The following is a 1,153,433-nucleotide window of genomic DNA, read 5'->3' as shown; positions in this document are numbered from 1 at the left end:
AATTCATATATATTGTCAAACATCTATGAAAAAATTTAAAGGCCTAAAAGGATTCCTAAACAAACAGAGAGATGACACCATGTCTGTGGCTGGGGAAACTCAGTGTGATAAAGATATGTTGAAATAGTCTCCACCTTTCATTTCCTTTGCTCCCAAATGAAGACTTATACTTCTCATTCTTTCATTTTCTTGATTTCTATAATGTCCAAAAATGAAGAAGGTGACTGCTCTTTCCTTGCCGGAATGTCTTCTGCCTATCTTAGCAAGCCTCTAACGAAATGTTTCAGGGTTCCATCTAAGGATGCTCAATGTGAGGACTTCCCTGCTGGTCCAGGGGCTAAGACTCCACGCTTCCAATGCAGGGGGCCTAGGGTTCAATCCCTGGTCGGGAAACTAGATCCTGCATGCAGCAACTAAGACCTGAAACAGCCAAATAAGTATATTTAAAAAAAAAGATAAAGATGCTCAGTGGTATCCTGGTGATTGTTTTTAAAGTTTCTAATATAATTCACAAGGTCTTAAAGCATATTCATTTAATATCAGATTCTATAAGAGGCCTAGGCAATTTATTTGTGTCTTCCAACCACTAGGTATCTCTTTGGATACCTCAGGTAGAAAGAACTTTTCTTATGTTCAAAATGGCCAATTTAACTTACTAAATGGGATATGGTAGAGATAGATAAAGGAGGGTGATGGCTGCTGTTTCCCCTCCATCTTCCAAATCTCACGCAAGTTCCTCTTTTGGCCAACTCCTACCTGGAATCATACAGAGAAAGGGATCTTGGGAACTGCACAGCCCCGCTGAGTCAAATAGACATAGTACAGATTTTATCCTTTATCCAGAGAGAGAAAGAACTTCCTGTAAAATTTCTCCAGTGAGGACAACCAGATGCTATAGCACCTGATTTAGCTGTTAGTTGGCTCTCCAACAGTCTGACCCTCCAGTTACTTCTCAATGGGCAATTTTTCTCACCCCCTTCCAGGTTCCCAGCTCTGGAGCCCTCTCCTCTTACACCTAATAGCCCTCGATCCTTCTCCCAAATCTGTAGGCTCAGCCTTCTAACAATTTCTAGGACCAATTCTAACTTTATGTTGTTATTTAAAATATGTATTTATTTGGTCATGCCAGGTCTTCATTGTGACACACGGGGTCTTCGATCTTGTTTTAGTTGCAGCATGCAAAGTCTTGTAGTTTGGGTATGTAAAATCTTTTTTTTTTTTTTTCCTTTTAATTGCTGCATGTGGAATCTTTAGTTGCGGAATGTTAACACTTAGTTGTGGCATGTGGGATCTAGTTCCCTGACTAGGGATTGAACCCCAGCCCCTTGCGTTGGGAGCTCCGAGTCTTAGTCACTGTATACCACCAGGGAAGTCCGCGAGTTCTAACTTTAGAAAAAGAAAATTAAGGATATTTAGTCTAACGCTTGGGGATACAACACAAAGTCAACTTTGCTCTGAGATCAGCTTCGACTTCTTGCTCTGTCCTAGGTCCTGTTGGCTGATTTCTGCCTTACCCCGGGGGCTAACAAGGCTCTTTTGATAGTTCTAGTCCTTCCAGGACTAAGTCCCTGCCCTGCTTTGGGCTCCACCCAAAACCTGCCTCTGAACTCCAGCTGGGAACAATGGCTGCTATCTGCAAACATACTTTCCCCAAACCAGCTCCTACAAGTTTGGTTTTCAATTGCACCAAGCCCATGACTTGCTTGAGCAATATTCTTCCAAGCCGTTCTGAACCCCTGCAATGCACAAGTGACTCTTGTTCTCCAGAATCAAAGGGTCACCTGTGTGTTGTGCGTAGCCTCTTATCACATACTCACCTTCCTTTCAACATTCCCTAAAATTTAATTCTCCTGTGATGACCAGTTTTTGTGCCATACTCAAAGAACTTCTTCAAAATCTTTTTTTTAATAGAATGCAAGGGGACCTATTCATTGTTTCCAGCCCAAGGCAGCTGACTTTGACTATGACATCTCATTCTTCCATCTAAATTTCTCTTCAGTTTAATAACAGTATCAGCAGCTAACTTTCTCTTCCAAAGGAAAAACCATCTTGGTTATTATTTTTCAGTTACCTGAAGAAAGTTCCCGTATGTTCCACTCTAAGCAAAGAACCACAGTGTCATGGAGAGATGGAAGACTGGTTTTCACTCAGTTAGTTTCCACGTGCTCAAGGTGTTTAAGATGCTTGTCCTGGCGAAATGACAAATGGCTGCATGTCATGGATCTTTGAGGTCACTCAGATGTAGTTTAAGTGGTAACTGTGACATCCAAGAATACCAGGGGTGTTAATTTATTACTCCCTCTGTTCCTACCTCTATCTGCCTCTTGTAGCAGATGACCTTGATGCCTCCTATTTTATGCAAAACCTGCTTATTAGTGATTGCCCTGTGCCCCAGATTCCGTGTTCTACCTGCGAAACCAGAGAGCCTCCCCGCACCCACACCTGTGGGCTGCCTTCCCAGAGCAAACGCTGGGTGGGTGTGTCAGGGCCAGGCCCCGCCCCTTCCAGGGCACTTGTTTCTTCAATCCTCTGGACCAGATTGGCTGGGGTGGCTGCCATTCCCAATAACGCATTGACTGCCGATACACTGACTCATGGAAAGAGCTTTAAACACCTCTGTTGGCCCCAGTGAAACATATCACGAGAAAATAAAAGAATCCCTAAGAGAGCTTAGATCATTAATTCATCTCCAAGGAGCCATCTAAACTCCAACAGGTTGAGCAAGATTGTCATTGACCACTTTATAGCCGTTGGATTGGGTTCTAGTTCAAACATATGATCCAGAGGCACTTTTACACACTTACAGCTTGCCGAGCTCTTGTGTAATCAGTGTAGCTATATTTAAGTCTGTTTTATAGAAGTTGGAGCAGCAGAGTTTTATTGTTCTAGGTGATTATAGATTTTTATATTCTTTTCTTCTAGGAAGTATTTTTGACCATATCCCTGACTTATTTAGTGCTGAGTCCTTGGTTAGGAGCCCACTGTTCCATTTTAATAGTATTCCTATGAAGAAATAAAGTACATATTTATTTTTTCAGTTAATTTGTTCGTCTTCAAATGATCCATTCTACTGCCAAGCACTTTAGGAGCAGTCTGCCTCTGATTTTCATGCTGAGTATGTGTGTGTGTCTGTGTCTGTGTGTGTAGCTGATAGTGATGGAGGGGGTGGGATGGGGGTGTGGAATGGATATGATCCTTGGAGAAGAAGTTCTGTTCTAGGACTAATAACTGTGACGTTTCCCAAATGACCGAAAAAGTTAGGAGCCTGCTGGTTGGGGTGATCCTGAGCCAGGTTCTTTCGCAGGTTCAACGCCTTCAGCTTCCCTTAGCTTTCCTCCCATAGACTTTCAGCTCATTCTTCTTCTTTTTCTGGACAAAGTAGAGCCATTCTTTTTTTTTTTTTCCTGACCCTGCTTTGGCTAGAGGCCCTAGCATCTTTTCCTTGAAGCCTTGGCCTCTCCTAAGCACCTCCCAAGGATGTCCACCTCTTAATCCCCAAACAGGTAATATGCTATCTTGCATGGTAAAGGGGACTTGGCAGATATCATTAAGTGCAGGATCTTGAGATGAGGAGATTATCTTGTATTAGCTGTGTGGACCCAACATGATCACACGGATCCTATAAGAGGGGTGCAGAACTATAAGAGGGTTAGAGCTAGAGGAGGGGATATGACTACGGAAGCAGAGGTTGGAGTGATGCGGGGCTAGGAGCCAAGGAATGTGGACAGCCTCTAGAAGCTGGAAAAGGCAAGGGAACCGTGTCTCCAGAAAGAAGGCAACCTGACCAATATCTTAGCCTAGCAAGATCCATTTTAAACTTCTGATTTCCAGAACTGTAAGAGAATAAATTTGCGTTGTCTTATGCCCTCAGTTTGGGGTGACTTCTTACTGCAGCAGTAGGAAACTAATACAGTGCCCCAGCCAGCACTGACGAGCAGGTGGAGACAGAGGGCTTATCTAGAGCCGTGCTGCCCGACATGCTAGCCATAGCCACACGTAGCTATTGAGCAGTTGAAATGTGGGTGGTCTGAGTCAAGGTGTGTGGCCAGGATGAAATACACACCAGATTTTAGGGACTTCATTAATGTTTTGCATTTTTCTTGTTGTTTAGTCACTAAGTCGTGTCCAACTCTTTGTGACCCCATGAACTGTAGCTCACCAGGCTCCTCTGTCCTCCACTGTCTCCTGAAGTTTGCTCAAATTCATGTCTGTTGAGTTGGTGATGCTGTCTTACCATCTCATCCTCTGCAGCCTCCTTCTCCTTTTGCCTTCGATCTTTCCCAGCATCAGGGTCTTTTCCAATGAGTCGACTCCTCCCTTCAGGTGGAGCTTCAGCCTCAGCCTCCGTCCTTCCAATGAATATTCAGGGTTGATTTCCTTCAGGATTGACTGGTTGGATCTCCTTGCAGTTCATGGGACTCTCAAGAGTCTTCTCCAGCACCACAATTCAAAAACATCAGTTCTTTGGTGTTCAGCCTTCATTATGGTCCAGTTCTCACATCTGTACATGATTATGTTTTAGATACAGTGGATTAAATAAAATATGTTATTAAAATTACTTTCATCTGATTCTTTGTTTACTTGTTTAAATGTAACAACTAGAAAACTCAAAGTTGCACCTGTAATTTGCATTATATTTCTCTTGATCAGCTCTGTTCTTTGGATTTGTATTAATCTCACTGCTGGGGTTTCTGATGTTACTGTGAAACTGGACTGGGTTGGCCCAGGGCTCCGCTTCAGCTCAAATGCCTCTGAGAACTCCAGAGGCACCAATAGTATCTCTGCTGAGTACTCCAGGTCACTGCCAGAAGGAGGACCAATCCTGAACTGCCCTGAACCTGCCTGGCTTGAGTCTTGTTAAACCTACCTTATGTTTTATAGGCTGGGGGCCATTGCTAAGAAAAAGAACACAAAAATAGGTATGGGTCTTGGAAAAGTCTGTGCAAGTGAAAGACTCGGAAGCTTTAGCCTCATTTAGCCTCATGGTAATCTGCTGCTTCTCTCTCTCCCAAATCTCATCTGGTGGGGCTCCTTTCTCCTAGTAGCTGGTCTGCCAGGGATCCCACCCTCTATCGATTCTCACTCTTCCAAAGACAACATCCAAATGGCCCACCATAGCCCTTAACCTAGGTAAAAGGGACCCAGCCATGAACTTTAGAGGACCCTACAAATACCGCAATAGGTGTATTACGGAATGTGAGCATGCCCATCATTTGGAGTTTGGCAGTCGGTACTGCCGCAGCAGGGTTCATAAACCCTAAACATTTGTTCTCACGATGCACACTGTTCAGATCCCAAGAGGTTACTTCCTTACACTTCTGACCCTTTGTCCTTGAAACACAAAGGGACTGAGACCAAGTGTCGTGTAGATTTGCCAGCAGTGCTCCCGCTAACGTAGACACTGCCTCCAAGTGCAAGGCGGAGGAAGCACTTAAGGAAAAAAGACAAATCAACTCACTGCTTCAAATCCTTCCTCTCAGCTAGCTTGAATGCATAGATTCCTGCATAACAAGGTATCATTTCCCCAGAGGTGCCTGGCTCTGGTATTGGCCAACTGCTGCAAGTGAACGCTAAAGGATATTTTATATCATTAAATAATTCATATTACTCTTAAATTTGTACATATGCAGGTTCAGATGCAACATTCAGGAAACAGGAGTTGGCAACCAGGTGAACAAGTGCAGTGGCAACTAGACACACACTGAATACTAAAATGACATTTTCATTAACATGTGAATAAAATGTAAATGTGTCAAAAATTTAGATATCCATTTTAGTTTTATTTAAATAATCTTGAAAATGAGCATAAGATCTTCATAGAGATGTAAAATACAAAGGTGGAGCTCAGGGACTTCGCTGCAAGTCCAGGGGTTAAGACTCTGCACTTCACGGTGGGGGCACGGCTTCAACGCCTGGATGGGGAACTAAGATTCCCCACACGGTGCAGCCAAAAGCGGAGCTCAGAGAAGGGAGAAGGTGCAGGGAAAGGAAACAGAAAGCAGTCTGCTTACTCAGAGAACAGGCTCATCGTTGCCAAAGGGGAGAGGGCAGTAGGGAAGGATGAATGGAGAGTTTCAGGCGAGCAGATGCCAGCCGTTATATACAGAATGGAGAAACAGCAAGATCCTACTATACAGCGCAGGGAACTGGATTCAATAGCCTGTGATAAAACATAATGGAAAAGAATATATGTGTGTGTGTATGTATATTGTATGTATAACAATCACTTTGTTGTACAGTGGAAATTAACATAACATTGTAAATCAACTGTACCTCAATTTTTAAAGAAGCATTCTACTTAAATTTTCAACAACTAAAAACAATGCAAGTGAGCGGACTTCTGCTGCGCATGACCCACATAAAAAAAAAGGATTTTAGAAATTTTTTGCTTAATAAAGTTCTCAATAATCAAAAGAAAATGAACAAAGAAACCTTCCAACTCACATTTGGAAAGATGAAATCCCTGCAACTTCATCTTCTCCAGTAAATGAACGCTTCATTATTCATTAAAACGATGAGAACAACAACAGCAACAAGAAGATTTGTTGATAACAAAGTTATAACTCAGGAAGCCAAACGCAATTCTGGCCTGTCCAATAATAGCATATGAAGAAAATTGCATTTATAAAACCTGAAATTAAATGTGAAAACCAAAAACATCTGGAGCTTTACTGTGCTCATTGGACAGTGATCCTGAAAAATAGCTGTCATGTCCTTCTGACAGCGTAAATATGTTTCTAGCAAGAGCCAATTCAATTCAAATTAATGATTACAATTTTCCATTGCACCAATATGGCAGAATTAAATTTAATATTTCATTTTACAGTAAAATTATTTTAGATGGGAAAGAGATCCTAGAAATAGCTATTATGTATTTTCATATCCTCAGTCCAAAAGCAATATTTTGTTACTGCTATGGCAAAATTTTACATGGTCACTTTTGGCCAATTAAGGTGTCTGTGTTTGGAATCGCTTAGGTTCTCGACTGAAATGAAACATCACTTGCATGCAAAAAAAAATATATACGAAACTACTACAATTAATTTTTAAAAGATTGAATAAACAGCAAAATAAAAATAGTATTCAACAGAGGCAAATGATATTCTTAGATTATGCATAAAATTGTATGTGTTCAGATGACCAATGGGCACAAGAAAAGAAGCTCAACATTACTAATTACTGCTGCTGCTACTGCTGCTAAGTTGCTTCAGTCGTGTCTGACTCTGTGCGACCCCACAGACGGCAGCCCACCAGGCTCCCCCGTCCCTGGGATTCTCCAGACAAGAACACTGGAGTGAGTTGCGATTTCCTTCTCCAATGCAGGAAAGTAAAAAGTGAAAGTGAAGTTGCTCAATCGTATCCGACTCTTAGCGACCCCATGGACTGCAGCCCACCAGGCTCCTCCATCCATGGGATTTTCCAGGCAAGAGTACTGGAGTGGGGTGCCTTTGCCTTCTCCGTACTGATTACTAGAGAAATGCAAATCAAGTTTACAGGTGGCACAAAGGGTACCACTCACATCGGTCAGAATGACCATCAATAAAAAGCCTAAAAATAACAAATGCTGGGGAGGATATGAAGAAAGGGGAGCCCTCCTACAATGCTGGTGGGAATGTAAATTAATGCAGCCACTAGCAGAATAAGATTGAGGTTCTTTAAAAAACTAAAGATAGAGTTGTCCTATGACCCAGCAATTCCACTCCTGAGTATATATCCAGACAAAACTATAATTAAAAGAGAGACACGCACCCCGATGCTCGTAGTGGCACTATTTATAATAGCCAAGACATGGAAACAGCCTAAATGTCCATGAACAGATGAGTGGATAAAGAAGATACAGTATATATACATATATATATCCACACACATATATACAATGGAATATTACTCATCCATAAAAGAGAATGAAGCAATGCTATTGTAGCTACATTGGCTGGATCTAGAGATTGTTGTACAAAGTGAAGTAAGCCAGAAAGAGAAAAATAAATATCAAGCGATATCACTTATATGTGAAATCTAAAAGACCACCCAAATGAACTCATCTATGAAACAGACTCACAGACAAAGAGAACAGGCTTGACTTCCGGTTCCCAAGGGAAGAGGAGGTGGAGAGGGTCAGATTGGGAGTTTGGGATTAACAAACTATTATTTATAGAATGGATAAACAGTAGCAAGATCCCATTGTATAGCATAGGGACTAACATTCAATATTCTGTAATAAACCATATGGAAGAGAATTTCTTAAATTAGAGGATAAAATAATATGTGTCCAAATTTAATCAAGAATAATTACACTTTTTTTGTGGCAATGGGCAAATCAATATTTATAGCAAACAGTGGAAAATTTCTAGGTTTAATAAAAATTATTTTAAAATGTGATTAAAAAATGTTCAGCATAAAAAAAGGAAAAAAGAAGAACTTCCTTGGTGGTCCATTGGTTAAGAATCTGCCTGCTAATGCAGAGGACATGGGTTAGATCCCTGGTCCAGAAAGATGCTACTAGCCATGGGCAACTAAGCCCATGTGCCACCACCACCGAAGTGCTTGTGCCAACAGTCTCAGCTCGGTTCAGTTCAGTCGCTCAGTCGTGTCCAACTCTTTGCGACCCCATGGACTGCAGCACGCCAGGCTTCCCTGTCCATCACCAACTCCCGAAGCTCAAGCTCATGTTCATTGAGTTGGTGATGCCATCCAACCATCTCATCCTCTGTCATCCTCTTCTCCTCCTGCCTTCAATCTTTCCCAGCATCAGAGTCTTTTCCAATGAGTCAGTTCTTTGCATCAAGTGGCTAAAGTATTGGAGTTTCAGTTTTAGCATCAATCCTTCCAATGAATATTCAGGACTGATTTCCTTTAGGATGGACTGGTTGGATCTCCTTGCAGTCCAAGGGACTCTCAAGAGTCTTCTCCAACATCACAGTTCAAAAGCATCAATTCTTCGACGCTCAGCTTTCTTTATGGTCCCACTCTCACATCCATACATGACTACTGGAAAAACCATAGCTTTGACTCGCTGGACCTTTGTTGGCAAAGTAGTGTCTCTGCTTTTTAATATGCTAACTATGTTGGTCATAACTTTTCTTCCAAGGAGCAAGCGTCTTTGAATTTCATGGGTGCAGTCACCATCTGCAGTGATTTTGGAGCCCAAGAAAATAAAGTCTGACACTGTTACCATTGTTTCCCCATCTATTTGCCATGAAGTGATGGGACCGCATGCCATGATCTTAACTTTATGAATGTTGAGTTTTAAGCCAGCTTTTTCACTCTCCTCTTTCACCTTCATCAAAAGGCTCTTTAATTCTTCTTCCCTTTCTGCCAGAAGAGTGGTATCATCTGTGTCTCTGAGGTTATTGCTATTTTTCCTGGCAATTTGGATTCCAGCTTGGGCTTCATCTAAACCAGCATTTCACATGATATACTCTGGATATAAGTTAAATAAGCAGGGGGACAATATACAGCCTTGATGTACTCCTATCATGATTTGGAAGAAGTCTGTTGTTCCATGTCTAGTTCTAACTGTTGCTTCCTGACCTGCATACAGATTTCTCAGGAGGCAGGTCAGGTGGTCTGGTATTCCCATCTCTTAAAAAATTTTTCAGTTTGTTGTGATCCACACAGTCAAAGGCTTTGGCATAGTCAGGAAAGCAGAAATAGATGTTTTTCTGGAACTCTCTTGCTTTTTCCATGATCCAGCAGATGTTGGCAATTTGATCTCTGGTTCCTCTGCCTTTTCTAAATCCAGTTTGAACATCTGGAAGTTCACTGTTCACGTACTGTTGAACCCTGGCTTGAAGAATTTTGAGCATTACTTTACTAGCATGTGAGATGAGTGCAATTGTGCGATAGTTTGAGCATTCTTTGGCATTGCCTTTCTTTGGGATTGGAATGAAAACTGACCTTTTCCAGTCCTGTGGCCACTGCTGAGTTTTCCAAATTTGCTGGCATATTGAGTGCAACACTTTCACAGCATCATCTTTCAGGATTTGAAACAGCTCAACTGGAATTCTATCACCTCCACTAGCTTTGTTCGTAGTGATGCTTCGTAAGGCCCACTTGACTTCACTCCAGGATGTCTGGCTCTAGGTGAGTGATCACACCATCATGATTATCTGGGTCTCGAAGAACTTTTTTGTACAGTTCTTCTGTGTATTCTTGCCACCTCTTCTTAATATCTTTTGCTTCTGTTAGGTCCATATCATTTCTGTCCTTCACTGTGCCCATCTTTGCATGAAGTGTTCCCTTGGTATCTCTAATTTTCTTGAAGAGATAGCTAGTCTTTTCTATTCTATTGTTTTCCTTTATTTCTTTGCATTGATCACTGAGGAAGGCTTTCTTATCTCTCCTTGCTATTCTTTGGAAGTCTATGATGGGTATATCTTTCCTTTTCTCCTTTGCCTTTCACTTCTTTTCTCAGCTATTTGTAAGACCTCCTCAGACAATCATTTTGCCTTTTTGCATTTCTTTTTCTTGGGGATGGTCTTGATCACTGCCTCCTGTACAATGTCACAAACCTCCATCCATAGCTCTTCAGGCACTCTGTTTATCAGATCTAATCCCTTGAATCTATTTCTCACTTCTACTGTATAAATCATAAGGGATTTGACTTAGATCATACCTGAATGGTCTAGTGGTTTTCCCTACTTTCTTCAATTTAAGTCTAAATTTGGCAGTAATGAGTTCATGATATGAGCCACAATCAACTCCCAGTCTTGTTTTTGCTGATTGTATAGAGCTTCTCCATCTTTGGCTGCAAAGAATATAATCAATCTGATTTCAATATTGACTATCTGGTGATGTCCACGTGTAGAGTCTTCTCTTGTCTTGTTGGAAGAGAGTGTTTGCTATGAACAGTGCATCCTCTTGACAAAACTCTGCTAGCCTTTGCACCACTTCATTCTGTACTCAAAGGCCAAACTTGCCTGTTACTCCTGGTATCCTTTGACTTCCTATTTTTGCATTGCAGTCTCCTATAATGAAAAGGACATCTTTTTTGGGTGTTAGTTCTAGAAGGTCTTGTCAGTCTTCATAGAACCATTCAAATTCGGCTTCTTCAGCATTACTGGTTGGGGCATAGACTTGAATTACCGTGATATTAAATGGTTTGCCTTGGAAAAGAACAGAGATCATTCTGTCTTTTTTGAGATTGCATCCAAGTACTGCATTTCGGACTCTTTTGTTGACTCTGAGGGCTTCTCCATTTCTTCTAAGTGATTCTTGCCCACAGTAGTAGATATAATGGTCATCTGAGTTAAATTTGCCCATTCCAATCCATTTTAGTTCACTGATTCCTAAAAGGTCAATGTTCACTCTTGCCATCTCCTGTTAGACCACTTCCAATTTACCTTGATTCATGGACCTAACATTCCAGGTTCCTGTGCAATATTGTTATTTACAGCATCGGACTTTACTTCCATCACCAGTCACATGCACCACTGGGCATTGTTTTCACTGTGACTCCTTCTCTTCATTCTTTCTGGTGTTATTTCTCCACTCTTCTCCAGTAGAATTTTGGGCACCTACTGACCTGGGGAGTTCACCTTTCAGTGTCAAGTACACTCCAAAACAAGAGAAGCCATGATAATAAGAAGCACACACACGGCAACTAGAGAGAAGCCCCTCCTCGCTGCAACTAGAGAAAGCCTGCGTGCAGCAATGAAGACCCAGTACGGTGAATAAATACATAAATAGATTTTTAAAAATAAATTTAAAAAGTGAAAACAAAAGAGAAAAAAAGAGAAAACAACCACAAAAAAGCAGGGGAAAAATTCTCAACATGCAATGTAGGTTTAAAAAATGCATCTGATGATTGTTATATAGAATGCAGCTAATCTGCAATCTCAAAATGAGATAATTTAATGTGATTTAGAGTAAAAGAAAAATCATACACAACATATTTAGAAGTAAATTTCATTTTACTCAATTTACTAATACTTAGATTATCTTACAAAATATAATCAAAAGTATTATACTTCTTTCCCTTTATTATTATAAATGAATATATTTCAAAAGTCATGGAAAATAAGTAATGTGTATTATATACATTGATAAACCTCGAGAAGGAAAAAACACCAAGGAAACTGAAATTAATATTCACTGTAGTAACAATTACAGTCAGTTATTTTTGTTATTTTGCTGGCCTTAGGTCATGTTAAGAACCACAGCTTTATGTATCTTTTAAAACATTTTGTTGTCGTGGAGGCTTACCTGGTGGTCTGCTGCAGATGCTGCTAAGTCACTTTAGTCGTGTCCGATTCTGTGTGACCCCATAGACGGCAGCCCACCAGGCTCCGCCATCCCTGGGATTCTCCAGGCAAGAACACTGGTCTAGGGGTTGAGAATTTGCTTTCCAATGCAGGGGATTCAGGTTCAGTCTCTGATTGGGGAACTAAGATCCCATGTGCTATGGTGTGGCTAAGCCTGCAAGCCGCACCTGCTGAGCCTGTGGTCCGCAACTGATACCTGCGCAGCCAAGAAACATTTTCATGGAAGTATGTTTGTTTTGTTGTGATGAAGCTGTATTTATTGAAATAAAGAGCTAGAATATGTTAATTAAAATATAAATATATTATTTAACTGTTTACTTGTTTGACTATAAATTCTTCTTATTTATACACATGGCACATTAGTCTAATATTTATATTCTTACCTGGGACCAACTCACGTTAGGTGTAGACCCAGTTGCCACCCACCAGATCTGACTTTCTCAGCTCTGCGGCCTCAGAGCCTTTAGGAACCCAGCTTGCAGCCACGCCAATTTGCCAACTCCCCGTCACACCCGTTCCCAGCCTCTTCCACAATCCACATAGCCCTTTGTTGAGGTGCCATCAGGTCTCAGGCACCAGGGCACATGTGTAACTACCATAAAAGCCCCTAACATGTGATGCACACTAAATCCAGCAAGTATGAGGAGCCGCCTCAGAGTCAAACACGTGTTGCAGCTGGTGAAATAGTCCTGTTTCTATCTCCCACCCTCTGGACTCCCAGATAACCAGTGTTCAGTAAGCATTTGATAACTGTGAGTACCAATCCTGAGGGAAATTTATCCTAATCTTCCTCACCTAGAGTCTAATTATGTAATGGCCATTCATGTGTGTGAACTCAAATGACTGTGTAGAGTTAAGGAAGTCATGTATTAATTATTCAAATGATTGGTCTGCTGTACGAATTACCTTCCCCCAGGGTTCCCAGCCGGCTTTCCTCTCCCATCAGCCACTCTCTTGTGGGACACAAGATCTTTCCACTTGTCAGAGCAGCACATTTGCTGGTTGAGACACTGAATATTAAGTATGTATAGAAGAGGGCTTCCCTGATGGCTCAGACGGTAAATAATCTGCCTGCAATGCAGGAGACCAGGGTTCAATCCCTGGGTGGGGAAGATGCCCTGGAGAAGGGAACGGCAACTCACCCCAGTATTCTTGCCTGGAGAATCCCATAGACAGAGGTGCCTGGCGGACTACAGTCCATGGGGTCACAAAGAGTCGGACACGACTGATTGACTAACACACTTTCTTTTTCATACAGGGATGAACACTATGGGTTCAATCACCAATGGCTTAGAGGATCTCCTCATGTTTTATAACACTGCTCCCTTCTGTTATCACAAATCCTGAAGAGTAGCTGCAGAGAGAACTGAGTGGTAAGCTGGGCACACATCCGGATAAGCAACAGACTGCCCCAGGCTCTTTGATGCCCGGGACAGCCTTGAGTCTCTGTGGGAGGCTTTCCCTGATAGCAGTGCTTGTATTCATTAAAAAAAAAAAAAGACTGAGAGTGAAAAAGCAAGCAGGCAAAAAGTAAGACAACTGAAGCCTGCCAAGACAGGCTGGTAGCTTATCCATCCCTGGGCATCTGGTCATGCAGTTTTGCTAGGTCTTCCAGAAAAATCACCCACTGTTTCTTTTATAGTGAAATTTTTTACCATTCCATAAAAATAGCTATGTCTTGTACAAACTAGAGGAATCAGCAAAATAGTGTGCAGCCAATTGCATATGAGCAAAGTAAAACATAATTTTAAAAATAATCTGCATCCTACTCACACTATCATTGGTGAACTCTGGTGTATATCTTTTCAGTTGTGTGTGTGTGTGTGTGTGTGTGTTTTATTAAAAATGAGATCACATTGTAAATGCCATTTTAGCAATCTGCCTCTTTATATTTGGAGAAGGAAATGGCAACCCACGCCAGTAGTGTTTTTTCACGGTTTCAAATTTTCTGCTCTATTATTGTTGTTGTTATTGAAAATGAATTTTCATTTGTTTACTTTTGCTTTTATTTTGAGACAGGGTGCTCAGGGCTGGTGCACTGGGATGACCCTGAGGGATGGGATGGGGAGGGAGGTGGGAGGGGGGTTCAGGATAGGGGACACATGTACACCCATGGCTGATTCATGTCAATGTATGGGAAAACCAATACAATGTTGTAATTAGCCTCCAATTAAAATAAATACAAATTTAAAAAAAGAAAATGAATTTTCAGTATATGATAGCTACTTTTGTGTGTCATGGACTATACTAAGCACTTCTCTTATGCCATTTGACCATTTCTGTGACCCTGGGAAGTAAATATTATTACCCGCATTTCACAGATTAGGAAATTAAGTCTCAGACTAAGTCAATTAAAATAGGTCAGAGGACTTTGCTGGCGGCGCAGTGGTAAGAACCCGCCTGCCACTACAGGGGACGTGGGTTCCCCCCCTGATCCAGGAAGACTTCACATGTGGGGAATCTAAGCCCATACCCACAGCTACTGAGCCTACAGGCCGCAAGTACCAAAGTCCGTGCAGCCTGAAGCTCATTCTCCACCACAAGAGTAACCACCACAGCGAGAAGCCTTCATACGGCAGTGAGGAATAGCCCCTGCCTGCCACAACTAGAGGACACCCGCACCCATCCACGAAGACCCAGGACAGCCAAAGACAGATCGATTAATTTAAAAATAAAATGCGTCAGAGTTAGTCAATGGCGTAACAGGTTGGAGCCGCATTCTCTTTGCTGACAGAGTTCGGGTATTTAACTCATACGATAATAATCCTGACCAGCAGCATTGGCTGTTCTAAAAATCTTTTTGCTAGAGACATGGACAGATCGACAGGTAGCAGGTAGAGCAACAATCGAAAGTTATACAGAAGCATGTAAATATAGCTGCTCACAGCACCATGTACACAGGTGTACCTGGGTGTTTGCAGACACACACACACACCAGTATCATCCAGCATCAGAAGAAGGAAAGCCAGAAGAGAGAGTAAGGTCAGAGGTGACGACATTCGTTCTTTCCCTGGATGAGTGTGGGCATCTCCGAGAAGCAGAGACTACGCTTGAGCTCCGCTCTCGCCCGTATAACCAGTTAACTCATTGGTCACCTTTGGGAGCTCCCCTTCCTTGTCTCACCCACCAGCTGTGCTGTTTCCTAAGAAAAGCAAACTTCTTTTCTTTCATTTTCTCCCTGAGGTTTTTGGGGCCTGTGAATATCCTACTTCTTTTTTAAAAGTTAGTTTATCAAAGTATAGTTGGTTTACAACAGGGTGTTAATTTCCGCTGTACAACACAGCGATTCATTTATACACGTGCAAACTTCTCCCCCGACCCTCCCATGGCAACAAGTCTGTTCTCTGTGCTCATGAGTCTGTTCTGTAGATGAGTTCATCTGTGTCCCATTTCAGATCCCACATGCAGGTATGGATGCAGTGTGCCTGCTGAGTCGCTCAGTTGTGTCTGACTCTGTGCGATGCTATGGACTGCAGCCCGCCAGGCTCCTCTGTCCATGGGATCCTCCGGGCAAGAATGCTGGAGTGGGTTGCTGCGCCTCCTCCAGGGGATCTTCCTGACCCAGGGCTTGAACCCACATCTCTTGCACTGCAGGCGGGATCTGTTTGGGCCTGGCTCAGCATCCCCTGTCTAGCAATGGAAACATCGCTCAGTTTGGCAAAAGCACACCACCTCCATTGTCAGCTCCTGTTTTCCAAGTGGGGCTGACTCACTCCCCAGCTGCAAGAGGAGGTGTAAACACATGCATCAGGGCCAGACTAATAAGAGATTGGACCAGGAACCTTGTGATACAATCTAAACCAATGGAAATCACGCCAGAAGTTTCGTAGGAAACAATGAGAAAAGATTCTTCCTTTCGGTGTGTGCTAAGTCACTTTGATCTTGTCCAGCTGTTTGCAACACCATGGACTGAAGCCCTCCAGGAGCCTCCAGGCTCCTCTGTCCATGGAATTCTCCAGGCAAGAATACTGGAGTGGGTTGCTATGCCCTCCTCCAGAGGATCTTCCCAAACTAGGGATGGAACCTGTGGCTCTTAAATCTCCTGCATTGGCAGATGGGTTCTTTACCACTAGCGCCCCCTGGGAAGCCCCTTCATTTCAGTGAAAGTGAAAGTCGCTTGGTGGAAATTAAGAAACTGCTGATAGCTATGTTTTTAAATCATGACTAGGGAGACTCTAGCTGAGCATGAAGCCCAGACAAAAGGGAGATGGATCACTGAAGACATCTTTCAGTACCTAGATCCAACTGTGTCTGAAGCCAGCTACCCCTAGGCTCAGGTGAGTCAGCAAAGTCTTTTCTGCTCTGGCCAATTCGAACAGGATTTGCCATTTGTAACTGAAACAGACTTTAGTATTCACAGGGCTCTTTACAAAGACTCTGCGTCTTTCTTCCGAGAGAGACGTGATAGGACCGTACTTCCACATTCTCTTTGAAGTTAGGGGTGGTTATGCGACCTGCTTTGACCAGTTACGTGTGAGCAGATTTTTAAAAAAAATTAATTTGGCTGCACAGGTCTTCGTTGCCACATGTGGGATCTTTAGTTGCAACATATGGGATCTAGTTCCCTGACCAGGGGTTGAACCCAAGCACCCAGGCATCCAGGCCCCCTGCTTCGGAGCATGCAGCCTTAACCACTGAACCATCCAGGAAGTCCCTGAGTAGATTTTTTAAGAGCCAGCACTGTCTGCGGCAGTTTTCTCTCTGCCAGTAGCAATCAGCAATACTCCAGGTAGCGTCTTTCCCATCAGCCTGGTTCCCAGAGTGAGGGTGGTGTGGGACAGAGCTCCCAGCTGACCTGCAATGGACACGTAGCGTGAGCAACATACAAAGCTTTATTTTTTTTTTTTTCAGCCACTGAGATTTCGGAGCTTTTGTTACTAGAACATAACCCACGCACCATCCTGACCAACACTAATACAGACTAGTTTAGAGAGGAAAGAGATGGTTGCTTTGTTAATCTGTGTATCATTTAAAATCATTGGCATGCACAGTAACGTCAATGTACTTAAGGCCACTGAACTGTGCTCTTAAAAATGATTAAAAGAGTGCAGCTCCTTTAAGGGGGTTACAATATTATCACCCCTTCATTGCAGGCTATGATCCCAAGTACCAGATCTGGGACATCAATCCCCTTCACGAACAGTGCTCCTCATTTACATTATATATATATACTTTGGCTGAACTGCACAGCTTGTGGGATCTTAGTTCCCTGACCAGGGACTGAACCTACACCCTTTGTATTGGAAGTGCAGAGTCTTAACCACTGGACTGCTTCTTTTATGCTTTTAAATTGCTCACTTCCACTTTGCTCAGCACCAGACTGAGGTAGCCCCTTCTCTCCATCCTCAATCCCACTAGAGCACAGAGAACATTGCAGGGGCACGTATATGAGGTTTCTGATTGGACTGTAATTATGAAAAACATTGAATTTCAAAATTTCACTCTTCTGTTCAAATATTATATGATGATGAGCCATGAGAGCTCTGAAGGTATCATTAAAAGGACAGCTTATTTTTTTGTGGAAAAAAAAAAGTCAATTTAAAATAGTCAGTTGTGTTCTATCTGTTGATATATGTTTATCACAATAACAAATATCACCATCAAGCAATCAAGTATTTATTAGGGCCCCAGGGGATAATTCCATGTAAATGGCTCTGGTGGCCTAGAAGACATTCTTTCTTGCCTTCACTCAGCAGACTTTTACTGAGCATCTACTATGTGCCCATGACCGTGCTAGGCACTGGGGGAAAGAGACGCATTTCTGACCTTGAAAAGCTTTCATCTAACAGGAGAGCATTCATCACAGCTGGTCACCATCCTTAGCAGCCCCCCTCCCCTTCAGGTTCTTGCATTACCTCTAGACCCATCCGTAGCCTCATCAAGCAGTAATGACTCAAAGACATTATAGCCATTTAGAGAGCACTCCCTCCTTCTAATCTGTCTGCTCTCTTCTTCGCCAGGAGAGAGGGCTTCCCTGGTGTCTCAGTGGTACTGAATCTGTCTGCAATGCAAGAGACCCAGGTCCGATCCCAGGGTTAGGAAGATCTCCTGGAGAAGGGAATGCCTGGAGAACTCCATGGACAGAGGAGCCTGGCAGACTACAATCCATGGGGGTGCAAAGAGTCAGACACGACTGAGCAACTAACACTTTCATTTTTCACTAGGACAGGGTTTAAGAGGACAGGTGGGAGGGTCTAGCAGGCAGAGTTCAAATCCCAGCTCTACCACATAATAACTTTGTGACCTGGGCAAATTATTTAATTTCTCTGTGCGTCCTCCTCTTAAAATGGAGATGCAAATAATACCTGCCTCGAGATGGCTGTGAAGATTAAATGAGGTATTTCACATAAACACGTAGCCCAGTGCTTGTACAGAGCAAATGCTGAATAACTGTTAGTTATCATTGGTAGTACTGATCCCCTGTGATGCTCGCATATCCAGCCCACTAGTGGAAGCTACATCAAGGAGTCTGTATTCCAAGCTTCTGCAATGTGGTGATAGAGCTGGACGCACACTTCTTGCCTCTGTCTGCCAGGGACCACTGCTGGTCCACAGCCACTTGGGAGCACCCTCGAGTTAGCCACAACCTGTTTCTCCTTCTGACAGGTGGCTCTGTTCCCGGCCAGCAGGGTTCAGTCAGAGCTTTTCACTATCTCCTTTAGTCAGAGCCTGGGAACTGGGTGTGTCTCCCGGACCAGAGGCGGGAGGCTGGTTTCCAACAGTTAAGGGAGGCCACCTCTGCCAAGCTCAGTATCCCAACTTCCCAGCTTTGTCAACAGGGTTTGTGTGGCTGGATTAATCTTTCTCCCCTTCTTTCCTTTCGGCCACGCCATGTAAGATCTTATTTCCCCCATCAGGGATCGAACCCCCTGTTGCACTGGAGGCATGGAGTCTTACCCACTGGAGCGCCAGGCAAGTCCCTGGATTAACATTTCAAAGCATATCCTCACTCTCATCAAATTTCCGGAAGCACCCCCACCCCCACACCCCGCAATTTTACCATTTGCAAGCGGGAGTCACCCTTCTGAGTTAGAAAACAATGGTGCATACACTGGACAGTTACAAGATGCTGATGGGCTAAACAGAGAGACCGGAGGGCACATGTGTGGAGAAAATCTGCGTGTGAAATCCCTCTGCGTGCATGTGTGCTAAGCCACTTCAGTCATGTCCAACTCTGGCCACCCTGTGGACGGTAGCCCACTAGGCTCCTCTGTCCATGGAATTCACTAGGCAAGAATACCGAAGTGGGCTGCCACTTCCTCCTCCAGGGGATCTTCCTGACCCAGGGATCGAACCTGAGCCTCTTCTGTCTCCTGCATTAGCAGGCAGATTCTTTACCACCAGCGCCACCTGGGAAGCCAAAATCCCTTTGCTGCTGCTGCTGCTAAATCGCTTCTGTCATGTCTGACTCTGTGCGACCCCATAGACGGCAGCCCACCAGGCTCCCCTGTCCCTGGAATTCTCCAGGCAAGAACACTGGAGTGGGTTGCCATTTCCTTCTCCAATGCATGAAAGAGAAAAGTGAAAGTGAAGTCGCTCAGTGGTGTCCAACTCCTAGTGACCCCATGGACTGCAGCCTACCAGGCTCCTCTATCCATGGGATTTTCCAGGCAAGAGTACTGGAGTGGGGTGCCATTGCCTTCTCCACAAAATCCCTTTAGATGGTAATAATTTTCTTCCAGGCAATCACAACGATCTTAACCAAATCTAATTCCAATTTTTTTTTAAAGCGCATCTCCCTTATTGAAAAATTCCAAAATATCTCATTTGGATTTGCTTCTTCTATTCTCCTTATCTTTAGAAAAGTTAGCAGACATATTTTAGAGCAGTTTTAGGTTTATAGAACAATTGGGCAGGAAGTACAGAGAGTTCCCATACAGCCCCTCTCCCCAAGTGCAAGCTTCCTTGTTTTATTAACATCTGGCATTAGTGTGTTATACCTGTTACAATTAATGAACCGAAATTGATGCGTTATTATTCACGAAGGGCCCTAGTTGATGCTAAGCCTCCATCTTTGTGTCATCCAGTTCCATGGGTTTTGACAACCGTGTAATGTCGTGCAGAGTATCAGAGGGTGCTTTCACTGCCCTGAAAATCCCGTGCTCCGCTTATACCTCCCCTCCCCCGACCCCTGGCCATCACGGAGCTTTTTACTGTCTCTGCAGTCCTGCTTTTTCCAGGATGTCATATATCTAGAATCATACAGTTTGTGATCTTTTCAGAGTGGCTTCTTTCGATATCAGTATGCATTTATGCCTCCTCCAAGGCTTTGCCTGGCTGGGTGGGCCCCTCCCCACCTCCTTTCTTTCCTCCTTCTCTCCAGCCTTGAGGAGGTACAGGTTGACACAAAGCATTGTGTAACATTCAGGCGTACAATGTGTTGACCTGACATATTTATAAATTATAAAATGATAACTGCTATAATATTAGCTACCGCCTCTGATCCATCACGTAGTTACCACTTCTTGTGTGTGTGTGTGTGTGTGTGTGTGTGTGTGTGTGTGTGTGTGTGATGAGGCTGTTGAAGATCTATTCTCTTAGCAGCTTTCAAGTAAATGAAACAGGATTATCAGCCACAACCACCACACTGTACCTCAGATCCCCAAGCTTGTTCATCTCCTAACCGGAAGTCTACACTCTTTGACCCATATTTTCCCCACTTCTGTCACCCGCGCCCCTGAGTGGCTTGCTTCTTTTATCATTGAATAGTATTATATTGTATGAATGTACCATGATTTGTTTATCCATTCACCTATTGAAGTACGTCTGGCTTGGTTCCAGGTTTTGGCAGTTAGGAATAAAGCCTCTATAAATTCTTGTATGCAGGTTTGTGTGTGGACATAAGTTTCCAACTCGTTTGGGTTAATACCAAGAAATGTGATTGCTGGATCATATGGTAAGACTATGTTTAGTTTTTAAGAAAGTGCCAGACTGTCTTCCAAAGTGACTGTATTACTTTACATTCCCACTCTTTTGGATTCTCATTTTTCTTCATTAATGTGTAATGAGAATTTTCAGTCACTTAGAGGAAATCCAAGTATACCATCCTTCCAGATAATAACCATCTTTCGGTCATTCTCAGTTATATGAATCAAATCTATTTCTATTTTTTTAACCACTGTCTTTTATTGAGATGGTAAAGAATTTGCCTGCAATACAGGAGACCTGGGTTCGATTCCTGGGTCGGGAGGATCCCCTGGAGGAGGGAACAGCTACCCACTCCAGTATTCTTAGCTGGAGAATTCCATGGACAGAGGAGCCTGGCAGGCTACAGTCCATAGGATCTCAAAGAGTCAGACATGAATGAATGACTAACGTTTCTCTGAGAAATCCCCAAACAACTAATTTGGAGTTTTCTTCCCCTTGCTTATTATCTTTGGAAATCTTTTTATTATGGAGAATTCTGAACACAGTTCAGAGAGCAGGTGATCAGTGTAATGAGCCCCGTGTGTAAGCGTTGCCACCCCCAAGCCAGAAATCCATGACCAATCCTGTCTCATCCATACCCCTAGCCATGTCCCCTCCATGTTTTAGTTTTCAACTAGTACTTTTATTGAGGTTATACCTTTATTAAGGTAGATCTTGTATGCAATAAACCACATCCCTTTCTCAGTGAACAATCTGATGAGATTTAACAGATGCACAGGCGGCATGGTGGTAAAGAATCTGCCTGCCAGCGCAGGAGACACAAGAGATGCAGGTTCAGTCCCTCAGTTGGGAAATGGCAACCCACTGCAGTATTCTCGCCTAGAGAATTCCATGGACAGAGGAGCCTGGTGGGCTACAGTCCATGGGCTACAAAGAGTCAGACACAGCTGAGCGACTGCTCACGCACAGAACAGAGGTATACAGCCTTGACGCTACTGCCGTAATCAAAACACAATACGCTTCTACCATCCCTCAATCTTCTCGTGCCCCTTTGCAGTCCCTCTCTACTGCCATTCCCAGGCAACCGTGATCTATCTCTTTTTTCCTGTTTTTAATTTTTTAATTTAATGAATGAATTTATTTCAACTGGAGGCTGAATTACTTTACAATATTGTGGCGGTTTTTGCCATACATCGACATGAATCACGATGCGTGTTCGTGTGTCCACCATCCCGAACTCCATCCCCATCCCATCCCTCTGGGTCATCCCAGCTCACAGGCTTTGAGCTCCCTGTTTCATGCATTGAACCTGGACTGGTGATTTATTTCACATATGGTAATATACATGTTTCAATGCTATTCTCCCAAATCATCCCGCCCTCGCCCTCTCCCACGGAGTCCAACAGTCTGTTCTTTGCGTCTGTGTCTCTCTTGCTGCCTTGCATACAGGATCATTACCGTCTTTCTAAATTTCATCTATATGTGTTAATATACTGTATTGGTGTTTTTCTCTCTGACTTACTTCACTCGGTGTAATAGGCTCCAGGTTCACCCACCTCATTAGAACTGACTCAAAATGCATTTGTTTTATTTTTACAGCTGAGTAATATTCCATTGTGTATAGGTACCGCAGCTTTCTTATCCCTTTATCTGTTGATGGACATCTAGGTTGCCTCCATGTCCTAGCTATTGTGAACAGTGCTGCGATGAACATTAGGGAACATGAGTCTCTTTCAGTTCTGGTTTCCTCGGTGTGTATACCCAGTGGGATTGCTTGGTCATATAGCAGTTCTATTTCCAGTTTTTTAAGGAATCTCCACACTGTTCTCCACAGTGGCTGTACTAGTTTGCATTCCCACCAACAGTGTGAGAGGGTTCCCTTTTCTCCACACCCTCTCCAGCGTTTATTGCTTGTAGACTTTTGGATAGCAGCCATTCTGACTGGCGTGAAATAGTACCTCATTGTGGTTTTGATTTGCATTTCTCTGACAATGAGTGATATTGAGCATCTTTTCATGTGTTTGTTAGCCATCTGTATGTCTTCTTTGGAGAAATGTTTGTTTACTTTGGCCCATTTTCTGATTGGGTCATTTATTTTTCTGGTATTGAGCTGCATGAGCTGCTTATATATTTTGGAGATTAATTCTTTGTCAGTTGTTTCATTGATATTATTTTCTTCATTCTGAAGGCTGTCTTTTCACCTTGCTTAGTTTCCTTCATTGTGCTAAAGCTTTTAAGTTTAATTAGGCTCCATTTGTTTATTTTTGCTTTTATTTCCATTACTCTGGGAGGTGGGTCATAGAGGATCTTGCTGTGATTTATATCAGAGTGTTCTGCCTATGTTTTCCTCTAGGAGTTTTATAATTTCTGACCTTACATTTAGATCTTTAATCCATTTTGAGTTCATTTTTGTGTATGGTGTTAGGAAATGTTCTAGTTTCATTCTTTTATAGGTGGTTGACCAGTTTTCCCAGCACCACTTCTTAATGAGATTGTCTTTTCTCCATTGTATACTTTTGTCTCTTTTGTCAAAGATAAGGTGTCCTTGCTGCTGCTGCTGCTGCTAAGTCACTTCGGTCGTTTCCTACTCTGTGCGACGTCATAGACAGCAGCCCAATAGGCTCCTCTGTCTCTGGGATTCTCCAGGCAAGAACACTGGAGTGGGTTGCCATTTCCTTCTCCAGTGCATGAAAGTGAAAAGTGAATGTGAAGTCGCTCAGTCGTGTCCGACTCTTAGCGACCCCATGGACTGCAGCCAAACAGGCTCCTCCGTCCATGGGATTTTCCAGGCAAGAGTACTGGAGTGGTGCATGGATTTATCTCTGGGCTTTCTATCTTGTTCCATTGATCTATATTTCTGTCTTTGTGCCAGTACCATACTTTCTTAATGACTGTGGCTTTGTAGTAGAGCCTGAAGTCAGGCAGGTTGATTCCTCCAGTTCAATTCTTCTTTTTCAAGATTGCTTTGGCTATTCAAGGTTTTTTGTGTTTCCATACAAATTGTGAAATTATTTGTTCTAGTTCTGCAAAAAAAATACCATTGGTAGCTTGATAGGGATTGCATTGAGACGGCAATGGCACCCCACTCCAGTACTCCTGCCTGGAAAATCCCTTGGGTGGAGGAGCCTGGTGGGCTGCAGTCCATGGGGTCACAAACAGTTGGACACAACTGAGCAACTTCACTTTCACTTTTCACTTTCATGCATTGGAGAAAGAAATGGCAACCCACTCCAGTGTTCTTGCCTGGAGAATCCCAGGGACGGGAGAGCCTGGTGGGCTGTCATCTATGGGGCCACAGAGAGTCGGACACGACTGAAATGACTTAGCAGCAGCATGCATGATCTACCTTTTTTAAAAAAAAAAAAGTTTATTTATTTTTTTGGCAGTGCTAGGTCTTTGTTGCTGTGTGTGGGCTTCTCACTGTGGTGGCTTCTCTCATTGCAGAGCAGGGGCTCTAGGGCACAGGGTCTTCAGTAGTTGCAGCAATAGGCTCAGTAGTTGTGGCACTCAGATTTAGTTGCCCCGCGGCATGTGGAATCTTCCTGCATCAGGGCTCAAACCGGTGTGCCCTGCAAAGGCAGGCAGATTCTTAACCCCTGGACCACCAGGGAAGTGGCTTGATCTACCTTTTCCTTTTTGACAACATATGTTTCTTCCTCATATTATTTTGAAGCCGATGTCAGACATTGCTTAATCTGTAAACATTTTAGTATACATTTCTAAGAGATAAGACCATCTTAAAAATATACAATGTCATTATTACACTTCATAGTTAATGATAATTCCTTAATACCATCAAATATCCTGTGCAGAGCAAGTGTGCATCCTCCAAGCATTGGCAAAAGGGAGAGAAATGTGAGCAGACCAAGCAAGCAGAGTGCACTGCTGGCTGCGTGGAGCCCAGGAGCGTTTTGCCTGCATCCAGCTGTCCTTTGCTCTGCTAGATGCTGGATGCCCTCTGCTGGGAGTTGCCAAATAAATGTACAAATGAAAATGTTAGGATGCTCAGTTGAATAGTTGGATTTGAATTTCAAATAAGCAATGAATAATTTTCTTCTAGTATATCCTGGACTTCCCTGGTGGTACAGTGGACAGGAATTCACCTGTCAGTGCAGGAGACATGGGTTCGAACCCTGGTCTGGGAAGATCCCACGTGCGGCAAAGCAACTGAACCCACGAGCCACAACTGTTGAGCCCGAGTGCGCCAACTGCTGCAGCCCATGTGGCTAGAGTCCATGCTTCAGAGCAAGAAAAGCCACCGCAATAAGCCCGCACACTACAGCCAAGAGTAGCCCCCGACCGACAACTAGAGAAAGCTCGCGTTAGCAATGAAGACTCAGTGCAACCAAAAATAAGTAAACGCATACATGAAACTGAGAGTGTTAAGATCAATGGAACAAAACAGAAAGCCCAGAGATAAATCCACACATCTATGGACACTTTATCTTCGACAAAGGAGGCAAGAATATACAATGGATTAAAGACAATCTCTTTAACAAGTGGTGCTGGGAAAACTGGTCAACCACTTGTAAAAGAATGAAACTAGAACACTTTCTAACACCATACACAAAAATAAACTCAAAATGGATTAAAGATCTAAACGTAAGACCAGAAAATATAAAACTCCTAGAGACCAGACCACCTGACCTGCTCTTGAGAAATCTGTACGCAGGCCAGGAAGCAACAGTTAGAACTGGACATGGAACAATAGACTGGTGCCAAATAGGAAAAGGAGTACGTCAAGGCTGTATATTGTCACCCTGCTTATTTAACTTCTATGCAGAGTACATCATGAGAAACGCTGGACTGGAAGAAACACAAGCTGGAATCAAGATTTTCAGGAGAAATATCAATAACCTCAGATATGCAGATGACACCCCCCTTATGGCAGAAAGTGAAGAGGAACTAAAAAGCCTCTTGATGACAGTGAAAGAGGAGAGCGAAAAAGTTGGCTTAAAACTCAACATTCAGAAAACAAAGATCATGGCATCGGGTCCCATCACTTCATGGGAATTAGATGGGTAAACAGTGGAAACAGTGTCAGACTTTATTTTTGGGGGCTCCCAAATCACTGCAGATGGTGACTGCAGCCATGAAATTAAAAGACGCTTACTCCTTGGAAGGAAAGTTATGACCCACCTAGACAGCATATTCAAAAGCAGAGACATTACTTTGCTGACTAAGGTCCGTCTAGTCAAGGCTATTGTTTTTCCAGTAGTCATGTATGGATGTGAGAGTTGGACTGTGAAGAAGGCTGAGCACCGAAGAATTGATGCTTTTGAACTGTTGTGTTGGAGAAGACTCTTGAGAGTCCCTTGGACTGCAAGGAGACCCAACCAGTCCATTCTGAAGGAGATCAGCCCTGGGATTTCTTTGGAAGGAATGATGCTGAAGCTGAAACTCCAGTACTTTGGCCACCTCATGCGAAGAGTTGACTCATTGGAAGACTCTGATGCTGGGAGGGATTGGGGGCAGGAGAAGAAGGGGACGACAGAGAATGAGATGGCTGGATGGCATCACTGACTCAATGGACGTGAATCTGGTGAACTCTGGGAGTTGGTGATGGACAGGGAGGCCTGGCGTGCTGCGATTCATGGGGTCGCAAAGAGTCGGACATGACTGAGCAACTGAACTGAACTGAACTAAACTGAGAGGAAAACAGGCGAAACACTCTCCGACATAAATCACAACAGGATCCTCTATGACCCAGCTCCCAGAATATTGGAAATAAAAGCAAAAATAAACAAATGGGACCTAATTAAAATTAAAAGCTTCTGCACAACAAAGGAAACTATAAGCAAGGTGCAAAGACAGCCTTCAGAATGGGAGAAAATAATAGCAAATGAAGCAACTGACAAACAACTAATCTCAAAAATATACAAGCAACTCCTGCAGCTCAGTTCCAGAAAAATAAACGACCCAATCAAAAAATGGGCCAAAGAACTAAATAGACATTTCTCCAAATAAGACAAACGGATGACTAACAAACACATGAAAAGATGCTCAACATCACTCATTATCAGAGAAATGCAAATCAAGACCGCAATGAGGTACCATTTTACGCCAGTCAGAATGGCTGCGATCCAAAAGTTTACTAGCAATAAATGCTGGAGAGGGTGTGGAGAAAAGGGAACCCTCTTACTCTGTTGGTGGGAATGCAAACTAGTACAGCCACTATGGAGAACAGTGTCTGCGTGGAGATTCCTTAAAAAACGGGAAATAGAACTGCCTTATGACCCAGCAATCCCAGTACTGGGCATACACACTGAGGAAACCAGAATTGAAAGAGACATGTGTACCCCAGTGTTCATCACAGCACTGTTTATAATAGCCAGGACAGGGAAACAACCTAGATGTCCATCAGCAGATGAATGGATAAGAAAGCTGTGGTACATATACACAATGGAGTATTACTCAGCCGTTAAAAAGAATCCATTTGAATCAGTTCTAATGAGATGGATGAAACTGGAGCCGACTATACAGAGTGATGTAAGCCAGAAAGAAAAACACCAATATAGTATACTAACGCATATATATGGAATTTAGAAAGATGGTAACAATAACCCTGTATGCAAGACAGCAAAAGAGACACAGATGTATAGAACAGACTTTTGGACTCTGAGGGAGAGGGAGAGGGTGGGATGATTTGGGAGAATGGCATTGAAACATGTATAATATCATGTAAGAAACAAATTGCCAGTCTAGGTTCAAAGCAGGATACAGGATGCTTGGGGCTGGTGCACTGGGATGACCCAGAGAGATGGCATGGGGAGGGAGGTGGGAGGGGGGTTCAGGATTGGGAACTCATGTACACCCATGGCGGATTCATGTTGACGTATGGCAAAACCAATACGGTATTGTAAAGTAAAAAAAAGTAAAAGGAAAAAAAATAAGAAAAAAAAATGAAAGTGAAAGTGTTAGCTGCTCAGTCGAGCCTGACTCTTTTTGACTCTATGGACTGTAGTCTGCCAGGCTCCTCTGTCCATGGAATTCTTCAGGCAAGAATACTGGAGTGAGTTGCTATTTCTTTTCCCAGGGGATCTTTCTGACCCAGGGATTAAACCCAGGTCTCCTAGCATTGCAGGTGGGGGGTCTTTACTGTCTGAGCCTCCAAGGAAGCCCACATAAATAAGTAAAAATAATTGCAGCCCATGCAATACTTGGGGCATCCTTAACACTAAAAAGTGACTCACTGTTTCTCTGAAATTCAGATTTAACAGGCATCCAGTACTTATCTGGCAACCCTACCTCCCCTGCAACTGATAGAAGAAGGCCACTGTCATGAGGGCATCTAGCAGGCTGGCAACTCAGAAAGCAAAGCTCCATCTAACCAAAGCGGGACTGGGTAGAAGGCGCTCAAAATCCCCCAAAGAGATAGGACATCTCCCCGCACTCCATCCCCAGCCCTCTATCCCCCCTGGTGGACAAATCCCTTTCAAGTATTTCCAGCTGATCTGGAAAAAGAACCCAACTTAAAAGACCCTTCTGCTTTTTCAACTGGTTTTGAAAAGAGGTGACTTTAAGCCCAATTTAATCTGAGGCACCCTGGGAATGGGGGCATCAAAGGTGGGGCTAGAGGTAAAGAACCTGCCTGCCAGTGCAGGAGACCAAAGAGGCATGGGTTTGATCCCTGGGTTGGAAAGATCCCCTGGAGTAGGAAATGGCAACCCACTCCAGTATTCTTGCCTGGAGAATTCCATGGACAGAGGAGCCTGGCGGGCTACAGTTCATAGGGTTGCAAAGAGTTTGACACCACTGAAGTGACTTAGCATTCAGGCTTGCACACCGTGGGAGTGAGCTTTCCCTGGCACTTTTATTCAAAGTTGCTCTTTTCTTTGTAATGATCTAAGTGGCCATTGTTATATTGGGAATCCCATTTCAGTCTCCAGCAGTCCTTTCAGAAATAGAAAACCCCACTTGCTCAGACATGTTGTATCAAACGGCAAGATGATCTCACCAAGCACTGTCTTTCTCCTAATTTATTTTGAGCGTAACACATGTTAAGAACATAGTGGTGAGCCAGGCTGATAGGGCTAGAATAGGATAATCAAATAGTTAGCTTAGAAACCCCATTAGGGAATTGTAGATAGAGAGGGAACTTCAGAGGGCTTTGAGAGATCACAGTAAGACTAATGATCACTCCAGAAAGGAATGGGAAAATTCTGACACAATGTGGGCTTGTTTGAAGCCTAAAGCAAAACAGGTCACTTAGCATCAAAGTCAGATTGGTTTGCTTGACGATGAAATCAAGATAACTTGCTTAGCAACAAAACCACGCAGCAGGAGCAGGAGACACCCCAAAACAATAAAACAATGGTGCAATAAGACCTAAATCCCGCCCGGTAAGCTCAGTGAGTTAATAACACCCCCCCGCCCCTGCACCGCCCCCCCCCGCCCCCGCACCGCCCCCCCCCGCCCCCGCACCGCCCCCCCCCCTCCGCCAAACATGCTCTTTGGCCCCTAAGACGTGCTCTTTGCACAGTGTTCCCCACCCCAGACAATAAAACAATAGTAGAAAAATAAGGCCTACATCCTACCCAGTGTCATCACATTAATGATCCCTCAAACACGCCCTGTGCACACAAAAGATCAATCATTCACCGAAAGGCGACTTTTCAAAATGAAAGACGGCCGTTGTACCGAGACCTGAAGGGCTATGACAGAACTGGCCCAACTATACGGGGACAAGCAGACGTCCCTTCCCTATCCAGGGGAGGAACTGATGATGGAAACCTGTCTACTCAAGAAAGACAGAGGGGAACTCCTCCCTTTCCTCTCCCTTCCTCTGATTATAAAAACGTAACCCACAGAATCCTTGGGGTAGTGCAACGCTTGCCTGCCTAATTGTGAACCTTACAAGCATCCTATTCTAGCAAATCACTTCTTATCTATCCCTTCGCCTCTGGCTGAATTCCTTTCTGCACTGAGACACACAGGACTGGGGTGCCGGAGCTCTTTGGGGCCCTGGAAACAACTCCTAACAGTCTGAAGTCTGCGGGTCCATCTGTGTCAAAGACAAAAAGACTACGCCCCCTTGTCTGTAACAGGGAGCTCTTTACCTTCCATCACACGTGTCTGCACCCGGCAAATAACGTCCCACTCAATGCAAACTTTTTGGCTGCACCTCGAGGCAGGTGGGATCTTGGGTCCCCAACCGGGAATCAAAACTGTGCCCCGCACAGTGGAAGTGCGGAGTCTTACCAGGGAAGTCCCAACACAATTGTTTTTTTATCGTCATTTTATTCATTGTGAGAGCTTCCCAGGTGGTGCTAGTGGTAAAGAGCCCGCCTCCCAGTGCAGGAGACATAATACACGTGGGCTCAGTCCCTGGGTTGAGAAGATCCCCTGGAGGAGGGCACAGCAACCCACTCCAGTATTCTTGCCTGGAGAATCCCAGGGACAGAAGAGCCTGGTGGGCTATGATCCATAGGGTCACAAAGAGTCAGACACAACTGAAGCAACTTATCAAGCATCTGATACATACAGAGGAATAAATAAAATGACATGTACAGTTTAATGTGTCATTATAAATTGAACACCCATATAAGCATCAGTGAGGTCTAGAAGGGCACTCAGCCGCACCACCTCCCACCCGGACTTGTCTTGTGAACCCCCCCACCCCAAGCCACTTCCCCTTCCACCTCCAGAAGAGGCTGCTATCCTAACCTGTGGGCTTTATTTCCATTCTTTTATCTTGAGTGTCCCCACTATTTGCGTTCTGCTAAGCAAGCCCCTGTTTCTGAACTTCGTACACACGGAATTACATTATGTGAATTCTTTGTGACTTATTCCTTCCTCCCACTTGTTCTCAGAATAACATGTTTTCAGGAGTAATGAAGTGTCTTCAGAAAAATTACTGAAGTGTCTTCAGAAAACACACTGACCGGTTTTGCCTTCCTGGCTCAGCCACTTACCTACTATCTGTGTGACTGTTCTTTCCCCCCTTGGTCAAATTACAACAAGTTATCATTTGAGCACCTCATGTCCAGAGCAGGAAATCACTTCATGTATCATTCTGTTCTCAGAGGCTCCCAGGGCCTGAGACCTGATGAGTCTTGAGCGAATGAAGGAATCATTAAGTGATATATGTCAGGGCCAAACCCCATGGCTAATTCATAGCAAATGGTCAAAACATGGTAGCAAAAATTATAATTGTCACCAGCGGTGTTTATCTGAATATGCACCTTCCTGCGGGGTCAGCCTCTACGGTGGCTGCCGGTGGACCCTGCCTTCTGACCCTCTTTTACTCACATCCCTTGACTATGGACTGGATTAACTGACGCCCTTCTGACAAATCGAATGTGGCAGAGGTGATACGATGTCATTTCCAAGATTCAGTTTTAAAGGGCCACGACTTCCACCCTGGGTCCTCTTTCTCTCTGTCCCTGGGGGAAGCCTGCAGCCATCCCACGGGGTAGTCCTGTGGAGAGGCCCCTGTGAGGAGGGGCAAAGGCCTGCCAACCACACATGAGCAAGCTCAGAGGCATACTCTCCTTGGAGGAGCCTTCAGATGAGTCTGCAACCCCAGGACACTGGGCTGCAACCTCATGAAAGACCTTTAGCTGGAGGCTCCCAGCCAGACCAGGCCTGGACTCTTGATCCACAGGAACTATGAGATAATGACTGGTTTCTGTTTCAAGCTGCTGCATTTGGGGGCAATCTGTTACACAGCAGTGGATAACCAGCAGACTGGCTCTTCTTGGGTGAAGGGGCACTGGCAATGTATAGGGCAAGTGGCAAACAAGGAGACGCACGTTCACATCCCCACTGAAGGACGGACTCCTGCCCAGACGCACAGAGGACAGCGAACGGACAGTCTTTGAGGCCCAGCTCAGCTTTTGAGCTGAGATCACGCTCTTCTTAGCTGCCTTCCCAGCCCACGGGTGAGCTGGAGTGGGGTGCCAGGACCTGGCCATTTCCACCCAACTCAGGAGCCCTCTGAAGGGCAGTCTGCCTACAGAGCGCCACACTGGGCTCCAGAGACTTTGACAGGCCTGCTCAGCAGTCACGTCTTTCCACGGGTGTCACTCCCCGCAAACCCTTCCTCGTGCCAAATCCCATGCAGCCAGACCAAAGATGTCCGCCTCATAGAAGCCCAAGCTTTCTAGTCAGGCGAGACCTGGTCCAACACAGATGCCGCCCCTTTTTAGCTCCGTATCTCTGTGCAAGATACTTAACCTTCCTGAGCCTTTTTTTCTCGTATGTAAATTGGATGATAAATAGCATGTGACTCAAACAGGACTTTTCTTTACAATGTATCACAGAATGAGCAACACATATCACTAGTAAGTGCTAGGTAAAGGACAACTATTTTCTATCCAGAGACTGCATACCAACTACCACTTTATATTTTCCATAAAGTTTTATTGGAAATGATTCCAATAATATGTCCAGAACATATTGCTTAGTATTTATCTATCTATAGTAGACCTTTGCTATTCATGAGGGTGTTGACAAGAAAAATTAGTCAATTGACCTAAGAAAGAAATGGAAAATTTTATTTGAGCCTAATTTGAGGATCACAATCCGGGAAGAGCATCTCAGAATGCTGACGACTGCTCCACCCCTTAGAAGCCAAGACTCAGTTATGTAAGTTTTATGAGACAGAGGGCGGTACATCAAAGGACATATTATTGACAGTTTATATGAGCCAGACCTGAGTGTCATCACGGTAGGTGCCATCACCCCTTACAAGAACAAGAAGGAGAGCTATCTTTCAAGGCGTTGGTTGATACGGTGTTTCCCGAGTGGCTCAGTGATAAAGAATCTGCCTGTGAAGCAGAAGGTGCAGGAGACGCTGGTTTGATCCCTGGGTTGAGAAGACCCCCTGGAAGGGGACATGGCAACCTGCTCCAGTACAACTTGCCTGGAGAATCCCATGGACAGAGGAGCCCGGTGGGCCACAGTCCATAGGGTAGCAAAAAATCAGACACGACTGAAGCGACTGTGCACACACTGATCGATACTATGAGAATGCTTCTCTAGAGCAGGTGTTCTTGCTGATGGGAGAGGTCTGGTCAACGTACAGACGCAGTGTGCACAGTAGGGCAGAGAGGAGGCCACAGGGCAGACACAATTTTTTGTTTCAATTTCTAGTCTTGCCATAAAAATATGGCATTTATTTCACAAGGGTTATACCTGCTATCTTTATGAAACCCTCAACTACCAACTGCCCCTGTAGCACATATTGTTATCCATAAAATGAAATCAAGTACAGCTCAAAGGAATACATGACTCAAGTCCTTCACAGTTCTATAAATAAGGAACCAAACCTTTATAAAGCTTTTGAGTTATGCCAAAGCAACTTTTGTTTACACTGAACTTGATTACATCAGAGGGCTGAGTCACTTTGAATGCTGCCCTTTTAATAAACCCAGTCCTGTGAAATTTAACATGCCTGAATCTGTTCCTCCCACAGTCTGTCTTACTTTGATGGATAATTCCAAGTCAGCATGTGAAGTCATCAGTGGCACTCCCCTCTTCCTCATTCTCCACTTCCAATCCAACAGCATGTTTTTGCTTTCAAAATCTCTCAATCCATGGACCTCTTTCCGTCTCATGAGTACCACCCTAGCCTCCTTTCTTTCAAGAGCCTCTTAACAGTCTTCCTCTTGCATTCAGACTAAAGAGCAAACACTTCACCCAAGCTTAGAGGCTCTGCGTGAACTGGCTCCTCCCCTCCAAATCTCACCTGCACCCGCCAAACTCTCCCTGCCTTAAGTCAGGTTTGCGCTTGTCTTAGGACCATCCCAGAGGCACTTCCTGTGTCTAGAACTCTCCTCCACACACTGTGCGCCTTGCAGCCTCTTTTTCCTCCTAAAGAATCTGAGCCTGAACATCCTCTGTTAACCGCCTTCTCGAGCAGCTTCCATCACTCTCAGCCGCAGCACTCAGCTCACTTTTCCTGCTGCATGCATCCCACTTTGCTGTTCTTGTTGTTCAGCTGCTAAGTCATGTCCAACTCTTTGTGACCCCGTGGACTGCAGCGCACCAGGCTTTCCTGTCCTTCACCATCTCCCAGAGTTTTCTCGAACTCATGTCCACTGAGTCGGTGATGCCATCCAACCGTCTCAGCCTCTGCTGTCCCCTTCTCCTCCTGCCCTCAATCTTTCCCAGCATCAGGGTTTTTCCAGTGAGTGGGTTCTCCGCATCAGGTGGCCAAAATATTGTCACTTCAGCTTCAGCGTCAGTCCTTCCAATGACTATTCAGGGTTGCTTTCCTTTAGGATTGACTGGTTTGATATCTTTGCTGTCCAAGGGACTCTCAAGAGTCTTCTCCAGACCACAGTTCAAAAAGATCAGTTCTCTGGTGCTCAGCCTTCTTTATGGTCCAGCTCTCACATCCACACATGACTACAGGAGAAACCATAGCTTTGCCTGTGTGGACCTTTGTCGGCAAGGTGATACCTCTGTGTTTTAATACACTGTCTTGGTTTGCCATTGCTTCTCTTCCAAGGAGCAAGTGTCTTTTAATTTTGTGGCTGCAGTCACTGTCTGAAGTGATTTGGGAGCCCAGGAAAATAAAATCTGTCACTGTTTCCATTTTTTTCCCATCTATTTACAGGGGAACCAGATGCCATGATCTTAGTTTTCGGAATGCTGAGTTTTAAGCCAGCGTTTTCACTCTCCTCTTTCACCCTCATCAAGAGGCTCTTTAGTTCCTCTTCAATTTCTGCCATTAGAGTGGCATTATCTGCATATCTGAGGTTGTTGCTATTTCTCCTGACAATCTTGATTCCAGCTTATGACTCATTCAGCCTGGCATTTCACGTGGTGTACTCTGTATAAAAGTTAAATAAACAGGGTGACAATGTACAGCTTTGACATGTTCCTTTTCTAATTTGGAACCAGTCCATTGTTCCATGTCCAGTTCTAACTGTTGTTTCTTGACCTGCATACACATTTCTCAGGAGACAGGTAAGGTGGTCTGGTATTCCCATCTCTTTAAGAATTTCCCACAGTTTGTTGTGATCCACACGGTCAAAGGCTTTCGTGCAGTCAATGAAGCAGAAGTATATGTTTTTCTGAAATTCTCTTGATTTTTTTCTATGATCCAACAATTTGATCTCTGGTTCCTCTGCCTTTTCTAAATCCAGTTTTTACATCTGGAAGTTCTCGGTCCACATACTGCTGAAGCCTGGCTTGAAGGATTTTGAGCATTACCTTGCTAGCATGTGAAATAAGTGCAATTGTGTGGTAGTTTGAATATTCTTTGGCATTGCCTTTCTTTGGGATTGGAATGAACACTGACATTTTCCAATCTTATGACCATTGCTGAGTTTTCCAAATTTGCTGGCATATTGAATACAGCACTTTCACAGCATCATCGTTTAGGATTTAAAATAGCTCACCTTGATTTCTATCACCTCCACTAACTTTGTTTGTAATAATGCGTCCTAAGGCCTGCTTGACTTCGCATTCCAGGATGTCTGGCTCTAGGTGAGTAACCACACCCCCGCTGTTATCCCAGTCATTACACTTTTTTGTATAGTTCTTTTGTATATTCTTGCCACCTCTTCTTAATCTCTTCTTCTTTGGTTAGATCCTTGCCATTTCTGTCCTTTGTTTGCATGAAATGTTCCCTTGGTATCTCTGATTTTCTTGAAGAGATCTCTAGTCTTTCCTATTCTATTGTTTTCCACTATTTCTTTGCACTGTTCACTTAAAAGGCTTTCTTTTCTCTCCTTATATTCTTTGCAGTTGAAGATGGAGAAGCACTATACAGTTAGCAAAAACAAGATTTGGAGCTGACTGTGCCTCAGATCCTGATCTCCTTACTGCAAAATTCAGACTTAAATGGAAGAAAGTAGGGAAAACCACTAGACCATTCACGTATGACCTATAATCAGTTATGATTATACATTGGAGGTGATGAACAGATTCAAGGGATTAGAGCTGATAGACAGAGTGCCGGAAGAACTATAGACAGAGGTTTGTAACATTGTATAGGAGGCGGTAACCAAAACCATCTCAAAGAAAGAGAAATGCAAGAAAGCAAAGTGGTTGTCTGAGGAGGCCTTACAATAGCTGAGAAAAGAAGAGAAGCAAAAGGCAAAGGAGAAAGAGAGAGAACCAGCTGAATGTAGCTGCTGCTGCTGCTGCGTCTGAATGTAGAGTTCCAGAGAATAGCAAGGAGCGATAAGAACACCTTCTTAAGTGAACAGTGCACCCCGTGTTGTCTTGATGTATTTATTTGTTTACTAAGGGTTTCCCTCAGCCTGGTACAGTTTCTCTGAGTGCAAAGGTCTCATCTGTTTTGTTCACCCAGTACCACTCCCAGTCCTGGCCAAAATGCAGCCTTGATAAATATCTGTTGGATGGGTTTTCTAGTTAGGAACACCACTTAATTAATTTTTCCCCTGTTGCAAAAGCCACACTTTTTCGTAAAAGAGATTCGAAGGTACAGATTTTTTAAAAAATTAAAAACACATTATTGGATCTTTCCTGTTGGCTAATACTCTGTGCTCCCAAAGCAGGTGGGGCTGGGTTCAATCCCTGGTCAGGGAACTAGATCCCACATGCTGCAGCTAAAAGATGCCGTGTGTCACAGCTAAGACCTGGCACGGCCAAATAGATCGACAGAAAACAAATAATTTTTAAATAACCACGTTATCTCACATTTTGAGATAGTCTCCTTAGTCTTCAGAGGTATTCTTCCAGGGTGATTTCAATGCATCTCTACCCACATGTATAATGATATATATGTTTCTACGTCCTTCAACTTTCTGGAGTGACAATAGCCAAACAAAATGCCTTGCTCCCCAAGCAATAGACGAACGGAACTCAAGCCTTCCAGAGGGGCTATAATGGGGCTTGGCATCTTAGAGGGGTAAGCATTATGATGGAGACAATCGGTGACCAAAGCCTTTGGGGACGTCCTTGGAAGAGGAGGAAGAGGCAGTTAACATGGAGAAGAGCCCCAAGCTGGAGGAAAGGGGGAACATTTGACTCATACATAATAAATGTGTATGAAGTGAAAGTCACTTAGTCGAATCCAACTCTTTGTGACCCTATGGACTGTAGCCTGCCAGGCTCCTCTGTCCATGGGATTCTCCAGGCCAGAATACTGGAGTGGGTTGCCATGCCCTCCTCCAGGGGATCTTCCCGACCCAGGGACTGGACCCAGGTCTCCTGCATTGCAGGCAGACTCTTTACCAACTGAGCCTCCAGGGGAGCCCAAGAATAGTGGAGTGGGTAGGCTGTCCCTTCTCCAGCAGATCTTCCCACCCGGGAGTTGAACCAGACTCTCCTGCATTGCAGGTGAATTCTGCGCCAGCTGAGCTACAAATGAATGTGTTTGACTTAGTTTATTCTGTCTCAGCCAATTTAGGTTTTTCCAGCGGTCTCAAAACAGCCTTTGTCATCGTTCAGCCAACCTGCCCAGGAGGATGCTAAAATGAGGCCAACTGGGTTTCCAGACAACACAGAGGGAACAATTCTCACTGCATGAGTTTGACTCCAATCAAACTTAGCCAGGGACTTCCCTGGTGGTCCAGCGATTAAGAATCCACTTGGCAACGCAGGGGATGTGGCTCGATCCCTGGTCAGGGAACTGAGACCCCATGTGCTACAACGCAACTAAGCCTGTGCTGGGCAACAGGAGAAGCCTGCACGCCACAGCTAGAGCACACGTGCTGTGATGAAGAGCCAGCGCAGCAGCAGCAACAAAACGGGACCAGTCGGGGACAGTCTGGTGTCCTGGGAGCCCCCAGGGCTGTTTAGAATCTGTGTGCGGTGAAGCAGAGTTAGGGTATGGGGGCCGCCAAACAGTGTCACGATTGAAACAGACGGACAGTCCCTGGCCAGCTCCTTTTCAAGTTAGTCCACTTTCCCAACAACCCTGCACCTCAAGGGAGGTGCTTTTCACCCCTTTCACAGGGCGGTTAAGTAACTTGCCCAGAGTGACTCAGCCAGAAGGGGCAGAGCTGAGGTTGGAACCCAGTCTGTTTGGCCTCAAAACTTGAATTCTTTCTGTGGCTCAGGAAGCTGGGTCTACAGGGCTGTCCGTGGCACGATCCTGCGTTGTTGTTAGAAATCACGATAACAACTGACACTTAGTGCGTTGTGCCCTGAAAACTCTGTAAAGCAGGCACAGTTATTTTCTTGCCTTTGCAGATAAGGAGACTGAGATTGGGAAACTGAATAACTTGCCCAGCTTCACACTATTAGCAAACAGCTGAGCTAGGATTCAAACCCAGAGAGTCTGGCTCTAAAACCCACTCCATTTATGCCCCTCCTGCCAGAAACAGGGGCCAGAGGCTGGTCGACATGAACTACCACAGGTCTTTGGGGAGGGCTGGGGTGCGGAGGTGCCGGGGGCCGATGTGACTATAACACATAGTGAAAGCATGGGCTTTGCAGCCAGGCAGTTTCAAGTTCACATCTACCCTCACCTTGGGGGCTTCCAGCGTCCCTTCTCCACCCCCAAACAACTCTGGCTGTTGTTTCCCAGGGTGGTGACGCGCACGCCCAAGAGGAACAAAAGTGCCGTAACCTAGTCGGGGCTCTCCTGTCTCCTGTGTCCAGCTGCTCCCTCTTTTCACCCAGGGTCTGCAGACTGCCGAACTCCGCAGCTCCTCAGAGTTTCCTAAAAGGAGGCACTCGCCACAACAGGAAACAACGGAAACATTGCTAAAGATTTCAGAGCAGAGCCCACGACTCACAGGAAACAATTGCATTTTTTTTTAAATTAAATATTTATTTGGCTGTGTGGGGTCTTAGTTGTGGCACTATAGTTGCCCCAAGGCATGTGGGATCTTAGTTCCCCAACCAGGGATCAAACCCAAGTCTCCTGCATCGGAAGGCAGATTCTCAGCCACTGGGCCACGAGGGAAGTCCCAACAATTTCATTTTTATTCTTCCGTCCTTCTTTCCAGCCCACGGCCCATTTGGTGGTCATCCCTCACCCCAGCCTCCCCACCTCCCACCCAACCACGTCCCCTGCCCGAGGTGGCAGGTAATGGCCCAGGGAGGAATTTCCGCTTCTCTGGGTTTTTCCTTCTTCCTCTCCCCTTTCGCACCCCCTACACACCCAGATCCCTCTTGCAGCCCCTCTCACTTGAGTTGGCGAACCACATCCCCTGGGTGCAGCCCTCCAGCCCCGGTGATTTGTTAAAGGCTTTATTCCAGAGAAGTGGTGTTCTCCTTCTGCTTGGAATCCCGGTTAACACAGTAACTCCTCTACCAACCTCCTTCACTGATGCTCTTTCGGAAAAGGAAGGCAGTGGAAAGCTGCTGTGCCTGGGAGGGGAGGGCAGGGGAGGCATTCAGCTGCCTTGGCCTGGGCTGGCCTTTCCCCCGTGTCCTCTGTGTGGAAAGGTCACTGGTTTCAAAGGTCTCGGCAAGTCTGTTCTGAGCACCCGTCTTTCCACCTCTGGATTTCTAGCCCATTCTAACAGCGAGAGGGATTTGTCTCCGGTGAAGGTTGGCAGGAATCTCTCAGAGAGCAATTACCTTGAAGAGCCCTCCCTGGAGAACACGTTCTTTTGCTTCCAAATTGGAAAACGCACATGTCATGCCAATGAGTCCAGAGGGCACTTGGACCTCTACCAGCTGAAATGCTAACAGTCTGTAAAGAGAAAGGGGGCAAGGAGCAAGGGCAAACGTCTAGCCTCTGGGGCAGCAGGCAGGTGGCTTTTAAAGAAAAAGCCCAAGATAAAAACGAGCTGTGTTGCTGGTGGAACACACTGGAACGTGATTCTAAAATCCTTCAATGATTAAAGTTACATGCCCAGTCCTTTTTCTTTTCCCCTCCAAGAGATTACAGATTTCACTCCCTAGTTCTACAACCCCCTCCTTTACCCTAGAGGTGAAATGTCTATTTCAAAAGAGACTGATGACATCAGAAAAGTCCATACATAAACGGATACTTGGACTTGTTGAAGGTTAATGATCATATAACAGAATGGCTTAAAATGGCGACAGATTTCTTTTTCATGCTATTGGCTTTGAGATACACTGTGATTTTTTTTGGAAACAGATTTGTTATCTCTGCTGCTGCTAGGCTTTGCCTAAGACAACACTCCACTTTGCTTTTCACAGGTTAACCCTGATCGGAGTAGTTCAGAGGTGCGCAGACTGGTGAGAAGAAATTGGCTCAGATTAACATTTTGCTTTGTATAAACACAAACTGGATGCCCCCTCTACAGTTTGCTTGAGAGGTGACTGCAAGCAGCCAAAACTTCAACCAGGATGAGTTAGAGAGAAAAAGGAGATCTTGTAGGAACTGGCCAGGCCTATCACACATGGTTTGGCAGCGAGGACCATGAGCCTGGGGAGATCTGGCCTGGAGAGAATTCTTTACACCAGAGGACATCCAGTGAAGCTATGTCATTGCTGATGATATTTCGTTCTGGAGAGGCTGCTCTTTGCTTTTGAATCTGATCCTGTTTTTGATTGCTGACAAATTCCATTGGCAGTAAAGAGCAAGGGCCAGGATTGTTTCTAAACATCTCAGCAAAATATTTCACTCCCTTTGCTGCTTCCAGAAATGAGTCCCTTTTTTCTGATGAACAACAACAAAATCCCTGATTCCCCATTCCCAACAGATCATAGATCTGAGCCCGCAAGTATCTGTGTTTTCACCAAAATGCATTCTAACACAACTTTCTTTTGACTTGAGATTTTGCTTCTCTTTTTTCAGATTGACGTTGTTGTTTCAAAATATTTTCTCAGGGGTTTCTTTTTCCCAGCTCAGAGAAAAACAGGGCTAGACTTGGGCTTTAGCAAATTAAAGCAGATTATTCTTCTCAGAGGAGAGTTAAATGTGTTCCCAGAGAAATGCCAAATGCCACTTTATTTTTGGTTGCTGTTCTCTCAAGAGGGCCTTTTAATAGTTCTTGGAGTAGGGATGGTAATCTCTGGAAACAAGATAAACTGGGAGATAGTCACCATTCTCCTACTCCTTTCTTTTACACTTGAGGCAACTAAATTGGGAGTTGGATGTCATGAATTCCATAGTTTTACTTGGAATTTCCTCCTATTGACACTGAAGTATTATTTTTTGTTAGAATCAGGAATATTTAAACCAAACCTCATAACATGGTCTCAAAGGACATTTGAAATGCTTTTTCCCATGGCAGTAACTCTTCCCTTCTCTGAGCTGGTAAAAAAGCATCCGTAACATTGTCGTTTCCAGTTTCTAAAACCACACTGTGTCTGAATTAGGTTTGGCTGTTCTGGTAGAAATCCCAAACCACCAGTGGCTTGCAATGAACTGTCTCTCTCCTGTGCAAAGAGAGGAGAAACAGTGGGAAAGGGGGGTCCGCTCCTCACAGTTCTCAGTGACCCCGGCCTTTCCCAGCTTGTCGCCCCACCAAGCCTAAGCTCTTGTCCTTGTGTTCATTATCCCAAATGATTGTACTCATATTACTAGCCGGCAAAGTTAAAAAAAAAAAAAAGGTGAAATAAGGCAAAAGGCACCCGTTGAAGAAGGTTTCCAGCTACTGCCAAGAGAATGTGCGTGTGTGTACAGGGTCAGTCAGTCATATCTGACCCCGTGAACTGCAGCCCACCAGTCTCCTTTGTCCGTGAGACTCTCCAGGCAAGAACACTGCAGTGGCTTGCCATGCCCTGCTCCAGGGTATCTTCCTGACCCAGGGATTGAACCCGAGTCTTCTGTGGCTCCTGCATTGCAGGTGGATTCTTTATCACTGGGCCACCAGCAAAGCCCGTCAGGAGACTCTTCTGCTGCTTACATCCTTCTGGTCAGAATGTCATCACTTAGCTACAAGGGGGGTTGGAAAATGTAGTCCTTTTTTTTCCTGAACAGCTGCACGCACAGTTAAAAATTATATTTCTAGGGAAATGTCCTGGTGGTCCAGTGGTTATCGCTCTGGGCTTTCACTGCCCAGAGTCTGGGTTTAATCCCTCGTTGGGGAGCTAAGAACCCACGAGCCATGTGGTGCAGCCCTCCCTCCCCACCACACAAACCTTCAGTTGCATTTCTGTGGCATACGCTCTAGGTCCTATGTTCTTAAATTTAATGTCTCTTATCAATTTTATCTGGAATTTGAATCACCATTTGAGATGATGATACGAGACGGTATAAAATCAGCATTAGAAATGCCCTGTTTTGTGATATTCACACTCTTTTACCAGTAATTCTGCTTTTGGTAGTCCCTACACTAAGTAATTAACTCAAAATTTCAGAAAAGCTTTTAAACAAAAATAATACTCATTGCATAGTTATATATAATCACGCATAATAAAAGGAATCAGAATGCCAAAATATGAGAGACTGATCAAATAAACCATGCAACATGTCCTTAAGGAAATAATATGCATCTTTTAAAAATTATGTTTATAGGGAATTCCCTGGTGTTCCAGTGGTCAAGACCTGGTGTTTTCACTACTGGGGCCCAGGTTCAATTTCTGGTCAGGGAACTAAGGTCCTGTGAACCACATGCTGTGCAAAAAAAAAAAAATGTTTATAATGAATTCACAGTAACTTAGAAAACTGCTTACTCAGTTAAATAAAAATATAGGGATATAAACTTGCAGTACAGTTACAACTAACCTATATATAAAAAAGAAACACAGAAAACAAGCACACAAAAATCAAACATCAAAATCCAAACCCCAGTGGCTTTTTGGTTAATCAGAATTTTGATGACTGTTTTTCCTACATTTCTTTATTTTCCAATTTTTCTTACTTCTTAATATTATATTATCTCTGGGCTTCCTAGTTTGTTCCATTGATCTATATTTTTGTCTTTGTGCCAGTACCATACTGTCTTGATGACTGTGGATTTGTAATAGAGCCTGAAGTCAGGCAGGTTGATTCCTCCAGTTCCATTCTTCTTTCTCAAGATTGCTTTGGCTATTCGAGGTTTTTTTGTATTTCCATACAAATTGTGAAATTATTTGTTCTAGCTCTGTGAAAAATACAGCTGGTAGCTTGATACAGTCATCAAGACAGTATGGTACTGGCACAAAGACAGAAATATAGATCAATGGAACAAAATAGAAAGCCCAGAGATAAATCCACACACCTATGGACACCTTATCTTCAACAAAGGAGGCAAGAATATACAATGGATTAAAGACAGTCTCTTTAACAAGTGGTGCTGGGAAAACTGGTCAACCACTTGTAAAAGAATGAAACTAGATCACTTTCTAACACCATCCACAAAAATAAACTCAAAATGGATTAAAGATCTAAATGTAAGACCAGAAACTATAAAACTCCTAGAGGAGAACATAGGCAAAACACTCTCCGACATAAATCACAGCAGGATCCTCTATGATCCACCTCCCAGAATATTGGAAATAAAAGCAAAAATAAACAAATGGGATCTAATTAAAATTAAAAGTTGTTGCACAACAAAGGAAACTATAAGCAAGGTGAAAAGACAGCCTTCGGAATGGGAGAAAATAATAGCAAATGAAGCAACTGACAAACAACTAATCTCAAAAATACACAAGCAACTCCTGCAGCTCAAACAACTAATCTCAAAAATATACAAGCAACTCCTGCAGCTCAATTCCAGAAAAATAAACGACCCAATCAAAAAATGGGCCAAAGAACTAAACAGACATTTCTCCAAATAAGACATACAGATGGCTAACAAACACATGAAAAGATGCTCAACATCACTCATTATCAGAGAAATGCAAATCAAGACCAAAATGAGGTGCCATTTCATGCCAGTCAGAATGGCTGCAATCCAAAAGTCTACAAGCAATAAGTGCTGGAGAGGGTGTGGAGAAAAGGGAACCCTCTCACACTGTTGGTGGGAATGCAAACTAGTACAACCACTATGGAGAACAGTGTGGAGATTCCTTTAAAAATTGCAAATAGAACTGCCTTATTGCCAGGATCCAGCCCTGGTGGATCCAGGGTAATTTGAAGAGGAGATGGAGTAGGCGAGGAAAAACTTATTTATTTAGAAATATAAAAGAGAGATTAGGAAAGAACAGTGTAGTAGGAAATTTAGTGGAGAAAAGAGGCTGAATAACTTGGTTTACCTGGAGAACTAATAAAGTTCCAAGACAAGGAACTTGCACCGTCTACGTTAGGCCACCGGTGGCCGTTTGAATAGCGGAGGGTGCCCCGCCTTGGGCTCCCTCTCTCATGGATCTTAGAAGCTGGGACAAGTAAGTAGACATGGCGAGCCTCCACGCCCCAGATGGGAATTCAGCCAGAAATTAGAGTAAAGAAGACACGGGGGAAACCAGTCCAGTGACTGGCCCATTCTCTATTGTCTGGAAAGGCCTTATATACTTTTGATTTTACATAGAGATCAATGGATAATACAAAATTACGCAGCATCAGCCGCCCTGACTCTTACCGAGACCAGGCTTTTTCTCTGCATACCTAGTTGTATACATAAGTCTTAGGTGATTTACATCATCTTCCAGCCAGAAGGCCAATTAACATTTTACGGCCCTTTTCTGATAAGGGTTTGTCAACCCGAAGACTTATTTGCCTTAACAGTGTTGTTCTTCCCAAAGTCTGGTGCCACTCTCAGAAAGCACTAAATAAAGTTACGTTCTTACATAGCAAGGATACAACACTTTATAACAAGAAAGTGGAGTACAGTGATTTATAACAAAGAGAAAATTAATTAACTCAAAAGTCTAGTATTGTTAACATCAAAACTACTATATTCCTATTTCTGCATCCCGATTACATTGATTAATATCTTCCCAGGTGCCTAAAAGATAAAGGATATGGAGGCCTGGCAGCAAACATTAACTCAACAATGGAACCCTTCACCAAACTAATTCTTAGCTCTAATAGGCTCTATATCTTTAAGATGTTTTAAGCTTCGTGACTCTCAAGGTTGGGGGCGGTAAACAATCCATAAGTTGTAAAGTCCGGGCAGACCGGTCAGATAAGTTAGAAAGCCATCAAAGGGTTTTAAGCAGAGACATTCTTTTTATATGCAGGAGACTGTTAACTGGAGCTCTGAATTAACTCTTCCCAGAGAAAAGGTGGTAATATCAGAAGAGTATAGTATAGGAGACAGTAAAGAGACAGATTTTGGTTTTGGGGTAGATGCTCAGACAGAGGACCCCTTGAGACCTGAGTTGCCTTGCCCATCAGGCCTCTCCGCATGGGTGGGATCTCCTGTGCTGGCTTCCGGCACCGTATGACCCAGCAATCCCACTGCTGGGCATACACACCGAGGAAACCAGAATTGAAAGAGACACGTGTACTCCAATGTTCATCGCAGCACTGTTTATAATAACCAGGACATGGAAGCAACCTAGATGTCCATCAGCAGATGAATGGATAAGAAAGCTGAGGAACATTTACACAATGGAGTATTACTCAGCCACTAAAAAGAATACATTTGGATCAGTTCTAATGAGGTGGATGAAACTGGAGCTTATTATACAGAGTGAAGTAAGCCAGAAAGAAAAACACCAATACAGTATACTAACATATATATATGGAATTTAGAAAGATGGTAATGATAACCCTGTATGTGAGACAGCAAAAGAGACACAGATGTATAGAACGGACTTTTGAACTCTGTGGGAGAGGGAGAGGGTGGGATGATTTGGGAGAATGGCATTGAAACATGTAATCTATCATGTAAGAAACGAATCACCAGTCTATGTTTGAATCAGGATACAGGATGCTTGGGGCTGGTGCACGGGGATGATCCAGAGAGATGATATGGGGTGGGAGGTGGGAGGGGGGTTCAGGACTGGGAACTCATGTACACCCGTGGCTGATTCATGTCAATGCATGGCAAAACCAATACAGTATTGTAAAGCAAAATAAAGTAAAAATAAAATTAAAAAAATATATATCATATTAGAAGTAATAAATCCATCCTATTCTTTCATCTCTCTAGGTACCTACATTCTACCCACCTCATCGAGCTCAGTTTAATTCTTCCTCCTAGAGAAAAGCTTTCCCTGGTCACCCCCTGTCTCTTTTGTACTACTGTTATTACCACTCAAAATGGAGAGCCAGCTTTTTTGACTTGCCATCATCAAGGGGAATTCTCTGCTGGAAGAGCTGGGGTCTCAAGGGGGCTAGATGTCCCCTCGCCCTGCTCCTTGGCAGATATGACGCCGTGCCATGGTCCAGGCACACTAATCAGGCGAACGAAGCATGGGATATGCTTTAAAATGGTTCATTTCAGGGGATGGAGGTTGAAATAGGTGAAATAAATTTCTTCATGAGTTGATAATTGTTGGAAAAGAGTGATAGATGCATGGTGATTCGTTATATCATTACCTCTACTTTTGTTTGAAATTTTCCATTTTTAAAAAAATATATACTTAGAATTTATTCCAGGTTCTAAAACTGGCCAGTTATGCAATTTCAACAGTTCATTTAATTAGGGTTTTAACAACTGGGAACAAGGCCATCAGTAAATTTTAAGGCAGGAGGCAAGTGTTATCACCTGCCCCAGTAAGGGCTGTTTCAATTGTAAGCGAAGGAAAATCTGATTCAAAATGGTTTAAACGATTTATTGGATCCCATATATGAGAAGTTGGAAAACACTTCTCACTTCAGCTTGTTAACCTAAAACAATAAACAACCAGTAATTTTTATCAGCAAAAAAGGGGTTTATTTGGGGGCAGCAAAAATTACAGTTTGTGACATGCAATTGTGGAAAACCACATGCAAGTCCCAGTAAAGCAAAAGAGAGGAAAACTTTTATAAAGGAGAAGGGGAAATGGAGAGGAACTATTATAAAAGTCCATTAGAGGAAAATGGAGTTTTCCAGAATAGAGGGTTTTCATTGGCTGAGCTGTTACCAGACAGTTCAGTTCCATCGCTCAGTCATGCCCAACGCTTTGCGACCCAATACACTGCAGTGCGCCAGGCCTCCCTGTCCATCATCAACTCCCGGAGTTCACTCAAACTCATATCCATCGAGTCGGTGATGCCATCCAACCATCTCATCCTCTGTCATCCCCTTCTCCTTCTGCATTCAATCTGTCCCAGCATCAGGGTCCTTTCCAATGAGTCAGCTCTTCGCATCAGGTGGCCAAAGGACTGGAGTTTCAGCTTCAGCATCAGTCCTTCCAGTGAATATTCAGGACTGATTTCCTTTAGGATGGACTGGTTGGATCTCCTTGCAGTCCAGGGGACTCTCAAGAGTCTTCTCCAACACCATTCAAAAGCATCAATTCTTTGGTGCTCAGCTGTCTTTATAGTCCAACTCTCACATCCATACATGATGACTGGAAAAACCATAGCTTTGACTAGACAGACCTTTATTGGAAAAGTAATGTCTCTGCTTTTTGATATGGTGTCTAGGCTGGTCATAACTTTCCTTCCAAGGAGTAAGTGTCTTTTAATTTCATGGCTACAGTCACCATCTGCAGTGACTTTGGGACCCCCAAAATAAAGTCTGTGCAGCCTATGACTATGGGCAAGAATGCCTTATAAGAAATGGAGTAGCCATCATAGTCAACAAAAGAGTCCAAAATGCAGTACTTGGACTCAATCTCAAAAACAACAGAATGATCTCTGTTCGTTTCCAAGGCAAGCCATTCTGTATCACAGCTGTCTAAGTCTGTGCACCAGCAAGTAATGCTGAACAAACTGAAGTTGAATGGTTCTGTGCAGACCTACAAGACCTTCTAGAACTAACATCCAAAAAATGATGTCCTTTTCATTATAGGGGACTGGCGTGCAAAAGTAGGAAGTCAAGAAACACCTGAAGTAACAGGCAAGTTTGGCCTTGGAGTACAGAATGAAACAGGGCAAAGACTAGCAGAGTTTTGCCAACAGAATGCACTGGTCATAGCAAACACCCTCTTCCAACAACATAAGAGAAGACTCTACACATGGACATCACCAGATGGTCAATACTGAAATCAGATTGATTATATTCTTTGCAGCCAAAGATGGAGAAGCTCTATACAGTCAACAAAAACAAGACCAGGAGCTGACTGTGGCTCAGATCATGACCTCCTTATTGCCAAATTCAGACTTAAATTGAAGAAAGTAGGGAAAACAGCTAGACCATTCAGGTATGACCTCAATCAAATCCCTTATGATAATACAGTGGAAGTGAGAAATAGATTCAAGGGATTAGATCTGATAGACAGAATGCCTGAAGAACTAGGAGGTTCTTGACATTGTACAGGAGACAGGGAGCAAGACCATCCCCAAGAAAAAGAAATGCAAAAAGGCAAAATGGCTGTCTGAGGAGGCCTTACAAATAGCTGAGAAAAGAAGAGAAGTGAAAGGCAAAAGAGAAAAGGAAAGATATACCCATTTGAATGCAGAGTTCCAAAGAATAGCAAGGAGAGGTAAGAAGGCCTTCCTCAGTGATCAGTGAAAAGAAACAAAGGAAAACAATAGAATGGAAAAACTAAAGATCTCTTCAACATAATTAGAGATACTAAGGGAATATTTCATTCAAATATGGGCACAATAAAGGACAGAAATGGTATGGACCTAACAGAAGCAGAAGATATTAAGAAGAGGTGCCAAGAATACACAGAAGAACTGTACAAAAAACATCTTCACAACCCAGATAATCACAGTGGTGTGATCACTCACCTAGAGCCAGACATCCTGGAATGTGACACCAAGTGGGCCTTAGGAAGCATCACTACGAACAAAGCTAGTGGAGGGGATGGAATTCCAGTTGCACTGTTTCAAATCCTGAAAGATGATACTGTGAAAGTACTGCACTCAGTATGCCAGCAAATTTGGAAAACTCAGCAGCAGCTACAGGTCTGGAAAAAGTCAGTTTTCATTCCAATCCCAAAGAAAGGCTGCCAAAGAATGCTCAAACTACCGCACAATTGCACTCATCTCACACATTAGTAAAGTAATGCTCAAAATTCTCCAAGCCAGGCTTCAATAGTATGTGAACCGTGAGCTTCCAGATGTTCAAGCTGGATTTAGTAAAGGCAGAGGAACCAGAGACCAAATTGCCAACATATCCGTTGAATCATCGTATAAGCAAGAGAGTTCCAGAGAAACGTCTATTTCTTGCTTATTGACTATGCCAAAGCCTTTGACTATGTGAATCACAACAAATTGTGGAAAATTCTTAAAGATATGGGGATACCAGGCTACTGGACCTGCCTCTTGAGAAATCTGTATGCAGGTCAGGAAGCAACAGTTAGAACTGGACATGGAACAACAGACTGGCTCCAAATAGGGAAAAGGGAAAGGAGTACATCAAGGCTGTATATTGTTACCAGGCAAGGATAATCATTTTTCTTCTTTCTGCAGGTAGTTCAGTTCAGTTCAGTTCAATTCAGCTGCTCAGTCATGTCCGACTCTTCACGACCCCATGAATTGCAGCACATCAGGCCTCCCTGTCCATCACCAACTCCCAGAGTTCACTCAAACTCACGTCAGTCGAGTCAGTGATGCCATCAGCCATCTCATCCTTGGTCGTCCCCTTCTCCTCCTGCCCCCAATCCCTCCCAGCATCAGAGTCTTTTCCAATGAGTCAACTTTTCGCATGAGGTGGCCAAAGTACTGGAGTTTCAGCTTTGGCATCATTCCTTCCAAAGAACACACCCAGGGCTGATCTCCTTCAGAATGGATTGGTTGGATGTCCTTGCAGTCCAAGGGACTCTCAAGAGTCTTCTCCAACACCACAGTTCAAAAGCATCAATTCTTTGGTGCTCAGCCTTCTTCACAGTCCAACTCTCACATCCATACATGACCACAGGAAAAACCATAGCCTTGACTAGAAGGACTGTTGTTGGCAAAGTAATGTCTCTGCTTTTGAATATGCTATCTAGGTTGGTCATAACTTTTCTTCCAAGGAGTCAGCGTCTTTTAATTTCATGGCTGCAATCACCATCTGCAGTGATTTTGGAGCCCCCCCAAAATAAAGTCTGACACTGTTTCCACTGTTTCCCCATCTATTTCCCATGAAGTGATGGGACCGGATGCCATGATCTTCGTTTTCTGAATGTTGAGCTTTAAGCCAACTTTTTCACTCTCCTCTTTCACTTTCATCAAGAGGCTTTTTAGTTCCTCTTCACTTTCTGCCATAAGGGTGGTGTCATCTGCATATCTGAGGTTATTGATATTTCTTCCAGCAATCTTGATTCCAGCTTGTGCTTGTTCCAGTCCAGCATTTCTCATCATGTGCTCTGCACATAAGTTAAATAAACAGGGTGACAGTATACAGACTTGGCGTACTCCTTTCCCTATTTGGAACCAGTCTGTTGTTCCATGTCCAGTTCTAACTGTTGCTTCCTGACCTGCATATAGGTTTCTCAAGAGGCAGGTCAGGTGGGCTGGTATTCCCATCTCTTTCAGAATTTTCCACAGTTTATTGTGATCCACACAGTCAAAGGCTTTGGCATAGTCAATAAAGTAGAAATAGATGTTTTTCTGGAACTCTCTTGCTTTTTCAATGATCCAGCAGATGCTGGCAATTTGATCTCTGGTTCCTCTGCCTTCTCTAAAACCAGCTTGGACATCTGGAAGTTCACGGTTCGCGTATTGCTGAAGCCTGGCTTGGAGAATTTTGAGCATTAGTTTCCTAGCATGGTAAAGCAGTGTTACTTCCTGCTGGAGACTCAGGATCCCTCTCTCCTGTTGCGATCTGAATTATTTGCGCATGTACTCACACTCAGTCGCTCAGTGGTGTCTGACTCTTTGCAACCCCAGAGACTGTAGCCGTCCTGACTCCTCTGTTCACAGGATTCCCCAGCTAAGAATACTGGAGTGGGTTGCCATTTCCTACCACATGCCATGTCCTACCGCACGAGCTCTCCTTTTTCTGCTCTCCTGACTCGTTTTCGTAGGGTCTCCCTTTATTAGGTTTCATGAGGTGTTGTTTGACCCAGGGCTCAAACATGCCGTTGCACTGGCGCACTGCACCTGTCTCTCGGCTCTGCCTTCTGCCAAGTTCGCTTTATCCCTGGGCTTCACACAGTGCTTCCGCAGGCTCACACCTGCTCTGGTTCAAGTCCAGCAAAAACAAGACAGCAGCCGCTGCTGTTGCCACCCACTCTCCCATAAACACACACTCACACACACTATTACATTCATTTCTGTATCCCAGCATCACCCAACACCGTCCATGTGCGTGTAACAGGTTCCACAAACACTTCTAAATGTTTTATTGAACGGAAAACTTTTTGCCAGTGTGCAACTTCATGGCCAGCCAGGCAGACTTGGAAAAGGAATTTTGTGACACCATGGAGAGAAATTTCTTTAGACGATTCTGATGACCAATGTCTGATAATCCCATTGGGGGTAATACCATTTGCCAGGCTTCCCAAGAGGTAAGTCTTTCGAAAAAAAAGGAAAATCCTCTTTCTGTGGAATGATTAACAATAACAACAGCTAGTGTTGACTGAGGACTTAGTTTATAAGCTCTGCATTTCTTCATCATAATAACCCTTTTATTATGTTAACCTCATTTTCCGAATAAGGACCTTGAGGCACAGAACAATTAAGTCAATGACTGTAGGTCACCTGGTTAGTAGTGACATGAGCCAGGATTGAATTCTGGTGACAGAGCTTGCTCTTTAACCCACTTTGCTTCTTGGTCTTGTCAATACTTCTAAGCACTCTTTTGAACATTCTCCCTTGCGAGTCAGCCTCCAGCATCCAGCAGTTAGTGTTACAAGTTCTCATGGGGGTCTTCCTAGGCCCTCCGCTTGCAGTCTAGACCTACTCCTGAGAATTGCATTAAGGCCCCTGGGTTCAGTTGCCATCAGTATCAGGACCACGTTTGCCTGTATACAGTTGACCCGTACCACGGATGTGGAACCCGCAGGTATGTGGAGGGCCAGCTTTGCACACTCTATCCTTGGATTTTGGTATCCTTGTGGGCAGGGTCCTAGAACTGTTAGGGGAACCTGTGACTGAAACTGCCTACCCTGGCCAGACACGATGTAACCACTTGCGTGAGTTATTTTACAACAGGAGGTCCTGTAAGGAAAGAAGAACTAACTACTACCAATCAGAAGAATTTGGTCGAGGTCAAAAGGAGAGAGGAGACTCCAGTCCAGATGCCCAGACTTCTCACTGGAGTCTACCTTGGCTGAGTGAGGCACACCACCAGGAAGGATCCTGAGGCAGAATGATTGGCCAGAGACAGCCCTCAGGGTAAGACCTGAGGCTGCGAGCCACGTGCCGGAGTTCTCCTGGGTTCCCTTCCCCTGCTACTGTCTGTCCAGGCACCGCTTCCCAACAGTCTCTTGCTTTGTCAGCCTGTGTCTCCTTAGACAACGGATTTCTAAGTGTTGGACAGGAGTCTGCTCTCAGGCCCTGGAAGGGGTCCTCTTTCCTGCAGCAGAACTAATTCCCCATGGATACACAGGGACAACTGTACAGCCGAGAAAGTGACTGTACTAGCTCAACCAAAGGGGGGCTTGCTGTCTAGTAAGATTGAAAATACACAATCCGGGGCTGGCACCGCAGCCTGCCATGTCATCAGCGTCCAAGGGACCCTAGATTGTTCCCCTCTACTTCCCTCATGTGTAGCTTTCATTCTCAAGCTCTTTTTGCCTTAAATAACAGGATAGATGCTCTGCCCCCAGCTTCAAATCCATATCCCAAAGCAGGTATATGGGGGAATGACAAAAACGCACGAAAGTCCAATCTATCACTTTGTATAAACTTTCCTGAAACTCTTACCTGGTTACTTCTGTTTACCTGTCACTGGTCAGAACTGGTCATTTCCAGCAGTCAGGAAGTCAGAGAAAGTATCTTTTACCTGGGACATGGTGTCCTGAACAAAGTTAAGACTCTGAAAGAATGAAGAAAATTAATATATATGCACACACAGTGGAATACCATTTAGCCAAGAGAAAGAAGGAAATTCAGCCGTTTGCAACAACATGGATGGAGCCTGTGGGCGTTGTGCTAAGGGAGACGAGCCAGCCAGACAAAGACAAACTGTGCGGTGTCACTTGTATGTGGAATCTAAAAAGGTGACCTCGTGAAAAACAGAGCCGAATGGTGATTAGCAGGCGCTGCGGGTGGGGGGAGGCAAGTGGATGGGGGAACTGGGAAGATGTTTAAGGGTGCAAGTTTGCAACTAGTAAATACGTTCTGGAGATCTAACGCACAACAAGTAACCATCATCAACAATGCTGTAGCTATAAACTTCAAAGTTGCTAAGAGACTAAATTTTAATAATTCTCATCACAAAAAGAAATGACAATTAGGTAACATGATAGAGGTGTTAGCAGACACTATGGTAGTAAGCATATCGCAACATACAAATTATCAAAATAACACACTGCATACCTTACACAGGTCATATATCAATTAGATCTCAATTGGGGAGAAAAAGAAGAGAAATTATATTGGGGAGCCAGTTAATATGCCATTTATATACCACTGATCCCAAAGGTATAATTCGATCTCAACCCCTGCAAAACTGAAGTTGAGTTTGCGCTGAACTCTCTTCCCTGTTGCAAATCTATCCCCACCACTTTAGCTAGTATTCAGCTTTGTTTACCTTTGATATCATCTGTTGTTCAGGCATACATTCTCTGCCTTTTTTTTTTTTACAGGATCCTTTGATCCTCAAATGTCCTTTATTTTCCATCGCAAAATCAAAGACTGTGGTTTCCTAATGTTTCTTAAGTAGGCTTCAGGCCCTTAGGCTGGAAAATCAAAAGTTAACTATTTCTTTCTGCCTGCAATCCTGTTTTAACAACTCCAGTTCTTCCTATGACATTTAAGATGTTTCTGGATCAGTAGAGAAGAAAACCATGAAGATGACTATTTCAAAATATTATCTTGCTGTAGATACAGAATGCTTGTGGCAATAAATATAAAGAGAAGCCAACAAGAGGTGAATGACATAAACTCTTTTATATCAGTTTCATAGAATTGCTATGAACCAATAAATTATATAATTACAAAAATTATATAAATAAACTGGAAAGTTTATTGTTGTTGTTTACTTACTGTTACTGGTTTATTATTCCCTGGAGAAGGAGATGGCTACTCACTACAGTATTCTTGCCTGGAGAACACCATGGACAGAGGAACCTGGCGGGCTACAGAACGTAGGGTCACAAAGAGTCAGGACACGACTGAGCGACTAACACTTTCACTTTCAGATGGAAGACATGCACAGGGCAAGGCGGGGGGTGAAGGGCACAGACCTTCCATGTCCGCTCCGGGTGCATCACCCTCTCAGCACGTGATGTGGTCACCAGTCTGAAAGCTCTTAGGATCCTGTTGTATGGGGGTTTTTGGAGGTTTCATCACACAGGCATAGTCTTTGCCCACAAGTTGGGGAAACCCGAAACACAGGGGCTTTTATTACTGTTCGACTCTCCCACCACTGCTAGGAAAACAGCACGCAGTTCAGCTCACCTTGCTGATTTGTTCTTGTCTTCTTTGATCAGGGGCTTCCCTGGTGGCTACACTGGTAAAGAATCCGCCGGCAATCTGGGAGACCTGGGTTCAATCTCTGGGTTGGGAAGATCCCCCAGAGAAGGGAACGGCTACCCACTCCGGTATTCTGGCCTGGAAAATTCCATGGACTACATACACAGTCCATGGGGTCACAAGTAGTCGGACACGACTGAGCAACTTTCACTTCACTTCACTTCTTTGATCAGAGTGGTGGCCTTCCAAACAGGATGCTATCTGTTTACCTTATGACTGTGATCCATAAACTAAGCAACTTTTTGTTGGTGAGTTGAGAATGGTTTACAAGGCATTTACAGGGCACTGTCCAAGTAATGGCAGAATCTGGCAGCTCCTCATACAGTTTCAAAGTCAGTCCTAGGGGAGAAGAGGCTCCTTGCTTGTGAGTCCTTGCATTCCACTGATAGCATGATGCTGTATAAACCATCTCACTTTCAGTTCAGTTCAGTCACTCAGTCATGTCCAGCTATTTGCGACCCCATGAATCACAGCATGCCAGGCCTCCCTGAGTTAACTCAAACAACTCCCAGAGTTAACTCAAACTCATGTCCATCAAGTCAGTGATGCCATCCAGCCATCTCATCCTCTGTCATCCCCTTCTCCTCCTGCCCCCAATCCCTCCCAGCATCAGGGTCTTTTCCAATGAGTCATTTCTTCACATCAGGTGGCCAAAGTATTGGAATTTCAGCTTCAGCATCAGTCCTTCCAATGAACACGCACGACTGATCTCCTTTAGGATGGAATGGTTGGATCTCCTTGCAGTCCAAGGGACTCTCAAGAGTCTTCTCCAAGACCACAGTTCAAAAGCATCAATTCTTGGGCACTCAGCGTTCTTCACAGTCCAACTCTCACATCCATACATGACCATTGGAAAAAGCATAGCCTTGACTAGACGGACCTTTGTTGGCAAAGTAATGTTTCTGCTTTTGAATATGCTATCTAGGTGGGTCATAACTTTCGTTCCAAGGAGTAAGTGTCTTTTAATTTCATGGCTGCAATCACCGTCTGCAGTGATTTGGGAGCCCCCTAAAAATAAAGTCTCACACTGTTTCCCCATCTCCCATGAAGTGATGGGACCAGATGCCATGATCTTCATTTTCTGAATGTTGAGTTTTAAGCCAACTTTTTCACTCTCCTCTTTCACTTTCATCAAGAGGCTTTTTAGTTCCTCTTCACTTTCTGCCATAAGGGTGGTGTCATCTGCATATCTGAGGTTATTGATATTTCTCCCACCAATCTTGAGTCCAGCTTGTGCTTCTTCCAGCCCAGCGTTTCTCATGATGTACTCTGCATAAAAGTTAAATAAACAGGGTGACAGTATACAGACTTGGCGTACTCCTTTTCCTATTTGGCACCAGTCTGTTGTTTCATGTCCAGTTCTAACTGTTGCTTCCTGACCTGCATATAGGTTTCTCAAGAGGCAGGTCAGGTGGTCTGGTATTCCCATCTCCTTCAGAATTTTCCACAGTTTATTGTGATCCACACAGTCAAATGGAAAAAAGAATTTCACTTTAGTTTATTTTAATTGTAGTATAGTTGATTTTTTTAAATTTCCATTTTATTATGGAACTCTTCTGGGCAATGCGCTCCCTGATAGAGTTTTTCTGATGTCATCCAAGACATCACAGGCATTTCAGGTATCAAGATTTTTTTCCTATCCTTAAATCTTATGGGCAGTTTTGATTAATGTTTGATAGCAAGCTAGTATTGCCCCTCAGATGGAAATTCACTAACCTGGGAGGTGCTCACAGGCTTTTGCAATGAGTCCCAGTCTCTGGGCCACACACAGCTACTGCACAGAGAATTTGTCCATGTCAGGGCTCCGGTCTGTACTCTATACTGTTTGAGCTCAGGCAGTCTTATTGGTTCCAACTTAGCACATCCAATTAATACTGCCTGAAGGGTCGACTTACACACTTTCTGTTTTCAGAAACAGTTCCCTAGTCAGACACAATGTCCAGCCCCATAATCATTCAGATAAAAAGGATGCAACCACTTCAAATATACAAATTTTCATCTAAACTTTCACCTTAACCCCATCAATCCTTACATCTCTAACTGTAGGTAAGGGAGGCGGTCCCCGCTTAGACGTGATATCCACCCCTCAGAACGTTCATGTAAAGAAGACACTCTTTTCACATAAAGTCCATGTCAGCCTTAGAATTTTCACCCACACCTTCATCTTCATCCTATCAGCCCGTTTATCACTGTATTCTTTCCATCTCACTGAAGCCTGCCTCAGGCTTCACTGATACATTTTGGTACCACAGGGCATGGGGCTTCCATGTCAATGAGTCCTAGGGTTTTCTTCTTCATGCCCTTATTTCACCCACTGAAGTACAGAAAGTCTTGGGTCCCCTTTGCAGCAAGGGGGTGAGCCTGGGGACTCTGGCCTTTTGTCAGGTGTGTTAAAGAAAAAAATCCAACTGAGTAAAATTTAAAGATCTTACTGGCTTTATTCAGAAATTCATAAATTGGGGAGCCTCAATCTAGCAATACATAGGAGCTTCAAAGAGCTGTATAAGGCAAGAATTATAGGCAGAAGGGAGCAGGAAGAAGGAAGTTACACTGGGCATTTGCAGCCTGGTTAAGCAGGGTTTCTTTCCTCGCATGGAGGAAAGGGAAGTCTTAGAAGCGCTGGGCCAGGTAACTTGCACTGAGCAGCCAAAAGCCGATGGCCTGCCTAGGTTCTCCTTTCCTGGGAGAGCCCAGCATAAACACTCAGTGCAGTTTTGGTTTGCTGACAAGTGGCTTAGCATGAATGACTCCATCTTGGCCCTAATCTGGTTACTTTAACAGCCTTTATCTTGGTTCACTGCCTAGCTATTGCCCCATCCCAGGTCAGGTTTCTCATTGCAATTCTTCGTATGCCAGCTTCATAAATCTAAAAAAAAAAAGTTCTTCAAACTGAAAGTAAATAGAATGAACTTATTTGGGTCCCACCAGGGGTTCCCTTTTGGACTTATTTGGAGCCCACTGGGGGTGAGGAGGGTCCCTTTTGTCCACCCAACCTTCAATCCTGCTGTATTAAGACTTTTGTTTCAATCCAATCCAATGTCCAGTTTAATTCATCTAATTTCTGAAGACTTCCACCCTGCTGGGTGGTGTTCCTTGACCCTCCGCCAACTTCAACATTTCCACATCCACTTGTTCATTAACCTGGTGTTTTATTAGCAAGTGCAAAGCCCATGAGGAGAAGCTGAGACAGCGAATTCAAAAAGGCTTCTGGGGTTATTGCTGATTTTGCAACAGTAAAGTTACATATGGTGCCCAGTGAAAAGGGCACCTCCTTTCAGTTCAGTTCAGTTCAGTTCAGTCGCTGAGTCGTGTCCAACTCTTTGCGATCCCATGAATTGCAGCACACCAGGCCTCCCTGTCCATCACCAACTCCTGGAGTTCACCCAAACTCATGTCCATCGAGTTGGTGATGCCATCCAGCCATCTCATCCTCTGTCGTCCCCTTCTCCTCCTGCCCCCAATCCCTCCCAGCATCAGAGTCTTTTCCAATGAGTTAACTCTTCACATGAGGTGGCCAAAGTACTGGAGTTTCAGCTTTAGCCTCATTCCTTCCAAAGAACACCCAGGACCAATCTCCGTTAGAATGGACTGGTTGGATCTCCTTGCACCCCCCTTAACTATGGCCTTTATCATGACCTGGGTAACAGGTTGAAAATTAATGAACAGAACCCTCATTTAAAATGGAGTCAGGAGGCCAGAAGGGGGAGCTCTCAGGCACTAGCACTTGAAGTCAATTGTAGACCGTATAGGAAGCGATATTACCCTTGTATATCCAACGGGCAAAAGGTTAATACTTTACACCAAGCGCGAGGAGGAAGAATTTCTCCTTGTCCAGCAACAGCCCAGTCAATGAGAACTTGTCATAACTCAGCCAATGAAAAGCCCCTGTATTTGGAACTTCCGTGTTCCTCCAATGGGCTCTCTTTTGTTTTAATCTGGTGGTCAAGTCTTTTATTTATGTTTTTATTTTTGGCTGTGCTGGGGTCTTTGTTGCTGCATGGGGACTTTCTCTAGTTGGGGCTAGCAGGGGCTACTCTTCGCTCTTTGTTGAGGCGTGTGGGGTGTCTCTCCGCTGTGGCTTCTCTTCTTGCAGAGCGCCGAGGCTCAGTAGTTGCGGTGCATGGGCTTGGTCCGCTTGCCCTCTGGAATCTTCCTGGAGCGGGGATCGAATCTGTGTCCCCTGCGTTGGCAGGCAGAGGCTCCAGCACTGGACCACCAGGAAAGTCCACCAATGGACTCTATCTGCAACAGCTGTTCCCAGCTCCTTTTCCTGTATTAAAAATAAAACCAAACAAACAACATTTTTTTTCTTTTTCTCAAGAGCTGGTGCTTCATCAAGGATTTTATGTCCTGAATTGAAGTTCTTTGGTGTTCCCAAATAAACCCATTTTTCTGCAGTCTTATTGTTCTATACTAACACGGGCATGGCAACCCACTCCAGTGTTCTTGCCTGGAGAATCCCAGGGACAGCGGAGCCTAGTGGGCTGCCGTCTATGGGGTCACACAGAGTCAGACACGACTGAAGCGACTTAGCAGCAGCAGCAACACGGGCGTATTCAGCAGGTGAACATCCCCAGTTATCATAAAGTCGGTCCCACACAGCTTGCATCAGAACATACCAGCTGTCTCATGTGTGATGTTCATTTGGAATTTATAGGGAGAGTCAGATAGCCTCCCTTCTCAGGGTAAACAGAGTTTATGTTGGCTTTCATTCACCAGACTGGTGTTTCCTTGGGAATAACCTACAAAGATTCTGGATCTTGTATAGCCATCTGTGATTATTCCATAGTGGTTGGCTTTCATTCACCAGACTGGTGTTTCCTTGGGAATAAACTACAAAGATTCTGGATCTTGTATAGCCATCTGTGATTATTCCATAGTGAGCTGTGGATCCTCCATCAACCTAAACATGCTCTCCACTTTGCAACCTTCAAAACCAAAGACAGTGCCCCTGAATTATTCTCGTAATCTATTCTACTAATGGTTCTACAGGAAGCTGATACACCAAAATAAGGCAGATTCTTCATATTATACCCTCTTGTTTCCATAGTTTCTTGATTTTGCCCTCCGCCAATGTGGACCACCTCCATGGTGACCAGAGGTATTAGAGTTGCTCTGTTTTCCCACATAATCAATCCTTCCTTTTGGGGTAGCTTTGAGTCTAGAGGCTGAAGCTCAGACTGATAGATATTTGAGTTTGGTTCAGCATCAAGTTCTGATTCAGCACTCTTTTAATTTCATTTTAGTCTTTACAGGTAGTAATAACCAAAGGACTGCGTATTTGACTTTTTTTCGCATTAGTTTGTATTTCCTATGTATCCAGTGGACCAACTCCCCATGAATTTTTAACTTTTACTGTTAGTATCAATAACTTATTCTAGCACAGCAGCTGCTCCATACTGTGGGTGACCACGTGACCACCAGGGATTAAAGGTTCCTCATACCCCATTCTTTCACTTTCCCCTCTTCCCAAACCATGTTTCACTGAGCAAAGACTGTTTTAGCAAACACCATATTTTCTTCATACAATGAAAGAACTGATTTAACTCATAATACTTTTCATATCAAATGTGTGGGGTTTTTCCCCTCACCAACAACCAATTCTCTTTCTCTAACACCAATTAGGTGTCTTACAATTCAACTTAATTCTGACACTAACCACCTGAGTTAGCATCAGAAACCACAGGTTTAAGGGTTCTGTCTCATAATTCAGACACTAGTCACAAATGGGTGGTCAGGGTACCCACAGTTCAGTTCAGTCACTCAGTCGTGTCCCACTCTTTGCGACCCCATGAATCACAGCACGCCAGGCCTCCCTGTCCATCACCAACTCCCGGAGTTCACTCAGACTCACGTGCATCGAGTCGGTGATGCCATCCAGCCATCTCATTCCCTGTCATCCCTTTCTCCTCCTGCCCCCAATCCGTCCCAGCATCAGAGTCTTTTCCAATGAGTCAAGTCTTCGCATGAGGTGGCCAAAGTACTGGAGTTTCAGCTTTAGCATCATTCCTTCCAAAGAAATCCCAAGGCTGATCTCCTTCAGAATGGACTGGTTGGATCTCCTTGCAGTCCAAGGGAGTCTCAAGAGTCTTCTCCAACACCACAGTTCAAAAGCATCAATTCTTTGGCAGTCAGCCTTCTTCACAGTCCAACTCTCACATCCATACATGACCACAGGAAAAATCATAGCCTTGACTAAACGGACCTTAGTCGGCAAAGTAATGTCTCTGCTTTTGAATATACTATCTAGGTGGGTCATAACTTTTCTTCCAAGGAGTAAGTGTCTTTTAATTTCATGGCTGCAGTCACCATCTGCAGTGATTTTGGAGCCCAGAAAAATAAAGTCTGACACTGTTTCCACTGTTTCCCCATCTGTTTCCCATGAAGTGATGGGACCGGATGCCATGATCTTCGTTTTCTGAATGTTGAGTTTTAAGCCAACTTTTTCACTCTGCTCTTTCACTTTCATCAAGAGGCTTTTTAGTTCCTTTTCCCTTTCTGCCATAAGGGTGGTGTCATCTGCATATCTGAGGTTATTGATATTTCTCCCGGCAATCTTGATTCCAGCTTGTGCTTCTTCCAGCCCAGCATTTCTCATGATGTACTCTGCATAGAAGTTAAGTAAACAGGGTGACAATATACAGCTTTGACGTACTCCTTTTCCTGTTTGGAACCAGTCTGTTGTTCCATGTCCTATCTAAATTGGCTACAAATTGGGGGGTTCCTACAAATACCTCTCCAAGTTTCAATAATTCACTAGAACAACTCACTCAGGAAACATTCTTTCTATTACTGGTTTATTACTAAGGATACAACTCAGGAATAGACAAAGGGAAGACATGCATTGGGCACAGTATAGGGTGAGGGAGGGCAGTTTCCATGCCCTCTCTAAACACATGGTTCTCCCAGCACCTTGATGTGTTCACCAATCCAGAAGTTCCAAGAACTAGAAAGTTTCATTTGAAATACTATTAAATGAAAAAAAAAGGTAGAGCATAAAATATAAATACATGATGATTAAAAACATAAAAAAATTAAATTTCCATATGGTTCCTGAGCTTGAACTCTTCTTGACCCCAGAAGAAGGTATGAAACCGTACCATGAATCCAGAAAAAGTATTTGGAGAGTTAACTATTTTTTACAACTGTATTCAGATAACGATCATCAAGGATAGAGACAAATCAGCTCAAGTGACTAATGGATTAATGAAGAAATCAAAGAGGAAATCAAAAAGTACTTACAGACATGTGAAAACGAAAACATAGCAATCCAAAACCTATATAACATTAAAAAAAAAAAAAACTCTAAGGGGAAAGTTTATAGTGATACAAGCTAACCTCAGCAAACAAGAAAAATCTCATACAAACAACCTAACTTTACACCTAAAGGAACTATAAAAAGATCAGAGCAGAATTAAATGAAATGGAGAGGAAAAACAGGATCAATGAAACAAAGAGTTGGCTCTTTTCGTCTTTTTGAAAGTATGTTAGCAACTGTTTTTATTGTATTAAGATTTATTTGTTTGTGGCTGCTCCAGGTCTTTGTTGTTGCACACAAGCTTCCTCTAGTTGCTGTGAGTGGGGGCTACTCTTTGCTGCGGTGCGGAGGCTTCTCATTGCAGTGTCTTCTTTCATGGAGCACAGGCTCTAGGCATACGCGCTTCAGTAGTTGCAGTGTGTGGGCTCAGAAGTTGCAGCTCAAGGGTTCTAGAACTCTGGTTCAGTAGTTGTGGCACATGGGCTTAGCTGTTCCATGGCAAGTGGACTCTTCCTGGGCTAGGGACTGAACCCATGTCTCCTGCATTGACAGGCAGATTCTTTACCACTGAGCCACCAGGGAAGCCCAAGAGCTGGTTCTTTGAGAAGATTAACAACATTGATAAATCTTTAGCCAGACTCATCAAGAAAGAGAGAAGGCCCAAATTAATAAAATCAGAAATGAAAAATGAGACATTAAAACCAACACCACAGAAATATAAAGGATCATATTATTAACAAAATTGCTATGAACAATTACACAACAATAAAATGGACAACCTAGAAGAAATGGACAAACTTCTAGAAATGCACAATCTCTCAAGACTGAATTAAGAAGAAATAGAAAATATGGACAGACCAATTACCAGTATTGAAGTTGAATCAGTAATATTAAAACTTCCAACAAACAAAAGTCCAGGACCAGATGGCTTCATAGATGAATTTTACCAAATGCTTGGAGAAGAGTTAACATCTATCTTCCTCAAATAATTCCAAACAATTGCAGAGGAAGAAATATTTCTGAACCCAATCAACAAGGCCAGCATCACCCTGATACCAAAACCAGATAAAGCTATCACACACACACAAATTAAAGGCCAATACCACTGATGAACATAGATGAAAAATTCCTCAACAAAATATTAGCAAATTGAATTCAACAATACATCAAAAAGAGCACAGACAATGATCAAGTGGATTTACCCCAGGGATGTAAGGATGGATCAATATTCACAAGTCAATGTAACACATCATATTAACAAACTGAAGAACAAAAATCATATACTCATCTCAATAGAAACACAAACATTTTATTTAAAAGCTTTTGATAAATCCAAAATTTAATTCATAATTAATTTAAATTAAGTTTAATTAAATTCATGATTTAAATTTATGATTAAAAACTCTCCGGAAAGGGGATATAGAGGGAACATACCTCAAGATCATAAAGGTGATGTATGACAAGCCTATAGCTTAACACCACACTGAACAGTGAAAAGCTGGGACTTTGTTGGTGGTCCAGTGGTGAAGAATCCACCCGCCAAGGCAAAGGACATAGGTTTGATCCCTGGTCCAGGAAGATCCCATATGCCAGGGAGCAACTGAGCCCAGGCAGTTGCTTCAACTGAAGCAACTACTACTGAAGCCTGTGCCCCCTAGAGCTCTGCAACGAGAGAAGCCACCACAGTGACAAGCCCGCGTACTGCAATTGGAGAGTAGCCCCGACTCACTACAGCCAGAGAAAGCCCACGCACAGCACTGAAGACCCAGAACAGCCAAAACCAAACAAATACATAAAATTTAAATGTTGAAAAGCTGAAAGTTCCTCTAGGATCAGAAACAAGACAAAGGTGTCCCCTCTCTCCACTTGTATTCGACACAGTGTTGGAACTCCCAGTCACAGAAATCAGACAAGAAAAAGAAAGAAAAGGAATCCAAACTGGAAAAGAATAAGTAAAACTGTCACAGTTTGCAGATGACATGCTACTATACATAAAAAATTCTAAAGATGCCATCAAAAAATGAATAAAAAATTCATCAATGAATCTGGTAAATTTGCAGGATATAAAAGTAATATACATAAATTCTGTTGTGCTTCTAAAAACGTAACAGTTTCTTTAACTATTAGAAAGAGAAGGTAAGAAAATAGTCTCGTTTACAATCTCATCAAAAGGGCTTCTCAGGTGGCTCAATGGTAAAGAATTTGCCTGCCAATGCAGGAGTTTAATCCCTGATTTGGGAAGATTCCCACATGCTTCAGAGCAACTAAGCTTGTAGGCCTTAAGTATTGAGCCTGTGCTGTGGAGCCTGGGAGCCACAACTACTGAGCCCACACGCTGTAGCTACTGAAGCCCCCACGGCTCGAGCCCACACTCCATCCACGACAGAAGAAGCCGCCACGATAAGAAACCTGAGCACCTCAGCTAGAGAGCAGCCTCTGCTCAGCACAACTAGAGAAAACCCCGGGCAGAACAGAGACCAAGCACAGCCAAAGCCTAAACAGATAAATAAACTAAATGAAATCTTTAAAAAGTAAAACTGCATCAAAAATAATAAAATACCTAGAAATAAACCTAATTAAGAAGGTAAAAGATCTATAGTTTGAAACTACCAGATGCTGATGAGAGACATTGAAGATGACACAAACAGATGGACAGATACACTGTGCTCACGGGCTGGAAGAATTAATATTGTTAAAATGACCATGCTCCCCAAAGCCATCTACAAACACAATGCAACACTTATCAAAATACCAATAGCATTATCTGTTACAGAACTAGAACAAATAATTCTGTAATTTGTAGGGAAGCACAAAAGATCTTGAATAGTCAAAACAATCTTGAGAAAGGAGCACAAAGCTGGAGGTATCAGGCACCCTGATTTCAAACTATACTACAAAGTTAAGAGATCAAAATAGTATCATACTGTTACAAAAATAGACACGCAGATCAATGAACAGAATATAGATCCAGAAATCAGCCTACATTTATCTGGGCAATTAATCTCTGACAAAAGAGGCAAGAATATATCATGGCAAAAAGACAGCCTCTTCAATAAATGGTGTTGAAAGAACTTGACAGCTACATGCTGAATATGTCTCACACCACAGACAAAAATAAAGTCAAAATGGATTAAAGACTTAAACGTAAGATCTGAGACCATAAAACTCCTAGAAGAAAACATGACCAGTACACTTTTACATGAGTCTTAATAATATTTTTAATATACATTGCCTCAGGTGAAAAAAAGCAAAAATATATAAATTGGGCTACATCAAATTAAACAACTTTTCACAGTGAAGGAAACTGTCAACAAAATGAAGAGACCACCTACTGAGGGGGAGAAAAACTTTGCAAACAGTATTTCCTATATGGGGTTAATATCCAAAATATACAAAGAACACTTACAACTCAACAACAAAAATGCAAATCACAGCCCAATTAAAAAGTGAACACCAGCAGTACCGGCGAGCATGCCTCCTGCCGCCCCACCCAAAGCCCCCGCTGCGACCTCGTCCCCGGCCCCAGTGCAGACCCCCGTCTCCCCGCCCAGTTGCTGTCTGGCCCTGCCCTCCCAGGCCCCTTCCCCGGTGGCTGTGTGGTCCTCTTGGCCTCCATTGTGGACAGCTACGAGCGACGCAACGAGGGAGCTGCCCGAGTTATCTGGACCTTGCTGGAACCCGTTGACACGTACTCAGTGGAAGTCACCAGTTGCCTTTCAGTGCCACACAGTGAGTCAGGAGATGAGATGACTGCTGACATGGAATTTGCTAAGAACATGTGTCAAATGCACAGGAAAGTCTCTCCAGAGGAGCTCATCCTGGGCTGGTACACTTCAGCCCACGACATCACGGAGCACTCAGTGCTGATCCGTGAGTACTACAGCCCAGAAGCCCCCAACCCCATCCACCTCACGGTGGATACAAGCATCCAGGCCTCATCAGCACTTTAATGCATGTTCCCCGGAGGACCGTGGGGGCGATGGTCACCCTCTGATGGTGAAAGACGCATGTTAGACACTGGGTGCGTTGGAGCTGACCTGACCTGTTTTAGCCCCTACCGGGTAGTCGGCCTCTCCAGGGACCTGCGGCAAGTCAGCGGCCCCCCAGCACTGTGTTGCAGTGCACAGAGGACTCGCTGTCCGCAAAGGTGTCAGCCAACAGTACCCTGGGCCACTTCTTGATGAGTCTGGTTAACCAAGCGCCCAAAACAGTTCCTGAGGACTTTCAGACCATGCTCAACAGCAACATCAACGACCTGTTGCTGGTGACCTATCTGGTCAACCTCTCGTAGTCACGTTGCCTGCAATGAGGAACCTGTCAATCTGTGAAGGCAGCCGTCCTGTCATGCAGGGCCCCAGCCAACCCTGGGCCCAGATTGGAGGGAAGGAGAAATGGTGTCTTTGTGGTTTGAGTCACTGACTCAGTCAACTGCTTGTGACTCTAAAGAAACACAGACTACCTTTTGTAAGTGAAAGAAAACAAGTGAGCAAATAATCTAAATATTTTCCCAAAGAAGACATACATATAGCCAACCAGCATATGAAAAGATGCTCAACAGCACTAACCAACAGGAAAATGTAAATCAAAACCGTAAGCAACAAAAACCTACTGTATACCATAGGGAACTATATTCAGTGTCTTGTAATAACTTGTATGGAAAAAGAATCTGAAAAAGTATATATTTAAGTTGAATTGCTGTCAACTTTTCGCCATTAAATGTATATGTGCGTCTATGAGTGTGTATGTGTGTACGTGTGTACACACATATCACTATGCTATACACTTGAACACTGCAAATCAACTATACTTCAAAAAAAAAATCCACAATGAGATATCACATCGTAGCTGTCAGAATGGCTACTGTTTGTTTTTTTAAATATAGAATGGCTATTCCTAAAAGACAACAAGTACCAAGTGTGGGTGAGGGTGTGGAGAAACGAGAACTCTTTTTATTGTCAATTAATTTTTGTTTCTTTATGTTTGACCATGTCGGGTTTTCACTGTGGCGCATAGGTGCTTTCTTGCCGTGCACGCGCTTTCTCTAGCTGCAGTGAGCGGGAGCTACTCTCCAGCTGGGGGCGCAAGTTGCTCGTCGCGGTGAGCTCTCTTGCAGAGCATGGGCTCTAGCGCGCGTGGGCTTAGCTGCCCTGCGGTATGTGGGGTCTTAGGCCTCAGACTAGGGATCAGAGTCCCCTGCGCTGGCAGGTGGATTCTTAACCATCGGCCCATGAGGGAAGTCCTGAGCAAAGACAAGTCTTATAAACTGTTGATAAGCATGTGAATTGTGTAGTCACCATGGACAATAGAATAGAGGTGCCTCAAAAAGTCAGAAATTGAACTACCAAACGATCCCTCAATTTCACTGCTGGGAATTTATCTGAAGAAAATGAAAACAATAATTAGAAAAGATATGTGCAGCCTATGTTTACTGTACCATTATTTACAATAGTCAAAATATGGAAGCTGCCGGAGTGTCCGTCAATCAATGAATAAAGAAGATATGATATATATACATACACAAAAACACACACAAACACACACACACACACACAATGGAATTTTACTTTGCCCTAAAAAGGAATGAAATCTTTCCATTTGCCACAACGTGGACAAACCTAGAAGTTATTATGCTAAGTGAAACAAGTCAGACAGAGAAAGATAAAGACTGCATAATCTCACTTATGTGTGGATTCCAAAACACAAAACAAGTGAACAAACTCAACAAAACAGAACAATAGATATAGAAATAAGCAGGTGGTAGCCACAGGGGAGGTGGTGGGGGGAGGAGAGAAATAGGTGAGGAAGATTAAGAGGCTCATATTTTCAGTTGCAAAATAAATGAGTCATGGGTATGAAAATTATAGTGTGGGGAACATAATCAATAATTACATAACATCTGTGTATGGTGACAGATGGCAACTACACATTGTAATGATCATTTTGAAACATATAGAAATTTTCAATCACTGTGTTGTCTAACATGAACTAACATGGCATTGCGTTGTAGGGTAATTATACTTCACAAACAATGAACAAACAAGCTCATAGAAACAGAGATCAGATTGGTGTTTACCAGAGGTGGGAGGCAACCCACTCCAGTGTTCTTGCCTGGAGAATCCCAGGGACGGAGGAACCTGGTGGGCTGCCGTCTATGCGGTTGCACAGAGTCGGACACCACTGAAGCAACTCGGCAGCAGCAGAGGTGGGAGATGGGGTCGGGGAAACCGGACCAATTATAAAATAAATAAGTACAAGGGATGTAGTGTACGACATAGTAAGTATAATTAACACTGTTGTAGGGGGTTCCCTGGTGACTCAGCAATAAAGAACCCACATGCAGTACAGGAGATGTGGGTTTGATCCCTTAGTCAGGAAGATCCCCTGGAGAAGGCAATGGTAACCCCCGCCAGTATTCTTGCTTGTGAAATCCCATGGACAGAGGAGCCTGGCAGGCTACAATCCATGAGGTTGCAAAAGAGTCTAAACTTAGCGTCTAAACAACGTTTTACACGGCAGTTGTTAAGAGAGTAAATCCTAAGTGTTTTCATCACAAGGCAAATATAGCTTCTTTCTACTTATTTCATTTTAAACCGATATGAGATGATGAATGTTCACCAAACTCATTGTGGTGATTGTTTCATGGTACAGAGAGATTATTAAAGACCTTTAACTTAAAACTGGGAGGAAAGATTCCATAGGAATCAAAATTGGAAGAGATTATTCTTAATCTCAGTAAACCCATTTCCTCATAAATAAAATAGGGTGGTGTTTTTAGGTGCCCATTTCTTGGGGTTGATGTGAAGAATAAATGGGATGAGGCATGTAAACACTTGCCCCAGCGTTTCGTACATGGGAATGGTTAGTTATTAGCAGTGTGTATGAAGAAATGTAAATCGTTGTAAGATGGAGAGTCAAGAAGGGCAAAAATACTTTTTTGTAAAGTTGTTTCAAGATCAACCAGTGATAAGAAAATAATTATCAGAAAACGTTTTTAACTTAAAACAATACCAAGTATCTGTGGATGCACTGGAGTCCTAGTATCTCCAATAAGACTTGGCATATCAAGGAACTCATCCAGACTCTAAGGAGATAACAGAAAAAAATGCAACCCAAGCTAGGTTTCAAGTCGGGCCGTGCTAAATGTCAAATAGACGTAACACAAATGATACAACGAACATGCCCCAGGCAAGAGTCCCCCTAAGGTTATCGAGTGATCTGAGAGACGGGTGAAAGGATTGCGCAGTGAGGGGAAGTCTGACATCACCCAAGTCCCGAGTGAAAATGGAAGCATTAAACTAGAGAGGCACTTCTCCACTACTTAGGTAGGTTCCAGGCTGCTGTGTGACGCTCAAATTTAATTTGGTTTGTCGAGTGCTGGCCATGTGCTTTTAGGTACTGGGAAAGCCACAGGATCTGAAGATGAGTGAGATGTGCTCTGCTCCCAGAAGAGCTCTCCAGTCTGATGGGGGAAAACACGCAAGAAGGCAGTGGTGATCCCAGGGAGTCAGTCTCTGAGCCGCGAGAGCCTCAGTCATCTGGGGACAAGGTGGCAGTGGGCTACACTCAGGGAAGACCTGCCCGGGTAGCTGAAGTAGCCTGAAATAGAAGACAGATTCATTTTAAGACAGAGGGCTTCTTTCTTAAATTTAATTTTTCTTAAAAATAGTTGATTTACATGTTATATTAGGGTCAGGTGTATAGTGAAGTGATTCAGTTATATTAACACATATGCATATGTCCATTTTTTTAGATTCTTTTCCCAAATAGGTTATTACTGGAGTATGGACTAGAGTTCCCTTTGCTAAGTAGTAGATCCTTGTTGATTATCTGCTTTATATGTAGTAGTGAGTGTATGTTGATCTCAAACTCCTAATTTATTGCCCCCCCCCCCCACAATTTTCCCCTTGGGTAACCATAAGTTTTGGTTTTGAAGTTTGTGAGTCTGTTTCTGTTTCGTAAAGAAATTCATTTTTATAATCTTTTTAGATTCCACAGGTAAGTGATATCATATGATATTTGTCTCTGACTTATTTCACTTAGTATAATAATCCCTAGGTCCATCCCTGTTGCTGCAGATGGCATTATTTCACTCTTTTTTATATCCCATTCTTATATGCATCACATCTCCTTTCTCCATTCCCCTACTGATGGACATTTAGGTTGCTTCCATGTCTTGTCCGTCATAAATGAACATTGGCATGCACGTTTCCTTTCAAATTATGATTTTCTCTGGATGTATGCCCAGGAATGGGCCTGCTGGATCATGTGAGAGTTCTGCTTTTAGTTTTTAAAGAAACCTCCATCCTGTTCTCCAAAGCGGCTGTACAAATTTATGTTCCCACCAAGAGTGTAGGTGTAGGAGAGTTGCCTTTTCTCCACACTTTCTCCAGCAGTCTTTGTGATCATGGCCATTCTGACCAGTGAGAGGTGATTCCTCATTCAGAAAGCTTCTCATATTGGACACTCAGCCTACAGCCTGCCTGATTACCTACCCTCAGCATAGGCTCCATAAGGTGCAGCTAACCTCGCAATAGGTGGCCCTAAGTCACAGTCCTTGGGAGAAATGCAGTTCCCCTCGCTGTCACTGAAGGTGCTGCTCCCAAGACTTCTGCTACAGTGCACTGCTACACCTCCCGAAAAAGCTGAAAAGAGAGCAGCGCAGAAGAAAAACACATTTCTGAAATGAGAAAGTGTGGCCGGGAACTCCTTGGCAGTCCAGGGGTGGGGACTCTGCCCTCTCACTGCTGAGGGCCCGGGTTTGAGCCCCAGTTGGGAACCAAGATCCCACAGGTCAGATGGCATGGCCTAAAGAGAGAAAGAATGTGACAAATTTCATGTGCAGACAAGGCCAAAAGTGAGTGTCACTGAGAGGTGAAATTCCAGAGAAACAGGCTGTTCCCTGCCGCAGCAGTGGACAGAGGATGTTGAACTCATCTCTGCTTGTAGTGAGCGCTGAGGGAACTCAGGGATGAAAAGAATCCCTGCCGCCTCTCAGCCACCAGCCTGCAGTCACTCCCTACGGTGAGCCCTGAGGAAACTCAGGCTGTGAAAACGCAGGGTACTGGCTCCAGATAGCTGAGCCGCATAGCACGAGAGTGCTTCTGTGAGCCCATGTTTCTGCGTCTCCCTACACATAGCTTGGGTTTTCTTTCTTCCTAAATATAAATTTATTTATTTTAATTGGAGGTTAATTACAACATTGTATTGGTTTTGCCATACATCAACATGAATCCACCACGGGTGTACGCGTGTTCCCCATCCTGAACCCCCCTCCCTCTTCCCGCCCCATACCATCCCTCTGGGTCATCCCAGTGCACCAGCCCCAAGCACCCAGTATCATGCATCGAACCTGGACTGGCAATTCGTTTCATATATGATATTATACATGTTTCAATGCCATTCTCCCAAATCATCTCACCCTAGCCCGCTCCCACAGAGTCCAAAAGTCTGTTCTATACATCCGTGTCTCTTTTGCTGTCTCGCGTACAGGGTTATCATTACCATCTTTCTAAATTCCATATATATGCGTTAGTATACTGTATTGGTGTTTTTCTTCCTGGCTTACTTCACACCGTATAATAGGCTCCAGTTTCATCCACCTCATTAGAACTGATTCAAATGAATTCTTTTTAACGGCTGAGTAATACTCCATTGTATATATGTACCACAGCTTTCTTATCCATTCGTCTGCTGATGGACATCTAGGTTGTTTCCATGTCCTGGCTATTATAAACAGTGCTGTGATGAACATTGGGGTACACGTGTCTCTTTCAATTCTGGTTTCCTCGGTGTGTATGCCCAGCAGTGGGATTGCTGGGTCATAAGGCAGTTCTATTTCCAGTTTTTTAAGGAATCTCCACGCAGACACTGTTCTCCATAGTGGCTGTACTAGTTTGCATTCCCACCAACAGTGTAGGAGGGTTCCCTTTTCTCCACATCCTCTCCAGCATTTATTGCTTGTAGACTTTTGGATTGCAGCCATTCTGACTGGTGTGAAATGGTACCTCACTGTGGTCTTGATTTGCATTTCTCTGATAATGAGTGATGTTGAGCATCTTTTCATGTGTTTGTGAGCCATCTGTATGTCTTCTTTGGAGAAATGTCTATTTAGTTTTTTGGCCCATTTTTTGATTGGGTCGTTTATTTTTCTGGAATTGAGCTGCAGGAGTTGCTTGTATATTTTCGAGATTAGTTGTCAGTTGCTTCATTTGCTATTATTTTCTCCTATTCCGAAGGTTGTCTTTTCACCTTGCTTATAGTTTCCTTCGTTGTGCAGAAGCTTTTAATTTTAATTAGGTCCCATTTGTTTATTTTTGCTTTTATTTTCAATATTCTGGGAGGTGAGTCGAAGAGGATCCTGTCTTTAATTAGCAATAATCTTTTGATATTCAGCCTACCGGCCCTTTGTTACAAAACTTCTACATAACCTGGCTCCTGCCTCCATCTCCACCTCACCTCCTCGGAGCGGTTCTCTCTCTCAGGGTTACCTGAGACGCTGCCTCCCATGCTTGAAGTCCTACAAAATTCCTGCCCAATAAAGCACAACTCTCAACTTTTAGGTTGTGAATAACTCTTTAGTCAACACCAGACAGAGCCAGTGACATACGTAGGCGCCTGCAACAGCAAACTCAGGGGCCACACAAGCTGGAGGCGGCCCATTGTGTTCGTCCCTCATTCCTGCCCGGGGATGGCCGGTCGGCCAGCAAACGGGTGCACCTTGAAGGCCTGCTCTGTACCAGGGCCGCGGGAAGTAATCACCAGGAGCCTGAGGATCGCAGGGTGCAGGTAGAGGTCAGGTGAGAGTGAGTAAGGGGGCTTCTAACCCAGCCTGGGGGAATCCGGGGAGGCTTCTGAGAGAAGGTCATGCGTACGCTGAGACCTGAAAGACGAGTAAGAGGGTGGGGAGGGGCAGGAGGCCTTTCAGCAAGAAGGACACATGAGAAGTTCAGTGCTGGGTGCTGAGCAGGGGGAGGGGAAAGGCCTCTTCCCTGCTTCTGGCTTTACGTTTCCTCCGAGGTCTTGCCCTACTTTAATCCTCTGCGAGGAGGAAGGCTGAGTTCCCCGATGGGTATCTATTTTGTGTCTGTCTCAGCCTACTGACAGTGATGCTATCTATCTGCGAGGAGTGACTCACCTGGGCCCCTGCTACTTGTGATGAGTGTCCTCTTTCGCTACTAGAGCCAGTTGTTGTGGCTGGACCAGTTCCTATGGTTCTGATCATGACTGCACCTCACAGCAACACTCAGGGACATTTGAAAAGACAAGGGTTATTACTCACAAGACCTGGAGGGTATAGGCATATCTGGGGCCACACTCTGAGGTCATGGCTAAAGAGAGCACAAAGCTGGATTCTGCCTTTCTTGGGGGTCAAGGTGGGGTGCCTAGTGTTTCATGAGTTCACTCTTTATTGAAAGTGAAAAGTAAAAGTTCAAGTGTTAGTCACTCAGTTGTGTCCGTCTTTGTCCCCAAGGGCTGTAGCCCGCCAGGCTCCTCTGTCCATGGAATTTTCCAAGCAAGAATACTGGAGTGGGTTGCCATTTCCTTCTCCAGGGGATCTTCCTGACCCAAGAATCAAACCCAGGTCTGCAAGAATTTTTTTACCATCTGAGCCATCAGGGAAGTCTCACTCTTAATTGGCGAATTTAAAACATAGGAATGGAAATGAGACACATAGGAGCAGGAAGGGAAAAAGCAGGCTGTCTCAAGTAGTCAGTTATCTAGGTCACCCAGAGCTTTCTAAAGGGGGAACTCCACAGGTGGGGTGGTCTGGCTCCTTATGTAGCCATGTAGCGAGCAATGTGCTTTCTCAATCAAATGTTTAATGTCAGGCACCTATGATGCAACATACAAGCTACTTGTCCGGCACTTACATTACAGTATCATTCAAAGTTTAGTGCGGGAAATAGCACTGTAGATATTTTGGGCAGGGAAGGGTTTATCAGGTTTCGCTGCCCACCCCTTGACTGGAAAGACCGGAAGGAGGGAAGAGCTGGCCCAAGGAGAGGGCATCCATGGGTGAGTCTAAGAACATGGAAGGACTGGTGCGCAAGTGAAGCTCCTACCACTGGAGCCTCCGATTTCACAGAGATCTCCATAGTTTATGTCAGGGGCTGCTGCTGCTGCTAAGTCACGTCAGTCGTGTCCGACTCTGTGCGATCCCACAGACGGCAGCCCACCAGGCTCCGCCGTCCCTGGGATTCTCCAGGCAAGAACACGGGAGTGGGTTGCCATTTCCTTCTCCAATGCATGAAAGTGAAAAGTGAAAGTGAAGTCACTCAGTCGTGTCCGACTTAGTGACCCCATGGACTGCAGCCCACCAGGCTCCTCCATCCAGGGGACTTTCCAGGCAAGAGTACTGGAGTGGGGTGCCATCGCCTTCTCCGAAGTCAGGGACTAGGAGCCGTCAGATAAAGAAGTTGTCACCCCAGGGGAATTCCCTGGTGGTTCAGTGGTTAAGAATCTGCCTTGCAATGCAGGGGGCACGAATTCAATTCCTAGTCAGGGAGCTAGGATCCCACATGCTGAGTGAGGCACAGCTAAAGCCAGGCACGAGAAGCCCGTGCCCCACAACTGCTGAGCCCACACGCTGCAGGGAAAGATCCTGAATGATGTAATGAAGATACCTCGCACTCCAGTTAAAGACCTGAGGCAGTTGAATAAAAAAAAAAAAAAGCAGCTGCCACGCCAACCGATCCTCCATATACAAAGGAAAAATGGATGCTGGAACATTGCTACAGAAAAATCTCATGATTCCATAACCTGGCTTGCCAGATAAACAAATAAGGGCCAGCATCTAACTTCCACCTTACTTACCACCAGAACCCTAGGTGCAAAGACTTCTGTGAGTATAGTCTAGCTTTCTGACTCTGCACTCAGGAAGGTGCCTATGAGGGCGGGCTGGAAGGTAACAGCTGATTCACGGTGTTCATCGCAGTGGGGCACAGATGCCGGTCTACAATTCTTGACCAGGTTGAGCCTATTTACCCTAGATCCTGGCTTAGGGGATTTGGTTTTCTTTTTTCTCTCTACCAGTGATAGAGCCAGAGTCAGAGGACAAAGTCTAAGTGGTTAAATCCCCCTAGAGGTCCCACTAGGGAACTGTGAGTAGAAAAAGCATGGGAGACCCCTGTTAGTTAGTGATCACTCAAGAAAGCAGATTTGCTTGGGCACGAAACCAGGGAGGCTTGCTTAGCGACAAAACCATGCGGCAGAGGCCCAAGATGTGCCCCCAAACAATGAAACAATAGTGGCAGGAGCCCCATATCCTGAGCAGAGAGCTCAGCAGGTTAATAATCCCTAGGACGTGCTCTCTGCACACGTGAAAAACAAGATTCGTGGACCTAGCTTGGCCATGCAGGGACAAGAAAACTGCCCTGGTCAACCTGGACAGGAGCTGATGATGGAAGCATGATGTCTACTCAAGAAAGACCAAGAAGTTCTTCACCCCCTCCTCACCCTTCCATTGATTAGAAAACCACAGCCCAGGAAGTTCTTGGGGAAGCACCCCTTGCCCACCTGCTTGTAAGCCTCACAAGCCTCTTATTGTAATAAACCACTTATCTATCACTTTGTCTCTCGCTGAATTCTTTTCTGCACTGAGACGTAAAGGGCTATGGTACTGGAGCTCTTCGGAGCCCCTGAAACAACACCAGATGGTTTCACTAGAATGAGCAAGAGGCAGGGTCTGCCCTACACACTGCATCGTTCCCTTGGGTGGGCTGGTTCAAGGTCAATTAGCAAGTGCATTCTGATTCAAGCCCTAAGCTCTGTCCCCTAATCTATTTTGGTTTTCTTATCTGCTGACTTTATCGTGTTGTTTTCAGTTGTTTCAGAACTTGGGTGAGAACAGGATAAAATTTATAGGGCCCTCCCAAGGAACACATCTTCTAATATGGCTGCAGGGAAAAGTGATGGGATAGAGAGGCAGGAGGCTGAAGAGGCCCCTGATTCTATTAGGTCAGAGGCCCTTGGACTGCAAGGAGATCCAACCAGTCCATTCTGGAGGAGATCAGCCCTGGGTGTTCTTTGGAAGGAATGATGCTGAAGCTGAAACTCCAGTGCTTTGGCCGCCTCATGCGAAGAGTTGGCTCATTGGAAAAGACTCTGATGCTGGGAAGGATTGGGGGCAGGAGGAGAAGGGGACGACAGAGGATGAGCATCACCTGGATGGCATCACCAACTCAATGGACGTGAGTCTGAGTGAACTCCGGGAGTTGGTGATGGACAGGGCGGCCTGGCGTGCTGCGATTCATGGCATGCTGCAAAGAGTCGGACACGGCGACTGAACTGAACTAAGGATTTTGGAGTTGAACCTAAGGCCACGGGGGAGCCCCTTCTGCTGCCTCAGGTGTGTGAGACTTGATGAGATCCTGAAAGTCTATACATCACTATGTTTCCTCTGCTCCTTCTCTTGACAAGAAGAGTTCCGAGGCAAAAAAAGATAGAGGGAGGCAGTAGAAAGTGAGTGTTAAGCCACCTGGTAGACAGTCTCTCAATGGCTGCCAGGATGTCTGCTTCCTGTATTTACATCCTGTGTAATTTCCTTCACCTACACAGGGGCAGGACCTACTGACCTGCTTCTTAAGAACAGGGGATAAGATAACATTCTGGGATCAGGCTATGAAGGAAGGTGACCTCCACCTTGCTCACCTTCTCTCCCTGACTCTTCTCTCTCACTTGCTCTGATGAAGCAAATAAGGAGTCCCTAGGTCCTCTCTGGACTTTGCTTTTTGCTAAAGTGGTTGGTCCAAAAAAAAAAAAAAAAACCCAAACAAGCAAAAAGCAAAAAGTGGTTGGTTCATCCTACAGCAGGGGACCACAGCAAAAATCTAGGCACCCCTGCCATTAGTGAATAGGGCCCCAAGGAAGGTTCCCAATGCAGATAGCCCACGACTTGCGACAGTTTGCCTTCCAATTCTCTGATGATGATGCAAAGCAAATTGCATTCAGTAGAAACCATACATCAGATTTTGCTTTCTTTTTAAAATTATTTACTTCTTTATTGACTTGTTTTCAGTTGCGCTGGGTCTCTGCTGCTGCACGCGGGCTTTCTCTGGTTGCGGTGAGCAGGAGCTACCCTTTCTCGTGGGCTCCGTAGTTGTGGCTCTATGCCCGAGAGTGTGCAGGCTCCAGCAGTTGAGTGTAGGCCCAGCAGTTGCAGAATATGGGCTTTACTTGCTCCAAGGCAGGTAAAATCGTCCTGGACCAGGGGTCGAACCCATGTCCCCTGCCCTGACGGGGGGATTCCTATCCACTGCACCAGGCAAGTCCCGTCCTGTGCTGAACTGTGCTCTTTCCCTGGGTAGTGATACTTGGTGCAAGCTCTCTTGGAGTGCTGGACGGTGGCAGCAGCCACAGCTCCCCGGTCAGCCACGTGATCGTGAGGTCCCGACAACCATTCTGGTTTTCACTTTCAGTACAGTAGCGAACAAATCACATGAGGAAGTCTGTACTTTATTATACAATAGCTCTATTGTATTGTTGGATGATTTCGCTCAACTGCAGGCTAATGTAAGTGTTCTAAGCTTGTTTAAGATAGGCTGGGGCTACGCTAGATAAGGTAGGTTAAGTTAGGTATATTAAATGCAGTTTCAACCTATTATTTTATAACGTGTGATGGATTTGTCAGGATGTAACGCCATCAAAAGGCGCCTTCCAGTTGAGGAAGATCTGTTCTAATTGCTCAAGATCCCAGCATCTACCTCCCTTAGGCAGATAAACAACTAAACAGACCATATGGATCCATGACATCCAATCTTCCAGAATAAAAACTAAGGGAACAATCTAGAAGTTAACCAAACAAACAGGATGGGGAATGAGATTATTCTATAACTACCCTCATTCAAAGGGTGCCCTCATTCATATGCATAGACAAGCAAGCATGAAAAATACCTATAACCAATCTCCACTAAAATGGAGGAAATTAATACCCAAGACAGATGAAATAGACGAGGAACGGTCCTTGGAAGGTTTGCACTAGGCAGTTCTAAATGCTTTGCTCCCACTCGAAGAAACTAAAGCAAACACGGAGTTCATGAAACAGGAAATTGGGAATCAGATGAGAAGACAAGAGTTAATAAGGTGAAATAGCCGCTCATGAGTAGGGAAAAATCAGTTTCCATCCTACAAATGTTATGGAATCTCCGGTCTTGTGGGCCCTTCTAATCAGAAACACAGAGGAAATTTAATTCTGGAAAACAGTTTGGCTGAAGTAAGTTGGAACATTACAAAGACTACGGTTGACCCCTTTTTAACTTGGTACCCACACATTGCCTGAAACCACATGTACTCTCAAATAGAGACAAAAACCATGCCATGCTTCTGTTTAACACGACACACCATCCCTTTTACAACCAAAACCATTCTAACATCATTCCCAGGAAAGCATCAGGGTCAGGGTCCCTTTTTTGCCTTTGGATAATGTTCATTCTTTCCCTAGCTGATTTACACTTCTGTTTTGACATCCTGTAACTTAAAATACTTACATATAAAGTGATTATGAGTCACGTCAGATTCAATAATGATAGAGGAGATAAAACCATTTTGGTTAATATTTATTAAAATATATTCACATCAAAGTAAGGAAGAAATACTTATAACTAATAACTATTAGAGGCCTCATTCCAGAGCTGGTCACAAGGCCACCTGCTAGTATATACAACTGCTATGATCTACTATTCATTTCGTATTTCTTTCGCCTTCAGCAAGCACCTCAGTTGTTAGATTCTTGCCTGGCGGGATGACTCCAGCCTTTTGTGAAGTCTGGGACATTCACTGTCTAAACTGGGGTGTTGTAGTTTTCCGTTTATCTTTTAGTTTTTAAACTGATGTTTAGTTGACTTACAATGTTGTGTTAATTTCTGCTGTACAGAAAAGTGATTCAGTTATATTTATATATAGATTCAGTTATATATACATATTCTTAAAACTTTTTTTCCATGATTGTTTATCATAGGATACCAAGTTCTCTGTGCTGTACAGTAGGATCTTATTGTTTATCCCTTTTCCATTGGTCTTAATCAGAGGATATGGGAGTACTAAGAGGCACCCCAAAGGGTCTCCTGCAGAATCCCTTCTCACCCCCACTGTGTAGCAGCAACCCATTTTCCCCTTACTAGTCTGGTCAATCACCCCAGCCAATACTTTATTGATTCAGTGCCCAAAGATGCCAGATGGCAGCTTCAAGTTCCAATTTAATGCAGTCTTTGTTGCGTCTCCCAGTGAAAGTGTTTTCCCCTTTGTAATGAAGAGCTTTAGACCAGCAGATGCTAAAGCTGCAGAGATGGGAAGCAAAACTTTGTTGGATCGTTAACCCTGAGAAGTCTGACGTTCGTATTTATCGCTTGATTCCTGAACTTTGGAATCCAGGGTACGGGAGAAACTAATGTTGATTTAGAGCATTCACCGCCAACTGGTGGACACTGCCCCAGTCCTCCCGGTGTCACCACCTACGCGGCAATATAACTGAATCTTCAAAAAGCCATCCAGTCAATCATCTGTCAAAGGGGTTGCTTCAAGACGATGGGGAATAAGGACGGACCAGTGAATTCCGAGAGCGAGAACCCACGGCTGCATTTCATTTGCTGTGAATTCCACGATGGCGGACGAGGCGTTCTGGAAACCCACAGAAGGAAGTTTTGGCAGAAGCTTTGTGGGCAGTGAAATCTATGTCCAGAGCAAGCGGCAGTTCCAGCAGGGGAGGCTGGCTGCCTCTTCCATAATGAAAGTGGTTCAGGGTAATCAGCCTGATGCCAGGTGGCTGGCTGAGTCGTTGCAACAATGGTGCTACGTTAGGGGCTCGGTGCCGCCTCTGCTGCTGGCAGATTGGGCACTCAGCAGTACGTGTAGCCAGGTCAGTCTTGATGGACACATGCTCCTGGTACTGAGCCCATACGTAGCCCCCATCATAGCCAGGACCACTTCATTCACGAGCTCACAGGAGTTGCTGGGGAGACGGGCACTGTCTGATGTCTACCAAATGGGTCGTCCCAACCACTCGATTAAGCCCTTCCCCTGCCCTGTGATGAGCATTCTATGGGACTGCAACGTCTTCCTGCTCTGCCATTTAGAAGGCTCTATCCTCAGACCTCTTCTTCAGACCTTTCCATTTTTCCGTTGTGCTCCTCCCAGGTCCACTCTCCAACCAAACCATGATTTGGTGCAGACCCTTCCTTCCAGCCCCTTCTCCTTGCAGGCAAAATGAACCGACAGGTGAGCTGCCCCAGGTTCTCCCCACTGGGAGCACTCCCCTTCACCACCGTCTGGGCTGTGGGGAGAGGAGCTTCAGTGCCAAAGCCGCTCACCTTCAGGTGATGCACGGCAATCACGCAGAACCATCTGAAAACCAACCTGAGACCCTTCTTCCTGAGTCCACTGGCAGAAAGTCTCCATGAAGGCGTGGGCATAGCTTGAGAGGATATGGTGTAGCAGCAACAGAGGCCTTAGGCAAGTCTGGGAATTGGTTACAGGATATCAGGGCAAGAGACTAACCTCCTCAGGCGGCGACAGAAGGGATTCCAGTGGCAAAAAAGCTTTGCAGTCCCAGCTTCATTAGACTCTGCTACGCATATGACATATTCTAATGCTCAAACTTGCATTCCTTTCCCCAGCACACCCTAACTTCCAACAAAAAAGACCCTGTGCTGGTTGGGGATTCAACTTGTCCGCTTCAATGTCTCAAGGGCTCCTAAGACTCAGTAACTAGCTATACTCATAGTTAAATTTTTTCCCAGCAAAAGCAACAGAGACTGCCATTCATTGGCGGAGTCTCGGGGGACCCAGCACAAGGCTCTCCGTTCTTCCTGGTCCACTCAGGAGTAAACACACAGCACACAGGACTTGCTCTCTCCCCAGCAGCAAACCAACTCACGGGGGAAAGTGTGGAGCACCGCCCAGGGAAGCCTGTTTTAGCATCAGGTCAGAAGGGGCTGGTCACACAGGCGTGACCCATTCTCTTTCCCCACACTCAGCAGGATAAGACTCTGGGCTGGGTTTTCAAATCCTCAGCTCCACAACTATCAGAAGTGGTATTTGTTTCAAGGCTATCATCGAAGCCTTTGCAGATCATAAGCCATGAATTAAAAGTCCCGAACTCAGCATTTTAAAAACGTTACAATTCTTTGACCTAACCAGTATACTTCTAGGGAATTTTTGTAATAAAATGATAAGGATGTGTGTAAAAATGTAACTATTCACCGTTTATAAAAGCAACAAACTAGGAGAAGGCGATGGCACCCCACTCCAGTACTCTTGCCCGGAAAATCCCATGGACGGAGGAGCCTGGTGGGCTGCGGTCCATGGGGTCCCGAAGAGTTGGACGCGACTGAGTGACTTCACTTTCACTTTTCACTTTCATGCATTGGAGAAGGAAATGGCAACCCACTCCAGTGTTCTTGCCTAGAGAATCCCAGGGATGGGGGAGCCTGGTGAGCTGCTGTCTATGGGGTCGCACAGAGTCAGACAACGATTGAAGCGACTTAGCAGCAGCAAAAACTGCTTATGGGCAACAACTGAGCATTTAGTAGGTAAATTACGGTACACCTATAAAATGGAACGCCCAGCACACAGTAAAATGTTATAGGAGAACAATTTATTGACAGGAAAAGGGGTTTAGGACATACTGATGTGTGAACAAAGTAGACCATGACATAACACAGCAATGATTGTGTTTTTGTAAAAAAATACGTATGTATATATAGCAAAAAAAGGGCTGTAGGAAGAACACTTAACTGGTAACAGTGCTTGTCCCTGGGGAACAGGAGCATAGAGATATTTATTTGGTTCTTTGTTTGCATTTCCAGTTTTCTCTGTAAGTCACACAATTTGCTTCTATAAGAAGAAAACGTTAAGCTATTTCAACTCTTCATTTTGATTAAAACAGATCCATTTTTTTTTAAAGTTTTCACAAGCAGAAATGATTGGCAAGTTGCTACAGAGGCAATGATTCTGTTCTCTGCCAAAGCTGACGGGAACTTTCACAATCAGCCCAAGTCGGCTTCTCCCCGGAGTCAGACTCGAGGGGAGAAGGGTGGTTCCTACAGCACCAGACTCCTCACAGGGGCTCCCGTGCCCTGAGGCCAAGCAGTTCCCCTGCAGCCAGCCCAGGCCATCCTATTCTTGGTGAGTCACCAGCCTCATCATTTTCAGGGCCGTTTCCGGTTGGTCGGAAGGAACCTGGAAGCAAGGAGGATCCGCGTTAGTGCTCCCAGTTCCTTGCCCGGGGCTGGGGTCAGGACTGGCTCTGAGACCCTGCTCCAGGAAGGGTCCAGCTTTCTGACAACACCCTGGGAGGACAGCCGCACCTGGGTGCCATCCTCAAGAGAGCACCCTTTCCGTGAAACGACCCCCGTGCTGGACACATACTTTCCCGAGCTCCCATGCTGCTGGGCTGCAGGGGTCCAGAGGAAACATGCCTCCTTTTCCATAATTCCCAGAGCCACTGCTGCTGGAAATGCACCCCGCACTGCGTGCAGCCTTACAGATGACTGAGCTCTAATATCTCTCCCTCAAACCGTCAGGGAGGACTTCCCTGGTAGTCCAGTGGTTACAAATCCTCCTGCCAAAGCAGGGGACACAGCTTCGATTTCTGGTCTGGGAAGATTCCACATGCTGCAGGGCAACTCAGCCCTTGTAGCCCAGGCTACTGAGCTGGCGCTCTGGAGCCCACAACCTGCAAAGACTGAAGCCTGTGCGCCTCGAGCCCCTGCTCTGCTATGAGAGAGCCCACTGTTTTTCTCTTGTGAACCACAACTAGAGAAAAACCTGGCACAGTCAAAAAATCAGATAAATAAATAAAACAAAACGGTACAGCCGTTAAAAACAAAGGCAAAAAACGTTAGGGAAAGACAATTCCTCCCTCTCTCCTATTCAGGACAAACTGTCCAGAGGAAAGCAACATTCAACTCGTTTAACCTGAAGAGCAGAGGGTAGAGACCCCAGCATTAAACCTCTCAGCAGATTGACTACTTCAGTGAAGCTCTAACAGAGCTTCACCAGAGACCCTGAAACACACCAAGCCCCACGCACCTATGAGACCAGCGCATGTGGCTCCCGCCACCCCCAGAGCCGTAGACGCCGACTCTCACCATGTGTCCAGCTCTGAGAATCCAGTAGAAGGCCAGGTTCTTGTAGGACTTCACAAAGGCAGATGTTTCTGAAGATTTGGGGTCACTGTGCAGGGGCTTCCACTTCAGCTGATTGAATTTGGGCAATTCTTTCCATTTCAGTTCTCGCATCCAGGACTCCTGACCTGGTGAGCGGGACAAAGCATGGCCCAGCATGAAGGGCTGAGAAGAGCAGAAACCGAAATCCGGGTCCTATAACTCGGCATAGAATTCGAAAGCTGGGAGGCACAGAAAATGCGCTCGGGATCCTCCTAAAATGCAAACTCCAGCGTAGAACACCGGGCGGGACCTGAGACTCTGCATTTGCAGCACTGCGTGCCCCAGCCACAGCCAGGCTGCCCAGGACAAACCCGACAGCTGTGCTTTTTGCCCATGACCCTCCCGTGGCTCCCCCACTCCGAAGGAAGGAGCCAGGGACCTCTGGAGGCAGACAGGGCTGCCAGGAGGACAGAGAAGCCCCAGGTAGGGAGACGGCGGACCGCGTGGGGGGTTCATGGAAGCAATGCAGAACCGTTTCGAAATGTCCTCAGTGATCTCGGCTCACGACTCGCAGAAACATTCAATGCTGCTCACACTCGCCAGATCACGTGCCTCAATCTGTCTGAGCTTCTCCCTGGCCCTCCTGAAACCAGGAGGTGGGCACAGGGTGGCAGCCAGCGTGGCCGTGACCCCACAAAGACCACGACCCCTGGGTCCTCAGCTTTATAGGGTCAGCAGCCTCCCCTGCAGTGTTACCCTGGCCTGGACACAAAAAGAGAGGTTTTCCCTTAGCTAACTGGGGTCTTTGTCCAATGGTCAAGGAAACGTCTTCTTTCTAAACTTGGAGGTGGGGGTGGGAATTATCCTTTTCTTTAATCAGACCTCTAAAGGTCAACATTCAGAAAAACTCAACATTCAGAAAACTAAGATCATGGCATCTGGTCCCATCACTTCAGAGCAAATAGATGGGGGAAACAGTGGAAACAGTGTCAGACTTTATTTTGGGGGGCTCCAAAATCACTGCAGATGGTGACTGCAGCCATGAAATTCAAAGACGCTCACTCCTTGGAAGAAAAGCTATAACCAACCTAGACAGCATATTGAAAAGCAGAGACACTACTTTGCCGTCAAAGGTCCATCTGGTTCAAGTTATGGTTTTTCCAGTAGTCATGTATGGATATGAGAGTTAGCTGAGCGCCAAAGAATTGACACTTTTGAACTGTGGTGTTGGAGAAGACTCTTGAGAGTCCCTTGGACTGCAAGGAGATCCAACCAGTCCATCCGAAAGGAAATCAGTCCTGAATAATCCATGGAAGGACTGATGCTGAAGCTGAAACTCCTACACTTTGGCCAACTGATAAGAAGAACTGACTCATTGGAAAAGACCCTGATGCTGGGAAAGGTTGAAGGCGGGAGGAGAAGGGGATGACAGAGGATGAGATGGTTGGATGGCATCACCGACTCAACGGACATGAGTTTGAGCCAGCTCTGGGAGCTGGTGATGGACAGGGAGGCCTGGCGTGCTGCAGTCCACGGGGTCGCAGAGTCGGACACGACTGAGCGACTGAACTGACTGACTGAAGACCTCAAAAGAAGGACCAGCTGGACTTCTCTGAGGGGGTCACAACCTCAGGCAGCCCTGCCCTCTTCAAAGAGCCAAGGTCAGAGGTGGATGCAGGTAACGGAAAATGGCCTTTCTCCTGCCACATCAATATCACTCCCCACCCCCCAGCAAGGGGCCAGTTCTATCCACGACACCACCTCCTCACTCCCCTTGGACCAGTTCCTACCCATGGTGTCCACGATGAGGTCAAGCTGTCCATTATACACGGTCACGTTGACCCCGGCTTCCAGCAGCTCGTCCACAATGCTGACGACCGGCTTCATGAAGTCCCCCTCCATGTTCAGGAAGACGAAGGAGGCCTGGCCTGTACAAGGGGAAGGAGAAAGAGAGAGCGGCTTGGAACCTGCCCGAACAAGAGACACTCTTCAGTCCAGAGCCTCCAGGACCCCAAGAGTGACCGCCACGCGCCACATGGGAAAGACTGAACACACAGCTGCTTCCCCAACAGAACCCGCTGGCCCAGAAATCCATGCCCCAGGCTGGCCGTGCAGAAGACCAGCACCAACAGCGCACACGCTCTGCTCACTCGGGTGCTTGTGACGAGAGCAGATGCCGTTTGTCATGAGGGTTGGAAATCGAAAGAAGGCCAATGCCCAAGGAAACAGAACTGATCTCCTTTAGGATGGACTGGTTGGATCTCCTTACAGTCCAAGGGACTCTCAAGAGTCTTCTCCAACACCACGGCTTTGGGGTTAGCATTAGCTTTCCTCCTTTACTGAGTAACACCAAGGCTAAGGTTTCTGATTTTTGTTTTCCCCCAGGGCCAGGTGTTAAGTTCTGCACAAGTAGGGCTAACAGAAATCATCAACAAACCGGCCCTGAACCGAGCTGGAGCTTGTCCCTGGTACAGCTGCACGGATGGTCAACCCTGGGCAACAGGGAGGCGGTCTGCACAGCATTCTTGTTGGATCCCCGACCACACTGAAATACAAGGGCAACAGCCACCACTGACATCTGCCAGTCACTGTGCTAAGTGTGTCCTGTGTCAGCAACATCCCATGGCCTTCCTTCATCAGCTTTGTGCAAGGAACATGAGGCTCAGAGAGGCTGAGAAACACGCCCTGGGCAACACAGCCCGTGGCGAGCTGGAACAGCTACACACACCTGGCAGACGACAGCCTGGGGTCAGGACACTGAGGGTGCCCAGAAAGGAGAGTCTCCTTTCCAGATGCTACACAGGCACACCCAGAGCCGGGGGAGTTCGCTCTTAGCAGTTTTCATCTGCAGAAGTCCCTGTGACGAGAGAAGCTGGGGCCAGACGACACAGCCATGAGGGTAAGAGGAGGCGGCTGAGCTGACAAGGTGTGTTCTCGTGAGCTTGGCCTGCACCTGGCCTCCCGGGGGTAACTCACATCTGCTCTTCCTCAGCGCCACAGCCCCCCACGGCTGTCTGCACCCCTCACGGCTCTGAAACCGCATTCTTTTATTTGAGCGAACTTTCCCTTCATTTCTAAAAAACTCCAGCGGGTGACGGGGACATGAAGACACCAGGTCTAGGGTGAGTGTTCTGCTGACCTCTCTGAGTGTTGGGAGGCTGGCCCAGTCCCAGTCTCTCTGCAGCTGTCAAGGTTCCACCCCACGGAGCATAGCTTTGGGGGCTCTTGGACATGAATAAAACCCTCCTAAGCTTGGCGGGTTCCCCCTCCAGGAGCGTGGGAGTCCTGCTTGCTCATGGCTTCCCAGTAAGATTGAGCAGGAACTTACGCTACATTATTTCTCCCTGAGGACCCCCTATGTCCCCCTATGACCTTCAGACCAGAAGGCCACAGATGCCAGCCCTCATCATCCCCATCAGGATGCCTGCAGAGGCCGACCTGCTCAAACCCTGTCGAAAAATAAATTTTTTTTTTCCCAGTGCACTCACAACGAACTGTGGCCTTGGGCATGGCTTTTTAAAACCTCAAGTTTTTATTACAGAAAAGTTCACACTGACATAAAAGTAACGAGGAGAGGGTGATGGTGATTCTCCTGGACCCACTCCTGGCTTCAACAGTGATCAACTTATAACCAACCGCTTCATTTCTTTGCCCGCCCGCTTCCCTCACCAATCCTTTATTCTGAACCACTTCTGGCACGCCACTCACTGTCTCTGTATGTCTGCCCATCTATCAAATGTGAACGGTAATAATGTTCTACCTGCAACTAAGCACACTATCACTACCAATAACACCCGTTCTGCAAATCAAGGCTTTGAACAGTCACCTCTTTCACCCCCGGCTCTACAAACACCACTTCATTAAGTCACACAAGTTACCTCCCCAGGTGCAAACGTCAGGAATAATTCTGAGCTTCTTCCTGATGGGACCATTCATGAGCTGACTTAAGGGATCCAGCTGCAGACGTCTCACGTGGCGTTGGAAAAGGTGAACTAAAACAAACTGGTACACGGTGAGTCAAAGGACTGGAAACGAGACGAAGAGGCCCTCCCGCTTTCCTAAGCGGCAGGGACGCTGTGAGAGGGAGGCTTGCACCTGCAAGATGAAAAGCGGTCCCCTGATTCCCCCCAGATGGGGGGCAAGTCAGGCACGTGTTCCAAGTGGAGAGGCTTTATTGGCTTTGACTGGGGCATTTTATGTCCTTTGGGGCCAGTAAGGCTCTCCAGCACGGCCTAAGGAAATCAGCTGAGTGGAACCTAGAGGCCTCTGGCAGCTTCTGAATAAAGGGAGGATATCAGGCATTCAGCACCCGCAGGGAAGACAACTCAATCCAGCCTTCAGGAGGCTTAACATTGTAATTCAATGTGTAGAAGCTGGTTTCCAAGTTTCAAAAACACCGTGTAAGTGAAAGACTACCTCACGCATGATTCCATCTACGTGAAATGTCCTGAACAGGCAAATCTAGAGAGAAAGCAGGTTAGTGGTTGCCTGAGGCTGGAAGTGGGAAAAGAAACTGACTGCAGACAGACATGTGGGATCTTTCTGGGGTGATGGAAATGTTCTAAAACAGGCTTGTGGTGATGAAATGTTCCAAATACACTAAAACCTACTGAATTATACAACATAGGTGAATGTTATGGTAGGCAAACTATATGTCAATGAAACTTTTCCAAAAATTGGTAAAGGCAGGGAGGCTGAGATATGGTCTCACAAGGTCAAGGGCCACTCACCGAGGTGTATCTGGGTGAATCCTAGCCTTGACGCCACTGCAGACATAGAAGAGTTCTTAGTTAAGATGTTATAGAAGTTCACCTCATCTGTGTTCTGAAACACACAAGAAATGAAGTGGGTTGTTTTCTTTGTTTATCCATTACCAGAGCCGCAAAACAGTAAGGTACCTGGCTCCCCATCTTGTCCAAGGACAGCTTTAATTTTGTACATTTACTCAGACCAGAAGGAAATAAGCTCTGGAAGCCCAGAGACCAGCAGTGCCAGCCCAGTCTCCTGGGGGTAGCTCATCCAAGGAGGGCTCCAATGCCACAGGAGAAAACCAAGAGCCTGTGTGTTAATTTCCAGGAAGAATCTGCAGAGGGTCCTACACACTCAAGTCCTCAACCAGGGGATTCTTCCCTCCTGGCTCGCTGCGGCCAGAATGCTGGCTGGCAAGGACCTCGACACTCACCTTGGCGGGACATACTCTTTCTTACAGAATCCATACTTTCAGCTGAGGGACAGGCAAGTCTTGCAGGCTGGGTGGCTTTCTGACCTTGTCATTGCTCAGACTGGTCAGATGTATTGTTTAGCTTGACATCATTTCCAGACTTGTGGGCAGTCTCCGGATAGACCCCAGCCCTGACAACACCAACCAAGGTCCCTTCACCCCCAGGGAAAAGCCAAGTAGGCTGGCCCGAATGCGTCCCCTCTTACCTGCTGAATGACCATTTCTGTTTTCTCCCAGAGCCTGGTGGCCTTTTGGTAGAGTCCCTTGTTCAGGGCATCCAGGACTTCCTCTGCAGCCTGAGACACCTCTGCCAGACCTTGGTCATCTAGAAGAGACTGGAGTGCAAACAAGAACACTCTGACTCTGCAAGAGACAGAACCCCGGCATCGCTCGGGGTAGGGATGGGTAACAGAAAGAGTGGGCGGCAGGAGTAAGGGGGATGTCCATAGACAAGCACAGCGTAACAAGCGCTGTGTTTACTGATGATACCAGAAAATGGCAACTGAGTCTAGGTGATGGGTATATGGGTATTCACCAAGATCGTTCAACCTTTCTGCATATCTGGAAATGTCTATAATAAAAACCTGGACATATTTTAAAACGTGCATGTCTAGCACCTGGAGCAATGGGATAACTAGGTTGATGTTTTTTTAAATCTGTCCCCAAGGCCGGCTGTTGCTTAGGGTTTTCAACCTGATTATTAGAGAGGTCCCTAAAGGGCAGTGTCAACCCCACAGACAAACCCAACTAGCTTGGTTGCTCCTGCAGACAGACCCAGAGGAAGTCAGCTGGGCTGTCGGGGTGAGAGTCTGGGCTCGTCTACTTACCACACTGTACAGGAAAGGTCCCCAGGAGAGCACCGAATCTGAAGGACAGCACATAGGGACAGAGTGAGTTTTCTGTGATTGTTCCCCCTCAAAATACCTAACCAGCTTTCCTCACAAAGCAGAAAGAGACAGAAGCAAGATACACAGCGGCTTTGGGTCTGAAGGCTCCTTAACCCACCAGGGCTCATGTCTCGGTGGCTGGGAGGTGGGGTGAGGGTGTGGAACCTCTCTGTTGAGTCAGGACTAAAGGGCCACATTAATCTGGCCTGATACCAGCCCAGCCAGTGAGTCAGTGCCAGGGACGGCTCCACAGACAGGCCGTGAGTGTGCAGTGGCGGCGCTTATCTGCACGCTTCTAGACTGTGATGGTTTAAGGTATTTCCCCGCCCTCTGCTCTGCTCTGCACCCTGCCCGCTCCTCCGAGGACACAGGCTTCTGCCAGGGAACTAATTAAGGACGAATACTGATTGCATTAAGTTTCTGGGGCTATACTGCCAATCAATTCATTTCAATTCCAAAAATACACTGAGAATTTAAAGGTGCAAGAATTGAAGTAAAGCCAATGACGAATTTTATGAGACAAATGTGAGTAAGACAACACCTAACTTCACAGAGAACAGTAGGCTTGGTTTGGACAAGTTCACAGTTATCGTAACTAAGTAAGGCTAGTCCACTGATAGAAGTGCCAAGGAGGTAGCAAGCAGAACTTTTTTTTTTTTTTTTTCGCTTATGTGGTTTTCTTTTGTTTTCTGTAATTTTTCTTAAATTGAAATACAGTTGACTTACATCAATGGAGAAGGAAATGGCAACCCACTCCAGCATTCTTGCCTAGAGAATTCCATGGACAGAGGAGCACAGCGGTCTACAGTCCATGGGGTCACAGAGTTGGACACGACTGAGCGACTCACACACACTTTGACTTCTATGAAGGACCGTAACTTACAGAGCACATTGGAATACGTGGCGCTCATGCTCTGTACTCAGTCACGTCTGACTCTTTGTGACCCCATGGACTGCAGCCCACCAGGCTCCTTTGTACATGGAATTTTCCAGGCAAGAATACTGGAGCAGGATGCCACTTCCTACTCCAATCATTAGGGTCAGGTAACAGAATAGCTTCTCCAAGAGGAGAAGAGAGTAAATGAAAACGCAGCCCTTATATATTCAATGTCTCTCTTTTATATCCCTGACAGCCATCATACTGGAGAGGTTGAACAACAGGAACATTTTTAGCTTACAAGAGGGCATTAAGATGACGCAACGGCCAACACACCACTCATTTGCTACAAAGCCATCGACAGCTCCCCCAAAGCCCAAGCATCTCAAAGTCTGTTTCAAATAATCTCACTTCTGCAGGATGTTTCCCTAGGTATTAACACAGAAATATGATTTGTTGGCCAAATACCTTTGGGGTTATGCAAGACAACACTTTTTTTTTTAACTGCAGGACTTATCAGAGCCTTTAATGTGCCTGTGAACCTTGAGGAGGTGGGGCCAGTATTTCGCACTTCCAAAACTTATTTGGCCGTGGAGCCCTTTGCATAGCACTTCACTGGGCTGGTATTCTTCAGGACACACCCTGAGAAATGCAGACACACCAGGCCCTGCAGAGACTAGCCGTCATTCTCCTCTCCAGCTAAACCATCAAGCCTGGGCCTCAGTTTCTTATAAAGAATCAACTGCAGTCCTCCAAGGCATCCGATTTCCTGCTTTATTTAGCCCAGGGATGGGTAAACCATTTCTGTAAAGGGACAAACAGTAAATGTGTTTGGCTTTGCAGGTCAGCTGTCTCTGTTGCAATTACTCAACTCTGTTACTGCAGGCTCCAAACAGATGACCTGTGTTCTACAAATGAATGGGCACGCTAGTGTCCCAGCAAAAAGCTTATTTACTAAAGCTTTTTGGGTGGCAGGACAGACTTGACTTAGAAGCCGTAGTTTGATCCTGGATGTGTACCTATGATGGCCAATAGAACTTTCTGTAGTGACGGAAACGTTCTGTATCTGTGTGGTCCACAAGTCCACAGCCACCTGTGGCTACTGGATACTTTGAAATGTTAGCAGTGCAGACAAAAGATTGCGATTTTTATTGTATTTTAATTAATATAAATTTAAACGTCATATGTGGCTCAGTTCAGTTGCTCAGTTGTGTCTGACTCTTTGCGACCCCATGGACTACAGCATGCCAGGCCTCCCTGTCCATCACTAACCTCAGAGCTTGTTCAAACTCACGTCCATCGAGTCGATGATGCCATCCAACCATCTCATCCTCTGTCGTCGCCTTCTCTTCCCGCCTTCAATCATTCCCAGCATCAGAGTCTTTTCAAATGAGTCAGTTCTCATCAGGTGGCCAAAGTATTGGAGGTTCAGCTTCAGCATCAGTCCTTCCAAGGAATATTCAGGACTGATTTCCTTTAGGATGGACTGGTTGGATCTCCTTGCAGTCCAAGGGACTCTCAAGAGTCTTCTCCAACACCACAGTTCAAAAGCATCAATTCTTCAGCGCTCAGCTTTCTTCACAGTCCAACTCTCACATCCATACATGACTACTGGAAAAACCATAGCTTTGACTAGATGGATGTTTGACGGTAAAGTAATGTCTCTGCTTTTTAATATGCTGCCTAGGCTGGTCATAGCTTTTCTTCCAAGGAGCAAGCATCTTTTAATTTCATGGCTGTAGTCACCATCTGCAGTGATTTTGGAGGCCAAAAAAATTAAGTCTGTCACTGTTTCCATTGTTTCCCCATTTATTTGCCATGAAGTGATGGGACCAGATGCCATGATCTTTACTTTCTGAATGTTGAGTTTTAAGCCAACTTTTTCACTCTCCTCTTTCACTTTCATCAAGAGGCTCTTTAGTTCTTCACTTTCTGCCATAAGGGTGGTATCATCTGCATATCTGAGGTTACTGATATTTCTCCCAGAAATCTTGATTCCAGCTTGTGCTTCACCCAGCCCGGCATTTCGCATGATGTACTCTGCATGTAAGTTAAATAATAAGCAGGGTGACAATATGCAGCCTTGACATACTCCTTCCCCAATTTGGAACCAGTCTGTTGTTCCATATTAAGTTCTAACTGTTGCTTCTTGACCTGCATATGGATTTCTCAGGAGGCAGGTCAGGTGGACTGGTATTCCCATCTCTTTAAGAATTTTCCACAGTTTGCTGTGAACTGCACACTCAAAGGCTTTGGCATAGTCAATAAAGCAGAAGTAGATGTTATTCTGGAATTCTCTTGTTTTTTTGATGATCCAACGGATGCTGGCAATTTGATCTCTGGTTCCTCTGCCCTTTCTAAATCCAGCCTGAAGATCTGGAATTTTATGGTTCATGTTCTGTTGAAGCCTGGGTTGGAGAATTTGAGCATTACTTTGCTAGTGTATGAGATGAATGCAATTGTACGGTAGTCTGAACATTCTTTGGTGTTGCCTTTCTTTGGGATTGGAATGAAAATTAATCTTTTCCAGTCCTGTGGCCACTGCTGAGTTTTCCAAATATGATGGCATATTGAGTGCAGCACTTTAACAGCATCATCTTTTAGGATTTGAAATAGTTCAACTGGAATTCCATCACCTCCACTAGCTTTGTTTGTAGTGATGCTTCTTAAGGCCCACTTGACTTCACATTCCAGGATGTCTGGCTCTAGGTGAGTGATCAGACCATCATGATTATCTGGGACATGAAGATCTTTTTTGTACAGTTCTGTGTATTCTTGCCACCTCTTCTTAATATCTTCTGGTTCTGTTAGGTCCATACTGTTTCTGTCCTTTATTGAGCCCATCTTTGCATGAAACGTTCTCTTGGTATCTCTAGTTTTCTTGAAGAGATCTCTAGTATTTCCCATTCTATTGTTTTCCTCTGTTTCTTTGCACTGATCACTGAGGAAGGCTTTCTTATCTCTCCTTGCTTTCTCTGGAGCTCTGCATTCAGACGGGTATATCTTTCCTTTTCTCCTTTGCCTTTCACTTCTCTTCTTTTCTCAGCTATTTGTAAGGCCTCCTCAGACAACCATTTTGCCTTTCTGCATTTCTTTTTCTTGGCGATGGTCTTGATCCCTGCCTCCTGTACAATGCCACGAACCTCTGTCTATAGTTCTTCAGGCACTCTGTCCATCAGATCTAATCCCCTGAATCTATTTGTCACTTCTACTGTATCATCATAAGGGATTTGATTTAGGTCATACCTGAATGGTCTAGTGGTTTTGCCTATTTTCTTCAATTTAAGTCTGAATTTTGCAATACGGAGTTCATGATCTGAGCCCCAGTCAGCTCCTGGTCTTGTTTTTGCTGACTATATAGAGCTTCGCCATCTTTGGCTGCAAAGAATATAATCAATCTGATTTCGGTACTGTGGCTATGGTTACCACATTGAACTGTGCAGATCTTCTTGAAGGCATGAAGCAGGTCTGTGTATCTTTCCTGGCACGGAGCACACCACCTGCTCCCTAGCAAGCAATTAATAATTGCACATGGAAGTGAACAGCAATTCTCCTCCAAAAAGGGAGTACTTCTGGGGTAGAGGAGCGACACGTAAGGTGCACGTGGACAAAGGGCCTCAAGGCTGGGCAGACAGACTCACAAGGGCAGGTGCGTCATGTGAGCTGTGCTCGGGAGATTCTGGACCAGACAAAGAGGACCTGCAAAGGAGGAGGCTGACCTACTGGTCTCAAGGAGGAACGCACGGTGACGGCTAAGTGCTCGCTGCCTTCACGTGCATCCTGGGTTTAGCTGTGTGACTTTAGGAAAACTGCTTAACCCGAGTCTCAGTTTCATCACCTCCAAACCTGGGATAATAACACCAAGCATCCCATGGAGATGTCGTTAAGCTTCAGCAAAGTTAACACATATAAAGTGTTTAGCATTGTTAGCACAGCTGAGATGAGACCCTTGAAGGGCGCAGGAGGCCAGTTCTGCCACTCTGAGCGAGACGCTTGGCAGGATACCCGCTGACCCCTTAGGCCTCGGGTCGAGGCTCCCGCAACGCCACAGTGTCCTAGGAGGTTCATCCAGAAAGGACACACAAAGGGCAGTCCTTTTCACAATGTGGACTGAAGGATGTCCCTGGCAGCCCAGTCGCTCCCAGTGCAGGAGGCCCAGGTTTGATCCCTGGTCAGGGAACTAAGACCTTGCACATGGTGCAGCTCAGCCCCATCAACACACCTTTCCCAACCCCCACCCCTGCCCCCTGCCAAAAAAGAAATCTGAAAATGTCCTACTTACTGATGGGAGAGATCCAAGCGTCACCCAGAGCAACCCCGGCAAAGTTGCACTGGATGGCCCCTTGCTGAATAGCCTGAAAGAGAAGCCAAGAAACATCCTTGTCAAGAAGACCCAGGGGCCTCCCTCCCTTCCTCAACAGGAGGGAGTCACTCCTTAATACACGGCCTTTCCTGAGCACAGAACGCTTCTGCCCACCTGGGATGCTCTGGGTACCCAAAGACCTCAGACACCCACTAGAGGACAAAGGTAACTGCCCTGCTGCCCACCATCTGCAAAATGAACAGGAATTGTGAAGTTCTCCCAAGGGTGTTGGCAGGCTTTGTGTGGGGTCTGGTGTAGCCCCTGTCTTCTTTAGAAGGGACACAGGGAATATACAAAGTATAACCTTTACAAATTGTAAATCATTATATTGTTCATGAGAGTCTTCCCTATGGCTCAAACGGTAAAGAATCTGCCTGCACTGCAGGAGACCTGGCTTCGATCCCTGGGTCGGGAAGATCCTCTGGAGAATGGAATGGCAATCCACTTCAGTTTTCCTGCCTGGAGAATGCCATGGACAGAGGAGCCTGGGGGGCTACAGTCTGTGGGATCACAGAGAGTCGGACACGACTGAGTGACGCACACTACCACTACTATATTGTAAATAGGGAACATACAATATCGAACGTCAATTATACTTCAATGAAAAACAAAGGTCATACAAGTTCACTGTAAAATATTTACTCACAGGACTGCTGTTCTGGACTTCTCTTGTGGTCCAGTGGTTAAGACTGCCCCTGCCAATGCAGGGGACACGGGTTCCATCCCTGGCCTGGGAAGATTCCGCATGCCTCGGGGCAACTGAGCCCATGAACCACAACTCCTGAGCCCTGCAGCTCATGAGCCGCAACTACTGAAGCCCACACACCCTCAACCCGTGCTCCACAACAGGAGCAGCCTGTGCACCGCAACGAAGAGTAGGGTCTGCTCACTGCAACTAGAGAAAGCCCAGGTGTGGCCACAGAGGCCCAGCGCAGTCAAAACAAAACACTGACGTTTTGTGCAAGGCAGGAATCCAGCTTTACTAACTTCCAAAGTGATAGCCATTTGTCTCCAAACCATTTGCTGAACCTTCTGTCTCTCCCGCAGTGACATGAAATACCACCCTGTCATTTATATATGATCCTATGTTAAGTATGACATATAGGTATCACATACATACCTCACATGCATATACACCCATATATACAAGTACAGATAAAATATGCTTCCAGACTCTTTAACCTGCTACATTTATCTGTGTTTGTTGCTATGCCAGCACCAAATTGCTTCACTCAGCTGAACAGCTTGTTTAATATTGGACAGTGCCAACTTCACTATTCTTTTTGAAACTTTTTATGGTATTCAGACTTACTCTTACTTTCCATGTACAAGGTCCTATTCAAAGTATATTTAATTATCAGGCGGGTACAAGTAACATAATCAGTTTCTGTCTGGAACCAAACAACAGAGTCATCTTCCCTGTTACCTTCTGAAGTTCTAGAGCAATGCCAGCAGCCATCTTTCCTCCATAAGACTCTGAGAAAATGTAGAATGGAATACTCTAGGAAGAAAAGGAATTTATAAAGAATTAAATATCCTGAATGCCTTTTTTTTTTTCCTGAATGCCTTTTAATTCACATGAATCCATTTCAAATTTCTACTGCATGTAATGGCCAGGCAAAACAAATCTGCTTCTGTTTATCTTTCCTCCCATATCTGATTTTTATGTTTCAGGAGAATACTGGGTGCGGGGTCATTCTTTCAAGCTAAAACCATCTTTAGAGATGACAGAAACAGAAGCCTACAACCTGATCCCTGGGTACAAAAAGGTTTTCTCTGGAATGAGCTGGGCGTGTAACTCTTTGTGGGTGTTTGCACCTGATGGATTCAGTGCTATGACCGCGAGCCCCTCGCTGAGCTGTTTCTGAGGCCCCCGCTTACCTGGAATTCTTTGTGGTCATCAAAGAAGACCTTGAGGAGAAACATCATGTCTGATGTCACAGTGGCCAGGTCTTTGGCGTACGCATCAGCCTTGTCCACATAACTGAATCCAGCGCCCACGGGGTTATCCACAAACAGGAGGCTGGCCGACTGGAGCTACACGCCACCACAGGAAAGTCAAATGTTGCAATCAGCCAGCCAGTCCCCAACTATCTTTTGATCATCTGTGAGCGCAACAAAAGCCACACACGTGAGGATATCAGTGTGGTTATGGTCTGTTATTAAAATGGGTTTAAAAAACATCTGGACTAGGGACACGGACTAGTACAGCAAAGAAAAGGAGAGCCAAGAAGGAAAGAGTCACATATGCACGGGACTGAGGCATCCAGGCTGTCACACAATACGAACGTCCTGGATGTGATGCGCTAGCGGAGAGAGAGCTGTGCGGTGTCAGTCTGAGCAACAGCTCGAAGCAGGAGGAGGTCCGGACCACACATATGCTTTAAGATGAATCTCGTTTCCACGTTGGCTGGCTTTGCGGAACACTACAAAAACAGAATCTATTCTACTACCTTTCCCACAGAAGTTTAGAATTTTATATCCTGAAGGATCCCTAGTAATAACACAGTCCAGCCATGTCCTTTACTGTTTAGGAAATCAAAGCCCAGAAAAGGCCCAGGACCTGTCCAGGGTCACAAAGCTGGATAGGTAATGGCAGCATCAGGACCAAGGCCAGCACCTCCTCACTTCCTGTTCCAGCTCTCTGCCCCAATCACCTGGCTCTCTTTGCCATGGGAGGCTCGGGGACAAGCCAGAGGGGGCACTCTGCTACTGCAAGTGGAAGTGATATTTCACCTGGAAGCGTGTATAAATAAGAATGTTTCAGGCTGAGGGAAGAGCCTGTGCAAAGCCCCTGAGTCACAAGCAAAATCCACTTGAAGACCAGTGTGGAGACAGATAAGAAAATCAAAGGACTCTGAGGGGAGCTTCCGGAGGAGGTGTTCCTGCAGTGAGACTCAGGTGAACATGGTGAGCTGGGTGTGACTGGGTGGCCCAAGGAATGAAGTTGAGGCCCAGGAATCGCCCTTGCAAAGGCCTGAAGGAAGAGAGCACTGGAGAGGAGCTGGGAGGTGTGACTGGGGGCAGCAGGAGCCAATATCTGTGTCGGAAACTGGATCTGGTCTTCCGGGAACCTGAAAGAACTGAGGAGGGCCTGGCATTGGAGAGTTTCACTCGTGTGGCCTGTAGAGTATGGGGTGGGGGTGGGGGAGACCTTTGAAAGCACCCCCGAAAGGCAGTCAAAGAGGGGTGGATGAAAAATATTAACAACCTTGGGTATTAAACACAGAGCTACAAAAGGACCCAGAAATTCCCCCCCAAACTGAAACTAGGGGACCCAACCAGTATTTGTATGCTAATGTTGCCCGCATTACTCATCACAGCCAAAAGGTGGAAATAACCTAAGGGTCCATCAGCAGATGGGGGAGGGGCAGAGGCACAGAGCAGAGGGTGGCCACGAGCCCAGAGCCAAACCCCCACTCGCCGAGCCCCTCAGCACCTGGCAGCCTGGGGGCAGAGGTCGAGCATGGGGACAGCGGGACGGACCCCAGACTGGAGGGAGAAGGACAAGGGAGCCGGGGGGTGGGGGCTGGTCAAGAGGGGCTAGGTGAGAAGGTGAAGCTAAGAGTGAAGGTGGAGTCAGAGAACCAGAGGGGCGCCCGAAGGGCAGAAGACCAGGGGCCTGAAGTCTGGAGGAAGACAAGCACTGAGATAAGAGAGGAGCAGGAGCAGAGAGAAAGGACTGGAGGTCGTGGCCACAGGGTGGGACTCTGGTGTCTGAGACTGTAGCAAGGTCCAGGTGTCTGCTAGAGCAGACGGAGGTTTCTGCAGGGAAGCGGAGAGTGACGGAGTTGGGAAGGTGACCGGTGCAGGACAAGCTGCCTTCAGAAATGGAAGCAGCTGGTAGAGAGGAGGCCTGTGGACAAGCACCCAAGGCCCCCCTGCATACAGAGGAAGAGGGCAGGGGTGGGGCGGGGCGGGGCCCCTCAACCTGGGGATGGGATGGGATCAGGCGGGGCTCAGTCTGCGAGAGGCCACGTGGCACTGAGAGTTCGGGGCCTTCCTCACTGTACCCAAGTGGTCTTTCGTGGTTCGAGATTCCTATCAAGTGGCCCGATTTCCTCAAAGTTTCCAAAGCCAGTGCTGGAACCACCTGGACCACCCTGTGGAAGAAGGAAAGAACCAAAAATAAACTCGGAGAAAATGTCTGTCAAACCTTCATGATTACAACAATGACCACACACACTGTAAACGATTTATGACTCAGCGATGGCTGGGTCAGCCTTACACACAGGACATAGCTGGTCCAATGAACCAGGGACGCTGAAAGCTCAGCTTCTCTCTGCACCGGTGCTGAATCACATCTCAGAGACAGAGTTGCGGGTGAAGCAGAACAGGGCAGCTTTATCACTTCACCAGGTAATGGGGGACACAGCAGGCTAATGCCTTCAAAACCAAGCATCCCAACTTGGGGAAGACAGTGACAAGTTTTATATTAACCGAAATTGTTCAAAGAGGGTGTGATCAGCTCATGGACATTCTTCTCATGGGTTGGTGGTAAGGTAAGGAGTCAACCTCATCAACCTTCAGGTCCAACTGGTCTGGGGTCTACATGCTGGTGGGCGGCATACTATCATTAATCATTAACTTCTCCTACCTGGAGGGGGTTTCAATATAAGCAACATTGCTCAAAGGTACTGTCGTATGTAATCTTTGATGACTCCTTCATGGATCACAGCCTTGTTGTGGCAAAGGGGCCTGTGTAACTCAATGAAGCTATAAGCCATGCCAGGCAGGGCCAAGACAGGTGGTTCACAGTGAAGAGTTCTGATGAAATGCGGTCCACGGGAGGAGGAAATGGCAAACCACTTCAGTATTCTTGCTGAGAAACTCATGAAGAGTATGAAAAGGGAAAAATATATGACACTGGAAGATGCTCCTGCCAGGCCAGAAGGTGTCCAATATGCTACCGGGGAAAAGTGGAAAGCAATCACTAATAGCTCCAGAAAGAATGACGAGACTGGGCCAAAGGGAAAATGACGCTCAGCTGCGGATGCGCCTGCTGGTGAAAATAAAGTCTGAAGCTGGAAAGAATATTTCATATGAACCTGGAATGTTAGGTCCGTGAATCAAGGCAAATTCATATTGGGTATGACAGAAATCAAACCTTTACAACACTGTAAAGGGATCATCAATCAATTAAAAAAAAGTCTGTATCTATTGGCACAGCTGGGAGAACTGGGAAGCTGCTTAGGAATAATAACATTTTGGGATGAAGTGATATTTACATCTCATGGAGACGAGTACCAGGGAACCCCCACATACTGGTAAGCAACCCGGCACCCCAGCTAGGATGAGCCTGTAGTTTCCAGAAGGTGAAGCAAGACTTCGTTTCTCCACCCCTCCCTAGACTGTGGATTCCAGGTAGGTGTGGGCCAACTTCTGAGAGACATTTTAGGAAGGATCCTCTGCCTGCCCTTCCAAGAACTTTCAACCAGTTTCTAGTCTTCAATCCTACCACCAGAGCTCAAGATTAACATGCAAATACAATTTAAGGAGAAGCAGAGGGTCCCACACTCAACACTGATACAAAAGGCTGAGTTCTTTCAAAATATCAATTTTCTAGGGTATGGAAGTCAGGTCGAGGAAAGGACTGGGAGGGGAGGGAGATGAAAGGCTGGTCAGGGTAGCTCAGTTTTTGCTTTGGAACCTTCCAGAAACACTTTGTATCAGCATACTGTCAAATGAGACTTTAAGAGCATCCAGTAAGGGTTCCTGCCCCTGTCTGGTTTGGGCTTAGTAGAAAAGGACCCCAGCAAAAGGCCAGAACCTCTCTCTCACTCTCTGATTTGGCTTCCTTGGCAATAACACTGCCTTTGTCTGCCTTAGAAGGATGCTGAATCCTGAGGTCTAGGAGACCCCGACCTCGCTGCTGAACCACATCAGTTCTGCACTGCTGAGCTGCGCGCCTTCAAAGGCGAGCAAGATGGTAAGTGGGGGAAACCTGGCCTCAACCTCAGGTCAGGCAGTAAAACTACTTTTACCTGAAGCCACATGATCAAGGGCAGCTCTGTGAAGTTCTTGTAGGAGCTGGCGGCATAATAGAGCCACCAGAACATGTGGGCATCCTTCCGGACAGTCAAATAACCCCAGACCTCGTTGCTGTTTTCCTTGGGCTGGCTGATGACAGCTCCTGAAACACAAACATGGCTTTCCTGAAGAATGTCCATGTCCGGGTAAATGCCAAGCCTAGGAGTGATGGCCGGGCTAGGTTGCAGGTCATTTGGTTTCTGTTTATGTATTTACTTCAATACATTGTGGAGAAAAAGAAAAAAAATTCAACTTAGATTGAATAAATTTTCAACTTATGAAAAAACAAACCCAACTTAACAGAGGCCCAGGGGGCTGAAAGCCTTCACATTTTCCTCTACACCCTCTGAAATGTTTGGATTTTTAACAGGAAAGCATGAAACATGCTCATAATTGTTTAAAAGAGAGAGATTTACATTTAGGCAAAAAAATCTCAAAATGCATCACATTGATTTTGGTTTCTCATTTAGTATACAATTAAAGAGGCATTGACAAGTGAGTGGGGCAAAATTACTCAATATATTATGCCAGGGCAACTGTTAGCTTCCTTGAAGCAAAAAAAAAAAAAAAAAAAGGAAAAAAGAAATATAGATCCTCTCTTAACACTATTAACCAAAATGAATTCCCAGTGGATCAAATATTTCATTTTTAAAATTTAGATGTGAAAAAAATATGAAAATAGAGTTGAATGTTTTTTTGACCTCTGGATGGGGAAATGATTTAAGCAGACTTCCAGAGACTATAGAGCAAAATAGCAAGTGCTGAGGACAGAAACTTGTTACATTTCTATACAATGAAAATAAAAGGCAAAACAACAAATAAAGATCAGAAATAAATATGAAGAAGGGTACTTCCTTAATCATTAGATCAATTAAAAAGTATAAGATATTTGCAACAATCACAATAGTTGACAATGCCTAGCAAGGAAGTGGCAACCCACTCCAGTACTCTTGCCTGGAGAATCCCATGGGCGGAGGAGCATGGTAGGCTGCAGTCCATGGGGTCACTGAGGGTCGGACACGACTGACGTGACTTAGCAACAGCAGCAGCAGCAGCACTTACTAGGCATTCAATAAATAACAGTAGTCATAACAACAACAAAAGTAAGGTCTTAATAATTAAATGGATAAATGCCACAAGAAAATAATTCATGAAAACAAAAATACAAATGTCATAAATAGGTGAAAAAATCACTAATATTCAAAGATATGAAAATTAAAGCAATAGTGAGGTTACTAAAAAATCTTTGCTTATTTGACAGATGGCAGCGGCTCTATTTGCACGAGACAGGAGACTGGCCTCACCACTGTGGGCAAAAGTGCATACTGGCACATAATTTTCTGAGGAGGCAACTTGGCAGAAAATTTATAGAAGCCATACATATATTCTTTAATCCCACAACTCCAATTTTCCTCCAATTTAGAGTTAACCAAAGTTAACTTTTTTAGCATTTGCAAAATATGTATCAGAAAAGAGTAGGTTAAATACATTAACTATGTCACCTTTGCTAAAGTAATAACTTCCAAGCTGTGATACCTTTTCTTTTCTCAAATACCACTCTGTGCGTAAAAAAGGCTAATGTCAAACCGTAAGGAAAGCATGATCCTTGGTTACCAGAGTTTTCTGCCTCTACTTCCTCTTTTTTGAATTTCATGCCTCTGTGGCAAGTGAAAGGACAAAAACTGGTCTCCAAAATAAGAGAGAGTAGGTGAGGAGACAATGTTGTTTCGAAACTTAATAAGGATGGAGATTAAGACAACCAGAAAGTGGTCTGATGAGCAAAACAGAAAGGCTGGAAAGTTTATTTTAGGTATGGCTGTAAGATAGTACATACCAAGTAACACAAAATTACAGTCTCCTTGAAAATGGCAGATAAGGCTTGGTCTGTTTTAACTTAAACTCTGGCACTCCTCCCTTTCCTGATAGTGTTTGTTGTTGCTGTTTAGACCCTAAGTTGGGTCCAACTTTTTTGGGACTATAGCCCACCAGGCTCCTCTGTCCATGGGATTTCCCAGGCAAGAATACTGGCTGCTGCTGCTAAGTCACTTCAGTCGTGTCTGACTCTGTGCAACCCCATAGACGGCAGCCCACAGGCTCCTCCATCCCTGGGATTCTCCCGGCAAGAACACTGGAGTGGGTTGCCATTTTCTTCTCCAAAGCATGAAAGTGAAAAGTGAAAGTGAAGTTGCTCAGTCTTGTCGAACCCTCAGCAAACTCGTGGACAGCAGCCTTCCAGGCTCCTCCGTCCATGCGATTTTCCAGGCAAGAGTACTGGAGTGGGGTGCCATTGCCAGAATACTGGAGTGGGTTGCCATTTCCTTTTCCAGGGGATTTTCTCAACCCAGGGATGGAACCCGCATCTCCTGCATTGCAGGCAGATCCTTTACCGCTGAGCCACCAGGGAAGCCTCCCTGCCAGTGACCACTGTTAGAATCTGATGGGCAACCTATTGGATAGTTCCCAGGCAGAAGCACAAGAGTCATATGATCCCCATTTTACAGAAGGGAAAACAAGTTAAGCAACTGGCCTCAGATCACAAGACAAATCTGTGGCCAGTTGGAACTCTCAGTTCTTGATTCAGATCAGGAGTCATTTCGCTTGAAGAAAAGACTGAAAATCAACTTGCAAGCCATCATATTAAACACGAATTTGTTTTTGTCAAAAAGGACTTCAATGAGGGAAGATATTATCTTGCCTGTTCTGATGAGGTACAGGGAGAAAGTCTTACTCTCAATAAAGTGTCCCATTCTTGGTATTATTTTTTAGAGTCTTCTGGACAGAGTGTTTCAGCTGAAAACAACTTTATAATCTCATTTTGCAGCCAATCACGGCAGGAAGAGGGAGGTGGCCCTTAGATAGTGGAAACTTCATTGATCATCAGCTTCTCCAAACCTTACATGTTGCAAAACTGCTTCTAACTACGCGCAGGGGAGAAAGGAAGCATCAGAATACCCGGAGTCAGAAAAAAGCAGAAAAATAACTCCGAATTAAAAAAACAGTGAGTTTCAAAAGCGAAATAATGCCACAAGGTTGAAACAGGGGGAAAGGAATATGGTTTAAAAAGCACAAACCCACTAACTGATTCTCATCCCTGGAGGAGAGAAGGAGGCACCGGGCGCTGAAGCATCTTTTGCCCGAACCTACCCGTGCTCAGGCCCAAAAGCAGCAGCAGCAGCAGCAGCAGCAGCGGCACGGGACAGCTTCGCGAGGCCAGCTCCATGATGAATACCTCCCGACTGCATCAGCTACGGGCTAGTCTAGGCGCCTCACCACGTGACTCCGGTGGGTGGAGCAAAGCTGGGCGGGCGGAGGCGGGGCCTGGTCGGGGGCGGAGCGGGGATTCGGGTGGGCGGGGCTTGGGAGAGGCTTAGTGGGTGCTTGGGGAGACGCTTGGGCGGGCAGAGCGGCTGGCCCCATTCCGGGCGCCCTCTGCAGATCGGTCCCACCGTCATCTCTGCAGCCGCGCCCAGGGTGTTCCGTTTTGCCCCGCTACGCCTGTCTTTCCGTTTTGGGGACAAGCAGACAGGAAGAGGCGCTTAATGCATTGATTTGACTTGGTTTGTACCACAGGACTGAGACGCTACAGAGAAATAACCAGAGGACCGTTCTTCCTGCGCCGCCCATCTCTTCCTTCCCCAACAAAAGACCTTTCCTTTCCAACTGCTGCATCTGCCCCAAATCAGATTAAGAACGGTCAGATGGTCATTGGAAGCTGTGGGCTTCCATTTTCACAGATTTGTTCTTAAAATTATTTTTCCTTTAAAATTACGTATATTATAGACATATTGGAAATTTGGAAAAAATTTAGACACTACTTAAACATTGTTAGCATTTGAGATTCCCCCCACCCCAGTGCTTTACGTCATCCTTTAAAATGCAATAGTAAATGTTTTTTATTTTGTTTTTTTTTCTTGGTAATTTGTCATCAGCTTAATTCTGTGTTGTTAATATGACAACAAACAGGCAGTTTGTCATTTCAAACAGGCAGTTAGAGGTTTGGGAAGGGGAAGGGAAAAAAGGATGCAAGTGTGTGTGTGTAGGTCATTTTTATCTTAGGGTGTACCGATAAGTCCTCTTACAGCTAGGAAACAAAACTGTGCAGGGCTGTGTGAGGGTCAGGTTACTCCTAAATCAGTTCAGTTCAGTTGCTCAGTCCTGTCCTACTCTTTGTGACCCCATGGACTGCAGCACACCAGGCTTCCCTGTCCATCACCAACTCCTGGAGCTTGCTCAAACTCATGTCCATAGAGTCAGTGATGCCATCCAACCATCTCATCATTTGTCATCCCTTTCTCCTGCCTTCAATCTTTCCCAGCATCAGGGTCTTTTCCAATGTGTCAGTACTTCACATCAAGTGGCCAAAGTATTGGAGTTTTAGCTTCAGCATCAGTCCTTCCAATGAATATTCAGGACTGATTTCCTTTAGGATGGACTAGTTGGATCTCCTTGCAGACCAAGGGACTCTCAAGAGTCTTCTCCAACACCACAGTTCAAAAGCATCAATTCTTTGGTGCTCACCTTTCTTTATGGTCCAACTCTCACATCCATTCATGACCACTGGAAAGACCATAGCTTTGACTAGATGGACCTTTGCCGCCAAAGTAATGTCTCTGCTTTTTAATATGCTGTCTAGGTGTGTCATAACTTTTCTTCTGGGGAGCAAGTGTCTTTTAGTTTCATGGCTGCAGTCACCATCTACAGTGATTTTGGAGCCCAGGAAAATAAAGTCTGTCACTGTTTCCATTGTTTCCCCATCTACTTGCTATGAAGTTATGGAACTGGATGCCATGATCTTAGTTTTCTGAATGTTATTTTAAGCCAAATTTGTCACTCTCGTCTTTCACTTTCATCAAAAGGCTCTTTAGTGCTTCTTTGCTTTCTGCCATAAGGGTGGTGTCATCTGCATATCCGAGGTTATTGATATTTGTCCCTGCAATCAAATAATGGAAATAGTGACAGACTATTTTCGGTTGGATGGCATCACCGACTCAATGGAAGTGAGTTTGAGTACGCTTGGGAGTTGGTAATGTACAGGGAGGCCTGGTGTACTGTAGTCCATGGGGTTGCAAAGAGTCAGACACGACTGAGTGACTGCACTGACTGACTACCTTCTGATACTCATCATAATTGTTTTAAAATAATCATTTGTGCAGTTATTTATTTTAATTTTCTTTTCCTCGCTAATCTGTGGACTCCATGAGACTGGGGATCAGGCCGTACTGGGTGGTTGGCCAAATAGGAGCACAAAGTCGGATTTGAGAATACCCTGTGAGAGCCATGTGGGCCTATTGAAACTACTCTGCCATGATCTTAGGGAGGCAAACAGCATTTTTCCTTTTTCCAAGTTTAAGATAAATTATACTTTTACTGTATGTAAGGCCTCAAAGGCCACAGCATATTCAGGGAGCTACAGTCTGGGCCTCCCTGGTGGCTCAGATGGTAAAGAATCCGCCTGCAATGCGGGAGACCTGGGTCTGATCCCTGGGTCAGGAAGATCCCCTGGAGGAGGGCATGCAACCCACTCCAGTATTCTCACCTGGAGAATCTCCACGGACAGAGGAGCCTGGCAGCTACAGTCTATGGGGTTGAAAAGAGTTGGACGCAACTGAGCGACTAAACACACAGCACACAGTCATAGGGGGATTGTTGGAGAATAAAGTATAAGGGGATTTGGGTAAGTCTGGATCTGAAGGTGGGATCCTGACTACTGCTGCTGTTGTTTAGCCCTCCTGGCTCCTCTGTCCCTGGGACTTTGCAGGCAATAATAGTGGAGCGGGTTGCTATTTCCTTCTCCAGAGGATCTTCCCAACCCAGGGATCAAGCCTGCATCTCCTGCATTGGCAGGCACTGGCAGGTGAATTCTTTACCACTGAGCCACCAGGGAAGCCCCTGACAAGCTACCAATTCACTGCCAGTGGTGTGAATCTGGAAGGAGGTGTAGGCAAGCAATCTCATTACCAGATCTGTGTGGCAGGAAATTTTGTTGCATAATTGCAACAAAAGTGTCTTTTCTCTTCTTCGGGGCTAATTTCCTGAAGGAATAGGGCTAAAGGGCACAGCAACTGATTTCCAAAACTCAAACAGGATCATAGCAGGCAGGGAACCATAACAAAGCCCACAAGTCAAGGAGAAAGGAAGGTACAAAGGGCATGACAAAGCTGAGTGAGGACAGGAAAATATAGGAGAAGAAATGGACTGGAAACAGTTCTTAGGAGTGAGGAAAACCCAGAGAAGCCAAAGCTATTTTTCATGCTCCCTATTTTCAGCTTCAGTTTCTAAGTTTAAATCCAGCAGGTGCTACAACAGGGATCCACCTCTATATGTGGGGTGTATCAGAATGCAGCTTGTTTTTCAAATTTCCAAACTCATATAAAAATAAATTAGGAGCCAGAGACAAATGAGCTTGCCTAAATCCATTTATACTTGTCAGCCAGGACACGGCCTTATATAAGGAAGCCCCACCATTGGCAGCAGCAGTGAGGCCTCCCTGCCACTCCCACCTTTGGGTGTTAACAGAGCCCAAGTAAGGAACTCGGACTTCGGTCCCCAACTGGCAGAATCTCCCCTCCCCACCAGAGCAGAATCAGAGAAAGCCAGCAGGATAAGATCTGGAACGTCCGACCATAATGTGAAAATGTTCAGATTCCAACTTCTTCAATTTCATACCCAGAACCAGTAAGACATCAGACTGAAAAAAGACAATTAATAAATGCTGACACTGAGATAAGGGAGATGTTAGAATTATCTGACAAGTATTTGAAAGCAGACAAGATTATCACATTTGAAGTGAATGAAAGGATAGAAAGACTCAGCAAGGAAATAGAAAGTCCCAGCAAAGGAATAGAAGATGCAAAGAAAAACCAAAAGGAAATTTTCTTGTGTTTATTTTTGTTTCTTTTAAAAAATTTTTTATTGAAGTATAATTGATTTACAATATTGTGCCAATCTCTGCTGTACAGCAAAGTGACTCAGTTATACATATATAGACATTATTTTAAAATATTCTTTTCCACTATGGTTTATCCCAGGATATTGAATATAGTTCCCTGGAGGACCTCCTGTACAGTAAGACCTTGTTGTTTATCTGTTCTGTATGGAATAGTTTACATCTGCTAACCCCAAACTCCCAGTCCTTCCCTTCCCCAGCGCCCTCCCCTCTTGGCAACCACAAGTCTATGTTCTGTGAGTTTGTTATGTTTCAATTTTTTAATTAGCTAACTAACTTTGGCTGCACTGGATCTTCACTGCTGAGAGTGGACTTTCTCTAGCTGCAGTGAATAGGGGCCACTCTCTAGTTGTGATACGCTGGCTTCTCACTGTGGTGGCCGCTCTTGTTGCAGAGCACAGACTCTAGAGAGCAGGCTCAGAAACTGCGGCCGCTGGGCTTAGTTGCCCCGTGGCACCTGGAATCTCCCCAGACTAGGGATCAAACCCGTGCCCCCTGCATTGGCAGGCAGAGTCTTACCACCAGACTACCAGGGAAGTCCTATGCCACGTTTTAGTTTCCAGGTATAAGTGATATCAGATGGTGCTTGTCTTTCTCTTTCTGACTTACTTCGCTTGGTATGATAATCTCTAGATCCACCCGTGTTGCCACAAAAGGCAATCTTTCATTCTTTTTTATGACAAATGCGCTGGTCATAGCAAACACCCTCTTCCAACAACACAAGAGAAGACTCTACACGTGGACGTCACCAGATGGTCAACACCGAAATCAGATTGATTATATTCTTTGCAGCCAAAGATGGAGAAGCTCTATGCAGTCAACAAAAACAAGACCGGGAGCCGACTGTGGCTCAGACATGAACTCCTTATTACCAAATTCAGACTTAAATTGAAGACAGTAGGGAAAACCGCTAGACCATTCAGGTATGACCTAAATCAAATCCCTCATGATTATACAGTGGAAGTGAGAAATAGATTTAAGGGTCTAGATCTGATAGATAGAGTACCTGATAAACTATGGACTGAGGTTCGTGACATTGTACAGGAGACAGGGATCAAGACCATCCCCATAGAAAAGAAATGCAAAAAAGCAAAATGGCTGTCTGGGGAGGCCTTACAAATAGCTGTGAAAAGAAGAGAGGCAAAAGAAAAGGAGAAAAGGAAAGATATAAGCATCTGAATGCAGAGTTCCAAAGAATAGCAAGAAGAGATAAGAAAGCCTTCAGCGATCAATGCAAAGAAATAGAGGAAAACAACAAAATGGGAAAGACTAGAGATCTCTTCAAGAAAATTAGAGATACCAAGGGAACATTTCATGCAAAGATGGGCTCGATAAAGGACAGAAATGGTCTAGACCTAACAGAAGCAGAAGATATTAAGAAGAGGTGGAAAGAATACACAGAAGAACTGTACAAAAAAGATCTTCACGACCCAGATAATCATGATGATGTGATCACTAATCTAGAGCCAGACATCTTGGAATGTGAAGTCAAGTGGGCCTTAGAAAGCATCACTACAAACAAAGCTAGTGGAGGTGATGGAATTCCAGTTGAGCTATTTCAAATCCTGAAAGATGATGCTGTGAAAGTGCTGCACGCCATATGCCAGCAAGTTTGGAAAACTCAGCAGTGGCCACAGGACTGGAAAAAGTCAGTTTTCATTCCAATCCCAAAGAAAGGCAATGCCAAAGAATGCTCAAACTACCACACAATTGTACTCATCTCACATGCTAGTAAAGTAATGCTCAAAATTCTCCAAGCCAGGCTTCAGCAATACGTGAACCGTGAACTCCCTGATGTTCAAGCTGGTTTTAGAAAAGGCAGAGGAACCAGAGATCAAATTGCCAACATCCGCTGGATCATCGAAAAAGCAAGAGAGTTCCAGAAAAACATCTATTTCTGCTTTCTTGGCTATGCCAAAGCCTTTGACTGTGTGGATCACAGTACACTGTGGAAAATTCTGAAAGAGATGGGAATACCAGACCACCTAACCTGCCTCTTGAGAAATCTGTATGCAGGTCAGGAAGCAACAGTTAGAACTGGACATGGAACAACAGACTGGTTCCAAATAGGAAAAGGCTGTATATTGTTACCCTGCTTATTTAACTTCTATGCAGAGTACGTCATGAGAAACGCTGGACTGGAAGAAACACAAGCTGGAATCAAGATTGCCAGGAGAAATATCAATAACCTCAGATATGCAGATGACACCACCCTTATGGCGGAAAGTGAAGAGGAACTAAAAAGCCCCTTGATAAAAGTGAGAGAGGAGAGTGAAAACGTTGGCTTAAAGCTCAACATTCAGAAAATGAAGATCATGGCATCTGGTCCCATCACTTCATGGGAAATAGATGGGGAAACAGTAGAAAAAGTGTCAGACTTTATTTTTTTGGGCTCCAAAATCACTGCAGATGGTGATTACAGCCATGAAATTAAAAGACCCTTACTCCTTGGAAGAAAAGTTATGACCACCCTAGATAGCATATTCAAAAGCAGAGACATTACTTTGCCGACTAAGGTCCGTCTAGTCAAGCTATGGTTTTTCCTGTGGTCATGTATGGATGTGAGAGTTGGACTGTGAAGAAAGCTGAGCACCGAAAAATTGATGCTTTTGAACTGTGGTGTTGGAGAAGACTCTTGAGAGTCCCTTGGACTGCAAGGAGATCCAATCAGTCCATTCTGAAGGAGTTCAACCCTGGGATTTCTTTGGAAGGAATGATGCTAAAGCTGAAACTCCAGTACTTTGGCCACCTCATGTGAAGAGATGACTCATTGGAAAAGACTGTGATGCTGGGAGGGTTTGGGGGCAGGAGGAGAAGGGGACGACAGAGGGTGAGATGGCTGGATGGCATCATGGACTCGATGGACGTGAGTCTGAGTTTACTCCGGGAGTTGGTGATGGACAGGGAGGCCTGGCGTGCTGCGATTCATGGGGTTGCAAAAAGTCGGACACGACTGAGTGACTAAACTCAACTGAACTGAATACTCTGTTATATAGAGGACACAGCCTCTTTATCTCTTCCTCGGTCGATGGATATTTGGGATATTTCCACGTCTTAGCCAGTGTGAACTTAGGGGTTCATGGGTATTTTTTAATTCAAGTTTTGTCTGGGTATACACCCAGGAATGGGATTTCTGGATCATATGATAATTGATCTAAAACTAGAACCTAATTTTAGTTTTCTGAGGAACCTCCACACTGTTTTCCACTAATAGTGTCGGAGGGTTCACTTTTCTCCACACCTTCTCCAGCATTTAATTTGTAGACTTTTTAATGATGGCCATTCTGACCAGCATGAGGGGATACTATTAGGCAGGAAGTTAGCTGAGAGCAACCAGAAGCAACCCTTTCAGCTAAGGATCTAATAGCTACCTAATCCCATCAAACAATTCACCAACTCCATGCCTAATAAGCCCCCACAAGTACTCCAGAAATAGTCAGGGGGCTGTAAAACACTCCCATCCGCTGACTGGCTGGACTTTTCCTGTTCTAGCCCATGGGCACACAAATCACACCGTGTGTTAGTTGCTCAGTCGTGTCCAACTCTTTGTGACCCTATGGACTGTAGCCCACCAGGCTCCTCTGTTCATGGGATTCTCCAGACAAGAATACTGGAGTGGGTTCCGTCTCATTATCCTGTGCTAAACTAACCTTGGGCAGCCATTAGACTCATTAACTGCTCACAGATAGTCCCTGAATACACACATATTATTAGACTGAATTATGGGAAGGACTGGAGAAGGCGCTGGCACCCCATTCCAGTACTCTTGCCTGGAAAATCCCATGGACGGAGGAGCCTGGTGGGCTGCAGTCCATGGGGTTGCGAAGAGTCAGACACGACTGAGCGACTTCACTTTGACTCTTCACTTTCATGCATTGGAGAAGGAAATGGCAACCCATTCCAGTGTTCTTGCCTGGAAAATCCCAGGGACGGGGCAGCCTGGTGGGCTGCTGTCTATGGGGTCGTACAGAGTCGGGCATGACTGAAGCGATGCAGCAGCAGCAGAAGCATGGGAAGGACATGTGCAGGAGAGCATCTTGTTGTATTAATACAACCTGTAGCTGTCAATCAATGTCCTCTCTGGATTATGCAAATGGCCCTGCCTTAAAAACTCTGCATCTCAGCCCTCTAAGGCCATTTGCCTCTTTTGGCATGGCCCATCTCTCTCGGGGCTTCCGTCTTGAGAGGTTATCTTTGTCCTTTCTTTGTGTGTCCTCACGTTGCTCAGTCGTGTCCAACTTTACAACCAGTTCTTTCTTTCCTTACTGTTAGCAAACTTTCTTGCAGTGGGTAAGACCTTACATTCTTCTTTGCATCCTTACTAAGAACCAAGGCCCACAGGAAGAAGGGTCTCTAGACTCTCCTGCTAACAGTACCTCATTGTAGTTTTTGATTTGCATTTCTCTAATGATTAGTGATGTTGAACATCTTTTCATATGCCTACTGGCCATCTATATGTCTCCTTTGGAGAAATTCTGTTAAGGGCGTCTCCTCGTGTTTCAATGGCATTGTTTTGTGTGTGTGTGTGTGTTAACTTGTGTGAGCTGTTTGTATTGATATATTTTGGTGATTAAGCCCTTGTCTGATGCATCATTTGCAAATATTTTCTCCCATTCTGGAGATTGTCTTTTTGTTTTCCTTTGCTGTGCAAAAGTTTATAAGTTTGATTACGTCACATCTATTTACTTTTGTTTTTATTTCTATTGCCTTTGGAGACTGACCCTAAGAAAACATTGGTGTGATTTATGTCAGAGAATGTTTTGCCTATGCTCTCTTCTAGGAGTTTTATGGTATCATGTCTTGTGTTCAAGTCTTTAAGCCATTTTGAGTTTATTTTTGTGCATGGTGTGAGGGTGTATTCTAACTTCACCGATTTACATGCAGCTGTCCAACTTTTCCAGCACCATTGCTGAAAAGACTTTTTCCCATTTTATATTCTTGTCTCCTTTGTCGAGAGAAATTGACCATGGATATGTGGGTTTATTTCTGTGATCTCGGTCCTGTTCTGTTGATCTGTATGTCTGTTTTTGTACCAATACTACACTGTTTTGATTACCTTAGCTTGGCAGTATTTTCTGATGTCTGGGGGAGTTATGCCTCCTGCTTCATTTTCTCCCCCGCTACCCCAGGATTGCTTTGGCAATTCTGGGTCTTTTATGGTTTCACATAAATACTTGGATTATTTGTTCTAGTTCTGTGAAAATTGTCATAGATATTTTGTTAGGGATCGCATTAACTCTGTAGATTGCTTTGGGCAATAGTGCCATTTTAACAATGTTAATTCTTCCAATCCAAGAGCATGGGATATCTTTCAATTTCTTGGAATCCTCTTTAATTTTCTTTGCTGTTTTATAGTTCTCAGGACATAAATCTTTCACCTCCTTGGTCAGGTTTACTCCTAGGGTTTTTGTTTTTTGGTGTTATTTTTAAAAGGTATTAATTTTTAACATTCCCTTTCTGATATTTCACTGTTACTAGAAAGAAATGCAACCAATTTTTTGAATGTTAATCTTGTATCCTCCTACTTTGCTGGATTCGTTTATTAGATATAGCAGGTTTTGTGTGGAGTTCTTAGAGTTTTCTATATATAGTATCATGTCAACTGCATATAGTGACAATTGTACTTCTCTTCCAATTTGGATACTTTTCTTGCTTTTTCTTCTCTGATTGCTGTAACTAGGACTTCTAACACCTGCTGGGGTCCAGCCTCAGCAGGATCCAGGGATACCCTCAGGATGGATGGCGTTGGCGAGAGAGACGGCACAGTGAGACCAGGCTCAGGTTTAAAGCAGGGTCTGTCACTTTATTCTCTCAGGGAGTTTTTATACCCTGAGTTTGTACGTCAAGGATGACCAAGCCAAAGTTAGTTTATCATTACATCAGTTTGACCTTAGAATGTTTTCTGCATACTTCTTTGTTTATGAGTCTTTTGTGCATTATCTTCTGGCCTTGGGGCCTATTGATATTTTTTACCTTTTCCTGCAGGCTGGGTGAATGTAAAACCTGTTTTCCCGAATCTATTCTTTATTTTCCATTTGCCTTGAGGTTAACAAAAGACAGTTGCAGTCACATAGGGTAAAGGTACAGCAGGTTGCAACATAGTAGAAATGTAACAGAAAGATCAGTTCTTTCGCAGAAGTCACCAGCTAAATTTGTACTCTTGGCTAAAATTAACAATTGTCTTATTGTTTTCACACTAGGGCTAAACTCTCATCTTCTAAATTCGTTAACTATATTAACAATAGTTCTCATTGTACAACGTCAGCACATTAAGAGCAAAAACACAGCAAGCAAGCATTGATCCAGTAACAACTTCATAGAATAATATTTTTTATGTTCTCTAATAGGGCTTCGTTCCAATCCCAGAGAAAGGCAATGACAAAGAATGCTCAAACTACCGCGCAATTGCATTCATCTCACACGCTAGTAAAGTAATGCCCAAAATTCTCCAAGCCAGGCTTCAGCAATACTTGAACCGTGAACTTCCACATGTTCAAGCTGGTTTTAGAAAAGGCAGAGGAACCAGAGATCAAATTGCCAGCATCCACTGGATCATGGAAAAAGCAAGAGAGTTCCAGAAAAACATCTATTTCTTGACTATGCCAAAGCCTTTGACTGTGTGGATCACAATCAACTGTGGAAAATTCTGAAAGAGATGGGCATACCAGACCACCTGACCTGCCTCTTGAGAAACCTGTATGCAGGTCAGGAAGCAACAGTTAGAACTGGACATGGAACAACAGACTGGTTCCAAATAGGAAAAGGAGTACGTCACCCTGCTTATTTAACTTCTATGCAGAGTACATCATGAGAAACGCTGGGCTGGATGAAGCACAAGCTGAATCAAGATTGCCGGGAAAATATCAAAACCTCAGATATGCAGATGACACCACCCTTGTGGCAGAAAGTGAAGAGGATCTAAAAAGCCTCTTGATGAAAGTGAAAGAGGAAAGTGAAAAAGTTGGCTTAAAGCTCAGCATTCAGAAAACTAAGATCATGGCATCCGGTCCCATCACTTCCTGGGAAATAGATGGGGAAACAGTGGAAACAATGTCAGACTTTATTTTTGGGGGCTCCAAAATCACTGCAGATGGTGATTGCAGCCATGAAATTAAAAGTCACTTACTCCTTGGAAGGAAAGTTATGACCACCCTAGATAGCATATTCAAAAGCAGAGACATTACTTTGCCGACTAAGGTCCGTCTAGTCAAGGCTATGGTTTTTCCTGTGGTCATGTATGGATGTGAGAGTTGGACTGTGAAGAAGGCTGAGCACCAAAGAACTGATGCTTTTGAACTGTGGTGTTGGAGAAGACTCTTGAGAGTCCCTTGGACTGCAAGGAGATCCAACCAGTCCATTCTGAAGGAGATCAGTCCTGGGATTTCTTTGGAAGGAATGATGCTAAAGCTGAAACTCCAGTACTTTGGCCACCTCATGCGAAGAGTTGACTCATTGGAAAAGACTCTGATGCTGGGAGGGATTGCGGGCAGGAGGGGAAGGGGACGACAGAGGATGAGATGGCTGGATGGCATCACCGACTCAATGGACGTGAATCTGGTGAACTCTGGGAGTTGGTGATGGACAGGGAGGCCTGGCGTGCTGTGATTCATGGGGTCGCAAAGAGTCGGACACGACTGAGCGACTGAACTGAACTGAACTGAACTGAATAGGGCTTCCTCACCCCCCGCAGTGCTCTGTGCCTATTAGGGCCTTTTGTGTGTTCAGGTTCTTTATGCTGTTTATGATTAAGGTGTTGTGAACAGTCATGTGCATTAGTACCAAGAGCATTAACACATTTGTCAAACAAACTAAAATGCTAGCAAAAAGGGGTTTAGATTGAAATAGTCTTTTCATCCCGGATAATCTTATAGGAGGCCACTGTCCTGGAGACATACTGATTAAAGTTTTAAGTTGATTTTGTTTGGAAAGAGATCAGGGAAGGCCTTCTGCCTGTGTCACAGAAATTAGGGAGCAGTCGAGTTGGCGACTGAACTGAACTGAACTGAACTAGTATAGTAAGCATCAGAAAGATAGGTATCATCTTTAAGGTGAGCGCCGGGGCAGCTTTTCTAAATCTCTGGAGTCCTGATCTGCCTTGCTTGTCAGGTCTTCTCATGACCTTGTCATGGGTGGGATCTCGTGTGCTGGCTCCCGGCAAATACCACGCTGAATAGAAGTGGTGAGAGTGGACATTCTAGTCTCGGTCCAGATTTTAGCAGGAAGGTTTTTAGGTTTTCACAGCTGAGTAATATACCAGTTGTGGGTTTGTCATAAATAGTTTTTATTATGTTGAGATATGTTCCCTCTGGTCCCACTTTGGTAAGAGGTTTTTTTTTTAATCATGAATGGATGTTGAATTTAGTCAAATGCTTTTTCTGCATCTATTGAGATGATCACTTAGTTTTTGACTTTTGTTAATGTGGTGTGTAACATTGATTGATTTCCAAATGTTGAACCACCCTTGTGAATTTGGGATGAATTCCACTTGTTCATAGTATATGATCTTTTTTGTGAATTGTTGGATTTGATTTGCTAATATTTTGTTGAGAATTTTTACATCTATATTCATCAAAAATATTAGCCTATAATTTTCTTTTTTTGGTGGTATCTTTTCTAGTTTTGGTATCAGATTGATGGTGGCTTCACAGACTGTCTTTGAGAGTATTCCCTCCTCTTCAGTCTTTTGGAAAAGTTTGAGAAGAATTGGCGTAAGTTCTTTTTTGTTTGTTTGGTAGAATTGGCCTGTGAAACCACCTGGTCTGGACTTTTGTTAGGAGTTTAAAAAAATTATTATTACAGATGCACTTTCACCTCTAGGGACTGGTCTGTTCAAATCACCTGTTTCTTCTTGATTCAGTTTTGGTGGGCTGTATGTTTCTAGAAAGTTGTCCATTTGCTCTAGGTTGTCACTAAAATAAAATTTTAGAACTGAAAAATACAATTACCAAAATAAGAAGCTCAGTGGAAGGATTCCACAGCAGAATGGAGGTGACAGAGGAAATAATCAGTGGATTAAAAGAACAATATAAAGTACCCAATCTGAACTGAGGAAAAAAAAAAAAAAAGAGCCACAAAGACCTGTTGGACTATAATCAAGAGTTCTAACATTTAAGTCATTGGAGTCCTAGAAAGAGAGACTGGAAAAGTACCCAAAGAAATCATGGCTGAAAAATGCCTCAAAGTTTCAGACTGGAGTCCTGAGGAGTGTCCTAAGGGGTATAACACACTAACCAGACGTAGGTATGCTGCAGGAAGGGGGACCACTTCCAGGGCCCGAAACTGGGCTTTATCTAACACTCGGAAATGAATGATCCGAGGAGACACTTGGGCTGACAAAGTGAGAGATTTTATTGGGAAGGAGTGCGTGGGTGGAGAGCAGCAGGGTAAGGGAACCCAGGAGAACAGCTCTGCCACGTGGTTCGCAGTTTCAGATTTTATGGTGATGGGATTGGTTTCCGGGTTGTCTCTGACCAATCCTTCTGACTCAGAGCCCTTCCTGGTGGTGCACGTATTGCTCAGCCAAGATGGATGGCAGCGAGGAGGATTTTTTGACCTTTCCTGATCTCTTCTGGTGGGTGGTGGCTTGTTAGCTCCATGTTCTTTACCAGGGTCTTTTGTCCTAAAACAACTCATGCAAACGGTTACTATGGTGCCTGACCAGGATGGGCGGTTTCAGTCAGTGTTGTACCCCTAAAAGGATGCGTGCTTTTAAGAAAATTCAGTTCATCTCCCTTTTTCACTGGGACACCTTCCTAAAGTCATTCCCTGACAATGAGCCTGTGCACTCTTTATTTCTTTCCTCCCCAAGGAAAAGTGTCTTTCTCCCCCCTGACCCTATCTGCATAGCCTAACAGCGCACACTATACTTGTTTTCTTTTTTCAGCATCGAATATTAAACTTAGACTAACTTTAGGGAAACATGTAGTGGATTCTGCTGTAAATCAAGCACATAACAGCATTGATACATGAAAGATAGTACTGCCTGAATTTGAGAAAACAGCTTCACTGTATTGGGAGTAACTCTTCTTTCTTAGAAGTTGATATACTATTCCAATTCTATCAAATCAATGTTTCAGTTCAGTTCAGTTCAGTCGCTCAGTCGTGTCCGACTCTTTGTGACCCCGTGAATCGCAGCACGCCAGGCCACCCTGTCCAACACCAACTCCAGGAGTTCACTCAAACTCACGCCCATCGAGTTGGTGATGCCATCCAGCCATCTCATCCTCTGTCGTCCCCTTCTCCTCCTGCCCCCAGTCCCTCCCAGCGTCAGAGTCTTTTCCAATGAGTCAACTCTTCGCATGAGGTGGCCAAAGTATTGGAGTTTCAGCTTTAGCATCATTCCTTCCAAGAAATCCCAGGACTGATCTCCTTCAGAATGGACTGGTTGGATCTCCTTGCAGTCCAAGGGACTCTCAAGAGTCTTCTCCAACACCACAGTTCAAAAGCATCAATTCTTTGGCACTCAGATTTCTTCACAGTCCAACTCTCATATCCATACATAACCACAGGAAAAACCATAGCCTTGACTAGACGGACCTTAGTCGGCAAAGTAATGTCTCTGCTTTTGAATATACTATCTAGGTTGGTCATAACTTTCCTTCCAAGGAGTAAGCGTCTTTTGATTTTATGGCTGCAATCACCATCTGCAGTGATTTTGGAACCCAAAAAATAAAATCTGACACTGTTTCCACTGTTTCCCCATCTATTTCCCATGAAGTGATGGGAAAGGTCAGTTTTCATTCCAATCCCAAAGAAAGGCAATGCCAAAGAATGCTCAAACTACCGCACAATTGCACTCATTTCACACACTAGTAAAGTAATGCTCAAAATTCTCCAAGCCGGGCTTCAGCAATACATGAACTGTGAACTTCCAGATGTTTAAGCTGGTTTTAGAAAAGGCAGAGGAACCAGAGATCAAATTGCCAACTTCTGCTGGATCATGGAGAAAGCAAGAGAGTTCCAGAAAAACATCTATTTCTGCTTTCTTGACTATGCCAAAGCCTTTGACTGTGTGGATCACAATACACTGTGGAAAATTCTGAAAGAGATGGGAATACCAGACCACCTGACCTGCCTCTTGAGAAACCTGTATGCAGGTCAGGAAGCAACAGTTAGAACTGGATATGGAACAACAGACTGGTGCCAAATAGGAAAAGGAGTACGTCAAGGCTGTATAATGTCACCCTGCTTATTTAACTTCTATGCAGAGTACATCATGAGAAACGCTGGGTTGGAAGAAAAGCTGGAATCAAGATTGCTGGGAGAAATATCAATAACCTCAGAGATGCAGATGACACCACCCTTATGGCAGAAAGTGAAGAGGAACTAAAAAGCCTCTTGATGAAAGTGAAAGAGGAGAGTGAAAAAGTTGGCTTAAAGCTCAACATTCAGAAAACAAAGATCATGGCATCTGGTCCCATCACTTCGTGGGAGATAGATAGGGAAATAGTGGAATGTTTATAAACATAATTGGAATGCAATGTTTCAATACAACTTGGAATTAATTACAAGTGCTTATTTGCTCAGCCATGTCCAACTCTTTGCGATCCTATGGACTGTAGCCCATCAGGCTCCTCTGTCCATGGGATTTTTCAAGAATAATGGAGTGGGTAGTCATTCCCTTCTCCAGGGGATCTGACCCAGGGATGGAACCTAGGTCGTCTCCTGCATTGCAGGTAGATTCTTTACCATCTGAGCCACCAGGGAAGCCCCAGAGAGACGATAAATTTTGTTTGGCTACTCAAGTCTTCTTTTGCTTAATATATTGAAATACATTTCATTGAAAAAAGTGGAAAAAAGTTCTAGAGCAGGTATTTTACAGAATTTATAGCAAAAAAAATATTCAGAAGTAACACGCATATCCATATATACGATTAAATTGCTAACAAACCTATATGTAATAGTTCAGAATCATTTATCTCTCTATTCACCAGTCATCAATACACGGGTCTTTGATCATATCTTCATTTTTATGGAATTGTCATTTTTACCCTTCATCTTAACTCCTTAGACCAGGCACCCTCTAAATGCAAGAGCAAGTGGTATATTAATCACTTAAGTCTTAGTAGTGCATTCCCAGATGTTGAGAAAGTGAGCAATTCTAATGACTGGGTAAACACTTTCTTTCCAAGTCAGGTAATTCCCAATTCTGTGTTCTTAACGGTATTTAACCTAACTGAATTGTTGACTGATCTCAGTCGCTCAATCGTGTCCGGCTCTAAGCAACCCTATGGACTGCAGCACGCCAGGCTTCCCTGTCCATCACCAACTCCTGGAGCTTGCTCAAACTCATGTCCATTGAGTCCCTGATGCCATCCAACCATCTCATCCTCTGTTATCCCCTTCTCCTCCTGCCTTCAATCTTTCCCAGCATCAGGGTCCTTTCCAGTGAGTCAGTACTTTGCATCAAGTGGCCCAAGTATTGGAATTTCAGCTTCAGCATCAGTCCTTCCAATGAATATTCAGGACTGATTTCCTTTAGGATGAACTGGTTGGATCTGCTTGCTATCCAGGGGACTCTCAAGAGTCTTCTCCAATACCAGAGTTCCAAAGCATCAATTCTTTTGCGCTCAGCTTTCTTTATGATCCAACTCTCACATCCATACGTAACTACTGGAAAAACCATAGCTTTGACTAGACTGACCTTTGCTGGCAAAGTAATGTCTCTGCATTTTATTTATTATGCTGTCTAGGTTGGTCATAACTTTTCTTCCAAGGAGCAAATGTCTTTTAATTTCATGGCTGCAGTCACCATCTGCAGTGATTTTGCAGCTCAAGAAAATAACGTCTGTCACTGTTTCCACTGTTTCCCCATCTATTTGCCATGAAGTGATGCGACCAGATGCCATGATCTTAATCTTCCGAATGTTGAGTTTTAAGCCAGATTTTTCACTCTCCCCTTTCACCTTCATCAAGAAGTTCCTCAGTTCCTCTTCACTTTCTGCCATAAGGGTGATGTCATCTACATATCTGAGTTTATTGATATTTCTTCTGGCAATCTTGATTCCACCTTTGGCTTCATCCAGCTTGGTATTTCATGTGATGTATTGTGCATATGAGTTAAATAAGCAGGGTGACAATATACAGCCTTGGCGAACTCTTTTCCCAATTTGGAAACAGTCTGTTGTTCCATGTCCAGTTCTTACTGTTTCTTCTTGACCTGCACACAGATTTCTCAAGAGGCAGGTAAGGTGATCTGGTATTCCCATCTCTTTAAGAATTTTCCACAGTTTCTTATGATCTACACAGTCACAAGCTTTGGTGGAATCAATAAGGCACAAGTAGATGTTTTTCTGGAATTTTCTTGCCTTTTCAATGATCCAATGGATGTCGGCAATTTGATCTCTGGTTCCTCTGCCTTTTCTAAATCCAGCTTGAACATCTGAAAGTTCATGGTTCACCTATTGTTGAAGCCTGGCTTGGAGAATTTTGAGTATTACTTTGCTAGTGTGTGAGATGAGTACAATTGCGCAGTAGTTTGAACATTCTTTGGCATTTGCCTTCTTTGGGACTAGAATGAAAATGGACCTTTTCCAGTCCTGTGGCCACTGCTGAGTTTTCCAATTTGCTGGCATACCGAGTGCAGCATTTTAACAACATCATCATTTAGGGTTTTAAATAGCTCAACTGGAATTCCATTACCTCCACTAGCCTTGTTCATAGTGATGCTTCCTAAGGCCCACTTGACTTTGCCTTCCAGGATGTCTGGCTCTAGGTGAGTGATCACACCATCGTCATTATCTGGGTCATGAAAATCTGTTTTGTATAGTTCTTCTGTGTATTCTTGCCACCTCTGTTTAATATCTTCTGGTTCTGTTAGGTCCATACATTTTCTGTCCTTTATTGAGCCCATCTTTGCATGAAATGTTCCCTTGGTCTCTCTAGTTTTCCTGAAGAGGTCTCTAGTCTTTCCCATTCTGTTGTTTTCCTCTGTTTCTTTGCATTGATCACTGAGGAAGGCTTTCTTGCCTCTCCTTGCTAGTTTTTGGAACTCTGCATTCAGATGAGTATATCTTTCCTTTTCCCCTTTGCCTTTCACTCCTCTTTTTTCCCCAGCTATTTGTAAGGCCTTCTCAGTCAACCATTTTGCCTTTTTGCATTTCTTTTTCTTGGGGACAGTCTTGATCACTGCCTCCTGTACAAGGTCATGAACCTCTGTCTAGAGTTCTTCAGGCACTCTATCAGATCTAATTCCTTGAATCTGTCACTTACACGGTGTCATTGTCAGGCGAGTGTATGCTCCTGGGTTCTGTCTCATCACAACAAAGATTTGGAGTGACAGACGTTAAAGCCCTCGGCGCGTCACAGCTTCTGGGTCTTGGACAGATGGTGCTATAGCTCTCAGACAAATCAGTGTTACCGCTCCGTGTTACAGCTCTATTTTTTTTTTTTTTTAAGAAAATAACAGGATAATCCATTCTCGAGGCGTGAGGACATGCCGACCCAAAGACGTGAAGAGAAGAGAGTGGGGGAGCGCTCCAGCACGCGCGGGAGAGGGCGCCATGGCCCTTTGGCTCCCCCTTTTATACGTTTTTCCTCCCCCTGGCTAGCCAGGGGTGCTGTTTGTTCTTCCTGAGGTCCTCACTCTGGTCCTCGGACCTTCCTTTGTCATTTCTTTGTTCCAGTTTTGTGGGCTTTTCCCTTCCTTGTCTTTTAGCCACTTCCATTCTGGACTCCTGTTTCCTATTCTAACTACCTAACCTTCCCCCTCAAGAGATGGGAGGCCCAACTCTTTGGGAATAGGGGCGTCGAGGTCTTTCTGCTTATTTCCTGCTGAACTGGGACGGCGAGCGGTTATTGGGCCTCCCCCTCTTGCTAGCCTCAGGCCTCAGAGTCCTTATAGCGGTGTCCACCTAAGGGTGTGTGATGTTTTCCGTGGTCGGCTGGAGTTTTATATCTTTGTTGAACTGGCACTGTGTGTTGTAGCTTGTCGACCTGGGCAGAGACAAAACAGGTTAGACAATTGATAATACACGGAATAATCATAAGCAGCATCAATACGGTATAACAAGGACTAGTGGGGCATTAGCCAATTTCAAATTCCCAGCTCCAGGATGGCTCAAGTCCCTCCTTGTTTGGGGATCAGAAGATTTATTTCCTGCCTGTTTTGGAGTACGGTCCCTACCAAGCTGTGTTGGCTCTTTAGAGCTATTCTGAGAAACCTTACCCCCAGAAACTAGATTTTGTGGGTGTTCATTAGGATGGCACTCATTTGTACTTCTGAATAGGTATCTGAGCTCTCCCAGGGGCTCACAGGTGTATTGATTTTGGGGGTGTTCATTAGAACGGCACTCATTTGTAGCCTGAATTGGTATCTGAGATCTCCCAGGGGCTCACAGGTGTATTGAGTGTCTTCTTCTGGTTTTTTTTACGGCTTGACTCGTGAGTAGTGAATCCAGGAGTCGTGTCCTGGCACCTTGACTGCTGTGGGGGTAGAAAGTATTACAGGGTAGGGGCCCTTCCATGTGGGCTGGAGTTGAGCTTCTGGGGACCCATCTGTTCAGACTTTAATTAGGACTTGAGTCCCTGGAGCATATAGTGGTGACTCCTTAGAATCTTTGGGGTCCTGGTTTATACCCCACAAGCGTATACCCTGTTGGAATTGCCCAATGGCCATGGTGTAAGACTGGAAGGTCTGAACCTCTGGATCTAGGAAGAGGTCATTGACATAAACAAAAGATCTCCTGTATAGCATCTCATAAGGGCTAAGACCAAACTGTTCCTTAGGGGCAATGCGGGTGCAGAGGAGAGCTATTGGTAAAGCCTCCTTCCATCCCAGGGAGGTCTCCTGGGTTATCTTTTTTGTCGTTGATTTTAAGAATTAATCGGCTCTTTCTACTTTTCCCGAAGATTGAGGCCTCCAGGCACAATGGAGATAATAAGCAATGCTCAGTGCTTTAGAGACACCTTGGGTGACCTTGGAAGTAAATGATGTCCCATTGTCACTTTGTAATGACCTGGGCAGACCAAATCTTGGAATGATTTCATGAAGCAGTTTTTATATCACCTCCTCAGCCTTCTCAGTCCGGGTGGGAAAGCGTTCAATCCATCCTGTGAATGCATCTATCATGACTAATAGGTATTTATACCCTTGAGAAACTGGCATCTGGGTGAAGTCCACCTGCCAGTCCTCTCCTGGGTAGGTCCCACGTCGTTGGATGGGCTGGGCCAGCTGGGGTCTTCAAGCTCCTTGGGGGTTGTTTAATTGGCAAGTGGGACAAGAGGAGACCACCTGTCTGATAGTTGTTTGGAGGCCTGTTCCTCTGAAGGACCTTTCTAGTAATCTTTGGAGGGCCTTTTGCCCTAAATGAGTGGTGGCATGTAAGGAATTAACCAACTTCCTTTGGAGGTTCCCAGGCAGAAAAAGGAGTCCCTCCTTTTGGAGCCACCCCATATGATCTTGAAAGCCCTCGCTCTTGGCTTTAAGAGTCTCACCTTCAGTATAGGAAGGAGTTTCTAGCAAATTAGTCTGTGGAACTAAGGTGGCAACCCCTATTAGGTCATGGTTCTGTAATGCTGCTCTCTTAGCTGCCTGATCAGCTGCTTGGTTCCCTCGTGCCACTTCCGTGCTCCCTTTTCAGTGTCCTTTACAGTGGGAGACTGAAACCTCAGTGGGCAGATGGACTGTCTCCAAGAGTCGAAGAATTTGATCACCATATTTGATTGAGGACTCTTCGGTGGTCAAGCGGCCCCTTTAGTTTCAGATAGCTGCATGTGTATGTAGCACCAGAAAGGCATACTTGGAGTCAGTGTAAATGGCTATTCTTTTTCCTTTTCCCAGCTCTAAAGCTTGAGTCAGGGCTATGAGCTCAGCTAATTGGGCTGAAGTACCTGGTGGCAGAGGCTTAGCCTCTATGGTCTCAAAATTGGAGACTACTGCATACCCGGCTCTTCTTTTTCCATCCAAGACAAAGCTGCTTCCATCAGTGTACCAGATTTCCTCAGGATTGGTCAGAGGATCTTCTGACAATCCCTCTCGGGGTTTTGTCCAGTGGTCCAAGATTTCTAGGCAACAGTGAAAGGGGAGAGAGCCCTTGGGGGTAGGCAGGAGGGTGGCTGGGTTAAGAACCTCACAAGGGGATATACTGAGGCCTGGGTTTTCCATCAGCATTACTTGATATCTAAGGATTCTTTGATCAGACATCCATAAATGGCTTCTCCCATTTAGGCATTGTTTCACTTGGTGGCTGGTAAAAATAGTTAGTTTGCCCCCAAAGGAGAGTTAAAGCATATTCTATCATGATTGCAATAGCCGCAATATTTCGAAGGCAGGGGGTGGCCAGCCTCGGGTCATTGGATTGAGCCTCTTGGATAAGTAAACTACAGGCTGGACTCAGATCCCAACTTTTGAGTTAACACTCCCAAGGCTACTCCCTCTCTTTCATGGACGTAAAGTTGGAATGCTTTTTCTGGGTCTGGCAACCTCAAGGCAGGTGCCTGAGTTAAGGCCTGTTTTAGTGTAGCCTCTGCCTTCTTTGGAGGAGTTCCCCACATCAGTGGGATTGAATCATCCTGTCCCTTTAAGCTTTCATATAAGGGCTGGGCAATTAGACTATAGTTGGGTATCCAGATTCTACACTACCCAGTTAGCCCCAGGAAAGCTCGCAATTGTTTTTGAGTTGTGGGGGAGGACAACTGGAGGATTTCTTGTACCCGATCAGAGGACAGCCTCCTGGACCCGTGTGTAATCTGAACTCCCAGGTAAGTGACCTTTGTCTCGACCATCTGTGCCTTAGCACGGGAGACTTTATACCCCCTTTCTGCCAAGAAGTTTAGAACCTGAATTGCATGTTGTTAGGCACTTTTCTCATCTGGAGAGCAGATTAGTAGGTCATCTATGTCCAGTTCTAGGAGATCCCGGCTAAGGGCCTATCCAAACAGGTGGGAGCTATCTCTGAATCCCTGAGGTAATAGTGTCCAAGTCATCTGTTGGTGTTTTTCTCCTGGGGCCTTCCACTCAAAGGCAAAAAGATATTGGGATTCTTTAGCCAATGGTATGCAAAAAAAAAAAAAGCATCTTTGAGGTCCAAGACTGTGAACCACTTGGCACTGGGTGGGGTTTCTCCCAAGATTACCTAGGGATTGGGTACTGTGGGATGGAGGGGGACTACAGCTTTGTTGATGATCTGGAAATCTTGAACCATTAACCAGATTCTGTCCTTTTTCTTTACTGAGAGGATTGGGGTGTTACATGGCAAATTGGTGGGGACCAGTAGCCCACAAACAAGGAATTTATTTATTAAAGGCTATAGTCCCTCCCAAGCCTCTCTTCTGAGGAGATATTGTTTCCCGTTAGGAAACCGAATGGGATCTTGGAGGACAGTGATGACCAGTTCAGCTTGGTGGGCTCATCCAGGAATCCCCTGGTCCCATGCCTGGGGGTTAATTTTGCCCTCCCATAGTTTTTGGTCCCTCTCTATTGGAGAAAGTATAATGGGTTCTTCAGTAGTAACCAGAAGCTATAGGGCTCTAGGGGCTGAAAAGCTTCCCATCACAAGGGTGGTCCCCAGTTTAGTAAGTATGTCTCTTCCCAATAAGGGAGTTGGACACTCAGGGACCACCAGAAACTGGTAGGAAAATATTTGTCCATCCCAGCAACAAAGAAGTGCTTGGGTGAATCTTTTAGTAGTTATTTTTCCTGTAGCACCCAAAATGGTACAGGTGTGGGAGGAGAAGGCTCCGGAGTAGAAGATCAAGACAGAGTAGGTAGCCTCCGTGTCAACCAAGAAATTCGGACCTACTGGCCACATCCAGTTGCACCCTTGGCTCCAGCCCCGTGATGGTTATCTGTGACAGGCGGGCTGGCTGGAGCGGGCCGCTTCGTTCCTGTTGAACCATCGTGAAGGAAGGCTTCGCACTTGACCTTGAGGTTCTTGGGTCCCAAGGGCAGAGTGCCACCCAATGTCCCAGTTGATGGCATTTGTAGCAAGCTGTTTTAGGAGACTTATCATGGTTTGGACACTCTTTGGCTCAATGCCCCTCCTGTCTACAGGTTAGTCATTTGCCTTGTGCCTTGTCCTTCAAGGACTCGGGGTTTGCCATAGGGCTCCCTTGCTGGGTGGCCAGCATCTGGGCATGCCTTGTCTCTTTCCTTTTCTCCCTTTCCTGGGCCTTGGCCTCCTTCTCCTGTTTTCTGTTATAAAAAAGTATTGGTGGCTGTGTGGACCATCTCATCTAAAGAGGAAGCAGGGTTTGGCTGCTCTAGCTGTTGTAACTTAATTCTGATATCTGACACACATTGGGACAGGAATTTGTCCTTTAAAATCACCTGTCCCTCGTAAGAGTCTAAGTCCAGATTGGTAAACTTTAGGAGGGCCTCTTTTAGCCTTTCCAGAAAGGCAATGGGGTTCTCGTCGGGCTCCTGAGTTATTGCTGAGACTAGGCACAGTCCCATAAGTAATAGGCTTCCTTATATTTCCATGGGTGGACTTCCTTAAGAGTGAGTCTTTCTGAAGCTTATTCTACCCAGTCACTGTTGCAGCCAGAGAGCCAGGCGTCCCTGGGTCAGGGTGCAGATCCCCGGGCAGGCTAAGGCGTGATAGCCTCCTAGAGATCGAATCCCCAGGCAGGTCGAGGCATGACGGCTTCCTGGGACCCCTGGACTGGCAGATCCCTGAGCAGGTTGAGGCATGACAACCTTTTGAGGACCAGGACCAAGATCCCTAGGCAGGTTAAGGCAGGTTGACCTCCTGGGACCCCCGGGCTGGAGTTGGGCATCCCCAAGGTCTCCAGCATGACCAGTGCTGGGTAGGATTAAGGGGTTGTAATCTTAACTCATTGCTGGTTGGTCCACCATGGAGGGAATAGATACCATGATGTAAAGCAATCCAAGCCTGTGCTCTGAGGCTGGGAAACAGTGAAACAGTCACAAGCCTTGTCCTCTTATGGCCCTAAGAGACTGCAAGTCACTGATTTCTTCCCCTAGTCCTCCACAAGAGCAGGCTAGGGTGTCTCCAATGGTAAGTTTCGTTGTCATAGACCCACTTTAGGTGATAACATGAGTAATGACAAAGGAGAGGTTATCTGGTGTGTTGGGGCATTAAGGTATGTTAATAATAGCCTGGGTGGAGCCTACAAGGGAACAGGGTCCTGATTGTAGGAGTTAGAAATTGGCTTAAGAACAAATTGTTAAGAGGCAACAGACCAGATGTTCCATAAAAGTGGAGTGGAGATTTGATCCAGGGGTATGTTTGTAACTTTAGGAGAAGGGTGGTAAGGGTTTGGGCTCAAACGGCCTGCAGGGCTAACTCCCAAAGTGGCAGACATTATCCCTGGAAGCCCAGTTGCCTTTGAGGGGATGCCGACCGATGGACAGGCATTGTGTGCCCGTTGCCCGCCCTAGCGGGTCCCCTGGGAGATGCTGGTGGTGTACATGTTGTAGGAACATGGAAGATGAAGGCCTGAATGTCTAGAGGGGTTGGATATCGCACAGTATTTCCCTCCGAGGGGCCAGCGATCTTCTGGTTGCCCCTCCAGAAGATTGCAGAGGCAGCATTGTGGGCCCGGATGGGGCTGAGGAAAAGAGCATGAAACAGGAGGGAAGGGGGCAGAGCACAACCTTTGACAGAATGACATAGAGCAAGGGCATAATGTAAACTGATTAAAACGGATTGGGTCCAAGATGACGAGTCCAATTCAAGCAAACCTGAATCCCCAATCTATAAGCCAAAAGACACATCCAGAGGTGGCAGGGCTGCTCTAAGGCACTGTCTAAAGATGGAGGAGTGGGTGGTTCCCCAGTGGTTGGGATGAGCCTCCCCATCATCAGCATATGAATTCACCCCGCAGGCAAAACCTAGCCAGGCTGCATTCCATGGCCTGAACCCTTGCCCTCAGCAGTGGCCCACACCCTGAAGAGGGGAGGGCTCCTCTTTTTATGTTTGTTTTTTTTTCTCCCCCTGGCCCTGTCCTATGTAAATTGCTGTTCTGCCTGATGTCCTCACTACAATACTCTGACCTTCCTTTGACCTTCCTTTGTTCTATTTTCTCAGGCTTTTCCCTTCCCTGTCTTTTAGCCACCGCCATTTTGGACTCCTGTTTCCTATTCTAACTACCTAACATAGTCATAAGGGATTTGACTTAAGTTATACCTGAATGGTTTGAACATTCTTTGGCATTGCCTTTCTTAGGGATTGGAATGAAAACTGACCTTTTCCAGTCCTGTGGCCACTGCTGAGTTTTCTAAATTTGCTGGCATATTGAGTGCAGCACTTTCACAGCATCATCTTTCAGGATTTGAAATAGCTCAACTGGAATTCCATCACCTCCACTAGCTTTGTTCATAGTGATGCTTTCTAAGGCCCACTTGACTTCATATTCCAGGATGTCTGGCTCTAGATGAGTGATCACACCATCGTGATTATCTGGGTCGTGAAGATCTGTTTTGTACAGTTCTTCTGTGTATTCTTGCCACCTCTTCTTAATATCTTCTGCTTCTGTTGGGTCCAGACCATTTCTGTCATTTACTGAGCCTATCTTTGCATGAAATGTTCCCTTGGTATCTCTAATTTTCTTGAAGAGATCTCTAGTCTTTCCCATTCTGTTCTTTTCCTCTATTTCTTTGCACTGATTGCTGAAGAAGGCTTTCTTATCTCTGCTTGCTATTCTTTGGAACTCTGCATTCAGATGCTTATATATTTGCTTTTCTCCATTGCTTTTCACCTCTCTTCTTTTCACCTCTCTTCTTTTCACAGCTATTTGTAAGGCCTCCCCAGACAGCCATTTGGCTTTTTTGCATTTCTTTTCCATGGGGATGGTCTTGATCCCTGTCTCCTGTACAACGTCACAAACCACAGTCCATAGTTTATCAGGCACTCTATCTATCAGATCTATGCCCTTAAATCTATTTCTCACTTCCACTGTATAATCATAAGGGATTTGATTTAGGTCATACCTGAGTGGTCTAGAGGTTTTCCCTGCTTTCTTCAATTTAAGTCTGAATTTGGTAATAAGGAGTTCATGGTCTAAGCCACAGTTAGCTCCTGGTCTTGTTTTTGCTGACTGTATAGAGCTTCTCCATCTTTGGCTGCAAAGAATAAAATCAATCTGAGACATCCTGGAATGTGAAGTCCAGTGGGCCTTGGAAAGCATCGCTACGAACAAAGCTAGTGGAGGTGATGGAATTCCAGTTGAGCTGTTTCAAATCCTGAAAGATGATGCTGTGAAAGTGCTGCACGCAATATGCCAGCAAATTTGGAAAACTCAGCAGTGGCCACAGGACTGGAAAAGGTCAGTTTTCATTCCAATTCCAAAGAAAGGCAATGCCAAAGAATGCTCAAACTACTGCACAATTGCACTCATCTCACATGCTAGTAAAGTAATGCTCAAAATTCTCCAAGCCAGGCTTCAGCAATACATGAGCAGTGAAATTCCTGATGTTCAAGCTGGTTTTAGAAAAGGCAGAGGAACCAGAGATCAAATTGCCAACATCTGCTGGATCATGGAGAAAGCAAGAGAGTTCCAGAAAAACATCTATTTCTGCTTTCTTGACTATGCCAAAGCCTTTGACTGTGTAGATCACAATACACTGTGGAAAATTCTGAAAGAGATGGGAATACCAGACCACCTGACCTGCCTCTTGAGAAACCTGTATGCAGGTCAGGAAGCAACAGTTAGGACTGGACATGGAACAACAGACTGGTTCCAAATAGGAAAAGGAGTATGTCAAGGCTGTATATTGTCACCCTGCTTATTTAACTTCTATGCAGAGTACATCATGAGAAATGCTGGGCTGGAAGAAACACAAGCTGGAATCAAGATTGCCAGGAAAATATCAATAACCTCAGAGATGCAGATGACACCACCCTTATGGCAGAAAGTGAAGAGGAACTAAAAAGCCTCTTGATGAAAGTAAAAGAGGAGAGTGAAAAAGTTGGCTTAAAGCTCAACATTCAGAAAACTAAGATCGTGGCATCTGGTCCCATCACTCCATGGGAAATAGATGGGGAAACAGTGGAAACAGTGTCAGACTTCATTTTTTGGGCTCCAAAATCACTGCAGATGGTGATTGCAGCCATGAAATTAAAAGACACTTACTCCTTGGAAGGAAAGTTATGACCAACCTAGATAGCATATTCAAAAGCAGAGACATGACTTTGCCGACTAAGGTCCGTTTAGTCAAGGCTATGGTTTTTCCTGTGGTCATGTATGGATGTGAGAGTTGGACTGTGAAGAAGGCTGAGCGCCAAAGAATTGATGCTTTTGAACTGTGGTGTTGGAGAAGACTCTTGAGGGTCCCTTGAACTGCAAGGAGATCCAACCAGTCCATTCTGAAGGAGATCAACCCTGGGATTTCTTTGGAAGGAATGACGCTAAAGCTGAAACTCCAGTACTTTGGCCACCTCATGGGAAGAGTTCATTCATTGGAAAAGACTGTGATGCTGGGAGGGATTGGAGGCAGGAGGAGAAGGGGATGACAGAGGGTGAGATGGCTGGATGGCATCACAGACTCAATGGACGTGAGTCTGAGTGAACTCCGGGAGTTGGTGATGGACAGGGAGGCCTGGTGTGCTGCGATTCATGGGGTCGCAAAGAGTCGGACATGACTGAGTGACTGAACTGAACTGATTTCCGTGTTAACCATCTGGTGATGTCCATGTGTAGAGTCTTCTCTTGTGTTGTTGGAAGAGGGTGTTTGCTATGACCAGTGCATTTTCTTGGCAAAACTCTATTAGTCTTTGCCCTGCTTCATTCTGCATTCCAAGGCCAAATTTGCCTGTTCCTCCAGGTGTTTCTTGACTTCCTACTTTTGCATTCCAGTCCACTAAAATGAAAAGGACATCTTTTTGGGGTGTTAGTTCTAAAAGGCCTTGTAGGTCTTCATAGACCCGTTCAACTTCAGCTTCTTCAGCGTTACTGGTTGGGGCATAGACTTGGATTACTGTGATATTGAGTGGTTTGCCTTGGAAACGAACAGAGATCATTCTGTCGTTTTTGAGATTGCATCCAAGTACTGCATTTCGGACTCTTTTGTTGACCATGGCGGCTACTCTATTTCTTTTAAGGGATTCCTGCCCACAGTAGTAGATATAATGGTCATCTGAGTTAAATTCACCCATTCCAGTCTATTTTTGTTTGCCGATTCCTAGAATGTCGACATTCACTCTTGCCATCTCCTGTTTGACCACTTCCAATTTCCCTTGATTCATGGACCTGACATTCCAGGTTCCTATGCAATATTGCTCTTTACAGCACTGGACCTTGCTTCTATCACCAGTCACATCCACAGCTGGGTATTGTTTTTGCTTTGGCTCCACCCCTTCATTCTTTCTGGAGTTATTTCTCCACTGATCTCCAGTAGCGCGTTGGGCACCTACTGACCTGGGGAGTTCCTCTTTCAGTATCCTATCATTTTGCCTTTTCATATTGTTCATGGGGTTCTCAAGGCAAGAATCCTGAAGTGGTTTGCCATTCCCTTCTCCAGTGGACCACATTCTGTCAGACCTCTCCACCATGACCTGCCCGTCTTGGGTTGCCCTGCGGGCATGGCTTAGTTTCATTGAGTGAGACAAGGCTGTGGTCCTAGTGTGATTAGATTGACTAGTTTTCTGTGAGTATGGTTTCAGTGTGTCTGCCCTCTGATGCCCTCTTGCAACACCTACCATCTTACTTGGGTTTCTCTTACCTTGGACATGGGGTATCTCATCATGGCTCCTCCAAGCAAAGCACAGCTGCTGTTCCTTACCTTGGACGAGGGGTATGTCCTCACTGCTGCCCCTCCTGACCTTGGACGTGGAGTAGCTCCTCTTGGCCCTCCTGCGCCTGCGCAGCCCCCGTTCCTTGGACGTGGGGTAGCTCCTCTCGGCCACCGCCCCTGGCCTCGGGCGTGGGGTAGCTCCTCTTGGCCACTGCCCCTCGGGCATGGGGTCCTCCCAGCTTCTGCCCCGACCTCAAACGTGGGGTAGCTCCTCTCGGCCACGCTTGTGTGCCGTCACAGCCGCCCGCACGGGCAACTCAGAAGTGGCCAAACAGGAGATGGCAAGAGTGAACATTGACATTTTAGGAAATGGTGGACTAAAATGGACTGGAATGGGTGAATTTCATTCAGATGACCATTATATCTACTACCGTGGGCAAGAATCCCTTAGAAGAAATGCAGTAGCCTTCATAGTTAACAAAAAAGTCAAATGCAGTATTTGGGTGCAATCTCAAAAATGAAAGATGATCTCTGTTTCTTTCCAAGATAAGCCATTCAATATCACAGTAATCCAAGTCTATGCCCCAACCAGTAATGCTGAAGAAGCTGAAGTTGAACAGTTCTATGAAGACCTACAAGACCTTCTAGGACTAACACCCATAAAAGATGTCCTTTTCATTGGAGGGGACTGGAATGCAAAGGTAGGAAGTCAAGAGATACCTGGAATGACAGGCAAGTTTGGTCTTGGAGTACAAAATGAGGCAGGGCAAAGGCTAACAAAGTTTTGCCAAGAGATCGCACTGGTCATAGCAAACACCCTCTTCCAACAACCAAGAGAAGACTCTACATGTGGACATCACCAGATGGTCAATGCTGAAATCAGATTGATATATAAGAATATGTCTTTACAGCCAAAGATGGAGAAGCTCTATGCAGTCAGCAAAAAGAAGACTGGGAGATGACTGTGTCTCAGATCATGAACTCCTTATTGTCAAATTCAGACTTAAATAGAAGAAAGTAAGAAAACCACTAAACCATTCAGGTATCACTTCAGTTCAGTTGCTCAGTCATCTCTGCCTCTTTGCAATCCCATGAATTGAGGACACAATGCCTCCCTGTCCATGACCAACTCCCGGAGTTCACTCAGACTCACATCCATTGAGTCAGTGATTCCATCCAGCCATCTCATCCTCTGTCGTCCCCTTCTCCTCCTGCCCCCAATCCCTCCCAGCATCACAGTCTTTTCCAATGAGTCAGCTCTTCGCATGAGGTGGCCAAAGTACTGGAGTTTCAGCTTTAGCATCATTCCTTCCAAAGAAATCCCAGGACTGATCTCCTTTAGGATGGACTGGTTGGATCTCCTTCCAGTGTAAGGGACTCTCAACAGTCTTCTCCAACACCACAGTTCAAAAGCATCAATTCTTTGGCGCTCAGCCTTCTTCACAGTCCAACTCTCACATCCATACATGACCACAGGGAAACCATAGCTTTGACTAGATGGACCTTAGTCAGCAAAGTAAATGTGTCTGCTTTTGAATATACTATCCAGGTTGGTCATTACTTTTCTTCCAAGGAGTAAGTGTCTTTTAATTTCATGGCTGCAATCACCATCTGCAGTGATTTTGGAGCCCAAAAAATGAAGTCTGACACTGTTTCCACTGTTTCCCCATCTATTTCCCATGAAGTGATGGGACCAGATGCCATGATCTTCGTTTTCTGAATATTGAGCTTTAAGCCAAATTTTTCACTCTCCTCTTCCACTTTCATCAAGAGGCTTTTTAGTTCCTCTTCACTTTCTGCCATAAAGGTGGTGTCATCTGCGTATCTGAGGTTATTGATCTTTCTCCCAGCAATCTTGATTCCAGCTTGTGTTTCTTCCAGTCCAGCGTTTCTCATGATGTACTCTGCATAGAAGTTAAATAAGCAATTGTGCACTCATCTCACATGCTAGTAAAGTAATGCTCAAAATTACTGAAACCATACTCACAGAAAACTAGTCAATCTAATCACACTAGGACCACAGCCTTGTCTCACTCAATGAAACTAAGCCATGCCCACAGGGCAACCCAAGACGGGCAGGTCATGGTGGAGAGGTCTGACAGAATGTGGTCCACTGGAGAAGGGAATGGCAAACCACTTCAGGATTCTTGCCTTGAGAACCCCATGAACAATATGAAAAGGCAAAATGATAGGATACTGAAAGAGGAACTCCCCAGGTCAGTAGGTGCCCAACGCGCTACTGGAGATCAGTGGAGAAATAACTCCAGAAAGAATGAAGGGGTGGAGCCAAAGCAAAAACAATACCCAGCTGTGGATGTGACTGGTGATAGAAGCAAGGTCCAGTGCTGTAAAGAGCAATATTGCATAGGAACCTGGAATGTCAGGTCCATGAATCAAGGGAAATTGGAAGTGGTCAAACAGGAGATGGCAAGAGTGAATGTCGACATTCTAGGAATCGGCAAACAAAAATAGACTGGAATGGGTGAATTTAACTCAGATGACCATTATATCTACTACTGTGGGCAGGAATCCCTTAAAAGAAATAGAGTAGCCGCCATGGTCAACAAAAGAGTCCGAAATGCAGTACTTGGATGCAATCTCAAAAACGACAGAATGATCTCTGTTCATTTCCAAGGCAAACCACTCAATATCACAGTAATCCAAGTCTATGCCCCAACCAGTAACGCTGAAGAAGCTGAAGTTGAACGGTTCTATGAAGACCTACAAGGCCTTTTAGAACTAACACCCCAAAAAGATGTCCTTTTCATTTTAGTGGACTGGAATGCAAAAGTAGGAAGTCAAGAAACACCTGGAGGAACAGGCAAATTTGGCCTTGGAATGCGGAATGAAGCAGGGCAAAGACTAATAGAGTTTTGCCAAGAAAATGCACTGGTCATAGCAAACACCCTCTTCCAACAACACAAGAGAAGACTCTACACATAGATCATCACCAGATGGTTAACACTGAAATCAGATTGATTATATTCTTTGCAGCCAAAGATGGAGAAGCTCTATACAGTCAACAAAAACAAGACCGAGAGCTGACTGTGGCTCAGATCATGAGCCCCTTATTACCAATTCAGACTTAAATTGAAGAAAGTAGGGAAAACCACTAGACCACTCAGGTATGACCTAAATCAAATCCTTTATGATTATACAGTGGAAGTGAGAAATAGATTTAAGGGCCTAGATCTGATACATAGAGTGCCTGATGAACTATGGACTGTGGTTCGTGACATTGTACAGGAGACAGGGATCAAGACCATCCCCATAGAAAAGAAATGCAAAAAAGCAAAATGGCTGTCTGGGGAGGCCTTACAAATAGCTGTGAAAAGAAGAGAAGCAAAAAGCAAAGGAGAAAAGGAAAGATATAAGCATCTGACTGCAGAGTTCCAAAGAATAGCAAGAAGAGATAAAGCCTTCCTCAGAGATCAATGCAAAGAAATAGAGGAAAACAACAGAATGGGAAAGACTAGAGATCTCTTCAAGAAAATTAGAGATACCAAGGGAACATTTCATGCAAAGATGGGCTCAGTAAATGACAGAAATGGTCTGGACCCAACAGAAGCAGAAGATATTAAAAAGAGGTGGCAAGAATACACAGAAGAACTGTACAAAACAGATCTTCACGACCCAGATAATCATGATGGTGTGATCACTCATCTAGAGCCAGACATCCTGGAATATGAAGTCAAATGAGCCTTAGAAAGCATCACTACGAACAAAACTAGTGGAGGTGATGGAATTCCAGTTGAGCTATTTCAAATCCTGAAAGATGATGCTGTGAAAGTGCTGCACGCAATATGCCAGCAAATTTGGAAAACTCAGCAGTGGCCACAGGACTGGAAAAGGTCAGTTTTCATTCCAATCCCAAAGAAAGCAATGCCAAAGAATGCTCAAACTATTGCACAATTGCACTCATCTCACATGCTAGTAAAGTAATGCTCAAAATTCTCCAAGCCAGGCTTCAGCAATACGTGAACCGGGAACTTCCAGATGTTCAAGCTGGTTTTAGAAAAGGCAGAGGAACCAGAGATCAAATTGCCAACATCCACTGGATCATGGAAAAAGCAAGAGAGTTCCAGAAAAACATCTACTTCTGCTTTATTGACTATGCCAACGCCTTTGACTGTGTGGATCACAATGCACTGTGGAGAATTCTGAAAGAGATGGGAATACCAGACCACCTGACCTGCCTCTTGAGAAACCTGTATGCAGGTCAGGAAGCAACAGTTAGAACTGGACATGGAACAAGAAACTGGTTCCAAATAGGAAAAGGAGTACTTTAAGGCTGTATATTGTCACCCTGCTTATTTAACTTCTATGCAGAGTACATCATGAGAAACGCTGGGCTGGAAGAAGCACAAGCTGGAATCAAGATTGCTGGGAGAAATATCAATAACCTCAGATATGCAGATGACACCACCCATATGGCAGAAAGTGAAGAGGAGCCAAAAAGCCTCTTGATGAAAGTGAGAGAGAGGAGTGAAAAAGTTGGCTTAAAGCTCAACATTCAGAAAACGAAGATCATGGCATCTGGTCCCATCACTTCATGGGAAACAGATGGGGGAAACAGTGGAAACAGTGTCAGGCTTTATTTTGGGGGGCTCCAAAATCACTGCAGATGGTGATTGCAGCCATGAAATTAAAAGACGCTTACTCCTTGAAAGAAAAGTTATGTCCAACCTAGATAGCATATGGAAAAGCAGAGACATTACTTTGTCAACAAAGGTCTGTTTAGTCAAGGTTATGGTTTTTCCATTGGTCATGTATGGATGTGAGAGTTGGACCATGAAGAAAGCTGAGTGCCAAAAAGTGATGCTTTTGAACTGTGGTGTTGGAGAAGACTCTTGAGAGTCCTTGGACTGCAAGGAGATCCAACCAGTCCATTCTGAAGGAGATCAGCGCTGGGTGTTCTTTGGAAGGAATGATGCTAAAGCTGAAACTCCAGTACTTTGGCCACCTCATGCGAAGAGTTGACTCATTGGAAAAACTGTGATGCTGGGAGGGATTGGGGGCAGGAGGAGTTGTGGACGACCGAGGATCAGATGGCTGGATGGCATCACTGACTCAAATGATGTCTTTTAATGAACTCCAGGAGATGGTGATGGACAGGGAGGCCTGGTGTGCTGCAATTCATGGGGTCGCAAAGAGTGGGACAGGACTGAGTGACTGAACTGAACTGAACTGAATTTGCCTGGATTCATGGATCTAAAATTCCAGGTTCCTGCACAATATTGCTCTTTACTGCATTGGACTTACTTCCATCACCAGTCACATGCACCACTGAGTGTTGTTTTCACTTTTGCTCCGTCTCTTCATTCTTTCTGGAGTTATTTCTCCACTGATCTCCAGTAGCATATTGGGCACCTACCGACCTGGGGAGTTCATCTTTCAGTGTCGTATCTTTTTGCCTTTTCATACCCTTCATGGAGTTTTCCAGGCAAGACTACTGAAGTGTTTTTCTATTGCCTTGTCCAGTTGGCCACGTTTTAAAAGGAAACGTCTCCACCCTGACCCATCCATCTTGGATGGCCCTGCACACCATGGCTCATACTTTCATTGAGTTAGACAAGGCTGTGATCCATGTGATCAGTTTGATTAGTTTTCTGTGATTGTGGTTTTCATTCTGTCTTGCCTCTGATGGAGAGCTTACTGGAAGTTTCCTGATGGGAAAGGCTGACTGAGGGGAAACCTGGGTATAGTTTTGATGGGCTGGGTCATATTCACTAAGTCTTTAATCCTATTTTCTGTTGATGGGCTAATGGAATACTTTTTAAAGCATGATCTGTAGGTGAGTTTAGCATGTACCTTGGAAGTTTAAGGAACTGACTGATACTGCCAGTAACATAAGTCCCTCCATACTTATCTATTTATATAAGTCAGCAAGTTTTCTCAGGGATTGACATCTATAAAAACAAACCAAAAACATAGGTCCAAAATTGATGGCGAGCTCTGTCTTATTTAGTAATATTCATTCAAAAGATTCAGATTAAAAACACACACACACGGCTGCATTTATTCACAGCTATATTGCCATGCCCATTTTATTTTTCCTGTTTAATAATTATGTGACAAAGTGTGTGGTGTTTCATGCTATTTTGATGAACCATGTCCCACTAGAAATGATAACAACTCAATCCGGAATAGATTGTGTTATTTTACGTATATGAGCAAATATCTTAGAAAAAGAGCACTGCTGAGCAGGGTTTGTCTAGACAGTTGACTGAACGCGGACCGTACCTAGCGCGCAGGAGAAAAGGTGTAAACGCCTATCTGCTGTCCTCTGCCGGCGCGCTGTCCTGAATGGAACCCGCTCCGCGCCGCGGTGCCCTCACAACGTTCCGTCGCAGCCGCTCCCACCAATAGGGGGCACACGCTCGTAGGCTGCCGGGGGCGGGCCCCGAGCACGCCTCTCGGTCGCCCGGTCGAGTCTCTCGGCTTCCGTTGCGCATCGAGCAAGATGGCAGCCTCCGAGACGGTTAGGCTACGGCTTCAATTCGATTACCCGCCGCCCGGCGCCCCGCACTGCACGTCTTTCTGGCTTCTCATCGACCTGAACGGATGCCGCGTCGTCACGGACCTCATCAGCCTGATCCGCCAGCGCTTCGGCTTCAGTTCCGGGGCCCTCCTGGGCCTCTACTTGGAGGGGGCGCTCCTGCCCCCCGCCGAGAGCGCGCGCCTGGTACGAGACAACGACTGCCTCAGGTGCGCGGGCGGCGCGGCGCGGGGGGCGGGCGCGCCTGCGCACACGCCGGGGCGCCGCCGGCGCGGAGGCCGCGCGGCCGGCTGCGCGGGGGGCGGCGAGCGGCCTGCCGGGAGCCCGGGGGCCTCCGGCCGCCCCGTGGGGCGCGGGGGCCCGGCCGCGGACAAGCCCCGGCCCGCTGTCTGGGCGGGGCCCGCGTCCCGTCCAGCCTCGGCGTCCCGTCCAGCCTCGGTTTGCCGAGCGCTTGCTCAGCCGCGCCCCGTCGTTAGGTGCGCGGCGCGGGCCTGCCTCGGGCTCGGCCTTGCCCCGGCGGCTCGCGGGCCCCAGCGGGCGCCCAACAGGCGTGGCTTCGTCACCAGGTGCGGTCTCCCCGGCCTCGGAGCGCCTGCCGGACCGCCTGGCGGCCCAGTTCTCTGTCTCACTTGGGTTCGGTTAAATAGGTGTTTGTAACCTTTTGGCTTTGACTTGGGAAACCAAAGTTGTAAATACGCTTTTGGAAACTTAAAAAAAAAGAGACAGACAGACACTGATATGAGTGTGAAGGTGCAGTCTTGTGTAAATTGCTCACGTGTGGCTCATATGTCTCAGTAAAATGGTAAGACAGTCGTTTTGTTGCAGGAAGGGGGACCCCTTCCAGGGCCCGAAACTGGGCTCTTGTCTAACAGTAGGAAATGAATTGTTGGAGGAGACACCTGCGCTGACCAGGCAAGAGTTTTTATTGAGAAAGGGCACCCGGTGGAGAGCAGTAGGGTAAGGGAACCCAGGAGAACAGCTCTGTCTCATGGCTTGCAGGCTCAGGTTTAATGGTAATGGGATTAGTTTCTGGGTTGTCCTTAGCCAATCATTCTGACTCAGAGCCCTTCCTGGTGGTGCAGCCTTGTTCAGCGAAGACGGATACCAGAGAGAAGGATTCTGGGAGGTGGGTAGACAGGTGGTGTCTCCTTTTGACCTTTCCCAGACTCTTCTGGTTCAGTTCAGTCGCTCAGTCGTGTCCGACTCTTTGCGACCCCATGAATCGCAGCACGCCAGGCCTCCCTGTCCATCACCAACTCCCGCAGTTCACCCAAACTCATGTCCATCGAGTCCATGATGCCATCCAGCCATCTCATCCTCTGTCGTCCCCTTCTCCTCCTGCCCCCAAACCCTCCCAGCATGAGGGTCTTTTCCAGTGAGTCAACTCTTCGCATGAGGTGGCCAAAGTACTGGAGTTTCAGCTTCAGCGTCAATCCTTCCAATGAACACCCAGGACTGATCTCCTTCAGAATGGACTGGTTGGATCTCCTTGGAGTCCAAGGGACCCTCAAGAGCCTTCTCCAACATCACAGTTCAAAAGCATCAATTTTTTGGCGCTCAGCTTCCTTCACAGTCCAACTCTCACAGCCATACATGACCACAGGAAAAACCATAGCCTTAACTAGACGGACCTTTGTTGCCAAAGTAATATCTCTGCTTTTGAATATGCTATCTAGGATGGTCATAACTTTTCTTCCAAGGAGTAAGTGTCTTTTAATTTCATGGCTGCAGTCACCATCTGCAGTGATTTTGGAGCCCAAAAATAATAAAGTCTGACACTGTTTCCCCATCTATTTCCCATGAAGTGATGGGACCAGATGCCATGATCTTCGTTTTCTGAATGTTGAGCTTTAAGCCAATTTTTCCACTCTCCTCTTTCACGTTCATCAAGAGGCTTATTAGTTCCCTGTTCCTTACCAGGACCTCCTGTCCTAAAACAACTCATGCAGATGGTTATTATGGTGCCTGGCCAGGGTGGGCAGTTTCAATCAGTGTGCTTCCCCTAACAGTTTCAGTTCAAATTCATATATTGGAGTGATTTATTTAGGGCTTCTTTTTTTTAAAATTTTAGATTTATTTATTTTAAAGTGGAGGATGATTGCTTTACAATATCGTGTTGGTTTCTGCCAAATATCAACATGAATCAACAATAGGTATGCCTCTGTCCCCTCCCTCTTGAATCCCCCTCCCACCTCACTCGCATCTTACCCCTCTAGGTTGTTACAGAGCCCCAGTTTGAGTTCCTTGCCATACAGCAAATTCCCCCTGGCTGTCTGTAGTGTGTATGTTTCCATGTTCCTCTCTCCATGCCTCCCATCTTCTCCTTCTTCCCCCACCCCACGTGTGCGTAAGTCTGTTCTCTATATCTCTGTCTCCATTGCTGCCCTGCAAATAGGTTCATCAGTACCATCTTTGTAGATTCCATGTATTTGCGTTCATATATATTTGTCTCTGTCTGTCTGACTTACTTCACTCTGTATAATAGGCTCCAGTTCATCCGCCTCTTTAGAGCTGACTCAGATGCGTTCCTTTCTATGGCTGAGTAACAGCCCCTTGTGTGTCTGTAGATGAAATCTAGGTTGCTTCCGTGTCCTTGCTGTTGTAAATAGTACTGCAGCCAATATCAGGATACATGTGTGTTTTTCAGTTTTGGTTTCCTCAGGGTTTATGCCTAGTGATGGGATTGCTGGGTCATAGGGTGGTTTTATTCCTAGTTTTTAAAGGACTCTCCATACCATCTTCCATAGTGGCTGTATCAGTTTATATTCCCACCAGCAGTGCAAGAGGTTTCTCTCTTCTCCACACCCTGTCCAGCATTTATTGTTTGTAGATATTTTGATGACGGCCATTCTGACCAGTGTGAGGTGATATCTCATTATAGTTTTGATTAGCATTTCTCTAATAATGAGTGATGTTGAGCATCTTTTTATGTGTGTGTTAGCCATCTGTGAGGCTTCTTTGGAGAGATGTCTGCTTAGGTCTTTTGCCCACTTTTTGATTGGGTTGTTTGTTTTTCTGGTATTGAGTTGTATGAGCTGCTTGTGTATTTTAGAAATTAATCCTTTGTCTGTTGTTTCAGTTGCTCTTATTTTCTCCCATTCTCAGCGTTGAGTGTTCACCTTGTTTGTAGTTTCCTTTGCTGTGCAAACACTTTTAAGTTTAATTGGGTCCCATTTGTTTATTTTTGTTTTCCTTTCCATTACTCCAGGAGGTTGGTCATATCGGATCTTGCTGTGATATATGTCATTGAATATTCTCCCTATGTTTTCCTCTAAGAGTTTTATAGTTTCTGGTCTGAAACGTTTAGGTTTCTAATCCATTTTGAGTTTATCTTTGTGTATGGTGTTTTAGGAAGTATTGTAATTTCATTCTTTTACATGTAGTTGTCCAGTTTTCCCAGCAGCACTTATTGAAAAGACTATCTTTGCCCCATTGTGTATTCTTGCCTCTTTTGTCAAAAACAGGGTACCCATAGGTGCATGGGTTTGTTCTGGGCTTTCTGTCTTGTTCCATTGGTCTATAGTCCTGTTTTTGTGCCAGTTCCACACTGTCTTGATGACTGTAGATTTGTAGTGTAGTCTGAAGTCAGGAAGGTTGATTCCTCCAGCTCCATTCTTCTTTCTCAAGTTTGGTCATTTGGGAGCGTTTGTGTTTCCATATGAACTGTGCGATTTTTTCGTTCTCGTTCTGTGAAAACGCCGCTTGTAGTTTGGTAGGGACAGCACTGGATCTGTAGGTTGCATTTGGCGGTGCAGTCACTTTCCCAATAGTGACTCTTCTAGTCTAGGGACATGGAGCGTCTCTCCATCTGCCTGCGTCATCTGTGATTCCTTTCATCAGTGTCTTCCAGTGTTCTTTTGTCTCCTTAGGTAGGTATATTCCTAGGTATTTTATTATTTTTGTTGCAGTAGTAAATGGAACTGATTCCTTAATTTCTCTTTCTGATCTTTCACTGTTATAATATAGGAATGCAAGTGATTTCTGTGTATTAATTTTGTATGTACAAAATCAAGGCCTCTTTTTAAAAGCTTCATTTACAGTGAAAAAAAAAAATAGAGCTGTGAACCAGGCTACTTCCTTCTGCTTGCTGAATGTTGAATATTCTTTTTCCCAGAGTATGTCAGATTCATATGATTTTTTAATAGCATCAGGGAATTTAATTTGGAACAGTTGCTGTATCTTTGAGTGCATGTATGTATCTTTCTGCCTTTCTTATAAAAGCAGGAACACTATGATTTACTAATAACGTTTAGCTATTTCCAATGACAATTTGAAATAGTCCAGGTTTCAAAAAAAGTTGTTTTCCTTTTTTATTCATTCTATTCTTTCTGCAATTCAGGGACTATTTATTATAAATATTGCATCCTGTCCTGTTATGCTTACTTTCTGATCTCTCTCCTGCTTCATGAATTAATAACTTGCTGATAGCTAATTGCAGTTGTACTTCATTTAATCATCTGAAAATTAAACTCTTTATAATGAAGTTAGCAATGTCAAAAGCAAACTATGAAAGCTGTTATAGGAAATAAATACAGCACCGATGGCAGGCAGACTTCTTCCTAAACACCAGATGCACAGTCGCGTATGTCAAAAATATCTCGGCAGCTGGCTTCAGTGGTGAATGGGGCGGACCGTAGGAAAAAGTTGAATTTGGAAAAGTCCTGTATGTTTTTGCGACTTCATGTCCCCAGTCATTTGCTTGTCTTCCTCAGACTCACTTTTCTTCAGAGCTACAGAAGAACACAATCTCTTTTCTCCACGGTACCTAATATTTTTGGAGTAGAGCAAAATAGTTTTGTGTTTCTGTATACTATCTTCTTGTGCCATGTGGACTGGGTCGTTATTCCACGTTTTGCTGCTAAGTGCAAAAAGGAGAAAGGAGAAATCATGATGGAACCCAAATGATCAGGGAATTCAGCAGTAACTGAAGGGGAGGTAGGGAAATGTTGGATGGCCCTGTATAGTTGTGGAGACAGAAGCAATACTAACTTGGCGAATAGATGAGTGTGACCAGCAGAAGGGCTTTGTTGGGATTGCCAGGAGTGCTTAGAGAATTCTCACGAGGGAACGTGGAGCCTGGTTGTGGGAATCCTGAGAAATTAACCCTGGAGGCTCAAGAGCATCTCTACACTTGTCTGGCGCGGTCGCTTCCTCACAGCCCCTTCGTTTGAACCCCCAGAAGCTGACTGCTGTGCCCCCAGGCTGCTGACAGTGGCCTCCTGAAGACGGTCTCCATCCCCCCTGGGAAGAGGATGCACTCCCGTTTGCCTGGAGCCCCGTTAGTCTGCGAGGGCCACTCTGATGAAATACCACAGGCTTAAGCAACCGGAAGGTCTCTCTCACTATTATGGAGCCTGAAAATCTAAGATTAAGATGTTGGCAAGTTTCGGTTTTTACTGAGGCCTCTGTCCTTGGCTCGTGGGTATCTCTCTCACTGTGTCTTCACATGACCTTTTCTCTGTTGTCACAAAAAGGCGCGTGACTGATGTTTCCTTATGTGTCCAAACTCTCTCTCTCATCAGGACACCAGTCACAGTGGACTAGGGCCCACTCTAACGGCCTTACCTTAATTTTATTACCTCTTCAAAGGCTCGTCTCTAAATACAGTCACATTAGAGTACTCTGGGTTAGGGCTTCGTAGAAGAATTTTAAGGGGACACAATTTAGCCTACTACACTCCCTGAAGGGAGCTTCACAGGGGCCTGCCGGCGGCCCCTGGCTTGGAGAGCGACCAGGTGAGGTGAGAGCTCTCCGTTGAAGAGTCATTCTGTGAGAAAGTGCCTGCTCTCCTCGGTCACTCTTTGACCCTGTGACATTTGATGCTTATTATTAAATACAGAACATTAGAGACGAGTTCTCATCTCATGGTGCTGTGATCAGTAGCTCCTTGGATGGCCAGCCAAGCCCTCTGACATGTCTGTGAGGCTGGCAGTGAGCATGAAGAAGACAGTGTTTGAGCCAGACTGAGAGCAGTCCGGTTTCCGGAAATCTTGGATGCCAGAGAAGGTCCTTGCCATTAAGGCTGCTGCTCCTTGTGCAGCTCTGGGTCTCTTGATGCTAAATCTCATTTTGTGGCATGCCGATGGTTTGAGGAATATAGAATGCCAGGCGCGCCTCTCTGTCATATCGAGGAGCATGCTTGTCTAATGCCCTTGGGTTTTCCCTGTACATACTGCTGTGGTGAATATTCTTCAGTATCTTTGTGTACGTGAGCAGTGACTCAGTAAGATCATTCCTAGAAGGGGTACTACTTGGTCAAATGTTAAAATCTGATAAGTACTGTCAGGTTGGCCTCCAGAAAAGTTGTACAGGTCTGTATTTATGCCAAGAGTGTGTGGGTTACCTTTGTTCAATATTGTGTGACAGGTAAGAGTGACGGAGAGCAGAATGATGAAGAGATCAGGGTCTGAATTCAGAGCTCTGGATTCGAATTTTGGCTCTGTGGCTCATTAACTGTGTGCCCTTGCTCAGACAACTTACTTCTCTGTAGGTGGTGATGCGGGGGACACATGGGGCCCCAAGAGATTGCAGATTCCTGCTTACACCCACTTTTTTGAATTTCACCTCCATTTGATGGGACAAGTTCATTAAAAACCCACCAACTCCTGTCCTCAGAAGACATTCATTTTATTAATACATTCATTGTATTAATAAAAATTGGAACTAACATTTGGATAGCTCTTGCTCGTAGCCCAGCACTGCTCTAAACATATATGGTAGCTCATTTGAGTACTATATTATTACCCTGATTTTCACAGATGAGATAAGTTGAAATAATGATACTTTAAACTTTTAGCCAAAGGCAGAAGAAGATTTGAATTCAGTCACTTTGGCCTTGGCAGGCAATGACTAGGGGGAGTGGGGAGGTGTCAGGCAGTACAAATGATCATGTCTTCTCTATTTCTATATGATAGAATCCTCAAAGTGAACTTGCAGATTTAAAGCGACTACCTTACATTTTAATACATTTTACCCAGTTTGCCCTGCAAAGAGTTTGAGTGAACAGGGAGTCTTAAAAATTTCTTGGAATTAGACAGGTAAACTATACAGGCCGTCTGCCTTCACTGCTCATTGTACAGGTCGCTCACTGTTCTTTGTAAAAGGACAGCTTCATTCACTTTTGTTTGTGAGCAGACGGTTACATTTGTTGTCTGTGATCCAAGTGGAGAAATGAATAGCATTGCCAGAGAAGCGTCCACCACCGGGCAAGTGAGCCGTTTCTCGTTCCCTGGTTGGCACTGAGCTTCTCAGCCTTAGTATGTTCCAAACTGGAATTGTCTTCAGCAGCCACAGATGGCGAGGCTGCAGCAGTCACAGGTCGAGCACCCGCAGACCCTTGGTCTTGAGAACGCGTGAGGTGTCGCTCAAGCTGCTCTGGAAGGCTCCTCTGAAAGCCGGGGTCCTGCCCGCAGTGGGTGCAGCGCGTGCGGCGTTCCAGTGAGCTAATGAGCCGCAGTGACTGAACAGAAAGTCTGACATCTGTGTCCTTTTCATTCACTTACTTATTTTAATTGGAGGGTAGTTGCAGTATTATGATGGTTTTGGCCATACATCAGTTTGAATCGGCCACAGGTATATGGAACACGTGTCTCATACATGTGTTCCCCCTCCACCTTGAACCCCCCCTCCCACTTCCCTCCTCACCCTATCCCTCTAGGTTGTCCCAAAGCACCGGCTTTGCGTGCCCTTCTTCATGCATTGGACTTGCACTGGGCATCTATTTTACATACGGCAATATGCATGGTTCAGTGCTATTCCCTCAAATCATCCCACCCTCTCCTCCTCCCGCTGAGTCCAAAAGTCTGCTCTTTACCTCTGTGTCTCCGTGCTGCCCTGCATGTAGGATCACTGGTACCATCTTCCTAAATTCCATAATATGCGTTAATATACAGTATTTGTCTTTCTCTTTCTGACTGACTTCACTCTGAATAATAGGCTCCAAGTTCATCCACTTCATTTGAACTGACTCAAATGTGTTCCTTTTTATAGCTGAGTAATATTCCACTGTGGTATGTATGACAGGTTCCTTATCCACTCGTCTGCCAGTGGACATCTAGGCTGTTTCCATGTCCTGGCTATTGTAAACAGTGCTGCGATGAACATTGGGGTACACGTGTCTCTTTCAATTCTGGTTTCCTCGGGTTGTATCCTCAGCAGTGGGATTGCTGGGTTGTATGGCAGTTGTATTCCCAGTTTGTTTGTTTTTTTTTAAGGAATCTCTACACTGTTCACCATAGTGGCTGTACCAGTTTGCATTCCCACCAATGATGTAAGAGCGTTCCCTTTTCTCTATACCCTCTCCAGCATTTATTGTGTATAGACTTTTTGATGATGCTCATTCTGACCGGTCTGAGATGATACCTCATTGTGGTTTTGATTTGCATTTCTCTAATAATGAGTGATGTTGAGCATCTTTTCATGTATTTGTTAGCCATCTGTGTGTCTTCTTTGGAGAAATGTCTGTTTTGGTCTTTTGCCCACTTTTTGGTTGGGTTGTTGGTTTTTCTGGTATTGAGCTGCATGTATATTTTGGAGATTAATTCTTTGTCAGTTGTTTCGTTTTCTGTTATTTTCTCCCACTCTGAGGTCTGTCTTTTCACCTTGCTTATAGTTTCTTTCGTTGTGCAAAAGCTTTTAAGTTCAGCTGGGTCCCATGTGTTTATTTTTTTCTTTCCATTACTCCAGGAGGTGGGTCATGTAGCATCTTGCTGTGATTTATGTCACAGAGTGTTCTGCCTATGTTTTCCTGTAAGAGTTTTATAGTTTCTGGTCTTACATTTAGGTCCTTAATCCATTTTTAGTTTATTTTTGTGTATGGTGTTAGAAAGTGTCCCCATTCCATTCGTTTACATGTAGTTGACCACTTTTCCCAGCACCACTTGTTGAAGAGATTGTCTTTTCTCCGTGATATTTTTTTTGCCTCCTTTGTCAAAGATAAGGTGTCCATAGGTGTGTGGATTTCCTGCATCTATTTTCAAAGTGTGATGAGAAGTTTGGTACTCATCAGCATCTCAGAACTGAAGCCCGAATCATTGCATCGCTACACGTGAAAACAAACTGATGAAAGAGGTTACGGAAAGTTCCGTACCCTGCAGTTCCTCACTAGTTCTTAGATTCGCAGTGTCCCAGACTGGCTTTTGCCAGCTTGAGGGTTACTTCCTTGCTCCTAGGTGCCGACATCCACAGCTGAGGACAGCAGGTAATGAGTTTTTATTATGGAAGTCCCTGCTATTTCAGAGTTTTATTTCTCTCTGTGTCCTCCTTCTGGCATCAATAGCTTTTATTTTATCTTTATGTGTATGTGTCTGTATATTTGTGTATCCTGAAGGGTAACTGAGGATTTTTTTCAACTACCACATTGAGATAAATCCATAGGATTAATGTACCTTCAAAAATTTAAGAATGCCTATAATCTGTTTTATTACTCACTGGTTGTACTTTATTTTCAAATCTGATTGTCGGCTTGTTCCCTGGTCACTAAAAGTACTTGGTGAAAGGTACACCTGGATGTAAATATGTTGCAAGAATAATGTTTGTTTTTAGCAGGCGTTTTTAAACACCCACTGCGTGCTTGACATTGGTGACGCTCACTCAGGTCTCTGTCACTCTGGCTTTGCATATTAGAATTAACTGTCGCCAGTCCATGGAGGAACAGAATTCCTTTACTACAGTGAAGTGCTGTTGGATGAACTGGGTATTGGAGTTCTCCAGAGAAACAGAAAGAATTCGAGCTGACACAGACGTGGCTGTAGCTGTAGATGTAGAAATGAGGTTTTCAATAAGGACTTGGCTCATGAGATTATGGAGACTGAGGAGTCCCAAGATTGCAGTTGGCAATCTGGAGACCCGGGAAAGCTGATGATAAACTTCCAGCCCAAGTGCAAAGGCCTGAGAACCAGGAGAGCTGATGGTATATTTCAGTCTGATTCCTAGTCTAAATGAAGAGAAGTTCTTCTGATGTCCCAGCTCAAAGGTAGGCAGGGGGTGGGAATTCCCTCTTGCTCAGCCTTTTAGTCTGAGTCTCATTCACACTGGGACGTCTGCTCACAAAGGTGGGCTTCCCAGTGGCACTAGTGGTGAAGAATCCGCCTCCCATTGCAGGAGACTAAGAGATGGGAGTTTGATCCCTGGGTTGGGAAGATCCCCTGGAGGAGGGCACAGCAACCCATTCCAGTATTCTTGCTTGGAGAATCCCAGGGACATGGCTGCCTGGTGGGCTACAGTCCACAGGGTCACGAAGAGTTGGACACGACTGAAGCGGCTTAGCAGACACGCCTGGTCACAAAGGCAGTCAGTCTATTTAGTGTACAAATTCAGATGTTAATCGCATTCTGAAACACGCCCACAGACACACCCAGAACAATGTTTAACCGACTATCTGGGTACCCCAGGGCCTGGTCAGATGGAAAGTGAAAGTCAGTCATGTCTGACTCTTTGCGACCCCATGGACTATGTATAGTTCATGTAGTTCTCCAGGCCAGAATACTGGAGTGGGCAGCCGTTCCCTTTTCCAGCAGATCTTTCCAACCCAGGGATCGAACCCAGTTCTCCCACACTGCAGGTGGATTCTTTACCAGCTGAGCCAAGAGGGAACCCCAGGAATACTGGAGTGGGTAGCCTGTCCCTTCTCTAGGGGATCTTCCTGACCCAGGAATTGAACCGGGGTCTCCTGCATTGCAGGCAGATTCTTTACCAACTGAGCTCTCAGGGAAGCCAGGTTGACAACATGAAATTAATAATCACCAAATGTTATAGAATTTTATAATGGCTGTCAGTACAGTTTAAAACATGTTCAGTGTTTTCCTAAATTCAAACAAAATAAAAATGAAATCTGATTTTAAAAAATAGCTCACAACTAAAAGCAAAATGGGTAATCAGCATTGTCACCATTTAGGGTAGGCACATAACATAGTGGAAAGGTTGTGAACTTTGGAATTAGAGAAACAAGCTTGAGTTACATTTCCGTGACTTACTGGCTGTGGGTCCTGGGCAGTTAATTGTATGAACTGTAATTTTGTGATCAGTTTTAAAATGAAAAGAAACCTACTTCACGATGGTGTTTAGGTGAAAAAAAAATCTGATTTTAGGATGCAGTAGATGATCAGTAAATAAAACTGGTTGTTTGAAAGTTGACCATAAGTGACGCTATAGATCATTTTGTTAAAGAGAGTCTTTTATCTTGAAGTGATTTGACCTTTTTTTCATTGCCTGATGTAATCATGTTAGCGTATAACTATGCCCTGGAGACATGCTTATGAATTACTAAAGCTTTCTCTCTTGTTCTTTTAACAGAGTTAAATTAGAAGAGAGAGGAATTGCTGAGAGTCCTGTAACAGTTAGTAATGGGGATAGTACTCGTTTATTACCTAGAAAAGCAAAGAAGCGGGCATTTAAGTTGGACGAAGATGAAGAAACTGAACTGGATTACAGAAATTCAAAGAAGCTTTGGAAGAGGCATGAGAACAATAACAGTGAGAAGACCTTGGATTTAGAACCGAAAGCCGCCACAGACCAGAGTGTGAGTAAAAAAAACAAGAGGAAAAACAAAGCCACGTGTGATGCAGTGGAGGTTGATGATGGAGAGACTGAAAAAAAATCGCCAAAGAAGAAGGAGAAACGTGAATATAAAAAACATGCCAAGACTCCCAAGTCTTCTAAAGCACAGTCTGTGAAAGAGTGGACCCTCCAGAAGTGCAGCCCTAAAGCTCTTCCTGCTAGAAACAGCCTTGTGAAAGCCAACAGGAAAGGTGGCATGGTCGTCCGTACAAAAGACAGTCCCGATTCCTCCTCGGAGTCTGAGTCTTACCACGAATCAACCAGTGATGGCCTCAGCAACGTCATCTTGGAGGTCAGACACTCCTCAGAGAAAATCTCGACGGACGTGTCAAAGGACGGATCCTCCGTGAAAACCACAGCTGCAAACAAAGTGGCTCCAAAAACTGGTTTTACCTCTGTCCCTGTCAAGGGCAAGACCTCCAGAACATCGTCTTCCAGTTCAGACTCGAGTTCAGAGTCAGACGATCAATGCGTGATGCCAAAAAGGACCCCCGAGTGTACTGCGGAGTTCTTAAAGACTGTAGGCCTCTTTGTAGGAAGAAATTGTCCAGGGCCATCATCACAGGCTCCAAACGCCTCTGGATGGAAGCAGTCGGACCCAAACAGTGGCGGTCGGACCCAAACAGTCCTCTGCCCTCCTCCCAATGTGACTCTCCCCGCCAGTTTGGGAAGAGGCTGGGGTAGAGGAGAGGACCTTCTTTCCTGGAAGGGAGCGAGGGGGCGGGGTATGCGGGGCAGAGGTCGAGGACGAGGGCATGCTGTTCCCTATGTTTTAAATAGAAACGCCGACTATCAGAAGCAACAGCAGTTGAATGAAATGGTAACAAACTCATCTACCATCATCCAGGTAAGTACTGCTGTGAGCGCATGTCTTCCCGTTCCCTCGTGCTGTGTGTCTGGAGCAGATGTCGGGGTTCACATTTTCTCACCAGTAACACAGTCTGGTGACTCATACTGTTTTTCAGAACCCCATGGAGACACACAGGAAGGACTACAGTCTCCTACCACTGTTAGCAGCCGCCCCTCAAGTCGGAGAGAAGATCGCATTCAAGGTATGTATTTAAAAACAACAGCAGTTAGCAGCAAAAGAGTTCATTCCTCGTCCCGGTAAACTTAGTCATTAGCACATTAGGTTATATTTGTACCTATAAGTTAATGTAATTTATGTTAATAAAATTTAATGGATTATTAAACTAACTTATTTATAAAAACTCTTCCTGAATCATATCTTTCATGTTCTCTTGCCATGTGGTAGGTGCCCAGTAATTCTTTTCTGAGTGAATAAAAATAGCTCAGCCTGATGTCTGGAACACAGCAAGTGCTCAATAAAAAAAGGCTCTACATGTCACCTCCAAACCTCCCAAAACCCCCCAAAGAACCTTTCCTACTTGAACCCCTGTTTTGCTACAGGCTCTTGGTAGGGCTTCCTGAGTGGTGGAGTAAGCACCCGAACACGGCATGTTTTGTTTTCTTAGGAGTAAGGAAAAGGAAACACGGGGTATCTGTATTTGTGAGTTTTTTTCCTTCTTTTTTAGCTTTTGGAACTAACATCCAATTACTCTCCTGATGTCTCTGACTACAAGGTAAGGGTCTTTATTTACAAATAATCAAATGTCAGTACATTAAAGAAGCTAAAGTCATGTTTAATACTGCTAAATAACAGATTTTTATGGAGTAAACAGTGCTGTAAAGTAGAAAATAAAAATATTATCAAAATGTAAACTTTTTAATGATATCAGTTTGAAGTCTCTCCGTGTTATAATACCTAGGAGGAATATAGAGTGAGAATGACAAATTTTTTTTTTACTCAGTTTTTTCTAATCAGCTTAGATACACAGAGTTATTTGAATATCCCTCCCCATGATCCTCATCTTTGAAAGGAAATAAAATAGCTCTCAGTCAAAGGGCTTCCCAGATGGCTCAGTGGTAAAGAATCTATCTGCCGGCGTAGGAGATGCAGGTGATATGGGTTCAATCCCTGGGTCGGGAAGATCCCCTGGAGTAGGAGATGGAAATCCACTCCAGTATTCTTGCCTGGAGAATCCCGTGGACAGTGGAGCCTGCTGCGTGAGCACGCATGCACAGACTCAGCCAGAAAATTTGATTATTTTCGGCATGGGAATCTATTTCATATATTTATGATTTCCTATTGGTTCAGTCAGTTCCGTCGCTCAGTCGTGTCTGACTCTGCAGTCCCATGGACTGCAGTATGCCAGGCTTCCCTGTCCATCATCAACTCCTGGAGCTTGCTCAGACTCATGTCCCATGAGTTGGTGATGCCATCCAACCATCTCATACCCCTTCTTGTCCCCTTCTGCCTTTAATCTTTCCCAGCATCAGGGTCTTTTCCAATGAGTCAGCTCTTTGTATCAGGTGGCCAAAGTATTGGAGTTGCAGCTTCAGCATCAGTCCTTCCAATAAATATTCAGGACTGGTTTCCTTTAGGACGGATTGGTTTGATCTTGCAGTCCAAGGGACTCTCAAGAGTCTTCTTGAACAGCGCAGTTCAAAAGCATCAATTCTTTGGCACTCAGCTTTCTTTACAGTCTAACTCTCATATCCATACATGACTACTGGAAAAACCACAGCTTTGACTAGATGGACCTTTGTTGGCAAAGTAATGTCTCTGCTTTTTAATATGCTGTATAGGTTGGTCATAGCTTTTCTTCCAAGGTGTAAGCGTCTTTTAATTTCATGGCTGCAATCACCATCTGCAGTGATTTTGGAGCCCCCCCAAATAAAGTCTGACACTGTTTCCACTGTTTCCCCATCTATTTCCCATGAAGTGATGGGACCAGATGCCATGATCTTTGTTTTCTGAATGTTGAGTTTAAGCCAACTTCTTCACTCTCCTCTTTCACTTTCATCAGGAGGCTCTTTAGTTCCTTTTCACTTTCCATAAGGGTGGTGTCATCTGCATATGTGAGGTTGTTGATATTTCTCCCGGCAATCTTAATTCCAGCCGTGCTTCAGCCAGCCTGGCGTTCCTATTGGTTACTATGATCTAATATGGTTTCTTTTGCCTTACCAGTTAACCACAGGTAATTCACAAATATTATCCGTGGAATTTCCTCATTTAATATTTGTGTGGGACTTCATACTGGCATATGAACTTCATCACAGTTCAGTAAAAGTGTGACTCAGTAGGACTATAGAATTACATGTTTTCTTCCCTTTCTTACCCATTCAAAATTGTGTTAAAATCTTGTTAAAATGCATACTTTCTTATTTTGATGTGAGATTCAGAATGTGAGCCCATTTTTAAAGGAAATAATTGATATGCTAACATAGTGGTATAGATAAGGCACAACAATGAATTAATCTGAGTTGATACCTTGGAAGTCTTTTAAAATCTTGGTAAGAATCTTTGTTCAAAAGCAGGCTAGAAGAAGAATCAGTTCATGAAGAAATTTGGTTGGTTAGTTCTGGGTGTTTGGTGTATTTCCATCTTTTCATCTTAGTCCCTTAATATAGGTGACCACATAACTTACCATCTACATCAGAACACTTGCAAATGAAAAGGATTACTACTGTATTGATAATTTATACTGAAGGGAAGCATAAATGGACCTGTCTTGGGGAGACCAGGATGTTTTTCACCCTACTACAGATGATTAATTTAATTCTGCAGTATGTGAGGAAATGGAAATAAACATAGAATTTATATGTCCCACAAGCTGTATCAATCATTGATTATAGATGATGTAGATTTTTAAAAAATATTACTTTATTTTACTTTATAATACTGTATTCGTTTTGCCATACATCAACATGATATAGATTTTTTAAATGCATATTAAATAGATGTTGGTCATTAGAGTTATTATTTTGGAAAGCTGTTTGCTACTTTGTTTCCAGTATTTTTAGGACTTTTCTGAAGTTACTTTCCAAACCATTTCAAGAGTGAACATCAGTGTTACTGTTTTGCTTTGATGTCAAATGCTGTTATCCACCTAGATCATTAGCTTTATTCATTAAGCTTGTCTTTAAAAGTCAAAGCTATCTTCAAAGAATGTAGTCTCCCCAACCCCCAACCCTGTCTAATATCTATCCATGGGACTTTAATTTATGGAGGTGACGAGCGATAACACAGCAGAGTCAGTGCTACTGAAGAGAGGAATTTATTAGTTACATTTCCCAAGAGAAAGGAGATGCCACGCCAGGCAGGCCTCCAGGCGCCAGCGTCTGGCTGTGGCCGGGAGGCAGGGCAAGGGTGAGCAGCTTCCGTCCGGGCCTCCTCGGGGTTGCAGGGCCGGCTAGTTTGGGTGACTAGAGGCTGTGGGCTCTGGGGCTGTTCCTAGCCGTGTGGAGCCTGCACCAGCGATAATTTAAACCAGAGAAATGGGGCTTGCTGTGGGAGTCATGTTTCAGATACATGTCGACTCATTTTAAAAAATTTTGTTGAAATGAAATTCACAGAAAACTCACCATCTTAACTATTTCTAAGTGGTTTTAGTACATTCATCCTATTTCACATGGTGATTTTTGACTTGGACTTTTATTTTGAAAGGAAGGAAGAATATTAAGCCATAACCCGGAGACCCAGCAAGTAGACATAGAAATTCTTTCATCCTTACCTGGTGAGTCTTCTAGAAAGATATTTGAAAGCGTAGGCTCTTCACGTCCGCACGGGCTTGTGAACAGCTTCTAGCTCAGGCGCCGCCGTCCTCCTTGGCCGCCGTGGCTACGGGGCCCTCTGCTGCCTCTGTCCGCGCGCAGGGCCTGGGGGTGGGCCGCCCTGCGCTTCCGCTAGTGCGGTTGCTGTCTGCTGAGAGCTGTTGGCGTTGTTCCCCAAACTGTTAGACACGTTGTTCTTATTACTGTAACCATGTAATTTCATAAAATTACATCAATTAATGAAAATTGATGGCAAAAAAAGTTATGTCTATGAGACCTAAATTGAATGATAACTCAGGATCGTTGCTGAAAATTTTGCTTTTGAATTATATGTGATGGGTTAGCTATAAGAGTTTGGGAGGAATTTGATAAAAATGTGAGAAGATTCTGCACTTAAATTGTGTTGCTAGTTTTATATTCTTGCATCCACTTGAAAGACAAAAATCAAAAAACCTCGGGACTTTTCCTGGTGGTCCAGTGGTTAAGACTCCATGCTCCCAGTGCAGAGGGTGTGGGTTTGATCCCTGGTGGGAAACTAAGATCCTCCATGCTGCGTGGCATAACCAGAAAATAAAACCAAACAAAACCCCTCAAAACTCAAAACCTGGAAATTGCATATATGCATTAGGGATAAAGTTTATAAAAGAAAGACAGCTCCAGTCAGTGACTCATAAGACCTACTAGCTCTGTTTGAAAAGGCTGGCAAATGAACATACTTCTCTGTGTTAAATCAAAATAAAAATTCTGAAATAGATAAGTGTAGCCACACTCTCATGCATTATTTTAAATGGTTCCCTGCTTTATGCCTGAATCACCCCACCCATTTTTGGTTCTGAAACCCTGGAATAACAGGGCTTTTATTGTGTATGGCTTAACTTGGGTTGTGTTTGCAGGGGTCCCTGCCCAGAGATTAGAGGCGATCCCTTTTTCTTTAGCAGACTAAGGAATTAATTTTCTGTTCATGTTTAAATAAGATAGTAAAAGAGTCAAGACTGTAGTATGCAGGAATCATTCAAAAAGATTTTTCAGGGGATTCCCTGGTGGTCCAGTGGTTAGGATCTGACGCTTTCTCTGCTGGGGCTCAGGTTCAATCCCTGGTTGGGGAACTAAGATCCTGCAAGGTGTGAGGGCACCCAGAAAAAACATAAACAAAAAACCTTACACTGGTTTTCCAGCTCTCTTCTGATTAGATTTCATTTGAAGAAATCCTCCTTAGGAATGTTGGACAGAGGTTTGTCTGTGGTCAAATTCTGTGGACACAGCCTGGTCACTTCTTGTCAGGTGATTGACACTGATGATATCCAATTAGAACTTTTCTTTTTGGGAGCATCAAGAAGCACCTGATCTGTTTTGTAGCAGAAATACAGGTAGTCCTCACTTTGCATAGTTCTAATATACATGAATTCAAGTTACCATGGTTTTGTTAAATAGAACCAGTCTCCAGTGTCCTTGGTATATTAACTCTCCTTTTTAAAAGTATTTGTTTCTTTCTTTGACTGCACTAGGTCTGAGTTGTAGATCTCCCGTTGTAGCGTGTGGGTTCTAGTTCCCTGACCAGGGCTCACACCTGGGCCCCCTGCATTGCGAGCGTGGAGTCTTAGCCACTGGACCACCAGGGAGGCCCCTGTTAGCTGTGAGTGAGTGTGTGAAGTACTGCCAGCTCTCCAGCCCACACAGACCACTGCACAGTAGCAGGTGCCCATTATGGTCAGGGACTAGTCACCCTGCTTCTTTCAGAGTGTTTTGGCGCTGGCCGCGGTGCATCTGTTACTCAGTTCCCACACCGTAGCACAGGGTATGGTTGTGGTGCCTCCTTGTCTCAGTCATAAACCCACGTGTCGCTTTACAAAAGTGGATAATTGAATAGGGACTTGGCCAACAGCAGTGAAGGAGTGACAAAGAAACAGAAAGGGATAGCCCTAAAAGTCACATCCACACTGAATTTAAGTGAGCTCGTAGAAGAAGGAGCTCACTGTGGAAATGCTGGCTTTGCGCTTCCTGTGCACTTCTTGACATCAGCGAGGAGAGCGGTCATGATGAAAGGAATAAGGATGTCCTAGGAATTACATCAGCAAAAAACTGAGCAAAACTGAGAGAAAGAAACTCTCAGATCTATTTCATAACGTTAAAAACTCAAAGGATATCTTGCTGAAAGTGGACTCAAACGGAAAGGAGTGTGGCGGCTGTGCCAGGCGTGGGCAAGGTCCTCGCTCTGCACTGTGGCTGGATGGCAAGGGGGCGAGCGCTGTCCAAACCACCTGGGTGTGTGTGGACACAGAACAGTCACGGTTCTGTCACTGATTCTCATTGTTTCTGTTTTAAGTTGGGTCAGTGTCCTACATAAATGGCAGTTTTACTGTGTTTTCATTTCCCTATACAGTAAAGGTTTGAATGTTTTGACAAAACATTTTAACCGTGAGACAGTCATCAGTTTCCCCATTGATTAAGATTGTTTTGCATGATTTCAGCTTGTGTGGTCATTTCTAGAGCCCCACCCTACCATGTAAAATGAGGACTGCTGTGTTACCAGGGAAGCATGTACAATGTCTGCGGACACAGCAAGATATAAGAATTTTGCAGAATTCACGTTGCCTTCTCTTGTTGAAACAAACCGGTTCTGGGGGTGTTGGGGATTATCTTGTGGTTACACACTCTTTTCTGGGATTGCTAGTGTATCAGCTCACTTCTTTTCTGGGAAGGGCGGATTGTCACTGGGGAGTGCCTGAGAAGCCCCTGTCTGTTGGCACAGGCTTCAGAGCATCTCCTGTCACTGAGCACTCTATGCTTTCCTCTGTGCACCAGCCTCCACATCAACGGGCAGTTTGTTTGTGGTGGTTTTTCTAATGATACGAATTCCCTGTAGAGGAACTTTTTCACTACTGGGAAATGACTTATTGTCTCTCCTTCCTACCGTCTGGTTTCAGCCATGAAAGAACCTGGGAAATTTGATTTGGTTTATCACAACGAAAATGGAGCTGAGGTAGTGGAGTACGCTGTGACGCAGGAAAAGAGGGTAGGCGTGCTTCTCTTCTGGGATTGCGTGGTCGTCCATTCGCTTGACTGGCTGCTGGCGGTCTGGAGGGTGACACGCTGCGGCTTCCTGCACTGCTTGCATAAAATCAGAGAGGATCCCGGCCTTGCGGGGCGGGGGGGGGTGGGGGTGGGGGGGAGGCGGGGATCTCCAGAAGTCTCCACTGTGTCTCCTTACAGTCACTACTACCTCCCAAGAGTTACCGTGATTCTGACGTAGAACAGTGCAGATACTTTTGAAGAATGACACAGTGATGAATCTGTCTTCTGATTTTAAGTCCTTAAATTGCCATTTTAGGAAGTATATGGTTTAGAGCTTTGTTGGCAGCCAGACTTCCAGAGATGCTGGAATGGCTGCCTCGTTAGAGTATGGTAGCATTGAAGTGAATAGAATTTATATTTAAGAAACCGCTTCTTAAGGTGTTTATATTTGAAATGTTATGATATTATTCTGAAGTTTTACTATTGCACAGTCACGTTTTATCTGAAATGTAAACTTGTGGAAACCCTAACCAGACTGTATGTTTTGCTTTGTCTTTAGGATAGATGACACTCAGGGATTTACTCCAAAAGCACATTTTTAGGATCTGTGGTAGGCTCTGCAGATTTGGCCCCGTATCCTGTACTTCTTTATTTGCAATATATGCAGTCCCACTTTTTTGTTGAAATGTATTCTTGGAAACTACACTGGAAAATTAAATGTTGGAGGCTTTCCTCTTGGAGGGAGGCCTTATTAAACTGAGGCCTGAAGTAGGGCCTGTAATTACGTTTTTGGACACTAGATGGCTCTCATTATTCATCCACATGGCCTTCGTTAGCTTTGCTTTCTCTTGGTAAAATGCGAAATAGCTCCTCTGTTTTTAGGCAGCACAGGAAAAGAACCATAGAGCTGCATGAAAGGGCATGGGCAATCTAGTGATAACCCTCTGGGCCGTATCTGCCTCCCAAGAAGTCTGCAGACTGCTTGTCCATAGAGACTGGTTGGGCAAATCCTTCTGACCCCTTGGTAACCAGCTGGTACCACCCAGCCCCAGCCCATGCTCTAAATCAAAGGAAGATGAAATATATTTAATATAAAATTTAGCTGTGTTCTAGGTAAACAAGGCCTTCTACCCTAGTTGAACTGAATTTACTGGGACTCAAATTACCTCCAGTCCTCAAGCATTCTTCACAAATGGAAATTGAAGTTTTTAACTGACTAAAATTCATATGACCTCAAAATGACGTCTCTAAACTGAATATTTTCTGTTTTTCCTCAGATAACCGTTTTTTGGAGAGAGTTGATTGATCCAAGATTGATTATCGAATCTCCGAGTAACACATAAAGTGTGGAGCTTCCCCGAGTTTGACCTCTCCACCTCGTGGTTTATAAATGTCTTATTTGTGAAAGTGACTATAACCTGAACGGTTTTTTTTTTAAAGAAGATTTGTGAGCTGTATGCATTTTCGGTTATCTTCCATTTGCTGCATAGGAAAAAGTCTACCTCACCATTTAAAAGCACATGGGTGTTGCTTTTGTAGATCTTTTTTTCTCCCCAGGCTTAATCTTAGTAACAGAATTTACAACATGACATTCCTTCAGGCATCGTTTATAAAACAATACGTACGGTTTCTTCTCTTTTTTATTTTTTTCAACCATCAAGTAGCTTATCGTCAGTAGGAGTTTGTAATACCAAATACAGAAAGTGCTGTATATCTTGTCTCAGTAAGTTTTATTAAGTAACGTTTTAAAACATGAAAGCATGTTACTTGACTTAATTTTTTAAAATTTAAGTTGTTCCATTCAACGTGGAACATCTTATACATTTCAAGTGTTTATACTTGTGATTGTCAGCAGTTAACCAGTAGCTGGGTTTGTTACAGGCAATGAGTTAAGGAATCCTTTCACACTTTTCTCAACTTTTAAGGATTCTCAGGGCCTGTGGAGAGCAGTGAAAATAAGTCTGTGTGCTTGGGGAAGAACTAGGGCTCTACTTGAGGGGGAGGATTCACTGTGAGCTCAGGCCAGGGTGACCCGCCCAGCCACTCGATCCCGGGCGCCTGGCTAAGTGTGCTGTGCTGGAGTGAGGGTCTTGAACAGAAACTTCCTTTTCTGTTATTATTCAACACAAAGCTAAAAAAGGCTGAAATATATACTGTGAAAATTGTTTTAACAAAACATCAGACCCCTCCTTTGGCTTTGCAGATTTTTAAATAAAATCATATTGAACTAAGCTTCTGTGCTGAGTCATCATGTTCGAGTTTTGCAGATCGCCACCTTGTTTTATAGTGATGCAGAAGATTAAAATTCTCTGTGACAAGAAGGTCTGCCTTGACTAAAGACTGTGATGTCGCAAGGCTTAGTTCAGTGGAGTTCATTAGCTCTGGGAGCAACTGGATCAAAGGAAATGTTGTCTGCCTCTAAGTTGCATGACATTGATGTGCATCAGAATTGGTATTTACTGATTTTTAGACAAGAAACATGACTCCAGAAAGAGAGAGATTAACGTGAACGATGCCATCCTGGTATTGGGGTCCTGGTGTGAGCATGCTTTCTTTCCAGGCTTGGAAAACAAGATAAATAGTAAAGGCCAACGCGTGCTTGAAAACAGTGCTCAGCACCACTATCATCAGGGAGACCAAAACCACAGCGAGACATCACCTCACACCTGTTAGGGTGGCTCTTACCAGAAAGACAAGAAATAATCGCTGTTGGAGAGGGCATGGAGAAAAGGAAACCCCTGTGCGCCATTGGTGGGAATGTAGATTTGCTATGGAGAACAGTATGGAGGCGCCCCCCGATGTTTTTTTAAATTAAGAATAAAAGTATCATATGATCCAGCAATTTCACTTCTGGGTATTTACCCGAAGAAAACAAAAACACTGACTTAAAAAGATTGCTGTATTCCCATATTCATTGCAACATCATTTACAGTAGTCAAGCTATGGAGTCATTGATATCCATGGATGGGTGAAGAACGGATGAACGGATGAAGTGGTGTGTGTGTGTATACATAGTCAGCCATAATGGCACCCACTCCAGTGCTCTCGCCTGGAAAATCCCATGGACGGAGGAGCCTGGTAGGCTGCAGTCCATGGGGTTGCGAAGAGTTGGACACGACTGAGTGACTTCACTTTGACTTTTCACTGTCATGCATTGGAGAAGGAAATGGCAACCCACTCCAGTGCTCTTGCCTGGAGAATCCCAGGGACGGGGGAGCCTGGTGGGCTGCTGTCTATGGGGTCGCACAGAGTTGGACGTGACTGAAGCGGCTTAGCAGCAGCAGCAGCAGCAGCATAAGAATCAGATCTTGCCTTTGTGATAATATGGATGGATCTTGAGGGCATTATGCTAAATGACTTAAATCAGACAAAGACACATACTATATGATCTCACCTATCGAATTTCGAAACGGATACAAAGAACAGATTGGTGGTTGTCAGTGGCATGGGCTGAAGGTGGGCAAAATGGTAAAGAAGGTCAGAAGTATAAACTTCAAGTTATGAAATAAGTCCTGGGGGTACAATATACACTATGGTATAGATAATAATACTGTATTGCATACTGCATTTGAAAGTTGTTCAGACAGTAGATCTTATAGGTTCTCATCACAAGAAAAAAATGTTGCTGTCTGGTGACTAGACTTTTTCTGGTGCAATGTATGTAAGTATTGAATATATTATACTCCTGAAACTAATGTTATGTGCCAACTAGACCTCAGTTTAAAAATAAAAAAGACCTCAGGATGTCTTTTCTTTGGATTATAATTAGTTCACGAGTCATCTTGTCCTCTATGGTGGTGGTTTTCTAAGTGAATAGCAGTCCACCAGAGTCATGGTATCAATGTAGGGGGTCATTACCTGCAGTTTGGAAAATAGGATAGAGAAATAGTGTACCACATTCAGTAAATTTCAGTTTGCTTTATGAAAGAAACAATTTGCATATAGCCAAGTGTGCATCATGTACAGCTGTAATTGCCACACGTGGAAACTGTAAACAATTATTCTAGGAGTGAGAGAGGAGAGGTGAAAACAGGCAAAGCTTCCATGCTGAGGACCGAATCTGCCTCACTGCCCCTTGGCTGGTGGTCCAGAAGCACAGTGGTGTGATTTTTAATCTTTACTGGCTTAGTTGCATCGTGAGGAGTCTTCCCCGCAGTATTCGGACTCTAGCGGCAGCACGGGGGCTCCGGAGTACACAGGCTCAGTACTTGGGGCGTTTGGGCTCAGTTGCTCTGCGGCATGCGGGATCTTAGTTCCCCGATAGGGGTCGGACCCACACCCTCTGCATTGCAAAGTAGACTCTCTACCATTGCTCTAGCAGGGAAGTCCCAGAAGCGCAGTTCTTGATGCTAGTCAGTATTATTCTAGGATTATTCTCTGGGCTCAAATAGGAACTCAGCTAACTCTTGTCAATTCGGTATTGAAGAACTTGCCAAAGACCACCCAACAGAAGACGGAGAGCCTAGTGTCATTCCAGAGCAGGATGACGGCCGTCCCTAAAGCGGCTCCGTCTTGGCCTGAGTGCTCGCTCCCCTGCTGCCTTTATCCTTGGGAGCGCATTTGAATCTTCTGGCTAATTGCCTTTCTGGCCCCACGACCCAGTTTTGTCCATCTTCAGGCTGTCCACTTACCATTAAGTTAATTAAGTTCTCTTTTTAAAAAATCAAATTTTTATATATATTTTCGGTTTGGATTAAAATTTTTTTAAAGAAAACAGCTTTATTGAGGTATAACTTATATACCAAAACTGCACATCTTTAATGTGTTCAATTTGATGAGTTTAGACATGCACACAATTCTGAAACCATCACTACAATCAAGGTAATAAGTATCTGTCACCACAGATTCATGTTGTACGGCAGAAGCCAACACAACATTGTAAAGCAATTATCCTCCAATTAAAAATGTTAAAAAAATATCACTGCCAAAAGTTTCCCATTCCCCTTTGTTTGGTTTTGTTTTTGTAAGAACACGGCATAAGGCCTACCCTCTTAACACAGTTTTTAAGTGCACAATATAATATTGCTCACTTTGCTGTACAACAGAGCTCTAGAATGCATTCATCTCTCCTAACAACCTTCACACCCACTGAGTAACAATGCCCTGTTTCCCATACCGCCTGTCTCTGGCAACCACCGTTTGCTTCTATGTGATTATTCTAGACCCCGTATGTAAGTGGAGTCCTGCGGTATTTGTCCCTCTGGACTGGTTTACTTCACTTAATATGACCATGCCCTTTGGTACATCTGTGTTGTCACATAAGGCAGGATTGCCTTCTTGTTTTCGAGGCTGAATAATACTCCACTCTATGTACTACCAGATTTCTTTATCCATTATTTCATGGAGGGACCCTTAGGTTGTTCCACTTCTGGGCTACTGTGAATAATAAAAAATGGTAAATTCTTTCTTTTTCTGGCTGTGCTGCTCTGCTGGGTCTTGTTGTGTGCGGGCTTTCGCTGTTTGTATGTGGAAGCTTCTCTAGGTGTGGTGTGTGAGGGCTTTCTCTGGTTGTGTGTCGAGGTTCTCTAGGTGTGGTGTGTGGGCTTTCTCTGGTTATGTGTTGGAGCTTCTCTAGTGTGGTGTGTGGGCTTTCTCTGGTTGTGTGTGGGAGCTGCTTGGTGTGGTGTGTGCGGGCTTTCTCTGGTTGTGTGTGGGACCTTCTCTAGGTGTGGTGTGTGGGCTTTCTCTGGTTGTGTGTGTGGGCTTTCTCGGTGGCGTGTGGGAGCTGCTCTAGGTGTGTGTGTGGGCTTTCTCTGGTAGTGTGTGGGAGCTTCTCAAGGTGTGGTGTGAGGGCTTTCTCTGGTTGTGTGTGGGAGCTTCTCTGGTGTGGTGTGCGGGCTTTCCTTGGTTGTGTGTGGGAGCTTCTCTAGATGCGTGGGTGCGCTTTCTCTGGTTGTGTGTGGGAACTTCTGTTGGTGTGGTGTGTGCAGGCTTTCTCTGGTTGTGTGTGGGAGCTTCTCTAGGTGTGTGTGTGTGGGCTTTCTCTGGTTGTGTTTGGGAGCTTCTCAAGGTGTGGTGTGTGCGGGCTTTCTCTGGTTGTGTGTGGGAGCTTCTCTAGGTGTGGTGTGTGCGGGCTTTCTCTGGTAATGTGTCGGAGCTTCTCTGGTGTGGTGTGTGGGCTCTCTCTGGTTGTGTGTAGGAGCTTCTCTAGGTGTGGTGTGTGTGGGCTTTCTCTGGTTGTGTGTGGGAGCTTCTCTAGGTGTGGTGTGTGTGGGCTTTCTCTGGTTGTGTGTGGGAGCTTCTCTAGGTGTGGTGTGTGTGGGCTTTCTCTGGTTGTGTGTGGGAGCTTCTCTAGGTGTGGTGTGTGTGGGCTTTCTCTGGTTGTGTGTGGGAGCTTCTCTTGGTGTGGTGTGCGTGGGCTCTCTTTGGTTGTGTGTGGGAGCTTCTCTAGGTGTGTGTGTGTCGGCTCTCTCTGGTTGTGTGTGGAAACTGCTCTAGGTGTGTGTGTGGGCTTTCTCGGTTGTGTGTGTGAGCTTCTATAGGTGTTTGTGTGTGGGCTCTCTCTAGTTGTGTGTGGGAGCTTCTGTTGGTGTGGTGTGTGTGGGCTCTCTCTGGTTGTGTGTGGGAGCTTCTCTAGGTGCGGTGTGTGTGAGCTTTCTCTGGTCGTGTGTGGGAGATTCTCTAGGTGTGTGTGCGGGCTTTCTCCGTTTGTGTTTGGGAGCTTCTCTAAGTGTGGTGTGTGTGGGCTTTCTCTGGTTGTGTGTGGGAGCTTCTCTAGGTGTGGTGTGTGTGGGCTTTCTCTGGTTGTGTGTGGCAGCTTCTCTAGGTGTGGTGTGTGTGGGCTTTCTCTGGTTGTGTGTGGGCGCTTCTCTAGGTGTGGTGTGTGCGGGCTTTCTCTGGTTGTGTGTGGGAGCTTCTCTAGGTGTGGTGTGTGTGGGCTTTCTCTGGTTGTGTGTGGCAGCTTCTCTAGGTGTGGTGTGTGTGGGCTTTCTCTGGTTGTGTGTGGGAGCTTCTCTAGGTGTGGTGTGTGCGGGCTTTCTCTGGTTGTGTGTGGGAGCTTCTCTGGTGTGGTGTGTGTGGCCTTTCCTGGTTGTGTGTGGGAGCTTCTCTAGGTGTGGTGTGTGTGGCCTTTCTCTGGTTGTGTGTGGGAGCTTCTCTAGGTGTGGTGTGTGTGGGCTTTCTCTGGTTGTGTGTGGGAGCTTCTCTAGGTGTGGTGTGTGCGGGCTTTCTCTGGTTGTGTGTGGGACCTTCTCTAGGTGTGGTGTGTGTGGGCTTTCTCTGGTTGTGTGTGTGGGCTTTCTCGGTGGCGTGTGGGAGCTACTCTAGGTGTGTGTGTGGGCTTTCTCTGGTAGTGTGTGGGAGCTTCTCAAGGTGTGGTGTGTGTGGCCTTTCTCTGGTTGTGTGTGGGAGCTTCTCTAGGTGTGGTGTGTGTGGGCTTTCTCTGGTTGTGTGTGGGAGCTTCTCTAGGTGTGGTGTGTGCGGGCTTTCTCTGGTTGTGTGTGGGACCTTCTCTAGGTGTGGTGTGTGTGGGCTTTCTCTGGTTGTGTGTGTGGGCTTTCTCGGTGGCGTGTGGGAGCTACTCTAGGTGTGTGTGTGGGCTTTCTCTGGTAGTGTGTGGGAGCTTCTCAAGGTGTGGTGTGTGTGGGCTTTCTCTGGTTGTCTGTGGGAGCTTCTCTGGTGTGGTGTGCGGGCTTTCCTTGGTTGTGTGTGGGAGCTTCTCTAGATGCGTGGGTGCGCTTTCTCTGGTTGTGTGTGGGAACTTCTGTTGGTGTGGTGTGTGCAGGCTTTCTCTGGTTGTGTGTGGCAGCTTCTCTAGGTGTGTGTGTGGGGGCTTTCTCTGGTTGTGTTTGGGAGTTTCTCAAGGTGTGTGTGAGGGCTTTCTCTGGTTGTGTGTGGGAGCTTCTATGGGTGTGGTGTGTGCGGGCTTTCTCTGGTAATGTGTCAGAGCTTCTCTGGTGTGGTGTGTGGGCTCTCTCTGGTTGTGTGTGGGAGCCTCTCTAGGTGTGGTGTGTGTGGGCTTTCCCTGGTTGTGTGTTGGAGCTTCTCTAGATGCGTGTGTGCGCTTTCTCTGGTTGTGTGTGGGAACTTCTGTTGGTGTGGTGTGTGCAGGCTTTCCCTGGTTGTGTGTAGAGCTTCTCTAGATGCGTGGGTGCGCTTTCTCTGGTTGTGTGTGGGAACTTCTGTTGGTGTGGTGTGTGCAGGCTTTCTCTGGTTGTGTGTGGCAGCTTCTCTAGGTGTGTGTGTGGGGGCTTTCTCTGGTTGTGTTTGGGAGTTTCTCAAGGTGTGTGTGAGGGCTTTCTCTGGTTGTGTGTGGGAGCTTCTATGGGTGTGGTGTGTGCGGGCTTTCTCTGGTAATGTGTCAGAGCTTCTCTGGTGTGGTGTGTGGGCTCTCTCTGGTTGTGTGTGGGAGCCTCTCTAGGTGTGGTGTGTGTGGGCTTTCCCTGGTTGTGTGTTGGAGCTTCTCTAGATGCGTGTGTGCGCTTTCTCTGGTTGTGTGTGGGAACTTCTGTTGGTGTGGTGTGTGCAGGCATTCTCTGGTTGTGTGTGGGAGCCTCTCTATGTGTGGTGTGTGTGGGCTCTCTCTGGTTGTGTGTGGGAGCTTCTCTAGGTGTGTGTGTAGGCTTTCTCTGGTTGTGTGTGGGAGCTTGTCAAGGTATGGTGTGTGTGGGCTCTCTCTGGTTGTGTGTGGGAGCTTCTCGGTGTGTTGTGTGTGGGCTTTCCCTGGTTGTGTGTGGGAGATTCTCTAGATGCGTGTGTGCGCTTTCTCTCGTTGTGTGTGGGAGCTTCTGTTGGTGTGGTGTGTGCAGGCTTTCTCTGGTTGTGTGTGGGAGCTTCTATAGGTGTGTGTGTGTGGGCTTTCTCTGGTTGCGTGCGGGAGGTTCTCAAGGTGTGGTGTGTGTGGGCTTTCTCTGGTTGTGTGTGTGGGCTTTCTCAGTTGTGTGTGGGAGCTTCTCTTGGTGTGTGTGGGCTTTCTCTGGTTGTGTGTGGGAGCTTCTCTTGGTTTGTGTGTGTGGGCTTTCTCTGGTTGTGTGTGGGAGCTTCTCAAGGTGTGGTGTGTGTGGGTTTTCTCTGGCTGTGTGTGGGAGCTTCTCTAGGAGTGGTGTGTGTGGGCTTTTTCTGGTTGTGTGTGGGAGCTTCTCAAGGTGTGGTGTGTGTGGGCTTGCTCTGGTCGTGTGTGGGAGCTTCTCATGATGTGCTGTGTGTGAGCTTTCGCTGGTTGTGTGTGGGAGCTTCTCTAGGTGTGGTGTGTTTGAGCTTTCTCTGGTGGTGTGTGGGAGATTCTCTATGTGTGTGTGCGGGCTTTCTCTGGTTGTGTGTGGGAGCTTCTCTAGGTGCGTGTGTGCATTTTCTCTGGTTGTGTGTGGGAGCTTCTGTTGGTGTGGTGTGTGCAGGCTTTCTCTGGTTGTGTGTGGGAACTTCTCTTGGTGTGGTGTGCGTGGGCTCTCTCTGGTTGTGTGTGGGAGCTTCTCTAGGTGTGGTCTGTGTGAGCTTTCTCTGCTCGTGTGTGGGAGATTCTCTAGGTGTGTGTGCGGGCTTTCTCTGTTTGTGTTTGTGAGCTTCTCTAGGTGTGGTGTGTGTGGCCTTTCTCTGGTTGTGTGTGGGAGCTTCTCTAGGTGTGGTGTGTGTGGCCTTTCTCTGGTTGTGTGTGGGAGCTTCTCTAGGTGTGGTGTCTGTGGGCTTTCTCTAGTTGTGTTTGGGAGCTTCTCTAGGTTTGGTGAGTGCGGGCTTTCTCTGGTTGTGGGTGGGACCTTCTCTAGGTGTGGTGTGTGTGGGCTTTCTCTGGTTGTGTGTGTGGGCTTTCTTGGTGGCGTGTGGGAGCTGCTCTAGGTGTGTGTGTGGGCTTTCTCTGGTAGTGTGTGGGAGCTTCTCAAGGTGTGGTGTGTGTGGGCTTTCTCTGGTTGTATGTGGGAGCTTCTCTGGTGTGGTGTGCGGGCTTTCCTTGGTTGTGTGTGGAAGCTTCTCTAGGTGCGTGGATGCACTTTCTCTGGTTGTGTGGGAAGTTCTGTTGGTGTGGTGTGTGCAGGCTTTCTCTGGTTGTGTGTGGGAGCTTCTCTAGGTGTGTGTGTGTGGGCTTTCTCTAGTTGTGTTTCGGAGCTTCTCAAGGTGTGGATTGTGCGGGATTTCTCTGGTTGTGTGTGGGAGCTGCTCTAGGTGTGGTGTGTGAGGGCTTTCTCTGGTTGTGTCTGTGGGCTTTCTCTGGTTGTGTGTGGGAGCTTCTCTTGGTATGGTGTGTGTGGGCTTTCTCTGGTCGTATGTGGGAGCTTCTCTAGGTGTGGTGTGTGTGAGCTTTCTCTGGTTGTGTGTGGGAGATTCTCTAGGTGTGTGTGTGGGCTTTCTCGTGTGTGGCAGCTTCTCTAGGTGTGTATGCGGGCTTTCTCTGTTGTGTGTGGGAGCTTCTCTAGATGCGTGTGTGCGCTTTCTCTGGTTGTGTGTGGGAGCTTCTGTTGGTGTGGTGTGTGCAGGCTTTCTCTCGTTGTGTTTGGGAGCTTCTCTAGTTGTGTGTGTGTGGGCTTTCTCAGTTGTGTGTGGGAGCTTCTCAACGTGTGGTGTGTGTGGGCTTTCTCTGCTTGTGTGTGGGAGCTTCTCTAGGTGTGCTGTGTGTGAGCTTTCTCTGGTTGTGTGTAGGAGATTCTCTAGGTGCGTGTGCGGTCTTTCTCTTTTTGTGTTTGGGAGCTTCTCTAGGTGTGGTGTGTGCAGGCTTTCTCTGGTTGTGTGTGGGAGCTTCTCTAAGTGTGTTGTGTAGGGGCTCTATCTGATTGTGTGTGGGAGCTTCTCTAGCTGTGGTGTGTGCAGGCTTTCTCTGGTTGTGTGTGGGAGATTCTCTTGATGTGGTGTGTGCGGGCTTTCTCTGTTTGTATGGGGCAGCTTCTCCTGGTGTGGTGTGTGTGGCCTTTCTCTGGTTGTGTGTGGGAGCTTTTCTTGGTGTGGTGTGTGTGGGCTCTCTCTGGTTGTGTGTGGGAGCTTCTCTTGGTGTGGTGTGTGTGGGCTTTCTCTGGTTGTATGTGGGAGAGTCTCTAGGTGTTTGTGCGGGCTTTCTCTGTGTTGGGGAGCTTCTCTAGAGGTGTGTGTAGCCTTTCTCTGATTGTGTGTGGGAGCTTCTCTAGGTGTGTGTGGGAGCTTCTCTTCATGTGGTGTGTGTGGGCTTTCCCTGGTTGTGTGTGGGAGCTTCTCTCGATGCCTGTGTGCGCTTTCTCTGGCTGTGTGTGGGAGCTTCTGTTGTTGTGGTGTGTGCAGGCTTTCTCTGGTTGTGTGTGGGAATTCTCTAGGTGTGGTGTGTGTGGGCTCTCTCTGGTTGTGTGTGGGTGCTTCTCTTGGTGTGGTGTGTGTGGCCTTTTTCTGGTTGTGTTTGGGAGCTTCTCTAGGTGTGGTGTGTGTGAGCTTTCTCTGGTTGTGTGTGGGAGATTCTCTAGGTGTGTGTGCGGGATTTCTCTGTTTGTGTTTGGAAGCTTTTCTAAGTGTGGTGTGTGCAGGCTTTCTCTGGTTGTGTGTGGGAGCTTCTGTTTCTGTGGTGTGTCTGGCCTTTCTCTTGTTGTGTGTGGGAGCTTCTCTAGGTGTGTGTGTGTGGGCTCTCTTTGGTTGTGTGTGGGAGCTTCTCTACGTGTGTGTGTGTGCGCTCTCTCTAGTTGTGTGTGGAAACTGCTCTAGGTGTGTGTGTGGGTCTTCTCGGTTGTGTGTGTGAGCTTCACTAGGTGTTTGTGTGTGGGCTCTCTCTGGTTGTGTGTGGGAGCTTCTGTTTGTGTGGTGTGTGTGGGCTTTCTCCGGTAGTGTGGGATCTTCTCTTGGTGTGGTGTATGCGGGTTCTCTCTTGTCGTGTGTGGGAGCTTCTCTAGGTGTGGTGTCTGTGGGCTTTCACTGGTTGTGTGTGAGAGCTTCTCTAGGTGTGGTGTGTGTGTGCTTTCTCTGATTGCTTGTGGGAGCTTCTCAAGGTGTGGTGTGTGTGGGCTTTCTCTGGTTGTCTGTGGGAGCTTCTCCTGGTGTGGTGTGTGTGGTCTTTCTCTGGTCGTGTGTGGGAGCTTCTCTAGGTGTGGTGTGTGTGAGCTGTCTCTGGTTGTGTGTGGGAGATTCTCTAGGTGTGTGTGCGGCCTTTCTCTGTTTGTTTTTGGGAGCTTCTCTAGTGTGGTGTGTGCAGGCTTTCTCTGGTTGTGTGTGGGAGCTTCTCTTGGTGTGGTGTGTGTGGCCTTTCTCTGGTTGTGATTGGGAGCTTCTCTAGGTGTGATGTGTGTGGGCTCTCTCTGGTTGTGTGTGGGAGCTTCCCTTGGTGTGGTGTGTGTGGCCTTTCTCTTGTTGTGTGTGGGAGCTTCTCTAGGTGTGTGTTTGTGCGCTCTCTTTGGTTGTGTGTGGGAGCTTCTCTAGGTTTGTGTGTGGGAGCTGCTCTAGGTGTGTGTGTGGGCTTTCTCGGTTGTGTGTGTGAGCTTCTCTTGGTGTGTGTGTGTGGGCTCTCTCTGGTTGTGTGTGGGAGCTTCTGTTGTTGTGGTGTGTGTGGGCTATCTCTGGTTGTGTGTGGGAGCTTCTCAAGGTGTGGTAGGTGTGGGCTTTCTCTGGTTGTGTGTGGGAGCTTCTCTAAGTGTGGTGTGTGTGGGCTTTCTCTGGTTGTGTGTGGGAGCTTCCCAAGGTGTGGAGGGTGTGGGCTTTCTCTGGTTGTGTGTGGAAGCTTCTCTAGGTGTGGTGTGTGTGGGCTTTCTCTGGTTGTGTGTTGGAGCTTCTTTAGGTGTGGTGTGTGTGGGCTTTCTCTGGTCGTGTGTGGGAGATTCTCTAGGTGTGTGTGCGGGCTTTCTCTGTTTGTGTTTGGGAGCTTCTCTAGGTGTGGTGTGTGTGGTCCTTCTCTGGTTGTGTGTGGGAGCTTCTCTAGGTGTGGTGTGTGTGGCCTTTCTCTGGTTGTGTGTGGGAGCTTCTCTCGATGCCTGTGTGCGCTTTCTCTGGCTGTGTGTGGGAGCTTCTGTTGTTGTGGTGTGTGCAGGCTTTCTCTGGTTGTGTGTGGGAATTCTCTAGGTGTGGTGTGTGTGGGCTCTCTCTGGTTGTGTGTGGGTGCTTCTCTTGGTGTGGTGTGTGTGGCCTTTTTCTGGTTGTGTTTGGGAGCTTCTCTAGGTGTGGTGTGTGTGAGCTTTCTCTGGTTGTGTGTGGGAGATTCTCTAGGTGTGTGTGCGGGATTTCTCTGTTTGTGTTTGGAAGCTTTTCTAAGTGTGGTGTGTGCAGGCTTTCTCTGGTTGTGTGTGGGAGCTTCTGTTTCTGTGGTGTGTCTGGCCTTTCTCTTGTTGTGTGTGGGAGCTTCTCTAGGTGTGTGTGTGTGGGCTCTCTTTGGTTGTGTGTGGGAGCTTCTCTACGTGTGTGTGTGTGCGCTCTCTCTAGTTGTGTGTGGAAACTGCTCTAGGTGTGTGTGTGGGTCTTCTCGGTTGTGTGTGTGAGCTTCACTAGGTGTTTGTGTGTGGGCTCTCTCTGGTTGTGTGTGGGAGCTTCTGTTTGTGTGGTGTGTGTGGGCTTTCTCCGGTAGTGTGGGATCTTCTCTTGGTGTGGTGTATGCGGGTTCTCTCTTGTCGTGTGTGGGAGCTTCTCTAGGTGTGGTGTCTGTGGGCTTTCACTGGTTGTGTGTGAGAGCTTCTCTAGGTGCGGTGTGTGTGTGCTTTCTCTGATTGCTTGTGGGAGCTTCTCAAGGTGTGGTGTGTGTGGGCTTTCTCTGGTTGTCTGTGGGAGCTTCTCCTGGTGTGGTGTGTGTGGTCTTTCTCTGGTCGTGTGTGGGAGCTTCTCTAGGTGTGGTGTGTGTGAGCTGTCTCTGGTTGTGTGTGGGAGATTCTCTAGGTGTGTGTGCGGCCTTTCTCTGTTTGTTTTTGGGAGCTTCTCTAGTGTGGTGTGTGCAGGCTTTCTCTGGTTGTGTGTGGGAGCTTCTCTTGGTGTGGTGTGTGTGGCCTTTCTCTGGTTGTGATTGGGAGCTTCTCTAGGTGTGATGTGTGTGGGCTCTCTCTGGTTGTGTGTGGGAGCTTGTCTTGGTGTGTGTGTGTGGGCTTTCTCTGGTTGTGTGTGGGAGCTTCCCTTGGTGTGGTGTGTGTGGCCTTTCTCGTGTTGTGTGTGGGAGCTTTTCTAGGTGTGTGTTTGTGCGCTCTCTTTGGTTGTGTGTGGGAGCTTCTCTAGGTTTGTGTGTGGGAGCTTCTGTTGTTGTGGTGTGTGTGGGCTATCTCTGGTTGTGTGTGGGAGCTTCTCAAGGTGTGGTAGGTGTGGGCTTTCTCTGGTTGTGTGTGGGAGCTTCTCTAAGTGTGGTGTGTGTGGGCTTTCTCTGGTTGTGTGTGGGAGCTTCCCAAGGTGTGGAGGGTGTGGGCTTTCTCTGGTTGTGTGTGGAAGCTTCTCTAGGTGTAGTGTGTGTGGGCTTTCTCTGGTCGTGTGTGGGAGATACTCTAGGTGTGTGTGCGGGCTTTCTCTGTTTGTGTTTGGGAGCTTCTCTAGGTGTGGTGTGTGTGGTCCTTCTCTGGTTGTGTGTGGGAGCTTCTCTAGGTGTGGTGTGTGTGGCCTTTCTCTGGTTGTGTGTGGGAGCTTCTCTAGGTGTGGGGTGTGTGGGCTTTCTCTGGTTGTGTGTGGGCGCTTCTCTAGTTGTGGTGTGTGTGCGCTTTCTCTCGTTCTGTGTGGGAGGATCTCTAGGTGTGGTGTCTGTGGCCTTTCTCTGGTTGTGTGTGGGAGCTTCTCTAGGTGTGGTGTGTGTGGGCTTTCTCTGGTCGTGTGTGGTAGCTTCTCTTGGTGTGATGTGTGTGAGATTTCTCTGGTGGTGTGTGTGAGATTCTCTAGGTGTGTGTGCGGGATTTCTCTGTTTGTGTTTGGGAGCTTTTCTAAGTGTGGTGTGTGCAGGCTTTCTCTGGTTGTGTGTGGGAGCTCCTCTAGGTGTGGTGTATGTGGGCTCTCTCTCGTTGTGTGTGGGAGCTTGTCTTGGTGGGTGTGTGTGGGCTTTCTCTGGTTGTGTGTGGGAGCTTCTTTAGGTGTGTGTGTGTGGGCTCTCTTTGGTGGTGTGTGGGAGCTTCTCTAGGTGTGTGTTTGTGGGCTCTCTTTGGTGGTGTGTGGGAGCTTCTCTAGGTGTGTGTGTGTGGGCTCTCTCTAGTTGTCTGTGGTAACTTCTCTAGGTGTGTGTGTGGGCTTTCTCGGTTGTGTGTGTGAGCTTCACTAGGTGTTTGTGTGTGGGCTCTCTCTGGTTGTGTGTGGGAGCTTCTGTTGGTGTGGTGTGTGTGGGCTTTCTCTGGTTGTGTGGGAACTTCTCTTGGTGTGGTGTATGCGGGTTCTCTCTGGTCGTGTGTGGGGGCTTCTCTTTGTGTGCTGTGTGTGAGCTTTCTCTGTTGGTGTGTGGGAGCTTCTCTTGGTGTGGTGTGTGTGAGCTTTCTCTGTTCGTTTGTGGGAGATTCTCTAGGTGTGTGCGGGCTTTCTCTGTTTGTGTTTGTGAGCTTCTCTAGGTGTGGTGTGTGTGAGCTTTCTCTGGTTGTGTGTCGGAGCTTCTCTAGGTGTGGTGTGTGTGGGCTTTCTCTGGTTGTGTGTGGGAGCTTCTCTATGTGTGGTGTGTGTGTCCTTTCTCTGCTTGTGTGTGGGAGCTTCTCTAGGTGTGGTGTGTGTGGGCTTTCTCTGGTTGTGTGTGGGATCTTCTCTAGGTGTGGTGTGTGTGGGCTTTTCTGGTTGTATGTGGGAGCTCCTCTTGATGTGCTCTGTGTGAGCTTTCTCTGGTTGTGTGTGGGAGCTTCTGTTGGTGTGGTGTGTGCAGGCTTTCTTCGTTCTGTGTGGGAGCTTCCCTAGGTGTGTTGTGTGCAGGCTTTCTCTGGTTGTGTGTGGGAGATTCTCTTGGTGTGCTGTGTGTGAGCTTTCTCTGGTCCTGTGTGGGAGCTTCTCTAGGTGTGCTGTTTGTGAGCTTTCTCTGGTTGTGTGTAGGAGATTCTCTAGGAGCGTGTGCGGTCTTTCTCTTTTTGTGTTTGGGAGCTTCTCTAGGTGTGGTGTGTGCAGGCTTTCTCTGGTTGTGTGTGGGAGCTTCTCTAGTTGTGGTGTGTGTGCGCTTTCTCTCGTTCTGTGTGGGAGGATCTCTAGGTGTGGTGTCTGTGGCCTTTCTCTGGTTATGTGTGGGAGCTTCTCTAGGTGTGGTGTGTGTGGGCTTTCTCTGGTTGTGTGTGGGAGCTTCTCTAGGTGTGGTGTGTGTGGGCTTTCTCTGGTTGTGTGTGGGAGCTTCTCAAGATGAGGTGTGTGTGGGCTTTCTTTGGTTGTGTGTGGAAGCTTCTCTAGCTGTGGTGTGTATGGGCTTTCTCTGTTTGTGTGTGGGAGCTTCTCTAGGTGTGGTGTGTGTGGGCTTTCTCTGGTCGTGTGTGGTAGCTTCTCTTGGTGTGATGTGTGTGAGATTTCTCTGGTTGTGTGTGGGAGATTCTCTAGATGTGTGTGCGGGATTTCTCTGTTTGTGTTTGGGAGCTTTTCTAAGTGTGGTGTGTGCAGGCTTTCTCTGGTTGTGTGTGGGAGCTCCTCTAGGTGTGGTGTATGTGGGCTCTCTCTCGTTGTGTGTGGGAGCTTGTCTTGGTGGGTGTGTGTGGGCTTTCTCTGGTTGTGTGTGGGAGCTTCTCTAGGTGTGTGTGTGTGGGCTCTCTTTGGTGGTGTGTGGGAGCTTCTCTAGGTGTGTGTTTGTGGGCTCTCTTTGGTGGTGTGTGGGAGCTTCTCTAGGTGTGTGTGTGTGGGCTCTCTCTAGTTGTCTGTGGTAACTTCTCTAGGTGTGTGTGTGGGCTTTCTCGGTTGTGTGTGTGAGCTTCACTAGGTGTTTGTGTGTGGGCTCTCTCTGGTTGTGTGTGGGAGCTTCTGTTGGTGTGGTGTGTGTGGGCTTTCTCTGGTTGTGTGGGAACTTCTCTTGGTGTGGTGTATGCGGGTTCTCTCTGGTCGTGTGTGGGGGCTTCTCTTTGTGTGCTGTGTGTGAGCTTTCTCTGTTGGTGTGTGGGAGCTTCTCTTGGTGTGGTGTGTGTGAGCTTTCTCTGTTCGTTTGTGGGAGATTCTCTAGGTGTGTGCGGGCTTTCTCTGTTTGTGTTTGTGAGCTTCTCTAGGTGTGGTGTGTGTGAGCTTTCTCTGGTTGTGTGTCGGAGCTTCTCTAGGTGTGGTGTGTGTGGGCTTTCTCTGGTTGTGTGTGGGAGCTTCTCTATGTGTGGTGTGTGTGTCCTTTCTCTGCTTGTGTGTGGGAGCTTCTCTAGGTGTGGTGTGTGTGGGCTTTCTCTGGTTGTGTGTGGGATCTTCTCTAGGTGTGGTGTGTGTGGGCTTTTCTGGTTGTATGTGGGAGCTCCTCTTGATGTGCTCTGTGTGAGCTTTCTCTGGTTGTGTGTGGGAGCTTCTGTTGGTGTGGTGTGTGCAGGCTTTCTCTGGTTCTGTGTGGGAGCTTCCCTAGGTGTGTTGTGTGCAGGCTTTCTCTGGTTGTGTGTGGGAGCTTCTCTAGGTGTGTATGTGGGCTTTCTCGGTTGTGTGTGGGAGCTTCTCTAGATGCGGGTGTGCGCTTTCTCTGGTTGTGCGTTGGAGCTTCTGTTGGTGTGGTGTGTGCAGGCTTTCTCTGGTCGTGTGTGTGAGCCTCTCTAGGTGCGTGTGTGTGGGCTTTTATGGTTGTGTGTGGGAGCTTCGGTTGGTGTGGTGTGTGTGGCGTTTCTCTGGTTGTGTGTGTTAGCTTCCCAAGGTGTTCTGTGTGTGGGCTTTCTCTGGTTGTGTGTGGGAGCTTCTCTAGGTGTGGTGTGTGCGGGCTTTCTCTGGTTTTGTGTGGGAGGTTCTGTGGTGTGGTGTGTGTGTGCTTTCTCTGGTTGTGTGTGGGATCTTCTCTAGGTGTGGTGTGTGTGGGCTTTCTTGGGTCGTGTGTGGGAGGTTCTCTTGGTGTGGTGTGTGTGGGCGCTCTCTGGCCGTGTGTGGAGCTTCTCTAGCTGTGGTGTGTGTGGGCTTTTCTGGTTGTGTGTGGAAGATTCTCAAGGTGTGTCTGCGGGCTTTCTCTGGTTGTGTGTGGCAGCTTCTCTAGGTGTGGTGTGTGTGGGCTTTCTCTGGTTGTGTGTGGGAGCTTCTCAATATGTGGTGTGTGTGGGCTTTCTCTCGTTGTGTGTGGGTGCTTCTCTAGGTGTGGTGTGTGTGGTCTTTCTTTGGTTGTCTGTGGGAGCTTCTCTAGGTGTAGTGTGTGTGGGCTTTCTCTGGTTGTGTGTGGTAGCTTCTCTAGGTGTGGTGTGTGTGGGCTTTCTCTGGTCGTGTGTGGTAGCTTCTCTTGGTGTGGTGTGTGTGGGCTTTCTCTGGTCGTGTGTGGGAGCTTCTCTAGGTGTGGCGTATGTGAGCTTTCTCTGATTGTGTGTGGGAGATTCTCTAGGTGTGTGTGCGGGCTTTCTCTGACAGTCTTTGGGAGCTTTTCTAGGTGTGGTGTGTGCAGGCTTTCTCTGATTGTGTGTGGGAGCTTCTCTTGGTGTGGTGTGTGTGGCCTTTCTCTGGTTGTGTTTGGGAGCTTCTCTAGGTGTGTGTGTGTGGGCTCTCTCTGGTTGTGTGTGGGAGCTTGTCTTGGTGTGTGTGTGTGGGCTTTCTCTGGGTATGTGTGGGAGCTTCTCTTGGTGTGGTGTGTGTAGCCTTTCTCTTGTTGTGTGTGGGAGCTTCTCTAGGTGTGTGTGTGTGGGCTCTCTTTGGTTTTGTGTGGGAGCTTCTCTAGGTTTGTGTGTGGGAGCTGCTCTAGGTGTGTGTGTGGGCTTTCTCGGTTGTGTGTGGGAGCTTCTCTTGGTGTGGTGTATGCGGGCTCTCTCTGATCGTGTGTAGGAGCTTCTCTTGGTGTGCTGTGTGTGAGCTTTCTCTGGTTGTGTGTGGGAGCTTCTCTAGGTGTGGTGTGTGTGAGGTTTCTCTGTTCGTGTGTGGGATATTCTCTACGTGTGTGCGGGTTTTCTCTGTTTGTGTTTGTGAGCTTCTCTAGGTGTGGTGTGTGTGAGATTTCTCTGGTTGTGTGTCGGAGCTTCTCTAGGTGTGGTGTGTGTGGGCTTTCTCTGGTTGTGTGTGGGAGCTTCTCTAGGTGTGGTGTGTGTGGCCTTTCTATGGTTGTGTGTGGGAGCTTCTCTAGGTGTGGTGTGTGTGGGCTTTCTCTGGTTGTGTGTGGGAGCTTCTCAAGGTGTTGTGTGTGTGGGCTTACTCTAGTTCTGTGTGGGAGGTTCTCTAGGTGTGGTGTCTGTGAGCTCTCTCTGGTTGTCTGTGGGAGCTTCTCTAGGTGTGGTGTGTGGGGGCTTTCTCTGGTGTGTGTGGGAGTTTCTGTTGGTGTGGTTTGTGTGGTCTTTCTCTGGTTGTGTGTGGGAGCTTCTCTAGGTGTGGTGTGTATGGGCTTTCTCTGGTCGTGTGTGGGAGCTTCTCTTGGTGTGGTGTGTGTGGGCTTTCTCTGGTCGTGTATGGGGGCTTCTCTAGGTGTGGTGTGTGTGAGCTTTCTCTGGTTGTGTGTGGGAGATTCTCTATGTGTGTGTGCGGGCTCTCTCTGTTCGTGTTTGGGAACTTCTCTAGGTTGGTGTGTGCAGGCTTTCTCTGCTTGTGTGTGGGAGCTTCTCTTGGTGTGGTGTGTGTGGCCTTTCTCTGGTAGTGTTTGGGAGCTTCTCTAGGTGTGGTGTGTGTGGGCTCTCTCTGGTTGTGTGTGCGAGCTTGTTGGTGTGTGTGTGTCGGCCTTCTCTGGTTGTGTGTGGGAGCTTCTCTTGGTTTGGTGTGTGTGGCGTTTCTCTGGTTGTGTGTTGAAGCTTCTCTAGGTGTGTGTGTGTGGGCTCCCTCTGGTTGTGTGTGGGAGCTTCTCTAGGTGTGTGTGTGTGGGCACTCTCTGGTTGTGTGTGGGCTCTCTCTGGTTGTGTGTGGGAGCTTCTGTTTGTGTGGTGTGTGTGGGCTTTCTCTGGTTGTGTGTGGGAGCTTCTCTAGGTGTGGTGTGTGCGGGCTTTCTCTGGTTGTGTGTGGGAGCTTTTCTTGGTGTGCTGTGTGTGAGCTTTCTCAGGTCGTGTGTGGGAGATTCTCTAGGTGTGTGTGCGGGCTTTCTCTGGTTGTGTGTGGGAGCTTCTCTAGGTGTGGTGTGTATTGGCTCTCTCTGGTTGTGTGTGGGAGCTTCTCTAGGTGTGATGTGTGCAGGCTTTCTCTGGTTGTGTGTGGGAGCTTCTCTTGGTGTGGTATAAGCGGGCTTTCTCTGTTTGTGTTTGGAAGCTTCTCTAGGTGTGGTGTGTGTGGACTCTCTCTGGTTGTGTGTGGGAGCTTCTCTTGGTGTGGTGTGTGGGCTTTCTCTGGTTGTGTGTGGGAGATTCTCTGGTTGTATGTGGGAGATTCTCTAGGTGTGTGTGCTGGCTTTCTCTGTGTTTCGGATCTTCTCTAGAGGTGTGTGTAGCCTTTCTCTGGTTGTGTGTGAGAGCTTCTCTAGGTGTGTGTGTGGGAGCTTCTCTTGGTGTGGTGTGTGTGGGCTTTCCCTGGTTGTGTGTGGGAGCTGCTTTAGATGTGTGTGTGCGCTTACTCTGGTTGTGTGTGGGAGCTTCTGTTGGTGTGGTGTGTGCAGGCTTTCTCTGGTTGTGTGTGGGAGCTTCTGTAGGTGTGTATGTGGGCTTTCTCGGTTGTGTGTAGGAGCTTCTCTTGATGCGTGTGTGCGCTTTCTCTGGTTGTGTGTTGGAGCTTCTGTTGGTGTGGTGTGTGCAGGCTTTCTCTGGTCGTGTGTGGGAGCTTCTCGAGGTGCGTGTGTGTGGGCTTTCTATGGTTGTGTGTGGGAGCTTCTGTTGGTGTGGTGTGTGTTGCGATTCTCTGGTTGTGTGAGTTAGCTTCTCAAGGTATTCTGTGTGTGGGCTTTCTCTGGTTGTGTGTGGGAGCTTCTCTAGGTATGGTGTGTGTGGGCTTTCTCTGGTTGTGTGTGGGAGCTTCTCTAGGTGTGGTGTCTGTGGGCTTTCTCTGGTTTTGTGCGGGAGCTTCTCTTAGTGTGGTGTGTGCGGCCTTTCTCTGGTTGTGTTTGGGAGCTTCTCTAGGTGTGGTGTGTGTGTGTTCTCTCTGGTTGTGTGTGCGAGCTTGTTGGTGTGTGTGTGTGGGCTCCCTCTGGTTGTTTGTGGGAGCTTCTCTAGGTGTGTGTGTGTGGGCACTCTCTGGTTGTGTGTGGGCTCTCTCTGGTTGTGTGTGGGAGCTTTTGTTGGTGTGGTGTGTGTGGGCTTTCTCTTGTTGTGTGTGGGAGCTTCTCTAGTTGTGGTGTGTGCGGGCTTTCACTGGTTGTGTGTGGGAGCTTCTCTTGGTGTGCTGTGTGTGAGCTTTCTCTGGTCGTGTGTGGGAGCTTCTCTAGTTGTGGTGTGTGTGAACTTTCTCTGGTTGTGTGTTGGAGATTCTATAGGTGTGTGTGCGGGCTTTCTCTTTTTCTGTTTGGGAGCTTCTCTAGGTGTGGTGTGTGCAGGCTTTCTCTTGTTGTGTGTGGGAGCTTCTCTAGGTGTGGTTTGTGCAGGCTTTCTCTGGTTGTGTGTGGGAGCTTCTCTTGGTGTGGTATATGCGGGCTTTCTCTGTTTGTGTGTGGGAGCTTCTCTAGGTGTGGTGTGTGTGGGCTCTCTCTGGTTGTGTGTGGGAGCTTCTCTTAGTGTGGTGTGTGGGCTTTCTCTGGTTGTTTGTGGGAGATTATCTGGTTGTATGTAGGAGATTCTCTAGGTGTGTGTGCTGGCTTTCTCTGTGTTTGGGATCTTCTCTAGAGGTGTGTGTAGCCTTTCTCTGGTTGTGTGTGGGAGCTTCTCTAGGTGTGTGTGTGGGAGCTTCTCTTGGTGTGGAGTATGTGGGCTTTCCCTGGTTGTGTGTGGGAGCTTCTCTAGATGCGTGTGTGCGCTTTCTCTGGTTGTGTGTGGGAGCTTCTGTTGGTGGGGTGTGTGCAGGCTTTCTCTGGTTGTGTGTGGGAGCTTCTCTAGGTGTCTATGTGGGCTTTCTCGGTTGTGTGTGGGAGCTTCTCTTGATGCGTGTGTGCGCTTTCTCTGGTTGTGTGTTGGAGCTTCTGTTGGTGTGGTGTGTGCAGGCTTTCTCTGGTCGTGTGTGGGAGCTTCTCTAGGTGCGTGTGTGTGGGCTTTCTATGGTTGTGTGTGGGAGCTTCTGTTGGTGTGGTGTGTGTGGCGTTTCTCTGGTTGTGTGTGTTAGCTTCTCAAGGTATTCTGTGTGTGGGCTTTCTCTGGTTGTGTGTGGGAGCTTCTCTAGGTATGGTGTGTGTGGGCTTTCTCTGGTTGTGTGTGGGAGCTTCTCTAGGTGTGGTGTGTGTGGGCTTTCTCTGGTTGTGTGTGGGAGCTTCTCTTAGTGTGGTGTGTGTGGCCTTTCTCTGGTTGTGTTTGGGAGCTTCTCTAGGTGTGGTGTGTGTGGGCTCTCTCTGGTTGTGTGTGCGAGCTTGTTGGTGTGTGTGTGTCGGCTTTCTCTGGTTGTCTGTGGGAGCTTCTCTTGGTTTGGTGTGTGTGGCCTTTATCTGGTTGTGTGTTGGAGCTTCTCTATGTGTGTGTGTGTGGGCTCCCTCTTGTTGTGTGTGGGAGCTTCTCTAGGTGTGTGTGTGTGGGCACTCTCTGGTTGTGTGTGGGCTCTCTGTGGTTGGGTATGGGAGCTTCTGTTGGTGTGGTGTGTGTGGGCTTTCTCTTGTTGTGTGTGGGAGCTTTTCTAGGTGTGGTTTGTGCAGGCTTTCTCTGGTTGTGTGTTGGAGCTTCTCTAGGTGTGTGTGTGTGGTCTTTCTATGGTTGTGTGTGGGAGCTTCTGTTGGTGTAGTGTGTGTGGCGTTTCTCTCGTTGTGTGTGTTAGCTTCTCAAGGTATTCTGTGTGTGGGCTTTCTCTGCTTGTGTGTGGGAGCTTCTCTAGGTGTGGTGTGTGTGGGCTTTCTCTGGTTTTGTGCGGGAGCTTCTCTTAGTGTGGTGTGTGTGGCCTTTCTCTGGTTGTGTTTGGGAGCTTCTCTAGGTGTGGTGTGTGTGGGCTCTCTCTGGTTGTGTGTGCGAGCTTGTTGGTGTGTGTGTTGGCTTTCTCTGGTTGTGTGTGGGAGCTTCTCTTGGTTTGGTGTGTGTGGCCTTTCTCTGGTTGTGTGTTGGAGCTTCTCTAGGTGTGTGTGTGTGGGCTCCCTCTGGTTGTGTGTGGGAGCTTCTCTAGGTGTGTGTGTGTGGGCACTCTCTGGTTGTGTGTGGGCGCTCTCTGGTTCTGTGTGGGATCTTCTGTTGGTGTGGTGTTTGTGGGCTTTCTCTTGTTGTGTGTGGGAGCTTCTCTATTTGTGGTGTGTGCGGGGTTTCACTGGTTGTGTGTGGGAGCTTCTCTTGGTATGCTGTGTGTGAGCTTTCTCTGGTCGTGTGTGGGAGCTTCTCTAGTTGTGGTTTGTGTGAACTTTCTCTTGTTGTGTGTTGGAGATTCTCTAGGTGTGTGTGCGGGCTTTCTCTTTTTCTCTTTGGGAGCTTCTCTAGGTGTGGTGTGTGCTGGCTTTCTTTGGTTGTGTGTGGGAGTTTCTCCTGGTGTGGTATATGCGGGCTTTCTCTGTTTGTGTGTGGGAGCTTCTCTAGGTGTGGTGTTGTGGGCTCTCTCTGGTTGTGTGTGGGAGCTTTTCTTAGTGTGGTGTGTGGGCTTTCTCTCGTTGTTTGTGGGAGATTCTCTGGTTGTATGTGGGAGATTCTCTAGGTGTGTGTGCTGGCTTTCTCTGGTCGTGTGTGGGGGCTTCTCTAAGTGTGGTGTGTGTGAGCTTTCTCTGGTTGTGTGTGGGAGATTCTCTAGGTGTGTGTGCGGCCTTTCTCTGTTCGTGTTTGGGAACTTCTCTATGTTGGTGAGTGCAGGCTTTCTCTGGTTGTGTGTGGGAGTTTCTCTTGGTGTGGTGTGTGTGGCCTTTCTCTGGTTGTGTGTTGGAGCTTCTCTAGGTGTGTGTGTGTGGGCTCCCTCTGGTTGTGTGTGGGAGCTTCTCTAGGTGTGTGTGTGTGGGCACTCTCTGGTTGTGTGTGGGCTCTCTCTGGTTGTGTGTGGGAGCTTCTGTTGGTGTGGTGTGTGTGGGCTTTCTCTGGTTGTGTGTGGGAGCTTCTCTAGGTGTGGTGTGTGTGGGCTTTCTCTGGTTGTGTGTGGAGCTTCTCTAGGTGTGGTGTGGGTGGGCTTTCTCTGGTTGTGTGTGGGAGCTTCTCTTGGTGTGGTGTGTGTGGGCTTTCTCTGGTCGTGTGTGGGGGCTTCTCTAGGTGTGGGGTGTGTGAGCTTTCTCTGGTTGTTTGTGGGAGATTCTCTAGGTGTGTGTGCGGGCTTTCTCTGTTCGTGTTTGGGAACTTCTCTAGGTTGGTGTGTGCAGGCTTTCTCTGGTTGTGTGTGGGAGCTTCTCTTGGTGTGGTGTGTGTGGCCTTTCTCTGGTAGTGTTTGGGAGCTTCTCTAGGTGTGGTGTGTATTGGCTCTCTCTGGTTGTGTGTGCGAGCTTTTTGGTGTGTGTTGTCGGCTTTCTCTGGTTGTGTGTGGGAGCTTCTCTTGGTTTGGTGTGTGTGGCCTTTCTCTGGTTGTGTGTTGGAACTTCTCTAGGTGTGTGTGTGTGGGCTCCCTCTGGTTGTGTGTGGGAGCTTCTCTAGGTGTGTGTGTGTAGGCACTCTCTGGTTGTGTGTGGGCTTTCTCTGGTTGTGTGTGGGAGCTTCCTTTGGTGTGGTGTGTGTGGGCTTTCTCTGGTTGTGTGTGGGAGCTTCTCTAGGTGTGGTGTGTGCGGGCTTTCTCTGGTTGTGTGTGGGAGCTTCTCTTGGTGTGCTGTGTGTGAGCTTTCTCTGGTCATGTGTGGGAGCTTCTCTAGTTGTGGTGTGTGTGAGCTTTCTCTGGTTGTGTGTGGGAGATTCTCTAGGTGTGTGTGCGGGCTTTCTCTGGTTCTAGTTAGGAGCTTCTCTAGGTGTGGTGTGTGTAGCCTTTCTCTTGTTGTGTGTGGGAGCTTCTCTAGGTGTGTGTGTGGGAGCTTCTCTTGGTGTGGTGTGTGTGGGCTTTCCCTGGTTGTGTGTGGGAGCTTCTTTAGATGCGTGTGTGCGCTTACTCTGGTTGTGTGTTGGAGCTTCTGTTGGTGTGGTGTGTGCAGGCTTTCTCTGGTTGTGTGTGGGAGCTTCTCTATGTGTGTATGTGGGCTTTCTCGGTTGTGTGTGGGAGCTTCTCTTGATGCGTGTGTGCGCTTTCTCTGGTTGTGTGTTGGAGCTTCTGTTGGTGTGGTGTGTGCAGGCTTTCTCTACTCGTGTGTGGGAGCTTCTCTAGGTGCGTGTGTGTGGGCTTTCTATGGTTGTGTGTGGTAGCTTCTGTTGGTGTGGTGTGTGTGGCATTTCTCTGGTTGTGTGTGTTAGCTTCTCAAGGTATTCTGTGTGTGGGCTTTCTCTGGTTGTGTGTGGGAGCTTCTCTAGGTATGGTGTGTGTGGGCTTTCTCTGGTTGTGTGTGGGAGCTTCTCTAGGTGTGGTGTGTGTGTGATTTCTCTGGTTGTGTGTGGGAGCTTCTCTTAGTGTGGTGTGTGTGGCCTTTCCCTGGTTGTGTTTGGGAGCTTCTCTAGGTGTGGTATGTGTGTGCTCTCTCTGGTTGTGTGTGCGAGCTTGTTGATGTGTGTGTGTAGGCTTTCTCTGGTTGTGTGTGGGAGCTTCTCTAGGTGTGTGTGTGGGAGCTTCTCTTGGTGTGTTGTGTGTGGGCTTTCCCTGGTTGTGCGTGGGACCTTCTCTAGATGCGTGTGTGCGCTTTCTCTGGTTGTGTGTGGGAGCTTCTGTTGGTGTGGTGTGTGCAGGCTTTCTCTGGTTGTGTGTGGGAGCTTCTCTAGGTGTGTATGTGGGCTTTCTCGGTTGTGTGTGGGAGCTTCTCTTGATGCGTGTGTGTGCCTTCTCTGGTTGTGTGTTGGAGCTTCTGTTGGTGTGGTGTGTGCAGGCTTTCTCTGGTTGTGTGTGGGAGCTTCTCTAGGTGTGTATGTGGGCTTTCTTGGTTGTGTGTGGGAGCTTCTCTTGATGCGTGTGTGCGCTTTCTCTGGTTGTGTGTGGGAGCTTCTGTTGGTGTGGTGTGTGCGGGCTTTCAGTGGTTGTGTTTGGGAGCTTCTCTTGGTGTGCTGTGTGTGAGCTTTCTCTGGTCGTGTGTGGGAGCTTCTCTAGTTGTGGTGTGTGTGAACTTTCTCTGATTGTGTGTTGGAGATTCTCTAGGTGTGTGTGCGGGCTTTCTCTTTTTCTGTTTGGGAGCTTCTCTAGGTGTGGTGTGTGCAGGCTTTCTCTTGTTGTGTGTGGGAGCTTCTCTAAGTGTGGTGTGTGTTGGCTCTCTCTGATTGTGTGTGGGAGCTTCTCTTGGTGTGGTGTGTGCAGGCTTTCTCTGGTTGTGCTGGGAGCTTCCCTTGGTATGGTATATGCGGGCTTTCTCTGTTTGTGTGTGGGAGCTTCTCTAGGTGTGGTGTGTGTGGGCTTTCTCTGCTTGTGTGTGGGAGCATCTCTTGGTGTGGTTTGTGTGGGATTTCTTTGGTTGTGTGTGGGAGCTTCTCTAGGTGCGGTGTGTGGGCTTTCTCTGCTTGTGTGTGGGAGCTTCTCTAGGTGTGGTGTGTGTGGGCTTTCTCTGGTTGTGTGTGGGGGCATCTCTTGGTGTGGTGTGTGTGGGATTTCTTTGGTTGTGTGTGGGAGCTTCTCTAGGTGCGGTGTGTGTGGGCTTTCTCTGCTTGTGTGTGGGGCTTCTCTAGGTGTGGTGTGTGTGGGCTTTCTCTGGTTGTGTGTGGAGCTTCCCTAGGTGTGGTGTGTGCGGGCTTTCTCAGTTGTGTGTGGGAGGTTCTCTAGATGCGTGTGTGCGCTTTCTCTGGTTGTCTGTTGGAGCTTCTGTTGGTGTGGTGTGTCCAGGCTTTCCCTGGTTGTGTGTGGGAGCTTCTCTAGGTGTGTGTGTGTGGGCTTTCTCTGGTTGTGTGTGGGAGCTTCTCAAGGTGTGGTATGTGTGGGCTTTCTCTGGTTGTGTGTGGGAGCTTCTCTAGGTGTGGTGTGTGTGTCCTTCCTCTGGTTGTGTGTGGGAGCTTCTGTTGGTGTGGTGTGTGTGGGCTTTCTCTGGTTGTTTGTGGGAGCTTCTCTAGGTGTGGTGTGTGTGGCCTTCCTCTGGTTGTGTGTGGGAGCTTCTGTTGGTGTGGTGTGTGTGGGATTTCTTTGGTTGTGTGTGGGAGCTTGTCTAGGTGTGGTGTGTGTGGGCTTTCTCTGGTTGTGTGTGGGAGCATCTCTTGGTGTGGTGTGTGTGGAATTTCTTTCGTTGTGTGTGGGAGCTTCTCTAGGTGCGGTGTGTGTGCACTTTCTCTGGTAGTGTTTGGGAGCATCTCTTGGTGTGGTGTGTGTGGGCTTTCACTGGTCATGTGTGGGAGCTTCTCTAGGTGTGGTGTGTGAGAGCTTTCTCTGCTTGTGTGTGCGAGATTCTCTAGGTGTGTGTGGGGGCTTTCTCTGTTTGTGTTTGGAAGCTTCTCTAGGTGTGATGTGTGCAGGCTTTCTCTGGTTGTGTGTGGAAGCTTCTCTTGGTGTGGTGTGTGTGGCCTTTCTCTGGTTGTGTTTGGGAGCTTTCAGGTGTGGTGTGTGTGGGCTCTCTCTGGTTGTGTGTGGGAGCTTGTCTTGGTGTGTGTGTGTGGGCTTTGTCTGCTTGTGTGTAGGAAATTCTCTTCGTGTGGTGTGTGTTGCCTTTCTCTTGTTGTGTGTGGGAGCTTCTCTAGGTGAGTGTGTGTGGGCTCTCTTTGGTTGTGTGTGGGAGCTTCTCTAGGTGTGTGTGTGGGCTCTCTCTGGTTGTGTGTGGGAACTGCTCTAGGTGTGTGTGTAGGCTTTCTTGGATGTGTGTGTGAGCTTCTCTAGGTGTGGTGTGTGTGGGCTTTCTCTGGTTGTGTGTGGGAGCTTCTGTTGCTGTGGTGTGTGTGGGCTCTCCCTGGTTGTGTGTGGGAGCTTGTCTAGGTGTGGTGTGTGTGAGCTTTCTCTGCTCGTGTGTGGGAGATTCCTAGGTGTGTGTGTGGGTTTCTTTGTTTGCATTTGGGAGCTTGTCTAGGTGTGGTATGTGTAGGCTTTCTCTGGTTGTGTGTGGGAGCTTCTCTAGGTGTGGTGTGTGTGGCCTTTCTCTGGTTGTGTGTGGGAGCTTCTCTAGTTGTGGTGTGTGTGGGCTTTCTCTGGTTGTGTGTGGGAGCTTCTCTCGGTGTGGTGTGTGTGGGCTCTCTCTGGTTGTGTGTGGGAGCTTCTCTTGGTGTGGTGTGTGTGGGCTCTCTCTGGTTGTGTGTGGGAGCTTCTCTTGGTGTGGTGTGTGTGTGCTTTCCCTGGTTGTGTGGGAGCTCCTCTAGATGCGTGTTTGCGCTTTCTCTGGTTGTGTTTGGGAGGTTCTGTTTGTGTGGTTTGTGCAGGCTTTCTCTGATTGTGTGTGGGAGCTTCTCTAGGTGTGTAGGTGGGCTTTCTCAGTTGTGTGTGGGAGGTTCTCTAGATGCGTGTGTGCGCTTTCTCTGGTTGTGTGTTGGAGCTTCTGTTGGTGTGGTGTGTCCAGGCTTTCCCTGGTTGTGTGTGGGAGCTTCTCTAGGTGTGTGTGTGTGGGCTTTCTCTGGTTGTGTGTGGGAGCTTCTCAAGGTGTGGTATGTGTGGGCTTTCTCTGGTTGTGTGTGGGAGCTTCTCTAGGTGCGGTGTGTGTGGCCTTCCTCTGGTTGTGTGTGGGAGCTTCTGTTGGTGTGGTGTGTGTGGGCTTTCTCTGGTTGTGTGTGGGAGCTTCTCTAGGTGCGGTGTGTGTGGCCTTCCTCTGGTTGTGTGTTGGAGCTTCTCTAGGTGTGGTGTGTGTGGGCTTTCTCTGGTTGTGTGTGGGAGCATCTCTTGGTGTGGTGTGTGTGGAATTTCTTTGGTTGTGTGTGGGAGCTTCTCTAGGTGCGGTGTGTGTGGCCTTCCTCTGGTTGTGTGTGGGAGCATCTCTTGGTGTGGTGTGTGTGGGCTTTCTCTGGTCATGTGTGGGAGCTTCTCTAGGTGTGGTGTGTGTGAGCTTTCTCTGCTTGTGTGTGCGAGATTCTCTAGGTGTGTGTGGGGGCTTTCTCTGTTTGTGTTTGGAATCTTGTCTAGGTGTGATGTGTGCAGGCTTTCTCTGGTTGTGTGTGGAAGCTTCTCTTGGTGTGGTGTGTGTGGCCTTTCTCTGGTTGTGTTTGGGAGCTTTCTAGGTGTGGTATGTGTGGGCTCTCTCTGCTTGTGTGTGGGAGCTTGTCTTGGTGTGTGTGTGTGGGCTTTGTCTGCTTGTGTGTAGGAAATTCTCTTCGTGTGGTGTGCGTTGCCTTTCTCTTGTTGTGTGTGGGAGCTTCTCTAGGTGTGTGTGTGGGCTCTCTCTAGTTGTGTGTGGGAACTGCTCTAGGTGTGTGTGTCGGCTTTCTCGGATGTGTGTGTGAGCTTCTCTAGGTGTGGTGTGTGTGGGCTTTCTCTGGTTGTGTGTGGGAGCTTCTGTTGGTGTGGTGTGTGTGGGCTTTCTCTCGTTGTGTGTGGCAGCTTCTCTAGCTGTGGTGTATGCAGGCTCCCTGTGGTCGTGTCTGGGAGCTTCTCTTGGTGTGCTGTGTGTGAGCTTTCTCTGCTTGTGTGTGGGAGCTTCTCTTGGTGTAGTGTGTGTGGGCTCTCCCTGGTTGTGTGTGGGAGCTTGTCTAGGTGTGGTGTGTGTGAGCTTTCTCTGCTCGTGTGTGGGAGATTCACTAGGTGTGTGTGCGGGCTTTCTCTGTTTGCATTTGGGAGCTTGTCTAGGTGTGGTATGTGTCGGCTTTCTCTGGTTGTGTGTGGGAGCTTCTCTAGGTGTGGTGTGTGTGGCCTTTCTCTGGTTGTGTGTGGGAGCTTCACTAGGTGTGGTGTGTGTGGCCTTCCTCTGGTTGTGTGTGGGAGCTTCTGTTGGTGTGGTATGTGTGGGCTTTCTCTGGTTGTTTCTGGGAGCTTCTCAAGGTGTGGTGGGTATGGGCTTTCTCTGGTTTTGTGTAGGAGCTTCTCTAGGTGTGTGTGTGTGGGCTTTCTCTGGTTGTGTGGGAGCTTCTCTAGGTGTGGTGTGTGGGGGCTTTCTCTGGTTGTGTGTGGGAGGTTCTCTAGGTGTGGTGTGTCTGGGCTTTCTCTGGTTGTGTGTGGGAGCTTCTCTAGGTGTGGTGTGTGTGTGCTTTCTGTGGTTGTGTGTGGGAGCTTCTGTTGGTATGGTGTGTGGGCTTTCTTGGTTGTCAGTGGGAGCTTCTCTAGTTGTGGTGTGTGGGGGCTTTCTCTGGTTGTGTGTGGGAGCTTCTCTAGGTGTGGTGTGTGTGGGCATTCTCTGGTCGTGTGTGGGAACTTCTCTTGGTGTGGTGTGTGTGGGCTTTCTCTGGTCGTGTGTGGGAGCTTCTCTAGGTGTGGTGTGTTTGAGCTTTCTCTTGTTGTGTGTGGGAGATTCTCTATGTGTGTGTGCTGGCTTTCTCTGTTTGTGTTTGGGAGCTTCTCTAGGTGTGGTGTGTGCAGGCTTTCTCTGGTTGTGTGTGGGAGCTTCTCTTGGTGTGGTGTGTGTGGCCTTTCTCTGGTTGTGTTTGGGAGCTTCTCTAGGTGTGTAGGTGGCCATCTCAGTTTTGTGTGGGAGGTTCTCTAGATGCGTGTGTGCGCTTTCTCTGGTTGTGTGTTGGAGCTTCTGTCGGTGTGGTGTGTCCAGGCTTTCCCTGGTTGTGTGTGGGAGCTTCTCTAGGTGTGTGCGTGTGGGCTTTCTCTGGTTGTGTGTGGGAGCTTCTCAAGGTGTGGTATGTGTGGGCTTTCTCTGGTTGTGTGTGGGAGCTTCTCTAGGTGTGGTGTGTGTGGCCTTCCTCTGGTTGTGTGTGGGAGCTTCTGTTGGTGTGGTGTGTGTGGGCTTTCTCTGGTTGTTTGTGGGAGCTTCTCTAGGTGTGGTGTGTGTGGCCTTTCTCTGGTTGTGTGTGGGAGCTTCTGTTGGTGTGGTGTGTGTGGGCTTTCTCTGGTTGTTTGTGGGAGCTTCTCTAGGTGTGGTGTGTGTGGGCTTTCTCTGGTTGTGTGTGGGAGCATCTCTTGGTGTGGTGTGTGTGGGATTTCTTTGGTTGTGTGTGGGAGCTTCTCTAGGTGCGGTGTGTGTGGACTTTCTCTGCTTGTTTGTGGGAGCTCTTCTAGGTGTGGTGTGTGTGGGCTTTCTCTGGTTGTGTGTGGGAGCATCTCTTGGTGTGGTGTGTGTGGGCTTTCTCTGCTTGTGTGTGGGAGCTTCTCTAGGTGTGGTGTGTGTGGGATTTCTTTGGTTGTGTGTGGGAGCTTCTCTAGGTGCGGTGTGTGTGGACTTTCTCTGCTTGTGTGTGGGAGCTTCTCTAGGTGTGGTGTGTGTGGGCTTTCTCTGGTTGTGTGTGGGAGCTTCTGTTGGTGTGGTGTGTGTGGGCTTTCTCTGGTTGTGTGTGGGAGCTTCTCTAGCTGTGGTGTATGCAGGCTCTCTGTGGTCGTGTGTGGGAGCTTCTCTTGGTGTGCTGTGTGTGAGCTTTCTCTGCTTGTGTGTGGGAGCTTCTGTTGGTGTAGTGTGTGTGGGCTCTCCCTGGTTGTGTGTGGGAGCTTGTCTAGGGGTGGTGTGTGTGAGCTTTCTCTGCTCGTGTGTGGGAGATTCTCTAGGTGTGTGTGCGGGCTTTCTCTGTTTGCATTTGGGAGCTTGTCTAGGTGTGGTATGTGTAGGCTTTCTCTGGTTGTGTGTGGGAGCTTCTCTAGGTGTGGTGTGTGTGGCCTTTCTCTGGTTGTGTGTGGGAGCTTCTCTAGTTGTGTTGTGTGTGGGCTTTCTCTGGTTGTGTGTGGGAGCTTCTCTAGGTGTGGTGTGTGTGGGCTCTCTCTGGTTGTGTGTGGGAGCTTCTCTTGGTGTGGCATGTGTGGGCTTTCTCTGGTTGTGTGCAGGAGATTCTCTGGTTGTGTGTGGGAGCTTCTCTAGGTGTGTGTGTGGGAGCTTCTCTTGGTGTGGTGTGTGTGTGCTTTCCCTGGTTGTGTGGGAGCTCCTCTAGATGCGTGTTTGCGCTTTCTCTGGTTGTGTGTGGGAGCTTCTGTTTTTGTGGTTTGTGCAGGCTTTCTCTGATTGTGTGTGGGAGCTTCTCTAGGTGTGTAGGTGGGCTTTCTCAGTTTTGTGTGGGAGGTTCTCTAGATGCGTGTGTGCGCTTTCTCTGGTTGTGTGTTGGAGCTTCTGTTGGTATGGTGTGTCCAGGCTTTCCCTGGTTGTGTGTGGGAGCTTCTCTAGGTGTGTGCATGTGGGCTTTCTCTGGTTGTGTGTGGGAGCTTCTCAAGGTGTGGTATGTGTGGGCTTTCTCTGGTTGTGTGTGGGAGGTTCTCTAGGTGTGGTGTGTCTGGGCTTTCTCTGGTTGTGTGTGGGGCTTCTCTAGGTGTGGTGTGTGTGGGCTTTCTGTGGTTGTGTGTGGGAGCTTCTGTTGGTATGGTGTGTGTGGGCTTTCTTGGTTGTGTGTGGGAGCTTCTCTAGTTGTGGTGTGTGGGGGCTTTCTCTGGTTGTGTGTGGGAGCTTCTCTAGGTGTGGTGTGTGTGGGCATTCTCTGGTCGTGTGTGGGAGCTTCTCTTGGTGTGGTGTGTGTGGGCTTTCTCTGGTCGTGTGTGGGAGCTTCTCTAGGTGTGGTGTGTTTGAGCTTTCTCTGGTTGTGTGTGGGAGATTCTCTATGTGTGTGTGCTGGCTTTCTCTGTTTGTGTGTGGGAGCTTCTCTAGGTGTGGTGTGTGCAGGCTTTCTCTGGTTGTGTGTGGGAGCTTCTCTTGGTGTGATGTGTGTGGCCTTTCTCTGGTTGTGTTTGGGAGCTTCTCTTGGTGTGGTGTGTGTGGGCTCTCTCTTGTTGTGTGTGAGAGCTTCTCTAGGTGTGGTGTGTGTGAGCTGTCTCTGGTCGTGTGTGGGAGATTCTCTAGGTGTGTGTGCGGGCTTTCTCTGTTTGTGTGTGGGAGCTTCTCTAGGTGTGGTGTGTGTGGGCTTTCTCTGGTTGTGTGTGGGAGCTTCTCTAGGTGTGGTGTGTGTGGGCTTTCTCTGGTTGTGTGTGGGAGCTTCTCTAGGTGTGGTGTGTGTGGGCTTTCTCTGGTTGTGTGTGGGAGCTTCTCTAGCTGTGATGTGTGTGGCCTTTCTCTGGTTGTGTGTGGGAGCTTCTCTAGGTGTGGTGTGTGGGGGCTTTCTCTGGTCGTGTGTGGGAGCTTCTCTAGGTGTGGTGTGTGTGCTTTCTCTGGATGTGTGTGGGAGCTTCTCTAGGTGCGTGTGTGCGCTTTCTCTGGTTGTGTGTGGGAGCTTCTGTTGGTGTGGTGTGTGCAGGCTCTCTCTGATTGTGTGTGGGAGCTTCTCTTGGTGTGGTGTGTGAGCTTCCTCTGGTTGTGTGTGGGAGATTGTCTAGGTGTGTGTGCAAGCTTTCTCTGGTTGTGTGTGGGAGCTTCTCTTGGTGTGGTGTGTATGGGCTTTCCCTGGTTGTGTGTGGGAGCTTCTCTTGGTGTGGTGTGTGTGGCCTTTCTCCTGTCGTCTGTGGGAGCTTCTCTTGGTGTGGTGTGTGCGGCTTTCTCTGGTTGTGTGTGGGAGCTTCTCTTATTTTGGCACGTGTGCGCTTTCTCTGGTTGTGTGTGGAGCTTCTCTAGGTGTGGTGTGTGCCGGCTTTCTCTATTTGTGCTGTGTGTTAGAGCTTCTCCAGTTGTGGTGCCCGGGCCTCTTTAGTTGCCGCGTGCGGGATGTTAGTTCCCCAACCAGGGATTGAACCCATGTTCCTTGTCTTGGGAGGCAGATTCTCACCCGCTGGAGCACGAGGGTAGTCCCCACAGTTAAGTTCTAAACTGCCTGAGCCCTCAGGTGTCCAGCTGTGTATAAAAAGACCCAGACTTGGCCCAGTTTCATGCTGCATCTTTCCCGCCTACTTTGAAAGCTTCAAGCTCTCCAGTTCCCCCCCCACCGTCACTGATATGATTGATCTCCTCTCTGCTGTCCTCATCGTGGACACTGTGATGGTCAATTCATCGCCTGTTGAATTCTTTTTTAGTTACTTTCAAACCTCAATTGGGTGGGTCATTCACTTCCTACTCGTAACTGTTTGAAGGGATGACATCACACTCTTCACAGGTGAAAAAAATAGCTTGCTGGAGATGTAGGTACTATTTGGTTTAATTTTCAATTCTTATTTATATCTAAAAGCAGCTATTCCAACTTTCTTTTCAAACTGCACCCCCTCCCCTTGGGGGCTGTTGCTGTTGACACAGATGAGGAGGACGGTGAACCGTGCCCCTCTCCTCGCTCCCTTCGCTTCTCAGCAGTGACTGTTGTGGTTTGGTTTTCTTCCCTGGTGACTGTTCTCAGCTTTTGCTTGCAGGGCCAACTGTGCTAGTCTCGATCCAATCAGGAGAGAGAGAACACAGTCATTCAACCAGAGAATTACTAACTATAGCAAGGGCTGGAGTCATGAGGAACTGGCTATTAGGAAACAGAACTCTTAAAAATACGGTAATAGGAGTTATGACGGGTGGCCACAACCCATGGGGCTGAGATAACACCCCTACCCCTGGGGTTTGTGATCAGACCTTGCTGGGAGGGTTGCTAGAAATCCACCATCTTTCAAATCCTGACACATTTAATTATGCAGAATGTTAAAGTTACATTTATTAATACTGCCAAATGTCTGATCTCACCAGAAAGGTCTTTTAGTATTGGGAAGGTATCAGCTCACTATTACCAGAAACAAGTTTTCCAAAATTGTAATTGTTGCTTGAAAGCTCAAATTTTTTTTCATTGGCAATTAACACACCCACCCACCCAATTATTCGTCTTGAAAGAGAAGGTCACTTCATTCATTGTCTAGACAATGTCTGGCAGTACCCGTGTCTGCATGACCACTGGTTTTCTATCAGTAATCATTTCAAGTAATAATGGTGTTCCATGAAAAATGGGGCAGTCCAGCTCACAAGGCAACCAGTTACACACGTGGTTTTCCTTTGGACAACCCCGCTATACTATGGTATGAAGCCTTTAAGGGTCACGATTTAATAACAATTGTCCCTGCTGCACCAAGGATGTTCTTAAGTGCAACTGTCTTCCTCCCCTCCCCCCGCCCCACACTGTGCGTAAGAAACCGAGGACACCACTGGCTAGATTGGTGCTCAGGCGCAGCAGTGGGTTGCTTTTGCACCATCTTTGCAAACATCAACATGTGAAAGGACAAGTGCCGTCTTAGGAGTTCTGACCTCACAGCACCCCTGAAAGTGTCTAAAGGACCTACCTGCAGGGCTTTAACAGGCTGCACTTGAGAACTGCCGAGGAAAGTTACAGTGGAAAGAAAATGGGCTTTGAAGTCTGAGCTAGGTGACAAAGGGTGAGTGTCTTTGTTTGTAGAGTGAGACCAATCCATCTTTAGATTTGTAATGAAAGGTCAAAGTAATGTTTGTAAAACGTGGCATTCAGAAAGTATTGGTCTATCCTTAAGACTTTAATATGACTGTACAGAAACGGATTGATCAAGTAAACTCTGGGGGAAATCCCTGGTGGTGCAGTGTTTAGGGCTCGGCGCCCTCAGTGTCCAGGACCCATGGCTTAGGTTGATCCCTGGTCGGAGAACTTGCATCCCACAGGCATATTGAGTGGCCAATAATAATAAGAATAAACTCCAACTTCTCTGCGGGTCCAGTGCTTAAGACTCCATGCTTCCATGGCAGGCGTCATGGATTCAATCTCTGGTTGGGGAACTAAGATCTCCATGCAGGTCCCCTAAACATAAATACGTAAAAATAAACACCAACTCAACCTTCAGAAAGAAAAGTCACTAACGAGTATTAGCATTGGGTATTCTTCAACTGTAGTGTTGGAGAAGATGCTTTTGAGAGTCCCGTGGACTGCAAGGAGATCCAACCAGTCCATCCTAAAGGAAATCAGCCCTGAAATTTCATTAGAAGGACTGATGCTGACGGTGAAGCTCCAATACTTTGGCTGCCTGATTTAGAAAAGACCCTGATGCTAGGAAGATTGAAGGTGGGAGGAGAAGGGGATGACACAGGATGAGATGTTTGGATGGGGGCACCGACTTAGTCAGTTCAGTCGCTCAGTCGTGTCCGACTCTTTGTGACCCCATGAACTGCAGCACCCCAGGCTTCCCTGTCCTTCACCATTTCCTGGAGCTTGCTCTAACTCATGTCCATTGAGTTGGTGATGCCAACCAACCATCTCATCCTCTGTCATCCCCTTCTCCTCCCAGCTGCATCTTTCCCTGCATCAGGGTCTTTTCCAATGAGTCAGTTCTTCACATCAGGTGGCCGAAGTATTGGAGTTTCAGCTTCAGCATCAGTCCTTCCAATGAATATTCAGAACTGATTTCCTTTAGGATGGACTGGTTGGATCTCCTTGCAGTCCAAGGGACTCTCAAGAATCTTCTCCAACACCACAGTTCAAAAACATCAGTTCTTCGGCACTCAGCTTTCTTCATAGTACAACTCTCACATCCATACATGATTCCTGGGAAAACCATACCCTTGACTAGACGGACTCTTGTTGGCAAAGTAATGTCTCTGCTTTTTAATATGCTGTCTAGGTTGGTCATAGTTTTTTGTCCAAAGAGCAAGCGTCTTTTAATTTTATAGCTGCAATCACCATCTGCAGTGATTTTGGAGTCCCCCCAAATAAAGTCTGTCACTGTTTCCACTGTTTCCCCATCTATTTGCCATGAAGTGATGGGACCAGATGCCATGATCTTCGTTTTTTGAGTGTTGACTTTTAAGCCAGCCTTTTCACTCTCCTCTTTCATTTTCATCAACAGGCTCTTTAGTTCCTCTTCACTTTCTGCCATAAGGTTGGTGTCATCTGCATATCTGAGGTTATTGATATTTCTCCTGGCAATCTTGATTCCAGCTTGTGCTTCATCCAGCCTGGCATTTAACATGATGTAAAAAGCCTCTTGATGAAAGTGAAAGTAGAGAGTGAAAAAGTTGGCTTAAAGCTCAACATTCAGAAAATGAAGATCATGGCATCCGGTCCCATCACTTCATGGGAGATAGATGGGGAAACAGTGGAAACAGTGTCAGACTTAATTTTTGGGGGCTCCAAAATCACTGCAGATGGTGATTGCAGCCATGAAATTAAAAGATGCTTCCTCCTTGGAAGAAAAGTTATGACCAACTTAGATAGCACATTCAAAAGCAGAGACATTACTTTGCCAACAAAGGTCTGTCTAGTCAAGGCTATTGTTTTTCCTGTGGTCCTGTATGGATGTGAGAGTTGGACTGTGAAGAAGGCTGAGCGCCAAAGAATTGATGCTTTTGAACAGTGATGTTGCAGAAGACTCTTGAGAGTCCCTTGGACTGCAAGGAGATCCAACCAGTCCATTCTGAAGGAGATCAGCCCTGGGATTTCTTTGGAAGGAATGATGCTGAAGCTGAAACTCCAGTACTTTGGCCACCTCATGCAAAGAGTTGACTCATTGGAAAAGACTCTGATGCTGGGAGGAATTGGGGGCAGGAGGAGAAGGGGACGACAGAGGATGAGATGGCTGGATGGCATCACTGACTCGATGGACGTGAGTCTGAGTGAACTCCGGGAGTTGGTGATGGACAGGGAGGCCTGGCGTGCTGCGATTCATGGAGTTGCAAAGAGTCGGACATGACTGAGAAACTGAACTGACTGAACTGACTGACTGACTCTGTATATAAGTTAAATAAGCAGGGTGACAATATACATACTTGACATACTCCTTTCCTGATTTGGAATTGGTTCTTTGTTCTGTGTCCAGTTCTAACTGTTGTTTCTTGACCTGCATACAGATTTCTCAGGAGGCAGGTGAGGTGGTCTGGTATTCCCATCTCTTTAAGAATTTTCCACAGTTTCTTGTGATCTACGTAGTCAAAGGCTTTGGTGTAATCAATAAAGCAGAAGTAGATGTTTCTCTGGTATTCTCTTGCTTGTTCTGTGATCCAAGGGATGTTGGCAATTTGATCTCTGATTCCTCTGCCTTTTCTAAATCCAGCCTGAACATCTGGAAATTTCTGGTTCATGTACTGTTAAAGCCTGGCTTGGAGAATTTTGAGCATTACTTTGCTAGCATGTGAGATGAGTGTAATTGTGCAGTAGTTTGAGCATTCTTTGGCATTGCATTTCTTTGGGATTGGAATGAAAATGGATTTTTTCCAGTCCTGTGGTCACTGCTGAGCTTTCCAAATTTGCTGGCATATTGAGTGCAGCACTTTGACAGCATCATCTTTTAGGATATGAAATAGCTCAACTGGAATTCCATCACCTCCACTAGCTTTGTTCATAGTGATGCTTCTGACAGTCCACTTGACTTAACCTTCCAGGATATCTGGCTCTAGGTGAGTGACCACACCATCGTGGTTATCTCGGTCATGAAGATATTTTTTTGTACAGTTCTTCTGTGTATTCTTGCCATCCCTTCTTAATATGTTACACTTCTGTTAGATTCATACCATTTCTGTCCTTTATTGAGCCCATCTTTGCATGGAATGTTCCCTTGGTATCTCTAATTTTCTTGAAGAGATCTCTAGTCTTTCCCATTCTGTTGTTTGTTAGGTCCATGAATCAAGGCAAATTAGAAGTGGTCAAACTGGAGATGGTAAGAGTGAACACTGACACATTAGGAATCAGTGAACTAAAATGGACTGGAATAGGCGAATTTAATTCAGATGACCATTATATCTACTACTGTGGGCAAGAATCCCTTAGAAGAAATGGAGTAGCCCTCATAGTCAACGAAAGAGTTCAAAATGTAGTACCTGGGTGCAATCTCTCTCTGTTTGCTTCCAAGACAAGCCATTCAATATCACTTAATCCAAGTCTATGCCCCAACCAGTAATGCAGCTGAAGTTGAACAGTTCTATGCAGACTTACAAGACCTTCTAGAACTAACACCCCAAAAAGATGTCTTTTTCATTGGAGGGGACTGGAATGCAAAAGCAGGAAGTCAAGAGATACCTAGAGTAACAGTCAAATTTTACCTTGGAGTACAAAATGAAGCAGGGCAAAGGCTAACAGAGTTTTGCTGAGAGAACGCACTGGTCATAGCAAACACCCTCTTCCAACAACATAAGAGAAGACTCTACACATGGACATCACCAGATGGTCAATACCAAAATCAGATTGATTATATTCTTTGCAGCCAAAGATGGAGAAGCCCTATACAGTCAGAAAAAACAAGACTGGGAGCTGACTGTGGCTCAGATCATGAACTCATTATTGCAAAATTTAGGCTTAAGTTGAAGAAAGTAGGGAAAACAACAAGACCATTCAGGTATGACCTAAATCAAATCCCTTACAATTATACAGTGGAAGTGAGAAATAGATTCAAGGGATTACATCTGAAGAAGTATGGACGGAGGTTCATTACATTGTACAGGAGGCAGTGATCAAGACCATCCCCAGGAAAAAAAATGCAAAAAGGCAAAATGGTTGTCTGAGGAGGCCTTACAAATAGCTGAGAAAAGAAAAGAAGCTATAGGCAAAGGAGAAAAGGAAAGATACACCCATTTGAAGGCAGAGTTCCAAAGAATAGCAAGGAGAGCTAAGAAAGTTTCCCTCTGTGATCAATGCAAAGAAATAGAGGAAAACCAACTCAACGGACATGCGTTTGAGGAAGCTTTGGGAGATGTTGATGGACAGGGGAGCCTGGCGTGCTGCAGTTCATGGGGTTGCAAAGAGTTGGATACGACTGAATGACTGAACAGCATTCTTCATGGTTGATTGATTCATTTCACTTTTCAAGTTATATTTATGTATCCTGCTTTAAAATGTGCATTCAAAAGATTCACTGCCTAAATGAGAGTGGGGTTGTAGCTAACACCCGCTCTTTACACAGTCTGGGCACCTTGCTGGGAATGGATCAGCCAGGAGAACATCATCTCTTCCACGTCCCAGTGGACTCAAGGGAGAACTGAAGCTCTGGTCTGAACTGTGAGTGTTTCCTGGAATCTAAGCACCGGATCTTTGATCATTGTAGGGTCATAAAATGTCAAAGCTAGAAGCCACCTTTGGAATGACGAAGCCCAAACTTCATTTTACCCTAAAACAGCAGGTTCAGAGGTGGTGAAATAACAGAGATGCCTGTGGTTAGACCATGGGCACTAGAATCTGATGAACCAGGAATAGTTCTGTCTTATTCTCTTCGTTGTCATTTTCCCATAAGACAAGTTTTCTAACTTTTCTGAACCTCAATTTCCTCATCACCGTAACCACCAATAGGAGTATGAGATAATACTCCTATTATTAGGAGTATTGAGGATTGAATTCGTAGTAGTGAGGATTGAATGAGATAATAATGCATGTAAAGCATTTAACACAGGCCCTGGCACATAGTAAATGCTTGATAAGACACTACTTTGCCAACAAAGGCCCGTCTAGTCAAGGCTATGGTTTTTCCTGTGGTCATGTATGGATGTGAGAGTTGGACTATAAAGAAAGCTGAGCACTGAAGAATTGATGCTTTTGAACTGTGGTGTTGGAGAAGACTCTTGAGAGTCCCATGGGCTGCAAGGAGATCCAACCAGTCCATCCTAAAGGAGATCAGTTCTGGGTGTTCACTGGAAGGACTGATGTTGAAGCTGAAATTCTAGTACTTTGGCCACCTGATGCAAAGAGCTGACTCATTTGAAAAGGAAAGGTTGAGGGTGAGAGGAGAAGGGGACGACAGAGGATGAGATGGTTGGATGGCATTACCGACTCAATGGACGTGGGTTTGAGTGGACTCCGGGAGTTGGTGATTACCGGGAGCCAGCACGGGAGATCCCACCCATGACAAGGTCATGTGGAGAGACCTGATGGGCAAGGCGAGTCAGGTCTCAAGGGGTCCTCTGCCTGAGCATCTACCCCGAAACCAAAATCTATTTACTGTCTGCTATACTATACTCTTCTGACATTACAGGGGCTATCCCCAACCACCTTTCTCTGGAAAGAGTTAACTTAGAGCTCTAGTTAACAGTCTCCTGGGCGTAAAAAGAATGTCTCGGCTTAAACCCCTCTGATGGCCCTCTAACTTGCCTGACAGTTGGAGACTTTTACAACTTGTGATTGTTTACCGCCCCCCAACTGCAAGAGGCATGAAGCTTAAAACATCTTAAAGATATAGAGCCTTTTAGAGCTAAGAATTAGTTTGGTGAAGGGTTCCATTGTTGAGTTAATGTTTGCTGCCAGGCCTCCATATCCTTTATCTTTTAGGCACCTGGGAGGATATTAATCAATGTAATCCGGATGCAGAAATAGGAATATAGTAGTTTTGATGTTAGCAACACTAGACTTTTGAGTTAATGAATTTTCTCTTTGTTATAAATCACTGTACTCCTCTTTCATTGTTATAAATTGTTGTGTCCTTACTATGTAAGAGTGTAACTTTATTTAGTGCTTTCTGAGAGTGGCACCAGACTTTGGGAAGAACAACACTATTACCCTTATCAGAAAAGGGCTATAAATGTTAATTGGCCTTCTGACGAGAAGATGATGTAAATCACCTAAGACTTGTATATACAGCTAGGTATGCAGAGAGAAAGCCTGGTCTCAATAAGAGTCAGGGCTACTGATGCTGCATAATTTTGTATTATCCATTGATCTCTATGTACAATCAAAAGTATAAAAAGCCTTTCCGAACAATAAAGGATGGACCAGTTTCTCAGACCAGCTTCTCGAACTGGTTTCTTGGAAATCTGGCTCCCCCCATGTCTCTCTCTCTTTCTCCCTCTCCCTCCCTCTCCTTTTCAGGCTGAATTCCCATCTGGAGCACGGAGGCTCACCAAGTCTACTTACCTGCACTATTCAAACGGGTGCCAGTGGCTTAACGTAGATGGTGCAAACCTCTTGTCTCAAGGTTTTATTAGTTCTCCACGTAAACCAAGTTATTCAGCCTCTTTTCTCCACTAAATTTTCCTACTATACTGTTCTTTCCTAATCTCTCTTTATATTTCTAATTAAATAGTCCTTTCCCAGACCCTGACTCTGTCCCCGCTTCGAATTCCCTGGATCCACCCGGGCTGGACCCCAGCAGGTGATGGATAGGGAGGCCTGGCATGTCACGGTTCATGGGGTCGCAAAGAGTCAGACACGACTGAGCAACTGAACTGAACTGAACTGAAAAGGTTTGGAGTGGAATCCCTTTCGGTTAAGAATATGCTCTTGTAAAATCAATAAGTAAAAAAAGCCAAGCATAATTGAATACAAGAATGTGTTTTGGGCCTATTAGCAGATAAGTAGAATGCGCTGCTCTGTGTGCAACATGAATAAGGGTTTTGGTGCTTTTGTTTTAAACTTCTTTATGATAATGATCAGTGCAATTTTTTTCTCCCTTCAGTATAAATTCAAATGTCTTATTGTGTCATACCTGGTCATATTAAATTTTTTAACAATAATACAAAAATAGAAGAAATATAGGTAACCTCATCCCACCTCCCATTTTTTTTTAAACAAATGTTGTCTTACAAAAGCCTTGGATTTTCAAACATTTACTGCATTAAAGCTGCCTGTTGCCAACTCTCTTAGAATCTCCTTTGGGCAGCAGTCTTGAGAATGCCACTCAAGTAATTACAGTAATGAAAGCAATAAAAGTATAGCTAATCTACTATTTTTAATTCCAGATTTAATTTCTGGAAACAGACAAGTTTGGTGGATAAAGTGGAGATACCATCTCTGTTTTCAAATGAGGTACAACTATAAGGTAACATCCCTGATGTTACTGTGTGGGTCTGTGTGTAGGACAGCCACAAACACAGTTTTATATATCTTGTTAACAGTGGGGAATCCAAGGACCTCAGATGAAAAACTCCAACTTTCGAGAATCTCCTTTGGCTCATTTAACTAAGGGATCTATTAACGCTCCAGCCATCAGGTGGCTGGATACAGGAGACTCTGGTTCGATCTCTGGGTTGGGAAGATCCCCTGGGGAAGAAAACGGCAACCCACTCCAGTATTTTTGCCTGGAAAATTCCATGGACAGAGGAGTCTGGCAGTCCATGGGGTCACAGAGAGTCAGACATGACCACGCAACTGAACACAAACACACAGACATAAACATGCAACACGCACGCATGCACGCACACCCTCAGAGGCGTGGCGATTTAAGCTATTGAGCGCTCCCTGCAGACGGGAGCTAAGAACAGTAGCTCAGCACAGTTGGAGCCCTGCTTTCCAGTCACAGCGCTGCAGCTGAGCAACGATCTGGCTCCTAGCATGGAAGAGGATGGACGTGACATTGCACTCCAGCTGACATGTCAGTTACTGCGTTCTTATTGTTTTAAGTGCTTTATTCATTTAATCCTCACAGAAACCCTAAATCGTGTTGCCTCCCTTTTATAGCTGACATGCAGAGGGACCAGAAAGCCAAGTAATTTGCCCAGAAGTCACAGAATAAGAGGCCGAGTTGGGATTTGAAATCAGCTATGCTGAGCTCCAGAGTCAGTGTTGGTGTCTATGCTATACTGACAAGGATCTTAAGCCACTTGAGTGTGTTTTTCAGAATCTTATAATGTAGGAGTTTTGCTTATTTTATCAGATGTCTCATGTAAAAGTCATAGGAACTTGGGACTTTCCCGTTGGTCCAGTGGCTAAGACTCTGCACTCCCAAGGCACAGGGCCCAGGTTCGAGCCCAGGCCTGGAAACCAGATCCTACCCGCTGCAACCAAGGGTTCGCGTGCCACAACTAAAAGATCTGGCTCACTGGGAGGAAGATCGAAGATCCTGCATGCTACAACTAAGTCCCGGCACAGCCAAATAAAGAGATAAAAGTAATTAGAAAAGTCAGAGGAAAGTGGACACGTCACTTAACTGCTCCAAGCCTCCCTCTGTCATCTGAAGAAAGAGGCAGAACACAGAGCTATAAGGATTCCTTCAAAAATGGATAAAAAGCTTCTGGTATTTAAGAGGCATGCTGGCCATTTCCTACAGAAGGAGGGTCAAATATAGAAAATGTTGTCCACTTAATACTTTTTACAGGGTGGGGGGCACATTATGAGAAGATTACTATGATTCCACTTTAATAAAATTTTGCTTAATTTCATGAACAATCTTCCCTATTTTTAACATTAACTCCTTTTTGTTCATATGACTCATTTTAAAAACTATACATTTTTCTCCTTAAAAGCAATATATGCGTTGTTTGTAATAATATAGAAAACAGGAAAAAAATGCCCATAATACACTTACCGACAAACATCTCAACAGTTTGATGTGCACCCTCTTTCTACACACAAATACATTTAAATAAAACTAGCATCAAATTGTATATATTTTTTGCAAGCTGCTTTGTTTTAAAAATGTTATCATGGTGCAAGCGATTACGTATAGGATGGATGAAGAACAAGGTCCTCCTGTTATTATATATAGCACAGGGAACTATATTTGATAACTGATAAACCACAATGGAAAAGAAGATTAAAAAGGAATGTATGTGTATGTGTGTGTGTGTGTATTCAGTTCAGTTCAGTCGCTCAGTCGTGTCTGACTCTTTGCGACTCCATGAACCGCAGCATGCCAGGCCTCCCTGTCCATCACCAACTCCCAGAGTTTATTCAAAGGTCGGTGATGCCATCCAACCATATCATCCTCTGTCGTCCCCTTCTCCTCCTGCATTCAATAATTCCGAACATCGGGGTCTTTTCAAATGAGTCAGCTCTTCGCATCAGGTGGCCAAAGTATTGGAGTTTCAGCTTCAACATCAGTCCTTCCAACGAACACCCAGGACTGATCTTTAGGATGGACTGGTTGGATCTTCTTGCAGTCCAAGGGACTCTGTATATATATACATATGTATATATGTGTGTATATATATATATATATATATATATGTATAACCAAGTCACTGCTGAACAGTAGAAATTAACACATTATAAATCAACTGTACTGCAAAAAAGAAAGAAAAACATTAGTATCTAGAAATATAAAATCGCTACGTACAAATAGCTGTTTAACCAATATTCCCAAATGATGTTGCTATATAATGGCTAACAACTTCTAGAACAATGGATAGAACACAAAAAAGAATATAAGAAAATATAACAGAAACAAAATAATGGTGTGTCCTTGGGGTTCCTCAACAGAAAAAAAAAAAAAGATGGGGAAACAAGGTTAAATATATGTTTTCACCAAATGTTTTATGATTTTTAATAAAACATTTTAGTAAACTGTTTTCCTAAAGGAATTAAAGCTATAATAAAAACACAATCATCTCAAAAACAAACAAAAAATGTTATTTTGAAAGTATTAATCTTATTCTCCCATGTCCTTCAATATTACACAACATCTTTGTGAAGATCTGTAGACTATCACATCACATGGATGTATTAATTGACTTAATTAAGCAGTCCTCTACAGACGTTTTGTTTCTAAGTCCACAATGAATGGCTAACTAGATGTTAAGATGGTTTCCAAGGACACAATGAATATCCTTGGGGGTAAAATGCATAGAAATACAACTAATTTTTTTTCAGGCAAGGCTTCATTGGGGCTCCTGCTGCAGCAGGAGAGAGTGAGAACAAGTCACAGGTTCCCTTGCTCACTCGCCAAGCAGGGGTGAGCTGGTTCCGTGTATGGGGTGAGGGTAGGGATGTGTCCGGGCTGCAGGGGTGACCTGTCATGTAGTGCGCAGAGGGCGAGAGCAGTACCCTGCTTTTACTCAGGGCGCCGTGCTTTTGCTCCCAGCTCCTCAGAAGTGGAGTTGTGTTTGGGCCTTTTTGTATTTTGTTGTCCATAATTTCCTCCAGCTGTTCACGCACACTGTTATTTTCAGTCCCTTATGAAAGTGAAAGTGTTAGTCACTCAGTCATGTCCGAATCTTTGTGACTCCGTGGACTGTTGAGTTCAGTTCAGTTCAGTCGCTCAGTTGTGTCTGACTCTGCGACCCCATGAATCGCAGCACGCCAGGCCTCCCTGTCCATCACCAACTCCCAGAGTTCACTCAGACTCACGTCCATCGAGTCCGTGATGCCATCCAGCCATCTCATCCTCTGTCGTCCCCTTCTCCTCCTGCCCCCAATCCCTCCCAGCATCAGAGTCTTTTCCAATGAGTCAACTCTTCACATGAGGTGGCCAAAGTACTGGAGTTTCAGCTTTAGCATCAGTCCTTCCAAAGAACACCCAGGACTGATCTCCTTGCAGACCAAGGAACTCTCAAGAGTCTTCTCCAGCACCACAGTTCAAAAGCATCAATTCTTCGGCGCTCAGCCTTCTTCACAGTCCAACTCTCACATCCATACATGACTACTGGAAGAACCATAGCCTTGACTAGACGGACCTTAGTCGGCAAAGTAATGTCTCTGCTTTTGAATATACTATCTAGGTTGGTCATAACTTTTCTTCCAAGGAGTAAGTGTCTTTTGATTTCATGGCTGCAATCACCATCTGCAGTGATTTTGGAGCCCCCCAAAATAAAGTCTGACACTGTTTCCACTGTTTCCCCATCTATTTGCCATGAAGTGATGGGACCAGATGCCATGATCTTCATTTTCTGAATGTTGAGCTTTAGGCCAACTTTTTCACTCTCCACTTTCACTTTCATCAAGAGGCTTTTTAGTTCCTCTTCATTTTCTGCCATAAGGGTCATGGACTGTAGCCCATGGAATTCTCCCGGAAACAACACTGGAGTGGGTTGCCATTCCCTTCTCCTGGGGATCTTTCCAACCCAGGAATCGAACCTGGGTCTCCTGCATTGCAGGCAGATTATTCACCATCTGAGTCCCCAGGGAAACCCTTACAGAGTTTCTTTGTTTTCTGTTATTCTTACAGTTTCTTTGCATTCTGTTGCTCAAGAAGGGGATGTTTTTCCAGGTGCAAGAGCACTGCAGCAAAGGGTCCCAGGTCCCAGCCTGTCTCATTTCTCCCCCAGGAGTGACCCACCTGACTTTCAAGAACAAAGGCTCCAGGCAAAAGGCAGTGAGTCTCAAAGCCCCACGTCCTGACTCTGGAGGAAAGTCACGGTCCTACGGAGGTCAACAGAGCAGATCTTTAGAGTTTGGGGGAAGTTCCACTTTCTCCCAGACCCCAGAGGCTCCCAGGCTCCGACTGAGCCCTGGCTGGAATCCAGAACAGATACAGGAATGTCTCAGGGAGACTGGAACAGAGGTAGGGGGAGAGGACGCGGCCTCTGACAGCCCAGCTAGAGAGGTAGCCACCAGTAAACGTCCCCCTCTCAGCCTCAGGCCTGACTCCATTGGCCAAGTCACCCCCTTCCCTCTTGGATCCTACAGAGAAGAGGCCAAACCACTGGGGTGACCAACTCAACCATTTGCCTGGGACCTTTCTAGTGTTAGCACCAAGAGCCCTGTGACCTGGCTAGCCTGGGTGAGCTAGAATGGCTAATCAGCCTCCATAAATCCAAGTCACAGAAAATGCCCATGGCGCCCAGGATGCAAGGGCTCAGGTATTCCTGTGGGCAGGGGTCCTCCAAGACTCATTGGCTAAGTTTCCACAATCTGGTGCAGCAGGTTTCACTGCCTGTGAGTGCATTTTTTCTCCACGTTCACCAGGATTTTCCATCAGTCACAGTCAGATCCAGTAAGCGCAGCTAACTAATAACTGTGGCTGTGGCCAGAGATCGGTCGAAACTACTTTGGGTTTTGCTACCTGAAACGTCCTCATGCTCTGGGCAAGTGGTCCCCATCTTTGGGGATACATTAGAATCCCCTGCGGGACTGCGCTTCTGTGTTGTTCAAAGCTCCAAGGTCATTCTGGTGCACAGCTAGGATTAAAGACCCACAGTGCTAGGACATAGAACACCAGGCACTCAATTTCCCCTTTATCTGAAACTGTTTTTCAGGGAAACTCAGCTCTGCTCAGGATCTCCAGCTCACCTTTCTGTAGCTGTGAACCGGCCTCCACTCAGGCGTAAGTCCTGGTTAAAGCAATTTCCTTAAACCAAAAAGATCAGCCCTAGATTACATTTTCTTTCTTTTTAATTAATTCATTTTTGGCTCCGTTGCTATACACAGGATTTCCCAGCTGCGGAAGGTGGGGGCCACTCTAAATGCGGTGGGGGCTACTCTAAATACTCTAAAGGCTTCGCATTATGGTGGCTTCTCTTGTTGCGGCTCGTGAAATAAAACTAATTTATAAAAGTAGTCTCAGGCAGACTACTGAGGATGATAAACCCCTGGCCTCCAAAATGGCCATCGTGTTTGTTTATTGTTAAGCAATTATTTGAGGTTTTGAATTCTTAGAACCATTACTTCCTCTGAGAGTCCAATTAAGAGAACGCGCTAATGTGCTAGGTATATATAAGCTGTCTGCTAAGTCTCTTCAGTCGTGTCTGACTCTGTGCGACCCCATAGACGGCAGCCTACCAGGCTCCCCTGTCCCTCGGATTCTCCAGGCAAGAACACTGGAGTGGGTTGCCATTTCCTTCTCCAATGCATGAAAGTGAAAAGTGAAAGTGAAGTTGCTCAATCGTATCCGATTCTTCACAACCCCATGGACTACAGCCTACCAGGCTCCTCCGTCCATGGGATTTTCCAGGCAAGGGTACTGGAGTGGGGTGCTATTGCCTTCTCCGATACAAGCTATCTAATTTTAGATAATCAATGCAAACCGCACACTCTACTGAAAGTTTCCCTAAGCCTGTTACAATTCCTTTAGTTGGCTTTCCCTCTCAGTTCAGTTCAGTTCAGTCACTCAGTCATGTCCGACTCTTTGCGACCTCATGGACTGCAACACGCCAGTCTCCCCTGTCCATCACCAACTCCCAGAGCTTGCTCAAACTCATGTCCATCGAGTCTGTGATGCCCTCCAACCATCTCATCCTCTCTTGTCTGCTTCTCCTCCTGCCTTCAGTCTTTCCCAGCATCAGGGTCTTTTCCCAGGAGTTAGTTCTTTGCATCAGATGGTCAAAGTATTGGAGTTTCAGCTTCAACATCAGTCCTTCCAATGAATATTCAGGACTGATTTCCTTTAGGATGGACTGATTTGATCTCTTTGCAGTCCAAGGGACTCTCAAGAGTCTTCTCCAACACCACAGTTCAAAAGCATCAATTCTTCGGTGCTCAGCTTTCTTTATGGTCCCACTCTCACATCCATACATGACCACTGGAAAAACTGTAGCTTTGACTACATGGACTTTTGTTGGCAGAGTAATGTCTCTGCTTTTTAATAAGCTGTCTAGGCTGGTCATTGCTTTTCTTCCAAGAAGCAAGTGTCTCTTAATTTCATGGCTGTAGTCACCACCTGCAGTGATTTTGGAGCCCCCCAAAATAAAGTCTGTCACTGTTTCCATTGTTTCCCCATCTATTTCCCATGAAGTGATGGGACCAGAGGCCAGGATCTTAGTTTTCTGAATGTTGAGTGTTAAGCCAGCTTTTTCACTCTCCTCTTTCACTTTCATCAAGAGGCTCTTTAGTTCTTCTTCACTTTCTTCCATAAGGGTGGTGTCATCTGCATATCTGAGGTTATTGATATTTCTCCTGGCAATCTTGATTCCAGCTTGTGCTTCATCCAACCTAGCATTTCACATGATGTACTCTGCGTATAAGTTAAATAAGCAGGGTGACAATATACAGCCTTGACATACTCCTCTAGCATTTGCTTAATCCAGCACCACTTTGACTCCTAATTAATTTATCAAAATAGACCATTAATGGTATCACAGCCTAGTGTTGAAATAGGAGAGAAGAGGGTAGGACATAACATTTGAAAGAATGACATAGCCTTAGGACACAACATAAACTGATTAGAATCAGATGGGTCCAAGATGGCAGACAAGTCCACTTGGCTAGCCCTTGACCTTCAGCATATGCTCACTGTAACACAGCAGAGCTACGTGACACACCCACAGGTACTGCGACAGTTCCCAGGCCAACTATCAAAGATCGAAGAAGTGGGCGGGGCCCAATTCCTGGTAATCTCTGCTGCTGCTAAGTCTAAGTCTTTTCAGTTGTGTCCGACTCTGTGCGACCCCATAGACGGCAGCCCACCAGGCTCCCCCGTCCCTGGGATTCTCCAGGCAAGAACACTAGAGTGGGTTGCCCTGTCCTTCTCCAATGCATGAAAGTGAGAAGTGAAAGTGAAGTCGCTCAGTTGTGTCCGACTCTTAGCGACCCCATGCACTACAGCCCACCAGGCTCCTCCATCCATGGGATTTTCCAGGCAAGAGCACTGGAGCGGGGTGCCATTGCCTTCTCTGGGTAATCTCTGCCCTTTCCCCAAAATAGTTGGAATAATTTTCCCACTCATTAGCCTATGAAATTACCCAGCCCATAAAAACTAACCACACCACATTTTGAGGCCACTCTTATCTTCTGACATGGCCCACACTGTTTGGAGTGTGTTTCTCGCTAAATAAATCCACTTATTACCTATCACTTTGTCTCTCACTGAATTCTTTCTGTGATGAGACATCCAGAACCTGAGCTTTGGACTGCTCATGTGGTACAGTGGATGGGAACCTGCCTGCCAATGCAGAGGGCATGAGTCTAACCCCCGGTCTGGGATGCTTCTATGTGCCACGGAGCAGCTAACGCTCATGGGTCACAATGACCGAAGTCCAGCTCATGGACCACCACTACTGTGAGCTGCCGCTACTGAAGCTCATGTGCCCAGAGCCTGTGCTCCAACAAGAGAATCCACTGCCACAGAAGCCTGCACAAGGCAACCAAGAGTAGCCTGCTCAGCGCAACTAGAGAATGCTCGCATGCAGCAAAGGATACCCTGCACAATCAAAACAAAAAAAGAACCTGACTTTCATTAGGGCTTGAAACCAGGTGTATGATTTCAACCAGAACACTATGGCTTTTGGCCAGGAAGTCCCACCCACATGGGTAAGAGTCCCAAACTGGGTTTTGGCTGGGTTTGAATCCCGGCACATGGGTTTAAGTCCCAATATGAGGTGAATGGTTTCCGTTTCATTGCCTTAAAAATCTGGAAACCACTGATCTTTTTACTGTCTCCATATATCTTGCCTGATCCAGAATGTCATATCAGGGACATATCCAGAATGTCCCTGGTAGCCCAGCTGGTAAAGAATCTGCCTGCAATGCAGGAGACCCTGGTTCGATTCCTGGGGCAGGAAGATCTGTTGAAGAAGCAATAGGCTACCCACTCCAGTATTCTTGGACTTCTCTGGTGGCTCAGCTGGTAAAGAATCCGCCTGCAATGTGGGAGACCTGAGTTCGGTCCCTGGCTTGGGAAGATCCCATGGAGAAGGGAATGGCCAACAACTCCAGCATTCTGGCCTAAAGAATTCCACAGACTGTATAGTCCATAGGGTCACAAAGAGTCAGACATGACTGAGTGACTTTCACTTTCAGAATGTCATATAGTTGGAATCATATAGTATTTAGCCTTTTCAGATTGACTTCTTTCATTTAATAATGTACATTTAAGTTTCTTCCATGTCTTGACAGCTCACTTCTTTTTAGTACTGAATAATATTCCATAGTCTGGATGCACCAAAGTTTATTTACCCATTTGCCTACTGAAGGACATCTTGACTGTTTCCAAGTTGTGGCATTTATGAATAAAGTGGCCATAAATATCTGCGTATAGGTTTTTGTGTGGATACCGATTTTCAGTTCCTTTGGGTAAATACTAATGAGCATGATTGCTGAATTGCGTATTGAGTATGTCACTTCTGTAAGAAACTGTCAAACTGATTTCTAAAATAGCTGTTCCATTTTTGTATTCCCATCAGCAATGACTGAGAGTTCCTGGAGGGTGTTGTCAAAATTTTAGATTTTGGCCTTTCTGATTGATGTAAACTAGTATCTTGTTGGTTTAATTTGCATTTCCTTGAGGACGTATCATGTGGAGCATCTTTTCATATACTTATTTGCCATGTACATATCTTCTTTGATAAAGTTTTTGTTCAGGTCTTTGGTCCATTTTTTTATTTGGGTTGTTTGTTTTCTTATTGTTGAGTTTTATGAGTTCTTTGTATATTTTGAAAAATAGTCTTTCATTGGGTCCATGTTTTACCAGTATTTTCTCACATCCTGCAGCTTGTCTCCTTATTCTCTTGATCCTAATCCGTGTTTAGGATTAGAAGATAGAGTGGGAAAAAAACAGGAGACAGGGTGTTGCTGGATTACCGAAATGGTGGACTGGAACTAAGCTTACAGCCCCATTAGAAAACAGCATCAAAAACATCAGAAACAAAATGTTCTGAAAGAATCTGATATTGAAAAAGACATGAGAAATGTCCACCTCTGGCTCCCTCCCGCCTCCTCTTAGTCACTCAGTGGTGTCTGACTCTTTGCAGCCTCATTGACTATAGCCCACCAGGCTCCTCTGTCCATGGAATTTTCCAGGCAAGAGTACTGGAGTGGGGTGCCATTTCCTACTGCCGAGCACTGAACCCACATCCCATGTGTCTCCTGCATTGGCAAGCAAATTCGTTACCACCAGCGCCACCTGGGACAGCAAGTTAAAGACTTCAGAAGAAAGGACTGGCAAACCCTAAAATCAGGTCAATAGAAACAATACTAGCTAGAGAAGAGGAAGAAAATGAGACTTAAAAAGATTCACAAAGCCTCAGTAACCTACAGGACAATATCAAGCAAGCTAACATGTATTAAACTGGAGACAGGAAATGAGGCCCAAAACTGGAAGTAACAGAAACTGAAAAAATTGCCCAAATTTGGAAAAAGAGAACAAGGTACAAACCCAAGAAGCCTAGTGAGAGAGTCAATTCTTATGTAGGTTGATAAGGAGTCTAGGGCCCTCGAGGAGGAGAAAGGGATCTTGGGCCCTCAAGGAGAAAAGGGATAAACTTTTTTTCTACATTCCTTGACTTGGTTACATGAGACTTTTTTTCTAAAGCTCTGAGTTGTTAGTTGCAACAATCTATTTCTTCTAAGACCAACTTTCTTTAAGCCCAGAGTTAATGATTATACAACAAAACAACTCATCTTGTGCAAGGGTATGTTTTTCCTTAAATTCTGTACTAATGATTATAAAACAACAATTTTATCTTGCTCAAGGACATATTTCTCCTTCTTAACAAGAACCTTCTGACTAATCTTATTATCTTAAAATGTATGTTGTAGGAGTGGGTCTGGCAAGACCTTTCTTTTGTTAGTAACCAACTGAAAAAAGTATATAAGGCCTGGATAAGACTAGTGAGTAGGGCACTCTCTGCCCCTTTCTGATGTCTATGGCAGAAGCTTTCTCTCTTTTTCACTGTAATAAAACTTTTTCCGAAGTTCTGAGTGCCTGAAGCTGTGTCTCTGGTCCCGAAGCTAAATTCTCTGCTTCAGAGATCATGAATCTGACACCATTCACCAGAAGCTATAACTAGCAAAACCCAAGCAAGATATTTTTTAAAAAAGACACTTAGGCACATCATAGTTAAAACGCTGAAAACCACAGTTAAAGAGATAATCTCAAAACTCATCAGAGGAAGTAAAAAACATTCAACAAACCGTGGAAAATTCTTAAAGAGGTTGGAATACCATACCACCTTATCTGCCTCCTGAGAAATCTGTATGCAGGTCAAAAAGCAACAGTTAGAACTGGACATGGAACAACAGACTGGTTCAAAATTGGGAAAGGAGTACGTCAAGGCTGTATATTGCCACCCTACTTATTGAACTTATGTGCAGAGTACATCAAGCGAAATGCTGGGGTGGATGAATCACAAGCTGGAATCAAGATTGCTGGGAGAAATATCAATAATCTCAGATATGCAGATGACACCACCCTAATGGCAGAAAGTGAAGAGGAACTAAAGAACTTCCTGATGAAGGTGAAAGAGAAGAGTGAAAAAAGTTGGCTTAAAATTCAACACTCAAAAAATTAAGATCATGGCATCCAGTCCCATCATTTCATGGCAAATTGATGAGGGAAAAATGAAAACAGTGACAAACTTAATTTTCTTGGGCTCCAAAATCACTGTGGACAGTGGCTGCAGCCATGAAATTGAAAGACGCTTGCTCCTTGGAAGAAAAGCTATGACAAACCTAGAGAGCATATTCAAAAGCAGAGGCTTCATTTTGATGACAAAAGCCTGTCTAGTCAAAGCCATGGTTTTTCCAGTAGTCATGTACAGATGTGAGAGTTGGACTCTAAAGAAAACTGAATGCCAAAGAATTGATGCTTTTGAAGTGTGGTGTTGGAGAAGACTCTTGGGAGCCCCTTGGACTGCAAGGAGATCCAACCAGTCCATCCTAAAGGAAATCAGTCCTGTATATTCACTGGAAGGACTGATGCTAAAGCTGAAACTCCAATACTTTGGGCACCTGATGCAAAGAGCAGACTCATTGGAAAAGACCCTGATGCTGGGAAAGATTGAAGGTGGGAGGAGAAGGGGGGTGACAGAGAATGAGTTGGTTGGATGGCATCACTGACTCAGTGGACATGAGCCTAAGCAAACTCTGGGAGATAGTGAAGGACAGGGAAGCCTGGTGTGCTGCAGTCCAATGGGTCACAAAGAGTCAGACATAAGTCAGCAACTGAACCAGAACAGCAGGGGGGCCCCAGGACAAACGAAAGTTGATGTCTCATCAGAAACAACAGAGGCCGAAGAGAACAGAACGGCATCTTTAAAGTGTTGAAAGGAAAGTCAATCAACAATTATATATTCTGTGAAACTACCCATTAAAAGTGAAGATGAAAAAAAGACACTTTCAGATCAATAAAAGATGAAAGAATTGCCAGCAGTTCTGCACTGCAGGATATGCTGAAGTGAACTTGCCGTCAGAAGGAGGGAGAGTACCGGAAATGGTAAATACGTGGAGAATAGATCTTTCTTTCATGTGTAACTGTATTTTCCTTTGAGAGGTGATTGCTTAAAGTAAATGTAATAATATAACACTGTTAAAAGATTAGCTGAGGAACATTAAACTTGTGAAGAGTTCATTGGAGAAAACGATTTAAATCAGGCAGTGCCAACCTGAAAGTGGTTAGAGGGCACTCACTCTGCCAGCAGGGACGAAGGGAAAGGCTCCCACAGGGCAGACACAGGAGCCAAGCAAGGGGGTCGCTTAACTGGTTTTAGTTTGGGCAGTTGCATTATTCGGGAAAGTCTAGTTAGCTGAGTTTGTGATTGGCTGCTCTCAAGGGTTGATTTCTTCACCTTGAGGTATTTACAGAAATTGACTCTGGCTTAAGTTGTGGCTTGCTTACGTTGGCTGCCAAAGCATGGGAGTCACCCTAGTCTAATGACTTCCTTGTTTAATGACTTTCACAGTGGTGTGGGGTTATTAGGTATGTGTATGTAAAATGAATGTGTACTCGGTCGATAAGTCATGTCAGGCTCTTACATGACAACAATAGCAAAAGAAGTGGTCAACAAAATTTTAATGTAATAAGACTGTCACATTTTATGTATCTATTCATTCTAACATATTCACTATAAATAGACTGTGATAAATTAAGGCTGCATATTAAAATCCTCAGAATAACCATTAGAAATATGATAAAAAGAAGGAATAGTTAGGGAGTTTGGGAGTGACATGTACACACTGTTAAATTTAAAATGGATAACCAACAAGGACCTACTGTATATAGCACAGGGAATGTGCTGTGTTATGTCTGGTCAACGTTATGCAACAACCTAAATGGGAAAATGACTTGAAAAATGACAGATACATGTATAAGTGAATCACTTTGCTGTACACTGAAACTAACCCAACATTGTCAACCAATTATACTTGAATATAAAATTAAAGAGTACAAAAACAAAAGTATAAGCAAAAGGCCAAAAGAGAAACGAAAAAGAAATGCACAGCATCTTTGAGTACTCCAAAAGAAGACTAGCAAAGAGGAAAAACAGAGAAAACCCAAAGAACCAACCAAATACAAGGAACATTTTGGTACATTTCAAGTCAATAAGCACGTTAAATTCAAATGGACTAAACACTCGAATTCAAAGGCTGAGACTGTCAGACTCGATGTAAAAGGAAGACCCAACTGTGTTCAATCTACAAGACATACTTTGAATACAAAGACACAGAGAAACAGAAATTAACAGGTTAGAAATCTATTCCATACAGGTAGGAAGATAAGAAAACTATTTGACTATATTGATATTGGACAAAGTGGATTTTTGTTTTGGTTTTTAGATGATGTATCATCACTTATTCATTTGGTTGCACCGGGTCTTGGTTGTGGATGCAAGATCTTCGTTGCGTCATGCAGGCCTTCTGCTGCAGTGCATGGATGCACCGTGGTGGCGTGTGGACTCAGTAGGTGTCGTGCATGGGCTTAGCTGCTCCACCATATGTGGGATCTAAGTTTCCGGACCAGGAATTGAACCCACATCCCCAGCAGAGAAGTCCCAACAAAGTAGATTTTAAGAGAAAGATTATTATGAGACATAAATATGGACTTTCAAGGGGTTAAATACCACAAAACATATAAAATTCTTAATGTGTAGGTACTCGTATTAATTTCTTAGGGTTGCCATTACAAAGTACCACAAACTTAGAAGAAAAATTTATTCACTCACAGTTTTAGACGCTGAACGTCCGAGATCAAGGTATCAGAGGACCATGCTTCCTCCAGTATCTGTAAGAGAGGCTCCCTTCTTGCCTCTTCCCAGCTTATGGTGATTTTCCAGCGATCTCTGGTGTCCCTCGGCTTTCGGCTACAGCAGTTGTCTCTGCCCTCAGTGTCATCTGAGTTTGTCTTCACATGGCATTTTCCTACATCATGCCAAATTAGAGCCACCCTAATGACCCCATCTTAATTGATTACAGCTGCAAAACCCTATTTCCAAATAGACACCAAGGGTTAGGACTTCAACATATATTTTGTAAGGACACAATTCAATGCGTAACAGTACCTAATGACAAAGTTTCAGAATACATGGTGGGAGGGGCAAATACAAAGTGAGAAATAGACAGACAAGTTCATCATCACATAGAAGAAATTAACATCCTGTCAGTCTCTCCATATTTCAAAAGACAAACATCGTAAGTAACAGAGCTGACTAAGATGGAATTAAATTAGAAATTAATAACAAGATATCCAGGAAAGCGCTAGATATCGGGAAATGAAGCCATATCCTTATACGTAATTACAAAGAAACTACAATAACAAAGAAGAGATTACAAAGGAAATTAGAAAATATTTTGAATGAAATAACAATGAAAACACACACCAAAACTTGTGGAATATAACTAGACCAGTGCATAGAGGGAGACTGATAAACATTTATATTAGAAAAGAAAGTTAGACAATAATGATCTGATGTTCCAGCTTCATAAACTTGAAAAAGAAGAGCAAACGAAACCAAAAGTAAACAGGAGGAAATAGTAGCTATGAGAAGAAATCAAGAAAAAAAACAGCAAGTAGAGAAAATTAAAGCCAGAAAAAGAGAGCTGGTTCTCTGAAAAAATTAATAAATTAATAATCGAGTAGATGGAGGAACCAAGAAAAAAGAAAGAAAACACAGATTATTTATATCAGGAATGAAAGAGGGGTTGCTGCCACAGATTCTACTGACATTATATGGTAGAAACAAAGACCTCTGAAAATTCTGCCTCTATAAAAGAAAACTAGGAAACATTCTCAGGATAAACGTTGTTAGCACTCCATAAATTAGCAAAAAGCTTGCAACAATTCAGAAAAATGCTTACTCAAAGAAAGTGGCTGAATCTTGGTAAGAATAGCAAGTTTTGTGGGGTTTTAACTTGACCTTTTCCCAATATCCCCACCCTAGTTCCATGGTAGTCTAAAAAAGTAATGGTCTGCAAATAACTCCTTAGAAAACACGGGGATTGGTTTCAGGCACTTAAGGAATTTCATATCTAATTGTTGGCTGATTACGAAGCTAAACAAGCAGAGTTTACAGCTACACATGACAAAGAATACAGACTTTACAGAATTAATTCAGAAAAGTCACTAAACAAATAACGATGACAAATGGCCACAGCAACAAACCCTGGGAATGGGCAAATCTGGTGTCCACAGAGCCACACTGTATTATTTTAAATGTCCATGTCCAGTTCTGAACAAAAAGTTGATGACACAAACAAAGAAGACATGGCCTATATAAGGAAAAAAAAAAAACCAGAAACTGTCCCTGAGTAAGCATGGATGTTGCACGTTCTAAACAAATTCTTTAAAATCAGTTATGCAAAATACATCCCAAGAACATTAGGAAATTATGTCTAAAGAAATAAAGCATGAGAGTGATGTCTCTTTACTGTATCAGTATGGAAACAGAAATTATTATTATTTCTTAAAAAGAACCAGATCAAAATTCTGGTTTTGGAAAGTACAATAACTGCAATGAAAAATTCACTAGAGAGACTCAATATCAGACTTGAGCAGGCAGAAGAAAGAATTCATGAATCCGGACATAGATTAATTGAGACAAGCCAGTCGGTGAAGCAGAGAAGAAAAAGAATAATGAATACAGGCTCAAAGACCCGTGAGACTTGAACAAGCTCTTCAACATACACATGATGGAAATTCCTAAGGGAGAGGAGAGAGGAGGAGGGAGGAAAGAATACTGGAGGAAATAACAAAAGAATAGAACAGTCTACTTGAGAGTATTTAACACAGTGATTGGGACGTTGTTTAGCTGCTAAGTCATGTCCAACTCTTCTGTGACTCATGGATCGTAGCTCACCAGGCTTATCTGGCTTATCTGCCATGGGATTTCCCAGGCAGGAACACTCGAGGGCGTTGCCATTTCCTTTTCTAGGGGATCTTCCCGACCCAGGGATCCAACCCGCATCTCCTGCACTGGCAGGTGGGTTCTTTGTGGCTGAGCCACCAGGGAAACCCGGTAATGGAGATACTGAAGTACAAAAGATATACGACATAAAAATAGGTAGTGAATGGCAGATATGAATGGCAGATATAAATCCTATCTTAGGACTTTAGAGACTTCCGTGGTGGCTCAGACAGTAAAGCGTCTGTCTATGATGTGGGAGACCTGGGTTTGATCCCTGGGTGGGGAAGATCTCCTGGAGAAGGAAATGGCAACCCACTGCAGTATTCTTGCCTGGAAAATCCCATGGACGGAGGAGCCTGATGGGCTACAGTCCATGGGGTCCCAAAGAGTCGGACACGACTGAGTGACTTCACTTTCTTAGGAATTTAATGTAAATGGGTCAGATGCTCCAATTAAAAGGCAGAGATCGGCAGGATCACACACACAAAAAAGTGATCTCACCATATACAGTCCACAAGAACCACACTTTAGATTCAAAGACACAAATAGGTTGAAAATAAAAGGACAGAAAAAGAGAAACTACGCAAATAGCAACCAATAACAAGATAGACCACATCTGGGTCTCAATAAATTTAAATGATTGAAATAATACAAAGTATATTCTCTCTCCATAATGGAATGTATTTAGGTAGGTCTTAGTAAACAGCCACTGCATGGAATTTGATAATAACGCATGTCCCTCCTAATGTTATTCACTAACTAATCAGCCTTTCTAAACTTCTCTTCCTGGAAGGAGAGGTCTACAAGCATTCTGGCATGAGTCAGGTCACCTCACCCACAAGAGCTAGGTCAGAGGGAATTTCATAATGTTTATTTCCTGGAAAATGCTCCCCGTGGGGGACAACATTTTATAGTAGGACACACTTGGTTTTTGGAATCATAGTCTGGATACCAATAATCATTACCTTAGACAAGTTATTTAGTTTCTCTAAGCCTCAGCTTTCTCATCTGTACCATAAGGTGTTTATACCTCAAGGATTTAGAGGCTAAATAAATAAATGTAAATTTCCTACCTTCTTCAGTCTTCTTTTTCTCATGCAAATAACATCGTAATATGCAAGAGAAGACATGGGGTAAATAGTCCTGGAGCAATAGAGAAAGCTGGAATTAGGATGTTGAATAAAGCAGTCTTGAGCTAGTATCCCAGTCCTCTTTTGTATGAAGTATGTGACCCTCATCTATAAAATGGGCATAATGACGTCCCTCCTGTAGTGCTAACAAGGATTATGGGAGATTATAAGGCTATCTACGACTCGCCTAGCACCCAGAGGTACGGATAAATGGTAGTGGTCAGAATTAGAATCCGCCTTTCCCCCCTTTTTGGTGCCCACCCTGTCCCCAAAGTAAACTCCAGTTCACTCCCCCCATAGCACTACGTTTCCTTTCGCCCGCATCTCCTCTCTTGAACACGTCTCCCCTACTGCACACACACTTGTCCTGCACCGAGGCTAGAGCAGCCGGGGAAACAAAGCTACAATTAGAAAGCAACTAAATAAACAATTTTGAGAACAATGTCTCAAAATTATATTTGTGTGCGTGCACAGGCGCGCGTGAAAGTGGGGACGTATGAGACAGATTTTTATGAGACTAGGGTATCTCCAAACTCCAGGAAACTAGAAGCCGGGGCGGGGCGTAGAGGGGAAAGCGTGTTACATCGCCGGGCGCGGAAAGAAATCGCCAAGAGGAAGCCTCAGCCTGCGGAGATCGTGTTGCCCAGACGCCAGGGCCCAGCACCAGGGAAACGAAAGGAAGGATGAAATAAAATTTTAAAAAGGCAGAGAGTGGCGGGCCACCCGGGAAGCCCTTGCTGTAGGTGTTTCCACAGGTCCGTCCGATAAGCCCGCCTGGCGTCCGGCCGGGCTCCCCGAGGGTAGGGACCCGCGCAGGCGCGCCCGCCCGGGGCTCCGGCGCGCTCGGGAGCCGGGGTTCACTCCTCGCCGCGCGGCCGCGGGAACCGCCCTGGGGCCGGGAGGCCGGTCTGAACGCCCAGGGTGCGGCGCCCCGCGCCCGTCGCCTGGGCCGAGCGCGGCGGCCGGGACCGCGGGGACCCCGGGGCGCCCCCACCCGGCGCGCCCCGCCCGCCCCACGTGACTTCCTGGAAGCCCGGGGGCCCCGCCCCGCCGCTCGGTTTCGTTTCCTCGGCGGCCTCGGGGCCACTGCGCCGCCGTTTCCCCGCACGTCCCGTCGGGCGCCGCAGACGCACCATGGCGGAGCTGTGCCCGCTGGCCGAGGAGCTGTCGTGCTCCATCTGCCTGGAGCCCTTCAAGGACCCGGTCACCACGCCGTGCGGCCACAACTTCTGCGGCGCGTGCCTGGACGAGACGTGGGCCGTCCAGGGCGCGCCGTACCTCTGCCCGCAGTGCCGCAGCGGCTTCCCCGCGCGGCCGCAGCTGCGCAAGAACACGGTGCTGTGCGCCGTGGTGGAGCAGTTCCTGCAGGCCGAGCAGGCCCGGCCCGCGCTCGCCGCCGACGGCTGGACGCCGCCCACCCGCGCCGCCGCCCCCAGCGCGGCCGGCCAGGTGGCCTGCGACCACTGCCTGCAGGCCACCGCCGTCAAGACGTGCCTGGTGTGCATGGCCTCCTTCTGCCAGGAGCACCTGCGGCCGCACCTGGACAGCCCCGCCTTCCAGGACCACCCGCTGCAGCCGCCCGTCCGCGACCTGATGCGCCGCAAGTGCGCCCGCCACAACCGCCTGCGGGACTTCTTCTGCCCCCAGCACAGCGAGTGTATCTGCCATGTCTGCGTGGTGGACCACAAGACCTGCTCGCCTGCGCCCCTCAACGAGGCCAGCACCGACCTGGAGGTAGGGGGCGGCGGGCGGGGGCGCCGAGAGGCAGCCTAGGCCGGCGGGGTGGCGCACAGGGCCCCGCTGTGGGCAGTGTGGCCGACCAGGCGGATCCCGTGGGGGCGGTGGAGGGGCATCCTCAGGCCTTGCTGTGCCTGAGATGGGGCCAGGGGTACAGCCAGTGTCCTGGTAGAAGGGGCCGTGAGAACATACAGCCCTCATATTCGTGGCTCACCCCACTCACCCATTTTACAGAGGGAACTACTTAAGACGCAGGTGATATGTTGTTTGCATTAAGCCTAGCAGTTGTCTGGGGGTCGCTTGTGGCTCAGACGGTAGAGAATCTGCCTGCTATGCTGGAGACTCCGCTTCTATCCCTGGGTCGGGAAGATCCCCTGGAGAAGGGAATGGCAACCCACTCCAGTGTTCTTGCCTGGAGAATTGCATGGACAGAGGAGCCTGGCGGGCCACAGTCCCTGATGTCTCAAAGAGTGGGACACGGCCGAGTGACTACACTTTCACTTTAGCAGTGATCTGACATGTTTAGTAGAGGGTTTTGAACATCAATATGAGGGCTAGAGGTTACCTACGTTCTCTTAAGTTCCCCTAGCTCCCAGGTGGTGGGTATAATGAGTTGTTTACAGCTGAGGAAGTAGGAAATGGACATTCAGAGAAGTTCATTTCACTTGAGTTAACCCAAGTGGCCAAGTGGTCATTGAGCCTTGGCCAGCTGGTCGGACACCATTGTTGCTGTTTCTTCTGGTGGACCAGCCTCAAAACCAAGTCCTGGAATTCAGAGCACAGGACATTCCTGAGGTCATGTGAGATAAAGTCTTTGTGAGCCAGAGACTTCTGGTGACCGAGGAGGACCTACCACTGTGAGGGGGAGGGTGGGCAGGGTCCCAGGAAGCCCTGGACAGGAGGCCCAGCTGCACGCTTGCTGTGCCCTTTCTCCTGCCTGAGCTCCTTTAAAGCACGGGGCTGGTCCTCATCAGCAATGTGAGGAGGGGGATCAGGGCCCTTCTTGGTCTGAGATGGTTTCAGTGGTTGCCTGGGGTCGGTCCTCATCAGCAATGTGAGGAGGGGGATCAGGTGGATTCCTCAGGGCCCTTCTTGGTCTGAGATGTTTTCAGTGGTTCGAGGACCCTGATTTCCCATCTGGAATGGAGGCAGAGGCTGAACAGGTGTAGGCCCACTCCCTTTCCTTGCTTCAGTCAAACTTCAGGGTGAGGCCTGGGTTCTTTTCTCTCTCCCAGGCTCTCAGGGAAAACCGGGGCTGTCCTCGTGCTGTCTAAGGAGATGTGAGGCCTGGGGAGCTTTGCAGTGGCTCCACGGCCCGGGGGCAGGTGCTGCTCTGGCCTGGGCAGGACCCTCCCTGCCTCGCCTGCGTGTCCAGGCCGAGCTGGGTTCCTGCGGCCTGCTTCCCTGAGTCCCTCAGGCCTTGCCTGACATTGACCAGCGAGGTACAACTGTCTCAGGCCCAGCCCACTTGGGTCTCCACCTGTTACAGGAAAGAACCTGCCTGGCCTTCAGAGCCTGGAGGCCTGCTCTGCGTACATCAGCTGTGGTTCAGGGCAAGTCATTACATTTCTCTTGAGGGTCAGCGTCTTCATCCCTAAAACGGGATTAATAGCATTCCGTCTGCACATCCAAGAGTGGCCAGGAGGCTCCAGGGGGCTGAGCTGTTTGGGAAGTGCTTCTTAGGCAGGCCCCAGGGCCCAGCTGGTTGACTCGGATTCTGACCAGAGCTGAATGTTGAGACCTGGGTTTGAATTCTGGCTCTGCTTCCTGGCTGGGAACCCATCAAAGGGCCCAATAATGCTGCCTATCTGAGGAGGTGGTTGGGAGGATTAATGAGGTGATCCATAAATGGCGGGTTTTGTTTATTTGTTTTAAACACAGCTGTCAATCTGCCTGCAATGTGGGAGACTCAGGTTCAATCCTGGGGTCAGACAGATCCCCTGCAGAAGGGAATGGCTACCCACTCCAGTATTCTGGCCTGGAGAATTCCAAGGACAGAGGAGCCTGGCAAGCCACAGTCCATGGGGTTGCAAAGAATCAGACACGACTGAGCAACTAACACTTCACTTCTTAGCTTTTAGGTTGTGGGTTTTTTTTTTTCTTTTTCAGTTGACAGAGATCAGAGTTGCTTTTTAAAAAAAAACTTATTTTAAGTTTTGGCCCTGATGGTCTTAGTTGCGGCGCACAGCTTCTCTAGTTGTGGCGCGTGGGATTAGTTGCTCCTTGGCATATGAGATCTTAGCTCCCTGAGCAGAGATTGAACCTGTGTCTCTTGCATTGGAAGGCGGATTCTTAGCCACTGGACCACCAGGGAATTCCCCATGCATGGCATTTTTATAGCTCACTAGTGCTCCATAGAGCTGCTGCTATCATTTCTGTTACTCAGAAATTCCCTGAGGAGAGTTGCTGCATGGAGGGTGTTAGACTGCCCAGATTTTCTTCTCAGGTTGTGTGGGCCTGAGGACTTGGGCAGCCTAGATCTGCTCAGAAGGGCTGCTAGCAGTTCTTATCCAGGGGGCAGAAGGCAGTGAGGGGCAGAAGGGCCCTTTGTGGTCTGGTCTGGAGCCACAGCTTCCGCTCGATCTCCAGGGCCTGGGGCTGAAATCTGCGCCCAGGTTATCTGTGTGCCATACACGCTCGGCTTTCTAATCCTTTTAACAAGCCTTGCCTGCCCTCCATTCTTCTGGCCTGCTGTGTCCTTTAACCCTGCGGCCCCCCACCTTTTTGGCAGGCAGCAGGGACTGGTTTCATGAAAGACGGGGAGAGGTGGTTCAGGCAGTGTGGGGAGCGGCAGATGAAGCCTCGCTTGCTCGCCTACTGCTCACCTCCTGCTCTGCGGCCCGGTTCGTGGCAGGCCTTGGACGAGTACCGGCCTACAGCCCAGGGTTGGGAACTCCTGCTTTAACCTATCTCCTTTTCCAGCCCTGCTGCTGGTCAGTACTGGCGGCAGAGCCAGCCCAGCTGGGTTTGATCACTGGTGTAGGGTGGACTCAGGACTCTGGTGCCTACTTGGAGGACCGAAGTCCCTAGTCTGTAAAGCGATGCTCAGAACTTTGAAAAGTTCCCTGTCCTTGATTAGCTGCGCTCAAAGGCCTTGGGTGGCTTTCCTTTGGTCTATAGCCATGTGGGCCCCTGTGTACCAACAGGGACTGTTGTATGCATTTGATCAATATGTGTAAAATCTTTCAAGAATGGTGAGGGACAGGGAGGCCTGGTGTGTTGCAGTCCGTGGGGTTGTAAAGAGTCAGACACGACTGGGAGACTGAACAGCTATAAGAAAGACCACTGAGAGTGGGTCTTGGAAACAGTTGGCAGCCCCCAGGAGTCCTGAGATCTCTTCCAGGTCTGAGACCTGTGAGGCTGCATGTGCCCAGGGCTGGCCTTCTGCCTTTGGCCGCAGTTTATCTTGGCCACTGCTAGAGGCTGGGTCAGAGGTTATTGTCACAGAAGTCACATCTGAAGCACCATCAGTGACTCGGGCTTTCAGGGCTGAGTTAGTATGGCCTTGGTTTGTGCTTCCAGCCTTTCCATGTGACTGTCACTGGGTTATTCAAATCTGGAGTGAAGGTCAGTGACCTGGGAGAGTCAGAGGAGAGGAAGGGAAGGCCAGAGTATTGTTGAGCCAGCTAGTTAAGGGACGTGCATTTTTTTCCCCTAGAATTTCCTGTGTGCTCAGTTTGGACATAAGTCTGTTATTGTAATGCCAGCATCTTGTAACACTAGTTAATAATGATGTGGCTTAGGTAAGCCCCTTAATTATTCTGCTTCAGTGACATCATATTGTAAAGGGCGGATAATCCCCTACCTCCTAGTGTTGTTTTTAGCTTTACAAAGTTAATATGTGGAAAGCACTAGAACAGTGTCTGACTTGGAGTAGTTCACGACCAACACTAGCTGCCGTTATTACGGTGGAGGTGGTGGTGATTTTCCTACCCGTTTCTACGCCGCAGCATTTTGCCTGAGTTGGGTGCAAGTCAGCTGGTGATTATGAAAATTTACGAAAATACTCAGAGGCTTCGGGTGGCATTAGCTGCCTTGGCGCCTAATTTACTTTTGCATCGGAACGTGACCTGGGGCCTAGCGATTCTGAATCACCCTAGTTCAGTTTCAGGGACTGAGCTGGTTTGCCGCCGGTTCGTCCTTATTCCAGGGTGTAGCCCTTGGAGGGCTTTTGTCTGTGGGGCTTATCAGGTGAGCCTTGGACTTTGGTTTTTGTCTCCCTGCCTCTCTGAGGCGCACAGAGGCTCTCCCAGCTGTGTTCCGGAACTGGCAGATGGCCCTGGGAGAACCCCAGATGCCAGGCTCATCTCTTTGGGTTTCTTTCTGGATTTTAACTGTATGGTTCTGCCTTTCTCTGTTAGCCCCCCACTGGTTTTCAGTAGGTCCCTCCTCCCCCAGTATATTGTCTGCTTGTTGGTTGTTTGTAGTGGGAGGCTTGGTGTGAACAACTCCATTTGCCACTTACTGAAGCGGCTATCTCAGCTCATTCTGTCTGGGTGAGCTTGGCCCCCTTGCTTTCCTCTCTGCCTCAGTTTCATCATCTGTAAAATGGGTTCTAGTGAAGAAGCTCGTAGTAATCCAAGCTGATATTTGCTAAGGACGTTTGTCCTTGCTAAGATCCAGGCACTAGGCTGAGGACTGACACTGCTTCAGTTAATTGTCCTTCTAGCCCTGCAGGGTAGGAACAGCTGTGTCTATTTCCTGACCAGAGAAACAGGTGAGAGACAGTTGGACAGCTGAGAACTGAGTCTGCTCTGTCCAGCTCCAAGTCCTATCCTTATAACTTCTTCACTGTGCTGTCCCCCTGAAAGGATGGAGGCAGTAAACACGAGCATGCGTCAGAAAGCTGCAAGCAGGCGAGACTTGGGGTGGTGGAAACAGCTGTGGGTCCCTGGTGTTGGGTGCTTCTGGGGGGCTGGGACAAGGTGTGTTCTTACCCGGTTCGTTTTCTCTGCAGAACAAGTTGAGGCAAAAACTGACTGTCATGTACGGCCAGATCAATGGGGCATCAAGAGCGCTGGAGGACGTGAGAGCCAGGCAGCAGGAGGTGCAGGTGAGTGACGGGGCGCCCCGCCCCTCCGGGGAGGCGGGCTCAGCTCTGGCATCCAAACGGCTCCTGTTGGGTCCACGCACAGTCAGAATTCAACAAAACATGCAAAAATCTACATGCCCAGAGAGATTCTTAATAGACTACGAGTCCAACCTGAGTGGGAGGAATCACTGAAAATTAAGGTTAAAACATAGCACCATAAAAGTAGCTACGGTTTAAGTGGGAGAGAAAAGAAAGCAAAAGCTGCATCTGTCTGTTTGGTTTCCGGCTGCGCTGCACGCAGCGTGGAGGAACTTTTGTTCCCCAGCCAGGGACGGAACCCTTGTCCCCTGCATTTGAAGCAGTCTTAACCACCAGGCCCCCAGGGAAGTTCCTGCACCTTCTTGTTTGTAAAAAGTGTGTTTGTCTTCTAGGACTACTGTAACAGATTACCACACACGCAGGTTCCGAGAAATGTAGTCTCTCACAGTTCAGTTCTCGGGTTGGTTGCAGGCACAGGCTTGGTTTGAACGACCGCATCTGCCACTTACTGAAGCCGCCGTCTCAGCTTGTTCTATCTTTGTGAACTTGACCCCTGTGCTCTCCCCTCTGCCTCAGTTTTATCATCTGTAAAATGGCCGCCAGGAGGCCCGCAGTCCAAATCCAAAGTGTCGACAGGGCCACGCTGCTTCCGAAGGTCCCGAGGAGGGGTCTGTCCCCGCCTCTCCAGCTTCTGGTGACTTCAGGCGTTCCTTGCCTTGTGCCCACATCACTGCAGTCCCTGCCCCCATCTTCACATTGCCTCCTCCCTCTGTGTCTGCTCTTTGTCGCTAATAAGGACACTTGCTAGTGGATTTAGAACCACCTGGGTAAGCCCGGATCATCTTGGCTCCAGGTTTCTACCTTGGTTACATCCACAGAGACTCCTTTTCTCAGTAAAGTCGCGTTTCCAGGTTCTGGAACACGGATGTAACTTTTGGGGAGCCCCCATTAAGCCCATTACAGAAAGTGTAGGAGAAAAGATTGGGAGGAAATATAGTCAGGGAATAGTAGTGCAGGTGTTGGAGTGGCAGAATTATAGAGGTTTTTCCCCTCCAGGTTCATAATTTTTATAAGGTTACAGTGCTTTTACGTTGAGAGGAGGTTTGATTTTTAAGCATCCTTTCTGGAGGGGCAGCATCTGGTTTCACTGCCACAGCTGTGGTTAGATTAGATGAGATCTAGATTAGAATCCTAGCCTGTGATACTGTGGTCCTGTTGGCAAATCTCTGAGCCTTAGTTTTTCCATCTTCTTCCAGAGCCTCTTTCCGAAGGTGAGCTCGAGGCTTAAGTGAAAGATTGCACGTGAGAATGCCTGTATTGATTGGCGGGCAGGCTAAGTTCTTGGAGCAGAGATACCCCTCGGAATCAGAGGCTTCAGTAAGATCGCTATGTATGTTCCTCTCTGCGACGGCTCAGGGCTGGACCCGAGCCAGGCGGGCTGTGGGATGGTCTGCGGCCTGTGACCCATCAGGCTCCAGGCCCTCGTCTTCTTCCTGCCCTTCCCCCGTCTCTAGCTGCCACTGGGTCACCGTTAGATCTTTGCTGTAGCCTGTGAGGAGGGGTGACAAGGGGGGAGAGTGTTGCGCTTGTTACTTGTGTTCGCGTTGCTTTGGCTGCAGCGTAGTCACCTGACCAGCTGCAGGGGACGCTGGGAGATGTAGTCTGTGGCTGGGCAGCCGTGTGCCCATCTGAACCCAGGGGTGTTTTCTTACTGACGGGGGAGAAGAGGATGAGTGTTCGGGGACATTGATGGTCACATTGAAAGGGGCAGGGTCAGGTACTGGTTTAAGAAATGAATCGAATTCTCAGGAATTCCTGGTGGCCCAGTGATGAAGACTCTGAGCTTCCGCTGGAGGAGGCTTGGGTTCAAATCCCTGGTGGGAAAACTAAGATCCTGAATGTCGCATGGTGTGGCCAAAAAAAAAAAAAATTGAATTCCAATCTCCCTGGCCCTCTTGTGTGTGTTTCTCTTTGTCAAGTTTGATTCTGAGCTGATGAGGTGACCCAACCTGTAAAGGGAAACTGCAGCTTCTAGAGCAGTGCTGTCCAGTAGAAATACAAAGTGGACCTTATATATAACTTTAATCTGAATAGTGCATGAGACTAGGTCTGTTAAGGTATTTTATTTAACTCAGTATATCCAAAGTGTTATTTTGGTCAATGTAAGGTATTAATGAGATGTTCCATACTCTTCTTAGGTCACTCTGTCTCACACCTTAGCTTGGACTGGCCGTAGTTCAAGGGCCTGCAGCTGCGTCTAGTGCGGTTCTAGAGGGAATTGTCTAGGGCAGCTTCATACCCTTGAAAAAAAGTTACTCATGAACCGCTTTCTAGCTTAAGAAATAAAACATTGCCAAGGAGAATATAGCCCTGGCTTTGCTTTCCCCTTTCTGTATCCCTCGTCCTCTCTTCCGGAAGCCACGGAGAGTCCATGGGGACACAGAGAGTTGGCCACGACTGAAGTGGCTGAGCACGCACGCGCCGTTCTCTCTGTTTCTAAGTCTTGGGTACGGTGCATCTCACTGCGTGTCTTCTATAAGTTGTTTTTCCCTTATCATAGTTTAATATTCCATCCCAGGGAATAATTGTCAGTCTTCTAGTGACTGACATTCAGGTTGTTTCCTTGATTTTGCTCTTCAAACAGTGCTGCTTAGAGCATTCTTGGGTGTCTCTGGAGCAGTCCTTTTCTAGAGTACATTCTTTGGACTCAGTTGCTGGGTCCGAAGGTGGTGGTGGTGATGGTGGTGTTCAGTTGCTCAGTCATGTCCAGCTCTTTGCAGCTCCATGGACTGCAGCACGCCAGGTCTCCCTGTCCTTCACTATCTCCCAGAGTCCGCTTAAACTCACGTCCGCTGAGTTGATGATGCCGTCCAAGCCTCTGTCATCCCCTTTTCCTCCTGCCCTCAATCTTCTCCAGCATCAGGTTCTTTTCAAGTGAGTCAGCTTTTCACATCAGGAGGCCAGAGTATTTGAGCTTCAGCAACAGCCCTTCCAATGAATATTCAGGGTTGATTTCCTCTAGGATTTAGGTCATAGGGTATGAACACCTTGAAATTCACTGATCTTGCCAGATTGCTCTCCAAAGTGGTTGCACCCGTCTGAGTTTCCGTGAAGCCCAGGTGAGAGCTTGCGGTGCTCCGCGTGTCGGGCCCAGCCCTTCGGCCCGTCTAACGGGTGCCCTCTTGTCCTGGCCTCTCAGGAGGCTGCACATAGGAAGATGGACCAGCTGAGACAGGAATACCTGGAGATGAAGGCTCTCATCGATGCCTCCGAGGCCAGCGCCACAAGGAAGATAAAGGAAGAGGAGAAGAGGGTCACCAGCAAGTTCGACAGCATTTACCAGATCATCCTCAAGAAGAGGAGCGAGATCCAGACCCTAAAGGAGGAGGTTGAGCTCGCCCTGACTAAGGGGGACGAGTTTGAGTTTCTGGAGGTGAGTCATGATGAGCGTGTTGCTGAATCCTCTTTCTGCCTCGCATTACAGTGTGGAGCGGGACTCTCAAGGGGTTGGGGCGGTAAGGGGTTTTGGAAGCATCCCTGAGACACACAGGCTGTATTAGTTTTCTACGGTTTGTGACCACTTACCGCAAACTACGTGGCTTAGAAGAAAAGCTGTCCATTACCTCACACTCTGTGTGGCTTAGGCTGTGGTCTCACCAGGCTGTATGTTCCTTTTGGAGCTCAGGGTTGTCTTCTAAGCTGACATGCTTTTTTTTTTTTTTTTCACTGTGTAATTTTTCTGTATTAAAAGAGATTTGTTTCTCTGAAATGGGATGAGATTCAGTCAAAACAGTCAGCAGTGTGTATCCATTCAGCCTCTTTCCCACTTTTTATTCTTCTGGATTGCCCCAGAGTTCTTCCTGTTATTCACATCTATCAGAATCTTAGTGATAACGTTGCTGCTGCTGCTGCTGCTGCTGCTAAGTCGCTTCAGTCGTGTCCGACTCTGTGTGACCCCATAGACGGCAGCCCACCAGGCTCCCCCGTCCCTGGGATTCTCCAGGCAAGAACACTGGAGTGGGTTGCCATTTCCTTCTCCAATGCATGAAAGTGAAAAGTGAAAGTGAAGTCGCTCAGTCGTGTCCGACTCTTAGCGACCCCATGGACTGCAGCCCACCAGGCTCCTCCGTCCATGGGATTTTCCAGGCAAGAGGACTGGAGTGGGGTGCCATCACCTTCTCCGGTGACAATGTTACTGATTCCTTTGCAGCTTAAGCTCTCTTCAGCCTGTGTCTGGTCAAATCACTTGGAATAAGCAAGGTCATTGTTGATATCTGATCCTGATTGAACTCCATCTCTGTGTACAGCTTAAACTCTTCATTCGGAGGGCTTCATACTCCCAGAAAACCACAAACTTCAGGGAAGTTTTAGCTCAAGACCCATTTTTCAGTGTTTTCTGCCCTTTGATGTCTCTCCTTTGCCTGTCTGACAAACACAGAATACCTGTGTCCCTTGGACATCTCCCCCAGGACATGTATTTCTCTCCGCCTTAGAAAAAAGCCTAATTCTCCTTTGTTGGGGTCCAGTGTGTTTGGTACCTGTGGGTTCTAATAACTTATAAATAGGGCGTCTGACTCTCTTGTTTAAGAACGGATATTCTGTCGTTGTTGTTCCTGGTTGCTAAGTTGTGTCTGACCCTCTGGCAACCCCAGGGACAGTAGCCCGCCAGGCCTTTCCCTCTGTGGGATTTCCCAGAGAAGAATGCTGGAGGCGGTTGCCGCTTCCTTCTGGGGAAGCTCTCATGCTTGTTGGCAGAGTTCAGTCCCTCGCGGTGCAAGCTTGAGAGCCCTGTGTCCTTGAGGTTCCTAGAGGCTGCCACGATTCCTCAGCATGTGGTCCTCTTTCGACTGGGCAGCTGGTTTCCTCAGAACCAGCAGAGAATTTCTCCTTCCGGGAAGACCCACTTTCTGTTTTAAGGACTTTTACCTGATTTGGTGAGGCCCACCCAGAAGAATCATCTTTCTGCAGAAGGCAAAATGAACAGATTGGGATCTCACTTACATGCGCAGTACTCCTGCAGGGTTCCCGTGTACTGCGACGAAGTGGCAGGAGTGATACCCTTTCACACTCACTGTCCTGCCCTTAACCTGGGGGGAGGATGTGCAGCGTGTGTGCCCAGGGCAGTCAGGAGGCTTGCGGTCCATCGTGGGATGCTGCCTGCACTAGGCTGCCACCTTCTTCCCCCCATCCCACCTCTGCATGGTCCCCAGAAGTATCTTTCTACAGCACGGACACCCTTTCTGCCTTTGTGTTCTCGGCGTGGCCCGTAGGGCCCTCGGTGACCTGCCTGCCTTTGCCAGCAGTCTTATCTCTTGTGAGCCACCCCCAGCATATGCCTGGGGCTCTGACCCCAGCAGGGTGCTCCTCAGAGGCCCTGAGCGTGGGCAGGGGACTCTGAGACTGGCCTCTGCCTCGTAAACCCTGTCATTTGTCCAGGGCAGCCCCAGTTCCCCCATCTTCTGGGATCCCATTGTTTTCCCACTGCTGGTGATCCGGAGCACGTGACCTGCCTCTGCTCTCTCCCTTGACAACCTCAGTCTAGACGTGCTTGTTTCCTTGTCTGTTTCGAAGGCTGTCTGCGCCTTTCAGGAGGGGCCCTTCACCCTCCCAGTGTGCACAGGAGAGTGCCGGGCACGCGACGGGTGTCTCCGGGAGCCCTGCTGACTGGGTGGCATGCTGCTTTGACACCTCAAAGGCCCAGATTCCACATTCAGGTCCTGGGGAGGCACAGGAGTGCCCAGGAACCTTGTCTCCCGTGTGCAGGGTCTTCTCACCACGCCTGGCCGGGATGGCATTTTCTTCCCACGTGCTCACTCCTGTTTGTTGATCTAGCTGCCTCGAGCTCTCCCAGAAGGATTCTGAGTCCACATCTGGGCCTCTTGAGACCATATGATGTGATTTGGTCTCCAAGCTTGGGAGACCTTCTGTAAGATTCTTCTCCTGCATTGGATGTGTGGCGGAATCCTGCAGCCCTCCAGGCCTTCCTGTTCTGTTTTCAGAACGTGCATTCAGAGCTGGTCTTTGAGGGGTGATGGTGGTGGAAAGAGCATTATCCATGGGTTAGGAGGCCTGGCTCCCAGCTGTGTCCTTGCTACTAATCGGCAGAGGTCCTGGCAGGACACCTGTCATTTCTTGACTGCAGTTTTTCCCTGTGTAAGGTGAGGGCTCTCCCACCTCCAGAGGACTGTGTCTTAGAGTGGCACTTCAACCCCCAGCCACTTTTGAGAGGCTGATTAGGCTTAGTGCCCATGGGCACGGGGACGCTCCTTCCAGGGTTCATGAGGCCTGAGCCTGGGCCCTTGCTTTGCCAGACCTGCCTGAACTAACCCCCTGGCTCATTGCAGAAAGCGACAAAGCTGCAGGGAATCACCACGAAGCCAGTCTTCGTCCCCAAGGTGGAGCTGAACCACGAGCTGATTAAGGAGGTCTATCAGGGCACCTCCGACCTCAAGAATGAGCTGAAGCGGTCCCTCAGACAGCCCCAGGACAAGAAGCTCGAGGAGCTCACCGTCCCAGGTAACCATCGGCAGCCTCCCTGGCTTTCCACTGGGGGTTCTGGAAACGGGATGGGTCCCCTCTGCTGTTGGGGAAGGGAAGTCCTGCTCTGGAGGACTGGGGCTTGAGCTTCAGATGTTACAAGACCACTGCCCTCATCCAGGAGGCAGTGGGCAGTCTTCACCTCATCCTGAGACTGTAGCCACCCTTCCTAAAATGTCTTTCGTGGCCAGGTGTTATGAAGGTCCTTTCTGGATAGGCTTTTATTTGGTCTGAGTCTGAGGCTGGCTCAGATGGGCTGAATGGATTCTGGGTTGTCAGTGTTGTTTGGTAAGGAAGTGGCTAGTTTGGAGGTCAGAGAAACATGAAATTCTTTCTTGATACCCCCTACCTTGGGGCCTCCCAGGTGGCTCAGTGGTAAAGAATCTACCTGCCAAGCAGGAGACGTGGGTTTGATCCCTGGGTTGGGAAGATCCCCTGAGAAAGAAATGGCAACGCTTCAGTACCCTTGCCTGGAGAATCCGATGGATAGAGGAGCCCGGCAGGGTACAGTCCATGGGGTTGCAAAAGAGTTGGACACGACTTAGCAACTAAACAACCACCACCCCGTGTCCTTCTGCTTATATCCAGCCCATTGTCAGATTTCGCTTCTTAAATATCTCTGGACTCAGCTCGTTTCACTGCAGCCACCACATGCCTGCTCTCCGCTGAATCACCTGCGGCAACTTCCTAATGAGCGTCTCTGCGGCTGCTCCTGTCGCAGCTGGAGAGAGTGCCTCAGGGTGACAGTCTGCTCTCCTGGCACCCTCTCCCCTGCCTCCTCTTTGGAGAATTTCCTTTGTTTAGATTGCAGACCACACTCTTGACTCTGGCTGTTAAGCCCCTGCCTGATCAGGCCCCGTCCACCTCTCCAGCCCTGAAGCGGCCCCCTCCCCCCAATACATCCCTTTATACTCAGTCCTTCAAAAATGTTAACATCCCTGCCACAGGGTCTTTGTACATCCCACCCACCCCTACCCCCCCCACCCCTACCCCCCCCCACCCCTACCCCCCCCCACCCCCACCGCCCCCCCCCCCCACCACCACACACACACCTAGAGGGCTCAGACTCCACCAGGTGACTCCTGCCTCCCTTGGAGATCAGTTAAAACGTTAACTTTTCTCAGCAAACTTTCCCTGTTGCCACTCCGGCTCTTCAGACAAGGTCCCAGGTCCTTATCCTTCCTTGGGGCCCTTTTTGCACCTGTCGTTTAAAAGAAATTATATATTTATGTAGCTGCCTCGGGTCTTGGTTGCATCATGCGGGCTCCTGCATTGAGGCACATGGGCCCTCTAGTTGTGGCTTGCAGGCCCTGGAGTGCCCAGGCTCACAGGTTTAGTTGCCCTAAGGCCTGTGGGGTCTTAGTTCCCCAGCCAGGGCTTGAACCCGTGTCCCCTGCTTTGCAGGGTGGATGCTTAACCACTGGACCAGCTGGGAAGTGCCTTCGCGCCTGTCGTTTTGCTCCTCCTTGCCATCGCCCTCCGTCTCCCCTGCCAGATTGTGATCCGTGAGAGCAGGGGCTGGGTCTGTTTTTCGTCCAGTACTGTCCCCAGTGCCTGGCACAGAGCCCAGCACACACTGGGTCTTCGGTCTGTAATCCAGGGAGCAGGCCTGAGTCCCAGCCTGGTTGGCCGAATGGCCCTGCCGAAGAGCCTGCAACCGGTGTGCCACGGCCGTGGCCACGGGGAAAGCTAATTTGGTGCGTTAGCCCCGCGTGTTTGTTTTCCTGTTGCACCCGTGGTCGCTGGCCTGGGGACAGAGTGGTGAGAGACTCCTGGGGGAAAGGAACCTCCTGGACACAGCAGGCACCTTGGTCTCACTCCCTGGGTGAGGGGTCTTCCCCACGGTTCGGGCGAGCAAGCACAGCTCACAGACAGGTCAGCGGTCATAGAGCTGGGTGCTGGCAGAGAAAAGACTCCACCCCAGCTACATTTTAAGGCAGAGAAGAGAGGGAACACACCAAACTTGTGTTTCTATTGCCTCGTTTCTAGTGCTTGTAAGCGGTCAGCGGGGAAGGCTGGTGGGGATCACCTTTGTAACCTCCCTGCAGCTCGCTGCCCTTCTACCGTGAGGCTGGCTCCTCGGCTGGGTGTGGAAGAGCCGCCTAAACTAACCTCTCCTCCTTTGGCCCAGGGGACGCTGGAGGACCCTGTGCACCACACACACCGAAGCCCCACCGGCCTGTGAAGAAGGTTGTGAGTAAGTAGTCGCACCTCCCTCCCCGTGGGCGGTGGCAGCCGTGGGCATCAGCGCTCAGGCTGAGGCACCAAAGGGTGTTACGGCTCCTCCCGGGGGGCCCGGCCCACCCCAGGTCCTGGGAGGCCCGGAAGCGCCTGGGGGCAAGTACCGACTGACCCTGATGTGGGGAGGTTGCAGGGCTCCTGGGAGGACCAGCCGTCAGCGCTGGACAGTCCCACTGCTTGGGACGGCAGGGTGGCCAAAGCTGGTTCGTCTCGAGAAATACTTAACGTGATGCCAAGTTCCGGCCTGGGGGGTAGCACCCCGAGCAGAGGCCGTCTCTTTTCGGTCCCGGGTGGGATGCAAGTCAGCCCTCCCGGAGCCTCTCAGCCTCTTCTCCGTCATTACCCTCTGCTTTTACCCCTCAAGCCCTTTTAGACAGAATTTTCCTAGTCACCCCGTACGTGAAGCTTAATACCCCACATATGGTGTGACTGTTTACATATGGTGCTGTGATCCATAAAAAGAACAAGATTTTTCCTTCCTTGCCTCTTCCTGAGTCCCTAAAGATCAGTTTTTGTCCTCCACTTTGGGGGTAATGGGCTGATGGCTCAGATGGCACCTAATCTGCCTGCCGTGCAGGAGACCTAGGTTCGACTCCTGGGTTGGGGAGATCCCCTGGAAAAGGGCACGGTAACCCACTCCACTATTCTTGCTGAGAGAATTCCATGGACAGAGGAGCCTGGGGGGCTACAGTCCGTGGGGTCTCAAAGAGTCGGCCGTGACCGAGTGACCGTCACTTTCGCTTTCACTTGGGGATGTTGGAGCCCTTGTTGAGATGGGGGCTGGGTGCAGAATGGTCCTCAGGTTCCTCATCTGTCGAACGCAGACCATAGTGGCGTTGACCTCATGGGACTGTTGGGTGACGTTTATGTGGGTCACTGATGGTGAAAGCTCTAAAGGCCAGGCGTACGTCCCTGATGCTGAGCTGAGACTCCAGCACTGTGGCTGCACGAAGTGAAGAGCCGACTCACTGGAAAAGACCCTGATGCTGGGGAAGATTGAGGGCAGGAGGAGAAGGGGGCAGCAGAGGATGAGATGGTTAGAAAGCATCACCGACTTACTGGACATGAATCTGAGCAAACTCCGAGAGACGGTGAAGGACAGAGGAGCCTGGTGTGCTGCAGCTCATGGGGTCACAGAGTGGGACAGAACTGAGCGACTGGACCACAGCAATAAACGCCATCAGACTGTGGACCGAAAGAGCCAGTGAGGACGGGGGAGGGCTGCTCGCCGCCGTGGTGGGTGAGGGGTGAGAGAGCTCTGCGCTAGTTTTTGTTGTTGTTTGCTTGTTGTTAGTATTTAGTGCTTTCGGAGTGGAGTGTAGTCAGGGGCTGGCATGCCTGGGGCAGGGGAGGAGGGGGCCTTCAGGGGAGCCTGACATGTGCAGGGTGCCCCGCGTGAAGACGGGGTGACACGCACTGTTAGCCTGTGTCCTTCTCAAGGCTCGGGCCCAGAGAGCCTCCCTCCCACTGCCCCCTTCCACAAGCCCGCTCTGCGTGTGCGAGCCGAGGATGCTGGCATCAGGCTGCTCGTGGATGGACTCGTCACAGTGTGGGGGAGGCTCCCGTGGTCACTGGGAGGGAGCCCTGTGCCCACAGCCGAGGTCACAGCCTGGAGTCCTCCCAAATGCTGGTCCAGTGGGAGTGGTGGGGGGTGGTGAGACACAGGTGGGGAGAAGGGGAGAGTGAAAATGACCCCCGAGAAACAGGGCTCTGAGTGAGAGGAAGGGGCGGCCGGGGGCCATGTGGGGCCGTGGGTGGGTCCAGTGGGGCTGGTCTGGAACATGCAGGGTCCTCAGGCCAGCGGGGATGAGATCCAGGACTCCCCTTTTCATTTCAGTTGTGGTAGTGAAGAGCGAACCCGAAATCTTCCGGCCCTCCAAACTTGAGCACACATCAGAGTCCAGTGGCTTGTAACCCAGACTGTTAGTTTCAGCTGGTCTGAGGGGGCCTGGGAATTTGCATTCCTTACAGCTGCCCAGGTGACGCTGACGCTGCTGGCTTGGGGTGCATGCTTCGAGGATAGTTGTTTTAGCTAAACTCAGTCCCCATAGATATACACTGCAGATACTTTATAAAGACTATTGTGATATCTGGCAAGCATGTTTTTTTTTTTTTTTTGGCTGGCTTTCTATGTGGGTTTTTTTGTGTGTGTGTTTTTGCATTTTTTTCTTTTGTAGAGATATGATTTACCTACAGTAAAATGTCCAGATCTTAAAAGGACAGTTAGGTTAACAAACGCATACATCTGTGTTGCTGCTGCTGCTGCTAAGTCGCTTCAGTTGTGTCCAACTCTGTGCGACCCCATAGATGGCAGCCCACCAGGCTCCCCCGTCCCTGGGATTCTCCAGACAAGAACACTGGAGTGGGTTGCCATTTCCTTCTCCAATGCATGAAAGTGAAAAGTGAAAGTGAAGTTGCCCAGTCGTGTCTGACTCTTAGCGACCCCATGGACTGTAGCCCACCAGGCTCCTCTGTCCGTGGGATTTTCCAGGCAAGAGTACTGGAGTGGGGTGCCATTGCCTTCTCCGATACATCTGTGTTACCATTACGCAAATTGGGATAAAGATTTCCATTTCACCAGGAAATCCATTCATGTTCCTTATTAGCCCCTCACCGCCAAAACCATGATGTAGGACCGTAGATTAATTTACCTATTGACCCCCTTATATTTTTCAACGTAAAATGTACTAGCTCTATTTGTATGGGTCACCTTCATGTAGCGATTATTATTATGGTGTTTGAAAGTATGGTTGTGTTGTGCTTTGAAACATTTTAATTCTGAAAATTTTGTTTTTCAGAAGAAGAGAAGAAGCCCAAGAAACCTGGTAAGTTATGCATTTCTGCATCTTTTAGCTCCTTGAGTACCCACGTGCAGAACTAAATGCCAGCAAGGAAAGCTGAGCTGTGGGCTGGTGTGTGTTGGGGGAGGGTCTGAGATGGGCATGGGCTCCATAACTGTGACTTGTGCTGGCCGCTGGGTCTGGGCTTGGGCGTGAGGATAAGTGGACATGCATGAGACCAGTATGATGCATGTTCCCCTGTCTGGACTCTTTCATGTCACCCTGGTGGTCCAGGTGTGTGTTTGTGGAGGCAGCTCTTGAGAAATAGTGTGGGAGGGATTCCAGGCCATCAGGTCACTCTGTCGTTTCCCAACTCACCTCTCTTCCTTATCCCAGCCTCTGCCTTACTCAACAAGCCTGTCACCTTTGGATCCTCGGAACACTTAGTGAATCTCAAACAACCTGGCCAGGAGGGTGAGTTCTGGTGGGCCGTGGACAGTGGAATGCTCTGAATTTGTTTCGAGCGGGAATGAGCAGGAGTGAAAAGCAGCACTTTTCATTTTCATGCATTGGACAAGGAAATGGTTTTCTGTTCCTCCTCCAGGTGCAGCCAAAGCCCCTGCCGTGCCACCGACCTCAGCATCTCTCAACGCCAAGGTGCTGGAGAACTTCCTAAGCAAGTCCAGGCCGGAGCTCCTGGAGTGTGAGTAGCTGCTGCCTTGCTTGTCCTTGCCTCTGTCTGGCGTGGTCAGCCTGCCCCTTGGAGGGTGCCCTTACTGCTCCTCTGTGGCTTCCAGCCTGGAAGTGGTGGCAGTTCCTTCCTCCAGGCCAGGCCTCGGGCCACCCATAGCTTCACCCACGGAGCACCCTCCGCTGGTGGTCACTTCCTTGCAGCTGCAGAAACCTCTCTCTGCAAAGTATGCTCTGGCCCTCCTTTTCCCACAGCTGCTGTGGGCGTGGTTTTGGCGCAGTGGGCGTGGCTCACCCATTGCTGGAGCTGTGGGTGTGGTTCTGGCACAGTGGGCGTGGCTCACCCATTGCTGGAGCTGTGGGCGTGGTTCTGGCGCAGTGGGCGTGGCTCACCCATTGCTGGAGCTGTGGGCGTGGTTCTGGCGCAGTGGGCGTGGTTCACCCATGGCTGGAGCTGTGGGTGTGGTTCTGGCACAGTGGGCGTGGCTCACCCATTGCTGGAGCTGTGGGCGTGGTTCTGGTGCAGTGGGCATGGTTCACCCGTTGCTGGAACTGTGGTACCTGGTATCAGGGCCGGCCTCCCTGGAGCTTCCTGGCTGGGAAAGGCCTCCCCTGCCCCCAACCCCCGTGATTGATGCCAGGCTGCTGGGGGCAGTGCTGAGCCACATGTCTGTGGAGAGCCCTGCACTCTGCGGTACAGCTGTTTAAGCAGAGGAAAGGAGTTCTAGGGACTTAGGGTATTCAGAGGACATTTTCCCAGGCCATTCATTTTGCCCTGGGGGAGGCCCAGGGCCAGGTGCAAAGTGTCTTTCCCTGAGCCAGGGGGTGGCAGAGAACCCTGGTCTCTAGCTTCCCAAATTTCTAAGCTCAGGATTTTCCCTGTCTGCCCAGCTCTCTATCATTGGTCCAGGGACCTCTGTGAGTGGAAGGGCAGGGAGGGCTAGGGAGGAGCACCTATCCTAGGGAGGAGGTGGAGGCCAGGCTTATGTCCTAATCAAGGATTCTATTCAGGTCATTGCTATGCTTGGCAGACCTCAGTTGACTGCCCGCTGCCCCCAGTTAAAGTCGAGACCCTTTGGCTCGGCACTGGTGGCTTCAGAGGTCCCTCTTCTCTCGCTGCAGCCTCTGTGTTCCCAGCTGCCCGGGCTTCCCTGTTCCCAGCACGTCCGTCATCCTCGTGACTCCATGCCTGCCTTCACTGTCTCTCGCAGCCTTTCTCCCTCCCCTGCTCTCCTGTTTAATTCTCATCTCCCTTTCGCTTGGCTCAGATTCCAGCCCACCCCTGAAGTACGTGTTCCTCGGTGCTCTCCCCTCCCTTGGCCCGTTACCCCCATGGCTGTGTCCCTCCAGCAGAGTGCCTGCCCGTCAGTGGAGCAGGGAGTCCTCACTGTTGTCGCTGCTGATGTGCTTGCCTTACTTCTGGGAGTGGGAACTCCACGAGGCCAGGCCCCACATCTGGTTCATGGCTGCGCGTCCTGTATAGAGCCTGGCATAAGCCAGGGGCTCTGTAGGTGGTTTTGGGTGGAGGAATAAAGAGACAGATGGGTGACTGATAGACACACAGATGGCTTGATTGGCAGTTAGAGAGGTGGACAGATGTCTGACGAGCTGGACAGAATGAATGGGCTGGAAGGGTGGTTGAATGGATGGGAAGAACAAATGAATAAATATTACCAGCTAGAGAAAGGAGGCAAGGTGGGAGTGCTCGGAGCGCCTCTGATTGACTCCTTGATGCTTCCTCAGATGTGGTTAAGGTTGTCCTGGACTACAACACCGCCCACAGCAAGGTGGCCCTGTCCGAGAACTACACCGTCGCGTCCGTGGCGGAAACGTCCCTGAACTACCGGCCGCATCCCCAGCGGTTCACATACTGCTCGCAGGTCCTGGGGCTGCACTGCTACAAGAAAGGGATTCACTACTGGGAGGTGGAGCTTCAGAAGAACAACTTCTGCGGGGTGGGCGTCTGCTACGGCAGCATGGAGCGGCAGGGCCCCGAGAGCCGGCTTGGCCGCAACAGCGCGTCCTGGTGTGTGGAGTGGTTCAACACCAAGATCTCCGCCTGGCACAACAACGTGGAGAAGACCCTGCCGTCCACCAAGGCCACGCGGGTGGGGGTGCTTCTCAACTGCGATCACGGCTTCGTGCTCTTCTTCGCCGCGGCTGACAAGGTCCACCTGTTGTACAAGTACAAGGTGGACTTCACCGAGGCCGTGTACCCCGCCTTCTGGCTCTTCTCCACGGGTGCCATGCTCTCCATCTGCTCCTCCAAGTAGGCCGGCCACGGATGCTCGGCCGGACCGCCCACGCGCTTCCCCAGGTCCCCCCGGGAGGGTGCTGCAGCTGGGACCCCTGGGGAGTTGCCCTAGGTCCCCCAGGGCCAAAGGGATGGGAGGGGAGCTGCGGAGGGCGGGAGGCTGGGCAGATGGCATGAGAAGTCAGGGTTGGCCAGGGACAGGGGTGGGGTGTTTGCCTTGTGGGTCAGGAAGCCTCCCACTTCCTGGTGCCTCTCCAGCCGGATGCCCCCCTCGGTCCTGGTAGATCCAGGCGGCTGGGCGGGTCTCCAGGGAGTCAATGTCACAAGCGCCTCTTTCCTGCTGGACATAATCTGTAACCCCTGTGGGTTATTCCTCAGGCCTCTGGTGCCTGCTTCTTTCTTCTCCGAAGTAGCCTTCAAATCTTGGAGTTCTGATGACTCTTTGTAGAGCTATTCAGGTCTGTAGATTAAAAAAAAAAAAAAGCCAAAGTCAGTGAATTTCATTCCCCTCCACTGCCTCCGTGTGGGAGTTGGGATGAATGCTCAGACTTCTGGTTATTTTCTGTGCTCGAGGGAAGCGACCCACAGCAGGTCTCCACCCAGACCGGAGTTTCCCAAAGAAGCATGTCCTTTTGCCCTCTGTTGTCCCTTCCTGTCCTGCACCTCATCACCCCATCCACGGTTTTAAAATGTTGAGTCCCAACAGGAATGCTTCCGGTCTAAGGTTTCAAACCATGATCTGGATCAGTCTGTGCTGACTTTGTGATTCAGGGTCAGCATGACCTGGTCCCCACATGACCAGAAGCCTCACCAACGCCTGTGTATTATGAAAGGCATTTCCGCAGATGCCTTTGGCTTTGACTGCGGCCCAAGAACCTTCCGGTCGCACAGGCTGTGGGGCAGCGGTCCCCCTAGGCAAGAGGGTGTTAGCAGTCGGCAGCTTTGCTCTCATCAGAGCGTCTCGCCTTCTGACTGGCTCTCCTCAGTGCTAGCCTCCTTCCTCCAGGACCGTGAGACCCTGCCCTAGCTGGCGGACACCCCACCGTGGCCAGCAGAGCTGAACGGTTAGCTAAGCCTGCTGCCACGCAGACAGGCCCGGCGCGGCTGCCTCCATGACCACCCCAGTCACCTGCTTGGGTGCCTGCCTGTGGCCAGAAGGGCCTGCTCTCAGATCCATGGGTAGCAGCAACATTCCTGTTCAACCCAGCGCTGGTCCTCTTGTGAGTCAGAGAGGCCTGAACCCTTCTACTCTCTTCCTCACTTGAGCCAAATGCAGATGTAGGAATTGACCAGGAGAAGGGTCAGAAAGACTGAAACCAAGGAGGAAGCCAGCTGCCAGGCTCAAGTAAAAGGGGCTATTTTTTCCTGCAGTGTTTCTGTGCAGTGGAAATAGCCTCAGTCCACTGAGGGCTGGAGGGAGTGGATGGCTGGAATTTCCTGAGCTCCTTACATCCTTATCAGGATGTAAGTTTTCATCCCCAAAGTGGGAAAAATGTAACAGCCTGTGAAGAAATGAGTCCTGCTCTGGGCTTTCCCAGCAGGGGAGCTGAAGTCAGGCTCCTTACTCATGGTCTGAAAAGGGCGATGCCACTGGAGACAGGCACCCCAGGCCTTCCCATATAGATGTTTGATGTTATGTCAGCTCATCTTTGGTCTTGTGCTGGGTCTTCAGGGCATTCTAGTTAAGCCCAGAGCACTTGATATTGCCGGCGGAAGTGTTGATCTGTGTCACCTTCCAACACGAACTTTCACTTCCTTGGGAGAGCACTCATCTTTGTAGGGAAGGTCCCCTGCAATAGTTGAACTGTGGGTGTTTGAAGATTTTCTTCCTTTGCTACTGGGAAGAAAAGTTCTTTGGTGATTCTTCTCTGCTTTTGCAGATGGTTCAAAGCACCTTCATTGATCTCCTGAAACAAAAGCCTTGTTCAGAGCCAGTTCATACTTGGGGAACAGCTGGGTTGAGGAGAGTGCCCAAGATTAAACCACAGGTCCTGCTTGGGCTCTCCTCTAGAAATGAGGGCAGCCGGGGGTGGCGCTTCCCTGATAGTGCATCGTCCAGCTCAGGACGGAGGAGCCTGAGCCCCTCTTGTGATGAGAGGCAAGCAGGTAACCCAAGCTGAGGCTTATGTGGGTGCCTTGGAGACGTGAATTGAGGAGCATGCCCTCGCTGTCTCAAACCATACTGTGTCCAGTGGTGAGACTTCATGTCCCCTCTCACCTTGCAGGGCTGGTACCCAGTGGTCAAGTCTTAGACTTGGGGGAACTTTGCATTAATTTGACTTCCCATTTTGCAGAGCAAGTCAGATGGGCAGGTGTTGGATGAATCCACTCACTGCTCTTGCCATCCCATCTTGGAGGAGGTACCTTGTAGATGCCCCCTGGTACCCTGGGGGAGGGTCAGAACTTCCCAGATAAACATAAAAAGTGTTCTCCCAACCTAGGTAGCAGGGACTGTCTCTGCCACTCTGGCATGATAAATCAAAGATCGGGGTCAAGTTTTTGTTGTTCAAAGACTGATTGATTGGTTTGCCTGTTTTAATTATTCTGAGATGGGTCTGTGATCTAGAAAATAATACCGATACATTATTTCTTACCTTATTCTGTCTGACCCTGCATTGATTTTAATTAGGAGTATTTAAGCCTGTATTCTTGAGCTTGTATTTTTGTGCATTGATTCTTTAGGACATAATCAGTGTTGTAGACACTGTTCCTTTGAAAGGCATGAGAAATACCAGGACCAAGGCTGGCTTACGTGCCTTAGGAGCTTTGAATGCAATAAAGCGGTGGTGTTGGGTGCTCTTGCACACTTTCCAGTGTGTGTAGAAAGTGTTCCTTAACTGTCATGCAGGAGTCAGCAAATGAGGTACCCAAGGGCCTCTGGGTAGCCCCCACTCAGCTGCCTGCTAGATTTCAGCAGACCTGGAGCCTACTTGAGGCTGCATGGGTGGGGCAGCCCCTCAGGAAGCTTGCCATGAATTCTCAGCCAAATGTCCTTCTGGGCTTTGCTTCGGGATAATCTGAAGATGAGGGTAGGGAGGTAGGGGAGGGGTATGAGTGAAAAGAGTAATCAAGGAAACAGTGGTGGAAATATGAGTGAAATATTATTCTTTCTACTGTTGTCGCTGTTTGAAAATTCCTATAATAATAAAAACTTAAAAACAATGAACCAAAACTAGCCAGCAGTGGGCCCGGATTTTATCCTTGTTTGAAGAGGGGAGGGAGTTGTGGGAGGTGTGGATTTGAGGTTGTTGTATGATAACTTGACTGGCTGTTGTCTCTTGTTCCTGGTGGGGAGATTCTAAATCCTTGGAATTGCCCTCGGCAATGGGAATGTCCTTGTAATTCACCAGCCCCTCTTATCACATCTGAGCTTATGCTAAGAGGTGAGATGACCCAGGATCGGGGCTGGTCATCAGAGAGGCCAGCCATGAGATTATAAATAAAATAACGTGTACACAGCAAAGGAAACCATAAAGAAAACAAAACAGAAAGACACCTATGGAATGGGAGAAAATATTTGCAAATGGTGCACAGACAGGGCTTAATTTCTAAAGTAGACCAACAACTCATACAGGAGCAACAACAGCAAAATACCATCCAATCTAAAAAGAGCAGAAGACCTAAATAGATAATTCTCCAAGGAAGACATACAGATGGTCAATATGCACATGAAAGGATGCTCAACATCACTAATTATTAGAGAAATGCAAATCAAAACTACAGTGAGGTACCATCTGACACCAGTCAGAATGACCATCTTTAAAAAGTCTATAAATAACAAATGCTGGAGAGGGTGTGGAGAAAAGGAAACCCTCCTACACTGCTGGTGGGAATCTAAGTTGGTGCAGTCACAGCGGAAAAGAGTGTGGCGGTTCCTAGGAAAACTGAAAATACTATAGAATTACCGTAGGGTCCAGCAGTCCCACTCCTAGGCATGTGTCTGGACAAAACTTTAAAAAGATACATGTTCCCCTGTGTTCATAGCAGCACTGCTCACAATAGCCAAGTCGTGGGAACAACCTAAAAGTTCATCGGCAGAGAGATGGATAGGAATAGGTGGAGCAGTGGGATGCTACTCCGTCGTTAAAAATGAAAAATGGGGTTTGTAGCAACATGCGTTCAACTAGAGCTGATCTCACTAAGCGAAGTCAAAAAGAGACACATACCATGTGACATAACTTATATGTGTTATCTAAAATATGGCACAAATGAACCTGTCTGCAGAATAGAAACAGACTCACAGACATAGAGGACAGGCTTGTGGTGGCCGAGGGGACTGGGGACGGGATGGACTGGGAGTTTGGGGTTAGTAGATGCCAACTGTGATAGAGAGAATGGATGGACAACAAGGTCCTACTATATAGCACAGAGAACTATATTCAACGTGCTGGGATAAACCTCAATAGAGAAGAATGTAAAAAGAATGTTCATATGCTGTATAACTGAGTCATTTTGCTTGCAGCAGAGATTGGTGTAACGTAGATCAATTATACTTCAATAAATTAAAAAAAGAAAATAATGTGTATGCTGCTGTTGTTGGGTGGAGGGTTCTGTGTCAGCTGGTCAAGTGGGTTGATAAATGTTTAGGTCGTTTATGCTCTTTAAAAAAGTGGATTTGGCTGTGCTGGGTCTTAGCTGTGGCATGTGGGGTCTCTCAGTTGCAGCACGTGGGCTCTTACCTTAGTTGCGGCATGTGGGATCTAGTACCCCGACCAGGGATCGAACTCGGGCCCCCTGCATTGGGAGCATGAAGTCTTAGCCACTGGGTCACCAGGGAGATCTCGGGTCTTTCATATGCTTATTGATTTGTGTCTACGTATGAGGCAGTGGGAGAAGGGTGTTAAACCCTCTGAAACTTTGAATGCATCTATCTTTCCTTGAAGTCCTATCAGTCTTCATTCTGTGTAATTTGAAGTTGCCTTCTGCTTAGTTGCTCAGTCATGTCTGACTCTTGGAACCCCAGGAGCCTGCCAGGCTCCTCTGTCCATGGGATTCTCCAGGCAAGAATACTGGAGTGGGTTGCCGTTTCCTTCTCCAGGGGGTCTTTCCAACCCAGGAATTGAACCTGGGTCTGCTTGAAGCTGCCTTACCAAGTGTATAAATACTTAGGATTTTTATGTCCTTTTGGTGATTTGACCTCTTTATGAACTGACCCTTTTTACACTGCTACCAGTTTTTGCTCTGAAAGCCACTTTTTGTGATATTAATATAGTCAGTCTAGTTTTGTTTTGATTAAAGTTAGTGTGATGTCTCTTTTTTTCATTCTTTTGCTTTTAACCTGTGTCGTCATATTTAAAGTGTATTTCTTATAGACAGCGTGTATTTGGGTCTTGCAGATCTGACAGTCAGCTTTCAATTGGCATGCTGAGACCATTTACGTTTAACGTAATGGAGCATTTAACGTAGAATGAGAAATAATGCTATGGTCATCTCTGGGGAAAAAAAATCTATCATAATCCTCTGAATCACTTCTTTCTCCTTGAAAACAAATGAAACCATGTGACTCATACTGGGACTTTAACCTGGCCAAAACCCAGGTTGGGGGTTGAACCCACAGTCTTTTAACTGAGATCACACCTGGTGTCAGGGCTTTATGAATCTGAGGTTCTTGATGTCTCATCACAGAAAGAATTCAGTGAGAGACAAAGTGATCGGTAAGAAGTGGATTTATTGAGAGAGAAAAACACACCACAGTGTGTGGGCCATCTTAGAAGGTGAGAGAGAGCCTCGGAGTATGGCATGGTTAGTTTTCATGGGCTGGGTAATTTCATAGGCTAATAAGTGGGAGGATGATTCCAACTATTTGGAGGAATGGGTGGATATTTGCAGGAACTGGGCCACCACCCACTTTTTGGTCTTTGATAGTTGGCCTCAAAACGGACAAGGTGCTGATGAGTGTATCACGTAACACATGCTAATATATTATGATGACCATATGATGAGGCTCAAGGTCCACTGAAAGTGATATATTCTGCCAACCAGAACCTAGTTGGTTCTAACCAGTTTTCAGCACATACTCAATGGCTGTGTCATTCTTTGAAAGGTTAGGCCATGCCCCCTTCCTTCCTGTTTCATTTACATACTGGTTTCAGCTTGCCAACACCTGTAATAATTTAGTATTGGTCTTTGAAAATATTATCATTTTGAGTATAAGGGAATGTTTATATATATATAAATATATATGTATATAATCACTCAGTTTGCAACTTTACATTTATCTTTGTGTAAAAGATCCATATACACATACAAATGGCATTTGACTTTTAATACCGATATCCATGAATATTATTAGATTATTAATCACCCTCTGATGCCACTGGGATTATCAGATACAATAACCCTTGAAGTTATAAAAAGAAGAGTGTCACCTTTTTATTGGGGAAGGACATGGCAACCCACTCCAGTGTTCTTGCCTGGAGAATCCCAGGGACGGCAGAGCCTGGTGGGCTGCCATCTATGGGGTCGCACAGAGTCGGACACGACTGAAGCGACTTAGCAGCAGCAGTAGCAGTCACCTATTTAGAGCACAAAAACTAAATTCTTCAAATGCCATGCCAAATCAATGTTTCTTTTAACAGAACCTACTTAAAAAAAAAAAAGCTCACAAATTTATTCCCACTTTATAAAACAGTCACTGCTTATCTGTAAAAGATGACATCTCTTTATACAACACTTAAAGAAAAGGCTGAATGCAATCTATGCTGTGTTCCCTTTTTGGAAAGTTATGTTTTAAAAACTGTAGATCTAAATTTTCTAATGGTGTAGGAAGTGCCAGCTATCTTTAGTCAGAAATAGATGCCAGTAACGTCATCTCAAAACAATTCCATGAAGTGTAAACAAAAAAGCTGCATTTATTTCCTGCTGTGGGTGCTGCACAATTTTGTGCCGCTCTGTGAGCAGCCCTTTGCTCTGTTAATAGGAGCCCCACCTGTTAGGTGGAGTGGTTTCTGTTTTGTATCTCTAACCCTTAATGATTCATAATGACTCACGATTCTTTACGTCTAGCTGTTTAATACGCCTCAAGTCAGATTTGCTTAGCAAATTCGAACAGTGGCACACAGTGACCTTTCCTTTGTCACCTTTCTGAAAGGTAGCCAATTATCAGAAACTACGGTGGTATTGGGTACTCTTGAACACTTTTAGGAAATCTTAGCTGCTACCTACCATGAGGAAAAGAAAGAGTAATAGACGTGATAATTCCTAATTTTATGTCAAGATGGAGACTAAGAGAAATTGAAAAGTAGAGGTTGGAATTCTGTTCCGCAGTCATCTTTTCTCTTGTGTATTTTTAATCTTTCCCTTTTCTCTGTGCTGCATGGCAACCCACTCCAGTCTTTTTGCCTGGAGAATCCCATGGACAGAGGAACCTGGCAGGCTACGGTCCATGGGGTTGCAGAGTTGGACACGACTGAAGCAACTCAGCATGCATGTATGCTGCCAATAATGCTGTTACATTTCTTTCTTTAAAAAAGATTATTTCTTTCTTCGTTTTTGACTGTGCTGTGTCTTCATCGCTTTGCATAGGCTTTCTCTAGTTGCTGTGAGTGGTGGCTGCTCTTCGTTGCAGTGTGTGAGCTTCGCATTGCAGTGGCTTCCCTTGCTACGGAGCTTAATAGTTGTGGCTTGTCGGCTGTAGAGCACAGCTCAGTGGCCGTGGCACATGGCCTTAGTTGCTCCTTGGCATGCAGAGTCTCCTTGGTTTAGAGATCTAACTTGTGCCGTTACGTTGGCAGGCAGATGCTTACCCACTGCACCACCAGGGAAGCCCTCTGCCACTATACTTTTTAACAAAGCACCAATATTTAATGAAAAATTGCACTAACTTGCTAAATCTCTTGTAGCCCAGGTGTTGCAAGAAGGGGGACCCCTTCCAGGGCCCGAAAGTGGGCTCTTATCTAACACTCGGAAATGAATTGTCTGAGGAGACACATGTGCTGACAAGGCAAGAGATTTTATTGGGAAAGGGCCCCCGGGTGGAGAGCAGGAGGGTAAGGGAACCCAGGAGAAGAGCTCTCCCACGTGGCTCGCAGTCTTGGGTTTTATGGTGATGGGATTAGTTTCCGGGTTGTCTCTGACCAATCATTCTGACTCAGAGCCCTCCCTGGTGGTGCACGCATTGCTCAGCCAAGATGGATGCCAGCGAGGAGGATTCTGGGAGGGGGTTGGACACGTGGTGTCTCCTTTTGACCTTTCCTGAACTCTTCCCATAGTGGGTGGCTTATTAGTTCCGTGTTCCTTACCAGGACCTCCTGTCGTGAAACAACTCATGCAGTGGTTACTCTGGTGCCTAGCCAGGGTGGGCGGTTTCAGTCAGTGTGCTTCCCCTGACACAAGGGTCTGCCTCCCAGGTCATGGTTCATCTTCAGCTGCTCCACGTAGGACAGCTGCTCCTCTGTTACTGAACACAAGTTCACGTGCCTGATGCACAGTGATGTTACCGAGTCCAAGCTTGTTCTGCTCACTGCACAACAGGCCAATAAATCATGAGGTGAAGTGTTGAGGCAAGAAATACAACTGTATTTGAGAAGCTGGCAGACCGAGAAGGGGGAGGACTAGTGTTCCCCCAGAAACCATTTTATTGGGGTCTGGATGCCAGTTTCTTTTATAGAACAGAAAGGAAGACGAGATGAGAATGTGAAGTAAAATGACAATTAATATTATAAAACATCTCCTGACTTGACCAGCATCAGGGAGGGGATGTGTTAATTTATTTTTTTCTGTAGCTGTTTCACGGATGGGCAGGGTCAGATTGTCTCTCTGAGATAAACAAAGTCACTTTAGTTTAACGTTCAGACAGAGGGGCACATTTCCTGGGGCAGGCCATCACGTGTGATTGTAATAACAAAAGCAATGAGAAAAAACTCAAGAGAAACAGAGCCAACACAGAGTCAGATTTTGCTTTTCCCTGTTACAGTGAAGCCCAATAAACTGAAACGTCAGAGTCTGGAGCAGAGAAAGGTTTATGGCAGTGTCAAGAAAGGAGAAAGGGTGGCTTGTGCTTGAAAATCTTGACGTCCCTGATGGTTTGGGAGAAGGTTTTCTTATAGGCAAATTTTGGGGTAAGGGCTGCAGGGTGTGTGACTTTCTTCTGATTGGTTGGTGGTGAGGTATTGAGAAGTAACTGTCCTCCACCTTGGTAGAGACCTTTGTTTCTGCAGAAGAACTCAAAGATTCTGTTACGTGTATTCTTCAGGAGGAATCAGGACCCTGCCCCGAGGCTGTGCTATTATTTATTGACTGCTCCTCCTTTGTTTCTGTATTTCTTCTCTTCCCTGATTAGCAACTGTTTGAATCTGCCCTTTGGAACTCAGGGAAGGTCAAGGAGGCTGAATGAAACCTATTGCCTACCAATAGGAACAGTGGACACAGAGAGGACTTGCACCCAGCAGGCAGGGTCGTGCTGTGTCGCCTCCATAAGACCTGTCCTGTCCCCGCCCTCCCCCAGGTACGGCTCCGGTTCACCAGTGCTTCCTCACCTAGAACGCTGGCCCACCACCCGCCTTGAAACAATGCTCCTGTTGCTACAGTGGCCTCATGGACAGGTGACTTATTCCATGAGCATTTTTTGAGTTCCTGTTATGTGCCAGGCATTGTTCTCATGCTGGAGACACAATGAAAAAAAAACAACCAACAAGCCCCAAACCCCTGCTTTCGTGGATCCTACACTCTAGCAGAGGATACAGACAGTACGCAAAGTATTAGTTAAGGGAGACCTGCTATGAAGAACGTAAGGTAAGGGGGGAGCACAGCTCTACACAGTCAGCAAAAACAATATCTGGAGGTGACTGTGGCTCAGATAATGAACTCCTTATTGCCAAATTCAGACTTAAGTTGAGGAAAGCAGGAAAAACCGCTAGACCATTCAGTCACTCAATCGTGTCTGACTCTTCACGACCCCATGGACTGCCGCACGCCAGGCTTCCCTGTCCATCATCAACTCCCGGCGTTTACTCATACTCATGTCCATCGAGTTGGTGGTGCCCTCCAGCCATCTCATCCTCTGTCATCCCCTTCTCCTCCTGCCTTCAGTCTTTCCCAGCATCAGGGTCTTTTGCAGTGAGTCAGTTCTTTGCATCAGGTGGCCAAAGTATTGGAGTTCCAGCTTCAGCATCAGTCCCTCCAATGAATACCCAGGACTGATCTCCTTTAGGATGGACTGGTTGGATCTCCCTGCAGTCCAAGGGACTCTCAAGAGTCTTCTCCAACACTACACTTCAAAAGCATCAATTCTTCGGCACTCAGCATTCTCTATGGTCCAACTCTCACGTCCATACGTGACCACTGGAAAAACCATAGCTTTGACTAGATGGACCTTTGTTGGCAAAGTAATGTCTCTGCTTTTGAATATGCTGTCTAAGTTGGTTATAACTTTTCTTCCAGGGAGTAAGCGTCTTTTAATATCGTGAATGCAGTCACCATCTGCAGTGATGTTGGAGCCCCCCAAAATAAAGTCTGTCACTGTCTCCACTGTTTCCCCATCTATTTGCCATGAAGTGATGGGACCAGATGCCATGATCTTAGTTTTCTGAATGTTGAGCTTTAGGCCAACTTTTTCATTCTCCTCTTTCACTTTCATCAAGAGGCTTTTTAGCTCCTCTTCACTTTCTTCCATAAGAGTGGTGTCATCTGCATATCTGAGGTTATTGATACTTCTCCTGGCAGTATTGACTCCAGCTTGTGCTTCATCCAGTCCAGCATTTCTCATGATGTACTCTGCATATAAAGTTAAATAAGCAGGGTGATGATATACAGCCTTGATGTACTCCTTTCCCTATTTGGAACCACTCTGTTGTTTCATGTCCAGTTCTAACCGTTGCTTCCTGACCTGCATACAGATTTCTCAAGAGGCAGGTGAGGTGGTCTGATATTTCTATCTCTTTAAGAATTTTCCTGTTTGTTGTGATCCACATAGTCAAAGGCTTTGGCATAGTCAATAAAGCAACAGTAGATGTTTTTCTGGAGCTCTCTTTTTCAGTGATCCAACAGATGTTGGCAATATGATCTCTGGTTCCTTTGCCTTTTCTAAATCCAGCTTGAACATCTGGAAGTTCACGGTTCCTGTACTGTTGAAAGGCCATTCAGGTATCACCTAATTCAATCCCTTATGATTATACAGTGGGATAGATTGAAGAGATTAGATCTGATAGACTAAGTGTCTGAAGAACCATGGACAGAGGTCTGTAATGAGGTAGAAATTGCTAAGCCTTCAGTGTAGGACTCTGAGACCTCAGTCTTGTTTTCAATAAACATCTCACACCATTAACCTAAAGCTATACCCCTTGTCCTGAATTCCTGGAATGTGTCCTTTGTCTGATAAATTATCATCACTCAGATCCAGGGAAAGGCTGTAATTAACTTCTGTTCCATATGCCTGAGGGAAAAACAACTGGTGATCACTAATCTTTAGCCCATACATCTGTTCCATTGTAAAATGGCCAGGGGGCATTTATTCAATCGAGAGAAGCCATAAAGATATTAAATTGACCTTTAAACTGATTGGTTAAAAATGACCTATTTTAAGGAAAGGAGCCAACCAAAAATGTACAGATTAATAGTGGTAAAGATATAAATAGTTGTAAGTCCCACCTTTGGGGGACTCTTTACCCCATCTCAGTGTCTATGCTGAGAGTTTTGTACTTGCCTTCTCTTTAATAAATCCTATTTGCTTGTTACGTTGAGTGTTTGCGTGTTCTTAAAGTTCATCCTTCAGCTTCATGAACAAGAACTTGGATTCCCATTTCATCAACACTGTACAAGAGGTGGTGATCAGAACCATCCCCCAAGAAAGAGAATTGCAAAAAGGCAAAATGATTGACTGAAGAGGCCTTCCAAATAGCTGAGAAAAGAAGAGAAACTAAAGGCAAAGGAGAAAAGGAAAGATATACCCGTCTGAATGCAAAGTACCAAAGAGTAGCAAGGAGAGATAAGAAAACCTGCTTAAGTGAATAATGCAAAGAAATAGAGGAAAATAATAGAATGGGAAAGACTAGAATCTCTTCAAGAAAATTAGAGATACCAAGGGAACATTTCGTGCAAAGATGGGCAACAATAAAGGACAGAAACAGTATGGACCTAACAGAAGCAGAAGCTATTAAGAAGTAAGATTACACAGAACTATACAAAAAAAGTCTGGATCAACCGGACCCCCATGATGATATGGTTACTCACCTAGAGCCAGACAGTCTAGAGTGAAGTCAAGTGGGCCTTAGGAAGCATTTTAGAAGTGATGGAATTCCAGATGAGCTATTGCTAATCCTAAAAGATGACTCTGTTAAAATGCTGCAGTCAATATGCCAGCAAATTTGGAACACTCAGCAATGGCCACGGGACTGGAAAAGGTCAGTTTCATTCCAATTCCAAAGAAAGGCAATGCCAAAGAATGCTCAAACTACTGCACAGTTGCACTCATCTCACATGCTAGCAAGGTAATGCTCAAAATCCTTCAAGCTAGGCTTCAGCAGTATGTGAGCTGGGGAAAGTCCAGATCTACAAGGTGGGTTTAGAAAAGGCAGAGGAAGCAGAGATCAAACTGCCAACATCCGTCCATAGAAAAAGCAAGGGAATGCCAGAAAAACATCTGCTTCATTGACTATGCTAAAGCCTTGGTCTGTATGGATCACAACAAATTGTGGAAAATTCTTAAAGAGATGGGACTGCAGAACTACCTTACCTGCCAGTTGAGAAACCTGTATGCAGGTCAAGAAAGAACTGACATGGAACAAGAAACTGGTTCAAAATTGGGAAAGGAGTACATCAAGACTGTATATTGTCACCTTGCTTATTTAACTAATATGCAGAGTACGTCCTGAGATGCTGGGCTGGATGAAGCACAAGCTGGAATCAAGATTGCAGGGAGAAATACCAGTAACCTCAGATATGCAGATGACATCATCCTAATGGCAGAAAGCGAAGAGGAGCTACAGAGCCTCTTGATGAAAGTGAAAGAGGAGAGTGAAAAAGCTGGTTTAAAGCTCATCATTTAAAAAATGAAGATCATGGCATCTGGTCCCATCACTTCTTGGCAAATGGATGGGGGGAAAAAATGGAAACAGTGTCAGATTTTATTTTCTTGGGCTCCAAAATCACTTTGGATGGTGACTGCAGTGATGAAATTAAAAGATGCTTACTCTTTGGAAGAAAAACTATGACAAACCTAGACAGCATATTAAAAAGCAGAGACATCCCTTTGCTAACAAAGATCTGTACAGTCAAAACTATGGTTTTTCTACTAATCAGGTATCAGTGTGAGAGTTGGACCATATAGAAGGCTGAGTGCTGAAGAATTGATGCTTTTGAACTGCCTTTCGAGAGTCCCTTAGACTGCAAGGAGATCAAATCAGTAAATACTGAAGGAAATCAACCCTGAATATTCACTGGACGGACTGATGCTGATGCTGAATCTCCCTCTTTGACCACCTGATGCAAAGAGCCAACTCATTGGAAAAGACTCTGTTGCTGGGAAAGATTGAGGGCCGGAGGAGAAGGAGGTGACAGAAGATGAGATAGTTGGATGGCATCATTGACTCAATGGACATGAATTTGAGCAAGCTCTGGGAGACAGTGAAGGACAGGGAAGCCTGGCGTGCTGCCGTCCATGGGGTCGCAAAGAGTCAGACACGACTAAAAGGCTGAACAGCAACCACAGATTCCTGGGCTCCATCTGTGAGTTTCTGACCTCAGAATTTATACTTCTGGCAAGTTCATTGGTGTTGCTGATGCTGCTGATCTGGGAACCGTACTTTGAGAATCATCGATCTAAAAGAACACCTCAGGGGGCATCAGCACAGACATCCAGCTGGGCTTTTGCGTGTCATATTTGTCCCCGTTGAGGCCTCCACTGATAGGACTGCAAGAGGACCTGCAAGATTCGTATGGTGGAATCAGCCCTTGGTATTGATAGAGGTTTCCCCTGCGTCTGAAAGTAGTAGTAGTTGTTCAGTCACTCAGTCGTGTCTGACTCTTTGTGACCCCATGGACTGCAGCGCACCAGGCCTCCCTGTCCTTCACTGTCTCCCGGAGTTGCTCAAATTCATGTCCATTGAATCAGTGATGCCATCCAGCCATCTCATCCTCTGTCATCCCCCTCTCCTCCTGCCCTCAATCTTTCCCAGCATCAGGGTCTTTTCTGGTGAGTCAGCTCTTCGCATCAGGTGGCCAAAGTGTTGGGAGCTTCAGCTTCAGCATCAGTCCTTCCAATGAATATTCAGGCCTGATTTCCTTTAGGATTTAGGATTGACTGGTTGGATCTCCTTGCAGTCCAGGGGACTCTTAAGAGTCTTTTCCAGCAGCACAGTTCAAGAGCATCCATTCTTCAGCACTCAGCCTTCTTTATGGTCCAACACTTACATCTGTGAAAAGTAGAGCACACGTATTATGGCATAAAGTAAAGAGTATCCCCAGCTTTCAATTAGTTCCAGTTAAGATACAGACTCACAGGCTTAGATTTGGCAACGCTTATGGTTGCCATTGGAGACGGATGGGCGGAAGGGATACTTACAGAGTTTGGCATGGACATGTGTACACTGCTGTACTTAAAATGGATAACCAACAAGGACTTACTGTATAGAACAAAGAACTCTGCTCAACGTTATGAGACAGCCTGGTTGAGTGGGTGGGGTGGGGAAGTTTAGGGGAGAATGGATACATGTGTATGTATTGCTGAGTCCCTTTGCTGTCCACCTGAAACTATTAAATATTGTTAATTGGTTATACTCTAATAGAAAATAAGTTAAAATAATAGTTCCAGTGAGATCACTTTGCTTTTACAAAAGTCCTACATTAGTGCATTAATATGGCAGTAACTTTTTTTCATAAGAGTGAAGATTCTCTTCAGATGTCTCCAAGTGGTTGAACACAGGGACTTAGGTGGGTATTTCGTGAAAGCAAAATAGTGTAATGCGAACTTCCAGAAACTGAGAGATAACCTGTGATCTCGTCTCCTTGGCTTTCCTTATGCTTCACTTCTTCCCATTCCGGGTATTTGTCACTTTGTCCATTGTTGATTCTCCCTAGCTACTCTCCCGTAAAGTAGAGTGTTCTCCTCAAACTCCACAGTTTTTGCTCTTCTCACCTGAGTATTCTGGTTTCCAAGAATTCACCCTCTTTCTTCATCATCATCATCATCCTCATTGCTGGTATTTATTTCTGCTTACTGCGTTCTTACGTTCCTTGTAATGCACCGCACTTGATAGACATATCAGGATGTTGCTTTTGGAAGCAATGAGCAGAAAATCCAACTTTAATAAAATAAGGAAGATGGCAGAGTGTAGGTGGACGTGGAGTCCATCTCTCTCCCCAGATACATCAGGAAAACACCTTCAGACACAGAGGTGCATGTAGAACTCCTGTCTGAGAGCAGACAGGAGTGCCTGACCAATGGAAAAGAACCTATAGAACCACGCAAAGCTCGATAGGACGAAGGAGCCAGGGGGAAAGACAGGAGTGTTAGTGGGACCGGACTTGTCCCTGAGGGTGCGGGAACAGAAGCAGGGGTCCCATCCCCACATCAGGGCAATTGTCTTGAGTCAGAGGAGAAACACTCAAGGTTGAGAGTGAAACAGCTGATCTGTGGTGTCCTCAATGGAGTGAGATACAGAGAGTCCTTGCCGCAGCCATACAGACCCTGGGCAGGGACACAGGTCCTGTGGAAGGTTCCGTGGCTGGGAGCTGGCGTTTGGGGATTGTGGAGCAATCCCAGGATGAGCGCTGCTGTTGGCTGTGGAGAGACGGATCGAGGGGATGTGAGGGAGGAGACTGTGGTGGGAAATGCCTGTGGAGGGAAGACAGGGAGCCGTGGAAGCAAGGCAGTATTGCTGAGTCACGCGTAGGGGGTGGAGCCATCACCATAGCCTCTCTCTCCCCAGAGGCCAGCATCCACTGCTGAACAATAGAGAGGCTGGGCCGTCAATCGCCTAATGCACTGAATTATAGAGGACCCCACCCAGGGTGCCCCTTTAGTGCCTGATGTACTGGTCTATAGAGCAGGACCCCAGCCAGGGGGCCCCTCTGTGTGCCTGCTGCACCGAACAACAGAGAAGGACCCCGGGCAAGGGAGCCCTCTAAGTGCCTGAATGGGTGGAGCTGCAGAGAAAGAGTGGCCAAAGAGACCTCCTGATCCCCAGCTACAAGAGGCTCGAAAAAGACTCTGGTAGGGCCATAACTCCTGGGGCGGAGGCAGTGCGTGTCCCTGTACAACCTGGCACCCCAGGGTCCCCGCAAGCCAAGCAGCTGCGCCACCTCCACACTCAGGCCTCACTGGGGCAGAGCTGCCACAGACAAAAAATGTCTTCCGTCTACACGCAGAGTGTCGCTTCAGTCGTGTCTGACTCTGCGACCCTGTAGACTGTGGCCTGCCCGGCTTCTCTGTCAGGAGGGGTTCTCCAGGCAAGAATCCTGGAGCGTACGGGCCGATCACTGGTCGCTGCACCCTTCTAGAGCACAATATTCCCTTCTGGCCTAGCCACCAACCCCCCTGAGTACCTGGTGCTTCTGGAACCCCTGCGACCCAAGCAGCTGCACCACCTCCACACCTGGCCCTCACCGGGAAACCCAAGTTCTCCAGGGCAGCCTCAGGAGCAAAGCTCAGTGGACGACCCCCATGCAGAGGCGGAAATAAAACCACAATTGAAACCCAGAGGCAGTGTGACTAAGGAAGAAGACCCAGAATCTTCCCACCAGCTGTACAAGCTGCAGGTTAAATCCACATGATCAACTAGGCAGACTGTGTCTATGGAATATATAAAAGGACATTGAGAGCTGCCACAAAAGAAAATGTACTAGTTCTGAGAGCTGTGAACATGGGAGGCAGGAACACACAGGAGCAGGACCAGATTAGGATCTGAGCTGCCCCCACAGTGGGTCCAGAGATCCGCACAGTGTTGGAGGGCATCCCACGGAGGTGAGGTGGACTGTGACACCCAGCGAGGGAAAGGTCTCTTAAAACATTTATTATTCTTATGTTTTGGCTTGTTCTGTAGATTCTTTTGGATTTTTTTCTCTCTCCACCCCTCCACCCCCCCCCCCACCCCTTTTCCTCCCTCTGTTGTAGTTGTTGATTTTACTGGCACTATGAAATCTAATTCAGCTTCTGAGGGTTTTTTTTCCCCCAGTCACACTTTTTATTGTTGTTATAAACCTCTGCCTCTATGTTGGGCTTGTGCAGTTCTGGGGAGTTTTCCTTTTTTCTTTTTTTTCTTTCTTTCTTTTCTCTTTTTTTAAATTTGAATTTTTTATTTAACATTTAATTTAATAAACATTTAATAACATTTAATAAACATTTAATTTAGCATTTATTCCTTTGTTTGCTTTTCCTACTGATCTTTTCCCCTCGCGGTTAATCTTTAATGTATATAAATCTTCTTCATCTACTTCTATTTAACTTTGCATGTCTGTTCTTTCTTTCTTTTCTTTCTCTCCTTCCTCTCAACATATTTGCTAGTTTTGTTTTCGTTGCTTTAGTTTTGTTTTCCACTTTGTGCTTTAGTTAGTTTTGTTCTTAACTGGTAAATATGATTTTTTTAATTTCCTTTGTTCACCAGGTCAATGGATTGTACTTTATTTTTGTTGGACTGTTTTAACTTTGCTGATGGGTGTATATGTATACATGTATATTCCATTATTTTAATTATTATTTGCCTGATTTTGTAACTGCCGTTTTTCTGAGGTTAATCTTTGGTTTCTCATTTTTGGATATTTGTTTTAACCTCACTTAATGCCATAACAAACCACTGTGGAATCTTTGTTTCTACAAGAGATCAAGCCCTGAGCCTTTGGAGTGGGAGCACTGACTCCAAGACCCTAGACTACAAGAGAGTCTACCAGAGAGCCAGCCCTGCTGCTAAGTGGCTTCAGTCATGTCTGACTCTGTGCGACCCCGTAGACGGCAGCCCACTAGGCTCCCCCGTCCCTGGGATTCTCCAGGCAAGAACGCTGGAGTGGATTTCCTTCTCCAGTGCATGAAAGTGAAAGTGAAGTCGCTCAGCTAGCCCTAGTGAAGTGAAGTAGCTCAGTTGTGTCCGACTCTTTGCGACCCCATGGACTGTAACCTATCAGGCTCCTCTGTCCATGGGATTTTCCAGGCAATAGCACTGGAGTGGATTGCCATTTCCTTCTCCAGCAGATCTTCCCGACCCAGGGATCGAACCCAGGTCTCCTGCATTGTAGACAGATGCTTTACCATCTGAGCCACCAGGGAAGTCAACTAGCCCTAGGGAGTATCAAATAGTGAGAACTCGCAGAAAGGAAACCACTTGAATGCAAGACCATCACCCAACCACCAGTAACACCCTCTGCAGGACGCCTCATCTAAACAACAAAGTAAACAAAAATACAAACCAAATCATTAGCGGGCAGGACTACTACCTCACTCAGCCTTGCCCATCAGAGGAAAAACAAACAAACAAAACCTCAGCACAAATCTCATCCTATAGGAAGCTTACACAAACCACTGGACCAACCTTAGGAGGGCAGAAACCCAAAGGAAGAAAAAATTCAACCTTGAAACCTGGGAAAAGGAGACCTCAAACATAGTAAGTTTTAAAAAAAATAATGAAAAGGCAGAGAAATACTATGCAAATAAAGGATCAAACTAGAAACACAGAAGTCCAAATGAATGAAGAGGAAATAAGCAAATTACCTGAAAAAGAATTCAGAATGATGATAGTAAAGATGATCAAAAACCTTGAAAACAGAATGGAGAAAAGGCAAGAATCAATTAACATAGACCTGGAAAATTAAAGAATAAACATACAGAGACAACCAACACAATTACTGAAATTAAAAATACTCTCAAAGGAATCAATAACAGAATATCTGAAGCAGAAGAACCAGTCAGTGAGCTGGAGGATAAAATGCTGGGAATAACTTCTGAAGAGCAGAATAAAGTAAAAAAGAATGAAAAGAACTGAGCTGAGGACAGTCTCAGAGACCTCCGGTATAATATCAAACACATCAACATTCAAATTATAGGGGTCCCAGAAGAACAGAAAAAAAGGCTATGAGAAAATTTTTGAAGAGATTGTAGTTGAAAATTTCCCCAACATGGAGAAAGGAAATAGTCAGGTCCAAGAGCACAAACAGTCCCACACAGGATAAACCCAAGGAGAAACATACCAAGACACATACTAATCAAAATAACAAAGACTAAGCACAAAGAAAGAATATTAAAGGCAGCAAGGGAGAAGCAACAAGTAACACACAAGGGAAACCACAAAGGCTTAACCGCTGATCTTTCAGCAGAAACTGCGGGCCAAAAGGGAATGGCAAGATATATTTAAAGTACTGAAAGGGAAAAATCTACAACCAAGATTACTGTACCCGGCAAGGATCTCATTCAAAATTGGTAGAGAAATAAAAAGCTTTTCAGACATGCAAAAGTTAAGAGATTCAGTACCACCAAACCAGCTTTACAACAAATGTTAAATGGACTTATAAAGTCAAGAAATACAAGAGAAGAAAAAAGAACTACAAAATCAACCCCAAACAATTAAGAAAATGGCAATAGGAACATATATATCAATAATTACTTTAAATGTAAATGGATTATATGCTCCAACCAAAAGACACAGACTCACTGAATGGATACAAAAACAAGACACATATATGTTCTGTCTACAAGAAACCTACTTCAGACCTAAAGACACATACAGACTGAGAGGATGGAAAAATATATCCCATGCAAATGGGAAGCAAAAGAAAGCTTGAGTAGCAGTCCTCATATCAGACAAAATAGACCTTAAGATAAAGAAGATTACAAGAGATAAGGAAGGACACTACATAATGATCAAGGGATCAATCCAAGAGGAAGTCATAACATCATAAACATCTCTACACCCAACATAAGAGCACCTCAATACACTAACATAGACATGAAAGGAGAAATTAACAATAACACAATAATAGTAGGTGACCCCACTCACACCAATGGACAGATCATCAAAACAAAATTAAGAAGGAAACACATGTCTTACATGATACATTAAATGAGGCGGATCTCACTGATATCTTCAGGACATTCCATCCAAATGCAGAAGAGTGCACCTTCTCAAGGACACATGGAACATGCTCCAGGATAGACCACATCTTGGGTCACAAATTAAACCTCAATAAATTTAAGAAAATTGAAATGGTATCAAGCATCTTCTCCAACCACAACACTATGAGACTAGATATCAATTACAAGTAGAAAGCTGTACAAAACACAGACACATCTAGATTCAACAACATGTTTCTAAATAACCAACAGGTTACTGAAGAAATCAAAAGGGAAATAAAAAAACTTCTAGAAAGAAATGACCATGAAAACATGACAACTCAAAACCTATGGGGTGCAGCAAAAGCAGTTCTAAGAGGGACGTTTATAGCAATACAATCCCACCTCATGAAACAAGAAAAACATCAAATAGATGACCTAACTTTACACCTGAAACAACTGGAAAGAAAAAGAACAACAACAAAAAAAACCCCGAAAATTAGTAGAAGGAAAGAAATCATAAAGATCCGAGCAGAAACATTATGAAAAAGAAAGAAACAATAGTAAAGATTAATAAAGCTAAAAACTGGTTCTTTGAGAAGATGAACAAATAGACAAACTTTTAGCCAGACTCATCACGGAAAAAAGAATCAAACAGCAAAATTAGGAATGAAAACGGAGAGGTCACAACACACAATGCAGAAATATGAAGAATTATAAGAGACTATTATGAACAAATATATGGCAATAAAATGGATAACCTGGAAGAAAGGGACAGATTCTTAGAAAAGTTCAATCTTCCGAGACTGAACCAGGAAGAAATAGAAATCATGAACAACCCAATGACAAGCACTGAAATTGAAGCTATGATCAAAAATCTCCCTAAAAACAAAACCCCAGGACCAGATGGCTTCACAGGAGAATTCTATCAAACATTTAGAGAACTAATGCCTATCCTTCTAAAACACTTTCAGAAAATTGCAGAGGAAGAAACACTTCCAAACTCATTCTACAAGGCCACCATCATCCTGATACTAAAACCAGACAACACAAAAAATGAAAACTGCGGGCCAATATCACTGATGGACATAGATGCAAAAAATCTCAACAAAATATTAGCAAACTGAATTCAGCTACACATCAGAAAGCTCATACACCATGATCAAGTTGGGTTTACTCCCGGAATGCAAGGATTCTTCAATATATGCAAATTAATCAATGTGATATATCATATTAACAAATTGAAAGATAAAAAACATACGATCATCTCAATAGATGCACAAAAAGCCTTTGACAAAATTCAGCACCCATTTATGATTAAAATTCTTCAAAAAATGGGCAGAGAAGGAACCTACCTCAAGACAGTAAAGGCCGTATATGATAAGCCTACAGCAAAGATTATTCTCAATGATGAAAAACTGAAAGCCTTCCCCCTAAGATCAAGAACAAGGCAAGAATGTCCACTTTCACCAGTATTATTCAACATAGTTCTAGAAGTCCTAGCTCCATCAATCAAGAGAAGAAAAGGAAATAAAAGGAATCCAAATTAGAAAACAAGAAGTAAAGCTCTCACTGTTTGAAGATGACATGATACTGTACATAGAAAACCATAAAGATAGTATCAAAAAATTACTAGATCTAATCAGTGAATTTAGCAAAATTGCAGGATACAAAATCAATACACAGAAGTCATTTGCATTTCTATATACTAACAATGAAAAATCATAAAGAAATTAAAGAATCAGTCCCATTCACCATTGCAACAAAAAGAATTAAATATCTAGGAATAAACTTACCTGAGGAGACAAAAAATTATAGACACTGATGAAAGAAATCAAAGACGATTTGGAGAGATATACCATGTTCCTGGGTAGGAAGAATCAATATTGTGAAAATGACTATACTACCAAATGCAATCTACAGATTCAATGTGATCCCTGTGAAATTACCAATGGCATTTTTCACAGAACTAGAACAAAAAATTTCACAATTCATATGGAAACACAAAAGACCCCAAATAGCCAAAGCAGTCTAGAGAAAGAAGAATGGAGCTGGAGGAATCAACCTTCCTGATTTCAGATTATACTACAGAGCAGCAGTCATCAAGACAGTTTGGCAGTGGTACAGAAACAGAAATATAGACCAATGGAACAAGAGAGAAAGCCCAGAAATAAACCCACGTGCCCATGGGTACCTTATTTTTTATAATGGAGGAAAGAATATACAATGGGGCAAAGACAGCCTCTTCAATAAATGGTGCTGGGAAAACTGGACAGCTACATGTAAAAGAATGAAATTAGAGCACTTCCTAACACCATTCACAAAGATAAACTCAAAATGCATTAAAGACCTAAATGTAAGACCAGAAACTGTAAAACTCTTAGAGGAAAACATCGGCAGAACACTTGATGTTGTAAATCAAAGTGAGATCCTCTATGACCCACCTCCTAGAGTAACGGAAATAAAAACAGAAGTAAATAAGTGGGACCTGATTAAACTTAAAAGCTTTTGCACAGCAAAGGAAACTGTAAGCAAGGTGAAAAGACAGCCCTCAGAATAGGAGAAAATAATAGCAAATGAAACAACTGACAAAGGATTAATTTCCAAAATATATAAGCAGCTCATAAAACTCAATACCAGAAAAACAAACAACCCAATCAAAAAGTGGGAAAAAGGCCTAAGCAGACATTTCTCCAAAGAAGACATACAGATGGCTAGCAAACACGTGAAAAGATGCTCAACATCACTCATCATGAGAGAAATGCAAATCAAAACCTCAATGAGATATTACCTCACACTGGTCAGAATGGCCATCATCAAAAAGTCTGCAAACAATAAATGCTGGAGGTTGTGGAGAAAAGGGAACGCTCTTGCACTGTTGATGGGAATGTAAATTGATACAGCCATATGGAAGATGGTATGGAGATTCCTTTAAAAAATAGGAATAAAACCACCATATGACCCAGCAATCCCACTCCTAGGCATACACCCTGAGGAAAGCAAAATTGAAAAAGACACATGTATCCCATTGTTCATTGCAGCACTGTTTACAATAGCTAGAACATGGAAGCCACCTAGATGTCCATCGACAGATGAATGGATAAAGAAGTCATGGTACATATTCACAATGGAGTATTACTCAGCCATAAAAAGGAATGCATTTGAGTTAGTTCTGATGAGGTGGATGAACCTAGATCTATTATACAGAGTGAAGTGAGTCAGAAAGAGAAAGATAAATATCGTATTCTAACGCACATATATGGAATCTAGAAAAATGGTACTGAAAAATTTACAGGGCAGCAGTGGAGAAACAGACATAGAGGATAGACTTATGGACATGGGGAGAGGGGAGGAGAGGGTGAGATGTATGGAGAGAGTAACATGGAAACTTACATTACTGTATGTAAATAGATAGCCAATGGGAATTTGCTCAAACGGGAATTTCCTGAATGGCTCAGGAAACAAACAGGGCTCTGTAGCAACCTAGAGGGGTGGGATGGAGAGGGAGATGGAGGGAGGTTCTAAAGGGAGGGGATGGATATATACCTATGGCTGATTCTCTTTGGAAGGAATGATGCTAAAGCTGAAACTCCATTACTTTGGCCACCTCATGCAAAGAGTTCACTCATTGGAAAAGACTCTGATGCTGGGAGGGATTGAGGGCAGGAGGAGAAGGGGACAACAGAGGATGAGATGGCTGGATGGCATCACTGACTCGATGGACGTGAGTCTGAGTGAACTCCGGGAGTTGGTGATGGACAGGGAGGCCTGGCATGCTGCGATTCATGGGGTCGCAGAGTCGGACACGACTGAGCAACTGAACTGAACTGAACTGATGGCTGATTCATGTTGAGTTTTGACAGGAAACAACAAAATTCTGTAAAGCAATTATCCTTCAAAAAAATATAGGAAAAAATAAAAAGAAACATTTTCATCTCACATACCAAGTTATTCCAAGGAAGGGAAATTCCAGGATTGGCTGAGTCAGTTGCTTAACTTTGTAGTGATTGGGTCTTTCCACCTTCTCAGTGGTCTTGCCTTTCTTGCCCTGTTAGCTTTGTCCTCAGCTTTGCTAACTTCCTGTTTAGAAAATGACTGCAGTGGTTGCAGGCATCCCACCATCTCTTTCTCTCTGTATCTCTTTTTAAGGGCCAGGGAGTCTTTTCTAGAAGCAGATCTCCCCCATAAGATTGATTGGCCAGAACTGGGTCATATGTCCACCTACAGCTGCCAAGAGAATGGGATTCCATGTTGGTTATCCCTGAGTTGGGGTGGGAACACCTTCTCTGAGTACTTGGTTATTCTTTGGGGCACAAAGATGAAAAAGGGAAATGGGATCAACAGCTGTCAGCTGTACATGTGTCCTGGTTATTTACTGCTATGTAAAAGCACAAAAACATAGAGCTGAAAACAATACCAGTTTTGCTCTCGACTGCGACTTGCATAAGGTTTGATTGAAACAGCTTATTTCTGCTTCACTTGGCATCTCCGGTGGTGGCTTTAAGGCTGGGCTATAATTGCCTTCAGGCTGACTCACTCACAACATCCGACAGTTAATGCTAGGGGGCCTTCCCTGGCAGCAGGTGGACTTTCTCTGTGTAGGACTGAAAAAAGGCCTGAGTTCCAAGGGCAGGTGTCTCAACAACCAGGCAAAAGTCATATCACGTCTTATGCCCCATTTTGGCTGCTTTGTCTTCAGTGCAAGTAGGTCACTAAGGTCAGACCATGTAAGTGGAACTCGATTTCACTTTTAGATGGGAGGAGAAGCAAGGAGTTTGTACATCATAATACACATTATCTGATTAAACCCTTCCAGCAGCGCTGTGAAGTAGGCTCCATTCTCTATCTTTTTTATGGATGAGGATACGAGTTCATCTTAGAACCTTGAAAACATGATGCCAAGTAAAAATAAGCCAGCACAAGAGGACAAATAATGTATGGATTCCTCTTCAAGGAAGTGCTTAGAATAGGCACGTTCATAGAGACGAAAAGTAGAACAGAGTTGACCAGGTACTGGAAGAGGTGAGAACTGGGGAGCTGTTGTTGCATGGGTTTGGAGTTTTTGTTTGGAATGATGCAAAGGTTCTGGAGATGAGTGGTGGCGATAGTTGCATAATGTTTGTGAGTATACTTTGCTCTTGTTCAGTCACTAAGTAGTGTCTGACTCATTTCGACTCCATTGATTGCAGCACGCCAGGCCTCCCTGTCCTTTGCTGTCCCAGATTCATGTCCATTGAGTCAGTGATGTTACCTATCTCATCCTCTGCCACCCTCTTCTTTTTCCTTCAATCTTTCCCAGCCTCAGGATCTTTCCCAATGAGTCAGCTCTTTGCATTAGGTGCCAAAGTATTGGAGCTTCAGTTTCAGCATTAGTCCTTCCAGTGAGTATTCAGGGTTGATGTCCTTTAATCAACTCTCGAGTTGATTTCCTTGAGAGTCCAGGGGACTCTCAAGAGTCTTGGCCAGCATCACATTGCAAAGGCATCAATTCTTTGGCACTCAGCCTTCGAAAAATCATAGATTTGACTAGACGGACCTTTGTCAGCAAAGTGATATCTCTGGTTTTTAATACACTGTCTAAGTTTGTCATAGCTTTTCTCCCAAGGAGCTAGCGTCTTAATTTCACGGCTGCTGTCTCTGTTCACAGTGATTTTGGAGCCCAAGAAAAGAAAATCAGTCTCTGCCTCTACTTTTTCCGCATCTGTTTGCCATGATGTGATGGGACCAGATGCCGTGATCTTAGTTTTTTAAATGTTGAGTTTTAGGCCAGCTTTTTCACTCTTCTCCTTCCCCCTCATCCAGAGTTTCTTTAGATCCTCTTCACTTTCTGCTGTTAAGAGTGATATCATCTCCATATCTGAGGTTGTTGATATTTCTTCCTGCAATCTTGCTTCAAGCTTGTGCTGCATCCAGCCCGGCATTTTGCATGGTGTACTCTGCATATATGTTAAATAAATAGGGTGACAATATACAGCCTTGATGTACTCCTTTCTCGGTTTTGAACCAGTCCATTGTTCTACCTTTGGTTCTAACTGTTGCTTCCTGACCTGCATACAGGCTTCTCAGGAGGCAGGTAAGGTGGTCTGGTATTCCCATCTCTTTAAGAATTTCCCAGTTTGTTGTGATCCACACAGTCAAAGGTTTTAGCATAGTCAGTGAAGCAGAAGTAGATGTTTTTATGGAATTCTCTAGCTTTTACTATGATCCACCGGGTGTTGGCAATTTGATCTCTGGTTCCTCTGCCTCTTCTAAATCCAGCTTGTACATCTGGAAGTTCCCCGGTTCACATACTGCTAAAGCCTAACTTGAAGGATTTTGAGCAGCTTACTCACTTAGAAAATTGAAATTATTATCTGCTCTGCCTTTTCAGTTGGGTTTTGTGAGGAATAAAGAAAATACTTCATATAAAATTGCATTATAAATGATCAAATGCTCTATAAATGATTATGCTACTTAATTCCAGACCATATGGTTCTTAGTTAATATATTCCAGTTTACTTACTTTCTTACCCCTCTTCAAATAACAGGTTCTTACTAGTCTTATCTCTTGCCCCTGTTGTCTGGGTGTTTCATTCGTCCAGCGTCTATTGCCATTACCTGAATCATGTCCACAAGCTTTGGTGTCAGATCCTAAAGGTCACTGCTGCTCTTACCAAATTAAAGCGAGCCTCTTGCATTGTGTTAGAGCTTATTTTTTTTTCTAAGAAACAGGAAGTGACTGCAGCTCAGTCCCTCCGAAGGAAGAAAGCAAGTTATTTGCTAAAACAGTGCTTCTTAAACCACTTGTGGTGAAATAGCAGATGTTTAGTTTCTTTTTAAAAATTTCCAGTACACTGTAAAATATTAATAAAGAGAAACCCCAATTAAGTAGAGTCAAGAGACAAGAAGGGAGAGCTCTCAGACCCTGCGATGATAGCAGAGCCCAAGAGGAAGAAGAAACATCCCTCTTCTTTCCTGGAGAGGACTCAGCCTTTGCAAAGCCACAGAGTCTGTGTTGACTACAACCCTCGCAACTTCCTCCCCCGCCTCCAATAAAAGTGTGTTCCTTGCCTTCCCCGTGGTTGTAGACCTTGAGTTGCGGTTCTCTACTGCTTGTGTATAAATGTATCTTTGCTGGAGAACTAGCTGGTAGTCCAGTTTTAGAGCAACAGCATCATGTATCAATATTTTTATAGAATATAATAAGGAGAAAAATGGCATAAAGGGACCTACATAATAAAAAACACGTCTTTATTAGGATTAGATCCGATAGCCAGTTATCAAGATAGCTATACAAATTCAAACTCTTAACTCTCAGTTTCTGCACTTATTTCCTGGTGTATTGAAAGAAAATCGTCTAAAATAGTCTGTGGGTCAAATTTTGAGGAGGACAGATTTTAAAGGTTACAAAAGGGACTTCCCTGGTGGGGCAGAGGGTATGAATCCTCCTGTCCATGCAAGGGACACGGGTTTGATTCCTGGTCCAGGAAGGTTGCCCATTAAACTCAAGCGCCACAACTACAGAGCCCACGTAGTATATCCACACCCCTAGAGCCTGTGCTCTGTATCGGGAGAAGCCACCACAATGAGAGGCCTGAGCACCACCACCGAGAGTGGCCGCTGCTTGCTGCAACTAGAGAAAGCCCACGCGAAGCAATGAAGGCCCAGTGCAGCCAAAGGTAAGTAAATAAAATACAGTTATTTTAAAAGTAAAGGTTACAAGAGCGTTTTGTGGAAATGAAGCCCAGTGGAAAATCGGACTGCTTGCCGGTTGGTAGACGGGCTTCCTGGGTCCAGTCAACTGCAAGGGAGGGATTGTCACGTGCCGAAACATGGCTGTAGCAGTAGGAACATTTTTCCCTCTTGGGTCTTCAGCTGGTCTAATAACTAAATTGATAAAAGACAGATTAACAGAAACACACACAAACTTATGTACATATGGGGCCTAGTAAGATATGAAGTCCCAAAGACAGTCAGGTAATTGAAGCTTCTGTAACATCCTGAGCTAAGGGAAGAGGCAGCGGTACAGAGGGGAAGAAGGCCATTTGGAGGAAGGCAGGGGAGATGCTTGAAAAACAAATGTCCTGTTATGCTGATAAGTTTCTTAGGTAATAAGGTATATCTGGTAATAATAGCTCTCCTTTTGGTACAGGCTCCTTTCCAACCTAAATTTAGGCGACTGAGGGGGGATGTAAGGGCTTCCCAGGTGGCACTAGTGGTAAAGAACCTACCAGCAAAGGAGACACAAGAGATGTGAGTTTGATCCCTGGGTTGGGAAGATCCCCTGGAGGAGGAAATGGCAACCCACTCCAGTATTCTTGCCTGAAAAAATATTGTGGACAGAGGAGCCCAGTGGGCTGCAGTCCATAGAGTTGTGAAGAATTGGACACGACTGAAGTGACTTAGCACGCATGCACAGGAAAAGTAAAGACATTTTCTTGAATCTACTGGCTTTTTGACTACTCGGACACGACTGAAGCGACTTAGCAGCAGCAGCAGCAGCAGCAGCCCAAACTAAAACTCATGCCAAAGTGGCATATATGGGGTGCCTACTCTGTTCCTGTTCATGGTCCTTGGCAGAGCTTTGGCTGGAGCATTTCCCAGAAAATGGAGCCTGAGATGTATGCGGCCATGTTCCACGAGCACACACAGGCTCCAGGAGCGCACAGGGGCTCGGCGAGCACACAAGGGCTCCAAGAGCAGACATGGGCTCCAGGGGCAGACACGGGCTGCAGGGGCAGACACGGGCCCCGCGAGCGCACATGGGCCCCGCGAGCGCACATGGGCCCCACGAGCGCACAGCCCTGCAGTTTGCCTGGGTTGCTGAGTGCAGCCCATCAGCAAATTCATATATTCAAATACTGCTGGGTACCCACCTGTGCTGGAAACTGGAGGCTGAGTAAGTATTCCATAATTCATAGAATTTTCACAAAGACATGCAAATAGTCATCAGTTTGAGTGCAAAGGTGACCAGGGTGAGCAGCCTATCGTCGAGAAGCTCAGTGTACACAGATTTCTCATAGATGAATTTATCTCTGTCTACTCACAAGTAATACAAAATTTTTATTTTCTAGTTCCCACAAATTAAATTTCTACCTATAGGCACCATGCACCCCCTTCAGCTCCTTAAAAATCTAATTCCTTCCATGTGTAGCATCCTTGTTTCTTTGTTTGGAGGAGTCCCTTTGAGGACTGTGCCCAGCACAATGGTGAAAGTGAAAGTCGCTCAGTCGTGTCCGACTCTTTGTGACCCCATGGACTATACAGCCGATGGAATTCTCCAAGCCGAAATAACTGGAGTGGGTAGCCATTCTCTTCTCCACGGGATCTTCCCAACCCAGGGATCGAACCCAGATCTCCCACCTTGCAGGTGGATTCTTTATGCTGAGCCACAAGGGAAGCCCAAGAATACTGGAATGGGTAGCCTATCCCTTCTCTAGCGGATCTTCCCAACCCAGGAATCGAACCAAGGTCTCCCACATTGCAGGCAGATCCTTTACCAGTTGAGCCACAAGGGAAGCCCCAGCACAATGGTGTATCTGCCTGTACTCAACTTTATGAAAATAATTTTATGTGTTAGTTTTTGTCTGTGCTGGGTCTTTGATGTGTGAGGGCTTCACTTGCAGAAAGCAGGGGCACTCTCCAGTTGTGGTGTGCAGGTTCCTCACTGCTCTGGCTTCTCTTGTTGCAGAGCAGGGGCTCTGGGCCCACGGGCTTCCGTAGTTGGCGCACATGGGCTCAGTAGTTCCGGCTACTGGGCTCTAGAGCACAGGCTCGATAGTGGGGATGCATGGACTCAGCTGTTCTGTGGCATGGGGGATCTTCCTGGGTGGGGGATTGAACTCGTGTCTCCTGAATTGGCAGGCAGAGTTCCTTATAACCAAGCCAAAAGGGAAGTGCCTATATTCACTTTTTTTAATACTGTTGGCTGTGATGCTGATGATGAAAAAGCAGCAGGGATGAGGGCCTGGGATTAACATCCAGCCCTGAGTTATCAGTCTGTAAAATGAAGTTCATAATGTCCACCTCGGGTTATGAGATAAGGGTAAATAAAAGTCTGTGGCACGATACTCAAGTGCCCAAGCTGTAATTTCAGAAGTCAAAATGTGAGGAGTTCCCTGGGAGTCCAGGCGTTATGATAGTGTAGAATAATACGATAGTTAAAAAGACAGTTGTAGAAGTCCCAATAGGGAACCATAGATAGAAATCCAGGAAGCTATGAGAGACCACTCTATGTTAATGATCTCTCAAGAAAGCTATAAGAACGTCATGGAACAAAGCGGGCTTCCTTAACTACAAAGCCATAAATAAAAGCACAAGATGTGCCCCAGGTCATTAGGTGAAAGAAAATGTCACCACCCTTCTGATTTAATAAGCATTCAAGCTGGTTTTAGAAAAGGCAGAGGAACCAGAGATCAAATTGCCAACATCCATTGGATCATCGAAAAAGCAAGAGAGTTCCAGAAAAACATCTATTTCTGCTTTCTTGACTATGCCAAAGCCTTTGACTGTGTGGATCACAATAAACTGTGGAAAATTCTGAAAGAGATGGGAATACCAGACCACCTGACCTGCCTCTTGAGAAACCTATATGCAGGTCAGGAGACAACAGTTAGAATGGGACATGGAACAACACACTGGTTCCAAATAGGGAAAGGAGTACATCAAGGCTGTATATTGTCACCCTGCTTATTTAACTTCTATGCAGAGTACATCATGAGAAACGCTGGGCTGGAGGAAGCACAAGCTGGAATCAAGATTGCCGGGAGAAATATCAAGAACCTCAGATATGCAGATGACACCACCCTTATAGCAGAAAGTGAGGAGGAACTGAAAAGCCTCTTGATGAAAGTGAAAGAGGAGGGTGAAAAAGTTGGCTTAAAGCTCAACATTCAGAAAACGAAGATCATGGCATCTGATCCCATCACTTCATGGGAAATAGATGGGGAAACAGTGGAAACAGTGTCAGGCTTTATTATTTTGGGCTCCAAAATCACTGCAGATGGTGACTGCTGCCATGAAATTAAAAGATGCTTACTCCTTGAAGTAAGTATTTCAGTGAAGAAATAACTCCAGAAAGAATGAAGGGATGGAGCCAAAGCAAAAACAATACCCAGTTGTGGATGTAACTGGTGATAGAAGCAAGGTCAGATGCTGTAAAGAGCAATATTGCATAGGAACCTGGAATGTCAGGTCCATGAATTAAGGCAAATTGGAAGTGGTTAAATAAGAGATGGCAAGAGTGAACGTCGACATTCTAGGAATCAGCGAACTAAAATGGACTGGAATGGGCGAATTTAACTCAGATGACCGTTATATCTACTACTGCGGGCAGGAATCCCTCAGAAGAAATGGAGTAGCCATCATGGTCAACAAAAGAGTCTGAATGCAGTACTTGATGCAATCTCAAAAATGTCAGAATGATCTCTGTTCGTTTCCAAGGCAATCCATCCAATATCACAGTAATGCAAGACTATGTCCTAACCAGTAACGCTGAAGAAGCTGAAGTTGAATGGTTCTATGAAGACCTGCAAGACCTTTTAGAACTAACACCTCAAAAAGATGTCCTTTTCATTATAGGGGACTGGAATGCAAAAGTAGGAAGTCAAGAAACACCTGGAGCAACAGGCAAATTTGGCCTTGGAATACAGAATGAAGCAGGGCAAAGGCTAATATAATTTTGTCAAGAGAATGCACTGGTCATAGCAAACACCCTCTTCCAACAACACAGAGAAGACTCTACACATGGACATCACCAGATGGTCAACACTGAAATCAGATTGATTATATTCTTTGCAGCCAAAGATGGAGAAGCTCTATACAGTCAGCAAAAACAAGACTGGGAGCTGTCTGTGGCTCAGATCATGAACTCCTTATTACCAAATTCAGACTCAAATTGAAGAAAGTAGGGAAAACCACTAGACCATTCAGGTATGACCTAAATCAAATCCCTTATGATTATACAGTGGAAGTGAGAAATAGATTTAAGGGCCTAGATCTGATAGATAGAGTGCCTGATGAACTATGGAATGAGGTTTGTGACACTGTACAGGAGACAGGGATCAAGACCATCCCCATGGAAAAGAAATGCAAAAAAGCAAAATGGCTGTCTGGGGAGGCCTTACAAATAGCTGTGAAAAGAAGAGAGGCGAAAAGCAAAGGAGAAACGGAAATATATAAGCATCTGAATGCAGAGTTCCAAAGAACAGCAAGAAGAGATAAGAAAGCCTTCCTCAGCAATCAGTGCAAAGAAATAGAGGAAAACAACAGAATGGGAAAGACTAGAGATCTCTTCAAGAAAATTAGAGATACCAAGGGAAGATTTCATGCAAAGATGGGCTCAGTAAAGGACAGAAATGGTCTAGACCTAACAGAAGCAGAAGATATTAAGAAGAGGTGGCAAGAATACACAGAAGAACTGTACAAAAAAGATGTTCACGACCAAGATAACCACGATGGTGTGATTGCTCACATAGAGCCAGACATCCTGGAATGTGAAGTCAAGTGGGCCTTAGAAAGCATCACTACGAACAAAGCTAGTGGAGGTGATGGAATTCCAGTTGAGCTATTTCAAATCCTGAAAGATGATGCTGTGAAAGTGCTGCACTCAATATGCCAGCAAATTTGGAAAACTCAGCAGTGGCCACAGGACTGGAAAAGGTCAGTTTTCATTCCAATCCCAAAGAAAGACAATACCAAAGAATGCTCAAACTATTGCACAATTGCACTCATCTCACATGCTAGTAAAGTAATGCTCAAAATTCTCCAAGCCAGGGTTCAGTAATATGTGAACTGTGAACTTCCAGAAGTTCAAGCTTGTTTTAGAAAAGGCAGAGGAACCAGAGATCAAATTGCCAACATCCATTGGATCATCGAAAAAGCAAGAGAGTTCCAGAAAAACATCTACTTCTGCTTTATTGCCTATGCCAAAGCCTTTGACTGTGTGGATCACAATAAACTGTGGAAAATTCTGAGAGAGATGGGAATACCAGACCACCTGACCTGCTTCTTGAGAAGCCTATATGCAGGTCAGGAAGCTACAGTTAGAACTGGACATGGAACAACAGACTGGTTCTAAATAGGAAAAGGAGTACATCAAGGCTGTATGTTGTCACCCTGTTTATTTAACTTCTATGCAGAGTACATCATGAGAAACGCTGGGCTGGATGAAGCACAAGCTGGAATCAGGATTGCCGGGAGAAATATCAATAACCTCAGATATGCAGATGACACCACCCTTATAGCAGAAAGTGAAGAGGAACTGAAAAGCCTCTTGATGAAAGTGAAAGAGGAAGGTGAAAAAGTTGGCTTAAAGCTCAACATTCAGAAAATGAAGATATGGCATCTGGTCCCATCACTTCATGGGAAATAGATGGGGAAACAGTGGAAACAGTGTCAGACTTTATCTTTTTGGGCTCCAAAATCACTGCAGATGGTGACTGCCGCCATGAAATTAAGACGCTTCCTCCTTGGAAGAAAAGTTATGTCCAACCTAGATAGCATATTGAAAAGCAGAGACATTACTCTGCCAACAAAGGTCTGTCTAGTCAATGCTATGGTTTTTCCAGTAGTCATGTATGGATGTGAGTTGGACTGTGAAGCTGAGCACCAAAGAATTGATGCTTTTGAACTGTGGTGTTGGAGAAGACTCTTGAGAGTCCCTTGGACTGCAGGGAGATCCAACCAGTCCATTCTAAAGGAGATCAGCCCTGGGTGTTCTTTGGAAGGAATGATGCTAAAGTTGAAACTCCAGTACTTTGGCCACCTCATGCGAAGAGCTGACTCATTGGAAAAGACTCTGATGCTGGGGGGATTGGGGGCAGGAGGAGAAGGGGACGACAGAGGATGAGATGGCTGGATGGCATCACTGACTTGATGGACGTGAGTCTGAGTGAACTCTGGGAGTTGGTGACGGACAGGGAGGCCTGGCCTGCTGTGATTCATGGGGTCACAAAGAGTTGGACACGACTGAGCGACTGAACTGACTGACTGAATGCTCTACTCTGCCCTGAGTTAGTCCTTAAGTATGTATCTTTTTATCCATTCAGGTGGATCTGACCCCAGGCTTGTCACACACTGTAACCTCTGTCCTGCTGTACAAGTGCCATCTTCTGTGAAACTAACTCAAACTTGTTTTTTTCTCATTGTTGTATCAAAAAAACAAGACAGAGTGGTACTTTTCAAATGCTGTGCTTTACATTTTATTAAAAAACAAGCAAACATCTTCAACATCAGATGCTTTAATTCATGTTTTTCTGTCAAGCATTGACCACATTATAGACTCAACGAAAGCAATTAACACAGGGTCGTTCGTGATAGGGACACAGTACGGAGGCCAAGGGGGTAGAAAGTGCACAGGACCAGCTGGCTGCTCGAGCTGCTCATCCTTGACACTGTGGGTTCCCAAGAGCCAGTTCCATCAGTTCACCTGCAAGTAATCAGGGCCACGGATCTGGCTGCTCTAAACTTGCATAAAACAGGATTAAACTCAGAGTTTATCTGTTGGGCTCATTCTGGTTGATCAAATTGGAGAGAGAGAGTGCTGGCAGAGCCCAGAACGGGAGTACTAAGAACAAGTGTTCTCATGAGCCATCGTCACCCAGGTGTAGACAAAGTGCCCTCCCTTACTGTAGGAGTTTGCTCAATAGCCCAGGCTCATCTGATCAGGAAGTCCCCTTGCCTGGACAACGTTAGAGCAACAAGGAAAGCAACCTAACTTGCCAGCTCCCCACGTTTCGGGTCAGTCATCACAAAGCACCACGAGATGGCGACTTCCTGTAGTTTACTTTGTAAAGCGCATTCTGCCTTGACATTTCCCTTTAGCGGTGAAGTGGCCTGGGGGACGTTTGCAGAGACTGAGGAAGTGTCCCAGGTCTACCATCAGCAGTACATGTAAATTTATAGCCTTTAGGTGACATTTTCTGCAGACATTTCTGTAGATGACTAACCTCAATCATTTAGTTTAGTGAACGTCCATATTAGAGGGTGACTTTTTTTATTCTTTCTCCAGAACCTTAGAATATTCCTCTTTGAAACCTGTGAACCTCATGCACTGACTGCACTGTCAGGGCCATGAGGGTAAATGTGTATTTACAAAACTAAAATGAATTAAATACACGACCATTTCTATACTTTACTAAAATCAGAAGTATAGGCTAAATCAGTGCTTTACTATTCAACAAAATGCCTTCAAAATGTGAGAAGTAGCCAAGTGGCCATATTCCAAGCAGCAACCGAGACATCCAAAATACTCTTTTTAATGTAAAAATCAGTAGAAAATTAACCAGCTGACAGAGTCATTATAATGGCTTCCAAACTCTTTGAAAGAAAATAGTGGAATTTTTGTTTTGGAAAAAACGAAGTGCTTTGTCTACTGAAATCTGATCTGAAGCAGCAGCCCAGCATGGGGAGAAAGCAGGGGCTCTCCAGAGGTCCATTCCACCAGCCCTGAAGCACCGCCTGTCCTCCAAGACTCCACGGATCACAGCCCCAAACCCACACAGCTCTACAGGAAAACCTGGGGCTACCAACTTTTATGTAATACAGCTTATCAATTTGGGTAGGATATGACAAGTTTTTCAGAGTTCCTTTAGGAAAAATAATTTAAGAGTATCTAATTAATTCAAATGTTCGGCATGGTATCTATCGGGCAAAAGCCCCGGGTGGACACAGGAGGTAGAGATGAGTAACTTTAACGTGTCAGTTGATCAGAAGCACCAGAGGAGCAGACGTCCCGTATCTCCAGATACCCAGCTTCCTGAAGTCAAGGGCTGGTTCCCGGGCTCAGGCAGCCACACTGTCAGCCAGCTCCCACGCTGATTCTGATACTACAGACAGCCTGCAGAGCGTATTCTGAGAAACAGGAGATGAGCCTCCAGCGGAAAATCTGAGAAAGCCAGGGATATACTTTTAAAAGGCAAAACCCCACACCCTCTTCTGTCTTGTTGCTGAGGACAGACCTTCATTCAGATTGAGATAGAGTAACAGCACTATTTTTTCTTTTTAAATTTCTAGAAATTTTAAATAAATCTACCTCTACCTACGTTCCTATCCCAAATTAGGTAGAATTTTTTTTTAAAAGTCTGAATATAAAGTGCTGGTTCTTGTTTCAGTATTATCAGCTTGAGGGAAAACCACATAAAATTATCACCCGTTCTATTGACCTTTTCGGCTGAACAAGTACAAATTACGTATTCGGATCCACATGTATCTGTAAATTAATATCATCTTTAAATTTTTTGGTCAGTGCAAATTTAAAATTCCATAGTATACATTAAGTACAATTTTACTTTATATTACAAATGCACACGACTTTTCTTTTGACATGCTGGTAGTAGTCATTTTTACAGCAAAAAGGACTGTTTACAATTTCTGAGTCACAGTATATTGTCCAGCTCTAGGTAGGCAAACATATTTCAAAAAGCAAATACTACACGTTTTTAACACATCCTAAAAAAAAATAAATAATTTTGACTATAAAATTTTATAAACGTTAGCTACAATAAGGGTTCACAGCTAACAGTTGCAGAACACCTAAAACCCCTTTAAGATCACGTAATCTTACCATCAGACAACGTGTACAACACAAGTCAGTTTGATTTCCATTAAACAAAAAAGCGCGCTGAAAATTCTCATCATCTACTTATGGGATCCCTAAGAGGCTGCCAGGGATTCAGTGTCTAACCTACTAAGACTGCAGGGGGCTAGGAACTGTATTAGAATAAAAGGAGAAGTCTGAAAACAGACATGAATACAAGCTCTGCTTCACATATTTCTTCCTGAGAATTTAGAAGAAGTGACTATTTTAAAATCAGAATAGTTTAAAATGGAACGGAAAAATTTTATGGCAGATCAGTTTTTGTAAAGTGTGGACTCTCTGGTAATGTCAACAATTGCTACCCTAATATATAACTTGCAAGCATGAGTCTTATAAATTGTATTTACTGAAAACAAGGTGCATGCCTCTACATTTGTTTGAAATGCTGGGCAAACGTGCCTGAAAAGTCAGAGAATTTTTCCAAAATATGGTTTATGACCTGAATCCTGAAGTGGCTTTCCTAAAAACACTAAGTCCGAATGAGTGAGTGAGGTTTGCAAATAAACTTCATGAAGGTCAAACTTCAGCGGATTATGAAAATGAAAGACCAGTTTGTTTTATAAGACTGTTCTAAATCCAATGTAATATTATAGCTAGAATACAGGTTTAAAAATAAAAAAAAACTAAATAGTTATTTTGATTATTTTAATTCTGATACCCCTATTAACTATTTACTTTGCTTACTCCATAATTAGCACTATGAATTATAGATAAAATACGGCCTAAAGCAAAGTGAATCTAACAGTGTATTTGTAAAATGTGGTATCGGTAACAATTTTGACCACAAATTATGAATGAAGCTCGTTATACTGAAAACGTGATCAGCCCATGAAGGAAAATCCGCAGACTCTGCCAACCACCACCACAGGCAACTTCTGTGAATGGCGTGTGAGTAGGTGAAAACAGATCTTCTCACAGAACCTTACAATATTAGAATTTAGCTGCTCACATTGAGATCTGGAAGAGATTAATTTAAGCAGAATAAAAGCATTCTAATGTAACTGACCACTACTGTATACATTTCTTAGTTGTTCCTTCAAAACATGGCCTGGGCCTGAAGGTGACTGAAATTTAAGTTTCTGGCAACTCGTAATAGACGACAGATGCATTCACAGATCTTTCAGGGGAGCTAATGGTGTTTGGTGGAAGATACATTCTAGTTCTTCACAGATTAATGGCATAAAAGACCACCAAATCCACAAATGGGCCATCTGTCCTAAAAATAACCAGGCTGGGGGCCCCCTGGGGCGGCCTTGCTGTGGAACCTGAGGGAGCAGGTTGGGGAGCAGCTGAGGAGCACCCTCGGAATATTTCTGAAGAATGAGAGTATCCAGATAATATATCTATCAGAAGAAGTATGGGTTTTAATTATTACTTAGGCTACATTTCTATCTGTGACTAGCAGAATTTATGATCAACTTAACTTATTAAATAAAGCAACATATTGTAAACACTAAACACAGGTATACCACGGTGAAGAAAATAAATAAGTTAAAAAAATATACCTCTCATTTAAAAATAAATATGATATAAACATTTTAGCGGAGGATTCTATATCCATTTCCCCATGGGAAATTCTGTTAAGTACTTTGGATATACTCCTGTTACTGTAAGACCACCAGATTTTTAACATGTATCAATCAATACCGAACTTGTTCTGAGCAATTAGCCTGACTGGTAAATTTTTTTTGAATTGTTGACACTGTCTTTTAACCAAAAGAGAAGTTGGTGAACAGTCCGATTTGAAACTCGTAACTTTTTTTTTGACTGCCACTCTGCAAGAGCTTAGTTCCCTGACCTGGGGTTGAACCCCATACCCTCCGCAGTGGAAGCATGGAGTCTTAACCACTAGAATGCCAGCAAAGTCCTGAAACTTGTCACTTTCAATGCAAAGTGCTCTGAATGTTGACTTTTACAACTCGCCTAGGTGGTCCCCTTTCGGCTATTCTGGAGCATAACAAGATGGCCGATTTCAGCTCAACTCGGTCATTAACAGAGTTAACCAAACAACAGTAGGAGACTGAAAGTGTCCTTAAAACAAAATTTAAAACAAAAAATCCGAGTGTTGCCTTCCTTTTACATTTCTCCTTTTAGGGTTTCCTGGAAATAGATATTTATGTGTTCACTTGGTGCTGGGCTGCAAGAAGTCTTAAGAGGCGTGCTATAGGAGGCTGCCCAGCATGAACCATGCTGGTGTAACACCAACCATCTCCTTTCAAAACAGCAAGTCATTTTTAAATTTACAGTGTCATCACATTCCACATTAAAATGGCAATGATTTTCCACCCACACCTTGCTGGGTATACGTGTCCAACCCACCGTGTGGCTCAAGAATAAGGACCAGGAGGGAGTGCGCACGTCAGCAAGCCTACCCGCAGACACGGAGCCTTCGTGGAGCATTCTGGAACTTTGCTCGTGCTGGACGGTACATCAGCGAGCCTACCCGCAGACACGGAGCCTTCGTGGAGCGTTCTGACTTTGCTCGTGCTGGACGGTCTAAGTGTTTGCCGCAAAAAGGCCAGGCGTTTGTGAACACCCGGAGGTCTGGCTGTTTTTGGAATGTTATGTACATAGATGTATAGCCACTCTACTACTGATGAAATGAAGACTAAGCCAGTTGACAGTTCTTTCTTGGATGAATGGGTATCTAGTTGTCTGCGAGGATTCTACACAAGTCCTCACGTCCTCCTCCATCTACTCAGTCTCCTTTGTATCCTCTTGATCTGAAGCACTAGAGGCGTCGTCATCCGTTTGCTCTCCAGAGAAATACAGCATCAGTGCGTGTGTCTTGTGGGTTATGGTGACGGCGCAGGGCCCCTGGGCCCACGGCTCCCCATCGACCTGCATTGGCATCATTGAGCACTTCAAGATCAGCTAGAATTACGGGTACAAATGAGAAGAGAGTTAGTCCCCAGACAGCTCAGAAAAATCTTCCTTAATAAGATCTCGAGTCCCTTAACCCTTCTTAGGGACATTTCTTAGCAATGCACTCTTAGAAAATTAATCTGAATGTATTTTATTCTTCAATTATTTAAGGGATTCTTTTTCACTGAACACTTCACTTCTTCAACTGGACCGAGGGCCATATTTCCTGTCTTTCCCCATCCTATTCAGCCTGGGAAGAGGATGACTGATCGCATGGGTTGTAAACCACATGTTGGTTTAGGGAAGGCTATAGCATATTATCTTCTAAACCTCAATGGCTTAGAAATGGGACAGATTAGTCCATTTTAGCAATATTTCACCTACTCGCACTGTATGTGCTTGTCCTATTCGAAAAGGATTCGCCAGTTTCACTTGAATCTGAGCACAGTGGAAAGACCCATATACTCCGACGACTTCCAATAAACCATCATCATGCCTAAAATTGGACAAAGGAAACATGGATTATGCGATGTGGTGAAATAAAACCAGCCACAATAGGACAATTACTTTTCAGCATAGGTGGACCATCAACTTATTAACTATTGATATTAATGAGGTATACAAGAGGAAAATCTGGGGTAAAAATGTGAAAAGTCTACAAAGAACAGACTGCTTTAAAGAAACCAGTGACATGAGAAACCGCTTGCAAGTGTGCATACCTGGCTAGAGGGTAAGTCTCATCCCCCATCCCTTCCCACAGTCTGCAGCCGCCACCCCAGTAGCCGATATTCAGAACGATGATGCCTTCCAGATTCGGCAGTTCTACTCGCTCACCGTCCAGCTCTAGCTTTAAAGAAGTACAAGGAGTAAGTTACTTTAGGGCACACTACTTTCAGACACAGCCACTCAGAGTCCTATCCACTTTCACATACATGTGAGAGCTGGCAGGAAGACTGCTTCCTACCCAGGTAACCTAGCCTTTCTCATTTGTTCAATGTTTGTTGCAATAAATGAATCATAACAGTGAATTTTTTAAAAATCAAAGACATCCTTTTTCTTACATCCCATTATTTTTTCAGGCTTTATCTAACTTGCTGTTTTAGCAGCATCTCACACTGCCAACCCCTTCCTCTTTCCCTGAAATATTCTCTTCCTTTGCTTTTTGGGAACCAGACTACTTCTCTGGGCGTCCCTCTGCCACTTCTGAGAGCTCCACTCCCAGCCTCACATCGAAGGCATTTCACACAGCTATGTACCATGTCCTGGGCTCCCTTCTCTTCTCTACACACTCTGGATTGAAATCTGAGCCACTTCTGTCTTGCTAATTGCCATCTCTGTGCTGATGGCAGGAAAGTTGTTGGTGCAGGAAAGTGAACTGGGCTAGATCTGTATATCCAACTGCCCACAAAACATTTCCTATTGACTATGGCTCCTAAAACTCTCATGCCCAAAGCTGAGTTAAGCATCTTCTCTGCCATCTACTTTCCCAGGAAAGGTTAGCACCAGCTGTCCTCACCCCCCAACTAGAAACCTGGAAATTATCTTTGACCTCTGTCTCTTCACCTTCCATACCAATTAAGCACTAAAAACCATCGATGCTACTTCTAAGTCTCCGTCCCTCGCCTTCTTTCCTGACCGCACCCTCGTCCAGCAGCCACCATTTCTCTAGCTTTGCTCGCCTCTTACTCACCTCTCAAAGGCTGGTTAGACTGACACTTATCCCGATTACGTCCCTTCAATGGCTGGACTCAGTGTTCACGAGTCCAGTTTCTCTGTGACCTTGGCGTCTGCCTGGTTCTCCAGCATCAGCTCTCACCACTGTCTCTCCTGCAGGCTACCCTCCAGCCTGAACACACTCAAATATGCTATGTTCTCTCCTGCCTCTGGGCCTTTGCCCATGTTGTTCTTAGCCCAGAATAATGTTTATCTCCTTTATTTAGCTAAGTTTTAATTTGCAGATTACAGTCTGTTAACTTCTTCCAGAAAGACTTCCTCATCAGTCACTTTCCCTAGACAGTTTCCAGTCTGTGGGTTATGTACAGTTCAGTTCAGTTCAGTCGCTGTCATGTTCAACTCTTTGCAAGCCCATGGACTGCACCATGCCAGGCTTCCTTGTCCATCACCAACTCCCAGAGCTTGATCAAATGCAAGTCCAATGCGTCGGTGATGCCATCCAACCATCTCATCTTCTGTTGTCCCCTTCTCCTGCCCTCAATCTTTCCCAGCATCAGGGTCTTTTCCAATGAGTCAGTTCTTCGCATCAAGTGGCCAAAGTATTGGAGTTTCAGCTTCAGCATCAGTCCTTCCAATAAAGATTCAGGATTGATTTCCTTTAGGATGGACTGGTTGGATCTCCTTGCTGTCCAAGGGACTTTCAAGAGTCTTCTCCAACACCACAGTTCAAAAGCATCAATTCTTCAGTGCTCAGCTTTCTTTATAGTCCAACATCCATTCATGACTACTGGAAAAACCATAGCTTTGACTAGACGGACCTTTGTTGGCAAAGTTAATGTCTCTGCTTTTTAGTATGCGGTCTAGGTTGGTCATTGCTTTTCTTCCAAGAAGCAAGCGTCTTTTAATTTCATGGCTGCGGTCACCATCTGCAGTGATTTTAGAGCCCCCCCAAAGATAAAGTCTCTGTTTCCACTGTTTCTCCATCTATCTGCCATGAAGTGATGGAACAGGATGCCATAATCTTAGTTTTCTGAATGTTGAGTTTTAAGCCAACTTTTTCACTCTCCTCCTTCACTTTTATCAAGAGGCTCTTTAGTTCTTCACGTTCTGGCATAAGTGGGGTATCATCTGCGTATCTGAGGTTATTGATATTTCTCCTGGCAATCTTGATTCCAGCTTGTGCTTCATCCAGTTTGGCATTTTGCATCATGTACTCTGCATAGAAGGTAAATAAGCAGGGTGACAATATACAGCCTTGACGTACTCCCTTCCCGATTTGGAATCAGTCTGTTGTTCCATGTCCAGTTCTAATTGTTGCTTCTTGACCTGCATACCTATTTCTCAGGAGGCAGGTAAGGTGGTCTGGTGTACCCATCTCTTGAAGAATTTTCCACAACTTGTTGTGATCCACACAGTTAAAGGCTTTGGCATAGTCAATAAAGCAGAAGTAGATGTTTTCCTGGAACTCTCTTGCTTTTTCTATGATCCAATGGATGCTGGCAATTTGATCTCTGCTTCTTCTGCCTTTTCTAAATCCAGCCTGAACATCTGGAAGTTCACGGTTCACGAACTGTTGAAGCCTGGCTTGGACAATGTTGAGCGTTACTTTGCTAGCATGTGAGATGAATACAATTATGTGGTAGTCTGAACATTCTTTGGCATTGCCCTTCTTTGGGATTGGAATGAAAACTGACCTTTTCTAGTCCTGTGGTCACTGCTGAGTTTTCCAAACTTGCTGGCATACTGAGTGCAGCACTTTCACAGCATCATCTTTTAGGATTTGAAAAAGTTCCACTGGAATTCCATCACCTCCACTAATTTTGTTCGTATTGTAAGGCCCACTTGACTTCACATTCCAGGATGTCTGGCTCTAGATGAGCGATCACACCATTGTGGTTATCTGGGTCTTTAAGATCTTTTTTGTACAGTTCTTCTGTGTATGTAATTCCTGTAAGACTTCGTATTTTCCTTATATTATTTCTTATGCCATAGTACAGTGTGGTTTAAATGTCTTTCTTCTCTCCAGACTGCAAACTTAGTGACAGGGAGAGATCTGTCACTGTAAGTCTAGTACCTAAAACTGTGCCTGGCATTTAATGGGTGGTATCACAGGTGATTTTTGTATAAACAGATGATTAGACAAAAATATGTGCTATGTCATACGCTTCACTCTACCCAAGTAATCAAAGTCCAGGAAAAAGGAAATAGGATAGAGCAGAAGGGGACATTCTTCACAGCCAGCCTCACCCTTCCACCTGTGCTGTGAGCTCAGAGTCTGTCTAACTGCAGCAGCTTTCCCCGCTGAGTGTGCAGTCAGGCTCCTCCCTCTCTGCTCATTTTCCACTCTTTCTCTAAGCTGTTTATTGTTGGGCTCTTTCCTTACTCTTTTTTGGCCATGCTGCACGGCACATAACAGAGATACATCACAACCATAACAGGAATTAAACTTTGGGCTTCATCTTCCTCTGAGAGTCCATGGCTCAGGCACTGTTGTCACAGAGCTTCACACTGGTCATCACGCATGAACAGACGCTGCTCAGTATAAGAGTTACACAGACTCTGGAGTTGCATAAACCTGGGTTTAAATGCTGGTTACCTGTATCCCTGGGCACTCTGTGAACCTGGGCAAGTTATTTAATTTCAAATAGCTTCATGAGTGATGGGAATATAGTAGTATCTGCCTTACAGGCTGTGGTGAAAATTTAGTGGGAAAATGTGTATAAAGCATTTAGAAGTGTCTGGTACACAATAAATACTCCATATGTGTTATCGAAATATGTTAATAGAAAATTCAGCATTTTTGTTTAAAAAAAGTTCATAGTCCAGAGACCACCTAAAAGTTTAAAAGCTTACCTCAACTTTTTTATTCAAATCTTTACATTCTTGCACTAAACAATCTTTGGTTCCATAAAATAAGTAAACAGCCTATGAGAAAGGGACAGAAAATATGATATTAAAGCAATCTAACCAGCCCTGTAAGCTGAAAAAAGACACTGAACCAAAGCTCCCTGATGTGACGACTGAGTCGTGTATCCACAGAGTGGACTGCAGACTGATGGGAGAAGGCGCCATTATTACTACCTGCAGACTGATGGGAGAAGGCGCCATTATTACTACAGTTCAGCCCATTTCCTTAGGGGAATGTAGCATTAGGTCAGAGAGGGCAATGGCACCCCACTCCAGTACTCTTGCCTGGAAAATCCCATGGACGGAGGAGCCTGGTAGGCTGCAGTCCATGGGGTCACTAAGAGTCAGACACGACTGAGCGACTTGCCTTTCTCTTTTCACCTTCATGCACTGGAAGAGGAAATGGCAACCCACTCCAGTGTTCTTGCCTGGAGAATCCCAAGAACGGGGGAGCCTGGTGGGCTGCCGTCTATGGGGTCACACAGAGTCGGACACGACTGAAGCGACTTAGAAGCAGCAGCAGCAGCAGGATTAGGTGGTTTGTGCTTAAATGGTGTTTTCTCCCAGTTTATCCAAAAAGCTACACCTTATGAAGAAAACTTCACCTTTTCCTAGTACTTAACATTACTTAATGGAAGTAATACAGGCAAATCTAGCAAACATTTGATAATCACTTTTGAATATAGAAACGTTGATGGAAGCATTGAGATGCTAATTACCATACTGTATAAACAGCAACACTATTGTGTTGGTAACTATATTAATAAAAGGGAGCTATTTGTAAATTTCAAATATTTGTAAAACAGAACCAGGAACAGCAGATAATTGTAAAACAGAACGAGCATTTCTCTGTCACATCCTATTGCTCAATCACCAAAAGTCATTAAAAAAAATTCCAAGACAAATGTTCCACCAAAGGAATCAATTGTACTAGAAACCAGAGACGATCTCCGTTAAAACTGTTGTAAACAAACTGCTCCTCTTCTTACCTCATTTGCCTTTTAGAGTCTTTTCAGGCCTATTCAATCTATTTTTCCACTAATGACTTCATCAGAAATTCATCTTGCCTAAATTTACTTCCAATTCTAGTTGCCATTTAAGATACGCTATCATATATTCCATTTAGTAGGCATCTAAGCAAAAGATGCCCTAAAACACTGCAACTCTCAGTTAAAAAATTTTGTCATGGTTATAGAATACTTCAATAAAATACATTTAAGGATCGAATTTGACAGTCTTACACAAAATGGAGCAGGCAAATGTTTCCGTAAGTTAGTTCTATCTCAATCGAGTTGAAAGAGTGCTAGGTATAATTGAACTATTGATTTTTACTGTACCTTAGGTGATAAGCAGGAAATGCTATTTTATCCAACACACCTTATTAAGAATTCTGCTAGAAAACAGAGATGGGGCCTTCTCACGGTGCGCGTGAAAATTGAGGGCCATGAGAGCATCAGGTCCAACAGAAAAATAGTTGTTCATTGTGAATTCCTGTGGAAAAGGGTAAGCAGCAGATTATGCTTCCATCCATGCCTGTGTCACTTAATCAATGTATAAACCTTAGTCTTTATGTTCTTTATGAAAACTGAGTCACTTACTTTTTACATAAGCTATTTTATGCTATCCAGTGATGTTTCCAGAGATAAAGCTTCAGTTTAAAGGCTGATTCTTTAAGACAAAATTTCACTTTCCATTTCTGGTTAATATGCTACATCTAAACAGTTCTACTCTACACCCAGGTTTTCCAATCCTGTGTTCTCATTATATTTGCTTGTTACTTCCAGTACTTCTCAGGTTCTCAATTTTCCAGTCTCCATTAGGCTCTTGGTGCCTGCTCAGTTTATCTTACTTCCCAATCCAGCCTGGGTTCCTCAACCGAGCTGCACTTGGTCTTCCCCCTGAGCAATAGACTGCATTTCTGACTTCTTGTTCAGTGGGTCACAGACTAAAGGTTGACATGCCCTGAATATTAACGCATTTTCTTCCTATTCACACCTGAAACCCTATTTTTCTTATTTTGGTTAATGTCATTTTCACACACCCTGTCACAAAAACTAGAAATCTCGTAGTAAAGTTTTTTTTCCCGCTTCCCCTAATAGCAATCAGTTGCTAAGTCTCGATCAATACTACTTCTAAAACGTCTCTGAACAGGGAAAGTGCTGAGTCATGGTCTGGAAATGCTGAGTCATAGCGAGGAAGGTGCTGCGTTATGGTGAGGAAGTATGTAGTCCTCCTAAGATTCCCTTTGTTTTGTCATAGTGCAGGTTTCTTACCCATTTTCACATTATCCCCAGTATTTTTTCTTTTTATTTTTTTCTTTCTTGTTTTTATATATTACTAATTTTAAATTGGAGTTTAGCTGCTTTACAATGTTACCTTAGTTTCTGCTGTACAACCAAGAGAATCAGCTATATGTATACACATGTCCCTTTGCTCTCGGACATCTCTCCCCGTGGCCACTCCCCCACCCCACCCGTCTAGGTCACCACAGAGCACCAAACTGAGCTCCCTGTGTTATGCAGAAGCTTCCCAGCAGCTGGCGATGGTGCCCCACTCCAGTGCTCTTGCCTGGAAAATCCCATGGACGGAGAAGCCTGGTGGGCTGCAGTCCACGGGGTCGCTAAGAGTCGGACATGACTGAGCAACTTCACTTTCACGCACTGGTGAAGGAAATGGCAACCCACTCCAGTATTCTTGCCTGGAGAATCCCAGGGACGGCAGAGCCTGGTGGGCTGCCGTCTATGGGGTCGCACAGAGTCGGACATGACTAAAGTGACTTAGCAGCAGCAGCAGCAGTGTGTCTATATGTCAATGCTAATCTCTTGATTCATCCCACCCCTTCCTTTCCTTGTTGTGTCCCCAAGTCCATTCTCTATGTCTGTATCTCTGCTCCTGACTTGCAAATCAGGATCTGCAAGGTTCATCAGTACCATTTTTCTAGATTCTACATACATGCATTAATATACAATATTTGTTTTTCTCTGACTTACTTCACTATGTATGACAGACTCTAGGGCCATTCACATCTCTATAAATGACCCAATATAATTCCTTTTTATGGCTGAGTATAGAAAGAGTGCCTGAAGAACTATGGATGGAGGTTCGCAACATTGTACAGGAGACGGTGATCAAAACTATCCCAAGAAGAAGAAATGCAAAAAGGTAAAATGGCATTTTTATCTCCTCTGAGGAGACCTTGCAAATAGCTGAAAAAATAAGAGAAGTGGAAGGCAAGGGAGAAAAGGAAAAATATACCCATCTGAATGCAGATTTCCAAAGAATAGCAAGGAGAGATAAGAAAGCCTTCCTCAGTGATCAATGCAAAGAAATAGAGGAAAATAGAATGAAAAAGACTAGAGATCTCTTCAAGAAAATTAGAGATACCAAAGGAACATTTCATGCAAAGATGGGCACAATAAAGGACAGAAAAGGTATGGACCTAATAGAAGCAGAAGATATTAAGAAGAGGTGCCAAGAATACACAGAAGAACTATACAAAAAAGATCTTCATGACCCAGATAAACATGATGGTGTGATCACTCACCTAGAGCCAGACATCCTGGAATGTGAAGTCAAGTGGGCCTTAGGAAGCATCACTATGAACAAAGCTAGTGGAGGTGATGGAATTCCAGATAAACTATTTCAAATCCTAAAAGAGGATGCTGTGAAAGTGCTACACTCAATATGCCAGCAAATTTGGAAAACTCAGCAGTGGCCACGGAACTGGAAAAGGTTTGTTTTCATTCCAATCCCAAAGAATGTTCAAACTACCACACAACTGCACTCATATCACACACTAGCAAAGTAATGCTTGAAATTCTCCAAGTGAGGCTTCAACAGTATGTGAACCATGAACTTCCAGATGTTCAGGCTGGATTTAGAAAAGGCAGAAGAAGCAGAGATCAAATTGCCAACATCCATTGGATTATAGAAAAAGCAAGAGAATTCCAGAAAAACATCTATTTCTACTTCACTGACTATACTAAAGCCTTTAACTGTGTGGATCACAACACACTGTGGAAAATTCTTCAAAAGATGGGAATACCAGACCATCTTATCTGCCTCCTGAGAAATCTCTACGCAGGTCAAGAAACAACAGTTAGAACTGAACATGGAACAACAAACTGGTTCAAAATCTGGAAGGGTGTACGTCAAGGATGTATATTGTCACCCTGTTTATTTAGCTTATACGCAGAGTACATCATGCAAAATGCTGAACTGGATGAAGCACAAGCTGGAATCAAGACTGCAGGGAGAAACATCAATAATCTCAGATATGCAGATGACAACATTCTAATGGCAGAAAGCGAAGAGGAACTACAGAGCCTCTTGATGAAAGTGAAAGAAGAGAGTGAAAAAGTTGGCTTAAAACTCAACATTCAGAAAACTAAGATCATGGCATCTGGTCCCATCACTTCATGGCAAATAGATGGGGGAACATGGAAACAGTGACAGACTTTATTTTTGTGGTTTCCCAAATCACTGCAGATGGTGACTGCAGCCATGAAGTTCAAAGATGCTTGCTCCTTGGAAGAAAAGTGATGACCAACTTAGACAGCATATTAAGAAGCAGAGAGATTACTTGGTTGACAAAGGTCAGTATAGTCAAAACTATGTTTTTTTCAGTGGTCATATATGGATGTGAGAGTTGGACCATAAAGAAAGCTGAGCACCAAAGAATTGATGCTTTTGTACTATGGTGTTAGAGAACACTCTTGAGAGTCTTGGACTGCAAGGAGATTGAATGAGTCAATCCTAAAGGCAATCAGTCCTGAATATTCATTGGAAGGACTGATGCTGAAGCTGAAGCTGCTATACTTTGGCCACCTGATGTGAAGAACTGACTCACTGGAAAAGACCCCGATGCTGGGAAAGATTGAAGGGGATGACAGGGGATGAGATGGCTGGGTGGCATCACCGACTCAGTGGACATGAGTTTGAGTGAGCTCTGGAAGCTGGTGATGGACAGGCAAGCCTGGTGCACTGCAGTCCGTGGGGCCAGAGTCAGGCGCGACTGAGGGGCTGAACTGAAATGATGCCCACTGCACGCATTCACCACATCTGCTTTACGACGCGCCTGTCGCTGGGCCGTCAGGCTCCTGCCACGTGAACAGTGCTGTAATGAACACTGGCATGTATCTTTTCTACTTATGATTTTCTGCAAGGAAGACAATACAGACGGCAAAGAGGCACATGAAAAGATGCTTAACGTCACTAATTATTAGAGAAATGCAGACCAAAACTGCAGTGAGGTATCATCTCCCACTGGTGAGAACGACCATCATCATAAAATCTACAAACAATAAATGCTGGAGAGGGTGCAGAGAAAAGGGAACCCCCCTGCACTGTTGGCAGGAATGTGAACTGATAGAGCTGCTGTGGAGACCAGTATGGAGGCTCCTTAAAAACTAAAAATAGCACTACCATGTGGTCCAGCAATCCCGCTCCTGGGCACATACTCTGAGAAAACCAAAATCCAATGCATCTTTTTAAAAATACAGATCTGCCGTCGCTGTGCTGCCTCCGTATTATGTGCCATTTGCTGACCAAGCTGGCGGCCGCCAGTCTACTTCCTCTGCCTGGGGAGACTTCTGTTTCTTTCTCTGTTGATCTAAATTATACTTACATTTTAAGGACCAACTCCCATGTCACTTCCCCTGAAATCTTTCCCGCCTGATCTACCAGGGGAGAACCAGGCACACCTGCAGCCTGCTCCATAACCAGCTCCCCAGAGATAAGCGCCTGTTGCTGCGTCCCCCTGCAGTGCCACGGTGGGAGCACCCCGTCATGTCTGCTGAAACCACTAGCAACTGCAGCCCTAAAACATACCTTGGGTTTTCTTAAGTTGTAGTATCCTTTATTTGTTACTTTAACTTTCCACCTAAAAAACAGGTTTAAAAATATCAGTAATTACTAACAAATTAACTGTCAGTTAATTATAATTATTACCAATCAACTCTGGATGTCTGGTAGATACGGTTCTTCCATTAAAACAGCTTTTGGGAAATGAGCACATTTAAGTGGCTACGTAAATCTCGAGAGGAGTGCTCAGCCTAACTTGTCACCTAACTTATGACTTGCACAACGACACAATATGCAGCAGCAAGATGAAGCGCCAGTGTCCACACGTGAGTGCAACTGGCCCAGTCTTTTACATTTGAACCACAGTTACCTTGATAGCTACACCAGTCCTCGTTCATAAGTCAAGCAGTGTTCCCAAAGCTCAAGCCATCACTTTTGAGGGCAAGTATAACTTACCGATCTAGTTTAATTCCATCTGCGTCCATCACGTTTCTTAAGACTTGTGCAACTGGGATTTCTCCCGCATAACCTGTTCCCCACCCCAAGGTATTGGACAGATCATTGCCTGTTCCCAGAGGCAAGACTGCAACTTGTGGAATGTATTTCTCTTGTCCCTACAATACAGAAGATTATTTTAGATTTTTCTCTTCAGACTATTTGGAGGGTAATAATATTTGGTAAAATTTAAAGCCCAAAGCAATAAAGATACAAATAATAACTGCTCAATCACAATATTCAAGGTTGGCAAGGTCTTCTAATATTCACCTGCATAATAAAAAATATAACCACAAATACTGTGTAACTTTCTTGGAAGTGCTTCTGTGAGAGGCAAGGAGACCTTAAGGACGGATACCTTAATCTTCATTTCGTCAAGGGCATCCAGGACCCAGCCGACAGTCCCATCCCCTCCACAGACAAGCACTCGAGCTGAGTCATAGGGAAGAAGAGTACAAAGTTGTAGGGCTTTGATGGGGGGAGTTTTAGTAACATCGAAAACCTATAATGTGAAAGAAAAGGAAAAAATTATTTTACCCCACACTGTCACCCACCTGTGAGGATAATTTCCCTCTAGATGAGGACCTAGATGTGCTTAAATAACAACGCTGGCATTTATCTTTATGCTGGGCAGTATACCAGACTATAGTCACTGTGGCTCATCCTGAGTGAAGTGAGTGAAAGTCGCTCAGTCGTGTCCAACTCTTTGCGATCCCATGGACTATACAGTCCATGGAATTCTCCAGACCAGAATACTGGAGTGGGTAGCCTTTCCCTTCTCCAGGGGGTCTTCCTGACCCAGGGATGGAACCCAGGTCTCCCATGTGGCAGGCGGATTCTGTACCAGCTGAGCCACCAGGGAAGCCCTGAGGTGGCCCCTGAAAAGCACGAGCAAACAGCAGTCTCCTGGAGATGGAGACACAGGGAGGCTAGAGAACTTGCCTGCGCTTCCTCTGGTAATGAAGTGCTGACACAGAAGTGGAACCCTGTCTTCTATCCACTGTACAATACTGCCACCTTTATGTTCCCTAAAGCCAGGCTGTGCTAAGTTCACCTCTAACTAGTGCTGCCTATTCTGTACGGGCTTTAAAAAATCCATTATCAGTGCAAGTAGTACACATTTCTGGAAAACAATTTTGCAATATGAGTGAAATGACATAAAGATGGAAGGATCCATAATACCTATAATTCTATAAATGATCTAGGAAAGTATTTCAAAAGATGAAAAAACTGTGTATAAAGATATTCAGTGCAGCATTATTTATAATCATACAATTGTAGAGACAAACTCGACTGCCATCAGCAGGAGACTGTATAAATATGGATACATCCACCTGACGGTTTCTTAGTCATCACATATATAATTATGAGGACTGGGCTGCAACACTGGAGAAGGCAATGGCAACCCACTCCAGTACTCTTGCCTGGCAGATCCCATGGATGGGATTTAGCTGAAAAACTAAACAACCCATTGTGCAGCAATCATTCTTTCCAATTTGTAATTTTCCCTTTCAACGTTGTACAACTTAAGAAAATATGAAAATAATTTTAAAAGGAAAGGGAAAGGGAAGTTCCCTGGGAGTTCAGTGGTTAGGACTTGGCATTGTCACTGCCATCAGCCTGGGGTTCAACCCCTGGTGGTTTAGTTTTTCAAATCCCACGGAGGAGCCTGGTGGGCTGCAGTCCACGGGGTCACTAGGAGTCGGACATGACTGAGCGACTTCACTTTCACTTTTCACTTTCATGCATCAGAGAAGGAAATGGCAACCCACTCCAGTGTTCTTGCCTGGAGAATCCCATGGGGGAGCCTGGTGGGCTGCCGTCTCTGGGGTCGCACAGAGTCGGACACACGACTGAAGCGACTTGGCAGCAGCAGCAGCAGCAGCAGGTTGCAACATGGGAGAATACACTTTTAGGTAAATGCAAACTTAGATTACTTCTAAAGAAATGCCAGTATATAAACACATGCACAATTCATGGAAAAGAACATGGAGGAATGAAAACAACTGATGTATTTGTGTAGAGGTACAGCAGGTGATTGCGAGGCTTGTGTGATCTTAGGTCCCCAACCAGGGGTTGAACCCCAGGCCATGGCAGTGAAAATGCCAAGTCCTAACCACTGAACTCCCAGGGAACTTCCCTTTCTCTTTCCTTTTAAAATTGTTTTTATATTTTCTTAAGTTGTACAACGTTGAAAGGGAAAATTACAAATTGGAAAGAATGATTGCTGCACAATGGGTTGTTTAGTTTTTCAAAGTAGAAGCTGCTAGCAAGTCATCTCAGTCTCAATGGCATGAACCTTTTATTCTTACTTTTAAAATTGAGGTATAACTTACATATAATGAAATTCACTGATTTAAAGTCAACAACTAAATGAATTTTAGGAAGCTTAGTGAGCTGTGCATCATTCAGTTTAGCACATTTTCGCTGCTCCAGTAAGATTTCCCATTAGTAAGTGTCCATCAGTCACTCCTAATTTCCAGCCCTCGTCTTAGGCCATCACTGATGTACTCTCTGGCTCTACAGATTTGCCCTCTCTGAACAGATCGTATGAAGGGAGTTATGCGGTACTGACCCCCGGCACTGTGCTCCTCTCACTCACATGGTTTCGAGGGCCATCTAATTTGTAGTATGTATGCACTAGCATTCCTTTTTATCACTGAATATTCCATTCGTGTGGGTACGTCACATTTCCTTTTATCCCGCCAGTGACTGATGGGCTTTTCACTTACGGGCTATCACGAAAAATGCTGCTATGGAAATCTGCATAAAAGTATTTGCGGGATATATGTTTTCGTTTCTGTTGGGTAGATTCCTATAAGTGCTATATGGTATGGGAAATTTAGGTTTGAATTTTTAAGAAAGTGTCCAAGTGGTTGCTAAAGTTGCTGCACCGTTTACATCCCCACCATGAGAACCCCTCTTCCTCCACAAATTCAGACAGCTCAATACTATTTTCATAATTATTATTCTTCCCTATAACCAGGTGATTACTGGCTTAAAGCATTAACAACCATTACAATTTAGGGAAAATGTACAAATGAAATGAAAAGATTACTACAGAAAGAAAGGTCTCCTCTTCGGTTACCTGGACGGGATTTAGGAGGATCCTGAATTCTCCCAGCAATCCTTCTCCCATGTTAGTTCCACTACGAGAGTTGGCCAGAATTATTAATGGAGTCCATTGCTTTCCAAGTTTAGAGGCGAGCTAAAAAATCAATGTGCGTTAAAAGACCTTAATATCTCAAAGACAGTGAGTAGTTTTTCATTACTTATTAACAACAGTGCTGTAAATCTGCTGAGAGAAATATCAACTATCCCAGTAAGTACAATATAAAAATCAAAGAATTCTAAGAATGGAAAGAGACGAATTAATTTAATTTCTGCTTAATATATTAATATAAATCTCTTCTACATTATTCTAGATGAGTTATCCAGTATACACTTGGGTACTCATGTAAGAAGGAACTCACTGAACAAGGAATTCCACTGCTAACTCAAATTACTAGAAAATTTCGACTTAAACTGAGTTAAAAACCTGCCTTTCAGTAACTTTCTACTTTTGATTCCTGCAGTAAGGACTAATCTCCTTTGCTCCTCCATCTGACTGCTGTGTCCAATCGCCTGAAGCACCACTGTTTAGTCCTGCCTCCCAGGCAGCGCACCTCAGCCCTTCACAGGAGGGACACTCATCCCCGCTCTCTAAACCCTGACTGCGCTGTTCAGTCCTGCCTCCCAGGCAGCGCACCTCAGCCCTTCACAGGGGGACACTCATCCCCCCTCTCTAAACCCTGACTGCGCTTTTCCGGCTGTACTCTCATTGTCAAGCTTTTTGATTTTTTTGAATGGCGTATTCAGAAATAGACTCGAGAATCCAGATTTGTACAAAGCCCTAAATCACGTTAAATTCCTGTTTCTCTAACCTGAACACTTCTTTCCTCTCCCCTTCCCCTCGTGGGTATAAGCATTAGTGAAGATGCTCCCTGGTTTTACTTGGTGATCCTCAGTCTCCTGTGAGGTCAGACTGAATTCAGAGACATAAGGGGTTGCGTATTTTTTTAAAAAGTATCACAATAACATTAAACATAATGTTTTTAAATTTTAAAATGTCTATTTTGGACTTCCCTTGTGGGAATGTTCACTATTATTTGTGGCAGAATCTAATGTGCAACATAAATTCTTATCTCCAGGTACCCTATATGAGGTTCCAAAGGAAAACACTCTTCAGAGCAACGTGTGAGGAAAAATCTGTTTTCTTTTTACCGACAATAATGAGTCCCAAACCTGGCTGTTCATCAGTCATCTGAAAACTTAAAACAAATACAGGTTCCTGGGACTTATGGCTACCTGCTCCAGTATTCTTCCCTGGAAAATCCCACGGACAGAGGAGCCTGGAGGGCTCCTGGCGGGCTGGGGGGTACAGTCCATGTGACTAACACTTTCACTTTCACAATATGGTGGTGGTGGTTTAGCCGCTAAGTTGTCTAGGCTCCTCTGTCCATGGGATTTTCCAGGCAAGAATACTAGAGTGGGCTGCCATTTCCTTCTCCAGGGAATCTTCCTGACCCGGGAATCGAACCCGGGTCTCCTGCACTATAGGCAGATTCTCTACCAACTGAGCTATGAGGGAAGCCCAAAATATAACACATCCCAATTTCTCCTTAGACCTGACGGAACTCAAGTGCCAAAGTTCATGGCACATCTTTAGGAAGTGGGTAGGGTATCATGGCTTACCATAATGATTCTTCGAACACACACAGTTCTCAGAGTTTCACACTGACTTAAATAACCTTGTGGAAGTCAATTATGTAAAGAAAAATAAACTCTGATTACCATTTCATAATCTGTTTTTTTGTCTTTACGCATATGATTAATGGAGGTTAAATAACTTGGTGGAATGATGAGGTTTTTGAATTCTCCAAAATCACACTTTTCATTCCTTAAGCTATTTTTCATACACTCATCATGTACTGTTTTCTGACACCAAATGCACCTGAGGGAAGGAAAAAAAACAGATAGTAATTGGAAACCATAATCATACTAATCTGTAAACCAATCATTTTTGTCAAAAAAACAAATTGTAATCTCATCACCAATGAAAAAATCTGGCAAATAAAAATTTATAATTGCTTTCTACACAGTCAAAATAGAGCAATAAACTTTGAATAAACTTGTTTAACAGTAGTTCTTAAAGTGTGGTCTAGGGAAGATCATTTCAGGGTGTCTCTGAGGTTGAAACCATTTTAATAGTAATATAAGATGTTATTTCACCTTCATTTCTATCAGAAGCATACAGTAGAATTTTCTGGAAGCTTTATGGTATGTGCCAAATCAATGGACTGAATGCAGAAAGAGATACAAGCCTCTAGCTGACTTCCACATCAAAAATATAAAACGATGTCACTTTCCTCTATTTTCACAAAATATTTTGTTACCAGTATTATTTTTAAAGTGAATATTTTAACCGTTTCTCAGTTTTAATTTATAATGTGGTAAATATCAGTAGATGTAATCCATGTAAGCAAAGCTGGTCTAGAATAATGGTTCTCTGTACTATGTATTTGGGCTTTGGCTGGAACAGGGTCATTAGGCCTAGAGGCCTGCAGCTTAAACACCTCACTGGCCCCAGTACTTGAAGAGTTCCTCAAGGTCCAGTCTGAAAACCTCCTGATTTATAACCATCTGTGACCACTTCAGCAAAGATAGCAAAACAGTCAATTTCTTATTGGCAGTTAATATGAAACAAATCTATATGTTTACATCTAAATTATAGGCAGAGACATTTATGTTCAAATTTGTCTCTCTGTTTAAATCATATATGAAATGAGAATAGACTGGCAAAGGTCTTAGGTTTCTATTATTAATCTACTAAGTATTTAATCCGCTCACGGATCAGGCAGATCTGACTGTACAGATAAGAGCAGGCCAACAGAAAACAATGGTTGTAACTTAAAAAAAAAAAAAAAGAGGATACAAACTCTTTCACCCCAAGGTCAACTCTCTTGGACTTCTATTTTAAGGTTGTTTTTTTCCGGTTGGATGTTCAGTTTTGTCAAGTAATTACTGCTATTAACTCAAGAATCCTAATTACTGCTGAAATTATAATTATCTGCATGATCTGTTAGAGGGAAAATGTAAAATAACTTGCATCACAGACTTTGTTAACACTTGCTTTCAACCTAAGCTTGAGAAATTACAACTGACTGCTTATATAGCCAAAGTATTTTACCTCCACTTACTGTTCTACTATACACTTTAAACTAGTGTATTGTTATTGAAAATAATCTGAAAGGAAACCCCTCTGAATTATTTCACAACGGTTTCCTCTGGGAAGAAACGTGGGACTGAGGAAGGAGAACACTCATTTTTTTACTCTACGTTCTTTTGTATTGTTTGAGTTACTAAACATCAATATATATTCATAAACTACTTGAATAAATTTTTAAAAGTGTATTTTAGTTGATATTGGCTTGAAAGTAAAAGTGTTAGTCGCTCAGTAGTGTCTGACACTTTGTGACCCCATGGTCTGTAGCCTGCCAGATTCCTCTGTCCATGTAATTCTCCAGGTAAGAATACTCTAGTTGGTAGCCATTCCCCTTCTCCAGGGGATCTTCCTGCCCCAGGGACTGAACCCACATCTCCTGCATTGCAGGTGGATTCTATATGCTGAGCCACCAGAAGCCCAAATTTAACTAGTAATCTGCAACAAAGCACAAATCAAATTAAGCAGTAATTCACCATATCAGTGGAGGATTTTTTCTTTTAAGTGAAAGTGAAAATGAAGTTGCTCAGTCGTGTGCGACTCTTTGCGACCCCGTGGACTGTAGCCCACCAAGCTATCAACTTTCAAGACAGAGTAAAATTTGCTGGTATGGGAGGCAAGGCATGCAAGTGGGTATTCCAGAATCTAGATCTTCCCGATCCAGCCAATTAAACCCAGGTCTCCTGCACTGCAGGCAGATTCTTTCCCGGCCACCAGGGAGGCCTCTTATGCTTGAGAATTTAGAAAATATAGAAAGACATAAAAGTCATCTAGAGCTAGTTACTCTTTTTGATATATTTAATCTCAGTTTTATAGTCCTCATATATTTATTTTTAATGTTAGGGGTAACAATGTATATATGTCTGGAGGTACTTTTCCTCGGAAATTGTATCATGAGTTCTGTCCTATGCCATTAAGTATTTTTTTTAAAAACATAGCTTGTAAAGATGTATAATATCACATCACATGGACATAACATAATTCATTTAATCCTCCCCCTTTTAAAAAATTTAGATAGTTTGTCTAAGTATAAACAACATGATGCACAACCTTAAACATAAATGAGATTATTTCCCTGGAATCTTTAGAAGTCAAATTACTGAATCAAAAGGCATGCATTTTCCTAAGTTTCTTGAGATGTCTGTCCAGAATGGTATCAACCAGCACACAAAGGTGTCCATCATATTTAATACTCGCTCAACACTTTTCCTTGATAATTTGATGAGTGGAAAAGTACTTCGTTGTTTTAATTTTGAGATCTTTGATCACTAGATGAAGCTGAATAATTTTTCTACCTTGTTTTGTGAACTGATTCATAGCCTATCTTTTACTAGGTTTTAATAACTGTTAGTGATGTAGGATATCAACTTCTTTTCTGTCATATTTCCCGCAAATATTTCAGTTTTCTCTTAAATTTACTATTTTAATCTACTTAAGTTTATTTTTTGCTAGACAGATTTATATTCCCTTTGTGGTTTATTTAAATGTTTTCAAGCTTTGAAGACCTTTACCTTTCCAAATTAGATAAACATTCGCCTATAGCTATTTTCCCCCTCACAATTCAGCTTTAATCCTGTGCTTCTTAACCTTCTGGGGCTACAGATTCCACTGAGAATCTCATGAAAGTGTTAGGCTTCCTGGAACCTTATCTATGAACTAACAATTCCTGCTTCAATCCATCTGGAGTTTATTTTGGTATAGAGCGTGATATGAAGAGTTAACTGTTTTCCTCTCAAAGAGCACTTGTCCAAGCATGACTGATAAAGTCATCTTTTCTATCCCATTGATTTGTGACACCTTTATCATTCACTAAATTCTCATAAATTTCAGAAAAGACTGTTTTAACCAAGATGATGGCTATTATCAGCCTTTGCTCTGTGAAAGTAAAGCCAACATACTCATTCCTTAGGCAGCACTCTTGTTTTTCCTGAGAAATACCATAATCAAAATTGGGACCTGGTCTCTTTACATATTTTTTAACCGGTGTTTTACTTTACCTAGATTTCAAATCTGATAGGAAAATAAGACATTAATAGCAACATTTTAGTATTTTAGTTTTAGCAATCATCTTTTTGAGTGATTGTTTATAATCTTTATTCTTTCCCTATTTTGAAAAATTTTAAACCCTTACACAGATGTCAAAAGAATAGCAAAATGAATACTTTTAAACCAACCCTTAGCTCTGATCCTTAATTAACATTTTTCTCTCATATTTTCTTTCTTTCAAAATAAACTCATATTTTGATGAATCATTTGGAAAGAAAATTGTGGACATTAATGAAATTTCACCTTTCAATACTTCCGCAACTATTTCCAAAAATACAAGGGTAGTCTCCTTGCTTTTTCAAATGTTTTGCATTAGAAAAAAATTTTTTAACAGCAACACAGGTAAGCCCACCACCCATATTCCAGCATTAGTAACTTACTGTAATTACTTTGCTTCATTTCTGTCTATCCATTTCATGCGTGCTTAGCCCCTCAGTCATGCCTGACTCTCTGAGAACCCATGGACTGTAGCCCGTGAGGCTCCTCTACCCATGGGATTCTCCAGGCAAGAATACTGGAGTGGGTTGCCATTCCCTTCTCCAGGGGATTTTTCTAACACAGGGATCAAACGCGGGGTCTCCTGCACTGCAGGTGGTTTCTTTACCATCTGAGCTACCTGGGAAGGCTTTTTTTTTTTTGGTGCACAAAAGTAAATTGCAGACATTAGAATATCTCCTAAATACCTCAGCAAGCAGGCATATCACTGTTTAGATTTTTTCTTTTGATTTTATATATGATGAAATCTATAAATACGTACATTTCTTGAGTTTTGACAAGTAAATATCATCATGAATCATAATCATGTTCATCATCTTATGAACACATAGAACATGACCCTATGAGTATTTTTGTGCAGGAGTATGACTGCCTTATTAAAAAAAAGTTCACAAGGCAAAAAAAACCACTTGCTGGCAACACTGCTTATTAGTTTCTCTAAAGTTGCCCCTTAGTAACTTTACCAAAAGGTACCAGTTCTCAGTATGCTGGAAGAGGCAACAGAATTATATGTGAAACTGAGATGGTCACCTAAGAAATTCATGTTAGAATGGGGTTCAAACTACAAACTACAAACATACCTGCCTCCTAATTTTGGAATATGTTTTATTGGAATATAGATTCATTTATGTCTCTTGCTGGTTTTGCACTATGATGGATGGTAGAGTGAGTTAATTATGACAGACCATATGCTCTGCAAAGCCTGAAATGCTTAGCTTTGGCTCTTTATAGAAAAAGTTGGCCCACCTCTGCTCCAGAAGATAACTTGTTCTCTTTCATTGTTTCACATAATTAATGAAATGAATAAACACATACCAATAGAATGTAAAATCAAAAAGTTAAGATCAAAGCCTAAAGTTGCCAATATCGCTTTCTAACAGTCAGAAGTTTTGTATTATTAATCACAGTGGGTATGTATGTGGGGGTGGGGTGTAGTGAAAAGGATATAAATAGAAGTGTTTTATAAATAGAAATATAATATAAACCAAAAAGTTTTCCTAACAAGAGACAGAACACAGTTTTATTCAATAACGTAATGAATACTTAAAAAAGAGAACCCAACTTCCTATTTTAGTCAGACGAGAGGTGCGAAGAAAGAAAAGCAGCGTGAGGCAAGAGAAGAGAGGATACTAGGTGCAAACATGCTCTGCCATGGGCGAGGTGGGAGCAGCAAACACAAAAAAGAGAGACGGCTACAGAGAAAACAGGGCCCAACACGGCGCCTGGCACAAAACCGACGCTTAGCACGGGAAACCTAAATAATGACAATGGGGCCAAATTAAAAGTCCTTTGTCACTTATTCTGTAGTTTTTAACTGGGTTGCAGGTTTTAAAATCAGGTATCACATGGCCCTTTGAAATTCTATCTAATGGAATAGTCTTCATGGTTCACTTGAAATCTTGGACTTCCTAAGAATGTGAGGCAGTCACAGAAGGAGCCCTCCCCAGGGCTGGATAAAATCCAAAGAAGGACAGTCTGGTCTGTGTTTAAAGGTTATAAATATTTAGTTTCTTTATCTGAAATATCTCATTCCTGCAGAAGGTCACAGCAGACTGTAATCCTACATAAAATGATCAGCTAAAATAAATCAGAGCACTGCAGAATACATACTATTAATATTTCAGGTCACTGCCCCTTTCTTCTGGGAATAATAAACATTTCCTAAATTGTAAAGAAACCATTTTTACCACGGGTTAAGGGTTCTAGCATGCTAGGGAGAGACTGCTCAGTAACCCGGAGAACAAGCTAAGGAGGAAAAGGAGGTCTTTAAGGACAGAGGCTCATGTTTAAGAAGTACATAAATATAGCAGTAATTCTTAAGCTTTAGAATCACGTGCAGGGCCTGTTAAAGCAAAGATTATTGGTTCCCAGCCTAAGTTTCTGATCCACTGGGTCTGGGGTGAGGCTAACGTTGCCAGGAAAAATAGAAGATGCTCAGTTAAATCTGGATTGTAGGTAACAAATAATTTTTTGGTTTAAGTATGTCTCAAATAATGCAAATATTTTTATTTCATTTTGTGTTAGATGCAAATATCTGGTTTTTATTCTGTGTGCTAATCTAAATCTGTGTTAGAATCTGCATTTCTACCAAGTTTCTGAGTGATACTGATGCTGCTAGTCTGGGGACCTTATTTCAAGAACCACTGACACAGGATATTATGTCATCATCAAGAAGGAAAAATTAGGGGCAGGGATGAGTAGATTAGGGAAGGATTCCTGGAGGAAAGGGCACAAGATAGTCATTAAGGATGCCAAGAAGGTAGCCAGGGAGAGGATACTTCAGCCTTGAGGAAAAGAAGGGTAATGTGAAAAGTCGGTATTTAAAGGAAACCACAACCAGCCTGATGTTGCTGGTGCGTCAAGCTTAATGCAGACAGTGGTAGATACGACTACAAGGGCAGGGATGGTCCAGAGAGCACAAGGACCTTATCTACCATGTTAAGCATCTGGAGTTTATACTGAAAGACCATCACTGCAAGTGACGGGGGTTAGGGAAGGGCTTTAAACACAGACCCCATCAGATATGTATTTCTAGAAAGGTCACTTAATTGGAGAATCAGAGCACTGTGATTATTTGCTAAGGAGTAACTGAAATGCAGTTAAGATATTTACAGAAATCATTTTAATCTAATTCTGCACAGACAAAAAGAAGGGAAGGAAATAATACTTAATTCATGCCTTCATTTAAACCAATCCCAATTCTCTAAAAGTTTAACTAGCAAGAGAATTACGAAAAATTTTTAAAAAGATACTGGTACCTGAGCTCTCACTGAGGCCAAAAGGACACCTAAATTTGAAAGATATCAAGTAAAAATGGTTATAAAACTGTAGTTGTTGAAAGTATATTTTAAAAGTCTTAATCTGATGTGTAAGATGTTAGAAATAATTGTTGATATAACAGTGCTCATGCTAATTTAAAAAGAGTACTTTTAAAAACAAAATACAAACAAAAAAAGTAACCTGCTATCTCATGCCAGTTTTCTATTTCTGTTCTTAAACATGGCGAGGGACTTTTCAACTTGTCAGAAACAAAATCCAACACAGTGAAGATGTCCAGACTTAAGGCAGAGACAAGACTGTACTGGAGGTTAGAAATTCTGAAGGCCAATTCTATTTTACCACTGAGTAAAATTCTCTATCAAATTCTCTCATGTAAAATGAATTAGCACAGATAATCTGCAGAGGAGCATCCCCTTTTATTACCAATGTGTAACACAAGCAAAGAACAGCTTCACCTATTTTCAGACAATATTTAAGTACACAAATGTGTATTTAAAAGCTATTAAAATATTCTTGGCTTAATCAAAGTCGCTTGGCTAAGATGCCAAAGGTCCTGAAAGACCATCTGGCAAAAGGAGTATTCCTTTAAGTGTTCTTTTGGAGTGTGCACTATAGCACCAAACCTATATTAAAAAGAGATACCTGAAGTGCTGCCCTGGAAGGACACTAGTTTTCATTGTACATTCATAATACAAAACCCAGGATGAATCAGTTTTGCAATTTTAGGGAAAAATTAACTGGTCCATACTTCATTTTTCTTTATGCAAAATGGAGCTAATCAATAATTAGCAAAAGTTAAAATATAACCTACATTGGCCGTAAAGTCTGCAGCACTTAGAGACCTCTGGATGAAAGTTAAGAGCCAAGTTTTATTACCCAAAAAGGGCAGGCTGGCTAAGGAGTGTGGGCCAGAAGCACTCGACAAATAACTACTGCAAAGCTGCCTCGTTCTACCATTCCAGGGCTATATATTAACTTGTTTCCTCTAAGTGGGCAGGTGAGGTCTTTTGTGGCGATCAAAGCAGGCTGCTGACACCCACTTTGAAAAGCCTGACTCCCTCCAAGCACTGTGGGGCAATCAGGACCCACCGAAGCCGTACCTGTAATCGCAGAGCTTGGGCTGGTTGCCGCACTGCTGCTTGCAAACCACACAGTAACTGCACAGGGGGACGTTTCCCCGGATCCAGTGGTGGGGCATGGCGTCCACGGCCTTGCTGTCACTCTTGAGCATGATCTCCTTGCAGGGGAAGCGCTTGTCGGCCTTCTTGAGGCAGCCCTCGTCCACGCGCAGCCCACAGCAGTCGCAGAAGGCGCCCTGCAGGATGTGCTGCGCGCACACACAGCAGTAGGTGGGCTGGCTGAACAGGTCCGTGTCGCGCCAGCCGTGCTTGCTCTTGCGGAAGATGTCCCTGCGGTGCAGCTGCCGGCGCGACCGCTGGACGCTGCACCAGAAGGTGATGAACACGGGCAGCAGCACCGAACACAGCGTCCACAGGACCAGGTGCCCGTCCGCAAATAGGCTGGCGGGGGGCGCCGGCCGCTCCTGGCCTTCCATCTTTTCCAAGGACGGCGTCTGACTAGGAGAGAAGCGGGCGGGTCCCCCACGATCTCGCCGTCCCCCTGCAGCCTCCCTCCCTGTCTGTCCAGGTGGCCGCGCGCGCCCCGCCTTCCCCACGGCCGGACCCCGGAGCCTCAGGGTCACCGACATGCCTAGCCGAAGGGTCGGCGCCCGGGGCCGTCACGCTCCCCTCCCGCGCCCAGTCCTCGCCAGGCCGTGGGGAGGGGAGCGACCCCACTGTGGAGGCCGCTCCCCACGAGGAAGCCGGCGCGGCGCCCGGCCTTGGTGCGCCGCGGTGCACGGGCCTCGCCCGCAGCCGTTAACCCAGGCCCGGCACCCGCGCGCCTCGGGGGTCAGGGCCCCACGGGCCCGCCCACCGCGCGGCCTCAGCGACCAGGGTGCCCTCCCCGCCCGCGCGCCCGGCCTACCTCGTGCGGGGCTGGGGGCTCGGCTCCGGGGCCCAGGCCTCCGGCCTTGCTGTCGCCCTCGCGTCGCCGCGAGTCTCGCCGGGTGTGCGGACTCCGCGGGAGAGGCCGGCACCGCCGCGGCCACCGGTTATGGGGCGGGGCCTCAGCCGGAGTGCCGGGGCTGCGAGGAGATATGAGGTGCGCCCGCGAGGCCGCGGGGCCCGACGGGGCGGTGCCTGACGGGGCGGCGCTAGACCGGGGGGCGGGGCCTCGGCGGGAGCGCCGGGGCTGCGAGGAGGTGTGAGACGCGACCGCGAGGCCGCCGGGCCTGATGGGGCGGGGCCTCGACAAGGGGAGGGGTTAGATCGGGGGTGGGCGGGGGACGGGGCCTCGGCAGGAGCGCGGGGGCTGCGAGAAGGTGTGAGATGTGACCGCGAGGCCGCGGGGCCTGACGGGGCGGGGCCTCGTGGACAGGGAGGGGCCTCCCGGGCGGGGCCGGGCTAGATTGAGGGCGGGCCCGTGGGCGGGGCTTCGGGAGGACAGTGGGCGGAGGAACAGTAGAGGGGCTTTAGAGGCTTCCAAAGGATATGGTTTTTCCTGCGGTCATGTATGGATCGGAGAGTTGGACTGTGAAGAAGGCTGAGCGCCGAAGAATTGATGCTTTTGAACTGTGGTGTTGGAGAAGACTCGTGAGAGTCCCTTGGACTGCAAGGAGATCCAACCAGTCCATTCTGAAGATCAGCCCTGGGATTTCTTTGGAAGGAATGATGCTAAAGCTGAAGCTCCAGTACTTTGGCCACCTCATGTGAAGAGTTGACTCATTGGAAAAGACTCTGATGCTGGGAGGGATTGGGGGCAGGAGGAGTAGGGGACGACAGAGGATGAGATGGCTGGATGGCATCACCGACTCAATGGACATGAGTCTGAGTGAACTCCAGGAGTTGGTGATAGACAGGGAGGCCTGGCGCGCTGCGATTCGGACACGACTGAGCGACTAAACTTGAACTTGAACTTGAACTGCAGCCTGGTGGGCTGCAGTCCATGGGGTCTCTACGAGTCGGACACGAAATGAGAGACTTCACTTTCACTTTTCACTTTCATGCATTGGAGAAGGACATGGCAACCCACTCCAGTGTTCTTGCCTGGAGAATCCCAGGGACGGGGGAGCCTGGTGGGCTGCCGTCTATGGGATCTCATGGAGTCGGACACGACTGAAGCGACTTAGCAGCGGCAGCAGCCTGTGATCACAGGGAGCTCTGGCATGAATGATTTATTTACACAGTATACATTTTTCTATGACCTATAGCCTCACCCCTCCTCACTATCAAAAGAAGGTGGAACCTGGTTTTTTGAACACAGAAAGGGAGAAAACTGGCAGTTTTGAGTGTGCTATGTACTGATTGAAGGGAACAATCCAAGTCAAAAATTGGTGGCTGTTGCCTGCGCTCTTACTAGTTGCTTATTAGACGCACACTGGCTGTGGGCTCTCTATGTGCCAAGCACTGTGCGAGGAGCTCCAGCTCTCTTGGAGTTCCGGGACTGTTGAAATTTGCCTAACAAGGAGAATTTGGTAGCCTTTTTTTTAATGACTTACAGCACCTTAGCTTCCATCTTTGCACTTAGCAGGGGCCATGCTGAACTTATCATGCCCATTTTAAAGGTGAGGAAAGCCAAGGTAAGGAGAGGTTGAGAAATATGCTTGATGTCATAACTCAGTGTTGGGACTGATATCACCTTAACTTCATCACTGAAGTTCAGTTCAGTCACTCAGTCGTGTCCGTCTCTTTGCGAGCCCATGAACTGCAGCATGCCAGGCCTCCCTGTCCATCACCAACTCCCAGAGGCCACCCAAACTCATGTCCATTGAGTCGGTGATGCCATCCAACCATCTCATCCTCTGTCGTCCCCTTCTCCTCCTGCCCGCAATCTTTCCCAGCATCAGGGTCTTTTCCAAAGAGTCAGCTCTTCGCATCAGGTGGCCAAAGTACTGGAGTTTCAGCTTCAACATCAGTCCTTCCAATGAACACCCAGGACTGATCTCCTTTAGGATGGACTGGTTGGATCTCCTTGCTGTCCAAGGGACTCTCAAGAATCTTCTCCAACAGTTCAAAAGCATCAAGTCTTCAGTGCTCAGCTTTCTTCATAGTCCAACTCTCACATCCATACATGACAACTGGAAAAACCATAGTCTTGACTAGACGGACCTTTGTTGGCAAAGTAATGCCTCTGCTTTTTAACTTGCTGTCTAGGTTGGTCATAACTTTCCTTCCAAGGAGTAAGCGTCTTTTAATTTCATGGCTGCAATCACCATCTGCAGTGATTTTGAAGCCCCCCAAAATAAAGTCAGCCACTGTTTCCACTGTGTTTCCCCATCTACTTGCCATGAAGTGATGGGACCAGATGCCATGATCTTTGTTTTCTGAATGTTGAGCTTTAAGCCAACTTTTTCGCTCTCCTCTTTCACTTTCATCAAGAGGCTCTTTAGTTCCTCTTCACTTTCTGCCATAAGAGTGGTGCCATCTGCATATCTGAGGTTATTGATATTTCTCCCGGCAATCTTGATTCCAGTGATCTTGATTCCAATCTTGTGCTTCATCCAGCCCAGGCTTTCTCATGATGTACTCTGCATAGAAGTTAAATAAGCAGGGTGACAATATACAGCCTTGACGTACTCCTTTTCCTATTTGGAACCAGTCTGTTGTTCCATGTCCAGTTCTAACTGTTGCTTCCTGACCTGCATACAGGTTTCTCAAGAGGCGGGTCAGGTGGTCTGGTATTGAAGTTAGCATCAATCCAAATGATCAAAGCGGCTCCCCTGGTGGCTCAGTGGCTTCTTGTTGTGGAGCACAAGCTCCGGGGCACGCAGGCTTCAGTACCTGTGGCACACGGACTCAGTTGCCCTGTGGCATGTGGGATCTTCCTGGATCAAAGATCGAATCGGCGTCCCTTGAATTGTGAGGTGGATTCTTAACCAGCAGACCTCCAGGGAAACCCAAGGTGTGATCTTTAATCACCTCCATTGGCATCATCTAAAAATGTGGGTTCCCAGGTCATCAGATCCCTGGATCAGAATTGTACTGGAGTTAGGAGTCTACCCTCTTAACAAGCTCCCCAGATAATTCTTTTATTTATTTATCCAAACTTTTGTTTGGTTTAAATTGTGAAATGTATATATCACACATACAAAGGATTTTTATAAACCATACGCACAGTTAAAAAAATAATAAGCACATGTATACCCGCCATGTAGGTTACTGTATGGAACATTAAGAGCCTTTCCTGTGCCCACCTGATGGCTATGCCTCCTCCCCCATCAGGAAACTGTCATCCTGTTTTTTGTGTTCTCCATTCCTTGCTTTTCTTTATAGTTTTACCCTTCCTGAAAGTGTCTCTACACAATATACTTTTATTTAAGCCCAAGCCTGGCCCTGTCAGGAAGTAGCAGTGAAGCCAGTAATACGTGAGGGCTCCCAGGACGACAAGATACACTGAGCTGGGTCCTGACAGAATCTGGGCTCAGTTTCCTCCCTGAGAAGATCCCACCTGGAGAAATCAGTGGGGGTGGGCTTGGGAAGATTGTTCATCCCCATGGGGGTCAGCTGGGCCGGGCTGTAGTTTGAATATCTGGAAAAATATGGCTGGGGAAGGGGATGCTTTCTAGTTTTGCTTCTCAGCTCTGTAAGACTTCCTCCAAGGTCTTAGAAAAAGGTCCGGTAGAATGCTGCTCAGGGAGGAATGCATATCTTTAGCTGATCCAGGCAATACGCATGGTCATTAAGATAAACAAGATACAGATGGTCTGTCCCAGGCTTACTGCTGCCTGTCCTCAGTGTGTCTCCATATCATGATGCCAACCTGGACGGCCTGTCCTCCATGTCAGAACACAGAGGTCATCTTGGGATCCTCCTCACTGCCCTCCTGTCTGCATCTTCTGCTTCCTGGGTCCTGTGACTTCCCCTTTCTTGGCGAGTTCTCTGTGGTTTGTGGAGCACATCCTTCAGTAGGTTTGAGAGCAAAGGTACATGGAAGCATATTTTTGAGTGCTTGTATGTCTACAAATGTCTTTATTCCGCCTTCTATACCTGATTGTTTATCTGCATGTACAATTCAAAGTTGGAGAAATTTTCCTTCACGCCACTGAAGACAGTGCTCCATTTCTGCTTTCTTTCAGCGTTGCTGTAGAGATGTCTGAGTGTTGCTGATGGGCCTCCCTGGCGTCTCAGGAGGTAAAGAATCCACCTGCCAGAGCAGAAGACACCGGTTCAATACCTGGGTTGGGAAGATCCCCTGGAGAAGGGAATGGCTACCCACTCTAGTATTCTTGCCTGGAGAATTCCATGGACAGAGGAGCCTGGTGGGCTACAGTCCATGGGGTTGCAAAGAACTGGACAGGACTACACAGCTAACCCACACCATTAGATGTCTGATGTTATTCGTGATCCCTAGAATGTGACTTGTTTTTGCTTTCCTGAAGCTTGTAGAATCCTCTCTTTTTCTTCAGTGTTCTGAAATTTCACAAAGATGTGCCTTGGCATGCGTCTGTTTTCATCTGTTTTGCCAGATTTGCCTGGCGCTTTCAGTCTGGAAGCTCATGTCCTTCAGTGTTGGAATTACTTTGTTGATTTCCTCCTCTTTACTGTCTGTGTTTTTTTGAAACTTCTGTTATCTGGATGTTGGACCTCCTAGACCGTTCTCTCTCTTTTTAAAATAGACTTTATTTTTTTAGATCGGTTTTAGATGCACAGCAAAATGGAGCAGAAAGTGCAGAAAATTCCCTTATATCCCCTGTTGCCCCACATGCACACCCTCCCTCATCATCAACGTCCCCCACCAGAGTGGTGCATTTGTTACAACAATCGATAAACCTACTTGGACGCCGCATCATCACTGAAAGTCCGCAGTTTGCAGTAGAGTTCACCATTGGTGCTGCGCATCCGCTGGGTTTGGACAAATGTATGATGACATGTATCTATTATTATTGTTCCAACATAGGACAGTTTCACTGCCCTACAAATCCTCTGGGTTCCGCCTGTTCCTCACCCCTGGTAACCACTGATCCTTTCCCTGTTTCCATAGTTTTGCCTTTTCCAGACTGTAATACAGTTGGAATCCTAAGGATATGTAGCCTTTTCAATTGGCTTCTTTCATGTAGTAATGTGCATTTAAGTTTCCTCCATGTCTTTTCTTTTTTTTAAATGTATTTTAATTGGAGACTAATTACTTTACAATATTGTATTGGTTTTGCCATACATCCTCCATGTCTTGATAGCTTATTCTTTTTTAGTGCTAAGTAATAGCACTTTAAATTTAGGGCTAAGTAATTGTCTGGATGTGATACTATAGTTTATTTACCCTTTAACCTACTGAAGGACATCTTGGCAGCGTCTAGGTTTTGACAGTTATGAGTAAAGCTCCTAGAAATATCTGAATGCAGTTTTGTTTGGACATAAATTTACAGCTCCGTTGGATAAAAGTCCTCTCTGTAAACATTCTAAAAGACTTCCATAGCTTTATTCTTGAATCTTTTTTATTGAGTTTTTAATTTCTAAGAACTTTTCTGTTGATTTTTTAAAAATGAACGTTCCTTTCCTACAGCATCCTATTCACACCTCCTGGGAGCAAAATTTTTCTCCCACCTCTCCAAGGCTACTCTGCGTGTGTGTTTCCTTTTCTTTTGTCTGTGATTACCCCAAGTTGCTTTCTCCTGTAGCTTCGTCTTCATCTTCCACATCAGAGTCTTTCTCAGATGTCTGCTGACCCTCCTGGTGAGTCTTTGGCATCTTAAGATTTGAGAACCACAGCCAGAGTGTCTCTTTAGCCCTCAAGCTTGTCATCCCAACTGAAATCCCACAGAGAAAAACAGCACATATTGCAGTAATTTTTTTTCTCCAGGAGAATTGGAGCTTTTCTGTTCTAGTTCCAGGCGTTGCCCTTTTCCTGAATGAAATATGACAGAGGCCTTAGAGGTGGTTTCACGAGTCAGTCAGTCCACGCGCCATCCCTCGTGTGTTTATTTGTATTGTCTTACATTCCCCTGCCTTTGCCAGGGCCGCGGTCATTCCTGTTTAGTTAGGCTGGAGAGGCGCTGGCACCGTCAGCCAGGGACCTGGTGAGACCTTGGCCGTCCTTACCTGCTGGGCAGATGTAAGTCGAAGCCAGTGTCCTGGCCCAGGGCAGATTTTACAGCCCGCCTGGAAAGGGTCCTGTTCAAGGCCATTGTATTGCTGCTTCAAAGAGGAAGGCGTGTGTTTGCGCAGCAGTCCTGAGGCTGTGGGAAGAGAAACCCAGGACGTGGGGTGCAGAGACAGCAGGGGAGAGGCAGGAGATGGGGAAAGCAGCTCCCGCTTAAAAGGAACCAGATCTTCTTTTCTAAGTAAAGATGTACTTTATTTCAACAATATATAAAATTAATTTAATATGTATTTGGTTAATCTCGACATCATTTGGTCATTAAGTTTTTTTTTTTACAGCCTTTCTGTCACGTGTCTGAGAATGAGGAAGTTTTACAAAGATAAATAACAGTGACTTCATGGAGGGGGAAGAATAATAATAACAACAGTAATAACAGTGGTTTCCAGGTATTAGTTACATCTGTCAAGTTCTTGACATATTCTTTCTCTTTAAAGTCTTAAAACATGTTAAGAGGTAAGTTGTATTATAATTATTCCTGTTTTTTTAAAAAAATTAATTTATTTAATTGGAGGCTAGTTACTGTACAATATTGTAGTGGTTTTTGCCATACATTGACATGGATCAGCCATGGGTGTACATGTGCTCCCCATCCTGAACCCCTCTCCCACCTCCATCCCCTATTCCTGTTTTAAGATAGTGAGCAGACAGTGACTTGGACAGTCAGGAATGCGTACAGCGTCACACAGCTTCAGCGTAGCACAGGCAGTGTTTCTGAGCCAGGATTCAAGCTCAGGTCTATGGATGACTCCACAGCTCACAGTCGGGACCGCTGTACCACTCGGCCCACACAGTAGGTATTCATTCATTTTTGAATGAAGCTCTGGCCACACCCAATTATTAACTTGGACCTCAAAGCACCCAGATTTGCACATGCTGACCATCCCATCACACCCCTGACCAATTTTATTTCCCTGGGCTCCAAAATCTCTACAGACAGTGACTGCAGCCACAAAATTGAAAGATATTGCTTCTTGGAAGGAAAGCTATGACAAACCTAGGCAGCATGTTGAAAATCAGAGACATTACTTTTCTGACAAAGGTGCTTACAGTCAAACCTATGATTTTTCCAGTAGTCATGTATGGATGTGAGAGTTGGACCGTAAAGAAGGGTGAGCACGAAAGAATTGATGCTTTCAAGTTGCGGTGCTGCAGAAGACTCTTGAGAGTCCCTTAGACGGCAAGATCAAACCAGTCAATCCAAAAGGAAATCAACCCTGAATATTCACTGGAAGGACTGATGCTGAAGCTGAAGCTCCAGTACTCTGGCCATCTGATATGAAGAGTTGACTTATTGGAAAAGCCCCTGATGCTGGGAAAGATTGGAGGGCAGGAGGAGAAGAGGGCAGCAGAGGATAAGATAGGTTGGATAGCATCACTCAGGCAATGCACATGAATTTGAGCAAACTTCAGAAGATAGTGAAGGACAGAGGAGCCTGGTGTGCTACAGTCCATGGCGTTGAAAAGGGTTGGACATGACTTAGCGACCGGATAACAACAGCATCAGTTATCTGCTGTCAGAGCAATGCTGCGTAACAAACTGCTCCTAGCTCGTTTGTGCAAACTTCCCGACTCAGGGATCAAACCCTCGTCTCTTATGTCTCCTGCTTTGGCGGGTGAGTTCTTTACCAGTAGCACCACCCGGGAAGCCCGCTCCCTAATTCCATGATTTGAAGTAACAATCATTTCCTGGTGGCTCAGTGGGTAAAGAATGCGTCTGCAATGAGGGAGACCTGGGTTCAATCCCTGGGTTGGAAAGATCCCCTGGAGGAGGGCATGGCAACCCACTCCAGTATTCTTGCCTGGAGAATCCTATGGACGGAGGAGCCTGGCGGCCCACAGTCCATGGCTCACAAATAGTTGGACACGACTGAGCAACTAAGCACAGCACACACAGTCTCAAGAGCCTGCAGATTATTGGGAGGCTCTGCTACAGGCTGTGGTAGCTAGAGGGCAGCTGAGCAAGGCTGGCTGGGCTGGGTGGGTCTGCTGCCGGCTGCACATCGGTGGAGACACTTTCCATGTGAACTAATTCTGAGACCAAGCTTGAAGGACGGCAGCTGTCTGGGGAAAGCTCTTTTTGCAGCAATGACTGCAAAATGCAAGAGGGCACACGGAACTACACAAATACGTTTCCTGCCTCTGTTTGTGCCACGTCTGCCACCCTCCCACTGTCCAGAGCCCATCACTCGGCCGGGCCTGAAGTTAAGGGACAGGACTGCAGCGCCGTATGGTAAAGAGCACAGATGTGCAGTGGCGATGGTGAAAACCTGATGCTAATAATTCAGTCCACCTAGCCCACGCCGAACATCTCACGTAGTGTGCCTGTAAATTAACATGTGGGTGGGTACACACGCAGTTTATGGAGGTACTTTATGAACAGTGTACAAGAATCCTATGTACATGAGTTTGTAGTCTAGTGGAAAAGAAAGAGCAAAAAAAAAAAAAAAGGAAAACAGAAAAGAGAAATTAAAAAGAAAACAACTATGAAAGGAAATGTTAGTATTTATTTAATTGGCTCTGGGCCTAAAGAATGTGGACAAGAGAATTATTATTCTCTTGGGGCCGGTTCAGCAGCTTTCTGTAGTTAGAAAGGAAAGATGTCCTCTTGTTTCTGAAGTTTCTTTAACTCACAGAATTTGAAATCACTGTCTTACCCTATTGAAACACTATGCGGTGTGATTATGTTGAGAGCTTGAGGATGTTGGCTTCATCACCGATCCTTAAACTTTGAAGAATTTCTTTTTAAAAGAGATGGGAGGGTTTCCCTGATGACTCAGTGGGGGAATCAGCCTGCCAAAGCAGGAGACGTAGGTTCGATTGATCCCTGACCCGGGAGGATCCCACATGCCGCAGAGCAACTATTTAGCCTGTGCTCTAGAGCCCAGAAGCCGCTGCTCCTGAAGCCCATGCACCCTACAGCCTGGGCTCCGCAACCAGAGAAGCAGCCACGGTGAGAAGCCCTCGCATCACAGCTAGAGAAAGCCCATAGAGCAACAAAGACCCAGCACAGCCCAAAATAAGTCAATGCAAACTTATTAAAAAAGAGAGAGAGAGATAGGAAACCGATACAAATGAAAATGTCAATTATGTCAGGGGTCAATGGCACCCCACTCCAGTGTTCTTGCCTGGAGAATCCCAGAGACGGGGGAGCCTGGTGGGCTGCCGTCTATGGGCTCGCCCAGAGTTGGACACGACTGAAGCGACGCAGCAGCAGCAGCAGCTGTGAATATGGGTGGTAGTATCCTTCCTTTGGGGCTCCCCTGGTGGTTCAGATGGTAAGGAATCTGCCTGCAATGTGGGAGACCCAGGTTCAATCCCTGGGCTGGGAAGATCTGGAGGAGGAGATGGCACCCCACTCCAGTACTCTTGCCTGGAGAATCCCATGGACAGAGGAGCCTGGAGGGCTACAGTTCATGGGGTCGCAGAGAGTCAGACACGACTGAGTGACTAACTCTTTCCTTTTCCTATTCTTCCTTTATATATTCTTCAGTCAGTTCAGTCGCTCAGTCCTGTCTGACTCTTTGTGACCCCATGGATTGCAGCACGCCAGGCTTCCCTGTCTATCACCAGCTCCCAGAGCTTGCTCAAACTCATGTCCATTGAGTCGGTGATGCCATCCAACCATCTCATCCTCTGTCGTCCCCTTCTCCTCCTGCCTCCAATTTTTCCTGCCATCAGGGTGTTTTCAACGACTCAGTTCTTCGCAGCAGGTGGCCAAAGTATTGGAGCTTCAGCTTCAGCATCAGTCCTTCCAATGAATATTCAGGACTGATTTCCTTTAGGATTTAGGATTGACTGGTTGGATCTCCTGCAGTCCAAGGGACTCTCGAGAGTCTTCTCCAGCACCACAGTTCAAAAGCATCCTTCTTCGACGCTCAGCTTTCTTTATGGTCCACCTCTCACATCCATAGATGACTACTGGAGAAACCACTCTTAAATGTTGTCATGCCTCAGATTGATGAGGGCCTTCAGATCAGTTTAAAAGGTAGGAGAACAGTCTGAGGCACTGCAGCGCCGTCTCTCTCCACCTCCCATGGATTCTCTGGTGTGGTTGGCAGCTTATGGAATAGTGAACCTTGGTGGCCTTGAGTGTCTTCCCCTGACCTTGGTTGTCCCAGGTTCTTCTCTCCACTCTGCCACCTTGTGGATTTTGGGGGAACTGTGCCTTCTGCTGTGAGCCCTGGTGACTCATCTAACTGATGCTCCCAGTTTCCCTGGAGATGATCATAGGCAAATAGAAGGAAATTCTCCCCACCAGAATGACACTCCCAAGACGATCTTGCTCTTTCAGTTTTGCCATTGTTCCCTTTTGTGAGATGATATCCCCAGAGCCCCACCTGAAAGGCATGTGAATGACCTGCCAGTATCACACCCGGATGGCTTTTCACCTGAGACCTTGAAGCAGTATCCCAGGGCGGGATACAGCCTTTCTCCAGTAGCACTTCTGTCCACTCAAGGGTCCCTCTTCTTTCTGTTTTTTTTTTTTTTTTTTAAATTAGAAAAGTAATCCAGGCTTACTTAGAGTTTACAATCCAATGGAGGAGACGGATTTTAAAAAGTAAACAAAGACAACATTTACCTGTTTACAGGGAGTGCTATGAGGTGGACAGTTGTAGTCGTGGCAGGGAAGCTTCATTACATAGGTTGGTGCTTGCTTGTGCAAGGGAAATTACAAACAGACGCCTGGAGATTGAGAAAAATCCAGGAACAGGGAAGCAGAGCGTGTGCAAAGGTCCTGGGTGGGAGAGGGCTTGTGGAGTAATGAAGTGTAGCTAGATTGGCATGAGCTGGAGGTGTGTGCTTGGACCGGGTTTGGAAAGGACCACAGTCCCCGATGACACAGCATCCTGTAATGCATCGTAGGGATTCTCATTCTGTTCTGAGCACAGTGGGACAGTGAAGAAGGATTATTAAGCAGGGAAGTGATGAGGCCCGATTTATATTTTGTGTTTCTGTTTTAAGAAGACTATCATTATTGCTACATGGAGAATGGATTGAAGCAAACAGGGAGGGAAGCTGGGAGACCTCTTGGGAGATGGGTACAGGCAGCTGGGTGAGAGGTAATAGTAGCTTAGATTCTGGTGGTGGCAAGAGAGATGGAAGAAAGCAGGCCCATGTGGCTACTGAGCACTTGAAATGTTCAAGTGTTAAATATGTGGTACAAAAAAAAAAAAAGAATGTGAAATATCTCACTATTTATCTTGATTACTTGTTGAGATAATATTTTGGATATTTCATGTTAAGTATAATTAAAAATTATTATCTTTTTTTACTATAAAAATGTGGCTACTAAAAAAAATGTAAGTTATGTATTAGTAGCTTGCATCTATGACTCACATTATGATTTTATTGGTCAGTGCTGATAAAGCAAATAGTTGCCAAATTAAAAAATACTTTTTCCCTGGTGGCTCAGACGGTAAGGCATCTGCCTACAATGTGGGAGACCTGGGTTCGATCCCTGGGTTGGGAAGATCCCCTGGAGAAGGAAATAGCAACCCACTCCAGTACTCTTGCCTGGAAAATCCCATGGATGGAGGAGCCTGGTGGGCTACAGACCATGGGGTCACAAAGAGTTGGACACGACTGAGCGACTTCACTCACTTTCACTTATAGTAAATTTACACTGGATACATAGAAATTTCTAGCTAAGTATAAACTTTTTTTTTTGGCCCACAGAGATGGCCAAGATATTTATTTGGTATAACAATGCAGCTAATGTTTGCTCTAAGAATAAAAAGAATAAAAGGCTTGACAATGCACATAAAAAACCAAGGTGTTTAGTGTGACAAAAATAGTGCTCCTAAAATTTCTCAATAATTACAGTTATTGAAAACTGTATGAAAACAGAAGGATGTTAATAGCAACAGAGTACATAAAACCAAACATACAATATTGAGCAAATTAACATACGAGGTGACTTTGCTAACAATGCAGGGTTTTTTTCCCTTTGTTTATACTCTGTTCAGACTATTTTTATACCAACAGAATGGGCAGAACACTTTGGTTTAATATCAGTTACACAAATTAGCATAAACTTGGACCACTACCGATAGGAGGCTGTTTTCTTTTGAGTGGGCAAAGTAACCACACAAACATAAGATCCCTTCTCTGAACTGAGAATTTTATCCCAATCAATGCCAAGTACCATCCACACACGTATTTTATAATATTTTAAAAATTTTATGTAATATATATTTGGTGATTTGGATTTAAAAGGACTAGCTTACTGAGATTTTATTATCTTTAAAAAAATATACTTCAGTATGGAGCGAGGCTGCTTATAGTAGGATGGATAGCATATTGCCGGAGCCCTTCTGGGGGCATAATGGGAAGAGTGCTGGGCTTTAAAGGCAGAAGAATTTGGCTGGACTTCTGCGTAACGTGTGAACTTGGACATTATTTCACCTCTCTGAACCTCACTTCCTTGTTTATAAAAAGAAGATGAGCTATGCAGCTCATTCCCTACGTGGTAGGTATTGTTATTTCTTTTGTTCAGGCGAAGAAACTGAAGTTCAGAAAGGGTAGGTGAGGACTTCCCTGGTGGTCCATCGGTTAAGAATCTGCCTGCCAATGCAGGGGACACGGTTCGAATGTGAGTCCTGGAAGATCCCACATGCTGCAGAGCAACGAGATCCCCTCCTTCTCCCCCACACATACAACTACTGAGCCCAGCCTGCGAGTGGCAGCTACTGAAGCTCTCTCACCTAGAGCGCACGCTCTGCAGCAAGAGACCCCACGGCTGTCACTGCAGTGAGAAGCCCGCACGGAGAAAAGGAAAGCCCAGCACAGCTACCAATAACAAAACGCGCTTTTAAAAAAGGAGAGAGGGCAAGTGACTGATAGAAGGTTACAATGCTAGAAAGACATAAACCCCGGGCATGAACCCTGGTCTATCTGGCTCCAAAGTCAGCTGAAAAAAATTTTCCCCTTATCAGGCTCCTGGTTAATTTCCATGCCGACCTCTGAAATTATTGGGGAGGTCAAATTAGATTGGTGAATGGGCTTTGGAAACATGTCATAAAATATGCAAATGTAAGAGATGATTCAACCTCAGTGAAACAATAGGAACATGAACAGAAGCTACAGATAAACACAAGCCACTCCAAGATGTCTATGTATCTGTTTAAATGAAATGGTTGTTGCGTGTTGCTCTGTCAAATTCAAGCTCTGAAAGGCATCTGACAGAGGGATAATTTCCTTCCTCAGGACGAAAATTTATAGGAATTCAGAGGAAAATATTTTGGTGATCATAATAAAAACTTCGAGTCAGATGAGTTTTGCATCATCCTGTGAGCGCTGTGAGTCAAAGAACACACAGCGTTTGGGCCGGATGTGGCTTCCTTCAAGTAGGCTGGCTCTCTGTGGGGGGATTCATTCTGCGACAGGCAGAGAGGGCCCAGCAGGATGAAGGGGTTCTTTGTGCTTGCGCTGTCTCTCACCTTGCTGATTTTCTTCTCAGGTGAGCATTAACTCCCGAAACCTATTTCTATGCTGACAAGATAAACTGGAATAAATCTATTTTATATTTTTAAAGTATTTTTTTCAGAATTTCAAATAATATCTAATACATAATAAGTCAATGCTCTTTTTTCCTTAAGAGTGGGCTCCCAGAATTGCTATCATAAGGGATAAATTTTTTTTTAATCTTTAAATGTATTAGAATACTAATTCTCAAAAATGCTGATCAATCTTAAAATTTGACATACATTTTTTTCACCTTTTTTGGGGGGCGGGTGCTGTGCTGCCTGGCTTGTGGGATCTTAGTTCCCCGACCAGGGATTGAACCTGGAGTTCCCTGCAGTAAAAGTGGAAGTCCTAACCACTGAACCACCAGGGAATTCCCTTGATATACTTTTATTATGATAATATCTTTTAGAGTTTGTGTGTGATTATCAAAATTTGATTTACTTTAATTATAATATCTGTTTTGAGGGATCGTGGGTGCTTCCCAAGTTTAACATAATCTTCTTGTCATGGGGGAACCTTCTAGTAACAATTTAAACTTGATTTAGTGTGTTGAGGCTTTGAAAGAATCTCACCAAAGCAACCCTGAGGGATAAGAAACACACTGATCAGGAACCTGAAGGAAATGTGTTTAAAGAAACATATCCATTAAAGTAATGGCCACTTTTAGAGGACTGGGTCATCGCAGTAGGTAAATACGTCTTAGTTATGCAGCCTTAGCCATCTTAGGGGCAATTAAAAATTCCTCTCTGAGCCTTTGGGAAAGCCAAGCCCTCTGAGACAGGTCTCTGTGAAAGAACTTTTGTGTGCGGACCCAAATTGGACTTGCAAATGCTTGGCCTTGGACGGCGCGATGGCGCGTGGATGGGGGTGCCTGAGAGTCCCCGAGGTCCTTCCTGACTTTTTCAGGGGCCTCTCCCATTCTGACGGAAAAGCAGGCCAAGCAGCTCCTGAGATCCCGGCGCCAGGACAGGCCGAGCAAACCCGGATTCCCCGATGAGCCCATGCGGGTGAGTTCCAGGCAGGCTCTGGGCTGTTTGAAGGGAGAGGGAGGTGGCTGGAGTGCTTGTTCAGGACATTAGATGGAGACTCTAGAGCCTCAGGTGCAGGGTGATCACCTTCTTCTCACACCGTTCTCTCCCAGAGGCGCCAGCCCCACTCCCCTGCTGTTCACACACGCTTTAAATGGAAACAGTGCAGCCCCCGCTGGGGGTCCAGGATCCCAAGTGGGCTGTTGGGTGGCTCCTCTGAACGGGAGGCTCGGGAGCTGTGCCCCGAGGCTGGTGTCAATCCGGTCTTCTCCCTCTTGCCTTGGGCCCCAGGCAGGCTGGCCCAGCATCCCAGACCAGTGACGATGCTCTATTCTGGGCAAGGCAGAATCTCTGCCCTGCTGCCACCAGCTTCTGCGCTCGCCCCATGCCTCTGATTTCAGGCTGGGGCCTCGGCTCAGCCCTGTAGGATCCTGGTGTCCGCCCAGTTTTTCTGAACCAGGAGCCCCTCTCCTGCCTTTATTTTGTGACTTGTGCTGGGTGCTACAAGACCCTGCCACCCTGGCTTGTCTCGCCTTCCCATGACCGAAGTGCTGACATTCCCACTCAGCTTCCCAGTGGTAAAGAATCCGCCTGTCAAGGCAGGAGACATTGGTTCCATCCCTGGGTTGGGAAGATCCCCTGGAGAAGGAAATGGCAACCCACTCCAGTATTCTTGCCTGGAGAATCCCATGAACGGAGGAGCCTGGTGGACTACAGTCCCATTGGGTCGCAAAGAATTGGACCCGACTTAGCAACTAAACAACAGGTGAAGGTAAGCAGCAGCGATCCCGGCAGAGTCAGCATGTCTGTGAAGCTGTCTCTGCGGTCCAGGCTGGTCCCCACCCTGTGTCCACTCCAGCCAAGCCCCACACTCACCTCTGTTCACTGTGTCTCTGCGACAAAGCCCCGAGGATCTGCAGCAGCACTGGCTTCGCTCCCTGCGGAATCGAGTGGGCCGCTGGATTAATCCCTTTAAAAAAGGCTCTCATTCCCGAGCCCGGCCGAGCAGTGGTGGCTGTGGGGAAACCGTCTGAGTGTGAATCTCCCCATTTTCCAACTATGGAACTTTGAAGATGTCCCCTCACGTTTCTCAGTACTCTCGATTCAATATTCTCAACTGTGAAAAGAGGGTAACAAATAGTACTACTTATATTGCTATGATATCATTGTTATAAACAATAGCGTAAAGCAGCTCCTTTGTGAGAACAGAAGAAGGTAATTCATACTAAGGCACTTAAGAGAGTACTCAGCAAGCAGTAAGACTCCTCTGAGTACTAAGTACCAGGGACGAGGTGCAGCAAGGCTGCAGACGGTCCTCCGGGTTTCTGCTCCCCGCAGGTGGGAGACACAGAGAAGCCAGCAAAGCGCTGTTTCCCAGAGTCGCTTAGAAACCAAGCGAGGGCTTCAGACTGGGAAGGGTGGATGTGGCTTTGTTCTTTTTGGTGGGAGAAGCCAGAGGCGGCTGGAGTCTCTGAGTGCAGGGGGACGGGGCTGGCGGGGGCAGACGCGGGAGCAGGGAGGGTGCGGGGACCCTGGACTTCTCGGTTCAGCGGAGGACAGTCAGAGGATGATCTGAGTGGGGGAGTGCAGACTCGGGCTTTGGGCACAGCGTTTAGAAGAGGTCCGGGACTGAAGTCCGAGTCTGCCGGCGCTCAGAGGTGGGCATAAGCAGAAGACCCCTAGGGGCTCAGGAGGAATGTGAGGGGATAGGGCGGTACCAGGCAGGGGGCCACGTGGGCGCAGGGGATAGGGCTTGGGAAGGGGAAGGGTGGAGGGTGAGCAGGGTGCCTGGCTCCAGGGTCCCTGGAGGGCCCCAGCTGGTTCTTTGTGCTTTGGGGGTGCTGTCTGGAGGGGCCGTTCCAGAGGCTCTTCCTCGTGGGCCCCGGAGGCTGGGGGAGGCTGGTCACAGGGCTGGTTCAAGGCCCCCACAGGTGCCCGGGAGATAGGCTGTGCTCGGCTCCGGAGCGGGCCCAGTGGTTTCTCCGCCGGCATCTGCCCTGAGCTCTGATTGCGGGAGGGCGGCCCTGTGCCGACTGGAGGCGGTTTCGGCAGCAGGCGGGCGGGGCGCTAGGCTCCGCTTCCTGCCTCCAGCTTCCTTCCTCCGCCTGGGCCAGCAACGCACCGTGCGCGATTCTGTCCTGAGACACGGCCTGTTGTGGTTCTTCCACGCCCAGAATGCCCCAGAGCTCCTTCTCTGACTGTTTCCCTCTTCCCAGCTCCTGGTCATCATCAGCCTTCATCTGTGACAATCCTCCGCTTGCCTCCGGCTTTGCTATTTTCTGGAATATCTGGCTTTGGGGTTTTGTTAATTTGGTCGTCTTTCTTAGGTTTGACCACCGACTCGGGCTTCCCAGGGGGCGCTAGTGATTACAAACTTGCCTTTCAGTGCAGGAAATATAAACGACTGGTGTCGATCCCTGGGTCGGGAAGATCGCCTGGAGCAGGGCATGGCGACCCACTTCAGTATCCTTGCCTGGAGAATTCCTTGGACAGAGGAGTCTGGCGGGCTATAGTCCATAGGATTGCAAAGAGCTGGACACGACAGCAGTGACTTAGCATGCACGCACGCGCCACTGACTCATCTTAACTCCTTGAACTTGCCTAATCTAGTTTCTGTGATTCTGTCTCGACTCACCCACCACTTCCTACGCATCCTGTGTGTGGTGCAGTCCTGTGCGTCCCTCACCAAGACACTGACCTGTGTCTAGAGTCCTTAGCCACTCAGTCAAATTTAGAAAAGTGCTTGTTGTGACCTATAAATATGCAACAAAACAGTTAGTACGTAGTTTGCACCCGTAGCTCTCACATAGGGGTGATTTTGTTCCCCTGCCTCAGGGTCATTTGCCGATGTCTGGAGACTTCTTGGGTTGTCGCAGCTGCTGTGGGAAGGGTTTACTCTTGGCATCTAACAGGTTAAGGCCCAGACCGCTGCTAAATATCCTACAGTGCACAGAGAAGCTCCCGCAACAAAACTCATCTGGCCCGAGCTGTAATAGCGCCGGGGGTGAGGAAGCCTGTCTACAGAACTGAACAACCTCTTCCTCTTTCGCTGTGTGTGTCTCTCGCACTGTCACTCACAACTACCTCCACCCACGCACGGTCCTGGCTGAACCAACACAGTTTCCAGAATCACATTTTTCTTTTCCTTAGGAGCGTGTTTCTTCACCTTGGCTAGGTGCTGGAATCAAATAGGGAGGTTAAAAATATGCCACCTGGGACCCCTCAGGGATGGGTGGCCCGAGGTGTGACATCGGGGAGTGGGTAGAGGCCCCCCCAGATGGCATCAGTGTGCAGCTGAAGCCCAGAACCACCAGCCCGGGCCTTCTCCGGGGAGGCCTGCCACGGGTAACAGTGGGGAGCACGTTTAGAAAGCAGTTGAGGGTTGAGCTGAGTGGTCTGGAGAGTAGGTGTTTTAGTTGCTTAGAGGCAGGTGAGAGAGAGAGCGTGTGAGAGGGTTGAGTGGTCGAGCAGAGAGGTCTCCATGCTTCCCAAGATGGGTTCCGAATTTCACTCTACGTCCGCCGTGCCCTGCCAAGCACCGGACCTGAGGCCGAAGACTAGACATTCTTCTTTCACTTGAGAAGCATGTGTCTGTGGTATGGATAAGGAAGAACCAGAGCCGTCCAGCCTGACTCCAGTTATCTAATGAGGTTATCTGGCACACAGGGTCTGAGGAGAGGGCCTCGAGCTCTGACCTGAAAGAGGAGGGAGGCTGGGAAGGCTTCCTGGAAGAGGCTCCACTGAGCTGAAGCTTGAAGGATGTGGAGTTTGCAGACAGTGTGTGGGTGGGCGAGGCGGGACGAGAGCGCCCCACAGTGTGATTCCAAGCTATGTTCTGTACAGACTCATTCTGGACTATGGCCTTTCCACTCGGGGTGAGTCCTTTCCTTTTCCTGGAGTAGCAGTTGTCTCTGTAAAATGCAGAGTTTGGCCCAGAGTCTGGCTACAATGTTCGTCCCAGGCTTCCTAATCTAGAATCTGGAGAGAGCGTCAGGGCGACCATGTTCTTGGTGCCAGTCAGCGACTGACAGGAAGAGCCCACAGCCAGACCTGGACTTGGCAAGGACCAGAGGGGCTTGTCTGGAGCCCCTGGAGGGGCTTGTGTAGGGGTCTCCCTCAAACGCCAGGCGCCCTCGAGCTGTCCCTGCTGCCAGGTGCCCGGCCTCCTGCGCACGCTGCCTGACGTGGTCCCCCCTGTGTCTCCACCTTGGTCCCCTCTGTGTCTCGCTGCTGACTTTTCCTTTCAAGGGGTTTACTGAGGGCAAGGTGAGCAAGACCGACCACCTGTTGTATAAAAAGGGGCAACTCAGCCCTTTTAAAAAATTACAGTATTTTTTAGTTGAAGTATAGTTGATTTACAATGTTGATTTGTGCTGAACAGCAAAGTGAGTCAGTTATATATACCTACATACATACATATATATATTCTTCTTTCTGTGCTACTTTCCATTATGGTTTATCACAGGATATTGAATATAGTTCCTTGTGCTATAGTTAGTTGCCTTATCGTTTCGATTCACCCCTTTTAGCTGGGCAACTGGTGGACGTCACCACCGTCTTAACCTGCATCGCTGTTGAATGTGAGTCCTGGGTGCAGTGACCTCTGTTTGTCAGCAGGTCACCAGGGGCCATGAGATGCACCTCTGGCTGCGTAAACCACACCTCGTGGCTCTTTACCTTTTGCCGAGACCACTTTCTACCCTCCTTCTTTCTTTGTGCAGACGATTTACCTACATGCTCCTTTGTTAGGGATGGAGACACGGTTCTGTGTGTTCAGGGTGGCAGATATTGTGTGTGTGTGTGAGAGAGTTTGTGTATGACTGTGTGTGTATAGGATATATATGTACTTGAGGGTGTGTATATATGAAGGTGTGTGTGTGACTATACGTGTGTGTGTGAGCATTTGTGTATGGCTGTGTGTATAGGATATAAATGTGAGGGTATGTGAGGGTATGTATGCGTGAAGGTATGTGTGTGTATAACTATGGGTGTGTGTGTGTGAAGGTTTGTGTATGACTGTATGTGTATGAGGAAGTGTAGGTCTGTGAGTGTGTGTGTGCATGAGTGTGTGTGTGTGTGTATAACTATGCATGTGTGTGTGTGAGGGCTTGTGTATGACTGTTTGTGTATGAGGAAGTGTAGGTCTGTGAGTGTGTGTGTGCATGAGGGTGTGTGTGTGTGTTTTGGAAAAGGCATTGCAGGATAATGTTTTTTCAGACAGTCTGGATTCCAGTTTCCTCTCTTTTGACCTTGAGTGTCTAGGATACATGGGATGATAGGTGATGAGCATGGAAGATCCTCTCGGGGCCAGGTTGGGAGGCGCTGGCTGTCCTAGTGGAGTGGACTTTCATTCTGTACTGGGTGGGAGCCACAAGGAGTTTGAAGCTGGGGGGGTTAAGCTGGCGTGCAGGAGCCACTTAGAGGCTCAGGACACAGCCTCTTGAACTCTGGCCTTCAGGTCCCATTATCCACAGAACGTGGGATATTACGTTTTTGGACATGTTATGTAACCTGGAGATGGACAGGTGGGCTGGGAGAGATGAGCAGCATGGGTCTGTCCTTGGGAGCTGAGCGTGGAGACTCATGTGCTCAAAATTACCGAGATGGCCGGTGGGTTATTTCATTTTGTTTCTCCCATCTGACTGTGCATAAGAAAACCCTTTCAGAGAGAAGAGAGGCCACTGATGAGAGGAAATGGATGGTGCTTTGGGGAGGGATCAAGAATTCAAAATGAAAGCAAATGGGCAGATTTATAGTCATCTCTCCTCAGAAGCGTCTATGAAGCAATGTTTATATTCTTGACACTAGGCTCAAATATTGGCAGGTGTTGGCTTCTGTGGGATGGTAGGTGTTTTGGAAGCAGGTTCAGACAAGCTTTGCCCACACATCCCGGGGGCTGGACTGCTTTGACGGCCTGTATCCTGCTGACTCACGGCAACAGCCGCTCTGTCCTGACTGTGTGGTGGGAAGGACAGAATAACGCCTTTGAAAAGATCACTGGGGGCCCTCCTTGTGAGGAGGTCTGGCTTCTGCCTCAGAGGAGTGGGAACACCTTGCTGGCACCCTTGATGGAGGAAGGTGAGGACCGAGCGAAAGAGGAAGAGACCAGCTCTGGGGAAGGAAGCCGGAAGTGTTCTGAGTGTCTGGAGGCAGCCAGGGAGGAAGGGGTGGAAGCCCCAGAGGCGGGGATGGGGAGAGGGTCGGGGTGGGCTGGGTGGGGAGGTCAGAGAGGCCCACCTCTGACAGAGCTCTCGTGGCGGGAAATAGCCGACACGTTCATTTTATGGCCTTGGCGTTGAGTTTGAACTCGTTTTCTGCTCTGTGACCACCCTCTGTGGCCCTCACCCCGTCAGAAAAGTCTGCTCTACGTAGCAACCTCGTGTTAGTGTTTCTCTGGGGGAGTGACAGAGGGCAGGTGTGTGCTGTGCAGGCTGAAGGTGGCTGAGGAAACGGGGAGGGACTCACTCGGATCTGGAAGCTGGAGTGATGGGGAAACGCGGCCCCCAGATCTTCGGAGAAGCGGGGGAATTGGGTTCTAGATGTCAGAGGAAGGCGACAGGCCCTCTTAGAGGGCTAGGATTCACGTGGGGACAACCCCTCTGGGGACATCTGGGTGTTCGCTGAGTTCACTTACTCGGCTCTAGGATTTAGGACTGAAGGTTATGAAGACATCATGCTAGAAGTCTCCAGATGCTCAGATAGGAGAAACAGCCTGAGAAGCGGAGGGGGACAGGGCTGTGTGGACAGAAGGGCTGGGCTTGGGGTGCAAGGGCAGAAGCTGGAGAAAGATAGTCCTGCGCTTTCCCTGGAGTGTGTCAGCAGTTGCGACTGCACTTCTGCTGATGGTCAGGGTTTGGGGGCTGAACTCTCAGAACTCCAAAAGTGGTCCCCAGCCCGGCTGGTGGGCTTCGCTTGGAAGCCCACCAGACACGCAGAGCCTCAGGCTCCTCCCCACACATGAGGGCGGACCTGAGCCTCAGGCTGGGGGCCCCAGGGGCACATCTAAGTGGAGAAGTGCTGTCCTGGAGGGGCAGCCCTTAGCATCTACTCCCAGCATCCTGGGGACTGGGAGCAAGCCGGCGCTTGTTTTGTTTCGACACAGGGATCCCTCTTGCTTCCCTCTGGGCTCTCTGCTTGAGTGGATTCCTGTTTTCCAGGACACCTGGCCCCTGGCTTCTCTCTCTGCTCTGTGGTTTCTGCTGCTCAGCCACAGTCTCCTTTGCTGGGTTCTTAGCCCTCGACAATCCTTTAAGCATTGGAGCATTCCAGGGCTCTGCTCTCTGCCTCTTATAGTCCCCTAGTTGAAATATCACCTCTGCACACTCCTAAGTCCAGCCTGGGCTCTCTGCACGAGCTCCCTCATACAACTGTCTGCTGGGCTGTTTGCACTAGAATATCTAGCCAGCAGCTCAGACCTAACTGCTCCCTGCCCTTGCCTTCCCCCTTGGGGTAAGGGGCTGGCCACCTCCTCCTAGTTGTGTGAGCCTGAAATCCAGCATCTGACCGCTTCTCAGCCTCCCCTGCCACCACCCGAGTGCTTAGAGTGGACCGAGCCACATCCTTTCTGGACCCCTCGGCTTCTGTTCTCAACAGAGCAGTGAGAGTCAGTTCTTAAAAAAGTAAGCGAGACCCCATTTTCCCTCTGCTTAAATCCTTCCAGTGACTTCCTGCCTCGCTCCCCAAACGGCCGTGGTCCGACAGTGGCCTGCGAGGCCCTAGAGGTCTGCCCGCTCCCTGTTCCCTCCTTGACCTCCGCCTGCGTCGCATCCCTCTCCCCGCCCCACCCCTGCGCTCACGCTGGCCTCCTCTCCGAGCCTTCAACGTGTCACGCTTGTCTGCCCCTTCACTGCCGTAGTTTAGGCTACGGGGAAAGCAGGGTTGCCTTTATTTCGTGACTCCTCTACTATCTTTTACTTCTACAAGAAGTAAAACTTCTTGTTCTAGTCCATTTTAAATTGAAGCGTAGGTTAAGTGTATTATGCTATGGTCTGAGTGTTTGTGTCTTCCCCTCCCCTCCAGTCATATACTGAAATCTGAACTCCCAACTGACGGGCTTTTGGGCGGTACTCAGATCGGAAGGGCTCTGCTCTCATGGATTGTAAATGCGATTAGTGTCCTTATGCAAGAGGCCCCAGGACATCTCCCCAGACACGTCTGCCACGTGAGGATGCGAGGAGATGTCTGGCCTGCCAGGCAGCCCAGGTCCGCCCGTGCTTCCACCCTGATCTGTGATCTTCCACCTCCTGGGCTGGAAGAAGTCAGTTTCTGTGGTTGGTGAGCTGCCCAGTCTGTGGAATTTCAGGTTATAGAGCCTGACTGGACTAAGACATGATACAACTTATTTATTTTATTTAACTCTTCCTGAGACAATGGGCGTTGTAGTTATTTCTGATCATGATATCCTTGTACACATGTATATTTTGCCAAGTTCAATGATAAGAAATGAAACTTCGGAGTCAGAGGGTTTATGTACTTGCAATTGAAATGGGTACTGCCAAATTGCCTTACCAACTCCCATCAGTAGTGTATAGAAAAATACCTAGTTCCTTGTATTCTTGGCAACACTTGTTCTTATCAGACTTTGCATGTACAACATTCAAAATGGGAATAAATAAGGTTTTAAAAGGAAGCTCAACTGCATGCTTTTTTATCTGTTTCTCTTAATATTATACACATTTCTTCATATTATTATAGCTTTTTATAACCATAATGATAGTAAATCACCCTCTTTTGTTCAATCATTTCCACTATCTTTTTAAATCTAATTTTCATATTAATCTTTTTTTTAAAAACTGCATCTTTGCAATATATTTAAAATGACATATTCCACAGACAAATATTTAAGAGAAAACTTCTTTATGTATAATTATTGGCATACAAATTTAAGAACATATTTAAAACAAAGCTAAATATTTATATAAATATAGCCAAGTTGGAAGTGGAAGTCACTCAGTCGTGTCTGACTCTTTGAGATCCCATGTAATTCTCCAGGCCAGAATACTGGAGTGGGTTGCCTTTCCCTTCTCCAGGGGATCTTCCCAACCCAGGGATTGAACCTGGGTCTCCCACATTGCAGGCAGATTCTTTACCAGCTGAACCACAAACGAAGCCCAAGAATACTGGAGTGGGTAGCCTATCCCTTCTTCAGGGGATCTTCCCGACCCAGCAATCGAACCAGGGTCTCCTGCATTGCGGGCGGATTCTTTACCAACTGAGGTATCAGGGAAGCCTGTCCAAATTGGATGCATATCCAAATTTATATCAGTGATCCGGAACACCTGAGTTTTGAGTTGTTTTTCCAGATAGTGTGAAACACTTTTCATCCACTTTGCAAAGGACCCAGGCCATCTAGAAAGAGTAACTTTGTTTCACAGACACTGTTTCCCGAAGATCACATAGCAGTCTTCAATGCAATTGCAATTTATCTTCAGAAGCTTCTTCCAAGTGGAGATCTGTGCATGACGTAAGCAAGGATTCCCATGTACCAAGGCGCTAAGCAGAGGAAACACACCATCGGGAGATGAATGGTAATTCACTTCCACTGTTCGTCATAGAGAGTGTTCTTCTCAGCCATGCTTGTAAATGCTGGCTTGATATCATTTTGCATTGTTTTGTTTCCATCTTTCCCAATCTGCTTTCAGGGTTTTATTCGTGTTCCCCACTTTATCTCCCAGTTTTCCATCTCTTCTGTAAAGAGATCAGTATCTGCCTTTCTGGAGGTCAAAGCTTCGACTCTGGAATCCAGTTCTGCCTGACTTTGGCCTCTTCTTTTCATGCCACCCATTAACATTTCACTGTAAAGCACATCCTCACATACAACAGGAAGCAGGGCCCCTGAGAGGCCAGACATCGTTTTCAGAGGCCTTACAGCATTTGTCAGCGCAGCTGGCAACACATTGCAGAGCATCAGCCAGATCTCCTTCTGATGCCGACCACAGAATATGAATTGGGTCATAGTCTTTCATTTCATCAAAATATTCCCTTTCTTTCTTGCAAATTCTCGGAGGTATTTTAATCTATCAAATTTATTTTCTGGCTGAATATTTCAACAAAGTTATTCATTTCCTTGGATTCCTCGGGGCGACTTTTAACTCCTCTCATTGATAATGCAGCCGCTCTGTCTGCCCCATCCTGCTGAGTAATTTAGGCCCTTGCTTCTTGCGAGAAGAGAGTTCCCAAGCTTGGGCAATAGGAAAAACTTTAAAGTCCTCATTAACTGTTAGAGTTGGATGATCAGCAACTTGGTTCAAAAATTTGTACAATGCCTTCCTGCGTGTCTCAGTGATGTCACCATTAAAGCATTCCACATTCCTTTCACTCTAAACTTTTCTGACAATGGTGGAATAATCAGAGTGGGTTGTTTTTCTTCAAGTTTTTCTTTTAATCAAAGAAAACCTGATAATGTCTCCTAACTTCAGATTCACTGGAGTCAAATTCTCCATGAGATGTCTTAGTAACAATCCTGTAAGTAATAAAAGTTTCAATTGTAGCAACGTGGCTTTCTGGTTCATCAACTGTAATGAAAAGAAGGAGTGTGCCTTAAATTTAATTTCTATTTTATATTGGAATATAGTCTATTTACAGTGTTGTATTAGTTTCCGGTATACAGCAAAGTGGTTCAGTTATACATATAGCCATTCGTTTTCAGTTTATTTCCTCACATAGGTTATTATAGAATATTGAGTAGCGTTCTTTGTGCTATACAGTAGGTCCTTGTTGATTATCTATTTTATATATAGTAGCAAGTATACAGAGAAGGCAATGGCACCCCACTCCAGTACGCTTGCCTGGAAAATCCCATGGACGGAGGAGCCTGGAAGGCTGCAGTTGATGGGGTCGCTGAGGGTTGGACACGACTGAGCGACTTCACTTTCACTTGTCACTTTCCTGCATTGGAGAAGGAAATGGCAACCCACTCCAGTGTTGTTGTCTGGAGAATCCCAGGGGCAGGGGAGCCTGGTGGGCTGCCATCTGTGGGGTCACACAGAGTCGGACACGACTGAAGTCACTTAGCGACAGGAGCAGCAGCAAGTATACGCTAATCCTAAACTCCTAATTTATCCCTCCCTGACTTTTCCCCTTTGGTAATCATAAGTGTGCTTTCAAAGTCTGTGAATCAGTTTCTGGTTTGTGAATAAGTTCATGTGTATTATCCTTTTAGATTGGAAATGTAAGTCGTCTCATATGATATATGCCTCTGTCTGGCTTACTTCACTTAGTATGACAGTCTCTAGGCCCATCCACGGTGCTGCAAAAGGCATTGCTTCACTTCTTTTTATGGCTGAGAGATACTGCGTCGTACACAGGTACTACCTCTTCTTTATCCCTTCATCTGTCGAACATTTAGGTTGCTTGCATGTCTTGGTTATGATAAATGAACCTCAGGGTGCATGTATCTTTTATAATTATGGTTTTCTCCAGACATATGCTCAGGAGTGGGATTGCTGGGCCATATGGTGGTAGCTCTCTTTTAGTTTTTCAAGGAACCTCTATATTGTTCTCCATACTGGTTACACCAGTTTACATGGCCACCTACAGTGTAGGAGGGCTCCTTCTTCCACTGTTTTTTCTATTATAAACAACAGTCTACAAGTTTGTTCTTATAGTATTTTTAACATTTTGAATTAGTTGCTAAGGACATATTGCCAGAAAATAAATTACTGGGTCCAAGTATATGAATATTTTTAAAGCTTTTATTTCCGCATTGCTTTCTACAAGTTTAAAAAGATAATTCATGCTCTTGTCCTGCAAGAGTGTTCCAGTGGACGTTTTATGGTAAAGACATGAGGGGAGCATGATTATGGTATCTTAATTTGTAGATCAGTTGGCCGTGTCTGGGGTGGGAGGAGTGGATGCAGTCAGGGAGGATGAGGGATCAAAACTGACTTGCGGGCGTCTGTGTGGACACGTGGGTGCTACTCAATGGCGCTGGAAACGCAGGAGGAGATGTTATCTGGAATGATGATGTGTTTGAAGCTCTTCTCTGACAGGACCCGCCTTTGTGCTTTTTTCTTCTGCCCCTGCCTACCTGGTTAACTCTACTTATTTGCAGAGATTCACCTGAAATGACGCCTTTTTAAAGAGGATTTCCTGATGTCCCCATCTTCCCACCATGAATTACAGCATCCCTCTGGCTTAGCACTCACAGCATAAACTTGCTATTTCTGACTTAGAAAAACAAAAAACAACCAACCTCTCTCTCTTACTAGACTGCTCTAAACTGCTTGAGCAGATGGACTATTTGTTTCACTTCTGGGCCCCCAGCACCAAGCAGAGTTTGACATTTACTAAATGCTCATGATACTTATTTCCTTTCCTCTCTCTGCTTCTCTCCAGGGGAGAAGTGTTGTAGGACATAACTCTACCATAGAACCTGGAGGTTATTTCAAAGACGTCTTCCCCTTGGCCTTCCTTTAATTCATTAAATTTCTCTTAGTCATTCCAAATTTTAGGAAAGAAATTATTGCCAACTGCTGGGGTGAACCATGGAAATTCTCTAAAAAGATGACATCTGAGCTAAAATTATGTCCTTTTTGATTGTATTCGTAAGCATTTGTGTGCCCTGGGAATATGCTTTCCATTTTGGCCTGTGTCCCTTGAAGGAATGTTCTTGTTGGGCAAGTATAAATCATATTAGCTTTATTGTAAATAGTCTTTGTAAAATATGCTCTCATATTTGGCGCCTTGACAAATGTATGTAGTGACTCCATTACGCTTTCGTGCCCTGTGATCTCAAAAACCAGTTCAGAGTGGCGGAGAGGCAAATTGTGCACATAAATGACTTGCCTTCTTTTAGCACTGAGCCTTCTGGTGGCCCTGAGCAGTTAAGCTCTGAGCCACCCTACTGCCTGTATGATTACCTTGCTTTCACTAAGGAGCAAAATACTTCATCCAAATGTCAGTGGGTCTTTAATTCCATGCAAATGTCATGGGAAGAAGTTTGCCTTCTTGGAAAAAGATCCCACCTTGATAGATTAACTGTCTAGTTTATGATTCTCAGCTAAGCTCAGGTTCCAGTGGGTTTTTAATTTCATTATCACACCTCTTCTGTGCCGTTATAAATTTCTCTTCCAATTTCTGCTCTAATTACTGAGAAATTATTTACTTAAACCATTACAGTTGGCATTGGACACGGAAAACAGATATTGGTTTTTGTTTGCTTTTCTTCCCTGTGAAGAAAGAAATTAAAAAAAAAATGAAAACTTATTTTCCATCTACCCCTTCTTTCTTGATCCAGGAACATTTGAGATTATCATTAATGCTGGGCCATTTCTAACCTAGCCAGCACAATTGTTGAATTTGTGGTTTTCAGCAGATTTTCAGTTTGGCTTTTCATCTTTGACTAATGATTGCTTTTAGGCCTTTGTGGCGTATTCATTTCCCTAACATTTTAAATAAATAGTGAAATGTCATGGAAACCAGAGCTTGTTTCTTTCTCTCTCTATGTGTGTGTCTGTATTGTTTTTCTTCAACAATGATTTCAGCCTCTGTTTAGGAGTGTGAAATATATATATATATTTCATTCTTGGATGCTTTTTATGTACATTTGGCCTGGGCCATTATAATGGGCAGATTGACACAGATACCCAGGAACCTCCCAAGGAGGAGTTAGTGAGATTATGGAGAAAGAACAGTCATTTCACTTACTCATTCACTTGTTTGTACATTTCTTCTGTGTGTTTTACTGAGGTCCTACTACGTGTCAGGAAGTAAGTCATATACTAGGTATGTCTTCGTCACTCATCAAAAAGCCAGATAGGTGTTTGGCTGAAAGGGACAAGGATTAAATGAGTAAGGATGCCAATAAGCATATAGTTATAAGAGGTGCAGACCCACCGTTGCAGATGTAAGTTTCCCAAAGTTCTAATTTCCCCTTGAAAGCTCAAATTTCATCATTTAGTAACAAGCGCTGTCAGTTGCTTTCCTGGAAGTGACAAGCTCAGTGCATTCGTTTTTGGAAAGATGCCTGCCAAACAGGCTCGTGAAACACCTAGTGTAACCCTTGACACCTCCATTCCCCCAGGTGCTGTTTCTTGACAAAATCGTCGCACTTTGTTGGGCAGCGGAGGTGCTGCTTGTGTGCTTCCTCTCGGCCACTTTCTACAGCTTTACCAGGGAGTGTTTCAGTGAAACTGGCCTGTTAAGCATGCCTTGTTTTTATTATTTATTTTAGCTGTGAGTGTGTGATGGACACTGTGACCGCTAGGATAGCTGGGTGCCTTTGCTCCTGCAGAGGCGTCAGTTTCACCCACAGTGAGGGGGCTTCCCAAGTGGCTCAGGGGTAAAGAATCCGCCTGCCATTGCAGGAGATGAGGGAGAAGTGGGTTTGATCCTTGGGTCGGAAAGATCCCCTGGAGTAGGAAAGGGCAACCCACTTCAGTATTCTTACTTGGAAAATTCCATGGACAGAGGGGCCTGGCAGGCTACAGTCCCTGGGGTCACAAAGAGTTGGACGTGACGGAGTGATTGAGCACACACGCACGTGCACAGTGAGAAAGCAAATGTCTCAATATTATTCAAAAAGTAGTTTTGACATCATGGACCTGTGAGGGGAGCACAGACCATGCTTTGAGGACCACAGCTTTAGTCTTTTATTCAACAAACGTTTATTGAACGTTTCCTGTGGACCAGTTCCTGGGAGAGATGCTCTATCCACAACTTCAGGGCATGCTCAGGTCTTCCATATCAAATAGCAACCAAAATTAACTGAGGAGGGCTTAGTCAAGGACTATTTACAAAGGTGTCGCAGGATGAAGGGGAACTGACAAGAAATGATAAAGGCTGCAGGGCTGAGGCTCTTGAGGCAGGAGGGTGGAAGGGAAGAGTGCGGTTCCGCAGACCTGGAGGGGCAGACCTCTAGAAGCTGGGTCGTCAGGGGAGCGATGCAGACCACCTGCCGGGAGTGCTTGGGGAGGTACCGGGGGAGTCTGTATGGACCCCACCTCTCGCCTCCTGCCTCCAGGTCTCTGCTGGCACCTCCTCCTCCAAACCCAACTGGGAGCTGCAGGACAGAAGCGTCTGTGTTGCAGTTCATCTAGGTCAGCCTCTTAGTGCCAAGGGCCAGGTGACGGAAGGGAGAGAATGGGTTCATTTATTTATATATGGTTGCACCGCGAAGCATGAGAGATCTTAGTTCTCTGATCATGGATGGAAACTGCACCCCCTGCATCGGAATCCAGCGCCTTAACCCCTGGACAGCCAGGGAAGTCTTGAGAATGGGTTTAGAAAGGAAAATGCAGATGATTACGAATTTGGCACAGAGCTTCATTTGTATCATTTTGTTCAATCCTGGAAACGCAGTGAAGTGAGCGCTAGCGCAACCCCATATTGCCGACGGACAAATTGAGGCTGGACACGTGGTGGCTGAATGGTGAAGGGTCTGCCTGCTAATACAGGAGATGCAGGCTTGATTCCTGGGTTGGGAAGATCCTCTGGAGAGGAAGATGGCAACTCACTCTAGTATTCTTGCCTGGGAAATCCCATGGACAGAAGAACCTGGTGGGCCACAGTCCATGGGTTTGCAGAAGAGTTGGACATGACTTAGTGACTGATATGGAAAGCAGCAGTTGTGGTAAGGTCTTGAGTGGAACTAGCCCCCGGATCCAGACCCAGACCTGACCCTCTTAGCTCTTCCACCACGTGCCTGGCAAACAGACAGGCGAGAAGACAGCAATGCGGGTTTCCTTCAGGGAGTTATTACATGGAACAGCTGAATAAGTAAAGCAATGTGCTGAAAAGTCCTTGTCCCTTATTTACAAGACTCCACGCTGCCTTCCTGTTCCTCCCAGTGACTATTCTTCTGGCCAAAGACTCCACAGACAGGGCAAGACAGGGCAAGACAGGGCAGGGCTGAGCCCCAAACTCACAAACGTGTCCAGCAAGCTGCTGGGGAGTCCTTGTTAGGTCCCACAAGGAGCCCTCCCAGAAACCAACCCCTCCCCGGCTGTCCCAGAGATTCCTCACCCAGGACACAGGGTGCATCTTGATGAGTTAAATGAAAGCAATAACGTAATCAAAACAGTTTCAAACTGCCCGAGTCCTGGGGGAAAGAAAAAATATTTCAGGAATATTGGACACCTCATAATTCATTCTTTTGCACAGTCATGAAATTTAAAAAAAAACCTAAAATATCTAGGATGTAGACTTCCTAGAGGATTTTCTTGAAACTTAAAAACTCAAGAGTTCTAAACTGGACTGCCTGTTAAAGCTTTGTCAATGCCATTGGAGGGTTTTCATGATTTAGGATTTTTAGATCTGTACCTGCCAAAATTATCTTCTACAGATATTACCACCTATGTGTATAAGGCAAAATGCCACTTCTCTGATTAATGGCCTGAAGCTTTGGGTTATCTGCATGTGCTCATAGGGACTGTTCGATGCATACTTTGCAGTGATCCCGACCCCATAATTTCAGCACCAAGCCTTATTTCAGGGCAATGTCGACAACATATATCCATCAAATTGAAAGTCAGTTCTCTCTCTTTCGAAAGGAAACATCAAGTCTGTGTGCCAGCACATGAGCCAACATACACAGCACCTTCACTAAAAAGTCCGATGAGGCCCAATTAAATCCCTGCTCTCAGGGAGAGGTCACTGCTAAGCTGAGTGACCAGAGCTGTGCTGGAGGGAGTCCAGAGAGCTGCGGTGCCACAGAGAATCTGAGAAGCTGCCTGGAGGAAGTAACATCTAAGCTGAGGGCTGAAAAGTCAGATCGGGGTGAGAGAGAGAGCTGGACTCTAAAGAAAGCTGAGCGCCGAAAAATTGAAGCTTTTGAACTGTGGTGTTGGAGAAGACTCTTGAGAGTCCCTTGGACTGCAAGGAGATCCGACCAATCCATCCTAAAGGAAATCAGTCCTGAATATTCATTGGAAGGACTGACGCTGAAGCTGAAACTCCACTTTGGCCACCTGATGTGAAGAACTGACTCATTGGAAAAGACCCTGATGGCGGGAAAGATTGAAGGCAGGAGGAGAAGGGGACAGCAGAGGATGAGATGGTTGGATGGCATCACTGACGTGATGGACATGAGTCTGAATAAACTCTGGGAGTTGGTGACGGACAGGGAGGCCTGTCGTGCTGCAGTCCATGGGGTCACAGAGAGTGGGACAAGACTGAGCAACTGAACTCAACTGAGGAAAAAGAGAAGGCACAGGGGTGTTCTGGGCAGAGAGACTAGCCTAAAATCAGAGAGCAGAGCAAGCATAGCCCATCCAGGGAAAGATGGAGCACAAAGCTCGTGTCGGGTGATGGTGATGGAAGAGGATCAGGAAGTGGGTGAGGCAGGATCACCAGCAACCTTGCAAACCACTTTAAGGAATTTTCTTTAGCCCAGTGGAAGCCATTCAAGTATTTTAAGAGAGGAAGCAATTGCATATAAAATTTTTAAAAAGTCACTTTGCGGCAGAATGAAGAGATAGACAAAACCAAACCAAACCAACAGCAGGGATTTTTCACTGTCTTCTTTGTAACTTTTAATTTTTACATAATTTCAAAACAGTAATATGTGTCACCTGGGATGAAAACAATAAAGCCATTTTCATTATTCATATTTTAAAAACCTACCTTGGCAAAAGACCTGAACAGATACGTCACCAAAGAACATGGATTGAAAAACAAGCATCTGAAAAGATGCTTGTCTCCTATGTCGTCAAGAAAATGCAAATTAAATAATGAGACACCACTGACTGCCTGCTGGAATGGCCGAAACCCAGAACACTGACATGATCAAATGCTGGCAAGGCTGGAGGACAACAGGGGCTCTCATCCACTGCTGGTGGGAATCCAGAGCGGCACAGCCACTTTCAAAGGCAGTCCAGGTCTTTCCTTCACAACTAAGCATCCTCATAACATATGACCCAGGAATCGTGCTTCTTGGTATTTACTCAAATGAGTTGAAAACTTATGTTCAATACAAAAACACGCACATAGATATTTATCTCAGCTTTATTCATAATTGTCAACACTCGGAAGCAACCAAGATGCCCTTCAGTAGGTAAATGGATAAATTGTGATATATCTAGAAAATGAAATATTATTGAGCTCTAAAAAGAAATGGGCTATTAAACCATGAAAAACTATGGAGGAAACTAAAATGCATATTTCTAAGTAAAAAATGCTCATCTGATAGGGTTACACACAGTATGACTCCAATGATAAGATATTCTGGAAAAGATAAACATTGTTGCTATTTAGTTGCCAACTTGTGTTCGACTCTTTGGGACCCCATGAACAGTAGCACACCAGGCTTCCCTGTCCTTCACTGTCTCCCAGAATTTGCTCAAACTCACGTACATTGAGTTGGTGATGACATCCTCTGTCATCCCCTTCTCCTTCTGCCGTCACTCTTTCCCAGCAACAGTGTCTTCTCTAATGAGTCAGCTCTTCCCATCAGGTGGCCAAAATATTGGAGCTTCAGCTTCAGCATCAGTTCTTCCAATGAATGAATATCCAGGGTTGATTTCATTTCAGATTGACTAGTTTGATCTCCTTGCAGTCCAAGGGACTCTCAAGCAAAGTAAACTCTGTCACTGTTTCCATTTTTGACCCATCTATTTGCCATAAAATGATGGGACTGGATACCATGATCTTACTTTTTTGAATGTTGAGTTTTAGGCCAACTTTTTCACTTCCTCTTTCACCTTCATCAAAAGGCTCTGGAGTTCCTCTTTGTTTTCTGTCATTAAAATGGTTGTTGCTGTTGTTCAGTCACTCAGTTGTGTCCGACTCTGGACTGCAGCACACCAGGCTTCCTTGTCCTCCACCATCTTCTGGAGCTTGCCCAAACTCATGTTCATTGAGTCACTGATGCCATCCAACCATCTCATCCTCTGTCGTCCCCTTCCCCTTCTGACTTCAATCTTTCCCAGTATCAGGGTCTTTTCTAATGAGTCAGTTCTTCGCATCAGGTGGCCAAACTATTGGAGCTTCAGCTTCAGCATCAGTCCTTTTAATGAGTATTCAGTATTGATTTCCTTTAGGATTGATTGGTTTGATCTCCCTGCTGTCCAAGGGACTTTAAGAGTCTTCTCCAACACCACAGTTCAAAAGCATCAGTTCTTTGGTGCTCAGCTTTCTTTATGGTCCACATCTCACATCCATACATGACCACTGGAAAAGCCATAGCTTTGACTGGACGGACCTTTGTTTGCAAAGTAATTCTCTGCTTTTGAACATGCTGTCTAGGTTGGTCATAGCATTTCTTCCAGGGAGCAAATGTCTTTTAATTTCATGGCTGCAGTCACCATCTGCAGTGATTTTGAAGCCCAATAGAATAAAGTTTGCCACTGTTTCTACTGTTTCCCCATCTATTTGCCATGAAGTGATTGGACCCAACCCCATGATCTTAGTTTTTTGAATGTTGAGTTTTAAGCCAACGTTTTCACTCTCCTCTTTCACTTTCCTCAAGAGGCTTTTTAGTTCCTCTTCACTTTCTGCCATAAGGGTGGTGTCATCTGCATATCTGAGGTTACTAATATTTCTCCTGGCAATCTGGATTCCAGCTTGTGTTTATTCATCCCAGCATTTCTCATGATGTACTCTGCATAGAAGTTAAATAAGCAGGGTGACAATATGCAGCCTTGACGTACTCCTTTTCCTATTTGGAACCAGTCTGACGTTCCATGTCCAGTTCTAACTGTTGCTTCCTGACCTACATATAGGTTTCTTAAGAGGCAGGTCAGGTGGTCTGGTATTCCCATCTCTCTCAGAATTTTACAGTTTGTTATTTATGATCCACACAGTCAAAGGCTTCAGTGTAGTTAAAGAAGCAGAAGTAGATGTTTTCCTACTTCTAAGGTAAACCTGCTGCTGCTGCTAAGTCACTTCAGTCGTGTCCGACTCTGTGCGACCCCATAGACGGCAGCCCACCAGGCTCCCCAGTCCCTGGGATGTTCCAGGCAAGAATACTGGAGTGGGTTACCACTTCCTTCTCCAATGCATGAAAGCGGAAAATGAAAGTGAAGTCGCTCAGTCATGTCCGACTCCTAGTGACCCCCTGGACTGCAGCCCACCAGGCTCCTCCATCCATGGGATTTTCCAGGCAACTGTACTGGAGTGGGGTGCCATTGCCTTCCTTTGAGACAGTAAAAAGATGGATTGTTCTCAGGGGTTAGAGGGGAGGGAGGGATGAAGAGGAAGAACATGAAAGAATTATAGGGCAATGCAAGTATTCTGTACGATAGTCTAATGATGGATACGTGTCATTATGCATGTGTCTAAACCCATAGAATGGACACCACCAAGAGTGACCGCAGCATAAACTCTGGGTGATGACGCGCTGTCGACGTAGGTTCATCTCTTGCAGCAGACGCACCACTCCGGGGCAAGGTTTTGATAATGGGGGAGGTCGTGCAGCTGTGGGGTATATGGGAAATGACTGTATTTTTTGCTTCATTTTGCTGTGAAACCAAAACTTCTCTGAAACACGTCTATTAAAAAGAAAAGAGAAAGGAAAAACAAGTGAAAAGCACAGTCCCCACGCGCCGCCCCCCTCTCCCCGACCCTCCCCCTGGAGTTGAGTGGAGAGGAAGGAGGTAAGGCTCGAGGCAGGGAGAGCTCCCCAGACGCCGGGGAGGGAACCGTGCAGGAGGGCTGGGGACTGCGGCTGCACGGAGGCGACGGGCAAGGGGTGGGGGGGATCCGGGAGCACCCGCTAGGCTTGAGGCTTGACTGGCTGGTGGGGCTGGAGCGTCGGGCAGAGGAGGAGATCCTGGAGCACGATGACGCTCTGCCTCCCGGCCACGTGGGGCCATCGATGGAGACGCTGCTCAGAGACCGGCAGTACCAAACAACCAGCTGCCCTCTGTTGTGGACACACCAACACGCAGAGCCAGTCACATTTCATAGAGATGAAGCCGCAAACATGCGGTCCTTTGTGAGTGGCTTTCCAAACTTAGCATAGTATTTTTGAGGTTCAGCCAGATTGCAGCATGCGTCATTCCTTTTAATGGCCATATAGTATTTCCATTGTCTGCGGATACCTTGTATTTTATTTATCCATTCATCGGTTGATGGACATTTGGGTTGTTTCTACTTTTTGACTTTGATGAATAATGCTGCTGTGAAAATCTGTGTACACACTTCTGTGTGAATATATCCTTTCATTTTTCCCATTGCCTGCTTGTATACTAACGCTATATTCAGCATTTTAAGAAATTGCCAGGCTGTTTTCACCAAATGCCCCTAGATCCCCAGTAACATTTTTTTTGGCTTTAAAACATTTTGTTTGACAATAGCATATCAACTCCAACTTTCTTATAGTTATCCTTTACCTTTTGAAAAAGATTATTTTATCACAAATGTGTGGTGCCATAACTAGTATATTATTAAGTTATGCATGTTTTCAGCTTCATTAAAATGATGCCACACTATAAACATTGTCTTCTTGGAGTTTCTCTTTTCACTCATGCTATTTCTAAGACTCATCTATGTTTCTGTGTGTTATTATAATCACATTTTCACTGCTGCGTAATATTCTGCTTTGTGATCCTACCGTAATTTATTCATCCATCCTCCTATCAATGGATATTTGAAATGTTTCCACCTGTTTCCAGTATTTTGCTACTACAAATTTATTGCTACTGTAAACATTCTTATCTTCTCTTTTTCTCAAAGTGACCAGTGACATTCACAACTGGATACTTGTTAGAAATGGAAATTCTGGAGCTGTATCCCAGACTCATTGAATCAGAAACTCTGCAGGTGGGGGCCCAGCAATCTATAGGTTTTTAAAATTTTATTTTTATTTATTTATTTCGGTTTTCGTTGCAGCATGTGGGATATTTTTCAGTGGTAGCACGTGAGATCTAGTTCCCTGACCAGGGATGGAGACCCCTGCATTGGGAGCGTGCAGTCTTAGCCACCAGACCACTAGGGAAGTCCCAATCTGTAGGTTTTAACAGGCCCTCTAGGGGGCTTCTTGATGCCTGATGAAATTTGAGAATCACTGCTTTAGGCTATAAAAAAGAGTGGCATTTCAGGATTCTAGGCAACAGATTGTTTTCGAAAGTGGTTGTTGTATGTAACTCTCCATCATCAGTGCCCATGAGCCCCCATGGATACACACCCTTTCAGCACTTATGGTTGCTGGTACTTTATCCTCCCTGGCTCTGCTCCTGTATCTCAGAAGCACAGCTGTACCCTGCACAGGGGCGGCTCGGCCGTCACCATGGATAAAAGCTTCTCTCTGAAATGTGTGTTTGTTTCACAGGAATACATGCACCATCTGCTCCTCCTGGAACACCGTGCCGAGGAGCAGTTCCTGGAGCACTGGCTGAACCCACACTGCAAACCCCACTGTGACAGGAACCTGGTCCATCCCATCTAAGTGGCTCGGGACCAGCCTCTGGTATGTTCCTTCTCCCAGGCCTTCTGTTTCAGGGAGACAGCAGTGAGCAATGCAGGCAGGACTCGGGGGGCCTTTCAGAACCTGACGCTACAGGAACCAGCAGCTCAGCTAGTTACGGGTTGGAGATTGGGAGGAGCGAGGCGTGAGAGGTGGGTGGGGACTAGGTGGAGAGGATCACGGGGGACACGTAGGGGGGCCTGACTCCTACTGAGTCACCTGGAGATCCCAAATAGGGGAGGTACGAGACCTCGTTTGCCACCCAGAAAGATTCCCTCTGGAATACAAATCTGGAGAAGTGTGGCTTGTTGAGACTTGGGTCTTTCCTGGGGGGAGGGGGGTCAACATCCATGGGCTTGACGGGGGACATCACAAGGGTCACCACTGTCACCAGGATCAGAAACTTATTTTTTTGCTCGATCTGAGTTCCCCAACCAAGGATCACACCCAGGTCCCAGGAGTGAGAGCGCGGAGTCCTAACCACTAGACTCCCTAGGACCGGCGCCTTCTTTACTGCCTCCCCATCTTCCAGCCCGGAACCCTGCCCAGCCAGCCCAGTCTTCCCTCCTCCTTTGGCTCTGCCCTTTCAGTGCCCCTGAGCTCGACGGCTCAGCCTTCTCAGCCCGCCCGCGCCCTGCAACTCTGTTCCTGCAAGGGGCTGCTTGCTGGTTCCCTCGCTGTCCATCCATATCCATCTCCTCGCTCCCTTTCCAATTCTTGCCAGATAACACAGCAAAACCCCTTCAGAGGTGAAGCCTGGTGAGTTTCACTTCTCCGCTGTCACATGAGTGGAGTAAGCAGGACAGAGTGTACAACCTGACACTTGATCAGCTGTGGTTAGCAGCCGTCTTGTTTCCTTGTTGCTCATTTTGTGCCACTGTAAGTGGACACGTGAACATCCCGTTCAGAGGATCGCTCTTTGTAATCTTCAGGGTGCTATTACACAAACCTCTCATCTGGTCCTCTTAACATCCTTGGGTCGTTGCAGGGCATGACTTTTAATCCTGTTTTTTTTTTTTTTTTTTTTTCCTTTTTTAGTTTTGGTTGTGCTGGGTCTTCGCTGCGACGCTCAGGCTTTCTCTAGCTGCAACGATCAGGGTCCACTCTTCGTTCCGGTGGGCGGGCTTCTCATTGCACTGGCTTCTCTTGTTGCGGAGCACAGGCTCTAGGCACACGGGCTTCAGGAGTTGCGGTACTCAGGCTTAGTACTTGGGGCTTCTGAGCTCTAGGGCACAGGTTCCACTGAACCTGTGGCACACGGGCTTAGTGGCTTCGCAGCGTGTGAAATCTTCCCGGGCCGTTTGCTGAACCTGTGTCCCCCGCGTTGGCAGGCAGGTTCTTATCCACTGGACCACCAGGAAAGCCCTTAATCCTGTTTTATAGGGGATTTAACTGAGTGTGATTGAGCTACTAACGCATGCCAGCCCGTGGCTGATATGGCTATCTTCTGAGAGCCCCAGATCCTGCACGCTTTCTGCGGGCTGTACTGCTGGGACCTGTGTGTGCGTTTCAGGGGTAGGTGGGGCATGGTCCTCCTGAACGGTGAGAGGAGCATCTCCGAGGAAAGGAACAGGAGTTCTGTTTTTGAGGTCTAGGGGCTCTGCTAACATCCTGCTTTGGCCCCTCCAGGCTCTGAGCTGCTTCCTTCCTCTGCCAGAACTCATCCCTCCACTGGCACCTAAGACCTTTGTCCTCCGGCGTCAGAAGCGCTTGCTTGCGGGCTCCATAAGCCCTCGGACTCTGGAACCCGGTGGACCTGAGTATGGCACCCTTGTGTTTCTGCTCCGTGATCTTGGGCAAGTCCCCTAGCCTCTCTGAGTCTCTGAGTTGGGGTAGTGATGATGTGTAGAGCTGGGCACGTAGTGACTGACTCTAAGAGCAGGACCCCTTGTCAGCTTTGGTGCAGGCCAGGTGAGAGGAGAGCCTTCCAGATTGGAGAGCCTCAGGGCAGCAGCCTCGCCTCTGGTGGCTGTGGTGGCAGCTCCTGCAAAACACAGGATTCCACGGGTGCCACGCTTCAGAAGACCAGGAAGCAGCTGGGGGGATATAGCACTCTGACTCTGCTTTGGAAAAAAATATTCCTCACTTATCTCTCAGCTTCCTCATTTGCAACATGCCCCTCATATGGCTATTCAGAGCATTAAAAAGTCAGGGCATGGAAATTAGTACTGCCCTGGCACCTGCTAGGAAGTGTTCAGGAAATGACAGTTTGGTAGCTGTTTCCCCTGCCCTCCTCCTCTTCCCCACTTCTTTGTCAACATCATCATGACATTGACATTATTTTCTTAAAATTAAAAAAAAACTTTCAATTTTATATTGGAGTACAGCCAATTAACAATGTTGTGATAGTCTCAGGTGGACAGCAAAGGGTGTCAGCCATACATATATATGTATCCATTCTCCCCCAGACTCCCTTTCCATCCAGGCCACTCAGTAACGTTGAGCAAAGTTCCCTGTGCTATACAATAGGTCCTTGTTGGTTATCCATTTTAAATATAGCAGTGTGTACTGTGGATCTAAACCCCCCCTAACTATTCTTTCCCTACATTTTCCCCCCAGTAACCATAATTTCCTTCTCTAAATTTGTGACTCTATTTCCATTTTGTAAATAAGTTCATTTGTATAATTTCCTTTTAGATTCTTCATATAAGGGATCAGTTCATTTCAGTTCAGTTCAGTCGCTCAGTCGTGTCCGACTCTTTTCGACCCTGTGAATTGCAGCATGCCAGGCCTCCCTGTCCATCACCAACTCCCGGAGTTTACCCAAACTCATGTCCATAGAGTTGGTGATGCCATCCAGCCATCTCATCCTCTGTCCTCCCCTTCTCCTCCTGCCCCTAATCCCTCCCAGCATCAGAGTCTTTTCCAATGAGTCAACTCTTCTCATGAGGTGGCCAAAGTACTGGAGTTTCAGCTTTAGCATCATTCTTTCCAATGAACACCCAGGACTGATTTCCTTTCGGATGGACTGGTTGGATCTCCTTGCAGTCCAAGGGACTCCCAAGAGTCTTCTCCAGCACCACTATTCAAAAGCATCAATTCTTCAGCCCTCAGCTTTCTTCATAGTCCAACTCTCACATCCACACATGACCACAGGAAAAACCATAGCCTTGACTAGATGGACCATTGTTGGCAAAGTAATGTCTCTGCTTTTTAATATGCTATCTAGGTTGGTCATGACTTTTCTTCCAAGGAGGAAGCGTCTTTTAATTTCATGGCTGCAGTCACCATCTGCAGTGATTTTGGAGCCCCCCAAAATAAAGTCAACCACTGTTTCCACTGTTTCCCCATCTATTTCTCATGAAGTGATGGGAACAGATGCCATGATCTTTGTTTTCGGAATGCTGAGCTTTAAGCCAACTGTTTCACTCTCCTCTTTCACTTTCATCAAGAGGCTCTTTAGTTCCTCTTCACTTTCTGCCATATGGGTGGTGTCATCTGCATATCTGAGGTTATTGATATTTCTCCTGGCAATCTTGATTCCAGCTTGTGCTTCATCCAGCCCAGGCTTTCTCATGATGTACTCTGCATATAAGTTAAATAAGCAGGGTGACAATATACAGCCTTGACGTACTCCTTTTCCTATTTGGAACCAGTCTGTTCCAAATAGGACTGAACCATGTCCAGTTCTAACTGTAGCTTCCTGAACTGCATATAGGTTTCTCAAGAGGCAGGTCAGGTAGTCTGGGATTCCCATCTCTTTCAGAATTTTCTACAGTTTATTGTGATTCACACAGTCAAAGGCTTTGGCATAGTCAATAAAGCAGAAATAGATGTTTTCCTGGAACTCTCTTGCTTTTTCGATGATCCAATGGATGCTGGCATTTTGATATCTGGTTCCTCTGCCTTTTCTAAAACCAGCTTACACATCTGGAAGTTCATGGTTCACGTATTGCTGAAGCCTGGCTTGGAGAATTTTGAGTATTACTTTACTAGCGTGTGAGATGAGTTCAACTGTGTGGTAGTTTGAGCATTGTTTGGCATTGCCTTTCTTTGAGATTGGAATGAAAACAAACCTTTTCCAGTCCTCTGGCCACTGCTGAGTTTTCCAAATTTGCTGCCATATTGAGTGCAGCACTTTCACAGCATCATCTTTCAGGATTTGAAAGAGCTCAACTGGAATGCCATCACCTCCACTAGCTTTGTTTGTAGTGATATAAGGGATAGCATATGATATTTCTCCTTCTCTGTCTGACTTACTTCACTTAGTATGACAATCTCTAGGTCCATCCATGTTGCTGAAAATGGCATTATTTCATTCTTTTCAGTGGCTGAGTGATATTCCATTGTATATACGTACCACATTCTTTATCAACACCATCATCATAACATCTTCTTGTTCTTTTCCAGCAGGTGCTTTGATGAGCAAAGGCCCGGATACTATTGAAACACGATGAGGCTCCTTTCATTTCTTTCCCATTTGTGGAGTGGAGATCTCCAGGGCTTGTGAACTGTGGGCACAGCAAGATTATGTTGAGGACTAACGGCACATATTTATGCTGCTTCACTTTACTAACCTGAACAACTCACAACCAGAGCTCTTCCCTCCCTCCCCTTTAATGGTCCCTTCCTACCAGTTTGAAGGGTAAGTAGAAGGAGAATCTTTCCTGGGGCTGGTGGACCTGGGGTCTCCAGAACAGGAGACAGGTTAGTGGGAAAGCCTTGTTCAGCCCAGTGAAACACACCACTCCGGCGGCAGGGGCTTTGGTCATTGCCTTTTTGTCTTCTCTGCTTTTCTGCTGTAATAAATACTGGTGTTAAACCTACTTCCCATTGGTGTCTCTTTTCATTTCCTAGAAGAGAAGCAGAAAATTTGTCTCTTGTGACTCCGGCATCAGAAAATTCACTCTTCTTAGAAGAGTTCGATGGATAAAAACATGAACACCCAGCAGTTTTCCACAAAGGTTGTCTTTTTTGGTAAAGAGATTATTCGTCCAAGACCAGCTGTGGGAATATGGCCATAAGTTAGTACTAGGTCCGCACCCTGGCCTTCTAGCCAAGGGGACGTTTCTTGTGGAAAGTGGGTCACAGCTTCTGTATGTAAGTGCCCCTCACCTGCTCACAACCCCCAGAATCAGAGATTGGACTATCAAAGACCAACAAAAGCAGAAATTGGGAGGGCGACAGAAAGTGGACTGGGTGGTCCTAAGGAGAATGCGGTATCCTCAGAAAGGATGAGGAGAGATGCTCGTCCAGCCTGGGCTACAGAGGTGGGTCTGTGCCGAGGGAGCCCAGAAGGGCTTTTCCAGGAGACAGTTACTGAGCTTCTCAACAATGATACTGTATTTATTTTATACCTACTAAAGTTCTGTCTAGTCAAAGCTATGGTTTTTCCAGTAGTCATGTACAGATGTGAGAGCTGGGCCATAAAGAAGGCTGAGCTCCAAAGAATCGATGCTTTCAAACTGTGGTGCTAGAGAAGACTCTTGAGAGTCCCTTGGACAGCAAGGAGATCCAACTAGTCCATCCTAAAGGAAATCAACCCTGCATATTCATGCTGAAGCTGAAGTTCCAAAATTTGGCCTCCTGATGTGAAGAGTCAACTCATTGGAAAAGACCCTGATGCTGGGAAAGATAGAGGGAAGGAGAAGGGGATGACAGAGGATGAGATGGTTGGAAGACATCATTGACTCAATGGACATGAATTTGAGCAAACTGTGGGAGATAGTGCAGGACAGGGAAGTCTGGTGTGCTGCCGTCCATGGGGTGGCAAAGAGTTGGATATGACCGAGCAACTGAACGACAATGGGCTGGGCATGTGCGTGCTCAGTCATGTTCAGCTCTTTGCCACCCCATGGACTGCAGCCTGCCAGGCTCCTTGGTCCATGGGATTTCCCACGCAAGAGTGGGTTTCCATTTCCTACTCGAGAGGATCTTCCCAACCTATGGATCAAACCCACATCTCTTGTGTCTCCTGCACTGGCAGGTGGATTCTTTACCCACTTTGCCAGCTGGGAAGCCCATGATGGGCTGAACCCTGCACAAAGAATTTTTATATACATTACTTCATCTGATCATCACACTGTAGGCAAAATATATTGCCTGTGTGTCAGTAAACAGTGAATGTTGCCCACCATCAAGCCATCAACCACTGCAGCTACCCCTGACCATGTGTCCTGAAGGCAATTCAGGACAGAGGAAAACAGGATACTGGCCCTCGATACAGAGATGCCTATTTAAGGAATTATTTCAATGTGTCCAGAGTTGCAACTGCCATAGACGGAAAGGTGGCACCCGTGGTAAAGAATCTGCCTACCAATTCAGGAGATGTAAGAGACCAGAGTCTTCCCTGGAAAATCCCATGAACAGAGAAGCCTGGCAGGCTACAGTCCATGGGGGTCTCAAGAGTCAGAGATGACTGAAGCGACTTAGCACGCATAGATAGCACAAATTTGTACGGGGAGGGAGGAGGTAGAGGGGTTCAGGATGGGGAACACGTGTATATCCGTGGTGGATTCATGTTGATGTATGGCAAAACCAATACAATATTGTAAAGTAATTAACCTCCAATTAAATTCATTAATTCATTGACTAATTCATTAATTCATTGAGTAAATTCATTGAGATGTCTGCTTTTTTGTGATTAGCAGTAATTTTTTGATGTTTGCCTACAAGTCTTCTATTTTTTTCTAGCAATACCATGTGGCTTTCAGGGTCTTAGTTCCCCAAGTAGGGACTGAACCCAGGCCACGGCAGTGAAAGTGCTGCGTCCTAACCACTGGGAATTCCTTGTTTCCACCCTGCCTCCCCAGAAAAAAGTCCTGTATACCGTGGCTTCTCCCCAAATCTGGGAGGCTGTGTCTCGGGCTATAGCTCTCAGTAAGGTCCCTGAATAAAACTTCACTTGAAACCTTTAGGTGGTACCTTTTTCTTCAGTTGACAACACCTACACTGGGCAGTGATTGTAGTGATTATTCCCACTTTATAGATGAGAAAACTGAGGTTTACAGAATTTAGGTGGTGTATTAATTTTTCTACCTCTCTGTAAGAAAAAGACCAGAACTTTTAACACAAATTTGTACAGGGAGGGAGGAGAGAGGGGGGTTCAGGACGGGGAACACGTGTATACCTGTGGTGGATTTGTGTTGATGTATGGCAAAACCAATACAATATTGTAAAGTAATTAACCTCCAATTAAAATAAATACATTTATATTTTAAAAAACCAAAAAAAAAAAAGACAAATTTGCTATTTTACATTCTGCAGGTCAGAAGTCTAACATGAGTGTCGTGAGGGTAAAGTCAGAGTGTCAGTCTCTCTGGAGCCTCGAGGGGTGAATCTGTCTCTTTGCCTTTCCCAGCTCTGGAGTCTGCCTGCATCTCTCACCTTGTGTCTTTTTCCCTCTGTCTCCAAGGCCAGGAATAAGGAGCTCTTCTCTCACCATATCATTCTGAGTGGTCCTCCTGCCTCACTCTTCCACTTTTAAGTACCTTTGTGATTACACTGGGCTCACTCACATAAGCCTGGACAACCTCCCTATCATAAGGTCAGTTGATTAGCAACATGGATTCCCCCATTGCCACCTAAGCTAACAGACTTGCAGGTTCCAGGGATTGAGATGTGTACATCCTGGAGGGAAGGCATTGTTCTGCCTACCGTAGACTATTTGCTCAAGTCCCCGCAGAGCTGGAATCTGATCCTAGGAAGCCCCTCACTACTCTGAGCCCCCCAAACCCTGCTCCTCTGCCCTTAACCTGAAATTCGTCTGCCTTACGCAGTCAGGTCATTGCTTCATCTGAGCTTCTTGAGTGCTCAGGATGCGTCTTTACTGGGACCCCACTGCACCCCCACCTAGCAGAGGTGTCACTGAGCACCAGACCCGTTCCGCGGGTCTGATATTTAACACAGAGACTTGGATGGGGGCACAGCGGCAGACAGGGCAGTCCTGTGCAGGCCACCTCAGCACCTGTGTCTCGGGGTGTTTGCTAAGAAGTAGGAGCACATGAGTGCGGGGGACAGAAGGCAAGATGATTTCCCTGATGAGTCCCAAAGATGAGGAGGAATGAAGCAGAATTCAAAGCAAAGCAGACCCTGAGGGAGCCAAGGTCTCCTGTCCCATCAGAGAAAGAGGGGTCTCTTTGAGTGGCTAGGAACCCTGGACGCAGCTCAGATCTCAGGGGCAGACGCTCCTCTTAGGATCAGAGGGAATTCTTCCTCGGTCAGACGGACCCTGATTTTCAACCTCCTCCCTGGAGGCTCGTTGGGGCACACGGTCTCTGAGGCCACAGATGAAGGGGCTCGAGCTCTGGGTTCACAGTGCGCTCACTCCAAAGTCGGCCTCTCCGCCTCACAGACGGCGGGTGAGTGACAGCATGGGTGCTCCAGGAAAAGCCTGACTGCAGCAGGGAGCAGCAGTTCAGCAAACGGGCTTGGGGCTTCCCTGGTGGTCCAGGGGCTCAGGATCCCCCTTGCAGTGTAGGGGACACAGGTTCAATCCCCGGTCCAGGAAGATCCCACGTGCATTGGGGCAACTAAGCTCATGAGCCACAGCTACTGACACCCAAGTGCCTGGACCCCACGCTCCGCACCGAGAGGCCACCTCAACATGAGGCCTGCACAGCATGACTGGAGGGTAGTTCTGCTCTGCACAACTAGCGAAGGCCCAGCGCAGCTACAAAACTGCACACAGCCAGAGAGGAACAGACACACAAAAGCAAAATACCCACAGAAAGAAAGAAAACAGGCTTGGAGCCAGGCTGCGTGTCCTTGGGCAAGTTGAATAACTTCTCTGGGTCTCAGCTCATCCATAAAATGGGAATAATGATAATAACACCTAGTTCAAGAGTTATTGTGATTATTCCCTTATTGAGTGAGTGCTCAGTTGCTCAGTCCTGTCTGACTCTTTGCAACCCTGTGGACCATAGCCCATCAGGCTCCTCTGTCTATGGAATTGTCCAGGCAAGAATACTGGAGTAGGTTGCCACTTCCTCCTGTAGGAGACCTTCCTGACTCAGGGATTCAACCTGCAGCTCCTGCTTGGCAGATGGATTCTTTACCACTATGCCATCTGGGAAGCCCTTTCCTTTATCAAGTGGCACTGCATAAAGGCAGTCATTACTATTTAAAAAAAAATTATTGGACATTGCTTTATTAATCAAGATAAATTCTATTTACATATTGGGGCTTCCCTGGTAGCTCAGACAGTAAAGAATTTGCCTGCAATGCGGGAGACCTGGGTTCGACCCCTGGGCTGGGAAGATCCCCTGAAGAAGATTGGCAACCCACTCCAGTGTTCTTGCCTGGAGAATTCCATAGACAGAGGGGCCTGGTGGGTTACAGTCCACGGGGTTGCAGAATCAGACAGGACTGAGTGACTAACACTATTGGTATGTATTAAAACTTCTTATTTAGAGAAGAGATAGAGAGTGGTTGGGGGAATACAGGGTACAGAAAGGCTGCCCCCCTACTTGAGAAAAATTTGCTATCTTTACATTATTGAACCTTCATGTGTGTGAACATGATCAATCTCAGCTTTTCTTTAGGCCTCTTTCTAGCATCCATCATTACAATTTTATAATATTCTTTATGAAGATTGTGCATACTTTTTGTCAGCATTATTCCTAGGCACCTTGCAGGACTTTTAAAATTATAACTGGAATTTTCTTAAAATTACATTTTCTCGGGAATTCCCTGGTGGTCCAATGGTAGGACTCCATACTTTCACTTCCAAGGGTGTGGCTTTGATCTCTGGTTGAACTAAGACCCTGCCAGCTGCCGTGCAGCACAGCCAAAAAAAAAAAAAAAAATTACGTTTTCTAGTTGGTTATTCTGCTGTATATAGGAGTAATATTGATTTTTATATATTGTTTCCAGATACCTTTTTGATATCTCTTATTAATTCTAATAGTTTCAGGTTTTGAGAGGGTTACTATGTATGACCTTTGCTCCTCTACCAAGTTTAGAACAAATTGAGAAGTTAGGAGTCTGCAGGAGTCAGATAGACAGAGGTGCAAACTCTCACCTTAATTCTTCCCAAAATTGTTTGGGAAATATGGATTAGATTTGTGGCTACAATAGGCTCTTTAATATCCTATTCCATCATTAAATGTACCCAGTTGCAGACAGAGCTGGAAGACTGCTGGTCTTGCCATCGCAGATATCACAGGGTGGTCGGGGGGAGAGGATGAGAGGTTCCTACGGGCAGGCTGTTTCCCCAAGAGGATAGAAAGGAGGCTGCTGGTCTGTGCGGGCCCAGTTCTTTCTCCAAACTTGACAAGTTATTCTTTGGTGATGGGTGAAAAGAGAGCCCAGGGCACGATTCTAATGGAGTTATCACCACAAAGAATCATCCACACGAAGAAACAAATGGCCCTTGCATATTGTAGGTTCCCTTGCATTTTCTGTGTAGAAACTCTTACTGCTCAGGACAATACCCTTTCTTCTGTTACAAGAGCTATAACTCTTGTTAGTTTTTCCTGTCTTATCACTACATCTAGGACTTCTAGAACAGTGTTGAACAGAGGTCTTCTTGCCTCCCATCTGTGTTCAAAGGGAATAATATGATTGCTGTCACCTTTTGGTAGAAGGCTATTTGGGGGCTATTTCTCTTCTGTTCTTAGTTTGGAAAAAAAATTATAAAAGGGTGTTTGCTTTTTTGAATGCACTTTTGCATTAATTGAAATGACTATAATATTTTTAATCATATCAATGTGATAGTAATTAATAGATTTTTAATTCCTTAAAGATCCTGAACTAATGCAGCTCGTCAGGGAAGCCTTCTTACAGGGTAGGAAGGATTGTAAACTAATCAGTCAGACAAAGGAGATGGAGGTGGGGATGAAAGGGAGGGAATGGGGAGGGCCAGAGTTGTTGCAGGCAGAAGCAGCAGAAAGTGCAAAGGCCCCAAGGAAGGAACCGCTTTGTTCTAGGAGCTTCCAGAAGGCCAGTGTGGCCTCACTTCTGAGGAGCAAGAGATGTGTCTGAGTTGAGGAGGTAGATAGTAAGTCTCCTCCAGTCCAGTTAAACTCCCCACCAAACCTGTCAACTCAGCTGATAGAAAACAAGTCTTTGCCTCAGAGACTTTTCGACTGATTAAAACTGATTTTTTTTTTTTTTGCGTAGCTGCATTTGTGGTTTAAATCTATTTCTCTTTGAATTAAGCATCAGCCCTGGCTTTCCTCTCTCCTGGTCACATCAGAGTTCCTCTTCTCTTGCTGGTTTAGCGGGCAGCAGAGGGCAGCGGCTTCAAAGTGTGGCCCCTGGGCCAGTACAGAACTTGTCAGACAAGCAAACTCTCAGGTCCTGCGCTTAAGCCCTGTAGTCTGTGTTTCAGCGAGCCTTCCAGGTAACCGGATGGCCCAGAGGTTAAGAACCACTGAGTTAGAGCTTTCTGATGTTGTGGAAAGAACTCATGACTGGGAGCTGGGAGGCCTGGGCTCTGCTCCTTTCTATTTGTTTCTCCAACAAACATATTTTGGGCACCTACTGTGAGCTTCCTAACATTCTAAGCCCTGGAGATCCATAAATGAACAAGACAGATGAGTCTGAACTTTTTAAAAAAAGCTTAAAATTCAGACATATATACACCACCACTTTAACCATTAAAAAGTATAAGTTTAGTGGCACGTAGTACATTGACCATGTGGCGCAACCATTATCACTATCCGGTTCAGGAACACTTTCTTCCCCCAGAATGAGACTCTACAACCGTTAGGCAGTCGATACCTCTTTGTTCCTCCCCTCACCCCTTAGCAGCCACCAGTCTGGCCTCTGACTCCAAGGGTTTACCTATTCCTGACATTTCATGTAAACCGAACGATGCAATACGTGGCTTTTTGCGGCTGGCGTTTTTCACCAAGTATATGTTTTTACAAGTCATCCTTGCTGTAGCTTATGTCAGCCCTTGATTCCTTTTTCTGGCTGAATAATATTCCACTGGATGGACAGACCACATCTTGTTCAGCCATTCAGCAGCTGATGAGTCATCGGGCGTTTCCACCTTTTAGTTATGGGGAATAGTGCTACTATGAACATTCACGTATATGTTTCTCTTTGAGTCCCTGTTTTCCATTTCTTTTGGTATATACTTGGATGTAGAATTGCAGGGTTGTATGGCATCAACCATACATCACCAAACTGTTTTCCATAGTGGCTGCACCACTTTACACTCCCCTTAACAACATATGAGGGCTTCAATTCCTCCACATCCTTGCCAACACATACCTTCTATTTTTTTTCCCATTAAAATTTTTTTTTTAATTTAATTTTACTTTTTAGTGGCTAGAGTTACTTGACACTGGTGTGTTAGTTTCTGCTGTACAACGAAGTGAATCAGCTATATCTATACACATCTCCCGTCCCTCTTGAATCTCTCGCCCACCCCACCCCCCCGTCCCACCCATCCAGGTCACAACAGAGCGCTGACTTGGCTATAGCCTTCCCAGCACGTGTGCAGCACTATCTTAAGGTTTGATTTGCATTTTCCTAACAACTAATGACAGAGAAGGCGATGGCACCCCACTCCAGTACTCTTGCCTGGAAAATCCCACGGACAGAGGAGCCTGGTGGGCTGCAGTCCATGGGGTCACTAGGAGTCGGACACAACTGCGACTTCCCTTTCACTTTTCACTTTCATGCATTGGAGAGGGAAATGGCAACCCACTCCAGTGTTCTTGCCTGGAGAATCCCAGGGACGGGGGAGCCTGGTGGGCTGCTGTCTGTGGGGTCACACAGAGTCGGACACAACTGAAGTGACTTAGCCACTTAGCCAACAACTAATGAAGCACCTGTTCATATGCTTATGGGCCATTTGTATGTTTTCTTTGGAGAAATTTCTATTTAACTCCTTTATGCATTTAAAAATTCAATTGCTTTTCTTTTTGCTATTGTTGCTGCTTCTGGCTGTGCCAGGTGGCTTGCAGGATCTCAGTTCCCCCATCAGGGATCAAACCCCAGGACACAGCAGTGAAAGCATGAAGGTCCTAACCACTGAACCACCAGGGAATTCTCTTGTGTTTTTGCTGTTGAAGGCTGATGTCTTTGTAGTAGACAAGAGCAGTGCTCACTAAAGGTGGAATCTTGGACAAGTTACCAAACCTCCCCTGTCTCAGCTTCCTCTTTTGTAAAATGGGGATAATAATGGAACCTACAGGAAAGGAGAGCGTGATGATTAAATGACCTACTGTGTGCAGAGCTCTTGAAGCTCTGCTGGCACATGTTAGCTTTGTGCCGTGTAACTGATAGCCTGCATTATACATGAGATGAGACTAACAATAGTGACTGGACATGAAATTACCAGAGATGAATCACTGCTGGGAAGAAGACAAAACAGTGACGCAATAGCCAGTGACTGGAAGGCTATTTTAGGTTGGGTGGACAAGGAAGGCTTTTCGGAGGAGAGGACACTTGAGCTGACACCGGAATGACAGGAAGGAGCCAACCAAGTGAAGATCCACGTACAGGAAGCGCATCTCAGGCTGAGGGAACGGCTGGGGCAAGACTGGACCCAGTCGGCCAGTTCAAAAGGCTCCGTGGGAGACCGACAGGGCTGCCAGGGTGGGGGCTGGGCTTTCCCCGGTGAGGGTCCTGCCTGATACTGACAGCACGTGGGGGCGTGGGCTTTGGAAGGCCGGAAACCGGGTGGCCAGGTCTCTACGTATTAGCTGGGAACCCAGGACAAGTCAGCCCGTTTGGAAGAGCCTCTGTTTTTCTTGCTTAATGTGGGGCTGATTATCTTATGGGCTCTTGCTGTGAAGCTCAGATGAGATAAATTCAGAGGTGGGAGGGGGACACACTTTAGAAAATGTTAATTACTGGCATGTGCAGTAGGGGGCGCTCAACTACAGTCTAGCTTAGGGCTTCCCAGAATCCACCGGCAAATGCAGGAGACACGGGTTTGATCCCTGCTTGGGAAGATCCCCTGGGGAAGGGAATGGCAACCACCTCCAGTATTCTTGCCCGGAGAATTCCATCGACAGAGGAACCTGGTGGGCTAGAATCTATGGGATCGTGGAGTTGGATACAACTGAGCGACCAACACACACACACACACACACACACGCTCAGGTTGTGGCCCAGAAGACCATGGGTGGGTCTGAAAATACCTTTTCAGGGGACAGTATTGGGAAACATGATCTGTGCTTTTCTGCCTCAGCATGGTGGTTCTTGCAGTCCTTGTAACCTGCCTCCCACCTTCACTGAAACTTCTTTCAGGGTTCACGAACCTTCTTTCAAGGTCCAGTCTGGCTGAGCACCCCTCCCGCCATGTGCCTGCTCTGGGGCTCTGACGGTGAATGGCATGGTCCCTGACTTCCAGGAGATTCAGTGCGGCCTTCTCCACTATGTTTCTGTAGACGGTCTGTGAGCTCTCACCTGTGCAGCTGCAGCGTTTTATCCTTGGGGGATAAAAGACCTCAGGGAAAGAGCTGGGATTTGGAGTGCTGGTCTTCTCTTTACAAGTATCCAGGATACAGGCTGCCTCGCAGCGGCCAGAGTGCAGTGAAGCCAGACTGCGGGGCTGAACACCAGATCCACCACTCACTAGTGATTTAACCTCTCTAGGCCTCAGTTTCCTCATCTGTGAAATGGAGGTAATAGTACTTCACAGGACTGCAGTAAAGATGCTGTCTAGTCAATTGGGAGATAGATACAGCACTAGATGACTGCTTGACAGGTTTTATGTGAATATTTGCTTATTTAAAAAAAATCAGTAAAGAGAACTGTGATGTGGGCAAGCCACACAGCCAGAGCTTTAGTTTCCTAATCCGTTCTTTGGGGCGACTATGGCTCCGGTGCCCAGGGCCTGGTTCACGGGAGCCTTCCACAGGGCCGGTCCTCCCCTCCCTTTCAGCCCTGGGTCCTGCTGGGCCCCCCGGAGGCCTTTCTCACAGCCATGCACGTCGGGAGCAGCAGAAACAGGCCTTCTCTGTAAGCCCAGAGCGCCCACGGTGAAGGTTCTCGGGAGATGGATGCTCTGCGAAATCGGAGAAGAGGAGAATTGGGGCAGCGTGCGCGCGGGTCTGCGTGTGTCTCCCTGTGTGCGGCTGTCTGCGTCTGCGCCGGGGGCAGCCGTGGGGGGACACGGCGAGGCCACCCTGCAGCTCACACGCCGCGGGGAAGGAGCGGTCTCGCCCAGCCGGGGCGAGGCTGGGGGCCGGGGGCGCCCGGCTGCGAGGGCCCGGCCGGCCACTGGGGGTCAGTGTGTCTCCGCCGCTGGCCGCTTTACCTGATGGGGCCGGCGCCCACTGACAGTTCCTGACAGTTTGCAACATCTCCTGCCCCAACGTTAAAAAAGAAAAAAAAAATTAATTAATTAATGTATCTTTCTCCGCAGCAAAGAAGGGAGCCCAGACAACCGAAATAACGAGCCGACTCTCTTCGGAAAACGCAGGAGGTGGTTAAACCGACCGACCTTCGCATTCCTGGGCTGACGGAATTAAGAATCCAATTGTGGTTTCTGCTCTGGTTATCTTGGTGCCGCCGAGGGTGCCACGGGGCAAAATCTGCTGAATTCTCCCTTCTCTGTTTTCTTCCTCGGCGAGGAGGAGGGCGTTAATGCCGGCTGGCAGTTACATGAAGCTGAGATGGATGGTAATGGGGTGTGTTAACAAACAAGGGCAGGAAATAAAGTGTCATATTTTCTGGAGGGCGAACCGCTCCCCGGAGACTGCGGCAGCATTCTAGTGAGGAGACACGTTGAAGCAAAACAAAACAAAAAATGCTCTGCATAATCATCTCTTTCTGTGTCTCTGTCTGCTTCACTTTTTTGGTGCCTCTTTGGTGAGACATAAATTCTGTCTTATCCCAGGGCTGGCGAACAGGCAAATAACTGGGCACCGAACAGGAAAAAAAAAAAAAAAAAGTCCCACACTCAGACTCCAGCTTCAGTGTTTAGCTATCCTTTGTCCTGGGTTGAGTCTGGAGATAAAGAAGACTTTGGATGGAGACTTCTCCACTTCAGAGCTGCCTGCCTGGAAGCCCAATCCCTGTCTGATGGTGACCCCCCTCCTCAAGCCCACTGACTCCCGGTGTCTGATGCCCTGAAGCTGGGCCCTGACTGGTGCTTCTGCACCCGCAGGGGACACCCTCAGCCCCCTTGCTGCAGCCTCCTCACCCTCCTTCTCCACACCGTCTTGATTTCTCTGCAAGCACCCGAGGCTTCCACGGGCCTCACGTCCCCACTCGCGCTGGCCCTCGTGTGCACCTAACTTCACAGCCTCTCTGACCAGTGTGCTCTTTGAAGGCCTCGCTGCTCTCTTCTCCTTGGTAGGAGCCCAGGGAGGGAGCTCATTTTCCCCACCGGAGCCGTAGTCGCCCCAACGGACAGATTGGGAAACTAAAGCTCTGGCTGTGTGGCTTGCCACATCACAGTTCTCTTTACTGATTTTATCTAATAAGCAAATATTAAGGTAGTCCTAGCACCTGGCACGATGTCTCCTAGGTGCTTGGTCCATGTTTGTGAGTGAAGAACTGGGGATGTCCTGAACCGCATGCTAGAAATCACAGAACCAATGTTTACTGGAGACATTCTCTGTCCTAAACGTTCTGCTCACTTTCTCTCACACAGTCCTTGAGCCATCCTGGGAGACAGGACCTAGCACATCTGTTACCAGCATTTTCACTTTACGGATTTGGAAGCTGAGCCTCGCAAGAGGAACCTGACTTGTCCACCACCGTGGAACATGGCAGCCTCAGAGCAGAGAGGGAACCAGGGGTTAGGGCTTCAGGGCCTCTGCCTACTTGGATGGCCCAGTGCCTGGCACCTGGTTCCATAGCATGGCACATCACACTGGCTCACTTGTCCTACTGTAGACACGTGTGTTCCTTGGGGCCAGCACCCTGCCTGTAGCTTCTCCATAGCCCTCAAGAGGGAAGAGACCCAATCAGGGCAGGGGGCAGAGTCCTCCAAAAGCAGGATCCTGGGTTCAGCTTTGGTTTGGACCGAATGGATCCCCATGGGGCCCAACTCCTCTGGACTGTGGGGCCAGGCTGCCTGGATTCAGACTCCAGCCCTGCCACTTACTAACAGGACTCATCACTGTGATCTCTCTGGGCCTTGGTTTGCTCATTTGCCAAAAAGGGCATAACAGCAGCACCTACCTTGTACAGATGCTGTGAGGATTGAATGAGGGGGTACGTTTGTGTTGAGGATGTGTGTGTTCAGTTGCTCAGTTGTGGTCTGATTCTTTGCAACCCTTTGGACTGTGGTCTACTAGGCTCCTCCGTCCATGAGGTTTTTCAGGCAAGAATACTGGAGTGAGTTGCCAGATTCTTCTCCAGGGGACCTTCCACACCCAGGGATCGAACTTGCCTCTCTTGGCAGGCGGGCTCTGTAGAAGGTGCTGGGCACTCACACCTGCTGCATGTTAGTGGTTCTCATTTGAAACCCGGACACGGAATCTGCACTTTTTGCCGCCTTCTTAACTGCACGCCTGTCCCTATGCTGGTCATTAAACGTCTGTGGGCCTTACCATGATCTTTTTTCATTGAAAGGAGAGTCATTCCATTAAAAACAAGCAATATGCCAACAAACTCGCGCCTTTGAGATCACAGGGGAGGGTGAACATTTGGCTTTCTGCCTGAGCCCCCTTCATGTCATGGATTCGTATATAAATCAACAAGGGATACCAGACCATATAAGGTCTGGTATTCAACATATTCAGCGTATGGCTGCCTTGGGTGGACATACGCTCACAATTAATGAAACCAGCCGGCTTCTCCGGATGGATATAAATACTCTAGGAAGAGAAACCCAAGACCAAAGGCTCAGGACAGCCCGCGCTGGCGGCACCAGCTCAGGCTCTTCCTGTGTGTGGTGCAGCCTGACCCCATCCTCGGTCCTTCCTGAGGGCTGGGCGAACCCCCCACGGCTGCATTTTTGTCAGGCTTCCCAGGGGTGTCACCAGAGTCTGTGATCTCTAAAATCAGAGTGTGTGCTGTTGAGTTTTCTTCAGAAAGGGCATTGAGAGGCATGAGGGTAGGGCACCCAGGTAGCTCTCAGGATTATCACTCGTCTTCAAGTATCCACAGAGTACTGGCTGTATCCCTGGGCACTGTGCTAGGTGGGAGGTACTGGTGGGCCCCTATGTCCAAGGAGCGGGCAGCTTAGTGGGCATCAGCTAGTGGACAGGGAGCACCTCTATGCTGTGTGCTGGGAGGGAGGAGGCCAGCGCACCTAGGGCTTTACGTGGGAGCCAGGGGGCCCTGCTTTGGCCTGGGGACCCCAGAGGAGTGCCAAGTGGAGGGTTGAGGAGTGAGCTAGGCAGGAGCTCACTAGGAGCTAGGCAGTTCCTAGCTCGTTCAAGACCCCGATGCCGAGGAGAAGGTGGGGGAAGCACGTGGGGCTGGAGAAGGGCTCCCAGGACAGGGAGCACGCGTGGAGGTGAGCCTGCATGGGTCGGAAGGCAGGGCACACGCTGCCCTGATATCCGTGTCAAGGACGCGACGCTTCATTGCTACCCAGCTGGGTTCCTTTCGCCTGGTGCATGCTGAGCCGAGATGCCGAGACTTGCGAGGGTTTATTCGCAAGGCAGTCAAGGGTGGAGATGACAACAAACCGTAAACCCACCACCCTGAAGGCAAGGGGCTCAGGGTATTTATAGGCTAATGAATAAAGAAGCAGGCAGTCTCAGACATGGGGAGTGGTGATTGGAATAAGGTGGAGTAATGTGGTTCTGGTCTATCTAGGCCACAGGCCCCTATGTGTTCTGACAGTGGAGTTTTTGGGCCCCTGATATCAAAAGATCACTGAGTGGACACACACGTACTCAGCTGAAGGGTTGGTGGTCCTATCTAGTCTTAACCAGCTCAGCTCGAATTAGACACAGCTGGCTCCAAGTTCCGGGAAAAAAAGTTGGGCAATCATCTTACTGTTTAGGCTATGTTCTTCTTGGAGGACATACAAGTCTTAAAACAACTTTGATGAGTGAAGACAGGTGAGATGGGTTTAAGCCACGGTTTCAGCCCTCCCGGATTATTCCTCAACCTTGAGGAAGAGAGGCAATGATTGCTCCAGCTATTTCCTGCCGATCAGGGGCTTAGACCCAACAAGGGCTTGAGGGTGGAGAAGGCTTAAACACAAGAGGACAGTCATTCTGGTAGTGTGACAAGTGATTCAGATTTCCTTTAGAAGAATTTTACCTTACCAGCATCACTACTGCCAAGCTACAGACGAAAATGATCACCCAAATTTCTTTCTTACAGCTTGCTTCCGTTAGAACCTGAGATCTGTTAGGGGTTCCCTTGCTGACTCAGAAAAGTCAAGGTTGGAATGATCTCGGTCACGGTTTTTCTCCCGCAGCATGGTCTCCATATTCTGTTGTGTTCCTTACATGGCCCAGTCCAGCAAGGATGGATTTGGTCTTCTGGATTTTTAATCTTCCAAGATTTTAGCCCAGAGGTTCATTGTTTCCTCCTTTAAGAAATTCCTCCTGCAGTATATTCTTCTGGAATGGTTGCAAGCTTTTTTTTTTTTTTTCTTCCAGGATTGGAACAGAGGAGACTGCAATATACAAGCCTGCTCTGGCTTGTACTTTGTATCTATTTGTCCAGGTACAAAAGCAACCCTCTTGCGGAGTTCCCTGTGAAAGCTTCAGCTTGGCCCTTTTCTCCCCTGTGTTAGGGCAGCTGCCCAGCAGAGTGGCCTGTCTTATCCTCTGTTGTCCCCTTTTCTCCTGAACCTGGTCTCTGCTATTAAAAACTTTAAAGGCAGTTTCAGCAAGCTAAGACATAGGCATCCTTTAAGCCCCAGAGTCAACAGAGCTACCACCAAACTCACCACCAGACTCTTGCTCAAAACCCATCAGCTCCCTCCCTCGAACAGAAACTAACATACACCTTTAGATCATATAGTTTGGACACAAAGAAAGCCAGCTATAGGAAAGGGAAAGCAAAAACTGTACGGAACCAGCTGAAACCAAGGTGGCAATGAATCTGACCTCCAACAGACCCCAAGTCTTACTCTCCGCTGATTTGACTACATTAGCATAAAAAATGAAAACTGTATGGAACCAGCTGAAACCAAGGTGGCAATGAGTCTGACCTCCAACAGACCCCAAGTCTTACTCTCAGCTGATTTGACTACATTAGCATAAAAAATGACACCCCTACTAGCAGCCATGAGTGGAAGCCACAGACCAAAAAGGGGTGCACCCCACTCTCTCCCTGGGAACTGATGTGCCTGCCTACCATAATTAGCGTCCCTCCTCTCCCCACTGTTCTTACATCCTGAAAGCAAATCCGTCATGCTTAAGGTGAGAAGCTGGTTTGAGAACCCGACTCCTGCTTTTCCAGTATCTGGGCATTGCATAAAGCTTGTGCTGCTCTCAGCTTAGCTTCCGTCTTATTTTTGGCTGCATGAGTCTGAATGGAAACAGAACCTTCAGAACCTCAGAAAAAGAACAGAGTAGGGTCCATGTGTGGAGAAGGCAACTGCACCCCACTCCAGTACTCTTGCCTGGAAAATCCCATGGACGGAGGAGCCTGGTGGGCTGCAATCCATGGGCTCTCGAAGAATCAGACATGACTGAGTGGCTTCACTTTCACTTTTCACTTTCATGCACTGGAGAAGGAAATGGCAACCCACTCCAGTGTTCTTGCCTGGAGAATCCCAGGGATGGGGGAGCCTGGCGGGCTGCCGTCTATGGGGTCGCACAGAGTCGGACACGACTGAAGCAACTTAGCAGCAGCAGCAGCAGGGTCCATGTGATAGACATCACTTCTATCTCTTACAGTTTCTTCTGTATATTGGGGGTCACTCTGACTGATGAGTCATATTAACCATCTTTAAATTCTCTGGGACTGCAGCTCTCTGTCTATGTACTGCCTATGGGCTTAAAGACCCTTTTCTGAAATCCCAAACGATCTTCATTTGGTTTCTCTTTTATGTCCTGAACTTTATTAAGGCTTCTTTGTTTTGGTGCCCCTTGTCATAATCCTGCAAGAATGCAGCATCTACAGTGTTCAGCTGGTAGCCCAGCATTCCCGTCCCAGTTAGGATCCGCTGCTGGTACCGCTGTGCTTGCTGCAGCCTATAGCAGGTTGCCAGGGGTTCCGTGTGAAGCCATCAGCCTCCTCCCTAGCTTTATCCATCACCATTCTATATTCTTCTGAAGTGAAGAGGGTATCTAATGAGTTTTGATTATCTGTCCAGGTTCGGTTGTGGGTTGCCCCCCGCCCTAAAAAAATCGAAAATCTTTCCCATTTTCTTTGGGTCATCTCTATAAATTGTCATGTTGCTCTTCCAGTTCAATGAATTGGAAGTTAATCTGGGTCCACTTCCCTTTTTCAACCCCATCAGCCGCCTAGTCTCAACATTGACGCCCCTTCACTCAGCGGGGACTTGCCTTGATGCATCTTGCCCCATCTGAGTCTGGTAGCTTCCTGGTCACATTCAGTGCCCTAGTGGGTATGAGAGGGGAGACCATTCTTATTTCTCGACAGCCAGGCCTGAGGCTGTGGCTCAGATGCTGGCAATGAAAGAGCAGCTACACCTTCGTGTGGGGGAGGAGGGGCCATTGGGAGTGTTCAGCTGGATCAACAGCAGTTCAAACAAGTTTCCTTAGCGTCGAGTGAAGCCAATTTATTTGCCTTCTTTTCCTGTTGGACTATAAGATTACATCTTCTCTGCACAGGTTTATTTTGATACAATAACAAGACTGTATGTATGATGTTTTATCCCGTTTTTCTTCCCATTTACAAAATAAATCTAGCTGTAGAGTTATACTGCAATTTAAGAAGCCTTTTTTAGGCCACCTTGCTCTGAGTCTGAAGGATGTTGCGACCATACAGAGTTACAGAAGATTAATGCCATCTTTTTCTTTACCATGGATGGGTAATCTAAAGTCCTTCAACTTGGAGAATACAGCCTGGAGGGCTGCAAGAGGAAATTGGATTAACACTTCTCCTTGAAACTGAAGGAGCTTTGCTTCTAGGTGGTAGCAGCAACAAAATCTTTCCAAGAGTTCTTGCTTACAGTCACCAAGAAGCTCAATCTCCAATAGCCAATTCTTAACTGTTAAGACAATCAAACACAGACAAACAAGAACCAAACAACAAACCCAAGAACTAGGGTCCTGGTTCTATAGAACCCTGGGCCTTTAACTCAGATATGGATTGCCTCAGTAGTAGTAACCTTTTATATTGCCTGCCAACAACCTGGCAGCTGGACCCCAACCCACCTTTCGGTGAGGCTTGCGGAAACAATCTAGACATAGGTGCATTTCTTTAACACAATTACTCTCCAAAAGAATGTCTTCCAAACTTCGAGACCCCCAAGTCCCCAAACCATCTCTTTGCTACAAAGGAAAGCTAAGCACCGAAGGTCAGTGGAACCTTGCCAGGAAATCTAGGGGATGGTCCCTGGAACAGATGGATCAGGCAGCTGCTTTTGATACAGGCGAGGGGCCAGCAAACCACAGGCAGAATGTCTGTCTGGTCTTACCTTCTGGCTGGCTTGCCAAATGCTGGGCTGCAGAGGTTTGTAGCAAAGAGAGAGTTTATTTGCAAGGCAGCCAAGTGAGCGAGGGGACGAGAGAACACATCTCCAATCTACCTTCCTGAAGACCAGAGACCCAGGGTATCTGTGGGATAACAAACGGAGAAGCGGGGTGGCGTGAGGTGTGGGGGAGCAGGGGAAAGGCGCTGCGGTGACCGCGATGGGGAGCAGTTGTGACTAGCTCACAGGCTTCTGCACGTGCTAAGGGGGACCTTCCAGGCCCCTGGTGGCAAAAGGTCACTGAGCTGACACTCACACACGCCTTGTTGAAGTCTGGGAGGTCCTGCCCAGTCTTAACCAGCTCGGCTTGAATTAGACGCAGCTGATTCCAAGTTCCTGGAAAGTAACTCGAGCAAACATGATATTGCTTAGGCTACATATTATTGCTGAAGCTCCAATACTTTGGCCACCTGATGCAAAGAGCTGACTCATTGGAAAAGACCCTGATGCTGGGAAAGATTGAGGGTGGGGGCAGGGCGACAGAAGATGAGACGGTCGGATGGCGTCACTGAGTCAATGGACAGGAGTCTGAGCAAGCGCCAGGAGATGCTGAAGCACAGGGAGGCCTGGCGTGCTGCAGTCCACGGGGCCACACAGAGTCGGACATGACTGAGCAACTGAAAAACTACAGCAAGGCTACATGTGCTTGGAGGGTATTGCAAGTCTTAACACAATCTCAGTGAAGGCGGGTGAAATGAATTTAACCCATGGTTTCAGAGGCAAAGCCTATAGGGTTTAAGCAGCTGAAGGGTTTAAGCAAGGCAAACAAGGTCAAAAGATTACCATTAAAGATGATGCTTGTAGCTGTGCTGTGGACTGAAGCCCTGTTGCTGCTGCTGCTGCTGCTGCTGCTAAGTCGCTTCAGTCGTGTCCGACTCTGTGCGACCCCACAGACGGCAGCCCACCAGGCTCCCCCGTCCCTGGGATTCTCCAGGCAAGTAACACTGGGGTGGGTTGCCATTTCCTTCTCCAATGCAGGAAAGTGAAAAGTGAAAGTGAAGTCGCTCAGTCGTGTCCGACTCTTCGAGACCCCATGAACTGCAGCCCACCAGGCTCCTCTGTCCGTGGGATTTTCCAGGCAAGAGTCCTGGAGTGGGGTGCCATCGCCTTCTCCGATGGAAGGACTAGAGAGAAGCAAAGATGACCCTGGGAGACCGATTAGAAGACTCCGTAGTTGGATGGGGGAGCGATGTGGGTGCCTGCGGGACGGTGGGAGGGGTGGGGATGGAGAAGATCGCTTCTACAACCATTTAGGTGGTAAAATCGATAGGGCTGGGTGTGGGGAGGAAGAGACATCACAGCGGACTCCTGGCTTTTGAGTTTGAGCAAAGGAGCGGATGGTGGAAGAGAAATGGGTTAGGGGCAGAACAGACTGCCTGTTCAACTTGGACACATCGAATGTAAGGCTCTGTTGAGACGTCCAAGTGGGGAGCAGCTGGTAGGCTCTGGAGTCCGGAGTGCAAGCAGATAGTGTTGCAGACGGGAGTCATCAGCCGCATAGGTGGGATTTAAAGCCATGGAATGGATGAGGTCGCCCAGACGAGTAAGCGGGTCAGGGCTGGAATGGAGAAGGAGAAGGGTGCTCAGGGAAGCGGAGGAGACTACAGACGGTGAGGCGGGGCTCCCCTGCAGCTCCATCCGGCGTCTGTCTGGGTAACCAGTCTTCGGTGGCAAACCATTTTTGGTACTATTGCTTTGGAGGGCTTCCCCGTTGGCTCAGGGGTAAAGACTTGGCTTGCAATGTAGGAGACATGGGTTTGATGTCCCGGGCCAGGACAACCCCCTGGAGGAGGACCCACTTCACTTCCCATCCTTGCCGGGAATCCCATGACAGAGGCGCCTGGTGGGCGATGATCCATATGGTCACAAAGTCAGACAGCAGCCGAAGTGACAGCACGCATGCATTCCTTTGGAAGAAATAGCTGTGACATAGGCCCTTTCAACCACACGATGGGAATTTACAGTCATTTCTTAATCTTCTCGGGGACCCGCCTAAACCTTGTTGGGATCTTAAAGCCACACGTCCTTTGCCACCGCTTTGCTTTGCTGAAATCCTCCCCACCTGATCTTGTTGGAACAGACCTCTCTTGGGTGCTCGTTCTGTCTCCCCTGGTACTTGCCCTAGGCAAGGTGGAATTCCTGACCAAGGAAAGGCTGGAGAGGGGGCCCCCTCCCAGCTGGTGACCCTTCTGACACTTGGGAGCACCTCGTGGTGAAAGCTGCTTTGGGGGGACGGGTGCCTCTGGAAGAGCTGACCATTTAAATGCACGAGCCAGCCCTTGCGTTTATGCTTTCTCTTATTCTGTCTTTCCCAGCGTATTTGATGTCCTCCGCTGGTGGTGTGGGAGGTGACTTTTAGATAGGTGGACTATCTAAAGATAGATAGATGGACTACACTGTGTGTGCTGAGTTGCTCAGCTGTGTCCAACTCTTCGCGACCCCGTGGACTGTAGCCCACCAGGCTCCTCTGTCCGTGGGATTTTCCAGGCAAGAATGGGGTTGCCATTTCCTTCTCCAGGGGACCTTATTAAATAAGATAAAATCACAAAGTGATCCATTTATTTTCAATCCTGCGTATGGAAAAAAGAATCACAGGATGTTTTAATTTCTTACTAATCCTTCCTTTTACCAAAAAGCGAGCAGACACGTGGGGCCAGACAGAACCTTCAGTCAACCCCACTAGTTGGTGTCATTTGCTTTATTTTCATTGATTTTTATCCCCCTTCCCCCTTTTTATGGCCCACAATGCTGATTTATTTTCACAGTGGTAGGGCTATTCCTGTGTATTTCCAGCTCTCTACTTGGTGGGTTATTTGTCGCCTCAGGGCTCCCCTGGTGGTTCAGACGGTAAAGAATCCACTGGCAATGCAGGAGGTTTGATCCCTGGGTGGGGAAGATCGCCTGGAGGAGGCAGCAGCAGCCCACTCCAGTATTCTGGCCTGGAGAATCCCGTGGACAGAAGAGCCTGGTGGGCTACAGTCCGTGGGGTTGCAAAGAGTCGGACACGACTGAGTGACTGACTTTCAGCTAAGCTGGCTTATCCTGATTGCTGCAGTAGCAATGTAAAACAAAGTGTGTGCGTGTGCATGTGTGCGTGTGTATGTGTGCGTGTGTGTGTGTGCGTGTGTGTGTGCCTGGGCTCTTCATTGCAGCGTGTGGATTTCCCTGGCTTTGGCGTGCAGCATGCAAGCTTACACTCCACTAAGATGTGAGATCTTAATTCCCTGACCAGGGATTGAACCCACATCCGCTGCATTGGAAGGCAGATTCTCAACCATCAGACCACCAGAGAATATGCGTATTTGATAATTTCACGGTTGGAATGACCGAAATAGCTCAGTTGGGAGAGCCTTAGACTGAAGATCTAGAGGTCCCTGGTTCGATCCTGCATTTCAGCAGTGTCTTTTTTGGGGCTTCCCTCATAGCTCAGTTGGAAAAGAGTCCTCCCGCAGTGCAGGAGACCCGGGCTCAATTCCTGGGTCAGGAAGATCCCCTGGAGAAGGAAATGACTACCCACTCCAGTATTCTTGCCTGGAGAATCCCATGGACAGAGGAGCATGATGGGATAGGCTCCTCTGTCCATGGTGTCGCAGAGAGTCAGACACAACTGAACAATTAAACCACCACAGTTGGAACACAGTTACGACAAAATATCTGAAGGTGATAACTTACTTATGCGGCCAGATTTCGAGAACGATGGATGAGATTATAAGATTTTTTTGAAAGAGGCTGACCTAATTAGTGTGATGAGCTGTCCTAATTTTCCTGGGACTGTGTTTCTTGGATGTGGTACTTTCGGTTTTGGAACTGAGGAAGTCCCGGGGAAACTGAGATGAGTTGGTCAGCCTGGTTCTAAGTGAGACAAACTGATCATCTTCTCTCACTCATCTTAATCAAAGTGGGGGCGCTGGCTGGTGCACTCATTGGAGTCTCCAGAGGTTTCGGGTCCGATGAGGGAGTTCCGGGGTCTTTGTCAAACCTCCCCAACCCAAAGAAGTTTAACTCCCTCCCACCGGACAGACGCGGAAACTGGAGAGGAGGAGACTGACAGGTTTGTTCCCGGCTGCACAGGTTGTAAGCGGCAGATTGGAGAGTAGAGCCGCATCTCCTGACTCAGTTCTGGTCAGTTTTCCCCCTCCTGGATCCCCTAATCCTAAGGGAAATCAACCCTGAATATTCATTGGAAGGACTGATGCTGAAGCTCTAATACTTTGGCGACCTGATGCGAATAACTGACTCATTGGAAAAGACCCTGATGCTGGGAAAGACTGAAGGCGGGAGGAGAAGGGGACGACAGAGAATGAGATGGTTGGATGGCACCACCGACTCAATGGACATGAATTTGAATAAGCTCCGGGAATTGGTGACGGACAGGGAAGCCTGGCGTGCTGCAGTCCAGAGGGTCACAAAGAGTTGGACACAACTGAGCAACTGAACTGAACTGGATTCCCAGCTAGAGCTCTTTGCCCTATTCTGCTGTTCCTTCCCAGCCTGTTTGCTTTCAGACGCCTCTATAGTAACATTAAAACAATGAACAATTAGATGGCATTTCTTAAGTGTGAGACACTGTTGTAAGAGCTTCCTATTAATATACTATATTAACCAGTACTCTAGATTAAATTAATGTGCAGTGTAATAAACATTAGCATTATATAACATATCGATTATAATTGGAGAAGGAAACGGCAGAAAGGAACCTCCAGTATTCTTGTTTGGGAAATCCCATGGCCAGAGGAGCCTGGTGGGCTACATTACATGGGCTTGCAAGAGTTGGACACAATTTAATGACTCAACTACCACCAATGCTGTCAATCAGTATATATATATATAAATTATATAGAATATATATTAATATTATAATATTACCATAATATATAACATATAATATATAATATATACATTATAATATATATTAATGATATAGTATAAGAATAATATTAATCATTGATCTTCACAACAAGCCTATGAGGCGGCTGCTGCTGCTGCTAAGTTGCGTCATCGTGTCTGACTCTGTGTGACCCCATAGACGGCAGCCCAACAGGCTCCTCTGTCCCTGGGATTTTCCAGGCAAGAGTACTGGAGGGGGTTGCCATTGCCTTCTCTGATTCTATGAGGCAGGTATTCTTATTATCTCCCTTTTGCTTATGAGGAAACAGAGGCATTGCCCAAGGTCATCAATCAGTACATGGCCGGGGCAGGATTTAGAAGCCAGGCTGTCTGGCTCCAGAGGCCACGTGAATAACTGCCGAGCTCCATGGTGCTCTGTGCTACTGTCTTTTATGAAAGCAGCCCACGATGGGGAGATGGGGCCCAGAGGGTGGGTCACGTTTATGTGGAAAGGGTTTAGGTGTAGGCCTCGTGAGAGCTGAGCTTGAATCTTGGTTCCGGCATTCACTTGGAATGCCTAGGCTGTGCTTTAATAGGATAATAATAAGAAGAATATCATATCTGTTTCTTATTTCTCTGCTGCTGCTACTGCTAAGTCACTTCAGTCGTGTCCGACTCTTTGCAACCCCATAAATCACAGCACGCCAGGCCTCCCTGTCCATCACCAACTCCCGGAGTTCACTCAGACCCACGTCCATCGAGTCAGTGATGCCATCCAGCCATCTCATCCTCTGTCGTCCCCTTCTCCCTGCCCCCAGTCCCTCCAGGCATCAGAGTCTTTTCCAATGACTCAACTCTTCTCAAGAGGTGGCCAAAGTACTGGAGCTTCAGCTTTAGCATCATTCCTTCCAAAGAAATCCCAGGGTTGATCTCCTTCAGAATGGACTGATTGGATCTCCTTGCAGTCCAAGGGACTCCCAAGAGTCTTCTCCAACACCACAGTTCAAAAGCATCAATTCTTCAGCACTCAGCCTTCTTCACAGTCCAACTCTCACATCCATACATGACCACAGGAAAAACCATAGCCTTGACTAGATGGACCTTAGTCGGCAAAGTAACGTCTCTGCTTTTGGTATACTATCTAGGTTGGTCATAACTTTTCTTCCAAGGAGTAAGCGTCTTTTAATTTCATGGCTGCAGTCACCATCTGCAGTGATTTTGGAGCCCAAAAAAATAAAGTCTGACACTGGTTCCACTGTTTCCCCGTCTATTTCCCATGAAGTGATGGGACCGGATGCCATGATCTTCGTTTTCTGAATGTTGAGCTTTAAGCCAACTTGTTCACTCTGCTCTTTCACTTTCGTCAAGAGGCTTTTTAGTTCCTCTTCACTTTCTGCCATAAGGGTGGTGTCACCTGCATATGTGAGGTTATTGATATTTTTCCTGGCAATCTTGATTCCAGCTTGTGTTTCTTCCAGTCCAGCGTTTCTCATGATGTACTCTGCATATAAGTTAAATAAGCAGGGTGACAATATACAGCCTTGACGTACTCCTTTTCCTATTTGGAACCAGTCTGTTGTTCCATGTCCAGTTCTAACTGTTGCTTCTAACTGAGGCAGATTAGGTGGTCTGATATTCCCATCTCTTTCAGAATTTTCCACAGTTTATTGTGATCCACACAGTCAAAGGCTTTGGCATAGTCAATAAAGCAGAAATAGATGTTTTTCTGGAACTCTCTTGCTTTTTCCAAGATCCAGCGGATGTTGGCAATTTGATCTCTGGTTCCTCTGCCTTTTCTAAAACCAGCTTGACCATCAGGGAGTTCACGATTCACGTATTGCTGAAGCCTGGCTTGGAGAATTTTGAGCATTACTTTACTAGCATGTGAGATGAGTGCAATTGCGAGGTAGTTTGAACATTCTTTGGCATTGACTTTCTTTGGGATTGGAATGAAAACTGACCTTTTCCAGTCCTGTGGCCACTGCTGAGTTTTGCAAATTTGCTGGCATATTGAGTGCAGCACTTTCACAGCATCATCTTTCAGGATTTGAAACAGCTCAATTGTAATTCCATCACCTCCACTAGCTTTGTTCGTAGTGATGCTTTCTAAGGCCCACTTGACTTCACATTCCAGGATGTCTGGCTCTAGATTAGTGATCACATCATCATGATTATCTGGGTCATGAAGATCTTTTCTGTATAGTTCTTCTGTGTATTCTTGCCACCTCTTCTTAATATCTTCTGCTTCCGTTAGGTCCAGACCATTTCTGTCCTTTATCGAGCCCATCTTTGCATGAAATGTTCCCTTGGTATCTCTAACTTTCTTGGAGAGATCTCTAGTCTTTCCCATTCTGTTCTTTTCCTCTATTTCTTTGCATTGATCACTGAAGAAGGCTTTCTTATCTCTTCTTGCTGTTCTTTGGAACTCTGCATTCAGATGCTTATATCTTTCCTTTTCTCCTCTGCTTTTCACCTCTCTTCTTTTCACAGCTATTTGTAAGGCCTCCCCAGACAGCCATTTTGCTTTTTTGCATTTCTTTTCCGTGGGAATGGTCTTGATCCCTGTCTCCTGTACAGTGTCACGAACCTCATTCCATAGTTCATCAGGCACTCTATCTATCAGATCTAGTCCCTTAAATCTATTTCTCACTTCCACTGTATAATCATAAGGGATTTGATTTAGGTCATACCTGGATGGTCTAGCAGTTTTCCCTACTTTCTTCAATTTAAGTCTGAATTTGGTAATAAGGAGTTCATGATCTGAGCCACAGTCAGCTCCTGGTCTTGTTTTTGCTGACTGTATAGAGCTTCTCCATTTTTGGCTGCATAGAATATAATCAATCTGATTTCAGTGTTGACCATCTGGTGATGTCCATGTGTAGAGTCTTCTCTTGCGTTGTTGGAAGAGGGCGTTTGCTATGACCATTGCATGGTAAAACAGCAGCATAAAGAGATGCTTGTTAAGGGCATGGTAACGATGGAAAAGCTGTGTGAAAAGGCAGTGGGGAGGGCTTGGCAACCCACTCCAGTATTCTTGCTGGGAGCATCTCATGGACAGAGGAGCCTGCCGGGCTACAGTCCATGGGGTCACAAAGAGTCAGACACGACTGAAGTGACTTAGCACGCATGCACGGGCTAATTACAAAATTTGGATCGAAAGTCTGGATGGTGGTAACATAACTGGTAAGCACTCAGTCAGTATGTTGAATGGACAAGTGAGTGACAAGACCTGGAAATGAGAATGAGCTGGGCAGGACCTTGACCTCTTGACGTCTCTGCATCTCCTCTTCCTTCCCTCGCATGCAGCGTGGAGGGGAGTGGATGCGTGAGCCCAGGCCGAGTGATCAGCCCAGCGCCTGGCACCTGGGAATCCCTCAGTCAATATTAGCTATTATGATTAGTGGTGGAAACTGCTTTTTAAAGTGAGCCCGCACTCGCCACCTGGAAGGCGATTGCATTTCTCCATCTCCACTGATTGGTGGGCAACTGGTTGGTCAGGAGCTGGGAAGTCTTGCTCTGATTTCAGGATCCCTGTGGCCCTCCCTCGAGGCAGAGGAATGTATTTCAAGACCCCTTGCGGCCGCTCCTGGATCCCAGCCCCTCCTCCACAGTTGAGGATCTTTCAGCCCATCCTTTACCAGCTCGCTGCTTCAGGGAAGGGCTGCCAGATACAGGGATGAACTTTCCCCCCGGATTCCTTGCTGCCTCCCTTCAGAAGCAAAAGGCCATGGTGCTAACAAAGTGTTTTTCAAGAGACCAGAGGCCCAGACTGTGGGCTGCTGCCTGCCGGCCAGGGCACTGGTTTCCCCCCACCCCCATTCTGGGGACAACGGCAGGCCATCCCAGCCGCTCCCCGCCTCCCTTCCCCTCTATGTTATCTATGGGGATTGGGAAACATTATCAGAACAGGCCCCATCTGTTCCTGAAGTCATGGAAGAATACTCGTGTGATAAATTTACGGGGCACTGGAAGACCCTCTAATTTTCTGGGAAATGACAAGGCCTCTGCGGCCACCTTGTGTAAAATTTCCTCTTTTATCCCCAAGTTACATGCCCTGGACTATTTACTTGGAGTCTGAGGGTATATTTACCATTCAGGCAACATCACAAGCCGTCAAAGAAATCTACTCAGAGTGGGATGTGTTGGGTGTCTTGCCTTTCTAAAAATGACAGTCAGCTCTTTTTTTTTTTTAAATAAATCTTTTTAGGTGTTATGTTCACAGTGTAAACAGTTCAGGAAGGACGCGGGTAGGGAGTCAAAGTTCAAGTCAGGGCAGACGTCCTGAACAGAAACGAGACTCAATGCAGCAGCTCTGCCAAGACAGAAGCTGGTTAGATGTTGGATTCCCTCTGGGCGTTCTTCCTAAGCGGGTTATTGCTCTATCGATCTGCTGCGGGAGCACCTCGAGAGTTTGAAGCCTGAGAGTCATTCAGAACCAACCCTGGACAGCCACACCGAGGAGAGGATTTGCCAGTAGCTGAAGGAATGCTTTTGTGGGAGAGGTGGAAGGACATGGTTTTCCAAATTTAGAACTCACTCACATTTCGTGGGTTCTGACATTAATATTGAACTTGAACATGAAGTCCTGGCAAGATCCAATTTCCTGATTCAAAACAAGCTGCTCAGGGAGCCCACCAAGGTGCCTGGGAAGCGCTCTGTCTCTCACAAGACAGCCCGTTGGAGGATTCAAGTGTGATGGCGCCAGGACCACACTGATCCCGTTTCCCTTACAATCCATGTGGCTTTTAGAGTGAAGCAGCTGTGGGGTGTGCAGAGGAGCAGAAAGCATGGGGAAAAAAGTGCTTCTGAAGTTTTGCAGACCTGAGGACATTTGAAAATTGGCGTGACTCCTTCTGCCAGGTCTGGACAGTCCACGAATCTTGCGGACTTTGTTTTTGGCCTGATGACAGATGCTTAAGAGGAGCTGTTGGAGAACAGAGTAGGTGTGGCCTTCCCCCACCCCTGGGGACACAAGGGCAGCCTCCCTGGGGCCCTGTTCCCTGTTTTTATCACAAGGCCTGTCCCCAGGAATGGCTCTGTCTGGTCTCATACCCAGTGCCCCCTGGGCTGGAAGGCGCACTGCTGCCTTGCCGTGACTTTGGCCCTGAACTTGGGGCTCCCACAGCCTCCGGGTTGGGGCTGAGTGACCCCATGTGTCTCAGCCCCTGTAATTTTTCGGAATTCTCTCACCAGCGTCTCGCCTCTTGGCTTCAGCTCTCTCAGCAGCTCTGCAAGCAGAGGTTCAAGCCCACGGTCCTCAGCGGCCCCCCGCCCCTCCTGGCCTCACCGTGCCCGCCTCTCTCCCGGGAGTTGTCTTCATCTCCGCACACCTGGTGCTCCTGCCCCGCTGAGCCACTTTCGTCGCCTCTGACTCGCCGTGCCCTCTCTGGCTTCTCTGTCCTCTCCACTTGCCCGCTGGAAATGTCCTCATCTGATCCGCCTGTTCCAGGAGCCTTTCCTGCAACCCCACCCTCTCTGGACACCTTGAGCTTGTCCTGCTGCTGCGAGCCGCCTCCTTCATTGTCACCCTCCCTTCTGTGAGGCGAGCACCTCATCTTCACCAGGTTCTGGGGGCCGGCTGCCCCGGGGATGTGTCGGGGTAGGGAGTGAGGACTGGACCATCCTTGCAGGGGGCCGTGCCAATCGCTGGGCTTTGGTGAAGTGGAGGGTTCCTGAGGGCAAACCAGGAAGATGGTGGAAGGCCGTAGCTTGTCAGGTCTACAGCGTCACCACATCCAGAACATTGCCGCTGGGATTACGTTTCCTACGGAGAGCTAGTAAAGGGGCTGAGGGCTTTGTGCCCAGTGGCTCGAGGCCGTATTGGGATGACACTTAACGAACAAGCATGGGGACAGAATCAAGAGGAAGAAACTAAGAACCTGCTTAAACTGTGAGGAAGGAGTCTGGATTCATGGAGGCTGTGAAACTGGGGATTTGCACGATAGGTAATGCTTGTCTGTCTTTCCACTGAACTGTGAGTTCCTTGCAGGTGGGAGGGACGGATAATTCACCTCCGGATGCCCAGGGCCCAACTGAATACCTCATGTATAGCACACAGGGCTCAGTGGATACTTATTGGACATATGGGTGGATGGATGGAGGGATGAATGGAGGGATGAAAGGAAGGAAGGATGGATAAATGGATGGATGCATGGTTAGTTTTTCTAAGGAGGCAGCCTGCAGTTATCTGCCTTAGGTGCCCTTTCTTATCCTGCCCTGCTCCCTTCCTCAGCCGGCTGCCTTGAACTCATCCTTCCTAACACAGCATCTGGGGCTGACAGAGCAGTACAAGCAAAGGCCTGGAAGTAAGAGGGGGCAAGGCCAGTTGGCAAACTGTAGGAAGGTGTGTGTGGTTGGAAAGCACATTTCGAAGGAGAGAGCAGGGGTGGGTGATGCAACTGGAGACTTTTAATCAGGGCCAAGATAGCAAATTTGGAAAACTCAGCAGTGGCCACAGGACTGGAAAAGGTCAGTTTTCATTCCAATCCCAAAGAAAGGCAACGCCAAAGAATGCTCAAACTACCACACAATTGCACTCATCTCACATGCTAGTAAAGTAATGCTCAAAATTCTCCAAGCTAGGCTTTGGTGATATGTGAACTGTGAACTTCCAGATGTTCAAGCTGGTTTTAGAAAACGTAGAGGAACCAGAGATCAAATTGCCAACATCCACTGGATCATTGAAAAAGCAAGAGAGTTCCAGAAAAACATCTATTTCTGCTTCATTGACTATGCCAAAGCCTTTGACTGTGTAGATCATTCTGAAAGAGATGGGAATACCAGACCACTTGACCTGCCTCTTGAGAAACCTGTATGCAGGTCAGGAAGCAACAGTTAGAACTGGACATGGAACAACAGACTGGTTCCAAATAGGAAAAGGAGTACGTCAAGGCTGTATGTTGTCACCCTGCTTATTTAACTTCTATGCAGAGTACATCAGGAGAAACGCTGGGCTGGAAGAAGCACAAGCTGGAATCAAGATTGGTGGGAGAAATATCAATCACCTCAGATATGCAGATGACACCACCCTTATAGCAGAAAGTGAAGAGGATCTAAAAAGTCCCTTGATGAAAGTGAAAGAGGAGAGTGGAAAAGTTGGCTTAAAGCTCAACATTCAGAAAACGAAGATCATGGCATCTGGCCCCATTACTTCATGGGAAATAGATGGGGAAACAATGGAACCAGTGTCAGACTTTATCTTTTTGGGCTCCAAAATCACTGCAGATGGTGACTGCAGCCATGAAATGAAAAGACACTTACTCCTTGGAAGAAAAGTTATGATCAACCTAGATAGTATATTCAAAAGCAGAGATATTACTTTGCCAACAAAGGTCCGTCTAGTAGAGGCTATGGTTTTTCCTGTGGTCATGTATGGATGTGAGAGTTGGACTGTGAAGAAGGCTGAGCACCGAAGAATTGATGCTTTTGAACTGTGGTGTTGAAGAAGACTCTGAGAGTCCCTTGGACTGCGAGGAGATCCAACCAGTCCATTCTAAAGGAGATCAGCCCTGGGTGTTCTTTGGAAGGAATGATGCTAAAGCTGAAGCTCCAGTACTTTGGCCACCTCATGCGAAGAGTTGACTCATTGGAAAAGACTCTGTGATGCTGGGAGGGATTGGGGGCAGGAGGAGAAGGGGATGACAGAGGATGAGATGGCTGGATGGCATCACTGACTCAATGGACGTGAGTTTGAGTGAACTCTGGGAGTTGGTGATGGACGAGAAGTGCTGCGATTCATGGGGTTGCAAAGAGTCGGACACGACTGAGCAACTGAACTGAAGACTCTCAAGAGTCCCTTGGACTGCAAGGAGATCAAACCAGTCAACCCTAAAGGAAATCAACCTTGAATATTCATTGGAAGGACTGAAGCTGAAGCGCCAATACTTTGGCCACCTGATGCCGAGAGCCAACTCATTGGAAAATTCCCTGATGCTGGGAAAGATTGAGGGCAGGAGGAGAGATGGTTGAATAGCATCACTGACTCAATGTACATGAGTTTGAATAAACTCTGGGAGACTGGGAAGGACAGGGAAGCCTGGTGTGCTGCAGTCCCTGGGGTCACCGAGAGTCACTAGAGGGTGGTCTTTCTGAACTGTCAATTCTGCCTGCAGCGCAGCAGGTAAAAGCCACTTTGTACCTCGTGTATTTCTGAGCAACTGAACAGCAACAGACTGTAAAAGGGCTCCCTCTCTGGCCCTTTGCCTGAGAGCCGTGGGACCTGTTGAAGTGTTCTGTGCAACAGCATGAACAATCGCCTTCCACTTTTTCTTGTCTACCCCACTTTTCAAACAATGCTTAGAACTTCCCTGCCAGGAACACCCTGGAGCAGAGCTGTGACCCAGAGCGGGAGCGAGTCAGCTGTGTCACCAGGAAGCACACCAGACCTGGACTCAGAGGGCCTGAATTTCTTTTGAGGCTCACTCTTTTGGTTGCCAGCGGAGTGACATAGAGTCCCTTTCCCTTGAGCCTCCGTCTCCTCACCTGTGAAATGGATAGAATAGAATATGCCCAGGGCTGGCTTCATGGACCTGTAGCTTGTGCGGTAACACAGGATTCCACCCTTACAAGAATCCTGGCCTTGGCTTAATGCTGTGCTGCTGCTGTATTGAAATTCTTATTAATTTTTAAACGCAGAGGCCCATATTTTCATTTTGCACTGGGGCTCACAGATTATGCAGTTGGTCCTTAATCTACCTCACAGGGATGGCATGGGAATGAAATAAGATCCAGTATGTGAAAAGTCTTTCCTGGGTTTTTTGGGCTCTGCGGCTCAGCCTGTGGGATCTTAGTTCCCCAACCAGGGAAGTCCTATGAAAGGTCTTAAAAGGCAATAAAGCCCTCAGCAAATCTTAGGCCTTATGGATATTATCCAAAGTGATGTGATTATTCTGTTTATGCATCCTCCTGTGTGCCAGGTGCTGGGGACCAAAAGATGGTCGAACCTAGTCACTCTCCTCAAGGAGCTCTGGGCTCTTTAGTAAAGGGCAAAGCTGGAACTTGAACCCATGTCTTCCGTACCCAGTCCAGGGCTCCTCTACAGTGAGCCATTTGCCTCACTGTTCCTTCAGAGCCTTAGTGCCCAAGCTATCTTCCTTATCTTCATGGTGCCTGGAATAGCAATTTGCACATACAAAGTGCGTTAGCCATTCAGTCATATCAGACTCTCTGCCACCACATGGACTGTAGCCCGCCAGGCTCCTCCATCTATGGAATTCTCTGGGTAAGAATACTGGAGGGAGTAGTCATTCTCCTTTCCAGGGTATCTTCCTGACCCAGGCATCGAATCTGTGTCTCCCACATTAGCAGGTGGATTCTTTACCACTGAGCTGTCAAAGTGAAAGTGAAAGTCACTTAGTCGTGTCCGACTCTTTGGGACCCCATGGACCATACAGTCCATGGAATTCTCCAGGCCAGAATACTGGAGTGGAAGCTTTTCCCTTCTCCAGGGGATTTTCCCAAAACAGAGATTGAACTCAGGTCTCCCACATTGCAGGTGGATTCTTTACCAGCTGAGTCACAAAGGAAGCCCAAGAATACTGAAGTGGGTGGCTTATCCCTTCTCCAGGGGATCTTCCTGACCCAGGAATTGAACCAGGGTCTCCTGCATTGACAGAAAGATTCTTTACCACTGAGCCATCAAGGTGCCCAGTAAATGTTTATTCAATTAATCATTTGAGACAGTGACATCGTTTCGTTCCAAGCATCATTGCTTAAATGTCCTGTAAGACTTCCCGTTACTCTCAGGATAAACCCCACCCGCCTTGTCTCGGCACCAGGCTCCTGTGGTCTGGCTCCTTCCTCCACCTCCAGCCTCCTCTGCTGCTGGGCCTCCGCCCTCTGACGGACACTCCGGCTTCTTTCAGTCGCTCACATCTGCCATGCTCTGCCTCCCAGGACCTTGGCACTTGCTGTGCTTTGCTCTTCTCCGTTGCCTGGTTACCCCCAGCTCACGGGTCACGTTGCTTCCCAAGCTCGACTTTCTCGGAGAGGCTTTTGCTTACCTCACTAGCCAGACCCCCCTCCTCTGGATGGTCTCTCACAGCCCAGCAAGCTGCCCCACGCTTCCTGCAGACGCAACCGTGGATTCCACGTGGTTTTGTCAATGGTGGCCTATCTCGGGTGCTAGCCAACTGCGTGTGGCTTTGTCCCCTGCAGTCCTCCTGGGGACTGGCGCAGTGCTGTCACAGAGTGGGCACTCAGCAGAGCATGTGAAGAAGCATGTAGTGTTCGAGAAGGTTATGCCTGGGGGGAGGGGGGGCCGGGAGGGGCGGCCACAGGCCAGGGCTGTATGACAGCTACAGAAAAATGATGTCACGGGCCCCTCATATTGTCTGCATGATGCGTCCACTGTACAGATGGTAATGTCGAGGCTCAGAAAGGTTAAGTGATGTCCCCAAGGTCACTGGTCTTGTCAGGGGCAGTCTGGGCCTGAGGCTAGAGCTGGTTAACATGACATCTAGGCTTTCTTTCACCACCTCCTGTAGCTCTTAGGTTTCCCCCAATCTGCCTTTCCCCAACCAAGTGTCCTGCAGGCCTGTGCTACATACATGCAAGCTGTGACATGCGACACACGGAACAAAGGTGGGCCAGACTGTCGCAGGTCCGGGGACCAGTCCCAGCTGTAGTCTTAATCTCAGAGTTACCCTGAGCAAGTCAGGCTTGCTCTGTGAGCCTCTGTTTCCCAGCTACACGGCTGAGGATTGGACCCCCACGGTGAGCGTCTCTTCCTGGCACTGACTCTGGACCCACACGGTTCTGCGGCGCTCTGCCCACCCCGTGTCCTCCTCTGCTGCTTTCTTCCTGCTCCCTGAGCACGGCAAGCTCCTTTCTGCCGTGAGGCTTTGGTGCCTGCTGGGCCTTCTGCCCGGAGCATCCTCCTTGCATCTTCACCGGCGGGCTGGCTCCTGGGCGCAAAAGTTTCAGCTTAAGTGTCACAGGGAGGCTTTGCCCACCCCCCTGAGCTAGCGTTAGGGCCCCACAGCAGTCATATATGCGTGCGTGCATGCTAAGTTGCTTCAGCTGAGTCCAACTCTTTGCAACCTCATAGACTGTAGCTCACCAGACTCCTCTGTCCATGGGATTCTCCAGGCAAGAACACTGGAGTGGATTGCCATTTCCTTCATCTTCCCAACCCATATGTATATGGGTCAGGAATCTGTCTTCCACTGTCTCTATATATACATATTCACACACACATATACATTTTAACCTATTTATAGTAAATTTTAAAGTTCTCTCTCTGTATCTACCTACCTATGTGTCTGTCTGTGGTTGTTCCTTTGCTTGAAAGTCTCCTGTCCCTCCGACGTGATGGGGAGCAGGGCAGCGGGCTGTCTCAGTTGTGGCTGCACCTCTAGCTCTTGAGAGGAACACAGTGAATTTTGACTGAAAGCAAGGAAGGGCCAGTTGAATGAGTGAGTGACTAGTTCTCAAGAGCACCAAGGGCAGGGATGTAGCAGGGAGAGGTCGGCACGATCAGGACCACCGTCGTCAGAAGCCCAGCGCCCACCCTGTAGCTCACGGAGCAGTGTGCACGGTACCTAGTCATCACAGTCACGGACTCATTTAACCAAATCGGTCATGGCAGCTGCCCTGATGGGGCAATTATAGTGTTTGCAAAGCCAGTAAGAATTATCCTGGAGAAGGCGTCACAGATCCCAACACGGCCCAGATGAAAGGACCACCTCCTAACATGCCTCCCAACCCCCTTTCTCTTCCTTGTACTGGAGGATGTCAGTGTCCAGCTGCTGGGAGACGCAGCTTGTGTGTGTCTAACCATGTCACTTGGGGAGTTTGTATTCAAATGTTAGGGGTACATCCACAGCTCTCAGATGCTTGTGTAAAATCTATAGCTCCCCAGGAGCTCGGAGGGTTCACACCTACTGTTTGAGGAAATGTTCCACAGCTTGAGGAACACACGCGCTCTGCTCCATGTCTGGCCTAGCCCCACCCCTAGGCCCCCCCCCCCCCCGGAACCCCCGCTCTTCACCTTCTCCTCCCCCCACCCCCATCTGGGTTTACCTTTTGCTGCTTTAGAGCTTCGCAGGGACTGGAAAGGAATGGATTTTGTTTCACACCCTACAGCTGTTACAAAGCTGGAGAAACCCCACATCTTAAAATAGTAAAATGGCTTTCAGGCTAAGAGTATTTCTCATTTAGTATTTGAAAATCTGGAGCCTGCTACTCGGTTGAGTTGACCTATCTCTGAAAAATAAGATAAAAAAGTAAACTGTGAAGCTTCATCCTATACCTGTCCCGCCCACCTCCTTGAGAGTCTGAAACAGTTGCTGTCCTGATCTGCTTTCTGGACTCAACTGTAAACCCAGAAAGGCTGGGGAACCCTAAGTTCTTAGATTGGAAAGTGCTTCCTGGGATGGGAGGAAGAGGCTTGAGAATTTATCACCTCTCTCTGCCTGCCCCTGGGCAGGCCCACCATCCACTGCCCTAAGGAAGGAAGCAAGAAGCTACAAACTTTGCGAGAAGGCGATTTCACAGTCTCTCCAGGAGGACCCCCTTTCATGGCCCAATAGGCCTGTGCAGGCAGGAAGTCATTGCTTGGGTTGACCTATGGTTCTTACGTTACGTTAGACCGTGTTGATCTGCACGAGTCGGGTTTTCCTGGATGGTACCTATTGTGGGCTTTCCTGGGGCCCAGGACGGTAAATGAGCTGCCTTTAAAGGCACATTTCAGAGGAAATCTGTCTTCCACTGTCTAATGGCCGGGGTATTCCTGCTGCTGGAGCCTTTGATGATTTCCGTGGTCGCCGAGGATGCCTGCCCCACAGCAGGGAGGCCGCCCGAGTCCCCCAGGATCCTGGGGATGGTCTCTGAGGCGAGGTTTAGATGAGGCTCTCTGTGCTCTGTCCTAATCCTTAACCCTCCTGGGGGGCCAGGCTGAGAGTGTTCTTAATTTCATTCTTTAATTGCTTTACTAACCTCCTGGCTCCATCTCATTCTTCATGCCTCTCTTTAGGATACCCCCGGCTGCTCCAGGCTATACTCAGCCCGGCAGAGGCTGAAGGCGCTTTCCCTTCTTCTTTTCACTCTGACCAGGGTTGGTTGGTTCTCCTCCCTAGTTTTGAACGAAGCTGCCAGCCCCGCAGCCCTGAGTCGCTGCGGCAGGTAGCAGGCTGGCGACAGGTATTTGTGAATGGGGATATTAATGAATGAATGGGATAGTGCATGGCCGTGTACCCGACCAGACGTGTTGGCATTTGGGGTTTTCAGTTGCTTCCCTGTTTAGCAGTGGGTTTTCTGCCTCCCACTACCTGAGATCACAAAGCACATTTAGTAAGTAGAGAAGACGCCAGCAACCCAGGACAGGGAAGCCCCGTCTGGGAATCCGGGAAAGAGTTTGACCAAATTTTGGCTTCGGCACTCAGCCATGAACCGGGCAGGATCCAGGTGGCGGGTGGGGACAGAATGACCTCTTGTATTGGTGGCATCCGCTCCAAGGTGCTTTTACTACTCCATCTTTGGGGCCCAGTAAACTCTTCTGTCCTGATTCTCTGAGCCCCCACCTCTGCCTCAAGGCTAAGGGAGCCAAACTGAGGAGGGTAGTGTTGAGTTCAAGTTCCTCTGAATTTGAGTCAGCTCGCTTTCCTAAGGAGGGCTATGCTATAAATATGACGCCTGCATCTCTCTGTCCTCTCCCGACAAAGCAGGCCGTGGAGCTTGGGAGCCAGGCTTTTAGAAGGAAGTGTAATAACGTAAACTATGGGACTGGAGAAGTCAACACGGTTTTACACAAGTCATGAGAAAGCAATGAGTTTGGTCATTGGTCATCCCAGGAACCAAATCCCACTCCATATGGTGAAAAGGAATTTCAACAACTACAAAAAAGCTTGTTGCTCCAACATTTTCTATTACTAACACAATAACGCTCCCTCTCCGGCACACACCTGGCCCCTCCAGACGGGACGCTACAGCCTCTTGGGCGTGACCATCCCCCAAGCCTCACATGGGAGCACCGGAATCTAGGCTTTCCAATACCCTCAAGAAATAAATGTCCACATTAGCCCTCAGCTCTCAGACCGAATATCACCCCCAAGGTCCCACAGTGAGCCAGCGAATTAGTAAGTCAAGGAGCTAGCAAAATGCTGTATCTACCTGCCCTCCAGTTAAGGGAGCTGATTACTCTGTGGTTCTCATCTTTTTGCAGCTTGAAAAACAAAATAAAATGCAGTTGGATAAATCTTGAGTTTCTCTCTCTTGGAAGGTGCTTTAACCTTCTGCTCTTCCCCCATGCTGACTTCCTCTCTCCTCCAGGAAACAGGATGCTGCCCTCAGGCTATGAAGCCCTTTCCTGAAGCTCACAGGAGCTCCTAGTTTTTAATTTCAAGGTCATTGTTGAGTTCACGGGTCTGCAGGAAGTTGCCTTCACTGTGGGAAGTCTTCTCTATCTGAATTTTACTCTGCTTACTGTACCTGATGGTGCCCAGGAAAAAAGGTGGTCTTGCCTAGCAGACTAGCACACATCTTTTAATGGTGCCCCCTATCCTCTTTCCCTTTATGCCTTGGTCACCAGGAAGCTCAGTGACACTTTTTGCTCAATTGCACTCGCTTTCCTTAGCTTATGCTTTTTGATTCTGACTTGCTTCTAGTTCATCCACTAGAGCTTTAATCATCCTCTGCTATTTGTGGAAGTTTGGCCTTCAAGCCCAGGAGAATCCATGAGATATTCAGAAAACTTGAGTATCTAGGGGGATTCTTGCTAAGCTGTTGACGGAGGGGGTTTGACGGAGTCCTGTCGTGTTGGGCGGAATCCTAAAGGAGAGAAGGCAGGTCAGAATCAGAAAGAGAAGGCGAGGTTTTGCCTTGCACCAGAGCTGGAGCCTGCAGGGGTGTGGTGGGGGAAGCCCAGAGTATGACGCCCCTTCCGAGCGAAGGATTCAGAACTTGCTTATCGATTCATTCATTTATTCCTTCTTCCATCCATCCAGCCACCCATCATTCTATTTTTTTTAACTTTAAAAATGTTATTGTTGACTGTGCTGGGTCTTTGTGGCTGCACAGGCTTTTCTCTAGTTATGGGGCCGAGGAGAGGGGTCTCCTCTCTGGTCGCGATGTGTGGGCTTCTCTTGCGGCAGAGCATAGTCTGAGGGTGTGTGGGCACACAGGCTCTGGAGCACAATCTCAACAATTGCAGTGCACAGCTTCGTTGCTCTGAGGCACGTGGGATCTCCCTGGAACAGGGATCAAACCCGTGTCACCTGCATCGGTGGGCAACGTCTTTACCACTGAGCCACGAGGGAAGCTCGTCATTCCATTTCTTAAGAATGTATTCCATTCTACAGATTTTGCAGGCACTGGAAACAGTGAATGACTGAAAAAGTCCTCTGTTCTTATGGAACTGACCTTTTGTTGAAGACAAACCATAACAGAAAATACGTGAAATATGTCATGGGGAAACACGACAGGAGCAGGAGGGTTATAACTTTATGTAGGGTGGCCCAGGACAGAGGATGGCATGGAAATTAATGGGAAATATATGCCAGAAAAGCCCACTAACATGGTATGGACCGCAAGAGTTGAGATTCTCAGTCAATCTCTTCTAGGAGTAGAACGGGTGCTACAGAAATAATAGATATTATAAAGATGTTTAGACCTCCCTGGTGACCCACTGGTTAAGAATCCACCTGTCAATGCAGGGGACATGGGTTTGATCCCTGGTCTGGTTGCTCTGATAGAGTGTCTGAAGACCTATGGACAGAGGTTCGTGACATTGTACAGGAGGCAGGGATCATGACCACCCCCAAGGAAAAGAAATGCAAAGAGGCAAAATGGTTGTTTGAGGAGGCCTTACAAATAGTTGAGAAAAGAAGAGAAGCAAAAGGCAAAGGAAAAAAGGAAAGATATGCCCATCTGAATGCGGAGTTCCAAAGAATAACAAGGAGAGATAAGAAAGCCTTCCTCAATGATCAATGCAAAGAAATAGAGGACAACAACAGAATGGGAAAGACTAGAGATCTCTTCAAGAAAGTTAAAGATACCAAGGGAACAATTCATGCAAAGATGTGTTTGCATGAAGGGCAGAATAAAGGGCAGAATTTAGGACAGAAATGGTATGCACCTAACAGAAGTAGAAGATATTAAGAGCTGGCAAGAATATACAGAAGAACTATACAAAAAAGACCTTCATGATCCTGATAACCACAATGGTGTGATCACTCACCTAGAGCCAGACATCCTGGAATGCGAAGTCAAGTGGGCCTTAGGAAGCATTTCTACAAACAAAGCTAGTGGAGGTGATGGAATTCCAGCTGAGCTACTTCAAGTCCTAAAAGATGATGCTCTTAAATGCTTCGCTCAACATGCCTGCAAATTTGGAACATTCAGCAGTGGCCACAAGACTGGAAAAGGTCAGTTTTCATTCCAATCCCAAAGAAAGGCAATGCCAAAGGATGTTCAAACTACCACACAATCGCACTCATCTCACACACTAGTGAAATAATGCTCAAAATTCTCCAAGCCAGGCTTCAACAGTATGTGAACTGTGAACTTCCAGATGTTCAAGATGGTTTTAGAAAAGGTAGAGGAACCAGAGATCAAATTGCCATCATCCATTAGATCATAGAGAAAGCAAGAGAGTTCCAGAAAATCATCTACTTCTGCTTTATTGACTATGCCAAAGCCTTTGACTGTGTGGATCACACAAACTGGAAAATTCCGAAAGAGATGGGAATACCAGACCACCTGACCTGCCTCTTGAGAAACCTATATGCAGGTCAGGAAGCAACAGTTAGAACTGGACATGGAACAATGGACTGGTTCCAAATCAGGAAAGGAGTAAGTCAAGGCTGGGTATCATCACCCTGCTTATTTAGCTTATACACAGAGTACATCATTAAAAATATCGGGCTGGATGAAGCCCAAGCTGGAATCAAGATTGCCAGGAGAAATATCAAAAACCTTACATATGCAGATGATACCACCCTTAAGGCAGAAAACAAAGAAAAACCAAATCGTCTTGCTGAAAGTGGAAGATGAGAGTGAAAAAGCTGGCTTAAAATCCAACATTCGAAAATCGAAGATCATAGCATCCAGTCCCATCACTTCATGGGAAATAGACAGGGAAACAATGGAAACAGTGACAGACTTTATTTTCTTGGGCTCGAAAATCAGATGGTGACTGCAGCCATGAAATTAAAAGACACTTGCTCCTTGGAAGAAAAGCTATGATAAATCTAGACAGCATATTAAAAAGCAGAGTCATTACTTTGCTGATGAAGGTCTGTATAGTCAAAGCAATGTTTTTTCCAATACTCATGTATGGATGTGAGAGTTGGACCATAAAGAAATCTGAGCGCCGAAGAATTGATGCTTTTGAGCTGTGGTGTTGGAGAAGACTCTTGAGAGTCCCTTGGACTGCAAGGAGATCCAACCAGCTCATCCTAAAGGAAATCAGTCCTGGATGTTCATTGGAAGGACTGTTGCTGAAGGTGAAACTCCAGTATTTGGCCACCTGATGTGAAGAAACGACTCCTTGGAAAAGACCCTGATGCTGGGAAAGATTGAAGGTGGGAGGAGAAGGGGATAATGGGCACTTCAGCAGTGGCCCTGACTGATGGACAGGGAGGACCTCCCGGGGCAGAGCTGGGGAGAAAGGACCAGGGAGCTAGTCTGAAGGTATGCGACATGGGGCCAGGTCAAGCAACACCCCTTACTCCCAGATTAATCCCTGTTCAGGTGAGAGTGTTTCTGCAGTGTTTCTGACCCTGTCGCTCCACTGTGTGTTAGGGTTACATGGGAAAAACAACTTGTCTTTTTGCTTTTCTGTGGATCAAGAGGAGCCTCAGCGAGGTGTGATGTAGGTCTTAAGTTTCTTGATTTCCAGGTCCGTGTCAGGATTGGATAAGACTATTAGAGTGTCTTCCGGATGGAGTGAGTGTATTTTGCATGTGGGGAAGGAATGAAAATTTGTGACCTAAATGGCACAAGGAGGGCATCATCTGTAAAAATTCCCTCTCTCCCCTTTCTGTCCATCCCCATGGGGCAACTCTGCTTGCCTACCATTGACTTTAGGCTTTGTCATTTCGTCCTGGCAAATGAGGTGCTGCTGGATATGCCATGAGCAGAGACTGGAAAGGTGCTTGTGCTGCTGAGCTTGCTGTCCTGGTTCTGCTGTGGCCACAAGAAAAGCACGACATGGGCCCAGGAAGATGGGGGTTATGCAGAGCTGCCCCAGGTGACCCGAAGACCTGCAGTCTGAAGCAGAGCCACCCCCACTGACCCTGAGGCGTAGGGTGAGAAATACTTCCTGTTGTATGCCACTGTGGTGTTTGCCTTCGTTACGCAGCAGCAGCTGACTGAGGCAGCCCGCAAGAGCAACCTGGAGCCCCATGGCTTCCTGAAATACGGGAACTGGAAAAATAAAATGCCTAAAATTGGGAGTGAGTTTGAGTCAACAGAAGAGAGAAATGATAGCATCTTTGGGATGAGCTGAGAAAGGCTCTCCCTGCTGCCTTGAGAACATAGCGTGAGTGATGGGCCCTGGAAAGGTGGGAGGCTCTCTAGAAGCATGGGTCTCCCATGCTGGTCAAAGAAGAGAAATAAAGAGTCTGTTGAGGTTGTAGGTGAGGTGAATGGGTTTATAGACTGAGGTTGCCCAGGAATTCTCAGTGTATATATGCAGTGTACATACTTAATGTTTGATATATTTGTTGTACAGTAGTATTATGATAATTAAACTTCTTAATATAGCTTTGTGGGGAAAGTGCTCCTCCTACATTCCAAAGATTACCAGGAGTCTGACCTTTTTTTTTTAAAAAAAAAAAAAATCTTGTATTGTATGTATTTTTGGGAAGACATAGAGTAAAAATAAATAGATTAACCAGGAGTGCTGGGAACGGGGGTTGTGGGGGCGGGAGGAGAGAAAAAATGCCATGCAGGAAAAGACTGTGAAACTAATTACCTAGATAAACCAATGTAAAACATTTATTGTTTAGGACAGGGGTCATAAACTCAAGCACCTTGGGGGCCAGGCAGGTGATACACACAAGAGTCACCACTTGTTTGCGCCGGGCCAGCTGGGCACTGTGGGGTGCGGACTGTGTGTGTCCACTCTAAGACGGCAGCTTACATGACTGGGCCCCCTCCAGTTGCTGCCATGAGGGAATGGAGCCCGGTGCGGCCACGTCCTCTGCATTTCCCTGAGAAGCAGAGCTGCCATGTATGCTAGGGCAGATCGTAGCCTCACAAGTGCTTGCAGGGTTACTGGAGCCTGCATCACAGTCCAAGCTTGGCTTAATGAGCCTTGGCTAGGACACATGGCTTGGAGAGTAGAGATGGGCTGGACTTCAGGCCCCTCTGTCTGCTTCAGCCTCCCTTTGTGTAGTGTTTGATCGTATGGGCTGGCATGGGAAGGAAGATCCATTACCCACTGGTGAACCTTATTCCTACCCCTGGCAGCCCCTGCAAAGATGCCCTTCCTCGGCTCAGCTGATTAGTTGCTCCTTCCCAGGACTAGGAACGCTGCCTGAGAGGCGACAGCGCAGAGGTGGAGAGATGACGTAGGCTGTGTTTAGGTGTGCCTGAGTTGCAGTCGACATAGCGCCTTTAACAACACTGAGCTGGGGACTTCTCCGGTGGTCAGTGACTAAGACTCCACACTCTCAACGCAGGGCACCTGATGTTCCATCTCTGGTCAGGGAACTAGATCCCACATGCTGCAACTAAGACCCGGCACAGCCAAATAAATGGACATTAAACAAAAAACACGGAGCTGCTAAACAAAACTCCCCAGAGGGTCTCCACCTACCTACTCAGGATCAAGACATTCCAATGGCAGGAAAGGAACTCTGAAAAGACTCGCCTCTTCTTAATAAACCTTGCACAATGCGCAGGAGGAAGATGCCCTGGAGAAGGGAGAGGCTATCCACTCCAGTATCCTGGCCTTAGAGAATCCCATGGGCCGTATAGTCCGTGGGGTCGCAAAGAGTCGGACACGACTGAGCGACTTTCACCGTTGCTTTTCACTTTCACTCCTTCATGAAAGTTCGCTGAATTTTGTGTTTCATCACAGTTAGCTGTCTTTCCTGGGTATCAGAGTACAGGGCAGTGAAATCTCCTTTTCTCAAAGGGCTGGCGTTTGGTCCCAGTTCCACTATGGCTTGGTCCTGTGATCTTGGTCAAATTTTCATCATGCTGACCCTCAACTTCCTTGTCTATGAAATGGGTATTTAGATGTTGGTCCTCTTTCCCTCCCAGGGATGTCGTAAGGATCAAATCCAATGAGATGATGGATCAGAGAGCACTTTGCAAGCGCCCACACGTCATGTGAGCATAAGGTATCACTATACAGCTGCTGAGACAGGAGAATGGATGTGGCTGATGTTTTAACCAGAGATGGGGGCATCTGGCACAGGAAAGGCCATTTGATAATTATCCAAATGCCGAGAAAAGGACTTTGCAATTTATTATCCACCCTGTCCACTGCTGCAAATCTGTGCCTTTCCTATAATAATCAATATTTATAACGCATCTTGCCATTATTTTATCTGACCCTCACAACAGTCCAGTAGGATAAGGATTATTATCCCATTTGCTCGTGAGGAAGCTGAAGCTCACGGGCCTAAGGTTATGCAGCTGGGAGGGAGCAGAACTAGGGAGTGAGTTGGGGCTTCCCATTGCGGGAGTTTGGGTTCACGGTGTTTCTGGACAGTTTCGTGGGACCATAAGAGGCCAACCTGGAGCTCAACAGCACCATCAGTGATAGTAAAGATTCCAGCAAAGCACTCAAGGGATCCAGAGGGAATCACTGGAATTGATGACTTAGAACTGTGGTGTTGGAGAAGACTCTTGAGAGACCCTTGGGCTGCAAGGAGACCCAACCAGTCCATCCTAAAGGAGATCAAACCTGGAATAACCACCGGAAGGACTGATGTTGAAGCTGAAGCTCCAATACTTTGGCCACCTGATGCAAACATCTGACTCACTGGAAAGAACCCTGATGCTGGGAAAGATTGAGGACAGGAGGAGAAGAGGGCGACAGAAGATGAGATGGTTGGGTGGCATCATCAACTCAAGGACATGAGTCTGAGCAAACTCTGGAGCTTATGAAAAACAGGGAAGCCTGGCGTGCTGTAGTCCACGGGGTCGCAAACAGCTGGACATGACGTAGTGGCTGAACACAACTTAATGTCTGATGAGTCAAGGAGCTGGCAGCCCAGAATCCCTCCTCTCCATCTCTGGAAACAACAGCATCCACCTCTGAATTTTGGGGAAACTGCCTTCTTCCCTATTCCACGTAGGTCTGTATGAAGCTGTCTCTTCTTGCCAGAGAGGGGCATGAGATTTAATCTAGACCAGTGAGATACACGGTCTTCCCTGGTGGCTTACCAGTAAAAAATTCGCCTGCTAATATAGGAGACCTGGGTTCAGTCCCTGGGTTGGAAAGATCCCATGGAGAAGGAACTGGTAACCCACTCCAGTATTCTTGCCTGAAAAATCCCAGAAACAGAGGAGCCTGGCCATGGGGTTGCAGCGATTTGGACACAGCTGAGCGACTGATAAACAACAAGGAGATGCATGGTCCCAGTATCCGAGTCTTGGGAGGTCACATACAGGGATGGAGGGAGGTTGTACTTGAGGGCATCCCAAGACCAAGCCAGGCAAAGCAACTCTCAGAATCACCCAGAAGGCTTGTAAAATGCAAATTACGGGGCCTGCCCTCAGGGCATCTGATTCAGAAGGTCTAGGTAGGGCCTGAGGTTTTGTACTTCTAATAAGCTCCCCTGTGATGCTGCGGCTCAGAGAGCTTCAGGACCAGGGGTGACTCTGCCCCCCAGGGAACAGATGGCAGTATCTGGAGGCATTTTTGATTTTCACGAGTGGAGGGCTGTTATTAGCATCTAGTGGGTAGAGAGGTCAGGGAGGCTGCTAAACATCCTCCATCACACAGGACAGCGCCTAGAACAAGGGACTCTGCGGCTGCCAATGTCAACAGTGCTGAGAGGGGCAAAGTTTGCCTGAGGAATGGTCCATGTGCTCCTACACGGAGGTTCCAGAAACCTGGTTCCTGCTTCTTTCCATGCTCATCTTTGAGTCTGGGGGCAAGCCCAGTAACTTTCCAAAGCATTTCTTTCTCTTAATCAGTCAGTATTTGTTACCTGCAACGAAAGATCTGATGGAGATGAAGTTTTAACCACTTTGGAGGAGTTAGGTGGCTGCTATGGAAGATCGTGAGCTGGCTTCTGGGTGGTTGGTGTTCAGTTGCTAAGTCCTGTCAGACTCTTTCCGACCTCACGGACTACAGCACGTGAGGCTTCCCTGTCCTTCACTATCTTCCTGGAGTATGCTCAGGCTCATGTCCATTGAGATGGTGATGCCACCCAACCATCTCATCCTCTGTCATCCCCTTCTCCTCCTGCCTTCAATCTTTCCCAGCATCAGGGTCTCTTCACACCAGGTGGCCAAAGTACTGGAGCTTCAGCTCAAGCATCAGTGCTTCTAATGAATAATATTCAGGACCGACGTCCTTTAGGATGGACTGGTTGGATAAGGATATATAAGCCACAATCCTTTTTTCCTTCCCTCCCGTGACTCTACCCTCCTCCTAGTACACAAGTCCACTTTAAATAAATGCCATAATTTGTTGATCCATTCTCCTATTCTCGAAAAGATCATTTCCTTTCATTTCTTGTTAGTAAACAATACCACTATGAATGCTTTTACATATAAATGCTCATGCTTATGTATAAGCATTTCTGTAAGATTCCTACCCAGGAGTTAAATTGTTCGATTATGCCATCGAGACACCTTCAGTTTTGCTATTGAAAGTGGAAGTGAAAGTTGCTCACTCGTGTTCGACTCTTTGCGACCCCATGGACTATACAGTCCATGGAATTTTCCAGGCCAGAATACTGGAGTGGTAGCCTTTCCCTTCTCCAGGGGATCTTCCCAACCCAGAGATCGAACCCAGGTCTCCCACATTGCAGGTGGATTCTTTACCAGCTGAGCCACTCTTGGCTTGTTTTTATAAAGTACAGCTTTTATCTTCCCTCTCAAATTTACGGAATATTAGTAAATTCCATTTCAAAATTGTTGTATCAAGTCATCCCAACACAGCGGTGGGTGTATCCATGTCGTCCCACCTCTCCATCAACACTCTTTGTAGACAGATGTATTAATTTGTGCCGTCTGTTGAACGGCTCGCTTTGATTTGCATTTCCTTGATCACTGAGGTGTCTGACCGTATTTTCATATACTTAGTGCTCACCTGGGATTATCTTCTTGGAAATCACACTTCGAGTTCTTTGCTACTCCCGCTTCCTTTTTTCTTTCTTTTGTTCTGTCTCTATGTCCCTTTCTTGTTTCCTCCCGCCCTCTCTCCTTCCTTCTTCCTTTTTCGTTCAGTTTCTTAGTGATATGTAGGCTGATAGGCTATACTCTGGGTGCTAGTCATGTGAATTGAATATCTATTCTGTGACTTGTCTTCTAACTTTGTTTATGGTGTTATTTGTTGAACAGAGCTTTTGAAATTTACTTCCGTCATATGCATTAATCTTTTACTTCTTGGATTATTATTTTTCCATCCTGCTCTAAGGATCTTTCCGTATGCCAATTATTAGAAAGGTGTCCTCCTCTATTTTCTCTTTAAAAATATAAAGCTTTAAAAAAATTGAGTCCTTAATCCATCTGGAATTTATTTCTGTTTGGAGAGTGGGTCAACAATCTCACTTTAATTTTTCCATGTGAGTAGCTAGTTGGCCTAGCACCAGTTATGAGGCAACTCAGCCTCTCCTCATTGAAGGATACTGTCACAACTGCGTGTAGGCGTTTCCATTTATGTGAGGGTCTGTTTTGGGTTCTTTGTTTTGTTCAAATTGGTCTATTTGTCAGTCTCTGCACAAATACCACATGGATTTAATTACTGTAAATCTGTAATATGTCTCGATATGTGAAAGTGTGAATCTTTCTCCCTTGTCTTCCTCATAATTATCTTGTCTAATTCTCGTCCTTTACATTTCGCATATATAAAATGGTATACTGTGTGTGTGTGTGTATGTATATATAAAACGCTTGCAGGCTGTGTAGGCGCCTGGCCCAGAAGTGGAGCCCAGGAAATATCAATTTCCTATCCTCCATGGAAGGGTTCCTTGTTGTTACCACCAGGAATGTACATTTCTTGGCTTCGCTTCATTCAGCCCCTGACCTTGTGCCCTAAAGGAGACAACAGAATCACTGTTCTGAATCCAGGGATCCACTTTGACACATGACCCCAGCTACGGATACATAATAGCACCTAGTAAATATTTGCTGAAACTGAATGAAAATGCCTGCAAGAGACCGAATGCCCCAGAGGAGGGTCCGTCTGCGAACCTCCAAGCAGCGCCAGAAATAGCGCCGTGTTTGTTCGTTCAGCTGTTTGCGTAGCTCCTTCCGTCCTCCTGCTAAGCCGACGAGCTGCGGCCTCAGCCTCACAGAGAGACATTCAATAAGCAACCTCCCTGCAGAAAGCGTTGGAAAAGAGAAGAAGCTGGGCCTTTAAGGGAGAATAATGTTATTGGAGGGTCAAGGGAGCCTTTCCTGAGGAAGTGACCTTTGAGTTCAGGGTGGGTAGGGCCAAGTTAGGCCAAGAGGAAAGGGGATTGCTTTACACGGAGGAAGCAGCTTGTGCGAAGGCCCTGAGGCAGAAAACACTGGACGTGCACGAGCGGAGCTCTTCACGCAGCGTGTACCCGGGGCTGTTCTGGAAAGGCAGGCTCTGGCATGGGGCTGAACTCCCGAGTCTCCAGCCATGCCCCAGGTGCTGGTCTGAGGCTGTGGCTCTTATTTAGGGCAGTGTGGTGGCAGGGGAACCGAGAGGGCTGTGAGCGGCAGAGCGTGGGGCGCAAGGCTGAGGGCGAGGAGCTGGGGCTGGAGGAGCAGGTAGGGACTGCGTCCCGCAGGGTCTTGGGAGCCCCTTCCAGATGTAAGCGGGGGAGTCCGCGGTCTGATGTGGCAACTGATAAAACCTTTCTTAAAAGTTTTTTTTTTTTTTTAATGCTCTGTTACGTTGCTGAGGATGGTAGTGGTTGAATCAGACATACCCAGGGAGTTTACAAGCCTGGGCTTGTTCTTGATGCCAGAGAACCCTAGGAACCAAGGGGTTGCTGGAGTGTTTGAACTCGAGGCTGGTAAACCGCACAGCCAGAAGTCCACCCCGTCTCTGTCTCCCCTCTGGCGCCCCTCTCAGATCTGCGGCTGTGTTTACAAAGGAGGCTGCGTGGAGCTCTGAAAAGAGGAGCCTGGAGACTTGAAGGGGGCGCTTGGCGCCCCTGCTCGCCCCTGGGGCATCTGTCCGACTTTAGGCATGCCCTTCATCTACCTGAGCCTCAGTTTCCGCATCTGTAAAATGGCGATGCACAAGCTTCCCCGGCAGAGGTCTTGGGAGGACTGGAGGTAATATACGATAGTCACAGCCCCTCAGCAAACGAGATATGCTTTTCTTGATTCCTGTTCCCGCGTCCTGGGTTTGGAAAAGCTCTCAGCGTGCTACCTTCGGCACAAAGTTCAAGGACTTGAGACCAGCAGGACCTCCTTTACCTTGACAAGGCACTCCACTTGGGGAAGGTTCCCTTGTCTTACGAGAGGGTTCCCTTGTCTTATGAGAGGGTTCCCTTGTCTTACAAGAGCGAGTAGTATCTGGCGTTGGACAGGAAAATATAGGCCAAAAAAAAAAAAAAGTGAATATTTTCTTTCTGAAAAGGCAACTTCTCCATAGGGGGGACAAATGAGCTGAGTTCGCCTGCTAGGGTCTGTGCTGACCTTTCCTCCCTGTCTGTCTGTCTGTCTCTGTCTTCTCTGCTCAACAACAGGATGTCCTGCGTCTCCCCCTCCTCTGGCTGCAAACAACCCCGGAGCCGCTCTGTCTGCCTCGCTGCTCTCTGTTTAAAGGAGCAGACACCCATTTCTCGCAGAAGAACCGTTAGGTAAACAATAATATATTTTTCTAAGCCCAGAAAGTGGCTCAACATACTCTGTGTGGAGGGACTGTCTCAGGCATTCTCCAGCTAGTTTCAGGGCAAAGGGCTCCAGAGGAAGAGTGCTTCTGTCCCTTTCTTCTCCTTCCCTTCCCTTCTCTTTTTTTTCCAAGTCAAAAGAGGACCACAGACCGAGAGGGGCAGGGAGACGGGCAGGCGGGAGCCTTGTCTGAGGATCTGGGAGGCTGCTCTCCGGGGCACCCCCCGCCCCCCCCTGCCCCCGCCCCCGCCCCGCATGGCAGGAGAGGGTGACTTTGGCTCTGATGCATCTTGTCTCCTCAATGCCCCTCTGCTCTCTGAGCCCTTCCGGGCCTGTGTGGCGACCCCCCTGGGGTGACCTCACTCCACGCTCCTCAGGACACCTTGAGGTATGAATTATCGCCCTCACTCCCCAGATGAGGATATTAAGGCCCAGGGGATGAAGTAATTTGCCCAAGGTCACACAGAGCAAAGTTCAGGTCAGGACTCAAAGCCAGGACTCCAAAGCTCCCTTCTGAACCACCTCCAGCATTGACCCCAGCTTTCTGAGTGGCTTGACTTCACCCCATAGCCCCGCAAGAGAGGAGAGACCCCATGTTCTAGATTCGGAGGGCAGGATCTGGAGGAATGAGCTGCTCCAGGTTATGTGGGTGGGGTGGTCAGGGGTGAGACTGAGGTTTCTGGGGTCCTGACTGCAATACCAGCGCTGGTAGTTTCAGTGGCGGAAAAGCCCAGGAACTAGATGTAGTCAGCCACTTCATCACCTTACGTGCACGCTCCGTTCAGAGGCTCCCCTCCCCCCTCTGCCTTTCAGCCCTGTCTGCACAGCTGCGAGCATGGAAGCCGATGGCTGTACACCCAGGTTCCCATCTGTCCATAACATCAAAGCAATAATTATCAGAAAGCTAAAGGCGCAGAACAGGTTCTCAGAGTAAGTGGAAAGAAAGGGTTTTTGGCTTTTTCAAAATGCAGTGACTGTTGGCTGGTGGGGACAAGTCAACGGGCAGGGCTGTTCGGATGGGCTGGGGTGCGGGAGGCCTCCGCTTTGAGATGAGCTTGCTGATGTGGCTCCATGAGAAGGTCCTTCCTGGTCATTACGGGCCTCGTTTCTTCGTCTGCCACACCTGCGCTGCAGGGTTGTTCCGGGGAAGACGGGGTTATGGAAGGCTTCTCTGTGCCTGCTTTCTCCTTCTATTCCCACGGCAACGCAGAGATGGGCCGCGTGATTATTTTTGCAATGAGGAAAGTGAGGCTCAGAGAAGTCTACCAGCTTGCCTGGGATTGGCTGGCTTCAAAGCGAATGAATGCTCTTCACCAAACCACTGAGCTACCCTGGGTATGTGAGTAGAATCGATTTGGGCTCAATAGACCTGATTCATTTCCTTGATTCCTTGACTGTGAGGGGCAAAGAGCATGTTAAAGATGGAAGCCCGGCCATCTTCGGGAGGCCAGGCCAAGGTGAAGTCAAGGAGGTTTCGGTGCGTTGCACCCTAGCCCCCACCCCTGTGCACTGAGACCCGAGGTGAAATTTGGTCATCGGAATGGAGCTGAATGTTGTCATCTCTGTCAGTTATTTCCTCTCTCAGAAGACAGGGGATGACCAGGGTCTTCCCTTCATCTGAGCGAAGAAGGGATGGCAGAACAGGGCGGGAGGCAGTGTCACGCCAGAATGACAGGAAGTTGACGGTGATGACAGCAGACGGGCTGACAGGGAGACGTGCCCGGGTCGCAGCCCTTTGCCTCTTCCGGTGGAACCGTGACGCTGCTGAGGTGGTGACGGCGTCCTCCCCTCCAGATCCCCTCTTTGCTCTTCCTGCTGTGCCCGGGAGGCTGGGCTTTCACGGGCAGCCTCGCCTGGGCTTGTCTGATCGGTGAGCGGGACGTCAGCGGCCGGAAGAGAGAGGCCGGCGTGTCTCTCCCCTCTCCTGCCTGCTCTGGCTCTGCGTCCGGCAGTGGCTCCTAGCAGGGGTGCCTGCTGTCTCTCCGGCTCCTGCACTGCCTCCGCCCCGGGAAGCAGCAGCTCCCTTCACCAGGCTCTCTTCGCACCTCCCTGCTGAGTGTGCCTCCAGCCCCTGCCGCCCCCCAAGTGGCTGTTGCCAAGTGCCTCTGTCTCCATACCGCAGGGATGAAGCCTCAGACCCCGCAAAGCAGGTCTTGCCGAGGTCACAGGGTCTGTGTGCGGCAGACAGAGGATCTGAAAGTGAGCAGGACGGACTCGGTGGGCCCGCATGGGGAGCCCCTAGGCTGCTCCTGAAGCAAGCTCCTGGGTTGGGGGTGGGTGTGGAGTGAGAGACTAGCCTGCCTGGCCCTACACCCTCCCTGTGCTGAGAACAGGCCCAGTGGCTCTGCCTGACCCAGGGATTCCTGCATGCGTTGGGCCCGGGAGCTCTTGATGACCTTCTAGCTAGAAGCAGCAGGTCTCCCGGGAACAGGGAAGGTGAGCAAACACCAGATTCTGCTGCCTGAAGCCATTGCTGTTTTACCTCATGTTATTAAATGTTTTTCACGTTTGCAGAGCTTTCCTCTTGCTCTCCTGCCCTCCGCCCTCTCCGCCTCTTCCCTGTGGACAAATGGGGTGACCCCCCAGTCCACTTTCCAGATGGGGGCCCTGAGGCTCTGGGAGACGCAGGGCTGGCCTGAGGGGGCGGCGAGTGACTTGGGGGTGTTGCTGTTCTGGGGGCTTAGCTCTGATGTCTGCTCTATGAGCCACCAGCCAAGATGAACAGTGGCCTGGCGCAGAGCACCTGAAGCTTTGGCGGGAGCAAGAAGGTGGGAGAGATGGAGGAGAGGGGCAGTCAGCATTGGTGGGGAGAAAGGTAATACTGGACTTCCCAGTGGCGTTAGTGCTCAAGAACCTGCCGCCAGTGCAGGAGATGTAAGAGACGTGAGACTGATCCCTGGGTCAGGAAGATCCCCTGGGGAGGGCATGGCAACCCACTCCAGTATTCTTGCCTGGAGAATCCCCTGGACAGAGGAGCCTGGCAGGCTGCAGTCCATGGGGTCACAAAGAGTCAGAAATGACTGAAGCGACTCAGCATGCACACACAATGTAATAATGAGATAGCAAGACAGTTGCCTCAGCGCATCTGCGTGACCAGTGTGTACCATATTCCCATCGTCCGGATGAGGAAACAGAGACTCGAAGGGGTTAGGTCCCTTGGGACCGGCATATCGTCGGTGCTGAATAAACATGTGCTGACTGAATAGATTAAGTGACTTTACCCAACTAATCAGTAGTGGAGCTGGAATGGAGTTCATCTGCCTGACCCCAAAGCCCTGTGTGTGTGCCAGTACCGTGTCTGTGCCAGGCAGAAATAAAAAGAGGGAAAGGACGGAAGCCAGAGAAGCGACTGGCTGCGAGACCAGAGGCTCTGGGGAAGGTGCTAGAGCGCTGCAGGTCAGACTGGGGGTTCCAGAGCCAGGCGGTCTGGGTGCAGACCCCCACCTCGCTACTGACTCGCTGTGTGATATGGGGCAAGTGGCTCAGCTTTTCTGTGCCTGTCTCTTTATGTGTAAATGGAGATAATGGTACCTACGTTGGCCCCGGCCAGCACGCCTTGTCTGCTCTGCACCTTTCCCCTGCTCTGCCAGCTCGGTGCCCACCCTTGCAGGCTGCGTGTGCAGGGCTTCTGTGACATCTGGCTTCCAGCAAGGTTCAGCCAATGAAAGGCGCTGGCGGGAGGTTGATGGGCGGGGTGGGGTTGAAGCCAGAGTACTTCTCCTCTTTCTGCCTGGAGTCCGGTCTCTGCAAGCAGCTCCTTGCTCCTGCTGCAAAGGGCCACCATGTTTCCAGCTTCTGGACGAGCCCAGAATCCATGATTCCCACTCTCTTTGTCTGCCCAGCTCTGGCTGGGGGTGGGGTAGTGACTTTCTCTGAGGACTAAACTGGGCTCTCTCATTGTTCTTGTTTGGCTTCTCTGCTGTTTTATCACCAAGAAAGCTGGTTCTCTGCATTAAACTCACTCTTTTTTAAGGACTTCAAGTGATTTCTCTTTTCCTATTTGGTACCTTGTGGGGTATCATTGCCTAAGCACCGAATACATTCTAACCTCTAACTTTTGTCTTTTAATTGAAGTATAGTTGATTGACAACTATACTTGACTCAAGTGTACAGCAAAATGATTTAGTTATATCAGTTCAGTTCAGTGGCTCAGTCATGTCCGACTCTTTGCGACCCCATGAATCGGAGCACGCCAGGCCTCCCTGTCCATCACCAACTCCCGGAGTCCACCCAAACCCACGTCCATCGAGTCAGTGATGCCATCTAGCCATCTCATCCTCGGTCGTCCCCTTCTCCTTCTGCCCCCAATCCGTCCCAGCATCACAGTCTTTTCCAATGAGTCAACTCTTCGCATGAGGTGGCCAAAGTATTGGAGTTTCAGCTTCAACATCAGTCCTTCCAGTGAACACCCAGGACTGATTTCCTTTAGGATGAACTGGTTGGATCTCCTTGCAGCCCAAGGGACTCTCAAGAGTCTTCTCCAACATCACAGTTCCAAAGCATCAATTCTTCGGCACTCAGTTTTCTTTATAGTCCAACTCTCACATCCATACATGACCACAGGAAAAACCATAGCCTTGACTAGATGGACCTTTGTTGGCAAAGTAATGTCTCTGCTTTTGAATATACTATCTAGGTTGGTCATAACTTTCCTTCCAAGGAGTAAGCATCTTTTAATTTCATGGCTGCTATCACCATCTGCAGTGATTTTGGAGCCCAGAAAAATAAAATCAGCCACTGTTTCCCCATCTATTTGCCATGAAGTGATGGGACCAGATGCCATGATCTTCGTTTTCTGAATGTTGAGCTTTAAGCCAACTTTTTCACTCTCCTCTCTCACTTTCATCAGGAGGCTCTTTAGTTCTTCTTCACTTTCTGCCATAAGGGTGGTGTCATCTGCATATCTGAGGTTACTGATATTTCTCTATCTTGATTCCAGCTTGTGGTTCCTCCAGCCCAGCATTTCTCATGATGTACTCTGCATAGAAGTTAAATAAGCAAGGTGACAATATACAGTCTTGATGTACTCCTTTTCCTATTTGGAACCAGTCTGTTGTTCCACGTCCAGTTCTAACTGTAGCTCCCTGACCTGCATACAGGTTTCTCAAGAGGCAGGTCAGGTGGTCTGGTATTCCCATCTCTTTCAGAATTTTCCACAGTTTATTGTGATCCACACAGTCAAAGGCTTTGGCATAGTCAATAAAGCAGAAATAGATATTTTCCTGGAACTCTTTTGCTTTTTCGATGATCCAACGGATGTTGGCAGTTTGATCTCTGGTTCCTCTGCCTTTTCTAAATCCAGCTTGAACATCTGGCAGTTCACAGTTCACATATTGCTGAAACCTAGCTTGGAGAATTTTAAGCATTACTTTACTAGCATGTGAGATGAGTGCAATTGTGCGGTAGTTTGAGCATTCTTTGGTGTTACCTTTCTTTGGGATTGGAATGAAAACTGACCTTTTCCAGTCCTGTGGCTGCTGCTGAGTTTTGCAAATTTTCTGGCATATTGAGTGCAGCACTTTCACAGCATCATCTTTCAGGATTTGAAATAGCTCAACTGGAATTCCATCACCTCCACTAGCTTTGTTTGTACTTATGTATAATTATATATACATTGTTTATATGTAGTTGAATATATATACATATATTTACTCTTTTCAGATTCTTTTCCCTTGTAGGTTATTACAAAATACTGGATATAGTTCCTTGTGTGATGTAGGTCTCTGTTGTCTATTTTATAGATAGTGGTATGTATATGTTAATCCCAAATTCCCAATATTCTCCTTGTCCTCTTTCCCCTTTGGTAACCATAAATTTGCTTTCTGTGTCCGTGAGTCTATTTGCTTTATAAATAATTGCTAAAAAAGAATTTCTTTTAGATTGCACATGTAAATGACCATAGGGTATTTGTCTTTTTCTGTCTGACTTACTTAGTATGATAATCTCTAGGTCTATCTATGTTGCTGCAAATGGCATTATTTCATTCGTTTTTATGGATGAGTAATATTCCTTTATATACATATGTACTGCTTGAGTGCTAAAGGGCTTCCCTGGTGGCTCAGATGGTAAAGCGTCTGCCTACAAAGTGGGAGACCCGGGTTTAATCCCTGGGTCAGGAAGATCCTCTGGAGAAGGAAATGGCAACCCTCTTCAGTACTCTTGCTTGGAAAATCTCATGAACAGAGGAGCGTGGTAGGCTACAGTCCATGGGGTCACAAAGAGTCGGACACGACTGAGTGATTTTACTAGTTGAGCTCTAAGTCGACTCAGTCATGTCCAGATCTTTGGGACTCTATGATCTATAGCACACCAGGCTTCTCTGTCCATGGGATCTTCCAGGTAGGAATACTGGAGTGGGTTGCCATGCCTTCTTCTAGGGGATCTTCCAGACCCAGCCCGTATTCCTTGGGCTTCCCAGGTGGCTCACTAGTGCAGCAGGGTGCAGCAGGGGGCTGCAGTTGGAAGGAGAAACCAGGAAGGCGTTTCTCTTTGGCTTGGCAGGGTTGAGAAGGGACAGTAAATTGCAAATGAAATGCCCAAAGTAGGGATCCTGGTTGAGTAACTGTGGCAAGTCCATGCAACAGAATCCTAGCAGCATCAATAACAGTACGCTCTCATATTTGTTGACTTGGAAAGACACTCACAGCCTGTTGTGTGGTGAGAAAAGCTGGTCAACTATAAACCTATCGGTGCCGAGCTTGGTACGTACATGTGTCTGACCAGACGGATGGCGGGAGTGGTGGGTACAGCCACAGATGGCGCCTAGTTCTCCTTGACAGAAGAGAGCCCCATGTTGGTTTTTAAATGTTCTTGCATGATTAGACTCTTTTGAAAATAAACGGTGAGCATATACCCTTTTATTAATAGAAATAAAAACCCTAAGAGATTTTCCCTTTTAAAATGCATGCATGAAAAATAAGAAATTTTAAAGTAGCTTGCTTTTCAGATTTCTCAGCCAGGAATTTAGCAGGGAAATAAGCTGTTACTAAAGGCAAGAACAAAGTTGGGGACTTTCTTTTTTTTCCCTGCGAAGAAGAGTCCTGATCAAGTATTTGTGCTGAGACTGAGATGCCCACAGTGGGAGGAAGGGCACGGGAAAGACGGGGTGCTGCTCAGTGGGACAGGGACTTAGGGAGGTGGGGGTGGGTGGAATCTTGGCACAGGTGGTGGGATTAGCCCTGGACAGGTGGTGCACACCCCTTGCATGCCGCAGGAAGGGCAGCACAAATATACAGAGCACGTGGGTGGGGATGGCAGGAAGGTGAGGGTATGCTGTCCTGACAGCCTCTATTTTCTCTGCAAAGTAGGAGGCAAGGTCAGCTTCCCAGGCTGGGGGCTGGAGGGGCCTGAGGGAGGCTTGGAAAGCGCTGTGGGAGATGGGAGAATGGCCAGTGGGGACGTGTGGAGGGATGGCTGGTCTTCTCCGCGGCCTTTCCTTTGGCACCTGCCCACGCAGCTGGTGTGGGGAGATGGAACACTGCGGGCTCGGCTACAGAGCTGCAAGGCCCTCTGGATTCAATGTGACCGAGGAGCGAGGTGGTGAGCGATGGGCAGTGACAGCCAGCGAGCGAGTTAAATGAGGATCCATGGCCTCAGGCCAGCTTAAGAAGGGACGGAAGTCAGCAAGCCGGAGAGAGAGGTCTTAGTGAGAATCCGCAGTGGGCATCGTGGAAGCGAGCGAACAAGAGGAGGGCGGCTGCTTTGGCTGGGGGTGAGGTGTTGATGGTGGCACTGCAGGGTCATTGCTTTCCTTTGCTGGGAGGGGAGACGGGAGAGAGGAGTCGCCTGTTCTGTGTCTCCTGATTCCACGGGACGCACACTGCAGAGGCAGTGGCCTGGGCTCCCAGCATGCTTTGTGTTCTCGCTGAGCACTGGCGTTGCCTGGGCTGGGGCCATCCTGCTCCAACCAGTAGGCTTGCAGGCCCAGGTTCCCCACTGCTTGTATTAGTACCAAGATACCCACAGTGGGCACACTTGATTAGTCAGGCTCTGCATGAGGCTGCTCAAGTGGCCACAATAAAACACCACAGACTGCCTGGCTTAAAAGATAGAAATTGTTTTCTCCCAGTTCTGGAGGTTAGTTGTTCAGGGACGACACATTGGAAGGGTCAGTTTCTTCAGAAGCCTCTCTCCTTGGCTTGCAGACAGCCGTTTTTCCCTGTGTCTTCCTGGGATCTTTCCTCTGGGTGTTTCTGTGTCCTGATCTCTTCTTATAAAGAGACAAGTCATGTTGCATTAGGGTCCATTTTAAAGCTCTCATTTTAATTTAATCACCTCTTTAAAGACCGTATCTCCAAATACAGTCATATTCTGAGGTACTGGAGGTTAGGACTTCAGCATCAAACTCTGAGGGACAAAATTTAGCCCAAAGTAGAACTATTTTGGTTGCAAGGCCTAGACGCCCACTCAAATTAACTAAGTGAAAAGAGGACTCTTGCTAAGGATGAGGCTTTCTCATGAGAGCTGCAAACTGGAAAGCGGCTCCCCCTGTCTCTCTCCTCTCTGGGGTGGTGGCTCTAAACCATGGCCATAAATCCTTTAACCGCCTCCCTCACATGAAGTGGCGGGGTCTGTATTGAGTGTGGGTGTGCTTACAACCACTTCAACCAATGCAGTGTGGCAGAAATGTTGCTCTGAGACTTCTAAGGCTAGGCCATGAAAGGCCAGGGAGCTTCTGGCATGTTCACTGAAATACTCACGGAGTGGTGACTCTCCTATGAGAAGGCCAATAACCCTGAAAGGCCGTGCTGGGAGCCTATAGTTGGGCACTCCGGTTTATAGTGCCAGCTGAGCCTGGCTTCCACCTCCTTGCCAAGATGCCAGACACAGGAGGGAAATCATCTCAGACACTCCTGCTCCAGCCCATCTGCCAGCTGATGACCGCACAGTGACTTCTGTCCATACCAAGCAGAACAGAAGAATCACCCAGCTGAGCCCTGCACAAATTCCTAATCCAGACATTCAAGCTATATAATAAAATGGCTGTCATTTTGAGCCACTAAATTTTGGAGTAATTTGATATGCAGAAATAAGTATGTGGAAACACCAGAAATCTGCTTCTTTCTGCTTTCCCCCTCTCTGTTGGGTTTTCTTGTTTACTCATATTTCCTGCTCCCCCATACATTTAACCTGCGTGTGCCCATGACTTGCTATGGTTCCAAGTTATTCGTGCTAGCCCCTGCATCTCTCTGATTAGAATCTCCATATTAGTCAAAATACGTGAGAATCTGGTCAGCCAAAGCCAGGAGCAGGGCCATGTCTCCTGGAGGTTGGGGCCCAGCAGACACAAAGCCTTATCTATGCAGGGTCAACTTTAATGGAAATGTGTTCTCTGATCATTCAGTTTATTCTGCTATCCCACCAGGACTTCCTTGGATGATATCAGAAAGATGAAATCCCCATAGCCTCTCTTAATATCTCTAGGGCCAGTTCATCCTGTGAGGCAGCCCACTTGCCATGGGTCACTTGCAATTTAACATTTCTGCATGTGGAGCTGAAATTTGTTTTCCTATACTTTTTGATCTTTGGTCTTCAGCTTGTCCTCAGCAATCACATAGAATAAGTGACTTTTTTCTTTTGGTGGTTTAGTCTCTCAGTCGTGTCCAGCTCTTGTGATCCCAGGGACTGTAGCCCTCTAGGCTCCTCTGTCCATGGGATTTTCCAGGCAAGGATACTGGAGTGGGTTGCCGTTTCCTTCTCCAGGTGATCTCCCTGACCCAGGGATCGGACCTGGGTCTCCTGCACGGCAGGCGGAGTCTTTACCAACTGGGCTACCAGGGAAGCCCAGAGTTTCTTTTTTTGGCAGACAATATTTGAAATTCTTGAACCCCTCGTTTTTTTTTTTTTTTAGTTTTTTATTTTTTAAATTTTAAAATCTTTAATTCTTACATGCATTCCCAAACATGAACCCCCCTCCCACCTCCCTCCCCATAACATCTTTCTGGGTCATCCCCATGCACCAACCCCAAGCATGCCGTATCCTGCGTCAGACATAGACTGGCGATTCAATTCTTACATGATAGTATACATGTTAGAATGCCATTCTCCCAAATCATCCCACCCTCTCTAGCAAATGAAGCAGCTGACAAACAACTAATCTCAAAAATATACAAGCAACTTATGCAGCTCAATTCCAGAAAAATAAATGACCCAATCAAAAAATGGGCCAAAGAACTAAATAGACATTTCTCCAAAGAACCCCTCGTTTTAAGGCTTAATCTCTTCAAGGCAAACCTGAGACTCAGGTATAATGACCAGAGTGGGTGATCAGAGAGGGAGGAGCGAGAGGAGAGCTGATTTTCTCAACGGCAAGTTCTTTCTGATCCTGTATTTGTTCTTTAGTGATTTTCACACGTGAGCATGTCTGGCTTGGCCTTCCTTTTCTGTATTAGTACTTCAGGGCAGCCATAGCGAATTACCACCAACTGGATGACTCAGAACAGCAGAAATGTATTCTCTGATGGTTTGGGAGGTCAGAAGCACAAAGTCGAGGTGCTGGCAGGGGCGGTTCCTTTTGGATGCCCTGAGGGAGACTCTGGTCCACGGCTCTCTCCTGGTTATGGTGGCTGCCAGCTATCCTTGGCGTCCTTTGGCTTGCAGTCGCATCACTCAATTTGTGCCCCTGTCTTCCCGTGATGTTTTTCCTTGTGTCTTCTGAGTCTATGTCCAAATTTCCCTTTTTTTCTAAGAATACCAGTCAATGAACTCGGGCCCACCCTAAGCCAGTCTGACCTCATTTTAACGAATTACACGTGCAAAGAACTTTTTTCCTTTTTCAAATAAAGTCACATTTTGAGATTCCAGGTGAATATGAATTTCGGGGGTCACTATTCAATCCAGTACTCTCCTCCCTCTTTCCTTCCATTTCTCACTTCCTCCTCCTTCATTTTCTCCTCCAACCATATCTCCCCAATGGGAAGCACACAGATAAGTGGCCAGTGTTCTCTGAGGGATCATTGTTTTTGCTCTGTACCTGGTGTAGCACCATATGTAATTCAGTCGGAGGTCAGAAAATCTTCAGATGGCAGAGACCACGTGATTGCTTGTAGATGAGTTGCAAATAACCCAGTGTTAATACCTGGATGAGATGTTTTAGCAGCTGTTGCTCAAGAAGGAGAGAAAGAAGAGGGGGAGCATAAGAAAAAGAAAAATACCGTTAATGAACTGAAATAACGTTTGCACCTTCCCTGCCGGACTATGGGGAGCTCAACTCAGGATGAGAGTGTTTTCTCTTCAGGAATAAAGACGAGTCAAGCAGCAATCATGCTTCCTTGTGTCTGAGATTCTCTCAATACCACACCCCGTTATCAAAGCCGTTCGGGATCATTCTAGACTTTCGCTGGCCAATAACGCAGCCACTTGCCACAATGAAATGAGAATGTGCTCCAAGTTCAGAATACAAGTATGAAAACAAAGAATGCAAAATATCCCATTATTAATTTTTACATTGATTATATGTTGAAATGATAATGTTTGGGATATATTGGGTTACGTACAGTGCAGGCATACCTCAGAGATATTGCGGGTTCAGTTCCGGACCACTGCAATAAAGCAAGCACCACAATAGAGCAAGTCACACAAGGTTTCTGGTTTCCCTGTGCATGTAAAATTTATGTTTACACTATACCATAATCTTAAAAAAATATTTACTTGTAACTGAAGGATAATGCTTTACCCCATCGTGTTGGTTCCCTCCATGCATCACCACGGATCAGCCGTGAGTGTACATGTACCCCCTCCTACCTCTCATCTCATCCCATTCCACTCCTTTAGGCTCAGAGCCCCAGTTCCAGTTCCCTGAGTCACACAGCAAATTCCCACTGGCAACACCATACCATAGTCTATTAGATGCACAAAAGCATTATATCTAAAAAGACAATGTACATAACAATTCAAATATTTTGTGCTTAAAAATTGCTAGCTGTTGTTGGAGCCTTCCGTGAATAGTAATCGTTTTGCTGGTGGAGGGTCTTGCCTCAGTGTTGATGGCTGCTGACGGGTCAGGCTGGTGATTGCTGAAGGCTGGAGTAGCTGTGTCAATATCTTAAAATACGACAATGAAGTTTGCCATGTTGATTTATTCTTCCTTTCTTGAGTAATTTCTCTACAGCATACAATCCTGCTTAATAATATTTTACCCACAGTAGAGCATCTTTCAAAATTAGAATCAGTCCTCTTAAACTCTGCCACTGTTCTATCAATTAAGTATATGGTGGACACATGCTAAGTCGTGTCTGACTCTTATGACCCCATGGACTGCAGCCTGCCAGGCTCCTCTCTTCATGGGATTCACCAGGTAAGAATCCTGGAGTGGGTTGCCATTTCCTACTCCAGCGGATCTTCCCAATCCAGGAACCAAACCTGGGGGCCTCCTGCAATGCAGGCAGATTCTTTACTGACTGAATTACAAGGGAAGCCCAACTAAGTATGTATAATATTCTAAATCCTTTGTCGTCATTTCCGCAGTCTTCACAAGTATCCTCACCAGACCACTTTCTTTGCTCATCCATAAAAAGCACCTCCTTATTCATTAAAGTTTTATCATGAGATGACAGTCCTTCTATCACATCTTCAGGCTCTAATTCGTGTTCTCTTGCTATTTCTACCACACCTGAAGTTACTTCCTCCACTTAAGTCTTGAACCTCTCCAAGTCATCCGTTGGAGTTGGAATCAACTTCTTCCAAACTCCTGTTAAGGCTGATATTTTGACCTTTTCCCATGAATCATGAATTTTCTTAATGGCATACCTAGCATGGTTAATCCTTTCCAGAAGATTTTCAATTTACTTTACCCAGATCCACCTGTGGCTATATAGAGAAAGCTATAGACTTAAAAAATTAATTTCTTAAATAATGAGACTTGAAAGGGGATAATTAATCCTTGATCCATGGACTGCAGCATGGATGCTGTCTTAGCAGGCATGAAAACAACGTTTTATTGTGCATCTTTATCAGAATTTTGGGGTGATCGTGTGCATTGTCAATGAGTAGTAATATTTTGAAAGGAATTTTTTTCTGAGCGGTAGGTCTCAATACTGGGCTTAAAATATTGAGAGGTGGTGGTTTAGTCATTGTGTCCAACTCTTGTGACCTCATGGACTATAGCCCACCAGCCCTCTGTCCATGGGATTTTCCAGGCAAGAATACTGGAATGGGCTGCCATTTTCTTCCCCAGGGGATCTTCCCAACCCAGGGATCGAACCTGGGTCTCCTGCATTGCAGGCGGTTTCCCTGCATTGCAGGCAGACTCTCTAGGTACGGAGGGTTGCTACTGGTAAAGAACCCACCTATTAATGCAGGAAGCTTAAGAGATGCAGGTTCAGTCTCTGGATTGAGAAGATCCCCTGGAGGAGGGCATGGCAACCCACTCCAGTATTCTTCAAAATATTCAGTAATCTGTGTTATATACAGATGTACTGTCATCCAGGCTTTGCTGTTGCATTTATAGCACACAAGCAGATTTACTATAATTTTTAAGGGTCCTAGGACTCTAGAATTATACATGAGTATTGGTTTCAACTTAACGTCACCTGCTGTATTAACCCCTATTAAGAATCAGCCTGTGCTTTGTAGCTATGAAGCTAGACATCAACTTCTCTAGCTATGAAAGTCCTAGATGGCATAGTGTTCCAGTTGAATCCTATTTAATTTGCTTAGTGCGGCCACCTTTATCAATTATCTTGGCTAGATCTTCTGGATAACCTGCTGTAGGTCCTACATCAGCACTTTCTGCTTTATCTTGCCCTTCTATATTATGGAGATGGCTCCTTCCTTTAAGTGTTATGAGCAAACTTCTGGTAGCTTCAAACTTTTCTTGTGTAGCCTCCTCACCTCTTTCAGACTTCATAGAATTGAAGAGAGCTAGACCCTTGCTCTGGATTAGGCTTTGGCTTAAGGGAATATTGCAGTTGGTTTGATCTTCTATCCAAACCACTAAAACTTTCTCCATATCAACAACAGAGCTGTTTTGCTTTCTTATCATTCATGTGTTCACTGGAATAGCACTTTTAATTTTCTTCAAGAACTTTCCTTTGTAATCACAGTTTGGCTAACTGGTACAAGGGGCCTCGGTTGTGGCCTGTTCTGGTTTTGACATTCCGTCTTCACTGAATGTAATCATTCCTAACTTTTGATGTAAAGTGAGATGTGTGACTCTTCCTTTCACTTGAGCACTTAGAGACCATTACGAGGAGGAAATGGCAACCCACGCCAATACTCTTGCCTGGAGAATCCCGTGGACAGAGGAGACTGGTGGGCTACAGTCCATGGGGTTGCAAAGAGTGGCACATGACTGAAACAGCTTAGCACATATGCATGTGATGCTATTAATTGGCCTAATTTCAGTATTGTTGGTCTCAGGGAATAGGGAGGCCTGAGGAGAGGGAGAGAGATGGGGGTCACCTGGTCGGTGAAATAGTCAGAATGCGCGTAACATTTATCAGCTAAGTTTACCGCCTTATCTGGGTGCTGTTCATGGCGCTCTGAAACAATGACAATAGTAGTGTCACAGATCACCATAATGAATACAATAGTGGAAAACTTTGAAGTATCGTGAGAATTACCAAAATGTGATCCAGTGAGATGAAGTGAGCAAAATGCTCTTGGAAAAATGGCACTGACGGACTTGTTCAATGCAGGGTTGCCACAAACTTTCAATTTATTAAATATGCAACACGTATGAAGAGCAATACAGTGAAATGCAATAAAACGGAGTCTGCTTGTATTAAATCAGTTTCATCGGTTTCTTCTTACTTTAAAAAATGTGGCCAGTGGAAAGTTTTGAGCTATGTGGCTCGATGATCTTTTTATGAGGCAGCACTGTTTCGAGTCTGAAGCATTATGATAAAAAAGCAGGCTTTGAATCTGAGTTTTGCCACTGACAATTTGTTCTTGGGCAAGACACTGACGATCTGGGCTTCATTTTCTTCCTCCTCTGTGAAATGGGTGCAATGTGATAATGATTCCTACTTCACCTCCCTCTGGACATCACTACCAGCAGCAAAGGAGAGAGAATTTGTGGTGAGGCTTCATGACTATGAAATGTAGCACAAATGGGTTTTGATTAGCATCAGCTGCAGCAGCAACAGCATCCGTGCCACCATCATCACCACCATCACCACCATCACCACCATCAACACCACCACCACCACCACCACCATCACCACTATCAAGACCATCACCACCACCATCAAGGCCACCACCATCGTCACCACCACCACCATCACCATCACCACTATCAAGACCACCACCATCACCATGACCACCATCACCATGACCACCATCACCATGACCATCACCACTATCACGACCATCACCACCACCACCGCCATCACCGCCATCGTAACCATCACCACCACCACCACCATCACCACCACCACCACCAATGCCACCACTATCACAACCATCACCACCACCACCACCACCACCACCACAATCACCACCATCATTCACCACTCCTGACATCATCACCACCATCATCACCACCATCAGCACCACTCCTGACATCATCTACCATCACCACCATCACCACGACCATCATTATCACCCTCGCCACCTCTGCCATCATCATCGCTATCACCATCATCAGCATTGCTTCCGCTTTCATCCAAGAGAATTAGGCCACCAGGGCAGGAGCATAATACCAGACTCAGGGTAGAGTACAGCCCACAAGAATTTTTGCTTTCAGCTCTTCCCAAACCTTGTGGCTGGATTGTAAGTGACTTACCCTCTGCCAGCTGCCAATAGTGCTTTTGTCTGCTTTGAGGGAGTGGAGTGGGGGCAGGTCTCTGAGAAAAATGTGCCTTCCACCTAGTACTTTTCAATCAATACAGCGTTTATGCATGCTTTTGGATTAGAATAAGACAGCCAGCTTTTTTTTACCCCCTCAAAAAAGCATTTCTGTTGCATCAGACCACCAAAGCATTTCCCCTCTCTTTTCTTGGCCACCAAATATTTTTATGATTTTCCACATAAACAGCTAGGGAAAATGCTAGCAGCCACTCAGGCGGCAGTGGCAGGCACACCATGTCTCCCATGAGAGTAAGGGATTAAAAAAAAAGACCAACGACTAGGGGGTGGGGGTGGTGAGTGGTAATTAGTCTAAGATACAAGGATTTCTATGAATTCTTCTTGGGAATGCTGGGATAATAAACTAGAATTCACCCTGTGGCTTCAGGCTGTGAGTGCTCACTTTTGAAAGATTCAAACATTTGCAGATGGAATTAGGCATTGGTGAGGTTAAGAGGTGGGTGGGGAGCAACCCCACCCATCTGAGGGTTAAGCCTGGGTCCAGCGGACCTGGACCTGCCTCTTTCTGCCCCTCCTCCTTCCCTTATGAAGTGAGAATCAGGATAAAGTTGGGACCTGCCTCCTGAAGGAAACTTTGTGGAGAGGGCCAAGAGCTCACGATAGCTATTGATTATTTGATCCTTTTTCCCTTTCTCATTCCATCCCTGGCAAAGTTTTCCCAGAGACATAGTGGGGCCTCTCGTAGCCAGCCAGCTGCTCTGTGCTGAGAGATTTAAAATCCTGCAATTGATTCTGACTGTGTCCAGAACAATAGGCGTCTGAATCTGATTTATTAACCTTCTGGGGAGTGAGGGAGGTGGGCTTCGTGTCCAGGCTGTTTACTGTGGTGACAATGGGCAGGGTTTAGGCTTGCATCTGAGCTGGGTTTATTGTGGGTGGAGGCAGGGGAGTGGCGGACAGAGGGCATGTCTAACCTGAAGGAGGCAGCGAGGACCCGCTGCACAGCATGAGGGGAGATGTGTTGAAGGAGCAGTAAGAGGGGGGTGGAAGTTGATTTAGGGTGGATCCCCAAATGGGCAGCTGCAAGTGACATCATAGAGATGGCAGACGTGGTACCTAATAGATATTCTGCATAGCTGATTCCGTTATCTCTGTTTTGTGCTTGAATCTCTCAGGTCTCTGAAAGATGGAAGCCCGACAGGCAGGGTTAATGCATTCTTTTTCAAAAGGAAGGAGCTGGATACGATGATCTTCAAGGAGGTTGATAAGCACGTGGGGAAAGGCTTCTACTCAACTCTGGGAAGGCTTCCTCGGTAGCTCAGCTGGTAAAGAATCTGCCTGCAATGCAGGAGGCCCCTATTCGATTCCTGGGTCAGGAAGTTCCCCTGAAAAAGGGATAGGCTACCCACTCCTGTATTTTTGGGCTTCTCTGGTGGATCAGACAGTAAAGAATCCACCTGCAATGCAGGATACCTGGGTTCAGTCCCTGGGTGGGGAAGATCCCCTGGAGGAGGGCATGACAACCCACTCCAGTACTCTTGCCTGGAGAATCCCCATGGACGGAGGAGCCTGGCGGGCTGCAGTCCCTGGGGTTGCACAGAGTCAGACATGACTGAATTGACAGCATGCATGCACAAATTGAAGACAGAGAAAAAAAAAAATCAATGCGTCCCCATGGTTAAGAGAACTGGCTTTTGGATCACATTCTGAATCAAATCCTAATTCTGCCACCCGTTTACTGTGAAATGTGGAACGAGTTACTGAATGCCTCCAAGTCTCAGTTTCACAGTCTCTGAAATGGAGATGGTTAAAGCACCTATTCTGTGAGGTTGCGATCCTCATATTGAAGGAACTGCTGCAGATTTCTCAGTGCAAGATAAGAGCTGAGTAATATTTGCATCATCAGCGGCAGCCCCAGCATCATCCCCATGGTCCTTTTCTTGTCTACGAAACCTGCCCAGCCCTGGAGGGCAGACATGGGAGCAAACGTGGAACCTACAGGGAGGCTGAGGGTGGTTCAGCTCGAGAAAGTACAATCCAACTCCTGGAATCGTAGACAATGGGCACACGGAGTGGGCAGCGAGAGAAGAAAGTGGGAAGGGAGGTGCTCAGGAGAGGGCCGGGGAGAGAGAGAGAGAGAGAGGGGAGCTTCAGCGGCGGATCTGCAGAACAGCCACGTGCCCTGCGCACCGTCTCAGCGAGGGGTTAACCCCGGCGGTGTCAGCGTCTCAGAGAAAACAGAGGCCACCAGTCATGGAGACCAAGAGAAGTTTCACTGTCTCCTTCACCTGCCGCCTTCCCACAGCCGCGAGACCCCAGCCCAAGGGCGGCCTGGAAATTTGGTGAAGAAATGAAGGCTTGGCATTCTTGCAAGACGGTCTCGGGGTGGTCCTGTTTGGACTGTGTCTTCAAGGAGGCCTTCCAGAGACCTTGGGAAACCGGGCCTGGCGCCTCTGCAGCCTCTGAGGGCTCCTGGAGGGTCTCTGCCTGACTCAGTCTTCAGGATCCCCTCTTCCCTTTGCCTCTAGTCTGGAGGCCTCCTCTCCTCCCACGACGGCTCCTTCACCCTGTAACTGCACCTGTGGGTTTCCGCTCTAGGCCCACGACCCTCTTCTCTCAGTCTTGCCATCACTTCCCCTGGCTTTATCTTCTCTCTCCCGGGCACAGGGGCCCTTCCTGCCCGATGGCGGGAGTCTCTGGTGTGTCCAGAGCCCCGGCTGTCTCCGCTGACCTTGCCCTCTGCAGCCTCCCTTTCTCCGCTGCTTCCGTGTAAATGCAGCCAGATCCTGGGAACGAGCGCCCCGTCCAGGCAGCGGAAGCCTTGCTTACTGTCAGATGACACGGGGGGCGATGGAGCCGGGCCCTCCTCGCGCGCTCGAGGGCGAGGCTCGGCCCTGGGGTGTGAGCGGGCAGGGCAGGGGGCCCGCGGTTCCGAGGCTCCTGCTAAAGATACTTGGCGGCAGCGAGGCCGCAGGCCTGTGGCCGGGCGCCAGGCCCGACCGCGAGTCATTTCCATGCGCGGGTCAGCCCGCGGCGTGTTTACAGCCGCCTCTCCCCAGAGCTCTACCAGGAAGGCCCGGCCCCCGGGCCGGGAGGGAGGCCGGCGCTGGCGGTGGGCGGCGGGCTGCGTGCCTCTGGCCGGGAGAGCGCGGTTCCCATCAGCGCCGATTACCGGCGGCCGCCCCCGACGAGAGGTCGGGACGCAGGCCGCGGCACCAGGGGGCCGTGCGAAACGATGCCGGTGAGACCTGTCTGCGGGGCCGTGCGCTTATAAATGCACGCCGGGCCGCTGGCCGGGCGCTGCGGGCGCGCAAACAGCCCTGCGCGCAGCTGCGTAGGAGCTGGAAACGCGGGCGCAGGGGCCGGGCCGACCCCCTCGGGGGCCCTGGGCGAGCGCTCGCTTCCTCCCGCCGCACCGCGCTCGCCCTGCGGCTGCGGACCCCGGCCGTTAGCGAGAGTGTGGAGCCGGGGCTTGGGTTTCCCCCGCGGGCTCTTGATAAAGAGACCCTTCTCTGATGTGGAAGCGTCTCCTTCTTCTCCCTCCTCGCTCCAGAGCTACCTGGTGGAGGTGATTTCATCCCAGCCATCCCCCGGCTCCGGCCTTGCCCCTCCTTCCTAATGCCGGTACCATCGCCGCCCTAGGCCAGGCAGGGCGCTGGTTAAGGTTTAACAGCTGGGGGCGTGAGGTGGGGGGTCCTGATTTGTAGCTTTGGTCCATTTCTGGGGTGTAAGTACTCCCACAGAGAGAGCCACTTTCAAGCTACTCGCGTCAGGCCCCGGAGGGTACAGCTGGGCAGAGATGCTCAGTAGCTCGTCATTATGCAGCTTTCCCCATAAAGGCATAGGCGTCATTATGCAGCTTTCCCCATAAAGGCATAGGCGTAAATAACCGCAAGAGCGAAGATAATAGTAAAACGTCATAAAATAATGATAAAGTGATAAGGTTTTGAGTACTGGCTACCTTGGTTTTAAAAGTAATTTATTTCATTGTAACTATATAAAATCTAACTTAAAAATAACGTATGTGTCCAACTGCTGACTTACAAAAATGCCTGAATATTTAACAGTAGCTTTTGCAGGCTTGTGAACAGGATCCAGAACGATCCTGCCTGCACTAAAGCCTCTGCCTTTCAGCCAGGCGGCCCATCCCCCCTCTCTCTTCCTTCCTGAGACAGGTTCCTAAACTGCAAGCCTGATTGACCATTGTCCTTGTTCAGTCACCGAGTCCAGTCCAACTCTTTTCAACCCTATGGGCTGCAGCACTCTGGGCTTCCCTGTCCTTCACTGTCTCCTGGAGTTTGTTCAAACTCATGTCCATTGAGTCAGTGATGCCATCCAATCATCTCGTCCTCTGTCGTCCCCTTCTCCTCCTGCCTTCAATCCTTCCCAGCATCAGGGTCTGATCACATCTTTACACAATTCAAAGCATATATGAGGTCTGTAATTTGAAAGGTCCTTCCTCATTTGACCCCTCTGATCTTCTCCTCTTTCAGTCCAGACCCTGCCCCAGTCCTGACTCTCACACTAAGCTTCTTTCCATTTCTAAATAGACTATATAATTTACATGTTTTTAAGACTTTTCAAAGGCTGTTAACTCTGCAGGGTCACTTTGATGCTTATCCCCAACCCATTCTTCCTTCTTCACCTGGAGGATGCTGGTTCAGCCTTGAAGTTGGGGGTAAGCGCTTAACAGCCCATGGGCAGATCTGGCTTGCCACCTCATATGTAGCACACAAGCTTAGCATGGTTTTTACATTTATAGATAGTTGAGGAAAAAAAAAATCAGGACCTTGCAAAGAGGTTGCTGGGCCTATCCCACAGAAACTTCCAGGCCGTGATAGAGACTTTAGACTTCATTCTGAGGAAGACTTTGAGCCAAAGTGTAGTGTGGCCTGAGACATATTCAGAGTGTCACTCTGTAAGCAACAGATCTTATTGGGAGGCCCGAATGGAAGCAGAAAGAACAGTTAGGGGCAAGAATCCCAGCAAGAGATGTGATGCTTTGCACGAGGTGCAGCCCTGGAGGTGGAGGGGGATGCCCAGATTCTGGAAACATTCCAAAGGGAGAGCCGGCTGGCTTTTCTGATGATGGTCCCAACGCGATGAGGCAGAATGGTAGTCAAGTCTGGACAGCATGTAGTAGTTGCCGAGTGAAGAGGTTCTGAAATCTGAGCAGGGGATTAGGGCGGACTTCTCAGAGGAGTTCACTTCTGAGCAGAGCCCTGGAGGCCGAGGGAGACATCAAAGGATCGGGAAGTGGGGAGAGTCTGTGGGTTTGAGAAGGTCCTGTGAATGGAGTCACGGAAGTCAAAACGCGCCGGGTGAGCGTGCGGAGTGGAGAGTGGCCCCCTGCCGTCGGTGGGCTGAAAGCAGCGAGGCCAGGGAGGCGGGTCTGGGTCATGGAGGGCCTGGCTGGCGAAGCTGGGGCTTGTTGTGGCCTTGTCTCAGAGGCAGTAGGGCCTCTTTGGTGCTGAATGCGTACACTGTCTCTGATGGGTGCAGGGAGGTTGATCTGGAAGGTATGGGGGCTGCAGGCCGTGATACAAGGAGGAGGCTGTTGTCAGGGTTCGGGGGCCGGAAGAGGCAGGGGTAGTTCAGGGAAGGGAAGGGATGGAGTCTGGCGACTTTTCCAGGGCAGAAATTACAGTGTAATGCATCAGTTGTTGTAAACCTCAAACAGCTGAGGGGAACTAGAGCCCTTAGCTCAGCTTCTTGAGTCTGTCTCTGGGGAAATGGTGACTCAGAGGTCAGACAGGTTTCGGAATAGGTGTGAGATGTCCAGTTTAGAGGATGCTGAGTGGAAATGTGTGGTGAACATAAGCTTGTGAGGTGAATGAAAGAGCAAATGAAGGTCAGATTCTGAGTTTTGTGGTGAAAGCGTGAAATATCCCTTGGGGGCCATTCCCTGCCTGACCCAATCTTTCACTGACTTGGATTAAACTGGGCAATTTATAGCAACAGCTGCCTGGGTGCTCCCCTCTGCCCAGTAAAAAGGGGCTGTGAAGAACCCAGAGACTGTGGGGGAGGACATTTGATTTTGTTTTTGGTGACTTTAAAACACAAACTCTTAATCAAAGGCAGAAAACTGCATAAATGCTAAACAAGGAATCTGAAAACCTTTTCACCAGTACCCGGATCAAGAAGAGGATGTTGTCAGCACCCCAGAACCTGGCTCTTTGGTGGAGGTGGTGGAGGCCTGGTGACCCCTCTCTTGTCCTGGCCCAAGGCTGAAGGCCTCTCCTTGGCCTTCCTTCCTCTGGGGGGGCCCAGATGCTCTGCTAATAGTCTTGTTCTCAGTAAGACCCTGGCCTAGGGCAAAGCTCACCCTCCTGTCTCAGGGCAGGGTCTGAAGTCATGAATGGGGGTGGGCACCCTCCCCCGCACAGAGCCTGGCATCTCCTGACCCCACGCCCCCCATCTTCCCGTCTCCCATCACTTTTGGAGACTGGGCCTGCAGACCCACAAACAAGAGCCCTCCTGCGCTGCGTGTCAGGGACTCTGCACTCAGCTGTGAGTGGCAATTCATTGAGTGTCCTGTGGATGTCAGGCCAGGTCTCTGCAGCACCAGGTCCTGCTTTTGAGGGATAAATCAGAGCCCTGAGAAGGTCTCTTTTAATCTGTATGATGTTTGAAGCACGGTAATTATAAACGTCATTCGAATGAAAATGGTTATTGCAGTTATTTCCTGAGCACTTTCTCCAAGACTTGACCCCTCCCATCCGCCCTCAGGGGTGGCTGTTTGTATGTTTTCCTCACACTGTAATCCTCTAATCGCATATGCAGTGAGATTAGAGTTTAGAGGCAATTCTCTGTAGTGGATTTCGTTTTCCTTAGCAGCTTTCTCTTCTTCAGAAAGGTGGAAAGGGAAAACACCCCTGAAGTTTTAATTGTCTGGTGACCTGAGTAGCTAACAGTCTCTTTGGGAACTAACCTTTCGCCTGACTTGTTCAGGTACCTGATGCATCTTTCAGGATGCTCCCTCTTCCTTTTTTTTTTTTTTTAAGGTTGTTCCGTGACACTTGCAGGATCTTAGTTCCCTGACTGGGGATCGAACCTGTACCCCTTGCAGTGGAAGTGCAGAATCCTCACCACTGGACCATCAGGGAAGTCCCAACTTGTTCTTCTCTAAGATGGGTGAGGAGGGTCTTGCCAGGAAGGAGGAGGGCGTGGTGTTGATGTCTTTGCAGGAGAAGGGGCCTGCTGTGCTTATCCCAGAGATGGGCTCCAGGCCACACTGGATGGACATGATTCCAGAACAGGGCCTCTACAATCTGCCCCATAAAGTGCATTATTTTTTTTTTTCTGGAACCAATAGCCAAAGGTGGTTTGCATGAGGAGGCCGTACTGCGAGGGCTCATGGGTTCCCCGCGTGAAGCTCTGGGCAAAACAGGCCAGTGTCTGAAGGGTGAAGTGAGCCACACACGACAGACCCACCAGCCTCTGGACGTGCTCCCCACACGCTCCGTGGGGAGACCCAGCTGCTCCCAAACTGCCCTCCCCAGCCAGCTCAGCGTCAGTCCGAATGACTTGGCCCTCAGGCCGGTGGAGAGCTGGTCCTCTCCTACTGAACCTGGAATTGCTAATTAGCATCCTACCACCAGGAACCCTGCTGAAATGTGGGGCATTCCTTCCTGAAATTGAGGCTTTGGATGTAAAAAGAACACAGAAGTTGATTGACACCCCGCGTCCTCAAGACGGCCTCGTCTCCTCCCCCGGCTTGGGAGAGGAGTCATGCCTACCTTTCGACCTTCTCCACGAGGTGTGAAACTAGGAAGGGGACACGCGTGATCCCCCAGAACCTGGACCGGAGGTTTTCTCGGTAACACTGCACCTGCAAGGGGAAGGGTAAGATGCTCCAAGTCCTGGGTAATTTTCTGGGACTGGGGATGGTGAGGGCAGGAGCTCTGATGGTGTTGGTGGTGCATCCGTGTGCTGGGCTGGCAACCCTGGCTGTAGGAAAGCCAGCTGCTCCTGGATTGATTACAGCTGGGGGGCTGTTACGGGCCCCCAGAAGGATGAGTGGGTTGTGGCTCCAGGTATTCTGCTGGAGGCTGAGCTCTCTCTTCACCTTTCGCCACTGCCAAGGGAGGGCGACAGAGCCTCAGGCTGGGCCTGCTCCCAGTCCCTCAGTGGGCAGGGCACAGAGCTTAAGGCTGTGCATGAAACAACCTCAGTGCATGGCTGGAGTCAGGCCATGGAATGCCCAGATACACAGGGGCCACTGTTCCAGCCCAGGTCTCCAGGGACTGGGGCTCCAGGGAATGAATGCCTGCATATTACCTCCTCCCCAACAACTTGAAAGCTCTGTGCACAGACCGGGGTTGTGGAGGGGATAGCTGAGAACTGGGATGGGGTTGGCCCCCCGGGCTGCTGAGGGTGGCTCCAAAAGATGCCGTTCCGAGGCAAGGCCAGAGTCGAAAACTACCAGATAGAACAACAATGCGTTATTGTGGAGGGGGCTGAGCAGAGACGCCACAGGGAGATACCTGGCAAGGTGAGCCGCAGGTTTTGGGAGCGTAGGGAGGCGGCAAGGGCTGGCATGTTCCCTGAGGTGTTGAAATGGGACGTGTACTTGGGCGTGGTGGAGTTTTTTATGGAGAACCGACCATTCGGGAACATCTCTCCATCCGTGCATCCGTCTTTCACCTGTCCATTCACTAAGTCCTTCTCATTCATCCAGTAGCCCTTGCTGTATGCGTGGGAATGTGCTGAGTGGTGGGAGAATGGAAAGTCCACTAAGGTCAGCCCTCGGGTGGTCTCCGTCCCTGAAACATAGCCAGGCTGGAGCTCGAGGATTAGCCCACCCCGGTGCCCGGCTTGCCTCCCCTTTGCTGCCCCTTGCGCCCGTCTGGATAAGAACAAGAGTTGCTCTATTTTTTTTTTTTTTTTTTTACTATCCACTACAGATGCTGTCGTGGGTGCTTTGAATCCATGTTTTCATTTAGTGTTCATGCAACCCCTGTGAGGGAAGCAAGGTCTGGAAAGTTTAAGGAATTTGCTCAAGTAACTTGCTGAGTCAGCGAGCGACAAAGCTGGGCCGTGAGCTGAGCTCTTGACTCTGAAATGAAGGCTTCCTCTACCCTGCCCCGCTGCCTCCCCACTCATAGGACTCTGCTGGCGCCTTTTAAGGTCCTAGAGGGGGATGGGTCAGCATCTGCAAAGCAGAGTCTTTCTTTTAAAAAAAAAAAAAAAAATCTTGTTTGGGGCTGCGTAAGGTCTCAGCTGTGGCCCTTGGGATCTTCTGTTGTAGGAGCGGTCTTTTAACTGTGGCTGGTGGGCCTCTGTGTAGTCGTGGCGTGAGCTCAGTAGTTGCAGCGCATGGACTTAGTTGCCCTGTGTCACGCGAGATCTTAGTTCCCTGACTGATCAAGGCGCGAACCCGCATCCCATTCATTACAAGGCGGATTCTTACACACTGGAGAGGCAGGGAAGCCCCAGCAAAGGAGAGTCTTTTTATTCCTGACCCTGAGAGTCTACAGTCAGCTCTGCAGGGGCCAGGGACACCTACCCTGTCATCCGCAAAGGGCACTGTAGCTTTGTGTATACATACGCTTCAAATGTTGGATCTTCAAGCAAACCACTTCATATTTGGTAGATTTGCTTTCCCTGCTGCTCCTGCTGCTGAGAAGTCGCTTCAGTCGTGTCCGACTCTGTGCGACCCCATAGACGGCAGCCCACCAGGCTCTGCCGTCCCTGGGATTCTCCAGGCGAGAACCCCGGAGGGGGTTGCTGTTCTAGTACCCAGCTTATAGGGGTACTGTGAGAACTGAGCAAACGCATTCATGTTGAACACTTAGAACTGTACCTGGTATGTCGTGAGTGCTCAGTAAGTATGAGCCGTTAGTGCTGCTTGAGATTTTGTTTCCAGAGTTTTCCATGGCTAGCACAGCTGCAGAACTCAACAGTGCAGCCCCTTCCTCTTAGAGATGAGGAAGCCCATGGGAGGCAGACCTGCCCAGGGTTGTTTTGTGAGCTTTGTGGCCATGAGCCTCACCCGTCTTCAAGGTCAGAAGTCTGTCTGGTTGCTGGGCAGATGGTGGTCTAGGGTGCCTTCACCCACAAGTGGTGCTGAGTTACTACCAGAACTGGCCTCTTCCTTCCAACCCTCCTTGGAGGACACCAGGAACTGCAGCCAGCTTCCCTTACCCGAGGGCGCATGTCCACTTGGTGGCTTTTCTGTGTTCTCCACTCCCTTCGCCTCTCCACGAGGGCCCAGGCTGAGCTTCTGCAGAGCAAAGACGGTATCTCAGCATCTCCGAATCCCTGAGGCCTTGCATCTAGTAGGGACCCAGTAAGTCTTTCTTCAGGGAACAAGGAAGGGTTACTCTGGCACTGAGGAGGCAGCTGTGTGGCCTGTGTACGTTGTGAGCCAAGGTAAGGTCAAACCAGTGGAAACGAAGTGGGTGCATCTGGTACTTGGAATTCTTCAACAGAAGAGCAGGCGTGACTTCACAGGGGGATCGACGTGCTCAGTGATTGCCGCGTGGGACAAGGACCCAAGACCCCAGCTCCACTCCATTGCTTCTTCCTGGTGCTCCTTCTTCCTTCAGAGTCTGGCTTTCTTGAAGTCAGGAAGCATCATACGTTTGTCTGTGTGCTCTGGCTTCTTAGCACAGGGCGCTGAGGTGTGCAAATCCGTGTATGTCTACTCTGAAAAACTGTCTTTGTGCGTCTGCAGGCCCCAAGCCAGTGGGGACCCCCTGTTCTTGCAGTCCCGGTGCTTTGGATCCTGCCAGACAGACCTCTCTTTCCTAAGCCCATCCCCGCGGGCCACTTCGTTATCTTTTATGTCCTCTTCCCCCTCCCCCAGCCCTCCCACCCACGAATAGAAGCTCAGGGAGTCAGGGCTCCAAAGAGAGTGGCCTGCCCAGATCTGATCAAGACACAAGTGAGAGGCAATGATTTGTGAAGAAACCCTGGTCCCCGTCTAATGGAATTTTCCCAAAATAAATTCATGTAAACAAGTTCCCACAAAGAGGCAGTCAGGGGAGCTGGGTGTGTAAACAGCGTGAACAGTCCCAAGTGCTATGGGCTCCGGGGGTGCTGTGTCGTCTGGAGGGGGGGGCTGTGGGGAGACTCCCTTTAGCAAAACACCTTTGGCTCCAGTGCTTCTGACATCATAATGTCAGCCAATTCATTAACTGAAAGAAAAAAAAAGGTCCTTCTTTTACTATCATCTCCAAAACATAGCAACGCCACTTTGCAGCTGAAAAGACCGCAGAGAGGACTTTGTTTACATTTCTCATCCCATTTGAAAAACCAATCGAATAGGGAGATTATCTTCCAGCCTGGAGAAGGTGGGGGGAGGGACGGTGGGGGGCGGGGTTGGGGGGGTCGGTGGCTGGACGAAAACTCCCTGGAGACAGAGGAAACCGTGTCTCCTCGGCGCTCAGGGGCAGGCATGAATACACTCATACAGTTCCTAGAATTAAGATGGAAATCGGCTCTCCTGAAGGCACGCAGAAGGCCACCGAATTCTTGCGGCCTGGACGTCTGTGGCCACGTCCACACGCAGGGCTGCTGCAGGCTAGGCTGTGTGCATGGCCGTGCAGACCAGGCTTCCGGAGGGAAGTGTGTGCAGGCGATCTGGGTGGGACACACCTTTCCCCCAGACATTTTTTCCAACCGAGTCTGACTTTCCCAAGCCTGGGTTGTTTTCAAGACTTTGCACTTGATGACTTTCCCTCCCTCCCGTTACCAGGGCCCAGGGAGAAGAGTCCTGGGTTCAAGTTCTGGGCCAGGCCACTACCAGGAGACCTTTCAGCAAAGAGCGTAACTTCTCTGGCCTCGGGTTCCTCCTCTGTGCAGTGGGAACCTGGATAACATTCCCAGCCCTGTGTGCTTGAGGGAGTTGTCAGGTTCAAGTTGGGAAGTGGCTCAAAGTTGAGGGGTTTTGTTTATCATAGTGAACTCTGATTTCTGCTTCAGCTGTCTCTTGGCTCAGTTGAATGTGAAGTTGGACTGCGAAGAAGGCTGAGCGCCGAAGAATTGATGCTTTTGAACTGTGGTGTTGGAGAAGACTCTTGAGAGTCCCTTGGACTGCAAGGAGATCCAACCAGTCCATTCTAAAGGAGATCAGCCCTGGGATTTCTTTGGAAGGAATGATGCTAAAGCTGAAACTCCAGTACTTTGGCCACCTCATGCAAAGAGTTGACTCATTAGAAAAGACTCTGATGTTGGGAGGGATTGGGGCAGGAGGAGAAGGGGACGACAGAGGATGAGATGGCTGGATGGCATCACTGACTCGATGGACGTGAGTTTGAGTGAACTCCGGAAGTTGGTGATGGACAGGGAGGCCTGGTGTGCTGCGATTCATGAGGTCGCAAAGAGTTGGACACGACTGAGAGACTGAACTGAACTGGCTCAGTTGGATCTTGCCAAGGACCTGACTGGCTTTGCAAAACTCAGGGCCAGGGAAACATGGGGAGTTGAAAGGAGGGTGCCTGGAGGTGTGCGAAGAGGAGCAAAGATGCCCCTGGGAGGTAGGAAGGGGCAGAGGGAAGAGGAGGTCACCAGAAATCTGCTGGGCTGACGTGTCCCATGCAGGGCTCCAGATCAGGGCTGCTCTCTGCCAGCCTGATCCTTTCACCAAGCGCACGCCTGCTGGTCAGGGCGATACCGATGCTGACTGTGGCCACCGGGCTCTGGGTCTTAAATTTCACCCTGAAGGTGGTTGTCCATCCCCTTTGCCATGTGCCTTTGTAGCGCCCTCCTATTGCGGGTGCAGGTCACTTCCTCCCCACACCGATGTCACCTTGGCCATCCGACGTGAGATACTAAAGTCAGAGGTTTCTCATGCGCTTCTGCAACGTGGTCTCTTGTGCTCCTAGGACCTGCCACGAGGAAAAACATGCCCCAGTAGCTGCTGGCCCAAGAAAACCTGTGGACATGTAGACAGGCCTGCGCTCATCCCGGAGCCTGGAGCCAAGTGCAGCTGAGCTACAAGCTGACACAGAGCTGCCCCAACCAACTCGCAGAGCTGAGAGTGACGGAAACAAATGCCCCGAGCCTGGAGCCAAGCATAGCTGAGCTACAACCTGACTCAGAGCCGCCCCAACCAACTCATAGAGCTGAGTGATGGAAACAAATGCCCTGAGCCTGGAGCCAAGCATAGCTGAGATACAACCTGACTCAGAGCCGCCCCAACCAACTCATAGAGCTGAGTGATGGAAACAAATGCCCCGAGCTTGGGGAGGTTTGTTACACGGCATTGTTGCAGTCTGATACACTGATAAGGGCAATGAGGATAATGCATGGTTCCCTGACCCTTGAGATGTGCAAAGGTCAGGACACAGTTTTGATATTGAAATTCAGTTAAGATGGTACTAAGCAAAATGGGGCTTCCCTGGGGGCTCAGTGGTAAAGAATCCGCCTGCCAGTGCAGGAGACGTCAGACACAACTTAGCAACTAAACAACCAGCAACAAGTGAAGATGGCCTGTGATCACTTATAATGACAGATTTTCTGTTTCAAAGTATTAGCTTCCCTACACACGTAGAACACCGATGCCTGTGATGTCATAGGGCTTCCCGAGTGGTGCTAGTGATAAAGAACCCACCTCCCAATGCAGGAGACGTGAGAGACTCGGATTTGATCCCTGGGTGGGGAAGATCCCCTGGAGGAGGGCATGGCAACCCACTCCAGTATCTTGCCTGGAGAATCCCACAGATGGAGGAGCCTGGCGAGCCACAGTCCGTGGGCTCACAAAGAGCTGGATACGACTGAATTGACTTAGCACATGCACAAAAAAATGTCATAAATAGAGGGCAGGACGCTGTGTAGCTTGATGGGTAAGCTGACTTGGCCTCTGAAGTCAGATGGTCTCAGATTTGCATTCTGACTTTTTGTCACATTCAAACTGTGTGACCTAGGATAGCTTACTGAGTCTGAGTCTTAAGCACTTCACCTTTGAAATGAAAATAATTTTTCTGTGAAAGGGACACGAAATAGGGTAGCAACATTTCTAGTACAGGGTCTGCCAGCTGGTGAATGCTCACTAAAAGCGCCAATTATTATCAGCGGTTATTCTGGATGGGAAATAACGTTTGCGTCCATAAGGCAATGTCTCCGTTAAAGGCTGAACATAGTAGAGGATGTAAGTGACTGTGGGGAGACGCAGGGAGGGCCTGGGCTCAGCTTTCACCTGGGAGAGGTGGTGACATCCTTCAGCATTCCTGAGCTCCGTCCCTTCATCAAAAGCCCCCCTCTCACTTGTCATCTGCTGCGCAGTCAGCCGGTCCGCCCCCGATGGCCTCTAGGAAACAGGACTCCTTTTGCTTGAAGGAGGAGAGGAGGGTGTTGGACAGAGAAGGAGTCATTGCTTCAAGATTAGGGCCTGTGTGTTGGGGACCCAGAGGGCTGGCAATTTGGACCTTGTTGATGGAGGGGACACTCCCTGGGGCTGCCGGAAGAGCGTGACCTTCATGCTGTAAAGTTCCCGGATGCTTGGGGATCTTTCCCCATCAGTTTTGGCTGAAACTAACCATGAAGACAATGATGACTACAGTGATAAGTTATACTTCAGGGTGGTGGACAGTTCTCTATGAGGAATGCTATTAGGTTTTGCTTCTCTTCACTTTATGAGGAAGGCAGAAGAGGGTTTTCAGCTCCATTAATGGAGAAGCAGCAAGTAAGAATCTCAGTCTACAAACTCAGATGTGCAAATATTCAACTTAAATTTCTATTTCAAGCTCCGTTATGTTGGCAGGACACAATTTGATCCTTGGTGGATTCCATTCCCTGTGGGCCTTGCCCTGCCCTGCGGCACTCCTCGAGTTTCTGTCTGAGTTCCGGGGGCAGACTAGTCTTTGCAGGTCTCCACTGCGATGTCCTATGTTCTGGTCACTACTGTGTCTGCCACTTCTTATTCTTAATTGCAAGAGCTCTAGCTGTCTCTCAGCTAACTTCTGTGCCTCTCTTGGCTATACGAGGAACTGTCCTCTCCCACGCACTGTGGTTATTTCCAACCCAGCGAGGCTCTGTTGGGTTCCCCTTTTCTGGACATGCCACACAGCCGCTCCCCTGTGGGTCGGCCACCACCTCTGCATGGCTCCATCTAAAAATCGAGGCACAGGCCCCCTCTTGCCCCCGATCCCACAAGCCTGGATAGAAGGAGCTGGTTGCTTCCCCATCTCTACTGCACAACCAAGCGCGTTCGTCACTGGCTTTTTCCACACTTGTAGTAACGGGCAGCATTAGATGCCAATCCCATGACTGTATAATAGTTTAAACTCTGGAGTTTATTCATCATGAAACTTGAAATGGATTTGTCTCATCAGTAGGTGGCTCTCCAGTCCCCTTCCATCCGTAGCCTGTTGGCTTCCAGAGTTGCTGGTGTGTTGGCCTCAGGCCGGGGACAGAGCAGGAGCATCCGACAACTGAGCTTGGAAGGTGTTTCTGGGCCGGGCCTGGAAGTGCCCCGTGTCACAGCTGACAGCACTCTGGGTGCTAGGACTCAGCTACCTGGCTGTGCTTCCCTGCAGAGGTGTCTGGCAGGTGTAGCCTACCTGCATGCCCCGACCAAGGGGGATGGGCTTGGTAAACAGCTAGCCTGTCTTGCCACGCCATTACTTACTTTTTTCTTTTCTTTTTTATTGTAGTTGATTTACACCTTTGTATTATTTTTTGCTCTCCGGCAAAGTGACTCAGTTATATATATATATATTCTTTTTTGTATTCTTTTCCATTGTGATTTATCCCAGGAGATTGAATATGGTTCTCTGTGCTGAACAGCAGGGGCTTGCTGTCTGTCGGTTCTGTAATGCTTTGCATCTACTAACACCAGATTCCCCTCCACCCCGCCACCCCTCGGCAACCACAGGTCTGTCCTCTCGTCTGTGAGTCTGTCTGTGTTTCACAGACGGTTGCACGCGTGCCGTATTTTAGATTCCACATGTAAGTGATATCGTATGGTATTTATCTTTCTCTTTCTGACTTGCTTCGCTCCGTGTGATAATCTGCAGTTGCATGTTGCTTCCAATGGCATTATTTCATTCTTTTTATGGCTGAGTGGTACACACACACACACACATGCACACACATACACACATTATTTAGCCATCTGTTGATGGACATGTAGGTTGCTTCCACATCTTGGCTATTGTGAAGATGCACGGGTCTTTTGAACTATAGCTTTGCCCAGATATATGCCCAGAAGTGGGGTTGCTGCCTCACGCGGCAGCTCTGTTCTTCGTTTTCAGAGGAACCTCCATGCTGTTTCCCGTGGTGTCTGCACCAACGTACATTTCTACCAACGCTGTAGGAGGGCTCCCTTTTCTCCACAGCCTCTCCAGCATTTGTTATTTGTAGACTTTTTAATGATGGCTATTCTGACCAGTGTGAGATGCATACCATTACTTCTTTATATGAGGGGTCTTTTGATCTGTCTTAGATCAAGCAACCTAGTTCTGATTTTTCATGTAATTTCTGTGTCCCGAGACCCCTAGGGTCCATTTTTGAAACTCAAAAAGCTTTTTCTTGGCTTCCAAGGTGGGTTTTTCCTTCCCTGAAGAAATAGACGCTGCAGAGCTCAGTTGCCCCAGGGGACAAGGGACCTAGAAGCAGGAAATACCAGAGGAAAATGCATCAGTACATCTTTCACAGTTTTAGAGGTTAAGTGACTTGTTGACAGCTATACAGCTAATAAGTGATGGAGCCAGGCTTGGTCCAGAATTTAGAGCCTCACCCTCTTTGATGGGGATCCCCAAATCATGACATCCAGTAAATCGAGAACCCAGAAGAGCTCCAGTTCATCCACATTCTGGTGTGTGGTGTCTGGACCAAAGATGTGGGGACACAGGCAGTGGCATGGTAGGAATGAAGAGGCGAACCCCGAGAACCATGTGTGGGAGTCTGCCTCCCCCTGAGTCTAGACTGACCTTTCCTTCTCTTCCTTTCTTACGTGCCCTTCCACCCCAGTTTCTTCTTATCTTTACCCCCTCTCTCTCTCTCTTTGGTGGGGGTTGGGGGACCACTCTGAGGCATGCAGATCTTGGTTCCCCAACCAGGGTTTGAACCTGTGACCCCTGCAGTGGAAGCATAGAGTCCTAACCCCCAGACCGCCAGGGAATTCTGCCTGCTCCCTTCTCAGTCTCCCCCTCTTTATCAGCCCCCTCGACTCCCTAGGACTCCATGCTCTGCTGCTACCAAGAGATTCAAATCAGCAAAGCTGGATTGGTGGTGAGCTTCTGCTTAGAACCGACACCCCAGCTATTAATGAGCACTCTCTCTGTGATGAGGGTTGTTCTGGGAGCTTTTCAGGGCGACCGGCTGAAGAGAACAGTCTTTGAGTTGGACAAATTAGGATTTGAATCTGGCTTGGCAGCTCAAGAACAGGATGCTGGATCAAGTGACTCAGCTTTCCTAGGCTTCATCCCCCTCAGTACTATGTGCTGCTAAGTCACTCGGTCGTATCTGACTCTTTACCACCCTATGGATCATAGCCCACCAGGCTCCTCTGTCCATGGGATTCTCCAGACAAGAACACTAGAGCAGGTTACCGTTTCCTTCCCCAGGGATCTTTCCAACCCAGGGATATTTCCAACCCAGGGATCAAACTTGTGTCTGGTATGTCTACGTGCATAAGCAGGCGGGCCCTTCACTAGTAGCGCCAGCTGGGAATCCCCTTGATGACTGTAATGGGGAAATAGAACTGACATCCCAGGACTTGGTTGAGGATTGAATGCGGAAGGATTGAATAGCTCTGGCACAGAGCTGCGTGCTAACTCGCCTCTGATTCCCTTTACAGCCCCACCCCCGTCCGTCCGCATCCTCTCCTTCGAGGCTCCCCCGCCCGCAGAGGCTCTGCACCGCGGCCCCCTTTCGCCTCTCGACGCCTCTCTCCATCTTTGTTGCCCTTTGGCCCTCCCTGTTGGATCATCCCAGCCAGCCCTGTCACAGCTGCTCAATTTTTTCAACTTTTTAAAGGGATCCAAAACTATCCCTTGACTCCACCGCCCTCTCTGCTGCTTCTTTCACTCCGCACCCCACCCGCCAGCGTGAAGCCCATAAAAAAGCCATGTCCGCACACGCTGCCCCTGCGTGCGCCTGGCCCAGTAAGGCAGCCGCCTCCCTGCTCGGCGAGGCTGTCCTTGCAACGGCCGACGCAAGGCCATCCACGGTGGTTCCTTTCCGTCTTCATCTTTCTTAGCCCTGAAGTAGCTATGGACTCCGTGGGTCACATCTTCCTTTCTGAAACAATGGTTTCTGCTGGTTTTCCTCCTCCCTCCGGGGTGGTTCCTTCCCAGTCTCCTTGGCGAGCTCTTGGTCCTCTACTTGCCTTCTGAGTGCTGGGGTCCCTGCCCCGAGCCCCCATCTCTGCCTCTTCTCACTCTCTCCATCCTCACCGCTTGACACAGACCCTCTATGGTCTCACTCCCGAACGTGTAGCTCGTGAGTCTCCCTTTCTTTGGCATTCCAGATCCCCAGGAGAAACTGACATCTCCAAAGAGGACTCTTTGCCTAAGGTCTGTTCCTGCCTGTGTCTCCCCATCGCGGTTAAACGGCATCTTCCCCCTTGCTCTCCCCCACCTCCCACATCCATTCCATCACCAGCTCCTGTTGATCTCAAGTCCTGATGCTCCCACACCGGCCCTCGCCCCTTCCCTATTTATAATCACTTCCTTTCTGGTGTCCTCAATTCTCCTCTTAATGTTATCAGCAGAGTGATCCTTTGAAAATGTCAATTAGATAGCCTCTGAACGATATACCCACACCCAAAGCACCTCAGTGGCTTCCCTCTGATGGAGCACAAGGGCCAGGCTCTCTTGGGGCCCGTGGGGCCCGGAGGCGCTGGCGTCTGCTTGCTCCGAGCCTCAGCGCCGGGCCTCGCCCTTGTGTTCACTGCCCTGCAGCTGCAACCTCCCCGTGCAAGTCCTTCCAGTTCCCGAGGGCACAGCGTTCTTGGCTCCCTGGGAGCCTTGGCTCGCTGTTCTCAGCTCATCACCTCATTCCCGCACATCCTTTTGGTCTTGGCTGAAATGCTTCCCCCCCCTCCCCTGGATCTCATTCCAGTGCCTCCTCTGATTTCTTCTCTTCTCCGCATCCATACTATCCATGTTCTGCAGAGTGCTCGTTGCAGTTGGTGACTATATAATCATTTGTGTCCACCCTGAGTGTTAACAGTCCGTCTCCCGCAGCAGACCATACACACAGTGAGGCCAGGACCTGGCCTGCTTGGTCCACGGCTGCGGCTCCATCCCTGGCGTCCAGCCCAAGCCTGGCACACACTTGTTGAATAAGCACTGGCAGCTCTTCCTGTGTGTCAGGCCATCTCTGAGAACTTTGTATAGCCCCATTGAGGTAGGTACTATTCTCCACTTTATCCGTGAAGAAATCATGGCCCAGAGAATCTAAGTAACCTGTCCAAATCCTCCCAGCTAGAAGATGGCAGAACTTCAGTGAACGCTCAGGTCCCAAGCTTGTCCCTGCCCTGCTGTGCCCTCGCTGTAGGGGAGCAGACACGGCAGGCACTCGGGAAGTGGGGGTGCCTGGGTGGTGGGTTCTGCTCACGGCTCGGGATGGGAGTGCAGGGGACCTTGGAACCTAAGGGCAGTTCCCCCGTGCCCTGCAGTATCTCTGTGGTACCTCCCATCCAGCCTCCAGCAGTTAGTAGGTCAGAGGGACCCTGGAACCTCAGGCGACTTGGCGGCTGGGAGAGACCCAAGGCTTCGACACCAGGGAAGGTGGGCCAGGCTGCTGCTGGGCAGCTGGCCTCGGAGAGGACCCTCAGTACCAGTGCAGGGTGAGTGGGGAGGGGGCTTGCCTGGGATGTTCTGGGTGATGTGCTTCAGTCCGCACCTACTTGGGACCTTTGGAGAAGGGACCAGAGTGGAGGATAAGCACACTGTAAAAATGGCGTCGAATCAAACATGATATGTGCATTTCCTGACCCCAAAGCAGGGGAAGCAGCTCAGGGGACGCAGTGGATGGGTGTGGAGAGGCCACCAGCTGATCCTGCTCTGTCCCGCCTTTAAGGCTCAGCTTGTCCCTTCATTTCAAGTTCCCTGGACCCACAGCCTGTAGTCCCAAACTGCATGCATGGCCTGTCTGTGTCCTTCACCCACGCCTGTCCATCACAGCCTCTTTGGGGCATGGGTTGAGATTTATCCATCCTTGTATCCCTAAGGCCTCACCGTGTGCTTCTTACCCAGCAGTTGGTGGGTAACTGTTAAATCTATCCAAATCTTCTCGGGCGAGATACCTCCTCCTCTGTGTTACCTTCCTAAATAGCACATAGCTCTATTACAGTATCCATTGCACCTAAGTATTTCCTTGTTGGTCTGTCTCCCGGTTAGCAAGCGAGCTCCTTGGGGTCAGAAGTCCTGTCGAAATCATCTTTGGGTCTCCAGTGCTCAGTGTGTGTGCGTGTGTGCAGGCTTAGACATTCACTTGTGTCTGACTCTTTGCCACACGGTGGGCTGGAGCCTGCCAGGCTCCTCTGCCCACGGAATTTCACAGGAAAGAATAGTGTCGTGGGTTGCCATTTCCTTCTCTAGGATCCAGGGACTGAACCCGCGTCTCCTGCGTCTCCTATATTAGCAGGCAGATTCTTTACCGCTGAGCCACCAGGGAAGCCTGCAGCGCTCTGCCCTTCTGTTAAATGGGTGAATGGATGAATGGGCTTCCTTCTGCAGCCTCCAAGAACCCCAGCTTCTGGCGGGTGCTTCTCAAGCAGATCAGCCTTTGAGGTAGTGTCCCCTGGAGAAGAGGTTAACAAAGCAAGTAGAGAGAACTGAACCTGGCCCAGGAGAGGGTTTGGCTGTTTCTTCTTGGAAAAACATATCCCAGTTGTCCGAAGACTAGACACACCTTTAGGGGATTAGACACGTGAATTTGCTTCTTAAATATTAAAAATTGCCTTGAGTGTGTACTAGACGCCAGTCACCTGGACCTTTATTAATTTCATTTTTGGTACCTATTGTTTTTGTTATATAGATGAAAGTACAGAGGCTCAGAAAAGTACAATGTCTTGCTTGTCTTGTCTTATAAGGTGGGCGGAACCCAATGTCCACCTTCTTGACTATGCCCATTTTTTATTCCATCGGGGAAGAATTATAAATAGATATGGTCCTTTCCTGACTGCAGGTCTCTTTCAATTAGCTTCCTTTTTGGAAGGCAAATAATTTTTTTTTTTTTTTTGTGATGTCAGCACATCTCTGCCCACATTGAGCAAGTCCTAAAAGGGAGGCCAGGTTTGCCGGATCTTAGGTCTGACCACCAGGTGGTGCTGTTGGCCCAACGTATTTGGGGAAGTGTTAAAGGGAAAGCTAAACCCAACTGAATGCAGAGTTCAGAGAACAGCAAGGAGATAAGGCCTTCTTAAATGAACAGTGCAATGAAGTAGAGGAAGACAATAGGATGGGAAAGACTAGAGATCTCTTCAAGAAAATTGGAGATACTAAGGGAAGATTTCATGCAAGGATGGGCTCAATAAAGGACAGAAATGGTAAGGACCTAATAGAAGCAGAAAGATTTAAGAAGGGGTGGCAAGAATACACAGGTGTGCTTAGTCGCTCAGTCATGTCCAACTCCTTGCGATCTTATGAACTGTAGCCCGTCAGAGTCCTCTGTCCATGGGGATTCTCTAGGCAAGAGTGCTGGAGTGAGTTGCCATGCCCTCCTCCAGGGGATAGAAGAGCTGTACAAAAAAGGTCTTAATGACCCAGATAACCATGATGGTGTGGTCACTCACCTAGAGCCAGACATCCTGGAGTGTGAAGTCAAGTGGGCCTTAGGAAGCATCACTACAAACAAAGCTGTTGGAGGTGATGGAATTCCAGTTGAGCTATTTCAAATCCTAAAAGATGATGCTGTGAAAGTGCTGCACTCAATATGCCAGCAAACATGGAAAACTCAGCAGTGGCCACAAGACTGGAAAAAGTCAGTTTTCATTCCAATCCCCAAGAATGGTAATGCCAAAGGATGTTCAGACTACCACACAGTTGCACTTATTTTGCATGTTAGTAAGGTTAGGCTCAAAATCCTTCAAGCCAGGCTTCAGCAGTCTGTGAACTGAGGCCTTCCAGATGTACAAGCTGGATTTAGAAAAGGCAGAGGAACCAGAGATCAAATTGCCAACATCCATTGGATCATATTGAAAGCAAGGGAGTTCCAGAAAAACATCTACTTCTGCTTCATTGACTTCACTAAAGCCTTTGACTGTGTGGATCACAACAAACTGTGGAGAATTCTTAAAGAGATAGGAATACCAGACCACCTTACCTATCTCCTGAGAAATCTATATGTGGGTCAAGAAGGAACAATTAGGACCTTACAAGGAACAACTGACTGGTTGAAAATTAGCAAAAGTGTATGACAAGGCTATATATTGTGACTCTGTTTATTTAACTACTGTGCAGAGAATATCTTGCAAAATGCTGGGCTGGATGAATCACAAGCTGGAATCAAGATTTCCAGGAGAAATATCAACAACCTCAGATATGCAGATGACACCACCCTTATGGCGGAAAGCTAAGAGGATCTAAAGAGCCTCTTGATGAAGACAGTGAAAAAGTTGACTTAAAACTCAGCATTCAAAAAACAAAGATTGGGGCACAGGGTCCCATCACTTCATCACAAATAGAAGGGGAAAAACTGGAATCAGTGACAGATTTTATTTTCTTGGGCCCTGAAATCACTGCAGATGATGACTGCTTTCTTGAAATTAAAAGGTGGTTGCTCCTTGGGAAGAAAGCTATGACAAACCTAGATAGCATATTAAAAAGCACAGACATTGTTGACAAAGGTCCATCCAGTCGAAGCTATGGTTTTTCCAGAAGTCATGGACGAATCTGAAAGTTGGACCATAAAGAAAGCTGAGCTGCAAAGAATTGATGCTTTTCAACTGTGGTGTTGGAGAAGACTCTTGAGAGTCCCTTGGACTGCAAGGAGACCCAACCAGTCCATCCTAAAGGAGATCAGTCCTGGGAAGGACTGATGCTGAAGCTGAAGTTCCAATACTTTGGCCACGTGATGCAAAGAGTTGACTCATTGGAAAAGACCCTGATGCTGGGAAAGACTGAGGGCAGGAGGAGAAGGAGAAGACAGAGGATGAGATGTTTAGATAGCATCCTTGACTCAGTGGACATGAGTGTGAGCAAACTCCAGGAGATAGTGAAGGACAGGGAAGCCTGGCGTGCTGCAGTCCATGGGGCGTAAAGAGTTGGACACAACTTACTGACTGGACAGCAACAACAGGAGTTCTCAAGGGAGAAGCTTCTATTGTTGTAATGAGACCTGTCAGTCTTTGAGTTCTGCCATTTGCCTAAACTTTGTATCCATCGCTAAGTCGCTTCAGTTGCGTCCGACTCTATGCGACCCCATAGAGGGCAGCCCACCAGGCTCCCCCGTCCCTGGGATTCTCCAGGCAAGAACACTGGAGTGAGTTGCCATTTCCTTCTCCAATGCATGAAAGTGAAAAGTGAAAGTGAAGTCGCTCAGTCGTGTCTGACCCTCAGCGACTCCGTGGACTGCAGCCCACCAGGCTCCTCCGTCCATGGGATTTTCTAGGCAAGAGTACTGGAGTGGGGTGCCATTGTATCCATTAAGCCACCTCATTTGGGTCCCAAAACTTCTCAACAAAGTTGCCATCTCCATCTGGAAGCCTCAGAGGATTTGAATAAAGTTCCCAAAGTTATAAATCAAAGGCCAGAATTTGAAACCGGGTCTGTTTGATTGCAGCTCTGTGGGTTCTTGGGGTACAGGAAGATCTTGGCCTGACCTGTGAGTTGCACAGGAACTGTGCAGCCTTCATCTTCTACCTGGCGTAGCTAGAGGTAGCTCTTCCGGGAAGGTTCTGTCCAGTGTCAGGCCTCTGGGCAAAGTTGCAGGAACCAGGGTCTGCCAGGAGACCTTTGGAGGATGTGGGCATCTCTGCACCAGCGCAGAGCACCATGTCATTTCTTTGAGAAGTGATGCTATCCACCACCTGCTAAAGTGGTTTCCTCTTGCTGGAAAAAGCCAGTTCACCTTGGAGTTATGGGATAATTCACGTAACCTCTGGAAAATACCATTTGCATCCTCTTGTTTCTGAATGTAAAAGTCAGCTCCCCTTTTTATTTTCCTCATTTTTCAGGGAGAATGTTGGTCTATATTGACAGCTGTGATTGCATATACACAGAAATAAAATCAGTGAAGAACAAGGCTTCATAGGATGAGAGGAGGTACAGGGTTGGCACATTCTTATCAGAATGGGAATATTAATACCTCATTAACCAAATGACTGCTCAGCTGTTAGTGTCCTAGGAGGCTGGCAAGAAACTGGCCCGAGGAACAGTCACATTGGCCATTATGGAAGCTTCTGTGAATGGTCGAATGTAGAACAGCCCATGAGGAAGGTATAGTTGTCTTTGTTTTGTAGAGGAAGAGGGAACACCCAGCTTCATGGTTCAGAGTGAGGGCTCCGGAGTCGGGTGTGTGTGTGCGCCTGCGAAGTCCCTTCAGTCGTGTCTGACTCTTTGCGACCCTGTGGAATGTAGCCTGCCAGGCTCCTTCGTCCATGTGATTCTCCAGGCAAGAACACTGGAGTGGATTGTCAGCCCCTCTTCCAGGGGATCTTCCCGACCCAGGGATCGAACCCTCACAGTAAGGGGCTCCTCAGTCCTTACCCTTCCCATGTCTGCACTCCTTTCTCTAGCTTCCTGGACTCCTCATGGCTCCTTGATGTGCTTTTTATAAGGAGTTTATTACTGTTTCTGGTTGCCCTGGATCTTTGTGGCCACACGCAGAAGGCTTCTCTTGTTGTGGAGCACAGGCTCTGGGCACGTGGGCTTCAGGAGCTACAGCGCATGGGCTCAGCCCTGGACTTGCAAGCCCTAGAGCGTGGGCTCAGTAGCTGTGGTGCTTGGTCTGAGCTTCTCGGCGGCCTGTGGGATCCTCCCGGACCAGGGGTCGAACCTGTGTCTCCTGCATTAGCAGGTGGGTTCTTATCCTCTGCACCACCAGGGAAGTCCGACTCCTTGATATTTACACCTTTCTCTGGTGCCTCATAAAAGGTCACTTCACATCAGTCTTGCTCATCCATGGCCTGCTAGTGGACCAGAATTCTCTATAGGACTTACTCTCATTCAGAAAGGTGTGCTTCTTCCTCCTCCACCCATTTCCCCATATTCTGTTTCAGATAATCAAATAGGAAGTATCTTGAAAGAATTCCGTATTTTCTTGGTTTTCCAGAAGAAAGTGGATCCAAAATTTCTTCCGAGTATGAGAACTGAGCTGGATGCTCCAGGCCCTTAGCCCAAGATGAACACCACCTCCTAGTTAGGAATATTCCCGGGGTTCTCCCCTGATAGGGCTGTCTTCTGCTTCTTTGGGCTTCCAGGCATCCTGTCTCCTCTACAAGTGTGGGGCCAATCTGCTTCAGAGTCTCAGCAAGGGAGAGGCCTGTTCTGGGCCCTGCAGGCCCTCATTGGAGCCCAGTGGGAAATGATTATTCCCTTTGCTGTTAAGCATGAGCTAAACATTTTCTAGTTATTATTTTTGATCCTCACAGCAGCCCGATAAGGTAGATATTTTTGTCCCCACTTTACAGATGAGTTAGGTGGGGGGCTAGGAAACCTACCTGTTTCACTCAGGTGCCAACTGGCAGAGTCAGAATCAGGATCCAGACTTGAAAGCCCTGTTCTAAGCTAACATCTAAAGAAAGACAGAGGAGTCGCAGAGCCTGCAGGCAGCAGGGGATGGTGATGCCTCTGACTCCCTATCTCGGTGCTTCCCTGAGCTTGCTTCCCTGTTTTCCCTTTGAAAGCTTTCATGGCCAAGCAGAATCTTTAGAGGTGGTTTTGGTGGTGGGGGGGAACTCTGAGCCCATCTCCCCAGATTGCTGTTGTTCTGATTAAAGGCACCTTCCTTTCTATCTACGACAACAAAAATAGAAAGAAAACCCTTGTTTTTCCTACAGCTCCAAGAATAAGAGCCCAGGGTGGCTGGGGGCGCAGAAGCGTCACAAGCGGAAGGGTATTAGTCTCCAGGAGCTGCGGCAACGAATGACCACACACGAAGTGGCTCACAGCAGCGGTTCTTTCTCTCACCGTCCAGGAGGCCAGGGGTCTAAAATCGGGGTGTGAGCAGGGCTGCGCTCCTTCCAGGGGCTCTAGCGGGGGGTCCGCCCTCGTTTCTTCCAGCCGTTAACGGCGCCCACCAGTCTTTGGCTTGAGGCAGCTAAGCGCCCTCCTGTTTCTGACTGCTTTCTCTTCTCTTGTCTCCCCGCTGTGTGTTTCTTACAAGATTTGTCACTGGTTTGGGGGCTCACTTGGATAATCCGAGGTGATGTCTTCTGGAGATCTTTAACTCATCTTCAGAGACCCTTTTCTCAAATATGGTAGAATTCGGATGTGCTGGGAGGTGGACATGTTTTTTTGGGGCCACCATTCAACCCACTAGAGATGGCTGTTCTCCTCCAGGGAAGGTGAAAGTTGCTCAGTTGTGTCTGACTCTTTGCCACCCCGTAGGCTGTACAGTTCGCAGAATTCTCCAGGCCAGAAGACTGGAGTGGGTTGCTGTTCCCTTCTCCAAGGGATCTTCCCACCCCAGGCCTCCTGAATTGCAGGTGGATTCTTTACTGTCTGAGCCCCCAGGGAAGCCACAGGGAAAGTACTAGTTAGCTTGTTCTCTGTAGTTCCAGCAGCTAAAGTTGGGGCCAAGGAGAATGGAAGCTCAAGGGACACACCTTTTCCCTCATTATAAACAGGTGCTTTCTAGTAATCCAGAGTTCAACTCCATGGCCTGTGACCCTGTGGAAGCAGTGAATTTCCATCATTAAGGATGAGTGGTGAGAGGCTGGACTTAGGACTGACTTATGCTTTGCCATGGCGGGCACAGGGTATCTAATATTTTTAGGGGCCCTTGAATATATTTGCATTTCTTTTAAAAATCAGAAGAAAACCTTTTAGGCTAAATAAAATGTTTTATTATGTAATATTCATATATTCATTGTATACCACTGTAGTGGTAAAATAAGACTTTAAATCTTTGGTTGATGGAGGAAGGGGTTTACAAAAGCGAAAATGGCCAGAGCCATGAACGTCGTCATGTGGTCCTGGCTAGGTTATACTTCAGTGGGAGAGGGATGTGCGGAAGGGACACGGGTGCTGGAGGGGCCTGTCACCATTCCCGGGACCTCCATGCATGCCCTTACCCTGCCCAAGGGTCCCCTGCCCTCCGCCTCAGGGCACAGTCTTCTTGCTGGGGCTCCGGCCTGGACTGCTTGGAGCTGACATTTGAGGGCTCCCCGGCAGCTTGTCACAGATGGCCTCTGAATGGTCCTCACCTTCGGGGCATCTGTTAGAGGCTGAGCCACAAGAACAAGGCATAAATCCCTTAAGAGGGAAGGGAAGAGAACCGTCGTTTACTGAGAATCGGCTTTCTTCTGGGCTCTTTATAGAGCTGTTATTTTATTTCCACATTTTACAGATAAGGAAAGGAAGGCTCCAAGAGGCTAAAAAAAACCTGCTCGTTTTCGGGTGAATAAGCAGGAGACACAGGTCCATCGGAAGCCATTTCTGCCTGACTCCTGAGCTGGGCACCCTTCCTCTGTAAAGTGCTGCCTCCACGCTCCCGGACAGAAGAGCGCAGGGTGGGAGGGGTGGTGGGGAAAGGTGGGCTACAGTTGGGGTGAAGCCTTTCAGACTTTTGGGATTGAAAGGAAACCAACATGCCCCAAACTGTCATGCAGCCTCGCCTGCTCACCGTCTGCGTTCCTGGCCACAGCATTCTCCAGGGTGAGAGAAAGGAGGTGGGGGTGACCCCCGGCGTTCTGGAGTGAGGCCCGTCTGTCCCTTGGCTCTTCTGCAGCATGTTGCCCCAGCTAGCTTCACGCCCCTCAGCAGCAGGGAGTAAGCCCATTATTTTTCTTCCCCAAATTTACTATTTCAGTGTCATCCTCATAATTTTCGCCTCACTGGATTCTACTTGTATTCCTAGTGCCTTTCTCTGAGCCTTTAAATTAACTTACTTTTGAAAAACATTACTCCTGTTCTCAACAATAATATGCATGAAATCATAATGCCTATGGGGTAACGGGCTCTTCAAGATGCCAGGGACACAGCAAAGAAAATGCCAGTGAAGTCTTTACCTTATGGAGATCACATGCCTGTGGAGGAGATGGAGTGTAGATAACATACAAGAGAATCACAGATGGTGATATCAACTCTGGAGAAAATTCAGCAGGGTGGTGAATTAGATTGAAATGTTTGATGCATAGTGAGTTATTTTACATTGCAGCCCTATATGTGTACACACACACACACACACACACACAGAGAATAGAACAAAAAGGTTGTGAAACAGTGCTTACATTTACCACACATGATGTGTTCTCATATTTCCTCTGCTTTTCTACTGTATTTAAAAAATATACTGGTTCTGCGTCACTGAGACTGACCTTACGATCTACCGATGGATTGCAGCCTGCAGTCTAGAAACACTGGAACATCCGGGGCCTGGTGGTGGGACACATGACGATATTTAAAACATTTATTTAATTGAAATATATTTGATTTACAGTATCATGTAAGTTTCAGGTGTACAGCACAGCAATTCACTTTCTATATGTGTGTGTGTGTGTGTGTGTATATATATATATATATATATATATATATATAGGAGAAGGCAATGGCACTCCACTCCAGTACTCTTGCCTGGAAAATCCCATGGACGGAGGAGCCTGGTGGGCTGCAGTCCATGGGGTCGCTAAGAGTCAGACAGGACTCAGCGGCTTCACTTTCACTTTTCACTTTCATGCACTGGAGACGGAAATGGCAGCCCACCCCAGTGTTCTTGCCTGGAGAATCCCAGGGACGCCGGAGCCTGGTGGGCTGCCGTCTATGGGGTCGCAGAGTCGGACACGACTGAAGCGACTCAGCCTATATATATATATATGATACGCGGGGGCTTCCCTGTTGGCTCAGAGGTGAACACCTGCCTGTAATGCGGGAGACATAGGAGACGTGGGTGCGATCCCTGGGTGGGAAGATCCCCTGGAGGGAGAAATGGCCACCCACTCCGTATCCTTGCCAGGAAAATCCCTAGGACAGAGGAGCCTAGCGGGCCGTGGTCTAAGGGATTACAGAGTTTGACATGACTGAAGCAACTGGGTGCGTATGAAATACGTCTTTGAAATGTGAAAGTGCTCAGCACTCAGTCACGTCCCGCTCTTTTCGACCCCATGGACTATAGCCCTCCAGGCTCCTCTGTCCCTGGAATCTCTAGGCAAGAACACTGCAGTGGAAAAGGACGGTGGGAGGAGGGATAGACTAAGAAGCTGGGGTTAGCATACACATACTACTGTATGTAAAATAGATAATCAACAAGGACCTACTGCATAGCACAGGGAACTATGCTCAGGATTATGTGGTGACCTATACAGGATTATTCCATTTATTCCATTATTCCATTCCTCCTCCAGGGGATCTTCTTGATCCAGGAATTGAACCCAGGTTTCCTGCATTGCAGGCGGATTCTTTACCATCTGAGACACCAGGGAAGCCTCGATGTATACATACATATAGTATATATATTCTTTTTAAGATTCTTTTCCCTTATAGGTTTTCACATAATATAGAGTTCCTTGTGCTGTACAGTAGGTCCTTGCTGATGATCTATTTTATATATAGTAGTATGTATATGTTAATCCCAGCCTATTAATTTATCCTTCCTCCTGCCTTTCTTTCCCCCTTTGTTAACCATAAGTTTGTTTTCTATATCTGTGTGTCTCATTTTACTTGGAAAATAAGTTTATTTCTGTCTTTTTTTTTCTTTTCAATTCCACATATAAGTGATATCATATGATGTTTGTCTTTAGCATGACACTATTTTAGAAAGAGCAGTCAAAGAAGGAGGCTCTGAGGAAATGAAACTTGAGCAGAGATAACAGAGCTGAGAAGGAGGGAGCTAGGTAAAGGTCTGGGGGGAGAGCATTCTCGGCAGAGGGACTAGTAAGTGCAATTCCTCGAGGTGGGATTGAGTTTGGGTTAGATGTTCTTATACTGTGTGTGTGTGTGTGTGTGTGTGTGTGTGTGTGTGTGTATTGTTGTCCAGTCACTAAGTCATGTCCGACTGCTTGTGACCCCATGGACTGCAGCACGCCAAGCCTCCCTATCCCTTACCATCTCTCATATATATATGGTGGGTTAGGAGCGCTTGTACTCTGTGCGTGTGTGTGTGTGTGTGTGTGTGTGTGCGCGTGCATGTTAGGCTCTCAGTCATGTCCGACTCTTTGTGACCTCATGAGCTCTCAGAGGAGCTCGACAGGTTCCTCTGTCCATGGGATTTCCCAGGCAAAGAATACTCCAGTGGGTTGCCATGCCCTCCTCCTGGGGATCTTCCTGACTTAAGAATCGAACCCATGTCTCCTGCATGGCAAGCGAATTCTGTACTGCTGAGCTACCAGGGAATATATGTATTATATATACTCACACACACATATTAATGTGATCCATGTATTCTAATACAGATAAAGTCAATTGTATAGAAATCGACATAGAAAGTTTTCCCTGGGAACCATTATATTAGTTTTCTTTTGCTTCTCTAATGAATCACCAGGAACTTAGTAACTTAACACAGGTTATACTCTTACAGTTCTGGAGGTCAGAATTCCAGAGCTTCTGGGCTGGCTGGACTGTCGGCCTTCTGGAGGGCCTAGGAGAAGGTCCATTTCCTTGCCTTTTCCAGCTTCTAGAGGCTGTCCCCACTCTTTGCCTCGCGGTCCCACATCACTCCAACTTCTGCTTTTCATCATGACATCTTCTTCTCAGACTCTGAGCCCCTGCCTCTCTCTTGTAAGGCTCCGTTGGGTCCCCCAGGATGGTATAGGACGACTGGTTATGGACTCCAGTCACACCCACAAAGTCCCTCTTGCTGTGTGAAGTAAGGAAGCGGTAGCTTTAGGGGATCGGTGTGCGGACATCTCAGGGGAGGGGCAGCATTGGGCAGCCTCCCACACTGTGTAGGACCATCCTGTGGGTCACTGGTGAATCCTCTGCTGTCAGGAATATACTGTTGCATCTCTGTTCATTGTGGCCCATGCACTGGGATCTTGATACACACTTGCTAGGTGGTTAAATAAATGAGTCTCCTTTCCCCATTTTCCCCTGTTGTCCTATCCCCCTCTCTCTGCTCTTCTAAAATATGTATCTGCTCACAGGAGACACTCGGGCCAGAGACAGATGGGTCAGCGTTTGAACAGAACTAGCAAGCTCCCATCCTGCGCTCCTCCTCGTGAAACCTCTGGCACATCTGAGCTGGAAGGGACTCTGGAGATCATCACCTCTCTCGACTTGCTGAGCGAGGAGGAAATCTTCCCAACCCTTTCACTTCCATGGCTTTGTTTGGTGTTTTTAATTATGACTCACTTTAATAGGTTTGTTTTTCCTTCAAAATACATGAATCTCCCTTTTCTCATCTTATCCTCACCTCACTGATAAAGGGCAGGCATCAAGCTTCCCATTTTACAGATGAGGAAACTGAGACCCTGCGAGTCAGGGAGTAAAACTGAGCCCAGGACACAAGCATCCTGACTTCTCCCTGCAAACTCCTTCCATTTGACTCTCTACCTTCTTTCTCTCTCTTTTTTTTTTTCACAGTTCAGAATCCCAGAGGGGTTCTAGAAGGGCTTGGAAAGGGAAGCATGGCCCGTCGGGTTTTGTGTAGTGCCAAGGAGCAGAAGTAAAAGACTTGACTTTTGAGAAACAAAATTTAGTTCAACATATGGGGAAACATTTTGGGAGTCAGTGTTGTCCAAACTTAATAGGATTGGTTGCCTAAGGAGAAGCAGGGGACCCATTGCTTGTCACTGGATGGTTCTTAGCAGAGGCTGGACTTGGAAATTGTTACTTAGATAATCTTGAAGTTAAAGGTTTAGCTATAGGCGACCCTGGGGGAGCTTCCCCCGACCAACACTGCATGGAACTCTGAGGTCCTGTCCTCATCCGTCTTAGGCATCTAACCTAGGGCTTAGGAGGAGGGGAAGGGGGAGGGGGTACAGAAAAATGGATCTTGCATGAGGGTAGGGGGCTAATGTAAAAGAAAACCTCAGATAGGGAGCCCTCCCTTCTAGGAGATAGCAATCAAGTTATACACATTGTAAATGGCATTCTCGGGGTCTGAGTGATTTTCACAGGAGAACTCCGCTTGGAGTCTTGCGCATCTGTTTCTCCTAAAAGGGCAGAAACCGAGAGACTATTTACATATTCTTGGGGCCCAATCACCAATTAAATCTTTTCAGAACCTCAGTCCCCCCCAGCCCTCTGGCCCCCACCCCCTATCAAGCCTCTCTACGTTTAGGATTGAATTTCTCGGCAGTCCGGGGCTGCTGCTCTCTTTGGTGATTTATTTATTCAGTTGGATGATTTTTCATCTCTAGCCTCAGCGTTCACCTTGGGATCACTGGGAAGTGACCCTGCTTGGGGACCCTCCCTGAACCCGGCCGCAGGCCCTAGCCGGGACGCATTCCTTCAGGCGCCGAGAGGGGCCTGTCTGCGTGTCACCCCTCCGCACCCCGCCCGGTCCCCCCGGACTGCGACAGAGCCTGCTCCTGGAGACGAGGACACACAGCTGGCTGACGTCACCAGGAATGCGCAGGGGCCTGCACGGAGCCGAGACGAGATGTCACTGGGAGCAACTGGACGGTCTGTCCCCTCATGTGCTTCGGCAATGAGCCGGTCCTACAGGGGCGGAGGAGTCTGTGGAAACATCTGAGAACGTTGCCTCTGGTGGAATGTGCCTCCCAGCTCTGCCCTCCTCCTTCCCCGGGGGCTTCTGTCCCCAGAAGATGTCTACAAGAGGGTTTGGGAGCAGAGCACGTGGAATACGCCTTGGCTCCCTCCTGGCTCTGCCCCTTGCCAGCTGTGTGACGTCGGGCATGGCGTGCAACCTCTGTGGGTCTCCCATGAGGCATCTAAAAAATGGGGCGAACAGTGGGCCCTGCCCCCTGGGGCTTGGGCAATGAATGAATTGGTACTGATGGAACCGCAGCACTGTTCCCAGCACATAGTAGGCACGTGATAGCTGAGGGTGATTTGGATTAAGCTGCAACCTCAGAATCAAAGGTCGAGGCCTAGAAATGAGACATTCCATTTAACTGATCAGACGCCTAAGCCTTGACTGTATCTTGACTATGCGCCGGCGAATGGAGGCAGGGAGAGCAGAGGGTAGAGGCAGGGGGTGACCTTGAGCTTTAACCTCACAGAGCCTCATGGATAAATCAGATGACTTGTCTATAAGGTGAAGACGATTCACATTTCAATGTGGCTGTTGAAGACAGTATATGAACACTCAGTCCACAGAGAGGATACTCCATACGGTAGAGCAGTTGTTACTATTTCTATCAGGGTACTAATCTACTAAATACTCATCATCATCATAACAATATTACATTATTACAGTGTTTACAATAATAACACCAAGTTCCTGCACTCGAGGAGCTCAGTGTCAAGTGGGAGAGACTGGCCTGTAAGGATAGCAACAGAAGGAGGGGCGAACTGGTCTCTAGCACAGCGGATCCGGGCCCAACAGCCAGGGTTCCTGCCCCCCTGGGCACTAGTGTGATCGTGGGCAAGTGACCTCCTGTCTCTCTGCCTCTGTTTTCTCATCTCTAAAAATGTGCGTGGTGATAGGACCCGCTTTGAAAGGCTGGGTGAGGACAAAATGAACCAGGCTGTGTGGACCCTTGATAATGTGTGGTACCCACCCTGTGGTTAGTACGACTGAAGCATCGGTTTCGGTCATCACCAGGAACCAGTTCATGCTGCATGGACCTGAGGGGAGTCTTCTGACGCAGGGTGATACTGATGTTGGGCTGTGAAGGTTATGAAAAGCATGTCCATGCATGGGTGGGAGGCCTGCAGGGTGGGCTGGGCTTTCCAAGCAAAGGGAATGGTCCGAGCTGGAAAGCTGGAAGAGGCGGTTTATTTAGAATGCGAAGATCTGTGCCAATGACCAGAGTATGAGGGAGAGTGAAAGAAGATGGGGCAGGCGGGGGAGGCCCGGGGGGCCGGTGGAGGAGCTTGCGTCCCAGGGGAGGCAGTCGGCGTCCACCCTTCGGGAGGGCGGCAGACCTGGAGAGAACGGCCAGGCCGACGTGCAAAGAATGGGCTGAACTCTCCATCCTGCCCGCTCCTTTGTGTCTCCCGGGGTCTTTCAAAGCAACAGTGTCAAGGTTCTGCCCCTGACCAGGTAAATAGAATGGGCTGGGACCTGGGCAGCCTCTAGTTGTTCAGCTCAAGCTGGGGAGGCCGGAGGGCTGGAGGCCAGAACATTGTCTTCATACAGTTAGGAGGTGGTACGGCTGGAACCAGCGTGGCAGGGTAATCACAGAGGCAGAGATGGAGGGGGCGATGCTGGGGCTAGGGTCCATCCATCTTCCCCCTGGGAGCCACTGGCCTCATCTCTGGGGCTTGGAGCCCACCCTGAGTCAAAAGTCAAAAGGCTGGCTCTCAAGACCCAGCAGTTCCAGGCATGTGCGTTTTGATAAGCAGTTGGGAATCTGAGCGAAGCCAGGAAGGATTCTCCAGTTCTCCCTCACTGGGGAGCTTGTAACTCCATCTTCCTTCTCTTTAGAGAGTGCTAATTCACCAGACTCTCTGCCCGGGGCCGCTCTGATGTCATGGGTTAGCCGTCGTGGTGAGGTCAGCCGGGCCTGGGTGGGTGCTGGCTCAGAAGCAAGCTTGCCAGCCTTTGAAATCAGAGCTGATAGTTTTTAATAACATCAAATTTTAAAATTCATTTCTCACGTTGGCGCTTTGGCAGGCGTTTCTCAGGCAGGGCAGGCGGTCTGACTTGGGGCCCCTGGGGCAGTGCAGCGCACTGGCCTAATCCCCTTTCACTTTCAAGGCCCGCAGACACCGCCATTCACAGGACGGCACGGCTCCCCGCCTCGGTGCCTCCCGAGTCACTGCGGTTCTGGCCCGCGGCCAGCCTGTGGCCTGCTGGCTACCGCGGCTCTCCTGCTATCTCTGGGTGTGGTGTCCCTTCCCCTCTGGTTTGTCCCAAGGCCTTTACCATTCTTTCTTTAAATTTTATTTATTTTTAGTTGAAGGATAATTGCTTTGCAATATTGGTTTGATTTCTGCCTCACATCAACATGAATTAGCCATAGATGTACGTATATCCCCTCCCTCTTTACACAGACGATTCTGGGAGCACAGACATGTCTCTGCTTGCTGACTAGGACAGAGGGAACCCCCAAACTGAGGGCAAATAAAGTGTGGCCTGAACACTGGTTAGGGTGTGGGGAAAGGCAGGGTCTCCCTCCTGGGCTGGCACTTTCAGTGGGGTCTTTGGCCTCTGGTCTCTGGGTCTCAGTCTCCCCCTATGAGGTCAGCTGGCCTCTGAGATTCCTGTCTGCCTCACCACTGTGTGACTTCCTGGAGATGAATCTTTGGGCAGTGATGGGGTCTAGACCCTAAGGGCTGAACCCTCTATATGATCTTCTGGAAGAAAGGCAGAGGGAGGAGACTGGCCTCCTAGGGAAATGGGAAGGGAACACCCACTGGGGTGAGGCAGAGAAGGAGAAACAGCAAGTCCGGCTGAGATCACACACCCTGGCCCCTCGACTCCTACACCAGCCCCAGGAGCGAGGGGCCGGGTGCCCTTGGTGGAATTGTGGTTTGCAGTTAAATGTTCTTAAGTGAAAGAAATGGGATCTGAGACAACTCTTTCAAACTCAGTCGTAATAACAGCGCTAGCAATAATAACAGCTCTGAGTCTGAGTGGTTATTGTGTCTTTGGCTCTGTCCTAATTATCTAATTTACTTTGCATCAGGACCTCCCTGGTGGTCCAGTGGTTGAGACTTTGCCTTCCAGTCCACGGGGTTGCAGGTTTGATCCCTCACCGGAGAGTTAAGATCCCCCATGCCCAGAAAACCAAAACAGAAGCAGTATTGTAACAAATTCAATAAAGATGATCCATGTCAAAAAAAAATCTTAAAATTTATTCTGCGTCATAACCCAAAGAAGTCGAGCTATTTCAAATCCTAAAAGATGACGCTGTGAAAGTGATGCACTCAATATGCCAGCAAATTTGGAAAACTCAGCAGTGGCCACAGGACTGGAAAAAGTCAGTTTTCATTCCAATCCCAAAGAAAGGCAATGCCAAAGAATATTCAAACTACCACACAATTACACTCGTCTCACGTGCTAGTAAAGTAATGCTCAAAATTCTCCAAGCCAGGCTTCAACAGTACATGAACCATGAACTTCCGGATGTTCAAGTTAGATTTAGAAAAGGCAGAGGAACCAGAGATCAAATTGCCAACATTTGTTGGATCATAGAGAAAGCAAGGGAATTCCAGGAAAACATCTACTTCTGCTTTATTGCCTATGCCAAAGACTTTGATTGTGTAGATCACTACAAACTGTGGAAAATTCTTACAGAGATGGGAATACCAGACCACCTGACCTGCCTCCTGAGAAATCTGTATGCAGGTCAGGAAGCAACAGAACTGGACATGGAACAGTGGACTATTTCCAGATCGGGACGGGAGTATGTCAAGGCTGTATATTGTCACCCTGCTTATTTAACTTATAAGCAGAGTACATCATGAGAAATGCAGGACTGGATGAAGCACGAACTGGAATCAAGATTGCCGGGAGAAATATCAATAACCTCAGATATGCAGATGACACCACCCTTATGGCAGAAAGTGAAGAAAAACTAAAGCCTCTTGATGAAAGTGAAAGAGGAGAGTGAAAAAGTTGGCTTAAAGCTCAACATTCACAAAACAAAGATTATGGCATCTGGTCCCATCACTTCATGGCAAATAGATGAGGAAACAGTGGAAACCATGTCAGACTTTATTTTTGGGGGCTCCAAAATCACTGCAGATGGTGGCTGCAGCCATGAAATTAAAAGACGCTTGCGTCTTGGAAGAAAAGCTATGACCGACCTAGACGGTGTATTAAAAAGCAGAGACATTACCTTGCCAACAAGGTCCATGTAGTCAAAGCTATGGTTTTTCCAGTAGTCACGTATGGATGTGAGAGTTGGACTGTAAAGAAAGCTGAGCACCGAAGAACCGATGCTTTTGAACTGTGGTGTTCAAAACTGTGGAGAAGACTCTTGAGAGTCCCTTGGACAGCAAGGAGATCCAACCAGTCCATCCTAAAGGAGATCAGTCCTGAATATTCACTGGAAGGACTGATGTTGAACCTGTAACTCCGATACTTTGGCCACCTGATATGAAGAACAGATTCATTTGAAAAGACCTTGATGCTGGGAAAGATTGAAGGCAGGAGGAGAAGGGGACAACAGAGGATGAGATGGTTGGATGGCATCACCGACTCGATGGACATGAGTTTGAGTAAACTCCAGGAGCTGGTGATGGACAGGGAGGCTTGGCGTGCTGCAGTCCATGGGGTTGCAAAGAGTCGGACACGACTGAGCGACTGAACTGAACTGAAGTGATAACCCAAAGAAGTTGATAGTATTAGGATCACCACTTACAGAAAAAGAATCCGAGGGTCTGAGAGGCACCTTGTTCAAAACAGAGCAGTGGTTCAGTGCTAGGACTGAGTTCCAGGTCTCAGTCTTTCAAACTCTAGATCCCGCGGGCAAAGAATGATTGCGGTCTGAGACCACAGGAGGAAACTGGAAGGAGTCTAGATGTCCCCATGTGGCAAGCACTTGGCCTTGTGCAAGCAGAAGCTACTGGATGGCGAAGAGGCATGGGAGGGGTGGGTGGGGCAGCTGAGAGTAGGGGCACAGCACGTGCGGTGTGGGGGGCGCCCTGGCAGGTGAGACACCGTGAGAGGAGCCCGGCGTGGCCGACAAAGGCAGACAGAACCCTCTGTCCCTGGTGGCGCGGGGGTTTCGTGGTGGTTTCCCACCACCAGCGCCCATGAGGTCCAAGTCCTGTACCGCCAATAAGCACCCTCCCCGCCCCCATCTCCGCTATTGTCCTGCAGCGCCTACCGCACCCACCCGTTGCATTCCTAACATTAAAGAAAGTCAAAGAAGCTTGACTAAAAGACAGCTCAGCCTGCTGCAGAATCTGGGAAGGACAAGTCAGGGTCCCCATCTCAGGAGTGTCCTTGTTAAGCTTTCTTGACCTTCTCAGCTTCCAGGTGTAGAAGTCGACTACACCTCCTTCCTGGAAAAAACTCAAACACATATGTATAGAGCAGTGCCTGGCACGTAACAGGTGCTCAATAAATACTATATACATTACATAAACCTCTATATCTCTCTTGGCAGATTTCCACAACTGCCATATGAGACAAGGTGGTATTTTAATCCCATTTTACAGATGAGGAAATTGAGGCTCATGGAGTTTAGATGACTTGTCCAAGGTCCCATGGCTTGAAGGAAAGGTGCAAAATTATCCCTGAGCATTTTTAGTGGCTGGCGCAAACACGAAGGCATGGCCTGTTCCGATGGGCTTGTGTTACCTTGGGGCCCCACAGGGGTGCTGGGGCCGCAGCTGGGTGGTGGTGGTGGAGGGGTGCCTCTCTTCTCGTGAGCTCATCAGGAGTGGAGTTTGTGGTGTGAGTGGTACTCCCCCCTCTCTTCCCTCCCTTCCTTTCTTCCTGAGGACAAACTAAAGAAGAAAATAACCAGATGTATGGGATACCCTTTTTGTTTTCTCTTTGAAACAAAACAGCTGAATCAAGTTCCATGAAGGATAAAAAGTGAATTCTCTGGACTTAGATCACTTACTTAAGAGGAGGATGCTAATAAGTGAAAAAAAAAAAAAACCTCCACTAATTTCAGCAGTGAAGTCACTACTATCAGCATTTCTTGAGCAAAAGCACTCACTGGTGATCTCTTACTCTTTATTCTGGAATTCACTTGTGGGCCAATGAAAACTGAATAGGTGGGCCATGGGGGTGGCTTCGGGGTGAGCTGCTTAGCACAGTTTTACATGTTAGACTAGAGCTCACTTAGTGACTTGGCACCAAGTCTCTGGGAGCACCCAGCCTAACCTAACCCAGCTGTCAGGAAAGGGAGAAATAAGCCAATCTCTATTTGATGGCTCCCTCATTCTCTCTTCCAACCAAATGAGCAGATTTTGACTTTTTAGAAGAAGATTTATTTTTAATTGATTGATGATTGGTTTACAACATCGGCTTGATTTCTGTCAAACATCAGCATGAATTAACCATAGGTGCACATATGTCCCCTCCCTCTTGAATCTCCCTGCCACCTCCCGCCCATTCCTACCCGTCTAGGTTATTGCAGAGCCCCCGTTTGAATTTGCTGACTCATTCAGCAAATTCCCATTGGCTGTCTATTGTGTTAGCGCCTACGCATCCATGCTGCCCTCTCCATTCATCTCTCCCTGTCCCTTTCCTCCCCGCCCTTGTCCGTTAGTCTGTTCTCTACATCTGCGTCCGCAGACTGACTTTTAAGTGCACCTCCTCTTCCAGAACCCACTGCGTTGCCAGGAGCGCCAGCCCCTGGCTGATGCTGCCAAGGGCCCAGGCTCTGGCCCGGGGCCCTTCCCTTGCCCCTCCGACCTGCAGTCCCGTCTGAGCCCTGCTCTGGGCTCCCGTCCCTGCCTCCTCTGGCCCTCCTCTGGCTGGCAGTCTGTTCTTCCCTTCTGGCTCTCTGATTGGCGCCTGGCCCTGAGCGCTGTCTTGATCTTGCTGTCACTTGCGGCTTCTGATAAGAGATGAGCTCCGGCCAGATCCAGGCCTAGCCAGGGAGTCACCGGTGCAAGGATTCAGGACACGGGCTTTGGAGTCAGGGTGATGCCAACCTAGCACTTGTTAGCTCTGTGACCCCGGGCAAGCCACGCCCCCTTCTGAGCCTCAGTTTCCTCGTCTATAAAGTCGGGGTGATGAAGTCTACCAACGGAGGTGGTGAGAGGGTTAAACCCTGGTTTTGTTACTCTGCCGTGAGGTTTCCAGCACACCTGTGCGTGGGGTGTTAAAGCCTCAGCAGAATCACGTGTCCACAGCACTGTGCGTGCTTTTTTCAGAAGTACAGCCTCATGACGATCATTTTGAGGCATCGCAATGCTTTCGGTCTACACACGCGGAAACTGAAGCATCCAGGGAGAACGGAGGCCACGCAGAGTCACCGCCAGCGAGCCAGGAGGGCTGAGCTCGAACCCACGCCTGCTGACTCCGGGCCGGCCCAGCCCAGGCGGCGCTTTGATCCCCGGAGCTGCTGTCCAGCGATGTGCCACTGGGCGGGAAAGACAGGACCGGGAGAAGCGGCTCCCGGGCCCCTCCCGAGCAGCCCCCCGCCCCGCACGCCGGCCGGCGGGCGGGAGGAATCCATCGGCGCGGCTGGCCTGCGCTCATGCTTGAGGAATGTCTTGAGAAGTCGTGCCTAAGCCCTCTCTATCTGACTCATCATCTCCCCGTCTCCAGGAGTGTCAGAGAAGAGCTCCCTTAATCCCTCCTGTCCTCGGTCCCAGGCTTTCATTTGTCAAACTAAAAATATTCCCTCCAGGAACCTCCTTTTGCCAGAGGCTGAAGGAGGTATCAGGGGAACGGGGTTTCAGTGTCACTTCCTGACAACACCACGAATTGTTCCCGCCAGGGAAGCAGGGCCAGGCAGCGGGAGCCAGGGGCCCCTGGCATTCTTGGGCCGGGGCCAGCCGCTCACCTTTCTCCTGCGAGCTGGCTTCCTCCCCCACCTGCCCCAGCACCCCCTTCCCTTCAAGACTCCAGACAATAGCCCATCAGCCTGACACCCAGCCTTGGCCCAGTCCCTTGGGGCTGCGTGGTGATGCCTGCCAGGTGAGGACTACAGAATGCCAATTTCATTTCCTTTGCAGCCTGAAGGGAGGGCAGCCTGGCACGGTTCATGTTTGTCTGCAAGGCTGATTTACCTATAAAGGGATGTCAAGCTTGAAGGTGAAGGAAAAAACTCGTCCTGACTCCCTAGGGAAAAAGAGGAGGCCCTGGAGCTCCCTGAGCCATTTGGTGGCCGCGTTGGGAAGCCATCAAGGCTTGCCTCCTGGTTCCCTCCTTCTTTTCACTTCGTCATTTCCAGCAACCCTTGCATCCTCGGCGCTGATCCTGGATGTCCATGACCTTCCCTTGGCTCCAAATCTTGGCTCATAGCCTGGGCCCACTGAGGGTGCCCCCTTGCCTGATGGAAATTGAAACTGGAAGACTGTGGACTTTGGACCCAACCTTGGGTTTAAACCCTCCGGCCACCCACCAAACTAGCTGTGTGTGCTTGAGTGAGGTACCTCACCTCTGAGCCTCAGTTCCTTCATCTGTATTAGTGGACAGTCATACCCTTTATTCATGCTATTGTGAAGGTTAGTAAGATGGTGTATGTAAAGTGAACTACACAATGCCTGTCACTTAGTGTGTGTGTGTGAGCTCAGTCGCTTCATTCGTGCCCAACTCTGAGCCACCCCATGGACTGTAGTCCACCAGGCTCCTCTGTCCATGAGATTCTCCAGCAAGAATACTGGGGTGGGTCGCCATGCCCTCCGCCAGGGGATCTTACCGACCCGGGGATCAAACCAATGTCTCCTGCATCTCCTGCCTCGGCAGGGGGATTCTTTACCGCTGAGCCACCTGGGAAGCTGCTGTCACATAGTAGGGGTGCCAACCATCGTCCTCACCATCATCATTCCTTTAAAGCTCGGCACCACATGCTGCTGCACCACTGGAATCAGGAGACTGGGTCCAGCGCTGCCATTAACTGGCTGTATGACTCTGGGCAAGTCTCCTAATACCTCAGCGTCGCATGTGCTCATTTGTGAAATGAGGAGTTTGTACTTGATTTACCCAAAGATTCTTCTCAGATCTAAAATTCTGGTGTCTTGGAAGACAAAGACAAATACTATATGATATCACTTATACACGGACTCTAAAAAAATAAATTGTTCAGTTGCTCAGTCGTGTTCAACTCTTCGTGACTTCATGGACTGCGGCGTACCTGGCTATCCTGTCCTTTACTGTCTCCCGGAGTTTGCTCAAATCCATGTCCATTGAGTTGGTGATGCTATCTAACCATCTCATCCTCTGCCACCTCCTTTTCCTCCTGCCCTCCATCTTTCCCAGTGTCAGGGTCTTTTCCAATGAGTGGGCTCTTTGCATCAGGTGCCCAAAACATTGGAGCTTCAGCTTCAGCAACAGTCCTTCCAGTGAATATTCAGAGTTGATTTCCTTTAGGACTGACTGGTTTGATCTCCTTGCTGTTCAAAACTCTCAAGAGTCTTCTCCAAAGATAAGATAAACCAGTGAATATAAAAGAAGCAGGCTCACAGATATAGAGGACAACCTAATTGTTACTAGTGGAGGGCATGTAAGGGTGAAAGATTGGGAGGTATTGGGTATATTGAGGTATATTGGGTGTAAGATAGACTCAAGGATGTATTGTATACAACACAGGGAATATAGTCAATATTTTTTAATAACTGTCAATGGAAAGCAACCTTTAAAAATTGTATAAAAATAAAATAAAAATTGAAAACAAAACAACAATTTTTCAAAGATTAAAAGAATAGTAAAATAAACTTCTGGGGTCTTAAAAATACCTGGGAGTAGATGTTCATGGAAAACTTCCTTCTTTTAAAGAATATGAGAAACACTTTCCTATACACCTAAAACGAATACAATATCATAAATCAACTACACTTCAATTTTATAAAAAGGAATATGAGAATAAGGTAACTTCTTGCTATGGACTGACTTGTGCCTCCACCCCATTCATGCTGTGGAGGCCCTAACCCCCAGTATGACCACATTTGGAGACAAAGTCTTCAGGAGGTTGTTGCTGTTGTTTAATCACTAAGTCGTGTCTGACTCTTTTATGACCTGCAGCACTGTAGCCTGCCAGGCCCCTCTGTCCATGGGATTCTCCAGACAAGACTGGAGTGGGTTGCCATTTGCTTCTCAGGAGGATCTTCCCAACGCAGGGATCAAACCTGTGTCTTCTGCATTTGCAGGCGGATTCTTTACCACTGAGTCACCTGGGAAGACCATTTAGAGGTAATTAAGGTCAAATGAGGTCATAAGTGTAGGAACTTCATCTGAGAGAACCATGGCCTTATAAGAAGAAGAGAAGGTCTCTTCTCTCGGTCTCCCCCGCCCCTCCCTCTCTCCCAGTCGTGAGGACCAAGGAGGCCATAGTCTGGAAGCCCGGAAGAGGTAGTCTCACCAGAAACCCAGCCCTGCTGGCGCTTGGTCTTGGACTTCTCAGCTTTCAGCACTGTGAGAAAATACGTTTCTGTCCATGCCAGAGGTCTGCGGTATTTTGTTACGGTCTGGCTGCCGAGCGGGAGCACTGGGAACGGAGCTCCGAAGCAGAGCCCACCTCCGCAGCCAGTCCTTGACAGTGCTTAGCAAGCGGAAGGGGTGATGATGCCTCCTGCTGGAAGGGGGGAAGTCCCCCCCCCGCCCCCAGCACACTGCACAGTCAGGAGTCAACTGGTACATTGCCCTTCAGAGAAACTCCGCCTTCTGTCACCAGTCATGGTTGATTCAGGCTCTGGATTCAGACAAACTGAGTCTGCGGCACACCAGCTGTGTGACTGTAGGAAAGTGAGTTGAGCTCTCGGGTCTCATTTTCTCATTTGTCAAATGAATCACATGATCACATTTACATTTACTCTTCACCAGCTGTGAGTAGATATATTGTGCAGAGTCCAGCACTTCTTATTTAGTGGGCATGTGATATGTTGGCTGCTGCTAATAGTAATGTCATATTATCAACAATTTAAAAAAAAATGAAATTTATGCATTTTAAATTGAAGGATAACTGCTTTACAATATTGTGTTGGTTTCTGCCAAACACCGATATGAATCAGCATAGGTATTCCTATGTCCCCTCCCTCTTGAACCTCCCTCCCATCTCCTCATCCCACCCCTCTAGGTTGTTACAAAGCCCCAGTTTGAATTCCCTGGGTCATACGGCCAATTCCCGTTGGCTGGCTATTTTACATAAGGTAGTGTATGTTTCCATGTTACCCTCTCCGTACATCCCACCCTCTCCTCCCCACCCCCCAGCCTTGTCCATAGCCTGTCTCTATATCCGTGTCTCCCCGGCTGCCCTGTAGATAGGTTCATCAGTACTGACTTTCTAGATTCCATTTATATGCATTAGTATATGATAGATATATATAACATATATATAATATATAGAAAGATATATATAGAAGAATAATCAATATAGCTCCATCCATGGGATTTTCCAGGCAAGAGTACTGGCGTGGGTTGCCATTGCCTTCTCAGAACATAATATATATATAATACAATATAATAATATATATAGAAATATAGATACATATTTTTCTTTCTGACTTACTTCACTCTGTATAATAGGCCCTAGGTTGATTTGTCTCATTAGAACGGAATCCATGTGTTCCTTTTTATGGCTGAGTAGTATTCCACTGTGTGTATGTACCACGGCTTCTTTATCCATTCATCTGTTGACGGACATCTAGGTTGCTTCCATGTCCTAGCTATCGTAAATAGTGCTGAACTGAATATTGGGGTACATGTGTTTTTCAGTTTTGGTTTCCTCAGGGTGTATGCCTAGTAGTGGGATGGCTGGGTCATGTGGTGGTTTTATTCCTAGAGTTTAAGGACTCCCTACTGCCTTCCATTGGAAGGACTGATGTTGAAGCTGAAATTCCAATACTGTGGCCACCTGATGTGAAGAACTGACTCATTGGAAAAGACCCTGATGCTGGGAAAGACAGAGGGCGGGAGGAGAAGGGGACAGAGGATGAGATGGCTGGATGGCATCACCAACTCAATGGACATGAGCTTGGGTGAACTCCAGGAGTTGGTGATGGACAGGGAGGCCCGGCGTGCTGCAGTCCATGGGGTCGCAGAGAGTGGGACACGACTGAGTGACTGGACTGAACTGAACTGTCTTCCATAGTGGTTGTATCAGTTTACATTCCCACCAACAGTGCAAGAAGATTCCCTTTTCTCTACACCCTCACCAGCATTTATCAATGATTATTATTAATTAATAACAGTTTTGCTCATATGGCTTGCTCTACCTGCTTAAGCTAACAATTGGGCTATCCTACTCTTGTCATTCAAGTTGAAATTGACTATAGCGCTTGTTTCCCCACCGGAGGAGCACCCGTCTCTCCTCCCTTGCGCCTGCTCTCCCAAGATAAGCTGCAATTCTCCACAAGCTTCATTGTTCAGACCCAGGCCCGCGGGGCTTCTGTTAGAAGCAGCTGTGCCTCCCAGAGGGGAGCGGAGTGTGCGCCGCCCTGTGTCCACCTCTGCTGCGTGAGCTGGGGGAGTAACTTCCTCCATGACAGCCTCAGCTCTGGCTCTGGGGTAACAGCCCCCTGGTCCCCTCCCTTCAGACAGCGCCTTCTTGGGAGACCCTTCTTTCTGCTCAGATGACTTCCCTTTGTTGTTGTTGTCACTTTGTGACCCCATGGACTGTAGCCCGCCAGGCTCCTCAGTCCACAGGATTTCGCCAGGCAAAACACTAGAGTAGGTTGCCATTGCCTTCTCCAGGGAATCTTCCTGAGCAGGGGCTGAATGTTCGTCTCCTGCATCCCCTGCATCGGCAAGGAGATTCTTTACCGCTGAGCCACCCTGGGAAGCCTGATGACTTCACTGTGCAGTCTCAATTCTTCAGATGTTTGGATAACCTTGAATCCAAAACAGCATCGTTCTCTGTCTGGATCTGCTTGTCCCTCCCATGTTGAAATCTGCCCATCCCTTCACTAGAAGCCTTTGAGTTCCACAAACAAGAGATAATTGGGCAGAGTGGACTTTGACAAATTTCCAAAATTCCTTTCTTGATGACAGTGAGGTGCCTTCTTGTTTTACACATCTTTTGCCTATGGGACTACTCAAGTGGTCCTTTTCACCACAAGAAGATCTGCTTCAATAATAGTTTCCCATGTCATTGAAATAGGATACTATAGATTGTAAAATAAATTGTTAGTGAATTTTGAAGAAAGAAAAAAAAAATGGTTCCAATTATCTATGACATGCTGTCCTCTAAAAGATACATCAGGATTTCAGAGGTGCTAAAAATGTGAAGCCATTTCAGGATCAATGAAATTATTAACAATATTAGCTAAACTCTCTCAAAGATTTACTCTGTGCTAGGCACTTGTTTTAAGAGTTTAAGATGAATTAATTAATTTAATCCTCAAAACAGGCCTACTCAGTCATGTCCGACTCTTTGCAACCCCGTGGACTACTACAGTCTGCCAGGCTCTTCTGTCCATGGAGTTTTCCAGACAAGAATACTGGAGTGGGTTGCCATTTCCTCCTCCAGGGGATCTTTCTAGTGCATAGACCAAACCATGCCTCCTGCATCTCCTGAATTACAGGCTGACTCTTTACCTCTGAGCCATCAGGTTTTATCTCTGTGAAGAAGAGGTTATCATATGAAGCTCATGTTACAGATGAGAAGAGTGAGGCACGTGTGGGATATGTAACCTAATGTCACACACTTACTGAGAAGCTAGATTCCAGCCCAGGCAGTTGAGTACCCCTCTTAGGAGACTCGAAACAATGGCAGCTTTTAAATAGGAGCTTTCTTCTCATGCAGTTCTCTTTCTCTCACACACAGGATTTTAAATCTTATCTTCATAGCTCTTCCAAATGCTATTAGAGTACCAACTTAGATTGAAGAGCCAGAAATTGGAGGTGGAAAGATCTGGTAAGTCTTCAGAAAGGAGTTCTGGTGCTGTAGTCCCTCCTCCTCAGGGAGGAGACGTGGGTCCCGTGTACATAGCTCCCAGTACGTGACAGAATTCAGGCTGCCCAGGAGCCACGTTGTTTAAGCCAGGACCCAGTTGGCTCCTCACTTCCTGGCTCTGGCTCTTTACAATGACCTCCCAGGTCTGGGATCCTCACCAGGGCTGTCCCATGATGATACTGATAACGTCTTCTTTCGGACTCTTCTGGAATGCTTTCCATTGCTAGTGACACAAAACCGAATTACAAGCAGCTTTAGCAAATAAAGTGTTGGTGGTATTGTTTATTTCTTGTTTGTTGTCACCCGGTGAGTGTCCCAAGGAAGGCAGTTCAGCTCTGGGGTGATGTCAGCCGCTCCCGTTCTTTTAGTCCCATCATCTTAGCCTGTTGCCATGTTGCCTTAGGTTTTACTATGGTGTCTTCACCTCCAGGCATGTGGTCCTGTCTCAGGAAGAAAGGGGAAGGGCAGAGGGGCTATGTCTTTTTGTTTGGGAAAGGAACCCGTCCCCTTGAGAGTTCTTGTGCCTCTTTAGCCGGGATTTGGTCACATGTCTCTATGCTGAAGTGGAGTGAAGTTGCTCAGTAATGTCCGACTCTTTGTGACCCCATAAACTATAGCCTGCCAGGCTCCTCTGTCCATGGGATTCTCCAGGAAAGAATACTGGAGTGGGTTGCCATTTCTTCTCTTCTCTATATGCTGAGGCCAAAGGTAATGAGATGGTCATGACTGGTTAGATCTGTAATGATGGCTCCCCTGAGGCAAGGGAAGGCGTTTCCCACCCCCAGGGGAGCCCTGCCCGCTCCCTCAGTGATAACAAAAGCGGGAAGCGTGGATGGCCTCTGCCGCAGAGCTCCTTGCTCCCCTCCAACAATGTCATCCTGGGTTACACCCGCACCCTCCCTGCGCCTGCCTCTCTATGTGGGCCTGGGACAGGAGGGTGGGGGATCTGCATTCCCATCGGTGGTATGGCTGCTGGACTGTAAGCCCACCTCTGCTGGGCTCCCCATGTTATCCCCAGAGCTTATCACGTGCCTGATGCATTGCAAGCGCTCAGCAAACGCTGGAGAGAATGGATGAATGACTGAGTACCGGCCAGGAGCCCACATGCTGACCACGGTCTCAGGAATCAACACCAGGATCGGGCGTCCCGCTGCCAGCGGCCTGTGCTAAAGTTACGTGTGTGTGAACGGGTGTGTGACTGTGTGTGTGCGTGCGCGCCTGCAGCTCTTCCCCGCCTCAGATTGAATTACTTATAAACAGGCCTGTGCTGACCTGGCAGAGTCTGCATTTCAGCACAGCAGTTTCCATCATTTCCCAAATTCTTTTGATTTGGCAAAATCCAAAAATAAAGCAAAGCTCCCCCTACCCTCCCGCCAGTCTTCCGCTCAGCCTGTCCTTGGAGCCCAGTGCCCTGCTCGAGCTATGGTTCCGGATATTCAAGACGTATCTCCAGAGCCCACCAGTCTGCTTTTTCTTTTTCCGCAAGCTCCGGCCCTGGTCACAGCTTCCTCCCAGCCTCTCCCTGGAGTTTGGTGTGCAGGGTCAGGGCTCCTGGGGCCCCTGTTCTGAATGGGCTTTCTCTCATTCTGCAGTCTAGGTCTCTCCATCCAGGACATCTGTTGATGTAATTGTCTTGACCAAGGAATTGGAAGCATTTTCCCTCTGTCTTTAAGAATCCCTGATAGCTCAGTTGGTCAAGAATCCACCTGGGAAGCAGGAGACCCCGGTTTGATTCCTGGGTCAGGAAGATCCACTGGAGAGGGGATAGGCTACCCGTAATCTTGGGCTTCCCTTGTGGCTCAGCTGGTAGAGAATCCGCCTGCAGTGCGGGAGACCTGGGTTCAGCTCCCTGGGTTGGGAAGATCCCCTGGAGAAGAGAAAGTCTGCCCTCTCCAGTATTCTGGGCTGGAGAATTCCGTGGACTGTATAGTCCATAGGGCACAGAGTCGGACACGACTGAGCGACTTTCACTTTTCAAGAATCCCAAGGTGGATACTATGAAGGTATCTCCAGCCTCTGGACTCTAGGAAATAGGGTATGACTGGCTGGCCATTTTCATTTAACTTGATCCTTAGACTCCAATATATATGAGCCACCTTTCACTATTGTCTCACGTGTGTCCAAGATCTCATGCAAATGAATTGGTGAGCTGTTTGTAAATCAAATTAGGAGGTTAGACTAGACTCTCTTCTGGGTTTCTTGGAACACGGACTAGGCAGACTGGCAGGTGTTAACACTTTTAACATCACTGAGGAAGCTGAGGCACAGGGAGGCTGAGGGCGAGAGGCTCACGGTCACACGGCAGATCAGCAGCAGAGGCGAGAACAGAACTACATTCTCAGTCCGATGAGCTTTCCTATCTTTCCCGTTAGTTTCCCCATGAAGTCCCAGTGGAGGGACCCCTCCTGTCCCTCAGCGGGCTGTCTACTATATACCTGCCCAGAATTTTCCAAAGCTCTTGTTAAAATTTGCTTTAGACAAATTCCTAAACCTCTCTCCAGGCACAGAGCACAGGCTCTCTCCATGAGGTCCCCACCTCTCTCCCAGGCCTTAAAATGTCAGCAGGGCAGGGTCTCCAGCCAGCGCTGCAGTGATGGGTGTCACGTGGATGGGCCCCAGGACAAAGAGCATCGGGAACTCGGAGCCTAGCAGAGGCAGCGGCCTGGAACTCACTCACTCCTATGTCTCACCGTGGCCCATGCTTCCTCTGTGCTGATTAAAGTGATCCCTTTCTCAGTGGTCTTTATTTTTTTCGAATGCATAGAGAAATACCAGGTCAGCAGGAAAGAAAAAGCGAAAGACTGGGACTTGAAGAAACGGGGCTGGAGGCCTGGCCTGGCCACTCACAACGTGGGGCGTTTCTCACATGTTCATCTTTGAGGAGCTCAGTGTTCTCTTCTGTAAAATGGGTATAGGGAGGTGTTAGACTGGAGGGCCTCTAGGATCCCTTCACTTCCTAGCGTGCTGTAGGATGTCCTTGTGATGCTATTTAATGGAACAATGTCAGAGACCGACATGGATTCAGGAGCAAAACATTGTGAATGCTGTATGTTTCTACATGGTTTGGAAACCTGGAAACCCACGAAACCCCTGTTAGTTGGAACATGTATGTATGAACTGCAGCAGCTTCGCTGCGAGAGGGAGTAGACAGCAGGAGCTGGATGAAGTAAGACACAGGCCTTTGTCTTAGTTAATCCTCGCTTGGTGGGACCTGATCCCGACTCTCTAACTGCTTACTTTGTGTTCTCGCTAACGCCACCCTGCATTGGAAGATGTCTTCTGTTTTATTATGCGTCAGTTACCGCTTCTAGTAATTTAAGTATATAACTTAATTTAAGTAGATAACTTAATTTAAATATATAACTTAATTGACTACTCCGAATAATCTCAGGGAAATTAATAATGGATCCCCATTGTATGGATATGGCGATGGAAGCAAGAGAAATGCAGTGGCTTGCCCAGGAGCACACCGTTACTAAGAGGCTAGATTCTCACCCACTTCTGCTAGATTGCAGTCCCCACATTCTTTGCTGTTGTTGTTGTTGTTTTTAAGCTGGGTATTGAACCAGGAAGTTTTATTTATACAGTAAAAGTAACAGGAAGATTCCTGAGAGACTGGAATGGCCTAGTCTAAGACAGGCGTGGAACATCCACACTCTTAGCCTCTAGGCTGTGGCCTTGACTTTGCCCTACCGACAGCTACTGTCCCTCAGCATGTTGTCTTCTAGGTACTTGCTCAGAAGTTTTCAAATTGCATCAGAATCTCCTGGCACTCTTATTAAAATTTGCTTTAGGCCAGTTCCCAAACCTTTCTCCAGAAGCTGGCTTTCTGGGAGTGGGGCCTGGGACTGTATAATATCAAACTCTCAGGCAGTCTAGTCTCACTAGAATTTGAGGACTACTCAACTTGGGAATGAATAAGCCTTATTCTCATTAAGCAGACTTTTCCAAGAGCCTGAGAGATCCAAGATGTGGAGAGAACCAAGCATCATTATTACCTCACTGAGACCCCTATGGAATATAGATACTTTGCACTACTTTTCTGAATATGGGTTTTATTTATACTTTAACATGAGGTAAAGCCTAGTGTTTCAGTTAGCCAAGACTAGGTTAGGCTGCCGTTATAAGCAATCTTCAAATATCAGTGGCTTAAAATAATAAAGATTTGAATAGCTACCTGTAAAAGAATGAAATTAGAACATTTTTTCATACCATATACAAAAATAAATTCCAAATTTAAGACCTACATGTAAGATTGGAAACCATGACACTCCTAGAAGAAAACATAGGCAGAACACTCTTTGACATAAATCAAAGCAATAATTTTTAGACCTATCTCCTAAGGCAAAGGAAACAAAAGTAAAAATAAACAGAATGAAACCTAATTAAACTTGAAAGCTTTTGCACAGCAAGGGCAACCATTGACAAAATGAAAAGGAAGCCTACTGGATGGGAGAAAATGCTTGCATATGATGTGGCTGATAAGGGGGTAATATCCAAAGTGTATAGACCGCTCATGCAAACTCAGTGTCAAGAGGGCAAACAAGCTGATCAGATTACAATGGGCAGAAAACCTGAGTAGCCTTTTTTCCAAAGAAGACAGGCAGATGATCCGCAGGCACATGAGCACGATAAAGACTGATTTCTCTCGCATACTGCCCGTCCAGTGTAGGTCTGTGGGGTGGAAGCTAAGGGGCTATATTCATCAGTGATCATCTCACAGCTTTTCTCCTGGGTAAGGAATTCAGGAGTGACTTGGCTGGGTAAATCTTGTCCAGGGACTCTCATGAGTTAGAGTTAGGATATCATCTGAAGGCTGGACTGGGAGTATATGCTTTCAAAATGGCCCACTCACCTGGGTGTTGGCAGGAGACCTTAGTTCCTTATCGTGTGGGCATCTCCACAGGTTGCCTGAGCGTCTTTGTAACGCAGAATCTGGCTTTCCTCAGAGCAAAGGGTCTAAAGGGGAAGGGCGAGCAGGAAGCGGGGGCGCCTTTTGGGACCTAGCATTCAAAGGGGCGCGTCCTCACCTCTGCTCCATTCTATTCCTTACAGCTGAGCTCCTAAGTCCAGCTCACACTCGAGGGGAGGGAAGTTTATTTCCAGCTATTGAAGAGAAGAGTAAAACATCTGTAGACTTTGAAAAGTCAATAGACTCAGCCTGCTGTTTTTAACTATTTTTGTTCTCATGTGCAAAATACATTCACTCCCACCTAAGGCCTCCAAGGTACCATTCCATCAGAGCATCAGTATCAGTTCCTGAATTTTATCTAAATAAGGGGCTGATAAGTGTCCTCAGGTACAATTCCTTAAATTCAGCTCCTTAAATATAGTTCCTCAAAAACACAAAGCCGTGTGAATGTACACGCTCAACATATAATAATGATGGGACAGGCGTCGGATAACCATCATAGAGATGTTTGTTCCAAATGGAGAGAACAGAAGGCAGAAAGCCCTCATAGTCCACTGAAGTCTGAAATACAGCTGGACAGATGTTGAGGATTCTTGAAGACTCGATTTTACTCCTGAATGCCAGCAAGTCTTCCCTGCTCTCTGCCCTGCCCTCTGGTGTCTTGCTTCTTCCTGTGAGTTAGCCCCACTTTCCTGGGAAGGGTAGTATTGTTTGCAGCTGTATGGGTTTCCAAGCCTGTTTGCTGCTGAAATTTGGGAAGAGAGGTTCAAAGATCATTTATGTTTCACAATGTTTCTATCCTTTTCAGTCCCAGTTGGCTGTATTTCTACAAATATAATTTTCTTGAAAACTTTGTAAGTCTCTGTGATCAATATATTAGTAAAAGGCTACACCCAGAAATCTCTTTGAGATAAACCAGTGGACTCACGCTGAAATGATAGGAGGACAATATTTTTAAACTTCTTAGAGACTCTACTGAGGAGCCTGGTGGGCTGCCGTCTATGGGGTCACACAGAGTTGGACATGACTGAAGTGACTTAGCAGCAGCAGCAGCAGAGACTCTATTCCTTAACTGGGAGTATCTGCAAGGCACATACTTAAGTTTTTTAGAGGAATTTTTCTTTTGATTGAATAGCCTTCTGAGATACTACCTTAGAGCTTCCTGAGGTCCCAATAAGGGGCTTTACTGCCAGACCCTTAGCTCCACCTTCTACACGTTTCTTTTACAGGGCCCTGAAATTAATCATTGTGTAGAAGGCACTTCTTAGTTTTAACATTGTCTGCCATCTTGGGACAATGGAAAATTTCAAGACCATCAAGTTCTAGCTCTTTCATGTTAACAGCCCTTCTTTTAGCCTATCTATTTTCTCTCACATTTTATTTTAAGCAACAAGAAGAGACCAAGTGTCACCTTTAACACATAGCTTATAAAACCCCTTAGCTGGACCCGTTTCCTTAGGTATGTTTTCTTTCTGCCCAGCTGCAGGTGATAGTGTTGTTAAACTTTCTACCGCTATATAAGAAGGATTTCCCTTTTCTCCCACTTTACAGTAAGATTTTTCTCACTCTGCTTTATACCCTCATCTGCAGACTCCTTAGAGGTCATCACGCATCTACAAACAGTTTCATCAAAGCACGTCAAGTTTTCACCAGCGTTCTCTTCAAAGTAGTTCCACCTTCTGCTTCTTGCTTAATTCTAAAGCCTCTCCCACATTTAAACATATTTACTATAACAACCCCTCACTTCCAGTACTGAACTCTGTGTTAGTTATCTATTGATGTTAGTTATCTACTACCCAAAACTTCACAGATGAACCAGTGTTTGAATCCCACCAGTTCCTTAGGACCAGGAATCCAGATATGGCTTAGCTGGACGGTTCTGGCTCCGGGTCTTTCATGAGGTTGCCGTCTCTAGGTCAGGGCTGGAGCAGTCACTTCCAAGATGTCTATTCACATGGCTCTTGTTTGTAGGCCTCAGCTTCTTACAACATGGATGTCTCTAGTGGGCTTCAAAAGTGTGCTGATAACATGGCTCCTGGCTCTCCCCAGAATGAATGATTCAGAGAGAGGGCAAGGAGGGAGCTGCAAAGATTCTTAGCCTTGGAAGTGACAAGCTGTAACTTCTGCCACATTCTGTTGGTCACACAGACCCACTCTGATAAGATATGGGAGGGGACTATTCAAAAAGGCAAATTCCGGGAGATGAGGAAATCGTTGGGAGCCATGTTGAAGTTCACTACCATATACCTCCATTGAGTCATCTCTCTGGGTGTGCAAACTACCGCTGTGTGTTGCACTATGATAAGGAAAGGGAGATCTCTTTTCGCTATGCTTTGTGACAATACAGAATTTCAGCAACATTAATTCTTCTTCTTTGTAGTCACGGTCTGTCCTTTTCTAGGATCTAGGCAATGTGGCTGTGAGGGAGACTGCCCAGGAGACAAATCCCAGAAGCAGATGCTATGCCACCTTCAGAACCAACTTTCTTTCTTTCTTTTTTTTTTAATATAGAACCAGCTTTCCTCTGAGGATAAGGATTTGTTTAGGCTGTGTGTCTCTGCCCCTTCCCTGTTCTCTTAGGGTGAGTTATTTCTTAGGAGTCCCCCTCAGCTTCTCATGTGGATAAACAGACTTCTAGTAGGATGAAGTCCTAGATGTCCAGAACTTCTGGATGTCCAGAACATCCTGGAGACACATCCAAGTCTCTAGTTACAGACATAACTTTAGGCTCAGGTTGGGACTTTGCTAAAAAAGATCAAGAATCAAGATGGTATAATCAGGGGACCTAGGGGGAAAAAGAGAAGCAGGAAATGGCCTGGAAATGCTCTCTGTAGGCCCACGGTCCCTCAGCTGACATAGGCCCTGGGGGACATCCTGTGGTTACAGAAGCTATGACATCATGGTTAGCCAGTTAGAATCCACCCTGGCAGCAGCAAAGAGATTGATAAGGTTCTCTGGGAGGCTCCACTGGAGGCCCTGCACCCTTGTCCAATCCTTGGATCCTCCTCCTCCAGACTTAAGATTCCTAATTTCTTTCTAAGCCTGGCCATCTCTTTCATCATCACTCCAGAATGATCCAAGGTACTCCTTTTGAATGAGCATGCCTGTTAATGATCTGTGGCCCACCATCGGCCCTGTAATTTGGATCTTGGCCCCATTTTACTATCTGCTTTGATGAAATCTGATTACACTCTCAGTTCAGCCTCAGATTACCTCTTATTCGGGGCATCTTAACCCACGTATAGCATCAACGAGTCAATTCTAGGTGTTCTGAAAAATTCCCAACTTAAGACTCACCCACCAGCACACTTACAAGTATAAGCAAGGGGAAGGCTGGACTTACTGTTCCAAGGGAAGAGAGATGCATCACGGTGAAGAGCACTGTTTCCCTGAGACTTGCTGCGGCGTTTTCCAAGAGTGGAGCTTACATGTGAGCATGTGTGCACAGCCACTTCAGTCATGTCTGAGTCTTTGTGACACTACGGGGTGTAGCCTGCAGTCTCCTCTGTCCCTGGGATTCTCCAGGCAAGGATCCTGGAGTGGGTTGCCATGCCCTCCTCCAGGGGATCTTCCAAACCCAGGGTTTGAAGCAGCATCTACTGTATTTCCTGGATTGAGGCAGATTCTTTATCGCTGAGCCGCAGGGGAAGCCCAGAGCTGACGACTTAATTGGCGAGTATTCTGTGTAGGACCTATGTGTCGGGTATGATGAAGAACTTGCCAACAACCATCCGAACCATTCCCTGAAAATCACTGATGGGGTGAGTAGGTGTCTGGGCCACCAAAACTATTGGGATTTTTGGTACTGTGAGTAAGAAACTGAACATCTTGAAGATACAGGTGTCATCAGTTCAGTTCAGTTCATTTCAGTGGCTTGGTCATGCTTGACTCTTTGCAACACCACGGACTGCAGCCCACCAAGTTTCCCAGTTCACCACCAACTCCTGGAGTTTGGTTGGGGCATAGATTTGGATTACTGTGATATTCAGTGATTTGCCTTGGAAATGAGCAGAGATCATTCTGTCGTTTTTGAGATTTCACCCAAGCCAGGCCTCCCTGTCCATCACCAGCTTCTGGAGTTCACTCAGATTCACGTCCATCGAGTCAGTGATGCCATCCAGCCATCTCATCCTGGGTCGTCCCCTTCTCTTCCTGCTCCCAATCCCTCCCAGCATCAAAGTCTTTTCCAATGAGTCAACTCTTCGCATGAGGTGGCCAAAGTACTGGAGTTTCAGCTTTAGCATCATTTCTTCCAAAGACATCCCAGGCCTGATCTCCTTCAGAATGGACTGGTTGGATCTCCTTGCAGTCCAAGGGACTCTCAAGAGTCTTTTCCAACACCACAGTTCAAAAGCATCAATTCTTCGGCGCTCAGCCTTCTTCACAGCCCAACTCTCACATCCATACATGACCACAGGAAAAACCATAGCCTTGACTAGACGGACCTTAGTCGGCAAAGTAATGTCTCTGCTTTTGGCGTGCTGTGATTCATGGGGTCACAAAGAGTCGGACATGACTGAGCGACTGAACTGAACTGAACTGCGTTTCAGAGTCTTTTGTTGACTATGAGGGCTACTCCATTTCTTCTAAGGGATTCTTGCCCACAGTAGTAGATATAATGGTCATCTGAGTTAAATTTGCCCATTTTGGTCCATTTTAGTTCACTGATTCCTGAAATGTCGATGTTCACTCTTGCTGTCTCGTCTGACCACTTTCAGTTTATCTTAATTCATGGACTTAAAGTTCCTGTGAAATACCGCTCTGCGTATGGATCTCTATTTCTCTCTTCTTTTCTGTTTTGAAATTGGGGCTTTCAGAACTAGAGGAAATCAGAACCATTCTGTTGTTGCTGTTTAGTCACCAAGTTGTGTCCAGCTCTTTGCAACCAGAGCCACTTACAGATAGTGGAAAAAAAAAATGAAGAAATAAAAAACAGGATTTGGTATTTGAGCCTACAGCTTAAGATAACAGAAGGATGATCTGGGTTTGGAATGCTGGTCATAAAAACCAAGAGGAATGTATGTGAAGGGGACATGCCTACTGATCAAAATACTTTAAACTGAGGGAGAAAAAAGTATCAGATAAAATTCGATGAAATATATGAGTGAATAAAAAATTCTTATGTCTTGAACTAGACATAACTTCTTGTGAAAGAAGGTGTTTTAATTCAGGAAAATATCTATATAAGCAGTTTGAGATTGAAGGTAGTCTTCTTTAGAAATATTAAGAATATAGTATGCAGCAAGGAGAAAAAAATCAGCTAAAGCTTTTGCACATTGGGCTAGTTAAGAACAAGAATCTGGGACATGGGGAAATTTGGGAAGAGAGTAGAAGGCAGAGAGTCAGCAACAAGTCAGGGTAGATGAAGGGAGCATGTTCCAAGTTCCTTTGGGGTTGTTTCTGCTGTGCTCAGGAATGCCTTGTGTGAGAACTTGGCTTTAAACCTGGGTTATGTGATGTGGCAAGGGGAAATGCAAACAAAACGGCAAGATGGTCCATAAACTGAGCAAAAGCTCATAGCCAGTCTCTCAGGCAAAGGACACAGGAAACAGACACACAAACAGGGAGGCAGAGATGCTCAGGAGTCTGGGCCCCAGCAGATGCAGCGGAGCGGCAAGGCAGACCTGACGTGAAACGGGAAGAGGCAATTCCGAGAGCTGGACACCTGTTGGGATGGCGCTTGTCCAGCCGTGGGAGGATGCAACTGGTTTAAAAGAGAGAGAGCAGTCTTCCACAGGCAGGGAGGAGTTACCCATCGTAAGCAAACAGCATGAAAATTAATGAACTCGAGGGTGAACAGGGTAGAAAACTTGGTAATGAAATTAAAAAAATGATAAAGATTGGTGCTTATATATATATATATATATATATATATATTGCTTTTTTCTATTGGTAGTCATCATCAAAGTATTTTACTTGCAATATCTCATTTAATTTTCACTATAATGTTTTCATTCCAATCCCAAAGAAAGGCGATGCCAAAGAATGCTCAAACTACCGCGCAATTGCACTCATCTCATATGCTGGTGAAGTAATGCTCAAAATTCTCCAAGCCAGGCTTCAAGTGTACCTGAACTGTGAACTTCCAGATGTTCAAGCTGGATTTAGAAAAGGCAGAGGAATGAGACATCAAATTGCTAACATTCATTGGATCATAGAGAAAGCAAGGAATTCCAGAAAAACATCTACTTCTGCTTTATTGACTATGCCAAAGCCTTTGACTGTGTGGATCACCACAAACTGTGGAAAATTCTTAAAAAGATGGGAATACCAGACCACCTGACCTGCCTCTTGAGAAATCTGTATGCAGGTCAGGAAGCAACAGTTAGAACTGGACATGGAACAACAGACAGGTTCCAAAGCAGGAGAGGAGTATGTCAAGGCTGTATATTGTCACTCTGCTTATTTAACTTATATGCAGCATAAATCATGAGAAACTCTGGGCTGGAAGAAGAACAAGCTGGAATCAAGATTGCCGGGAGAAAGATCAATAACCTCATATGCAGATGACACCACCCTTGTGGCAGAAAGTGAAGAAGAACTAAATAGCCTCTTGATGAAAGTGAAAGAGGAGAGTGAAAAAGCTGGCTTAAAGCTCAACATTCAGAAAACTAAGATCATAGCATCCGGTCCCATCACTTCATGGCAAATAGATGGGGAAACAGTGGAAACAGTGGCTGACTTTATTTTTTGGGCTCCAAAATCACTGCAGATGGTGACTGCAGTCATGACATTAAAATATGCTTACTCCTTGGAAGAAAAGTTATGACCAACCTAGATAGCACATTCAAAAGCAGAAACATTACTTTGCCAATAAAGGTCCATCTAGTCAAGGCTATGGTTTTTCCAGCAGTCATGTATGGATGTGAGAGTTGAACTGTGAAGAAATCTGAGTGCCTAAGAATTGATGCTTTTGAACTGTGGTGTTGGAGAAGACTGTTGAAAGTCCCTTGGACTGCAAGGAGATCCAACCCGTCCATCCTAAAGGAAATCAGTCCTGAATATTCATTGGAAGGACTGATGCTGAAGCTGAAACTCCAGTACTTTGGCCACCTGATGCAATGAAGTGGCTCATTTGAAAAGACCTTGATGCAGGGAATGATTGAGGGCAGGAGGAGAAGGGGATGACAGAGGATGAGGTGGTTGGATGGCATCACTGACTCAGTGGACATGAGTTTGAGTGAACTCCAGGAGCTGGTGATGGACAGGGAGGCCTGGCGTGCTGCAGTCCATGGGGTCACAAAGAGTCGGACATGACTCAGTGACTAAACTGAACTGAACCCAGAGAGAATGGAGTGAGAATCCAGACACAAGGGGTCTGCAATGGGGACCCACATTAGGGCTCTAGAAAGAAAAAGAAAGTGAAGTCTCTCAGTCGTGTCTGACTCTTTGTGACCCCATGTACTGTAGCCCACCAGGCTCTTCCACCCATGGAATTTTCCAGGCAAGATTACTGGAGTGGGTGCCCTTGCCTTCTCCAGGGGATCTTTCCGATCCAGGGCTTGAACCGGCATCTCCTGCATTGGCACGTGGTTTCTTTACCACTGAGCCACCAGGGAAGCCCCCTTGTCTAAACTTGGAAATGAATTGTCCAAGGAGAGACATGCGCTGATGAAACAAAAGACTTTATTGGAGAGTGGTGTCTGGCAGCGAGCAGCAGGGTAAGGGACCAGAGAACTGCTCAGCCACAGACTGGCTCATGGTCTCAGGTTTTATGGTGATGGGGTTGGTTTCTGGGCTGTCTCTGGCCAGTTGTCTTGCTTGGCCCATGTTCGGCCTGACTCAGGGTCCTTCCTGCTGGTGCATGCATCTCTCAGCCAAGATGGATTCCAGCATAAAGGATCTGGGGAGGTTGGTAAGACATATGGACTGCTGTCTCCTTCCTCCTTTTGTGAAAGTCCTTCAGTCATGTCCGACTCTTTGCAACCCCACGGACTGTCGTACAGTCCATGGAATTCTCCAGGCCAGAATACTAGAGTGGGTAGCCCTTCCCTTCTCCAGGGGATCTTCCCAACCCAGGGACTGAACCCAGGTCTCCCACATTGCAGGTAGATTCTTTACCAGTTGAGCCACAAGGGAAGCCCTCCTTTTGGCCCCTCCCAAATTCTCTTGGTTAGTTTTCAGCAGCAGCAACGTGTTTCTTTACCAGGACTTACTTGTGAAACAATTCATGCAAGTGGTTATTATTGTGACTGGCCAACGTGGGCGGAACTTCAGTCAACAGTTCCCTAAGACCTGGACTAGCAGAAAATGTAGGTGGTATTTTTAAAAAGGCCTGGTCCCTCACACAAATATAGGGAAGAAATCATGAGGACTTACAATTCACCAGTCATCTGCTACAGGTGCTGCTGCTGCTGCTGCTGAGTCGCTTCAGTCGTGTCCGACTCTGTGCGACTCCATAGACGGCAGCCCACCAGGTCCCCCGTCCCTGGGATTCTCCAGGCAAGAACACTGGGGTGGGTTGCCATTTCCCTCTCCCTGCTATAGATGAAGGTCTTATTATCCTGAAAGCATGATGGTTGGCAAGTCTTTTCACTTTGTATGGCAATAACACCTCTGAAAAGACAAAGGAGACAGAGAAGAGCAGTATCTCTTGGCATTTTGTACAGGGAGGAATGAGCTCACTGTTCCCATAACAATGAAAATTGTGGGAACTTTGGAGGAAAGAGATGATGTAACCTTGGAGGTTGTGATAGCGAAGACGAGGGTGCTGGACACAAACTGTGCCCCTGACGTTAGGAGGGTAAACGTATGTATCAAGCAGGGCCCTTTCACTGGCAATCAGGCAAAAGAGAGTGAATTGGCCCTTGAGACTGGGAAGCCCGTGACAGAGCAGCTTCAGGCACCGCTGTAATCAGGAGCTTGAATAAGACAGTTATTCTCATTCTTATCAAAGGCCACTTAGGTCTCCCTTCTCTCATCCCGCGGTTTTAGTACTGCAATCTGCAAACAACAGGTGGGAAGGCAACTGCCAAAGAGGAGCTAAAGAGCCTCCTGATGAAAGTGAAAGAGGAGAGTGAAAAAGTTGGCCTAAAGCTCAACATTCAGAAAACGAAGATCATGGCATCCGGTCCCATCACTTCATGGGAAATAGATGGGGAAACAGTGGAAATGGTGTCAGACTTTATTTTGGGGGGCTCCAGAATCACTGCAGATGGTGACTGCAGCCATGAAATTAAAAGATGCTTACTCCTTGGAAGGAAAGTTATGACCAACCTAGATAGCATATTCAAAAGCAGAGATATTACTAAGGTCCGTCTAGTCAAGGCTATGGTTTTTCGAGTGGTCATGTATGGATATGAGAGTTGGATTGTGAAGAAGGCTGAGGGCCAAAGAATTGATGCTTTTGAACTGTGGTGTTGGAGAAGACTCCTGAGAGTCCCTTGGACTGCAAGGAGATCCAACCAGTCCATTGTGAAGGAGATCAACCCTGGGATTTCTTTGGAAGGAATGATGCTAAAGCTGAAACTCCAGTACTTTGGCTGCCTCATGAGAAGAGTTGACTCACTGGAAAAGACTCTGATGCTGGGAGGGATTGGGGGCAGGAGGAGAAGGGGACGACCGAGGATGAGATGGCTGGATGGCATTACTGACTTGATGGACGTGAGTCTGAGTGAACTCCGGGAGATGATGATGGACAGGGAGGCCTGGCGCGCTGCGGTTCGTGGGGTCGCAAAGAGTCGGACACGGCTGAGCGCCTGAGCGGAACTGATGGCCTAGGTGGAAAGGTGCTCTTTATCTCCGGCAGTCTCTGTTTTTCGATGCAAGCCAGATCCACTGTTGGCCTTGATGGCCCCATGTGCTGCTCTGGAACCATCACCACTGCAAGACGGAACACATATATGGTAGCCCCAGCCTGGGTCACTCTTTCACCCAGCAGTGGAGGTTGGGTTGAGGATGGTGGGTAAGAAGCAGTTGCACAAAAGAAAATAGGGCCCCTGGACGTAGTGATGTCCACTGTAGCACATTTTGAACATTCATAGAGAAGTCTGGGCCAGTAGCTGATGATGTCAGGAAAGAAGATAGAATGTTCCTGGGAAAAGCATTGTAACAATACAGTCAGAGCTGATCCCAATGAGGAGGAAAAAGGGCCCCACACTGGGGCCATGAAACTTGCCCCAGGTTGAATTCTGACTTTAAAAACACGTACAACCCCTGGACCCTGAGGATGAGAACCAAAGAGTGGAGTGAGTTTGTGGGAATAGTGATAGCAAGGTTAAGGTTCAGAATGAACTTATCTTTAAAGAAGGAGACATTCGAAGAAGGACAATACAAAGTCTTTAGGCTGTGTTTGGTGAAAGAAAAGCAGTGCAAGTGTAGACCCTTTGACTGGGCAAAAGGAAATAATGTTAGATAAGAAGGCCGAGAAAATCAAACAGGAGTTGAAAATATAATTCTCTCAAGGATGTTAAACTAGAATGAGAAAAACAACATGTAGAGGTTTGAAGTCTATAGATATAATTGCCAACTCAGTCGCTGCGTCCTCCTTCTCTGTTGGCAGATGGCTGGTGTTTAAAGTGTTAACACCCCTTCACATCTGAGCGATAAATTCTGAGTTGTCCAGGATGGTTGCGTGGTTCTACGCCCTTCATCACTGATTGTTCTGAGGGTGGGCAACAGACTTGTGCCTAACGATATGCGAGGACGGTTCTGTTAAGATTTCTGAAAAAGTGTCCTTGCTTCCCCATTGTTGTGTTTGCCTGGGATATTAGAAACGGAAAAGCCACCTTCTGACCACGAGGGAACTGAATCGACAGCCTGAGGATGGCAGAGTACAAGGGCAGAGAGGGGTCCTTGACGAGGTCATCGAACTACTCAAGTAACCAGTCCCAAGGCCTCTCTGCCTAGCACTTTTCCTTTCATGAGGTAATCTATTTTCCTTATTGTTTACGCCAGTTGAAACCTAGATTTTCTGCTCGCTGCAGCCCAAGGCAGTTCTGACCAGCTCGGAGCTCAAGGGAGATGAGGAGATTAGATTAGAAGGGGACAAGAAGCAGGATTCAAATGGGTCCAAGTATCTGACCCAGTGACTCATATCCCGAGGTGTGGAAAGAACTTTCCGGTGGGATTGGGAGCCACTGTCAGTAAGTTTTAAGTGATTGTGGAGAATAGAAGGTGGTGCCAGGATCAGGAACTGCACAGAGATTATTCTGATTTTCATAAAGGAGAAAAAAGATAGTTTCTGGAAACTCCGGACAAATGATTTTGAGGTAGATCCTTGACAACAGAATGGATTAAGGAGCAGATGGTGGGTGAGCATTTAGGAAGGAATGCAATGACCAGTTGAGAATAAAATGACTTCACTGAGCACAAGTTATTCCAAACTAACCTCATTTCCTCTTCTGATAAGGTTACTATGTTTGTGCATCAGGTGTATGCGCTAAACATTGCAGGTCTTGATTTCAGCTTAGGGTTAACAGCTTCTCTCATGGTTTCCTTGTGGCTAAGATGGTGAAATGTGGGTTGGATGAGAGTCGTGGTTTTGTGTATTTGCAGCTGGCTCAACAGCTGAATCCAAAGTGTTGACTATTGGACGGATGTCACAGCCCATGTGCTGAGCGCGGCCGGGGTGGTGGAGAGAAGTCACAAATTGATCTGAACTTGGCTGAGGGTGAGTCTGACACTGTGTGAGAAAGCCCGGGAGGCCAGGACAAGTTCCAGCAAACCCTGAGCCTGTTGCCCAGAGAGACTGGGTGAAGGGGAGAGGACCAGACGGATCCAGGATGTGGCAGAAATAAAAAGAAGGGTCATCAAGAAGACCTGGAGAGCTGAATACCGACAAGGAGGCAGGTTTCAGGATGAGGAGCAAGAGGTGGAGGCAGCTGCGTAGAGGGGGAGCGCGAGGCGGCCCCCCGGGTGGGTGTGTAGGGAGCCCTGCTCAGGCTCCATCTCCTTACTGCCTGGAGGGGCTGTGTTCCACTCACGGGCGTTGGGTGTCAACCTTCGGAGAGGTTTCTTGCAGAGTGCCAAGGTCTCCCTTGATCCTGTCTGATTTATCATTAGATGAAAACTCAGGAGGCGTACTGATCAAAGGTGTAGATGTCACAAATCTGGGAGGGAGAGTTAATACCAGAGGTGACAGGATGAGGACCCCGAGTGGTCCTGACAAGTTGGAATGCTGGGTCAGAAACAGTAAGACACAATTTAACAGGCCTCCATGTAAAGTCTGGCCTTTATGTGGGGAAAAAAAAATAAAATGGCAAATACGCAGAGTGGGGGAGACTGCCTTGGCAGGAAGTCATGTGAAAAATATCTGAGGCTTTTAAATGACCACCAGCTCAGAATAAGCCAACAGTGTGATGTGATCGCTAGCAGCCAACACAACAGGAGAGGAAAGAATGAATGGAGACCCAGTCCTCCGGGCTGGGGGGTGGCAGGGCGTTGTCTCTTTATGCTCTTGGTCAGGCGTCACCTGGAGGATCATGTTCAGTCTGGGGTACCAGACTGTGAGAAGTGCATTAATTAGAGTGTACTCAGAGACTAGCTAGGACTTCCCTGATAGCTCAGTGGTGAAGAATCTATGTGCAATGCAGGAGATAAGGAGACCTGGGTTCGATCCCTGGGTCGGGAAGATCCCCGGAGCAGGAAATGGCAACCCACTCCAGTATTCTTGTCTGGAGAATCCCATTAACAGAGGAGGCTGGTGGGCTACAGTCCATGGGGCCACAAAGAGTCAAACATGACTGAGCATGCAGGAACAGAGATTAGCTAAGGTGGAGAAAGTTCCAGAAATTATTTGATGTGAGGAGAATTCGAAGGATGGGAAAGCATTCTGCCTGGAGAAGCAAACACAAGAGGAGCTGTGAGAGGGATGCATGTCATTGAGGAGGAAGTTGGTCCATTCTCTGAGGTAGGACCAAAACCCGAGGGAGAAGATACGGGGAAGCCAATACCTCTTTATATGGAAGCTACACTTCCACATAGAGAAAACGTTTCTGATCACTGTAGTCAAGAGAAATCATGACCACTTATGAATTTCCCAAACATGAGCTCATTTGTGAGGTGGGCCATCGTTTCCTTGTCATAGATAAGATAATTGTTCAAAATGATTAAGAAATTGTATGTGACGCATCCCCAGTGCCTAGAACATTCCTTGGTACGTATCTGTCCAATGAGTGCAGTTTGAGAGAGGTTGAATGCCTTTCTAGAGGTCACACAGATGAACACCTCTCTCCATGACAGGCCCTGGAGCGGCTCTCAGATGCCCTGGGCTGCCCTTGGGCAGTGGAGCTTGACGTGAGCATGGGCAGGCATGCGTTAGAGGCTTCTGGATTGCGGTGATGGGGGAGCAGGGGGCCTGAAAACCCCTTCCAATTTAGAAGTTTCACTCAGAGTGTTCTAATCCAAAGAACCCCACACTGCTGCTTGACAGCACGTGTGGGGCATGGGATCTGTCTTCCTGTGTGCCCTGCCAGCCACTGTGGTCGATGGGATCCTCTCAGCTCTCCCCCTAGAGATCTCCGTCTTGGGTACACATAGCTGGGGCTTCTATATCTGGACACCCAGGGTAACATTTACACATACAGAGCTCCAGGATGATAAAACTTCAGCTCACTGAGCTGCCCGGGATATGCTTTCGACACCTGTGCTTGTTGCCAGCTTGCATCATAAGTGTGAGCTCTCTCTCCTGCTTTGGCACAGGAGGAAACTCCCTTTCTGCAGAATGTGAATTTACAGAAACTGAGGCGTGATCCTCTGCAGCGAGGGGTTTCCCAGGTGGCGCAGCAGTAAAGAATTCGCCTGCCAAGTCAGGAGATGCAGGAGACTTGGATTCAGTCCCTGGGTGGGGAAGATCCCCTGGAGGAGGGCGTGGTAACCCACTCCAGTATTCTTGCCTGGAGAATCCCATGGACTGAGGAGCCTGGGGGGCCGTGGTCCATGGGGTAGCGAAGTGTTGGACACGACTGAGTGACTGGGCACACACTCATCTGAAGTGAATTCAAATCTAGGCTCTTTCTTTACAGACCCCTCAGGACAAACCAAGAAAGGCGTTTTTCCCTCTTCCTTTCGGGATAAATTATGGTATAGCTAGAAGGTCTTCACCCCCTCTCCTTGTGATGGGGATGAAGCGATTGGGGCGAAGGTCATAAAATGGACATCAGTGTGTGTTTGGGTTAAGTTCTTTTTCTTTCAAGAGAAGGGCGAAAGAAGTCTCGGGTGAGTCAAGGGTCCTGGTTAACACTCCTGACTGGCGGGGGCCCTGGATGCACCCTCTGCTGGGTGGTGCCCGCCGTCTCCACTAGGTGGAGGAGAGGAGCGGTGGCGAGATGTACAAAACCCCAAATCAAAACCACAGTCCAAAGAGCAAAATCCAATTCTAGATGGAACTCGAAAACTTGAGAAGTAATTTAAGGGAACCACATTAAATACGAGAATGTTTAATGGGGCCCATGTGTCGTGAGCAGAGAAAACAGAGGGCGAGAAATGGGACAGAGGAAACCAGGGAGACAATATGTCTGTGCGACTTGTTCTAATTAGGGGCGCAGAGCTGCTGAGCATCATTCATTATAATTTGGTTAAATCTTCAGCCAGGGCTGAGGCACCTCTGCTGACTGGTGTGAAACAAAGGGCTCGGTCGGAAATGGGGTGAGCGCCTCTCCGCTGGAGGTTAACGCCAGTCACTGGGGAGGGCCCCGGGCTGTACATCACTCTCCTGCCAGCTCCTCTTTAGGACTGCAGCGCCCGGCTCCAGCTCGCAGATGTCTGCACATTTCGGGGAGGAGAAGGGAGGGGCGCAGGGGGAGGGCCGGGGGCCCCTGGCGCTCATTGTCTCCAACGTGTCTGTCGCTTAATTCAGTATCTCTGTCTGCCGCTGGAGCAGGGTGGGAAGAGTTCAAAGGGGGAAATCAAAACAATCCATAGATCAGAGCTCGGGAGTGAGCTGTGTTGGCACCCGGGAATCACCGGGCACTCCTCCGGCTCCGCTTTGAAATGTGGAGGCTGGCAGTGATTCAGGGGGCCCCCACGGCAGCAGCACGTGGAACGCTTCCTGAGGGGTGCGTTGTGTTGTTGTTGCTTTTTTTAAAGGAGAAGGTAGCCAGAGGCTTCAGGGGAAGTGGGTGGTATGGGGTCAGGTTCAGGTTTGTCCCAGGCCACAGGCATTTCGGTTCAGAGCGAGGGGTGATGTAGGGCTGATAAGAACGACCTGAGATGAAGCTGACACCCCACCCCCGCAAGACACATTCTGTGGGCTTTGGACTCTGCAACTCAAATCCGTGTGGCTTGGGTGCTTCGTCCAGGCCTCTTGCCAAGCTCTCAAACTTGGGAGGGTGCCGTTTGTTTGTTTTAGACCGTTTCTTTGTAACCCACGGCCCAGCCAACCGGCTGGCTTGCTGTGGCAAAGACAGGGCCTGTGCTAGCCTCCAGGGCATCTTCACAGCAAAGTGCTCCCTGGAGATAACGGCGGAGCTTGGCCAGCCTGTGGGTGGTTTCCTGTGACCCGATACAGCCTGGAGCTGGGCACACAGCTTGTCAATGGAGACCCAGGTTGAGTTTCTCCACAAGCTTAACCCTTGGTGTCTGAGCACCAAGTGTACAGGTTAAGCACCAGCCTGGGTGTGGACACCCCACCGGTTCAGTGCCTTATGCCAGCCACATTTGTGGGGCTGGGCGCTAGATTCCTTCCCAGCTGTTAGGTCCTATGCTGGTCCTTGACTGACCAAGATGCATTCTGGTGAGAAAGAGCTGCTTTATCTCCACCCTCACATGGTCCACCTCAAAGCAGATGCTATTGACCTGGGTGGGGACCAAGGCAAAGAGTGATGGAGTCGAGGTGGCTTGCCCCCGACTGCTAAACAGCAAAGGCGCAAAAACTCCGAAGGGTGGAATAAACACTCCCTTCCGCGTTTCCACCTCCCTGGGTGGGCTGGATGCCTCTGCTTCTGCTCACTTGTCCAACGTTCCCACCAAACTGTTAACTCTGCAAAGGCAGGGCCTGGGTAGCTCCTGTTCACTTGTATAACCTGGCACCCTATCCAGTGCCAGATTCAATAAATCCCCACCTCTCCACATGCAAGGGAAAGCACCTTCTACTGCCTTGGCTCTGATTTAGCTGAATAATTGTCATTTAATTCATTGGCCATTTATTGAGCATCTGCTATGTGCTATCTGCCAAGGAGATAGACGTGATTAGAAAGAGCTCCTGATCCTTAAGAATTCACATTTGGGGGTAAAGTGAGATGAGGGCCCTGTGGAGCGTGCAGACAAGGACGCTGCTTGATCCCAGCATGCTCATGGGCCCCAGCCGAGGGCATGGCCCAGCGTGAGACAGCCCCACCGCAGCAGGGTTCAAGCAGGGAGAGGCGTCTTGTCTGGAAAACAGCACTCAGTATCAGGCATGTTGCAGTCAGCCCAACGCTGAGAACCCAAAAGTCCTGATGATAAGACGTGTCTGCTTTCTCTGAAGATTCTCAAAGGTCCTCATCTGTTAACCCAGCCTCCGAAACCATTCTAGTTCTTGAAAGACAACACCAGGACATAACCCCGCAGGCTGCTGGATTAGCGAATAAGCCCGATATACGGGTGTCTTTGGGGCAATAAACAGAGGACATGTTTTGCTGCCTCCTCCACTGGGTGTGTCAACAGAAAGACCATCACTAACACATCTTTTGCATCTCGAAGGCTGGTCCAGTCTTGGGCTCCCGTGAAGGAATGAACATGGGAAAAGCAGTGGGCAAACCGTATATGCTCCCACGTACACCACACGCAGAACCCGAGGGGCCAAGGATTAGCAGTCTTCTCGGCTTCAGAGTTTTCTCCTCTGTAAAGAGAGGAGACAGGGTCGGTCAGGAAGCTTCCTTGGAGGAAGGGAAGGGTTGACCTGTGTCACGACTGATGTGTTCCGGTTGCATGATGAGTCAGGGCAGCCGACACGCGTAGACAAACCCACTCAGAGGCTTTCCTGCCCCTTATGCTGCCTGCAGACCATCACGTGCAGCCCTCACCTGGTCTGATCGCATTTCCTCACACCATGGGCTGGAGGGGTACGCCCACGTGGTCTTCTGACGTGTATCTGGCATCTGCTGTATGTTTGGCACAAGGCTGGCCACGAAGGAACCAAACATGGAGAGGCTATGGTTTGTATCCTGTACAAGCTCATACGCCTGAGAGTGAGACTGTGACATCAACTGATAAGCAAGAACTTTCACACATTTGCATTTTATTTGCTGCGTCTCTTTGTGAATTTCTTGAGGATAGACAGGGCTTAAAAGAACTAAGAGCTCCGGCTCCAAAGGCAGGCTGTCTGGTCTCTCTCCCGGCATCACTTCGTGTTGCTGAATGAGCTTGGGCAAAACACATTCATCTCTCTAAGCCTCGGTTCCTTCAATCATAAACCGGGCCTGATAACAATGTCTTTCTCAAAGGGCTGATCTAAACAGTAAGTGCGATGCTGCACGAAGGATACCTAGTATGCAATAAATGCTCCACAAATGTTGACAAATATTATTTTCCAGTTTCTTCCATCTCTCTTTTGCAGCACCTCCAAAAGTTCTCTGCAACTAAATGTTAGAGGCATGATTTCAGAAACAATGAGTTTGGAAAGACACTGAGAGCCCTGGAATTCTGGTTGTTGGTTTTGTTTTAGTTACTAAGTCAAGTGGGACTCTTTTGTGACCCCATGGACTGTAGACCATCTGTCCATGGGATTTTCCAGGCAAGAATACTGGAGTGGGTTGCCATTGCCTTCTCCAGGAGATCTTCCTGGCCCAGAGATCCAAGCTACATCTCCTGCATTGGCAGGCGGATTCTTTCCCACTGAGCCACGTGGGAAGCCTGGAATTCTGATAGCACTTGGAAATTATCCTGCACCATCTAGGATCATAACGGCAGAGTAATTCTGCAGACATTTGTTGAGTGCCTAGTCAGACTCTACGCTACACAATGTAAGGCAGACAAGAGAACACACCCCAGACATGTGGTTGCTTACTCTTAAGAAGCTCAGATTTCAGAAGCGGAGTCATGTGAGCAAAGAGATTTAATGTCCTGGAGCAGCTGCTATGATGACGATCCATGCGGCAGAGGTTGGAGATGCAAGGAGAGAGTGACCAACCTGCTGGGGTGGGTCAGACAGGGCTTCTCGGCGCAGGAGACGCTGAGCTTCATCCTGAAGACCAAGGAGGAGTTGGCTGGTTTTGTGCCTGGAATCACCCAGAGAGTAGGAAGATCCCCCCTCCCGCGCCTGTCTTCCAGCCATGCTGGCCAGGAAGCAGCGCCCAGTCGTATAAAGACCCAGGGCAGCTGGATTCTGCCTTGAGCTCTGATAGTGACTTCCCGTGTGGCTTTGAGCAAGTCACTTCCCTCTCTGGGCCTGAGGTAGCTTGCTGGACTAGCTGGCAGGAACCTCTCAGATTTGATTCACTCATCTGGCATCCAAGAAATATTGTGTCCAACAAGTGCCAGGCATGGTTAAATGCCGGAGAACCAGTGGTGAGCTGGCTACCATTATGGGTGGCTGAGAACTTAATCCTGTGGGGAAAATTTGGAGAAACTGTAAAACGGAAGCACAGAGTTATCGTCCCCAAGGGGCGAGGGAGCTGGAGCATTTATCTGCAAACTCCCATCAGTCGTTGGTTGAGAGCTGTTGGTGTGAGGTGCATGGGTAGGGTAATGAAACCCCGTGTCCTACACACAATCAGAATGATGTTCCAAGACTAGGGGGTGTCAGTGGAGGTGCTGTGATACATGCAGTGAAGGAAAGGAACGTGACGACGAGAAGGGGAAGCCTTGAAGTGCTCAATCCTATCCAAGGGTAAGAAATCTCACTGTCACCAGCTACATTCTTGGACTTGCCTTTCCTCGAGAGCTCCTTGGTGTAAGCGGCCTCTGTGTCTAGATCTGCGGTTCCTAACTGAGAGTGATCTTGTCCACCGAGGAACATTTGCCGACTTCTGGAGGCTTTTTCGATGGTTAGGAGGCAGGGGGTAGGGATGCTACTGGCCTCCTATTCTGTGAGGCCAATGATGCTGCTGACGTCCTGAATGCACAAGATATCTCCCACAACCAAGAGTCATCTCCACAAATGTCAATAGTGGCCAAGACTTGGTTTAGGGCTGTAGGTTTCCAGTTGTAATTCATTCTGGTCCACCAGGCAGACGAGAGGGTCGCCTATAATCGTGGAGAGAGGGAGAAAGCGACAAGGAAATTAGGGAGAGCGACCTGTCTGTGGATGCAGGGAAGAGTACATTTCTGCTCCGGGTGCAGGCTGCCTACCCTGTGATCTTACCATGTCGTATCTGGAGGAGGAGCTGAGTTTCCACTTCCCCTTTGTCACCTGGGTCCTGTGATTCCTGAGTGTGTGACCAAGAGTGACTGGAAGGGAAAGGGAAGTGTGCGTGATTACCCACTGAACCAAAGGGCTAGGAAATGCTTTCCGAGCATGGAAGCAAAGGTGACTTTTGCTGGCAGCTTGATGGAACGAGTTGCCACAGGTGAGGGACTGAAAGCCCCAAGCGGCTAGGTATAGAAAAGGCATTCAACAAGGGCCCAAAGCTTCCAGGCAACAGAGTTTGGGGGCAGAGAGTACAAATCCTGGGCCATTTTCTGGGGCTGAGTCCCTGTGTTAGTACATTTCCCCTCCCCACTCCCTCCCACTTAGCCACTGTAACTGAGCAACTCACTCGACTTCTCTGAACTCCTGCGGTTTGTTCTCATCTAGAAAATGGTGGGAGTCATGAGGTTACGGTTGAATATTAGAGGAGATAATCCACTGCGTGTGTCTGGTTTTAGGATACATACATGTTAGCCACCAGCCTCTTGGCAAAGTTGAGACTTGGCATGAGCTTGTCACAAAAGAAATTATTAAATTGCACTAAGGTCCTTCTAGTCAAGGCTATGGTTTTTCCTGTGGTCATGTATGGATGTGAGAGTTGAACTGTGAAGAAGGCAGAGTGCCGAAGAATTGGTGCTTTTGAACTGTGGTGTTGGAGAAGACTCTTGAGGGTCCCTTGGACTGCAAGGAGATCCAACCAGTCCATTGTGAAGGAGATCAGCCCTGGGATTTCTTTGGAAGGAATGATGCTAAAGCTGAAACTCCAGTACTTTGGCCACCTCATAAGAGTTGACTCTTGGAAAAGACTCTGATGCTGGGAGGGATTGGGGGCAGGAGGAGAAGGGGATGACCGAGGATGAGATGGCTGGATGGCGTCACTGACTCGATGGACGTGAATCTGAGTGAACTCTGGGGGTTGGTGATGGACAGGGAGGCCTGGCGTGCTGCGATTCATGGGGTCACAAAGAGTCGGACACGACTGAGCGACTGAACTGAACTGAACTGCACTGAGGTCCTCAGCATTGCCAAGAAACATGACGTAAGATCTGAAAGTAGAATGATCTCTCCTGATTCTCTCTTTTGCAAATGTCTGGCTCTCAAATGCCCTCGAGAAGGGCCTCAGAGATTTCTTATCAATGGAGGAGAGAGAAAGTGGCGCTATGAGGCCCTGCCTGGCTTTCGTGGGATGCTCCGGCTTGTAATCAGGCCCCGTGTTGTGAGGAAGCCCAGGCCTCATCTCAGTGGTCTCAGCTTCTCAGCCAAAGAACCAGAAGACAAGCGCTTGAAATGAGGGCTCTCTGTGGAGGAAGGAGAGGGCAGAGTTAAGTGCAAAGATCTCACCATGAACACACGCAATATCTCTGAAGTCTCATTTATTTCCTTAAAGATCAGTGTGGGGTTTTCATCGGACTCCATAATAAACCTCTTTTAACAGAAAAACAGTGTCGAATGGCACACCCTCTCAGCTGCGCCCTGGTTGCTCTGTGGTTTAACACCTCCTAGCTCACTGGTGTGCACCTGGGGGCCACGCGCAGCGGAGTGCCCCACACACGCCCCTCTTCCTGCTTCACTTTCCCGCCACATCCTCGTCCTCCTTTCCCCTCGCTGGTCCTTTCTGGTCTTCCCCGTCCCCGGCAGCACTGGGGGCACTATTGGGTGTTGCTGGTGGGGTTCAGAGCTGGAGAGAGAAGTTGCTGCCCCACCGGGGATGGCCTCTCTCCCCGTCTCACTCCCTCTCCCCTGGATCGGTATGCCGAGCATGATGCTGTGCCTTGGGCACGCCGCGGGGAGCAAGGTGGGCGCGTCCTGTCCTTGCGGAGCTTGCGGTGGGCAGCAGGCAGGCAGACATCAGCCGCCTAATCACAGAGACAGCGCCCAGGGGAGAGAGACTTCCAGGGTGTGAAGAGGCCTGAGGCAGGGATGCCTGACATCGCCAAGTGCCAGGGAAGGCTGCCCGGGAGAGTGCAGCCTTCTAAACTGAGAGCTGCAGGCTGTGGAGGAAGGAGAGGGAAGATCTGGGTGGAGGAATAGTGTGACCAAGGGCCATGCAGGAGAGAACACAGAGCCTTTTTGGATCTGAAGGAAGCTCAGCCTGTCTGGAAGTGAGCAGGACAGTGGCCGGAGATGAAGGTGGACACCAGGAAGTTCCTCAGAGCCCTTCGTAAGTCAAGTGAACAGTTTGGGCTTTATTTGGAGGCCATGAAGAGTCACCAGAGATAGTGTGCGCATGTGCGTGTGTGTGTCTATGTGTGTGTGTGTGTGTGTGTATGAGAGAGAGAGAGAGAGAGAGAGAGAGAGGTAACAGGGAGAGCCTCTTCTGGTACTACCCCTGGAGCGCTGTGGTCCAAGTGGGACTCTCCTGACCAGTGGGAACATAATGAAAAAATAAAGAGGCTGGTGTTTCATCATTGTTGCTGGATGCTGTTAAGGACAACACAGACCCAGTGAGTCAGGGGACAAATGCGGATGAATCAGAAGGGATGTGCGGAAAACGCCACGGTTTGGGGCGACAGGGTTAATGGTCTTTGGACACTTCCTGCGGTGAACTGGGTGCTCCCTGAGCACTGACCATTCAGGAGCCTTTGGGGACTACTCAGAATTTCCCAGGCTCCCCTGACCAGCCTCTGGAACTGTGGCAGGATGAAGAGACTCGAGCTAAAGATACGGGGTCCACAGGGAACTGGTTCAGACCAGACAGTGGCCCTTCCAAGCCTGGGGGGCTTTGTTGTCATGCTTCAGCCTCCCAGTCGTGTCCGACTCTTTGCGACCCCATGGACTGCAGCACACCAGGCCTCCCTGTCCCTCACCAACTCCCAAAGTGTGCCCACGTTCATGTCCATTGCATCAGTAATGCCATCTGGCCATCTCATCCTCCGATGCCCTCTTCTCCTGCTCTCAATCTTTCCCAGCATCAGGGACTTTTCCAATGACTCAGCTGTTCACATCAGTCGACTGGGGAGCTTACCCATCACCAGTTAGCGGAGGGAAATGGTGGGGACAGCGTGTAGGGAGAAGCAGATGGCATGGGGAAACAGGGGGGCCACTCCCCTCTCTGAGGTTCCCAGGTGTGGGCCTTCTAGGTGTGTTAGCTGCGGAAAAGGGACAGCCTTCTACAACCTGACAGGTGTTTCCTAGCTAAGCCAGTGTCAGGCATTGTTTATCTATTCATCTCTTATCCCTACATTTCATCTGAAAAGGCTGGGGCTCTGATAAACTGGGATGGGAGTGGGTAAGTTTTAAACGAGCAGGCAAGTTAGGAAAGATACACAGTACGAGACAGCCGTGGGAGCCTTGGGCATTGCTGTAAGGCCATAAGAAGATGTTTCTTCATTCATTCAAAAAATACATCCAGTGCCGTGGCAGATGGTATTCTCCCAAAATGGCCACAGACCATGTGGGCCTCTCCCAAAAGGCCCATACGTTCTTCCAGAATATTGAACTTCTCATCAAAAGACAGAGTCTATGTCCCCTACCCTGGAGCCTTTGCAAGTGCCTAAATGATAGAATGGACTTCCCTGGTGACTCAGCGGTAAAGAACCCGCCTGCAATGCAGGAGACGCGGGTTTGATCCCTGAGTCAAGAAAATCCCTTGGAGGAGGACACGGCAACCCACTCCAGTATTCTTGCCTAGAGAATCCCATGGACAGAGGAGCCTCGAGGGCTAAGTCCATGGGATCACAAAGAGTTGGACTTGACTGACATGACTACAGCAACTTAGTGGGCATGCAATTAATAGAATAGAGAGGAAGGGGAGGGAATTCCCTGATAGCTCAGTTGGTGAAGAATCGACCTGCAATGCAGGAGGCTCCGGTTCGATCTCTGGGTTGGGAAGATCCCCTGGAGAAGGGAACGGCGATCCACTCCAGTTTTCTGGCCTGGAGAATTCCATGGTATAGCCCATGGGGTCACAAAGAGTTGGACATGGCTGAGCGGCTTTCACTTTCTTGAGAGGGAGGAAGAGGTGTTGTTAGCCTGGGTCGTAAAAGGCAATATGGGTCTGCCTGGCTGTCTTGGGATGCTCCAACTTGGAGTCTAGGCACCATGCTGCACAGAAACTTAGGCCACACGGAGAGGCCACGTGGGAATCACATGGCTGACAGCCTCACTGAGATCTTAGCTGGCAGACAGCATCAGCCGCCGGGGCTATGAGCGAGTGATCAAGTCTTCATGTGTTTTTGGTCACCAGCCCTGGAGCGGCTCCAGCCGACACCGAGTGGAACAGAGAGAACTGCCCTTCCTGAGTCCCGACCGATTGCAGGTTTGTAAGCAAAATACACGTTGTTGTTGTTTCAAGACACTAAATGTTAGAGTAATTTATTAAGCAGCCACAGTAACTGGGAAAACCACCTGCTACAAAATACCCGAGAGTGACAGCTAACATTTGTAAAAGCACATTGGAGTTTACAAAAGATATTTACAAACTGATCTCAGCCAGACCTCTAAAGGGCCCTGTGAGGCAGCAGTTGGGTCAGTTTCATGGGAGAGAAGCCGAGACTTGAGTGAATGGCTCAGAGGCAGGTGTCCAGTAGCGAGCCAAGGAGCCAAGGGCTGCCCAGGTTCCCAACGTGTCCTGGTGTGTGTGACGAAGGCCCGGTCCTAGGGACTGTGAGGACTACTGAGGTGGAGCAAACAAGAGCCTGGCACGAAAGCGTCTTCCGCGTGGTGGAGGTGAGTTAAGCCCAGAAGCGACCGCACTGCACTGCAGGGTACAAAGTGCTAGGCACCTCAGTAGGTGAATTCATTCATTCAAATAATAATTGTTGAGCCCCTGTCATGTACCAGGTACAAATCCCTGCCCTTCTGGATTTTCACTCTAGTGACATTTGGACAGATTACTGCCATGGACTGAATTATACCCCCTTCAGTTGAAGTCTTAACCCCTAGTACCTTAGACGGAGACTGTATTTGTAGATAGGGGCCCCAAAGAGGTGATTAGGATAAGATGAGGTCATGGGGTGGATACTAACCTACGAGCCAAGGAGAGAGGTCTCCGAGGAACCCAGCCCTGGCAATATACCTTGATTTTGTGTCCTCTTGTAGACTTGTAGCCTCTAGGACTGTGAGGAAATAGATTTCTGTTTAAGCCGCCGGACTCTTCTTTGTTATGGCTGCCCTGGCAAACTCTTACAATTGCTTATGGAGTTGGTCATGGGTTGGACGACTACTTCCAGAACAATAGGGGAGGTGGAATTTGTATTTTTTTTAAAAGGAGGGGTCTGAAGATATTACACTGAGGTAAGGGCAGGGTTGGGAGAGTTAGCTAGAGGTAGGGGGTGGGGTGGTTTACAGAATTAGGGGCAACAAAAATCACAATTTTATATAATCCTGTTGTATAATTCTTTTCGAGTAGAGGTGGGGATGTTCAGAAATTATGTCAGCCCCTCCCAAACCTACCCCCAGGTTCCGCAAATCACCTTGGCTCAGCCATCATTATTTAGGGGACAGACGCATGCAAAGTCCTCTCCCCCATCTTACAGATATTAGCAAGTGGACACCCATTGTTCTCGAACAGGGTGAAAAAGGGACCTGGGGTTTCTTTTATGCAGATCTGATTGCTGAGAGAAGGCAGATTAATTTTCTAAGATTCCCATGGCATTCTGAGAAGAGAAAGGACTGTTATGCCATCCTCTGTTCCCCTAAATTCAAAGTAAAGTGGTTCTAACCAAGTCCAACGTCCAGAGAAGTGACAAGATCTCTAAACAAAACCTTTCAAAGAAAACAGAGAGTCTATCCCGGGGCCTTAGGTCACCTTGGCTTCAGGGTTCTCGCAGAGGGCCCATCCCCAGAGCTTGTGGCCTGCGCTGATCCAGCTTCCCCAGTGCAGGGAGCGGCTGACTCAGCAAGGTGGGCTGTGGAGGGAGTGAGTGTGAAGTGTGAAGAACTGTCCTGGAGGTCACGCAGACATCATGGTGGTGTGGGCAGGGGCCTGGACCAGCAAGCACATGGCACTCACCATGGGCCCATCCTCAGTGTGATCCTGGAGTGATCACACTCCAGGACAGAAGAAGCTAACAGTGACGGCTCCTCTGCTGGAAAATTTAGGTGGGGACTGTGTCCTCTGGGCTGAGTAAATTCAGTGTTCTCAGGAAACTCGGGGCTCAGGTGTCAAGAAAGAAATGCTAAACTCTTTCTGTTGAGGCAAAAAGAGCTTGAGCTACTAATTGCAAAAGCAGAATGAAATAAAATAAAGCAAGAGACTATGAGCTGTGTGTACCTTGATTATGTGGAGAAAGACATAGCTGTACACAGATCAGGGCTGGGGGTGACTGCTGGCTCTCCTGCTCCTGGAGAACACTCCCCTCCGCCACCGCCTTTGTTTTCATAGAGGACATTAAGGTGAGCTCTAGGTGATTTTCACTGGAGTGGAGGCTCCTGGCAGGCAGGGTGATGCCTCGCTCACATGAGCAGCCTCCAGAGCCCATGCACTTAGTAGGGGCTGGGGCCTGCTGCCCAAATGACCTTGATGAGTCCCCCTGACTAGGTTGTCTCCTCTTGAAATGGCTCTCTTGCTCCCCAAGGCTGAGCCGAGGCTCACCTTACAGAGTACTTCTCAGACTCTCCCACCGAGGATTTCCTTTCCTGGATACTCTCTCCCCACCCTCCAGATGGTAGGGGCTGTGGCAGCGGTGTGAGCAGAAAGCCAGGTGGTGCAAACACTCTTTGCCATGTGTATGTATTTCAGTGCTGGCTTAAATTCTTTCTTGTCACAGCCTGATTCCTTTGTCAGCAAGTCCCCTGGACCCTAGGTCTCTGTGTGCGGAAGTTGGGAGCTGGCGGGAGGTGGGGTCTGTTGTTTTTTTTCCCCTTGTCAGAGTTAGGACACTGGGAATCACCTTCACATTCCCTAGAGCTCAGGGCTTATTCAGACAAACCTGTGTGTTGCCAGGATGTCAGCAAAGAAGGAAAGCAATGGTCAGGGGGTCGGATGGGCCAAGACCATCTGGCCTTGTGAGTGATGTTCTTGCCGGGGGTGGCGTTTGTTATCTCAGAGTTTTCCATTATTTTCATATGCTCTCTTGAGCTGCGATTTTAACCAGCACAGCCTCAAAAGAGGGGGTAAATTTCATCTACTATTGATAAGTTGTACCTCATTTCCTAGAGTTAGCATTTTTCTCCCTCTGGGATATTATATTGTGATGTTGGGGGCTCCCTGACCCTCACACCCTCCCCACCTCTTTACTCAGTCTTTATCTGGTCTGCATGGAGCTGGGAGAAGGGGTGTCTAAGCCCCTACTTTTGACACACACCACCTCATCGAGTTATCTAAATAGTTTATGCTTTAGGCAGGGTTTTTACAGAGGAGAGCGAAGGAGGTTAAACACCACGCCCAAGGTCATATGGGCGATCTGTAGCCACCTGGATGTGTTGGGTTGAGGAGCCTAGGTTCAAGCTGAAGTGATTCCGACTCTGTATGCCGAACTCCTCAGCCCCACTGCCTGGCAGGCCATCAGAGGTGACTGGACATACCCACAGCTGGGGCCCTGTCTAGGTGGGTGGCATCCTGCAAGGAGGAGGAGATCCAGTGCTCCAGGCCTTTGACTCCGACTGGAAGGGACACCCTTCCACACTTGTCTGCAGAGCAGAGTTGCCTGGTTTCTCTTGCAGCCTGTCCCTGGACCCGGTCCCACCCTGCTCTCCGGTACAGACGGCCTGGTTGTCAGAGCATACACAGGAGAGGAGAAAGAACGGCCTCTGTGCCCCTTCACCCCCAGAGTCTGGGGCTGCCGGGCGCCGCTCACCTGGGCACGCCTGGAGGCAGTCTCTCCTCCCCAGCTCCCTTCTCTGAGTGGCCCCCAGCCCTGATGCTCTCATTCTCCAGCGATGGGAAGCCCAGACGGAGGCCGGAATGCGGGAAACGTCACAGCCGCGCCTGTCTGCTCTTCCCTGGAAATCGGTCTTCTTTCATCGTAGCCACGCTGGACGATCGACACGGCCTGTGTGTGGCTCCTCAAATGCAGAGAAAGCGTGCTAGACAGACGGAGAGCCTCCCCCTGTGGGCTGCTCAGGGCCGTTTCCTGTACCGCCTGCTCTGGCCCCAGCTTTTAAAGCCTTGGGCCAAAGGAAGGCAGAGGGTGATCAGCCACAGCCTGGGGCTGCCCCTCTGCTTCGCGGCTGGGGGCACAGGGGCTCCGCCGTTGCTGATTTCTGTCTCAGCGACCGGACGGAAGGGTGGCCCTGAGTAACCTTTGGCTCCGCTCGTCTCCGAGGGAGGGCAGGGGCCAGGTGGGCCTCTCTGGTGGGCAGAGGGGCAGGGTTGCCCCAAACAGGGGGTGTGCCGGCCCAGGCCTGCTTCCCGAGCGGGGGCCGCTGCAGGCCCCGCGCCCGGCCCAGCGCTGGGCTCCCCGGCCTCGCCGCCGTGGGAGCGGAGGCCTCGGCCTTCTCCTCGGCCTCCAGGCCGGCCTGCTGGCTCCATGAAGAGCCAGGAGCGGGCGATCGGAGGACACGCCAGGCAGCAGGGCGGCCCTGCCTCCAGGGAGTGAGGCCTCCCAGGCTCAGGGGGTCTGCGTGGAGCGGCCGCGGGGCGTTCGCTGAGGAACTGGGTCACAGGAACAGAAGGAATCTAGGCCGCCTGCGCTCCGCGCCCCAGTGGGGACACCCCTGAAGCGCATTCTGAAACCAGGCCAAGGACTCGCCCAGATTTCTCACCTGTGGGAACGCCGCTCCCCACCCCCGCCGCCCCCGCCCTGCTCGGGTGCTTGACTTTCTGGCAACACGTCTCCCGGCGCCGGACCAGAGGGGCCGGGGTGGGCTCCTCGGTGACCGGCCCTCCGCACAGCTGACTGGCCTCATCTCTAAAACGAGGATGGACGGCTCTCCCCCATGGCCGCTCTGCAGACAGCACGCCCCCGCAAACCTAGCCTGTAGGGAGGTCTGCATCACGGGGGCCCTCTGAGGATGAAATAAAATGCCGGCCAGGGGCAGTGCCTGATGGAGCATGGATCCAGCCTCTGCAGCCCCGGCTGCCCCTCGCATCCTCTCTGCACCCCGCTCTCTGCCCTGCCCCCCTCAGCCCCCAGCCTCACACCTTATGCCGCCGCCTGAGCCAAGGTGTGAGCCTGCTTGGGAGGGTGTGCATTTACAGGGCACTATGGAGGTTAAATGGCCTGGCCTCCCAGCCGCCAAGACGGAGGGGACTAATCCCTGGTCACATGGGTGCAGAGGGGTATTTCTGGCACCCTCAGATCCCAGCCCAGATCCGCAAAAAGTTCTGCCCAGAGGCTAGTGAGTTTCAGTGGGTGGTGGTTTTTTCTCTCCCTCCCCTTTTCCCCTCCAGAGAGGCTTGGCATTGTCTGAAGATGCTTTGGGTTGTCGCAAATGGGAAGATGCTATAGCATCTAGTAGGTAGAGGCCAGGAAGGTGCTGAACACCCCTCAGGGCACGGGACGCCCCCTGCAACAAGGGATTAGCAGGACTGAGATGTCCGGGGTGCCATGGGTAAGAAACCCTGAGACAGACGAGAAGAGGGAACTCACAGGTTGACACAGAAACTGCTGGAAGCCGTGACTGGGCGATGCTAGCAAGAGGACAGCCTGAGCCTAAAGCAGGGTCATTCTCCCGGATGAGGGCAGGGCGTAACCAGGAGAAGCACTGAAGCAAAGCAGATTCTGCAGTGAGTTTTGAGTGTTGTAGGCTCTCCAGGCAGTGGAGAAGGCTGGGGTGTGGGCTGAAGGGACCCCACTTCTGGCTGGGCCAATAGCATCAGTTCGTGAGGGAATACTTCTTGTTAATGGCAATTATTACCTGCAACACCCAGGCTATAGGTCAGGGGAGAAGCTCTGCTTGGCCAGGTGGCTGGCTACCTTCAGTGGCATAGCTTTGGCCCTGGGACCCCGTAGACATGGCCAGAGTTAATTGATCATTGTTCAGCGTGGGTGTGATTCTTGTTTTTAAAAATCCACTAGAGGGCATATCAATGCTAAGATCTTCTGGCAGGTTGGGCAGATGGCATGTGGTGCAAACTTGGCCCACAAAGGCTCCTGGCCCTGGGTGGCGAAGGGGAGAGGGGGGCAGGTGATGGAAAATGGGGTTATTGATTCCCACCCCTGCCTACACCCCCGCCCCCTGCCCAGCGATGGCAGGAAGGTGATCTGTGGATTCATGGAGACAGCCAGCGGTGACTCTCCCAGTGATGACAGACACTGTTTGGGAAGTGAAGCTGGGAGAAGGACAGATGGGAAGACAGTGCCAGATTCTAGGGAGGGAATCTGACAGTGGTGTGGCCTTCTGGAAATGGAGTCTCTTCCCTTCTCCATATCGCCTCCTCAGGAACCAACTGGTACCCGGGGCCTGGCTTGGCCTAGTCAGGGGCCTTTAACTCCTGGACCCAGCAGAGCAGAGTGGCTGGGGCGCCCAGAGAGGTCTCCAAAGGCTCTAAGCACAGAAGCCAAACTGTTTCTGAAAAGGCCCACTCACGCCCAGCCTTCGTTTGTGTGCAGACCAGCCTGCAGAGCCTGGGCAGAAAGAGGTGATGGACCCGGAAGCAGGCCAGGAGGAGGGTGAACAGAATCAGGTCATGTTATTATCTACCTGGCGTCATCTGGCTGGGGCTGCGTTGTGTGGGGAGCTGGGAGGCAGTGGAGAGAGGGTGGGGCAGTGGGTGCCTGCCTTCAGGAGAGGGAATCATGAGGGCTCTGGGGCTTGTGTAAGAGACACCAACACCCTCTGAAGGCAGTAGGTCTGGGCCGAATCAGGAGCAGAACCTGCTGTTTGAGTCTGGATGATGATCAGGCAGGGAATTTGAGGGAGTCTTTGCCCACAGGATCTGTATTCACCAGGCTCTTTCTTTATCCTGCTGACACCAATAAACATTGGACCGTCCATTTGTATATAAAGGGACCTGGCCCAAAGCCCAGCTCAGTCGCTGGCTCGCTCTGTGACCTTGGGCAAGTCACTTAACCTCTCTGAGCTTCCGTTTTCTCATCTGTGCCTCTCAAAGAATTATTATGCGGATTAACTGACATACTGTATGAAAGTGCCCATCGCAGGACAAAGTTCAAAGCCAGTGCCCAGTAAGATTCATTCTTCCTGTTGGCAATCTGGAGTCTACATACGGGCCACTTGGTCACCAAGAAAAAGTTGAGAGACCAAATCAGGCTCGAGGATGAGAGCAGAAGCAGCAACCAGCAAGGTTGTCTTGGCGCCTGGTAATAGCACTGCTGCTGCTGCTGCTAAGTCGCTTCAGTTGTGTCCGACTCTGTGCGACCCGATAGATGACAGCCCACCTAGTACTGGGCTTAGTTCCCATGGTGTGTGTGCGCTGCTTCAGTCGTGTTTGACTCTTTGCAACCTAAGGGACTGTAGCCCGCCAGGCTCCTCTGTCCATGGGATTCTCTAGGCAACAGTACTGGAGTGGATTGCACACCCTCCTTCAGGGGATCTTCCCAAACCAGGGACTGAACCCATGCCTCTCTCCCCCATTTGCAGGCAGATTCTTTACCACTAGTGCCACCGGGGGAGCCCAGTGCCCATGGTGGCAGATGTTTATTGAAAACCCACCATTGTACAGATTATGCTTTAACCCTTGCCAACTCACAAAAGACAAAACCAGGTCTCAGAAGGCTGCAGAAAATTTCCCGAAGTCACACAGGCAAAGATTTTACAGTGTGTGTGTGTGTGTCTCCCAGATCCACTCCAAACGACAAATGACTACTGTACGGAACACACTGAAGCCTGAGGAAAATGGAAAAATCAGCAATACTGCCTGTGTCTTCCTTTGAAATTTTTATATTCTGTTCAACTTGGACCTTTGCATTAATTTTGGTTTTTTAGAGTACTGCTGCCCGTCCTCCTTGTCTGATGCAGAGTGTTTGGCGGCCCTGGGGTGGGGGCGCTGCTCTCCCTGCGGGCCCCGTGGCGCTGCTGTTTGCCTTCAGCACCTCCTCTGGGTGATGTGACCTGGGCATTAGGACTCTCAGAGATGCAGAGAAGAGTGGAGGCCACTGTTCACTAAAAGATAGAAATCTCCTGTCAATACTGACAGACGCCTGTCTGGATGGGTCAGAGCCTACAGGCTAATGGGCACAGTGGTGAAAGCTGCTGGCAATGTGGACGTCCATCCTTGTCTGCAAGCAGGCAATTGCATGAGATGACCTCATAATCAGACAATAAGCATGTTTACCAGCTTAAGATAATTCTACCTGTAAGTCACCCACACTCACTATCAGAAAAAAAAAAAAAAGGTGAAGAAATGAAAGACACTTATTTACTATTGATGCAAATATGTGGGTATGGCCTCTTTGGAGAGCTGTTTGGCAGTGTCTGTTAAAACTAAAGATATGTGTGCCCTTTGACCCAGTTAGTCCCCTTGCAAGTACCCACCCTAGAGAAAGGCTGGCCCACGTACACAGCCGGTGGCTCGAGCATGTTCATTACAGCTGCAGAACATCCCATATAATTATATAAATAATGCTACCTTCATGCTACAGAAGAACTGTGTAGCAATAAAAAGGCATTAGGTTGGCCCTACGTGTTGAAAAATATCAAAAGTTACAAATGAAATAAATAAATGTAAATTTAAAAAAAAAAGAAGTCAAGAAAGAAAAACAACAAAAGCCAGGACAGAACAAGAGTACCTGCTGTTTCGCTTATTCGTGTTTTGAGACCACATATAGACTAAGAACCGAAAGCGAAGCCATGTTCCTTCCATAAGTATGCAAACGGATAGAGCAGGCTGGAAGGAGGATCCAGGCTGGTTTCTCTGCGGAGGCAGAACACAAGCTGTGGGGAAAGGTTACTAGAGCCTTCCCCTTTGACTCTGGTTTGATTTTGTAACAGAAAGGTCATACTCATCTACCTTGATAAACACTTTATTTTTTAGAGCAGTTTGAGGTTTACAACAAAGCTGAGAGGAAGATATAGAGATTGTCCAGGTACCCTCTGCCCCCACACATGCACAGAGAGGCTCCCTCCTGATCCCTCCTTATCAACATCATCGATGCATTTTTCACCAAGGATACATTCAGTTCAGTTCAGTTCAGTCACTCAGACGTGTCTGACTCTTTGCGACCCAATGGTCTTCAGCACGCCAGGCCTCCCTGTCCATCACCAACTCCCAGAGTTTACTCAAACCCATGTCCATCGAGTCAGTGATGCCATCCAGCCATCTCCTGTTGTCCCCTTCTCCTCCTGCCCTCAATCTATCCCAGCATCAGGGTCTTTTCCAATGAGTCAACTCTTTGCATCAGGTGGCCAAAGTATTGGAGTTTCAGCTTCAACATTAGTCCTTCCAATGAATATTCAGGACTGATCTCCTTTAGAATGGACTGGTTGGATCTCCTTGCAGTCCAAGGGACTCTCAACAGTCTTCTCCAACACCACCGTTCAAAAGCATCAATTCTTTAGCACTCAGCTTTCTTCACAGTCCAACTCTCACATCCATACACAACTACTGGAAAAATCATAGCCTTGACTAGACGGACCTTTGTTGGCAAAGTAATATCTCTGCTTTTTAATATGCTATCTAGGTTGGTCATAATTTTTCTTCTGAGGTGCAAGCATCTTTTAATTTCATGGCTGCAGTCACCATCTGCAGTGATTTTGGAGCCCAAAAAAATAAAGTCAGCCACTGTTTCCACTGTTTCCCCATCTATTTCCCATGAAGTGATGGGATCAGATGCCATGATCTTTGTTTTCTGAATGTTGAGCTTTAAGCCAACTTTTTCACTCTTCTCTTTCACTTTCATCAAGAAGCTTTTTAGTTCCTCTTCACTTTCTGCCATAAGGGTGGTGTCATCTGCATATCTGAGGTTATTAATATTTCTCTCTGCAACCTTGATTCCAGTTTGTGATTCTTCCAGCCCAGCGTTTCTCATGATGTACTCTGCATAGAAGTTAAATAAGCAGGGTGACAATATACAGCCTTGACGTACTCCTTTTCCTATTTGGAACCTGTCTGTTGTTCCATGTCCAGTTCTAACTGTTGCTTCCTGACCTGCATACAGATTTCTCAAGAGGCAGGTCAGGTGGTCTGGTATTCCCATCTCTTTCAGGATACATTAGATGCATGTATAGAGTGGTCCATTTTTCACTGACGATAAATTTACACCAACACAATATCATCACCAGAAGTCCATAGGTTTGTCTTAGCGTTTACTCTCAATGTTGTATAATCTATGCTTTTGGACAAATGTATAAATGACATTTGCCAAATCCTTGTATTATAACACCATGCAGAGTATCTTCACTGCCATAAAAATCCTTTGGGCTCTGTCTATTCATCTCTCTCTCCAACATCCCGCCCCTGGGAACCACTGATGTTTTCACTGTTTCCACAATTTTACCTTTTCTAGAATGTCATAAAGCTGGAGTCATACAGTACATGCTCTGTTCAGACTGGCTTCTTTCATGTAGTAATATGCATTTAAGTTTCTCCCATGTCTTCTCTTGGATTGATAGCTCATTGCTTTTCAGGGCTGAATAATATTACTTTGTCTAAATGTGCGAAAGCTTATTGAGCCATCGCTTATGTCTGTTTTTTAAAGGAAGAAATAGTATAATTTATTTTCTTGGAAGTCCTTCCTGGATGTGATGAAGCAGATGGGATGGAAGGTACACCCTTTCTACTGTACAAAAACTCGGGCGGTCTGTGGTCAAGTTGGCCATGGGGATAGTCCAAGGCAGGCTATCAGCTCTCATTTCCTGTCTCCAGGAGCAGTAAGTCTGTTCTGTCAGAGGAATGTTATTGGTCTCATTGGAGATGTGTAGACTGCAAATGACTCTGATGAGCAGCCTCTAAGCCTGACACTAACCTCTCCCAGGTTGGGGCTACTCTGAAGCCGCTGATCTTCCCACTACACCATGTTGCCATCCTCTGTTGTTATTTCAGAGTTTTAGGCAAGAAGCCTCAGTTGTGGTAACAAATAAAGCCCCACACTCGGTGGCTTCATCCTACCAAGATTTCTCTCTCTCACCCCCTGAACTTTCCAGTGTGAGTTGAGGGAATCTCCCGAGCACTTCTCTTCTGGGTGGTGATTCAGGGTCCCAGATGTCCCTGTCTGGGGGATGTATGATCGCTGCAGTCTGGAAAGAGGAAACTGGAGGGCCACACTGGGAGCTTATATCACCGGGTCTGGAAATGGCATACTTCCTCCCATGTCCCATTGGTCAGAACTAGTCATGTGCTTACAGTCTAACTGCAAGGGAATCTGGGAAATGGGGGCGAGCACACGGCTGTTTCGTGAGACTGCAATGTCCCGGCTGCAATCGGAGAAAATGAAAGGTATGAGTTAGAGACAAATCAGTGTTATTTCTGTAAAAGTGGTCAACACGGGAGGTAGTTCTTTGCTCATGGCTTCCTTGAAGGCGGGGATCTTCTCATTAATTCTCACCTGCGTTCTAGTCATGTTGATTGAAAGGATGACATACCTTTGCAGAGGGTCTCAGTGTTAGCAGAGCAGACCTACTAACTTCTGCAGGAAATCCCCCTCTCAGTCAGTCTATGAATGATACAGGGGAGCGGCTGCATCTTCTTCTCCTTTTGTGCGTCGTACTTCCAAGTCAGATTTTTGAAAAGACTTCAAGTTAAGACAAACTGACAAAAATATTGGTCAAGACAAACTGAGCAAAGGTGCCAGTGAGTACTGTGAATGCAGAATGGGACATCACTAGAGAAGACAGAGCTCTAAAAGATAATAAGAAAACACGCGCACATCTCAATACATTCCCCCCAAAGTCTCAGCTGTTTCTTCTGTTCTAACCCAAAGAGCCATTACCCAGCCTGACTGATCATCTTGTTCCCTACCAGACTGACCTGTGGCTATCCTTTCACAAAATTAATTATGTTGTCAAAAGAAGGTATTGTAGGGTTTAAAAGGGATATAGAGCAGACTCTGAAGGCAGTCTCCAAAGAAGTATGGGGACTTGATTTGATGTGTCGTTGGAACATAGCCACCTTAGGGTCCAAGTTTGAAAGATGACTCTGCTCTTAGAGGCTTAAAGAGGCATAGTTTGCTTAAAAAATTACTGGTTCCTTTTAACCTTTGATTGTACCTTGAGCAGACTCGGGTTTAACCTACTCTACTCCGTATCTTGAGAAAATGAATTTTTTGAAGCTGGAAAGTGTTGAAATGGGACTTAAGTCCAAGAAGAGATGATTCTGAAGGAGTAGCTTAGCAGTATCACCTTTCCAAAGATGGGAGACTTGCAGTCACATCTGGGCCCTGACAAACACGTGTGCCATTTTCCTTTAGAAATTGTCTCTCTTGTGGAAACATTCCATCAGGTGCTCTGCCTCCCTCTGGTTCAGGGCCTCCATCCTCCCGGTTTCAGGCCTGTGACCATCTGCTCACTGCTGTCTGGGTCTCCGCTCTGTCCTATGCCCATACCGGATGGGTGTCCCTAAAACTCCTCTCTGATCATGCCTTTCTGGAGGAAAAACCTTTCAGGAGCTCTCTCTTGTCTAACAGTTCAAGTTCAAATGCCTCAGCTTAGCTTTCAAACCTGCTAGAACGGCCCCACCCTACCTGGCCAGTTTTATTTCCTCCTGCTTCCTGACCCTCTTCTCCAGGCATGTCTGTCTCCTCCGCGTTCTGTAAACATGCCATCCTTGTTCTGTCGTTTCTGCGCGTTAGTCCGTCTTACTCCCCAAGCCTGGAATGCAGCCTTGGGCCCACGTCATAGGAAGACTTGACTAGACTCCGGAGGTGTCACTTCAAGTGCGTGGGTATATGTGTGAAAAGCAAATCCCACTTCAGCGCTGGATGTTACAGCTTCCGAAGTTTGTCTTGAGTTGCCATTGGTCTTTGATTGGCTGCGGGCCCAGTCTTTCGTTTTGTATTTTCCTTCCTCTTAGTTGCTGCCGATCTATAAACCAGCACTTAAATCCATCAAGGAAGTTCCTTTAATAAAAGCATCATCTTTGATAGAAAGTGAGGAAGCACTCGCATTTTTTAGAATTTGCTGTTAAGCCTTGGATTACTGCCAACCCCTTTTCTTAGAATGGAGCCTACTTGTATGTGTCAAACAGCTCCTTTCCAATTTGGGATTCCAGAGCGGTATATACCAAACCCATCTTTAGGGGTTGATGTCACCACATCCTCAGGGATTCTCTCTTCTCACTTAACCCCTATTGCACAGGGTTAAGAGTCAAGCAACCCCTATATACCTGGCATCCATCGGGAGCCCACCAGAGGAACTCACTAGGATGTTTTGTTCTGTCTTGATGAGAGAGACAGTGACCGAACATTTTGAGACCGACAACCAGCCCTTGGACTAAGTCTTCTTGGCTGTTGATTAAAAAAAAGGTCATCGTGTCCTCCTAAAACATTTTACTGGATGTGGAGAAAGAAGAGAGCAGTCTGGTGGGAGAGGATGTCCTGACTTGATACGTGGACCATTCTCAGGATCAGTTCAGTAAATGCTAGGGCTCCTCAGGCTTCTGGCTCGGTTCCCTCAGGACCAGTTCCAGAATCTTCTGGGGATGGGAGCTGTAAGAAGAGGGGAGAAAAGAAGGGTGGCTCACTCTTCACGGAAGCAGTGGCTCAAAATGGCTGTGTCTTGTGATTTGGCATAAAATGTAACTGGGCGGAAAGAGGAACAGCCCCCAGCCTTCCAGTCGGGTCCAGCGTGAGTCTCCCCAGCCGGGGTCCTCCTAGACGTGTTGGGGACGAGTCAGCTCTTCCACAGTGCCCCTTGTACATTTCTCCCCGAGAGAATCTGCGGGTAATACACTCGGCCTGGGGAGGTTTGTTCTGCAGTGGGAACCGCAACAGAGAGCTTACTTCCCGGAGGTGGACAGAAAGGACTTAGGGCTGAGGGAGCTTCGGGGAATTAGACTGGCAGTTACAGCGATCTCTGAATTCTCTGAGCTCCAGATCATCCAGGCCCTACCTGTATCCCCTGGAGACCTGAAGGTCAAGTGAGCATAGAAGAAAAGAAGGGCAATTCGGGAGACCCTTCTGACCTCACTTGTTGGCCCAGAGCGGGGCTTTCTTTGGATGAGGCTGCGGTTTCAACCATCTCCTTTGTGGCGAGAGGCAGGTAGAGTGTCCCAGCTTCAGGACCTCAGGACCTCAGGACCTCAGGCTAGAGCCCTCAACACTACTGATTGCACCTCTTATACTCAGGGGAGGGCTGAAGGGACTTGCAGGCCTCTCTTTCCCTACTGCTAGGACAGGCAGCAGATTAAACGTCATGAAACATGCAAAACTTTGGTTGACACTCATGATTTTTCTGTAAAATCTGAAGTAGCTGAGGCAGTGAGAGAAAACCAGTGGCTCCGGCTCACTCGCCTGGTGCCAGTTTGGACGCCGCTGGTGATGCTGCTTTCAGGCCGGGCCTTTGCCTGTGGGGGAAGGGCTGGGGGTCCGCAGGGGTGAGCTGGGTGCCGGGGACGGGGAAAGCCTGTGCCCGTGGACTACACTGACCTCTCAACTGTCTTCCTCGGTCGCCTCCGATCACGCTACTTAGAGTGAAGCTGGGTGGGTGTCGTGAAGTTACACCCCCTGCCCTAACAAGATGCTTCCGCCCTTGGAAGGCTAGGGGAAAATGTGCGCACCTTCCGGGGCAGCCCCGTAAAGTTCTCCTGGGGAAACTGTCCGAGCCCTCCCCCTCCCACTGGCCCCCTGTCCTCTTGCCCTTAGGGCCTGTTTCACCCAGTAGACGGTGACCTCCTCAGGGGGCTTTCTTTAATCTTAATGTCTTTAAGGCATTCTTGGTTCTGAGCACGTCCGACTCAAGAAATGTTCGCTGGGAAAAAAAACAAAGCAAAAACAGGAGCGTTGTCGGCATGTCATGTATAGCTTTCAGAGATAACGAACGGGAAGTTGCTGTGTAATACAGGGGGCTCAACGAATACTCTGTGACAACCTGGAGGGGTGGGATGGGATTGGGAGATGGGTGGAGGTTCAAGAGAGAGGGGGCACGTGTGTGCGTGTGGCTGAGTCGTGTGCTTAAATGGCAGAAGCTTACACAACATTGTACAGCAGTTATACTCCAATTAAAAACAAAATTTAAAAAGTTCTCCTCCTGTATCTTTTTTCTTTTTTGTATAAGTGAAATGATAGTAAAGATACGATTTTGTGTTGTGTCTTGCTCTTTTTTTTTTTTTTGCTCACCGTGATTTCAGATGCATTTGCCCTGTTGTAACATGATTTCAAACCTTAGTAATAAGAATAACGGCAACTCCAGTGATTGTATGTTCTGTTCTGCACCAGGCATGGTGTCAAGGGCTCGACACACAGTCTTTGAGGTGCCCAGCTTGCAAGGCAGCATGTTCTTCCCTTTGACAGATAGAGAAACTGAGGCTCAGAGAGCTTAGCGAGCCTGAGTGTGTCAACGATCACCTGCTGATGGAGACTAGACTGGTCCCTCCGATTTCAGTATTCATACTCCAGCGATTTCACCTTGCCACTTTCCATCATTTTTAAACTGACCTCACAATGCTGACACTTTCGTGTGTATAGATCATAATTTGCTTAATAATTTCTTTTTTTTTTTTGTTACTTAGGATATTGGCTGATTTTAGATATCTTAAACAATGAGGCAGTGAGCATCATTGTGCTAACAGACTTTCTCCATTTTTGGATTATCACCTTGGAGTGGAGTCCCAGAAGTGGAATTACTGGGTTAAAGGGTAGGACTGTGTTTATGGCTTTTGATATGTATTGCCAAATCGATTTCCCAGAGGACAGGCTCACTTTGTAGGTAGGCCCTGGGGAGTTCGCAAAGAGTTAACATGACTGAGCACACAGGCATGCATGCAGGGGAGTTACCGCGCTCCTCCGGGATGTCAGAATGCCCTCTAACCACTAGAGGGTGTGAAAGGATATTGCTTAAGTGACAGGAGCCTGGCCCCCTCTAGGAAATCCCCAAATTTCCTTGAGGAGCCTTTAGAGTTGCCTGGAAGGGAGGCAGGGGGCTTACTTAATTAGTCAGAAGCTCAGTGCTATCATGAACAGACTTTCTTAGATTTGCATTGAAGGTGGGATAGTCAATGATCTGGACTCTGGGTGAGAGAGCAGTACAGCGCTCTCAGAGGCCTCAGGTATGAGGCCGACCCTGCCCTCTCCTGCTTAGGACTCGTGGGTGACTGACTCCCCCTGTGTGTCTCATGTCTTTTGAACTTTGAGCCTCAAATTTCCACATCAGTGGGACTGGCAGCGTCTCTGAGCTTCTCCAGGGTAGAGTGTGTGACCTGCCCATCTTTGTAACATCCCCATGGCCAACACTGAATAAGCTCCCCCGTCCCTGGGATTCTCCAGGCAAGAACACTGGAGAGGGTTGCCATTTCCTTCTCCAATGCATGAAAGTGAAAAGTAAAAGTTAAGTCACTCAGTCGTGTCCGACTCTTCGCGACCCCATGGACTACAGCCCACCAGGCTCCTCTGCCGATGGGATTTTCCGGGCAAGAGTACTGGAGTGGGGTGCCATTGCCTTCTCCGAACATTGAATAACAGCGAAGCCAATGGGAGCTGAGTTGATAGAGGAGATGAGGCCAGAAATCGAGAGTAGACGCGGGGAGGATGGCAAGGAGTGTGACACTGGCTCCCAGTCCCCATGGGCGGCTTACTGAAGGAGGGCTCGGCTGCGGAGCTCCAGGATGCTGAAGATGGAAGGATGCTTAGAGATCACCTTGTCCACAAACTTGGCCCAGACAGTTATGGTGATGTTCTTTCCCTTTAACCAACACTTACTAAGCACGTATATGTGCCAGGCCTTGAGGATGGAAAGATGGCTGTGTAGAGTCCTTGCCTTCAAGAAGCTTTTTCTTTGTGCAGGGGTATGAGAAAGTGAAGTCACTCAGTCGTGTCCGACTCTTTGTGACCCTGTGGACTGTAGCCTACCAAGCTCCTCTGTCCATGGGATTCTCCAGGCAAGAATACTGGAGTGGGTTGCCATTTCCTTCTCCAGGGGATCTTCCCGACCCAGGGATCGAACCCAGGTTTCCCACATTGGAGGCAGATGCTTTAACCTCTGAGCCACCAGAGACCTATACTAAACACCAGACAAAAAGTGAGCACTCTGCTCGGTGAAGCTAAGGAAGGCACACTGAGAAAAAAAAAGCTTGGCCTCAGATGTTCCTAGAGAAGTACTTTTTTCCAAATGCGTTCCTTGGAACATTCAATTGGGCATTTAATAGATGTTAATGAAAAAAAAAAAAAAGGTTTGGTAGTTGTATCTGTCAGTTAACGCTGCAATTATGCTGAGTAACAAACCAACCCCAAACTCAGTGACTAATAATAATATTTATCATGATTTATTTAGATTTTTAGGGTTTCCCAGGTGGCACTGGGATAGTGATAAAGAACCTGCTTGCCAATGCAGAAGACGTAAGGGACGTGAGTTCAATCTCCGAGTCAGGGAGATCCCCCAAAGGAGGGCATAGCAACCCAGTCCAGTATTCTTGCCTGGAGAATCCCGTGGAGAGAGGAGCCTGGCTACAGTCCATAGGGTTGCCCAGAGTTGGACACGACTGAGTGACTTAGCAAACATGAGGGCATTTTGATTTTTAACTTTCCTCACAGTCCTGCGGGGTAACTGGAGGCGCCTCTGCTCCACACATCTCTTATTCTTCCGGGATCAGGCAGCCACCCAGGGCACGGTCTCCTCAGGATGATGGCCAAAAAAAAGAGGGCAAGCTTACCTGCATAAGCATATTTCAAGCCTTTCCCTCTATCGTGTCTGTTAACATCCTATTGGCTAGACCTGGCCAAAAATCTGCCAGGGCGAAGTCACCTGGCCAAAATCTCTGCCGAAAGCAGAGAAACGAATGTATGCTACCGCGAGTGGCAGGGATTGCAAGGTCACAGCAGAGTGTGGCTACCGTGGGGAATTGGCAGCAATAATGCGGTCTACTACAGTGGTCCTGTGAATTCAGGAAACCCTGGTGAATCTGGTTTCTTCATGTAGGACTTCTCAGAGCTTTTATAGACGATTCAATTTAAAACCTTCATTTTAAAAGAAGGCAACTTAAGTCCAGAGACGTAAGTCGCCCTTTGACCTGGATGTGCAACCACTTAGGGGCAGGCCTGCAGGGAGACCCCAGGCTGCATGACCATCAGGCCAGGGAGCTTCCCCTCATCCCACACTGCTAACTGCCTTGGCTACAGTGGGCTAAGCAGACCAGGGGAAGTGGCTGGGCATGGGAGGGCTGATCAGCTGTGCAGAGAGGAGGCTGGCACAGTCCTCAGACCTAGCAAAATGACTCTGAGTGGGGCAAGGAAGCCACCAGCAGACCTAGGCTTGGGGAAAACTCAAGTGGACAAAAGTAAGGGCATGTGCCGTAGTCTGTCTGCCTGGGAAGCCTTGGGCAAGTTATTTAATGACCTCAGTTTCCTCATCTGTAAAATAGGGAGGGTAGATACATTCACCTCAACAGAGTGGCTGAGTTAATTCTTATAAAGCACTTAGAACAAGAGCGGGAATGCAGTGAGCCCAGGGATCGAACCCAGGTCTCCGGCATTGTAGGCAGATGCTTTACCGTCTGAGCTACCAGGGAAGTCCAATGTAAGTTTAGCTATTGTAATTATGCATTATGACTATTATTAATATTTTTTAACCTAGCCTATGTCCTCTCTCGTGACTTTCCTTATTCCTGGGTTCTCCTATCTCATCAGTCTTCTCCCAATACACCATTCTTCTTTTATAATTGAAGTATAGATGATTTACAATATCACATTAGTTGCAGATATAAAGCACAGTGGTTCAGATATATCTGATTCTCTTCCATTATGGATTATTACAAAATACTGAGAGTAGTTCCCTGCGCTGTACAGTAGGTCTTTGTTGGTTATCTGCTTTATATACAGTAGTTGTAGTATGTATATGTTAATCCTAACCTTCTAATTCATCCTTCCTCCCACCCCCTTTCCCCTTGGGTAACCACAATTTTGTGTTCTCTCAATACCCTCTTCTTGGTATTACCTGGTTAATGACTAGTCTCCACTAAGCTGCAGCAGGATAACAAGTATTATTTAATATTAAAAGGGGGGAACCTGGAAAAGTTCAAGGTCCAAAGGTGTGGCAGGGAGGGTAGCTACATTTTAGAATAGGGAATCTTTTCTGATGCTATATCAGCTCTCACTCCCTGGTTGACGGTCTGTCATTTCAGCTATTTGGGTGGAAATGAGTTAAGTTTGACTACGATGAGTAATTCACCAAAATCTGTGGTTCTTAATCCTGGGTGCAGATTAGAAGCACCAGGGAAGATTAAAATAATGACAACAACAACAAAAACCCTGGCGCTTGATCCCACCCTGGACCAATTAAATCTAAATCTCTGGGGTGAGGCCCGCGTACTGGTATGATTTAAAAGCTCCCAGGGTGATTCTGACATGCAGCCAAATTTGACAGCCACTGACCTAAGGCATTGGATGGGCCCGCTGAGACTGTGGAGTCAGATACAAGCGAGCTTGCATCCCAGCCCTGCATTTCATTAGCTGTATGACATGGAGCAAATAACTTATCTCTCTGAGCTTCAGATTCCTTCCCTATTAAATGGGAATAGCAGTTGATGTCTTGCAGGGATTTTATAAGAAGTCAGTGAAACCCTAAGGGATGTGCCTCTTGTCGCTGGCATAAAGAATGAACTCGCTGAATATTTGTTGATCAAATGAACGATGGTCAGTGAGAGCAGGGCTGGAGAACAGGGTGGGCGGCGTCTGATCCCAGGTCAGCCATCTGCCCTCCATTGTTTGGGGTTTCTGCGTCCTCAGTCCTAAGTCTTCTGCGAGAAGGACTGAGTGAGACCTGAGGGGAGGCTTGCTCTGGGGTTGCTGTATCTATTGCACCACGTCTGGGGAAGAGCAAGGGCTGACCCAGCTTTTTCTGCCTGCCATGTCTGTGCCTGTAATGCAGGGCCAGCATGGGGGAGTCACCTTTTTCCATCAGTCCTCCCAGAGTGGGCATCTTGTCCTAAGTAACACAGCAGAGTTGTACAGGCGGGCTGCGGCCCTGCCTACTCCCTCTCAGTCTGGGGGCCAGTGGTGCCAGGAAGAGCTCACGCTGGCTGCTCTGCCAGCTTGTTATTCCAGCCCTGCACACAGCCACCACCAGCCCAGCTGGGCAGAAAGCGGGGGGGTGCAGTGAGGAGGGATGGAGCGGCTACTTCGAGCAGAGTTGTTAGGCACTGTTTATGAGGTGGTCGGGGTTCATGCCCTGCATAGGACAGCATCCATGTTTTCGTTTATTAATAACAAGCTACATAATGAATGAAGCAACTGGGTTTCTTTGGCCTCAAAGCTTCCCATTCAAAGGCAGACGGCTGGGAAATGAGCATCAGGATAGACACTCTGAATCACTGTTATCTCAGCAGTTAAGAAATCTTTTCAAAAAACTCCCACTACCTGCAACACGTTCTCACTCTATCTCCTGCTTAGCGCCACTAGTCTAGAAGATTTTGTAGGTTTGATTCTTTGTAGTTTGTATTATGGAAACAATAGGTCCGCTGACTGTGTTCGGAGACATTGACATGTCCCGCTGGGGGGTGTGGCTCAGACGAGACTCCTGGCATGACTCATGAAATCCTCTGACCCGTGGGAGATAGGCGTTGTCATGCCCTTCCTCAGACAAAGGGGCCAAGGGGATCTAGATTCTAGCCCAGGCTTTCTGAATTCAGTCCATGAGCTTTCCATGCTTTTAGGGGGGGAGAAAAAGGGAATTAGTGTTAACAAATTAGTACAAAAATATAACAAATAGAATTTCAATTTCCAAAGTGCAATTTCCCATCAGAAGGAGGTGAAAATTAAGATTTGCAAGCAGAAAGTCAAAATACATTTCTCAGCCAGGTTGACAATTTTACATGGGAGTGAAATGGATCCCTACCTGACTAAGTTGTCCAACAAGAGAAAGGTTTCAAAAATGCTCTGCAAATCAAAGGGAAGTGCAAGGGATTGTTATTTAGATCAGTGATACTTAAACTGGGGTTCACAGATCCTTGGGGAACCCATGCATGAGTAATTCACCATGTGAACCACCTCTATTTGCAAGCGAAATTTTGCGTGTGTGCACATATCTGACTTCCTCTAGGGAGAGAATGCAGGGCTTTCATCAGATTCTTATAGATGTGTGTGACTCAAAAATGATTAAAAACCACTACTGTGGCCCAGCCCTTTATGTCATTTGCCAGTGAGAAGAACAAAGTAGTAATTTCAGAATCTGAAGTGCCCCCTACACTCTCTCCAAATCTCTATCCGTATCATGGGGACCAGGGAAGAGGGGAAAGAAAATTTTCCAGGGGAAGGAAGATTAAGTAAAGATCTCCTCTTCCCAGTGGCCATGGGCCTTAGGATTCACCCCAGGGTTCACACAGCCAGCTAGCTGGAGAGAGAGGTGAAGGAAGGCAAGGCTGCGGGAGCAGATGGCAGAAACTCCCTCCCCTTCCCAGTGATGAAGGGAGACTGCTCAGACAAATGCTTTCAAAGTCTTGAACCTGTGAGTTTTGCTCCGAGTTCAGGAAATAACAGGATATAAATCTGCCCGAATCATCTCAGCTCACGCAAATTCAATGCCGGGCCACAGTGGCTCTGGCAACATCTTGTTCTTTCTGTGTAATGACTTTTGATGCTATGGATTTAGATGGATTAGGCCATTTAGGGGAAAGACGGGAATATTAATATACAGAATTGTTAAATGTCAAATAAAATCCCTTAATAATGTGTGTGTTTAAGATGAGTATGCAGGCACTTTGAAAACACTTCTAGCACTAGCTCAAACATTTAAGAAATCCATTTTGCAAGTTCAAACAAATAACCCTCCACCTGTGTGAGTCTGTACCTGTGTGAGTCTGGTGGGTGACTCTGCAGTCTCGGCTGGGAGGAAGGCCCATCCTCTTCCCATCGTCAGTGGCGCTAGTAATACTTCATCCGACTGGCTGAATGCTTAAATCCCAAAGATAGTGTATGGCTTGCAACCAAGACTTGGTTTTCATAGTTCCTGCAAATTAATTCCCTAAGGGTTTGATTTTACTTGTTTTAAAGGTCGACATGTGTCAGATGATCTGGACAGTTCCAGCTCTGAAGGCCCCCTACATTGTGGTCTTGCAAATGACTGTCTGGGAGTTGAAATCATTTGGTCAGTGATGCAGGCAATGGACAGGAGTCATCTAAAAAACTGAAAGTAGTAATGCGAATATAATAATTTATATCGTATTATAATATTATTTGTTCTAACCCGTGTAGGCTGGAAACACAACTGCTCTTTCATTTATTGATTTAAAAATAATGTCTTTCTGTCACAAAGCTGGACAGGCATGTATACAATCATCTGTGATTCAATATAGACCCTGGTAATTCCTCTGATAGAGATGCTAACGAAAGACCGGAGGGTCCACAGGGGAAAATACAGTGTCTTGTGGGGACAGTGGGAGGGGGTAGTCAGGGAAGGCATCTTGGAGGTGTTAGCATTTCTACCAGGCTGTATTCTAGGTATAATGACTAAAAGTGGCTTAATTCTCATCCTGTAGTAGATGTTGGCCAAGTATAAGGATCTCATGATAAAAACCACAGAACTCTATCAGGAACCATTTAGAAAACAGAAGAAGTACCAGTCATGGTTCCATGCCACAAAGACACATTGCGTTGGCATCTTGCTGCGTTTCTCGCTAGCCTTTCCTCCCGGGTACAGCTTCTCCACGGTGCTTGTTGTTATAGCTGATATCATATGTTATCGTACCAAGCATACGTACATTGTTAAAAAATGAATCATGAATTGTAAGCCTTTTTCCATGTTTTCACAAGAATGGGCAGATTTAAACTAGGTGGAGATGGGGGAATAGGCATTCTTAGGGAAGGAGAGAATAAAAGTTCTAGTCGTTGGTAAGGAGTTTACTGTGACTGCACCTTAGGTTTCATGCAGGGTCTGGAATGCTCTCCGGAAGAGTGGAGGTTTATCACCTTGGTGATAAACTGTAGGTTCCATGAGATGGTGACATGATCAGTGTCTGGCCCTCTCTAGAGCTAGATTTGGAAATTTTCGGATTCCCTGGGAGACTTGAGAACTTGGGGGCTTCTTGTTGAGATGAGCAAACAGTTCATCAATCAGTATATAGAACAAGATCATTAACTAGCATCTGAATGACAATGTTAATGTATTTTAAAGTACTGTTTGATCTTAGCTATGGTAGGATAGGCTTGTTCAATGTAACACTTTGTTTTAGAAGTTTCATTCCTGATCATCCGATCTCACCAGATCTATCAGAACCTGATCCCCGCTTCTCCGGGCCAAGCTTGATTATCCAGTTCATAGATGGTAAATAAGCTTCAACGTACCTAACATCTCCAGGAGTTGGCAGCAGTGACTTAGGAGCTGTGTCAGGACTGAAGGCATGTCTACACACAGCAAGAAAGGGGCTGGCTGTGTGAGAGCGAGAAGCGTCGGCGTTAGGCTGTCTTCTGGCATCCTTTTGCTCCTCAAATGTTCACTTAGGATGTTTTATATTTAATTCTATTATGGTCCAAATTGATATAATGGAGGCAAGCCAACTAGAGTCCAAAGAAAGAAGCAGGTGGAAGAAAATTCCTATTTGTTAACATCTCCACAAAGTAAAGGACTTGATCCATCCATCTATCCATCCATCCGTTCATCCATCCATCCACTTATTCAACTAATCTTGATTCTCATCTACAATGGGCCACACAGGACGCTAAGTTCTGTGGATAGAAGTGATTCTTGTCTCCCGAATTCAGAATCTAGTAAAGAAGCAACTGAAGAGATGGGTGATTACAATACAGAATGTTCCCAGCTAGTGCTAAGGAACCTGCCTGCCAGTGCAGGAGATGTCAGAGACAGGGGTTCGATCTCTGGGTTGGGAAGATCCCTGGAGGAGGGCACAGCAACCTGCTCCAGAATTCTTGCCTGGAGCATCCCATGGACAGAGGAGCCTGGCAGGCTACAGTCCACAGGGTTGCAAAGAGTCGGACATGACTGGAGTGACTTAGCACGTGTTCCAAGGTAGGCAGAGGTCTGGACACGATGTCAGAGTGACTTAGCATGTGTTCCAAGGTAGACAGAGGTCTGGACACAATGTCAGAGTGACTTAGCATGTGTTCCAAGGTAGACAGAGGTCTGGACACGATGCCACGGCACAGTGGCAAAACCCACTGACTCCGACTGGGGCAGGAGAGGTGGTGGGGGTAGATGTGGGCTACAGGTTTTTCATTAAGCTCAGATCTCCATGAGGGCAGGGGCCATGCATCTAATTCACCATTGCATCCCCAGCACCTAACATTGTACCTGGCGCATAGTAGAAATCAGTAGATTTCTGTTAATGAATGAGGGATCCCAGGAGTAGAAGGTCATCTGGTCCATCCATCTGCCTCTGGGCTGAGCCACACCTAAATCATCCTAAGCACTATTTTGGGTGTGGTTATTCTTAGCTGGCCTCTCTGACAGCTGGAAAGAGCCACAGAAGCAGGCTCTTCTCTGCAGGCCCCGGTCAGGAGGAGCTCGGTTGGATGGAAACAAGAGCTGGGAAGAGAGAGAGGCAAGGGGGTCCCAAGCCTGAAGCTTGGCTAGAGGTGACTAAGGTGAGCGGCCTCCTCTTCCCGGCTGATCAGCAGGTGAAACCAAGAAGGTGGTCTTCAGGACAGGCTTGGAGACTTGGTAATTGTGGCTCTGCTGGGCCTGGGGCATGGCTGGGCTTTTAGCCTGGGGACCAACCAAGGGGGAGAAGAAGGCATGTTCATGGGCATCCTTGGATTGCCCCCACCAGCAGCCTCCATGAGGGCAGAGGTCTCCTGAATGTGCATTCTCTCCCCGTTCCGCAGGTCGACTCAGGCCCTATACGCCCTGCCCCCACCTCCAAGACCTTCAGTGAAAGAGAAGTTTGAAGCAGCAGCGCTTTAAGGAGATCTTTTCTTCCAGAACCTGTTTTTTCCAGGGTATTTCACAGTGGCCGGGGAGTGTCGGGGCCTAACACAGTCAGGCTGTACCAGGAGCCAGAGCCCAGAGCATTCTAATCTCATGGGGAGATAGGAAGAAATGATTAGTGCTCATTGAATAGCCCTGCTGTGAGCATTCTGAGCTGGACTGGTCCTGGGGCAAAATCAAGGGCAAGTTCTAAGCTCATTTTCAGGTAGGGGAAGGGTAGAGAAGTGACATTCTGGGGCAGTCTCCTGAAAAACAAGCGCAAACAGGGAACAATGGGACCATTCCTTTCTGACCTACTCAACCTGGTGCTTGATGCAAAATGAGTGTGCGTGTGTGCTTGGGCGTGTGTGTGTGTGTGTGTGTGTGTGAGTGTGTGTGTGTGAGAGAGAGACTAAGTATAACCTTGTGAACCCTCTTAGGAGGCTAATGCTTACTCCCAAATCCCCCCTGCATCGGGATGGATTTGCCCCCTTTTTTTCTTATAAAAACTTGTGTTTTCTCACTGCGATACAGAAAGTGGTTCAGTGGAGCCGCCCCTGAGCGTCGGGGTCTCTGGATGGCTGTCCAGCTCCCGCCCGTGCTTCCCCCTGCCCCACCCCCTGCCACCCAAAGCTCTTGAGCTAAAAGTAAAAACTACAGAGCAAGACTGGGGAGACTTCTTCTGACCCTGGAAGAGCAGGAGACAAAGAGCTAAAGGCTCCTGGCCTGGGAAAGGTGGAAGTGCAGAGACTCAGGGCGTTGACCCGGCAAACATTACTGAACACGCTCATGTGCCTAGAACTGTGCCAGGACCAACAGAGGGGGATGAGCTGCTGCTGCCTCTGCTCTGGAGGGTCTGCCAGCAATGATCACCTCACGCCTCTCTGCAGAAAGTCTCACTTTAAAGACAAATCTGATGCACCTGCTTGAATGATGCTGCGAGCTATATTCAGGACTTTCTTTCCTGAGAGCCTGACAGTGTACACATGGTCAAAACCTCCCAGGTTGTCAGCTCCTCATCAAGGCCATACTTATCTGAGCTCCTCAGAGGGGAAGCCTGAGCTTCCCGAGTCTGTCTCTGCTTTGCTAAAAGCCACTGTAAGTGCCCTGGCTTTGTCTCTCATTGTCTCTGTGATGGGAGGAAAGTCACTCCTCGGGGTCCCTTCTTGGTATTAGGATGAGCCGTATGAAATTTGCTGTTTTTGTTAGGTTGAACATGACCGAAAATGAGATGAAGGGGCTGATCTGTTTTTGGAAGTCCCTTTGATCACTGACATTTTAGGCTCCTTAGGTGATGCCCATCTCCCCCCACCTCCACCTTCCACAAGCAGAGTTCACCACTGGTCCTCAGTTAACCAGCAGGGTATCCGGCCTAGCTGCACAGCCGTCCCCTTAAGATGCGCTCACTGTCTCAATGACTTTAAGGCAAGTCTCGCTCTAGGCGTAGCGGGTGGCTTCTCTTTTCTGGATCCAGATGCTCCTTTGCCCTTCAGTGCCAGCTCCATGTCACCTGCCTTCAGGCACTTCCTGAGGCCTCTCAGTCAAAAATACCTTCTCCTTTCTTCAGGCTCTATGAACTGGTCTCATATTTTCTGTAACATTTTTTCTTGAAATGTAAACATGCTCTTTGCAGAATATTTGGAGCTGGGAAAGACATAAAGAGGGAAACAAGAATCCTATGCAATCTGCCAACATCTAGTGTCAGCGTTTGATATGTTTCCTTTCAGTCTCTTTTTTATGCCTTGATTAAATGTGTTTTTTTCCTAAACCGCCATAGCCCTTTATAGTAGGTTGTATTTTTAGACTTTTTTAGAGCAGTTTTGATTCACAGCAAAACTGAATGAAAGGCAGAGATTTCCTGTGTAGCCACAGTCCTACCACGTGCGTGGCCTCCTGCAGTCAACACCCTCACCAGAGTGGCGCATTCCCTGCAACTGATGCATCAGCATCGACCCATGGTTATCACTCAGCATCCACAGTGTGCATTAGGGCTCACTCTTGATGTACATTCCATGGGTTTGGGTCAAATGGGGAATGCCATGTAGCATTTATTATTATCATATCATACAGAGTAGTTTCACTGCCCTGAAAATCCCCTGTGTTCCGCCTATTCATCCCTTCTTCCTTTGAAACCCTAATCTTTTTAAGTGTCTCCATAGTTTGGCCTTTTTCAGAACATCCTGGAGTTGGAATCATACAGTAAAGACCCTTCTCAGCCTGGCTTCTTTCGCTTAGTAATGTGCGTTTACACTTCCTCGATGCCTTCTCATAGCGGTAGATTGTGTTTTGGGGGGCCCAGTTCCGTATCCCCCCGATATTTATATCCTCTGTCCTGTGACTTTAGAGTCTCTCCTGCTAACATGGGGGTGGAGTACATCCCCCTACCACCCCTTGAGTCTGGCCGTCTGACTCGCCTCGGCCAGCGGATTTTTATGGCTTGTTTATTCTGCCAATGGTAATGCCTTTATTATAATATTTATCTAGGTGACATAATGGTCTGCTTTACTAGCTGACTCACAGACTGAGGGTATCTAGAGGGCATACAGTGCATCTGATTCATCATCTCTTATTCCTTAGAGTCATTGTCACGGAGCAGCTGTTCAATAGGATGTCAGACAACCACATTAGTTATCCACGCAGGTGTAATAAAGGATCCTTAAACTGAATGCCGGGTGCAGCACACACTCATTATCTCAGTTTCTGTGGAGCCAGCATCTGCGTGTGGCTTAGCTGAGCCTTCCGGCCCAGGCCCTCCGCTGTTGGGGCTACAGCTGGGGCTACTCACAACTCAAGGCTCAGCAGGAGGGGTCTGCTTCCAGTCTCACTCAAGAGGTTGCTGGCAGGATTCGGGTCCTCACAGGCTGTTGGACTGAGGGCCTCAGTTCCTCTCGGACTGATGGCCAGAGGCTGCCCTTTTCCATAAGGCAGCTTATAACATCCCTAAAGCAAGCTCGCAAGAGAGCTGAAGAGGCCAAACAAGACAGAAGCCAGGATCTTTTGAGACAACATCTTGGAAGGGACATCCAGATTCTGTCCACTGAAGAGAGTTACTGGGTCCAACCCACATTCAACAGTAGGCAATTAGGGAATACCACTAAGCCATAAAAAGGAATGGAATAATGCCATATGTCGCGACAGGGACAGACCTAGAGATGAACATGCTAAGTGAAGTGAGTCAGAGAGAGAACATACCATATGATATCACTTATAGGCAGAATCTAAAATGTGGCACAAATGAACTTTCTGTGAAACAGAAATGGGCTCACAGGCGTAGGGAACAGACTTGTGTCACCAAGGGGGAGGGCAGTGGGGGAGGGGTAGGCTGGGAGTGTGGGATTAGCAGGTGCAAACTATTAAACGTAGAATGGGAGAGCAACGTATAGGACGGAAACTATGTTCAGTATCCTGTGATAAATCAAAATGGACAAGGATATAAAACAGAATGTGCATATAGACGTATAACTGAATCACTCTGCTGTATAGTAAGAATTAACACGACACTGTAAGTCAACTATACTTTGATAAGTTAATTTTTTAAAAAAGAGAAGGGGGACTTCCCTGGTAGTTCGGTGGCTAAGACCCCCCATTGCAGGAGGCTTGGGTTTGATCCCTGGTCAGGGAACTAAGATCCTGCATGCAGCATGGTGCAGGAACCACAAAGAAATAAAGTAAAACAATAAAAAAAAAGAGGGAGGAATTAGACTCGGGAGTGAGTTCTAGAGGCGGGGACCCTTGGGAGCCTTCTTAGAAACTGCCTACTACACTCTCAGAGGACAGAGTCAGAGTTTATGTAACTTTGGAGAGCCCGTGTAACACACATCTTATTGTTTAATTATCTGACAGTGATAAAGAGAAATGGGAGCAGAATTGACCATCTGAATCATTCACATACTACATACCTGGACTATGAAGCGATGACCCACCCCAAACAGTGAGTTCCCCAGCAGTAAATAAGATCAGGGGTTCTGCAAAGGGAGTCCCTGTGTGTGTAATTTTGTGTTTATGTACACTGGAGGCATGGGGCCAAATAAATAGCTTTCAGCAAATTCTCTTAGGGTTCCCTGACCTCCAAAAGGGGACTGCCCTCCAGAGCTGAAGAAAAGGGTGGGTGAAGCAGGGCAGGGGAATATCAAGACTAAGAGCTAGACCGACAGCTCACTGCGATATTGCCTTCATGTGATTTGGTTTTCAGTCAAATGGTCTTCATGCCCTGTCTGACCCAGACCCAGACATCTCTGAAGAACAGGAGGTATTGGCTGGAAAATTCCAGAAAAGAAATGTGATGCATCAGGGAGCCTGAATGAATTAGCAAATATCAGAAAACAAGTTGCACGTGCCTGCGCCCTTGAGGCGGGAGCAAGGCGTGGGGCCCCTTCAGAGCTGAAGGTCAGCAGGCAGGGCTGCAGGTGGCCCCTGGAGAAACGCTCAGCCTGTTCAGTATGTCAGGGCTGTGGACAGAGCTTCGGGTCAACTCAGGCAAACTGAGACTGGGATCCTGGTTGGCCGCTTCTGAGCTAGAGGAGCTATAATCTTGCATAATATTTAACTCACAGAGCTAGTGAGAGATAGTTTACTTGTTTAAACCTCACTTTGTTTACAGAGGATTTAAGGCAGCACTTGGGAAATAAAAAGGCATAAACACAAAAGTATCTACTACAGAACTGAGCATTTCACTCACCTTCCCACCATTTATCCACCCGTACATCCCTTAACCCATCCACCAGTCCAGCTGTCCACCACCCTTCCATACATCCACCTATCCACTCCCCATCAGTTCATTCATCTACCCACCACTCACCCACCCTTCTGAACATCCTATCCACCCGCCCGACACAGCCATCCACCTACATAGATAACTATGCATCCACTTAGCCGCTGTCCACTCCTCTGTCCCTCTATCCATCCACCTACAGTTTATCAGGATAAACTGTACTGGTTCATTTGGTTGCCTTATGCTCTGGGGGAACAAGACAGCTTTGGTCCCTATTCTCATAAAGCTTACAATCAGTTAACCACAAATGTTCTTCAGTTGCTCCAGCAAACCCTGCGTGATGAAAATTAAGTGCGTGTTTGAACCACTGTGAGAGGACAGAAGGGTCCCTGGGATCCAGCACTGTCTCCTGTGCATCCCTCCATCTCTCCTGAGGGACTGGCCTGACCCACAGTGGGCTGGTAAATGCTTTCTGCCTTTGGCCCCCAGCACTGCCTCCCCAGCTACTCTTTGATGCCTGGAAGGCCACCAAGTGAAAAGTGTTTCTTGAGCTTAAGGCTTTGATCCCTGTGAAGATGAAAATCTCTGTAGGAGGGTCACAGTCTAAACTGGTGCTGGTTATTCACACTGGATTGTGAGTGAGTGTCACTTGTTTCAACGGAATTAAATGAATGGGCATTCATTGAGTGGGCTTTGGATCAGACTGGGGGTGGTACTTGCCAACGCCAAGGCATCTCCGGAGTGAGGCCTGGATGAAGAATCAGGAGAAGCTGGTGATGACTTGCTGGGCTGCACTTGGACTACAGAGGCACGTGTGGTCAGCTCCCCTCCTCTGAATGGGCACAGAAAGCGGGTGTTGAGGGCTGGCTTCAGGGCACACAGCCAGAGCAGTTGCACGGGGCCCTGAGCTTGGTTTAATGCTCTCCTGAGTCTGTCTTATGAAAAATAATTTTTGAACATGGAGCCCGATATTTTCAGTTTGCCTTGTGTGGGCCAGTTAGAGGGTCAGTCTTGGGGAAAGAGACCCGAGGACAAACAGGGCTGTGTGTAGAAGGCAGCCTCCAGTCGCCCCTGCTCCCTCCTTCCCAGTGGGGCTCAGGACTCGCCTCCTTGAGAAAGCCATTTCTGACTATGCCCACCTGCCTGCATCACTCAACTCCTCTCTGCAAGTCTGCAGACAACAGGCTCCACTTGGCAGACCATTCGCCTGTTGGCGTTGTCAAGGAGGAGCTGGCTGGACAAGCGTGTGTGCCCATTTCCCTGCCAGCACCCCGAGGCACCTGTCCCTTGCAACCCATGTCTCTGGCGCCGTGGCTTTGGTCCTGAATGAGGGTTCCAGCCTCACCTCTTGACAGGCTGCTTGCTGATGTCATAGGTCAGCAGGGTGCCCAGCTCCCACTGCCCTTCCTGGGTGGCTGTGAGGGTCTGCATGCTCCTGAAAGGTCCTGGGCACACGGTAGGCAGTGACAAAATGCAAAGGTCTTCTGGACTCTCCCAGCCTCTTTCCTGACCCCTAAAGAGAAGCCACCCTCATCCCTGGGGAGTCAGGCGCAAGGGCACCTACATTATCAGCTAAAAATACCCGGACCCCTAGCGGTGCTGGCCCCTGGCTACAAGGGAGCCCCCCCCGGGGGCAAAGCAGCATCTCTGGGGCAATCGTGCCTTGCGAGTTTCTAGCGCCTTTGCGCCCTTTGAGGTTTGAGTTACATTTTCGCTTGGCAGTGTCTAGTTCTCTGGTTCAAAGAGAAAAGCTGTCAGAGACGGGGAGGGTTGTGGACTGGGCAGGGCTAGGGGAGTGGGGGTGTGGGGAGAGAGTTGTGTTTTTTTTTTTAAAAGCCTCGCCTGGCTTCTCAGACTTGGAAAGGAAGGGTTCTGTGAAGCCCCAGGGGTGTGTGTGCAAATCAGTACCACACGCACTAGGCGCCCCTCCCCGAACCCACAGCTCAAAATGGAGGCGCCGAGCCCTGATGCATGGGGCCCGGCCAGGATTGGGCTGGGGGCGGAGAGGGGGTCTGCACCTGTGTTCTCTCACCCAATCCTGGGTGAGGGGGAGAAATGGGAGCAGCGGCCGGTTCTGTGGGTCTGCTCATGGATTCTGGAAGGACTTGAGGCCCTGAGACCTCCTGGGTCAGGAGGCCAGGAGAGGCCAGAGGGCCTTTATAGAGACAGGGCTTTCTGGCGGCAGTAAGCAGTGGGAAGAGGACACACTTTAAATGTTAAACTTTAAGCTTGACACTTAAGGTCAGGATGACTTGGGTTAGCTTCCTAGTGATGTCCCTCACTAGCCGTGCGACTTTGGGTAACTTACTTAAACTCTCTGTGCCTGGAATGTCCTCATCCCCAATGTGAGGACCATGATCACTCTCCCAATAGGCTTGTGTGAAGATGAAACCAAATTTTTGCATTTTATTTATTTATTTAATGTCTGATTGATTAGGTCCCACAGGCTTCTTTTCGTTCCAGGAAGGATATTAGCCAGCTCCCTAAATGCGATGCAATACGTTAAAGAAATCACTGCAGAAAGAAAATGAGATGAAGAGAAATATGAAGCTAGGGCAGCGTCAGTTCACCAACCTGCACAGCATGGAGTCTTGCATAGTTGTTAAAATTGGTTAGTAAGTTCGTCTCTGAGCAGCCTGGGCAAAGGAAAGCAGAAAACGTTCTTTGTAAGATTCATGTTGTGTATTTTAAAAATGTTTTCTCGGGAGGGCAGCTTTCCTTGGCACTGAGGCCACAGTCGTTTTTCCCAGGGGTCCTTGAAGGGGTCACAGCTCGGGAGGAGACGGGCAGCAGCTCTTTGTTGCATTGACCCCGCACAGAACCAGAGGTGGGGCATCCTGGTGCACAGTAGCTGAACTCTCTGAGGGGCTGCCCAGGGCGTTTGGGGGAGACGTCTCATCCCAGGAGAACTGGAGATCTAGGGTTGCTTTCCCCCCACTTCCACTTACTGGTGGCTTGGTTTCATCTCCTGCAACCCAGCCCCTCCCTCTCCCTGCTCTTCGGCGCTGCCTCTCGGGGCCTGTCGGCTGGAGGTGATGCAGACCCTCTGGGTTGCTCTCCTGGAACTCTGCACACTTGGCTCAGTGACACCCTGCTCCCTGGGTTCTGTCCCAGGGAGGAGACGCGTGGGCACTGTCTCAGGACTCAAGCACCGTTCCTTGCTGCCTTCCTGGGCAGATGAAAGGCAGGGTGAACGAACGTTGCCCTCCTGATGGGAAAGCGCACTCCGGTGCTGTAACGAGCTAGGGTGACTGGTCTGTGGATGAAAACCGAGGTTGTGGACTTGATGCCTGGATCACTTTGGGGAGCTGTTAGGCGGGAGTCCGGTGAGAAAGGGGCTGACTTGGGTGAAACGGGAAAAGGTCTGATTGTGCTGAGGCTCCCCCGCATGGCGCTACCACATTGGGATCTGGTTTCTGTTCTCCGGATCGAAGGTCCTGGCTAGTACTTGCTTTCTTCCCTTTCTCATGAGGGTAGAGACAGCTTGGCAATTGCCCGACGGTAGCTACTGTTTGAATGTGGATATTAATTTAATCTGGAGTTCTGTTACTCTTTAAACAGTTAGGGGTTTGGCTGAGGTCTTTGTGTTCTTAGGATGCGATAGACAGTGAAAAATGGAATTGGAATGTTTCTAACTCATTTCAGAATGGAAAAGGCTTCTTGGCCTCCTTTTCCCCAAATTCCCCCTCCCCTCACCCTATTCCTTGCTTCCATTTTCTCATCCTCTGACTAAAGCTGCTGATGAGAATGAACAGCTATTTCAACATTTATGGACAGAGGCCATGGGGTGGAGGAGAGAAGATACTTTAGAGTCAGACACATCCACGGAGGGATGAGTCACATCCATCAGGTGGGAACTTCAGAGCCCTATGTCCTCATCTGCGAAATGGGGCTCTGGACACCTACTCCTTAGAGCTGATACGAAGGTGTACTGAGACACGGTGAGCACGGAGAGCAGCCACCAGAATTCTATTTTATGTAAAATGCCACTGACCTTCAGCACTCTACTCCTAGAGCTTGCATGTGGATTTCTGAGTGCTACATGTCTTACAGGATGAGCCTAGCTTGAGGAGTTTGTTGCTAACTGGAGAAGTCGAAGGGGTTCAGCTCTGTCCTGTTGTCCAGAGAAAAGGTACAGAGAAGGCTTGAGGGCGCTGCCGTTTAATTCTTGTGTTCTATCCCTCCAGCAGCTCAAGGGGGTAGGGGACCAAGCTTCATCTGAAAGATGACAAGATAAACTCAGATGCTCTGAGCCGTAGGCCGCACGGAGACACGGGGACCCCAGGTCCAGTCTTACCACCTCCACGTTTCCAGTTCTTTTGACTTGACTAAGAGGCTGCTCGTGGCCTCTGATGGGGATGGGAGGTGGCGGGGCCTCCCCACCTCCACAAGGAGGCCCTTCCTGGGGACTCATTGTTTCCCTGTTGGCTTATTTCCCAGATATTTATTAAGCAGCTACTCCGTGCCAAACACTGTGGGAATTTAGAAGGAGCGAGGCAGAGCCCCCATCCTCAGGAAGCTGACAGTTCATCTAGAGAGATAGACAGACACATAGACAGTTTTTCAAAAAGAAGAAAGAAGAAAATTTGAAGAATGAGTATTGAAGGCTTCTCTTAGCTGCAATTGCACTGTCAAGCCCATGCACATAGTAGGTGTGAACTAAATGTCATCTGAAAGAACACAGTCTCTCTCCCCCAACTGCCAGAAATCTCACTCCTGGTTCCCCTGGGTTTAAGACACCAGGTGCTCAGTGTATGGTCAGCCCGTGGGCTGACCGTCCAGGAGACTTGTTTAACAGGAGCGTTAGCTGTGGGAGCCAGGGGGTGCTTCAGCCGAGAGGCGTACAAGAACAATCAGCACTACTAGCTGTTGGGCCCCCTGGGGGTCCAGACGGGGCACATTCATTTCTCGCTCACAAGTGCTGATGGCATGGGTATTCTTACCACGCCAACATACAGATGGGGAAACTGAGGCACAAGGAGGTTGCTGTGTACATCTCCAGGCCCCCGACGGGGAGGGGAAGACAGACCTCAGGCCAGGTCCTAGGGAGAAACTGGTGATGCTCGAACACCTGCCTGTGGACCACTAGGCGTCTGGGGAGGAGGAAGCCCTCCCGGCTCCAGGAAGGAGGCAAGGAGCAGGGAGTTTCCCAGCGTCCTTTGGGCTGGCCCTGACACAGCCCTCCTTCCATCTTCCTCAGGCCTGCCCGCCTGTCCCCTGTCATTCTGTAGGCCTGGGTGGGGGTCTCAGAGTGTGCTGAGACAAAAGGAGCTCCGAGGCACCTTCCTGGCTGAACCCACACTTCCTGAGCCCCAGGAGCACCCTGAGAACTGCCAGTAAGCTAATGGTCTCGGAGAGGCACAGCCGTTCATCCTGCCAGGAAGAGACTCCTTCCTCTGCGTCTTCTCCGTCTCCTCTCCTGGCAGTTCCTTGACTCGCCCACGCTTCTCCTCTTCCTCTTCTGATTTTTCTGACTGTATCTCCTTTTCGTTCTCCTCCTCCTTCACACCCTATTCCTCCTTTCCACACTCTTTGTTCTTTTTGCCTCCTTCTTTTCTTCTCTTGGGTTCCAAAAGAGCTTTTTTCTTTTTTTTTTTTAATAAAGACTCTTTTATTTAATATTTATTCATCTGGCTGTGCCAGGTCTTAGTTGGGGCATGCAAACTCTTAGTTTCTGCATGTGGGGTCTAGTTCCCTGACCAGGGATCGAACCCAGGCCCCCTGCGCCGGAGTGCAGAGTGTTAGCCAGTAGACCACCAAGGAAGTCCCAAGAGCTGTCTTTTATACACACATATGTGTAAACACATCCATGTAGCTGTGCGTATAGGATATAAAATTTACTTCATTGTGTATTGCCTATGTATGCATATCACACACACACACACCTATAAAATCAGGACATTTGCACTGCTGAATACGTCCTTCTGTGAAGAATGTAGGCGATTCAGAAGATCTGGGGTCAAAGTCTGGCCAGGGCCACACCCAGGACAGGCCGCAGAATGGGTGGGAAAAGGACAGCTCCGCAAAAGCGTGGACCTCAAGTGTTTAGACATCCTTGGGCTGGTTTCTTCTTTCTGACGCTCAGTTTCTGTGGGACCCTGGAAAAATTTTGTTCTTTCACTGTTTCTTCTTCATGTGGAAAAGCAGGCCTACAATCCTACACAGAAATGCAGCGATGCTCAAATAAAAGATGAGTGGCAGGAGAAAGAAAAATGTGAGTCATTATTTCCATTACAAGGTTTTATTCACACACACATGCACACACACACACACCCCCCTCCCTACTCCTGATTTGAGCTGCAGGACAGTTGTGTGAATGTGAAGAGGAGGTAGACAGAAGGGGAGGTAGAGACCTCCTCTTCATAAAAAAGGAGAGTGGTTTTTACATAATTCCGGGTCGATTGCTCACCCTCAGTGTCTAAGGGAATATTTCTTAATTTTCTTTTTACTCATGCCCAACGGAACATTTGTTTAACTTTAGTAATTTGTATAATTTTTAAACAGCGATTTCTCTCCTTTTTTCTAAGTATAACATCCTTTTGCAGCGTCCACTATGCCTTCTCAAAGTCCCCTCCTTGACACGCGGCTGAGCCCTGGCTTTGGAAGATAGAGAATTCATCCTGAATTGTTGCGTCTGTGGCTTTGGCTCAGCTGCTCCCTTTTTCAGAGCCTCAATTTCCCTCTTCTGTGAGATGAGGGCCTCCTTGGCACCTACGAGGCCTGTGGTGAGGAGACGAGTCCCTGGCGTCGCATCCCTCATCTCGGCCCATGGGGCTCAGGGCAGGCCGGTGGTGCAAGGCAGGGGGCCCGCGGCGGGGAGAGTTTCTCTCTGGGGACTGTCTCCTGGAAATTTAGTGTGGCATTTTCTCTCACTCTCAGGAATCTGGCCAAACTCCAGGGCCACCTATCATGAGCAGTCTTGTTTGCTTACCATTTGCAGAGTGGAGAGGGGAAAGGACAGGCTTTCATCAGTTGGGTGGGGTGGGAATTGCTTTAGAACAGAGATGTGGGCTTTGTCCTCTTAGAAAACAGGGACTCCTACAAGATTCAGAGGAAGTCTGGGGGAGTGTAACTCTTTTAGGGATGACACTCAGTGCCAGCCAGTTCTTGGTGGATGTCCTCCTATTCAACATTCAATCATGCTGTGTGGCGGCATGAAGATCCCCATTTCACAGATGGGGTCACTGAGGCGCAGAAAGCGGTACATAATTGTTCCTCGTCATGTGCCCAGCAGGATTTGCACCTACATCTGTGGCCTCTCAAGCACAGTTGGAATATGGGATGGAGGGATGTGTGGTTCCAGGGGTTAAAGGACACGTTTCTGAGGGTGTACGTTTTCTCCTCGCTATTCACCCATTTTCTTGAGCAGAATACATTTCAGGTGGTGCTGACTCCCAACTGTGTCCATCCAGTGTCCTGCGGGGGCCTGCTAAATAGGGAGCCAGCCACTCAGGAGGGGTCTTCTTTCCCAAGCTATGGATGGCCGTCTCTCCTAAGACCGAGAGTTGGGAGCAGTGGGTTATGTTCCTGCGGGTCTTCTCCCCCAGGTTTCCCGGGCCCTTATTCCTTGTTCTGGCGGACCCAGCATGGTGCCTGTAGGGTAAAGGGAGTGAACGCAGGAGGAGGGAGTGAAAAGCGAGACTCCATAGGGGCTGACACATCTAGGCTCACATCTTGTTCGCCACCTCCTATCCGTGTGGCTTCAGGAAAAACAGGGCATGCCGTTGAGCCTCCATTTACCCATCTGTAAAATGGGGATGACCGTCTCCTACACAGTAAGATGAACTGAGATGGATGGAGGGAGAGCCCGAAATGGAGTGAGGCACAGGGGAAGAACTCAGAAGATGCAAGGGTTTTTTTGTTTGTTTGTTTGTTTTGTGGGAGAGAAGACGTATGCTGAGGACCTTTTAGTAAAGCTATAGTCCCACCCTTCCCCGCCCCCAGCTGTTCAGAGTTAATAGCGAGAGACATACATTGCATAAGCACGAAATTTCACTTGGAGAGAGAAAAGACGAGAGAGGGGAAAAGAAAGATTTGCAAACAGTTAGTCATCCCCAGAGTGATGCTCAGAGCTGATTCTCACGAAATGACTGTGATGAAGAGATTAAGCCTCAGTTACAGATCATGCCCAGAGGTGGCTGGAATGTTCCCGGGTCACCCCAGACTGCACGGTGCCCGCCGTGCAGTGGGACCCAGTTCTGACAAGGGGACATGAGCCCTTGGCCTTCCCAGCAGCAGGGACAGAGTGAGCCACCCGGCCGGGGCTCCCTGCCCACTGCCTGCCGTCAGGGGACGGAGCCCGCTGAGAGTTCCAGAGCCGAAGAATCAGAAACTTGCCAAGTTCACAGCTGCGGAGAAACACTTACCCAGTTTGTTTTTAATCAAACACCCCACATTGACACTTGGGCTCCAATCAACCATTTAAAAAGTTCCGCTAGCAAATAAACACTTAGCCAAATATTTGCCCTTATGTGTTTTCAATCGTAAATACCAGCTATATTGCTCATCTCCTTATAGTACCCTGATAGGGCCTGTCCCTGGTTGCTCTAGAGTCGAGTAGCTTCTCCAAGAATGGGTGGGAACTCCTTCCTGACCTCCCATTGTGGAGCCAAGAGCAGAGGACTGCCTGGTGAAAAAAGCCCCCTGTTACCTCAAAGGCTAGACCTGCTTAAGACCTTCGTCTGTGATTTGCACTGATGCGTAGCTTAGCCTCCAAGCTCTGGACAAGTTTTCCTGTCTCCCTCTCTTTCCCTTGGGTGCTCAGCAGCCAGCCTGAGATTGCCAGAGCATCTCTCAGGAGCAGGTCAGGGTTCAGGGCTGCCTCCAACACAGTCTTCTGACCCGAGAGGACTTCAGGGGAGTTTGGGAATGGGGGTGCAGAATGAGAGTGAGAGGGCTTCAGCTTTCACAGGTCCAAGAGGGTATTTGGGAGTTTAAGTTATACAAAACACAGTTCCGGAGAGGCACGCACACTCACCTTCTCATGCAGCAACCGTGGCACCTGTTAGCATCCCTTGGCTACAAGTAACAGATTCCTCTGCTGGAGGGAGTAAGGGGGGGCTTATAAGAGGAGAGGCTGGAAACCTAGGTTTGGAAAAGGCAGTGCTGCCGCTGGAAAGAATGTTCTACATATTCAGTCTCGGACACTGCTTATAAATCAAGTTCCAGGGAGGAACCAGGGGAGAACTGGACACCTTCATTAAAAAGACCCTCAAGTCTCAACTGAATTAATTTTTAACTTTTTTTTTTCACCTTCCAACACATGTAAAAAGTATTTGCAAGACATAACAGAGTGAAAACAAGAGGCCGCCCTAGGCTGTTAGCCACTGCTGGATGCTGCCAGCTTCCCAAATGGGCCTGGGGCTTCAACAGGTCAGTCCGTGCCCATCACAGCAAGTGCTGGGAACCTCAGCTGTTTCCAGGAGGAGGAGACAGTTCCTCAAAGTATAATCAGGATGCTATCCCAGCATGCATGAAAGCCTCCATCACATCCACAGAATGATCAGAGCTGTTCCCTCACTGTGGCCTCTGCCTCAGCTGCTCTCCATCTCATTCCGGCCACAATATACTGACTCTTCATCCAAGTCCTCTCTCAGTAAAGGGGTCGCAAGGAAATGCGCTTATCTCTCTGCTCATACATGACAAATCTCCCCTTCAAAAGGCTAAGGGCACCACAGACCCAGCCTATGGGTCATCGGCTTTTCCCATTGGGATCTAGAGTAGTGCTCTGCACACAAGACATATTTCAAAAAGGACTCCAGACAAGCCACTCACATCCCCTTACTCTTCTGTTTAAGGTCTGCCTGGGAGCTCTTTTTCCTTTAGGATCTCTGCTAAAGGAATCTCTGGATGTATATTTACACACTGAACGATGAGAGAAATCAAGCAGACTCTTCCCAAAGAATAAGCAGGCCGAAGCACCAGATAATCCAAAGGTGTTCATGGTATTCTTTAGTTTTCAAAGCGTGATGTCTGGATTCTCTTATGAAAACTTAACCAGTCTGCCATATTCTGGGGCTGGCAAAACTATAATGTGGCTTTTCTGCCAACTGATAACCCAGGCGAAATAAAAGCAGAACTGCTCTGAGATGACCATGCACGTTGATGAAGAAATGGGACTTAATTTATAAAACCTTTTGACGAAGTCGCAGGAAGCCTCAAGAAAAGAGAAACTAACTCCTGGGGAGAGCTCACCGGTGGTAGCTAAGGGCACGTGTATCATTTCATTGCATCTCTCATCTTCTCAGCCAACATTTAGGAAGATGTTATAATTCCCATCTTGCAGATGAAGATACTGAGGAGTGCCTTAAAGATACGCGTGGCCTTGTGTATATTATTTTTGCCTGCACTGGCTCTTTGTGGCGGTGTGCAGGCCTCCTCTGCTGCGGCGCACAGGCCTTGCTGTCTCCATGGTACATGGGATCTTGGCTACCCGACCAGGGGTCGAACCCATATCCCTTGCATTGAAGGTGGCTTCTTAACCACCGGACAACCAGTGGGCTTGTTTTCCTGAGTGACTAGTCTGAGGCAGAGCTGGGGCTCAGACTTGGGTGTTTCACGTTTCCGTTTCACCTCTGCAGCTCTTGGCATGCCCGCTCTCTAGGATCACTGACTTTTTTTTTTTTTGAGGTATGGTTTTTGATGGTAGCTGATATCAAAATTACATGACATGGAACCAGACTTCTTGCTTCATGGGAAAAAGAAACTCCTATTTGGTGCAGCTGTTGGTACACGTGCTTATGGTGAACCTGGGGGTTTCCAGGCACTAGTGATGAAGAACCCGCCTGCCAATGCAGGGGACATAAGAGACGTGGGTTCAGGCCCTGGGTTGGGAAGATCCCCTGAAGAAGGAAATGGCAACCCATTCCAGTATTCTTGCTCGGAGAATTCCATGGACAGGGAAGCCTGGTGTGCTGCAGTCCACGGGGTCGAAAAGAGTTGGACACAACTCTCCGTTCAGTGACTGAACTGAACTGATACAGATATACATTTTTAAAAATCACTCAACTAATGCAAATCTATATGTATTAGTGGGATAAAGTGATAGAATTTTTAAAAGGAAAATATCCCACTTAATAATTCATGTGTTTTTTGTAGAAAAATATTGGGCACTACAAGAAGGTGTAAACTCAAAAATGAAGATTTTTCTGCTGCCATCTCCTCAGTACTTCTCTCCAAAAGTAATCTGTGTATGAGCCCCAAACGTTTTTCTATGCATCGGGATTGGGACCAAGGTGAAGCAAAGTGCCCAGGGGGCGAAACATAAGGTGGTGCCCGATCGCAGGTTTGTGCAGGGGCAGTGTCCATACCTCCGTGAGCCTGGGTGACGGGGGGGTCACCTCCTTATATTTTGCTCCCCAGATACCTCGCTTGCGTCCACTCTCCTCCTGGCTTGTCTCCATGCTGCATATATTTATGTGGGTCCTTATACTTATTTTTAAAAAGCTGAAATTGCATATTTTATCGTGACTTTCTTTTACTTAATTATGAATCAGGATCCATTTGGGTCCCTTCCTATAAATGTAGCTCAAACTTTTAACAGCTGTATAGCATTCCATACTATGAATGAACCATAGTTGGGTCATTTCCCTACTGATGAACATTTAAATTTTAAAACTGCTATCATGATGTGTCTTAGTCAATTTGGGCACCTGTAACATAATACCATAGAGTGAGGGCTTAAACAAGAATTCGCTTCGTCATTTCTGGAGACTGGGAAGCCCAAGAGCAAGGTGCTGGCAGGTTTGGTTCTTGGTGAGGGCTTTCTTGCTGGAGTGTGCTCGTGGAGGGGCCAAGCCTCTCCTGTCTCTTCTCTAACCAGGGCGCTGATCCCACCACAGGAGCCCCGCTCTTATCCTTGTTCAGTCGCTCAGTTGTGTCCGACTCTTTGCGACCCCGTGGACGCAGCACGCCAGGCCCCCCTGTCTATCACCAACTCCCGGAGTTTACTCAAACTCATGTCCATTGAGTCAGTGATGCCATCCAACCATCTCATCCTCCATCGTCCCCTTCTCCCACCCTCAGTCATTCCCAGCATCAGGGTCTTTTCTAATGAGTCAGTACTTTGCATCAGGTGGCCAAAGTATCAGGCCTTCAGCTTCAGCATCAGTCCTTCCAATGGACATTCAGGACTGATTTCCTTTAGGATGGATGGGTTGGATCTCCTTGCAGTCCAAGGGACTCTCAAGAGTCTTCTCCAACACCACAGCTCAAAAGCATCAGTTCTTCGGTGCTCAGCTTTCTTTATATTCCAACTCTGACAGCCATACATGACCACTGGAAAAACCATAGCTTTGACTAGACGGACCTTTATTGGCAAAGTAATGTCTCTGCTTGATAATACACTGTCTAGGTTGGTCATAGCTTTTCCTCCAAGGAGGAAGTGTCTTTTAATTTCATGGCTGCAATCACTATCTGCAGTGATTCTGAGGCCCAAGAAAATAAAGCCTGTCACTGTTTCCATTCTTTCCCCATCTATTTGCCATGAAGTGATCAGACTGGATGCTATGATCTTTGTCTTTTGAATGTTGAGTTTTAAGACAGGTTTTTCACCCTCCTCTTTCACCTTCATCAAGAGGCTCTTTAGTTCTTCTCTGCTTTCTGCCATAAGAGTAGTGTCATCTGTGTATCTGAGGTTATTGATATTTCTGGAAGTTCTCAGTTCATGTACTGTTGCAGCCTAGCTTGGAGGACTTTGAGCATGACTGCTAGTGTGTGAGATGAGTGCAATTGTGCAGTAGTTTGAGCATTCTTTGGCATTGCCCTTCTTTGGTACTAGAATGAAAACTGACCTTTTCCAGTCCTGTGGCCACCGCTGAGTTTTCCAAATCTGCTGGCATATTGAGTGTAGCACTTTCACAGCTTCATCTTTTAGGATTTGAAACAGCTCAACTGGAATTTCATCACCTCTACTAGCTTTGTTCATAGTGATGCTTCCTAAGGCCCACTTGACTTCACATTCCAGGATGTCTGGCTCTAGATGAGTGATCACACCATCGTGGTTATCCGGGTCATGAAGATCTTTTTGGGATAGTTCTTTTGTGTATTCTTGCCACCTCTTCCTAATATCTTCTACTTCTGTTTGGTGCATACCATTTCTGTCCTAAATTCTGCCCTTTATTTTGCCCTTCATGCAAATACATCTTTGCATGAAATGTTCCCTTGGTATCTCTAATTTTCTTGAAGAGAACTCTAGTCTTTCCCATTCTATTGTTTTCCTCTATTTCTTTGCATTGTTCACTTAGGAAGGTTTTCTTATCTCTCCTTGCTAGTATCTGGAAATCTGCATTCAAATGGGTATATCTTTCCTTTTCTCCTTTGCCTTTCACTTTGCTTCTTTTCTCAGCTCTTTGTAAGGCCTCCTCAACAACCGTTTTGCCTTTTTGCAATTCTTTTTCTTGGGGATGGTTTTGATTTCCTCCTCCTATACGATGTTAGGAACTTCTGTCATAGTTTTTCAGGCACTCTGTCTATCAGCTGTAATCCTTTGCATCTATTTGTCACTTCCACTGCATAATTGTAAGGGATTTGATTTAGGTCATACCTGAATGATCTAGTGGTTTTCCCTTTCTTCAGTTTCAATCTGAATTTTGCAAGAAGGAATTCATGTTCTGAGTCACAGGCAGCTCCCAGTCTTGTTTTTGCTGACTGTATACAGCCTCTCCATCTTTGGATGCAAAGAATATAATCAATCTGATTTCAGGATTGATCATCTGTGATGTCCATGTGTAGCGTCTTCTCTTGTGTTGTCAGAAGAGGGTGTTTGCTATGACCAGTGTGTTCTCTTGGCAAAACTCTGTTAGCCTTTGCCCTGCTTCATTTTGTACTCCAAGGCCAACTTGCCTGTTACTCCAGGTATCTCTCGACTTCCTACTTTTGCATTCCTGTCCCCTATGATGAAAAGGACATCTCTTTTTGATGTTAGTTCTGGAAGGTCTTGTAGGTCTTTATCGAACCATTCAACTTCAACTTCTTCAGCATTACTGGTTGGAGCATACACTTGGATTACTGTGATATGGAATTATTTGCCTTGGAAATGAACAGAGATCGTTGGTCATTTTTGAGATTGCACCCAAATACTGCATTTTGGACTCTTTTGTTGACTATGAGGGCCACTCCATTTCTTCTAAAGGATTCTTGCCCACAGTAGTAGATATAATGGTCACCTGAATCACCCTCATGACCTCATCTAAACCTAGTCACTTGCCAAAGTCCTGTCTTCTTCAAACACCAACACACTGAGGGTTTGGGTTGCTTTTAAGGGAGACTCAAGGCCCAGCAAATGCCATGACATGGATAACCCCAGGCATAGGTCCTTGCAAGTGCTTTCAGGTGATACATTCCTAGAAGTGGAAATGCTAGTTAAAGAGATGTTTTACATTCTGAAAGCTGTAACCAAAGCTCCCTTCGAGAGTTTGGCACCAGTTTCTACTGCTATCAGCAGTGCAGAAAGATACAGTGGTAGACACTTCACATTAGAATTATGTGCAACGTTTTTAAAAATAGCCAGCTTTCTTGGTACTTACGACTTCCAGTTAGATTCACGTGCCATTTTCGAGCAGTCATCTTACGGACTAGATCCAGACAGGCTGCCTGGAGGGTGTGTGCTGGCTTCTGGGCCAGCCCTTTCCCTCTCTGCCGGGGAACTTCACGGAGCTATGGTTGCTCTAGCTTTTCCTACAGGCCTGAGGTGGGTCTGGGCTGGAAATGGGGAGCCAGGCACTCTGAAAGGCTTTCCCACGGGTCTGTATTTCATGCTTGCTCTCCAACCCCTCCAAAGATCAGTGCGGGGTCATGCCGGTCCTAAGGGGCATCAGGAGGGGACAGTTGTAGGGGACAACTTCTTGAATACAGAGCAGCTTGTGGAATCTTGATCTTCGTATTTCGGAAACAAATAACTCGGCCACCTTGGCAAAGAGGCAGGGTACTGGACCTCAAGACCCTCTGGGATTCTTGACCTCCTCCTCCTCCCTGCAGTTCTGGATGTCAGTTTCCGTCCATCTACCTTTCAAATCAGCAGTTGGCAAACAGCCTATGACTCACGTGTGGCCTGCAACCTCCTGTTGTAATAAAGTTTGTCGAAACACAAGCAGTGCTCGTGTTCAGATCGTCTGTGGCTGCTTATGTAACTGTTGCAGTCGTTAGATCGCATGGCCCACGATAGCTGAAATATTTATATCTGGCCTTCTGGGGACAGAGCGTGCTATCTTTTGCTCTGAATGTCTTTTGCGTTTGTCCCCCTCCTTCCTTAATAGTTCAGCCCATCCTGCCTGGGCCACTGCAGTAGTCAGCAAGCTGGTCACCATCGGCGTGAGCCTTCTGCGATGCAGATGGAAGGGCGGCAGGCCTGCAGATGTCTCCATTTCTACTGGTGCCTGCTGCTGGGAGTGGCTTGCTCCCTAAGGTCCTCGAGTCTGCAGGCTGTGTGCAGTCACCTCGCCGCATCATGTACTTGTGTGTTCCATGTCAGTTAATTCACCTGGAACATGGAGCTAATAGCATCTCCCTGGTGTTTCAGTTGCTGTCAGCTGCTGAGCTTTTCAGACATGCTGCTTGCTATCTCACCCTTGGCCCTGGACATGTGCTGGTTCCCTTGCCCCAGGGACCCTCCCAGGGTCCCTGGTAAACTGCCACTTTTCCACATGCCTTTTCAACTCTCTTATTAGCAAAAACGTCTTCCTCTTTGCTCCCACTAAACAGCCGCGGGGCTGCCTCCCTCCCCTGGAGCACTCACCGGCATTACTGGTGATTGCATGCTTCTTTCCCTGCGTCCCTCTCTGATTTGTGAATTCCAGGGTGTGAGGAGCTTGTCCTATTCTCCTCTACCTCTCACAGGGCCTGGCCTGCACAGGCACTAAAGAATGATCAGTGGAATGAATGAACACCAGTGGTCACTAAGCACCTGCTGTGTATCCACAGTGTCAGAGTCTTCACAGCAGACCCTGCCCCGCCCCCCAGTATAGCCCCACTTTACAGATGTGGCAGAGAAGGGTGTAGACAAGCCAGTCTCAGAGCTTGCCAGATTGGAACTGGACAGCGAGGCTCCAGAGTGTATGTTCTCACTCCTGTTCTCATAGATAGCAAGCGAAGGGACGAATGAATTCAGTGAGATTCTCTGAAGACAGGAAAAGTAAATGTCACATGGCTTTATGAAACCCACTGTTAAGGTTTCCAAAAGAAAAACACGACGATTCCAGGAGACCTGGCGGGAACGGAGGCTATGGGGGGATAACAGCCCACAGAGTTCAAGGAGAGTTTAATGTACTTGAAAACTCAGACCAGCCTGTGAACTCCTGGGTGTAAATGAAAAACTGAGGGGCCATAGTCAAACAAACAAGGCCCGCTCCTCTGCTTGTAAAGCAAAGGCGAAAAAGGCACCAACATTAACATTTATGGTGGGTCTTCTCTATGCTTCATACGGCACCATCTAACTTCATATATGCTAGTTCACAGAATGAAAACTGCCCCCTGCCCACAAAAATTTTCTGGCTCCATATATCTTCTCTGAGTAGCTATTATGTGCCAAGCCCTTGAAGCGGATGCCAAGAGAACAAAAACAGATGGAACTCTAGGGGTCTCCAGCCTCTCAGGGGAGACAGAGCAGTGCACAATTCTAGCAACGGGCTCAGTGTGATCTGAGAGAGACACCCAGGAGTGCCGAGGGGACCTAAGTCTGCCTGGAGACGCGGATCTCCAGGGAGCAACGACTGACCTGGGTTCTGAAGGTTGAATAGAGGTTTACCAGGTGGACAAGGCTGGGAAGTGCTTCCACATAAAAGGCACAGGCAGCGCCAAGGCGCAGAGGCAAGAACGTCAGGAGCCTGTCGGTACCTCACTGGGGAGGAATGGCGGGTGGGATTGCAGGGAGGTTCAAAAGGCGTGCCGTGGAGACTAACTGTCTCTTGTGAGGTGGTGGGGACAGGGTGAAGGGATTTAATCAGATGGTAGTTTAAAAATGAGATGGTGTTTGCATGATGGTAGCATGGAGGAAACAAAGAGGCACAGTTGGCGCGCGGGGGGGGGGTGGGGGCGGTGGGGTGGGGCAGGGGGTGGGTGGCGCCTAGCAAGGAGGCTCTTACCTGGTCCAGGTGGGAAGTAATGTGAGTCTGAGCTGAGGACACAGACAGGGGAGGTGAAAAGAGAAGCAGAAGACCAGGAAGTCTTGGTCTTGAAATGCTAGAATCTCTACGAAACACCTATTTCTTGAAAAGCTTAGTTATTCGGATCTTCATTTGAGGAGGCTGCAGAGTGTAGTGGTAGAGTGGCCTGTATCTGGGGAGTGCACACACACACACACACTGCAGATGAGTAATAGAAGGAAAACACCCAACAAAGGGAGCAAGTACACACAGTGACCACCACACTCATCCAGTCTGAAATAAGTGGGTGTGTTGTGTAGGATAGAAAGAGGCAGGGGCGTAAGTGTTAGGGCATGGATGGGGGAGGGGTCGGAGAAGGCGATGGGACCCCACTCCAGTCCTCTTGCCTGGAAAATCCCATGGATGGAGGAGCCTGGTGGGCTGCAGTCCATGGGGTGGCGAAGAGTCGGACACGACTGAGCAACTTCACTTTCACTTTTCACTTTCACGCATCGGAGAAGGAAATGGCAACCCACTCCAGTATTCTTGCTTGGAGAGTCCCAGGGACCGGGGAGCCTGGTGGGCTGTCATCTATGGGGTCGCACAGAGTCGGACATTACTGAAGCGACTTAGCACCAGCAGCAGCAGGGGAGGGGTGAGATGAATCAAATGCCAGGTAACAAATTACCCCCACAGTTAGTAGCTTAAAGCAGCAAGTACTTTTTATTGGGTGTATCTGATCTACAGTGGTTCAGGTGCAGAGCAAAGTGATTCGGTTTTTCATACACACACACACACACACACACACACACACACTCTTTCAGGTTCTTTTCTAAGACATTATAGTTCACCGTGCTACACAGTAGGTCCTGTATTTCTATTTTATGCATAGTAATTTGTTTCTGTTAATCCAAAATTCCCAATTTATCCCCCATCTCTTCATCTTTTGGTGACCCTGTTTGTTTTCTGTGTCAAAGGAGCAAATATTTCTTATCTCACAGAATTTGGGAGTGGTTTGGCTGGAGGGTTGCAGCTCCGGATCGCTCATGAAGTTGCAGCCAGGCTGAGATGGAAGTCTTGAGTGGGGCTGGACCACCGATTCTGAGATGTTGAACTCATATGGCTTTGGGTGGGAGGTCCTGGATCCTCACCACAAGGACCTTTCCATAGGGCGGCTTGAGTGTTCGTGACATGCAACTTGCTTCCCATGGGGAGTGAGCCGAGAGAACACAGGGGGCACAGAAATGTCTGCGTGACCTGGTTGTCCCCACAGTGCCCCAGGGGCCATGCAGCCCTGCCCTGCTCCTGGGGGTTGTGGGTGCGGGAGGGCAGGGTTGTTGCGGCCATCTTGGAGGCACAGATGGGCCTGGAGCTAACTAAGGGCAGAGCGGGTGTGGAGGAAAGGGAGCAAGGCTTGGAGAAGAAGCTGTCGACAGTCATCCTGCCTGCATTCTACCACGAGCCTCGTCTGTGGAGTGAGGCTCACCATCCAAATGCTGGCGGGCAGGAGGGAAGGTAATTTGAGAGAAGGCAGACAGCATGCTTTTTGCCACCTGCAGGGTACTCTAGTATGGTGCTGTGTAAAGTGACTGTGCAAGCAGAGATCCTTGCGAAGGTCTGGGTTTCTTCTGGATGGGAGGCTTACACTTGCTGAGTCTAGGAGGACCTCACTGAAGACACTTGACCCTTTATTTCTGTGGCTGTGGAAATCCAGTAAATGCCATTTATTTATCGTCTGCTTCTACATTCCAGGAGAGGCACCATCGCAATTCCGTTTCATTTTTCTCAGTGATGCTGACAAATGGGATTGACAAGCCACACTTTACAGGAGAGGATGCTGAGGCTCAGGGTGTGTAGAGAACTAGCCCGGAAATGGAGGGAGCTGGCATTGCAAGCCCAGGCCTGCTGACCTCGATGGCGGTCGGGGGACAGGCTCAGCAGTCCTGGCCCCTGCTGTCCATATCTGGGACCTGGGGCATCCTCATGGTCTTTCTGCAGGTCAGCGACAAGGCTTCTCTTAGCTGTACCCTACCCCCAAAGTTCTTGGTCTTGAGCTGACGGCAGGTCTCCGTGTATGCATTGCATGTGTGACCAGCCCGCCAGCTGCTGCCATCCCCAAGCTGGGGATTAGGGTGACGAGGCCCACAGGGACCTCCGGAGCTGGCTGCAGGCCAGAGCTGCACGGGGCTGGGGCTCCTGGAAGCTGGGTTCCCAGGCCGCTCTGGGAAAAGCATTTGTAGCGGGGCTGCTCCAGGTGCCAGGCGAGACCATCAATCCCTCAGTCTTTGGAGCAGCGAGTTTATAAAGTAGCAATTAAATAAGAGCTCTGTAAGTGCTTCTGGGAACTGCCCTGAATGCATTTTCCAAACATAAATAACAGGACCTCCACTGGGCAGAGCCCACGCACACGGGCAGCCATGGCGGCCGGGAGGGAGCCCGGCGGAGCCTGCAGCCAGGCCCCGCGCACCGGTGCCCACTCCGCGTGGGTGGCAAGTCCATTCGTCTTGTCTGCCTGGGTGGCATCGCGGCCTGCCAGGACAGGTCGCTGTGACGGGATGGTGGCGGTGACGGGCTGCTCGCTCGGGGAGGCCGTGATCACTAGCTGTCCCAGAGATGGTGAAGGCGAGAGAGCAGAGTTAACAGCAGTGACGGCCCCTACTCTGCGCCAAGAGCCCACACATCCACATTACTGGGAGGTCTGGAGACGCGTCCAAGGCGGCGGCGTGTCGGGTGGAGGGCCCCAGAGGAGGATCTTCAGCATCTCACGTGTACTGGTCTCCAGACGTGCGTGGCGCTGTTCTAAGCAGGCAACACTCTTATTATCCTGTTTTGCGGAGTGAGTGCAGCCCACGGGATCCCCACCTTGCTGGGGACGGGAGGATGTGCAGGGGAGGGGCACCCAGGGGAAGGGGGCGGGCAGGGAGCAGGGAGAAGCTCCTGCTCTGAACCCCATACTGTGCTGCGACAGAGCCTGGGACCTGAGCTCAGACACCGGGTGCCCCTCCCCTTCCCTGAACAAGCCCCACCCCGGGAGTGGTCCAGAGCACCCACCCTGCCCGCCCCCTTCCGCTGGCTGCCTCCCTCTGCACGTCCTCCCGCGCCCATCGAGGTGGGGATCCCGAGGGCCGCGCTCACACTATGCTCACAACCTCGCACCGGGGCTCAGGCTGGCCTGTCTTCCTGGGTGCTTTTTCCTCACTTGTCCGTCTCAGAATTAGAATCACTGGGGGATGTGAAGTCACCAGAGACGGGTCACTCTCTAAGTGTTTTCGGACCGTCCGTCCCACCCCGCCCCCACCACACGCGTGCTCCTCCTCTGGGAACACCCCCATCAGGATGCACAGCACTTTTCTCATCTGTGTTGATATTGCTGAGTGGGTAGATGGAGCCATTCTTCAGAGAGGAAACATCATGTCTGATCCTGGGTTCCTGAAGGCTATTCTCACCCCATCGGAGTGGTGGGCTACTAACATGATTGATCTGAATGAGAACTGGCTTTGGCTCTGCCATTGACTTGCTGTGTGACCTTAGCCAAGTCACGTCATGTCTCTGGGCCTTGGTATTCTCATCTGTAAAACAGAAGCAATTATATCTTCCTAGAGCCAGACATCCTGGAATGTGAAGTCAAGTGGGCCTTAGGAAGAATCACTATGAACAAAGCTAGTGGAGGGGATGGAATTCCAGTTGAGCTATTTCAAATCCTGAAAGATGATGCTGTGAAAGTGCTGCACTCAATATGCCAGCAAATTTGGAAAACTCAGCAGTGGTCACAGGACTGGAAAAGGTCAGTATTCATTCCAATCCCAAAGAAAGGCAATGCCAAAGAATGTTCAAACTACTACACAATTGTACTCCCCTCACACACTGGCAAAATTCTCCAAGCCAGGCTTCAACAGTATGTGAACCATGAACTTTCAGGTGTTCAAGATGGATTTAGAAAAGGCAAGGAAACTGAGATCAAATTGCCAACATCGCTGGACCATAGAAAAAGCAAAAGAGTTCTGGAAAAACATCTACTTCTGCTTTATTGACTCTGCCAAAGCCTTTGACTGTGAGGATCACAACAAACTGTGGAAAATTCTGAAAGAGATGGGCATACCAGAACACCTCACCTGCCTCCTGAGAAATCTCTATGCAGATCAAGAAGCAACAGTTAGACCTGGACATGGAACAACAGACTGATCCCAAATAGGGAAAGGAGTATGTCAAGGCTGTGTATTGTCACCCTGTTTATTTAACTTTTATGCAGAGTACATCATGAGAAACGCTGGGCTGGATAAAGCACAAGCTGGAATCAAGATTGCCGGGAGAAAGATCAATAACCTCAGATATGCAGATGACACCACCCTTATGGCAGAAAGTGAAGAGGAACTAAAGAGTGAAAAAGTTGGCTTAAAACTCAACATTCAAAAAACTAAGGTCGTGGAAACTGGTCCCATCACTTCATGGCAAATAGATGGAAAAACAGTGGAAATAGTGACAGACTTTATTTTGGGGGGGCTCCAAAATCACTGCAGATGGTAACTGAAGCCACGAAATTAAAAGACACTTGCTCCTTGGAAGAAAAGCTATGACCAACCTTGACAGCATATTAAAAAAAGCAGAGATGTTACTTTGCCAACAAAGGTCTGTCTAGTCAAAGCTATGGTTTTTCCAGTAGTCATGTGTGGGTGTGAGAGTTGGACTATAAAGAAAGCTGAGCACCGAAGAATTGATGCTTTTGAACTGTGGTGTTGGAGAAGACTCTTGAGAGTTCCTTGGACTGCAAGGAGATCCAACCAGTCAATACTAAAGGAAATCAGTCCTGAATATTCATTGGAAGGACTGATGCTGAAGCTCCAATACTTTGGCCACCTGATGCGAAGAGCTGACTCATTGGAAAAGACCCTGATGCTGGGAAAGACTGAAGGCGGGAGGAGAAGGGGACGACGGAGGATGAGATGGTTGGATGGTATCACTGACTCAATGGACGTGAGTTTGAGTAAACTCCAGGAGTTGGTGATGGACAGGGAGGCTTGGCATGCTGCAGTCCACGGGGTTGCAAAGAGTCGGACACGACTGAGCGATTGAACTGAACTGAACTGATATCTTCTTGGCAGGGTTCTCTGGAGGTCTAAATAGGATACAGAAAGCAAAAGCACATAGCACATGATGAGTGCTTAATAAACATTAGTTTCCCTCCCCTTTCCCTTTACCTGCAGAGGCTGGGGGTAGTCAGGGGGCAGCATGACAGCCCTTCGCAGTGTTCGTCTTGCAGGCTTTTCCTCCACTTCACTACGGTGGGGTCCTTACTTTCTGCACAAGATCCGGTGGGCTCCTTTCTCTGCTTCTTCTGGGGTGATGACGCTGATTTCACCACCAGCCCACTATCATGTTCCAACTAAACGCAGCATTTCTTGAATGCTCTCTTCCCCGCAGTCCCTCAGCAGAAGATCCTGTCGTAAAAAGCCCGTCAAGAATCCGGCCCCTGTTCATTCCTGAGCTGCGAGTCAGTGATTTCCCTGTCTCAGACGCCATCGGAGTTGCCAGTGATTAAGAAACTCATATATTTTCACACTCATTAAAAGAAACATGATGTTCATGATTCCAAGAAAAGCCATCCTTGTTTGTAGACCCTGTAATATATTGGGAACGCCTCTTAATTGGCTTCTAGGACTCGGTGTCAGAAGTCAGACCCAAGTTTGTTTATTGACACAAGGAAAAAAATAAAACGTCGTATAATTAGTTGAGTGACTGCCTCTAAATTCAGTAACTCCCATCGGTATGTGGCCTTGTCAGGGTTTAAGATTCCATTTCGGGTTATGAAAGAGGCCGGGTCCTAGGTAGTCCAGACGCGGGCCGCCCTGCATCGTAGCTATTGTACAAATGGGCTCAGTGTGCTGTTTGTGTTAAGATGGAAAACTTTTACATGTTTGATTTTTATGCAAGTCAATTAACTTGTTTTTTATAACTGTAAGGGCTTGCTTTGCAAATAAGATTACTTACCACTATAAATTATGGGAACATAGGGGCCTATTCAGACAAAATGCTACACGCCCCTGAGCGTGCACCAGGCTGTATGCCGGCCGTCTGCAGAGGGGACGGCCGAGGCGAGCGCAGTGCAGGAGGACCGAGGGGGTTATTCTAGTGCATCCTCAGGGGCCTTCCAGGAGGAATGCAAGGGGGCCCTGGGGGGGGCCTGGGGGTGGGGACGGGGCCCTGAACCAGAATGCCCTTCTCTGTGCTGCTTACCTCCTACCCCAACTCGCCCAGGTTGCATAGAGCTGGCCAAGGCCTTGCCTTACACAGCAACGGAGGAATCTGGTTTGAGCAGGCTTTTTGTTTTTGATTTTGGGGGTTTGCCGCGTGGTAACAGCACACCTCCCCCCTGAAGTCTGAAGTCTGGGGTAAGGCCGAGGCTGGGCTTTCTCCTCCCTGTGGTCCTGTCCGCCTTCCTGCCGCGACAGCGTGCCCATCCTGGCATTCGGTGGGCCACCCCCTCCCACAGGGCGAATGGAAGGGGCCACGGCAGGGCAGGGCGGAGGGAGCAGAGGGCACTGCTGCCCGCGCGGCGGTGGGGAGGGGGCCAGGCGGAGCGAGAAGGAGCGCCTCGTTTGGCGGAGGGCGCCGTGGTCCTAGGCGGGAGGAGCCCGGGAAGTGGAGGAGAGCTCCCGGCGCTCAGGCTCCTGGAGTGTGGGCGGTTCCTTCCGGTTCTGGGTCCCAGGTGTTTTCTCACCTGTGACAGGGAAACAGGGGCAGCACAGCCAGCCCCGTGGGCATTTGGCAACGGCCGGAGGCATCCTGGTCGCTGCAGCCGCAGGCGGGTACTGGCATCCAGGAGTGAGAGGCCAGGAACGCTGCCAGCTGTGCTGCAGGGACCAGGACAGCCCCGGACTCTGTGACCCCCAGTGTCGAGAACGTCGAGTCTGCAAAATTCTCGTGGGGCTGACCTGCTTCTTCTGGGGCATGTGAGGGAAAAGGAAGTCCTTGGGGGCTGATTCATCTTTGGGATATATTTGATTTACTGAGGAATCAATAGAGTATCTGGTCACTGGGGAATCCAGGGACAGGCCATTGACAAAAACAGCAATATAGTTCTCTACACACGAACAGGAGGACCTTGGGGATTCCGTGCTTGGGGATGCATGTTACTTCTATAAGACCCTACCCATCCCCCCAAGCCCGCCAGCAATCTAAGAAATCAGCTAGGGAAACAGCGATAATCGTGACAATAGTCCTAACAGAAGTTAGGATGGTCATATTCCTATTCAACCCGGAAGGAAATCTTTTCTGAATGTTCGTGGGAAGAACTGATGCTGAAGCTGAAGCTCCAATTCTTTGGCCACCTGATACGAAGAGCCGACTCATGGGAAAAGATCCTGTTGCTGGGAAAGATTGAAAGCAGGAGGAGAAGGGGACGACAGAGGGTGAGATGGTTGGATGGCATCACCGACTCAATGGACAGGAGTCTGAGCAAATTCTGGGGGTTGGTGATTGTTAGGGAAGCTTGGCGTGCTGCAGTCCATGGGGTCGCAAAGAGTTGAACATGACTGAGTGACTGAACAACAAATTCCTATTCTGCTGAGAAAGAAACTAGGGCTTAAAAGTATGAAGTCATTTGTCTAAAATCACACAGATAAATCTCCAAGTGCTGGACCCCTCTCACATACTTGTGGGAGGAATCGGGTTGCATATGATATTCTCATGAAATGAAACAGAGTCAAACGTCATTGTCAAATGTCACTGTCAGGCTTGACTTCACCTAATTTGCAAATACTTCCCAAAGGGAGTCCTTCCTTCTTAAGATAATTGCACTCTCTTCCACACACCTTGAATACTTTGCAGCCACTCTTTTTGGGTCATGGGTCATGGCCTCTGTGTCTGTCACCTCTATTGAATCAGGGTCTCTTTGAGGGTAAGGACCATATCTTAATCATCTTGACAGATCTCTTTGAGCTTCAGTTTCCTTTTCCAGAAAATAAGAACAATGGCTCTCCCACCTTGCCAGGTAGGCCTCCATTAAATGTTTGTGGGACACCTGGATGAAGCAATGATGTTGACTTTCTTGCATGCCCTAGTCTCTGTGTCCCCTCCCTTTTCTCTTCCTCCTCACTTGCTTGATGTCACATTTGCGTGCCAAGTGTCAGAGAAAGCAAAAGTTCTGTGGAGACCGTGAGAAGCATCATTGTGCTCTGAGGGTGTTAGCTTGTTTTTGAAAATGTGGTTTATTGGAACACTGAGGATCAATGGTATCAATGGCAACTGGCCTTTGAGAATCCAGTTTTCATAGCAAATAGGAACTGATGGTGAGATTTAGCCTTGCGAATAAATTTCTGCTGTGGCTCTTTAGATCATCAACAAATCAAATGTCCCTAAAAGAGATGAGAATTTAGGTGGCCACTTGGCAACCCCATGGAGCTCTGAGTGCCCAACATTTGCAGATGGACAGATGTGAATCTTGCCTATGTGCTCCCTGCTGAGCCACTCACAAAATGTGTCCACTCGATGGAGGCCTTGGAAACTCCTTAGACATCTCGGCCTTTACTCTGTTCAAGTCTGAGTCTGGTATCATTATCCAATCAGTTCTATTCTAGATGCTGTGGGGTCAGAGCGTAAGTGACAAGGGCTTTGTTCACTAAATTATTAGTGGTTTTGAGGACACGTCACTCATTCATTTGACAAACATTTTTTAGTGTATTCTGTGCAAACAGCTGTGTGTTCGTGGGCAAACTAACCTCTGTGAGCCTCGGTTTTCTCTTCTATATAATAGGAATAGAAAAGCTCACTTCATAAGGCATAGTGTACAATTTTAGGCATATGGCAGCTACCCAGCAAATGACAGTTATTATTATTAGATTCCAGAAAGCTGTGAATCTCACAGTTATCAGTTAAGGCACAAAAGATATTTATATAAATGTATTCAATGACATACAAACAAGTGTTAACATGTTGAGGAGTCCAAACACTACCCCTGAATGATCTCAGAAGGCTCCGCAGAGAAGGTTAGACATAAGTCTCAAGTAAGGAACAGCCCAGATCTTAGAGCTAGAATTAAGATTCGGTAACAAAGGTTGTTAGTAAGATCTCTTTGCCTCCAGCCTGGCACAATATAATCATTGTTATTTTCCCATTTTCAAGTTGAAGAAACTAGAAGTAAATGAGATGAAGAATCTTATGCCCAAGAGTTAGATACTACCAATATTTATTTTCACAAATGAGGTAACTGAGGCAGAGGAAAAATAACTCTCCTCCAGTGACATGGACCTCAAAAGGGACTGCAGGCAGCCTGACTTCAGAGACTAGGATTGTAACCCCTGGACTCGATGGGAACAAGGGCTCATAGGAAGAACACTGGTTTTGGAGTCAGACCAACCAGATTCTAATCTCTGCTCCAGCGAGTACTATCTTGTCAATCTGGGAAAGGCGATTAACCTTCTGGGCTCTGGCTTCCTTATATGGGAACTGGAAATGATGACACCCACTCTATAGGACACTCATAAAATAATAAACAGATATGTGGAGAGTTTTGCATAGCTGCTTAGATAGAGTGGGATTTCCCTGGTGGTCCAGTGGCTAAGACTTCACACTTCTAATGCAAGAGAACCAGGTTTGATCCTTGGGTCAGGAAGATCCTTTGGAGAAGGTAATGGCTACCCACTCCAATATTCTATGGGCTTTCCTGGTGTCTTGGATGGTAAAGAATCTGCCTGCATTGCAAGAGACCTGAGTTCAATCTCTGGGTCAGGAAGATCCCCTAGAGTAGAAAATGGCAACCCACTCCAGTATTCTTGCCTGGAAAATTCCATGGACAGAGGAGCCTGGTGGGTTACAGTCCATGGGGTTACAAAGAGTTGGACACGACTGAGCGACTAACACTTCATGACTTAAAGTAAATTATATCTCATATTGTCATAAACTCTTAGAGTTTACAAGAACTTTCACAAACATGACTGCGTGGAATTTTTTCAGATGCCCAATGAGGTATACAGGGGAGAGATTTTTATCTCCCTTCTGTGAATGAGGAAAGTGATCCAGAGAGGCAGAGAAACATAAAGGGAACTGTTTTACATTCCCCCAGCTGTTTATATCAGCTAAGCAACATAGATATTCCAGCATTACCTATCTTGAAGGGAATAAAGGATTGCTCCCATTTTTCTTGATGAGCAACTAAGGCTCACAGAAATGATATAACTTGCAGTGTCTATAGAACTAATCATAAGGAGTATTGAGATTTACACCGAGGTTTTGTGTGGACCCCAGACATGCCTATGGTGGAGTGATTTGCTTCTGGGTCACAAGGCAGAGAAGGAACGGCTAAGGAAGGCCCCTACCTTGGGCCCCCAGCTCCAATTCTCTTCCTCCTTCACCTTACTGCATGGATTAAGCCCTCAAATAAGATGGATTCCAAATTCTAAGCAAACATTGGCTTATGCAAAAGATTAAAAAACCAGAACCTCAGAGATAAGAAATATCACCTTCCTTGATTAAACATAGGAAATCTGCCCATTATGGATAAGATTTGCTGTCTACAGGAAACCTTCCCAGACGAAAACCATTCCTATCTTCCACCCAGAGTGATTTGGAGATGGCTTAACTAAAGAGACTTAAGCTGACCTACCTACAAGGTAATCAATGAAAAGGAACCCTGACTTTGGGAATGCAGTCTGCTATTAAAGTCTTTGAGAATGATGGATGTGGCCCTATGTTCTGTGTAACCAGGAGGTCTACATGGGTTGTGGGAAAAAGGGTGACCTGGAGCCAGAGAGATAGGTATCAAGTTTGGGTTTCTCCACTCTTGGCTGAATCACTCAGTTTCTTTATGTATAATGGTGATAGTGATTTTTTTTAATGGATGGTGAAACTGCATTGAATAATACCTCTGACATTCTTTCCTTGAGGAAGAGTCATGGAGAATAGTAAAAGAATTGTTGAGTAAAGATATCTCTCTGTATCACTAGTACACTCCAGAGGAGGGAGGTGCCACTTGGTCTTTGGAAAAGAGCAATGCATTCTTGCACTTGTGACGTGTTTCGCCAGATCCAGCTTTATAAACAGGATGACGATGATGGCATAGTACTTGACTGTTCACAACACACTTCCACGTACAGTTATCATTTTCGATTCCCTGAGCTGACCATGCGCTGTCTTACTTTCCGACCTTTGTACAATGTTGCTACTGCTGCCTGGAACATTTCTCCCCTTTCTTTGCCGGGCTATTTATCCTTCAATATCAACTTAGGGATCTTGTTCTTAGGGAAATAGTTTCTGACCTATTCTACTCCCAACCTGGGTGAAGAGCCTTTATGAGTGCTTTTTGATCCCATCACTCATGTTGGAACTGCCTGTTATTTGTCTATAGCTCCCCATCCTCTTTCCATGACAGCTGACATTGGCCTTTGTTCATCTTGGGACTCCCACACCTCCTAGAACGGGAGTAGGCTCATGAAGTGTGGTAACGGATATCGCCGTAGGTATGAATGAATAGAGGGGTTTGACTTTCATGATAATCACAGCAGGAAGGTAAGTAGGGCTGGAAGACACCTGAGAGGTGGGCCAAGCCAGTTCTCTATCTCAGACGGAGGAACCAAACCCCGCAAATTAGAGTCCTGAAGGCATTCTGCCTGTTAGTGGCAGAGACACATTAGGCATGGCCCTTTGACTGTTCTTTCTGTTTGTTCTGAGTCTGGTCTCCAAGCAACCTCGGGATGATGTTAGACATTTAGGTACCTTGTTCTTGGGCTGGGAACGCTCCAGACAGTAATCAAGGTTATGTAATGAAAAGGACACTGGGGTTATCCTCAACTCCTCCCCTCTCTGCACTCTCTGTAGCCAATCAATCACCAAGACCTGTCAATTTTACCTCCCAAGAATTTCTTGCATGAACCGTCTCCTCTCCATCCTAATCTTTCTATGACAAAAGACTACTTGATCTTGAGCCAAGACATTGCCAAGTTTTCGAATTGGCCTCTTCTCCCGATCTACCTCTCCATGATATACAGAACACGTCCTTGGCTTCCAGTGAACCCTTCTGTGGTGGCACATGATAGTGCGTGCCACATGAGCTCCCAGTATCTCCCAGTGACTTTGGAGAGAGTCCAAATTCCCAAATGTGGATTCCAAGGCCCTCTATTGCGTGGCCCCTGACATTGACCAGAGTTTTAATTTTCCCATCCTTCTCACGGACACTCTATGTCACCCTGATCTGTATAAGGTTCCCACTTTACACCGAGCTATTTCAGCTGCCCATGCCTGTGGTCATGCCATTCTCCGTACCAGGAATGCCTCCTCCCTTCCCCTTTGCCCCCCTATTTTGCCTAATTCACTCTTACTCATTCTTTGACTTGTCGAATCTCCCGGGCTGGACCGAGAACTCACACAACAACATTGGCCCACCTCAAGGTCGGAAACCAGTCTTGCTGCCTCTCTATAGCTCCAGCACCTGGCTTAGCAGGTACATAGCAAATTATGTACCTCAGCATGCATGCAAGAGCTAAGATTGGAGTTTCAACCCTATCTTCATACAAGCTGTGTGGCCTTGAGCATATCATTTCCCCTCTTTGGACTTCAGTAGTAACGGCCGTGTGTGCTGTGTGCTGTGCTTAGTTGCTGAGTTGTATCTGACTCTTTGAGACCTCGTGGACTGTAGCCTGCCAGGCACCTCTGTCCATGGGGATTCTCCAGGCAAGAATACCAGAGTGGGTTGCCATGCCCTCCTCCTGGGGATCTGCTCAACCCAGGGATCGAACCCAGGTCTCCCACATTGCAGGAGGATTCTTTACCATCTGAGCCACCAGGTAGACCTGATAGAAGGTTTCATTTCCTCCACTGTGAAATGGACCTAATCTTTAAGGTCCCTCCAAATTCTAAACAACATGCTTGCCACATCAATTCCACAGGCATAGTATTACCACATCGTAGTAGTATCTAAATGGTGTCCAGGATCAACTGTCGCCTGATGGCCAAGGACTCAGACTTGACCTCAGATGAAGAGGTTGTGAACACCTGATTGGTGTTTTCTTACAGACTCAGTCTCCTTGTCTCAAAAAATGGCGGTAATGCAAGGCCTGCCTCGGGTAGATGGGAGGACGGAGTGAGACGCTGTGTGTGATGTGGTATGTGGCCCCCTGCATGCCGGGTAACTGCAGAGGATGGCCCTGAGCAACCTACCTCACTTGATAGGATGTCAAGAGAGCCGTGGGGTCCAGCATCTGAGGACTGGAGCAAGGTGTGCATTCTGTAATTCCAGACTTACAAGGACGGGGCTCAGATTTTTCATCCAGGGACCCAAAAGGCTGGAAATAGCAAGCCTCCTTACCTGCCACAGGGGCTGAAGACTCCAAGTAGCATCACCAGCACCCTTGCCTGGGGAAGGCTCATCTAGGGAGGAAGCAAAGGGGACACGGTTAGAGAACCTCTACTTTAAAACAACAAGCAGATAAAACAACCCTCTGTCTAGATGGAGACAGAGCAAAACACCCCAAGCCCCTAGACTTCAGCCCTCTGAATGAGTTTGATGTGATCAGTCTTGATCAGCAAGATAAGCGGATGGGAGAAATAGCAACTATGCCACCTACGCATTGCTACTGGGTTGTGTTGCCATGGCTACCAAAGGCAGGGAAGCCAAAGAAGCAGAAGAAAAACAAAAGCCATGATATGTGTATCGTATGCGTCTGCATGTGAATGCTTGCACACCCCTGCAAGACAGCTGGAGAAAGGGAGAAGGTAGTCATTTTGGAAGTGAACAGACATTTTAACAACTGGATTGAAGTTGTCCAAGGTGCATCAACATTCCCATTCCCTGAGTGAGGTGACCCCCTTCAAGATGCCACATGGTCAGAACAGGCCCCGGCATCCTGGCCCCTGTCTCTCCCCTTCTTCTTCCTTGCCATTTGCCTCAACCCCGTCAAATGCTCTTCTGGAGTCTCCACATATGGCAGGTATGGTGCTGGGCACCTATGTTTCTTACCTGCTCTCATCCTCGTAATACTCCTGCGAGGCAGGGAGATACCCCTGTGAGGCAAGGAGATGCCTCCGCATGGCAGGGAGATGCCCCTGCACAGCAGGTGGTGCTACTCCTACTGTGCAGATGGGGGGTTAAGGAGGACAGCACAACCGGCTGTGAAGTCAGAAGGTCTGCATGAACCCTGGATCTGCCTTCTCCTCACTGAGTAACCTTCGGTTGCTGCTGTGTGTCCCAGTCCTTTCATCTGCAAGCAGTGGTACCAGCTCTTCCCTCTGGGATGGGGAGGGTTAGTACAGGCTGTGGCACATGGCAAGTGCCTAGAAGATGACTGCTGCTGGCCCTGAGTTTTCTCAAGGACGGACAGTGGGGAAGGAAAGTTCTTCATTCACTGTGAGTGCGCAACCCCTGCCATGAATGAGGGAATCGCATTACCATGGTTTCACCTCTGCTGGGGATGGGGAAAGATTGGCAACCTTGTAGACAGTCGCTTCCCTCATAGCTCAGTTGGTAAAGAATCCGCCTGCAATGCAGGAGACCCCAGTTTGATTCCTGGGTTGGGAAAATCTGCTGGAGAAGGGATAGGCTACTCACTCCAGTATTCTTGGGCTTCCCTTGTGGCTCAGCTGGTACAGAATCTGCCTGCAATGTGGGAGACCTGGGTTTGATCCCTGGGTTGGGAAGATCCCTTGAGAAGGGAGAGGTTACCCACTCCAGTATTGTGGCCTGGACAATTCCACGGACTGTATAGTCCATGGGGTCACAAAGAGTCAGACACGATTGAGAGACCTTCACTTTCAAGTCACTCAGTCGTGTCCGACTCTTTGCAAACCCCGTGGACTATATAGCCTGCCAGGCTCCTCCATCCATGGAATTCTCCAGGCCACAATACTAGAGTGGGTTGCCATTTCCTTCTCCAGGGGATCTACCTGACCCAGGGATTGAACCCACGTCTCCCGCATTGTGGGCAGATTCTTTACCAGCTGAGCTATCAGGTTCTCCAAGTGGGCTGCCCATCCAGAGCTCTGACACTCTAAAACTTAAGCTCTTTCTGCTCATCATGCTCACCTGACTCAGATGCTGGGCTGACTTTCCCAACTTGGAGACATTCGGAGGAGGAGCGGCGGTGGCTGGCCTGTGCCTGGCAGGCAGGAGGGCGCTTGTCTTGGAAACACCCTGGGCACCGGCCCCTCAGCAACCCCCCGCCCGCGACCTCACAAAGCTCCCAGGCCTCTGGAGACGCTAGAAGGGTCTCCTTGACATTGTGGGTGAAGAGGTCTAACTGCTGACTAACTGCTTTGTTCAGGAACACAGAAAAAAGATAATTATGTCTAGTGTTTTAAAAAGTGATTTGTGTGGTATATATATACAATGGAATATTACTCAGCCATAAAAAGAAGCACATTTGAGTCAGTTCTATTGACGTGGATGATCCTAGAATCTATTATACAGAGTGAAGTGAGTCAGAAAGAGAAAGATAAATATTGTATTCTAACACATGTAGACAGAATCTAGAAAAATGGTACTAAAGAATTTATTTACAGGGCAGCAGTGGAGAAACAGACTTAGAGAACAGACTTACAGACATGGGGAGAGGGCGAGATGTATGAAAAGAGTAACATGGAGACTTATATTACCATATGTAAAATAGATAGCCCACGGGAATTTGCTGTATGGCTCAGGAAACTCAAACAGGGGCTCTGTGTCAACCTAGAGGGGTGGGATGGGGAGGGAGATGGGCGGAGAGGTTCAAAAGGGAGGGGGTATATGTACACCTATGGCTGATTCATGCTGAGGTTTGACAGGAAACAACAAAATTCTGTAAAGCAATTATCCTTCAATAAAAAGTAAATTAATTTTGAAAAGTGATTTGAATATTGGAGGGATGGTAATCTGGCATGTCATGGGCGTCACTAGGTTCTATCCCAGCTCCAGCGTTAATCAGCTTTGTTACTTTGGGCGAGTCTCTGCACCTCTCTGGACCTGGGTCTCCCCATCTCTAGCGCGAGAAGCCTGGAGCAATGGCAGTCACGTGGTCTCTCTAATGTGCCTGTGGCGCTGGGCTTATGCGACTCTGACCTCAGTTGCTCCTGGTATAGGCTTCTGTTCCTCACTGCTGAATCCTTACAAGACAGCAGCATTTACAGAACAGCATCCCTATCTGGTGTCCACAGGCTTTTCCAGTGAGATGCCAGTAATCTCTGGGGTTATCTCTCCCCGTTTTCCTTCTCTGTCTGGGTGGGGACAGGGTGAGTGCTCTTTGGAGAAGCACATATTAATAACAGAGACTTGTGTTTGCTCAGGCTTTTAGAGCTTACAAAGGCATTAATATTATCAGTCACACAGCTGGGATGGGGTAAAAAGCTTAGCGTCAACATCAAAGTCCCTGCTTTTAACAACCCACATTACCTATGTCTTCAAAAGATCTCCTTAAGTTGAAGTTGGAATTAACCAATGTGCATTAAACAAACCAACACATTCTGTTTGGATCTGATTTAAAAAGAAAAAGCCAGAACCCCTTCTCATATCCAGTTGCTCGGTTACTCATTCACCATATATTTATCAGATGCTTAATATGTGCCAAGCACTCTTTTGGATAACATGGTTAGAAGGTAGAGTCAAATACAGCAGTTGCCCTCCAGGGGCTTCGAAACCCAGAGAAGCCACATATGGGTCCACCCCCATTTGTAAGTGCTGGACTAACGAGGTGAGCTGCGGTATGCAAAATTGGAAGGAACATGGGTTCAGGAGTTTGAATCCTGGTTTTGCACCATGATTTTGCCACTAACAAAGAGTCCATGGGTAGTTCACCAATCTCTCTGAACCTGTCAGTAGTAATGCCACTTGGGATCTCTGTTGGAGTTTAAAAGACATTGTGCACACAAAGTGCCTAGGGACAGTGCCTGTTGCCTACGGGCAGTTAATATCTATTTATGCTTATTATTAATCATCAGCTCTGCGGGAGGGCAACGTGTGGCTTGCCAATTCCACCCTGGCCAAGGGCTGAGGAGGTGCCGCGTGGGTTGTGCCCTGAAGGATAAGTGGGTCTTTCCTAGGTGGGAATCCTGATTCGAAGTGATGGGGCGAGGGTGAGGCAGGGGGCACTTCAGGTGGACAGAAAGCATCAAAGGGCTGGCAAGCCCCATGAGTAAGGTGCTCTGGCTGGTTGGTGGGGGTGGGGTGGAGCAGAAGATAATGACAGATTATTGTGGAAGGTAAGTTGGGGTCATAGACTGTAAAAGACACCATGCTAAGGAAGTTAGCCATGGTTTTACAGTAAAGGGGAGACCCTGGAAGTTTGGAGTGTGTGCTAGGGAAATAGGGATGCAAGTCGCAGGGTTGAGGATGGGACAAGGCTGGAGGTGAAGAAATGGACTGTGAGGGTGTTCAAAGGCCAAGGCGAGAGACGATGAGGGCCTGAGCTATAGCTCATGGGGGCAAGAGGACAGACTTCGAGGTGATTCGAGAGGCGCTGGTAGATTGTTGGGGGGAGAGGATGCTCACGAGAGGCAGACCAGGGTGACTGTTTTTGTTTGTTTTGTTCTGACCATCTACTTGGGTGAATGGTGGGGACATTACTTAAGAAGGAAAAAACTTATTGCAAGGCTTAGGAATAATGTTAGGGTTCCGCTTTGAACTTGTGTTTGATGTGTGAAGTCTGGAAGGCAGGTTCAGAGCTCAGGAGAAAAGCATGGTCCAGGGCAGAGATCAAGATGCTGGCCACCCCGGTGTGGTAGCCCCCACTGTGGGAAAGCGAGGGATTTCCCCCTCAGGCATAGTTTCCCCTATGAAAGGAGAAAGGGGAGTGGACCAGAACTCTGGGAAGCATCAGTCTCCTCGGGTCCAGCCAGAAAGGGGAATCACACTGGACATGGCCCCATGGGTCCCAGGGGGCAGGGGTCACAGCCCAGGGCCTCCCCATGGTACTGACTCCGAAGGGAAGACAGAAGACAGAGCAGAGCCCAGCCCTTGGGCAGGGGCCTTGGGATGTGGGCAAACTGCGGGCACTTGAGTCCACAGCTTAGTTCCCGGTGGTCCCACACCCACCTCAGGATTTCTCGGTTTGTCTGGGTCTCCAACTTGAGATTTGGTCTTGGACCGTGTCACTTCCCGTCATTGGGCCTCAGCTTTCTCCTTTCCCTGGGGGTGGTCCCAGGTGGACAGACGCCTCCGGTGGCTCTCCATCCCCTGATGCCGCACATTGACCCTTGAGGAGGCCTTGGCCTTGCTGGCTGTGAGAGTCTCTGTCCCTGAAACGAGGTGAGAGTGATATCAGTCAAAACTGTTTCTAGAAGCAAGTCGTGTCTGGGTGATTCCTGCAAATAACAAAGAAATGAGGGTGAATTTACCTAGGGCTGAGTTTGTATAAAACAAATTCCCTGGCTTTCCAATTTCCCTTCACCCCGAGGTAACCCTTTTTCTACTTTGCCTTTGGCCACGGGTTTCCCTCCTTACCCACTCTGGCTTATAATAACAACAAAAACAACTGGCCCTAAATATGCAGCCTTTTCTGAGAAAAGAGGAACCCGCTGGATTCTTTCCTCCGGGAGTGGACCCTCCAGATTGAGACCTGGGAAGGGAGCCGGTCACTGGCTCTGCGTGGCAGGACGTTCACCTTTTCTCCTGACTCAGGAGGGTGCCGCCCTGACCCTGAGATTGGCCTGAGGGAAGGGGACTGTCGTTGACTGGGCTCTTGCACCTCACCTGGAGGTTCCTGCCTGGAAACCCCTAGAAACCCCAACAGGCCGGAAAGGTGGACATTATGCCTGCTTCAGATGTGTGGAAATGAAATCTCAGGGAAGTCAGGTCTCATAACTAAGGCCCACAACTCAGGGCTGTAGACCAGGACTCAAACCCAGGCTGGTATTCACTTCCAAATCCAAGGTTCCCTCCCTACCCCCACATCAAGCTCCTATCTCAGGCAGAAAGGCTTTTGCCTCCAGGGCAAGGTATTCTTCAAGCCTCAGTTTCCTTATCTTTAAAACGATAATAAAAATTCTGGCTGTGCGCCCCTGTGCGGTCTGAAACAGATAATGGATGTGAAAGTGGTTTTAAACTGTAAAGCATTAGGTCTGAGTCAGTCATTGTATAATGTTATTATTCCCTGGGCAGGGAAAGATCAAGTTTTAACTGTCCAGCAGATAAGGCAATCTGTCTGATTTTTAAGGATTTCGGATATGGGGAAAGGTGACTTTTCCACCCAAGCCTCGAGAGTCTTGAAATTTTCTCCAGGGAATCCCTCACTGCTATCTAGCTCCTGATGGAAACTGTATTTTGAGGGTGGAGTTCCTTTTATTCGAATTGTCCTTGATTTGGTAAAAGAGTGTATCTGGCAACTTATCCTTCCCCACATCTTCCAGTGAGCCGAGATCTTGGGCGTCAGTAGCCTGGGAGTCGCTGTAATCCCCAGAACTGATAGCATCATCTGAACAGTCCTGGCTCCTGGCTCTATATCACGCATTGGGGCACATTCTTCAATTTTCCCTGGATCACTATTTAACTGGAGATGGACTTTGAGCTCTGGTATCCTCAGAGCCCCAGACAGAACATGGCTGATACCAGGAAGCTGATCAGTTACTGCTTCTTCATTTTTTCAGTGTGATCATTTATATATATATATAAGCATCTGTATCTGCTCCAAACCGCACCAGGGCCCAGGGATACCATGATGAATAAAATGGAGGGAGGTGACAGTCTATTGGAGGAGACAGAGTAAGAAAAGAAGGGCAAGTTATAACTACTAGCTGGAGTTTCCCCTGTGGCTCAGTGGTGAAGAATCCGCCCGCCAATGCAGGAGACACGGGTGAGCTCCCTGACTGCTGAGGCACAACTACAGAAACCCGAGTGCCCGAGAGCCTGTGGTTCACACCCAGAGACGCCAGGGCGGTGAGAACGCCACACACCGCCACGCAGAGCAGTCCCCGCTTGCCGAGACGAGAGAGGCCTGCGCACCGCAGCAAAGACCCGGCACAGCCAGGAAAAGAGAGACGTGAAATTATGTGAAAAAAACACAACTAACTACCGATTGTGACTTATCCTGTGATGAAAAGGTCCTGAGAGCCGAGGGAGCGTGGAGAGAGGGCCCTGACCTGCTTGCTGCAGGAAGGGGCTCTAAAGGGCAGGGTGGTGTTTAGGGGTGCTGGCTGCAAAGAGAGCACCTCTGGGTTGAAGGGGCAGCAGGGGCGGAGGCCCTGCACCGTGGGGAGCTCGTATGTGAGCGAACCTGCTGGAGAGACTGTGTGCCTGGGGCGCAGAGGCAGGGGCGGGGGCCTCGGCCTGGGAAGGACTGTGGCCTTTATCCCCGAGAGTGATGAGAAGGCACTGAGAAGTTTTGAGCAGGGGAGTGACAAGACCACATGTGTGTCTTAAGGTCACTTGGGCAACAGCGTGGAGAATGGATTGGAGCTGGGCGAGCGTGGAATCAGGGAGACTGGCTGGGATTATGAACTCAGAGAGCACAAAACCCCTCTGCGTCCCCCGGCAGAGAGCTGAGTGCGGTTTGGATCTTGGAGCCACCCCCAGCGAGTGTGCAAGGTCGGGAAAGTCGCTAAGCCTCCTGTTTCCCCACGCATCCATGTCTGTAAAATGGGGGAAAGACAACTTCCCTTGCCTGACTAATCTTTCCCCCTTAATTCCATAAGTTGAATACCAGTTGGGAGTCCTTTGCAACATGGGCTGGGAAGAGGCTGCCAAAACCAGCCACTGTAGGGCCTGTTTGCCTTGGCAGGTGTGGACCACCTGATCATCCTTACACCCGTTCCATAGACCAGCTGCGTGGCCACAGATGTGTGGCTGGTCTCCTGAGCTGAGTTCCAAGCAGAGAGAAGTAACAGCAGCCGGATGCCCCGTTACTGATGGGGAAGGAAATGGCACCCCACTCCAGTATTCTTGCCTGGAGAATTCTGTGGACAGAGGAGCCTGGTGGGCTGCTGTCCATAGGGTCGCACAGAGTCAGACACGACTGAAGCGACTTAGCATGCATGCATGCATTAGAGCAGGAAATGGCACTGTACTCCGGTATTCTTGCCTGGAGAATCCCAGGAACAGAGGAGCCTGGTGGGCTGCTGTCTATGGGGTCGCACTGAGCTGGACACGACTGAAGCGCCTTAGCAGCAGCGGCAGTCCCGTTACTGATGGCCCCAGCTCGCCCTGCTGCCAACACCTGGAATGAGCCCCGGGAGCATCCATCCTTTCTTCCGCTTCTGTGAGCTTCAGCTCTCCTATCAGTGAAACAAGCCTGTGCGCATCGATCCTTCCAGGCGATATCTGTGACATGCTGCTATAGGTTAGGCCCTGGGGACACAAGACAGACCTATCTCCTTCCCTTGCTTCACATCTCATTGCACATAAAACTATGTATATGAAAATGCTCTTAAAAATTCTAAGACTCTTTGTACTTAGAACTACTGTAAAAGGAGGGTTGAGCTAGAAATCTGAAAATTCTGCTTCTGACCCCCTAGTTCTCTTACAAGGTAACTAGACCTGGAACACTTGTCCATTGACCTGGAGTTGACAGGCCTGTTTCTGCAGGCAGATGAAGCCGTTTATATATCGCAGCTCTATCTATCCTTGAAATCTGGATCCTCTTCCCAAATTCTGTACCTGGCTTCCCTTAACACTTCCTTTTTTCTCATTTTAAAGACTCGACGTTTGCTTTTGACTCTCAGTCCCCTCCTTATATTGAGTCCAGGGGTCTCAAATGCGTGATGCCTACAGTGGCTCTGTAGGGAATATGATGAGCGCTGCATGCATGGGGAAAGCTGGGGCTGTGGTAAAAGAAAGGGGGTTTGTGCAGTTTGAAGGGAGAGCTTTCTTTCAGCTCCAGAAAAATTCTTTTATTCAAAGAGGCAGGCTGGATCTAATTTCCGTTCTCCTTTAAAACACCTCGGTTTTGTCCTTTTCTACCCCCCCGCCCTCCCATCACACCGTCCTCCAGAGCCAGATGACAGTAGCAGTCTCATGCATGGCCTTCCAGCCCACTGTTTTACCTTTCTGAATCTCCCCACTTCCTCCCTTCTTCAAGAAACGACACTGACTCCCTGTAGACCCCAAGTCAGTTCACTGCATTTTACCTGGGATTGACTGAACACACACCAGGACAGGTATGGTATTGGATGTTGTGGAGACCAAAAGCATGAGTTAACAATCAACAATTCTGTCACTTAAAAATTGCATGGACTGGGAGAGGGTTTAACCTTTGTGTTACTGACCTTAGAGTCTGGTGAAAATAACAGACTCCACTCCCAGAAAAAGACACAATACAAACAGTTAACTGCACATCATAAATACTAACTACAAACTGTGATGCATCCTGTGAAGAAAAGGTCCTGAGAGCCAGCAGAGGATTAACAGAGGGGCCTGACCTGCGTCCCAACCTGGACACCCCTCTTCTAAGCCCCAGAGGTTAAGAACCCCCTTCCTTAAGAAAGTGAAGCGCTCAGGGCTTCGTGTGATGCAGAGAAGGGCGATGCTTCATTCTTGCCAGGGAAGCCCTAATGCGGGAGACACGATGTCGCAGGAAATCAGAGTCCTGGATTTGAGCTTCCACCTGCTGGATATGTGCCCTAGGGCCAGTCCCGTAACCTTTCTGAGCCTTACCTTCCTCATCTGTATAACGGCAGTAAACGCTCCTCCTTTCACAGAGAAAATGAAATAAGCAAGGCGAAGCGCGGGCTGGCACGTCACTCAGAGTGTCGGGACCTTCTTTGCTCCTTGGCCTCTCCCGGCTTTGCCTGTGCTCCTTTTTTCATATCACCCCCAAATGCAAGTTGGTTAAAGTGTCTGCCTCCCATGCGGGAGACCGGGGTTCGATCCCTGGGTCAGGAAGATCCCCTGGAGAAGGAAATGGTAACCCACTCCAGTATTCTTGCCTGGAGAGTCCCATGGACAGAGAAGCCTGGTAGGTTACAGTCCACGGGGTCGCAAAGAGTTGGACTGAGCGGCTTCACTTTCACTTTCCCTTTGGTGCTATCAGGACCCATCTGTCTGCTGGGGGAAATCCTCCTGCTCCCCAAGCCCAGAATGTCTGTTTGTCCCTGCCCTCTTTCTTTTGCTCTGTCCTTACTGCTCAAACATTCATTCACTCACGCCTCTCAATGATAGACTGAAAGATTCTCCAGGCTTCTCAGATTCCTCCCTCTTCTGGACAAGCCTGGAATCTCCGTGTGTGTGTGTGTGTGTGTGTGTGTGTGTGTGTGCACGGGTGTGTAGGAGAGGGATGGCGTGGGAGGAAATGCTTCCATCTTAGGTTCCTTGTCTGTGCCTGGTCCCTTGCAGGCCAGACACATCAGGTCTTTCTGACCTTCCTCTCTGTCCTCGCGTTTAATCGGCCACCAAGTCCTCTCCAGGCCTCTGGCAAATGATCTTTTCGTTCACTGGCATTGCTGTTCCTCAGGTATCAACTCTTAACTGATGTTTTTCTGGACCTTGGCAAGCTCCTCCTTAACAAATTTTCCGAGCTGTTATCCCACTTCCAATCCATCCTGGGCCCAGGCACCAAACTTAATTTGAAAATGACAGTCTCTTTTCATCTTTGTGTCTGGGGCATACAACACAGAGCTTAGCCGATAGAAAGTGATTATGGTAGATTAAAGACGGCCCCTGATTCGTTGCTATTGTTTCTATTGAGCAGTGATGTCTAATTCCCTTCCCTTGGAATCTGTGCTGGTCTTAGACATTTGCTTAACCATAGACTGTGGCAGAAACAAGGTTCTGGGACTTTTGAGACAATTTCGTAAGAAGTCTTGCAGCTTGCATTTAGATCTCTTGGAATACCTTCTGTTAGAGCCATGGGCTACCATGTACAAAGTCCAGTTATTCTGAAGCCACCAGGCTGTGAGAAAACCCAAGCCACATGGAGAAGTCAGTTGTAGAAGTGTTGGTCAGCAGGCCAGTGGAGCTCCCAGCCCCCAGAGATGTGAAGCCATTTGGGAGTGGACCCTCCCGCATTCCGCTGAGTCTAGGAGTGTCAGAGATGAACTGCCCAGCTGAGGCCTTCCCAAGGTCCTGGCCCACAGAATCATGACCAAAATAAAACAGTTGTTCGAAGACTGTCAGTTTGGGTGTAGCTCATTACCTATCAGTAATAACCAAAATGGGCTTCCCGGGTGGCACTGGTGGTAAAGAACCTACCCGCCAGTGCAGGAGAGGCAGGAGACACAGGTTCGGTCCCTGGCTTGGGAAGATCCCCTAGAAAAGGAAATGGCAACATACTCCAGTATTCTCTCCTGGGGACTCTCACATACAGAGGAGCCTGGAGGCCTGCGGGCCTTAGGGTTGCAGAGTTGGACACACTGAAGCGATTTAGCATGCACACAATAACCACAACAGTGCTCAAAAACTGCTGAGTGAATGAATAGTTCTTTTGCTGCAGGGTGCTAACGGCGTCACCGCCCTATTCGAGAGTGCCTCATGGCTCCCTCTTGCCCGAGCAATAGTGTTTTGTGCCCTTAGTCGGCATTCAAGGTTCTTCATCATTAGGCTTCAGCCTGCTTTTCAGACCTTACTGTCTGCTCTCCCTTGGGGTGGATCCATCCTATACTGACGTTTGTTTGAGCTGTTTCCCAATGCAGACACTTTTCCAGCAATATGTCTTTCCAGCAATATGCCCTTTCCTCTCATAGCCTCACCTCAGAGGTCCGCAATCAATTGTCCTTGTGACTCAGATGCCTCCTCTGGTTGCACAGGCCAGCAGGGAGCCTGCCTCCTCGCTCCGGCCCAGGTTTGTTTGCTGGTTTGTTTAGCGCCTCTTTCAGTGCACACCTGGTTCTTTCTTACCTCCTCTCCTGCATTGTAAGCTCCTTGTTTTGGGGAGGGGGTGAGTGAGAGAGGTCCTGGCACCTTACAGGGTACACAAAAATGTCCTGTGTGGCGTCCCAGGCATGGATCCTCGCAGAGCCTGAGTTGAGCCTGGACAGCACGTAATGTTGCATGCGGGATCTTCCAAGCCAGGTGGATGTCTGCTTGAATGGGGGAGGGGTATTTAGAGGAAGTGTAGGCTTTAGCATAAGCTCAGATTTTTGAGCCATCACCATGTCACTGACTGTATCACTTTGGGTGAAACGCTTCAACTTTCTGAGCTCCAATTTCCTTATTTGGAAACTAAAGAGTTCAGATGAGAATGTATATAAAGGGCCTAGCTCAGCTCTTGGCACATGGCAAGCCATTAATAACTGTTCACTGAACAGATGCAACAGGATGGTTGATCACCTTCCTGACGATCAGTTACAATTATGGCAGTATTGGAGAGAAGGCTCTCTCACGCCCCTCCCCCACCAATACATAAAAACTGGGGAGAGGGGAAGGGAAGAGTGAAGAGGCACCATGGAGACCCAGTCACCCTCAGCTGTATTAATCTGTGTGATCTTCAGCAAGCCCTGGTGAGGTCTCAGTCTTCTCATCTGTAAATCGAGGGGTGGGCATTGGAATCTAAGCTCCCCTCCAGCTTGGGCATTCCAAGAGCATTAAAGAAAAAGGATGAATCACCCCTTCAAAATACCAGTATGGGCTGGGCCCTCCGCCTGCTGTCCACGTCCAGCACAGCTAAGAGCTCTTAATGCACAGCCAGCCTCCCCCTGCAGCTGCCACCAAACTTCAAGCCCCTTTCCCAGGAGTCTCAGAAGCAAGACTGATAATGGACCCCTGGCCTTCTCCATCTCAACAGGGAACCAGATCCCATTCCCAGACTCCAGGGGCCAGAGGGCCCTCCCCTAAGGGGGCTGGCTTTCCGAGGACATTTGGCCTCCCTTGTGCTTGTGCTCAAGTGTGGGGGTGCTGGAAGGGGGAAGGAAGGGAAAAAAGAGAAGAGTTGATAGCAGAAGAGGGTTGATGAGTGAATTCGGGCAATAGGGCCAGGGGACTAGGGTGCTGGGAAACCTTGCCATTCTCTCACAGGATTTTGAAAAAGTAGAAGTGTCTGTATCAGTAATAGTGATAAATCTCCATTCTGGGGGGCGGGGGGGGGCGTGGTCCCTCAGCAGCTGCATAAATTCATAGACACGGGCTGTCAAAGCCTCAGAAGACACTGAGATCAATTTTCCTTCTTACAGGAGGTAGGCACGAGGTGACCGCAGAGGACAGTTTCTGGCCTCTCTGCCCAGAGCTCTCTACTCCTTTCCGCGTTGATGCTATTATTAGTATTATCAACATTAATAATAATGGAGACGTAACCGGCTGCACGTTAGTCACAAGGTTCCAGGAGCCAGCACCGCCTTCGCTCTCTTGGGCTGGCTGGGTTCTGCTGGATCTTCTCTGCTGGTCTGGAACCTCTGCGGGTCTGCCCTTTGGGTCTGTCTGTCCAGGGGTCTGTCTATTGCTGGTCACGTCTGCAGCCCGGGTCCTCCTAGCTCCCGCGGACTCCCGCTCTGAAAGCCGAGAAGCTCGCCGGCTGCGAGCGGGTTTTCCAAGTGGGCAGGGGTGGGGAGGAGGGGCAGGCGGGCCTGAGGGCGGAGGGAGGAGGGGGCGTCGCGAGGGGAAGACCTCGCATTGTAATCCAATGACATTGCCAGCGTGGGGGCGGGGGCGCTGGCCTCGGCGCGCTCTCCGAGTTTTGGCTGCCCGCCCAGCTGGGAATAACTCTCTTCGCATAATTCGCGTGTTTACCAGGCATGAAAATTCTTGCTTTCGGCTCCCCCCGCCCCGTAAGCCCCCTCCCCTTCCCCCCCGCCCCACCTCCCCCGCCCTGTGCAAGAGAAATTCTGTCTAAAAAAATATTGGCCCGGGGCACAGAAAGTTTTGCATAAATTCATAAGTGATGAATGGCTGATTTTAACATTATTTGGGTATTTGTCAGAACTTAACAAATATACATGGGGACGGCGGTTCATAAACTTAAACATCTCAATATCCCCTTTCTTCTGGAAATAAATTACGTTTGTTTGCCGGGCTTGGAGTCTTAAGGTAGCCGACATTAGGAATATTTTAAAAGCCATCATCCATCGAGCATGTCTCCCAGGCGCCAGGAAGATTAAATGAAAGAATCATAAGATGGAGGTCTTTAACTTTTAATCCTTTTACAATGAAGCCTCAGATAGTCGCGGGGGCAGGGTGCCCTCTCTGGGGGGAATAATGCCGTTATTCCTCTGCTCTCAGTTAATGAATACCCGAACGTCTGTCCCACGGCTGACGGAGGCAGCGCCGGGGAGGGGGTCCGGCTCCCGAGCCAGGCTATTGAAACGAGGAGCCACCGAGGCTGCGTCGGGAGGGAAGAAAGCGCCCGGCTGGAGGGACGGGGCGGGCGGGGCCGGGGGCTCGGCGGCTGCGCCGGGGACTAGCGCAGGTTTGAAATAATTAGCATAGATTCCCCGGGACTCCGGCCTGGGGGGCGGGACGCCGGGAGGGAGGCGCGGGGAGGTGGCCAGGGGGTGGGGAGGGAGCACAGCAGAGCGACTTCGGAGTCCAAGATAAATAAAAGGAGTGCTGAGCGGTGTCAGGAAGCCGGCCCACGTGGAGCGGCGCGGATGGGCGCCACCGCGGGCTGAGGCGCAGGGACGCGCGTGAGGCGCAGGGACGCGCTGGCTTCTCGAGGGGTGGTGTGGGGGGCATGTTTTGCACGTCCCTTTAAGAGGTCACAGGCCTGTTGCCCCCTATAGCACCCACACGCTCAAAGATCTGACTCCGATTTCGCCTCCCTCTCCCACCCCCACGTGGAGTAAGAGTCCAGAGGGGGGCACACGCGGTGCCCAGCTGCAGATCCCCGGGGGTGACGTCTTTTCACCCAAATTCGGACTTCTCTGAGCCCTCCTTAGGTCTCAGGGGAGGGAGGAGGAGGTGAGTGTCAAATCTCCCAGCTACCTCCAGCAATTCTGTCCGAGGGCCTGGATTTCGGGGCCTCAGACCTGCAGGACCCTGGAGGCTGTGAGTGTCGATTCCAAGGGATCGCCTCCCCATCGCTTCCGGGAGTGCAAAGGGTTAACGCGGGCGGGTTGTTGCGGGGGGGGGGGCGGTGAGAAGCGGGAGGGGTGGCGGGATCTGGGTGGGCGCGCTCTGATCTCCCTCCTCCACCCCCCCATTCCTCGGGGGTCAAGTTTCAGCGGCACTCCGCCCCCAGGGTAGGTGTGAAAGACACGTGTCCCCATTGTGAAGGGCCTGTCAGGCAGGACAAAGCGGCCGCCCACCCTCCCCCCCCCACCCCCGCCCCTCGGCCCAGCCTGGGGTCAGCTCCAGGGGGCCGGCTGGGTGTCGAGGTCACGATGGGCCCGAGCTTTGGTGACAGAGGGAGAAAAGGCTGGGAGACTGGGAGGAGGCCACGTGATGCTCAAGTGAGGAGTTTGAGAATAGCCCCCCCCCCCCCCACGAAAAACTGAGCGGTCACTTCCATCACCCCAGAAGAAGGGATGAGCCCCTTCTCCCAACAGGCAGCGTAAGCACAGCGGCACCCCCTACCCGCCCCTCCCACCCCCAACCCCCCATCAATCACCAACACAGAGAATCGCAGTGTGGAGCGCAGTCGGTTTTAGTGGTTTTCTTTAATCCTGCTCTGCACTTCTTTCTCATTTACTACACGGGATATTATAAAGAATAAATAGCAGATACTCTTAATTTACAATGATTAGTCATTCCATTTGTTCTCTATATTTACAATAACTGTAAAATAACATTGAACTCTATAGCTTCTTCGAGGTCCAAGGAAAACCAAAACACTTTCCGAAGAATGGAAAATAGCTTTTTAAAAGTCCCTCTACAAAAGTTCTCCCCTCTCTTTGTACTTTAAGAAAAAATAACTTTCCCCCCCCTCCCCTGCTTCGCCATGCGAAGGGCACTGTAATATAAATAGCAGGTTAACATTATTAGCAACAACCAGAATAAGTCTCTCTTTTCTCTGTTCGTTTTTTCCTTTTGCTTAAAATTTTTTTTAAAAATACAGTAGAAGCCGGTAACTTTTAACGTATAATACTGACCTTTTAATAAGTAAATTAAAACTGGGACCGTATATACACACAGATATACATTCCTACACAGTTAAACAGTGCATTACATGAACCAGAAAGCTAGGTCTCTGTAGCAAAAAAAAAAAAAAAAAAAGTTCATTGAATCCCCTCGCGAGAGGGTGGTGGAACCGGTTGGAGACCGTGCGGGGGGCGACGGTGGGGATCGATCAAGTGTCCGGGTGCGGGCGGGGGGCCCTGAGCTCTAGCAGGAGCACTTGCACTCGGAAATGATGGGGTACTGGATGGGAATCCAGCCGCAGCGCTGGCCCCCGCGCCGCTGACAGCGCCACCGCAGCACCGTGAGGTGCACGGACTTGGACGGCTTGCACACCATGCCCTCGGGCACCGAGCAGGAGCGCTTGCTGAAGCAGCTGCCCACCTTCACGTAGCGCGGCCAGAAGCGGCTGCCCAGGTCGTTCCACGCGTACAGCACCGGGCAGAAGGTCTGCGACCACAGCCACATCTGTAGCTTCCTCCTCAGCTTCTTGCTCAGGCGCTGCTTCTTGCCCGGGGCCAAGCCCTCGGAGAACTCCAGCGCTTTGATCTCGCTCGGCATGGCCCCCGACGGCCGCTGCCGCAGCAGCTGGTCCAGCTCGGCTAGGTCCTCGGCGCCCCCGGCCGCCACCCCGCCCCCGCCCGGCCGGTCCTCAGGGGGCGAGGTGGCCATGAATCCCGGGTCGTAGTGGCCCCCGAGCAGCGAGCGCAGCAGCGTCTCGTTCAGATCCTTCTCCTTGGGGTCAAAGATAGGGTCCGGGTGTTCGATGAGGTCCACCAGGGGCAGGTTGTCGCTGGGAGCCGGGCGGATGTGGAGATAGTGCTGGCCGCCGGCCGGTGCCACCCGCAGCCCCAGGACCACCACCAGGGCGTAGAGGGTGACCCCCAGGCTGGGGCAGCGCTCCATGCCTCCGGCGCGCGCCCGGGGCTAATGCTTCGTCCCGCGTCCCCGGAGGAGAGCACGCCGAGCCGGCGGCGCCGCCGCGCTCCCCAGTCTCTCCGGAGGCGGCTCACCCGAGGCTGGGCAGGCGCAGGGCCGGCAGCATGAGTCGCCCGCAGAGCCCTTCGCGCGGCGCCGGCTCCCACCCGGGCGGAAAGGAGGCGCGCAAGCGGGCCGCCACTCTCCTCCCGGCTCTACGCGGGCAGGCGGCCGCGGCGGGGCATCCGAAACCACTCCAGGGCGACCGCGGGCGCGGGGGGCGCCGGCTGCTCGCTGCCTTCCCGGGCCGGCGGCGGCGCGGGGCGCGTGGACTGGCCGCTCTCCCCGCCTCCTTCTCCCGCGGCTCGTCGTCCGGCCGCTCGGGGCAGCGCCGCGGCTCGGGGCCGGTCCTCGGGGCACTTCCCTCCGCCCGCTCGGGGCTCGGCGGCCGGCTCTGCCCGGCGGACTCCAGCGGCGGCGGCGGCGGCGGCGGCGGCGGCGTCCGCGCACGTTGGCACCGGTTTGTCTGTCTCGCAGGGTCCAAGCCTTTAAATTTCCTGCACTTTCAGCTCCATCACCATGGAAACCACTGACTCTCTCGGCGTTGCCCCCTCCCCCTTCTTCCCCCCAAACAACAACCCCACCCCCCACTTCTCCACCCCCGAGGAGCCGGAGCCGCACAGGCTCTGGGGGAAGCCGCCTGCACTCGCCGCGGAGGCGGCGGCGGCGGCTTCGAAAGCGCCCGGGCTGTGCCCCGCCGGACCCAGATGCCCCGGGAAGCCGACAGCCCGGCTGCCCGCCGGAGCTCACAGGCGGCGGCGGCGGCGGCGGTGGCGCTTGGCAGGTCTCCGCGCAATTTTCTCTCTCCCCCACCACCCACCCCCCTTCTCCTCCTCCGGCAAAATGCACCGCCCCCCTCCTTTCTCCTGGAGCAATGCGACTGGGGCTCTAGGCGCCCCGCCAGGGCCGTCCCGGGGAAGGCTCGCGGCTGCGCTGGAGCCGCGCTGGAGGGTGCAGGGCTGGTTCTGGGGGGTGGTCGAGGCGGGGGTGGGAGGATCCTCACTAGCTGGGGACTCTGCCCCGGGAGGGGAGCTGCGGGGCGGTGCTGGGGGCTCGCTTCTCGGTGTAGTTCGGTGCAAGGAATGTCTCCATGTGCAGGGAGCTTTTTCCCCGGGCGCGTCTCGCCTTCTCTCCCGGGCTCGGTCTGAGTCCCCTCCCCCTCCCCCCAACGCGCGCGCACAGACACACACACACACACACACACACACTCACACACAGACACACACACACACACTTTGCGCCGGAGGACTCCAGGAGCCGCAGCGTTGCGCAGCGTGATGCAATTCCTAGGAAGCCTCCGGCCCGAGTGTTCCCCGGGCTCTCAAGGGGGGTCCGCTCCTCACCCTCCCCGTCCCCTCGGCCGGGCCCTGCACCCTGAGTGGCCGAGCTGGAGGGGCGCGTCCGGCTTCTGGGGCTCCCCTCGCCCGCCCGGCTCCGCGCGGCCGCCGCTCCCCTCCCTGGGGGCGGCGCGCCCTCTGCCGGTCCGCGGCGAGCCCTGCACCCGGAGCTGGAGGCGGGGGCCCGGAGAGGTGGATTGGTCTGTTGTCCGCTTGGCCGGACTCGGTTTGTTTCAGTGTCCGCGTCGTTGTGTGGACCTGGACGTGCTGATGTGCGTGTGTGTGCGTGCGCGCTGACGAGTGAGTCTGCTCCGTTCTTTCGAAGAGGCACTGGCGGCAGGGCACCTGAGTCCTGGCCGGCGTCCGCCCTGATGGGGCTGTGTTAACCTCAGACGAGCCACTGTTGTAGCACCGCACACCTTACTTTCTGCGTTAGCGACATAATCACATGACTCTTCCGATCTACCTTTCGGTGGTTCTGAATAAACCTCCATGATGCTTTCTCTTCCAGGAGCAGTCTGTCTTTTATGGGAGATGGATATTGAAATGACACTTCCGGTCAGTTTTTCCTTGAATGAGGGGCTGAATCCAAGCTTGAACACTCAAACTCAGTTTCCTTTGAGGGGCTGTGATTGGAGTCTGGAGAAAGCTGGAGAACAGAGACTCGGCGTGGAAGACTCAAGTATTCACAGCGTTCCACAGAGTGGAGTTAGAACTCTTGTTTTGACAGCCTGAATCACTCCAGTTTCTTTCCCCAAAGACCTGTTTTTTTCCTTTCAACCTGTGCGGCTTCCCTTCCACCCTACCCCACCCCACCCCACCCCACCCTCACCCCCAGGAAACACATACAGAAGTTTATCATCTAAGGAAATACACTTTGTTCCGAGGCACAGTATTTCTGGAAAACCCCAGCAATTGGGAGGCATGGCTAGTTTCAGCTGAAAACAGTTCCTTAAACTTTCAGGTCTAGACAGAATCTAGAATTAGACAAACAAGGTACTGCCTACAAGGAAATCTTGCTTTGATGAATACAGGAGATAAAAACAACCAATTGGTTGCTTGAATTGCATTGATTCTGAAAAAATGTGGGACTAGAACCTCGCACACAGTAGGCTCTTAAACAGCACTCCTTTCTTTTTGATGTGCTTTAGGGGGTTTGGCACTGGTTTGTTTTCTTAGGAAGATTAAATGTTCCAGAACAGTTCTGCCACTGCTGTGAATTAACTAACAGAATAATTTTTCAGTAAAGAGTTCAAAAGGTTAAATTCTAGCCCAGCTTTCCCGAGATGGCGGGTTCCAGTTAGTGACATTTTCTTGTGCTGTCTTCTCTTCCATTGATCTCCTCTCCTTTCCTTCAAATCACCTGTTTTTGTTTGAAAAGCAGCCCAGATCCTTCAGTTCTTTATTTAGATGGAGTAGAATGAAAACAAACCATGTCAGACAATAGATTGGATGACCTGTTTATAGAGTGTCCACTGGGTGAAGACTCTGGGGGAGTCTTCACAAAGGAGAGGGAACTCACAGTCAGTTGCTCCCATCCGAGATGTTTGCAGTCCAGTAAAGCGGGATATGATAAGTGTATGAAGAAAACTTCAGCAGAGTGTGGGAAAAAAAATCTCTAAATTCCCCTAAGAGCATAGACTAGTGTTTTGCAATCTTTAAAAAAACTCATGCCCACTTTTGGTAAATATTGCAATTTCATGCCATCTGAATGTTTGAAATTTTATAATACATTATGATGATTCCCTGGTGGCTCAGATGGTAAAGAATCTGCCTGCAGTGCAAGAGACCTGGGTTCTATCCCGGGTCAGGAAGATCCCCTGGAGAAGGAAATGGCCACCCACTCCAGTATTCTTGCCTGGAGAATTCCATGGACAGAGGAGCCTGGCAGACTACAGTCCATGGGTTTGTAAAGAGTTGGACGCTACTGAGCAACTTCACTTTCACTTTCATGATGACCCAAAAAGTCGAAACAATTATAAGCTATGGTCTGTTCAAACCACACTTCTTCTTCAGTGTGGAGTTCTGAAACGCCTCACTTGGGGCGCCTGCAATCACATCCCCACTCCCTGCCACTTAGGTACTGGGTGAATCTGGGCATGCTGTTTATCAGATGGTAAGTACTACGAATACTTTAATAGTGAGCTGAACTTTAGCTGGGCCTGATGAAGAAAAAGGATATATTTATCTGAGTAGACTGAGGAAGGGATTTGAGTTTGCATAAAGAAGACAAGCACACCATATCAGGGATGGCCAAAAGAGCTAGGGTGTGGGGGATGGGACGATAACTGTCATAAACAGAGAAGCTCAGCATAAAGACAACCTCCGCACCAGGCGGATCTCAGTTAGAATTCCGGTCCTGCCACTCACCAGCTGGGCTGTTCTCCACATGGGCATCTCAACTCCAACCTTCATTTCCCCCTCTGTAGAACGGGGATCACACACACCTCTCAGAACTGTGTTCTGTATCCTTTATCGCAATAAAGGAGGCTGTGCTTAGCTCAGTGCCCACGGCAGAGTATACAGTGGGCAATAGATTTCCAACATACGTTAGTTCTTCTGGGAACCCCACTGCTCTCGACTGACCATCTCTGATTTGAGCCAGAGGGGCTTAAAGGGCCTGCGCTTCTGTCGGAATCACCCCCAACACTATTGGGCCTGCTTTCTGTCCACTCAGCATGTGCAGCTGAGCTGTTCTCCATGGCTCCTGGCCTTCAGGAGCTTAGGGGCGGGGAGCTAGAATTTCTTGGGGGGACTCAACAGCTGACCCATTTCCATGCTTCTGCTGCTCTATTTAAGAAGGAGCTTGACAAGGGGGACAAAGTGGATATGTTTATTCAAAAAGAAGCTGTGAGTGGTGGGGAGATTAGCCGAAGGACGGATGGTTATCAGCTCAGTTTGCTGATCACGGCCTGGGGTGGGAAGGGGAGCAGGTGAACATTAGTGGGATTGGCCAGGGCCCTGGGCCTTGGCAGCCTATGTGGGAAGAGTCTCGTCAGCAGCACGACTGCAGGTCCATTCTCGGAGATCTGCGTCCCAAGACTCTATCCCTGCCAAGCACTCTGGTCTGGGGAGACTGAGGCAGCCTTCTGAACAATGGCTTTGGCAACTCCAAGTCGAGGCAGCAGGACCCCGAGGACACTTACTTATGCATCTTTTCTTACTTTCAGCTGATTCTCAAAACAATTCAATAATCTTGTTTTATTTTATTTTTCGGCCCTGGAAGCGTAGCCCCAGTGAAGCTGTGGGTGACATGCAGAGGACGTGGGGCTTGACTTTGGAAAACCAGCCACCTGCCAGCTCTGTGACCCTGGGTGAGTCACTGCACCTCTCTGAGGCCCCGTGACACAGAAGGGTCAAGGGACAGGAGGCACTGCAGAGGAGAAGGCGTGTCAACAACCCTCTTTTAGGCCCCGCATCGTCCCAGGCACACAAAAGTTGTCACTCTGATTCTGATTGTCTTCTGGGTCCCCTACATGTCAAACTTTATGGGCTTGCTGTCAGTGAGACCCCAGATGGCATCTTTGGGCTTGACCCAACTGAGCAAAATGAGGACAAGTCAGCCACAAGGCTTGTCACTTTCCTGTCCTGACTGCGGGAGGAATGTGAGAGGAGTTGTAGGGTGGGAGCTTGCTGGGCACCAGGTGGCCTGCAGGAGGCCGGGGAACCCTGGCCAGTTCAGGACCGGCAGCCAGGGTGGGGGCCAGTGCAGCTTGGCCACGCAGTCTAATATTTTGAGCGTGATTATTTCGGTGATGAGATGCTGGCGACAGCAGAGGGGTTCTCAGCAGCATAGGAAAGGGGGGAGGGGGTGGGAGGCCAGAAAGAGGACACGTGGAGGGGAAGGGGACTCCAGATTGTGGGCTGTGGGGGGCAGGGGGGGAAGAGAAAGGATAAATAGTTGAGCAGGGCGTTTGCAGAGAGAGGCAAAGCTAGAGCAAAGGCCAAGGGAGGCAGCGAGAGGTCGCTGGGCCCTGACCGCGCCTCCCTTCCCAGCCTGGCTCCCGTGCCCCCGCCCCACCCGGCTCCGCTGGGGAAGGGGAGCGCCTCTGGAGCCCGGTGGTTCATTCATCTCCTGATAAACTGTTTATCTGAGTTTTAACGAGGGCGCCTCTCTCCCAGCCCTGGAGACAGCAGCCTCCTCGTGTTTAGCCTGCACTGGCGTGGGGGGCCTGGGGCGGGCGGGGGAGACGCCGCGTCCTCGGCCCGGCTCGCGCTGGGTCTGCCTCGGCCTTCGGCTCTGCAGGGCTTCTCCTTGCCTCTCCGGGGCGGGGATCTGGGCCTCTCTGGACTTGAGGCTTTTATCTGGAAAGGAAATCTTGTTTTATCGTTTCTCTCGGTCCACTGTGTTGTGTGCGAACGTGCGTGTGCGCGCTCACACACACACACACCCCTTCCCTCTCTACACACACACACACACACACACACACACACACACACACACATACATTTAAACGTCAAACACCACTTAGTTCTGAGCTGTGGACTTCTACCATAGGCGACCCAAAATTTCAAAAGGGAAATGAATGGAACGCCAGCCCTACAGCAGGGGCAGCCCAGGAAAGCCCAAAGTGAAGGAGGAGATGCTGTTCTGTGAAAAGGCAACTGTCCCCGATAACAGAAACTAAAACCCCAGCTGTTCTAGAACTCGCTTCCCTCTTGCCATCATCCTCCCTTAAGAATCCGCACGAGTGCACACTTTAGAGACACTGAGACATCTGCTGAGGCGTGCACCTCCCCCACCACAGCACACACAGGAACAGTGCACACAGACAGACCGGGGCGCACACCCCTGCGGGCACGCACACCACGCGTCCTCCGCGTAGCCCCCCGCCCCCACCCGCCCCGGGCCCTGCTTTGCTCCCCACGCTGTAAGGGCTCGTGGAGACAGTCCCTCTTAGGCACCTTCCATGTGCCTCCCCCCCATCACACAGCCCTCCCCCCATCAGACACACAAGCACCCACCTCAGGTTAGGCCCACATCTCCCCCACATCCTCTCATCCTGCTGCCTCAGACAGATGTTTATTGAGATAATATGGTCTAGCCTCCCTTATCCCCTCAGAGACTCAAGATAACAAGGAGACAGGAACCCAGTGAAGTGAAAAATACAGTGAAAACCACCGCTATGTGAGTAGGCTGATTCACAGGCTCCAGCCACTGTTTCCGCCTAAATGCAGAAGTCTCACATCTCTGAATTTTTTTCCTAGCCCCTGCCTCTGTCTCCTCACCATCCAAGCATCCGTGCAGACTTGGAATGCTTTGCTATGACTACCTGCTGTCATCCATCGGTCTTATTTCTCCCTACAGTCACCAGGCAGGTACCCTGATTGCGGATACTCTCAAAGGCTATTGGGAAAATAAAGGAAAATGGATGCGAGATTGCAAGTCAGGAGGTCAGCTGCCACGATGAAGCACAGAAATGTTGCGGTGGGGGTGGAGGATCCAAAAATCTTTTCAGGAAATCCAGTGTCCAGTGACCAAAGGGCCACGCCTCAGGCTGAGGAGTGAGGAGGGGGCACGGGCTGGATGACACTTGCGGCAGTGTGAGGAGGGAACACGGTCCAAACTCTGTAACAAGCTGACCAGGGTAAGTGCTGGCGTTTGAGGACTAACGGCTGGAAGACTAGGGGCTAATCGTGGGCCATCAAGGGTCTCAAGCAGTTTAAGAATCCAATTTGAACTTATACTTGAGTTTAGAAATACTTGAAAGCATATGGCGATCATTTTTTGCTAAGTCGTTTCAGTTGTGTCCGACTCTTTGCAACCCCAGGGACTCTCTCCCTCTGGGCTCCTCCGTCCATGGAATTCTCCAGGCAAGAATACTGGAGTGGGTTGCCATGCCCTTCTCCAGGGGATCTTCCTGACCCAGGGATCGAACCCAGGTCTCCTGTAGCTCCTGCACTGGAGGCAGATTCTTTACCACTGCGCCATCGGGGAAGCCCTATGGTGATCATAGGTCCTCAATATTTTAAGACAGCTTCTATTAAAAACAAAAACAAAACTTTATTCTGACTGAAGTCTAGACTGGTTCAGCCCTAGAATCCTTGTTTTTATTCTCTATGAAGGGATTATGTGCAGGGGAAAAATCTCTAAGATAGAACTCATTAATTGTAATGATTACCTCTGAAGAGTGGGGTAAGTGGGTGAGGTGAGAAGGGGAGAGAGCTTTTCACTTTACGTCATTTGTATGTAAATCTGCTTAAAAAGAGAGCACAATCATAAAACATTTTTGCATTTAAGGAAAAAGTCAGCGAAAGATTAAAATCAGCGCATTGAGAGGCAACGACGTGCCCCAAAGTGACTATCAGGGGCAAGTAAAGCTGGAAACGGATGTTGAAAAGAGTTTTGAAGTCAGCACTGGGCTGCAGGGCAGGGCTGACTCCTATTCTAGGAGGATCTTTGTTTCAGGGTTAGTTAAATGATTCAGCACTCCTGTGTGGTGGTGTGGTGAGGGAGCAGCCGGTCTGAGGAGCTTTTTGTGTGCAGATGGGAGTGTTTGTACGCATGCATGTAAGTATGCGATAGGCACTGTTTCATGACACTTTAATCTCCCATCTCCGGCATCTACAGAGAAATCAGATTGTTTTCAAAATAAAGTGATACCCTCATCAAAACCACCCACCACTGGGCTGAAAAACAAAACTAGACTAGAATGCACCAAAGCCCAATCTCAGGCTTGATCTAAACCCTGCAGTCTGGAATGAGTTTAGGGTAGGGGCTGGCGACTGGAAAGATGTCACCTCGGTTGAGGGTTTGGGGGACAGAGTCCCCAGGCAAGTACAAGAGAGGGTTTCTCTCCCAGCTGCCGGTCTTAGAAACAGGACTATGAATTTAACATGTGCCAGAAGTTTTTGTTGTTGTTTAGTCGCTAAATCTTTTGCGATCCCGTGGGCTGCAGCCTGCCAGGCTCCTCTGTCCATGGGTTTTCTTGGCAAGAATACTAGAGTGCATTGCCGTTTCCTTCGAGGACTTCCTCTGTGGCCAGATGGTTAAGACTTCCAGTGCAGGGGGCAGAGTTTGAACCCTAGTTGGGGAAGTTAAGAGTTCATATGCCAGACAGCCAGAGAATACTGGAGTAGGTTGCCATTTCCTTCTCCAGGGCGTCTTCCCGACCCAGGGATTGAACCCACATCTCCAGCCTTGGCAGGTGGATTCTTTACCACTGAGCCCCCAGGGAAGCCCTCCAGAAGTTTACCAAGTGCCTTATAAATAGTTTCTTATCTACATCTAACAGGAACTTCTGGAGTAGGAGTGATTAAATCCTCATTTTATAGATGGGGAAAAATGAGGCCCATAGAAATGAGGGAGGTTCCCAAGGTCATTTTTGCATCTGAGATTGTCTAAGGAGGTAGGGAGAGGATGCTTAGCTCAGAGCTGTGGGCGCAATGGGGCCTTCTTCCTAAGGCATGAATCTTCGTTGGTCCATTGCTGCTGCTGCTGCTAAGTAGCTTCAGTCGTGTCCGACTCTGTGCCACCCCAGAGATGGCAGCCCACCAGGCTCCTCCGTCCCTGAGATTCTCCAGGCAAGAACACTGGAGTGGGTTGCCATTTCCTTCTCCAATGCATGAAAGTGAAAAGTGAAAGTGAAGTCACTCAGTCATGTCCGACTCTTCTCGACCCCATGGAATGCAGCCCACCAGGCTCCTCCGTCCGTGGGATTTTCCAGGCAAGAGTACTGGAGTGGGGTGCCATTGTTGGTCCATTACTGGTCCCTTAATGTGACCCATATCTTGCTTCCTCCAGAGGTCATCAGTATCAACCCAGAAGGCAAGGGAGATTTACTCTGGCCAGTGACTTTTGACAATCTGGTCAGATGGGGGGAGGGCTCGTTTCAAACTCCCCATCCCCCAGCCTACCCGCAGTCCCACCCTCCATAATGGAGCATGACTGTAGTAAAATGAGGCTTTTGATCAAGATTTCTCACATCACTCTCAAGACAAACAATGTCTCTGAAACCCCCAGCTGCTTTTATTTTTCTTATATCTAAGGTTTCACCTTAGAATTGTTACCCAGATTCATTAAAAAATGTCCTTAATTAAGGAAAAAAAACATGACATTTCATTATTGTAACTCACAAAACATACCCGTAGTAATGAAAAAGAAGCTTCAAAGTTATAAAAACAACCTCTGTAGATTTATAAAACGGGTTCCTACCTTACCTTCTAACCCATCAGGCCTCTCCCACCTATCACAATGATTTTCCAAACTTTTCTTCAGCACAATTAGTTAAGATTGTAGGTAAACATTAATTAAAATACAAATAAAAGTGCATAAGACAGTAGCCAGTACTTCACCAGCATGGTTGGTGGGTTTATTGGTGTTTCAACACAAGACTTTTCTAAGATATGATTCATTATTTATAGGATTTTTAGGGAAAAAGTTAATTTTATAAATTATTTATATGCATATATATTTAAAAAATTTCCCCATCCATAGTAGAAAGATGGATAAGGTTGGAGTTAAGTCCAATACTTGGGCCCCTGGGTCTCCTCCCTACCTCGCTACGGAAGGATCTGGTACGCTACAATTTCAGACAAGGGTTTCTCTCCTTACACAAAGGCTTAACCATGTTAACTAGTTAATGTAAAGCTTGATTAAACTTGCAAAGATAATCCCTAAAATGCTGGGAGAAGGGCCCTTGAAGTGCCTGGAGGTGGCAGGGAGGGGGCGGGCTGGTAATGAGGCAAGGTTGTGGTTCCAACCTCATTTTCACTTCGCTGTGTTTCAAAAGTGACTTACAGCAGTGGTTCAGCAAAATACATTGAGAAAAATGCAAAGCTGCCTCCCTCACCTCTTGGAGGATTTGAGTCACCACAGATGAGCCTTTAAATGTAATAAGAAGCATCGTAATTATCCTGCCACAGGGGTAAGAAAATCCTGGCAGATCCCATTTTATAGAACTCTGCTTTTCTTTCAAGCCCCCAGCCCAGGAGGAGAGGCAGCTACATTCAAGACTAAATGTTTATGGCTTAGGCTGCTCCAACAGCGTGAACGTTTACTTCTGAGGGAGTCTATTGTTCTGCGTGTGATTTCAATATGCTTTTTCTAAATATTTTGACAGCCGGGCAAGCTTTGAGGCACTTGTCCTCTTTTAGGGACCACAGGGCTGTGACGGGGTGTGGGGTGGGGGACTGGTGAGGTCTCTGACTTATCCCTGATAGCACCTCTTCGTCATCCACAGCCTTCGGGGTCCTAGTTGAGACCCTCATCTCTCGCCAAGTTCCCGCGGAGAAGGAGGGCTTGCCAAAAGGACTGGCCCGCCCAAGGCAAGAAGCTTCCTACTGAAGTGCCCTTCTTATTTCTCCCAAAGTGCCCTTCTTATTTCTCCCAAAGTCTTGGCATTCTTGAAGGAGAAACAGGCTGAAATAAACTCGTATATAGAAATGGAATTAGTTACAGTTGTTCAAAAGCTTTTAAGGGTTCTCTTGTTTATCCCCTGGATAACTTTACGACATCAGAGGCCTTTTCCGATCTAACCTTTGCTCTACCTGTTCCCTTCCTCTTTCTCTCCCCCTCTCTGCTGTCCACCTTCTATTTAGGGAACTCCTCAGACGTCTCTGCACATCGCCTGCTCTGTCTCATCATTATAGTTTCTGTCTACTCTCTCTCTTTTGCAAAATCATTTGCAGCCTTCTAGATTCTGCTGAAGCATGGCCTCCTCCATTCTCGATTCCTTTTGGGCAGAATGAATTGCTCCCTCCTTGAATCTCCTGTGCCATCAAGGAGCTCTTCCTTTAGGTTGTGGGTTACCAGATGGTAATCCGTTCTAGGCATTCTAGGCATTTGTCTGTCTTGACTACTAGTCTCAAGCTCTTCATGGGAGCTCATCTCTCTAATTCTGGTACCTAGCATTGTGTTTGGTGAACCGTAGATGACTAGTAAATAAATGATTTCCTGAACTTGTGAATTGCTCGTGGGGACAAAAAGCAATTCAGAAGGATCCTGGTAGTGCGTAGAAGGAGACTGTGGTGGGGAAAACTGTGCCCATCTCTGAATGAATGCAGCAAATCCAGACTGCAGTGGCTTATGTTTTATCTTTTTTATTTATTTGGTCATGCTGCTTGGCTTGCAGGCTCTTAGCTCCCCAACCAGGGATTGAACCCAGGCCTGGCAGTGAAAGCGCTGAGCCCTAACCACTGGACAGCTAGGGAATTCCCTGTTGGATCTTTTCTTATAAACCAGGTCCCTCGTAGGTATCTAGAAAATAAAAAGAGCAACTTGTCCAAAATAGATGCCTTATTATTTAACTGGTGCACACCAAAAACTTGCCTGTGCGGAACTGGAGACAGCCTGGTTGTTGTACCGACACCTTCAGCAGTCTGAATCCTCACAAATTAGCAGCTCAGTATCTTGAGGTCTGCTGTCTTTGGCAGCACAAGCGAGCCTGGGCTAGGCAGAGGGTGGGGCGAGATTGGCTCCATCCCAGGAAGCTGCAGCTTGGGCTGGGGGTCGGGAGTAGCTGAGTGATCCCAGCTCCTTCTGGGGAGGCACAGCTGCTGTGACATGTCAGGCTGAACTCAGCCCATGCCCTTGGAAGGGAAGATGGTGGAGTCTTCCACCCACCACCCTTGAGACCCTAGCACCCAGCGCTTCTGGGAACTCTTTTCTCTCCTTTCTGCCCCTACTGCTCCCAGTCCATGCTGTCTTCTTGGAGCAGTGGATTCAGAAGAGTTTCCAAAAGGGCAGAAGAGCACTAATCTCTCTGAAGAGTAGGCTCCCCTCGTATCTGATTCTCCTTTGCGTAGCCAAAGAGCTTTGCACAACATCTGGCTCCGTCAACACTCACTGGGGGTGGCTGGATCAATGGCTGGGTTCACTGTCAACACCGAAGAGGTGTAATTCCCTAAACATCCTTTAGGTCCTCGAAGCTGTCACTCCATAGCCCCAACTGTCCAGATAACCTGGTCAGAGGCAGCCTGCCGGGTATTCTTTCCCAGCCTGAATGACACAGCCCGCTGCACAAGTTTCTCAGGGGCAGCTCAGCATCACTCGGGTTCTGTCCACCTGGCACGCAGGGCAGAGCTTTGAAGAAGAAATGGATTAAGGTATTGGATTACAGTTTCTGCAGCCAGGCTCAGGGACTGAGCTGAATGTCCTCCCCCAAGTAGGGTGACTTGGCAGAACAGTTCAGGCGCCCCTCTCCTCCTTCCTCACTTTCCTCCAGTTGCCGCTGCTCTCTGGATGGGGTGAGGAGGGGGAGGCGGGGACCCTCACTCTCATAACTTAAATCACCAGTTTCTTAAAGCGCGAATCTTAGGCTTCTGCAGACAGTCTGTCCCGCCTCACGGCAGCATGAATATATGGGCAAGAAAGAGTCAGTGGGTGCTCTGCGTGAGTGCCAGCAGGGCAGAAGTCCAGCTTGGCAAGAAAATTGATGGCAACCTCTTTCTCTTTTTCTGCTTTCTTACCGGAAGAGTTCTTGCTGTGTGCCTGGTACATTGCATTATATTTGTTATGTTATGTAGCCCTCAAAACATCTCAGTGTATAAGCAGGGACACTAAAACTCAGGGAAGTCAAGAGACTTGACCAAGGTCACCCAGATAGAAAGTGGCAGAGCTGTGGTTTAGCTCTGCCCAGTCTCAAACTTGTGGTCTGTTCTTGATTGCCCCTTTTTGCTTCATCTAGGATTCTGCTTCTTGTGTTCCTTACGCAACTAATAAATATGGAAAGTGGTGGTGAGGAGAGACACAAAAATGGAATTCAAGGTGACTTACAAAAGAGTAGTATAAATTATTAATGGATGCAAACATATGTGGTAAAACTGATAATGGGAATTATACATACCAACTTGGAGACAGTGGTTAGCTTTGGGGAGAGGGAAGAAAAGGGTGATCTACTTGGTGGGCATTTACACGCATTTTTATATTTTAGAAAGAGGATGAGAGCTACCCAAGCAAACATTAAACAGAAACAAATCTTTGGTGTCCCAAACCACGATGAGATATCACTTCGTACTCATTAGGACGGCCATTATATACGTATACACATAATGAAAAGAGTGTTGACAAGGATATGGAGAAACTGGAACCCTTGTGTACTGCTCGTGGGACTGTAAAATGATGGAAGTGCTACAGAAAGCAGTATTGAAGCTCCTTAAAAAATTAAAAATAGAATCGCCATAAGATTCAGCCCTTTCATCTCTGAGTATATATCCCGAAGAACCGAAAGCAGGGCCTGCAACTCACACAGAGCCATGTTCATAGCAGCTTTACCTGCGATAGCCAAAAGGCAGGGATAATCCAAGTGTTGTTCATCAACAGAAGAATGGATAAGCAAAGTGTGGTGGATACATACAAGGAAATATTACTCGGCCTTTAAAAGGAAGAAAATTATGACATATGCTCTAGCGTGGACAAACCTGGAGGACACTATGCTGAATGAAACCAGTTCTATCACAGAAGGACAAATACTGCCTGATTCCACTTTCACGCAGTACCTAGAGTAATCGAGGTCCTACAGGCCAAGGAGAATGGTGGTTGTCAAGGGAGAGAGGGAGGAGAAAGAGGGAGTTAAAGTTTAATGGCTACAGAGTTTCAGTTGGGGAGAGGAAAAGAGTCCTGGAGACGAATGGCTGAAACGATGATTCCACGTGATGAGCATCTGGTCGCACACATCCGTGACGTCCGGCGAGGAGGGCGCGGCGCTTGTTCACACACAGCTCCCTGTCCCGCGCCCTGCTTCTCTGGCTCGATCCCATCAGGGGTCACTGGACATCGGGTGGACGGGGGACTCCCCTCCCCTGGGCACCCCGGAGGGGCCTTCCTGACTCAGGTAGGCGGGCAGCTCCGGGCACTCAGGCTCAGAGGAAGTTCATCCGAAAATGAAAGCCGTCCTTCAGGAGTCCGTATGGATTGAAAGGCTCCCTTCCCGGGGCTCTGGAGGCCCACTGCAGCCAGCCCCCTGGGCATAGTAAGAGCCCTGTCAGGCACGGCAACGCTGCCCGACCTCAAAATCCCAAATTAGCACCTGGCCCTTCGATAGGGCAACTTTGGTTTAAAGTTTAAGTGAAACCTTGACAGTGCTGCTGCCTTGAGGGGAGGCCTTGGGCGGCTCTCATAGGATGTTCTTTCTTCGGAGGAATGCGATGGTGTGTACAGTGTGGTGTCTGCAGGCAGATCCTACGACTGCAATTAGGGCCTTTCAATGGAGGCGTCAGCCACATTCAAAGGCTGAACGTCTCACCCATGAAATTCATAATGGGATGAAAGTTCCATTCCGGGACTGACAACTTCAAATGGAATTCGGTGTAATCGTTTATTTATTTACGGGGTTGCGGGAGTGGGGGATGGGGGCTATGCAACACCCCCCCCCGCCTCCCATCCCCCCCCCCCCCCCCCGCAAAGTTTCCAAGGATAAAAATGAGGGTTGGGATTACATTTGGAGGGAAGCAAGGCTATATTTAAATAGGCTTTGGAAAGTGTGGCTCCATGTCTGAGGCAGTCCGGAGCAACAGCTCCATCCAGCCCGGTCTGGGACATTCCAGAGAATCGCATTGAGAGACCTTGTGCTAATTGGTTCCAATTTATCAGATGCGATGTGTCGAGGAGCCGGGCCAGGTCTGAATGCTCGACGATCTGCGAGGACAGCGACCTGGATCTACTCCAGGAGCCCGCAGGGCCTTCCACCCGTGCCTTTGCCTGGCCCGCTCTGATGGGCGATGGCCGCTTAATTAATTCTCGAATGCCTCCTTTTTAACCGAAGCTTACCCAAGTCATTATGCCATTAGCTGCCTCTTGGTAGCCCTTTCAGTAACTTGGGTTCGTCTTATTTACACAAAAGCCGAGGCTTTTTGCGGTATTAAGGGAGCTGGGAGAGCCAGGGCTGGGGGCGGGGGGCGGATTTATTTGTAATTACAGCGGGGTTCTCGCTCAGTCCCATCCCACCGTTCTGCCCATTCACAGGCTCCGGCCAGGGCTGGCGCCAAGGTCTCCAAGTTGCCCTGTGTTTATGTCATTGAGACGAGGACAATATTTCAGTGTGGAGCCAAGCCACAGGGATCCACTCTATAAAACCCTCACTAAAAATAGACGCGCCAACCCCCGCCCAGCCCCCTCCCCGCCTCCGCGGCTCCCTCCGCCCGCCCCCTGCGCGCAGCACCCAGCTCGGTTCGAGGGGAGACAGGCGTGCTAAATCGGCCGCCCCGCGCCGCTCCGGGCTTGGGGGGTTGGGGGGGGGACGCGAGCTCCTTTCTTCCCGAGGAGTTTGAACGCGGAATAAAAGGCGTCAATTAGCCGCCTTTAGAGCTGACAGAGCAATTAAAGCTAAATTGCAAGACAGGGAGAGCTGGGCGAAGGAGGAAGGGAGAGAGGCAGAGGGAAGGAGCAGAGAGATCGCCAATGTATTTCTGGTGACAGCTGCATTTTTGAGGAGGGTGAACCTCTACAACTGGTGGTTTGGATAGATTTTCACTTGTGAAATGATATTTTCAGTGAGCACTGATACTCCCCGTTTATTGCACTTTTCATGTTAGATCTGAGCTGCTTGGGAAAATGAAAACAAAGTGAATGGATCGTGACTTTTCAGTCTCTCCCAACAGGCTGAGTTAGATGCAAGGCGAAATTGTTAAGAGCAGATGGCCCGGTGGGGCGAGGCCACTGCAACAGGCAGCAGCTAGTTTGGATTTGGGGGATTCCAGAGTTTAGAACCGGTGATTCCATCATAATGCCTTCGCACACTTTCCATCACCAGCCCAGGACCCGAAGGTTAGAGCACTATTGGGAAATGGTCTTTTTTGGTTAACTGTGGGGGTAATCTTCCTGAAGGAGCAGCCAAGCTTTGGTTTGGGGTTTGGGAGGGGTCTGAGACTGTCTTACACAGGTGGGAGTTGGTAACAAGGGTGGCATTGATTTTGCTTCACTGTTGCAACAAACCAGGTTCCAGGGAACGGAGGCGAGAGGTGCAGTGTTCCAGGACGGACACGAGAGAGAAATACACTGCAATCAGAGGAGCAGAGCTGAGGAAGCTAGAACTCCATCACCTCTTCACAAGCATCCCACCTTCCCCTGGCCCCCAACCCACCCGTGGAAGAAACAGTAACCATGGGTCCTGAGAGAATGCTCCCAAAGTCACCTTTGCTTTGCTGGACCTCACATCCCCATCCGACCCTGTAATCCTGTTCGCTTTATCTTCCCTTACTCATTAAGAACTACCATTCCCACCACACCTACCCTGCTCCTGGCACTGTGTTAAGGACTTGCCAGGCACTGAATGCAAGATGGATGTTATTCCTATACCTGTTTTATGTAAGGGGAAATTGAGGTTGAGCGAGATTCGGTAACACGTTCCAGGTCATTCTGCTGGTCAGTGGGGAAGCTGGGATTGGAACCAGATCTTAAGTCTAGAGACTGTGCTCTTGATTCTTACAGTGTTCTCCCCCCGCACAGGGCTCCCGTGAATCTCCAGGAAAACTTACTTATGTGAGATCAGAGTTCATCTGGTTTGGGCTGAACTTTGAAGCCCTCAGGAAAGGGTGACTTGCAGTCTTAGGACCCTGGTGAGACTGCAAGGACAAAGGTCAGCGTGCTTAGAAGCAGCAGTTTTGAGCTGAAGGGGCCTGAGGGTGACATTCAGTGGTTTGTGTCTGGAGCTAGGATCCAGAGTTCCTGGATTTCTTAAATGAGAATCTAGTCTCAGGAGCATAACGAGATTATATTTTGAAACCATGTCTAGCTCGAGCATTGCCATTTTGACAGCTCAGGAGGGTGGGAGGTCAGAGCAGTCCACACAGCTGGTTATGACTGGTAAAGTCAGAACCAGAATTGCAGCCCTGCCCGGGACTATGTCTGTTAACAAGTAGCATGTTCAAACACTGAATTTATAGGTCCACTTGAACTGCTTGATTGAAGCCCCTTAGGGGCAAGGACTGGTTTTAGGGGCTTTAATAGATATTTGATGAGCAAATGTGTACAAGCAATTTAGAAGTGGTTACAGGTAGGCAAACACTTGATATGCTAATTACAGACCAGTCTTAGCTGCGCTCAAAAGTATTGGAGTTTGGTCACAGTTTGGCCTCCTCATCTCAATCGCTTAAGTCAAGTAAATTGCCTTTCTGTGTATATCCTGAGTTCTTCTCTGTTCGTTCCACATCCAGTAATTTATTATAGAATGCATAATATGAGCGTTGTTCATATTACATACTATGCGCCTAGTACTGCCCTGGACTGTAAACAGAATAGGCCAGTTCCTCCCCCCAGTCCCCACTAACCTGGTCTGGAAGGCGTTGCTGTGCCATGTTGTATGTAACTGGGATTTGGTCTGGTGAGGTTTGGATGGTGAGAGGTCCAGTTTAGTTTCTGCAACTTAAAGGCAATGACTGCATCTACTTTTTGTTTGTTTTTTCTTATTTTCTTCTATGTATGCCTAAATGAGTGGCTTTTGACCATTACGTTTTTTAAATTAGAAAAATGACCAAATGCACTGTTAAAAATTAAAATAATGAGGAATATAAAAAGCAAACACACAGAAGTATCCCACACCCCTCCCTAGAGTAGCCAGTGTTAACAGTTTGATGGTTTATATTCTCCCCCTGGGGGTATGTATGTATAATTGTTCAGTACATTATGTAAACTCATACATACAAGTGAAGAGTACAGAGTTGGGGCAATTCAGTCAGTGGGGCAGGATAATCATCCTTGTAATTTTGTAATCTACACTGTTGGTATCTTGCATAGGCCTCAGGATATCATTAAGAAATCTCAAAATCAAGTTTTAATGATGTTCAGAAAAGAGAAGTCAAGGGCATCCCCTCGCAGCTCCGTTTACTTGCCTTTCCTTCCCTGAAATCACAGGGCTTGGGGCAGCCTGGCCTATTTCTGAGGCCCAAGAGATGGGCCTCGATCTGAGTCTTTTTCCTTTTCTTTTCCCCTTTTTTGTATTTGAAGCAAAAGTGGTTGATTCTATTACTCATGTTATTTTCCACTTGCTTCATTTATTTAACAGCGTGAATATACATCCGTGGCAGGACAAGCAGAGTCATTCTTTTTAATGGTTGCTTGCTCTTTCATAGCATGTACATATCATGATAAAAAAAATTTTTTTTTGGACTAACAAGGAGCATTTTGGTTTTTTCCAGTGTTTGATTTTTATAGGGAAAGTTGCAGTGGAACAGCTTTGAGGCGTGTCCTGTGCTCACTCACCTGACTATTTCTTTGAGAGAAGTTCCTGGGGGTGAATTGTTGGCTTTGAGGTTTTATACATTTATGATTTTGATACTATGGATTTTTTTCTTAAAAACTGTTTCAATTTTTCAATTGCTAAGTGTAGCAATTGACCAGGGACGGACCCCCTGGTGAGGAGGAAAGCAAACCCAGGCTGTCCTTCCCCACTTTTGCCTGTTTTTTGGGCATAAGGAATAATTATGTATTATTCCAGGCAGACATAATTTTGTTCCAATCCCAGCTTCGCCGTGAACTGAGTTATAAGATATTGGACAAAGTGCTTAACCTAGTTCAGCCTTGGTTTTCTCATCTGTAGAAAAGCGAGAATACTAGCACATGAAAAGGTGTCCAACATCTCTAATTGTTAGAGAAATGCAAATCGAAACTACCACGAGGTATCACCTAACACTGGTCAGAATGGCCATCATCAAAACATCTACAAATAACAAATGCTGGAGAGGATGGGAAGGAAAGGGAACCCTCCTACACTGTTGCTGGGAATATAAATTTGTATAGCTACTATGGAGAGCAGTATGGAGGTTCTTTAAAAGACTGAAAATACAACTACCGAAAGATCCAGAAGTCCCAGTACGGGGCATCTAATCTGAGAAAACCATAATTCAACCATAATTCATGCCCCTCAGTGCTCATTGCAGTACAATAGGCAGGAGACATGGACGCAACCTAAGTGTCCGCTGACCGATGAATGGGTGAGGACGGCGTGGAGCATATACACAATGGAATAGTACTCAGCCATGAAGAAGAGTGAAGCAACGCCTTTTCCAGCGACACGGATGGGCCTAGAGCCTGCCCTTTTGAGTAAAGTAAGTCAGATAGAGAAAGGCAGATGTCGTCTGACATAGCTTAGAGGTGGAGTCTAAGAAACGGTGTGAACTTACTTATAAACCAGGAATAGAGTCACAGATATGGAACATAAACTTATGGTCACCAAGTGGGGAAGCGGGGGAAGAAATAAATTGGGAGGTTCAGGTTGACATACACACACTACTGTATATAAAATAAATAACTAATAAGGACCTACGTGTAGCACAGGGAACGCTGCTCAGTACTCTGTAATGACCTGTCCGGGAAAAGAATCTGAAATAGAGTGGATATATGCATAGTTATAATTGGTTCACTTTGCTGTGCAGCAGAGACTGTACATTGTAAATCAACTATACTCCAATAAATAAAATTTAAAAAAGGAAAACGAAAGAGAGAATAGTAACTGTCTCGGAACTCTTGTGACGTTTAGATGAAATGATGGCACACAGCACTATTTCAATGTTTACGTCGCACGCAGTGAAGCATTTTAGGTCATCACCCTTCACATCATTTTAGTTGAATGTTAATGACGACGACAGTGAACGTTTTGGTGTGTTCCAGCTTACAAACCCCTTTAAGCACTTCCTTTACTTCCATTTTTATAAGGTGTCATGAAACTGTGTCTCAGGAAGGTGAGGTGACTTCCCCACAGTCCCGCAGCTAGAAGTGGGGGCGCTGCGTTCCTGCACCAGGCAGAAGCCCTCAGGCTGATTCCGTCACGCTTTCCTGATCCGACCCCTGTTATGGCTTCAGAGGTCCGCGGACATCTGTCAAGTTTGGAAGCAACCAGAACCCATCGCCTGGGTTGGTGTGAAAGGACCTGGGAGCTTCACTAGCCCTCATCCTGCTGAGTTCTACCTGGCGGTTTTCCTTGGAAGCCTAGGGAGCTAGCAGGGGGTGGAGGCCCTTGGGTTCACAAGTCTCAAACGCGGGAGGGCCCGTCCCCAACTGAGCGTCTTTTTGAAGCCTGTGGTGGGAGATGATCTCATGGGGGAGAGGCCCCTGGGGAAGAGTTAGGCTGAAGACAGCCAGACGAGGCGTGACCTCTGTGTGCTGGCCTCCATCCATCACCGCCCTTTCTCCCCATGTCTCCAGGCTCCTGGGGGATGGCTGGCTCCTCGTTTCTTTTCTCTGTAGCATCAGGGAAGATGACTCAAACACTGCCTTAGGGCACCGATGGCACCCACAAATTGGTCCCAGTCCCAGCCAGTCAGGAAGGGAGGGAGAGACAAGCAGGGTGTCCTGAGGCTTGGGCCGTGAGAGGAGGGGCAAGGAGGCAGCTCGCTGGGCCCCTCTGACCCCACACGGTTCTAAGGCCCAAGCTCCTGACCTGGGCTGGTAGGTCAGGCTTTGCTAAAATGTCTTCTGTTCCAAGATGGTAAATACACAGATCTCTCTTCAGCCACCCTCCCTCTTTTCACGCATGTACTTTCTTACATCAGGTCAGACAGAGCAGAAGAGAGGTGAAGAGCACATCTTTCTGAGTCCCCACACTCATAGCTTCCACCCTAGCTTGTCCACGTGGAGCTGTGGGTCCCAGGATAAACTGGCTGGCCTTGCTAAGCTTCAGTTTTCTCACCTGTGAGATGGATACGGCAACGCTCATCTTGGAGAGCTGTGGAAAGGGGGTGAATTCAGACACGTGAATTGCCTGGAACCCAGTCCTTAGGGAGGTGGGAGGGGGGTTCATGTTTGGGAATGCGTGTAAGAATTAAAGACTTTAAAATTAAAAAAATAAAAAAACTAAAAAGAAAAGCAACAACAACAACAACAAAAAAAACCTCCTTCTGCTGACACCACGCCTGCCCCTCAAGACACACAGTTTAGAGCAGGCAGCTGTAACACTGACCCAAACCCAAGACCCGTTTCTCAGATGATTTGCTTTCTTTTACAATTGAACCCTGTATGACGTCTTGCAGCACGGACACCCTGATCTCCCAGGCTGAACTTCACACTCTCTTTCTTCATTCACCTGCCAATGGACACTTAATACATGTACGTATAAGGCTTCCCAGGTGCTAATGGTAAAGAACCTGCCTCCCAGTGAAGGAGACCTAAGAGACATGGGTTCTATCCCTGGGTTGGGAAGATCCCCTGGAGGAGGGCATGAAAACTCATTCCTGAGAAGCCTGGTGGGCTGTGGTCCACGGGGTCACAAAGAGTCGACATGACTGAAGTGATTGAATACACGTGAACACACACACATATATATTATATATATACACACATACATACATATAACTCAGCCATGAGAAATAATGAAATCTCATTTGCAGCAACATGGATAGACCTAGAGACTATCATACTAAATGAGATAAATCAGACAGAGAAAGACAATGTCATTTGACATTGTTTATATGTGGTATTTAAGAAAAAAGTATACAAATGAACATATTTACAAAACAGAAATAGACCTCCAGACATGGAAAACAAATTCATGGTTACCAAATGGGAAAGGAGATGAGGGATAAATTAGGAGCTGGGATTTACATATACACACTACTGTATATAAAATAGATAACCAATAAGGACCTACTGTTTAGCATGAAGAACTATACTCATTATTTTATAATAACCTATAAGGGAAAAAGTCTGAAAAAAAATCTCTGTATGTGTGTATGTATAACTGAATCACTTTCCTGTACCCTTGAAACTAGCATAATATTGTAAATCAACTACACCTCGATTAAAAAATAACAATAATAAACACCAGAAAAACCCTCTTAAGTTCAGTGACATGGGTATACGGGAGGGAAAGTAAGCAGCCAAATAATGGTCAAGAGTGTTCTGAAATCTTCTCCTCTAGCTGTGCTTTCCCCTATCACCCCGTAATCTTTTTGCACTTAAGGTGGTCTCCTTGGTTGATAAACTCAGATGATTTCCCTTTCTTTCACACCCGGCTTGAAGTCGGAAATTATGTTGGTAAGACTCATGATGGTGGATGTTATTAATGTGCTTAACGGGCACTCAGACAGTTTAAAGATCTTAGCTTTTGCGCCGTGCTTTATCCCACCCTGGGGGTGGATAATGGAGATGCTAACACAGTCTGTAAAGGGGAACTGAGCAGAGGTGGCTGTTTCACGGGGAGGGGATGCTTTGATGGCTTGTCTGCAGGCAGGGTGAGGAAATCAGCTTCCCTAGTGTTTCCACCCCTTTCAAAAGGCCAGTTCTCCCAACACAATGCACATTTCCAAGTCATTTTTAATTTGGCATGAAAATGTCCCCTTTATTCCAGACTAGAGCCAGCAGAATTAATGGGAAACACACATCTGGGCAGCTGTGCTCTTCCAAGTGAGGAAGTGAGCGATGAGGGTAGGCGTGTGATACGGTAGGCATTCAAGATAGCAGCTCCAGACTCCATTCAACCAACTCCATTTAAGCCATCACACTGGAATTGTCAATTTTCAGAGCTGTTTAGGGCTCCCGTCGGTGGCCATGGTTCCCATCTTTTCCTCTGTGGAGGTGAGGTTATGGGGTGGTAGGGGTGTCTGTTAACATTCTGGTGGTCTTTCGTTCCAGGCCCCAGGCTATGGGGGCGGGGGAACTTTCTTTGTTTCTCTACTAAGTGAGTCCAAATGATGTGCTGGCTGGGTCCTCTCCTGCGGCAGATGGTCTCCACGCCTGGCCCTCTGTGTGAGTGCTGAAGATGGGGCATTTGGCGGAGGAAGAGTGGGTAACTAAGGCTTTGAGCACACCCATGTCAAACTTTCAGGATCCTCATGACTTGTTTTCATTCCTTTCCCTGCCCAGATTCATGGTGTGTGAATTCAAATTCGGAATGAATTTGTACCTATGACAAGGGGCAGTAACCCTGGTACACAAGTGCATATCAATAGTGACTTTGTCTATTAATGCCTAAGATCCCGGGGGGTGGGGGGTGGGGTGTTCCCTCTACTTTAACTTATCCCATCATTATTTTAGCTTCAAGTTTTAGGCATACTTTTACCATATTATGGTTTGCATATTATTGTTTTTTATTGCTTTTTAGGGCCGGATGTGTAACCCAAGGAACCCTGGAGTCTGTGAATTCCTTGGGATTGTCTGCAAAAAAAATGTGTGTGCTCATGGCTTTCATCAGATTCTCAAAGGGGCCTCAAAGGCTAAAATTAGGGTGATCATACATCTTGGTTTGCTTGGGACAGTTCTAGTTTATACAAGTTGTCCTGGTTTAATTGGTAGTAGCAACTCTTTTCACTCACAAAAAAATGTCTTGGCATGGATGGTAAATTATAGTTGATGCTCAGTATGTGTAGATTCTGTATTTGCAAATTCACCTACTTGCTAAAATTTATTAGTAACTCCAAAATCAATACATACAGTGCTTCAGCAGTCACTTGTGGGTGTACACAGCAGCAAAAATTGTGTTGCCTGACGTGTGCCTCAAACAAGATGACACTTTGCCTTCCTTCTCTTTCAGCTTTCGTAATGTGTCCCTTCTGTGGTCTATTTAGTGCCAGAGTTGCATCTTGGCTTTTGTTGGTGATTTCATTTAAAATGACCCCCAAGCGTGGGGAGCTGAAGTGCTGCCCTGCATTCTGAAGCTCATGAAAGCTTCGATGTGCTCTATGGAAAAAATAACCGGTATTAAATATGCTTTGTTCGGTTCTATTGGGCATAGTTCAACCTTAATAAGTCAACAATATATATTAAATAAAATCTATTTGAGCAGAATCACGTGTAAATGGATTGTTTGGTTGACAGAAAAAAAGACTCGCAAAAATCTAACGGTGCATTTCTCCAGGAGCCGGGGTTCAATCTTCAATATTCAGGAGTCTTTATAGGACTACTGTGAATTACACTGGAAGGATATCAAACCAGTCAATCGTAAAGGAAATCAACTCTGAATATTCATTGGAAGGACTGATGCTGAAACTGAAACTCCAATACTTTGGCCACCTGATGTGAAAAGTTTTTGGAAAAGACCCTGCGGCTGGGAAAGATTGAAGGCAAAAGGAGAGGGGATGGCAAAGGATGAGATGATTAGATAGCATCACCGAGGCAATGGACATGAATCTGAGCAAACTCTGGAGGACAGAGGAGCCTGGCATGCTACAGTCCATGGGCTCGCAAAGCGTCAGGCATGACTTAGTGACTGAGCAATAAGCCATGAAGAATGACAGTCATCTTGGTTAAAATTCACTGTTATTTTTAAAAAATAGAACTTTATTTGTTTTAATTGGAGGTTAATTACTTTACAGTATTGTATTGGTTTTGCCATACATCAACAGGAGCCTGCCGCAGGTATACACGTGTTCCCCATCCTGAACCCCCCTCCTTCCAAAATTCACTGTGTTATAAGAAGATAACCAGACTCAAAGTGAACCGACTTAGTTCCAGATCCCGCCCCGTTTCTTAGTAGCCGTGACACCTTGAGCTCGCACACCTTGAGCAGGTATGTTTTCTCTTGGTAGGATGAGAATGGCATGCTTGGGGTTTCCTTCATTTTTGCCTTGAGTTGAGGAGCCTGGTACTTTGCTGGAAAAATAGGCTCTCTGTGGAAGGTAGCCCCAGATATCAGCCATAGGTGCCTACCTGGGCCTGGGACATACCAACCTTTCTGTTGAGAACTCTTGTGTCAGTAACTGGAGTGGTCCCCTCCGAGGGCCTCTTCGATGGGGGAAAGTCATCACACGCTGGAGTGGGATCCATTCCCTTCACCAAGGCTCCTTTCTTGGACCAGCCACCAATCTGGAGAAGTTCTCAGACCCGCAACAAATAGTCTTTCCATCCTGGGAACATCCTAGTCTGTTTTACAGGTACACTATAAAGCCGAGTGGGGGCCATCCAGATGAGCCAGGAACAACCAGTAAGTAGTTGTGTGAACAGTTCAGACTCAAGACTATCTTACTCTGAATCCCAATCATGTCCACTTCCCTACGGTGTTTTATGGGCTTCCCAGGAGGCACTAGAGGTAAAGAACCTGCCTGCCAATATAGGAAACATTAAGAGATGCAGATTCAATCCCTGGGTCAGGAAGATCCCCCGGAGGAGGGCATGGCAACCCACTCCAGTGTTGTTGCCTGGAGAATCCCATGGACAGAGGAGCCTGGCGGGCTACGGTAGGCTCGCAAAGAGTCAGACACCACTGAAGTGACTTAGCAGGCACATGGTGTTTTACAGTAAAGCCAGGGTAGGGATTTTGGAGGGTAGGGATTTGCCTTTGAAAACCCATGATCTCTGGCTCCCCAGGGATCTTTGAGAAAGAAAAAGAGAGGGGATCATATTGCATAATGGAAGCCCCAAGTGTGTCAGTAATTTCTCAGGAACCAGGTTTCAGCGGCCAGTCTGCGGAGCCCCTTGCAGGAGTGACAGCAGACCTCCAAAGGAGTTGTGGCCCATGGTCTGCTGTCTGGTGAAGGTCACCCTTCTCAGCCTTGCTTGCTTTTTGCTGCTTTCGAGCACCCTTTTTTCAGAACAGGAGCTCAGTTGCAACTCTCTCTTTTGCTTGGCCCCAGGACAAGTTTTCCACTGTCACCGCCCTGTAGCCTCAGCTGGCACAGAAATTCCAAAATAAATGAACGTGTTGTAAGTCGGGAGAAAATATTGTGTCCTTGCGGTGTTGATGTTGATTGCAGCTCAGCGGCTCAGGCAGCGATGACCACAGCTCAGGCTGCATATTTCTTTACCCAAACACGCAGAGGGCCTGCCGGGGCCAGGAGCTCTGCAGACACCTCCGTTCAGTGTGCACTTCAGCTTCTAGGAGGTGTGCCTGCCGGGCTGACAAAGTGCTGTTGATCTGCAGCCCCCAGCCAGGCCCGGAGCCCAGCTGTCAAAGCCAGGCTGAGACCAGCCTTCAGCCTCGAAGCGCCTGGGAACAGAGGCCTGACGATAACACTTTGGCAGCAGACAGCTCCCAAAGCAGCGGGCTGCTGGCCTTCAGAGTGGCCCCCTGGCCCGGGCTTGATTGGGGCTGGCACAGCGCAGCCTGCAGCTCGCTGAAGCCCTGTGCTAAGAGGCTTCTCGGGCTGAGGGTGGGACCCAGGCTTGCTTGTCAGGGTCTGGCTGCAGGCTCTGAGGGGGGTTTGAAAGTTTGACCACCCAGCGTCATTTTGGTAGAGACACAAATAAGAGAGAAACAGAATCTCCTTTGAAGAGGCCTATGGGCCGGCAGAGGGAGAAAGTGATTTGTCAGAAGGATTTTTTTTTCCTCTTAGCTCAAAGATTAGGCCTGAATTTTCCAGGGAGCAATGGGGATTCTTATGCAGGGCACTTTCCAGAGAGCTTTGGAGAAGACATCTGTTATTTTTTTTCCTGTCTGTCCAGAAACCCCCCACCTCCTCCTTTCAGATCTGGCTCCCAGTTTCCAATCACGTGACTCAGTGGGACAGCCAATCACAGTCTCTCACGCCCCTGGATGCAGAGATGGGGCATAGTCTTGGTCTACCAATCCCAGATCTCCACTTTTCTGGCGCCAATGGACATTTGACATTAGCTAGACCCCTCCGAGGGGCTTCCCAGGTAGTGCAGTGGTAAAGAATCCGCCTGCCAGTGCAGGAGTAGCAAGAGACTCGCGTTTGATCTTTGGAGGAAGATCCCTGGAGAAGGAAATGGCAACCCACTCCAGTATCCTTGCTTGGAAAATTCCACGGACAGAGGAGCCTGGTGGGCTACAGTCCGTGGGGTCGCCAAGAGTCCGACATGACTGAACACACAGACCCATCACAGTCCTTCTCTGGAACTTTCTTCCCTTTCTCTCTGGGACTATGGATCTGAAGAAAGTCCCTTGCATTTTAGGTGAGGGAGCTAAGAGCTTGTGGAGGATGGCTAGAGGGCATCTTCTCTACCCTTTGGGAAAGACTGCCTTGTAGAACAGGTGAGAATGAGGCCATACCCAGAGAGTGACAGTACTAAATGACGGGGGAGAGAGTAGGAAAGAAGGCTCTGGGGCTCACGCTTGAATTCCTGAAGCTAGGTGTGCTGGGAACCAGGTTCATCCCTCGATTTCATGGTTAAGTGGGTCAGTATACATTAATCAAGCCCTTGCTCTTCTTTTTTAATTCTAAACCTGTTTGAGTTGTTTACTAAAAGAGTCTTGTTTAAAACAAAGTGGCTCGTGACTCAGCCCTGGACAAATAGAAGTGTGTTTCTGAGGGGAAGCAGAGAGGAACGGGGGAAGGCGTTGTGGGCAATCGTTTTATGAAGATCAAGCACCAGCCTCGCCTCTATGCATTCCCATTCATTGATTCCACATAGAGTTTTTGGATGTCCGCTACATGCCTGGTCTGGGCTATGGAAATGAATGAGGTGAAATCTCTGCCTTTAAGGAGCTCATAGTTTAGTTTGAAAAACGAACAGAGACTCTGATGGTGCAGGGGGATACGGTCAGTGCTAGGATTAGAGCCCAATGCTAAGACGGGAGGCCTGGGTGTCTGTGACTGTGGGAGAACCCCACCAACCCAGGAGCCCAGGAGGCCCAGGACAGACTCACCAGATGGGGCAGCAGCCACGCCGCAGTGGGTGCCGGCGGGTGGGGGTGAGCAGGAGCTGATCTCTGGCCTGGAGCTCTTATTCTGGGCTTCGGGCTGGGGGCACTGGGGATGAGACCAACACAGAAATCACAGTAACACATAACTAGTGGTGAGGTGATGGGGCCTAACTGATGACCGGTCAACAGTACAGACACTCAACGGAGCTTCTGACACCTTCTCAGGAGATGATCTTTCCAGGCCAGCACCGTTCACCTGCTCACTCATTCCTCTCCTGCGTTTACTCCCCTCCTTTAGGCCATCGACTTCGTTATCTTCCTGCTCCCTCCAGCACTAGTTTTCAAATATTTTTGATCATGTTCCTTACTGGTAAAATGGTTTTGATGAGGCACTCACAATATTTGTATATTTACTTTGGTATTTATACATTATAACACACACACACACACACACACACACACACACACACACACATATAGGGCTTACCTGGTGGCTCATTGGTAAAGAATCTGCCTACCAATTCAGGAGGCACGAGTTTGATCCCTTGGCAGGGAAGATCCTCTTGAGAAGGAATGGTAACCCTCTCCAGTATTCTTGCCTGGGAAATCCCAGAGGAGCTTGGTAGACTACAGTCCGTGGGGTCTCAAAAAAGTCAGACACAACTTAGTGATTAAACAGCAACAACAATACACATATATATGTATATATAGCTGCTGTGCAAGTATAAAATGCAATTAAAATATATTCAGAAGTAAGTTCAGTAATTCAGTAGGAAATTTAAAAGAATAAATTAGCAGTGTTTGAAATGTCTTGCTGCCTATACTAGCTAAATATACACTAACCAATATGCCTTTGGAGTGAAGTTAGCTGTAAATGAAAGGAGATTTAAAGCCACTCATTTTGCAAATAGTCTTCTTATCAATTTGATTTTTTGGCAATATTCTTGTCATATTTGGTGATACAACCAATGGATAGCTCCATGAGAAGCAGGGAAAGTGAGAGTGTCATTTTCTTACTGGTCACTTGTCCTGCCACTATCAGCATCGTCCTCTGTTCATATTCTTTGCAAGAATTCTTTTAAGTCATTTGTCCATTTTGTGCAGTAACTCACAAAACCAGAATTTTCTTCGCGCAGTTCTGAACGTGGAAAGTCTGGGACCCGGTTGTCAGCGCAGTCAGCTTCTGGTGCAGGCTGTTGTCCCGGTTTCATGCTGCTGACTTCTTGCTGTCTTCCCACGTGGCACAAAGAGGCCTGTGGCCAATTCTGCCCTCGTGGCCTAATCACCCCAAAGGCCCCTTCTCCAAATACCATCCCATGGAGGGTTAGGATTTCGACATATGAATTTGGAGGGATGCAAATGTTCAGCCCAGGCTTCCCTGGTGGCTCAGATGGTAAAGAATCTGCCTGTAATGTAGGAGTTCCGGTTTGATCCCTGGGTTGGAAAGATCCCCCAGAGAAGGGAATGACCACCCAGTCCAGTGCTCATCCCTGGGGAATTCCATGGACAGAGGAGTCTGGTGGGCTACAGTCTGTGGGGTAGCAAACAGCTGAACATGAGTGAGCGACTAACACAGACACGGCTACAAATGTACAGCCTTTTCTGTAGTAACGGAAAACATTAGTTTGCGAACTACATGAAGGTGCTCTGAAATCAGGCGAACAAGTGAGAAGACCCCCAGTGTCAGCCTCTGTCCTGTGGGAATCCCGCTTATCCTTCAGGGCTGTTTGCTCTGGTCCATCACGTGCACCAGAGAAGGCTGTACTGCCAACCTAGGCATTAATAGTCATAAAGCTTCATTCATTCATTTTTAAAAGAAAATAAACACGTATTGAAATGCCAATATTCTCTTCCAGTTCTGGGGATCATTGTGTGTGCCTTCTGGAATGTTAAAACTGACTTGGGAGACCATTTGTTACATCAGGGTGAGGTTAGTTAAAGGTGGCTGGAAATTCTTTGCTTCTCCAAAGCTTGATCATATAAAGCCTGGAAGCCCTGGGCTAGACCTCTAAGGATACTCTCTGTGGGATCCCCAAGCAGTCACGTTAGATATTTAATTATCCTGATGCTAGTATGACCAGCCTAGCCTTCTGACCACACCTGCACAGGTATTAGTTGTGGGAAAGAAGCTATCTCTTGTTTGTCCACAGTCAAATAGCACTGAACTTCTTTGGCTGACATTACGTGGAACAGAATAACCAGTCAGCTGTGCCCTGCCCAAATTCCTGAGATATAATCTGTGAGATAAAATAAATTGGTGCTGTTTTAAGACACCGCATTTGGGGCTTGTGTGCTATGAAGTTATAGAGAACCTGAACACATGCCTTTGGGCCAGATGCCTATGCAGTCTGTCTTGATTTTTAGTGATGAGGCTGCCTTCTTAGCCTCACTTTTCTCTCCGAATGTACTGCCCAATGATGCTTGTAGATTTTGATTGCCCTCTCTGGATGGCGGGGGAGGGCATCGCTTGCAAAACTCCACTTCTTCTCTGATTCACAGGCAGGCATGACCATTCCAATTACTCATGCCTAAGGCTGGATCTGATCTGGATCTTTCTGTGGGTCCAGTTCTGCCCAGTCTTCTCAATCCAGGGCTTTACTTCTTCCTCAGGGTGCTGACCATATGCAGAGATTTGTGTTTTAGTTCTCAGTTAGTGAACACAACTCCGTTGATGGAATTCTCTGGAACTGACGAAATTCCAGCCTCACTTGGAATTTGGCCTTCAGGCCTTCTCTGTCTGATAGTCTCAAGACCACAGTGTTATGTCTTCCCTACACGGTGACTTTCTTAGGCCTGTAACACATGACTCAGGTCTGGTTTGGGCTTAGAAAGTCATTCAAGACCAGTTCTTTGGATTGTTAGTCCTTTACTGAGGGACCATCAACTTGTCCTTTGCAAAGAGTCCCTACTAACTCTTTCTTCCCCAGGTTCCCTTTCTTGCTCCCCTGAAGCAAGCCTGGCTGGGCAGGATTTACTTCCTCCCTGAATGAAAACCTGTTAAGACACTGTATTTGTTGTCTGTCATCACAATGGTGCTGTGTAAAAATTGACCCCAAAGCTCAGTGGCTTAAAAGAAGAAATATTTGCTACTGCTCATGAACCTCAGGTTTACCAGATGGGTCTTGTGATCTCTGCTGGGGTCACACATACACTTCTTGGTGGGTTTGCTAAGGGACTCCTCTGATCTTGGTTAAGCATTCATATGTTTGGAGATGGGTATGCTCTAGGCTGGTATTAGAAGGCTGGGCTGGAAGACTGGGCTTTAAAAACAATCCCACAGCAGGTTAACTCAATCATCTTGTGAGACTATCACTGTTTCATGGTGATAGCAAAGAGGAACTAGAAACATTCAATTGTTTTTTCTTATTTTTTTTCAACATTCTTCTTTCCCATCGGCCAAAGCAAACCATATGGCCAAGACCAGAATCAGTGTAGAAGGCGACCATGAAGTTACAGATGATGGACGTGGGGAGGCCATTAACTGGCCGTTAATGAAGGCAGTCTCACAATGTGCCAGACTCTCTTCTAACAAACAGCTGCTGAAATCTGGAAGAACAGGAAGGCAGTCACTTGGTAGAGGTCACTTTGCAGTCGTGAAAGAATGCAGTTATTGGCAGAAACGCAGTGCTGAGGCAGGGAGGAGCAGTGAGGAAGTATCCTACCCAGTCTCTCTCTGTCTGACCTCCAGTCTCCTACTGGAGCCTCTCAATGGCCGAATCCAACCTGAAGACAGCCAGTGAAAGAGTCTGGAAGGCACAAGCCATACCAGTCAGCTCCCTGGGCAGAGGGTGAATCTGGGTGTGTGTGTCAAGCAGATCATTCTTCTTTAGCTGTACCACTGGAAAAGAACTGAAAAACCCGATTCATGATTCCAGGGTCAAGAACTTTTGAGATGGGCTAGTTTCTAAACTTGGCCATGCTCAACACCCTCCCTCTCTGTGTTATTTCCTCCTTCCCTACATGAGTTAGGTTCTCTGAGATGGAGATGCTAAGATGATGGGGAGGGAGAAAGGGAAGGGGGCCAAAGCAGGTTGGGAGAGCCATTAGACCATGATGCAAGTCTGACGTCTGTGAAGCAAAGAGGAAGAAAACTTGGATATGCAGAATCTTACATGGCATTGTAGTTCTAAAAGAGTTTCAGCCAGGTCAGTGGGGAGCTCTCGAGCCACAGTCCACATCAAAGGGATCCCACATTCCACAGGAACTGTGGCCTTAGTTCCCTGATCATGCTTACTCTTTGGCTGAAAGCAGTGATGGGGGGCATGGTCTTGGTGTCCACTCAGAACTCAGCAGCTGGGTCTATCAGTTGGTACGCTCTTGGTAGCAGGAGATCTGAGAGGCACATTTTACGGCTTTTGCCCTTTTCCCTTCTATCCTTTCTCTCTTCCTTCCTTCTCTTTCTCCTTTGCTTTTCTCTTTTTTTTTCTGTGTGTTTTTTTTTTAAGTGTTGTTTAAGTTCCAGGCTTAGTGCCAAGTATTGGTGATATATAATGAATTGGCAAATATGATATCTACTCTTATGAAGCTTCATTGTTCATTCTTCTATAGGATTTTGGGGTAGAGTTCTGTTGAAATAACTCAACGAAAACATTCTTGTTTTCAAGGAGGAAGAGAGACTTACCTAGCTCCATGCCCTCCCTCCCTACTTACTTATCCCACAGAGCCTGGTCAGTTGCCTAGTACATCATTAAGATGACCATATTTACTAAGTTCAAAACCAGCCCATTCTTATTCATGATTGCTTTTTTTTTTTTTTGGCAGAAAAAGTCATAAACAAGTATGAAAGTTAAATAGTATTTTTTTAAAAATAGTTTTCATGAATCCCCTTTCAAGCATTAGGGCAAATTCATGAAATTGGACTGATCCCAAGAAACCCAAGTTATATGTCAAACATAGCAAGTAGGCTGACTTAATCAGACTTGTTTGGGTGAAAAAAAAAATTCATTCAAATTATTCATAAGTTCGTCTTGAGGTTACAGCTGTGTGGGAACTCGGGGAAAGTTATTCAATTGGCCTTGGGAAGATCAAGAACTCCAGCAGAATCTGGGCCACACAGAGCCTGAAAGTGGAATTGTAAAGTCATCTGGACTCCTGGGTGGTTCCAGGAGTGTTGGCCTCAGGAGGGTATGGATCGTGACTGCGGTGTTCCATCGCTTTCATGACTCATCTCTTCTCCACGGCTGTTTTCCCCTTCCTCCTGCCTGATTTCCTCAACTTCGGCTCTTTATATTTTCTTGACTTCATCATTTTGTTCATGACGCGTGTTACGGTCTCTCTGGTTTATTTCTGTCTCATAGTCTTCTGTCTTCAGCTGCTAGCAGCTTTATTCTCCTGATATTTCTCAGTTTAACTTTTAGAGAGAGAAAAGCAATCTAGTGGGCCCAAGTCTTCTTTTATGACAGTCCGTGGTAGTCTGTGCTGGACTGGGAACTTTGTTTAGAATTTCAATTGTGTTCCAATCAACTGGGGGCGCTCAGTGGGTTTCACATGACTCCGTGTATGCTGCCTGAGGCCCTCTTTTCTCTTGGGGGTAATCATTATGCCTGTTTCCCTTAGGAGAGAGCCATGACTTCATCGCTGAAGATATAACCTTTTAAAAGTCTTACTTTGATCCTGTACCACAGTCATGGTGAATGACATAGCGTTAATATATACCTATTATTTCTCTATCATTTACATATAAATGAATCTACTCTTCCCATTTCCTAGACTGATGGAGGAGGAGTGGGTATAAAGTTGATCAACTCTCCACGACATGCCAAGAATTCTGCTAGAGGGTCTGCATTCATTGTTTTATTAAATGATGACAATAACCCTGTGGGGTGGGTCCACATTTTACAGATGGCAAAACTGAGACTCAGCGAGTTTCAGTAACTTGGCAGAAGCTGTAGAACTAGCAGGTCGCTGGCTCAGAATTCAAACACATGTTTTTGACTCCATGCCTGTACCACTTCTTCAGCATCCTGCTTTTTATGTTATTCCAGAGCTCTGCTTCGCCCGGCTCAGACAGCGCTCACACGCAGGTCCCCTCAGGGCTCAGAGGGCGTGTCTGTCCTTCTCTTTGTCCTTGACTTAGCTAAGGATTCTGGTGACCACACAGTTCGTGAGGTTAGTGACTCTGCTGTCTGCTCCCTCTCTGTGTTGTGCTGGCTCTCTGATTACACAGCTACCTGAGTGGGGATGAGCGTGGGTAGAATAATTCTGGATTAGAGGCTATCAGAAGACCCGAGTTCAAGTCTGGGCTCTCCTACTAGCGAAATGGATGACTTTGGGTCCATTTTTTTAGGTGACAAATGAGAAGGACATTTACGTTTCTTTCGGTCTCAAGAGACCATGCTCCAAAGAAAGCCTGGGTTCCTCCTGCTTCTCTCCACCTCTGAGAGCTAAATGATGTTGACTCAGGGTCCCAAACCTCTGAAGACTCAGTCCTTAGGGTAGATCAAGTCTCTTTCACAGCCTGCTGCTGATAGGAGCCACCATATGGAGTGTTTGGGAGGTTAGAGGATGCTTGCCTGCAACTAAAAAGGGCCTGAAGTTTGAGGAAATGCTTCTTGCCATCTGATTTGGGGCCTATTGTGTGGGAGGAATGTGAAATATAACTGAGTGGGAGAGAATAATTCTCCATAGTCTGAATTCATTTTCTCCAGCTGTTTCACAGGACCATGCTTTGGATTCCCCACAGTCCCAGTTTCACACATATCATCCCAGCCTGTTTGGAATCCTAATCCAGAGATGCAGAAGTCTACCCGATGGGGAGTTCATTACCCTCACTTTTATTCATTAAATATGGAGTACCACCGTATAGTTCAGTCTAATATTCTTGCCTGGAGAATCCCGTGGACAGAGGAGCCTGGTGGGCAGCAGTCCATGGAGTCACAAAGAGTCAGACATGACTGAGCAACTTACATATTTGATCCACACCATATAGTTCTGGGTTCTAGGTTTACAACAGTGAGCAGAACTGATATGGTCCCTTCTTGCCATTTCTCATAAGCTGGAAGGAAAATCAATAAACAATCAATAAGTATATGATTCCAATTCCTTTTTTAAAATTTATTTTTTAACTGAGATAACATTGGTGTATAACATTATATAAGTTTCATGTGTACAATGTTATATTGCTACTTCTGTATACCCTACAGCCTCCCAGCACCAAAATTTTAGTTTTTATCTGTTATCATAGAGTTGACTTCCCTTACTCATTTTACAGTCCTCCCGCCCCTTCCCCTCTGGAAACCACTACCCTGCTCTCCGTATCTACGTGTTTGTTTTGATTTGGTTTGGTTTCTTCATTTATTTTGGGTTTTTTCTTTTTTTTTTTAATATTCCACATATGAGTGATTCTAATTTTTCAGGCAACCCTTCTTTAGAAATCTCACAAGGAGTAAATCGAATGGGACTAGTGTCTTTTTAAAAAACTGCCTCTGAGTATTATGCGTTGCAGCTAAGATCTCATTGTGAAAAATTCTTCTATGCAGCTGATGGAGTTATCACAGTCAAATTCAAATCCTAATGAAACCTAGTAAATCACAGCTCCGTTTTAGAGGCTGGTGCTAAAGGATGCTGCTGATGTACTTTGATAATCACCCAGGAAGCAGCAAGAGGTAGTTACACTTTCCTGGTTCTGTGGTGAGCCAGGCTTGTGTTTAGATTCCCATTCCTCGACTTACTAGCTGTCTTACAGTGGGCAAGTTACGTAACCTCTTTCAGTATATAGGTACCACTTATCAGATAGTTAGGATAACTGTTGTGTAGCTTTGCCTGAGATACCAAGTCCAAATACTTGGCAGATAGTAGTAGGGTTCCTGAAGTATCAATCTTCAATCTTTTCTCCAAGAGGGAATGAGTTAAGTGACAAGATGACCAACAGCAGAAGAAGGAAACTATTACAGACATGGTTTTGAACTATGCTCCATTCAATTATTAGACCACTTTTGCACTTATTCTAATTATTCATTAAATAACTAAAGGCTTACTTACAAAACTATGGTTTTTCCAGTAGCCATGTATGGATGTGAAAGTTGGACTAAAAAGAAGGCTGAGTGCTGAAGAATTGAGGCTTTTGAATTGTTGTGCCTTGAGAGTCCCTTGGACTGCAAGGAGATCAAACTAGTCCATCCTAAAGGAAATCAACCCTGATTATTCACTGAAAGGACTTATGCTGAAGCTGAAGCTCCAATACTTTGGCCACATAATGTGAAGAGCTGACTCACTGGAAAAGACCCGGATGCTGGGAACATTTGAAGGCAGGAGGAGAAAGGGGCAACAGAGGATGAGATGGTTAGATGGCATCACCGACTCAATGGACATGAGCTTGAACAAACTCCGGTAGACGGTGAAGGACAGGGAAGCCTGGCGTGCTGCAGTTCATGGGATTGCAAAGAGTTGAACATGACTGAGCAGCTGAACAACAAGGGCCTACTATGTGCCAGGGTTAGTAGGTTGTGCTAGGTTATGGGGATATAGTGGTAAGCAAAACGAACACAGTCCCTGCTCCTACGGAGCCGTTTTTAAATTTTTCTTTGCCTTTGTTGCCTGTCGCCATCTCTCACTCCTGCCCCATTCCTTCTTCCCCTCTTCCTTCTTCTCTCTGTCTCTGTCTGTCTGTCTCTGTCTCTCTATTGCCGTCTCTCTGTCCTTTCTTTTTTTCCCCACCAGTGGGCTTTTCATGTGGGATGATGCTTTGTGAGCATGATTACAATATTTTTGAAATCCTATGGAAAGTGGTGAGTACAGAGAGGGAAAATGATGGAAACAGAAGGAGAGGGCAGCTTTTCTTTCTCTCTTTCCTCTTGTGTAATGAAGAGCCCATGATTGGAGCACCACTGCTACAGAGAGTGACTCTTACACAGAAAGGATCTAGAGAGTATTTGTCATATAGGAGCATTAATCACAACCATGTGGGCCAACAGTCTGTCATGGAAATAATCCTGTTATTTACGTAGCTCTTTACAGCAGTGGGATGTACCATCCTGGGAGCTGACCTGTATTACTTTCTCCTGAGATGCAGGCCAGTGACTAGTTACAAGTCTATGTATTCTATAGCTGCTGTAAACAACTGGTAACTGAGGTGATGAAGGGGCCGGGGCTTTGCATAAATAGAAAAGCAAATGTATATTTGTCGGCATTGCTCTCTTCTCCTTTGTTTTATCCTCTTTCCAAAAATAAAGTACATTGTTCCCGGGGAGTGGAATTTGAAGTGGCAGCTGTCTGCCTGGCTGACTCCTTCCCAAAGAGCGGAACCCAAGGAGGTAACTAGGGTTAACTTGAGTTTGTTCTGTCCTCTACCGACACGACACCGGGATTCAAGCTGCCAAAATAGCTGCATTTGTGGGGTGTGTCAGACTGAGCCTCAAATGCCCACTGCTCACAAACTTGCAAGTGACACCCAAGCCTTGTGGGTGCCGATGTCCTGGGGTCCTGCACACGTGTTGCTCACTGGAAAGCTTGCTCCCAAATAGTGCCATTTCCAGGGCCACTGCTTTTATCCTTCTCTCACACGACAGACAAATATGAGCTGAAAATCATCTCACTCAGTCCAGATCAACAGCAATTCAGATGAGGTTTGGTTTTGACGGTGCTGTTTGTGAGCCTGTTAACCTGAGGGACTAGTCACATGTTGGAAGGTGAACACGGACTGTCTGGCTTTAAGAAAAACTTAGGGTTCACTAGATGACAGCTCTAAGGTAGTGTGCCCAGGAGAGGGAACATTTTGTTCAGAAAATTCAGGTACATTATCAAAGTTTCCTGGAACTGAATTAAATTGATATGACTCAATATAATAAACATGGATTAAATCCTTTGGTGTAGTTATTGCACCAAGATTTCTGTGTCAAATAATTTATCTTCTCTGCAAATGGCTGTTCCAGCATTTTATGTTAGCAGGGAAATGATGGAGGGATAGTATGTGTGTGATCCCAGGAGCATCAATCTTTGGTGTGGGGAAAAAAGTTCCCAAGAGGTGGTATTAGCACTTGGGAGAAACTTACCCAGCCACATTTTGCCAGCAGGTGGTAACTCAGTGTCCTAGATGTGGTTAGTGGCAGAATAACCACCCATTCCATTTTAAAAATTGACCTTATAGTAGGTGTTAGGGTTAGCTGTTTCCCTAGTGGCTCAGTTGGTAAAGAATCTGCCTGCAATGCTGGAGACCCAGGTTTGATCGCTGGATCAGGAAGATCCCCTGGAGAAGGAAATGGCTATCCACTCTGGTATTCTTGTCTGGAGAGTTCCATGGAGAGAGGAGCCTGGTGGGCTACAGTCCATGGGCTCACAAAGGGTCGGATATGACTGAGTGATTGAACACATGAGTTAGGTGTTAGGGTAGATGGCAATACATATGTCTCTACCTTCAAAAAGTATTCCTTATGGCAGGAAGCTAAGAGGAACTACAGAGCCTCTTGATGAAAGTGAAAGACGTGAGGGAAAAAGCTGGCTTAAAACCCAACGTTCAAAAAACTAAGATCATGGCATCCGGTCCTATCACTTCATGGCAAATAGATGGAGAAACAATGGAAACAGTGACAGACTTTATTTTTTGGGCTCCAGAATCACTGCAGAGGGTGACTGCAGCCATGAAATTAGAAAACACTTGCTCCTTGAAAGAAAAGCTATGACGAACCTAGACAGCACATTAAAAAGCAGAGACATCACTTTGCCAACAAAGGTCTGCCCAGTCAAGGCTATGGTTTTTCCAGCAGTCACGTATGGATGTGAGAGTGGTAAAGAAAGCTGAATGCTTTCTTTAAGAAGAATTGATGCTTTTGAACTGTTGTGTAGGAGAAAACTTTTGAGAGTCCCTTGAATAGCAGGGAGAACAAACCAGTCAATCCTAAAGGAAATCAACCTTAATATTCATTGGAAGGACTAATGCTGAAGCTGAGGCTCCAATACTTTGGATGCGAAGAGCTGACTCATTTGAAAAGATCCTGATGCTGGGAAAGATTGAAAGGCAGGAGGAGAAGGGGATGACAGAGGACGAGATGGTTGGATGGCGTCACTGACTGAATGGACATGAGTTTGAGCAAGCTCCGGGATTTGGTGATGGACAGGGAAGCCTGGTGTGCTGCAGTCCATGGGGTCACAGAGTCGGACACGACTGAGCGACTGAACTGAATGACCGACCAACCATAGGAAAGAGCATTTATTGGGACTTCCCTGGTGGCCAGTGGTTAAGACTTCAAGCTTCCACTGCAGGGGACATGGGTTGATTCCTGTTCAGGGAACTAAGATCCCGCATGCCGAGTGGTGTGACAAAAATAAATGAATAAATAAAAGCTTTAAAATAGAGCATTTATTGGGTTGAATGGCACGAAAGATATATACAGTACACTCCTAATGTTGGAAACTCATGTATGTGGCCTCATTTTAAGAAGGGTCTTGCGTATGTAATTTAGTAATTAAATTACACATTTAGTAACCAGATTTAGTTAAGAACCTCATGGTGGGACCATTCTGGATTATCTGAGTAGGGCCTAAATCCAGTGGCAAGTGTCCTTATAAGAGGCATACAGGATAGAGACACACAGGGACTAGACAAAGGCCGCATGAAGATGGAGGCAGAGAAGAAGTGGAGCCACCAGGAGCTGGAAGAGACAAGGGAGGATTGTCCTCCAGGGCGTTTGGAGGGAGCATGGCTCTGCAGACCCCTCCCTTCTAGATTCGTTGTTGTTCAGTCACAGTCGTGTCCGACTCTTCGTGACCCCGTGGACGGCAGCACGCCAGGCCTCCCTGTCCCTCACTGTCTCCCAGAGTTCGCCTAAGCCCATGTCCATTGAATCGGTGATACCATCCAGCCATCTCATCCTCTGTTGTGCCCTTTTCTTCCTGCCTTCAATCTTTCCCAACATCAGGGTCTTTTCCATTGAGTTGGCTGTTCGCCTCAGGTGGCCAAATTATTGGAGCTTCAGCATCAGTCCTTCCAATGACTATTCAGGGTTCATTTCCTTTAAGACTGACTGGTTTGAGCTTGCTGTGCAAGGGACTCTCAAGAGTCTTTTCCAGCACCACAGTTCTAAAGCATCACTTCTTCAGCATTCAGCCTTCTTTACGGCCCAAGCCATTTTAGGTTTCCAGTCCCTAAAACCATGAAAGAACACATTTCTTTTGTTTTAAGCCACCGATTTGGTGGTAATTTGTTTTGTCAGCCCGAGGAGACTAATACAGGGCATAAACTCGTCATTGTATTCTGGAAGTCGGTATTTGGAAGCTCTTTCTGAGTTTTCTGTGGTCTTTACCGTTCATTCATTCACTCCCTCCACAAACGCACAGTGCGAGGCCTCGCTGTGGGCCGGGCACTGTTCTTGGTGCTGAGTAAACAAAGGCAAGAATGGCCTTCAGGAGCTCAGAGATACAAGCAAAGGAATAACTACCCCACGGAGTGAGAGGGCCCCTCCGAGGTGTGTGCTCTGGGAGCAGAGAGCAGAGCTGGGCATCGCTTTACTTGTGCAGGGAGATGAGAGCTTTATTGCCGCAGAACCAGAAACCCTAAGGTGGGCCTGTGCCCAGAACTAGGGCACATCTGCTCCCACAGAAAGCACTTCTGCCCAGTGAGCTACAATTTCTCTCTCCTAAACTTAGGTTCGTTAAAAAAAAAAAAAAGACCATGGCTCAAAATTTATGGGAGTCCATGGGGAAGCAGGCAGAAGGGTCCTTTCTTGAGTGGCTGATGTGTGGGGAGTTTGTACACGTCCCTCTGACGTCACCAGCCCCGGCTTGCATCCTCTTGCGTTGGAGCTGGCCAGTGTTGGTGGCGGATGCAGGAGAACCGGGAGGGAGGCAGGGGCCGTTCTGCCGGCGGAAGACATCCCCATCAAGAGCGGGGCCTCAGCTCGACGTGAGTGAGATCTCCCAAAGACGCCCTGTAGTCAGTCAGACTTACTCAAGCACAGTCACGGGTTTATTCCTTTATGGAATGCTGATGGACCCCCATGAGCTGAACAGGATGGTTCTCTGCTAGGGGGCAAGATGCAATGGTACGAAAAGGCAAGGAAACTCTCAGGAGCTGATGAGTCTTACGTGGGACCCCGTGGAGCCGGGGGAGAGCTGGTGTGCTGAACCTGCAGTGTGAACCGCACAGAGAGACATGGAAAGGCTACAGACTGTTAGAAAAGGGAGGCCACTTAGGCCGGCTTAGTCAAGAAAGACTTTCTGGGAAGTGAGGAGCTCAAGGTGGGTGCTGAAAGATGGGGAGGACTTAGCCAGATGAGAGCAGATGGAGGCTGGATGGTTCTTTCTTGCTCCTTCCCTTCCTTAAGCCCCAGGTAGGAAGAGAATAGGTACCTAAATATCTACCATCAAAAATGATTGTTATCTGGAGGAGAAGGCAAACTTGGGTTAGCTGGTGTATCAGATTCTGGTCAAAAAAAAAAAAAAAAAAGATCTTGGGAGTCAAAAACATATAGTTTTTAAAAACAAAATGTAATCTGTGGCCAGATAGGAGGTTTGCTAAGGTGTTTGTCTGTGATCCTAAAGATGGTGGGGAACGATTACTTCTCTTTTATTTTAAGGAGATAAAGTCTATTTTGCATCCTAAAAGTAATAATGTTCATTACAGGAAGTAGAAGGATTACGGAAAAGAAGAAAAATAAATCACCTATAATCTCCTCTTAAAGAAATGATTACTGTCAGTAGTTTCCTTGCTTGTAATTTTGTAGAAATCATATATATACTATTTTATATCTTGCTTTTTAATCTTACCATTATAACACAAGCATTTCCTGATGTTATTTCAATACATCAGGAGCACAGTTTTTAATGCCCACATCTAGGAGATGTACATTAATTTACTTAATCTTTCCCCTATGGTTGAATATTTGATTTACTAGCATTTTTCATTACTATAAATCATGCTGGGATGAGCTTCTTTGTGTAGTAGTCTCCTTCCATATTTATGATTATTTCCTTTGGCTAGATCCCTAGATGGGGAATCACTGAATCAAAGGGTATGAACATCTTTAAGGTTCTTTGAACATTCTGCCAAATTGCTTCCTTGGGGGTTGCTGAGCTTTGGAAGTGCATGATGAAAGATGAGTCTCATAGCTGAGGACAGGCAGGGCCAGGCCAGAAGAGAAAGAGCATTCCAAGCATTCTAGCAGAAAGAGACATTCCGGAGTCACCGAAGCCGCAGCTTGGTGATACGCTGTCCTGATACGAAAGCATCGCTGGTGGCCCTGCCATTTTTAGAAAGCCAGTTTGGAGTTCTTCCCTACATGGATGGTGGTGCTGCAGACACCCTGGCCCTGTTTTTGTTCGTTTGCTCCGAGAGCACCTCACTTCTGCCACAGGGCCTTTGCATTTGCTGTGCCCCTTTCACGGAAATGTTTTCCTTTACAATTTGTCGTGACTGGTGCCTTTTCACTGTATGTTTCTCAGTTCAAATGCCAAATGCTCAGAGAGGCCATCTCCAAAGATCTGCTGTAAAGAAGCCAGACACCCTCTGCTGCCAACACTTCTATCAAGTTGATTTTATTCACAGCCTTTATTATTCCTGCCTAGTGTCAATGTTCAATAGCTGTCTGTGGAATGATTGAATGGAGTCATCCCCTCATCCATGCAATCTAGAAATATTTTCTGATTGCCGCTTTAAACTATTCCATTTTAAACATGAAGACTAAAATATATCATGTAGCCTATAGGAGGGTTTCTAGAACTGGTTCCTGCCCAGTCTCTCTTATTTTATCCTGGTCCACATCTTGCTTTCAGTTCAGTTCAGTTCAGTTGCTAAGTCGTGTCCGACTCTGCGACCCCAGGGACTGCAGCACGCCAGGCCTCCCTGTCCATCACGAACTCCTAGAGTTTACTCAAATTCATGTCCATTGAGTCGGTGATGCCATCCAGCCATCTTATCTTCTGTCGTCCCCTTCTCCTCCTGCCCTCAATTTTTCCCAGTATCAGGGTCTTTTCTTTCTTTCTTTCTTTTTTTAATCAAGGTCTTTTCAAATGAGTCAGTTCTTCCCATCAGGTGGCCAAAGTATTGGCGTTTCAGCTTCAACATCAGTCCTTCCAATGAACATTCAGGACTGATTTCCTTTAGGATGGACTGGTTGGCTCTCCTTGCAGTCCAAGGGACTCTCAAGAGTCTTCTTCAACACCACAGTTCAGAAGCATCGATTCTTCCTGCCTTAGTCGCTGCATTTCGGCCATACTCACTTGATGTACTTGAAAGCGCCACGCTTCTCGCAGGACCTTCACGCATGCTGTTTCCTCTTCCTAAAATACACTTCTTGTCTTTACTGTTTCAATCCCTCCTCATCTATAAGGTCTTGGATCACTGACACTTCCTTGGAAACCTTTCCTGACCATGCATGCCAGGCCACGTGCTTCTAGTACGCACTCTTTGTGGGAGCTGGTTTCTGAGGATGGCCCCCGATGACTCACACCTTCCAGCATCTATGCTTTGCATCGTCCTCTCTCTTTGAATCCACTCTGGCCCTGTGGCTCATTTTCTGATCAGTGGACTGTGGCAGAAGTAACACCATGCAGTTTCTGAAGCTACGTTGTAAGGATCCCTGCCTTTTCCACAGGGGCCTCTGGGAATACTTGCTCTCGGAGGGATGCTGTGAGAAGCCCAAGCTACAAGGAGAGACTATAGACAGATACTCTTGTCAAAAGCCCCAGCTAATGCCTGGCTGAAAGCCGCATCAGCCAACAATTGTGTGAAAAAACCATCTTGAATTCTCAGCCCAGTTGAGCCTTCACGTGACTCCACCTCTAGTTGCTGTCAGTCTACAACTATATGTGAGACTCCAAGTCCGAACCACCTAGCTGAGCCCAGTCAGGCTCCAGAACCATGAGGGGCAAAAGTAAATGGTTGTGTTAAACCATCAGGTTTGGGGGTCTGTTTGTTACACAGCAATGGATAGCTGAAACACACTTTAGAGCATTATATTCCTTGCAGCATATAAATCTTCTCTTTCACTGTAGTCATCTTCAGCTGTGTCTCTTTTCTTGCCTGATTACTTAATTTATGACTTCTTCCTTAATAGTCAACTTTACGAGGGCAAAGATCGTGTTGATCTTTGTTTTCATCTTATTGGCTTACCGTTTGTAACTGACAATTGTCACTTTGTGGCCACCAAGAAATGTTTGGGGAAACTTTCATGGTGTGAGTTTCAGGGAAGGCAGATTTAACCTCCCAGAAAGAGATTTGGAAAACCAATACCTTCTGTATCTCATGGCAAGTGCCCTGAGCTCAGCTAATTGGATGTCTCTGTGTGGGTGTTTGAATCTTGAGCTACTAAATGCAGAGAAGCAGGGGTTTAGGAGCTGTTCTAGCAGTCCTGGAGGTAGCATCTCTTGCCCAGTGGGGGCAGCCTGGACACGTATATATTAGCCGTGCCAGACTCTTCTGAGGTACAGCTTTGCCAGCGCTCAGGCTGCCCGACTTCCCTTTGTCCCGCCCATCTATTATGCAAGTTGGTTCTCCAAACTTGCTGCTGATCCTCTGGGCTACCTGATAGTCCTTCAGAAATTTCATTTCTATGTAAGCTGGCTAGAGTTGGATTTGTCCTGTACAACCGAGAATGTGGACAAGTTACATAGCTCCCAGTAAGGTATTTAATAAGGCAAGAAAGGTATGTAATAAGTACTATTAAGGGAGTGTGCCAGGGACCCGAGAGGACATCTGGGATCCCAGGTTAAATAAATCTGTAACTCGGAGGGGTTATCTTTTCTTACATACATAAGCAAATAGAGCAAATAGAAATTAGCTCTGCAAGAGTGATAGGCAAGTTATGGGAGCCAATTGTATCTAGAAGTGGGGAGAGCACCCTCAGCTTATATCAATGACTATAATTAGATGAACAGTAAAGGTTTATGATTGATTGAATAGATAAAAAAAGAATGTAATGGTGAAGCAATGTATACCAAAAATCTTGTCAATTTTGTAAGTTCTAACACTTAATTTCTATATTAATTAGGACTATTTATGTAACAAGTATCAGAAAACTCCAGTCAAACTGGCTTAAGTAAAAGGACAATTTGATTGGCTCCTAGAAAAGGTCAGAGTGTATAATAACTTCAGGGGTTCAAGTGTTATTATTCAGGGCCTTCACCTCTTTGATCTTATCTGCACTGGTTTCATTGTTAGGTTCTCCCGACATGGTGGTTCCCAGACGTTCAAGGCTTTCCTGTCTCAGGTTCATGGTCAGAGGAAACAAACGCTGTTTCGGTAACCTATTTCTAGCAGTTCAAGTGTGGCTCCCTGGCTTTGCATGGATTGGACAAACTTAGTCTAGCGTGGCTAATATATTCCTCTCTGAATCAATCACCACTGGAAGGCAGTCTATAATGTAGGAAACTTGCATTGGCCAGACCTAGTTCATGGTCCTGCCCCTGGAATTGGAGTAGAGGTTAGCGCTAACCTGTGGGCTTCCCAGACAGCTCACTGGTGAAGAATCTGCCTGTCAACGCAGGAGACACAGATTTGATCCCCGGGTGGGGAAGATCCCCTGGAGGAGGAAATGACAACCCACTCCAGTATTCTTGCCTGGAAAATCCCATGGACAGAGGAGCCTAGTGGGCTACAGTCCAGGGGGTTGCAAAGAATCAGACACACACAGACACACGCGCACACACGCACACACACACACACACACACACACTAGCCACTTGTGGTTAGGACCATGGCACTGGATGTGGATGGCTTGGATTTGTAAATCTTGCTTCTGCCGCTTAAGCAAAATAGTAAATATTTGTCTCTATTTGTCTCTATCTTAGTTGACACATCTCTGAAATAGGGATAATAATAGAGCCCACATCGTGGAGCTCGTGTAAGAACTGAAGAGTTGATGTGTGCAAAATGCTTAGACCAGTGCTTGGCCCACGGTGCGAGCTTCATGCACACTCATTATCATTCTTAGGTATTATTGCAGGGACCAAGAATAGGGAATAGACTCCCAAATGAAATTCAGGGAACCATTACCAGAAAACTGTATGAATGAATGCTCCAAAGGCAAAAATAACAAACATCCACTACCCTTCACCCCTAAACCAGCGGAGGTGAGAAGCCAATAAGCTCTTGGATGAAGCCAGCTGGGATTCACAGCTGCTTCTTGGTGTCAGTCGTGTCCCCCAGGAGAAGTTCCAAGGCACAGTCATGCCCACCTGATCAACACCCAAGCAAGGCTGAATGTCTCCCTGGCAATCAGTCCTCATTTTTCCAGGCTTCACCTTTGGGGCAGTCTTAGAAAATCCATGCCCTGGCCAGCCTGAGTGCATATTAAACCATTTCAAAATGTTGGAAGAGGAAGTCTGCCTGCTTAATGTGTAATTTAGCTGAAAGAACTGGAACAAGTTGCATTTTGCTATGTTCCTTATTTTGCAAATGAATGTTATTTTCGTAATGGACCATAATGGCTCCCTTAGAGTTATTCTGGTCCGTTACATTAACGCGGATTGTGGCGCTTTAATAAGATTTGACTTTCGACTCCAGCGTGCATCATGGTTGCTTGGCTGCACAAATCATCAGCCATTCTTCTTCTTGGGAAGTGATATTTATTTCTCATTTCACGACTTCCACAGGATGAGCAAGAACATGCACAGCACAGTAACAAGTACCAAGATACGTCAACGGCTTGAAGAGACAAAGGACTGATTTTTAAGTCCTTACGAAATTCTGGTTGAGGAGGCATAGTGTCCAGATTGTCCAACTTTGTCTGAGGTCACTATGTCCCCAGCATTCTTCACATCTCTCTGGAGACAGACTAGAGAGATGGTCCAGGCCTCCAATTGTTCCCAGTTCAATTTGTTTCAGGATGGGGTGGGGGGAGTGTTCATACCATAAAATAACTGGGTAAGAAGGATATTCACAGGCAAGAATTCCTGGAGAGCGCTTTTGGCAGAGAAGCGGTTTTGAGCTAGGTTCTTGGAAAGAAAACATAAACCCTTTAAACTTTCTAATAGGAGTGCTGAAAAACCTGCCGACCCCTCTGTGCTAAGAGTCCAACACAGCTGCTTGGGGACACTTAGGTGGCGGCTGTGATAATCCCTTGCTGCACAGCTCCTGGGACCCACCCTTGCCTCTGCCCAAAGCGCAAGACTCGAGGCTTCCTTTGATCCCTTGGTGCAGCGTTCCATGAGTGGTAGACCTGTTTCTAGAAAGTAATTCTTGGCTCGCCTGTCTCCTCGGTCCCCAGCCTTCCCTCTTCTCACTCTCCAGTAGGGGATACATCCCCAAGCCCCCTCCTCAATGACCTGTTTCATCATCTCCTGCCTGTCCTGTGGCCTCCCACCTCAACCCTCTCCTCTCTTAGGGGACTCACTTATTTTCCATATTCTGAGGCGGACCCTATATCAGGTGTTACATGGGTTTGTTACAATGGCTCCCCACTCCAGGGTTCCTGCCTGGAAAATTTTATGGACAGAAGAGCCTGGCAGGCTATCGTCCACAGGTCGCAAAGAGTTGAACACGACTGAGCGACTAACACTTTCACTTTCATATAATAAAACTCTGCATCAATGACTGATTTGGAGTATACGATCACACAGTTCTCCCCTCACCAGTCCTGTTACTGAACAGCCCTTGGTTGCTGCCCCGTAGGACAGAAGACAGAGCCTGGAACTCAAGGAGACTTAGGTTCTCATCTCAGCTTGGTCATCTCACTGGCTGTGCAGTTAGAGACAAGTTCCTTCACCTCTCTGAGCCTCAGTATCCTTGTCTGTAAGATGGGCACAATCACATATACTCCAGAGGGCTTTTGATGTAAACTGAATGTGATTCCGTGGCTCACACACTGAGCACACTGTTTGACATGCAGCAGCCTCTCAGGGAATCGCTGTCCTTGTTATTTTAGAAATCATCCTCCAGACAGGAGGTCTCGTCTGCGAAGGAGCGTGGTGCCTATCTCCTCCTCAGCACTCCCCCGGACTCTTTGCTGTCTCCTCTTTCCTTCTTTCTTCCTCAGCTTCTTGTCTCCTCCACCTTTTTCAGTCCCACCCACAACTCTGAGAGGATGGAAGAAGATAGACTTATTTGGAGACTGAATTCAATATTGACCCTCAGAAAAAACAAGCCCTGCAATACACTCTATTACCACATAAGCGCCACATTTAAACAAAGCCTTTCGGCCTGAACTGAAAATTACCGTCCCGCTGGGAGGGATAAACTGGAGGGGCTGCCTGTGTGAAGGAGGAAAGGGCGGCAGCGGGCAGGGCCGTGTCTGTGGGAAGGAGAAGCCCAGCTCCTGGCTGTGTGCGTTGATTTTACTCAGAAAACTGCACTCCCCTGTTCCCTCCACAGACAAGAAAACAATAGCAATCTGTTAAAACATGGGAGGGCAGGAAAGCAACAACTCTCAAAGATTGGAATCCATAAGAGCCCCATGTAGCTACCGGTTAGAGAATTCTGTTGGGGCTTTGGACGATACAGTCTGAAAACAGGACTCAGATAGGATGACAAAAACCTCCCCCAGGCTCAAAAAAAGCCAAAGAAGAGTGCAAACAACCGTGGAGCTGAGGACTTTCCTCTTGCTTGGATAATGACACGAATGCTACTAAAAGCAGAGTTTTACTGAGCGCTTATTATGTACTGGCACAGAAACAAGGGGATGCTTTACATCCAGGAATTCCTTGAATCCTCACAGCCAGCCCATGAGGTACAGCTGCCCTTCCTTCTTCCTTCCCCCTTCCCTTTCTTCCTCTTTTTCTTTCTTTCTCTCTCTCTCCCCCCCCCCCTTCCTTCCTTCCTCTTTCATTCTGACTATTTTAGGATGGATTTAGGTTCACAGTGAGATGGTGGAGAGGGTACAGAGGTATCCCATATACCCCTTACTCCCACAAATCCACAACCTCCCTTATTATCAGTCCCCACTACCAGCGTGGGTAGATACCGTCTTTATGTTCATTTTTACAGGTGAGGAAGGTAAGGCTCTGAGGAGTTTAGGATCTTATCTAAAGTCACACAGCTGATGGCTTTTTGCCCAGCATTCTGGTTCCCAGGCCCACACTCTTAATCCCCAATCTTGTACTGCCCTATACTGCACGAGAAGCCCTTAGCTGATGACGCCGGATGAACACGAGCGAAGCTGCACAGACCTCTCCGATGGACCCGCCGCTCTATTGCCTTGGGTGCAGGCTGTCTTGTCATCCCCCTGAGAGACTGTAGGATCCTTGAGGACCTCTCTCTTTCAGAGTCTGCATGCTGCGCCTGGCACACAGAAGGAGCTCACCAAATGCTTGTTGAGCTGGAAACAGGAAGATGCTAAACTGGGTGATGCTGACGGTAAATGTGATCAAGACATTCAGAAAAGGTGGAGATCAGGGAGGGGTAGAGAGGCTGTAGGAGGCCCTTGGAAGAGAAAGAAAGGGACATAAGCCTTGAAAATTTGGATAGAGAGAGCCCTTCAGAAAGGGCACTCAAGGTGGGAAACCACGTGGGCAAAGCACACAAGAGAGAGCCCTCCTCCTTTTGTGATGACAGATGCTGATGGGGAGATCTGGTCAACCAAAGTGAATGCTCGGACTTAATACAGCTGGCCATCACCGGGGCAGGCGGAGGTTCTGGACCTCTTGTGGGGGGACCATGGGCCAGGCAGTGTTTTCAGGAGACTCAGAGGCCAGTATCGCCCAGTGGTTAAGTGCTTGGAATCTTGAGTCAAAGGCCCCCTTGGCGATTTCCCCGCTGCCGGATTTTGTGCCGGTCACAGGGTGTAGGCACCTCTCAGGGTGCCCCTCAGGGTGCCGAGAGGATTAACTGAGGCAATGTGTGGGACAGTGCCTAATGTTGTCCCGTGGTAAATGGTGTCTTCTCCTATCATCTATTAGAAGCCTCGAGGCCGAGGAGGGATGGGACTGGAGAGAAACTGAGGACGCTTGAGTGAGGCTGAAGGCTCTGGCAGTCATAACAGCAATAGTGAGTTCTGATATTAGGGACTTGTACACCCAGTTTCCTTATCACATAATAATCCAGGGGGGCGAGTGGGCATCCTGTTAGGAGCGAGGGTCTGGTCTGGCTTCACATGCACTCTGGTTTTGGGGTGATGGACTTTCCTCCATTAGATCCTGCTGATGTGATTCAGGATGGGAAGGAGGAGGAGATTTTACTGGTGGAAACCTCCCTGGGCTGTAAATCGGGGGGCACTGGGTGAGTGCCCTAACCTTCTGGAGGCTTCTTTGAACTCCTGCCTTTTGAGAAACCCACAAGTCCCGACCCTCCCCGCCAACTCCCGGAGGTTCTGCCGAGGCAACCACCCCTTTCCCTGTGAGGACGCCTGTCGCTGTGTATCTCTGCTAAGTGTGGAGCTCGGTGTCAAGCTTAACTTTCTGTAGTTTGCTTTGTATTTTGTTGCCATTTTTAAACAACTTTATAATTTTCACACATCTAGGACTAGAAGGTAAGCTTGGCCACAGGTTTGGCTTTGTCATCTAGAACAGTGCCCACCACATAACAGGGGCTCAGTGAGCATTTGTAACCCTTGAACAATATGTTGGTAGGGATGGGAACCCTCTGTGTGGTCAAAAGTCTGCATTTAACTTGTAGTTGGCCCTATGTAGCCATGGTGCCACGTGGAATGTGGATTCGACTAACAACAGGTTATGCTGTACCAAAATATTTACTATTGAAAGAAATTTGCCTATAAGTGGACCCACGCAGTTCAAACCAGTGTTGTATGAGGGTCAACTGTACTTCCTCAAATTACACACATGTCCCTGGGAATGTCCCTGGCACGTGTCCAGAAAATGGTAGCTAGTATTTTTATCACAATAAACTTGTTTCGCCAACCTCCCTTCTCACAGTCCCAATTCAGTAGCTAGACTGTCCATTCTTCCCACTAAGTCCTGGGACCTTTAGGATATTTCATGTCTTCTTTCTGAATTTTGTAAGGGGTGCTGTATGGAGTGGGTGGCCTGTCAATGCTGAGAGATTGGTTGGTTGGTGGGACAGGTGTGTCTTGTGGACATATGTGTTTGTGTGTGTATGTGCAGGTGGGCATGGGTGTGGTTTGCTTGCAGGCGCCCCTTCCCTGGAACTGAGGATGTTTGCTGAAGTTAGTCAGAGTGGCTGGGACTCAGGACTCTTGGGTCCTCTTCCTATGATTCATGGGCATTCTGGAGAAGTCTGTGAAACCCTTAAAGTACAGTGAGAGCTGGTATTTAAAAAAAGAGGATGACTTTGTTCCTCGTTCCCTGTTGTACATTTTTCCACTAGCACCACAAGCTCCTCCAGGAAATTTTAGATCTTTAACCGTCTTTAGAAAAAGTCATTTTACTAGTAGTATTTATTTTGACTACTTTTTTTTTTTTTAGAAACTGTCTACTAACTGGGCGTTTGTTCAGACCATTCATTCATTCATTCACTGTTTAGACTTTCTCTCTGTCCCTACTATGTGCCAAGCACTGGCCGGCACTGCAGAGGTGAGACACATCTCCCTTCACCTCCGAAGAGCTCCTGGGGCTGGGAGACCAGCACGGGCTTGGGAGCCGAGATCTGGTAGAGACGTGTGTGCGGTCAGGGAGGGAGAAGGTCAGGGAAGATTTCTAGGTGAGAGCGCGCTCTGAATGAGAACTCACAAGGTGCCAGGAGTCATGCTAAGCACGTTGCAGACATTATCTCATCCGCTCCTCAGCCGTCTATGAGGTAAGCGCTCTTATCCCTGTGTTTGCGTGACCTCGAGTGAGTTCCTTAACCTCTCCAAGGCTCAGTTTCCTCATCTGTAGAATGGGATGTGCAAAGCCTCAGAGAGTTGTGGTGGGGATTCTGTGTTTAAGAAGATAGACAAGAACTCAGCAACGTGCTAAGTCGGAGCTACTAGGTGGCTCGTAAGCCACCAGCTGTGGCATTTGCAGTGAGGAGATGAGGCCTGCAGGGGATGAATGACTTGCCCGAGCATCACGAGTAGCATTTGGTTTCCGTGCTATTAAATACCAGCCCTGCCGCTATGTATGTGTGCTTAGGAGCTGGGAGTGGCTTTGGAGAGTTTGTCCCGGATGGCAAGGTGTGTTATTGAAATATTTTCAGCGGGGTAGCCGTCTCATACTTTCTACTCTGTAATCCCCTTCATAATAGCCATGGAAACCAGGAAGCTGGTGGAGGACCGAGGATTGTCACTACAGAACTCCTGGCCGGCAAATGACTAAAGGAAGTCATTTTAATAGGAGGAGTCGAGGAGGGAAAGAAAAGAGGAGAAAAGAAAAATAAAAGCAATCCATCTCTGACTCAGCACCGCTAACTGAAATTATTTTTTATCCTCTGTACAGAGTCACCACCCAGCTCTTCCAGGAGCCACCTCCCGGGGCAGTCATAAGGAGCCCTGATAAAGATTTATGTGGTTTGTTTTCTTTTCCTGAGCCTTTGAAGATCAGCGGAGGAGGTAATGTTTATGGTTGGTTGGTTAACCCTACAGCTCTCTGGGGTCTCCTTCTGTGAACCCCGGGCTGATTCTCAAGGCAGGAGACAGCAGGCCAGAGCTGCCCCATCTGGGGAACTGGCCTTCTAAAGGCCAGGGTTGGAGAGGATTTCAGACCCAATAGTTCTGGAGGCCTGACTTACCACAACAGCGTCAGCACTGCAGAACGCCCCCACTGTGTTCGGAAGAGAACCAATTCATCCCACAATTCATCTTGTGTCCACAGGGGACTAGACACAAGAAAATCGCATCAAGAGGAAAAAAAAGAGGTTGGGGTGATGCTTGTAAGGTTGGGTTCAGCAGGCCCTGAGGTGGTTGAGCCTGATCAGGTGGAGGCAGAATTGTCCAGAGTTCTTTGGTGTCAGGAATGTTATAGGAAGATATGTATATATTTAAAAAATAAATGAATCTCTGCTTTTTTTTTTTTTAAACTCTAATATTTTCCTGGCACTGCTCTTTAGAATTACTTACTTGTCTGGGTGTCCTGAACTCCATTTCAGGACCCAGCTGAAAACCGTGGACAGCTGGAAGGAAGCAGATACCTTGGAGATCCAAGATGTTTGGTATTCCTTTCTGACCTCATTAAAAAAAAATGAATCTGCTTGTTTTCTTCACATGTTCCTCCACATCTTAGGATAGCTACTTCACGAACATTGGAAAAACATGTCTTTTTAGAATTATGTTGGGGAGGAGAGGGCTTCAGTTCTTTGACTCATCTGGGAAACTCTGGATTTCTAGCTCCAAATTTGTCATTTCTGTTCAGAAACCTAGGAATCAGCAGGGGATTCCTCCTCTGAGTAACAGTGGGCTTCATTTGGAGAAATGTTTATCCATGTTTGGATTCATTGGTTCTCTCTCTCTTTTTTTTTCTTTTTTTAGTCAACAAACTGGCTGCAACCATTTATTGATGATTTACTCAATAAATTTGTAAATCATCTGTAAGATCTCTGCTGACCCATGACAGTCCTACCTAATAAAGGTGGTCACTTCCTGCTTCATGTGGGTGAGGAAGTTGGTGCACCGGGAGGCTGAATCATTGGGCCACACAGCGTTTCTGATTTTTTTCATTCTTCCAGGTTGTTTCCCCCAGAATCTACAGTGGCATGATCCTAAATGTGGAAGCCAGAGAAGGCTGAGTTCAAATCCTGTATCTTCTTCACTCTGGTGGAGCCTTGGGCAAGTTCAAGCCTCAGTTGGTTCATCTGTAAAATGGAGATCAAATCAACAATAACACCCTTGCCAGGGGTGTAGTGAGAATGGACCCAGACAAGGTGTTCAGAACCCGCTACAATAGTTTCTCCACATGTGGGATGAATATTGGCATTACTAGGCTCAAGTCATGATCCATTGCTCTGGTCCTGGGGCCTGAAAGGAATCTCTCAAGTTCACAGAGGAGCCTAACTAAACCTTTGAAAAGTGTGCATCCTGCCTTGGGTGCTGTGTTCTCTGTTCTGGGCAGAGGTGCTCTTGAGAGCAATCAGCTTCGGTCCCTCCACCAGGAGGTAGAAATATTTAACATAACAAGGTGACCTCATCAGGGGCGGACCAGATGCTATCTCCATAAACAGCCATTTATTCGCGTTGAGCAGGCCCCACACACCACAGGTAAGCTGGGAAAGAGAGATGGAATTGTTCAGGTCTGCAGGAGTGGAGGTCGAACAGAAAGGCAACACAACCCTTACTCATAACTTCCAATTGCTGCAAGTGTGTGTGTGTGTGTGTGTGTGTGTGTGTGTGTGGTTTAAAGCGGGTTAAACAGGTTTTCCATGGAAAGGTGTAGGACAGGCCGAAAGCAGGACAATGACATAATTTTCTTTTTCATGGAATATCTACTTCTCCCCTCTCTCTCAACTCTGTCCCCATCTCGACCCACCCTGTCCCCTACCCCACATTTCAGCCACCATCACTCCTCCTGCTCCCCATCCCAGGAGAAGCGTGTAAGGCTCCAATTAGGCTGATTGAACTGCATAGAGGCACTCTCTTCCCAAATGCGCAAGAATATTCCCACTTAAAAACGTACATAAAATGTTTATGAAATGAGGGAGGAGATTCTAAAGTTATTGTAGGAGCTGGCACAAGGCAGAGCCAGACGTGCGTTAGAGCACCTCTGATGGTTTTCTTCGCAATTGCCATTTAAAATATGTAGACTCGCTCCTGCTCCCTCCCTGGAAGGCCCCCCAGGCCCCACCCCTAGGCCCAGCTGCAAACGCACACAAGAGCCCGCATATATACACAGGCATGCTCCGACCCCAGTAATCCAGCCAAACACGGGCTGTTCCTTACAGGCGGGGGCTTGTTGTTTTAGCCCGTTGTTTTCATTTCGGTACACCTGCATCCCTTGCCTAAGCCCCCTGCCACACTGCCCTTGCCTTGGCCAACAACACAGGGATGTGTGTTTCTGAATAAGCCACGTATTATTCAATTTGGTTTCCCCAGGAATTCGGTAGGAAAACTGGATCCCAGTGAATTGGGCTTAATTGGATCCTTCAGGTCCTGAGCATGCTTCACCTGCCTTGAGCTTGTTCTGTGGACTCCCCTGTCCCCATTGACCTCTTCTTCCCCTCCATCCCCCAGGAGCTGCTCATGTGACATGGCAGAGGTCTCTATTCTAGGCAGGAGCAGGGCAAGGAGCTGGGGGGTATGTGGCTGGTAAGGAAAGCTTGGGCTGCCCGACATTCTGGTGGCTGAAGGGTGAGCGGAGAGGGTGGGCACCAGGCTCCAGGATGATGAAGAGCTATTCCATAATATTCGACTTCCAGCCACTACAGAATCCTGTTTGGAAATGTTAAATAACCTAGCCAATATGGTACAAATTATCAATAGCAGCAGGGGGAATGTTGACTGCAGCAACTTGGGCTTTGAAGATATTTCTGTGTTCTGGGTACAATCTAGGGCCAGTGAGGTCTTAAATCTGACTTTCATTTGATGGATCTCTGAATCATGGCAGAGAGAGCATTGCACAAAGCAAAGGCATCTTCCTGGTGGGGACAAGCCAATTTGGATCTAAATTGAGACCCAGAGGAAAACCATCCTAGAGTTGCCTTGCCACAGTATGAAGGTGGCGTCACTTTCTTAGCCAGAGAGAGGCATTAAGGTCAAGAAACCAATGGTGGCTTGTTGGAATATGAAAGATAAAGATGATAAAATGAAGAGTCTGGGCTCTAAGCTCATCCTTAGGCACTGAGCGTAGACATCACCTTTACAGTATCCCTGAGAGGCAGCGGTGGTCCTCCTGGTTGAACACAGGGAGCTCGCTACTTCAACGGTGGTACCATTCATTACACTCTTAGACAACTGTGATCATTGTGATTTTTTTTTTCTGTTAAAATTAAACTGGTCTCCCTGACACATACATCTTGCTATTATGTTAGTTATCCATTGCGTAACACATTCCTCCAAAATTTAGCACCTAAAGACAACAAACATTCACTATCTCACATGGTTTCTGAAGGTCAAGAATTTAAGAGAAGTTCAGCTATGTGGTTCTGGTTCAGAGCATTTTGTGATGTTGTGGCTAAGGCTGCAGTCAGGATTGCAGTCAACGGAGCTTCTATTGGAGGCAGGCAGGCCTGCGTGCAGGTGGTTCCTCCCATGACCGTCGGCAGAAGGTCTCAATTCCTTGCCAGGTGGACCTCATCATAGTGCTCCTGGAGCATCTTCACGGCGTGGCAGCTGACTTTCCCCGGAGCAAGAGGTCTGAGGGTGAGCAAGGAAGAGTCCATACGCCTTTTATGACCCAGTCTCAGAAGTCACCCCCTGTTACTTCCTTCACATTCCGTTAGAAGGGAGTCACTGAGTCCAGCTCACATTCACAGGGAGGGAGATAAATTTCCACCTTTATAAGGGAAGGGATTTGAAGAATTTGTGGATATATTTTTAAATTACTACAGTTGTAATCCTCCTAAATGATACCATGGGAAAGAAGCCTATTGAATTATTACGGTAGCCTTCCAGATGTTTGACTGCACACTCCTGGCTAAATAGCCTCAATTCTTTTATCTATTCCACACATGATTTGCTATATCCCCCTACTTTTCTCATGTAGTGTGTCCATAAAGCTGAAATAGGGTACCCTGAATTGGGCAGAAGACCCAAAATATGAATACAGAAGACTATGTAATTGTTAGAACTCATTAGCCCATGCTTAGTACACATAGTAGGCATCCGATTAGTGTTTGCTACTGAAAGAATGAACACATGGATTACTATATGGATAGACTTATTTGTACTAAAATACCTGAAGACTGCATTAGTTTAATCATGGGTATGTGTGTTGTGGGGTCTTTTTTCTTAACAAATTTTCATACTTTCGTTTAATTGGGAGTTTGTTAAGTAAAATGCTTAAATCAACTTTTCCCCAATCCTTTGCCCAGTTACAATTCTCCCATCTTGTTCTTAGATTTTTTAAAATGAAATAATGGAACTTTCAGTTCAGTTTAGTCACTCAGTCATGTCCGACTCTTTGCGACCCCATGAGTGGCAGCACGCCAGGCCTCCCTGTCCATCACCAACTCCTGGAGTTCACTCAGACTCACGTCCATCGAGTCGGTGATGCCCTCCAGCCATCTCATCCTCTGTCGTCCCCTTCTCCTCCTGCCCCCAATCCCTCCCAGCATCAGAGTCTTTTCCAATGAGTCAACTCTTCTCATGAGGTGGCCAAAGTACTGGAGTTTCAGCTTTAGCATCAGTCCTTCCAAAGAAATCCCAGGGCCGATCTCCTTCAGAATGGACTGGTTGGATCTCCTTGCAGTCCAAGGGACCCTCAAGAATCTTCTCCAACACCACAGTTCAAAAGCATCTATTCTTCGGTGCTCAGCTTTCTTCACAGTCCAACTCTCACATCCATACATGACCACAGGAAAAACCATAGCCTTGACTAGATGGACCTTTGTTGGCAAAGTAATGTTTCTGCTTTTGAATATGCTATCTAGGTTGGTCATAACTTTTCTTCCAAGGAGTAAGCGTCTTTTAATTTCATGGCTAAAATCACTATCTGCAGTGATTTTGGAGCCCAAAAAAATAAAGTCTGACACTGTTTCCATTGTTTCCCCATCTATTTCCCATGAAGTGATAGGACCAGATGCCATGATCTTCGTTTTCTGAATGTTGAGCTTTAAGCCAACTTGTTCACTCTCCTCTTTCACTTTCATCAAGAGGCTTTTTAGCTTCTCTTCACTTTCTGCCATAAGGGTGGTGTCATCTGCATATCTGAGGTTATTGATATTTCTCCCGGCAATCTTGATTCCACTTGTGTTTCTTTCAGTCCAGCGTTTCTCATGATGTACTCTGCATAGAAGTTAAATAAGCAGGGTGACAATATACAGCCTTGATGTACTCCTTTTCCTATTTGGAACCAATCTGTTGTTCCATGTCCAGTTCTAACTGTTGCTTCCTGACCTGCATACAGATTTCTCAAGAGGCAGGTCAGGTGGTCTGGTGTTCCCATCTCTTTCAGAATTTTCCACAGTTTATTGTGATCCACACAATCAAAGGCTTGGGCATAGTCAATGAAGTAGAAATAGATGTTTCTTTGGAACTCTCTTGCTTTTTCCATGATCCAGCGTATGTTGGCAATATGATCTCTGGTTCCTCTGCCTTTTCTAAAACCAACTTGAACATCAGGAAGTTCATGGCTCACGTATTGCTGAAGCCTGGCTTGGAGAATTTTGAGCGTTACTTTACTAGCATGTGAGATGAGTGCAATTGTGCAGTATTTTGAGCATTCTTTGGCATTGCCTTTCTTTGGGATTGGAATGAAAACTGACCTTTTCCAGTCCTGTGGCCACTGCTGAGTTTTCCAAATTTGTTGGCATCTTGAGTGCAGCACTTTCACAGCATCATCTTTCAGGGTTTGAAATAGCTCAACTGGAATTCCATCACCTCCACTAGCTTTGTTCATAGTGATGCTTTCTAAGGCCCACTTGACTTCACATTCCAGGATGTCTGGCTCTAGGTGAGTGATCACACCATTGTGATTATCCGGGTCGTGAAGCTCTGTTTTGTACAGTTCTTCTGTGTATTCTTGCCACCTCTTCTTAATATCCTCTGCTTCTGTTAGGTCCATACCATTTCTGTCCTTCATCGAGCCCATCTTTGCATGAAATGTTCCCTTGGTATCTCTAATTTTCTTGAAGAGATCTCTAGTCTTTCCCACTCTGTTCTTTTCCTCTATTTCTTTGCATTGATCGCTGAAGAAGGCTTTCTTATCTCTTACTGCTCTTCTTTGGAACTCTGCATTGAGATGCTTATATCTTTCCTTTTCTCCTTTTCTTTTCACAGCTATTTGTAAGGCCTTCCCAGACAGCCACTTTGCTTTTTTGCCTTTCTTTTCCATCGGGATAGTCTTGATCCCTGTCTCCTGTACAATGTCTCAAACCTCATTCCATCGTTCATCAGGCACTCCATCTATCAGATCTAGGCCCTTAAATCTATTTCTGACTTCCACTATATAATCATAAAGGATTTTATTTAGGTCATACCTGAATGGTCTAGCGGTTTTCCCTACTTTCTTCAATTTGAGTCTGAATTTGGTAATAAGGAGTTCATGATCTGAGCCACAGTCAGCTCCTGGTCTTGTTTTTGTTGACTGTATAGAGTTTCTCCATTTTTGGCTGCAAAGAATATAATCAATCTGATTTCGGTGTTGACCATCTGGTGATGTCCATGTGTAGAGTCTTCTCTTGTGTTGTTGGAAGAGGGTGTTTGCTATGACCAGTGCATTTACGTGGCAAAACTCTATTAGTCTTTGCCCTGCTTCATTCCGTATTCCAAGGCCAAATGTGCCTGTTACTCCAGGTGTTTCTTGACTTCCTACTTTTGCATTCCAGTCCCCTATAATGAAAAGGACATATTTTTTGGGTGTTAGTTCTAAAAGGTCTTGTAGGTCTTCATAGAACTGTTCAACTTCAGCTTCTTCGGCGTTACTGGTTGGGGCATAGACTTGGATAACTGTGATATTGAATGGTTTGCCTTGGAAACGAACAGAGATCATTCTGACATTTTTGAGATTGCATCCAAGTACTGCATTTTGGACTCTTTTGTTGACCATGATGGCTACTCCATTTCTTCTGAGGGATTCCTGCCCACAGTAGTAGATATAATGGTCATCTGAGTTAAATTCACCCATTCCAGTCCATTTTAGTTTGCTGATTCCTAGAATGTCGAGATTCACTCCTGCCATCTCTTGTTTGACCACTTCCAATTTGCCTTGATTCATGGACCTGACATTCCAGGTTCCTATGCAATATTGTTCTTTACAGCATCTGACCTTGCTTCTATCACCAGTCACATCCACAGCTGGGTATTGTTTTTGCTTTGGCTCCATTCCTTCATTCTTTCTGGAGTTATTTCTCCACTGATCTCCAGTAGCACATTGGGCACCTACTCACCTGGGGGGTTCTTCTTTCAGTATCCTATCATTTTGCCTTTTCATACTGTTCATGGGGTTAATCCCTACTAAATGACATCTGCGGATGAAGCTTGTCCTGAATCATGAGCCTGTGACTAGTTCAAGCTTTCTCTCTAGGTTTACGTGGCCCAAAAGCTGCATAGAAACTGTTGACTAACTACTGCTTCTTCAGGCTACGAACTTATTTCATCTATGGATATTTTCTCTGCCACCAGAGATCCTGATTTCCTGTCTCTCCTTCTCACTGGACTCTGCATGCAATCAGCGCTCCCAAAAATGGCAAGCCACCCAGAACTAACTTGTTCTAACTTCAGTTAATCCAAGCCATCCCCCACAGATGCGCCTCCCTCGGTAAAGACCTTTAGAAAGGGAGATTCCACTTCCTCCCACGGTCACCCATTTCCAGAGTTCACCATCTGGAGTTTGGGGAGAAAAGAGTGGGGAGAATGATGCATTGGTAGAATAATTGGGGTGGAAAGGATTTATTCTTGGCCTTTTCAGCAAGGACTAAAGTCTTCTTTGGTTTGAGTGGGTGGAGGGAGATGTGGGGGTCGGGAAGATGGGCCTCAACTAAAGTCTGAACATCCAGCAGAGATGGCCATTTGGAAAACCAAGGCGGAGTGAGGAGTGGAGGTATTCCGCACAGATGTCAGTGTCTGGGGCCAATTAAGAGAGTGCGTTTGGATAAACTCAAAGATGTTAAGGGCAGGAATCTGAGTTTTCTTTGCTGAAATCAGACTTGGCAAAATTCTGGTCTTAGTTTACTTTTTCTTTTATCTTGATCTGCTTTATTATGGTTTTAAATTATAGAAATAATATGTACTCTCTTTTTAACCAAGTCCGATAATTCCAAAGTAGGCAAAAAATGTTAATAATCTCTTGCATCCTTCTTCTAGTCCAAAGTCAGAAGTTAGAGTTTATGTTTCTCCGCATATATGTGTATCACATATGCATTAATAGGATTTAAAAAATTACTTACCGCAGGCTGGGTCATAAAATACCATTTACATTCTCACTCTCCTTCCCTTCCCTCCCCTTCCTCTTTTTTTTTTTTTTCCTCTCAACCCATCATGGATATTTACAGGTCAATATAAATGGCTCTTATCCTTGATAACAGCTCTGTGTGTGCCAGCCCAATCGTGTCTAGCTCTGTGCGGCCCCATGGACTGTAGCCTGCCGGTCTCCACCGCCTATGGGATTGTCCAGGCAGAAAGCTGGAGTGGGTCGTCATGTCCTCCTCCAGGGGATCTTCCTGAGCTTGGGATGGAATCTGTGCATTGATGGTGGACTCTTTACCCCGAGCCACCTGGGAATCTCATAGCAGCCCTATAGTCGCAGCATAGTTTGTCCAACTCTTCCTTTACTCATTGGCACTCAGGTTGTTTCCAGTTAGTTTTGCCACGAACAGCAAAGCTGCATTAAGCATTCTGTACAAATATTCTTATCTCTTTACGCTTTTATCACTATTGAGATTTCTCAAGGTGGGATTTTGGTTTTACTTGGTGCCATGTCTTATATTCTTTCATGCTGATTAATGCTATAATAAACGATGTACTGTTTTTTCTACCTTAAACCAACTCTCTAAGCCATTATTCTATTTTATCTATGCAGTAGCCAATTTCTCAAAGTGGCAGTGTGACTGAAGGAAAACCCAGGCAAATGCATCTACTCATTGTTTAAGTTGGGATCTAGGGTAGGCTGATTTCTACAGACCCAGTTTTGAAATGCATCCATGTGTGCCAGAGAGTGTAGGTGTGAATGTTTGTGTTGTGGTTTAAATGACTTAGGTGAAATGCAAGGAGTGAGCATGTCTAAATAGCATTTCATGTTCAATAAAATAAATGGATCGTAATGCTGAGGTGTGATATACTAGACAGAGCATAGGGTTTAAAGTCAGTAGGTCTCTGTTTTCTGTTTCTCTGCTTACTGGCTATATTCTCTTGGAGTCGATATCTTTGTGAGAAAAATGGGCATCATCTCAGTGACCACCTTGCAGGCTGTAAGAATTAAAAGAGAGATCGCAGTGTGAGCCATTCAGCCCTACGTGTGTGCGTGCATGCTAATTTGCTTCGGTCGTGTCCCACTCTTTGGGACGCTATGGACTGTAGCCCTCCAGGCTCCTCTTTCCAAGGGATTCTCCAGGCAAGAGTACTGGAGTGGGTTGCCTTGCCTTCCTCCAGGGGATCGTCCTGACTGAAGGATTGAACCTATGGTTCTTCTGTCTCCCACTTTGGCAGGCTGGTTCTTTAGAACTAGCGCCACCTGGGAAGCCCATGCAGCCCTATACATGTGATTTCAATGCATTTAATGCAATCAAAACACTCCAGGGGAAGATGCTTTATTTTTAACAAACAACAAACGCATAAAGTCAGAAGGGGCAACAGGGACCTTAGGAATCTTCCAGAAAGTCAGGAGGGCACCTGAGATCCCAATGGCACCCAAAGCCGAGAGAAGGATTGGCTGGGTTGAGTGGAAGATACCATAAGCTTACAATCAATGGTGTGTTTCAAAATAGTCATGCCAAAAAAAAAAAAAAAAGCTTCTCTGGCATTTTCTGCATTTGAGGTCCCAGATTTTACCTGGCTGACAGGATTACTTTCGGAGAGCTGTCTGGTTTGGGGTATAAAGATTCTTTCTAATAGACTAAAGCTGTTGCTTTCAGTCCTGAAAAAGAAGCCCATGGATAATTCTCAGGCTTCTAGAATTGACAGGAGGATTCTTCACCACTTTCATTAAGGCAACCAACTCAGTGATATGCCTGGGACTGTCCTCAGTCCTAGGCATGATTAGATAGCCTTGCTCTCTTTGCTAGATCCCTTGCCCTGGGCAAGCCAGGCACCATGCCATGAGGATACTCAAGTGGCCCTATGGAGAGATATACTTAGTGAAGAGCTGAGACCTCCTACATCTTGATCTTCATTCTTGAATGGCTAAAACTGTTTAAAGAAAAGAAAATATGTCACGATCACAAAAGTTGCTCTCCATCCCTTACTCCCTGGGGGGTTATTCTTGGTTCTTTAAGACTGAGATTCTCAAATGTTGCTTTTGTGTTCTGTGAACTAGAACGAAGAGTTTTCCATTAAACTTAAATAAGAGCTTCTTTTTTTTCGAATATCAGAAAAGAAAAAATTAAAACAGCAGTAGAATTTTATCAATTTTTAATCCTCCATCCAAATATGACTTATTACTTATGATTATAAGTGATAATATATTAACATTATAACCTTATGATTTTTAAATAGAAATAAAATTATATTTAAAATTACAATTTCATGTGTGAATAACATGGTATGTCATAGAGGGTTATTACTTCCAGTGGGCTTCATGATATAGAATTAAGTTTAGGGCCATTTTAAAAGAATTATTTTAATGGACTATTATATAGGAACCCTTCAGAAAGTTATAGAAGGGGGCTCATTTGTCCTAATTTTCCAGAGACAGTCCCTGGTAAGTCAGTCTGTCCTAGGGTCTGTCCAGTTAGTGTCCACTCTCACTGTCAAAAGTATTCTGGTTTTGATGACAAATTACATTTTCATCCTAGTTAAGGGGGAGAGGTCTTCCAGAAACCCAGTAGGAGGGAATTTTTTGTTATTGTTGGCTAGCTTTTGTTAGATAGATGCCAGGCATTGATTTTTCCACATTTAATGTATTTTCTCACTTAACCCTAGGATCATTAGTAGGTGGTATTAGAGATAACCCAAGTTCCAGAGAGATTAAATAATTTGCACACATTCAAAAAGCAACCAAGTGGCAGAGTCAGGATTAGAACCCACGTCTGGCAAACCCCAAAACCTGTGCGCTGAGCGGACGCATACTTGTTTTCATCCTCCGCATTAGCAAGTGGTCTGACTTCAGTTGCAGCTGCCTGAAATCCTCAAGAATTCCAAGGAAGCAGATGAAGCCTCAAGTGGCCAGTGGGGCTTCCTTCTGGGGGAACTGTGTTCCCTGGGTAGGGAAAATGAGGTGCCTGTACTTATCTGAGTGTTTCTGATAACCCCAAGGGACACCCTGTCCATTCCTCATTAGTAGAGCTGCCTGTTTACAGCCGGGCTGAGACTTTTTTTTTTTTTTCCAAATTAAAGTATAACGAATTTGCTAAGACTTCATCCCACATGGCCCTGCCAGTGGATGTTTTGGGAGCAGATAGAATGCAGAAGTGTGAGTCCAGCGGCCTGCCCTAGGGTGAGACGAGAAAAGAGCTGATCTGTGTGCGTCCTAGCAGCCGGGAGCGCTCCCTCTGCTGTGGCCTGTTCTGGGACTGTGGGCCAAAGGAGCTTTGGAATTGCTTTAGACCTGCCTCTGTGCCTTTAGCTGTCCGGGTAAAAACATCACCTCTCTGGAGGCCTGTGCTGGAGCACAAACCCACGTATTGTCTGGCCCCTGGCAGGCTGGTCTGTGGAGGGGACACTCTAAGAGCTCTATTTTAATCTTTTGGAGCTGGGCCAGGGTAGGAATTCAGCTGCCAGCACCAGGCTCCCCACCCCCACCTTCTCCCCCTCGCCCCCATACTGCTACCCCCTCCTCCTGGTTTCATTTGCTCTGACCTCCCATCATGAGAGGTGCTGGTGTTCTTTTTTTTCTCCCTTTCTCTTTTCTAAACTACCAGGGCTCTTTCATTGATTTGACCTCCCAAAGTGAGGCAGACCAGGGCTCCTCAGTGGGCTACTCGGGGCTCAGAGCTGGCATGGAGCCAGCCCTTGAATCCCGAGATTTACCTCCAGATGTGTGCGCCTCTGTGCTGGCGTGGATGGGTGTGTGTGTGTTGCGTGTGTGGGGTGGGATCTGAGAGTGCTGGTGCGTCGATGTGTGTTTTTGTATCTCTATGAGTCTTCTCTCCAGATGAAGAAATGTATAGGGTGGGGAAACCGAGGGGAGGACAAGATGGCAGGGAGAGTCAGGGGTGGCCCGCAAGCCCCTCTTCTTCCACCGCCTAAGTCCTTCCCCGGTTGTCTCTCTAGGTGTGTCTCCTTGTCCCTCCCCGGAGTCACTTGGGCCTTTTCTGGGTAGGAATGAATGAGCCTTCTAGCCAGATCACGTGGCATAGCCAGCAGGGGACTCCTTGAATTCTGGCCTCGGCCACTTGCTGGCTGGGTGACGTCAGGCATGTGATTCCCCTTATCCTGAGCCTCAGTTTGCCAACCTGGAAAATATAGATACCACTACCAACTTTCACAGAAGGTGGGGAGCCGATGATTCGCTGGCACTCCAAAGGTGGCCTGTAACGCCAGTTCCTTCCCAGCCTACCTGGCCTTTCCCAGGAATAAGTCTGAAAGCACCAGTGGGGCTGGGCCCCTGACCCCAGTGAAGAGGTGCCCCAGCTGGGAAGGAGGGGCCGTGTTCTTCCTGCAGGAGTGGGAGGGGGCGGAGGGTGGGGCCCTGGCTCTCCCCCCGGAATCTCCCACCTTCCCTCACCCCCATGCTGCGGGCCTCTGCCAGTGATGTGCATTTTCCCCTCTGCACCGGCCTCCCAAACTGACTCACTACCTCGACAGGGTAGCAACTTCCAAAACAAAACTTTTTCAACCAAGGAAAATATAACTGTGAGGAGGAAAACATTTCAGTATCAAGCCTCCTGGGACCCGAGGAAATGTACTGAACGTTTGTCAGGGAATGGTGCTGTCCTGACCTCACAGGCTTTGCTGAGGATGGCAGGAGAACAATGGCTGGCATCTGGCACCGGCCAGGCCGAATGGCCCATGCGGGGGCCGGGCTGGGGCTTGAGTTGCTCCGGACTCGAAAGAATCAAGTGTGTGTCTACCATCGCGCCTCAAAGCAGGCCCCACCGTGGCAGGACAAACATCCTGCAGGACAGGGGCCTTGAGCTGTCTCATGCCAACCCTTCCACTTCCCTTCCAGCCCAAAGGAGATGCCCACAGCAGGCGTGCTGTCTGGCAGAAGGCCTGCTTGCTTCCCTCCTGGGTTCTGGGAAATGGCTGATGGAGAACATTCCACACTTTATAATAGTGCCCCCTGGAGTTGTGCAATGCCTTGACCCTTTCCAGGACACTCCAGGGAAGGGATGGTAGGGCAGTGGTTGGGCAGGATCTAAGAGAACAGCTGGTGAATGGTGCTGTTGCCAAGTCAGGATGCCAGGGCAGGTCCAAGGGCTATTCCAGACCCTATCCACTGTGATTCCACAATGGCCTGGATGATCAGGAAAAAGGAAATGGAAATAAGCAAGGCTGCTTTCTGAGAAGGACTGGGGTCAGAGTGGAGCAGAAGGAGGAACTTGGGGGGCAGGTATTGGAATGGGATGTTGAGCAGGAATCGCTCAGCTGTTTTCCTTCCCCACTCTCTGCTCTGGGATAGACTCATTGTCGTGTCTGCTATCCTCACCCACTTGCTCTTCCCCAAAAAGCAAAGGCAGCACCAAACATATAAACAAAACAGAGATGCTCTGAGAGGAATCATGACTCATCTCTGATATATCCCCAGTGTATTTTTTTATTTGAAATTTTAAAATTTTGTGAGTATTTGACCATTTCATCTCTTTTTTTTATATAACTTTATTTATTTAGCTTTGCCTGTGCTGAGTCTTCGTTGCTGCGTGGGCTTGTCTCTAGTTGCGGCGCGGGGTCCACTCCCTATTTGTGATGCACGGACGTCTCACTGAGCTGTCTTCTTTTGTTGAGCAGCCCTGGATCTAGGGTAAGTGGCTTTGGAGCTCTAGGGCACAGGTTCAATAGCTGTGCAGCACGGGCTTAGTTGCTTCTCAGCATGTGGGATCTTCCTGGATCAGAGATCGAACCCGCTCTCTCCTGCACTGGCAGGTGGGTACTTTACCACCGCGCCATCAGGGGAGCCCCTCAAGAGTATTTGACATTTCAAAGCTGAAAACGATCCTGAGCATTTGATAGATGTCTTCATCTGTAAGTTCAGAGAGGAAAAGTGTCTGGCTTGTAGTCACAGAGTGCAGGACCCTGAGCTAAAACATGGGCCTCCCGGGAAAGGGTCTGTGTGCTTTGCTATCTGATTCAGCTTCCTTTGTGGTCACTATCTTCGTATATAATGTCCTCTGTGTGTCTGTCCATGCAAGGCGTCTGTTCCAGAGACAGAGAGCTTCTGTTGGCCAATTCAGGTATTGTCCTTCCCTCATAAGACCTAAGTCTACGGCATGGAGCATGCTGGATAGTCAGGAGTCTTGGGACCTGGATTTCACTTCATTGAGCCTCAAGTTCCTTATTTGCAAAACGGAGATAAAAGTTCTTGCTGTGATCACCTCACAGGGAGGTTTGTCAGCCTCAAATAGGACGGTGCTTGTGAAAGTCTTTTATAAACATATAGGAGAGTGCAGTTACCAAAAGCTTGGTGGGATAAGTGGTGCGGGCAAAAATGGCCTTTCGGGCATTGGGGCAATACTTTTGCAGGTTTTCTGGGTGCTCCGAGGGTGCAGCTGGGATAGGTGACCAGCACGTATCCACCTCCATGGTGTCCAGTCACTGGACAGGATGCTGGGCTTTTGGATCCAAAGGGCTGTCTGGACGGCAATGTTCCCCACCCTGACTTCCTTCAGGAGGCTGACCTCCATCAAAGCACTCTGGAGGTGGCATGTGGAGTTCGTGGTAGAGTTTTTCAGGAAATCCATTCAATACAGCCTGAAGGAGTGTCCTCTGATCTATTATAGAGAGCCGCAGGCTGATACGCATTTGGAAAAGTCCTGGAGTTCATTTCTCTGCGGAGAAGTTAAGCAAACGATGATAATTAACCTGATTTTCAGTGGATCGCTTCATCAGTTTATCACCCATTTAACAAGTCTTTGTACCAGGAGCTATGAAATGTGCTGGGGAGACGAAGATAAAAAAGAAAAACCAAACAAAACCAGGCAATTGCCAAGTGGGAAGGGAGCAGGAGAGGGAAGGACTGGGAGTTTGGGACTAGCAGATACGAACTATTACATATAGAATGGATGAACACGGTCCTGTTATATAGCATAGGAAACTATATTCAATATCCTGTAATAAACCATAATGGGAGAAAAAACAGGCTGTTAGAGATCTGATCTAGTCTAGTATAGACTAGTATCCTGATCCAGTCTAGGGTACTGCTGGGGCCTAGCTTCCTCTAGTCTGTGTCTAATGCCAGTCCCTTCTGTGGCAAAATAACAGTACAATGATTGACAGAAGAGGGATTATATGATAGAATAAGGATTATTATTATTATTAGCAGTAGTTTAGACAGCATAAGAAGCATTATGCAAAGGTGAGTGTGCCATGTGCTATCTGAAAAAGAAAATGCATTTGCACAGTCAAGGAATCATTGCAAAAATCGAACTTCCTTGACAGATGATACTGGGTGAGAGAATTTCCTGGTGAGTGTTTTCCCCTGCCTGGCAGTCACGGTGAATCAATACAAAACTCCTGGTTTAAGCTTGCCTAATTCTCCAACATAATATTCGAAAATTTTTCTGGAGAAGAAGGAATTATTTCTCTCTGGCAGATGGAAATACTGTATATTGCTTGGCATACTTTATCGAAAGGGCTAAGCAGTCAATGAAGGCTCACTTCTTACTTGGCTTGAATTTGAAAGACCTGCTCTTACTCTGTTATGACCCTCTCCCAACACCTCCCCAGGAGTGTCCATAGAAGAAAGAGGATATCGAAGAGCAGTGTCATCTGTTTGATTTGAAAAAGAAGGTAAACTTTTATTTAAAGACAGAATTAGGGAGAGAAAGTAATGGTTTGCTTAGAAAGATGACAATTTACATAGGGAAAACAGCACGTTTTATCAGGACAACACAACAGCCTTCTTAGGTTGTCAGGAAAGCCGACCACAAACATGCCAGAAAAGCTGAATTTGTGTGTGTGTGTATTTAAAAGAATTCTGTAAAACAACGTAAGACAAATACATAGTCCAAAGCAGTGTATTTTCTGTTCTTGGGAATTCAAGAGGACCTTTGTGCAAGTTCCTGGGATTGAAGTAATCTGTTTGTAGTATGCTCAAACACAGAAGAAATCTCAAATCTCAGCCAGAAGGAGTAGCGGTAAGGGAAGAGCTCTGTGGGTGTATTAATAAAGGCATAGAGAGGTAGAGATAGGGCAGCGCATGCAGAAATGCACTGAAGACATTTAAACATGCACGCAGTGGAGGAGGGCTAAGGTCAAGATGCCTGAGCTCCTGGGTGCAGTCTGATGAGAATATTTGCCGTGGTAGTTTGCTGCTGTATTTTCAATACTTGACACCAACCAACAAACAGTACAAGAGAAATTACTCAACTGCTATTGATCGATAGAGGGCCAACAGGTCAGAGTTTTCCAATAATTGTCAAGACAATGCCCTACATAGTAACTCTTTCAAAGTTTCAGTGAGATTTTAAAAGCTCAGACTGAAAAATCTTTGTCTTCATAGAGACTTGGGAAAAACAGGTAAGCCAAGTACTGACAATTCTATTAGTTTATTAATTGACATTTTTCCACACTGTAGACAAGGGTTTGGAAATTATCCTTTAAACAACAAAAGATCTTATAAAGAATCAACAATATTTTTGACTTCTTCCTCCTTGAACTAGGTTTCAACAACATCAAATTAGATATAAAGTATATTAGTATTATTTAATGCTTATGAAATAAAGTCATTCCCTCTGACGGGTAAGATTTCTTCTGTTGACAATTTTTCTTTCAGATACAATTAGGCAGGTAGGAAATTATCAAAAATACTTGCCATTAGAAAAATTATCTTAAGTCTTATTAACCCCTGACCTCATATAAATTGGTAGGCTCAAGAGGCATGCATTTCACCAGTGTTGGTTTTGACTGAGGGTACTGGCCAGTTACAATATCTATTTAAAATGCTCAAATAGTCTGCAAAAGTACATACTACAAAATATTATTGTTTCAAGATTGGAGGTCACATTTAACACACCGTACATGATGATTCTTCTGTACATTTACAGAGGTTTAAAGCACACAAAATTGTGCAGATAACATACCGAAGTCTAAACGTTTACATAGACTCAGTTGCATACGTAGCAAAGAGATACAATAAATTCTGAACAAATAACAACCAATAATCAGCCAAATTACTATGTACACATTAGGCATAAAGCAATTAAACACTGCCTAATAGAATGTCACTTAAATTATTTTTTCTATAAAGCACTCCTACTCTTCCACCCCACCCCCACACTTCTTTAAATTCGTTTTCCATCCAAAACATTAAACTGATGCTGTGATCATATACATAAGAGCTCCCAAACATCAGCTTTGTCACAGGGCAAGAAGCAGTACAGCAATTCAGAGTGACTTAATGTAACAATTTGCTGGTCTTGGTTTTATAAATCAGCTACTGGATGGTGGTAACTGTGAAACCATATTCAGACTTTTATGTCATGGGATGAAGGAAGAGGAGCAGAGTATTAACTAATAGCTTCTTAACATTTGCCACTAAGTTAAATATTGACTTTTCCTAAAATTAAAAAAAAATGTGTATATCTAGAGAGTAAAGTCCGTAGGATAATATTGAAAACAAACAACAAATCCCCTTCCTTTATCCAAAGAGAATATTGTCACAGTCTACTTATATGATTATTTAAACAAAACCAACTCTCCTGTTGAATGATCAATTTACAAATTCATTAATAATGGAAATGGAAGAAATAATTAAGAAAACAAAACAAATATAAGTACTGTGTGCAGATGTGGTGGAAAAACCAGAGACCTGAAATATGGCAAAATCAGAGCTTCATAAACAGTCAATGGATTTTTCTAAAAATACTTTTTGCTAATGGCAAAGTTCAACACCTCAGAAAAGCTCTGAATTAAGATCTTAGAATAAGTTTCCAAGCTGTACACATAGTTTCAAATACACTACCCTTGTTGTTTGTAAGGCCGCATTGAAGTTTAGCTTAACAGTCATAAGCCATGTGTTTGAACATCTTATGAGAGGAGACCGGCAAAGAAACAAGTTTTTGCCTTGTTCACCCTACTACCTGTGAAGAGGTATCATTGCTTTCCAAATAGCTCCTTTAAAAATTTCCTTAAAGGTATGACCAGAAAAAAGTTCCGATTTGCTTAATTGAATCATCTGGAAAAATATTTAGACTTTATAAAGTGACAATGTAGCACTTTCAATTCTCTGAGAGTGCTCTCTTGTTCATCTATAACTACCCTCTCTAATTGGTATGTTATAGTCCAATAAATAAATATACCAAGAGATGCACATTGTCTGCGGGAGCTCTGCTACATGCAAAGTCGAGCGAGCTGCAGAATAAGGCCATCAACTTTCGAACAAGTATCAGTCTTGAAAAGCCAGTGGATTCTGTGTGCTGTTAACAGAACTAGGGGACTGAAACGCCCTGCAGACCCCCTAACAGCTCGAGCTGACAGTTGTCCAAGAGAAAGGGAGTGCACCTAGGGTGGAGCGTGAAGAACGAGACAGCGCCAAGGAGGTGGGGTTATCTTGCACGCCTACTTGTCTAAAACCATGTTCGAGGGAAGAGCTCAGCGTTCACCAGGGCGTACATTCGTGTGGCAGGAGAACAATGGATGAGGCCAGTCCTCTTTCCCGCTTGTCTGGCGTGATCTGCTGGCAAGGATGGAGTAGGTGTTTGCCAGGTGGCTCCAGGACAAGGTCTTTTTAGGGGAATACAACAAGGCTTCAGTCAGTGCTTTTCATAAAGTGCTTTGAGATCCTTTAGGAATGGGGGCTGGAGGAGTATTATTACTAACTGGCTTCAACTTTCAAACCACATGGAACCATTTTCTCCAGTACAGTTATTGCTTTGAACGTTAGTGAATGTTCTTAAAATGGAATGGTTCTTATCTTAAATAATCACTTCTTAAAACACCCACTCCCCAGACTGGATGTTTTTGATGACTGTCTCCCAGGTATCTTCACCAAGAAAAATGCTCTGATAACCTTGTAAGTGATCACTGAGCATGATCTGCATTTTCGATGAATTGCATTTTCCAAGCTATCTTCTTTTATGAATAGATAGCAAGAGTGAAACCAAAGATGTCTAGCCCAACATACACGGTGTGGGCCTGGTTGAGGCGACAGGCTCCCGCTTCTCCTAAGACATGGATAAGGTAACGGATGATGATGACGGCCACACTCAAAGCAAAATGTGAGCTCCTTGTGGCCTGGGAATCTGTTTCATACTTGATTACTTAATTTCTGTGGGACTTAGAATAGAGTCCCAGGGAAGACTTTGAGCGGTGATTTTTGAGGGTTTCATAAAGGTGAAAATTAAGCATGGGGGAAGCACTGTGGAAAAGAAGATCTGAATCAGGGAAGTTTCCTCCAGAGGCTCCCCAGTTGGACTTAAAAAGAATAAAAGACAAAAGTCTATCACATCCGAAACAAACAAAACTAAATAAAGCTGATAAGACAGGGCAAAAGAAACAAACAAAACATCCTTAAACTTTGTCAAGACTCTAAAATGAGAAGACTGGACAGCTGGATAAAGGACTATGATCTGGAAAACACAATTATTCCTCACAAGAAGGTATTAATTGAAACTAGGCTCACAAGGAGTTGTAAAGTAGAGGTGTGGGTGGAGGGAAGCTCCGTGAACAAATAGTGGATTATTGAGGATATAATGTCTATTTTTCTAATAGGAATATTGCTAGGAAAATGCATTTTCAAGTTGATTGAGTACGCCCACTGAAATCTAACATTCATTTATTCACTTCACGGGCATGCTTCTCTTTTCCTCATAGAAAGTGAAAAAAATCCCCCATGCCCATAATATAAATTAGTGGGTTTGAATTTAATGCCATTTTACTTAATGAGTCATTCTGTGGCCCAATGTTACCAAAATGTGCTGACTGAATGAGGGGTCAGAGGGATGGGTCAGTCTTTGCTTTGCTTGCCTGGCAAATGCCTCCTATCTAGTTCAGTCACAAACTTCTTTCCATGCCTCCGGAAAGGTCATGATCAGGGAATCCTTGACAATTTCAGCATCTCATCTCACATACTTATTCAATGTACGTAATGTTTTATACTAGAGATAAGTAGAAATTGAGTGCAGACAATTATGTGTTATTTTTGTTTTTAAACTGGAGTCATATGGTAAGCAATTTTAAATGCATTTCTCCTGATTAGGTTTTAACTTAATTATAATTAATTAATTAGCTTAGATATCTATTGTATGAAATTTGCATTTTCTAGCAACCAGGAGCTCTGTGATATTGGAAATTTGTTAGAAAAGGTGGAGAAAAAGAGTTGAATTTGGAATTAGAAGTAAATGATCTGTAAACTAAGTAAGTAGAATACAGACAATCCAAAGCTGATTAGGTATGTACCAATTACCAATGGGACAGTCTACCCTAAAGGAAATGGTTCTGGGTTCTGACCCTAACTCTTAAGACAAAACTAGCTCTGTGACCTTGAATAAGTCACTTAATCTCTCTGGGCCTTAACTGCCTCATCTGTAAATGCCAGGACTTCGACTAATTTTATGGTCTATTCTAGTTCTAGAATAGAATTCAATTGGAACAGAATAAAATTGCATTTAAAAATCCTTCCAGGCTTGGGAAAGGAGTTGCAGTGATTCTGATCGACATTCTTTGGGGGTGGGGAGTGGTTCATTGAGTAGAAAATCTCTTAAAACAAAGACTGAGCTCTGGGCTTTAGTTTTCTAATGACCACAAGCCACAGACCAAATCTGTACCTATATACCAGGATAATTACTTACGTTTAAATCAAATGTTTTAAAAATGGAAGGAATCAGAATAACATTGTGAACGGGTGACCTCGTATGACTTACCATGAGAAGGAATAGCAGGACTGTGGGGACAGGGGTAGGACCGTAAAGAGCAATATTTAACCAAAATGCCTGTGAAGCAGAAAAGGACCATCAGTGAACTGAATGGATCTTGGGTCCAGGAAAGAAGACTCATGCCTGTTTTGAATGCCCAATGTAACTGCTCTTTGATTTGGGTTTCTCCTTTGTGAGAAAGGCAGGTGGGAGTCCTTGAGACCAAAGCAAGGTTTTTGGGTGTCTTTGGGCATAGCCATGGAGCCACCGACAAGGCCTTTTAAGATTTTTCCCGAGGCCAGTGGGGCAGCTGATCTAGGAGCAAAACTGACTGAGGATTGAAGAAGGAAATGCAGACTGTCTGAAACTCTGGACAGTCTGTCCGATGACCTGTGCGGGGGTGAGGAGATGTGCCTGAGTCACTGAGAAAATTCCATCCCTGCCTGGCCACGTCTGAAGGGCACTTTCTTGTCCAATTACAAATCTATCACCTAAGAAGCGGCAACAGATCCATTATCATTCTCAGAGTCACAGTCCCCACGGCTTTGCTTATTTTAGGACTGGAAAGGAAATACAGTTTTGCACGTCTCCATCTCCCTCCCCTTGTCTTGTCTCCAATCCAGACTTCCACTTAACTCAGCCATCTCCTTGCACCCAGGAATAATTCATGGCCCATTTTCATGCTTGAATGGGATCTGAGTGGACAGAATGGGCTGCTTCCTGGCCTATTCTGTCTTTGCAAGAGAGAGTTAGAAGAGATGCCTCCTCTACTTTCATTTCTGGAGGTTTCCACACAGCACTAAATTGAAGAAAAGGCCTACCCAAGGCCTAATAATCAGATCAGTGCTGATGGGCAGATTGGATTTGGTGAGCTGCTGAGAAACATGCACTTTGGAACAACTTGGTTTATCTGACAGGGAACCCAGGACAAGGCCACTGACCCTATTCCCTAGAGACACAACTTGGGCTTCTTTCTACAAACTCTTCTAAAGGTTTGGAATGGAGGGAAAAACAATGCTAATCTTATTTTCATCTGTAAAACTCCTTCCTATCAATCACAAATGCTTGAAAGAGACTAAACTCAGGAGTCAGATTACAGAGCCAGCTGCAGAGCTGAGGGTGGCTCTTGGGTTATCCTACTTCAGCCAAGCCCTTCATGGATCACAGCCTTGTCATGGTGAAGGGGCTTTCATAACTCAATGAAGCTATGAGCTGAGCCATACTGTGCAGTGCCACCCAAGACAGATGGGTTATAGTGGAGAGTTCTGACAATCTGTGGTTCACTGGAGGAGTGGCAACCTATTCCACTATTCTTGCTGAGACACCCCCCCATGAACAGAACTAAAAGATATGGCACCAGAAGATAAGCACCCCCCCCCCCCAAAATCAGGTGGCCAATATGCAACTGGGGAGGAGCAGAGGGCAATTACTAATAGCTTCAGAAAAAATGAAGTGGCTGGGGCAAAGCAGACATGATGCTCAGTGTGGGTGTGTCTGGTTGTGAAGGTAAAGTCCAATGCTATAAAGAACGATAAGGCATAGGAACCAGGAATGTTTGGGGCCATGAATAAATTGGAAACAGTCAAGCATGAGATGACAAGAGTGAACACTGGCATCTTAGGAAAGAGTCAACTAAAATGGAGAGGAATAGGAGAATTTAATTCAGATGACCATCATATCTACTACTGTGGGTAAGAACCCCTTAGAAAAAAAATGGAGTAGCCTTCCTAGTCAACAAGAGTCTGAAATCCAGTGTTTGGGTGCAGCCGCAAGAATGACAGAATGATCTCAGTACATTTCCAAGGCAAACCGTGCAACATCACAGTAATCCAAGTTTATGTCTCAACCACTGAGGCCAAAGAAGCTGAAGTTGACTGATTCTATGAAGACCTACAACACCTTCCAGAAATAACACCAGAAAAGATGTCCTTTTCATCATAGTGGACTGGAATGCAAAAGTAGGAAATCAAGATTCCTGGAATAACAGGCAAGTTTGGCCTTGGAATGCAAAATGAAGCAGGGCAAAGGCTAACACAGTTTGGTCAAGAGAACATGGTTTGTTTGTTCAGAGCAAACACCTGTTTCCAGCAACCCAAGGGATGACTCTACCTGGACATCAATAGATGATCAAAACTGAAATCAGATAGATTATGGTCTTTGTATCCAAAGATTGAGAAGCTGTATAGTTAGCAAAAACAAGTCCTGGAGCTGACTGTGGTTCAGATCACAAGTGCCTTATTGCAAAATGCAGGCTTAAATTGAAGAAAGTAGGGAAAACCACTAGACCATTCAGGCGTGTGTGTTAGTTGCTCAGTCGTGTCTGACTCTGTGTGACTCCATGAACTGTAGCCTGCCATGCTCCCCTGTCCACGGGATTCTCAAGGCAAGAATACTGGAGTGGGTTGCCATGCCAGACAACCAATTCCAGACCCAGGGATTGAGCCTGGGTGTCCTGAACTGCAAGTGGATTTTTACCATCTGAGCCACCTTGGAAGACCATTCATGTATGACCTAAATCAAATCCCTTATACAGTGGAGGTGATGAATAGATTCAAGTGATTAGATCTGGTCGACAGAGTGCCTGAAGAACTGTGGATGGAGGTTTGTAACATTGTGCAGGAGCAAGTGACCAAAATCATCCCTAAAAAAGAAATGCAGGAAGGTAAAGTGGCTATCTGAGGAGGCTTTACAAACAGCAGAAGAAAGAAGAGAAATAAAAGGCAAGGGAGAAAGGGAAAGATATGCCCAACTGAATGCAGAGTTCCAGAAAATAGTAAGGAAAGATAAGGAGGCATTCTTAAAAGAGCAACACAAATAAATAGAGGAAAACAACAGAATGAGAAAGACTAGAGATCTCTTCAAGAAAACTGGAGACATCAAGGGAACATTTCACACAAAGATGGGCAAAATAAAGGACAGAAATGGGAAGGGCCTAACAGAAACAGAAGAGATTAAGAAGAGGTGACAAGAATACATAGAAATATACAGAAAAGGTCTTAATGACCCAGAGAACCACAATGCTGTGGTTACACACCTAGAGCCAGACATCCTGTAGTGTGGAATTAAGTAGGCCTTTGGAAGCATTACTACAAATAAAACTAGTGGAGCTGATGAACTATTTAAAATCTTAATCTAGCTGAACTACTTAAAATTCTAAAAGATGATGCTGTTAAAGTGCTGCACTCAATATGCTAGCAAATTTGGAAAACTGAGCAGTGGTCACAGGACTGGAAAAGGTCAGTTTTCATTCTAATCCAAAAGGACAATGACAAAGAACATTCAAACTAGTGTACAACTGGGCTCATTTCACATGCTAGCAAGGTAATGCTCAAAATCTTTCAAGCTAGGCTTCGGCAGTATGCGAACCGGGAACTTCCAGATGTACAAGCTGGATTTAGAAAAGGCAGAGGAACCAGAGATCAAATTGCCAACATCTGCTGGATCACAGAAAAAGCAACGGAGTTCCAGAAAAACATCTAATTCTGCTTCATTGACTATGCTAAAGCTTTTGGCTATGAGGATCACGGTAAGTTGTGGAAAATTCTTAAAGAGATAGGAATATCAGACCACCTTACCTATTTCCTCAGAAACTTGTATGTCGGTCAAGAAGCAACAGAACCAGACATGGAACAACTGTCAAGTTCAAATTTGTGAAAGATGTACAAGGTTGTATATTGTCACCCTGCTTATCTAATGTCTACGCAGAGTATATTATGGGAAATGCCGGGCTGGGTGAATCACAAGGTGGAATCAGGATTGCCAAGAGAAGTATCAATAACCTCAGATATGCAGATGATACTACTCTAAAAGCAGAAAGTGAAGAGTCTCTTGATGAAGCTGAAAGATGAGATTGAAAAAGCTGGCTTGAAACTCAACATTTAATAAACTAAGATCATGGTATCTGGTCCTATCACTTCATGACAAATACAAGGGGAAAAAGTTGAAGCCCTGACAGATTTCATTTTCTTGGGCTCTAAAATCACTGTGGATGGTGACTGTAGCCATGAAATTAAAAGATGCTTGCTCCTTTGAAGGAAAGCTATGACAAACCCAGATAGGGTATTAAAAAGCAGAGAGATCTCTTTGGAGAAAAAGGTTCATATAGTCAAAGGTATGGTTTTTCTCGTAGTCATGTACAGATATGAGAGTTGGACCATAAAGAAGGTAGAGCTCTGAAGAATAGATGCTTTTGAATTGAAAGGCTGGACAAGACTCTTGAGAGTCCCTTGGACATCAAGGAGATCCAAACAGTCGATCCTAAAGTAAATCAACCCTGAATATTCAGTGGAAGGACTGATGCTGAAGTTGAAGCTCCAATACTTTGGTCACCTGGTGCAAAAAGTGGATTCACTGGAAAAGACCCTGGTGCTGGGAAAGACTGAAGGCAAAAGGAAAAGAGGGCAGCAGAGGATGAAATGGTTAGATAGGACTGCCAACTCAATGGACATGACTTTGAACAAACTCCAGGAGAAGGTAGAGTCAGAGGAGCATGTCCTGCTGCAGTCCATGGCATCACAAAAAGCTGGACACGTCGCAGAAACTGAACAAGAAACCTCTGCCACAGGTGCGACCATCAGGATGGTATGCTTGAACTCTTGTGTCCAGGACTCCATGTTGACACTAAAGCTCTTTTATGTCCTTTATAGGCTGAACTGGGTATGAGACTGGCCACTCTTGCCTCCACTCCAGCTCTAAAAAAGAGGACCTTGAACCTCTAACCTGTGGATTTTTAACCTTGAAAGCAGTTCAAATTGGGTGAAAACAGGGGTGGAGGAGGGCTGGGGTAGGGTGATGGAAAATGCACGGACTCTCAGCGAAAAGTGGACAGCCAATTGTAGACCTCCCTAAAGCATGCTGCTGAGTATCTCCGACACAGGGGAAGTGGTAGGGTCCTCTGGGCTCAACTCCGGCCCGCCGGCACTGGGCAGGCCCGAGTGGCCTATGACGGCAGGATTTAAGGCGGCCCAGGGTTTGGCGTCCACAAGGGCTGCAGGATAGGCCTCCACGTAGATGCGGTGCACCGCAGGCCTAGGGTCCTGGAGGCTGCTCTTCCGCTCCTCTGGGAGGCTGGCAGCATGGGCCAGAGCCAGGCCCCGTGGCCCCTCGGGGGCAGGTCCTAGTCGCTCGGCTTCCTCAGGCTCCTGGGCCAGGCCACAGGCCCTGGACAGGTGCTGTGTGTACACGCCCTCTGACAGCGACAGCGACTGCGTTTCACCGTGCATGCGCAGCCAGCGGTGATGGCGGCTGAAGCCGCCGTAGTGCGGCTGCTTGGCCGACTTCCGTTTTCCCAGGAAGCCCAGCGGCGGCCGTGCTCCTGGCGCCATCTTGGCGTGGTTCTTGGGCGGAAGGCCTGCGAGGGTCAGGTTGTGCAGGAGCTCGGCACATGCGTGATCGGTGTCCTGGCCTGGCCCCGAAGGAGGCTTCATATCGTGCACCTGCAGGACGTCGGGGGCACTGCCGCTCAGTCCGTTCCGGGACTGCTGGGCAATGTCGTGCGATGACAGGTAGACCAGGTCCAGGTCTCGGGGGCTCAGGGCGTCACTGGAGTCGTAGTCGCTGTCTGTGGGCAGGAAGACTTCTGAGCAGCCTTCTTCGTCAGAGCAAGGCTGTGAATCTGCAAAGCCAGAGACTGCGCTTAGAAAAAAAGAGAAACTCCTAGCCAGGGCTCAAGTACGGGCCCTATGTTTGAGCCCACACCCCCGTGCCTAGAAGGGCTTATGCTTTGTTTAGTGGTCTCCGCTTATTTCTTGATATTTTAGTAAGTTTTGAGCAAGGGGTCCCACATTGTCGTTCTGTGTAGGACTCTATGTTATTTAGTAGATCCCGTTCTTAGCTGAAAGCAAAAGGAGGGAGAGGGAGTCTGACTGGACCAACCAGCCTTGCCGCAGCAGAGCGCAACATGCCCTCCCTTGCCCACACCTAATGTTACTATTCACTTTTCCCTGGACTTGTGGAGAGAGGGTGAAACAGGAAATAAACCTGGATGGCATTCATTTATTCGTTCCCCAATCTTATTTCAGAGGTGACTTTTGCAGTTGATAAAATAGCAGAAACTTAAAAGGGGGAAAGAAGAGGAGGCCCTACGGTGGCGGAAGTCAGGGAAACCTGGATTCAAACCCTGGTTGTCCTCCAGATTGCTCTGTGATCTTGGGAAAGTTACTTAACCTAACCTCTTTGAGCTTCAGTTTTCTTATCTGCAAAATGGGGGTGATAATAGAACTTCTTACTTAAAGTGACTGTAAAAAAATTGTTTATACATATAAATAGTTAACCTTGTTGTCAGTGTTTAAAAAGAAAAAAAAAATTAAGGCCAAAGGAGAAAATAAAACAGAAGTGAAATCAGAGGCGAAAATCAGCCTCAAAGGGCATGCTACGCTGGTCATAAGTGAACCAGAAGTTTAGTTCTGTAAATACAGTATTTGTAATTTAATGCAGTACAAAATGTTTATATTTTTTTACCAACCAGGTTGTACATTTCTATAGGACAAAAACTGTCTTAAACTCCTTTGAATTTTCCACAGAATTCAGGCCATATTGGGTACTTGGTAAATATAAGCTAATTTGGAAAACATTCAAGTCCTGTTAAAAAGAACAAGAAATCGCTCATTTTCAAATCTGAGCCCGTCCCATTCAAAAATCGCCATAGGATTATTTATTTGGGTGCACTGGGTTTTAGTTGTGGCAGGAGGGATCTTTAGTTGTGGCATGTAAGATCTGGTTCCCTGACCAGGGATCTCACCGAGTCTTAGCCACTAGACCACCAGGGAAATCCCTTCCATGGGATTTTTAAATGGAATTTAATACATGGATTTTAAAATTTATCAGGCAAAGAAAATTTGTGGAAATAACTAAGGTTTTTTTAAGGTCCAATAGGAAAGAGCCTGATTTATGAGGTGTCAAAACATATTATAGAATTTTGGTAATTAAACCTTCCAATAAAAATTGATGTATAATGGAAAGATGGACCTGTAAAACAGAAATATAAAGTTCAGGAACTGTCTTAATTCAGTGTGATGATTGAACATATGGTAAAGATAACACTTCAAACTAGGGGAGTGAATAGAGTTTTCAGTATATAGTATTGGTGCAAGTGGTTATCCTTTAGTAAAATAATTCGAGAACATCCTCCCTTATCTCACATATAAAAGTAAATTCCATGTTGTTTAAATATAACAAGCAAACTCTACAAGTATTAGAAAACAGTATGTTTGTAATTTTGGGTAGGAAGGTCTTTCTAAGCAAGATAAAACCCCAGAAGTCAGAAAAGAAGTAACTGATAATTTGAATATATGAAAGCTTAATACTTTGAAATGATCACATAAAATAAAGATAAGGGATAGATTCAAAGAAAATAGTGATAATGTGTATGCTGCTACTGCTAAGTCACTTCAGCCATGTCCGACTCTGTGCGACCCCATAGACGGCAGCCCACCAGCCTCCCCTGTCCCTGGGATTCTCCAGGCAAGAACACTGGAGTGGGTTGCCATTTCCTTCTCCAATGTTTGAAAGTGAAATGTCAAAGTGAAGTTGCTCAGTCGTGTCTAACTCTTCACGACCCCATGGACTGCAGCCCATCAGGCTCCTCCACCCATGGGATTTTCCAGGCAAGAGTACTGGAGTGGGGTGCCATTGCCGTCTCCTGATAATATGTATAAGAAAAGATTAATTTTACAGGCTACATAAAGATTTCCTGTAAATTAGAAGACAATCCAGATGGGTAGAAGATAACCAACACTTCAAAGAATATTTAATACAAATGGACAATAAGCATAATAAAGCTATTCAACCTAGGTAGACTATAATTACTAATTAGGTAGCAATTTGGGAAATGCAGTTGAAGTAAAAAACAGGGCATTTTTTATTTGCCCATCAGATTTGCTGAAAATAAATAGAATGATCAACTCCTGTGTTGAGAAGAATGATAATCTCTTGTGTTGGTGATGTGTAGGAAGTCAGGGACCCTCATATAATGGTGGTGGGACTGTAAGCTGGTCTGGCTCTTTGGATAGCAGCTTTGTAGAATAGATTAATAATGTGCATATCATTTGTCCCAGCAAGTCCTTTTTTTAGATATCTATGTTTGAGAAATTGTCACTATGTATACATGGAAGCATTTACAAATTGTTTACTGTAACATGATTTATAATAGTGAAAAACTAGAAATAACCTTGTGGCTGAGGCTACTGTGAAGGAAGACTTAGAGACACAGAAGCATTAAGAAAAGAAAAATAGTTTAAGAAAAGAAAAATACTTTACTTGGCAAAGATCTGCAAGGGAGTCCAAATTCAGTACTGGCTTGCTGATTAAAAAGTACAACAGGTATTTGAAGTAAAAACCCACAGGGTTATAAGGTTATAGTTCGTCTGTTCATGGTGGAAACTCAGACACGATTATCAGAAGAATATTGCAAGCTTCAGGGGAAAAAAAACTGTTTTGTTAATGGAGTGAGTAATTTACACAAATGGGATTAAGGTTTCTTCTATTTTAGGGACTAGAACCAGATGTAATATATATTTTTTGGTTGTTTGTTTATTTCAGGGTCAGGGAGTGAAGTGTTTCTTTTCCTTTTTTTCTTTTTCCTGGCTGTAGAAGATGACATTCCTTACTCATTGGCAGGACAAGATTCCAGTTTTGTTCGTTCGCTGCTGGCTGCTACCCAATATCCATTATCCTTTTTTTAGTTACAAAATCTTAAATTTTGTTTGAGACAGCAGTGCATTCATGTAAAAGACCACTTTTTTTTTTTTTCAGCTTCCTTTGCAGCTAGGCATGGTCATGTAACTAAATTCTGGCCAGTGAGATAGAACTGAAAATATGCTACAAAGCTTTTGGAAGGCTGCATTCGAGGAGCTGGCTTAGCTGGGAGATGGACCATTTTGTTTTTTCTTCCAATTGCCTGTAACAAGATGTGTTGGCTGGGCTCATGAGGCAACCTTGGAAAAGGAAGCCATGTTCTAGGATGGTGGAACTGAAGACCGTAGAGTCTATGTACTGTCCCTGCTTTGTCTTATCTCTGGGCTTCTTTCACATAAGAGAGAAATAAAGTATCTTGTGTTAATGACACTGTTAGTTGGGTTTTCTGTAACACAGATTCAGACTTAATCCTAACTGATGCAAATCTAAATGTTTTTAATTAGGGGAATGGTTTAAAAATTTGGGCACATCCCTACTATGGATGCAGCTACGGAGAATGAGATCAACTCATATGTTGTTCTTTAACTAATGATGATCAAAAAGGACTCTCTTTATTTATTTATTTTGGTTCCACTCATCTATTCAAGGATTCCCTCAAACAAAGCCTTTTTAAGAAAGTATCTCTCAACTGTCCCAGAAAGGATTGCCCACTTGTCTGCACTTCTGAAATATTTTTTGCTTCTATTATCCTTTGGCACTTAGCCTGTATAGACTTGTATTGTTAGTTATCATTTTAATGCAAATATAACATCCTGGTTTCCTGGTTGGGCCAGAGCCCCCTTCCGGCAAAGATACTTAATTCACCCATTTGTTCAACAATGAAGATTTTGTTTTGCTTGAGCTCCTGCTCTAACAGAAACACCATGTTTAGTGGCTGACTGAATGTAAAATTAATAAGAAATGATCTGTTTCAGGGATTTTACTATTTTAGTGGGAGTGGGGCATATGCATCTATGAGACTGTGGAAGAACATAGCTTTTATAAAAGAAGTTTAGCAAGTAAGATGCAGGTTTATAGGAAAGAGATCATATTTTTATTGGGACAGGATTGATAAAACACTATCGTGTTCATTTTTTCTCTCCATCTCTGTTTCTATGTATATTAATTTATTTCTTCATCTACTTTCAAAAAATTATTTGAGGCAGCTTTTAATAATAAATATACAAATGTTGAGGAAAGGATTAGAAAACAGAGTGAAAGGAAACAGTATAAGTAGTCCTGTTTGACTGTTAGATGGGAATTAGAGTGGAATTTGGGGAAAATGGGGCTACAAAAGTAAGATGTCAGCATTTTCACTCTAGGAATTTATCCTAGAAAAATTAAGGTTTATTTTCATGCAGGAACCTATATATGAATGTTCATATATAACAGTTTTATTGGTATTCACCCCAAGCTGGAAACTACCCAAATACCTTTCAATGAATGTGTGATTAAACAAATTGTGATACACCCATTCAATGAAATGCTACTCATCAGTACAAATAAAGAATTCTATGTATGGAACATGCATGAGATAATTCTAGAGATGAAGAACAGATTAGTAGTAGCCAGGGCAGGGTGGGAGTGGGGTGTGGTGGGTGAGATTTAAAGGGGTAACAGAGGAAGTTTTGTGGAGATGGTACAATTGACTATGGTGGTGATTACCCAAGACTATACGTATGACAGATTGCACAGAGCTATGCAGTCGAGCCTACATGCTTATGCGCACGCACATGCACACACACATACACACACACACACACACACCCATGAGTATAACTGGTGACATTTAGATGAACAGTAGATTGTACCAGGTTCTTGGTTTTGATATTGCGCAAGAACTGTGTAAGATGTGAACACTGGGGAGATCCTGGGGAAGGAGAACATGGAAGTTCCTGTACATTTCTTTGCAACCTGACGTTCTTACAATTATTTTAAATAAATGGTTAAAAGAGGTTATTTTTTTTTTAAAAGACAGGATAGAACCAGAAGAGAACAGTGAATGCCTAGATAAGGAGTTTGTACCTAATTTTGTAGCCAATGGGTTATTTATCAGAAAAATTTAAAGAAATAATTAGCAAGATGAGAGCTGAAATTTATAATAATTATGTCACAGGTAGGATGTAAGATGAACTGAATCAGGAGGAAACAACAGGGAGGTCAGCTGGGATGCTGTTGTCCAAGATATGTTTTTTCCTTTAAATATTTACCTTTTTTAGGTTGTGGGGTTGAGCAACTGTGGTAGTTATGAGGAAGAAAATAGAACTCCAGGAAAGTTATTCATTTGAAGATGTTTACTGAGCACCTATTTTATGATAGACGGACATGGTCTCTGCTTTCAAGCAGTTCATAGAGGGTGGATTAGAAAATAAGTAACTCAGAATATACCTAAGATTAATTTCAGAGATTGTAAAGTTCTATGAATAAAATGAAACGATTTCAGCTAGAGAGTGACTTGGGAGGGAGATTCTTCAAATAAGGAAGCCAGGGGAGGAATCTCTGGAGTCTAGATGAGACTTCAATGATCAGAAGGAACCAGATTTATAAAAATTTTAGGGAATAGTGTTCTAGGCGACTTGGAGAAGCAAGTGTAAAGGCCCTGAGATGACAAATATGTTTCCAGCCTTGGTGCCTGGAAAATAGGAATAGCATCAAACCAGAGGAGTTTAACTGCAAGAGGGTCGGGCAGTGGAAGACATGCTAAATTTAATTTGGGACAGATTGAATTTAAGCGGTTGGCCAAACCATCCTGGAGGATTGGAATGGGAACATGGTGGGTAGCACATTTGAGGGAAGGTGTTTGTGGGTAGAGAAGACACTATTGGAAAGGGAACGACTGAAGATGTGAGCAATAAGTTGATGGAAATAGCAAGGAGGATCACTTGGGAGCATCGGTGCTGTCATCAATCTTTAGTGAAAAAATGTAAGGACTCCTGGTTAGGGAAGAAGGCAGACACAGCTTTTCAAGTTAAGAGAACTGGATAAAGGCTTGGGCTGAATGACTTTGCCTTTCTTAAAACAATTTTTAGACAGTCCTTTCCCCAATCTTTTAAAATTTATTTATTAAGTTAATTAATTTATTTTAATTGGAGGCTAGTTACTTTACAATATTGTAGTGGTTTTTGCCAGACATCGACATGAATCAGCCACGGGCGCACATGTGGAAACAGCAAACAGGGTCTCAGAACTCTTAGCTGTTTCTGATGATGGTAGTGGTAGTGCCATAGGGCCTTGACGGAGAGAGGTTAATTGAACATTTGACACTGGGCTGGAAAAAAGATCCATGCAATTAACTGGTAATTGACTTTACTCAAACTCCCTTCTCTATTTGATCACTGTCGTCTATTCAGCTATCCATATATACTATTCATTTGTATCCACAATAATAATAATAGTACTTGATGTTTACTTAGTGCTTACTGTGAGCCAGCCATCATGCTCAAATGTTCTGGGAGCTTTATCTTATTTAATTCTTACACCAGTTCCCATTCACACATAAGGATACTGACGCCTGAAAGTGAAAAGTGAAGTCGTTCAGTCGTGTCCAACTCTTTGCGACCCCATAGACTGTAGCCTACCAGGTTCCTCTGTCCATGGGATTTTCCAGGCAATGGTACTGGAGTGGATTAAATTTTCCAGCTCATATAAGCTGATACGTGGCAGAATAGGAACCTATACGCAGATTTGTGTCACACCAAAGACCTACGATTCAGAGGTTAAAATGTCTGCCGGCAATGCAGGAGACCTGGGTTCGATTCCTGGGTCAGGAAGATCCCCTGGAGAAGGAAATCGCCCCTTCTGGAGAAGGAAATGGCAACCCACGCCAGTATTCTTGCATGAAGAATCCCATGGACAGAGGAACCTGGTGGGCTACAGTCCACGGGGTCGCAAAGAGTCAGACGTGACTGAGCGACTTCACTTTCTTTCTTTTCTTTCTTTCAAAGATCTGCTCTACTGCTATTCCCATGGCTTTCTGTGGAAGCTTCCTGCAGGCTGGGACCTAGTTCATGTGATCCGCTTGGTGTGATGCCCACACAGTTATATTAAGCTTTTAGTGAGAGAAATATGTTAGGTTTGTATTAGTGTCCTGTGGCTGCTGTAACAAATGACCACACACTGTGTGGCTGAAAACAACAGAGAGGTATTCTCTCACCGCTTTCGAAGCCGTGAGAATCTGAAGCCGTGGTAGTCAGCTGGGTGGCACTCCCTCTGGAGGCTCTAGGGGAAAATATAATTTCTTGCCTCTTACTGCTGCTCTTGGCTGTGCATACCTTGGGCTGCATCATTCCAGTCTCCGCCTCTGCCTTCACATGGGCCCTCTTCTGCATCTTTTAAGGACACTCGTAATTGGATTTAGGGCCCACCTGGATAATCCAGGATGATCTCATCTCAAGGTTCTGAGTTACATCTGTGAAGACTCTCTTTCCAAATAAGGTCACAGGTTCTGAGAGTTAGGACGCAAACATGTCTTTTGGTTGGCTACCGTTTAACCCACTAGATGTCTGATAGTAAAAATAAGCAAGTGCTAAGGGGGTTGTATCACTTAATTCTTTCCAGCCTGTAGCCAGGTCAAATGCTCTACAAGAACAGTTTGCACTTTGACCCCACAGCATACAGATAGTGAGAATTTGTTGGTGGTAGGGGACTAGTGAGTATGTGAAGGTATGCTTTAAGGGCTGACATTCTGGTATTTTGATTGAGCATCACATTTTAAGATGCGGTCTTAGGAAGAGCTGGTGCTCATGTCCCCAGGTTGAGTTAGCTGCTCAGTTCTCTTGGCTCATAAAGCATTTTATTCATATCTCTGTTGCTGCATTTATCAAGATTTATTATAAATTATTCTCATATTTTTATCTCTCTCATTGAGTGTAAACTCCAGAGGACATGCACCATGTCTTATTCAGCTCTGCTTAGTAAATGTTGAAGAAGCCAGTCAGTGGAGGAGAGGACTAAGGAAGGAGTTAAGCAAAGGGACATATAAATCCTCTATATTTCCCAGATCTGAACATGGACGTATGAACAGACCATGAGGAGGAGAGTGTGAATTCATCGTCATTGTAGTATTAGCCTGTTGTGCTATATCTGATCCATACAAGAGTCTCAGTAAAGAATGCTGCATGGAATTGAATCTGAAACAAATATTGAAATCTGAAAGCTTAAAGAGTGAGATTTGATTGCCTCCTAAAAACAATACTGAAACCAGTCTGAAAAGATCTAATTTAATCTGCCACAGAAAGGTCTGAAAACAATTAGCTACATCATTTAACTTCATTTTCTTTTTTTCATTTTGCTTCATATTTGGTGACTCTTAACTTGAGTCAACACAGTTGCAGCAGAAAGGACAGTTATCTGAGAATTAGGCTGAAGTCCTGCCTTGCTCCTTACGGTGTATATGATGGTGAACAAATCACTTAGCCCCTCCCAACTTAGCCCCTTTATCTGTAGCATGTAGGTAATCATGTTACCTATCTTCTATAGGTGCTATAAGGATTAAATTAGTTTGTTAAAAATAGTTTAAGGTGTTAATATTGAAACAGAAGGTGTTAATATTGAAGTCTTTTTCACTTTTAAATAGAGAATAGCTAGAAAACATATTAAAGGTGACTCATTAAAATACAAACCGGTAATAAAAACACCTTCAAGATTTTGCTGTGAGAATTGTACTGATAGTAAAGAATACTAATGTCTTGAATGGTGTCTTGTATTAGGCCAGTACTGTATTTCTCATCCTAGATTTAGCAAAGAGTTTGTAAATTATGTAAATTTTTGCTAAAACTCCCTAGAGTAAAGGAGATAGGAGATAAATCAAGAGAAAGAGCAAGTTATAACTGTAGTAACCCAGGAAAGAGATGAAAAAGGGCTTAAGCATGAAGTGGTAAATATTATATTGTAAGTTCATGGACCTGCACTTTGGAAACCCTGTTCTAGTGGGAATCTAAATATTTGACTTCCATAGTGGTTGTCTTATTTATTATAGGACTTAGTGGAACCTATTGCTTAGAGTGGGATACCCCTCCCAGAACAAGCTGGGAAAATCTCCAGGATGCCAGCCAGGGCACTGAGGAGAGTTTCCAGGGATTTTAGGCCACTGCCACTCCCTCCCTTCCTGGAAAAGAATGCAAAGTGCAGCTTCCATCCCCAGATCCAGGCCATATGCTCCATTAAGCATTGTAGGCGCCTTGCCCAGTTGTTATTTTAATAAAGCTGGTTGTGCTCCTCAATTTCCCTTAGAGGGCCCACTGGGCAGGCCAGCACTGGTAGAACCTTGCGTTTCCCCTCTGCTTGACCCACAAGCTGTCTGATGGAAGTTCTGCCCATAGTATTAGTGCTGGCTTAGGAAGCTTGGCTTTCTTGCCATTTAATGGGTGTTGCAACTCCTGGTCTCTGCAGACCAGGCCAACAACAGCAGAGTAGAGTTGATGTGGATTTTGAGGGTGTTATGGGGAGATGACATTGCAGGAAGGAATAACTGATTTAAAGCTATTGCTTTTCTCTTAAAGGCAAGGGGCATGGCAGGACAGAAAGAAAGGAGAAAGAAGTGGCATTTGCCCTAAGAATCTATCATCACATTTTTAATATATCACTGTTCAAACTGGTACTTTCTGTGTGTGTACTTCACTGAATTTATTTCCACTGTATTTGAGTAGAATTTGGATAATTTAGAAACAAAGAATTCTGTTTCTAAATCATCAAGCCTTGAGTAGAAGCTCATGGGCTTGTTCACCTTCTAATTTCCCATCTTCAGATTCCTGTTATTTATTTATTTATTATTTTTTTTTTGAGCTGTTTAGTTTATGCCACAGTGTTCTTAATTTTCACCTCATCTGGGAAAATCTTACTGGGAAGAGTTACATTTGGAAGATCAGAATAATCTTCACATGCATCTGAAGGAAACAGTGCCTCCCCTCCCCTTTGTTGCCTCACCCATGCATCACTAGGAGAAATAGCAGTATCGGAAAAAAAAAAATTGCTGCTGTCTGTGACCACTATACCCACAGAAAAGGAGTGGGAGAGAAAATACCTAGCCATGGACCAGTCATTCCACCCCCTGCCTTGTGCTGCCTCTGCTAGGAGCCAACTTTCCCCCTTGGGTCTTTGGGAGATGCTTAATTTTAATTGACTCAGACGAGTTGTACTTTGTGTCTGAAAACCACACAGAAATGGGAAGTAAAAGAGTTCCACTGCCCTCCCACCCTGCCCGTCCAACCACATACACATATACACACACAAACAAATCCAAGGGACTCAACAGCCTTCAAACGGAATCTTGGGCTGGTACCAGAGTCTAGGCTTGTGACAGGCTTTGCATTTCCAGCAGACTTCTCAGAAATTAGGTGACCCCTGCTCACGCTGAATGGAACTGTGTTGTAAACTTTGACCTATGAGCAACCCAGAGGGGATGTACCTCTAAATTGGATTTTCCCCTTTTCATTAATGGTTTCCAAGCAATTAAAAATAGTCACCCTAGTGGAGAGGACAGAGTATGCAGGTGCAGATTCCGTTGCTCTGAAAGGCTTCTGCTTTTGTGCGGGGATGCTAAATGTTTCTCCCCTTTCCCAACAGTTTCCCTGTCCCCAGGTTCCATTTTTCACTTGCTGCCCTCCACATCTTTGTGTTTCACAGCCCATGGAATCTTGGCTTCCCAGAAATAAATGGACCCAAGAGAGAGTTATATTTTAAGAAACAGAATGATGATCGCTCACATTTTAAGTTAATAATAAAATCCAAGTGTAATTGGCCAGATCTTCCCAGCAGGGAGTGTGTGTAACCCGTCATCTGGGCAACGTGAGAATTTGGCACTTACGTGGCACAGGAGAGGCCACCCGCATACAGCCCGGGGGGGACCTACTTAGGAGCCTGTGGCTAAGAGAAGATTAAACACTGAGAAAGTTCTGTGAGCAGAGAGGACAGACAACGGCTGTGAGGGTGGGAGTGAAATGGAAGAGTTGTTTGTAGAGTTATGTGAATTGGGGAACAAGGGAGGGTATATCTGTCCTGGCTTGTCAACATGCCCTTTCAAGCTCACACCTTCCCAGCTACAAGATTCTGAAGAGTGTATCCTTACTGGTCCCATTTTTTAACCTCCGGGTTACTCCCTGATCGATGCCCATTCGGTTTCTATCTCCTTTTCTTCTCAAATTGCTGTCTTCAAGGTTACTGACGACTTTCTTGCTGAAAAGTCGAAACAAAACAATGGAAGCTGTTGTTCTATTTAACCTTGCCTACCATCATTTGACATGTTTTAATTTTTGTGACGCTGCTCTCTTTATCTTCTTCCTCTTGTCTTTACTTCTCAGTTTAAGAAGTCTTGCTGTTCTGTTCCGCAGACATCTTTCCATCTCCTCTCTTACTCTGTCTACTCTCTCTAGGGAATATCAAGCATATTCATGGGGAATATCAAGTGTTTTCATAGCGAATATCAAGCAGTCATATGTCAACAATGATTAAATCTATATTATTAGTTCATTTATCTTTTCTGAATTTCACACCCCACGCATCCTGTTTGCTTTTGAATGTTTCTTTTTGCATGGAATGCCCTAAAACTAACCTAAATTCACCATACACATTTACTCAAACTTTTTCTCCTCCTGTCCATCTGTTTTTTGGTAAATGACATAGTAATGTTCTGATGCCAGAAAACTTTCTATCTTCTTTGTTAATAGCTTTCTGATTGATCTCCCTGTTTCCAACATTGGTCTCTTCAAGCAAGAGACAGATTTGATTCTTAAGAATAATTCAGATTATATCAATCCTTGCTTAAAAGGTTTCAGTGGCTTTTGGTCACAAATGGAATAAAATTCCAGCTTCCTTCCATGCCCTGCCTGATCTGCCCCTTGCCTTTCTCTGTACCCCTTCTCTCATCACCAGCCCCTCTGTTCAATCTACTCCAAAGACTTTGGCCATCTTTTCACCCTTCGCTCACCTCAGGGCCTTTTGCTGTCTTGTTGCTTGGGGATATTCCGACTCCAGATCTTTGCATAACTGGATCTTTTTTTTTTTTGCTGGTTCAAATGTAACCTTCACAGACAGGTCTCTGCTGTTTATCCTAGTGGATTCAGCACCCTTCCTAGCCACCTTAATTGCTGTTTTGTATTATACTTTGGAATTTTCACTATCTGAAATCATCTTGTTTCTATTTTCATTGTCATCCTAGAATGCCAGCTCTATGGGAGCACAGACTTGGCTTTGTTTATCACTATCCTTTTTACCTTGAAGAGTGCCTGGAACATAGTGGGTGACCAATAAATGCTTTTTAAATGAAAAAAAAAGGAAAAAAGGATACTATCGTTAGATCCTGAGTTCAGCCAGACTGCTTCCAGTTCCCTGAACTACAACACACCTGCACATTCTGCCTCCTCTGCTTATAATGCTTTCCTCTTTTTCAGTTCAAATTCTGCTTATTCTTCAATACTTGACTTTGTCACCTCCTCCAGGAAGCTCTCTTTGATTTTATGAGTTCCTGGTTAACACCTCCATTAGATTCTATAGCACCCTGCGCATATCCTTACTATACCAGTAGCACATATGCGGTTAGTATGAACTTGTTTGTAATGTGTCTGTCTCCCCCATTAATTAGCTTCTGGTAGGGATAGTGTTTTATTTGTATCCTGAGCTTACTGGGAATCTATAAAACCTACCTAATTATTTTGTTGAGTTATTTGTTAAATGATAGAACCCTTTGGTAATATAAATAAGCTGTCTCTCAAGTTCTTACACTTGCCAAGTTTTGATTTTTAGACACTGAAGTTTTTTAGAATGTACATAAACTTCCTTATAGAAAAGGTTCATATCCCCGCTAAAGTTTTCTGAAATAAAAATAACATTAAATACTATATTGCAATTTATTGTCTATTATGTTCTGTGAACCTCTGACATAGACTCTTATTCACAAATAACTTTTCAAGGTGTATATAGTATTATTCTCATTTTACATACAAAGAAACAGGCTCAGATGTAGTAATCTGTTCAAGCGCATACAGCTAGCACAGCAAAGCTGGAATTTGAATCCAGGTCTTTGATTTCTAAGGCCAGGCTTTTTCTGCTACACCATGCTGCCCCCTATGGGACAAGTTCACATTTTAGAACTGTTTATTAAAAATATCAATTATTATCATTGTAGAACATATAAAATTGGCTCTTATAAGATATAGAATGAAGATGCTTTGAATACCATTTTTTTAACTGATTAGAAAAATGGCATTTGTTTCAACATGTTCTAGGCAAGAACATTCATTATATTGCCTTTGACTAGTATGTTTTCTCTCTGTTTATATGTATAAAAGGGTTTTGCAGAAGTTTGTGTTTATGTTGTTTTCAGTTAGTAGTATTTGCCATGTAAAGTCGAATTTAATCCCCAAAAGTGGAGGTGGCTTGCTAGGCATCTCCTGCAGCTTATCTGTAAGTTGTCTCCAGATTGTTGTATCCATGATTAGACCAACCTATTTATTTGGCCTCAGGCTCAGGATTCTAGTTTACCCAAGGTTTCTTGCTTTCCCATCTTCACCCCAGGACATTGGTGCCATGTTGGTGGGAAGTTTGCCTGGAACTCTTACCCAGGCTAGGACCTCCTTCCTGCCTCCTTCCTGTCAGTCCCTATTTACTGGAGACTGGGCCTGTTTTCTTTACTCCCTGGTTTTGGTCAAATTCCTTTTGTATATGGGAAGCTTGAACTGGAACTGGCATGAATCTTCTCCACTCCTAACTGGATATGATCTCAGGTCATTGTCTGAGCTTCCTGCCCTCCTCTGTGCTGATTTTGCTTCTTCTCTGCTTCTAGACTCTTCCTGCTGAGCAAAGTTTTCTACTGCTTGCTGAGTCTAACGACTCAGCGCAAACCTTATCAGTGGAGATTAGGACCAAGCGTCTGGTGACTGAAACACAGAATTTTGGATCTTATTGCTTACCGCTCACTGCCTTTCTTCTGTGCGTCTCTGGGGATGGTGATGGTGATGGAAGGCAGTCTATATGGGATGATGTAGAATTGATCTTCTTTAGGTTCTGCTCATCTGAAGGATCTATCAGCTTAGTGATGGATAAGCCAGAAACTGGTTGCTTGTATCTTGCATAATGTAGAGCATCCATGATCCACCTCATTTCACGCCAAACTTCATCTATTTGCTTTGGAATAAAATGGTAAAATACATTGAATTAGCTTCCCAGGTGATGCTAGTGGTAAAGAACCTGCCTGCCAGTGCAGGAGACAGCGAAAGATGTGGTATCGATCCTTGGGTCAGGAAGATCCCTTGGAGCAGGGCGTGGCAACCCACTCCAATAATCTAGCCTGGAGAATCTCCATGGACAGGGAGGTCTGGCAGGCTACAGCCCGTGTAGTCGCAAAGAGTCGGACATGACTGAAGCAACTTAGCATACATGCATGCATTGAATTAGTGAACAGGTTTAAAAAGGTGTTAAGTTTCCCTGAGGGTCCAACATGATACATTTTCTACAGTATCTGGTTTTGAGCATGGGTAAAATATTTTCAACATAGATTTGCTAAACCTGAAAATATCTCGTTTTTATTACCTTTTGTGTCTTGCGTGTTTTTTACCCAAGAGGCTATTTCATTTAAGGGAAATAGTGAAAGACTTGGATTCCAGCTGGGATCTGCAACTTATTGGTTCTATAACAACCTTTGGCAAATCACTTGACCCCTTTGAGCTTTAGTTGCCTTATTTGTGAAATGTGGACAAAATATTTCTTTTATACGCCACAGGACTGCTGTGATGATTGGGTGAAATGATAAGTTTGAAGGTGCTTTATAAAACTGCAGGGTACATTTTGCACACACGTAAACTGCTATTAATTCTCAGCATGTAATGAAATATTCCTCATTAGGATTTATGGGGAAGGCATATGATAAAGTCTGAATTTCAGAACAAGTGGAGAAAGAAATATTGTTTTAGTCCTGTGTGAACTAGTAAAGCATTATTGGAATAAACAGCTTTGCATCTAATTTCACTGGGTGCCTTGAGCAAGCCATTGACTTCTGACCCATTTACCTCGCTGTGAAAAGAAGAGGCTGGGCTGGATGATGTCTAAGGTCCCTTCCAGCTCTGACACTTTATGATTTATTTTTGAAGAACCCTTAGAAAGTTGGGGTCACTTAGTTTCCAGCTAGAAGATGTTTATTGTATGAATACTACATGGTTAAGATGTCTCTGATTATAGAAGGGACTATCTAATATTCTGTTTTATTTTCAAATTTCAAATTTTAGAGTCTTAATCTGTACTTAAGAATATCCACAAACCAGATGCTCCCAATAAACACAGAGTGGCTTCTGAAACTGTGAGAGTTCAGAGTGACAGGCAAGTTTGAGTGAGCTAATGCATGGCACTGCATGGTTGGTTGCCGTTTTCCCTTGCCTCCTGGTAATGTTCTATCCTGGAGTGACAGAACTGAGCAGAGTTTTTAGTGTTGTTAATGAAAGCATGAAATTGAGCTTCAGGCTTTGTCAGCCAGTGAGCTGGGCTGAAGGTTCAACAGTGGCAGGCCCACTGAACATTCTATAGGGAAAAATCTGAAGTTCAAGGGGTAAATAAAGTGGAAGTTCCATTTAACGCTTGGACAAATTTTCTTAATGAGATTGTTGCTTTCTCAGCTAGCTTTTATTGATCTCACCTCATGCAGCATACTCTCATCTCAAAGTGAGGCACTGCATGACTGTGGGCAGCTTTTAGAGGTCCTGCCAAGGCAGGTACTATGCTTCTGTTACCTTTTACTCTTGGCTGTGCAAAGAATAGGTACTCAGTAAATGATTGTTCAGCCAACGAAGGTATGAGTGAATGGTTATCTAATACTTTAGATCTCTGTCCTTGAACAGAATTATTCTGAGGATTAAGTAAGATGATGTAGGTGAGCGCACATTGTAATCTGCACATTCTTATACAATTTTCAGTTGTTGCAATATACAATCATGGTTACTATAGTGGACGGCATGTGACCTCCCAAAATATATGTCCACATCCTAATCCCTGGAACCTGTATTACTTTATATGATAAAAGAATGGATGTTACCTTTTATGGCAAAAGATGTGATTGGTAAGGATTTTGATGGGAGGATTTTACCCTAGATTATCTAGGTGGGCCTTGATTCCAGTGACGAGTGTCTGCATGAAGACATCCTTACGAGAGGGAGGCAGACAGAGCTGTGGTCGACAGAAGAGGAGGCTGTGTGACCAGAAGCAAAGATTGAATTGAGGTAGCCCCGAGTCGAGAGACGCCAGTGGCCACCAGGAGCTGGAGGAAGCCAAGGATAGATTCTCCCCCTCTCCAGAGGGAGTGTGGCTCTGCTGACACCTTGACTTAAGATTTCTGGCCTTTGGAACTGTGAGACAGTAAATTCCTGCTGTTGAAGCTACTCAGTTTGTGGCAATTTCTTGCAGCAGCCTCAAGAAATGAATACAATTATTAATAACTTGTCTTCCACATGCTCTCTTTGGATAGGTTGTTTTAGCCTTACTACTGAGGATGGATAGTGAGATTTAGTACAAAAAATTTAAAACTTATGTGTAGAGACACTGTTTATTTCTTAATTTTTCTCAGTGATGGCAGTGAAGAAGTGTTAAGAGAAATCAGAACCAGGTAGAGGGAAACCTATAGACTGAGTTTAACGGACTTAGTTAAGTAGCTTTAAAAGAAGCACAATTTTCACTCATTTTTACCTTATACTGTTGATCTAAAAATAACTGACAACATAATCCCCTTGATTTTAACGTCCAAATACAGCTTCTAAAGACTTGCTGACATGTTTTTAAAAAAGAAAGCCCATGAACTCACTAGGTCTGTTGGTTAAAAGTTTTGCATCCATTTCTCACTTTGCCCTTTACAAATTTTGGTTTTCATCCCATAAATTACCCTCCTTTCTCTGTACGCAGGCAAGATAATATTTTTATTAAAATGTAAAGGTGATTGGCTTTCTCACAGCACAGTTACAAGGTGCTTGAGGGGATGATAGATTGGCTATATTTAATGAGCTGTGTTTCTATTACAGCTTAGGAGCATTTGAAGCATTCCAGTATATAAATTATAGCCTAATTGCCCTTTCGGCTTTAGCAGCTCCAAATATGCCCAGTGCCAAGTCTCTGCACTCTGCCATTTCTGCTGCATATGTTGTCCGTAAAGGCTGTATACCTTATCTATGATTTTCTGCACCTCCCCCGGCCCAGCCCTTCCTCTCTGGCTGCACTGCTTGGCTTCTTTTCCCAACTGTATTTACACAGACTCCCTTGCTCTTTACAATGTTTGGTTTGTGTAGTGCCTTCAACACTGTCTTAGATCTGGAATCACACAAATGCTCCCACAGCTGGCACTTGCCTCTGCCGATTATGGTGTGTGGTGGACTGAGTGCTGGATGCCAATGGGTGAATGGCTGCAGCTGGTTTTCATTCTGAGCAGGAGAGACTGAGAAGCCCAGTCTCGTTAAGGAGAGAGGTGATCCTGCATTAACTCTAGTCAGTGAAATTATCCATGTTGGACGGAGCAAGGAAGTCCACTGAAGGCTGTGGGTGCAAGACGGTCTGGTTTTAGCCTGGCCAAGAAGTGCTTTCTTGAACTCTTGGAGAACTGGCTTTCATCCAAGTCTCCGTTTACCTGGCTGGCTAGCTGGAGAGTACGGAGAGAGGGCTCTCAAGTTACCTGCTTTAGGAAACCAGAGCAGGCTAGAACTTTAAAGAATTCCTGGCCTCGCTTGCCTTCATCCATCCCACTTAATGGTGTGCTGAAAAGGAAAGAGGAGAAAGCAGAGGAGCCATAGGCTAGGTGAGAGAGAAAGGGGCGAGGACTGTCATCTGGAAGGAAGGATGGAGCCAGGGACTCTTGGAGTATGTGACAGGCTAAAGAAAGTCCGTGTTCTTGGTTGGACATAGTGGAGTCAGGGGAGCCTTAGCTGGAATAAAGTGGAGATAGGACCTAAGGTAAAGTTAAAGAAGCGCTTCTATAAAACTATTTACGGCTGTTAAAGAAGTCACGAAGTGTTAGAGCCAACTCAGTGCTTAAGAAGTCGTCCAGTCCAGTTCTTACAATTGAGACCCTTGGATCAAATAAATTGGCCAATAGCCCAAGGTTTATCAGTGGAAGATTCCAGACTAAAAATGTATGGTAACTGAATTCTGGTCATTCTTCTTCTTACTATGCTCCCCTGCTCCTTACACTGGGTTCAAAAGATACGCCAGTCTTTCACGTCCTCCCCCTGCTTCTTTCTTCTTTTCCCCACCTCCTTCCCCTATCAATCTTTCATTTTTACTAGAAATAAAATAAATGATGTAAATGTTCGTAATTTTTAAATACTGTGCTTTCAGGTCAAGAAAGCAAGTAAGTTCTGGAAAGGTTTATTTTTTCAGTCTAAGAGGTCACCTAAAATATCTCATTTAGGATGAGAGAAGTAGGATAGGACTCGTCTGGCTCACACTTTGCAAGCATATCACCATATCTTCTTCACGAGGACTTAATAAACCCCCAGTCTTGCACATCATGTTTTAAAGTATTTTCCCTTCTTATTAGTGGATGAATGTATAATTTATTGCACACTTATTATGTTCACGCACTTCAGTGAAATCGTTATATGTATTATCGTATTCAATTCTCTCAGTGACACTGAAAGCTATTCCTATTATTATCATCCCTATTTTACAGACGAGGAGATTGAGATTTAGAGAACTTTATTTGCCCAAAGTTCACGGCATTTTCTCATCTTAGGTCCTCATTACTTGCTTGGAGGGTTGTCTAATAGCTTTGCATCTGGTTTCCCTGCCTTTAGTCTTCTCCTTAAGTCTAGGAATGACGTGCAAATGATTTAGTAGCCAATGAGAATGAGTGCTCACTGTGAGCAACCAGTGTGGCCACACGTCAATGCGAATGGGAGGAATATCCTCCGCTGCTTGAATCTGTCTTCAACATCTGTGAGATCCTGTCACTGACTTTCTCCAACACTTTGGCTGGGTACCTACGGCCTACAGCATCAAGCACCAATTTCTTACTATGGTCTCTAATAAAGCCTCATGTGATCTGATTTCATTGCTCCTTTCATTCTTACCTAATTTTTCACCATTGTCCTTTACTCGGTTTATGCCCAAACTAATCTTGGTTACACATCATTCCCCAGGTAGGATTTTTCCGCTCTTTCTCCCTTATCTGGTTATGCTTCTTTGGCAGCTCCTCATTCTGTCTCTCCTCACTGAGACTAACCTCTGCCCCTAGGCCCAGCTCACATATCAGTTACATCCTCTACGGCATTTTTTTTTTTAATGCCCACAAATATAAGTAAATTTTTACTTCTTTGTGTTGACACAAAACATTTTTACTTTATTTTTTTTATATTTCTCTTTTGGTACCTTGGAGAAGGAAATGGCAACCCACTCCAGTACTTTTGCCTGGAAAATCCCGTGGACGAAGAGCCTTGTGGGCTACGGTTCATGGGGTCACAAAGAGTCGGACATGACTGAGTGATGAGGCAACAAATTTGGCACCTAAATCATTTTTAGAGATAGTATTTATACACATTTCTTGTTTACCCTAATGAATTTTAAGTGAAGTTCAAGGACCATGTGTAATTCAACTTCATATCTCCCTTACAGTGCCCAACGCTTGTGTCCAACAAATATTTATTTATCAGATTGATCTGAATATATATCAAAGTGATATTCATGATGGAGTTATTGCTGTTATAGAAGTCCCCTCTTATTCATGGTTTGCTTTCTGCAGTTTCAATAACCATTGCTCAACTGAGGTCTGAAAATATTAAATGGAAGATTCCAGAATTAAACAGTTCATAACTGTTTAAATGCCATTGTTTATGAACTGTTTAACAGTTCATAACTCTTTAAATTGCCATTGTTCTGAATAGCGGGATCAAATCTCCTGTCATCCTGCCCAGCATTCCCAGGATGTGAATCATCGCTCTGTCCAGCGTATCCCACTCTTTAGTCACTTAGTAGCCACCTTGGTTATCAGATTGCTGTGGTGTCATAATTCTTGTGTTCAAGTAACCCTTATTTTAATTAATAGTGGCCCCAAAGTGCAAGAGTGCAAGATGCTGGCAATTTGCTTATGACAAAGAGAAGCTACAAAGTGCTTTCTTTAATTGAACAGTTGACAGTCCTATACTTGATAAGGTAAGGGACAAAAAACCTGTATGGTGAAATTGCTAAGATCTATGATAAGAATGAATCTTCATTCCATGAAACTGTGAAAAAGGAAAAAGGAATTCCTAGTGGTTTTGCTGTTGTACCGCAAATCGCACAGTCATGGCCACAGTACATAATTAGTGTTTAGTTAAGATGGAAAAAGACATTAAATTTGTACAATAAGCTATTTTGAGAGATAAGACTTTCACATAATTTTTGTTACAATATATTGTTATAACTGTTCTATTTTATTATTGTTGCTAATCTCTTGCTGTGCCGGATTTATAAATTAAACTTAGCACAGGTGTGTACATATAGGGAAACATAGTATATCCAGGGTTTGGCACTATCTGCAGTTTCAGTCATCCAGTCTTGAGATGTGTCCCCTGAGGTTAAGAGGGGACCGTGCATCCATTTTGTGAGCTGGGTTATACCGCAGGCATAAAAGGGCTTCCCAGATGGCGCTAGTTGTAAAGAACTTGTCTGCCAATGCAGGAGACGTAATAGACACAGGCTCAATCCCTGAGTCAGGAAGATCCCCTGGAGAAGAAGATTCCATGGCAACCCACTCCAGTACTCTTGTGTGGAGAATCCCATGGAGAGAGGAGCTTGGCAGGCTATAGTCCATAGGGTCGCACAGAGTTGGACACTGCTGAGGCAACTTAGTATGCACGCACACAGGCATAAAGATTGTAAGACTTGTCCAAGGGATTTAGGGGCAGTTTCAGACCAGATCCAAATTCTCTTGATGACTACTCAGTCCCACTGTCTCAAGACCCTGAGACGTCACCATAGGGCTCACACATTTTTAAGCCTTTATAGCTATGCATTAAAATGTCAGTTCTGCCAGAAAGAAGTCCAAAGAATGAGAGATCTTATGTCCTGAATTTGGGTTTACATAAGCCGATGGGTCATTCTGTTCTTTTTCTCTCTGATATTGAATGAATTAATACAGTTTTTCTTTCTGTTGGAATTATCACTGGGCTACTGGGTACTAATGTTCTGATCTCCACTTCTTCTGGCAGTTGTTTTTCTGTTCAACGTAGGAGACTACAGCGACCCACGACAGGGCCTGATAGAGGTCTTATTAACACTGATTTATCTGTAGCTTTTTCTTAAGCCTTTGTTTAAAAACTCGTATTTCCCTGAGTTCTGCATTTTAACCAAATTAACAGTCTATTTGCACATAGTGGTCTTTTGCCCAGACTGCTGTTCTTTCTCATGCTTGGGTCTCATCCTCACCACCCTGTCCCTTCCTTCTTCCTCTTACCTCAGATAAAACAAACTGTTACCTGAATGAGATCTAAGACTTGCTGGTGTCTTTGTTTGGCAGCTGCAACTTCGCTGTCTGAGATTGCTTCCCTCAGGGACTGTTGGGTATTCAGAGAATCCAGCTCCGCAACAGCAGAAAGGCGGCAATACAGACTAATAAATTTCTCCCTGTAGCTGCAAAAATGAACTGGAAAATGGACAAGCAAAATAAAACATGTTAAGATCTGGTATCAAAATAGAGAAATTCATACCTCAGAGAAAACAAGTTGAATGAAAACATGATTTATTAATCCTATCATTGGAAAATATTAGGCCATAAATAAATTATAAATGTGCTCTTAAGGGGCCAGTTGTCTGGCTTTAGTCAGACAGTATTCCCTTTTAAGGTTTACCAAGTCCTGGTAGGGTATGGGGAAGTGGAGTTGGCTCAAGCTGCAGCTTATGTTCAGCCCCTAAAGTTGGGCTACTACTGGGAAAATAAGTTTGCTTACTAATTTAAAGAGAAAAAAAGAGGCAAGCATCCATTTGAAACCCAGTTTTGATTGCCATGTCTGATTTCTAGTGTGTATCTTGCGTGTTCCTTTCCAAGGCCAGAAGTCCCAGAAGATAAAAGACATGTTTTTCTCAGGGTGTGTTTTGTGTTTTGTCTGGCTGGGAAACTTCCTAAGGACCGAGTATGATGAGTTTTGATTCTTCTCCTGCCTCTCCACTCCTCAACTCCTCTGGAAAGATGATGGAGCTAGCGTGCTGCAGACCAGTTTTGTTTTCCCCTTCTTCTCTTAAAAGATAATGGGCTAGAGGCCAGTGGAGACAGCCTAACCTTCATCTCTGCCGTGGAGAAGGGAGAGAGGGGCGTGGGTCTCAGCCTGATGCAGGCAGCCTGAGGTGGTCAGGTTTTTCATGCTTCTCTGATCGGCTCTGCTCACATACTATAACTTCAGAGTCCAGTAAGATGAGGCAAGCATTCTGATTCAGACTTGCATAGTACCAGACTCTTCCTGGCCATTGCTGAGTTTGGAGAGTCACTTCCCAGGAACCTCACTCACGCTGTGTGCCTCTGACCTGTATCAGTGTGCTCCATGCTTCGGAAATGGGGCTGTAATAACTCACCAGATCTGTGGAAGCATTTTTATTCTGGCTTCTTTGGTGAGGAATTCCAGGAAGAACATCTAATTACTGCCCTCAGGCCTCTTTGCTATTGATTCCGGAGACCTAGACCTGGCCATTTTGGGAAGCTAAAACCACACTACCTCAAAACGGGGCATCTGGTCATCTCCACACCTCACTGAGGAAGCCCTACCTCTCTGCACATTGAGAGACTTTGTGTGCCCTACAATTCCCATCTTACCACTGCCTGCTTCCTGGCTTGATTTTCCCTCCGGATGAAACTCACGTGAGGTTAAGGGTGACCTGCTCTGCTTGGATTTCCTTGTATTGAAGGGGTAGAGAAGGATGGAGTGACGGCTCCAGTGGTCCGTCCTTAATCCAGCTGGGCACTGTTTCAAGGAGTGGTTTCTGATTCTGGGGAGTTTTGGTTCTGGGTTTTTTTTTCTTTCTTTCTCTCTTGTATTAGATCCCTCCTTCTACTTCCTCCGCTCTAACTGTTCCTTGTCTGACACACAGCAGAACTGATCTCAGTAAATGCAAATTATTGAGCTCTTCCCAAATGATCTACATGTCATGCTTTCCCTTGATTATACACCTCCGTAGAGCACCTTCGTGACTCAGGATACAATCCAAACATCACAGTAAAGCAAGCTCCTTGAGATCTAGGATTTTAACCTATCCTCAGTCATGCCTTCCACCCTCTGCCTGCATCGACTCTATGCTTTGGTCAAGCTGTTCCATGTCTGTGAACATGCCATTTCCTCCTCCTCCAGTACCTTCTCTACCAATACCTTCATGTCAGCTTCTTCTCATACTTGAATATTCAGGCTAAATATCTTCTCCTCAGTGAAATCTTGACTGGTACCTCTTTCACTCCAGGCAGAATTAGCTTCTGTCTTTTGTGGTCCTAGACCGCTTGTTTTTAAATACACCAGGACATTCATCCTGCTTTACTGTAATAATGTGTTTACTGGACTGATTTCTTTGAGGGCAAAAACCATATCTCCTGTTAATGTTCATTTCCTCAAAACCTGGAGCACTGGGACTTCTCAAGTCAAGTCGTGTTAGTTGCTCAGCTGTGTCCGATTCTTTGTCATCCCGTGGGCTGTGTAGCCTGCCAGGCTCCTCCGTCCATGGGACTTTCCAGGCAAGAATACTGGAGTGGGTTGCCATTCCCTTCTCCAGGGGATCTTTCTGACCCAGGGATCAAACCCGGGTCTCCTGCACTGCAGGCAGATTCTATGATGTGAGCCACGGGGGTGGGGGTGGGGGTGGGGGTGGGGGGGCTAACTTCTCAGTTATGGTTTATTGCCTGAATGAACAACAGAATGTATGTGAAGACAGCAGAACTTTATTCCAAAGTTTCCTTTTCCCCTCTATTCTCTTTCCTCAAGGTGCGTTTGATTTTCCTCTTTCAAAAGGTATATTTCAAGTCTGATATTTACTGGCTGCTCTACAGGAAAGAATCACAGTTACTTTTCAGCTTACTCTTGACCCTTGTAGCTCCCTGAATGTGTCTTCATGCCTTTCAAGGAGGAATTATATCCTGTTTGCACTTGACAGATGTCCTCTCTTGGCTGAAGAGTGAAGTGTCTCACAGTCTGCCTTTCCAAACCAAGTTGCAAAAAAAAAAAAAAATCATCTTTTTTTCCCTTCTTTCTAAAATATGACTGGAAGATAGAGGCACTGAAGAATTTCTTTAGAGGAAATGCTATCAGTCCCATCTGAATTCTAGAACGCCAGGGTGTCCACAACTCCCTCTTGCTGAGTTTCTCTGTGGTCAGAGCCTCGGATCAGTGGGTGGTCTCCCAGCACCCACACGGCTGCGCCACCCGCCACAGTGAGCGCCGAGGACCTTCCGACGACAAGGACAGTGCTTCACTTTCCCACTCTAGGGGTTTTCATCCGGAGCCTTTAATGTCACTTTAACAAATGTGACTTTAACATAGTCTTTTGTGGTTTAGCAATGATACATTTGGTAGCCATCACTGAGAAGGGGAGGATAGACTGGAAGCTTCTAATTTTTTTTCCTAATGTGAATCACATGCATTTTGCAGGCAAAATGGTAAACGGATTCAAAAATGCATTATCCCAGACCGCATGATTTGCTAGTAATTTACAAACGAAGACTAATTTTCTGCGGTGTTTTCTCTGTCTTTTCTCTTTGTAAGATAGTGACAGACTAAAATGCCGTCAGCACCGACACTGGGAGTCAGATTAGGGGTACTGTAGCGCAGAAGGTGCTTAGGCTTAGGTAGGAGACAGAACTGGATTTGAATTATACTTCTACCACTTACTACCTTCATAATAGGCATATAACCCCAGGGAGCCTCAGGTATTTTTTTTTTTTTTTTTATAGGTAAGACGAGGATAATAATGTCTACCTAAGATAAAACAACATAATAATAAAGTGCCTGGGCAGCATGTGGCACACATCAGATGCAAAATGAATTTTTGTTCACATCCCTTCCCCATCCCCCTGGGAAGAATGGGGCATTTAGTGGTTTGAATATTAGAACAGGACTGAGGTTAGAATAGTCTTCCTAAAGATCGCTTACTCAATAGAGTCCCATCAGTCTGGGCCACGTAGCCTAGTCTGGAAGCTAAGGAACCAATAAGATTAACTCTTAGGCTCAGTGTAGTTCTGTGGTTCTCTGCCAAGGTATCAGAAAGAACCTGGGTATGAGATGCCTCTCTAAAGATTCCTGGTAGTGAACGAGTTGACAGCTGGAATTCAGGAATGGTATCCTAAATCATGAAAAATGGGCATTAGGCATGAGGGTTGGGACTGTGCCATTTCTTATAAGCTTGTGGCCTGGATTCCATTAGGCTCAATGCCTGGATATCCCACAGGCCCCTCAAACAAAACTCATCATTTGTCAGACCGAACTAACTCATCATCTCTCCCCTCCCCCAAACCTGTTCCTCCCCTCTTATTTCCTGCTTTGGTAGATGGCAGCGTTATCCGTTTCAGCACCCTCTTCAGACTCCGTGGCTCCTCCATCTTTCTCTTCAGCCACATTAAATCAATCACAAAGTCCTATTGACTTTAACTTCTAAATTCCTCTTGCCCCTGCCTTCTCTTCTGTCCCCCTGCTGTGGCAGTCTCCGTCTGAGTTCTTATCAATGCCCACCTGGGCCGGTCTCTTAACTGTCTCATTGCCTCTAGGCCAAGCCTTTTTCTTGTTGTCCTGCAATCCAGAGTTGTTATGGTAATAACCATATTATTCTTTTCCTTAAAAACCTTTAATGACTCCTTATTGCTTATAGAATAAAGTCTAACTGCTTTGGGGTGGCTTAGCCCTTCGTGAGTTTTCCTTTTTTTTCAATTTTAGTTTTGTCTCCTGTCACACTTGCTCAGATGCTTTAAGCATCTGTCGCAGTGAGCTACTCAGAGTGTGCTAAAGTGAAATGCATTTTTCCTAGGTCTCCAAACCTTTGTGCATGCTATTCCTGCTTACAATGATTTTCCTTTCCTGGTCTACCTTTTTTTTTTTTTTTTTCCCCTGAATATTTACTTATACTTCAAAGTCTATCTTAAATCTTATCTCTGTAAGAAAGGATTAGGTGTTTTTTCTCTGAAATTCAGCAACTGACCTCTCACAGAAGAATTTTCATTGGATTGGGACTGTTGGTATAGATAATATCCCCCACTGGGTTCTAGGCTTCCAGTGGGCAGACTGTGTCCTATTAATGTCTATGTGTCCAGCCCTAGCATAGTACTTGGCATACAGTGGTACTATATGCCAGGTGGAAACTCAGTAAATGTTTGTTGAATGAAGCATATAGCTGAACACTGAAGTATAAAATGCATACCAGGCTTCAAACTGGTTTTAAAAAATTTCCCAGTTTCTTAATCTTGCTCATCGAGTCAGTCAAAGTCATAGAGTCAATGAAATCGATAAAAGTCAGCTTTCCTCTTCATAGGCCTACAGTCAGTTGTGACTACCCATGGGGTCAGGGCAGGGTCACCTCCTCAGTATAGGCAAATCCCCAAGATGCCACATTTCAGGACAGTTTCTAAGGGCTTTTCCTTTTATTCCTGGGGCAGCCCAGGCACATGCTTTATAACTGCAGAGGAGTGCTAGCCTCTTCCTCTCCAAAGGGTTGGGGATATCAGCCCTCAAGCTGTGGGGGGCAGTGGGTCTACGATTGTACCACTCTGCCCCAGCTCAACCCTGCTCATAGAGTCTCACAGCATCCTCCTGTGTGACAGTCTCTCTCCCCCACCAGTAATCCTAGGAAGGAACACCCTATGGGACTACTGTATTCTGCAGAGCTTGTATTAAAAGTTAGTCTCCATTGGATTTCCAGCACACTAAAAATAAAATCCAAAGTCCTTATTATGACCGATGAAGCCATGAATGACCTTCTGATGCTGACCTGATATCATTTCCTGTCTTTGCTGCTCTTGCTTACCTACATTCCATCTATACTGATGTCTCAGTCAAGCACACTCTTACTGTTCAGGCCTTTGCACTTGCTATTTTCATTCCATGGAAATCTCTCATCTCTGCTCAGATTATCTTCTTCAGAGAGGCCTTTCCTCGTCATCTTATACAAAAGTGCAGTTCCTGTCCCTTCAGTCTAGCCTTTTACCCTGATTTATTTTTGCTTCCAGCTCTCACTACTGCCTGACATTTCCAATACTAATGTTTGTTGATTGGTTTACTATTTGTCTCCCCCACTGGAATATTATTGGCCCCATGAGGAGTTTGTTCGCTGATTTTTCAATACCTGGAATAATGCCTGGCACATCATAGTCGTTTCAGTTGCTCAGTTTTAGTCGCTAAGTTGTGTCTGACTCTTTTGTGACCCCGTGGACTATAGCCCTGCTAGTCTCCTCTGTCCATGGGATTTCCCCAGGCAAGAATACTGGAGTGGGTTGCCATTTCCTTCTCCAGGGGATCTTCCTGACCCAGGGATGGAACCCGCATCTCCTGCACTGGCCGCAGGATTCTTTACCACTTAGCCACTTGGGAGGAGGGGCACATAGTAGGTTACTTAATAAATATTTATAGATGAATTAATGAAGAAATGGGTGAAGACAGGAAATTGTAGAATGGAGAGTAACAGTGGTGGGATAAAGTGTGGTTGCCCAAGAAGAGCGTGGGAGCCTCCCAGCAAGAAAGATAGGATGCTTGCAGGGCTTGGTTCTCCAGGATCTTGGGAGTCGTGTACTGTTATGATTGATACTAAACCATTGGTTGTTCCCACCCAGGCCCCTGAAACATCGAGAAACGAGCCTCATGTATTTTTGCCTGTAATCATGGAACAGTATGGCCTGTTTACGTAGAATGGGCTCTCAGTTCGCTCTCCAATAAAGGATTTTCTTTAGTTCTTTTCTCTGTCATTTATCCATCCATGGGAAAGCACTCACTTCCATGGCTTCATCTGTTACCAGCAGAGTCTGGCCAAATTCCTGTGTTTAGTAACCAACTTCGTCTCCTGCATTTCCACTGCCAGTTGTATACGTCCTCTTGGATGTTGAATTAACACCTGCACGCTCAAGACGTGTGCATGCTCAGTCACATCTGACTCTTTGGGACCCCAGGAGCTATAGCCCGCCTGGCTCCTCTGCCCACTGAACTTTCCAGGCAAGAATACTGAAGCACTTTTCCATTCCCTACTCCAGGGGAAATCTTCCCGACCCAGAGATCAAACCTCCATCTCCTGCATTGGCAGGTGGATTCTTTACCACTGAGCTCAAGATATTCAGAGCTAAGAGCATCATATTCTTCCCCAAAGCATTTTCTTTCCTGGTTTCATTAGGTCTGGTAATGGTAGCAATATCCTCACAGTCTTTGAAACTGAAAACCATGGGGGTGCTTAGATGTCTCTGAGCTCTGACTGTCCTCATTCAAACAGCTGCCCAGTCTTGTCGGTTGCTTCCCACACGTCTCACATCTACACTTGTTTCCTTTGAGTTTGTTTCTACTGTGACATCACAATATTATTACAGCCTCTGAATTATCTCCCCAATCCTGCTTTCAGCTCATCTTAAATATATTCCTCAGCCTGATTCATAAAATACCGCCCGATACGGCTACAGCTTGTCCTCACAGGCTTATGGCTACTGTTGCCTCCGGTCCTTTCCCAGATCGAGCTAAACTGGACCACGTGCTCTTTTTCTGATTCTTTCTGAGTTCTTCTATTATGTATTTGCTCATTCTGCTCCTTTTGACAAGAGAGATTTCATTATCCTTGTTCTTAGCAGCCAGTCCATTCTTTAACACCTACAACAAATACCCTCTCTCCAAGGTGGCTTTCTGATGCCTTCTTTAAGAAAACATGCTTTCCTTACTTTTTTTCAGTATCACTTAATACTTAAGATTTAAGCACATTATACGTATTTTAAAATTTAATTTGTATCTTTATTTTACTCCTGCCACTGTACTAAAAAGCCCCTTGAGGGCAGAGTCATTGTCTTAACTCATCTCTTAATCTCCACAGTAGACGCCTGATGTGTATGTGTGGACCTGAATTGAAAGTCTTTGACTCAAACCATGTTTCATCATAGCAGTGCAGTTATATCATAGACTAAAAATGTCCACTGTATGGGGAACTCATTAAATGGCCACAGTCACATTCAGGCATCTTGGGAGTGTTATGGCCAATATTATCAGTCATGTGGCACAGAAAAGCTACAAGAAAGCTAAATGATTGCCAGTGCCACACAGTAGAGGACCCAGCACCCTCGAGTCTCCGTCTGCAAGTCTGATTCAGGCTTCTCTGAATAACTCTCCCTCCTCTGGAAAAGAGCAATTGCTGTTCATCAGCTTTTGAGCATGTAAACTCCTTGGAGCAAGGGAAACTGGGAGACGTCATCCATTTATCCTCAAGAGATAAATTCAAATTCAGATGCCCAGGTCTCAAAATGAAACGTCAGTCAGCTGCCTTGTCTCTTGCTAAATCTGGCAGCTGGGGAGCAATCCAAAGAGAGACTGCCTTCTATTCCACCCACCCATTCACTCCCACGCCCACAGGTCCTACAGTCCATTTGAACTGACGGAACGCTTGTTAATTGCCTCTTATTGGCCTGTTACAAGATGAAGCATAGAGAGGAGACAAAGCCTCCCTATTCACATTTTCAGTGGGCAGCAGGGGTCTCTGTAAAAATAGAGAACCCGGGGCCCAGGCTACCCATTTTTGAAAGTCAGGATGAGATCTTCTACCATTGAGAATCCCACATTATAATCACAATATTGCTTCCTGGGAGACCCTGTCAATTTCTCAAATGGTCTGTTAGAAATTTAGAGTCTATTTAATAAGTTAGCACTGCTTAAAGTTACAGACCTTTTTCTGCTTTAAATTGATACGCACTTTACATTTTAATTTCAGTGTTTTTCCCAGTTGGAGTAAAGAAGGGGCAGGAAGATGGGGAGAGAGGAAAAAAAAGAAAGAGAAGGGGCAGTGCTTTTCATGAAAACATCAGTTCTTATATTTATGCTTTAGGAAAGCAAGGGGGAGGCAAGGACTGCAGCCTGATAACTGAACTTTCTGTTCAGAAGTCCCGCCTCTCCATTGGGCCTTAGCTAAGTTTCAGTAATTATTGCTCAGGCACATAGTCTTGGAGCTTTGCTTTCTCTCAGACTTGTACACAGTTCTAGGAAGGGTTGTTGCCAAAGCCATCATGTGATTTATTGACCCTCCACTGGGACAAGGGGGAACAGATATAACTTTGTGATTTTATTATAAGGAGGCTGGGTTAATATTTCTAGGTGAAACAAGCTACTATACCAAGTTCAAACATCTGAAGAGGGAGGTTAAGAAACCCTGAGTGTGGGGTGTAAGGATTATTCTGTCCTGGGGCTGTACAGACGTCGTCTGAGGCAGGGAGCAGGAGAAGAAAGGACACATTGTGACCCATTTCCAACACCTCCTGTGTGTAGAGGCGGAAGTTCCTTGCCTGCAGAGGGACACGCGCGGAGGAAAAATAGGAGAGTTACAACATGGCACTTACATAAACAACACCAAACTGGCATAAAACATCTAACAAAATTACATGACTTTAAGCTTGGAATTTTTATACAACATAAATATTAGGGTTCAGTCCATTTAATAATGCTATATAAAATCAAGATTTAAGGCAGTAATGTTCCACATAAACTCTGAAAACAACATTTATGCTTCTTATAAAAGCAGAAAATGATTGCGTTCTGTGGGCTTTTCAAAATGATGAATATAATTACATGAAGCAACAAAAATGGATTGAATTAAAAATCCACTAGTTTCAATTTAAGTTGGTTAAGGGGGGAAAATGTAGTTTCTGGCCAAGGACTGAGAAAATTTTACAAGTACCAAAAAAAAAAAAAAATGTCGTATGTACTCTTAGGCAGTTGGGCAGCCTGCTCCCAATGTATGCGTAGCCCAAGAGTCACCAATGAAATATGAGCTGCTTCAGACCTGCTAAGCCCAAGAAACCCTTTAATGGTATCTACTGTCAGAAGTTGAGCTGGCATTTTTTTTCCTCCTCCTGAGTATATGGCCACCCCTGGAATAATCCAGTTAACTCCCCTAGTGTCTTTATAGCATCTCATACAATTTATTCTTTTTCACCGTTAGCTGTTTTGGACTAGCTTTGCAACATTGACTTGTAATCAGAGTAGTACCCTAATGGAAGAACACTCTTGGCGTCTTTAATCTGTCCTCTTGTCTCCTTGGGTCAGAGGCCAGTTCAGGTTGTCTGTGGTTTAAAGAGAGCCAGTCACTCCTGTTACAGTGTCCCTGTTTGCAGGCTAAACTTGGCTTATTTTACTCGTGTGTATAGAAATAGTATGTGTGTGTATTGAGTGGAGAGAGATGGTAAATGCAAAAAGAAGAGAATCTAATGCTACATGATATTAGCTCACTAGGCAAAACCTAGTAAACCTTGACTCTTGTCTTCTGAGCCAACAGTTTCTTTTTTAAAAGTTGCTTATTAGTGGAGGTGAGATCTGCACGTTTGGACTTAGACAAGACAATAATTTTGACAGTAAATTTTCTGTTTGTGGAAAGACAGCATGCAACAACCTTGGCCACTGCTCTAGGTTCATATTACCAGTCATCTGCTGTTCTTAAGGAAATCATTTGCAAATCTAACTGTACACTTATTTGTTTACTCCCCTTGCTTCACGCTCTCCTGAAGCTAAGAGCTGATGTCTTTCAGGGTGGGTTAGCCAATTTTTCCTTGTTTGACCAGACCACAATAGAGTGGGGTCTGGGAACTTTGGGAGACGTCAACCTGGAAGAGCTAGTGTAAAGGTACAAAAGTGTGCTCAGTGCCCGTGTGTAGGCATCAGACTGAAAACGTGCATGTAGGTGCAACGCGGCATGTGAGTCAATGAACAAAATGTATATGCGTGTAATTTTTCACCGCTTGAGTTTTACACCATAACTCAGTTTCCATGAGTCATAAAAAGAAGAGAAAAATAATGATAAAGACTAGTACCTGATGTAGAGGTATATTGATCTGCTTAAGGAGAGCTTTCACTGCCATCTGGAGCTCGTAGAAGAACAATCGCATGGGGCAGTCAGGAGTATGATCCACACTTTCCATAGATTCCGAGCCAGAAAGCTTTTGGACCCATTCCCACTCCTCTCTGTATGTTGAGTCAAGTTAAAATTAGAAATACAACAAAAGTTCAGAACACAGCTCAGAACATTTTTAGTGTATATGTCCAGAACCTGAATAACCAATTTTTGGTGGTTAAAACTTGATGCAGTTCATGAAATTTGAACTTTTTGCCACCCAAATAGAGCTTAAAATGAGCTCTTTTCAAGTTTATTTCACCTATCAAACCACATATACCTCAGAACAGCAGGTCTGATTTGTAATGAATCAGTTTTTGAGATTGGAGCATTGAAATATTTTGAAATGATTTTTCTTTCCCTGAAGATCCCCTGTAAGTTCTAAGACCCTACATTTTACCACAGGGGCATCTGCTGGTTAATTCAGCAGTTGGGTAACCGCAGGACTCTGGTCCAACTCAGGCAAGGAACCACACGGCACATTTCAACCCTGGCCTGTTGTAATCGTGGGCACTATTTTGGTTTCTTTCCCTTTCCAAAAGCTTGAGGAGAATCACAAACAGGAACACCAGACAATTCCAATAAAGGGAACCAGGGGACACACATCACTGATTCTGTCCTCTTTTTAAACCAGTCATCTGCGTCTTTATTCTGCGCGCTCTACCATCCTTCCTAGTGAACTTTTCGAAACGTTCTGCAGAAAGGAAGGGGAAAGAAGGAAGGCGGGAGGAAAGCACATCTGATTTGTCCCCCAGAAGCTGCTCTTCAAAAGGATCTTGAAAAGATCAAGGGAAATACCTCTTGGGCAGCACTGTTTCTGTAAGGTGTTTTAGCACAAGTCTCTAAACAGATTCACTGGGCCCATTTTCTCCTGATGGCAAGGAGAAGCAATGTGCTCTCGGGAGCAGGCTAGGGAGGAAAGGAAAGCCCTGTTGTTCTGGGATGGAAAGAGAGGAGGTGCTAACGTGTTTCCCACCCTCGTGAAAATCCTCTGAGGGCTCTCCCTGATGGGTTACAGTCACCGGGCTCCAAGCTGTGAGCCAGAAGATGAAATTGATTGTGACAGAAGCTTTGCATCAGAATATACTCTCTTTTAACCAGCTCCCCTCTTAGGAAAGTTTCTGTTTTCATGATATCAGTTTCATTTCAATTCCCATACTGGAAAAGACTATGGAAAAATACACCCTTTGTCTCAATAAGAGGGGAAAAAAAAGGAAAATTAAATCCCGCTTCAATCTGGGCATACTGTTGGCTTCACAAATAACTGAAATCTTTGAGAACCTGCTTGGGAACTCTATCTTTTCTTCCATCACTGACAGAGAACTAAATGAGGGGTGCTGACTAGCATAAGTATGCACAAAATCGAAAGGACCACATTGCTGAAATAGTATCTGTAATCAAATTAGAAAATAAATCACCAGGAGGAATACCATTAGACATCCACCGCTAACTAATCAGTGTAGCCTTTAAGGATGAGGGAGATGAAACTGGTACAATGAAGACTACTGGAATCTTTTGTAGAAATGAAACTTGGATCCTTGGCAAATGGAAATTCGTTGGTACAACCACTAAAAGATAGAATCGAAACCTTTAAGACACAAATCTAGAAAATGGGTGAAAGTACCCGCTGCAGAATCCACCCACAGATGAGCCTCTTGGGAAGGCCGGAGATTACTACTGCTGATTGTAGCAGTGGCCACCAGATGGCAGGCTTCAAGTCTAGGTGTGTGTGATAAGGGAAAGAAGAGAATATGGCAGCTGGTGAATGCTCTAGAGACCTCATGCGTCATCCTCATCGCCATCACTGTCACCAAGGCATATTTAGTAATATATTGTGAGGCACTACAGTTAATAAGGCCTTTGCACTTTAGGGACCAGATTTTAAATGACCAAATTAGAGTCTCCTTTGGTTAAGCAAATTTGTAGGTGCAACTTGGATGACCTCAACTGTCACCGAAGCCTGACAAATTCTTTTCCAAGTTCTTTTTCTATTCTCATCTAGTCTTTCCATGTTGAGCCCAATTCGGTTCATCTTAGTAGACGTTCAGAGGGCTCCTAGAGGGCTAGTCGTAAAGCTGGGTCCGATTACCAAGATTGGGCAACTTTTCCAAAGTTAACAGGGCAGTTCACCATAATGCCAAACCATAGAGCAGTTTCCAGAAACTCAGGCCTAGACTTCTTTTCTTCCCTAGAGAATCATATAGAGCATAGGAAACATACGAAGTCCTTAGTCAGGGGATTAGGAGTGGGAAGAATGAGAGTAGGGAGGGTCCTTTAAGATTATGGGGAAATCAGTCACTCTACTAGAACCCATTCACACAAGCGATTTTTTAAAATATGACTTTTTAGGTTATGGAGAAAAGATTTTGGAAATAGAAGTGTTGAAAGAAAAGGGCATCTGTTCACTAACCTGAATGTCAGTGGCTGCAGAGAGGAAAGTGAAAGGATAGCATCCTGTTTAAATGGGTGCGCTGCTTATCCTAATGTTAAAATCGAGGTATGCCTTTAAAGGTAACGAACCTGCCCGCAATGTGGGAGACCTGGCTTTGATCCCTGGGTTGGGAAGATCCCCAGGAGAAGGGCGTGGCAACCCTCTCCAGTCTTCTTGCCTGGAGAATTCCATGGACAGAGGAGTCTGACGGGCTATGGTTCATGGAGTCACAAAGAGTCGACGCGACTGAGCGACTAACACTTTCACTTTCCTTACCCTAATGTCAAGACCGAGCGATGCCTTTGCCCCCGTGTGCTGGCCCCTGAAGGCGTCTCATCATAAAAACTTCACCCGGAGGCACATTTCAGTTTCCTTCTGGCACGTCAAACCCATCCCTTCAACCATTGTTTCATCACAAGAAAAACCCAAACTTCTCATAGCTTACTTGGAAATGTTATAGTTTTCACGGATCTTCACATGACAGAGAATGTTAGGCAGCTTTTGGGTAACAAGAACTTTGATCTGGTCCACAGAGCTACACAGCTTTAGGTAACCCAGATATAATCCAGGAGAGAGACGCTGATGACTCCTTTTGTGATAGGAGAGAATATCCTGTAGGATGAGAAATAAAACAAAAAATACATTAAAAGATAATCTCTTTTCATTTCTTAGGTACACTGTGTCATGAATTAAAGGAGCTGTAGCTAGGTGATTAGTTAGAAACCTTGGATATCACCATCATGACAGTTAACAATGCATTGGTGGTACAGCCATCTTAACCTTCAGGAGAATTAGCCTCCAAGGCAGGTAGGCAGTCAGTAATATTTTCTGCATGCTTATTTTCCTCAGATTTCTGCTCCACAAGTAGCTGTGTGAGTTGTGATTTGGAATGGGTTGGTGGTGGTAGAAGAAGGTACTAAAGAAAAATAGAATTCATAATTTCTATCCTTGGAGGTTTATTGTTTAGCTGGGGCATAACTGTAAAAACTCATAAAGCAGTATAGAAAAGCCTCATTATTTCAGGACAATTGGTGTCAGGAAAAGGGTCAAAGTTTTATAGTAAGTAAGAGAAAAAGAGAATTTGACTGATTATCTTGAAAAGATGAAATAAGTAATAGCAATATATCTTATTAACACTTGAGTTATAATTGGTCACTACTAAATTATATGATAGCTGGAATGCTCTTCCTAATATTTGACTTTCACAATGTGATGATGAACAGGCTAATTTTTGCAAGAGGATTTGAAGCCTTCATATATTTTTTCCCACTGGCATAAACACTTGATCTTCAAGTCCATCTCTTACATGATCCTTGTTCCTTGCGTGTTCTTCAGTTGTTAACTGGCCTACCTCTGCTAGATTCTCAGCTGTCGGGAGCTATGCGTGTTGTTGGATTAGGTCTCCTTGTCTTCATCAGCTTCACAAAATTTTGTTGTAACTTTTACAAGCTTTCAAAGTTTACCTTGTAATAGATTTGCGTTGAATTTGCCTTGCGTTGCAAATTGTCCCATCACGCTATTCGATAGGCAGCAGAGACTGAATGAAGTTGGGGCCGCAAGAAGTGCCAACTTACTAAGGCTGTGACTTTTTTCTCTACGTGACTGCAGGGACTCAGATAATAAATATTTGGTGATATAGATGCTCCCTTTCCCCTATATCAGTAGGTAAGGCTTTGTATACATTAGAGCAGTGCGATGGTGAGATAAAGCGGGCATGATGACTCAGGAAACTGATTCGAAGAGAAGGATTCCTGTATGCCAGCGTTTAGCCTGTTTTCAAAGCGGGTGAAAAAGAGGGAATCAATGCTACCTCTAGGAAGGCAAAAAAGAAGAGGAAAAACAAGTATTTAGAATGGTAAATACTTAGAATACTTTAGAATTCAGTATGGAACAGAAACGTATGAAGGAGTGACCCCTCCTCTGTAGATGAACCATTTGTAACATCTAACATGGGCTTCCCTCCTGCCTGCAATGCAGGAGAAGGGGAAGGGGAAGGGGAAGTCGCTCAGTCGCGTCCAACTCTTTGCGACCCCATGGACTGTAGCCTACCAGGCTCCTCCGTCCAGGGGATTCTCCAGGCAAGAATACTGGAGTGGGTTGCCATTTCCTTCTCCAGGGGATCTTCCCGACCCAGGGATTGAACCCAGGTCTCCCGCACTGGAGGCAGACGCTTTAACCTCTGAGCCACCAGGGAGACCTGGGTTCAATCCCTAGGTTGGGAAGATTATTACTCCATTATTCTTGCAGTGAGAATAACATACATTATTTCCATTATTCCTGCAGTGAGAATAACATACATTATTTTGTATTGTGTTCTTTTCACATCCTTATCAAGCATACTGAGATACAGATAGTATAGGAGACACTGGGGTTTCAGGTGAACCTGATATAATCCCTACTTTTCAAGAGCTTATGGAAAACAGGTCAGTAGAGGAATGATTACAATATACTGAAACCTGTTTATAATAGAGGCAATGTAGGCATACAGAGGAAGGAGTATTTAACTTATATTTTTCTTCTTTTTTTATGTTGTTTGGTTGAACTAGATTATGAAATTAATGGCAGGGACTCTTTTTTTCAATTTCAGATTCTTTGGTACCCAGTACTATTTCTGCATATATCAGGTATGCCCCATGTGGCAATCAGGCCTTGTGAGAAAAGCAGAAAAGGGACACACAATTGGAAGGAGGACATAACTAGCATTATAGAAAAGCAAATAAGTAACTTTTATGATACATGGCAAAAGATAGACTTGAAAAATTTAACTTCATGATTAAGAAGAGAGGAGCTCATCTATCAGGTGATCGATAAGGCTGAATTTTTTCATCTTGTCTCTTCAGAGCAGATCACAGACAGTTAACTACAGGAAGTTCAGTCAAGGTGAAATTTTTGAGATATGAACAGGTAATCAAAGAGAAAGAAACAATTAATGAGAGAAGGGAAAATGGGAGTATTCACATCAGCAGAATTTGATGACATGCATGCTAGGGGTACTTGGTGTACAAGCAGATGTGGCCACAGACCCACAGGTCATTATTTTTGAGAAGTGATGGAGAACTGGAAAAGTCCCTAAAGACTGGAAAAGGGCAAATATGTCTATCTTTGAAATAGGAAGGGGAGAAACACAGAACAGCCCTGGTAATTAAAGACCACCAACTTATTGATCTTTGGGAAGAATGAGAGTGAGCTATCAAGCAATCGATTTGCAGTCCCTAGGAGACCCTGAGACACTACGTAAGAGTCAACATGGTTTTGTGATGGGCAAATCATATGGACAACTCTAATTTCTAATAGCAAAAGAACAGAATCCATAGACCAGGGAGATGTCTCCAGTATAATCTGCAAGCTGAACATCAGGGTTGAAGATTTGCGGATGATGGGGATACTACGGCGATAGTAGGACATACTGAGTGATGGCGCAGCGGAGACTGGTCCTGAGAGCCAGTCTGTTCAGCATATTTATTGATGTTCCAGACAAATAAAGAATGTGTGTATCAAATTTGTGGGTCCAAAATTTGGTGTGGTTTTGATTTTCTGGAAAATAGTAATAAAGCTCTGAATGACCCTATGCATTGGAAAAATAAGCCTATCGTAATTAGGGTTGAAACTTAATAAGAAAATGTGCTTGTAAAGACCCAAACCCAAGAGTAAAAATATAGGATGGGTATGAGTATAAGAAAAAACATGTGGGGGTCAGAACTGACCACAAATAGAAAGTGAGTTGGGAACATACTGTGGTTACGTAAAAAACAATGTCACTCTGGGATGGAGTAATTCACTCTTTCATTCAATTTTGTAATGACTATTACTGAGCATCTACTATATTTTTCCTGCCTTTACATAGTCATTTATCCTTCATTAGTCAGAATGTTTTCGGAGCCTGTGAAATGCATGGGAAGAGAAAGAGCTGTCCTGTTCACATGATCTGAGGTGCATTAGAAAGGCCTCCTGAGTGAGTGAGTGCAACTCGCTTAGTCGTGTCCGACTCTGCGACCCCATGGGCTATACAGTCCATGGAATTCTCCAGGCCAGAATACTGGAGTGGGTAACCTTTCCCTTCTCCAGGGGATCTTCCCGACCCAGGGATCGAAGCCAGGTCTCCCGCCTTGCAGGCGGATTCTTTACCAGCTGAGCCACCAGGGAAGCCAGAAAGGCCTCCTAAGCCAAATCAAATGCCTCTGGGTTTATGTATTGCCTGATTTGACCTCTAATCTGCATTGCCAGTCTCTATTTCCACTACAGTCCTCTTGTGTCTCTTACCTCCAGCCAAAATGGATTGCTTTTCCCTTTCTCATATATAGCATAATCTCTCTTCTTTGATTCTTGATTGGTTCATGAATTCACTCATTCTGCCAACTCTCATTGAGTACCTAGAGGAGGAAATGGCAACCCCCTCCAGTATTCTTGCCTGGAAACTCCCATGGACCGAGGAGCCTGGTGGGCTACAGTCCATGAGGTGGCGAAGAGTCAGACATGACTGAGCACACTCTACTACTACTGTGTATCAGGCGTTATGCTGGGATGTTAATGACCTCAAGGTCAACAGGACATGGTCCTTCCTTTCATGGAACTCATATTTCAGTTTGAGAGTGACAGGTAGATTTTTCTTAGCCTGGTGTGATGAAGGTTGGGTAATGTCCATTGCAGACGCAAGGGAGGGTGGGATCTACTTTTCCAGCTTTTACCCTCTTTTCTTTTTTAACCATGCCCTCTATTTAATTATCTATTTAATTTCTTCCTCCCTCTCTTCTTTTCTGTCTTCCTTCCTTTCTTCTTCCCTCCCTCTCTTCTGTTTTTTTTTTTTTTCTAACTGCCCTCCCCCCACCGTCTTTCTCTTTTTTCCTCTACCTTGTGAACTCACACTTCACGGCTCAGCCAAATGTCACCTCCTCTACAAAGCCTTCCCTGATATTTCCAGGTAGAATTAATAGTCACTTTGTCTGTGTTTTCATAGTACACTGTTTGTGCTGCTATCAGGCTCTGGTTTAATTCTGCCTTGTATTACCTTGATTTGTTTACATGTCTGTCTCCCTCCCTTGACTGAACTCCTTGAAAGCAAGGACCTTGACTTAATCATTTGTTTTTTCTATAGCACCTAGAAGAGTTCCTGGCACATAGTTGGTGCTGAAAAAATGTTTATTAAATATGAAGTGAGAGGCCCAGATGTAGTGGGGATCTGGGGCTGGACCTTGGGGAGATAACATGTTGTGCTGGTACAGAGGAAGGGGCTACTCATCTTCTCTTCATTGACCAGATATCCTGAGAGCTTGTTAGAGGAGCAACATGAGTTGCTTTTCCATTGACTTTTGTTTGATTGGCTAAGGCATGGAAGCTGAATTGTCCAGGGTTAGCAGAGGTCATAAAACGGTGGTCAGTGGCCCAAGATGATACAGGCTGCCAAGAATGTAAAGTTTCTGAATTATTTTCTAACTTTTAAAAAATAGAGCGATTTTATCCCAAATTCTGGACTTTTGACTTCTCTTTAAAAATTGAAAAAGACTTCAACATTGGGACCACTTTCTTCCACTGCAGTTAGCTGCGGCTGAATAGGGCTGTTCTTCAGATGAGACAGGGGCTCTCCAGGTTACTGTAGACTTTATTACTTCCACTTTTTAATATTGAGATCTAACTCATATACCATAAAATTCACTCTTTCAAAGTATAAAATTCAGCAGTTTTTTACTAAAGTCACAGGGTTGTGCAACTATCAGCACTATCTAATTCCAGATTGTTTTCATCATTCCAGAAAGAATCCTTGCATTAATCAGCTGTCATTCATTCCACGGTCCCTCCTCTTCCTGCCTCTGGAACCACTCATCTACTTTCAGTCCCTATGGATTTGCCTGCACTGGGTATTTAATCGTGTAGCATTTTGTGGCTGGCTTTTTAAACTTAGCATAATGTTTTCATCCATGTGAGCATGGATCAGTACTTGACTCATTTTATGGCTGAATAATTTTCCATTGTATGAATGTGCCACTTTTGTTTATCCATTTATCAGTTATTGGACGTTTAGGTTGTATCCCCTCTTTGGCTGTTGTGAATACTTCTGCTCTGAACACTGATGAACAAGTTTTTGTGTGACCCCAGTTGTTTCTTCGGAGAAGGCAATGGCACCCCACACCAGTACTCTTGCCTGGAAAACCCCATGGACGGAGGAGCCTGGTAGGCTGCAGTCCATGGGGTCGCGAAGAGTTGGACATGACTGAGCGACTTCACTTTCACTTTTCGCTTTCATGCATTGGAGAAGGAAATGGCAACCCACTCCAGTGTTCTTGCCTGGAGAATCCCAGGGACAGGGGAGCCTGGTGGGCTGCAGTCCATGGGGTCATGAAGAGTTGGACTCGACTGAGCGACTTCACTTTCACTTTTCACTTTCATGCATTGGAGAAGGCAATCGCAACCCACTCCAGTGTTCTTGCCTGGAGAATCCCAGGGACGGCGGAGCCTGGTGGGCTGCCGTCTATGGGGTTGCACAGTGTCGGACATGACTGAAGTGACTTAGCAGTTGTTTCTTATTCTCAGTCCAATTGACTCATTTCCATTAATCTTCCTGATTTCAGTAGTTTTAAACTCCTATGTTAGGTGATCCTAGGAGGCATAGCAGGAATGTGCAGGAAAATAGCAGAAAAGGACAGAAGAGATAGTTGGTCCTGAGCACCTCGGGTGTAAAAAGAAGATCCTGGGTGTCTGCAGGTGACAGGAAATGTCTAAGGAGAACAAGAGAAGGAAAGCAGGGATAGGAAGATAGAGGCAAGCTTCTCTAGGACCACAGTTTTAAAAAGGGTCTAGAGAAAAAGAAGGGGGAGGTGAGTGAAGCATCCCTGCAGATGGGAAGGGCACCAGGCTAGGAGTCAGAAGACCTGTGTCCTGGGCCCACAAGCTCATTTTTGGCTGGTATGACCTTGGTGAGTTCCTTCCCTGAAATCCATAGCTTCATTTATGGATTGGACACAGATTTCCCACTCAGCCTCACTGGGTTTTCATGAGGGTCAAACAGATGTGACAAAGTGTTATAAACTTTAAAGTACAAGCGTCAGAGATTAATCTTCAGAAAAAAACCTCACCTGTGAGGTTTCTAGTTATTGAAGTGACCCCTGAAGATTATGGTCAGAGAAACTCAGCACCTGCGAGGGGCCTTTCTGATGGAAATACAGTTGACCCTTAAACAACCTGGGTTTGTATTGTGTGAGTCTAGTTATCAATGGATTTCAGTAAATATGGAAAAATATATGTGTAGAATAATGTGTACACTTGTGCAAGACTTGGATTGAAGTGGTTAGGCTATCCTTACATAGGCATAAGGTGAGGAATATTTAATGTAAAATTAGTAATGTTTTAGTTTTCTTACTGGTTTATAACTTTGCTTTCAAAGAATTACATTGCCACGTAGTATATTTCCTCTCTCATAATTGGAGAAACTGCCTATAAGCCTATCATCACATTAGATTTTTTTTTAAAGTAACAGTGTTTCCAATACTGTATTATGAGTGTGACTGTAATACTGTATGCCATAAAAATTTCATGACCATTCATTAGCCTATAGGCTAGGCTACTGTGAAACATACATACATACATACATTGGATTGATTAGGCTACCACAAAGCAATCATACTGCTGCTTCTTTATTATCAATGTGTGAATTATTATACTTAATAAGTAAATATGAATTTCTTTTTCACATTACTTTTTCATTTTTGATGTCTAGCAAGGACAGGAAAGCCTGGCCTGCTGCAGTCCATGGGGTCACAAAGAGTCGGACTTGACTGAGCAACTGAACATCACCAGTTTGTAATAGGTATAACATCTACAGTGTTTTGTATAAGACAGTATTTTGATAGGTACTGACAGATAGAGGATTCATCTTGTAAAGAGATGATATCAATTTATGGTATCGATAAATACAGTATAATGATGCGTTTGAACTGTGGTGTTGGAGAAGACTCTTGAGAGTCCCTTGGACTGCGAGGAGATCCAACCAGTCCATTCTAAAGGAGATCAGCCCTGGGTGTTCTTTGGAGGGAATGATGCTAAAGCTGAAACTCCAGTACTTTGGCCACCTCATGTGAAAAGTTGACTCATTGGAAAAGACTCTGATGCTAGGGGGGATTGGGGGCAGGAGAAGGGGACAACAGAGGATGAGATGGCTGGATGGCATCACTGACTCGATGGACATGAGTCTGAGTGAACTCCGGGAGTTGGTGATGGATAGGGAGGCCTGGCGTACTGCGATTCATGGGGTCGCAAAGAGTCGGACATGACTGAGCGACTGAACTGAACTGAACTGAACTGGAAGTGTATTTTCTTTTCCTTATGATTTTCTTAATAGCATTTTCTTTTCTCAATCTTATAAGAATATACTATATAATGCATATAAAATGTGCTAATCAATTATTTATGTTATTGGTAAAGCTTCTGGTCAGTGATAGGGTATTAGTAGTTAAATTTTGGAAGAGTCAAAAGTTATGCGTGAATTCACTGCTGGAGGTGGGCTTATTGGCACCCCTGGCTCCTGCGATGTTTGTTCAAGGGTCAGCTGTGCTTTCATTGCCAGTTACTTTGCTCAGGGGGATTCTGACTTGTCTGTACTAACTCCCTTTTCCTTCCCAGGAAAGTGTGGGAAGGGTTTCTCTTTCAGTTCCAGATACACGAGAGAGGCCTTCTATGAAGGTCTGATGCTTGAGAGGGTCAGGAATTTGAATGGGTTAGACCCTGGAAGTTCCCTGGGGCCCTAAAGGATTAGTACATTAGTTGTGGGCCCAGATTGTGTTAAAGCCCTTATCTGTTTTAAAAATTCCATTGTGGATCACATAGTCTTTATTTTTAGTCTAAATTTATACAGTTTTTCCTTACTTCTTATGTAAAGGAGAGGAAGTAGTGAAATACTCCAAGGGTTGAATGAACCAGTACCTAAGGTCCCCTGGGAGAGTAGGGATGAGGAGGCGATGAACTGGGTGTGCCCTGACGAGAACCTAGTATTGGTTGGATTTTTCTGAGTAGAGAAATAATAAAAAATAACTAACAGCTCAGCTATTTAGAATACTAAAAGATGATGCTGTTAAAGTGCTGCACTCAGTATGTCAGCAACTTTGGAAACCTCAACAGTGGCCATATGACTGGAAAAGATCAGTTTTCCTTCCAATCCCAAAGAAGGACAGTGACAAAGAATGTCAACTACCATACAATTGTGATCATTTCACAAGCTAGCAAGGTCATATTTAAAATTCTTCAACCTAGGCTTCAGTAGTATGTGAACTAAGATCTTTCAGATGTACAAGCTGGGTTTCAAAGAGACAGAGGAACCAGAGATCAAATAGCCAATATTCACTGGAATATTGGCTATTTGAAAACAAAGGAATTCCAGAAAAACATCTACTTCTGCTTCATTGACTATGTTAAAACCTTTGATTGTGTGGATCACAACAAACTATGGAAAATTCTTGAGAGATGGGAATACCAGGCAGACCACCTTACCTGTCTCCTGAGAAACCTGTATTCAGGTCAAGAAACAATAGTTGGAGCCACACATGGAATAATAGACTGGTTCAAAATTGGGAAACATATACAACAAGGCTGTATATTGTCACCCTGTTTATTTAACTTGTATGCAGAGCACATTATTGGAAATGCTGGACTGGATGGCTCACAAGGTGGAATCAAGATTGCCAGGAGAAATATCAACGACAATATGCTGATGATACCACTCTAATGGCAGAAAGTGGAGAGGAACTAAAAAGTCTTTTGAGGGTGAAAGAAGAAAGTGAAAAAGAGGAGAGTAAAAAAGCTGACTTAAAACCCAACTTTAGAAAAGCGAGATCGTGGCATCTAATGCCAATCACTTCATAGCAAATAGAAGGGGAAAAAGTGGAAACAATGGCAGATTTTATTTCCTTGGGCTCAAAAATCACTGCAGATGGTGACTGCAGCCGTAAAATTAAATGGCACTTGCTCCTTGGAAGGAAAGCTATGACAAACCTAGACAGTGTATTAAAAAGCAGAGATATCACTTTGCCAACAAAGGTCCATATAGTCAAAGCTATGGCTTTTTCAGTAGTCATGTACGGATGTGAGAGTTGGACTGTAAAGGAAAGGAGCTGAAGAATTGATGCTTTTGAATTATGGTGCTGGAGAAGACTCTTGAGATTCCCTTGGATAGCAAGGAGATCAAACCAATCAATCCTAAAGGAAATAAATCCTGAATATTTATTGGAGGGACTGATGCTGAAGCTGCAATACTTTGGCCACCTGATACGAAGAGCTGACTCATTGAAAAAGACCCTGATGCTGGGAAAGATAGAAGGCAAATGGAGAAGGGGGTGACAGAGGATGAGACGTTTGGATAGCATCACCAACTTAATGGACATGAATTTGAGCAAACTCCAGGAGACAGCGAGGGACAGGGAAGCCTGGCCTGCTGTAGTCTGTGGGGTCACAAAGAGTCAGACACAACTTAGCGACTGGTCAATAACAACAACAACAGCATTTACTAAGCATTCACTTTGCGCTGCTCTTCTAATGCTTTACATATTTAACTCACTTAATCCTCATTAGAGACCCATGAAGTAGGTTTTATTTTCAGAAGAGGAAGGACAGGGGGTAAGAAATTAAATAACTTGCTCTAGTGACATAAACAAAAACGGTGGAGTCAAGACTCATACTGTCAGCCTTGTTCCATAGCAGTGCCTCAAAATGCGGTGTGATGAAACAGAAAGAAGCTCAGGCTTCCAATCAGAAGGCCTAGTGGTCATCGCTCGAGTGACCCTAAGAAAAAAGAATGGGCCTGTGGCCTGTAATTGTGGGAACTATCCAGCCTCCTTTGGTCAATACCAAGATCTGTCTCTATGTTGAGTTGGTGGGGCTACCTCCTAACGTAATTAAATGTTAAGTCTAAGAGTGATTACCCTAGGGATTTTATTCACCCATTTCCTCTTTAGTGTGAGACCTGTATGGGAAGGAGGGGAGAGAGAAAAAGTAGAAGGGGGAAAAAGGAGAAGTAGGGGGTGGGTGGGAATGACATCAAGCAAGAATGTGCCAGTCAGCGGGGGTAAATTTTCCACTTGGATCTGTGTGGAAACCTGATCTTGCCTCTATTTTTGGTCTCCTCTAACAACTTTTTGCCAGATTGGAATTTTTCTGCACCTGTAACACATTTTTAATGTAATAAGTCTAGGAGAAACCAGGTATTATATCATGCTGGGGCCTGTGATGTGTTTCGTTTCTAGGAGCAAAGGTAGCCCAGACTCCAGTTTATCCCTATAAGGGATTAGTGTATTAGTCACCCTGTAAAAGCTCAATTTATTATGATTTTTTAAATGTTTCTTTTAGCACTTACTTATAAAAGGTGAAAGGGGAACCACGAATGTGTCTGCGTTCTCTGCTCCCACCTACACCTACACACACACACACACACACACACACACACACACACACAGCATCACCCTCTATAAATTTCATATGAACCCAAATTCCATGAAACCAAATCCAGAGGTATTGGCTTTGACCAGTTAGCTTACCTTTGCTGTGATGGACTTTATCCTGGTCTGGGCCAGAAAAGTACAGAAAGGTGAGATTATTGTACAAGCCACCCCTCAGTGGAGGATGGACCTAAGTCAGCAGGCTAGTGGTTTAGCTGTTTAGGGTGATCATGTGGGGTTGCCGGGTCAAGGCTTAGGTTTGGCTTGTGAGACTGAGCCCTTTCCCATTATTCCAGATTGGCCATCTTGTGGATATATGCCATTGGTTATGTAGGCCTTAAGGCAGTTGTTTCTCCTAGCTTTACCACGCAACTGGAGAGCTCTACAGAACTTGTTCTCATCACTGGGTTTAAAAGAAGGAAAAAACAAAACCACAGCTTGAAGCCCATGTTCGCATAAGAGCATGTGGGGGCACTTCCCTGGTGGTCCAGGGGTTAAGAACCTGCCTTCTAATGCAGGGCATGTGGGTTTGATCCCTGGTCAGGGAGCTGACACCCCACAAGCCGTGGGGCAACTAGATCCAGCACGACAAAAAAGAAAAGAAAAGAGAGTGTGTGAGAGAGAGAGAAGAAGAGAGAGATAGCACCCGAGGCGGTGGGGCGGCATGGAGTGAGCGCGGAGCTTGGAGCACAAGGCAGCACAAGATTCCAGCTCTGCCATCCAGGCCGGAGGTTGGATCTCAGCTGCCTGGTGTTTGCATCTCCGTGACTATTTAGTTCTCTCTCCCGTCCCCCACTCACCAAAATCCTAACTCCTGCCCCCAAATGTGCTGTTAAAATGGTAGGAAGAAGCCTGCTTCCAGGAGAAGATCTGAATTCAGATTTCAGCTCTGCCATTTTCTAGCTGTATGTTTAGGGGCAAATCCAAGTTTGATGGGGCCTGAAAATAACTCCCTTTTTGATGCTTTCCTTAAGGAAAAGGATAGAAAATTATAAATGTGAAGTTGTTAGGGCCTTTGAAGGGGCTTGTAGAAGTGAAGAACTGAAGGATGTTTCTGCATCTGTCCTATGTGTGGAATGCAAACAATGATATGTCTCTGGACCTTTTCTTTCCATTAGTGCATATGTAACTGGCTCTTGGTATATTTCACTAGAGGTTCAATTAAGTGAGTTTGGAACTTGCAATGTTTTGCGAAATTGAAAAGACTACATACCTGGATGGTTATCAGTAAAATGTCTAAGGCTGTTGGCTCCTCAGGTGTTGAGAGAGACTTCCTCTGGCTTTGCAGTTTTGAGATCTGCATCCATTTTCCGTTGAAAAATGAATAGAGCATCTCCACTTCTCTGATGGTGACTATGAGGATGTTTCCATGTCGATCTTTAATGGGCTCATAGTAAACTCTTCCCAAGTTGTGTGTCCCAAGTAAATTCTAGAAACGAACAGATTTCTGGTAGCTTTGATCATGTGCAAACAAAGCAAGATAACTGCAACAAAAGACACTGAATAATTATCTGATGTTTCTGAGAAGCTGTTTTGTTGTTGTTAAGCAGATTTAAACTTAGAATATGTAGCATCATAGAAATGTACTTAACAGACGCTCAAAGAAAATGTCTTTACCATAAGCCTGCGAAGATTATAGCAAGAGGCACAAAAATTATGTTTTTTTAAGCAAATTTAATGTCTGTAAATATCTCTTACCCACATAGACACACCAGCACATAAACCTCAGTTACCAGCACTTGAAGAGAATCCCAGATGTTTTAAAGAAAAATGCCTGATATTTCAAGTATGCTACTTGTGGAGTTTTCAAGAGATCTACAGTAAGCTGGTATGAAGTGGGGTTGTTCAAAATGAAGAAGTGAATTGACAAAGTAGCACATTGTACAGGTCCCCAAATGACTGCACATTCCCTTCAAGATACTTTAATTGGAAGATTGGCCTGGTTTGACTTATCTGCATTTCAGAGAGTTCTAGTTATTTAAAAATTTGTTGAAATTGTTTGTGAGCTAGGTCAACAAGGTAGACAATACTTTTAGAAAGGTAAGAAGAGAATGATGCCACATTAAATTTTGGAGGGGCCCAGGCAGATGTTATTAAAATAAGCAATTTTACACATGTGCAAAGCTTAAAGATTTTTAACTTAGAGCAGTAGATGAATAGGATAAACTCTCCCTTTCCTTTGAATGTCTATGTTTTTTTAAAAAATTATTAATCATCTCAGAGCTTAGCTGTGATTTTTGTGAGCTCATATAAGTGCTGATGAGATAGCCTGTTAGCAGGAGAGCAAAAGTAGAACTTGAATTTGTATAAGTGATTAGGATGACCTAAAAATAAATGAGCCAGCTGATCAGTATCCACATTTACAAAAACACTGGAATGATCGTCATAGGTAGGCACTGTGTCTTTTTCTTCTTAATTTACAAGGGCAGAGTGCATATTGATAAATAAGAAATTTCATAAATAATTATTGACATTATAAAAATTCATTTGGCAGGCTTACTATTTTAAAAAATGGCCTAACTACTCAGTCAGATTATTGCTTTCCAACAATTAACTTCTGTATCATAGGGAAATAATTGGGTAAGGCTCTTACTATAGCCTTATATATAAATCAGTTTGCTGCAAGGTCATACTGGCTTAATCAGCAGTGGCATGCTGGTAAACCGGCGATCAAAAAAAAAAAGTCCGGATATATAGAATATGCCAATTTTTGTGGTGTAAATACTCCCATAATATTTTGTTTCGTGTTATCAAAAGTTTGATAGCAGGCTTTGAAAAGTTCTGAATACTTAACAGCTGTCTCTTCTAAATGAGTACAAGTTGACTCCAGCACATTACTGCTGTTAAGTTTTTAGTTATCCTGGTGTTGAGTTTCAGGCTGGCTGCTGTTCATTAACACTTAGACTTTTGAAAAATGACTTACTCTTTCTGGCCCCGAGCTTCATCAGCTAAAATTAAGAGTCCTTATAGCTCAGACATCCCTTATGCTAATCCTTACCTTAGAGAGTGATGGATTAAATCAAGCAATGTATGAGGAATTATTTTGTACACTCTCAAGCTTGATACAGGTAGGTAGGGTATAGGCTTTCTTTACTGCTCCGACTGGAAAACAACACTTACTTGTTTTTAAGATTCATCTCAGGTTTCACCTCCTCTGGAAGGACTTTCTCAACTCTCATAGGTAGAATTTAGCATCTCCTCTTTTTTCCCTTGCTGTTTCTGGTACCAACTTGTATCTTAGCATGACCCTGGCTCTCCTGTGTATTGATGTGAATGTCGTGAGATCCATCTCTTTTTCTCTGGGTTCCTTGCACAGTGCCCGGTACATAGTAATAGCTCAAGAAGTTTTTGTTGTCTGAATTCACATATTATCATGAGGACACTGGAAAATATGATTTGCTTGGGATCAAAGTGGGTGGGTAGACACTGAATGAGATGATCATTTCATTTAGGCAGAGTTATTATTATTGGTCCACTGTTAGCTTTGGATGTGTTGACTAAGAGATTAAACAAGAAAGCACTAAAAATCTTTCTGAAATTCTATGTTGATAGTTAGTTGAATTATAAAGCTAGCTCTGGGAAGAGCCCAAAGTAAAAGAAGGATATGCTTGTGAAAGTAAATTGCAGCCATATAAGGGGGCAAATGTGGGGTTCTTTAGAGCCTAAAGGAGAAACAGACCATGTTAATACCTGTCGTGCTGTGCAGTCAGGACTAGCAGATCTGGGAACCCTGAGGATCCTACACGGTAAAAGAGCCAGATGATGGCTCACCGGCAAGCATCTAGGGTGTGACCACAGCACATCGCAGGGGTGTCAGTGAGCCCTAGACACACGCATAATACTTAAAGATCTTTATTCAGGTTGCAGTGCCACAGGAAGTCGAAGGAAGTCTGGAATAAGATATGAAGGCCTGGAAAATAATAAAATTTGGGGAAAACACTTTTGCCCCCACCTTGAAAAGTGAAAAAGACATAATATTCATGAATTGTTACCTGGCTTTAGCTCATTAACACTTATTTCTAAAAGCTGTGGAGAAGGAATCTAAAAAAAAATTGTAGAAATAAATTTATTTACAAAACAGAAATAGAGTCACAGATGAAGGGAGCAAACTTATAGTTACCAAGGGGGAAAAGATAGGGAGAGATAAATTGGGATATTGGGATTGACATATACACACTTCTATATATAAAAATAGATAACTAATAAAGACAAGACCTAGAATATGGCACAGGGAATTCCACTCAATATTTTTTAATGACCTATATAGGAAAAGGGAATGGCAAGCCACTTCAGTATTCTTGCCTTGAGAACTCCATGAACAGTAGGAAAAGGCAAAATGATAGGATACCAAAAGAGGAACTCCCCAGGTCATTAGGTGCCCAATATGCTACTGGAGATCAGTAGAGAAATAACTCCAGAAAGAATGAAGGGATGGAGCCAAAGCAAAAACCATACCTAGTTGTGGATGTGACTGGTGATAGAAGCAAGATCCGACACTGTAAAGAGCAATATTGCATAGGAACCTGGAATGTCAGGTCCATGAATCAAGGCAAATTGGAAGTGGTCAAACAAGAGAAGGCAAGAGTGAATGTCGACATGCTAGGAATCAGTGAACTAAAATGAACTGGAATGGGTGAATTTAACTCAGATGACCATTATATCTACTACTGCGGGCAGGAATCCCTCAGAAGAAATGGAGTAGCCATCATGGTCAACAAAAGAGTCCGAAATGCAGTACTTGGATGCAATCTCAAAAATGACAGAATGATCTCTGTTCGTCTCCAAGGCAAACCATTCAATATCACAGTTATCCAAGTCTATGCCCCAACCAGTAACACTGAAGAAACTGAAGTTGAACGGTTTTATGAAGACCTACAAGATCTTTTAGAACTAACACCCAAAAAAGATGTCCTTTTCATTATAGGGGACTGGAATGCAAAAGTAGGAAGTCAAGAAACACCTAGAGTAACAGGCAAATTTGGCCTTGGAATACGGAATGAAGCAGGGCAAAGACTAATAGAGTTTTGCCAAGAAAATGCACTGGTCATAGCAAACACCCTCTTCCAACAACACAAGAGAAGACTCTACGCATGGACATCACCAGATGGTCAACACCGAAATCAGATTGATTATATTCTTTGCAGCCAAAAATGGGGATGCTCTATATAGTTAACAAAAACAAGACTGGGAGCTGACTGTGGCTCAGATCATGAGCTCCTTATTGCCAAATTCAAACTTAAATTGAAGAAAGTAGGGAAAACTGCTAGACCATTCAGGTATGACCTAAATCAAATCCCTTATGATTATATAGTGGAAGTGAGAAATAGAGTTAAGGGACTAGATCTGATAGATAGAGTGTCTGATGAACTATGGAATGTGGTTCGTGACACTGTATAGGAGACAGGGATCAAGACCATCCCCATGGAAAAGAAATGCAAAAAAGCAAAGTGGCTGTCTGGGAAGGCCTTACAAATAGCTGTGAAAAGAAGAGAGGTGGAAAGCAAAGGAGAAAAGGAAAGATATAAGCATCTCAATGCAGAGTTCCAAAGAATAGCAAGGAGAGATAAGAAAGCCTTCTTCAGCAATCAATGCAAAGAAATAGAGGAAAAGAACAGAATGGGAAAGACTAGAGATCTCTTCAAGAAAATTAGAGATACCAAGGAAACATTTCATGCAAAGATGGGCTCGATAAATGACAGAAATGGTCTGGACCCAACAGAAGCAGAAGATATTAAGAAGAGGTGGCAAGAATACACAGAAGAACTGTACAAAAAAGATCTTCACGACCCAGATAATCATGATGGTGTGATCACTAATCTAGAGCCAGACATCGTGGAATGTGAAGTCAAGTGGGCCTTACAAAGCATCACTACGAACAAAGCTAGTGGAGGTGATGGAATTCCAGTTGAGTTGTTTCAAATCCTGAAAGATGATGCTGTGAAAGTGCTGCACTCAATATGCCAGCAAGTTTGGAAAACTCAGCAGTGGCCACAGGGCTGGAAAAGGTCAGTTTTCATTCCAATTCCAAAGAAAGGCAATGCCAAAGAAGGCTCAAACTACCGCACAATTGCACTCATCTCACATGCTAGTAAAGTAATGCTCAAAATTCTCCAAGCCAGGCTTCAGCAATACGTGAGCCATGAACTTCCTGATGTTCAAGCTGGTTTTACAAAAGGCAGAGGAACCAGAGATCAAATTGCCAACATCTGCTGGATCATGGAAAAAGCAAGTGAATTCCAGAAAAACATCTATTTCTGCTTTATTGACTATGCCAAAGACTTTGGCTGTGTGGATGACGATGAACTGTGGAAAATTCTGAGAGAGATGGGAACACCAGACCACCTGACCTGCCTCTTGAGAAATCTGTATGCAGGTCAGGAAGCAACAGTTAGAACTGGACATGGAACAACAGACTGGTTCCAAATGGGAAAGGAGTGCGTCAAGGCTGTATATTGTCACCCTGCTTATTTAACCTCTATGCAGAGTACATCATGAGAAACGCTGGTCTGGAAGAAGCACAAGCTGAAATACAGATTGCCGGGAGAAATAGCGATAACCTCAGATATGCAGATGACACCACCCTTATGGCAGAAAGTGAAGAGGAGCTAAAAAGCCTCTTGATGAAAGTGAAAGAGGAGAGTGAAAAAGCTGGCTTAAAGCTCAACACTCAGAAAACGAAGATCATGGCATCTGGTCCCATCACTTCATGGGAAATAGATGGGGAAACAGTGGAAACAGTGTCAGACTTTATTGTTTTAGGCTCCAAAATCACTGCAGATGGTGATTGCAGCCATGAAATTAAAAGACGCTTACTCCTTGGAAGAAAAGTTATGACCCACCTAGATAGTATATTCAAAAGCAGAGACATGACTTTTCCGACTAAGGTCCATCTAGTCAAGGCTATGGTTTTTCCAGTGGTCATGTATGGATGTGAGAGTTGGACTGTGAGGAAGGCTGAGTGCTGAAGAATTGATGCTTTTGAACTGTGGTGTTGGAGAAGACTCTTGAGAGTCCCTTGGACTGCAAGGAGATCCAACCAGTCCATTCTGAAGGAGATCAACCCTGGAGTTTCTTTGGAAGGAATGATGCTAAAGCTGAAACTCCAGTACTTTGGACACCTCATGCGAAGAGTTGACTCATTGGAAAAGACTCTGATGCTGGGAGGGATTGGGGGCAGGAGGAGAAGGGCACGACCGAGGATGAGATGGCTGGATGGCATCACGGACTCGATGGATGTGAGTCTCCCAACAACTCTGGGAGATGTTGATGAACTGGGAGGCCTGGTGTGCTGCGATTCATGGGGTCACAAAGAGTTGGACACGACTGAACGACTGAACTGAACTGATATAGGAAAAGAATCTGAAAAAAGACTGGGTATTTGTAAGTATGTAACTGATTCTGTTTGCTGTATACTTGAAAGTAACTCTGTTTTTAATCAACTGTACTCCAGTAAAAATTTAAAAAAATAAAATTAATGAATTCACAAAAATAACATAAAAGCTGTAGAGGAGGGAAGTGTAATATAACCCAATCTATAATGTCAGATTATTATATTTTGAGGATAAGTTGTTCGGACATCTCTCAGTGTAGGAGGAAGGTACACCTCTGCCTTTTGGGGCCTCTGCCATTTTCCTAAAAGTAGGGAAAACATTGTGGAGTCTTGGTCACTTACAGGCTTTCTAATCTTTTGTCTTTTTTTAAATCCAAATGTTGGCAGATACATATCTCTCCTGCTCAGGTAGTATTCATATTTTTTTGTGTGTGTGCTCAGTTACTGGGTCACATCTGACTCTTTGTGATCCCATGGACTGTAGCCTGCCAGGCTCCTCTGTCCATGGAATTTTCCAGGCAAGAATACGAGAATGCCATTTCCTACCCCAGGGGATCTTCTCAACCTAAGGATTGAACCTGCATCTCTTGTGTCTCCTGAATTGGCAGGCGGATTCTTTACCACTGTGACTTTACCTTCTTCCAAATAAAGTTTCCTGGGTCAGGAAGATCTGCTGGAGAAGGGCTCCCCACTCCAGTATTCTTGGAATTCCTTTGTGGCTCAGCTGGTAAAGAGTCTGCCTGCAATGTGGGAGACCTGGGTTCAATCCCTGGGTTGGGAAGATCCCCTGGAGAAGGCAAAGGCTACACACTCCAGTATTCTGGCCTGGAGAATTCCATGGACTGTATAGTCCATGGGATGACAAAGAGCTGGACACAACTGGGTGACTTTTTCACTTCACTTCATTACTAAATAGACTCCGAACGATGCAGAACAGACTTTCACTTTTTCTTTTTAGACTATCATGTACATAATTTGTTCTCTTCAAAATTTTTGTTTGCTTTTTGTAAAATGAATGCACGATAAGATGATGAAATGTTGGGAAAAAATGCAGGCTGTGGAATTGTGTATGTCAGAGTTTATAGCCATACTCTGCTATTTCGTATTTGTGGAGCCCTGGGCAAGTTCTTTTCCTTTTCTAGGGCTCAGTTTTATCCTGTGTTAAGTGAATGCCAATAATAGTACTTTCACATTATGGTGTGGTGAAGATAATGAGTATAGTTTGTAAAGAACTTAGCACAGTGCCTGGCATTTACTCTGTTAGGGAAATGAAAGTTGTTGTTTTGTGATTGTTATTTGTTATCATGTATTAAAACGCCTCCCTATAGAGCAGAAACTGGAAAGTAAGGCTCAGAAGGCACAGCAGTTTGCATGTGCTATGATGATGGGTTCACAGCCCCCTGAGGGGGAGAAAGATGGCAAGGAAGACCCGTGCATACCATGGTCAAATGTCTGGGCCACTCTTGAGAAAATGTAAGTCATGGAATGCCATGGTCAGGACCTTTTATTGGCTACTCTGGCAGGAGTATGGAGAATGAATTGGAGGGTGTGAAGACTGGAAGCAGGAGGATGACTTTGGAAGCTTTTGACATAAGTGGGATAATGAGGCAGTGGTAGTGATGCTGAATGGGAGGGGATTAGAATGAGATATGCCATCGGTAAAGCAACAAGGTTTATGTATGGCTGATGCCAATCAAGCGATTTAAGAATGCTGTTTCTCAGAACATTGTAAGAAATGTTAGTTTAGTAAGGAAACCTAAAATATTACATATAAATCTCCCCAAATTTATATTTCTTCCTATTTTGTGGAGTTTTTCCTGTGCCCTGTCACCCCCTGCTCCCCTAAAAAGAGTGGCTTCAGTAGTTCCAGACATTTTCATTTGAAGGTCAGTAAGGAACTTGGGCAATATTTCCTGCAAAAAAAAAGCTGAAAGTGACTTCTATTATTTCAGCACTCAGTGCTTTAGCCTGTGGCGCTGCAAGGGGGAACTATTTTGAGGACTCGAAGCCACTGGTCACTGTGAGGGGCTAGAAAACTATCCAGGTGGTGCCTGTGGCATGAGCTACATTTCTGTAATCCCTGTTCCCTTTGGTCAGATAGAGTATCCTCAAGTGTGATTTTAGGGGTGCAGAGGTTGGACTGAAACATGCATTTATCCAGGAAGTAGGGAAAGAGGATCTGCCACATGCCACACATGGTGGATACAGTGATAACCAAGACAGAGAATACTCCCAGGGACTCACAGTCCAAGTTGACACTGACCAAAAATGATATGAATAATCAACAGATGGGATTCTGGCCACCGTTCTGAATGAAGCATACAAGGTGCTCTGCGAGGGATTCACTTAAGTGGGAGATCAGAGAAAGGCTCCCCGAGGAAGTATAGAAATGAAGCTAAGTAAAGCAATTATCCTTCAATAAAAAATGAATTAATTAAAAAAAATGAAGCTGAGATCTGAAGGGTATGTAGGAATTAGTGAGACAAAGAAGCAGATGCAGATTCTAATCAGAGGAAATAGCATTCAAGCTAGCAAAGGAGCCTGAGGCAGACCAGGAAGTTGGAAAAATCCTGAAAGTGTGGCATCATGAAAGCCAAGTGATGTGACCGTTTAAAATTTTAAAATGAATAAGACCATTGTATCAAATGCTACGGAGATGTCAGCCGCAAAGAGGATTTAAAAGTGTCTATCGCGTATAGTGAAACTGAAATCATTGGAGGGATGGATGCAGGTTTTTTAGGGGCCAGTACCACACAATTTGGGGGCCCTCTTTAAGATAAAGAATAAAAATTTACAAACATGAAGGTTAGGTATAAAAGTCATTTTTTAAAAATAAAAGTGAATATTTTAGACTGAGAAAGAAAATCTCCCCCAGTACTGGAGTATTTGGAATTTTTGATCTGGGATTTCTTTAGGCATGCATGCATCCTCGGTCTCTCAGCTGTGTCCAACTCTTTGCAACCCAATGGACTGTAGCCCACCAGACACTTCTGTTCGTGGACTTCTATGAGCAAGAATACTGGAGTGGGTTGCCATTTCCTTCTCCAGGGGATCTTCCCAACCCAAGGATTCAATCCTGTGTCTTCTGCATTGGCAAGCAGATTTTTTTTTTTTTTTTACCACCGAGCCACCTGGGAAGCCCTTTCTTTAGGCAGTTTACCAGAAATGCTTGCTGGTTGTAACTCAGCTTCCCCTCCCTAAGCACTCTACAGCTCCCCCACCCACGGGAGATCATGCAAGTGAGGGACCCTGAAGCTCAAGATTTATGAACGCCATCTGCCTCTGATTATTGGTGGCCTGAGAGAGCAGTTTGGTAGGCATGATGATAGTAAAATCAGGGAGAAAGCTTGGAACTAAATGGGAAGTGAGGACACGAATGGAGAAAGAGAACGTTGGCTACTCTTTCAAGTTGGGGTCTAAGGAGGAGAAGAGTGATTGTAGTTGAAGAATGGAGTGAAGAGCTGAAATCTAGAGCGCGTGTGAGAGATGAGCCTTTGGTAAGAGGAGTGAGACTTTGTCTGCTGGAATGAGGGGAAGGAAGAGGAAGTAGTGTCAGTGCGAGGAGGCTTTGCAATTTGGTCGTAGACAAATAATTATTTCCCATTTATTTTCTTAAAGAGTTATACAGTAAACTATATCCTGATGTGGGGATGGAAAGTGTGGGGAAAGGGAAGGGATGTGGTAGAATGAAGAATGTTTCAAATAGTTGCCTTGTAATTTGGGAAGGTGAATTTCGTAGAGAAATGGAACGTGATTAGTAGGGAACACTATACGTGAAAATTGTAGTAACGACATAAAACATAAAGCCAATCACACCCCTGCCCCTGTTTAGTAATTTTATTTTATTTTTTAATGCAGCAGTGTGCAACTTGTCCAGGGTAGTGAATGCGTGTTGGATTTGTCTAGGCTTGGATCTTTTCCAAATAAATAATGTGGAGGGAGAGAGTGGCCGGAAACTTAGAGGATTTTCAAGGGGGTAATTATTATGGGCCAAATAATCTAAGTTAGACAAAGAGGCAAATGACCTCAGAAGAGGGCAGATGCATCATGAATAGTGATGGGGGCCAATATATTGGGGGACCAAATCCAAGAGCTATTTCAATGGAAGTAATAGTTGAGTAGGGCACACTGATCATCACGGCTTCTCTCTAGCCCCTCAGTGTTTAAATGCAATGACTTGTGACAGCCTAGTCCCTCTCTGATATTAGATGAAGATGTCTGGGAAGAGTCTAAGAAACATAAAATAAAGAGCCCCATTTGAAATTCTAAAGTTGTTCAGTTTGTAATCTAAACATGCCTGGGTTGTATGGTAGGCTAATAGGAGGGTCTGCTGAGGACTCCTGAGAAAGAACTTTACTAAGGGACCAAGGGGCCTACTGAAAATGAAATTTATCCTAAACAAAGAGCTGTTTTTGAGGTATAGTGGCTTAGTCCAATTATAGCTGGTCAGTGATGAGAGGAAAAGCCTCTTTGAATTTAGCACAGTCATCATGGCCCAACTCCAAGAACATCTTGAGTTGAAGGAAAAGATTATGCAATCAAGAGTGAGTTGAACTTGCACTGGCCATCATCTGTTTTACATATGGTAATGTATATGTGTCAATGTTATTCTCTTAATCATCTCACCCTTGTCTTCTCCCACTGAGTCCATATTCTAGTCCTTCCATCCGTGACTCCTTTGCTGCCCTGCGTGCAGGATCATGGTTACTGTCTTTCCGGATTCCATATATATACAGCAGGGCACCCAACGCTGGTGCTCTGTGACAACAGGCAGAGGGTGGGGAGGGAGATGGGGGGGCGGGATTCAGGATTGGGGGAACATATGTATACCTGCAGCCAATTCATGTTGATGTATGGAAAAAAAATCACAATATTGTAACTATCCTCCAGTTAAATAAATTAATGAAAAAAAGAGTGAGTTGAAATTGAGAGCACTTTTTTTTTAGACCTTACTGAAGACACCAGCTAAAGACAAAGGCGAAAAGGAAAGGTATACCCATTTGAATGAAGAGTTTCAAAGAATAGCAAGGAGAGATAAGAAAGCCTTCCTCAGCGATCAATGAAAGAAATAGAGGAAACAACAGAATGGGAAAGATTAGAGATGTCTTCAAGAAAATTGCAGATATCAAGTGACTATTTCATGCAAACATAGGCACAATAAAGGACAGAAATGATATGGACCTAACAGAAGCAGAAGATATTAAGAAGAGGTGGCAAAAATACACAGGAAACTATACAAAAAAGATCTTCATGACCCAGATAACCACGATGGTGTGATCACTCACCTAGAGCCAGACATCCTGGAATGCAAAGTCAAGTGGGCCTTAGGAAGCATCACTACAAGCAAAGCTAGTGCAGGTGATGGAATTCCAGCTGAGCTACTTGAAATCCTAAAGATGATGCTGTGAAAGTGCTGCACTCAATATGCCAGCAAATTTGGAAAACTCAGCAGTGGCCACAGGACTGGAAAAGGTCAGTTTTCATTCCAATCCCAAAGAAAGGCAATGCCAAAAAATGCTCAAACTACCACACAATTGCACTCATCTCACACGCTAGTAAAGTAATGCTCAAAATTCTCCAAGCCAGGCTTCAACAATACATGAACTGTGAACTTGCAGATGTTCAAGCTGGATTTAGAAAAGGCAGAGGAACCAGAGATCAAGTTACTAACATCTGTTGGATCATCAAAAAAGCAAGAGTTCCAGAAAAACATCTACTTCTGCTTTATTGGCTATGCCAAAGCCTTTGATTGTGTGGATCACAATAAACTGTGGAAAATTCTGAAAGAGATGGGAATACCAGACCACCTGACCTGCCTCCTGAGAAATCTGTATACAGGTCAAGAAGCATCAGTTAGAACTGGACATGGAATAACAGACTGGTTCCAAATTGGGAAAGGAGTGCATCAAGGCTGTGCATTGTCACTGTGCTTATTTAACTTGCATGCAGAGTCCATCATGAGAAACGCTGGGCTGGAAGAAACACAAGCTGGAATCAAGCTTGCTGCGAGAAATATCAATAACCTCAGATATGCAGATGACACCACCCTTATGGCAGAAAGTGAAGAGAAACTAAATACCCTCTTGATGAAAGTGAAAGAAGAGAGTGAAAAACTTGGCTTAAAACTCAGCATTCAGAAAACGAACATCATGGCATCTGGTCCCATCACTTCATGGCAAATAGATGGAAACAGTGACAGACTTTATTTTGGGGGGCTCCCAAATCACTGCAGATGGTGACTGCAGCCATGAAATTAAAAGATGCTTGCTCCTTGGAAGAAAAGCTATGACCAAACTAGACAGCATGTGAAAAAGCAGAGGCATTTCTTTGCTGACAAAGGTCAATCTAATCAAAGCTAAGGTTTTCCCAGTAGTCATGTATGGATGTGAGAGTTGGACTATAAATTAAGCTGAGCACCAACGAACTGATGCTTTAAAACTGTGGTGTTGAAGAAGGCTCTTAAGAGCCCCTAGGACTGCAAGGAGATCCAACCAGTCTATCCTAAAGGAAATCAACCCTGAATATTAATTGGAAGGACTGATGCTGAAGCTGAAACTCCAATACTTCGGCCACCTGATGTGAAGCACTGACTCACTGGAATAGACCCTAATGCTGGGAAAGATTGAAGGTAGGAGAAGCGGGTGACAGAGAATGAGACGGTTGGATGGCATTACCAACTCAATGGACATGAGTTTGAGTAAATTCTGGGAGTTGGTGATGGACAGGGAGGCCTGGCGTGCTGCAGTCCGTGGGGTCACAAAGAGTCGGACACGACTGAGTGACTGAACTGAACTGAAGCCACAAGATGGTAAACCACCTATGCAATGGAATATAGCACAGAAGGTTTAAGAGTTACCTTTCAGAATTTGTTATAATATCAAGACAATAATTATTATTTCAAGGAGTTAAATTATTGCATGGGTCAAGAAATGAAATTCCTGTAATTGCAGGTAGGGGTGAAGCTGTGGAAAATTTTTGTTATTATGACTCTCTTTTTATGCTTTGGATGATATGGCCTGGCTAAACACAGCTTATGAAGATTCCTGTTATATATATTTCTGGAGATTATGTAACTGACAGCTTTGTAGGTAGATACCTATCACTATAAGTGAAAGTGTTCTTTGCTCAGTCATGTCCTACTCTTTGTGACCCCATAGACTGTGGCCTACCAGGCTCCTCTGTCCATGGAATTCTCCAGGCAAGAATACTGGAGGGGGTTGCCATGCCCTCCTCCAGGGGATCTTCCTAACCCAGGGATTGAACCTGGATCTTCTGCATTGCAGGCAGATTTTTTACTGTCTGAGCCACCAGGAATTGATGCTTTCAAACTGTGGTTCTGGAGAAGACTCTTGAGAGTCCCTTGGACTGCAAGGTGATCAAACCAGTTAATCCTAAAGGAAATCAACCCTGAATATTCATTGGAAGAACTGGTGCTGAAGCTCCAATATTTTGGCCACCTGATGCGAAGAACTGTCACATTGGAAAAGACCCTGATGCTGGGGAAGACTGAGGGCAAGAGGAGAAGGGGGCGACTAGGAGGAGATGGTTGGATGGCATCACTGACTCAATGGACACTAGTTTGAGCAAACTCCGGGAGATAATGAAGGACAGGGAAGCCTGGTGTGCCGCAGTTCATGGGGTCACAAAGAGTTGGACATGACCCAGCAACTGAACAACATCAACAATCCATCTCTGATAAAGCCTCATCGATACCTTAAAGATCCTAATTCTATGTAGCAGAGGTTTTCTTGTGCTAAGAACCACAAATTCAGATAATATTGAAACAAAAACAAAACAATGAAAGGGAAACCCAGAAATGCCTGGCTAGAATTCAATGTCATTTCTAAGAGGAGCTCTGTAACCGACAAAGATTCTTGTAGGGCTTGGAGATATGATCTGATTGGGTTAATAGTACAGAAGGGTTAAATTCAGAATGAAAGAGAAGTTTTTAAGAGTTTTTTTTTTAATTATTAAAAAGGTATGCAGATAGATTTGTTTTCCCATAACATCAAGCCAAGAAACTCTTTAAAATATCCGAGGGTCTCTTTTTCCATCTCTGTACACTCATATAGATCCATAGGATGCCAAAACATCCAGAACTCATCAACAGAGCTAATCAAACTCTTATTGTGCAAATGGTGAAACTCAGATCCAGAAAGCAGAAATGAGTTGACCGATTAACATCAGATCCAGAATTCAGGTCTCTTTACTCCTTGTTTACTTCTAGATTCTTCAAGATAAACCTCTATTCCTCTCCCAGGAGAGTGCCAAAAGCACAGGTTCACTACAAAGACAGGTATACAGCTCAGAGTATCCGAGAAGACTAAATAGGTCTAAGGATCTAAAACTGCAAGGAGCCCACCCTTTCCCTTTCCAGGTGGGACTGGTAACTTAACTGACATGTGTTTCCAAAAGTTCCTTGGAGGTCTCGGTTGAAACCTAGGTTGCCCCTCACCTGTAGCTGGGCTGTTGCTGCAAGCATCTTCTGCCGAGTTTGTAGTACTGTGGACGAGGACATGGAGATGGGTACGCTTTGCCTCAACCACCTTATATCTTCCCACATACAAGACAGCTGCAAAAGAAGCCACGAGGTCATATCATCATCCAAGCCAGTGCGTGATTTAGGTTGTGGCATCAAAGCGAAGCAGGGGGAGGGAAACCTGACGCCCGGTGTTTGTTCTCCAGTCCATTTTCAGATACATGCAGAACAACTTTTTGATCTCTGTCCAATTGGAAAAAGATCTGAATGTTAATGAAACAATCAGATCCCCGGTTTAGTCTTTGCCAAATGATCCCATAACTCAGAATAGTGGAGACACAACCTGACGGGATGGAGGCTTCTTTGCTTTGAAAATGTAGTGTAGATACTATTTAAGCATTTTTAATGACAAAGGGCATATTGGGCCAGAAAGAGGCCATTGAAATAATTTACTCCCACTCCAATAGTTTGCTCACAGGAGACTCCTCAACTTCTCAACTAAAGTTTTAAAGATTTATGTGAGGTACTGTTGGTGCAAAGTGGGGAAAAATAAAATTAGAACTCAGGATACCTTTGTGAACCACAGAAAATCTTGTGTAATGGAACTGGTGTGAGAGTCATCTATTTCAACAATCGGTATTTGATCTTCATTGGTGACTAACATATTGTCTTTGTAATAAAATATAACAGCTATGTAGAGTCCCCTAAAAAGAAAAAGCAAAATAAAAATTGTCCTCAACCATCTTCTCCAAACCTGAATCATGGAAATAATATTTTTGGGCATGACAAATGATAATTTAAAATATACCTATGAAAATATTCCTGTTAAGTACCACAAATTTATTGGCTAGTATTCAAAGAAATAACTCTTTTGTCCAGATTCTCAGAAGAAAGGTGAATTTTATATTCTTTTAATAATACACAGAAATATTTACCCAGTTTCCACTCAGAACCAAAATCAGTAGATTTCCTGAGATGCAAAGACTTCCTGGAAAAACTACAAAGGACCCACCGTTTCAAGGTCTTCACAAACTTGTTTGAGGAATGAAATAGGTGTTTCAGGCTCCTAGAGACTGACTGCTTACGGCCCGAGGTTTGCAATTTTGAACTTTCTGGAACACAGAAAAAAAATACAGTGTAAATTTCACTGGAAGAAGAGCACTCTCTGAGTCTTCTTCCCATCTCTTTGCCTATCTCACCCCTGTCCTCTCAGTGCACTTATGTTCAGTTTCAGACGGACTCAGCTCATTCACTTTGTCCAGAAGCTTCTGTATCTTGAGATGCCAGTAGTTAACTCAGTTAATGAATAGCTCCTCAAAAATGTTGAAGATGAGTAACGTTTATAACTCCAGGGGCAATCATGCAGGTGTTCTGTTTCTATCCTCCTTATTTATTATGAGGTGGGATAAAAAGAAGTAGAATCAACTTTTGTCCCCGGCCCGTATTGCCTTTTAATATTCACTTCTCAGTGTTGGCAAAACTCTTATTTAGACTACATATTCCATTAATTTTTTTATTATAAAATAAATATAGGCACATTACAGGAAGTCTGGAGCATAGAAAATGAACAAAACCCCACACATGACATCCTGCCACTTTAGCAGAACCATTGCTAATATTCTGGGGTAGGTTTTGTTTTTGTTTCCAGTGTGTATGTTGGCTTACAAAAATAGCTGTAGGCATGGTTAACATCCTCATTATTCAGAAGAAGATACTGACAGGGAGAGGTTAAGTGGTTTGTCTAAAATAAAAAAAACCCAGTACCCAGAAGAATACATTTATTCACTGGACAAATATTTATTGAGACACTACTGTATGGTAGGTTCTGTGGTTACTGTGATGAGCAAATCACCCATTGCTTCTGTTTAGCTCTTTTATTTTCAATCTGGAGTTCTCACTGATAAAAGTAGTACCATTGAAACATATGCGTTACCGTACGTAAAATGACAGCTGGTGGGAAGTTGGCGTATAATACAGGGAGCTCAGTGATAACCTAGTGATAGGTTATCTGGTGCTATCTGTGATAACCTAGAGGAGTAGAATGGGGTAGGGGGTGGGAGGGAGGTTCAAGAGGGAGGGGACATGTGTATATTTATGGCTGATCCATGTTGCTGTATGGCAGAAACCAACACAACATTGTAAAGCAATTATCCTTCAATTAAATAAAACAGTTGTAGTTTTCCTATAACAGTATTTGCAAACAGTGCTCCCTAAAGCTGTGCTAGATGGTCACTGACTTAATCCTTAAGCATAATTAATGAAGGGAAGATGAGGTTGTTGGGGTCATCACTAAACTTGACAGACTTGTTACTGGGGATGAGAACAGTCTATCACTGCTCTTAGACATGGAAACCTGGGCAGATGGTTTGTACCTGAGGCCCAGTGTGGCTCTGCCTGTGATCCTATAGGACAAGTTGGGAATGAGCTGACTGATGCAAGCTTTCATGCCAGCTTCAAGCTTGTGCTGATAGTGGTTAGTCCTGCCAGGACAAAGCAAAAGCATTTTCTTTTAACTTGAACATGAATTTGGCTGGTCATATCCTACTTGAAATGCTGCTGGGAGTCCTGATTAAAGGCAGCATACTGAACATATCCATCTGACTCTTTGTGACCCCATGGACTGCAGAATGCCAGGCTTCCCTGTCCTTCACCATCTCCTGGAGCTTGCTCAATGTCCATTGAGTCAGTGATGCCATCCAACCATCTCATTCTCTGTCATCCCCTTCTCCTGACTTCAATCTTTCCCAGTATCAGTGTCTTTTCTGATGAGTTAGCTCTTCGCATCAGGTGGCCAAAGTACTGAAGCTTCAACTTCAGCATCAGTCCTTCCAATGAATATTCAGGACTGATTTCCTTTAGGATGGACTGGTTCAATCTCCTTGCAGTCCAAGGGACTCTCAAGAGTCTTCTCTAATACCACAGTTCAAAACCATCAGTTCTTCAGCACTCAGCCTTCTTTATGGTTCAATTCTCACATCCATACATGACTACTGGAAAAACCATAGCTTTGACTAGATGGACCTTTGTCAGCAAAGTAATGTCTCTGCTTTTTAACATGCTGCTTAGGCTGGTCATAGCTTTTCTTCCAAGGAGCCAACATCTTTTAATTTCATAGCTGCAATCTCCATCTGCAGTAATTTTGGAGCCCAAGAAAATAAAGTCTGTCACTGTTTCCATTGTTTCCCCATCTATTTGCCATGAAGTAATGGAACTGGATGCCATGATCTTCGTTTTGTGAATGCTGAGTTTTAAGCCAGCTTTTTCTCTCTCTTCTTTCATCTTCATCAAGAGGCCCTTTAGTTCCACTTTGCTTTCTACCACAAGGATGGGGTCATCTGCATATCTGAGGTTATTGATATTTCTCCTGGCAATCTTGATTCCAGCTTTTGCTTCATCTAGCCTGGCATTTTGCATGATGTATGCTGTATATAAGTTAAAGCTGGGTGAAAATATACAGACTGTATGTATTCTTTCCCTAATTTGCAGCCAGTCCAATGTTCCATGTCCAGTTCTAACTGTTGCTTCTTGACTTGCATACAGGTTTCTCAGGAGGCAGGTAAGGTGATCTGGTATTCCCATCTCTTCAAGAATTTTCCAACGTTTGTTGTTATCCACACAGTCAAAGGTTTTAGGAGAGTCAACCAAGCAGAAGTAGATGTTTTTCTGGAATTCTCTTGCTTTTTCAATGATCCAATGGATGTTGGCAATTTGATCTCTGGTTCCTCTGCCTTTTCTAAATTCAGCTTGAACATCTGGAAGTTCACAGTTCATGTATTGTTGAAGCCTGGCTTGGAGAATTTTGAGCGTTACTTTGCTAGAGTGTGAGATAAGTGCAATTGTGCAGTAGTCTGAACATTCTTTGGCATTGCCTTTCTTTGGGATTAGAATGAAAACTGACCTTTTTCAGTTGAAATAGATGTTTTTCTAGAATTCTCTCGCTTAAGAAATTTAAAAATTTAAGAGATTTTAAAAGAGGAAGGGATGTAAATCTATAAAGACAAAGAGATGGGAAAGGAGATAAAAGCAAGTGAATTTTGGTAGCTAGGAAGCAGATGATGTTGGAGAAGACTCTTGAGAGTCCCCTGGACTGCAAGGAGATCCAACCAGTCCATTCTGAAGGAGATCAGCCCTGGGATTTCTTTGGAAGGAATGATGCTAAAGCTGAAGCTCCAGTACTTTGGCCACCTCATGAGAAGAGTTGACTCACTGGAAAAGACTCTGATGCTGGGGGGGATTGGGTGCAGGAGGAGAGGGGGACGACTGAGGATGAGATGGCTGGATGGCATCACTGACTCGATGGACGTGAGTCTGAGTGAACTCTGGGAGATGGTGATGAACAGGGAGGCCTGGCGTGCTGCGATTCATGGGGTCACAAAGAGTTGGACACGACTGAGTGACTGAACTGAACTGAACTGAGGAAGCAGATGGACAGAGGGATTTAGTAGGCTTGAGGAAGATGGATCCTCAGCCAACAGTGGAGAAAGTTGGAAAGTAACATGACTCACCCCATGGGCATCATACACTGCTGGAAGTGAATGGTGAATGTGGTGCTAAAATGAGGAGGGTTCGTTGAAATCTGTTTAAAAAGTAGTTAGAGGTCTAGATAGCCTTCCCTATTCCTTCCCTGTTCTAAATGAAAGACAGTAGCTTAATTTCAGGAAAGAATAAAAACAGAGCTCTCTGGTGTGAAAGACATGATGTATGGTTATAAATGGAAGGAGGGAGTGGTATGTACTCAAAACAAGTGGATTAAATGAAAGCTTCCTTACAGCATATTTCCCCACTGGACTCTGGGAACACTGGTGCTCAAACTTCCATCCTCCAGGCAGAACATTGGAAATAGCGTCTGTGGAGACTCTGATTAGCATACGAAAACACCTAAAGATTCTGACATTGGCTTTATTACTTTCCTAAAGATAAGGCTATGCCAGATCATCCTACGGGGGTCTGTTTAAGAGCCTGATCCTTGTGTTCAGAGCTTCTCAACAGCTATTGAGTTCTCTTAAATCTGAGCACATATACAAGGATCACTGGGCGGTTTGGAAAGCAGGTAATAGAAAAAGTATGGGCCAAAAACAAGCAAAAGAGCAGTTTAGAGAGGAGTCTATGTTGAAAAAAGAAAACTTAAAATGAAAAAAAAAAAAAAAGCCAATCATTAATAGCCTGAGAGACAAGCAAAGACTTTGCATCCTTGTAAAAGAAAATGAAGATCATGGCATCCGGTCCCATCACTTCATGGGAAATAGATGGGGAAACAGTGGAAACAGTGTCAGACTTTATTTTTGGGGGCTCCAAAATCACTGCAGATGGTGATTGCAGCCATGAAATTAAAAGATGCTTACTCCTTGGAAGAAAAGTTATGACCAACCTAGACAGCATATTCAAAAGCAGAGACATTACTTTGCCGACTAAGGTCCGTCTAGTCAAGGCTATGGTTTTTCCAGTAGTCATGTATGGATGTGAGAGTTGGACTGTGAAGAACGCTGAGCACCGAAGAATTGATGCTTTTGAACTGTGGTGTTGGAGAAGACTCCTGAGAGTCCCTTGGACTGCAAGGAGATCCAACCAGTCCATTCTGAAGGAGATCAACCCTGGAGTTTCTTTGGAAGGAATGATGCTAAAGGTGAAATTTCAGTACTTTGGCCACCTCATGCGAAGAGTTGACTCATTGGAAAAGACTCTGATGGTGGGAGGGATTGGGGGCAGGAGGAGAAGGGGACGACAGAGGATGAGATGGCTGGATGGCATCCCTGACTCGATGGACGTGAGTCTGAGTGAACTCTGGGAGTTGGTGATGGACAGGGAGGCCTGGCGTGCTGCGATTCATGGGGTCACAAAGAGTTGGACACGACTGAGCTACTGAACTGAACTGAACTGAGAAGAGAGAAGCATCTGTAAGAGAAATATTCAGAGAACAACAGAGAGCATCAGAAACTAAAACTATGTCATTGAAGTCTGAAAAGCCAAACAAAGAATAAAACTGGGGGAATCTGCAAGAAAGTGGAGCAAAGGAACGTGAAAATGTAGGAGAGGAATTAAAAAAACAAACGGGGCCGGTTTATGAGGTCCAGTATCGGAATTAGGGTTCTCATAGGAGACGGCAGAGCAAAAGGAGGGGAAGAAATAATTAAAGAAATAACTTAAGAAAATATCCCATAATTGAAAGCTGTAAGTTTCCATATTGACAGGGCTTGCCAAATGTGCAGCACAACAGAAAAAGAAAAGAGCCACTCAGAGGGACATAGCAGTGACATTTTAGAATAGTGAAGTTATAAAGAAAGCTTAAAAACTTCCAGGGCAGGAAAAAGTAGCTTTCATATAAAACTTCTGGAATCAGAATAGTGTCAGACTTTTTAGCACTAAAGGCTTGAAAATAATGAATATGAAGGAAAATTATTTCAGTTGAGAATTCTACATGTATCCAAATCCTTAAATAAATACCAAATAAAATAAGTATATCTCCAGACACTTAATGTATCCACAAATTAGCTCCCAAGGATCCTATGAGGAAGCTACTGGAGGAAAGGCTCCACCAATGACAGACAAACCCCAGAAAAAGGAAGAGATGGTAAATAGAGAACTCTAGTATTGGAGAGTGGCAAGAAGAATCCTCAATAACAGACACGGAGGCATTCAGTAACCAGTCTAGACTGGAGCAGGTTAGAGGACTCTCTGAGAGGTTTCTTTAAGAAGATGAGCTTGAAACAATACTTATGTATCTGATTGTACTGAGAAAAAACTGATGGATCCAGAGAGTAGCTTGGGGATTAATTAGTTATAACATGGAAAGATAAAAAAACACATAATAAAAGTTGAGTATTACCTACAGCGGAAATAAAAGTTTATCTAGGAAAGGAAAATGATCATAAAATTTATATGATCATTATAACGTTAGCAATAAATATTGATCTTATAAAATGACAATATTAAGAGGATGTACGCATGCTTAGTCACTCAGTCATGTCAAATCTTTGTAACTCCATGGACTATAGCCCACCAGGCTCCTTTGTCCATGGGATTCTCCAGGCAAGAATACTGGAGGGCATTGCCTTTCTCTTCTCTGGGGGGTAAGGAGGATAAAGGGGTAGGAATTATATGTGCTTGTAAGAGAGTGGAGGGATAAAAAAGAAATAATCATCTTCCTTAGTGAAATAGTAACTATAATTTTTTAAAATCAGGAATTAGCAATATAATCCTGTTATTTAGAGATAGAGAAAAAAACATCAAAATAATTGAGCCTTTAGGAAATAAAAAACAGATGATGGGAGAAATTGCTTTTTCTTTAATAATAAAGCTTTTCTTAATGCTTTACTTATTTTAAGTCATTCAGTTCTCAAATAACTGACAGGTTTACATAATTCTTATTTGCATTTTACAAGCGAGCAAAGTGAGGTATAGAGAAGGTGGGAATTTACTTACGATCACACAGCTTTGTAAATGTTCAGCCTGTGTTCGAACCCACATAATCTGGCTTCAGAGTACAGTCATATATAACTTAATTAAAAATGAAGACTAAACTAAAAAAAAAAATTAGGCTAAAAAAAGAGAAAATGAGAAATGCTGCTACTAGTTGGGGAAGAAGCCCATGAAAATGTCAAGTATTCCAGGTCTGCTCCAGTTTGGGCAAACAGCAGAATTACACTTCTTGGAGCTCTTGTGGTTGGGTTGGGGCCGTGTGACCAGTTTGCCAATGGATTTTAAGTGTGAATGTTAGTCTTGTCCATATGAGACCTTCAAGGGTCCTTTTCCTCCCATGGGTTCTGACAAATACTTCTAGAAAGAGAATCATGACAAGACTGATGGATAGCCAGCCCTCAGCTGACCAGTGACAGATAGTAGTAGCACATGGGAGAAATAAGTATTTTGCAGTTCATTTGGATACCGCAGCATGACAGCCCATCTTGGCTGATGAAAGTGTTCGTCACCCAGTCGTGACCAACGCTTTGTGACCCTAGGAACGGTAACCCACCCTGTTCCTCTGTCTATGAAATTCTCCAGGCAAGAATACTGGAGTGGGTAGCCATTCCCTTCTCGAGGGGATCTTCCTGGCCCAGGGATGGAACCCAGGTCTTCTCCATTGCAGGCAGATTTTTTTTTTTTTTACTGTCTGAGACACCAGACTAATACAAGATCTAAGCTCACTTCCCTCCCAAGAACACTGTGGCTGCTATTCTGTTTTTGCTTAGTGCAGAATTCTGGAGCAATGGTTAGTTTTCTGGACTCTGAATGCAGCTGCTCTTTAGCTTTTGAGTGCTTAGAGCATAGAGAGTTTATTTTATTCATACCAGTACATCTAGCACCTAACACGTAGTGGACAATGTTTCAGTTAATGTTTGCCAGTTGAAAAATTGGAAAATAATTGAAATTCACTCCTGTAGGGGACTGCTTTAGTGAACACAGTTGACTTCTTTATATTTCATTATATATGTCAGGGCATTGACCTTGTGAACAATAAAGACCATGCAATACCTCCACTGAATTTCCATCTCTAAAGATGTGAATTAGCTGTGGCCAGTTCTTTAGCCAAAAATAAAGAAATTAATGTGGGTTTTGGTATCTTCTGTGTAGGGCTTTGGTAGGAGAAGGAATATTTTGTTATTAGTTCTGCATTTAGAATATGCTGTGTGTTTACTGAGTACTACAGGCTCATTACAATGGAGTCAGTGATTCCATTTTAATTCTAGGACGTATAAAGCACTGAGGATGGAGGGTGCTCCATTCTTCAATTGGAAGAACAATGGGAAAAAAGAAGCTAGAGTTTGCTTAGTGCCTACACTGTGCCAGATGAGTTTAATCCATTATCTAATTTAACTCTTATAACGATCCTGAATGATAGATATTATTATGCTGGCTTTTTCTGATAGGGAAGTTATGGCTCAGAGAGGTTAAATGCTTCTCTTAAGTATGTACTGCTGCTGCTGCTAAGTCGCTTCAGTCGTGTCTGACTGTGTGCGACCCCATAGACGGCAGCCCACCAGGCTTCCCCATCCCTGGGATTCTCCAGGCAAGAACACTGGAGTGGGTTGCCATTTCCTTCTCCAGTGCATGAAAGTGAAAAGTGAAAGTGAACACGCTCAGTTGTGTCCGACTCTTAGCTTATAGTAAGTGGTAAAAATGGGATTTTAAATAATTGTTTTTTTTCTAATTACGAAAGTTGTAAACCACATAGTATCAATGTACTTGAGTATTTTAAACTAAAGTTTTGTAGTTTCCTGTATCCTTCATTTATCCTTTTAGACTTAGAAAGATTTATGTTGTATCATCTTGGAAGATCATTTGTTTTATCCTGGAGTATGGTAGGTCAATGTTCCTCAAAGTCTGTGCCTCGGAACACTAATTCTGTGAAAAATGTTTTACAGTGGGCAAATAAGTTTGGAAAATGCTTGCTTAACCAATTTCAAAATGTCTTTTTATCATAGTCTTTAATATTTAATGTCTATTTTACATTTTCAATAAAGGGAGATATAATGTAACAATTCCCACATTTACTTGACCAGAGATCCTTTTTCAGCTGAGCAAATTATGCGACCACTCTTCTTTGGAACACACTTTAGGTACCGTTCAAATATCCAGTGTTCATTTCAATATAAAAATACTCTTCTCTTTTGGGAATTCTACTTAATGCCTTACTTAAATCTTGCTTGATGCTATGTGTATATTGACATCCCTGTGGGGGGAAAATATGTACATGATAAAAGTTGAATGGCAACCATAGACATGACTGGGCTGTCAAGACAATCATTTTCCGATTATTGGACCGTAACCCAGTAGTATTGGAGAGAGCATCTAAATCCTCAGATAATATAAAAAACGATCCCTCATTCCATGAGTAGTGTTAGCTTCCCCCCTCTGATCTTTATCAGAAAACACAAAATGGCTTATGAGTTGCAGAGAAAAAGCTATCCAATTGCTTTCTCATTGTTGCATGCCACGCAGGAGCCAAAGGACCGGGAAATGATGGAAAGGCAGAAGAGAATGGAGCTAGGTAACACCTGGCTTGGTTAAATGGGCCCTGGATAGCTGAGAACTGAGGGTATTTTGGCCAGTGTGGAATGCTGAAGGCTCTTGTCTGGCTAAAGTTTTCCTAGAGATCCAAGAATGAAATTCCCCTTGGGCTTCCTTCTCAAGCTTCCTCCATGCATATTCACATTTCCTAATGAACCAGCCACTCATTAGAACATGATTTTCTTGCAGACACTTGCCCTCAGTTCTAGGTGTTGCTGGCATTTCTTAACAGCTCTGTTGTCATACCTATATAGCAACTGAGAACAAATTTTGCTAGTGCTTAATATGATTTCCTTATACCCAGTCAAAACCCGTTTAGCATTTCTTAGTTCCAACCATAGGGTTCTAACCTAGCTGGTCCAGCAGTGCCCTCTTCTAGAGAGTACAATGCAGTCAGAGATCTGATGGGTGAAGGAGTGTGGAAAGTGAAAACTTTGTGGAACTTTTAATTCTCCAAATAACACTAAGTGCCTGCTCCACAAATCATTACACAGATCAGAAACCAGACCCTGTCCCATTTGAACAGCCCAAGTAGAAAATAATCTTTTTAAAGCTTCTCAGAGATTTTCTGGGAATAGTCAGCTACATCTAGAGAAGGCATGCCCTACTTTCTCATAAGCAGTAGTACAGGGAAAGATTAAAATTCAGGGTGAGAGTAAAAGCCAGTGCCCAGTCCTGATGTAAGACTGGGACACAGAAATGAGGTGTAACAAGAAGACTGGCTTGGAGACAGAAAACCTAGGCTGGTGTCCTGATTCTGTTTCTTCCTGGCATTTTGACCTTGGTCAAGTCACATAGCCTCAGTGATAATTTCCAAAATGAGGGTGAAAAGAGATATTGAATGTGAAATTGCGTGTAAACTTTATTATAAATACACACAAAAGTTTGCTGATGCAATTGGTTGAGCTTCCACAGGATGCTCAGAGAATTTTTGTTGCAGGTGAAAAGTCTGAGGGTGAACATCCCGAAGACCCAGCACACTGAGAGGCTCTGTGAAGGTGCAGTTTAAACAAAACTAGTGGCAGCTGCTACTTTTCCTGTGCTTGTTTGCAAACTGTTCCTATGGAGTGTGGGTGCGCAAGAAAGAGGAAGGGAAGGAAGGGAGAGTCTCTTCTCAAGGGTTAAAGCAAGATAGTGCTGTAAAGTGATTCCAGATGTACAAATATTAATATCTCTCTCTCTCCTTGATGAATGAGAAGGTATGACCCAGTTAGGAAGCTGCTAAAATTACCGGCGCCACCGAGACCTCAGTCGATGGCTCGGAGGAGATTTTTATCCTTACCCCGGCAACTATCATGCTGATGAAGGGCTCGGACCTGCTGCAGCAGATCTTCCAAAACTTCACTCTGTCCCTTGTGTCTGGGCGCTCTGTCATCATAGTCTTTCCAGTCTATTGAACAAAAGAAACAAACAGAGTGAAATTTTCAAGTAGGAGAGGCCTCTTCCCTGCCTTGCCTCAGGAGCTGAGTTTTACTTAGACTACCCTCAGACTCGGTGGATGAGCACCCAGCACTCGCACACGGAGCAGGAACTGCCAAGGGTTTGGAAGCTGCCATTGTTCAGGCCCTGTACAAAACAGTAATTGTGGTTGGTGTCTTGTGTTGGGCCGTTTAAAGGCAAGAGAAAATGGTAATCGAAAGCCCAAAGAAAATAGAGGATTTGGGAGTCCAGTGTCCCCTCCCACAGCTCCTTACCCTCCTTTTCGGCATCCGTGTCCTAATCAGTTCCCCTGTCACCTCTCCATTCAGCACCCCAGGTCGCGACTGCATTTCCACAGAAGGAAAGAGAGGGGGTGGGAATGTGCAGACTAGATGAAATCCACAGTCCCAATGCTTTCATTGTAGGTTTCACACTTTTGGCCAAATTGACATTTCTTTCCAAGGAAAGAGCCCATGTCAGATGCCAAGAAATGGAAATCTACATTTTAGCTCTAATGAATGTCTGCTTTGGTTAGCTGGCACAGCAGCTCTTGCACATACTCTGAGCCACCAACCACCCTGTCTGCTCAGTCTCTAAATATACAGTATTAGCTTACATGGCAAATTTAAATTGCAATACCCACTGAGATTTTTCTCCCCCTTCTATTTTCATTCCATTTGGCTATGATGATATCAAAAGTAATAATCCGTTTGGGACTAATGTCAAGATTATAATTCTGCTGTCTCCAACTCTAGTTTTTTTTTTTTTTTCAGCAGGTCAGTCATTTCAAAGTCCATCCCTTTCCTCCTCTAATCTCTTTCCCCCTGGCTTTTACTTTCTGGATCTTTCAAAAGCAACAACTTAAAGTGCTTCTTAGTTTAAATGCTTTCTCTAAAATTGGTAGACATTCTTTTCAAGAAAAGCCAGTGAGTTCATGAGTATATCTGAGGCTTACGTTCTAATTGAACAAGTTTCAAGTTCCCTCCACCTAGAGTTATTTTAAAATAGCGAGTCTCTCTTGTTCAGCCTCTTGTTAAGCTGATGCCATGACTGTTGAAAGTGAAGTGAAAGTGAGCGTCGCTCAGCTGTGGCCGACTCTTTGTGACCCTATGGACTATACAGTCCATGGAAATCTCCAGGCCAGAATACTGGAGTGGGTAGCCTCTCCATTCTCCAGTGGATCTTCCCGACCTAGGAATCTAACTGGTGTCTCCTGGATTGCATGTGGATTCTTTACCAGCTGAGCTATGAAGGAAGGCACCCATGTCAGTTACGTTAGGTAAAAGCATTCCAGATTGGTCTATCCTAGGCCAAGCAATTCAGCATAGTCAGAAAGGACTCAGGTTATGGAGTCAGATAAGTCTGGTTTTAAGCCCTGACACTTCTGATTCCTAGTTTGGTATCTGTAAGCTGACAGAGACTTGACTCAGTAGTATGAAGAAGGGGTATAGTATCTATCTGGCAGGATTTTTGTGAGGATTAAATGAGAGGTGTATTATATTAGATATTCAGCACGGTGTTACATGGCAAGCCTTATGTAAATAATAACTTGAAAAAAAGGGACCTCATTGATGGAAAGTGAACTTCCTGAATGGTGTATATGGAAACATTACATACATTTCAAACACATTAGCAGATAATTCCCTTTGAAGTGGAAGGCCTCGGAGATTTTCTAATCCCTCTTCCTTCCCATCTACCCACCATGTAGCCATCTTCCTTTTTCACCTCTCAGAAAATAAAGGCCCAGAGATAGCCATTCCAATTCTAAATCATTCAGCTTGTTGGTGGCGTAGCCAGGACCATAACATAGTCCGTGACCCTCCGTATAGCGCTCATTTCCTTATACCGTGGTGATGTTTTTGTTTTTGTTTTCTGTTGAGAAGGAGGGTGAGAGTTTGTTTGGAGTCTGTGTGCTGTGGCTTAGCTGTGGTCGACTCGAGACAGGGAGTTGGCATAGGTGCTTTCTGTGGACGCTGTGTCTTGTTGGCAGAAACCATGACTTAATTTCTCTCTGCCTCAGGGCTCTTCTCTGTAAAGTGAGCTTTTGAATCTCTTTTTTTAGGTTATTTGTGGTTTCAGAGGAATAATGTAAGTAAAGCACTCTCCTGGGCACGTTGGAGATGCTCATTAAATGTTGGTAAAGCATTGTGACTTGAAATATGATGGTGTTCATGTAGAATGGGCTAGGAAAGAGCTTTTACTGGGAAATTCAGAGATATCCGAGGAAACAAATTCCAAGTGGCCCTTGGACTATCTATAGTGTCCCTGGTATCTGGACACAGTGAGAATAAACGATGCTCTCGTGAATTCCCAGAGGCCGTTATGTGTTTGTTCTCTTAGGTGAATATATCTGAAGTACTCAGATAAGATGAGCAAAGCTGTTTGCTTGAGTGAGACTCCTGGGTGGCTGAATTACTACATGACTCTGAACGTACTCATACATTCTAATGAGTGTTAATACTGCCATCAATGCAGGGGGAGATGAATGAGACCTGGCTCTTTCAGCTGAGCCCTATTACATCAGAGGCGAGCTTGAACTGATGACTTTATGATACATTAGAAAATTGCTAATGCTAAATTGCAGCCTTAGTGAGCACTGGACATGATGCCAAGGTTTTTGGAAAGAATGAGTTTTTCTCATAGATGTTTGGAAGGTTCTGATGACTACATAAAATAGGAGACTTTAGGGATGAGGAACAAAACTGAAAATATATTAAGAAATCAGGAACCTGACAGGAATAAACTTAGCGTGGTAGGAAAAGAGCAGATTGTGCCACATAATACTGTTCACTGTTCTGGTAACGAGAACACTCCAGTTGCAACACAACGCAGAGCTTACATTCGCTGGCGATATCAGGGCTCTCCTGATCGTAACTCAGACAAGTCTGTCTGGGTCCTGTTCTCTTGGTACGTACCATGCCGTTTAACATCAGTCTATAAAAACACATTAAGGCCTTTTGTAAAAATATTTTAAAAAGCTTTATAGCTTACTGGAACATATTACCAAATTTCCAATTACTCTGTCATGTTAGAATACATTGTCCTCTAGTAAATATCTGAATGCTGATATATGTTACATCACAATGTCATACTCTGTTTATAAATAGAACCAGAGTGTTTTTATATTGTTCTTTCCAAGTGACATGGCAAGTCTGCAGCGACTATAATGACATGTTTCGATTTTAGTTCTTCGCCAGATACCCCTACTAATCAATGCGCTGTTTTAGAAAGCGTTGCCATTCGCTATGTTAATTACCAAGTAATAAGTAACTCTTCTCAGCCCTGGACAACTGTTCTTTTCATTCTGGAGAGAGCTCTTCAAATGGACTGTGAGGGAGAGTATCTGAATAGAATTTGAGGTTTACAGAACCAGGATCCATCTGATGTTTATAAGTAAACACATAATATAAATCAGAACTGGTGTGGGGTATGCATTTGGAGTGGGTTTCCCCCTGCCCCACCTTCAGGCGTATTGTTTTTCCCTACTTTTTTTTTTTTTTTTTGCTTTTCTATTCCTGCTATCCTTCCATCTTGAAAAATACATATCCTTCCTCTCTGTCCCACCCTGGAATGAGATTTGTTCCTTAAGTATCTTAGTATACTAGATGGTATAGTAGTGTTTTATCTTAATCTTGCAATATTCCCCCACGTGTTTCTGGCAAGACTTCAGTAAGAAAGATGCCCAGGTAAGACTGGAATAGTTAAATCATCAAACGCTAGGGGACTCAGGAGTCTTAGAGATCTTTTGTATTTGTGGTCCAAGGCTCTGTATGGCCCGATTTAGCTATCTGAATCCACAAGAGGCAAGAATACACAGAAGAACTCTACAAAAAAGTCCTTAATGACTCAAATAACCGTGATGGTGTGGTCACTCACCTAGAGCCAGACATCCTGGAGTGTGAAGCGGGCCTTAAGAAGCATTACTATGAGCAAAGCTAGTGGAGGTGATGGGGATTTCCAGCTGAGCGATTTAAAATCCTAAAGGATGCTGCTGTGAAAGTCCTGTGCTCAATGTGCCAGCAAATTTGGAAAACTCAGCCATGGCCACAGGACTGGAAAAGGTCAGTTTTCATTCCAATCCCAAAGAAGGACAATGTCAAAGAATGTTCAAACTGGTGCACAATTGTACTGACCTCACATGGTAGCAAGATAATTCTCAAAATCCTTCAAGCTAGGCTTCAACAGTACGTGAATTGAAAACTTGCAGATGTACAAACTGGGTTTAGAAATGGCAGAGGAACCAGAGATCAAATTGCCAACATCTATTGGATCATAGAAAAAGCAAGAGAATTCCAGAAAAAACATCTTCTCCTGCTTCATTGACTCTGCTAAAGCCTTTGTGTGGATCCCCAAAACTGTGGAAAATCCTTGAAGAGATGGGAATACCAGACCATCTTACCTGCCTCCTGAGAAACCTGTATGCAGGTCAAGGAGCAACAGTTAGAGCTGGACATGGAACAATGGACTCGTTCAAAATTGGGAAAGGAGTACATCAAGGCTGTATATATTGTCACTCTGCTTATTTAACTTATATGTGGAGTACATCATGCAAAATGCTGGGCTAAATGAATCACAAGCTGGAATCAAGATTGCTAGAAGAAATACCAATAACCTCAGAAATATCAATAACCAGAAGAAATATCAATAACCTCAGAAATATCGATAATCACCCAATGGCTGAAAATGAAGAGGAACCAAAAAGCTTCTTGATGAAAGTGAAAGAAGAGAGTGAGAAAGCTAGATTAAAACTCAACATTCAAAAAACTAGGATCATGGCATCCGGTCCAATCACTTCTTGCAAATAGATGGGAAAAAATGGAAATAGTGACAGACTTTATTTTCTTGGACTCCAAAATCACTGCAGACATTGACTGCAGCCATGAAATTAAAAAATGGTTGCTCCTTGGAAGAAAAGCTATAACAAACCTAGATAGCATATTGAAAAGCAGAGACATCATTTTGCTGAAAAAGGTCTATATAGTCAAAGCTATGGTTTTTCAATAGTCATACGTGGATGTGAGAGCTGAACAATGAAGAAGGCTAAGTGCTGAAGAACTGATGCTTTCTAACTGAGGTGTAGGAGAAGACTTCTGAGAGTCCCTTGGCCAAAAAGGAGATCAAACCAGTGAATCCTAAAGAAAATCAACCCTGAATATTCATTGGAAGGACTGATGCTGAAGCTGAAGCTCCAATAATTTCGTCACCTGATGTGAACAGCCAACTCACTGGAAAAGACCCTACTGCTGGGAAAGGTTGAAGGCAGGAGGACAAGGGGCGACAAGGATGAGATGGTTGGATGGCATCTTTGACTCAATGGATATGAATTTGATCAAACTCCAGGAGACATTGAAGGACAGGGAAGCCTGGCGTGCTACAGTCTATGGGGTCGTAAAGAGTTAGACATGACTGAGTGCCTGAACAACAACAGCAGTAGTTGGTATTGGCTGGTTGGCTTTTAGTCTGATAGCAGGGAGCTAGTTACTGCATAGAGTCTTGACTAGTTCAGACTTAATCCTGGCTCAGCCATGTACCAAAGTTGTGTATTGGCTGGTTGGCTTTTAGTCTGATAGCAGGGAGCTAGTTACTGCATAGAGTCTTGACTAGTTCAGACTTAATCCTGGCTCAGCCATGTACCAAAGTTGTGTATTGGCTGGTTGGCTTTTAGTCTGATAGCAGGGAGCTAGTTACTGCATAGAGTCTTGACTAGTTCAGACTTAATCCTGGCTCAGCCATGTACCAAAGTTGTGTATTGGCTGGTTGGCTTTTAGTCTGATAGCAGGGAGCTAGTTACTGCATAGAGTCTTGACTAGTTCAGACTTAATCCTGGCTCAGCCATGTACCGAAGTCATGATCCTGGGCAAGGCAACATCTTCTCTCAATCCTAATTTCCTCATTAGTGGAGGAGGAGTACAGCATGGTGGTTAAGAGCAAGGGACACAGGGTTTAGACTTGACTTCAGTGCTTGCTAATTTTGTGTTGTTGGGCTATGTGTGTGTGTGTTATGTACATCAACATGAATAGTTCCGTCATCAGTAAACTAATAAAAATCACCTCAATAGGTTTGTTATGAAGACGGACTTAGTCTGTATAAAATTCTTAGATCAACATGCAGCATATAAGCAGCTTTAGAAATGTCAGCTCTGGTGTTGATAGTGATGCAGAGGATGATGGTGAGGTTTGTCCACAAGATGGGAACAGCAACTGCTGTTAGGGTTAAGCGACATCCCGACTGTGACGGCTCATAAGATACCACCTGGTTCATAGTTTCTCCCAGGTAAGCATTATTAGAATACTTGAAAAATGCATAAACGTATAACAAGGAAACCAAAGAGCCCATGATCTTATAGCCTAAATATCTACTGTTAAATTTTAATAATTATATGCAGACACACCTACATAACTGTGGTCAGACTCACAGTTTAAATGACAAAAAATTGTGAAATTTGTTTATATAAAACTTACACTATAAGAATGTCTTCTATACAACGTTGGTTTTTAAAAAACACCATTTTTAATGGTTGCATTTTGCTCTCTAGTGTGGGTCCTTATACATCATGTTTCATTTAACCATGAAGTCGATATTGGATATTTGTTCTCCCCATCACACATGATATTTCACTGTATCACTATATTGCTGCAGTGCCCATGTTTGTTTATGATTGTGTGTCTGCATCTGTTTCTTTAGGTTATATTCTTAGATGTATAATTATGGGATAGAAAGAAATGAATGTTCTTACAGCGGTTGATATAATATAAACATTGTTTTCCACAAAGGATGGAGCTGTTTGCACTTTCGCAAGAACATGTGATACCATTCTAAATGATCACATTAGTGAAGATTTTTTTAAAATTAAAATATAATTCAGAGCAATAGACTTATTATATAGAAAAATCTATCATATTGTGGTATGTCTGGAGATATTTCTTCTTATTAAATTTTCTGGTTAATAGAGAATTACCAAATATACCACACATAAATTATTAATTTTAAACTAAGGGCCTTTGCTGGGTTTTTCTGCCACCATTACAAATATTACAGATTTTGTTTGTGGCAGAGTGTGACAGAGTGCCTGTTAATAAGAAAACTTTGCTTCTGATGGAATGTAAATAAGATTTGCTAGATTTTTGGTGAGGGAGGGGAGGTGAGAGCTAAAGTGGGTTGCATGTACTCGGGGCCAGCCAGTCCTAGTATGACATTTCAGTACATCCTCACAAAAGCCCTGTGAAGGGCATGATTCGACCCATTCTACAGATGTTGAATTGTGACCCAGAGAGTTTAAGTAAATTTTTAAGGCCATGCAGCTAATAAAATGTATAATGGGTATCAAATTCAGTCTTGCTGCTTCCAAATTCCCCCTTCTTTCATTCCACTGAGTTGCCTCCCAGAGAAACATTTCTGCAGAGGAATCATTCATTATGTGGCCAGATGCTACTCTGAGGAGGTCTTGTTAGTCCGAAGCAGTGGGGAGCGGGAATGGCAGGGGCATCCCGAGGATGGATTTGGAGTCGGAGCCTGGCCAGGCTTGAGAGAATTCACAGCCACCACCTACTAGAAGGAGAAGCACATGCTGGCGTCGTGGTCTGAGCAGGTCCCCATCCTTTCATGTTATAAGCCGACACTTGAACAAAATACTGTTGGCCCTGCAAAGTATTGAAACAGAGAGAATGAAGCATTGGGAGCTTTATTTAGTCAGTTTTGCTGTGTCTGATGAACTCATTCATCCCATGACCCACACTTTAACTTTCTAGCTTTTCTTGACTGCTATGTTTTACATGATAATAAATGTGTTTGGGGTGCCCTCTTAATTTCTTTGTGCTTTCTTTTTTCCAAAATTGGAATATCATAGTTGCTTCTCCTGACCTCGCCCCAAATGTTATACACCAGTTTTTAGGTCATAGTCCTGTATGGTTTACCAAAACCTGCAATTTCTCACCCTTTATCTGTTTTTCCTTTTTTTTCTCCTCCCTAGTGGCATATGCTATCACCTTTTTCTAACTGATCGTCTTGCTTTATAAAATTGGCAAGTTGTAATGAACACATTTTCAGATTAATAATTGCAGGTCTGCTCCATTCTTTCAGTGGTTGCATAGTACTCCACTTTGTTTAAACACATTTATTTATTTAACCAATCCCTTGTCGGTGGGCAGATTGTTTCCACATTTTATGATACAATAAATAATACTGTAATAAATATTCTTTACTCAATTATTTTTTTAAAAATTAAATCTTTGATGTTACTTCCTTTTAAAAACCATTGTTAAAACAATAGTTTATATCTTTAATATCTTAAGATATCAAGAATTAAGGAGTTTTGGCTGTATGGAGGTTCCTCAAAAAAAAAAACAAACAAACAACAATTTCCATATGATCCAGCAATTCCATATCCAGATATTTATCCAAAGAAAGCAAAACACTGATTTCAAAAGATATATTCATCTGAATGTTCATAGCAGCATTATTTACAATAACCAAGGTATGGAAGCAATCTGTGTCCATCGAACGGATAAAGAAGCTGTGATACACACACACACACACACACTCACACACACTCACACACACAAAGGACTCAGCCGTAAGAGTGAAGTTTTGCCATTTGCAACAACATGGATGGGCCCAGAGGATATTATGCTTAGTGAAATAAACCAGAAAAATAAATACTGTATGATATCACTTATATGTAGAGTCTAAAATATAAAACAAACTATTAAATATAGCAAAAAGGAAACAGACTCACAGATATAGAGAACAATCAGTGGTTACCAGTAGGGAGAGAGAAGTAGGGAGGAGAGAGAAAGGAGAAGAGAATTAAGAGGTACAGACCGCTAGGTGAAAAATAAAGAAGATACAGCAAGCACGTAATGCACAACACAGGGAATATAGCCAATATTTTATAACTTTAAATGACGTATAATCTATAAAAACATTGGGTCACGACATTCCACACCTGAAACTAATATAACATTGTAAATAAACTGGACTTCTATGTATTTATTTATTTTTGGCCGTGCCCCCTGGCGTGTGGGATCTTAGTTCCCCGGTCAGGATCCAACCTGTTCCCTGGGCAGGTGCAGGGGCAGCGTGGAGTCTTAACCACTGGACCACCAGGGAGGTCTCATATGCTTCAATTTTTAAGAGAGAATTAAGTTGTTTTTTGTTTGAGTATAGCATTTTAAAATGTTTCGTATAGTTTTATGTTTTTGCTTTGAGGAATACGTTTTTCCCCCCAAAAGGGTATTTCGAAGTCAGCACTTGTTAAAGCATTGCTTATAAAATCTGTAAAATAGTGTTTGAAGTTAAAAAAAAATAGAAATCTTTGTAGAGCCTTTGCTAGGGAGTTAATAATAGTGGCCTTACCTATTATAAACTTAATTTTTATAACATTAGAAATGGGTTTCTATGTACCTCAAGGTTATGGAGATTCTGTAGAAGTGTAAATCTGCTTCTAGGCTTTTATGTGATTAGGATAGTGTCTGCATTATTCTCATTGGACGGCCAAGTGGAAAAACTTAATCCCTATAAAAATTAGTTCAAATATTAGAGAATTCTCTGTGGAGAGTTTTCCATTTTTATCACCATATCACTTTTTCTTTTAAGCAGTGGAAATTCCCTTGGGTTCTCTCTGGCCCTCTTCCACCATGTGAGCTATAGTGTTGGGAATCAGATGCTGATAGCATCTCTGGGGGCCACCCACTCAGGGATTTGTTTGTCCTGCTAATCCATAGTTTTGGCCCTGGTGTGGATGTGTAAGTAAGATGAAAAGTTAAGATTCTGTGATGATGACCCAACCACCAAGAATTCTATTAGAATAAGCTGGTTCAAACTTGATGAAGTGCAACCTAACACAGCTTTTTAACTCTGGGCTTCAGGATCATGCTTTACAGACAACTGTTTTAATTGATTAGTCTTTTAGAAAAATAAGAAAATTCTCCCTCTGCCTCTCACATTTGAAGGTCCTAAGATATTAATTATTTGAGTTGGATAAGCAATAATACAGGTTTAAGTTTACCTAAAACCTTTTTTAATTAAAACAAAATTGATGGTCCAGTTTAGCTGCATTAATTGTTTGAGGAAATATAGGGTTTGTTCCAGTCTGAAGTGAGTTGTTAGGTGTTTTTATATACTGCATTTCATATGCTCGTATAGTTTGTAGTTCTATAAATAATTAACATTTAGATCGGTTAAACAAATAAGCACAGTTTGTTTCAGGTTTTCATTCACAGTTTAAATTGGTTCAGGTTACTGAGAACCGTAGTGCCACCAAATATAGTTTCTTTTTTGTGAAAGCAGATTTAGACACCCTTTTTTTTTTTTTGTAATCAGGGGAAAAGGATTTCTCTCAGGAAATTGTGTGACTCCAGTTGATGACTGATCTCAACCAAAGCTGTCGGGGTGAGGGTTAGATGAGGCTGTTATTTTTACCATCAGACAGGGAGTCAAAATTGGATCTCTGAGAGCCTTTGATCCCTCCCCCCAGCCCCAAGATTAAACTGTGATCCAGAAAGCAGCAGCTTTCAAGGCTTGCATGAGGCCAGTCTTTTTCTGATCTCTGTAGAACATGGCAGCTTACAAAGTGGTTCATGCTGTCTGCTCTCTCCTTTGTGGGGTTCAGATTATGGATACCAGACATATCATGCTTAATGAGTGGCAGTTGTTGCCAGAGGAATGGGCGTTGGCTGTTGCTTCCAAAGTAGGCATTTGCTACGAGTATCCCAGCACAGACATCAGGGGCAGGGGAGCAGGGAGTGTGATGGGAGGACTTGGCGTTTACCGTTTTCAGTCCTGTGATTGTGTATTTCAGGCTCTGCAGGTTTTCCATGATGATTTCTCCAGCCAGAGGACAAAAGTCTTTAGACATGCTCCATTCCACTGGATGGAAAGGGGAGGGTGGGGGGAAAGCAAAGGAGAGAGAAAAATAGAGAAAGAAAAAAGGAAGAATAGTCATCTATCAAGAATCTCTCTCGAAAACAGTGAAGTTTATCATCTTTCCCCTATATTGGCAATCTAACAGTTCTCAGGGTAAGGCAGTTTCCACGTCTACCATTATTTTTTAAAACAAAAGCAGGAAAAAAGCACTCACTCCCTCAACAATGATTGTGCATGCTAAGTCGCTTCAGTCGTGTACGACTCTTTGTGACCCCATGGACTGTAGCTGGCCAGACTCTTCTGTTCATGGGATTCTCCAGGCAAGAATACTGGAGTGGGTTGCCATGCCCTTCTCCAGGGGATCTTCCTGACCCAGGGATCGAACCTGCATCTCTTAAGTCTCCTGCAGTGGCAGGCAGGTTCTCTACCCCAGCGCCACTGGTATGTATTTATGTGTACAGACACACACATGCTAAGACATATTATATATGTTTGTTGTATATAGAAGATAAGTTATTTATTACATGTGAGAAGTGAAGGATTCATTAGGATATTACCTTCTATTTGTTCCCCAGGTCTGGTTTCTGGTTCACTATTTTGCTGAGAGTTTTACTTGAAGATCCCAGGGGTATTCTTCTCACAAATAAAGAAGCCTCCTTTCATGCCCTCCTGCATAATTTGACTCCTCACTCTAGAATAATTCTTTTTTTTTAGTGTCCTATGCTCTACTCCTCTGGCTTTGCTTCTCCTCCATGATAGTGTCTTCCAGGCTTTTTCATTGGCTTCTTTTCAGCTGGAGAATTTGGGATTTGTGGCTGACCTCTTCACTGCTCCCCACACACCTGACATCTCCAAAGCGGGTGTTCATTCACAGTGAAATCTAACACTCAAATTGTGGCACCCCATTTTACTGTGAGACATGCTCTTTCATAACATTTTCCGCTGGTTGGAAAAACCCATGGTCAGGAGAGAGATTGTACATCATCAGTAAAAAGGGTCTTAAGTGACCGTTTACACATGGCAGGATTTGAGGCAATCCTAAATGAAGCGTGAGCTTAAGTCACATGGAAGACAAGGCCTGCATATTTCTAAACCTCATGATGACAAGCTATAAACCTTAAGATTTAAATTATATTCTCTATGACACTTAAATACTTCAAAATTAAGCCAAACCATCTAAATCCTGCTGCTCCCCCAGACTCAGACAATTCCTCTGCTGTGGAAGTACTCCACTAAGTACTTTTTCTTATAGGAATGTTTCTCTTCTCTTTTTCTTAATTCCCACTCATGACTTTGCCACGCATCTAGTCAACCAACCTAAAACTCGGTGCATCCTGGCCTCCTCTTTTTCTCCACTTCCTCACAACTGGTTGATTACTATACCCAGTAAATTCTGTTTTTAAATGCTTCCCATAAATTTCCCTCTCTTCCCTCACTGAAGCTATTCTAGAGTAGACTCTCACAATCATGAGCAATTGATTGTTTTTAAGGCCTACTTAATAAACTCTCTTAATTGACTTTTCTGTTCATATCTGTATCCTTATATACAATCTTCTTATTATAACCTGCATTATAGTTTTAAAATAAAGATCAAATTATTTCGTTTCTATGCCGAAAATCTTTTCTCGGTGTCTAGTTGCTTTCAAAGTGAGATGAAATCTGAACAAGGCATTCAAGGACCTTCACAGTCTAGTCCCAGCCTTATTCTACTATGCTTATGTTCTGCCATTTCCCAAAGCAAAGTCCTTGCTTTGTAAATCTCTGTTGCCTGGCTATTATTCTGTGTGTTTTTACGCTTCTGTCTTGTGTTCATCTTCCAGCTTTGTTTGTCAAAACCCCACGAATCCTTTAAATTCCTCAGGAATAATTAATTAAATACATCTTTTTCTGTGTTCCCAAAGTACTTTATTTGTATGAAAATAAGGTTTAATGCACATAATTATGCTTTATTGTATGTGTCTCTTTTTCTTGTTAGATGTTGGGAAATTTAAGAATAAGAAAAGTGTTCGTCCTTTTTGCCCTCTAGATCCACACGTGGATCTGGGCTCTTGGTGCATAGAAGATGCTTACTAAATATTTCACAAATCAAATACATATATATTTGTTTTATTGTGTGCCTTTGCATATGTACACATGTCCACACACACACACACAATCCAGAATAGACTGGCTTTCCAACATAGAGATATTTTTCTCATGTGAATCTTCTCCTTCTCCAGACTCTTGCCCTTTGAAGCTCTCAGGCACATTATAAAGTCTAATTAGAATCAAATGATTAAGGTTTTATGTTTACTCTCAAATCAAGCCTATACCTTATTATAAATACATATTCTAAAAAATATATATGGATGTATTTTAATATATGTATTTTATATATGTGCGCATATATGTATAATTTTTTTTCCAAATGTTTTATTATGCTTATGAGCTCTTAGTTCTTGTTAAAGCCAAGTTTCCTAAAGTCAAATTAGAGAGAGTTTGTAATCAGAGAATAATGTTGCATATTATTTTAAGCTAAAGAAAAAAGAGCAGTCACTGAGGGAATTATCACAAACAAAATGAAAATCAGTAGCACATGTGCAAGAACATTTATAAAGAACAAAGAATATAGGAAAATTCTAGAAACAAAAATATCTCTGGTTGCCACTGAGACATATATGGTTGACTGACGTGGTGAAGCCCCAAGCCCAAGGCCGAGGATCAAGAGCTTCTGATTTTGGGCTAAGGATTCAGGGTAACATCCAAAAGAAGAACTAAGATTTAGTGGGAATAAGAGCAGATTATTTGAGAAATGATTAATGAAAAGTTTCCCAGAGATGCAGTTTTTAAAGTTTCTGAAGAAACAACAGTTTATTTTTGAATAAGCGCTGTCATGTTCTATTGAAATATGTTCTACAAAGCATATTTCAGATGGAAAAGAGGGCCTGGCTTCTTGAAAAACAGCACACGCACACACAAAACAAACAGAAGCAGGTTTGTAGGGAGGTATGGTCCTCTTTAGGAGTTAATAGAGAAGTTTAAACTTTTAAGTCTAATTTGATTTTATAATGTGTGTAGATTTCAACAGGGGAAGGATTTAGAGAAAGAGAAGACTCATGTGAAAGGAAAAAAGTTCTCCACGTTGGAATGGCCAGTCCATTCTGGGACAACTTAGTTTGTTTCTGGGACAAACCTAGTTTTTTCCCCTCTAGGTACTTCCATGGGTTGGTGGGCTCTTTTGACATACAGAAGGTGATTCTGCTCACTCTTGGAAACAGAGTGAGTAGGAATCACTTTGAGAGTCAATTGGGAGTTCTAAGAGGGCAACTTACTAAGGTCTCTCTGGAAAGTTCTGTGTAGGTAGTTTAAAGACTTAATATTAAAGCCATGAGAAAAATCACTTATACGTCTGCTCTAAATCCCTGAAGGGTTGGAGCTGTGTATATGAACTTTAAGACTATATAAGACTTATAATTTTCAGATAAAGATTAGGGCAACTGTTTCTACTTAGGTCTGGGAAATAAAAGCAGGGTTCAATCATGCAATAGCTCACAGCAGTTGAACATTAGTAAAAAAGGTGCCAGACAAAACCTAGGTGTTAGTATTTCTTAACATTTGGCTCTGGCTCAAACTGTGAATCAGTGTATTTATATCAAATAGCTATGAATATTTTAAATGTGATTAGCTATTTTAACAAATATTTCACTTTTATCTAAGCTTTAGAAATGTCAGCTGGGTGAGAGAATTCTAGCTGAACCATCACCATTTTCCTGAAGACAGTTATGTAAACCACAGACCGAAAGCTTAAGAAGAAAAAGAGTTCCTAACGGTTTGGCCTTGTCATTTGAAGTCTGTAATGTAAGGAGAAATGTCCCAGGGAGAAGGGTAGAAAATGCATGACTGGAAGCGTTAGGATGTGCAAGCAGAGAACTTGGTCAAAATGCAGGTCAATTTCATGCCTCATGGTGTGGCTTGAATGATTAGCAAACCCTGGAGTTGTAGCAGTGTTATAAATGAAGAGGCCATCCAGAGTCGGGGGAGCCTCAGTGAGGCACGCACTACTTACTGTGTGATGCTGCTGCTGCTAAGTCGCTTCAGTCGTGTCCGACTCTGTGCGACCCCATAGACGGCAACCCATCAGGCTCCCCTGTCCCTGGGATTCTCCAGGCAAGAACACTGGAGTGGGTTGCCATTTCCTTCTCCAATGAATGAAAGTAAAAAGTGAAAGTGTGATGCTGAGGACTGTGTGAAAGCTAAGGCATAAAGAGGTAACATTGCAGCAATGTCTAGTTTCTCTTCAACTGATTAAAAAAAAATCTAAAGCTTTCTATTGTCCAGCTTCTTCTTCAAATATCAATGACTCAAAGCCTAGAGAAGTTGCTTTACCCTCTTCACACATCAGGAGGGCAGACTGTAAAAGGTACCCTCTTGCCCAGGCCCTAACCAAGCTTTCCACTTGAGCCTCCCCAGCCACTCTGCTTCGGGCCCATTGCTTATGCTGTTTTCTCTTTTGGTATGCTCACCTTTCCCCAAATCTTCTACCCACTTCATTCAAACCCCTGGTTCCAGGACCCTTCCTTTCCACAGCTTTTCATGGCTTTCCAAGGAATTCTCCATAGCAATTGTAATACATCTGTTACATTGCACTTGCTTTATTATTTTGAATCAAATAGATCTGTCTCCTCTTTAGTCTACGAGCTCTCTGAATCAAGCTGCATTAATACCATTGATACCATGCATCTATCATAGCCCCTAGCACAATATAGGTGGCTCAGGATATATGGGGTGAACTGAATACTTGACTCATGACTTTGGAATGCTTGAAGACTAAGACAGACAGAAATCTGACCCTAGAACTTAAAGAATAAGAAAACAGTGTTAGAATAGAAAAAATTACAGTCGAAAGACAATAGAAGTTGTTTGAGCTGCTTAATAAGTAGTTGAGATGGAGATTAATTCCTGGCTTTCAGATTCCCAGCATCCGAGGCTGTTCACTTGTCTATCTATACTGCCTCTGAGGACCCCAAAAATTAAAGCTTATTTCCTACCCCCTATCAGCACTTCTATGGAACCAAAACAGCATTTTTACTGGCCACACTCACTAGGCGCCTTAGCTAATGAATGGAATTTGGCTAGACTGCCCAGCCCAGCACCAGAGCATTATGAAATCTTCCCTTGATCCATCTAATTGTGCAGTTTCTAACCCTTCAAGCCAAGAGGAAGAGGGAGAGAGGAACATGCCTAGAAACCCGGAGAAAGATCAAATATAGTCATTTCCAGAGATGAGAAGATCTGTCTTGCTAAAGCATGAACCCACTCCACACTGTGAGTTTTAAATTGGGAACTCACGTGAAAACTCTGAATCTGGGAATTCTGCTTAGGTCTGGCAACATACGAGATTGGAGCCGCTTACATTTTTTATTTTAAATTCCCTTGGTAGTTCGAGGAGCAGGGGCATGCATTACTTTCAAACAAGAATCTTTATTGTTTGCATAGCACACAGTCTTCCAGTTAATTAGAAAAACATTTTTTTCCCAAATTAAATTTCCCTAGAAAAACAATGATTTAAATTAAGGGCAAAAGGCTTTTTTTTGGGGGGTGGGGTGGGGGGTGGGGGGACACTAGGAAACCCTTCCTGCACCTATTACTTCTAGCAGACTAAAAGTGCAGTTGGAATTGGAAGGCTATATTCATTTCTTTATTGTCAGATTCTGCCATCCATAAAAATAATATGCCTCTACTTATATAGATTAGGCGCTGTCTTAGTTTTGCCTGCCATATGACGGAGCTACCTATAGATACAGACATGACGAAGAGATTCTAAATGGTCAGGTTTTCGAAAAGAGCATAACACCACAAAAGAATGCAAGTCAGCAACAAAACTCAGCTCCATAGTCTGATCTATTTGCTTCTTTATCTCCTAATGGCTTTCCTCTTATGGCGCTCATCTGAATTTGTACTTTCTCTTGACCGTCTTTGCTTTCTAAATAAAATATAAAATTTTGGGGAGTCTTACTACTACTAAGAGTTCTTTCTCTTTTTCCAAGCATGGCATGAAGTGTTTGTTGGAGGAATACCAGTCTTCCAGAGGCCCAGCTGCCGTCAGTTTAATGTCTTCAGTGAGATTCACAGAGCTTCACCTCTTGTGTTTTTTTCGTGTCTTAGCCAGAGGTGCCTTTAAGCAAAAATTTCTTCAGTAATTTCTGCAGTTTGGGCATGAGAAAGTCTGAATGATTTTTACTACTGGAGTTATTGGAAGTATAAATAAGCCCTCAATCTCAGATCATATAGAAATCACTTTTTTTTTTCTTTTCATTTATAGGATCTCTTTCCTTAGTAGAGTCATCTTCTAGATTTTCCCAAAACATTAAATTAAGAGTTAGGAAGGTCTCAGATTTATCACAAACTACAAAGTGCAAAATCTCCTTATGTCATATCTAAGATTAGGTGATATGATAGGGTGGCTTTTAGAGACAGCACAGAGAGGCAGAAGGAGAAAGTCAGAGCTTGGTTCCAACCACATTTAGATCAGATAATTCCAGTGGGTGCTGGTGTTGACCCATATGACTTGCAAGAGCTGACTGTTAAAATTTCAGGAATTTTTCCAGCTAGAAGTTAAACATAGCCATCATTAAAAATTAAATTGTATGAACTTATAGTTAAATAAATTGTGTTAAAAAGACAGTAAATAATCAAAACTCATGGCTTCCTAATTTACAGCATTTTATTATTAATTATGCTTTTAAGATTATTGATACATATTTTATCAGTATGGTAGAAACAGCATGTAATGATGTACTACTACACTTATCTCCCCAGTCTGTTTACTGACATCACATTGGTAGCTTCAGATTGGATGTGGTGGGAATATGTGCAGCATAGAAGTCAGCAAATGCTATGAAACCAAAGCTTGATTTTTTATTTTGTGGAATGTCTAAACTAAGTATTGGCAAACTATAGCTAAAAGCCAAATCTTTCCAGAGGTCAGGCTTTTACATTTTTAAAGGGCTGTAAATGCACGTGTTCACACACACGCACACACACACACACACACACACACACACAGAATATGGGACAGAGACCATATGTAGTTCACAAAGCCTAATATGTTTACTCTCTGGTCCTTTGTAGAGAAATTTGCTGACCACTAGTCTAAACTTAAGAAAGTGATGGAGAGTTAATAATTCAAATTAAAGTTAAATGTCTCTGTGGCTGTTATATTATGAGCAACACAAAATAATTGAGGAAATATTCTTCCAGTTCTCAGAACTATTAGTTGATTCTCCTCCTGCCCTCAATCTTTCCCAGCATCAAGGTCTTTTCCAGTGAGCCGGTTCTTTGCATCGGTGGCCAAAGTATTGGAGCTTCAGTTTTAGCAGTAGTTCTTCCAAGAATATTCAAGGTTGATTTCCTTTAGAATTGATTGGTTTGATCTCCCTGAAGCCCAAAGGACCCTCAAGAGTCTTCTCCAGCGCCACAGTTTGAAAGCATCAATTCTTCAGCACTCCGCTTGTCCTTATGGTCCAACTCTCACATCTGTATATGACTACTGGAAAAACCATAGCCTCAACTCTATGGAACTTTGTTGGCAAAGTGATGTCTCTGCTTTTGAATATGCTGTTAGGTTTGTCATAGCTTTCCTTCCAAGGAGCAAGCATCTTTTAATTTCATGACTGCAATCACCATCTGCAGTGATTTTGGAGCCCAAGGAAATAAAATCTGTCACTGCTTCCACTTTTTTCCCTTCTATTTGCTCTGAAGTAATGGGACTGGGTGCCATGATCTCTATTTTTTAAATGTTGAGTTTCTAGCAAGCTTTTTCACTTTCTTCTTTCACTCTCATCAGGAGGTTCTTCTTTGCTTTCTGACTTCAGGGTGGTACCATCTGCATATCTGAGGTTGTTGATATTTCTCTGAGCAGTCTTGATTCTAGCTTGTGATTCATCAAAGCTGGCATGATGTACTCTGCATAGAAGTTAATTAAACACGGTGACAATATACAGCCTTGTCATACACCTTTTCCCATTTTGAACCAATCCATTGTTCCATGTCCAGTTCTGATTGTTGCTTCTTGATCTACATACAGGTTTCTCGGGAGGCAGGTACAGTGGTCTGGTATTTCCATCTCTTTAAGAATTTTCCACTTTGTTGTGGTCCACACAAAAGCTTTAGCATAGTGCAGCAGAAGTAGATGTTTTTCTGGAATTCCCTTGTTTTCTCCATGATCCAACAGATGTTGGCAGTTTGATCTCTGGTGCTTCCTCTACCTCCTCAAAACCCAGCTTGTATCTGGAAGTTCTCAGTTTACATACTGCTGAAGCCTAGCTTGAAGGATTTTGAGTATAACCTTGCTAGTATGTGAAATGAGTCCAATTATATGGTAGTTTGAACATTCTTTGGCATTGCCCTTCTTTAGGACTGGAATGAAAACTGACATTTTCCTGTCCTGTGGCCACTGCTAAGTTTTCCAAATTTGTTGACCAATTGAGTGTAGCCCTTTAACAACATCATCTTTTAGGATTTGAAATAGCTCAGGTGGAATTCCATTAGCTCCTTTAATTTTGTTCATAGTAATGCTTCCTTCCTAATGAACTTTCCTGATAGCCCAGTTGCTAAAGAATCCACCTGCAATGCAGGAGACCCCAGTTCGATTCCTGGGTCTGGAAGATCCACTAAAAAAGGGATAGGCTACCCACTCCTATATTCTTAGGCTTCCCTTGTGGCTCAGCTGGTGAAGAATCTGCTTGCAATGTGGGAGACCTGGGTTCAGTCCCTGGGTTGGGAAGATCCCCTGGAGAAGGGAAAGGCTACCCACTCCAGTATCCTGGTCTGGAGAATTCCATAGACTGTATAGTCCATGGGGTCACAAAGAGTCAGACACGGTTGAGCGGCTTTCACTTTCACTTTCATTTTCAATGCTTCCTAAGGCCCACTTGACTTCTCACTGCAGGGTGTCTGGCTCTAGGTCAGTGATCACAACATCTGGGTTAGCTGGGTCATAAAAACCTTTTTTGTATAGTTCTTCTGTGTATTCTTGCCACCTCTTCTTAATCTCTTCTGCTTCTGTTAGGTCCTTACTGTTTCTGTCCTTTATTGTGCCCATCCTTGCATGAAATATTCCCTTGATATTTCCAGTGTTTTGAAAAGATCTCTAGTCTTTCCCACTCTCTTGTTTTCCTCTCTTTCTTTGCATTCTTCATTTAAGAAGGCTTTCTTAAAAAAAATTGTTTATTTATTATAATTAAGGGTTTCTTATCTCTTTTTGCTATTCTCTGGAATTCTGCATTCGGTTGGGCATATCTTTCCCTTTCTCCTTTGCCTTTCACGTCTCCCTTTCTTTCTCAGCTATTTGTAAAGCTTCCTCAGACAGCCACTTGCCTTCTTGCATTTCTTTTTCTTTAAGATGGTTTTGGTCTATGCCTCCTATACAATGTTATTAACCTCTGTCCATAGTTCTTTAGGCACTCTGTCTACCAGAGCTGAACTCCCGAATCTATTTGTTGCCTCCAGTGTATAAACATAAGGGGTTTGATTTAGGTCATACCTGAATGGTCTAGTGGTTTTCCCTACTTTCTTCAATTTAAGCCTGAATTTTGCAATAAAGAGCTCATGATCTGAGTCACAGTCAGCTCCAGATCTTGTTTTAGAGCTTCTTCATCTGTGGCTGCAAAGAACATAATCAATCTGATTTTAGTATTGACCGTCTGATGATGTCAATGTGTACAGCCATCTTTTGGGTTGTTGGAAGAGGATTTTTCTATGACCAGAGTGATCTCTTGACCAAACGGTTAGCCTTTGCTTTGCTTCATTTTGCCCTCCATGGCCAAACTTGCCTGTTACTCTGAGTATCTCTTGACTTCCTACTTTTGCATTCCAATCTCCTATGATGAAAAGAACACTTCTTTTTGGTGTCAGTTCTAGAAAGTGTTGTAGGTCTTCAGAGAATAGGTAAACTTTAGCTTCTTTTTCAGCATCAGTGATTGGGGCACCAGTTCAGTTCAGTCGCTCAGTCGTGTCTGACTCTTTGCGACCCCTATGAATCGCAGCACGCCAGGCCTCCCTGTCCATCACCAACTCCCGGAGTTCACTCAGACTCACGTCCATCGAGTCAGTGATGCCATCCAGCCATCTCATCTGTGGTCGTCCCCTTCTCCTCCTGCCCCCAGTCCTTCCCAGCATCAGAGTCTTTTCCAATGAGTCAACTCTCCGCATGAGGTGGCCATAGTACTGGAGTTTCAGCTTTAGCATCATTCCTTCCAAAGAAATCCCAGGGCTGATCTCCTTCAGAATGGACTGGTTGGATCTCCTTGCAGTCCAAGGGACTCTCAAGAGTCTTCTCCAACATTGGGACATAGACTTGGATTCTTGTAATGTTGAAAGGTTTGCCTTGGAAATGAACAGAGATTCTTCTGTCATTTTTGAGTTTGGACCCAAGTGCTGCATTTCAGACTCTTTTGTTGACTATAAAGACTATTCCATTTCTTCTAAGGGAATCTTGCCCACAGTAGTAGATATAATGGGCTGCTTAACTAAATTAGCTCACTCCTGTCCATTTTAGTTCACCGATTCCTAAGATGTTGATGTTTAGTCTTGCCATCTCCTGCCTGACCATGACCAATTTACCTTGATTCATGGGCCTAGCATTGCAGGTTCCTATGTAGTATTGTTCTTTACAGCATCGGACTTTACTCACCATCAGACACATCCACAGCCAAGCATCACTCTTGCTTTGGCCCAGCCACTTCATTCTTACTAGAACTGCTAGTAATTGCCCTCTGCTTTTCCCCAGTAGCATACTGAGCACCTTCTGACCTCAGGGGCTCATCCGCCTGTGTCATATCTTTGCCTTTTTATACTGTCCATGTGATTCTCTAGGCAAGAATACTGGAGTGGGTTGCCATTTCCTTCTCCAGTGGGCCACATTTTGTCAGAACTCTTCACTATAACCTGGCTGTCCTGGGTGGCCCTGCACAGTATGGCTCGTAGCTTCATTGAGTTACACAAGCCTCTGTGCTATGACAAGGCTGTGACCCATGAAGGGGATAGGCTGTGAGGGATTTATAAGGAAGTGTATGGTATATTTTATTATTATTATTTTAAAATTGTGTGCTACATATCCTATCAGTAAAATTTATTAGAAGACTGGTGTGTGTATGTGTGTGTGTGTATGTGTGTGTGTATGTATGTGTGTGTGTACTTTTTTTTCCGCAGAGTTCCAATTGTTTAACATTTACCATTGTACCGCCGGATAAATGCAGATGGTTGCTCAGATAAAGTGTGAGTGTGGATGTATCCTGACTAGCAGCGTATGGTGTCCACGGAGGGTAGATTTCTCAAGGATAACTTAGGTAACATTCTGTTATCTAAGATGAAAATGAGGCATGTAAGCCTCTTAAGAGGCAGGAGTGGCACAATGAGGGAATCTGGGACAAATGTTCATTTCCTAAGGAATTACCATTTGGGAGGTCTGTCCAGTGGCCAAGACCCAGGCACTGGTCTGTACAGGCGCTCAGACTCCTTACATTAGTGCTGCTTGCCCAAGCCAGGCTGAGCCCAGAAGCTAGCACAGCATGCAGCTTGTAGGGCAGGCATCCGTGCACTTGATTGTAACAAGGATGGCGGTGTCATGGACGGGCCAACCGAAACCTCAACGTTGGCTGTATGTATGGCAAAACATCCTAGTCTACTCCCTCTGATGGCCGGTAAGAGCTCCATGCCTAAACAGGGTCATCGGCTTCATTATTATTATACTCTTCATTACAGTTTATTATTATATATTATTGTCATTAATATTTTATTTCATAATTATCTAGGTTTTATGAATGGGCACTTTTACGATACTGTGGCCTGAAAATGGAAACATTGCTCATTAATTCCTACAAACCTCTCACTTTTCCTTTTTCTTTGGAACACTGCCGTGTAAAACACCCAGCAGATTACTGCTTTTCTAATTCATTGATCATTCCTTGCTACTTCTCAACTTCAGAATGGTTTTGACATCATTTCTTGCTTATCTTAGCTATATATTTTTATATTCTTGGTTGTATTTTCTCCATCACTACTCAACTGCTTTCCTTTCCTTGCAGCCTTTTCCACTGAGATATAGTTATTAGTTTCTCTTATTCTTTAATTTGTGCAAATTGAAGGAGCAGCAATGTAAAAGGGTCCTAGGCCAAATTTACTTCAAATTCTTCTTCTTTTCCAATTTTTCTTACAAGATCTCTCTTTTTGCTTCATTCTCTAAGATTAGGGAAAGCCTTTGTTACTTGTTATTTTATTAGCCTTATTAATTTTACCTTTCCTCAAATATCTGAGAATACTTGTCTCCGATATCTGAGAATTTTTGTTATGTATATATGAGGAAAGCTGAAAGCCACTGTTGAGTCAAGATTGCAGAATAAAATCAGCACAGTACTTTTCAATTGAATGATTTGTCAAATCAGATTTTAGGTTACTTATAAAAATATTCTAAGACGATAGTACACCCACATGAACAAATATGTGAGACAATTTGTTATGTAAGGGGTATTATGAAAATGAGAGCTTTTTGGTTTGATCTGTTTGTCTCAAATATGAAGTAACTAGTAACATTTTACATCAGGTTTATAAAGTTTGAATTTTTTCTCCATGAATGGAACTAATTTTTATAAGTAAATACTGAGTTTTATGAGCTTCCCAGATGGCCCAGTGGTGAAGATTCCACCAGCAATTCAGGAGACATGGAGACCCGTGTTTGATCCCTGGGTCAGGAAGAACCCCTTGAATAGGAAGTGGCAACCCACTTCAGTGATCTTGCCTGGAAAATTCCATGGGCAGAGGAACCTGGTGGGCTATAGTCCATAGTGTTGCAAAGAGATGGACACGACTGAGTAACTAAAAAATCCAGTAGAGCTATTTGAAATCCTGAAAGATGATGCTGTGAAAGTGCTGCACTCAATATGCCAGCAAATTTGGAAAACTCAGCAGCGGCTACAGGACTGGGAAAGGTCAGTTTTCATTCCAATCCCAAAGAAAGGCAATGCCAAAAAATGCTCAAACTACTGCACAATTGCACTCATCTCACACGCTAGTAAAGTAATGCTCAAAATTCTCCAAGCCAGGCTTCAGCAATACATAAACCGTGAACTTCCAGATGTTCAAGCTGGATTTAGAAAAGGCAGAGGAACCAAAGATCAAATTGCCAACATCTGCTGGATCATGGAAAAAGCAAGAGAGTTCCAGAAAAACATCTATTTCTGCTTTATTGACTATGCCAAAGCCTTTGATTGTGTGGATCACAATAAACTGTGGAAAATTCTGAGAGAGATGGGAATACCAGACCACCTGACCTGCCTCTTGAGAAATCTGTATGCAGGTCAGGAAGCAACAGTTAGAACTGGACATGGAACAACAGACTGGTTCCAAATAGGAAAAGGAGTATGTCAAGGCTGTATATTGTCACCCTGCTTATTTAATTTCTATGCAGAGTACATCATGAGAAACGCTGGGCTGGAAGAAACACAAGCTGGAATCAAGATTGCTGGGAGAAATATCAACAACCTCAGATATGCAGATGACACCACCCTTATGGCAGAAAGTGAAGAGAAAGTAAAAAGCCTCTTGATGAAAGTGAAAGAGGAGAGTGAAAAAGTTAGCTTAAAGCTCAACATTGAGAAAACGAAGATCATGGCATCTGGTCCCATCACTTCATGGGAAATAGATGGGGAAACAGTGGAAACAGTGTCAGACTTTATATTTTTTGGCTCCAAAATCACTGCAGATGGTGATTGCAGCCATGAAATTAAAAGATGCTTACTCCTTGGAAGGAAAGTTACGACCAACCTAGATAGCATATTCAAAAGCAGAGACATTATTTCGCCAACAAAGGTCCATCTAGTCAAGGCTATGGTTTTTCCAGTGGTCATGTATGGATGTGAGAGTTGGACTGTGAAGAAAGCTGAGTGCCGAAGAATTGATGCTTTTAAATTGTGGTGTTGGAGAAGACTCTTGAGAGTCCCTTGGACTGCGAGGAGAGCCAACCAGTCCATTCTAAAGGAGATCAGTCCTGGGTATCATTGGAAGGACTGATGCTAAAGCTGAAACTCCAATACTTTGGCCACCTCATGAGAAGAGTTGACTCATTGGAAAAGACTCTGACGCTGGGAGGGATTGGGAGCAGGAGGATTAGGGGATAACAGAGGATGAGATGGCTGGATGGCATCACCAACTCGATGGACGTGAGTCTGAGTGAACTCCGGGAGTTGGTGATGGACAGGGAGGCCTGGCGTGCTGCGATTCATGGGGTCGCAAAGAGTCGGACACGACTGAGCGACTGAACTGAACTGAACTGAAACAATGACAACAATGATAACTCTATTTTTAAAGCTTTTTTAAGGAACCTCAAGTTATAAAATGTCTAAGTAGATTTTCACTTATTTTAGACTGCTTTTTAAGAAAAACTGTCTTGATAATAATTCTTATTCATTAAAAAAGTGTAAACTTTTTAAATGGTGCAATGGATAAAGGTGGACAAGAGCAGGGTCATAAAAGCAAGTGAAATTAGAGATCTGAAGGCTGGGAGTGCTGTCCCACGCTCCTCCTCTGAGAATAGGCAGCATCTGAAACCTGTTCCGTGGGGTAAGAGCTGCTCTGTGAGCTTCCTGAGATGCTGAGATTTTTGTTTTTGTTTTGGTTCCAGTGGAGTGACGCCCTTCTTGTCTACAGGGAGAGCTTCTGACAAGCTTTTTTACTTTCTAAAGCATACAAAGTGGGAAAGTGCAGGATCAGCTGTCTGATTTGTACACACAAGGTCCAAGATACGTGATCAATTCACAGCTTTCTGAATCCTGTTGAGTCCTCATGGAATTAAAACACAAAGAAACAAAAGCATTCCGACTTTTTTGCCACATGACAATTTTCATTCAGAGAAGAGTATTCTATTTGGCTTTGGAGGTAAGGGGTAATTTTCCTACCCATTAAAAAAGATATTGAGGTAACATTGGTTTACAACATTGGAAGTCTCATGTGTTCAACATTGTGAGTCTCGTGTGTATAGCCTCGTGTTTCTACCTCTGTACACACTCCACTGTGCTTGCCACTAAAATTTTAGTTTCCATCGGTCACCATACAGTTGACACCCTTTACCTGTTTGGTTCTCTCCCTACCTCCCTTCATTTTGGGTAACTACTATTCTCTTCTCCATATCTATGCATTTGTTTTTAATTTGGTTTGTTTTGTTCATTTATGTTGTTTAAAATTTTTTATTTTCCACATATGAATGAAATCACACAATATTTTTCTCCATCTGAGTCAACATAATACTCTCAAGGTCCACTGTGTTGTTGCATATGGCAAGATTTCATCTTTTCTTGTGGCTAAGTAGTATTCTCGTGTGTGTATGTGTGTGTGGCCCACATCTTCATTCATTCATCCATCCACTGGTGGGCACTGAACAGTTGTTTCCATATCTTAGCTATTGTAAATCTACTATACCCAGTTTGAACATCCCGTTTTTCTTCTTGGGCTTCTATGGTGGTTTAGCTGGTAAAGAATCCGCTTGCAATACGTGAGACCTGGGTTCAGTCCCTGGATTGGGAAGATCCCTTGGAGAAGGGAAAGGCTACCCACTCTAGTGTTCTAGCCTGGAAAATTGCATGGACTGTCCTTAACTAATTAAACTACCTAAGGAAAGGACTCATGCCATATTGATTTTTGGACACACACTCCACTCTTATAGAATTATTGAGCACAGGCTCAAATTGAGTGGGTTTATATGTGGACATACATGAATGAGGGACAGTTATCCTAGGTCCATTTTGCTCCCTTGACCTACAAAACAAAAACTTCTTTCCTGGGCATTTAACCTAATTTCTGAGCCTTGTTTTTCACTACTCTGCATTTGCCCTGTGCTCCAGCAAAAGAAAACTAACACTTACTGAAAATCGACCAGGTTCTTTCACAGATAATTTTGCTATGTTTTTCCTCACAATATTCCTGCAAGATAGGCTAAAATAATTCTGCCAATTTAACAAGTGGCAGAACCGGGAATTAAAGCCAGGTCTGTGTGAACCCAAAACTCACATAAAAACTTTTTTGAGCCTGTGATAATCTCCTCTTTCTTTGTCCTGGTCTGCAAGGCCCTGGGTAACATAGGCCTTCTCCATCTTCTAGCTTAAGTCTCAAGGCACTCACAAGTTCTCGTGCTGATTTTTAGATCCTTAAACATGTCAAGCTTCTTCTTCTCCACACATACTGTTCATTTTGCTGGAAATGTTTTTTCCTTTTTGACTTTTGTAATTGTCCCTTCCTTTCCCCCTTACATTTCTAGTGTAAATATCACTTTTGCACAAAAGTGTTCTCTGATCTGAAGATAAAATTAACATTCCTGTTACATGTCTCAGAGATATAATAGTAGCATAGTGATTATCTATTATTGCAGTTATCTTTTTAATCTTAAAAACACTGTGAAGACAATGGCTATGAATATATATTCCGATCACAATAAACTGTGGAAAATTCTGAAAGAGATGGGAATACCAGACCACCTGACCTGCCTGTTGAGAAACCTATATGCAGGTCAGGAAGCAACAGTTAGAACTGGACATGGAACAACAAACTGTCTCCAAATAGGAAAAGGAGTGCGTCAAGGCTGTATATTGTCACCCTGCTTATTTAACTTATATGCAGAGTACATCATGAGAAACGCTGGGCTGGAAGAAGCACAAGCTGGATTCAAGATTGCTGGGGGAAATATCAATAACCTCAGATATGCAGATGACACCACCCTTATGGCAGAAAGTGAAGAGAAACTAAAAAGCTTCTTGGAGAAAGTGAAAGAGGAGCTTGAAAAAGTTGGCTTCCAATCAACATTCAGAAAATGAAGATCATGGCATCCGGTCCCATCACTTCATGGGAAATAGATGGGGAAACAGTGGAAACAGTGTCAGACTTTATTTTTTGGCTCCAAAATCACTGCAGATGGTGATCACAGCCATGATATTAAAAGACACTTACTTGGAAGGAAAGTTATGACCAACCTAGATAGCATATTCAAAAGCAGAGACATTACTGTGCCAACAAAGGTCCATCTAGTCAAGGCTATGGTTTTTCCAGTGGTCATGTATGGATGTGAGAGTTGGACTGTGAAGAAAGCTGAGCGCAAAGAATGGATGCTTTTGAACTGTGGTGTTGGAGAAGACTCTTGAGAGTTCCCTGGACTGCAAGGAGATCCACCCAGTCCATCCTAAAGGAGATCAGTCCTGGGTGTTCATTGGAAGGATTGATGCTAAGGCTGAAGCTCCAGTACTTTGGCCACCTCAGGCGAAGAGTTGACTCATTGGAAAAGACTCTGATGCTGGGAGGGATTGGGGGCAGGAGGAGTAGGGGACGACAGAGGATGAGATGGCTGGATGGCATCACTGACTTGATGGACATGAGTTTGGGTAAACTCCAGGAGTTGGTGATGGACAGGGAGGCGTGCTGCAATTCATAGGGTCATAAAGAATCGGACACGACTGAGCGACTGAACTGAACTGAGCTGAGCTGAGCTGAACTGAGCTGAACTGAGCTGAACTGAACTGAGCTGAATAGCTAGCGTATGCCACCAGAGCTTCCCTGGTGGCTCAGACAGTAAGGAATCTGCCTGCAGCACAGAAGACCCGCTTTGATCCCTGGGTCGGGAAGTTCCTTGGAGAAGGGAATGGCTACCCACTCCAGTATTCTTGCCTGGAGAATGTTATGGCCAGAGGAGCCTGGCCATACTGTCTATGGGGTCTCAAGGAGTCAGACACGACTAAGTGAATAACACTTCACTACTTTATAGTGGGTCTCTCTCTGTCTCTAGTTGCTAAGTCGTGTCCAATGCTTGCAACCCCATGGACTATAGCCTGCCAGTCTCCTCTGTCCATGGGATTTTTCAGGCAAGAATACCGGAGTGGGTTGCCATTTCCTTCTCCAGGGGATCTTTCCAACCCAGGAATTGAACGCAGGTCTTCTGCATTGTAGCAGGTCAATAAATATTTATTGAATAGATATTACATTACTGTTCAATTAGGTTGTGTGCATATGGAAAGACAAGTGCCATGGCCCCTAGCCTTAAGAAGCTTACACTTTAATATTATAGTCCATTTTTTATAGATAATGACAGGAGATACAGGGAGATCAAGTGTGTCTCAGACCAACGTGCTTACTCCATCACCACGCCAACTCTCAGGAAACAAGTTGTCTTTCCAGCCTGAAGCCTCTCCCATCTCCTTTATCAAAACCTACTTGAGTGAAAGGCTCATGCTCCTTCAGCCCTGGTTATTCTCCCCAATTGCTCAGAGTAATTTTATCTGTCCTTTCTGACATTAATACTCTCTATTTTGTATTAGAATGATTCATGGACTGCATGTTCAACTCTATCTGCACAACATATTTCAAGTTTTTCTTTTAATTTTTTTTAAACTCAGTTATTATCACCTTCATCCAAGCTACCACTATTTCACACTGGAACTCCTAGGACAGTCTCAGAGCTGAACCAGACGGTCTCTCCCTCTGTTCATACCCGCTCCCCCTTCCCCCAGTCTACTGAAGCCAGAACAGTCTCTTTGAGACATAAATAATATCACAATACTCTCCTTCATTGAAACCTTATAACCTTATGAAATCTAAACACCTTAACATAGTCTACAACAGGGGTTGGCAAACTAAGACCCTGTGGGCCCAATCCAGCCTGCCACCTGTTTTTGTGTAGCCTGTGAGCTAAGAATGGTTTTCATACAGAAAAAAGAACCAAAATGTACTGTAAGTTGTGAAAATTGTATGAAATTCATATTTCAGTATCCATAAATAAGATTTTATTGGAACACAACCCCCGCTCATTCTTTTACATATTGTCTCAATGGCAGATTTGAATAGTTGCAATGGAGACCATATGGCCTGCAAAGCCTAAAATATTTACTATCTGATCCTTTATAGAAAGAATTTGTAGACCCCTAGTCTACAAGGAATCATGATCTGGCGCCTGCCTACTTCTTTGGAATCCCCTGTCCTACTTTCTACCCATTTTGCTTTATCTGCACTCTCTTTTTCTCTAAGTTACTTCTCCCAAGCTCATCTGCATCTCTCTCCAATACAGTATCTTTCTTTATTTAGGGTTCTTATCATTATCTGAAATCATCTTGTTTAAATCTATTTGTTTATTCAAGAAATACGAGCTTCATGTTTTGTCTGTTTTTCTCCCGACTGTATCCCCAGGGCCTAAAAGAGGATCTGCACACTGTGGGCATTCAAAAAACCATGTTAAATGACTTTCCCCTTAATTTTCTTCAGGGAAGACATTGTATCTGACTCATTTTTGTATCCCCCATAGTGACCAACATTGTGTCCTGTATGGAATAATAATAATAGTTCCAAAAATAGCTGTTAACTGAATAAAGTGCCAGACACTTATTTCCTCTTCCTCCTGAGTCCAAGTGAGAAAGCACCTGTTGTCAGCTGGACCCTGAGAAATAATAAAATGTGTACAGCATCTTTTTCTACAGTGCATTGTTTGAGGGCACATTTTAATGAGGGGCCATGAATTCTAGCGTATTCCTGAAAGAGCAGTAGCTATAGGTACCTTGCTTAAGTGCCCCAATAAAGAGTATTTTTAGTTGATGGTGAGTTAGGCTCAGTGTTTTCTAATAATGGGAAAGAAACATTGGCAAAAGATGTGTTGGCAGTTTTCCTATGAAAACTGCTCCAATTATTTTTCAAAAGGTTATGGGTTGCCTTTTAAAATATTGCATGTGCAAAATGCTACAAAAAAAAGGTAAAAAGAAAATCCTGAATTAGACATAAAGAGATGATGGTTTATGAGGAAGCTAATGCCCAGTGATCTTTGGAGGATACTGGGAAAATATTTATTAATATTTATTGGAATACTTTGATTTATTAGGGTATCTATGATCCTGTATCACAGATAACATTTGTCTCATTTTACAAATGAGAAAACTGAGGACCCAAAGAATAAATAGCTTAAGGATATATAGCTTATCAGCACAGTCTGGATTTGAACCTCTATCTGTTTTGTCTTTCTCCCAAGCCCATACGAGGAGAAGGTGATAAATGGACTAACAGCCACGTTGAAGTCTTTTAAGCTAGAGGAAGCCCCAGCTGTGAAGAGTTTGTAGGAAGTATTTATAATAATTGACTTCCAGTGTGTGAACCTAAGACAGGGCTCCAGGTTGGCAGCCCTGGCTCATTTCCCCAAGGGCCAGCCTTGTCTCCAATCCTGTGATTTCTTTGTTGTGGTTTAAGAGGGACTGAGGATAGTGGGCAGTGACCGCCTAGCAGGACAGGAGCTTGTACTCCTGCTGCGGACTGCGAGGCTCATGAAGGTTTTCTGTTTATCTCCATGTCAGCCCCATGTGGCTGTGGTTGCCAAGACATGCACTGATTTAGAAGGAGAAATAGCAACGTAAACAGTCACAGAAAACACATGTGAATTGCTGGCATGTATTCTGAGCCTGTTTCACCTTACGTAACCTCACGGGTGTCAGCTACTCCTCCCTCACCTCCCTCTCCACCTCCCCACCATGACTAACTCTATTCCTCCCAAGTCCTGAACAAGACCCATGTCCTCTTTCACCCGTTTCTCTCTCCTCTGGTTAAGACGCTTTAGCTGAGATAAGAGAGTGCACGTTATTGATTGACTGAATTGACGGAAAGTTGTTCAGTCGCGTCTGACTCTTTGCAACCCCATGGGCTATACAGTCCATGGAATTCTCCCCGTCAGAATACTGGAGTGGGTAGCCTTTCCCTTCTCCAGGGATCTTCCCAACCCAGGGATTGAACCCAGGTCTCCCTCATTGCAGGCGGATTCTTTACCAGCTGAGCCACAAGGGAAGCCCAAGAATACAGGAGTAAGTAGCCTATCCCTTCTCCAGGGGATTTTCCTGACCCAGGAATCAAACTAGGGTCTCCTGCATTGCAGGTGGATTCTTTACCAACTGAGCTATCAGGGAAGAACAACGTGGGGATAAACCAACTCCAAAGCAGGAGTGGTTCCTTAGGATCCAGAGGAATTTGTGGGCGAATAGAAATAAATAGGAAAGGAAGGGATGGAAAAGAAAACACAAAAGGAGAGAGAAGGAAAGGGAGAAAGAGGACTTCTCTGGCGTGCCAGTGATTAGGAATTGAGCTGCAAATGCAGATTCCACATGCCCTGGAGCAACTAAGCACTGAGCCACGCTGCTGAAGCCCCTGTGCCCTGGAGCCTGTGCTTTGCAACTGGAAAGGCTACCTTAACGAGAAGCCTGTGCACTGCAGCTGGGGAGGGGCCCCAATTCACCGCAACTAGAGAAGAGCCTGCACCCAGCAGTGAAGACCCAGCACAGTCAGAAAGAAACAAAATTTAAAAGAAGAAAGGAGGAAAGAAAAAGAAGAAAAGAAAGGAAAGGAGGAAGGGTGAAGGGAGGGAGGAAAGGAAGAAAGAAAAGAAAAGGAAGAATAAGGCCACTTTAGGGCAGCTAACCACAGTCCTCGGTCTTTTGTATCTCACCAAGGGGAATGTGCGTTTGGGGTACTTCCCTTCCGTATTTGCTTTCACATTCTACTGTGAATTACTCAACAAGGTGCCTGTATTGATCCTGAAAAATTCAGTCTTTAGATTTTAAGGCAAGAATAAGCCTTTCAGAGATTCTGAAGGAGACAAAGAGCCCTGTTCCCCAATCCCAGATTCAGATTCTGCTTCTATGAGGAGGATCAGACTAGCTGATGAGGAGGGCATGAACCTCAATATGCTCATAGAGGGATTCTTTGCTTGAGTTCCAGAAATCCCCAATGGGCTTCAGAATATTAAAGAAAACCCTTGATATTGTAAGCAACATATGCGTATTTTTTCCCCCCACATCTCCCTCTGAAAAGTTATACATCACAATGTAGAATGTATTCCATAGAATCCTAGGTGGAGCTATTTGAAGGGCATAATCCCTTTTCTTGGAGGTAGTGCTCCAGTTATCTTTATTTTGTTTGTTGTCTTTGGTTTCAACATTTCTACTTATATGTGATGTCTGTAAGTTTTCAATACTTACAAAACATATTTGAACCAGTAGCTTGGACCTAAAATATGTGTTGAGTGTTTTACAGCTCATCTATTTAACTGGCAGATTCACCCATGCCTTTTATCTTGGCCCATGGGAGCAAATGGAACTTAGTGGGTTTCCAATAAAGATGTCGGAAATGAATGATTGCATTGATTTTCTTAATAGAGAAGATCTTTTTCACGTTCACAGTTAAAAATGAGGAACAAGACTTATTTTGCAAACATTCAAAAGAGGTCATCCACTTATGGGGATGATAAAGCTCTCCAAAATTTGAAAACCCTTTTATCTATTTTAATATAGATAATAAGGCAGGGAAAGAAGGCCATTGGCAATATTTAAATCAATAGTAAGATACCTGGCCCATAGACGGTGAGAAAAAGAATTATGTGGATTGATTGGAAGGATATATACATAATTGGATTTCAATAAATATAGTTGAGTTTATTGAATTTTGTATCTATTTGTCCAACACCCAACACCATGATAATTGCTGACATCTTTGGGACAAGAAATCAAGCTCAACTTTCAATCTAGTACTATTTGGCTGATTGACAAGACTTGCAGCGCTGCCCTGTTAGACACCAGATGATGTCAAGTGCTAGGGATATGAATGTAGCCTAATCTTAAAACTCAAGATAATTACAGCTCAATGGGGGAGAAAGACAAGCCAATAAGTTATAATGCAATGAGTGCTGTCATAGAGACAGGCTTAGAGGGGGGCACCCTCAGAAATCCAAGGAGACGGTGGTTAGGGATAACTTTCTGGACAAACTGGCTCTGGGCAGATTCCTGAAGGATGTGTTAAAGGCGTTCTAGCAGAAGCCTCTGGATATGTAAAGACACAGAATCATAGCTGGTCAGGGGATGGCAGGGCAGTTATGGAGAACAGAAGAGGTGAGTGGGATGAGAGCGTGACTTTAATCAGTGATGAGATTCCACGGGGAGGCAGGAGCTCATCACGCTAACAAGTATCAACATTATTTTGTAGGCATTTTGGAGCTATTGAAAGATCAGGCCATGATATGATCAGATTTGCATTTTAGAAAGCCCTCTATTATGGTTTACGGGAGAAAAACTGGAGAGAGGCAAGGCTGTAGTCAGGGAGACCAGAAAGATTCTACTAGTGCTATGATTCATGTGAGACAGGGTACCAGCTCAGGGCTGGCATTATCTTGCCCTTTGTAAAGAGGAGGAAAGTGCCTGACATCTTGTTAGCCACCACGATATAGATATACCTTTTCCTATTCACTGAGACATTTATGAGCCAAATTTTTATGTAAATTCAAATATTTGGCATTTCAAACTCTCATAGGAAATGGTAAATATTGGAGTTCTATTCTTTTTTTTTTTTTTTTTTTTAAACTAAGAGCTATTAGCAACACGGTATACTTAAAAATTTCCAAATCAAATATCCTGGTCATCTCAAAAACCATGCTCTCCCTTCAGGTATATTTAATGGGTCTCAGCTTGACTCAGAGTTCAGTTGCAAGCAGTAATAAAAACATTGACATCTCATTGCTCATTCAATACTTAGGTAGCTGTCCCCATCTCGTTTTTCCACATGCAAAACCTCAAGAGTTGGTTGAATTTGAGGTGAGCTGAAATCTTCTTTGACAGTAGGTTTCTCGGAGGATACTTTCATCCTTAAGTAGCTTTCCAAACAACACTCAGATAGTGGCAAGAGATCAAAGAAATTCTTTGTTACCACAGGGGCTGCTGAAATTGTTATTTCCCCTGCAAAAGTTCTCCTTTGCAGAGAAGAAAGTAGATCACACTTCCTGGGCATTGGAGCAAATACTCCTCTATGCAAAAGCAGACCCAAGCCCAGTGAGATGTATATCCATACTGTGGGTCCTCTGCAAAGAATCCCAGAGAGAGAAATGGGGGACGAAGTCACAAAAGAAGGTGAGCATGTGGCTGGTAAGCCTACTTCTCATCAGGAGAATAACAGCTTAGAGTTCCAAAACATTTTTAGTTTGCAATACCTTCTTCCGCATTTTTCTCATTTGATTTCCACAAGCCTTGTGCATTTTTCTCATTTTGGAGGTGAGGTCAAAGACTCTTCAAGACTGAGTACACTGGCCAAGGCCACACACGGGAATGAATGGGAGGGTCGGATTTCAAACCGGATTTCAAACTGTCTGTCTGGTCTCAAAAATCCGGTGCCTCTTTCCATCATAGTTAAAATGAAACTTCAGCATGTACTGAGAGGTGAGGAAAACAGTGGCTGTAGAGAGGAAAACGTAGAGGTACACAGATCTGTGAGTTTTAATTTTGAGAAAGTCGGAGAGATTCCTTCTGAATCTTCAATGACCTTTTAGATGAAGGTATTATTCCATGGACCGACTCTGTCCCACAGTGAAGGTTAGGGTGTGTTATGCCTTGAAACACCAAGGGGCTCAGCTGCTTGCGCACCCATCCATTCCTCTGCAGGGTTGTGGAAAAACGTGTGGCATCTAGAATAAGAAGTCTTCTGATACAAAATTCTGGGGCCAAATTCTTATTGCTCAGATTCTTCACCTTTGTGCATGCGTGCACGCTAAGTCACTTCAGTCATGTCTGAATCTTTGAGACCCTATGAACTGTAGCCCACCAGGCTCCTCTGCCCATGGGATTCTCCAGGCAAGAATATTGGAGTGGGTTGCTGTGCCCTCCTTCAGGGGATCTTCCCAACCCAGGGATTGAACCTGCATCTCTTAAGTCCCCTGTATTGGCAGGCAGCCTCTTTACCACTAGTGCCACCTGGGATGCCCTCTTCACCTTTACTAATGCCAATCACAGTTTCCAGTTTCAAAACGCCTTCATGTATTCACATTTCCATATGTGATTACATAATTCTTTGAGCATCTTTACGATCAGAAGGCACTGAGATGGGGATATACACAGGAATAAGACATCACCCTTGCCCTAGGACTCACAAACCAATGGGCAGATGGATAAAGATACAGGCAGTTACGGTAAGATGTGATCTTGCAGGTAAACAAAGTGTTGAAGTTCTAAGGACCATCAAAGTTGGGAGGGCGTGGAATGAAGGAAGGTGATATTTGGTCTGGGTTTTGAAGACTGAGTGAGATTTTGCCACACAGAGAAGGGCATTCCAGGGGAAGAAATTGAGGGTTGAAAGAGTTGAGCCTGATAAGTCCCAGCAGAGGAAAGAAGGATGTGGGGGCTGAGAGATGGGCTGATACGTGAAAGTCCTTGATGCAGTTCTGAGGGTTGGTTTTTATCTCATGGGGGCCAGTGGAGGTTACTGAGCAGGGGAATGACACGATCAGCTCATGTTTTAACTTGACCAGTGTCGGTGTACGGAGAGTAATGAGAGGCATTTAGATCTCACAGACTCTGCTTATTCTTACATGTTAAGTAAGAGAGCTAATTCCGAAGAATGTTTCACTGACTTTCACACAGCTAGGAGGTGCCGGTATTACAACTCGGCTGCCCAATTTCTGACTTCGTTTTTACAGAAACCACATGCCTGTGTGACACATGGCCCCCAAACTCTTTCTTTTCTGTAGGGCCTATGGTTTATAATATTTGGAGTGTCTGCCCAGCTCATTCACTACCAACCCTGTGCACAGATAACTTAGATTTCCCATGAAGGTCTGGCATGCCTGAGAACTGTGACCTTTCTATACAATTCTTCCCTCTCCCCCCATCTACCTCATTTCAACTCAGTTACTAAGATGAATCTACTCAGAGTAACTGTTGAATGGTGTTGACAGATGCTTGAACCACATCATATAATTGCTGCTGTACAAACACGCTGTTGCTTTCACCCTCCCAGGCAAGGACCAGGACTCTGGGAGCCTGGACACCTGCAGTTCTAAACCTGGAACATGACTCTCCATGTGGCTCTTCTTAAAGTTCACAATGGCATCACCAGTTCTGCTGCTGAGCTTCAACAGTAAATGAAAGTCCAGTCAGAAGCAAAAACAATTACACAGCTTTGACTTTCCCCTTTATGATAGATTCTTCCATTTTAATAGACACTGCAAAACCTACTGGAGTTGGGTCACAGCTGAAATGAAGTGTTTCCGGCATCTTAATGATCACCACTCAATTTATTTTGAATCGTTTTGAATGGCAAAGTGTCATATCAAGGTATTCATCATCACTATTTGTTTAGAAATGTCTTACCACTTATTGTATTTCTTTAAGCTTTAAAATAGAAAAGTAATAAGCATCTCATGATTCAGGGTTTTGATTTTTAAACAGCATGTATGATGAACTGATTAGTTACCTACAAATTTTAATAGCATGCAAAGAGAAGAAATAGTTAAAAATGCATGTTCTAACATGTATACTATCATGTAAGAATCGAATCGCCAGTCTATGTCTGACGCAGGATACAGCATGCTTGGGGCTGGTGCATGGGGATGACCCAGAGAGATGTTATGGGGAGGGAGGTGGGAGGGGGGTTCATGTTTGGGAACGCATGTAAGAATTAAAGATTTTAAAATTAAAAAAGAAAATGCATGTGTGTTGGAATTGGGGAGGTTTGGCTAAATGCTGCCTGAGACTGGAGAATGAAGAGAAATTCTACTTATTTTAGTATTTACTGTATCAAAAAGTCTGCCATAAAGCTGCACAGTCCAGTAATTCTACTGAAAACTAATTTGCAAGTAAAAAGCCAAGGACACTCAATAAAACATTTAATTGTTACATATATAAGTGACATATTTGCGAGATACCATCTCACCATGCTGCAAAGATATTCACTTTTAAAATGTATTATTTACCTATAAATTATCTGACTAGTGTTGGGAGATAAGTGATTTTAAAATGATATATAAATTTGTAATAAAATCTTTCATTTTCAGAAGACATTGAAAATATCTGATTTTTCTAAGTTTTCCATCTATTGAAAGGGATGAAAATGCAAATTTGAAGTAGGAGATCTTATATCTGAATTCTGCTTGGGGCCTTCTAACTCCCTTTTTCCTGGGTCCTTCTCTCCTGTTCCCCCAGAGCAATGTCTATACGTGCCTCACTGAGTTATCCCGTTCTTCTAAAGAAGCCTACTCTCTTGCACCACTGTGCCAAGCTTCCAAAATTACCACCCTGTCTTCTCCCATCATCCAAATTCTGAACCCAGCTGTCACAGAGGAAAGTTTTAACATCTAATAAAAATTAAAGACACGTCTGGCTATGATTTTTCCTGTGGGCATGTATGAATGTGAGAGTTGGACTGTGAAGAAAGCTGAGCACCGAAGAGTCGATGCTTTTGAACTGTGGTGTTGGAGAAGACTCTTGAGAGTCCCTTGGACTGCAAGGAGATCCAACCAGTCCATTCTGAAGGAGATCAGCCCTGGGATTTCTTTGGAAGGAATGATGCTAAAGCTGAAACTCCAGTACTTTGGCCACCTCATGCGAAGAGTTGACTCATTGGAAAAGACTGATGCTGGGAGGGATTGGGAGCAGGAAGAGAAGAGGACGACAGAGGATGAGATGGCTGGATGGCATCACTGACTCGATGGACGTGAGTCTGAGTGAACTCCGGGAGTTGGTGATGGACAGGGAGGCCTGGTGTGCTGCGATTCATGGAGTTGCAAAGAGTCGGACATGACTGAGCAACTGAACTGAACTGAATAGTAAATTGCTTCACATCAAAGTATGAATGATGGCTAACAGTGTAAAGACATGCTAGTGAGACTATTTTCATTTATATATTTTGATTATTCATTTCTCCCCCAAAGTGTTTTTATTTTAAAATAGAAAGTCAGAAGATAAAACATAGGGCATTATTTCTACTACAAAGTTTCCAAACTTGTTTCCTCTACTGAAAACATAATGGGTTACAGGTATACGCTGCACTCCCATTGAAATATCCAGGGTTATGCCCAACTACATGCACCCTAGGTATAATTTTACATCTTTTGTGCTCAAGACTCCAACTGCAATATCATAATCATTATTTAAACTATATAAACACCTTGTGGTTGATAATAACAACACTGGTGTGATACAAGAAGGAAGCTGAAACTATTCAAATACTAGAGGCTTAATTTTAATTTTTTGAGTGGGAGCTGGAGCTGCTTTAAGATGGCAGGTTTTTCTGGTGCTTCTCAAATTATATTCATTCATTCTCTCATTTATTTGCCATTCGTTCATCTATCCAGCTGTTTATTTGTTCAGTCTAAATGTTGGGAGAAGGTGGGAGGGCATGTTATACAGAGGGAACAGCATGTGAAAGCGTATGAAGACATGAGATTGTATGATGAACCCAGCATAAGGCGAGCCGCTCTGTAGTTTTGGCTTTAGAATGCAAGATGATAAGAGGTGGGAGATGCGGCTGGAAGGGAATGTTGGCGCCAGGTTGTGAAAATATTGTCTATATGTTAAGGAGGATAGACCCATGTCATCACCATTTAAAACTGGTTATACTTGAGAGAAACTACATAAAGAGCAGAATCAACCTCTTACATTTATGTTTCTTTTTCAAGTTCTGGAGAGGGAAGGCCAGTGGGCTAGTCCTGGGCATTGATTGAAGGCTGACCAACTGTCTGGAGATTCTGACCTGATGTATTGGTTACCATGATCCATACCAGTTAGAAATGCAAGAATCTGAGGCCTGAGATGTAAACTTCTGATGTCAGCAGAAGTAGCAAGTATCTAAGAGCTCTCAGCATTTTACTCTAATCCCCAGGGGATCAGCATTGAACAGGCTCCTTTTGTTGAGAATTCTCAACCTCTGCAAACTCAAGAAATCTCACCTCAGTTCTACAAATTGCTCAGATTATGGGCTAGGTGCCTTAACCCTTGAAGTTCCTAGCTGAGGCTTCAGACCTCTGTGATTTCTGGTGATTTTTTCTTGGGAAGTAATATGCTCTGGGCAAAATAATAGTGAGTTAGGAGGAGGAACCTAGGATTTTTATCTTGGCTCTGCCAGATAGTTTTGTGACCTTCAGCAAGTCTCTTCACCTCTTTGGGTCTCAGTTTCCATAGTTTTAAAAGATTAAGTTGGTCCACATGACCTCTGCTTTCCTTTGGTTATTAAATTCCAGGACCCTAGGTTTTTCTTTTATTATGTACTATACATAGCTTGTGTGGCTCCTAGTATTTTGCTATTTTGTTGTTGTATTTCAGCTTTCACCACATCACCATTTTAAGTAAAACTCTTTTCTAAAATTGATTTTATATATTTTTATATTTATACCTTAAACTTTTTAATTTTATCCTTTTTATCACTCTGTTTTAATGGTTTAAAACAAAGGGTTATCTCTTCAGACCATTAAAGATATCCTAATTCTTTTGCTAACTTTGACTGGGTTTTGATTTTCCAGAATTAGATTAGATCAGATCCTTAAGTCCAAATCTTTATCCTCTGATCTTAAAGAACATCCAGCCAACACAAACACATTCCTTAGCTTTATTAATTAACAGAGAAATTACTACCCCAGTGTTAGGTAGATTGGACTGTTTAAACATGGAAGAATAATATCAGAAAAGAAAGATAGGTATCATTTAAAAGAATATCTTTACTTAGAAATCACGGGGAAGTTTTAGCAAACTATTTCTGTTGGAAAGTTAAAACTATTCAAGTGAAAATCACTGAGATAGAATTAGCAAGAAATTATATTCTCTCTCCCTAACAAACCAAACAAAGTATATTTTAATTCAAGAAAACAGTCATGTAGGAAAGGTGAAGCCTATAGGAAGTGCTCTTTCTCCTTTGTGGACAAAGCTATCCTAAGACCTAACTTCTTGGAGAAAGAAAAGGCGTGGACTTTGGAGAATTAATGGCACCCCAATCCAGTACTCTTGCCTGGAAAATCCCATGGACGGAGGAGCCTGCTGGGCTACAGTCCATGGGGTCTCTGGGAGTCGGACACGACTGAGCGACTTCACTTTCCCTTTTCACTTTCATGCATTGGAGAAGGAAATGGCAGCCCACTCCAGTGTTCTTGCCTGGAGAATCCCAGGGACGGGGGAGCCTGGTGGGCTGCCATCTATGGGGTCACACAGAGTCAGACACGATTGAAGCAACTTAGCAGTAGCAGTAGCAATGTGTGTGCTCAGTTGTGTCCGACTCTTTGTGATCCCATGGATTGTAGCCCGCCAGGCTCTTCTGGCTGTGGGATTCTCCCCCCGCAAGAACACTGGAGCAGGTTCCTCCTCCAGGGGATCTTCCCGCCAGGTTCCTCCTCCAGGGGATCTTCCGGCCCAGGATCAAACCCGTGTCTCCGGTGTCTCCTGCCCTGGCAGGCAGATTCTTTATCACTGAACCACCTGGGAAGCCTGGAGAATTCTAACAGCTCTCTGGTGATAATAAGCAGATGCCTCAGGGCAAAGAAAATGTCCTTTGGGGCTTCACCTCTCAAAACTGGCTCGACTTTTCTTCTCCTTAATAGTTATTTGCTTTCTGTTATTTTAGACTGTATATCATTGAAATAATTGTGGATTGATTTCACAACTGAAAATAGCACAACCATTGCCTTCCTACTTTAGGAAGAAACTGAGGCCAGAGGAATTAAGTACTTGCTCAAAATTTAATTCAGATGAGCATTATATCTACTACTGTAGATATTGTTGGCAAGAATCACTTAGAAAAAATGGAGTAGCCCTCCTAGTCAACAAAAGACTCTGAAATGCAGTACTTGGGTGCAGTCTCAAAAATGACAGAATGATCTTGGTTCATTTCCAAGGCAAACTATTCAACATCACAGTAATCCAAGTCTATGCCCCAACCACTAATGCTAAAGAAGCTGAAGGTGAATGGTTCTCTGAAGACCTAAAACACCTTCTAGAACTAATACCCCAAAGATGTCCTTTTCATCACAGGGGGCTGGAATGCAAAAGTAGGAAGTCAAGAGATACGTGGAGTAACAGGAAAGTTTGGCCTTGTAGCGCAAAATGAAGCAGGGCAAATGCTAACAGAAATTTGCAAAGAGAACATTCTGGTCATAGCAAACACCCTTTTCCTACAACACAAGAGATTACTCTACACATGGACATTACCAAATGGTCAATACTGAAATGAGTTTCATCATATTCTTTGTAGCTGAAGATGGAGAAGCTCTATACAGTCAGCAAAAACAATACCTGAGCTGACTGTGGCTCAGATCAGTTCAGTTCAGTCGCTCAGTCGTATCTGACTCTTTGCGACCCCATGGACCGCAGCACACCAGGCCTCCTTGTCTATCACCAACTCCCAGAGTTTACTCAAACTCATGTCCATTGAGTTGGTGATGCCATCCAAACATCTCATCCTCTGTCGTCCCCTTTTCCTCCTGCCTTCAATCATTCCCAGCATCAGGGTCTTTTTAAATGAGTCAGCTTTTTGCATCAGATGGCCGAAGTATTGGAGTTTCAGCTTCAACATCAGTCCTTCCAATGAATATTCAGGGTTGATTTCCTTTAGGATGGACCGTTTGGATCTCCTTGCAGTCCAAGGGACTCTCAAGAGTCTTCTCCAACACCAGAGTTCACACCACAGTGGCTCAGATCATGAGCTTCTTATTGCAAAATTCAGGCTTAAAATGAAGAGAGTAGGGAAAACTACCAGACCATTCAGGTATGACCTAAATCAAATCCCTTTTGATTATACAGTGGAAGTGACAAATAGATTCAAGGGATTAGATTTGGTAGACAGAGTGCCTGAAGAACCAGGGACAGAGGGTCATAACATTGTATAGGAGGTGGTGATCAAAACCATCCCAAAGAAAAAAGAAATGCAAGAAGGCAAAGCGGTTGTCTGAGGAGGCCTTATAAAGAGCTGAGAGAAGAAGAGAAGTGAAGGGCAAAGGATAAAGGGAAAGATATACCCAACTGAATGCAGCATTCCAGAGAAGAGCAACAAGATACAAGAAACCCCTCTTAAGTGAACAATGCAAAGAAATAGAGGAAAACAATAGAATGGGAAAGACTAGAGATCTCATCAAGAAAACTGGAGATACTAAGGGAATATTTCATGCAAATATGGGCACAATAAAGGACCAAAATAGCAAAGACCTAACAGAAGCAGAAGCGATTAAGAAGAGGTGGCAAGAATACACAGAAGAAGTAGACAGAAAAGTTCTTGTGTGTGTGTGTTTAGTTATCAGTCATGTCTGACTCTTTGCGACCCCGTGGACTGTAGCCCACCAGGCTCCTCTGTCCATGGGATTTTCCAGGCAAGAGTACTGGAGTGGGTTGCCATGATCTCCTCCAGGGTATCTTCCCAACCCGGGGATCAAACCCAGGTCTCCTGCATTTCAGGCAGATTCTTTACGGTCTGGGCCACCTGGAGAAAAGTTCTTCCTGACCCGGATAACCATGATGGTGTGGTCACTCACCTAGAGCCAGACATCCTGGAGTGTGACATCAAGTAGGCGGTTAGAAGTAATACTACAAACAAAACTAATGGAGCTGAATGGAATTCCAGCTGAACTGTTTGAAATTCTAAAAGATGATACTGTTGAATATGCCAACAAATTTGGAAAACTCAGCAATGGCCACAGGACTGGAAAGGTCAGTTTTCACTCCAACCACAAAGAACGGCAATGCCAGAAATTGTTCAAACTCCTGAACAGTTGAGCTCATCTCACCTGCTAGCAAGATAATGCTCAAAATCCTTCAAGCTAGGCCTCAATAGTACATGAACTGAGAAATTCCAGAGGTACAAGCTGGAGTTAGAAAAGGCGGAAGAACAAGAGATCAAATTGCCAACCTCCACTGGATCATAGAGAAACCAAGGGAATTTCAGAAAAACATCTACTTCTGCATCAATGACTACGCTAAAGCCTTTGATTGTATAGATCACAACAAACTGTGGAAAATTCTTAAAGAGGCAGGAATACCAGACCACCTGACCTGCCTCCTGAGAAGCCTGTATGCCGGTGAAGAAGCAACAGTTAGAACTGGACAAGGAACAAGGGACTGGTTCAAAACTGGAAAAGGAGCACATCAAGGCTGCACATTGTCACCTTGTTTTTTTACCTTCTGTGCAGAGTACATCATGTGCAATGCCAAGCTGGATGACTCCCAGGCTGAAATCAAGATTGCAGGAAGAAATATCAACAACTTCAGATATGCAGATGATACCACTCTAATGGGAGAAAGTGCCTCTTGATGAAAGTGAAAGAGCTGACTCTTTTGAAAAGACCCTGATGCTGGGAAAGATTGAGGGCAAGAGGAGAAGTGAGTGACAGAGGATGAGATCTCTGGATGACATCACCAACTCAATGGACACGAATTCGAGCAAACTCCGGGAGATAGTGAAGGACAGGGAAGCCTGGCATGCTGCAGTCCTTGGGACTGCAAAGAATCAGACACATCTTAGCGACTGAACAACAGGGTCACACAGCTAACAAGTAGAGGAACTGAGAACAAATTCAAAGACTGAGGAAGGGAATTGTGGTTGCTTGTATTTAAAAAATAACACCGGTTCCTCTTTCATTAAACTCATGTTTTAGAAAAAGATAGGCATAATACGAGAGAGGACATGATTTAGTTATTTGTTGATAACTTGCTGTAAGGAGGAAGGTGGAAAAGCAAGGTCATGAAGGGGCTGTTCGAATCTCATTGAAAGAGATACTGATAAACTTCTGTAGAGCTCTCTTCATCATAGAGCTGTTAGGATAGGGATTTATTCACAAGCCACTAGGAAGAGGCTTTTAAGTAAATGAGACCATCATTCTTTCCATAGTTAGTGTTATTGCTCAGTCGTCTCTGGCTGCTTGCAACCCCATGGACTGCAGCCTGCTAGGCTTCTCTGTCCATGGAATTTTTCAGGCAAGGATACTGGAGTGGTTGCCATTTCCTTCTCCAGGGGATCTTCCTGACCTAGAGATCAAACCTGGGGTCTGCTGCACTGCAGGCAGATTCTTTACTGATTGAGCTACCAGGCGAGCCCCTCGTTCTTTCCATAGAAATACCTAATATTTTAGGCATTCTTAAAAAGAGTTTTATAATCATTAATTATGAAAATCATATCATTCATTGACTTTTTCTACAGCTTTGAAGAAAATATGTATTTTTAAAAATAAGGAACATAAGATTTAGATAAAAGAAAATAAAAAGTTGTTAGTAATGTTAAATTAAAATACTTGTAATTTTTTCTATTCCTTTCCATGTTTAAGTCCATGTTTCGCTTCACCTTAATTTTTGAACAATGTTTAAATCCTAGAGCAACGTTTCTTTTTTCTCCCTCTGTGGACATCCAATTGCTCTAGCAATGCATGTAAGAATTAAAGATTTTAAAATTAAAAAAAAAATAAATAAAATAAAATGTTAAAAAAAAAAAAAAGAAAACATTCAGTTCAGTTCAGTTCAGTCGCTCAGTCGTGTCCGACTCTTTGCGACCCCACGAATCGCTGCACACCAGGCCTCCCTGTCCATCACCAACTCCTGGAGTTCACTCAAACACGGATGCCATCCAGCTATCTCATCCTCGGTCGTCCCCTTCACCTCCTGTCCCCAATCCCTCCCAGCATCAGTCTTTTCCAATGAGTCAGCTATTCGCGTGAGGTGGCCAAAGTACTGGAGTTTCAGCTTTAGCATCGTTCCTTCCAAAGAAATCCCAGGGCCGATCTCCTTCAGAATGGACAGGTTGGATCTCCTTGCAGTCCAAGGGACTCTCAAGAGTCTTCTCCAACACCACAGTTCAAAAGCGTCAATTCTTTGGCTCTCAGCCTTCTTCACAGTCCAACTCTCACATCCATACATGACCACTGGAAAAACAATAGCCTTGACTAGAGGGACCTTAGTCGGCAAAGTAATGTCTCTGCTTTTCAATATGCCATCTAGGTTGGCCATAACTTTTCTCCAAGGAGGAAGTGTCTTTTAGTTTCATGGCTGCAATCACCATCTGCAGTGATTTTGGAGCCAAAAAATATAAAGTCTGACACTGTTTCCACTGTTTCCCCATCTATTTCCCATGAAGTGATGGGATCAGATGCCATGATCTTCATTTTCTGAATGTTGAGCTTTAAGCCAACATTTTCACTCTTCTCTTTCACTTTCTTCAAGAGGCTTTTTAGTTCCTCTTCACTTTCTGCCATAAGGGTGGTATCATCTGCATATCTGAGGTTATTGATATTTCTCCGAGCAGTGTTGATTCCAGCTTGTGTTTCTTCCAGTCCAGCATTTCTCATGATGTACTCTGCATAGAAGTTAAATAAACAGGGTGACAATATACAGCCTTGACGTACTCCTTTTCCTATTTGGAATCAGTCTGTTGTTCCATGTCCAGTTTTAACTGTTGCTTCCTGACCTGCATATAGGTTTCTCAAGGGGCAGGTCAGGTGGTCTGATATTCCCATCTCTTTCAGAATTTTCCTCAGTTTATTGTGATCCACACAGTCAAAGGCTTTGGCATAGTCAATAAAGCAGAAATAGATGTTTTTCTGGAATTCTCTTGCTTTTTCCGTGATCCAGTGGATGTTGGCAATTTGATCTCTGGCTCTTCTGCCTTTTCTAAAACCAGCTTGAACATCAGGGAGTTCACAGTGCACATATTGCTGAAGCCTGGCGTGGAGAATTTTGAGCATTACTTTACTAGCATGTGAGGTGAGTGCAGTTGTGTGGTAGTTTGAGCATTCTTTGGCATTGCCTTTCTTTGGGACTGGAATGAAAACTGACCTTTTCCAGTCCTGTGGCCACTGCTGAGTTTTCCAAATTTGCTGGCATATTGAGTGCAGCACTTTCACAGCATCATCTTTCAGGATTTGAAAGAGCTCCACTGGAATTCCATCACCTCCACTAGCTTTGTTTGTAGTGATGCTTTCTAAGGCCCACTTGACTTTGCATTCCAGGATGTCTGGCTCTAGGTGAGTGATCACACCATTGTGATTATCTTGGTCTTGAAGATCTTTTTGGTACAATTCTTCTGTGTATTCTTACCACCTCTTCTTACTATCTTCTGCTTCTGTTAGGTGCATACCATTTCTGTCCTTTATTGAGCCCATCTTTGCATGAAATGTTTCCTTGGTATCTCTAATTTTCTTGAAGAGATCTCTAGTCTTTCCCATTCTGTTCTTTTCCTCTATTTCTTTGCATTGATCGCTGAGGAAGGCTTTCTTATCTCTTCTCGCTATTCTTTGCAACTCTGCGTTCAGATGCCTCTATCTTTCCTTTTCTCCTTTGCTTTTCACTTCTCTTCTTTTCACAGCTATTTGTAAGCCCTCCCCAGACAGTCATTTTGCTTTTTTGCATTTCTTTTCTGTGGGGATGGTCTTAATCCCTGTCTCCTGTACAATGTCACAAACCTCAGTCCATAGTTCATCAAGCACTCTAGCTATCAGATCTAGTCCCTTAAATCCATTTCTCACTTTCACTGTATAATCATAAGGGATTTGATTTAGGTCATACCTGAATGGTCTAGCGGTTTTCCCTACTTTCTTCAATTTGAGTCTGAATTTGGCAATAAGGAGTTCATGATCTGAGCCACAGTCAGCTCCTGGTCTTGTTTTTGTTGACTGTATAGAGCTTCTCCCTCTTTGGCTGCAAAGAATATAATCAATCTGATTTCAGTGTTGACCATCTGGTGATGTCCCTGTGTAGAGTCTTCTCTTGTGTTGTTGGAAGAGGGTGTTTGATATAACCAGTGCATTTTCTTGGCAAAACTCTATTAGTTTTTGCCCTGCCTCATTCCGTATTCCAAGGCCAAATTTGCCTGTTACTCCAGGTGTTTCTTGACTTCCTACTTTTGCATTTCAGTCCCCTATAATGAAAATGACATCTTTTTTGGGTATTAGTTCTAAAAGGTCTTGTAGGTCTTCATAGAACCGTTCAACTTCAGCTTCTTCAGTGTTACTGGTTGGGGCATAGACTTGGATTACTGTGACATTGAATGGTTTGCCTTGGAAATGAACAGAGTTCATTCTGTCATTTTTGAGATTGCATCCAAGTACTGCATTTCGGACTCTTTTGTTGACCATGATGGCTACTCCATTTCTTCTGAGGGATTCCTGCCCACAGTAGTAGATATAATGGTCATCTGAGTTAAATTCGCCCATTCCAGTCCATTTTAGTTCACTGATTCCTAGAATGTTGACGTTCACTCTTGCCATCTCCTGTTTGACCACTTCCAATGCGCCTTGATTCATGGACCTGACATTCCAGGTTCCTATGCAATATTGCTCTTTACAGCATCAGACTTTGTTTCTATCACCAGTCACATCCACAGCTGGGTATTGTTTTTGCTTTGGCTCCATCCCTTCATTCTTTCTGGAGTTATTTCTCCACTGATCTCCAGTAGCATATTGGGCTACTATGCTAATGATAATGATAACATTATCTTCCCTCTATTGAGTTGCTTTTGCACCTTTGTCAAAAAATCAGTTGAGCATATTTGTGTAATTCTAATTCTGGGTCTTTTCTGTTCCACTGATCTTTGTGTCTGTCCTTCCACCAACATCACACAGTCTTGATTATGGTAGCTATACAATAAATATTGGAATTGGGTAGACTAATCCCTTTTACCCTTCACTGCTTAGTTCTGGGAGAATTATTGTAGCTATTTAATTTCTTTGCCTGTCAATATAAATTTTAAACAGCATTGTCTAAATCTACCAAAAAATCTTTGATAAGTAATTTTGCTGGGCATAGGATTCTGAGTTGCCAGCTCTTTTCTCCCATCATCGAAAATTATTATTCCACCTCTGTCTGAAGTCCATGGTTTCTGGTGAGAAATCCAGTGTCATTTGAATGCATTTGTTCTTAGTGATTTCAAGAATTTTTTTCTTTGTCTTTAGTTTTCAGAAATTTGACTGTCATGTGTATGGATTTCTTTTGGTTGATCTTGTGTGGGTAGCTTAGCTACTTGAATACAGATTTGCATCTTTTGCCAGAGTTGGGAAATTTTCAGTCACTATTTCTCTTAGTGCTTTTTCATCAATGCCCTTCCCCTTTCTGTTACTCTAATAACATAAATATTAGATCTTTCATTATAATCCCACTGGTCTTTGAGACTCTTGTTTTTTTTTTTTTTTTCAGTCTGTTTTCAATCTGCTTTTCAAATTGGGTAATTACTATTCTGTCTTCTAGGTCACTAACTCTCTCTCCCTCTGCCCCCTACATTCTGCTATTAAGCATATCCACTGAGCTTTGTATTTCTATAATTGCATTTTTCAGTTGTACAGTTTGCATTTAATTTCTCTATACATCTTCTTTGCTAAGACTTCCTATTATTTTGCTTTAGAATTTCTGTTTTTTTTTTCTTTTCTTTTTTTTTTTTTTTTGTATGTGTGTGTGTGCCAAGCATCTTTGTACTTGCCTTTGAAACATCACTGCTGATGTAGACACTGTCAGGAAACTCCTCTTCTCTGGTGTCCTAATACTGACATCTACCGATAGATTTCTTTCTTTCAGTGAATGATTTTCAAATGATGACTAGACATTTTTGTATTATTTGATGAGACTTGGGGTATTTTTTAAACTTCTGTTTGAGCTGGCTTTCTCTGATATCACTCCAGCAGGGGAAGCAGGGAACTCCTTCTAACTGCTGGAAGTGCAGGTTTCCCACTTGGCCTCCACTAATACCCGAGGAGAGGGGGTCACCATCGTCATTACTGCTGGGCAGGGCGGATGTTCCAGCTTCCTATGTGGTCTCTACTGACACGGTCAGGGTGACTTTGTTAACAATGAACAGTGGTGAAATTTCCCACATTTCACTAGACCTCTCCTGACTCCACCCCAGAAGGAAAGGGGACCTTGTTACAGACCAGCAGGGATAAAATTTCTATTTGGTTTTCTCTGACACTACCCTGGCAGAAATGTGTGGGTTCTTCATTATAGTCTGGCAATGGGGGAAGTCTGGGTTCCCCTCTTGGCCTTTATTGCCAAGGTTGGGGATGGGGTCACAGTTTTTCCCTATGGTATCTGGTTGGAGTAGAGCCATTATTGTCTAACGTTTTTCTGTCTTGCTAATCTGCCCCTTTCCTGGTTCTTTGGCTAGAGAGAGCTTTTGTTGGGCTCTTTTTTTTTTTTTTTGGTCTGCAACCGATAGTGCTGGCTTCTTTAGCTCCAAGTCCTGAATAGATAAAGCAAAGGAAAACACAGGGAAGTGACTTCTGTGTGGTTCTTGAGTCCCAAAGTTCTTGGACAGTCTGCCTTCTTTTCTTCATCTTTCAGGATCTTCCTATGCTTTTTCGATAGGGTATCTAGTGTTTTTAGTTGTATTTAGCAGGAGGAATTGGGGAAAAGATGTCTACTCTGTCTTCTAAGTGTATATTGTCCCTGGGTGAGACTTAAAGATTATTGCAATCCAGCTCCTTTTTTGGAATCTCATAGGAAGGAGAAATAAGTTATATGATGCAAAATAAAAACAACAACAACAACATCTTAAAAGCATTAGCTTTACTATTTCTCAGTAACATGACCTCATGACTTCCTCCCAACCGCCAGCTACTAGTTATTAGTCCTTTTCAGTTCCTTCAAACCCAGTCTGTAGTGGGGAAGCTTTGGTTTTGTATCAGTTTAACTGCCTCCACAGAATCTGTTATGCTGATCTTTCAGAAACTGGTTATGTTTGTAACCAGGAAGGATGTCAGTACTACAGACTACACCAGAGTTTAGTTCCCTCTCTTTGCTTTTTTATCTGGCATAAATATTTTCAAAGTAGTAAAAGAAATGAAAGCTTTTGATAACCCAAACATCTAATCTCAGTTTTTCTGACTCCCTTCCCCTGTTTTATTTGTGAAAATGAGTCTGTGAATTAAATGTAGTTTTTGAGAATAAAGAATCTGATTGCTGTTTTCCTCCACCACAAAGATAATACAGGAGAGTATCCCTGGCAGGTCTACATAAAAGCTCCCATCATTTCCACAGGTGTCTTTTTCTTAATTCACTAGCAATTTATATCTCTGTTAATTCATAATAGGAATATAGATTTAACAGAATGTCTCAAAGAAAGCAGATGGAGGAAAGATAAATAATAAATGTACATAGGGACAGAAAACTTCCATAAACACCTATTACAATTTTCAGAAAGACACCCAAAATACTATGATGGACCAACTAATTGGTCAATAAGAAATTTAAATATGTAGCTATTTAAGCTTAATAAAATATTTTTTTCTAGAAAGTTCACATTGAAAATAGTTGCAGTAATTACAGTCACTGAAGAAAGCATCTAGGCACTTTGCTAAAATATGGTTCTGAATTTATTCCAGTCTAACATTTCTTTACTGATAAAGGTCCATATAGTCAAAGCTATGGTTTTTCCAGTAGTTGTGTATGGACGTGAGAGTTGGACCATAAAGAAAGCTAAGTGCTGAAGAATTGATGCTTTTGAACTGTGATGTTGGAGAAGACTCTTGAGAGTCCCTGGGACAGCAAGGAGATCAAACCAGTCCATTCTAAAGGAGATCAGTCCTGCATATTCATTGGAAGGACTGATGCTGAAGCTGAAACTCCAGCATTTTGACCACCTGATGCAAAGAACTGTCTCATTGGAAAAGACTCTAATGCTGGGAAAGACTGAAAGGGTTTTCATGCCATTTAGAGAAGGGGATGACAGAGGATGAGATGAGATGGTTGGATGGCATCACTGACTTGATGGCCATGAGTCTGAGCAAGCTCTGGGAGTTGGTGATGGACAGGGGAGCCTGGTATGCTGTAGTCCATGGGGTTACAAAGACTCAGACACAACTGAGAGACTGAACTGAACTGAACTTGTTTCTGATATGCATGTATGGAATGGAAATGATTTATAGAAAATATAACCTAAAATTCTTTGTAAGTTCTAAATTATTTTCTATCTTGAAGTCCTCTGATACTCTGGCAGTTTTGTGCTAGGAGTGGTTATATTCCCTTATTTCAAGCCTATGTTTCAGAAGCCTTAATCAAATACAAAGAATCTATTGATCATGAGTTAGCTCTGACCTACTGCAGAGCAATAAAAGCCTGTATATGTTTTAATATAAACGGAGGTCCAATGTGCTGTTATGGGTATGTTGTTTGGAGAAATGTATTTATCCTGACTTTATCACCTATTAGCTGTACAGCTTGGGCAACTTCTTAATTTCCCCCAACAAAATGAAGAGAAGAATAGATCCTACCTCATAAGATTGTTGAAAGGATTAAATGAGATAATGCAGATAAAACATTTAGCTTGGCACATTGTAAAAAAATCAGTAAACATTTCCTACTACTAGTGCTCCCATTTTTACTACATTTCTTCATAAACCAATCTAAAGGATAACATTTTGTTAAATATGCCCTATATGCTAGACTGATTTTTTTTATATGTATAAGATACAAATTTTCTTTACTCTGACAGAATAATTAAACTCTTTCCAGTTTCCATGTCCATGTCCAAGTTTGAAGGTAGATACTGACTTGGACCTTGTTAGACACCTTTAACCCATCAAATGTTTACTTTTGGAACCCTAAGCTGAAGGATCACCTACTTGTTTTTCCCTTTTTTCTTTTGCCGTATTTATTTGGTCTCATGTCAGAGACTTCTTGGAGGTAGTTCAAATTTGCATCCATTACAGATCAATCTAGAAAAGGGTAATTATTTATTGTCAAATGAATATGTGAAACTTGGCAGTTTTAGAAACTGTTGCTAAAGTGATCTTATAAAGTTCCAGTTGAATCAACACAGTGATGTACTACTCTCATGATGAATTTCATGAAACTACCTCTGAAATGCTAAGTATTTTCCCACTCAGAACCTCGTTCTGATTTTCCAAAGATAACCCTCTGCTTGCTCTTAGCCTTGTAAGTCTTACAAAAGCCCTTGGCCAAAAGCAACAAAATTTGACCTGACCTAATCTTAGATTAGGATAGGATAATGTGTGTATTTTTCAATCAATAATTTAATGTGGAAATTAACTGCATGTGTCACATACTCCCCATCTTAAAGAGAGAGCTTTTACGGTTCTCATGTTACACAAAAATTAAGTATGTAAACACTCTGGTTATTTAAGACTCTTCATTTTCCTGATAGCTTAAATAAGCACTACAAAAGACTCCTTTGGAGAAATTTGTTATTGAATAACATGGAAGCCTGCTCCATGGAATTCACCCACTATAGTCATGGAAATGATAGCAACAGATAGTGTTCTCTTTCCCTTTAAAAGATTTGAAATAATTTTCCCACTTTGGTTTATGTATTATTCTCTCATGATTGTAAATACAGGAAAGACACTGGAAATTTATAGAAAAATTTTGTTCCCTTTCTCACGTTTTAAAGGTATACTTTTGAGCATTTCTTCTCCCGGGTTTGGGGAGAAAACTGTCTCTCTTCCTGGCCTCACTTTTTCTGTAAAGGCCACACTTCATGGCATCTTTTGTCTGATAGGTCTTTTTTCATTGACTCACCTATTTTTCTCTGTATCCCATGAACTTTATTTATTTATTTATCTTTGGATCTTTAAAAAATTAAATTTAATGTTTTGAATAGATTCATGTGGTTCAAAAACCAAAAGGTGTAAAGAATACCACAGGGATAAGTCTCCTTCAGCTCCTCATCTATTATCTTGTCAGTTCCCAAATTAGCCCTTCATGGGTATACACTGTTCTTAGTGTCTTACATAACCTTCCAGAATTTCTTCATGCTTATGTAAGCAAACAAGAATGTAGATCAGCACCCCACCCTCATTTTACACAAAACGTAGCATATGATATGTACTCTTCTAAACTTCTTTTAAGCTTAATTTTTCCTGGCGATCTTTCCATTCAATGTACACTGACTTTTACAATGTATGGTAATTTAATTAGTCTAGGTAGCACTAGTGGTAAAGCCCTGGAGGAAGAAATGACAACCCACTCCAGTATTCTTGCCTGGAAAATCTCATGGACAGGGGATCCTGGCAGGCTACAGTCCATGGGGTTGCAAAGAGTCGGACATGACTTAGCAACCACACAGTGGTAAAGAATCTGCCTGCCGATGCAGGAGACACATGAGACATAAGTTTGATCCCTGGATTGGGAAGATCCCCTGGAGGAGGGCATGGCAACCCACTCCAGTATTCTTGCCTGGAGAATCCCAGGAGCAGAGGAGCCTGGTGGGCTACAGCCCATAGGGTCACAAGGAGTCAGACATGACTGAAGCGACTTAGCACACATGCACATTTTTGATAGATAAGTCTTTGTTTTACTCTTATAAACTGAATATGATGTATTTACTCTTTTTTTTACTCTTACAATCATGTGAATAATCTTGTGCATATTTTATATTATACATCTTTAAGTGCATCTATAAGGATAAATATCCCTAATATGGGTTGCTAGGTTAAAAGCATTTGCTATTTGCATTTTGTAATTGTTTGAATTTGTAACTTTGATAAATATTGCCAAATTGCCCCCTGTAAGGGTCATAAAAATTTATTCTTCCAGCATCATTATACAAGAGTTACTATTTCCTAGAGTCTAATCTACAGAGTAAATATTAAAACTTTTGGATTGTTGCCATCCACAGAGGTGAGAAGTGATAGGTCAGTTTTAAATTCCATTTCTTTAACAATGAGGGAACTTGAACTTCTTTTTATATGCTTAGGGACCATCTGTGTTTCTCTATGAACTATCCATCCTTCACTTTTTCTTACAGATTTTAAAAGCTGTGTATATGTTAGAAAGATGAGTCTGTGTCTGTTGTAAGAAATTTTGTATTTTTTATGCTGCTTATAGTTCTTTCTGCTGAAGATTTTTTTTTTTAATGAGTTTGACTTTATTCTAGATTTTGAGTCATGGTTATAAAGGCCATTTCTATTTTAGTTGTAAAAAATTTCTCTCATGTTTTTGTCTAGAACTTTTACGGTTTCATTTTATTTTTACATTGAAGTCTCTGCTATTTTTATAATTTACCTGGAAATAAACGGTGAGACGCTAATTCTATTACATTTTATTTTTCTATTCAGTATCCCTCTTATTGAATTGTGTACATCTTTTCCCCACTGATGTGTGAGACCTGAGAGATCATAGACTATCCCAGTCATTTTATAAAAAAAAAAAGGATACCGAAGCTCAGGGAATCTGTGATCTTTGTGCCCAAGGTCATTCAGTTTCTAAGAAGTAAGGGTCAAGTCAGAACTCAGAGATAGTTGTTTTCATTTGATTTATCAATGAAGAGAAGGACAAAAACACTATGTACTTTACTGAAGCTATGGCACCACGTGCCAACCATTGTGCTTGTGACTGAGTTGATAATAGTGAGCTAAATAGGCATAGCCCTTGTCTTCATGGAGATTATGGTCTAGAAAGAGAGACAGACAGCAAGGAAATGATATATGGATAAAGATGTCATTACAAACTGGGAAAAGACCGCAGGGAAACTTACCCAGTACTCTGCAAGACTGTAAAAGTAAGACAATTATTTAGACTGTAGAGTCTGGAAAACCTCCTGCAGTTCCACCTACCCCTAATCCTGCCCTCCCACGTGGTCCTGAGGCATCTCTGTGGAGACCTAGGAGTCCATGGAATCAGTTTGAAAACCACTGATCTAATCTTATGCCCTCATTTCTTAGCTCAAAGAGGAGACTTGGCTTACCCAGGGGTGTTACCTAGCTAGTCAGAGCAGAACCAGGACTGGAGCAGCAGCCCCCTGACCTGCTGGGTAGGGCTCCTCCTACCATACAAGGCGTGACCTGTGCTTACAGACTCCTGCTCTGCCACCAGAGTTTGCAAGGACACAATCCTTCTTGGATCATGGACTCCCAGGAGACGGTGTTACTTTGACACTGTGACTTCAGTTATCCCACGCCGTAATCCGCACACTGTATGGAAGAGGCAGATTAAGATTTTGACGAACACTTGCCAACACAGCTAGGTCGTTTTTAGAATATAGCTTGTCTCATTTTCCTTGAGTGGGATATTAGTTATTGTACTTAAGAGTGGTGGGATGAATGTCCCTAAACCCAATGCACATTTTTAGAATTTAAAGCACTTTGGTGGGAATGCAAACTAGTACAGCCACTATGGAGAACAGTGTGGAGATTCCTTAAAAAATTGCAAATAGAACTACCTTATGACCCAGCAATCCCACTGCTGGGCATACACACCGAGGAAACCAGAATTGAAAGAGACACATGTACCCCAATGTTCATTGCAGCACTGTTTATAATAGCCAGGACATGGAAACAACCTAGATGTCCATCAGCAGATGAATGGATAAGAAAGCTGTGGTACATATACACAATGGAGTATTACTCAGCCGTTAAAAAGAATTCATTTGAATCAGTTCTGATGAGATGGATGAAACTGGAGCCGATTATACAGAGTGAAGTAAGCCAGAAAGAAAAACACCAATACAGTATACTAACACATATATATGGAATTTAGGAAGATGGCAATGACGACCCTGTATGCAAGACAGGGAAAGAGACACAGATGTGTATAACGGACTTTTGGACTCAGAGGGAGAGGGAGAGGGTGGGATGATTTGGGAGAATGACATTCTAACATGTATACTATCATGTGAATTGAATCGCCAGTCTATGTCTGACGCAGGATGCAGCATGCTTGGGGCTGGTGCATGGGGATGACCCAGAAAGTTGTTATGGGGAGGGAGGTGGGAGGGGGGGTCATGTTTGGGAATGCATGTAAGAATTAAAGATTTTAAAATTTAAAAAATAAAAAACTAAAATTAAAAAAAAAAAATAGAAAGCCAGAATAAAGGTGTTTAAATTTGAAAAAAAAAAAAAAGTATAAATATATCTACAATCTTTGATTTTCTCAAAGCTTATTTAAAATTCGGTTCTTAGGAGAATAATTCCATTTGTCTCAAGCAAAATTTCAATAAAATTCTATCATACAAAAAAAAAAAAAAAGAATTTAAAGCACTTCGTGGAATATCCTATACCTTTCCTTTGTCAATGGAAAACTCTTCTTTGGCAGTTAAGAGTCTGACTTAAGTTTTCCTGGTGAATTGTTTTTATCCATCAGGGTACTCTAGCAGAGACTTAATCAGATTTAGAAGTGGTTGATCAGAATAGAAAAGATTTAATGCCATTTACTTACATTTGGTCAGTGTGTGGACAGCACTTCTTGTGTGCCCTACACTCATTGTTCATGGTTGTGTTCCCATTTACCACCTGGGACAGAGGGATTAAGCAGGGGCGATGGATCCTCAGTCTATTTAGAAGCTGTTTCTGTAAACTAAAACTCCTTGCCTTATTAGGCTTCCCCCTCGCCCCCACACTTTTCTTTATTTTCCTTTTCTTTGGGGTGGGGTAGGTGGTAGAATAGGAGAATTTTAATATTATTTCCCACGTCCACAGTTAGCTATTTACAACTTTGTGACTCAGAGGCGATAGAAAAGTCAAGACTGAATTTAAAGTGGAGGAAAAATTAGTAGAATTCTCCTGTAAAAAATATTCCCGAGTGCAGGAAAAACTCTAAATACAGAGATGTTCATGGCAGCAGCATTTACAGTAGTGAAATGGTTGGAAGCAACTCGAATAGCCAATAAGCAGGAAAATATGTATTCCGTATAACATGAAGTATGGATTACAGCAGGACTTCTTTAAAGCAAAAGCTGTAACATGGGGATGTGAAGTGGAAAAGGCGGTGCAGTATAGTCATCAAGAGTAGAGGCTCTGGGACAGATGACTGAAGTCTACTTGAACTCTAGTGTGGGTATAGGACCTCCAGCAAATCCCCCTCTTTGCCTTAGGTTCCCTGTTTATGAGGCAAGGATGATAATTGTACCTGTTCCCTAGAGCTGTGTGAGGTTTAGGAGAAGCAATGCTTGTAAAGACTCGACCCAGTGCCGGGCACATGGCTTGACAAATGTTCATCATTATTATTGTATGTATGATATCAGTTTTAATGGATATGCCAAGAAATACTGGGCATTCCTTCAAGGAGTAGACTTCTTTGGGATGCAGGATTAAGGGTGAATGATTTGTTTCTAATTATTATGCTTGTTTTCCCTTCTTTCTTTCCACTCTCTTTTCACCCCAGAATGTTTCTTTCGCCTTTTCTGTGCTGCTCTGTGTCTCTCTAGAGGCTGACCTCTATGGATGCTTCCTCTAGCACCTTCTAATCAGGCTCATCCAGTGCCTCAGTCAGGGGGTAGGTGTGTCCTTTCATACAGCAACTCCTGACTGGTGTCCCCACCCTGGCTTTTCCCCTTGCTCTTTCAACAGTAGGGGTGATAACAGCTTCCCAGTGTTGCTTGTCTTGCGTGCTTTGCTATTCCTTGTTCACTTATAAACACTGTCCAATTCTATGTAAATAATCCCTTTCTTTAAAATTCACGCTGAGTGTGTTTTCTCCTGGGACCCTGGGTGATATAAGGAACATATGTTATTTTTATAATTGGAAAATTTGTACTTAGGAAGCACAAAGGACCACCCCCTGCCTCCCACCTCCCAAAAGGAAGCACTCTTCACAGCGTGGAGAGGCCCCTCAGTGTTCAGGCTTCAGGGTGATTATTTTTGTTTCATTTATGAGCCCTCACATGAAATTAGGCTTCAGGCTACAACACCTATTTCTTAGAAAAACACACTTTCTTCTGGAGAGAAATTCTAGAAAGCAGTCGCGGACTATTGACAAACTATAATGCTGCAAAGGGTTCTGGCCAAAAGCGAATCAAGAGAAAATCTCTGTGGGGAGAGGCTGGCTCAGAAAGTGGCTCATCAGCTGTGTGCCTAGTTGGGCAGTTGTGGACAGAGCTGGGCCTTGAGTGGTGACCTGCCTCTGTGACCCCTGGAGACTCAGCAGCCCCTGTGGCGTCTGGGCTCAGCAACTGCCAGGCTCCCAGGCGGTAAGTGATACAGTGTGTTCCGTCCAGGGCTGGGCATGGTGCTGTGAGGTGGTGACGTGACTGGTTGAAGGGGAAAGCGGGGCTTGGCACCCAACTGTGCACTGCTCCATGGTTAAATCTCTACTGGCAGGCTGATTTTTCTCCAGGAGGAGATATGAAGGGGAGTCTCACAGTTGCAAGGCAATAAAGAGCTGCCTGGTAGGCTTCACTCTCCGCCAAGAGGTTCATGGCTCCAAAGTTCCTGGAGGGGTGTGTGAGGAAGAAATAAACTACTCAGTAGTGATGTGATCACCTTTGCAGAAACTTTCCAGCAGCGAGGGTGTTGAAGACAGTGAGTTTAGGGGAGACAGCATAGTACAGGAGAATGAAACTGAAGGCAAGGGGAGGGGGTAGCTGAGAAGGGAAATAGAAACTACACATAAAGTACAGGGATGAAGGGTGAGGTTCAGTAAAAGATGGTATTGGACAAAGCCAATTAAAAACTCCAGCCTCAACACTTTGGTCTATGACAAGCCCTATTTTCTTTATACTGTGAATTGAATTCTTATGTGGGTGAGTTTTATTTTCTCCACTAACCTCTAAGCACCATAAACAAGGGAAACTGTTTATTGTGTTCATTGTGCCAATGAATTGAGTACCTACCACAAAAACTTTGAGCCCTGTGCCAAGTTCTAGGAGCACAGAGATGAAAAAAAAAAAAAAGTCCCTGTTCACCTGAGGCTTACAGTCTGAAGGGAGGTGCAGATATAAAAAACGTGACCACACATTAACAACCTAGCTGCATATTAAAGCCATCTCATAGGTCTTAAAAACTATCTGTGCTTGGGTTCCTATCCTACAAAAACTCAGGTTTGATTGGTCTTGAAATCAACCCCGGCATGGATCCTAAAGTGATCCTATTGTTCAGCTTAGTTTGAGAATTACTATCCTAAATATTCCCAGGACTTGGTGAAACATTATTCCCATGAAACATCCAATGATGCTCAAGTTAAACTTGGAAATAATTTATTATATATATTAGATATTAATGACTCTAATGAGTTATATAATAAAGAATAATGAATAAAGATACACACACACACATACATACATACAAAAGAGTGTTGTTGTTGTGATGTTTAGTCACTAAGTCATGTCCAAGGCTTTGTGACCCCATGGACTATCGACCACCAGGCTCCTCTGTTCATGGGATTCCCCAGACAAGAACAGAGGAATGGGTTGCCATCTCCTTCTCCAGGAGATCATCCCAACTCAGGGATTGAACTTACATCTCCTGCACTGGCAGACAGATTCTTTATCACGGAATGACCAGGGAAGCCTGCAATGAAATATTAATAGACCATAAAAAAGAACAAAATAATACCGCTTGCAGCAACATGGATAAGCCTAGAGATTATTGTATGATGGGGACAAAGTCAGGTACAGAGAGACAAATACCAAGTGATATCACTTATACGTGGAATCTAAAATATGACACAGTGGAATTATTTATGAAACAGAAAAAGACTCAGACATAGAAAATAAGATTTTGGTTACCAAAGGGGAGAGAGGTTTCGGGAGGGACAAATTATGAGTTTCGTATTAGCAGATACAAACTACTATATATGAAATAGATGAACAACAAAGTTCGACTGTTGCACAGGGAACTATGCTCAATATCCTATAATAAACTGCAATGGAAATGAATATAAAAAATAACATATATACAAATATAAATGTATAATTGAATCACTTTGGTGTACACCAGAAACTAACAGAACATTCTCAGGGCCTCATGAAACCATTATTCCCATGAAACATCCAATGATGCTCAAGTTAAATTTGGGGAATAATTTATTATTATATATAAGATATTAATGACTCTAATGAGTTCTATAATAAAGAAACATATTTAAACTTAAAAATGTATCACAAAATTAGAGATATTTATAATCCAAGACCGTTACGTTAGAGAAAAGGTGAAAGACATAATAGAACTTACAATAGGCTGATTTATATTAAATACTAGAAGATGCTTCTCTGAAGAAATTACTTTTAACAGAGACATGAACAATCAGTGGGCAGAGAATGGGAAGCAATGTTCTAGGCAGAGGGATCATTGTTTTTTAAATTATAATTGATTTACAATGTTTTGTTTTTGTCTGTTTGTTATTGAGTTGCATGGGTTGTTTATATATTTTGGAAAATAATCCCTTTTTGGCCTCATTGTTTGCAAATATTTTCTCTGAGTTCATAGATTGTCCTTTTGTGGATTCTTTCCTTTGCCATGCAAAAGCTGCTAAGTTTCATTAGGTTCTATTTGTTTATTTTTGCTTTCATTTCTTTTGCCTTGGGAGACTGACCTAAGAAAACATTGGTATGATTTGTGTCAGAGAATGTTTTGCCTCCATTCTCTTCTCAGAGTTTTATGGTGTCATATCTCATACGTAAGTCTTTAAGCCAGTTTGAGTTTGTGCGTGTGTGTGTATGTTTGTGTGGTGTAAGGGTGTATTCTAACTTCACTGATTTACATGTGGCTGTCTAGTTTTCCCAACACCGCTTGCTGAAGAGACGTCCTTTTCTTCATTGTATATTCTCGACTCCTTTGTCAAAGATTAATTGACTGTTGATGTGTGGACTTCCTTCTGGGCTCTCTCTCTACTCAGTTCCATTGATCTGCATGCTTTTGTGCCATTACCATGCTATTTTGATTATTGTAGCTTTGTAGTATTGTCTGAAGTCTGGGATGGTTATGCCTCCAGATTTGTTCTTTTTCTTCAGAATTGCTTTAGCAATTCTGGGTCTTTTATGGTTTTGTATAAATTTTAGAATTATTTGTTCTAGTTCTATGCACAATGTCATGAATAATTTGATAGGGATTACATTAAATCTGTAGATCACTTTATCAATATGTTATAGTTCTCAGCATATAAGTTTTTCAACCTCCTTTTATTGCTTTCCATTTCTGATATTTCGTTATTAGTGTAAAGAAATGCAACAGATTTCTCTATGTTAATCTTGTATCCTGCTACTTTGCTGAGTTTGTTTATCAGTTCTACTAGTTTTTGTGTGGAATCTACAGGGCTATTATGACAACTTTGCCTCTTCTCTTCCATCTTGGGAATCCTTTATTTCTTTTTCAAATCTGATTGGTGTGGCTGAAACTTCCATACTATGTTGAGTAAAATATGAGAGTGAGCATCCTTATCTCACACACTAGCAAAGTAATACTCAAAATTCTCCAAGCCAGGCTTCAGCAATACCTGAACCGTGAACTTCCAGATGTTCAAGCTGGATTTAGAAGAGGCAGAGGAACCAAAGATCAAATTGCCAACATCTGTTGGATCATTGAAAAATCAAGAGAGTTCCAGAAAAAATATCTACTTCTCCTTTGTTGATTATGCCAAAGCCTTTGACTGAGTGGATCACAACAAACTGTGGAAAAGCCTTAAAGAGATAGGAATTCCAGACCACCTGACCTGTCTCTTGAGAAATCTGTATGCAGGTCAGGAAGCAACAGTTAGAACTGGATATGGAACTACAGACTGGTTCCAAATAGGAAAAGGAGTACATCAAGGCTATATACTGTCACCTGCTTATTTAACTTCTATGCAGAGTACATCATGAGAAATGCTGGGCTGGAAGAAGCACAAGCTGGAATCAGGATTGCTGGGAGAAATATCAACAACCTCAGATATGCAGATGACACCACCCTTATGGCAGAAAGTGAAGAGGAACTAAAAAGCCTCTTGATGAAAGTGAAAGAGGAGAGTGAAAAAGTTGGCTTAAAATTCAACATTCAGAAAACTAAGATCTTGGCATCCAGTCCCATCACTTCATGGGAAATAGATGGGGAAACAGTGGAAACAGTGACAGAATTCATTTTGGTGGGCTCCAAACTCACTGAAGATGGTGACTGAAGCCATGAAATTAAAAGCCGCTTACTCCTTGGAAGAAAAGTTATGACCAACCTAGACAGTATATTAAAAAGCAACCTTTGCCAACAAAGGGCCATCTTGTCAAGGCTATAGTTTTCCCAGTAGTCATGTATGGAAGTGAGAGTTGGATTATAAAGAAAGCTGACCACTGAAGAATTGATGCTGTAGAACTGTGGTGTTGGAGATGACTCTTGAGAGTCTCTTTGACTACAAGGAGATCCAACCAGTCCATCCTAAAGGATATCAGTCCTGAGTAATCATTGGAAGGACTGATGCTGAAGTTCCAATACTTTGGCCACCTGATGTGAAGAACTGACTCACTTGAAAAGGCCCTGGGAAAGATTGGGAAAGCTTTAAGGCAGGAGGAGAAGGGGACAACAGAGGATGAGATAGTTGGATGGCATCACCAACTTAATGGACATTAGTCTGAGTAAACTCCAGGCATGCTGCAGTCCATGGGGTCACAGAGTCAGACATGACTGAGTGACTGAAATGAACTGAGCATCCTTGTCTTGTTCCAGATTTCAGCAGGAAAGGTTTCAACCTTTGACCATTGAGTATTATGTTGGTTGTAGGTCTGTCATAAGTATCTTGTATTATGTTGAGAGGTGTTCCTTGTTTACCTACTTTAATCAGACTTTTTATCATGAATGGATATTGAATTTTTATAGGTGATTTTTCTGCATCTATTAAGATGATCGTGTCGTTTTGTCTTTTCTTTCATTGGTGTGGTTTATCACATTGATGGGTTTGCATATGCTGAACCATTCTTGTGACCCTGGGATTAATCCAACTTGATTGTAGAGTATGAGTTTTTTTTTTTTTTGTATTGTTGGATTTGGTTTGCTAATATTTTGTCAAGTATTTTTGCATCTATATTCTTCAAAGATATTGCCTGTACTTTTCTTTTTTGGTATTGTCACCTTCTGGCTTTGGTATCAGGTGATGGTGGCTTCATAGAATTGCTCTGGGGATGTTCCTCCCATTTCTATCTTTTGGAAGACTTTGAGAAGGATCGGTATAAGTTCTTCATAGTTTGGTAGAATTTCCCAGTGAAGTCATTTGGTCCTAGATATTTGTTTGCAGGGAGCTGGCTTGTTTGCTTTTAATTACAGATTCTATTTCACTTCTAGTGACTGGTATGTTCAGATTATCTATTTCATCTTGATTCAGTTTTGGTGGGTTGCATGTTTCTAGAAACAAGTACATTTCTTCCAGTGTGTCCAATTTGTTGGCATATAATTGTTCGTAGTATTGTCTTATTATTTTTTTATTTCTGCAGAGGTTATTTCTCCTTTTTCATGTCTTACTTTTTTAATTTGGTTCCTCTCTCTTTTATGGATGACCCTGGTCAGAGGTTTGACAATTATGTTTGCCCTTTCAAAGAACCAGTTATTGATTTTATTGATTTTTTTCCCTACTGCTTTTTTTTTGCATTTAACATCACAGTAATCCAAATCTATACCTCAACCACTAATGCCAAAGAAGCTGAAATTGAATCTTCTAGAATTATTGCCAAAAGAGATGTCCTTTTCATCCTAGGGGACTGGAATGTAAAAGTAGGAAGTCAAGAGATATCTGGAGTAACAGGCAAGTTTGGCTATGGAGTACAAAATGAAGCATGGTGAAAGCTAACGGAGTTTTGCAGAGAGAACTCACAGGTCATAGCAAATGCCCTCTTCCAACAACACAAGAAATGGCTCTACAAATGGACATCGCCAGATGGTCAGTAGTGAAATCAGACTGATTATATTCTTTGCAGCTGAAGATGGAGAAGCTCTACACAGTCAGCAAAAACAAGACCTGGAGCTGACTGTGGTTCAGATCATGAGCTCATCATTGCAAAATTCTGGCTTAAATTTGAAGAAAGTGGAGAAAACCACTATACCATTCAGATATGAGCCAACCAGATAAAATTCAGTATGATTCTATAGTGGAGGGGACAAATAGATTTAAAAGATTAGTTCTGGTAGACAGAGTGCCTGAAGAACTATGGATGGGGGTTCATAATATTGTACCAGGAGGTAGTGACCGAAATCTTCCACAGGAAAAGGAAATGCGCGAGGCAAAGTGGTTGTCTGAGGAGGCCTTTCACCTGTGGCGTATCCATGTCAATGTATGGCAAAACCAATACGATACTGTAAAGTAGCCTCCAATTAAAATAAATAAATTTATATTAAAAAGAAGAGAAGCTAAATGCAAAGGAGATAAGGAAAGCTATACCTATAAGAATGCAAGAGTTTCAAAGAATAGCAAGGAGAGATAAGAACACCTTCTTAAGTGAACAATTCAAAGAAATAGAGGAAAACAATAGAATGGGAAAGACTAGAGCTCTCTTCAAGAAAATTAGAGTTACCAAGGGAATTTCATGCAAAGACTGGCATAATGAAGGACATAAATGGTAAGGACCTAACAGAAGCAGGAGAAATTAGGAAGAGGTGGCAAGAATACACAGAAGTATACAAAAATGTTCTTAATGACTTAGATAACCATGATGATGAGGCCACTCACATAGAGCCAGACATCCTGGAGTATGAAGTAAGGTAGGCCTTAGGAAACATTACTATGAACAAAGCTAGAGGAGGTCGTGGATTTCCAGCTGAGCCATTTCAAATCCTAAAAGGTGATGCTGTGAAAGTGCTGCACTCAATATGCCAGCAAATTTGGAAAACTCAGCAGTGGCCACAGGACTGGGGTCAGTTTTCACTCCAATCACAAAGAGAGGCAAGGCCATAGAATGTTCAAACTATCATACAATTATGCTCATTTCACATGCTAACAAGATAATACTCAAACTTCTTCAAGCTAGGCTTCAATAGTACATGAACTGAGAACTTCCAGATGTACAAACTGGATTTAGAAAAAGCAGAGGAATCAGAGATTGAATTGCCAGCACTCACTGGATCATAGAAAAAGCAAGAGAATTCCAGTCAATGAAGCAATTCTACTTCAGAATTGCTAAAGCCTTTGACTGTGTGGATCACAACAAATTGCGGAAAATTCTTAAAGAGATAGGAATACCAGACCACTTTACCTGACTCCTGAGAAACCTGTATGCAGGACAAGAAACAACAGTTAGAACCAGACATGGAACAATGGACTGGATCAAAATTGGGAAAGGAGTACATGAAGGCTGTATAACTTATATTTAACTTCTATGCATAGTACATCATGTGAAATGCAGGGCTGGATGAATCACAAGCTGGAATCAAGATTGCTGGGAGAAATATCAACAACCTTGAATATGCAGATGACACCACTCTAATGACAGAAAGTGAAGAGGAACTAAAATACCTCTTGATGAGGGTGAAAGAGGAAAATGAAAAAGCTGGCTTAAAACTCAACATTAAGAAAACTAAAATCATGGCATCTGGACCCATCATTTCATGGCAAATAGATGAGGAAAAAGTGGAAACAATGACAGATTTTATTTTGGGGGGCTCCAAGTCACTTCTGATGGTGGCTAGAGCCACAAAAATTGAAGGATACTTGTTCCTTGGAAGAAAAACTATGATAAACCTGGACTATGTATTAAAAAGCAGAGACATCACTTTGCCAACAAAGGTCCATATAGTCAAAGCTATGGTTTTTCCAGTAGTCATGTACGGATGTGAGAGTTGGACCTTAAAGAAGACTGAGAGCCAAAGAATTGATGCTTTTGAACTGTGGTGTTGGAGAAGACTCTTGAGAGTCCCCTGGACTGTAAGGAGATCAAATCAGTCAGTCCTAAATGAAATCAACCCTGAGTATTCATTGGAAGGACTGATGCTAAAGCTGAAGTTTCCACCTCATGGGAACTGCTGAGTCACTGGAAAAGATCCGGATCTTAGGAAAGTCTGAGGGTAGGAGAAGAAGGGGATGGCAGAGGGTGAGATGACTGCATGACATCTTTGACTCAATGGACAGAAATTTGAGCAAACTCTGGGAGATAGTGAAAGACAGGGAAGCCTGGAATGCTGCTGTCCATGGGGTCACAAAGAGTGGATGGAGACTTAGCAACTCAAAAAAAATATCTGTTTTACTCACTTCCTCTCTGATCTTTATTATTGCTTCTGCTGTCTCTAGGTTTTTTCTTTTCTTTTTTTTTTTCTTTTTCTAATTCTTTCAAATGGTATGTTAGGCTTTTTATTTGGAATTTTTCTTCGTTTTTTTTGAGGAAGGTCTGGATTGCTATGAACTTTCCTCTGAGATCTGTTTTTGCTGCATCTCATAGGTAGGATTGTGTTTTCGTTGTTACTTGTCTCAACATATTTTAAACTCCTCTTTGATTACATAATTGACCCATTGGTTTTTCAGTAGTTTATTGTTTAGCGTCCATGTAATTTTTTTTTCTTTGTTTCTCTTTCTGTGGTTGATTTTTAGTTTCACGCTGCTGTGATCTGTAAAATTGTTTGAAATGATTTCTACCTTCTTAAAGTCACGGAGGGGATATTTTATATTTTATGTCTTTGTATATATAGTCAGTCCTAGAGAGGGTTCCATGCACAGCACTTGAAAAGAATGTATATATTCTGGGTTTTTTGGATGTATTGTTCTGAAAATATCTTAAGTCTAACTGTTCTGTTGTATCACCTAGGATCTCTGTTGGTTTATTGATTTTATGTCTGGAAGATCTGCCTATTAATGTAAGTGGGTTGTTTATGTCTTCCATCATTATTGTATTTGGTAGAAGGATCATCATGTGCAAAGAACTCACAGTGGGGGGAAATGGTTTAGGATCGGAAAGAAGGCCAAGGCTGCTGGAATGTAGGACATGAAGGGAAAAGTGAAAAACAAGATTTCCAGGTTCAACAAACACCTCATACATTAGAGAAAAATGTTCCCCAAACTCATTACTCTAAGGATCTGTCATTTTCCAAATATAACAAGAAGAGGACATCAGTGTTAGGAATAATCTTTCACTAGCTGAGTAAAACCCAGTTTAAAGCTTGTTCTCACCTAGCTCACATAATCTTTTGAAATAGCAGTTATGATTTCATTAGTATGTTGGCTTAGGATAAAGTTAGTATTAGGTCATGTTTACTGAGCGTACAGTCTGGCTAAGAAAGAGAAGTGACTTGGAGATTGAATTAAGATGCTAAACTGACACGTGTTTGCCTACCCCTTTTCTCTCCAAATCTCTGAAAAGGTAAATAAGTATGCTCCTGCTGCTGCTGCTGAGTCGCTTCAGTCGTGTCCGACTCTGTGCGACCCCATAGACGGCAGCCCACCAGGCTCCCCCGACCCTGGGATCTCCAGGCAAGAACACTGGAGTGGGCTGCCATTTCCTTCTCCAATGCATGAAAGTGAAAAGTGAAAGTGAAGTCGCTCAGTCATGTCCAACTCTTAGCGACCCCGTGGACTGTAGCCCACCAGGCTCCTCCATCCATGGGATTTTCCAGGCAAGAGTACTGGAGTGGGGTGCCATTGCCTTCTCCAAATAAGTATGCTAGAACATATCAATTAGTTAGAAAACCAAAAAGTGAGTCATGTATATTCATTTATCTCCTCCTCATTTCCTCATTAATTCTTGCAACCACTAACCTGTTCCTCACTTTTCTAATTTTGTTATTTCAAGAGTGCTATATAAATGAAATGATATACTATGAAGCTTTTGTGGATTGGCTTTTTACTTAGCATAAATCTCTGGAGATTCACCCAGGTTGTTGAGTGTATCAATAATTTTGTTCCTTTTCATCGATGAGTATTATTCCATGGCTTGAATGTACCATGGTTTGTTTAATCAATCACCTGTTGAAGGACATCTGAACTGTTGCAGCTTGGGACAATTCCAAATAAAGCTGCTACAAACATTATATACAGGTTTTTATATAAACACAAAATTTTTAGGATAAAGGCCTAGGAATGCAATTGGTAGGATGAATGGTAGTTTCACGTTTAGTTTTTGAAGAAATTGTCAAACTGTGTTTCAAATTGCCTGTATCATTTCACATTCCCACTACAATGTATGGGTGATCTGGTATCTCTGCATTCTAGTCATTTGGTGCTGTCACTATTTTAAAGTTTTTGCTACTGTGATATACATGCAGCAATATTTCATTGTGATTTTAATGAGCTTTTCCCTAATGGAAACCTAATGAGCTATTATTATACAGTGGAACGTGAGCAGAGAGTCTTGTGAGAGGGAAAGTAAATACCACTCTTGGGAAAATAGGTACTACTCTGAAAGGACCATTTGAAATGAATTTTGAATAAGATAATGGTAAACTCCAGGAGTTGGTGATGGACAGAGAGGCCTGGTGTGCTGTGGTTCATGGGGTCGCAAAGAGTCTGACACGACTGAGCGACTGAACTGAACTGAACTGAAGTAGGGTAAGAAAGAGAAAAAGAAAATTAGAGAACTGAGAAAAATACTTAGGGAAGGAAATATCAAATATACTATTAATACTTTATTTTGGAATGTCAAAAGCTTATAGGGGTATATAAACATTGTTGCCTTAACTAAAAATGGAAATATAATTAAATTGAGAGAATAAGAAAGTGTGTGGTACTGTGAGAGTTAAATTCTGTTTCAGTTCTATTGCATACATAAAACCTGCAATTGATAAAAAATAGCAATAGGAGCCTATTAATTAATGAAGACCATGAGCAGTGGAGGAGTTAAAGGTGGCTGGCCCTGAGGGGAAGAAGGGAGGTAAGGATGGAGCAAGTCACGGATGTTTTCTCACACAAATTTGCCTTTCAATCCTATTCTTATAAGGATACATCACTCAGGACAAAAAAATTAAGTGTATAGAAAGAGACTCTCAGAGTATATGACTTTATTTCTATACTTTTCACAAGAGACAAACGTATTTCAAATGTCATGGAAAGTTGAAAATAAAAGAAATACAAAAAGACAGAAGGCAAATGAAAACATAGAAGGCAATATTAATCATAGACAGAAACTGAGGCAAACAGTATTAAGCAAGACAAATAAAACAGCTTCTCAGAGATCAAAGGTCAAAGGGACAAGTACTTTAGAAAAAGACAGGGATTTAAAACACACACACACATTCACACTGTATACCCAGTGGAGTTTATGTATTCATTTCAAACACCAAACGTGGTACATATATCCACTGATTCATTGGTTAGCCACAAGTAGGAATTAAAAAAAAATCTCAACAGAATACAGTCCACATTTTAAAATGTTCTTATTGTAATAGAACAAAATTAGAAAATAACAATAAAGCTATAGTAAAAATATATGGCCAGTTACAAGTTTAAGGTGACTCATCTAAAAACTTTGATTCAAGTGGAAATGAAACATATTACAGGTTATCTATAAGTAAATGATCATTATAGCAATACATTTTAAACTTTTTGGATATGGACAAAATATTAATCAGGGGGTAAATTATAGCTTAAAATCCATGAATTAGAAATGAAGAAAAATAAACAAGTAAATTAAGCTTTCAAATAAAAAAACGCCACAAAATTAGGAAAGAAACATTAAAGTAAACACACAGAAAGCAATAGAATTGGCAAAGATAAAGCCAGAAATTAATAAAATAGAAAATAAACAAGAAATAGATTTTATGAATCAAAAAGTCAATTCTTCAAACAAACCAATAAAACAGACAAATGATCAAAATTCTAAAAAGAAACTCACAAATACATGACTTTTGAGGTTTTAAAGGGGCTTTAACCACAGAGGATATTTAAAAATTGTGTTCACCACTATATCAATAATCATAATCTAAATTAAATTTTCATAACTTTGCAAAAGGTATCTACCAGAAAATTACAGTAGACATCATACTTAATATTAGATACATGTTGACATGTATCTAAAACATGTAATTAAAATATTAGATACATGTTGACAAAGAAGGTAAGAGAGAAGAATACCCACTATCCCAGTTACTATACACAATATAGTGGGAACTAGAACTCATATTGACTCTAGTTAATAAAGTGATATCTGAAAAGAAATGAAAAGTATTAGAAAGGAAGGGACAAAAGGATCCTTTCTTGAAGATGAAATGACAAAATTTATGAGATGCAAGACAATCTATTGGGATGAAAGAGGCTATTTAAGTTTAGTAAAGCAGTCAACTAAAGATTGTTCTAAAATTAGCAAGAGTTCTTCAACTGTCCCACAATAGCCCATGAGAAAATATCTTGAAAAGAGAGTTCATTTATAATGAACTGTAAAAATACATTCAGCATGAAACTTTACAGGAATGAAGATCAATAAATAAACAGCTGTTAAACTTTCCTGAAAACGTAAAACTCAGCTTTGTTAGAAAGATATGTCATGGGTGAGAAGTCTCTCCAAATTAATTTAGGAATATGATGCAGTTTAAAAATTCATTTCAGAGAAACATATTGCCATACCAGATGTTAAAAATGTACTGTGACATTATTATATGGTATTAGCATAGGTATAGGCAGTGAGACAGAGAAGGCAATGGCACCCCACTCCAGTACTCTTGCCTGGAAAATCCCATGGGCGGAGGAGCCTGGTAGGCTGCAGTCCATGGGGTTGTGAAGAGTTGGACATGACTGAGTGACTTCACTTTCACTTTTCACTTTCCTGCATTGAAGAAGGAAATGGCAACCCACTCCAGTGTTCTTGCCTGGAGAATCCCAGGGTCGGGGGAGCCTGGTGGGCTGCCGTCTATGGGGTCACACAGAGTTGGACACGACTGAAGCAACTTAGCAGCAGCAGCAGCAGGCAGTGAGACAGAGTATGGGACTATATAAATATTTCCACTTCCAGTTTACAATCCCAGGAAAAAATATTCCCACAGGTAAAAAAGACATATACAAGGCCTGAAACACTGTAAAATAGGAAAAAAATAGAAACCACCTATATTCATCAGTGGGAGAATGATTAAATACACTATGTCTCTGCTGTCTCTGGAATAGGAATACTACATAATATTTAAAAGAATGAATACCCAAACACACTGACATGTATATTGTTGAACTGAAAAAACATCTAACTGTATGACTAGACACATAGCATGATATTTATCTTAGAGTACACAAACAATAGTAAACATCTGGGTGTATATACATATATGGGCACACACATCAGGAAAGGTTTTGTAAGTCTACACATTAAACTCATAACAGAGGATAGCTTGGTGATAGAGATGCAACCTTGAGAAAAGGGTACATCTCAACTTTTTCTTAATTTTTTAAAGTCTTAAAAAACTTTTAATTCATTTACTTTTTAAAACTTTTAATTTTATTTATTTTTTCTATATGTATCTTTTATTTTTTAATGACATTTATTCTTTTCTTTCTAATTTTACAAATAATACATGTTCACGGCAGACAACTGGAAATACAAAAAAAGGAAAAAGTAACAATCACTCATAATCCCCACCCCCCGAAGGTAATCATCATGAGCATTTTGATGTATTTCCACCCAGGATATACACGTTTTATTTTTTTATTATAATTGTAATAGTTTCAAGTGGACAACAAAGGGACTCAGTCATACATATATATATATATATATATATATATATATATGTATACCCATTTCCCCCCAAACTCCCCTTCCATCCAGGCTGCCATATAACACCAAGCAGAGTTCCCTGTGCTACACAGTAGGACCTTGTTGGTTATCCGTTTTAAATATAGCAGTGTGTACCTGTTGATCCCAGACTCCCTGACTATCCCTTCCCCCCAACGTCCCCCCAGTAACTCAGTAACTGTAACTTCCTTCTCTGAGTCTGTGAGTCTGTTTCTATAAGTGCCTTTGCATCATTTTCCTTTTTTAGATCCCACATGTAAATGACATCACATGATATGTGTTTGATTTTTTCTTTTGTATAATTCTGGACTGTGTATTTTGAAAATTAGATTTTTTTTTTCTAAATGAAGACAACGCAGAAAGGATATGATTCACAACATATGTCACTACAGAAAACTTTACAGGTTGGTTGGAGAGTAAACTGGCTGGATGCTGACTACTGAGTTACTAGCGGAGGAATGATGGGCTAGGATACAAAGGCTGCCGCAGCTTAGAGAAATGACTTTTGAGTAGTGTAGGCATTCTGTCACTCTCCCTGGATCTTCTATTTTTCCTCATCATACATGTCACTCAACTTGCTTCCACATTTTCACTTGTGTGCAAAAAGGTAATGCATTGCATTTCACGTCCTCTGGATGTAACAACTTCTGCCTCTCTGAGTTGTTTTCATTGCATATTTTAGGCTTCACTTCTGCCCAAACAAGCTAAATAAAGTTAGAAATATCACTTTGTGGAATGATATCACTTCAGTCTAGTAATGAGGATAGTCCCCTCATGCTTATGATCAGATCAATTCTTCAATTAATTAAACATGGAAAATAATTACATTTCCTATGCAATATATTTTTCGGTTTACACAAGTATCTTTCCAATTACAGCATATAGGAGGAAGAAAATAGAAGGGGTAAAAAATAGTATAAAGTACTGAGCAGTGTGTACCCAAGCCTTGTGAGGTCAGATTTTTCTGAAGTCTTATGAAAAGATGGCCCAAGCAATCCAGTCATAATCAAATTCACACTATCATTGTAAATTATCAGCCCTGAGGGTTTTAATGTGCAAATGGTGCACCTTCCCTTCTAGAAGCTGCAGTGCCCCCAGACATCTCTCTGGAATCCTCTGGCTTCCTCTCCTGAGAAAAACTGGAGGAAGTGGTTGGCAGAAGCACCAGCCTGGTCTTTGAAGAAGCAGATACGCTACCAGCTCCTGAAAGGTCCTGGCGGTCTCTGCGGGAAAACGTGCTTTTTAATTTAGTTTTGAAAATGCCATGAAATGAGGAGCAGTTAAATAATTTGCTATTCAAGCCTTTGTAGGAAGGAATCAGGGAGGCAGTTTCTAATCTCTTAGGGAACAAGATGGGGAGAGAGGCGGGGAAGGACATCATCCAAACCAAGGTACTGCCCACATGCACCGGAGCAGCTACAGCGTCTTGTCATTGGCAGATTGCAAAGTGTCACCACTTCAAGGCCTGCTTTTCTAAAAAAGTCTAGAAAAGAAATCATCCTGTAGATGGAAAACACACGCTGCACTGCACCTGTTAAAGGATACTGTCCTATCCACCCTCAGCCCTGCAAAGGGCAGTAAAGTCACTTTTAAAAATATTCTCTGCTTTGGGACTACTGGGAAATGACATGTCCTCTGCAAATGAGAGCTCTGGGTAGGTCACCCAAGGCAGCAAGGAGAAAATGTGGAATGAAGTTCTGGCACTTGTCCAAAGCATCAGAGCATCTGAAATAACTCTTGTTTTGCTCTGTAAGCCATGGAAACTGGTGAGATGGGACCAAAAGATGTAAGCACTCTTGGAATCCAAAGAAGAAACAGCTAGAAACAGACTAGCTCTCTGAGCTCCGTTTTACTGTTTTCAAGGAACATGCAGGCAGAGAGTCTAGAGAGTCTCACTCAAAACCGTTTTCTGGGTTTTGAGCTGAAATGGATGGCTTTAATCTCCAAGTTGTGATGCCTGTTGGCCTGGTGCTCGGCCAACCCTGGGGCCTGAAGAAGGTGTATAAAGAGATGCTTTTTAAAAGATTTCTGGATATCAGTGAACGTTTTTTGAAAACAAAAAGCAAAACAAAAAAGACACATGTTGATGAGTTGAATGTAAATAAGAAGCAACAGAAGGGTTCAGATTTTCTTTCAAAAACTGGCTTAAGCATGAAGGGGGAAAATATCCAGTTGTCAAAATAGGCTTGAGGTTTTGCTGAACCCCAAAGTTCTGGAGAGTGATATGTTTTTGCCAAACTCTAAATACTCAGGGTTAAACCTTCCCTCTAACCAATTAGATAATTGCCACTTCATTTTGTGGATTTCTTGATTGTTTCTTCTTCTTTTTTAACGCAAACAAAATAATTAGCCTTGTCTCAGTGTAGTTTTGTTAGTATTTCCATAATTAAATAATTACTTCAACCCTGAATTAAAAACTGTCCTGCTGTCTCTAGGTACAGTAAGCTGGCAGCTGTTTTAAATAACCCTTGAGAGTGGTCAGGTTAAGGACTCAATTTATGACCTTATAAATTAACACGAGGAAACCTACTCTATAATGCAACAGACAATTCTATTTATAATACTTAATTAAGCCTCTCTAGTTGCTAACAAAACCCATTTGTGACCTTTCATTTCAACCTCACCCAAATGCAAGTCTCCTGAGATGATACGTGTTAATATGTGAATGTTGATTGAATTTGCTGGCATTATGGTTGGGTATTAAATAGCTGACAGTCTGGATAAATTAGCTCCTGATAGCTCACTAATCAAACGTAAGAAGAAAATGTCAAGTTGGGCAGCATTGATGAAACTCTTTATCAAAGCCCTGAGCTGGAGGGAGGTAGAAAGAAAGGAAAATGTCATGTCTAATATTGCCTGCAAACACTTGCTCTGAATTTCAGAAAATCTTGGCATCCAACAGAAATTATCAGAGTTGAATTGAAGGATGGCTGTGGGCAGCCATTCTTGGTGGTTTCATTTATCTGCTGTTTCCTCAGGCTGCCCTCTCTTAGCTGGACACAGAAAACCCAAAGTGATAAATAATTCAATGCTGTCTTACCTAAGATATAAAAAATAGTGGAGATATCTGGAAAATTCCAAGTAACTCAGAAAGCTACAAATTGTGGGTAATTTGGAGACAGAGAAAATCCTCCTGGGAACAGGCCCTAGAAGGAGAAAGGAAGCATACACCACGTGGACATTTTTGTGGTCCATGGGAATGGCAGTGACCTGAACACAGAAATTCTGCCTTGTGGCCTGGCATTTCAGAATACGTGTGGAGAGTCTTATCAAGTTTTAGAACTGTTCAGGGAATTTTCACACATCCTCCTGAATCAGGAAAATAGATTTCTTTCTTTTTTGTCCACCACATTCAAGAGTCAACATCATGTGATATTTCTGGCCCTACTGTGTCTTTAGGTAAGTTCTTTATTTCATTGTTTCAGTTTTCTCATCTGCAAATGGAAACCATAACAGTACCTACCTTATAAGGTTGTTGTGAGGAATAGAGTTAATACATATAAAGGCTTTACACAGTGCCCGGAGCATGGTAAGCACTATGTAAGCCTTGGCTGTTATCCCCATAGCATCTCCATAAAATCTTCCTCCTGAGGGCTCTCTCCTTTCCCAGGGCTTCTATAGCAGTCAGGGCAGGCTGCCGTGACCTCTCTCCTGAATATAATCGCTTCCTAACTCATTTCCTTATTCCAAATCCACACGTCTTCCAAGACACAGTATGTGCGTGCATGCTAAGTCACTTCAGTCGTGTCCGACTCTTTGCGACCCTATAGACTGTAGCCCGCCAGGCTCCTCTGTTCATGGGATTCTCCAGACAAGGGAATATTCCTGACTCAGGGATCGAACCCATGTATTTTATGTCTCCTATGTTGGCAGGCGGGTTCTTTACTGCTCGTGCCACCTGGGAAGCTACATCACACACAGTGTTGGAACTTAAATGTTTGAAAAATCTGCTTCTGATTTTGTTCCTATCTTATTCAGTGGTCTGCAGAGTTCATCAGATAAAGTCTAAATTCCTTAATCTTGATTTCAAGCCTCATTCTATCCCTCCCTTCTAACCCTAGTTCCACTTTCCAGTTGTACATTTCACTGCTTCTACTTATGACCTCTGTCCTGGAACCGCTGCTCTGCTAGCTCCCTTGCTCTCTACTTGTTCTGGAATGTTCTTGCTTTGGTATGTGCGCTCACTGTTCCCTTCACTTGGAGTTCACTTTCCTTCCAATATCTTCTGGTTCAAATCTCAGCCATCCTTCAGAGCCAGGCCCAGTTGCCACTGCTTCACAAGGGCCTTTCCAATTCTATCATTTAACCATCCCTCCTCCTTCTCTGACCTCCAGTATTGTTGTTGTTTTAATTATCAACCCTAGTTACCTGCTATTACAGCTACTAATTCATATGCCCCCTATTTAGTTTGTGCTGTATCTTTAACCTCTGAGCCCTGTAGACAGAGGCAGCTTCTTTAGTGTGTCCTGCTCAGAACTGTCCACAAGTGAATGCTATACACAGAGGAGGGGCGTGCTCTGCAAGCAAGAATGAAATATCAATCCTGTTCGTCTGTAACACTCTCCCTCACCTTATCACTCTCTGTGTGAATGCCTATGGAAATACTTCAACTTGAAAAAGTAAATGGGATGAAAAAAAATCTTTTCAGCAGAAAAAACAAACCTGCAAAATGTGCAATTGATCCTCAAACAGCAGTTTGCATTTTAAGGAGAAGCAGTGACAAAAATAGTTGGAATCCAGTACCTTTATATCTGGTTACTACAGCTGCGTTGACACTAAGAGGCTCTTGAAAGCTGACAGTGAGTGATGTGCTGCTGGTTACCACGAGACAAGCACTGGTTGGCACCTCGGGGGCTCCTGGGACAGAAGGAGAAACACAAGGATCTTAACATAGCAAATCCTTTTCAAACAATGTTCCTGTCTCTTCAAAGGATACCCTGAAACGCACACTGTGGAGACATTTGTTTGTAGAGCCTAATAGCTTTTGCCTTTGAGCATTTTCATTAGAAGTCTCAATGGCCTTTATTTGTTGCCATCGTGGTCTTATTTGAGCATTAGAACATCTTCTGAAGGGGTAAATAATACCAGTTAAGCCTTCTCAAAGTACCTTAGAAACACAATAGAAGATTGGGCTGGACCAGTGGAGAGGAGGTCAGAAAGTGTTAGCAGGAATCAATATTGGAGGTACAGACTACTTTCATGCGAATCATTTCCCGGGAGCCTTTTTGCAACCCTGTTGGGTAGAAAGAATGCGTAACCACATCCGCACGTTTAGGATGAGGAAACTTCAACCCAATGAGGGCAAATTCCCGGTTCAAGAACACAGCAAAGACATAGCTAGGATGAAAGTCTGTGGCTTCAGATGCCCAATTTCGGGCTCTTCCCAGTATGGGATGCTACCTTGACTTGCTCTCACTTTGCCTTCAATGATATCAGGTACCATTTTTCTAAGAAAGGCTTCATGGGCAAATGTCATGGCCACTAACCCCAGGTTTTAAAGGACTTCTATCACTCAGAGTACTTTTTGACACCCAGAAGATGTTTTTTAATTTAGAAAAAAATTTTAAAATGGCATCAAATTAGTGATTTGATGATTCTAGTATTAATTCTAGTATTAATCTATCCTCAATGAGGTACAATGGTAAAGGCATTTATTGAAACAGCTGCTGAAAATAATTTCAACAATTATTGAAATGCTTTTTATTTAAAGCATGTATTAGCATTACTAAAGGGATTGTTAATATTAAAAGCAACCTTTCATTAATAGTACTTAAGCTATTTGCTTCAAGAGAAAGGAGTAGGCCTAGATTTGGTATTTAGAATACAATACTACAGAAAACAAGAATTTCTCTGCCTTTGGTGTTTATCACGAAGCAGAGGCAGATAGTTCCCAAACTAATGAACTGATCTTTTCCTTAGATTAAACACTTCAAGTCTAATTTTTTTTTTGCTGCTTAAATAAGATCAGCTTTTGGAATAAGAGTTTAATGTTTCACAAGTGTTCGGATTGTATGTGAATTTTTATATCAGGGTGACACTAACACTAAGCAGTGCCTTCCAATGCTAACGAGTATTATCCCGAAACAAAGCTTTTCTTAAATTAACAAAAAGAGCTGGTAAAGAGAATGCAAGTGCAGACGAAAGCATAATTCATAGGCTGGTTATCCTTCTCTGTTGGTTGTATTAACTGAAGGTCAGTTTATATAAGCTGTATATAGTAGAGAGTTGAAAACGACTTAATCTTGAACTTGAAGCAGAAACTGGACAAATAGGCAAACAGGTATTTTTCCACCTCCACATCTCAAAATAAAGCCACGCAGGGAATCAGACCATCCAGGTCATTAGACGTTAGGGCGTAGCGGGTGGAGAGTGCTAGCCGAGTGTGACACGGTGGAGGGGAGCCAGCAGCCTCGTGGCTGTGGTCAAAGAACCTATCAGGAGCCAGAAAATCAAGCAAGACAAAAGACCCTTTGACAGCCTCCCAGAACCCTTGCCCCAAAGAGGCTGACAACGGCCATCCGTGATCCCTCGAGGGGCAAAGACTCAGTGAAAGAAGTCCTGCTGTCTCAAACGAGGGTTCAGTCTAGTTAAACGAACAAGTCCGCTGCTTATACTCACTGGCATGTTCAAAGCCTGTTTTCATGCGTCTGTAGAGTCGGTACCTCCACTCCCAAGCTTTCAGCTGTTTCTCTTTCTCTGTGTTGTCCAGACTGAATCCTTCATTCTCCACCTGAGCAGACAGTTCACTCACCCTCTCCTGGGCTTCCTGCACCAGTGTGTTGAGGTGCATAGATCGGCTTTCCAGGCTGACAACTGGAAGGAAAGAAATGGGCTGAGTCGCTTTTCTTTCTGGGGAAACGCTGCTTTGTTGATAGGGTATCTGGGAGTCTACTATGAGTTTTTAAAAATGCCTGGGGAAAGTGGAATCTATATTCATCATTAGCTATCTTACTATGATAAGGTCTAATTGGTGACACAACCAGATTAAATGGCAAACATATTGGTTTAAGAGATTCCCATTGCCCTGGGGCCCAGATAGCTGCCTAGCAGAGGTTATTAGAATGCCGCTGGCAGGAGGCTCACTTCTCTTTCATGATGCACGTAGTTGTTTCCGGAATCTTCAGAGGTACAAACACTTAAGGGCAAAAGCTTTGTAGGACTAGGAAGGCCTTAAAGAAAGTCATCCATGAGGCAAGTTGCATCCTGCTGAAGATGTGTTTTTGGTTTTTGCTGTTTTTTTTTTTTTGTTTGTTTGTTTTTGTAGAACCTGATCAAATCTTCTGTTTTTATATTCTTTCCAGCTCATAGGGATTTTTCTTGGTGGTAATTTTGTTATTGTTAGTCAATTAATTTATTGCTAACATAGTGAGAGTCGCTCAGTCGTGTCTGACTTTTTGCGACACCATGGACTATACAGTCCATGGAATTCTCCAGCCCAGAATCCTGGAGTGGGTAGCCTATCCCTCTGCCAGGGGAACTTCCCCACCCAGGGATTGTTAACAAAGTCTTCCACTATTGCTGCCACAATAGAACTAGTGAGTCCTGATGGTTGGATGACTTGGGTGTGATCTTGGATCAATTTTACCCTTTAATTGTGCTCTGACTGTGCGAATGATTTCTAGAGATGCCCGTGCCCAAGAGAGCAAGTTATATTAACTCCTCTTGCCAAGAGAGGTTGTCAGGCTTGGTATTTTTTTTTTTAATTCAGTGTGTGTGATCATCTTTATTTGATTCACATCATATTATTTACCCGACCTGCCCTGTGTGAGTGAACGTTCATGTCAGTGACAGATTTCAAGTTTTTATGTCAGATTGGGAGTTTGCTTCTTGCTGCTCACTCAGAACACTCATGCACGTGAGGGCCTGCCTAGGTGGTCACTTGGCCACTTCAGTGGAGCTCTTCCTGGTTAGTTTAAAGAAGAGAAGAGAGCCTTAGCATGCATAGGGTAGAGGATCACACAAATAATGAAACAGAGCAGAACCAGGTTCTGCAGATCGGTCACCAAAATGTGTTTGACACTCTCTGTGACCAAAACAATATTTCCCCCTGGTGGGTGGGAAAGATATCTAACCATGTTATTCTTCTAATTAAGAGGGAAAATATTCTGAAGATAACGCAAAGTGAAAAATTTTAGGTGTATTTTGAAATGGAAATTACGTGGTTATATATTCATCTTGCCGTGTGTTCATAGGCATGTTTGCATTAATTACAGGAAATGAATACTGATTTATTATTGCCCCTGCTTAGCATCAATCTCAATTTATTTACAGATGAAGTCAATGAAAAATTAGTTGAGTCTTTTTCGTTTTTTCTTTCTTTTTAAAGTTTCTGTTTAGAACACTCAGGACTGTGTTTTGCTGCAGATCGGTCATGGTTAATACACGTTGCTGTAGCAGTCAATCATGTACTCTAAATACTGTCACACTTTTTTTAAAGCCTCAGTCATGAGCCATGACAAAAAAATAAACAAACAAATATAGAGCTAAAAAACTCTTTCACTGAGAAGCTACGCTATGCAGAACCCCTTGGGAAGGCTAAAGGAGGCCAGAATAAATGATAATGTAAGTGCTGTGGGTGTAGGGAAGCAATGATGGTGTATGAACACAGAGGTTCTGGAGAAAAAAAAAAATACACATACGCACACGCAGGCGCATACTCCTGTGGAAAAATTGGCAATATTAGTAGCCTCAAGGTGCAATTTCCTGAAGCAGCGAGATTGACAAGTCAGGACTAAATGCTGTTAATTTAACTAACTTCAGATTAATGGTAGAGTCTGCTATGACTGAAGCCCTCAAACACAGTCTCATTATAGCCTTGCTGGGAAGGTCCTAAATATAGGCATTGACAGTTTAAAACAAATTCGTATACATTTGTGTATTTTTAGACATAGGTTAGGCGTCAGAGTTTGTGTCACAGTTTTCAGGTTGATTAATTGACCCAGTAACTGCACCCTTTACCCACTCCCCCCACCTTCTTCCACTCCAAATTATGGGCAAAATGGGGGAATTGTCCTTGCTAAGTCATTCAGTGAGCTTTTTATTGTGAGCTTGATGTTTGAATCGCATGCATGCGTCAACACTTGGGCGATAGACACATGATTTATAAAAATAAATTTTTCTAATACTATGAAATCCCCCCTATTAATTTTTATATCCACAACAGTTATTACTGGTGTGAATTCCAGGTGGCATTTCAGATGGACAGCTTCTCTTGAGCTGTGCTTGGCTCCCCCTGAAATTTTTCCCTGCTTTTCCTAGCACAACACATTCGGTTTCTAGACTTTGCCTTTATTCCTAGACTGTAGACTTGATGCTGTTTGAGTTGTAGGGGTAAAAGGACTCTGAATCTTTAAAATAAAGCATTCATCTCTTCATAGAATAGCAAGAAAGATACATAGAATTTTCTGGCCGAGTAAGTTTTCCAAGATGGTTTAGATACCTGTGCTTCTCAAACTGAGACATCTAACTTAAACAACATAGTATAGTGGTGGTATTAATGGAGTTCAGTGGGTATCTCTGAAGTCTCACAATAAATATGCCTGTCTTTCAGGAACATTGAATTTTCTAGGCAGATTTTTGATGAAAGCAAATTGTTTAGAAGTTAAAACAAGCTCTTCTATTACGGAGAAGAGTGGAACATATTCCTTAAAAAATGAAGATTAGAAAAAGATAGATTATAGATCTCTTTCTCTCTTTTTTTTCCCGGCTAAGTTCCCAGGTGCCCCTGGGAATATACCTACTCACTTGCTTCCGTTAGAGGTAATTTCATGCACGAGTTGGAGAGGCACTAACTGAGCCAGTGGTTTCAAACCATTTCACCAAGCAAACCTTTTATTATTTTTATCCTATGGATTTTTTAATAGTTTAATAAAACACTCTCTCTTGAAAGATTTTCTTTATTGACTGCCAAATCAGCTGACTTAAAGCAATCATTTTTCTCCCTATTAATAATGACCTATATAAGTGCCAATAGAAGCATCTGTTCAGCATTAGATAATCAAACCTAACAAACTAATGTTTTAAGGAGAAGCAGGTAAATACAATAATCAGATTAGACTGTAGTTTTATCTTGAGTAATGATGCGTCTGTTAAGCTTTTTGACACCTTGGAGATTGTCTGGGGACTCTTATTCCTATTTTTTCCACCCAGAATGAGAACGTTTTCAACCCTCTTATTTTTAAAGATAAACTGATATCCAGGGAGGTGGGATGATGTTCCAACTTAAAAACCTTAAACTCAGTGAACTTCCTCTAAACCCAAATGGAATGCAAATCAACCTATCCTTTATGCATTGCTCTTTTCTAAGTGCTATCTATTTGGCCCAAGCTTGGTGAGCTTATTCTGGTGGTTTGTTTGGACAGAGAAACTAGAAAGGTTAATGTCTATTCTGTGATCAGTTTTTCTGCCCGTCACTTCTCTTTCTTGGATCCATTCTCCTTTTCCTTCTAGTCTCTGGATATTTTCCCCTTGGGTCCGGAACTCCTGTACCTGCTTGCGAGGTTCGGTCTTTTCACTCTTACTGCAGCTGAGCCCTTCTCCAGTCAAGCAACTATCCCTCTGTGCAGCCATAGCCAGCACAATAGAGGGTCTGTGAGTGTGTGGTGAGCGGTTCGGCTGGGGCAAGACCACTCGGCGGCTCCTGAAATAGGCTCCATGCTATTGTGGTGTTTAATTATCAACAGCATTTCTACCACCCAGTGTTTCTGAGTGGGTATTTGTTCTAAGACCTGCCCAGCTAATTAACTACTGGGGTGGGAATGGGAGGAGGGGCAGGAACTTGGTGTTCAAAGAATACAATTACAGTTACTGTTTAAATCCTGAGATACGTAATAATCAGCCCGAGTGGATTTTCTTCACCATCAGAATCTAACCTACTGATTGGCAACTACTTAGTAGCCTTACATGTCTTAATTTTCTCTTCTACCTTGCAGTTAGTGAAGTTAGGCCTAAATTGCTTAAAGTTTGAAAAATATAAGAGAGTAAAATGTAAACTAATTTTAATTTTTTATTGACACTTTCAGGGAACGATTCATTGGGCTTACTTAAAAAAATACATTTGCCCATTACTAATGATACGCTATGTCGCAATGTAGTGATACCTTTTCTATTGTCATCGGCATTTTCCTTGTTTTCACTGATGAGACGTACGGGGCAGTAAGATAATCATTTAAACTCAGTGGTAGAAGGAGGTTTACCATTAGCCTTTGGTGCCTCTTCCTATAGTACCCTTGGTTCTGTGTGATTTTCTTCATGAGGGGAACTCATTGCTCACCAGTCATTGTACACAGAAGACTCTCAATTAGTACAGGTTTATATAATTTTTAATAAACCCACTGGTCTGTGTTATACTTAAGAGGCACACAAATATAAATCAAATACTTGTTTTTATGAAATACCTTTGTGTTCTTCCATCAAAAAATAAAAATCTCTTGCCCCAGATACAAATGTTCTGTTTTAGCTTCCATTCAAAAATATATCACATACTCAGTGGTGTCAATTTCAACCCTATCTTTAATTTCAAAGGAGAAAACAAGGTCACTTATGTATAAACCTTGCATTGCAAGCCAATATCCTTTGGGCAACCAAGAATAGCAGTAAATAAAATTTATCTTTGCTGATCATAAATGACGACCTTCTAACAACCTCACAACTGACTTGTTTCCAGCTAGGAATGTCAAAAGAAGGAATATAGATATATTTAAATAATTAAATGTTTTTTAATTAAAAAACTCAAAACGTAAGTTGCAATTTCACTTGGGTCTCAACCCGCTGTCTTGTTTTCAGGTTTTCCCAAGGACTTTGAGAGTGTGAATCCCAAAGAGTTTTAGTGATTTGGAGATTAAATGTTTCATTTCAATTACTGTGAACATTCTTCTCTTCGAACTCATTACAGCTTGGATATGGGGCTCTGGAATGTTTTTCTCTGCTACTTTCAGCAGAACGTGGATTCACAAAGTCCACGTTATACAGTGTAAGTTGTAATTGTTGCACTTTAAGAAGCTAGAGCTATTGACATAGAGAGACTTTCTGCCCACGTCTCCCAAACTCCAAGGGGCAAATGGACATTTTCTCTGAAACAAACACACAAAATAATTGAAGAACTTATTTAGAAAATCCAAAGCAGATTTTTCAATAATGTTATAGAGGGGTTAAAGATGAAATAAGATAGCTGTAACTTCTGCTGAGTTTTTAGTGCTGTCCAATGGAAATATAGTGTGTCACAGCATTTAAAAATTCCTAGTAGTGACATTAAGAAAGCAAAAAGAAATAGGTGAAATTAATTTTCATGATATATTTAACTTAACAGATCCAAACATTATCACTTCAACATGGAATCAGTAGGAAATGATTAATTATATATATGGTATTTAAGCCCTAAAAATTCATTGTAAATTTTACATTTAAAACACATTTTAATTTGGACTGGACACATTTCAAGTACTCGACAGTCGTATGTCTATGTTTGACAGTGCAGTTTTAGAACACAAAATCCTACAAACTTTAAAAAGTGCCCATATTGGACAGTGTTTTCACAGCACAGACCATACAACAGATGGGTGAAATATTTAAATTCTCTACCAGAAAATCCTGGGTTGTTTTATTTTGTTTCTGAGAGCTATATTGGCTAACAATTTATTTGACCATTTAAAATGTGCCAGGGAAACGTTTTAAACCTATTGCATTTAATTCTCAACAATCTTAGATAGGTAGTAGAGTAGCCAGCCTTCAAGAGACCTAGTATTCACACCTTGTACCAGAGCTGATCTGTGCTGGGCATCAAGATCAACAAGATTCAGCAAAAGTGATAACGTATCACCTCTGGTATTAGGTTGCAAAAGAAACTGGTGCTTCCATCTAGGTTGGTCTCTCTCTCTTACTTGAATAATGTCCTCTAGGGGAAGCCAATTGCCATGTTAGGGAGCAGTGCAATGGAGAGGCCCATACAGAAAGAACACAGGCCTCTCACCAGCAGTCACTTGAGTAAGTTTGGAAATGGATCCTCTGGCGCAATCATGTCTTTAGAGCAGAGCAGTGGTTATGTTGGTTGAATTGAGGGACAGAAGCCTAGACAGTGAGTGTGTGCATGTATGCATGTGGTGTTGGGTTGGCCAACAAAGGTATCTTTATACTTTATGTATGTTTTAATTTTGGGAAAGGAGAATACATTCAGTGTTGCAGGAATATTTAAAAATTAAAAACAAAAGAATGAAAGAGCAGTGATCAACTCTTGAAGGGCAAGTGACTGGAACTTAGGGTATGGACACCTGATGTCTAAAAAGTTATTTGGAAATAAAAGAGGTAAATTCACTTGATATTTAGTAAAATTATTCCCTTCGAAATTAATCATGTATTCACACCCTTCGAAAGAAGTAAAAGTATTCTTGGGATTTATTCAGTTCAACTAAACACATATTTATCAAGTGCCTACTCTTTGATGGGGATAGAGTGACAAATGGGACCAGTTTTGCTCTTTGGAGTTTACATTCTAATGCAGAGGGGAGAGAAAATAAGGAAATCAAAACACTGAGAAAATATTGTATAGTGATTTCAGTGCTATGCAGACAACGAAAATAAACTAATGTGATCAGAAGTGGCTTTACTTGCAGAATAAACTCTTAAGACCTATGTACAACTATCTGCCACCCAGTTCCTCTCACTCAAGCATGGAGGTCAACTGCCCAGGGAGGGTGGCCTGAACCTAAGCAAGCTTGTGTGAGCCATACATAAACCTTTGTGGTAAGTTCACTGAAATTGGGGGAGGGTATTTTTGTTCCTACAGCAAAGTCTAGCCTAATACACTTATCTACATAAAAATGAAATAGGTAAAATCTTGTTTAAAAAAAGTGGCCTCCCATGCCCAAAACAGTGGATATGGAGAACAGTTCTTGCTTTACATCCTTTTTCTGTATTCTTTCTATCACTGCTCTCAACCTCTTTAAATTGCTAAAAGAGACTAAAGATCCCCATAAACTCAAGGGGAAAAAAAGAAAGAGACTTTAGACCTTGGACTTGGTGGCCAAAGAAAGCCTCTCTTGAAGATGTGAAATTTGAACTGAAATGTTAAGAAGGCGTTGGCAATGTAATGATCAAGATTAAAAGCTCTCAATCTTTTCAAGCATGGAGAATGGCCATACAAAGGCCCTCTAGTAAGATAGTGAGGCGTGCTTAGGGAATGGAGTGGAGGTGTGCGTATATGGAGTGAAGGCCTGCTCAGGTGAGGGCTGAGCAGTATGGGATAAGGTCTGAGGAGGAGCAAGTTCATAAGTCAGGGTGATGGTTTGTACGCCTATTTTAACGAAGCAGACAAAAATATCTGGGGACTCATTCTAGAGACCTGCTTAAGCCTTGTCCTTTACATAGTTATAATGGTTGAAAATCATTGTCTTTTGAGGGTGGATTTGATTTCAGGAAACCTCTCTAAATCATTGGAAGCCACGTCTGGTAAACAGGGAGGGTGAGGACGCTGAGCAATGCTGTTTTGGAACAAAAATCAGGTGTGACTCTAAGCAACGAGTCAGATTTTCTCATAAACTGGCTCTGAGGACAAATTGAAAAGTGTTTAGAGCAATGGCAGCACTGTTGAAGCAAGTGTGGGGTCTCCCATGAGGACCCTGTTACAGGATAACATTCGTGTGGATTGTAGACTTTCTGGTGTGTTTGTTTACGTAAAGCCAGCCTCATTAGTTTATAGTCACACCTCTTAGACGTGCCCTGAACCAGTCCCAGCACCAGCAAGGACCCTTGACTACTGCAGAAATGAGCGGTGCATCCTGACAAGGCTGCCAAATTTTGACATTGGTGTCTGCACCACACTCAGATGACAGCTACTCTGCGATCGTATTTTATGAAGTAACTGAACATAACTAATTCTGGGAGACACTTCCTAGTGCCACAGGCAGTATCCACGGGAAGGCAAGAGAGAGGAGTTCACAATGGAATGCAGAGAGGGAGGAGAGGGTCTGGGCTGAAGGGAGAATGCAGTTATCCGAAAGGGCAGAAAGAAGAACAGTCTGCCATGTTATGAATCAGTGTAAAAACAAAAAGTCAGGCTATGTCTGCAACCAAGTCTCAAAACAGTGCCTGGAAGACACAGCAACAGCAGCGACAGAAGGTTCCCCACAGTGTAAATTACTGGAAGACAAAGTTTTCTTCATACACTGTGTGTGTGAGGACACATGTACGTGGGCTGAAATTCAGTACCTGTGATTCCCAACAGCATACGACAGGTCTGAAAATTTCACCTGAAAATTTCTCAGCTCCTACTATGTGCCAGGCGTTGGGATCAAAAGATGAGATAACATTCATGTGAGTGACCAGATTTGCACATGACAGGTGTCCCAAAAGAACTAGTTTCTTTATGATCACTGTTTATAGAGCTTATGCTGTGCTGTGCTTAGCCGCTCAGTCAGGTCCGACTCTGCCTGCCAGGTTCCTCTGTCCGTGGGGAGAGCCTAAATGATGCCAAATAGGTAGCAACCTCAGAAAAGCACTGACGATTCAGTAAGCTCCTCTGGAGACTGTGGAAGTGTGAGTCAAAGGGGAGGGCAGGATGAGTTGGAAGAAGGGAGGGGTTTATGACAGGGGACTTTCAGATACGGAACAAGTCTTGCTCAGATAGCAGTTGTTCAACTGAGTACGTGTTATAGCAAGGGGGATACTGAGCGGGTGAAAAAATCAAAAGCATAGTCCCCAGGCATTCTGAAGTACTTCTGTGCATTAGTTTTCCTAGGTCTGGTCCTTTGAGATTCTGGGCCTGTTTCCTAAGCTCGGCACACCTATGTGGGATTCTCCTTCAATAATGGCTGATGTTTTCTTCTAGAAGGAATGAATATTACTTTGTGCTGCTCACCTAAAGGTGGGAGGAACAGAAAAAAGTTGCCAAATAAAGACAGTTGATTCATCTAATGAGCAGGCTGAAGTTCTGTATATATTTAACCTTGGGGCAGTGTGCAAATTTGGGTGGCCGCTTCTGGCACTTCCCTTACGAATAAGGAAATGTACATGGCTGAATTTCAAGCCATGTTTATTAAGAACAGCTCCATATAGCTCTATGAATTGAGGGGTTAAAACCTGGACAATATGCCTGACCAATGGCTTAGGAGGTTAAGTCCCCAAACGTATCTGTGTTTTTGTGATTCCTGTTTTGAAATGGAGACAAATACAGAGGACTTTCTTCTGAATTATGTTGAAATCTTTGGTTGGCATAGTGAAAAGAGTATTGCGCTGTTTTCAGAAGGGAACACACAGGGGAAGGGAAGACAGAAATTTTACCCTATTAGAAATCCTGACTATTTGACAGGCAATAGAAGATGAGCAGATGGAGGAGAGTCAGGGAAGAAAGGAACTGAATATCCACATTGTGTCAGGAAGTGGGCTAATGCTTTTCTACAAATACCTAACACATTTCATACCAAATACTAAATACATTTAATACTAAACGCCAAAGCATTTAATATAGAAGATCTGGGTTCAAATTGCGGGTCCACCACTTATTAGCTTTGGAGCACTGGATGAATTCTTTGTCTTTTGTTATTTCAGGCAACTCTCATCTCACAAACCAGTGGTCAGGATCAGATGTAAGCAAAAGCATTTTCGCAATGTGTAACATACTCTAAAAACTTAAGACCTCATTGTTATTATTATCATTTTTGCTCTTCTATCCTGCCTCTACTGCTTTTGTGGAACAGTTTGCAACAGGTGCTTGCTTACCTGGCTCTGGCTGCCAGACTTTTTCTCATGGGCTGACTCATACGCACAGAAGCAGTTTGATTTCTTTTCTACTTGATATATAAAGTGAATTAAAAATCCCTGAAAACAGATTGTGTTCTTCTATCCTGCTTTTTTCCCAACAGAAACGGCATCTCAGTGCGCAGAACAGAACAAAGAAACACACAGTGGAGTTTTAGCAAATAGCAAAAAAGGGGAAGGGAAAGGGGCCTAGCGGCCACAGCCTTCCATACTGGTTACTTGGAAAGAGCAAATTTGCACAGCAGGACCCAGGTATGGTATCCCACACACTTGGACTTCAATCCTTGACACCCTTATTCATTTGCTCGATGTGTGTGACCTTTGATCAGTCACATAACCTCTCAGAATCACAAATTCCTCTTCTTCAAAATGGAGTTAATAACATTATCCTGAAGCGCCAGTGTGAAAACGGGAGATAATGTATGTGGCGATTTCATAGTCCCTCAATCAGCTGTCTTTTGCCATTTTTACACATGTGGGAGTCTATACACGATCCTGTCTCTTTAACGTTTTGGGTGGCCGAGGTGACTTAGGTATCATATTTCCCAGAGGCTAAAAGCTGGGTTTCTCTCTCACTATCCTTTACAACTTGGTGATGATATTGTGGTTATCATCCCACAGGGAATGAGGAAAAACCAGGGATCTTTTCAATGAATTTTCTTTTGGTTTAACTAGATATTTAGTAGTTGGGTTCTTTTATGGAGATTTAATTATGCACAAAGGGGTTTGGGGGGGGGGGGATTGGGAGTCTTACTGGTTTCGTGGAAAATGCAGACATTTTTTTGTAGCGTCTCAGGTAAGTAAGAGTAATGTTTCATCCAGCTCAGTGCAGGCAACATCTGGATGAATGGTCCCCTTGTTCCTATAGAATGGGGCTCAGTCTGCATTCTCTGTGTTCAGACCCCTTGATTCTCTCTCCACTGCTCTCTCACTGGATCTTTGGGACAGACATTATTGCAACATAAATTGGAAGGCAGCAAATAAACCTTTCTCATTTCTTCCATCCTTCTTTGCCCATCCATCCAAATCCTCCAGTTCCACTAAAAAGAAGCGGTACTTTGACGAAGGAGCTCTTACTGAAGAGCCCCATGCTACTGAACCCAAGTCCTCATTCTTTTGGACATGGAGGTGGTGAGCTTAGCATTTTTAAAAGAAAGAGTTTTCTGATACAAGGATCTGTCTCTGTACCTAGTCTTTGGGTGGCGGGGTTTTATGAAATTTAGGAGCATCGATGTGACCTCTAATTATATATTTGTTGCTTCTCTTTCAGCCTTCTGGGTCTCACCACTTGGAAGTGAGTGAATCAGTATTAGTCAAACTAACAATTTGATGAGTTTACTTTTTTCTTTTAGGAAACATAAAAACGGTGGCTCAGACCCGCTGTGGTCATTGGGTCAGAGAGTTTGCACCTAGGGGAATGTGAGTGCCTACCTCAGAATGTTGTGTGAGGATTAAAGGAGTCAATACATGTAAAGTGCTCAGAATAGTGCCTGGCACAGGGCAAGGGCTGTGTGATTTTATCCCATCCACTCCTGGGCAGGGTCGATGGCCCCAGAGCAGCTCCCTTTGGCAAGTACTATCCGCTCTACTTCAAAATACTTCCAGAAAGAAGCCATTCACAAAGGATCACATATTAAATGATTCCATTTCTGTGAAATGTCCAGAATAGGCAAATCTATAGAAACAGAAAGTAGTTGTCCAGGGCTGAGAGGAGTGGGCACGTGGGGGTGTGATAGCTGAAGGGTATGGGATTTCTTTTGGGATGATGAAAATGGTCTAAAATTGATAGTGGTGATGGTTGCGCAAGCCTGTGCTTGTACTAAAAATCTTTGAATTATACATGATAAGTGGGGGAATTGTATGGCACGTAAATTGTATTTCAATAAAGCTGTTAAAAAATACACCCAGAATCCCACCCCTGCTCACCATGAATGTCACTGCTGTGCTAATCCAAGTAACTGGCATCTGCCTCCTGGACCATTAGAATGGCTTCCTAGCTGGTTTTGACAATTTCACAATTGCTCACATCACTTTGTCTTTTCTGCAGAGCACGGCAGGGATCTTTTAAAATGTAAAGCAGAATGTCTTTCTTTTCTTTTGCCATGTCATGTGGCTTGCAGGATCTTAGTTCCCTGACAGGGATTGAAGCTGGGCCCTAGCAGTGAAAGTGCGGAGTTCTAACCACGCACTGCCAAGGAATTCCCCAGAAGGTGTCTTTCGCCTGCTTAAACCGTTTCACTATGTCTTGATCACACTTACAATCAAAGTGAAGCATCTCGCCGGGGCCTCTCTAATCCTGAACCATCTGGTCCTGGTGACGTCTCCCTCAGCATCACTCTCCACTGTGTTCTTTTTGCTTTAGCCACTCCGGCCTTCTTGTTCTTCAGAAACATGGCCATCTCATTCCTGCCTGCCTCAGAACCTTTCTACCTGCCATTCACTCTGCCTAGAATTAGCCCCCAGATCTTCTCATGGATCATTCCTTGATATCACCTAGGACCAGGAGCAAGTGTCCCTACATCAGAGAGACTCCTCTTGCCCAATTCTATTAAAATAGTCCCACTCTATCAACCTCTACCCATTCATTTACTTTATTTCTCCATAGTGTTTATCACCATTTGAATTTATATTTGATTTATTTTCTGGCTTGTTGGAAATCTCCTCCACTGGAATATAAGTTCTGTAAGTGCAGAGATTTTTATCTTGCTCACCACTGTATTCCAAGTACTTAGCACAAGCCCTTTTTTTGGTGTTTGTCGATTAAGTGAATAAATGAATGGAGCCACCCCAGTATTGACTGAATAAAAAGACACTAACACACACATGCTTATTCTTTTTTCTATCTCATTCTTTTTTCTATGTATAATTCCTGTGCTATAGCCTTGTTTGGGGCATTTCACATATCTTAAAACTTGCGTTCAATTCTTAAGAGGAAGTACCTTTGAGGTTCCTGTTCAATACCACTCCATATATTCTATTTAAAATGTAACTGGATGTTTAGACATATAAGCACTGGCACTATTTGCATGACAGTTTATGAAAACATGGAAAGGATTTCAGAGCCTACGGTTAGTGAATCATTCTAATGGCCAGTAGCAACTACTCCAGTGGCATAAAACTGGGGTCTGGCTTTAATAGTATATGCTTTATTCTCAAGCTTACTTACAGTGTGGACTTTCTCGGGCCCCTGTCTTCAGAAGAATCCTAGCAATGGGTACATTGTTCGTCATGATGGCGATATCCAGAGGTGTCAACCCCTCACTGTTGGGTGTGTTGAGATCTAGTTCTTCCGGTGTATACTGATACAGGAGGATCTGTACAGCATCCATGTCTTGCTGTTCAACTGCTTCAAACATGGCTTCATTGCCCTGGAAGTTCTGGAGAAGAATGAAGTAGGTTAGCACAGTTTCACAGACCAGCTTGTCTTCATGGCCTGGCTGTTGTAGATTTCAGGGACTGCTTCAGGGACTACATTTCCACTTCTAAGTGGAATGATGGTGGTGGTGGTTTAGTCACTAAGTCCTGTCCAATGTCTTGCTACCCCCTAGACTGTAGCCTACCAGGCTCCTCTGTCCATGGGATTTCCAAGGGAGGAATACTGGAGTGGGTAGCCATTTCCTTCTCCGGGGGATCTTCCTGACCCAGGAATCAAGCCTGGGTTTCCTGCGTTGCAGGCAGATTCTTTATTGACTGAGCCACCGGAGAAGCCCTTTTACTCCTAGGTCTCTAAAGCAAACACGGTTGGGCCCTCCCTCCATCTTTCTAACGAGCATTGAAAAGATCTGTACATTTCGATGCATGGAGACATTCAGTATATAGCCTATAGGTAAAAGCAGACATCAGCTTTTCTCAAAGCAGTCTTCTGGGGAATACTGTTCAGGAGGTTGTTATGAGGTGTCCTATGAAGAAAGTAACACGTGGTCAAATGAATTTGGTCAACATTAGATTAAATCACGTTATTGCATTATTTTACTGTAAGAGCTCTCAAGGTCTTTGCTGATTTTTTAAAATAAATTACATTTCATAATTTTCTGTATATTATTATTATTTTTAACATCTTTTAAAAAATAATTTTATTTTATACTTTGGCCACCTGATGTGAAGAACTGACTCACTGGAAAAGCCCCTGACGCTGGGGAAGATTGAACGCAGGAGGAGAAGGGGACGATGGAGGATGAGATGGTTGGATGGCATCACCAACGCCACGGACATGAGTTTTAAGCTTCGGGAGTTGGTGATGGACAGGGAGGCCTGGCGTGCCACAGTCCATGGGGTGGCAAGGAGTCGGACATGACTGAGTGACTGAACTGGACTGAACATAATTTTCTGTATATTATTATGTTTTCACATCTTTTAAAAACTAATTTTTTTTTTATTTTTGGCCGTGCTGGGTCCTTGTTGCTGCATGGGTTTTTTTCTACCTGTGTTGCTGTGGGGGCTCCTCTCTAGTTGTTGTGCCTGGGCTTCTCATTGCAGAGGCTTCACTTGTGGAGCACGGGCTCTAGGGCACACGGGCTTCAGTAATTGTGCCTTGTAGGCTCAGTAGTTGAGGCTCGCTGGCTCTAGGGTGTGGACTCAATAGCTATGGTGCATGGACTCGGTTGCTCTGTGGCAAGTGGCATCTTCCCGGATCAGGGATAGAACCTGTGTCTTGGGTATTGGCAGGCAGATTCTTTGCCCCTGAGCTACTAGGGAAGTCCCAAGACCTTTACTAATTTTAATATGCAATTATGATCCTTTCATAGGTGAGAAGTATGACCTGTTTCAAATAATTTTTTTCACAGAACATATTTTTCATTGTATTTGTTTTAACTGTTCTGGAATAACGTTCTACAAAATATAGTATGGAGAATGCTGGCATAGATAACATAGCACAGGTAACTTACATTATGACTAGCTTGGGATTGAGAGCACATGCCCTTTCTCTGTTAGCCCCTCCTTTTCCATCCCCATGTCTGGACTGTTGCTCAGACTGTTCCCAGTTTACGGCAACGACCTACTGGTTTCTTGTCTGAGTCTCCTCCATCACTACTCCATACAAGAGTAATCTTTCTAAAATTTACAGTTCTACATGTCCCTTCGCTATTTACAAATTGAGGAGCCTGATAGACTGCAGTCCATGGGGTCGCGAAGAGTCAGACACCACTGAGCGACTTCACTTTCACTTTTCACTTTCCTGCATTGGAGAAGGAAATGGCACCCCACTCCAGTGTTCTTGTCTGGAGAATCCCAGGGACGGTGGAGCCTGGTGGGCTGCCGTCTATGGGGTCGCACAGAGTCGGACACGACTGAAGCGACTTAGCAGCAGCAGCCTGCAAACTGACTCCCTAACTCCTTTGTACTAACCTCTACGCTTTCTCAACCTGGAGTCACAGTCACTGATTACCTTGCATTTCTGAAACCTCAGATCAGGGAATCAAGAGGTAGTATTCAGGAAAGGTTTCAGTGGATTAGGTAACAAACTGCTTTACTGCCTGAAAGGGCCAAAATTTCAGTATTCATAGGATACACATCACCTATAGAAAAATGTAGCTAGAGACAATATATTTCCTTTGAAAATTTCTTTCAGAATATTAGTAGTAAACAAAGGAGAAAACCTTTAGAATTCTCTCAAATACATATTTTTATAGCTCATGGGAGAAGAGCAACACATGTACTATTCATACATTTATCTGGTATCTTCTCCAGGAATTGCCAGGTGGTTAAACATGTTGAAATACCAGCGGTCCTGACCTAGCATATGGGTTGTCTGATTAAACTTTTAGTAACCAAATACTAAGGTTGGCAGGTTTTATTTTCAGTCTCATCAAAAATCTATTTTTTTCATCAGAGGCTGCAGGTCAGCTTAACTGAGTGCATAACACACGAATGAAATTTGAGGAAAACAGAAAGTTATTCTGCAAATACTTGTTTTGACAATGGGGACCGAAGGGATGGAGCTATTTGGTATGCAGGTCTCTTTGCCACATGGCACTCTGCTGATTGGAAAAGTGTTTTGTCGACAGTCTGCTAAGCTGAAGAGCCTCTGATGCTTAGGCCATAGCTTAACCAAGTCCTCCTAGAAGATGTGTTTGAAATGAGAATAATTGGAAACCAAAGTGCAGAGTTAATATGCTTCCCTCTCCAAACAACACAGTTGTGTATTTGTCTGTGATTCTTAGTACGTCTAATTTCTCATACGCCAGTATTTGTTCTCACTCTTAAGTCATTTCCTTCTCCATGCTTTTGTTGGTGAACTCCAGTATGCTTCTGTCCGGGAAGGCTAGGGCTCATTTCTGTTTTAAGCTCAAACAAATGATGAAATAAACCCCTGCATCGACATCCTTCCTGATCATGTTAATGTTATACTCTCAGCGTTTACTGAGGGGCAATACAAGAACCTCCTACATGAGAATGTCTATAACACCCCAGTACTACTCTTTATTTTCCATTACATAATTCACTGTATCTTATAAAGGCCAGAGGACTTAGCAACAGGAAGATATCATTTGGTATATTTTCAATTATTAGCTAATGGAATGCTATTACCAGTTGTCCTTTCCTTTCTGCTGTGACGGACTGGGAACTCAGAGATAAATGTAATGATAAATTTCAGGTACTATATTCGCCTAGGTTTTTAGTATATCTATTTCTCTTCCTAACCTCACTATTTTCTTTTTCTAGTTTTTTTTCTTCCTTCTTTGTCCCTCTCCTACTCCTTTACTGTCCCCTATTATTATCACTGCTATCGATTTATTTACCATTATATAATATATTTGCATTTTTTGCCTGGATTCTGTCTCGAAAGCCTTTGGAAAGCAGATGGGGTATACATTATAAGTAAGTAAATAGAATACTGTTCATTGTTTACTCAGCATTTGAATGAACACTGGATCTCCCAAGAAAGCCTATTTGATCTCAAACTCTCTATTTGTCAAACTGCTCTTTTGGGAGTTCTTCGGTTTATTAGAGAAAGAAAAACTATGGGAAAATAAAGGAAAAGAAATTAAGAAAAAGAAAGGGAAAATCTCCCAGTCATTCCAACTTTGGCTAACATATATATGTGCAGTTACTGCCTTACTTGACTTTCAACATTTATAAACTTGCAAACATCAGGTTCTGAAGTTAATGAGGATCATCTTAAAATCTCCTTAAATCCAAACACAACTGCACAAATCAAACCAAGATGGGAATAAAAAGAGTTTTATTACCACTGAAGTCTTTCTGAGACTCAGCCGGTCAGTTCTTGTCCTAAAATAGGCCTCATCAAATGAAGAGTGGCTTCCTTTCAGTTTCTCTGAGAGGTTCCGGTACAGGCGTTTGGCAGCATTGGGAGACGAAGGGGCGCTATGTTTTTTTGACTGAGAAAGATGTAAATTTTGCATTTGTTGGGTCATTTTCACACGACAATTCCTAGGAGGAGAAAAATCAAATGTTATAATAATTTACATAGTGTAATTATAAGTTGACAAAGAATTTTATCATCTCCATTAACCATCTGGAATCTTAATAAAAATATTATAGCTGGAAGGGAACTTAGAGATCATCAGATCCAGCTTTTTCACCTTACAGATGAGAAAGCTGCAGCCCCGGGAAGGGAAACAGCTTGTTTATGGCCATACAGCTAATTGGTGACAAGAATGAAATGACAACATCCATTTACTATATAAATATACATTCACATACAAACATATGTATGATTTGAGCCTCTACTCAAAATCTTTTGATCTCTGTCCCACTGGGAGGTAGTATCTGAATTCTATAACCCAGGGTGTCTGTTCAATTCTTCTTGGCTTTATATAATTGGAATTTTGCTACTTATACTTTACACGCTATCTTCTGTTGGGTGTATAAGAGAGTGTAATTTTTTCCTGAAGATCTTCTTCTTTAAGGTGTTAAACTGTGCCTGTTATCTGAGATTCATTGAAGTACTCTAGTGTCCAGACTTTTGGGGAATTTGTACTCATGTACCCATAGGCTCAAAAAACTAAGATCATGGCATCCAATACCATCACTTCTTAGCAAATTGATGGGGAACAAATGCAAACAGCAGGGCTTCCCTGGTGGTTCAGAGGTTAAAGCGTCCGCCTGGAAAGCAGGAGACCCGGGTTCAATCCCTGGGTCAGGAAGATCCCCTGGAGAAGGAAATGGCAACCCACTCCAGTATTCTTGCCTGGAGAATCCCATGGAGGGAGGAGCCTGGTAGGCTACAGTCCATGGGGTCTCAAAGACACGGACACAACTGAGTGACTTCATTTTCTTTTTTTTTCAAATGCAAACAGTGGTAGATTTTATTTTGGGGGCCTCCAAAATCACTGTGGATGGTGACTGCAGCCATAAAATTAAAAGATGCTTGCTCCTTGGAAGAAAAGCTATGACAAACCTAGACAACATATTAAAAAGCAGAGAGATCATTTTGTTGACAAACGTCCATCTAGTCAAAGTTATGGGTTTTTTTTTTTTCAGTTGTCATGCATGGATGTGAGCATTGGGCTATAAAGAAGGCTGAGAATTGATGCTTTTGAATTGTGGTGCTAGAGAAGACTTGAGAGTCCCTTGGACTGCAAGGAGATCAAACCAGTCACTCCTAAAGATAATCAACCTTGAATATTCATTGGAAGGATTGTTGCTGAAGTTGAAGCTACAATACTTTGGCCACCTGATGTGAAGAGCTGACTCACTGGAGAAGACACTGATGCTGAGAAAAGAGGGCAGGAGGAGAAGGGGACGACAGAGGATGAGATGGTTGGATGGCATCACTGACATGAATTTGAGCAAACTCCAGGAGATAGTGAAGGACAGGGATGCCTGGCATGATGCAGTCCATGGGGTCACAAAGAGTCAGACACAACTTAGTGATTGAACAACACCCATAGGCTCATGCCTGGTCACCCCAGATACTCTAGATAGTGTCCACCAGGACACTTACTGCTGACATTCTCCAAGTAGTATTAGACTATTATTCCACAAATCTCTAAACAGATCCTCACCAACATCATCAGTTTAGTTCAGTTCAGTCGCTCAGTCGTGTCCGACTCTTTGTGACCCCATGAATCGCAGCACACCAGGCCTCCCTGTCCATCACCAACTCCCAGAGTTCACCCAAACTCCTGTCCATCGAGACGGTGATGCCATCCAGCCATTTCATCCACTGTCGTCCCCTTCTCCTCCTGCCCCTAATCCGTCCCACCATCAGGGTCTTTTCCAATGAGTCAACTCTTCTCATGAGGTGGCCAAAATATTGGAGTTTCAACTTCAACATCAGTCCTTCCAATGAACACCCAGGACTGATCTCCTTTAGAATGGATTAAAATGGACTGGTTGGATCTACTTGCAGTCCAAGGGACTCAAGAGTCTTCACCAATACCACAGTTCAAAAGCATCAGTTCTTCGGTGCTCAGCTTTCTTCACAGTCCAACTCTCACATCCATACATGACCTCTGGAAAAACCACAGCCTTGATTAGATGGACCTTTGTTGGCAAAGTAATGTCTCTGCTTTTGAATATGCTATCTAGGTTGGTCATAAATTTCCCTCCAAGGAGTAAGTGTCTTTTAATTTCATGGCTGCAGTCACCATCTGCAGTGATTTTGGAGCCCCCCCAAAATAAAGTCTGACACTGTTTCCATCTATTTGCCATGAAGTGATGGGACCAGATGCCATGATCTTCGTTTTCTGAATGTTGAGTTTTAAGCCAACTGTTTCACTCTCCTCTTTCACTTTCATCAAGAAGCTTTTTAGTTCTTCACTTTCTGCCACAAGGGTGGTGTCATCTGCATATCTGAGGTTATTGATATTTCCCCTGTCAATCTTGATTCCAGCTTTTGCTTCATCCAGCCCAGCGTTTCTCATGATGTACTCTGCATAAAAGTTAAATAAGCAGGATGGCAATATACAGCCTTGACGTACTCCTTTTCCTATGTGGAACCAGTCTGTTGTTCCATGTCCAGTTCTAACTGTTGCTTCCTGACCTGCATACAGGTTTCTCAAGAGGCAGATCAGATGGTCTGGTATTCCCATCTCTTTTAGAATTTTCCACAGTTTATTGTGATCCACACAGTTAAAGTCTTTGGCATAGTCAAGAAAGCAGAAATAGATGTTTTTCTGGAACTCTCTTGCTTTTTCAATGATCCAGCAGATGTTGACAATTTGATCTCTGGTTCCTCTGCCTTTTCTAAAACCAGCTTGAACATCAGGAAGTTCATGGCTCACGTATTGCTGAAGCCTGGCTTGGAGAATTTTGAGCATTACTTTACTAGCATGTGAGATAAGTGCAATTGTGCAGTAGTTTGAGCATTCTTTGGCATTGCCTTTCTTTGGGATTGGAATGAAAACTGACCTTTTCCAGTCCTGTGGCCACTGCTGAGTTTTTCAAATTTGCTGGCATATTGAGTGCAGCACTTTCACAGCATCATCTTTTAGGATTTGAAAGAGCTCCACTGGAATTCCATCACTTCCACTAGCTTTGTTCGTAGTGATGCTTTCTAAGGCCCACTTGACTTCGCATTCCAGGATGTCTGGCTCTAGATGAGTGATCACACGATTGTGATTATCTGGGTCATGAAGATCTTTTTTGTACAGTTCTTCTGTGTATTCTTGCCACCTCTTCTTAATATCTTCTGCTTCTGTTAGGTCCATACCATTTCTGTCCTTTATTGAGCCCATCTTTGCATGAAATGTTCCCTTGGTATCTCTAATTTTCTTGAAGAGATCTCTGGTCTTTCCCATTCATTGTTTCCCTCTGTTTCTTTGCATTGATCACTGAGGAAGGCTTTCTTATCTCTTCTCGCTATTCTTTGGAACTCTGCATTCAAATGCTTATATCTTTCCCTTTCTCCTTTGCTTTTCGCTTCTCTTCTTTTCACAGCTATTTGTAAAGCCTCCTCAGACAGCCAATTTGCTTTTTTGCATTTCTTTCTCTTGGGGATGGTCTTGATCCTTGTCTCCTGTACAATGTCATGAACCTCCATCCATAGTTCATCAGGCACTCTGTGTATCAGATCTAGTCCCTTAAATCTATTTCTCACTTCCACTGCATAATCATAAAGGATTTGATTTAGGTCGTACCTGAATGGTCTAGTGGTTTCCCCTACTTTCTTCAATTTAAGAAGAAATGTTCACCAACATCATACCTGATGTTGATTTCCAGGAGGTCAGCCAAGGCTTTCAAAGCCATCCACCATTATGTAGGTATTGCTATTGAAATACAAATGCTGCCTAGGCTATGGTTACCTAGCATATATGTACTGGGTGAACAAAGGCAAGAATGGAATAAGTGGCTAAGGCAGTTAGTTATGTGCAGAGTGTCTCTATCCCGGTGTAACCTCTGGTGCATTGCACCAAGGTCTCTGGAACATGCTGCTGCCTTCCCACCACCTGCCCTCAAATTCCTAATAGTGTCTTCCATTTGTATTGATGCTATTTAGCTGTGACCTGGACATCTCCAGTTTTTGACTTTTTTTAGCCTTATAGACTCTGAAATAATATCATGGAAAATCTCTTTTATTGATCAAACTCTTCATAGGATAGAGTTCAACGATTCTCCAGTTCCTACAGGTATAACCTACATTCTTCAGCCTGACAAACAAGTGCTTGCCGCTCCAGCTTCATCTGATACTGTACTTCTGCTTTTTATGTTGCGGTCTTTTCTGACCGCCTTAGAAGTTTCCTAAACAGTTCAAACTCCTTCCTGCCTCTGTGTCCTTGTATGCACTGCTTTGTATGTATTAAAATTCCATCTGTGCCTTCATCCCCTGGGAAAACAATTGCCGATCCTTAAAGCGGAGGCTCTAGTAGTTTCTGACACCTCCAGGCAAATTTGTGTATTTCTTTACTCATTCACTCAGTATGTGCCTGTTGTAGTAAATATTTTATCCCATCACAACTGTTTGTTTGGCATTCTTTCTCCCAGCTAGTCTATATGTTTCATGAGAACAAAGACTGCCAAGTATTAATTTTTATCTCCCCAGAACTTAAAAGGAGCCTGTCTCAGGGTAAAAGAAATATAACACAAACTGATGAAAGTGAAAGAAGAGAGTGAAAACGTTGGCTTAAAACTCAGCATTCAAAAGACAAAGATCATGGCATCCTGTCCCATCACGTCATGACAAATAGATGGGGAAACAATGGAAACAGTGACAGGCTTTATTTTCTTGGGCTCCAAAAATCACTGCAGATGGTATCTGTAGCCGTAAAATTAAAAGAGGCTTGCTTCTTGGAAGAAAAGTTATGACTGACCTAGACAGCACATTAAAAAGCAGAGACATTACTTTGCTGACAAATGTCCATACAGTCAAAGCTATCGTTTTTCCAGTAGTCATGTATGGATGTGAGAGATGGACTATAAAGAAAGCTGAGCACCGAAAAATTGATGCTTTTAAACTGTGGTGTTGGACAAGACTCTTGAGAGTCCCCTGGGGTGCAAGGAGATCAAACTAGTCAATACTAAAGGAAATCAGTCCTGAATATTCATTGGAAGGACTGATGCTGAAGCTGAAGCTCCAATACTTTGGCCACCTGATGTGAAGAACTGACTCCTTGGAAAAGACCCCGATGTTGGGAAAGATTGAAGGTGGGAGGAGAAGGGGACGACAGAGGATGAGATGGTTGGATGGCATCACCGACTTGATGGACATGAGTTTGAGCCAGCTCCTGGATATGGTGAAGGACAGGGAGACCTGGTGTGCTGCAGTCCATGGGGCTGCAAAGAGTCAGACATGACTGAGCGACTGAACTGAACTGAACTGAAGATGTGAATTTTCCTCTTCTACATACTGACTATGTGATATTGAGTCAGTTGTTTTAATGTGTCTGAATCTCATTTTTCTCATTTATAAAATAGGGACAATAACAACAACGATGTACTATGGTTGTGAGGACTTGACAAAATAATGAATATAAAGAGCTTAGAATATAAGAAGACTCCTGGCAGCTATCATTTTTGTTGTAGAATATATTCAGTAGATACTTTAGAGAAAATAAATGCACATATGAGAATCTATTATATATTATATAGTAAGGGTCTACCCAGAAAGCTTATTTCTGCTCATGCCTCTGCATTGGGTTCCATTTCCACTAGCACCAACTAACCTTGACTTATTTTCAATTTAACAAGTGGAGATCCCTCTTCATTACATTGTTGAACGTCTTTAGGCACCTACTAAATCTTGCTTGTAATTTTCTTCAACACAAAGACTTCTTAGTGCCTACTGAGGAGACTAGACCTATTTGATATTAATAGTCTTCATCAGGCCCGATCCAGTCTTAGCTATATGGCCATATTTACATTTAGAAGGAGGATGCAAAGCATTGTCTGTAGTAATGTATGTACCTAGGGGTGCATTTTCATTCATCTTCAATAATCTTTAAATTTACACAAAAGCAGAAATGGAAAGGGCAGGTGATATGGCATCTTTCTCCTTCTGTCCACAAATCTTTTACCTATAATTCAATAGCAACTATAGCATTTCCTCTATGTCTTACCATTCTCACGGAAATTCCAGATTTCTGATGTGCAAGCTGGCTCACATGGGGACTGTCTTATTTATTTCTGCCTCCACCTGCCCCTAGTCACTTCCTTCAGCGTTATTGCCCCAGCTCGAGCCATCGGTCTTGTCCACATCATTATCATTCCCCAAACGAGCGTGCATTCTTTAGTATCTCTCACAGTGCCCAGGAGTCTGGTAAATAAATCCTTGTCAATTGATCAGATTCTAGTGACTTGCCCTCTAACTGATGACACCTACCTACGTGGCCTCTTTTGCTTTGGCTCACCTCCCATCTGTTCCCTTCACTCAGAAAAGACTGGCTTCTCTTTCTTTGACTTTCTTCTCGTACCATCCCAGCTGTCCCTTCCTTACAGGCCATCCTTTAGCATGTTTCCATGTTTCTAGATTTCACCATTTCATCATTATATTTTCTTTTTCTCCTTTATACATAGAATTTTGTCTGATGAGAGATACTTAGAAGGACAACTTTCTATTATCTGTTCTCATAAACATGTATACCACCACCGACACCCCCCTCCCAACTAAATGTGCTCTTAAATTTTCACCTTGGAAAGGGGCAAGCGTTTGAGAAGCAGAGTAACTTTGGCTCTGGAATTTGGCAGAGCCAAGCTTGAACCATGATATTGTTATCTGTAATTGATGTAACTTTGGGCACTTTAACAAAATTCTCTGAGCTAGTCTAATTATATATAAAATGATTTATTACAGGCTGTGAAGATTAAATAAATTCACAACAGAAAGGTTAGCATCCTGTTTGGTGCTTAATACTCACTCAATGCTAAGTCACTTCAGTTGTGTCCGACTCTGTGCGACCCCATAGATGGCAGCCCACCAGGCTCCTCCGTCCCTGGGATTCTCCAAGCAAGAACACTGGAGTGGGCTGCCATTTCCTTCTCCAATGTATGAAAGTGAAAAGTGAAAGGGAAGTCACTCAGTCGTGTCCGACTCTTGGCAACCCCATGGACTGCAGCCTACCAGGCTCCTCTGTCCATGGGATTTTCCAGGCAAGAGTGCTGGAGTGGGGTGCCATCGCCTTCTCCAACTCACTCAGTAAATAGCAGCAATTATTAAAGTTACTTCAAGTCTTTTTCCCAAGGTAGAAACACCAAAGTACACTGTAATAATTTAGTTTTCTTTGTTTTAAACATTGTTTTGAAATCTGATTTTATGTATTTATTATACTACTTAGCCTTTATTGTGATAAAAATACATTTAGATATTTTAATCCGTATGTTTATGGTAACTTATGGTAAAACAGAAATAGTAAGTAGAGCTTCAAACTATTAGGAGGAAGGGGGAATGAAAATAAGTCTAAAAATGGAAAAATAAAAAGAAATAAAATTAGAAAATATAATAAATGAAATACAAAATGAAGTAGGGTTAAGACTGAATATATTAGTGAGCACAATACATTCAAATGGTTTACTTTTCCTAATAAAAGATAAAATTCTCCAACTGAGATTTTAAAATTGCCATTTACAAGTGGTATACCTAATTAAACATTTTACAGAGATATTAAAACAAAAGAAAAGTATGACAGTGGGAATGCCAAAATCAGGACTTCTGAAGATCCTCTTCTTAGCAAAAATTGTCCTAATTAATTTTTCAAAACCCAGGAAATTAACCAAAATTTTGCAGCAATGCAGGAACTGTTTATTCAAGAAAGTAACTGAATTTGCTAAAAATAGTGAGCTTTGCGGCATTTTTAAACATGCTTCACTCCCATCAACTCCGCGGTAGCCTTAGACACTAAACAATAGTCTGGTAGCCAATGGACAGTGCAGAATGGTGATAGAGATAAAACCTGTCTTGAGAGAATTGCCATTTTTTGACATGTCTGGTGGTTCCCTGAAAGAATTCACTCACAAGGCTTTTAAAAATTTGATCTAACTCAGAGCTCACCAAGTGCAAACAACCTTTTCCTCTGGGGCATGTGTTTGAAAACAAACACCAGCAGTGGTTTAATATTATAGCTGTCTGAGGTGGTGGATAAGAGTGGTAACAAACAGTAGATAACCAGAAACTTAAAATGTTGGAGAATTAGATATCCAAAGAAGACTTTGAAGAGTTCTGATCCATTCCTGGGGATCCAGCAGATCACATGCATTCCCAGATGAGAGAGGATTCTCGTAAAACACCTGAGAAGGTCCTAAGCTCTCATCTCTGTCTGAGTTTGAGGTCTGTGCCAGCAGGATGTGAAGGCTATGTGCTGTGTGTATGCCTAACTGCTCAGTCGTGTCTGACTCTTTACGACCCCATGGACTGTAGCCCACCAGACTCCTTTGTCCATGAAATTTTCTGGGTTGCATTTCTTACTCCAGGGGATCTTCCTCACCCAGGGATTAAACTCACATCTCTTGCATCTTGTGCACTGAGGTAGATTCTTTACCAATGTGCCAGGTGAGAATGAAGGCTACCACAGAGTTATCAACTGCCTGATGAGTATTGAAGGCGTGCCTCAACATACACATAGAGCCACTCTGCCAAGATTGATTCTAGCTCTTTAATGAAATTTTTATTTGATCATTAGCTGACCACTTTTTCTTGGGCTCCAAAATCACTGCAGATGGTGACTGCAGTCATGAAATTAAAAGATGCTTGCTCCTTGGAAGAAAAGCTATGACAAACCTAGACAGCATATTAAAAAGCAGAGACATTACTTTACCAGCAAAGATCCATATAGTCAAAGCTATGGTTTTTCTAGTAGCCATGTACGGATGTGAGTTGGACCATAAAGAAGGTTGAGCACTGAAGAATTGATGCTTTTGAAATGTGGTATTGGAGATGACTCTTGAGAGTCCCTTGGACTGCACAGAGATCAAACCAGTCAATCCTAAAGGAAATCAATCCTGAATATTCATTGGAAGGACTGATGCTGAAGCTCCAATAATTTGGTCACCTGATGTGTGGAGCCAATTCATTAGAAAAGACCCTGATGCTGGGAAAGACTGAAGGTGGGAAGAGAAGGGGACAGCAGAGGATGAGATGGTTGGATAGCATAACCGGCTCCGTGGACATGAGCTGAGCAAGCTCCAGAAGATGGTGAAGGACTGGGAAGCCTTGCATTCTGCACTTCATGGGATCATAAAGAATTGGACATGACTGAGGGACTGAACAACAAAGTTAACCAAACAAAAACTTCAGTGGCCACATATGATGAAAATACAGACTTTACAGATTTAGTTCAGGACTTTACAAGTTCAGTTAGGGGACAATCTGATTTCTAGAGTTGCCACATTATATTGTTTAACATGCCTAGTTTTCAACAGAAAAATGTATAAAATATACCATAGCTATTTTCCATTCGCGGGAAATAAAGCAATACATTAATATTGCCCTTGAAGAAGTCTAAATGTTGGGCTTGTTAGACAAAGACTTAAACTGGATATCTTAAATATGTTCAAGGAACTAAAGGAATTCATGTCTAAAGAAATAAAGGAAATCAAGAGAATGGATGTCTCACCATATAAAAAATATCAATTTATTAAGCAAAGCCAGAACCAAACAGAAATTCTGGAGTTGAAAGGTGCAATAATTGGGACTTCACTGGTGATCCAGTGGTGAAGAATCCACCTGCCAATACAGAGACGCACGTTTGACCCCTGATTTGGGAAGATTCCACAAGACGGGACGATAAGCCTATGTGCTACAACTACTGAGCCCAAGTACTGCACCTGCTGAAGCTCACATGCCTAGAATTTGTGCTCCCCAACGAGAGGAGCCGCTGCAATGAGAAGCTCATGCCCCACAATGAAGAGTAGACCCCGCTCTCTCACTGTGACTAGAGAAAGCCTGTGTGCAGGAGTGGAGCCAAAAATAAACAAATAAAAACAATAGCATCAAAACCCCATAATACCAACAAAAAGAAAAGCGCAATAACTGAAATGAAAAACTGACTAGAGGGACTCAACATCAGATTTGAAAAGGCAGAATGAAGAATCAGCCAACTCAAAGATAGGTCAATTGAAATCAGTTTTAGGAGCAAAAAGGAAAAAATAATGAAGAAAAACTGTTTTGGAGATCTTTGTGACAACATCAAGTATACCAAGATATGTTTAATAGGAATTTCAGAAGGAGAAAGAATATTGAAAAAATAATGGCCAAAAGCTTCCTCAAACTGATGAAAAACTCACAGCCAAGAATTTAGTGAACACCAAGTTGGATAGAGTTAGAGAATCATACCTAGATACATCATAATTAAACTGTCAAAAGCTAAAGACAAAGAGAAAATCTTGAAAACAAGCAAGAAATAACTCCTTATGTATAAGGGATCCTCAAAATGAATTATAGCTGACTTTTCATCAGAAAATCAGAGAGGCCAGAGGGATGTGGTTTTAAGCACAGTATCGAAAGTAAGGGCTTTGATGTAAGTCTGATCTAATTTCAGGTTTTGGCTTTTCAACTTATTAACTGGATGATATTTAGCAGAATATTCGCTTCAACTTCCTCATTGTAACAGTATTACCATCTCAATTTTAATGGTCATGTCTAAAGGGGTATTAAAGTTTTAAGTGAAGTAACACATACCAATTGTTTAACAGAGTGCTTGAAATAAATAGATGTTCCATAAATATTTTCTGAATATATATTTATTTTAGGTACACTGTTCCCATGCAATTACTGGTCTGCTTTTTAATACTGTAGATTTGGTTCCATTTTCCAGAATTTCATAAAAATGGAAGGAATCATTATCATTCCCTCTTTTCTTTTTAACTTTGATTCTTTTTTATTTTGAGGGCCAATTTTTTAATGGTAGGGTTTCTTTTCTAATTTTAATTTTTAATGGAAGTATAGTTGATTTACAGTGTCATGTTAGTTTCTAATGTACAGCAAAGTGATTCAGTTAAATATAAGATTATACATTTTCTTTATTCAGAATAGTTTCTATTATAGGTTATTACAAGATAATGAATAGAGTTCCCTGTGCTATACAATTGGTCCTTGTTATTTATCTATTTTATCTACACGTGAGTCCCCTGCATATGAATGAGTTACGTTCTAAGAGCACATTTGTTAATCCAATTTGTTGATAAGTCTAACAAAGTTAGGTACCCAGCTAACACAATCAGCTGTATAGTACTGTACTGTAATAGGTTTATAATACCTTTCACACAAACATATTTTAAAAAAAAACAAACGCGAAAAATAAAACACTATAAATCTTACAGTACAGTACCTGGAAAAGTATAGTAGAACAGTGCAAAGATGGCATCCAGAGGCTGGCAGTGAGTGACCAAGCAAGAAGAGTTACAGCCTGGAGAAGGAAGAGAGGGTGGAGACGGTAGAGGCGACGGATTGCCAGCCAAAGGAGACGGAGGGCAAGCTGCAGCTTCACTCACTCTTGTCCCTGATGGCACAGGTTCTGGTTCTTTGTTGGATTCTTTTCTATATACACGCTTGAGAAAACAACCCAGTGATGTTTGGCAGTAGCTATTTTTTTGTTTTTTGGTTTTTTTTCTTATCATAGGTGACATGGTAGCACTGGATTGCATTCCAAATAGCTGCTGCAACTTTCATGGACTGTTCTATATTCAGGTCCTATGCCACAAACCCCAACACTGCTCCTCAAACAGAGAAAATCCCCTTGCCATTTCCTGCACTGTGACTCTCTTCAGTTACTTCCTCTTCTTGTTTCTCTTTGTCCTTTCTCTGTGCCTTCAATTCCATCAGGTCTTCCTTACTGAAGTCCTCATGTTGCTTAGCAAAGAGTTCAATGAAGCTGTTCTCTTGCAGGTTTAACTTGAAATAAAGATACTGTAGCAAGTATCTTTTAATTTCATGGCTGCAGTCATCATCCATGGTGATTTTGGAGCCCACCCCAGGCAAATAAAATCTGTCATTGTTTCCACTTTTCCCCCATATATTTGCCATGAAGTGATGAAACTGGGTGCCATGATCTGAGGTTTTTGAGTGTTGAGCTTTAAGCCAGCTTTTTCACTCTCCTCTTTCACTTTCATCAAGAAGCTCTTTAGTTCCTCTTCATTTTATGCCATTAGAGTGGTATCATATATATATCTGAAGTTGTTGATATTTCTCCTGCCAATCTTTATTCCAGCTTGTGTTTCATCCATCCTGGCACTTCGCATGATTATATTCTGCATATAAGTTAAATAAGCAGGGTGACAATATGCAGTCTTGATGTACTCATTTTCCAATTTTGAACCAGTCCTTTTTTCCATGTCCAGTTCCAATGGTTGCTTCTTGATCTGCATACAGGTTTCTTAGGAGACAGGTAAGGTGTTCCGGTGTTCCCATCTTTTTAAGAATTGTCCACAATTTGTTGTGATCACAGTAAAAGAGTTTAGCAAAGTCAATGAAACAGAAGTAGATTTTTTTTCCCTGGAATTCTATTGCTTTCTCTATGGTCCAGTAGGTGTTGGGAATTTGAACTCTGGTTCCTCTGCCTTTCCTAAATTCAGCTTGAACATCAGGAAGTTCCCACTTCAGGTACCGTTGAAGACTAACTTGAAGGATTTTGAGCATTACTTGCTAGCATCTGAATTGAGCACACTTGTATGGTAGTTTGAACATTCTTTGGCATTGCCTTTCTTTGGGATTGGAATGAAAACTGAACTTTTCCAGTCCTGTGGCCATTGCTGAGTTTTCCAAGTTTGCTGGCATATTGAGCGCAGCACTTTCACAGCATCATCTTTTAGGATTTGAAAGAGCTCCACTGGAATTCCATCACCTCCACTAGCTTTGTTCATAGTAAAGCTTCCGAGGGCCCACTTGACTTCACATTCCAGGATGTCTGGCTCTAGGTGAGTGACCACACCATTATGGTTATCTGGGTCATGAGAACTTTTTTGTATAGTTCTGTGTATTCTTATCACATGTTCTTAACTTCTTCTGCTTCTGTTAGGTCCTTGCTGTTTCTGTCCTTTACCGTGCCTGTCTTTGCCTGAAATATTCCCTTCATGTCTTCAATTTTCTTGAAGAGATCTCTAGTCTTTCCTATTCCATTGTTTTCCTCTATTTCTTTGCACAGTTCACTTGAGAAAGTCTTCTTATCTCTCCTTGCCATTCTCTGGAACTCTGCATTCAGTTGGGTATATCTTTTCCTTTCTCCATTGCCTGTTCCTTCTTTTTTTTTTAATTTTTATTTTTACTTTATTTAACTTTACAATACTGTATTGGTTTTGCCATACATTGACATGAATCCACCACGGGTGTACATGTGTTCCCAGACATGAACCCCCCTCTTTATTCAGCTATTTGTAAGGCCTACTCAAATAACCACTTTGCCTTCTTGCATTTCTTTTTCTTTGGGATGATTTTGGTCACTGTAGAGTATTAAGAACCCCCATTCATAGTTCTTTAGCACTCTGTCTACTAGATCTAATTCTATTTGTCGCCTTCACTATAGAATTATAAGGGATTTGATTTAGGTCATATTTGAATGGTCTAGTAGTTTTCCCTACTTTCTTCCATTTAAGCCTGAATTATGCAATAAAGAGCTCATGATCTGAGCCACAGTCAGCTCCAGGTCTTGTTTTTGATGACTGTATAGACCTTCACCTGATGTGAAGAGCTGAATTCTTAGAAAAGACCTTGATGCTGGGAAAGATTGAAGGTAGGAGGAGAAGGGGATGACAGGGGATGAGATGGCTGGATGGCATCACCGACTCAATGTACATGAGTTTGTGCAAGCTCTGGGAGATAGGGAAGGATGGGGAAGCCTGGTGTGCTACAGTCCATGGGGTCACAAAGAGTTGGGCATGTCTGAGTGACTGAATGATACAAACCTTCTCCACCTTTGGCTGCAGAGAATATAATCAATCTGATTTCAGTATGGACCATCTGGGGATGTCCATGTGTAGAGTCATCTCTTCTGTTGGAAGAGGTGTTTGCTATGGCCCGTGCATTCTCTTGGCAAAATTCATTTTATATTGTTTAATTTTGTACTCTGAGGTCAAACTTGCTTGTTACTCCAGGTATCTCCTGACTTCATACTTTTGCATTCCAATCACCTATGATGAAAAGGACATTTTTTTTTTTTTTGGTGTCTGTTCTAGAAGGTCTTGAGGTTCTTCCTAGAACCATTTGGTTTCTTTGGCATTGGTGGTTGGGTCATAGACTTGGGTTACTGTGATGCTGTACGATTTGCCTTGGAAATGAACTGAAATCATTCTGTCATTTTTGAGATTGCACCCAACTCATGTCTTTTGGACTCTTTTGTTGGCTATAAGGACTACTCTATTTCTTTGAAGGGATTCTTGCCCACAGTAGTAGATATAATGGTCATCTGTATTAAATTCACCCATTTCCATCCATTTTAGTTCACTGTTTCCTAAAATATTGATGTTCACTCTTGTCATTTTCTGCTTGACCACATCCAATTTACCTTGATTTGTGGGTCTAACACTCCAGATCCCTATGCAATATTGCTCTTTACAGCCCTGGACTTTACTTTCACTACCAGACACATCCACAACTGGATTTAGCAGTATACAAAGAGCATAATATCATGATCAATCATGGTTTATTTCAGGAAAGCAAGTTAGTATAGCATTCAGCATAATTTATTGCACTAACAGAATAAAGGGGAAAAGCCATATGGTCATCTTTATAGATGTACCATATAGATGTCAAATAGCATTAGACAATGTCAATATCCATTTATAAATTTTTAAAAAATTAGGAATATAAGGGAAATTCTTCTACCTGATAAAGAGAATCTACAAAAACCTATAGGTAACACTATGTTTAATAATTAAAAACCAACTCCTTCTTTCCAGGATCAGAAAGAATGCAAGACTGTCCATTCTTACCTTTTCTGTTTTACTAGACATCCTTGCCAGTGAAGTAAGATAAGAAAAATAAAGGCATACAGATTGGAAAGAAACAAGGAAGACAGTCTTCATTTGCAGATGACATAAAACCTCTGTAGAACAATCTAATAAATATACAAAAATCTACTTAGAACTAAATACCACAAAATATATGCAAAACTACAGTTAAAACTACACAACATTAATATGTGAATTAAAGAAGACCTAAATAAATAAAGATAGACCTTCTTCAAGATCAGATCAGAAGAATTAGTATTGTTAAGCTGCTAGTTCTTCCAAACTGAGCTATAGGTTCAATGCACTCGCAATCAAATTCTAGCAGTCCGTTTTTCTTTCTAGAAATTGACAAGCTTTATGAAAATGGAAAGAATCTAAAATAGTTAAAACAACGCTGAAAAGAGAACAAAGTGGCTTACACAACCTTATTTCAAGACTTATAAAGCTACAATAATCCAGATATGGTACTGTTGTAAGGATTGCTGTATATATAAAGACAATGGCATAAGGATCGACATATAGGTGACTGAAGCAGCAGAGAGAGCCCAGAAATAGCCTGAACATATATGGTCAGTTGGTTTTTCACAAAGGGCCAAGATGATTCAATAGAGAAAAATTATTTTTTCAATATTCTTTTGAAACAATGGGTGATGGCGCAATGGGATATACATATGCAAAAAAGAACCTTAACTCCCACTTCATATCATATATACAAATTAACTTGAAATAGATCATAGAACTAACTTTGAAAGCTAAAACCAAAACTTCTAGAAGGAAACATAAGAGAAAATCTTTGTGAACTTGAATAAGATAGTGATTTCTTAGAGGAGATCCAAAATGCACAAACCATAAAATCAAGTGATAAATTGGACTTAACGAAAATTAAAGACTTCTGCTCTTTGACATATTGTGGCCTGGATCTGTGAAGAGCCAAGCTGTAAGGCAAGACTGACGGTAGCCTGGACAATCCACGTCCAAAATGGCAAGAATAACCTATGGAGAGTGGAGTCTGTTCAGATTTATTCCAAAACTACCTGTTTCCGGGCCTTTGGCCGCTTGCTCAGAGAGCTATGGCCGCTGCTGTTGACCCGTCTCTTAACGCCCCCAGCTGTCACAAGTGAAGGGCGGGTCCATCATGCTTCTTGTGACAGTAGCTTCAACAGCTCTGGCCCAACTAGACCCACGGAGGGAGGCTCCAGCCTCCATCATGGCTACAGTGAAGGACTGGGTAACATCCAGATATGGGAAAGCTGGATCGTAAGAGACAGGAGACCGGGAGTATCCAGCAGATAGTTCCCCTCTCCAACCCTTCCCTATGGACTGTTTTGAAGGCTTCTTGGAAGCAGTCACATGCAAACAAACAGCCATATGTGTTCTCTTGTTATGTTTTGGTTAGTTCAGCTACAAACCACCTGTATTTGTTTCCCCTCATTCTTTGGCTCATTTTCTTTTATTCCTTTAAGTTTGATGCCCTGAGGTTGCATCTGTTAGTACCAAATAGAATATTTGCAATTGACTTTGCCTCAGGCTTTGTTTTCATAGGCTAAGACAAAATATAACAATCCTATGAGAAATCATAGGACTGTTATGACTTCCCCGGTGGCTCAGATGGTAAAGCATCTGCCTACAATGTGGGAGACCCGGGATCCATCCCTGGGTCAGGAAGACACCCTGGAGAAGGCAATGGCACCCCACTCCAGTACTCTTGCCTGGAAAATCCCATGGACGGAGGAACCTGGTGGGCTAGAGTCCATGGGTCACAAAGAGCTGGACACGACTGAGTGAGTTCACTTTCACTTTCATGAGGAAATCAACACTACTAATACATCATCATTTTAAAAACAAGAAAACTGAGGCCCAGGGAGGTGAGGTAATTTGTCCAAGATCCTATAGCTAGTAAATGGAGGAAGTAGAATTAGAACTCTGACTCTAAACCTTCTGCTCTTAGCAACTCTGCTATTATTCTGGTCTGGCTGCCTATCAGCTTCTTGCTAGACCTTGATTCTGAAGACAAGATCTTGCCCTCATTATGAGTTCTGGCATGTCCAGAGTCCCTGTCTCATAGGCACTTGGTTGCAGAACTTTCTTGTTTTATTTGTACTGTGAAAAATGAACTGAGCCAGTTTGAATGAGGAGCGGTGGTAAAACAAAGCATATTAGAAACAGGAATTCTAGCCATTTCTGACAGCTGGGTAGACAGATACATTTAGTGAAGGGAACATTTCTGACTGGGACAAGATTGCTCTTCAGGCTGTGAGGTGAACTAGGGACCTTTAGACTCCAACTGGCCTGTCACTAGACAGGAAAGTATGACCCCTTCCCCCATTCTCTACTGCTTAACATGACGAGTATGTCTTCAGTTGCTAACGTGTGGCCAATTCTACTACACTGACGGTATATAACAGGGTGCAATCATCCTTTTCAGTTCCTGTGCATTTAAAAAAAATAATATATTCAGTTGTTCAGTGGTAAGTTTTTAAAAGTCAGCTGTGACTTCACAGCTAGAAGACTGATTTTTGAAGTTTGAAAGTATATTTATGAGGTAGAAAGTGAAAAGACCATTAATAGTGGTTCTATAGGTTAATAGATCCTTATGGATAATCTACTTTGTAACCTATGTATCCTATGTTAGACGCTTATTCAGAGGTGAACGGGCAGGGTCCTAATAGGGTAACCAATTGGCTTGGCTTGCCTGGGACTGAGTGGTTTCCCTGGTTGCAGGACTTATACTGCTAAAATCGGATAAGTCCTGGGCAATTTGAAACAAGTGATTAACCTACCGTTATCCCAAGGGGCTCATAGGCTAAAAATGCAGGCAGTTATACAAGTGTATGCAGCTATGCAATAGTGTGATATGTGAAATATGTAACAATAATATGGTTTACTTCCATGACACTTTCTCTGAGACAGTCACTGTTTAGAATACTAATTTATGTATCAGTTCATTGAATCCCACAACAGCCCTGTGAAATAAGGACTATTATCATCCTCACTCGACATAGAAATTGAGGCACTGCTAAGGCACAGATCTAGGTTTTAAACCCAGGAAATAAAGGTCTATATCTGATAAATTAATGTCTAGACACTGGTCTCAAATGTCTAAGGCCAAGAAGTAGCAAAAGGAATAAGTGATTAACTTTGTGGGTGAGAGAAGGTGGTGATGGGAGAAGGGCGTGTGGGGAAAGGGGTGAGAGAAGGTGGTGCCTGAGCAGGAATGTAGGAAAGAAAGAAAAAGGCATTCTTGGCAGGCTGGGTCAAGCTAGGACATGGATTTGTGAACCATCATGGTGTTGCTGGTAGATCAGTGTCTATAGGAGATCTGACCAGAGTTTTCTGGGCTCTGACATGTTCAGTGGTACATTTCAACCACCATTCCAGGGCCTTGAGAAAGAAGCCTGGAGAAGTCATAGGGCTGGGTGATCAAGGACTTCACAGTTCAGTTCAGTTCAGTTCAGTCGCTCAGTCATGTCCAACTCTTTGAGACCCAATGAATTACAGCACGCCAGGCCTCCCTGTCCATCACCAACTCCCGGAGTTCACTCGGACTCACATCCATTGAGTCAGTGATGCCATCCAGCCATCTCATCCTCTGTCGTCCCCTTCACCTCCTGCCCCCAATCCCTCCCAGCATCAGAGTCTTTTCCAATGAGTCAACTCTTCGCATGAGGTGGCCAAAGTACTGGAGTTTCAGCTTTAGCATCATTCCGTCCAAAGAAACTCCAGGGTTGATCTTCAGAATGGACTGGTTGGATCTCCTTGCAGTCCAAGGGACTCCCAAGAGTCTTCTCCAACACCACAGTTCAAAAGCATCAATTCTTCAGTGCTCAGCCTTCTTCACAGTCCAACTCTCACATCCATACATGACCACACGAAAAACCATAGCCTTGACTAGACGGACCTTAGTCGGCAAAGTAATGTCTCTGCTTTTGAATATGCTATCTAGGTTGGTCATAACTTTCCTTCCAAGGAGTAAGCGTCTTTTAATTTCATGGCTGCAATCACCATCTGCAATGATTTTGGAGCCCAGAAAAATAAAGTCTGACACTGTTTCCACTGTTTCCCCATCTATTTCCCATGAAGTGATGGGACCGGATGCCATGATCTTCATTTCTGAATGCTGAGTTTAAGCCAACTTTTTCACTCTCCTCTTTCACTTTCATCAGGAGGCTTTTTAGTTCCTCTTCACTTTCTGCCATAAGGGTGGTGTCATCTGCATATCTGAGGTTATTGATATTTCTCCCAGCAATCTTGATTCCAGCTTGTGCTTCTTCCAGTCCAGCATTTCCCATGATGTACTCTGCATAGAAGTTAAATAAGCAGGGTGACAATATACAGCCTTGACGTACTCCTTTTCCTATTTGGAACCAGTCTGTTGTTCCATGTCCAGTTCTAACTGTTGCTTCCTGACCTGCATACAGATTTCTCAAGAGGTAGGTCAGGTGGTCTGGTATTCCCATCTCTCTCGGAATTTTCCACAGTTTATTGTGATCCACACAGTCAAAGGCTTGGGCATAGTCAATAAAGCAGAAATAGATGTTTTTCTGGAACTCTCTTGCTTTTTCAGTGATCCAGCAGATGTTGTCAATTTGATCCCTGGTTCCTCTGCCTTTTCTAAAACCAGCTTGAACATCAGGGTGTTCATGGTTCACGTATTGCTGAAGCCTGGCTTGGAGAATTTTGAGCATTACTTTACTAGCGTGTGAGATGAGAGCAATTGTTTGGTAGTTTGAACATTCTTTGGCATTGCCTTTCTTTGGGATTGGAATGAAAACTGACCTTTTCCAGTCCTGTGGCCACTGCTGAGTTTTCCAAATTTGCTGGCATATTGAGTGCAGCACTTTCACAACATCATCTTTTAGGACTTGAAAGAGCTCCACTGGAATTCCATCACCTCCACTAGCTTTATTCATAGTGATGCTTTCTAAGGCCCACTTGACTTCACATTCCAGGATGTCTGGCTCTAGATGAGTGATCACACCATCGTGATTATCTGGGTTGTGAAGATCTTTTTTGTACAGTTCTTCTGTGTATTCTTGCCACCTCTTCTTAATATGTTCTGCTTCTGTTAGGTCCAGACCATTTCTGTCCTTTATCGAGCCCATCTTTACATGAAATGTTCCCTTGGTATCTCTAATTTTCTTGAAGAGATCTCTAGTCCTTCCCATTTTGTTGTTTTCCTCTATTTCTTTGCATTGATTTCTGAAGAAGGCTTTCTTATCTCTTCTTGCTATTCTTTGGAACTCTGCATTCAGATGCTTACATCTTTCCTGTTCTCCTTGGCCTTTCGCTTCTCTTCTTTTCACAGCTATTTGTAAGGCCTCCCCAGACAGCCATTTTACTTTTTTCCATTTCTGACAGATTGTGGTCCATTGGAGAAGGAAATGGCAAACCACTTCAATATTCTTGCCTTGAGAACCCCATGAACAGTATGAAAAGGCAAAATGATAGGATACTAAATGAGGAACTCCCCAGGTCAGTAGGTGTCCAATATGCTACTGGAGATCAGTGGAGAAATAACTCCAGAAAGAAAGATGGCATGGAGCCAAAGCAATAACAATACCCACCTGTGGATGTGACTGGTGATAGAAACAAAGTCCGATGCTGTAAAGAGCAATATTGCATAGGAACCTGGAATGTCAGGTCCATGAATCAAGGCACATTGGAAGTGGTCAAACGAGATGGCAAGAGTGAACGTCGACATTCTAGGAATCAGCGAATTAAAATGGCCTGGAATGGGTGAATTTAACTCAGATGACCATTATGTCTACTACTCTGGGCAGGAATCCCTCAGAAGAAATGGAGTAGCCTTGATGGTCAGCAAAAGAGTCCGAAATGCAGTACTTGGATGCAGTCTCAAAAACGACAGAATGATGTCTGTTCGTCTCCAAGGCAAACCATTAATATCACTGTAATCCAAGTATATGCCCCAACCAGTAATGCTGAAGAAGCTGAAGTTGAACGGTTCTATGAAGACCTACAAGACCCTGTAGAACTAACACCCCCAAAAGGTGTCCTTTTCATTAAAGGGGACTGGAATGCAAAGCAGGAAGTCAAGAAACACCTGGAGTAACAGGCAAATTTGGCTTTGGAATGCAGAATGAAGCAGGGCAAAGACTAATAGAGTTTTGCCAAGAAAATGCACTGGTCATAGCAAACACCCTCTTCCAACAACACAAGAGAAGACTCTACACATGGACATCACCAGATGGTCAACACTGAAATCAGATTGATTATATTCTTTGCAGCCAAAGAGGGAGAAGCTCTACATAGTCAGCAAAAACAAGACCGGGAGCTGACTGTGGCTCAGATCATGAACTCCTTATTGCCAAAGTCAGACTTAAATTGAAGAAAGTAGGGGAAACTGCTAGACCATTTCGGTATGACCTAAATCAAATCCCTTATGATTACACAGTGGGAGTGAGAAATAGATTTAAGGGCCTAGATCTGGTAGATAGAGTGCCTGATGAACTATGGAATGAGGTTTGTGACGTTGTACAGGAGACAGGGATGAAGACCATCCCCATGGTAAAGGACTTCACCTGTCACGCTAAGGAGCACAGATTTCAACCTGTTCACCATAGGGATCACTAGAGGATTTTAAGACAAAGCTGATGCTTGCACTTTTACAGAATTACTCTGGAGGCATCTAGAAGGGGAGAGGGTGGTACAGGACTAGTGGCAAGTGAAAACCAAGGTCTTGAAGAAGCCCCTGTGGGAGCTGGTGACTTCAACTACAGTGTGTGGCAGAAGAGATGGAGAGGGCTGGGCAGGTTAAAAATGTGAAGAAGATAGAATGAACCAAGCATGGTTAGTGATTGGATGGAAAGGCCAAGGAATTAGGAAACTGACTTCTATGTTCTCTGCTTGGCTAGCTAGGTATATAGGCCTTCCACCAATAATTAAAAAAAAAAAAAAAAGAACACAGGAGGAAAAGTGGATTTAAAGAAGAAAGAAGGCGAGTCCAGCTTTTCACAGTGTGACTCTCAAGGGCCTAGAGGAAGTCTAGATGATATTGTCTAATCCAAGCATTCCGGTAAAAAGTGAGGCAGCTTGTCCTAAAGGCTACTTAGTTTTCTGATCAAGAGTGAAATAATAATTATGAAGGAACCTCTTGGAGACAGGTATAAAATAGATAGAAAGCAATAGAATTAATATAATATTAATGTAGCATTCTTTGGTTTCCCCTGAGGTACAAAATATTTAATACATTCATTTAATACATTTAACACATACATTTAAAAATTTAATACATTGATTTATGGTAAGATATCAGTGACTGGGCCTTCCCAGGTGGAGCTAGTGGTAAAGAACACAGCTGCCAGCGCAGGAGATATTAGAGATGCAGGTTTGACCCTGGGTTGGGAAGATCCCCTGGAGGAGGGCATGACAACCCACTCCAGTATTCTTGCCTGGAGAATCCCCATGAACAGAGAAGCCTGTCGGGCTACAGTCCATGGGGTTGCAAAGAGTTGGAGACAACTGAAGGGATTTCATATGTACACGTGGATCAGTGGCTTAACTTATTATCTGTCCTTAGAAAGAGGAGAGTGAAAAAGTTGGCTTAAAGCTCAACATTCAGAAAACGAAGATCATGGCATCTGGTCCTATCACTTCGTGGGAAATAGATGGGGAAACAGTGGAAACAGTGGTTGACTTTATTTTTTGGGGTCCAAAATCACTGCAGATGGTGATTGCAGCCATGAAATTAAAAGACATTTCCTCCTTGGAAGGAAAGTTATGACCAACCTAGATAGCATATTGAAAAGCAGAGACATTACTTTGCCAACAGAGGTCCGTCTAGTCAAGGCTATGGTTTTTCCTGTGGTCATGTATGGGTGTGAGAGTTGGACTGTGAAGAAGGCTGAGCGCCGAAGAATTGATGCTTTTGAGCTGTGGTGTTGGAGAAGACCCTTGAGAGTCCCTTGGACTGCAAGGAGATCCAACCAGTCCATTTTAATCCATTCTAAAGGAGATCAGTCCTGGGTATTCATTGGAAGGACTGATGCTAAAGCTGAAACTCCAATATTTTGGCCACCTCATGTGAAGAGTTGACTCATTGGAAAAGACCCTGATGGTGGGAGGGATTGAGGGCAGGAGGAGAAGGGGATGACAGAGGATGAGATGGCTGGATGGCATCACTGACTCAATGGACATGAGTTTGAGTGAACTCTGGGAGTTGGTGATGGACAGGGAGGCCTGGCGTGCTGCAGTTCATGGGGTCACAAAGAGTCAGACATGACTGAGAGACTGAACTGAAGTGAACTGAACTGAACTGAAGAAATATCTGTGTTTCATAAAGGACAGCAATGCTTAACTGAATCCCAGATAAAATAATTTCATTTATCTTAGTCCTGGAGATGGATTTTTTTTTTTTTTGAGCTGATGAACCTCTAGAACATCATAATACATCTGCAGCTGCTAATTCCATGTACATAGGTACGGGGGTAATTAGAACATCTGAAAGTTTTCATAAATTCATTACATGGATTTCTTTCATCCTTGATTTAACGCTCCCCAAGTAGTCACATGTTTGCTTATTTCAAACATTTAAGACCTTCAGTATCTTTTTATCCAAGTATAGAAAATCAGTTATTACTGTGCAATATGATGAAAAAATTATTTACATGACCAATTTATTTGAATTTTAAGTTTTTTAAAAACGCCATTTTTCATCTCTATGCTCCCCTTCCAACGCTTTAAGTGTAATCTCTGTTGGATGAGGGAGGGGGCATGCATCTCCTCATCCCCACGTAAACTCTCATCTGTGGGTTTTTGGTACACAGGCTCTGGATTAAAGCCCATTAACGGTGATCTTGATTGCCTATTGCATCCTTTAACAAGAAAGGTTTAAGTCGTAACTCATAGATACGTTAGTTGACCTTAGTGTGTCTTCTTTGAAACAACTAGGAATGGAAGGAGTGGAGGAATGGAGATTCAGGGAGAGTAAATGAATTCTCGAAGACACACACTCCACTGGGGAAATCACCGAAAGAGACTGCCTTTCCTGACATCTCTAGCCACTAAACAATGCTGTCTCCCTCCTGTTAGGGTGCCATCATTTGCTGAAACAGCCAAATCATGCAGCAGAATGACCCTGTTCTTGTGACTCAGTGGCCTGGGGATACTTTCTACTAGGCAAAAGGCCACCCATCTCTCAGATTTCTTAACTTTGCTTTGTATTTAGAGAAACATGCTGTTCACTGTTCCATCATCATCCATCCTTGTCAGCACTCAAGGCCAAAGCTTCATCTGAACAGCCAGTGATATACTGCAGAGAGAATGCACCAAAGACATCAAACTCTGTATGACATTTATGTAGACTCTGAGCCCACCAGAAATGGATTGATGATGTCATAAAGTCTTGCGGTAACCAGGCAAACAAGACTAAGGAGAGACGGTGGTGATAGAGATGGTAGGAAAAATAATAGTTCTCTCCACTCACTTTCCCCCTCTGCAGAAATTCGTTTATGTCTTATTTAGAACAGGAGAAAATTAAATGAGTACAGGGATTTTTGGGGCCAAGCATAGAAGCAAACTCAGCATGGGTAACAGGGCACTCAAAATATTCCACTTTCACACTTAAGACATCCTTCCCACTATATGTGTTCATGGAACAACACATGAACTTGAGAAATGTGGGTGTTGAAAGTGGCAGTGGATCAGGCAAGGGTTTGCGTGCACGTTCACTGTGTCCCTTTGGCATCCTCAGCATCCAATCATGATGCTATTTATGATCATGCCAACCTAGGATGGACAGAATGCTAACATTCTGCTCTGGATGTCCAGCCTGCAAACTGGATTAAAGACAGAAATATGCCTAGATTTGTATTCAGGATTATCAGTGTGATGGAATCCATCTTTTCTGGATCCTACAGGTATTTTGTAGGTACTCAGGAACCCCAGTGGAAAATGATCTCACACAACAACAGAATAGGATATTTTTCATAGCTAATGCTAATCAGTTATGCAAGCACCAAACATCCTTGAGCTTGCTACAAACAAAATGCCCAGTTATTAGAAATGGAGCTTCCCTATCCCCTTTTTACCTATTCACGCAAACATGCCTGTGTTATTGCAGAACCACTGTGTATGGCCTGTGTGCAATCTTCCTGGGCTGCCTGCAGCTAACTTTGGAAGATGCAAATTTTTTTTTTTACATCATTTAAGCCACAGCAACACATACATATTTTAAAAGTAATCAGTAACTAAAAAAGCCTCACATTCACATGAAGAAAGACGACAATAAATTGGACTTACCAGGTTAGGTTGTTTGAGGCAGCAGAGGAGCAAGTTGCTGGTAATTGTCCAGTGCTTTCATTCAATAAATCACACTGGCTCTGCTTTCTCCTGTGGCTCAGCCTCTGCGCAAAGCAAGCAAACCTCCTTCCTATTCTGTGTAAAGAGTAAAATGTAAGGAGGATTACTACAGGCAAGAGCCGAAGTCATGATCACTAAGGTATCTCAAGGCAAAATGAAAGGGCCAGTGATGTACAGGGAGAGGATGGGGGAAGGAAACAGCTTGGCTCAGAATCTAGGTGTATTCTCAGGACTGCAGCCCTGGGAGGGATTGATTTCTCAAGCCCTTTTGCGTGTAGTGAACGGATACTATGACTCCCGTGCAGCTTTAGCCTATTGTAACTGTGAGGTCCGTTAGGAACGGCCCACAGGGAAAATAAGCTTCATGGCAAACAAGACTGAATCGGAACAGATTGTTACTCAAGGATGAGCAAAGGGGCGATGAGGCAGCCAGTTAGCTTTGCCCTGTACGAACTGCAGGGGAAGAAATATCGTCTGGCATCCTGGAGCCCATCCAGCAATCTGTGACTGCAAATGGTCCACAGCCTCCTGGGGCCAGATACCCTCTTACGCCCACAGCTGCTTGGGACCAGAAGCACACAGGTGGCAGCCGTATCCTCTCACCTCGTGCGTGGCACACGAGCAATCCTTCTCCTAGTAGGAACAAGGGGCATCTTTAGAAAGGTCCCAGGCTCCCTGGGGCTGCTCAACCAATGCCAGTTTTTGTCTGAGCTGGGTCTGAGAAAGTAATCAACAGACTTGGGACTTGGGACACCTAAAGGCTCAGTTTTTAGGAAGAAGATTCCAGTGCTTTCATTCCAGCCACATCTGGATGCACCTGGCTCCTTTCACGGGGTTATGCTTTATGCGACGAGTAAGACACACAGAATAGATTTCCTAGAAAGCCACTTATGTAGGCATTTTTCATATTTCTCTCTGAAATAAAATGGCAAATGACCTCCACAGGCTGCTTATTATGTTTAGGGAGCATCATTGATTGAGAGTACATGTGAATACACACACACACTCACACACACACACGTAGATACACACACACACACACACACACACACGTCCCTAGCAACAGCACTGAAAATCTTTCTCAAGCTCTATTCAGATTCTGTTTGTGCCAAATGAAAGCTTAGCTTCTGCAATGACTTCAGAAATAATTTTGGACCCTTTTGCTAGGCACCGACACTGGTCTGGGATTTATACCTGGAGCTCAGTCAACTTCTCTATTTTGAATGTGACTCTGTAACAAATCAGGAGAAAGTCTCTTGGTTATAAGCAAGAGGGTGGAGTGTTAATATATGTCCTGGTTACCAATTAGAATCCTGGGAATGGCATCTTGTATTCTTGAAAGTCTTCCCGCTTTATAGAGACCACACCTCATCCTGGCAGCTTAGTCATCCCCAACAAGTAGTTGTTCTGGGGCTGAGATCCGAGATAAGGCTCAGTGACATAAAAACTGGTGTCCAAAGGAGGAGTTCAGTTTGGCTTTGCACGATTGTACTTTTTTTCTCATTTGAAAGGCAAAGTCTCTCTCTGGATTACTTTCTCTTTTTCTCTCCCTTGAACTTATTTGTCCATGGAAACAGTGATAGAAATAAACTAATTTGGGAATATGCATGCCCTTGAGGATGAGAAGGCTAATTTTTTCATCAAGGATTAAGAAAGAGTCAGGCTACCCTCTCACAGCTTAAGCCTAAGTGAGTGCCAGGTAAAACTTTACCCTTATCTCTAGGAAGTCTTTGATTTTTGAGGCAGATTGACTTAAGAGGTAAGCCAGGTGACTCTCAGTAATTCTACTGAGGTTAGGGGCTGCCTCACAGGGGTTATTAGTTCAATCCGCTATGCAAAACTAAGTGGGTGATGCCTTCTATATTAGTGGCATTGCTTTTTGGAGCAAACACTTGAAACTGAGTCATTTCATGAGCCCGCGTCTATTGAAAAGGAGAACCATTTATCCATTCACTTATTAATCCTCTCTTCAACAGACATTTATTATTACTTAGTAGGCTAGATGCACTATGTCAAATACTTTAATGTTATGAAAAATTTATCAATAAATATTAACCCCCCATCATACTTTTGCAAAAGTCTCCATGTCTGGCTCTGCCTGTCTCTCTAGCTTAATTTCTCGTTACCTTCCTACCTGCCCTTCATGCTGTAACTTTTTTGAATATCTTTCAAGTTCTTGGACATGCAATGCTGTCTCTAAACTCCTAGAATTCTGCGTATGATTTTCTTCTGTCTAAATGCTCAGTCTCTTTTGTCTGGCTAACTCATGTATGGTTTTAGAGTCTCAACTCAAACATCATCTCTCAGGGATATTTTTCTAGTCCCTGAGCTTTTAAGCTTCCTACTCTGTGGTCCTATAGCACTTTATACCCTCCCATCATTATATCCATCACAATTTTTTTCTTTTTTTTTTTTTTGTATTTTGTTTGACATCAATCATTTCCATTTTACTGCAAGAGTTTAAATACAGCCTTTTATTCACTGCTCTATCTCGAGGTTCTTGCAGAGTTCCTGGCCTATAGAAGGTGTTCAAAAAATACTTAGAGAGTGTTTTGCGGAAGCACTTAGCATGTATTTATTGAATGATGAATACACCATCTCAAAGAATAACAGGGGTCTGAGAATTGAAAGGAACCCTAAAATCCACTTAGTATATGTAATTTTCTTGCCAAGTGGCCATCATTGAATGCTTGTCTTCTCTGATTATTCTTTCTCCATTAGTCCAATCACACGTTTACTTTGTCCCAAGCCACGTCAGCACTTGCACAGCATGTTCTTGCTTTTTGTTCTCCAGCTGCTTCCTGGAGTTTGTCTCATCCCTACAAACTGGTATTCTCTACAACACCTAACAAAAGCCTGCAATTATTTGATGCTCATTCATTCAACAACAAACATCTGAATAGAGAGTTAAATGATCAGAGTCCCGCTTTGGGAAGGTTACTCTGGTATTGGGGGAAGGATGGGTTGGATCAGTCAGACCTAATAATAACCAGAGCCCAGAGATAGCATTTAAAAGCAGCCTTGCTGTTTCTTGGGCTTCCCTGGAGGCTCAGCTGGTAAAGTGGCTAAGCTGTCTGCAGTGTGGCAGACCTGGGTTCAATCCCTGGGTTGGGAAGATCCCCTGGAGGAGGGCATGGCTACCCACTCCAGTATTCTGGCCTGGAGAACTCCATGGACTGTGTAGTTCATAGGGTCACAAAGATCTGGACATGACTAAGTGACTTTCACTTACTCTTTCTTTTCCTCTGCCTCTCCTCCATCGCCCCACCCTCCATATCATAAAATCAGAGTTCTCATTTGGAACACTGAGAGTGTTTAGTTCATGCTCAGCACTTCCCCTCCACCCAATTCCACCCCCACAGTCAGTTCACTTGCTTAGGTCATTCATGGATGTGTCTCACTGATTAAAGCTCCTTTGAAGACACGGATTGCATTTTACTTATTTTTAAAATTTTCTTCCTCCAGCCCTTACCCTGCCTGGCCTAGTGTCTTATAGATAGTAAATGCTCAATAAATATTAAGAAAGGAAAGTGCTTATTACGTGCAAAGCTTTGGATGGAACATTCTGGTGAGGAGGGGTACCAAAACGAATGAGATATCTTTTGAAAGACAGAAGAGGTCGATTTAGTGAGGGAGATGTGACTTATAATACAGGGCAGAATTAAATACATGTCATAAAAGTATGAGCAACGTGCTAAGGGAACAGAACAATGATTACTTCCTTCTGGGATACGTAGGGAAGATTTACAGAGCAGGCTGCATTTAAACTGGATCTGGAGGAATGAAAACCTCCAGACATTGGAAAGAAGAGAAAGGAGTGGAGACAATGCACAGAATTCCTGGAATATTTGGGGATTGACAAGTAGTCCCGTTGGGCTGGGGTAAGTGGTGATGGGAGGATCTAATGGAATTTAAGTTTCAGAAGTAGGCAGGGGCTAAAGAGAGCACTCACACACTGTGCTAAAGAGTTTGGACTTTATGTACAGTTGACAGAGATTTGAGTAGGAGAATATCAGTGCAGCTGACTCAAGATCCTTCCAGTCTAGCCATCATGGACCATGAACTGAAGTGGTAAGAATCTCTAAGCAGGAAGACATTGCTGTTAAGGGTCTGTGAGTGTGCAAATTAGGAGATGAACACGGGGCATTCTTTGGAGGTAGAGCTTTAGAATTTGTCAGCGGTACAGGTGGACGAAGTGAGATGGTGAAAGAAGCTGAGTTTCAACTTGCATGATGGCAGATAGTGATGGCATTACTCAATCCCAGTAATCAAACACAGAAATAACTTAGGCATTCGTGTCATGTTCTGAGATCCTTCTGAAGACCGAGAAGAGAGCAGAAGGCCAAGTCCTTGGAGCCAGATGAATGTGCCTAGGTGGCTTTGAAGAAGCCATTCAGCCGCAGCTAAACTTGAAGGCTCTAGTGAAGAACCCGCCTGCCAATGCAGGAGACGTACGAGACATGGGTTCGATCCTTGGGTGGGCATGGCAACCCACTCAAGTATTCTTGCCTGGAGAATCCCATGAGCAGAGGAGACTTGCAGGCTACAGTCCACAGGGTCACGAAGAGTCAGCAACAACTGAAGTGACTTAGCACACAGGCCTGCAAAGATCCAGGGCCACTTGCAAGGAGAGAAAGGGAAAGGGAAGTCGCTCAGTCGTGTCTGACTCTTCGCGATCCCGTGGACTGCAGCCTACCAGGCTCCTCCGTCCATGGGATTTTCCAGGCAAGAGTACTGGAGTTGGGTGCCATCACCTTCTCTGATGAATGAGTCTACCTATTTGTAAAAGTGTGACTGATGAAAACAGTGCAATCACTAGGTTATCACTTGCAAGGAGACGGGTGTAGAATTTCCCTTGAAAGAAGATTTCCCAGTTAAATGTGAGGGTTTGCAATTTCCCATCTCTGAGTTATTTAGCTCAGTGGAAAGAACCCTGGTTTGGGGTGTGGACTCTGAGCTTGAGCCGTGGAGCTCTCCTCAGCAGCTGTGTGACCTTGGGCAAGTTACTTTCTATTGTGAGGTCTCGTTTTTCCCACTTGTAAAATGAGGGAGCTGGGCCAGTTAAATTCAAAGGTTCCTTTTAGTACTATACTGGTCTCTGATTTGTGAAGTGCAACGTTTAGAATTTCAGAACACTTGTGAAATTAGGCCAAAACCCACCAACATCAGAAGCTACTAATGTCCAGTCTCTCCTGCAAAAGCATGCCCATATTTTGAGAATGTCTGTTGCAAATATACCTCTGCCCTGCGGTTAATTCCATGTGGTTTGTTTGTAAGACATAAATTTAAATTGATCACTTTTTGATGATCATTTTCTAACAATTTTTCACTCTTTTTTTTTTCCCAGCAAAGAATTTTTTTAAGGGGGTGCCTTTTCATCAGAGTCTCAAAATTAAATTATGGGAAGAAAGCGGCAGTCCCTTACTGTGGTCAGCAAAGAGTTTGGCCAGCATACTTCCGCTCCCTAATCTCCTGACCTTCCTTAGGGCGAGGCTGCTCAGTAACGGCTCTGATTCTTTTTTCAAAAATAAAATGTGCTACTTATCGAAAGCTGCTAAAAAGGAGACAAAAAAAATAGGAAAAGAAAACTAACACCCCAGGGTGTATCTGAACATGCTTATTATGTGTGAAGTTGTTAGTAATGAATGTGAAACTCTTCCTCCTCCTCCCTCTCAATTTTTAAGCCCCAAAGAAAAAATAAAAAGGGGTGGGGGAGGGCATTGCCTATTCAATCCCAAGCAGACCTTTTCAAAAGGTGCAAACTGTTCATAGGCATGGTATTTCTTGATTATTTTGTTTTAAGCACCAGTTGACCTTTCAGACTAAAAGTAAAGGTCCTCAAATATCCTGAGATACCCTCTTTTGGTTGTTTTTTTTTTTTTTTTCTCTCTCTAAGTCTTGGAAACTAGACTCATGACATTCAAAAAGACTCTTCAAAAAGAGATGGTCCGTATGACTTCTAGTGTGATTTGATGACAGGGTGTTTATCTGAACTAATCATGTGAGATTTTCCAGCGTTGCATTTTTGAGAAATGGGATTCTCTTAAGGAGGTTACAAACACTTCACTGAAAGCTTTCCAAGAACGGCTTCATTCGGCCTCTCAGCAGCCTCTCGCTGGGCTGTAGCACCAATGTGATAATCAGGGTCCTGCTTCTGAAAAGTCTTCTTGTTCTGGCTGCCACCCTCCTTTCAGTCATCATTAGAATTCTCCAGCTATGAATCCCCTATTGTCTGTGTGAGCCCAGGATCCCCCACACCATGCAGAGGCAGGAATGTGAACCTCCTAGGTCTGGCTCTAAGTCTCCACCTTATCCAGCAGGTCACAAAGCCCCATTTATACACAACTCCAAAGTTTTTATCATAATTCTTTATCTGCTCAGCCCCATATATCCTCTAGGGCAGTCCAGAGACATTTGGTAATGAAGCTCATTTATCCTCATTTTCTCAATTGGCACACTTAAAGTTCTAATATTTATGTTCACACTGTCCTAATTTTGAATGTCAAAGATACGATACTAGACAAGCAGCATTGCTGAAGGATAATTGAACCACACAGAAGAATTCACCAGAGTGGATACATGATGTGGTTTGTCATATTACCAATCCCTGCATCAGAAATAGTTACTTTTAATAACTCTGTGAAAAATAATAATAAATCCTGCCATTTATCAAATACCTCCTGTGTGTTATGCAGCAGTATCACGGAATCCTCACACAAAGAGGATTATCTACTTTTTACTGATGAGGAAACTAGAGTTCAGAGGGATCAATTAACTTGTTTGTGTGCTGAGGGGCTGAGCTGGGACTCAACCCAGGTCTCTGATTGCAAAGCTCATTTCTACCTCATTTCTACCTTGCTCCTTTGCCTCTTACCAGAAATAAAATTTGTGAGTTGTTTTAAATTAGTATAACATACTTATTTTTTTAAACTCACAAATACATGAAGAATTATGAACTTAGGGCTGTTAAAACGTTTTGGCCAACTGAGTAATGAGATCTGCTCTGATAAACATTAATTAGCACACCACCACGTCAGAGTAGGAATTTGTGGCATATATTTCACCTATCAATAGGTGGCAGCATTCACCTAAATCTCTCCAAGAGGAATTAGCACAGGTTACTTCTCCTTACAAGCACCCCCAAGGCCACCTACCTTCCTTGATATACTGTATTTTATCATAAAGAAAAGCATTTACAGTAAATTGGTTGCTAAATGGATCTTGATCATGCCTCTGTGTAGTGAGACTTGGGCTATAAAGAGGTTGTCGGGGAAGATGATGAACCATCTCAGAAACACTGGCATCGTCTCCATTCACAACTTTCATTTCTGCTAATTCTCTGGGGAGATTTTTTGTTTGCAACTCAAAGCCAAAGGCATTTTTGTGTCTTCATTTCCTGTAAGAATGTTGTATAGAATCCTCAAATAATTTTCAAATGTTGATACTGTTCATGCACTTATAAGTCAGTGAAAGAATTTGTTTAGATCAGGACAATAAAGCGACTTTCAGAATATATGATTTCAAACCCTTGTGTACATGTATACCTACCCACGAAATCACATCACTCTTCATCAGGAAGCATGGAAACCAGAGTCCATAAAGACTTGTATAAGGATTCAGTATACAAGTTAAAGTAGTCAAGCTGATAAATACTGAAAGACACATGACTTCTGTGGAGGAAGGAAATGGCAACTCACTCCAGTATTCTTGCCTGGCAAAACCACATGGACAGAGGGGGCCTGGTGGGCTGCAGTCCATGGGGTTGCAGAGTCAGACAAGACTTAGCAGCTAAACAACAACAAGATGACTTGAGTTTAAGGATGCTCTTTCTCCACTTTCTCCTAGTCCTGTTGCTTTCCTTTTCTCCTCCTATTTTTTTTTTAAAGAAAATCTTAATATGAAAATATGTAGTTAAATGTATTAGTATAGGATCTCTTTCTACTTCCCAGCTGCCAGTAAGAGTCTGTATAGTAGGATTTACTTTTATGAAGTCAGGAAAGCAGGTGTGACAGTAGAAGCAAAGATAAGCTGCCCTACTTTTATGCTGACTTTTCCATTTTCATTTGGGATGCTTGGGACTGATCATCAGTGATGACTGGAAAGCACTTAGAAATCAGACAGGACAAAGAGTCCTAACTCTCAGAAATGAGAAGTTGACTCCAGGAAGATCCAAAGGGAGAACAGAATTTCTCAAAAGAATCCAGATTGGAAAGTAGAAGGCTTTGGAGATGGCATGTTAACCTTTTCTTTTATGTTCTCCAGATGGAATGAGCATCTTTCCCTTCTCTCTCTGTGGCATCTCTAGCTAGTTGAGTGCTCTTAGCACAGGCTAACTTTCTTAGAGTCACTCGGCTCTCTTCTATCCTTACTGTACTGAGATCTCCAAGAGGGCAGGGCGCAGGTGTGCCTGACTTTTGGGTCACTGAGTCGTGTCTCTGAGCTCAACCTGTGCATGGTAAATGATGTTCAATACATCTATGTTAATTCAGAGGAATGCATTTTATACTTTGCTGTTGTGGTTTAGTCACCAAATCGTGTCCGCCTCTTTGCGACCCCATGGTTGCAGCACGCCAGGGTTCCCTGTTCTTTACCATCTCCCAGAGTTTTCCCAAGCTCTTGTCCAATTTTACACTTTGTCCTTAATTTAAAGAAAACTCGCAGCGTGGGTGTTGGATACTACCCACGGGTCACATTTCTTATTTCTCAGATAGTTCTTCCATTCCAGGACAGCATTGGTAAGTGACGGTCAAAGCCCACCACATCTTTGGAACCATTAATTAACTAATTTTACATCGTTGGCAAGACCGCTGTATTTTGTAGAACACAGCCATAGCCATGCAGAGGCAGGCAAAAAGGTCATTACAAAGGACACGAAGTGACCCACATCTAGTGTGTCATTCCAATCACTAATGTTTCCTGGCTTTGTGGTTTGGTGACCCAACCTGCACTAAAAAGCTGAACGGTACAATGCTGTTTCCAAATGGTGGCTATCATTGTTTCCCATATTAGGACAAAGCTAAGTGCAAGGGTAGACATTCATTTTGAAAAGCTACAAAATTACATTCCAATCATTAAGCATATCAGGAGATATTGCCACACTCGGGAAATGAATTACCCAGCTGAATACCACAGGCATAATGAAGACATCAGCAGCAACAGTGTAGCTGTAGATGGTCTGATTATATGCTAACTGTTCTGGTCATTCAGGGACACCCCAGGCAGGAAGTTGTTGTCATATTGTCCACCACATTCCTAGCCTTGTCCACAGCCTTGGTGATAAACCTGATCTCAGAAGCACTGGGAAAAATAATAAAAATAACAAACCAGAAAGAGAATCCTCTTATTCCTGGCAAGGGTGGAGTCTCTCTCCTCCTGCAGGCCCAATCTGTCATCTTCTTAAAAAATGATCATGACAAAGAGTGTAAGTTTAGTTCTGATTTTCCAAATAGTGCTTCACAATGGGCTTTAGTTTTATTAACTTCAAAATCAGCAACAGTCTAGCAAGAAAGCCAACTACATGGTTGGAATTCACACCTTTCTTATGAGTCAAAGAGGAAGGCATACTGAATTGTTCCTTTCTGCAAAACAGTCTGAGCAGGTTGGTATGTAGTGTCTCTTGACATCAGCTAGAATCTTCTAAAAGATTATCTTGCCCTCTCCCCCCACCCAATCCCTTTTTAAAACCAAACAACCCTTTCAACTTTCTTCTCTATTAACTGAAGGGGTTAAACTAGAATATCTTGATGGGCTCTTCTGACTCTAACATCTCATGATATCAAAAGACCTCTAAGAGCCCTTTGCACATGCTACTGCAAAGTTAAATTGCTTTATTTCCACTCAGCTGCTTTTGGTCTGTACTGGGAATACAGTCATTGCTCTGTATCTGTATTCACAGGGGACTGGTTCCATGATCCCCCCCACCCAATTCTCCAGTCCCTTATATAAAATGCTATGGTATTTGCATATAACCTATCGGCGGGCTTCCCTGGTGGTGGTAAAGAATCTGCCTACCATGAGGGAACTGCAGGAGATGTGGGTTCTATCACTAGGTTGAGAGGTATTGTGTCCCCTGGAGGAGGACACGGCAACCCACTCCAGTATTCTTGCCTGGAGAATCCCATGGACAGAGGAGCCTGGTGGGCTACAGTCCATGGGGTCGCAAAGGGTTGGACACGACTGAAGGGACTTAAATGGCACAATACAACCTATGAACATCCTTCTGTATACCTTATATCCCCTCTAGATAGTTTATAATATTGAATACAATGTAAATGCTATGCAAACAGTTGCCGGTTCATGCCAAATTTGTTTGCTTTTAGGACCTTTTTGAAATTTTTTTTCCTGAGTATTTTTCATCAGTGGTTCGTTGAATCCACAGATGCAGAGCCCACAGATATGGAGAGTCCACTGTATATTCTAATGCTGCAGAATTTATATAGGTGAGCTTTCTTTCCCTACAGTACAATGTAATTTTGCTTGTAACACGTGTTATTTATCAGGAATATTTGTTTTAAAAAAATAATGTAGATGTCTTTCCTTTATTAATAGAGCCCTATATTTATTCACATTTTCTTTGGAGAAAAGTCAACAAGATGTTTCTATTGATAGGACTGATGCTTTTGTACACGTTTACTGCACTGCATAGGAGCATTTGATGCTTTCATTATCCGAGGTCCTCACTTACTGAAGAATGATTTGCATGAGCAATAATTGGTAGTTTTGGTGGTCAATCAAGCCATAGAGAAAATTCTCCTTCCACTTTCATTTATTTTTCCTCCTGAATGCCAGCCAAAAATGGAGTTTCATAAAATCATATTTCAAAACTAGAAATATTTCTGTTTGGAGTTTGAGTCTTGTTAAGTTGAATTCTAAGTGCCTGTGACCAAATTTCATAACAGGGCCTCTTATCCTTGGTTAGCTGATAAATGAATGAACCTCTGAAGAGGCCTGCCCTCTTTAGCAGATTGCTTTCTCCATCTCATTTTCAGCCTGTGTGTTCCTTAGAGGATAGCTGCGTGGATGCCTTGGGAGCCAGTCCTCACCAGATTGCCCATCTGCCTGTCTCTACAAGGAATACCTCCCAGCTTGACAAATTGTTTATTTTGATAATTTCATGATATCACATCTTCATAGAGAAGACATAATTCTTTGTAATTAATCATAAAGAGTTGAGAATTCAAAATAGTAATGTAAAGGAAAAGTGAAGACGTAAATTTTATTTGCTCATTCAAACATGATAATGAAGACCTATAGCTGCAGGACAGGACCCATAAATGATAAAGGCAGTCTACACTGCCACGTAAATCCTGGACTGCAAATGCCACTTTAACCATTAAAACTACTCTTAGCAAAAAGGAAAAACTTCTTTCCCTTTTTTCTAAAAATGCTAGATCAAGTTTGCTGTGCAAATGTTGGAGCTTCTGACCCATAGTGCTAAAGAGGTATTTAACGAAGAAGAAAGACAAACAGGAAGAAATAAAAGTAAAGTTAAAGAACTTGTAATAATACTTTAAAAGAAAGCTTTAAGGATTCATCTTGTTAAAACTTAGGCTCATCTCTATTATTCCTGTTTTCTCCTTACAAATGTTGGCACAACCTTTTTATTTCTGGCCTAGTTCTGTCTTCCGTCTTCTGTCCCATTTCCCTTTCTTTACTGTGTCCCAGACTCTGAAATCCCATGAGAGCAGACGCAGGAGGGGCCAAATGAGGTGCCCTGGCCACTTTGTAAGTTTGCTCAGCAGAGCTTTTTTAAGGACTACATATGCCAAGTACTCAATGTAATTCTTCTGTGGCATTGTCAAACCTACCGGATACACCTCGGGAGAGCAAAGGCATTGAATGGAATTAGAGGCTCAATGGCTTATTCACTTCATTCATTATTTAGGGGAAAAATCCAAGACTTTGCTCAGAGAGGATTAAAAGGACTGCAACAGGCGCCTTCCGTCTGCGCTGCCAATCTAACTAGGATAGTCTCCACTTGGTTTGAAAGGGAGGTCACAAAGTCCCACTTATTTCTCAGATCCTCAACACTCAAACTCAGCATATCAAATACAACCAGAGCTATTAACAGTCATTCAGTCTCACTGCTCCTTCAGTGATTTACCTTCAGCATCAAAGTGGGCTTTTTCTGTATAGTCCAGCTCTAAAATACATTTGCTTCTTAAATTAAAACACACATACACCACACTACATGTTCACCATCTCCTTTAGATATACGAGTGAGAAAATCAAGAACTTAAAAGCATTTACACTTCATCAAGCAAATATAAATTTAGTGCAATGTGACATGTGGGTGGAAGAAATTGTGGCTATTTTAACTGATTAAAACTACATAGGCTGAAGAGAGTTACATGTAGGCCAGTGAAACACACTTGCTCTTGAACAAGAAGAGCTAATTTTGGGGGTTTGGCAGCATTGAATAGTTGAGGCTGCAAGTAGATTCCTGCCTGAGATGGCATCAGACATCACACAAGGGCCCCAGAATTAGCATGCAATGGTTTGAGTTCTGTTTGAAAAAGCCACTGTTGCCTTCAGGTAACCTAAAATCATTCCCACATCTGTACCTTCTACCAAACCTTGTCAAATAGGCCCTGATGTGCTGTAGACTGGTACAGATAAGGAAAGCTGAGGTCAGGGATCTGATGTATAAAAAAAATACAGTACTCGGGAAATGAAATACCGGTCAGATTCAGGAAATGTGGCTAAAAAATTTGGTTGCTACTTTTTAGCTATGAATCTTTGGCAAGTCACTTGACTTCAGACTCAATTTTCTTGTCTATAAAATGGAATTAATAGTATGAGATGGCTGGATGGCATCCCTGACTCGATGGACGTGAGTCTGAGTGAACTCCGGGAGTTGGTGATGGACAGGGAGGCCTGGCGTGCTGCGATTCATGGGGTCGCAAAGACTCAGACACGACTGAGCGACTGAACTGACTGAACTGAACCCTGTTAAAGGCTTGAATAGACACATCAAAACAGAAGATACACAAATAGCCAATAAGCACATGGAAGGGTGCTCAACGTGATGAATCAACAGAGAATTGCAAAACAAAACCACACTGAGATACCAGTTTATAGTTGCTACAATGCTTAACATCAAATGTTAGGATGTAAGGATGGTGAGAAATTAGCTGAATGCACTTGGGTTGCTGAAGGGAGTGTAAAATGGTATAACAATTTTGGAGAACTGTTTGGCAGTTTCTCATAGATATAATATATAAGAAAATATAAGTTAAACATAATATACTTTTGACTCTACAATTCTACCTTGGTTTTTATCCAAAAGAGAAGAAAATAAATATCTACAAAAAGAGTTGTATAAGACCACTTACAGTCACTTTGGTCAAAATGGCCAATCTGGAAACAGTCTAAAGATCATTAGTAGGATAACAGATCAACAGATTATTGTTTGGTCATCCTATGGAACGTTACTTGAAAATGCGAGTGAATCTCAAAACTATTTTTAAATTTTGAGAGGATATTTTTGCTGATGCAATTATCATTGGACCTCTTAAAAGTATTTTACATGTTATAATAATATTTGTATACATTTTTGATAAATCATTTTGAAATCCGTGTATACATACACCTACAGGTGATGATTCAGAACAATTTTTTTTCTGAAAAGATGTAGCTCTTTATAAAAATTGATGTTGTCTGAATTCAATTTTCAGTTCATTTCAGTTCAGTTGCTCAGTTGTGTCCGACTCTTTGTGACCACACGACACAGCACGCTAGGCCTCCCTGTCCATCACCAACTCCCAGAGTTCACTCAGACTCACGTCCATCGAGTCAGGGATGCCATCCAGCCATCTCATCCTCTGTTGTCCCCTACTCCTCCTGCCCCCAATCCCTCCCAGCATCAAAGTCTTTTCCAATGAGTCAACTCTTCTCATGAGGTGGCCAAAGTACTGGAGTTTCAGCTTTAGCATCATTTCCTTCCAAAAGAAATCCCAGGGCTGATCTCCTTCAGAATGGACTGGTTGGATCTCCTTGCAGTCCAAGGGACTCTCAAGAGTCTTCTCCAACACCACAGTTCAAAACCATCAATTCTTCAGTGCTCAGCCTTCTTCACAGTCCAACTCTCACATCCATACATGACCACAGGAAAAACCATAGCCTTGACTAGACGGACCTTAGTCGGCAAAGTAATGTCTCTACTTTTGAATATGCTATCTAGGTTGGTCATTTCATGGCTGCAGCCATCATCTTCAGTGATTTTGGAGCCCCCAGAAATAAAGTCTGACACTGTTTCCACTGTTTCCCCATCTATTTCCCCTGAAGTGATGGGACTGGATGCCATGATCTTTGTTTTCTGAATGTTGAGCTTTAAGCCAACATTTTCACTCTCCTCTTTCACTTTCATCAAGAGGCTCTTTAGCTCCTCTTCACTTTCTGCCATAAGGGTGGTGTCATCTGCATATCTGAGGTTATTGATGTTTCTCCTGGCAATCTTGATTCTAGCTTATATTTCTTCCAGTCCAGCGTTTCTCATGATGTACATAATTATAGACAATGACATTTTAATATTTCCTCTGATATTTCCTATAACTTATGGAGGTCATTTAAGACACTAAAAGTGGCTTCATGGTTCATCTATTGCTGTATTTTTAATTATGAAAAATTTAAGCTTTCTTTCCCATTTATGAGTGGGTCATTTTTCATATGAAAATAATGCTCTTATGTTCAATGAAATGATCTTTGAATTTAATTTCTGTTTCTAGAAAAATAAGAGCAAAATAAAGTAAGCAAAAGTGAGAAGATAAGTAAAGATATGAGCAGAAGTCAATGAAATTGAAAATGGAAAAATATTAGAGAAAATCAATGAAACAAAGAGATGCTTCTTTGATAAGATAAATAAAATTGATATCTCTATTGACAAAGAAAAAAATGACACTGGTTAACAGTATCAAGAATTAAATGGGGAACATTAGTGCTATTAAAAGAATAATAAAGAAACTGAAATCTTAGGCCAAGGTAGTTTCACAGGAGAATTTTACCAAATTATTAGAGAAGAATTAGTGCCAATTTTATAAAGTCTCTTTTAGAACACAGAAAAGGAGAGAACACTTTATGAACTTAATGTTACTCTGATAAAACCAGACAAAGACAGTACTAACCAAATTAAATCACACAATAGTCCTCATAAATGTTCATGCAAAAATCATTAACCAAATGTTAGCATTCAAATCCAGCAAATATAAAAAGAATTAAACAGCATGACCAAGTGGCATTTATTCAAGGCATGCAAGGCTGGCTCAATATTTGGAAATAAAAGCATAATTCACCATATGAAGAAATTAAAGAAAATTCATGTGATCACATAAACTGATGCAGAAAAAGTATCAGACAAAATCCAACACTCATTTATGTTGGCAATTCTCAGAAAATAATAGGTATGGGGGACATCCTCAGCTTGGTAAAAAAACATCTACCAGGAAATTTATTGCTAACATTATACTAAATGCTGAAAGGCTGAACTCAGTTCAGTTCAGTTCAGTCACTCAGTCGTGTCCGACTCTTGTGAAAGGGTGAATATTTTCCCCTAAAAAATTGACGGATCATCCAGACAGAAAATCAACACAGAAACACAGGCCTTAAATGACACAGTAGACCAGATGGAATTAATTGATATTTATAGAGCATTCCATCCCAAAGCAGCAGTATGCACATTCTTCTCAATTGCACAGGAAACATTCTCAAAGACTGCTCACATGCTTGGCCACAAGGCAAACCTTGGTAAATGTAAGAAAATTGGAATCACATCAAGCATATTTTCTAACAACAATGGTATGAGATTAGAGATCAACTAAAAGAAAAACAAAAACCTCTAAAAAATACAAATGGGGCCTAAACAACCAATGGATCACTAAAGAAATCAAAGAGAAAAAATATACCTGGAGACAAATGAAAACCAAAGCACAGTGGTCCAAAACCTAAGGGACCCAGAGAAAGCAGTTCTGAGAGGGAAGTTTACAGCAATATAATCTCACCTCAGAAAATAAGAAAAAGTGCAAACCACCTAACCCTGCCCATAAAGGAACTAGAGAAAGGAACAAAGAAAACCCAAAGTTAGTAGAAGGAAAGAAGTCACAAAGATCAGAGCAGAAATAAATGAAATAGGAATGAGGAAGATAACAAAAGATCAATGAGAGTGAAAGCTGGTTCTTTGCAAAGATAAACAAATGACAAACCTTTATCCAGACTTATCAAGGGGAAAAAAAAGGAGAGGGCTCTATTCAATAAAATCAGAAATGAAAATGGAGAAGTTACAACAGACACTACAGAAATACAAAGGATCATACAAGATTACTACAGGCAAATATATGCCAATAAAACGGCAACCTGGAAGAAAGGGGCAAATTCTTAGAAAGGCACAATATCCCAAGACTGAACCAGGAAAAAACAGAAAACATGGACAAATCAGTCATGAATATTGAAACTGAGACTGTGATCAACAAGCCCAGGACAAACAGGAGTCCAGGGTGAGATGGCTTCACAGGCAAAACATATCAAACATTTGGAAAAGAATTAACGCTTAATCTTCTCAAAGTACTTGAAAACACTGCAGAGGAAGGAATACACCCAAACCCAGCCTACAAGGCTGGCATCACTCTAACACAAAAGCCAGACAAAGACACCACAAAAAAGAAAATTACAGACCATATCACTGATGAACACAGATGCAAACATGCTCGGCAAAATACTAGCAATCCAAACCCAACAACCTAAAGGGATCAAGCAACTTTAAAGGGATCAAGCATCATGATGAAGTGGGATTTATCCCCAGGATGCAAAGATTTTTCAATATCCACAAATCAATCAATGTGATTGATTAACAAATTGAAGAACAAAATCCATATGATAATCTCAATAGATGTAGAAAAAGCTTTTGACAAAATCCAATACCGATTTATGATATATGGGGCATAGAGGAAACCTTCCTCAACATAATAAAGGGCAAACCTACAGATAACATCATACTCAACAGTGACAACCAGAAAGCATTTCCTCAAAGATCAGAAACAAGATAAAGATGTTCACTTTTATTCAACATAGTTTTGTGAGTCCTAGTCACACGAATCAGAGAAAAAAAGAAATGAAATCCAAACTGGAAAAGAAGAAGTAATAGTGCCACTGTTTGCAGATGATATGATACTATACATAGAAAATCCTAAGGGTGCTATTCTAAGACTACTCAGTTCAGTTCAGTTCAGTTCAGTCACTCAGTCGTGTCCGACTCTTTGTGACCCCATGATTCGCAGCACGCCAGGCCTCCCTGTCCATCACCAACTCCCGGAGTTCACTCAGATTCACATCCATAGAGTCAGTGATGCCATCCAGCCATCTCATCCTCTGTCTCCTTCTGCCCCCAATACCTCCTAGCATCAGAGTCTTTTCCAGTGAGTCAACTCTTCACGTGAGGTGGCCAAAGTAGTGGAGTTTCAGCTTTAGCATCATTCCCTCCAAAGAAATCCCAGGGCTGATCTCCTTCAGAATGGACTGGTAGAGCTTATAAATGAATTTGATAATGTGCAGGATACAAAATTAAAACACAGATGTATGTTGCATTTCTATACATTAACAACAAAAGATAGGAAAGATAAATTAAAGAAACAATCCCATTTATCATCACATCAAAAAGAATAACATGCCTAGGAATATACCTACCTAAGGAGACAAAAGACATGTACTCAGAAAACTGTAAGATGCTGATGAAAGAAATAAAAGACATCACAGATGGAAAGATACACTATGTTCTTGGACTGGAAGAATTGATATTGTCAAAATGACTTTCTTTCCCAAGGAGTCTGCAGATTCCCTATGAAATTACTATTGGTGTTTTTTAGAGAACTAGAAAAAATTTCTAATTTTTATGGAAACACAAAAGACCCAACTTGCATGGCCAAAGCAATCTTGAGAAAGAAATACAGGGATGGAGGAATCAGTTTCTCTGATTTCAGATTATACTACAAAGTTATAGTCATGAAACAGTATTTTGCTAGCACAGAAACAGAAGTGTAAATCAATGGAACAGGATAGGAAACCCCAAAAAAGCCCATATGACCAATGAATTTATAACAATGGAGGCAAGACTAATAAAGTAGAGACAAGACAGTGTCTTCAATAAGTGCTGCTTGGAAAATGACAGCTATGTAAAAAAAATGCAATTATAACTTTCTCTAGTCAGTTGTTTCATTTGCTATTATTTTTTCCCATTCTGAAGAGTGTCTTTTCACCTTGCTTATAGTTTTATTTGCTGTGCAAAAGCTTTTAAGTTTAATTATGTCCAACTTGTTTCTCCACTGTATAATCATAAGGGATTTGATTGAGGTCATACCTGAATGGTCTAGCGGTTTTCCCTGTTTTCTTCAATTTAAGTCTGAATTTGGTAATGAGTTCATGGTCTGAGCCACAGTCAGCTCCTGGTCTTGTTTTTGTTGACTGTATAGAGCTTCTCCATCTTTGGCTGCAGAGAATATAATCAATCTGATTTTGGTGTTGACCATCTGGTGATGTCCATGTGTAGAGTCTTCTCTTGTGCTGTTGGAAGAGGGTGTTTGCTATGACCAGTGCATTTTCTTGGCAAAACTCTATTAGTCTTTGCCCTGCTTCATTCCATATTCCAAGTCCAAATTTGCCTGTTACTCCAGGTGTTTCTTGACTTCCTACTTTTGCATCAAATCCCTGATGATTATACATTGGAAGTGAGAAATAGATTTAAGGGCCTAGATCTGATAGATAGAGTGCCTGATGAACTATGGAATGAGGTTCATGACACTGTACAGGAGACAGGGATCAAGACCATCCCCATGGAAAAGAAATGCAAAAAAGCAAAATGGCTGTCTGAGGAAGCCTTACAAATAGCTGTGAAAAGAAGAGAAGCAAAAAGCCAAGGACAAAAGGAAAGATATAAGCATCTGAATGCAGAGTTTCAAAGAATAACAAGAAGAGATAAGAAAGCCTTCTTCAGTGATCAATGCAAAGAAATAGAGGAAAACAACAGAATGGGAAAGACTAGAGATCTCTTCAAGAAAATTAGAGATACCAAGGGAACATTTCATGCAAAGATGGGCTCGATAAAGGACAGAAATGGTATAGACCTAACAGAAGCAGAAGATATTAAGAAGAGATGGCAAGAAAACACAGAAGAACTGTACAAAAAGGATCTTCATGACCCGGATAATCACGATGGTGTGATCACTCATCTAGAGCCAGACATCCTGGAATGTGAAGTCAAGTGGGCCTTAGAAAGCATCACTACGAACAAAGCTAGTGGAGGTGGTGGAATTCCAGTTGAGCTATTTCAAATCCTGAAAGATGATGCTGTGAAAGTGCTACACTCAATATGCCAGCAAATTTGGAAAACTCAGCAGTGGCCACAGGACTGGAAAAGGTCAGTTTTCATTCCAATCCCAAAGAAAGGCAATGCCAAAGAATGCTCAAACTACCGCACAATTGCACTTATCTCACACGCTAGTGAAGTAATGCTCAAAATTCTCCAAGCCAGGCTTCAGCAATACGTGAACTGTGAACTTCCTGATGTTCAAGCTAGTTTTAGAAAAGGCAGAGGAACCAGAGATCAAATTGACAACATCTGCTGGATCACTGAAAAAGCAAGAAAGCTCCAGAAAAACATCTATTTCTGCTTTATTGACTATGCCCAAGCCTTTGACTGTGTGGATCACAATAAACTGTGGAAAATTCTGAAAGAGATGGGAATACCAGACCACCTAACTTGCCTCTTGAGAAATCTGTATGCAGGCCAGGAAGCAACAGTTAGAAATGGACATGGAACAACAGACTGGTTCCAAATAGGAAAAGGAGTATGTCAAGGCTGTATATTGTCACCCTGCTAATTTAACTTCTATGCAGAGTACACCATGAGAAACGCTGGACTGGAAGAAACACAAGCTGGAATCAAGATTGCCAGGAGAAATATCAATAACCTCAGATATGCAGATGAGACCACCCTTATGACAGAAAGTGAAGAGGAACTAAAAGGCCTCTTGATGAAAGTGGAAGAGGAGAGTGAAAAAGTTGGCTTAAAGCTCAACATTCAGAAAACGAATATCATGGCATCCGGTCCAATCACTCCATGCGAAATAGATGGGGAAACAGTGGAAACAGTGTCAGACTTTATTTTTTGGGGCTCCAAAATCACTGCAGATGTTGACTGCAGCCATGAAATTAAAAGACGCTTCCTTCTTGGAAGAAAAGCTATGACCAACCTAGACAGCATACTCAAAAGCAGAGACATTACTTTGCTGACTAAGGTCCTTCTAGTCAAGGCTATGGTTTTTCGTGTGGTCATGTATGGATGTGAGAGTTGGACTGTGAAGAAGGCTGAGTGCTGAAGAATTGATGCTTTTGAACTGTGGTGTTGGAGAAGACTCTTGAGAGTCCCTTGGACTGCAAGGAGATCCAACCAGTCCATCCTAAAGGAGATCAGTCCTGGGATTTCTTTGGAAGGAATGATGCTAAAGCTGAAACTCCAGTACTTTGGCCACCTCATGCAAAGAGTTGACTCATTGGAAAAGACTCTGATGCTGGGAGGGATTGGGGGCAGGAGGAGAAGGGGATGACAGAGGATGAGATCACTGACTTGATTGATGCGACTCTGAGTGAACTCTGGGAGTTGGTGATGGAAAGGGAGGCCTGGCGTGCTGCGATCCATGGGGTCACAAAGAGTCAGACACGACTGAGTGACTGAACTGAACTTATTTCTATTTCCATTACTCTAGGAGGTGGGTCATAGAGGATCTTGCTGTGGTTTATGTAAGTGTTCTGCCTGTGTTTTCCTCAAGGTATTTTATAGTTTCTGATCTTGCATTTAGGTCTTTAGTCCATTTTGAATTTATCTTTGCATGTGGTGTTAGGAAGTGTTCTAATTTCATTCTTTTACATGTAGATGTCATGTTTTCCAAGCACCATTTTTTGGAGAGACTATCTTTGCTCCATTGTATATTCTTGCCTCCTTTGTCAAAAATAAGGTATCCTTAGCTGTGTGGGTTTATCTCTGGGCTTTCTCTTTTGTTCCGTTGGTCTATATTTCTATTTTTGTGCCAGTACCATACTGTCTTGATGACTATAGCTTTGTAGTATAGTCTGAAGTCAGGAATGTTGATTCCTTCAGCTCCATTCTTCTTTCTCAAGACGGCTTTGGCTATTGGGGAGTCTTTGTGTTTCCATATGAATTTAAAATGCTTGCTCTAGGTCTGTGAAAAATGCCATTGGTAATTTGATAGGGATTGCCTTGGATTTGTAGATTACATTTGGTAGTATAGTCAGTTTCACAATACTGATTCTTCCAATCCAGGAACATGGAATATCTCTTCATCCATTTATGTTGTCTTTGATTTCTTTCATCAGTGTCTTATAGTTTTCTGTATATAACTCTTTTGTCTCCTTAGGTAGGTTTATTCCTAGGTATTTCATTCTATTTGTTGCAATGGTAAATAGGATTAATTCCTTAATTTCTCTTTCTGATATTTAATTGTTAGTATATAGGAATGCAAGTGATTTCTGTGCATTGATTTTGTATCCTACCACTTTGCTAAATTCACTGATTAGCTCTAGTAATTTTCTGATGTTATCTTTAGGGTTTTCTATGTATAGTATCATATCATCTGCAAACAGTGAGAGTTTTACTTCTTTTCCAATGTGGTTTCCTTTTATTTCTTTTTCTTCTCTGATTGCCATAGCTAGCACTTCCAAAATTATGTTGAATGATAGCGGTGAGAGTGGGCACCCTTGTCTTATTCCTGATCTTAGAGGGAATGCTTTCAGTTTTCACCATTGAAAATAATGTTTGCTGTGGGTTTATCATACATGGCCTTTATTATATTGAGGTAGGTTTCTTCTATACCTATTTTGTGAAAGATCTTCATCATAAATGGGTGTTGAATTTTGTTGAAAGCTTTATCTGCATCTTATTGTTTGTTTTTTATCTTTCATCTGTTAGTATGATGTATCACATGGATTGATTTGTGTGTGTTGAAGAATCCTTGCATCCCTGGGGTAAACACAACTTGATCATAGTGTATGAGCGTTTTAATATGTTGCTGAATTCTGTTTGCTAGAATTTTTTTTTTCTTTTGCATCTGTGTTCATCAGTGATATTGGCCTGTAATTTTCTTTTTCGTGTGTTGTCTTTGTCTGGCTTTGGTATTAGGGTGATGGTGGGCTCATAGAATGAGTTTGGAAATGTTCCTTCCTATGCCAGGTTTTTGGAAGAGTTTTAGACGGATAGGAATTTGTTCTCTAAATGTTTGATAAAATTCACTTATAAAGCTACCCAGCCCTGGGCTTTTGTCTTTTTTTTGAGAAATTATTTATCATAGTGTCGATTTCAGTGCTTGTGATTAGACTCTTTATAATTTCTATTTCTTCCCAGGTCAGTCTCGGAAGATTGAACTTTTCTAAGAATCTGTCCATTTCTTCCAGGTTGCCCATTTTATTGGCATACAGTTGTTTGTAACAGTCTCTTATGAGCCTTACACTGTCTATTGTAACTTCTCCTTGTTCATTTCTAATTTTGTTGATTTGATTCTTCTCCCTTTTTTTCTTGATGAGTCTGGCTTAATGGCTTGTCAATTTTGGTTATCTTCTCAAAGAACAACTGACAAAGTATCAATTTCAAAAATATACAAGCAGCTCAACACCAGGAAAACAAACAACCCAATCAAAAAATGGGCAAAAGACAAAAACAGAGTTTTCTCCAAAGAAGATGATAAATGGCTAATAAACACATGAAACAATGCTCATCATTACTATTAGGGAAATGCAAATCAAAACTGTGATGAGATATCACCTTACACTGGTCAGAATGGCCATCATCAACAAATCTACAAACAATACGCACTGGAGAGGGTGTGGAGAAAAGGGAACCCTCTTTCACTGTTGGTGGGAATGCACATTGATACAACCACTATGGAGAACAGTATGGAAATTCCTTAAAAAACTAGGAATAAAACCACCACGTGACATAGGAATCCCACTACTAGGCATATATCCTGAGGAAACCAAAATTCAAAAAGACAGATGTAACCCAATGTTCATTGCAGCTCTATTTACAATAGCTAGGAAATGGAAGCAACCTAGATGTCCATCGACAGGTGAATGGGTAAAGAAGCTGAGGTACATACACACACTGGCATATTACTCAGGCATATAAAGGAATGCATTTAAGTCAGTCCTAATGAGGTGGATCAACCTAGAGCCTATTATACAGAGTGAAGTAAGTCAGAAAGAGAAAAACAATAATTGTTTAACACATATATATGGAATCTAGAAAGACAGTACTGATGAATCTATTTGCAGAGCAGCAGTGGAGACACAGACAATGAGAACAGAGTTATGGCCACAGCTGGTGGAGTGGGGGAAGAAGGAGAGGGTGGGAGGCATGGAGAGAGTAACATGGAAATATACATTACTATATGTAAAATAGATAGCCAATGGTAATTTTCTGTATGAGTCAGGGAACTCAAACTGGGGCTCGATAACAACCTCGAGGGGAGGGGAGAGGGGTGTTCAAGTGGGAGGGGGCATGGTAAACCTATGGCTGATTCATGTTGATGTTTGGTAGAAGCCAATGCAATATTGTAAAGCAGTTATCCTCCAATTAAAAAAATTCTCTAACACCATACACAAAAATAAGCTTAAAATGTATTAAAGACCCAAATGTAAGACTGGATGCTATAAAACTCCTAGAGGAAAACATAGGCAGAATGCCCTTTGTCAAAATCACACCAATATCTTTTTCAATCTGTCTCAAAGAGTAATGGAAATAAACATCAACAAATGGGTCCTAACTAAACTCAAAAGCTTTTGCACAGTAAATAAAATCATAAACAAAATAAAAAGACAACCAATAAAATGGGAGAAAATATTTTCCAACAATGTAACCAGCAAAGGATTAATCTCCAAAATTTACAAACAGTTCATATGGCTCGATTAAAAACAATAACAACAACCAACCCAATAAAAAATAGGCAGAGGACTTAAAGAGATATTTCTCTAAAGAAGACATGTAGATGGACAAGAGAAATGTGAAAAATGTTCAACATCACTAATTATTAGAGAAATGCAAATCAAACCTACAACGAGATATCACTTCGCATCGGTCAGAATGTCCATCATCAAAAAATCTGCAAACATTAAATGCTGGAGAGGATGAGAAGAAAAGGGAACCCTCATACAATGTTGGGGAATGTAAATTGGTACATCTGCCATGGAGAACGGTATACAGTTTCCCTAAAAAACTAAAAATTGAGTTTCCATATGATCCAGCAATCCCACTCTTGGGCACAAACCCAGAGCAAAACATGATTCAAAAGGATACATGCATCTTGATATTCACTGTAGCATTGTTTACAATAGCAAAGACATGGAAGCAACCTAAATGTCCACCAACAGATGGATAAAGACGTGGTCCATATACACAATGGAATATTACTCAGCCATTAAAAAGAAAGTAAGAGCATTGGCAGCAACATGGATGGCCCTAGAGATTGTCATACTAAGTAAAGTAAGTCAGACAAAGACAAATGCCATATAATATCACTGATATGTGGAATCTGAAAAGAAATAATACAATTGAACTTATTTGCAAAATGGAAACAGATTCACAGACTTAGAGAATGAGCTTCTAGTTACCAGGGGGAAAGTGTTGAGGGGAGAGACAGATTGGGAGTTTGGACTGACATGTACACACTGCTACATTGAAAATAAAATTCTTTTCCATGAAAAACAAATGCAATAAAATGCTTTGCTATGAAAAAATCATAGTAAAGATGCAAATTTCACCCAAGTGGACATACAGTTTTAATATAACTCCTAAAAACATCCCAGCAAGAATTTTTGTAAGTATAGAACAAATTTTTCCAAGATGTAGGTAGAAAGACAAAGAAACTATTATAGTGAAACCATTTTGAAAAAGAAAACTAAGGTGGATGGAGTCAGTCTACTCAATTTCATATAGCTACAGACTTATCAGATAGCTACGGTAATCAAAACTGTGTGGTATTGGCAAAATAGACACACAGATTAATGGAAAAGAATAGAGAATTCAGAAATTATCTCACACAAATATGGTCACGTTTTTCCAGTAGTCATGTATGGATGTGAAAGTTGGACTGTGAAGAAACCTGAGTGCCGAAGAATTGATGCTTTTGAACTGTGGTGTTAGAGAAGACTCTTGAGAGTCCCTTGGACTGCAAGGAGATCCAAACAGTCCATTCTTAAGGAGATCAGTCCTGGGTGATCGTTGGAAGGAATGATGCTAAAGGTGAAACTCCAGTACTTTGGCCACCTCATGTGAAGAGTTGACTCATCGGAAAAGACTCTGATGCTGGAAGGGATTTGGGGCAGGAGGAGAAGGGGACAACAGAGGATGAGATGGCTGGATGGCATCCCTGACTCGATGGATGTGAGTCTGAGTGAACTCTGGGAGTTGGTGATGGACAGGGAGGCCTGGCGTGCTGCAATTCATGGGGTCGCAAAGAGTCAGACACAACTGAGCGACTGAACTGAACTGAACTGAAGATCTTTTGACTAAGGTGCAAAAATAATCCAGTGGAGGAAAGAGAGTGGTACTGAAACAATCAGGCCAAAAAAAAAAGAAAAGAAAAGAAACTTGAGCTAAGCCTCAGACTTTATGTGAAAATTAACTCAAAATGGATTACAGGCTTAAACATGAAAAATATAACACTTTTAGAAAAAATATAAGGGAAAGCCTTCAGGATCTAGGACTGGGCAAAGAGTTCTTAGACTTGATGCTCGAAGTATAATACACAAAAGGAAAATTTGATAAAATGGACTTTATCAATTTTTCTTTATAGGTGTTCCTGTTAGGAGGATAAAAACACAAGCTGCAGATTAGGAAAAAAAAAAGATTTTCAAACCACATGTCTGACAATAGACTTCATATATGGAATATATAGAGTTCTCAAAACTCAAAAATTAAAAACCAAACATTTCAACTAGAAAATGGGCAAAAGATAAGAAGAAACATGTCAACAAAGAGAATATACAGATAAAAAATAAGTAATAAACATATGAGATTATGTTCAACATCATTCACTATTAGGGGAATGCAGATTAAAACCACAATGGGATATAATTACAAACATCAAAATGGTTGAAATTTAAAATAGCTGATAACACCAAATGCTGGTGAGGATGCAGTGAATGTGGGTCACATATTTTGCTCATGGGAATGTAAAATGATAAAGTCACTTTGGAAAATAACTTACTCAAAAGTCAAAGGAACTATAATGCCAAAAGGAGCCAAAGGAAGTGGCCTTGTATAGTAGACAGTGTAGGCTGTATGGTATTTCATTTTGGTTGTAAATTATTTCATGTTTCATTCATTCATTTTGGGTTTATTTTTGTGTTTGGTATTAGAGAATATTCTAATTTTATTCTTTTACATGTAGCTGTCCAGTTGTTCCATTACCACTTATTGAAGAGACTGTCTTTTCTCCCATTGTATTCTTGCCTCCTTTGTCATAGATTAACTCACCATAGATGCATGGGTTTATTTCTGGGCTTTCTATCTGGCTTCATTAATATATATTTCTGTTTTTGTGTCAATACCACATTGTTTTGATGACTGTATCTTTGCAGTATAGGCTGAGGTCAGAGAGCTTGATTCCCCCAACTCTGTGTTTCTTTCTCAAGATTACTTTGGCTATACAGGTGGGGTTGTTTGTGTTTTCATAAAACTAAAAACTTTTTTCCTAGTTCTGTGAAAAAATGCCCTTGGTAATTTGAAAAGTACTACATTGAATCTGTAGATCCCTTGGGCAGTATAGTCATTTTGACAACATTTATTTTCTCGGTTGAAGGACACAGTGTATCTTTGTATCTGTTTATGTTGTCTTTGATTTCCTTCATCAACATCTTATAGTTTTTAGATAATCTTTTGCTTCTCTTGGATAGGTTTATTCCTATATAAAAGGTTTTATTCTTTTATATGTGATGGTAAATGGAATTGTTTCCTTAATTTCTCTTCCTGATGTTTTGTTGTTAGTGTGCTCATTAACTTTTGCATTTCGTTAAGGGTGTTTTAAAGAAGAAGCATAGGCTTTGGAGTTGCACTGACTTATTTTTTAATTTCATCACATTCATTAACTATGTTAATTTGTATAGGTTAATCTCCCCAATAAATGAATCTAGGAGCTCTGGTTTCCTCATCTGTAAAATACGGATAATTATAATTAGCTTATAAAGTTATCATGTGAATTCATGTGTTAAGCATTTTACCTAGGTTTTGGCTCAAAGCAGGTAATTTTAAAAGAACATTTGATATATTTATCACTGTCTAGACTGTTGAAGGGAGAAGGCAATGGCACCCCACTCCAATACTCTTGCCTGGAAAATCCCATGGGCGGAGGAGCCTGGTAGGCTGCAGTCCATCGGGTCGAGAAGAGTCGGACACGACTGAGCGACTTCACTTTCACTTTTCACTTTCATGCATTAGAGAAGGAAATGGCAACCCACTCCAGTGTTCTTGCCTGGAGAATCCCAGGGTCGGGGGAGCCTGGTGGGCTGCCGCCTATGGGGTCGCACAGAGTCGGACACGCCTGAAGCGACTTAGCAGCAGCAGCAGCAGATGTTGAAGAATGGGAGATTTCTGACTAGCTCACTTGCCTAAGACTTAATAATTGTATAAAACCTTGATATCCATCAAGCCCCACGGACTAACTGAATTTCCCAAACTGGCCACTTCCTACCTTTTCTTTTCTTATACAATATCCAAAATCAAAGCAACACGCAGTCTGAGTACCCTGGTTTGGTATTCACCTGCCTCGGACATGCCCATCTTTTACCCTTCTGTCAGCCATTCTGGTCTAAATTTTCACTGTTCCGTCTCTATCATAAGCTAACTCAGTGATAGAAGTACTTCCAAGCTCAGAATCTCCATCATTCAATGAGTCAAACCCTTCTGTACTTAACCCCATTTGAAAATGACAGAGCCACCAGGACATTCTTCGACTGCATTTCCTATTAGCAGTTTTGTTTTGGGAGTTGAATGTTCACATAGCTTTGTGGTCTATAGGGCAGAGAAAGTCTCAGTTTGGGCCATTGTGTTGCAAAGGCTAAACTCATATAGTGAAAATGGGATAGAATAAGCCAGCCATATGGGTTTAGGGCATTTTGGATTAAACTGAACCACCACAGTTGGTCAGTCCTAAACTATCACATGGCATGCGCTGCGAGGCTCTGTGATCCTGAGTACCCAGAAAAACCCAGTCCAGTCCAGCAGTGAACTTGCTGCCAGAAAGAAGCCTGTCTGGAGTTTAACTCCAGTTGATGGCCGAAGGGTTAGTGTTGCCATAAACCTGGGTCTGATGCAGGTCAGACAACCCCAGATAATCCCTCATATGACTGAGATGTGGTACCAATGCATGGCATATTTCTACCTGCTCTGTGGATATCTGAGGATTACGTGAATCCTTCTTGTGACAGCAGACTCACTAACCCTAGAGGTGTGCCATCTTTACAAAACTCTGTGAGAACCCTTCTTCTGGCGATTAATACAAACATGCTAACTTCTGTTTTCTCTAAGGATGATCTGGCCAACTAGATTAGAAGACAATTACTGTGTTTTAGAATTAGCCATCTCACTTCTCTTAGATTACTTCTGTGCATGAATTTGTGATGCTAGCTTCAGGATGTGACCGAGGCAAAGGGAACCAAATTCTAGGCAGCAGATCTCTCAATACAGAAGTACGGATGGGAGAGGGACTCTCAGCTTGATGGGCAAACAATCAAATATTTGAGGACTCTGTCACGACACACTGCCAGTTACTGCCATCTGCCTGCATGTGAAATTGATCTCTCTCTCACCCCCCGAGTCCTGCAGGGGCAACAGTGGAAGATACCATGTTTCCAAATGCTCAGTTCCATGAGATTGCGTATCTGACCCATCAACACTGACCTTGAGACTTTCAGTTTGATTCATTTTCTTTTAAAAAATGCAATTTCCTGTGTCTAAGGGAGGGGGGAAAAGGTTAAAAAATATCATTATAAAGGCTCCAAAGATTTTTGGGACATCAAATTGCCCTGACAAACCATTTTTATGAGTTAAGTGTAAAGGAAACAGAAACATACGGATTAAATTTCCCTTAAAATACACATGAGCTTAAAAATTAAGGGGGAAAGGAGGACTTGGCAATGTGGGTTTCAGGCTTTGCCAAACCCCAACTCCTGAGAAATAACTTGAGATGCTTGACAAACCCAAAAAGCAGCTGGTTTTGCCCTGTGCCCTCACTGAGCGACATCTAGAGTCCCATGTGATTGGAAGCGCTCTAGCTCAAATATGCTAATTTACAAATTCATGCTCTGATTCTTCAAATTACCCCAAACAGTCTCTGTTTATAAAATTTCTCCCTAAAGGCCTAGTCCTCCTTGGGTTCTCCTTAGGTCTAGGCAAAATCACAGACCAACGTTCTAATTCCCATTTCATGGATGAAAACAAAGAGCTGAATGAGGTCTGAGCTAGCTGGTTGATACCCCATGGATTGTAACCTGCCATGCTCCTCTGTCCAGCTTCTTCAAGACAGAAAATTTACCCAAACGGCCCCTATATCTGCCTTGAGAATAAAAGAGAGTCTTGGGTTCATTAATGGATTCACGGACAAATTGCAACTACAGACTCCCCACTGAGCACTGATAATTCAGAGTGGTTATGTATGAACCTAACCATAGTATTCATTCATTCATACAGTCAATAAAAAAACGCTTATGGAGCAAAAATGCACTATTGGAATCACAATGGAGTTAGAGATAGAAGCAGCTAATGTTTATTGGAGTTTACCATATGCTGCTGTGCTGTGCGTGTGTTTCGTTGCATCCAACTCTTGATACCCCATGGATTGTAACCCGCCATGCTCCTCTGTTCATGGAATTTTTCAGGAGAGAATACTGGAGTGGGTTGCCATTTCCCTCCGCCAGGGGATCTTCCCAACCCAGGGACTGAACCTGTGTCTCCTGCATCTCTTGCAATGCAGGCAGATTCTCTACCTGCTAAGCCACCAGGGAAGCCCTCACTATATCCTGGATATTGTGTTTGCCCATGACTGCTCAGGATCTCCTTCAAAGCCACTTGAATTTTCAGAAGTTGGTATTGTGACCATCCCCATTTTATGGAGGAGGAGGGAAGTAGAGAGGGATTTAGAAATTTTGGCTAGTTAAGATTGGCTAGAAAGGGCTGATCTAAGATTCAAAGCCAAGATTGGTGTGAAAGATACTTGAATTCTACTTTGGGAAGCCCCGAGTTTCTTGGACAAGCTAAAACACACTTAAATACCAGTATAATAAAGAGTGATTAATGTCCTGGAGACATTCAAAGCATGAAGAGGATTGCTTTCTACTGAGATTAAGAAGGCTTTGTGCAGGAGGAAGTTTTTGCAAAAGACTTTAAAGGATGAGTAAGATCGAAATACCAGGGAGGAGGTCAGAGTCACGCCTGGAGCACATATGCCAGGAGGATGAGAGAAGGAAGCCCAGGACACAACAGGAGATGCTGCAGACATGCAGGGAAATCGCAGCAAATGGCGCATGTGCATTTCACTTAGGCAAATGCATTTACGTATCATCCGCCAAAACAGATGAAAGCAGATCTTCCAAAATAATTTAAACAACTCAGGCAATATAATCTGCCACTTCCAGAAAATGAGGGCAAGGTAGGAGGAGCAGTCTGTTATTTTCTCTTTCAGGTCCGACTCTGAGAGCCTGCTCATGTGGTGAGCATCTCACAGCACTAAATAATTCTATAGGTGAAAGGTGTACACTTTTGCATAACATGGCCCCTAATCGTGTTATCTAGTACAAGGTGAAGCCTTTTCCAGGGCTTGAGGAATAATAGTCTATTGCCAAGATGGACTGGACTTCCCTGGTGGCTCAGATGGTAAAGAATCTGCCTGCAATGCAGGAGGCCTGGGTTCAGTTTCTGGGTGGGGAAGATCCCCTGGAGAAGGGAATGGCTACCCACTCCAGTGTTCTTGCCTGGAGAATTCCAAGGACAGAGGAGCCTGGCAGGCTATAGTCCATGGGGTTGCAAAGAGTTAGACACAACTGAGCGAATAACACACACACACACACACACACACACACACAGATGGAATAATTTTGACTATATGTGATATCTACCTTATTTGCTCATTTTAGAACTTAAACCCCCTTGTATGAATGCAAACTCATAATATCTGCTTACTTTGTAAATGAACTCTGGAAATTAGAGTGGTCTACTTGTTAAAAATGCTTTGAGTTGATGTAGTGAAAAAAATTAATCTAAACAGAATGTAAGTTGTGAGTGAAAATATATGCAGAAGCTAAAAATTATTACTAATGCATGAAAGTGTGTTAAACTCTAAATATATACAAAAGGATTTCCCTGCTGGCTCAGATCGTAAAGAATCTGCCTACATTGAGAGAGACCTGGGTTCGATCCCTGGGTTGGGAAGATCCCCTGGAGAAGCGAATGGCAACCCACTCCAGTATTCTGGCCTGGAGAATTCCATGGACAGAGGAACCTGGTGGGCTACAGTCCATGGGGTCACAAGGAGTTGGACACAACTGAATGACTTCCACTTTTGTATACAAAAGGAAATATTATGCTTAACCCCTCCCCCCTAGCTACTTGCTTACTTGTGACAAACCAAGCATACAGACTTTTAACAGTCTCCAAATCCAGTTTTTTGTTACTAGCAGAGACTTCAAGACTTGAGGGTGAGAAAGTCAGTAAAAAGGCAGCAGAGATGAGAAAAGTCATTAAAGAAAATATAAGAAGGTAGAATTGTAGGAATAAGAAACGGAAGAACACTGAAGGTGCATGAATAGTTGTCTTCAAAAAAATGTTAATGCTATGAGTTGATATAATATACACGTAAAAGAAATATCTGACAATCTTACTCCTACTTTTTCTCCAAATATAAAAGCTATATATGTTCATTTTAGAAAAAGGTGCATATATGAAAACCACAGAGGATAAAGAGGGAAAAGCAAAAATCAGCCAATTCCTATCACAGAGAGAGCTGCTTTACATTTTTATGTCTATTCTTCCATATGCGTATATTTTACGTGGTCACATTGACTCACGCTCTCTATCAGTGGTTCTCAAACTGTAACAAGACATCAGATTCACCTGGCTGGGAAGACGCATTGCTGTGGTTCATTCCTTGAGTCTCTGATTCAGTAGGTGTGGGTGGGCCTGGCGCTGCGCATGTCTGTCAAGTTCATAGGCTCTGCTGCTGCTGCTGGTGAGACCCACTGTTCTGTAAGGCTTTCATTCTCGCTCTTTTAACTTCACATTGCATCGAGTATTGAAATTACTTGAAAATATCTTTTCCCGTATATAGTATTTTATTACATGCTTTGTTAACCTTGCCCCTATTGTTGTTTTGCCAAACCGATGCATTGGAGAATGTTCTGTTTCTTTAAGACAACACTAAGCTGTATCTCAAGCCTTGAGACAGAAGCACACACACCTAAGGCTGTGAGATATTTACACTCTTATGGTTACTTTGCATATTAGAGGATAATAATGATCACAGCCCGGTAGGAATTGTTCTGATAAATCATTTCAGCTGCCCAGCAAGGACTCCGTAAGCCTCCAGAAGCTATATCTGTCACAAAGCAGTTATCACTGACTTCTGAAATGTGCCAAGTGGTTCTTTTGAAATACGTAGAAAAAGAGAATCAAGACAAGAGTCTAGGAGACTGATGTTATGACATGCAACTAGCTAAAATCTCCTTCCAGAAGCCGCTTGATAAGCTTATGGTTCCAAAGAAACCTTTGGCTCTCTTGGTAAGCAGCTCTTACCACGAACAGAATCACCACATGGAACGCTCTGGCCCTCCTGCCTTTTTCTCATCCTCAGCAACGAGCATCAGAAACAGTTAAACTGCCAGCAGCTCCCAAACAGCGGTTTCCGCCCTTAGCGACTGCCAGCCCCTGCAGGCTCACCACACACAGCCTCAGAGGTCTGGCTCCGGAGCGCCTCTCTGCCCAGACGCCATTAACAATGAGAAAGGAAAACTGCGGCCACCGCAGAGCTTCGGAGGCCAAAGACACAGGGCAGCCTCCGCCCTCCCCAGTCCCCTCACCCCGTGCCTGCTCCCTGCTTCCCATCCCCTGCGTGCGTCCCATCCCCAGGCGTGTCCGGCTGTGCGACCCCACGGACCGTAGCCCGCCCGGCCCCTCTGCCCCGGGTGCTCCAGGCAAGGACACTGGGGTGGGTCGCTGTGCCCTCCTGTAGGGGATCTTCCCAGCCCAGGGCTGGAACCCGCGTCGTCTCTACGCCCCCTGCATTGGCAGGAGGCTTCTTTACCACTAGCGCCACCTGGGAAGCTCTCTCTCTCCCAACCGTCCCCCGAATTTTCACAAAAATCTAGGGTTCTTGTCCTCGTTGATGGTCTCATCGTCTCACACAGTCCCTGAGGAATTGGAAGGAGAGCCAATGAAGCTGCATTTGGTAATGAGGAACCTCGGGACATCTGATAACACTCGCTGTGGGTGAACTCAGTAAAAGTATCAGTGGGACCAAATGTTTAAGGGATGATACTTATCAAGCATGCTATGATGTGTACAATCCAACTGATTCCTCACATCGGCCCTAAGAAAGTGAAAGTCACTCAACTGTGTCCAGCTCTTTGCGACCCCATGGACTATAGAGCCCATGGAATTCTCCAGGCCAGAATACTAGAGTGGGTAGCCTATCCTTTCTCCAGGGGATCTTCCCCCCCCAGGGATTGAACCGGGGCCTCCTGCAGATTCTTTACCAACTGAGCTATGCGGGAAGCCCCAGCCCTGAGAGCTAGGTATTATCACTCTTCCCATTTTATCAATGAAGAAATAAGTGAAGGGCCTACATGCAGAGCCAGAGGGGTTGAACACTCACCCAGTTTCACTCGGTTGGCAAGTGCCAGAGAGGGACTTAAACCCCAGTCTATCTAACTCCAAAGCCCATGTTCTTTACCACTGTTCTGATCCGCTTCTTTGAAGAAGATATCCAATATTTGTTTAATTTTCTGTTCACCAGACTCATCTAAATGGCAAAGCAAGCCAAGCATTTCACTTTTTTAGAGAATCTTAAATGGTAGATCAGATTCCTAATAGTTTATTTTAAATTGGCCAAAAGAAAGTCCCCTGATTTCCTGGGTTATTTGTTTAACCTCTCTGGCACTCGGACCACAGGAAGCATGTGGAGGTAGTCCTCCAGGGACTCAGCATTATCGCATCAACTAGCCAGAGGTTTCAATAAAAGTCACTATTGTATTAAACCGACTTTTTGAAAAGTCAGTAACTTTAGTGCTTATGTATATGCATGATTATAATATGCATATAAATGTGGTAGTACTAAGTATACATACACCCAAACATATATGCACTTAGTATGACATAGGCTCAGTTCCATAAATATGTCCTGGTTCTCCCACATCAGCGTGCGCTGGGATTACCTGGAGCGTATTAGCCCACTACTGTTGGGCCCCACCCCAGAGTTCCTGAGTCAGGGCATCTGGGTAGGACCCAAGAAGCTGCCTTTCTAACAAGTTCCCAGGTGATGCTGACACTCCTGGTCTAGGGAGCTCCTCTGAGTGTTGGGGGGCAGAGGATCTGCCAAGGCCCTACCCTGCGGGATAAGAAGTACTTGCCCCAAGGTTTTAAAGAAAATTGCCTTTCTTTCTTGAATTCCACGCCACACTGTCTTTCTGCTGAGATGACAGATTGGTGTGTTCGATCCAAGAGCATGTTCACCTGAAGGACCGGGCCCACTTCATCCTGACTCTTCCGTATCATGACACAGAGGATTTCCCAAGGAACAGCTGTGGCATTTGAAGTCCCGTGGGTGGTCATTGACAGATAACAGCCAGAGGCCAGAGAAGGCCAGTGTTTTTGCTTGTCTCCTCTACATCAATAACAGGAAAAGATATATTGACTCCTTTGTTACTTAATGTAATTTTAGAGATGTTCGCAAACAAGCTTAGTAGTTTTCTGTAGCTGTCCTAGGAACTGGATGTTCCCTCTGCTGCTGGAAAGATCATGCGTGCTTGCTAAAAGTGTGATTGCTTTCTCAGATTTGGCCATCAAAATGCCCTGTGAAATGTTCCTTAGCCACTTGCTAGCTCAGGCCTTGTCCTGTGTACATTGCTTCCGGAAGTTTCTTGGCATAGCGGAGTAGAGGGAGTTTAGAATCAGTGTTCACTCAGTAATATTTTCATCTAAATTAACAGGTTGAGTTTTGTGGCAGAAAATTTCAGCTACTTCTGCCAGATTTGGGCTGTCCCTGAATGACACAGCCGTGAATAGGCAGGTCAGGTCCTTGCTTCCGTTTAAAATTTTTTGTGTCTCGAGCTGTTTTGCTAAAGTCAGTCAGCATGCACAGTGCTGTACCGGGCCACACATTCAGTGGTGTCAAAGAATAAAATTCTCAAATTTCTACTATCTCTTCCCAGGATGCAGAAAGCCAGGCTAATATCCAACCTCAAATTCCGAGAGCAAACCAGAAAGGGCCAGAAAATGTCAGTCTGTTTTCTTCTTTGATAAGCTTCCTTGGCAAAGTGAGATGACCTGAATTACGGTGTGGCCTGGGGCCCAAGAATCTTGAAGTCGACTCTGGCTTCTCTTGCCTCCTGCTCTCTTCAGGCAGTGGTGTCTGGCCCACAGTGCCGTAGATCACTCACTAGGGTTCCAGCGGCAATCATGTATCCTCTTTATGATGATGGGTGCCACCAGAGAGAGGGACACGGCACAGATGACTCCAAAGAGAGCTAACACAGAAGCCAATCTTACTGTTTGCTTTGGGAAGGCGTTATTCAGCTTCTTAATATAGCTTATTTTGCCTTTCTAGATGATAGCAAAACAAATTCCCTGGGAACATAAGGCCTCATAGTGGGGGGAGAGAGATCAGCAATTTGCTAACTGGGAAGAAAACAAAGCTTGGAGTTTAAGGAAAGGATGACTGAGTATGCCTATAAAGGATGCTAGGCTTGCTGAGAGAGTCTGCCAGGTAGCTAAACCACAAGAAGATGTTTCTGTCTAGAATTTTCAGAAGGGAGCTTGGGTATCCTCTAACACAAAGGCTTTCAGACTTTCCCTGGTGCTTTGGAGAGGGATGGAGCCCTGGGAATACAAGGGATGAGTAAGGCCCAGCTTTTACTTTCAAGCACCTCAAGGTTCAATACATGGTTGAAGGATTATTTAATCATTCGTTTCACAAGTATTTTCTGAATACTTAGAAGGTGCCAGGGAGATTGTTTTGGTAATGAGAACTCAGAATAGAAAGAGACTCTCCACCAGGGATCAGAAGTCTCCTGGGCAGCAGCATCTCTTCCATGCTATCCTTGGCAGCTCATCACCTGACCTCTGACCACATATTGGGGTGAGAAGCTCGCCAAGTCATGAGGCAGCTTATCCCATTGCTCCCCAGCAGTCATGGCTCAAAGGTTCACTTTGTGCTGTACTGAAACCGTTATCTGCCTTCTTAGATCCCACCCTGAATGGGACCTGTGTCTCCTTGAAGGAGCCCCGTGGAACTAGATACCACTGCCCACCCACCTGAAACCGTCTCACCTCTCCCCCTAAAATAACCACACACACACAAACACGCGCATGTAAGTCCCCGAAATTGTTGGGCTTGTTTTTCCTTCTGTGCTTGGCAGTGGTGATGATGGCGTATGTGTGATGAAAGGAGTTAAGAAGAACGTAGAGAAGGAGAGGATGAAAGTGTTTGTCACAGTGCCTAATATGGTGCATCGCACAGTCTTCAGCAAATATGTGTCATAGGAATGAGTGGATGGATGCATGACGAGATGAGAGACTAGAGCATGGATTACTAACTGGACTATACATTTTTCATACTATGAATTATGTCTCATACATTTAGCACCAAGACAGTGCTTGGTCCATAAGCAGGGGTTTAACAAGAAGTACTTTCTGAACGAATGAATGGAAACCTGAAATTGAAAACCACTGGAATATAAGTGGATGCTAAATAAATGTTTGTTGTCAGAACAAATCAATGGATGAACATGCAAGCCAAGGAGTGAGGCTTCGCTGGGAACAGTTATTCCTCTCGCAGTTATAGCCGGTAAGTCATAGGTAGGTGAGAAAAATATGACTTTATTTAATAGAGCTGTTGGTTGCCCTTTCAGCATGAGAAGCTCTTTCCTACTGTTGACTCAGCAGCCCAGGCAGTCTGCCTTTATCCTGCAGTCTTTTCTCACACACTAGGGTTAGCTAGGTGAGGTGGCAGTGCGCCATTTTCTTTCAGTTTTAAATCAAACTCTGCTTTGCTAAGAGTCTACCTTTATTTGGTTGGCTTTCCAGTTGCTTAAGGGAATAAGGATGTTAGTTAGAAATCGTTCCAGATGCTAACGAACTGTCTGATTTGGGAACAGACAAAAAAGGTCCAGAGAAGATGAGGACCACATACTGATGTCTGGACCCTTGTCCTCCTAAGACCACCTAGAGATCCCTTGCAGATACAGAAGAGGAGTGGATACTCCATTTCTCCCAAGAGGTCTTCTTTTGGACCTGGCCCACCTTGCTAGAGCAAGTCTGTTTCCCCAAACACGGGCCTGAGTTTCTCAGAGCCACACTCTGTGAAGATGAGACCGCATGCCACTTTTGATCACATCACTGCTGTCTCCTTGAAGGCAGCTCCAAGATGGCACAAGACCAAGAGGACTCAAATTTGGTTTGTTTTTCCTTTTGTGATGGTTAGATCCTTAGCCTCTGAGTCAGTTTGCCTGTACTTCTTAGGAAATCAAGTTTTGCTTTCTTATAGTAGGACACGGACTCAGCCTCTGCCTTTTTGGAAGGTACTGTGATTTCCATGCCAGTGATGAAAAGAAGAACCAGGGAGATACAAATGATACCCACTGTGTAGCAACCTATGATCCGAGCTCCTTCAAGAATGCCATCTGATTGGCACTCTTGGACCCTGCTGAAATGATGAACCAAATACTGGCAGCGGTTCTGAAGAAGATAAAGAATCTGTCACATACTAAGAGGATTTCATATAGCCAAGTTAAGTACCCATCTCTTAATTAGGTTCCCTGATAGCTCAGCTGGTGAAGAATCCACCTGCAATGCAAGAGACCCTGGTTTGATTCCTGGGTTGGGAAGATCCCATGGAGAAGGGATAGGCTACCCACTCCAGTATTCTTGGGCTTCCCTTGTAGCTCAGCTGGTAAAGAATCTGCCGGCAATGTGGGAGACCTGAGTTCAATCCCTGGGTTGGGAAGATCCCCTGGAGAAGGGAAATGCTACCCACTCCAGTATTCTGGCCTGGAGAATTCCATGGATTGTATAGCCCATGGGGTTGCAAAGAGTCGGACATGACTGAGTGACTTTCACTTTCATCTCTTAAATTAGTTCCTGATTCTTTGTTAAAATGGGGTCATTTGTCAACTACTTTTCAAGGCAAGCATTTGGCATTAAGAAGATACTTCAGAGAAATAGGGGATCAGACTACAGAAATTTAACGGATGTCTCTGGACCAAGTGACAGAAGCCACAGCCCTTCCTCGTTTCAGAGAAACCCTGGAAAATTTCTGGATGGCCCATGTGAAAAGCAAATAGCATGCTGGGTGGCCAGGCCATCTACTGCTCCTGATATTAGGTTCTAAGCCCCTCAGTAAAGGACTACAGGTCGGATTAGTCAAGAAGAGAAGGCTGCCCAGGCCCACCATAACAGGCAGCTGTCCAGTGTTCTCGCGGGCCCAGTGAGAGGAAGCCAGGGTTGGATTAGCTGGGCTAACATCAGGAATAGCACACTGAGGCCCCTCACTGTGCTTTGCGCTATTATACATCTGGGCATCAGAAAGTCAGCGCTGTGTAGTAGGATACTCCATGTCAATTGATCCAGATCATGGATCTGAACTGATTTGCCCTTCTTGAACATAGTGTGTGTGTGTTCAGTCGCTCAGTCGTGTCCGACTCTTTGTGAGTCCATGGACTGCAGCACAACGGCCTTCCCTGTTCTTCACTGTTTCCTGGAGTTTGCTCAGACTCGTGTTCATTGAGTCAGTGATGCCATCCAACCGTCTCGTCCTCTGTTGTCCCCATCTCCTCCTGCCTTCAATCTTTCCCAGCATCAGGGTCTTTTCCAATGGGTAGGCTCTTCGCATCGGGTGGCCAGAGTATTGGAGCTTCAGCCTCATCATCAGTCCTTCCAGTGAATATTCAGAGTTGATTTCCTTTAGGATTGACTGGATTGGTCTTGCTGTCTAAGGGACTCTCAAGAGTCGTCTCCAGCACCGCAGTTTGAAAGCCTCAATTCTTCAGCTTTCAAACCTTCTTTATGGCCCAACTCTCATATCTGTGCATTACTACTGGAAAAATCATAGCTTTAACTATATGGACCTTTGTTGACAAAGTGATGTCTTTGCTTTTTAATACATCATCAAAGTTTGTCATAGCTTTCCTTCCAAGGAGCAAGTGTCTTTTAATTTCATGGCTGCAGTCACTGTCTGCGGTGATTTTGGAGCCAAAGGAAAGAAAATCTGTCACTGCTTCCACTTTTTCCCTTCTATTTGCTGTGTAGTGATGAGACTGGATGTCATGATCTTAGTTTTTTTAATGTTGGCTTTTTAAGCCAGCTTTTTCTCTCTTCTCTTTCACCCTCATCAAGAGGCTCTTTACCAGTCACTTTTAGCAGGCACCTTGCAATTCCCTGATGTTATGAGGGAATATATTCAAAATAGAAAATGTCATATATTCAGTCAATTAATGAGTTACAACATATTCAAGGCCTTTAGAGAGAGGAAATCAGATGAGGAATTTAAGGAAGATGTAAAACAGATTTTGAAGGATATGGGAATAGGCCAAAAATACACACAAACCCTTGCAATGATCCAGTGATATTGTCTTACAGACATTTTGCCCTTAAGGAATTATTTGCAATCTCATCAGGGTTTTCTAGGTTGTGGTCATTTCTCAGGGTGGAATGACCCAGACTCTTATTTACAAACTGGACCTACAGCTTTTAAGAGCCAGGAGACATGGTTTTGAGATATTACCTTTCGTTGACTCTCTAGATTAGCTTTGAAGTATTTAAATCCTCATAGTGAGGCAATGTTCTCCAAGCATTACAGCCCTCACAGACTGGAGGCTGGAGACAGGCCCTCATGAAAGCTTGTCTTCATGTCATTAATTTTCACAGGAGGGGAGGAAATGAGATCAGACATTGTTTGGAGTAATTTCAGTATCATGTAGGCCTCCAAACATCTTCAAATCAATAGCAACTGAGGTGAGAGGAACTGTTAGGAGGCATTGGTGCAATGATTAATGAGGCTGGTTATCAACTGCCTAAGCTGGATTTGAATTAAACAATGTTTCGAATCGCTAAGATAGTCTTCTTTAGGACACCAAGTAGGCTCAGCTCTCCCCTGCACCTTTGAAATGGTCTCTGTGTCTCTTCAAGCAGAAAGGGTAGCGTGGGGAAAATGTTCTGGATTTGGCCGCGACTCCAAGTGCTCTTCAGTTCAGTTCAGTCGCTCAGTCGTGTCCGACTCTTTGCGACCCCATGAATCGCAGCACGCCAGGCCTCCCTGTCCATCACCAACTCCCAGAGTTCACTCAGACTCACGTCCATCGAGTTGGTGATGCCATCCAGCCATCTCATCCTCGGTCATCCCCTTCTCCTCCTGCCCCCAATCCCTCCCAGCATCAGAGTCTTTTCCAATGAGTCAACTCTTCGCATGAGGTGGCCAGAGTACTGGAGTTTCAGCTTCAGCATCATTCCTTCCAAAGAAATTCCAGGGTTGATCTCCTTCAGAATGGACTGGCTGGATCTCCTTGCAGTCCAAGGGACTCTCAAGAGTCTTCTCCAACAACCACAGTTCAATGCATCAATTCTTCAGCACTCAGCCTTCTTCACAGTCCTACTCTCACATCCATACATGACCACAGGAAAAACCATAGCCTTGGCTAGATGGACCTTAGTTGGCCAAGTAATGTCTCTGCTTTTGAATATGCTGTCTAGGTTGGTCATAACTTTTCTTCCAAGGAGTAAGCGTCTTTTAATTTCATGGCTGCAATCACCATCTGCAGTGATTTTGGAGCCCCCCAAAATAAAGTCTGACACTGTTTCCCGTGTTTCCCCATCTAATCAAACATAATTCCAAATTCTAAAAGGAGACAGTGAAAATTCTACGTCAAGGCACACATGAATCTGACCTGAAGAGATACAAGTTGCATGTCTCCCACTTCAGTATTTCTCTGGGCATGTCTGGCTTCTGTTTCTGTTATCTTATATTTATCCACATGGCATCCTTACTTCATAGATGGAGAAAACGAGTCACAGAGAGGCAAAGGGATTTCCACTGAAAGATGTGCAAGTTCCTGTTAAAGTCACTGGATTAATAGTGACATAGGCTTTATAATTCTGTATTTATTGTTCATGGTCCTGCCTGAAATCCTTGTTGGAATAAGGGAGTTGAGGAAAGTGTGGAGAGAAAGAGATTGAGAGAGGGGACAGAAGAAAGAAGGGAGGGAGGAGAGATGGGGAGTGGGTGAGAGAGGGGAAGGGAGAGAGGAGAATCAATAGAGAAGGGCAAGGAAGAGAAAGTAACTGTCAGTCATTGTGGGGAAGATGCAATGGCTAGGAGGTTAGGACCCAGCCCCAGAAGGCGCCAGATGCATGATCAAACTGTATGAGTCTCAGTCTTCTCATCTGTGAAATGGACTAACAACGTCTGCTGTGCCTCCCTTGTGGAGTCTGCCAAACCACAGGAGACCACAGCTTCTTCAAGTGTATGAAGAAGCTATGGAAAACACAGAATGCTGTTCAGCTACAAGCAGCAGGATGGCAGACAGTCAGTTACTCCATTAGGGAATTCAGGGATTTGGTTATCCTAGAGGGTCACTGAAGATGTTTGGACTCCCCCTTGCTGCAGAGTGAGGAGCGCCGCATGCTACAATGTGGGCTTAGTTTATAAACAGGGAGAATTCCAAAGCAACCCCGGGTAGCGGGTGGGTAGCCTCTCCAAAGAGCCAGCACTAGGCGCCAGAAGAAATGGAGCTGTCTCCCTGCCTTTTGATGCCAAGACATCAACACTTAACGCAGCCACAGGGCGAGTTTGATCGAGAACCAGCAAAGCAGAGAAAGAACTCAATTGAGGTGCCCTGCCCTGTAGGCAGGCTTCCTGCTAACATGAATGAGAACTATACCCAGTAGGAGCTGAGGACTGCCTTCTGCATTTTAAGTATTCCTTGGGCTTTCTTATGAGTGAATCTGCTGTCCTTTTGGCCCTGGAAGCAGAACTGAAGCCTCAGAGCCAAGTGATGGGACAGAAGAAGGAGGAAAACAATTTCTGAACTCTAACAGAACGCCTTTTTCTCAGGGTCTAAGGAGGCAGCTTCTCGGACTTTCATCTGAGACTCTGCCTCCCACAGTGTAGATACATTTCTCAGAGACTGTAAACGTTGGCTCATTTAGTCTCTTTGCTTGTCACTCATTGATGACAAATATCTAGTAGTCTTTGCCACTGGATAAAGCAAAACACTCTATTCTCTTTAAACAAGAAGAGCAAAACGTTAGGTGAATGGGGATCCACCTTCACAGAAATGGATGCCATACATTTAAATAATATACGAGAGTGTTTTGCTGAGTGCTTCTCAATAGTGTTAACCTCATGCTCTGCCCCAGCCATCCGGGGCTGGCCAACTCCTGAGATTCTTTACTAGCAACACGGGTTCCTGCTCTGCAAAACAAAGAAACCACCCATCACCTGCAGCCTTTTGAGCTGGAGATTTAATCATTAGTCTATATTCCATTTAATAATGTTTGCATAGATGAGAATTGGATTCCCTTTGTAAGGTTTCTTCTTCAAATGACTGAACACTATTTCTATGAGAAAGATCTAAGATGGTTGGCGTTTAGATATGAATTAAGAATGTTTCCCCATTTATATGCAGATGAAGAGCATCTTCTTTTTCTTGTGTGTCGCCAGGATTAGCATTTACTTAAAAAAATTTATTTTTTGTTGTGCTGCATCTTCGTTGCTGCGTGGGTTTTTCTCTAAAAATCCAAGGTTGTAGTGAGTGGGGGCTACTCTCTACTTGTGGTTTGCAAGCTTCTCATTGCAGTGGATGCTCTTCTCCTGCGGCTCCAGGGCACACAGGCTTGCATAGTTGCGGCTGCCAGGCTCTAGAGCACAGGCTTAACAGCTGTGGCACACGGGCTTAGTTCCTCCCTGGCATGTGGGATCTTCCTGGACCAGGGATCGAACCAGTGTCTCCTGCATTGGCAAGCAGATTCTTTACCACTGAGCCACCAGGGAATTCCCTAGCAATTGCATCTTAAAAAGCAGCTTCTAAGTAGATAGTGTCAACCATGAGATCACATATCATCATTAAGATTAATTTCTTAGCTACTAAGTGCCCAAGATGCTTTAGGCACTGCTCTAGGTTAATTATAGTCTTTTAATTCCACAAAGTAGGTTTTTACTGCTTTCATTCTAGGGGTGAAAAGGGGAAACTCAGGGAGGTTAACTTTTTGTCCAAAGCCACCAAGCTGGAGAACCAGGACTCAAGCTCAGGCTTGTTTGGTCCAAAGGCCGGGCTGAGAGGCCCTGCGCCATGCTGCTTTCACATTGGTGGAGGTCAGTTGGTGGTGCAAAGAAACCTGATTCCACATCAGAGCGACTGTACTGAGTCTCAGCTCAGTGACTTTGGGTGAATTACTGATGTGGCTGTGTTTCCCTTGTGTTTGCTTAAAAATGGGGAGAGTGAGGTCTGCTCTGTCTTCTTCACAGGATTATGAGGATCAGATGCAGAGATTTATGAAACTGTAACCAGCATCTCAACTACAGGGGATTGTAGTAGCATTTTTGACTGGAAAGTTATCACTCCATGTCATTCTATCAAAGGACTTCTTGGAAAATTTTGAGAGAAAATTTTGAAAATCTTGGAAACATTTGAGAGGCAGGAATGATGACATCCTGCCTATGGCTGGTGGGGTGCTTGGGAGAAGTGGCTGGTTATTTCCCAAGCATGGATATAGACATCCCATCTCACTTGGTCTCATAAGGTTGACTGCACTTCTGCTAACAGAGGTGGGAGTTGGATGTCCTTTGCCCTTGTGTCTCAGCTAACATCTTCCTTGGTCAATGGAATATGGTGGAAGGATGCTGTGGAGGGTTGTGAAGTGAACCTTGGCTTAGCTCCTGTCTGGCTCAGGTACTAGTCTTTGAAACCCTGCCACCATGAGGCGAGGAAGTCCTCGTCACATGGAAAGGCCATGTGCGAGTATGGCCAGCACCAAACAGCCAGACCTCGACAGACCACAGCATCCATGTATGAGTGAATATGCCTTCAGATAATTGCAGGCCTCAACGATCTTCCAGCTGAGGCCCCAGACATTTCGGAGCAGAGACAATCTGGCCCCAATATATCCCCTCGGAATTCCCAAACCACAGAAACCATAAGAGATAATAAATGATTGTCATTGTTTCAAGTCACTAATTTGGGGTGGGTTGTTCAGCAGTAAAAGATACCTAATATGAGAAAACATTAAAACAGAGTCACAAAGACTCTAAGATAACATCATAGTTTTCTCTAAGTTTCCTCTTGCCAGGACAGCTTTCCATTCTGGAAGTTCAAGAAGATGAAGGGAGATAGGAGATACTGAGTCTTGGCCAACCTGGAATCACAGACCTAAGGGATGGGCCGCTGCAGGCTACAGGAAGGGAGCTAACCAAGCGGCTGAGTGGGTATTGGAAAGGTGATTTTTTCACTCTAGAGTGCGTTTGAAAATGAAAGGGCATGTTACTAAGCGTTACTCTGAAACAGCAGGTGTAGATAAGGGTGTCCTAGGTAAGGTGGGATTTAGGGACTGTTTGTCAGCAAGGAGATGATGAGAGTTCTGAATGGCTTACTGACTATAGCAGGGGGTGGGGTGGGATTCAGGAAGCAAAGTTTGAAGATCTGGACAGGCAAGCCTGTGTTTGTAGCAGTAGGACATGAAGTCACCCAGCTGGGTACAGAGGCAGGATTCAAGTCCTGGGTGGGCTGAGGGAGGCTTGCTCTTAATGACAGACTAAGAGGGCAAACACATGAGCATTATGTGGCTCCAACTCTGAGACCTCTCCTAACCAAGAATGTGAATTTCAACTATATATTTTGTTTTGAGAAACTCAACTAGAAGTGGAATAAAGATGGAGAGAGGCATGAGTCATCTGGAGTGTGTGTGTGTGTGTGTGTGTGTGTGTGTGTGTGTGTGTGTGTAGAAAAAGAAGAGAAATCAGAAAGGGGACAGAATGAGCTTCTGGAGGATCGCTGGTTTGGAACAGACCTGGGCTGGGAGCTGGGAGCTCTTGACCTAAACACCCTAAGGATCGCAGTGACGGGGGGAGGCCATCTCCTGTCCAGCAGCTCGAGGGCATAAGCCCTTAGCAGTCTGTCCAGTCTCTGCCTCATACTCTTTAAAGAATAGGAATTTGTCTGCAAGGGAAAGACCACACACAGTCCCCAACCACACCCCTGCTGTCACCCTAAATGGCACTGGCATGGCTCAATTAAAATTTTGTGAGACGGGAACAGATTATAAGGCCATCATAGTTGTAGATTTCTCCATGAGATGATTTACCAAAGGAGTCAAAGATTCCTTTCTATCAAAAAATAGCGCAATATTTATATAGTCACAGAATAAATAGAATCCTGACTTGGGCTTCATATTTTATGTAGCTCATTCCAGGTAGTTTGAGTTCTTTCTGTCGTTTCTGACAATTATGGCAGTTATACCTTTTCTGGGAAGTGGAGGAGAATTTTTCTGCTCTCCTTCTTTACCTCACTAAGATTATCTCAGTGAACTAAATGAAGTCTCTCTTTAGGTTGCCTGGGAATTCCCTCTTTCCCTTCCATGCACGGACGTGTCTAAACTCTTGTTCTTTTACTGAATTTGCACTTTCTCACCTTCACTGTTGCCTGGGTGTTTTATGCTGTTGTATAGAGCAGTGGCCTTCAAACTTCTTTGACCGTGACTTACGCTTTTTACGTTGTGACCCACACACATCACAAATATATGACTGAAACAAAATTTCATAAAATGTTATCAATATTCACAAAGAACTCTCCTTTGCACTCTAATGACATCCACGCCATTCTATTCTAAGGTAAGCGTCCCTATGCTGGCCTATACTAGTAGATCAAGAAAATTCAATCAAGAGAAACTGGAAATCATTGGCTCGATTAGATCTTTCTTAGGCTTAAGACTGACTGTGTTTCTTTGTGAAGAAAAAGAAGAAAAATGAAAGATCTTATGAGAATTTTTGACAATGTACTTTCTAAAAGTGAAAGTGACATCGTTAGTCATTCAGTTGTGTCCAAATCTTTGCAACCCCATGGACTGTAGCCCACCAGGCTCCTCTGTCCACGGAATTCTCCAGGCAGGAATACTGGAGTGGGTTGCCATTCCCTTCTTCAGGGGATCTTCTAAAACAACTTTGAAAGGCAGATTGTAATTGGAAATTTTGTGATAGTTTTTTAATTTTCTAGGAGTGGAATGTATAACACTTAAGTCCATTCATTGCTGGAATTTTACAAATCAGTCTTTCTCATACACTCATACATGTATATGCATTCAAGCTCATTACACACACACACACACACACAAAATACACACAGTATTTCCAGATATCTCTGGAAACTCTTATCAAACATTAGAGTATAGGGTTTTTTGTTCCCCAGTCTAAAAGTCCATTACTGGGTGAGAAAGCATATAAACCATAATATGGCCATAAAAACCATAATACTTTAAAACATAGACACCATAATCCTTTGGCCACCTGATGTGAAGAACTGACTCATTAGAAAAGACTCTGATGCTGGGAAAGATTGAAGCAGGGGATGACAGAGGATGAGTGGTTGGATGGTGTCACTGCCTCAGTTGGACATGAGTTTGAGCAAGCTTCGGGAAGATGGCCAGGCAAGCTTGGAGCGCTGCAGCCCACGGGCTTGCAAAGAGTCAGACACCACCGAGCAACTGACCTGACCTGAATCGTCACATCGTCAGTGTCATCAGTGTTTTGATAGCTATAAGTCATATCAGATTATTTCCTATTTTTGAAAGGGGTTGCGTTGCGGTGGTTAAAACAAATGAGATCTAGTCATCTAATAAGAGAAAGCAGCTTCCTGAAGGAGGAAAAATAGTCTGCATAGAGAAAGGGGGAAAGGAGCTGAAGTTCAACCTAGGTGTTAGGTGGTCTGCTAACACTTGGAATATGCTCCTTCACTTAATAGTTAGAATGAACTGTTACTGTCATATCAGTGTCCATTCATGTCTAAAAAATGTCTAAAAATGTCTAAAAAATGTCTAAAAAATGTATGTCTAAAAATGTCTAAAAATGTCCCCTACTATGCTTTAGATACTGGGATTGATAATGACCAAAGCCTGCAAAGACCTTGCTCTCTACCAAGGGATATACTGTTATAGAGGCTTCTTGTGTTTAATCAGTAGACCCAACCCTAGGGCAGGGCTTCCCTGACTTTAGTTTTGGGTCTGGGAAGGAGTTTGTGGAGAGCACTTAGGATTTAAAACCTACAAACTATGCTACTCCTGGTACTTTATGGAAAGTGCATGGGAGTCTGTATTGTGTGTTTAAACAAAAAAAAAAAGAGGGAAGGGAATTTGATTCCTGGAGAAATTATTTTTTTCCTAAAATTTATTTTTATTGAAGTATAGTTGATTTACAATGTTTCTGGTGTACAGCAAGGTGATTCAGTTATATGCATATATAAATATATATATATGGATTCTTTTTTGGACACTTTTCCATTGTAGGTACTGCAAGATATTTGATATAGTTCCCTGTGTTCTGCAGTAGATTCTTGCTGTTTATCTATTTTATATAGAGTAGTGTGTATCTCGGAGAAGGCAATGGCCACCCACTCCAGTACTCTTGCCTGGAAAATCCCATGGATGGAGGAGCCTGGTAGGCTATAGTCCATGGGGTCGCTAATAGTTGGACACGACTGAGTGACTTCACTTTCACTTTCCACTTTCCTGCATTGGAGAGGGAAATGGCAACCCACTCCAGTGTTCTTGCCTGGAGAATCCCAGGGACGGGGGAGCCTGGTGGGCTGCTGTCTATGGGGTTGCACAGAGTCGGACACGACTGAAGCGACTTAGCAGCAGCAGCAGTGTGTATCTAATCCCAAATTTCTAATTTCTCTCTCCCCCTATTCCTTCCACCTTTGGTAACCATAAGTTTGTTTTCTATGTCTGTGAGCCTATTTCTTTTTTGTAATAAGTTCGTTTGTATCATTTTTAAAAGATTGCACACGTAGGTGATATCATATGATAATTGTCTTTGACTTACTTCACTGAATATGATAATCTGTGTGTGTGCATGCCTACTCAGTCATGTCTGACTCTTTGTGATCCCACAGACTGTAGCCTTCCAGGCTCCTCTGTTCATGGCATTCTCCAGGGCAAATTACTGGAGCAGGTTGCCATTTCCTACTCCAGGGGATCTTCGTGACCCAGGGATCAAACCCACGTCTCTTACATCTCTTGCATTGGCCAGCAGATTCTTTACCATTTTGCCACCTGGGAAGTCCCTACTTTAGGTCCATATTGCTGCAAATGGCTGAGTATATTATTATTTCTTTATTGGTGAGGAATATTCCACCATACATATACATACATATGGCCAACTCTTGGCAACTCTATGGACTGTAGCCTACGAGACTCCTCTGTCCATGGGATTCTGCAGGTAAGAATAATGGAGTGGGTTGCCATTCTCTCCTCCAGGGGATTTTCTCAACCTAGGGACTGAGCCTGGGTTTCTTACGTCTCCTCATTGGCAAGCAGGTTCTCTACCAGTAGCACCGCATAGGAAAGCCTGTATGTGTCCATGTCTTGGCTGTTATAAACACTGCCTACTGTGAATGTTGGGGCGCATGTATCCTTCTGAATTAGTTTCCTGTAGATATTGGTATATGACCAGAGTGAGATTACTGGATCAGTTGTTGTTCAGTGGCCAAGTAGTGTCCAACTCTTTGCGACGCTGTGGACTGCAGCATGCCAGGCTTCGCTGCCCCTCACTGTCTCCCAGAGTTCGGCCAAATTCATGTTCCCTGAATCAGTGAGGCCATCCAGCCATCTCATCCTCTGTCATCCTCTTCTCCTTCTGCCGCCAGTTTTCCCAGCATCAGGGTTTTTCCAGTGAGTCAGCTGTTCGCATCACATGCTCAAAGTATTGGAGCTTTAGTTTCAGCATCAGCCCTTCCAATGAGTACTCAGGGTTGATTTCCTTTGTGACTGACTGGCTTGGTCTCCTTGCAGTCCAAAGGACTCTCAAGAGGCTTTTCCAGCCCCACAGTTCAAAATCATCAATTCTTTTGGTACTTTGCCTTCTTTATGGTCCAGCTCTCACATCCATACATGACTACTGGAAATACCATATCCTTGAGTATATGGACCTTTGTCAGCAAAGTGATGTCTTTGTCTTTTTTTTTTTAACTTTATTTTGCTTTACAATACTGTATTGGTTTTTAATACACTGGCTAGGTTTGTCATAGCTTTACTGGATCTTATGGGAATCTATTTTTGTTTTTTTAAGGAACCTCCATACTATTCCTGGAAAATTTAGTAGAGATTTTATTGTAAATTGGTATATTTAAATCAGTTTTCATCTTTTAGCTGTATTCACATGCTTTCATATCACATGATTATTATAGAATTTGGATTACAGAATGTGATATCTATTGTCCTATCTTAAACTTTCATTTTTTTCCTACTTCAATTCAAGACTTTTCTCTAAAATTTTCAGCAATACATACAGTGAATATGCCAACACTTTTTACTTTAAAAGTTTAAGGTTCTTTGTATTTTCATACAGATCACTCTTGGTACCAAGCTTTAAAAAAAAAAATGTTAGCTAGGGTGGTTAGAAGGCACTGTATTCATTTTCTAAGTCATGAAACAAACTCATCATATGTTAGCCAATCATATCAAATATCCAAATGAAAATGAGATACTCACTGCTATTTGATTGTTTAGCATCAGTTTAGCCCTTTAACCACCTCAAACACATCTTTTTCTCAGAGGACTTTAAAAGCTAAAACATTTTTTAGTATTGTATAACACTCTGTAATTTACAAAAGTTGTTTTTAATGTTAATTTTTGAGGTATAATTTACATACAGATTATAAGTATACAATCTTAAGTACACGGTTTTTTAGAAAGTGTTTTGACAAATATATACACTCATGTAACTACCACACCTCAATCAAGATAGAACATTTCCAGGGCCCTAGAGGGTTCTAGTCTATTGCACAATCTCCCTTCTCATATGCAAGGCAACCATTGTTCTGATTTTATTATTATATAAGTACGGTCATACTGTATGTATTCTTTTGTGTCTGGCTTCTTTCACTCAACATATTTTTAAGATTCATCCATGCTGTGGTTTGTATTAGCAGTTCTCTCCTTTTTATTGCTGAGTATGAATATACCATATATTTAGCCAGGCGTCTGTTCATGGACATTTGTGCTATTTCCAGTTTGGGGCTATCATGAATAAGGCTCCTCTGAACATTTGTGTGTAAAGCTTTTGTATGGTCCATTTCTCTTAGGTAAAGAGTTAGGGATGGAATTGTTGGGTCCTTTGAGACATATATGCTTAACCTTACAAGCAACTACCAAACAGTTTTCCAGTGTAGCAATAACATTGTATTCCTTCACATTCCATGTATATGAATTCCAGTTGCTGTACTTCTTTGCCAACGTTTGGCATTGTCAGTCTTTTTAATTTTAGGCACTCTAATGTATGCGTTAAACCTTCATTTCAGTTTCATTAAGAGTTTTACTTGCATTTCTTTGATGTCTAATGAGTTTGGGTGTTTTATTATGTGCTTACTGGTTATTTTTCTATCTTTCGTGAAGCAAAATTTGCATATTTTGCCAATTTTTAAACTGGGTTGTTTGTCTGTTTATTATTGAGTGTTAGGAACTCTTTATGTATTCTGAATACAAGTCCTGTGTAATGTAAATTTTCTTCCTCAGTCTGTGGCTGATTAGTATGTTTAATGCGGTCTTTTGAATTTTTAATGTATCCTTTTAATGGTTAGTATTTTCATTGTCTTGTTTAGTAATTTACAGGGATTTTATCATATTTTCTTTGAGAAGATTTACAGTTTTAGCTTATACATTTATGTCTGTGATCAATATAAATTAATTTTGTATTTGGTGTGAAGCAGGGATTGAGATTTATTTTTTTCCCAAATTATTATTTAGTTGTTACAGTGTTATTCCTTGAAAAAATTTTCTTTTCCTGATCGAGTGGTTTTGGCACTTCTGCTGAAAATCAGTTGATTGTATAAGTGAAGGTAAAGGGTCGCACCATCTATTCTGTTCTATCGATCTGTCTGTCTATCCTTATACTAGTCAATAATACCATATGTCTGGATTGCTATAGTTTGATAATATTGAGACCCTCAGCTTTTTCTTTTCTTTGCAAGATTGCTTTGACTATTCTAGATCCATTGCTTTTCTATTAAAATTTTTGAATTAACTTGTCAAGTTTCACAAAAAAAAAGTCCCCTGGGATTTTGACTGGTTTTGAATGGAAACTACAGAAAATTTGTTAATAGCTTGAGTTTGCTACTGAAGCTGAAGAAGAGTCACGGAAGCTCAGAGAATCATGGAGTTTAGAATACTAGAGTTGGAAAAGACATTGGATAAATCAGTTTTCTGCCGTAGTTCTTCAACCTTGTTACACACTGGAATCCCTTGGGGATCTTTAAACAACATATATGTGACTCCCACCCTGATATATTCTGATTTAATTGGTCTGGCTTGCAACATAGGCATCAGGATTTTTAAAAGCTCTCCTGGTAATTCTAACATGCAGCGAATTTTGGGGACCCCTGGTTTAGTGCTCAAATTTATAGATGTGGAAATTGAGGCCCCAGAAGTTTTAAGTTGCCTAAATTTTCAAAAAAACTTACAAATTGACTCACTTAAAACCCACTGCTCTTCACACAATGTCATATAGTTGTTTTTAAAAAATTATGTAAACCTTGCAAAGCAATCACTGCCACAGCTCCCAGCCAAGACTAAATAGCTGCCTCTTTCTTGCCAGCAGAGAATGTTATCTAGCTGTTTGTGTCATACTGAGCAAAGTTCTAAATGTGAATTTCCTCAGGGAAGTAACAAAGCAAAGGAACAGAGAGGAGAAAAGACTGAAAGAAATAACACAAGCATTAAGGCCAGGTGTGTTATAATACCACTGGATGCCAACTCAATTGCTGTCTTTTCAATAGTTGTCAATTTTCAAGCTATAAAAACAAAAGGCTATTTGGAGAAACACGATGAAGCCTGAAGTCTTATGCTTCTTGGGGAAAAACACATAATAATATTATTAAGTTCAATATTAGCAATTTCTATTTAAATTTCATTTAAAGAAAATTGCTTTTAAACATCATAAGAAAAAGAACATCGCTCAGCATGCAGATTTATTTTCTCTGTGGGAGTCAACATCCTTCTATTTGGAAAGTAGAAATTTAGGACAACAGACATAAAACCTGGTGTTATGCAATTATGACTTCTTTAATTGAGTATATTAGAGGTTGTAGCCCCTCTCTTTCCAACACAGCTTTTAAGCTCTTTGAGGGCAGGAACCATGTTTTTCTTACTTGGTAAACTCTCATTAGCACAGTGCATGGCATGTCTCTGCATGGCTGTTGCTGAGTGTTAAATGGAACTAGCCTCCAGAAGAAAAGCTAAGGGACACACTAGAGTGTCTCTAAGAAGAGTCCTACAGCCTTTAACAGTCCAGTCAGGCACTGCTCGTTTCAAAGGTTTAAAGCAATGCGTGGTTTCATCTTCAGACTTCATGTTGACCATCTTTCAGGGTAGGTCCCCTGGTGGCTCAGATAGTAAAGCGTCTGTCTATCAATGTGGGAGACCTGGGTTCAATCCCTGGGTCGGGAAGATTCCCTGGAGAAGGAAATGGCAACCCGCTCCAGTACTCTTGCCAATGCATGCTAAGTGGATCTTTCATCTTCAAACTTCACGTTGACCATCTTTCAGGGTCAATGTCATCGTTTCACAAACCTTCTCATTTCAAGGTGTTTGGAGACAAAAGAAGACTGTTCCCATGTGCCCATTTAGTTATGAGATTTGGGCTTTTCTAAATTGTTTATCACTATTTGTGTTTTGTCATAAGGCATCTTTCAAACTGTCCTTAAAACTGCTTACTGGCTGTCAATTCTCAGAATTAACTGTTGCCAATAAGTAACCCATTCCCTACTTTTGGAAATAGAACGAGTTTACAAAAAATAGTGGTGATGTGCCAGAGACATATTCAGAGTCAGTCCATATATTCCTAGAGCAACAATAATTTTTCTAAGCTGGAGCTGTACGTGGGGTCCACCCTCGAAGCACTCCTGTTTGGACTGGGCCACATGAAGGAAGAGGAGGCAGGAGATGGCACGATGCCCAAGTTTACTTTAGGGATGGACAGCAGAGGGTAACATGAGACTGCAGACATGTCTCTGTTATTTTTATCTCCCAGATTAGAGGAAAAAGCATACTGGAATAAACATGTACTTAATACCTAATTTGGGGATTTGGGAAAACTTTAGATCCAAAGGGATGACTGAGAGAGGGAGTGATTAAGGGTGGGCAGGAGGCAGCAGAGAATGAAAAGGTCCTTGGGAGCCATCCTGCAAGAACCGGAGTTGTATTTCATAGCTGTCATCATTAAGCGTGCTGGAGAGTAATATGCGTCAATCTCAGTCTCCCATTCCATCCCACCCTCTTTCCCCCCTTGGTATCCATATATTTGTTCTCTACGTCTGTGTCTCTATTTCTGCTTTGCAAATAAGATCATCTATACCAGTTTTCTAGATTCCACATATATGTGTTACTATATGGTATTTGTTTTTCTGACTTAACTCACTCTGTATGACAGTCTTTTTATATACACTATTTTGTAGAAAATAGAGAATGAATTAGAACAGATTACAGCCTAGGGACTTCCCTAGGGCTTCCTGGTGGCTCAGACAGTAAAGCGTCTGCCTGCAATCAGGGATACCCAGGTTCGATCCCTGGGTTGGGAAGATCCCCTGGAGAAGGCAATGGCTATCCACTCCAGCACTCTTGCCTGGAAAATCCCATGGATGGAGGAGCCTGATAGGCTGCAGTCCATGGGGTCGCAAAGAGCTGGACACGACTGAGCGACTTCACTTTCACTTTTCACTTTCACAGCCTAGGGTACTCTAGTCAATGCTCTGCGGTGACCTAAAGAGGAAGGAATTCCAAGGAAGAGGGTCTATAATACCTGTGGCTGATTCACTCTGCTATACAGCAGAAACTAATAGAACATTTTAAAGCAACAATACTATACTCCAATTTAAAAAAAAAGGAATGCTAGAGAGATTGGCAAAGAATCAAAGCTGCTCTGATCATTTTGACATTGCTTTGGATGGGCAATTCACAGTGGCTCTTGTTGGGAATTGCTTTTCAGAAGTCATTGATAAAGGGCCAGCTGATATCTACCTGATAAATTATTACTTCCTTAGGGGATCAAGGATTTTTCAACGCCCTTCGCCCCACCTGTTTCAGACCTGCCGACACAGGGTGGGTGTCATCCCTTGCTCTCGCTGGCAGAATGGTGGACTGAAACGTGTGAGGAGGCCTCTGACAGTGACACCACTGTCCCATGTTACTGGATACACTGCTGACCATATGACTCAGTACTCCTCCATGAACACTTCTCTAAACTACCAGCTTTCAAGGCTTTAATCAAATCACTGTTACTTCTTTGGACTGACCATGGTGAGCCAGCTCTTAAAAACTCAACCTCTGAAGGACTAAAAACTTGATTCTAAAACACTGTACACTTTGGAGTTAGCCATATTTGGGTTTGGTTCCAGTCCTGTTCTTATTATCAGGAGACTTTGAACACAATTTTTTTTTAACTTTAATGTCCCCTTCTGTAAACTGGAGATAGGAGTACTTACTTCTCAGGGTTGCTGTGAGGATTCCATGAGAAGATGTATATACAATACCCAGGACAGTGCTTGGCAGATAGGAGGCACTCAATACATGAGAGCTATTACTGCTATTATTATTATACCATTATCATCACTATCATTATTCTACTACTATAGGAAAATTCCATGGATCAATAAACAAACAAGAAATGCTCTTAAATAAAAACAAAGAACTTAGAGCATTGACATCTTGCAAGTGAAACTTTAGAATTTGGAATTGTAAATGCCTATACTTCTCACTACCAAAGTTTGTCTAGAAAGTGTTTAGCTATCACTTTAAGAATGGGATGAAAATTACTTTAATTACTAATATCAAATAGTGATTTTCTTACTGAATATTACATTGATTGATTGAATATTGTAGAAGAAAATTAGGATTAGGTAAAAAATATATATATATATGTGTATATATATATATATATATATATATATATATATATATGTATGACTCTTGATTCTCAGGAGTGAGAAGAATCCTGGAATTGACCCATGAATTTAGATATATTCCTGGAGAATTTAAAAAAGAGAATTAACAATTGTTTATAAATAAATCTTTAAACAAAAACTAGACATGCCAAACAGTCAGCAATTAGTGGCTATTTGCTGAATGGATTCTATATTATATGTCATTTTTATATCTAGGATTTCAGGAGTTAGGGTGTGATTGTTACTTTTTGGATCAATTGACTGGGCTAAGGGATGCCAAGATGGCTGATAAAACATCATTTCTGAGTGTATCTGCCAGGGTGTTTCCAAAAGAGATTAGCATTTGAATCAAGAGAAAAAGTAAAGATCATCCTCCCCAAAGTAGGTAGGCATCACATTATTTGTTGAGGGCCCTAATAGAGCAAAAAGGGGGAGGAAGGGCAAATTTGCTCTCTGCTTTAGCTGGAGCATATTATCTTCTCCTGACCTAAGACACTGGTTCCATGGTTTTTAGATCTTCAGGTTCGGATTACAAAGAACTACACCACCAGCTTTCCTGGGCCTCCAGCTTTCAGGCAGCAGACTGTGAGACTTCTTATTTTCCATAATTCTGTGATCTAATCCCTCATTCAGTTCGGTTCAGTCACTCAGTTGTGTCTGACTCTTTGTTTGCGATCCCGTGGACAGCAGCATGCCAGGCCTCCCTGTCCATCACCAACTCCTGGAGTGTTTACTCAAACTCATATCCACTGAGTCAGTGATGCCATCCAACCATCTCATCCTCTGTCATCACCTTCTTCTCCTGCCCCCAATCCCTCCCAGCATTAGGGTCTTTTCCAATGAGTTGGCTCTTCGCATCAGGTGGCCAAAGTGTTGGAGTTTCAGCTTTAGAATCATTCCTTCCAAAGAAATCCCAGGGTGGATCTCCTTCAGAATGGACTGGTTGGATCTCCTTGCAGTCCAAGGGACTCTCAAGAGTCTTTTTCCACACCACAGTTGAAAACCATCAATTCTTTGGCGCTCAGCTTTCTTTCTAATTCACACATGACTACAAAAAAAACCATAGACTTGATTAGATGGACTTTTGTTGGCAAAGTAATGTCTCTGCTTTTCAATATGCTGTCTAGGTTGGTCATCACTTTTCTTCCAAGGAGTGAGCATCTTTTAATTTCATGGCTGCAGTTACCATCTGCAGTGATTTTTGAACCACCCCCCCCAAAAAAAATAAAGTCTGCCACTGTTTCCCCATCTATTTGCCATGAAGTGATGGGACCAGCTGCCATAATCTTAGTTTTTTGAATGTTGAGCTTTAAGCCAACTTTGTCAATCTCTTCTTTTGCTTCATCAACAGGCTCTTTAGTTCTTTTTCAATTTCTGCCATAAGGGTGGTGTCATCTGCATATCTGAGGTTATTGATATTTCTCCCGGGAATCTTGATTCCAGCTTGTGCTTCATCCAGCCCAGTATTTCTCATGATGTACTCTGCATATAAATTAAATAAGCAGGGATCAATATTGACGTATTCCTTTTCCTATTTGGAACCAGTTTGTTGTTCCATGTCCAGTTCTAACTGTTGCTTCCTGACCTGCATATAGGTTTCTCAAGAGGCAGGTCAGGTGGTCTAGTATTCCCATCTCTTTGAGAATTTTCCATAGTTTGTTGTGATTCACACAGTCAAAGGATTTGGCATAGTCAATGAAGCAGAAATAGATATTTTTCTGGAACTCTCTTGCTTTTTCAGTGATCCAGTGGATGTTAGCAATTTGATCTCTGGTTCCTCTGCCTTTGCTAAAACCAGCTTGAACATCAGGAAGTTCACGGTTCACATATTGCTGAAGCTTGGCTTGGAGAATTTTGAGCGTTACTTTACTAGCATGTGAGATGAGTGCAATTGTGCAGTAGTTTGAGCATTCTTTGGCATTGCCTTTCTTTGGGATTGGAATGAAAACTGACCTTTTCCAGTCCTGTGGCCACTGCTGAGTTTTCCAAATTTGCTGGCATATTGAGTGCAGCACTTTCACAGCATCATCTTTCAGGATTTGAAATAGCTCAACTGGAATTCCATCACCTCCACTAGCTCTGTTCGTAGTGATGCTTTGTAAAGCCCACTTGACTTCACAATCCAGGATGTCAGTTTCTAGGTGAGTGATCACACCATCGTGATTATCTTGATTGTGAAGATCTTTTTTTGTACAGTTCTGTGTATTCTTGCCACCTGTTCTTAATATCTTCTGCTTCTGTTAGGTCCTTACCATTTCTGTTCTTTATTAAGCCCATCTTTGCATAAAATGCTGCCTTGGTATCTCTAATTTTCTTGAAGAGATCTCTAGTCTTTCCCATTCTATTGTTTTCCTCTATTTCTTTGCAGTGATCACTGAGAAGGCTCTCTTATCTCTCCTTGCTATTCTTTGGAACTCTGCATTCAAATGGTTATATTTTTCCTTTCCTCCTTTGGTTTTCACTTCTCTTCTTTTCACACCTATTTATAAGGCTTCCTCAGATAGCCATTTTGCTTTTTTGCATTTCTTTTTCTTACGGATGATCTTGATCCCTGTCTCCTGTACAATGTCCTAAACCTCTACCCATAGTTCATCAGGTACTCTCTCTCTATCAGATCTAGTCCATTAACTCTATTCCTCACTTCCACTGTATAACTGTAAGGGAGTGATTTAGGTCATACCTGAATGGTCTAGTGGTTTCCCCCATTTTTGTCAGTTTAAGTCTGAATTTGGCAATAAGGAGTTCATGATCTGAGCCACAGTCAGCCCCCGGTCTTGTTTTTGCTAACTATGTAGAGCTTCTCCCTCTTTGGCTGCAAAGAATATAATCAATCTGATTTTGGTGTTGACCATCTGGTGATGTCCATGTGTAGAGGCTTCTCTTGTGTTGTTAGAAGAGAGTGTTTGCTATGACTAGTGTGTTCTTTTGACAAAACTCTATTAGCCTTTGCCCTCCTTCATTCTGTATTCCAAGGCCAAATTTGCCTGTTACTCCAGGTGTTTCTTGACTTCCTACTTTTGCATTCCAGTCCTCTATAATGAAAAGGACATCTTTGGGGTGGGTGTTAGTTCTAGAAGATCTTGTAGGTCTTCATAGAACCCTTCAACTTCAACTTCTTCAGCATTACTGGTCAGGGCATAGACTTGGATTACTGTGATATTGAATGGTTTGCCTTGGAAATGAACAGAGATCATTGCATCATTTATGAGATTGCATCCAAGTACTGCATTCTGAACTCTTTTGTTGCCTGTGATGGCTACTCCATTTCTTATAAGGGATTCTTGCCCACAGGAGTAGATATAATGGTCATCTGAGTTAAATTCACCCATTTCAGTCCATTTTAGTTCGTTGATTCCTAAAATGTCAACATTCACTCTTGCCATCTCCTGTTGGACCACTTCCAATTTGCCCTGATTCATGGACATAACATTTCAGGTTTCTAATGCAATATTACTCTTTACAGCATCGGACCTTGCTTCCATAATACTCACATCCACAACTGGGTGTTTTTGCTTTGGCTCCATCTCTTCATTCTTTTTGGAATTATTTCTCAGTTGATCTCCAGTAACATATTGGAACCACTGCTTGCCACTAATCCCTCATAAGATATCTTTTTCTATTAATATGTATATCTATATAGTATATCCTGTTGGTTGTGTTTTTCTGGAGAACCCTGACATGGGGTAACCCGCAAACATTACATGTGCCTAGAGTGCACTCTTTTTAAGAAACCTCCTTTTCCTCAAATAAATCTTGAAAATGAACTTGTCACAATTCAAGGAAATGGAATAAGCTGGGGCTTTCTCAGCAAAAAGAAAACTGTCTCATTTGAGGCTTGTAAACGCAGCCTATGGTAAGTCAAAATATATAATGAATAAGAAGAATTCAGGAGGAGCGATAAGCTGTTAAGAATAAAAGGAATGAAGATTTTGTGAGTTAAGAATAAACTCTGATAACATTCACCTACTTATGATCAGCAGAAACTCCAGTTTGAAGCAGAGCTTAAATCCTCTGCTATGAAAGCATGATTTTTTTTTTTTTGCCTCAATATCATGTATTACAGTGAATTTATAAATTTTTATTTATTTATTTTTGGCTCTGCTAGGTCTTTGCCTTTCTTTTCCATGGGGATGGTCTTGATCCCTGTCTCCTGTACAATGTCACAAACCTCTGTCCATAGTTGATCAGGCACTGTATCTATCAGATCTAGGCCCTTAAATCTATTTCTCACTTCCACTGTATAATCATAAGGGACTTGATTTAGGTCATACCTGAATGGTTTAGTGGTTTTCCCTGCTTTCTTCAATTTAAGTCTGAATTTGGCAATAAGGAGTTCATGATCTGAGCCATAGTCAGCTCCCTGTCTTGTTTTTGCTGACTGTATAGAGTTTCTCCATCTTTGGCTGCAAAGAATATAATCAATCTGATTTTGGTGTTGACCATCTGGTGATGTCCATGTGTAGAGTCTTCTCTTGTGTTGTTGGAAGAAGGTGTTTGCTATGACCAGTGCATTCTTTTGGCAAAACTCTATTAGCCTTTGCCCTGCTCATTCTGCATTCCAAGGCCAAAGTTGCCTGTTACTCCAGGTGTTTCTTGACTTCCTACTTTTGCATTCCAGTCCCCTATAATGAAAAGGATATCTTTTGGGGGTGTTAGTTCTAAAAGGTCTTGTAGGTCTTCATAGAACCATTTAGCTTCAGCTTTTTCAGTGTTACTGGTTGGGGCATAGACTTGGATTACTGTGATATTGAATGGTTTGCCTTGGAAACGAACAGAGACCAGTCTGTTATTTTTGAGACTGCATCCAAGTACTGCATTTTGGACTCTTTTGTAGACCATGATGGCTACTCCATTTCTTCTAAGGGATTCCTGCCCGCAGGAGTAGATATAATGGTCATCTGAGTTGAATTCACCCATTCCAGTCCATTTTAGTTCGCTGATTCCTAGAATGTCGACGGTCACTTTTGCCACCTCCTGTTAGACCACTTCCAATTTGCCTTGATTCATGGAACAAACATTCCATGTTCCTATGCAGTATTGCTCTTTACAGCATCAGACCTTGCTTCTATCATCAGTCACATCCACAGCTGGGTATTGTTTTTGCTTTGGCTCCATCCCTTCATTCTTTCTGGAGTTATTTTTCCACTGATCTCCAGTAGCATATTGGGCACCTACTGACCTGGGGAGTTCCTCTTTCAGTATCCTATCATTTTGCCTGTTCATACTATTCATGGGGTTCTCAAGGCAAGAATATTAAAGTGGTTTGCCATTTCCTTCTCCAATGGACCACATTCTGTCAGAAATGGAAAAAAGCAAAATGGCTGTCTGGGGAGGACTTACAAATAGCTGTGAAAAGAAGAGAAGCAAAAAGCAAAGGAGAAAAGGAAAGATATAAGCATCTGAATGCAGAGTTCCAAAAAATAACAAGAAGAGATAAGAAAGCCTTCCTCAGTGATCAATGCAAAGAAATACAGGAAAAGAACAGAATGGGAAAGACTAGAGATCTCTTCAAGAAAATTAGAAATACCAAGGGAACTTTTCATGCAAAGATGGGCCCGATAAAGGACAGAAATGGTATGCACCTAACAGAAGCAGAAGATATTAAGAAGAGGTGGCAAGAATACACAGAAGAACTGTACAAAAAAGATCTTCATGACCAAGATAACCATGATGGTGTGATCACTCACCTACAGCCAGACATCCTGGATTGTGAAGTCAAGTGGGCCTTACAAAGCATCACTATGAACAAAGCTAGTGGAGGTGATGGAATTCCAGTTGAGGTAATTCAAATCCTGAAAGATGATGCTGTGAAAGTGCTGCACTCAATATGCCAGCAAATTTGGAAAACTCAGCAGTGGCCACAGGACTGGAAAAGGTCAGTTTTCATTCCAATCCCAATGAAAGGCAATGCCAAAGAATGCTCAAACTACTGCACAATTGCACTCATCTCACACGCTAGCAAAGTAATGCTCAAAATTCTCCAAGCCAAGCTTCAGCAATACGTGAACTGTGAACTTCCTGATGTTGAAGCTAGTTTTAGAAAAGGCAGAGGAACCAGAGATCAAATTGCCAACATCCCCTGGATCATCGAAAAAGCAAGAGTTCCAGAAAAACATCTATTTCTGCGTTATTGACTACACCAAAGGCTTTGACTGTGTGGATCACAATAAACTGTGGAAAATTCTGAAAGAGATGAGAATACCAGACCATCTGACCAGCTTCTTGAGAAACCTATATGCAGGTCAAGAAGCAACAGTTAGAACTGAACATGGAACAACAGACTGGTTCCAGATAGGAAAAGCACTACATCAAGGCTGTATATTGTTACCATGTTTATTTAATTTATATGCAGAGTACATCATGAGAAACACTCGGCTGGAAAAAGCACAAGCTGAAATCAAGATTGCTGGGAGAAATATCAGCAACCTCAGATATGCAGACGACAGCATCCTTATGGCAGAAAATGAAGAGGAACTAAAGAGCCTCTTGATGAAAGTTAAAGAGGAGATTGACAAAGTTGGCTTAAAGCTCAACATTCAGAAAATGATGATCATGGCATCTGGTCCCATCACTTCATGGGAAATAGATGGGGAAACAGTGAAAACAATGTCAGACTTTATTTTTGGGGGCTCCAGAATCACTGCAGATGGTGATTGTAGCCATGAAATTAAAAGATGCTTACTCCTTGGAAGGAAAGTTATTACCAACCTAGATAGCATATTCAAAAGCAGAGACATTATTTTGCCAACAAAGGTCCATCTAGTCAAGGCTATGGTTTTTCCAGTGGTCATGTATGGATGTGAGAGTTGGACTGTGAAGAAGGCTGAGCACCGAAGAATTGATGCTTTTGAACTGTGGTGTTGGAGAAGACTCTTGAGAGTCCCTTGGACTGCAGGGAGATCCAACCAGTCCATTCTGAAGGAGATCAGCCCTGGGTGTTCTTTGGAAGGAATGATGCTAAAGCTGAAACTCCAGTACTTTGGCCACCTCATGAGAAGAGTTGATTCATTGGAAAAGACTCTGATGCTGGGAGGGATTGGGGGCAGGAGGAGAAGGGGATGACAGAAGATGAGATGGCTGGATGGCATCACCAACTCGATGGATGTGAGTCTGAGTGAATTCCGGGAGTTGGTGATGGACAGGGAGGCCTGGCGTGCTGCGAGTCATGGGGTCGCAAATAGTCTGACACGACTGAGTGACTGAACTGAACTGCGCTAGGTCTTTGTTGCTCTGCAGTCTTTTCTCTAGTTGCAGAGAGCAAGAGCTACTCTTCATTGCAGTATGTGGCCTTCTCATTGTAGCAGCTTCTCTTGTTGAGGTCCCCATGCTCCATAGTTGTGGCTTGTGGGCTTAGTTGCTCCATGGATTGTGGAATCTTCCTGGACCAGGGATCATACCTGTGTCTTCTGCATTGCCAGGCGGCTTCTGCACCACTCTGCCATCCTGGAAGCCCCAGTTTTTTATATTAGATTTGAAATTGTGAGCAACCATGCCTGAGGATTGGGTAGGCCCATGACAAGGTGGGGACAGTACTCTTTCATGGCCCCTAATGGCGAATCATCACTGGGTACCAATGTTGAGCAAATGTGGGTCTCAATAGGTTTCATGTATTAGCTTACTGAATTCTCACAACCACCTTGTAATGTACGGACTGTTTTTCATTCCACCTATAGATTAGGAAACTGAAGCTTAGCAAGCTTAAGTGACATCCTCAAGCTACATTGTTTAGAGATGAGATATGAACCTGCCTGCCTGTCTTCCAACTCCCTTGTTCTTAACCATGAGTCCATGGAACCAGAAGTCAGAAAGAAAGGAAGCCTCATCCTCAAGCTGACTGCATGGGTGCTTTCATCGTGAATGAATACAATTTTATAGAGACCCAGAGCCGAGAGAAGAACCCAGGCAAACTGCTAGCCTTAAAGGTGCTAGAGTCGGGTTACCTTTGGATCAGAGATTTGGGGGCCGCGTCAAGCTCTTCAGCGCTTCTACTAGAGTCAGACCGGTGGTAGACTGCCTTTGGTGCACTCCCTGCAGTGTGTTAGCTGTGTGACCTTGAAGCGGTCAAGCCCTGTAAGCTCTTGGAGCCTGTTTCTTATTGGGGAAAAGCTGATTAGTAAGAGTGCCTCCCTACAATAGAGTTACTCTCGCTGCTCAGCACGCTCGACTCTTACCCTGCACAAAGAGCCGAAAGCTCCTTCGGAGTTCTGTCCTCTACCCTACTGTCGGTTCGTGTGGTTTGGCCGTGTTGCATGAGATGAAGATCTAGACAGCAGAAGTGCTGCCCTATCAGAGCCATGGAAATGTGATCTGGTGAGCGTCAGTGAGATGGGATGAGATTCGGGCCCAGGTGCTTGGGCCATTCATGGCTGAGAATGAAACAGGCATAGAGGAAGTCAAAGTCGAGCAGTAGAAAGGAAATATTATCTGAACCTTGAATCAGGTTGCGCCTAAAGCCAAACGTACCAAATGGTCATTTCAGTTAAATGACTTAGTTGCCTCATACTTTCTACACTGGAAATGTGATCTGGTGAGGGTCAGTGAGATGGGATGAGATTTATGCCCAGGCTCTTGGACCATTCACTGCTGGGAGTACATAATACTTTGTCCTAACTATATTATTTACCTGTTGTAAGGATAAAAGATATTTCAATGTAAACAATTAACAAAGTTTCAGATGCATATTAAATACACAATAATATTAAACCTATTCTATGGGAATTTAACTATTTTCATACTTTTAGATTTTTCCTTTATATATATATATATATATATATTTTAAAATTTCCTTTACATCTTAGTAATATTCTTCATGTAATGATGAAGTGTTGTAGCTCAAAAATAAGAAAAATCTCATGCTTAACTACTAATCACATATATAAATAAAAATGAGATTATCTGGTTATAATATACAATTGCATTGTGTTCTTGGAATCATAACACTATAAAAAGTCATTAAAGTGTCCATTGTTTTAGATCCAGAAATTCACTTCTGACACACTCACTCTTATGGAAGCTATATAAAATTCAAACAAAGTTTATGTATCACAATATTATTAATAATAGTGAAAATTGGAAAGAAAATCCTAATTGCTTAACTGTTGTTCAGCTGTTGAACTGTTGCTTCTTAGCCAGGGGAATGGCTAAGAAAATTAGAAGCCAGCCACAGAATTGAATATTTTATACCCATTGAATAAAGATATTTACAGACAGCTGTTTATCATAAGGAGAAATGAACACCCTATAATGTCAAATGGCCAAGGGATACTGAAATGTGCACATATTAAGAATTTATTCATATGAAAAGTTTTATGCATATTGTATCATATATATACACAAAAGATGGAGGAAAACGCCAAAGTATTTACCAGAGAGGTTCTGAGTTCCAGACACATGCAACATCCTGTATGAATTGGAATTTACCCTCTTCTGTGTCAGAGTGATGACTCAGGCTCTTAAGATGCGTTAACAACTATTTCTAGAAAAAAATATCTGGGCTTTTGAACCAGGGGCCCAATTCAGACTCATCTATCAGTTTTCCCTGGCAGGGATTTAAAGGACACAAACTGAAGAATATTTTCCCAGACAGCTGTGGTGAAGTATGAAATTAGGATCCCTTCTAAGTGGTATTCCACTCATCCCTTGCATTTCCCTTCTTCAGATGCCAGTTAAAAATATACTGGTAGGTGGAGACAATCTCCAGCTTACTCTAGACCAAGAAATATCTATCCTAATATTGTAACAAACCCATGTTTCTCTACTTCATCATGAAGATTTTTGCACCTTTCTCTTTCCAATAACAATAGTTACTATTGATTAAATGTGCTTTTTCTATCAGACTCCGTGTTTGGCGTGGTGTGTTTGCTCAGTTGCTCAGCTGTGTCCAACTCTTTGTAACCCCATGGACTGTAGCCTGCCAAGTTCCTCTGTCCATGGGATTTTCCAGGCAAGAATACTGCAGTGGGTTGCCATTTTCTACCGCAGGGGATTTTCCTGACCCAAGGATGGAACCCACCTTTGTTGTGTTTCCTGCATTGGGAGGTGAATTCTTTATTGCTGTGCCACCTGGGAAGCCTCCCAGTGTTTGGTGCTTCATTCTTTTTATATAATACCTCATTCTGTGAGTTAGATATTATCTTCACTTTACAAAAGAAGAAACAAGGCTCAGGGAGGGTCAATGACTTGCCCAAAGCCACAGGCATGAAGCATAAGCTGGAATTAAGATTGCCAGGAGAAATCTCAATAGCCTCAGATATGCAGATGACAGCACCCTTATGGCAGAAACTGAACAGGAACTAAAGAGCCTCTTGATGAGGTGAAAGAGGAGAGTGAAAAAGCTGACTTAAAAGCTGAGATCATGGCATGCAGTCCCATCACTCTTGGCAAATAGATGGGGAAACAACCAATTCGTTGGTTTTAATGACTGCGGCAGGAGGTTGTGAATGGGTTTTAGATGGTACATCCAACTTATCTGTGAGTGCTATTGATCGGGGAAGCAGTGAAATAAATTTGTGTTTTCTTCTTGTTTCTTATGCTGAGAGGGTGAGGATGTAATCTAAGCTGTAATTAGATAATTAGAGATGAGTTCAAGAACAGAAATACTTTATTTTCTTGGGCTCCAGAATCACTGCAGATGGTGACTGCAGCCATGAAATTAAAAGACGCTTGCTCCTTGGAAGAAAAGCTATGACCAACCTAGACAGCTTATTAAAAAGCAGAGGCATTACTTGGCCAACAAAGATCTGCATAGTCAAAGTTATGTTTTCTCCAGTAGTCATGTATGGATGTGAGAGATGGACCATAGAGAAAGCTGAGCACCGAAGAATTGATGCTTTTGAACTGTGGTGCTGGAGAAGACTCTTGAGTGTCCCATGGACAGCAAGGAGATCAAATCAGTCAATCCTAGGGGAAATCAACCCTGAATATTCACTGGAAGGACTGATGCTGAAGATGAAGCTCCAATACTTTGGCCACCTGATGTGAAGACCTGACTATTTGGAAAAGACCCTGATGCTGGGAAAGATTGAAGGCAGGAGGAGAAGGGGATGACAGATGGCTGGATGGCATCTTAAGTTTGGGAGATGGTGAGGGAGGCCTGGCGTTCTACAGTCCATAGGGTTGCAAAGAGTCAGACATGACTGAGCAACTGAACAACAACAAGAAAGAAGTTCACAGACTTTTTTTTCATGAGCTCTGGGCTTTTGATGGCAAAGACTGACTGATCTTTTGGACTATGCTGCAGTCTTAGGAGCTTGAGTGAGGGCACTGTCTTGGCACCATTCAGAAACCCTTGCGAGCTCCTTTAACTTTGAGCAAGACAGTAGTTAAATATTTCAACCTTAGCTTTCTTGTATGTGAAATGGGGACAACTCCTGAAACCCAGGGCTTGGAAGGACCAGGCAAAATTTCAGAGCACATTTGAATTAAAATGATTGGTTTTAAGAAATGTGTCAGGAGGTTGTGAATGGCTTTTAGATGGTACATCCAACTTATCTGTAAGTGCTATTGATCGGGGAAGCAGTAAAATGAAATAGTGTTTTCTTCTTGTTTCTTATGCTGAGAGGGTGAGGGTGTAATCTAAGCTGGGATGAGATAATTAGAGATGAGTTCAAGAACAGCATCCCCTCTGACTCATAGTATCTGGCTCTTCCTGAATTAGAAACTTAGAATTTTAGAGCTTGGAGAGCATCCCTTTGTTTCACACTTTAGAAATCTGAGGCCCAAAGGGGAAATTGACTGACCTAAGGGAATATAATTATCTCACTAAAAATTGGTGAGATGCCTATGTTGAGAGAATAAGGTCTATTTTTAACAGGGGGAATGTCACAAGAAATGGGGTACACTTATTTGTAAATAAGCAAGGCATATTATTCAGCAAGGCATAGTATTCCAGTGGGAGGCCTATGGTTTTTCTCTGTCATTAACACTTCCTTGAGTCAGTGGGCTTATGACTCAAGCTGTAAAATCCCTTGGGGCAACACTCTTCAGCTCTTGGTACAGGGATGGGCATGTGACCTTGAAAACAAGGCCAGACACAGTACCTCCACACTCTGTGGTATACGAACAGCAGACAGAGAGGGTCTGTCTTCCTTTCAGATCATTAGTTTGCAGCAGTTACGCCGGGAGCGGTCAGTGGCCTTCATTCCCAATATGCAGAGAGATACTGAGACGATACCAATGAACAGTCAGAAATGCAGCCAAGAGAGGAAGAGAGCAGATACGATGACTGAATTCACGCCCCTGGACTCAGCCATGACTTAAGTCCAGGTATTCCAGCTGATGAAGCTCTTTTTGCACCTTTATTCAGAACAGTTGAACATGGTTGGGAAGGAGCTCTGGAGACCTGTAAGGACTGAGTGGGGCAGCTGTATGAGCTGATGAAGATGAACAGATCGTTTGTGGAAGCCTCGGTTTCTGGGGAAGGGATTCAGTGTGGAGGGATGAGTTGTAAAGAAGACGGCAGTTACCTCTGGTCTGATCTGGGGAGCAGGTAAGGCCACCCCTCCATCTCCACACTGATCCAGTACTCAAAAGAGCTGCTACTGGAATCCACTATTTGGATGAAGTCAGACATCCTCAAAGTATGTTCTTCTGAATACCCCATATTAAAGGCCCCCATATACAAGGACTGTGTGTTCAAATACATTTATTTTCCTTTGTTGTTGTTGCTTAGTCACTAAGTCATGTCTGACTCTTTTTGTGACCCCATGAACTGCAGCCCACCAGGCTTCTCTGTCCATAGCATTTCCCAGGCCAGAACACTGAAGTGGGTTGCCATTTCCTTCTTCAGAGCATCTTCCTGACCCAGGGATTGAAGCCATGTTTCTTGCAATAGCAAGTGGGTTCTTTACATCAGACCTTTTTAGATGTAACTCTCCTAATGTTCTTTGGGAATCTCCAAGAGGCAACTGGAGTATAGATTCTCTAACCTTCAAAGAACTCTTTGTTTTGTTTTCCTTTGGCTAGAGGCACCTCTCATAAGAACATCCTTTGATGGTCTTGGATTAAGGCATCATTTCCCAGGAAGACCCCTGCTAAGTAACATGCTGCTAGGGCAAAGTAGCGTTATTTTATCCTTTATTCCTTCCACAAAGTGCTGGAAGTGCAGAGAAGAGAATGGAGCAAACGGCTAAGAGACCAAGGATGGAGTGTGGAAAAGAGGAGGAGGAAGGAAGAGCGTGGGGCCAGTTCAGAGAGGACGTAAAGTGAAGTGATGACAGCCGGGGGAAGTCAAGGCCCTGAGCCTCTTGATAACCACGGCAGACAGACAGGTGATGACTTTCTTGAACTGAGTTTTGTGACTCTGATTACCTCCTAAAAGCAAGTGCAATAGGTACTTGAGAGAGACAAAGAATTATTTTTCCTTTTAACACTTAATCCCCCAAAGAGCATGGATCATATGGCTTCTTATACAAGAGACGTTGCGAAACATAGCAGAGTCTTCAGTAGTGAGTTTACAGAAGGCACAGAGACATCCTTCATGGTGGCTGCTTCCTCTATTCACGTGCAACCAGACACAGAGGCTCAGCGTGAAGGAATAGCCTTTTGTCCTCCCAGGTGGCGCTAGTGGTGAAGAACCCACCTGCCAATGCAGGAGACGTAAGAGACGTGTGTTTAATCCCTGGGTCAGGAAGATCCCCTGGAGAAGGGCATGGCAACCCACTCCAGGAGAGAGGCAGCTAACAAGTTAACCCAGTGGAGATCAACGGTATGCACAGAGTAGATTATCACCTTCATTAATGCTACTGGAGGGAGGCGAGAATAAGAGTGAGTGAAAGGTACAAACCCACACACCTGAGCGAGAGGTATGTAGGGCAGAACCATTTTGGAAGCAGGGGGAGGAACAGTAGGGGGAAGGGGAAGGAAGGCTGGGAGGGCTCGGGTGGAAGCAATGTATAGACTCTCGATGATTCCCCAAGGAGGTGTCTTGGAGGCCAGAGAATTAGATTCAAATGTGGTGCAATTCTCAGAAAGTAGATAAGACACAATGAGGCCTAGCTCTGAAGCCACGAATCAAAAACTGTAGGAACAGTATGCAACCCAGGATTCAGAATGATTGTATTTCCAAATAAAAGAGACCCCCAACATTCAGATTAAATATAATGATGGAGTCATTAATTTACAAACAACTCAAGCACAGTTGGAGCGACTTCATTTCATTTTTCACTTTCATGCATTGGAGAAGGAAATGGCAACCCACTCCAGTGTTCTTGCCTGGAGAATCCCAGGGACGGGGGACCCTGGTGAGCTGCCATCTATGGGGTCGCACAGAGTCAGACACGACTGAAGTGACTTAGCAGCAGCAGCAAGCACAGTTGAAAAATGTCACGAAAGCCAAATTTCATTGTTTGCTGATGTAAATGTTCTACACCCTGACTGTTTCCGAGAAAAGCTAGCAACCTGAGCCTCCTAACAGTCACAACGGCACTTCTGTGTGTCCTTCCCTTAGAATGCTGTTCCCTTTGGTCACTTTGCATGCACTGTCCAGTCCTGGGCTTCCAGGTTGTGATGGTCTATTCAGGTTCCCCAAATCCCTAAACTCCAACCTGATCAATCATTGTACCATTTGCTCAAATCTTGGGTTTCGTCTCAGAATATCAGGGAATCTTTAGTTCCGACAAAACCTACGAGCTCTATCAACACTTGTTTATTTTTAATAATATGAGACTAGTATGGAGAGGGAGGTGTGGCAGAGAAGGAGGCAATGGAAGTTGCTCAGAGCGGCCTTCATAGGAAAAGCTTTCATAGGAAAATGCTAGAAAGGATGGGAGAATGGGCTCAGAGGGCTGGGGAGTGGGGCTTGGCCAGGGCAAAGCTGTTTACTCCTCCAAACAAAGGCTGTGTAGAGGGGAGAGGAGAGTACTAACAGGTTTCATGGGCTCCAAAGAAGAGGAATCATGGAAGACAGACCATGAGTCATGGAAAGGTCACTTACAGGGGAGGAAACTGAAGGCCAAGTAGACCCACATTTTTCTTTGCCATCAGATAGTGGCAAAGCCAGGATTAGAGTCTAAACCTCTGGACTCTGAGGTCAGTGTTGTGTTTGCAGCACAACTTGGACAGATTGCAAGTGCAGAGAGAGCTGTTTTGCTGTCCTGGGAACCAGGCTGATTCTGAGGGGGCAGAAAAGCACAGGGGAGATTGGTTACACTTGGGAAATTTCCCCAGATCAACAGAAAGAGAAGGGAGACGTGTGTTTGTAAACTGCAAACTTTTTGAAATTTGCTTCCCATGTCTTAATGAGCTCCTGAACACCAGGAAAAGATAGCCTCTCCATGCGGGAGGTCTCAGAGGCAGACAGACGATGCATGAAGAGTACCCACGCCAGGCTAGCGGGCATCTGTTCATATTTCAGGAAAAGGGCAATGAGATCGATGGGATCCTTCTGCAGAGGAAAAGAGGCTCCACACGCTGGGTAAGTTACACAGTTCAGCTTCTTAACAGACAGCATAAATCCTCTGTGGTCACTTGACCTCACTCTGTGGCTTCCTCCTCGCGGGTCTGACCCACTTTTACCAGCCCTCCAGAGAGGAGATGCTTTTTCCCCAGTAAGCCCCAGCATCTTTCCACCACTCTAATTTGTGGGCAGTCCCTATAGGAACCTGAGTTCCCGTCACCAGCTTCAGTGAGACTCCAGTATTGCCCAGCTGGAAGGGGAAAGAGTATCCCCCCAAACACTTCCTACCCCCTTATCCACCCCCTTTTGATATTTCACTAAATGTAATGTCACGTGATGTAATGTCACCCTCATAGGTCAGGCTTTCTCTGTTGGTTGGTCCCTCAGGGGGTCTTTAGGTTGAGAGCTGTTGGAAGCCCTTTGGGCTGGAGGCTAAGGTACAGGTATCAGGGCGACAATGACAAATGAGGATGGTGCCAACAGAGACTGTTCAAATAAACAGTTGGATGCTTGGAAGTACAGCCCAAAGACCTCAGATCTTTCTCTCTCCTCTGTTTCTTTTTCTCCCAAAACAGAAGATTAAGTTTGCTGTGAACATGAGCTGATGAAAAGAATTCAAATAGTGCTTTGAATAGGACCCCAGTCAGACCCACAGGAGAGCTACAAATTGCTTTTGGAGACACCAGTCTCCCTTTTCAGAAAGTTAGCATAAAGCCCACATATCTTCTTTCTATAAGGTACTAACTTGTAAATTAACCTTTAATGGTGTATAAATGATGTTCTGAAAGAACTGCTTATGCAGCTATATTTATGATCTAGAAAATTGCAAATATTTACAAGATTATAGGTGTTAATGGTCTGTCAAAAATGTTTGTATATTGTACATACATTAAACCCCGGTTCCAGACCACCCTGGTATAAAAGACCACCACTCTCCAGTCCCATATAGTGTTTCGCTTTGATTCCATATATGCCAATCCCTATAATTAGCCTGTTCCCTAATATAGATCAAGTCCACTTTATAGGGAATTCTCCCGATAGTTTTCATTTAGTTTAAATCCAGGACCCAGGCCGCCTATGTAAACTGTTTGCTAAATGGCCCGGGATGGCCAATCGATCTTATGTCAACCCTTTGGAGGCTGCTGGGCCATGGCCTGTGAACTTGTCCGTCTTGTTTCTGAGTAGGCCCCACTGCAGGGTCTAAGTGCCTCTGGCTTGATTGCTTTCCTGAAATAAAATTAAGCGTATGTGTGCGTGCCCAGGACTCGGGCTCGCTGGGGTTCAGTCGTTTGCGCCACAGACAAAACTCATTTCAAAGAGCAACAACGGCACCTTAACCCTTGTGCTTGACACCCGAAAGGACAGAAGGGGACCCTCTCCTTTCTCTCTCACTGTTAATCCCGTCCCTGTGGTTACTGTGGTTCCTTTCTCTGGGCTTAGCAGGAAGGAAAGAAAAAGGGTCACAGGTTGTTTGGAAACAGTTCTTCCATCCTAGTTTGTGATCTCATTTGCACATTTTCATTAATGTCAAGCTGTCTCCATGACTGTCTCAAGACGATGAGTCTCCCAAGGCTTTTGCTAGAGTTGTGTCTGCTTCACAGGAATTTAGACAGCAGAGCTTCTTTGCAAATGTTATGAGAGGAGCTTCCGCCCCACCTAGTGCCCTGAAAACTTGCAGGAAAATGTTTGCCGAAGTTCTGAGGTGAAGAGACGAACTTTTGAATTTTTACCTAGATCGTCACACTCCCTCCCACTCCCTTCATTCCCCTACCCACCCCTCAAAAACAGAGCAGGGGAATAATGGAGTCAATTTTTTCTTTAAAGCCCTCTAACAAGCCTTGACGATATACACTTAATTTTCTTGAAAATAAAATAGGTGTTTGGGTTTCTGCGGACGGACTGAAACCACTTAAGTCTCTGCAGAGGTCTTAAATGGAGCCGGCCTGTTGGCTCTGGGCTCCAGATGAGAAGTATGATGCTCCAGAGAGAAGGGGAGATGCTCTGGGCCCTGGGAGGTCTGTGTTAGGGAGGGTGACCTTGGCCGTCCTCCTCAAGTCTGGGTACCAAAAGACGGTTCTCAGAGCGATCGCATCTTCGCACTAGCCCAGCATTTAGAAAAGATACCAGGATGCTTTCGAGCTCTTCCCTACAGAATTCCACTGGCGCGGCTCTGGACATCTCTCTACCTTGAAATGCCTATCAGACCCATTCGGTTAACAATTCACTACCTAGGATTTTGATCCTTTGGGGACCCATGTAGGAAGAGACGTGCTTCCCAGAGGTATTCCCAATATGTCAGAAACACCCACTGGAGTTACAGAACTGAATGGGTTCAGATCACAGAGGAGAACTGACGCCTATTTAATTCAATTTCTATCAACTCAGGATGTTTTTGTTGGTTCTGTGGCAACGGCAGTTCTTTTTATTAATAACAAAATGAGGAAACGATTTCTCAATAAGTGTATCTGGTGTATATCCATCAAACTATGGATTTGGAGAGGAAAGGAAAAATAACAAGGTCCATGGAGGTGAACAGTGAGGAGTCACTGGTTTAGGGGAGCTCTGTGTGGGCTACAGAGAACCAAGTCATCACTTGTTTTATTCAGATGCCAAGGGAGGAAGCTGAAAAGTAAGGACAAGATCAGATCCCAGTTAGGGACAGATTCCAATCTCTGTTCAATTGCCTCTTATGTTTATCGAGGAAAACAAATGACTGAACAGTCAAAGGTACTATATTTGCATATTCTCACAAGAGGGTTATAAGTATGCTGGCTTTCGCTGTTACTCAGGAAGTGATCTTCTGTAAGATGGACACTTAAAATTAGGGAGAAGTCTGGGTACCAAAAAAGTGATGCTGGGCCCTGGCTGTTCCCCAGTGTTGTTTAAGAGGGAGGGGCCTGGAATAGTTACACAGATAGCCATGCGTCTATTCCGCCTGGTGAGAATGGCAGGGCCTGGGAGGAATTCATCAATTGTTTCAAATCTTTTCTTTTTTTTTTTTAATACAAAAAACATTATGGGTTTGGCAAAATTCCAAACATACTTTACCAAGTGCTTTTTTCCTTCATTTTTAAATCCCCAGTGTATTTCAAATGCAATCCGTATGTTACTGATTCATTTACGCTTAACTCATCAAGAATGCTGGTTGGGATGAATTAGTTGATGCCCAAGAAGAAGGTTGGTCCTCTTTTAAAGAAGATGTTAGAAACCCTTTCCCCACTCCACCACTGTTTGCCAAATACAGTTCAAAGTGAATCAGCACCCCGCCACCTCCCCCACCGCCAATTTTTAATAACATTAGAAAAGCCATTTCCAAAGAGCACTAAATTTGGGGAAATTCTTCATTCCACTCTCCCTCATTTAAAAACCCTTGTGTATTTTAAGGGAAATCTAATCCATATGCTTCTGATTCATTTACACTTGAATCATTAAAATGTTGTTTGGAACAGCCGCTTGGTGAACAGAAATGAGTATGAGCCTCTTTTATTATTATTTCGTCAGACTCTTTTCTGCAAAACAGGAAGTCACACTGGGAAAGTTGTCCATCCGAAAGTTTAAATTTGGTATGATAATTTTTAGGCCACCATGGTTTCGATAAATCTATTTTTGGTTATCCTCACATGAAACCCAGGGCAGCTCTCTGCTTGAATGGCAGATGCGTGATCATAATTGCACATAATGAGGCAAATTGCATCCGTGAATAAGTTACTTCCTTTAAGTAATTTGAACGGAGTGTGTGTGTGCTTTGTGTGTGATAACAAATTCTTTGGATACTAAATACACCTGGTAGGATGGGACTGAGAATTGAGTTGCTTGCTGAGAAAGAGGAGAGAATATGCATGAACCAGTTCATGTGTTTCCACAAACATTAATGGGGTAACACCCAGGATATAGTCTTCTTTAGTTCTAGTTGAAGACTAGTTAAAATCATTGAACCCGTGTCATTAAGATCACTGACGAACTAGAGGGGCACACTGTTACCATCTCTTGTTCTTTTTCCTCTATGACAATGCGTGCCAGTGGACTTTACTGTCTTTTTAAATCCTTTTTGTCTTTCTCCCATGAATCTCTTGCTACTGGGGACATTCACCTACTCCAGCCTTTTCCTTTTACAGAAGTCCAAGAGTTCATAACAACAAGTAGGACATAGAAGTTTTGATTCCCAGAGTCGAATTGTGACGCAGTGGTTAAAAATGAGGACTTGTCTCTGGGATGTGTGGCAAAACCAAAACAGCATTGTAAAGTAAAACAAAAACGAAAAAAAACGAGGACTTGTGAAGTGCTTTTGAATACTGACTCTGCCACTCAGTGGTTGGTGATTTTAGGACTGTTACTTAACTTTGCTGTGTCTTTTTTGTCTCAAAAGTAGACATAATAGTATCTAAACTATGGAGTGGTTGTGAAGATTACATAAGCCACTTCATGCAGTGATGTCCAGATGCAATAAACACTCAAGAAATCATGGTTGTCTTATCTACATGACATTTGAAAATAAAACCTCAGTATTTAAGAAAGCAGAAAGTTCTTAGCTTTCGTGGCAGTTTACAAGTAATTTGCATTATACCAAGATCACAGTGATGTTTATACAAAAGTACCAGCCGAATTTTTTTTCAATTACATTGTTGGTTAAAAAGAAATAGTCTAAACAAATGTCAGATTTTTCAATAAATATTTACGAATAGTCAAGAAATAAGCAAGCAAAAATCATGGCTGACACTCTGCTCCTCTTCACAGTCACTCTATATCACTAATAATTTGGGATTTCATCAAGGCAGAAGGATGTGCCTACTATTTTCTAAATAAAGAGTCCAGGGTAGCTGCAGTGAACTGGATAATTTGTGTGTGTTCTGAAGTCCTCTCTCTAGCAGCCCTTTATTCCAAATCCTGCCTTGTGATGGGCAGGCTTGAGGTACACCCAACTCTGCAGCACAAAGCATATGGATGGTCTCAGCACCTTCCCATGGAACCTGAGCAAAACCCTCACATGCCACAGTGATCAGCATGAAAACAAAATGGAGGTTATCTAGAGGAAAAAAAAATAGCATGACAGCCATCATTTATTAATGCTGTTATTATTTTCAAATCTACACTCCAGTGTTATATTTGAAAGATGATTTTTAAGCCACAGTAGGGAATAATACCATGGCTGAGATGGTAAAGAATCTGCCTGCAGTGTAAGAGACCTGAGTTCAATCCCTGGGTCGGGAAGATCTCCTGGAAAGGGAATGGCTACCCACTCCAGTATCCTTCCTGGAGAATTCCATGGACAGAGGAGTCTGGTCGGCTACAGTCCACGGGGTTGCAAAGAGTCAGACATGACTGAGACACTAGCATAATTCTGGGCTCTTCTGGTGGCTCAGATAGTAGGGAATCTGCCTGCAATGTAGGAGACCCGGGTTCGATCCCTGGGTTATGAAGGTTCCCTGGAGAAGGGAATGGCAACCCACTCCAGAATTCTGGCCTGGAGAATTCCATGGACAGAGGAGCCAGGCAGGCTATAGTCCATGGAGTTGCAGAATCAGACACAAAGTGTCATTATAGTTTGGAATTATCATCTCTATTTTGGACTGCGGGTCGTGAAAGTTCCTAAAATCTCACCCATCAGATAAAGTGAGGTAAATCCTATTCGAACTGTGAGATGGGGATTTCATGGCAAATAAAAACACTGTGCCATTTTAATAAAATCATCATGCGCAAGTGAACACAGAGGCAAGGGTTAAATTTGTAAGCCTTTACCCAGCTCTTCTTATTCTGGCTAATATTCTACAGTTCCAGCAGAGACTTTAAGTAGTAGCATTATCCGTCTGCTACAGAAGCTGGTTAGTTTTAGATGTTCGTGTATCTTAGGTTGAGGAATTACAGTGAGGTTTCCAGGGTATCATTTGAATACGAACAGGACGAAAGTGCTCTGGGAAGGTGGGTTAGTGGAAGGCAAGACAGGTAAGCTAACCAGGGAATGCTTCCCCTTTGATTCCAAAATCCCCTCCTGGAGCTTCAAATGCTGCTGGAGGAAACCGATGACGATCTGTTTTCTAGGTCCAGGGTGACACATCCTTTAATATTAATTTCTTAAATAGTCCAAAGGAAATTGTGACTATGCCTGTCTCCACAGTGCCAAAAATCTAGATGAAATCTGCAGGGGAGGGAATCCCCTGAATAGTCCCCATGTCCTCACTTACTTGTGGCCTGGAGGGTTGGTGACTGTGAGTAAACTGGCAGGGCTTCTGAGGAGCGCATGAGTCTGGGACAGGGCTGAGAGTCCCAAGTGGAGGCTTTTACACACTGTTGGAAAATGCTCCCTACCATGTCACTGGGGTGTCTGCGGGCCCTGGAGCCTGTGGGATTGACCCTCTTTTTCCAGAGTCATGGGCAAGAGGGAGAGAGACTATTACTGTTCAAGGGCTGGTGAATAAAATCAGCTGCTTTGCATGTGGCTCTGATGCAGCTCTGTTGTTTACGGCTCCATCTGCAGCTGAAAGCAGAGGAGCAGATGAGTCCCTGAGGTCCCTATGGGTTCCAGGATTCAAGTGCCAGCTTTCCCTAGCAGAGAAAGAACATTTCTACCCCAGGGACCCCATTACCACCATGACCACCACTGCCGTCAACACAAAGCTAAGTGAGTGCTTACTATATACAGGCACCAAACCAAGGCCTGAAGTTATCATATAATTTAATCTGTAGTAACTTTTTGAAGTTGGCACCATCATGGTCTCCTGTTCATAAACTGGGCTTTCCTGGTGGCTCAGAGGGTAAAGAATCTGCCTGCAATGCGGGAGACCTAGGTTCGATCCCTGGGTTGGGAAGATCCCCTGGAGGAAGGCATGGCAACCCACTCCAGTATTCTTGCCTGGAGAATCCCCATGGACAGAAGAGCCTGGCAGGTTATAGTCTGTAGATTCGCAAAGAATCAGACACGACTGAGTGACTCAGCACAGAGTGCACACACAGAATTCATAAATCAGGGACCCGCGGTTAAATGAGGTAACCGGGCCACCAGCATAGCAAGTGAGAGACCTAGGACTTGACCTCAAAGCCTGTGGCACTAGTCAGTATGCAGTTAGGTGATCCAGGCCTAACTGGAATGAATGAATGAATGAACAAATAATTACAAACACCCATTTTGACTTAACACACTTCTGATGATAATCTTGGAAGATAATGTTATTTGGCAAAAGAGATAGAATTAGGTTAGAACTCCTGATTTGTCACTTGGTAGATGTATAGCCTTAGGCAGGTAATTATGTCTCTGAGCTTGGTTTTGTATCTGTAAAATAGGGATAAAATGAACCATTCTGTAAAGTTGTTATTAAAGTTTTCACACATAATGTATATCTTCATAGCATAATAGAGAAAGTGCCTGGTTCATAGTTGGTCACTAATATTTGCTACATACCAATTTTAAATATCTTACATGTTTATATTAATTGATTATTACTTGTGGCCTAAAACTACCCTTTAAGAAAAGAAAAGCTGGACAGGTCGGCAGTCAGGCGAAGCTGGCCTTATTTTCCTTCCTCCTACCTCTTACCATCCTTAAACCTTCAGAATGTAACCCTCCCCCACTGTTTACTCCAAGTTCTCAGCCTCAAATAATGAAAAAGCAAGCCGGATGAATCTGGGCTTCCTTTCATAGGTGAGAGTACTAGAGGAGGGAAGGCTGTGTCTGCCAAGGGGAAAATGCCCAAATTTTGAGAGACTAAGGGAAATATCACATCTTTCTCTTATTTTATAGTCTGCAAATAATGATTTCCTTCCAAGCTCATGGATAATGGATTAAAATCAACCCTTCTCTACTCCCCAATAAAATGGCTTGACTCGAGTTTTTGAAAATATTCTCATTAATCTTTTCTAACCCCTAGCAGACTGTTCTCAGACTAAGGCTAGCATAGGTAGTTTACGTTACTGGACAATGGAGGGATTCAGAAGGGAAACAACCACGCTTGTTAGGTCTTACTTAGCTCATGACACATTCTTTCTTTAGGCAGAGTCATTATCTACTAATTCTTCTCCATAGTAAATTGGAAGTTCTTACATAAATTCCTGTTATTAGATTATGGAGTCTTAACCAGTAATGAGAAACTATAACCAAGGCAATCAAAGGTTTTAGACTCAATTGTCTTGAATATCTAAAATTTAACAAGCTTGTGTAAAAGCTGTGTTATATACAATAGTCCAGGGAAAAGATGACCATTTACAAAGCGTGATTGGATTACACTTGCCACACTGACCTTCTTGCGTTGTAAACAGGCTACTTTTTCACTGGGGAAACACAGAGATTAAATTTCCATTAAAAATTAGCCACTTTTAAATTCATACAAGTAATTTGGACTTCTTTGGGGGTGCGGAGGAAAGGATCTAAAATACACTTTTCTTTTTACAAGTGTGTTTCTCACAAGTACTCTCCCCTTCCACAAAGCCTGAGCTAACAGGGAGTAGTGACGGTCCTTTTCTGGGACAAAAGTCTGTGCTTGGTGGACTGTGTTGGCAGAGAGAACTAAACCCTACATTCCAGGCATTTGGAGCTGTGCTGTGACTTAAAAACAGGAAGCCTGAAAAAATAGGACTTACTTCCCACTCTCTCTGTACCCAAAGGCACAGTGCTCCTTCCAGTATATTCTATAGCTCTAAGCGGTTGTGCAGACTTAACATAGAGCAAATATCACCCTCAACAGGGAAAACCTGAAAGCATTTCTTCTAAGGTCAGGAAGAAGGTAGGATGCCTACCTTCACCACTATTATTTTACACAGTTTTGGAAGTCCTAGTCATGGCAATCAGAGAGGAGAAAGAAATGAAAGGAATTCAAATCAGAAAAAAGAAGTAAAACTCACTGTTTGCAGACAACATAATACTATACGCAGAAAATCCTAAAGAGGCCACCAGAATACTACTAGAGCTCATCAATGAATTTGGTAAAGTTGCAAGATATAAAATTAATACACAGAAATCTCTTGCATTCCTATATACTAAAAACAGAAGATCAGAAAGAGAAATTAAGGAAACAATCCCATTTGCCATCACAACAAAAAGAATAAGCTACCTAGAAATAAATCTACCTAAGAAGGCAAAAAGACTATAGTCTAGTAACTGTAGGATACAGTTACAAAAGAAATCAAAGACAACACATATAGACAACATATAGAGAGACACAGTGTGATCTTGGACTGGAAGAATCAATATTGCGAAAATACCTATAATAGCCAGAGTAATCTGCAAATTCAGTGCAATCCTTATAAAAAATCCAGGGGTGTTTATCACAGAAGTTAGAACAAAACTTTTTACAATTCGCATGAAATCACAAAAGACCCTGAATAACCAATGCAGTGTTGAGAAAGAAAAGTGAAGCTGGGGATCCCGCTCCCTGATTTCAGAGTATACTACAAAGCTACAGTAATCAAGACAGTATGATCCTGGCACAAAAACAGAAATTTAGACCGATGGAACAGGATAGAGCCCAGAGATAAACTCATGTACTTATGGTCACCTGACCTATGACATAAGAGGCAAGAATATATAATGGAGAAAAGACAGCGTCTTCAATAAGTGGTTCAGGGAAAACCAGGTAGCTACATGTAAAAGAATGAAATTAGAACGCTCCCTAACACTGTAACAGAAATGAATTCAAAATAGATTAAAGACCTAAATGTAAGAGTGGACATGATAAAATTCTTACAGGAAAATGTGGGCAGACTTTTGACATAAATCACAGCAAGACTTTTTTACTCACCTCCCAGAGTAATGGCAACAAAGCAAACAAATGGGGCCTAGTTAAACGTAAAAACTTTTGCAAAGCAAAGGAAACCCTCAGAGTGGGAGAAAACATTTGCCAGAAAGCAACCGGCATGATATTAATTAGCAAAATAGACAAACAGCTCAAGTAGCTCAATATCAAAAAGCAAACAAGCCAATGGGGGGAAGAAAAAAATGGGTGGAAGATCTATTCAGACATTTCTCCAAAGAAGACATACAGACGGGCAATAAACACATCAAGAAATGCTCAGCACTCCTCATTATCAGAGAAATGCGAGTCAAAACTACAGTGAGGTATCGCTTTACATCAGTAAGAATGGCTATCATCAAGAAAATGACGACAATAAATGTTGGAGAGGGTGTGGCAAAAAGGAACCCTTCTGCATTGCTGGTGTCGGCTTCCCTGGTGGCTCAGACTGTAAAGAATCCATCTGCAATGCAGGAGACCTGGGTTCAAACCCTGGGTCAGGGAGGCCCCCTGGAGAAGGGAATGGCAACCCACTCCAGTACTCTTCTTGCCTGGAGAATCCCATGGACAGAGGAGCCTGGCAGGCAGGCTACAGTCTATGGGGTTACAAAGAGCTGGACAGGACTAGGCGACTGACCGCAATACAGTGTTGTGGGAATGTAAATTGGTACAGCCACTATGGAGAACAGTATGAAGGTTACTCAAAAAACTAAAAATAGAACTAAGAATATGACCCAACAATCCCACTTCCGGGCATGTACCTGGAGAAAACCATAATTTAAAAAGGTACACCAGTGTCCATTTCTGCACAGTTTACAGTAGCTAGAACAGCAAGCTAAATATCCATTAATGCAGGAATGGTTAAATAAGATGCGGTACATGTGGAATACTACTTAGCCATAAAAGGAAGGAAATAGTGCCATTTGCAGAGATGCGGACAGACCTCGAGACAGTCATACAGTGTGAGGTAAGTCAGAAAAAAGGAAAAACAGCAATCGCATAATATCACTTACATGTGGAATCTAGTAAAATGGTGCAGATGAATTGACTTGCAAAGCAAAAATAGACATAGAGAACAAACTTATGGAGACCAGACGTGGAGTTGGGATGAACTGGGAGATTAGGATTGAGATATATTCACTGCTGCTGCTGCTGCTGCCAAGTCACTTCACTCTGTGCGACCCCAGAGACGCAGCCCACCAGGCTCCCCCGTCCCTGGGATTCTCCAGGCAAGAACACTGGAGTGGGTTGCCATTTCCTTCTCCAATGCATGAAAGCGAAAAGTGAAAGTGAGGTCACTCAGGAGTATCTGACTCTTAGCAACCCCATGGATTGCAGCCTACCAGGCTCCTCCATCCATGGGGTTTTCCAGGCAAGACTACTGGAGTGGGTTGCCATTGACTTCTCCAAATTACTATGTGTGAAATATATAACTAATGAGAACCTACTGTATAGCACAGAAGACTCGGCTCAGTGCTTTGGGGTGACCTAAGTGGGAAAGAAATCTAAAAAAGAGGGGATATATCTATATGTAAAACTGATTCACTTAGCTCTACAGCAGAAACTAACCCAGCACTGGAAAGCCACTACACTCCAGTTAAAAACAAAAAAGAGGGTTGTGAAAATGAAACTACCAGTTGTGGCCAGCTGTCTCCACCAAAACACCTTCAATGCAGAGCTACACAGAAGAGAATCCCTGAATCAGACAGGCACGCTCAAGGATAGACTAGAACCCAGGACTTCCATTCCCAGCTGCCTTTCTCCCCACCCTCTTTCCTTCCCCCCTGGCCTTTCACTTTTCACTCCCCCTCTCCCTGGCACTCTCTGACTGTAGTGACTGAAGCCTAGTGCTCGTGGATGTCGAAGTAGGGCTGTTCTGGGGGCAGGAGGCAGGATGCACAGAAGTGGGCGAGGAACAGGGTTCTTCATGTCTGGGAGCTGCTCTGCATTTGCAGCCAGAGTCACAGGATCAGATTCCTCTCTGCCGGGCACAAGCTTCCAGCCCTTTGATTGGTCTCCTTCTTCCCTATCTGTTCCTTCCTCACCCACTTCCAGGGTACCAGGGACCTGGGACTTGTGTTCTCTGTCCTCTTTTTATCTCCATCTTTGCCTTGTGAGGGTTCTACCCTCAGAGACTCCAGGATCCATGGGCTGGGGTCCAGCCTGGATGTTGGGCTCTTCTGAAGCTCCTCTGGTGATTCTGATGTGCAAGGGGTGCTGAAAAGCTCTGTTGTGGAGGAGCTGTCTGTTTTTATGAGGACCCATCTGGGTGTTAGGGAAATGGGACTGCATGCAGTCCAGAGGAAAACAGGTCCTGGAGATGTAACCATGGGGAAGGAATTACCTGGAAGTTCTGGAAGTAATCACTTATGTGAGCTGGTTGACAGGCTTAAATAATCATTTCGTGTGTATGATGCTGGGAAAGATTGAGGGCAGGAGGAAAAGGGGATGACAAAGGATGAGATGGTTGGATGGCATCATTGACTCAATGGACATGGGTTTGGATGGACTCCAGGAGTTGGTGATGGACAGGGAGGCCTGGCGTGCTGCGGTTCATGGGGTCACAAAGAGTTGGACACGACTGAGCGACTGAACTGAGCTGAACTGAATGGTACACACAGACAAGGTAGTAAGAGCTGATTTGCTGTCTCTCTTTTTTTTTTTTAATTCGCTCCTACATTATATTTTATTATTATTTTTAAATTTTACTTTACAATACTGTATTGGTTTTGCCATACATCAACATGAATCCGCCACGGGTATACACATGTTCCCAATCCTGAACCCCCCTCCCACCTCCCTCCCCGTACCATCTCTCTGGGTCATCCCAGTGCACCAGCCACAAGCATCCTGTATCCTTTCATTTGATAAAAAACACTTAGTTTTTCAATTGAAATGTAGTTAGTCTGCACTATTATGTTAGTTTCAGTTGTATTACATGGAGCTTTGACATTTGCATACATTTTGAAATGATCATGACGGTAAGTCTAGTAACTGTCTGCTCGCATACAAAGTTATTACAGTATTACTGACCACATTCCTTATGCTGACCATATTCCATTGCCGTGACTTATTTACCATATAACCGGAGGTTTGTTTCTTTTAAATCCCTTTCATCAATTTCACCTGTCTCTCTACCTCCCTTCCTTCTGGCAGCTACCTGTTTGTTCCCTGTGAATCAATTTTTGTTTCATTTGTTTGTTTTATTTTTTAGATTCCACATATATGTGAACTCAGATGGGATTGGTCTACCTGGCTTATTTCAGTCTGACTTATTTCACAGAGCATCATACCCTCTAGCGGCATTCATATTGTTGCAAATGGTAAGATTTCATTTTAGGATTGAGTGCTATTCCATTGTGTGTCTATACCACACCATCTTTATCCAGTCCTCTACCAATGGACATTTAGGTTGCTTCTGTATCCTGACTATTGTAAATTATGCTGTGGTGGACAGAGAAGTGCATGTGACTTTCTGAATTAATGTTTTTTTTTTCTTTGGATGTGCACCCCAAAGTGGAATAGCTAATTTGACACTCAAGCCTTGTAACAAGTTCTCATAGCCATCATCTTAAAATCAGTGAAAACATTCATACCTTGCATTCTTATAGAGACTGTGAGTGTGTGTGTGTGTGTGTGTGTGTGTGTGTGATGTGTGTGCTCAGTCATGTCTGACTCTTTGTGAGCCTATGGACAGTAGCCTGCCAGGTTCCTCTGTCCGTGGCATTTTCCAGGCAAGAATATTGGAGTGGGTTGCCATTTCCTCCTCCAGGAGAATCTTCCCGACCACGGGATTGAGCCTGCGTCTCCTGCCTCTCTTGCACTGGCAGGCAGATTCTTTACCACTGAGCCACATGAGAAGACCCCTCATAGGTGCTGGAGTGCCTCAAATACCATAAATTCCCAATTACCTGCTCTTTTGTTGGAGACAGGACAATGGCTCAGTGGTTCTAACCTAATATGTTGAAGATTTACTTTGTCTTTTCTCCTCTGAACATTTTCTACCATATGTTCTGGTGAAATGTTTTGATTTTCATGGAAGATTACAGATTCAGCATTAGAAAAAAAAATTTCTGCAATACTAAATATTGATTTTCCAAGTTCTTGACAGATAATATGACCTTTATAATCTTGAAATTTCTATTGTTTAGTCCTTAATTAAAAAAACAGTTTTAAGCAACAGTATTCACTAGGGTCTGCCCAGAAGATGTGAAGATAACATGTAAATGCTCAGAACAGTCTGGGCACATGATGAGGGGTTATCATGGTGGGTTGTTTTTTTTTTCTCCAGGTAGTCTAAATGCTATCCCTGATGAAGCCAGACCCTCAGTGAGCCGTGTGCCTGGAACACAGTGTTCTGGTCTGTTGTCCAGATGCTTTTACTTTCCTGGGCACTGCTGTCCCCCTGGCCTCTACGAAGAATGGCTCAGGAACTAGACTGTTGAAATTTACTGTTGAATTCACAGAAGCAATGCCTTTTCTGAAGACCCATGGGAAAAACTTCCATGACCAGGAGCCATGGAATTTCTCCTGAGAATCAAGATTTTTTTTTTCCATAAGCATTTTACGTTTTTAAGAGCAGTTTTATGTTTATAGAAAAATTGAGGAGGGTACAGAGGTTTCCCATTCACCTCCGTGCTCCCCCCACACGAATAACCTCCCCTGTTACCAACATCTCCCATCAGAGGGGTACATTCGTTACCATCAGGGAACTACACCGGCATGTCAGAATCACCCAAAGTCGATAGTTTACGTCAGGGTTCATTCTTGGTGTTTTTAGGGAGGTTTTCACTGCTCTAAAAATCCACTGTGCTTCAACGATTCATTCCCTTTTCATTCCCCAGCTCCTGGCAACTTTAGATTTTTTTTTTTCTGCCTCCTTAGTTTTGTCTTTTCCAAAGTGTCATATAGTTGGAATAACAGAATATGTAACCTTTCAGATTTTAGATTGTTTTTATCGGATGCCTATCATGAATCTTGTGTCCTTCCTTCCTTCACTGCTAGGAAGTAAAGCCTTCTTTGGTGACCTATTTTTACTAACTATGTGAAACTTTTTGGTGCATTTCCTCTACCAAAGTAGCTTCTTGTTTCACTCAATTTTTCTCACCTCCTCTCTCTCACTCCAGATTCCCTCAATTGCTATTTTTATCTTATTAATTCTGTATGTACTTCAAATTAAAAAAATAAAACCTTTGAGGAAGTGGGAGGAAAGTAAGCAATACATAAATAAATGCAATTGACCTAGGAACACATTTAAATAATTCTTTTACAAATTTTCTGGGGCTCCTCTGGTTGCTCAGATGGGTAAGAATCTGCCTGCAATGGAGGAGAGCAGGATTTGATCCCTGGGTCAGGAAGATTCCCTGGAGAAGGGAATGGCTACCCAAGCCGGTATTCTTGCCTGGAAAATTTCATGGACAGAGGAGCCTGGCAGGCTACAGTCTGTGGGGTTGCAAAGAATCAGAGATGACTGACTGACTAACCCTTTCACTTTGCAAATTTACTGCCCTAATTTTTTTCTGTAGTGAAAAGAACACAATAACAAGAGTTCCAGCCTTGAGTCCATCACTGGTGAACTGGGTAACTGTAGAGAAGTCATTTTATCCCACAGGCCTCCTCTTATTCTATCTGTAAGTGAAGAAGTAAAAATATATGATTTTTAAAGTCCCCTCAGTGCTGACAACCCTGGATGTATAAAGGAGCTCATATTCTCGAAGCATATATCATCAACCCAGAGAGGCACTGAACGGCAGGTAGAAGCCAGCTTGGGAGCTGTGTTCTGTGATTACGCCACAGAGTGTAAATGAAACATCTGACCGCTAGTTGCCTTGAGCCAACTTGTTACCTTCCTTCAAGGAGTTTATGATCTGATGGAAACCCCTAGAATTTATTCTCAATATGCTGATGTCCATTGGCCAGCGTTCAATAACTATTTGTTGAGTTTATAAGTGGAGGGATGAACGAATAAATCAATACATTCTCCAATAGCTTCTCAAATTTTGGATTTTTCCTTCTGAGTAATTTTTCATTTCATTTATTAAAAAAGCATGTATATATATACTTAGAGATGGCTACATTAATATGAGTCATTCAGTAGACAAATAATTCTTGATGTGGATATTGATTCCTAGTCCTCTTATAGCTCTGTGGGGTAGTGACCATTTCATTCCCCAACCCCAAAAGTAGGGAATTCCTTCTAAATGTTTATGATGATACTTCTGAAAAAATATTTCCAGTTATTCTTCCTAATTAACATTTAAACATCTATCTATTTATATGTTGTTACAATTAAAATTAAATTGTTAGGAAAACTTTATGGCATTTTTTAAAAAAAAACCTGTTATTTTTATTGATAACTTTTTGATAAATGATTCTTTTTTTGTTTATTTCTGAAGGAATGCTTCAGATCCTTTATTATATCTTCAAAGGTGCCCATAACTCAATACAAAAAGATATAAACCACTGATTTCAAGACAGATTTGTAATCAGCTCGAGCATCTGAATAAGACATCTTGATATTCATGTTATTAAGCTCTCCTCAGCCCTTGATTCATTTTTCCATTTTTAGATTCTTAATGCTCATATACTAGGAGTCTTGCTATGGACCCACGATCTCTTTCTACAGAAGTTAGGCATATTGGTTACTTTTTTCCCTTTTAATTCTCCAGATAGGACATGTGTTTCCATGTTAGCCTTGAAGCTTCATCTAGGGGGAAAGTTACAACAAATGAGATGAGGTCAAGTGGGTGATCTTTAGCATCAAAACAATAAGTGAAAATGAAAACTGTGTAATTGTAAGAGGAACGCCTAATCTGAAAATTTGGACATCCGAGAGAAAATCTTTAGGGCAGCAAGAGATATATACTCTCTGCCAATTGCAAACAAAAGTCTTTGCTGATATAAATGCAACTAAGTCCAATGTTGGATTACCTAGCATGAAAACTGCCCTAGAAACAGAAACTTCATTTAAAAAAATCACCAACCTATTCTTTCATAAGATTATATTTATTACTTTATTTCTTGAGCCACAGATCAAGCTTTTAAGAGCCCCTCTTATAAATTTCAGTTGAAACTTTATTTTACAGTATTGCAAAGCTATGTAAAGCTCCCATATCAAAGAAGCCAATTAAAAATACTGTATAAACACAATTTGGCTTTATTTGGAGAAAAATGACCAATCTATTTTCATTAACAAGCCTATCTTTTTTTTATTAACAAGACTATCTTTTTTTATTAACAAGATTATATATGGCTTTTGTTGTAAGTGGCTCCAATTTTTTCTTTGATAGAAGTGAAATATAAATATTTTCAACAAATAAAATGATGTGTCGGTTGTCCTCCAACTTTCCTGCTTGGGAAAAATTGTTCAAATTGTTTAAAAGTAAGACAGTTTCAAGTGATTATTGATGAAGGCTATACCATTTTAGATACATGATAAAACATAATTTTATCATAAATATCGTATTTTGAAGGGAAACCCTGGGCTGCATATCATATTCCCTAATCAACTGTTGGCTTGCTTAAGCCAAATAACTGTTGAGGGTAGGCTCTCCCCTTTCCTTCTCAAAGAGCTGCAACATGATGGATAAATCTGGTTTGTGCGGCATATTCTAATCAGGTGCTTTACGAAAAAATACTCTGTGGGCAGAAGTTGGTATTGACTTATTTGAATTATAATATTAATCTCCTTAGATTAAGGACATAAGAATATGCTTATATTTCTGGATAGAAACACATCAAATTAAAGAATGATAAATTCTTGGCCTGCGCACTGTCACTTTCCCTATGGTGTCCACGGCAGACATTACTAATCAGCTATGATATCCTTTTTTATGAGTTGGGACTTGGCTCCAAAAGCATTTGAACTACTGTTTCAATGGACAGATATGGCGAGACTTATTTGCCTTGCATTTTGAAGCAGCTAAAATATAGCCGAGGGCCTAGAGAACACTGGAAACTAAACGAAGTAAAACTGAGTTTTATGAAACAAACTTTCAAAGGAAAAAGAGAATGGAGGACCCTGAGGTTTTATTGCCTTTCTGCTCCACTTTTATGAGAGAACAGGCATTCTGTTCCTATGGAGGTTCTGGGAGAAGGGAAAGTTATTGAGGAGATGTTCGATGTCCAAACCCTTGTTTCAACCACTGTGTAAATACATATAATAAAACCATTTCACAGAAGCTTTTATTTTCCTTAGGAAAAAAATGCCAACAATGGTATAGCAGAAAAATCCAAAAGCGCTGGAAGCTGCCCCAGTGATCAACGCTCAGAAAGTACTGTGGGACTATTGGTTTTTCATATGGAAAAGAGTGAAACCCCTATGTAATTTATCTCCACATGAAAAGTCAACAGACCTGCAACCCTTACTGAATAAATAGTCCCCCTTCCCCACTGAAGTCTTAAACCTCCTTTACCTACCATTTTTGAGATCACCTCTTAGTGCCATATCTATTTGTCTATCCCTGTGACAGTACATACTATCTGAATGACTGGAACTTTGCAAGTCTACCTATCTGTTCATGATGAATTTGCCCAGTTTTTGTCCCTTTTCAGAATTGCCATGGCTATTGTTCTCGTCTTTGCTTTGTCTTTGTTCTTCCATATGAAGTTTAGAATCAAGCCAAGTTCTGTGAATAAACCTGTGGATATTCTGAGTTTCTTTTTCATTTACAGATTAGGAGATCACTTACATTTTTATAATGTTGAGCCTTTCTGGGCATGAACACGATAATTCTGTTCTTTCATCAAATCGATTCTTATATCTTTCAGCAACCTTATCTTGTGAAAATCTCAAGGGTCAGAACACTCTTAGCTATAGGTGACTTACTCACCTAATGATATTGAGGCTGTTCTGGCCAGACTGGACATGACTGGGGAGTTGTCAGCTCCATTCCATGCTATTTCCAATGGCAGTGTGGTCCTCACAGCATCCTTGTCTCCCAGTGGGATTAAGTTCCAACTGTCCACGTGTTAACTTGTTTGATAAAGCACCTTTTAACCTTCCCTTCTATGTGTGTGTGTATTAGTCACTCAGCCGTGTTCCATCAGGCTCCTCTGTCCATGGGATTCTCCAGGCAAGAATACTGGAGTGGGTTGCCATTTCCTCCTCCAGAGGATCTTCCCAACCCAAGAATCAAACCCAGGTCTCCTGCATCGCAGGCAGGTTGTTTACCATCTGAGCCACCAGGGAAGCCGCTTTCCCTTCTATGCTCCACTTCTTTTTTCTTACCCATGTTTCCTTCAATCACCTTCTAGTAAACCACATGTACCAAGTTGGGAAGATCCCCTGGAGGAGGAAACAGCAACCCACTCCAGTATTCTTGCCTGGAGAATCCCATGGACAGAAGAGTCTGGCGGACTACAGCCCTGAGCATGCACGTGTGCGCAGGAAATTTCATCCTTGCCTTAGGCTCTGCTCTTGGGAAACCTTGACAAGTATTACATAGATTTCCATACCAAATGTAATAAACTAATTTCCAGAATCTGAAAGCAAAGACACTCCACCTGCTGTAACTTTCAGGGAAGGTCTTTCAGGGGAAGAGCATAGTCTTTGGGGCCTGATAGATACTTGGATTCCAGCTTCCTGATTTTTTCACTGTATGGCTTCAACAAACCTCTGTCTTCCACCTACATGAAAATAGTAACTAAAGCCTCATAATACTATTCTGATTATTGAATGACATGTTAAATTTTACATTCTTTCAACATTTACTTCTCCAGGTATAACTTATATAAGCAATTTCCCTGGTGTCTGAGTGGTAAAGAACCCCCCTGCCAACGCAGGAGATGTGGGTTCAATCCCTTGGTTGGGAAGGTCCTCTGGAGAAGGAAATGGCAGCCCACTCTAGTATTCTTGCCTAGGAAATCCCATAGACAGAGGAGCCTGGCAGGCAATAGTCCGTGGGGTTGCAAAAGAGTCAGACACGACTTAGTGACTAAAACAATGGTAATTTGCACAAGGAACATAGTTAAGTAGCCGGCACGGAGAGGTGTATGATAAATGGAAACGGAATCTGTTGCTGTCCATTGATGAATGGATGGTCGAGCAAATCTTTGAGAATTTATGAGAAACAGGCATTTAGACAAGCCCTATTTAAGTGGGCACTGTTCTGTCCAATTCTGCAGAACTGATAATAGTTAAAACGAATACACAACAAACGGGACCTTGCTATCCACTATTTACGTTTTCTAGAACGTAGCTTTAGAGAAAAACATATTGAAGTTACGTTCAAAGGCAGGAGGATTTAACAGTTCTATTCAGTCTCAATAAGCATTCTTAAGAGGACATTTAACTGTGGGAAAAAGAACATGGTTTTTAAAGTCAGATGAACTTAATCTTAATTCCAGATCTTCCATTTTGTAGGTGCATATGTTCTTGGGCAGAATGCTTCATAGTTGACCTTCGGTTTCTATAGTAAAATGCTTTAAAAATCCCATTTTTCAGTGTTATTAATAAGATTAAGTCAGGTAATCAGGAAAAAACATGTGAAAACAAATACCCAATTTGCACACGCATGGGTATACAAATTGGGTGTTTGTATACCCACATACTGGCACATAATCAAAACTCAATAAGTGGTAATAATTGGTATTATGTAGCTAGTATATTAAAACTATTATAAAAAGCTGAAATATTTACTCCAGAGTTGTTTACTTTTTACATAGAGTTGTTAATCTAAGATATGAAATATATGTAGGAAATCTGTGTCTTACTTCCAATACTTTAGTGCTCAACTTTTTAAAATTTGACTTTCAAATGACTTGCATTTCTGTATATTATATATTTAAGTCTCTAAGTCTCCTTCCCTCTACCAAATGCAGACTTATACCTTACCAAACAGCCATGTCAAGTTTTCTTTATGGAGTGCTGCTTGCCAACAAGCAAGCAAAGCCATCATTGCCTGAAAAGTAGCATTTATTGGTCAGTTATCTGAGTAGTGTGTTGTATTTCCTTATTTTATAAACATGAATGGAAAATGGAAAGTGAGGGATATGATTCCAGTGATAAGCACAGGTGTCAGAAGGCAGCTGTTCTACCTACAGAAAGTGGTACATCTTTTACCTGGGTTTGTGGTTCCATTGGCTCAAGGCACTTAACTGTGTGTTCTCAAGTGAAGAGAATTAAACAGCACCCTGAAATGAGTAATTCATATTTGAAGCTTGTGTCTGAAAGGCAAGAACTAAGCAGAGATTTTATAATGTTCTTAAGGTCTCTGAATGGAAACTCCCCTACAATGTGGATAGCTACCATTAGACCTTGATGTATTATTAGGCTTCAGCATTTTAATGATGTACATGCCAATGAAAAACTGCCCACATTTCTAAAAAGTCTAATTGAAAATGCAGTTTCTTTTTTTCTTTAGAAGACTGTAATAACTCACATGGTAATGCTGAACACGTCCGCAAAATCAAAGTTCTGATGGGCAATTTCCCATTTTGGTTCATAAAAATGGTAACATTTATTTTTCATTAACTGTTTGTTTAATAAGCTAAGTTCTTCAAAGCATGAGACCCACCAGGGAAAAAATACAAAAGGGGTTTGTAAAGAAAATAATGAGAGAATGTTGGAAACCGAATGAATCCAACAAACAGAGCTGGGCAACTTTGTAACTTGAGCTGCAGCCGTTAACTAGAGCTGCAGAGATGGGTTAGAGGCTGACTGACGTTATTATGTCTCTGGAGGGGCTTGGTCTCTTTGAGATTCTTTTCTTGGAGGCAGAAGAGATTAAAAGGTCTCTCAGTTCAGTCCTTACTGAAGCCTTTGCCCATGATGCCATGAATGAGGTAGGTTTGCTCCAAACATACTAATTAGGAAGCAGACTCCAGTCTGGGTAGCTTATATCCCAAGTCATATTTCCAATGCAATTTGGAATCACCTTGCAATTACTACTGAATTTCTTCCTCATCTGATTAGAGGTGATGGTTGTGGTATGAGAAATAGAAAGGAGCAACATTGATTACAGATGCCTCTTTTGGGGTGAATCATGAATTCTTCAAAGCGATGCTTTCTTGACAGCCAAGACCATTTTAACCTGATTCAGGGGAAGAGACCCATCTGCTTTTTTCTCTCTGACCTTTTAGTAGGTTGATGCTGTCTGTCTTCCCTTTTAATAAATTGCAACACAGCTCTCCTATAAAAGAATCCATAAAACATGACTTAGTGCTGTAGCAAAACTATAAAAACCAATTACCAGCACAGCTCCTGCAGGTCTGTGTTAAAATTTCAAAATAAAAGTAGGATTCTCCAGTTTCCTTAGAGAATTGCTTTTCTCTTGATAGTGTCTCTTAGCCCCTACTTCTATTTAGTCTTCATTTTAATGACATAATTAAAATGGACTAGAATGTGCTTCATTGTAAATAAAATTATCTCTCTTGTCCACAGATAAAATAGTATTACTTTAATTGTTTCTATCAGCTTAAAACAGTATTAACGAAATTGAAGAAGCACACCAAAGTCACAGACCATGAGGGATTTAGATTTTAAAATTGATGTGTAAGGTAAAAAATTGCATTGTCAAAATTACCCTGTGAAGATTCATTAACTTACCCATAACACACTGTGGGACCACCTTTTAATAAATCTAAGCATTTAGAGTGGCAGGAAAGATCACTGCTGAGCACCAAGTAAAGGGTTATCTCAGGTTTAGGCACCATGATAAGTAAAAGAAAATATTTAAATACTGGGATCTCTCTCCACTTGGTGAGACCTTCACTCCAGGGGAGTCATTAAAATGCATGAAACGAATGACCTGAGGAAACTTCAGCTTTGGGCCTCCAGTGAGTCTTGTGCCTGAGAAAGGATCAGTGGGTGAGAAGGTGGGCAACATTTTTCACATGATTTAATTTTTTTTTTTTTTTTTTACTTTTTGCTGAATATTATACAGTTAAATTTGCAGATGGCAAAAAAGAAAGGACCACTGAATATTAGAAATTAAAACACAAGTAATGCCTTTTGGGAGCAAGACCTAGCAAATTTCAAGAGGCTACAGACAAGTAAGCAATCAGCAAATGTTTGATAATTCAAATACTCAATACTGTTGAAAGCCTTTTTATTTTGGAAAACACATACTGAAATTAGAAGAATCTTAATTACTGAGATTAAAGAAGTACCCTCAAGTTTTAATGAGCAAAAGGTTGATCCTTCTGTAAGTAAAACCTTCTCCAAAGCAAAGCAATGGCTTAAAATTTCTGTTTCACTGAGGGGTGAGTTGAGACAAGCTTCAGAGGGTCAAGCTGAGTCTCCGAGCAAGCTTGTTCTCTTAACCCTCCACTCCCTGGCGGTTCTCTTGTTAGAACTTCAGCTCTAATCCTTCTACTTAGGGTCTCTGGATCCAGTGATATTCAGCCCTTCCTTGCTGACTACATGCAGTTTTTCTGGATTTATGAAAGGACTGGGTATCTAATCTCAGGTATAAAAATGAAAAGAAAACACACACCCCAAAACTTAAAGATGAGCAGTAACATCATTCAGTCATTCAGCTTTCTCTTGATCTGTTTTTGAGAGGGTCTCTCAGAGCTGAGTAACTCCACTCTGAACTTAGGTTGCTGGGTCCTGAAGACAGAGGCCTAGGAATCATGATGCCGTAACTTTGAGTCATTGAGAGTGTTTACTCTGGGCATGTGACTTGGGGTACCAAGCACACGACGAAGGAGGCGAGAATCTTGAGAAAGACAACAATCCAGGAAAAATGATTAAACATGGTTTCTCTTCCATTTGGGGAAAATTTTGCACAAGAAGTTGTTCCCTTGGAGTTATTCTGTCCTGTCTTCACCTTGACGCCTCCACCAGAATGAAGAAGAGCGCAGAGAGTCTGTCTTTACTAAGGGATCTTTACCTGCCTTACCTAGCGCAGTGCTTGACAATTAGCACGTGCTCCACACACATTTAAAAATTTACATGCTGAAGTTTATAGGTTATGAATAGGAAAGGAAAGCCAATCGTGTACACAGTATTTTAAGTCACACTCCCTTCCTGCCGCACGCTGTGTGCCATTCAGAACTTCCCTCCAAACAGCATCTTGGCCCCCCTTCTTGCTTTCTGCACCCCCAGGCCCCACCCCATCTGTGATATTTCATGATGGGCTATAGCCGAACTCTGGCCAACTGGCTTCGCCACAGTACAGTGAAGTTTCACTGAACTGAAAATGTATTTAAAGGCCCCGAATTATAGAATATAATAATTATATGGGGCATTTTTTAAATTGAGGTATAGTTGATTTGCAATACTGAACATAGCATAGTGATTCAGCTTTTTTCCAGATTATATTTTATTATAAGTTATCGTAAGATATGGAATATATTTCTCTGTGCTGTACAGTAATTCTTTATTGCTTATGTATTTTTCGTAGAGTATTTTGTATCTGTTAATCTCATAATCCTAATTTATCCCTCCTTCCTCCCTCTGCTTTCTGCTTTGGTAACCATAAGTTTGTTTTCTATGTCTGTTTTCTGTTTCGTATGGCAGTTCAGTTGTATTATTTTTTAGATTCCACATAGTGATATTATATACTGTTGTGATATCATATAGTATTTGTGGGCTTCCCAGGTGGTACTAGAGGTGAAGAATCCACTTGCCAGTGCAGGAGAGATAAGAGACATAGGTTCAACCCCTGGGTTAGGAAGATCCCTCGGAGGAAGGCATGGCAACTCGAGGAGCCTGGCGGGCTACAGTCCAGAGTCACAAAGAGCTGGACGTGACTGGAGCAACCTAGCACGCACGTGTAGAATTTGTTTCTCGGTCTGACTTACTTCACCAAGTGTAACATTCTCCAGGTCCATACATGTTGCTGCAAGTTACATTCATTCTTTTTTATGACTGAATCATATTCTATTCTGAGTGTGTGTGTGTGTGTGTGTGTGTGTGTGTGTGTGTGATATGTATGTGTGTGTATCTCACTTCTTCCTACTCCAGTCATCTGTTGATGGGCATTTGGCTTGTCTCCATGCCTTGGTTATTGAAATAGTGTTGCTCTGAACACAGAGGTACATGCATATTTTGATTTAGAGTTTTTTTTTTAATTTTAAAATCTTTAATTCTTACATGTGTTCCTATTTAGAGTTTTGTTTTTTGGATATTGACTCCCTCTTGGTTGTATCATTTGCAAACATTTCCTCCCATTCCACAGGTTGTCCTTATTTTGTTGATGGTTTCCTATGCTGTGCAAAGTATTTGCTGCTGCTGCTGCTAAGTCGCTTCAGTCGTGTCCAACTCTGTGTGACCCCATAGACGACAGCCCACCAGGCTCCGCCGTCCCTGGGATTCTCCAGGCAAGAACATTGGAGTGGGTTGCCATTTCCTTCTCCAATGCATGAGAGTGAAAGTGAAGTTGCTCAGTCGTGTCCAATCCTAGCGACCCCATGGACTGCAGTCTACCAGGCTTTTCCGTCCATGGAATTTTCCAGGCAAGAGTACTGGAGTGGGATGCCATCACCTTCTCTGGTGCAAAGCATTTACATTTGATTAAATCCCATTTGCTTATTTTCACTTTTACTTATATAAGTTTTAAATTTTAATAAACGTATAACATTCTTCAATACCCCTTAATGCGCCTGGAAAATAAAACTGTAATTCCAGATTTGAAATGCATATATATGTATAATTTTAATAAACACAGCCCTTTAAACATTTTTCCTGAGTTGGTTCTCATGGTGAGAAGGTTATGGTAGTCCTAATGAGAGTCCAGTCTATCTACCTGAGGGCTTCTTGACGTATCTGCCGTGTTTAGGAAAGGCAGTTCCATTTCTGGCTTCCATATCACGTTATACCTTCTAATCTTTCTCCAGCTATACTTTGCCTAACTTTACCAGGAGATGTGTGATCTTGGTCTCAGATCAGGGTGTGTTCCTCTTTTGCCACTGTGTGGTCTTTCTTATAAGTATGGGATCCTCTTTCTTTCCCATCTTTGGGTGGTTGAGTATTGAAATGGTGACATTAACTCACCGTATGATCCTTTTCAATTGTTTTGGATTTTCTTACTGGCCTTTAGCCTCTCTTTTCAAGTTTCACCTCTTGTTTATGTTTTCTCCATTGCCACAGAGTATCTAGCTGAGAACATAGCCTTATTCACTGGATATCTAGTATTCCTCTCCTATCCTAACTCACTGACCTCTTCAGATGGGAATTCTGCTGTCTTTTAGTCTTTCTAATAACTTCAATCTGCTCCAACTGTTGCTGATATGACAGCATTTGGTGGAAAAAAGATAAAATAGAAAAGGTTCAACAGGTATTAATTCTTCTCAAATGAATTCATACTACTACTACTACTACTACTACTAAGTCACTTCAGTCGTGTCCGACTCTGTGCAACCCCACAGACGGCAGCCCACCAGGTTCCCTCGTCCCTGGGATTCTCCAGGCAAGAACACTGGAGTGGGTTGCCATTTCCTTCTCCAATGCAAGAAAGTGAAAGTGAAGTCGCTCAGTCGTGTCCAATCCTAGCGACCCCATGGACTGCAGCCCACCAGGCTCCTCCGTCCATGGGGTTCTCCAGGCATAACGCTTATTAATTGCAATAGCACTTTCCAATGTCTGACTTCTTTCATTCAACATTGTGAGATTTATTCATGTGGCTCCATGTAGTTGTATATTCTCATTGCTCTACAGTTATTTTGCTGTGTGAATACACCACAGTGCGTTTCTCTTGGGTGTTGATAAAAAATAAGTTACAGGTATGCCTATGTTCATCTTGAGGAGATAATGCTGGTTTTCCAAAGTGGTTGTACCAAATGTTTCACCTACCAGCAGTATATGGGAATGCCAGCTATTCTATATTCTCACTAGTACTTGGTTTTTTCTGTCTCTTGTTATGTTCATCTGTTGGATGTAATTTTATTATCTTTAATTTGATCCAAATATTGGAGTATATACTAGAGGTTTCCTGGAGGTCCTTTAACCCGGTATCTATTCATGATCTGAACAGTTAGATTTTACAGTGTCTTTTATGTAGAATTGTGTCTCCTCTTTGGTCTGCCTCTCTCCTTTTAAAAGATGAGATGCTTCATAAATCAGGAATAAAGTTACTTTAGCCACTTTAAAGTTTCTTTATTTTAGCCTTAAAATTGAATTAACATGGAGACACCATAATCTGCTGTTTCTTTTTAAAGTTAACTCTAGCATAATAGTCTTATTCTGAACCATACACTGAGACTTTAAAGATCACTCTGTACCAACAAACTGTTCTATAACTTCAGTGATGGCCATTGACGAAAAGCAATAATAGCTGACCTTAAAGTTACCTCTTTGTGTGATCTGGTGCCTTTTACCCTACTGCAGTATGAAGACTACTTAATCCTGTGTGCTCAGTGATCTCCAGCTTAATGTGTGAATTCAAAGACATAAATAAGAGAACTACAGGTTATATATTCACTGTTTCCATGGTACTTTTAGAACTGGGGAAACATGGTTAATCCATGTGTACAAATCATAAAATAATAAAATGGGTATGTAATCAGCTGTAAAACATGATGCTCTAATGATAATCATTAAGGTCTTTAATATTATTATACTGTATAGCAAATTTTTGTTTAGTTGTTTCTCATACCAGATACGGGTTTCCCAGGGGGCTCAATGGTAAGGAATCCACCTGCTGATGCAGAAGACATGTGTTTGATCCCTGGATCAGAAAGACCCCCTGAAAAAGGAAATGGCAACCCACTGCAGTATTCTTGCCTGAGAAATCCCATAGACAGAGGAGTCTGGCAGGCTGCAGTTCACAGAGTGGTTAAAGAGTCGAACACAACTTAGAGACTAAACAAGAACAACACTTGATATACGTTCCATGAAGACAAGGACCACGCCTGTCTTCTTCATTATTGTATTCTCAGTGCTAGCATGCTGCTGCTGCTGCAGCTGCTGCTGCTGCTGCTAAGTCGCTTCAGTCGTGTCCGACTCTGTGCGACCCCATAGATGGCAGCCCAACAGGCTCTCTGTCCCTGGGATTCTCCAGGAAAGAACACTGGAGTGGGCTGCCATTTCCTTCTCCACAGTGCTAGTATAGTGCTTGATCTGTTATAGAACTTAATATATATTTATGAGGCTAAACTGAAGGAAGATAAAACATGAGTTGGAGTAAGTAGCCAGAGAAAAATTGTTAAGATTCAAGTAGACAAAAAGGAAAGGGGGTGTTTTCTAGGCAGAGAACATACATCAGCTTTATACTAGTGTTTCCTTTTATTGCTGTAATCCTTTATATTTAAAAAAATCACATAATTATTCCAATTCATTTCCCCAGAAAACCATATAAGTAAGTATATGGGACTCAATGAAGTAGATGAAGTATCAAAAAGATACAGCCTGGCTCACACAGAAACTCATTAACTCTGAAGATAACAAATAATACAGAAAAATAAAGAGGTAAGTGGAGGGGTGAAGCCCTCTACTTGAGCTTCAGTTTGGAATCAGAACAAGGGAGGACTAGAATCAGGAAGGGCTAGGAGTTCTGCACCTGCAGTTTCTGAGGGTTGCAATCTTGATATCAAGTGGGAAGCTAAAGCTGGGCTCACTGATTGAGGCCAGGAGGTAATGTGAGTCTTCTCAACTTGTCAACGGAGGAAGAAAAATGTGGCTTGGGATTCAGTTGTGGCCTAGGGAAGCTGAAGAAAATACACTCAACTTTATAAAATGACTGAGCTTGGATGTCCTCAATAAAACCATGGAGCAGGAACATCAGCCTCTAGCAGAGATTTGGTTGGACTGGGAGTCCTGGTGAGGGGGGCTGAGCAGAGGCAACAGCAAAAATTATACAGAAGGCAGTTTGAGGAGAGTGGGATGGAGGGAGGGAGAGAAGGAAAGTCTCAAGAACAGTGAGATACACATAAAGTTTTCAAAGAACAAATAAACACAATACTAGGTAAATGTAAAGGAGAATAGAATGCAAAAAAAGAAGAAAAATCTACAGTTGATTCTTGAACAATGTGGGAATTAGGGGTACTGATTCCTTGTGCAGTAGAAAACTTACATATGACTTTTGACTCACCCCAACTTAATTACTGTTGACAAGAAGCATTACCAACACCACAGTTGATTAACATGTATTCTGTATGCCATGTGTATATCTACATGTTTTATGTATTCAGAACATACTAATTTTTCTTTATTGTTATTTCTAGGCTGTACAATTTGTGATTTTTTTCATGTTGTGGCAATATTTTTTCGATATGTTTATTGAAAAAAATCCACATGCAAGTGGACTTGAACAGTTCAAAGGTCATTGTATAGGTTATTCTCATGTGTGTGTGTTAGTTGCTCAGATGCCATTTCCTTTTCCAGGAAAATCTTCCCAACCCAGGAGTCAAACCTAGATTTCCTGTATTGCAGGCAGATTGTTGACCATCTGAATCACCAGGGAAGCCCCAGGTTACTCTCAGAAGAGAGCCTACATGAAAAAAATTTGAATAGACATCTAACACTCAAAACTCATCACTTCATATCTGTTTTATGACATTTTATTATCACCTGTTCTTCTGTGGTTATTTGCGTCTATTGCACGTGTATGGTAGAAACACCATATAAAGGCATTGCGATCCTTTCTTGATTCCATATTCAGTGATGTCATGCTAGTTGTTTGAAACTGGCCATGATAGAAGTATCTATACCAAAGAAATCAATAAACACTACAAATCCAATCCTGATTTATTGTGTGATTCATCTAAATTTAAGAAAGCGAGGTAGAAAATGTTAGTAAAGCAGGCTAAGCAGAAAGAAATATTGAGTTTATAACTGTCATGTGAATAATACAGAAACTTGAGGAAATAGTTCATAGTGTTAAAAACATATTATCCAACTTAGTAAAGAAGTTGCTCACATTCTGAATGAATGGGTGGGTCTGTGACACACATCTTTGTTTCATTTCTGTCTTACTCATTGTGTGCTGTGCTCAGTCAGTCATATCCGACTCTGCAAATTACGGAGTGTAGCCCACAAGCCGCTTCTCTCCAGGAGGCTCTCCAGGCAAGAATGCTGGAGTGGGCTGCCATTTCCTCCTCCAGGGGATCTTTCTGACCAAGCGATTGAACCTGTGTCTCCTTGAATTGGCAGCTGGGTTCTTTACCCACCTTTACTGAGCCACCCTGGAAGCTCTGCTGAGCTATTGAGGGAAGCCCTGTCTACTCATTAACTTAAATATAAATATCAACCACATTTATATGTAAACTACATTTATTCATCAATTACAGCCATTGGTTGACTACAAGTACAAGATTCAGCAAAAATTAATGGAAAGTGTTGTGTGAGAATCAATTGGTTATATGAAATTTACAATAAATAACGGTACGAACAGTATGAAAAGGCAAAGCAATATGACCCTGAAAGATGAGCTCCCCAGGTCGGTAGATGCCCCATACGCTACAGCAGAAGAGGGGCGAAATAAGTCCAGAAAGAATGCAGAGATGGAGCCACAGTGAGAACAACACCCAGCTGTGGATGTGACTGGTGATGGAAGTAAAGTCTGATGCTGTAAGGAACAATATTACATAGGAGCCTAAAAGGTTAGGTCCATGAATCAAGGTAAATTGGAAGTGGTCAAACAGGAGATGGCAAGAGTGAACATCGACATTTTAGGAATCAATGAACTAACATGGACTGGAACGGGCAAACTTAGTTCAGATGGCCATTATATCTATTACTGTAGGCAAGAATCCCTGAGAAAAAATGGAGTAGCCCTCATAGTCAACAAAAGAGTCCAAAATACAATACTTGGGTGCAATTTCAAAAATGACAGAATGATCTCTGTTCATTTCTAAGGCAAACCATTCAATATCACAGTAATCCAAGCCTATGTCCCAACCAGTAATGCTGAAGAAGCTGAAATTGAATGATTCTATGAAGACCTACAAGACCTTCTAGAACTAACACCAAAAAAAGATGTCCTTTTCATCACAGGGGACTGGAATGCAAAAGCAGGAAGCCAAGAGATATCTTTAGTAATGGGCAAATTTGGCCTTGGAGTACAGAATGAAGGAGGGCAAAGGCTAATAGAGTTATACCAAGAGAATACACTGGTCATAGAAAATACCCTCTTCCAACAAAACAAGAGAATACTCTACACATCACCAGAGGGTCAATACTGAAATCTGATTGATTATTCTTTGCAGCAAAAGATGGAGCTCTATGCAGTCAGAAAAAACAAGACTGTGGCTGAGACCATGAAATCCTTATTGCCAAATTCAGACTTAAATTGACGAAAGTAGGGAAAACCACTAGACCATTCAGGTATGACCTAAATCAAATCCCTTATAATTATACAGTGGAAATGACAAATAGGCTCAAGGGACCAGACCTGCCTGATGAACTATCAATGGAGGTTTGTGACACTGTACAGGAGGCAGTGATCAAGACCATTCCTAAGAAAAAGAAATGCAAAAAGGCAAAATGATTGTCTGAGGAGGCCTTACAAATAGCTGAGAAAAGAAGAGAAGTTAAATCAAAGGAGAAAAGGAAAGATATACCCATTTGAATGCAGAGTTCCAAAGAATAGCCAGGAGAGATAAGAAAGCCTCCCTCAGTGATCAATGCAAAGAAATAGAGGAAAGCAATAGAATGGGAAAGACTAGAGATCTCTTCAAGAAAATTAGAGATACCAAGGGAGCATTTCATGCAAAGATGGGCTCGATAAAGGACAGAAATGGTATGGATCTAATAGAAGCAGGAAATAGTAAGAAGAGGTAGCAAGAATACACAGAAGAACTATACAAAAAGCATCTTCATGACCCAGATTACCACAATGGTGTGATCACTCATCTAGACCAGACATCCTGGAATGCAAAGTCAAGCGGGCCTTAGGAAGCATCACTACAAACAAGGCTAGCGGAGGTGATGGAATTCCAGTTGAGTTGTTTCAAATCCTGAAAGATGATGCTGTGGAAGTGCTGCACTCAATATGCCAAATTTGGAAAACTTAGCAGTGGCCACAAAATTTGAAAAAGGTCAGTTTTCATTCCAATCTCAAAGAAAGGCACTGCAAAGAATGTTCAAATTACTTCACAATTACACTCATCTCACATGCTGTGATTCATGGGGTCGCAAAGAGTCGGACACGACTGAGCGACTGAACTGAACTGAACACATGCTAGCAAATTAATGCTAAATTAAATTAAATTAAAGCCAGCCTATGTGAACCAAGAACTTCCAGAGGTACAAGGTAGACTTAGAAAAGGCAGAGGAACCAGAGATCAAATTGCCAATATCATCTAAAAGGCAAGAGAGTTCAAGGAAAAACATCTACTTCTGCTTCATTGACTATGCCAAAGACTTTAACAGTGTGGATCACAATAAACTGTGGAAAATTCTTCAAGAGATGGGAATTCCAGACCACCTTACCCACCTCCTGAGGAATCTGTATGCAGGTCAAGAAGCAACAGTTAGAACTGGACATGGGACAACAGACTGGTTCCAAATTGGGAAAGGAGAACACCAAGGCTTTATATTGTCACCCTGCTTACTTAACTTATATGCAGACTACATCATGAGAAATGCTGGGCTGGATGAAGCACAAGCTGGAATCAAGATTGCCAGGAGAAATATCAATAACCTCAGATACACAGATGACACCACCCTTATGGCAGAAAATGAAGAACCAAAGAGCCTCTTGATGAAAGTGAAAGTGTTGAAAAAGTTGGCTTAAACTCAACATTTAGAAAACTAAGATCATGGCATCCAGTCCCATCACTTCATGGCAAATTGATGGGGAAACAATGGAAACAGTGACAGACTTTATTTTCTTGGGTTGTAAAATCACTTCAGATAGTAACTGCAGTCATGAAATTAAAAGATGGTTGCTCCTTGGAAGAAAAGTTATGACCAACCTAAACAGTGTATTAAAAAGCAAAGACATTATTTTTCCAACAAAGGTCTGTCTAGTCAAAGCTATGGTTTTCCAGTAGTCATGTATGGATGTGAGATTTGGACTGTAAAGAAAGCTGAGCACTGAAAGATTGATGCTTTTGAATTGTGGTGTTAGAGAACACTCTTGAGAGTCCTTGGATTGCAAGGAGGTCAAACCAGTCAATCCTAAAGGAAATCAGTCCTGAATATTCATTGGAAGGACTGATGCTGAAGCTCAAATACTTTGGCCACCTGATGTGAAGAACTGATTCATTGGAAAAGTCCTCGGTGGTGGGAAAGATTGAAGGCAGGAAGAGAATGGGACGACAGAGCATGAGATGATTGGATGGCATCACCAACTGATGGACACGAGTTTGAGTAAGCTTCAGGAGTTGTTGATGGACAGGGAAGCCCAGCGTGGTGCAGTCCATGGGGTTGCAAAGAGTTGGGCACTACTGAGTGACTGGACTGAACTGAACCAAATATTGCATATTTTATTATTGTTTGTGAACTTTGTGCTATACATCCATTACATCAACAAGATTTATGATATCTACATATATATATGTATATATATATATATATATGTATATATGTATATATATATATATATATATATATATATATATATATATATATATATAGCAGGAATAGGCTGGAAAGACCACATTGAAATTATACAAGAAATGTAATTGTTGGAGGCTGAAAATAATAGACTAGTTGTTTATTAATCCTGCAGAATTGGACATGATTAAGAGAGAAATGAGACAAAAAAAAAAAAAAAGCAACACTGGCTAGGATCTTGTTATATAAGCAGTAGGGAGAAAGAGGTCAGGTTTTTGAGAAGCTACTATGAGGAATTTGGATAAAGAAGATCTTTAGCATAGTTTGCTATGGAATATAACATAATTCCTTGTTGAATTTAGTAAAATTTACATTATTTTCATCTTTTTAGACACTTGTAGTTCTTTTGAATACCTAAACTCTGATAGGCATGAAGCAGTTGAGTTCTATATAATTAGATCACATAGTATTTTGGTAATATAGGTATTATTTGAAGGCAATATTGGTCCACTATGAACAAATAATGCTACACTTACTTTGATTCCCCTTAGGATAGGGTAGCTGCACAAGCGTGTCTTGAGAACAACAACAAAAGAAACAACAATATTGTTATTACTACTATTAATTATCATTTTTATATTTTTGACAGCTATTCTACTCTCTTTAGATGACATTGATTAGTTTATTTAATCATTGCAACAAACAAATGAAGCAGATACAAATAACTTAATATCATCATTTTATAAATCAGGAAATAGACCCAGATGGGTAGAAACTTGCTCCAAAGCACAGAGGTAGCAAAATCTAGTGGGATTAGAATCCAGGCAGCTTATCCCTGAGGGTCACATTATAATGCTACAAAACCACCAAGCATTACTATAGTAGCATAAAATCCTCTTGTTTTTGGTTTGTAAAGGGCATTGATACATATCAGAAGATGGTTCTCTGTCCAGGTGTTGGAAAGTTGCCTTATTTGATTTTATTGACTGATTTCATAAAAGCATTTCTTGAACATCTGGTTGTTTAACAGAATGTCACAGGGGAGACACAAATGAATAAAATATGACTTCAGGTTTGAGGAGCTTGAAGTCCAGATACTTGCTTTTTAAAAAAATCAATCTCTTGAATGAAGACAAGAGACAAATCAAGTATGTCCCAAAACTGGCGCAGGATTTTAAAAGAATTCAAATTCAAAAAAATTCCTAACAGTTTCCACTACTAATATTCTTAAACCGATCATTGTCACCAGGATAAACTTTAAGGTTTGCATATTCAAACCAAGTACAAGACTGGGGAAAAAATATCTGCTTTTACGTCTGCTTCTATATAACATAAGTAGATGTGCTAGTGTTAATCTCAGGACTAAAGTGCTACTGGCATTTGCGATGTGCTCTTGGGTCATAGTAATAGAAATAACATGTCCAGAATAAGAGCTTTTCTTTTTTTTTTTTTCCCCTTGGTGCTCTGCAGTGGTCAACCACTTGGGCAATCTTCTTTTCAGTTCGGGCTGTAACATTTTAAGAGGAACATTGAAAAATGTGACTGGGACACATGGAAAAGGGTAACTAAATCAAGTCATATGAAGAATGATTGAAGGAACTGAGGATGTTTAGCCTGGACATGGGACAGTCACAGAGTACAGAGGATCAGATTCCAAAATATTTGGAGCGTTGTCTTGTGGGAGAAGCAGTGAACCTCTGAGCAGCTCCAAAAGCAAAACTAGTACAAACCACCTGAAGGTTATCTTAGGTTAGCAAAATAAAGCTGAAAGGGTTGAGCTACTGAAAAAACAGATTGGACTTCCATAGGCTGGAGACTCTAGAGACTGTTGTGAGGAGGGAGGCTCGGGGAGGGGGTGCTGTTCAACAGCATCATGTCGAAAGCATCTTCCAAAATTAAAAACACATGATTTATAATGATACAACACAAACAGTTTCCCAGGGAACATATAGGAAGACCATATATTACACAAATAAGTGAAAATTACACAATTAATCTACAAGTAATATTTATTCTTCCTAGAAGAAAAAGAAGCAGTGATGTTTAGGTCATAGAAAGAGAAGAAATAAGGGGCCTGTACAACTGCCTTTGTGCATCAAATGTCCAGGAACAGTGGACATAAGTCCTGGGATATCTATTCCACTCCATGGAGAACAGGGTTTCTTTACATATAAAGAAGTGAACAGAGAAGAAATACAGGTTCACCCTGGATGCAACTTTAAATCCTTCAGCACAATGCTTAGCAATCAAAAAAAAAAAAAGCAGACACAAGTCAGCAAAGCCTTACCAGCGATGATAAACAGAAACAGAACAAATTTCTCTCCTCTACATAAAAGCTACATCCACACGCTACCTCTGCTAAGAGATAAGGGCAAAAACTCTGGCACATGGATCTTCAGGTAATTTACAAAAGCCAAGATAAGGTAATTGGCAAGTAGACACTTAGAGATGGAGTATTTAAAGAGAATCCCATCAAGGCCGGAAGGGACTGATGGGACCTGGAAGAAAAGACTGTTCTAGGCTTATCACATATAGGAGAAGAAAAGAAAAGAAACTGAGATTACAGTCTAGACGAAGCCCAGTGGAGAGTCAAGAGGAGTTATGGGGAAGAGACCTTTGCGTAGCTAATGAAAGTTCCTGATAAAATCCCAATCACATTTGGCAATTTATTAAAAGTTGCTTCTTCCCCCCTAACCAACCAGCTTTCACGAGTCTCAAGCATTCTTTCTGACTTATTTCATTAACATTTCCTTCTTTTTCTGGAGTGGTCAGAGCCCCAGGGAAAATCTCTCTGTCTCTCTCTCTCTCCTCCCCCCTTGCCCCCAACCAGTGGGGCATTGAATGAGAGCCAGAGTGTTGTCTGCGTAAAGAAAAATCGCAAAACCACAAATTGCAGAAAATCGTTACTGCCAAAAATCGAAAGGAACATACAATATCACCAGGCCTCTTAAAAAGCAATTGTGCATTTTACAGGCCTCTGGATAATTCAGGTTTGTTTGGCAACTTTCTCATCCATACCACCCAGAAGACAGTTCTCCCACCAGAGGCAGTGGTCCTAAAGAATATTTGTAGTTGAAAAGAAGCAAAAAATGTGGGTACAAGTCTTTCCAAGGCTACGATATGGCTCCATATAGTTCTTTTTCTTCTGTTGTGAAATATTGATTTTTAAGACCCAAAGTTTGCTCCCAGAGTCCCTGGGACTTCCACAGAGAAACAGCAAATGCCTCCAATAATTAATAAGAAGAATCCTTTGAAGATGGAAAGCATTTTTAGATGATAAAAACTTTCTGAAATGTTATGCTGTTATCACAACCACCCTTAGATGGAGGTAAGAAAATGTTTTTCTTCCCAGTTCATTCTCCACCCCACCATAATACAGATACTTCGAAATTGAGAGCTTAACTAAAATTCTCAAAAATCATACCATTTCTGAGGGAGTGATCCGGCAATCAGACATGCACCTTCTTGTTCTTTCTCCTGAGCTCCTTTCATCACCTGCCCTTTCGCTGCAATGAGTACATCTTCCTGACTTGCATAAGGCTGCCCTCCCTCCCCCACAGTGGGGCTGGGGTTTTACTTGGCATATACATTCCCAGGACCTTTACGTGCAAAGCCTCCTGCCAGTCACTGTGGATGGCAGCCTTGTTTGAATGGAGTGCTGATTAGGTGGTTCTCCATTTGTATTGACTGTATAATACAATCATCATTAGGACACAAGGCCAACTCCAGAGGGGCCCATTGAGTTTGGCTGCCAAAATGAACCCCAGTCACAATAGCCTGATGATTTGAACGCGTTTCCATGACTCCACAGATCAGACCAACTTTGCGCCACTTGCTCTGAGATGATGTGGAAAGGTACAAAGATGGTATAAATTCTAGTGCAAGTTTACTAAGAGTTAATAAACTAGGTCACCAAGCACTTTGTATGTCTTTGAGAAAAAAATGTAAAAATAAAATGATCATAAATTACCCAAAGTGAAATAACTAGATTTCTGCACCCCCCCCCCCCAATCTAGGAGGTAAAAGGTGTTTTCAACTGAAATTTTGATTAAGAGATCTTGAGCTAGTAGTCATATATGTGTTTATAGTTGCATATTTGCATATAATGACTTAAAATGCTGCTTTAAATTGCCCTTCACTTAATTTTCACCATAAACATATATCAACCATGTTTTAGTATTTAACATTAAATTATTTAAAAGCAGTGTAAATGTAACAACCAGACTCTGTATGAAAAAGATCTGCCAGATATGAATATTCAGGGAAGGAACACAGGTGGTGTTTCCCGAATGACATTCGACGTCCAAAAGAGAGAGTACAGTCAAAAGTTACCCTTTATACAATACTCGTGATAGCACATGAAAAGGAAGATTGCTCATAAAATCTAGAATGACTCTATTGGGAAAAGCTGCTTAAATCATTTATAACATGAAGGTGTCTTGATACTGTAATAAAGACCAAAGCAGTACAACACAGAACTTGACATTTTACAAATTCCAGTGAGTGCTAATACTTAGACATAAAATGCAAATGATTTTAAGGGTGACGTTTCTTGTGCTGACATTTAGATATTTGGGGAATAGCAGTGGGATCAAGTTTTTCTAGAGAACAAACAAAAGACATCATCCAGGGAAGTCAGTAAAAACTAAGTTTTTCTGACAGTTCACCTGAGCACATCATTGGTCTCAGGGTCTGAATGATTCAAAGAGAATTTATTAGAACATGTATATGTATAATTTAGGTGAGATCTCTGGATTCTCTCTGGTCCAAGATGTCTAATTAAATGCTTCAGTGACTGCTGAGAGGCACCTTCCAGTAGATTCTGTGTGAATCAGGAGTGGGGCATTGCTGGTCTCCTTCTTACTTATCTGTAGTGACAAGAAACTCACTACCACTTAAACTACTATTGAATAGCTAGAGTCTTCATATTGAATCCACATTTATCCTCTGCTTTTTGAACTTGCATAATAGGGTCTAGTGTGACTGGTGGGACTTTTGTGCTGGGGCTGGTGCACTGAGACGACGCAGAGGGATGGTACGGGGAGGGAAGAGGGAGGGGGTTTCAGGATGGGGAACACGTGTATACCTGTGGATTCATGTTGATGTATAGCAAAACCAATACAATATTGTAAAGTAATTAACCACCAATTAAAATAAATAAATTTATATTCAAAAAAAGAACTTGTGATATATGTGGCAAGGTAAGGAACATTAGATGTCTTTGTTCTTAGATTCTCATAATCAAATTATTCTAGAGGCAGATGGAATGTTCATATTATCTGGCTAAAATTATTAGACACATTTTAATTTAAAAAAGAAAAAATGGTCACATCCTAATTCTCAAAGGCAAAACTCTAAAATACTCAGAACTGCCAGTTCGGACCTGGTATAATTTTATTTTGTCTTTTGAAATAGAGGAATTTTGTAATCTGGGTAGGGACGTTGAGAGTACCAAGAATAAAGAAATATAATACTCAAGAGAGTCATTCTAGAAAGAACGCTGGTCTAGAGAATGGCTGTAATGCAGCACACACAGGAAGAAATTATTAAGATAACTACAATATTGTTCAACGGAAAACAATCTGTGACTCCAAGGATCAACCGGACAAAGAGAAGTCGGCCATTTGTGAGAGAACTTGAATATTCAAAAGCATGCTGGCACACTCTCATATCTCAAAGAATGCTGTCTAATTCTTTCCTCCTTACTTTCTTCTAGCCTTCTTTTAAAGGTAAGCTGCTCACAAACACAGCCAGGTTCAATCTGCTTCCTAAATGGTTTATAAAATGTTCCACAATGTTCCACAAATCAAGAGTGTGAAATATTAGATTTAAACTGCATTTGTTGAGCCAGACTTGAAAAATTCAGCAATGTGAGATGGGAGCCTTAAAGATTAGGAGCTTTTAGGAATTAGAGCTAGAAGGAGATACCATTTCAAGGAGGAAATGTACTTACATTTTACTGCAAGTGAAATGCCTGTCTTTAAATGGTAGCCTCTGAAACAAAGAGAGAAAAAACTGTGTTAAAAAAAATGCAGATGACCAATTGCAAGTGAAGAGGGCATTGAACTGCCTCTGAAGGTGCAGCCTTCGAATATGTTTTCTCATTTGAAAAAATGAGAAGCTTAGAGATGAAACCATTTTTATTGGGAAACTCTTCTCAGAGGCACAGGGAGCTGAAGTCCACAAAGAAAGCACGTGAGTCAATTGTGGTACCTCATTGCACAGTCAGCTCCCTGTCCCGAGCATCCTCCAATTTTGAGATTCCTTGATGGTCCCTTGTTTCCCAGGTCTGATCCTGGTGAGAGATGTGGAGCCTGGTTGCCCAGGCTGATGGCTCAGTTCATCATCCTCTTGCTCCTGGTTCATACTCACTGTGTGCCCTCTTCTCGAAGGTCCAGGTCTGACCCTTTGTTCCATTAACTGCAACTCCTCCTGAAAATTATGACTTTCTCAATACATGCTTATTGGGATAAGTGGACAAGTTTTCTTTTCCAAGAAAATTTCTCCAAGTTTTCTGGGGGCAGGGAGAGGTTGAAATCAATGCCAAGTTTCTCTTTATTCAAGATGGCAGTGAAAAAAGAGGGACAATTAGACTGTGCCCATGCTTGGAGGGAGTCTGCCAGTTGTGCCGGCAATTTGTTCAAGGTGGCAGCCCACCAGACAATTCGCTTCCAAATCTATTTTTTAAAATCTACTGTGGCTATATCCAAAAGGGTATTTTTCAGGGTAGTAGGTTTATTGACAATGGCAGGTAAGTCCGCATGATTGATGCGAAGTGTTTGGGTTGTGAGATTCAAATGATCCTAGTCATCTCCCAGCCTGAGCAGTCAAGTCACAATGTCCTCAGCCTGACAAGAAGATCCTGTCACTTGTCACGCCACCCACGTGGATCTGGATGAGTCAGATGAGTCACCTCAGTGAGCAATATTTTTCCAGCCCCAGCCATTTTTAGTAATAGCGTGACTTTGGCAAATTGATTCAATGCTTTGGGATGGAGAGAAATAAAAATAGTGGCTATTTCAAAGAACTGATGTAAGGGTTAAATAAGATAATACATGTCAAATAGTAATATAAGGCTGGCCCATACTGAACAGAGTGCTACCTGGTATTGTTACTGTTATCATTACTATCAGAAGGCCACCTTAGAAAACTAACTTAAGATAAGTTCATGGACTTGGAGCTAGGAAGGTAGCTACAGAGACCATTTTACTTGGGTGGCAATGTCTCCACTCTTGGCAGTCAAAACTGTACCATTTTCCCAAATTTCTCTCCCAGACGGCCTCCCTCAAATCTTCATTTTTCCAACTGCTGAGAATGTTAATAATTTGAATTAGATCCAAATCCACATTGGAAAATTCCTAAGTATTTTAGTAAGCCACCTAATTCCTCGTTTATAATCATAGAGATGATTGAGGTTGGGGTTCCTAGATTGATAATGTACTAAATTATTGAATGGCTGGGCCCAGAAAAAAAAAAAACAACAAGGATATTCTTCTTTCAGAGCTTTTACGTAAGGCAGGTGCATAATACATTTTTACTGAGTTGAATTTTTTAGATGGACCCTATGGTGAGATTCAGGAAAATGTCACATGTATGACTGACTCGAAGGAATTAGGACCACTTGCCCTGCCCCCTATATACATTCCCCTCACTCCCCTGCCACCCAGCTCTTGCCCCTCAAACAAAAAGGGTGTCGAAGATTCCTCTGAAATTTTGAGTCCTTCAGTTCCTTTGAGGAAATTGTTGCTAGGAAACAGATTTAGAACATTCTCGCCTACTGAGAAGTTTTTACTACTACCTCACATAACAGCTTCTTCCTTAGCTTTGAAAGTATCAAAAAAAAAAAGTCCCTTAATTCACCAATTCACTGGATAATAGCTCTTCATTTGGGCAACGATTTCACAGAAATATCATTGATTACTTTGAAAACTATTCAAAACCATCCTTGAGACTAACTTATGTTGCTACCTAATGCGGTAGGACCAATCATTTTTCTTGGGGTACAAAATAAATAAAGCCATTAAGAACATTGTGGTGGTGAGGTTTTACAGACCATTAAAAACCATAAAAACTTGCCTTTGCTTTTCTACGCTTACTTCCACATTTGAAAAAGAAAACCTGAGTTCTTAAAGGAGAAAGAGAGCCCTTAACTTTAATAATTAGCTCATTTGCTAAATGTTCCTTCAGCGCCTGGTATGTGAGGGACAAGGTGGTAGGCACTACTCATACATTCCCTGCCCTCATGATAATGTGTGACCGAAGAGACAGCTAACACTGGGAGAGATCGTGAGGTGATACAGTGCAAAATTACAAGGTGTTCAGTGAGGTGGGAAGGTGCTCTTTGAGGATTCAGTCTAGAAAGAGGAATCAGGGAATTCTAATCGGGAAAGTGTTAGGATAATATCTGATGAAAAATCCGTATTCATAATAACAGCTGACACTGCTAGTGGTGTGTGCATCAGGAACTGTCCTGATTCACTTATGAGTCAGCGTGCCTGCAAGAGGTGCTATTGTGGCCACAGGGTAGGAGTTAAGAGAGCAAATGCGGAGAGCAGAGCACGCCAGAGGAAGGGACATCATCAAGGGCACAGGCCCTGGGCAGGAGGAAAGAGACCAAGCCACCACTTGCCTTACCCTCTATGCATCTCAGCAGAGTCCATCCCTCCACCCCATGGGAATCTCCAAGGGGTCACGGATGGACTCTTCTGATATCAATCCTGGGTTACTTTAGCTATGGAAGTTGAACCTTTGCTCCCACCTTGGGGAGACACAACACACAACTTGTCTCTGCCTGTACCCAGCACGGGAGCCACGCTCATAAGATGCAAGGACAGCATCTACCATCCTCAGCTCATGGTAGGGCTTGGGTCTGATTCAATCGCCAGGTCTACAGGAATGGGCCTTGTCAAAGCACTTGGATACCATCTCTGGTCTCCTTGTTAGAAATCCAGTCTCCTATGCTCTGATTGCTGAGATCTGTCAACCGACAGTCCTGGAGCTCTAGGCCAAGGTGTCCAACCAAAGGATTCTCTGCATCACCCATCTCTCTCAACTTCTCACTCTGCTTCTTGTGGCTGATACCATCTGGTTATGATCTGTAACCTATGACTGACACTTTTTAAGAAAATGAATGCTTATGCTGATTGAAATATTTGACTTGTCTGCTCTTTAAAATTTTATGACAGCAAAAAAAATCATCAGTGCCAATGTAATTGTTTGACTAATATCACACATGGAGTCAAATCAGTATACCTATTCCTCTCGCTAATATACAATGTTACTTCCTGCTAGTCCAAGATTATAAATTTTGAGATGAAGTGGCTACCTACCACTTTCTTATTCTGAATATAGAACTAATTCTATTTTATGTTAATTTAAATTATTTGCTTATTGGCATGGTAAGAATAGGGCCTTCCCACATGGCACAGTGGTAAAGAATTCGCCTGCCAACGCAGAAGATGCAAGAGGCATAGGTTCAATCCCTGGGTTGTGAAGATCCCCTGGATAAGGAAATGGCAATCCACTCCAGTATTCTTGCCTGGAAAATTCCCCTGGACAGGGGAGCCTTGTGGGCTACAGTCAATGGAATAGCAAAGATTCAGACATGACTGAGGGACAGAGCGTGCATACACACACACACACACACACACACACAGTAGAATACTTGCTCTTTATCTCACTTAATCCCAGGAAAATGCTGGGAACCAATAGTCTTCTAAGTTACCTGGGAAACTAAGAAAACCGATACAAGTTTCATATAAGTAGAATATGCCAGTTACTGGGTTAAAATGATCATTTGTGGATGCTGGAGCCTCTTCACTTTGACCAAATGTTCTTCATGTGCTGGCTCCTTGAGTGTTTGAGGGTCTCTGCCCACAGCTCCCACACTGAAGGTAGAGACAACAGTATCAGAGGCTAGGCGTTCAGTGTCAGATCCTCCACTGACCTCCTGTGTGACCTCTGACCTCCTGTGTGACCTCTAACCATCATTCAACCTTATGCTTGTTCAGTTTCTGACATCACATGTGTGTCCATCAGTCTTTACGTAGCACAGTGCCTTTCCTATAACATGTGGCACCTACATCTCTCCTATGCTTATCACAGGAATATGCATATAAATCCCTTGGCAGAGATCTTGCCCATTCTAAGCACTAACATAGGGTGCTTATGACTGTCTTTACTGAGTACAAAGTGAAGAATCAGCAGACAAAGAGCTGCACTTTCTATGTGAGTCAAAAATATTCCTCAATTGGTTATAAAATATGCCATAGTCAATCTCTTTTCTCTTTGACTTTGGGTCTTGATTTAACCCAAAGCGGGCTTGTCTTGAAAAAAATCACAGTTGATTGGCTTTTCATGATTGTTACTAATTCTGTTAACAGTAGCTCATTTATTTATTTGCTGTAGTGTTTTGTGAATTTTATAAACATTTCAAATAGCTTCTCTTATGGTATTGGGATTTCACTGTTGTTTTTTCCCTAGTCTTGACTCTGCCTTTGCTGAGATCTCAACAAACCCTTCCATTGCCTTGCCAAGTTTACTTATATGTGACTTCTTGTGTTTTGATTTCTTTTTAGCTTTAAACAGTAAAAGTTTAATTAAATAAGCTATTTTCATTACAGAAATTTTGGAAAATATAAAAGAACACCAAAATGAAAAAGTGTTCAGAACCTCACAGATTTATTCTAAAGTATACAAAGAAGTGAATGTTCTTGTCCAACACTCCAGCCTCATTTCCCAGAGGTAATGTTGTCAATAGTATGTGAAGGCATTATTCCAAATTGTTTTTTATGCTTATGAAAGCAAATATACATACATAAACCTTTAGACATATGCACAAATATCATTAACATTCTTTCAACAAAACAAGGTCATACTATGTACTTTTGTAAAGTATGCTTTTATCTTTTAATAGTTTTTGTGGACATATATTTCAAGTCAGTATATATACATCTCTTCATTTTTTTTAGTGACTAAATAGAAACTTATTTATGTAATGCTCTAATTTATGTAACCAGTCCCATATTGATGAGCATTTAGCTTGCATGTGCTTTTTAGCTATTACAATAAGCTTGCAATGAAAAAGCATTTTGAACATTTTTGAGACTCACACTAGTTCTTAGAATTGTGAGCACTTTATTGACAGGATCTATGCAGCTTAATATTAAATGGAGGCCTTCAAGAAGATTGAATCTATTCATCTTCTACCAACAATAGGATGCATCCTCCATGTGTGACTTTCATTTTCCACTCATAATTTCCATCTCTTTGAGATATTTTTTCTGTACGTGATAATTCTTCCATCTGAGCTTCAAGGTACTTAATTCCTTTTTCAGCAATGTTTTTGAGTTCCACGAACTCTTTTTTTTCCTCAGATTGCTCCTTTGTAATAACTTCTGTAGTCTCCTTAGAAATTTATATTATTTTCTTTTAGAGTTCTTCTGGTTTCTTATTTTAAAAGGTTCCTCACAGAGAGCTACATTTTCTGATTATGTTGTTTTTATCCCCTTCAAGCTGCTAAGTTGCCATTAATGCCTTGTACATTTTCTCTCCCCACTGTTACTCGTCTGGACATCCAGATCTCCTGACTCATAAGAGAGGAGGGGTCCTCAGCCCATATGCAGGGAGGCTCTTGGGGTCTCCTAAACAGTAGGGAGATCTGCCAGTTGTGAGAGGTGAAGGTGGAATCTTTTCCTGGGGGATGAGCTGGTAGGCTAGGACCCCTCGGCTGAGCGGTATGGGGGCAGTCTTCATGTTCTCAGGACCCTCAAGGCAAATGTGGAGTATAAGTGTTCTATTCAAGTTAAATACACTTGATGTATTCTTTAGTCATGGTCTTCTCAAAAATAAAACACAAAGCAACAGCAAAAAAATCTAAATATGGGTCCCAAGACAATTTAAAAACGTCTTTGAAGCCAAGCTGGCATGACACACCAAGGGTAGATAGACTCTCATCTTAGAGATAAGGGCATTAAGAAAGCTTTATAAGCATGTCATTCTCAGAAAACATGTCAATAATATTATGAATTATATTCTATGCTGGATATGGGGATATTCTGGCCAAACAATTTCATTGCACATCCTATTCAAATAGTATACATTAATTGTCAGTAGCAATAAAGTAGATGGTCCTTTTGGTCAATAATGTATTTATCAACATATACCAGATACTTAAAATGTGTCCCAGGTGTTGAACATCTCACGTTGGCAAAAGTGCGGTGATTATATAATCACCGAGGTATTTACATGAAAGGTGTTCTAGAAAAATGACTTTACAATTATAGTGACATATACGGTAATTACTATGATACTGCTACATGGTGGGTATTATTAGAGAAGGAGGTTCTTCCTAAACCAGATTAAGCCACATTTTTCCAAAGAATGGTGATGATGGGTTTGTGAAAAGAAGTTAAATGTTCAAGGAAGTTTGGGAAATGCTGGGTTAAAGATAGTGAAATAGGTCTTTCTACAGCAATCTCAGACCTTTTAATATTTATTATAAATTTTAAAGAGAAGTAATGTCCCAAATTTACATGTCCAAAGAACAAGCATTGGACTTCTTGCCAAGAATCTTGAAGGATATGCGGGAGGGACAGCGGCCAAAGCGATGCAGGAGAGCTCCCTGGCGCAGTAACAGCATAGCTGAGATTTCAAGATGAGCAGGCATGAGCAAGACAGGTTAGGGAAGTCTCAGCAGGACAGCTTGTGCACAGGCCCAGAGACAGCACAGGAGCTGAGGAACCCTAAGTAGCTCAAAACAGTTATACCAAAAAATTTCACAGGAAAAAGTGGCCAGAGGTGGGGACAGAGATAAGCAAGAGTTAATGAGAGCATTCCTTCCTGGTAAAGGACTGAAAGCCTTCTTGAACAGAAAGCCAAGAAGCTTATTTGAAGGTTTCTAAAACAGGGGAGAGATATGAATGGATTCTTGGGCTCAAAAATCACTGCAGATATTGACTGCAGCCACGCAATTAAAAGACACTTGCTCCTTTGGAGAAAAGCTATGACAAACTTAGACAGCATATTAAAAAACAGAGACATCACTTTGCCAACAAAGGTCCATCTAGTCAAGGCTATGGTTTTCCCAGTAGTCATGTACAGATGTGAGAGTTGGATTATAAAGAAGGCTGAGTGCTGAAGAATTGATGCTTTTGGACTGTGGTGTTGGAGAAGACTCTTGAGAGTGCCTTGGACTGCAAGGAGATCCAACCAGTCCATCCTAAAGGAGATCAGTCTTGGATATTCATTGGAAGGACTGATGCTCAAGCTCTAATACTTTGACTACCGGATAAGACCTGACTCATTGGAAAATACGCTGATTCTGGGAAAGATTGAGGGCAGGAGGAGGAGGTGGTGACAGAGGATGAGGTGGCTGGATGGCATCACCGACTCATTGGACATAAGTCTGAGCAAGCTCTGGGAGACAGTGAGGAAAAGGGAAGCCTCGTGTGCACAGTCCGTGGGGTTGCAAAGAGTTGGACACAACTTGGCTACTGAATAGCAACAACAATAAATGTGTTTGGTTTGTCAGAAATATCTTGGTTGCAGCATAGCTTTGGATTGCAGCTAGGTCAGCCTGGAGAAAGGAAGTATAGTCAGAAGAAGTTATTAAACTAACCCAGATGACAGTGTTGAGGGACTGAAGCAGAGAAACACAAGTAGATAGAAAGGTTAGAGAAATCAGAGATTAATTAGATACATTGACAATAGGTAGGTAAGTAGAGAAGGGGCTGAAGAGAGTGGTCAGAACCAGGCAGCAGATTGGCTGTGGGGTGAGTTGACATTAGGTGATTTCTGGAGGACTGGGTGGGGAATAACTTAGAGAGAAAAGGAATATGGGAGTGAAACAGGAGGGAAGGCATAACCTTTGAAAGAAGGATGTAGCCCAAGGACATAACATAAACTAATTAGAACCAAATAGGTCCAAGATGGCAGATGATTCAACTTCCATTAGAACTTGAGCCTCAGAATAACATATTGTAACATATTATTGTAACATATCAGCAGGCTAAATTACACACACAGGTGCCATGACAATTCCAAGACTGATCATGAAGGTCAAAAAGTGAGCAGTGGCCCAGTTCCTGGAAATCCCCATCCCTTTCCCAAAATAACTGGAATACTCTCTCATTCATTGTTGTTCAGTCACTCAGTCTTGTCCAACTCTTTCTGACCCCATGGACTGTAGTGCACCAGGCTTCCCTGTCTTTCACCATCTCCTGGAGCTTGCTCAAACTCATGTCCATTGAGTTGGTGGTGCCAGCCAATTATCTCATCTTCTGTGGCCTTCTTCTCCTCCTGCCTTCAATCTTTCCCAGCATCAGGGTCTTCTCTAATGAGTCAGCTCTTTGAATCAGGTGGCCAGAGTATTGGAGCTTCAGCTTTAGCATTAGTCTTTCCAATGAGTATTCAGAATTTATTTCCTTCAGGACTGACAGGTTTGATCTTCCTGCAGTCCAAGGGACTTTCAAGAGTCTTCTCCAACACCATGGTTCAAAAGCATCAGTTCTTTGGCACTCAGCCTTCTTTATGGTCCAGCTCTCATATCCATACATGACTGCTGGAAAAACCATAGCTTTGACTATACAGTAATTTCATAGGCTCTCACTCATTAGCCTATGAAATTACCCAGCTGTGGAATATATTTCTCTCTAAATAAATCCTCTTCTTACCTATCACTTTGTCTCTCACTGAATTCTTTCTGTGATGAGACATCAAAAGCCCAAATTTCTTTCATTAAGTCCTAAGACCAGGGTTTCAAGTCTCAAACTGAGTTACATGGTTTCAGGGGGAAGAGCAGATTTGCACTGAACCTAATAGATTCAATAGCATAGGAGGTACAACTTAGGAGAGAAGGGAAGGAGGCCCATTCCATTGCTATAGTCATGCTCTTTGACATGTTGAATTCAAAGAGTTATTGAACATGTAACTTTTAAGATCCTAATATGTAAATCTAAAAGAAATAATAGCAGCACTAGGAACCCAGAAGTCATGTTTTTTATTCCTTAGGAAACACAGAACTCACTTAGAAATTCTATACTCAAAACCCCTCAACAGGAATTTCTCTGGTGGTGCAGTGGCCAAGACTCTGCATTCCCAATGAAGGGAGGCCCAGCTTTAATCCCTGGTCGGGGGGCTAGATCCACGTGCTGCAACTAAGATCCTGCAGGCCACAGTGAAGATCAAAGACCCCTTCGTGCTGTAACTAAGACCCAGTGCAGCCAAATAAAAATAAGTAAATAAATGGAAAAAATTGCTCATACTTTCTAAAATATTTATTTAAAAAAACCCTCAGCAGACAAGAGTATGGATTATTTTAAAATGAACGTATAAATAAGTTGTGGTACATGCATACAATGGAATATTATTCAGTCATAAATAGAATGAATCAGCTGAACTGAAGTGGACGAACCAAGAGTCTGTTATACAGAATGAAGTAAATCAGAAAGAGGAAAACACGTAGCAGGGCAGGAATAGAGATGCAAACTTAGAGAACAGACTTGTGGGCACAGCAGGGGAAGGAGAGGAGGGGACAAGTTGAGATAGTAGCATTGAAATATGTACATTAGCGTGTGTGCATAGCTGGTGGGAAGCTGCTGTATCCACAGGGGGCTCAGCCTGGTGCTCTGTGACAACCTAGAGGGATGGCTTAGGGGTGTGAGGGAGGCTGTAGAAAACGGAATATACATGTATGCTTATGTCTGATTTGCATTGTTGTATGACAGAAACCAATGGAACATTGTGAAGCAATTATCCTCCAATTAAAAATAAATTAAAAAACGAACATAGAATGGTTAAAAATTCTTTATTTAAAGCCCATACTGTCTAACCTCTCCTTCCTTCTTAGGGGGAGAAGGGGATGAACTTATTCAGATTAGTGGAAAAACAACTCTCTATTTCAGGGTTTCTCAGCCTTGGCACTGTTGGCATTTGGGGTCAGATATTCCCTCCACATTGTAGGCTAGCAGCATCCTGGCCTCTACCCACTAGATGCCACTATTACCCCTTCCTTCCCCAGTCGTGATCACCAAAATGTCTCCAGACTTTGCCTGATACCCCTGGGAGGGTCATAACTGTTTTCTCTGCTGCCTCCTACTCAGACTGAGAACCAGTGCTCCAACTATTCGTCTGATACCATGTGGTGAAATTTGGAAGAACTCTGCTAATTCTTTTGTGCCAGGGGAGGGAGAAACCTAGAGAAGGCCTTTTGTTTATTAGAGAACATTAATGACTTCCTGGCCTAGACCTTGAGTAGATGGTGTGGAAGTTAAATTCCGCGACAGAAGAAAGTGAAAGGAATTACATTTCTACAGTAAACTGAAAGGAACTTGCTGGGCAGCAGGAGGCTAATATCTTGCAGAAAGGAGAGCAGTGAGAGATCCCTGATGGTTGGGAGGATGTAGGGTCTTTAATTACAGGGATGCTTAACATTCAGTCCTAAGTTAAGCTGTTTCCTGCTCTGTGCTGTAAGACCCCTCCTTTATTTTAAAGTCCTGGGGTGGAACCTCAGGCCAAACATAGCTGAAAGGATGTCATCTCCCAGGACTTTGCAGAGATGTTCAGTGTGGGGCTTAGGCTTTTAAGCTATGTCACTGTCCTCACCATTGCCATCTTCTTTCTTTTTATCATTTCCTCCTTCTTCTTTCACATCCCGTAATAAAAACTTTCATTCTTGGAGGTTAATTCCTTTGCTTGGAATTACCAGTAAGCTTAAATTCCCTGTGGGATGCTGAGTTTCTGAAGCTGTAGGAGGCCAGAGATGCTCTTTGGGATGGACAGGGCAGAGCTTGGCGTAGAGACAGACATCATCAGCAACATGGGGCCCTCTCACTGATGTCTCCTAACAGATGGGTAAGCTGAGGTCCAGAAGGCCACAGGGCTTTGTTTTAGGAACAGGGTCTTCTTTGGCTCCTGGTTCAGTACTTTTTCCTGCAGAGCACACCAGGAAATCATTTCTCTCAGATTACCTGGCACTGATATCTAGAAAGGTCTCTGATTTTTGCACTAGAAGCTCCGAGGTAATAACCTTGCAAGGAAGAAAAAGCAGAGTAAAAGCTCTTTAACTAAAGGTTCACTCAAGGATGCTTAAAGCTTGGCTTATCCTCAAATCTTTTCTCCATGACATCATTAAACTATTATTTGGCTCAAAATATTTTCTACTTTCAAACATCTCTTTTCAAATTTCCATCTTCTACAGGCACATAAAACCCTTTCATGTCTCCCAGGCCACTATAGTTCAAATCTTATCATTAAATGATGAATTTCTAAAGATGAATTATTCAAATGTCAAAGAGATGGTTTTAGGCAAGGAATGAAGTATCTTTCAAATCTGCAGTAGATAATATGAAAGCTGATCAATGGCCAGTGTTTACATTTCTAGCTATCAATTTTTAATGAAACATTTCCTTTGAAGTCACAAGAACATATGAAGTCTGTAAACATAAAACCTGAAAATCACACTGAAGTTCTGTTTCACAAAAGGTGACCTCAATTGATACTGTTCCAAAACTCTTCCAACAGGAGAACGATGGCTCAAATTCCTTATAAATCAGAGCATGAACCCAAACAATTTCTTGTCCATCTTTTTACCTTCTGTAGTGTCTAGCAGAATATTGAGCACATAGTGAGTCTTCAATAGATAGTCATTAAATGAATCAACCTCCAGATTTCCCCAGCAAAAAGATTCCACCGGTCCAGCAGCCTCCCGCATCCACACTGCATCTATCACCCTTACTTGTGTCCAGGACCAGGTACGTCATTTGCAGGACTCAGTGCAAAAATGAAGAGGTGGAGTTTCTTCTTGCAAAATGGTTAAGAACTTCAACGCAGTGATAGCAGAGCAGGAAGCTAAGGCCCGAGGCCCTGTGTGACTGCATCAGGTGTGCGGCATGCTCATACAGCCAGCATTGCAAGGGTCCAGCCTGCTTCCCAGGCTTCTAGGTCCTTCATGCTGCTAGCCATGCCATCTGGGCCAAGGGTGGACCCAAGTTGATCTGTACTTGGCCCCTTCTTTCCTGTTTGAGTCAAAAAGTAAAAAAGAAGACCCCCCCTCCTAGGGTATGTGTCCTTCCAACCTTCTTGCACTGTCTTTTTCATTGTGCTTTCTGGACCCATGTGCTAAGGTGAGAGACCTCACCTCTGTCTCTATCTTCTCAGTCCATCTCCTCACCAGAATGGAAACAGGGCTTTCCCACCTCTGCGGTCTGCTCCAGCATGGACCACTATTGTTTCTGACTCCAAAGCGCCCTTGAACCTTAGTGGCTCTTCTAGACCATGTGTTACCTTGTCCTTTCTTACATAGTTGCTTGCATCCTTTTTCCATACCCTATCATACATCATTAGATACTTTGCATGCTTTCTCCTTCTCTCCCAGCTTTCTTCTTCTCTCCCAGCTTTGTAATTTGTAATGCTTGCCACAATGATCCATCCGGCTCTCTGACCTTGCAGCTCAATGATTTCCAAAAAGTCTCTGATCTTCATTACTACTGACTCCGAACACTCACTGGTTATACCTCAACTTACACTATCACCAGGAACTACTGCAGGTCAGGAAGCAACAGTTAGAACTGGCCATGGAACAACAGACTGGTTCCAAATAGGAAAAGGAGTACATCAAGGCTGTATATTGTCACCCTGCTCATTTAACTTCTATGCAGAGTACATCATGAGAAACGCTGGGCTGGAAGAAACACAAGCTGGAGTCCAGATTGCCGGGAGAAATATCAATAACCTCAGATATGCCGATGATACCACCCTTATTGCAGAAAGTGAAGAGGAACTAAAAAGCCTCTTGATGAAAGTGAAAGAGGAGAGTGAAAAAGTTGGCTTAAAGCTCAACATTCAGAAAACGAAGATCATGGCATCCGGTCCCATCACTCCATGGGAAATAGATGGAGAAACAGTGGAAACAGTGTCAGACTTTATTTTTAGGGGCTCCAAAATCACTGCAGATGGTGATTGCAGCCATGAAATTAAAAGACTCTTACTCCTTGGAAGGAAAGTTATGACCAACCTAGATAGCATATTCAAAAGCAGAGACATTACTTTGCCAAGAAAGGTCTGTCTAATCAAGGCTGTGGTTTTTCCTGTGGTCATGTATGGGTGTGAGAGTTGGACTGTGAAGAAAGCTGAGTGCCGAAGAATTGATGCTCTTGAACTGTGGTGTTGGAGAAGACTCTTGAGAGTCCCTTGGGCTGCAAGGAGATCCAACCAGTCCATTCTGAAGGAGATCAGCCCTGGGATTTCTTTGGAAGGAATGATGCTAAAGCTGAAACTCCAGTACTTTGGCCACCTCATGCAAAGAGTTGACTCATTGGAAAAGATTCTGATACTGGGAGAGATCGGGGGCAGGAGGAGAAGGGGACGACAGAGGATGAGATGGCTGGATGGCAACACTGACTCGATGGACGTGAGTCTGAGTGAACTCTGGGAGCCGGTGATGGACAGGGAGACCTGGCGTGCTGCGATTCATGGGGTCACAAAGAGTCAGACACGACTGAGCGACTGAACTGAACTGAACTGAAGCATGGGACCATTTGGAAAATGTAGAAAGCAAAAACAAGCAAATAAGAACAACAAAGCAAATCAACCCACCAAACAAGAATAACTGCCATTCTATCACTCAGTGATCTCACTGTTAGAATTTTAGAAACTACCACCCCCAGTCTTTTCTCTATGCATAGAAAATAGACACTGTAGGAGTTGTGATGAGTCGTATCTGCAAGAATAAAGATATTGATCTCATCTGGGATATCAGATTATGGATGTATAACCAGAGAGCTCTAGTTAAGCTGAAATCTGAAAGTTAGGTTGGAACATCTCACTGAAGGAGAGAGGGAAGATCGTCACAGCAGAAGGCATAGCTTGTGCAAACTCCTGAAGCAGGAAAGAGCATGTCTTTTTTGAGAACCTAAAAGAAAGCCACTGAGTAAGAACACGGTGAAATGAATCACCTGGATTCAAATTATTTACTTTAGCCTCAGTTTCCTCCTCGGTAAACTGGAGATTATTTTGGCCTTCTTTGAGGTTGGTTGGAAAGATTAAATGTGTTCTTGTAGGGAAAGCACTTAAAATAGCGCCTGACACATAGTAAAGCTTTTTCAAACCGGGGAAAGAAAGTGTAGATAGCCTGAAGAGTCAGCATGGAGAAGGAGCCAAACCTCCTCTGCCTCCTGTGTTCTCCATGAGGACACAGCCACGAGGGACAGCTATCAGCATGAGCATGTCTGGCTTCTCTCTTTACTCTCAAACTGTCTTTTCCAGCCAAGAAAGAGGTTGATTTCCCAGACTATGGGAAGACCTGTGTCCACCAGGCCATTTTCCAGAGAGGGACATCTTCCTGGCTGCAGGCCACTGCTCTCATGTACAGAGCAGGCTCCTGTGTTAACGCTGCAAGTCAGGGGTCCTGCTGGGAGTGGACAGGCAAGTGACAGTTGTGTGGCGATGGGCTCTAGGTTCTTCAGTTCAGAGGAGGGGAAGGGGAACCCCTGGTTTGGGTTCTGCTGTGAAGTTTCCTGGTTGTTGCGCATTTTGGGTTTATTGGACACTCTCCAGCTATCAGGCTGGGACTTTGATATCCACTTAGTGGAGAAGACACGGTGAAGGATTAGAATCCTAGTCCTCAACAAGTCAATGAACTAGACATCTTAAGAAAACTACAGATATTTGGAAAGCAGAGAAGACTCTTGAGAGTCCCCTGGACTCCAAGGAGATCCAACCAGTCCATCCTAAAGGAGATCAGTCTTGGGTGTTCATTAGAAGGATTGATGTTGAAGCTGAAACTCCAATACTTTGACCACCTGATGCAAAGAGCTGACTCTTTGGAAAAGACCCTGATGCTGGGAAAGATTGAAGGCAGGGGGAGAAGGGACGACAGAGGATGAGATGGTTGGATGGCATCATTGACTCAATGGACATGGGTTTGGGTGGACTCTGGGATTTGGTGATGGACAGGGAGGCCTGGTGTGCTGCGGTTCATGGGGTCTCAAAGAGTTGGACACGACTGAGCGACTGAACTGAACTGAACTGAAAGAACCTGAGCATGAGACCACAGATCCGAGTATAGCTATTTATATTATGAACAATTTGGTGCGAGTGGGCAGTGCTAGCCTTTGTTTGACTTGTTTGGTGACAATGGCTTGCAGTCAATGTGCAGCTGAAGCCAATACTGAATTATTTGGACTTTAAGTAGAACAACAACAATAGCAAATCCCAGGATACTTTCCATCAGAGTAGAGAGAATAAGAGAGAGGTTTTGGCTGGCAGGGTAGTGGCAGGCACTGGGAACACTTGCTTAGCTGATCCAGCTGGGGTTCCTGTTGATCTAGTTTGGAATGACACAGGCTCGAGGTGGGACTGTGGAAGGACCAGCTTCCTAATTCAAGGAGCTTGCCCACAGAATCCTGGGGCTTTGGGGCAAATATTTTCTAAAAGGCTTTTTTTTTTTTTCATAAGGCTTATTTCTTAAATGAGATATGATATCTTAAATCCATAGCTGATTATGATGTGGATTTAAGAAACTCTGTCCCATCACTTCATGGCAAATATATAAGGAAAAAATGGAGACAGTGACAGACTTATTTTCTTGGGCTCCAAAATCACTGAGGATGGTGACTGCAGCCATGAAATTAAAAGATGGTTGCTCCTTGGAAGGAAAGCTATGCAAACCTAGACAGCATATTAAAAAGCAGAGATATAACTTTGCCAACAAAGGTCCATATACCCAAAGCTATGGTTTTACCAGTAGTCATGTAAGGATGTGAGAGTTGGACCATAAAGAAGGCTGAGAACTGAAGAACTGATGCTTTCAAACAGTAGTGCTGGGTAAGACTCTTGAGAGTCCCTTCACCAGCAAGATCAAACCAATTAATCCTAAGGAAAATCGACCCTGAATATTCATTGGAAGAACTGATGATGAAGCTGAAACTCCCAACATTTTGGCCACCTGATGCGAAGAGCTGACTCATTGGAAAAGACCCTGATGCTGGGAAAGATTGAGGGCAGGAGGAGAAGTGGGTGACAGAGGATGAGATGGTTGGGTGGCATCACTGACTCAATGGACATGAGTTTGAACAAACTCTGGGAGATGGTGAAGGACAGGGAAGTCTGGTCTGCTGCAGTCCATAGGGTCACAAAGAGTTGAACACAACTGAGCAATTGAATAACAATGATCTAGGTAACGATTAAAGAGGAGCTGAATCCTTGGTTTATCTTTAGGTAGTCAGCTAGGAAGTATACTTGAAAGACCATTTTGTTGAACTCTCTGTTTCTAGGGTAGATTTGCTTATAGAGTGAAGGAAGAGTGAAGTTGTTTAAAACAACAACAACAGGCTTTGATCTTATCGTTAGAATACAAGTTGTTAGACTTGAAAGAAAAATGAAGAAAGATGCTGTGACTGAGTGGAAAAAAGGAAGTTATTAGTTTAGGAGAAATTCTGAGATTTTAGAGGCTAAATTGGGCAGGTACAAACCTAAAATGTTTAAATGCTTTAAAGTTCATGTTAGAAGACAAGTATTGTTGCTGTTTAATTGCTAAGCCTTGTCTGCCTCTTTCATGATTCTGTAAACTCAAGCAGCCTTACAGTTTCCTCTGTTCTCTGATCCTCTCACGGATGGCTCAGGGAGAATGAGCTAACCAACTTTACATCCTTTTTTGGTAAATTTTATGGAAGTGCAGTTATTTACGGGCTTCCCAGGTGCTGCTAGCGGTAAAGAACTCGCCTGCCAATGCAGGAGATGTAAGAGACACAGGTTTGATCCCTGGGTTGGGAAGATCCCCTGGAGGAGGAAATGGCAACCCGCTCCAGTATTCTTGTCTGGAGAATTCCATGGAGAGAGGAGCCTGGAGGGCTGCAGTCCATGGGGTTGCAAAGAGTTGGACATGGCTAAAGTGACATGCACACACAGTTATTCACAATGCTGTGTTTAATTTCTGCCAAATGGTGAAGTGACTTGGTCATACATGCACACACACATGTCTATTTAAATTATTTATATATATATATATATATATATATATATATATTCTTTTGGGCATTCTTTTTCATTATGGTTTATCACGGGACCTTGGGGTTTATCCATCCCATATACAATGGTTTGCTTCTGCTAATCCCACGCTCCCAATCCATCCCTCCCCCTTGCCCCTCCTTCCTTGGCAACCATAGTCTGTTCTGTTCTCTATATATGTGAGTCTGCTTTTGTTTCATAGATATGTTTGGATCATATTTTAGATCCCACATATAAGTATCATATTTGTCTTCCTCTTCTCGACTTACTTTGATAATGTTCAAGTCCATCCGCATGGCTTCCACTGGCATTATTCCATGCTTTTTAGCTTCTGAGTAGTATTCCACTGTATACATGTAGCTCTCCTTTATCCATTCATCTGTCAATGGACATTTAAGCTGTTTCTGTATCTTGGCTACTGTGAATGGTGCTGGGGTACAGGGGTACAGTGGCCAACTTTGAGTGAATTGCACCTCACATCCTTGGGCAACATCTGGCATTATCTAGGAACATTCTTCTTTGATTATCATGATTTCCGGGTGGGGTTTGTTGCTGTTGTTAAGTTGCTGAGTCAAATCCAATTCTTATGACCTCATAGACTGCAGCCCACCAGATTTCCTTGTCTTTCACCACTCCTAAAATTTGTCCAAAATGAAGGCCACTGAATTGGTGATGCTATCCAACCACCTCGGCCTCTGTCATTCCGTCTCCTGCCTTCAATCTTTCCCAGCATCAGGGTCTTTTCCAATGAGCTGGCTCTTTACATCAGGTGACCAAAGTATTGGAGCTTCAGCATCAGTCCTTCCAATGAATATTGCAGATTGATTTCCTTTACAATTGACCAGTTTGATTTTCTTGCAGTCCAAGGGACTCTTAAGTGACTTCTCCAGCTTACTTACTACAGTCAAAAGCATCAGTTCTTTGGCACTCATCCTTCCTTAGGGTTGACACCCATACGTGACTACTGAAAAAACAATAGCTTTGACTATGTGGAACTTTATTGGAAAAGTAAGGCCACTGCTTTTAATAAACTGCCCAGGTTTGTCATTGCTTTTCTTCCAAGGAATAAGTATCTTTTAATTTCATGGCTGCCATCATTGCAGTGATTTTGGAGCCCAAGAAAGTAGTCTGTAACTGTTTCCACTGTTTCCCCCTCTACTTGCCATAAAGTGATAAGACCAGATGTGTAATCCTAGTTTTTTGAATGTTGAGTTTTAACCCAACTTTTTCACTCTCCTCTTTCACCCTCATCAAGAGGCTTTTTAGTTCCCCTTCACTTTCTGCCATAAGGGTGGTGTTATCTGCATATCTGAGGTTATTGATATTTCTCCCGGCAATCTTGATTACAGCTTGAGCTTCCTATAGCCCAGCATTTCACATGATGTACTCTACATATAAGTTAAATGAGCACGATGACAATATACAGCCTTGACATACTCTTTTCCCAATTTGGAAACAGCCTGTTGTTCCATCTATGGAAACTGTTGCTTCTTGATCTGCGTACAGGTTTCTCAGGAGGCAAGTAAGGTGGTCTGGTTTTCCTATCCCTAGAATGTTCCACAGTTTGTTGTGATCCACACAGCCAAAGGCTTTAGTGTTATCAATGAAGCAGAGTTTTCTGGAATTTTCATGCTTTTTCCATGATCCAATGGATGTTGGCCATTTGATGTCTGGTTCATCTGTCTATTCTAAACCCAGCTTGTACCTCTGGAAGTTGTTGGTTCACATACTGTTGAAGCCTAGCTTGAAGGATTTTGAGCATTCCCATGATAGCATGTTAAATGAGTGCAGTTGTGAGGTACTTTGAAGATTCTTTAGCATTTCCTTTCTTAGGGATTGGAATGAAAACTGACCTTTTCCAGTCCTGTGGCCACTGCTGAGCTTTCCAAATTTGCTGGCATATTGAGTGTAGCACTTTAACAGCATCATCTTTGAGGATTTGAAATAGTTCAGCTGGAATTCCATCAGCCCCACTAGCTTTGTTCATAGCGATGCTTCCTAAGGCCCACTTGACTTCACAATCCAGGATGTCTGGCTCTAGGTGAGTAATCACACCACCATGGTTATCCAGGTTATTAAGATTTTTTTTTTGTACAGTTCTGTGTTTTCTTGCCAGCTCTCTTTAATTTCTTCTGCTTCTGTTAGGTCCGTACCTCTTCTGTCCTTTACTATGCCCATCTTTGCATGAAATGTTCCCTTGGTACATCTAATTTTCTTGAAGAGATCTCTAATATTTTCAGTTTTCTTGTTTTCCTCTATTTCTTTGCATTGTTAACTTAGAAAGTCTTTCTTATCTTTCTTTACTATTCTTTGGAACTCTGCATTCAGATGGATATATTTTTCCTTTTATCCTTTGCCTTTCACTTCTTTCTTTCTTCAGATATTTGCTGAACTCCTTATTGTAAAATTCAGACTTAAGTTGAAGAAACTAGGGAAAACCACTAGGCCATTCGGGTATGACCTAAACCAAATCCTTTATGATTATACAGTGGAAGTGATAACCTCAGACAACAATTTTGCTTTTTTTGCATTTATTTTTCTTGGGGATTGTTTTGATCACCACCTCCTGTACTATGTTATGAACCTCCATCCATAGTTCTTCAGGTACTCTGTCTACCAGATCTAATCCCTTGAGTCTGTTTGTCACTTCTACTATATAATCATAAGGCATTTGCCTTAGGAAATGAAAACTATAATCAAAGAGAACTAACCATCTGATCCCATGGATCACAGTCTTGTCTGACTGAATGAAACTACGAGCCATGCTGTGTATGGCTCACCCAAGACAGATGGGTCATGTTGGAGAGTTCTGACAAAATGTGGAATGCTGGAGAAGGGAATGGCAAACCACTTCAACATTCTTGCCTTGAAAACCCCACGAACAGTCTGAAAAGGCAAAAAGATATGACACTTGTCAGTAATGCCTAATGCGGCTCTTGGGAGACACTGAAAGATGAACTCCCCAGGTCAGTAGGTGTCCAACATGCTACTGGAGCAGAGAGGAGAAGCAGCTCCAGAAGGAATATGGAGGCTGAAACAGCAGAATCAGCGCCCAGTTGTGGATGTATCTGATGGTGAAAGCAAAGTCTGGTGCTCTAAAGAACAATATTGCATAGGAACCTGGAATGTTAGGTCCATGAATTGGAAGTGATCAAAGAGGAGATGGCAAGTGTGAACATTGACATTTTAGGTATCAGTGAACTAAAATGGATGAGAATGCGCAAATTTAGTTCAGATGACCAATATATCTACTGTGGACAAGAATCCCTGAGAAGAAATGGAATAGCCCTCATAGTCAACAAAAGAGTCTGAAATGCCGTACTTGGGTGAAATCTCAACAGTGACATAATGATCTCTGTTCATTTCCAAGACAAACCATTCAACATCAGAGTAATCCAAGTCTATGACCCGACCAGTAATGCTGAAGAAGCTGAAGTTGAATGGTTCCATGAAGATCTACCATACCTTGCAGAACTAATACCAAAAATGATGTCCTTTTCATCATAGGGGACTGGGATGCAAAAGTTGGAATTCAAGAGACACCTCAAGTGACAGGCAAGTTTGGCTATGGAGGACAAAATGAAGCAGGGCAAAGGCTAACAGAGTTTTGCAAGAGAATGCACTGGTTATAGCAAACACCCTCATCCAACAGCGCAAGAGACGATTCCCCACGTGGACATCACCAGATGGTCAGTACTGTAATGAAACTGATTATATTCTCTGCAGCCAAATATGGAGAAGCTCTATACAGTCAGCAAAAATATAACCAGGAGCTGACTGTGGCTCAGATCATGAACTCCTTATTGTAAAACTGAGATTTAAATAGAAGAAAGTAGGCAAAACCACTTGGCCATTCAGGTATGACCTAAATCAAATCCCTTACAGTAGAAGTGACAAATAGATTTAAGGGATTAGAACTGAGAGATGGAGTGCCTGAAGAACTATGGATGGACGTTTGTAACATTGTACAGAGGGCAGGGGCTACTGGCTGTTTAACATGCTATTACATAGAAGAAAGCCCTCTGAACAAAGAATTACCCAAACTGAAGTATCAGTAATGCTGAGATTGAGAAACTTCCTTAAGGAAAACCAGCCTGGGCTACAGCACTGAGTGTAGATGGAGTCAGTTGCTGGGCTGATGGGCAGACGCATTCAACCTGGAGGCCCACACACGGAGTAGGTATGTTTTAAATATGGATATTTTGCAGCTTCTGGAATGGCTGACTTCATATCTCTTACTGAAGAGGATCTCAAAAGACAAAATCTGGAAGGATATCATGAAGAAAACAAATGAATGAGGCTGAAAGCAAAGAGAAAGAGGAAGGAGAGAACATACTGTGATCCAGCCAAGCGTATTAGCACCACAAAATACGAAAAAGGTGGGGAGCCAAGTATTGCACTTTCAAAAACAGCTGACCTTGTTTGAAAAGAGTGCAGAATGAGAAAGGAAAATGAAACACTAGAGGCATTCGCTACTGAATAGGGATGAGTGTGGCGTAGATGAATGTCCTCAATACCAAAGAAGCAGCATAATTCACTCAAGGCCTAGAGATTTAAAAATCGAGGAGAGGCAAGTTTTGGGGGAAGAGCTCACAGTAAAAAAGATAAGCTTCCCATCTGAGCACGCAAACTGTGGCTGCCCCAACAAGAGTTCATGTAAGAATCTGTTGAAGACAAGTGCCCCCCCCCCCCGAGATAAACATGAAGCAAAGAAGGTATATCATTCAAGGATTAGTCTACAGCAGTGGACTTATCTCAAGCTCAGTATCCATTAGAGTTGCCAGGAGAGGTAGTCATAACCCAGATTTCTGCATCTCCTGAGGTTCTGATATAATAGATATGAGTGAGTGGTGCTTGAACATCTGTGTTTCTAGTATACTGTCAGATAGCACACTGATCCCACATTTATAAAACCACTAGTGTACAGAATTCCAGTGTAGGAAGTGAAGACAGTTCACGCTGCCTTCTTGGGATCTTGAAACAGATGGATAAATACAAACAGTAGATCGAGGCACATGAGACAGTTGCCTTTCTCTTTTGAGCACCGTGCTTTAAGCAGAGGATGCTGAGTCACCGGAAAGGTCCCCCCCAGGATTCAGCACTGGGAGAGGGGCAAAATGTGGGGCTCAAACCTGAAATGGAAATGCAAAGAAATAAAATATGCAGCATAGAAGATGAGCCACAAGAAGATCTGGAGATGAGGGCCACCATCGCAATTTCTTTATTTTGCATTTGTCTCGTGCCAGTCTGTGAGGGAGGAAACGGGATGCATGAACGGTTACCATCTCTCTCCTTGCCTCGAAGGATATGGGGAGAACAGGTTCACAATGGACTTTTCCATGTGTATCGGCACACAATTTCTGGGTTCAATTGCTTATGCTCCAGGTTACAGATCCTAAATGGATTATGGATTCTAAATTGTTTTGAAACTGAAACCAAGAACATTCTCTTTTCCTTCCTAAAACTTTAAAGTTAACAATTCTCCCTTGATAACATTTAGCATTCTGTTGTGATCCATAGCTGACAACTGCAGTATGGATCAGAACTTGTGTTCCGTCCGTCTCTCCATTCTCGCTGCATATTTTCTATCCACAAGGAGAACTGAGCACTCAGATTCAGGCACCGAGCTCCATCCTATGCTTCTCAAATCCCGTGAGAGAAGATCCAACTAAACAATGGCACACATATTTACTACAGGACTATCATATAACCGTTAAAAAGCCCAAAACTTTATTAAGAGGTTTAAGTATGAGAAGGTATAATTGAGGAAATGGTTATGATAGAGTGGGAAGTGAAATTAAAATGAAAAATTGAATATTAAAAGTCACATGAATAGTACAAAAAGAAAAAGACATGACACTGAAAGTTGAACTTCCCAGTTGACTTGGTGTCCAATATGCTACTGGAGAAGACAGAAGTAGCTTCATAAGGAATGAAGAGGCTGAGCCAAAGCAGAAAGAATGCCCAGTTGTCGATGTGCCTGATGGTGAAAGTAAAGTCCAATGCTGTAAAAAAACTATTGCATATGAACCTGGAATGTTAAGTCCATGAATCAAGGTAAATTGGAAGTGATCAAACAAGAGATGGCAAGTGTGAACATCGACATTTTAGGAATCAGTGAACTGAAATGGGTGAGAACGCTCATATTTAATTCAGATAACCAATATATCTACTGTGAACAAGAATCCCTGAGAAGAAATGGAATAGCCCTCATAGTCAACAAAAGAGTCTGAAATGTAGTACTTGGGTGAAATCTCAAAAGTGACATAATGATCTCTGTTCATTTCCAAGACAAACCATTCAACATCAGAGTAATCCAAGTCTATGCCCAACCAGCAATGCTGAATAAGCTGAAGTTGAATGGTTCCACGAAGACATACAACACCTTCTAGAACTAATACCAAAAGTGATGTCCTTTTCATCATAGGGGACTAGGATGCAAAAGTAGGAACTCAAGAGATACCTTGAGTAACAGGCAAGTTTGGCTATGGAGGACAAAATGAAGCAGGGCAAAGGCTTACAGAGTTTTGCAAAAGAATGCACTGGTCATAGAAAACACCCTCATCCAAAACACAAAAGATAACTCTACACATGGACATCACCAGATGATTGATACCAAAATCAGACTGATTATACTCTTTGCAGCTAAAGATGGAGAAGGTTTATATGGTTAGCAAAAACAAGACTGGAAGTTGACTGTGGCTCAGATCATGAACTCCTTATCGTAAAATTGAGATTTAAATTGAAGAAAGTAGGGAAAACCACTAGACCATTCAGGTATGACCTAAATAAAATCCCTTATGATTATACAGTGGATGTGATGGATTCAAGGGATTAGATCTGATAGACAGAGTGCCTGAAGAACTGTGGATGGAGGTTCATAACACTGTATAGGAGGTGGTGATTAAAACCATTCCCAAGAAAAAGAAATTCAAGAAAGCAAAATGTTTGTCTGAAGAGACCTTACAAATAGCTGAGAAAAGAAGAGAAGTGAAAGGTAAAGAAGAGGAAAGATATACCCATCCAAATGCAGAGTTCCAAAGAACAGCAAGGAGAGATAAGAAAGCTTCGTAAGGGAACAACGCAAAGAAATAGAGGAAAACAATATAATGGGAAGCAGTAGAGAGCTCTTCAAGAAAATTAGCGATACCAAGGGAACATTTCATGCAAAGACAAGCACAATAAAGGACAGAAATGGTATGGACTTAACAGAAGCAGAAGATATATTAAGAAGAGGTGGCAGAATGCATAGAGGAACTTCACAATAAAAGATCTTAATGACCTGGATAACCAGGATGGTGTGATTACTCACCTAGAACCAAACATCCTGGAGTGAGAAGCAAATGGGCCTTAGGAGCATTGCTACAAACAAAGCTTGTTAATGGAATTCCAGCTGAAGTATTTCAAATTCTAAAGGATGGTGCTGTGAAAGTACTGACCTCAATACGCCAGCAAACATGGAAAGCTCAGCAATGGCCGCAGGACTGGAAAAGATCAGTTTTTATTCCAATCCCAAAGAAAGGTAATGCCAAAGAATATTCAAAGTACTGTACAATTGGGTTTACCTCACATGCTATCAAGGTAATGCTCTAAATCTTTCAACAGTATGTGAACCAAGAACTTCCAGAGGTAAAAACTGAATTTAGAAAAGGCAGAGGAACCAGAGATCAAATTGCCAACATCTGTTGGATCACAAAAAAAAAAAAAAAAAAAGGAAAGGAAATTCCAGAAAAATATCTGCTTCTGCTTCATTGGCTACACTAAAGAGTTTGACTGTGTGGTTCACAATGAACTGTGAAAAATCACCAATACAGTATACTAACACATATATATGGAATTTAGAAAGATGGCAATGATGACCCTGTATGCAAGACAGCAAAAGAGACACAGATGTGTATAGTGGACTTTTGGACTCAGAGGGAGAGGGAGAGGGTGGGATGATTTGGGAGAATGACATTGAAACATGTATACTATTATGTAAGAATCGAATCACCAGTCTATGTCCGATGCAGGGTACAGCATGCTTGGGGCTGGTGCACGGGGATGACCCAGAGGGATGTTGTAGGGAGGGAGGTGGGAGGGGGGTTCATGTTTGGGATCATATGTACACCCGTGGTGGATTCATGTCAATGTATGGCAAAACCAATACAGTATTGTAAAGTAAAATAAAGTAAAAATTAAAATTAAAAAAAATTAAAAAATTAAAAAAAATGGGGGGAAAAAAAAAAGAAATGGGAATATTAGACCACCTTACCTGCCTTCTGAGAAACATGTATGCAGGTCAAGAAGCAACAGTTAGAACCATAAATAGAACAATGGATTTGTCAAGGCTGTATATTGTCACCCTTCTTATTTAACTTAAATGCAGAATGCATCATGTGAAATCCAGGTTGGATGAAGCTCAAGCTGGAATCAAGATTGCCTGGAGAAATATCAACAACTTCTGTAATGCAGATAACAAAACCCTATGGCATAAAGTAAAGGGGAACTAAAGAGCCTCTTGATGAAGGTGAAAGAAAAGAGTGAAAAAGCTGGCTTAAAACTCAACATTCAAAAAACAAAGAGCATGGCATCCAGTCCCATCATCATTGCAAATACATGGGAAACAATGGAAATGGTGACAGACTTCATTTTTCTTGGCTCCAATATCACTGGGGATGGTAACTTCAGCCATGAAATTAAAAGACACTTACTCTTTGGAGGAAAAGCTATGACAAACCTATACACCATATTAAAGAGCAGAGATATCACTTTTCTGACAATGTTCCCTATAGTCAAAGCTATGGTTTTCCAGTAGTTTTTTATGGATGTGGGAGTTGGACCATAAAGAAGGCTGAGTGCTGAAGAATTGATGTTTTCGAACTGTGATGTTGGAGAGGACTCTTCATGTCCTCTCTTTGATTGGCAAGGATATCAAACCATTCAACCCTAAAGGAAATCAGTCCTGAATATTCATTGAAAGAGCTGATGCTGAAGCTGAAGCTCCATTATTTTGACCTCCTGATGTGAACAGCCCACTCTTTGGGAAAGGCCCTGATGCTGGGAAAGTTTGAGGGCAGGAGTAGGGGGCAGCAGAGGATGAGATGATTGGATGGCATCACCGAATCAAGAGTCATGAATTTGAGCAAACTCTGGGAGATAGCAAAGGACAGTGAAGCCTGCTATGCTGCAATCCATGGATCTCAAAGAGTCAAACACTACTGAGCAACTGAACAACAACAATGTCACAGTTATATAAAAACATAAAAACATAAAATACTCTGCACAGATCAAACTATATATAGAAACTCAGCATAAGTGTATACTGGGGTTATTCTCAAATGCTGGGGATTTTCTCTTTCATTATTAAATTAAATGTCATATACAATAGGAATAATAAACTTTATCAATTTTAAATATTTTAATGCAAGAGCTAGCATTGGAAAGTCTGAAGACACTTATTTCTAGAACACAGGTGAGATAAAGTAAATAAATATCAAAATTGTAAGGAAGATGTTCGTAGAGATGTGCTTTGAGGTCGGTGAGAGACTTGGAACTGAGGGAAGACTCACAATGGGGAGAGAAAGATTATTTCTCCAATAGGAGGGCATTCTTAATATTTCAGATCTCGCATAAAGTTGATGTGCAGTAATAGAAAAGATATAAAGCAATCCTGGGCTGATACTGCTAACCAATTGCAAAAGTATGAAGAAAAGTTTTAACACTCTGGGGATATAATGAAAATCAACAAAATTGGTTTAATGAATTCCACATGGGAAAACAGAATGAACTGGCTATGAAAAAAATAAAAAAATCTCCCTTTGAAATGATGGCTACAGTATCACTTTCCATTATAAATGAGGAATATAAACACATTGTCAAAAATATACATTTAAAAATGAATTTGAACAAAAATATTTTAGCTTTCTGTCAGCTGACTAGAATAAGTTTAGATTTTAGTTTAAGCATCAAGAGAAATGATCTAATGGTTTAGAGCAGCTTTGCAGAGACTAGAAGTGATAAAAATTGCAAACAGATGATATGTAAATAAATATTTGCATCAACTGATATAAATATTTAGAAGTGCTGACAGCTTCCAATTATCTTGTTTTAATTGGTCCACATAGAAACTAATTTTTGGCAATCACCCTTGGTCAATTAACACTTTAGTAACTCAGCTAAGGGCTTTGATCTTAAGAGTGCTTTTGGGGACAAGTCTCCCTCTGTATGTTGGAGAAATAAACTCTTCATTCAGCCGTGAAAATGCAGTGGTTTGTGAGCCACCTTCTACAGCCAAGGAAGTCTTAGTCAAAGAGAGTGGAGCCAGAAAGATTGTAATATTAAATTGTCAAAACCAGTGATGCTGGGATTGTGGGTAGGGAGGAGAGAAAGGGACAAAGCTCATGGGAAGTGGTGGACACTGGCTTTTAAATGTCTATGTCATAACAGCTGTTGCCAATAAGTTATATGTAATCACAAACTGTGTCCAACTTTCTGAAGAGACACGATTTAGGTATCATTTCAGTGGAAAATCAGGCATTAGTCTGAAAGTTCTTGGCTAGCTACACACATTTGTTTTTTAAAAAAATAGATATCCTGAGGGAGAGGGTTTAAGATAGAAGCATAAGAAGACCCTGAACTCACTATCTCCCAGCGACACAACATATCTACAACTGCACCTGGAATAATTCCCTTAGAAATGAACCTAAAAACTGGATGAACAAAGTCTCTACAACAGAAAGAAAAAAGATAGCAAGCAGAGTAGAAGACGTAGAGATATAGTCTCACCAACAAACCCCAGCCATGGTGATCCCTAGTGGGGAGGGTCACAGAGGGATCTTTTTTCCTGAGGAGCAAGAGATTCAAGCTTCATTCATACCATCCATACAGGAGAGGCAAGCTCCCTAAACACATTTGAAAAGAAAAGTAATGAGCAATATGCCTAGGAACTGTAGAACTTGAGGAAAGGAAAACCTTCTCTGAAAGAGTTCACACATATACTTACTTGACCAGAAAACCAGCACAAAAAAACCATAATAAAAAGCCTATGGACCGTAGATGAAGGGGACCCACTTACTAACCTGAAAGTATCTGTTACCAAGGAAGTAGCCAATCGGTACTTCCCCTGGGTACTGAGACTATGGTAGTTACCATTCTTGCAATCTGAGACCTCTTTGCTAATATTAGTGCTGACAGATGCCACTCTAAAATTCACCCTCTAGCCTATTAGTTCAGAGAAGGCAATGACACCCCACTCCAGTACCCTTGCCTGGAAAATCCCATGGATGGAGGAGCCTGGTAGGCTGCAGTCCATGGGGTTGCAAAGAGTCGGACAGGACTGAGCGACTTCACTTTCATGCATTGGAGAAGGAAATGGCAACCCACTCCAGTGTTCTTGCTTGGAGAATCCCAGGGATGGGGATGCCTAGTGGGCTGCTATCTATGGGGTCACACAGAGTCTGACACGACCGAGTGACTTCACTTTCACTTTTCACTTTCATGCATTGGAGAAGGAAATGGCAACCCACTCCAGTGTTCTTGCCTGGAGAATCCCAGGGACAGGGGAGCCTGGTGGGCTGCTGTCTGTGGGATTGCACAGGGTCGGACACAACTGAAGGGACTTAGCAGTAGCAGCAGCAGCAGCAGCCTATTCGTTACAGTGGGCACGCCTCAGGGAGATGAGTGGGCATCCCTGCGCCTTAGCTGGGTGCACAGTCAGCTGAGTGATAGCATCATACATCTGAGTGCACAGCAATTGCAGGCAGGCCTCAAAGCTGGGCTGGGGGTTTGTCCTGCTTGCAAGCATCCTGTGGCAGCTATGGCCAGCCTCTGGAGCCAGTCCTTCTACACTGAAGACGCAACTGTAGCCCTGCCACAACAGGAAAGTGCGTCCAGCCCAGACAGGGAACACATACGGCTTTGATGGCCAGGTCAGATTTCACCCCTGAGCCCCATAAGACATCTCCTAAATAAGTCTACTCCTTGAAAGCTGAGAAGATAGCTGATTTACCTAATAAACTGAAGCAAATGCAGAGAACTAGGCAAAATGAGGAGACAAGGGAATATAAACCATTTGAAAGAATAAGATAAAAACCTCAGAAAAATAATCAAGTGAAACAGAAATAAGCAATCTATTTAACAAAGAATTCAAAGCAATGGTCATAAAGATGCTCACTAAGCATGGGAGAAGAATGGATGGGCACGGCAAGAACTTTGACAAAGTGATAGAAAATAAAAGAAAGTACCAGACAAAAGTTAAAACTGAACTGATAAATATACTAGCGGGGTTCAACAGCAGACTGGATGAGGTAGAAGAATGAATTAGTGAATTGGAAAACAGAACAGCACAATGAAGCTAGAATTTTCAAAAGTAAAGATGCCATAAGGGATCTCTAGGACATATCAAACAGAATAACATTCACATTAAAGGGGGGGTCCCAGAAAGAAGAGAGAAAAGATCAGAAAAATTGTTTGAAGAAATAGTGATTGAAAACGATTTCAATTTGGAGGGGGGTAAAAGAGATCCTAAAGGAGACCAGTTCTGGTTGTTCATTGGAAGGACTGATGCTGAGGCTGAAATTCCAATACTTTGGCCACCTTATGCGAAGAGTTGACTCATTGGAAAAGACCCTGATGCTGGGAGGGATTGGAAGCAGGAGGAGATGGGGATGACAGAGGATGAGATGGCTGGATGTCATCACTGACTCGATGCACATGAGTTTGGGTGAACTCCAGGAGTTGGTGATGGACAGGGAGGCCTGGCATGCTGCAATTCATGGGGCTGCAAAGGGTCGGACACTGAGTGACTGAACTGAACTGAACTGAACTGAACAGAGATTCAAGTCTGGGGAGCTTGGAGAGTTTCAAATAGTACAAACCCAAGTAGACATACTCAAAGACATTATAATTAAAATGTTGAAAATTAAGGAAGAAGAGAGAATTCTAAAAGTATCAAGAGAGAAAAAAAATAAGACTATCAGCAAATTTTTCAGCAGAAATTTACAGGCAAGAGGGATTGGCATGGCATATTCAAAGTGCTGAAAGGAAAATACTTACAAGAATACTCTGCCCAGTTAGGTTATCACTCAGAATTAAAGGAAAGATCAAGAATTTTCCTGACTAGCAAAGGCTGAAAAAGTTCATCACTCACTAAACTGACTCTATAAGAAATGTGAAACGACCTTTTTTAAGCTAAACAGAAATGGAACTAAATAATAAGGAAACATATGGGCATCCCAGGTGGTGCTAGTGGTAAAGAACTTGCCTGTCAGTGCAGAAGACTTAAGAGACAATGATTGGACCGCTGGCTCAGGAAGATCCCCTGGAGAAGGGAATGGTAACTCACTCCAGTATTCTTGCCTGGAAAATCCCATGGCCAGGGGAACCTGGCGGGCTACAGTCCATGAGGTCACAAAGAGTTGGACATGACTGAAGAGACTCAGCATGCAGTAAGAAAACATATGGGCTTAACATAACACCCTGGCAGCTCAGATGGTAAAGAATCTGCCTGCAATGCAGGATACCTGGGTTTGATCCCTGGATGGGGAAGATCCCGGGAGAAGGGAATGGATAACCCACTCCAGTATTCTTGCCTGGAGAATTCCATCGACAGAGGAGCCTGACAAGCTACTATCTATGGGACTGCAAAGAGTCAGACATGTCTGAATGAGTAACAATTTCAATTTCACTTTTTAAAAAAAAAAAACATATAAAATTTAAAATTTCACTGGGGAAAGTAAACATATAATAAAGGCAGTGGATCAATCACTTATAAAGCAAGCATAAATGTTAAAAGACAAAGGCAGTAAAATTAACTAAAATTAAAATACTAGTTAAGGGATGCATAAAATAAAAAGATGAAAAATGTGTCATTGAAAGTTTAAAAGGTGGAGAGTAGTTAAAAGATTAATCTTTGGAATGTGTTCAGATTAAGTTGCTACCAAATTAAACTAAGGTTACTATTTACATAGGATGGTATGTGTGAACTCATAGTGATCACAAGGGAAAAACTCATAGTAAATATGCAAAGGAATACGATAAATGAATCTAAAAATAACACTAAAGAAAACTACCAAAATATAAAGGTAGAAAGAAAAGAAGAAAGTAACATAGAACTACAAAACAATTAACAAAATGGTGATAAATGCATACCTATCATAACTGAATTAAATTCTCCAATCAAGACATAGAGTGGCTGAATGGATGTAAACAAACCCAAGATCTGTTTAAGGCTTCTCTGGTGGCTCAGTGGTAAAGAATCTGCCTGCAATGCAAAAACGGTAGAATACACATTCTTTTCAAGTGCCCGTGAAACATTCCCCAGGATAGATCACGTTAGGTCACAAAACAAGTTTCAAAAAATTTAAGATTTAAATCATATCAAGCATCTTTTTCAACCACACAAGTATAAAACTAGAAGTCAATCTCACACACATGTGCATGTACACACACACACACATGAATGGCAAAAAAAAAAAAACAAAACAAAAAAAAAACAGGGAGGTTAAACGACATGCTACTGAACAACAAAATGGTCATTGAAAAATCAAAGGAGAAATAAAAAATACCAGGAGACAAATAAAAACAGAAATACAAGAAACCAAAACCTATGGGATGCAGGAAAAGTAGTTCTAAGAAAGAAAGTTTCATAGCAATTCAGGCCTGCCTCAAGATATACAAAACTTTTCAATACAGAACATAAATTTACACTTAAAAGAACTAGAAAAAGAAGGACAAACAGAGCCTAATATTAGTAGAGAGAAACAACAAAGAGTAGAGCAGAAATAAATGAAATAGAGACTAAAAAAGAAAGAAAGAAAGAAAGAAAAGGTCATTAACATTAAGATCTAGTCCTTAAAGATAACCCAAATTGATAAACCTTTAGCTAAAGTAACCAAGAAGAAAGAGAGGGGGCTCAAATAAACAAAATCAGAAATGAAAGATGAGAACTTACAGCAAGGGATCAAAAGTGACTTCTATAAACTATTATAAGTTACACAACCTAAAATCAAAGGATGCATTTCTATAGCATACAATTTTCCAAGGCTGAATCAAGAAGAAATAGAAAATCTAGATAGACTGATTACTAGTGAGAAGAGTGAAATAGTAATAAAAAATCTCCCAGCAAACAAAAACTCAAGACCAGATGGCTTCATTGATAAATTCTACAAAACATTCAAAGAAGATATAATACCTATTTTTCTGAACTCTTCCAAAAAACTGAAGAAGAGGGAGACACCCCAAACACATTTTATGAAGCCAGCATGACCTTAATACCCAAACCAGACAAAGATACACACACACACAAATTATAGATGTGTCCTTGATGAACATAGATGCAAAAATCCTCAACAAAATATTAACAAACCAAATCCAACAATACCCTTAAAGGATCATACAACATGCTCAACTGGGATTTATCCCAGGGATGAAAGGATGGCTCAACAGGAAACATCTCATTAAGAAAATGGATGCAGAGAAAGCATTTGGCAAAAGTCAATATCCATTTATGATAAAAAAAAACAACCTCTCAACAAAGTTGGCATAGAAGGAACATACCTCAATCCATATATGACAAACCCATAGCTAACATCATACTCAATGGTGAAGAGCTGAAAGCTTTTCCTCTAAGACTAGGAAAAGGAAAAGGATGTACACTTCCACAGGTTTTGTTCAACATAGTTTTGAAAGACCCAAACAGACCAATTAAGGAAGAAAAAAATAATATGTATCCAAATACTGTGTGGATCACAATAAACTGTGGGGAATTCTGAAAGAGATGGGAGTACCAGACCACTTGACCTGCCTCTTGAGAAAGCTGTATGCAAGTCAGGAAGCAACAGTTAGAACTGGACATGGAACAACAGACTGATTCCAGATTGAGAAAGGAGTACATCAAGGCTGTATATTGTCACTGTGCTTATTTAACTTATGTGAAGAGTACATCATGAGAAACGCTGGCCTGGATGAAGCACAAGCTGGAGTCAAGATTGCCGGAAGAAATATCAATAAACTCAGATATGCAGATGACATCATCATTATGGCAGAAAGTAAAGGGGAACTAAAGAGCCTCTTGATGAAAGTGAAAGAGGAGAGTGAAAAAGTTGGCTTCAAGCTCAACATTCAGAAAACTAAGATCATGGCATCTGGTCCCATCACTTCATGACAAATTGATGGGAAAACAATGGAAACAGTGACAGACTTTTATTTTCTTGGGCTCTAAAATCACTACAGATGGTGATGGCAGCTATGAAATTAAAAGATGTTTGCTCCTTGGAAGAAAAGTTATAATCAATCTAGATAGCATATTCAAAAGCAGAGACATTACTTTGCCAGCAAAGTTCTATCTAGTCAAAGCTATGGTTTTTCCTGTAGTCATGTACTGATATAAGAGTTGGACCATAAAGAAAACTGAGCACAGAAAAATTGATGCTTTGAACTGTGGTGTTGGAGAAGACTTTTGAGAGTCCCTTGGACTGCAAGGAGATCAAACCTGTCAATCCTAAAGGAAACCAGTCCTTAATATTCACTGGAAGGACTGATACTCAAGTTGAAGCTCCAATACTTTGGCCACATGATGCAAAGAACTGATTCATTGGAAAAGACCCTGATGCTGGGGAAGATTGAAGGCAGGAGGAAAAGGGGAGGACAGAGGATGTGATGATTAGGTGAAATCATCAACTCAATGGACATGAATCTGAGCAAGTTCCAGGAGTTGGTGATGGACAGGGAAGCCTGGTGTGCTGCAGTCCATGGGGTTGCAGAGTCAAACATGACAGAGTGACTGAACTGCACTGGAAGACTCAACAACAACAAATTGTTAGAGCTGATATCATTTCAGTAAATCCACAGGATTAAAAACAGGCAATATGCAGAAATTTGTGGAATTTTTATACATTAATAATGAAAGAGAAATTAAGAAAATAACCCATTTACAATTGCATCATGAAGAGCAGAATATCTAGGAATAAATTTAACCAAGGAAGTGAAAGACCTGTACACTGAAAACTCGAAGATACAAGTGAAAGAAAATCAATGACACAAATATATGGACAGATATTCTGTGTTCATGTATTGGAGGAGTCAATATTGCTAAAATGTCCACACTGCCCAAAGCAATCTATAGATTGAATGCAATCTGTACGAAATTTCCAATGGCATATTTCACAGAATGATGATAGAGATATCATATTACCTGGTTTTAAACTATACTACAAACTATAGTAATGAAAGCTGTATGGTACCAGCACATAAAGAAGCACATAGGTCAATGGAGCAGAATTGACAGCCCAGAAATAAGCCCACACATATATAGAAAATTAATTTATGACAAAGGAGCAAAGAGCATACAATGGAGAAAGTCTCCTCAGTAAATGGTGCCAGGAGAATCAGGCAGCCACGTGCAAGAGAGTGAAATTAGACTGCTGTCTTATACCACACACAAAATTAACTCAAAATAGACTGAAGATTTGAAACCGTAAAAATCTAGAAGAACACGGAGGTGTTAATGTCACTGATCGCGTTTTTTGTGTGTGTGTGGATCTGACTCCAAAGGCAATGGAAAGAAAATAAAAAATAAACAAATGAGACTACATCAGACTAAAAATCTTCTGCATAGCCAAGGAAACCATCATCAAAGTGAAAAGGCAGCCTCCTGAGTGGAAAAAGATATTTGCAAATCTTATATCTGATAAGGTGCTAGTATCCAAAATATAGAAAGTACTCAAATAACTCAACAATAAAAAAACAAAACAGCCTGATTAAAAAATAGGCAGAGAATCTGAAGAGACATTTTTCCAAAGAAGACATGCATATGGCTAACAAACAGATGAAAAGATATTCAGTATCACTAATTATTAAAGAAATGTAAAGCAAAACCACAATGAGATATCACCTCACATCTGTTAGAATGGCTATTAAGGAAAAGACAAGAAACAACAGATGCTGGAGAGGATACAGAGGGACGAGAACCCTCATACAACTGTCAATGAGTCTGCATTTTGGTGCAGCCCCTATGGGAAAGAATATGGAGATTCCTCAAAAAATTAAGAATAGAGCTATCATATGACCTAGCTGTTCCACTTCTGGGTACTTATCCAAAGAGTTCTGTGCCGTCCCACCTGCCTGCACTGCCCACCTCACAGCAGCACCATCAAAGGCTGCGGAGGCACATCCTGTGGCACAACGCCCACCTGCACCCGTGGTGTGGCAGGCACGCTGAGGGCTGAGCTCCAAGGGCACTAAAGGCCCTAGGGTCTTGGAGAGAGGGAGGCCAGGAAGGGTTCCAGAGCCTGGGCCCAACCTGGAAAGGGACTCCTGAGACGCAAAACTATGGCAGGGAGCACCGTGTGTTTTATGTAATCATTGAGGCATAGCACCATCGGGAAGACAAAGATGATCAAGACCCCTGCCTCCCCGCAGCTTACACCTAAGCAGGTGGTGAAGCGGTAAAGAATCCGCCTGCCAGAGCGGGAGATGTCAGAGATGTGGGTTCGATCCCTGGGCTGGGAAGATCCCCTGGTGGAAGGCAAGGCAACCCACTCCAGTATTCTTGCCTGAAAAACTCCATGAACAGAGAAGCCTGGCAGGCTATAGTCCATGGGATCTCAAAGAGTCAGATGCTACCGAGCACACATCTAAAGAATACAGGATCGCATGTACACCTGTGGTGGATTCATGTCAATGTATGGCAAAACCAATACAGTATTGTAAAGTAAAATAAAGTAAAAATAAAAATTAAAATAAAAAAATAAAGAATACAGGAACACGTTCAAAAAAGATACATGTACCCCTCTATTCATTGCAGCATTAATTACAATAGTCAAGATATGGAAACAACCTCAGTTCAGTTCAGTTCAGTCACTCAGTCGTGTCCGACTCTTTGTGACCCCAAGGTGAGGGGTCCCCCCCGGACACTTGACTTGTGGTGGTGATCATTTTGTAGCGTATACAGATGTCAAATTAAATTGTTACGTACTTGAAACTCATATAATTAAAAAATGGCATCACTGCCTAGCTTGTGCCTGTTTCGTGCTCTACACCACTATCTAACTTTTATTGGGTCCCATAGTACTGATTTATGCTCTTTGCCAAAACAGTTTTGGGTCTTACACCTTCTTGGCATGTAGAGAATTGCTTTCTTAGTTCCTTTGTGGGTGAATGAAATCATATGAATAGTTTTAGTTGGGAACAAATGTGAAGAGCAGGATGTCACATCCTTGGCAGGCCATTTAATTTTCCAGGCAAGTGCCCCAAGGACTTTCTCTGCCTTCTGACAGGGCAACCAGAAGTTTCAAGAAGATGGTCATTGCATCAGCCTGGGAGCCTAAGTGACCGATGAACAGAGCCAAGCCCTGTGTCAGCTGCTGAGGGTGATAAAAGTTCATATATGTATATCTATCTATCTATATCTATATCTATATATACATACATACATACAATATATACATATATACATACAATGTATTATGTAATATATATTGTTATTATAATTGTTAATTAATATATTATATATAGCATAGATGTAATTATATTGTCTTTGTCCTCAAGGGGTGTTCAAATTAGTTGCAATGATAAGATATAAAAATTCAGAAGGTATATAACAGGAGTTATTTTTGGGTGGAAAATAGTTCAGGCCAACAGTAGGAGAGATGGCACAAGGTTATCGGCCATAAGAAGGAAAAGGAGAAGGAAGGGAAAATTATCTGAGCAGAAATCTGCACTAGGTGGAATTTAAACTTCTGAAGGCTGAAGAATTTATATAATTAGAAAAGAGGGAAATAGCTCTTCAGATAAGAAAAAGCAGATAAGCAACAGTAAATCAATGAGAAATTAGGAGGTATTAAATAAACCAGTTTCACCAACACCAAGCTTTAAGAAGTAATAAGCTGGCTTGCAAAAGTCAAGCATCATAAGCTCAACAGTTCATTAATTAATTCACAAATATTTATTGGATACCTCTATGAGTTCATCATACAAAACTGACGAGAAAATCCCTGTCCATATGGCAAGTGCAGTCTAGTGGAACTGAGTACTGGTGGATTCATGGGGTCGCAAAGAGTCAGACACGACTGAGTGACTGAACTGAACTGAACTGAACTGAGGGTCAGAATTAAATCCAGAGTCTCCTGACTATTCCAGTACTTGTGGCTTTTTCCAGTGATGAAATAAAATAATATATTCAGTTATTTTCTGGATTAAAAAAGTTCCCATTCTGAAAATTTGGAAAAGTGGCTGCCCTTTTCTCTTTTCCCTGGATGGTTTGGCCCTGAGTACAACCACGCACCTGTTTGTTCTTCTATTTAAAATGCAAAGTTTTTACAGCCCATGTGTTCCAGTGATGTTCAATGAATATTTGATGATCCGCTTGCTATCATTCATGCGTTCAAAAAATTCACTTAACAAACATACATTAAATGCCTAAGATATTCCAGCCACTACTAGGTTCTGGGGATATTAAATATGTGTGAACATACGATTTTAGCAAAATATTAAAGAAATGGTAATAGATATATGTACATATATGTGTAGAACTTTGGGATCACAGAGGTGAACTTGGCTTAGTGGGCTTAACAATTAGAAATGGCACTGTGCTTGCCAGATTTACCAAGTAAAAACAGAGGTGACGAGTTAAATCATAAGTGTGTCCCAAATATTACATTGGACGTGCTTATACCAAAACATAATTTTTGTGTATTTGAAATTCAAATTTAAGTGGGAGTCCTGTGTTTTATTTGGCCACCTTAGCTGGCATAATTGGACGGAGCAGTAGATGAGGTTCCAGGGGTCAGTGTGGGAGAGTCAGCAAGACACCAAGGGATGTTGGAACTCATTAAGGAGAGTCTAGCAGAAATGCCAGGAAGAGTGAGGATGTTCAGGAGTGGGGGTGGGGAGAGAGGTGCTTTGAAGTTGGGGGGTCAAAACTGTGTTTGTGATTTCACATTGTTCTGGAAGTTGAAGCCAATATAATGAAAACCAGAACAGAAATGAGGAGTATGACCTTTGCCTATTGGAAAAGGGAGAAAAAAAAAAAGTCACTATTTTTGGAAAATATCTTCTTTAAAAACCTGTGAGAATCAGCTGAAAAAAGTATTGGAATAGATGAGGGTTCAGTAAGGTCATTACATATGAAATAAATATTAAAAAATCAGTAGCTTTCTTTTGTAGGAGCAATAGCCAGCTAGAAAATATAATGAAAAAAAGATCGCATTTGGTATACCTTCAATAACATAAAGCAACAAAAAATAAACCACAAAACTGTGAAATGTGCTGAACTTATATAAAAAAACAAGTTTAACACTTTCAGAGACGTGAAAGGGGATGAAAAGATGGAGAGTCATGGCATCTTTCTAGTCAAGAAGACTGAAGACTGTAAAAGTGTCAATTTTCTTATAGCTTATTTTTCAGACTAATGAAATTGTAACCAAGATGTTTGTAGGAAGCACGAGGAACATCAACAGCCAGGGGGAGTTTGATGTGTGACACAGGGCCCCCAAAGCTAGAGCTCTGTGTGACAACGTGGAGGGATGGGATGGGGAGGCAAGAGGGAGGGGGCTCAGGAGGGAGGGGACACAGGCATGTCTACGCTGCTTCATGCTGCTGTGTGTGGCAGAAACCATCGCACTACTGGAAAGTAATCATTCTCCAATTAAAATGAAAAAAAAAAACAGATTCCAACATTTACATGTAAGAACAAAGTCATAAAAACAGCTAGAGAAATTTCAGAGAAAGTACTAGTGAAGGGGTAATTAAACCGAAAACATTCCAAGAGTTCCATTCCTTCCATCACAGTTGCATTTGGGAATGAATGAACAGAGAAGGCAACAGGATGGAGCTGAGAACCCGGGAACCCCCTGGGGTCTGGAACGCTAACTTACAGGACAGCAGGGAAAATAGATCAGAGGGCAGGAGCAGGACAGTTAAGACAAGTGCCTAGAGAGTTGTGCTGTTGTTAAGTCGCTAAGTCATGTCTGACTCTTTTGCAACCCTGTGGACTCTGGTCTGCCAGGCTCCTCTGTCCAGGAGATATCCCAGGCAAGGATACAGGAGTGGGTCGTCAGTTCCTTCCCCCCGGGGATCTTCCTGTCTCAGGGATCAAACCTGCCTCTGCTGCATTGCAGCAGATTCTTTACTGCTGAGTCACCAGGGAAGGCAAAGAGTTGTGTATCTATCTGGAAAAGAAAATTTGTTTTTCATATCATAGGAAACACTCCAGATGCATTAAAGTTTTAAATGTGAAAAGTAAACCAAACAAAAGAACAACAGAGCAAAAATATATCTGATCTTTGGACTTAAATTATTTTCTGGATGGCTTAAGGGGCTTTGAGTAATGTAAATCCAGCCAACCAGAAGACTCCAAGGGTTTTTGGCAGATTTATTTTTTTGCAGAGAGTTTGCTGACTTGTAGAGGAAGGCTTGCCTGAATACTAGTCAGAAGACCACTGGAGTGATCCCGGCCAGAGACGTCAGGAGTCTAGCTAAAGCCTGGCAGTAGGGAGAGAGAGCTGAAGACGGGTATGGCAATGAACAGCAGCCTCCCCAGGAATTTGCTGTATGCACTGTGTGTCTAGATACAAAGGAATTATGCTTGGGATCTCTTTGCCAGATGATTTGTAAAGGGTAGTTTTTAAAGTAAAATCTATTTTGATTATTCTCACATACAAGACCTCCCCACATTTCAGGTCTTTTAAACTCCATGCCTGGCATAATCAAAGTCAGTGTTTCCCACTTTCTATGTTTTCTTTTCTCAGTCTCTGGAAACACGATCTAACTAAGTCTCACTGTAATTGATAAAATATTGTACAGTACGTGTGGAAACAGATATGCCTGTGTTTTTATAAATGTACATGAGAAGGGGACAGGAGAGGTGTAGAACAAGGTGGCTTGTTCATGCCTTTTAATATCGATAGGCTGGACGAAGCAGCACGATCTGTCGTAAAACGAAACCTAATATTCAAAAATGAGATCGCCGTCTCTACGTGTTTAAATCGTTTTCCCGGGAGACAAATCTTCTTTCGTTTGAACAAACACACGCAAGTGTTTTTTATGGACTCCTGGGCAATACTCAGCAGTTGGTTTGTGCCAGGGAGGTGAGAGCGGCTGGCCAATGGTTTGAGTGTCTTCTCACCAACAGAGTTCCAATCAAGCTACCCTCTGACCCACTTGCACTATCATTCTGAGGGGTCAGGTTAGAAAGCAGAATTTGTGTGATACAACGCACATGGCCTTGCTTGTTGGCCACAAATTCTTCCCAAAGTATTTCCTATCCAGTTAGCCACCAGAGCAGCCGTGGTGGTTTAACATGAAAATGGGCGCCAGGGGTGTACATCTCAGATCTGAAAGGCACTGGATCCAGTCCGATTGGATCTGGCTTTGGTTCAACTTTAATGGCCCATTCTTTGTTCCTTGACTGAGCACGTGGAGAAAATAATCTTTCCACTGACTGCTTCCCTAAATGGAGTCACGATCACAAATTTTGGATGTCCTATTCACTACCGTATTTTAAATTAAGGATCTGCTTCTATTTTAATAAAAGGCATTGTTAAAGTATCAAGGGGGGGGAACTAATTAAAATCTGATGTGATGTATCACAAAGTATTTGTAGGCAGTGCCCAAGCATTTTTGTTTCTTCTGCTTGATTAAGATATGCCTGAGAACATCCATCATTAGAGACGCACTGTTATTGAATGGGAGCAGAAAGGCTGTGGGCACTCGTGCGGCAAGGAGAATGACGTGCTGAGTGACTCTCTCTCTCTGACTCTGCTGTCACAAACCCTATCTTCTACTGATGGGAAGAAGGAAATAGAATTTTTTTTCTTGGTTTGAATATAGAAGCATCTGCTTTCTTCTGGATTTTCATAGAGAACCAGTTGTTTCAGTAAAGATTAGGTATTTGACAGGTGGCAAAATGTTGTCGATAATGACACAATGGAATGAGGAAACTAGAGATACAGGCCCAGAACTAGGAGGCAGGAGGAACTGAGTTTTCTCTGGCACCGTGAAGATATAAATTATATCCTCTAAAATACACTCACCCCGAAAACATTTATCAAGGGCTTATCTGCCAGAACTGGGTAAATCCTTGAATATACAGAGATGAACTAGACATAGTATTCAAGAGTACAGGAGAAAAACATGATTTCTGGATTACAAGTCAGTTTTTAACATTCAAAGTGGTAGGTACTGTATTTGTGTTGTGTACAAAGTGCAGGGGGGCAAAAAGAAGGACCCAGGAAGATGCTAATCTAGATGGGAGACTTTGAAGGCCAAAGGAACACTGACACCTTCCGGGTAAGGTGTTGAAATATGCTTTTAAATGTTTTCCTTATTCAAAAGGAGAGGCTAAGAGATGCAACTCACATGCCTGCTTCTAAGTGTACAAACTGACTTCTGTCTGCCTCTTCTCTCATTATGAAATCCCTTTAGCTGTTTGCATAACAGACAACAGAGATGGATGGTGGGGGAGAGGGGAAGGAGGGCTGGTTTATACTGTTGAGCCTTGTCATTCCATTTATGAATAGAGAGCAGAAATTACAAATTCAGTCTTGACTTCTGTTAATCCCAGCTGTGGTTGGCTCAATAATGACTCCCCAAAGATGTCCAGGACCTGACCCTGGAACACATATGACTATACTACCTTACATGGGAAAAGGGGCTTTGCAGATGTGATGAAATATCTTGAGATGGCAAGATTGTGGTGGATGTGTAGGTGGACCGAACGTAATCACAAGAGTCCTTATGGGAAGGAGGCAGGAGAATATAGTAGGAGTTGTGATAAAAGAAGCAAATGGTTGGAGTGATGTAAGGAAGGGGCCACAAGCCAAGGAATGCAGGTACCTTTAGAGGCTGAAATGCAGCCCTGCGGATACTTTGATGCCAGACCTCTAACCTCCAGAATGATGAGAGAATAGCGTTGGGATGATTTGTGACAGCTGCAATAGGAAACTAATACACCAGGCTACTCATTAATATGGGCAGGGAAAGTGGTCTGCAGGCCATTGAGCTTCAGAAGGCACCAGAACTTACATTAGTTTTGTGTGGTTTTCAATGACACCATTAGGAGGTGGAACGCCGTATATTAGTTCTTCATTTGGTACGTGCGTCTTAATGGGACACACACCTAATTTGAGTCAGAACTGGACTGCCTAAGACCTTGGTCCTGTGGTTTCCCCCATTTCTCTGACGTCTAGGAAATCAGGTGATAAGTTCATTTCCCATGTCAAAGATTTTCTTCTACTTAGAATGGCCTTAAGAGTTTTGCTCAGATTTACACCTCTGCTCCTGTGGATCACAGCAGATACAGTGGATGCTCTGAAATCAGAAGACTGTGGGAAGCATGACTGACTTGACCATGGTTTGGTCAAACCACTTAACTTCGCTTGCACTGTAAAATGGGATAATAACACACATCGTGCTTGACTCACTGGGTTGTTGAGGATCAAACATGATAATATATGTGAAAGGGCTTTATAAATTCTATAATGCTATTCAGATGTGAAGAATTATTTTTATATGCTCTAGAAGGCTGGCACAGCCCCTCTCCCAGGTGACTAAAAAGCATGTGAGATTTTATTTGCTCCAATAATTTTATTCTTATTAGTACTTGTTCAGTATACTACATGGGTACTCACAATGCACAAAGCATTTATTCTTCTTCTGGCTAGGGTAACTACACCCTTCTCCCTCCAAACTTACCCTTGTAAAAACAAATACGACTCATTAAAAAAAAAAGGCAAAAAGGGGGGATGGCTGGTGGCATCATTCATGAACACTGTGTGTCATCAAAAACACTCACCTGTCACTTTGCAAATGAGCTGCTTTTAAGAGTGGACAGTTAATTCTTTTAACCAAATAACTACCTAAACACACAATCTATTTCTTTTTTTTCTTCTTCTTCTTTTAATTTTAATTTTTAACGTGATTTCCTAACCCTCCACTTCAAGAGGTAAATACAATTCTGGCAGAGTCTTGGTCTAATTTAGTTTATTAGGGTTTTTACTACAAGTTTTTAAGCACTCGCTGATTTTCAAAAACATATTAAACTGGCCATGGCCAATCTTGCCGATCGGTACAAGTCCACATTTCCCGAATGACTTAATAGCCTGCAACTTGTGCCAGACAGAGAATGACCTCACCATTCTCTGTCCTACCACCTGAAGGTTGGACATTGTTTTTAACTCTGCGGTGGGAGGAAGCAGTTGGTTTACCATATTGGTGTCCTCCCTAGAACCACCTCCTATAGGTTGTATAGGTTCTACTGTCCTGGAGAGCACATTAAGTTCCCAGAGAACCTCTTCATAGGCCATTTCTAGGGTCACCAGCCTTGCCACAGCCTGTTCTTGGAAGATGGAGCTCCTAGGAATTTTCCCCAAATTTGATCCTTTGGGCAGGGGGATTGGAAGAGCTATGGAGAGCCTATCATGTCAAAATAACTAAAATGGACACTGATGCTTCTGAATCTTGTCCCTTTTCTCTTTCTCCGTATGTTTTTTGCAGTTTTTTTAACAATATTTTTATTTTTTATTTATTTGCAAGATATTTTAAAAATTTAGTTTTAATTGGAGGATAACTGCTTTACAATGTTGTGTTTCTGCCATACAAAAATGAGAATTACTGCCCCCCCCCCCATCCTACCCCTCTAGGTCTTCACAGAGCACTAGCTAAGCTCCCAGCACTATATAGCAGCTTCCTACTAGTTATCTGTTTTACATGTGATGATGTATATGTACCAGCGCTACCCTCTCACCTTCCCCTCCCCACTCTGTGTCTCCATATCTTTCTCAATTGCCAATGACAAATCCAGCAAACGTTTATACACAGCGAATAAATAAATGGCTAAATGTTCGAGCACTTCCACTGCAGGGCTCCTGTGCTGAAAGCAGAGTTGAATTCACAATCTAGTAGAGGGAAGTCACATCAATGTATATGTCCCTAATCCCTAGGGTGTCAACTGGATTAGTTTCGGTGTCAAGGAGACATAGTTAACTGCACAGTCAGAGACGGAGGACAGCAAAGATGACTGATTGCTCAGGAGGACAAAGTCACCAGGAAACTGCTATACAAGCACTGTGTCTGAAATTCATGTTGCAGATCTTTTGGGACAGTTATTACTTTGTTTGTATCTGTTCAGCCCCTGCTCAGCCCAGAGAGTGACTGTTTACCTGCTGTCCTGAAGCAGCACAGCACTTCGCTATTCTGGAGCAACAGTGACGGGCTGTGCGGTTCTGGTCTGAGCTCTGCTCCAAGAAGTGGACTCACCTGGAGTCCACTTCACTGCTAAGGAGTCACTTCGCTGCTAAAAGAACACAAGATCTTCAAGCCTCGCAGGGCTGATCTCAGCATCAAATGAGATCATGAGAACTGCTTTATATGAAAATGTGTATGAGAACTTTCTAAAATAACACCAAAGCATAAAGGAATATTTGTGTCTATCACCTAAGGAACTGTAGCTAGGAGTATAATGGAGTGGTTTTGAATACAAAATCAAATCAGTTTATGTTCTTCCCATGTAGTGTATGTATAGGCATATAAACATATATTGTGACATGTATACATAAATACGTGTGCCATATACATACATACATATGTACAAGTGTGTGTGACATGAAGTGAAAGTGTTAGTCGCTCAGTCGTGTCTGACCCTTTGCATCCCCATTGATGGTAGCCCACCAGGCTCCTCTGTCCATGGGCTTCTCCAGGCAAGAATTCTAGTGTGGGTTGCCATTCCCTTCACCAGGGCATCTTCCCAACTCAGGGATCGAACCTGGGTCTCGTGCATTGCAAGTAGACTCTTTACTGTCTGAACCATCACGTAGTCCTGCATATGTGACTTGTGCATATATGCTTGTTGGTCGATTCTGAGAAAGCAAGCCATGGGAAAGGGGTAAGCAGCAGTGGTCTGAGCACTATGGGTTTCATGCAGCTTTAAGCAGTGCTTACAAATTCATTCTTGGAAGCCAGATTGCCTGGGCTACCATGTGTTACTGTCTTGGCTGAGCAAGTCATTTCCCTCCCTCTCCAAGCCTTCATTTCATCATCTGTGGAATTGAGATATAATAAAGGTGGCCTCGTCAGGTTGTTGCAGACATGAAATATATACATGGCAAATTTTTTTTAAAAAAGTGCTTTCTAAAAGGTCTGGCACCCAGTAGGTGCTCAATAACTCACATCCATTACTATTATTATGGAAATTGCTTTCTTTTTAAACTTTTGGAAAAATCCTCCAATTTCAGAGACCAGGATGCAAAAACAATACTAAATACTAAAAAGATGTAGAAATGGATTCTAAAACTTTCCAGATAAAAAAGCATTTGTGTAAAAGGGATAAAAATTCTTTGTTATGTTTTGCTTTAGACATGTTATCAACCTTTTACAGAATTAGCATTATTTTTATAATAATAACAGAAAGCATCACTCATTCTCCAGACTAAAATAGCCAACCAGACTCTGGGTAAAGGCGTATATTATGTGAGCAAATTGGAACAGCAACTCTTTTGAAAGCTGCTCTTTATTGAGGGCATTTATATATAACTTAGGGCAACCTGTTTTGTAGTTAATGAACCTAGAAGCTAAAGCCAGTGGTATGGCTGAAAAGAGCAGAGCTCCTTCTTCGATGCTACAAGGTGAATTAGCATCAAGTCCTCTGTCAAGAACCTTCCAATAAAGAACCGATTATACAAGGGATTGAGCCTTTCTCTAATTACAGCTATAAATATAGATAATCAAGTCATTTTAAGCACTTAAATCAGTCTCACTGTTTATGCTCTTGCCATACTATATATTTAGTTGCTGACTTTTAACTTGAAGACATAAGCAGCTGGTGAAAAATATCCTTCGCATACTAATTAAGTTGTCATGGGGAATACCAATAAATGTGGCCTGTGTTAATGAGGACTGAAAACAGTATAATTGTTTTACCAACTAAAACACTGTATATAAGGGGAGCCTAGGATTTCATCTCATAAGTTAGATGCTAAATACTTTTCTCTGGCTATTTTCAAAAGTGTCATCTCTGTAATAAAGTTATCTTTAAGTGCTTTTTGCTTTGGCAGGCCTGGGGCTCTGAGGCAGCTCTCTGGCCTGAACTATGGGCTTTGCACAGTTGGTTACAGGAATGGAGGTGGGCGGAAGATAGTACAGACTTTCAATCCCTCTGATCACAAGTGGACGGGGCCCCAGACAAACTCACATGCCTCCTCGTAACAGTAGCTGGATGGCTGTCCTGCTAAAGCAGGTTCTACTTCCCATCTCAGAGACAGGAAGTGACCCTGCCTCTAGAAAAATGGAGTCCAACAAACCATCAGAGTGACCACCCTTCCTCTCTTGGGGAAGGACAAATGACTTGTAGAAAGAGTCCCAAAGCATTCCCACCAGCACTCCACTTAGGAGAATAAGGCAGGCTACAGGAGTCCCTTTCATCGCTTCCTCCTAGGCGAATCTAGGGCTCTTTAAGTTGTTGCTTTAAAATGTATTCGTATACAACTACTCAGCCACAATAGTTTCAATTGAACACCTTCTCTGGTCAGGCATTAAGCTGCGACATGCACTCAGTCACGTGATTGTAGTATGGTAGTGTTCGGAAGTGTGCTTGCAGAATGGAAATCAGGCTAAAGGATGCTGCTTTCACCTCCAGATTTTGGGAGGAAGGAAGGAACATTTTATTTGGCTTCTTAAGTCTCTACTCAGCCCAGGGTTCTGAACCTGGTATCCTAAAAGTTGATTTCATTTGTTACTCAAAGAATCCCCAAGTTGATTTTACAGAAGAAGTAACTGAGATTCAGAGTGATTAAGTGACTCGTCCAAGGCCACAAGCTTGTGAGAAGTGCATGCATGCTAAGTCGCTTCAGTCATGTCTGACTCTGTGCCCCATGGACTATATATAGCCAGCCAGGCTCTTCTGTCCATGAGACTGTCCAGGCAAGAATACTGGAATGGGTCGCCATGCTTTCCTTCAGGGGATTTTCCAGACCCAGGGATTGAACCCATGTCTCCTGCTGCTCCTGCATTGAAGGCAGATTCTTTACCGCTGAGCCACTGGGGCAAATTAAAATCCAAATTCAGGCTGCCTTCCCTTCTTCACATTCAGCTCCTTCAGTTCTCTGTTCTTGGCTGGTCTAATGGCAGAAAAATCAAAGCTCATTCTACTGTTCCTGCAAATAACTCTTGATCCAATAAATGTATTCTCTTTGAGTTATTGGGACCACTGGGTACAGCATTTCAAATGAGCCTGGGGACTCTTCGGTCAACACCCACGGGAGGAGGGGTGACCTAGCCAAAGTCTGGCCCACTGCTTCTAGTTAGGGAAACACAGCGAGGTTTGCTTTCTACTATCCTGAGTTAGTAGCTCAGAAAGTGTTACCAGGAAGTCTTTCTATGTTGTCTTCTCATTTCCTTATCCTGGTGTTTCCTAAAGTAAGTTTCAGGGACGCTAGTGAAGTGAAGTCACTCAGTCATATCTGACTCTTTGTGACCCCGTGGACTGTAGCCCACCAGACTCCTCCATCCATGGGATTCTCCAGGCAAGAATCCTGGAGTGGGTTGCCATTTCCTTCTCCAGGGGATCTTCCTGACCCAGGGATCGAACCCAGGTCTCCCACATTGCAGGCAGATAATTTAACCTCTGAGCCACCAGGGAATGATAAAGGAGCCTACATTCAAGTAAGTCTGGGAAGTGCTACGTTACATCCTGCTCCCCCAGTCCATGATGGTCAGGCGTTCATTGGCGTATAAAAGGCTCCGAGAAGATCTGTAGCAAAACCCAAATAAAACACTGTGTCTTACTGCAACCCATGCCTTTCAAGTAAACCATTACGATCCTGGAATGCTTTTCCCACCTACTCCAAGGATTACAAACCCTACAAAATTCTTTAAGGCTGAATTTTGAAAATATATAGTTCCCCAGCCTTACCCTCAAAAAGTCTAATTTGGAAGAAGCCCAGGAAATGGCACGCACACACACATGCACAGGAAATGGCAACCCTCTCCAGTGTTCTTGCCTGGAAAATTCCATGGACAGAGGAGCTTGGCAGGCTACAGTCCATCGAGTCGTGAAAAGTTGGACGTGACTGAGCATGCACACACACACACACGCATACACATATGGAATTTTAAGCACCTTCTTAGTGTATAGATTGGAAGAAACTTCTAAGTAATTCTGACAACCAACTGTGGAATTAACAGACAAGTGCCTCAGAACTGAGTCTAGGTTAGTGCTCTCTTCAAGAGTCCAGGGACCAAGATGTGTTCACATCAGCAAAACTGGATTATAGCCAGTGATACAGTTTGCAGTGGGGCATGTTTAAATGGATGCCCTTCAGGTAACAACTGTATTTGAAAGTACTGCAGTTCTGCTGGGTTTCCAGAGCCCTCAACAATCGCATGATATCTGAAGCAGCCAACATCTGGGAAGACTGATAGATGAGACAGTCAAGGGGTTCATCAGACTTGCTCCTGCCCAGTTTATCCAAGTCTGCATCTTCTCCTTTGCAGACTGTACCATTTTAGGATCTTTTAACTTGGTTACAACAAAGTCCTGAGGACCTGCAGGGGAATGGTGAGTGACATCCTGCCCCCATTTCCCCCAAGAGACCAGTTACCAACCAACATCAAGCACTCCTTACATTAATATACAGGAAAAAATTTATAAGTATGAATTTCTTCAGTAGTTGTTTTGGGTTTATAATCAATTCCTTTGTGACTTCCTTCCCTTAATCACAATGAAATCTCAACTACATCATGAACCTAATGGGAAAATGCTGCCTTGGGAGTAACTTAAATATTAACAACATACTGGAAAACAAAACAAAACAGCAGCTTATAAAAAATAAAACCAAAACTTGTTCTGACCACTATGGTAAAATTAGGAGCTTAGGCAATTAAAAAGATAACATTGTAGAAAATATTTTCACATCTTTGTTGCAAACATCATGTACTATAGCTTATAAAAGGCACACATCTTCATAAATGAATGTTATGTTGGTCTTTTATCTTTGGAGGCAGTTTCTGAGTGCAGCAAGTAAGTCCAGAGAAAACACTGGAGTCTCCTCCCAGAGCCTTGAGCCCCAGATGAAACAGGACATGAAGTATAGGCAGATTATGAGATGCACCCCTTTGCAATCTCCTTCTCCAGGGCAGATGGGCCAGGAACCTCTACTTACTCTTGACCCTTGCTTCTAAGAAGCATCATCAAAGCCCTAGGTGAGACTGTTTTCCACATCATGAAAAAATGGGCGCTCTGTTCCATGCTGGGAAAACAAAACCCCAGCTGCTCTGTGGGATAGCAGCCTCGGAGTACAGTGGTCCCTGGCCATGCCCACCAACACGGGGCCAGCGCTTGACAAGGTCACGGGGCTTTGTCTGTGGTTGGATGGGGACCCCCTTAGGAAGACCAATCCAGACTGTTAAGTGAGACTTGCGCTGACCAGTCAGTCATCCACTTCTGCCAGTGAATCCAGAAGGATGCTGACTTTCACCAAGGACAGAGGTCAGAGAGGTCATTTTACCTAGCGGCGATGGGAAAGTGTCCAGTCAAAGAGGGCCAGGGTGGCCTGAGTTGGTGCAGATTACAATCTGGCCTTCATGGAGTTACCCGGCTTGCTGGTTTTGCTACAGGGATTGCAGGGTTGAGGTGGTATTATTTAGGGGAATATCAAGTGTTTTGACTCAGGCAAGAGGCATTGGGTCCTAAGAGAGCCCATGTTTCAACTGATAGGATGAATCTTCTACTATAGATAATCACGACTGAGCCAGAAACCTTATATGTGTGTATATATAAAAAATAGGACATGAGTTTGAGTGCATTGCTTTTCCCGGGTCTCTCTCTCTCCCATGCCTCTGTGCTTTGCAGAAGATCCCCTACTCTCCTCGGAGAAGTTGTTTTCCTGCATGGAAGGCAGGTGACTTAGTTCCAGGATTTGTGCACGTACAAGTCTAGGGAAAGTGCATCTGGTGCTGGAGCCAGACTCCCCGTCTCGCTCCTGCCATCCAGGGTCTGCTTAGGGCCAGCGAGGTTCAAAACATGGGATGCGGCACAGACTTTGACACCGTGAGCACGAGGCATGGGGAACACAGTCTGCTTTGCTATAAATGGAGTTCTCTTAACTCCTTGTGCACATTGAACGGGTTCCAGCGTATAACAAACACTCCAGTCCCGTGCATTCCCAAGCACATAGCCGTCAAATCCAAACTTTAAACTTGAGTAAATGTATCTGTCTTACAAAGTCCAAGGTATTTATTACAGGGATCACCCACTTCAGGAATTTAAACAATGTTCAGACCAAGGAAAATTTTCTTACCAGGGGTTTTAAACTCCACTTCCCCTCTCTGCAGCTGGCGAGCAGAATCTGACATGAAAGCAAGTGAACCAAGCAATCCCCACTCTTCCTTCCCTCAGTCCTGGACTCACTGGTCTCTTTAACCCCTCCCTGCCCAACACAGGGATTTGCATCATTTACCAAAAAATGTGGTGGGTGGGTCGGTGCCAAGCTGGCTGGTATCCCCCTTCCCTGGGGGACTCAGAGCAGGGTGTTTAAAAATACCCCCCACATCCATTGTCGCATGACACTCTGCAAAGTCCAATTAACAAACTGAAATGAGTAGGTCATAAAAAGGTGTTTTCTTGTCTCTTTCTCTTGCCTTCCCTCCCTTCCCCCAGCACACACACTATCTAATAATAGGCTATTAATTCCAGCCCTTTCAGACTGTCTGTAGTGTGGTGTGTAAACTGTGGCCGCATCAATCAGAGTTGTGTGTCTGGTTATTTCAAGCATTCCCCGTTGGCATAAAGAAAGGCTGGTTTGTCCGCTCCTGCTCAACTGCCCCTGAGATCTCCATTGATGGATAACTGAATGCATGAGCTGGAAACTTGACAGCTGGGGCAGCAGGGACCCAGCTGCTGAGTGATCAGAGTTGGGGGGGAGGTTGGGGCTGGGCCAGGAAAGGTGGGGCTGGCCAGTGACAGGGTGCTTCATCCCCTGAATGTGGGTGGGGATCTGGGCTTCACTGTCTGACTCTCACTACTGACCAGCTGGCTCCCGCTTGGTGGCTTGGTGAGCTGAGGCGCCATCCCTGGTAATGAGCACACGGTGCCCTGCGGTGTGTGCAGCGCACCCCTCCAACACTCAGCCTGCCACTGTCACCAAAGTCAGAGGCGTGACCCTCCTGACACAGCGAGGTTTCGGCAGGGAGAGACCCAGGTTTGATCCCTGGGTCAGGAAGATCCCCTGGGGGAGGGCATGGCAACCCACTCTAGTACTCTCGCCTAGAGAATCCCATGGACAGAGGAGCCTGGCCGGCTGCAGTCTATGGGGGTGCACAGAGTCAGGCACGCCTGAGTCGACTAAGCAGCAGTGGTACAGGGACCAAGGAACTCCCAGGGGGCTCAGTGGGTAAAGAACCTGCCTCCAATGCAGGAGACACAGGAGATGTGTGCTCGATCCCTGGGTCAGGAAGATTCCCCAGAGAAGGGCATGACAATGCACTCCAGTATCCTTGCCTGGAGAATCCCGTGGACAGAGGAGCCGGCTGGTCTACAGTCCGTGGGGTCGCAGTGAGTCAGACACGCCTGAAACAACCAAGGACAGTGCATGTACCAAGAGCTGCGAGGGTGGCAGTGTCTTAACTGCCAAGTTGTAGCCAGGGTTGCTTTTTTTCTCCCTCCTTGTAAAACATCTTAATTGACGAGAGCTTAAAGTTCCTACCCTGTTATATCTTTAGCATCACTTCTAGTCTAAAAATGACACCAGGAAGGACAAAAAGATTGGGCAGCTCATATTTTGCACATTTTGATAACTTGTTTTGTGTAGCTCAAGTCCTGTAGATGTCGGGACATTCCAGTTTTTTCTTAGAAAACGGTGTAGAAAGTGATCTGGATCTAAACTTTGGAAAATAATACACACATGGATAAATTTTTCTTTCTCTGATTATTTTCACCTCAAAAGTTGGGTGGGGGTGGTCCGGGCACAGAAGAAAAAATAATGGCACAGAGATGTAATGAACTCCTTCTTACTTAATAAAAAACAGAGAACCTAAAGAAGGTCCATTTAAACTTATGTGCTTTCTAGATTCATTTTGACATGAATAAAACCCATCCTTGCCACCACCTGCTAATTCTCCAGGGTTAAGCCTTGCCTTTCAAATGTGGACTTCCAGTCTGGGGGAGGGGTCGGTGAGTAGGGAGGGTCTGGGGAAATCAATCTCGGTTCATCCTTGCTAATGAATAGACGTGAGAGGGGGTAGGCAGGGGTCTGAGTGCCCCCTGAGGCTTCTTTGGGCAAAAGTCAAGCAAGGAGCTGCAGGTCTTGCGGTCTAATTATAGGACCCTTAGCAAGAATGAGCAGCTGAGCCACACGGCAGAAAGCAAACATGGATCACCAGCGAGGGTGGTGAGAAGGGGAAGGGGCCACCCCAAGGGCACGGGGGCCTCACAAGGAAGAGCAATGCAAGTAATTGCATCAGGACTAGCTGAAGAGGCCTCAAGCAATTCGCTAGAAATATCGCTCACTGGGGAGGTTTGCAAGTCAGCCTTGACCTCTCTCTCCTGCTCTCGTCCAGCTGTCCCAGGACAGGACTGCTCCACATCCCTGCTGGGGTTTCAAGCGGCAACAGCTCCACGGTCGTCTGGCTGAGTTGTCAGAGGCTTTGCAGGCAGGTGTCACGGGAGGGCCAAGGGGCACACAAACTTTTGCAAGACTGCTGGCAGAGGATTGCCTCCCTATTGGCTTCTGGCTTGCTGGCCAACCTGGGAAATGGACGAGGGCGGGCAAAGAGGTGACAGCCTCTGGGGAAAGAATGCACTCCCTCTCTGCCCTCCCAGCTGCAGTGCCCACGGTGGCAGCCTGACCCGAGGATTCCTGGAAGGCAGCACGGGCACTGGATGGGGCAGCGAGCACAGCGCAGCCGGTCAGGGGCAGGGAGGGACCGCAGCTCACTTGTTGCTCCCGGGACTCAGGTGTTTATGGGGAAAGAAGGCGGAATCTACCTTGACCAAGAAGGCACATTCAGGGCACGTAATTAATATTTGGGATCATAATCTCTGTAGTGGGTCCCAGAGATCGGTATTTCGAGGTTTCCCAGGTGATTTTTGCATATTAATTCATTCACCAAATATTTCTTGGGTACCATCTCTGTCCTAGGCATTGCTCTTGATGCTGGAAATACAGCAGTGGGGCAAACAGGCACATGTCCTTGGCCTCTGGGATTTGCATTCTAGTTGGGGGGACTGAGGCATATGGCTAGACGGAAAGTGCTGAGTCCTCTGGGGAAGCTCAGCTATCCAAGCAATGTAAAAACAGGTGGTGGGGAGGAAAGCTCATTGGCAGGGTGATAGTTAAGCAAAGGCTTGAAAGTGGTGAGGAGGTGAATGCTGCCAATACCTGGGGGAAATATACTCTGTGCAAAGGGAGCAGGTTGGGCCAAAGCTGAAGGCAGGACTGGGCAGGAGTGGCGACCAGCTGGCAACACGGCTGAGCGCAGGGGCTGTGGGGAGGGTCACGGGGGAACAAGAGGGAGCAGACACTGGACATCTGAGGACACTCAGACGACCGTGACCGTTGGTTGGTAAAACACTGACCGATTTCTGACCGATCTTGGCAAAACATCCAGTTTCAGTGGTTTTGTTTGGAATCAGATAGGGCAGGTGATGAAGTGAGCTGATTAAGGTTTGAATGCAGAAGCCTTGCTCTAGGCTAGGTTCTGGGCTAGATGCTGGTTTCATAAACCCCACTGAGGCACTTCCTGCCCCTGAGGACCTTTCAGCGTGGTGGCAGGGACTAGAAATCAACCACGCGGCACAGAGCTTGCCTAGAGCTGAATGCGTGGGGCTCTGAGGGCCGGCCGGACCCCCGTGGCTGGCTCCTGATAGAGGACTTCCTGACCAGAAGTCTGACTGGTGCCTTCAGGCCTGCATGGGACCGGCCAGCTCCCTCTCGGGTACTCCCAGGGCCAGGCGGAGCTGCCTGGCCCTTAGCTTGTCCCAGCAGACACCCCCTGATCCCGGCCCCCATTCCTCAGAAGCTCTCCAGCTCCCAACCTCAGCCTGTGCTGGACTCTGAGGTGGTACCTGCCACTTCTCATGATCAGGTTCCCACCTCCACCTCCCAGCAGGGCCCTTGGACACTCCCAGGACTCTGCTTTGTGTATCAGACCCAGAAGCAACTCGTCCACTTCTCCTTGGTTGTGGATATAGGCCTCCCCAGCATTTGGTATGATAACTTAAGAATCAAACAAGGAAACGGTGGGGAAAGACCCTGCTTACTGCCAAGGAGGCAGATGAAGGAAGCTCCAGGAGGTTTTGAGGGAATGAGGAATATGCTATCCTCCTGAAAGTTACAAGGTACACAGAAACGGTGTCTCATGGCCTACTCTGAAAGACCTCGTCCCTCAAACCAGATAGACGTGGTTTTGACCCAGTTCGGCTACCTTTAGATGTCTGATCAGGGGCCGAAACTTACTTAATAAGACTGAGTAATTTTCTCACTTGTGAAATAAGGATATGTGAAGAATATAGATGAGAAGGATAATCAGTATAAAGTTCTATGGATGTTACAAGGACATAGGAAGCATGCAGGGAAAACTTGAGTCATTCTTGTTTTTGCTATTGCTATTGACTGAATGTACCCCCAGCAGTCCCATGTTTAATCCTAACACCCAGTGTTTGAAGGTTGGAAGGTGATTAGGTTATAAAGGCACAGCCCTCATGAATGGAATTAGTGCCCTTTTTATAAGAAATTTTATACAGGCCCCAGAAAGTTCTCTGCACACCCCTCCCCCACCTTCTGCCATGCGGGGACACAGTGAAGAGTGTCTCTGAACTAGGAAGAAAGTCCTTAAAAAACACTAGATCTGCCAGTACCTTCATCTAGGAAAACCCAACCTCCAGAACCATGGGAAGTAAATTTCTGTTGTTGATAAGCCTCCCAGTCTATGGCATTTTCTTATAGTAGTCCAAATGAACTAAGACAGCTGCTATTATTATTCTGGGTAAGAGCAAGTACAGACGGAAGATGGAGCTTCCCTAGTAGCCCAGTGGTTAAGGGTCTGCCTTGCAATGCAGGGGACACCGGTTTGATCCCTGGTCCCAGAAGATCCCATATGCCACAGGGCAACTAAGCCCATGCACCACAACTGTTGGGCCTGTGCTCAGCAATGAGAGAAGCCCTGCAGCTGGAAGCCTGCACGCCGCAACCAAGAGTAGCCCCTGCTCTCCACGACCGGAGAAAAGCCCGCGTGCAGCAGAGAAGACCCAGCATAGCCGTAAATAAATTAACAAGGAAGCCGAGGGTCACATTCTGGAAGATCTTGATCAAGGAGGCTACATCTCAGAGTGACCAATAGCAGAGCCAGGACAGAGACCCTCTTCCTTGATTGCTCTGCAGGCTCCTCTTCTGGGAGTTTCCTCCTCAAGCCCGAGGCGTTGGGCTGGGAAGAGCCCACATTTCAGTCGCACGTTTCCGTGCTGTTTCCTGTCTTCCCATCGGGGCTGACATCTGTGCCTGGGCCATCGTTATGGGTCTCGGAAGACCCAGCCCCAGGGTGATGTGACCCAGCTGTGGACAACTTCTTGTTTCAGAGACTTGGCCTCTTCTCAGAGGGATGCCAAAATGAAGAAAATAACTTTTCTTTGGCAGTTTCCACAAAGTGAAATGCCAGTCCCAGCCTTTGGATTTTTTCCCCTTCTGTTCACCCACGCTGTTTATGGAAAATGAATCATGCGACTCATTTACACACAAATGGAGAGGTAGTTTGGGGATAAACAACACAACTTCCTGGAACGACACTGGCTACCCTCACTTTGCTGTTATAACCATTGCTGCAAAGCCTTGGTTTGTAGGGAGCCTCCTGGGGTATAAGGTGCGGCTTAGGTCAGAGGGGAAAACAGGCTCTGGGCCCATCTGCTGGGCTAATTAATGCTGGAGACAGGATTCTCGTCTGCACATTGCTCTTGCCCTGGCGTGAATCAAAACCATTCACTCTAGTTTCTCCAGCTCTAGCCCCTCCCCTCTGCCCAAGGACGGAACCCCTGCAAAGGCCCAGGGGAAAGACAGAAAGCCAGGCCCTGGCGGCCTTCTGCCCTTCAGGGAGGCCTCATGGTGAAGTCCCCGGGGCCAGTGCTCTCTTAGTGCATTTGTGGGGTCTGTCCTGCTTCCGTCAGGGACTCAGAGCTTCTTACTCCTGAAAATCTCTTCCTCCTTGGGGTCCAGCCCCAAACACGCGAGCTCCTCTTGCTTGCCATGCCCTTTCAGCTGCAGAAGATAAGTTTAGAAGCTATTCTTATTTCCAGGATATTTGAGGACATTTCAGATGGCTTTCCTCATAGTTCAGTTGGTAAAGAATCCGCCTGCAATGCAGGAGACCTGGGTTCGATCCCTGGGTCAGCAATATCCTTTGGAGAAGGAAATGGTAACCAACTCCAGCATTCTTGCCTGGAGCATCCCAGGGACAGAGGAGCCTGGTGGGCTACAGTCCATGGGATCACAAGAGTAGGACACGTCTTAGCGACTAAACCACCAACCACCACCAGGTGGCAGTGATAAAAACCCAGCTGCCAATGCAGGAGACTTAACAGACACAGGTTCAATCCCTGAGTCAGGAAGATCTCCCGGAGGAGGGCGTGGCAACCCACTCCAATACTCTTGCTTGGAGAATCCCCATAGACAGAGGAGCCTGGTGGGCTACAGTCCGTGGGTTCGCAAAGAGTCGAACATGACTGAAGTGACTTAGCATGCATGCACACCCATGCAAAGACTGGCCTGCTCCTCCTAATGACCCACTGGGCTCAAACATTCACTTAGCTTCCCACGGACTTGACTGCTTGCTCCTCTGTGTTCCTATAGCTCTCACAACTAGTTCTGTATGCGTATTGGTGATTATTGGCTTGAGTATCTATCTACCCTCTGGGCAAGTAACCCTGCAGGGACCAGGGCCCGCCTTATTCTTGGAATCTTTGGCAGTATCTGGAATGGAATAGAAACTCAAGGCACACTGGCTGAGTGAGTAAAAGGGTGCTTTCACTCATCATCACTTTCTTTGATCGCTGAGATCATTTTTTGAGGATACTTCCATTTTTGTTTTTCAAGATGAAGCATGGGGGGCGGGGGTGCTTGTGAACTCCCAAGTATCAGGCCAAGAGCAAACTCTCAGGACCCAGAATGGGGGCCTCAAAAGTTTCTTCTCTCTAGGGCTGACAGTGACCGCCACGTATCTTCCAGGTGGGCCTAATCAGGGCCTCTCCTCTACTAACCCAGTGTCTGCGGCCTGAGCTTCCTGATGGGTCATGAGATAGGCTGGAGTGGGTGAAACTACTCTGCTCGGTCAGCTGAGGGCCGCCTCCCAGAGCGGCCCTTCTCTCCCCACTGCCTCCCAGCATGAGCGTCCTCAGGGTCTCCGCCGAGGCCGCTGGCGGGGCACAGACTCATCGCTCCCCTGTGATCCTCACCTTCAAGCTGGCAATGTCTCTAGGCATCCCCAGGACGCTTTCTCTGCCTCTCTAGTCATGACTCTGTCATCGTCCTGCTCTCCTCAAAACTGCTGCTCACTCTGCAGCCTCCACCCTCTGCCTTCTTAGCCTTGGTGAACGCGCTACCTCGTGCTTCATAAAGAAGTCCGGGACTCCCGGAAGGAAATGCTTTGTTTCCCGTCATGCATAGCCCTCTCTACCTCTGCCTGCCTTCTCTTCCGCTTTCCTTTGGTTACAATGGCGAGCACTGCCGCCACGGACCCACGGCCGGCCCCCCGAACAGATTCCGGATGCCCTCAGTGCCTCGTTTCTGGAGGCCACTCTCTCTTGGCATTTCTTTCCTCCTGGACTATCCCCCACACTGTTTAAGCACACTCTGTTGTTATTGTATTAATGCAAAAACCAAACAAGACTCCCCTGAGACTACCACCCCACAAAGATAACCACCTCTATTTTTCTTCACAGTCAGCATTCTAGAAGCAATTTTCTAGAGCCTACAATCTCCACTTACCCCATTCATTCCTCAGCCTCTCCAAGGAGGCCTCCACCCCCGTCTACAGTGCTGTTCTGGCTAGTGTGACAGATCAGAGTCATATATACACGGAGAAGGGGCTTTCCCGGTGGCTCAGCAGTAGAGAATCCATTTGCAATGCAGGGGACGCAGGTTCGATCCCTGGGTTCAGAAGGTCCCCTGGAAGAGGGCATGGCAACCCACTCCACCACCCTTGCCTGGAGAATCCCATGGGCAGAGCAGCCTAGTGGATTACAGTCCATAGGGTCACACAGAGTCTGATACGACTGAAGTGACCGAGCAGCCACACATACAAGGGGAGGGAGTTGGCAGTTGACAACTGGAGAAATGACCGTAGCTCAGACCATGGTGGTCACAGTGAAGAGAATGAGAGAAGTGGACAAACTCTAAATAGATGTGTGGTGTGTGGCCAAACAGATTTGCTGAAAGACGGAGAAAGAAAAAGCATGGTCCTAGATGGAGAATCCCAAGGGTGGGGGAGCCTGGTGGGCTGCCATCTATGGGGTCACACAGAGTCAGACACGACTGAAGTGACTTAGCAGCAGCAGCAGCAGCAGCAGATGACCCCAAAGTTTCTAGGAAGCTCAGCTGTTAGATGGTGCTGTCAACAAGGCAGACTGCAGAGGGTGGGCTTTTGGTGCACGCCTGTCTCCCCTTCTGCACTGTAAACTCTGTGCCAGTGGTTGCTGTATTTCAGTGATCACTCACCACTGTTTCCCAAGCACCCAATGCAGTGGGCTCTTACTTGTATATTTAATGAGTGAGTAAATCTTAATATATAATGATTTTACTTCCAATTAGGATATTTTCAGCTAGAAGTAATAGAAAATGTTAACTCAAATTAGCTTAAAAATAAGCAGTTTGTCATTTCATAAAACAGGGAGTGCAAGCTCCAGGCTTGACTGATTCAGCTCTGCATCACTCTGCTCTGTGGACCTCAGCCTTGGACTCATCCTCGGGCTGGTGGGCAGTGGTTCCAGAGTCACATTCACCCCAACCAGAGAAGGAAGAGGCAGCACCCACCTCTTTCTTTCTGTCTGTCTCTTTATCAAGGGCCAGAAATGCTCCCCCACAAGTCACCCAGCACATTTCTCCTCTTGTTTCATGGGGCAAATTGGGCACAAACTGCTTCCTAAGCCAATCTGGGGAAAACAGGCCCCTGTAAATCACTCAGGTCCTCCCCTGGAGCTGGGGTGGGGTCAGCTTGCAACAGGCACCTGGCCGCAAGGTGGTGAGGAGGGTACCTGAACCAAGTCTGGATTTTGTTAGAAAGGAAGAAGAGGAAACTGGCACCTATAGGAAACTGCTGCCCTCATGCTGACAAGATGCTTTGTGGTAATAGTGAAATACAGGTTTATCAACAGGTTGTATGCATTCTGAAAGTGTTTGTGGGGGGAAAAGAAGCTAAACTAAAGCAGACCAAAACAAAAAAAGCCAAAACACTTGCTTTTATGCCTATGGGTATTCTAGATATAACAATTACCCAGAATATTAAATGAATCTTGCAATTGATGATAACTTTACAACCGCACGTTTCCTGTGAATTTAAGATACCTTATGGAAAATAATTGCAAATTTCTTATGAAAGTTACTTAGCAAAAATTTCTTGAGCATTATATGCAAAGACATGAGATCAAAATGGAAAAGGAATAACAGTAAACATACAACTTGGCCGAGTTAATCAGGAGGGAAAGAAGGAAGGCTCTCACAATCACTGAGGTCTGTCCTATGTGTTTGGTGAGGTGCTTACATTTCTTTCTCTCAAGAGTCCTTGCAAGTAGTCATTATTATCCTCATCAGACATTTCTAATGATCACCAAGGTCTGGTTAGCTTCTTCTGTGTTCATGGAAGGCTGTACTTCCGAGGTCCACTGAGGCTGAATCTGTGAGTCACACAGGTCCCTTCTGTGTTGGGCGCTAATCGCTGGTGTGAGGACTTCCAGTCTCTTGCCAGCCCTAGGGATTTCAAATGATGCAGTAATAAGAGGTTCATCCCCTGGGTCCCTGAGTGACTGTGTGGAGCAGAGTCTCCTGCTTGCCTGCCATGGATATGTAGCATGGTTGAGATGCCTCTGTTAGGAGAAGCACCCTCAAGATTTGGGAGTTCTTACTGCACCACACTGTAGTTTATCCTCATATAAAAACACGAAGGTACAGAGGAGTCAGGCGACTCATCCAAAGCCACCAAAAGTGAAAGAACAGGGCGATGAACACAGGTGAAGCTGGGTTCCAAAGCCTGTCCTGCTTTTCTGTAGCATGTCAGAGTCTAAATTATGTTGTTTTCACAAAACTGGCACTCAATGAATGTTTTATCTAGTATTATTGGTGGGGATAATGCATGTTTCTATCATGCTTTTGACATTCGAGACAAGGTTTTCAAAGTTTTATATATACATATATAAAATCATACAATGTTACATGTGTGTATATATAGTCACACACATATGTATATTATATATGTATTCTTATTTAACTCTCATTAAGCTCATTAACTAAGTCTTGTCAATTTTTTTTGCGTCTGTTTTTTCCTTTCTTTTCCTTCTGCTAAACCAATAATTATTGATTTTCTAGGATGTACCAGGCACTCACTAGTAAACAGTAAAGGCTACCCAAGAATTAAGAGATTTGTCTATGGGTTCACAGAAACTAATAGGAAGAACTAGAATTTGAACACAAGTCGCCTGTTTTTAAATTTCGGTTTATAGTCTAGTAGTGGTGGAGAAAGTCCCACAAATATCATTAAATTTGGCAGCCAAAAGAGTTAACAAGCTGGCATAGAGTTTGTCCTCAATATACACTTAGAGTTGAATGAAAAACTACTACGGGCATTCTGAGTGGAGGATGGGAGCCCTGCAGCTGGGGTCACCAGCAAAGCTTTCATGGGAAAGTGCAGCTCACCTGAGCTTTGCAGGATGAGTGGTATTTGGACTAGAGACTCAAGTGCAAGTGTTTCCCAATGGCCTCAAATGTTCCAAATGTATTGTAGAAAATATTCAAATGCTGTTGGGTACAGTGTGGGCCTTACATTGGGAGAAGTAGGCAAATCTGATGGAAAGAAGACTACAGAGCTGTACAGTGTGGTAGGAAGCCATCCCAGGGATCATCCCGTCCAGGGAGATAGAAGTGCTTTGATCTCCAGGGTTAACTGGGGTCTACCGGACATGACCACACGCATGTTCTGAAGCTCACTAGTGCTCAGTGGGAAAAAGCCAGAGACTGATGAACGATGAGCTGCAAGGGCACAGCAGGGACGGGTTGGTGCCCGAATGCCACTCAGCTGACATCTCTGATCTTGTCCAATCACGTCACATCCCATGCAAGGAAACTATGATCCATAGAGGGAAAGTCACACAATTTGGCTATGATGCAACCAGAACTAGAACAAAGACCATCTGATTTCTTTTCTTGGGCTTTTTCTCTCAGTATTAGGCATCAGATTCTGGAAGACCTTATCCATTTGAACTATTGTGTAAGTTAGAGGGAGGCTCTGCAAGCTTTTCAGAGGGCATATTGCATTGAAATAATGGTGAAATTGTGGTAGGCAGATTGACATGTGGAAGACAGAGGCTGGGAAAGGTTTAGGTAAATTCCAAAGTTGAATTAGGCATCGCATAAGAGGGCCTGAATTAGGGCAACGCAGGGTGAAAGGATGGATGAGCATGATTACAACAGAAGGGAAAGAATTCTTATTGTTATTAACAATACTGACAATGCTGTTCATAAACAGGATCAGATCACTGTTCTAGAAAGTGATGTTAAAAAGAACGTTTCCCCTGAGAAAGCCCAGACTAATCCCAAGTGTAAACAATCCTTGGTTGTTATAGTCCAAGCTGAAGTTGGCTGTTTCTCTAAGTGCCAAATACTCAGATGAAAATTAAAAAATAAAATGAGTCCAACAGTTGAATGTTTGGGCTATATGACACCGAGCGTCGCACACAGCTGATTCCGAGGCAACAAGAGGGCATGTGGTGCTGACTGCTGGTATGGGCGTTATATAGATTCCACTAGGACTCTGAAAAAGTTGGGGTGTAGAACACATTACCCAGAAAACACTCATTTGTCTATTTTTGGCAAATCTACTTCACTTGAAAAGGAGATGAGACCTAGGAAACACTCTGTCTCATCCAAATAAAATCCTGCTTACAATAGTGAGTGTTCTGTGTCATGGTCTATATTAGAGCAGTCTGTATAATGTACAACAGTCTACATAATAGAAATTGTAATGTCATGGAACACACCCTTTGGGTAATTTTGATACAGGTTCTAAAAATAATTTGTAATTGTTAAGTGATGAACTTGAGAATGGCAACATGTGAGAGAGTATAAAGAAGCTTCTGCAGCTTTGGGGAAAATCTGCATTTGGGTTTACCCACCTTTAAGCAATGACAGGCACATAGCAGGCACACAAGCAGTATTAATTTTCATTCCATCATATTGACACAGGACTTAAAGGTCATAAGGCCATTGGAGTGAACTCCACTACACTTGACAAAAATCAAGTCAGATAAGGTGTGAAATACTAACTAACTCCACCCAGTGCCACCCAACTAGCAGAGTGAAGACCAGGTTTAACTCATGCCTTTTGTCTCTAAGGCCAGTGTGCTTTTCACAAACCATGATAATGAACATGTTATGTATCTTACCACTTCTGCTTAAGCAGGCTATAATTCTGGCAGTACATCCTGGATTTTATTTTCCACTGTGGTTTGTGCAATAGTTACCACCACTGAGGACTTTCAACTGACAGAAGATTTCTACTGAGAAGCAAATTGATGCACTATCTGGAGAAATGGTCTCAACTTTGTAACATGAGGCCCAAGAATAACCTGAGAATCACAGACCATTTTCAGCTTGCAAACTTGGTGGAGGGCATTCATCCATACTGAAAGGATTTTGATGATACTTTCAAATAAAGAGGCTTTGAGAGCTTCCAGATTGTTGATATTAATAAAGCTATGTCTCTAATTGTTCATTTTCAAAAATTTAGCTCATAAATGTGTTCATTCATTCATCTAGTCATTAAGCATCATGCGCCAGGTCCCATGCTAAGGGCTGGAGATGAAGTGATATACACAGTCCTCTTCTGCAAGAAGCTCACAGTCTGGTAGAAACAGCCTAGCAAACAATCAATTATGAAACAGTGTAAGGACAGACTCAGTGTAGATAGACGTGATACCATGAGATGTTGGGGAGGGGCCTCTGACTAAGAATCAGGGAAGCAGGCAGGGGAGGATTCCCCGAGGATCTGCTGGCTGAACTGAAAAGTTGAGAAGTTAGAAGTTAGACTGAGATGATGAGAAGATAGAAGTGTTTAGAAAGAGCTGAGGCATGGTGAAGGTCTTCTCCAGAGAGAGGGGGTGCCAGAGGAAAAGGCGCAGAAGGGTGGGGAAAACATGGTGAGTGGGGTGTGGCCATAGCAGACAGGAATGAAAAGATGTTGGTGAGACAGATTCTGAGAGACCTTGGGGCCTGCATTCTTACTGTTTGATACACATAGTTCAGTTCAGTTGCTCAGTCATGTCCGACTCTTTGCGACCCCATGGACTGCAGCATGCCAGGCTTCCCTGTCCACCACCAACTCCCAGAGCTTGTTCAAACTCATGTCCATTGAATTGGTGATGCCATACAACCATCTCATTTTCCATTGTTCCCTTCTCTTCCTTCCTTCAATCTTTTCCAGCATCAGGGTCTTTTCCAATGAATCAGTTCTTCACATCAGGTGGCCAAAGTATATACATAGGGGAATACTAATTCATTTTATACCAAAATCAAGCCAACTACTGCTGATGAGAGAAAGAAAGTATTAGTTTGTCAATTATGTCTGACTCTCTGCAACTCCGTGGACTGTAGCCCATCAGGCTCCTCTATCAGTGGGATTTCTCAGGCAAGAATACTAGAGTGGGTTGCCATTTCCTTTTCCAGGGGATCTTCCCAACCCAGGGATCCAACCTGGGTTTCCTGCATTGCAGGTGGCTTCTTTACCATCTGAGTCACTAGGGAAGTCTCACTACTGATGAAGATTCAGCCAAATTCTGTGATTATGTGTAAAACACCAACATACATAAACCCCATAAATCACATCACATTATGTCTATACACTGAGTAAAGAATAATAAAAGCTGTTTTAAATTTCTAGATGATTTCTTCTCCAGAGATGGATTTGGTGGTTTCCATCATGTAGCTTTTTTGTGTCTTTGGCTTGCTTTCCAGGTCAAGAAGGTTAATATTAAATATCTGAAGGCATTGAAAATGGAGGCAAAGGAAGGCAGATGCTGTGAGGTTGGCTGGACAAAGACCCAGTGCTGTCCAAGCCTCATGGCAGTCTAGTGCTATCTCACCCATGCAAAGATCTCAACAGTACAAACTACCTCTAAAAGTTTAGGAGCCAACTACCTCTTTAGCAAATGAAACGTTCAGAAGCAAAGTTCCTTGGTCAGTGCATCTTTCCAAGCAAACATAGGTATGGAGGATGAGGTCTAACAAAAGTGGACATTGGTCATGGAAGAAAACCACAAATGTGTGGAGAGCATGTGAATCACAGGACCATAAACTCTGAGAGCTGAGAATTCTAGGACACAAGTATAGCTTAGGATTCAGCCAGGGCTTTCTGCATCACCACATGAACATTATTTGTGTATTGCTTAAAGCTGGACAACGTCAGATCTAAACAGTGGCCACAGTCAAAGAGAAAATTTGTATGTGCAGTGGGAGGTAATATTGAGTCATTTCTGCTTGGCTCTGCTCTTAGAAAAATCTCTGAAAATTTTTACAGGCAAAATTGGCATCTCAGATATAGAAAGGCCCCCAGTTCTCATTTTTCAGGTTTCAAAATATGTTTTTATTTTAATTTATTTTCAATAGTAGAAAGCTAAGATTTATTACTGCTGCTTTTAATTTGTCCCCAAAGAAATATGTATGTGATTACAGTAGTCTCCAATAGCAACTGTATAGCAAAAGATCAAATATCTTTTTAATAGAGAATAATGAAGAGGAGAAAATCTGTTTATCTCTGTTTTTATTAGCTCAACCAGTAAATTTGAAACATCAAGGATTTCTGCAGAGTTTGCTGAATGATTTTTCCATTTTCACTAAAAAATGCTATAGACACAATAGGTATGTCCATTGACAGTTCTGCTCAATTTGATTAATTTAGTAAATCAGTGTGTTTATAGCATGCTGTTATGGGCTGAATTGTGTCAGCCCATCCCTTGAATTCCTAACTCCCTGTCCCCCTGTATGTGAGAATGTGCTTGTATTCAGAGACAGGGTAATTAAATTTAAAAGATCACTCAGTTCAGTTCAGTTCAGTCACTCAGTCGTGTTCAACTCTTTGCAACCACATGGACTGCAGTATGCCAGGCTTCCCTGTCCATCACCAACTCCCAGAGTTTACACAAACTCATGTCCATTGAGTCGGTGATGCCATCCAACCATCTCATCCTCTGTCATCCCCTTCTCCTCCTGCCTTCAATCATTCCCAGCATCAGGGTCTTTTCAAATGAGTCAGTTTGTTGCATCAGATGGTCAAAGTACTGGAGTTTCAGCTTCAGCATCAGTCCTTCCAATGAATATTCAGGACTGATTTCCTTTAGGATGGACTGGTTGGATCTCCTTATAGCCCAAGGCACTCTCAAGAGTCTTCTCCAACACCACAGTTCAAAAGCAACAATTCTTCGGCACTCAGCTTTCTTGACAGTCAACTCTCACATCCATACATGACTACTGGAAAAACCATAGACTTGACTAGATGGATTTGTCGGCAAAGTACTGTCTCTGCTTTTTAATATGCTGTCTAGATTGGTCATAACTTCTCTTCCAATGAGCAAGCATCTTTTATTTTCATGGCTGCAGTCACCATCTGCAGGGATTTTGGAATCCCCCCCAAAAATAAAGTCTGACACTGTTTCCATTGTTTCCCCATCTATTTGCCATGAAATGATAGGACCAGATGCCGTGATCTTAATTTTCTGAATATTGAGCTTTAAGCCAACTTTTCCACCTCCTCTTTCACTTTCATCAAGAGGCTCTTTAGTTCTTCACCTTCTGCCATAAGGGTGGTATCATCTGCATATCTGAGATTATTGATATTTCTCCTGGCAGTCTTGATTCCAGCTTGTACTTTATCCAGCCCAGCATTTCTCATGATGTACTCTGCATATCAGTTCAATAAGCAGTGTGACAGTATACAGTCTTGACATACTCCTTTCCTGAGTTGGAACCAGTCTGTTTTTTCATGTCCAGTTCTAACTGTTTCTACTTGACCTCCATACAGATTTCTCAGGAGTCAGGTCAGGTGATCTGGTATTCCCATCTCTTGAAGAATTTTCCACTGTTGTGATCCACACAGTCAAAGGCTTTGGCACAGTCAATAAAGCAGAAGTATTTGTTTTTCTGGAACTCTCTCACTTTTTCGGTGATCCAGTGGATGTTGGCAATTTGATCTCTTGTTCCTCTGTCTTTTCTAAATTCAGCTTAAACATCTGGAAGTTCACAGTTCACATACTGTTGAAGCTTGGCTTGGAGAATTTTGAGCATTACTTTGTTATCATGTGAGATGAGTGCAATTGTGAGTAGTTTGATCATTCTTTGGCATTGCCTTTCTTAGGGATTGGAATGAAAACTGACTTTTTCCAGTGCTGTGGCCACTGCTGAGTTTTTCAAATTTGCTGGCATATTGAATGCAGCACTTTCCCAGCATCATCTTTTAGGATTTGAAATAGCTCAACTGGAATTCCATCACTTCCACTAGCTTTGCTTATAGTGATGCTTCCTCAGGCCCACTTGACCTTGCATTCCAGGATGTCTGGCTCTAAAAAGATTACTAAGGTGGAACGTAACCCAATATGTGTGGGTGCTACATCATTTCAGTCATGTCTGACTCTTTGCAACCCCATGGGCTGTAGCCTGCCAGGCTCCTCTGTCCATGGGATTCTTTTGGCAGGAATACTGTAGTGGGTTGCCATTTCCTCCTGCAGAGGATCTTCCTGACCCAGGGATCACACTGGCCTTCTCTCATGTCTCCTGCACTGGCAGGCAGGTTCTTTACTACTAGCGCTACTTTGGAAGTGGTGCATAATCCAATATGATGGTGTCCTTACAAGAAGAGAAAATTCTGATACAGGCATGTGTAGAAAGAACATAAATGGAGACACAGGGAGAAGACAGCCATCAGCAAGCCAAAGAGAGAGGCTGGAACAGAGCCTTCCCCCAGGACCCTCAGAAGGTGCCAACCCCACCAGCACCTTGGTCTTGAAATTCTAGCTATGAGAACTACAAGACAATTTAATTCTGTTGTTGAAGTCAGCCAGTCTGTGGTGCTTCCTTATGGCAGCCTTAGGAAACTAATATATATGCAATTTGTTGCATTTCTATATTAGTAAGTTTATAATGTGAACATTTATTTTCTGACACCTGCTTGTTTTTAGTTTGCTTGCAGCATCCTGATTTCCTCTAGGAGCATGGCCTCTTCTCATTTTATATACTCTTGATGGGACTATAAATAAGACCCCCAACCTACCGTGGGGATGTGTTGGACATGTGACCCAAGTTAGGCCAATTAGTCTCACTCCTATGACTTTGACTCTTAAGCGGAACTAGGATGAAAATAATGATCTAAGTGACCAAGGAGACTGCTACACAGAATCTGCTACACAATCCAGAGCTGCTGCCGGGATCCTGCATTTTTTCAAGCGTGGTTGTCTCTCATGGATTCTGAGAACTGCCCCCAAACTTCCAATCACTTCGAGTTAGGAAGACACATTTTCTATAGCTTGCAAGCAGCTATTTTTCTAATTCAGTCATGCAATTTGTCTTCTATTGAAATCTAAAAGGAAAGTTAACCAAAGTTTTATTTAAAACCCTTTCCTTGCTTATCTCTCTGTCTTATTTTCCTATGTCGGTTTTATGCATCCATTCATCATTCAAAAAATGTGTACTGACAGAGAATACTGGTTATCATATATACGTGGAATCTAAAAAACACAACAAACTAGTGAATATGACAAAAAAGAAGCAGACTCACAGACACAGAGAAAAAAAAAATCAGTGTTACTAGTGGGAAGAAGGAAGCAGAGAGGGGCAATCTATGGGTGGGAGAGTGGAAAGCACAAACTATCAGGTGTAAGATACGCTCAGGGTGTTTTGTACAATGTGGGGGGTAGAGCCAATATTTTGTAATAACTGTAAATGGAGTGAAGCTTTAAAAACTGTATCAAAAATTCAAAAGTTAACTGCATTACACCAAAATCAAACCAACTATTGCTGATGAAGATTTAGCCAAATTCTGTGATTATGTGTTTTTTATTATGCGATTATTATTTTTTTAAAAAAACTGTTTACTAAGCACTTATTAGGTGTCAGTTACTGTGTTAGTTAATTCCATCAAATTGGAAGCTTAAAGATGTTCTCTGCAGCGTGGGGAATTATTGAAGCAGAAATTACAGTTTATATATTATTAGCCTACCTTTATACAGAGCTTGTATACATTTATATCAGCAGCTCAAATTAAGTGGAAAATCCCATCTAAACATAAAGAATGTAAAATCAGACAGCATTTATTTAGCATCTACTGTGTCCAGATCCATATCAAGTAACAATGTAGGGTGGGAGAGACAGAGCTAGATGGCCTTCCCCAGGGGCACTTAGCAGAGTCTTGGCAGATACAGCTGAGAGTTAGAAAAAAGGAACATGATCAGTGTTGAGCAGTGTTAAGAAAATGAGAAAAGTCATTTTGAGTCCTCTTAACCCTAGCGACGCCACCTCACGAGAAGCTGCTGTGCTCACGCTACCTTAAGCCCTTGACCATTGGTCTCATTTAGTCCTCACGCCGCACCTCTGAGTGGAGTACTAGTATCCTGCCCATTTCATAGTGACGGAAAGAGAGGCTAGGAAGATTTCCTAAAATTTCCTGGCATTCTTTATAGTCCTTCAAGGGGCAAATGAGCGCCTCTAATTCCACTTGCCCTTTGCCACCAGTAACGTCTTAATTATTAGAAGCCCAGAGAATCCTCTTTTAGCTAAGGAAATAAAACCACCTCCACCTCAAGATTCCAGGAGTTAAGATCTGTCTGCCATGTGTCCCCAGCTCCTGTCCTCTCCTGGCTTTACAGCTGTTTTTATTGGATAATTCCTTCTTCACATTTGAGGCATCCTAACTATTTCATTTCTAAGCCTGCTTTGGTAACAGACTAGCAAGACTCGAGTCTGAGCTATGGAACACACTGCAATGGGATTTTATACTTACTATTACCTGGCTCCCAGACTCATTTAACAGAGGCTAATCGGTGGCTCCCGCCTCTTATAATAGTTTCCAGAAGACAAAACATGAGAGCTCTGTTCCATTTTTTTTCCCCCTGGGATTCTTTATCTTGCATGAGCATCAGTAATCAAAGTGGCATTTACTAGCTCAGCAAATGAATAAACCTTTGCTTTCCCACAAGTTCAGTTGTAGGCGTCAGGCTCTCTGAAAGTTTCCAGAACAAATAGGCTGCTGAGTGTTTGTGCAAAAAGGGAGAGACAGAGAGGGAGAAGAAAAAGGATAGGGAGAGAGAGAGGAAGAAAGGAAGGAAGAGAGAGACAGAGAGAAAGAAGAGAGGACAAAGGAGACGTATAAGGAAAAATAGTATCGCAAGGACCACACTGATCCTACATTAGTTTCTTAGTGACTCGAAGAGTTTGTAATTTTTATCATTTGCCTTTCTCTCCACTACACCAGTTCCTAGGGGAAGGTTCATTTTTTATTCATTCTGAAAGTTTACCATTAATCATCCTCTTGAAGAGCTTGCCAGAAAGTTGGACAGAGACTCATAATAAGATTGCAAAGACAGAGGACTAATTGATTTCTATAAATAATGTTTAGCTGTAAAGATATGAAAGGTGGTTAGAACCACATGTATTAATCTCCCTCTTGCTCCATCTGTGTCTGCAAATGCAGACTGTACCTTGACAAAGTGCCCTCGTCATTTTGCCCTGCAAACACAGCAGGAGATTAACACCAGATGGCTCACCCCTCCCATCTCCCTGTCCTTGCCCTCTGCCCCACCCCCACCTCCTCTGGCCAAAGCCTCTAATTACTCCTCCCCCCTGGACCCCAGTTTCTGTCCCATAATTTAAAAACTCTTTCCCGTCACCATCACCACACTGACAACACTCAGAGAGGATGACAGCTCCCCACCACTCTCCGCGCTTCTGCCTTGCAGTACAATAAACAACAATACAACCCAAACCCTGAACGTGAAAGCTCTTCTTCAGGCTGACAATATTTAAGAAAAACAGTAACTATTGGTGCTAAAGCATTATTAATGTGTGTGTCTTGGGAAGAGGTAGTTAGAGAGATCCCTCGGAAAGAAGCTCTCACGCACTACTAGCTTTAATCACATCACGTAGAAACACCCAGCGGTTACTACTTGTCAACATTGTGTAAAAAGGGAACAAAATTATATCTGGCAAATAATTGCTGGCTGGACAAAGATAAGGCTCCAACTCTCATACCTATTTAAGAGTTGCAAAAGAAATGCTGAGAACTTGCAGAAACACCATCTGTTCAGCCCAACTGTGATGCGTGGAAGTAAAAAGCGAACTGGAGACAGGGCTGGGCTGTGTGATAGATGCCTAATTCTGCTTTATGAATATTAGGTCATTACATCTCAAAGGCTGATACATAAGGGCACAATCTTAGCTGGTTCCATTCCTGGTTAAGCACAATATGGAATGCCAAACTTAGCACTGGATATCATTTTTTTTCTGGCTACAGATTAAATACAAAATGATTGTTTTCACTTGGGAAACAGGAAAATTGTTGCACTAGACAGAATTCAGTGAAACTGACCCATTTCTTCTTCCTGCTCTTCTCCTTCTTCTGGTACCACTATTTCTACTACTACTACTGCTTTGTTTTGAAATTTTTTATTTTTTGTAATTTGGGCTGTGCTGGGTTTTCGTTGCCATGCACAGGCTTTCTCTAGTTGCAGCGAGCAGGGTCTGTTCTCAAGTAGTGGGACATGGACTTCTCACTGAGGTGACTCCTTTCGTTGCGGTGCGTGGGCTTGGTTGTCCCACAGCATGTGAGATCGTCCTCGACTAGGGACCGAACTTGTTTACCCCACATTGGCAGGCGGATTTACAGTCACTGGATCACAAGGGAAGTCCCTACTTCTTCCTCTGATTTTCCTTCCTCTTCTTCTTTGATTCTCCTAATTCTCCTTTTCTTTCTTTTTCTTTTGTCTAGACTGTTCCTAGATGTGGGTAGATGGATATTTCCATAAATAATAGTGCTAAGGAGTCTTTTTAATGGGGCAACCCAGATGACTACATTGATTTAAAGTGATTCCACATCAGTTGACTTCTGACAGCATTATCTACTCCTGATGATTATCATACTCAAAATAGTATGATTTTAAAGGCTTTCGCAGACACTTTCCTTTTTTGTAACTTCTTATGGGAGGCAGATCAAACTTTCTCAAAGCTTTTATTTTGCGGGGGAGGGAATGCACGCTGTGTTCATAATTTTAAGTCTCAGTAAAATTAACCACACTTGTAAAAAATCATTTATTTTTTGCAAGGCTTCCTTCTATAACATTCGCTTCTTCTCCACATGCTGTTTGGTTTCCCGTCTTTACCTCCTTGGGCAGGCTTGCTCATTTCAGTGGGTTCTCATTTCCATGGTGAGCACCAAGAAGGTAGGAAGTATTCTAGTTCCACTTGTTTTGAGTCCCCAGTGGCCTAGCAGAGGTTACTAGCTCTTCCACTAGCCACCAGGGTCTCGGCTTTGCTGTTTTTTTGTTACAGTTTAATTAACCATTTTGCAGTGGCCCTAACCTCATCTAAGCACCAGTATGGAAGAAGAAAAAAGGACGGGAAAAGATGATAGACACTAAGAAAGTTTTCTTTCTTCTGTAGTGCAGATGGCAAGCCAAGTTGGAAATGAGCTGCCATGCCACTCAATCTCACAGTTACTGAACTGCTGCTAGAAATTAGGCAAGATAACCTTTGGAGTGAGGCAAAGGGAATTACTTGGTCTGTGAATTAGTGAGGATGTCAGGATGTAGCATGGCTGATTTACTCCTCAAGTCCATGGTTTTCAAATAGCTGAAACATTCTGAACAAGTAAAAATCAGCACATCTGTTCATTGGATCAGTGGAGAGTGCCTACTGAGCTCTGAAACACCAAGGCTGATGGGTCTGGTGAATTATTCAGCATTCCAAAAAGCTAGGGTGCTCTCCATGTAGGCTGGTTGGAAAGTTTAGAGTGCCAAGAAATACATGGTACTGTATTTATATTACCTGGAGTTGAAAACTGTGTAACCCAGTTTCCACTGTTTATGGCAACAAGATGAAGTCTGAAACCTGCAGTCTAGAGGAACACCTAGGGATGAAGTTTAAGCTTAGATTCCACAGGTTCAATCAAGTGCAGCCGTCACTGCTTTCTGACCAATAAGTTTACACCTATAATAATGGGCCCACCAACGCGGGATGAAAACACTGAAGCAAGTAAATAATCACGGTTGGGGATCGAGTGCATCAGTAGGCTTATGGCCAGTGGAGTTCTAGGAGAAGGGTCTACTTAAGTGTATCAGTGGAAACCTGGAGATCAAAGAGACTGAAGTCAGTCTTCCTGACTGCCAGGCAAGGAAATGGTCCCTGGCAAGACACCATCATCCCCATTTCCCAGAGTTTGCGCCAACTCATGTCCACTCAGTTGGTGATGCCATCCAAACATCTTGTCCTCTGTTGTCCCCTTCTCTTGCCCTCAGTTTTTCCAAGCATCAGGTGTCCAAGGTATTGGAGCTTCAGCTTCAGCATCAGTCCTTCCAATGAATATTCAGGGTTGATTTCCTTTAGAGTTGACTGGCTTGATCTTGCTGTCGAAGAGATTCTTAAGAGTCTACTGCAGCACCACAGTTCCCTACATACTCCTAAAGTCTTGAGAGAGGAAGAGAGGACTCCTGGGAGGTCTCAGACCATGGGGTCTGAGAATAAGCAGGCACTCTTTCTCAGTCTGGTGGTGATGGTCATCTGGGGGGATAAGGTAATGGACCCTATAGTGGTTGCTTCCTGATAGAGTCTCCCAGACACACCCAATCATCAGTGCACATTCAAGCCAAGATGATCAACTAGAGCTGCTGCGTCTGCCAGTTTCCAGGGTCCTCGAGTTTCCTTCAAGTTTTCTTCTCACCTGAGTTTTAGATAGTTGTCTCTGGGATCTAAACTAGCTGATGGCAAGGATACAGTTCTTTTCTCCCCACTCCCGTCCCTTTGGCCAGAGTCCTCATCCACTTCCTTTTCTGTCCTCCCTGGGTGACCAGTGCTCCCTTGCTGGTTCCCAGTGGCCTGAGGCCCTTTGCTGTGTTATTACACCAAGACCATGACCCCCACCCCACCCCCATCCCCACAAGAGCATCTCTCAGTCCTGCTGTTTTGGAGACCTGGAGATAAGGTCCCCTTCTTAGTCGATGATAACTAAGCTAAATATAGGGCTTCCCTGGTAGATCAGATGGTAAAGAATCCACCGCCATGTAGGAGACCCCAGTTCAATTCCTGGTCAGGAAGGTCCCCTGGGGAAGGGATAGGCTACCCACTCCAGTATTCTCAGGCTTCCCTGGTGGCTCAGATAGCAAAGAATTCACCTGCAAGGTGGGAGACCTGGATTCAATCCCTGAGTTGGGAAGATCCCCTGTAGGAGGGCATGGCAACCCACTCCAGTATTCTTGCCTGGAGAAGCCCCATGGACAAAGGAGCCTGGTGGGCTACAGTCCATGGGGTCGCAAAGAGTTGGATACAACTGAAGCAACTTAGTACATATGCAAGTACAAACACATGGGACAAGTTAGATTCGGCCTGTGGAGCCACAGTTTGCTGACTCTTGGCATGGAAGAAAGAATACGAGGCAGGAAAAAACCTGCGCCTCCATCTCCCAGTACAGCCCAGACCTTAACAAGCTGTGTGTCTTTAGGCAAGTCACCTCCTACTTTTTTCCTACCTCTCACTCCTCAAAGGAGTGTGACTTAGATAGGGTGACGTGGGATCCCAGCCACTCGCCTGGCGTCCTCAGCTGTCCTGTTCATCAGTGGCCAACAAGGCAAAGGCAGTGGAATAAGTGTTGATACTAATAGCTCAGTCACCTTAAACTTCTGTTATAGTATACATCCTTTCCCTTCATCTTCAAACTCACCAAGGCAATAGGATCCCTCTTTAACAGATGAGGAAACAGAGATCAGGGATGTTAACTAACTTTCCCAAGTTACAGAATGGGGAAGTCACAAGCTCAGGATTCAAGTTCAGTTTCATCCAGCCACACTCAATTTTCTCCCTTGTAGGTTTCACTGCCATTTCTTCTCATCATTTTGTGGATGTTGTTTGTCTCTGGCTACACTGTTTTCCTACCCAGTTGCTGGAGTGATCATATCTAACAATCTCCATGTGAAATCCCATCATACACTGGATGGAATCAAGCCTTTCTTGAAAGAACAGAACGAGGTAGCTTCAGAGTCATCACTGTGGCTTATAAGACCCCTATGATCTGTGCTATCACATTCCCACCATTCTGACTTTTCTTTTCTACTCCACTTACTCTACTCCAGACCCAGACATTTCGCGTTGTCTAAAACATGTCAAGGAGACTTGCACATCAAGATCTTGGAACTCCTAGTTCTCTAGCTTAGAACACTATTCTCTTAGTATCCAAATGGCTCATTCTCTCATTTAATTGATGCCTCAACTTAAATGTCACCTCCCGAAAAAGAACTTTCCTGGCAATTTTATCCATCAGCTTGTCTCCTTATGTTGCTTTAGTGTTTCTTGTAGCACCAATCACACTAAGCAGTAATCACGTCTGTCTTTTTTTCCCTTCTCTCTTGCACGGTGAGGGCAAAGAATTTGTCTTGTTCATTGATAAATGGTGCCTGACTTCACAGACCTTCAGTAACTATCTGTTGATTGTGGAATAAATGAAAGAATATTTTGGAATGAGGTGACGGAGTCTGACCGGCTTGCATTCATTGCTCACCGCTCTGAGGGCAGTGATTTAAATAGATGAGCAGTGAGAAGCCTAGTCTCCTAGACCCGTAGTTGAAAGAATAGTGTGCTTCCCTCAGTCAGCAAAATCATCCTTAGAAATTGTCTCATCCTTAGAAAGTACCTGCTACAAGAGGTGATACAAAATTGGGAAAGATTAGTCTCATCTCTCTGAATGTCAGAGGTTGTCTACTCCAGAATTTTCTAGCTTCCAGTCCCTGAGCCACTCCTTGCTCGACCTCTACAGTCTGCAGCACCCTTCTCTGCAGGGGTGTTTCTGACCAGACTGTATCACCATCAACCCCCAACCACCAAATTCTCTTCTCCCCAGGCTTGAGGGCAGCATGGAGACTTCAGACCAGTGCTTCTTGTGGAGAAACACTATTTTCATCCAAGCTCTGTCACTTGATGGATGAAGGGTCAGAGAGCTGAAATAGCTTGGCTAGGGTCCCACTGCCACATCCTGGTCCAGAATCTAGGTCTCCTGATCACAAAGTGTGTCCTAGCGCCACACTCCATGTGGCACATGGTGACGGTTAATAGCCAGTAATACCTCCAGCTGCTCCTTTAAGAATCCACTCAATTCCACAAACACTGGTTCAGCACCCAAAGTGTGCCTGGCCCTGTAATTGGTTAGAACCTGAGGGTAGCAAGGAGAGCAGCATAGAGCCTGTCCTTGAAGAGTTTCCTGGAAGTTCAAACACAGAATGAAAGAAGTAAGAGTCTTAAAATTGAGATATTGATAAATAGGTGAAGGCAGCAATCAGTTTAACCTCAAAGAGGGTTTAAAGCACCTTCTCAGAACCTCCTCCGACAGTCATGCCTAGGCTGGACTCTGGTTATGACAGATACAATTTTTTAAAAAGAGGCAGAGAGGAAAGAAGGAAGGAAAGGAGAGAAAGGGAAGAGAGGAAAACTGAATAGTCTGTGGCTTCCTCCACCCCCTCCCCTTACTTGGACACATCTCTGCTTCTTTCAGACTTTTCAGCAGGGACCTCACCACTCTGAAGTCCTAGGATGAAACGAAAGAGCTGAATTCTTTTTTCCTCTAGATTTTCCTTACCTGGCCCTGCGCCCAGACTTCAGCGACAAACTTCCGCAAAATAATAGAAACTTGATTACTACAGAACACAATGACAGACATTCCCTCCATCAAAAGCACAATGAGGTCTTCTGGATCAATCTGTGTTGGTGACAAGGATGCAGATACGTAGGGGGACCTGTCAGTCAGTCCCATCTGTGCCCAGTCCAGGCTCAGCCACACAGAGGTCACCGCTCTACCAGAAAAGTTCATGCTGCCCTTTAGCAATCTTTGCAAATCTTTCTTCTCCATTGTGACAACAATAAAATCCAAAAAGAAAGAAAAGGAGAGAGAGAGAGAGGCAGTGTGCAAGTGCAGTGGCAGAAAAATTGAGCAGGAGTTGACGTTAACATGGAAACAAGTAATTTCTGATTTCCTTCTCTTTATATAAGCAAAAAGCAAAAGGTAAGAGAGAAAGCAGAAAACAAGAAAAAGCTTGTCTCCTGAGCGCTCTCTCTTTCCACCCTTCCCCTTTCTTCCATCTCGCAAAAGATTAAGATACATTCTACAGACCCAAACTGTTTGGGACTGAGACTTGCCTGAGTACAGAAAGGAAACCAGCTTTCCCTCCGCTCGACCAGGATGCTTGCACCCAGGGTCATTCGCCCACTCTGCCCACATTTTCCTGCCTGTTGCACGCAAAAGCAGTTGTATCCAAATGCCAATTACCGATATTCAGAACTGCGGTTTTCCTACCCTGGTTAGAGATTCCTCCATGAGAGCCTGGGGTGAGCTCCTGAGTTCAAAGAGAACCGGGGTGAGGGTGGAGGGAAACCCCTTCTCCAACCTCCACACGGTTCTTGTTGCCAAGGGAACCCTTGCTTTGTCAGGGAGGCTAAGAATGGCCGCCTCTCCCAGGGCCTGGCTCCAGGAGTGGCCGAAGCACCGCACAGGGCTGGGGCAGAGGGAGGGGAGCTCCGCACATGCTGGGGACAAAGAAATCACTTTCAAGGAATGAAACCAATGGTGAAAAACATAGGGCCTTAGGAGGCACCGGTCGGGGGAGGCAGTAAGTTTATCGATGATGCTGCGATTTGAGTTGGCTTTTGTGTCCCTGAAGGGAGTGAAATTCAAATCTGTATTTCAGAGACGCTGGGGGAGGGAGGGCAGGGTGAAAGGGGTGCGTCTTGTCCTCCTGCAGCTATGCTGAGCAGTAACCAGATCAAAAACTATTTTGTTAACAGGCTTAGTGGAAGCTTAGACTGAAGTTAGGGATTATTATTCTGTCTAGGGATTGGTTGGAGGAGGATCTGGCTGTTTCCTAGAAATCAGATGGAGTCTGGCCAGGAGATGATGGTATACTTTTTTTGATGAGCAAGCATATTCTCTTTTGCCCTGATTTTTAGGGACTGATTTGGCTTTCCTCTGAGGAAGAGATTCTTTCAGAGAATGGGTCAAAGGAGCACGTTTTATGCATGCTTATTTTGAAAGCCATTTGCCAAGGGTAGGGCAGGTTAAGTGGTGGTTTACAGAATTTGGACGGACTCCATTTCCAAGCCTACTGTCTGGCATGGTGTAGGTGCTCAATAAAGAATTTGCTTTTTGAAGAGTTGTCAAAAGACAAGTGTCTTGTCTTTCCAGCAAGGTAGGGAGATAAATATTTGATAGATGGTATGGTTAAGGCTGAAAGGACCTGGCTTAGCTGTGGACCCATGATGGAATGGTGGTAGCGAACAGACTCCAGCCCATAGCCCACTACTTTTGACCATGGTGTCTAATGACTTAAAAAATTTTTTTTTAAATTTATTTATTTTAATTGGAGGCTAATTACTTTACAATATTGTATTAGTTTTGCCATACATCAACATGAATCTGCCACAGGTGTACACGTGTTCCCAATCCTGAACCCCCATCCCACCTCCCTCCCCATACCATCCCTCTGGGTCATCCCAGTGCACCAGCCCCAAGCATCTTGCACTCTGCATCGAACCTAGACTGGCGATTCACTTCTTACATGATATTATCCATGTTTCAATGCCATTCTCCCAAATCATCCCACCTTCTCCCTCTCCCACAGAGTCCAAAAGACTGTTCTATACATGTGTGTCTCTTTTGCTGCCTTGCATACAGGGTTATCATTACCATCTTTCTAAATTCCATATATATATGTTAGTATACTGTATTGGTGTTTTTCTTTCTGGCTTACTTCACTCTGTATAATTGGCTCCAGTTTCATCCACCTCATTAGAACTGATTCAAATGTATTCTTTTTAATGGCTGAGTAATACTCCATTGTGTATGTGTACCACAGCTTTCTTATCCATTCATCTGCTAATGGACATCTAGATTGCTTCCATGTGCTGGCTATTATAAACAGTGCTGCGATGAACACTGGGGTACACGTGTCTCTTTCAATTCTGGTTTCCTTGGTGTGCATGCCCAGCAGTGGGATTGCTGGGTCATAAGGCAGTTCTATTTCCAGTTTTTTAAGGAATCTCCACACTGTTCTCCATAGTGGCTGTACTACTTTGCATTCCCACCAACAGTGTAAGAGAGTTCCCTTTTCTCTACACCCTCTCCAGCATTTATTGCTTGTGGGCTTTTAGGTCGCAGCCATTCTGACTGGCATGAAATGGTACCTCATTGTGGTTTTGATTTGTATTTCTCTGATAATGAGTGATGTTGAGTATCTTTTCATGTGTTTGTTAGCCATCTGTATGTCTTCTTTGGAGAAATGTCTGTTTAGTTCTTTGGCCCATTTTTTTGATTGGGTCGCTTATTTCTCTGAAATTGAGCTGCTCATATATTTTTGAGATTAGTTGTTTGTCAGTTGCTTCATTTGCTATTATTTTCTCCCATTCTGTAGGCTGTTTTTTCACTTTGCTTATAGTTTCTTTTGTTGTGCAGAAGCTTTTAATTTTAATTAGGTCCCATTTGTTTATTTTTGCTTTTATTTCCAATATTCTGGGAGGTGGGTCATAGAGGATCCTGCTGTGATTTATGTCAGATAATGTTTTGCCTGTGTTCTCCTCTAGGAGTTTTATAGTTTCTGGTCTTACATTTAGATCTTTAATCCATTTTGAGTTTATTTTTGTGTGTGGTGTTAGAAAGTGTTCTAGTTTCATTCTTTCATGAGTGTTTGACCAGTTTTCCCAGCACCACTTGTTAAAGACATTGTCTTTTCTCCATTGTATAGTCTTGCCTCCTTTGTCAAAGATAAGGTGTCCATAGTTGCGTGGGTTTATCTCTGGGCTTTCTATTTTGTTCCATTGATCTATATTTCTGTCTTTGTGCCAGTACCATACTGTCTTGATGACTGTGGCTTTGTAGTAGAGCCTGAAGTCAGGCAGGTTGATTCCTCCAGTTCCATTCTTCTTTCTCAAGATTGCTTTGACTATTTGAGGTTTTTTGTATTTCCATACAAATTGTGAAATTATTTGTTCTAGCTCTGTGAAAAATACTGTTGGTAGCTTGATAGGGATTGCATTGAATCTGTAGATTGCTTTGGGTAATATACTCATTTTCACTATATTGATTCTTCCAATCCATGAACATGGTATATTTCTCCATCTATTAGTGTCCTGTTTGATTTCTTTCACCAGTGTTTTATAGCTTTATATATATAGGTCTTAGTTTCTTTAGGTAGATATATTCCTAAGTATTTTATTCTTTTCATTGCAATGGTGAATGGAATTGTTTCCTTAATTTCTCTTTCATAATGACTTTTTTAAAACAGATAAATTGAAGGAACTCTGCATCCAAATATTGCTCTACAGTAGGAGAGAATAGCACAGAGGTAAAGAGAAATAAGAACTGGTCACCTCTGCATCTGATCTGGGCTAAAATTGGGGTGAGGATATTCACAGTGAGTTACAATGAACTGTCAAGAAAACACGTATGTGCGCACACACACACACACACACATCTGCCTCCCTGTGAGCTGGGGAGCTTCTTCCATCACTCATGTTCTAAGCTCAGCCTTGGCATTTGTTGCTCTAGGCATCTCCTGTTGCTCTCCCAAAGCTCAGCTTCCATAGAACTTTTTAAAGGTCTTCCTCATGATACTTATCACACTGATTTAGTCATGGGAGCCTGATTTAGGCATTAGGGTGATCGCAGGATGGCCCTCTACCAGAATAAAATCTCCCTGAGGAAAGGCACTGGGCTTCATTTCTTTTCTGTCTCTGAAGCACCCAGTAAGATTCCCCTGGCACAGTAGGGGCGTGATACACTTACTTAAGAGTCAAGGGTCATGAGCCCATTTGTAAGTGCTGTGTTGAGTATCATTTATATTATGCTCCAGGGAGTATTCAAGAGATGTTGGAGGTATTGTATCTGCCTGCTTTGAAATGTTTCAGCCCTAGGTGAGATGAAGGGCTCGGTCCTTCAATATAACTTAAGCCTATTGCAGTAAGGGTAACTGAGGATAACAAATGTCATAATTTATTTAATGGACAAAAATGCACTCTCTTGGTGGCTTCGTTGGTCAAATTGTGGCCCAGCAGCCCTGAGCTGCCAACAGGCCCAGTCAGGCTTGCAGTGGCCACACTTTCTTCTCATCAGTACCCCTGACTTCAGTTCAGTTCAGTTTAGTCTCTCAGTCGTGTTCGACTCTTTGTGACCCCATGAATTGCAGCACGCCAGGCCTCCCTGTCCATCACCAACTCCTGGGGTTCACTCAGACTCATGTCCATTGAGTCAGTGATGCCATCCAGCCATCTCATCCTCTGTCGTCCCCTTCTCCTCCTGCCCCCAATCCCTCCCAGCATCAGAGTCTTTTCCAATGAGTCAACTCTTCTCATGAGGTGGCCAGAGTACTGGAGCTTCAGCTTCAGCATCATTCCTTCCAAAGAAATCCTAGGATTGATCTCCTTCAGAATGAACTGGTTGGATCTCCTTGCAGTCCAAGGGACTCTCAAGAGTCTTCTCCAACACCACAGTTCAAAAGCATCAGTTCTTCGGTGCTCAGCCTTCTTCACAGTCCAACTCTCACATCCATACATGACCACAGGAGAAACCATAGCCTTGACTAGACAGACCTTGGTTGTCAAAGTAATGTCTCTGCTTTCAATATGTTATCTATGTTGGTCATAACTTTTCTTCCAAGGAGTAAGCATCTTTTAATTTCATGGCTGCAGTCACAATCTACAGTGCTTTTGGAGCCCCCCCAAAATAAAGTCTGATACTGTTTCCCCATCTATTTCCCATGAAGTGATGGGATCGGATGTCATGATCTTCGTTTTCTGAATGTTGAGCTTTAAGCCAACTTTTTCACTCTCTACTTCGCTTTCATCAAGAGGCTTTCGAGTTCCTCTTCACTTTCTGCCATAAGGGTGGTGTCATCTGCATCTCTGAGGTTATTGATATTTCTCCCGGCAATCTTGATTCCAGCTTGTGCTTCCTCCAGTCCAGCAATTCTCATGATGTACTATGCATAGAAGTTAAATAAGCAGGGTGACAATATACAGCCTTGATGTACTCCTTTTTCTAGTTGGAACCAGTCTGTTGTTCCATGTCCAGTTCTAACTGTTGCTTCCTGACCTGCATATAGGTTTCTCAAGAGGCAGGTCAGGTGGTCTGGTATTCCTATCTCTCTCAGAATTTTCCACAGTTTATTGTGATCCACACAGTCAAAGGCTTTGGCATAGTCAATAAAGCAGAAATAGATGTTTTTCTGGAACTCTCTTGCTTTTTCCATGATCCAGCAGATGTTGGCAATTTGATCTCTGGTTCCTCTGCCTTTTCTAAAACCAGCTTGAACATCAGGAAGTTCACGGTTCACATATTGCTGAAGCCTGGCTTGGAGACTTTTGAGCATTACTTTACTAGCATGTGAGATGAGTGCAATTGTGCAGTAGTTTGAGCATTCTTTGGCATTGCCTTTCTTTGGGATTGGAACGAAAACTGACCTTTTCCAGTCCTGTGGCCACTGCTGAGTTTTCCAAATTTGCTGGCTTACTTACCCCTGACTTACCTAGCTTTAAAGAGATCCTGGTCTAGGCACTTTACCCATTGGTAGAAGGGCCAGAATCAGCTCCATCTTGGCGCTTTCCTTACTCCAGATGCTACTTCTCTGTCACAAGAAGATCTGTCTAAATTCATTGAAGCTCACCATCAAAAAGCACAAGTCACAACTGGTGCACAACCGCAGAAAGAAACAGCATTTTGAACACTCTTATCCGTTTTGGGCATCTGGTTTCCTGCTCATTCTCTCAGGGTAAGCTGACACAGTGTGTCCTTTGCATGGATGAAGAGCTAGCTGGTCAACCAGGGGAAAGGCTGAAGCAGCAGGGGCAGGGTCTTGTCCTCACTGCAGCTGCACGCCAGAGAGAGCAGTTTGGACAGTGCTAGGTGCCGAGGGGAGGAGGAGAGGGTTGATGCTTTTCTGGCCACCTGAAGGTCACAGAGGAAGACTGAGGCCCAGGGTCACATGCTGAGTGAGCAAAGATGGGATCAGAGCCTGAACCCAGGACACCCCTCACACCTTCCTGAGCCTGTCTTGCCCTCAGGTCCCCTTCCCTCCAATGGGCCCCTCCCCATCTCCAGCCCCAACAGAGTGATAACCTGAACTCTTCATTCTGTCTGGTGACACTACTCTTCACAGTAAGATGCTGCCATGTCTGTCCATTGTCTCAAGATCACCTCTATCTCACAGGCTTTCTGTGGCCTGGGCTTCCCAATCTTTCCTCAGTGGCTCCATTCATTTTCCTCATGCTCACCTCTTCTCTAAAATACTCAGAGATGTTATTTCACCTCACCACTTTCTCTTGCCTTTTCCTCCTCTGAAATGTGTCTCAAGTGATGGCTGTGTCATGGATATGGTGCCTGATCAGGGTGTGAGATTACTTTGCTGTGCTGGGGAGCAGTGTGGAAGCACTTTGGTGGAGGAGGCTAATGGGGACCCTGTTATGCTGGAGGGAAGGGCACTGTCTTGGTGCTCAGCCTTCAACACAAGTGCTGAGCATTTTGGGGAGAGGGTGTAAATAGGAGAAGGAGACATAAAGGAAGGCAGAGGAATTAGCATCCATCCATATCTACTGATCAAGTGCATTCATTCTGGGCACCAAGTAGCTGCTATTTGAATCAATATCATTACCACACACTGAGGCCTCAAAGGCAAATGCCTATAGGGGCCAGATAATGAGGTAAGTGAGGGCAGAAGACCTTATGTCAGACAGTAAGGAGTGGTGGGGACGGGGGTAAAATAGAGAGAAAATGCCATGTGTAGAGAGTGTTGTGGTTTCTCAGCCCCAGCTGCTGATTGACATGTGGGACTGCAGCCCTGGATTGCCAGAACTTTTTCTGTTTTAAGAGAAGCTGGAAATGTGTGAAATTTCACAATTTAAAGCTGCTGATTCAAAATATTAACAAATATTGTGTAGGGCAAGCAAAATATATTGGTGGGCTCTGTCCAGTTCATGAACTTCCACTTTGCAACCTTTGCCCAATAGTGAGCTTTCCTGAGTCTGTGCACAGGCATCCGCAGGCAGGGGTGTATAGCTGTCATCAATGACCAGGATCACAAAAATTACTGAAAACACCCACAGGGTAACTGGGAGGGCCATAAATGATCTCAACATGCTACTTAGCCTACTAGCACTTAGAAGGTGCTATAGTGATCAGACAGAAAAGAATGGAGGAAAAATAATGGAAGACGGAGCTGCTTCTTCAGAGATGTGATTTTGTTTGAAGAGGTGATAGGATTGATGGGAGCTCCCATCCAACTCTGGGAGGTGGAGAGCAGTCCTCCCAAAGCTCTGTTCAGCACAGGGAAGCTGGGTTTGTAGAGGGGGCATCACCATGGCGAATAGGATGCTGCTCCAGGTATAGACACACACACTGGCCTCAAGCATCCTCTCCCCAGGTCTCAACCTGCATAAACTCAAAGTTTCATATCTGGGGATGGGTTGACAATGGTGACATCCTCCTTTCCAAGGAAGAACTTTCTTCACCCCTAACCCCCTATAGAGGCTCTGGTGTGACAACTGTTGTCAATGGCCACTCTGCTGGACCCCAGAGGGAAAACACCCCTGCCTTTCAAATCTCTTTTCACCATCACATCTCCTTTCTCTCAGTTATGACACGGAGAAGATACCTCCCAAGAATCTGCCTCCCAAGTCTCTTTCAATTCTTCCCTTCCTTTTGGTTATCATTCAAACTTCACTAATTACTTTTTTTTTTCTTTCATAAAGCCTACTGATCCTGAGACACCTTTTCCTATTTCTACAGCCACCATCCCTACCCACGTGTTGAACATTCCAAATTCCTATTGCAATTCATGGCCTCTGAAGAAGGTTTTTCTTGCCTTCAGTCTCTCCTCACCTGCCCCAAGCACCATTTCCATCATGTCAGCCCCTTGCCTATTATTTATTATCTTAAATTAAAATACACAAACATGACCTTAACAGATTCTTTTTTTTTTAACTTCCTCTGTGTAGAACTTATCCAGTTACCTTCAGCCAACGGAAAGGGGATGGATTTCAGAATCACGCAGACCCCCATTTCCATCCTGGCTTTCCCATTTATGCTCTGTGTGAACTGAATAAATTATATAACCTCTCTTGGCTTCAGTTACCTCATCTTAAAATGGGGATAAATAATAGCTACCTTGCACAGTTGCTGAGGCAATTATATAAGCTAATGTAGGCTTTCTCATTGAAAGTACTTGAAAAAATGGTAGCGGTCATTAATATTACTCTCCACAGAGGTAGCATTAGAGTGGAAAATAAGAGGGTGTTTAGATCTGTCATCAAGATGATGGATGTATCAAAAGAACCTCAAGCATGCTAGATAAATTATGGAAATTTGCACAGTGCTGTGTGTTCTGCTACAGTGCAAAATAAATTAAGAAAAAAATCTAGTGAGAAAATGAAAACATACTGTTATTAAGTTCCAGCAATTTTGTTCCTTGAATGTTTTAGCTACATTACCTCCATGCACCAGTACATATGGATGCCACAGGCTTTATGGACTATGGTCACCTTTCACCTTTATGGGGCCAGTAAGTACAGCAGAATGGAGACATTTGCGTTGTCTGAGGACAAATAATCTGAATATAAATCCTGACTCCATTAAGAATCCAGCTGTGGACTGTGAGCAAGGTACCTGATCCTTCCAAGCCTCAGCCCCTTACCTGTACAACTAGGAGAACCAAGCCATCTGGGTACGGAGCATTAGGTTAGTGGCTCTTCCAAAGGGCCTCACCTGCTTTAACTGTCTGTGTTACCTTATATAACATTCTCTAAGTTCACTTCTCTAAGAAATTGTCTTGCTCAAGCTCTTCTGATACATAACCACTGCTTTACTCTGTATCCTCTCAGCAAAAGAAATATTAAAATCTATAACTTGAAGTCACCACGAAGACTCTTTTGATTTAGATAGACTTGGTTCCGAGTTCCGGTTTCCACATCAACTAGCTAGTCTCTTTATCTGTAAGACAGGAGTAATAACAGTACTTTCTTTTAGAGAATCCTTGTCAAGATTCACTGAGATAATGCAGGCAACGTGTTTAGACCAGGATCTAGCGAGAGAAAAGATCCAACAGAGATCAACTGCTTTTATTGAGGTAGAAAGTGCCAGAAATGGGAGCTAGTAGGAAGAGATGCTGATCCCACCTTGACACAAATAAACTGTGTGCCCTGGGTCTAGTCATACCACCTCTCTGTTTCCATGTCCACAAAATGAAAGTCACACCACCTGCCTTGCATCCCAGGAGTCTCACGAAGTTGAAATAATGTGGATGGGAAGATTCTTTGAAAAATGAAAAGGAACAGTTTTTTGCTGGCAAAAAGTTATTTGTTTTCAACTCAATGTGTGTGTGTGTGTGTGTGTGTGTGTGTGTGTGTGTAGCTCTTTGAAGGTGGGGAATCCTATGGTTTCTTCTGCACCCATTCCACAGTTTCTAATTGAATTATATTTTTTGTTCCCACCACATTCAGTGCGTTGCTCACCCACAGCTGCCATGTAGAACAGGCTACAATAAAAGACACCTACTCCTTCCATGGGGGCAGAATCTCTCCCAAGGCAAAGATTCAGCTCCTTGGTCCAAGGGCCTGAGCTGCCCCAAGGAGCGGGCGAGATGAAGCATCCATCATAAATGTTCTCCAGGCAGGGAGGGAAAAATCACCTAACACTCTTGTGGCTTTTAGAAAAAAAAAAGAGAGAGAAGCAGAAGGGAAAAGAAAGCCCTGAGCTTTAAACAAGTGGCCGGGCTGTTTGTCATCTGTAAAATGAGGCGATGGAAAAGCATGAAAGGGCAGCGGTCACTGCGTCTGACTCGGGAATTCGTGCCTCAGACGTCTGCGCCAAGGCTCCCGGGCTGTCCCCAGCTGTGATTTCTTTTTCTTTAACAAAAACAGAGAACTCTCACTGGGCTGAATTTTCCCACCTGGCTCAGGAGTTTTCAGACCTGGCCTAGGTGGTCTCTAAGTAAATATTTTCATCCTCACTCACCTCCTCCCAAGGTAAAAAAATCAGCTCTTTGCTCAGCTAGAGAAGAAAGCACCCAAACCAAACAACAGATTATTTGCACCATTGGAACCCTCATTCCAGGGACTCCCGGTGGGGGCATGTGGTTTAACTCAGAGTTCCAGGCTACTTGTCCATCTTCTAGACAAATCAGGTTAACACAGAGCTGGAGAGAGCATTTGGACGTGGGCCAAAGCACTTCAGCGCTTGTGCAGATTGGCACTGGGATGCTTTCCACAACACAGTTCTAGAAATCCACCTGCAGGCAGAGAGGAAAGAAACTGTCTAAAGCATGAACTCGACTGCATCCTTGCCTGTGTACGTGGAGACTGAGCCCTTTGTGATTTTGCCATAGCTAGCAGATCTGACAGAAATCCTGCTGTTGAGCTAATTTCAGGGGCTTCATCACTTTTGAATTTGGTCAATTCAGGCTGAGCACAATTTTCAGAAAACACTTTAGGTGTTCCCTATTTATGTTTGGCATTGTACTAGGCTGTGGAAATCTGAAGACCCAAACAGAACCTCTGCCTTCCAGGAGCAAGCGACTCTTGTGATGAAGACAACAATCTAGGTACACAATTGTAAAGATATCAGTTTCCTAGGATTTCTGGAGCCAATTATCACAACTTGGGTGACTTGAAACAATAGAAGTGTATTCTGTCACAATTCACAAGCTATGACAAACCTAGACAGTGTATTAAGAAGCAGAGACATCACTTTGCCAACAAAGGTCTGTCTAGTCAAAGCTATGGTTTTTCCAGTAGTCATGTATGGATGTGAGAGTTGGACCATAAAGAAGGCTGGGTACCAAAGAATTGGTGCTTTAGAACAGTGGTGCTGGAGAAGACTCTTGAGAATCCCCTGGACTGCAAGGAGACCAAAACAGTCCATCCTAAAGGAAATCAACTCTGCATACTCATTGGAAATACTGATGCTGAAGCTGAATCTCCAATATTTTGGCCACCTGATACAAAGAGCTGACTCACTGGAAAAGACCCTGATGCTGGGAAAGATTGAAGGCAGGAGAAAGGGACAACAGAGGATAATATGATTGGATGGTATCGCTGATTCAATGGACATGAGTTTGAGCAAACTCTGGGGGATGGTAAAGGACAGGAAAGCCCGATGTGCTGCAGTCCATGGGGTCACAAAGGGTCGGACATGACTGAGTGACTGAACAACAGTTCTTGAGACCAGAGCCTGAAATCTAGGTGTCAGTAAAGTTAGTTCCATCAGGGAGCTTTGAGAGAGAATTAACTTCTCACTTCTTTCCTGGTTGCTGGGTTGTTGTTGTTCAGTCACTGGGAACCACTGGAAATCCACAGAGAAGACTCTTCAGAGTCCCTTGGACTGCAAGGAGATCCAACCAGTCCATCCTAAAGGAGATCAGTCCTGAGGGTTCATTGGAAGGACTGATGCTGAAGCTGAAACTCCAATCCTTTGGCCACCTGATGTGAAGAGCTGACTCACTTGAAAAGACCCTGATGCTGGGAAAGAGTGACGGCAGGAGAAGCGGCCGACAGAGGATGAGATGGTTGGATGGGATCACTGACTCACTGGATATGGTTTTAGGTGGACTCCAGGAGTTGGTGATGGACAGGGAGGCCTGGCGTGTTGCAGTCCATGGGGTCACAAAGAGTCGGACACGACTAAGTGACTGAACTGAAATGAGAAATCCATGGTGACCCCTGGCTTATACCTGTAAAACTCCATTCTCTGCCTCCACCTTCACAGGGCCTCCCTGCTGGGTCTCTGTGTCAAATCTCTCCTTTCTAAATCCACTGGATTTAGGGCCCTTGTTAAATCCACATTGACTTCATCCTAAGGTCCTTAATGACATCAGCCAAGACCTCACGTCCAAGTAAGCTCATGTCATAGGTGCTGAGAACTAGAGCTTAAATATATTGTTTGGAGATGCAGTTCAGTTCACTGCAAAGACCAAATGTGATAACTGCTGTAAAAATAGAGACGGGCACAGGACATCAGTGAAATGGACAGGGGAATGGTCTCATGTAGCTGAATGGAGTCTAGGAGAGTTCCTAGAGGAGGTGATTCCTACGAGAAGCTTCAGATGAAAGTGAGAATCTGCCTCTTGGAACAGCTGCTTGTGTGAAGGCTTGGAAGTTGGATAAAGTGTCCTTTTTTTTTTTTTTTTTTTGCATTTGAAGTTTGATGGGCTCTCTGGATCCCCTCCCTGCTGATCTCTCCACTACGTCCTTATCCTGAACCTTATCCCGACAAGAAAGGTCAGTGTGCAGAGGTGCCCAGGATGGAATTTCAAAGCATGTAGGCTTAGCCCACAGTATGGAGAACTCCTCACCTTAACCCACATCACAACCACAGAAAGAGCCCAAAGCCACCCCCATCTCACCCTCCTTTTCTCTCCTTCTCATCCTCAGACTCTTGTAAGTACCCCTGCCTTCCTGAGAATCCCAGCCTGCATACTAAATACACATTCATTCATATCCATGAGTGAGTGTCATCTGTCTCAACCTTTAAATGCATTCCTGGGTGGGTGATCAGAGCCTGCCTCTGGGCGGACTGATCAAACAGAGGAACTGGTGGGACTGGGGAATACCTTAGAGATTTGTGCGAATGGGATGTGTGAGTAGAGTGGAGAGGAAGTAACTCCACCCTGGAGAGGTAGACAGGAGACAGAGCACGGAAAGCTTGGCAAAGAAGATGGGCTAGAGCAAAGCACAAACTGAGTAAGGCATGTCAAATCCAAATAGCCCTCACTCAGCTGTGAAAACCAAGGAGATGCTGTTTGGGAACCATTCTGGTTCTTGAGGGGTGAAGACTTCAGCATCAGGAAATATAGGCAAAGATAAAGGTATAAGTAGAAAACCTGAAGGACAGGGAGCTTCTTGAGGTGCAGCTGACTGTCCTTACAACCAAAATTTTCTAGGGTCTGAATTTTCTTCTGAAAGCCTGTCTGCAGGTGGGTCAACCCTTCAGGTATAAGGTACCTATGAATAAAGTTCTTATGCGGTGTGCTTTGAGCCCATTACTAACTTATGAGGTTTCATGCTTCCAAAGCATCTCCTGTTTGGTCAGAGGAAGGACTAGTCTTCATGAAGTGAATATGGCCAGTAGCTAATGTTGATGTAAACTTTGGGGGCAACCTGGAAAGGATACTTCCAACTTGTCATTTTCATCTAGTTGATGGAATTCTCAGAGCTGCCTCAGCATGGCTTCTTCTTTGATGCCCATGAAACTGACTGGACCGTAAAGTAAGCCCCAGCAACACCTGGCACAAAGGATGAGAGTGTGTGACCCAGTGTCAGTAAGGCTTTTTTGATAAGGATAGCAGAGCTTCTCTCATGCTGAACAATTCATCAATACGTGGATATTAACTACCTCCATGCTGAGTGCTCTGCCTAAGCAGAGATCATAGTTCATAGGTGGGGATATTGTGTAGAAAAATGAACTGTACTGGGCCCATTTACTCCAAGAAAGCTTTTCCCCACCACACCCTGATAAATGTTTTTCCTAATGGTCCTTTATCTGAAATAGCCCACCAAGAACATTATACAGAGAATGCAGAAGGCCACATCCCAGGCATTCTTGTTACCATTCCAAACTTGTTATTTATGTGTGGCTTTGGATGCTCTTCAGAAAAGCAATGAAGCATTCACACCAGTTCAGTCCAAAACGTCAACCTTTAGCTAGACCATTCTTTACATGACAGTGCTGGCACTGTGAATTATTTCAGAGTCGAAGTGTCAGGCTTATGATCTCCCAAAGGAAAAAAAAAAATAGAAGGAAAATTGCCAGCAGTCCCTGACCCTCAGCTACTTCTCCTTAAAGGCCCTATGGTATTCCATAGTAGAGGCTTGGAAAACAACCATGTGACTGTCAGCAAACTGCAGGAATTGTGCTGGCAAGATTGACTTGTGGTGGCTCTGTCTACAGATTGTGTTTCTTGTCTGACTGCCAAGACCCACTGTCCCTGATAAATGTAGCACTCAGAGAGGGCCAGTGAGAGAGGTGCATTGTACCCCAGAAACCAGCCCTCTGCAGAAGGTCAGTGAGACCAGATCTAGAAACCAAGCTAAGATGGTGGACAAAATATTGGAGGATCCAAGGGGGTTGCTTTTGGAAAACCTGAGGCATATCAGTGTGTAATCATTGCTTGCACATTGCCAATAGGTGCAGCTAATTATAGGGATTGTGGGGGTACCAATAAATATCAGATGTGAACTTGTCCTCCAGAAACTGTCAGTCTATGTGGGTAGCTAGTGGACATTCTATGTGAAAACATAAAGTGAAACATAATTTAATAAATGGAGCAGATTAAACATTATGTCTATAATTCATTAATGCTGAGAGTATGGGAAATGATAGCTTCCAGTTTGGGCAGCTAGAGAATATACACATTTTTATTTACTTAATGTTTTGCATAGCTCTTACTAGTTCTGAGTGCCCTAACTGATACTAGCTCATTTAATCCTCCGCACAGTCTGATGATGTTACGGCCTGTTAGCATACTCATGTGCTCCTTTTAGATAAAGAAACTGAAAGAAAAATGTTACGTAGCCTTCCTAAGGTCATGGCATCTGGTTCCTGGTTCTATCACTTCATGGTAAATGGAAAGGAAAAAAATGGAAGCGGTGACAGATTTTATTTTCTTGGGCTCCAGAATTACTGTGGATGGTGAGCGCAGTCATGAAATTAAAAGATATTTGCTCTTTGGAAGAAAAGCTATGACCAATCTAGACAGCGTATTAAAAAGTAGAGACATCGCTTTGCTGACAAAAGTCAGTAGAGTCAAAGCTATGAGTTTCCCAGTAGTTATGCATCAGTGTGAGATTTGGACCATAAAGAAGTCTGAGCAATGAAGAACTGATGCTTTTAATTGTGGTGCTGGAGAAGACTTTTGAGAGTCTCTTGGACTGCGAGGAGATCAAACCAATCAATCCTGAAGGAAAGCAATCCTGAATATTCATTGGAACGACTGATGCTGAAGCTGAAGCTCCAATATTTTGGTCACCTGATACAAAGAGCTAACTCACTGGAAAAAACCCCTGATGCTGGGAAAGACTGAAGGCAAAAGGTAAAGGGGCAGCAGAGGATGAGATGATTAAGTAGCATCACTGACTCAATGGACATGCATTTGAGCAAACTACAGGAGACAGTGGAAGGCAGGAGTCTGGTGTACTAGAATGCATGGGGTCACAAAGAGTTCGATACAATTTAGTGATTGAACAACAACAATGAGGTCACACAGCTAATAAGTGACAGGGTTGTGATTTAAAACCCCATGGAAGGAAAAAAGAACTTAGGTTAGCTTTTGTAGTAGAATTTGAAATGCAAGAAGGTCATTGGTGAGGAGGGGAGTGACATGATGGAAGATTCATACTCTTCACTTTTGAATAGTTGATCTGATGATAAAAGGAGGAAACATTGTAAAGGGAGATGGTGGAACGACTTAGTCAACACCTGGTATAGATCTCAGTTACGGAAACAGAAACGAATGGAGAAATGCAAAAGAATCTATACATGAGGGTATAAACCAAATAGATATGAGAGGAAAGGAAGTCAAGAAAGTCAGGACTTCTCTCAAGTGTTGACCTATAAACTAGTGGTACCATGGACAGAATTAGGGAAGACAAGATGAAGCATGGGTTTTGAGATGACTGTAGAATTTCCAAATACATGCAACCCTCAAGCAATTGCTTAAAAGTGGACCTTGGCCTTAGGAACGTGGTCAGGCTTGGATTTATGGACTAGGGCACTATTTATGCGCTGTGAATGTGAGTGATACAAGTGCTCCAAGGGAAGGTGAAGGGTAGAGAGCAGAAGTTAGGGACTGAACTTTGTCCCAATACACTTGCCAGAGGAAGTGAATTAACTAAAATGAAACAGAAAGGAGAAGATAGAAGAAAGGTAAAAAACCAGGATAGTATACCACTGTGGAAATCAAGGGGTGATGCTCTCAGAAAGAAGAGGATAGTTATCAGTTTGTAATGCTGCAATGAGGTAATGGAAAATAGGGAGCAAGGCAAAAAAAAAAAATCATGGTGACTTCTGGGCAGCCAATATAAATGAAGGGTCCCTTTTCTCACTTCTGTAGGCTGCGTTTTGACTGTTCTGTCAACATTTCCTGATATAGAAAGGTTTTAAACCTCTCATCCTCCCATCACTCTCCTCTGACTGTAGGAAACACATAATGAGAAGATAGCATGGACTCAAATGGAAAGGCTCTACTGATAAAAACAATTTGGCAACTGATAGAGCAGGTCATACTTAGGGATAGAGCCCTCATCCTACAAAATTTCTTCCAGACTATCACGGTCTCTGAGTGCAATTATTCAACCAGTTGTGAATCCATTTGGGGGATTTGCTGAATGACTGGCTGAAATGAATAAGTATTATATTTTGAGTGGTGTCTTAATTTATCAACATGGCAAATTTTAGTTCAATGGTGAATGAAGTTACAATGCTATAATTTGCTCCTAATGAGCAAATATGGGTTCTTAATGATCACTATTTTTTTCAAAAAATTTTGAACCTACAACTAAACATTCTTTCCTAGAACATTGCCAAGGATAAATTTTAAATTCAAGGAACTAAATTTCAGTAAATTTGGATATTTTCTGATCACTAGTCCTTTGAGAACTCTCCTGTTCATTATTTCATCTCAGAAATAATAAGACTGCTTGGAGGATATAGGGATATATATTTTCACCATATAATTTTTTTCAGATAAAACTTCTCAAGGCCTAAAACCCTGAACTTGAATTCATAGGTACCTAATTGTTCCCTCTCAATGTTGACTTGAATTCTTTATATTTCTTATTCTATATAATTCTTTATATCGCTTATTCTATTCTTTCAGAAATGACACATCTTGATAGAAAATCGGATACCCTGGGATTTCCTTGGTGGTCCAGTGGTTAAGAATCCTCCTTGCAATGCAGGGGACACAGGTTTGATCCCTGATCGGGGAACTAAGATCCCACGTGCTGTGGAGCAACTAAGCTCAAGTGCCACAACTACTGAGCTGGCATACGCTGGAAAAGTTCTGTTCTGAAACAGAGCTAGAGAGTCTGCATGCTATGATTATAGAGTCTGTACATCACAACGAAAGCTTCTACGTGATGCAACGAAGACTGTGCATGCTGAAACTGAGAACTGAAGCTGCCAAATTAATTAATTAATTAGAAACATCTGACACTCTAATACAAGTTGAAAGTTGAGTCTCCTTCCTTCTCTCTGTTATTCAGCAATGCAAGGAAGACATGCTTCATTCTGATAGTCAGCTTTCGCAGCAGCCAGAAAATGAATGGCATGGCTACTATATCTTCTGATTCAACTCCATTTTTCAAATGAATTCTTTTGAGATCTAAATGGAGAAACCCCCTCCCCCCCACTCCCTGTCATGTATCTTCACAGTTTCATGGGCTATCTGTCCTTTTTTGTTCCAGTTGGGATTATTTTCAACTGAACAGCTGGAATTTCAACTTTGGCATTCTTCAAACTTAGAAATTCCCATTCACTTTAGAAATCTTCTAGATATAGACCTATTTCTATCTATTTCTGAATTTCTTAAAGCCTTGGGTATGTGTTCAAAAATATTCCTTGTATCTATAAATACCCTGACATGGTTCTCTCAATATTCCTGTTAATATCATTTTGAAGACCAATATTAAGTATAAGGGGAATCCTCTTTTATTTTTTTTCCCCTGTACTTTTTAAAAACTGAAATTGTTAATGGGGTAAATGATTGTGAGATAATCTAGTTTTAATGGAGTCAGACTTTTGGTAAATTTATGGGGAGACAGGGTTTCCCAGGTGGTGGTAGTGGTAAAGGACCCATTTGCCAATGCAGGAGCTGTAAGAGATGCTGATTTGATCCCTCGGTCAGCAAGACCCCCTGGAGGAGCACATGGAAACCCACTCCAGTATTCTTGCCTGGAGAGTCCCATGGACAGAAGAACCTGGTGGGCTATGGTCCAACGGGTCACAAAGAGTCGAACACTACTTGGCATGCACAAGCACACATGGAGAGAGAAAATTCCTCATCATATTGGGATCACGTCTACATTTTAAAATATAACTGGAGCCGATTATACAGAGTGAAGTAAACTGGAAAGAAAAACACCAATATAGTATACTAATGCATATATATGGAATTTAGAAAGATGGTAATGATAACCCTGTATGCGAGACAGCAAAAGAGACACAGATGTATAGAACAGTCTTTTGGACTCTGTGGGAGAGGGCGAGGGTGGGATGATTTGGGAGAATGGCATTGAAACATGGATAATATCATATAAGAAATGAATCACCAGTCTAGGTTCGATGCAGGGTGCAGGATGCTTGGGGCTGGTGCACTGGGATGACCTGGAGGGATGGTGTCGGGGGGGTGGGGTGTGGTGGGAGGGGGATTCGGGATTGGGAACATGTGTACACCCTTGGCGGATTCATGTTGATGTGTGATACAATATTGTAAAGTAAAAAAAAATATATAATAATAAATTTAAAAAATGATATATGTATGCTTCACCATATACTCAGACTATTTCTGGAATCAGGTAACAGTTGTTTGGGGAAGAGAATTGAATGGCTGAGGAACAAGGGAGGGAGGAGACATCTTGACTTTTGCATTATGTTCGTGTACTATGTGTTTACAAGAATGAATAAACTTAGCTGGTGGCCAGATTTCCTAACAACAACAACAAATATATATATATATATATATATATATATATATATATATATATATATATATATGTCTATATTTTAAAATATAAATTTTCAAACATACGGCTTCCCAGGTGGCTCAGTGGTAAAGAATACACCTGTCAATGCAGGATGCAAGAGACAGTTTCAATCCCTGGGTTGAGAAGTTCTCCTAGAGTAGAAAAAGGCAACCCACTCCAGTGTTCTTGCTTGGAAAATCCCATGAACAGGGAACCTGATGGGCATAGTCCATGGGGCTGCAAAGGGTCAGACACAACTGAGCAACTGAGCATCCACATATTTGAAAATAAGTTTTAGCATGATTTGTATTTAATATTAGGAAAATATCCTTAAACACTTCCTGACTAGGGAGGCTGCAGTATTATGCCACCAAAGTTGAACTTCGGATTCTCTTTTTCACAATTGAAATACTTTTCACTTTACTTCATCGCTAGGATCTATAAATTTTTGTACAGTATATGATTTCACTATATACACGTCTAAATTCCTCTCTGTTTCCTGTCTCTGTTAGGCAACGTGCCATTGAGTTCCTCCAACCAGGATTGAAACAAAAGCTTTACAATAATTAAGGACTAGCTACAAGCCAACACGCAACAAGAAAGGCTTGAAATGCGTATGTTGAAAGTTTCTAGAAGGACTCATCAAGCTCACAGTAACTGAATACTTTCATCAAGCTCTGTAAAGGCATTTACCTCATGAGAAACTTCTTCAGAGGTGGCCAAATTTATCCTCTTTAAGCATACAGCCACTTGCAGTTTTCAGATTTTGTGTCTTAGGTCCCCTAAGGGAATACTTTCAGGCACAAACCACCATGGTCTTTACTCAAAGGGAGGGCCATATTTTTTGTGGGAACACCCACTTTCTTCTTAATCCTTTAGGATTTTTACTTATATCCCCATGATTCCTACAATTTAAAAAATTTTATATTCACATTTTTCTTCTCTACCCAACTGTAGCTTCCAAGACAGCAGATTGTGTCTGACTCATCTGTGTATTTCCACCACCCACCACATGGTTGATGCTTCTTGAATAAATGGTCTGGGTCTGTCTGTGGGCATGGTGTAGTGGGTCCTAGGAAAGGGTGTCTGAGTTTGTCAAGAGTGACGCTGCTCCTTCAGAGCAACAGAATTTTTATCTTTGGTGACTTAGGGCAGGAAATTGGGTCACAGAGATCTGACATTTATATATGCTTATCTGGATTGGGTTAATATTTTGTTTTTACCTTTTATTCAAAGGATAACATATTGTTTATTCCAACCATAGACTTCACCACATAAGTTGAGGGATATTTAGGAGATTGCAAAAGTGTTTCTTATATCTTAACATCTCAGTTCAATTGCTTGTTCCCTCTGCTCCATAGAGTTGGCATATAAATGTAATTTGTCATTGCCTAAGACATTCTAGGCTGTACATTGTCACCTTGCTTGTTTAACTTCTATGCAGAGTACATTATGAGAAATGCTGGACTGGAAGAAACACAAGCTGGAACCAAGATTGCCGGGAGAAATATCAATAACCTCAGATATGCAGATGACACCACCCATATGGCAGAAAGCGAAGAGGAACTAAAAAGCCTCTTGATGAAAGTGAAAGAGGAGAGTGAAAAAGTTGGCTTAAAGCTCAACATTCAAAAAATGAAGATCGTGGCATCTGGTCCCATCACTTCACAGGGAATAGATGGGGAAACAGTGGAAACAGTGTCAGACTTTATCTTTTTGGGCTCCAAAATCACTGCAGATGGTGACTGCAGCCATGAAATTAAAAGATGCTTCCTCCTTGGAAGAAAAGTTATGACCAACCTAGATAGCATATTCAAAAGCACAGACATTACTTTGCCAACTAAGGTCCGTCTAGTCAAGGCTATGGTTTTTCCAGTAGTCATGTATGGATGTGAGAGTTGGAGCGTGAAGAAAGCTGAGCGCCAAAGAACTGACGCTTTTGAACTGTGGTGTTGGAGAAGACTCTTGAGAGTCCCTTGGGCTGCAAGGAGATCCAACCAGTCCATTCTGAAGGAGATTAGTCCTGGGATTTCTTTGGAAGGAATGATGCTAAAGCTGAAACTCCAGCACTTTGGCCACCTCATGCGAAGAGTTGACTCATTGGAAAAGACATTGATGCTGGGAGGGATTGGGGGCAGGAGGAGAAGGGGACAACAGAGGATGAGATGGCTTGATGGCATCACGGACTCGATGGACGTGAGTCTGAGTGAACTCCAGGAGTTGGTGATGGACAGGGAGGCCTGGCATGCTGCGATTCATGGGGTCGCAAAGAGTTGGACACGACTGAATAACTGAACTGAACTGAACTGAACTGGAACTTGAATACAGTGAAAATAGAAGTTAAACCATAACCAGGGGGATGGAGAAACACAAAATAGATTCTGAAGGTGAGAAAACTCTAATCGATGTGAATCACTTCCCACCCTCGAGAATAAAAAAGTATTCTTGGTTGCAGGGGACAGTTGCTTTCAAGTCTTACTGACTGAAATGTGTTAATGTTTCATGATGTCATTCACTTGCTCTTAAAAATAATCTATGTATTGAAGAATCTTCATCTAGCTTCCCAATAGTTGGTATTGAGTTATTGCAAGGCTAATAATAAGATTTATGGTGTTGTAGAAAGAATACCAGGTGAGAAATCTAGAGAACTGGGTTCTAATCCAAACTGTAACCTGCATGATTTTGGGCTATTTATCGAATTGTGAATCTCTTTTCCTGATTGATTAAACTGAGGCAGAAAATAGTCCCTGCTTTTCACTGGGTGTTTGTGAGGGCAAGACACACACATACATATCTGCATATATGTATAACACACACACACATTTTACAAACTGTATAATGCTGTGCAAATAATACATTTTAGGTAATTATTACATCATTTTAAAGCTAGTGTGGCAACCCAGAGCCCTCTAAAAAGAGCAAGCTAGAGTAAACTCTGTGATTATTCAAGCAAAGCTGTCTATATGAGGTTTGAGAAATCCCCCCTTTATTGAAATAGGGGTGGTGATAATTCCTGGCCATCCTCCAGAATACTCTGCTCTCTGGCCCCAGGCTCCACCTCTTCTCTTAAAGAGTGTTGCCTGGAAGGGTCACCCTTCAGGAAACAGTGCATTCAACTCAATTGTCAACTCACAACTTATCCTAAGAGTTCACCCAGACAACAAATCAGTAAGTGAAGCAATAACACCAATATCTAAGCAAAACATCCCTGCTTAAGAGCTGGGTAAGATGGAGGTAGGAAGAATTTACATTTTGTTACACTAAGTCATTTTATACCAGGGTATAACATTTTGTACTTGAATATTTTGCAATATGGTATCAAATAACTTGAAATTGATAGCAAGTTATTTGAGATCCTCTCAGCTTGAAGCTTTGAACATCCATACCATTATTCATTCATTCATTTCTTTCCTATCTATAATTCTTTGTAGCCGAAGATGGAGAAGCTGTATACAGTCAGCAAAAGGAAGATCTTGAGCTGACGATGGCTCAGATCATTAGCTTCTCATAGCACAATTCAGGCTTAAACTAAAGAAAGTGGGGAAAACCACTATTCCAGCCAGGTACAACTTAAATCAAATCCCCTGTGAATATGCTGTGGAGGTAATGAGTTGGTTCAAGGGATTAGACCTAGTAAATAATGTGCCTGAAGAACTATGGACAGAGGTCTGAAATATTGTACAGGAAGCAGTGAACAAAACCATCCCAAAGAAAAAGAAAAGCAAGAAGGCAAAATGGTTCTCTGAGAAGGCTTTACAAAAGCTGAAGAAAGACAAGAAGTGAAAAGCAAGGGAGAAATGGAAAGGTACATCCGACTAAATGCAGAGTTCCAAAGAATAGCACGGAGAGGCCTTTTTCAATGAACAATGCATACAACTAGAGGAAGACAGCAGAAGGGGCAAGACTAGAGATCTCTTCAGGAAAACTGGAAATATCAAGGGAATATCTTACCCAAAGATAGGCACAATAAACGACAGAAATGGTAGAGACCTAGTAGGTGCTGAAGAGATCGAGAAGAGATTGAAAAGATACATGGATGAACTGTATGATAAAGATCTTAATAAACTGGATTACTATGATAGTATGGTCAGTCACCCAGAGCCAGATATTCTGGAGTGTGAAGTCAAGAGGGCCTGAGGAAGCATTGCTGTTAATAAAGCTAGTGGATGTGATAGAATTCCAGTAGAGCTATTCAAAACCCTAAAGGATGATGCCATGAAGGTATTTCACTCAATATGTCAGCAAATCTGGAAGACCCAGCAGTGGCAACAGGCCTGGAAAAGGATAATCCTCATCCCAATTCCCAAAAAAGGTAGTACTAAAGAATATTCAAACCACTGGACATTTGCACTCATCTCTGATGCTAGTAAGGTCACGCTTAAAATCTTGCATGCTACGTTTCAGCATCTTGTGAATCAAGAACTTCCAGATTCCCAAGCTGGGTTTAGAAAAGGCAGGGGAACCATAAATCAAATTGCCAACATTCTCTGAATCATAGAGAAAGCAAGGGAATTCCAGAAAAAACATCTACTTCTGTTTTATCAACTAGACTAAAGCCTTTGACTGTGTGGATCATAACAAACTGTGGAAAACTCTTAGAGATGGTAATACCAGACTATCTTAGCTGTCTCCTGAGAAATCTATGTATGGGTTAAGAAGAAAAAATTAGAACCCTGTACGGACAACCAATTGCTTCAAGATTGAGAAAGGAGTGCAACAGGGCTGTCTGCTGCCACCTTGTTTGTTTAACATATATGCGGAGCACATCATGAGAAATGCTGGGCCAGATGAGTTACAAGCTGGAATCAAGATAGGTGGGAGAAACATCAACAACCTCAGATATGTGGATGACACCACTCTAATGGTAGAAAGCGAAGAGAAACGGAAGAGCCTCTTGATGAGGGTGAAGGAGGAGAGTGAAAGAGCCGGCTTAAAACTAAATATTGAAAAAACTTAGATGATGGCATCTGGCCACATTACTTCACGGTGAATCGAAGGGGAAAATGTGGAAGTAGTGACAGATTTCCTTTTCTTGGGGCCCAAAATCACAGTGGATGCTGACTGCAGCCGTGAAATCAGAAGGCGATTGCTTCTTGACAGGAAGGCTCTGACAAACCTACACAGTGTGTTGAAAAGCAGAGACTTTACTCTGCCAACGAAGGTCTGTATAGCCAAGGCTATGGTAATCCCAGTGGTCACATACCGTTGTGAGAACTGGATCATAAAGAAGGCAGAATGCCAAAGAATTGATGCCTTCGAGCTGTGGTGCTGGAGAAGAATCCTGAAAGTCCCTTGGACAGGAAGGAGATCAAACCAGTCAATCTGAAGGGAAATCAACCTCAAGTACTCATTGGAATGACTGATTGGGAAAGCCCCTGATGCTGGGAGAGATTTAGGGCAGTAGGAGAATAGGGCATCAGAGGATAAGATGGCTGCATGGCATCACCGATGCAATGGACATAAACCTGGGCAGACTTCAGAAGATGGTGAAGAACAGGGAGGCCTGGCACTCTACTGTCCATGGGGCAAAGAGCTGGACATGACTAGGTGAATGAACAACAACAACACAGTTCTTTTATTGTATTGTTTAGCTAGGACTGCAGATTCAACCATGATCCACACTGACAAGCCTTGAGACTCATAGAGAAAATAACACTGACGGGTATAGACTCAGTATGTGATATTGGGACACACAGCAATGCTATGGACCCCACAGCTGAAATCTGTGGGCAGAAGGAGGGCATGCAGGTGTGTGTACACACATACACACACACACACACACACACACACAGAGGGATACACATCCAAATGGCATCAGGACTGAGATCAAATTTACTTGGCTACTGCATTTTTAAGGCTGTCATTTTCCTGCAGACCACAACAAAGGAAAACTCAGGAGGAGAAAGAAGTGCGAAGAAAGTCTTACTGCTTTTTTGAAGTCATCTGTTGAGGAGTCAATTGGAATCTAAATGTGATGTTGTTTACTTTGGGGGTCACATGCCAGCTGGGATGGCCAGCAATTACCTGTCACCATGTAAAAATGGGGCCCATGTACTTAGAGAAAGTCTGCTTTGTTATTTTTTTCATCTGAAAGAAATTAACCAGCCCATTCAAGGTGACAGACTTAATGACAGTGACAAAAACGAGATGGCATTTTCTTTTTTTACTTCTCTAGCAGATGTCACAGGCAGTTTTGCTTTCCTGGGCATCTGAAAAGATAAGCCCAAATGACTCTAATTTTCTAGTGATCTCTTATATGAAAACAGAATTTACTTCCCTGTTTTGTGCCTGGCCCTTGCACCAATTTTAAGGGAATAGCCTTCTCATGACCTATTTCAGTGACCTACTCCACCTGTGATATGTTGCTATGTTTCGATTTTAGGAAAGCCCATCAGAGATGGTCCGTGATTTATAAATTGCTCGGCAAAACTGAAAACTTATGAGCAAAGAAAACATTGGTAGATTGAATCTTTTATGAAATGTACCAAAAAATCCATTACAGAAGAACCTTCCCAATCGCAAGAGATTCACCTGGAGGGCAAGTAGCTGCAGGGGCGCTGCAGGTGAGTTCTGCCCATCAGCAGGGCACGTCCTTGAAAAGACCTCCGTATAGAGTAGGGTAGGGTGTCGGCCCACTCTGAGTTCTCCAGAAAACCCTAATTTCATGTCTTCTCATTTATCAAACGAGAGGACTGAAAGACAACTTTATATTCATCGAGAACAAAACTGGGCAAAGATGAGGGCTTCTGTTTGCACCGAGTGAGCAGCCTCTGTGCACCATCCCCACAGTTGAGAAGATTGAAACCAAGAAGAAACAACCGGTCACTTACAAACTGCTCCCACCACAGACAGTAAATGAAGCCATGCGTCTCCACGTATCAAGAGGGACCCATGGCTTTTGCTTTTTATTCTGAGAATTCACATAACTGGATTCTGAAAGTTAGAATCCACATCTGCAGATTTGAAGGTAATAATTTACATCATTGGAGGAGTCTTCTCATGACCGAAGATTCATCAGAGCATTTTCTTAGTGGTGAGTATCTCACCTAATTTGATGTCACTTTGAATCATCTGATTTTGTAGAACCACCAGTGAAGTGAATTCTTGCTACAGCCCTATCATAGAGGGAAATGCTATTGATCATATAAAGAGGTGGTTTTGGATCATTTTTAATTAATGCCCTTGGAACCAGTCTAAGATCAGAGGCACTCTGACAGGTTCAGCCCTAAGGAGAGACAAGTACATTTTGTAAAAAAGAGATGCACTGCTAGCTAGAGTCAGACATTAAGGTAATTTTTTCCCAACTGAAGCAACTATGGTAGCTACCGAGACTTCTGATTCGGTGGCCTTATGTGTTTTATGCAAACTTTTATTGGGACATTCCTTAGACCTCCAGGGCATTCTAACTGTAGAAATAGGGGATTTAAAAAACTACATCTAGAAATCTCCTGAAAATTCTGCATTTCTACATGTCAAGGCTACACAGATGCTGTATGCTGTTCATTTTAAGACACAGGGAACAAAATGATAAACACCATTAAGGAGGATGAATTGGGAATCATTATCCTATGCTTCAGCTGCCTACGCAGTCAAAATATTCAGTTGCAAAATATTCAGTTTTCCTTTATCTGTCTGAAACTTTTTGACAGTTCCCTCCAGAGACTCTGTGTTCTTCAGTATCACGCACATGTAACCTTTATAAGACAGAGCTGGATTCATTTTAACCTCGTCTCTGTCTCAGATGCCGCATTCAATTTGAGATTTCTCCGATGGTGAAAATGTATTTCTTTTACGTGGCTTGTAGAATTAAAAAAAAAAAAATTGAGTTGGAAGTTCTGACAAACATCCAGATCAGCCAGCCTCACCCGATTCAATCCAAGATTTGACAAGTTGCTATACAGAAAAGCAGTCTTTTGGAGATGAAACGGCTTGCCAGCGCACGCGTCAACTCAGGGAGAGGGCAACGCACCAGCTGCCTGACCACTAAGGCTGCATCTCCAAGAGCAAAAAGGACTCTTCAGTTTCAGCACAGTGAACTTTCCCCCAGCTAGTCAAAATGCCTCTTGCTTGGCCGATTGAAATACCCTCCAACCTGGTAAGGCTGCACCACTTTTCACCACTAACTTCTGCTCAGGGAGAAGTCAGTAAAGAAACAGAATACAAATAAATTAGCATTCATCACTGCTGATCTAGTATAAATATTTATAAGGGAAAGATGCGGCAATTTTGAGTGATACCATGATCCCGGGCCTCACATCAACGGTTAAAAACAGTCATACTTGGGAGATTGCACTTTGCGTTTTTTTTTCCATTTCACATCACCATAATCACCTAATAAATATTTAAATGGACCCATTTGCCGTAACTATAAAAGAACCGTGTAAACTTGTTGTCATCTAGACACATTAGCCGTGGTGGAGTCAATGAATTTCAGCAGTCACTTAATACTGCAGCCACGAGCTACCTTAAAACTGCCAGCCCCGGCCTGCCAGGAAGCTACTGTAACAGCCCTGCTCACTAACTCCGAGCAAGACACGAGCTTCATTATGAATGCGAGCATTGCAGCTCTAATTAGGCCTGGGAGAAGTTTAACAACCATCCTACAGTCTTGCTGCTGACAAATATAAAAATAAAGCCTTGTTCGAATTAGCAACGTGAAGTGAGAAGGCCTAGAAGCACCGAGTGTCTGACGGGCCCTGGAACAGCTCTAACCTATAGTGAGGTTATTTTGGTTCATAAACTGCTAGTATGTTACCTGCAGGAGGTCGCCCCTGTAAAATGAATTATAGTCAGCTATATGTGATAATTAACCATGCATTAGCAAATATCTTGAAACAGGGAGGCTCTGTTTTCTCTGTATTTTGACTAATAAAAGCATGAATTTGTTCAACAAATGATCATTTAGGTTGTGGAATTCTAACCATATTGGAAGGACAGAGTGAGCAATGAAACATTGTGCTGGCCTCAGAGTTTCCTTACCCAAACAGGCTGCTTAATAGGCTGGCTCCATACTATGATGCTATTCAGACTAAAAACCACAGCACTGAGAAGACAAATACAATATACATTTAAAATAATATGAACCTTGTGCTCTTATTTACTTTAAAATCACCCTATATATGACAATTAAAAAACATGCATAAAGTTCTATTTCAGAAAACAACTTTATATTTCATTAAAAATAATTTTGAAACAACTCCCATACCTTTACAACAATCAAAAAATACATTTAACTGCACATTTTTTTAGAGTGAGTTTCTAAGAATTTTCTTTAGAAGCCTTCAGACATGTTCTGAAAATCAAAATCAAACTGTAACATTTAAAAAAAATTGGAATTAATTCATCATCCAAAAGAATACTCAGGAATACAGTTGGTAGGCATCAGTGACTTGGAAAGAAGTGTTTTGGGTGCTGGATTAGAAGCAGAGGGGCAGGCTCTGGGAGGTTAATGAGAAGGGGTGTCATCTTTGATGGTCTGCCATTCACTGAGAGCTGGCCAGATGTTTCCACCATTGTAGGAAGCTGTGATCAGTGGTTGCCGGCAATAGGAGATGGCGATAATGCCTTAACATTTACAAACTTCCCCCTTCCCCCTCTTAGGACACTGATTGCTTTTGTATAAGAAGAAATATCCCTTGCTTCTTTTTTGCTTCTAACCTCGAAGTTAAAATGCATATTTATACATAGTATATATAAACACATGTACACACACACACACACACACAGATCTAAAAATAATCCAGACAGACCACTAAGGCAGCTTCAGATTTTATCCCAAATATGTGACCCATAGTTCTGCTTTAAATAGTCTACCCAAACCCAATAGGTTGAGGTTATCCTTTCTAAGCAGTTTCAAGAGTTTATATGTTTATAGCCAAACTGTTTCCATGGGATATTAATAGGTGCTATGCTAAAAGAGTTCTGTGGTCAGATACATGTGTGAATCTCTGGATTAAGTAAAATGACATAGGTTTCTTTACTACAGGACTTCTCAGAGCCTTTACTACAACCTTGGGTAATCATTAGATACACATAGCTAGTTCTCACTGAAAAGAGTATCTAGCTTTATTTAAAAAAAATTCTTTATGATGCAGGGAGATGAAAAGTGATGTGGATTCTGAAGATCTCCTTGAAGGACCCTGTGGGCTAAGGCTTGAAGGGAAGTAAGCGGGTTAGTGACTCAGTTGTGTCTGACTCTTTGTGACCCCATGGACTGTGGCCTGCCAGGCTCCCCTGTCCAAGGAATTCTCTGGAGTGGGTAGCCATTCGTTTCTCCAGGGGCTCTTCCTGACCCAGGAATCAAGTCTAGGTCTCTTGCATTACAGGCAGATTCTTTACTGTCTGAGTCACCAGGGCAGCCCAAGCTGAGACACAGCCTCCAGTCACTCGAGGACAGACCTCGCTACAGTCGGCACGAGCACGTCTAATCCTAAGTGGGGCTGAGGGCTTTCTTAGTTTGGCTAAGGGGCTATCCTCTTGATAATCAAAACATCCTTTAGTTGCAAGACATTTACCCAGTCCCCATTCTCAGGGACAATCACAAGGCAAACACATTTTGTCATCTCAAAAAAGTATCATTTTTTTCTTTCCATGTGACAACACAGCATTTCAACTCTTAATCCCTGAGCACCTACCAGGAAAGAACAGGTGGGGAGTTATCAGCTTTTGCGAGGGAGGTGAAAACACACCCTACTCTTCAGGATATTTCTGAGCTCAGATCGTCCACGTATCCTGGCCTGAAGTACGAGCATCATCTTTTGGGGGAGAGCTCTCTCATTTAACCTCCCGACATACTGGGTGCTTAGAGCACCGGTTATAAACCCCTGCGAAAGCAGAAACCAGCAAATTGAGTGAAGATCCTGGGAGGGGAAAAGGAAGAATGCTGGCATTAAAATAAGCTCTAGACTCTGTTCTGTGAAGATTCGGTATAGGAGTCTGAAAAAGAGTTAATATGGATCTTCGAGGCACCGACAAATATCATTGGAGACTGGTGGCGTAAGAATTATCTCCGTTACTTCTTCCTCAGTTCTTCCCTTCTCCATCTCTCCACAAACAGGTTTGCTGAATTTTTTAAGAATTTTAAATTTGTGTCCTTGAGTAAGATTGCAGTTGTACCTATAAACGATTGAATGTTCTCAGTGACAGCTTCAAACTTCTGTGAAGGGTTTGTGGGAATCTGAGACTATGTGAGAAAGTAATATATTATAAAACCTTGGTCCTAAGTTGTGTTCTCTTGTCTAATGGAAAAAAGCTCAGGCTTAGAATCCAACAGGGAGATCTGTGTTCAAATCGTGCTTCTGCCACATACTAGGGCAATATATTCTGCCTCCCTGGGCCTCATTTTCCATATCTGTAAAATCGTGATAGTAAGATAATACATGCACGCAGTAGGAGTTGAGTGATCAATGGTTATCCCTCACTCCCTATCTCTTATAGCCCAATACAGAAATTTATTCCACTATCATAGCCAGTGCTCCAGGCCAATCCTGGCCTAGATGAGGTGCCCCTGCTAAGAGGCAGAAATGTCTCAGCGCACACATGTAAGGAATGGCTGCTCTTTCTGACCATGCACAGTGTATATGCCAAGGCTTTGTGCAAAGCAGTGCATGTATCCTATGGATGCCCTTTCTAGTCAACAAAAGTCAAAGATTAAAAAAAAAAACCAACCAAATTCCTAGTGATGAATGTGGGTTCTTTCACCCCATCCTGCTGCCATCAGGACTGATGTTAAAGCGCTGCATCTTTTCTACCATTTATTCATGGGAATGGTATTATGGAGGGGGCTTGGGAGCGAGTGTTAACAGTGCCCCCTTTTGGTCTGTAAAAGCCTTACAGTCCATCGGGGAGAATGAGGTGTGACGCCTGCTCAGGCTCTTTGCAAGCCCATTCAGGGTTATTTGTGTCTCATACTGTTGTGTCCCCTGGTCAGTCTGTATGTGGCTTTTACATTCCTTAGTAAAGTAATCGGCATGAAAGAATCCTGCGGCTGACGCCAGCAGCCACAGAGAACACCAAGTCTAAAGTCAGCTAAAGGTAAACATATGGAGCCATCCAAGGAATGCAGCAATAAAAATTGGAACATATGATGGAGCCTCCCCTCCCCCCTCTATTTTTCAGGGATAATTGTGTCAAGGAGGGGAAAAAGCAGCTCTTTGCAGACAGCAAGCCTTCATTGTGATCTGCTGTCTTCTGGCAGGGGGAGCCAGTCAAAGAATCTTTCAAGAAATAGTTAGCTTTTTTTTTTTTTTCCCTCCCGACTGAGTGTTCAACTACCAAAAATCTCTCAGATCAAATCCAAAGACAATTATTTATTTTCCAGACTTAATTTAATAGCAAAAACACCCCTGGAGGACTGAATGTGGTATTTGACTTTTATTTGGGCCACTCTGGACATCACCAGCGCCTTTCTTCTCCAAAGTGTGACTTTGCAGCAAGCTCCCTGGCCCCCAGAGCTGTCCATGGCTGCTGGCCGGGAGCCCCATTGCCCTCGCAACAGCGCCCCGGGGGCCGGGCCAGAGACAGCACATAAATAATGCTTCTCAGTGCAGGTTTGACTCAGTATTTCTTCTCCACGGCTCATACTCTTCACTCTCATGGAGGGAAAACATGGCCCCAGTCTGTCCCCAGACCACCTTCCCAGCCTCATCTGATGCCACACTGGCCCCACCGTGGGTCCATTCTGCCCCGTCACGTGGGGCACATTGATGCTGGCCCTTCCCTTCTCCCTTTTCTTCCTGCCCTGCTTTACGGCGGCCTAAAGCATCCCCGTCTCTACTCACAGCATGAGGTTTTAACACATGCCATGGGCCTCCTGCAGCCATGAAATTAAAAGAGGCTTACTCCTTGGAAGAAAAGTTATGACCAACCTAGATAGCATATTCAAAAGCAGAGACATTACTTTGCCGACTAAGGTCCGTCTAGTCAAGGCTATGGTTTACCAGTGGTCATGTATGGATGTGAGAGGTGGACTGTGAAGAAAGCTGAGCACCGAAGAATTGGTGCATTTGAACTGTGGTGTTGGAGAAGACTCTTGAGAGTCCCTTGGACTGCAAGGATATCCAACCAGTTGATTCTAAAGGAGATCAGCCCTGGGATTTCTTTGGAAGGAATGATGCTAAAGCTGAAACTCCAGTACTTTGGCCACCTCATGAGAAGAGCTGACTCTTTGGAAAAGACTGTGATGCTGGGAGGGATTGGGGGCAGGAGGAGAAGGGGACGACAGAGGATGAGATGGCTGGATGGCATCACTGACTTGATGGACGTAAGTTTGACTGAACTCCGGGAGTTGGCGATGGACAGGGAGGCCTAGTGTTATGCGATTCATAGGGTTGCGAAGAGTCGGACAGGACTGAGCTGAACTGAACTGAACTGATGGGCCTCCCTGGTGGCTCAGACGGTAAAGAGTCAGCCTGCAATGCGTGAGACCTGGGTTCGACCCCTGGGTTGGGAAGATCCCCTGGAGAAGGGAATGGCTACCTACTCCAGTATTCTTGCCTGGAGAATTCCATGGACAGAGAAGCCTGGCAGGCTACAGTCCATGGGATCACAAAGAGTCAGACACAACTGAATGACTTTCACTTCTGGTACTTCTGGGATGGAGTCTGAGAGATGGATGCAAATCCTGACTTTGTTACTTTCTAGAGAAAGTTCTAGAGAAAGTCCAGACAGACTTGTTCTAGAGAAAGTTTTTCTGTGTGTTTCTTTACCTGTAGAATGGAAACTACAGTATACACAACTGACTTTCTTTCTGGGGCTTTGTCACCATGAAATGAGCACTTGCTTTAGCCAGTATCTGGCACGTGATGAGCACTCCGTAAATTTAGTTTTCATTATAATAATTATTAATCTCACAACAGAAGTCCTACTCAAATTTCAAAAGACACATCAACCCCGTTTCCTCAGAGTGGGACCTCCAAGGGCTCCCCCTGTCCTTTCCCAGCCTTCTTTTTACTCAATTGTTCATCCATCTCTTAAGGTCTGAATTCCTCTATTTTGCTATTTATTAATTTGACTTGAAATCATTTCATGCACCGAATAGCCATTTATTAGGTGCATCCAGTGTGCAAAGCCCTTTGCTGGAGACACAAAGACGGGCCAGGCATAGAACCTCCTTCCAAGGAGGCAGAGATACAAGGGAAGGCCTGGCCACGGTCGACGACAGTGCAAGGCTGAAAGTGCTAAATGCTACGAAGGTGAAAAAGTGAAAATGTTAGTAGCTCAGTGAGGTCTGACTCTTTGTGACCCCATCGGCTGTAGCCCAACAGGCCCCTCTGTCCATGGAATTCTCCAGGCAAGAATACCGGAGTGGGTAGCCATTCCCTTCTCCAGGGGATCTTCCCAACCCAGGGACGGAACCTGGGTCTTCTGCATTGCAGGTGGATTCTTAACCATTCACACCACCTGGGAAGCCCACGACATATAGGAGACAAATGCTATGAGACAAGAAAGGTTTTATTGGGTAGGGAGGGGTCTAGAGGAAGGAGGGGTCAGTATAATTTGAGGTGAACAGCAAATGGCTTTTGGAAAAGATGGCACTTTCAGTGGCTCCTTCAGGCTCGGAGTGCTTAGAGGTGGGGAGGAGATGGGAGAGGGGTAAGGTAGACTGGTGACTGGCTATCTGCCTCTGTCATTCCAACTCAGATGTGAGCTTCTGGAAGCCAGAGGCCATTTCGGAAGTGCAGTCATCACTAGATGTGTTAAGGCAGGAGTCCCCACCCCTGGGCCTCGGGCCAGTAGAGGTCTGAGGCCTATTAGGAACCCAGCCACACAGAAGGAGCTGAGTGGTCAGTGAGCAAAGCTTCGTCTACCACCCCCTATCAGTGGCATTACTGCCTGAACTACCCTGCCACCCATCCACGGCAAAAGTGTCTTCCACGAAACCAGTCCCTGGTACCAAAAACATTAGGGACCGCTGTGTTAAGTGGTTGTGGCCTGGCTATGAAGGGGAGCTAGTGAAGCACAGAGTAAAGGCTTGAGAGACTGACCGGATGGGGAGAAAAGGGATGATGGGTCCTTGAGGCTAGGCGCGGTCAGACAGAGCAAGACATTGATCTCAGGGGAAGGCTCCGTACATTCCACGTGATATCCTAATCCATGACATCCAACCCGAGGGGATGCATATTTTTGAGTGGCTAGTGCTGGGGAAGTAAAGGGAGTTCTCCCAAGCCTCTGGGAAAATAGAAGTCGGTCAGGAATTGGCAGAGATCCTGAAGAGGGCTAGGGTGGGTTTAAAAGTCCAGCCCTAGGGACCTTGGAAGGAAGGTAGTGCATTGAGTAAACCGGTTCTTTGAGGGCTCGGATGGGACCCAGCACCAGGGACCATGCTTGTAGGCCACCATGCTGAGTCTCTGGGCAGTGGCTGCTTGAATGTGTGTGTGGGGACTACAGTGACGCCGAACAGGGAAGCATGGGTTTTGGGGCCATCAGACCTAGATTTAGCTAATACGCACTGTGACGTAGCAGACCATCCTCAGTGTTTTCATCTGTCAGACACGTCAACTCACATACGTTATATTAGGGTCGAAAGAGATAATTACATAAAGGGTCTAAAGTGCGATCCACAGACCAGCAGTATTGGCATCACCTGGGGACCCGCTAGAAACGGCTTCAGGCCCTACTCCTGACCTACAGCTTCAGAAACTGAATTTTAAGTGGACCCCCAGGTGACTCCTATGCACCTTGCATGCACGCGTGCTAAGTTTCTTCAGTTGTGTCTGACTCTGCAGCCCTATATACTATAGCCTTCCAGGCTCCTCTGTCCAGGAGATTCTCCAGGCAAGAATACTGGAGTGGATTGCCATGCCCTCCTCCAGGGCATCTTCCTGACCCAGGCATTGAACCCATGTCTCTTATGTCTCCTGCATTGGCAGGCAGGTTCTTCACCACTAGCACTGCCTGGGAAGCCTAACCTATGCACCTTAGACTTTATGAAACACTGGACTAGGTTAGTAGGTGCTCAGAGTTGCATGCCTCTGGCCTATTGGTCACCAGGTGTGACTAACTCAGCCAAGATTCAGAGCAGAAGGGATGCTCTCAGAGGGGTTCTTACTGGTTCCAGGTCTTAGTGGGTCTGCTGCTGCTGCTAAGTCGCTTTAGTCGTGTCTGACTCTGTGCGACCCCATAGACAGCAGCCCACGAGGCTCCGAGACAATGTACCCCAATGTTCATCGCAACACTGTTTATAATAGCCAGGACATGGAAACAACCTAGATGCCCATCAGCAGACGAATGGATAAGAAAGCTGTGGTACATATACACAATGGAGTATTACTCAGCCATTAAAAAGAATTCATTTGAATCAGTTCTAATGAGGTGGAGGAAACTGGACCCTATGATACAGAGTGAAGTAAGCCAGAAAGAAAAACACCAGTACAGTATACTAACACATATATATGGAATTTAGAAAGGTGGTAATGATAACCCTGTATGTCAGACAGCAAAAGAGACACAGATGTATAGAACGGACTTTTGGACTCTGAGGGAGAGGGAGAGGGTGGGATAACTTGGGAGAATGGCATTGAAACATGGATAATATCATGTAAGAAATGAATTGCCAGTCTATGTTCGATACAGGATACAGGACGCTTGGGGCTGGTGCACAGGGATGATCCAGAGAGATGATATGGGGTTGGGAGGTGGGAGGGGGGTTCAGGGTTGGGAACTCATGTACACCCATGGTGGATTCATGTCAATGTATGGCAAAACCAGTACAGTATTGTAAAGTAAAATAAAGTAAAAAAAAAAAAAAAGAACGCTGGAGTGGTTGCCATTTCCTTCTCCAGTGCATGAAAGTGAAAAGTAAAAGTTAAGTCGCTCACTTGTGTCCCACTCCTATTGACCTCACGGACTGCAGCCCACCAGGCTCCTCCATCCGTGGGATTTTCCAGGCGAGAGTACCGGAGTGGGGTGCCAGCGCCTTCTCCGCTTAGTGGGTCTGAACATAAGTCCCTGCAGAGCTTGCCCAGTGCCCTGTGCCACACACACACACTCACATGTGATGCACGCTGGGCCTTCTTGAGCAGTGAGGGCTCTCACTTTACGTCTAATGACTCCTACTTTTTGCCTCATTCTGTTGGTTTCCATCCTAGCACACCTTGCCATTTCACAGTTTCAAATGTGCTTTCCACTTGCTGTGCTGGGAACACTTCAACACGGCTGTCCTGCCTCTCTCTGGATAAAGGCCCACACTCCGGGTGGAGTGAAAACCCCCTGTGTCCTGGTGGGACGCCTGGGGCGGGGGCTCTGCTCGAACCACAGTCACCAAGCGTCCTCCCCAACTTTCTGCTCTGGCCCAGCCGATGTTTCTGGCACATTGCCCCAACACCTCTGATCCCAAATCATCATCAAACCGAGCCATTAAAGTCCACTTTGTGTAAGGTCCGCTCCAGTCCTCCAGAGGTGCTCAAAGCAGAAGCTGTGCTGCACTTCTAGGCATCACTGATGTACGATGCAGTCACCCTGGGCCACACCGAGCAGGGAGAGAGAGGTAAGCACGGGCGACAGAACGCAGTTGGTGGAGTTAGCACAGGTTTAAATGCCTTGGACCACATATTTAGCCACTTATTATGTGATCTTGGCTTCCCTGGTGGCTCAGACGGTAAAGAATCTCTCTGACGTGATCTTGAGTAAGTAACCTATCCAACCCAAGCCTCAATTTCCCTCTGTATAAAGTGGGGAAATAATTATACAGGGTTCAATAATATCATCCAAGCAACATGGTTAGTATAGTTCCTGGCATATTATGAGTACTCAATAAATGTTTGCTATTAATATTAGACTCACCTTATACAAAGAGGTTACTCTCTGCCCTCCTTTTCCCATTTAATAAGCAAACAGACAGCTCAGACTTGGAACAGGGTTCTAGTGAGCTCCACCCAAATGGAAGCCAAGTGGTGCCTCATAATCCCTGAAAAAACAACAGGTAACCTCCAAACTACACACCCCGAGGAGCCAAGACCAATGCTTTAGTGCCCATTAGTCCCCGTTTGGCTTTCTATAGGAAATATGACCACTTTTTTTTTCAGCGACTGTAATTTGTGGATTAATTAGACTATTTGATTTTCTTTTTCTTTCTTTCTGATGGCCAGAGGGCCTCATTAGCACCTCCGTTAGCATTTGGTCAGGGAAAGAGGAAGCAGTGGTGAGTTCCAATAGCCTGACGCAGAGAAAAGAGGAGGGCCTGAGTTAGATTTTCTCTCTGGATCCTGAGTTGAGACGTAGGCAGGGGCAAACAGTTTAGCCATTCCTGAGTCCCTGCTGTGTGCACAGTGTGCTTCCAGTCATTGTAGGGAGGGAAGGAAGAAAACTACACTTGGGAACAATGACAAACATTCATGGAAAAAAAAAAAAAACAACTACCACGTGGAAGTCAAGGGGCACGAACAAAGCGATCGCATCCACCTCTGCTTCCTGAGCATTAGTTTCCTCTTCTACTAGATGAGGATATGGGACCGTAGTAAAATTACAGACTTTCAAGCTTGAAAGGGACCATGTGTGTGCGTGTGCGTGCTAGGTCACTTCTGTCATGTCTGACTCTTTGTGACTCTGTGGACTGTAGCCCGTCAGGTTCCCCTAACTATGGGATTCTCCAGGCAAGAATACTCGAGTGGGATGCTATGCCCTCCTCCAGGGGACCTTCCCGACCCAGGGATCAAACCCACATCTCTTACTTCCCCTGCACTGGGAGGCGAGTTCTTTACAACTAGCGCCACCTGGGAAGCCCCTGGCAGGGACCATAGAGGTCTTCTATACCAATATTATTTTCTGTCAGAAAATAACGACTTATCAGGTGTTGATAGATCTCCAGAGATAGGACACTTATTCTCTCAGGAGATAGCTCTTAGTTGTATTAAGATTTTATTTTAAAATATTTTAAAGTTAAGATTTTATTTTACTAAAAAATACATCTCCCTATAAGTGATATAACTTATATCACTCCTATGAATGATCTCTTTACCTTTTATTCTCTGGACCAAATCGGCTAAACGTAAGGATCTTTGTGTATTTGAGGACAGCTGTCCAATCTACTAACTCTGAATATACCCACTCTCTCCCACTCTCTCTCTCGACACTATCCTTCTGAATGTGTTGCATTTGGCCACTCTTCTGCTTTGGTGTGATATTCCTGGTGGAAGTTGAATTGCACAGAATGAGGCAGAAATCCCCTTGCCCTTGTAGTAGATCCTTTTACCTCTAGCAGAGTAGTCACAGATAATGTCACCCCTAAGAAGCTTATCAGATATAAAATTCCAAGAAACCAAAGAGAGCCAAAACACAAAGCATTACCCGATGAATGTCCAGTTCAAGATTAAGTGATTGTGCACTCTTAGCTCATGGGATGGAGAAGGCAATGGCACTCCACTCCAGTACTGTTGCCTGGAAAATTCCATGGATGGAGGAGCCTGGTGGGCTGCAGTCCATGGGGTCGCTAGGAGTCGGACACGACTGAGCGACTTCACTTTCATCTTTCACTTTCATGCATTGGAGAAGGAAATGGCAACCCACTTGAGTGTTCTTGCCTGGAGAATCCCAGGGATAGGGGAGCCTCGTGGGTTGCCATCTATGGGGTTGCACAGAGTCAGACACGACTGAAGCGACTTAGCAGCAGCTCATGGCAGTGGGGATCGTTAACAACTAGGGTGCCGATTCTCCAGAGGTTGTTTAATTGAGAATATTGAGGAGGAGCAGAGAAAAATGATTAGAGGTGGAGGAAACTACATGAGCAAGAGAGAGAGAGCAAGGACATCCCCAGAATGACTTTAGGAAAGAGTGAGTCAAGCACAATGGAATAAGATCTTCTTTAAGGAGCTAAGGAGAGATTGAGAAGGTGAGGGGGTGGGGTAGGGTGAGGGTCTAGACATGATTTTGCAATGTGGAGTCACAAAGATTTTTAGCCAGGTAGGGATATGGTCGAAATGAAGTTCTAAGAAAAATATAATACTAAGTTTTATGTCAAAGGAACTAGAGGGTCAGGGGTGTCAGTTAAAATGTCAGGGGAAAGAGAGAGAAAGAGATAAACCAAAAGAGCATTAAAAACTTGGAAAAGATGTGGGTGAATGTCTAAATGGGAAATAGCAGATGGAGTAGGATGGGGTGAGGCTGCAGGAATAAAGAAAATACTATGAATACTATACTTCTGAGTGTAGGGGCCTGGAAGAATAAGTAGCATCCAGAGAAGAACAAAATATTCCAGAAAGGGAGCCTGATATTAGCAGCTTAATACACGAATCTGAATTCAGTGTGATGGTGTAATCCTGTTCAGAGGTGTTAAGAAGTTGGAATTGTGAAACCAGCAGTATATTCCAGGAAATTCTCTGTTAGGGTCGATTACTCATTTCATGTTAGCTTTCTGCTTTTCTTTTCATGTCAGTCTAAGTATAACCTGTCAGAGCGAGGGTAACTATGGGAGACTATTTCCTGGGATAGGAGGGTCCTAAGTGTTATATTTAGTTGGGAATGAAATATCCCAAGATTACCAATGGCCATTCTGATAGAAGTACTGTAACAAGCAGCAAAGTCAACACCAGGAAGAAAATGTGATGAGTCAAGTTCAAAAGGGCTTAAGGGGATGGGGAAATTTGGTTATGGAAGAACAGGATGTAGTGAAATATTAAGAGACTGTCAAACAGTGTAAACTGAAGGCTGTGAATGGCAGGTTGATGCCAGGGAACTCCCTTTTCTGGAATGATAATTTCAGCGATGACAACAGTAGGTGATTAAAATATAGCTGAGTAGGGTGATAGAGGTGGAGAACCTGTGTTGAAAGAAAGAGTACCTGTTGATGATGGAATAATGCAGCATCATTTGAGAATTAGACTTGGGCATAGGAAACCCGGGTAGCTGTTTGAGCTTAAACAAATGGGCACAACGTCCCTGCCAGCAGTTAAAACATAAGAAAGATTTGGCTAATACACACTGCCCAGTTGTGTGGATTCAAACAATAAGTTCTACCTTTTTTTGGAGCTGACTGAATGCCAAGTGAGTTGATGATTTCTTTTTATATGGTATTTCTTGTACTTGCAACAATGTTGACAACTAAGATGAGGAAAATGAAGTTTAAAATGATGAAAGAGCTTCCTCGAGAAGTGACAGGTCCAGAATGTAGTTCATGATTTTCTGTTACATGAGGCTTAGTAAAGCTTTCAACATATTGCTCAAATCTGCGTACGACGAGTATGGGGAAAATGATTAAATTATGATTGAACTTAGAGCATAAGTCATTACCCTGACACTACTGAACTCATACCAACGATACTTAGATGTGCATCAAGTTTTCCTATCAAAGACAAAACAGCACCAGTCAAACGCACCCTTTCCTGGCTGTTACAGCCCTGCTCGGGGGTCTGCTCCAAGTGGCCTCACAGGGTCAGAATCTTTTGCCTCCATCCCATCATTTTCCACAGGCTGCTGGGCCCTGCCACACTGCTACACCACAGAGCTTTCCAGAAGGTCACCAGGGACTTCTGAGACTCTTGATCCAAAGCACCTTCCCTCTCCTTGACCTCTGTGTGGCATTCAGAACTGTTGACAGCTCCCTTCCTTGAAATGCACTTTTGGCTTCAGGAACTTTATCCACCCCTGGTTTTCTTATTATTTACTTGGCAGCTTCTTTGCAGTCTCATCTCTGCTTTTCTGTCGCTAAAACTCAAAATTCCTCAAGGTCCAGCCCTAGGGTCCTCCTCACGTCGCTTTTACTCCACCCTTAGGCAATGCCCACAATTGTAATTATCATCTATGCGACCATCCCCAATTCATATATCTAGTTCAGATCTCTGTTCTAAACTTCAGATTCACATGCTGGACTGTTCATTATATGTCTTACAGATCTCTGTGGATCAACATGCTCATAACTGAAATCATCTTTTTCTATCTTTTGCCTACCTTTTCCAGCTCTCAAACCTCCATGGTCCTTATCTCAAGAGATGGCAAGCTGTCCTCTACTTGCCAAAGTGTGAACCCTTTCCCTAAATTCCTTTCTGCATCAAATTAACCAGTAAGGTATCTTGATTTTAATTCTTAAATATCTCTCAAATAAACAGATTTTAAGTTCTGTGAGGGCAGAGACAAACTCTCTTTTGCTCACAGCAGTAAACTCAGTACATCACATGGTGCTTGTAGAGAGTAAATGTTCAATAAATATTTGTGGATTAAATGAATAAATAAGTGACTCAATCTATTCACTTCTTACTGTTTTCTCAACTGTTCTTCCAATACAAGCTGCCATTATTTCTCAGCTGGGTTAGTGATCTCAAACTGTTGCTGGGAGGATTAAATGTATGTTAATATATGTAAAACACTGAAATAGTGTCTAGAGTATTGTAAGCCCTCAACAAATGTTGGCTGTCATCAGCAGTAGCAATAGTAGTAGCAGCGAGAGTATGAATACTGATAAGGGACATAAGGAAATGTGTTGTTAGGTATTCTAAGGTAAAAATGCATCTACTTAATTTTATAACAGAGATATTCAATCCTATGGAAGTCAGACATAACAAATAAGTAAATTAAAGGACTTTGTGGAAAAAATGAATTCCTCACACATTATTGATGGAAATGTAAGTTAGGGTGGCCACATCAGAAAGCACTTCGGCAAATGGTTCCTTAAAAGGTTAAACATAGATTTCCTATAGATCCAGCAATTCCACCCCTAGACATCTATGCAAGAGAAATGAAAACACATGACCCCCTAAATACCTGTACATGATTGCTCCCTGTAGCATTTGTCATAATAGCCAATAGAGCAAGCAATCTAAATGTCCATCAACTGGTAGGTGGATTTTTTTCAGTTTTGAAAAATATATTTATTTTAAATGTTTTATTTTGTATTGGGGTATAGCTTATTAACTATTTTGTGATAGTTTCAGGTGAACAGTGAAGGGACTCAGTCATACATGTACATGTATATATTCTCACCTAAACTCCCCTCCTATCCAGGCTACCACATAACACTGAGCAGAGTTCCATGTGCTATACAGTAGGTCCTTGTTGACTATCCATTTTAAATATTGCAGAGTGTATACGTCTATCTGAAACTCCCTAACTATCCCTTTCCCATCCCTCCCACCAGCAATCATAAGTTCATTCTCTAAGCCCGTGAGTCTCTTTCTGTTTTAAAAGTTCATCTATATCATTTATTTTTAGATTCCATATATAAGGGATACCATATGATATTTTTTCCTTCTCTATCTGACTTACTTCACTCAGCACGACAATCTCTAGATCCATCCATGTTGCTGCAAATGGCATTATTTCATTCTTTTTCGTGGCTGAATAATATTTCATTGTACGTATGCACCCATTCTCTTTATCCATTCCTCTGCCAATGGACATTTAGGTTGCCTTCACGTCTTGGCTATTGTAAGCAGTGCTGCAATAAACTTTGGGATGCATGTATCCTTTCATATCATGTTTTTATCTGGATATATACCCTAGAGTGTAATTGCAGGGTCATATGGTAGCTCATTTGTTTATTTTTGTTTTTATTTCCATTTTTATGGGAGATGGATCAAAAAGATATTACTGTGATTTATGTCAGAGAGTGTTCTTCTGCCTATGTTATCCTCCAGGAATTTTATAATGTCTGGTCTCATATATAGGTGTTAATCTATTTTGAACTTATTTTTGTGTATGATGTTAAGGAATGATCAGAAATCTGTTGCATTTCTGTACACTAACAATGAAAGATAAGAAAGAGAAATTCAATAAACAATTCTATTTACCATCACATCCAAAGGAAAAAAAAAAAACACAAATAATTAGGCATAAACCCACCTAAGGAGACAAAGGATCTCTCTGAAAACCATGACATCATTGAAATAAATCAAAGATGACATAAACGGATAGAAAGATATGCCAAGTTTGTGGATTGGAAGAATCAATATTATCAAAATGATTACACTACCCAAGGCAACCTACAGGTTCAATGCAATCTCTGTCAAATTACCAATGGCAATTTTTCACTGACTAGGACAACAACAACAAAAATCTCAAAATTTTATGGAGACACAAAAGACCCTGAAAAGCCAAGGAAATCTTGAGAAAGAAAAACGGAGCTGGAGGAATCAGGCTATCTGACTTCAGACTATACTACAAAGCTATAGTCATCAAAGCAGTATGGTGCTGCCACAAAACTAGAAATATAGATCAATGGAACAGGGTAGAAAACCCAGAAATAAACCCATTAGCCTATTGCCAATTAATTTAAGACAAAGTAGGCAAGACTACACAATGTTGAAAAGACTGTCTCTTCAACAAATGGTGCTGGGAAAACTGAACAGGTATATATAAAAATATGAAATTAGATCATTCTTTCACACCATACACAAAGATAGATGGATTTTATGGATACCTATACAAGGAAATTTTATTTCAACAACAGAAAGTACTGAAACATGTAGGTGATGAACTGAGTCTTGAGAGACTTCCATTCCTCATACAGGCCAGTCCAATGGTTCCTATACAAATTAGTCAGCATATTTGGGAAACTGAACTTTCAATGTTGGTCTCAAAAATGCAGCAGTGTAGGCAGTAGAGAAGGTAGTAAAGAGACAGACCAGGCACTCTGACTCCAGCCTTGATATCCAGAGGTCCAAGAATTTCCCATGACTTAGAGTAGCCACCAGCACCCTCCTTACAAGAATTAAGAAAACTTGGAATCTTTTGACTTAATCCCCGATGATAATGCAGATTTTAAGAATTATCCTTTCCTCTCACATGCTGGATCATTAACTTCCTAGATATTAGGGTTTTGAATTTTAATACTAGGTCCCTTAACTATAACCTGGACCAAACCAAATGAAGAGCACATGTGACTTGGGAGGGACGAACCTTCAAATGAGCTCATTATTTTTCAACTAAATTTTTTCATTTTATCTTATTATTTTTTAATTGGCAGATAATTGCTTTACACAATTCTGTTAGTTTTTATTTTAGAATTATATGAGTCATAAAATTTTCAAGCTCAGTTTTCTCCCCAGGGGTTAAAATTGTTTTGTTTGGCATGCATTCTTCATTTCAGATATAAGGACTGTAAAAAATATGTAATTTTGTTCTTGGGAGTGCAACTTTTTTCTCATGCTTTATTTTGGAGACAGACCTGTTGCATTCACCAGGTTCTGCTTCCTATCCCATTTCTTGGATAATAGGCTCGAGTCCCTGCAACCATTCTTCACTACAAGCAATGCTTCAGCAGATATTCTTGTCTGTGGGTCTCCATACATATACGCTAGTGAATTGATGAGTCAATGAACACAATGTTTTAAATTTTAATAGAGCTGTATTCATTTCTGTGGCCACTATAACAAATTGCCAGAAACCAGTGGTTTACAGCAGCACAAATTTACAATTATATCTTAAAGAGTTTTGCAAGTTGTAAGTCTGACGTTGGTCTCACAGGGGTGAAAACTAGGCACTTAACACTATAACTGCATTTCTTATCCGGGTCTCTAGAAGACAGTCCTTATCTCTACCTTTTCTAGCTTCTGAAGTCTGCCCACACTTCTTGGCTCATGGCCTCCTTCCTCCACCTCAAAAGCCAACAATGTCAAGTGGAGTCCTTCTGGCATCACTCTGACCTTGCTTACATCATCATTTCTCCTTCTCTGACTTTGATTCTTCTGCCTCCTTCTTCAGCTTTAAGGACCCTTGAGAGTACAGCTGGCTTCATGTAAATAATCCAGCATGATTTCCCTAAATTAAGATAGTTGAGAAGCCAGTCTCCCAAGGTAAAAGAAAAGTAAAAATAAACAATGGGACCTAGTCAAAAGATTTTGCATAGCAAATGAAACTGTCAACAAAATGAAAAGACAAGCTAAGGAATGGTGAAAACCTTTGCAAATGATGTTACCAACAGGAGGTTAAAATATATATAAACAATTTCATAAACTTAACATCAAAAAACAAACAAAGAGCTCCATAAAAAATGGGCAGAAAACCTAATACACATTTTTCCAAAGGATGCATACATAGGGTTAAGCAGGCACATGAACAGATGCTCAGCATTGCTCATCTGAGAAACGCAAAACAGAATCACAATGAGGCATCACCTCACATCAACAAGAATGGTCATCATTACAAAGTCTATAGATGAGGCACGTTGCAGAGGGTATGGAGAAAAGGGAACCCTCCTACACTGTTGATAGGAATGCAAATTGGTGCAACCACTAGGGAAACTCCTTAGAAAACCACAAATAGAATTGCTGCATGATCCAGCAATTCCACTTCTGCTAAATATCCAGAAAAAAAGAAAGAAAACTCTGATATGTAAAAAGTGCGTGCACCCTAATGTTCACAGCAGCACTGTTTACAATTGCCAAGATATAGAAGCAACTTAAGTGTACATCGACAGATGAATAAAGATGTGAGAGAGAGAGAGAGAGAGAGAATTGAATATTGTACACATTATAATATTATATTTTATATAATAATACACAATTATTTAATATATTATACTTATATTCATATAATATATATTTATACATATATTTATATAACTATTATAATATTTAATTATATAAATATTATATATTATATAATTATATATTATATAATATCTATATTATATTATATATCTATTATAATAATATATCATATATATTATATTATGATAATATAATCATATATCATATATCATATATATTATATTATGATAATATAATCATATATCATATATCATATATATTATATTATGATAATATAATCATATATCATATATATTATGTTATGATAATATAATAATATATCATACATATTAAATTATGATAATATATAATAGATATATAATATAATTTTATATAATATAACTATATTAATTACATTATATAATGTATATTTATATAAAAATACATTATATATAATATTATATATCTATTATCTATTATCATTATCTATTATATACAATTACAATATAAGATATTTTTATATTATAATAATATATAATATAATACTGTTATATATTAATATAATATATAACATTAATAATATAATATATATTAACATATATAATTATATATATTATTTTGTATATATAATATGATATATATATAATGTAATATTACTCAGCCATAAAAAGAATAAAGTTGCCCTTTGCAGCAGAAAGAGTGGGCCTAGAGAGCACTGTTGCGTCGCTTCAGCCGCATCCTGCTCTTTGTGGCCCCATGGACCATGGCCTGCCAGACTTCTCTGTCCATGGGATTCTCCTGTCATGAATACTGGTGTAGGTTGCCATTTCCTTCTCCAAGAGAGAATTGTGCTTAGTCAAATAAGAAAAAAAAGCAAATACTATATGCATCACTTATATGTGGAATCTAAAAAAAACACAAATCAATCTAAATACAAAACAGAAACAGATTTACAGACATAGAAAATAATGTTAGGGTAGCCAAAGTGGGGGAGAAGGCAATGGCACCCCACTCCAGTACTCTTGCCTGGAAAATCCCATGGATGGAGGAGCCTGGTGGGCTGCAGTCCATGGGGTCGCTGAGAGTTGGACACGACTCAGTGACTGCACTTTCACTTTTCACTTTCATGCATTGGAGAAGGAAATGGCAGCCCACTCCAGTGTTCTTGCCTGGAGAATCCCAGGGACGGGGGAGCCTGGTGGGCTGCCGTCTATGGGGTCGCACAGAGTCGGACACGACTGAAGCGACTCAGCAGCAGCAGCAGCAGCCAAAGGGGATGTGGGGAGGGACGAATTAAAATTATGGGATTAACAGATGCAAACTACTAACCCTGAAATAGATAATCAAGAAGGATTACTGTATAACTCAGAACATTATATTCATTATCTACAAAAATCTATAATGGAAAATAATCTGCAAAAAATCAATTATTATGCTGTATACCTGAAACTAACACATATTATAAATCAAGTATACTTCAGTTTAAGAAAAGATCCACTGATTAACAATCTTATTCCATCGGCAAACTTACTTCCTCATTACTATATATGGACATCTTTGAGGAAGTGGTATTATTCTGCCAAGAGTAAAATAGCTTTACAATTGTGTATAAATCCCCTCACCACTCACACATTATATGAAAGTTCCAGTTTCCTTACATCCTCGCTAATACCTGGTCTCATCATGCTTTTAAATTTTCAACAACTGGAGAGACGGAAAATAAACTCCATAGTAGTAATCTAGCTTATAGTAGTCACTCAAAAATCCCTTTTGATTGAATGAATGAATGAATGCCCTTTCAGTTGTGTTTCCCCATCACTGAGTGGCGCATCTTGTCATATATGTGTTGGCCATTTGTACTTTCTTTCCTGTAAATTGCCTGGTCTTCACTTTTGCCCATTTCTTCCTTTGAAGCATCATTTCCTTATTAATTTGGTTATTTTTAAGTCAGCATCCCAAATGAGACATAGAGAGCTGTTTCTGCAGACCTGTTTCTTGTTTCATTTTTCTTGAGAGGAGGAGAATGGTACAGAAAACATAAATACGGAGGCAACACGGACTTGCAGTTAGAGGTGTAGCTCCTGGGTTCCACTCTGTCACTAGAGCAGCTGTGTGACCTTAAGTAAGGCCCCTTCTCTCTATTTCTCTTCCACACAATGATATTTTCCATTCCGTAGCCTCTAATGCCCCCTTTCTGTTCTGATTATCAGTTAGTCTGCAAATTAAGGGATTATTTATCATTTCTCTCTGCTTAACTGGATCCTGCTCTACAGAGGGTCAGTGGAATTCCACCCTCATCTCTCCCAGGCATGTAGTCATCTGACCTGCTCAGATGCCACTTAGTCACTCAAATGCCACTTCCTCAGAGACTCTGTCTTTCCCTGTGGGTATGTGACTGTTTCTCTTCAACTTATGATAACAAATAACTATCATCATAGCTATCATTTTGGCAAACTAACGGAGTCCAACACTTATTTTCCATGCCCTCTGCACTGTATTATTACAACAGTTCTCTGAGGAGGCTAACATTAGTGTTCCCATTTCACAGATGAAAATGTTGAGATACAGAAAGTGGCATAGCACTTTCTGAGGGCAAAGTGATGGTCTTTAACAGTAGCAAAGTTTAATTGCCCATACAGTTTAACTCAGTTCATTCCTTTTCAGGAAAATCATTCTACAGAAATCTTACAGAAATGCATACACACACACACACACACACACTTATGCCCACACACACATATTTGTGTGTAGGTCAGTATACATCTGGTATGTTTGTAGCAGTAAAGAAATGGAAACAATCTATACTTTAGCAATAGGACAAACCAGAAATAAACTACGGTAATTATAGAATGAGGCACTAGGAGATTGTTCAAAAGAATTAGGTGTATCTATGTACACTGGCTTGAGGAGGGCATGGCAATCCACTTTAGTATTCTTGCCTGGAGAATCCCATGGACAGAGGAGCTTGGCAGGTTACAGTCCATGGGGTCATACAGTTAGATATGAATATGACTGAAGTGACAGCATGCATGCATGCATTTACACTGGCATAGAAAGCATGAGGACATATTCTTAAGTGAAAAAAAAAAAGCTAGTTGCAAACCAAGATAATATACAGTGTGATTCTATTTACCAGTTTGGAATAATCCAATGTTATTGAGTGCATTTGCTTTTATATATAATCTACAATTATGTGTATCTTTGTATATTTTTTAGAAAAAAGTTATCTACAGGTTATCCACCAGCTACTGGTGGTTTTTCTGAAAGGGAAAGGAAGTGGATTTGGTCTGGGGGTATGGGTTAAAATTTTTACTTTTTCTCTACACATTTGTTCTGCTCGGCTATTCTACAATCGTGTATTATTCTGATAGTTTAAGAAGTTCAAGTGGGAGTGAAAAGAAAGAACCAGAGGCTGTAGAAAACGGACTTTCGTAGAAAGCAGATGAGTTCTTTGTATTAATGACTCATAAAAACAGTAAATCAGATTAAAGGAGCAACCACAGCTAACCTTTCGTCTTCACCATTCTGGACAGAGGCCACCTTTCAGGAAGTCAGGTCCCTCAGGAATGAGCTTACTGCATTCTTTAGCCCATGAACAAACTCCAGAATTAGACAATGCATAACTCATCCTGGATTTGTAAAAATAACTTCTTGCTCTAATAAAAGACTCTGGCCTGCATTGTAATAGCAATTGCCCTAAATGATAATTCGTATAACACAAAAATCATTTTTTTTTGACAATGAAATTCCAAGAGTGGATTGAATCCATGAAGCAAAGACAATTTTACCTGTAGTTAGCTGCCTGAGGAGTTTGCCCTGGCTTTAAGTCAAAACATATGTCCCAGAGACTGTGCCCTAGATTTGGACCATAGGCTCCCCGCTCTGATGACCAGTTCCATCCCTGATTCAGTGGCTGGGCTGCTAGGGGAGCAGCCATTCTGCTCATAATGCTTTCAAGCTCTCTTCAGATTTAATGGAATAAACTCCATGCGTTTGGCCCCCAGGGCCTTCTATCTTTTAAGCCTATGGGCTCTCTCCCCTCATGCCCAGAGCAGAGCCAAAGGTGTGGCTCTGCTTGTTAGCGGTGACGGAGTCCTTATTTTCTTCTTCATCTCTTTTTGTTTGCTTGTTTATCTTTCCTCCTGTATACATTTGTATCAAGAGATTTGTTCCCAATAATCCAGCTTTGTGGCCATAAATATTTTTTGCTAGTGACGAGAAGTGTTGGTTTAAATACTTACTGGTATGACTTTTAAGTACATCATGCTGCAGCCTCAGCAAAAGTAAGATCTTATTTCAAAGAGAAGGAGACTCATAGTTGCCCGGGGAGAGCTGTAAGCCCCCACTAAGGGGCATTTGAGCAGGTCTGATGGATCTATGCCTGGCAGAGACTTAGGGAAGCAGCTCACCAGGTTTTTGTAGATCAGGGTCCAGTTAACCAGAGAGAAACTACTCTTGGAGGTGGAGAACAGGGGAGTGAAACAGGCAAAGAGCCAGGAGCACAGAGATTTGGGTCCCCTCCAAGTCACAGGAAGGAAGAAAATGGATGCTTATTCCAGTTCAAAAGGCCAGCAGCAAGAATGCCAAGGGGCAGGGTGTGTGGGCTGACAAAGGAGACTAGGAGCCAAGCCCCAATCCTGGGAAAGAAGGGAAGACTTACCCCAAGTGCTCAGGATGGTCCGGGTCAGTGCCCAGGGGCCCGAAGCCTGGTCCTCCGGACTCCAGGGTGAAGTTGCTCAGCTCTGTTTATACTCCTCACCATGGTTCCCAACCAGGAACTGGGAGCTCTCTGCTTTCTCTGAAAACACAGACGCTGCAGTGGCAGGCCACTCGGGTGCTGTGTGTGCAGGTGACATACCCCCTGCTAGAAGTCTCCTTGTAGCAGGTGAGGAGCGACATTTTAGCCTGGCACTTCTTTTCCCCTTTCCTTCCCTGAGGAATCTATTGAGGCCAGTACTTTGTCACCTGCAGCACGGTTTGAAGGAAAGAGTTCAAACCAAGTGTCAGTGGATCCAAATTTTATTCTTGGCCTTTATTAATTCACCATAGATTTATTGAGTGTTTATGTTATACCACACACTAGGCTCTGGAGTTATAAAGTGAACAAAAGAGAGAAAGACACAACTGAATTCACAAGCCGGCAGGGGAGACAGACTTTAATCAACTAATCTCACAGGGAACATAATCATAGACTGGATGATGAGGAAAAGTCTTCAGAGAGATGCATTTAGAATGGAAGCAGAGAAAGGAAGGAACACCTAGCCTGATAAATCAGGAAGGCTTCCCTGGAAAGTGGGGGGGGGGGAGTGAAATTAACTGGATGGCTGGAGAGGCAGCATTCTAGATAGAAGGAATACAAATGCAAAGACCCTGAGATAGGATGGTATACGATGCTTAGGAAAAAAGCCCAAGTGGTTAGCACATGACAATTAGAGACAATCTCAATCTGAAGCTGAAGCCTGGCAGGGTCAGCCAAGCATTTTTTATTTGTTTGCTTGTTTTAATAATAGGAAATTTCAACTGACCAACAATATTGTTAATAGGAGTATTCCTTGCAAACAAGCACCACAAACTAACCAACCTCTGCTAGTCTTTGGGTTTCTCTGGTGACTCAGACAGAAAAGAGTCTGCCTGCAATGCAGGAGACCCAGGTTCCATCCCTGGGTTGGGAAGATCCTTTGGAGAAGGGAATGGCTACCTACCCCAGCATTCTTGCCTGGAGAATTCCATGGACAGGGATACCTGGGGGGCTACAGTCCACAGAGTCCCAAAGAATCAGACATGACTGAGCAACTAAGCATGCACTGGCCTTAGATAAAGGAAAGTTCAAACACGTGACACAGAAATTCTGAATTCTTATAAAGGGGCTGTTGGTTGAACTACTTGCCTTTGTATTCTAATATGAACAGTCTCCAAGCGGTAAGCACTTCTAATTAGCCAGGCACTGTATCAAACCCCTTATATTCATATTTCATTTAACCCTTTCAATGATCCCAGGTGGCTATTTATTAGGACTGTTGACAGATATTCCCGACCTCTCCCTTTCTCAGGACAGAATTGACATGATAGAATTATACTTCCCACCTCCTTGAAGTTAGGTATGGCCACATGACTAACTTTAGTCAATCAAACAGAAGGCAAAGTATGCCATTTTCATGGAGAAACATTTGTCAGTGTTTAAGCCTCAATCTTTCCTTTTAAGTGCATTTCCAGATCATTTGAGTACAATTCTCAGTTGGTGGTAATTTTGTTCCAAGGGAACATTTGACTATGTCTGCAGATAGCTTTGATTGCTATAATTGGGGGTGGAGGGGTGCTACCATCGACATCCAGTTTGTGAAGGCCATGGATGTTGTTGAATATTCTACAACGAAGACAACAATCGCCCACAACAAAGAAATATCCAGCCCCAAATGTCAACAGCTCTGTGGTGGAGAAACCTTGGTCTGGGTTGAGTCTCCATCCTCCTGGACTGTTGAGTAACCAGAAAGAGCAAGTCCCCTCTGCTGGTGGGTACTAACCACGAGCCTGAGTGAAAACCACACCTTTGTTGTGTTGAGTCACTGACAAATGCAAGACGCTTGTCACTCCAGCATGAACTCACTCCAGCATCCATCAGGACCAATACAACGATCGCTCACATCTTGCAAACCAAGAATCTGAGACTCAGAGATGGTAAGTAAATTGCCTGAGGCCATACAACCAGCAAGGCTGGGGCTTTTACCCAAATTATTTGGACTCCAAGGCCTATATATTAACCATTCTATTAATGATCAACCAAATGTTAGTCATTAAGGATCCTGTTCACAGACCCCAGAGGAAAATGGAAACTTAACCAAGATCCATGAACCCCTCCCAAGGGAAGAAAATGGCCTGCCAAATTGTTCTTATTTATCTGAGAGCTATTTGTTGAAGGAATTCAAAAAGATGTTGAATAACAGATTTAGCTTATATATGAAGGTGACATCTCAAAGTTTCAGTACTTTGCTTTTGCTCCATGTACTTTCTTATACAAACATGAGCTTTTCCCCAATCCTAATTCTAGTGCTTTGGAGGTTCTCATTCCCTTCAGAAAAATTAGGATTTTCAGTCAGTGTCCAGGACTTTGGAATTGAGTTTAAATGCCAGCCTGCCCTTTCCTGGCTGGGTTATGAAGTTACTTAACTTCTATGACTCAGTTTCTTTGTCTGTAAAATTAGATGGTATATCAATAGTATTACCCTCATAAGATTGTCAGGAGATGTAGCCGTCTAACTTTCTCACATAGTAAGTATGATATAAGCATTTATTAAACAAGAGAATTTTTTGGTAAAGAATTAAATGGGAAAAGCAGAGCTCAAGAAAAGCAGTCCCTGTTGCTGTCTAGGATGATGCAGTGATCTGATTATCTCATCAAAGGGCTGTGGTTGTGCAGTTGCAGCCCACCTAGTTGAAGGTGGCTGGTAATGTCAGAGACAGTATTGAAAGGAGTCACCACTTGGGCCAGCTCTTTGGGAAAGAGTAGGAGTTAACTTGTGTCACAATTCGATGGCATATTTGGGTGAGGTGGAGTCATTTCCCCAGGTAACTAGCTCAGATTCTGGATTAGTACAACAAATCCCATGGGCGGAAGAGCCTGATGGGCTGCAGTCCATGGGGTCGTTAGGAATCGGACACGACTGAGCAACTTCACTTTCACTTTTCTCTTTCATGCATTGGAGAAGGAAATGGCAACCCGCTCCAGTGTTCTTGCCTGGAAAATCCCAGGGACGGGGGAGCCTGGTAGGTTGCCGTCTATGGGGTTGCACAGAGTCGGACACGACTGAAGCGACTTGGCAGCAGCAGCAGTAGCAGTAAGCTCTTTTGGGATCTGATATTAAACAATTTTGACTGTAGCATAAAAGTTTCCCAGCAAACTCCTTACATGCAACCTCTTCAGTTCAGTTCAGTCACTCAGTCGTATCCGACTCTTTGTGACCCCATGGACTGAAGCATGCCAGGCTTCCCTGTCCATCACCAACTTCCAAAGCTTGCTCAAACTCATGTCCATCGAGTCGGTGATACCATCCACCATCTCATCCCCTGCTCAACTACTGCACAATTTCACTCATCTCACATGATAGCAAAGTAATGAAATCTCTTAAAAATAGAGAAAACAGAGCTAGACACTGAAGCTGTGGAACACAGGAGCAAGCAATGAATAATTTCCCTGCATTCATCCAGGTACTGCTTTACATGACCTGTCGTGGGGTGGGGGGTGGGGGGATTGTGGTTAGCCATTTGTCTTCTTTTGGGAATGTGGGTAAAGCTCTTTTGATAACGTTTGCAACCCCCAAGTTGGGAGGGGCAGAATCCCATCTCCACTCATGTTTTGAGTTCTTGGGCATCCTGAGTCCTTAGTAGGTCTTCGGATCTCTCAGGGTTGGTCACTTAAGTGCAGCTTCCCTATTTCACTCTCAGAGTAGCTAGTGCCTGGGCTCCAAGGTCTTTTCAGCAGCTGAGTTGCCTTCTGTCAAGGCTTCAGAGGTGGGAGGAAACCAACGACTCCCAAATTTGATCTCTGTCATTGAAGAAAAGGAGAACTTTGCCCTTGGATTTTCTTGAGGTTATATTCTTTGGAGCAAGGCTTGAGACACATGCAAGATCGGTTTCATGGGAAGCTCCTGAGCACAGCAAGAAGGTGAAGTGGGTTCAATTTACAGTTGGGTAAAAATTTCTCAGCTCCATCTCTCTCCAGTAGAGAAATGCCCACTGCTTCAGTCACTCAAGTAAGAGATTGCCCAGTAATAACCATTTATATTTCACTTTATAAATTCTCAATTGTTCTCCCTGGAATTTTCTATTTATTCCTCATCAATACCCAGAAGGAGGATTTGGTAGGATTGTATAGACTTCAAGATGAAATTTTTTGAGGAAGAAACAAATATTGTTCATCCTAGATGAGAAGATGAGAAAACTGAGGTGCAGAAAAGGAAAAGGCTTTCCAAAGTCCTATGACAGAATTATAACTGTTCTGGGATCAGAAACTGAGATTTAAGATTCAAATAATCAATCCAAGCTGCTAAAAGATGAACCCACTGATTAATACGGCACCATGATTATCTAGCAGTTAAATCAGTTCACAAGCCTCCATATCTTATGTAACCAGGAAAATGCAAATTAAAGAAGCAGTGAGATACTACCACACCCCTGCTACGATGTCCCAAATCCAGACCCTTGACAACATCAAATGCTGTTGAGAATGTGGAGTAATGGGAACTCCCATTCATTGTGGACAGAATGCAAAATGGTGCAGCCACTTTGGAAGACAATTTGGCAGTTTCTTAGAAAGCTAAACACACTTTCACCATTCAATCCAGCGATTGTGCTCCTTGGTATTTACTCAGATCGACTGAAAATTTATGCATATGGATGTTTATAGCAGCTTTACTTATAATTGCCAACACTGGGAAGCAACCAAGATGTCTTTCAGTAACTGAATGGCTAAACTGAGGTACATACCAACAAGAGAACTTACTCAGTTTTTAAAAGAAATGAGGTCTATAAAACCATGAAAAGACATGGAAGACTTTAAATGCATATTACTAAGTTAAAAAGTCAACCTGAAAAGGCTGTATACTGCATGATTCAACCACAAGACAGTCTGGAACAGGCCAAACTATGTATAAGGATCAGTAGTTGCCAGAATTTATACAAAGGAGGTAATGAAATAGGCAGAGCACAGAGGATCTTTAGGGCAGTGAAAGTTCTCTGTATTACACTATGGTGATGGATTCATATTATCTTTTTTGCAAAAGCCATAGAATGCACAACACCAGGAGTGAACCATAATGCAAACTCTGGACTTTGGGTCATAAGGAAGTGCCACTCTGATGGGGGATTCAATAATGGTGAAGCCATGCAGGTGTCGAGGCATATGGCAAAACTCTGTATCTTCCAACATCACTGTGAACCTAAATTGCTCTAGAAATAGTCATTTTAAAGAGGAAATAACATATAAAAGAAACTATTATATCTTTATTTTTTAAAGTAGGTTTTTTGAAAATAAAAGGTAATAGTTTCTTTTCTATTCTATTTCCTTTTTTAAAAAGACTATTTTTAGAGCAATTTAAGGTTCATAGCAATGTTGGAAGATACAGAGATTTGCCATATGCCTTGACACATGTTAAAGTGCTGCGCTCAATATGCCAGCAAATTTGGAAAACTCAGCAGTGGCCACAGGACTGGAAAAGTCAGTTTTCATTCCAATCCTGAAGAAGGGAAATGTCAAAGAATGTTCAAACTGCTGCACAATTGCACTCATCTCACATGCTAGTAAAGTAATACTCAAAATTCTCCAAGTCAGGCTTCGACAGTATGTGAACCGTGAACTTCCAGACATTCAAGCTGGATTTAGAAAGGTAGAAGAACCAGAGGTCAAATTTCCAAAATCGATTGGATCATCAAAAAGCAAGAGAATCAAAAAAACACATCTACTTCTGCTTTATTGATTATGCCAAAGCCTCTGACTGTGTAGATCACAATAAATTGTGGAAAATTCTTCAAGACATTGGAATGCCAGACCACTTTACCTGCCTCCTAAGAAATCTGTAAGCAGGTCAAGAAGGAACAGAACTGGACATGGAACAACAGACTGGTTCCAAATTGAAAAGGAGTACGTCAAGGCTGTACATTGTCACCCTTCTTAGCTAACATATATGTAGAGTACATTATGCAAAATGTCGGGCTAGATGAAGCACAGACTTGAATCAAGATTGCTGGGAGAAATATCAATAACCTCAGATATGCAGACGACAGTGCCTTATGGCAGAAAGTGAAGAGGAACTAAACAACCTCTTGATGAAAGTGAAAGAGGAGAGTGAAAAATTTGGCTTAAAACTCAACATTCAAAAAACCAAAGATCATGGCATCTGGTTCCAACACTTCATGACAAGTAGATGAGGAAACAATGGAAACAGTGAGAGATTTTTTTTTTTTTTTTGGCTCCAAAATCATTGCAGATGATGACTGCAGCCATGAAATTTAAAGATGCTTGCTCCTTGGAAGAAAGGCTATGCCCAACTTAGACAGGGTATTAAAAAGCAGAGACATTACTTTACCAACAAAGGTCCATCTAGTCAAAGCTATGGTTTTTCCAGTAGTCACGTATGGGTGTGAGAGTTGAACTATAAAGAAAGCTGAGCGCCTAAGAATTGATGCTTTTGAACTGTGGTTTTAGAGAAGACTCTTGAGAGTCCCTTGGACTCCAAGGAGATCCAACCAGTCAATCCTAAAGGAAATCAGACCTCAATATTATTTGGAAGGACTGATGCTTAAGGTGAGGCTCCAATAGTTTGGCCACCTGATGGGAAGAACTGACTCATTGGTAAAGACCCTGATGCTGGGAAAGATTGAAGGTGGGAGGAGAAGGGGATGACAGAGGATGAGACGGTTGGATGGCATCACCGACTTGATGGACATGAGTTTGAGCCAGCTCCTGGATATGGTGAAGGACAGGGAGGCCTGGTGTGCTACAGTCCACGGGGTCACAAAGACATGACTGAGTCAATGAACTGAACTGAAGGTTTTAAAACTGTTTATTTATTTATTTATGCCTGTCCTGGGTCTTCACTGCTGCGCAGACTTTCTCTAGTGGCAGCCAGAGGGGGCTGCTCTCTGGTTCCAGGCTGCGGACTTCTCATCGTGGTGGCTTCCCCCGTTGCCAGAGCATGGGCCCCAGGGCACGCAGGCTTCAGCAGTTGCGTCTCAGGCTTCAGTAGCTGCATCTCAATTTTCAGTAGCCTCATGGGCTCCAGAGCAGAGGCTCCGTAGCTGTGGTGCACTGGTTTATTTGCTGCAGGGCGTGCGGGATCTTCATGGATCAGGAATTGAATCCATGCATCCTGCATTAGCAGGCAGATTTGTAACCACTAGACCACAAGTGAAGTCCTGTAACGGCAAGTATTGACAGATGCTATTTCCTATGTGAGTATGTGTGTATGAAATTCATATTTTACTATGGGTTGTAGTAAAGTTTAAGTTTCTAAATTCCCTTTCAAATGCCAGTCCTTTTATTCTACTTTTGAGCCAGGAAGAAGACAAAGGTCATCCTCAGAGCAGTAGGGCTCCCATCTGAGGATATCAACAATCTTTTCCACCATGCAACATTATTTTATGTTGCCGACACAGAGGATATTTACATTTGCTGAGCACACCACAAACAGCTGATCCATTTCCTCTGCCAAGAATATCCCTCCTCTTCACCCTTATCTCCCCGTCCCCTTCGTGTACCTGATAAATTCCCACATTTCCCTGACAATCCAGTTCAGTTATTACTTTCCTTTCACAAATTTCCCTGGTGACCAGGCAGAATGAGCTGCTGCTTCCTGGGAACGTCACACAAGTTTGTGCATACCCATCCTCTAGCTCTTGTTTTATTTTAGGCAGCTGCTTACATGCCTGCCTCTCCCTCCAGACTGTGGAGTCTTTGAGAACAGAAGCTGTTTATTTCATTTCTGTATCATCAGCCTGGGATATGGGTTTGGAACATAGCATCCACCTGATTGTGCCTGTTGAATTAAACTGTATTCTCTTTCAGCGCATCCTACATCCACAGGATGATCCAGGGAAAGACATCGCTTTCATCTCTCGGAAGGATCCAGCCCTGGGGTGAGATAGGCTAGAGCCCTGCTGTCCACCTCTCAGTGAGGCTAGTGCTGGCCCTGCTGAGGACCAGCCAGCGAAGGAACATCCCCCCGCCCCGCCACCGCCCGCTCACTGCACAGCATGCCTCAGCCTTCCTCCAGCAGCATGGTCCAGGGAAGCTGCTCTTTTCTCCAGTGCTTTTGGCTTTAGCTCAGTCTAGTCTTGATACCTAGGAACTGCCACTGACCGGGCTGTGCACCTTGATGCCGTTCAGCTCTACTCCTCCCTATGTTGCCTGCAGAACTTCAGGTTTGGGCAATTCCACAGTGGGGTGCACAGCGCAAGAGCCAAGAGTCTTGTTCCAGTCACTCACGGCCTGAGTTGCCATGCCCTCTCTTTCAGTGCAGACTGACTTTACAAAGGTGACTAAAACTGGCGCATTCACTCATTTTACAGATATCCCAGTGGGCACCGTCTCTCAGATCATCGACGTAAAGCCTGTATTAAGGGGCCCAAATTGTTAACACTACATAGTGAAAGTGAAAGTGATGTCACTCAGTCGTGTCGGACTCTTTGCGACCCTCTGGACTGTAGCCCACCAGGCTCCTCTGTCCATGGGATTTTCCAGGCAAGAGTACTGGAGTGGGTTGCCATTTCCTTCTCCAAGGGATCTTCCCAACCCAGGGATCGAACCTGGGTCTCCTGCATTGCTGGTAGACGCTTTACCCTCTGAGCCACCAAGGAAGCCCATACTACTACATGGTAAATGCTTTTTCACATATTTGGCTGTATACTGTTATGAAATAGTTAATTTTCAAGTATGCATGTTTCCTAGAGCGTTAATTTACCTGGAGAAGTGAAGTGAAGCGAAGTTGCTCGGTCATGTCTAACTCTTTGCGACCCCATGGACTGTAGCCTACCAGGCTCCTCGGTCCACGGAATTTTCCAGGAAAGAGTACTGGAGTGGGTGGCCATTTCCTCCAGGGGATCTTCCCAACCCAGGAATCGAACCCAGGTCTCCTGCATTCCAGGCAGACGCTTTACCATCTGAGCCACCAGGGAAGACAATTTACCTGAACCTAGACCCAATTTTCTCCTTAGGATGTCTGTTTTCAGGTTATAATATTACGGTACTAGTGCTGTTAAATCAGCAATTCCGAAAAACATCCTCCATGCCCAAATCACAGGGGGAACTGAAAATACAGTTTCTCTGAACCTTACTTTCCAGGAGCCTGAGGTTGACCAGGATGAGCTTAAGCATCTGTGGCTTTCAGAAGCTTCCCAGGGAATTCTAAAGCTTGTCTGTGTTGGAGAGTCACCTCTTTATATAACTCCATCAAGGAATAAGAGATCCAATATTTGTGGACTCCCCAGATGAATAAAATATATGAATTCAATAATTTGAACAACTTGCCCATTCATGCCTCACTGTTTTAAAATTTAATTTATTAAATATAAGCAGAAGGTAAATGGACATACCCCTTCATGGATTACAACCTTGTCATGGTGCAGGGGCTTGAGCAACTCAATGAAGCTGTGAACCATGCTGAGCAGGACCACCCAAGACAGACAGGTCATAGTGAAGAGTTTTGTTCTAAAACATAGTCCACTGGAGGAGGAAATGGCAACTCACTCCAGTATTCTTGCCAGAGGAACCCCATGAACAGTATGAAAAGTCAAAGAGATATGACAACACTGAAAAATGAGCCCCCCAGATCCGAAGATGTCCAATATTCTACTTGGAAGTGCAGAGGGCAACTGCTAATGGCTCTAAGAATAAAGCTGCGGGGCCAAAGTGGGAACAATGCTCAGTTGTGAACCAGACTTGGAACAGCTAACTGGTTCAAAATTGGGAAAAGAGTATACAACAAGGCTGTACACTGTCACCCTGCTTATTTAACTTATATGAAAAGTACATCATGCAAAATGTTAGGCTGGATGAATCACAAGCTGGAATCAAGATTGCCAGGAGAAATATTAAGAACCTCAAACATGCAGATGATACCACTCTAATGGCAGAAAGTGAAAAAGAGCTAAAGAACCTCTAGATGAGAGTGAAAGAGGAGCATGAAAAAGTTAGCTTGAAACTCAACAGTAAAAAAATGAAGATCATGGCATCCAGCCCCATCACTTCATAGCAAATAGAAGGGGGAAAATTGGAGACCCTGACAAATTTTGCTTTCTTGGGCTTCAAAATCACTGTGGATGGTGACTGCAGGCATGAAATTAAAAGATATTTGCTCTTCGGAAGGAAAGCTATGGCAAACCTAGACAGTATATTAAAAAAAAAAATAGAGACATCATTTTGCTGACAAATGTTTGTGTAATCAAAGTTACGTTTTTTTCTAGTAGTCATGTACGGATGTGAGAGTTGGACAACAAAGAAGTCTGAGGGCCAAAGAATTGACACTATCTAATTGTAGGGCTAGAGAAGACTCTTCAGAGTCCTTTGGATAGGAAAGAGATCAAAACCATCAATTTTAAAGGAAGTCAACCCTGAATATTCACTGGAAGAAGTGTTGCTGAAGCTGAAGCTTCAATAATTTGGCCATTTGATACGAAGCCAACTCATTGGGAACGACCCTGATGCTGGGAAAGATTGAAGGCAAAAGGAGAAGGGGGCGGCAGAGGATGATATGGTTAGATAGCGTCACCGATGGACATGAAATTAAGCAAGCCCCAGGAGATAGTAGAGAACAGAGGACCCCATGCTGTTGTCCACGGGATCACAAAGAATCGGATACAACTTTAGTGACTGAACAACAACAAAGTGACCATAATTTGCCTATTTATTTATGATTAATGATGCCTTGAACGTGAAGTCCTATACTGTGCTCTCGTGACATGCTCATGAATGACTGGCTGTATAATCTATCATTTCCTCCTTTACTACTCGGCCCTGGATGCCTGGTTTCTCACACCATTTCAGTGTTTTCCTCTCAGTGTACATTACTGAGAACTGGTGTTAAAAAAAGTAGGATCTCCAAATTTGGTGGCCAGAGGGTGACCACACACATTACGAAGTGTCTATATATACATACTCTCTTCAATGAATTGTGTTTTTTGTACATAACTATGACATGACTTCACTGGAATATGGATTTTGGTGCATTTTTCCAGAGCTGGAGATGGATTCCCAGAGGCACTCCTTGGTGCTGAATGTAGTCTGTGTCCCCAAGGACAATAACTGGCTGCTATGAGAATGGAGTCTTTCAAAACTATATTCTAATCAGCATAACCAACTGATAAATGATTGTGGTGCTTTTCAAACTTTAGTATGAAGGAGCCACTGGGTTGCTTGTTTAAAATATAGATCTCAAAACCCTACCTTCAGAGATTATGACATTAAGTCTCTGGGTTGGCCCAGAATCTGCATTTTTAATTGATGTTCCAGATGTTTTGATGCAAACAGCCAATCAACCAATACTTTTAGACTAGGTATGGTCATCAGCCAGTTTATTTTTGCATCCAAATCTTCCACTGACCTGATCCCTCAGCTCAAGAGGTATATAATTTATCACACAAATTTGACACCATTTTACAACGGTCTTGTATCCTAGTCCATGAGAAATATATACTGACCACATTGGAGGTTGCAGCAATGACAAGGCTAAAATTTTCTAAGCACTCACTGTTGAGGACTCACATAGATTCATGGACCTCATTTTGCATATCACCAACATATAGCTCCAGGTTAGAAAGGTTTCATCAGATTGTGAATTGCTGAGAGGTCCCTAACTCTGGCAACACTAGGGGTCCCCATAATAAAGGTGTAGAGAGCAATGGATATCTAACTGGTTAAAGTCTAAGTGGATGAGCAGGTGAGTTTTGGAGCATGTGGTCCAGCTCTGGGAGATGGAAAGGGATGCATTCATTTGTGACAGTAATTCCTTTCCCTTTTGATGAAGGAGAAGTGAGGAGGGAGGGGTTCTGATGAGAAGAAAGTGGTGCAGAGCCCTTTCTCAAAAGTCTGTGTTCTTAATCCAGGAAGACCCAGAAAGCCTGTAAACAACAGCTGGTCAGGGAGTCCCAACTGACAGGTTGGCCAGTAAGTGATAATAAAAACCCTAAGTTTAGGCAAACTGAGAACGAGATTGGGGCAAAGGCTTCAGGTGGGCAGCTGGGCTTGGTGAAATGAAGAGTATCAATATTACTAATGCTTTGTTACCTTTCTGCCTCCCAGGACCTTCTCTTCCTCTGTGGTTTAGTAACCAAGATTTGTCTGACTCTTGTGACCCAATGGACTATAGCCTGCCTAGCTCTTCTGCCCATGGGATTTTCTAGGCAAGAATGCTGGAGTGGATTGCCATTGCCTTCTCCAGGGGATCTTCCTGACCCAGAGATTGAACCTGGATTTCCTACGTTGCGGGCAGACTCTTTACCAACTGAGGCAACAGAGAAGCCAGTCTCTCTCTCTGGGTGATGGCAAAGATCCTGGCATTCACTTCAGAAATAAAATATCAAGAACTATCATTAAACAACTGTTTACTGTTACTGTTTAATTAACATGCCATAAATAATTATTTTGTGGTTTGCTAGATATATGCCAGGGTAAGTTAGATTACTGCACTAAAGTTCTCTCTGTGCTATAGTTTGCTTATGTAACTGTACAAAAAAGATCTTCACGACCCAGATAATCATGATGATGTGATCACTAATCTAGAGCCAGACATCTTGGAATGTGAAGTCAAGTGGGCCTTAGAAAGCATCACTACTAACAAAGCTAGTGGAGGTGACGGAATTCCAGTTGAGCTGTTTCAAATCCTGAAAGATGACGCTGTGAAAGTGTTGCACTCAATATGCTAGCAAATTTGGAAAACTCAGCAGTGGCCCCAGGACTGGAAAAGGTCAGTTTTCATTCCAATCCCAAAGAAAGGCAATGCCAAAGAATGCTAAAACTACCGCACAATTGTACTCATCTCACATGCTAGTAAAGTAATGCTCAAAATTATCCAAGCCAGACTTCAGCAATACGTGAACTGTGAACTGCCTGATGTTCAAGCCGGTTTTAGAAAAGGCAGAGGAACCAGAGATCATATTGCCAACATCCTCTGGATCATGGAAAAAGCAAGAGAGTTCCAGAAAAACATCTATTTCTGCTTTATTGACTATGCCAAAGCCTTTGACTGTGTGGATCACAATTAACTGTGGAAAATTCTGAAAGAGATGGGAATACCAGACCACCTGACCTGCCTCTTGAGAAATCTGTATGCAGGTCAGGAAGCAACAGTTAGAACTGGATATGGAACAACAGACTGGTTCCAAATAGGAAAAGGAGTATGTCAAGGCTGTATATTGTCACCCTGCTTATTTAATTTCTATGCAGAGTACATCATGAGAAACGCTGGACTGGAAGAAACACAAGCTGGAATCAAGATTGCTGGGAGAAATATCAATAACCTCAGAGATGCAGATGATACCACCCTTATGGCAGAAAGTGAAGAGGAACTAAAAAGCCTGTTGATGAAAGTGAAAGAGGAGAGCGAAAAAGTTGGCTTAAAGCTCAACATTCAGAAAACGAAGATCATGGCATCTGGTCCCATCACTTCATGGGAAATAGATGGGGAAAGAGTGGAAACAGTGTCAGACTTTATTTTGGGGGGCTCCAAAATCACTGCAGATGGTGACTGCAGCCATGAAATTAAAAGAGGCTTACTCCTTGGAAGAAAAGTTATGACCAACCTAGATAGCATATTGAAAAGCAGAGACATTACTTTGCCGACTAAGGTCCATCTAGTCAAAGCTATGGTTTTTCCTGTGGTCATGTATGGATGTGAGAGTTGGACTGTGAAGAAGGCTGAGTGCTGAAGAAGTGATGCTTTTGAAGTGTGGTGTTGGAGAAGACTCTTGAGAGCCCCTTGGACTGCAAGGAGATCCAACCAGTCCATTCTGAAGGAGATCAGCCCTGGGATTTCTTTGGAAGGAATGATGCTAAAGCTGAAACTCCAGTACTTTGGCCACCTCATGTGAAGAGTTGACTCATTGGAAAAGACTCTGATGCTGTGAGGGATTCGGGGCAGGAGGAGAAGGGTACGACAGAGGATGAGATGGCTGGATGGCATCACGGACTTGATGGACGTGAGTCTGAGTGAACTCTGGGAGTTGGTGATGAACAGGGAGGCCTGGCATGCTGCGATTCATGGGGTGGCAAAGAGTCGGACATGACTGAGTGACTGAACTGAACTGAACACAAGTGAGTCCCACAACCTGAGAGGAAATACTGTCTCCAAACCATTTTGTCCCCTAGGTGATGCTCACTGACTGGCTCTGAGAGGTCTCTCCTACTTCATCAACTGTAATGATCACTGGAAAAGTTGAAGGGCATCTAACCATAGAATCCCAGGACCCATCATAGACTCTTTCCTTAATCTCATTTTCCATATTTGCTTGGTCTCTAAATCCTGTTACATCTTCTTTAATGGCCTTTGAACCATCTCTGTGTTTATCATCAGTTTCTTCGAGTTTCAGCTCTTCTTTCGGAAATCTTGCTTTACTCACTTCTGTTCTTGTCTCACTCATCTGGCTTTCTTATACTACGAGACAGGTGAAATGATTAAGCCACTCACCACGAATGATTAAGTCACTCACCACGTAACACCGTCTGTTGCATCACCCTCAGGGGAGAGTCCAAACGTCTTAGCATGCAGGATCCCTGGTCCTCTGTTGCCACTAAGCACCGCCCGCCCCCCCCCGCCCCGCCCCGCCCCCCCGCCCCGCCCCTTCTTAGCATATCTCACTTCAGCCATGCAGAACTACATGCATTTTATCAAATGGAAGAGACACTTTCCTGAATTTTGTAGACCCTCTTTCAGTTACATCCTTCTCTTTATAGTGTGCCTGCTGAATTTCTACTCAAGCTGAGTCCTATGGACTCGTTACATTGTTATAGCTATTTGTCTAAATTTCTGGCTTCTCCAGAAGAACAAGAGCCCTCTGGCAAATGGAAACTGAGCTTAATCAACCCTTGCATCCCCAGAATGAAACACCAGGAGGCATAACACCAGTAGGCACCTAATTTACACTCCTGGAACACCTCCAGAGGTGTCAAGGAAGAACTATGATCCAGACCGGAACTATGAATTAAGAAGAAGGGAAAGACAGAAGACTTGGAATTCCAGATACTACCAAGGCTTCCCAAACTAAGATCACCGTTTGCCTGAGATTTTAAAAATGTGCTAAAAGAAACACTGGTGAGGGAACAAAGCCAGGAAATTAAGCACTTAAGTAACTTGTGATCTGATCCATCACTCCCTTAAAGTACGCTTTAAAGTGAAAATCTCAGTTGTGCCCTATTTGACTAACAAGTCTCAGCATTTAAATAGAAATTGCTTTCTCTCCACTTAATCCACAGCTTATAAAGGCTCCTAGGGTAGAAAATTGGTACACAGAAAAATAGCATGTCACTTTTGAGTTGTGACAAGGTAAGACTATCCAACCATTTTCCAAACCTGCTGGGCAAATTGCAAAATGGCAAGAACAGCCTGGCAGGTGTGAGCAGGCTGAAAGCAGTGGCTCTCTCTCCTCCCAAGCTCAGAGCATGTGAGCTTGGCACTGTTTAATAAAGATGTCACTGAAAAAACACTTTGTCCTTCTTTTCCTCCCACCTCCCTTTCAATACACACATACACACACACACGTTTTTCTGACTCCTAGAGATTTGCTTGGGATAGCAGTAAACATATTCATTGCTAATTTTGTGGTTAGAGACGGGTTGAGGTTTGCTATGAGGTGTTAAAATATAAATTATAATTTGAGAGCTTCTTCTGGGTCTTTATGCAATTAAAGGCAAAGTCCTCTGTTCACTTATTCAATCATTATTTGGAGAGATTTCACTTTGAGTGAGGTACTTTCCTAGGCTTTGTAAACACATCAGTTAATAAAGTCTCCACCCTTATGGTGATTACAGAGTAGGAGACAGACAATAATAAATAAGCTGGAAAGTATATCATACATCAAAAAGTGCTACATGCCATGCACAAAAATGCTATGAAAAACACTAAAACCGCAGCTCTAATGGAGATAAAGTGTGGTGGCGGTGGTGTGTGTGTGGGTGTGTACAGGTGCATTCGGACGTGTGCACAGCCACACGCAGGCAGAGAGGGCTATTTTATATGGGGTGGTCATAGGACATCTTTTTGAATTATATTACATCCAAGAAAAGACTGTGCTAGTTTACTGGGGCTGCTGTAACAAATGACCACAAAATGGGTGGCTTCAAACCCTAGAAATGTATTCTTTCTCACACAGATCTGAAATCAGAACCTAACATCAGAGTGTTGACAGGCTTTTCCTCCCCGTCAAAGCTCTAGACAGGGATCCATCCTGGTGGCTATCGCCAGTCTCATGGCCACACCATCTCCTCCTTTACAGGCGTATAATTTCCCTCTGCCTCTCCTTTATAAGGATATTTACGAAGCATGTAGGACCCACCCAGATAATCCAGGATAAACTCTTCTGTTCCAGATCCTGAACCCAAACACAGCTTTTTCCATATAAGGTAACACTCCCAGATTCCCAGGATTAGACCACGGATATAACTTTTTTTTGGGGGGGGTTATCATTTACCCCACGATAGAGATACAAATAATATGAGAAAGAAGTAGGAAATCCAGAGTAACAGCAAGTTTATGGGGCTCTGAACCTGGAGCAAACCTGTCCTAGGAAGAGAAGGCTAGGAGAGCCAGCATGGCTGGCACAGAGAGTGTGGCTGGGACGGTGTGACATGGGGCCTGGAGGTGCGCACTCTGGGGGTCAGTAGGGATGCAGGGGACTTTTGACTTTGAGAAATCACTGGAAGATTCTGAGCTCAGTAATGACATGATCTGACTTGTGTTTCATATAAGCGTTCTGCTCAGATTGTATGGTGGCGCAGGCTCCAATTTAACCAGCCATTGATGGAATTTTAAAGATGCATAGATATGCCTAGAATGAGACTTGTTGGGGGCATGGGATATGACACACTAAAACTTTCTGGTAAGAAAGAAACAGGCACTTGGGCATTTACAAACAGGTGGCAGGGGGGAAGGAAGAGAGGAGAGGGAGAGTGATAGGGAAAGGAAATGACAGGACAGCAGGCTGGGAAGTAAAGTAGGGTGGGGCTGGGGCCATGACTAGCAAGAATCTCTTGGTGGTAGGCAAAGGAAGGAGCATGATTCTTATGGCAGGAATATCTCATCTTTTGGTCTGCTTCTCCAAGCCCCCTCCATCATCCCGAACCTTCAGGGAAAGTCTGCTATTAAACATTCCAACCTTGGTTAGGATTTCTTCAGACAAAAGCAGGCCTGACTTTTCAAAGTACTTTGGGACTACCAGGCAGATTTGAATTCAAATTTCAGTCTCAGCAATGTTTGTGGTGAGCATGGGATGCCAGAAGATCCTGAGAAACAAGTTGAACATAACAGGATCTTGAGTGTGTGTGTGTGTGTGTGTGTGTTAAGTCACTTCAGTTGCATCTGACTCTTTGTGGCCCTGTGGAATGTAGCCCACCAGGTTCCTCTGTCCATGGGATTCTCCAGGCAAGAATACTGGAGTGGGTTGTCATGCTCTCCTCCAGGGGATCTTCCCAAGCCAGGGATCAAACCTGCATCTCTCCAGTCTCCTGCCTTGGCAGGCCGGTTCATTACCACTGATGCCACCTGTGAAGCCCATCAGAGGATCTTAACTAACCATCAAGAACGTAGGACGATAAAGTCCCAGGCATCAGTCAGATCCTTGTATGCTCCTCCTATTAGATGCCACATCCTGCTTTCCAGTTGGCACTGGAAGAGCTCAAGGCAGATGTGGAGAAGGGACAAACGTGGACCTATCTTTTATTGGGCACTTAGCCTGGACAGCATGTCTTATTAATTTTCTTTAATTTAGTGCTAACTTACAGCCTAAGATATAAACTGTTACAGATACTCTACAGACAGAGAAACTAAAGCTTGGGAAAATAAGGTAATCTCTCCAAGGTCTCCCCAGCTGGGAAGCTCTGATACCAGGATGTCTTATTTCTCTGGGCATCTAGTGACTTACCTAAGTCAGTCAGTGAGCTGATGCCCCAACATGTGCACACCTGTGGCTCATCACAGAGGCCTCCCATCCTGATGCCCTCCCAGCTCTTGTATGGACTCAGCATCCTTCCCATTCAGGGCGTAGTCCTCTTCTTATAGGCAAAGCTTGGCTTCTTTCTCTGGGGCTTTGCTGGCTTTCTAGAATATGTGTCAAAAGCAAGGAGTTCAGCACCCAGCTGAGTGGGTTTCCTCCAGATTTATCTTGATGCTAGTTAATCAAAAAGTTTGAAAATAGTGATGCTGCTCTTAAAAGACCTATTTTTCCAAATTATCAACCTTTCTTATCAGTGTCTACATTGGCAAAGTATTGAAGAGACCTCAGTATTTATTGGTAGCATCTGTATTCTCTTGCTTGCACAGCCCATGGATTTCTGTAAGTCTGTAATACTGAATGCCATTGTATTAAGATTTTAAACTGAGTGTTTGGAGTTTGGAGTCCATTTAACCCTCATGGTTGTGGTTTACAGCTGCTCAAAATTCAGTTTTGAACTAGACATTCTAATGGTGATAGCAATGGTAGCTTGCACTCTTGGTGCTTATTTCATTCTCAACACTTTGTATACACTATCTCATTTAGTCCTGACACTAATCACATGAAGACCCATTTAGTAAGAGAGCAAACTGCGACTGCATTTAAGTAGAGTCATTTCTGCTATAGGGTAGCATATGCATTCCTAAAAGCTACTATACTGTCACTATGCTAAGAATTACCTATGCTGTGCAAAATCATGCAATACAATCCACAGGGCTAATGAGAAAGCACGGACTGTGCTACATACTAGCTTCCTAGGGCTGCCACAGTGTGTGAATACTCAGTCGCTCAGTTGTGTCCAACTCTATGTGACCCTATGCACGGTAGCCCACCAGCCTCCTCTGCCACACAAAGGACCACAAATCAGGCCCCGCAGATCTGGAGGCTAGAAGTCTGAAATCCTGGTGTCAGCAGGGCAGGCTTCTCCTGAGGACTGCCGGGCAGATTCTGCCCCACGCCTCTTCCCTAGCTTCTGATGGTTGGCTGACAGTCTGGCATTTCTTGGGTTGTGAATGCCTCGCTCTGATCTCCGCTTTCATATTCATGTCGATTTCTTCCTGAGCGTCTTCACATAGAGGTTCCTCTGCGAGTCTTTGTGAACCGATTTTCCCTTTTAATACGGACACCAGTGTAATCGGATTAGGGCTCATCCTAATGACTTCATTTTAACTTGATTACCCCTGAAAAGATCATATTTCCAAATAAGGTCACAATTCTAAGCACTGGAGCTAAGGACAGGGGACACAATCCAACCCATTCAAAAACTACCAGTGACACATTCCGTAAAGGTAGGAAACCAATAAAATCAGTAGGATAGTTTTAAGCATGTGAGATGGTTAAAAAATACCTTAAATATTGCATAAATATGACACTTCACCTTGGAAAAGATTTAATGATTACTTGTGGAAGCGGCCTTGGAATGGTTACAGCTCATGTGTGAAGTGCTGAAGGAAGGTTATCTGAAATCAGAAGGAAAGTCATAACCCTTCTTGGATGGGCATGGCTCAAAACACAGGCAGTGGGCTGAGGCAGTTGTTTGAGATACGTGTGTTTTAAGTATTCTCCCATGGCAGTTTTTATTCCTGGGTGTGGTATTTCTTGAGAAGGAAATGATGTGTAAGCAAATTTGTCTTATGCTTGAATTGTTCCCTAATATAGCAAGGTCTTTGGAATAACTTGCATATTCAAAACAAACATTTTAGCAGAAGGGACTTTAAATTGCCCAAGGTCACAGCCATGGTTGAGGAGGTGGGTTTTAAGCCCCAAGTAGTCTGACACCACAACCCGAATCCTTAGCCACTAAGCGGTCATAGCGTTAGCACTGGAAATAAAGCAAGAAAAGCAAACAACTTATTATTATGCCACCATGACATTATTAGACCATTCCATGGTCGGCAGAAGCCTAGGATGTCAGTGCTCCTTGAAATTCCCCGCCCTGACTGCTGGGACTGCTTACATGATGAGTCTTCATGGCTATGCTTATGTTACATTATATGCAGAGGGGATTTTGCAGGTGTTATTAAGATTACTAATTGATTGACTCTGAGTTAATCTAAATAAATGTTATGCAGGTAGATCTAATTTAATCACACAAGTTCTTTAAAAGAGAATTTTTTTCTGGCTGGAGGCAGAGTGGTTCAAAACACAAGATTTGAAGAACCCCTGCTAGCTTTCACTATAGACAGGACCACACGCCAGGACTGGAGGACAATGGCCTGGAGTTGAGAACGCCTGGCCAATTGCTAGGAAAGAAACAGTGTCTTCAGTCTTACAATCACTTGGAACAGAATTCAACCATCAACCTGAATACGTCTGCAGCAGAGTCCTCCACAGATCCTTCAGACAAGACGCAAGCCAGCCAACAAACTTGACTTTGGCCTCAAGGCCCTGTTGAGAGCACCCAGTCGAGCCCATCAGCTCTGACCTGTAGACTGTGAGCTGATAAACTGATGGTGTTTTAAGCCACTAACTTCATGATGCTTTAAAACAGTTTAGAAAACCAATGCACTATGTTTTCTGTGCCTAGACTGTGAGGCCTACAAGGTAAAGGGAAGGAAAGAGCGAAGCCCTTGCTGGCTCCTCTGGGCAGGACAGAGAAACAGTGCAGACAATGCCCAGCTCGCACCAGCCCTTCTTCCTAGCCCAGTCTGGGCCTTTGTACAGAAAAGCTGCACTATTTTTCTTTTGTAAAATATGCTTTATAATAATATCTTTTATTTTTCTTTCATGTATCTTGCCGCAAACCTTCGAGATAAGTACTGTTTGGAAATGTCATCAAGCAAGGCTGGTTACCATCAATGACACATTTTATTTTTATTTTTATTTTTTTTTTAGTTTTTTATTTTTTAAATTTTAAAATCTTTAATTCTTACATGCATTCCCAAACATGAACCCCCCTCCCACCTCCCTCCCCATAACATCGTTCTGGGTCATCCCCATGCACCAGCCCCAAGCATGCTGCATCCTGCGTCAGACATAGACTGGCGATTCAATTCACATGATATTATACATGTTAGAATGTCATTCTCCCAAATCATCCCACCCTCTCCCTCTCCCTCTGAGTCCAAAAGTCCGTTATACACATCTGTGTCTCTTTCCCTGTCTTGCATACAGGGTCGTCAATGACACATTTTAATTTTAGTTCCAGAAATTATCTGAGTGGGTTAGGGGGACCACTCCTCCATGTGCCCATGTGAAAGGTACACACACATTGAAGGACTGTTTCCCAATTAAAGTGGTTAATACCTTTCACTGAAGCTCTTATTGAAGTCACAGTATTTTTGAAATATTAAGCACAGCATGCCCTGGCTACTCTGAGTTAGGCCAACCCTGAGCATCTCCCCCTTTAGTTGGAGTCAATCGTGTCTGAATGCTAGCAACATGGAAAAATGAGCTTGCTCACAATGTGCTTTCTAAAGAAGTCAGTGCTTTGAACACAATGTTCACTTCCCTTCAGGGAACAACATCTCTCGATAAGTGGAAATATTTTTCCAACAAAGAAACTGCCGTTTCAGATTTGTTAAAACTGATCCAACAATCTGTCTCCATTCCTGTGTCTAGTGTTGGGGTAAAAAGAATGTTGAGTATTATGGGTAATTAGAGCTTAGTGACAAATAACAGAGTGTGTGTGTATGTGTGTGCATGCGTGTGGGCACACGTGTACTTCATTTGTTTGGAAGGAAGGAGAAATGAAATGTTTGAAAATAAATGTCAATGGATAAGTGAATCATATTTTTAAAAATATGTGCTGGGCTATCAATTGCACAGTTTTACTCAGTGACTTGGCTTTATCATACTTACATTTTGTTTTGCAGTTTTGATTAAGGTATTTTTATTTTGTGTCTGTCATTTGTGTTGAACCATTTGGTGACTTCTTGGCTGGGATGGTACAGGACTTTAATTGCGTCTCCATTTTGGGTGCCACCATTATCTACAGAGTTGAATACTTCAATAGACATTTTTTGAGGCATTTCCACATTCTAACTGAACCAGCTTTCAGAGAGACAGGAATGAAAAATGCAGCCTTGGCCCTGAAGATGCTCATAGTTCATAACAATGTTCTCCAGTGTGTCCCAGGTCTCCTAGAATTCCTCATACTCATTGTTAATACCACAACATATTGGTAATTATGTTAAAATAAAGCAAACATTCTTATGGTAAGCCAGACATGATTTTATATTAGAGTCTAGCATAGACAATGTCTGTGTGTATCAAGACTTAGTAAACAAGAAAAAGGATAAGAAAAACACTTAGACACAGGGACAAGTCTACATTTAAATTTTTTCCTGTAGGTTGGAAAATAGACATTGCTATTTTATTGTGGTTTTAGGTCGCTGTTTTATTAGCAGAACTTAGTACCTAAACAATTGAATATAGTATGTTAGAATTCCTTACGAAATTTACCTTTCAGGTTAAAAACTGATCTCTGCCTGTGTTGTTCTCCTCCTCCAGAATGTTCAGTTTCTTTCCATTGCAAAGAAGGTGGAAACTAAACCATTTACCCTCATCTGGTACCCAGCCCAGATAAGTGGGAGTTCCCACCTCACTTACCCACATTCTCAGCTCCCATGACTCTGAATTGCATCCTGCATCCCCGTCCAACCCCCATCCCACTCCAACATGCCCAGCATTCTCCCCTTCATTTGTTTTCCAGTGACTATGCTCCTTGGCAGCCCCATCTAATGAAGAAGCAAGTGCAACTCAAATCCATGTCTTTCCCAGATATCTTCTCCCTTCAACAACCAAAGTGGAAACTTTCATCCTGAGCTTTCCATTTCATATTGCTCACACTTAGCAAAGTCTTTCTTGCAGTGGTGGTAGCAGCTGACATCCATTAGCCAATATGTGCCAAACACAACTGTATTATCAAGCACATAGTGAGATGAAGAGAGAGACTCAGGGAGGTACTGCTGGAGCTGCCATGGATGATTGAGAGCAAAGCCACAGCTGGAATTCCAGTTGCTGCTTCCAAAGGCAGTGCTGTCCTTACACCCCAGAGCCTCTTTCATTGTCTACATCTTTCTAGGGATACAGGCAGACACGTGTTTTCCACCCATCATTGTGTCTGATAGCCGGTACCTACTCAAAATACATCTTTAGAATTGAATTAAATGATCTTAGGGGCAAGAAAAAATAATACCACTTTCTAAGTTTTTTCTAGCAAAGTTTAAAATGATGCATACTATTCACTATTGGTAAATGAAAAACGCTAATGAATTGTGAGTGTGAATGTTAATTCACATGCTCACTTCAGAGCTATCAAAAGAAAAAAAAGTTGCATGCCCTGACATGCAATTCTACTTTCAGAAATTTATTTCAGGGAAATAATTATATTCAAGTGTAAAGATACATGTACAAATCTATTTCTTGCAGCATCCCTTATGGCAGTGAAATCAATAGGCAATTTAAGTGCCCATTTCTAGGGGAATGGATAAACATAAAAGAATGCCATATGATAGAGTATTAAGTAGACAGTAAAAAGTTGCATATCGATCTGTATGTGAAAAGTTGGAAGAGTGGTTGACAATATATTGCTGAACTGATACAAACGAGTTCTAGCATAGTGAAGAGTATTTGTCTTACTTTCCTTTAAAAAAAAAAAAAAAGCTTCTTCTCTTTTTTTCCATCTCCCTTGTCCACATATACACATACAGACAGAAACTTCTCTAGATGTCAAGTGGAATACTTTTTTCTTCTCATACTAGTGGTTAGGGTCCAAAGATGAAGACAACTTATTCTAAGCACCTTCCATTCTAAAGAGAGCCACCAACACTTGTGGCCAACAGCCACTGACACCATGCTAGGAGAAGCCAGCGGTGACCTCCTGCCTTCAGTCATCTGCCTCCTCTCCCTCCTTCAGGAAGATTAAGCAGAGCATCTAAAGATGTTATTAGCCTTGTGAAGTTGTAGAAGTTGAAGCTTACTGCAGAAGTTGAAGCCTATTGCAGAAGTTGAAGCCTACACCAATGAAGGCTAAGATATAAATACACAATAGTTGATCATGAAATGTTAGTCTAAGCCCTAAACAGCCTGGCACCTGTTAAGAAAGTGAAAGTCGCTCAGTTGCATCCTACTGTTTGCGACCCCATGGACTATACCGTCCATGGAATTCTCCAGGCCAGAATACTGGAGTGGGTAGCCTTTGCCTTCTCCAGGGGATCTTCCCAACCCAGGCACTGAACCCAGGTCTCCCTCATTGCAGGCAGATTCTTTACCAGCTGAGCCATAAGGGAAATCCAAGAATACTGGAGTGGGGAGCCTATCCCTTCTCCAGCAGATCTTCCCGACCCAGGAATCGAACCAGGGTCTTCTGCATTGTAGGTGGATTCTTTAGCAACTGAGCTATCAGGGAAGCACCGAAGCTCAACAAATATTTGTTGAATGGACAAAACAAGCCAGCACGTTTATTTTGCTGATTGGGAAACTGAAACATGGAGCAGTGATCTAGCCAAAATCACACATGTAGTTCATGTCAGAGCTTGAACTGGGCCCAGAAATTCTGTCCCTCAGTTTGAGGTTCCTGAAACCACAGTGATCTCTTGCCTCATTGTTGCTGCATTACAAGACAGGATAAGGCCAATTCAGAGAGGCTTGTCCAAAGTCATTCTGTTATCTTGTGTCAGAACTGGCCTAGGTCTCCAGACTCCCAGGTCAAGCTATTTCCACTTCCTCCTATAACCTTGAAGGGTTCCTATTACCAGCCCTGGAAAAGAAGTCTCAAAAAGTAAAATGAAGATCCAGAAAATAAAAGGATGAGGCAAAGAATAGCAGGTGGTATATTTTATCAGGATTAAAAAAGGTTGGTGACAGTATCATACTTTATTTCTCCACCTTTCCTACTAATTCCCCCAATACACACTGGTAACAGATCAGGAAAGGCCAGGCCTTTGCCCAGTGAAGAAACTCCTGGAGCTCTGCTTGATATGCTGGGATACACAGCTTGCCCATAAGATGGGAAGCAAAGTCACCTTGGAACCATGAAGATCTCTCCTGACTTCTCAGAGTTGCTAAAAAAAATCAGGAGAGCAGTGTGAGATAAACCCTGAATGTGTTTTACAAGTAAGAGAAGTTCCTTGTTCTCACAATACCTCTCTTGACTTTGCCCTAAATGCCAAACAAAAAGCAGAAAAAAGGAAAGAAGGAAGGAAGTTATATTCCCTCATCTGGACCCCTGGTTGGTTGCCATGACAACACCTGCTGCATATTCTATTAATCGTCTCTGTTTCCCTTTACATTCCTGACTATAAGGACCATTTACCGGCTGCTGCCCCCCTCTCTGGTGAAGCCTAACCAGTATATGTCTCTGGATAGTGCCTATTAATTTCAATGAAAGCCAAGATTTCCTGCTTCTCTTGAAACTTTGCAAGTTATGACACCGCAGGGCCTGAATTCCTACAAGTTTATTACAGGCTTGAATTTAGTATCTGATGATCCCTTTCTCAGAGCAGAAGCTCTCCAGTTTGCCATGGTTTCCACCCGGCTGCTTCTCTTCTCCATGGTGCCTGCCTGGGGACATTTGAATCTGAATCTTCTTTTGGTAAACTGGTGTCAAATAAGCAAAGTTTCACCTAAGTATGCTGTTTCCACTGCCATCAGAGGACTGCTCAAGAATAGGCAAACAGTGCTCCGATCTAACCACGTGTCAACCTTCCAGGGTGATTTCCACGGCTCAGGTCCTATCTAATCTCTAATGCAGTCGAATTTGAATGTCAGCCTGCTGTTCTGAGTGCCTGTGATGCCCACGGTCCCTACCCCCTGGCCGCCTGGTTTTCTTGCTCCTGGACAGCTCCACTTTCATACTGCACTTAAAGTCAGAACCTGGAAATCTAAAAATAGTCAGTCATCACTGTGCTGACATAATGCTCCTGTTGTTCCGAGAGCAATTCTCTGTCAAAAGAATATTTTCAAGTGACAGTTAGGTTTAAGTTAAAAAAAAAAAACAAAAAACTGCATGTGAAATGACTTAGAGCTCTTATTGTTTCTCCCAGTTCCCATCCCCCTGGACACAGAAGCACTTTTTGAAAGGTCTGGTTACTGCAGAAGAGGAGGAGAGAGTGTGTGCTACAGTTCTGCTTGGAATTACAAAACATGGTTTGACCTTAAGTCAAAGCCTTTAGTGCCTGGTCTAGCATCTGACACAGAGTAGGCACTCAAAATATTTTGGAGGGAAGAGAGAGAGGTAGAAAGTTACCAGTACATACGCTGTTTTGTGTTACTGAGGTTTATTGAGTGCCTGCAGTGTGTAGAGTGTTTTTCTAGGCACAGTTGAGTTTCATTTGTTTACTTATTCATTTATTCACTCCCTGAGTGTCTACATTGCTTTCTTGTAATTGCCATTTTCATGTATGATCATCAGTTCATAATCTCATCATTCATCCAAATATTCTTCAAGGGCGAAGTGCTGCTCCACCATTGGCAGTTATCACAATGCCACTGATCTCAAACTCTGACAGAAAATCTCTTACTTCTGTTTCACATGGTATAATATGGAATCTCAGCAATCACTCAGAAAAGAAAGTTTTCCAGTAGCTTTTTATAAAGCCTAGAATGATTCACATCTTCTCAAATTTACCTGAAACCTAGAGAGCTCTCTGTGACGAGTACAATGGCAGACTGTCCTCCTCTGAACCAAGTTCATGAACAGTACCTTCTATATCCAGAGAGTAACTTAGCAATTAGTAAGTCACTGTTCCGCGTCACTGAACCACAGTCAAGCCAATACAACTCCCAAGAGCATAATGTGCGGCATGTAATAAGCATTCGATAAACTTTTGATGAATGAATAAATAAACAAATGAATACACAGAGAATTAATTGACTAACTGGGCATCGATTTTACAAGTAAAATGGAGATCTGTAAATGGTAGGGCCCCTGTTCTCACCACTACATCAATTTCCTTTCTATCAGCATATCTTTCTTCCCTCAATGACCTAAATGCACAGCATTTTTGTTTTTTTCATTCAATACATTTGGAACTCTGACAAGATCCAGTACCTCCTATTCTCTCTAGCAGGGATTTGAGAGAAGATCAGCAGGCTTCCTTTGCCCTCTGACAGCAGAGCCCATGGAGATTCAAAAATATCAAAGCTTCCAGACAAAATTTGGAGGAGCAAGAGGAAATATGTTTTTGGCTTACATCAGGAGAGAAAACCCAAGCACAGTGGAAAAGGTATTTTATTTTTCGAGTGAGAACCCTGAAAAATAAATGAAAGCTCTGCTATTTTCTTTCCTGGACACAAATCTCCAGTCAGATCCTGGAGTACCAATTCTATTGGCTGTATAGCAAGGCCTCTTAATTTTATGTTTTACATCGGCCTGTTGTAAATTAATACATATAACGCATACTCATTGAACAAAATACACACAACTTAGAAATATGTATTAAATTGAAATCCTTTTCTCTCCTCTCCCCTCCACGCTCCACCTTCCAGTTGCCTGAGGAATACACACAGTAGAGATAAGCCTGCCCCATGGTTACTAAGAAGTGCCCTTGGTCACCAGAGCCTCGGAGGAGTGAAGGAAAGAGGGCTGGGGAGAGAGAAGTTCAGCTGGGATGTGGTTTCCAGAAGGGCTGGAGTTGACTCACAGGGAGAACCTGGAGCTTGGATGGCCTGGTAGAACTGTCTGAGAGGGAAGCAAGGGGCCTTTGTATGCCACCGTTCCACCATTCACTGGGTGTGAGCCCTCCTCAACCCCTTCAGAAGGAGGTGTGAACTTGGAGGGGGCACCTCCCTTCAGCAGAGGGCCTTTCCTGGGGAAGGGGGAGCCCTGAGCCTCCAGGATTTAACCTGTGGAAGAATTCGGGCCTTGTCTGCTCTCGAGAGAGAATTGGGTGGCATACTTACATAAATACACCATTATTTTCTTTCCAAAACCCACATTTTCCATATCTCTATGAACATGTGAGACACACAACACACACACACACACACACACACACACACACACACACTAGCATAAGGGTCAAGGACGTGAATTCTGAAGCCAACCTTGGAAATTTACTTTGTCTCTCTGGACCTTGATTGCTTCCTTGGTTGAAGTGGGATACGGGATGGCAACCATACCAATCATAGAGCCGTGTAATTATAGATGAAACGAGTCAAATTCTGACACATAGGAAATTCAACTCCTCGCTTGTGTCACTCAGCAGCTGTCTTCGACAAGCTTCTCTGTTATTCATATGGAAATACTTTATTGTCTTTAATAGCTAAATAGTATTCTTTTCTATTTTTTTTTATATTGTGGTGAAAGTCACATATTATAAAACATACTATTTTAACCATATTTAACAGTTCAGGGGCACTGAGTATATTCACATTATTGGGCAATACTCACCATCGTCCTTCTCCCTAATTGAATAGTATTTTTGAATACCAAATCCTGGATAATGAATGGAGACAATTTGCTGTAGTGTTTTTTAACAGTTCCCCTACCTTTGGGCATTTTGGTGTTTCTGATTTCTTGCAATTACAAGTTATATAGCGGTGAACATCTTTGTAATGATATGTTTTCTCCTTATGTACTTGGAAGGCTGTTGTAAGTTAGGTTCATGAAAGTGGAATGGTTTTTCAAAGGGAAAGCACACTTCAGTTCTAACAGGTACTGTTAATTGCCCCTGAAAAGACTGCATAATTCTAACTTGGATCTCAGGATCATTAGATGAGGGTCTATTCCATGGACTGAGGAGCCTGGTGGGCTACAGGCCATGGGGTCGCAAAGAGTACACAACTGAGCAACTTCACTTTCTCTCCCAACAACCACCCATCACTCACCAACACTGGATAGTAAAAGTCAGTTACACTTCTATTAGTCTAGCAGGTAAAAAAAGATATTTCCTTGTTTTGATTTGCATTTCAATCAATCCTTAAGAAACAAAATTTTTTCCTTACATTTCTTAGCCATCCGTGTGTCTGCATTTGTGACATGCCTAATTGTCTCCTTCTTCTAGCTCATCTTTGTTGACATATTTTTGAATGTATGTATTGTAAATAAGTTCTGCTACTACCTCAGTCATCTTTTCACCTTTTGAGAGTGCTTCTCAACTCCCTCATAGCTCAGACGGCAAAGAATCTGCCTGCAATGCAGGAGAACTGGGTTCAGTCCCTGGGTCGGGAAGATCCCCTGGAGGAGGAAATGGCAATCCACTCCAAGAATTTGCCTGGAGAGCCCAGGACAGAGGAGCCTAGTAGACTGCAGTCCAGGGCGTCACAAAGAGTCAGACGCGACGGAGTGACTAACACACAGACAAACCTACTCAACTAATAGAAGTTGAACTCCTATGCCAAATCTGCCAGTCTTCTTCACAGCACCAAGTTTTGGGGTTCTGAGTATGTTGCTTTTGTTCAGTTGCTAAATCACGTCTGACTCTTTGTGACCTCGTAGACTGCAGCACGCCAGGCTCCCCTGTCCTTTACTGTCTCCCGGAATTTGCTCAAATTCATGTTCATTGAGTCGGTGATGCTATCTAACCCTCTCATCCTCTGCTGTCCCCTTCTTCTGGGTATATAGGAGGTGTAAAAGGAGAACTCCCCCTTGGTCAGGCTCATATGCTAAGCTCGCTTTATCCTTAGAGCTGTAAATCCTTTTATAGGCCCCAAACTCTCCGTCTGCCTAAAACAGGCAGCTTCTTTTGATGTCATTTGTTTCTTCTTTTTTTTTTTTTAACTCAGTCCTACTTATTAAATCCTACACAGTTTCTTGTCCACAATCTCGTCACAGCATTTTTCACATACACTGCTCCTTTCTTCCTCCCTCGGATTCCATTCCTTCTCTCTCTTTTGACTATGCCCAGCTTATGGTGATTTCTGGGGCAGAGGTCAGCCTGAGGAGTGACAGTCCCTTAGGCTGTCATCTGGGTTGTAGGCACGTCTCCGCTGGCTCCCACCACTAATGTCATCACTGTTTGGTCCCCACACTAGTGATAATGACTGTGTTGCTGGAACCAGGACAGCAGGGAGGCAGAAATAAAGGGTTCACAGTTTTAAACTGGGGCAGTGGATGGTGAGTGGTTTCTGGGATGTGAAGGTGACCCAGGAGAGCCTGGTTGTCAGGAGCATCAGTTTCTGCAGCTCTCTGTTATGGAGGACCTTCCCAATAGCAGTCATATCTCCTTTTGGCCCTTGCTGGGAGCACAGTCACACTTCTTATGGGAAACATACCTTATGGCTTTAGTCCTTCAGATAAGTTCTAAGCTCTATCAGCTGGGTTTGTAAAAGAGAGCTCTCTAAGAGCCACAAAGAACTTGGACAGGGGTGCTTCTGCCTCTTCAGTCATCACAAAACCCAATCCAGTCATGTCCCGCTGGTGTGGTGCACTTTGGCAAGCCTCCGATCTCCAAAGAGAGAACTGCTTGCTACATGTCCTCTGGGGGAGAGGTGGGTGGAGAAGAATGAATACTTCATCAACTGTGCTTGACTCAAGAAAATGACCCTTCTTCCCACATTTACATGGACACTCAGAAAGGGTGATGCCTCCACGTATTTCTGGAAAGAGCCACTTCTTTGCAAACCTTGCAGAGAGTTACAAACTCTATATTCCAGGCATCTAAACTAGGTTCCTTTTGTCTGTCTGCTTCATAATGCCTGTACAGGATACCTGAGATTCTGTGACTCAGCAAGAGAAGACTGATCATGAAATAACGATACACATAGAAGTTATTGATGGGAGCTGTTGAATATCTTCTGAAGTTCTACTTTCAGCGTGATGCAGTAAGTGCCAAGCAGACCAATCTCTAGGGACAATAACTGTGAACTTCAGGAAGAAAAACATTCAAAAGGAAAAACAAACCCAAAGCCTGAAAAGGCAAAAAAGGCAGGCAGATTTCAGGAAGTTGAAACGTGGAAGAAGAGAAAAACAGAGGATGAGCTCCCATGTTGCTGCAATTTCCTCCTGCCATGCCATGCTAAGTCGCTTCGGTTGCGTCCAGCTCTTTGCAACCCTATGGACTGTAGCCCCCAGGCTCCTCTGTCAGTGGGGTTCTCCAGGCAAGAACATGGGCGTGGGTTCCCATGCCCTCCTCCAGAGGATCATCCCAACCCAGGGACCAAACCCATGTCTCTTACACCTCCTGCATTGGCAGGTGGGTTCTTAATCACTAGCACCACCTGAGAAGCCAAATTCTGTCCTGACGGTAGGACATAGTCATGGTGCAACATAGGCTAACTGAAGGAATAGTGAAAAACTTGCCATCTTCTTGGTCTGAGGAATCAGAGACAGAATTCAAGGTGGCCACGGCTTCTGAAAAGTAAAGAGGGAAGCCCAGAAAAAGAGAATATCACAGTAAGGGAGCCCCAGATCCTGTGTGTCAACTCTTCTCAGATCTCTGGCTGACTCTTGAACTACATATGTATGAAAGCATCCAGCTAAAGGAAAAAAAAAAAAAAGAATTGAACTTAGATTTGAGCTGCCACTTACCAAAGGCAGCTTGATTCTTAAGCAAGTTACCGCCTGCTACAGAATCTATCAAACCTCTTTGGAAGAATACAACAGAATCCAGAATCTCTACATCATAAAGCACAATGGCTAGAACACTATCCGAAATTCATCTACTAAATATAGCTGACAGTAATTACCTCTTGAGGACTGTTATGAGACGTAAACAAGATGATGTCTCCAGCGCAGTGTTTGCAAAGTGCCTGGCATACAGCTAGGGGCTGAGTCACAGCCTGTACCACCCGGTAGTGGGTGGGAGGCATAAACAGAGGTGGAGATCGGCATTCAAGTTGGTTGTCAGGGCTGCCAGTGAGTTTCCAGAGAAGAGCAACAGCAAAAAGAGTGCAGACAATAAGCCAAATGCAGAAATAATAGGAGCCGCAAAGCCAATTCAAAGAGTACCAAACCATACAGAGATACAAGACTAATCTCGAATCAAGATGAGAGCGGGGCTGGTTCCGAGTAGCAGGCTGGGGCCAAGGATTGGAGAGGCTTGGAAGACAGGTTTGTGTTGGGTTCACAGGTTCCTCCTGCAGTGATGGGTCATGTTTTACCTGTTCACAAAGGATATCCCAGCCTGTAAACCCAGGTTCTTTAGTCTCTGAGGGGCTTAAAGGGGAAAACACTGAAGAGGCTGATTCAAGAACTACCATGATGGATAAAATGGAAGCATCCAAGGTTGCCCAGTAAAGTGCAGATGCCATGTTCTGTGAGCAGAGGAATCATCTTCTCAGCTCAAGACTGAGCGCAGCACAAGGCAAAGCTTTAAGTCCATCCAGTATTATCTGCTTGTGTCAAATAACAAGGACATTGACGTTGTGATATGACTTGGCCTGCGTGGCTGGGTCTCCTTCCCTGCTGACTCCCCATCAGCATTTTGCTTCCGTGTTTGGAAACAAAGTAATACCACGAGAATGCAGAATTTTAGCGAAGATCATTTGTCTCCATGGTCCTCATTGATTCCAAAGATCATTTGTTTCCTCACTGCACTAGAGGTGTCCCAGAAATCAAGTCTCTCCCTTGGAACTAATACAATTCTCATTTGTGTAATGATAGGCTGGTGACAAGCTGAAGAGAAATGCTGCCTGCTAGTGCTTGATCAACAGGACCGTAGGATTTCTCACCTCCTGCTTCTCCTACCAAATCACCACCTTGGCATAGTGGAGTGTAGATATGACTTTAATGTGTGGCACTGACTCAGACATCTCCTCTTTGTTATAAGACTGAAGAGAACCTTCAGCATCAGAGTAACTCTCACTGGACTCCAACTCTAGAGAGTCCTTGGATAAAGCAAGGGAATCCTGTTTGTCTTGAGCCTTGCAGAATTCTTTCCAAACAAGTGAGCCTCCAGGCGCCAGTGCAGCTGAACAGGCCACTTCCCAGGGTAAGATTCAGATTGTCGGCTACTGCCTACTCCACTTTGCTTCAGGCTTCACTCTCGAATGCTTGTTTATCTCAGCTCCAGAGTTCACCTGTCTTGCAATTTTACTTCCTTGCTCTTTAGAATATCTGTTTTTCTACCTTGATCTCCAGATTCCTCTTTGATTGTGATTTCTCCTCACCACAATGATGATACTAAGTTTGGTGATGCCAATTTAAAATTCTCATCTCATCCAGCCTGGCCATGATGCGAGAATCTTCAACATACCACAGGCCCTCAGGACGATGCTGTCCCCACCACGAATGTGGAGTGTCCCCCACCATGAGGGCTTGGGGAGATCACTCTCTTGGACCTGAGGTTGCGTTTATTTTTTCAGACAGAGTCGGGGGTGGAAAAGTACTTTAGAAGTGCAGTAGGAATCTCCTTGAGTGTCTTAGTCAGAGTGTTCCCACATTTAGGTGGAGACTGTTGGAAATGGTGACTCTAGCTCCAGCCAAGATGGGTTGTGTACGAGCTTGTGAAGTGCTCCATTCTTGAGAAAGAGGGACAGTTGAGCTCTACTTCATCATGACAGGGAGCACGCCCGGTTAGTACACTCCATTCAGTTTTAGGATGCTGCTGGCTTTGTGGGAGGAGAAGATACCTAGAGCAAGAACAACCTGGATTTCAAAGCTACTCTGCCCCTGAGGCATTAGGACTTAGCTTCCTTCTTTATAAAAGGGCACACTGCCTTGGGTGTGTGTGTATGTAGGGGCGGTTATTATACGATGATTATTATAGCATTGTGCCAGGTACTGTTCTGATCACTTTAGAAAAGTTACTTTGCTTAGTCTTTATAACAATCCTCAAAGCAGATATCACTATTACCATTCCTATTCTACAGATGGAGAAACTGAAGTGTACAGAAATCAAGCTGCTTTTGAAGGCTGCCCAGCTAGGAAGCCGTGGAGTCGGAATCCAAACACAGCAATGTGACTCTGGAGGTGGCGCTCTTAACCACTGCCCTCTGCTGTCCCCACATGGTACCCCCCACAGTGGGTACTCAGCAAATGAGGTCAATTATAACAATAACAGCAACTGTACCCTCACCACATAATGAAGGCAATTCCACAATGCATTGTCAATTTATCCATTCAACTAGCAGATTATGCAAATGTGCAGAGTGCTTGTACAATGCACATGTGCCTACAAAATGTGAAAAATAAATCATTTAATCTCTTCATCCACTTCTGCAATACCTCTCCCCATTGTGGCAGCAGCACCTGGGGCTCTGTGGGTGTTGAGCAAATGGTTATTAATTTGTGTCTCACACTGTCTGGTTTTAGAACAAAATGATATAAATATTACCATGAATAATACAGTTGCTGAGAATGAGAATTCCATATTAAAGAATAAGTGTTGGTAGAACAGAAGTGTGCAGAGGTCCACACTGAATGACCTTTCCAAAGTCTGGAGAGTTCCCAATTCTGCAGCGGACATAGGACAGTCAACTGTTCTGCCCTAAAATGGTCTGAAAGATTTCTTTCTGTCTCTGGGGACCTGCATTTTCTGTGAAATTTGACATTTCTGCCTCTCAGTCTTATTCTCAAGTTTGCCCAAGTCAGAAATTTGACAAGGTGGTGAAACACTCCCAGTTGTTCACAGCTGCTGTGGACGCGTGATGTCGTTGGCCTTCAATGTCTGGGTTAACCTCTGTTAGAGAAAGCCTCTGGAACTAGGGCCAAAGGACTTACTAATGCACAACGTACCAAGCTTCAGTGTTCCGGTTCTCTCTTCCCTTTCATGTTAAATTCACTGCCTTAACTAAGTGGCCCTTTGCAAAGCCAGCCTTGTGACTAATAGGCCTTTGATCAGGTCTTGCTTCCTGACAGCTGTACATATAGATGAATGTTTATTCCAATTAAGTAATGAGCATCAATTCTCTTACCCTGTGACTGCAAAGTGCCTCCTCATCTCAAAGCAGCACCACTGTCCTTATGTCAAGGCTAATAAATCTGAAGAAAGGGACGGGGCACGTGCAGTTTAGGAGCCTTTGGAGAAAAAGAGCAAAGCTGGGCACAGATTTTCTAGAATCTACTAGCATGATCTAATCAGGAAAGGAAAGCTTCAATTTTTGAGTATCTGCAACTACTAGCCTGTAAAGTATTTCATATACACTATTTCATCTTATCTTCATGTTAATTTGGGGGGCTGTGTGGGTCTTCACTGTGGCCTGAGGGCTTCTCTCACTGAGGGGCACGGGCTCTAGGGGCACGAACTTCAATACTTGTGGCTCGTGAGCCTAGTTTCTCTAAGGCATGTGGAATCTTCCTGGGTCAGGGATTGAACCTGCATCCCCTGCTGGGGAATTCTCAAGCACAGGATCACCAGGGAGGAAGTGTGAAGGGTTAGTCGCTCAGTCATGTGTGACTCTTTGCAACCCCATGGACTGTAGCCCCACCAGGCTCCTCTGTCCATAGGATTCTCCAGGCAAGAATACTGCAGTGGGCTGCCATTCCCTTTTCCAGGGGATCTTCCAGACCTAGGGAATGAACCCTGGTCTCCTGCACTGCAGGCAGATTCTTTATCGTCCGAGCCACCAGGGAAGTCCTATGACCACCAGGGAAGTCCTCACGTTAATCTTATAACTAGCATCAATGCCATTAAAAATGAAGGAAAGGAAGCTCAGGGCTGAGTGAGCTAGTACTGGTTAAGTGACTGGTCAGTGACCGAGTCACAGTTCAACAGCCTGAATCAGGTTCGTTGTGACTCCAAACTTTTATTTTCCCAACACCCTGGATGATCATTCTCTTTTTCTCATACACTGAAAATGGCACAGGATTTGGGTTTTGGATCTGTTCCCCGCTAGCTCTATGGCCTTGAATAAATTGCAGATCCCTTTTGATCTGGAGCTCTTCATCGACAAATCAAGATCCACCAGCACCAACTCCGCTGACCTGACCAAATTCTTCTGAATGGGGTTTGTGCTTGAGAGTAGGCAGTGCAGAAGAGCGGATTGTTGGCCCCTTTACAAACTGAATTTGTTCATCTGTTGCAGCCTCTAGGCTGCTCTGACACTGTTTGCTTCCCCTTCCTGACTCTCCAAAAGCAACACTTGGGACTTATTTGCCAACAACAGATTTGTTTTCATTATTAGGGATGATCCTGTCTTCAAGTTGGAACAGAAATGACAACCGAACGTGCTTCCATGGGAATTTCAAAGATTCTATTTTTCATGGGGAAGGAAGAAATAGGAGCCAATGGAACAGCAATTAAATCCATAGTTTAAAAACAAATGCTAAGACGCAGATGATATCATGCAATCATTGGAATGTCTCCTGTTTTCTCAGGCTTGCAGAGCAGGGCAGCCCTGGAAATCTCACGCCAGCTGTCAGTGTCTATTCCAGGACTGCCACTCCCATGCATCTCGTTGGCAAATTCCTTTCTCTGCAACCCAGATCTATTGTACTTAACTCCTAGCATAACCCAGGAAGCCACGTGGGGCCCGGTACTGCTTCCTGTGGAACCAGAGGTGTCTGGCTCCATGTGGCAGTTTCCTAGAGTGGATACTCACTGATCAAACAACAGCAACCATCAGCTGAAGAGTCTGTGTCCCAGCAGACTAGACACCCTGCCCGCCTCTGCTAGGCAAGGTGGCACATCCTACAGGAGATAAGAGGAAACTATAGCCTGCTTAATCAGCATCTCCTCTCATGTGCCATAAAATCCTTGTGTATTTTAGCCAGAAAGGAGGTCAACTGAACATGAGCAAATCACTCCTTATAGCTACCCATGGAGGCCCACCATCTGCTCTTAGGACAGGTCTGCCCATCTTGAATAAGAGATTTCTTGTTAAAAACTTACTATCAGTTCAGGAAGATAATTTGGCTGTTCCACAAAAAGTTAAGCAGAGAATTATCATATGACTCAGCAATTCCATTTCTAAGTATATTCTCCCAAAAGTGAACACAAATACTTAACTAGATCTCTGTACATACATGTTCAGACACACAATAGCCGAAAGGTGAAAATGACCCAAATGTCCATCAGTGGATAAATGGGTATTCATACTCTGAATACTCAAACAATGGGATATTACTTAACTGTAAGAAGGAATGAAGGTAATGATATGTGCTACATTGTGGATGAGTTTTAAAAACATTATGCTAAGTGAGAAAAGCCAGACACAAAAGGTCACATATTGTATGATTCTGTTTATGTGAAATATCTGGAATATGTAAACATAGAAACAGATAGATTAATGATCACCACGAGCTGGGAGGAAGAAAGAATAGAGAGTAACTGCTTAGTTGGTAAGGGGATTTATTCTGGACTGATAGAAAAGTTTTAGAACTAGATAGATGCAATGCACAACATAATGTACTAAGTAATATTGAATTATTATACTCAGTTTAAAGTGGTTAATTTTAAGTGTGTGTGTGTGTGTATGTGTGTATTAGTTGCTCAGTTGTGTCTGACTCTTTGCAACCCCATGGACTATAGCCTGCCAGGCTCCTCTGTCCATGGAATTCTCCAGGCAAGAATACTGGAGTGGGTTGCTATTCCCTTCTCCAGGGGATCTTCCCAACCCAGGGATGGAACCTGGGTCTCCTGCATTCCAGGCAGATTCTTTACTGTCTGAGCCACTGGAGAAGCCCCATCCCTAATTTATTTTATGTGAATTTCATCTAATAAAAAAACCCACTACTAAAGCCTGAAACTTCCTCTGAAATACATAAAAAATAGATTGGTTAATTAATAGACATAAATATGTGATCAAGCATGAAAAGTAAAATGTTAATTATGGAATACAGGTGGTGGGTAGATGGGTGTTCCCTGGAAATTCAATGTTTCATTGGGATTGAAATTTTTAGTAGTGAACTGTTAAAAAAACAATGAAACCTAGAACATACCATGTCATCAGATTGTTGGAAAGGAGGTATCAAAATTCTACTTTCAAACATGAGTCTGTTTATCTTGGTCCTAACCATATTTGGTGGAGGAAATGGCAACTCACTCCAGTGTTCTTGCCGGGAATCCCAGGGACGGGGGAGCCTGGTGGCTGCCGTCTATGGGGTCACACAGAGTCGGACACGACTGAAATGAGTTAGCAGCAGCAGCAGCAACCATATTTGGGAACCAGTTAGGATAAATCAGCTGATCTCTATCCACTGTACACACTCCTCCCCTCCCCTCCTTGTCCCCACCTCACCCATCTGCTTATAATACCTCCTTTTCGTTATAATAGCTGCCACTTACGCACATCTGTTGTTCAGGTAACTGATACTCATTGTATCCAATCCCAATAACACTCAAAGTAGGTTACAGATGAGAAATTGCCCATAATAATAAATAAAACCAGACCCAGAAAAAGTACATATGTTTTATATGAGCAGATTGTTTAAGAAGTAGAAAAGCCAACAGGCAAAACAAATTTATGCCATTCAGAGGGAGGCTAATGCTACCCTCGGAAGGCAGCCGATTGGAAGGCTCCTGGGGGCTTCTGGGCTGCTCTGCTGGTACTATTTCTTGATTTAGCGTTGATTACATGTGTGTTTCCTTTGTGAAAATCCACTAAGCTGTACTCTGTGTACCTGCTTGTATGTATATTTTATATCAGTAAAAGTTTATTTAAACCAAATCAATGGATAGATAAGTAAAGTTAATCAATAAAACACAAAGCAAATCCGTTGAAAATTTCAATTAAAAAATAAAAAGAAAGATGGAGAAAACACAAAAAGTAATAGGACTAAGATGAGACCGCCACTATAGAAGGAGCTGCAATTTTACAGCAGAATACTGCACAGAGATCCGTTTCAATGGCCTTGAGTATCTTGATGAAATGGATGCTTTTCTAAGGAAACAAGTAAAATCAAGATTATAGGGGAACAGCCACCAATCATGGAGTCTGTGCTGGTGGAGTCTAAATAACAAGTGAATTCACAAATCCCTCTTCTCCCGTTAGCACCGGGAAGGGCCACAGTGACATACACACAGAGACTGACCGATTCGTCTAGGCTAGCTAGAGCCCTGTGATCTGCAGAACCTATAAGGCCCTGCCATAGAAAGCAGATGGTGAGCGTCACTGTGATCAGAATCTGGATCCGTATCCTAAGTGAAATTGCACAGCACTGTGCTGAGTCCTTGTTTTGAAATACCTTCCTGAAGCCAGGTGATGACTAGGTAAGACTCGGTGACTCTAACCTGTTGAATAGATGCAATACCACATTGGAAATGGTAATGGTATTTTTTGGTTGTAGGAAGTATCCGTTTATTTAAAAATAAGAAACCGAACTTGTATACGCGCCCTGTGTCCCTGTCCTTTGAAGTAATAGGCTTTTGCTTTAGTCTCCCAGGCCTCCCTTGAGTCTCAAAAGGCTGACTCAACAGTTGATGATTAGGAAACGTGGAGACATAGACACAAAGAACAGCTGTTGGACCAGGAAACTGGTAACAATTTAGACTATAAATCTACCGCACAGCAGAATCACCAAGCTCCCAGTTCTCTGAAAGATATAGATAAAGGCCTGACACACATTCTGAAGTTGTTCTCAAGGGAGCAGAGCCCCACCCACGATAAAAACTGCTGACCACAAGCACATGGACCCCAGAGGAGTTGAAATTTGAATGTTAATGTGCTTGAAACCTCACATTTATGTCAACTCAGCAGAGAATTGTGTGGGATTGGATCACACACTCTGAAGCCCCCTCCCTCACACTGCCTTTCACATCTTTTGAGCATGAGCTGCCCTCCTTTCTTGCTTGGTGCCCTGCAACAAATGCCACGCTTTCTTTCACCGCGATCTGATGTTAGTATGTTGGTTTTACTGAGTGAGGGCAAGTGGACCCAAGTTTGGTTCTGTAACAAAGTCACCTTTAACAGGTGGTCAGAAATGTTATTTGTCTTTAAGTAGATTTTTTAAAGACATGTCAACCCATGCAGCAAAGAGGGAAGGAAAACAATAAATGTTAAGCTTAGGAAAATAATCCATTAGTACCCAGGAAGGATATAGCTGGGGGGATTTTTTCCAGCAAGCCCTGACTTACCTTGAGGTATGAGAGAAACTCCAAGCAGGAAGAGATGGCCAAGGGAATTAGACATTCCAGATGGGTCAGAAGGAACAGAGAGAGCCCAAGTTTAAAGGTTGGTCAACCTGAACTTTCCCAGTTACTTTAGAAAGGTGCTTTGCATTATAGCCCAGAAATGTCTGAGACTTAAAAGAGAGGTCCTACCTTGGATTGGTGGTGGGTACAGGGGCTTTTGTGAGGTGTGATGGTATTAGAAAAGAGTTTCAATTCTGAAGGTAGAATCAGGCAGAGAGAAGGTGGTTTGTTTCTGGTTAGGAAGGGACTAACCATATTTGTACCCTGAAGGGAAGGATCAAGGTGAAAATGTTACAGATGCAAAAGAGAGACTTCTCCGGTGGTCCAGTGCTGTTAAGACTCCGGACTTCCAGTGCAGAGGATGGGGTTTGATCCCTGGCTGGGGAGCTAAGGTTCTGCATGCCATGTGGCAGGGTCAAAAATAAAATGAAAGACCATTCCATGGGGGGAAAGAACATTTTAAAAATAAGCAAAAGAGAAAATGGAAATAATGGTTGAGAGAAAGATCATAGCCTCAAGATGAGACAATATGGATTCGGGAGAAGGGCTTGGCTTTGGAAAGGAGCTGACCAAGCAGAGTTAACATAACCTCTGGAGTGGGTTTAAGTGGTCTCCAAGAGAGATGTCCATTTCCATACCCTCAGTATTTGTGATGTGACCTTAATTAGGAACAAGATCCTGGCAGCTATAATTCAGGATCTCCAGATGAGATCATTGTGGATTTAGAGTGTGCCCTAAATCCAATATAGTGTCCTTAAAGAGAAAGAAGAGGGACATTAGAGGTATGCAGAGACAGAGGAGACCCAGAGGGGAAAAGGCCATTCAAGACAGAGGCAGGGGCTAGACTTGTGTCCCAAGCCAAGGACAGTGCAGAGCCACCAGAGGCTGAAAGAGGCAGAGCAGGAATCTCCCCTAGAGCCTTCGAAAAAGGATGGCCCAGCTGACACCTTCCTTTCTGGATTCTGGCCTGCAGAACGGGAGAGAATACATCTCTCATCTGCCACCCAGTCTGTGGCAGTTTGTTATGGCAGTGCTAGGAAACTGGTGCAGCCTCCAAACTTCAGGTTAGAATTAATCCAGCGGAGTGAGCTAACCTGAAATACACTGACAGTTCAGAGATGGGTCTTCACCCTTGGGTTTGGTTAGGAATCTGGTCAGCCTCGTAAGCTCTTCTCCCTGGAGCAACAACCTTGGCCACTAGCCTCAGCCTCGAATTTGCCCTCAGTCCACTTGCCAGCCTCTGCTTAGCCTGCTGCTGCCTTCTGTTGCCCTGTTTGGTGTTTCTCCCTGGGCACCCAACTCTCATCCCAGTCACTTTTTTCAAAGCATCAAATCCTCTAGTTTCTTTCTCCAAATTGTGAAATTTATATGAAAATCCAATTAAAGGCACATTTTATTATAATAGATATGTATATATAATAGCATGTTCCTTTTATTCATGACCTCTTTAACTGGAGAGAGATATATTTATTTATTTATTTATTTATTCATGATCTCTTTATTTTTATTTATTTATTTTTTAATTTTAAAATCTTTAATTCTTACATGCATTCCCAATATATTCATATATATATCTAACCCTCAGCCCTGTTATAGTAGATTTCTCCTGGGCACCTACACAAGCATTTATTCTCATGGAGGATCTGACTCACTGCCGATTCTTACTGTTTATGTTCAAGTTCTTCAGTCCCTCACTATGAAATATGGCACCAATCACAGCATAATGAGGTGCTGAGTATCATTTATTCAAACCATCCTTTCTCCCTAGCTGGGATTCAAAGGATATTGAATTAATTTATATTAATCCTATGTATCCAATTAATTAAAACGTTCCCAACTTAAGACTCTGGAGAAGGAAATGGCAACTCATTCCAGTATTCTTGCCTGGAGAATTTCATGGACAGAGAAGCCTGGAGGACTGCAGCCCATGGGGTTGCAGAGTCGGGCACGACTGAGCGACTAAGACTAACCTAGAATCACTATAGTTCATCAGTTCAGTTCAGTGCAGTCACTCAGTCATGTCTGACTCTTTGCAACCCCATGAACCGCAGCACGCCAGGCCTCCCCGTCCATCACCAACTCCAGGGGTCCACCCAAACCCATGTCCATCAAGTTGGTGATGCCATCCAACCATCTTATCCTCTGTTGTCCCCTTCTCCTCCTGCCCTCAATCTTTCTCAGCATCGGGGTCTTTTGAAATGAGTCAGCTCTTCACATCAGGTGGCCAAAGTATTGGAGTTTCAGCTTCAACATCAGTCCTTCCAATGAACACCCAGGACTGATCTATCTCCTTTAGGATGGACTAGGGCATCTCTTATAGTCCAAGGGACTCTCAAGAGTCTTCTTTTGAACTCTCAAGAGTTCAAAAGCATCAATTCTTCTGCACTCAGTTTTCTTCACAGTCCAACTCTCACATCCATACATGACCACTGGAAAAACCATAGCCTTGACTAGATGGACCTTTGTTGGCAAAGTAATGTCTCTGCTTTTTAATATGCTGTCTAGGTTGGTCATAACTTTCCTTCCAAGGAGTAAGCGTCTTTTAATGTCATGGCTGCAGTCACCATCTGCAGTGATTTTGGATCAATTAGGGCTTAAAGAAGAACATGTGATAAACACATTCGTTCACTCGGTATTTATTTAGTACCTGCTTCCTTCCATGTACTTTGCTAAGTGTTGGGCTTCTATATGTGAATGTGAGGAATGAGTCTGACCTTGAAAGAGCTCATTGTCTCCTGCATAGGTGCGGAAAAAAACAGTGAATTGGACGATACAAATACAATATGACCAGCATTATCTTATGGCATAAACAGTTCCACTTAGGAGGCTAGGGAACTGTGAGGGGCTCTGGAGATGGTGTAAGGGCTATGCTAGCTCGTTTCTATCGGACCTTCTGGACACACCCTGCCTCTTTGCCACCTGCCTGTGCTCTCAGGCATTGTCTGTGAGCTGCATTCTCTGGTCACTCATGCCTTCTGGGTTCTAGAAAGTTTGGTTGATGTTAGGACATCCGAGTGTGGAGCAGAGAGCTCCTTTTCTGTCATACTGCAGGTTGGCAGGGGCAGCTCTGTTCCAGGAGAAACCACTGCTTCTGTCTAGAAGCTCCTCTTAGGAATGTGGTCAAGTTCTGGGAACTGCTTTTTTCTTTTCTGATTCTAGTGGACACTAGCCTTAGGCCCCTTCACCATCCCCTCCTGGCTTCCCTTGACCTTGCCACAGCTCTGTAACGGCTCCATTGTGTGACATCCTTTAACCACTCATTGGATGTGCCATCTGTTTCTTGCTGGGACCCTCATGGGCACTGGGGTCAAGGGACGCTTCACAGAGATGGTGACCTTTGAACTTTGTCCTGAAGAATGTATAAGGTTTCTCCAGATGTATATGCATGGGGTGGGGTCTCCCAGGCTAAAGTAAGAACACTGTCAGATCCGGGAGGCCATGGAGTGCACTGCACATTTGGGGACTAAGGTATCTTATGGAGGAGCAGGCAGGCAGTGGTGGGAAAAGAAATTGGAACGTTGAAAGGCTTAAGGCTTTTAAGGGCTTGCCTGGCGGCTCAACTGGTAAAGAATCCATCTGCAATGCTGGAGACCCTGGTTTGGGAAGATCCACTGGAGAAGGAATAGGTTACCCACTCCTTTTGGTTCAGCTGGTAAATAATCTGCCTGTAGTGTGGGAGACCTGAGTTGAGATCCTGGGATTCCCTAGAGATGAGAACAGCCATCCACTCCAGTATTCTGGTCTGAAGAATTCCATGGACTGTATAGTCCATGGGGTCGCAAAGAGTCAGACATGACTGAGTGACTTTTACTTTCAAGGCTTTTGAATTGTATACTATCAGTGATGGGAAATTTAAAAGACACTGACAACATTCCAATGCCTTGAAGCTCCAGATACCCAGGTCTTTCTAGAAAACCTGTATTTCAGAAGTGAGAGACTGAAATTGATGCTTTATGGGTTTTGTATTCTTTGCTTTATGGTTAATAAAATTCAGACTGGGAGCTGAGGAAAGCTGTTGACTTAAAACATCAAATCATATCAAAATCTTTTCCTTTCAGTCCCAATTTATTGAGCTTTCTACTGATGTATTATGGAAAAAGCTATCTTGAGCTATGTCACAGTTTCACTCAATTACAGAAAACTTTGCTGAACGTGACAGCCTTTCAAAGATCCTTATAAAGGGAAGTACTTAATCAGAATCAATATTCTTGGCTCAGGTCTCAAGGAAGGGGGAAGAGGGAGGCCAAACTAACATCTGGTGAAAGATGGAGAAGGGGGTGAGAGGCAGGAGACATCAACGAAAGAGAAAAATTCAGAGCAGCATTGTCCAATAGAAATGCCACGCAAATATAAGGCACAGATGCGATTTTAAGAGCTGTAGAAGCCACACTGAAAAAAAGTAAAAAGAGGTGAAAACAAAATATGTGTTTACTAACAAATAAACAAAATGTGGTAGATACATACAGTGGAATGCAATTCAGTCCTAAAAAAGGAAGGGTGTTCTGACATATGGAATAACATGGATGAACCTTGAGGGCCTTATGCTAAATGAAATATCAGTCACAAAAGGACCAATACTGTATGATTCCACTCATATGAGGTACCTAGCATGATCAAATTCATAAAGACAGAAAGTAGAATAACGGTTGCTAGGGGCTGCAGGAAGGGGAAATAGGAAGTTGTTGAATGGGTACAGAGCACCAGTCTTACAGGATCAAAAGAGTTCTGGAGATTGGTCATAAAACAATGAGAATATACTTAACATTACTGAGCTGTACCCTGAAAAATGGTTAAGATGGGTCAATTTTATGTTATGTATATTTCACCACAATTTTAAAAAAAGGTCTTTACCTTTTAAAAGAGGTAAAATTATTAAGAATTTTAAGAATATACTTTATTTCTATATAAAATATAAACATATTTTATATAGAAATATGTTAAATATATATTTTATTAAGATATAATTAATAAAATATATTCTTAATATATGTAACCCATTATATCTAAAACATTATCATTTTAACATGTAATCAATATAAATTTATTGGCATAGTCTATACTTTCTAATACTAAGCCACTGAGATCTGATGCATAGTTTAACACAGAGTAGTTCAGTTTGAACTCAGCACAGGTCAAGCGATCTATGCTACGTTGTGGCTAACGGCTACCTCAGTGGACAATGCAGGTCTAGAGCAGAGGTTCCCAACCTTTTCAGCACCAGAGACCAGTTTCATGGAAAACAATTCTTCCATGGACCTGGGAGGTGTGGGGATGATTCGAGAGCTTTACATTGGTTGTGCACTTTGTAACTGAAGTACATCAACTCACTTGCCATTGTAAAGCCTGCCACCAAATGTAGCTTAATTGTCACTGATAGCTTAAACACACTGATAGGGTTTTGATACGAGTCTAACCAATTGATTTCTTATGGTCTCTGTGCGGTCAAACCTCTCTGCTAATGATAATCTGCGGCATCACCGCCCCAGCTCCACCTTAGATCTTCAGGCATTAGAACATTACCTGGAGATCTCAGTCTAGATCCCTCACAAGCACCCTCCACATCAGGGTTCCAGCTCTTATGAGAATCTAATGCTGCTGCTGCTGCTGGTAGGAGGGAGCTCAGACGGCAATGTGAGCAGTGGGGAGTGGCTGCAAATACAGAGCAAGCTTCTTCACCGGCTTGCCTGCCACTCGCCTCCTGCTGTGTGTTCCTGACAGGCCATGGACTGGTACCCCTGATCTGGAACACTGAATAAAGGCAGATTCCCTCCTGGGATTCTAGTCTTTTCCTTACAAGTGTACTAATGGCTTCCTTCACCGCGATACTTTTTTTCAGAGGCTTCTTGCTTTAGAAACTTGCCTTTGACAGCCTGGATGGGAGGAGAGTTTGGGGGGAGAACCGATACATGTACATATTGGGCTGAATCCCTTCGCTGTTCTCCTGAAACTATCACAGTTTTGTTAATCAGCTATGCCTAGTACAAAATAAAAAAGTTTAAAAAAAGGAAAGGAACTTGCCTTTGAGGCAGTGCAGGCATGGGCTGAGACCTAAGATTTTTTTGCAGCATCATGGGAGGTGGTTCTTGAAGCCATCCCAGGATTCTAAACCCAAAGAGATGAGAGGAGGCCCGGGAGCCCACCTCCACTGCCCCAAGAGCCCTTTGTTTGTAGGTGCTCTGGCCCCAATCCAGTGCTAACTAGTTGGTACATCAGTGATAACAGATATCAGAGGGAGTCTCTGTGACCTTTGGGAAGTTGTATAACATTTTGAAGCCTGAGTTTCTTCACTGGTAAAGTAGAGATAAGGATAGTGGTCGTCCTATACTGCTATTGTGAGTATTAACTCAAAATGCACAAACAAAACATTTGTAAAAGGGACTGAGTGAAAGCCGCTCAGGCATGTCCACCTCTTTGAGACCCCATGGACTCTTTGTGAGTCCATGGGATTCTCCAGGCCAGAATACAGAGTGGGTAGCCATTCTCTTCTCCAGGGAATCTTCCCAACCTAGGGATCAAACCCAGGTCTCCCGCATTGCAGGCAGATTCTTCACCAGCTAGGACAAAAGGGACTGGTGTATATTAAATAGTGGCTTGGTTATAAAAACCTCCATCATCTTTGTTATTATTATTACAGCTCATTTTAGCTACACAGTCTTGTTTTAACATTCTCTTAGATTTTCAGTCATTCCCATGGGAATGACTTGAGGATTAAAAACACAAACTCTGCAGCTCAACTTCTTGGGCTCAAGTTGTGGTCTTGATACTTTCAAGTGGCCTGAGACTCTTCCTCTGTTTCAATGCTCCCTCCTTCTGAGACTTGACCCCACACTTCCTCCATTATAATCACCTTGTCTCTTAGTTTTCAAATCTGTAAAATGGGAGTAATAATAGTAAACATTGCATAGGATTAAAAGCATTGATGTAGATGCACTCTTAAAGCATGTCCTAACATATATGACAAACCTTAGAGAAACTTGTTTGTAGCAGGAATTAAGCAGATACTATACTTGCTCTCCTGCAGGAAAGTTAGACCTTCAACCAATAACACAATAAAGAATAAAGAATATTATCACATAGGAACTCCTTATTGATGTCTCTCTTAAATACATGTGCTACAATTGGAAAGCTTCTTGTCCTCTCCTTAGCAGACCAAAGCTGTATTCTCCCCAGAATAAAGACCATGAGCACACCATTTCTCCCCCCTGTCCAGCATCTGAAGCAGCAAAGCCTCCTTTTCTTCTCAGGCCATTGTATCTTTCAACTCTGACGTGCCAGTGGCCCACCAGTTTTGTGATGCAACACTGCCTGTATTAAGCCCTTACACACTGAGTTAGTAGCGCTTCTAAAACCCCCACATTTACCAAACCCACTTATCTGTGGGCAAGAAATTCCCACTCCCAAGACACTGTCAGTCTCTTTTTGCATAGGTCAGGATGGGCAAATACATGCTGAGTTTCTGCATGGCTCCCACTGGGTACTCTTGGCCTTTGCACAAATAATTACAAAATGAACAAAAGAGATTAGCACTGAAGCGATTTATGGGAAGCTACTCAGGAGGTCAGAATAGCACTGATTAATCTCCAGATTGACCAGATACATGGGTAACATAAAAGAAAAAATAAATTGTTGGTAAAATTGTCCTTATGGGAGGTAAGCACTGAGAAAGGAGTGTTCCAACTGCTCTTAATTTGATCAGAGTTGACATTCAGCCCTGTCTGGCTCCCGTCATTAAAGCACGTACATTCCGGAGAAGTACTCCCAGCAGTGGAGACCCTCAAACACGCTCCTTTCTTTAGCCAGTCCTCACCTTCCCAAGGGCCCCATTCCCCCTTCTCGGTCAGGCCTTCATCTCACATCCTGAGAATCCAGGGTTCTGCCACTGCCCTGGCTCTGATGGAGTTGGGGAGGAGGTGGGAAGGGCTGAGGAGCCTGACGGCCTTGAGTTCCAGGGCTTAAAGGGAATCCTGAGCTGGCTTCTCCCACCCCCAGACTGTGACTGCTGTTCATCTTTCTCAGGAACTCTTGGTACAGGATGGAGAGCTTCTGCCCACCCCTTCTTCACCACCATAGAGACAAAAAGGGGAGGCTGTGAACTTGGGTGCTCACAGGAGTCGTTGACAGAGCTCAGGAACTGCAGTCTTGCCCTAAGGAAGCCCTGCACTGCCTGGTTTAATAGGACTCAAACTCCAAAAAAACAACAAAAAAAGCAAACTCTGAAAAAAGCGACCTTAGGAAACTTTTTATAGTTCCTAATTTAGAGGGGGTGGGAATCTAATGTGCATAAGACTCTAGATCAATTGATATTTACAGATGATTTGGGGCAATGGAAATTTGTTTCAGAGAACAGTTTGGTAATAGGCAGGAAAAGCCACTAAAATGTCCATATTTTTTGCCTCACTAATATCACTGTTGGGAATTCATTCTCAACCAATTTTTTTAAGAAAGAGAAGTAAAACTGCTTTATGCAGAGAACATATTCAGAATGGTATTATAATTATGGGAAAGCTAGAAGCAATTTAAATAGTCAACAATTGCTGAAACAGATCATGGCAGATCCACTTAACAGATTAATCTATTTAATCCAGCCACAATTAGCCATCTGTGTGAAACTACTAGAAGATGGGGAAGTGTTTATGGAATAATACTTGGAAACAAACAGCGTAAATGAATATATCTAGACTGTAGTTACAATTGTGTCAAACATACGTGCTTGGACAAAGCCTGAGAGCACAGAGAAGAACCAGAGGTGATAAAAAGTTGAGTTCAGGAAAAAAAAAATCTTAAAGGAAACCCCACTTTTTAATGTTTCCTCAGTGATAGCAAAAATAAATAATAACAAAGCATAGACCTCAGGGTGCTCATCTTGTCTCATTTCCTTGCTTTCCTTGGTTGCTTAAATTAGAGTCTCATAACCTGGATGCCAAGGCATGCCACTGTGCCATAGAAGGCTTCCAAATAGCATGATGTCCCACTTAGTGGACCCTCTCCACTGGGATGGCCACTTGAGCCCCGCTAAGCCGTTATTCCCCCGCTTTGAGTCACCTTGTCTCTTTCCTCGGGGAGTCAAAGCATGGCCTGGGTGAGAGGACTCCCCATGAAGCTCAGACCTGGCTCATTCACCACACACACCCATGGCAACTCAGGAGCTGGGCCCTGGCCCTCCAGCTAGGGCATTCAGCCCTTTGCTCAAGCATCACTGACTGCTCTCCTCCCGACCAAGCCCCAGTGTGCAGGGTCTCTGACTCTTCTGCCTTCATCATGCACAGCTGCTCAAAGCCTGTGTTTAGGATAGGCGATGCTGTGTCCCTCCTTCCCCCTTCCCCCACCTAGGGAGGATGAACTTGTATGTATTTGCTGCAGATACGCAAACATACAAACACTCGGCATGACAGGCGCAGCCACATCAAAGCTTCTAAAGAGAGAAAGAAGGAAGCAGGGATGAGAAAACAAATTGCACACAGGCACCTGTGTCCTCCCATAACCAGCCTACATCACGCCCAGGTGTGCTCTGGCTCCGCACATTATTTAGCATCAGTAACCCAAAGACGTTAACCAGTTCCTGATGCTGCAACAACCTGCTGCACGAGGGCTTTAAAGCAACAACATTCTCTCCTGCCCTTTTTCAGCATCACTCAATCCTGTGTTCCCAGTAAATGTCAGAGCTTGGCTAAACAAGCAAACAAAAAACTTTTCCCAAAGTTCAAGATCCATCCTGTCAGCCCTGAGAGACCTGCTGAGCAAAGGCACGAAGTACACCCCGCGTTTCCCATCCCGGGGCTTTGCTCACTGAACTCTTTGAACAGTACACCTGAGAGGTTAAATTGTGTCGGATCTGGTGCTGTTTATTGCAGGCAACTCCAGCTGAGAGAGATGCAAAAGTCACCCTGGCTGCTTTGTGGTTAGCAGGGAGTAAACACCCCTATAGAAGAGTAGCTCAGTGGCAAAGGAATGGAGATCTGCACACCTGCAAAAGAAACTTGGGAAAGAAAACCTCTTGGGAAAGAAAAAGAGTCCTTCCACTCAGGAATCCTCTCTCAGGCTGCGCTTTCTGCTGTGTAACCCACTCTCAAGAATGGAGAAGAGGAAAGGAAAAATGAAAACCAAAAGAAAACAATCCCCACCTGCTGCTTACGTGTGTTATGATCAGCGGAGAAAATGCAAGTACGTGTGAGCCCACTCTTGCACCTCCTTTGGCAGAGGAGAGCAGATCCCCAAGGCACTTGTTAATTGTGTAAACCATCTCCCACCCTCAGCCATACAGAGAGCCCCAACGCACACATGCACGCCCACCTCACAGCCAAGCCCCCTCCCCAGCATTCCTTTCCCAGCTGCAGAGAAAGCACAAAATGCTACTCACATGTGGCAGCTTCAGCTTCCCTTTCCCTCTCCCCAGCCTGAGCACTGGCTCCGGATGCTGCTGCTGCTGCTTTTTCTGTTGCAAGTGAAGCAAACCTTCATCGACAGAGATGGTTTTTCTCCGGGCTGCTTTGTCTGAGGTTCCCCAGATGAACACCGACTCGCTTATGTCATTATCCGACTTCGATAGCTCCCCTAACACAGGCAGGGCTTTGGGGCTGTCATCTTCCACTGGCTGGGCTTCTGCTGAGAGAAACAACAGACCTGAAACTGACAACTGATCGCATCAACACACTCCAGGGGATGGCAACCCAAGACTATGAAGTAACGTGTTAGCTTGCAGGGATACCATGTGCAGCCGAGGATCATCTGTCTTCTACTGGCACTGCAAGTCTGACCAAGTGGAAGAGACATTATTTATGAACTTACAGCTTCCAGAATGTCTCCAAGTGAAGCCATATGGGCATTATAAAGCCTGGTGTCGCGGAAGGACCCTGCAAACCTCGGGCGTGCCCAATATGGGTGAAATCAATCAGGGGGCAATGTAATTTGGTGATTAAAAGTAGAAAGTCTGTCTAAAAGATAGGTACAAATGTGAGATCCATCACTTGTCAGCCGTGTGAATTTGGGCAAAGTCCTTTTCCTCTATGAGTCTCTTCAGCTTCACATCCGTGTTACCTATACTTACCCTGTAGGAAACGTGCAGGAAGTGAGACGGTATATATAAATTAATAAGTTCAGTGCAAGGTAGGCACCCATAAAGAGAAATAAAGATCCCTTGCACAGTAGTAGTATTTCTTCACTTCAATAACTCCTCATCTCTTAATAAAGAACTTTGTGTACATATTATAAAACATTAGGACAATCCCAAAGGTCCACATAATCACTTGCTACCTCAGAGGAAACAGATTTAGGTTAGCTCTGATTTTCCGGTCTCAAGCTGTCAGATGCCAGCATGTCCATTTTTCAGATAAGGGAAAGGGAGCCACTGATAAAAATTGCTCAGCGAGGGCAAGCCACTGCCTTTCACTGCTGTCATTACCAGTCCAAAAGGGATTTGCTTCTCGGTGAGTTTTTAGTCAGAGACAACACCAAGGAAAATGATCACACAAAGTGAAGCTTTCATTTGCAGCAAATAAGGATGTCATGGGGAGTCATTTCCCAAAGCCATGGCTCCCTGTCAAGGAAAGAGTAGTTCTTTTATTAGGACAAGGGATGAATATTTAAGCAGGAAAACTTTTAAATGTATGTATTTTTAATTGGAGGATAGCTGCCTTACGATACTGTGTTGGGTTCTGCCATATATTAACATGAATCAGCCATAAGTATACGTATATCCCTTCCCTCTTGAAACTTCATCCCACCCCTCTAGGTTGTCACAGATCACTGAATTTGAGCTCCCTGCATCATACAGAAAATTCCCATGGGCTGTCTAATTTTGCATATGGCAATATGTATGTTTCAATGATACTCTCCCAACTCATCCCACCTTCTCCTTCTCCTCTGTGTGCACAAGTCTCTTCTCTATGTCTGCATCTCCACTGCTGCCCTGAAGGTTAGGTGTGTCAGTCCCATCTTTCTGTAATCCATATGTAGCCAGTAATATATGATATTTGTCTTTCTCTTTTTGACTTACTTCATTTGGCATAATGGGTTCATCTAGAACCTTATTAGAACTGAGTCAAATGTGTTCCTTCTTATGGCTGAGTAATATTCCATTGTGTATATGTACCACAGCTTCTTTATCCATTCATCTGTCAATGGACATCTGGGTTGCTTTCATGTCCCGGCTATTTTAAATAATGCTGCAATGAACATTGAGGTACATGTGTCTTTTTTGATTATGGTTTCCTCGGACTCTGTGTCCAATGGTGGGACTGTTGGTTCTTAGGGTAGTTTTGGGCCTCCCAAGTAGTGGTAATGGTAAAAGATCTGCTTGCCAATGCATGAGACATAAAAGACATGGGTTCAATCCCTGAGTCAAGAAGACCCCGTGGAGGAGGGCATGGCAACTCCCTCCAGTATTCTTAATATAGATGTAGGAGCCTGCCAGGCTACAGTACACAGGACTGCAAAGAGTAAGACACAACTGAAGCAACTTAGCACACACACAGAGCAGCTTTATTCTTAGTATGTTAAGGAATTGCCACGCTTTTCTCCATAGCAGCTGTATCAATTTGCATTCCCATCAACAGTGCAAAAGTGTTCTCTATTCTCCCCACCCTCTCCAGCATTAATTGTTTATAGATTTTTTTTGATGATGGCCATTCTTACTGGTGTAAGGTGATGCCTCATTTTAGTTGTGATCTGCATTTATCTAATAGGGAGCAATATTGAGCATCTTTTCATGTTTATTAGCCATCTGTATGTGTTTGGAGAAATGTCTGTTTAGGTTTTCTGCCCACTTTTGGATTGCATTATTTGATTTTTTTGGTATTGAGATGAAGGAGCTGCTTGTATATTTTGGAGATTAATCATTTGTCAGTTGTTTCATTTGCTATTATCTTCTCCTATTCTGAGGGTTATCTTTTCACCTTGTTTGTAGTTTCCTTTGCTGTGCAAAAGCTTTCAAGTTTAATTAGGTCCCATTTTTTTATTATTATTTTTTATTTCCTTACTCTAAGAGGTGGGTCATAGCAGATCTTGCTGTGGTGTATGTCAAGGAGTGTTCTGCCCATGTTTTCCTTGAAGAGTTTTATAGTTTCTGGTCCTATATTTAGGTCTTTAATCCATTTGAGTTTATTTTTGTGTGTGTTGTTAGGAAATGTTCTAATTTCATTCATTTACATTTAGCTGTCCAGTTTTCCCAGCACCGCTTAGAGAAGAGACTGTTTTTTCTCCATTGTATATTCTTGCCTCCTTTGTCAAAGATAAAGTGTGCATAGGTGCATGGCTTGTCAAAGATAAAGTGTGCATAGGCTTTCTATCTTGTTCCATTGGTCTATATTTCTGTTTTTGTACCAGTACCATGCTGTTTTGATGAATGTAGCTTTGTAGTATAGTCTGAAGTCAAGCAAGTTGATTTTTCCAGCTCCATTCTTCTTTCTCAAGATTGTTTTGGCTATGTGGAGTCTTTTGTGTTTCTATACAAATTGCGAATTTTTTGGTTCTAGTTCCATGAAAAATAACATTAGGAGTTTGATAGGGATTGCACTGAATCTATAGATTGCTTTGGCTAGTATAGTCACTTTCACAATATTGATTCTTCCCATTCAGGATCATGGTATATCTCTCCACCTGTTTGTGTCATCTTTGATTTCTTTCATCAGTGTCTTATAGTTTGCTGTGTATGGGTCTTTTGTCTTTTTAGGTAGGTTTATTCCTACGTATTTTATTCTTTTTGTTGCAATGATGAATGGGATTGTTTCCTTAACTCCTCTTTCTGATTTTTAAGTGTATAAGAATGCAAGGAATTTCTGTGTGTTAATTTTATATCCACAAGCAGAGAAGTTTTGTCATTACAATGAAGGCAGGCAAAATCTTGCATGGGTGGTTTGGAAATAAGCTTCTTCATATAGTCTATGTTATGTTAATGGGGCTTAAGCTCCAACTGGGGAGGAGAGTTTGGCATTGAAATGAAGCAAAGGTAACTTTTGGACATTCTTGTTTGTCTGAACAAGCTCTAGTCTTGTGGTCAAGCTCAAGATTTGAACCTATCAGAAGGCTCTTGATAACATATCATCTTGGAGCTGTCTGTCCCTGAAAAGAAACAACTCAAAAAACAGCACTGGGTACTTTCTGCACTGGGGTTCCTAAGGAACACAATGGCCTCTCTTCATTTTACTCTGCACAAACCACTCAAGGACAGGGCCTGGTATATGACACTTTGCTTTTGAAACAGACTTGTGGAAACGGAATGGGAATCTTCTTTCCCTGAAGGGATTCTTTTAGGAGAGTTGGGATTTATAATGATTGATAGATTATGATGAGGGGGTCCTCAGTAGAGAAATGTGTTCTCATTTTAAAGAATAAAAGAGAACATGTCCAAGTGATGAGAAAATCCAGACTGTTACTGCCCATTGGACCCCTAGGGCATTCTAGTTGTAACTTGGCTTTTCCCAGTTGAGAACACTGCTGCTCAGAAGCTGGTTTCATCTCCCACTTCACTGATTCATCTCCCATCTCACCACCTGCAAAGAAGAATGCCTGAACAAATGCCAATTGCTGTGTGCAGGGATTTTTACCCTTCTGGTGTAGTTTCATTGAAGCCAACATCAAATACACCCAGGGATGGCAAAGGGATCAGCCCAGTCTATCATGTTCCATGTCACCCCACAAAGGTTGTTAGATGGATAGTATGCATTTGGGTCCCAGCCATAAGCCACTGCTCCCCAGGTGAATCAGAGTGGATGAACAAATGGTAAAAACCTGGATTAGAGCATTTGCTGATAAAAGCTTCATCCATGGGTTTGATGACCATCTAAGATATGAAGGGAGCACTGGGGAGGAAAGGAAATAACTAGGTAACCAAGTTCCAAATTGGTTCCTTGAAAGAGCCTAGAAAGTCTCAACAACATCCCACAAACATGGAAGGACCATTCTGTGAGGAATGTGTGTCAAGTACTTAGCACTGTCTGCTACATTATAAATGCTCAATAAATGTTAATAATCAGTAACAATACCAGTAATAGCCAATAAAGAGCAGGTGAAGGAATTTCTATAATTCGAGCTCATAAATTGTATGAGGCGTGACATTAGCCTTTTACTACGTTGTCTCATTCAATTCTCACAACCACCTTGGAAGAGAGATATTATAATACCCATCATGAACAAGGAGGTGGAGGCATAGGAACTTCAACAGTCAGAAGAGAATGTTCGCGAAGTCCTACCACCACACTTACCCAACTACAAGTATCTGTGCCTGTAGACACTGCTCCCCTCTGGTTACTGGGTCCATTTTTTCAAAGGTTACCTCTGCTATTCAAGGAGCAATACCCCTGTGTCTTTCCTTCGCCATTAGTTTTTTCTCCTGTGCCACACAATTCTCAATGCCTTTATGCAATTTGTCATCCTATATTTAAAAGACATCTTCAGCTGATCCCATATCCCTCTCCAGTTTATATCTGTTTATATGCTCTCCTACAATAGCAAAGATTCTCTTGAGAGGTGTCAACACTCATTGCTTAAAGCCTCCTTCTCTCCTGAGCTCACGTCAATTCAGTTTTTACTGCTCTCTACCCAGCTGCTGTCATCAGTCACCAACAGCCTCCACACGTCTGTGTCGGTCCTCATCTTTATTTGATCACCATCAACTGACAGGTTACTCTATTCCTCTCGGGACACTTTCTTCAGTTGGTTCCTAGGTCCCCATGCTACCGTGGCTTTCCTTCCCCCTTACTGGTTGTCTCTTCCAAGTCTTTCCTGAGAGTTCCCTTCTAGCTATTGTAGAGACATTACTAGGAAGGGGTTTAAAAGCTCAGACTCTGAAGCCAGATAGTCCATGTTGGAATTCTGGCTATGCAACTCAGCAAGGACATGACATTGGATAAGTTACTCTTTCCCTCAATTTCCTAATCTACAAAATAAGGGTACTATTAATGATAGTACTTACTTATTAAAGTACTTATTAAAAATAGTACTTTATGGAGTTGTCATGGGAAATAAGTAAATTCATATGTGAAAGCACTCAGAGCAGGGTCTATAGTACATAGTAAACACTTCCTGAGCATTATTTTTATTACCCACATCTCAATTCAGGTGCCTAAGGACTCAACCCTTGGGCATCTCTCTTATCTGGTGATCTCATTCTGTCTTGTTTCTTTAAACAACGTGGCAAGGCAGATTTAAATCTACAGCCAGGACCTCTCCTGTACAAAGTAGACCCAATGATCTAATTAGTATCTTCTCTTACATGTCTAATGAGTATCGCAAAGTCAATATATCCAAAACCAAGTACCTGGCTTTCTCAACTAACTTGTACCTCCCACTGTTTTTATCTCAGTTAATGATGACTCCATCCTTCCAATTTTCAGGTCCAATTCCTTTTAACACTTGGAACCGGCTTATACCACTCCTCTGCTTAAAACTCTTCAAAAGCTTCTCATATCACTTTGAAAAAAAAAAAGGCTAGTGTTCTTATTGACCTGCAAGGTCCATTCCTCTGCATTCTGTCTTCTTATACCTCTTTGGGTTCACCCTCTATTACTCTTTTCATCACTCCCAATGCCCTAGACAGACAGCCTTCTTGACACTCTTTAAGGAACACCACATTGCCCACTCCAGTGCTTTGAACTTGCCATTTTCTATGCCTGGAGCATTCTATCTACTTGCGTCTACTTGATTCATTTCTTCACTCTTCCCAATGTCACTTTCTCAGGGGCACATTCCCTGATCACTCTGTTTAAAACTGCTCTCTTCTCTGAACTCCCTATTTCCTAACCATATTACCACCAATAACATACTATATATTTCCTATCTCTGTGTGTGTGTGTGTGTGTGTGTGTGTGTAACTTGTCTTCTAAAGTCTCCCTTTATGAGAATGTAAGTTTGATGAGAGTAGGGTTTTCTCCTAACTCTTTTTCTCACTGCTGTTCACCAAGTGCCTGGAACAGAGCCTGCATCATATAGGTTGTCATTACGTATTTCTTCACTTAATGGATGGAATTAAGAGGGTTAAACCGCTCACCAGTGGCTGCAGAGTTGACAGATGATAGAATTGGACTTCTGCAGATTTTTATGCTTGCATATCCCTTGCTCTTGGTGATGCACCTGCAGCAGCTCCATCATGGTGCTATGTAAACCACTCTAGACTAAGTGTCCACTAAAGCAATGTTTTAATTTTTAATGACTGGTGGGTCTTACGCTACATTTCAGCAGTTTTAGGCTGCACATCTGTCATTGCTTGCTAACATTTCTATCAACAAAATACTTTGTGAACTGTGAGTGTATTTTACCAAAAAGAAGAAAAGCCACTTTATTGCTCTGAATAGGTTTATTGAAATCAATGTTCTGGCTGAAATGAGGATTTTTCTTATGGTAGATGTCCTTGACTGTCCAATCAAAGATAAAAAGCAGCAGTAACACTTAAAAAATTTCTTTGGTGGCACCAAATTATTTGAGAAATAATAAACAATGGCTGGGAATAACTGAATTTTTAAAACATGTTTTAGAAATTGTAACTGAGTGCTAACAGGGACCAGTGACTCTGTGATTTGGTTTTAACAACATATGGAAAATTAATTTGCTTTTTGTTTGTAGCTTTTCATTTGCTATTTTGAGAACAGCTCAATGTAGATGAATCAATCCATTGGGAAGAACTTGCTCATGGGAAGTGTGCTAGGAGCCCTTCCATTGGGGGAAATGTCAGTGACATCTGGTTAGGAGTCAAATTCTAGGTTTCATTTCCAGATCTGCCCCTGAATACCTGGGCATCCTTGGCAAAAGCTCTTCAGGACTCTTGGCTCGATTTCTTTATCAATATAAAGAAGGCTGGACCAGCTTATCTCTGTTATTGTCTCTAGGTCTGAGTTTCGATTAGAACATAAGGTCTGTTTTCAGTTGTGAGGGTGGACATGTGCTGTACTGAAACCAAGTGACTGATAGCTAAATTTAAGCAGGTAGACTCTGGTTATAAGCAGACCAAACTCACTCGGTCTGTATGAGAAAGCATTTGTTCATTCATTTGTCAAGTATCTACTATATGTTTACCACTCTGTTACAAGTTGAGTATACAAAGAGAAGTGAATAACAGTCTTTGTTTTAAAAGGTTTCATAGCCTAGTATGGAATGGAGCAAAGCATGAGACAGCTATAATGCTATAATGGTACAGGAAATAGATGAGAGCCATTTGGTTAAGTCTGAGAATTCAAGATAGCTTTTTGGAGGAAGTGATCCTTAAACTCAATCTTGAAGAATGGGAAAAAAATGAGAAAGTAGAAAAGGATGAAATTAGTGCTCCAGATGGAGAAAGCATCACCTCTAAAGGTGAGAAAGCTGCCAGAACCAACCAAGTTTAGCCAACTGAGATGTGGGGATATTAATCTGACTTTATATCTATCTTACTTCTGTTATTCTCTAACAGTTTTAAAGTCCTTGTCTTTGTTCATTAGGGGATAGAGAAAGAGATTTGGGCTTCAGAGTCTGTTCAGCATTTTTGTGTATAAAAGAATGCAAAGGAATTGACCAAAGTAAGAGCTGTCAGTTATCCTTACACAACTTTGCTGATGTTGTCCTTGTGTCCTGCCATCCCTGACTCTAACCATCCTGCTGAGTAAGTTACGCCAGTGTATACAACCATTCATAATGTGTTAACGTTCATCCGGTGTGGATGTAAGCAGTCTGAATCAACCTTGTGTGAGGAAATGTTTCATCATAAGGCTTAGGGCTGGACACTCGTGTCAGACATTATGGGCTTGAGTCCTGACTCAAAACACTTTTCTTCATCTGTGAAATGGGAGATAGTAATAGTACTTATTTAGAGGTTTGTGAATTCAATAAGAGAACCCATATAAAGCTCTTAGCACAGTGCCTAGCACAGAGGAAGAGCATGATACTTTCCAGTTGTTTATTTCAGGCATTTGCATTTACTTAGAAATCCTAAACTAATTTAGTGTTGGGTCACTTTACTTGATGTACTTTCTATATTAAATTATGAAAGTTGGAAGAAAATTGTTAGGCTTTAACTATAATGCAGAAACCATTGCTCAAGCAATTGTTAAAACAACCCTATCGGATCTTAACTTGACAATTTTCAGTTATTGGATGACCACAGTCAAGACTGAGATGCATGTTTAGCCAGAGGATTCATGAGCCAAGCCTAGGGCTGGATCTGCCAAAAGATGCTTCTTTCCTTAAAGTCACTTGACATTTACAAACTCTTTTTCCATTTGCGTTTCTTAAGGGAAAAAAAATTGTCTTCAATTTTATATCCCCAAGACCTAGCCCAGTAAATGGCAATCATAGAAAATGGAAAACCCACTCCAGTATTCTTGCCTGGGCAATCCCATGAACAGAGAAGCCTGGTGGGCTAGACCATGAGGTCAGAAATATTGAACATGATTTAATGACTAAACAGCAGCAGCAGCAGGCCACAGTGGATCCCACTTACATCTTGGAGATATCCAGCTGTGTATGTTCACCTACTACCTGTCATTGCAAAGCTACAGGGAATATTTGATGTCACCTCACCATTATAGAATGGGGGGCCAGTGTAGCAAGTTGGCAAGACATTGAACCATGGAGAAGAGACTTGAAAAGGCAGTTTTTTCATCCTCTATGGGACTCTTGTTGAAGTTTCCATGTTTGGGGTTTAAAAGGCTTGCTAAGCCTTTTGCAAGGATTTTTAAGATTTGGTGGGAGTTCATTATAGACAGGCAAAATCCCATGGTCACTGATCTGAGTGCATTCTTCAGAAGGAAAAGAGGACATTTAGAGCTGCGCTTACTGAATCCTTGTACCATATCTTCCAATCTAGTACCCTTCCCAGAGAAAATATTCTTTCAGCTAATTCCTATTAATTCTGACTTTCATAAGATGCATATGTTAGATTGCTCATTTCTATCAAACTTAACCCGGGATCCTACAGACAATGTCAGATGCTCAATACATTTCTATGGAATAAGTGAAAGCACATATGAAAAAATGTTTTTGTTCCCCTGGTTAAACAGGATTCATTTTCCTTCTGTCTCCACAAGAAACAGAATGCATTAAACAATGCAGAGGCCACTTGCTGATGTATTTTAGGCAGGAGGGGCCACTGGCTCTCAGATTTCAGGGCTGATGTGTGGCGCCTCCAGTTTCAGCAGGATGTCACGTTCTTGGTAACAGCATCTGCTGTGCTTCTAACACACGAACACCCAGGGATAAACACAGAGCCTCTGCTCTCCCAGGACCTGCAGAGGATGGAGGCGCCGTAGCTGGCAGGGATAGAACAAGCCCATATTTCATAACAATTACTCTGGATTATCAGGAAAGGTGGCAACAAAAACTATTAGCAAGTTGGTGGAAAGAAGATTTATGGCTTGGCATCTCAAAGGGGTGGCAGGCTTCTCCTCTGATGAAAAATCACTTCTTTGGACCTGAGAAAAGGGCAGGCACCCTGCTCAGCAGATGGGAATCCATCAGGTTAGCTTCGCTTTGGAACAACTCTTCGTCTCAATCTAAATGTCCCTGTAACTCCTGAGGACAAATAATTCCTGATTCTCCCAGGGAACATTGCAAATCCACAGAGCAGAACATAGCACACCACTGACTCCATGGGCAGGTCTCAGTCCTTATTTGAACTAGCGCTTGATGCTATTGAATGATCTCTTCCTTCTTGAACCATTCCTTTTACTTTTAGGACTTCACTCAGCTTTTATTTAGTTATTTATTTTTTTGCAAACAAAATTATTTTTTGTCAAATTTAATTTTTAATTTTTATTGGGCCATAGTTGATTTATGTTAGTTAACATAACACAATGTTATGTTAGTTTCAGCTGTACAGAAAAGTGAATCTGTTGTACATATGACTTCACTCTGTTTTGACTGTCTCTTTACCTCACAAGTTCCTCTTCCCAGTTTCCTCTGTGAATTCTGTGCTTCTGCCCCATTTTTTTACACTGGGGTTCTCCAATATTCCCCTCTCCATCCACACCCTCTCCCTTAGGACGCTCATCCAACCACAATCACTCTTGACATAGGCATGTCCGTCTCCCCTGAACTCCAGGCTGATGTGCTGAGCTGTCCACTCTTTGTCCCTATGTGGATGGTTACTACAGGCATCTCCAGTGAGCACCGAATGTCTGATCCAGCCCCCACTGCCTCAGCAAAGCTGACTGTCTTGAGTAAAAATCGTCTTAGATTTGTCAGATTCTGCGTCGTGCAGTCATCCTGCTCCTTCTTTCACATCCGGCTCTAACCCTCATTGCAAAGTGATCAGCTCCACTGCCCTCGCCCCTGCACTGCTGCCCGGAGAGGCTGCGAACAAGCCTCCTAATTGGCTGCTTGGCTTCTGCCTGAGACCCTGCACAGCAAAAGGGAGGCTTCTGAAATGTGATTCTGATGCTTAACACAGTCAGAGTGATCTTTTATAGTCCAAGTCCCAGTTCTTGGATCACTTGGAATAGAAGCCTCAGGACCCCGGTCCTCCTGAGCACACCGCTCACCCTTCACCCCTTCTGGGCTTCCTCCGGCCATTGCTGCCTCCTCCTCATCCTTAAACACATGAGCCAGGCTCCCCACTCAGCCTCGGCGCTTGCTCTTTCCTCTGGGGTGTGCGGAGCACGACACTCTGCTCATGTTCAGGACTCATTCCTTCTCTTTCTCTGTATTTAGTCTCCGTGTTGCCCCTCGGGGGAGCTTTCCTTGGTGTTCCAGTGTAGCAGAGCTTCCTCTCCCATAACAGATAACCCCGTTTCTGCTTTTCTTTCTCGTGAAAGAAGTGAGTATGAGTGGGTGGTAGGGAGAAAGGGGGAAGAGAGAAACATACAAAGGGGAAGGGGCACACGTTAATATTGCAAAATACCATCCAATCAGAGCAAAAACCAGGAAATAAGGAGGAAGAGGAGCCGGTTTTATGATGGATTGGGGGCACACTAAGTGTGGGAGGGCAGAGCTCCAGGGCAGACAATATCCAGCGGCCACTTATTTTACAAGGTGAAATCCTTCAGGGCACCATGGCACTGAGAACAACGGGGCAGGCAGCCTGTCTTGTCAAGATGGGACTTGAAGGACGTGGAAGGAGAGGGCTGCCATCACAGAGCTGAGGGTGTTAAGCATCTGGAAGCCGGCCCCTGATGGCCCGCATTGCATCGTCACCATCTCTCATGTGTGCGTGGCACTTCAGAGTTTTGCACTTTACTTTTATCCATATGCCCTCATGTAACCTTCACGACACGGTGACTTCATCTGATGAGCATCCTACAGCCGCATCATAGGGGAGAAACTGTTCTCCATGCAAGCCCACAAGAAGGGGAAAAGAGGGCCACAGCTGCCGGGAGCAAGTCCCCCAATCTTCCATCACACATCCCCACACTTTCTTTCTCATAGCCATTATTTTAGGATGGTTTGTAACTTGGGGTTCTTAGTGATGGTCCTGGGGAGTCCAGAACTCTCTACAGTTGTAGGAAGCATTGGGTCTGTATATACACATACATTCTGTTGTTTCTTTTGATTGAAGTTTCCATAGCTTCTATGAGATATTTATGTAGTTTGTTATGCCAAAATGATTAAGACCGCACCATCAGGACACTGTAAAGTGTTTTATCTGGGCCACTGACATAAACAACAATAAGAACAAGCGACAATAACCACGACACTAGTAATATTTGTTAAAAAAAAAAAAGTACATCAGTGCTTCCTAGACGTCACCCCAAGTTATTCAGTTGGGTATAGCCAGGAATCTGCATCAAGTGCAGATATTTCAGGACGTTTTAGGCATGTGAATTGTTGGCTACAGTTGATGTAAAGTAAATCTCCACGTACATTCTTAAACTGAGGCCCCCCAGGCTGTGAGTTACAGAACCCTGGCCACCATAAACAGCTTTTCCCCAGGAGGATCAGACCGGCTCTGAGGAGGCCTCCAGACTGCACAGGTCTCAGCAGGTCTTCCCTGGGCCTTCCCTCCTCAGGAGCAGCGAGCAGGGCCCTGCCCTCCCTGGCGTTTTCCTCCTCTGCCAGCCCATTTCCACAGCCCAAGCATCAGTTCTTATGCAGCCTGAGTCCCCTACTGGATGTGGAGGCAGGTGCTGCTTATCAGCGCTGGCTGGAAGAGGACATCTTGGGTTCTTCAGAAGCTGTCTCGCTTATGGATACGGTGGAATGAAGGCCAGCAAACTTTTTCTGTAAAGGGCCAGATAGTCACTGTTTTAGGCTTTCTGGGCCATCTGGTCTCTGTTGCTACTATTCTGCCACTTTAGCTCAAAAGCAGCCAAAGGCAAAATGCAAATGATGGGCATGGCTGTGTTCTCTGGAAGCTTGACTCAGAGAAATAGGCAATCAGCTGGTCTGGGTCACCAGCCCTACTCTGCCAGCCTCTGGGTGGAAGGAAACTAGATAAAGGCTTAAGCACTTTGATTTCCTATTTTTCTGATAAAAGGAAGTAATGAGGTGAGGAATCCAAAGCAAGTGAAAATGTCAAAAAAAGCATAAACCCCACATTCCACTCGCTCTATCTATAGCTTTGGACAGCACTACACTTTTCTTGTGGGTGATGATCTCATTTTCTAATTATGTTTTGCTCAGGATATTAATATGGGTTTAGACTCTCTGAGCAGACCCCGCTGGGGCTCAGGAGGGGCCAATGGTGAATATAAAAAGCAGTCAGCAAGGCAAGCCTCCTGTTAAAATTAGCTGCAGGTAATTGAGAAAAGACTCTCTGTGAACTTCCAGTGGGGATGTGAGACACCCCCGTGAGTGGCTGTGTGTTTATTAAATTTGAAAATGGCCTCTCTTATCTTCATTTGCCTGAGCCCCCAAAGGCCTGTGTTCAAGCAGGTGAAAGTCAGGAGGGCAGGAGTCCTCCACTGAGCTGGGAGGATGAGTTCCACTTCCCGGAGCCAGGAACACGTGGTGGGGGCGGAGAGTCACATGTACTGCTTGTCTCTTACATGCTAGGCATGCTATGAGCTGCTTTACAAATAAAGATAATAACAACTAACATTGATGGAGTGCTTGCTCTCTGCTAATTATTTTACATGAGTTGCATCATTTAAGCCTTCAAAGCACCCCCCAGATTAACTACTACTACTATATTCTTTTTACAGATACTTAGAGAAATATCAATAATCTCAGATATACAGATGACACCCCCTTATGGCAGAAACTGAAGAAGAACTAAAGAGCCTCTCGATGAAAGTGAAAGAGGAGAGTGAAAAAGTTGGCTAAAGCTCAACATTCAGAAAACTAAGATCATGGCATCCGGTCCCATTACTTCATGGCAATTAGAGGGGGGAAACGGTGGAAACAGTGGCAGACTTTATTTATTTATTTATTTTGAGCTCCAGAATCTCTGCAGATGGTGACTGCAGCCATGAAATTAAAAGACGCTTACTCCTAGGAAGGAAAGTTATGACCAACCTAGACAGTATATTAAAAAGCAGAGACATTACTTTGCCAACAAAGGTTCGTCTAATCAAAGCTGTGGTTTTTCTGGTAGTCATGTATGGATGTGAGAGTTGGACTATAAAGAAAGCTGAGTGCCAAAGAATTGATGCTTTTGAACTGTGGTGTTGGAGAAGACTCTTGAGAGTCCCTTGGACTCCAAGGAGATCAAACCAGTCCATCCTAAAGGAAATCAGTCCTGGGTGTTCATTGGAAAGACTGATGTTGAAGCTGAAACTCTAACACTTTGGCTACCTGATTGAAGAACTGACTCATTTGAAAAGACCGTGATGCTGGGAAAGATTGAAGGCGAGAGGAGAAGCGGACGGCATAAGATGAGATGGTTAGATGGCATCGTCGAGTTGATGGATAGGGGTTTGGGTGGACTCTGGGAGTTGGTGATGGACAGGGAGGATTCTTCATCCCTGAGTCACCAGGGAAGTCCAGTTCTCCTACCTAAACCAATCTATACCACTGCTGATGGGAGATTGGCATTTTTCTTTAACTTGGACTGCAATTATAACAGCCCCCTACATGGAGTACTGTCTGTTTCAGGCACTGAGAGATATATGTTTTATTGTTTGGGGTCCTTTTAAAACTATGAAAAGTAAATATTGCATTACCATTTTACTGGACTGCAACAGGCTTACTCTCTGGCCCAGTGTCACATAAGTATCAATAGTGACAGTTGCTATTACAACCCAGGTCATTTTGACTCCAGTGCTACCCTTTTGCTATTACGGGTAGTCTTTCTGTTTCCTTAAGCTTTCTCCACTAAGTTTTCTCTCTAACCGGGTTAGTTCAAGAGCCACTTGTCCTGCGCTGAACTTAGAGATCACAGAGTTTTGTTAAAACATGGTTCTATCTGTTTGTCCAATTATCCAGTATCATCACATAACCCCTCACATACTCTGGTTCTGTCAAAGAGCTTGAGGAAAGGATTGCAATGTGAGTATGTTTTATGATCGTCCCTGGTGACATTACTGGCTTTGGATAAGGTTTCAGGATAATTCTTTAGGTCATTGTTCTATACCCACTTCCTTTACCAGCTGTCAAGGTAGTTCATATCAAATTCTTTTTAATGGGAGGATTCATTTCTACCTGTACCTTGCCCCCTTCAACACACACACACACACACACACACACACACACATTTTTTTTTCACATTGCTTTCAAATGATTCCTTACGAATTAGCTCTTTAGTTTCCCTTACGGAGAAGAGATCTACCCATGGAAAGTTAAAGAGATGCAGTTTGTAATACAAGAACTATGTTGTTGCTGCCTCTGTCTTTACAATGTGCTCTGCCTAGTTCTGAAAACTCATAGAAAAAATTTAATCATTAAATAAATCAATAAGGCCCAGGCTCCTGTAGTTTCTACAAGTATCTTCCTGTATGCAAAAGAGAGTAGACATATCTTTCTCTACAAGAATATTTGCATAACCAATTCCAGAGGTTACAGCAGTACACCTATTTGCCCCATTTTTTCTACAGAGAAAACGCATTCTGTTCAGTCTGGTTGTGTTCTGCCTGGAGACACATGGCATCAACTTATTCTAGTACGATTGCCATTGTATCCTCAATTTAAGGTAGCGCTCTCTGTTTCTTGTGCTCTTATGCATCATGTCTGATACTAAAATATCTTGGTGTGTTTGCTTTTGTTTTGTTCAGTGTGGTGCACTGTTCCAACTGATGCACCAATATATTACAATTAACTTAAGTACATAGTTCACATGAGGGTTCACTCTTTGACGTACCTTTTTACGGGTTTTGACAAATGTATTGTGACGTATATCTTCTGTTACTCTATCAAAACCCCTTATATTCCACTTGTTCATCTCTCTCTCCCTTGTCCCCAAGCCCTGGCAGACACGATCTTTTTATTGTCGCCATAGCTTTGCCTTTTCCAGAATTTTATACAGTTGGAATTATACATTAAGCAGCCTTTTCAGCTTGGCATTGAAACAGTATCTTAACTTTTAAAATCAGCAAAACTATCAAATTTCCTAGGAGTGGTCTACCTCTTTGCATTAATTTTACAAGTTTCCTGAAACAAAGGAGAGTAGAGAGTGTTGATTTTGCTGCTGCTACTAATTTCTGGGTTGTTGCAGGAATGTTTTGAAAGGTGAAGTGTTTTATTATGGAGAGCTGAGTTAATCATTTTCTGCAATTCCATGATCACTGGCTCATTCAAGGCCTCTCATTCTTATTCATTTGTTTTTCTAAATTCACCTGTCCATCCATCCATTCTAACTTTTCATTCTAATTTTACTGCACTGCCCAATCCTGCGATTCTAACATGTTGAATATGAATCTCTGAGTTTTGTTTATCCTCATAAAACTCAGGGCTCTTATTGTATGAATGTTTTACATTTACTTGAATGGCACTGTGCTAATTTGGTCTCATTATGCTTTCATGTTCTCTAGTTGTTGCAAGTAAACAGCCTCATCTGTTGCTTCTTCCTGCTAAACAGCATCCAGATGGGCATCTTTCCTGCATCTTGCCTGTTCCTCAGGGATGGGCACCTTAGGTTCTCTCGCCATCAGCAGTGTGATGATGAACAATTCAGAATTTTTTAGCTTTTGAGGGTAGAAACCCATGAATAGTCATTTTTTTCCTGTCTCTAAACCAACTTGAAAGAGAACCCAGCACTTTTGTTTAAGAAATTCAAGAAATAGATTTAAGTCCACAAGAGCTTAAGGAAGAAAATGAATATTTTACTAAGGATTCAATAGAAAGACAAAAATGAGGATAAGCCAGTTATCCTCTGTCTGTCCCCTTCTCAAGGGCCCCTCACAGCAAGTTTGCCTTGGTCCCCTGCCTTCCCTGTAGCCTGCAGATTTACATTCCATTTCTTTTTTTTCCTTATTATTTATTTATTTATTTTTTATTTTACTTTACAGTACTGTATTGGTTTTGCCATACATTGACATGAATTTGCCATGGGTGTACATGTGTTCCCCCCCCCCCTTCCACCTCCATCCCCATCCCATTCCTCTGGGTCATCCCAGTGCACCAGTCCCAAGCATCCTGTCTCATGCATCAAACCTGGACTGGTGATCCGTTTCACATATGATAAAATACATGTTTCAATGCCATTCTTCCAAATCATCCCACCCTCTCCCTCTCCCACAGAGTCCAAAAGACTGTTCTATATATCTTTGTCTCTTGCTGTCTTGCATACAGGGTCATCATTACCATCTTTATAAGTTCCATATATATGCGTTAGTATACTGTATTGGTATTTTTCTTTATGGCTTACTTCACTCTCTATAATAGGCTCCAGTTTCATCCACCTCATTAGAACTGATTCAAATGTATTCTTTTTAATGGCTGAGTAATGTTCCATTGTGTATATGTACCACAGCTTTCTTATCCATTTGTCTGCTGATGGGCATCTAGGTTGCTTCCATGTCCTGGCTATTATAAACAGTGCTGCGATGAACATTGGGGTACACGTGTCTCTTTCAATTTCAAATGTAGAGGGATTTAGCCCTGAGACTCCCCCAGTGGACTGTAGGAGTCTTCACATTCTTCCCCTGATTTGCAAATAAAAGATCCTCCTAGGGAGATGTCTTCTCCTTTCTGGCATGTGCATATCTAGTGGTGGGATCACAGATGGGATTGCACTTATGGTTTTACATGCTTTTTATGTGTTAGCTTAATTTCTTGCAATAACAGAAATACACCAAAATTTTAAAATGCAATAAACGCGTACTTAGAAGACATCATCATACTTTTTGTTGTTCAATCACTCAGTAATGTCTGCCTCTTTGCGACCCCACGGACTGCAGCACACCAGGCTTCCCTGTCCTTCACCATCTCCCAAAGCTCGCTCAACTCATGTCCGTTGAGTTGGTGATGCCATCCAACCATCTCATCCTCTGTCATCCCCTTCTCCTCCTGCCTTTGATCTTTCCCAGCATCAGTGTCTTTTTTAACGAGTCAGCTCTTTGTATCAGGTGGCCAAAGTATTGGTGCATCAGCTTCAGTATTTGTCCTTCCAGTGAATATTCAGGATTGATTTCCTTTAGGATTGACTGGTTTGATCATCTTGCTAGGCATCTGTAATTATTATTTATGTTAACTTTCATCATGCTTTACATAAATTAGCATAGCTTCTTCTTTAATCAGCCCAATAGGAAAATGACATTTATTTCATCATGTATGCATATTCTATTCATAAGTATTTATTATATGCCAAGTACCTCTATGTTCTATGATATGTATACGATGTTTGACGTTTTATTCAATCTCTAGAAGAGCCCTTTGAACTTTTTAAAAATCCCATTTTGTAAATGAGAAATTCTAGGCTCAGACTGAGGATGCACTTCCTCAGTAGTGGAGACCCTATTCTAGGAGAAGATCAGTCTGGAGACTTGCCTGGGTCTCCTTCACAACTTGGACTTCCCAGGTTGTGCTAGTGGTAAAGAACCCACGTGCCAATGCAGGAGACAGGGACTGGGGTTCGATTCCTGGTTCTGGAAGATCCCCTAGAGGAGGGCATGGCAACCCACTCCAATATTCTCTCCTGGAGAATCCCATGGACAGAGGAACCTGGCCAGCTACAGTCCATAGTATTGCAAGGAGACGGACATGACTGAAGTGACATGCATACCTTTATAGTTTGACTGGTTAAAAATTTTAAGGTAGAATAATCCATTCTGCAATGAGGGAAAGAATTCCTTCTCCCTTGATACTCAGTAGCATTTAGAACCATGCATTTGCAGATTTTGAGAGCCAAAGGGCATGCTCACACATGAGACGAGCGGGATGTTATTAGTAATTTGGGCAAGAAAAACATCAGGAGATACTGTCTCTAACATCAGTTGATGCCAGTGTCCTTGGAAGTCACCCATCCAAGGCCAGTGTGACCCTTCACTTATTTTGACCTCTCAAGTTGCCCTTCGCAGTTCCCTTGCCCCCATACTGAGATGAAGAAGCCGAGGGCCAGGGAGATGAAGTAACTGAGTCACACAGTTTCAACTTTGCTGCACTTCAGATTTAAAACACTTTAGGTGCTTTAAAAATATCAACACCTATCTCACACCAAATACATCAGAACCTCTAAGGGTAAGGGTTGGGCACTGGCATTTAAAAAAATTGTCCTAGCTGGTTGAGATGTCTAGCAGAGTGGTTAAGAGACTAGGCTTTGGAGTCATCCTTTCTAGGTTCAAATCCCAGGTCTTTTATTTAGTTATACATTTTATTTGACTGTGTTGGGTCTTGATTGTGGTGCATGGGCTGCAGAGCGCACAAGCTTAGTAGTTTCAATGTGCACAGGCTTAGTGCTCTGCTATACGTGGGCTCTTTCCAGATCAGGGATAGAACCAGTGTCCCTTGGACCGCAAGGTGGACTCTTAGCCTCTGGACCACCAGGGAGTCTCAACATCCCAGTTCTTTTATTTACTAGCTGTGTAACTTTGGGCAAGTTACCTCATATCTTGGTGCCTTGGTTTCAAAATATAATTAATAGTATTTATTTCCTAGGATTTTTGTCAGGATTATGTGAATGTGGTTGGCAAATGGGAATAGTAGCTATTAACCATCATCAACATCATCGTCAATCCTGTCTCCTTATCTTCTTATTGAGGCTCCCTTCCCTCAGTGTTTGCTTATTTTCCATTGCTTATTAACAAAATACATCCCCTGGGTCTTCAAAAGTGAAAAGTGAAAGTGCTAGCTGCTCAGTCATGTCTGACTCTGTGACCCCTGGACTGCAGCCCACCAGGCTCCTCTGTACATGGAATTCTTCAGGCACGAACAATGGAGTGGGTAGCCTTTCTCTTCTCCGGGGGATCTTCCTGACCCACGGATGCAACCGGGGTCTCCTGCACTGCAGGCAGATTCTTCACCATCTGAACCATTAGAGAAGCGCTTGGGTCTGCAAACTCAGCCCTAAATCTGCATGGAAGCTAGGAAGGAGAACCAGGTGTGAATGGTGTCCTCAAGTGGGAAGGCTGGCGCACAGAAATACTTCAGTACTGAATTACCTTGGGTATTACCAGCCTTTCCCACTGGGATAGAAGACTCAGTAAACTTCCCTGAAAAGGAGAAGCATCATTGACACCCATCTGGATGGAGCTCCTTTGTGAAGGACCCAACCTAGAAGGGTGAAAAGTCAGCCAGATTCAAAATCCTGGCTCTGCAGCTTTCTAGCTGTGTGGTCCTAGGAATGTTACCTAAACTCTTTGAGTTTTCGTTTCTATGGTGGAAATAAAAAAGCCTGCAATGCAGTGTTATTATGGTGATAAAATCAGATAATGTGTGTTATGCTCCTGGCACAGGGAAAATGCTCACCAAAACGTCAGTTTGCTTCCTTCAAATGTTTTCATGAAGGCTGTCCCCTCCACCTGCTCCCACCTCCCTCACTCCTTTCTCAGCCACCCTGGAGGCTTGAAAACAGAGTGGAGTTAAAGCACGTCATGTTAGACTAATAAATGCGCAGGACTGAAGTGCTTTAGGAGAACTGTTGAAGAGATAAAGACACTCTTCTGGAAACCAAGAGGGAAAAGGCAGGGAGAAAAAATTTGCATCCCTGAAAAAAATTTGCATGCCTCATAAAAACAGTTTTGCTTGCCCAAAAGAGGTCCATGTGCCTTTTTGTCCCTCTGTCCCTTGTTTAGTTCAGCTAGCCATTCCACTGCCAGTTTCCAGCTGGGCCCGCTCCGTGCAGTTTCATGGGCTGAAGAGCATAGGACAGATGAATTTTGGACTCCAGCTCTAGAGCTTAAGCAAAAGTCCTGGAAGAGGCCACAACTTTGGACCTTGAGTTTGGAACTCAGAGTATAACAAAACCTAGACTTTAAACTGAAGAACAGCTTGACTCTGGGCGCTACAAAGCTTAAGACAGTAGTAAATGATAATAGCATGAATCTCCAAGGCTGAGTTTCCAAATCCCTTTGCCCTGAAATATCTCACTTGATTCTCATATTCGTTTTAGGAAGACAGACACCGTCATGTTACAAATAAAGATGTTGACAGTCCAAAAATTTAAACTTCTTTCCCTGGGTCATGGAGGTTACCAGGTGACTGCAGACTTATTCAAATCTAAGATGTCTGATTGAATCACTATTTCTAGAATGCCTATTTATTCTGAACTTTATAAAACAGCATGAAAAAAATCAGCAAAACTCATAGTTTCTCATTTCTCCTCTGAAAACATGGAAAATGATACTTCTCTGGCTCCTGAAGGCATGATCATATGACTTCACAAATAAAATGTGAGTAAAATGTTATGTGTAGAATTCAGGCAAAACCATTTAATGCCAGTGAGAGACTGTACACCAGAAATCAAAAAATGATGACTTGCAAGCCAAATCCAGCACACTACTTGTTTTTATAAATTAAATTTTGTTGGCACATGCCACTCTCATTTACTTTCATATTAGCTATGGCTGTTTTCATGCAACACTGGCAGAGTTGAGAGGTTGCAACAGAGATCTCATGGCCTGCAATGTCAAAAATATTTACTTTCTAGCGCTTTAAGAAAAGGTTTACCAAACTCTGTTCTGGACAGTTCTTCACTGACAGATCAACCAAGGAGTCTGAGTGTCCCAAAGATACAGGCAGAAGCTGGTGGAGGCTCCTTCCAACTGGATGCCTTAGCTGCTGCTAGAGGAGCATTTGGCCTGGAGAGCTGTCCAGACCCACTGTAGACTTTCTGTGAATTAAAAATAAGTCTTTGCTGTGCTAAGCACAAAATTTTGGACTTTTGTTTTCAGTGAGACATAATCTGGCTTCTCTGACTGACACACAAATTGAGTTGGTAAAAGCTAAGGATAAAAGGAAAATACATTGATTAGAGTCTGTTACTGTCAGAAGCAGTGACAAAGTTGGATACTGGGTGATGGAAATGGACATGGAAGGGGTGGATGGGTGTTCCTGCTTTGGGGACTGGCACGTCCTGTGATTTTTATTTTTTTATTTATTTATTTTTTAAATTAGTTTTTTTATTTTTTTAATTTTAAAATCTTTAATTCTTACATGCGTTCCCAAACATGAGCCCCCCTCCCACCTCCCTCCCCATAACATCTCTCTGGGTCATCCCCATGCACCAGCCCCAAGCATGCTGTACCCTGTGTCAGACATAGACTGGCGATTCAATTCTTACATGATAGTATACATGTTAGAATGCCATTCTCCCAAATCATCCCACCCTCTCCCTCTCCCTCTGAGTCCAAAAGTCCGTTATACACATCTGTGTCTCTTTCCCTGTCTTGCATACAGGGTCGTCATTGCCATCTTTCTAAATTCCATATATATGTGTTAGTATACTGTATTGGTGTTTTTCTTTCTGGCTCGTCCTGTGATTTTTAAAATAGAAAGTTCTGGGCCAGAGATGGTGGGCCAGTTTGCATTGTTGACAACTCTGCCCACTGTGTTGAAGGTCAAGGGAATTTCCAGGTGTGACTCGTGGGTTGAAAGTAGTCATGTTTCCCTAAAAAGTTTTGTAAATCAAATTTCTGCAAAAAGATGTTGATTGTTGATACATTTAGGGCAAAACAGGCCCCCATTTCTGAGCTGTTATTTAAGGTGATGCCCTGTAGGAATGTCCTGCTTCTCAGGAATGACTCTCTAACCTCCTATCACAGCTGATGCTCAATACTGAGCAAAGGCTAGGTCAGGCGTTCTATCTCTGTTGGAAGACTGACCCCTCTGGACCAGATTTAGTTGGTATTTGGATATAATTCTCAGTTCCAGTGCATTCAGCAAAGCAATGAGCATCTCCTCGACTTCTAAGTTCAGCAAGTGTCCTATCTAAAGGAGTTTCTATCAGGATACTAGAAATGAATCTCTATACAGTTTCAAATAAATTCAGTGACCTTCCGGAGACACAGACAGCCTGGGTGGAGGAATAATTCTGATACGAATAAGAAAGCATCCCTTCCTGTATGTGCCAATCTTGGACCAAACCCCAAAGGCAAGGTGACTTAGACCTAAGATTCTGAATAAGGGCTGACCAGTGAAAGACCTTAGATGTGTTCAGTGGAAGCAAGAAGGGTTACTGTGGTTCCTACAGTCATGCGTTACCTGATGGGTAAAACAAAAGTCTTTCTGACATCTATAACTCACAGTGTCCCTCCTGGGGCATGCAACTCACTGGATTCATCCTACCTACTTTCCAGCAAACACTGTCAGTCATTGCCCTGCCTCTGAGGTTGGTCTCAGGAGCTTATGGTGTAGGCAAGTGACATATAGATAAGAAGAAGTAGAGAATAAGAGTCTGTTCATTGAATACGGCTTGGGTAGAAAGGTAGAGGGGCTTTCCAGGTGGAGTCAGTGGTAAAGAACCCACCTACAAATGCAGGAGACATAGAGACTCAGGTTCGATCCCAGGGTCGGGAAGATCCCCTGAAGGAGGGCATGGCCACCCAATTCAGTATTCTTGCCAGGAGAATCCCATGGACAGAGGAGCCTGGCGGGCTACAGTCTATGCGGTCGCAAAGAGTCAGACATGACTGAAGCAACTTAGCACTCACCCTTGCATAGGAAGGCATGGAGAACAGGAGGCAGAACCAAGTGATTGCTTAATCAGGAGAAGTTGTGGTGACAGAGACATAATCTAGAAACCTCACAGACAGCCTCCCTTCCAGAACTCTGATGGTTTGTAAAGAGAGAAAATGCTCCATGCTCCTCACTCCCTTCCACCCTAGAAGAAGAAAGGAGAATTAAAATGGTTCATTAAATTTTTTTTTTATAGAACACCACAGTCTTATCCTAGTCTTCACAGCTGAGAGCAGCAAAGAATCCAGCAATTACTTGTTTCCTAAAAATCTCTTCTTCTTATACAGGAAAATTATTAATAAAGAGTTCAGAAGACACGAAGGAAAAGGATTCAGGACATTACGAGGGACTATAACTGAAGACCCAAATTCGTGTCAAGACGACGATTGAGACATATTGTAAACGTGGAGGCCTCGTTAACACTCAGTTAAGCTCAGTTTGATAGCAATCCAGGGCTGCTTTTCTTTTTCTCCAATTAGGGTCATCTTCCCAATAATTAAAGCACGTCGCAAATACTCCCTCTGGGTGCACAGAATGTTCTTTCTACTTTCTATATTTTATTAATCCAACTTTCTGTCCTGTGTCTGATCTGAGAATCCAAAAATAGCTTCTGCATTTGAACTTGGAGAAGGCTAGTGTCAGACTCTAAATGCCGGAGCCGAAGCGGGGCGCAGCCTCTGGACAGTGGAAGGGGACCATGGCTCTCCACAGTCCACTCGTCTCATGAAGCACAAGACAATTTTGAGCTGCTTTGATGTGAGGCGGGCACGGTCATGTGGGAGCAAGTGTGCACACTTCGCCGCATACCTAATTTCATTAAAACATGGGAAACCAAACACAAAGCGAAGGAGATGGGAGTCAGAAAGAAAGATCCAGTTTCTATGACAACCGGAGGACTGCACGCATCATCACAGTGAGAGGTCTGAACTGGGGCAGGAGTGCTGATAGCTTCACCTAAGGACTGACACTGGGGTTTCTCTTATCTTGTGGCGCCTGCATCAATCACCCGCTATCTCCCCAAAGTCCTGGGATGAATGGGGATGAGGCACCCTCCTGCTAACAGGTAGGGATGGTCGGCCTATACCGCTGTTGCAAAGGGAGATAAAAGGAATTTTCTTCAGATTATTTACCAACTTGAGCTCTAGATTAGACTCCCAAGCTGTCACCTCTGTGACCCTGAGGATTCCTTTTCTCACTCTCACCTCCTAAATACTGCACTCACATGCACGCACACACACACACACACACACACACACACACACACACACACATACACAGACACACAGTGAGTCTACGCTAGGGTTCCTGGTAATATGCATCCATGGACAGCTGTACCTAAATGCATTATCCTGACATGTATATCTTCTGGGGTGCTTCACATCATGTACTCATTTCCTCACAGGGAAACCATTTCAGCTCTTAGCCCATTACACCATCAAGTCACCTTTTTTGAGGTGGTTTCTTTAAGTCAGAATCCTCAACTCAAGCTATGCATTAGAATCACCCATAATAGTTTTTTAAAATGTTCTGGTGCCTAGATCCTACCTCTAGATTTGATATATCTGTGTGTTTTCAAAACACATGTCCCTAATATGACTCTAACATGTAACCAGGATTGAGTGCATTAAACTGATTCACTCAGCATCAATGTACTTATTGGATTTTGTGTGCTGGCTCTTAGAAACTTGAAGCTGAATAAGGCAAAGGACTTCCCAGTCTACTGGTGGGAGTTAGAGGTATAGACAAATAAGTGCATGAAGTGTTGTGTTGCTCCTACGTTGGTCTGTACAAGTCAAGTGGGGATGCGTGAGAGGTTGGCTCTGCTTGGGAACCAGATCCTCTATGATCCACCTCCCAGAATTCTGGAAATAAAAGCAAAAATAAACAAATGGGATCTAATTAAAATTAAAAGCTTCTGCACAACAAAGGAAAATATAAGCAAGGTGAAAAGACAGCCTTCTGAATGGGAGAAAATAATAGCAAATGAAGCAACTGACAAACAACTAATCTCAAAAATATACAAGCAATGTCTGCAGCTCAATTCCAGAAAAATAAACGACCCAATCAAAAAATGGGCCAAAGAACTAAATAGACATTTCTCCAAAGAAGACATACGGATGGCTAACAAACACATGAAAAGATGCTCAACATCACTCATTATTAGAGAAATGCAAATCAAAACCACAATGAGGTACCACTTCACACCAGTCAGAACGGCTGCGATCCAAAAATCTGCAAGCAATAAATGCTGGAGAGGCTGTGGAGAAAAGGGAACCCTCCTATACTGTTGGTGGGAATGCAAACTAGTACAGCCACTATGGAGAACAGTGTGGAGATTCCTTAAAAAATTGCAAATAGAACTACCTTTTGACCCAGCAATCCCACTGCTGGGCATACACACCGAGGAAACCAGAATTGAAAGAGACACATGTACCCCAATGTTCATCGCAGCACTGTTTATAATAGCCAGGACATGGAAACAACCTAGATGTCCATCAGCAGATGAATGGATAAGAAAGCTGTGGTACATATACACAATGGAGTATTACTCAGCCGTTAAAAAGAATTCATCTGAATCAGTTCTGATGAGATGGATGAAACTGGAGCCGATTATACAGAGTGAAGTAAGCCAGAAAGAAAAACACCAATACAGTATACTAACACATATATATGGAATTTAGAAAGATGGCAATGACGACCCTGTATGCAGGACAGCAAAGGAGACACAGATGTGTATAATGGACTTTTGGACTCAGAGGGAGAGGGAGAGGGTGGGATGATTTGGGAGGATGGCATTCTAACATGTATACTATCATGTAAGAATTGAATCACCAGTCTATGTCTGACACAGGGTACAGCATGCTTGGGGCTGGTGCATGGGGATGACCCAGAGAGATGTTATGGGGAGGAAGGTGGGAGGGGGGGTTCATGTTTGGGAATGCATGTAAGAATTAAAGATTTTAAAATTATATTAAAAAAAAACAGGGACCATTAAAAAAAAAAAAAGAAAAACAACACGGAAGACAGGATGATACTAGACCTCAAGACTGGAGGATGTGTGCATAGGACAGAAAAGCAGTGTGATAAAAGGCCCGGACAGATACAGGAACTAAAATAGGTAGGTACACTGACATGTAGGTTAGAGGAGTGTTTTGTAGTTAGAGATGAATTCTGATTAATGAAACATAGGTAGATCAGAATACAGAGAAGGCAATGGCACTCCACTCCAGTACTCTTGCCTGGAAAATCCCATGGATGGAGGAGCCTGGTAGGCTGCAGTCCATGGGGTCACTAAGAGTTGGACACGACTGAGAAACTTCACTTTCACTCTTCACTTACATGCATTGGAGAAGGAAATGGCAACCCACTCCAGTGTTCTTGCTGGAGAATCCCAGGGACAGGGGAGCCTGATGGGCTGCCGTCTATGGGGTCGCACAGAGTCAGACACGAATGAAGTGACTTCAGCAGCAGCAGCAGCAGCAGATCAGAATAAAAAGATAGAGATTAAAGTATAGGCAGAGAAAAGAATAAAAACCATCAAAAATATCTTAAAAAATGAGTATGAAATATAGGTAATGTTCAGTTCAGTTCAGTTCAGTTCAGTTGCTCAGTCATGTCCGACTCTTTGCGACTTCATGAATCGCAGCACGCCAGGCCTCCCTGTCCATCACCAACTCCTGGAGTTCACTCAAATTCATGTCCATCGAATCGGTGATGCCATCCAGCCATCTCATCCTCTGTCGTCCCCTTCTCCTCCTGCCCCCAATCCCTCCCAGCATTAGAGTCTTTTCCAATGAGTCAACTCTTTGCATGAGGTGGCCAAAGTACTGGAGTTTCAGCTTCAGCATCATTCCTTCCAAAGAACACCCAGGATTGATCTCCTTTAGAATGAACTGGTTGGATCTCCTTGTAGTCCAAGGGACTCTCAAGAGTCTTCTCCAACACCACAGTTCAAAAGCATCAATTTTTCAGCTCTCGGCTTTCTTCACAGTCTAGCTCTCACATCCATAATTGGAACTCTTCTTTTGGTCTAACATAACTGTAACTGGAACCCCAGAAGGAAGGAAAGAAAGACAATGGGGAAAGAATAATATTTGGAGAGATGATGGCTGAGATTTATGAAATTCTAAAAGCATCAAGTCACAGATTCAAATAAGTACTATCAATCCCAAGAAGAATAAATAAAATAAAATAAACCAAGATAGATCATCATAAAACTGTTGAAACTTAAAAACAGAAAAAAGTATTAAAAACCAGCCAGAGGAAAAAAGAAATACTTTTGTGTGTGCAAGCATGCTCAGTCTCTATGTCATGTCCAGCTCTTTGCGACCCCATAGACTGTAACTTGCCAGAATCCTCTGTCCATGGAATTTTCCAGGCAAGAACACTGGAGTGAGCTGCCATTTCCTTCTCCAGATGGTCTTCCTGGTGCAGGGATCGAACCTGCATCTCCTGTGTCTCCTGCATTGACAAGCGAATTCTTTACTACCGCACCACCTGGAAAGCTCCCATATTTTCTTTAAATCAGTAAAAATAAAACTGACAGCTGACTCAGTGGAACACAAAACAGAAGCCTGAAGTCTGTGGAGTGATAAGTGCCATGCTAAAAGAAAATAACTGCCTGACTTTGACCATCAACAGATCCCACTACAGGAAATTATTAATAAAATTCCTCAGAGAGCAAGAAAATGATTCCAGATAGGGGCATAGAGATTCAAGAGTAAGAAGAACAATAGAAAAGGCAAATACATGAGTGAAAACTAACTGTGTAAAACAACAGCAATACATAAGACAGAATTGTAAACAAACAATCAAAACACGTGGCAACAAAAGCACACAAGTTGGAACAGGCAAGGGGAAATGGGATTAATTTGTTTAAAGTTCTGTATTGCCTGGAAAGTAGTCCTAATTCATATTAGATATTAACAAATCAAGGCCATATGCTATGATTTTGAAGGTAAACACTAAAAGAAAAAAGTAGAAAAAAAATAGCTTACTAGCTAAAGTGGAGAGCAGATGAAATTTAAAAAAAAATCCATGAGTGAGCAAGAAAAGAAAGAGATGAGTGAAGCACATAGAAAGATGATAAATTTAAGCTCAAATATATCTGCAATTACACTCATTTTAAAATAAGTTTCTAAAAGACAATTATGAACAGACGGAATGAAAATAATAGAGCCACATTTATGAGGTTTACAACAGAAATACCTTAAATATAAGGATAGAAAGGTTTGAAAGGAAAAGGAAAAACTCCAGTCCACGATATTTATTTAAGAAAAATGAAAACACATGTTCCCATAAAGACTTGTACAAGGATTCATAGATGCCTTGTTTGTAACAGCCCCAAACTGAAATGGTTCAGATGCCCACCAATATCTCAATATACAAAAGAAATATGTATGTATAAGGCATGTGAAGTGAAAGTGTTAGTCCTCAGTCCTGTCTGATTCTTCACTACCCCATGGACTATAATCACACTTCTCAGCGAAAAAAAAAGGATAACATGTAACCTATAAATGAATGAATCTCCAAAAAATTATGTTAAAGAAACCAGACATAAAAAATAAAAAAAATCAAAATATGATAATTTCAAAACACTCAATAAAATTCAACATCCATTCATGATACTTTTATCATACTAAGACTAATGGGAAACATCTCTAATCTGATAAAGGATATCTATAATAACCTGCTTAAAGGAGATATAATGAAAGCTTGCCTTCTGTAATGCTGAGCAAGACAAAGGAATTTACTTTTCTCTTTAACATTGTATTAAAAATCCTAGACATGATGTTTGGAAAAAAAACCAGCACAATTCTGTAAAGCAATTATCCTTCAACTAAAAAATAAAAGTCACAGACAGTTAAAAAAAAAGGTGAAAAAATAAATGTAATAAAATCAGAAAATAATAAATTTAGTACTTATTATTTACAGATGTCTTGATTACCTATGTACATACAAAAGAATAACTATTAGAATAAATTAATGAGCTTTAGATACAACGTCAATATGCAAAAATGAGTTGTACTTTCATATAATAGCAACCAATCAGAAAATGAAGTACAAAATGTTATATTATTCACAATATTTGTTACAAGATCAAGTACTAGGTGTATAACTAACAAAGGTGAGTAAAAACCCTATGCAGAATGTCGTGGGTTTTTTGATGTGTTTTGTTTTCAGTTGGTAGAAAATGAAGGAGACACTAATAAAGAAGGGATATACCACTGGATTGGAATATTTAATATCCTAATGGCACAAACTGATGTATAGACTCAGTGCAATCCCAATTGAAATCTCAAAAGATTGTGTCCTTGTGCTTTGTTTATGACAAGCTGATCCTAAAGATTCTCGGGTCTAAAAAGGTCCAAGAATAGCCAAGAAAATCTTCTTGGTGGCAATTGAGAAGGTGACTGAAGTTTTAACATGGAGATTCAAAGAGTCAAGAATAGCCAAGGCAACCCTGAAGAAAATATATATATTTTTGAGTGGGAAGAGCTATTATACTTGATATTAAGATTTATTGCACAACCACAACAATTAAGACAGTACCTACTACTGTAAGATGGACGATTAGTCTAGTGGAACAAAAAGGAAACCTTACATATACAGGTTTCTATATAACTACACATATATCAACACTTGATTCATGACAAAAACAGCACTGTGGAGTACTGGGGACGAAAATAGACTCAAACAGACAATGTGCTGTCAACTGGGCACCCAGCGGAGGATAAAGTGAAACTTGATCCGTTTCTTGTATGCAATAGTAGATTCCAGATGAATTACAGATCTAATTGTAAGCAAAACAGTAAATCTCTAGAAGCGAAACTAGAATATTTTCATGACCTTGGGATGAGGCAGATTTCTAAAAATTGATTATTGAACTTTGTTGATATTATAACCTTCTAAAACTGTAACCAAAGATTTCTCAGTTATGATAATGGAGAAAAATGATGCTTGAACCAAGCAAAACATTATCCACATTCTATTAATATATTAAACTTCAACTTTAACAATTTGCTTTGCATTTATAGTTATATATGAGTAATTAACACAATGACTACAGCAGGACTATGATGGGGCTCAAAAATGTACACTTTAACAAGTTCCCAAGTGATGTTGCTGGTCAGGTGACCACATTTTGAGAACTACTACTAACATTAAATAAAATTACATTTTTTTTTCTGTTTTGAGTTAATTTATTAATTTTATTTGGAGGGCAATACATTACAATATTATGATTTTTTTTGCCATATATCAACATGAATGAGCCACAGGTATACATGTATCCCTCCCATCCTGAACTCCACCCTTTCCCTCCCCACCCTATTGCTCTGGGTCGTCCCAGAGCACCGGCTTTATACAGATGGCTGATGAACACAAGAAAAGATGCTCAGCACCACTCATTATTAGAGAAATGCAAATCAAAATCACAGTGGGGTATCATCTTATTCTGGTCAGAATGCCCATCATCAAAATATCTACAAACAATAAATGCTGGAGAGGGTGTGGAGAAAAGGGAGCCCTCTTACACTGTTGGTGGGAATGCAGACTGGTACAGCCACTATGGAGAACAGTGTGGAGATTCCTAAGAAATTGGAAATAGAACTGCCATATGACACAGCCATCCCACTGCTGGGCATACACACCAAGGAAATCGGAACTGAAAGAAACACTTGTATCCCTATGTTCATTGTAGCACCATTTACAATAGCTAGGACATGGAAGCAACCTAGACGTCCATTGGCACATGATACATGGATAAGGAAGTTGTGGTTCACATACACAATGGAATATTACTCAGCTATAAAAAAAGAATGCATTTGAGTTGTTCTAATGAGGTGGATGAACCTGGAGCCTATTATACAGAGTGAAGTAAGTCAGAAAGAGAAAGACAAATACTGCATATTAATGTATATATTTGGAATTTAGAAAGACAGTACTGATGATCAGGCATGCAGGGCAACAAAGGAGACACAGATGTAAAGACATCTGTAAAAATGACAGAATGATCTCAGTTCATTTCCCAGGCAAACCATTCAACATCACAGTAATCCACTGATTACTGTAATCCCCAACCACTGATGCTGAAGAAGCTGAGGTTGATCAGTTCTATGTAGACCCAGAAGACTTCCTAGAATTAGCACCAAAAAGGATGTCCTATTCACCATAGGGGATTGGGATGCAAAAGTAGGAAGTCAAGAGATACCTGGAGTAACAGGCAAGTTTGACCTTGGAATACAGAATGAAGCAGGGCAAAGTTTAACAGAATTCTGCCAAGAGCATGCTTTGGTTATAGCAAACATCTTTTCCCAACAACACAAGAGATGGTTTTACACATGAATGTCACCAAATGACAACACCAAAATCAGATTGATTACATTCTTTGTAGATGAAAATGGAGACATTGTGTACAGTCAGGAAAAACAAGACCTGGAGCTGACTATGTTTCAGATAATCAGTTCCTCATAGCGAAATTCATGCTTAAACTAAAGAAAGCAAGGAAAACCACAAGGCAGTCAGGTATGACTTAAGTCAAATCCCCTATGAATATATAGTGGAGGAGATGAATAGATTCAAGAGATTAGATCTAGTAAACAATGTGCCTGAAGAACTATGGAAGGAGGTCCATATTATTGTATAGAGGCAGCAAACAGAACCATCTCAAAGCAAAGGAAATGTAAGGAGGCAAAGTGATTGTCTGAGGAGGATTTACAAATAGTTGAGGAAAGAAGAGAAGCAAAGAGCAAGGGAGAAAGGGAAAAGTAGACCCAAGTGAATGAGGCCTTCTTCAATGAACAATGCAAAGAAATAGAGGGAAGCAACAGAGAAGGTTAAGACTACAGATATCTTTAAGAAAATTGGAAATATCAGAGGAACATTTCATACGAAACTGGGCACAATAAAGGACAGAAATGGTAAACACCTAATAGAAGCAGAAGAGATCAAGAAGAGACAGAAAGAATACACAAAAGAACTGTACAGAAAAGACCTTAATGACCAGGATAACCGCAATGGTGTAGTCCCTCACTCAGAGTCAGACATTCTGGAGTGTGAAGTCAAGTGGGCCTTAGGAAGCACTACTGCCAATAAAGCTAGTGGAGGTGATGGAATCCCAGCAGAGCTATTTAAAATCCTAAAAGCTGATGCTATTAAAGTGCTGTACTCCATATGTCACCACGTTTGGAAAACCCAGCAGTGGCCGCAGAACTGGAAAAGGTCAGTCCTCATCCCAATTCCCAAGCAGGGCAGTACCAAAGAATGCTCAAACCACCGGACAATTGAGCTCATCTCTCATGCTAGTAAGGCTCTGCTTAAAATCCTCCAAACTAGGCTTTAGCATTAATTGAACCGAAAACTTCCAGATGTTCAGCTGGGTTTAGAAAAGGCAGAGAAAACATACATCAAATTGCCAATATTCGCCATATCAAAGAGAAAGCAAGGGAATTCCAGAAAATCATCTATCTCTATTTTATTGACTATGCTAAACCTTTGACTGTGTGGCTCACAACAATCTGTGGAAATGTCTTAAAAAGATGGGCACAACAAACCTTCTTACCTACCTCCTGTATGGGGGCCAAGAAGCAACAGTTAGAACCAGACCTAGAAGAGTTGACCGCTTCAGGATTGAGGAGGGAGTGTGGCAAGGCTGTTTATTGTCACCCTGTTTATTTAACTTATATGCAGAGCACATCATGCGAAATGCTGAGCTGGATGAGTTACCAGCTGGAGTCAAGACTGCCAAGAGAAATATCAACAACCTCAGATATGCTGATGATACACTGATGCTTTTGAACTGTGGTGTTGGAGAAGACTCTTGAGAGTCCTCCCTTGGACTGCAAGGAGATCCAACCATTCAATCCTAAAGGAAATCAGTCCTGAACATTCATTGGAAGGACTGATGCTGAAGCTGAAACTCCAATACTTTGGCCAACTGATGCAAAGAACTGACTCACTAGAAAAGACCCTGATGCTGGGATGAATTGAAGGCAGGAGGAGGAGGGGTCGACAGAGGGTGAGATGGTTAGATGGCATCACTGACTCGATGGACATGAGTTTGAGCAAGCTCTGGGAGTTGGTGAAGGACAGGGAAGCCTGGCGTGCTGCAGTCCAGGGGGTCACAAAGAGTCGGACATGACTGAGCGACTGAACTAAACTGAACTGAACCACTATGACGGCAGAAAGCAAAGAGGAACTAAAGAACCTCTTGATGAGGATGAAGAAGGAGAGTGAAAAAGCTGGCTTAAAACCCGATATTAAAGACAAACAAACAAACAAAGATCATGGCATCTGGTCTCATCACTTCATGGCAAATAGCAGGGGGAAAGGTGGCCTGGCATTCTGCAGCCCATGGGGCTGTGCAGAGTCAGACACCACTTGTGACTGAAGGGCAACAACAATACCATGTTGGTGTGGGGCAGCCTGAAAAGCGGTTTTCCCCCCAAACTCCTAAATATTGAATGGGGCTATGTCTCCTCCCTCTTCATGGGTCACAGCCTTCTCATGGAAAAGGGGCTAGCATAACTCAACGAAGCTATGAGCCGTGTGGTGCAGGGTCACCCAAGATGGATGGGTCATAGTAAAGAGTTCTGAAAAACTGTGGTCCCCTGGAGAAGGAAATGGCAGCACACTCCAAAATTTTTGCCTGGGGAACTGAATGAACAGTATGAAGAGACAAAAAGATATGACACCTGAAGATGAGCCCCGCCCCCCACCCCACCAGGTTGCAAGGTGTCCAACATGCTCCTGGGGAAGAGCAGAAGACACTTACTAATAGCTACAGTAAGGCTGAAGAAGCTAGGGCAAAGTAGGAGTGACTCTCAGCTACGTAAGTGCCGGCTGGTGAAAGCAAAGCCTGATGCTATTAAGAATACTATTGCATAGGAATCTGGAATGTTAGGTCCGTAAATCAAGGTAAATTAGATGTGGTCACGTAGGAGAAGGCAAGGTTGAACATCTATATCTTAGGAATCAGTAGACAGGACTGGTAAATTTAATTCGGATGACCATTATATCTAGTACCATGGGCAAGAATTCCATAGAAGAAATGGAGTAGCCCTAGCGCTCATAGTC

At 44.5% G+C, this 1,153,433-nt stretch overlaps 7 protein-coding genes, 2 non-coding genes and 2 pseudogenes across 12 annotated transcripts; 4 read left to right on the top strand and 7 right to left on the bottom strand.

Annotated features, from left to right (window-relative positions):
* The first annotated feature begins 65,182 nt into the window (after window positions 1-65,182).
* On the top strand, window positions 65,183-66,039 carry LOC138414799 (eukaryotic translation initiation factor 3 subunit F pseudogene; annotated as a pseudogene).
* Window positions 66,040-81,282: 15,243 nt separating this feature from the next.
* On the bottom strand, window positions 81,283-103,646 carry SCPEP1 (serine carboxypeptidase 1). The gene is made up of 13 exons (XM_069602543.1): window positions 103,335-103,646; window positions 100,145-100,293; window positions 98,174-98,263; window positions 96,042-96,197; window positions 95,587-95,661; window positions 94,080-94,152; window positions 88,861-88,898; window positions 88,240-88,368; window positions 87,543-87,636; window positions 86,691-86,804; window positions 84,603-84,740; window positions 82,795-82,958; window positions 81,283-81,883 (listed from the first exon to the last, which is right to left on the bottom strand). Exons 1-13 carry the CDS (start codon window positions 103,408-103,410, stop codon window positions 81,821-81,823), a joined length of 1,359 nt encoding a protein of 452 aa, XP_069458644.1. The 5' UTR covers window positions 103,411-103,646; the 3' UTR covers window positions 81,283-81,820.
* A 34,518-nt stretch (window positions 103,647-138,164) lies between these two features.
* Window positions 138,165-159,685, top strand: COIL (coilin). 2 transcript variants are annotated; one of them, XM_069602542.1, is made up of 7 exons: window positions 138,165-138,478; window positions 149,562-150,672; window positions 150,791-150,877; window positions 151,361-151,408; window positions 154,336-154,405; window positions 157,367-157,455; window positions 158,732-159,685. In XM_069602542.1, the coding sequence occupies exons 1-7, from the start codon at window positions 138,234-138,236 to the stop codon at window positions 158,795-158,797; spliced, it is 1,716 nt and encodes a 571-aa protein (XP_069458643.1). In that variant the 5' UTR covers window positions 138,165-138,233; the 3' UTR covers window positions 158,798-159,685. The 2 variants fall into 2 exon arrangements, 1 of the variants encoding a protein (XP_069458643.1); XR_011259686.1 differs by lacking the exon at window positions 154,336-154,405 and having other exon boundaries at window positions 138,197-138,478.
* A 57,749-nt stretch (window positions 159,686-217,434) lies between these two features.
* On the top strand, window positions 217,435-241,354 carry TRIM25 (tripartite motif containing 25). The gene is made up of 9 exons (XM_069602541.1): window positions 217,435-218,606; window positions 223,567-223,662; window positions 226,880-227,113; window positions 230,025-230,196; window positions 232,349-232,414; window positions 235,257-235,283; window positions 235,635-235,712; window positions 235,843-235,941; window positions 237,672-241,354. Exons 1-9 carry the CDS (start codon window positions 218,007-218,009, stop codon window positions 238,199-238,201), a joined length of 1,902 nt encoding a protein of 633 aa, XP_069458642.1. The 5' UTR covers window positions 217,435-218,006; the 3' UTR covers window positions 238,202-241,354.
* Window positions 241,355-274,337: 32,983 nt separating this feature from the next.
* Window positions 274,338-302,251, bottom strand: DGKE (diacylglycerol kinase epsilon). The gene is made up of 12 exons (XM_069602540.1): window positions 302,041-302,251; window positions 301,155-301,631; window positions 293,304-293,463; window positions 291,559-291,678; window positions 288,829-288,972; window positions 288,432-288,589; window positions 288,003-288,054; window positions 283,551-283,664; window positions 282,120-282,191; window positions 278,312-278,439; window positions 277,977-278,088; window positions 274,338-277,601 (listed from the first exon to the last, which is right to left on the bottom strand). The coding sequence occupies exons 2-12, from the start codon at window positions 301,607-301,609 to the stop codon at window positions 277,422-277,424; spliced, it is 1,695 nt and encodes a 564-aa protein (XP_069458641.1). The 5' UTR covers window positions 301,610-301,631; window positions 302,041-302,251; the 3' UTR covers window positions 274,338-277,421.
* Window positions 293,028-293,100, bottom strand: TRNAY-AUA (transfer RNA tyrosine (anticodon AUA)). Its single transcript has one exon. It is a non-coding gene; the product is annotated as a tRNA-Tyr (tRNA).
* Window positions 302,252-314,512: 12,261 nt separating the features above from the next.
* C11H17orf67 (chromosome 11 C17orf67 homolog) lies at window positions 314,513-343,814 on the top strand. 2 transcript variants are annotated; one of them, XM_069602538.1, is made up of 4 exons: window positions 314,513-315,670; window positions 316,585-316,685; window positions 338,914-339,051; window positions 343,402-343,814. In XM_069602538.1, exons 1-3 carry the CDS (start codon window positions 315,616-315,618, stop codon window positions 339,028-339,030), a joined length of 273 nt encoding a protein of 90 aa, XP_069458639.1. In that variant the 5' UTR covers window positions 314,513-315,615; the 3' UTR covers window positions 339,031-339,051; window positions 343,402-343,814. The 2 variants fall into 2 exon arrangements, with proteins under 2 accessions (XP_069458639.1, XP_069458638.1); XM_069602537.1 differs by having other exon boundaries at window positions 314,569-315,670; window positions 343,399-343,814.
* LOC138414778 (sorting nexin-7-like) lies at window positions 326,112-332,687 on the bottom strand (annotated as a pseudogene).
* Window positions 343,815-557,727: 213,913 nt separating the features above from the next.
* Window positions 557,728-560,321, bottom strand: NOG (noggin). The gene has a single exon (XM_069542589.1). The coding sequence runs from the start codon at window positions 559,107-559,109 to the stop codon at window positions 558,411-558,413; it is 699 nt and encodes a 232-aa protein (XP_069398690.1). The 5' UTR covers window positions 559,110-560,321; the 3' UTR covers window positions 557,728-558,410.
* Window positions 560,322-637,218: 76,897 nt separating this feature from the next.
* On the bottom strand, window positions 637,219-1,119,062 carry ANKFN1 (ankyrin repeat and fibronectin type III domain containing 1). Of its 2 annotated transcripts, none has more exons than XM_069602536.1 (17): window positions 806,989-807,190; window positions 802,965-803,175; window positions 789,668-789,862; window positions 787,793-787,906; window positions 721,905-722,002; window positions 718,686-718,776; window positions 710,999-711,106; window positions 700,724-700,823; window positions 700,283-700,415; window positions 699,688-699,804; window positions 685,116-685,331; window positions 672,934-673,100; window positions 669,978-670,128; window positions 668,288-668,456; window positions 659,461-659,627; window positions 651,952-652,165; window positions 637,219-637,988 (listed from the first exon to the last, which is right to left on the bottom strand). In XM_069602536.1, exons 1-17 carry the CDS (start codon window positions 807,172-807,174, stop codon window positions 637,219-637,221), a joined length of 3,207 nt encoding a protein of 1,068 aa, XP_069458637.1. In that variant the 5' UTR covers window positions 807,175-807,190. The 2 variants fall into 2 exon arrangements, with proteins under 2 accessions (XP_069458637.1, XP_069458636.1); XM_069602535.1 differs by lacking the exons at window positions 637,219-637,988; window positions 651,952-652,165; window positions 659,461-659,627 and adding exons at window positions 832,331-832,465; window positions 942,283-942,323; window positions 1,118,833-1,119,062 and having other exon boundaries at window positions 667,965-668,456.
* Window positions 1,077,487-1,077,558, bottom strand: TRNAS-GGA (transfer RNA serine (anticodon GGA)). Its single transcript has one exon. It is a non-coding gene; the product is annotated as a tRNA-Ser (tRNA).
* Window positions 1,119,063-1,153,433: the final 34,371 nt, after the last annotated feature.

The sequence above is a fragment of the Ovis canadensis genome, chromosome 11 (genome assembly GCF_042477335.2).
Source record: "Ovis canadensis isolate MfBH-ARS-UI-01 breed Bighorn chromosome 11, ARS-UI_OviCan_v2, whole genome shotgun sequence".
Taxonomy (NCBI): Eukaryota; Metazoa; Chordata; class Mammalia; order Artiodactyla; family Bovidae; genus Ovis; species Ovis canadensis.
Note: the sequence above shows the minus strand (reverse complement) of the source record. Positions and strands in the feature narration are given on the sequence as shown.

What these genes read in the sequence shown, in the direction of transcription:
- SCPEP1 (XM_069602543.1), bottom strand. Translation starts at nt 103,410, where the DNA reads ATGGAGCTGGCCTCGCGAAGCTGTCCCGTGCCGCTGCTGCTGCTGCTG. An exon ending in AACCACGAAAGACCACTTGG is followed by an intron (nt 96,198 to 98,173) that starts GTACAGTGAGGA and finishes GGTGGCGTGTAG; the next exon opens with CTCCAGTCGGCCAGCCTCCT. An exon ending in CAGAAATGGTCATTCAGCAG is followed by an intron (nt 87,637 to 88,239) that starts GTAAGAGGGGAC and finishes TGTGTGTTTCAG; the next exon opens with AACACAGATGAGGTGAACTT.
- COIL (XM_069602542.1), top strand. Translation starts at nt 138,234, where the DNA reads ATGGCAGCCTCCGAGACGGTTAGGCTACGGCTTCAATTCGATTACCCG. An exon ending in ACTCATCTACCATCATCCAG is followed by an intron (nt 150,673 to 150,790) that starts GTAAGTACTGCT and finishes ACTGTTTTTCAG; the next exon opens with AACCCCATGGAGACACACAG. An exon ending in GAGAGAAGATCGCATTCAAG is followed by an intron (nt 150,878 to 151,360) that starts GTATGTATTTAA and finishes CTTCTTTTTTAG; the next exon opens with CTTTTGGAACTAACATCCAA.
- TRIM25 (XM_069602541.1), top strand. Translation starts at nt 218,007, where the DNA reads ATGGCGGAGCTGTGCCCGCTGGCCGAGGAGCTGTCGTGCTCCATCTGC. An exon ending in AGGCCAGCACCGACCTGGAG is followed by an intron (nt 218,607 to 223,566) that starts GTAGGGGGCGGC and finishes TTTTCTCTGCAG; the next exon opens with AACAAGTTGAGGCAAAAACT. An exon ending in CAGGCCGGAGCTCCTGGAGT is followed by an intron (nt 235,942 to 237,671) that starts GTGAGTAGCTGC and finishes ATGCTTCCTCAG; the next exon opens with ATGTGGTTAAGGTTGTCCTG.
- DGKE (XM_069602540.1), bottom strand. Translation starts at nt 301,609, where the DNA reads ATGGAAGGCCAGGAGCGGCCGGCGCCCCCCGCCAGCCTATTTGCGGAC. An exon ending in GATGGAATTAAACTAGATCG is followed by an intron (nt 288,055 to 288,431) that starts GTAAGTTATACT and finishes CCTGTTTTTTAG; the next exon opens with GTGGAAAGTTAAAGTAACAA. An exon ending in GAGACTTACCCTCTAGCCAG is followed by an intron (nt 278,089 to 278,311) that starts GTATGCACACTT and finishes GTCCAATTTTAG; the next exon opens with GCATGATGATGGTTTATTGG.
- C11H17orf67 (XM_069602538.1), top strand. Translation starts at nt 315,616, where the DNA reads ATGAAGGGGTTCTTTGTGCTTGCGCTGTCTCTCACCTTGCTGATTTTC. An exon ending in CTTGCTGATTTTCTTCTCAG is followed by an intron (nt 315,671 to 316,584) that starts GTGAGCATTAAC and finishes TGACTTTTTCAG; the next exon opens with GGGCCTCTCCCATTCTGACG. An exon ending in TCCCCGATGAGCCCATGCGG is followed by an intron (nt 316,686 to 338,913) that starts GTGAGTTCCAGG and finishes TTTGTTTCACAG; the next exon opens with GAATACATGCACCATCTGCT.
- NOG (XM_069542589.1), bottom strand. Translation starts at nt 559,109, where the DNA reads ATGGAGCGCTGCCCCAGCCTGGGGGTCACCCTCTACGCCCTGGTGGTG.
- ANKFN1 (XM_069602536.1), bottom strand. Translation starts at nt 807,174, where the DNA reads ATGACCCAACAAATGCAAAATTTACATCTTTCTCAGTCAAAAAAACAT. An exon ending in TTTGTGAAGACCTTGAAACG is followed by an intron (nt 700,416 to 700,723) that starts GTGGGTCCTTTG and finishes TTTTCTTTTTAG; the next exon opens with GGGACTCTACATAGCTGTTA. An exon ending in AAGTCTTAGATCTCATTCAG is followed by an intron (nt 652,166 to 659,460) that starts GTAACAGTTTGT and finishes TTTATTCCAAAG; the next exon opens with CAAATAGATGAAGTTTGGCG.